The sequence below is a fragment of the Cygnus olor genome, chromosome 14 (genome assembly GCF_009769625.2).
Source record: "Cygnus olor isolate bCygOlo1 chromosome 14, bCygOlo1.pri.v2, whole genome shotgun sequence".
NCBI lineage: Eukaryota > Metazoa > Chordata > Aves > Anseriformes > Anatidae > Cygnus > Cygnus olor.
The window spans coordinates 4,974,939-6,092,127 of record NC_049182.1 but is presented as its reverse complement, the minus strand read 5'-3'; the positions used below and the strand labels follow the sequence as shown (position 1 = coordinate 6,092,127).

The 1,117,189-nt window shown below is 46.6% G+C and overlaps 31 protein-coding genes and 8 long non-coding RNA genes across 112 annotated transcripts; 24 read left to right on the top strand and 15 right to left on the bottom strand.

Moving 5' to 3' along the window:
• Positions 1 to 984: 984 nt before the first annotated feature.
• On the top strand, positions 985 to 5,901 carry CD74 (CD74 molecule). 2 transcript variants are annotated; one of them, XM_040573011.1, is made up of 9 exons: positions 991 to 1,155; positions 2,536 to 2,711; positions 2,936 to 3,027; positions 3,113 to 3,175; positions 3,399 to 3,494; positions 3,657 to 3,747; positions 4,315 to 4,503; positions 4,790 to 4,861; positions 5,132 to 5,901. In XM_040573011.1, the coding sequence occupies exons 1-9, from the start codon at positions 1,085 to 1,087 to the stop codon at positions 5,137 to 5,139; spliced, it is 858 nt and encodes a 285-aa protein (XP_040428945.1). In that variant the 5' UTR covers positions 991 to 1,084; the 3' UTR covers positions 5,140 to 5,901. The 2 variants fall into 2 exon arrangements, with proteins under 2 accessions (XP_040428947.1, XP_040428945.1); XM_040573013.1 differs by lacking the exon at positions 4,315 to 4,503 and having other exon boundaries at positions 985 to 1,155.
• A 412-nt stretch (positions 5,902 to 6,313) lies between these two features.
• On the bottom strand, positions 6,314 to 25,742 carry TCOF1 (treacle ribosome biogenesis factor 1). Of its 7 annotated transcripts, none has more exons than XM_040573007.1 (18): positions 25,567 to 25,742; positions 24,845 to 24,900; positions 23,077 to 23,219; positions 22,288 to 22,394; positions 21,658 to 22,024; positions 20,754 to 20,848; positions 20,015 to 20,263; positions 19,118 to 19,387; positions 15,182 to 15,353; positions 14,880 to 15,034; positions 13,120 to 13,278; positions 12,494 to 12,740; positions 12,175 to 12,260; positions 11,197 to 11,425; positions 9,538 to 10,107; positions 7,915 to 8,015; positions 7,317 to 7,356; positions 6,314 to 6,874 (listed from the first exon to the last, which is right to left on the bottom strand). In XM_040573007.1, exons 1-17 carry the CDS (start codon positions 25,675 to 25,677, stop codon positions 7,321 to 7,323), a joined length of 3,153 nt encoding a protein of 1,050 aa, XP_040428941.1. In that variant the 5' UTR covers positions 25,678 to 25,742; the 3' UTR covers positions 6,314 to 6,874; positions 7,317 to 7,320. The 7 variants fall into 7 exon arrangements, 6 of the variants coding, with proteins under 6 accessions (XP_040428941.1, XP_040428943.1, XP_040428944.1 ...); XM_040573009.1 differs by having other exon boundaries at positions 22,288 to 22,391; positions 25,567 to 25,741; XM_040573010.1 differs by having other exon boundaries at positions 12,175 to 12,257; positions 22,288 to 22,391; positions 25,567 to 25,741.
• A 3,238-nt stretch (positions 25,743 to 28,980) lies between these two features.
• On the top strand, positions 28,981 to 34,069 carry LOC121077998. Its single transcript, XR_005824409.1, has 3 exons — positions 28,981 to 29,409; positions 31,252 to 31,421; positions 33,631 to 34,069. It is a non-coding gene; the product is annotated as an uncharacterized LOC121077998 (long non-coding RNA).
• An 11,278-nt stretch (positions 34,070 to 45,347) lies between these two features.
• On the top strand, positions 45,348 to 51,587 carry ARSI (arylsulfatase family member I). Its single transcript, XM_040573430.1, has 2 exons — positions 45,348 to 46,777; positions 47,863 to 51,587. The coding sequence occupies exons 1-2, from the start codon at positions 46,458 to 46,460 to the stop codon at positions 49,262 to 49,264; spliced, it is 1,722 nt and encodes a 573-aa protein (XP_040429364.1). The 5' UTR covers positions 45,348 to 46,457; the 3' UTR covers positions 49,265 to 51,587.
• Positions 50,865 to 54,444, bottom strand: LOC121077845. Its single transcript, XR_005824334.1, has 2 exons — positions 53,519 to 54,444; positions 50,865 to 51,696 (listed from the first exon to the last, which is right to left on the bottom strand). It is a non-coding gene; the product is annotated as an uncharacterized LOC121077845 (long non-coding RNA).
• A 360-nt stretch (positions 54,445 to 54,804) lies between these two features.
• CAMK2A (calcium/calmodulin dependent protein kinase II alpha) lies at positions 54,805 to 79,922 on the top strand. 3 transcript variants are annotated; one of them, XM_040573432.1, is made up of 19 exons: positions 54,805 to 55,359; positions 60,095 to 60,189; positions 62,721 to 62,780; positions 65,171 to 65,225; positions 65,576 to 65,641; positions 66,880 to 66,952; positions 67,306 to 67,408; positions 67,893 to 67,976; positions 68,081 to 68,175; positions 68,567 to 68,689; positions 68,817 to 68,900; positions 70,103 to 70,145; positions 71,639 to 71,679; positions 75,019 to 75,051; positions 76,127 to 76,175; positions 77,005 to 77,080; positions 77,845 to 77,939; positions 78,281 to 78,517; positions 78,720 to 79,922. In XM_040573432.1, exons 1-18 carry the CDS (start codon positions 55,298 to 55,300, stop codon positions 78,511 to 78,513), a joined length of 1,470 nt encoding a protein of 489 aa, XP_040429366.1. In that variant the 5' UTR covers positions 54,805 to 55,297; the 3' UTR covers positions 78,514 to 78,517; positions 78,720 to 79,922. The 3 variants fall into 3 exon arrangements, with proteins under 3 accessions (XP_040429366.1, XP_040429368.1, XP_040429367.1); XM_040573433.1 differs by having other exon boundaries at positions 54,806 to 55,359; positions 78,281 to 78,509; XM_040573434.1 differs by lacking the exon at positions 75,019 to 75,051.
• Positions 79,923 to 84,541: 4,619 nt separating this feature from the next.
• Positions 84,542 to 96,130, bottom strand: SLC6A7 (solute carrier family 6 member 7). The gene is made up of 14 exons (XM_040573429.1): positions 95,821 to 96,130; positions 91,810 to 91,981; positions 90,889 to 91,020; positions 90,084 to 90,318; positions 89,439 to 89,577; positions 89,013 to 89,147; positions 88,742 to 88,845; positions 88,125 to 88,249; positions 87,731 to 87,843; positions 87,513 to 87,644; positions 87,057 to 87,156; positions 86,835 to 86,935; positions 86,473 to 86,640; positions 84,542 to 85,833 (listed from the first exon to the last, which is right to left on the bottom strand). Exons 1-14 carry the CDS (start codon positions 95,851 to 95,853, stop codon positions 85,621 to 85,623), a joined length of 1,902 nt encoding a protein of 633 aa, XP_040429363.1. The 5' UTR covers positions 95,854 to 96,130; the 3' UTR covers positions 84,542 to 85,620.
• Positions 96,131 to 101,640: 5,510 nt separating this feature from the next.
• On the bottom strand, positions 101,641 to 111,324 carry CDX1 (caudal type homeobox 1). The gene is made up of 3 exons (XM_040574021.1): positions 110,898 to 111,324; positions 102,007 to 102,152; positions 101,641 to 101,847 (listed from the first exon to the last, which is right to left on the bottom strand). The coding sequence occupies exons 1-3, from the start codon at positions 111,322 to 111,324 to the stop codon at positions 101,641 to 101,643; spliced, it is 780 nt and encodes a 259-aa protein (XP_040429955.1).
• A 6,161-nt stretch (positions 111,325 to 117,485) lies between these two features.
• PDGFRB (platelet derived growth factor receptor beta) lies at positions 117,486 to 146,575 on the top strand. The gene is made up of 23 exons (XM_040573350.1): positions 117,486 to 118,275; positions 128,734 to 128,811; positions 129,772 to 130,068; positions 130,333 to 130,602; positions 130,863 to 130,990; positions 131,308 to 131,482; positions 132,020 to 132,212; positions 132,405 to 132,520; positions 133,059 to 133,185; positions 133,320 to 133,531; positions 134,340 to 134,434; positions 134,725 to 134,857; positions 135,250 to 135,354; positions 135,462 to 135,572; positions 135,869 to 136,022; positions 136,914 to 137,080; positions 137,334 to 137,452; positions 138,335 to 138,457; positions 139,899 to 140,010; positions 140,312 to 140,411; positions 140,525 to 140,630; positions 141,133 to 141,371; positions 141,602 to 146,575. The coding sequence occupies exons 2-23, from the start codon at positions 128,763 to 128,765 to the stop codon at positions 141,750 to 141,752; spliced, it is 3,282 nt and encodes a 1,093-aa protein (XP_040429284.1). The 5' UTR covers positions 117,486 to 118,275; positions 128,734 to 128,762; the 3' UTR covers positions 141,753 to 146,575.
• Positions 146,576 to 150,253: 3,678 nt separating this feature from the next.
• On the top strand, positions 150,254 to 170,640 carry CSF1R (colony stimulating factor 1 receptor). The gene is made up of 21 exons (XM_040573004.1): positions 150,254 to 150,469; positions 155,696 to 155,941; positions 156,754 to 157,038; positions 157,546 to 157,682; positions 158,444 to 158,603; positions 159,138 to 159,327; positions 160,419 to 160,534; positions 160,778 to 160,898; positions 161,201 to 161,385; positions 161,989 to 162,101; positions 164,130 to 164,256; positions 164,738 to 164,842; positions 165,157 to 165,267; positions 165,547 to 165,709; positions 166,271 to 166,368; positions 166,515 to 166,633; positions 167,374 to 167,496; positions 167,615 to 167,726; positions 168,013 to 168,112; positions 168,760 to 168,865; positions 169,036 to 170,640. The coding sequence occupies exons 1-21, from the start codon at positions 150,421 to 150,423 to the stop codon at positions 169,165 to 169,167; spliced, it is 2,898 nt and encodes a 965-aa protein (XP_040428938.1). The 5' UTR covers positions 150,254 to 150,420; the 3' UTR covers positions 169,168 to 170,640.
• Positions 170,641 to 171,575: 935 nt separating this feature from the next.
• HMGXB3 (HMG-box containing 3) lies at positions 171,576 to 190,934 on the bottom strand. The gene is made up of 20 exons (XM_040573003.1): positions 190,852 to 190,934; positions 190,285 to 190,432; positions 189,696 to 189,870; positions 188,644 to 189,207; positions 187,929 to 188,027; positions 186,273 to 186,404; positions 184,156 to 184,568; positions 183,636 to 183,811; positions 183,233 to 183,330; positions 182,557 to 182,655; positions 181,910 to 182,059; positions 179,908 to 180,209; positions 178,368 to 178,495; positions 177,618 to 177,749; positions 177,155 to 177,339; positions 176,330 to 176,549; positions 175,116 to 175,249; positions 174,603 to 174,719; positions 174,029 to 174,238; positions 171,576 to 173,578 (listed from the first exon to the last, which is right to left on the bottom strand). The coding sequence occupies exons 2-20, from the start codon at positions 190,428 to 190,430 to the stop codon at positions 173,102 to 173,104; spliced, it is 3,957 nt and encodes a 1,318-aa protein (XP_040428937.1). The 5' UTR covers positions 190,431 to 190,432; positions 190,852 to 190,934; the 3' UTR covers positions 171,576 to 173,101.
• A 16,937-nt stretch (positions 190,935 to 207,871) lies between these two features.
• LOC121078008 (neuropeptide Y receptor type 2-like) lies at positions 207,872 to 214,762 on the bottom strand. Its single transcript, XM_040573701.1, has 2 exons — positions 214,388 to 214,762; positions 207,872 to 209,798 (listed from the first exon to the last, which is right to left on the bottom strand). Exon 2 carries the CDS (start codon positions 209,761 to 209,763, stop codon positions 208,600 to 208,602), a length of 1,164 nt encoding a protein of 387 aa, XP_040429635.1. The 5' UTR covers positions 209,764 to 209,798; positions 214,388 to 214,762; the 3' UTR covers positions 207,872 to 208,599.
• A 10,799-nt stretch (positions 214,763 to 225,561) lies between these two features.
• On the top strand, positions 225,562 to 227,201 carry LOC121078127 (zinc-binding protein A33-like). The gene is given in 5 exon segments (XM_040573942.1): positions 225,562 to 225,820; positions 226,210 to 226,244; positions 226,410 to 226,518; positions 226,629 to 226,729; positions 226,731 to 227,201. Coding segments are annotated over 5 exon segments (918 nt in total). The 3' UTR covers positions 227,145 to 227,201.
• Positions 227,202 to 231,026: 3,825 nt separating this feature from the next.
• On the top strand, positions 231,027 to 287,912 carry FLT4 (fms related receptor tyrosine kinase 4). 3 transcript variants are annotated; one of them, XM_040573440.1, is made up of 30 exons: positions 231,027 to 231,260; positions 250,337 to 250,433; positions 256,654 to 256,928; positions 261,186 to 261,298; positions 262,162 to 262,324; positions 262,621 to 262,760; positions 263,306 to 263,474; positions 264,189 to 264,306; positions 264,947 to 265,098; positions 265,863 to 266,025; positions 267,913 to 268,057; positions 270,706 to 270,814; positions 271,536 to 271,895; positions 272,077 to 272,223; positions 272,882 to 273,013; positions 273,323 to 273,429; positions 273,569 to 273,704; positions 274,502 to 274,606; positions 276,086 to 276,199; positions 276,436 to 276,524; positions 276,816 to 276,963; positions 277,525 to 277,619; positions 278,104 to 278,226; positions 278,580 to 278,691; positions 279,064 to 279,163; positions 279,602 to 279,707; positions 280,624 to 280,763; positions 281,458 to 281,578; positions 282,385 to 282,470; positions 283,918 to 287,912. In XM_040573440.1, the coding sequence occupies exons 1-30, from the start codon at positions 231,203 to 231,205 to the stop codon at positions 284,132 to 284,134; spliced, it is 4,140 nt and encodes a 1,379-aa protein (XP_040429374.1). In that variant the 5' UTR covers positions 231,027 to 231,202; the 3' UTR covers positions 284,135 to 287,912. The 3 variants fall into 3 exon arrangements, with proteins under 3 accessions (XP_040429374.1, XP_040429372.1, XP_040429375.1); XM_040573438.1 differs by having other exon boundaries at positions 283,915 to 287,912; XM_040573441.1 differs by lacking the exon at positions 282,385 to 282,470 and having other exon boundaries at positions 283,915 to 287,912.
• A 2,305-nt stretch (positions 287,913 to 290,217) lies between these two features.
• Positions 290,218 to 338,242, top strand: RNF130 (ring finger protein 130). Of its 3 annotated transcripts, none has more exons than XM_040573465.1 (9): positions 290,218 to 291,014; positions 300,500 to 300,694; positions 312,637 to 312,887; positions 316,392 to 316,463; positions 317,872 to 317,954; positions 324,466 to 324,562; positions 325,453 to 325,657; positions 327,731 to 327,824; positions 330,563 to 330,754. In XM_040573465.1, the coding sequence occupies exons 1-9, from the start codon at positions 290,756 to 290,758 to the stop codon at positions 330,576 to 330,578; spliced, it is 1,272 nt and encodes a 423-aa protein (XP_040429399.1). In that variant the 5' UTR covers positions 290,218 to 290,755; the 3' UTR covers positions 330,579 to 330,754. The 3 variants fall into 3 exon arrangements, with proteins under 3 accessions (XP_040429399.1, XP_040429402.1, XP_040429401.1); XM_040573468.1 differs by lacking the exons at positions 327,731 to 327,824; positions 330,563 to 330,754 and adding an exon at positions 336,750 to 338,242 and having other exon boundaries at positions 290,246 to 290,662; positions 290,716 to 291,014; XM_040573467.1 differs by lacking the exons at positions 327,731 to 327,824; positions 330,563 to 330,754 and adding an exon at positions 336,750 to 338,242 and having other exon boundaries at positions 290,246 to 291,014.
• A 6,498-nt stretch (positions 338,243 to 344,740) lies between these two features.
• TBC1D9B (TBC1 domain family member 9B) lies at positions 344,741 to 367,118 on the top strand. Of its 2 annotated transcripts, XM_040573452.1 has the most exons (22): positions 344,758 to 345,002; positions 347,538 to 347,648; positions 350,650 to 350,768; positions 351,787 to 352,015; positions 352,634 to 352,892; positions 353,567 to 353,774; positions 353,908 to 354,120; positions 354,335 to 354,496; positions 355,095 to 355,245; positions 355,648 to 355,862; positions 356,591 to 356,708; positions 357,125 to 357,410; positions 358,117 to 358,246; positions 358,672 to 358,770; positions 359,588 to 359,656; positions 360,432 to 360,672; positions 361,058 to 361,123; positions 361,278 to 361,349; positions 361,756 to 361,806; positions 362,636 to 362,683; positions 363,738 to 363,844; positions 364,629 to 367,118. In XM_040573452.1, the coding sequence occupies exons 1-22, from the start codon at positions 344,885 to 344,887 to the stop codon at positions 365,319 to 365,321; spliced, it is 3,765 nt and encodes a 1,254-aa protein (XP_040429386.1). In that variant the 5' UTR covers positions 344,758 to 344,884; the 3' UTR covers positions 365,322 to 367,118. The 2 variants fall into 2 exon arrangements, with proteins under 2 accessions (XP_040429387.1, XP_040429386.1); XM_040573453.1 differs by lacking the exon at positions 361,756 to 361,806 and having other exon boundaries at positions 344,741 to 345,002.
• Positions 367,119 to 367,569: 451 nt separating this feature from the next.
• On the top strand, positions 367,570 to 371,204 carry LOC121077859 (MRN complex interacting protein). Its single transcript, XM_040573462.1, has 7 exons — positions 367,570 to 367,714; positions 367,789 to 367,848; positions 367,941 to 368,038; positions 369,150 to 369,219; positions 369,521 to 369,651; positions 369,886 to 369,973; positions 370,509 to 371,204. Exons 1-7 carry the CDS (start codon positions 367,634 to 367,636, stop codon positions 371,073 to 371,075), a joined length of 1,095 nt encoding a protein of 364 aa, XP_040429396.1. The 5' UTR covers positions 367,570 to 367,633; the 3' UTR covers positions 371,076 to 371,204.
• A 527-nt stretch (positions 371,205 to 371,731) lies between these two features.
• Positions 371,732 to 376,171, bottom strand: SQSTM1 (sequestosome 1). 3 transcript variants are annotated; one of them, XM_040573459.1, is made up of 8 exons: positions 375,875 to 376,171; positions 375,682 to 375,777; positions 374,721 to 374,950; positions 374,444 to 374,600; positions 373,872 to 373,961; positions 373,150 to 373,394; positions 372,698 to 372,905; positions 371,732 to 372,047 (listed from the first exon to the last, which is right to left on the bottom strand). In XM_040573459.1, exons 1-8 carry the CDS (start codon positions 376,050 to 376,052, stop codon positions 371,890 to 371,892), a joined length of 1,362 nt encoding a protein of 453 aa, XP_040429393.1. In that variant the 5' UTR covers positions 376,053 to 376,171; the 3' UTR covers positions 371,732 to 371,889. The 3 variants fall into 3 exon arrangements, with proteins under 3 accessions (XP_040429393.1, XP_040429394.1, XP_040429395.1); XM_040573460.1 differs by having other exon boundaries at positions 373,872 to 373,958; positions 375,875 to 376,144; XM_040573461.1 differs by lacking the exon at positions 373,872 to 373,961 and having other exon boundaries at positions 375,875 to 376,144.
• Positions 376,172 to 378,919: 2,748 nt separating this feature from the next.
• On the top strand, positions 378,920 to 426,191 carry MGAT4B (alpha-1,3-mannosyl-glycoprotein 4-beta-N-acetylglucosaminyltransferase B). 4 transcript variants are annotated; one of them, XM_040573456.1, is made up of 18 exons: positions 378,920 to 379,086; positions 379,197 to 379,330; positions 379,422 to 379,532; positions 379,870 to 379,988; positions 411,402 to 411,581; positions 412,296 to 412,436; positions 413,520 to 413,653; positions 415,299 to 415,345; positions 417,847 to 417,960; positions 418,340 to 418,415; positions 419,130 to 419,244; positions 420,001 to 420,131; positions 422,665 to 422,772; positions 423,355 to 423,548; positions 423,904 to 423,982; positions 424,457 to 424,544; positions 424,816 to 424,928; positions 425,085 to 426,191. In XM_040573456.1, exons 4-18 carry the CDS (start codon positions 379,967 to 379,969, stop codon positions 425,106 to 425,108), a joined length of 1,566 nt encoding a protein of 521 aa, XP_040429390.1. In that variant the 5' UTR covers positions 378,920 to 379,086; positions 379,197 to 379,330; positions 379,422 to 379,532; positions 379,870 to 379,966; the 3' UTR covers positions 425,109 to 426,191. The 4 variants fall into 4 exon arrangements, with proteins under 4 accessions (XP_040429390.1, XP_040429389.1, XP_040429392.1 ...); XM_040573455.1 differs by having other exon boundaries at positions 379,417 to 379,532; XM_040573458.1 differs by lacking the exons at positions 378,920 to 379,086; positions 379,197 to 379,330 and having other exon boundaries at positions 379,464 to 379,532; positions 379,908 to 379,988.
• Positions 425,982 to 433,594, bottom strand: LOC121077860 (leukotriene C4 synthase-like). 2 transcript variants are annotated; one of them, XM_040573463.1, is made up of 5 exons: positions 433,398 to 433,594; positions 429,179 to 429,278; positions 427,613 to 427,683; positions 426,912 to 426,993; positions 425,982 to 426,756 (listed from the first exon to the last, which is right to left on the bottom strand). In XM_040573463.1, the coding sequence occupies exons 1-5, from the start codon at positions 433,453 to 433,455 to the stop codon at positions 426,615 to 426,617; spliced, it is 453 nt and encodes a 150-aa protein (XP_040429397.1). In that variant the 5' UTR covers positions 433,456 to 433,594; the 3' UTR covers positions 425,982 to 426,614. The 2 variants fall into 2 exon arrangements, with proteins under 2 accessions (XP_040429397.1, XP_040429398.1); XM_040573464.1 differs by lacking the exon at positions 433,398 to 433,594 and adding an exon at positions 429,388 to 429,626 and having other exon boundaries at positions 429,157 to 429,278.
• A 3,294-nt stretch (positions 433,595 to 436,888) lies between these two features.
• MAML1 (mastermind like transcriptional coactivator 1) lies at positions 436,889 to 458,551 on the bottom strand. 3 transcript variants are annotated; one of them, XM_040573691.1, is made up of 5 exons: positions 457,835 to 458,551; positions 447,357 to 448,769; positions 444,685 to 444,954; positions 442,169 to 442,283; positions 436,889 to 441,049 (listed from the first exon to the last, which is right to left on the bottom strand). In XM_040573691.1, exons 1-5 carry the CDS (start codon positions 458,207 to 458,209, stop codon positions 440,058 to 440,060), a joined length of 3,165 nt encoding a protein of 1,054 aa, XP_040429625.1. In that variant the 5' UTR covers positions 458,210 to 458,551; the 3' UTR covers positions 436,889 to 440,057. The 3 variants fall into 3 exon arrangements, with proteins under 3 accessions (XP_040429625.1, XP_040429626.1, XP_040429627.1); XM_040573692.1 differs by having other exon boundaries at positions 447,357 to 448,766; XM_040573693.1 differs by lacking the exon at positions 457,835 to 458,551 and adding an exon at positions 449,873 to 449,986.
• A 1,263-nt stretch (positions 458,552 to 459,814) lies between these two features.
• CANX (calnexin) lies at positions 459,815 to 479,134 on the bottom strand. 3 transcript variants are annotated; one of them, XM_040573696.1, is made up of 15 exons: positions 479,052 to 479,134; positions 471,463 to 471,651; positions 470,927 to 471,000; positions 470,378 to 470,436; positions 469,904 to 470,045; positions 468,575 to 468,656; positions 466,934 to 467,126; positions 465,764 to 465,953; positions 465,314 to 465,427; positions 464,662 to 464,818; positions 463,802 to 464,017; positions 463,269 to 463,388; positions 463,032 to 463,167; positions 462,795 to 462,889; positions 459,815 to 462,178 (listed from the first exon to the last, which is right to left on the bottom strand). In XM_040573696.1, exons 2-15 carry the CDS (start codon positions 471,646 to 471,648, stop codon positions 462,125 to 462,127), a joined length of 1,818 nt encoding a protein of 605 aa, XP_040429630.1. In that variant the 5' UTR covers positions 471,649 to 471,651; positions 479,052 to 479,134; the 3' UTR covers positions 459,815 to 462,124. The 3 variants fall into 3 exon arrangements, with proteins under 3 accessions (XP_040429630.1, XP_040429629.1, XP_040429631.1); XM_040573695.1 differs by having other exon boundaries at positions 479,014 to 479,121; XM_040573697.1 differs by lacking the exon at positions 479,052 to 479,134 and adding an exon at positions 478,903 to 478,961.
• Positions 479,135 to 491,170: 12,036 nt separating this feature from the next.
• On the top strand, positions 491,171 to 501,215 carry LOC121077798 (leukotriene C4 synthase-like). Of its 5 annotated transcripts, none has more exons than XM_040573339.1 (6): positions 491,171 to 492,335; positions 494,786 to 494,955; positions 495,592 to 495,691; positions 496,521 to 496,591; positions 496,819 to 496,900; positions 498,615 to 501,215. In XM_040573339.1, exons 2-6 carry the CDS (start codon positions 494,898 to 494,900, stop codon positions 498,658 to 498,660), a joined length of 357 nt encoding a protein of 118 aa, XP_040429273.1. In that variant the 5' UTR covers positions 491,171 to 492,335; positions 494,786 to 494,897; the 3' UTR covers positions 498,661 to 501,215. The 5 variants fall into 5 exon arrangements, with proteins under 5 accessions (XP_040429273.1, XP_040429269.1, XP_040429272.1 ...); XM_040573335.1 differs by having other exon boundaries at positions 491,199 to 492,335; positions 497,237 to 501,177; XM_040573338.1 differs by lacking the exon at positions 491,171 to 492,335 and adding an exon at positions 492,424 to 492,915 and having other exon boundaries at positions 497,237 to 501,177.
• A 4,451-nt stretch (positions 501,216 to 505,666) lies between these two features.
• HNRNPH1 (heterogeneous nuclear ribonucleoprotein H1) lies at positions 505,667 to 522,569 on the top strand. Of its 16 annotated transcripts, none has more exons than XM_040573316.1 (14): positions 506,031 to 506,362; positions 513,736 to 513,795; positions 514,709 to 514,846; positions 515,603 to 515,758; positions 515,951 to 516,094; positions 517,580 to 517,718; positions 518,727 to 518,905; positions 519,122 to 519,193; positions 519,267 to 519,406; positions 519,576 to 519,711; positions 519,861 to 519,944; positions 520,071 to 520,121; positions 521,177 to 521,269; positions 521,790 to 522,569. In XM_040573316.1, the coding sequence occupies exons 1-14, from the start codon at positions 506,314 to 506,316 to the stop codon at positions 521,912 to 521,914; spliced, it is 1,566 nt and encodes a 521-aa protein (XP_040429250.1). In that variant the 5' UTR covers positions 506,031 to 506,313; the 3' UTR covers positions 521,915 to 522,569. The 16 variants fall into 16 exon arrangements, with proteins under 16 accessions (XP_040429257.1, XP_040429255.1, XP_040429250.1 ...); XM_040573318.1 differs by having other exon boundaries at positions 506,049 to 506,362; positions 519,294 to 519,406; XM_040573317.1 differs by having other exon boundaries at positions 506,080 to 506,362; positions 519,273 to 519,406.
• LOC121077796 (deoxycytidine kinase 2) lies at positions 507,073 to 513,719 on the bottom strand. Its single transcript, XM_040573334.1, has 7 exons — positions 512,774 to 513,719; positions 511,795 to 511,910; positions 511,209 to 511,402; positions 510,980 to 511,127; positions 510,238 to 510,353; positions 508,701 to 508,800; positions 507,073 to 507,357 (listed from the first exon to the last, which is right to left on the bottom strand). The coding sequence occupies exons 1-7, from the start codon at positions 512,871 to 512,873 to the stop codon at positions 507,334 to 507,336; spliced, it is 798 nt and encodes a 265-aa protein (XP_040429268.1). The 5' UTR covers positions 512,874 to 513,719; the 3' UTR covers positions 507,073 to 507,333.
• Positions 522,570 to 523,435: 866 nt separating the features above from the next.
• Positions 523,436 to 538,866, bottom strand: RUFY1 (RUN and FYVE domain containing 1). Of its 3 annotated transcripts, none has more exons than XM_040573313.1 (18): positions 538,497 to 538,866; positions 534,971 to 535,144; positions 534,537 to 534,654; positions 533,812 to 533,913; positions 533,371 to 533,494; positions 532,216 to 532,274; positions 531,035 to 531,100; positions 530,498 to 530,567; positions 529,909 to 530,010; positions 529,381 to 529,497; positions 528,760 to 528,927; positions 527,399 to 527,496; positions 526,823 to 526,942; positions 526,509 to 526,638; positions 525,595 to 525,689; positions 525,094 to 525,142; positions 524,811 to 524,888; positions 523,436 to 524,162 (listed from the first exon to the last, which is right to left on the bottom strand). In XM_040573313.1, exons 1-18 carry the CDS (start codon positions 538,765 to 538,767, stop codon positions 524,019 to 524,021), a joined length of 2,085 nt encoding a protein of 694 aa, XP_040429247.1. In that variant the 5' UTR covers positions 538,768 to 538,866; the 3' UTR covers positions 523,436 to 524,018. The 3 variants fall into 3 exon arrangements, with proteins under 3 accessions (XP_040429247.1, XP_040429249.1, XP_040429248.1); XM_040573315.1 differs by having other exon boundaries at positions 538,546 to 538,742; XM_040573314.1 differs by lacking the exon at positions 538,497 to 538,866 and adding an exon at positions 535,430 to 535,538.
• ADAMTS2 (ADAM metallopeptidase with thrombospondin type 1 motif 2) lies at positions 535,566 to 778,458 on the top strand. Of its 4 annotated transcripts, XM_040573311.1 has the most exons (25): positions 535,566 to 535,702; positions 535,767 to 535,910; positions 552,670 to 552,723; positions 555,979 to 556,055; positions 599,922 to 600,283; positions 662,786 to 662,945; positions 717,239 to 717,441; positions 728,430 to 728,513; positions 738,997 to 739,153; positions 740,023 to 740,128; positions 741,754 to 741,897; positions 743,786 to 743,918; positions 745,323 to 745,436; positions 752,580 to 752,725; positions 754,281 to 754,456; positions 758,503 to 758,636; positions 759,460 to 759,583; positions 760,229 to 760,309; positions 761,737 to 761,900; positions 763,078 to 763,237; positions 763,923 to 764,055; positions 767,033 to 767,240; positions 768,560 to 768,689; positions 768,821 to 768,910; positions 773,154 to 778,458. In XM_040573311.1, the coding sequence occupies exons 4-25, from the start codon at positions 556,007 to 556,009 to the stop codon at positions 773,615 to 773,617; spliced, it is 3,522 nt and encodes a 1,173-aa protein (XP_040429245.1). In that variant the 5' UTR covers positions 535,566 to 535,702; positions 535,767 to 535,910; positions 552,670 to 552,723; positions 555,979 to 556,006; the 3' UTR covers positions 773,618 to 778,458. The 4 variants fall into 4 exon arrangements, with proteins under 4 accessions (XP_040429245.1, XP_040429243.1, XP_040429244.1 ...); XM_040573309.1 differs by lacking the exons at positions 535,566 to 535,702; positions 535,767 to 535,910; positions 552,670 to 552,723; positions 555,979 to 556,055 and adding an exon at positions 598,933 to 599,191; XM_040573310.1 differs by lacking the exons at positions 535,566 to 535,702; positions 535,767 to 535,910; positions 552,670 to 552,723; positions 555,979 to 556,055 and adding an exon at positions 599,559 to 599,825.
• On the bottom strand, positions 608,853 to 610,291 carry LOC121077797. 2 transcript variants are annotated; one of them, XR_005824315.1, is made up of 3 exons: positions 610,106 to 610,291; positions 609,085 to 609,200; positions 608,853 to 608,994 (listed from the first exon to the last, which is right to left on the bottom strand). It is a non-coding gene; the product is annotated as an uncharacterized LOC121077797 (long non-coding RNA). The 2 variants fall into 2 exon arrangements; XR_005824314.1 differs by having other exon boundaries at positions 610,118 to 610,291.
• A 5,691-nt stretch (positions 778,459 to 784,149) lies between the features above and the next one.
• LOC121077969 lies at positions 784,150 to 789,419 on the top strand. Its single transcript, XM_040573653.1, has 2 exons — positions 784,150 to 784,854; positions 786,524 to 789,419. Exon 2 carries the CDS (start codon positions 786,526 to 786,528, stop codon positions 787,522 to 787,524), a length of 999 nt encoding a protein of 332 aa, XP_040429587.1. The 5' UTR covers positions 784,150 to 784,854; positions 786,524 to 786,525; the 3' UTR covers positions 787,525 to 789,419.
• Positions 789,420 to 798,445: 9,026 nt separating this feature from the next.
• Positions 798,446 to 831,238, bottom strand: CNOT6 (CCR4-NOT transcription complex subunit 6). Of its 7 annotated transcripts, XM_040573174.1 has the most exons (13): positions 831,012 to 831,143; positions 828,940 to 829,320; positions 816,100 to 816,213; positions 814,664 to 814,850; positions 810,570 to 810,655; positions 809,461 to 809,565; positions 809,300 to 809,368; positions 807,700 to 807,857; positions 807,041 to 807,195; positions 805,964 to 806,118; positions 804,759 to 804,989; positions 803,204 to 803,406; positions 798,446 to 802,538 (listed from the first exon to the last, which is right to left on the bottom strand). In XM_040573174.1, exons 3-13 carry the CDS (start codon positions 816,209 to 816,211, stop codon positions 802,326 to 802,328), a joined length of 1,674 nt encoding a protein of 557 aa, XP_040429108.1. In that variant the 5' UTR covers positions 816,212 to 816,213; positions 828,940 to 829,320; positions 831,012 to 831,143; the 3' UTR covers positions 798,446 to 802,325. The 7 variants fall into 7 exon arrangements, with proteins under 7 accessions (XP_040429108.1, XP_040429107.1, XP_040429113.1 ...); XM_040573173.1 differs by lacking the exon at positions 828,940 to 829,320 and having other exon boundaries at positions 831,012 to 831,238; XM_040573179.1 differs by lacking the exon at positions 828,940 to 829,320 and having other exon boundaries at positions 809,476 to 809,565; positions 831,012 to 831,238.
• On the top strand, positions 818,341 to 829,120 carry LOC121077734. Its single transcript, XR_005824277.1, has 4 exons — positions 818,341 to 820,703; positions 825,589 to 825,683; positions 825,916 to 826,122; positions 828,983 to 829,120. It is a non-coding gene; the product is annotated as an uncharacterized LOC121077734 (long non-coding RNA).
• A 39,648-nt stretch (positions 831,239 to 870,886) lies between the features above and the next one.
• GFPT2 (glutamine-fructose-6-phosphate transaminase 2) lies at positions 870,887 to 898,108 on the top strand. Of its 2 annotated transcripts, XM_040573488.1 has the most exons (20): positions 870,887 to 871,042; positions 877,268 to 877,444; positions 885,376 to 885,483; positions 886,140 to 886,238; positions 886,913 to 887,038; positions 887,606 to 887,664; positions 888,188 to 888,322; positions 889,792 to 889,853; positions 891,455 to 891,534; positions 891,852 to 891,969; positions 892,690 to 892,853; positions 892,955 to 893,050; positions 893,155 to 893,252; positions 893,599 to 893,719; positions 894,044 to 894,201; positions 894,338 to 894,452; positions 895,055 to 895,182; positions 895,830 to 895,997; positions 896,403 to 896,564; positions 897,217 to 898,108. In XM_040573488.1, exons 2-20 carry the CDS (start codon positions 877,411 to 877,413, stop codon positions 897,259 to 897,261), a joined length of 2,076 nt encoding a protein of 691 aa, XP_040429422.1. In that variant the 5' UTR covers positions 870,887 to 871,042; positions 877,268 to 877,410; the 3' UTR covers positions 897,262 to 898,108. The 2 variants fall into 2 exon arrangements, with proteins under 2 accessions (XP_040429422.1, XP_040429423.1); XM_040573489.1 differs by lacking the exons at positions 870,887 to 871,042; positions 877,268 to 877,444 and adding an exon at positions 880,400 to 880,583.
• A 1,792-nt stretch (positions 898,109 to 899,900) lies between these two features.
• On the top strand, positions 899,901 to 922,301 carry MAPK9 (mitogen-activated protein kinase 9). Of its 9 annotated transcripts, none has more exons than XM_040573181.1 (12): positions 899,901 to 900,104; positions 904,042 to 904,216; positions 908,494 to 908,623; positions 909,331 to 909,389; positions 910,081 to 910,219; positions 911,394 to 911,559; positions 912,811 to 912,882; positions 916,901 to 917,083; positions 917,790 to 917,914; positions 918,387 to 918,450; positions 919,341 to 919,412; positions 920,126 to 922,301. In XM_040573181.1, exons 2-12 carry the CDS (start codon positions 904,095 to 904,097, stop codon positions 920,266 to 920,268), a joined length of 1,275 nt encoding a protein of 424 aa, XP_040429115.1. In that variant the 5' UTR covers positions 899,901 to 900,104; positions 904,042 to 904,094; the 3' UTR covers positions 920,269 to 922,301. The 9 variants fall into 9 exon arrangements, with proteins under 9 accessions (XP_040429115.1, XP_040429119.1, XP_040429121.1 ...); XM_040573185.1 differs by having other exon boundaries at positions 899,907 to 900,104; positions 920,121 to 922,301; XM_040573187.1 differs by lacking the exon at positions 912,811 to 912,882 and adding an exon at positions 912,505 to 912,576 and having other exon boundaries at positions 899,958 to 900,104; positions 920,121 to 922,301.
• A 5,509-nt stretch (positions 922,302 to 927,810) lies between these two features.
• On the bottom strand, positions 927,811 to 931,113 carry LOC121077738. The gene is made up of 2 exons (XR_005824279.1): positions 930,976 to 931,113; positions 927,811 to 929,410 (listed from the first exon to the last, which is right to left on the bottom strand). It is a non-coding gene; the product is annotated as an uncharacterized LOC121077738 (long non-coding RNA).
• A 501-nt stretch (positions 931,114 to 931,614) lies between these two features.
• LOC121077737 lies at positions 931,615 to 935,137 on the top strand. The gene is made up of 2 exons (XR_005824278.1): positions 931,615 to 932,907; positions 933,184 to 935,137. It is a non-coding gene; the product is annotated as an uncharacterized LOC121077737 (long non-coding RNA).
• Positions 935,138 to 943,415: 8,278 nt separating this feature from the next.
• LOC121077993 lies at positions 943,416 to 962,726 on the top strand. Of its 2 annotated transcripts, none has more exons than XR_005824406.1 (4): positions 943,416 to 943,616; positions 955,095 to 955,189; positions 958,197 to 958,268; positions 960,060 to 962,726. It is a non-coding gene; the product is annotated as an uncharacterized LOC121077993 (long non-coding RNA). The 2 variants fall into 2 exon arrangements; XR_005824405.1 differs by having other exon boundaries at positions 943,418 to 943,616; positions 959,597 to 962,726.
• On the top strand, positions 953,753 to 954,962 carry LOC121077995. Its single transcript, XR_005824407.1, has 3 exons — positions 953,753 to 953,773; positions 954,542 to 954,634; positions 954,875 to 954,962. It is a non-coding gene; the product is annotated as an uncharacterized LOC121077995 (long non-coding RNA).
• An 8,409-nt stretch (positions 962,727 to 971,135) lies between the features above and the next one.
• RASGEF1C (RasGEF domain family member 1C) lies at positions 971,136 to 1,099,393 on the top strand. 3 transcript variants are annotated; one of them, XM_040573382.1, is made up of 15 exons: positions 971,136 to 971,357; positions 1,019,761 to 1,020,131; positions 1,065,921 to 1,066,103; positions 1,067,724 to 1,067,846; positions 1,070,426 to 1,070,563; positions 1,075,754 to 1,075,966; positions 1,077,676 to 1,077,750; positions 1,080,799 to 1,080,894; positions 1,081,984 to 1,082,086; positions 1,082,188 to 1,082,267; positions 1,082,737 to 1,082,832; positions 1,087,589 to 1,087,684; positions 1,089,043 to 1,089,166; positions 1,091,103 to 1,091,175; positions 1,091,566 to 1,099,393. In XM_040573382.1, exons 3-15 carry the CDS (start codon positions 1,065,927 to 1,065,929, stop codon positions 1,091,588 to 1,091,590), a joined length of 1,419 nt encoding a protein of 472 aa, XP_040429316.1. In that variant the 5' UTR covers positions 971,136 to 971,357; positions 1,019,761 to 1,020,131; positions 1,065,921 to 1,065,926; the 3' UTR covers positions 1,091,591 to 1,099,393. The 3 variants fall into 3 exon arrangements, with proteins under 3 accessions (XP_040429316.1, XP_040429317.1, XP_040429318.1); XM_040573383.1 differs by lacking the exon at positions 971,136 to 971,357 and having other exon boundaries at positions 1,019,767 to 1,019,811; positions 1,019,968 to 1,020,131; XM_040573384.1 differs by lacking the exons at positions 971,136 to 971,357; positions 1,019,761 to 1,020,131 and adding an exon at positions 1,022,397 to 1,022,557.
• A 4,052-nt stretch (positions 1,099,394 to 1,103,445) lies between these two features.
• CLK4 (CDC like kinase 4) lies at positions 1,103,446 to 1,114,442 on the top strand. Of its 7 annotated transcripts, none has more exons than XM_040573475.1 (14): positions 1,103,446 to 1,103,583; positions 1,105,394 to 1,105,453; positions 1,106,091 to 1,106,248; positions 1,107,313 to 1,107,538; positions 1,108,755 to 1,108,845; positions 1,109,258 to 1,109,324; positions 1,110,976 to 1,111,092; positions 1,111,180 to 1,111,346; positions 1,111,458 to 1,111,552; positions 1,112,661 to 1,112,790; positions 1,113,127 to 1,113,209; positions 1,113,614 to 1,113,693; positions 1,113,917 to 1,114,004; positions 1,114,086 to 1,114,442. In XM_040573475.1, exons 2-14 carry the CDS (start codon positions 1,105,400 to 1,105,402, stop codon positions 1,114,221 to 1,114,223), a joined length of 1,494 nt encoding a protein of 497 aa, XP_040429409.1. In that variant the 5' UTR covers positions 1,103,446 to 1,103,583; positions 1,105,394 to 1,105,399; the 3' UTR covers positions 1,114,224 to 1,114,442. The 7 variants fall into 7 exon arrangements, with proteins under 7 accessions (XP_040429409.1, XP_040429412.1, XP_040429411.1 ...); XM_040573477.1 differs by having other exon boundaries at positions 1,103,486 to 1,103,659; XM_040573476.1 differs by having other exon boundaries at positions 1,103,487 to 1,103,684.
• The last annotated feature ends 2,747 nt before the right edge of the window (positions 1,114,443 to 1,117,189 follow it).

Here is a 1,117,189-nt window from a genome sequence, read left to right as displayed (position 1 = left end):
TTTTTTGCAGTGCAGTCCCTGCCGGCACAAAATCCCCAGGTGGGAATATTTGCTAAAGAACCCCACTCGTCCTTGTCCCAACACTAAAACTTTGTGCAGCAGGAGCAGCGCGCGCGGAGGGCTGCCCAGTGACTGGTGACACCACCCGGCGCCCAGACCTGGCTTTAATTTCACACCCAGTTCTGCTCTCGGCTGCGCCCTGCCTGCAGCCGTGCTGGGTCCTACCGCTGGGGCCGTGGAGCTGTGGGGCCGTGCTCCCGCTGGGCTGCCCCAGCCCTCTGTAAAATCACTGTGCGCCAGCATTGTGCAGGGACGGGGGCTGCATGGCCCCCCTGTGGTGTGTGTGTGGGGGGGTCCCATTTGTGGGGCTGCTCCTCCTCCCTCGGATTTGGGGTGGGGGCTTTGGGTGGGGGCTGCTTGTGGGCACCCCAAACCCACCGCAGGCAGGGTGTGAGGGTGGCTTGGAAACACCCAGCAGTTCTTCAAATGGTGCCCCTCAGTCCTTGGGCACTGGGGGGGGCAGGATGAAAGTGCCCCCCGAGGCAGGGAGCTGGGCTGGGGGTGCAGCTTGGCCCCGGTGGCGGAGGTGTGAGAGGGTTTGCTCCGACGGCAGGCCCCTCATGGGGGTCCCGCTCAGCCTTTGGTGGGTGGGAGCCCTCCCCAGTGCATCCCACCTCTGCACCCCACTTCTCCCATCCCGTACCCACATCCCACCTCCACACCCCACTTTTCCTATCCTATACGCTGTACCCCACACCCCATCCCCTGCCCCTGGGGACCCTGGAGGCCCGTGAAGCTGGGCCGGGTGTCACGGCATGGCGGTGGGACGGGAAGCGATGCCCAACACAGTGGCAGCGACATATTCGGGACGGGACCCGGCATCATCTCTGGACCAGAGACCTTCTGAGCAGAGCTCTGCCTGGCAACAGCTGATGCGGGTACCAGCAGCCAATGGGGCTTTTTTTTTCCTGCCCCCCCCCCCGCTGGGGGTGGCAGTGGGGGGGTGCCCCGGGGGGGTATTTCCAGCTGCGGCCCCCCCCCCGGCTCTCATTTCCCCATCGGGTGCAGTGCCGACGGTGCAGCCATGGCCGAGGAGCAGCGGGACCTCATCTCCGATCGCAGCAGCGGGGTGCTCCCCATCGGGGACACCCAGAGGTGCTGGGGGGGGGGGTCTCGGTGGGGGGCACGGGAGGACAAAGTGGCTGTGGGGCATTTGGGGGTCACGCTGCGGCTGTGGGGCTAAATGGGACGTGGTTGAGCGAAGGCGGGTGCGGCATGGCCGTGGGGTGGAAGGGGTCGGGGCATGGCCGTGGGGCAGCGGCACGGTGTGGTTATGGGGTGGGGGTGGCTTGGGGCCGAGGGGGGGGGTCGCAGAGCGTCTGTGGGGCATTTAGGGCATGGCGTGGGTATGGGGCGGGCAGGTTCACGATGTGGCGGTGGGGGCAGACGAGGGCACGGCATGGCGGTGGAGCAGCGGGGTCACGTCGCGGCTGCGTGGTTGGTGGGGGAACGGCGTGGCTGTGGGGCTGAGAGCTTCGTGTGCCGGCCGTGGGGCGGGTGGGGGGCACCGCGTGGCCGTGGGGCGGGCGGGTTCCTGTCCCGGCTGTGGGGCAGCTTCGTGTGCTGGCTGTGGGGCGGGCAGGACCCCATCCCGGTTATAGGGGTGGGCAGGTTCCCATCCGTTACGGGGCGGACGAGGGCACAGCACGGACCCAGGGCCCCATGGGGCCACCGCCACGTCCCAACCAGCCCCCATCTCCCAACCACTTTGCCCCCCCCATTAAACGCCTCCAGCCAATGAAAAACCCGGGAGCAGTGACATCATCGGTCACCAGGCAGACAGCCTGACGGCGAGGCCAGATCCAGACACGTCCCTCAGCAGCGGCGGAGCAGGGGAGCACCCCTGGGTGCCGCACCTCGCAGGGCACGGGCGGCTCCTTGGGGCAGGACGCGGCCCGGGAGGGCTCGGGGCCAGGCCACGCAGCCATTTTCTGCCTTTGTTTGCCTTTTTTTGGCTTCTGCGTGCGATCCCAACGCCGCACCCTGGGCACACATCCAGGCTGCGGAGAGCGGGGGCTTCGCTGCTTTGCTTTCTCAGATTTTTTTTTTTAATAAATGAGAAATAAATCAGGACGTGTTTTCTGACCCCTGGGACCAGCCAGGCTTCGGGTGGCCTCACCGCCCCCCGTGTAGGGCCATGCCCCAGACACCCTAGCCCCGCGGGTGCCCCCATGTCTCCCCACCACGGGTTTCAGTTCCCGGTGCGCGGCAGCCACCCGAGCGCTGACATCTCGCTCGTGCAGCACCCGGCCGTGCCCAGGAGGGATTTGCATTTGTCTGGGTGCAAGCGAGCTCCTCGGAGCAGGGCTGATTTGGGGTGGTGTGGGGTTAAGGGGCAAGACGTGGCTGCAGGAAGGTTTGGGGACAGGTGACCACAGGGCTCCCCTATTCGGTACGGGGCATTCGGAAGGGATTTGGAAATCCGCAGCTGGGAGGAACACCACGATCGTGACCGGGTCCCTCTGTGTCCCGCAGGTCTGTCTTCGGCCGCAGAGCCGCCCTCTCCACGCTCTCCATCCTGGTGGCCCTGCTGATCGCCGGCCAGGCCGTCACCATCTACTTCGTGTACCAGCAGAGCGGGCAGATCAGCAAGCTGACCAGGACCTCCCAGAACCTGCAGCTGGAGGCGCTGCAGCGCAAGCTGCCCCAGAGTCAGTAGCCCCCATGGCATCGCCGTGATGGGGGGGGGACGGGGAGAGGCACCGGGTCGTGCTCTGCCACCAAGCCAAGGAGACAGCAAGGGATTAGCGGTCCTCGGGGCTGTGGGGATCCCCCCTAGGACCACCTTGATCCAGGGGATTAAAACGGGGGGGGGGTCGCAGCGAGGGACTGCCCCGCTGTGCCCTGCTCCTCACGCCGCTCCCCGCCTTGGCAGGCAGCAAGCCCGCGAGCAACATGAAGATGTCCATGGTGAACAACCCCCTGGCCATGAGGGTCCTGCCTCTTGCCCCCTCCGTAGACAGCATGGTAAGCCACAGTACGGCCACATGCCCCCCGCTGTGCAGGGCTCGCTGCCCCCTCGTGCTCACCCCCCTCTGCTTCCCTTCCCCAGCCCGTGAAGGACATGGGGCCCCGCAGCAACAAGACCGAGGACCAAGTCAGGCACCTGCTGCTGGTAAGCTCCCCCATGAGCTCCCCCGAGCCCCACGGCTGCCCCCTGCGCTGCAGGAGGCGATGGGACCCTTCGCTCCGAGCTCCCCTGGCTGGGGCTGGGTTTTCCTTGGGCTCTTGGAGCTCCTGGGCTTGGTAACACCAGCCTAGGTGATGGAAGCTGGCCTTCCTCTCACCCCGTCCCCGCGTTCTCCCTCCTTTGTCTCACCACGGTGTGCCCTCTGCAGCAAGCAGACCCTAGGAAGATGTTCCCGGAGCTGAAGGACAGCCTGCTGGACAACCTGAAGAGCCTGAAGAAGACCATGACCGACGCGGACTGGAAGGTCAGTGCCGGTCTCTGTCCTCTCCTGCCCTTCCCTTGCTGCCTTGGCCTGGGGGGGGGACCGGCATAAATCCTGCCGGTACCGGGGCTCAGGACCCTGGGCAGCACAACGCCCCCCGGCACCGCTGCAGCTCCCGGCTGACACTCTGCTCCCCCCCTGCAGTCCTTCGAGTCCTGGATGCACAAGTGGCTGCTGTTCGAGATGGCCAAAAGCCCCAAGCCGGATGAGCGTAAGGCCATCCCGGCGGAGAAAGGTACCGGGGTGGGGGCCCTGAGCTGGCGGAGGGTTAGGGCCGACCCTTCGGGAGGTGCCGCCCCAAAGGCAGCTGCACCCCCCCGTCCCCTGCCCGGTCGCGGCCTCCAGCTCCTCGTGACCTCTTCTTCCCGTGGTCAGCCTCCGTTTGGAGGCCCTTGGGGAGAGCAAGGCTGAAAAGCCAGAGCAGAGCCCGGACCCCTCGGTGTTTGGTTACCCCAGGGCTTCAGGGAGATCACCGGGGGGGGTAAAATTAATTAGCTGCTTCAGGGAGATCACTGGGGCAGATCGCTGAAGTTAATTAGCTGCTTGAGGCGGATCGCTGAAGTTAATTAGCTGCTTCTGGATGAGAAGGCAGGGTCACGCTGCTTGCTCCCATTAGGGTAAATGGGTTTCCTTGGGGAAATCCCAGCGAGACAACGCTCCCGAGCCACAGCACGTCACTGCAGGTTCCCAAAATCGGCTCGCCCGGCTTCCTCCCCCCTGCTGCAGCCCTTTCGGCTCCCGGGCGGTAGAAGGGCCCGAGGAAGGAGCTCACGGCCTCTCCTGTTTGTTTTTATTGCCCTAGTGCAAACTAAGTGCCAGGCGGAGGCCAGTTTCGGTGGTGTCCATCCGGGTCGCTTCCGCCCCGAGTGCGATGAGAACGGTGACTACCTGCCCAAGCAGTGCCTCGCCAGCACGGGCTACTGCTGGTGCTGCTACAAAAACGGCACCAAGATTGAGGGCACTGCCACCCGGGGAGAGCTGGACTGCTCGGGTAGGTGGCGAGGCGAGCGGCGTGCCCGGCCTGCTGCTCGCGGTCAGGGAGGAGGAGAGGCAGCCAGGGAGAGGAGAGGGTGCTCAGCGCCGTGCAGAGGTGCTGGGCAAGGGCGAGCACGGGGCTAGCACCCGTCCCCCCGGCTGCCGGTGTCAGGGGAGCCGAGGCGTTGCACGAACCTTCCCCAAAACACAATTAAAGCCCCGTGCGCCGCGCTGCCGAGCCCCCAGGGTGCTGGATGAGGCCGTGGGGGGCTCCACGCTGAGCCGCTGCTGTCCCCCCGCAGGGGCGCCGCTGCCGGAGCCCGAGGAGATGATCTTCTCCGGGGTGGACATGCTGAAGCTGGGCGCCGAGAAAGGTGAGAACAAGGCGGGTGGTCTTCGGGGATACGGGCACGGGAGGGGATGGGGACACGGGCCTGGGCTTCGGGGGGGGTCCCGCACTGCTCATGGGCTGGATGAGGCCAGGAGCAGCACGGAGACGCCTCGGGGCCACCGAGTCACAGGGCTGGAAGAGCTCTGCTCTCACCCCCGCCCTGCAGCAGCAGCAGCGTGGGGACGAAGGGGGCAGAGATGGCTCACTGCACCTGGAGCCTGCTGATCCCTCCCTTCTCTTTCTCTCACAACAGCCAAGTAGAAGAGGACACCCGCAGATGCCCACGCGGTCTTCAGCAGCCCAGCTCGGGTTGTTTGCTCTATCTCGTTTCTGCTCTTACCTCGCTTTCCCAAAAACCCTAGGGCACTCCTTCCCAGGCAGTGATTGCTTCCCTTCCCCTGCTCCAGGGCCTGGCCTGGGGTTGATGACAGTTGGCTGGGGCTGCCCCAGGATAAATGCTACACGGGAAACATTTGCTAAAACTTTGGGTGGAGCAGGCTGGAACATGATTTCAGCCGCAGCAGCCCACCAGCCCTTTCCCCTGTTGCTGATGGGGTATGAGCTGCAGTGAGGGCGTTGTGTGAAGGTCACCACCTGGTTCCCAGCCCTGTGCCTGTCCCCCAGGGCACCTCTCCCCTGGCATCCCTCAGCACCAGGCATGCCGAGATTGCCCCTGCTGAAGAACGAGCCACTAATGAATGCTTTCTCACACTGAACAAACATTAAACGCAGCAAAACAACCTCCACGAGCTTCTTAACTAAACCCTGTAGGCAGAGGCTCTGTTAGACTACTAAAGCTTCCTTACTATTTCTTGCATTTTTTTTAATACTCAGTTTGTAGGGATAGGTGCTCACCTTCAGCTTCTCCCTTCAGGGTGGGGAACGGCCACGGCAGTGGGTAGCGGTGGGAACAGGAGCAAGTCCTGGAGTCAGAGGGGCTTTTAATTTTCCTGACAGATCTGATACTTCCTTTATAAGTGATGTCACAAGCTAATTATTTCAAATAAACTTTTGAATAAGAAAGCCTCGTAAGCAAGCAGCTCCAGAGCTGGGTACTTGCGATAACCAAGATTTCAGGAAAACAAAACTGCAGGGCCCCTCCGGCCACATTCCCATGCCAGGGTACACAACCACGTTCCTCACCCCACTTGTCCAATGGCCCCTGCCCAGCTCTGGAGGCTGAAATCACCTTCAAATGCATTGGGTGGGGGTTAAAGGGGGTGCAAGGACAGCTCCCTGCTGTGCCCATGCCTTGCACATGCTGAGGGTGGCAGCTGGAGAGCGCAGCCCCCGCCAGCAGAGCCCACAGCCAGGCTGCACGCTGTGGGAAGGAGCACGAAGGGGTCTGGTCCTTCCTTCCTCACCTCCAAAACCCCAGGGCGTTGCCCCCCAACCAAAGGGCTCTTCGCGCCGGTTCCCTCAGACACACCTGACGCAAAGTCTCACCGTTCCTTTTATTTCGTATTCCATACAAAAAAAAAAAATGCAGCCTTGGCTGAGAACAGCTGCTGGAAACAGCTGTTCAGTGCAACTCCCGGGACACGATAACCATTCCCATCAAGGTTAGAATAAAAACTAAATCGAAACAGCGCTCTTCCGTCGGTAGCAAAAGGACTGACACCACGAGTCACAGAAGGGAAAGAGAGAGAGTAAAAGTTTCTCTTAAAAATATAGCTCTGTGAAGAGAAAGATGGCTGGGTGTCAACCAGGAGGAAAGCAGTCTATGCGAGCTGGATCTTCTCTGGTCAAACCGCCTCCCTCGGTTCAGTTCTAGTGCAGCAGGCGAGCTGCTGGGGAGGGCAATAAACACAGCTCTGGGCCCCAGCAGGACAGGAGGCAGCAGAAAGTTATACTGCCCTGCTCTAAAAGTCACAGTTAAAAGAAGTTATAAATTATTGTGTTAAAAAAAAAAAAGTTGGAATTCTCCTGATGAGCTTCCTTTCCTCTCTTCTGTTTGATCTTCACCCATAAATCCTTAATCACAGGGATGCGGTACCTTTGGGGAGAGGATTTAAAAGAGTTAGGGATGGGGAGGAGAGTAACAGCCTTACAGCTGAGCAGAGCCAGGGCAGATTCATCTGGTCCACTTCCAGCCGGCTACAACTTCGCCAGCTAATCCACATTACTTTTCCAAGCTCCCTGTGGTCAGCACAGACAGACGCTGCGAGGCTGATGACAGAGGACAGCAACGTCTAGGCTGGACATCCAGTTCTCAGCAGCTAGAGTTGAGGTCAAGCACATCCAGAAGCCAGCACACTTCTATATGGCTTTCCTTACACTGCTCCGCTCCCTGGCTCTCTAACATAGGGCCAGCTTGGCTCACACAGTGGGTGGTTAGAGGGCACACTGTCTTCCCAAGACTGGCTCAGGAGTACTGAATTTGGCCAAGGTTACCGCCGTTCAGAGGGACCAACTGATAGCTCCCACGGGCCATGTACCTTCTCACAACATCCCTTCGGGCTCAGCCGTTTTCTTCTTCTAAAAAGGAAAGGGTGGGAAACAAATCAGTACCATCTGCACCACAAACGCAAAGGGCCAGGCAGAACCGTGAGCCACAGATGCTTCTCAGCTGACGTCCCTACAGGGACACGTCCGTAACAAGGAGCACCCCTTTGCCTCCCTCTGCCCCCTCTCTTAGCTATTGGGATGGGATGAAACAGCCCCGAAAGCCCTCAGGAGCTCCCATTTTTGCTGAAAAATGGATGAAGAGACAGTGAAGGAAGGCCTCTCGCTCTTCGGGCAGGTTCTCTGAAAGCAAAAAGGCTCCTGGGTTTGACTCTTCCAAGGAAAGGGATCTCCCCTGGAGAACTGATACAGGACAAAGCCCTTCTTCAAGCCACCCCCGTCCCAAACAACCAAAGATCAGGTTTTGTGTCTCAAGACTACCCACAACTAACTGCAGCCTCCCCCGTCCCAACAAAAGGCCAGGACACGGCTCTGCTCCTCTCCAGCCTCACGTGCTGCAGGCACGAGTGTCACAAGCACTCCTCAGAACGGCTCTCCCCCACGGCGCCCCATGCCGGGTGTCGCACCTACCTTCTTCTTCTTCTTCTTCTGAACTTCAGCAGAGCCGTCTGCTGCCAGCTCCCCTTCTGCAGACCCCTTTTTGCTCTTCTTTTCTTTCCCACTCTTTTTTTCTGGGAGAGGGAAACAAAAGTCAGCTAGGACCTCTGAGAGGGGGCACGGAGTGGCGGGAGCTCTCGGCCGAGAAGGGGACATCCCTGGTGCGTTTCTGATCACATCCACACCCCAGCAGTACCTCGGGGCGAGGGCAGAGCCCTGCCACAAGGAAGCTGAGCCCAGGCCTGTTTCTCCAATACCTTTGGGCCAGCGTACTTTAATCCCACCACGCACGCACGCGTGTGGGCAGAATTCAGCAGGCTGCCTCTCTTCCCACCTCCTGCTGCCCAAGCGCTCCGAGGAACCGCTGAGCACTGGAGGCTGGGCACGTGCCAGAAACCGGAGCACAGGGAGCTACCACCAGACGGACACAAGATTCAGCTCGGCACAACGGAGCCAAGAGGCTCCAGGGCACCTCTGTGCACCTACGCGAGGGCTGACGGACAGGTCTGTCTCCTCCAAAATGAAGGGGGACAGAACAGGAACCCCAGCAAGATCTGGCCCACCCCTTCCATCTTCTCTCTGTCTTTCATAAAAAAGGAAGCAGCCCACAACAGCTAGCATCGAACCAGCTATGATTTGCAAATGCAGGCTGTACCGCAAAGGAAAAAAAAGTCACAGCGTTAGGGCAGCAACCAGCATTACAGAGACACAGGCAAGGGAGGCAGGAAACGCTTAACTGGGAGTAATAAGCAGGAGGCTGGTGCCGTCTTCCCCTTTCTCCAGGGGTTTGGAAGCAGCAGAAACAACCCCGAGCCAGATCTCCTGGCTGAGCTACTCGCCTTTAGGCAGCTCCAACACAAAGCCCCGTGCATACAGACACTGGGCTTCCTCTGCCCTGCTCGGAGCATGTCAGTCCCTCGGGAGGCAACAGCAACCTTCTGCCACGGTTCCCCCTCGCTCTCCGTTAGCGCACGTGCTGGCAGAGGGGCCAGGGCTAATTTATCAGAGCCGTTCTGCATCGCCGACAGAGCAGGGCACCGTGCAGAACGCAGCGCCCAGAGCAGGCAGAGAACAGCTTCGAGGTCTGGTGGCTTACAGCTGGTTAGACCTCCCCGAGCCCGGTGCAGACGGGCCGGCTGCAGGTGAAGGCAGAGAGGCCTCAGGAGGTTCAACGCAGACTTGATTCAGGCTTCTGTCAGCCCTGAGACAGCTGCTTCCAGCCCTGGTAAAGGCCAGGAAAGGAGAGTGCCCCAGTGGGACAGGTCACGCCACAGGAGATGCACAGGGACAGCAGCTCGCCCTGCAAGCAGCAAGGATCAGTACGAGCATTACACAGTTCCCACCAGGCTGGATGCGGGACGGGCAGGACTGCCCAGCTTGCTCCCTACAACGTGACCTGGTGCCAAAACTGCAGAAAATTCAGCGGAGTGGGGAGTGAAGGATCTGGCATTGGCTTTGGGGGGCAGGAGGGAAGCAGATGAAGCCAATAACAAAGTGGGTGCTGCTTACAAGGTCCTGCACCAGAGGCTGGACGCGCAACAGCTGCAAAAACCATACTGCAAACGCAGCCCCACGCGACAGCACACAGATACTTACTTTTAGTTGTTTTTTTCTTTTCCTTGCTGCCTGTCTGCTTCTCCAGGTCATCAGCTTTCTTCTTCTTCTTTTTGGGTACTTCTTCGTTAGCTTGCCCCTTCCGCTTCTTTTCCTTAGGCTGCCCAACGGCCCCGTCCTCTCCTGGCAGTTTCCGCTTCTGAGATGCTTTCTGCTTCTTGTTCTCTTTGTCTTTGCTCTTCGATGCTTTCACAGCCTTGCCTGCTGCAGAGGAAGGTTTCTTCTTTTCCTTCTTCTCTTTTTTCTCCTTTTTCTCCTTTTTCTTCTTCTTTTTCTCTTCCGACCCTCCCAGCGTTTGTACTGCTGGAATTTTGGCAGCTATGATGTCACTTTTGCTCCCCGAGCTCAAATCCTCTGACTGTGGGACCGAAAGCAGTGTTCCTAGCACGGGGGTCACATGTGTCCCTTTTGCCCCAACATCATTCTCTTTCACAGCCAGGGCTTTCTTGACCGGGGAAGGCTTGAGGTTGGTATGACCTGGATCCATTTTTCCTGCCACCTTCTCTTTGTTGGAGGCTCTTGCGGCTTCCTGTCCTGGAGGGGGGTTGGTTTCTGCAGAAACAGTGACGAGAGAGAGGTGACAACTTTGGGAGCATTCATCGCACAGAATGCAGTTAGCAGAGAAGGGAAACGTAAATTTGAAGAGGAATACCCAGTTCTTTCCCCAAAAGCACAGATCTGCTGGCCATCCCACTTACCACGGGGCTAGAGAAAGGTGCCTTAGCCTGACAGCAAATTTCTGGGGAGGGAGGTGGGTAACAACAGGCCCAACAGCTTTGGCCACATCCCAGGAGAACGGGGACTAGAGCAGAGGGAACCGTAGCACAAGAAGGGCGAGCACAGAGCACTCCTTCCCAGAACCACAGCGCCAGCCAGTCAGGAGCCTCCCGAGGTGGAAGGGGTATCGACACCACCACGTTTAATCACCGCCAACGGCCTCTGTCGCAGCACCCGGGCCTTCTTGAACCTATTTACAGTTCTGACCTCCTCAATGGCTCGTAGCACAACTTAATGACGTGCCCAAGAGGCCAGCAGACCCACGTGAGCCTCCAGTGAGCCAGAGCTCACCTGAAGATGCTGGGGTCACACCAGAACAGAAGCAGCTTCCAGCCGAGCTTTACAATTACCCAGCAAACTGGGGAGTCAGGGAAACGGCACGACATTTTGCTTCTCCGTAGGTCTTCCTGCTTGCTTACCTCCTCTGCCCTCCAGACACGCAACAGGAACAGCGCCCAGAAAGACCCCGGGGAGGGCTGAACACCGGCACTGTACAGACGTTCTTCAGGCAGCGTTTGAACTTTCCCGAGAAGCCCTCCCCACCCCAGCACGCCAATGCAGCGGGCACAGTTTTCAGCGAGAGCCCTGCCTGCTTCCTGCTGTAATTACTGCAGTCAAAGCAGAACTCGGAAAAGGCAGGAACACTGAGCACGCTCTTGCGACGCAGCCAGCGCAGGAGGGGAGCTCCAGGAGGAGACGACAGTGTCGTGGCCAGGGAGAGCCAGCAGACGGCAGCAGCACTCCATGCTGGGCTCTGCAGCGGAGCTGCAACGGGAGCAGGCCCCCGTCCCAGTGTCACACTGCCGTGCCAGCACGGCGCTGCTCCCGGGCCAAGCAGATTCCGGGCTCTGCCAAGGGACCCACCTGCTCTGTGGTTTGCAGGCACCTGCTCGACGTCTGTTTCGGAGTCGCTGCTGTCGCTGCTGGAGCTGTCAGCTGGGGCTGCTCTCACAGGGACCTTGGCGAGGGAGCTAGCGGCAGGCACGGCTGCTTTTCCTTGCCCTGCTTTGCTTACAGGCTGGGGGGGAACTGTCTTTGGTGCCTGAGGTGCTGCCGGGGCATTGGAGAGGCCCGGATAGCCTGTGAGGAGGGACTGAAACGGCACAGACACGCTGAGGAGGAGTCGTAGCAGGACAGCCTCCCTCCCACCGGGCACACCGACCTGCCTCTGCTGCTACTGCCCCCACACTCCGAGCGAAGAGCCCCCCTTTGGCCACCTGCAAAGCGATCCTACACGGTTCAGCCAGCCGTGCGGAGAGGCCACGGCAAGGCAGGGCTGCCAGGAGAGGGGGGCAGCACTGCCGGACCCTGGCTGAGGTTGCAGCAGCCAGAGCTGACGGCGACAGGGTCTTTCCTTTGTTCTCGCCCAGCAAAGCAGGCTTGGGGGAGGCTCCTGGCCATTAGCAGGCACCCACGCACAGCTAATGCACTGCAGATGTGCTGCACGCCCTGCACATTACTTACAAAGGGAATTTAATGGCTTGGACATGGGTTAAGTTACAAATAAAAGGGGGGGAAAAGTCCTGCTGCTATTGGCACTGTGCACCACTTCTTCTGTTTTAACCCTTGCACGGCGCCACCTCCTCCATCTCCTCCTGCAGGGGAAGGTGCCACGAGCCCTAAACACAAGGCCTGGCTGCCCGGGGAAGCATTCCAGATTCAAAGAACTGTTTCTTCCCACATCAAAAGGCCTTACCCATAGCGCTGCACCAGGGAGCCCCCACTTCCCTGCTGGCAAACCCACTCAGCACCCATTTGCTCTGGCTGAGAACTCAGCCCTCTCCCTTCTCTCAGGGGTCAGTGGCGAGACAGGAGAGGACCCCAGCTTGCTCAGTACGGTACCTGTGACACTGCCTCCTCTTCCTCGCTGGAGTCCGAGGAGGAGCTGTGGCCTGGCTCAGTCCCTCCCGGTTTCTGCAGCACGCCTGCTGGAGGAGCAGAGTTCATCCCGTTAAACCCACCTCTGCCGCCTGGGGCTGAGTTCACTTACCCAGTACACGGGGATTGCCACCAGGAGGCTTCCGCCTCTAAAGGGGAGCACTCGGCAGAGCTGGAGAGAAAGAAACTGCACTCCAGCCGCGACGTGAAGGTGACACACCTCCCACCTGTCCCACCCTGGCCTGGCCGGCAGCACCGAGAGCATCGTCCTGGGAGAACTGACCAGGTTTAGGGGGCTGCTTGGGCGTCTCCTCCTCGCTGTCGGAGGAACTGCTGCTGTCCGAGGTCTCCTCTGCCTGGGTGGGGGGCGCAGCCTGGCTCAGCCTGGTGTCCTGTGCTGGCTGCGGGCCTGGCTTCTTCGACTTGTCCGTGGGGCTCCTCAGCGCCGAAGCAGGCTGCGGGGCAGCAGCGTTGGCTGGAGGAGCTTTCCCTGGAGAAGCTGTCTGCTTTAGGCAAGGAGGAGGAAGGGCCTAAGGAGGGGAAGATGAAATGCATTGCCAGTGAGCTGCACGAAGCAGCCCAGAGCAGCTGGGCTCGGACCACCTCAGCCCTCCTTCAGTTCCACGTCACGTCAGGATTAGCCCAAAAGCTCTCACGCAGGATGCAGAGAACCCCATTTCCCCCCGACCCACAGGTGAAGCAGGGAGCTGTGGCCAAGCAGACTGCTCCTGACTCCTTACGGTGTGATAACAGCTGTTAAAAAATAGAGCAGTCCCTGCTCCCCCATCTCCTCCCCGAACAAGCTCCCACAGAAGGGGACACTGCTCCAGCCTCAGGCTCGAGCACACCCACCCCATCTGCCCACCTCTCCCCAGGGAAGCTCCCCACGTTCATCTCCTCTGCCGTTACCTCTCCCACCACTGCCTTGCTCTCCGAGCTCTCAGGCACTCTGCACACCGGAGGGACAGCAGGCGTTTTTATCCCCTTCCCAGAAGGTGACGGGGCCACAGCCCTGGCAGCCACCGTGTTGGAAGCCGCGGTTGGCCTGATGTTCTGCTGGGACAGGCTCTGAAATAGACGGGAGAGAAAATCAGGACAGAGCACTGCTTGGAGGGAAAAAGAGAAACACACACCAACCCACCACTAGCTCCTGAGCCCTTCCATCATTTCCAGCACAGCCCTAACGCTCGTATTTTTTTTCCCTTTACCATATCACACGTTGAGGGTTAGTTGGCTACAGACACAAAGCAAGGACACCAACTACAGGGCAAACGTGCCTTCGGGTCCTCAAACAAGCCACGGATTAGAGAGCAAATTAACAAGAAGCAGTTGTGTTTCCTCACACTTGAAGCCTCCCAGCAAACTAAACATAAGAGGGGTTAAAAATAGAAGAGCCAGGGGCACAGAAGAATTCAGACACTGATACAAACGCCAGCAGAGGAAGGAGCAGGAACGACGAAGGAACGCGCAGCCTCCTGCGCTGTGTTACAAACAGGGCTTAGCGAGCAGCCCTCCCTCTCCCGATCCCTGACAAGCTGGGCCTTTGTGGGCTGACATTTCTCTCACAACATCTGGCCTTCAGAAAAGAAGGCAGCGCTCCACAGTACGGAGAGCCGCCAGTCTGACGCGAGCTCTCCGCCGCCCCGCACAGAACTCAAGTTATAGCAACAGCGTTATTTTATAGTCTTGGTATTCTAAACAAGCTTTAAGCAAGGACTTCTTAGGCTGGCTGCCTTCCCACCAGCTGGGGAAAAGGCAGTCTTTCCATTGGTCTTAGCGCTGAGCCAACACGGGGAAGGGTTTCCTTGAACGCACGTAATCCCCCTCTCCCAGCACGGGTACTGGCCAGAAAGGGGACGCGTGTGTGCAGACGTGTGTAGGACAAGAAGCGCACTTGGCTCACGGCACCAGCCCCTTCAGAGCAGCCAAGCCCTGACCCCACCACGTAGGGACGGCAGCCTTGACTGAGGAGCGTGGCTTTCTCATGCTTTTTTTTTTTTCTTGGGCCCAAACTACAGCAGAGGTGCAGGGACACCCAAGCTGGCTTGACGCAGAGGCAGCTCAGGCCCTAGGCTCAGTTACAGAGCTGGGATCGGCTCCACACCCACTCAGGACCGCCTTCTGCATGGATATGGGGTCGCCTCCATTCTCTAAGGTAGCGGTCTGCCTCCTCCTCTGGCTGGAGGGCAGCACGACTGCCGTGCCACTCTTCAGGACGGCTCCTTCCAGCCTCCCGAGGCTTGGTCAGCAGGAGTCCAGAGAGCCCCAGCTGCACCCTCCTCCAAAGGGTTTGGGAGGAAACAGCAGGTGGGTTGCCTCAGAGCTCCCCCGCTCATGGAAAATTCTGCCTGAGAGGTTTTGACTTCTTTTCCAGCGTGCTTAACTCCCTCAAGTAGGGCCAAGGGGACAGAGGAGGCCTAGGCCGAGGCTTGCACAACTAGTCACGTTCCTGCCAAAACATTCACACCCTCCGCCGCCCTCACACACAGCGAGCTTGCGGAAACGTGCGCGCGGAGAAGGGGTCACTGAGACCCGGGGGTGCTGCCAAGAAACCCTCCTCCAGCTGACAGGAGGTTCCTCTCCGCACCATCCATCACCCACCCAACTGCTGCCTCCAGTCCTGCGCTATCTCCTGAGCGCCCACACCCAGCAGGTCGGCAGCTCTCTACCTGTGTGGGGGGAACTACTTCCTCATCTGAATCCGACTCCTCGCTGGAATCGTCGCTGCTGTCCGCAGGAGGAGGGGCTGGGGCTGGCACCGGGGCTGGCGTGGGAGCCGGCACCGTCTTCCCGCTTGTTGGCTGGGGCACGGCACTGGTTTTCGCTGCAGGGAAAACGCAAGGGATCATCACCACAAGAAGCGGTCGCTCTCCTTGGCTGTCCAGAAGAGGAACTCTCACTAACAGCCCGGGCAGTTCCACAAAGCACAAAGATGGAAGTGAGGGATCCCGGCCGCTACCAGGAGACTCACCAGCCTGCGGAGGCTGCGGCTGTGCCACCGGGGACTCCTCTTCGCTGTCAGACGAGTCGCTGCTCCCGCTTTCTGAGGTCGGGCTTTTCAAAGTGCTTCCCGCGGCCTTCTCAAGCACGCCAGCTTTAGCCTGGCTCAGGCCGGGAACAGGCCCGGGCTGTTCTGTTAACCTCTTAACAAAAGAGAAACACAGGCACGGGAATATGGTGTTAGTAAAGGCGTTGTTGAGGGGTTTAAGTGCAGTTTCAGCTCCAGCCGGGTTTTGTGTAACCCTAACAGCTGTTACTAACGCTCACTCCATCCTTGGGAGCGCCCAGATTTGGAAGTGGCTTCAGTCACTGCCTGGACTGACCTGCTGTGGACACGTCCCACTGCCTTTAGCAGAATTTAAAAATCCTTAAAACAACAAAGAAATCCGATTAGGATGTGCCTCTGCACAGCACCGTCAACACTCAGATGCCCCAAGACGGGCCGTGAGCTGGTACCCAAGCGGCCGGTGTGTCAGCACGAGGCAGCCACAGCTACGGCAGCGCCAGGCACACAACTGGGGGTGAGCTGGTCCCTTCCCAGCCCCTCTCCCGGTTTGGGCAGAGGGCCGCAGACATCTCTCCTGCCCCCCGCTGAAGGCCAGCGGCGGCAGAGGGAGAGAGGGTGCTCGCTGCAAGAGCTGGTAGCTGCACCACGCGCAGAAATTCTCCGGGCTCGCAGTGCTCTGCGCCCACTCAGTTTACTCCACTCATCGCTCAGCTCCGGGCTGTTCTGCCAGGGCGCAGCAGCACGCTTGCCAGGGCGGGCAGGCCCCATCCCACCCCGCACGTGACAACGGCCGGCTTCGGTGCCGTCTGAGGGCCCAGGATCTGCCGCAAGAAGGTGAGGACAGATTCCCGCCCCGCTGCACAGCCCCTGCCACCCCCGTTTCCCAATCCCGTGATGCTGCAGAACCCACGCCCGCTCTCAGCCCGCAGCAGAGGGCCAGAAGCCCCCCGACAGCCGTGGCCCGTCCGAGGGCTGCTCCTGGCCAGCAGCCCAGAGCACCAGCCCAGCAGCCTCCCGGGAGGCCAGATCTTATCATGCTTCCTGGCACAGCCCCACCGAGGACTGCCACTGGGGCGGTGTTTATCATCCCCAAGCCAAACACTAAACAGACAACAGCATCTGCATGTTTATCCCATTACGGAACAGCTCGCGGAACAAGCCAAGCACATTTTGACTCTGCTTAGAGAAACAGAAACCTCCAGGAGCACTTGGGGAGGGGGGACTGCAAAGCCCGCTTGGCTGTTTTGTTTTGATACCCGTGAGTCACTATCTCCAGGAGAGAGGCCAGATTTGCAACGCTGAAGAAAGAGAACTAGTTGAAGCAGACACGAGCATTCAAATGGTCTGCTCGAATGCACGAGCTCCTCTCCCTCTCCTTCCCAAGCAGTGCTGCGCAAGGGGAAAATCTCCCGAGATCCTGCCCCACTAACTCACTTGTAAGACTTCCACAGCAACAGGACTGGGTTATCCTTCTGCTTGGCTGCATGGCATGAGGACTGCTTTCTTTTCTAACTTACGAGATCGGAGAATTGCTACTGAAGAACCGTACAGAAGCATCCTGGCACAGAAAGACCATCACAGCATCCCCAGAGAAACCACCGTAAGCTTTTATACAGCCTCGGGACTCCCCAGATCTTCCTGGAGGGAGTCCAAGGTCCCTCCACCCAGCCCATCTCGGTCACTGCCAGACAGCTGACAGCTGCCACTTCCCATGGCGAGGCTCCAGACGGGAGCGGGCCAGCAGCGTGGCTTCAACTACACCCCGGGAGCGGGGCGACAGAGGCGGGGGGGGGTTCTGACAGCTTCGAGTCACAGGTACTGGAGTAACTCCGAGAGGAGGAAAATAACTCGAGAGGAAATCATCTTTCCTGCTCCCTCTCCAGCCCCCGAAGCAGGCGCTGCCTGCAGCTCGGTACAAGCGATGACTCAGCTCCCGCACAACCCATCTGCCGCCCGGGGCCGTTCGCATCATGCAGCGCTGCATGACAAGAGGGGGCAGCGACGCCAAGCCACGTGCGCTCAGCACGCTGCGGCGATCACACCCGGCGGCTGCCTGCGCAGGGGGGAAGCACCGCTAGGGTACCAGGGCCGGGGCCAGCAGCTCAGCGGTGTCACGGCGTGTGGCACTGCCACCCGCAAGGAGCGGCGACAGGAGTCAGGAGAGAGGCAGGGACCTTCCATCTCACGGGAGATTTGGCTCTCTCCCTGTGGTCCAAGACAAAAACGTGCAGGCACAACTACCAGCGCGGCCCACGAGGGTTCTCCTGGGATGCCCGAGGTTCCCAACACGTGCATCTCGTGCCCAGTCCTGGTGAGCAGAAGCAGAAGCCTGTCCACGCAGGGCCCGAGTGCCAACTTTGGCTCACCACGTCCAGAAGAGAGGAAGCAGAGCAGAATTAACATTTCCAAAAGAAAGGCCGCTCACAGCATCTTTAAGGTCACTCTGCACTGTCCCCCACCAACAGCCTCCTCCCCCAAAAATATGCAAACACCTTGTCAACTTCTCTGAGTCTTCAGGGGTAAACATACCAATTAAGCAGTTCAATTTAGGCATGATGTTCATTTTAATTGTGCTAATCCACCCCCACAGGGAAAGACGAAGCAGCTTCCAACGCTCTGTATCTGTTTGGATCTTGCACAGGAGCCAGAGGAAGTTGCAGGATACAGTAAGTCAGTGGTTAGCATATGCCCGAGTAGCAGATGGTGAGGATGAGCTAACAAGAGTTTGACTGGGAGGACAGGACTGTGGACACAGCTAAGCCTAATGGTTTAATCTTCAGGCTTCGCTTGAGGTCTCTGCCTGCAGGCTACGAACACAGGAAGAAACAGCCTGTTTGGTAAAAACAAGAGCTCCCTCAGTGACGAGGTCTTCCTCGCTGACTGCATTTGGTGAGGGGTAATAGCCAGTCTGCAGGACGGGAAGATGCCCAAGTGGGTAAATAGCCCTTGCAAGATAGCCACCTGCTGCTGCCGGCTTCAAATCAGCACTGGGGGAAAAACCCACCCTAGTAGGTTCTTCACCTACAGCCCTGCTGGAATGGACAAGCCTCAAGAGTTTTAGAATGAGCCCCCCCCGGTCTAGCTATCAGAACAGCTGCACCTGCCACCCAGAGCTGGATTTTTACATGTAATCACGCAGGAAGAGAGCAGCACAGAGCCAACTCTTAGAAATGCGTCCCCCTCCACCCACCTCAGCAGACCAAGGCTATGAAGACAAAAACGCAGAGCCTCTCTGGCTCCTGCCTGTCAATACTGTAAGGATGTGTTGACAAAGAGCCTCCCTGCAAGGACACGTGAGGCTCTGCCCCCGGGTTCCCTTCCTCCCCAGCAGATAATAGCTGCCATTTCCAAAACGCTGCTTTCAGAGCACTTTCCAAAGGGCCCTGCTGCTGACAGTCAGTGCAGGTCTCCCACAACGGACCTGAGGATGCTTTTACAACTGAGGATGCTTTCACAAAGGGATTTGGTAGTCCAACAAAAGAGAGAGGTATCAAAACAACCCCCTGCGGGAGAGCCAACACCATGGCTTTGATGACCCCTCATGGAAGGACCGTTTCGGAGGGGCAAGGCACAAGTGGAACGACCCGGTTAATATCAGACTGGTTGGTGAGAAGCACTTGGCTTCTCTTCCCCTCACGCAGACTGTGCTGCTGCTGGGATACCAGTCCTCAGCTGAGCGTGCCTGCTGCATTTTCCAACAGCTTTTGCAACTTCCCCCTCAGGAAAGATCTGGAGAACCCTCAGGAACATAGAGTCACAGAAGCATTTAAGACGGAAAAGACCTTCAAGATCATCAAATACAATCGTCAATCTGACCTGATGAGCGGCAGCACTTAGTGGCTGAACTATTGCTTCGTACACCCCAAGCCTCGGGACTGAGCTGAACGCGGTACCACCTACCTTCTGGCTGACAGGCATAGGCAGATCCTCCTCTTCACTGCTCGAGGAGTCAGTGCTCTCCTCCGGCTTTGTGCTTCCAGCAGGCTTTGTGGGAGCAGCAGTCCTTCCCGGCACGGTTATAGCCTGCTTTGGCACTGCTGGTTTCGGTGCTGGCTTCCCTTGGGACAGCGGAAGGGGTTTTGCTGGAGCTGCTTTGCTGGCGAGCGATGCTGCTGGTGTGGTTTTCACTGGGGGTGGGATGGCCTGGGAGGGTTTTGGAGGTGGCTTCGTCTGGACAAGACAAGAGCAGTGTGAAAGGCGGCAAATCCCATATTAGCATAGTTCATTTCCTCAGACTGTAATCAAGGAAAGATTTCAGAGCCCCCTGGGAAAGGCAAATGCTGACAGATCAGCAACTGGCAGGAAAGACGAGGCATCCTTTCAACCAGCTGGCTGGGGATACTTTCCCAAGATGAGAAAATAAGACCAGACACTTTTCATCGGCCTTCTGGTACTACAGTCACCTCCAGCGAGGTAAAGGAGCAGCACTCTCCACAGGAGGAAAGCTAAGCTGCACTACGGTTTGCCAAATTAGATGCTATTTATTGCAATTTATAGCTGAGAGGCAAATCCAACCATGACAACTTGCCTCTTCAGATGGGAAAAGAACTGCTGTGTGTATATATATATATTTTAAATTCAAAAGGACTGATGGATTTTGTTATTTTTTTTAAGGTTTGATTAAAGCTCAAAGCAAAGACATTCAGGTGCCTTTAAACACCCCTTCCCCCTCACGCCTCTTCCTTCCCACCCCCGACATGACTTTGCTATACACAATATCCGTTCACAAAATCCTCCTCCCGCTGCAATTCCCAGCCTTGGCGAGGCACGCAAGGAGAGCGCCTCAGAGAGACGCACTTGGGTTCCTGACGGAGGTTCCTCATCTTCGCTGTCTGAGGAGTCGCTGCTCTCCGAGGTGTCGTCAGCCTTTGCAGCCCCAGCAACCGTCGCTGACCCGGGCTTGGCCTGGTTTGGTGGCACTGCTGCTGGCCTCGCTGCGCTCTTCTTGGCGGGCGCTGCAGCAGCAGGTGCACTTTTCACAGGTGTTGCATTAACGCTTTTCACAGGTGTGGAATTAACCTGCGCTGCTTTAACAGCTGGTTTTGCCTGGGAAGAGGAAGAACAGGAGAATCAGGTAACATCTTACATGCTCGGGGGAGAAGAAAACGGCTGAGAGCTGTAGCTATGCGGAATCAGTTTTAAGCAAGGCCACCGTGCTGACTTTGACCAGCAAACGCTTGTTCAGACTCAACGGCTGTGGAGCAGCTGAACCAAGCTGCTTCTTCTGCAGACTGCCTGCCCAGTCTGTCTTCCTCCTGAATTTCACATCTGTAGAGTTGTGCTTAATCGCCTCCTACAGATCAAAGCATCTCCCTCCACTCCAGGCACTGGGAGGAACTGGAACGGAGTGGTTGCTGCCGGCAGAGGCTAGCGGAGCTCTCAGCCATGCAGCATGTTTCTACGGCCTTAGATTTGGGGATTTCATGCACCCAGGGAAAGAGTTGTTCTCAGACTACAGCTCTGCAGCATTTTCTCTCCCCTTCAAGGGAAGAGAAGAGATTTCCTAGGCACAAGGACCCTGGGTTGGAGAGGTTACCTGGACTGCTGGAGTCGCAAGCTCCTCCTCCTCAGACGTCTCATCGCTTGATTCCTCACTGCTACTTTCAGCAGCCCCAGCTGCCTGCTTCAGTTCTGCAACACAGGAAGGGAGCCACTACAGCTGCTGCCTGCTCCGAGCTCCCCGAGCACGATGCTAATGCGGCTTTTGAAGTCAGAAAAACAAATCAAGCAGCAGAGAGAGGCTAAGGGGATTTGCAGGGAAGAGGGCCCAGTCTTGCCAAAAGCATCAGCTGCCTGCTGGGAACAGCTTCTCCAGACAAACGCTTAGCCACAAACACCGCTCCCCAAGTGCGGGCCGAGATGGGAAATCCCTTCCTGGCCACTCTGACCCCGTGGGGAGCTGCCCAGCCACACACAGCTTCCTGCAGGGGCACCCCAGCCTGGCTGGACCTCCTCTGGAAGAGCAAAGAGAAGGACCGTTTGCAGAGCTTCTGCTATCTATTCCTCAGCCCCAACACGCGTTCTTCAAAGCGGTAAGAGATTTCCCTGACGACTTAAAAAAAAAAAAAAACAAAGAAAAAAAAAAGAGAAGATGCTGAAGTTCCTGTCTGGAAAGCCAAAAGTGTCTACGGTATTAATGCTGCACCCCCTCCAGATACGCTGCACTCGTCTCCAACCTTGTGGTGCTGGATGCTGCCAGAGATGCACACAAGCTCCTCAGCACAGAATCTGCTGCTCAGAATGGAAGCAAACACGCTGGATTCATCCAGCAGAGCTCCAGAGCTGCCTGCTTTGCATTCTCACAGCCTCCCCAGGAGCAAGCACTGCTCCGAGCTTTCCAGCAGGCGAGCTGAAAGCAACGTGCTGACGGCACGGCTCAGACCCGACCTGCAGCAAAGCCAGAGCACGCGTGCGCTCGCTCCGCCCCACGGGCTCCTTACCCACTTTGGGGGCTGCGGTCTTCACAGCAGGAGGCTCCTTTTCCTCCTCGCTGTCTGACGAGGAGCTGCTGCTGCCGCTGCCACTGCTGCTGCTGCCGCTGGAGCTTTCAGGTGCTTTGGTTGTTACCGGCGTTTTGCTTTGCCCTCCTTTGTTCACGGCTGTTGCAGCTTGTCCAGGTTTCCCAGGACCGGGCTGTTTCTGCCCAGCCTTGGCCGGAGACGCAGCCGGTGCACTGGGCTGCTGCTTACTCAAGAGCACAGTTCTGTTTGCAGCAGAGGGCAGCGCCGCTTTGCCTGCTGGAGCGCTGGGTTTATGCGGAGAATGCAGCGAGTTGGCAGCTTTGCTGCTCTCCACAGCTGGTGTCACCTAAAGGAAACAAAATAAATTAGAAGCCCATTGACATGAGAGGGGGTAAACTGGACACAACGTACCTTCAACAGCAACTTTGCAGCTAGGCAAACCGTAACACTTGAGAGACAGATATCTAAGGGAAGGCTTATACCAGCATACGAGGGTCATTTAAATATGAATCCACCCCAGCCCACGATCCTGTACAGGGCAAAGAATGTGGGCCAGCCCTGGCCTCAGAGTACTACCAGCCTTCAAAGCCAAGACGAGCACCCTCTTACCTTAATTGCACCTTTTCCAGCTGGCATTTCTTCTTCTGACGAGGAGTCGTCATCTTCACTGCTTTCTGCACTCACTGCTGAGTTCGCGGCCAGGGAACGGCTGGCTGCTGCGCAGGAGAGGCCCAAAGAAATCAGGACAGACCCTCTCACATCAAAACAACCTCCGGTCTGCAGAAGGGCTCCAGCAGGCAGGGCAGCGTCCCATCCTCACACCTGCCCCAACACCACAGCCGCTGCCCTTGCAACGGGCAGGTGCCCTGCTCCTGCACCCCATCCTTCTCCCCACAGCCAAGACAAGAAACTGGCCAGGATCTGCACATTTCCAGGGGCTGGTCTGCAGCAGATGACACTGAGCCAAAACGTTTCAGATACAGGTTTTTTTGTTAGGCTGCACAAGCCAACGCCTCCCACATCAACTGTACCAGAACTAACCAGACCAACTAAAAAAAGTCCTTCCCTCACCCGTGAATCAGGCGATCCTTTGCTGGACTTGCTAGAAGGTGCCCGCAGTGGGCAGTGTTAGATTCCCAAGGCTTCACCCAAGCTACAACACCCATTCCTTCCCTTCCCAATGAATCCTAACAGCTTTTCGCTGGCTTCGGCAGACATCCGTGCTCCTCAAAAACGCTACACGAGAAGGGGGTGATAAATCCGTTGTCCTATTTTCATACGAGCACGAGGGAATAGCCATCGTTTTAAGAGCATTTTCTCTAGCCAAGCGCATCAGACTGCTCTTACACAACCCTCTGCTGCTACCCTGCCGAGTCCAGGGAGCTGACAGGCTCCTACCGTTTACGGGTTTTGTCTTCTCTTTCTCGTCTTCTTCCTTCTCTGAGCTCTCAGAGCTGCTCACGGGATCAGGAACTCTGATCTTTTCTGGGATGGCTGCCTCGTCATCGCTCACCTTCCTTCTCCTGGAATTCGAGGGAGTTCTGAGGGAACAGATTTTGTGTCAAAAAGGGAAACGATGAACAAGGTGGAACACTTGTTCAATCCACTCTCAGGCCAGGCTCAAGCCTGAGGACAAGTAGTGCCATTCAGAAGTGAGCCCAAAGGCTGCAAAAACATTTGAACTTGGGCGCACAGACCAAAAGGAGGTAAAAGTCAGGCTACAGACAGATTTATGGAAGGAAGTGCCAGGCCCTAGAGAAGACGTGGTGAAAGAAAGGGAGGGAAAAGGCCGCAGACAATCATTAAACTCTTAAGCCGTTTAATTGGATTAAAACATTAAGCTGGAGAAAGATGTTCCCACTCGGAATCCTACCTGTACCAGCAGGACAGATGACATGGCTAAAGCTATCTCTAAGTTATTTTTCCAGTGAAGACATGGGTAATACCTTTGCTCTATTACAAGGATAACACTGGCTGGGCACACGTCTGCGTGTGCCTCACACGTGCAGTATTTCTAAACTGGTAAAAGCCCTTAAACACACACAACTGTCAGAGGCCGAAAACAAACAAACCACTTTTGTGCCAGTTATCTTATTTTTGCCTTGTTTTATTCGTTAATCTGATTTTAAAAGAAGTCCAGTTAACAATCTGACCAGTAAAGACTGGGCTTACCGTGAGGGTGTTTCAGCTGTGCAGTGCTACTTACACCTGTTTGTTTTAAGCCGAGCCAGACCAAAGGCAGATTTGCTATTACGAAGTCCCGTTAACTGCTCCAATTAGCCTTTTGGGGTAATTACCCCTGCACAGGCAGCTAGCACGCCCGACTCGGCAGTGGCTGGTAACAGGACAGAAGCTGCTGTGAGGATTTGTCACGTGCCACCAGGGGGTCTGAATACTGGGTGCAGGAGAGCAGCGGTGCAGGAGGGAAGCAGCCTGGAGCACCTGAGGACAGCAGCGCTCTGCCTGCGCCCAGCGCTGGGCTTCCCCACCACACCCAGGTGCCTCTGCACCCTCCCCTGCCCGCCCAGCACCTTCCGACACCAAATACAGCCCCGCAGCCCCCAGCCCCTGCTAACCCGGCCCCGCAGCTCCCACCAGGCTCAGCACCACGGCACAGCACCGCCGCACCAGGGCAAGGCAGCCGGAGCACGGGGTGGGCACGTTTCACTGCAGACAGGGCGCTCCGTGGGATAACCGCACAGGGAGGCGTTGGGCTGAACGTGTACGGGCTTGAACGGGCAGGGCGAAAGCAGAAGCGGGAGGATGTGTGAGCTACGCCGAGGTTTAAGTCCCTGTAAGAGCCCCGACACCTCAGCCTCTGCCTGTATTCTCTGCGCAGCTGGGGCCGGTCTTCCCGTACAGCACGCGGCTTTAAAAAGAAAGTGAAACACAACCGGGGAAGAGATCTCTGCAGTAAAGCACGCCTCTGACGCCCCCGCAACGCACCAGTGTCAACCTCCGCGAGCAAGAGGCACATCCAGCTTCTGAAAACTATGTAAAAACATATCCCTAACCCAGGGAAACTTTAACAAACACCATCTGAAGACACCAAGGGCTCGGAGAAAAGCAGCTATCGCTGGGCATGCTCTGCCGGAGGAAAACCCCCATAAGTTATGACCGCACGTGTAGGGCGGCCCGGCCGCCAGCGGCTCTGCTCCCAACTTACTTCTCCCAGTGGGTGAAGATCTCCTCCAGCGAGGTGGCCAGGGAAGGCAGCAGCTTCTGGGGGGGGGGCAGAAAGCAAGCGTCAGGCATTGGACTCCCCCTGCCCCTGGGTCTCTCCGACCTTGGGCACCCTGTAGGGAGGCAGCACCCACAGCCTCCCCCTGAGACCTCCCCCCAGAGACCCCGCCCCTCCAGAGACACCCCCCCCCCCCCCAAAGCTTCCCCCTGGAGACCTCCCCTCCTCTAGACCCCCTTCCACAGACCCCCCCCAGACCTTCCCCCCCAAGACCTCCCCTATAGACCCCCCTCCAGAGACCCCTCCCCACAGACCCCCCCTCCAGAGACCCCCTTCCACAGACCCCCCCCGCAGACCTTCCCCCCTAAGACCTCCCCTCCACAGACCCCCTACCCACAGACCCCCCCCCCCCAAGAAACCTCTCCCCAGAGACCCCCCCCCCACTAAGACTTCCCCCTGGAGACCTCCCCCTCTCTAGACCCCCTTCCACTGACGCCCCCCCCAAGACCTCCCCCACAGCCCCCCCCCCCCATACCCCCCCTCAGACCCCTTCCACAGCCCCCCCCCCCAAGACCTCCCCCACAGCCCCCCCATCCCCCCCCCCACAGCCCCCTCCCCACAGGCCCCCCCCCACAGCCCCCCCCCCCCCCCCCCCCCCCGGACCAGGCCTCCCCGCAGGCCTCCGCCTACCGGAGCCCCCCCGTTACCTGCCCGAGCTGCGCCTGCAGCTCCCGTGCCGCCCTGGCGTACCCGGCGCGCAGCAGGTGCTGGTGGATGAGGGCCAGCAGCTCCCGCCGCCCGCCCGCCGCCGCCGCCATGGCGCGGCCCTTGCTCCCCGCTGCCCCCCTGGCGCCGCGTGCCGCGCGGCCGCGCGTCACCTCCGCTTCCCGCCGCGGTGCCTGCTGGGGAGCGTAGTGCCGGGGAGTACGGTGCCCTACGGGGGCGCGGTGCGTGCTGGGAAGTGTAGTGCTGGGGGAACGGGGCTGGGAGGGGGCGCGCGGCTTGCTGGGAAATGTAGTGCTGGGGTTTCAGAGTCCCAGAATCACCTAGGCTGGAAGAGACCTCCGTGATCACCCAGTCCAACCTCTGACCTAGCGCTAACCAGTCCTCCACTAAACCATATCGCTAAGCTCTACATCTAAACGTCCTTTAAACACCTCCAGGGATCGTGACTGAACCATTTCCCTGGGCAGCCCATTCCAATGCCTAACAACCCTTTCAGTAAAGAAGTTCTTCCTAATATCCAACCTAAACCTCCCCTGGCGCAACTTTAGCCCATTCCCCCTCGTCCTGTCACCAGGCACGTGGGAGAATAGACCAACCCCCACCTCGCTACAGCCTCCTTTAAGGTACCTGCAGAGTGCAATAATGTCACCCCTGAGCCTCCTCTTCTCCAGGCTGAACAACCCCAGCTCCCTCAGCCGCTCCTCGTAAGACTTGTTCTCCAGACCCCTCACCAGCTTCGTTGCCCTTCTCTGGACTCGCTCGAGCACCTCCATGTCCTTCTTGTAGCGAGGGGCCCAAAACTGAACACAGTACTCGAGGTGCAGCCTCACCAGAGCCGAGTACAGGGGGACAATCACTTCCCTAGACCTGCTGGTCACGCTGCTTCTTATACAGGCCAGGATGCTGTTGGCCTTCTTGGCCACCTGAGCACACTGCTGGCTCATATTCAGCCGACTACCAACCGGTACTCCCAGGTCCTTCTCTGCCAGGCAGCTTTCCAACCACTCATCTCCCAGCCTGTAGCGCTGCTTGGGGTTGTTGCGCCCCAGGTGCAGGACCCGGCACTTGGCCTTGTTGAACTTCATGCAGTTGGCCTCAGCCCATCGGTCCAGCCCATCCAGATCCTCCTGCAGAGCCTTCCTACCCTCGAGCAGATCGCCACACGCACACAACTTGGTGTCGTCTGCAAACTTACTGAGGGTGCACTCGATCCCCTCATCCAGATCATCGATAAAGAATATTAAAGAGAATGGGGCTGGGAGGGGGCGTGAGGCTTGGTGGGAAATGTAGTGTGGGGGATGCGGGGCTGGGGCCGCTGGGCACGGCTGGGGAGGCCCCGGGGGGGGGGCTTAAGAAGGAAGGCCCAGAAGGAAGCTGGGCTGGCTGGGGGCAGCCAAAGCGGGCCTGGGGCCCCTATAGAGGAACCCTAGGCTGGGGGCACCCTTGGGGCACCCCAGGGACCCGCAGCAGGTAGCGGGGACATGCCCGGGAGCCAGCCCAGGAACAGCCTGGGGGCTCAGTTAAGGGCAGATGTGAAATGGGGTGTCCCAGGAGGGGCCGTGACCCCTTCCACCAGCCCCAGCAGGCATTTGGACTACCCAGCGAAGAAGATGGGCGGATAACCAACGGGGTGCGGGCAGGGCGGTGGTTATCGCAGCACCATCCTCTATATTTTCCTGCTGTGAGGGGCCTCGCTCCCAGAGCTCTCCCGAGCTGAGTCCTCTGGGCTGATTTACTGTTAGATGGATGTGAAGCTGCTGTGAGGAGCTGCCCAGGCATTTTTGGGCTAAAACTAGCAAACAACGAGAAGAGAAGAAGGAGCTCCTGACACGGAGCAGCTGTTGGAGAGAGGCTGCGTGGCAGAGGGGCTGCCCTGTTACCGCTCCCCCCTTCCCCGTGCTGATACTTTCCAGGAAAAATCTGGCTCCCATCACTTTGGCAGAGGTTTATTTTTGGAAGGTTTAATAATGTCCACGGTGCGCCTGTCACTCACTCAAAATACAGAACCTTTATTTGCATTTATAGGCAAGATTAAATATAAAACTGGCCCCGCTCCAGCTGGCTCCCGCGCCAAATTTCTTTGACACCAGCATCGTCCAAAACCGTAAAGCCACCGGCCAGGTGGCAGTTTTACAGCTCCTGTAAACGGAGCACAGACCTGGCTAGTCCTTTCTGGGGGTGACCTCCGCCGGCACAGATGGTCATTGAGGCTCAGGGTAAATGTGGACGCTGCAGCCCTGTGAGGGCGACGGCGTGGCTGGCCGAGACAGCGTCCCCTTGCTCCGAGATGACCCTCGCACAGAGGTGCAAGGCTTGATCAGCCGGCAGCCTGGTTTGGAGACCCAATTCTCCTCTTCAGTGGAGGGGAAGAGCCAGGCAAGGAGAGCATCCCAGGGCAGAAAGCCCTGAAGTGTGCTTCCTGTGGACGTTAAGGACTGGGACCTCTGGAAATGAGGTTGGGTTGAGATTCAGCCCCTGTGATATACAAAGGGCACTGTCTGCTGCAAGTTTATCGATGAACAGATTTTGACCCACTTTGATGTGGGACAAGAACCATCTGCAATGGTTTTATACCTCCTTTTCTGTTTGTTTTGTCTATTAAAAAATAAATAAATTCCTAAAACCAGACCAATCCTCTTCCACCGCTATCCCTGCATACTCCATGGTGTACAGGAGCCCCCTGAGCACAGGAGGGGCTGCCCATGCCTTGGGCAGAAAGGAGAGCCTCTTTCCTAGGCAATGAAGCTCTCCCAGGAAACGACATATGCAAAAGGAGTCCTGTGTGGTGTAGGGAACTGCAAGAGCACTGCTTAGTTTGGTCTGAATGCAGGAAGAACGGGACATCTAGCGCTGGGAGAAGGGCTGGGAGAAGGGCAGGTGACCGAGCAGCAAGTCATCAAGATGACAGAACATCCAGCTGCAGAGACAAGGGACGGTGAGCACATTCTGGTGAATCACAGGGACGGATAACACGGGCAGACACATTCAGGCAGGGCGAGGGAGACCCTCAGAGTCCTGCAGGGCTCAGAGGATGGGCTGGGGGCGTTTGGCCAGGTTTGAAAAAGACAGAGATGAGCTTAGATGGGGAAGAACACATTCAGGAGGTGCTGCTCACAGGAGAGGCAAGTAGAATATGTTAAAGCCCAGAGTGCAAATGGACAAATGGCTTTTAAAAATATATCAGTTTTTTTTCCCGGGTGTCTCTTTGCAGGTCTGCTGCAGTTCAGGGTCACCTGAGTCCAGAGCTCCATACCTTCAAACCATGGCACCCTTAGCAAACCGCAGAGCAGAGCCTGGTAGTAACACAAACCACTTGAATGAACAAATCTAAAATATATATATATATGTTGCACCACAATTACAGGTAGAGAAGGTATTTGAGGCGGTTAGTAAACATGCCAAATAATAAATACAGTTATTCAGCCAGCAAACAGCTGCGTGATTATAAATAGGAAAATTTACCTCAGTCCAGAGCCAGCTGAGACCCAACAACATACATTTATTAAGCAGCGATGTTTTTGGGGGCATTTTTTTGCAGGGATGTTGAAAATATTTTGCCCACTCTTTATTTTAGGAAGGTGAAACGTCCCTGGTGGATTTCAAAGGCTAACCTCTTGGGTATGCGTTCTCCGTGCCAAGACACTGAGTCACGAATAGATGGGAGGAAGCTGTGTCAAACCCAGACGGGGACAAAGCGGCTGTAATTTGGGAGCCAGCTCAGCTCCGTCTGCTAACAACCGCACAGCCCCGTCCGTGCCCTCAGCCCTGAACGCCGAGAGCTTTGCTCGCTGCCACTTTCACATGCTGTTTGGTGATTGCTTGGGGTAAAGCTTGTCCGCGCCTATTCCGTTCTGAATGACTGCCTGTGTCGTGGCCAAAGCCGGGCTCGGGGAGCGTGCTAGCAGCTGGAAGCGCTGCCCGTCCTCTGCCGTGTGGGAGCCGACAGGCTCTGAGCACGTCTGCTGGACCCTTGGGCTTGCAGGGACACTTTTCTGCTCTCTGCTGCTCAAGCTACAAGCAGCGGCTCGAGGGATTTGTCCTCTTACAAGTTTGCAGCATTAGCGCGATGTAGCCGTGGGGGACGTGTACTCTCATGGCTGGATGTTTTTATCTGGTCCTAAGTTAGGGGCAATTTTCAGGCGTTGCTTCTGCCCATGTGGTGCTGGAGAATGAAGGTTGCCTTGAGCAAAGTGAGGGGACGCTGTGATCCGTGGGGGTGCTGGGTTATTACATGACATCTTATGGGGTCTAGATGCTTGGGGGTCCCAGGCTGTTTGCCTGAGGACATTTCTGCCTCCTGCTGCTGGTGGTTACAGCGTGGTGGAGCAGAGATGACGGAGAAGTGCTCTGCCTGCTTCTCAGCTGGAGCAGCTCCTCGCCTCACCCATCCCACTGATCCTTCTGCCTCGCTGCCCAGCAGGGTCCCCCAGCCAAGGAGCGGGCTGGGTGGCCGGGGACAGGAGCCTTGTCACTGCCAGCAGGCAGCTCGGATGGGTCTCACACTCAGAGCGCTGGTCCTGACCACGAAAGTGACCCAAGTTGTACCCCGTTAGAGGAAGGATCATCGGGGGTGCTTCACACAGCATCTCTAGGGCGGCTGCTCCACGGGACCCGCTGCCTTGGCTGGTCTGGTGCCTCGGTCCTGCGTGTGCTCCCTGCTGGGGTGTCGCAGGAGTGGGGATGCATTAGGGCAGGGACAGTGCAAGAGGGACAGACAGAGCTGGGAGGAGGGCTAAGGGACAGGGAGCAGAGGAACTGGGAGCACAGAAGCCAAACTAGAGTAGAGAGAGAAGTGGGGATGGGGAAAAATCCTCATTTCCAAGGGAAAATCAGGCAGGGAAGGGAGGAGGCAATGGAAAATGAGAGGAGAAGGAGAGGAAACGGCCAAGGAAAAATAAAAGCCACAACAGTGGCTGGCTCGGGGGACTTGGTTTGCTCCTGCCCCGGTTTGCCAGCCCGTAGCTGGCGTTGCTCAGCTCGGGGTGCGCGGGCAGAGGGTTGCCAGGTGCTGCTCCGCGAGGCTTTGAGTCAGCGCGGGTGTCAGCAGCCCTCGCTGCCATGCCTGGGGGAGCGGCGGGGGCTGCAGCCCGGCCCCGGGGAGCGGTGGGGGCAGAGGGGTCCGTGGTGAATTCCCCTGCCCTCGTCCCACGGGGTGGGCTCGGGCTTGGCGAGGAGCCGCCGCAGAAACAGCCTGACTCAGGAATCCCGTTTTCTCCCCACTTTGTTATGCTGTTCTTCCCCGCCCCACCCCCCCCCACACTTTTTCTTTGTCTGCTAATGTGCAACAGATGGGAGGAAATGCCATTTTAAATGCCACAGCATCCTGATGAAACGCGATGGGTTATGGCAATCTCAGATGAATCACGGCATTGTTTTGTGTACACGTCCCCGCTGCGGCTCGGCCTCGCTTGAGCAGCTTTCTGCCTCGGGTTTTACAGGCACAGCCAGGGTCATTTAGGTGTCCACACCGGTGGCAGGTGCCCTCCCGGACCGGGGCGTTCGAGTCACGTTAATTAATTAACCAGCCACATTTCTGGAGTCAAAACTGAGCCCAGGGGGCTTTATTGTTGGCAGAAAGAGCAGCTAGTTTAGAAACATCTGGTCTGCACTGCCTTCGGGTACCCAGGGGTTATAAATTACACTAAATTCCCATGTTGCGTTTATAGGATTTCCGCACAAGGTGCAGAAACTCTGTCCCCAGGAGGAACGGGATCAGGAGAAACAGCAGAGCTGTCCCCAGCGCCTCCAGCTTCGCCCGTGGTCCCTTTGGGAAGCGGGGCTGTGTCCCCAGCCCTCGTCCCACAGCTGTGCTGCCGGGCCGGATCTGCAGAGCCAGGTCTGCCGGTGGTTTCTGTGATGTGGTTCCGTGTCGCCGGAGGTTTGCTTGGGAAGATGGGATCGTTTCAGCCAAGCGATCGGGCAGGCGTCGAATAATATTGACTCAGTGGCAGGCAGCCTGCTGCCAGATGAGAAACAGCAGCTCAGAAGTGAAAAGATATATATATACACACACATATCCCAGCAGCTCCATGACCCAAACCCGTAGTGACCCAGCCCTGTTAGTTTCTAACTAATTAAGTGTGGAAAAAAGTCACCCCTCAGCCTGCAGAACATAAAGCAGCCTTTTAATTTGGGTAGCTGCAAGAACAGATTTGAGAACTCCAACGAGCAGAAGACGTGACATTAAAATTTGGTTGCAATATGCTTAATTTTAACAATCTAGATTGGAAATACATCTCTGGGTATGTCTAACTGCCTGCGTGTCTCCTGGCATGGCAGATACTCGGCGCTGGCACTGAGAAGCCGGTAGCATTAAGCCGTTTAATTTCTCGTGTCTGTATTAGCTCTAATACGCGTTGCTGGAGCAAGCAGAAGGGTTGTTAGCATTAATCAGCCCACATCCCACCCCTGCTTTCACCCAGGCTGCTGCTCGGGGCTGCTTTGTGAGCGTTATCCTCGTTAAAGGGCCTGGCAGCCCCGAGGCGCAGCGGGGCCAACACCAACAGCCCGGCAGCCCGGCCGTGTTTATCCAGGTTTCAGCAGCTCTACCTGGAAGGAGAGGGAGAGGGGCCGTGTTTGCCTTCACGAAGCCAGGGGTTTGGGGGATTGTTTTTTCCCCCTCCAGGCCTCCTTTGCTGATTTAAATCATGTCAAAAGCAGGAAGAGGAGGGGAAGGAGGGAGCGGGACCACGCGGCTGAGAGTGGAGGGGGAAGAAATGGGGACTGTGTGGGGGTGCTTGGACAGGAGCAGTCCTGGCTCCGTCAGGGCGAGGGGCTGCGTGCTCCCGACGTGCTGCTGCCCTGCACCATGGCTCACTGCTCTTCCAACCGCCCTGAGCTCACTCCCCTGTTTTTTCAGCAGCGAGCTCCCCTGTTAGCTTGGCTGCATCGTATAACCTCACCCTCGGGTGGTCAGTCCTGCCCGGCCCCGGGGTCTGTCCCCAGATCCTTGCCCATAGCCAGCACCTGCCCCCCACTGATTTGCTTTGAAATCCCACAGCGAATGGTGTCTGGGAGGCTGGGAGGCAGAGGAAGGGGTGTGATTGCTTGGGTCACGCAGGGAAGGGTGCTCCTGGGGACATCACCATGTCCCACTGCCCTGGCGTGGGCACAGCCACGCGCCAGCACGGAGCCACAGAGGTACGGAGGGCTGTCCTCGACTCGGGGGAAAGCAGGAGGTGAGAATCCAGCGGTGGATTATCGGGTGTTTCTGCTTTGTACGTTAGCATCCCTTCCCGGTCACTCTCGTGCCTGACCATGGCTGCTGGGAACGCCGAGAGGGCCATTAAGGAGCTCTTGATGTGCGTTTATTTCGTTCAGCACATCCTGAGTGCCGTGGTGAGAGCTTCAGAGACATTCGTTACGGTGATTGCTTTCCCTGCTCGTTAAGATGGGAAAAGCCGCAGTGGTTAAGGGAGGGGAGTGGACAGATGCCAGATGCCGTAGTGCTCCGGACAGTCACGGCGGACCCTCTTCCTTCCATACGTGTCTTGCCCTGGCCTCGGGAGGACGAGGGCAGTGCTCCGAAGGGCTGTGAGGAGCACGGCCTCCCCGTGGCGAGCTCCCCATGACCAAATGATGGCACGTTCAGGGTAGGCTCCTGCAGGCTCCATCTCCGAGCCGTGCCTCGTACAGCGGCGGGCCATGTCCCCCTCCTGCCGGCACAAGGAGGTCTGTCTTTCTCTTACTGGGTGAGCTCTGGTGGGTCAGAGCCCCCCGCTGGCTCCAGCCACGTTCTCCAGAGTGATTTTGATGTACCAGAAAAGCTCAGGCTTCCCGCAGGAACAACTGGCAGCTGTCTGCAGCCTCTCTGGCCATACCACTGCTCCCTGCTCCCTCCCTGCGAAGGGGAGGGGGTCGTGGTGGACGCACACCATGAGGCACGGAGATGCCTTGACCCCACTGGTCACTGGCTGTCGTGTGCCCTCAAACTGACCACGTTGTGTTTAGGATCTGAGCTGGGGAAACGGGATTTTTGTGGATCATCCCACCCGTAACCAACCCGCCCTGGAGGCTCGGCTGATCCTGTCCCCTTCTCTCTCCAGGTAGCTCCAGCTCTTGGTCTGCAGCTCGTGCAGAAGTGACCTGGGCGGTGGGACACGGCTTGGGTCTGCACCCTCCTGACAGCGTGGGCTCCTGCAGCAGTGACAGTCCCCATCCTCCCTGCCCTTCCGAGGGGACAGCGCAGCGAGAGCTGCCTGCTATCTGCCTGTGACAATAGTACAGGGGGACTGCAGAGAGATTCCTGCCTTATCTTGCTTGAGGGTTACTGCAGCAAAGGGATTTATTTTGGCCTTTCTGCCAAAAAATGTACACAGAGATTCCACCGAAGCACATATATATGTTTCTCTTGGAAGCAGACAAAGCTCTCGCATCCAAAAAGCCCTGCACTGTTATTAATCTCTGGGGTTTTATCCAAGTTTCTTTAGGAATCTGGACATACTTGAAATGGCTTTCAGATAAAGCTGAATGACTCTCCCTCTCTCTTTGAGGCTGGTGTGGCCTGATTTCCTAGCCGAGCGTTGAGTGGGTTGGGAATGGGTTGGGAGATTTCCAGCCACCTAAACCGGGGAGGAGGGAGCCTCTTAAAGCAACCCAATCCAAGCGGATCGCGGGCACTTTTCCTGACCTCTGCCTGGGAGCGCAGCAGCGTGCCATGGGCTATCCGAACCAGGGGAAGGCTTCCTTGGCCAGTGTTAAAACCGATGGGCAAGCAATTGCTATCAAGACACAGCTCACATGGCAGGCGGGTGCAGTTTGGAGAGCCGGGCAGAGGTGATGCCCCAGGGCTCCCCAAGGTGAGCACCCTCCCGAGCCCCCTCGGAGCGTGGAGCCCCCACTTTGGGCCAAGCTCAAGGCGCTCCCCAGCCGTCCCTGGAGCAGGGGCCCTGCCTGGGGACACCTCAAAGCCACAGCAAGCCCGTCAGCCACAAGAGGGTGACAAAGTCCCATCCTGCGCTGCGGTGGCCCTGGACAAACCTGGGGATGTCCCCAGCTGGCACAGGACAGCAGCCCACCCTGGGGACCTAGCTGGGATCGGGTGACCTGAGGCTCTTGGAAAATCCTTGCTGGAGTCCTCAGTCCGAGGGAATGCTGGCTGGAAATGAGATCCTAGTACTGAGAAGCTGAGGACTTTTTTTTTTTTTCCACCTGGCTTCAGTTAGCATCGGTGCTGGCATCAGCAAAATGGCCCGGTCGCCAAACGAGGGGAGAGCTCCCAAAGAGCGCTGCTGAGGGATCCTGGAAGAACGGAGACCGGCTCCTCAGCAAGTGGCCAAAGCCAGCCTGCCCTGCACCTCCTGGCTGCCTGCAGGGAAGATGCTGGGACCTGGGGACACGGCTTGGCGGAGGAGCCACCCAGGCTCAGACGGGGCTGGGACACAGGCAGCTCGGTGACCGGGGTACCCCAGTGCCCTGGGTGGCTCATCCCGGGCACAGCAGCAGAGCCCAGGCTGGGCTGTCACCCTGCACAGGCTGCAGCCACGGCCGTGCCCATGCTCTTGGGCTTCTTGTGGTGCTTCGGTCCCACGGGGACCCTCAGGGCAAGCAGTGGTCCCCGCTGCCCGTGCCTGTCCCCTCTTCCCCGTGGTGTGATGCGGGCAGGGAGCACGGGGCTTCCTGCACACTGATCTGCTCCGAGTGCTCCTGGAGCATCGCCCGCCTGTCCCAACAGCCCAAGGCACCGTCCCAGACAAGACTGACGTGCTCTGGGACTCCTCCAAGGCCGAGTCTCCTCCTCCACCGTCCCAGGAGGCCAGGCAGCGGGTGTAGGCTTGGCGGCATCTCCGGCGAGGAGCTCCGGCCAGCTCCCCGTAACCTCATCACGTGGAAAAAAAGCCAGCAGGAGGGTGGCCCGTGCCAGGCTCTGATCTTATCTGCTGCTGGGCGGGGAGCAGCCTGCTGCTGGCCCTCCAGGGCCGGTCACTGCTTTCCCACGGAGCTTTGGGCTCCTCTGGTTCTGCCACATGAGCGTTTCGATAGGGTACACGGGGAGGGGAGGTGCACTTGCAGATCCCCTCGCTCCCATCCTTGATTGATAGAAGGACGAGGGGAAAAAAAAAAAAAAAAAAAGCCTGCTCTGAAAAGGGAGGCGTGCACCACCTGGACTCAGGTGCCTTTGCTCAGGTGGAGCAGGGGCTGATCGCACCCTGAGGGTGTGCATGGGACAGGCAGCTCCTCCGTGGAGCGTACGCTCCAAGGAGATTTTTCTATTTTCTCTTTAAATACTAGAGCTAATTAGACGCTGCTCATGAGTAATCGTTTGGACTAAACAGTCTGGTTTCATTTAAAGTGGTCAGTAGGAAAGGCCTCGTGATTCAGTAGGAAAAAACCTTAAGAAAGGCTCCTTCTCTTCCAGCCTCCCAGGGGCGGCTGTGGGGAAGTGGGCAGAGGTGGGGTGAAACCCCACCTTTCCTCGCCCGTGCCCGGGATCTGCTATAAAGACTTCCCCGGGGAGAAGGAGGGAGAAAACATCGCCTCCGTCTGCGGGCAGGGGTGGGAAGATGAAAGAGGGGCTGGTTACACTGCAAACAAGGCGGCCGCGGCGTGCAGCTGCCCCCGTGCTTACAAACAGTCCCAAAGCAGCATGCAGAAACGCCTGCTGCCGCTTCCCCGGCCAGAACCTTGAAAGCCCACGGCCGATGTTAACGACCAAGCCGCACCGCGCCGAGTTTTACAGCCCTCGGCGAAAACTGGGACGGTAAACCTGCCCCCGGCGTCGGCCGTTAAGCTGCCCTCGATCCCACAAAAACCTCGGCAAATTTCGTGTTGACTTTGGCCGCGCGGGCGCCGCGCTGTGTGTCGCAGCGCCTGGTGTTAATGGCAGGGGGATTTTCGAGGCCCTGGCCGCGGCGGTGCTGCTTTGGACGGGCCCGTGGTGGGGAGAGGACGGGGGGACCGAGCTCCATGGGGAGTGCTCAGCACGTTTTGTTGGCTTAGCTGATGGTGAGGAGATATTTCCCAGCAGGGCGGGCAGCAGGAGTGTGGGAACTGCAAGGGAGAGAAAGTTGGGGCTGGTGGGGCGAGGAGCCCCGGCCCCAGGTGGAGGGAGGCTCGCGGGCACCCCCAGGGCTCCCAGCACCCCCGCTGCCCCCCGCAGGATCCGTCCCCTGCCCCTGGCCGTCCCGGGGCTGACCTGCGCAGATGCTCCCCGTGTTTTCCGTGCTCGGCTCCTGTCACCTAGCAACTGTGCATCTTCTCGCACGGCGGCGTGAAATAAATGGTGCTGAGCAGGACCGCGATCCCTGCCGGGCCGTGCACCCGCAGCCTGCAGCGGGAGGCTGGGCTCGGGCAGCTCCGCGGGTGCCAGCCCGCAGCCCGCCGCGGGGAGCGGCTCCAAAACCCCTGCTCGTGCTTACCCCTTCCCCAAAGCCCTGGAGTTTGGGATCTGTGCCAGTCCTGTGATACCGGGTGCATCAGGAGGCGCTTTCTGCCCGTGCCACGCTCACTTCTCCCCCTTTTGGGGCGGGATCCCCGTCCCACCTCGACTGGGATCCTGGGGCTGAGCTCCGTCCCCTGCTTTCGCTTAGCGCCGTGTTTCTGGGAGCCGAACACGGGCAATACCTTTCCATTTATAGCTTTAGCGAAGCATGGTTGGATTCTGTTCCAGTCATTTTTTATCTTGACTAAAATGTCGGTTTTGAAGGCCTATTATTAGCAGTTTTGTATGGCTTCTGGATTACTGCGGGTAATAATGAATCACCCTCTGCAGCAGTGATATAGGTACTCTCAGTCTCCCAACAGCCACCCTGTAAGTTACGCCTGTGGCTGGGAGCAGAAAACCCCCGATGCTGATGGGTGGGCTCGAAATACGGCGCTCCAGATCCTGCCGTGCTTCGGTGCCAGGCCTCCCATCAGCTCAGCTCCAGCTCCTGGTGGCAGCCCCGAGCCCGTGGCTCTCAGGGTGCCCCATATCCCCCGAAGTGTCCCACACATCCACCCCGAGGCCTCGGAGAGGGAGAAATCCCATGCTGCACCCCGCTTGGCTTCCAGCCCCCTCCCCAAAACAGGGTTTGGTCTTCTGCAGGCTGGGCAGCAGGGGCGCGCCTGACCCTAACCATGTGCAGGTTTAGAGGGTCTGGGGAAACTGCACGTACTTCTAGGGGATTTGTTTCTAGTAAAGATCTCCGGGAAAACATACCCATGGGCTAATAATAGGGATTTTCTACCTCCAGCAGTGCAGGAGACGATGCACCCTCTCCCCTCTGATCCCCTTAAAGGGTTCAGTGGGCTTCCCTGTGGCCCCAAAGGCCTGGGGAAGGCACGGGCAGAGCCCTCCTGCCTGCTGCACCGCGGCACCACTGGGACCAGTGCCTCATCTTTGTCGTGTGTGTCCCTCGGGACAGCACTGGGGACAACGCTGGGGTGGACTCAAACAAATAAAGCTCACCCCAACCCACTGCTCTGCGGGGGGCCACGCCACAGCCCGCCCTTCCGTGTACAAATCTCGCCCTGCAGAGCTCAGCTGCAAGGGAAACGTGCTGAAAAAATCCCTCCTGGAGCTTTCCATTTCTGTGAAATCCTCCAGCGCGTTCCCTGGTAAACTCAGCTGATGGAAACTTGGTTTTCTTATTATTGTTTTGGTCTGGTTCCCATTCAGGAGGGAAGAATCTGGCCTCCAAAATTTACTCCAGGCTGCCTTTGCTGACGGAGCTCACTGCACAGCTAGGAAAGGAAGCTCTGGCAGTAGTCGTAGGGCAGGAGTCTTGGGGCAGCCTCCTCGCCCCTGGCTGAGGTCCGGCACCCAGGCAGGTCTCGGGGTCTCACCAGGACCTCCTGCTCCGGCTCACGCTGGGGAAGCAGCAGCGAGGTGGCTGCGTTACGGGGCAGAGGGGAACGCGGGCGCTGGAAGCTCTGGGATCCTGCCTTCCACCCCGCTAAAAGGGCTGTGGGCACCCTGGGCCGTGTCGGAGAAACTTGAAAGCAGCCAGCACACCACCTCCTGTTAACGGGGAAGGCTGATGAATAATAGAGTGGACCCACCCACTCTCACTCTAATCTGTCATGTTCTATGGAAATTAAGCCTTTCTCTTACAAGAAGGCAATTTGTGCTCTTGGCATCCTCAGCGAGAGCGAGCTCTTGTCTCTTCTGTGGGATTATTGGTACCCTTTGTATGAAGTTAATGCGCTGCCTAATTGGGCTCTTTGCCTGCTCTGGAACACTCCCCCCCGAGCATCCTGTGGGGCCGGGGCGGGCAGGGGACCCTCAGTGCCTCTTGCAGCCATCACAACATGTCTGGGGCCAGCTTTGTGCTTCGGGACATCGCTCCCCAGCCGTCCCTTGATCCCTGCCAGCAGGGAGCACAACCCTTTGGGAACAAACCCTGGGTAAACAGGCACCGCTCGCCCTAATGGGTTACAGGTGCAAGCCCGGCTGGAGGCAGGCGTGTTTTCCTTGCTCTGAAGGGGCTGGGGGTATAAACAAGCAGGGCGATGGGGCCATCCTGCTGTGAGCTCCCTGGGCAAGAAAGGGCTCCTTGTCTCCAGCAGGCACCGGAGTCAGGGGATGTAGAGGGTTTTGCTCCCCTCCTTCGCTGCGCCCTGGCGGGGAGCGGAGCCCGGAGGCATCCTGCTGCCGGCCCTCGCATCTCCTGCCAGCCCAAACCCACCGCAGCCTTTGAAGAGCCTGAACCTGAAAGGGGAGGCGGAAGGGAAAGGAAGGATGGATCCGAGGGCTGCCCGGCCCTCGGGAGCTGGGGAAGGGAGCGGGGGGCACCGGGGACAGAGGTGCCCCCGGCCATGCCCAGGCAGTGCCGGGAAGAATGGCTCCTTCTTAGCGAGCCAGGGGGAGGCTGGAGCCGATGCCTTGCGTGCTTTGGGGAGTGAGGAGCTTCTGTGTATCCCACGGCAAGCCGTGTCAGGAATGAAGGTGCGAGAGTCCAAAAGCAATAGGTTGGGAAAGCCAACGTCGGGGTCAGGCGGCAGCGCTGCCAGAAACCAGCTATGCTAAACGCTTAAATCCTTCCTTCCGCCGCCTCGGGACCTTCTCTGCTTCAAAGGGGGCCCTTGGAGGCAAGGGAACTGCTGTTTTGGGGGGGTTATTCTGGTAGGTGAAGTTCCCCCTTCTGGGGGGTAGCAAGGGCAGATTGGTATCAACCCAAGGAGCTTGAGCCACGGGAGCTGATGGGATGAGGCACAAACCCACCTGCCCACGGGGGCCTCTAGCTTTCCAGCCCAAACTGCCCCACGCAGGGATGTTCTCCACCTCCAGATCTGGTTCCCATCAGCTGGGACCTCCCTAGAGACCCCCGGGGCTGGGAAGCGGCAGCGGGGGGCACCTTGCCCACGGGGGGCTGGATTTGGGGTCTGGAAACTGAGGACCAGGGGCAGAAGGAGGAGGGAGAGCACCCAGGCAGTGTGGAAAGCAAGCCATAAGGCATGGGAAGGAAGGAGCAGTGCCAAACCCGCGGGCTTCTCTCCAGCTCGTCAGCTCCTCAAAGCAAGCACGGCAGTCGGGAGGGGAGGAGAGGAGAAGGCGGCGAGCTGCGGCTCACCGAGCACTGGGGTGAGCCGAGGGGACAAATGTTGGAGCAAGGAGCGGGGCCGATGGGCTGGAGGCTACTGGAGGAAGGGGAAGGAAGAAAGCAAACACGAGCAGGAATGTGTGTAACTCATTTCACGAGAGAATTCGCAGAATCGCTGAAATGTACCATCGGGGACCAAAAATGGAAGAAAAATTCCTTAGCCTGAGACAAGCTGACTCGTATTTAGAGCTTTTATTTCTCGTTTCAGGAGCAAGGGGAGCAGCAGCGTTTTGATCAGGAACAAACCCTGGCCAAGCCCAACATGTGTGCGAGAGGCCGGGGTTTGCGTTAGAAAAGGCTTTAGTATCGTGCTGAGGCTTCCGAGCGCGTCTTGATGATGGTGATTTTCAACTGCTCCAGTGGCATGGAGGCAGGCAGGGCACTGGAAAAGTCCATGTGGCTCCAGAACAAGATCCAAAGGTGTCGCTGAGCCCTGCCACGGCCGATGCTGTCCCCCTGGGATTCCTCTGTGCCCGATAACCTGCTGCTCCCCGCGCCTTCGGGGCGCGCATCGCTGCAGCCATCCCCGTGGCTTTCGCAATGCCGAGGGTTGCGTAAGCAGGAGCCGGTGCAGATTTGCCGTTTCCTCCTCCCCTGGCTCCAGCTTCCAGGGAGCAAATTATGGTGTGTGTTAAAAACCTCCGGGTTCCCGCAGGCCCAGGTCGCTGCCTGTGATCCGGTCGAGGTCTCGCCGCAGCGGCTGCTGCCGGGGAATCGGTGGCTGGAGGCAGGGAGCTGCTGGGCTCGGGGTGGGATGTGCTGGCACGGAGAGGAGCACTGGGGGGATAAAGCATGCCGGCACATCCCACCCCAAAAATGTGCTCTGGGGGCCGGCAGGGAGGAGGCAGAAGTGCCACCTGCCTGCTGTGCACGAGGGAGGGGAAGGTCCTCTGGGTGATCAGACACCAGAGGAGCAAAAAGGCTTGGAAAAGACAAGGACAGGAGTGTGATCCGTCCCCTGGCCAACAGCAGGACCTTTGGAGCCTCTCTGAGGCTCTCCAGGTCGATGGTTCGGCCCCAGCCCTGTCCCCTGCCGGCTCCCCAGCAAGCAGGGAAAGCTCCCTGCAGGGTGGCAGCTGTTGGAAACCTCTTACCCCTCTCTCAGAGGGCTCTTTATTGACACCCCTCTCCCAACAGCCGAACACTTCTGAGATATTCTCTTTGCAAAGCAGCTCTCAGTAGAGCTCTGGCTCCCAGCCCCTAGCCTCCCGCCCGCCCCGCTCCCACTGAGCCCCCAAATCGCCCGGCCGTGTCGCCCTCTGATCCTTTCCCCCCCCCCTAGACAAAATAACAAGCTCTCTCCTTTCTCGGGACTGCTCGCTTCTTTTCCAGACTTGCCTCAACTCTTTCATCGTGCCAATAAAAAAGCAAATGCATCACACGTTGGCCGGGGAGAGCGGAAACCCTTAAACATCTAAGAGACGGCAGCGCCGGGCTGTGTTTTCCGAGGCCAGGCACGGCCCCCGATGCCCTGTTAGGTCAAACGCCTTGCTCTGAAGGAGGAGAGAGGGGACTTATTAAAAACCTTTCCTATTTCTCGCTCCCAGGGCCCGTTTCGGAGGGCCAGAGGCCGAGGTGTGAGCCGGGAGCAGGGCTGCCGAGGGGGAAGGGCAGCGAGCCCGTGGCGTGCAAACAGATTGTGCAATATTTGCCTCGCACAGAGCTCCCATTGTAAAGCCTGGGAGTTCTGCTTTCAATAATTCCCCTGCTCATAATGCCCCATTGACTGGCGAGAGAAAGGCAGTATTGAGGGCTGAAGGGGCTCCGACCCCAGGAAGGGTTAAAAAATAAAGAAAAGGTGGAGGGATAAAAAAAAAAATAATGAGATTTTGAGGCTTAGTTTGAAACTTTGCTGTGTGGCCCTCATGGTAAATCGTGGCTGTAGAGAAGTGTGTGCAGCCTGTTTGCATAACCCGGTGTGCAGCAAACGCTTTGGGAGCCAAAGCACAAGTGCGGCCAGAGCCGGGGGGTGGTGGGGAGAAGCAGCAGGAAGGGGCCGTGATTATTTTAATTCTTGCCCCAGGCCACATAAAATTAATAATGGAAAAAAAAAAGAGCTAATGTTCAAATATTTGGTTAGAGAAACAGCTGTGCAAATGCAAGCTGCTGTGCCAGCTGCAGGGACACGGAGAAAAAACGTCCGGGACGTTGCTCCAGGCTCACCGCCTCGGCTCCTGGCGGTGGCAGGAGAGCACCCGGCACCCGTCCACCAGGCTAAAAAACACCAAAAATGAGCCTGAGTCTGCAGGGATGTGGAAATATTTGGTTGGGGCATGGGATGCTGCCTGTCCCCGTGAGCAGGCGGAGGATGCTCTGCCCGTGGAGCCGCTGCCAGTCCCATAGGAGCACCCGGGACGGCCCCGTGGGGCTCCCCATGGCCTCGGGCACCCCAGGTCGGGCTGGGAGGGAGGCGGGTGTGGGTGCAGTGGGGAGGCAGGACAGAGGCAGGCAGAGGCTGCGGGCTGGGCTGCGTAACGCCAGCTTGCTCAGCAGATGCAGCCAGGCCAGCTGCCAGGGGAAGCCTCCCTGTTGTGCAACGCCGGAGCTCTCCGAGGGAGCTCCTGGCTCTTGAGACATCTCCGAGCGAGGCCGGACAAGTGGCTGCCCCGAATTCAGGGCGGTCGGGGGGGTGGCTACAGGCCCTGAGAGCTTTTTCCATGCGTAGACCTTGTGATGCATTAATCGCCCACGGAGCAGCCTCGCAGCTGGCTAAAACTCTCTGACCCCAAGCCTCCTGAGCTGTCATTCCTTCCCCTGCCTCCGTCACGCTTCTTCCTCTCCCTCCTGCTCCTCCTCGCTCCCAGCCGCTCCCATCTCATCCCTCCTTTTCAAATGATTCCAGCAGGGCTGGTCTGAGGGTACCTTTCCTGCTGTTTCTCCTGGGATCTAGAGAGCTCCCCCCATGCCTCTCACCGCCTTTCACCCTGTCGCTGTTTCCTGGAGGACACCCCAGGCTGTGTCCCCTGGGACACTTCTGCCCGCTGTCACCCAAGCCCTCAAAGCAGGGTCCCTGCCGACAAGTTCGGTATTTGTGCGCTCTGCCAGCAGGGCCTTCAGCTCTTGTAAAACCTCCCCGAGACGAGCTAACCCGCTGGCTTCGCCCCTAGACCTGAGGCCAGCTCGGACCCACCAGTGATTTCCCTGGGCCGGCTGCACAGGAGGTCCCCTCTCTGTGCCACCACGTGCCTGTGTCCGTGCTGCCGGCTCCTTCCCGTCCTTCGACCCTCTGAGCCATCAGCAGCAGCTTAAATTCCAAGTGACTCTTCCAGCCGGTGCTTCCTCTGCTGAAGGCGTGGGCAGGATGTGACCCACCACGTGGCTGCAGCGGCCGTGACACCGTTCTGTCCCTGCCTGCTTTTCCTCTCCTGCACGTCCCTCCCAGCCCTCTGCTGTGTCCCCAAGTGCTGTCACACGTGGGCTCTGCTCCAGCCCTGCAGTGATCTGTGCTGCCACAAACCCTTCCCGCGCCACGTGCAGGCTGGCCGGTGCCTCTCAGCCCCGACACCTCCAATAATTCCCCCTCCGATCCGTAATTCAGCGGGTCCTGTAAAAACTTCCCCCCGTGGTTTGGAGGGGTTAGCAATGGCAGCGCGTAGGGAAAAGCATTCAATAACACCCTGTCATTAATTTCCAGCTCTGTTATAAACAAAGAGCGTAAAATAGCCGTGTTTGCTAAGTGGAAGCAGGCTGGCTGTGGCAGGGAAGGCACTGGGTTTGAATGTTTCCGAGAGAAACTCATCCAAACCAACTATTATTGAGTGTTTGGAAGGAGCTGGGATCGCAGTCCCTGGCAGTAACCCTGCCCGTGACCCGAGGTTTGTGGGGAGCCACGCGAAGGGGGCTGCACGTTGGGATGCTCCGTGTGTCCCGCAGCTCCTGGTGGCTCAGGGGGGCACGGAGAGGTAGATGCAGGGCCCCCAACCCCAGCTGCTGCGGTCCGTGGGGAAAAAGAGAGGAGCACACGGGACCCTGGCGTCAGGGCCACCTCCTTTGTGAACCAGCCCCCAGCCCTCTTCCCCTGCAGTCAGGCCCAGGTTTTTCTGCGAGGAGGGAGTTTTTCATCGCTGAAGAAGTCAGGGGAGCGCTGGGAAGGAGAGTGGGGAAGGGAGAAGAGGAGCAGGCGGAAGGAAAGAGTGATTAACCCCCGGGGATTAATCGAACCTCGCTGCAGGGTTTGACCCAGCCCTGCAGCACCGCTCTGAGCGAGCAGGGATTTCCGCCAGCAGGGAAATGCAAATCTTGGGCACAGCTGGGACAGGCCCTGTCCCTGTCCCCATCTCTGTCCCTGTCCCCGTCCCCATCCCTGTCTCTGTCCCTGTCCCCGTCCCCTCTGCCTGTTGTCCGAAGCCAGGAGGGAGAAGCCCACCCTCCTTTCCTTTGGGTCCCCCCAGCCCACGGAATCGGGGAGCCCGTGCAGCACCTTCCCATCCCTCCCCTTGGTGGTCCCCGTGAGGCAGGCTGGTACGGGATGTGGGGAGAAGGGGGGCTCAAGCTGGTATGGGATGTGGGGAGATGGGGGGGCTCAGGGGGGGGGGTGGAGGTGTCAGGGGAAGGACAGCAGCTGGGGCAGAGTGGGGGAGAGCCCAGAGGGGGGACGTGGCAGGGGGGACACAGAGAAGGAGAGCCCAAGGAAAGGGTACCCAGGGACATGGGGGGACCCACGGGAGGAGATCCCAAAGGAGAACCCAGGGGAGGGGACGCAGGGAGGGGACGTGGAGGGGCCTGGCAGAGGGAAGCCAGGGGGAGGGGGCAGCGGTGGGGGGCCCGCAGAGGGGAGCTGAGGGAAGGGGGCCGGGGGGGCCCGCAGAGGGGAGCCATCTGGCTCTGCGGCTCCTGCGAGCAGAGCTGTGCGGCGGAGCCATCCCAAAGCCCCCGCCGAGCCCCCGCCGCTGCAGCCCTGCGGTCCTAAAGCCAGGCAGTGGCTTGGAGGGGGTGTGCTGGGGTGTCCCGTGTGCTGGGACCCTCGGGCCCCCATCCGGACACGTGCACGTGCCCAAATGTTCACCCGCATCTCCCAGGGCTCACCTCCCGGCTCCATAAGGGGTGGGGGAACATCTGTGGGTTTGTGCTACCAGAATCCCCCCTCCCGTGCCAAGTCAGGCAGGGCCCCTATTTCACACCAACCCCTTCCCTGGGCTAACAGTGGCCGCGGCCAGTCCAAACGGCCCCTCTCTGCCTCAGTTTCCCCACCCACAAAACGGACCCACCTCCCCCCGTAGCGCTCAGCATGCCCTGGGGCGGCTTTCTTCCCCACCAGAGGTGTCCCCATAAAGTTTTTGCAGCCCCCCCCCCCCTTTGCCCGGGTGCTCTCCGGGTGGTGGTCCTGGCCCCGTGGGCGGCCGTCCCCAGGGGGGTTGGATGGATGCCGGGGGTCAGGGGGGCTGCGGGCACGGGGTCCGTGAGCTGCACGTCCCGGGGCTGAGCTGCGGCGAGGCACGCAGCCACGCTTAGGACCCTGCAGGCTCGGGTCTTCCCAGCTTTTTCCTGGAGTTGCTGAGCGAGCGGGGAGGGGCCGAGCCTGCGGCTCCCCATAAACCTGGCCGCTTCGCCCACGGCCCAGCAGATGTGGGGACTCTCCTCGTCCCCCCACAGCGCGGCCACAGGCTGCGTCCCGCTGCCCTCGGAGCTGGGCGTCTCGCCTGCCCTCCCCGCTGCGCTGAGTTTCCAGAGTTTCCAGAGCTCTCTGCACAGTGGGGAAAGACTTCGGGGCTGGCCGAAAGGAGCCGGGTGAGCAGAGAGGAAAAGAGGGAGGGAAAAGAGGAGAGAAGGAAAAAAAAAAAATAAGGGGAAAAAAATCATGGTGGTGCGGGCTTGCCAAGAAACGCTTTGGGAGAGGACGGTGAGAAAAGGAGACGGCGGCTCTTCCCCGAGGGGTGAGGACGGGAGCCCAGCACCTCTGGGCTTGAACTTTAGCACCCTCTTCTGCGAAAGCGCAAGGAACAGGATCGCCTCGTCCTGAGCGAGCCGGGAGAAGCCAGCCGCTCTCTCCAGCGAGGTTTTTTCTGTGCTGCTTTCAAAAGAAACGCCAGGAAGAGAGCGCAAAGGAGGCAGCCAGCGCTCGTGGCGCTCGCGACGCTTCGTGAGTAGCCGTGGGGCTGTTGTGAATCACCGAGCGAGGAGTGCCTGGGTGTCCGCTCGCAGCGCCGCGATGCTTGCTTGCTTTTGACTGAACGCGACCCAGCACGGTGGATTTATCTCCTTGTGTGTGTGCCTCCACGGCAGCTCCTCCCGCAGGGGCCGCGGGGGGCAGCCCCTAGGTGGGGGGCTCTCGGAGGAGCGGGCACCCCGCGTGGCCCTGGGGCGATGCCGGCACAGTAGCGCCCATAGGCAGGCGGCACCCCCTGCTCAGGATGGCTGTGTACGCCCTCACGGGCTTCTCGCTGGTCAGCCTGCTGAGTTTTGGCTACTTGTCCTGGGACTGGATGAAGCCCGGCTTGGTGGCCGACGTGCCCATGGGCCCCCTGGAGAAATCGCTGCCTCCCGCCTTCGCCCGGCCGCCGCACATCATCTTCATCCTGACCGACGACCAGGGCTACCACGACGTCGGGTACCACGGCTCCGACATCCAGACGCCCACCCTGGACAGGCTGGCAGCCGAGGGCGTGAAGCTGGAGAACTACTACATCCAGCCCATCTGCACGCCCTCCAGGAGCCAGCTGATAACCGGACGGTAAGCCCGCGCCCCCCGCTGCCCCACGGGTCCCCTTCTGTCCCTGAGCCCCGTGAGGTTTCAGCCCGGCTCACGGCGAGGCAGGTGCCCCAGAGTATGGGATTATGCTGGAGGGCCGCTAGGGAGGGGGTTTTGCTGGCTCCGGGGGTGAAAAGTTGATTTTTTACCTGGTTTAATAACAGCACGTGGCGGGTCACCAAGGCCACAAATGCAAATGCAGTTGGGCAACCAAATCACATTTGGGAGAAGGTGGTCTGTGGCCACGAGGGCCTCTGGTGGCAGGGAGAGGTGTCCCCGGGGCGGTCCCACGTGGGTGACACCGGGGTGCCCAGTCTCTGGGGTGGTTTGCTCTACGTTGGCCCATGGGGAGTCACAGAATCACAGAATCATTAGGGTTGGAAAAACCCTCCAAGATCATCTGGTCCAACCGTCCCCCTACCACCACTGTCACCCACTAACCCACGTCCCTGAGCACCGCGTCCAACCTTCCCTTGAACACCCCCAGGGACAGTGACCCCACCACATCCCTGAGCAACCCATTTCAATCCCTGACCATTCGCTGCTGGGCTGTGGGGTGGAAGGGTTTTCTTCCCCTGTGGCTGCTGCCTCTCCCTCGGGCCCTGCTTTTCCCTCTGCTCGTTCAGTGCTGCACGGCCCAGGGCAGGGCACCTCTGGGCCGTGCAGAGCAGGGGAGGACAGGGATCTGCACACAGCTGGGGCACTGCAAACCCTTTGGGATTGCTGAGCAGCTCCTGCTTGTCCTGGCAAAGAGCCCAACAACTCCGCCGGGCCGGCAGCAGTGGGATGACCGATGGTGGCATCCTGGCTTTTGAAGGGACAGGAGCCCAGAGTACCTTTGCAATGTCTCCTGAGCGTGTGCACACACGCACACTCTCTGTCTTTGCACTTGTTTTTGGTACTTTTGTGTGGATAAGGAGTTCCCTCCTCTGGCACGGAGCTCATCCCATGAGGTTGGGCTGGGTGACACAGAGAGTCACACGCTTTTGTGGTCTCCAGAAGAAAAATTGCCATCACCCAGCACTGCTCCCCACCGCCACCAATCCCTCTTGGCTCTTCCCCGGCAGGTACCAGATCCACACAGGGCTGCAGCACTCCATCATCCGCCCCCGGCAGCCCAACTGCCTGCCCCTCGACCAGGTCACTCTGCCCCAGAAGCTGCAGGAGGCCGGCTACTCCACGCACATGGTGGGCAAGTGGCACCTCGGCTTCTACAAGAAGGAGTGCCTGCCCACCCGCCGGGGCTTCGACACCTTCCTGGGCTCGCTGACGGGCAACGTGGACTACTACACCTACGACAACTGCGACGGGCCGGGCGTCTGCGGCTACGACCTGCACGAGGGGGAGGACGTGGCGTGGGACCAGAGCGGGAAGTACTCCACCTTCCTCTACGCCCAGCGTGTCAGCAAGATCCTGGCGTCCCACAGCCCCAGGGAGCCCATCTTCATCTACGTGGCCTTCCAGGCGGTGCACACACCTCTGCAGTCGCCCAAGGAGTACATCTACCGCTACCGCTCCATGGGCAACGTCGCCCGCCGCAAGTACGCCGCCATGGTCACCTGCATGGACGAGGCGGTGAAGAACATCACCTGGGCCCTCAAGAAGTACGGTTATTACGACAACAGCGTGATCGTGTTCTCCACAGACAATGGTGGGCAGACCTTCTCTGGGGGCAGCAACTGGCCGCTGCGGGGACGAAAAGGGACGTACTGGGAAGGGGGCGTCCGCGGCATCGGTTTTGTGCACAGCCCTCTGATCAAGCGCAAGCGCCGGACCAGCTGGGCGCTGGTGCACATCACGGACTGGTACCCGACCCTGGTGAGCCTGGCCAGGGGCAACCTGAGCAACGTCCCGGGCCTGGACGGCTACAACGTCTGGCCCGCCATCAGCGAGGGGAAGGAGTCACCACGAACAGAAATCCTGCACAACATCGACCCCCTCTACAACCATGCCAAGTACGGCTCCTTGGAGGACGGCTTTGGCATCTGGAACACGGCCGTGCAGGCCTCCATCCGCGTTGGGGAGTGGAAGCTCCTCACCGGCGACCCGGGCTACAGCGACTGGATCCCCCCGCAGACACTGACCAACTTCCCGGGCAGCTGGTGGAACCTGGAGCGGCTCACCGACGGCCCGAGGAAATCCGTGTGGCTCTTCAACATCACCGCCGACCCCTACGAGCGCTACGACCTCTCGGAGCAGCGCCCGGACGTCGTCAGGGCCCTCCTGCTGCGGTTGGCCTACTACAACCGGACGGCCATCCCGGTGCGGTACCCCGCCGAGAACCCCCGCGCCCACCCGGACTTCAACGGCGGCGCCTGGGGGCCTTGGGCCGGCGAGGACGATGTGGACGAGTGGGAAGGAGGCCGGGAGGCCCCGAAGAGTCGGAGCAAGAAGAAGAAGTGCAAGATCTGCAAGCTGCGCTCCTTCTTCCGCAAGCTGAACACCAGGCTCATGTCCAATCGCATCTGATGGGGGGCTCCCCAGTGTCGATGCAGCCTGGCCGGGGCGGTGCCGGCAGCTCCATGGGGTGGGATGGAAGGAGAGGGATGTCCCGGGGGGTGCTCAGCGCCCTCCTGCTCTCCTTTGCTCCGGGGCACGCTGCCCCCAAAACGCTGCCCTCCATCCGGACCAGTAGCTGCAGGGAGGGTGGGTGGGCTGGTGGGTGAAGATGGGTGATGAGGCTCAAGGCTGAGCTGTGCACAGCCCCTTCTGAAGTGGGACATGTTTTTTGGGGGACCGTGCGGGCAATTGGAAGCTCTAAGTGTTGGCCATGGCAGCAGCACGAGGTGGAGGTGCTGCCGGCCTCGGCTGCTCTGGCTGCACGTTTCCCTCCGCGTTCCGCTGTAGATACATGTTCCTGACTTCCTACGTGCTGCCAAGCAGCTGTCTGCTTTGCTCTTGAGTTTCCAGGGCTTTCCCTAACCCACGACTACCAAATTTCCCCGTTTTACTTCCCTGCAGAAGGACAGACTCCTGACCACGGATGTCAGACCTGGAGCCACCAGGGCTGGGCTCAGCCTTGCTGCCACGGGGACCTCGCGTGGGGCCACAGCTCCTCTGCGCTGGTTTGGGGTGGCCAGGAGCAGCCCCGGAGCTGCGGCCCACAGGGACATGGCTGGAAGTGGTCCCCTGCTGCACACAGAGGACAAATGGCTCTGCACAGCCCCACACGTGGGAGGCAGGTTTGTCCCACGCTCTGGCAGGCTTCACATGGGCCAGGTTCATCCCAGCTCTGCCTGACCAGACCCTGCAGCTGCATGGCAGTAGGCACCCCTAAGTTCCTCCCCATCCATCCTCCACGTGCAACCAGCTGAATAAATGAACCCAGGACAGAAAGATCTCAGGAAGGTCTGTGCAGAGCCCGATTTGCTCTGCTCCACGACCACAAGACGTGCAACCACGGGGACACGGGGAAGGAGCATCCCCCTGCACCCCCCTCTCTTGCTGCCTTTGCTGCAGCCACCCCGGGGACACTGGAGCTGCCACCACGTCCCCTCGCCGTGGCCAGACCCCGCACCCCCAGCGATGCCTGCACTGGGGGACCCCCCATCTGCCCACCGAGGTGCTCCAGCCGATGCCTTGGTGTGGGGCCAGGCAGCGCAGGAGCGCGGGCAGCGAGCAAAGCGCCGTGCCCCCACGCTTTCCGCAGGGTGCGAGCGCGCGTACGTGCGCTCAGATGGGAGCTGGCTTGGATGAAAGAGGGTAAATAGCTTTAAAAGCATTTTGGATGCATGGTGCATTTCCATTTACACAATGTGTTTTACATTTCTCCCCACAGGTTTCTCTTGGTGCAGCGTGTGTAGGCGAAGGCCCTGCTGTGAATTTTGAAAATAGTTATTTTTGTCTCTGGAAAATGAGGCCCGTTAGGACTTGTCAGCTCTTGGATGAGCAGTGTGGGCTTTTTTTTTTTTTTCCCCTCTCTCCCTTGCAAAATAACATTCATTTAAAATCTGTCATTGAAAGATGTGACAATTGGCAGCATGCACACTGAATACCTTTCAGTGCGCTTTCAAGCCCTGCGTGTGAGAGAGGGACGGGGACGGGAAGAGAATGCAATGACACGTTTGTATTTTTTTTTTTTTTTTTTTTTACTCTTAGCTGGATTATTTGGGGGAATTGGGATTTTCTATAGAAACAAAGAAAAAAAAAAAAAGCTGACAGCAAGGCATAATACAGGAGGCCCTCTCCTTGCAGGGATGGGATGGAGTTTGCAAAGCCAGAGCCTGGCTGTCAGTGCGCCCGTCCCAACTGCTCCTTGCATCCCTGTCACTGTGTTGCTGGCTCCGTGGGCACATCCCCTGCAGCAGGACAAGGGACGGGCTTCACAGGGGGCTCAGCTCCTCCACCAGCCCCACGATGCCCCATCTCCATCCCCAGCTCGCTTAGCAAGGTGCTCCGCCGGGACATCACCAACCTCGTGCCCATCGGCAGCGTGGCTGCAGCGCCAGCTGCCATTTGGCAAAGCCTCCTGGCAAGTGGTTGCCAAATATAAACCGGTGCCTTGCAGGAGGAGGGTGCTCAGTGCTCAGCACGCAGGGGCTGAGGTCCCCCCGGGGTCCTGGCACGGGGCTGCGGGGACAGGGGGAGCAGGCAGAGGGAGTGGGGCTGGCCATGGGGCGGCGGCGAGGTGCGAGGAACGGTTTTCATTTCCATATTTATGTAAACGCATCCAAGTTTAGTCCTTCTTTTATTTTTTTATTTTTTTTGTCAAAAATGGAAATTTCCATGAAAACGTGTTCGATTTGTTCTCCCTTCAGTTTTACTAATATCTCCATGAAAAACATTCGCCTTGTCTTGTCTCGTTTCCAGTTTCTGATCTGGGCCGGTGCCGGTTTCACTCAGTCAGTCTAGCCAGAGTTTTAGGTCTGGGTTCTCTCCCTCTCTTTTTTTAAAGTTGAGATCTGAATTTTAACAAAAAGAAGAATCTGAAGGAAAGTGCTAGTCCCTGAAAAGAGGAGAAGTAGGCAGAAAAACCTCTGGGTGTTGGGAGAGAGTTGTTGTCCCTCTCTCAGCGCACCCAGGAGAGCACTTGTCCTTCCCCACATCTCCAGCCCTGCTGTGTCTCAGCCCCGCCAGCGCCAGCACCATTCCAGAGCTTTGCTGCTTTGCAGAATTTGCCCCTGGGAGCTCGAGTTAGGGTAACGGGGCTGGAGAACAGCGGGTGAGCAGCTGGAGAGCTTCATTTCAGCATCCTCTCATCCCCATCCCAGCACGGCTCACGAATGGTCCCAGCTGGGACGGCTCCAGCAGCGCCCAGTGCTGGGCAGCTCCGAGCCAAGGGCACAAAGAGAAATGTGCCAAAATCAGGTGTTTTCACACCATTTAACCCCCTTGGGAGTGCCTGTGGGCTCTGGCTGGGAAGGGGTTAATGCAGCCAGTGGGCGAGATGCTGCCGAAGTGGCTCTGGAGAGCTCTTTGCCTTGCTGTGGTGCTGCACCGAGGGCATCTGTTTAAACAGAGAGGCTGAGAGCTGCGCGCTGGGAGCCGGGTGCAGGATAGGGCCCTGCCAAGGGGCTGGGATGGGGCTGGGATGGGGCTGGGGCAGGGGGTACGTCGGGGGGTGCTGGGGCTCTGTGCTGAGAGGTGAGAGCTGGGTTGGAGGGATGGGATGGGATGGGATGGGATGGGATGGGATGGGGATGGGATGGGATGGGATGGGATGGGATGGGGATGGAGATGGAGATGGAGATGAAATGGGGAGGACATGGGATGGATCAGGCAGGATGGGTGCACCTGGGAGCCTCTCCAGCCCCACAGACCCCTTCAACCTGAGTGAGCAGCAGCACAACAACTGGACATCTCAGCAGCCTGCCCGGGCAGGAGGGCAGCCGGCACCCTGGGCACCGCTTGCTGGGGAGGGGGTGCTCTGTGCAAAGGGCTGCACCTCACGCCAGACCCTGGTGTCAGGGAAAAGCTGGCCCTGGGGACCCCCGTCCCACCAAAAACAGTTCTGCGTTGTTGCTGGCGTGAGCCCTGGGGCCTGCAGGGACAGGGCACGTTTCCAAACACAACCTTAAATGTAAATCAGCTCCCCTTACCGCGGTATTTATAATCCCTTCCTAAAAATAACCGAGACTTCAGCTTCCCAGAGGACAGCAACTGAGCATCCCCCAGACCCCAGCTTGCGTGTGAAACTGTCCCAGTAATTCTGGGATCTCTGCAGCATGCAATCCGCTTGCTGTGCCTGTGAGACGCTGCTGGGGGCTGTTAGCCCATAGGGGCCTGGGGGGGTGCAGGGGGGCTGCTGCAGCCCCTCTGGGACTCGCTGGTCCTCCTGAGCCCCGTGGGGCTGCTGCTGATCCCACACGTGTGGCGTTTGCTGCGTGATCCCGAGTCAGACCACACTCTCTTGGGCAGGCGGCCACGCTGGGGAGCCCGGCGGCAGGATGCAGACACTGAATATCTGCAGGCAGAGCTGTGGGGAGAGCGGGAGGCATTTCAGGAGAGGCAGCCCGGCGATGGAGAGGAGCCTCTGGGGATGAAGGTCTCCATCAGGCGGCCAGAGCCCAGCACGGCAGCAGAAGGGCAGCCCGGTGGCTGCATGTCGAGGGTCGCCAAGGAGCGGTGTTTTGGGGCTGCCCAGCTCCAGCCAGCTGGGAGAGGAGATGTCGGCCGAGGAGAGGCGTCTGAGGAGGACCCTGAGGGACAGGGCTGGGGGTTCCCCCTTCCCCTGGGCCCAGGGACCCCCGTGCTGGCTCCCAGCCCGGGGCAGGAGCGTCCCACCCGAAGCCGTGGCTCAGCCTCGCGCTGTGCCCAGGGACGGGGCTCGGCACACGGCGGGTCCCGGGTGGGAGAATTTCAGTCGCAACGCAGAACATGCTCGGCACTGAGAAACCCAGCTCCTCCTCTCCTTCAAAGAGGGAAAAATGCTGATAAAAAGGGAAAAAAAAAAAAAAACAAACAGAGAGGAGGCCGGCAAGGGAGAAACCCTTCCTGGAGAGCCCTGTCTGTGCCGGGCTGCACAAACCCCACAAACCCTGCACACCACGGGGGGCTTTGCTGGGATGGGGGGCACAGGGGGCTGCCTTCTGCATCGGTGTCCATCCCTGCCCTTGGGGACAAACCCACACGGGTACGCAGGCATTGGGGCGAGCAGTGCTCCCTGTCCCCATCACGCTGCCCTCGGGGACCCTGTCCCCAGCCCCGTGTCCCGGCCACGAGTGGGAACGGGGCCCCTGCCACCGCGGCTGGATGCGGGGACGCGAAGGTGGGGATGGAAGCGGGTAATGGTGCAATTAATGGAAAAGCCATTAGACCTTTCTCCTCCTCCCCCTCCTCTTCCTCACTCAGCCACTTGCTGTCCTCCTCCACTTCCACCTCCTTTCTTCTCTCCCTCTCCCCGCTCCTCCTCTCTCTCCTCTCAAAGATTTCTCCCTATTTTTGTCTGGTTAGAGCCTTTTCTTTTCCTTTTAACCCTACAGTTCCCCGGAGGGAAACTACATCGGCCTCATCTGCCCAAGGCAATGCCTTCCGTGGCCACCGAAAGCCCCTGCTGCCGGGGCCCTTCTCCTCCTGCAAAAATGACCAGAAATGGGGTAAAACCCCAAATGGGGGGCAGAAACTGGGCAGTCACAAGGCTGGAGGTGGGGGTGCTGGCAGCAAGGCGTGCTTAGGGGGAAACCTCTCCCCCGAGGCCTCGGATCTCGTTACTCCACTTTTATTGCCCTTTTTCATTTTTTTCCCCCTTTTTTAAACCAAGGGCTCCCCTTGTGGTGTGTTTCAGGCCAAGCCGCTCTCCCCACAGAGGGGGTGACCCCCGGTTGCCGGCGATCCGGGTCAGGCCCCCCCGGGGGACCCTGCTGCTGGCGGGGCGGTTCAGGGACCTGGGGACCTGCCATGGTTTCGCTGCCTTCTCCTGACACACTTCTGCTCCATCCGCTGCCGCCCGCCCCGGTCTGCACCAGCCCGTCCCGCCTTCCCCCCCCCCGCAGCCCCCCAGGGATGCTGCTGCAGGGCACCGGCAGGGCCTGGATTTTTTTTAATTTTTTTATTTTTTGGGGGGGGAGGGGGAGCAGTTGCTGGGGCGACAGCATCCTCCTGCAGCATGGAAACCCAGGTTTCCATGGAAACCCTTTTTGCCCCACTTATCCTGCCACCGCCACGTCCTTCGATTTGCCTTTAGGGTTTGCATTTTGGATTTGCGCCCCCCCCCCCGTCCCCGCAGAGGTCGCGGGACCCCCGGGAAGCCCCCGGGGCCGGGTCCCCCATCGGGGCCGCGGTCCCCAGGGCGGGCGGCGGGTTTGGGATGCAGTTGCCCGGGCAACAGAAGCAGGGCGTTCCTGGCAGCGGTGGTCGCCATGGGGACGGGGATGCTGACGAAGGCTTGTGAGGCTGAGAAGACAAATTGCCCTCATCATTATCTCCGGGCTTGTCAATCAAACATATTCCCTTATTTACCTCGGCGAGGAGAGAGCCCCGGGAGCACACGGAGAGGGAGGGAGCGAGAGGAGAGCTGCTTGCCCCGAACTCCGCACCGGGAGGGAGCATTCCCAGCCCCTCGGGATGGCCACCATCACCTGCAACCGCTTCACCGAGGAGTACCAGCTCTTTGAGGAACTGGGCAAGTAAGTTGGAGACGGGGCTTGGATGCGCCCCGGCTGCACGGGGCTGTGTCCCGGCTGGGGCTGAGCCTCGGCAGGGCTGGGAAGGGATGGATCCAGGGAAGGATGATGGGCACGGAGAAAAGGCACCGGGGAGCAGCGGGGGACTGAGGTTAGGAGGGGGTCCCCCAGCCCCAGCCCTGCCAGCTCAGTCCCTTCCCGAGTTCGGGTGCCGGCCGATGGGTGCAGCTTTCCCCGTGCCACATTTCGGGTTCAGGCTGGGGAAGGGGGCGGCTGCTCCTCTTAGAGAAAAGCAGCTCCTGAAAGAGGAGGCTGCTGCCGGCTCCCCCGGCAACTTCCCCAGCCGGGAGGAGGGACGGGACAGCCGAGGAGGGAAGCCCAAGCGGCGGGCGCCCCTCCGATTCCTTTGGGGAATTTCTCTGCGTGGATTCACCGGGGTTTGACAAGTCCCGCGGGAGACCCAGCCCGCCTGGCAGCCCCCGGAGAAACCCCAGCCAGAGCTGGGATTCTCCCACCCCATCCCCTGTCCCAGCCGGGTGTGCGAGTGCCCCACGTTGAGCCACGGCCGGGAGGGCTCAGTTTGGCTCGGTGGGTGCGGGTGTCACCGCTTGGTGCCTGCCCGGACGGAGCCATGTGTGGGTGTGGGTGCAGGGATCGCCTGCTGGGGTGGTGCTGGGGGGCACTGAGCACCACAGGGTGGAGCAGGGTGCTGGTCCCAGCACCGTCCATGTCCTCAGTGCTGGGCAGAGGGATGCTGCGTGTCTCAGTGCACGGCAGAGAGGGTGGATACGAAACGGGAGCACAAACAAGCAGGCGTGTGCCTCCGGTTCGGTGTCGGTGCCTCTTTTCGGAGCTGCCGTGTAAATGTGGGGTGCGTGGCCGCGCTCCCCTTGGAGCAGCTCGGAGGGAGCCCTATGCACAGCGGGGTTGTCTCAGGAGCGGGGTGCCCGATCCGGCTGGCGGGGCGCCGGGTGTCGGATGTGCAGCTATGTCCGTCTGTAGGCATGGAAACTTGCTCCAGCCCCGCAGCCCCGCACCGCAGGGCAGCCTGCGCCGAAATGTGCACCCGCGCGCGCGTGGGCGTGCAGAACGGGGGCGAGAGAGAAAGGAGAGGACAAAGATGGAGAAAGCAAGAGGCTGAAACGGGGGGGGACTTCGTGCCAGGCTGAACGCAGCTAATGTTCCCTGCCAAAATGAGGGATGGGGGGGCAGGTTGCTGCTGCAAACAAGTGCAGCTCCTCGGAGGCGTGCAGACCCCCTGGTCCTGGGATGCGCTGGTGTGCACACACATCCCCTTGTGCTTGGGTGGCTGGTGGGGAGCAGCAGCTGGGGAGCAGTTCTGCACCGTGCAGGCAGCCCCAGCCAGTGCTGCAGGCAGGGGGATGTGAACACCCCGAGGAACTGGGCACGGCTGGGTTCGGGACCTGATTTTCCAGAGGTTTCTCAGCTTTTCTGGGCTCTGCGGAGTGCGCAGGAGGGACAGCAGTGCCTGCAGGGGAGCTGCTGGGCCCGGCGGGGCAGGCAGGGTGCAGGGGCTGTGGGAGGGGAGCTTTCAGGCCAGGCACGATGGGGAAGGACCAGGATGGTTGCTGGAGGCGTTCAGGGCACGAGGCTTTGCCAGGCAGGCACTGACACAGCTCGGTGGGAGCCCAGACCCCGGGGCTGCCCGCACCCGCAGCACCGCAGCGGTGCACCTGGGCAGATGCATTTCTCCACGCTCATGAATAAATGAGCAAAGGCAGCAGCAACGGCTCCCCGGCCCTGCGGGCATCACACCCTGGGCAGCCTGGCCCACGCGACCTCCCCTGCTGCAGGAGGCGATGCAGGGGCTGAGCGGCTCAGCCCGGTGGCTCCTGCAGCTCGGAGCATCCCTCCGCAGAGCTCCCCTTGGCTGGGTGTAGCAGGTGTAGCACCCAGACGTGTTTCCAACCCAGGGCCCTCGCTGGGCTGTGGAGCTGGTTGGGAATTTTCCACTGGGATGGTTTCCAGCGCCTCCCGCACTTGCAAAAACCCAGTGGTTTCCCATGGGGAAATTTCCGCTTCGTGGGCTCAGGAAGGGAAACCAGGACGAGGCGCTGCACGCCTCGCTCTGCTGCCGCAGCCGCTGCCCGCAAGCCCAGCGGGGGCACCCCCAGCACATGGCTGCTGGCCACAGAGCTGGCTGCCAGCCCTTATCTGTGCCCCCTCCACCCTTCCTGAGCTTCCTGCATTTCTCAGGGGTGTTTTCTACCCCAGAAAGGCCTTGGAAGGGTGCTGGGTGCCAGGCTGCTGCGCCCAACCTGCTTCTTTGCCACCTCCTCGGCTGCCGAGCATCCTGGCACCGAGACAAGCTGGGTTTTAGGATGATGCCACACAGCTGATGGCAGCACGGTGATGGGGCTTTGTGGGGGCGCAGAGGTGGGGAGGGGGCTCTGCAGACACTGCCCTGCTGGGCACAATCCCTTGGTGCATCACAGGCACGGGGCTGTCCCAAGCAGGGGACTTGGAGCTGGTCCCCTGTTCCTGCTGGGGAAAACCTGCTCCCGCAGCATCCCCAGGCAAAGCCGAGCTAGCAGGGGGCTGCCCTGCTCCCCCAAAACCGCCCCCGCAGCTCACAGGAGCTGAGGGACAGGGTGAGGAACGGGGGCGGCGTGGGGGGGGACAGGGAGAGGATCCTGCCCACAGCCACCGGAGTAGGACAAACAGAAAGTGCAGCTCCTCCGGCGCCTCCGAATCCGCCCCCGCAGCAGAGCAGGTTCAGGGAGAGGCTGGCGACAATTACCATGCCGAGCGGTACGATCAGCCCCTTGGCTCCCTGAGCTGCAGGAGAGGGTTTTCATTAAAAAGGGAAAAAAAAAAAAGGGGGGGGGGGGAAAAAAAGATACGGAGGAACAAAAAATCCCCAGCCCACACTCTTCTCTCTAGAAAGGAGATAAAATGCCTCGGAGGAGGAGGAGGTGTTGAAGAGAGGGAGGGCGGCAGCAGCGCAGCCCGGTGCTGGCAGGGAAGGTGTGAAGAAGGGGGAAGTGGAGCATCCCCGTGGCAGAGCCGCTGTGGGGGGGCCCGGGGGGGGGCATGGGGACAGGGTCCGGGGGTCACTCCTGGCCTGGGGGACCCTGGCAGCAGCTGCAGGGCTGGGACCCAGAAGCAGGAGGTGGCTGCGTGGTGTGCGTGGGCACGGCACGGCCGCTGGGACCCCCAGTGGGGTCAACCACCCAGCCTGGGGTGCACAAACCCATTCCTGTGCGCTGTGGGAGCCCCGTCCTTCCCTCTGCCTCGTGGGAGGGACACCCACGTCCCTCCAGGCCCACGTCGGGTCACGCAGTGAAACCCTGTGTCCGGGTTGGGAGCCCCGGGCTGGGTCAGGCCAGGGGCGGTGAGCGCTCCCCTCGCCACCTGGGGTTTCCCCGCCGTGCTCATCGCTGCAGGCGTTCCCTGCACTGCCAAAGCAGCGGGGTGTCCTGAGGGAAAAAAGAGCAAAGATGGGTCACGGGGAGGAAAGGAGCCCCCAGACCTGGTGCACACAGAGCTCCTGGTGGGACGGGGCGAGTGGCACCATGCGTCCAGCCCCAGGCCAGCAGCAGCTCCGGTCTCCCCAGCTGCGTAAGGCTGGATAAGCAGCATTTCCCCCCTGAATTCCAGTTAATTCTCACCCAGGCTATGGGAATACAAATAACTCAGCTCTTTCGGTGGCCGGGATGAAATGGCAGGACTTGGAGCTCGGGAAGTGCCGGGCTCCTCTCCTCTTCCTTCTCTCCAGCTCCTGCCTGGCACGTGCCGCAGACGATGCCGCACGGGGCGCGTGGGCTGGCGGCTCCGCTGGGGATCCTGCGTGCCCAGCCCCAGCCCCTGCACCCCGCCGCTCGCCTATTCTGCTAAAGATCACACTCAGCCCCAAATTGCCCGTCTCCATCCGCCCCCACCGGTAAAATCAATTATCCACCGCTGCTTGGCAGCGCGCTCGCGAGCGCGGCCTTTTATTCCTCGCCGTGTAGCAGGAGCGGGGGAAGGTGGGGCGGGAGGTGGCGTTGCTTTTGATAGTTGTTATTTTAGCGATCGGAGGGGTTTGGCAGGAAAGGGAACCTGGTACAAAGGTTGTGCTCAGCGGGGCTCTGTGTGTGCGTGCGTGCGAGCGTGCGCGCACCGCCGCAGCCCCAGCATCGGCACTCGCAGCCAGCGGGGATGGTCCTGCTGCTGCGGTGGGGTTGCAGCCATGGGGACCTTAAATCGGTCGCCTGCAGCCTCAGTGAGTGCTTGTGCCCGCTTCTGCAAGTTGCTGCTGTGTTCGCGAGGTCTAAAGCACGCAAAGAGAGAAACACATAGAAGGTGAAGTGGCTGAGTGCTGTGCTACAGCTTCATCCATTCCCGGTGTCCCTGGGGAGCCAGAGCTCCTGGTAAATCGTGGCCTGTTCTCTCCTGGGTGCTGGACAAGGCAGAGCTTGGAGGGAGGAAAGGTGCACGGTGCCAGTGCTGTGCCAGGATGATGCCAAGGGGCAAATCCTGCGTTCATCCCCATGTCTATATATGCCTGTCTCCACATCCCCAAGGACAGTGGTGCCCGGGAGCTGACGGAGCACCCACCGAGTTTCCTCCCCCCTCAAAAGCTCCTTCCTCAGCTGGTACCTGTCCCCATCCCCATCTCCATCCCCAACCCCATCCCCATCCCTATCTCTGCCCTCGCCCCGCAGCACATTAAGGCTAAGCCACGTCCTCGCCCCCACGGAGCTCTTCACCTCCCTCTGGCTTCTTGTCTTCCCAGGGGCGCTTTCTCCATCGTCCGGAGATGCGTGAAGGTGTTGGCAGGACAAGAGTATGCGGCCAAAATCATCAACACCAAGAAGCTGTCTGCCCGAGGTAGGTGCTGCGGGTGTTTTGGGGGTCGGCAGGGCTTGCAGAGTGGGGAGTTTGTGTCCTTTGCACCATGGTGGGAACCCCCTTGTCCCACCCCATCCCCACCGCGGTGCGTACTGAGCTCCTCGATGGATGGGAACCAAAGGCACAAACATCTCGGGGCTGGGCCAGGGTCCCTGGGGACTCCTGCGGGGCTCAGGACCCCATTTCCCTGCTGCAACAGCCCCAGCACCCCACGCGCCGTGTTGCGACAAAGCGTGGTTACAGCCTGGCAGCAAGGGTCTGCTGACAGCCTCGGTGCTGGGCAGCAGTAATTTCGGGAGCATCACCTCCTGGAGAGGGCCCCGTCCCATACTGATGTACGCACATAAATGAAAGGGGCCCTTCAGTGGGGGCTTGGCTTTATTTCGGTCTGCAGATGGGCACAACCCCCTCTGCAGGGTAATTTTGGGTGCGGTGGAGAGCGCTGGCTCCGGGACAAGGCTCTGTCGGGTCCGTGCTGGCTGCTCCTCGGGGCCAGGCTGAGCTGATCCTGCAAACAAACGCTCCAGCCATCCCTCGCCCCCGTGCAGGAGCTCCTGTGCCACAAATGTCTGGCAGAGGACCTGGGTGACGAGGACGGAGGGGACCAGATGGCCGCTGCCACGTCCCCTCTGCGGCTCCTCCTCGCCGGGCGCACCGGGGAGCGCAGGATGGGTGCTGGGAGCAAGCGCCCTGCCGGGAGGCTTTAATTAACTCCCTGCCTCTGCTTCTCTCCCTGACGCCACTGCTCACCTCTGAAGGCAGAATTGAAATGCAGAAAATGGTGACAAACTCCTTGCTGACCTCAAATTGAGCCAGCGCTTGCCAAAGCAGCGCGGTGCTGACGCCCGGCATTGCGCGGTGTGCACCCACCCGAAGGGGGGAGCCTGGCCTCAAGCCCCCCTTGGGAGGTGGACGTCCCCTGCCTAACCCTGCGGTTTGCCCTTCTCCATCCTCTCCTCGGGTTTGTGCTGTGCCTGCAACGGCTCCGTGTCCCTCTGTCACCTGGAGAGACCTCGCTCTGCTGGCCGAGCAGCAGCTCCTTTTGGAAACCGTCCTGAGAGCCCCCAGCTGTGCAGTGCCGGGGCACGGAGACCCCCGGGGATGTGACACTGGCGGTGCCACGTGTGAAGGGCCAGCAGGAGGGGGTGCAGGAGGAGAGGGGAGAGGGGAGCTGCAGAACGCCCCCGGGCAGCTTCAGGCATCCTCGCTGCTGACGCAGGGAGACAGCAGGAGAGAAACTGGAGATCTGGGGGGAGAAACCATCTTGGGGTGCAGGCAGCAGTTGGGTTTGTGGGGTAGGACAGGGACCTGTGGCCAGGTGCCGCTGGGACCCCATCCCTTCAGAGGGAGCCCCTGCTTTTAAACTCCCGATCCATTTTCCTTTTCTCCTGCTTTTTGCTCATCTCCCCACCCCGTGCTGTTTGCACAGGATGCAGGGGACAGCTCGGCTGGGAGCAGTGCAAGGACCCACGGCACACCTGGGTGCAGAGAGCAGCCGTGGATCGCATTTTCCTCCCCTTCTTGTGATGTCTGGCCTCTCAGAGCAAGCAAATTTGCTTTTGCCAAACAGCAGCAGCAATGCCGGACCTCCCCATGGGGAGATCGCCTCCAGCGGGGGGAACACAACCCGAAAAAGGGTTTCTGAAGGGGGGAAATGTCCCCACAGCCCAGGCACTTGAAGGCAGATGGGCTGGATGTGGCGGGCCCTGGGGAAGGCTGCAGCCCCACGCTGCGCACCCCGCGCGTCTCGGCGGTTGCAGATTTGCTTCGATGCAGAGCGAGACTGCGGGGTGCGAACTTGCAAGGTAGCAGCAAGAGTGCCGAGAGACGAGCAGCCCTAATTATATCCCTGCCTCTCCCGGCTGCTGGGTTCCTGCTATCACCAACTACCTTCAGACAGAGCTGCGGGGAGGAGGCAGCGCGGGGCAGGGAGAGCGGCGCGGGGTGCGGGGAGCAGCCAGCGGGTGCGGCGTGGGGAAGGCGAGGGGCTGATGGCCCCGTTGCCACTTGGCATTTTGCTCTGTCTGGCTCCGTCTTCAGTGGTTTGGTTATTAGATTTGGGGGCCAGAAGGGTCCGTGCTGATTGTCTGTGCTTGGCTGAATGCGAGCGAACCCAGCAGGGCTGCAGGCAGCGATCGCCCAGGCACCTCCAAGAGCTCTGCAGGGAGCTTAGGGCTTGTTCAGCAAAGGGAATGGCGATGGGGAGAAGGGGGCGAGGGCCATCGGAAGCCCAGGACGTTTGCAACAGCAGTGCCCAGGGGCTGGCTGGGTGCTGCGCCCATGCTGGGACAACGTCTGTCAGGTCCTGATGCAGAACACCTCCCTACAGCCATTATTCCTTTGAAACAACGCAGAACAAAACAAACACAAGAGACAGGTTCGCTCCTTGCCAGCTGCTCCATCCCCCTACACTTTTCCTGTGCTGGCAGCTCCTCCGAGAGCACCGGCGAGACCTGGCAGCAGCTTGTTCCCTTCCCCGGCCGCTAATTTAGGGCCGCTGCTTCTTTCAGATCACCAGAAGCTGGAACGAGAGGCTCGGATCTGCCGCCTCCTGAAGCACCCCAACATCGGTAAGCGCGTGCGGCAGGCACCCCGCGCTGCTGCCCACCCTGCTCCCCCTCTCACCAACGCACCCCAGGCGCAGGGGGGGGCACTGGGACGTGGGGTTGGGCGGAAAACCCATCCCTCCTCTTCCTCACCAGCTTCCTTCTCCAAACGGGGTCATGCAAAGAAAGGCCCCAGGCGAGCGCAGGGGGATTGAAGTAGGTCCCAACTAACCCAGTTGGCCGCACGTCCCTCCGGGAGGAGCGGGGCTGCAAGGGGACTATTTTTACCCCTCGGATGCTGTGTTCCTCTGCCTGCTCCAAAAAGCGGCTCCAGCTCCGAGCAGCAGCAGCAGAGTGGGGCGTGGGAGGAGCGATGGCGGGGGGAAGCGAAGACTTTCCCACCGGCCGTCCATCTGAGAGTAGCCTCCTTCGGAAAAGCTGTTTCAGGAAAACTCCCGAGCCCCTGCAAAAGACAAAAATAGGCCAGAAGGAGAGAGAGAGAGGGGAGGGGAAAAAAATGCAGCAAAAATTCCCAAAGCTCAGCCTTGACAGCAATGTTGATGCAGGCTGCCGGCACCCGGGGCTGGTCTGGGGGCCCCTCTGGGGATGAAGCCCTCCTCCTCCTGCAGCAGCCAGGAAGGTGCAGACCTCGGTGGGCTCCTGGAGCTTTCGGGAAGGCAGCTGGGGGTAGGAAGGGAGCTCTGCAGCCTTTGCAGCTGGGAGCAGGAGGGAGCTGAGCAGCGCAGAGCAGCGCTAGCAAGAGGGAGAGGAGCCAGCACTGATGGGGGCACGGGAAAGCTGGAGTGCAGTGGTCCACCAGGGAGAAGACCCCAGGCACCGAGGGGCTGTGCTGGCTCTCTCTGGTTTCCCGCAGCACATTCCCATCCCTCCTCTCCCCTGGGAATGCCGTGCTGGGCAGCTGGGGGTGCAGGGATGCGAGCCTGCAGGGACGGGCTCCTGCAGGAGGGGCTGCACGGGGAAGCTGTGTGCAGGGTGCCCACGACCCCACAGCACATCCATGGGGCTCAGTTAGGGACAGCTGCAGCTTCCCCAGGTGCTTGCACCTGGAGGGAAGGCTTGCCGGAGGGGGAAATTTTGGCTATGCCCACTCCTGGAGCTTTAGCTCTGGGTACCCATCAGTGTCTGACTCAGTACCAAGCTGTGCCCCAAGCCCGGCTCTTGGCACCGAACGTGGAGCTATTTGGCCACCACGGCGCTGCTGCTGTGCTCTTTCTGACTATGGTCAGCAACAGATGTTTGTAGGACCAGGCTATATTTAGGGCGGCTGCTCCTCGTTATACCGCCTCGGCTCCTGGCAGCCACGGGAGCTGGGACTTCCCCAAGCAGGGGACGTATCCGGCCCATCTGCTCGTGGTTACTCGGGCCCTATCTGCACCGAAGGCGCCTAATCCCCCTTTGAACGTTCTTGGATTCTGCAGGATCCCAGGCACAATACCCCCAGATCCCTCTCAGATGAGATGAAACGGGAGGAAGTGTGTTTCTTTCAACGGAGGAAGGCAGAAAAGCTGGGATTATGTGTCAGGGAGAGAGGCTGAGCAAACACAGGTGTCGGAGCACAGGGGAGCGAACGTCTGCGGAGGCCATAGGGAAGAATAAGCCGTGAATGGGATGAGCGACACTCAGTGCCACAGAAGGGACCTAGCTGGGGCAAACCAGGCTGGGAGCAAAACCTCCTGCAGCAGCGTTCCCCTGAGCATTTCCTTTTCCCCCCTGGTTTCCAAATACATACCCCATAGGTGGTGAAAGCGGGATCGGGGAGCCGTGAGGAGGTCACGTATTTACAGCCCCAAGGCAGAGCGGGGTGTGGTGGGGGCAGAGGACACCAGACTGATTTACTCACCTTCTGTCTGTCTGTCCTACTTATTTCTGCACCTTTCCCCTCGCTGCGTGTCTGACTGCGAAGCCGGGAGCAGGGAGCTCAGCCTAAATAATCAGAATTCAGCCCAAGGGGGATGCGCTCGCACAAGGCGGCCCTCGGAGCAGGGCGAGGAGCCAGGCAGGGGGACGGGGCAGAGCGTGATCCCTGGGCATCCCCAGCGAGAGCCCTCCCAAGGAGACAAGGAAGGTCGCGACCAGGAGGGGAAAAATAAATAAAAAGTGAGGTTAATGCCAGGGCTTGGCAGCCCAGCACCTCTCCTAATCCTCAGCCCTGGTGCGCACGGCCACAGCCTGCCCGGGAGCTGGGCCAGGTCCCCGCTGTCCCCGATTTGGACGTGACCTTTGAGCCTTGCACCACGGGGGCCCTTGGTCGAGCGGGAGCCCCCCCAGCTAGCAGCAATGGGAAGAGGAGCAGGGGGAGGAAGAGCATCCCTGCTCTGCCCTTCCCTGCTGGGTCCTGGGGGGGAGCGCGGGCGGGAGCCGGGCACGCTGTAACCCCACTGTCTCTGCCGCAGTGAGGCTCCACGACAGCATCTCCGAAGAGGGCCACCACTACCTGATATTCGACCTGTGAGTGCTGTTTGAATGCAGCTCCTGACCCGACAGCGGCTGCGGGATCCCCCCGAGGCCGCGTGCCCTGCGCCCCCTGCCCCTCACCCCCGAGCTCTGCTGAGCTCCAGCTCGCTCACGGCTTTCTGTGGGGTGCCTGGGGTGGGAACGGGGAGGTTTGGGGCTCCCTATTCTATTCTATCCTGTTCTGTTCTGTTCTAATCTATTCCAATCCATGCCATGCCCCCCTGCCCCTCTCCCCCTGTGCACGGACAGCAGCACTTTGGGGAGGGTTTGCCAGGGCTGAGCATGCTGTAAATCGACCCAGCCCCTCCGCATGCCCGCTGTGACCCCCCCCCGTCCTCTCGCAGGGTCACCGGCGGGGAGCTGTTTGAGGACATCGTGGCCAGGGAGTACTACAGCGAAGCGGATGCCAGGTGAGCAAGGATGTGTTGGGCAGGGAGGGGACAGGAGGCGTCCCCTTTTCCCCACAGCTGCTCCTTCCCAGGGCCATATGCACCCTGCTTCCTGCAGGACGAGCTCCCTCTGTGCTGAGAGCTGTTCCACAGCCGCCCTGCAGAGCTTGCTGATAAACCAGATGTGGAGAGCCAAAAAAAAAAAAAAAAAAAGAGCTGGTTTGCTGGTTTTAACTCGATTCCTGTGCCAAGAGCTGTGTGTGTTACCGCAGGGCTGGTGCCTGCACCCAGCCTGGGGCTGGCATCCTCCTCCTCCTGCCCGCAGCTGCACCAGAGCCATCTGCAAGCGGTGCTCTGGCATTCGCCTTATGAAAGCACAAGGAGGAGCAGTCGGGGCTCCCAGATGCCCAATGCTCCGGCAGGGAACGGGAACCAGGAACCTCTCAGCTCGGCTAGGGGGCCAGCACTCGCCTCGAGGCGATTTGATCTGGCTGTGGTCACCCACACGGCCTGGGAGAGCTCCTGGTGCAGCCTTGGCTTTGCCCCATGCATAGGGCATTGTCCATACAAATGGCCAAGGGGGTGGTAAGCTCTGTGCTGCTCCTGGCTGCATGGAAATATTCCCCATTTCTAGGCAGAAAGTGATCTTATTAAATGGGCAGCCTGCGCTGAATCCGCTTACAACCCATCCTCTTATTAGCGTCATACAAATAAAATAAAATGCATGTAAATAAAGACCTTCTGCCTTGCAGACAGCTGTTTTGGAACAAAAGTGATCATTGCCTCATCCTTTTTCCCTTCCTTTCTCACGCATGCAGCAGAGCCAGGGTTTAATGAACTGGACATAAAGCGAACAGACAGTGTGAGCCACCAGCCTCAGACGGGGCCGGGGAAATGGGGCTGAAGTGAGCATCGGCTGCGGGGCCGGCGAGCACGTCTGCTCTGCCCCTGTCTGGAGACCGAACCTGGGCACGTGCTGTGTCCTCACTGCTGGTCCCCAGCTCCCTGGTGTCACTTCTGGGGGAGCCCATGGGCGCACACGTAATCCCAGCACCCTGCTTGCCATGGCCGGGTGTCCAGCAGCCCCGGCTGGGTCACCACTGGCACCTGGGTCACCACCAGCGTGTGGCACATGGTGGAGATGGACACTGAAGCGATGGGGAGAAAGTTGAGGGGAGGAAATACAGCCATGCAGAAGTGGCTAAGGAAAATGTGCCTCTCCAGATACTTGCGTGAGCTTTCTTCTCCCTCTTCTGCAGCCACTGCATCCAGCAGATCCTGGAGGCTGTCCTGCACTGCCACCAGATGGGGGTGGTCCATCGGGACCTGAAGGTACGAGCTGCAGGGGAAGAGCCTGTGGGAGGGCGTGGGGACCCCATGTGCGAGGCAGGACCCCGTGGAGCAATGCCTGGCGTCCTCCGGGGTGGGGAGGAGTGCCATATAGGAGCTAATGGAAGGCTGCGGAGCAAAGAGCAGCTCTGGGGTGAAACACCACAAGGGAGAGGGGGCGGAGAGGTCCTTGTAATCCGTAGCCCTCTAAGGAGGCATGTTCAATGGGACACACAGCTCCCCAGAGCACTGGGAGCACATCCATCCTCCCCCCAGCTGCACTGGGAACCCCCACCCGGCACAGCAGAGCCCCCAGGTCCCTTCTGCTCCTCTGCAACCTTCCCCTCCTCCTGCAGCCTGAGAACCTGCTGCTGGCCTCCAAGCTGAAGGGAGCCGCCGTCAAGCTGGCTGACTTCGGCCTCGCCATCGAGGTGGAGGGGGACCAACAAGCCTGGTTCGGTGAGTGCCGGCCGCGAGTTTCCCCCAGCCCTCCGTCGTGTTCGGTCGGTGGGACCACCGAGGCTGCTCCAGGAAGGGCGAGCATCCCCAGGGGTGGTGAGGGAGAGCCCTGGCAGCCTGGGAGGCACAGCTGATGAGGAGGGGTTTGATGGCTCCCGCTGTGCCCCTGGGAGCAGCCCTGTGCCGATGCGCAAACAGCTCGGTGGGAGCTCGGTGAGTCACCGACGTGTCCTGCTGAGACAGACAGCCCGGTGGCAGAGGCGAGGAAAGCCTCTTCCCAGTGCTGGCAGGTACATCGGAGCACCCCGAGCTTGTGCACCATCCCGGGGTCTGGCTGATGGTGCTCTGCTGCCGGGAGCCAGGTGTCTTTCTGGAGGGGGGTGCCTGTCCCACAGGGATGCTGCGGGCTGGGCTCGTGGCTCTGGCAGTGACTGTACGGGGATGCTGGCTGTCTGCGAGGCATATGACAGGCTGTCTGTCCCAGGTTTCGCTGGCACCCCGGGATACCTCTCCCCCGAGGTGCTCCGGAAGGATCCCTATGGCAAAGCTGTGGACCTGTGGGCTTGCGGTAAGTCCGACTGGGGCCAAATTCAGGGAGCGGGCTGGGCAGTGCAGGATGCCACCGGCTGCTGGTCTGACACGGCACTGACCCCACGTTTCCTCCCCGTGCAGGCGTCATCCTGTACATCCTGCTGGTCGGGTACCCGCCCTTCTGGGATGAAGACCAGCACCGACTCTACCAGCAGATCAAGGCCGGGGCGTACGATGTGAGTGTGTTTGTCTCACTGCCCCCTTTTCTGTCTCTCTTTCCTCCTGCCGTCCCCACTCTGCTGCCCCAGAAGAGCAGTACGGATGAGTTCGGATAGATGGGAGTGAGTTTCTTTGCTCTGGTCACAGAGATTTGACTGGTATGCCATGCCCGGGTGCACACACCAATGTATTTCAGGTCCACTTTGCAGGTCTTGCCCTGAATCTTCCTCCTCCCACCCCTGCTCCCCAGTGCTCCAGCTGGAAGCTCCTTCCAGTTGCTGCCACAAGTCCCTGTGCCTGCTCCTGCCCTTGGGACAGGCTTGGAGAAAGGTTTGCAGGAGAACCAGCCCAATTGCAAAAGTTTTTCTGCTCCCTGCTGCCTCTCACCCTGGTCCCTTTGCTCGGCAGTTCCCCTCCCCTGAATGGGACACGGTCACTCCTGAAGCAAAAGATCTCATCAACAAGATGTTGACCATAAACCCCTCCAAGCGCATCACGGCAGCGGAGGCTCTGAAGCACCCCTGGATATCGGTGAGCCGGGTGGCACTGACCCCCAAGGGCTGAAGGTCTGGGGGCACGGGGGTTTGCAACGGGATCCTGCACACGTGTACGTGCCTGCACCCCGTACCTGTCCTAAGCAGCTTCTCTCTCCTCCCAGCACCGTGCCACCGTGGCCTCATGCATGCACAGGCAGGAGACGGTGGACTGCCTGAAGAAGTTCAATGCCCGGAGGAAGCTAAAGGTAAATCATGCTCTCTCCTCTCCGAGTCAGCTGAAAAATGCATGGCAGGGTCCCCGGGGGGTGTTCACCGAGTGGGGAAGGTCAGGGTGGGGTCTGTGGGTCGGCAGTACGGTGGTGATGGAGATTTGGGGATCTCGCTGTGAAGGAGAGACAAGAGGTGGGATGGGGTGGTGGCACCAGGGCTCAGAGGAAAGCTGTGGTGAAGCAAAGCGCTGAGCCACGCGGTGAGGCTGTGCTGGACACCAGGACAAGGACATTCCCACTGGAGACAGCACCAGGAAAGCCCCTTTTTGTGGCAGGGCAGGGATCCCAGAGCTGCAGTGAGAGCCCGGGGCCCAGTGGCCAAGCCACGCTGCAGCCAAGGAGCAAACTCTCCCAGATCTGGGGCAAAACCCCCTGGCTCACGCAGTCCAGCAGCCCCACAGGCTTGCAGCTCTGAGATCTCCATCTCCCCGCCCAGCCGGGTCCCTCCATGAGGCTCCTGTCCCCTGGGTGCCACCCAGCCTCAGCTGGCAGCACCAGGCTGGCAAGGGGCTCCGGGTGGCTCTGGAAAAGGAAATATCTCCTCCAGACCAGTGCCACGACCGCTTCCCACAGCCTCCCCAGAGCAGGGCAGCTGCAGGCTACTAACGTGATTATCAGGGAAAGAAACTGGCTATAAACTATTATTACTCTTCAGCTAGACAGGTAATCGAATTAGTTCAGGCGTACACTCCAAAATAGTAATCCATTACTGTAGGCAATTAGTCCTAAGTAATCTCATTATCTGCTGAGCAACTAGTTAGTCGAGTCAGCCGGACAAGGGGGGACATTTTTCTGGATGTTATTTCTTTGCACGGCTTCCATGAGAAACCCCTGCCCCACTGCTTCCAGCGCAATTAAATCCCTTTCTGCTGCCGGCGGCTCCCCTCGCTGCCAGCTGCCAGCCCTGGCCGACGGAGCCTGGGCTGAGAGTGGGGCAGAATGAGGCCAAAATGTGCCCCGGGTTGTTTAATATCCCTTTAATCTTCGATGGAAGGATGTTTTGGAGAATGCAACCCAATGCCCTAGCATTGGGGATAAGGAGCTGGGTACCGAGGGCTGCTTCTGATGGCAGGAGGAGAATATTAGCCCGGGGGACAAGTGACACGTGGGGCTGGGGGCATGGGGACCCGGTGTTCAGGGCCCTGCACCCCCTTCCCTTCTGCTTCCGTGTGTTTCAGGGAGCCATCCTCACCACCATGCTGGCCACCAGGAACTTCTCCGGTAGGTGCCGTCTCCGGGCTCCTCTCCTCACCCTGTGCCAGTGCCCGGGGCAGGCCCATGGGGGCCATGGAGAGGCGGCTTTGCCCCCGGCTCTCAGCGGGGCTGTGGGTGCAGCCGGGTGCTCTGTGGGGTGGGGTGAGGTGGTGGGGACAGGGACGGGTCACCCAGCCTCTATGGGGTGGCTGCTGAGGTGGCAGTGGATAAGGTCTCTGTCTGAGGCTCCCCAGAGGTTTAGGATTTGGGATTTGTGTGCACCCACACATCTTACTTGTGCCCTGGCAGTGATGTGGGTGCTGGGGGTGGCGAGGGGTCGAGGCAGCTGCTTTTGTGCCCTCCTGGAGATGTTTGCGGTGCAGGGAGAGAGCCTCAGAGACAGCGTCCCCAGCACCGGGCGAGCGGTGGACAAGTCTCCCAATGCCACTGCAGCAGCAGGGTCCCTTGTGTCCCTCCTGCTTTGCCCTCCTGAGTCAGGAGGGTACAGATCCCACAGGGACGCCCACTCTCCCTGCATCCCACATCCCCCAGGCTGCACGGAGATGCAGGGACAGGGACAGAGCGTGGCAGCCCAGCCCGTGCACCGTGAGAGGCCTCGGCACAGCGCGGCATGCCGGCTGGGTGGCTTGGCATCGGCTTTTGGGGGAGCTTGGCTGAAGTGCCCCAGGAGCTGGGTGTCGGGGTGGGCAGGGGGAGATGGGGGCTGCCGGCACGGCCGGGTGCCGTGGGAGAGGTCCCCGGCCGGGGCTGGTATCCGCATTTGTCGTGGGGGGATCGTGCTGACATATTTAGCACTTGTGGGCAGCGTGTGCGGGGCTGGAGGAGTCCGGCAGCTGGGGGGGATCCGGTTACGGGAGGCGCAAAGCATCAAAGGGCAGGAAATTCAAAAGCTTCTCTCGTAGCCCTGCCATCCTGCGCAGCCCAGGGGCTGCCTGTCCCTGCCGCCCACCCCAGCTGGGGCACTGGGTGACAGCACCCGGCGTGGGGCCGCTCCCACCCATGGGTGCCTCGGGGTGCGGGGTGCCTGGCGCAGCCCGGGGGGGAGCCGGGGCATGGCCGGCAGCCGGAGGTGGGCAGCGGGGAAGGCGTCTGCTTTTCATCATTGTCAAAATGTGGGCTGCAGCTGTCGGGCCGGCAGGCCGGCAGCACATGATCCCGGCAGCATGGGGCTAAAATTAGAGGGCGGCAGGCGGGCGGCCCATTCCAGCGCCGCGCCGCCAGCACCCCCGGGCACAGCCCTCCCGCGGGCTCCCCGTGCGAGGCACCCCACGGACTCGGCGTGACGTTCGGGGACGGTCATGTCCCTCGTGGAGAGCCACCCCGGAGGGACTGGACGGTGTCGGCGGGGTCACCCCTGAGCTCCTGGGGCTGTGCTGGGTACAGCTGGCAAGAGGAGGAGACCCGTGGGGCTCTGCCGCCCGGCACCATGCTGCTGATCCTCGGCCTCCTGGTCCTGGTGCCCTGCCTGGCTCTGCTGACCTCCTTCCTCCTTTCTCCAGGAGGCAAGAGCGGTGGCAACAAGAAGAATGACGGCGTGAAGGTAAGCCCCCTCCTGCCCGCCCCTCCGCTCCCGTGCCGGCGGTGGGGTCCCCGTGGCACCGTGCGCTTTGAAGGGCGGTTGTTGGCACAGCTGTCTCCGTGTGTCCCCGGGCCACCAGCGTGTCCCCGGGCCAGCGGAGCAGCGTGGAGGCTTTGCAGTGCAGCAAGGGAAGGAGCTGGCGCTGCAGCCAGCAGCAGGGAGAGGAGGGGAGAGAGGCTTCAGGCTGTGGCTTCAGGCTGGTGGCAGCCGTCCGATGGTCACATCTCCCCAGTCCCAGCACGGTCCTGCTGCCGTGGGTGGTGAGGCTGGGCTGGGCTGTCCCCCAGCTCTGTCCTGTCCCCAGGTGGCACACGGGTGTGTTTAACCCTCTTGGTGCTGCTCCAGGCCCCTGTGCCCACTGCAGACAGAGCAAACGAGCGCTCCAGCTTGGTGATGTGCTGGAAACCAGCCGGTGCTCGGAGGGCTGCAGAGCCCTCGGGTTGCCACAGCTCTTCTCCAGGACCAGGTGGCTCCTGGAGGCAGGGGAATCCTGCTGGCAGTGAGGAGACCTGGGATTAGCGAGCTGCCATCCTTCTGCGGGAGGCATGGCCCACGTGGAGGTCCTCCTCTCCTTACCTGTGCCTCCACGGACACAAATACCGCTCAGCAGCAGAGAACTTGTGCGATCACATCCCCACAGCCCAGGGCAGGGATGCAAGGTGGGAGGCACAGCTTCCGGGCCCTGATTGCAGCGCGGCCTGTTTTTTTTCCTCTGTCCCTTTTGTCGGGACCCTGCTGTTGGATTGTGAGAGGTGCAGGGTTTGGGAAGAGCAGAGCCCTCATCTGGTTTCTTCCTTCCTTTGTCCAAAAGTTCAGTGGAACCGGAGGTCTGGGCATGGCTTGTTTGCCCCCACTTGCTCCAGACCCAGTGGCTGGGACAAGCCAAACCCACAACGTTTGAGACAACACAAAACCCTCTAGACCAGGGCTCAGCTCCACACACACACACACACATTGTGGCCCTGCAGCCTTGTGCTGCAACATGAAGCTGCTGGGCTGCATTGCTACGAGGGGACGTTGCCTTGGGCCGTGGTGTCGGGATGCCACGTGCCTTCCAGGACAGCACTGCAGGTTTGGCACTGCGGTGCTGGCACAGAGGGGACAGCCCCCAGGGGAGCCACCACAAGCCAGCTGCCACCCCTGCCAGCCTTCCTCTGCTGCTCCGCGGCCCCGGCTACTCCTGTGCCACCTGAGCAGGGATCCCCCGGGCAGAAGCGGCTCGGTGTGAGCTGCTGGAGCACAGGGGACAGCAACCACGAGCTGCTTTTTCCAGCATTGGCGGCTGGAGAGGCTCCGTAGAGCATGGAGGAGGAGAAGACAAAGCCAAGCAAGGCTCATTTCCCACAAGCTGTGGTGCTGGGCACCTCCATCGTTACCATCCCCACCTCCTCCTGCTCAGCCTGGGCGGGACGTGCAGCGTAACCCCCTCGCCGGGGCACACAGAGGGCCAAGGGGGGCTGGCTGCTGCGGGCGAGGCTCTGGTGGCCACTGTGGGCACCTGGAAGATGCCAGGGCATCGCCGGGCGCCGTTCATTTCTTTCCACCTTGCTGGGAAAGCCGGGCAGGAGCCTGGAAACATGCATGGGTGGGTGGGCAGGTGGGGAGGGAAGGGGAAGTGTCCTGCCTGCGTGGAGAGCAGGGCTGGGATCAGGATGACGCATGGTTTGATGTGGGAAGAGTTGTCCCCACCCAGAGAAACCTGCTGTGCTGGCCTTCCCCAAGGGAGCAGGCACATCCCTGCCTCCAAGCACCCTCCCTGGGAGGTTCCCTCCTACAGAAAGCATTCACGGGACCAGAAATTCCTCTCCACCCCTGCTCCGGGGTCTCCGGGAGGTCTGCTGGTCCCAGCAGCTCCGATACCTTCACTGCCCTGTGTAGTGTCCCATCTCGTCACATTGTAAACTAATGGAATCACTGCCCCATGTCGCATCCTGTCCCGTCCTAAATTAATGAGCTCACTGCCCCGTGTCGCATCCTGTTACTGTATGTCCCGACCCGACGCGGTCACTGCTTTGTGTTGCATTCTGTTGCGTCTGAAACTTCTGCAGTTTACTGCCCCGTGTCATGTCCTTGGTTAGCAGAGGCTGGGAGCCCGTCCTGCAGCTCCTCTGGCTCCTCCGGCCCCCTGGGGTTCCTCCCGAAGCGCAGCAGCTCGCCCTGCCCTGTGGGACATCAGTTTTCCTGGAGTAGGAGGGCTGAGGATTAACGCAGGGCCCAGCGAAGGAGGGGAGAGCCTCGGTGATGATGCTGGTGGGAGCCCCTCAGGATGCGAGGGGAGCAGTGAGGGGGTGGATATGAGCAGTCCCTACGCCCCAGCCCATCTGTACGCCCTCAGGGGTCGCTACCTGGGTTTTTCTGAGAGGTTAGCACAGTGTGTGCTCTTCCCCCGGCGGGGCAGGCAGGAGCGGTGCCTTTTATAGGTGCTGGTAAAACGCTCCTAGTTTGGCACTGCGGCTTCTAGTTCCTGCCTCGGTGCCTCCCGTCGCCAGCTGGGATTTGTCCCCTGGGAGCTGGAGGAGGAGAAAGGGCACGAGGCCAGGGCGCACGTCCCTCGGTGCCCTGGTGGAGAGGGGAGCGGAGCACGGACAGGAAGGAGCGTCCACGAGGGGTTGGGGACTGCAAGCAGAAACGTGGCTATGGGCTCTTACCCAAAGCCTTACAGCCTAGGGGTAGTGGTCAAGGACGAGATAAACGTGCATGCGTAAGAGCTGCTCTCTGGAGGAGACGTGTCTCAACCCGAGGCACCAGGACAGCTCCCCATGTGGCACTCTGCCCTGCAGGGCCACGCAGCCGTAGCCGCGCTGGCTTTAGAGCAGCCGGCTCGGTGCTGGAGGAAATCCTAGGTCCAAAGTGACGGAGATAACTGGGTGAGCGCACCAGCCAGCAGCACGGGCAGATGTGCCCAGGGCAGCCCCAGTCTGTAAGCCCCCTGTTTGGTGCTCACCCTGGGCACAGGTGGCTGCTCCCACCAGCGTGGCGGCCTGAGCACAAAGCCACCAGGGCGGCCACCTACTCCTAGCAGACCCTCAGACTAACCAGGTCCTTGGGGTGAGCAGCAATGGAGACTGTGGCAGGCCAGGAGAGGAAGGTGCCAGCAGGAAGGCGGGTGGGAGCCGGCACAGCCCCGCCGGTGCGCTCGCACGTCCCCCCAGGAGCACCAGGTTGGCCCCCGCGCCTCTCGCTCGCCCCTCCACGAGGACCACGGAGGGTGGCTCAGGAGCTGCTGCCTCTCACGTGCTGCCCTCTGCCTTTCTCACTCTGTGTCTCTTCCTGTTCCATCTCTTCTCCTTGTTTTTCCAGAAAAGAAAGTCCAGTTCCAGCGTTCAGTTAATGGTGAGTGTCCTTCATCTTCCTCAATGCTGATATTGCTGGGCCTCTCCACATGTTCCAGCCTTCCCCCGTTTTTGGAAGTTACCTCGGGGTAGGGAAGAAGGGACACCGGGGTTGGAGGGAACATCCTCAAAGCCGTATCACCCACAAACCCCATTAACAGGGTTGGTGCAGGCACTCGCTGGCCACCAGCTGGTGGGAAGCCAGCCCTGGTTCTTGCTGATGGGTTCTCATGCCGTTTCTCCCAGTTCTCCTGACTCAGGTCTGCAGGCTGCATCGGTCCAAGGAGCCTTGGAGAAACACCTTCCATGCCTCTGCGGGGACTGTATGGTCATGGGACACCTTGCCAACCTACATCGGGGTATTCTGGGTAATACATCAGCAAGGCTCTGCTGGGAAGAGCTAGCAGAGCCATTGCTCTAGCTCCGCTAGCAGAGTCGCCTTGATGGGGCTCCTGGAGAGAGACGGGGGGTCAGTACCCCCCCCACACACCCCAAATCTGTGTAGTTTGCTCAGCTGTTGATTGAAAGAGCTGTGTCTCAGCCTTCGGTGGTCCATGTGGGTCTTGGAAACACTCTGTTGTATTGTACATTTCTCTCCCTACTCTGCGGTCAGTGTGGTCTCTCTCACTCCTGCACAGTCCCCCTCTTTCTCATCCCAGCTCCTCCTCGCTGTGAATTCGTACATCTCTCTCTCGTACAGTCAACATGGTGTCTTCCACCCCTGCACAGCCCCTCTCCCTGCCCCTCCTAGCACCCCGCCAGGCCACCTCGGACCTGCCCCGTCTCTGTCCCCGCAGGCGTCGGTAGGAAAGGCAGCGCCGTCCCTGCGAGACCCTCCCCAGCCCAGCCCTCGTGCCCTCGGCTACAAGGGCAGGGGGCCGGGGGGGGCTCTCTGATGCGATAGAGCTGAGGTTGAGGACGGGTTGGACCTGCTGGCGCTGCCCTCGGTCGCCGGCCGTGCGCACAGCCGAGCGCTGTGGGGTCGGACTCGGGGGGCTGTCGGACACACGAGCTCCTCCTCGCGCCGGGTGAAGACCGGGCTCACCGGCCCCGTCTCCTCTCTGTTCTTTGCTCAGGAATCGTCGGAGAGCACCAACACCACCATCGAGGATGAAGACACCAAAGGTACCTGCAGGGGCAGGAGGGAGGTGGGCAGAGGCACCCCGGGGTCGTTAGCCTGGGAATCCTCGGGGCCGTTCAGTAGCGGCTTTCTCTCCTCTCCTTCGGAGTGAAATGCCAGCACAGGTGGTTTATCTGTCTGCAAGGAGCAGCTGGGACAGTGCTGGAGAGCAGGGGGGGCTCCCAAAAATGTGGAAGCTCCCTGAAAGTGGTCATGGAAATGCCTGGCACGGCTGGTCCCCACGGGAACTCCTGCGCTCCCGCTGGGCTCCCAGGCTGCTCCCAGGCCAACGGCCCTTGGGGAAAAGCCTGCAGGGAAATCCCTGCCGCCCGCCCGCCCGCCCGCCTGAGCCAGCTTTCTAAGAATAACCCAGGGAATAATTTATCAGTGCTAATTTGTAAAGTTGCTCGACGAAGTGATCCCAGCACAAAGCAAGACGGACTTGGGCCTGGTGCGCTAACGGGACATGGGGCAGGGTGAGAGCGGACACCACAAGGGGTGATGCTCAGGGTGGGGACGGGGTTCCTCTCCTTTAGGAGTGACTCTTGGCACGTCCTTTCATTAGCCACAGTTTAAAAACAAATAAATAAATAAATCAGGTACGGCACTGATTAAACAGAGCTTCGTTAATAAGCCCAGGGTTGCACATCCCATCTTGGGCAGCGGCCTCATGGGACCCCCTTTGTGGGGTCTCTCCCTGTCTGCTGGGGTGCAGGGGGGTGGGAGCCGGGCTGGCCACATCCCCACCTTCCTAGGGGGCAAAAATATCTGACGGATAATATAACATGGGTGTTGTGGCTTTTCTCCCCTTTTTATTTTCCTTTAAACCAACAGTGAGGAAGCAAGAAATCATTAAGGTGACAGAGCAGCTGATCGAAGCAATAAGCAACGGCGACTTTGAGTCCTACACGTGAGTGTGCCTGGCACGGTTCTGGGCTGGGCTCAGCATCCCAGAGTGGGTGCTGAGGGGCTTGTGCCCCCCACAAAAGCACAACCCTCGTGGTTCAACCACTGCCACGAGCAGGGTGACCGGGCTGATGTGGCACTGGAGCATGGAGACCGTCCAGGAGAAGCAGGGGACATCAGTTCCCAAACTCTGCCACATCGCTGTGACCTCAGCTCTGGTCTCATTAGCACGGATGAGCCCATTTTCTGCTTTTGCAGAAAGATGAATAACTGTAAATGTGATTTATGGTGGAAGAAGGAACATTACATCCGCGGTGTCCATTACACGCGGACTGCCCCAGGCAGCTTGGAAGCAGACCTGCTTTCTGCTCGCAGAGCTGATGCTCCTCACAAGATGTTTCTTCTGCGTCCAGGGCCGATTTAATTAGCTGTTTCTGAGCGAGTGCAGGTCCTCATCCCTGTTCCAGAGGACAGCAGTGGGGATATTTTGATACAGAGCAGAGAGAATTGTTTTTTCCCTGCTGTTTTTCTCTCACCTCTTACAAAGAAAGTGGCAGCACCTTGGGAGGTTTAATGGGAGGTGGTGACCAAGGGAGGATTCACCTCATCTCACTGGGGTCCTGGTGAATTTGGGGGGCTGGAGGTGAGGGTGGGGGGCTTCCTGCGGGGCCAGGACCAGGTCTGGCTTCTGCCTGAGGACCCAGGCAGGCTGCCGTGCTAGGAGCAGTGCGATAACCTCTCCCCTTCTCTCCCCTTCTGCCTCCCCAGGAAGATGTGTGACCCCGGGATGACTGCCTTCGAGCCTGAGGCTCTGGGGAACCTCGTGGAAGGCCTGGATTTCCATCGATTCTACTTTGAAAACCGTAAGCAGCCCCCTTGCCTGCCTAGGGACCCTTCCCACCTCCCAGGGCCCGTCTGTGCCTTGACCTCCAGCAGCTTGCTGGGGAGAGGAGGGTACGGGTGGCTTTGGGAGCACCTCCGAGCTGGGAGATCCCAGCTTGAGGTGAATCGAGCATGCTAGGGCCATGCTGACATGCCAAGGGGCTGTTCCGTTAGATGCTCTCTAGGGGAACCCATCCTGAGCCCATCAATTACTCAGCCCCCCCAGGCAGAGAGCCTAACCCCAGGATCTCCCCTTCGCACATGGAGGAGACACCCAAAGCCCTTCCCCTTCCTCAGGCCACCCTATATGTCCCCTTTCCAGTGTGGTCCCGGAACAGCAAACCCGTGCACACGACGATCCTGAACCCCCACATCCACCTGATGGGGGACGAGTCGGCCTGCATCGCCTACATCCGCATCACGCAGTACGTGGACGCGGGGGGCATCCCCCGCACCGCCCAGTCCGAGGAGACCCGCATCTGGCACCGCCGGGATGGCAAATGGCAAATCGTCCACTTCCACAGATCCGGCGCGCCCTCCGTCCTACCGCAGTAAGCCTGTGAGGCTCCGGGGATGGGAAAGGGGGGGCACGGGGGGAAAAGCATGGGGCCCCCATGGCACCCGGGGGGCAAATCGGGTGGGATCCTGCCCCACGGGGTGCGGGAGGTGGACGATGGCAAGGAGAGGGCGGTGGGAGCGGGATGCTCTGCTAAAAGGGGTGGCCGAAGCAAAATCCTGCTCTGCCCCTTGGTGTTTTGCAGCTGAAGCGCGGCCCGGCCCGTGTCGGGTTTGTCACTGACTGAGTGCCAGGGGAGACCCCTCCGACTTCACCTACGGGACTTTGGCTGTTGGCTCTGCTGCTTGGTTCCCGCTGGAACAACCCCTCGCTTCTCACCGCACACACGCAACGGCCCCGCCGGCGCCCGCAAGCACCCCACCGCCGTCCCCACCCGCCGGGCCCCCTTCCTCTGCATGAACGAAGACAAGAGACACCGCGAACCTAAACCTCAGCATTTGGCGCCTGCCGGGGCAAAAGCCTCCCCCCCCGGGCTGCATGGCATTTCTGGCCCCCCCACGGCCCCGCAGCCCGGCACGTCCCTTGGACTGGGATAGGACTCGTCATCCGCCTCCATCCCTGTCTCCGCTGGGAGCTCCCCGAGGAAGAGGAGGGTGCGGGGGCAGCTGGGAGCCACCCTGTGCCGCAGCCCCCCTGTGTACCTGTGGATTTTGCCTTGCTGCTATCGAGGTCCTCGCCCGCCGCCGGGGCTCCCACTCCCTCCCGGCAGCCTCAGCCGGGGAACTTGGGTTTAAACCGTTGGCAAAAAGTTCAGCGTCCATGCGCCCTGAGTGAGGAGGGCTGTGTGTGCGTGGAGGGGTGAGTAAAGGCAACCCGGCGTTTTCCTTCCCGAGGAGCGTGGGCCGGCTCCTTCCCAGGAGGGTAAGTAGGTTTGCGCCCTGGCGAGCTGAGCAGGGCTGCTCGCCCTCCTTCCTCCCTTCTCCCCTGGGAGCAGGGACCAGCAAATCTGGGAGGAGAAAGGCGACTGCACCCCAGGGCTTGGCTCTCCCAGCCCTGCCGGAGGGCTTGGGGCACCCGCATTGCCCCCACTCCCTCCTCCCGTCCCTCTGGACCCCTGACCCCAGCCCCTCGCATGCAGCACCCGCAGCTCCCTGCGGCACAAAGGCCGGGGCAGCCGAGCTGGCCACCGATTCGAGACGCAATCCGCCATCGCCCACACGACACCTTCCAGCGAAGACGAGGAATGCAAGCTTTAGTAACAAAACTCTGCAGAAATCTGGTCGTGCTTCGAAGAAACAAACAAGCCTTTAGCTATCTTCTACTTTGAGCGCATGCCTTTTTATAGGAAAAAAGAAAACGACCTACCGTGTATTTCGTAACTTGATTTGGAGTATTTGCTGAAATGGATCTTTATGTAATAACTAGAAACGTTCAACTGTTTAGGGTGGGGGGGTGGGGGGGATTTTCGGGGGTTGCTGTTTTTCGTTGCGTTTACATTTGGAGAGGGGTTGCAGTGCCGTGCTGCTCCCACCGGGGCTGCCAGCACCGGGGCACCCATGTCCCCAGGGCACCCACGTCCCTGGGGCACCCGCAGGGCTGCCTGCAGGGCAAACCAGGCGTCAGGGGCTCTTCGGAGCCACCAGGATGTGTTTTTCAGGATGGAAAGCAGGGCCAGGAAGGGGGATTTTGGTCTCGCCCCTTTGCCATCAGGTCTGAGAGGCGCGAGGGCGGAGGTTTTTCCGGCAACCCTTCCGTTTCTGGATCTCTTTTTCCGATGGAAGCTCTTTGCTCGTTGGCGTGGGGCTCCTGCAGCGCCGCTGCCCCGGGGACTTTCTAGCTGCACTCTCTTCATCTGCATGGCGTTTAACTTTCTAGACGGTGCGTGTGTTGAAAAACAAAGAAATGAACAACAACAAAAAAAAAACAACGCTTGTTTTGGACATAAAAAAAAAAGGAAAAAAAGAAAAAAAAAGGAAATGTTTTCTCCATGTAAATTCTGAGCGTGTATTTTGCCTTTTCTGTGGTTTTGAATGCTTTGCTCTCTGTCTAGGCAGAGATGGCTGCCTCGTGTAATGCAGCCACGTCCTTGCAGACTACAAAAATATTTTCCCACTGGATGGAGGGGCAGAAACCCAAAGCGTTGGGGCAGTGAGAGGCTGAGAGAGGTGTTGGCCATGTTCCGCCATGCCAGGGCTGCGATCGTTGCTGGCAGTGTCCCCCATGGGTGCAAACGTGTCCGTGTGCCCTTGGTGGACCTGTGCTGGTTGACCACGGACCCAGACTGGCTTGCACGAGTTGCCCCCTAAAGCAGGGAAATCCATTCAGAGAGAGGATTAGCTTTTAAGGTAGAGTTGGGGTGTTTTTACAGACCCGTTTTTCTTCCTGTAGTCGCGTAGTGCTGATTTTTTTTTTCATTTTTAAAGGAAGGACTCGGCTCTTTCACAGACCTCTCTCCTCCTCTCCAGCGTGGCGAGTGCCTCATCCACCTCCCGACGTTGGGAGCATTTCGGGGATGGATGTGAGAGGAAGGAGGAGGCCACGGCAGGGCTCTGCGTAGGGGCCGTGGGGCTCAGCCTGGCTTTGGAGCTGCTGGCAGAAAAAAGGGCTGGGCTGGGGATGCAGCGGGGTGTGCTGGGGTGACAGGTGAGATGCTGGGGTAGGCACAATCTCCTTTCTTTGAGCCCTCTTTGGGTGGTCACTGCTAGAGAAGAACATCTTGTGTTCCAGGGAGGCTTTGAGCTGTCTTCTTGGAGATTGTTTCTCCTCCGTGAGGCTTCCCTAATGCCATCTCTCCAGGGACAGATTATTTTGGAGGCATCTGGATGTCCTTGCAACACCCAAAATGCTCCTGATCCTTCAAAGGGAAGCAGAGTTTGGGGTTTCAACTCTTTCCAGTCTTCCAGTCGAGCTGAAGCCTGACCAAGGAAGACCCAACTTCCCAACCTGCCTGATGTGGCAGTGTTAAGCACCTGCACTTTAGGGGTCTGTTCTGCTTGGTTTCTCTCCCCACCTTGCCCTGGTCCTCCGGAGCAGGTTTCTGTATCCCCAGCGCATCTCCGAACAAGCACTGATAAACCAACCCCCTTTTCTTTTAGTAGCCATGGTGAAACACCTCCTGTCTGTCTTCCTTTGCGTTTCCTGATTTTGCCAGAACTTGCAGGAAAACCGAAAAAAAAAAATATAATTAAATATTCATCAACTGAGCGAGGGCTGCTGCGGCTGCAGCTGCTGCTGCCACCATCCCCGGTGCCAGCCTCGCTCCCTCGTGCCGCCCCAGCAGCCCCACCACTGCTCTGCCACCTGGCGATGACAAGGACCAGGGGATGTTCCCGATAAGCAATAGGATGAGGCCACCTTCCTGAGATGGAGTTCACCACCACGGGCCTCCTGTTCCCACCGTCCTCAAGGATGAAGGTCGTGCTGCAGCACCGTTATCTCCCTCGTACACATGGCCTGATGGGCCTGGCCAGCTGGGGCAACCTAAATTCAGAAGTTCTCCAAAACAATCATCTCTGCTGTCTCACAGGCCACAGGATTTATCAGTGTGAGTGCTTGCCACCCAGAGCCGTGGGTAGGGTTAGGAGCTGCCCCTTTTCTGTTCCTGACCACCAGGCCCAGCTGCAGCGTCTTCATTTCTCAGGTCTTGCTGGAAGGAGAGAGGCCACTCCAGGGCCTCTGCTCTTTGCTGGAGGTGAGCAAGCGCTCTGCTCCACACCCCAGCCAGGCACGAGCTGTCTTCCCCCTTCCTGAATAAATGTTCCATCCGCCAGACCCCAAACCTGGCTCCTCTCCCTTTGCCCCCATGAATTCCTGACCCTATGGAGACCCACAGGTTGGAGCTGGCTGCACTCGCCTCCCCTGGAGGACCAGCCAACAGCGGGGTCATGTCTGAGAACCCCATGGACCAAGCAGAAAACCCCATAACCATCTCCTCTGATCACCCCAGGAGCTGGGCTAACCCTTTATGGCCACCGTGGGACGTCTCATGGCCTGCAGAGCTCTTTTGGGGTGAGCATCGTGCTCCCAAACCTTGCCACTCTCCGTTCCCAAAGGTGCAGGTCCCAGCCCCTCCACACCACACAGGGAAACCCAGACTTGGGCAGACCATGGGCACATCAGAGGAGGGGACAGTGGCCCCCATGTCACTTGTCCCCAGAGGCCACCCAGCAGCTCCCTGCCCCCCGGCTGTGTCCTTCCCTCCTGTGGGATGACAGGGAGCGGGAGACGGGGCGTGGAGGGGGCTATACGGAGCGGCTCCTTCCTTCTTTGGGTTGTTGTCCCTTTTTTCTAACTGTTGCACAATTTTAGGGCTTTTGTAACATTTTTTGGACGAGCAGGGAAAATGTTAACAGTGGTTTAAGAAAAAAAGAAAAACGAGATCTGTCTCTCTTATATAATATATATATAATATAAATATACATACAGGAATTCTCTATGGAAATATTTATTTAAGATGATTGCAAAAAATAATAATAATGTATTATAATTCAGAGTATACCAGGCTTTGTCAAGTAACAAACCCCAGGCCCCGGGGAGGTGCAGCCGCCCGTCCCCTCATGCCTGGGGGGCCGTGTGGCTGCAGCTGAAGCCTTTGTCTTTTTGCAAGCGCCCTCGATCCGTCGAGCAGCGTGTGTAGGGTTCAGCGGGCCGGTGTCGGGGTGGGGATGTTTTTTTTCTGTTTCCTTTTCCTTTCTTTTCGGCACCTGCGGCTGTGAACAGGAGGCTCACTGCTCCGCTCGGATGCTGGAGGCGGGGAGGGCGGCGGGGAGGAGGGGGGCACCCGGGTGCGGGAGGGAAGGGCGATTGTCGGTTTTATTCTTGGTGTTCAAGTGCAATAAATAGCTAACAACTTCTGAGCATGGAAACAGGTGGTTCTCCCTCACTGCAGTGCCCCGGCCCCGCCTGGCTCCGCAGCCTCCCTCCGGGGCAGCGCTGCCGGCCTAGAAGGCCTCGAGGCCCGGAGCAAGCCTCGGGTGGAGGCTGAAGGCAGCCGGAACATCCCTGCTGCCAGGACAGGGCTTGGCACGGCTTGTCGGCACGGCTTGGCACGGCTCGGCACGGCCCTGCAGCCTGCAGTGGTGCCGCGGCCCCGCGAGGTGTCAGCACAAGGCCGCTGCGGAGGACGCGGCCTCCGCTGTCCGCAGAGGGAGGGCAGGGCAGAGGGCAGGGGGCTCCCTGCCACCCCCCCCCCGGCACGAGAGGGTCCCGTGTGGGCCAGGGGAGGTGTCCCTGCCCCAGTCCTTCCCTCTGTGCCTCCGTCCGGGGGTGGCCACCAAGGGGGAGGCCGGCCGAGGGGCTCACAGGGGTGATTTGGGGAGTGGGGACACCATAGGGGGAAGGAAACCAGGCTGGAGCCATGCAGAGGCCGGAGCAGGGTGCTCAGCTCAAGGAGCCTCCATATCCATACTATGTGAGGGTGTCAGCCTCATCTGGTGCCTGCGGCACGTTGTGACACCATAAAACACCCATCCCCTGCTCCATCACACCCTGCAGACCCCCACCCGTGCCCCTCAGCCTGGGCTCCGCATGCAGCACCCACGGTGATGGCTGGGCAGCACCGTGACCTGCCGAGTCCTCCCGCTCTGTAAATAGTGTCAAGGTTAGAGCGAGGGATTCATTGGGGCCATAAATGTTTATGGCAGGCCCTCCCCACTCCCCAGCCGCCACAGCCTGAACTTTCCTTCGGCGATGCTTTTATGGCTGGCCTCTAATCATTAACCCGGGGACTAGCGGAGGTGCTTTGCGGCACGGTCGCGCTGCCAGAGCTCCCCAGGCCCAGAGAAGAGATCCGAGGGGGAAAAATAGGATCAGAACCAGCCAGGAGGGGCTCCGGGGTGTGCTCTGCATCCCCAGCATGGGGATGTGGGTGGCTCTGCGTGGGCGACATGGTGACACAGCCGTGCTTGAGAAGCCTCGTGCCAGGGTTCGTCCCAGAGTTAGTAACCCAGAGCATCAGGGCATAATCCCAGCAGAATCCCTTTTTTTTTTTTTTTTTCTGTTCGTCCTGGGTTTTGGCTCTTACCTGCCCAGGATGGCGATGTGCAGGACAAAGCCCTGGGGGTCTGTGCCCCCCATGCCTGGCAGCCCCCCTGGTTGTGCCCTTCCTGCTCCCATGTGAGCTCCTCTCCCTGGCAGGAGGCACCCTGGGGGAGGCAGCACGTGCACTGTGCCCCCCTCCTGCCCCCAAATAATGCACAGGCTGTGTCACACACTGCTTTTTAATGGAGAATTGGTGGCACATGGGGAAGGCACACACAGCAGCAGGGTGATGGGGACTAGCAGCATCACGGCTGAGCACTCCCAAGCTCTCCAGCACCCTCCAGACCAGCAGTTACCCCAAAATCCCACCCGGGCAACAAAACCTAGCCCTTCACCTTCCCCCGGGCAGCAGAGGAGCTACAGCAGCTTCCCCCTGCCCCAAGCAGCACCCAGGGCTGGGGACGGCCCTTGAATACCCCCTATGGATGGACATGGGTCCTCCTTTGGCACTGGGGTCAGCTGAGACCTGTCCATGATCTCCTGTGTCTGTAGGGAAGGGGTCACTCAGCCTCTTCCCATCCTTCAGCTTGCCCCAGCCCTGCCGCCAAGGGGACCTACAAGCTCAGAATATCCCCAGCCCATTTGTTTACAAAGCATTTTTTCAGTTCTTACTCTTTTTTGACTGCTCATTTATTAGGTCAGATTTCAACAGCAGGACACCGATGCGCCCCAGTTTTGCTGGAGTGCCTCTGAGCGCACTGACACATGCCTTCCTCAGGGCATGGAGGATACTAAAATCCTTTCCTACACCTTAGTTCATGGGGTACTGGAGTTAAATATGTGTTAGCAGAGAACGGACAAACTCAGCGGGCTGCTGCCCCTGCATCCAGCATCCCTGCACCCAGGCGCCGGGCAGGAGCCCGCGGTGGGGCCGGGGGCATCGGGGCAGCCTGGCCGCTTGCACGGATACCATCACAAAAAAGCACAGACTCGTTACACAGCTCGCGACACTGACACTAACACCTTGGGGGGGCCGGGGTGGTGGCAGGGGGGCCAACAGGGGCAGCAGCTCCCCAAAGCCCCCCGCTGCCCCAAGCCGGCCTGAAGTGCCGAAGTGCAACCAGTGCAAAGCGGGGGGGTTAGCCCCGCATCCCGCGGGGGTCCCCTCACATCATGGACTCCTCCTCCTCCTCCTCGATCTCCCGGTCCACCTCGACAGCCGTGTTCTCGTAGCTGGTGATGCCCCCGTACTTGCGCATGTGGACCATCAGCGGCTTGGGGGACTGGCTGCCGGCCAGGCTGGCCACGTAGGCACCGGTGCGGTTCTCCTCCAGCGACGGGCCCCAGTCCATGGTGGGGCGGCTGGCTTGCTGGAAGCGCTGCGAGGGGACGGGCAGAGGGAGCAGGGCGCACGCCACCGTGCTCCCCGCTGTCACCTCCATCCTTCCCAGGGGATGGGCAGAGCGCCCGGTGTGGGTGGGATGGGGTTTTTGGGGAAGGCAGCTCAGTATCGGTGCCCTGCCGTGGTCTGGGGAGGTGTTCTGGTCTGTGGGGGGTGGTGGGGAGGGCTTGCAGGGGCTGGGGGCTATTGATCCCACTGGGTGAGGGGACAGCATCCAGCTAGGTGGCTCCTGGCCGTGTCACCATGCCCTGGCTCCTGCCTGGGAGGGCTGCAGCCTGGGGAGGGCAGCAAGCTCTGCGGCACTGCGGGGAGCAGCCCGGGGAGAGCAGCAAAGCAAAGCTGAGCTGGGAAGGCTGCAAGCAGCTCCACAGCCCATCCCTGGATAAAATCTTTCAGCAGAGGAACGCCCCCCCATGGTGCCTGGGGTGCCCCCCATACTGCTGCCTCCTTGCTCTCCCTTTGCTCCTCCAAAACAAAGTCCCTCAAGCCCGTGCCCACCCCACACAAGCGACCCCATGCTTTGCACCCCACAGGCAGCAAACCGCCAGAGACCCCAGGCTAGGCAGGGGCTCAGGATCACCCCCGCACATTTCTGGGGTGCTTCGGGGTCTCCTACCTCCCACAGCGTCCCTTCTTCTCGGAGCACGGCCACCAGCATGCCCATGGGAATCATCAGGCAGGAGAAGAGCCCCATGAGGATGCCCAAGGCCTCGGCCCAGGCGGGGAAGCGGTAGGTGCCGTACTCGGAGGGCTGGTACTTGATGATGTTGTACACCAGCAGCGCCTGCAGGGCGGCAGGGAGGCAAAGTCAGCCCAGAGCCCTCGGGAGGTCTCAAACCCGTGGAAACCTCCCAGCAGGAGCAGGATGGTCCCCGGGCCAGGCGGAGGCCAGCAGGAGAGGCCAGCAGAGCGACCTGGCGCAAGGGGAGGTCACCCAGGGATGCTGGCACCATCCAGCACCATGAGCCCCGCGGTTACCATCATTGTGGCCGGGGACAGGACCATCCAGCACGCCCTGAAGTAGGGCCCTGGTTTGAAGCCCAGCATCATGTGGATGTCTCGGCAGAACCTCTTTATGCCTGGGGGAAGGAGAGGGACAAGGGCTCAGCAGCTGCTGTCTCTGCCCCAAAGCCAGGTGCCTGCAGCAGGCCGGCAGACAGCCCGCCGTTCCCTGTGCCCCCCTCGGGACAGACCCCGTACCATAGACACGTGTCACCACCAGGCAGGTAGCGATCACCACCACCATGAGCCCAAAGCCAGCGCTGTAGTCATCCAGTAGGACCAGCCAGTACATCCCGCCCTGTGGAACAAAGCACTGGTGGCTGGCATCACCAGGACCAGCATCCCCATAAACCCACATCCTCCTGTTTTGGGGCACCTGTCTGCTGTGTCCCCCATGGGCACTGGGGAATACAGCAATCAGGTACCCTCAGGAGGCACCACTCCTCTTCTGGGGTTGGTGCAGGGGCAAGAATTGTGCTGTGCTACCCTCTGGGGGACCTCACATCCCCAGGGAGCCCAGGCTCACCAGTCATCTCTCTCCCACCTTATTAGCTAGTGTCAACACCTGTGTCTCTGCAAACTTGGCTGCTGCCCTAAGCGTTCCCTAAAAGGAGCCCCTTGTTAGTCCCCGATGTACCCATCCCCACGCCTCACCTCTGTTGTGAGGATCAGCCCCATCAGGAAGAGGGCAATGCAGATGACAGCCGAGAAAGAAGCTTTCTTTGGCCGCAGGTAGTAGGGAAATTCGTCTGTCACTGCCGTCACGATGGTCTCCATGAAGGCAAACTGCACGGAAAGGACAAGAGGGTCCCCTGAGCCCCCCCCCCAGGGCTGCCTGGTGCCACCGCTGGCTCGGGGGGCTCTGCTCTCACCTGGCTGTCCAGGCCCAAGGTTAGCAGCATGAAGAAGAAGAGGAAGGACCAGAACGGAGACAGGGGGAGCATCGTCATGGCCTGGGGGTACACTACAAAAGCCAGCCCAGGACCTAGGGGAGGCAAAGGGCGGCAGGGTGAAAAGGGTTTGTCGGGCACCAACCCAAAACCCCAGGCATGGCAGGGCACTGGGAGCCTGCGGCTTCTCCAGGAAGGCAGCCCAGGAGGGAAATGCAGGCAGAGGAGGAGTTTCCCATCCCAGGTCTTTGCTTTGGCAGCGGGAGGTGCCAGGGAAGATGGAGATGGAGAAGGAGGAGCTGCCCCGCACCTCCCCTTCCCAGCCCCGGCTGCCCCAGGCGGAGGGTGAGGGAGGAAGGCTCTTCTTCGGCCTCACCTGCTTTGGCCACTTGGTTGACAGGGACCCCAAGCTCCTGGGACATGTATCCCAAAACGGAGAAGATGGCAAACCCCGCCAGGATGCTGGTGATGGCGTTGCCCAGGGTGACTATGAAGGTGTCCCTAGGGAGGAGAAAGCAGATGCTCTGACCGTGCCTGTCCCGTCCCAGCCCACACCGGGGTGGTACTTCCCAGGGGAAGCAGGACCCGTGTCTAATAACATGGGTCACGTCGTGGGGCTCCTACCAGGCTTGCTTTCCCCAGGGGAGGAGACCAGCCCAACACCCAAGGTCCCCTCTCTGCCAGTGGTGCTGGGGACAGGACCAGCAGGCAGAGCTGCAGCCTCACACGCCCCCAGCCACCAGCACCCGCAGCCCAAAACTCCCACACCGGGTGCTGAGTCTTGATGTTTAGGAGATTTTTCTTCCACCAAACCCTCTAATCCCCCCGCAGCCTGGGTGAGCTGCCCGGTGTCTGCCAGGTGCTCGGGCAAGGGGCGCTGCAGCATGACCCTGTGCAGCTTCTGCTCCCCTTGAACCCTCCCCTTAAACCCACCAGCCGAGGCTTTCGAGGCTCCCCACCTATGATTTTTAGCAGAGGGTATCTGGCTCCCACCTGTAGATGTTCTGATGGAAGGTGTTGTACGAGGCGAAGGTGAGCAGGCCCCCAAAGCCTACCCCAAGGGAGTAGAAAATCTGCAGGGCTGCCTCAATCCACACCTAGAGGGGAAACGGAGCTGAGCAGAGCAGGGTTTGGGAAGCCCCCTGAGGACTTTGGTCAGGGGGTAGCAGAAAAGCCACCCGAGTGAGGGACCTGCCTCCGCTGCGTGCTGGAGGTGGCAGGTTTGGCTTTGTGTCTTGGGCAAACTGCACAAAATCCTGCTCACCTTGGAAGACAGCAAGTGGTCAAACTGGGGAGTGAGGTAAAAGCGGATCCCCTTCCAGGCCCCCTCCAGCGTCACGCCACGAATGAGCAGCATCACCAGGATGAGGTACGGGAAGGTGGCGGTGAAGTACACGACCTGCGGGAGCGCAGAGGCAGCTGGGGAGCTGGGGGCAGCACGCAGCACACCTCATCCCCTGTAACCCCATCTCGGGACGGGACGCCCCAACACCCAGCACCCCTCTGCAGTGCCGGGGTCCTTGGGATGCAGCAGGGCCAGCAGCAGCAGTGTCTGGGTGTGCAAGCCATGCCCAAAGCAGGCTGTGTTCTGCTAGTGTCGCTCACGGGTCTCACTCCCCCAGGTGCACAGGGAGATGCAGACGCAGGTGGGCATCGCTGTAGATCCCCAAAGGGACCAGCCAGCCCTTACCTTGCCGGAGGACTTGACTCCCTTTAAGATGCACAGGTACACGATGGTCCACGAAAGGAGCAGGCACAGACACAGGTTCCAGCGGATCCTCCCGGGATCCCCAATCCCGGAGCTCCCTTGGATGTGCAGAACATAGCGGCTAGGGCGAAAGGAGAGCCGCTGGTGAGCGGCCACGGCACCCCCACCGGCTGCCAGAGACCCCCTCTGATCCCAGGCATGCCTCTGCTGCAAACAACGGCCATGCCAGCAACACCAGCGGCGAGAGAGCAACAAGGAGCTGGCAGCTACGTGCCAGGGAGAAGGGGAGCACTCGGTGGGGCTTCTCCTCCATGTGCTGAACAGCCGGGAGGGGAAAACTGGTTGAGAGCAAATCCCAGCCAGTCTGACCACGGGATGCATTTCATTCTAGCACACCTCCAGGCCAGCAAAGCAGCGCTAGATCACGGACAGCCCCCGCATGCCAGAGACAAGATCCTGATGATTAAACCGGGATACCACTAAATGCAGACAGAGGGACCCCATCGCTGCGACTACAAGTGTGGGTGCCCATGAGATGCTCAGCACAGCCCCTTCGACCCCACCCTGTCCCCACGCTGTCCCCGGAGGGATGCCCACCCCGTCCCCACATAGGATCAGGCTCTGTACCTCCAGTACTCCTCGCTGGGGCTGACGGTGTTGGAGGTGTTGACGGGGAAGGTGGTGTTCCCCGCCTTGATGACGTGGTGGTCCAGGCACAGGTCGGTGTTCCACCAGTTGCCGCAGTGCTGCCAGGGCAAGTCGCTTGTGAGGGATGCAAAGAGGTAGAAGAGAACGTAAGCAATGATCATATTGTAGTAAATGGCCACCAGGGAGACGATGAGGATCGTGCCCATGCCAACGCCTGGAGGAAGGAGAGGGTAAAGAAGGAGTGAGCCATCTCTCCGCGTCGGAGCAATTCCACGACCAGGGGCACACACTGGGTTTCAGCAGCCCGGTGGTTAACCAGCTCCAGGCCAGAGGTTCCCCCCCTGGGGGAACCCCTGAATGCCCCTGAATGCGCACGAATTGATGACCTGTTGTGTTATACACAGGGTTTTACTCCAGCTCTGTGTTGGGAGTAAAAATGTTGGAGCTGACCTTTTTTTTGAACGTTTTACTCTTACCTTTGTCTTTAACAGCCACTGCTTAGCTTCGATGCTGTATTTTGCACACTGTCTGGTTTAATTGCTTTCATATAATTTCTAGAGCTGATCATCATATCCAGAGCCTCTGCAGACTGGAAGATCTTACACATAACTGGCACCTACTGCAATGACCAACCCAGAAGTCCAGCCTGCTCCACCTTCCCCCAGGATTTAACCTCTGATGCTAACAGGAGCTTTGAGGATTTGGGGACGACACTGCTGGTTCACGTCCTCATCAAGCGGCTCGTGTAGGAGCACGGCAGAGGCTCTGGGTTTCACTCACGCACCTTTAAAGAGAGGGCTTATCTTCCAGACGGCAAGTGGCCCCAGGCTGGAGAACTGCCCGAGCGACAGCTCCATGAAGAAGATGGGGATCCCACAGATGGCCAGCATGATGAAGTAAGGAACCAGGAAAGCTCCTGCAAGAAGCGAAAAAAAAAAACAGCCCTAAAATTAACGCAGGGCCAACACCTAAAGCCCATCATTGGAAGGAAAATGTTGTCGCCACAACCTCCCACTGCCTTCCTCATGAGGAATATTAACGGGGCAGCAAGGGGCAGCACGCAGCCCCCCGCACCATCGCCCACCCCAGCCCCACATCCCCAGGGTAACCTGCCCTTGGTGCAGGGGAAGGGGCTGCGATCACGCCTTGCCTCGCTTTCCCCCACACACAGACACTTTTTCCTCCTTGGATCTTTCACAACTGCCGTGAAATCCTCCAGTTATTATTGCAAGTGACAAGCAGCTGCTCTGGGAACTGTTCAGTTATCTAGGCACTTTGTGCCGTCGCTGCTGGGTTCTTGCATTGCAAAGGGCTCCTTCCCCTCCCTTGGTGCCTGGGAAGTGTTTGCTGGGCCCTTTGGGTCCTGCAGGACACCAGGTGAAGACACCAGAACCAAAGGGGATGCTCAGCTGGTGGATGCTCACGTGCAGCACGGAGCTCTGGGGACGTCTCCATGCCATGATGCAGCGACTTGCAGGTGAGCCCCATCCGCACCTGGGTGCAGGCTGACCCTACAGCCCTGCAGCAAGCTTAGGGGCAGGAGGAGGTGGCTGGAAGCAACATCTGGTGTCCTCCCTGCTTCGGCACACAGCAGCCAGCACTGCTTCCCAGCCCCGAGGCGGGGAAAGGGGGGGGTCCATTCGGGGACACGTCCCACCAGCCCAGCCCAGCGAGGGGGAGACGCGGCCAGAAGGATGGGCAGTACCTCCTCCATTGGTGTAAGCCCTGTAGGGGAACCTCCAGACGTTGCCGAGCCCCACGCAGTACCCGATGCAGGAGAGGAGGAAATCCAGCCGGCCCGTCCAGTTCCCTCTGTCCTCAGGGCACTCGGAGCCGTCCTGGCTGCTGGGGCTCACCAGGAGCTCTGGTGTCACCGGCTGGGCGAGAGAGGGTGCAGGGCATGGCAGAGGGCACCCGGGGGTGGAGGGAAGAGGTAAAGCTGGGTAACCCCAAACCTCCCTCTGGCTGCCTCAGGTGCGGGTCCTACGGCATGGGTGGGCTCCCCGGGAGGGCTCCCTGGGGTCTCTGCGCGTGGGAAAAGCAAACGGGTGGGATGAGGGTCATGTCCCTGTCTCACTGCACGTGGATGACCCCTGCCAGGAGGTCCCTTGGGTGCAGTTTCCATGAAGCAAAAGGACACCAGGGTCCTTGCCAAAAGGACACCAGGGCCAGGGCAGAAGGATGCCTGTCTGGGAGCGTCCCCATTCTTCCGGTGTCCCAGTGGGAAAAAGCAGCCATCTCCATGTCCCTGAGGTCAAACATCTCTAGGGAATGAGCCCATGGGATGAGGCTGAGGGACAGGGGCGTGAATTTGCAGGGATCAGCCAGGAACTTTGGGTCCCCCTGCACGCAGACCTCCGTCCCCTGGGGGATGAGCGCTGGCTGGGGAGCAGAGCCCAGCGCGCTCCCTGCCACAGACACAGGGCAAGGTGGCACATCGCCTTCCTCCTCCTCCTCCTCCTCCTCCTGCTGCTCTCCGGCCAGCCCGCAGGATGCTGCTGCCGGTTCCCATGGAGACAGGAGCCGAGCTGCCGATGGCGATGATGGCTGCGTGCTCCCACCAGCACCGCTCGCAGACCCCTCGAGGGGCAGGGGGAGCCAGGAAACTTCCCAAAGCCAGCCTGAAACACTCAGCCCGAGCAAAGGCCTCGCACCAAAACCCAACCCCAGCTGCAGAAGCCTCCCCTAAGCGCCCATCCCTGCTGGATGCCACCAACACAGGGCAAGGGCCGGAGGAAAAGCTTCAGAAACACAGGCTGAAAGGTGAAACCACAACCCAAATATAATGCTGGAGATACAAAACCTCCCTGCCACCTGGTAGCCCTCCTGCAGTGGTTTAACAGGGCTCTCTGACTTAGCTACTCCCCCAAAACGTGGCCGTGCTGCTAATTAGCCCAGCACCTGTAGAGACCTGTGTCTGAGATGAACAAACGGCCCTGCAGCATCCCTCCTGGACGCGCCAGCTGCTGAGCCCTGCTTTCACCCCGAGGTCCCTGCCAGGCGGGCGGAGGGGTGACAGGGGTGGCCAGACCCTCCCGCCCCCCCGTCACTAAAACCTGGTCTATTAACATGAGTTAAAATAGATTACAAGATGTGGTATTTAAGGATCCAGCCCATCTCTGTCCCAAATAACAGAGGGCTGCACGCCGTGCTGATTCAGGTGGAAACCTCACGCAGTGCCTCGATTTCAGGCCTTTTTTTAGGCTCAGTGCTCCCTTTCAGCCTCTGTCCTAACGGGGATTTTCCTTCTGATGCTCTAGCGCTTTCTACGGTGCCATCTTTCAGACCACGCTCCCGTCTCGCGGCTACAAACAGACGGGGACCAACAGCTCCCTTGGCAACAGCGTCCTCCCCCAGCACGGCATCGCTTCCCTTCATCCGCCAGGAGATGCTCCCAAGGAAGCCAGCGAACCAAAGGTCACCGCGGAGAAGAAGCACTTGAGCCTCGAGGAGGATAAGAGCTGGCTTCCACGAGGAAATTTCCCCGCGCTAATTATTATCCGCAAACCGATTTACTGAAACCTCTACAAAACTCAGCTGGCACAGGGCTGAATCTAGAAAGCCAGCCAGATTCGGGTTGGTTTTTCATCGTATTTTGCCTAAACTCGTACTTGGCACCGTGGGGCTGTTTTGTCCGCGGCTCGCTCAGCGTTCTGCGCGTGAACCACGGCTCCGGGCTGGGAGAGATGCCACCCGAAGGCAGATTTCTCCCCTGCGGCTCCGTGCGAGCACAGCGCGTCTGTAACGCGTGAGTCACTTCGGGTTAGTTAGAGATGCTTGTTAATCTCTTTAAGAACAAAAATAAAAGCCACAAAAAAAAAATTAATTCGGATGCAGAATCGCTTAGGAAGTGCAGTAAATCTGAGTCTGTGCGGTGGGAAGAGCCCTCGGGGGCTGTGCTAGCCCTGCTTGCCCCAGCTCCGGGGTCACGGCGCAAGCCAGGAGAGGGAGCAAGCCTTGTTGTCGGTGGCCACAGATGGCTGAGGCTGAAACAAACACATTGCAGGGATGTCCAGAGCACAGAGAGCATGCACATTTCCAGTGACACCCACTGGGTGCCCCCCAGTCCCCGCAGCACCCCGTCAGGGGGCAGAGGCTCGGGTGCTGCTCCCGGCTGGGACGGGGCAGCCCAAAGCCCGGCTCCTGCCCTGTCCCCCACCCTCACCAAATAACCCTCAAAGCAAACAAGCACTCGCTTAAAAAAACATCCACTCGGCTCTTCTGGAAATACTATTATGCAAAAACAAACACGGCATCCTTAGGGCCTGAGAAGGATCTCTGTTAAGGAGGAATCTCCATGTGCCCTAAAGATGTCTGGTGAGGCTTGAAACTCCCGGCTCACAGGTGGGTTGCAGACACTGGCGAGAGGGAGAAGGGGGCTGCGGGGGTCCTGGGGATGTGCAAACAGCTCCATCAGCTCAGGAAGCCCCTGCCCAGGTTGGACACGGCGTCCTGCAGTGCCCGGTGGTGGTGGGATGAGAGACCCCCGCCCGCTGTCAGCAAGAGGGGGTTTGGGGAGTGAGGGGCAGCAGGGCCCTGAGCAGCACCGCCAATGGGCGAAATAACTCGAGACATCTGCTTCTCATTCCAGCTGATCGCTGCGGGACTAAATGAATTCCTGAAAAAATGTTAAACAGGATCACCAGCGGCAGAGGAATCCTTTCAAGTGTCTCAGAAAACCTTTTGAAGGGGCAAAGAGAACTTTTAATGGATCTTGCAGTCGCCAAGTGACCTGAATAAGCAATTTGTAGGAAAGAGGAGAGGAAAGAGCTGCCTCCAAACAGCACTGGGGGCAGGTAGGCAGCCTGAGGCCGCCAGGGCCATCAAACAGCTGCTGGCTTGCACCAGGCCAGCGCTGGTCCCAGCACCCTAGGAATTTCCTGTCAGGGACACAACTCTGCTGGGTTTTCATCCTTCCAGCTGAAGGCTGGGCACAGGTTGGAGTCCTCCTCACTTTGCCTTCAGCAGGCATGGGCTGGCAGAGCAAAGAGGAGAAAGGCAGAGCCCAAGGGGTTTGTGGCACTCGGGATGCCCAGGACGCTCCAGGCAGCATGGACCCACCAGCAGCAGCAGCGTGTCCCCACACGGGACCTGGGGACAAGGAGGGGCTTGGCCCCTGGTGCAGGGGCAGATGGGGGCCCACTGAGCAAAGATCTAGTGGAGGCAGAGCCTGGCATGGGGGAAGCCTGAAAGCTGGCTTTAAAAAGGGTTCCCAGCAGGATTGCTAGCTCTGCCAGCCCACAACGGGCACAAGGGGAGTTCAGTGTCCAGCACCACCCTGACCCCTCTAAACCCTGTGGAGGAGGAGGCGATCCCAGCTGCGGGTGGGAGAGGCACTGCCCAGCCCCGGGTACTCACCCCATGGAGGGGGAGAAACCCCAAACCCTCCCGAGCACCCCCAACCTCCCCATGCCCGGGCAGCCCCAGGCTGTCAGGAGCAGCATCCCCAGGAGCAGCACCACGGGGAGCTGGTGCTGAGCACCCACCCACAGCCCCCCAGGGCAGCCTGGCCGTGAATCACCTCCAGCAGCACCTGCAGACAGGGCAGGGGTGGGAGAAGCATCCCTCCGAGCGGGCAACAGGTCCTGACAAAGCGACCCCCACCCATCTCGGGATGCCCCCCCGTCCTCCCCCTTTGTGAGGGTGTCAGGGCCGAGCCTCCCAGCCGTGCACCCGTGGGTGCCCGCGCTCCCCGAGCCCCGAGAGCGGCTCTCACCTTGCGGAGATGCTGCTGCCGAATCTTCTTCATCCCACAATCCTGTTGCTATGCGCTCCCCGCTCCGACACTTGTTCTCTGGCTCCGCAGACCAGACGGCCTCTCCGGAGGCAGGGAGGGAGAAGAGGGAGCGATGGCGGGCAGGGAAGGGTGCTGAGCTCCTCCCGGCGCCGCGGATGGAGGCGGGGGGCACGGGGGGACACGGCCCAGCGGGAGCGGAGCTGGCAGAAAGGTTTGCCTGGAGTTGGGGATGGCTGCGTGCTGAGCAGGCAGGGAGGGAGGGGACGGCTCTTGGCAGGCTGGAGAAGGGCTGTCTGTCAAACGAGCCCCTGCCGGGAGGGGTTCGGCTCCTCAGCCCCCACCAGGGCAGCGAGGAGGAGTGGATGCTGTTTTACACAAACCCACAGATGCGTCAGGTCCCATGGGTGCCCTGCCGCTGGGCACCCGGTGCTCCCACATGTCCCAGGGGGTGGTGGCAGCAGAGCAAGTGCCAGAAGCTCCCAGCACCTTTACGGCCGGCCCCACGCTGGTTTTCCTTCTGGCAGGGCACAGCTGGAGCCTGAGCAGCTCCAAAGTGCTTCGTGCCCGTGCTGTCACAGAGCCCGGAGCCCGGGGCAGGGGATGCTCAGCAGCCCTCGGTCCCTCTGGGCAGGACCAGCGCATCCCAGTGCGCCTGGGGCAGGTCCCAGTGGAGACAGCAGTCCCCAGTGCTGTCCCCAGCACTGGAGCGCAGCTCCTGTTCCCAGGGCTCAGGTGTTCCTGTTGAGCTGTCAGTGGGATCCTACAGCCCCGACAGCCAGGGAAATGGGGGCTTTTCCCCCTCGTGCTCAGCCAAATCCCCAGTGAGGGGGCAAGGGGCTGATCTGCAGCTCCTTCTCCCACTGCTGTGGTGAGAAACGTCCCCAGAGGCTTTGCTCAGCTTTAAGGCTCAGCAGGTGGCTCTGGGGCTGTGGAGGGGGACAGGGCTGGAACCGAGGCCCCACATCTCCCCAAAACCTCCTGGAGGTCCTGTTCCTACAGCTCTTCAAACACTTTTGAATAATTTCCCCAAAAGGAAACAGATCGTGAGAATAAAGAGACATTTCTGCAAAGCCCAGCGCTGGTGAAGTGCCTCAGCGTTTGCACAGTGGGTCTTTGAGAGCTAACATTTACCTGGGTTTCCCAGGGGGAAAGGAGGAAGGAGCAAACTGCATAATCCAACAAACGTCTCTTTTTTTTTTCAGACTCGCAGTTTCCTCAAAAAAAAAAAAAAAAAAAAAAAAAAGGGGGTTGGGAAGTCACCAAGCTGGGTTTTCCTTGTCTCGGTCTTATCCATCGCTTCTCCCTCTCCTGGGATGCGTGGGGAAAGCCAAGCCCAGCTGCCTGGGCTGGTGGCCCAGAGCCGTATCTCGCTGTCCCAGCCTCGCCCTTCCTGCTCGGGGCAGCGATGCTTTGTTTGCCTTTCGTGCCCGTGCCATCTGAATCATCCCTTCAGCCTTTTCCCTCCGGATCCACCTCAAGGGAAGTGTCGCACAGGGGCAGGCTGGTGGCAGCTTGTTACAGCTGCCCCAGCCCCATGTCACCAGCATGGACCAAGCCCTGCACAAACAGCCCAGCCCTCCGCGGGCACCCTCCGAGCCTTGTTCTTCTCATCACTAGGGCAGAGACACCCAGGGCTGGTGTTACCCCAAAACTACACTGATATTGCTGTCTGTGGGATGCTCTGTGCCTAGAGCTCGCTTTTGGGGTTCAGCTGGTGCTGCTGTGCTAGGGCCACCAGCTCTCCATCCCCTGGGACCAGCAGGGTGTAGACCCCATTACGAGCATCTGGGGTGCTCCAGCTTCTCATTTCAGAGCTGGCTCGAGTCTGGCATCACCCCAGAGCCACCTGGAGACCCAAACCGGGCCACAGCACCTGTGAGAGGCAGCAGGAGCCGGGGGGAGCTCCCAGGAGGAGCAGCCTGCTCTGGGAACCCCAGCAACCCCAGGGGAGCTCAGGCAGAGGGCAGCAGCAATGTACAGCTGTGCCCAGTCCCCAGAACCTGGCACTGGGGAGCACACGCACCTCTCCAGCCCGATGCCATGCCTGATGGGCACCAGCGGGCAGGGAAAAAGCAGCCCCCTGGCCAGGGGAAGCCCCCTGCCCACCCTGCTCACAGCCCAGCAGCACCTGGGGAGGTGCCTGGCAGCAGGACGGGGCCGTGCCCAGATCTGCTCCGTGGGGCACGGGGAAGGCAGCAGCCGCCGCGGTGCTCCCTTTCGTCAGCGCTGGGAACCGTGCCATGCCGGAGGCTGCTGCGTTGCCAGCCACCTGCTGTGCGTGGCCTTATTTTGAGGATTATTTCAAGATTTCTCTGAGGAGGGGTGCGGCCAGGCAGCGTGAGCCAGTAGGAAGCACAGAGGAAGGAATGGGAAGAAACCGCGGGGGCTTGCTGGGGACAGTCCCCAGGGTCCCTTGGCAGTGCCACCCACTGTCCCCATAAAGCTGTGGTGATGTGTGGGGCTGTGCAACTCAGGAGGCAACTGCCAGGGGTGTTAAAAATGTGTCTGTCACCTGCCAGGGGTCCGACCATCAGGGCGATGCATGGCCAGGAGCTTTGGGTGCCAAAGCCGGTGGGGACACGGGGACCAGCGGGGACATGGTGACCCCACAGCCCTGATGAAATGGTGGCTGGAGGGAGGCAGGGGAGGACGGGGGAGCGGGGACACGGCAGATGCCTTCCGTCAGCAGCCGAGGGGTGTGTGTGTGTGTTGGGGGAAGGGGTGCTGGGCGTGTGGGCGCATTTATGGCCCCTTCCCGCCAGCGCCTGCTCCCTGAGCACACACAGGCAGCAGCAACCCAAGGGCACAGCCGCGCGGCTCGCTGGACTTTTACCCTGCTGTGCAAACAGGCAGGCACCTGATTAGGGTATCGGTTGGAATTTCATCCTGTCAACGGTACCGGGAGCTTCTCCGGGGCGGTGGCAGAGCATCTTCCCTCTGCCCGCACCCTCCCGTGGGCACCCCGGCGCCCAGCAGGGTGCAGCCCTTTGGGCAGGCAGCCCGTCCACTCCCTTCCCTTCAACCTTGTGGCACCAGCTCCGTTCCCATTGCCTCCCCAACCTTTTAGCTACCAAAGGCCTGTATCCCCTTGTAGCAGGGCACACAGAGGGATGTGCCAGGCACCCAGACACCGTGCCAGTGAGCCCAACGCAGCAGGGTGCAGCATTAGTGCCGCCACTCCTGGAAGGTCAGGAAAAAAAAACTTTATTCTGTCCTTCTCTCTGCAACACCGCCTCATCCTGCCTCGGCTCCTCCATCTGCTGTGCCCAGGAGGACTTTATCCCACACCAGATGTCCCTCCACATTCACCTTCCCTGCCCAGGCACCTCTCCGTGCACATCCCTGCCTCCCCCCGGCACGTTTTGGGGCTGGAGGAGCCGTTTTGGGCAGGGATTTGAGGGCAGCCCCTGGCTCGGTGCCCTGCAGGACGGCTGGGATGTGGCTGGGATGGAGAGGCGACGACGGGATGAGGAAGGGAGAGGATGGCAAAGCCAGCAGTGCCCGGGCTGGGCCCACCCATGCCCGCTCCGTCGCGGCCGGGCACCGATGCCAGCTGTCCCTGGTGCTATCTCACATCCTCGTTCTCTGTTTGCTCTTCGTGGACAAGGAGGATATTCAGCCCGTCAACAGCCATAAAACGAGATTAGAGGCCGGGAGGCGCCAATCGGCGGCGGCCACGTCTGTGGGCAGCCGGCCTTGTTCTTTGGCCTCCACCAGCAAGGCCTGGCCTCACCCTTTCCCTCGGCCACCCCCGGCACGGCCACCCCCGCCGTGGCCAAGGGATGGGACGTGGCCACCCCACGCCACCCCACGCCACCTTGTGCCTCCCTCGTGCTGGGCACACGGCGTGCTGCCACCAGCCCATGGGGCCAGGCTGCTGCGTCCAGGCCTCTGTCCCTGTCCTCCCCGCCTGTTCGGCCCCATTTGGGGACGTCGGTGCGGGTTTGTCCCCGCAGCCACATCCCTGCCCTGCCGCAGCAGCACCCGGGGCGTGAGGAAGCAGCAATGCATCTTTGGCACGCAGGATTCCTGCTTGTTTTTATTTTAACTGATGCCTAAAAAATGAAAAGGAAAACCAGTTTTGCCTTATATACACGAGCCATGAGCCGAAGTCCCCAGTCAGTGCTGGTGTCCGTCCTCACCACCAAGCGCAGCTGGCAGTGGTGGCCCCAGGGAGGTGTCCCCACAGAGGGGAGGTGTAAATCCTACATGAGCTGGAGAGGGGCTGCAGGCACAGCGGGATTGCAGGGACCCACGGGGTCCTGCAAGAGCCACAGCACCCCCGGACATTGTGATCTCGGGGCCAGAAGGGGCTGAGGATGGGCAAGGGGCTCAGTGCAGAGGCAGTGCTGGGTGAGAGGGCTGTGCGGGCAGCGGGGACATCTCTGCCTCTCGTCCCTGCTGAGCCTTGGAGGGACAGCGCTCGGAAAGGGCAAGCAGGGCCCCTGCATCCTTGCCTTGGTCTTGGGAAGCTGCACACCTTGGGGAATCCAAAACTGGGCTGTACATCAGCTGGGCTAATATTATCCCAGGAGTCAGTGGGATGAAGGGCATTTTAGCTGCAGTTTTCCAGCAGGAAAAAAAAAGGGCATTGATTACTGGCCATGGGCATGCAGGGGGCAAGAGGTCATACAGTGCATGCAGGGCAACTGGGAGAACAAAACCCCGAGTCCTTTGGGTTACAAGAAAACTGCCCCTCTGTCCCTGGAAGCTCTCCTTCACCTCACACCGCCAACCCTTCCTCTCCCCACGACAGCCCCAGCAGCGGCTCTGGTGGATGCGGCTGCTGCAACACCTTGGTGCAGCATCACGGAGCTGTGACAGGGTCTGAACACTCGGTCCCTTACACGCTTCTCCCCCCAACCCCATCAGATGCCCCGCTGGTGGGAGACGAACGCCCGGTGGCTCTCATGGCCCCCCTGGAGGATGCTCTGCTCCTGCACTGTGGGTGCAGCTCGGTGCAAGGCTCTGCGATGCTTAGGGTCAGTGTGTGACCCCTGGGGCTGGCTCTTCTGCCCTGTCCTGATGACAAACCTTCTTCTTCTTGTCCTTCCCACCTTGGAAGGTGGTCTCAGACCTCAGCGGGCGGTTCAGTTATGGGATGGAGGTCTGGCACGTCTCCTGGTGGCTCTTTGTGGCCACAGGGATGGAGCTGGGGACGCAGGCGTGGTGGCTGGGGGACACGGGGGGCACTTGCCCAGGTGGTGCTGCAGCTCGCTGCCATCACCCAGGTTTGGAGGAGCCCCTGTTCCTCCTCAGGCCCCACCACTGAGCGTCCTGTCCGGCTCACACCGTCCATCTCATTCCGCCGTGGGCATCCCCCTCCCTGGCGTGGCAGATCCCGCAGCTCAGCTGAGATTTGTTCTGCCTCGAGTCCAGCCAAACCTTTCCTCTATTTCAGTCTCGCTTGAACCGCCCCCAAAGCAGCAGGCAGCTGGATCACTGGGAGGACCGGGAAGGAAGCATCCCACCAGCTCCATGCGATGTGCCCCAGGAAAGCCAGCCTCCACCACCCCCTAACGCCCGTCCTGCTGGCTCTGTGATCGTCCTTGGGGCTACAGCTAGCAGAGACCAGAGCAGCGCGTTTCCCCCGGGAGAGCAGTACTACCTAACCCACGGTTTGTGTGTAGGACAGAGCCCACCAGCCCCTCGGGAAGGTGACGGTGCCACCTGGCCCAGCCTCGCTGGCTGCCCCCGAGTTCAGCCGGGGACAGGGGGTCTTTGGGCAGGGACCGTCACTCCTCGGAGCACGGCGACCTGTAGTGCTTATCTCTCGGTGTCCGGAGCTGGCGAAGGGGGCTAAGGCATGAATTCCTCCTTGATGGTCAGCGGCGACGAGGAGACAAGGCTCGGGGCGCTGCTGCCGCACAGGGCACCCATGGGCCCTGGCGTGCCCACGGCTGGGGGGGTTGGCGTTGTGGTGCTGGTGGGCTGGCTCTGCTGCTGCATCTTCTTCTTGTTCACCTTCCGCTCCTTCGCCCGCCGGTTCTGGAACCAGATTTTCACCTGTGGAAAGACACCATTAGCCATGCTGAGAAGGGGACACAGACAAGGGTGAGCACCGCTAGGCCGGGGGGGGAATCTGGGGGGCTGGAAGCTGGGTGGCAGCAGCACTGCCCTCTCCCAGCCCCAATTCCACCAGGTTTTCCCCATTTCAGCACTGACCTGCCGCTCGGTGAGCCCCAGGGCAGCGGCCAGCTCGGCCTTGCGGCGGATGGTGATGTAGCGGCTGTAGTGGAACTCCTTCTCCAGCTCCAGGCGCTGGTGGTCCGTGTACACCACGCGGTACTTGTCCTTCGTCCTGGTCTTCCCTGTCAGAGGAAGCAGAGTCGGGGTGAGCCGAGAGGGGCTGGGGGGCAGGAGCATCCCCGAGGGCATGGGGGAGCTGCACAACCCCATGGGTGGCTCTGGAGAAACGTGGAGATGAACTGGGACCCAGGGGCAAGAGAGTCAGGGGCTCCTATGGGATCTGACGCCCGTCCTGCATAATGCCAGGGTGTTTCTCTGTGTTGGAAAATACTTGGGAGTAGGGGGAAGTGGCTCGGTGGGAAGGGCAGGAAGGGTTCAGCCGCATCCCAAGAGGATGGGCTGTAAATCCCATGTGGTATGATGTGCCATCCCCGAGAGGAGCGGTGCTGCAGCCCCAGGCTGAGCACACAGAGCACAGGCAGCCAGCACACGGCCAGCCTGGGAGGGCTGCGGGGAGCCCAGCTCTTGGCCATGGAGCCCAAGCCCACAGTGCCATCACTTTAAGGCACACAGATCAGGACAGGGAAAAGAGGGAAAACCCAGGGAACTCTGTTCTTGGGTTCCCCCAGGTTCGGACGGAGCTGTATCCATTGCATGGTGCCACAAAAGGTGCTTTCTAGAAGAAAATTACAGTGCAAAGTGGCACAGCCGCCTTCCCATCAGCTCCTCCATCAGTCTGCACATAGACACAGGCCAGCAGACACCCGTGGCCTTCATCTCCTGAACATCAGCTGCCAGGAGCAGTGCTGCTGCCACGGGAAGGGGCAGGGGCACTGGGAAGTCCCAGAGGTGTTACCAAATTCTGACCAGCCCGGTGGGAGCTGGGGTTTGGGCAGAGTGGAGCAAAGCTGCACTTCCACAGAGACTCCAGCGTGGGCTCAATGTTATTAGACATCAGAGACTCCACGCCGAAACACCTTCCCTCCCAGCTTGTCAGTTTGCCCATGAACCAGCTCAATTTCACTTTTAAGCATCCTGGAGGGGTGGTCATCACCTGAGCATCCCTTGGGACGACTCCCCTAGCACCTGATGGTGACGGGAAGCAGATAACGTGCAGGCAGCAGCCGCCCTCCTGCCCGTCTAGGTCGGGCCAGCCGTGGACCTGCTCCTGCCCATGGCCCTGAGCAAGGTGTGTGCTGCGGTGTGCGGGCACCTGGCCATAGGAGCTGACTTTGCAGGCATAACATAAGGTAAAAATGAATTTGAGCAAGCTCTTCGTGGACGTGTCAGCAGACATGCGGTAAGGAACCACAGCCACCCATCACCCTCCCACCACCCCGCAGCACACACACGGGGTTCTTGCATCCCAAATTTGCCAGCAGAGCAATTCGCAGGGGGGTTACAAAATAAATTAAATTTACACATAGTGAACAGCTCCCTGAGAAACCACACACCCTCCCTGAATCTGTGCCAGCCTCAGGGAATCCTACGAGATATCTGCTTTCTCATAGGGTTTTTTTTTCTTTTTCTTTTGAAAGCAAAACCTTTTCTGAAGAGATAATAACTGAAAAGTGAGTATCTTATTTGCGATATTACTATTTGAATGCCACCGCTTGGTGAAAAAAAATAAAATAAAACAGCTGAAAAGCAACGGAATTGACAGCTAAAATAAAGAATACAGAAATAAGGTGGTTTGTGGATACCACATATGCCAGAAATTTTAGCAGGAATTATTATTTCCTGCCACAGCCGTAAATAGATCCATCACAGACCGTTTTTTTTATTCCTTCTTGGTTGCTCGTCCCTGTCGGATTCCCAGCTCTGCCCTGCTCCTGCCCCTGTGCCAAAAACTGGGGAGCAAGGAGCTGAGCAGGGCACTCGTGGCCAAGCCAGAGATGGAGTTATTCACCTCGACTAATTGCCGGTTTCGGCGATGTTTGCTGAATTCAGGAATGTATCGTGGGTGATTCACAAGGAAAAGAAAGGGATTTGCAAGAAATACTGTTGACAATGAATAATGCAGCCCCCTTGAATGTCAATGCGGAGTTACGCTTAGCTCTCCCTCGGCGGCCCTTTTATGGTCCTGTGAAAGGAAAGAGGAAATTTGGGCTGAGCCAGCCCACTGCTCGCGGGGACCCCTCGTGCCCCAGTGCCACCATGGGGAGCTCAGGGGCAGAGGGATGGGGCAGCCCCCAACTTTTCCAGTGGACCCAGTGGAGGTGGATGGGGTTGTCCCAGGTCTGTGGCACAGCCCGTGGCTGCTGGAGGGAGTACGGATGGGGCAGGGGGTGCAAGGAGCCCGGATTGCCCCGTGAGGTCCTGCAAAGTGTCTTCCCCTCTCCTGCCACCAGCCCGCCCAGCCCCATCGTGCATTCATCCTTCTCGTCCCCCAAAAAACAGCCCAAAGAGCAGCTGGAGCAGCCAAATCAAGACATCCATGGGAAGAGTTTCAGCACTGGGATCAAGGCAGGGCCCGTGGCTTCAAGGGGAGAGGGCATCGTTACTGCTGTTAATGTGTAACCCTAATAGCGCTCACCTGAGCCACGATTAGATAAGGGAATGGCTTTAACACGCTGCACAGGCCCCAGAGGACACACTCCTGAGCGTGCACGCACATGCGCTCACACACGCACTGGGGGAGACCCCCGGCCCTCATTCTCTCCTTAGGGCAGCCTTGGGGACGGGGATGGGGACCCCGGAGATCCCCGCACTGCACCACGGCACCGGGACATCTCTGGGACGCACAGGTCGGGGTCACACAGCCCTGGTGACACAGGGTTCTTGCTTCCCTGCCTCCAGAGCAGGGGCAGAGGAACGGAAAACCAAGCCCCAGCCCTGCACTGTTCATCCCCAGCTCTGCACCCACCAGGCTATGGAAGGCACTGCAGGATGGTGGGGGCTGTCAGGGGGCTGGAATTCGCTCTCCAGCCCCAGTCTGCCCAAGGGATGGCTTTTGGCAAGAAACTGCACCCAGATGGATAGGCAGCAGGGTGAGGGGGTGTTTTAAGGCTGGCGTGGAGCAACTCTAGGAACAGCTGAGCTCAGACCAGGGAGGAGCATGGTCCTGCACCGTTTCCCAAAGGTCTCCGTTTCACAGGTCAAAGCAGCTCAAAATTGCGGCGGCTGCAAGCCCTGGCTCTGCGCTGAGCAGTGCCGCAGCCATCAGGGCTCCGATCAGGGCAGCACGCAGCAAGCAGGGGTATGGCAGCCCCTTGCTGGAGCCGAGGAGATGAGAGCTCACCGCCACATCAGCAGAGGTGCCCGAGGCCTGGGGACACGGGCACGTGCCGGTCTGGGTGCCAGGCGCCTTGCAGGGCTCTTTGCACGGGAGGTGCTGCTGGGGATGGAGCCGGCGCCGCGAGGTTTTGCATGCCCTGCTGCCCAGAGGCTCCTCGCATGACTCGTATAAAAAAATTGGGCCGCCGTGAGCTGTCTTGTAGCAACACATAGAAAACCTTTTGGGCGAGAGTCCCATCACCAGGGAAGGAGCTTTCACTCCATGATCCAGCTGCTTTTTTTCTGGAGCAGCATCTATTTGCAAAGAGGATAAAATCCCCCTCATCCTAGAAGAATGCGTGATACATTTCTCCCCAGTGAAAGCCTTAATGAAAACTTTCCCTCTGCCCTGATGTAGCCAAGGCAGAGCTATGGATGGGGAAACTGAGGCATGGAAGCAATGCCAAACCCGAATGGAGCCCCAGGGTCGGAGCCGTGAGCCCCCTGGGGAGCCTAACCCTCCCTCCATCCTCCTGCAGCTCCATAGGGGAAAATGCAGAGAGGGGGCAGCCAGCATAGCAATGCCCCATGACAGAGACCCCGAGACAAGGGCTGGGGTCAGCTCCTAACACTCGGGACCCTCCCAGCTGAAGCCACCCTTACCCGGCAGCCAGCTGTGCTCCAGCTGTGCTGCACAGAGGGGCCGATGCTCCCTCTGCCGAGCAGAGGCGACCACAACCCCTCTGTGCTGATGCTGGGGACAGACAGCCCAGCACATTTCACTGTCCCCAAACCTGCTGGAAACGGCAGCTCCAGAACCTGCACCGTCTGCAGAAGGGGCTGAGCCCCCCACACACGCTCAGGAGCCCCCCAGGCTGCGGCTCTGGCAGCCACCCGGAGCCCTGTGCCAGCGGGTTAAACACCAGCAGTGCCCCCGGTGCTGGGACCAGCAGGCATCACGAGCCTTCCCCTTCCTCGCCGCGTTCCCAGCCCTTTCCCACCCGCCCCAGTAAGCAGGGTGTGATGGATGGGACAAGCAGCACGAAGGACACAGCCACGTGGATCCCGATTTCCGAGCTGCTGGGCTGCAGGCAGGGCTCAGCCATACCCACCGCCCCCCCTGAGCGGACACCGAAACACACCGGGGAGTTCTTCCTGGAGCCAAAGGCTTCAGAGGAAGCAGCAATGCTGCCATGGCCACCCCACCGGCAATAAAATCTCATTTGACTCGATAGGTCGAGCACTGGAAATGTTTCGGTTACAAAACCGCACGCACGGATCCCGATGGTTTTGGAGCCTTTGCATGCAGGGGATCGAGCTCAGCGCTTCCAAAAAAGCCCCGCGGCTTTGCTATAAATACGAGCAGGGGCTGTATACCAGGGTTTTGGGGCTGGCAAAGCCAGGAGCAGGACCCGGGGCACAGCCAGCCGGAGGTGGCAGCTGCTGGGAAGGAGCAGAAGCGGCCGGGGCAGAGCCGGGCGTGGGGAGCTCAGAGCAGAGAAGGGGAGCGCAGGCTGGCCCCGGCCGGGCAGGATGCCGGAGGTGGCCACGCGTCCCCATCCCAGCCCTCGGCCACGGAGCAGCAGCCCGAGGCTGGGCGTTGGGGCCGGCGCTTCCCAGCACCGCAGTGATTCAAGCCTTTATTTTGGCAACCGGCGCATTCCTGGGGCTGCTCCTCGGTTTTATGAGCGCCTCGCCGAGTGCCGCCGGGCAGTCTCCTGCGCGGGGTCAAAGACCGCGCCGCGAAGACACGTGGGGTGCCAGCACGGAGCATCGCCCCCGTGGCATGGGTCCGCATCCAGCCCCAAGGCATAGAACCCTGCTTGGATCCTCTAGAGCTTCAGGGGGCAGCTGACACAGCCTTGGACCCTCTCCCCCTTCACGGCCCCAGCGCCGGGGAAGGATCCGTCCCCTTATCCGGGCAATCGCAAAGCTAACAGCACCGAAGTGGGCGTCCTTGAAGGGTCCCCCGCAGGAAACATCTCCATTGGCCGGGGGGTTTAAGTGTCCCTCGGCTAATCCTGGGGTATTAGCCAGCCCAGCCCAGCACGTAGGGACCTCCAGTGCTCCAGGGAAGCCCCTTTTGTTCAAGGAAAGTCAATTCTAGGAAAGTTTGAGCCGCCTGTACCTTGGCCAGCTAAGCATTCAGCAAACCCCAGCGGAGGCCAGGAGCAGGTTGTGGGTTAATAATTCAAGGGGAGAAGATCGGTGGGGCCCCCAGTGACATGCAGGCACACCGGGTGACACGGGGGAGCAAAGGATTTCATGGGGAGCAGCCACATCCCAAAAATGGGGGCCTATAGGAGAACCCATGCAGGGACCTCCTTTGCCCAACACACCCCGTGCCAATGCAAACCGTGCCTGCACTGGGCTGCTGCATCTTGTTAATGGGGGTTTTAGTGTTGCCTCCGGCTTTCAGAGATCTCCTTAGAGCTGAACAAGGAAAACAGAGCTGGAAACAGAAAATGGGGCTGGAGTGGAGCTGAGAACTGCACACCCAGCGGGTCGGACCCTGTTCATGCTCAGAGCATCTGTATCTGCTCTCTGCCACCCCGAGAGCTGCCTGGGCACCGCGGGCACCCACACCATGGGTACCCACACCATGGGTGCTCACACCATGGGCACCCACACCATGGGTGCTCACACCAAGGGCACCCACACCATGGGTGCTCACACCAAGGGCACCCATACCATGGGCAAGCGCGCCGTGGGCACCCACACCGTGCTGCCCCAAGCACCTTCGGCTCCCCGGGGATGCCCTGGGCGCACTTTCACTTGCAATATTTAGCCGCAGCCAGCTCCATTAGTGACATAAAGGCCGGCCCCACGGCAGCACCCGGGCATTTACATAACTAACGAGCAGGGGGTGAACTTCAAAGTTCAGCGCGCTGCCATTTCCAGCACCTTCCTGAGCTTTTTATAGAGCAGGGGTGCAATTCACAAGGAAGTTTGCAAATAATTGTGAATAAGGAGGAAGAGAGAGGCTTTGACACTCCACTCGTGAAGATTTTATGAGCAGAAAAAGAGGTGATGCTCGGGAAAGAAAAGGAGGCCTGGGGAGGTCTTGTTCCCTCTAATTCCTGATTTTGAGAGCCCTGTATCACAGCCCCTGCTCCTGCCCAGGCTGGGTTTTGCCCTCTGCCGTGGCTAGCTCATGTTTTAGCAAGAGGTATATCAAATCAGCACCCCATAAGCCTGACTGTGGTGAGTCACTGGGAGATTTCTCTCCGATTTTTCTCAGGCTCTGCTTCGTGTGCGCAGAACCCCCAGCACACTCACAGGCCGTGTGTAAAATCGCCTCTCAGCAAAGCACAGCTCCTTCCCCAAAGCTTTCAAACTGCAGCTGATGGCTGTTTATACAAGGGAAGACGGAGAGGGAACCTCAATTTACAGCCCTCTGAAGTATTATGATTTACGGCGTTCGCAAAGAAACTCTTGATATTTATAGCAAGAAAGAACATGTATTCACTTCCTATTCCCACAGCGGTGAGAGGGGCAGTTAATCTATCCAGGCTGATTAATGCCCAGTTTATTGATTTCAATAAAACAATTCATTCCAGAATCTCACCCTTATCTATGTCAAACCCATCTCTGGTCTGCTCATTTTCAAGCTTTATGGAGAAAAGTGCCTGAAGTATTTGCAGCTCACTTATTTTAAAGGGAAGCCCAGGAGAGAAACCCCAGGGGAGGGCATTTGCAGAAGGTGCCCATCCAACCCAGGGGGATTTTGCTGCTGCCGCCCAGCTCACTGGGGACGACAGCTGGTTTATTTGCTCCTTTGTATGTGTTTAATCTCAGAGATACAAACTGAGCAGCTACTGATTTTTCCAGAATTCAATCACTCACTTCCAACGTAACTCAATCAAGGGGCACTTTCAAGCCCCCGGTCTATCTCAGTCCCTTGAGCCAGAGAAGAGGTGTGCTGATGTCTTTCTCCCCGCTTTCATTTTTTCATCTCCTCTCCCACCTCTCTCAAAAAAAACAAACATGAGTTCAGACCAACAGAACCTGCAGAAGCTGTAGGGTCCCATTCACTGCCTACAAGGAGGGGGGCATTTTTCCTAAATAGGTTTATTCAGAGCTTAAAACAGGCCAGGAAATACCAGCCTGCCTCTTTCCTCCTGCTTGCAGACTGGCGCTGGCTGTTTGCACCCCCCGGGATGCTCTGCCTGCCCACCACAGCCCCTGCTCCCACTGGGACAGCCCCAACCCCAGCCCCACCACGCACCCGGTGCAGCCACAGAGCAGTTTTCCACACAGGGAGACCCCAGGCACCTCTGGTCTGAGCCCCTTGGCACCACACATCCTCTGAATGGATCTTGGCCATCACGGCCCCAGCACCGTGCATGGGGCCAGCCCCACGCGGTGACAGCGGGGAACCAAAAGCAAGCCTAAAACGGAGACATTTTGCACCTCGATGTGCATTTTTAATCTGGGAGCCCTGCACGGGCTGGCGAGGGAGGGGATGGTGGTTTGGCCAGGCGTAGGCTGGGAACCCCGGAGGGGAACATGAAAGGGCACGGGCAGGGCAGGACAAAGGGCCCCACACCTCACCTCGCTGCCAAAGGAGCCGGCCAGCATCTCCATGACAAAGCGAAGGCCTTGTCAATTTGGGCTGGCCCCGAGGGGTGACTGCCCACCGCCTTTGAAGTGGGCAGCGGGGCGGCTTGCGGGCAGGGGGCTGCAGGGGCCCAGACACTTCCCCCCCGGGTCAGGAGTTCAGCGGGGACAGGACCCCGCGGGGACAGGGGACAGGGACAGCAGGGCCACCCAGTGCCAGGCACAGGAGCGGGGGCACACGCACGCACAGCACGCAGCACCCTGCGCACCCACACGCACCCTGCGCATGGCACCCAGCGCGCCGCGCCTTGCACGCGCACAAAGCATGCAGCATCGCCCATGCACACTCACTGACCCCGTGCAGCAAGCGCCTCGCACACAGAGCCTTGCACATCCTGCACTGAATGCACCCTGCACACATGTGCACACACACTACAGGTGCCAGGCACACCGCATAGGTCACCTTGTACATGCACACACACGCCTGCACACACAGGCCCTCACATGTTGGTTCACGCTCTCCTTGCACACGCCATGCACACAGCTATTGCACCGTAGCTTGACCAGGCGCACGGCCACGCTCACTGCTCACGCGCACAGCCACAGCCTTGCACACATACACTTGCACACATCAACAGCCTGTCCGTCACCAACTCAATAATGGGTGAGTGCCCCAGCAGTGCAGGGTGGGGCAGGGCTCCTGCAAAAGGGCCCGTCGGGCTGCCTGCAGCCAGAGCACCCCGCAACCCCGCAGGTCTCCGGCTCTGCTTGCCCTCTCCAGCAGCAGCAGGCGAGGGCAGGGATGAGAGGTCAGAGGCTGGCTGGGACTTTCCAGCCATATGCAAGGCAGAAACCATCCACTAACCCCGGCTGCTGGTGAGGACAAGGAAGGACAAGGAAGGACAGGGCAGCCCGCATGCTGGTACCCTCCATGCCCATCCTCAGTCCAAGCCACCTCGGTGGCCACACAAGCTCTGTCCCTCCCTTGCAGTGACAGACCCCATAGCAGGACCCAACCCTGCAGGACTTCAAGGCGAGGGCTCCTCTGTGCAGAGGAAGGAGCCAGGGTGCGGGGCCGGGGGTTTCCTTACCGCTGTTGCTGGTGCTGGGAATACTGCGCCTCATCCACTCGTACGGGGTGCGCCTCTGTGCGTTAGGGGAGAGCTGGGGGACCGAGCTGCTGATGGGTGGAGGCAGGAGTCCAGAGCCCGGGGGCTGCATGGGATTAAAATCCGGGGGGCTGAATCCGAACTGTCCCGGGTTGGCGGTGGACGAGGCGGTGGCGGTGCCGTACGAGTGCCAGTCCTCCTTGGCAGGGGTGTAGGGAGAGCCCCAGGCGGCCGCCGGCTGCCCATGGTGCGGGTCGCTGTTAATCCCCGGCACATGGTGGTAGCTGGCGAAGTCCGAGTACTGGGGCGGCCCCGGCACGTAGTTCTGGGGGTTGAGGTTGAGGCTGGGGTGCCGGACGGGGCTGGGATACATGTTGGTGTCCTTATCCAGAAGATAGCCTACATACATCTTCCCCGGCTGGCTCCGCGCTCATGCTGCGCCGTGCCGTGCCGCGCCGTGCCGGGCCGGGTGTCGCGGTGGCGGCCGCCCCTCCTTCGCCGCGCTCACCTGGGCGCCTTGGGGAGCTGTGTCCCGGGGCCAGGCACCTCCCTGCCCACAGGCTTTTATTGGGCCCAACCTCTCGCAGCATTTGCATTGAAAGGCAGGTTTGCATTTCAAAGTGCAGGAACCCCGGCGGCGGGGCGATTCAAACCTCCCGCCTGCACCCCGCCGGCCCTGTGTCCCCTCGGCGGTCACCAGCCCGGTGTCTCCATGGTCTCTTTGTAGCCGCCGGGTCTGGGGACACTCCAACACCTCTAGCACTGCACGTGAGGATGCCCCCAAGGAGCTCATCCTGTCCCTAACGCCACTCGTAACCCCAGGAGCAGGGTGGCGTGGGCTGAGCCCGCAAATTAAATCCTGGCTGCGGGCAGGGGACAGGTTGGGCTGTACCTGGCATTGGCCTCATCAGCCATGTTGGGGACACCAAGCCCTGGCTGTGGGGTGGCACTTTCCCTTTCCCCTGCCCAGACCAGCATCTGCCTGGCTTGGAAATGGGTTGGAGGGAAGGGGCGGCTCTGGGTCCCCCTGCTCTTACAGCATCTGGAGGCAAGCCCACCCCTCCAGCCCCATAGCCCAGCCCCAGAGAGCAGGACAGATGGACAGACAGAGCTGGGTGAATGCCGGGGGGCAGCAGACCCTGCCAGCTCCCCTGGGACAGGGGACACGGCCGCTTCCACACCTCACCCAGCGCAGCCTCCCGGCCTGCCCGCTGTTCTGCACAGGGAAGTAAAAGGGAAACCCATAAAACACAAAGTCCTGGGGCTTGGGCATGGCCCCGGGGGGCTGGCAGCCCTGCAGCAAGAGGAGTTTCTCATCTGTTTTTTGTCTTAAAGAAACAAAAAATCCCCATCCAGTTTCTGATGGAGAAACCTGCAGTCACAGCCGTTTGCAGGCTCGGGCTTTCACTTTCAACCCAAGCCCAGGCCCGCGGGGGCTGCCAGGAGGACATGTCGGCACCTCCCCGCTCTGCCTCTCTGCACCAGCCCCATCCCTGCTGGAAAGAGGAGTGGGGTAGGGCTGCTCTGTCCTCATCCTCCCCGACTGAAACAGCCTGGACTTGGACAATTAGAAACAGAAAGAAAGGAAAAAAATAGAAAAAAGGAAAAAGGATTTTGGTTGCAATTGAGAGGAGGGGATAAAACAACAGACTCTCTGCGCTTTTTCCAGTTGTGGCTATGAACCTGAGACAAGGTTTCAGGGTGGGATTGCCTCCCAGACTTGTGGGGTTAAAAGAAAAATGATAATAAAAGCGACAAAAGCCACTGTGGTTTGAGGAGCTCAGTGCACGCGATGCACAGCCACTTCTCACCTTTCCCCCTGCGGCTGGCCGGGATGTCCCCAGCTGTAGCTGGGTCGGGGACGGCACCCAGCCGCTGGTGCCAGCTCACTCCCTCCCCATCCCCTTCTCCCTATGGCATCCTGGGCTCTCCCGTGCTCACGGAGGGGCCAGAGCATCCCTGGGCCTGTGCAGCTCTGCTGTCAGCTGTTTGCTCAAGGTAGATTTTGCAAGAGCTGGCTGTGCCCACCTGGCAGCCCCCAGCAGTTCTAGTCCCGTGTGCCTCATCCCAAAACCCCAGCTTGGGGTGAGGTGAAAGCACTGCAAGCTGGGGGGGTACCCCAGGGCCACATCCCCTCCCTGCAGGGAGATGGGAGCCAGGCTGAGACCAGAGGGAGAGGTGATAAGAGATAAGGGAGCAAAAAGGAGCAGAGAACAATCCCAGCAGTGGGAAACCACCTCCTGAGCCGGCACTGCCCAGGCTCTGCCTCCTGAGACCTCGCCACCCCGGGGTGGAGGTGGCCCTGAAGAGCCCCCACGGCTGGCATCCTCCCAGCCCCAGCACGGGGGCTCGGCTACGGCTGTCTCCATGCCACAGACTGAGGAGGGACATTTCCCCCCAGGGCCAGCCCAGCCCTGGTATCTCCACACCACCCAAATTAAAGGTTCTCCCTGGGCAGCCTCCAGGAGCATCCCAGCAGGCAGATCAGGGCCGAAGGGTCCAGAGTCCCGTGGTGCTCAGCCCAGCATGGTTTGGCAGGATGTCACCCACGTTGGGGTCCCATGAGAGAGCAGGTTGTGGGCTGCTAGAGCTCCCGGGGGTCCCCAGCTGGACAGGAGGTGGCAGTGCCCTCTCCATCCTCCCCAGAGACCCCCAGCACCAACCCCAGCCCAGGGAGCCCCTTCCAGCCCTGCAGCCCTGCGAGTCCTGCTGGAAACCAAGAGGACGCCGGGCAGAGCGGTCAGGATTTCCCCGGCTCTCCCTGGGGCTGGGCGCTGCTATCTGTGATCGAGTGATGCCATCTCCTGGAAGCCGCAGGGCCGGGGAACGGAGGCCTGGGAGGTCCCCAAGGCCAGGCTGCAGCCAGCTAGCACAGACGGAGCAGCTCTGCAGGGGAGGCCGTGGCCTCACCACCTCCTCCACCCATGGAGCAGGCACTCAGCATGGGAACCCAAGCCCTACATGTCCCCAGCTTGCTCTGAGCCCCCTGGATCTTTCAGAGGCATGGGGAGATGCCCGCAGAGCTTCCCTTTCCCCTGGATCCCCAGCACCCCCATGGGTCTCTAACCTCCCCGCTGCCCCCCAGAGCAACCCCGTGGCCCAAGGCTGCCCCATCCCAGCATCGTGTGGCCCCACACACACCCCTGCACCATCAGCTCCTCCTGACAGCATCCTGCAGGGAGAGGAGAGCAGGGAGCAGAGCGTGTCTGCTGTGCTTCATTCCTGCCACCTACCTCCAGAGCAGCATCCTGGAGAGCAGGGCGGTGCTGGGCAAAGCACAGCCACCCTTGACCCCACTGAATGCCCCGAGAGCATCCATCTCCTCCTCTCTGGCCACGTGCAACCCCTTGCAGCACCCTGCCCAGCTGCAGGGTCCTGCTTCAGACCCCTGCGTCCCCTCCGGCCTCACGCAGACCCGATGGTGGCAGGGGCAGGGGAACCTCGCTCCCTCCCCTTGTGCCGGAGTGGTGCACGCAGAGGGTTAACAATTCCCACGTTAAGTGGCTGCAGATGTGTGGGAAAGTCTGGGGCGAGAGGACGGCACCGTTATTAGTATTCACCCCCCGAGCCTGCCGCTGCCTCCCGGGGCCCTGCGCAGCACATTTAATACCAGGGCTGGTGGCGGGGGTGAGCAGAGCGCGTGGGATGGGGGCGGAAAGGCCCCGGGGAGGGGGAGGCAGCGGGATTTCATCCTCTGCTGCTGCCTGCTGCCTCCTCCAAGCACCCCAACCCCGAGGAGGTGACAGGGCAGCGTCTGTAGGGACACAGCACCGCCATGGTGCCAGGGCTCGGCACTACCCCTGACACCTCCATCACCTCCAAGTGCCCGTGGCCGGCCCCGGGATGCTCCCCGTGCTCTGTGCTCGGCCCTGTGCTCCCTCTGGAAGGAGCCTGGCACTTTTCTGTCCCTGCATCCTCTCCGGGCACTGCCGCCACCCGCTCCTCTCCTTCCGCAGAGCTCTGGGAAGGGCTGGGTGAGGGCTGGGTGCAGCTTTCTGCAGGGCCCAGGAGCTGCAGCCAGCCGGGAGCACGTGCTGGTGGTGGCGGGTGGGGACCCAGCCGTGCTCTGCTCCTCTCTCGTGGTCTGAGGCTCAGCACCACATCACAGCAATGCTGAAACTCCCGGGCTGACTCGTGGCTGATACGGGCTCAGAACTGAAGCCACGGGCCCTTGTTAAACCTCCAGAGAAGTGGGAAAGGCTGAGAGCTGCTGCTCCTGCCCTACCTGCCTCCCCCCTGGTGGCACACGGGACTTGTCTCTGACTCCTGCACATCCTTTCCCACCGTCCTGCCAGCTCACCTGGCTCAGGTGGCTTAAAAGAGCTTAAAAAAAGTGGCTTAAAAAATATATCTTTTTCCCAGGGTTCCCAGCTCATCCTGGGATGGGACAGGAGGTCAGAGAACTGCTGTGATGCCAGAGCAGACTGCCCCAGAGCATCCCCATCCCGGTGGCTGCTGTGCCCCCCAGAAACCCAGCACCACGCTGCCCTGAGCCCACGTTAGCTCTAAGGCCACTTATTTGGCCTTGCTAGAGGCTGGAGACCTCTGCAGATAGCAGCTCTGGCAGCCTCCCCTGCAGCTGTCCTGGCCCCGGGGGGAATCGCTGCGTCCCGCAAGCCCCGCGGATGGAAGTGCAGGCGCCCAAAATAGAGGTGAGCAAAGCAGGGGGGAGAGGCAGGGGTCACCGAGCTGCTCTCTCCCGCCCACGCGCCTGCAGGCGCGAGTCCCTCCGGCGCTGGGGCTTCCTCCACGCTGGCCTTTCCCAGGAGCTGCCGTGACCCCGAACCAGCGCCGGTCCCGGGTGCTGGCTGGGGACGTGCGGCGCCGCGTGCTTGCCGGGTGCCGTGGGCTCTGCGGGCCCCCCCGGCATCCCAAAGCAGCCATCCTCAGCCCCAGTAGGCTCCTCTTGGGAATTTTGGGTGCCCCCATCGCCCCTTCTCTGGGAATTTTGGGTGCCCCCATCGCCCCTTCTCCCAGTCTGGGGCTGGGCGTTGGGGTCACCCCTTTATAGGGAGGAGGGGGAGCTGCCTGCCCTCAGGATCAGGCTGCGTGCTGCACCGTGCCGGGAGCCTGTCCCCGGTGCAAGGGGCCCAGCAGGATTGCACCGACGGGTTTTTCCCTCTCCTGCTGTTTTGGGAACGGGGACGGTGCCGGGAAATGGCTCTGCCTAGCTATTCCCAGCAGGGACCCAGCAGGCACGTCCTTATCCCTTGGGAAAAGCCTGGCAAAGAGCCCTGTGCGCAGCACATCCCCGCTGCCTGCCCCCCATATGAGCCAGCTCTCGGACACTGATCATCTCAGCCCGGGGGGCAGCCTGGCCCCCAGCGGGGGCTCTGAGCCATGGCCAGGACAGGGATCCCCACTGAGTGCCCCTAAGCAGGGTGCCTCCAGCCTGGATCTCTCCTTGTGCCCTCTGCCACCACCAGGTGAGCTCTCCAAACACGTTTTCCACTTTGGATTTCCACCAGTGGGCAGCAAGCACAAAGATACCAGGAGATAAGCGGCGATGTCCCCGGCTGGGGAGTCACCAGCTGTGCCCTTTGTGCGCGCCTTCGCCCAGCAAGACGGAGGGGATGACACTGCCTTGCAAACAAGCCGGCCCCAGATCTCAGCTGTGTTGTCTTTGTGGGAAGGGCTTTTTGATCCTGGAAAGAAAAAAGAAGGACATCTTTGCAGGGAAATGTTCTCTTTCAGGATGGATTGTGCATTTTCTCTTTTTTTTTTTTGCTTGGATCAGACTAAAGCACATGCCCAAGGCAGACACTGGGACAAGAACCGATAGCTCAGAAGACAATTTCCATCCAAAGAGTCTATGCACCTTGTTATAAAGGTGAAACAAATTGCAGAAAATCCCTGTGCGGACAGACTATGATGTTGTGTCTATCAAGAGATCCTCAGAGAATTTATTTGGGCTCGTAAAAGTGTGAGGGACCTAAAGTGGACACATTAACCTGCTCCCCGTGGGCACTCAGCCCCAGGGTGCAGCATGTCGGACACAATGGGATGGACGAGGAGGAGATGGGAGATTCTAGGTGAGACAGGCAGGTGCCAAAGGCTGGGCTCACCCCTCTGCATGGCCACAGAGCAGCTCCATGCCCCTCAGTAGACAAATGCCCCCATCCAGCCCCCACCAGCCCCATGTCCCCAACACCCTGCGCCAGGACAGCCCAGTTGTAGGGTATCTTTTATTCCCTTTTCCCCAAAAAAATCAACAACCACTATCACAGATCCCTCCCGTCATAGGATGCTCTCACCCGGGAGCATCGTGGGGAGGGTTAAAGTGGCCAAGGGCACACGTAGGAGGTCCGAGGGCCCGGATGGGGGCTTTGGGGCCGGGGGGGCAATCCCAACACAGCCGGGGCAGGAGGTCCAGAGGGAATACGCGGAGTCAGTTCAGCACAGGCCTTCTTTAATAAAAACATGAGTCAGCTGCTGGCGTGGGCAGCGGATTTTCTAAACATCCCCTCATATCCTGAGAAAGGAAAAAAAAAAAAAAAAAAGAAAAGAAAACGGGAGGGGGGCCTAGAGAAAAAATAAATAAATAAATAAAAAGAAGAAGAAAAAGAAAACAGGGAAAAAGGCCAGAATTGAAAGCAGACACAGGGAGAGGGAGAGCAGCTCCCTTCCCTCTGGTTTAAGGAGGCGAGAGCCGGGCTGGTCCCGGCTGCTTTTGTTTCCGCTAGCTGGGCCCTGCTGCTCCCCTGCTCGGCTGCCTGCGGCCAGCCTCCCCTCTCTGCAGCCTCTTGGCCTTCTTCTCCTTTTTTTATTTTTATTTTTATTTTTTTCATCCCTCCTCATCGCGCCGCTCTGCTGGGCTTTAATCGAAAGTTTGGCTCAGCAAAGGGTCCTGCAGAGGGTGGAGGGAGGAAGTCGCAGGGACTCCGCTGGAGAGGGAGCCTCCTGCTCCTCCTCCTCCTCCTCCTCCTCCTCCTCCTCCTCCTCCTCCTCCTCCTCGCCAGGGCTCATTTATTTATACACGCACACACACACGCGTGCACACCCCTCTGCTCTGGGCTTTTCTGCACACCGGGGATCGAAGTGGCCGAGCCCCCCCGGGTGGGCTGGGGGCTGCGATGCGCTAAGGGAACAGCCCCGGGGGCTTGGCCACAGCCCAGCCCTGGCACAGCTTTCCCTTCCCTTTCTATTTTCTTTCCTTTCCCTCCTCCCCCTACTTCGTTTCTTCCCTTCCCTCTCTTTCTCCTTTAAGTGGAAGAGCCTTGCCAGCTGGGGAAGGCTGGGAGGGCAGCGGGAGCCTCGGCAGGCAGCAGATAAAGGGCGCGGAGGAGGAGGGAAAGGAATTCGGGAACCAGCGCCGGCGGACACGCAGCACCAGCAGTTCCCCAGTGGGACCCCACGCAAGGTAAGCCCCGGCGCTGGAGGTGGTGTGGGGCACGGGCCCCAAGCAGCCCGAGGAGGGGCTTTGCTGCCCTGCTATAATTTTGGGGGCTGGTACCCCAAAATGTCCTGCCAGCCCTGGAGAGGTCAGGGTTCGGGGAGGGCGGCTGAGCGTGGTGGCATCCCATGGGAAAAGCCACTCTTGGTGAGCCCCTGGGGACCCTGCTGCTATGACAGGACCCAGGGGACCTCTGCTTCTCCCTTGGGAGTCCCAGTCCCTCCCTGCACCGTGCTGGGCTGGGGGCTGCCCTGGTGTCCCCTCCCAGCCCGGCTGCTGTCACGGGCTGTTCCCTGTCCCCAGCAAGGCGTCCCGCAGAGGCATCTGTCACGGGATGCCCGCAGCCTCCAGGCTGCAGGGCCTGACTCTGCCCCATCCAGCACCCCGCTGGTGCCATGGGGAGGCTGGGACAGGGCAGTGCTGGGGCAGGAGGCTCCCTGCTGATCTCCACCTGGGCGCAGGGTTGGTTTGCAGCGGGGGGACGGGGGTCCTGACTGCGTGTGGCGGTGCTTGGGGCAGCGCTGAGGCTCGGGCTTCACCCCAGGGCTCTTGCTGACAGCTTCGAGGCAGAGCAGCGTCAGAGCATCCAAACACAGCCGGGGGTATCGCCTCTTCAGTCCCTGCTCTGGGTGGCCCTCCTGCCCCCAGGGGCCTGGCACGGGGAGGGACATCTGCAAGCCCCACTCAGCGCCCCAGCTGTCAGCTGGGTATGAACCCGTGGGGCACGGATATGGGCAACCACTCTGCTGGCCCACGGGCTTCTGATGGATGTAGCTGGTCTGGAGCAAAGCTGTGCTGGAACTGGAGCTGGGGACAGGGGTCTGTGTGTCCTGCAAGGCAGTGATAGTCACACCAGGACTTTTTGGGGGTGTTGTGGGAAGAGGACACCCTGCTCCTGCACTCACCTGCCATATTGAAATACCAAAAGGCTGTACACGATCTCGGGAGCTAACAGCCCAGCAGCCTGTGCTGTGGGAATGGATCCGGGGGCTACGCCGGACACAAAGCAGATTGCAGAGGGGGAAACCTGCAGTGCTTCCCGTGGGATGTGCTGGGAGGAGCGGGGCTGGTGGCGGAGCCAGCACGGAGTGGTGCCTGGGGATGCTCGCGGGGAGGAAGGTTTGGGGAAGCACAGCGGGTGCTCGGGAACCCAGAAAAGGATGTGGAGGGCTGAAAGAGGAGGTGAAGGAGGAGGTGATGGGGTTGGCTGGTCATTGGGTGTTGGGGTGGCAGCGTGAGGTCTTCGTGCACAGGGAAAGGCTGGTGCTTAGGGGGTGTGAGGGCAGGCTGCCGGTGAGCTGGGTGCCTTCAGCCCTGCAGGGTTCAGGGTTGGGGTGAGGGGGATGTGGGCACTGCCGTATGGATGCTCTCCTTCAGAGTTGTATGGGTCTGTGACAGGGCTCCCACAGTGCTCAGTACAACTCCGTTATGAGGAGAACAGCATCGTGACATTCTCCAGGGCTCGGGTGAGAAGAAACTGTCTCAGTGAGCACGGAGGTCAGGAAAGGCTCTCCAGCAGCAGGCACCGTGCCGAAGCAGGGCGGTGTTTGGAGGGTCAGGCCCTGGCGCTCAGCATCTTCCCGGGATGCAGCAGCAAAGGGCAGGGAGCGGAGGGGCAGCGGTGGCTGAATCCCGTGGGACTGCAGCCACCGGCACCTTTGGCCCAGAGCTGGAGGGCGCTGGGGACCGCGGGCTGGATGCGTCCTGTCGCTGCAAGGGAGGACAGGGCTAGGCACTTCTTGGAGTTTGTTTGTTTGTGCTCTAACCGGGGAGAAGAAATCCCCTGGAGGGGAGTGTATAGACCGGGTATTGTTCTCTGAGAGGCTGGAATGGCTCCAGGAGGCTCCTTCCGCTCTGCCAGGCAGATTGGACGTAACGAGACTTGTTTTAGGGGTTGCCTAATTAGCCAAGCGCACCTCTGCCCTGCTCTGCCCCCCCCGGGGACGCCTCTTCCTGGAAGCACTGCCCTTCCCCAGGCCAGACGCAGTGGGACAGGGACGGGGACACGTGCCAGGGATGTGCAGAGGGACACTGGGACGGGACACGTGCGGAGCAAGGGGGTCCCACGGGTCTGTCCCCTTCCCTACCAGGGCACAGGGGATGCTGCCAGTGATGTCCTGGCCCTCAAACCCTGGTTTCTTTCCGCTTTTGGGGCACAGGCTGTGGCACAACTTGCCAATATTTCACCCTTCCTCCACGCTACCACCGACCTGCAGGGCCAGAGGACTGTGGCGTGGAGAGCCCACGTGGGCAGGAGCTCGGGAAAGCTGCCATGGAGAGGCTGCTGCCAGCAAGCGGGAGTCGTGTGGTGCGGGTGGTGCACGTCCTCCTGCATCCTTGGTGGGACTTGTCCTCCCCAGGGCACACCTGCAGGCTGCGGGGGCACATCCTCATCCCTCCAGGTCTCCTCTGGCACCCACACGGGGCTTGATGAGAGTGGGGTTGGTGAGCAGGGAAGGTTTGGAGAGGGCTGGCTTGTCAGCAGGGCACCGCATTGGTGTCACCCCCCAGGCTGCTAACCAGAGGGAGCAGGAGGAGCCCTCTCCTGCTAAGGACAGGGACTTCTCAGCACATCACCAAGGCCTGTACAGGGGACGAGGCTCTGGATGGAGCCAGGCAATGGGCAAGGCGCAGGTCCCCATCCTGCTCTGCCCTCCGCCTTCCCCCTCCTGGCCCGGCTGCCATGCAAAAGAGGCTGTGACTGAAATCTTAATGCTACCGAGACACAGCAATTGGCACCAATTAAATTGCTACATTCATGTTTGAATTGCTTTAACTGGCGAGACACACTGTCTTATTTATACAAAAAAATATGTTTGCTTGTGGGTTTGTCTGAACTGGGGCCAGCAGAAAATAAACCATTTCAAGCTCCGCTCTCTGAAAGCGCATTCTCCACTCGCACGCTGGAAGTCACCTCGGTTTCGGTGTTTGCCGAGCAAAGGGCTGCAGAACAGAAACCCCGCTCTCCTTAGGGCCGGGCACTCCTGGCACCTCGAGAGGGTCCCTCCATGGCTGCCAAGTTTCTCTCTCCAGCCTGGGAGCGGTTTGGGAGAATATGGTCTGATTTGGGAAGGCGAATTCTGGCAGGCGTAGGACTTGGTGACGATTTTAGAGCTATGCTCGGGGAGGGCACGGGGTGCAGGCAGCCGCCAGCCTCCACGGGGCTTGGGGGGGGTGCTTGTAGAGCATCAGTGCAGAGAGAAGCTGTTTTTTTTCCCCATGACAAGGGGAGAGGAACCTTTGGGGTTGTAAAGGAGCCTGCGTGCAGGGCAGGGCAGGGAGGACAGCAAGCAAGGCTCGTGCTGCTTGGCCAGAGCACGTAGGAAGAGGTTTTCCAGGAGGGAGGCGTTGCTCTTGTATCCCTCAGGGGATGTGCTTGGCTCTCTGCCCCCATCAGCCACCCCAGAGAGCCCTGTTGCTGCCCCCAGGTTGTTATAAGGACGTGGGGGTCAGGCCCCCATTGGGGTGCAGTTGCCCCCCTGCTTGCAGCACGGCGTGGCCACACTGCGGAGCTGGTGGCTTCATCCCCGGTTTGCAGCAGGGAGAGGGGACACGCAGAGCCGGGTGTGGGACAGGGGGTGCCAGCGGCTGTCCTGGCACTGGGTGCCACCACCCCGCTCCTCCAGCCCACGGGTGGGCTTGGGGAGGAGGGTGCAGGATCAGCCCCCAGCACCTGCAGCAGCAAGTCTGGGTCAGGCTCCGTCCCCTCGCGTGCACCGCTGCCGTTTGCTCGCCGTGTCCCGCTCCCCGTCCCATTCCTCCCTGACCGCAGAGCTGGCGTGTGGCTAATCCCGGCCACGAGAGCCTAAGGCCCCAGAACAAAGCGATTAAGCGCGGGTCCCTCGCAGGCAGCCGAGAAGAGAAGGGCCGATGCATCCTCACGGATTACATCCTCCTGCTCCGCGTCTCACGGACATTTTCCAGCGAGGATCGTGTTCGCTGGGACGTGGGGCTGGGGATGCAGCCACACACCGGCTGCTCCTGGAGCTTTGCTGGGGGGCAGAGGAGAGGAAGATAGCTCCTTCTCTATTCTCGCCCCTTGATTAGTGGTTAATTAGAGCCACCCAGGACCTCTGGCCCCAGCCCTATTCCTGCTGCAGCAGCCACCCTCGCGCGGTGGCTGTGAGTGGTGATGGGGAGTCCAACATGGTGCTGGGGGCTGTTTTCCTCCCCACAGCACTTGAGCAAACGACTTTTCTTTAATTGCTGTGGAAAGGGAGTGAGGAAAGCCCTGGGGTGCCCTCATCCCTGCATTCCCCCAGCCCCTCTCCGCTCCGCTGCAGCTGGAAGAAGCTTTAGGTGAGAGGATGGGGACACCGAGGTCCCCGAGGGACCCCCAGCCAGGGGACAGAGGGGACGGATTGTTCTTCGAGGTGCTGCTGCCAGCCAGCCCCAGCTGGAGCTGCCTTTTCCTGGGGTCAGCAGCAAAGTGCTGCCAGGAGCTGTGTGGGTGCTGGCCCGTGGTTTGCGTGCCCTCCACCCACGCTCATTACTCACATTGCTCACACGCTCGCGAAGCAGCGTGCTGCTGGCCCCCTGAAGGGTCTTCGCTGCCAGGGGTGATGAGAAGTTGGAGGATGACCACGGGCAGCCCCGCTGGGCTCTGCCGCATCCTTCAGAGCAGCCTGGTGGAGAAAGGTGACAAAAAAGAACAAAACGCTCCCAAGGGGCCCATTCACACCCTCGGTGGGGAGTCACTGCGCTGCAGGGGGTGAGATCCAGGGCTGAGCAGAGCCCCTTTGCCCACATCCAGCTCGAGCATCCCAAGTTGTGCGATGCCACAGCTCGGTCAGGGTGACCAAGGGGCAGGATGTGGCCAGGGCAAGGAGCAGGCAGCCAGGCACCTCCAGCCAGCACCCATCCCTCCTTCCCAGCCCCAGGTGAGACCCAGCCCCCTTGTTCTCCCCCCCCCAGGGTTTTCCCACAGCCCGGGCAGGGCTCGCAGGCTCCCAGGAGCAGCCCCGTACCCGGCCTTTCTTCCGCAAGTGGAAGCGATGTAGCATGTGCAGCCGAAAGGGCCACGAATACCAACACTCGGGGCTGGGGGATTATTTATAACGCTGGCCCTGCTCCAAACAGATGTTTCGTTTTATTTTGAACTTGCGCTAAATAGGTCACTCATTTCCTCTGTCTCCCATGGGCTTAAACCAGAGGGGGAAAGCGGGGGGACCAGGGGTGAGAGCGCAGGGCTCGCCGTGCTCCCACGTCTCCCCGTGCCGGTTCCTCCGCACGGAGGGCTCGTGACGCAGTTGTATGGTGATGGAGGTTTGCTGGACCACCTGGATGGGGTGGGAAGGACGATGGCCCCAGCTGAAATGGGGCTGCACGGGGTTGGTGCCGTGGCCTGAGCCCTTCTGAAGGCTCCTGACCCCACTGGTGCTGAGTCACGCCGCCAGGTCACCCCCTGCAGCCCCCACATGGCTTGGCAGCATGGTGCTGGCTTTTGGCTGTCCGACAGATGCTGTCAGAGCTGCCCAGGGCAGATGAGGCTGCTGGGCTCACCCCTGCACGGTTCTCATCTGCAGCCTCACCACCACGTGTGTCTTCTCCAGGTGCCACCAGAGCTGGAGACTGGTGGCTGTCATTTTAATCCCTAATTCACAGCCAGCAGAGCCAGAAAAACTGCTCGGAGAGCTCAGGTATTCACAACGCTCTCCACAAGTGTGGCTGAGGGACAGGGTCTCCAAAATCCTCCTTGTAGATGAATGCAAGAAGCCCCCAGGCCCAGGCACGGTGCAACAGGTACCCAGGTTTCTGAGCATCCCTTGGTCTCACCAGCACATGGGTGAAGTGTCAGGACCCCTTTGGCACTGGCAGATGGCCGTGCAATGAGGTTTTGGCCCCAGGGATGGCCTGTGGGACCCCGGGGACTCCCCAGCCCCCCTGGTTTCAGCTTTCCAACCCCTGCATTTTATCATCAGCTGTTTACGGGGCTGGCCGACAGGCTCCCCATGTGTGCACGCCGCCTAATTCCAGCCATGTGCTGGGAAAAAGAAAAAGGGCTCTGTGATGATAATCTGGCCTGTGAGTAAACGTGGTGTCATGGGAGCCGAGGGACCCCAGAGGAGAGATGTTGCAACTCCGGCCGGTTCCAGCCAAGGAAAAAAAAAAAAAAAAGAAAGCTTGGTTTTATTTAGATTAAAGGGTGGGAAAGAAGCAGTCGCTGAGGCAGGGGGGAGGGTGGCAGAGGGAAACAGGGCAAGCCGAGGAGTTTCAGTGCTGGACAAGCAAAGCTGGGCTCTCAGGGGCTGCCAGCCTTTACCTGGGGAGCTCTTTGCCTTCCAAAATGAGGATGGGGCCCCCCAGGCCAGGAGGAGCCCCCGCAAGCCAGCTGTGCATGGCATTGATCATGGGATCCATGCGGAGCTTTCTTATTGCGCATGGGCACCCGTGATCTCACTTAATGACTCAGATGCATTTAGACAAAGAAGAAACGAAGGATATTTGACTTCCCGCTAATTCACACCAGATGTCCTTCGCCTGCTTGGCAGGACCGTGGGGCCAGCGAGCGTGGTGGGAGCACCGGGAACTGCAGCCCGGCTGGAAATGGAAAGCCAGAGGAAGAGCGAGGGCAGCACGATTTGCAGAGAGGGGGCCACGCAGCCCCATTTCCAGCAGGGAGAACATCCCCTTGCTGGTGATGGGCTGCAGGGGGCTGAGCCCCTCCGAGGAGCAGCGGGGCTGCTCTGCACCTCATGGGCACCCAGAGCCTTCCCCTTCCCCACACACAGCTTCTCAGGCTGGTTCCCAGCTCCCGCAGCTCTGGGGGTGCTCGCAGGGCCCCCGTACTGGTTCTCTGAATGTTTGGGGGAGACGCGAGAAACGTGGTCAAGACATGTTAAGGTGGTGGGCAGAGAATCATGATGGTCTCCTTGGCACTGATGCCCACCGGTGTTGATCTCCCATGGTTTAAGGATGTTGTAGGGCTAGAAAAGGACCCGTCCCACATGGTCAGTGCCTGGGGACGGGCAGTGCCACGCGATGCTCATGCCAGCGGTGGCTGCTACACGCACTGAGATGCTCTGCTGGGGCACCGCACACATCCTGGGGGCAGAGGGACAGGGGCTCGAAGGTGTGGCAGGGCATGCCAAGAAAGGTTCCTGCCTTGTTACCCCAGAATGTTCAAGATGGAGCCCACACAGCATATTTTGGGCGTTAGCAAAGGCATATTTGCTTAGTAACATCCTTGAACAAGTCATAGGCCTGGAGCAGGGAAAATGGGAATAAATCAGTAGGTTTGGTGAGGCGTAAGGGCCTTAGCAGGGTGCTGTGATGGGGAAGAGTGGCAGAGATGGCCAAAGGAATGGTCCTGCCTGGGCTGGGGGGGGGACCTCCCCCAGCAGAAGCTGGATGCAGCACTTGTACTTCCTCACACCCAACAGTCCAGGCCTCGCCCTGTCCGGCTGCAGAAACTCCAGGCCAAGTCCATCATCCCTTGGCCACGAGCAGGAGGGAAGGCAGAGGAGAAAGCCGAGCTCTCATCCCATTTTGGAGGCAGGGAAACTGGCGCATGCTGCTGTAGAGAAGCCACAAAATCATGAGACCAGCAATCATGAGACTTGAGCTCTGTGGCCATGGCCGTGCCGTTTGACCGCTCCGCTCCCACCCTCCAGCCCATGTCCTGCTCCGTGGGAGCACGGCACCATCCGGGGAGCCCCATGCTGCGAAAGTGCGAGGCCAGAGGTGTGCAAATGTGCTTCCAGCGGGTGCTCTGGCAGCCTCCGTGGTGCTTGTCCCTGGGACACATTCCTGTCCCCAGCACTGGGACCCCCAGCGCTGGCTCAGCCCCAGCCTCGCCCACAGCTCTGCCCCTCTCCAGGGGCTTGGTGCGGAGGAGGCAATTCCAGACGAGAGATTAGGGCAGACAGCAGGGCTTTATCTCCAGGCGGGGAAGGTGCCGGTGTCTGCGCCTTGTCTGGACTCCGGGAGCCCCTCGGTGCTGGGCGCAGCACGGGGGCGAGCAGAGCCACGGGGCCGCATTGCCTGGGCAGCCTGTCCTGCCTCCAGCCACCCGACCGCCCTCCCCTCTCCAGCCAAATTCCTCTCTTAGAATAACAAACAGGCAGCTCAAATGAAAACGGACGGCTTGCCCTCATGTCACAGTGCTGGAGAGGGGCAGAGGGAGGGTCTGTGCCTGCTCCTGGGGACCTCCGCGGGGAGGAGAGGATGGCGAGGGGATGGGGACCTCGGAGGCAGGTTGCCAGTGCCACCAGGGCTGTGCCAAGGGCCTGGGAGGTAGCGCTGCAGGTGTCCAGCAAGGACCTTGCCCACGGCATGTCCCATGGCTTGAAGACGTGCAGCTGATGGTCCTTGGGAAGGGTGTAGGAATCTGGGGGGTCCATGGGGCTGTTTTCACCCATAGGGTTGGAGGAGACGATCTGAGGCAGCTGAGCACCACGTAGGTGATGGTGTTTGGGCCCGTGGGTGCGATTACGTCTGTGTGCCTGGTTTTGGCGCCTCCGGCTTGTCTGGCACACATAGGGTGCATCTCGTTGCTCCTGCTGAGCACAAAAGCTGAGGCTGAGGAGGGAAACAAGTGCTCTCGAGGCTGGCAGTGTCGGGGTGCGTTTACCTCCCTTGTGAAATGCCTGTTTGCGCACATGTGAGCACAGGTCTGTGTGACAAGGAGAGAAAGAAAGGTCTGGCCGGCTGCTAGGCAGGCTCTGCACGCTTTCTGCGGGACGGGCTGAGCCTCTCACCCGGCCAGAGCAGACAAACAAGGGAGAGGTCGCTGCTATTTGCGAGACGTTGCCACCCTCCTGCTCTGCTCGGGAAGCATCTCCAAGAGAAAAGCTTTTCTGCAAAAACCAGCGGTTTTATTAAAACCATCTACAAATGCCGGGGAAGCAGCCAGAGGCAGCAGGCAGGGGCTGCGGGGCTCTCGGTGCTTGTTGTAATGCTTCGGAGTGGGGTGAGACCTCTCCACGGGGGCAGAGGGAGCCTACAGCAGGGCCAGTGGCCACAACCAAGGCACTGGACCGGATCCAAGCACGAGCTTGGGAAGACCTCAGCCGCGGGCAGGCAGCGATTTGGGGGGTGGACGCAGCCTGGCTCATGCATGCAGGCAGGGAGGGCTGAAAGGAGACGGTGCCAGTTGTTCTTACAACCTTGACCATTGAGTAATGGATGAATGACATATCTCTGTCAAGGAGAACTGGGAAACAAAGCTAATTGTTCTTGTGGCAGTGCCTTGGGGCACCAGGGAGATTAGGTTGTCTGTCCTCCTGGCCTCTCCTGCAGGTCAGTGCTCTGCAAGGGTGGGCGCAGAGCTCCATTCGTTTACAGCCTGAATTTCTCCTCAGTCCTTTTATCCCATCTGCCCCCAGCTCCTTCCCATAAGTGCTCTCATCTCCTCCAGCAAACACAGAATTGAGGACTCACGGAGGGGTTTTATGGAGAGGGAAGCTGCTGAGTAAGCTGGAGACCTGCGAGCGTTTGCTGGTAGTTCGGGCTTTTTTTTTTCCTTTTTCTTTTTTTGAGCCAAAACAAGAGAATAATAAAAACATCTGACAAGTGCACGTCATTTAAGAACCATTTCCTCCCAGCATCGACCAGACAGAGACACCACTTCAGGGCCAGGAGGCAGCAGAGCCACTCGGTAAGGGATGGTGCCTGGGGCCGGGTCAAAGCCCCGATTGCCACCAGCCCTGGGCATGAAGCTCCCAGGAGCTTCACCTCGGGGTCTGCCTTGGGAGCAGGTCCAAGATGCCCATTTTCCCAGGTTCAGGAGCACTGAACCCCGGCTTTGGCTCTGGGGTCCCCACTGCTCGCCCCGAGGGTCAGCTTGCCCGCAGCTGGCCCAGTCTCAGCACGCCCTGAGCCCAGCCCGTCACCCCATAACATCAGGGACAGACCCCAGTGCTCCTAGCAGCCTCTTCTGGGCTGCTGGTTGGCACCAGGGAGGGTTTGACATGCTCTGTGGAAAGGACTTTGGGAGAAATGTCGATAAAAGGGACTTCTGGATGAAAATATTCCCTTAAAATACATATTTGGAAAAGTGAAATACGAGAGATATTTATTTTATTTATTTATTTTTTTCTTTGGTCTTGTTTTGTTTTGTTGAAAGAAGCTGAAAATGTGGGAGGACGGCAGGGGGGATCTGTTTTCTAGCAAGCTTTATCTCCCTGGGACTGAGGGGAAGAAAGGCAAGCGGCCGAGCAGAGGGAGGCAGAGAGGCAGGGCTGTGCAGCGGGGGAGCGGCGTTTCAAGTGACGCTGAGCAAGGGCTGACACCACCCCGACAGCCTCCAGCTCAAGCCCTGTTTGCTGGCAGGGAATGCTTTATATCCACTCCCTCAGTAGACCCAGGGCAAGCGGAACTGGGTCACCACAAGGAAGGAAAGGCTGAAAACTGGGGAGAGAGACGGGGGTGGAAAGGGGACCCTGGCCCCACAGTGCTGCGCTCATCCTGTATTGGTCTTGGCAGGATTCGGCCGCCAGGCCGTGGAGCCCACCATGCTGTGCCCCTCTCTGAAGGCTCTGCTGCGGCTCCTCATCCTCACCGGTGAGTGGTGCGGCTGGGGAGGTGTGTGCAGGATTGGGCCCTGCCTGGGGATGCTGCCCTGGGATGCTCCCAGTGCTGGGGTGATGAGGAGGAGATGGGTTATGGCACGGGGAGGCATGGAGGTGCACAGCATGCACACCCTAAGGACCTGCATCGACTGGCTCCTGCTGACCCAGTCCTACAGAGGGGTGGACACCTAACCCTAACTTGACCCTAACCCTAACCCCGACCCTGACCCTGACCCTAAGCCCACCCCTGGGGAGCACATTCCTTTTCCCAGCCCCACCGGGACATCTGAGCGAAGCGAGGAGGCCAGGAGAGACCTGGGCAGCCGTTCAGGAAGACCTCGGCTGCTCTATTGCTTCCATAGGATTTCCTGCAAGGCTTTGCTTTCAGTCCTTTTTCACTTTCCATCAGACTGACATTGTTTCAGCCCAGACTGTGTCACATCTGACACCATTCCTGTGGAGAGGCAGCCAGCGGAGCAGGGAGGTGCCTCACCTCCTGCTCTCCCTGCTAAATTCACTCTCTGAGCTCCTGAAGGTGCACCTGGGACCTTCCTCTGCCCAACAGACAGGCTCATTTTGGGGGCAGTAGCACTGCAGTCTATACTGTCAGCTCCCCAGGCCATCGAGACCAGCCCATAGGATGCATAAACGCTAAGAATTTGAGCAAACATTTGGGATATGTCTAGATCATCCCCACTTGCAGCCCTGTCCTCACCAAGGATGTCCCTTGGGGTGGTCAGCAGCAGTCTGAAGGGTGTCCCACCAAGGTCTGCGTTGGCAGGACTTTCCTGAGGAAAGCAGGTGTCTGTCAGTGGCTACACCAAGGAGGACAGATCCAGGAAGATCACTTTTAAGACACTAAAGCCAAACACACGGGCATGACGATGTGAGCCAGCGTGGCTCTTTGGGTTTGAGAGGAGCCCAGCGTGATCTCACCTGGCTCCTCTCCCAGGTCTGCTGGAGGTAACGACGGGAGGCAGCGGGCTGCGCATCGAACCCGAAAATGCCGAGCTTATCCTTAGCCTCCACAGCACCTTCTCCCTCGTGTGCTACGGGGACGGCGCGCTGGTCTGGGAGTGGGACGGCCAGCCTCTCACCGCCTCACTGGAGCAGAGGGACGGGGCCTTCGTCAGCAACCTCACCCTCAGGAACGTGACGGGCCGTCACACCGGGGAGTACGCCTGCACCTACAGCCCCGACCAGGCTCCAGAGCAAGCGGAGAGGAAAGCCATTTACATCTACGTGCCAGGTAGGGGACAGCACATCCTCGGCTCTGCATTTCCCTGGGGTTTAGCGACCAGGAGGAACAGGGGTTTGAATTATGGCTTTGTCTCCAAGCACCCGACCTCCCCACATCCTTTCCCCCATTGCAGGAGAGCCCCCGTGGCAGGCCACCTGGCTTTGGCACGGCTCTGATGTGCCATGCCATGGGGGAGGCCCCCGTGTCCCACGCTGGGGCCAGCAGGGAGGACTCAGGCAGCTTGCTGTAACCGGTGTGCTCTCCCTCCCACAGATCCCTCCCTAGCCTTTCTCCCCCCAACCACCTCTGAAGAGCTCTTCATCTTCATCACGGGCTACAAAGAGGCCGTCATCCCATGCCGTGTGACCGACCCGCACCTGCAGGTCACCCTCTATGAGAAGAAAGTGGAGAACCCCATTCCAGCTGCTTACGACCCGCAGCAGGGTTTCAAGGGCTTCTTTGAGGACAAGACCTACTACTGCCAGACAATCGTGGACGACCAGGAGGTGGATTCAGACACCTTCTATGTCTACAGGATCCAGGGTGAGCTGCCCTTAATCTTGGCATCCTGTGTCCCCGCTGTGACTTTTCCTTCAAACTAACAGGGGTGGGACAGAAAAGCTGCCCCCGTCTCTCCTTATTCCTGATCAATTTGGAGGCTGAATTACAGAATGTAATTTCTCCCGTCTCCATTACAGAGCAAGTGTCATCCCTCAGGGAAGAGACTTTCCAGTGAATCAATGGACCGGGTGCCCACTCACCTATTTATTAATGTTTATTCCTTTCTTTGGCCCTCCCCACAGTCTCATCTGTGAACGTCTCCATCAGCGCAGTGCAGACCGTGGTGCGTCAGGGAGAAAACGTTACCCTGATGTGCACCGTGAGCGGCAATGAGCTGGTCAACTTCAACTGGGATTATCCCCGCAAGCAGGTACGTGCGACACCCCTGGCTTTTGCCCAGGCGTCTCACAGCCATCACCCATCAGTACCCCAGAAAAGCTTGGGAAGCTTCATCCCGTGGCAGAAGCTGTGCAATGCTGCTGCCCTTCAGGGAGGCTCGATGGGGAGATCCTTGATGAAGGCTGCCTGTCTCAGTGGCTTCTGAGGGGTGTATGTTCCCTGTCCCCACTGCAGCCAGACCAGGGTCCTCTCCCCCTTCTCCTGCCTCCTTGTGAGCCCAGATCTGTAGCTCTGATGGCACAACACGCTCTTGACTTCCCAGACGGTATCTCCTGTCCCCGTTTGCAGGCAGGGAAGGCTGTGGAGCCAGTGACCGACTTCCTGCCGGGATCCTCCCACGATATCCGCTCCATCCTCATCATCCAGAACGCAGAGCTGGAGGACAGCGGGACCTACGTCTGCAACGTCTCTGAGGGCTACCACGAGAAAACAGATCGGAAAGACATCACAGTCCAAGTGATCGGTGCGTCGCTGCCCGTGCGCTCAGAGCCAGCACACTGCGGGGGTGTCCTGCCAGGCTGTCCCGGGATGGCACCCTCTGCTCTCCTCTGCTCTCTGTCCTTGCTAACCATGGCAAAAAGCCATCCCTCACCCCGTGGCATCCCACGTCCTGGCTTCAAAACATCCCAGCTCCCCCACCACAGCTTTTGGGATCCTTTAATACACCTGAGGATGTGGGTGAGAGCTCTTCTGCACTGTGCCTGTGAGCTGTTAGGTCCAGTTGTCACCTCCCATCTGCACCTGTGCTCCTTTCCTGTGAGTTGAGGGAACCTGCTCCATCTCTACAGGACAACAGCCTTTTCTTTCCATGTTACCTGCCCATGAGTTCCCACCTACACTCTCCTTCAGCACAGGATTGAGACCTTGAGGGATGGACCTGGAGCTGCTCCATCATTTCTGGATGCTCAGGGTGTTTTGTCCCAAATCCATGCTTGTCCATAGGGGTGGAGAGGGGGCTGCATCTCTCCCTGAAGCCTGTATTCTTCTTGCCCCTTCTCAGAGCGTGGCTTTGTGAAGTTCCACACCCAGCTGGCCAGCACAGTGTACGCTGAGGTCCACAAGAGCCACACCATCCAGGTGGACGTGGAGGCCTACCCACAGCCAAGCATCGTGTGGCTGAAGAACAACAAGGTGTTGACCATGGAGAGCAGCAGCGAGTTCACCATCACCAACAGGAACCTGTCAGAAACCAGGTGAGCGCCCAACACTCCTCACCAGGGGGCAGGGAGGGGATAATTTACAAAACAAGCTAGATGGACATGGGGTGCTGGGTGAACATTGGCCTTTCTGTGAGTGGATTTTGTGCAGTCAGGTGGGAGCTGGTCCCCTCCAAGCGTTGTCAGCCCCCGGGTGCCTTCCTACACTCATTACTGTGTCTTCTCCAGGTACCAGACATCCCTGGTCCTGGTGCGGGTGAAGCAGGAAGAAGGAGGATTTTACACCATCCGGGCTGCCAACGAGGACGATGTGCAGGAGCTGTCCTTCCATCTGCAGATAAATGGTGAGGATGTGCGCATAGGCATGGGGCCGAGGAGTGTGGGGGCAGGCCCAGGGGATGGCTCCATCCTTTCCTGCAGGATTCTCAGGCTGAAGCCTTTACACCTGTCACTACAGCTTCAGCGTGGTTTGGGTCAAAAGAAAGCATTAAAGTAAGAAGCATGCTCACTTGAAATATCTCTCACTGGGTCTCAGAGCAAGGGGGACAGGGAGGCAGTGCAGACACCAGCAGCTTGGCCTTCAAGCATTGTCCCAGGGCAGTAGATGCAGGTGTGACAGATGAAGGAGTGTCCAGAACTCCCCCCTGTGGTCCCCCCTGCTCTCCAAGCAAGCTAGATGGGGGCATGTCTCCTCCGTTACCACCTCAAACCTTTCTCTTATTGCTGTTAGGTTTCAAAAGTGAAACGCAATTTCTGTGATGAGTCCTACCTCACTGTCCCACCTGCCCTGGGCCACGCTAGGGATCCAGGGGGAATCAAGTTCCCTTTCTAATCTGCATTCAGAATGGAGGATTAATTCCCACCAGTGTCTCTTGGTTCCAGTGCCAGCCAAAGTGGTGGATCTCAAGGAGAACAGCAGTGCCACCAGTGGGGAGCAGACCGTAACGTGCTCTGCTGAAGGGATGCCCCAGCCAGAGATCAGCTGGTCCACCTGCAGTGACATCAAATGGTAAGTGGGCAGATGGAGCCCATGGGAACTGCAATGATCTCGCATCTATTAAAATAATCGACTATTTTGTTGCATCCCATGGTGGTGCATGGATCCGGCTGCCTCTTAGGTGCCTTTATCCTCCCTCGGCCCAGGTGCAGCACCAAGGGGCAGCCCACCCGGCTGCTGGGGAACAACTCGGCAGAGATCAGCCTGCAGACCAACGCCACGTACCACGCGGAGCTGCAGGTGTACCGTGTGAACAGCACCCTGCAGCTGCACAGGGTGGACGAGCCCCTGCTCCTGAGATGCACCGTGCAAAACTTCCTGGGCACCAACTCCCAGGACATCACCCTGGTCCCGCACGGTGAGCACAGTGGGAGGTGGTCGAGCTGGAGGTGGGGAGATGGGTTCTCCTATCCTGGAGGTGCTGGGAGCCAGCACCATCCTCTGACAGCCCTCAGAGGCAGGAAGCCTGCCCCAAAGCCTGAAGTTTCTGCCCAAAATGAAGCCTCCTTAGAGCTGAGCAGGAAAGGCTGCCCCAGGAGGAGTCTGTGGCCTCCATGTCCACTGGCCATGGTCATTCTCCTCCCACCACTGAGCAGAGCTATCCCTCCAGGGAGGCAAGAACACCTGAGCAGGTCTCCAGTGTCTTGTTATTAGCCCGAGGGTCACTAGATGGTGCCACGGACCCAAACATCCTTGCGCTGTCCCAAATACGAGAATGGTCTGAGGCCAGATCTGGAGCTGCCAGCTCTCCCCCGGGGCAAACAAACCCCTGGGCTCCTTACACCCTCCTGTGGTCAAACCTCTCCCAAGGCAGCAAGCCCTTCACCAGGCTGTAGCATCCCATCGCCCCATTTTCCCCGGGGTGCTGGAAGGTCTGTCCAGGAGGAGAGGACAGGACCGTCCCCAGTCAGACTCCAGCCCACCCAGAGGAGAGCTCAGGCTGGGCATATGGATCTGATTTAAGGTCCGTGATGTACCGTCAGCCCTCATAACCCCTCAGGGTCAATGTCTGTGGGGGAGACGTGTAGCAGGAGGGGGACGGTGGCTAAAGGAGGGAAGGGGAAGGATGCAGGGAGCCCCCTGTGCTGCTGCTCCCTTTCCCCAGTGTGCCCAGACCATGCAGGGGTGGAGGAGTCTGACTGCTGTCCCTGTGGTTATCGTTGTAGCCCTGCCATTCAAAGTGGTCATCATCTCCGTCATCCTGGCCTTGCTGGTCCTCACCGTCATCTCCCTGATCATCCTGATCGTCCTGTGGCAGAAGGTAAAAAGGGAGTGTTTGCAGGCTACTCTGGTGGTACCCCCATGCCAGGGTGGGCGGGAAGAGCAAAACCGCGAGCTCCTGCTGGCATGGGCCTCATGATGTCCCACCCATGCCAGAGATCATGGGCCTCCCTTGGCCTCCACAACTCATGCTGTCTGTAGGCTGGACAGGGCAGACAGCAACAGCTGCAGGGAGCAAAGGCTCCCTGACAAAGCCCATCCACACCCCCTATTCCCTCCGTGACCCCCCAGCCTCTCAGATCTCCCTTGCCTCTCTGCTCCTCTCTCCAGAAACCTCGTTACGAAATCCGCTGGAAGGTGATCGAGTCAGTCAGCTCCGATGGGCACGAGTACATCTACGTGGATCCCATGCAACTCCCCTATGACTCCAGCTGGGAGGTGCCCAGGGACAAGCTGGTGTTAGGTAAAGGCTCTGCAGGTCCCGCTGGGCTCCCGGCAGTCTGGGGTCAATGGGTCTGGGTTTGGGGTCTCCAGAAGAGCAACACAGGCTGGGTTGCTGGATCCCTGGAGATATGACATGGTCCTGGGGCAGAGGGGCCATCTGGGGCCACCACGGGAAGCCAGCTGCTCCCTTTGGCAGGAGGCTTTGGGAGACTCCTGGCTGTCCTTCCCTGCAGTTGGCAGCTCCTTCCTTTTCCGGCCTCACCACCAAACGCCATTACCCTCCACCACTGCCATGCCCACCATGGCTGGTGCCATTTCAGACCAGGGACCTGCCTTTTCCACGGCCCTCTCCTGTCCTCACCTTTCCCCAGGGATCACCACCAACCTTGTCTCCTCGCTGTCCCTCTGCAGGACGCACCCTTGGCTCCGGGGCCTTCGGACGCGTGGTGGAGGCGACAGCCCACGGCCTGAGCCACTCGCAGTCCACCATGAAGGTGGCGGTGAAAATGCTCAAGTGTGAGTTCCCCCCGCCGCCCCTGTCCCCCCATCCCAACGCTGTGGGGCCGAACGGTGCCCTCCAGCTCCCTCCCGGCCCCGCCGCTCACCCCGGCTCTGCCCAACAGCCACGGCCCGCAGCAGTGAGAAGCAGGCCCTCATGTCCGAGCTGAAGATCATGAGCCACCTGGGGCCTCACCTCAACATCGTCAACCTGCTGGGGGCCTGCACCAAAGGGGGTAAGTGAGCACGGGGGAGAATTGTCCGCAGAGAGAATGATTCCTGATTTCTGGTTCAAAATGGCTCGTCCTTCCCCTAGGAAAGCCTTGTGGGGCTCTGAAGCCTCTCTTTCCAACCTGCTTGGAACAGAAGGCATGTTTCTGTTAACCACCACCTACCTTCCCAGACTAAATTCCACATTTCAAAAACACTCGGTACCAGAGAAATAGCTTTACCCCATGGCCCTGACCAGACATCCCGCAACCTTGTAATGTCCCCGAGGGACAAAATTTGTCAGGGTGCTGTCTCCCCCCAGGGCCCATCTACATCATCACCGAGTACTGCCGCTACGGGGACCTGGTGGACTACCTGCACCGCAACAAGCACACCTTCCTGCAGGCCTACGGCGACAAGGCCCGCCGGGAGACCGAGGCATACGGGAACACCGCCAAGGAGGACCATGTGCACAGGTGCCTGGAAAGCTGTGCTCTCCTCCTCCCCGCTGCCTGCCCCATCTTAGCCCCCGGGGACGAGTGGGGCTGGTGCTGGCAGGAAGGATACCTGCATTTCCTCCAGACCAGTAAATAAAGGCTGGCCCAGCACAGGAGCACAGTTGCCCACCCTGTTACACTGAGCCCAAACCAGCCACCTCCAAACGGCTCCTGGCAGGCAGGGATTTAGCAGAGGCAATCTGTGTGTCCTGGAGGCTGTTTGCTAGTGCACACGCCGGCTGCTCCATGCCAGATGGGAATATTCCCTGGCACCGTTGACTTTACTAGCATAACCATAGCTTCGCAGTGAGTACAGAGAAGGGTTTCCCAGCCATGTCTTAGCCCTTGGAGATCCCAGCTGTGCATTTTCAGGGCAGGTTGTACTGCTATTGTGCCTAAGGGAGAAGTGCTAGAAGGAGTGCAGTTGCACAAGAGGTGCTAAGAGGAAAGGGAAACAGTCCTTCGTCCGGTCACCAGCTGTAAGAGGTGCGGGCACATCAGTGCAGAGAAAGGTTCCCATGGGAAGTTAGAAAGCAGCATTTCCTTCCAGCAGGCCAAAACAATTGTGGAGTAGAGCAGTGTTAGGACACCAGCACAGCTGCCCCCTGTGCTTTCTGCTTGAAGGCAGACGAGATCTCCATAAGCACAAAGCGCTGCGTCCCGAAACCCAAGGGGCTTCCTCTTGGGAGGAGGTCCTCAGTGCCTTTTGAGCATCTCTGCATGCATGACACAGAGCTCCCTTCCCTGCTGTGGGACATTTCAGAGCTGGGGATGAGGGTTCAGGAATCGCAGTTCTTTGGATCATTTCCCCCATCCCCTGCATCTCTTCCTCCCCCCTGAGTCTGAACAGCCTCTTTTCTCCCCCTCCAGTCACCTCTCCTTGTCTGTCGAGAGCGATGGGGGCTACATGGACATGAGCAAGGATGACTCCCTGGATTATGTGCCCATGTCCGACATGAAGGGAGAAGTCAAGTATGCTGACATCGAGTCCTCTAACTACGGCACCCCGTACGAGCTGGACAGCTATTCCCCTTCAGGTAACAGCTCAGTTGTGAGAGCAAGAGGAGCTTGGGCTGCTGGATGCCTGTGCTTGCAGAGCTGGGTGGGCCATATTGCAAAGTCACCTCTGGGACAAGTCCTGCAGTGGTGGCAGATGCCTCATGGCAGGAGCCCCCGGCTCTGTCCCTTTGTCAGCAGAGGCAGAACAGCCCCCATAGGGCTGGGTCCTTACCAGCGTCAGTCCATGAGTGTGCCAATTAACACCAACATAAGTCTCTGCTTGTCCTCCAGCTCCCGAACGAACAGACCGGGTGACACTGATAAACGAGTCTCCGCTCCTCAGCTACATGGACTTGGTGGGCTTCAGCTTCCAGGTGGCCAACGGGATGGAGTTCCTGGCTTCCAAAAACGTACGTATGCAGGCCGGTGCCTGTGGCGGTGGAGGCGAGGAATGCTCTGCTGTGCCTGTGGTCAGCTCCAGCTTACTGTCCCCCTATCCATGCTGACCTCCTCAAGGGAGAAGTAGCCATGCAGTTGAAGAGCCTCTGACCACTTCTCTTTGGAAGTACAGCCCTGGGGATCTGTGACAGCTAACCCTGACATAGATTGAGCTTCAGGCCTCCAATTCCCTGACTCCGATCTCCTCCAAGCCCCACGCAGCTCAGCAGAGATGTTATATCATCCCCCTCTGCTGGGATGGCCAGACCCAAACAACAGTGGCCTCCCCATCCTAAGGCACAAGCCACTCCAGAGCAGAGCTGCAGCTCCCCATGGACACCCCTATTGCACCACATGCTCTAAGCCCCCCAGGCCTCATCAGAAGTGCTTGTCCAGTGGAAATTAAGCCACCAAAGAGGACCAGGCTCTGGGGGCTTCCTCAGATCTGGCTTAGCCCAGGGCAGGCAGTAATATAGGCTCTCCATGTGAAACAACACAGAGGGTAGGAATAAGAGACAGGGTGGGGATGGCATGAATGACGTGTTGAGGGAAATTCCTGGCTCTTTGCCTACAGCCAGGCAGTATGATCCCCAAAAGTGCTTGGTCAGTGCTCACCCACAGAGCACAGAATAGGAGCTCCCAGCTTCCCACAGTCACTCTTTGCAGTGGTGTAACATCTAGTGGCCAAAGTTAGTGGCTTTGCACCATTGTTGTTCCTAGAGGCAGAGGGGATACCTTCAGTGATGTGAGGTGACTCCTGCCCCTGCAGCCACAGAAATGGGCTAGTGCTGGAGCTGGGCTGCTCCCCTAGGCTGTCTGGGTGCCCCTTGCAGTGACAGTGCCTCCCCCTGCAGTGTGTGCATCGCGACCTGGCTGCCAGGAACGTCCTCATCTGTGAGGGAAAGCTGGTGAAGATCTGCGACTTTGGCCTGGCGAGGGACATCATGAGGGATTCCAACTACATCTCCAAAGGCAGTGTGAGTACTGAGAACCGTGAAATCCGGGGCTCTGGGGCTGGTACCACGTACACACCCCCTCTGTGAGCCCCTGTCTATTGTTGTGCCCAGGAGCAGTGCCAGGGCAGCACTCCCAGCTGATGGTGTTAACCATCAACAGCCACCCGTCCTGCAGCCAATGTGCTCTGCACACTGTGGAATAGCAGAACTGCATGCCCATATCACCAGGCTCTCACAGAAGAACCTGGGCAGCAGCAGCAAAACTAGGGACTGTGCACTGTACAGCCCACCACTGGCAGTGGGGCTGTATCCCTTCCCTGCCTGGTGCTGAGCCCGGTCCTGAGCTGCAGACAGGAGAAGTGCAAGGTTAGGCAGCTTGACGGTGGTGCAGTGAGTCATTGGCCACTCTGGAAGAGGTTCACGGACTTCTGCTCTAACCACTAGACCACAGGGTAAGAGGAAGTGTTTTCCTGCGAGCAGCTACTTTCCAGAAAGATATCTCCAATCTTTCGAGGCAGAAGAGGATGAGGCTGATTTTGAGCTTCCCCAGAACCTCCCCTGTGCTTTCAACAACAGCATGTCCTCTCCAGAGCTGGGCACCCAGGAGCACGCAACCCCAAGCAAAGTAGGCCATATAATTGGCCCTGTTTGGCAGACAGGGAAACTGAGACTAGGGGAGCTGAGAGTGGTGCCAGGCCCCTCAAACCCCATTCTTTATCTACTCAATGAACCACTCAGCTTCTCGCCTGCTTTGTCCCATTTGCACAGGATGGCAGCCAAGTGCTGAGCGTTTTGGCCAGGAGGCCTTCCTGAAGGGGGGCTTGGGTTTTGCAGTCCAGCCTTGGCATAGCTGCTTTTCCTTCCAAAATGGGAAATGAAACTGGGCCCCTTTGCAATCCTTCCTGGAGATTATTTTGGTATTAATTGTGCAAGCAAATCCCTGGAACAGCAGAGCCAGTGCTTGATGTGCTTGATCAGCACACAAGCTGATCAAGTGAGGCTCCTTCTAGTGCATCACTGAGATTAAGAACAGGAAAAGCTGGAGCTTCAGCTCTTTCCTAGTCATCCCACAGCCCTCTCCAGCCTGGTCTCAGGTTTCCAAAGTCTAGATAGGCCTGGACTCCCTTTGGGAGCACTGTGGTCATGTTGTGCAAATCAGTGAACTTATCCCAAGGACTAGGGAGCAGAGATGCACACCACGACAGCTCATTATGTCAGACAGGCTGTTGGCCGTGATGGTAATGGATGTAGCACACTTATTTTTCCCTCCTGCCTGCTGGGTTCATCCTGTGCTAAGAAAGAGAGAACTGGTCCCTCCAAGAAGTGGCTGACAGCAGATGTCTTGGGCTGACGGGCAGCTCCCAGGGGTCTCCTCTGCTTGTAAACTGAGTGTCAGACTCTCCCCTGTTGAAACAAGTGCTGTAGATGCAGCTGACTCTCTTCTTAATCCATTTTTCCTCAGACCTTCTTGCCCCTTAAGTGGATGGCCCCAGAGAGCATCTTCAACAACCTCTACACCACCCTGAGTGATGTGTGGTCCTTTGGGATTCTCCTCTGGGAGATATTCACTCTAGGTAAGTGTCCCGGAGACCCTGATGGTGTCCATAGGAATGGTAACACGTTAGCAGGATCCCTTCCCAAACCGAGAGGGTAGAAATCCATCCTAATCTTCTAATCCCCAAGCACTCTAAACCCTACCAGAATCACTTTATTCAGTATCTCCTTTCTTTCCATGCTGACATTGCTGTTTGGAAGTGAAATGAAACAGGAAAGGTAAAGAAAATAAAAAATGAAACCTTGATGTGAAATGCATGATGGTATGGTGGGCAGCAGGCTTTGCACCAGTCTGATTCCCCACTCTCCCTTTACACCCAGGAGGGACTCCATACCCCGAACTGCCCATGAATGAACAGTTCTACAACGCCATCAAACGTGGCTATCGGATGTCCAAGCCCACCCATGCCTCCGATGAAATGTAAGTGATGCCTCTGTGCATTTGCCCTGGGCCTGCCCTGCACAAAGGACAGGAGCATCTCTGCCTCTGGTTTCCTGCTAAGCCACCAGTGTGCCTGTTCTCCCCTCTGTTAGCTACGATATCATGCAGAAGTGCTGGGAGGAGAAGTTTGAGATCAGACCGTCCTTCTCACAGCTGGTGGTGCTCATGGGGAACCTCTTGGTGGATTGCTACAGGAAGGTACGTTCAAGGGCCCTACGCTGGGGGGACAGAGCAGGTCAGTGCTCTGTGGAGGATGCTGCCTTGGTTAGGTCACTTGCTTAGGGTTTGGAGACCATAATTAGTGATTAGTAGGGGCTGTGCCAGAGGATTTTGCTGTGATTTGGGCCGCGTTAGTTTGAGCAGAAAATGGAGGTGCTTTGGGCATCCCAGGGACGTTGCTGAGACAACTGCCGTCGCCAGACCGGCAGCTGGTATCTCAGCAACTGCAGAAATCAGGGCTGGCAGGAGACCAGAAAACTGCCTCTGACTGATATTTTGGAGCTGCAGAGTTGTGCTACTGATCTCTCATTTAGGAAACATTCATGAAATGTCTGTGTTGGAGTCAGGGTAGCTGAACCCCGCTAGATGTCAGCCCCTTTAGAAGAAGCCTAGCAGCCAGGGAAGGCAAACACAATGCCAGTGCCCTTTCTCCACTCACAAAACCTTCCCATCTTTTTGTTAACCTGCCCTGCGAGAGCAGAGGTACCAGCAGGTGGATGAAGAGTTCATGAAGAGCGACCATCCCGCTGTTGTCCGCACAAGACCTACGATCCCCGGGCTGAACAACACCAGGCTCACTCCCAGCTCCCCCACCAGCAGCATCCTCTACACGGCCGTGCACCAGAACGGGGGCGAGAACGACTATATCATCCCTCTTCCTGACCCCAAGCCCGAGGCGGTCTGTGACCTCCCTCAGGAGGCCTCCATCAGCTGCGCCAGGTAAAAAAGTCACTTCTGAATGCTGTCCCTTCCCAGGATCGCCCCAAACTGAAAAAGGAGGGCTTAAGAGCAAATGGGGGTGCCTCACTGAAGGATAGACCTGGGATGGGTTCACCAGGAGAGAAGGAGGGCTGTGTCAGCCCCATCTGAGGTGCTGTGACCCTGCATGAGCCCCCAGGGATGGAGGTGAACCAGAGGGCCTCATTTCTCTTCTCCTCATCTCCCTGCAGCTCTATGCTGAACGAAGCAAACACATCATCTACGATATCCTGTGACAGCCCCCTGGGCACCCAGCAGGACGAGGAGCAGGGATCCGACCCGCAGCTGGGCTGCCAGGAGCCGACCACAGGGCACCACGAGGTAGAGGAGAGCTTCCTCTAGCCAGAGCTGGGCTGGTGGCACCCCCATGGCCGACCCAGACGTCGCAGAGAGCCACACTTTGCGCTTTTTCATCGGGACATCCCCGCCTGTCCCAACCTTCCTCCCTCCCTCCTATCTCCCGGAGCTGGGTGGGAGATTAGAGACATTTCCCCCATTGCCGCCCCCTTCCCTCCTTACAAAGAGGTGGCTCAGCGCCAGCAACCTCGGGATCACTGCCACATCCTCCTCGGCGATCACACCGCTGCAGGAGGGAGACATCTCACAGACCAATATCTTCTTTTCAAGTGGAAGGCGTGGGCCGGATCTCCGCGAGAGCCACCACTTTCTGCATTGCTAAGAGGATGCTCCAGCCCCTTCCCCCTCCCTGCTCTTTAGATGGCAATGGGTTTCAGCTCCTCTGCACCAGCACTTCTCTGACAGTCTCAGCGCCAGCCACACCGTGGTTCTGTGAAAAGCCACCGGGACAGACGATTTCCTTGGAGCCCTTTGCTGGGGTGTAGAGGAGCCGCAATACCCAACTCCAGCTGCTGGGGATCAAGAACACGCGGGGTGGGTTCTCCTCCAAGCACAGCCAAGGCCTGGACAGACCAGGCAGCGTCTCGAAGACACCGAGTCACCGTCTTCCTAACCTTCCTAACCTCTCCTATGGAGGACGGAGCATGGCAAGCACTGCAGGTACCCGTGGCTCTCTGGCACACTCTGAGCCGTTCTGTGCCCAGCCAGGAGCCCCAGGGGCACGCCAGGAACCCAGCACGCTCTCACAATGACTCTGTTGTAGTAGCAAAGAGGGCGGTCCGGTGGTGGTGTTGTCTGGGTGGACACTAAGCTGATTATTCTCCGCTGAAGATTTAAAGGGAACAAATATATTAATCCACTAGCCAGGGCCAGTATAAGGAAGCGATATGGCTATTCATTAATCTTCCACTGCCACTAAGCCCAGCTCATCTGCTGGGAAATTTTATAACCCTGTCAGCTGCAAAATTTTTATGCCTTACCCTTGGGAGACAAGATCTCCCTTGTGATAGACTGTTCACCCAAACGCCGTCCTTCTCAGGACGGCAGGTCTCACCAGTCCCTCCCGAGTCGTAGCAAGACCACGGGGAGCAATAAGGATGCCAGAACACCAGCCCAGGGACATCACAGAAGACAGAGAGTCTGGGAAGCCGTTTGGCCATGGCTGTAGCATGTCTCATGCCCTGCCACTCTGGGGGGCCAGGCACCGCCATTAGCAGCTTGCCAGGGCTGTGGGTGAAGTGTCGTGGGGAGCCAAGCAGAGCAAGAGGAATCGGGGAGGATTCCTCTCCCTTGGGAAATGTTTTGAAGGGCAGAGACCTTCCTCCTGCTTCTCTCTTCCTTCCTTGCTTCTCACAGGCAGGCTCAGGACCTCTTGTGCTCTCAGCTGGTACTTGAATGAGGAGACTCAAAGCAGGAGGAACACCGGGCTTTTGAAATCAGTTGTGAACCCCACCTCTGTGGAGATGAAAGCTAGACCCCAAAAACTACAGCTCTAACACCAGAGAAACTAGCAGGTTTTTTTTTTTTTTTTTTTCTCCAAAAGGAGAAGTTTTGCCTTGCACAGAGCTCTGTCTGCATCATGTCCCCAATCCCATTAACCCCTTTGCTGCCCTACGCATGCATATTTCTCCGTGCACCCTACAAATCCTACACAGGCAGGTTTAAAAATTCAATCAGCATCTTTCGGATTTCATCCACCTCAGAGCCACTGAGTTTGTTTTCGTTTTTGTTTTTTTTAATCTGAAACTTCTGCCAAAAAGAAAAAAAAAAGAAAGAAAAAAACTACCAGCAAAACAGCTTCTGTCTTAAGTTGTCTATCGTTGCAATGCTGTCATTTATGCAACTAAAAGAGGAGCAGATATTTCACTGGCTGATGTCCTTGTTAAAATGTGAGCACAAGAAATAGCACTTTTATTGGCAGCTGGTGGAGCATATTTTCAGCCCCCGTGGTCAGACTCCCCATCATCTGTAGGAAACACACTGTGAATGACAACTGTTTTTCCATGCTAGTTCCTCCTGCTTGTAATGAAGGAGCCATCTTCTGTGGTGCAAGAAATGATCCTAACTGTGGAGAAGCAGTAACTTGTGAGATCCTCGGGGTCAGACCACTTTGTTTTTCTGACATGTAAGGTGCTTGGTAGGATGCCTGTAGCTGCAACTTGAGCCCATAGGGTGGCACATCGGTTCATCCTGATAGCCCCTGTCTGCAGCAGCTCCATTTTTAATTTGTCCTTCTCTGCCAAGGATGACCAGAAGTATCCAGTACTCCAGTAAGGTCAAGTCTAGACCTCACAGAGGGCATTAATACATTCTGGTCTGTACTGGATTTGTGTTGCTTTGGATAATGCTGGCCTTTTCCCAGCCACAACATACTGGTAGTTTGGAGTCATCCTCTGACCAACCTTAGCACCTAGTTCTTTCTACTCTTCCAGCATTTCTAACCAAGATACTCCCTGCTGTTCCAGACATTGGGTCATCAGCACATTTCATTAAGAAACTGTTATTTTTTGGGCTGGACTGACTAATAAAAATATTAAATATTTTTGGCATCAAGAGCAACCCTAGAGAGCTACTTTTACTACCTCCATCCAGCCCAAAGATTTCCCCATCAATTAACTCCTTGTTGCCCTTCATTTGGCTATTCGTTCATTCACTTCACAAATCCTATAATAACTCCATCTTGTACAGCTGAATTATTAATTTCCCACTATCAAACACTATTCCACAGTCCTGAAAGAGGAGATCTATTTCTTCTCCCTGGTGGGGGAGCTCAGGTATCCTGTCCTATTAGCTGGGCATTAGCTACACTTGGATGCCCATTGCGTTTTATCCTATTTGTATGTTTATCCCAATTATTCTTCACATCAAAACTTGTTCTGGCTGCCGATGGGGTCAGATTCGTCTTCCTTCTCAAAACAGGTACGCCAGTCCCTTTGCATATGGTACTGTTCTGCACTCCAGGGAGGTGTGACCAAATATTTGCCCTTGGGCCTGGCATTGCAAGGGCCAGCTCCTGCACTTTGCGGTACTTTCCCACCCTTACTCGACTATTCCCACCACCCTGCCAACATGTTATGCTAAACACCCCTGCAGCCCAAGCCGGGCAAACTCCCCTTAAAGACAGGGCTTAGGAGGGCTGAGGCTTACAGCAGCCCCCAAGCGAGCTCGGCCCCCACAGGGACGGATGCAGCCCCCATCCCCTCTCTCTGTGTCCGATATTCCAGTCCTGGCAAGGGCCAGCAGAAACGGTTGTCTCTTCTGGGCCCAGCAGTTTTGCAGCCACGGTTTCTCCGGTGAGATTCTGAAGGGAACCAGTCCCTCTGGGTTTTTAGTTTTGATAATCAGTATTTTTTGTTTGGGTGTGTTTTCATGTTTAGAGGTGGACCCAAACTGAGTGCCCCCCAAAGGGACACATGCCGCAGCTTGGGCCCACCTCTAGTGCAATATCTTTTATCTGTAGATTATATTTTACTCTGCAGCTGTTACATCGTTATCAGCACCAGTATATGCATAATCCTACTGCCAGTCACTATTTCATACGTACCTACGTGTATCCCAGAAACTAAAGCGACACTCTGGTGTCTTTCTGTGTTTAAGATGCTTCTCAGATCGATGTGTGTGCAGGTTTTAAACCTTTTGTCCTTCTCAGTTTGAACGTGTTGCTATTTTTCTAAGTGAGAGTGTCCCGTTTAGTGTTTGTTTGTCTTGTGTTAAGAAATCTAGAGCACAGCGGACTTTACTTGTAACTAAATTGTCTCTGTTCACCTGTCAAGGGGACTGCGGTGGAGCCCCGTGGGGTGTGCAGGCAGAAGCACAGTGCAGATGTGTGGCCGGGGGAAGTCAGCCAGAAGCAAGAAATGGCTCTTCCCCTTCTTCCCTGCCAGGGCTCCAGGCTGGGGCATGCAGCACCACTCAGCAGGGTACTGGGCAGTGGATCTGGGCTGTGGGGAAGCCTGAGGTCTGCCTGTGTAGAGCTGGGCAGATCTGCACAAGGGGCTTTCTCAGACATCTCCATCTGGGGGCTTTTTTCTAAAATGGCATGTCAGCTAACGTGCTAAGGAGGCAAGCCCCATGCTCCCACCTGCAGGTGCAAGGAAGGGCTCTGGCCAGGCTCGGTGCTTGGCTCCGGTCCCAGGAGCAGTGTGGCCACTTGGCCGTGCACAGCACAGGACATCCAGGCACCCCCGGCAGGCCAGCTATCGCTCCAAGGCCAGATTTCATGGGTCAGCACACAGGGTGCTGGGCTCCCAAGCGTAACTCCCACCTTTCCCTCAGTGCTGAAGTCTCTGGAACGTGCAAAGATGGATCCAGATGGCTTTAGCAAAGGCAGGGACCTGCTCCAGTTTAGCCCCAGGGACTCTCAGAGATGGGACTTGCAGGGGTGGGAGGAGGCAGGGAAGGTTGTGCTGGGAGGTCTGCAGCGTCCCATCATTCCTGTCCTGTCCTCCTTCATGGATGGCACTGGAACAGTAAAGACCTGCAAAACCTGCCCAGAGCATGCCCTCTGCCCTCTCCCCCTCCTGCAGTGCTGGCAGGCTGGCATCACACTGTTACTCTGCAACATCTCTGAACTAAAACAGCACCTGCCTCCACTGCCTGTCAGAAACCACCCTGAGGGCAAGGAAAAAAAAACAGAGTTCGGACTAAGGTACCAAAGAGTTAACATTTTCCTAGGTTTACAGATGTATTTGTAGGACTTGTACTATGTCACTTCTATAGCCATGAGATATTATTTTTATGCTGTAAACTTTTACAAACACATTTTTAAAGAAAGAGTTTAAAAATAAAGATGTTTTTCTTTTTGGAAAGTGTCATCTTCTCCTTTTTTTTTTTTTTTTTTTTTTTTTTTTGTGCTGCTGCTACCTGCTCCTGCTCAGATGGGGTTGGGAATACAGCTTAGCCACGTTGTGGGTGAAAGCTAAGCATGTTAATACGTTGTGCATGACCCCAGTGCTTAGCAAACGCCAAGCTGGGAGCCAGGCAGAGAGAAGCACAGCAAGACAGCAGCTGAGCCCAGAGATGTGGTAAGGAAAAGGGGCTTCAACATGTCAGGGGCTGCACATATGCCAGGGGCTGCTCCAGCATTCTGGTAACTGGCCAGCCTGTGGGTCTTGTTGCCATGGAAGGAGGTGAGCAGAGGGAAGGACACGAGGAACAGGCCCCATCTGCATCCCCAGTGCCTGAGGTTTGGGCCAGCAGTCCCCAGCAAGGGCTCACCATGCTCCATTGCTGGGTCCGTGCTCAGATCAGGGGATGGACACAGGAGGTGCCAGACTGAACAGTGCTGGGTGGGGGACACCACACTGCCCGTGAAATTTCCACGTAATTTAATAACTCTGGGCAGTGAGAGACAGTGGCTAGCTGTGGGGCAGGGCACCGGCAGGCTCTCCTCCAAGCTGGGTTCTCCTCCCAGCCTTCTGCGATGAGGAATTAGCCGATACCCTTTAAAGATGCACTAGCACTCCCTCGGGTCCCCACATTCCCCTGCTTTCCTCCTGCCCCCTCCACCTTCCCCCAGTCACCTCCCCAAGACTGCTGCGGTCCCCAGCCCCACGGGAGACAGGCATCTCCTGAGTCCCTCCCAAAGTTTTGTTCTCTCTGTGGCTCCACTCAAACTGCTTCTCCCCAGCAGGACCCCAGGCTGCTGAGCAGAGCTGCTTGCAGCCAGCTCTGACTTACACATGTGGAAAGGCTGGGGTTGATGCACAGAGGGGATTTTGAGGTTCAAATACGATGACTTTGACCTTGTTTTCAGGCTGCATGGTCCTGCCACAATGCACATCCCCCGTGGCGGCAGTCATGCTTCCCTCAGCTCCTGGACACCATTTGTTCACACAAAGACCCAGGGCATCAGCTGGAGCAGGAGGCACGTCCAAGCCCCAGCAAGGCTCCCCTTGCTGACACAGCCCATCCTGGGCTCCCGGCTCTGCTTGGTTTGCCAGAGAGGAGGTGTGCAGGCTGCCTGACCAGCTCAGGCTGATTCTCCCCAGATATGATCTGAGTCACCTGGCACAGCTCAGCCGTGACAGCTAGACAGGGCATTTTTCTCCAGAAGCTGAATCAGCAGGATAAAAAAAATCGTCTTTTCTCCAGAGGCTGCAGCAAAGGCTTGGGAGGAAGCAGGGAGGGGGGAGCTGGCAGACCTCAGCCCCGAGCCCACTGACCAGTCCCTGCCTGGCAGGACTTTTTGCATGCAGAGATGCACCAAGACTGGGTCACAGGGCTGGGAATGAGGACATAAGAACTCCCAGCAGGGCATTTTCCCCACCCCAAAACTCCCAGCACATCCCCTGGGGGCCTCCACTGACATCTCTGAGCATCAAGCGATGTCAAGTGAGGCTGCAACTCCTCTGTGAGCATCCCTGCCCCTTGCTCAGAGCAGTCTGGTCACAAGAGGCCCTGTAGCACTGCTGTTGCTGGATCACAGGATTTGGGGTGTAGGCTGCAGGTGGGCAGAGAAGGCCACCAGCAAGGGAGGAACCCTGGCAGATGGCCCGTCCCACCAGGTTGAGCATCCCCAGGTGAGCACAGCCCAGCTCAGGGACTTGTGTCACAGGTTGTGCCTTGTCACCTGCAGACTGCTGCCATTGGAGAGGCTCCATGAGGAGCTTCCTCCAAGAGGGGAGGCTAAGAGATTGTTTCCCTTCTCTGAATTAAACCTGTCTGGTTTAATACTTGTTCACACTGGTGAGTCAGTTCTCTCTGAGCTGGCATTTGTTCTTGGAAAAGAAAAAAAAAAAAAAAAAAAAGAAGAAGAAGGAGGGAAACAAACATCCTTTAAAAAGCCCCTTTGGCTCTAAAGGAGGAAAGAGTAATCAGGCAGACGTCTCCTGTGGCTCAGCCACTCAGCAGGCCCCAGCCCTGGACAGGAGCCCCCCAGCACACCACTATGCCTCCACTTTGTGTTCTTCTCCATGTCCTGCCAGGAAAAACTGCTGAGAGGAAATCTTCTCTGGCCAAGCACTGCTGTTTCTTCTCTCTGGACTCCCTCCTGCTCTCCAGCCATCACTCCAGCCAAAACCTAGAGCTTTCTCCACGTTCCCATGACTCTTAGTCATGTCCAGCACGGTCAGCCATGCTCTCATCTCTTGGCCCCAAGACCTTGTCTTCCTAGCACCTCTATGATTGTAGAGACCCCCAAACCCATTCCCCTCTGGTCTGCAGAGGTATGAGGAACACTCCTCAGCCTGGCACCTTCGAGTTGCAAGTCCAGGCTCCACAGCCACTCTGTGCAGACACTTTGGTAAAGCCTGGCTCTTTGTGCCTATATTTTGCAGCCAATGTCCCTGTCACCTCCTGGCGGACAGCAGCATGGTGAGGTGGCCATACAGGACCTTCCTCAGCTGTGCTAGCCAGCGTTGGCAGGTGGTGGCTATAACTTCCCAACCCAGTGCTGCCGTGAACTGAAATGAACTTGGAGTGCGGCACGAGGTTATTTGGTGTTTGAGCAAAGAGCAAGGGGCACTATGTGTCATCTTCCCTAATGTCCTGCTGACTTGACCATCCCCAGGAGAGTTGTTTTGCTTCAGTCCTACCCTCACCCTCTATTTTGAGTGTGCTGTCCAGGGGAGGGTTAACAAAGCGCCTCATTAATGCTCCCAGGTGCCTGTCAGGATGTTAATTGGAAGAAAGCTTCAAAAAGCCTCCACACCAGCTGGGTGAGATGGGGGTTGTGAGCAGGGAGGGTCCTTGCATGAGCTCTGTGGCTGTCTCTTGGTGCTAGAGGAGCTGTGTGCTCCAGCCTGGGGCTGGGTATGGTGGCACAATGGCAGGGTCCCACATGTGTCCCCAAGCTCAGATGGGGGATAGGCGATGGGAAGGGGCTGTGGGGCTAGATGCTAACGTGCCTCCCTGCTGGGGAGGGTGGTGGAGGTGACCCTGCACCAGCACAGTGCTGGAGTGGGACTTGGGGGTGAGCCCATGTGGCCCCAGGACCCCTCTCTGCACCAGGGGTTGTGCTTTTGGTTAAAACTAAATAATTTGTTGTCCTTACAGGTTTTTTCCCACCTGGGATCTGTGCCAGGCTGAATCCTCTTTGTGGGACGGTTGTGGGGGAGTCCACCAAATTCCTGCATGGGCCTGAAGGTATCATGAACCACCAGGCCTGAGGTAAAACTTGTCCTTCTGAGGTAAAATGGAGCCCCCTGCCACACAGGGGGGTCCCAGCCCATCTCTGTGTGTCCCCAGGCAAGAGATGAGAGCGCAGCCATGCCCAGGGGTCTGGGTGGCTGTAGCCACTATCTCAGGATTGTCACCAAGCCATGTGCAGTATCACAGCCCCCACCAGCCCTGGGGGGTGGTTTGGGGCTGAGCCCCCTCCCTGCAGCAGGGCCTGTGGCAGGAGGGTGGCCCCGGTGGTGGTGGCGGGCCCAGGGGCATGTTGTGGGCATCCAGCCTGGCAGCAGAAGGGGGTTTGTCACTGGTGACGTCGCAAAACACCATGTCTTTTTTTTTTCCCCTCCCATTTCAAAAACAAACAAGCAACAAAAACAACAAAAAAAAGGAATTTCTTAACTTGTGGTCAACTCAGAAAGGAGAAGCTCCTGCTGAGGGAGAACTGGGGACGGCGCCTGCGAGGAGAGGCGCCTGCTGCTCCAGCGGATCACTCAGCCGCATCCCCACTCCCTGTGGGGATACTGTGGTCCCCGGGGACATGGGCCATGGTCTCCTGCTGCTGCTGACCGCAGCCAGCATCTGGCACGGTAGGTCCACCAGCCGTCCAAAGCCCTCTGGGGTCACTGTATGTCTATGGGGCAGCTTTGGGATGTGGTGAGGGTTTCTTGTGGGTGCTCTGTGCCTCCTTGGGTGGGGTGGGGAGATGGCCCCGGCGGGGCTGGGGAGGGGGTGATGCTGGGTTTGGACTAACGGGCGCTCAGCTCCTGCCTGCAGAGGGTGAAACCAGGATCCTGGCTGCATCTACCACAATTTTACTGTGGAATGTGAAGGCCCTTGCTCCTGGAAGCTGGGCTGCCTCAAGGAGCCTCAGCAAAAGCCGACAGCAGGCAAGGGAACAGGTCTGCTCCATGGCTCATAAGAGACACCAGCTTGGCCTTTAGTGCATACATAGCTGGGGCAGCTCCCATCTAGAGCTGGCTGCTGCACCAGAGAGGGCAGTTGTGGAAAAAAGGGTGTGCTGCTAGTCTGTGAAGCCCTGGAGTCCAGCTGTGTGACAGCTTACTTGTGGCTACCTGCAGCACCGCTGAGGTATGGCGGCGTGATACGGAAAGGTGTAAATAGAGGAGGGAAAGTGTTGGCAGTGGGGAGATGGGAAAGAGAAACTTCCCCCTCTTTGAGGCACGGGGTGGGCTAGGAGGAAGATGAGGCTTAGCAGAAAGTGTCCTGAGGGAATCCCACTCTTAACCCTTTGCCCAAACTGGGCAAGAGATGGAAGTGCGTGGTTGAAGGTGAGAGTCAGGAACATCAGCTAAATCGGCACCTTCCTGTCAATCCCACGCCTGGCTGGAGATGTCTGGGGGTTGCTGTTCTCTGGAGGTGCTGGCACATGTGTAGAGCTGGGTGTTAGACCTTATGATGGAAACAAACAGAACTCAGGCAACCAAGAGGGGAAGGTGAATGTGACTGGGTTTTGAGGTTACAGAGATGGCCAAGAGGTGATAACCCATCAACCTCAAGAAAGTTGCTAAGTCTATTTTGAGGTTTGCAACTGAACAGAAATCAGCCCCTATGCTGAGACCTGTACTACTAGTATTGTGTCTAAGCACCGATAATCTCCCAGATCTTGTGTGGCTCTTTGCTTAATTTTCCTCTTGAGTTTACTCCCCTTATCATGAGACTCTGGTGGGAGAGGAGGGGGGGGTAGCCTTTGAGGAAAGCATTCAGGACAGAACAGACAAGCAGCGTATCCCTCTTGAGCTGCTGTTGTGTTCATATTTTCAGCCCAGCAACTGTGAATCTTTCTTGCTGTTGCACTTTAAGTCATGTCTTCTATGTGTTGTGCAGGCTTTTATTGGGTCTGCTGTACTGGAAATTGGGCTTTGAAAGCTGCAGCATTTTATGATTCTGGTTCAGGGAGTCTGTCCCAAGTTACTTGTTGATTGTTTCTTGCTTCAGACCCTTTCTCTTCCAGTCCCAGCAGCTCCAGATTGACTCTTGAGGAGCAGTTATGTTTAAATATCTTTTAGTGAGGCTTCTTGTCTCACTTGCAGGAGTCTAAACAGCCTGATTTTGGAGGGAAGGATTTTAAGATTTTCTTATCGTGCCCTGGTTTGAGCACAGGGCTCTGAATGTTTACATCTTGTATGACTTTAGCTGACTGGCCAGAAGTGCTGGTGTGGGAGCAGACCAGTCACCCACCAGTCACCTCACTAAAGCATTTGAAGAGCGCATCCTCAGACTGGCTTGTAGAAGCAATTTGTTATTTTTTTAATATCATAGGAACTAGGCATGTATAATGTATGTTTGTGAGATCATACTATCTGTCAGGATGTCTCTAAAGGTTCCTTGAAGCACTGGGCAATGCAGGTCACCAGCTGTGACATCCTCATCAGGCCCTGTCTGCCATGGCAGGGTGTTAGACACCCTTGTCTGAGTACCATGGCTGTTGGCTGTCTGCAGCACAAAGCCTCAACATGCCAAGGCTGTCCAAAACCATAGTCTCAAGCTGGAGCCTGACTGACTTCCTTCTCCTGCCTTGTGGATCACAAGTGCGTCTTTTGAACGTACCCAGGACTGATGTGGTGCAACCACTGTAATCTGGGTTCTTGCTGGAGATATGTCATGGGCTCAAATCCCAGCTGAAGATCAAGCAGAGCAAGGATTTGAAACCTGAGCAGCTCATATGTGTTCTTGGCCAGCTTGACAGATCTTTCTGGAGGTTCTTTTGTTTTCTTGTTGTGGATAAATTTCTGCCTCTGAAGTAGAACCCCAAGGCAGAGATGTGCTGAGCATCCCCCCACCCAGATACTGTAGATGATTCTGGAGGTGTCCTCAGAGACCAAGCTCTTCATCTCCTGCTCCCCTCACTGAGGGGAGAGCAAGGGGAGCTGAGGCCTCACATGGGTCCCCCTCCAGGTCCTCAGACATCCAGGTTCAGGTCCTGTCCTAATGACAGGTCTCTGTGGCAGGGTTCCTGAGCCTCTAGGTCTTATTAGCCTCCACTTCTCCTTCCTCACCATTTCCAAACCCACAGGAGAGTATTGTAATGTTTCCCCTGGGATGGGAGAAGCAAGGATGGAGCCTGCAGCTGTAACTGGCGGTCATGGTTACACAACCTAACTGTGGTAAAACCTTCGGCCAGCAGTTACCGTCAGTGCTGCGGAAGCTGCCGAGGAGCAGCAGAGAGACATCCTCGGGCTTCGTGCGAGATTGCACACTGGTCAGCAGGGAGCAAGCCTCCCCAGCAGCCCTTCTTCCCCTTTCTGGAAAAGGCTCCACAGGTCTGACTCATCCCCCAGTGCACACAAAGGAGTGGATGCTGTGGTGGCCTTCACCTGGCAGTGTCCTGCAGTTAGTGTCTCTGCCCCATCCATCCTTACTCTGCTTGTGCGGTGGCTGTGCCATTGGCAGGAGTTTGGAGTGACGGCCTGAAGGCTGCTGGCTTCTACACTGCACAGCATTATGGAGAGTACCATAAGTATCTCAGGAGTAACTAGAGGCTGATGACAGCAAGGACACTGCATGACAACTCTTGTCCTTCTGCTGTGGTCACACCAAGCACCAGTTACACTGTGGTCTGTCCATGAGCTGGTTGGAATGCAGCTCTGAGTCAGAGCTTGGCTGCCCCATCAAACCACTGCAGCTGTGGATGTGGAGGGACAGCTAAAGCAGGGAGGAGGTGAGGCAAAAGTGTCCAGTGACAGAGTAAAAGCAGCAGAAACATGTCAAGCCTCCTAGAAAACAGATTAGCAAAGAGGGAGGAATGTTGTAGCTCAGATATGTGGAAAATGTGGCTTTGCAAAGGAATCTGGGATATGTTTTTCTCCACTTTGGAAATAAATGAGTTTTTTCCTGTTTCCATAGAAAGAAGTGTCTCACTCACAAAAAGGGGGGGGGGGGGGGGAAGAATGTCAAATATTCCATGTTCCATGTCCTCTGTTTCTTCCCACTGGGCCAGCAAGTTTGATTTGGGCCTTGTTTGGGTTTTCCCTGGGCAACTACATCACTGTCATGTAATGGCAAAGCTCCCCAGGGCCTTGAGGTTGGCCCTTCCCTGCCTGGAGGAAGGTATCAGCCCCTGACTGCTTAAATGATGCTCTTTGAGTGCTGGTGGATGGGTTCTGGTATTAAAGCCCCAAGCACAGCTGGTAGGACAGGACACATGTGCCTTGGATGTTGCCTTCCTTGCCAAGGGAGAGCTGTGAGCTGCATGAGGATGGGTGCATGCTTCTGCCAGTTGTGTTACAGGGAGAGCGTCCTCCTTCCAAGGCAGAACCTGGGAAGAGATGTGCCTTGAACTCTTGCTATGTATGTCCACGAGCAGTCTTCCCTTGCTCTCCTCCTCATGACAGGTTTGGAGGGTGAAGAGCTGTAACACTGGGGCCCTACTCTGCATTCCCCTGAAGGAGATGTAAGAGCAGCTGGACTAATGGTGGCCTTACAGGGCAGTTTGCCCTCTCCCATTTCCTGATCAGTTACGGCCTTTGTGTTCCTTTGGACAACAAATCACGCAACCAAAGAGCTGCAGTGGGTCCAGAGCTGTGTCTGCCACTGAGTATGATGCATCCCAAGACCAGACTCAGCCCTTGTTTCCACTCTTCCCACCCCAGAGGAGCCCTGTCTGCACTGCTCTCCTCTACTGAGGGCAGTAGTCTCATAAACTGGGCAGCTCTCTTTGTGCTTGCTATTATTTGAACCCTGGTGCGTGTTCCTTTAAGATGCTAGGATGGGTTAGCAACTGTGAAGGAAAGCAGAAGTGGGAGAATAGCCCTGGAAGGGGGCCAGAGGGGGGTGCAGAGCCCCCCGAGCACAGATAGCCCTTTGCAATGTGTTTCCTGTCCTCCCCGAAGGCCTGGTGTGGGGGTGGTGGTACGGCTTCTTCCCCAGCCCTGTGGCACTGATTCATTTCTCACTTCCCCCCACCCTAAATATAGGAGGTGACTCAAAGAACTCGCTGACACGGCAAAATGGGGAAAAATATTTCCCTCTGACACTACTGGCTGGAGTGGGAGCCTGGTTCCCCTTTGTTCAGCCAGCGGGGAAGCCATCTTCAAGGCAGAGATAGCATCAGAAATCCCGTGGGGCTGCCATGCCAGTGTCAGCATGGGCTGGTGAGCAACGTGTGCGACTACAGCTGTGGGCCTGCGTGAGCTGTTTGCTTTTCTGTGCCTCGGTTTCCCACCACCAAACATGAATAATAATGCTGACTCACTCCACCATGTTTTGGTGGAAACAGGGAGGAAAACACACTGATTCTATAAATTATAAGTAGGTGTCTTTCAAAATCCACTGCCCAGCAACCAAAAAGCAGGCTTCCCAAAATGCATGCACTGAGCTTCTGCTCTGCTGCTCTCCAGGCCTGTTCCAGCTCATCACAGCACTGACGTAACAAAAACAGCCCCATCTGTGGGGCTTGGCCTAAACTTCAGCAAATGGTGTTCTGGGCTAACCAAATTCATGTAGTAGCTCTAGCTCCGCCACAAAAGGAAAATGGTTGCAAAAATAGGCAAAACCCAACTGGAACAATTTTCAAGCTCGCATTTGGCCTAATCAGCTCCAGATGACTCTTACTTCTCTCCCAGTGCTCTGAGTGTTCAGTTGTTGAGTTTCCTCCCTTCCCTGAGGTTCATTACGTGGTGTATCGGGCCATATTGGACTGGTGTGATGAAGAATGAAGTGAGACAAAATGCCAATATGCATCCCAAACCTAGTTTCTTCCTGTTGCTGAGCTATTCCATACTCAACGCTGTGAACTCCAACAGAGCTTCCTAAAGGGATCATTTATACATCCTCACTTTCTCTTTCCTTTGCAGGCTCAGCATCCCCAGTGATTGACCCTAACCTCTCTGCTTTGGTTGTCAACACGGGTGACCCAGTCACCCTGCGCTGCTCGGGAGAGTCACGAGTTAAATGGAACACCCAAAAGCATACGTCCACCAACCACACCAGCAGCACGCTCAGTATTCTGAAGGCCACATACATGGATACAGGCACCTATAAGTGTGCTTACCTCAACAGCAGCGACAAGGGCGTTGCATCCGTGCATCTGTTCGTGCGAGGTAACGGTGCTTCCTTCCTCCCACATATGCTGGCAGAATGGCCCCCTTTCAGGGAGCACAGCCATCGCACAGGCCCCCTCTATGTCTGTGGCTGTGTGTGTGTGTTTGGGGGAGCAGTGCAGGCTCCTAGCAGGGCAGTGGCTCACCCACAACCATATAAACTCATATGCAGTGGGGCCCATGGCTGGAGCACTGGGGTAGGGTACAGGGCATCTCTATCAAGCACTTCTGTGAATGGCCTGGAGATTTTCCTGCGTATACTTTGTCTTCCCTTCCTGAAAAAGCAACGATGAAATTCTGTTTGGTGTTGTAAATATACAGTGAGACCTGGAAATCAGAGAACTGTATTGCTAGTACCTTTGGTAAGGGAAAGAGTCACATGAACCCTGTCATTACAATGTAAGTTGAAACCCAAGTGATTCTCTACCCCAGAATTTATGTTCTGCTAGCTCCACAATTTGAGTTCACCTCTTCCTTTGTACAGGGATACTGTCCTGTACAGGGAAGCTGAAGGTCTAACAAAACTAACATCGCGACAAAAAGTTTAATTAGGGATGAGCATACTTCTCAGTCTCTCATCTATGCACATTTGTGAGTTTCTTGCTCTTCTCTCCTCAAATGCCTTAGCTGGAATTGGGCTCGTCATGTGAGTTTTTGGAGGCTGAGTCAGGCAGGCGTTGAGCAGGGTTGCCCCAACGTTGAACTCCCACTGAGCAGCAAAGCTGGAAGCTCAGCTTTGCTGGAATGTGTCTCTCAGCTTCAAAGCATATTTTTCTGATTCCATTCTCTAGCTTACCTTGTCTCCTCCACAGATCCTGGTAATGTGTGGTACACCCCAATTTTCCGGATCTCTGTGACCAAAGGTGGCAATGCTGAGTTCCCCTGCCTCGTCACGGCCCCTGAGTACGGATCCAGAGTGACGCTGATAATGGATGATGCCTCTCCTCTCTCACCCGGAACCAACTATTCTTTCAGTACTGAGAAGGGAATAACACTATACAATGTGCAACGCCATCAGAAGGGCTATTACCGATGCCAAACAGTGATAGACGGAAAAATAAAGAAGTCATCAAGAATAAGACTGATTGTGGAAGAAGGTAAAGGACTGGATTTGCTGCTGTCCTCAGGGGGACAGCAATAGCTAAGTTGGTCGCAGTAGATAGTTAAGAAAAAGTTCCTAGCCAGTGGTAGAAAAGACTTTCTGAACCTGCAATCCTTAAAAGGTATTTAATGGAGGTAAAATTCCATCAGCTTTTGGCAAATTGTCTCCTTTAGGTGGGTCTCCGTGAGATCAGCAGTATTCAGATTATTGTATTATCACAGAACAAAGTCCATGCATCTCTCTGACGTCCTCAGGCCTTGATGCTCAGGATGTAACCACGGCACAAGGATCTCCTTCCCTTCCAACCCACAGTGCAAGCTGCTGTGCTCTCCCCAGCCTGTACTGCTTCCCATAGACGTGCACAAAGGGCAGGAGGAGGGCATGGGTCAAGAAATTGAAGAGGATGGAAAGGAGATGGTAGCCAAGCCCTGGGGAATCTCCAAAGCACATGGTGTCACTGGGCTAGCTGATGTTGAGTCTTTCCCTGCTTGTCTTTTTGTAGCACTGGAGAAGCCTGTATCAGTGACGATGGACCCAAGAGACCATGTGCGAATTGTGGGTGAACCTTTTGAAGTCACTTGCAGAGTAATTTCTCCGTCCCACAAGTATGACATCAAATGGGTGACAGCAGCAAAGAACGTAAGTTAAAGTGTGTGACTTCATGGGGTTATAGGACTTTTCTGGAAAAGAGGAGCCATAGGGTGGTAAGAACAGCCCAGACCCAAGCCACCTGCAGCACAGCCTTGAACTGCCCAGCCAAAGCAGCTATTCAAACAAGCTGTAGAAATCTGAACATCCTTTCCCTTGGGTGATGTAGGGTTACAAAACACTTGCCTATTGTTGGGATCTTACTGCAAGAGAGAAGGCAGGTATGTTGTTCCACATGAGTTCCTTGAGCAGAAGCCGCAGTACCTACTAAGGCAACATTTTCCCACTCAGCCCCACCAGGGCTTATAAAGAAGCAAACGTGCAAAACAAATGACTTCCAAGAGAAAAGATAGGGTGAAGAAAGGGAACACACTCCAAAATCTCTGGTTGTCTGTTGTGCTGACTTTGAATAGCTAGAGGATAAGATTTGCTAGATGTCCTTCTGTGTGATGCCTTTATTAAGGAGTTGAAATCAACATATATGATATATGTTTGGATCACACACTGTAAGGGCAACTTGGAGTCAGAAGGCTCACAACAGGTGTGACCCTAATTGCTGTAGGATATCTGCCCTGAATACTATCTTACTGAATACGCCTCTTGGTCTCCACGCAGATGGCTTTCAGTGACAAGAGCTCTATAACAAAGCTCAGTAGCCCAGAACGGAGGGTGGCGGGTATGTTTGTTATAAATATAATTCAGTAACAACCTCTGTGCTTCCAAGTGACTGGTATTTCCTCTCTGCCTGACAGATCAGGAGTACGAAAATCCCTACTTTTGTAGATGAGAACTACTTCATCAATGCCGTCCTGTCCATTCCAGCGGTGACCTTGGAAGACAGTGGGAAATACACTTGCATAGCTAACAACTCAGCAGGATTCAAGAATGCCTCGACAATGCTTCGCGTAGTAGGTGGGTACTTCCCCCACAAACTAGGAAGGTGTGGACTGAACCATGTCTAGCTTTGAGCATTTGCTGCTTCTCCCTCCAGCTTGTTCCTAATTGTGTTGCCAGAAACACCATTCTCACTTGTGCATGAAGGCCAATGTGAGAACTGTGCAGATGGTAGGAAAGGTGTTCCCTTCTTGTCCTGAGGAGCAGGGGGACATTTTTTGGAGTTGATGAACAATCAGAAAGCTCTTATCAATTTCTGTGTGTCTATAAACAAATTTAAAAGAAAAAACTTTTCCCATGCAAGTTCTGTAAGATTCTCCAGCTCTCCTCAGGTAGAGTGTGATATGAGCCATCATGACAAAGGAACAACTTCCTAAAAGTACTTCTTTGAAAACATGAGACATGCAATCTGTGTAATGCCTCCTTCCCTCCTGCAGTCTCCCAGCTGAGGCTGCTCTTTCCAGCAATGGTCTATTTATGAAGCTGGTGTAAGCTTGTTTCAAGTCTCTGTGGATATGCCTGCTGATGGTCATGCTCTCATCCATCCTGCAGAGAGAGGTTATATACTCCTGACCCCAGTGCAAGCCACCAGCCAAGAAATTGCTCTGGGAGAAGATTTGAAACTCCAGGTCCAGATTGAGGCTTATCCAAAACTTGTCAGCTGGCACTGGGAGCACAAAAGCCCCTTCAAGAACTCAGAGAGTACCAAATTTGTGGACGAAATGATCTCTGGAAACAACTGGTATGTGCTCTCTCTCTCTTCTACGCTGGCTACAGCATGTTTCCAACAGTGCTTTCCGTGTGAGACAGGCAGACCCCTTGCTACTGGCTAAGAGAAGACTGGTTTTAAAGAGGGGAACTGTTTTGCCTTTCTGTGTTCTGTTTCCAGCATTGTTAGCAAATCACAGTGAGAAGGTCTGATCAGGTCAAGGAGGACACCACCTCTGTCTAACTTAACAGCTTTCTCTTTAGAAAACTTTGTGGAAGTCACTGTTGCATTTGTGGTCTTGTTGAAGTTCGCACTCTCCCCACAAGAAGAAATTGCAGGGGTGGGTACGCAGAACAAAAAACGGAGTTCCCTTGCTGCTCGTCAGACCTGTCCCATGCGCTGTGCTCCAGAGGGTGTATATAACAAGAAGTACTATATGCCCCATGTCAAGAGAAGCCAGATACATCATTATGAGGATATGACCTAATGGGGGGACATAGCTGTGCTCTTCCAAAGCCTCCAGCCAACTGAGACCAGAAGAAGAATGAAGGAAAGAGAATTATCCCATTTACTGGGGAGTTTTGGCAATTTCCCTTTCATTTTTTTAGAAACCTAAAATAATCCTCTAGAGGAACTGTCACTCTGCAAGCATAATGGCTTTAGGGCGAACGCTTACTTGCACTGGGGTCTGAGAGATGTGCTAGGGAGAGAGGAGGAGGCACTTGGGACCATAACTTGATGGGCTAAGCAAGTGAATAACTCCTCGTCTCAAAGACAGGAGGACCAGTGTCTTCTGGCCTTTCCAAAGCAAAGATGTAGATGTTAAACTCTCCTTTCTGAGCATTCACCCACCCACAGACTTTAAGAATACTGCACATTGTGGCAAAAGGCCTTTCCTCCAAGGAAGAGCTTTTCAGCAGTGCTGTAGGATCAGACACTGTCTGCTTCCCATGGAGAAGCAAGAAAGCAGCAGATTCCCCTCATGGGCTGGGGAAGTGTTGGGAAGCGTTCACCCACTCCAAGGCACAGCAAACAGCTGCAACTCACTGAGCAAAAACTGTCTGAGTGCCTGAGTTTCCTCAGCACCGCTTTCTTCATGGTGTTTGTTCTCTCTGTGGGAGCAGGTATAACAACACGCTCTTCCTGAACCGCCTGCAGGAAGGAGAGAGAGGTCTCTATACATTTTATGCTGTCAACAATGAGACCAAAGCATCAGTTAACTTCAGTATCTCTGTGAAATGTAAGTATTTGGCATTGCCCCTTCCCAAACCCTGCTCGCCTTGAGCAGGGGTCGGGTTCCTGGGCACCTCCAGCCCAGTGCCCACAGGAGAGAATTTCTGCATCTGGGACCCAGCCCAAACCTGGGCAGAGCACAGGGGTTCCTCATGTTTTCTGGTTCCACAGACAGAAGGTAACTCAGAGCACAGGGAATGCACTCTTCCTCTGGTCGTAGCACTTGCTGTTTCTCTGCCTTCCCCCACAGCTCCTCCAAGGGTCTGCTATGTCTGGGTGCCAGCCAATGACTCCGGGAACCTTCACTGCATAGCCGTTGGCTATCCTGCCCCACGCATCGAGTGGTACCAGTGCCCCACTTACTCTGACAGGTAAGAAATACTCAAGATATTGGGCTCCACAAGACACTGAGGTGTGCACTTGCCCTTGCAATGCTGGCATTTGCTGAGCAGCACCACAGGGGCTTGTTTGCAAGCAGTTTGGCCTGTTCAGTAACAGTAACGTTACTTGATGTTCAGGGAGAGGTCTTCAACTGGGATGAGAGTAGCATGCCTCACAGAGCTGCAGCCCTAATGCCCAGTGTCTCTTCCCTAGCCTGATACAGGCACCAAGTCACCCCAAGCCACTGCACTGCGGAGAAACACTCCTTTTCTCCTGCTTGGTGTCTCTGCAGATACAATGAGGACTATAAGCTGCTTCTGAACGACTCCAGTCCCCAGGTGGTGAACATGCTGTCCTTCCAGGAGGTGGAGGTGGAGAGCGTCCTCCCATTCCAGGACCTGGGTGCCAATTTCACCTTCTGCTGTGTGGCTGTTAACAGAGAGGGGAACACCTCTGACGTGCTTCACTCAGTCGTCAGTAAGATACCAACTTGCAGCATAGTGGAGTGGGGGACAATTTGGCTTTTGGGGACCTGTCTATACATAAATCTTTACTGTCTTGTTAGAGAGGTGGAATAGATTCCACAGGCCCCCTGTCCTCATAGGAGGTGGGAGGCTTTGGCATTTGCTACTCCTACACGCCACATGAGAATTGCTGGCTGGGCAGAGCCTGTGCCAAAGGCTGAGCTGTGCCATGAGAGCTTTCTAACTGCAGCAGCACAGCCGGCTGTTGCTCAGCCCACTGGAGTATAGGAGTTGCATCTTTTGTTGGGTCTGTTGGGTCTCTGCAGAGGTTTTGGTCCAGAGGCAGCCAGACCAGCACCTGTTCTGCTCCTGGTGTTGTTTGTGTGGAAGGTGAGATGCAGCAGGGGGGACTGGTGCACCCTTGGGTTTTGTATCAAGAACTTCCCTTGGTTTCCAGCAGTTCTTTTGGGTGTCTCTGAGGCCAGTGCTGCGTTGCATTGCCTGTATGGGAAGCCTAAGTGAATGGCTGGGTAAAATGCTCTCAGAGATGGGTCATCAGGGAGTGAAACAGGAGTGTTTATTTATCTCCATTTTTATTTTTTTTTTAATCCTCCAGGAAATGTCATGGCCCCTCCAAACAAGCTCTTCAGTCCCATTCTCTCCACCTGCGTCAGCACATCGGTCCTGCTGCTCCTGCTACTCCTCTTCCTCCTCTACAAGTACAACCAGGTCAGACCCCCTTTCGCACAGCGAGGGCTGCGTGGCCAGCCCAGCATGAGCCCACGCTGCCTCCGCTGGCAGCCACGGGCTGGAAGTATTCAGCTCGGTGGTACCAGGCAAGATGAGCCAGGCTACCTGCCTCATCCCCACTGCCTCTCTCCCTGCCAGGAGTTTCCTGCTGCAGGGCAAGGCACCATGCACCATGGGCCTCTCCCACCCTGGTCCCCCAGTCTCATAGCTCAGAAATCAGTGCAGACACTGCCTGGTGCCAGACAAAGGTGCTCCCTCTGTGCTGTCAGTTGCAACTGGTTTTGCTCTAGTCACCATGAATATACAGATTTAATTATCTAGAAAAAAAAAAGTGTTTTGCAACTTGCATCTAAGTTTTTCTTCTCCCTGCTTTATAAAAAGCTGTCTTTACGGGGATACAGGCTGATGTTAGAAGGCGTTTGTCTCCAGGAAGACTTGGTCACTATTTTTATACAAGAACTTATCCCGTTTTCTCTGCAAGACTCATCTTTAGCATTGGTTTCCTTCTCTGTTGTCTCTATAAATTCCACCAATCAATAGCCACTTCTACTTCATCAGTGGGTGAAAATCTCCTCTTTTTCGGTTCTCTGGCACTCTCCCTTCGACAGCTCATAAAGGCTCCAAATTTTGCAGCAGAGTTCTGGTGCTGGTTGTCAAAAGACCCAGCAGAGCCCACTACCAAACAAGCACCTGCAGTTTCACAGGCCAGTAGTCTGTAAAGAAAGAGGGACAGATGGATGTGTAAGCACAGCTCTGAAGAAACAGCTTTTAGGAAGGCCTTGCAAGCCCAAGAAAATCAGAATATGTATATAAATCTTGTATTTCATATGGGCTTCTCAAGCCAGAACTGACTATTGCAATGCTAGGGGTATTACAGAGCCGAAAGCAATAATGCTCATCCTCCAGGAGCAGGCAATAGTGCATATGCCTAGTGCATGTGGTGTTTTTTATGAGGGACCTCCGTGAGAAGCTGTGCTGCTTGCAGCCTCCCGTCAGAAACTATGCTTCTTGCAGCCTCCCATGTTCAGCTCTTAGGCAAAGAAGCAAGCGTGGGAGAGGAAACAGAACCAGATGCTTTGCATCAAAACTGCAGGCAATCTGTTTGCCTCAGATTTTGTCTCTCATGCCTGTGCAAACCCAGCTTTGAGCATCTACCCATGGTTGCATCCTCCTCTGCAGCTATCCAGGGGAAGTGGTGAGGAGAAGCATGTCCGCACACACCTCCCAGTAGCTGGGACATAACATGATTCATCACAGCCATGGTCACTCCACCCACACTTCCCTGTGCCTGAGACCACCGTTGCCCCTCTGGGCTACAGGCGTGCCTCCTTGTGCGAGCAAAGGCCAAGCACAGTGCTCCCGTGCCAAGCTCTTTCACTGCCTTCCTCTGTATTTGTGCCTCCAGCCCCAGTCCCCGGCCCTCGCAGCTTGAATGACAACACCCAGCACAAGCTGGCAGCTGCTTCTGCCCACAGGCTCTGGTGTTGCTTCTCTCTGTCCTCGCCTGGTTACTTCTGCCATGAGATTCATGGAAAAGAGAAGAAATTCTTACTTCTATTTCTCCATTTTTTCCCCTGCAAGGGAAGCAGGGCTGGGCCAGCCCCGCCGTTCTGCAGCGTTCAGCAGCCCGGGGTGCTGAGGAAGGAGACGCAGCGGGGACATCTCCCCCTGGCACATCTGGGCGCTGCGCAGCCACCAGTCTGGGGCACGCTGGCTTTCCCAGCTCTGCTGTCCCAAGCAAGGGCAACAGGCTGCTTTAAATGAAAAATACAAGAGGGCCTCCCTCAGACATGGGTGAGGACTGGGGGGGGACTTTGTAACAGCCAAGGGACTAGGATGTTTAGACTGAACATTGCCCATTCAGCCCAGATTCAAAGCAAGAAATATCTGATGGAGTTAACCCTAAAGCTTCCCTCTGTGCCTGGGGTGAGAGCTACAGCTCCTGCAGGGACTGGGGAATGCTCAGGACTCGAGTAACACTGAATAACTGGAATCTCTTTCTTACAGAAACCTAAATACCAGGTGCGGTGGAAGATCATTGAGGCCTGTGAAGGGAATAACTACATCTTTATTGATCCCACTCAGCTGCCATACAATGAGAAATGGGAGTTTCCCAGGAATAACCTCCAGTTTGGTAAGAAACCTTCCCTGCTGGCCCCCATGAAGAGCCCCATAGAGCTTAAATACTCCAAAGGACAAAGCTGAAGCAATCAAGCAGCATCCAAAGCTGCAGCCAGACATTACAGCAATATCTTCAACCCGGCCTTGCTGCTCTCTTCTACACAAAGTGGCAAATGCTAGGGTACAACCTACCTTCAGCCCTCTATAGCTCTGAGAAATGTCAAGAGGATCATGTCCCTCCTCGTACATTTGGGGTCATTCCTTAATGTGTACAGTTTGTGAGTCCTTGTTTGCACTTGGCCTCTTTCATACTGTCCCTGCTCGCAGAAGAGTTCCCCTTAGACGTTCACCACCTTCTGACTAAGGATTACTCATCCTGTCTGGGCCCTGCAGGAACCCCCACCTGTCAGACCTCCTCCTCAAAGCTGTGTGCAGGACAAGTGCTCAATTTCTTTTTAGAAAGCATCTTATAAGCACATTCTTTCCCTCTGCAGGGAAAACTCTCGGAGCCGGAGCCTTTGGAAAAGTGGTAGAAGCCACCGCTTTTGGGCTGGGCAAAGAAGATTCGGTCCTCAAAGTGGCTGTGAAGATGCTAAAGTGTAAGTCTGGGCCAACCTGCAAAGGCTGAAATCCCCCAGGTTTTATTGGGCAGGATGTAGCGTGTGTTCACGTGTTGGTGCTCCCAGACTGCAAAACCTGGGTTTCTAGATGTTTCTGTCCTAAGTACTGGGTGTTGGAGTCTCACTGCTGCCATTACTTGTGGACATGTGGCCAGAGGTGCAAGCAGAGGACACAAATTCCTCTCTGCATGTCTCCTTTTGTTCCATCTCTCTGTTGATGCCTTTTTCTGTTATCCCCATCATCTCTTCCTTGTCCCTCGCACCTTCACACAGCCCTTCTCCTTGTCTTGCAGCATCAGCGGACACAGATGAGCAGGAGGCGCTCATGTCTGAGCTGAAGATCATGAGTCACTTGGGGCACCACGAGAACATCGTTAACCTGCTGGGAGCGTGTACCTATGGAGGTAGGATCCCACACACCTGCACCCCAACAAAACCCTCTCATGGCCTGCTCCTCCGAGGCTGTTACCAGACATAGCTGGTGATCCTGGTGGTGGTTTCTGATCCTATAACTTTGCAAGGGTCTGTGGGCTGGCCGTTTCCAGACATGCTTATGTGCTGTATGGGTTCTGCTGCCCCTTCTGCTTCTTCCAGGCCCCAGCCACCTCCAGGGATCAGTTACCAAGGGAAACCAGTCCTCAGGACAGTCACTTCTTAACAAACCCCTTCTGCCTCTCTCCCAGGCCCAATTCTTGTCATCACTGAGTACTGTCGCTACGGAGACCTGCTGAATTTTCTGCGGAGGAAAGCTGAATCCATAATTATCCAGGACTCATCCCTGGACACCTCTTTGGACAGCACTGCTGATTACAAAAACATTGACCTGGAGAAGAAATACATCCGCAGGTAAGAGCAGAGCTTTGGTGGCCTCAGGGCTGAGCAAGACGGGGCCTGGGTGTCTGCTGGGAGAGGTGTGCAGGGGGTTGTGCTGGGGAGAGGTTAAGGCCAAAGATCTGGGAACTTGCAGAAGACCAGGATGCCAAAGCCACTGGGGATGCATGCAGTTGGTTCCCGTTCCAAGTTTTTCAGCAATTATTGAATACCCCAGAATAGATCCAGGTTTCATTTCAGTCTGCTGTCCCACAGTCTGGAAACAGAACTTTTGGCCTTCCTGCACTGCTGGACACCTGAATTTTATAGGGCACAAGGCTGAGGACCCCTCAGCAGTCTGTGGCAGTCCCTTTGCGAAAGGGGATCAGTACTTGGAGCCCCACACCACAGGGCACCTAGGTCCCCTTTCTGAATCAGTCTCAGCGCTGACTTTCCCTCTGCCCTGAAGCCTCTCGCTAAGCCACTTCCTGCAGGCAGGGATGTGGTTTCCGCACCCAGTGGATGTGGAGAAGGGCAGAAGGTACTGCTGGAAGGCTGCTAACAGCCTGCCTCCGTCTCTGTTGCTCTCTGACTCAGTGACAGTGGCTTTGCGAGCCAGGGTTTGGAAACCTATGTTGAAATGAGGCCTGTATCATCATCATCTTCAGCATCATCAGATTCTGCGCAAGCCAGGGGTGAGTTAAAGGCCCATTTCTATATTTGCATGATTTCTTCAGTCTGGCCATTTGGTCTGGCTTAGCTCTTAGGAAACTGGGATACAGCATAGCTTGTGTTATTTACCATGTTTTTAGCAACTCTAAAGCTGCTGTTTGAATTTCAGGGAAAAGCTCAGAGGAAGAAGTTGAAACCAGAGAGGACCTCCGGCCCCTCAATCTCTCCGACCTGCTCCAGTTCTCCAGCCAGGTGGCCCAGGGCATGGCGTTCCTCGCATCAAAGAACGTGAGTACCAAAAGGACAGCTGCACCCAGCACCCCCCAGGGAAACACCAGTGCAGCCAGCAGGGGCCTGCCATCCTGCACAGGGCTCACGAGGTTTTTAGATAGGGTGGCCAAACCCAAGCAAGCTGCTGCTGAAAACGGGCCTTTCTCCTCCATCTGCTGGGTCCAGACACGCTGGGCTGTGGTGACTGGTGTTTCCTTCGGAGCCTGTGCTTCCCATGGGATTTGGACAGGGCAGCTTTACAGGGGGAAGCCAGGGCTGTGCTAGTTGGTCCCAATATTCCCCCCCAGCTTTTGCATGAGGTCAGGAATCTCGATGCAGAGCTTTCTTGCACTGACAGCCTCCCACTGCCCCAGGGACAGGGAACTGAAAGTGGCCGTTGAGCTATCTGCCAGAGCTGGCTCGTTTAGAGTATCAGAGAGCAACTGTATGATGGTTTCACAGGGGGATGCCCTGTGAACAGCCTCTGATTCTGAGTCTGCCCCCACAGGGAAGATGAAGGCCCATGACTTACAGGGCATGAAAGGCCAAAATGTTTTAGCACTGCAAGAGGAGTGGTTGAAAGGAGAGCCCCTACTCCTTGTCCAGGACGCAGGGCCTCTTCCACGTGCTTTACAAGCAGTACATGTTCCCCTTGCTTCTGTAAGAGCTGTTACGGTGGCAGCCCCAGGCTGTAGGGAAATGAGGTGGTACTGCTGAGGGGCAGGGGCTGGGTCTCAGCTGTGCTCTCTTCTCCCCAGTGCATCCACCGTGACTTGGCAGCCAGGAACGTGCTCGTATCAGATGGACGAGTAGCCAAGATTTGTGACTTTGGCCTGGCCCGCGACATCATGAATGACTCAAACTACGTTGTCAAAGGCAATGTAAGTAATTGAAATGGGGACAGGAGAAGGTACAAGGGTGGCTGCAACTGGAGCACGAAGGACAGGCTATAGCACAAGCTGCCAGCTTGGCCTGGTCTGCAGTACTCTGCTTTTCCAGGCCCGGCTGCCCGTGAAGTGGATGGCCCCAGAGAGCATCTTTGACTGCATTTACACAGTGCAGAGTGATGTGTGGTCTTACGGCATCCTTCTCTGGGAGATCTTCTCACTTGGTAAGGAAGAGGGAAGCTTGCAAGCCTCTCTTGTTTTCCACAGCTTACACCTAACTTAATGTCTCTGCAGAAAAGTTTTCCAGAAAGAAGGAAGGTTGGCAAAAATCTAGGATAATCAGGGCTATAAAACACTGCGTTCATTTTCCAGGGGGATGATTTGCTCTAACTCAGAACTCCCTGAGAAGGAGTAGCACTGGCTCAGTCAATTCTGCAGGCTACATCTTACCACCCCCCATGGCTAGGGTGTTGCAGCCTGAGCTGAGCGCCACCTTGGCTTCTGTCACAGGTAAAAGTCCATATCCTGGCATGGTGGTGAACAGCAAGTTCTACAGCATGGTGAAGCAGGGATACCAGATGGCAAGGCCCGACTTCGCTCCCTTGGAAATGTGAGTGGATGCATGCATCATCTGAAAGGGTGAAAGGGTGGCTGGAGCTGCTTTATGGGGAGCGGGTGATGAGACAGCACAGGAACCTTGGTCACAAAGCGGCAGGCTGCTCCCAGGCAAGCCCTGGGTTCGACGTGTCTGTCCTTGGGGTTCAGGGTTTCTCCCTGCTCCTGTAGAACAAGACCTGGGGCAGTCAGTTATGATGCTTGGCCCGATATTTCCCATTTCTGGACAGGAAGGTGGCAGAGTTCATGTAATCTCTACCTTTCTGAATGTGGCAGCTTTTTTCTATTTTCAGTCAGTTGCTTTTGACTCTAGGACTGTGAGAAGACAAGCCTGAGTAGTTTACAGGAAGAGAAGTAAGTTTATGCTAAAGGAAAAATACTGAGGCATAAAGCCTCTTGCAGATAGATGAGGAGACTGGAAAAGTTTGCTCTGTCTGCTCCAGTGCTCTCCTTTCCCTGGAGCGCTGCCCATGCACCAACCACGGGTTTTACAGACAGGAAAACAGAACAAAGATAAGGGGCTGCTCAGTACTGTGTGCCTGAAATACAAAGCAAATCACCCTGCTATGCTGCAGTGAGTAGCCTGGGGGCGCGGACTCTTCAGCAGCATTGCAACAGTTCTGTTCCTCTTTGGCTGCGCAGGTACACCATCATGCAAGCATGCTGGAGCCTGGAGCCCACACAAAGACCTACCTTTGACCAAATCTGCTGCTTTATTCAGAAAGAACTGGAACTGCATAAGGAACAGGTGAGAACCTTTGGGGAAGGACTTTCTCCCTACAGCAACATAGCTTCTGCACGAATTTTTGTGGTGACGTCCCCTACCTTTAACTGATGGGAGTAGCTTAGAAACAGTGAAAAGAGAGGCATCCAGATTTCCCCAGGGACTGAAACACTTTTTTCTTTTTTGCTTTCAAGGACCAAACCAACCTCCCATCCACTGCTGAGGAAGACAGTGGCTGCGACACCTCCGGCTGCTGCGAGGAGTCCTGTGAACAAGAGCAGAGCGGCCAGCCTCTCCTTAAGAGTAACAACTATCAGTTCTGTTAGCTGGTACCACTGCCCAGGGTGGGTCCCTGCTCTCCCCATTCTGCAGAGTGCATGATTCCGCACAGGTGCCTTCTGCTTTGGCTCTCCTCTCTGTGCTTTCTGAAGTATGAGTGTTACTGACTCCCTCGCTGAAAGAACAGTGCTGGGACGATTCAAAACTAAGACTTACCGTGGGGTCTCGAAAGTCCTATCTGAAGCATAGCATAGAGATGAAGCATGCTTACCCTAATAACTCTACAAGGTACAGAGGTCCCTGTCACCTGCCCCACCACCACCCCTGAAGGGGATTAGGGGGTGGTTTTGTTTTTTAAGTACTAGTTGCAGCCTACAAAGACATTTCCAAAAGCCGCTCACGTGACTGCACCTTGTGTCTTATGAGGACATCTTGAAGTAAATCCTGAGGTGGGAACTGCCTCACACCAGAGGCAGCCCTCTTTCAGAGTGGTCCTGCTCTCTTCCCTTTGTCTGACCCTGGATGTTGCAGAGCAAGCATTTAGATACAGGTAAAGCCCCTACTAAGCATTAAATATGTATTAACCTCTTGCTTTCCTCATACAATCTACCTCTCTGCAGCTGATGCTTCTGCAGAGATTATTTGGGTGAAGTGCAACAAGGAGACAAGCCCAGGGCTCTGTGAACTTTACCTGCCCCAGTAACAGGAGAGAGGGGCAGCTGTTTCTCAGGCAAAATACAGGAGCAACAGGTGCTCTTCCACAGGAGCACTGAACACAATCCCAATCCAGGAAAGAATGGCAGCTTAAACAGATCTGGAAATGATCATCATATCCTACAAAACCTTTGAATTATTAAACATGTAGCAATTCACTGCCTTTGTCATGATTACAGATATGCTCTGATATATATTTTCTTGAGTGTATTTTAATAGTACAGCTGAGGTAATTTTTTTTTCATAAGCTAGGGCCTAATGCCCTTAAACTTGTTTCTCATCTCACCCTTGTTTGGGGTTACTAATGCCACAGCCACCTGGTCCTGTGTAGCTATCAGAAGTAGCTAATGAACCTTCTTAGCTTCACCTGACTCAGTGGGTAAAGGATCCGCATTACAAATACAAGCACTGACATGGCTTAGGAAAATGACAGCAAGACAGAACTACTGTATAGTACGTGGCCCTCATCAGATCATGAGCAATCATGTTGTGGGCCACTTCTGATTATATTAAACCTGTTTTCATGCTAACACCAAGTGATTCATTCCTCTTTACTAAATAAAATATTAATGTATTTCTACCTGTCAGCATTATAAAGAATAAAATATGTTTAACAGAATGAGTCTTCCCAGGGCTTTAAGGACTGTTCTCAGAGGTAAATGGATCAGAGCAAGTGTGACACATTGGCCCATCCGCTCATACCCTACAGCTCTGCGCCAATTCATCACACTTCTCATTACCAGTTCTCAAAACCACTTAATCTTATGTAATGCCAAAAACAAAAGCATTAAAAGCAAGGTTTTAAAGCACTTTGCTCTGAATGGCCTTCCTGTAATTCAGAAGAATGAAGTAGTCACATACAACGGGGGAGTAATTTCAATCATGATGATGGGACAACTGACAATGGTCACCGTAGTTGAGACATGGGAAAGGCAGGCCAATGCCGGGGCGGGGCAGAGGCAGAAGTCTAGCAGAGACTCAGCCTTACTGCAGCAGAACCGCCTGTAGCAATGGCTCAGAGGCAGCAGAAGCTCCAGCTCAAGCTATCGAACACATCCTGAAGAGAAGTTACTGTCACCTGCTGCAGAATCTCTCCTCCAAAAGTCACCAGGAGCTGCCCTGTGCAGGAAGTGCAGAATGAGAGCAGGCAGATTTGGGGAGCTGACCGTCTCATGCTCACAGGTTTGCCAGTGCTCCCCTACCCTTACTAATTCAGTCTGAACTCTGCTGAGCCTGGAGATGGAAAAATGAATTTAGATCACTTTTCAAACAAACTCTATTCTGAGATCCATTCCAAGCTACCTAGACCAAAAGAAACCTTGACAGTACTGAGAAGCCCCTTAAAAAATAAATATACACAGAAAACCCCAGGAGTTATACAAGGAACATTCGAGCGTCAAATCACATTTGGAGTCAAGAGGGGGGTATGACACCTATGATTGTGATTTAAGTGCTAGAAGTGATCATTCTAACTGCAGAGACTACTTTCTTGCCACTTAAATATAGTGAAGTATAGTTCTTACAACAGGATCATTTTGTTCTGAAAGGCTTGCATTTGACACTAGTGAAAGGGCCCAAGGAATTTTATTGAGCTGCCTCTCCTGCTTCTGAGAAACCAGGCTTGTTGCTACCACCATGGTAGTGCAGACTGGAAGTGTGATTTACACACAAACCGTATTTGTGCCCTTTCCCACTGCAGTCCTCCAGGTGTTGAAGGCAAAAAAACCAACTCACTTGGCCACAGTTTCACCCCCAAAATTGGAGATAATTTATTAAATTTTATCACTGACTGAAAAAGTCACTAACATCTCTTATAATAAGTTAATATTCTTAACAGAAAAACCCCAAGCCGTAATTACTGCATTTGCTCAGACTTAATACATTTACTTTTACAGTACGGTACTCAATAGGTTCCCCTTCACAGAAGGGAGTTTTCAACCACACCACAAGCCTCTGAATCTTCCCCGCTGCTCACTCAGACAAAATAAACTCCCTGGATGGCAACTTAGCAGTTCAACATCCCCCTCCTCTCCAGATCACAGCAAATGTGTTCTTCACCTTTGTTGCCTGCAACAGCTTCACAGCAGGCAACGCACAGCTTTATAACCGGAGCCTAAAGCGTTCTTTAGACATGCTGTAGGAGCAGAGAAAGCAACCTGGGCAGCAAGAGGCTCCTCTAAACCACAAGTGCTGTGTGGACACAGGCAGGGCGAATATGACACTTGACAGAGTGCTGCGATTGCACACAAGGATGCAACTCACCCAGGGCCTCCTGTAAGGGGGGGCTACAGAGCTCTGCTCACTCTGGTGACCCTGCATTCATTGCTTCTCCTTGATCCCACAAACTGTCTTTGTGATTCAGTTCTAAGAGCAGAATAACAGAAATTCAAGTCCTCAAACAAAACAAAACAACTAAAAAAAAAAAAGCGTCCAAGAGGACAGCATAGAAATTTGAACGTCTTTCCTGTTTCCACAGCCATCACCTCATACATCCCCCAAATGAACTCGACTCCCTGGGGCTCACCCGATCAACTCTTACCTTAACACACAGAACACCCTTCACTTGCTATGTGTTTCAGCTTCTAAATTATTAGTGCTCATGTGAGGGGACAAATAATTCCAGAAACCTGCAGCCAAAGTACTCACCATCCTGGATACATGACAGCCTCCAGAGAGGCTCCCCACAGAGGGCATCTTAAAGCTGCACGGTGGCTCCTCCTGCTCAACTATAGACTCTTTGCAGCCAACACAAGAGCTCTGCAGGATTTCCAAGCAGGAATCAGTGTCCTAAACTCATCTGTTTTGAACGTTTTGAGGAGAATTCTTAGCTGTCTGCCTTTTGTGACCGCTTCCACACCCCCAGCCCTGCCACCAATATGCACAAAGAAATCAGCAAGCAAGATTCAGAATTAAGAAACCTGTGCACTTGACCACGCATACTCCCTGCTACCAGAAATGCCTCTTGCTTCTCCACTCACCAGCTGCAGGGAGGACAACAGTTCACGCAGCCGAAGAGTGGGTCCACTGCACACCTTGGGAGGGAACTGCAGCCTTCAGCAAGGAGCGTGGCAGACCCACTCATGGCAGCACTTGTGACACGCTGGAAGCACACAGCTCTTTGGTCATTAACAGCAGTCAAAGCCACCGGAATCACACCTCCAACCTGTAAAAATAAATTCTCAAGCCAGACAGCTGCCGAAACCTTGCAGAAGCTGGCCCAGTCCACCCGTCCACACAACCAGAATGAGAAACCAACAAGCTGTTCTGTTACTCAGCAATGTCTTTATCATCCTCCTGCTTCTCTTCTTCATCCTCTTCCGTTTCCGTTTTAATCTGGGCCACTCCGAGCCGGTAGAGAGCATCCCGAATCACCACCTCCCCTGGCTGGCAGCTCTGTACGATCTCCTGGATCTGTCGATTCACGATTTCCCTGCTGGTGAGGAAGTCCATGAGGCGGTTGTAGAGGTAATAATGTGTGGCATTCTCAAAGGTGATGGGCCTTTGGCGGACGTTGCTGGTTTTGCTGTCACTGATAGCGGCAACAATGGCGTTGTAAGGCTCCAGCTCCCGGCACAGGGAGATGCAGTGGTGCCGAGCCGTTGGATCTTGGTGACTGTTCTGCTCCGAACCAGCGTGAACAATTCGGCGTGCTGCTGACTTGGTGATAGGGTGCTGAACAGAGTGCTCAGCCACAGTCACGTCTACGCTGTAGTGCTGGTCTAACAGTTCAGGGCAGGACACGTACTGGGAGAGAGAGAGATGCACACCAGGTAGAACAACAACAAGCTTCCCCACAGTTAAGAAGCACAATATAAAACTACTGTTTAGCTCAACTCCAACCAGATCTACAACTTGGGACGGGGGAGGGCCAAGTCATGCTTCCCCTGAATGCCACAAAGGTGGTTCTATACGTTCCCCACTCTTATGCCCTCAGAGATAATCCCAGGGCACTAGCAGCTCTCTTCCTCTCCCATTTCTCAAGAAATAGCAGCAGTTTGAGGGGAGCTGCTGTGACAAAATAAGCTACATGCTCCAAAATTCATGAGTTGAACTGCTACAATGCACTGCCAGCACAGTTCTCCCCATTAAAGAGTGCGAACCTAATACAGCACAGGCAACACAACACTTTCAGCTCTGCTCAGGAGCTATGCACTGGCAAAGCTGCGAGTCATAACATAGGTGGACATAACTAACCGTTGGGGGATCCATAGGGTCAGAGAAGCAGCCCTGGTTTTTGCCCCACATCTGGGAAGCCAGGTCAGGACAGCAGATGTCTGCACACAGCGCCACCGAAGAGGCCGTATCGACAACATACACCGGGGGCCAATGACGTGAGGAAACCAACAGGTCCACGTGATCCCGTGCATTTTCTCCTCTTACTATGTACTTTGAGCCACACACAACCTGGAAAGAAAGGGATTAGTGGCAAACAGAATAAAAGAATCTAAGAAAAATAAATTCAGCTTCCTTTCAGGTATTCCAGACAATGCAGTGACCAGACAACTACTTTTTCTAAAGATTTTCGTTCCTCATCCTCAACACATTCACTTCATCCTGCGCAGAACTTCACCTCAGCAGCAACATCAGACACAGGTTTCAGATCACTAGTCGATAGTGAGATATCTTGCAGGACTGCTCACACTCCAAGCCCCCAAGGCAGTGTGTTTCATCCAAGGCTCAGAGGGACCCACTCCACTCTTTCTGTTTCATGAGGGAGCTCCTAAGTCAGCTGATAGAGAATAGCAACGTAAGTACCAGCCTTTCTCACCTGATGTGGACACACTTTGTAGATTTTTCCTCCTGTGTGATGAGCAGAAGCTGGTTTGATGCTTGTCCCATTCTGGACAAAGTCATAGAGAGCCAGGAGGGAGTAACAGAGCTGGTCCTAGAAAAGATAGGCCCCAGAGAAAGTCTGTACATGACAAACTAACAGACTCTCCAAAAGAGGGAGCAGGCTGCAGACAAGAACTTCCAAATCTTAACTTGCATGTTGTCCAATAACCTCCTAATCCCGCAGTCAGCAGCACGAGGATGACAAGCAATTACCTGATATGGAAATGGTAATTACGGGCTTCCTTTTTTTCCCAGCCTACAAGAGTTCAATTTCTCTCACAATGTGTTAGTAATCCTATAATCTGCAGGCACTCATTTCTAACCCACTCCTGCCCCGGTACAGTCAGATAAGAAGTTTATTATCTAGCATGGCAAGTATAAACTAAGGGAAGATAGTGACAAACAGTTCCATTCCTAAATAGTGGTATGTGGGTAAACAAACCGTTACCTTTGTATCTGAAGCCTCCCACGGGATGTCACACTGCGTCAAAAAGCTTTGCAGCTCTTCCTCGCTGTAAGAGCTTATCAGCTCAAGCCTGAAGTTTTCTTCCTGAAGTAGCCTCACCAAGGCACTCCCATTACCTGCAAAGGCAGGAAACAAGTCTAAGCATTCTTTCTCAGGAAGGGAAGTCACCAAAGTAATTTCTTCTGAAGACTGCAGAAGCAGGGACTGCACAATCAACTGCCAGCAAGAGAAAGCTGTGAACAGTGCTAATTCCAAAGCGAGCCACGGCCCACACTTTGCTCTAATCCTTTGCTAGTGAAGTTGCCTCTGAGCAGACTGAGCCCAGGAGAACTGCAGGCTCCATGAGCACTTGTTCAGCCTGTTGCTTATAACCTTTAACTAACTGGTTGGACTGATGTGAGTATAAACAAGTGACAGCAGATCACAGAGAAGCGTGACTGCTGCTTTTGGACTGAGCAGCTCCACACTTGCCATTCACATCTCCTCCCTGGTTCTTTCTCTGTAGCTCCACTCCCACGAAAGCCCACGTAGCCCTTCTGCAGCTCAGCTCTCTACAGACAGCCGTAACCCTCATGGCAAAGCCAACTCGCGTACTTGTTAAACTTACAAAGCCAGTTTACACAAATTTCAGAATATCTAATACCTAGAATGTTAAGGGAACCAGGTGGTGACTGAATTTAGCTCTTGTTCATCTGAGCTTATTCTTCTTAGGGCTTCTTGTTACATGCAGTCCATGCCCTGAATATACTGAATGCTGACAACACTGATTAGGACTAACACATCCATCTCCTAGGCTTTTTTCACATCCTGTTGAAGACTTATTCACCTTCTGAGATACCAAGCACTGTCTGCAGCTTTTACAGCAGCAAGAATCAATCTAACATGAAACAATACTGACTGGCATTCACGTTGTGCTTGCTTCCTTCTGCACTGAGACCATGTTATTTCATTCAGGGTGCAGTGTTCTCATGTCCCCCATATTTCAAATGCATCAGAGCACAGCAGTGTATTCAAGATTCACTGGGCAGGTCAAAGCTCAAGCTGCTCAGTATCCTGAGAACAGGTGGACTGCTCCCAGCAGTCTTCTCTTATCTCAGCAGACATACCTTTTATAGAGTCATACATCTCTAAACATCACCAAAATACTCAAGTCATCACCACATCAAGTAGTTCTTAATAAGCACTTCAGCAACTACCTGGCACTGGCTGCGCATCCAGGTTCTTGTCCTTCTCAGTATTGACCACCACTGCTCCTCTCATCAGTGGAGGGAAGAAAGGAGCAACAATAGAGGCATCAAACTTTGTGATGGGGATGCTAGAAGGAAAAGCCACCTGCTCAATCACCTCTGTCTCCATTGTGGACCAGAAGTCTTCCACATTCACTTCACTTGACGCCAAGAATTCTGGCCAAGTAAACTAGAAAGAGCAAGAAACACACTGGTCAAACACAAATAACCATAGCTCATTCGAGAATTTTGTGTCAGGCTCACTCAAGGCACAAGGACTACCCAGAAGTGTGTTCAAGCCAAGTATAACAGGATGACATCAGGCTCCTATTCTGTCTTGGAGTTCCCCACAATCACTTTTCTTTGAGTGAAAGTCCAAACTGTTTATTTGACATAAAAGCCAGATGTGCTACATACTACTACTAGGGCACTTTTTGCCATTAGGGAAAACAGCACCTCAAGGAAACTGCTGTTGGGAGAAAACAATAAAAAAAAGGTAGAAAGATTCCTTCGTATCAGAGGAAGAATGCCAAGTCCAGCAAATTTCAACAAAGATCCCTACTACCAGAGGCTACTGGACCAAAGCTGTGGTCCAGAGACAGAAGATCTTGTTTTCCTGAAACACCTCTAAGAGGAAGTGCAGGCATCACCACTCCAGCCACATCCTCTTGTCAAGCATCAGCAGAAAACTGGTCACAAAGGCTTCGTTTAATTACCATGCATTACAAAGACCAGACTCAGCAAAAGTCATTATGATCTGCTTTGAACAGGATGCGAAGTTTGTGAAAAGCTTACCTCTATGTTTTTCAATGCCAGGACATTTTCCACATTCCTCTGGGCTATTTCTACCTTGGGGGTTATGCCACAGATTCCACAGATCATATCGTTGTAATCCCGGACAGTGAGGCATTCAAAGGCCCAGTAGCCATTGCACAGCAGTTCCTGGAGCTGAGCCTGCTCATCAGAGCTCAGGCTTTTTTCTGAAAGGAGAACATGCCACTGTTACAGCTTTCACTTCCTAAAGGCAGTAGAGAGGTAGCAGAACCTCTCCTATGCAGAATAAAAACAATCCTGTCCTCCAGAGAATTGCTACAGAGAACTGGTCACAGAGGTATTGTTGGGTTTAGGAAGTGATTTAACAGAAACACACCACACCAGAAGAGGTGGGTTTTCCTTTTTTACAACCTAACAATCATTAGCAGGTCACAAAGTTTGGTGTGTTATGGTTAAAAAAAAAAAAAAAAGAGGGAAAACCCACCAGTTTGCTCCTGAACAGAGTCGAGAATGTTGCCAACAGCCACTCTGGGATCCTCTCCAAGTTTAATGTGGTTTCGGATTGCAAACAGAAGATCCAGGCTCACTAGCAACTTGTTACCAACATTGAAAAGGCCTGCAGTTAAAACAAGACAGTTATTGTCTGGCGGGTTCCAGATATTCCTCACAATGAAACATATTCCTTTCTTAATGATATGCAAAACACTTTTATGATTACAGTTCAGAGGATCAATGAAAACAGCTGAATAGAGCTTATGTGACTATTCCCTTTGCACGTTAGCAAGATTAAATTATTTTCTAGCCTTGTCTTTAAATTAAAAAGGCTACAAGGAACAACAGCCAATGTATCTCCTTGGCTCCACGCTGCCTTGCAGGAAGCCCACAGTGACTGCTGCTCAGCTGTCACCATTCAACGCTAAAAAATAAAGCACTGCAGAGACGTCTTTGACTATGAACTGCCTCATAGAACCCAACATTTTGCACTTAGACAGAGGAGACCTATAACAATGAAGCAAGGTATGGTGCTCCTCAAAGTATTCATGCATGTTTTTCTCACAAATATAGGTGTACTTACAGAAACGGCAGAATAAAGTAAAAAATAATTCGAGTTTAATACAGTGGGGTACGCAAGAAACTTTTCTGTGCAATGACAATGTCCTGATATAGTCCCACAGCTTCTGAAGGGTTTAGTCTGTACTCATGCTGTAAGTTGGTATGCTCACTTTTTTCCTACCTGTATAAATATCCGTGAAGCTATGGAGGGCCAGACACTGCAGGTTCAAGCACACTTTGACCTGAGCTGTAACCACCTGTAATCTATTCGCTGTCAGCAGCCAGCACTCCTGAGGACCAGCAAGAGAACTGTAACGGACAAACAAAAGACAGCTCAGAGTTAAGTCAACATGTTTTTCAGTCCAGGACTGCAGTTAACATGTCAGTCTAAGCCAGTTCACATCAATTCACAACCCAAAAAAAGTTTCATTTTTAAACGGATTCCCCTGGCAGTCAGGTCACTGTTCACATTCTTTTGACAGCACTACAGAATTTCTCCAGCTCCACGTATTGAGTGCATAGGATTTGAGAGGTGAAGAAAAGCTACAGCCTCAGCTGCCCTGAGAGCAGCATCAGCCCTATTGCTGCAGAGCAGCCAACAGTGACTAGTAACACATTCTGCCCAAGTCTGTCCCTGCACACACATACTCTGAAAGGCCGCCTCCCTTACAACAAGGCTGCCAAGGAGGAAGTTCAGACAGGAAAATGCCAGTTGTGCCCTACTAGCAGAAATGTAACTGTCCACCTGAGAAAATAGGAATTAAATCCAAAGCTAGTTCCTTCTCACTGGCAGCAGCTTAATTAGAGCCTATGCAGGCACATGTGAGAGTCCTACACTCAGAGCACTGCAAAGCAGAGCAGCACAGAAGATTTACAATGCAAAGTTTGGAAGCGATAAGGTCAGGGACAGGGTACAACATGGCACTCACCTGCAAAAATGACTACCTATAAAAAGCATCTCTGCTGGAAGATTCTCAGTTAGTACTAGCCTGTCCAAATCAAACACCCTTAACTGGTACCAAGAAAATCTTTTTGGTTCCAGAAAAGAGAAACACAGTAGTAAACTACATGACATTTTGTTTTGGAAATGTTTGAGCTCAGGCTTTAGGCAACAGGAAGATGTTTGGCAGACTCAGTGAGGAGATATCCTATGGGCTTTTACACAAAACTAGGTAAAGTAATCCAGCCTGTACACTAGTAGTTTCTGAGAGTCTTTCAGGTTTCAGTTTGGGTACAGGTTCCAAAAAGGATTCACTCAAGCCCACGCTAAACCATAAAAAGAATGAAAACATCATAAGCAAAAAGATCCACACAGCAAACATTCAGATTGGGAAGAGAGAAAAGGGAAATCACACAACACACATCTCTAATCCCACAATTTTGCCTGTCAGCCTCAAAAACATCAGAATAGAAAACAAAGAGGGGATGAGTAATGAAGACTCCATTTCAAAGAAAAAATTACATCTAGACTTAGCAGCCAGTCTTTGATCAAGCTCTCCTGCTGTACGGAAATGGTAACTATGACAAACTAAACAGTACAAGAGAAACAGAAACTGCTCACAGCTATCAAGCTAAGCCTTTTCCACAGACACGTAGATTATTCACTGTCACTTACACCAGCCTCAATATTGGAGCTAAACTAAGTATTACCTCAGGCATACTTCTAACACAGAATACCAGCACAAGGGTGAAAAAGTCACAAGTCTAAAACAGAATCTTACTTCTGTCCCCCTTTGAACAATGGGCTGTTACAGAGGAGGCACTGCGCAGATGGAGACTCATAGTAGTTTGACCAGGAGGTCTGCTCTATGGTGACTGTCTCCTCACTCACGTTGGACAGGATGAGCCGCGAGCTGTTCAGTTCGTGGATGAGCGTGAAGACCTCGGCCAGTTCTGATTCATTCTCTGGGATCTGCATTACTTTGCGCAGCAACTGCAGGGTGGATTGGCGCTGGATCTCTTTCTGGGATGGGGTTAAGGGCTCACTGGTGTTCAGCACATCAGACTGGCCTGGACTGACCTCCTAGAGAGAAAAAAAAAAAACAACAAAAAACATTTTTTCAGTGAGGCATGTGTGAAGATGAAATATAAAGAAGTCCAGAAAAGTCACAAGAGGTAGGAGAATCACAGTAACCTTTGTACCCAGTAGACTTGACTTCTACTTCTCTGCTCAATCAGTGATCGTCGCAGACAGTAGCTTCAAGCCTAAGGTACTTCACCTAAACTTATTCGTTACAGCCCAGACTTCCCAGGAACTCCAATTATGTTGCTAAACCACCACAGACTTATCACTGTACTGGACTGTTATTGCAGGCATTGAGGATTACGAAGGGGAGAACAACCATCAACAGGCATACAAACATTTCAATACACTTGGCAATCACCACTGCCTTTCTCCATAGGTTATCAGGCACATTCTCCTGTATACCACGGCCAGACAGCCATGGCAGCCTGCATAACTGTACAGCTGCTAGGATAGACAAGTGTTAAACTAGAACTAGGGGTTGCAATGTATGGAATACACTGATCGATTACAATTGATCAGCCACAGTTCTTTCGTACAGGTGCACAAGCATAGGAGAACTGAACTCCAGGTGGCACAGAAGAACAGAGAGAACACAAACGAGCTAAGCTGTTTGATCACCTAAACCCTTCTGCTAACATTTCAACCTGTTTTTCTGTCTAGTCTAGCAATGAGATAAAAGATCAGTCCAAAAGCAGAGCCAACAACAAACCGTGTGATAGGAATGTTAAGCACAACTAAAAACCAGAAAATTTTTAAAAAAATGAGGAAGAGACAAGCCACATGCCTCTCAGAATGCAAGCTGAGCTAAGCGTACTGCTGTTCCCTACACATCTGCTTACGTGTGGATTTCACACAGGCCATTTCAGTTTGTTTATTTTTTGTTTTACGTTTTTAATATACAAAGTTATGAACTTCAAAATAAAATTTAAAAAAATCAAGTGAAAGAGTAATACTACTGCACAGACTACAATGCAGTTGTCTGTCTAAACGCTGAGTGGGCATTCCAGCTAAGAACAGGACAGCTTTTTTTTTTTTTTTTAAATGGCAAAACAATTCTGTACAAGAAAAGCTAAACTTTTAAACTTTGAAACTTTGGGAAAAAAAAACAGATTACCCCAGAAACAAACAAAACAAAATCCACAATACGCTATTTACATCCAAGTACAAGAACAGAAGAAATCTTGAACAACATCGTTCTACAACAGAATGAAAATACTACATCCAGAAATAATTTCAGGCTGGTAGTAAGTCGCGCTACAAACCCCTAAAAATAGGAAGCTCTAATACAAGATGTACTAACTCGGTTGACATTTGCCACAAACTGGTCACAAAGCAGAGCATGCTTGGAAGTTTTTTGATGAAGTCCAAAGTTCCACAAAGCTGACACAACAAATGTGACTTCAGGGGTGATTTCCCCAGCATGTAGTAACATACCATAAACATTTTTAAGCTACAGAGACATCCAGTGGTAGAACTGAGTGTTGTCTGTCTCACTCTGAGCCTGAAACACCACCATTGCAGAAGCTGAACACTAAAAACATAGTCACAAGTATTTTCAGTAGGACATTATTGTTAGAAACAGACTTATCATAATGGAAAAAGAAAATTAACATGTTCCCATGGGAACTTGCAAACTAAGATACTTCCCCACCCACTCCACAATATTGGTTTGAAAGACAAACCATTCCGAACCTTACCAGGGATTTTGCTGTTTTCTCAGCTCTGTCTTTGGCAAGATTGTAGCCACAGCTTGGACAGATTCGAGGCTTGTGCCTGTTTGTATAAACGTAACTACATGAGGGGTTCTTGCATTTCCCTCTGCCACGTGATGTAGCCAGTCCCAAATCCTGGAACGACACAAAAATGATGTTTGTTGACCTTGACTTCTACAAGCTAACATGACTGTAGAATACTCTATTTGACTATTATATGCTTTTCCCCATTTTATAACACCTAGAGTAAAGGTTAAAAAGCAGGCCCTATCACTTTGTACGTAACATTTTAACCAGTACTCAAATGCTTTGAGGCAAATCCCAGAGATCGCAGACACTCCACACAATAAACTCATTCAGAAACCACTGAACCTCCCCACTTAACTCAAGGAGGCGATGCAAATTATGCCAGAGTATGAAGAAAAATCCATTTCTTAGCAAGGTCCCAAACATGACTGCAACACGGCACAGAGAGCCCAGATTAAGTCAACAGATGACACATACAGCACAAATGGTCACATTAAACACAGGATAATGTTTCTGCAAGTCAGTAAAACAAAAGCCACAGAACAACCTCATCCCAGAGATGACAATCCCCACAGTGCAACTCAGACCATCTAAAAAATTCTCACCAAAGTTACAGTGCAGCTGTACTTGTAGGAAGGGAACACATCTGGTTTGACCTCCACTACTTTAACCTGGGATGTGCTGTTGGGCAAAGTGCTGTGGAGCTAGAGATTGAAAGCAGAAGAAAAAAAAAAACAAATAAAAGAACACCCATGAGACACCTACTACTGAATACACACAACCTGTAAGCAAATACCTATTAGCATTTTTCCCCCCAGGAAATCTGATAATGTTCATTTAATATCAGGGGACTACAACGTGCTGTTTTGCATACTAAGGCTTTAAAATTCAGGTAGAAGTATTCCAGCATCTTAGCAAGCTTTACTTCCTACTCAATCATCTTTCACAGGTAAAACAGACTCCCTCAGCAGTCAGTACTACATGTTAGATTCCCACACCACCACCAGATCCTCAAATATCTTCTGGAAGTAACCAGGAGGTTTTCAAAGCAGCCGGACGAAGGATTGTCCAACAGCATCTCTCAGCTGAGCTCCTACTCCTGGCCATCCAGCCCTCACACTGCTTCAGAGCCATCTCATAAAAACTGTCGGTCACAACTTCCATCATCATAAGGGTGCTACATTCTCATATTCTATTTCTCAGCACTCAGCTCATACCCCTCATTAGGGGAAAACAATCCCAAGGAAAGGATTGTGCATTCGAAGAACAAGCCACAGATACCTTTTGTTCCTCAGCACTTGGCGGCTGCAGAACTGCCTGACCCAATTGTTTCAGCGTACTGGGCTTCAGGCCTGACGTTCTCACAGGGGGATGCTTGTCTTGAAGAAGGAAAAGAACGCAGCAGGTTAGATAAGAAAAAACAAGTCCTGTTTTCTTCTTCAGTAAATGAAACCAGAGTCACATGAGATTTTCCTCCTCTGAACTTGAAGTGACACAAGCAGGTGTTTCATGTCCCATTTACCTGCCCTTCTGGTTAGAAAGAAATCGAGGGTGTTTTTTTTTTTAAACCTAGGATAGCTCACTATCTCCCTTCAGACACGTCTTAGTATTTGACAAAGACCACTTCAATATAGAGAGGAAAGACAACCACTCCCAAAGCATACCAGAGAACCAGTATTTTTACCAGTGTTTGCAAACGCCTGTCTCTTGCTAGCCTGCTCAGTGCTGGCTTCTCTCCCCACGCTGGCTGGTGCGGGCAGAATTGCTCGCATGGGCCTTGCTGCAGCCAGCAAGGAGGGCTTCGGTCTTGGTTTACTCTTTACTTCTTGCCCTTTGTGTGCAGCAGCTGGAGCATCAATTCTAAAAGACAAGAGCTACAATCGGAAAAAAATTCCACGGTTTCCCTCTCACCCTCAATTTTCTCCTCTCTCCTGTGCTTTATTAGCGCAATAATCACAGCTATTGCAGTAGAAAGGAGAAATAGTGCCAAAGATACATCTGCCCTGTGACTACCACGACAATTTGACTGTCACTTAAAAAAAAAAATAACTTTGATGGACAAAACCATTTCAAAAGAACGATCTTGAAGTGGCAGAAAGCAGACAGGACACAGACGGTCTTGCACGAAGCACTGCCAACAGCCTTCAATTTCTTGGATTTGTTCCATCAGCACACATCAGACATCATACACTTCTGTAACTCACCCCACTGGCTTTTTTGCAGAGGTATTTGGACTCAGCACCTCAGAGGACGGCGGCACCCCCAGCCCTACGCTATCTTTTTCTGCCTGCTCCGTAGAAGAGTCTCCTTGTGGCTGGCTCTCTTGACCAACCATTACTCTGGCAGCAGTCCCTCTGTCTTCAGCAAGCACGCTGTTTGCAAGAATGTGAGCCTCAGAGATGATCACTTCCTCCCACTCTGTCTCCTGCACCTGCCCTCCAGCAGGCACAGCATTCAGCAGCTGGCTGACCGCTTCAGAGCTTTCCAGGGCAGACTTCGAGGTACTCTCACAAACAGCTGCCGGTTCTGTCAGCACTGACTGTTGACCTCTTTTAGTTGCCGGAGTTTTCAGAGAAGTGCCTGAATTTGGCTCAGATTTGATTTTTGGTTGCTTTTCCTGGAAACAAGAAGAGGAGCACGTTTCAGAGGTTCACATAGCCTGGTTTGCCATGGCCTATTCAATGCTGGACCAAAACAGCAAAATCCTGAGTGTTTAAGCAATGAATTGCACGTGAGAGCAGAAATGTCATCTTCTACAACAGGAAAGTCCCTGTTAACATTTTATCTAGCCTCCTGACAGTTTTACTTTGAAAAATCAGTCTTCTTTAAACTCTCTTAAATATCACCATTAGCGTCAACATCACAAACTCATCGGCCACCCTCTGGAACAAGGGCCCACCTCCTACACTCCCCTTTCCTACCTTCAGCTCTCTGATGCTGTCTGTTTTTCCATGCTACTGAGGAACCAAGGGGAGCTAGATACAGAACTTGCATCTTTTGGATTAAATTGCAGTGTAGTGCAAAGGGGTGCAGAAGCACTCAGAAAAGCACGCATCTGAGGGAGTCAGGAAATACAGAATTACTCGGGACGGTTTTTCAGCTTTAAGCGAAGTTTTACCTTCAAGACTAAGGCTACAAGAGCTGTGTACTGAGGTCAATGAAGGTAAGATGGAGCACGGAGCTGGTAATAAACAAATCCTATCAGAGAAGTAGTCAAGAGTTTCTGGTGTGATAAACACACGGATTCTAAGTTTTCTCAAGAGTTTATGCTCGGCAGAATATTCTAGGTTTCTAAAACCAGACATCTTCTAACATAATCCCTTTTTTAAGGAACAGGAAGGTATGTATATACTTAGTTTCAGTCCTACTGATGTTACTACCAGTAAAAAAAAAAATGCTGCTGCATGTTTTTCTCCAAAGCATGACACCATAAGAATAAATGAAACTGTTTATGCAAGCATGTTCCCAGAAGAGCAGCATGTAACTGTAAGACAGAAGGAAAACCTTCCCCCTAAAATGTTTCAGTTCAAATCAGCCTAGGATTTAACAGAGCAGGCATGCCATATTCAGGCAGAAAGACCTTTTTGCAGTTAGCCATCTATCTACTTCAGCAGGTTTACAGCACAAAAGATATCGTTGCTGTTTGTATCCCAGCACACCGTAAGCTCAGCCATCAGGTCAGACTCTACAGTTTGTGTGCTGAGAAGGTTCTTCCCCCTAAATGCTTAATGAATCTAGACACATCGGTTCAGGACAAACGCACACAAAGTCACTGAAATTTTAACAGCCAGAACAAATTTTCACACTGAGAACATCCTTTAATTTGGGCCTGAGGGGCCTTGTTCCAGACAAATTTCATGAACACATCTGTTCAGAGCTCGGTAACTACCTTTACATTGCCAAGGTTTAAGGAACAACTACTTGTTGTACACAGCTAGTGGAGATTCCAGTAACTTAAGTATCGTAGGTATCACGTGGAGAAAAAGTTTTCCGTTCAACAACCATGCCCACAACTACACCAAGATCTGGAAATCTCCTTCCAAAGGTCAGAACATCGAGAACGATCAGACACACGGCCATGAACCAACAATACCCAACATTTCAGCTTCCACTAGAACAACTATCATATGGCTCCCAAATGATCACACACCTACCATTGCTCAGAATTACTCTTTCTTTCTGTTGATAAAACCACGTTGAAAGACCACCACAAAAATCTCAATTTGTAGAATAACTTCAAACACAGGCCTAGAAATTTCACAGGCATTCACAAAAACAGCACTTCTTGCCTGAAGAGAAAGAGAAGGGAAAGCGAGTTTACCTTCGGGATCCATTTCCCTCCCAGGAAGTTCCCACATGCTGGGCATTTTGGTGGCTTATGTCTGGTGACATAAGTGAAGGAGCAGCCAGGATTGGTACAATTCCCATGTCCCCTGCGAGTATAGGTGGTTGTCTGAAACAAGAGTCGCCGAGAATTTCTCTACAGAGCTGGAAGAAACACCAAGCTGTGCTCATCACTCCCTTGTTCCCCGGTAAGCACTTCACAAACATTATCTAGCAACTCTGCCAGCCCTTTGCTATTATTCATTTTACCGACCAGCCAACACCCAGCTGTACCAGTGACTCAGCGCCGTAGTTACGCTGAATTTAAGCGTCCAGTCTGTACACAAACCTTCAGTATTACCAGAACTTGGATCAAATTGCAGAGCAGAGATGAACAATGCATATAACCTACAGGAGAAGCTAACCTTATGCTTTCGGTGACGTAACAGCTCTCCCATGAATTTGAGTCTTAATAAGACAACATAGAAATGATTCAAACAGCAGTCCACAGTGAGGCAATATGCAATTAACACATTCATGTCAGAGTGACAATATTTGAAGACAAACACTTGTGGAGGTATTTTTCATCAGTAAGGTAATTTGTTGTTCTATGCAGTGCTAAAGTACTCCCTGGTGCTTTACTGTAACTCACAGTAAACTGCTGCAACAGCAGCAGCACCGCCAGCCGCTGCTCATAAAGACAGCTAAACCAGTCTTTGCCAGGACTACTACACCTACACGCAGAACTTTTGTCAGCACAGCACTTCTCAAAATTCTGTACCTGCCACTCCTGAGGGAGCTGTTGTGCTGTAAGTCCCTAACTAGGGCTGATTTTCCTAGAAATGCAAGTGCTACCATTAAGGAAAAGACAACTTAAGCTAGGTTCTTCTCAGGAACAAAAACCTAATGCATCTCCATCCTCCCTAAGACACCAGGACAAATATTACGCGAGGTACCACTATAAATACCTGCAGTGTTCCACCAGCTGAGAGCACAGAGAACCCAGAAAAGAGGACTTCATGCAACCTTACACACCACAAGAAGCTGCTGTGCTGGCTGCACGGTGAAGTCTCACAATGATTACAGAAATACAGGTGGTCAGAGCAGTGAGATTAGAGAAATAACAGCACTGCTCCTCACGCAACAAGCCACATGAACTTTTCTCCAGGGGTTCTCAAAATCTTAGGTTACTGCTCCTCTCCCATCACGTGGGGAAAGTGACAGCCACCACGTGACTGGGGAGTTCACGTGTTCCTGTCACAAGAGCGGATTCTTGCCCTCAAAGGGATAGACACTGGCATTTTATGAAACAGATATGCCTCCAAGCAGAGGCCATACAAAGCAACACAGACCTTGAAAAAGGCAACAAAGAAACTGCTGTTAGCCAGAGGGGTTGAGATAGCGTTACGTACTCCTATCTGCTTCCAAAAACTCCTTGAGGGAGAAGGCAGCAGGTCTATAAGTCAAAGAGCTCCATTAGAATACACAAGGCGTAAAGGCAGGGACAAGAAATCTATCAACTGATCTGATGATTTAAAACTGGACTACCTTCACGAACTGTACCATGATCAAACCCTTCTTACTCTACCATCTTTAAGACAACCCTACGGTAATACATCCATATCGTGAAATACCACGAGACTGAATTTCTTACCAACTTAATTGATGTTGGGTTCTCCACAACGGAATGAGCTGGTAAAGGTAACATAATAAACTGTGTAGCAGGTGTGGAGGAAGTGCTCTCTTCAGTATCCTAAAACGAAATCAAAGGGAGATTACATGTAGAAGACAAGACACAAAGTGGCCTGTGTCCCACCCTTTTGTGAACACTGCTGCTGAGCGTGTGTGTATCTTGAGGACTGATGAGACCAGAAAGTGGGAAAGAAGAGTGATTGTTTCAAAAGCCTTACCAGGTCTGCTCTGGAAATCATCCAACTCTTCTCAACTTGAAGCTGAAAACAGCAGACCCAAAACCTCACAGCATAATGTTTCTGTAACAGATCCCTAACACCTCAACTTAAAACTCCCTTCTCTCTGCAGCCAAGAAAACAGCTCTCACGAGCACAGAGGTAACCTGTTTCTTCACCCCAGAATCTTGTAGTCCAACTGCAGAAGCCACCCAAATTATTGTTAAAAGAAATATTTTTTTAAGTCTCTATCAGTCATCTATCATAAGCGATAGCAGCATATAGTAGAGAATCTGGAGGCAGAGACGCAGCAATCACTGAGGTAAGAAAGCTGCTGTTTGCCACACTACTGCACAACACCTCCAGCAGCCATGGAGAATCTCAAGTAAAGCATGTTAAACAGCAGTCGGACATCTCTCACGAGAAGCTGACAGGATTCTGAGGGTCCCTAGAGTAACTCACCCTCCCGGTCACCACGGTCACCACAGACACACCATCTGAAACCTGAGGACGGGCCACAGCGATGCTCCCGTTGGGGATGTCCGTGGAGCTGCTAACTAGAGTCTCTTCAATAACGACCCGAGTCGTCTGATACGGCTGCCCTTCTATTTCCAAAGAAGCCTCATCCAAGAGGACGTCCCCAGCCACTTTATCTGTCACGGGCCCAACGTAGTGAGAGAGAACCTCCGATGCCACCACTTCTTCCACAGGCTCTGACTGACCAAAGGAAGCAGTCTCTTCTGACAGTCCTTCGATGGCGATGCACTGCTCAGAAACGCCAACGTGGCTCGAGTCCACAGAAAGGATGTTCTGCACAGCATCACGGGGGACATTCGTGATATTGGTGGAAGCTGTCAAGCCTTCAGGTGCTGCCCGACCCTGTGTCACACACAGTTCCAGTGGCTGCCGGCTCCTGTCCTCCTGAAGAGTGGTTTTGGGAATAATTATATAATCTGAGCGAGGAAGAATCTTACGGAAACCTGGAATGTCTGGAACTACTGTAGTTCGAGTGGACACCTTGGAGTTCTGTTGGCAAGAACAGAGTACGGAATAAATGAAAGAGGGAAAAGGAAGGGAGTCAGTTCCCAGTCCTGCTTTTCAGTAGTTTAGACGTTAGAGCTCAAACGGTTTCCTGAAAGAGTTGGCTAGGAAGTTCTCCACATGACAGCCCGCACTCCCTCTCAGCACTGCCTTTATCACCCACTTTACCACCCATCACCCTGATGACATGACACAAGAAACTACCGTTCCCATCAGCAGATACCAGACATCTCCATCCTCAATTTCAAAACACGATCCCTTGATTAAACAGAAGGCAAAAGAAAGAAAGAAATCCACTGCCTCACACGCTGCTTCTGTACAGGCGGTCGTAAAGCAGAAACACAAACGGGAATCTGTAGCTAAACGACTCTCCCACAGCCAGTGCTGTGTAAGCAGTTAAGTGCCACAGCAGTTACAGCTACCGGCTTCTCCCTCTCCTCACACGAGAAAGAACTGCAGGAAAGGAGACTTACCGGATCCAATCCTTCTTTCTCTAGCTTGGCTTTCTCCAAATAATAGCTTTTTTCAGCCACGCTGAGCAACCTCCAGCTCTCGCTGATCTTTTTGTTGATTTCAGATTGAGGGAGGTGGGGCAGCTCTTTCTGTACTTTCAAGTAAATGTCATAGTAGTACAGGAGGTAAGCGGATCTGAAATGCAACCAGCGACAAGCATTAATGTCATTCTACAGCAACCCCTTTGGAAGAAGAACTTCCTAAGATTTACACTGGTCTCAAGGACAAATTATAAGCATGTTATATTCACTGTTATTAGCAAAGGCATTTTAAAAACCAAATAAAAATCAAGATTCTGATGAGAACCTCTGCAGTAAGGAAAAAGAGCCTAAGGCAAATTGTTCTAGAGAACACAGAGCTTAGATCAAGCACTGCTAGCACTCATAAAGGCACACCAGAGCGAGCCCAAAGTGTCACGCTATTTTTTTTTATGTTTTCTACGCTATCAAGTGTTCCACGTGTACTGCAACGTTTATTCTTATAAACTGCTGCAAGGAAAACTGCCCCCACACTCAAGATAGAAAATATACGAAGGCAGAAAGAACTCACCTAGGCTTTTTGGCTTTTTCTCCATGATCACCCGGACTTTTGTATTTCTTCTTCTTCTTCGAAGGCACTGGCGACGCGTACGTGTAGGCGCCCTCTATTTCCTCCATCACCACGGTTACCTCGGTGCCATCGTAGGGAGCCTCCATCACTAGGAGCACACACCAAGCACACGCCTCGCGTTAGGGACGTGCCGCCTTACGGAACACCTCTCTCCCTACGGACTGCTCCTATCCATCCCTTCTAAACCGACAGCGTCGCTTGCAGGCCCGCCTGACTTCAACCAGCCAACAGAACTAGGAGCTACCTCCTTACTTATTTTTAGAAGGAAACACCTTTTTTTTAGCGTGGCTTTTATAGCGTGCAAGCGTGCTGTGAGCGCACGTACGGGCTGCAGCCCCCCCGGAAGCCCTGAAGGAACGTTTGGCGATCCAGGGCCGCCTCACCTCACCCCGCTGCCCCCCGGCACCCAACCGCAGGCCCCGGGGAGCCCTGAGAGGAGCGGCGGGACCCCCACGGCGGCCCCCCGGATCCCAGCCCGGGCCCCACCGGGGCAAGGCCGGCGCTCACCGGGCGGCGGCGGGCGGCGAGCCGCGGTCACATCGCAGCCGGGGGAGCGGGAAGAGGCGGCGGGGCTGCGGGCCGGCGGCGGGGCGGGGCGGGAGGGCCCCGCATGGTGGGGCCGGGACCGGGGCCGGGGGCGAGGCGGGGCCGCACCGGACCCTCAGCGGCCTCCCGCCGCCGCCGGAAGCGCTGCCGGGAACCGCTTCCGGGTGGCGGAGCGGCGGCGGGGCTGAGCCGCCTGCCCGGCGAAGGGCGGAAGCGCCGCGGGGGTGGGGGGGGGGAGGGGAGGGGACGGACGGTGGCCGGGAGGGGACAGTGTTGTTGAGTGAAAATCTGTTGGGCGAAAGCAGGGCTGGGTGTCCGTCGCCGGCAGCTGGAAGGGACAAGTGTGCACAAGCAGAACCATATGGGCTTGTTCGGTGGCACTGGGCAGGCTGGTGCCCATCAGGCCATCCGCAGCCGCTCTCCAAGCACCACACGACACGAGCAGCACCGTGCTGCGTTACCCAGTGGCCCCAAGCAGGCTGGTGCCAGCCAGGCCGCCCGCAGCCCCTCACGAGCACCACGCGTCCCTCTCCCTCCTGGTTCTCCCCAAGCAGTGCCCAGACGTGGCCCCCTTCTCCTCCTGTAACGGGGAGGCACCAGGGCAGAGCGCTGCTCCTTGGCTCCCCGGCCTACCAACACCATCGGTCCCGCTCCCATTCCCAGCCAGGAGGCAAGTGAAGTGGCAACCCAAAATTCAGACCCAGCCAAATAGCCTTGAAACCTCAGTGGCCAAGGCGGTGGTTGGTCCAGAGCCAGCTGGTGGTGAAGACTTTCCTGGCACGAAGCATGGTGTCACCCCGAGTGCAGCCAACCCAAACGCCCACGGGATCTTTGAGTCCCAATGTTTCTCCAACAACATTTCTCCCTCAGTTTTGAAGAACGAAAGTTGCCGTACAAAACACATTAATTGTTTTCTTGCTGTTCACAAGCACTGAAAATTAGCATTTTGCTCTCCGGGGAACAAATAGCCTTATAGGGCTATATACACATAGCCAATTCTTTGAACCCTCTGGAAAGCGGGGTATCGTGCAGCTATTACTTTAACACGTTTTTTAAATTACACATTTTGGCTTTTTTTCTATTCATGTCTATTTCTGTGTTTTACATCATGAGTTCTAACTTTAGAGAAATGTAAACCACATCTATCTTCTGCCTTCTCAGATCTCAGAGAAGCAGAATAAGGGCTCCTCTTGTCTAGTAAGTCATTAGTAAAACACACAAAGTAGTGATATGACAGCCAGTATTAAATCTGCAACCAGTTATTTATTCTCCTGAAGTTCTGCAGCCATTTATGTGGTCTGCTTGTGTTTATGCGCAGATAATTGGTGCAAACTGTCTGTTCTGCGTCAAACCCTATACAGCTTAATCCAAACCATGTACTTTTCCAAAGCTCCGTATTTTATCCAGATCAATATGTGACGGCTAGAATTTTGTTGAAATTATTACCTAGCCAAATGTTTGGAAGAAAAGGCTGATAGGCTTCACAGGACTAACGAACTGAAAAAAATAATAATTTGAGAGAAAAAAGAAAAAAAAAAGAAAAAAAAAAAGAATGAAAGCAGCCATGCTTCCCTCGTTTTTTTCGCAGAGGAGCTTCTCACTGCATGAATGTTGTCCGTTGTGTCAGGAACTCAAGCTGTTTCCTTACTTGGGCATTTTGACTCTTCCGTGGACACACTGCTTTATCTCAGAAAAGTGATATTAGCAGCATGTAAATTAATTTAACTATGCTGTAATAGTATTGTGAGGAACAGAGGAAGCTGCTGTGCAGCAATATCTGTTGTAAGCCTGAGGAGCGTTGCAAAGGAGCGCCTGCTGCTTCAGGAGAGAAGCAGTGCTTTGCTCCCAGGATTCTCTGAGCACCGTTGCCTTGCAAAAGAAAACACTGGAGATTAAACAGGGCTATCCCCCTTTGTTTCACTGATAAAGTACAAGGGCCACTTTGAAGGAGTTCAAAAGACAACTGCTGAACTACAGAAGGTACCAGCATTTATTTTTGAGTTGACTTCAGAGAGAGTTGACTTCAGAGTCTGCTTAAATAAATGAGATATCGTAGCAGATTATTATTACTGTCATCCATCCAGACCTCCCTCTTCTGTGAAGCGTTGCAAGGCTCAATCCTGTCTCCTGTTCAATCAACATCAGGTTGTTCAGGTACAGTGGGGCCGAGGTGCCTTTTCCCAATGAGTGGCGTGCAGTTGGACATCATCTCTGTGTTAGCCCTCAAGCAGAAATGCTTTCCAAGATAGTGACCATGGGATTATGCAGCCATTTGAGCGCAAACACACACTGAACTAGTTCCACCGTGGCTCTGCACACGTCTGCTGTAGCTCCCATCTCACTGCCACTCATGGTTTTTGTGCTGACCATAACTGCAACGACATGATAGAGCAGCAGTCGGAGAAATGGAGACAAAGAGTGAGCATCAGTCTGCCCGCAGAAGGTTAAAGGAGCCCATTTTCCCTCATAAATGTTGCAATTAAGTTGTTACTATTTTTAAAAAGGCACCAGAGTAAAAGTACAAAGGGATTTGTTATATTTCTGATGAATTCTGGTATGTTTGGGAACTGTTTGCAAGAACAAACACCAGGGATCTCAGAAATGTTAACATTTTCAAAGTTTCTAATTATATACACAAGTTTCTGGCTCTTAAATGTGGCTGCCTTTGTCGTATTGAACAGGTAACTCACAGCACAAAATTATCAAACAAGAAAAGAGACCAAGAGTGGTATGTTTGGTTTAAATTAGGTAGCAAAAAGTATCTTCTTGTTTTATCCATAATGAAATAACTGTTAAATCGAGAAAGTTATTGTACCAACCTCTCATTTAGTCTTGCAGGATCATAAAAATTTCAATTTCTCAGCAAGGTTGCTATAGCCTCACATAGTGCTTGGGGTTCCTGTATTTTTTAAAGCAGGATCCGCCTCTCTTCTTTGAAATGGCTTTGGTTTCCAAGTCGCCATTTAACCAAATCCATTCAACTGTAGTCAAACTAGCACATATTTTACAATAAGTGAAATGCATTTCTTTCAAAGAGGTTATATAAAACATTTTCAAGACTTTCATTTAAATTCTCCTAAACAATAAAATAGGAACAATGATTCACATTACTTCTCTATTCTAGTTATTTCAGTAAAATTGTTGCCAAGGCTTAGAGGTGTCCTTCATATTTCAAAGTAAAATATGATCTCTGCCCATTTTTCTGTCAAATGAGGTATGAAAATAATATATGTTAGGTGATGAAAATAATAAAAGCTATGAGAAGAGGCACAGTTAAAAAGACTAATACTGTCTAGAGGGTTTATGAAGAAACCTAGCTGAGGTTGTGATACATTTGTGTAAAATAATGAACAGTACAAAGAAGGCTAGTCAGACATTCCCGTTCCTTCTTTATTACAGTTAAAGGAAAAGGGGGAGCTTTTGAAATTCAAATGAAAATTGAAGTTTTTAATTCCATTCAGATTTGGAAAGTGAGATTGAAGGGTAACCATTCACAACCGTCATGAAGAAATACCTCCAGCTTTGCTGCCATTTCATCACAGAGGAGCACGATACCTCTGCAAGTATCCAAAAACCAGTAAAGCTTCATATGGAGAATGCAGCCATCTAGGAAACTGCATCAGGATAAACAAATAAAATGACTTCCTGTTTAAGAATAAACTCACCACTCTTTAAAGGACTAGGAAAAGTTCCCCAAAGCCGCACATCACCACAAGCGTACATTATAGAGGGTAGAATACAGTGCTGGTGGCTCTTAGAGGCAGAGTTGTGACTATGACACTGTCTCTATAGGGCCTTGAATATTTTTTCTTTAAATAAACATTTTTATTCTACTCATTTCTTTCCCCAGGAACACTGAGAATAGTGTGTCCTTGTCCCTGGTTTTGCTGGCATTCTTCCTGGAGAACCAAAAAAAAAAAAAGATGTCACCTCAAGAAATGGATTCTGAGTTTTCTCCCGCTCTCTGAGACTTGTGTTCACTGCTTACTCCCAAAACACCCAGTGGAGCCCTGACACCCTGCACGCTCACAACGGCATGAAGGCCACAGCAGAACTGCAGAATTAGCCGTGCAGAAAGCAGAGCAGCTCCTTCCAGAGCAGTACTGCTGGCCAGGACGGGGCAGGCTGTGCAGGCACAGCAGCTCCGCGCTCTGACAGCAGCCGTGCCCATGCGAGAGGAGGGAGTCGTTATCTTTGGGGTCGTAAATGAGAGTACAAGACAGAGCCAGCACAGGGCCTGACAGCTCATCCCCCAGAAGGCACATGAATTCTGTCCTTCTTGCAATTTGCAGCTGTGAAGTGTTATTATTTTCCAGTATTCACGCTGTGCTGCTCTCTCTGACAGGACTTATTGCCTTATATTTTTACAATTTAGTTAAGTAGCATGTAACACTTTGCCGAAATTAGTCAAGATAACTGCCTCCATTCTTTACTGAACATGGTAATGAGTTTGATCCATGTTGGTTTTTTGTCTGTTTTTTTTTTTTCCCAGAGCAAAGTGTTTGCCCAGATCCTTTCACAGCTTGTAAAGTACAGAAATGTGTTTCATTGAGTGGTAAATACATTCATTAGGGAGGAGCTGCCACTTACAAAGTCATCACCTTGGGAAATTAGTGTTGTTGGTGCCGAGCCTGTTAAATGTGATAAGCTTGACTTGGTCTATGTGGTCCATGAAGGAAAAGCTACTTGAAGACTTGGCATTTGGGGTTGCAGCTCTAATGTGGCACATTAGCTGCAAAAGTAGTGAAACTTACCCTACAGCAGTAATTAGATATGTCATGTGAGGCAGGTAAACACCACTTCTCACTCCCCATTTTAATGACGAAAAAAACTGAAACACAAAGAGATGAAGAATACTTGAAGATCAATATCCCATGGTCCTAGTGAAGTTGCTCACTGGTTGAGACAGATAGTTGATTCTAACCCTATCTCCGTTTTTTTGGGGGGTTGGGAAGGAACCAGTCCCAGGTTAACCACCATACAATAATTAAATTTGTAGACTTTCTCCACCTATGTCCTACAGCTTTCAGCATACTTGCATCTCTGAGAGTTCAGAAGAATATGTGACATGTAGGATGTCCTAAAATATTCCCAACCCACAGCTGGTGAACTGGACAGACATTCCTGTCCCTGTGGGACCGCAGTGTTTAGCACTGCTGCCCATAGCCACAGCTGTCACCAGAACAGCAGGACTCCAGGGTGTTCCCGCATCACTTCTTTCTCAGAAACACTCAGACAGCAAGGAAAGGGAATCTTCAAATCCTAGTCAAGGTCTTGGCCCATGTTTTCTGGCTGAGAATATCTAAAGTCTTTGCCTACAGCGCAGACAAAAGACCCATGTGGCAGGCACACAGCTGTAAATTAGTTGGCACAGGTAGGGTTTTGGTAGCTGTGCAGCTGCAGCAGCAGGCTCCTCTGGAGGAGCTGGGTAAGTATTCCTCGGGAAGATCGAGGACCGAGCCCCACTGTGTCACGGCAGTGCTGGTCCTCACCACGGCTGGATTAAAGCCGACTTGGAAAGGCTGGCAGAAGTTACCCTTGCTGCAGTGTGGATGTGCTGTAAAAGGCTGCGCAGTGCCAGCAGTAAAGGCAAGCCCCAGCAGCTTCTCTCCTGGCATGGCACAGCTGGTGGCCTGCACTAAAGGGTAAAACTTGCCTGGGTAGGAGCCAGCAGAGCCTTCTGAGAGCTGAGCTGGGATTGCAAACTGAGGTCCCTCAGGACCTGGGAGCAATGACAAACTCCATTGATTTACGGTCCCAATGTAGTGAGGCCCTGTTTGTTTTTGTTTTTAATCTTGCCTCCTGCAAGATAATGAAATACATATTTTTTTAAAGATAGCCACCAGAACAAGACACTTCTTGCACTCACATCTTGCCCTGGAGAGAGGATGGGAGAATGTGAATCCCTTAGTGCTGTATCACAAAGAACTCGGATACCAGTACAGCCAGTTCGAGGTACACCGAGTACATGGGAATCCCTCCAGAGTCGTGTTCATTCTCCTTCTCTGCAGTGTATATGGAAACGATGAGGGTCTAGTTTGTTCTCTGATGTCACATTTGAGGTACATCTGGGATGCTGACAGCGTGCAGAGCTGCAGGACCTTGAGCAGCATGACCAGGAAAGAAATCCATCACCTTCCCCTTCTGTGGGAGCTGATGGCTTGCCCCACGCTGGTGGTGTGACGAGTGCTGAAGTGCCACACACCCAAGAGGAGGGCTGCAATTTTCCTGAGCACAAAAAGCAGCTCTAACTGTCAAATACAAAAGGTGCAATCCTGGACTCTGTGATGTTAATCTGTTTTCAAACAGAGCAGCTGAGAGAGGAAACAAGTACCCCGATGGTTCATGTTTTCACAGTGACATTCAGAACAACTGCTTCTCCTGGTGTTTTAGACAGGATAATGCCACTGCTGAGTGCAATATTGTTAATCTTCTCCTCGCTGTTTCCACTGAAGAGGAGAACATCAAAGCTTTAACATCTGCACCTCCTACCTGGTATCTGCCTGCTGTCTCTCTCCCCTCCCCTCCCTGGTTCCCTGCTCCATTTCGAGCTCAGACACTCGCCTTATCGCATTCAGCAGTTGTCTGTTGATTACAGGAATTAAAAAAACATCGAGCCGTGGCTCGGCTTGCACGACATTTCTAAATGTCTGCAAGTCCCTAGCAAGCAGAACTCCGTGCCAGGGCCTCTTTTCCTATAGCACCTCACGGTGACTTGGCACGTTCATCCCTCTGGAGGGCTCCTGAGCAGACCCCTAACAGCACAGTGCACGTGGAGAGACACAGTCAAGCTGCCTCCAGCCGTCAAAGCTCTGGTGCCTAAAGAGGTTTTTTTAGTCTGTAAAGTAGGACGATATCCAGGAATGAAGTCACACCCCCAAGCTTGTTATAACAAGTGCTGGCTTGTTTATACGGGCTCCCCTGAAAATATACCACGAGACAGTGCCAGGCAAAGTCATTTCTTTGTCACACTGGAGGGGCTGCACCTGTTCGTTAATGCCAGAAGGCATCCGTCTCACATGGATTAGCACAACTACGCAGGGGCAGAAGAAATAAGCTCTATGTAGCATTGTGCTAGCTCTAAAGCTCGAGAAGTCCTGGCCATCATAAAAGGACTACAAATATCCAAGAGAGTTTATTAATACAGCACATTCTGCTAGCCCAATGCCAACAGTTCAGTAGAGATAAGAATTTTTAAATCAAAACAGACCGATAAAAAGAAAGCATATCCTTGCAATTCTGGCTTGCAAACATCAGATCTGCATCGAGTTACAACTACTGAACAACAAAGATATATTAAATTTTGTTTAGGAACTACATTTTTAACTTGCTTTTGTAAATCATTTTTAAGTTGTGTGAATGCATAAATGAAGAATTTTTGCTGCAGGATTGGCATTCTGCTTTCTGAGCTGGCACAGTGAAAGGTGTGCACGTGAGGAAGCAGCTAATTGATTTATTTCCCCTAGGGCAGAGCACTACCAGAAATACAGGGGTATGACCAGACATGATAAGAAGACTGTAACAAAGGGGAAATACACGCTGAGAAACAGAAAGCAGCTTCCCACAGCAGGATCTATTCATCTGTGTAGCAGCCCAGTGAGGAACCCGGGGGAATCCATGCCTTGGGCTCTGGGAAACAGAGCTTGAAGAGACAAAGCAGGAGCGAATGCATTGGAGAGAACGAGGAGATTCTGCCCCATGACAGGGCCCCCATGCAGTTGGTGCCATGCCCATTAGTGTTTGCTAACGAGAAGTGAGCCAGAGCTCAGACCTGTTATGTTCAAAAAGTTCTGTGCAAGAACACAGCAAGCAGAGAGCATCACTTGTGTGAGCTCACACATCACTAGGCACCAGAGCGAGAGGCAACCGATGTAAGGCCTCTAGGAAACCCAACTTTCCTATTTCTGAGATTCACCAAACTACTTGCTAATACATGTGCTATGAGCTGCAACTCACACTTCCACAAAGAGATGCTCAAACACTTCCCAAGAGAGACTCCAGCCTCTGGGGGAACATGAGACACTTTGAGACCCTTGAAAAAAAGGGTCACAGGTGGGGAAAAAAGTATTTCTCTTAAAAGAGAGAGAGAGAAAGAGAATTAAATGTCTCCACCAATAATTGATGCAATACAGACCACAGGTCAGTGAAGACAGGACCTGATCAAAAAAGCCATGACAACGGGCTGCTTTATAGCTTCCCAGTCTGGCTGTGATAGATGTTCTGTCCCAGGAGGTCACCTCCACGCTGTTCCAAGATTTAATTTTTTGTTTTGATGATTGCTGGGGTATGCACGAGACATTGTAAATTTGCTCTGTGGCAGCGCTGCTCCACGCTTCTCTTCAGGCTACCCACTGGTGCACGGAGACTGTCATCTTCCACGGTGCTTTCAGCAGAGGAGGCCACTTCTTCCAACTGCACATTTTAGCAGTCATCGGGGAGAGGAATAAAAAACAGCATAAGACAACAATACGAACTGGCTAAAAATTGCACTTTTTTAATTAGCTTCCTTGGAACATAAAATAACAGTGTCGGGGTTTGTTTAGAATTATTCTTGTCCAGACAATTCAGAAATGCTTATGAGCAGTGGAGCAAAGCCTGTGGTCATCCTTCAGTAACTATTCATGGTCCACATTGAAAGCAGCAGATGCAGCTGAAAAATTCCAGGCACTGTGGCCATTAATAACCTTCCCACACCTGGATTCACAAATCATTCCTTTTTTTTTTGAGAATCTGGAATAAATATTTACCCCTGAGAATTCAAAATTTGTTTTTCTGTGAGTATTTAACAGCACTTTCCAAGTAAGGTCTGTCTTCTTAGTACACGAGTGATGGAAATGTAATTATGTGTTCAATTATAATGCTTTTTACCACAGTAGCACTATTCAGCTAGCATATACGACATGTTTTACAAGCCTCCAAGTGCTATAGTCGCCTTGTTTCACAGAAGAGGAAAGAAAGGCTCAGCAGTTTATGATCAGTTCATCTAGGATTTGATAAAGCTGGTAGAGAGAACCAGCTGATTTTTTTTTAACTTTCTATCCACAATACAAGGAAATGCAATACAATACAGTACAAGGAAGTACAATATAAGAGCTGTTCTTTGAGGGAAAGTGGAAGAAACAGCAATTAGAGCTGTCCTGCACGGGCATACCGGGACAGTGAGAAGCCAGCACTGCCCACGTTTTGCTGGTCTGCAGGGAGAGCTGTTTGCTCAAGCACCTTGGCAGAGCTGAGGCTGCAACCTCTTCCACCAGTGCCTCTGGATCCAAGAGCAGGGCTCCAACTACTGCCTGAAGTTTTTTTTCCTGGGCCTGTTTGTAGATGAAAGGGGGTAAGGAAGTGACTGCTACACTCAAAATGGGGATGGAGAGTGCAGAAAGGCACCGAGCAGCACAAGAAATAATCCTGAGGTTGACTCGGAGAGAGACACCAGCTTCTTTGGGAAAGGCAAGTTTGGACACAGTGACCATCCGTGGCGTCCCACCAGTTGTGTCACTGCATCCTGGAGCCACGTGTGTGCTCATGCTATGGTCGTACCCAGAGCCCCACACACGAGGCAAGGCTCACAAGGGGCAGAGCTCTGCAGGACTGGTGCCACTCGCAGGGTAACATTCGCTTCATGGTGGGTTTCACCTGGCAGGGTTAGAGTGGTGCTGGAAAGTGCTGCTGCTTTCACCCGTGTAGAAACAGCCGCTGATGAGTCAGAACATGGAAATAGCTCTGCTGTCGGTGAAACAAAGACCCTGGGCTCCTGCCATAGTGTAGAGGCAGCCACTGTGTTTGGAAAAGAGCAGTTCCCAATTATGCATTCCAGTATACATGATTGCTCCGGGAGCCAAACATTTCTGCAGAACCCTTTTACCTCCTTCAATCCTTTTGTTTGCCTGTAAAACTGCTGGCTATTGAGCACAGAAAGTCCAGGGAAGAGCAGCAAGAGCAAGCAGAGGTACAGCAGATGAGCCCTATGAGGAAGCAGCAAAAAATGGCTTGGTTTAGCCTAGAAATGGTGGAGAAGATGCATGATAATACCCTTTAAAAATGTAAAGGTGCAGTAGAGAAGGTAATAAATTCCTAACCTTGTCTACCGGGGAGGTTTATTGGTTAGACATTGGGAAGAGCTCAGAACACACCGTGCAGGGAGTGCGTGAAATCTCCATCACAGGAGCCTCAGAAGAGATGAGGCACCTTGCAATCAGAAATGGTTTAGGCAGAGGAGTTCCAGGTCTCCTCAATTTGTTTCCTATGATCTTTTCTTATACTATTGTTACAGCATGCACCTGACTAAAATACCCCTGAACGTTTCCCCGCTGTCTGAGTAATCTACAAGAAATACTTTAACAGCTGCATTTCAGAGAGAGAAGTTCCTTCTGGGCTGCTCTAGCTGCTTGGGTTGCGCAGATTAGCTCATGTCCTTTTAATGACATAATTGCAAAGACCAGGACTTCCAAACAAACTACTGGGTATTAAAGACCCAGCTCCCACTGACTTTGCTTGAAGCCAATTGGAATTTCACACAATGAAGGCCTGCAGTGCCAGGCAGATTTTACATAGACCGACGAGCCCCGTGCTCTAGTAAGACGTCTTTGTCTCCGCAGCATTCTCGCGTTCCTGCTCTCCTTCAAGCAACAGACAGATTCAGTCAGTTCTTGCCATGCTAGTTTTGCTACGTTAGCTTTGCTTAATTGGGTACTGCAGGGTTGTCTTGGAGAGTTGAGATCTGCACTTTGAAACCACTCGATTCTTTTATCTAACCTAGGAAACAGAAATGGGATTTCACATAGCAAAGTTGTCAGTAACAAAACTGGACCAAAAACGCTGAACCACTGCATAAATGCATTAGCTGGGGTCCACTTACTCAGCCATCTGCTGAGTTCAACCCTGCAGATTAGCTCCCAGCAACTGAAGCCCTAAATTATTGTTTTAATAATCACATCTGAATTCCTGTCTGAAGTCAGCCACCACGGCAGAAAGCAAGTCAGATTTTGCCCTGGCCTCACCGCCTGGCTTTGCTCTGAAGGTACACCGTGTGTACCTCCACCAAGCCCCCAGGTCTGAGTGCCTCCTCCCCGGTTTTCATAGGCAGATCTCTCATCGATTCCTCTTTTGAAGGTTTTTGTTTCTGGTGCTTCAGTCTTGGCTGACAGGAATACAACCATGCTGTGTGCCAATTGCAGCTGGCAGGTGGATTAGAGCACATTCAGATGGCTGTGAAATGCCTCTGTGAGACAGAAATGGCAGAACAATGGATTATTTCACCATGAAGAGCCCAGAAAGTGATGCAGACAGTCACGTTGAGGAGACAAGCTGAGGAGCATGCAGACATAAAACACTTTTTCCTTCCTTCGGCCCCAAGAGCTCTTCCCAGCTCAAAGTTTTGGGGACTAGCTGCCAGTTCTCTTCCTCCTCAGCTAAGCTATTGATTTCTCCAAGGTGCAGGATGTTCTCAAATTCTTCCAAACTATGTGGGAGCGACAGTTGCTGAGTAACAAAAACTTGTCGCTCCTTTCCTGAAATGCACAATTCCTCACATTTCTGCTTTGTAGAATGGACAGATGAAGCTGCGATTTACACACTAGTCAGGGATCAGCCTTGCCCCTGGATAAATCTATTGAATCCAGAGTTCAAGGAGAGGTAGAGATCTGACTGCCCTTGTGGCTCTGGCCTTCATAAAAAAACTGGGGATGCACTTCATGCCTCACTGAGCTGACTCGGTGACCAGTGTAATCCAATTTCAATAGGAACACGGTGATGCTGCAGCCACAGAGAGGCTGCCTGACATCTCACCAGGAGGTGTCCTTCCCCCACACATACTTAAAAGCCCTCATCAAGCTGATCTCAAGCAAAGGTACTAAGCAGAGCCTTCATTTAAAGCTGACAGATCCCACTCCTTCATGGGAATTGGGAGCAAAATTCAGCCCTTTCTGATATTTGTGGGCCTGGACAAGGTCCACAGAAGAGTAAATAAGATGATCAGGAATGAAGAAGCTGCCTTAAGAGGAGATGGGACTTGAGCTGGAAGAGAAGTCTGGAGAAGGAAGGTAGCATCAAGCTGTGCAAAATGAAGAAAGCAGTGGAGAAGCTGAATGTCCAGCTGCTGTTCAGCACCGTGCTAGAACGAGAGGGCATTTGCTGAAACTATTAGGGACTGGCTTTGACAGATAAAAGCAGTGCTTCTTTACAAAGAGGGGAATGAGCTTCTGGAACGGGCTGCCCCGGGAGGCTGAGGAAACAGACAGAACGGTCAGGGAGGTTTCAGACAAATTCATGAATGAAAAGCCTAGAAATGGACAACAAATGATCTGGGCAGGGACATTCCCCCTAAGATCTCTAATACAACAGTTGTGGCTGCTGCTAGGAATATGGGGTAATGGACCACCAAAGTGGTAAAGTTAGCACCCGTTCCCTGAACATCTGTTATTGCCGTGGTCTAAGACAGAATACAGGGCGTGATGGATCCAGGTTTGCTGTTCTTTCTTTCTTGTCTCTCTTTTAGTAGAGGCCCTGTTCTTCCTGCACCGTGGCAGAGTTCAGTCCCCTTTTGACGTTACTCATCCTGGTCCCAGCCGAGCCAATAATCTACCCCGCGTTTCATAGAGAAAGACATATTAACCTCAAAATTTCATCCAGGGGCACATCCTCTCCTTAATAGCTTGAAATCTCATCCTTTGACCCATCACCCTTCTGCCTTCCACACCGCAGCAAGACGCACCTCGCAGCTGAGCTGCCCTCCCGTCCTGGAGACAAGCAGTATCTGAAGGTTTGTGGCACATTAGCAGAGTGGCTGACACATTAGCAGAGTGACACGGCGACAACTCCATGCTCACGCACTTCAATAAGCTAGTTAGAAACAAAAGGGTTTCTCCTCTAATGTTCACAGTCTTTGCTGCCACACTGGAGAGGACTGAACTAATGAAGGTCTCCTCCTGTGAGCTCCATGAGGCGTCCGCACTATTCCTCCTATACTCATTACACTGAACAGAACATAGACCAGAAAAAGCATTCTTTGCTGGCTATAAATCATGAGTGACACTAAGGTATTGCCATTAGCAGCAGAAAAATGCTTTCCTCCCACAGCCTCATTCAGCCCCATATTCATGTAACACTTTGGCAAAAGGTGCTGGGGTGTCTGTATAAAAAATTAAATAGAGGTTGTGTTGTCTGAAGATAAATTGGTACCTCCCTTGGTGTGTGTGAGTGACTTTGTCTTTTTCTGATTTGTCTTTTAACTTGCAAAACACTGAGACTAGAGATAAGGATGAGCATTAAAAACCTATCCTGCTTCCCCTCCCAGGCCCTCCTGAACGAATCCCTCCACTGAAATGAGCTCAACGAGAAGATAAATGTTCTGGCAGTATATGCAATATTATTTTTGGCACTTGAAGAATCTCAAGCTAGATAAGGGAAAACTGAAAGGAAGACAAAGCTTTGCTTTTTCCAATGCAAGGGACCAAATTCTGCTCACCCATTCGAACCCAGAATCCTTTCCTTTTCTGGATTATTGCAGTAATTTCTGACTTTCACCACGTTGGCTGATCCTGAGGCCTTATTTAAAATCCAGCACATTCAGAGACCTGGTGAAATCACACAATAACAGAGCTGAAAGACAAAGGCGTACAAAGAAAGCGCCAACTCTACAGCTCCTGCCGAAACAAAAGTCTAATTTGGTTTCAGACCAGGTTAGCTGTAACAACAGTAAGATTAACACCTGATACCAAGGGAAATGCTGAGCTGTCTGTGACCTCCTTCAGCAGAAGGGCTCTGCAGCCCCTCTCATATCAGCATATGTCAGAGGAGCTGCTTCTTTCCCCCGTCTGGCCGTATTTCCCCACAGAGCCCTTGTGAAAGGCTCAGAGCAATGTTTCTGCTGATACATTTGTGGGCGCATTGAATAAAATGTGCCATTTGATATTGTGTGCTTGGGCTTCTGTGGGTAAGGGGAGAGGACACACGTTACTGCAGGACAGAAAGCCACCAGGGGATAGATCTGGCCTTCATACAGCGGGATGAAGCACGGGGTTGTGCAGGAGTGTGCCATGTCTGTGACACCGACAGAGCCCTGACTGAAGGACCCCACTCACCCCGCATTGATCTCGTGCCTGCTGTATGTATCGCCTTCAGACAAGGAGAAATAAAAACCCCAAACCTGTGCTCTCTGCATGAGCTTTAGCTTGTTACCGACATATCTGCTCAGGAAATCAGCTGGGAAGGGATTCTCAGAGCAAACTTAAGTGTTTCAGAGGTGAAATTTCCAGCGCTCAGAACCTCAAGCACAGCCTCTGCTCTGCAAATGTCAGTGTGTTTTGTCAAGCCTGGAAGCTTGATAAGAGACCTGGGGACTCCCGAGAGCTCTCGGAGCAGCCAGTAATAAGGAACAGGTTACCGATGGTGCCGTTTTTAAATGGTAATATTGCTGTGTCCCAGCTGCTCTTGTGTCCCTCTGGCACGTGAGCGACCATTGCATGGGATGGTTAGAGGCACCCCGACCTGTGGTGTCGATTCCAAGTTAATCATCTGGTAGCGGCCACTTGGCAATTAAGAAATATCCAGAAATAAATATTTTTATAATACAAGACTTGTATGATGTCAGCAGAAAGAGTGACCTAACATGAGAAGCAGGGTGTTTCACGGGGAGCTCAGCACCTCTCCTAAAGGCTGTGAAGTGTCCCCAGGCCAGCTTAGCCCAGCAGCATTTCCAGAAGGGTGACAGTGACAGTCAGGAGGAGCCCTACAGGAGATTCGTTTGGTCACCCACACTGGCTCCAGACAAGCTTTGATGAGACACTCAGCCCTGCGGCAAGGAGCCTGGCTCGGTGGGGACTCACTGATGTGCCTTTGGCTAGGAGCCGGCAGTGGGAAGATCCCTTTGACTCTAAGAATATCTGTAACTGCTAGAGGATCTGCCCTTGACACCAACAGAGCAGGGTCATAGCCTGTCCTCAGCTCTAAATAGTTCGAAAACTTACAGTGCTGCCAGCCTTTGGTTTCATGGAAGTGTCCTTTTGGCAGCAAGGACATCTTTAGCGGGGAGAAAATATTTGGGGAAGCTTTGTCTCCAACAGGTTTTTGTTTCATGGAACAAATTCATTCCTCTCTTCTATCGTAAGTCTATAACGCGCTATTTATTTGCCCAAACCAGCCTTTGGAAAGAAGCTTTGCTCCCTTTCTCTCCACCATCCCCTGTTCTCAATCTGACAGTGGACTGTAGGGCTGCCTCCCTTCACTAGGGCATCGCAGCTCTCTGTAGGGCCATCCGTACACAGCCTCGAGCTGATTGCTCTGCCTGCAGTGGGTGTGGAAGGATGTATCTTCTTCAAATCACAGGGAAAAAACAGCAAGCTCACAGGCAGAAATCCATTAGTGACGCTGCACGAGTGTATAAAATAAAGCAAACAGAACTTCACCGTTGCACTCCAATAAATAGTTTCTCGTTCTCAGTTTTCTCCAGCATAAAAATCCCTCTGTTCTATAAACGCCATTGCCAGTATTTATTTGAGAAGAGCTGGGATCTGTTTATTTATTTATCCATACTTAGTTGAAAGGTCTGGGCTCAAAATTAAACAGCCATTCATAATGTCATTATCTGCCCTGCTCCAGTCAGATACCGTGTGTGGTGTCACAGGACAAAACCTTTGGCAAGGCCCTCCAAGAGCAATTTAGCTCCTCATCCATCTCCGTCTGGCAGCGTGATTGGCTTCCAAGCTTGCATGGCTGAATATGTTTTTTAACTCTGACATACATCATTGAGTGTTAAATCACTTTCTGGAGTGTTTATTGGTAATAGTTGAATTCTTTCCACTCATTTAAGCCGCTTTTGAAAAAATAAACATTTCCTTGTACCTTGGAGTTTGATGGAAACACAGGGAGAGTTGCTTGGGAGGCTGGGTTGTAGACTGACCAGTTCCTGAGGTGGGGACAGAATTTACCAGCGCTGTGGAGGAGATTATCTCCTCCACCCATCAGGATGAAATAGCAGCTCCCAGCACCACCCCATGGCACTGCACATGGGGAAAGTTTATTTGTGTCTCAGTTCTTCCATCGTGTCTGTGTATGGCCTGACAGGAATCAGGCAACTCTCTTAGAGGAACAACACTGACTTCCTGGCAGGATTTTCAGAGATCCTAAAGCCTCTGAAAAGAAAAATGTGCTGTGATGTGCAGAACCAGGTGCCGGGTCATTTGCCATCTGCATGCCCAAGCAGGGCAGGCTGCAGACCCCGCCTGGCAGCAGTCTCCCTGGAAGGAAGCAGAGACCACTTTCTTGTGCTTATTTAGGAAAATGGAACAGGGAATGAGACAAAAAAATAAGCAGAGAGATTAAATTCATCTAGTGTGGCAGCGGGAAGCTAAGCTGGAGAACAAGAGCCAGAGGCAGGTCAGGCTGGGAAGGAAGCAGGAGAGCAAGATTTGCAAACAAGCCCATTGACAGCTCATCTCTCGAGGACTCCAGATGTGACAGCCCAGCAGCCTGATCCAGGCTGGTGCACTTGCTACTGCGAGTCTTCCTACCTCTTGTCCTTGCTCCACTGAAGACCTGAAATCCAAGTTTTTCTTTGCTTTTTATCTGTAATGAGGAGGTCTGTTGAGTCCCTGTCCTGCATCTGGGAGTTACTTTCCGATCTGATGAGCGCTGACTTTAGAGGCGACACCAGTGACGAGCTGCTGAGATCACAGTAGCAATCAAGCCTCCTTTGATGGCAGAGCTAAAAATACGCTCCCCAGCTGACAGAGCCTCAGGGAGGAGAACATAGAGTTTGGTTTGAAAGAACACATCTTAGTCTCCAAACCATCTTCTGCAAGAGGACACCACCTCTGCAACAACCATGCAAGCGGTTACTTCTCTCTTCTGAACAGAAGCACCCATGTAAGACCCATAGCACCTCCAACCCCAGAAAGAGAAAAGCTTTAAAGCCCTCTGAGCACTTTGGAAGACACTGTCACCGATGTGTTTTTTTTTTTCCTTTCCTATCTGCCCCTCTGCCTGCTCTGCGCTTGGGCACTGGCTAATGAAAATCAGCTCGTGTGTCATGAGCTGTCACCCAGAGGTGTCCCCAAACCCTTGCTTCGGCACTTGCAAAAGAAGCTGCGGTAAGTAGCATCACTGCCACCTCCAGGGCTTGCTGGGGACAAGAGCTCCTCCCCTGGGCTGCAGGGAGGATTCATGCAGGTGCTGTGCATAGATCCTAGATGGCCCAGCTTCATCCTGCACCCGCCTGCTCCCCTGCCACGGCCCTGGCAGCGATGGCCCCAAGCAGCCCATGCATCCTGGGGAGAGCAGGTCTCCCTCCCCTCAGAGGCATTAGCTAACGATGGATCAATACAGCTTGAGGCTGGGAGACATACAGACAAACAAGCATGCACGATAATGGTTCCCCATCATAATGTGTCGTGTCAGGGGGTAAAAGGTTGAACAGCCCACTTTGGCAAATGGAAGTGGCTAAAAGGGTGTATTTTGCTGGCTAAATGGAAGCTCCCTCTGTGATTTTTCATGCTTCTGCATGCATCACTTAAACACAGAGAAAGGAAAAAGTCATTTGTTTGGTCAGACAGAAATACACCAGATTTATTGTACTGAGAGATACAGGGGGGGTATTTCCACGTGGCCGCAGTAGCTATAAAGTTTTGGCAGCACAATGTTCCCCCAAAAAAAGGCATTCACCAAGAACGTCTCTGGGCTCAGCCAGCCTCAGTCCCAGGGGTGCACATCCCATCCCTAAACCTCTGTGGGCAGTGGCCCGTTGCCAGCAGACTGTTTGATGCTCCCATTTAGGGTGTTGGCCCTGAAGATGTATGACCTGCCTCTTACCGAGCCCTCGGTGTGGAGGCTTTCTGGCTTGTCCTGGCAGCGGAAAAAGGTGAGGAAGCCGTTCCGGTAGTTCTTGTTCATCCATCCGTACAGCAGGGGGTTGACAAACGTAGAGCACATGGCCCCCACGTGGAAGACAGTGTACAGGAGTTTGTATTCATGGAAGATAAGAACCAGATCAAGATCAATGGCAAGCTGGAATATGTGGAAGGGGAGCCAGCAGACTGCAAATACCACGACTACCATCACTAGCATTTTGGTCGTCTTCTTCCTCCGGCACTGGTTTTCATTCCTAGAAGTGGGGCTGACATGGTTTTTCAGCTTGAACCAGATCCTGGTGTAGGCATAGCAAATAACTGCCAGAGGGAAAACATACTGCAGGAGGAGCATGGACAGGCTGTAGATGGTGGCGTCTCTGTTGTTGCCAGAAGGCCATTTTTCTGAGCAGACTGCCATTTTGAGGTTGATGGACGGGATTTCCTCATACCGGTACTCCCTGAAGATGGCCAGAGGACCTGCTAGGACCGCTGCTGCCAGCCACGTGATGGCTATGATGGTGAAGCTGAGCCTCTTGGAGATCCTGCTGTCCAGGTGGAAAACGATACACCGATACCTGTCCAGGGCAATCACAGTGAGAGTGAGAGTGGACACGTGGACACTCAGAGCTTGAGCGTAAGGGACCAGGTGGCAAAGAACAGCTCCAAACTTCCACTCGTCCAGCAGCGTGTACACCAGGGTGAACGGCAGACAGAGGGTGTCCACCATCAGGTCTGCCAGGGCCAGGTTTGCTATGAAGAAGTTGGTGACAGTCCTCATGGTCTTGTACTTCACTATGATGTAGATGACCAAGGAGTTGCCAATGAAACCCAGCAGGATGATGAGGGAGTAGGCAGCAATCAGAACCACCTGGACCCCCAGGATCTTGGTGCTGTCCATCATAACGCTGCGGGACCCGGAGAGATCCTGGCTAGAAGTGACAAAGTCCTTGGCGTGCCAGCCCTGCGGCAGCTTGTCCTCTAATGCTGTCTTCTCCATGGTGAGGGTGCTGTTGGCTCCCTCCAGCAGTCCCATGCCTGGCCTGGGCCCTTCAGTCGGGAGAAGGGGGGCTGGAACACAGACACAGCAAACGTGAGAGCAGGAGAGACAGCAGAGCATCACACATGAGCTGAGACTCGAAGGGCATGTCCCATACAGCATTTTGGCATGTCACAGCAGCAGTGACATCCTCCTGCCTGATGCTAACCCCATATCCTTCCTCACATCGAATGGCCTTTCACCTCTCTGACACCTTCTGTTAGAGCCTACTAGCCGATGGATGCCAATTCCCCAAGGAAAAGTCAGGGCTCATGCTACTTGCCACGAGTTTCTGGGATTCTGCTTATTTGGACTGAACAGGGGAAAAAAGCCCAAATGAACCAGAGCCAGACTGGTGGGTCCTCTAAAGATCTCCTGCTCGTGGAGCCCCTCCACATGTCTCCTGCTCCCTCAGGCTGGGCTCTGCAAAACAGAGAGCTGATTCAAACACATCAAAAATCTGGGGCCTCCTGGGGCTGACAGAAGAAATCAATGATGGTGCCAGTCATCTTTGATGAGATTTACTTCCCTATAAAAATGCCCTGAGTCCTAATTCTTTAAGAAGAAGGGAAGAAAACCAGACACTCCCAAATTCAGGGTGCTCTCCTCCTCCTCTCCAAAATGCTCTCTCTGCAGACTGTGCGCCCAGTTGGGTTCAGTTTCTTATTTCTCACCTCTCCAGCTGAAAATACCTGTTGCCCCATCTCCACACGAGCATCCCACACTGCTCCTGCCACCCAAGCCAACGCAGGCAGTGGGTGGTGAGATTTTACGGGGAAGTGCAGGAGCCTCAGAGCCATGCAGGGACAAGCAGCTGGAGCTGTGAACAAGCCTCCCGCAGAGCTGCTGCTGAGTGTCCAGGCACAAATGTGCCCTAGAGCCAAAGCCAGAGAGCCTCTCACCATGCTGTGAAAAAATGCCTGCACCAACACGGCTTTGGAGTGACTCAGCCTGGAGCCCGTGGCTGGCACTTGGTGCTGCCGTAGCAGCGCAGCGTTGTCGTGGCAGGGCTTTCGCTCAGTCCAAGCACGGCGGGACAGAAGCCAGCTCTGCCACCAGCTCCTTCCAGCCTCCACGTCTCAGAATTGCTGCCAGGGTGTGTGGGGAGGAGTGGGCATGGCCCCCTGCACCTTCCCCTCGTTCGCACCAAGTCAAGGTCAGAAGTTGCACCATGCCCAAACGGGGCTGCCCGCACGGCATCGTGCTTTCTGTGGCCTGGAGAGGGAAGGGGGCAATGCCCTGCCCCTGAGGAAGGGAGGGAGGCACAGGGCTTAAACGAAGCTGGGAACTAGGGGCCTGGTCACCTTCTCAGCATCCCTGGGGAGTGAACTGCTCTGGGTTTGTCCCAGGGGAGGTGGGAGCACTGCTGACTAGGTGCTGGTGGGCTTCCTGCAGGTCTGTGCCCTGCAAACCAAATATTTGAGGACAGCCTGTCCGTGGGAAGGGAGGATGCTTTACCACACTCAGTGCAGAGCACATCGCATTTAAGCTAGTTCTTTAAGCAAGTAGCAAAAAATAATGGTGGCAAGATGGTAAAGGAGGCGGCAATTACATCGCAAAGAACAATAAATGGCTGAGTGTTCTCTCCTCGTTCCTCCGCAGGGGGCTGCGATCCCCCGGGAGCTGCTCCGGGAAGCTGCCTGCAGTAGCCTGGCCCTGCCCGCACGCCGCCCTTCTCCTGCCCTCGCAGTGTCCCCCGGCTTGCCAGATTTGCCTATCTCTGGCACCAGCTGGCCACTTTGTGCCAGCAGTTCCTGGGAGTGAAGCTGTCAGCTCAGACACCGTGGTAACAGAGCCTGTAAAACTGCCTGCAGGGTAGGAAGGAGGCTTTGAGCTGCAGAAGGAGCAAGAGGGCCAAAGGGCTGGTGAAGGAAGCAGAACAAGTGCTGGGCACACATTCAGTGGCTGCACTTTCCCTGCTCACTCTCAGGCTGGATTTCTACACCTCCCAGATTGCCCAACCTCACTTTATCAGTCACTTGTTATCCTCTTCTCTGTGTCTTGCCCGTCCCATTTATCCCTGGTACCCATGTTTTGGGTGCTCCCTTCCCTCCGTCCCCACCTCGCCACCAGCAGGCTGCCAGCTCCTGCGTCCACATCTCGGGCTATTTCCTTCCACTGGAGACTGGCAGCTACCCACCATCTGTGAGGAGCCAGGAACATCATGATTAATGGAGCTGTTTCGCTTCCTAACAAAATGGCCTTAATGGAGTTATTATTTGATTTGGTTTGCTTTGTTGTGTTTTTTTTTCTGTTTTTTCCTTTTTCTTTTTTTCCAAAGGGGAACTATTAAAAATCAATTAAGGCATTTTAATTAAGAGGCGAAATGGTAATAATAAGTGTTCCTCCTCCGGGGGCTGCCTGGCGGTCACAGGGATGCTGCCGGAGCGGACCGAGGTCTGTTCCAGCCGGTAATGGACGTGTAGGCTGCTGCCAGGCACACGCTCCCATGCTCAGCGGGCCTGCCAGCCTGGATGGAAAATCTTTGGAGCTGAGAGCCAACTGCTTGTGGGAGAGCAGAGCAGCAGAGCAAGACCAGGAGGAGGCAGAAATACCACCTAAACCAGAGCTCGCTGATTTAAATTCCTCTTTCTCTTCCAAGCCATGGGACTGGGGTCACCGAAGGCAGCAGGCATGCAGCGTGGGGGCACGGCGTGGAGGTAAGGACAGAGGTGGCTCAGAGCACAGCCAGGAATCATGATCCTGCCATGGTTATCACTGATAGGAAAGGAGGGAGTGGAAGGAGTCAGGCAGCCTCTGCTCTCTGCTCCAAACCTGGCTGGTGACAGTTACAATCTCCTTCTCCAGCAGCGCTGGAACACGAGGCCTCAGGCTGATGGATGTTTTCACGGCCTGGCTCACTGCTCTGCTCCGTGCTGTGCCCTTTCTCCAAAGCAGCTCAGCTCCATGAAGCCCCCTCATCTCCAGCAGCCCACTCTGGAGCATGGGCTCATCTCATCCAGCATCCAGCAGCAGTCAGTGCCCATGGCAAGGAGGCCTGAGACCATCCCTCGTTACCAGAACCTGGTCACCCCCTGGGGAAGTCACCTCCTGCCACTACAGCGCTCGAGAGGCAGCCGTGTCCAGCCCTGTGCCCACAGCACACACACGAGGGAGGAAACCACAATAAACTGAGATGTGGAGAGGCCAACCAGCCTGCCCGAGGCCTCACAGAGAGCCCACAGCAGGGCTGGGCACGGAGCCCAGGTTTGCTAACTCCGTCCTCCTGCGCTCGCCGCCAGAGAGGGCTCGGAGTCCCTGGGGATAACTGGCGTGGCTGAACAATGATTGCAGGAGCTGTGTGAAAAGTGTGAGTGATGGAGGGGAGGGGGTTTCACCTCCTCTGTGTGGCGTGCTGGTTTCAGGGCAAGTGGCAACTCTGGAATGATATCCTGAAGCCAAAGAGGGGATAGAAATCGTCCTGTGCCCTTCCATCTCCTGAGAAGGGGAAGTTGCCCCACTGAGGTTCTGGCAGAAGGAAGACCCTCTCACCTGCGCCTCATCTGCTGCGGTGTCATAAATTTTCTCTCCAGAGTGGGCCCATTGGTACAGAAACCTTATGGCATTAGACAGGCACTGCCACCCCTGCTGCCAGCAGACCCTGGGGTAGGACTGGCCCTGGGGACGAGGAGATGCACCAGGGCTTCTGTGTAATTCCTTGCCAAATGTTTGTGTGCCCCTGCTGGGGCTGGAGCAATGAAAGACTCTGAAGGGGACAAGGCAAGGAGGATGCTTTAGACACTCAGCTCAGGATGGACAGAAAAGGAGGTGACGAGAGGAGAGGCATTTGGCAGGGATGCACACTTGTCTCCCCCACAGAAAGCAGGGGGGGGACAGCGCGGGGACCTCTGTGCTGTGGGATGTGCCATGGGAGCAGAGCGGTGCTGGGTGACACCTCAACGGAGCCCCGTGGCTTATCAGGGCTGCAGAAGGGCAGAGACAGTCTGGCAGGAGGAACCCTGTTAACATGGGGAGCCTGGTGCCTCCGGAAATCCGGGAAGCCTGGGGTGGATGAGACAGGACACAGGAGGGAGACAACAACCCCACTAACAGAGCAACCAGGGAGCAAACCCCATATCCTGCTTTGGGACGGGCCAGAAACTCAGTTTGCTGGTGAAACGCAGGCTCCAGCAGGACCGTGAGGAGCTCAGATCAATAATCAGCATGCAAGGAGTGCTGAAAGCAAGCCAGCACCGATTTCCCCCTGCAACCCCCTGTCTCTGAGGGCCGGGACCCCTGGCAGCGAGCCGAGGGCCGGCAGCATGTGCAGCCCCAGCAGCAGCACCGAGGAGCTGCCGGAGGTTTGCAGGGAGCCACGAGGAGGCAGAGTGCAGGGGGAGGAGGGTTTCCAAGCCGTGCACCTCAGCCCCACACCTGCAGCGCTCTGTAGCCGTACCTGCCTGGTTTTGGCACCCCCCCGGAGCAGCCTGCTGCTCAGCATCCCCCTTCCCACGCTCCCTGCTTCTGCTCAGAAACTCTCCTGTGGGTGTTTCTGGTTCACTTTCTCTCTATCCCAGCCCTCAGGGTTGTCAGTCCCTGGATCCAGTCTCCCAGGGATGCTGTCACTTGAACCACGCAGCATGGCAAAGACCTGGCCCCATCTCAGCCCTCCCAGACCCACCTGCAAAGGCCGGAGCGTCCTCCTCGTTCCTCCCTCGACTTAGGGTCTCATTGCTGGCTGGGATGCCCCTCTTCGTCCTCTCTGGGAGTCAACCTGTGGCAAGGGGGGCGAAAAGCACTTTTCTGCGACTGTCCTCGGAAAGGCAAGGAAGTCAGGAGAGGATCCGGGCTGCTGGAGGGTGCTCCATCGCCGGGGGAAGCATCGGCACCCTGCCCCGAGCAGCCTCCTGTGGGGTGAGTGACAGCCCCCGTCTCACCAAGCTGGATGCTCCGTTAGCTCCTGAATGAGAGAAAGGCAGGGAGCGTGTGTTTAACAAACAGAAATGGAAAGGGGGAGGGAGCCTGCTGCTGCTGTTTATACAGTGCTCAGCCACTGAGGGGCTTCTTGCATCGAGGAGAGAGGAGCTTTTCCACCACATCCAGCTCCCTCTCCAGGGAGACGTGGTGGGAGCTGGAGGTCTGCAGGCTCCTGGTGGTGCCGCTGGCCGGGGTGAGCATTCATCCACCCCATACTGCAGCTCTCCCGTCTGCTCGGGCTGAGACCCTGCCGATGTGTCCCATGGTCCTGTCTGGGCTGCGTGCCCCCATGCAGCAGGGGGACTGCAGGTCCCACAGCTGAGCAGAGCCACCACCAGCCTCCCCGCAGTCACCCCTGCTCCATGCTCATATGGCACCCACAGGAGCAGGCTGCTTCTTGGGGCAAGCCTTGGGGTGCTTTTCTGATGCGAATAAGTCACAGCGAGAAGTTTTAGCCACTTTGGCAACAGCTGGGGCTGTTCCAGAGCCAGACTCAGTGTGGAGCTAGGAAATGGAGTGAGCTTCTATTTTAGGGTGCTCAGCACTGCCCACACACCTGGAGCAAAGAGAGGCAAAAGCAGCAGCAGTGTGGCCAAATCTGCGAAAGCCAAGCTCGCAGGAGCCCAGGAAAGCATCCTGCAGCCAGCACGGGGAAGCAGGAGAAACAAAGCTCCCCACCTGGACAGGCTAGGAGCTGTTCCCAGAGGCTAGGGGGGAGGACACCTCTCCTCGCTTCCAGTAACCACAGCTGGAAGTTCATCAGAGTTTTGCAGTTCACCCCCACAGTGAGCTTTGTTTTCCTTTTCTTTATGAGAACGCAAACCAGGAGGGATTCTAAACAACTTCCTCTGCCACGAAAGTCGTGATACAGCAAGAAAAAGCTCTGATGGCTCAGCGGAAAAAGGAGGTTGAGAGCACTCCTGAAACAAGTCCCTCTGAAAGTGGCGCTTGGACCCTAAATTCAGACGAGGGTCCCTGGGAGTACTATACTGGGAGCACTGTGCCTTCTCCCCCTTCCTTTTCCTTGCAGCTTTTGATTGAGCTGCTCTGGAAGGCTGAGGGTGGAGGGGAGAGGACGGCCAATCTGCTTGGATGCCCGAGCTGCTCCGAGGCCGTGGCTGTGGCCCTGCAGTCCCCAGGGAGAGGCGCAGCACAGCTAGCGTGGTGCACGCAATCCCCCCACTCCTGGTGGATGGATTTTCTCCTCTCCAGGGTCCTCAGCAGCGCATGGCTGATTTCTACATGTGAGTGGGAGACTTTTTTCCTCCTTCCTCTTGTGGCACAAGATTTTTCTTGTCCGTTCCCCTGAGCCCTTTGCTACAGCTCCCTGCTCTTCCCTTCCCCGGGCTGCTCTAAGGTGCCTGGGGAAAAGCAATGACTGACAGGAGACAAACTGCATAGCCTGGAGCTGTGAACCTCCATCAGGACCAGGGGGTGAATTCCAGTCATTTTTGGCATGTGGCGTTTGCTGGATGACAGCAAAGACAAAGTCTTAAATCATGGATTAGCGCAAGTCCCCAGCCCTGTCCTCTCCCACGGTCTCAGAGGTCCAGCGGAGGATTTAGCACCAAAACTGCTGCTCCCCAGCATCACCTCTTTAACCAGGATGCAGATAACTTTGTCAGCATGAGAACCCTGTGTGCTTGGCAGAACAGACAGAACACGGGCAGAAGGAGCTGCCAGTGACCCCTGGCAATGCACACAACCACGAAACGTCCCCCTGCGAGCCATTCTCCTGCAACACAGAGTTGTGCAGGAAGGGAAGGTCGAGCTTTCAGCAAACCTGGGGTTTCACCCAACCTGCAGCTACCGAGCTGAGGCTCGGACCCCTCCGAGCTCCCCGGGAGCCAGGCTCTTCCCACAGCACCGCAGACGTGGGCTGCTTGCCAGCCTGCCTAATCTCACCCAGCTACAACATAATTACTGCCAGCGGCAAGCGCTCGCAGCACAGCCCCGGGGCTTCCCAGCCTCTAACAGCAACTGTGCCCTGAAGCAAGAGGATGGGCAAATAAGATGATGCTCCCTTGTACTGCCCCGGGCTGCGGAAGGCTCTGCCACCACAAGCAGAGGTGCCAGGACCACTGTGTGCACCGCTCAGCCTCGTACCCTGGGGATTTGCAGACATAAACTGGGTACAATCAGATGCTGGCACAAGTGCCCCAGGAGCCTCGTGTCCTTTCGAGTGAGAATTGTTCAAACAATCTCTGCAGCCCCAAAGCCTTTCCCAGGGGTTGGGCTTTGATTAGGCAAAAGTGAGTCCGCTCGGCCGCTCTTTTGAGAACTCGACAATGAATTTTGTGCTCCAGGGAGAAAAAATGATGTCAAAAAGCTGAGAAATGGGGCAGAGGAGAGGGCTGGCTTTTCATCGGCCCATGATCTGCCGTGCCTCTGAGAGCAGGCAGGCCCTCAGTCTGCACACCTTGCAGCAGCGAGCTGTACTCTGTAGCTCCACTTCTGTCATGAAAGGCACATTATCTGATCACTCTCAGGGAGAAATCACTAAGAAATCTGTTACCAAGGCTTCCAGATGCTCCAGTTCATCCTGCTTCATCTGGAGCAGCAACACTGACATACTTAAAGAAGCAGCTTTTCATTTTTCAAACATCTGTTTAATTCCACCTGCTTGTAACCAAAATATTTCCCCTGCTCCTTCCTGTGGTGTCAAGCCTGTGTTTTGCAGAAGAGCCTCAGAAGCATCAGCATGTTGTGGTAACACGAAATCCACTTTTCAATTTGAGCCCTGGAGTTCACGGATGCAGTGGATTTGGGAGCCTGTGATGCTTTGGGGAGCTAAATCAGCCACAAAGCAGCTCAGAGGTGGGAGGGAGGATAGAAAGCTGTCTGCACCTTCTCTGAATTTAAAAACAGGTTCTCATTTCATAACCACTTTTTGTCCCCATGTGAACATTTTTGGAATTAGTGCAGGAGCAGAGGCAGCACCAGGAACAAGGTTGTGCTGAAATACCTGAATGATCTGATACTGGGATGACAGGCACCAGAGAGGCAGCGGGAGCACTGGGCTGGCCCGGGACTGTCACAGCCCTGCCTGCTCCAGGGCAAGAGGGGACAGGGGCATTGAGGGGTCTCCAGGACAAGGGCAGGGAGATGGGCAAGAACAGCCCAAATAGAAAGTGATTAACAGGGCTCGTGTCCCACCGAAGAGACCATGCTTCAGCTCCTGGCAGCAGATAGGGACAGGGCTCGTTTGATGGGGCTGCCTAATGCTTGGGAGGGTCTGCCCCGTCCAGCCCTTCCCACCTGGTGGTCCCCATGTCCACGCAGACCCCAGTGCCTCCGCACACCACGGGCGCCTTCCTTCAGCTGCTGTTTCTGCAAGTCACTGCACTCAAAGCTTGGCTAATTTATTAGAGGGATGTTGCTTGTTGTTTGTGTACTGAGCCAGCTAGAAAACAGCTTCTGCAGAAGAGGATAATTGCAGTCAGATAAGCTCTTCGGAGCCGGGATTGCAAAAATATGATACATGGTACACCAGCAGTTGTCCAGATAAACCAGGAGTCTAGCTGAGTTTTTGGGTGGGAGTGTGTTTGCTGGTCTGTCACAGGCTCCCTGCCTGACTTTGGGCAAATCGGGCCGTCTCTCAGCTCCCCGCAAGTACAAGAGGTGATAATAGGGGATTACATGCTCCAGGGGGCTGGGTGCTCGGAGGTGCAGCAGGACAGCTGCGAGATGCTCCTGCTGCCCTGTGGGATTTCCTTCCGAGTCGCCCACGTCACTTTGGCAGTGATGAGAGCCATGTGTGCTGCAGTCAGGGCCTTGCCCTCCCAGGCTGGATGCTCCCACTTCGTAGCGCCACGATGAAGTCACAAATCTGCAGCAGCCTGGCACTCCTGAGCTGGCAAAGCACGATTGCCATCGTGGCTGTGACAGCAGGAGCGGGCAGAGCCGGGTGCGCTGATGGCAGCCCCGGCATGAGCTCTCCCTCAGTGTCAAGGCTGAAGGCGATGCAGGTGTGAAGGCAAAAAATCGGTGTATGGCATGTTTTCCATGGGTTTGGTGCTGTCAAACAGCACCAGCTTGGCAGGAGCAGGATCTCTACCTGGTGATGCTTCTCTACCTGGTGCGCATCCCTCCCGCTCCTTTGGGGACCACATCGCTGTGACCCAGAGCTGTTCACTTGGCATGCTGCTGCACAAGGGACAGGTCCATGCCTGGTGCAGCACCGAGGGGTTGTCCACAAGGCCTCTTGGCTCCGTGTCCCCCAGAAACGTGACTTGTGAGCCACTGTCTGACACCAAACCCCTCCCCAAAGCAACAGCGGTGTCCCCAGTGCACGAGCGGAGCACGCACATGCTGCGCGGGGACGGTGCTGGAGAGCACAAAGCCTTATAAAGGCAGAGCTCCGGGTTCGTCCTTCTTTCAGCTCTTCCAGGCGATGAAAAGGACAGCTCACAACCCTAATTAGCTGGGACACGCTAATACCGCTGAGCTTCCTTGGCCAGCACATTTGGCACGAGGAGCGCGGGACGCTTTCCAAGCAGCCGCTCAGGGGAGCGCGTGCCTGCAATTCATTATTCGACGAGCAGTGTTTCCTCTCTGCCTCCGCTGAAGAGCTCAGACCAGACACGAGAGGGAGGTGAGTCTGGAGCTTGCAAATCCACTCAGAAAGCCACTTCATGCTGGAGAGAGAGGAGGCGTACTTCTCCCCAGGCATTAGAGGTATTTAAGGTGCCAGGGGAAATGGAGCTTTGCACAGCACTTCCCGTCGCTGCAGCGCGTGGCACGCAGCTTCCCAGGGGGAAAACCATGCTCCTGCAGGGCGACATTCCTGTGGGCAGAGGACACGCAGCCTCCAGGGACGCCCTGGTCTGAGGACCCAAGTGGTGTGTGGTCATTTGCAGAGCCAGCCCTGGTAGCAGCAGAGAGGGGAAGGGTGGTGGGGCCCTGGCGCCGTGTTTGGGGTGGGTTATTCCCTGGGGTGGCAGCCGTCCTGTGTGAGGCTGTGCCCCAGCGCCTTCCCCTGGAGAAGATGCAGCTCCCGAAGAGCTTCAGCCCGCAGGGCTGCTGGGGACAGAGACAGATAGCAGGGATGGCTGCCTCGCTCTGAATTCCTTGGGTTTGTGAAGTGCTGGTTCGGCTTTCACTGGGCAGAGGTAAGAAAATGGAAGGGGAGAGGTGGAGCAAAATGCCACGGGATGCTTTTAAATCCTGCCTGGGCTCACAGGAAGGTGCCTCAGGGCTGAGGCCGCTGAGCTGCAGGTGCTGATGTGCCCACGTTTCTCCAAAATGAGAGTTTTGGAGCACAGCTGCACATTTCTGGGATAGCAAAGCCCAAGGAAAATGCCATGAGGGATCGTTTATACACAGAAACTCATGCTTTGTATGAAAGGCTGCGCTGAGAGATCTTGGTCTTCTTGCAGGGTCTTCTACAGAAAAATCCCTTGGATTTTGAAGACCGCATGACGGTAAATGAGTTCTCTCCATCTCCACTGAATGATTTGAAGATTTTTCTTATGTGACACCTGGGGGTGCTGTAGCAAACTGGGCTCTGTGGCCATCTTTAATGCAGGCAATGAATAGAGCAAACAGCCTGGAACCAGCCGGGGAAAAGCAATCCGGGGATGCGATGTGACCGCAGGGCTGGATTTCTCAGCTGCTGTGTGCTGACCGTGGAATATGGATGATAACCCACAAAAGACTCGAGCACCTTGAGCAGCCAAGCCTGTCCAGCCAATTTTGCAGGCTGAGCTCACGACGACCTTTCCCACATCCCCGAGGTCTGAAAACCCAAAACCAAATGTCCAAATGCTTCGGGCCCTACAGAGGCAGCTCGAGGTGTCTGTGAATGCTCAGAAACCTCACCGTGAAGCAGGTATCTGGGTGCAGCAGGGGAGCACCACAGAGCATCCTTCACCCGGGGACTGGGTACGGGGCTGGCAGGGGAGCTCAGGCATGGCCCATCCGGAGAAAGCTGAGCAGACGAATCTGTTTTGGCTAAGACCTGTGCTGTGTGTGGAACATCAGAGGGGCTTCGTGCACAGCTCAGAACAAACAGGCAAACAAGCGGCAGCCAGAAATGTTAATATTTGCAGAAACCTCCTGGTTTTGGCGCCTGGGCGCAGGGAGCTGGAGGACGCGGGTGGAATGCAGGAGAGGATTCCTGGCTGCCGGAGGGGCGGCGTGGGGAATCTCACGTCTCGGCCTGTTGGGACGCCTGGCAGGCCAGCTCGGGATGGTTTACACGAGGAGTCCTGGGGAGAGAGGCCAGGCTATGAAGTTCAGCAGCCCCTAGGAACTGAGCTATTTGCGCATTCCTGGAAAAAAAAAAAAAAAAAAAAACACACCATTAAGCAGCGTTCATCCTCCTGTGGCTGCTCCAGACTTGTTTCCTACGTGCCATCACCAGCGGGCTGTGTTCAGCCCTCCCCAGAGCTCAAAGGCTCAAAGGAGCCCCGGTCCCATGGTGCAAAGTCCCTCTACGAAGTATGGGATGGACTGGTCCATGCTGACCCCAACCCTCCTCCATGAGCTCCTGGTCACAGGAAGGAGAAAATGACACCAACGTTGTTTTCATGGCATGGTAGGGATGGTTTGAACCTGTTCAACACCTCTCACCATCTCCATCTGGAGCTCACCTGGACCACGGCGGCCAGTTCAGCGGTGCTTGGAACCAGTCAAAAGTCTCCAGAGCACGAGGCTCTGGGCTTGGTGTCATTTGGGCCTGGGAAGAGAAAATATTGGCAAATAATGGCCTCCCCCTTGGTCTCCTCCAGCTATTTATCCGAAGATATCTTATCACGGAGCATTGCTTCATTTCCTGCTTGCTTCTCTAACCAAGCCCTTTAAATCGTGTCCCCACAGCCAAGGTCATGGAGGGACGCATAAGATCTGTTAATGGTGATGCGGCCATTACCTCGGTTCACCTCATTTCTTCTTCTTCACTTTTTCCTTTCTGCTCCCATGTCTTCCTCCCTCCTGGCCCCAGAGCACAGGACAGGGCTGGCAGCAGCCACCTGGGGATGTCATAGGTTGGTGATTTCTCCCAGGCCAGCAGCTCCATCAGTCGGGAAGCACTGGCTCCAGGTTGGGCAAAGCGTCCCCATCCTTGCCGCAAAGAGCTAATCCCCAGGGGAGCACACAGAGGAGACTGGGCTTAATGCAGCTCAGTGTCTGAAAAGTGGAAATAAGGATCACTGAGGACTGCCAGGCACTAGGAGAAGGACTGATCGCCTTCTTGGCTGTATTTAAAACAAACTCCCACCTCCGGGCTTTCAAGCAGGCGGCTGAGCTGGGAGCTACCAGGCGCTGCTGCTCCCCGTTCCCTACAGCCCCACCACGGCCACCACCTCACCCGAGGCTGGGGGCTGGAGGACCCCCAGGGAAGGGGCCGGAGGCTGCAGGGGATGCAGAGGAGTGCAAGCGCTCAGGGTTTATCTGCACTTTGCTTTGGGACAAACGGGGAAAGCCAAACGTAAAATCCAAATCCATCTCAGCCCTTCACCTCCTTCCATCCCTGAGGCCAAGCAGTGCTGCTGACACTGGTCCCTGTGGGGCTGAGCGTCACAAAAGCAGGTTCATTGCACAGAGAGGAGACTGCGAAGGGTTTTGGACTCAGCCCAGGAGCTTTCTGCCAGCCCCGTCCCAGTTCATGACATCCTTCATCTCCCCAGTGCATTACCGGGCTCTCCAAACAGCGCTCTCAGGTGCCAGCCCAGAGCACGGAGCCCCCTGAGAGGAGCGCGCTAAAAAAAGAAATAAAAACGTCTCGCTGCCAACTGAAGTGAGTGCTGACAGGAGGGAGATGCCAGGAGCACTTAAACAAGAATTCGAGACCGGGGGACGCTCGGGCGTGTGTTTTCAATTGGCAGATGGGAGCCGTGCTCACTGGGAAACGACTGCCGCTTGCTGTTAGCTTCAGATCTCGGAGCTGATGGCCCAGGAAGCTAAACGGCCATGAAGAGGACATCCCCACCTGTATCACAGCCTTCTTCTGGGCTTGATGGATTAAGGAATAAGGCGCCGCTCCTCCTTTGGCTCCAAAGCCTGCATCTGCAGCTCAGACCTACTCCTGCTGCACATCAGCTGAGCTATCCCAAATTCTGCTGGATAAGGGTAAAGCTTAAGTTATCTGGGTGCAGGGGGGCCTGCAGCTGCCTTTGGGGTGTGGAGACGTGGGCTGGGGGCTGTCCTCTCCCTGGGCTCTGGATCAGCCCCATGGGCAGGACTGCACACTGCCAGCACCGCAGGCATGGGGACATCTCCCGGAGCTGCTGGGGGAACCTAGCACAGCACGTTCTAGATCCCAGCCCAAAGGCAATTATTGATGCTTTTACCACTGTGCGGAGACGTATAAATAATGGAGTGTGTCACTGCAAGCTGTAGCAGGTCAGGGAGCAGCACCCCGGCTCGCCCTGGGCTACATGTGCAGGGCTGGGCGTCCGGTCTGCTGGGCTGCGTGTGTGCGCCTGGGCATAATCTCCAAAGCTCCCCGAGAAACGGTGACAAAGGCAGGAGTTCAGAGGCTGGACACGGATGACGAAGCCATTTCCCTCTCAAAAGGATGCAGCCAAGCAGATGATTCAGCCTCCATCCAAAATCCACCAGCTCAAAGCTGGCTATTTCTCAGGGACTGCGTGGCAGGAGGAGGACACACACCGCCAGCCCCTCTCGTGCTGCAGCACGCCAGCTTGTGCCTGCTGTGCCTGTGGTCACCACTCCCGGCACGCCCCAGCCCGTTCACATGGTGAGATCCAGCCTGCTGGAAGCACGAAACTCCTTGAGTGTGGCAAGCAAGGTTTTGGCTGCATTGCCACAGCTAAGCAGAGGTTGCTCGGTCATCCCTGGATCCCTGTGTCATCCCCAGTGTCATCATCCCATTGACATTCCCATGGGGACCAGGAGAAGCTGTACAGTCGTGACAGAGACACTCAGCCTGTGGGAAACTATCCCTGCCCAGAAGCGCTTCCTATCCCTATGAGCCTGGGGAGCACAGGGCGCTGAGCATCCCTGTCCCACTGCCACCTCGGGGCCAGGAACAGGAGGGTGCAGCCAGGCAGCCTGGCTCAGCCAGCCGCAGCAGGTTCTGAGCCCCAAGAATAACCAGGTTGGGGCCGGCAGCATATTTGGGCACAGCGTTTTGGGGCTTGTTTGCCTTTAGGCCCAGTATCACCAGCTCTTGTGATTTTTCTCATGTGTCCGCCAGTGTTTGCTGCATGCCACAACACCCCAGGGCCTGGCAGCAGCTACAAAGCTACAACCCCCTGCGTAGTGGCAAGGGTTCGGTACCGGGGGGCCATAGGGGTGGGGAAGCCCCCCCAGGCTCAGTTCGGGAAGGACGGCATCCCATGGGAGGGACCCCACGTGGAGCAGGGGCAGAGAGTGACCGTGAGGGAGCGGCAGAGACGAAGCGTCAGGGACTGACCGCAGCCCCCATTCCCCGTTCTCCTGCGGTGCTCAGGGGGGAGGAGGTGGAAGAGGGTGGATGGGGGGAAGGCGTTTTTGGTTTCTTTCCTCTGTTTCTCACTTCTCTAGCTTGTTAGTAAGAGGTAATGAATTTTATTAATCTCCCTACTCTGAGTCTGTTTTGCTCGTGATGACAATTGTTGAGCGATCTCCCCGTCCTTATCCCAACCCCTGAGCCCTTTTTGCCGTATTTTCTCCCCCTTCCCCTTTGAGGGGGGGGGAGTGAGAGAGGGGCTGAGGTGAGGCTCGGCCACCCACCTGAGTAAAACCACCACACCCTGGCAAAGGGAACACAGGGAAGGGGAAGGGAGCTGAGGCAGGACAGCCTGCCCTGTGCCCGTTTCCATGCTCTCGCTGCTGCACACTGGGAGCAGCGCAAGCAGTGCAAGCAGCACAAGCAGTGCAGTGGCACGCCACTGGGGCAGGGCGGTGCAGGGCCGTGGTGTGTCCGTGCCATGCCATGCCGTGCCATGCAATACCATGCAATGATATGCAATGCTGCATCATGCCGTGCCGAGCCGTGTATGCAAGAACCTGCTGTCACTGAATATTCGGAGCAGGCTTTGAGAGGAGGCACTGAGCACTGGTAATGCAGCACGGTGCTGGGCACGGTGCTGGAGCAGAGCTGCAGGCTGAGCAGCCCGCTTTCACCCTGCAGGCTGCTTCTTTGGGAGCATAGTTAGTTCTTGACAGCCGCAAAAACCTCTCGTGTGTCTGAAGGGCAGGCGGCAAGGCAGAGGGAGCTGGGAGAAAGCGGTGGCCTTGCCACAAGGACTGTATTTGGATTCATCACGAAGCTCGGAGGGGATGTGATGAGCCCGAGTGTTTCTCCCTGGGCTCGTAGTATCAGGCTGCCTACTTATCACTGATCTCTGAAGTGAGAACAGCCACAAACTGAGCTTCCTTCTTGAGTGACACAGAAGTGTTGAAAGCCAAGAAAGGGAGAGTTTAAGGAAAGCACAAGTGGTTTGTAGGTGAGATAAAACTGAGGGTAGATGGTTGTCTGATCTGGTGCGTCAGCACAAGCATCTGCTAAAGCAAAAAGAGGCTGGTGTGCCGTGGCTGGTAAGCTGGAGGTGTGCTCTGGGTGAGATTGTTTTCCTGACGGTAGAAAGGGATGTACATTTCAGCAAGCACTCCTCAAGGAAGTAAGGAGGGCTCAGATTGCTCTTAAAGACTGGAAAAAAAAAAAAAAAACAACTCTGGAAAAGTAAGAGCTCCAGTTCTGCACATAACCAAGTTATTGGTGGTGTAGGAGCAGGCTGTGAGCCCCCAGCACATCTGAGTGCAAAGATTTTTTTTGTTTTTTTGACCAAGCTGTTGGTAGAGTCCGGTTTTCCCCATGGCTGTGCAGACTCAGATGTTGTCCAGTTCTTCCAAAAAATCGTGGTATGTCTGAAACTCTGATTTCCAGGACTTTGTGAGCAGAGTAACAGGCGCAGCTGTTATCACACATTCATGTGTGCTAGCTGCCAGGCTCATCTTCTGCCTTTTCCCTCTGCTCAGAAAGCATCTGGGGAGCTGAACTTCAAGATCCAGGCAGAGTTCACTCGCCTTCATCAGATCCTGGAGGAAGAGGAGAGAGCTGAGCTGGCAGAGCTGGGTGAAGAGGAAGAGCAGTCACTGGTACAGCTGGAGGAAGGGATGTCAGCGCTGTGCAGGGACATGGAGCGTGTAGAGCAGACCCTCAGCAAAATGGAAGAGGCATCATTGTTGGAGGGGAGCATGCTTGGCTGACCCTGGCATGAGGCAGAGTGTTTTAGGACCTAAGTCTGGGATGGAGAGAGTCCTCAATGAGCATCAGGCTATACCTGGAAGTTGCTCTTGCTGCCATCCCTCTGGATTATCTGCCTGATCCCTTTGAGTCTGGAGGCTTTAGCCACAAGGGATGCGGTGACTTAGGTGTAATGAGTCTTGGGAGCTTTCCTCCTTCTCTCACCTCCAAGAAATCACCTTGGCCTCAGTGCCCGGCCAGTTTCCCCCAGGGTGGCTGGGTCCTGGGGACTTGGTTCCACTCTGTGACAGCAGGAGGCAGGACAAGGAGTTTATTTGTGCAGCTGCATGAATTACAGACAGTGACTGCTAATTCTCTCTGCTCCTCCCTGCAGGTGGAGAGCCTGGATATCAGGTACATGCCTGGCATGAAAGAAGCTGATTCCCTTTTCAGGAGCTTATCTCTGTCCCTGGCTGGGACCATGTGGGAGAGGGATCTTATCTCGAGTTTTAAAAGCATCGCAAACTGCTCAGCAAACAGCTGGTGCTGTGCCAGGTGGGGGCTGGTCCCCAGCACGTGCTCCCTGGGGAACATGAATGTTGAGACCGTGCCAGCCTTTGACCTGCAGCGCTACCGGGACAGCCACAGTGGCTCCGTGCACTACATCTTCTGGGGGCAGGTGCTGCAGCCCGTCTGCCCTGGTGGGTGCAAGGGATGGGTGCGCTGCAGCAGCGGGATGCAGCAGAGGGGCTGGGGATGCTCTGCAGACGGAATTCACAACCTGTAAACAATGTGCTTGACACCTCCACAGCTCCGGCCCCACTCGCCTTTGACCCTGAGACAGCCCACCCCAGGCTGGTTTTCTCCAGAGGCCTGAAGGCAGTGACAGAGTGGAGACAAGCCCAGCCTGTCCCCCAGGAGCCCCCAGCACTTCCAGCAGCGCATCAATGCCTTGGGCTCATGCACTTCTGACGGTGGCCAGCACTACAGGGAGGTGCGGGTGGGAGGCAAGCCCAGGTGGGACCTGGGGGTGGCTGCCGAAACTGTGGACCGGGTGGTGAAGGTGAAGCTGTGCCAGAATGGTTTCTGGACGCGGAGCCTGAGGAACAGGACGGAGTACGGGGCCACTGTCACCCCCTGGGTGCGCCTGGCTCTCCTGAAAGTGGGGGTCTTCCTGGACTGCCAGGAGGGCACCGCGGCCTTCTTTGATGCCAGGGACGTATCCCAGCTCTTCACCTTCCAGCAGATCTCAGCAGAGAGGTACTGCCCCTTCCTCAGCCCCTGCTGCAGCGATGGGATGGACAGCGTGAGCCTGTGCGCCTTGTGAGCACCGGGGGGAATGGGGTGATGTGCCCCAGAAAATTCCCCTCAACGAGGGATTTGGGCTGCCAGCCCTTCCCTGCTTCTATTCTCGTGTGTAAAAGCAGCAAAGGCCGAGGGAGGTGGTTGCAGAGCCGGGGGGGAGATGTTGCGGGGTGCCCCCGGCTGCTCTGTGCCCGCCGGCACCGCGCGCTGGGGACGGGCTGCGGGCTGGCGGCAGGGGGAGCTCGGCGCACAGCGCTTTGGTGATCATTAACGATCATCAGAAAGGCTCCCGTTGTGCCTGCTGGTGACCGGGGGTCTGCGGGGTCCTGCTCTGCTCTGGTCCTCCCGGGGCACAGGGCAGCTCTGCTCCAGCCTGCGGAACGGGGGGCACAAAGCTCCGGGGGGTGCTTAGGGTGGGGGCGAGGGTGCGGCAGTGTTTGGGCTGGGGCTAGCGCTGGAGGCAGGGTGGGTTCTTCTGCATTCAAGCAGCTGGGGGGTTTGGGTGCTTTTCTGATCCCAATAAGGGGCTTGGCCTTAGGAGCAGTGGGTGCCACTCCCTTGGAGCACTCCCCAGCCACCTTGCTGAGGCTTTCGGCTTTGTGCAGCTCCGTAAGCCAGGTGTGAGCAGTGCTGGCGGCAGGACCAGCATTCTGCAGCCCGGTGAACAGCTTCACCTGAGACCCGTGCTGGAAGCACTGCCCCTGGGCGATGGCAGCCTCGGGCTCCCGGAGGGGGAATGTACCAGGTTTTGGGGTTGCCTAATGCCCATCCCGGGGCAGGAGGGCACTTAGTGCTCAGCTGGAGAGAACAGGGCACGGCCCACGCAGGATGAGTCCCCAGGTGCTCAGGCAGATGTGCTGCTGAAACCCAGCACGTCCCTGGTCTGCACAAAACCACAGGCGAAGTGGCAGCTGGCCCTCAGGCGCGGTGACAGCGGTGCTGGCAGGAGACGAGCGCAGCCGGCGGGGAGGAGGAGGAGGAGGAAGAGGAGGAGGAAGCAGCCGGCTCTGCTGCTCACCCCTTCTCATCCTTCCGTGCGTAGCTGCGGCGGCACGGGCTGCGAGCAGCTCGCCGCGACGTGTGCCATCGCTGCCACCTCCTACACCTTCCCGGTGCCAACGGCAGAGCTGGCGAGCAGCAAAACCTGCTTCTCTCCAACGCCTGGGCTGGGTGGGCTTCCGAGGAAGCACATCCTTCCTCCTCCTCCTCCAGTGACCACAGCGTGCTCTCTGGCTCCCAGCCAGAGCCCCGTTTTGGGGTGTAAAGTCCTTGCCTGGCCCTGCCAGGAGGGGAGAGGCTCTGGCAGGGAGGCCGGGGGCTGGACAGCCTCTCCCAGCAGGGAGCACGGGCGCTGTGCTCGTACGTGCAGGGAGACCTCTGCTCGGAGCTGCTCTACGCGCAGCCTTAGCCTGGCGCGTAAATACTGCCTGCCCCTCAGTGCTATCTCAAAAACGCATTTCGCTAATAAATGAAGCAGAAACCCCAGGCTCAGTGTGAGGGCAGTGACCGTGGGGCCCGGCCCTGGGTTTGGGCAGGAGGGGCTCGTGATGGGAATGGCCCCAGGCAAGCCGGGTGCTGCAGGGGAGAAGCACCCACCTCAGCTCCAGCACGCACTGCCCCAGGAACCTGCTGTGTTCTCCTCGCAGGTCACCTTCTCATTCTGTCCCTGGGTGTGCTCAGAGCCACCCCGGTTTGGCTTTCGCACAGCCGTGTCTCGGGCTGTGACATGTCCGTGTGACGTGTCCGTGTCCTTTATCCTGCGCTTCGGGGAAGCCGTTGCTCCCTTGGGTGCCCCGTCCCCCTGTGCTGGGAGGGGGGCAAGATGTTAAAATAAGATCCTTTTGTTTCCCAGGGCGGCAACAATGGAAAGGTCCCATCGGTCCCACAGTCACCCTGTGTTTGTGATGGAAAATTCCCCGTTGCGGCGGGGGTGAGCCCTCCCCCGCGTCCTGCCGTTAGATGGCAGCATGGACGGGCTGCTCCCAGCGTGGCATGGTGCCACGTTCGGACTGCAATGGGTGGAGGAGCCAGGTACCAAAATCCAATGGTTTTTGGGGTGGCAGAGGAAGCCCCCAGCCCCAGGTCAGACTCTTCTTACACTCAAGTTCTCCAGGCAGCCCTTGGGCTGTGCGTTTCATCTGGCGTCTTGCCCCTGCGGTGGAGCAATGTGATTCATCCCTCTGTCACCACGCACACCTCGCTGCCTCCCCGCTCCCTGCTCGTGCCTCAGGCACACGCCGCCGCCAGGTGCTCGCTGTGGTCCCCAGAGCAGGTGCTGCCCCATCTCTGCTCGCAGCCTCAGCGAACTGATCCCACAATCTCAGCTCTTCACCCCACGGTGGTGCTGCCCCTCGGCTCTGCCCCGTTGCCCCATCTCCAGTTCCACTGGGGAACTTTAAAAATCTCTCTCCAGAAACTTCACGGGCTTTGGCACCCACCTGGGATAGAGGGACACCGACACTTTCCACTCCTTCGGGATCGAGGAGGTGGGTGGTTCAAGATGAGTGTGCTGAAGAGCAACTTCAGGGTTAAAATCTCATTAATTGGGCCGGGGGGAGCTGGGTATAATAACCACTGTGGCTTGGATTCCCTCTGACAGTGCCAGGAGAGGGACAGGGTGATCCCTTCCACAGGTTTGGCAGCAAGAGCAGTTGAGCGCACAACAAGTTTTCCTGCCTTTTAGAAGCCACAAACACATGGTTCTCATTCAGCCTCCCTTTTTTTGTGTGCGTGTCTACAAGCGTGCATAATCAATAACCCGCCGGGGCGCAGCGTGGGGCCGTGTTTATTTATCTACTCTGCGCTCGGTGGGCGCGTGGGCAGGCGGCCAGGGCTGTGCCCACCGTGCTGGGGCTGTGCCCTCCGTGCCGGGGCTGTGCCCTCCGTGCCGGCACACTCCCGGAGCTCTGCCATCACTCCTGACCACAGGGCGTCCGCAGCCGGTTCGCAGCCAGCCAGAGCTGCTGGCGACGCGGGGGCAGCGCCGCTGGCACACGGGGAGCCGCGCCGTCCCGCTGCCAGCACCGCGGCGCCCAGCGCCTCCAGGCCCAGCTGGCATCCCACCGCTGCCGCTGTCCTCTCGCGGGGAGATGAGTGTGTCCCGGGGTGTGAAAGATGGGTTGGAAAGGGAAAAGGAGAGAAAAGAGGAGTCTCTGGGGGTGCGTAGATTTGGGTGGATGTCCAGTCATGGGGTTGTGTGTATGGGTGTGGTGTGCCCTGACAGTGAGGTGTGCGGCATGTAGCGGTGCTGGGAGCATCACCTGAGGCACTCCCTGCTCCCAGCGGTGCTGGGAGCATCACAGTGTGTGTGGGTGGATGGCACGAGTGGGGGTCCCTAGCACTGTCCCACATGAGCAGGGGTGCGAGCGTGCACACAGGCGTGAGAAAGCATGTGGGCACCTTTGGGTGCCCCCCAGGGTGTGCAGGACTCCGTGCCTGGGTGTGCGCACACAGGTGTGGGCTTTTGGGGAGCGTGCAGGCAGGCGTGAAGACGAGACACACGTGGCATGTGCTTGCTGATGGGAGAGGGCATTTGTGCGCCTTCCCCCAGGTCGGAGAGCTTGGGCTGCACACCCAGGTGCACACATGGAAGAGGGCGGCGGGGGGATGTCTGCATGCAGGGGTGGGTGGGATGCCCGCACCCATGGAGGTGTGGATGCGCATGGGGGATGCTCACAGGTGTGGGTGCACATGGGGGATGAACACAGGTGTGGGTGCACACAGGGAGATGCTCACACCCACGCAGGTGTGTATGCACACAGGGGGGATGCTCTCACCCCCGCAGACCTCGCACTCCCTCCCACGGCCCCGCCGGTGCCCGGAGCCGCAGGTGCGCCCCCCCCACGCCGCCTCCCGCCCCGCCCCGCCCCGCTCCGCCCCGCCGCCCGCCCGGCGCCCCGCGGGCTCGGCGGAGGGCGGCGGGCGGCCCGGGCGGGCGGAGGAAAAGGAAACGGCCCCGGTGCTCCCTCCCCGCCCGCCGCCGCGCGTCGCCGCAGCTGGGGCGCGGCGGGAGCAGAGCTCGGGCGCGGGGCGCTCCGCACCGCTCCGCACCGCACCGCCTGCCCGCCCGCAGCCCCGGAGATGAAGAGAGTTTGCACGCTGCCCCTCTGGCTCTGGCTCGGCATTGTCTCGGAGGCAGGTGAGCAGCGCTGCGGGAGCTGCGAGGGCTCCGTGCCCCGGCCGGGGGGATGCGGGCTGCCCGCCCGGCACCTGCGGAGGAGCCGGGGACCCGGGGACGGGGCTGCCCCGACGGGACGGGCACCGGGGTTATTCCCCCCCCGGGCGTCCCCCGGAGCCGGCAGGGAGCGGCGCTGTCCTCCTCGGGGTCTCCGATCCCCGCCGCGTCCCGCCCCGGTGGCCGCCAGCCCCGACGGGACGCGCCCGGTGCCCGCCCGGCGTCCCCGACGGAGGGGACGCGGGGACACCGCCACCTCCCCGCACCGGCCCCGCGGGAAGGAACCGCGCGGGACTCTCAGAGCAGGGATTTGTCCGCGTGGGGAACCACCGGAGGCCGGCTCCCTGCCCGGTTTATTTCTTTTTCGTACGCAGAGGCATCTCTGGGGAGCGCCGGGCAGCGCGCTGGGAAGGAAGGCACCGGGAGGCGGTGGTCCGTGCGCGCCCTCCGGTCTCCCCGTTGCCCCCCCCCCCCAGCCGCTCGCTGGCGGCTCTGCTCCCCCTGGGAAGCCCCCCAGGGCAGGTGGCTGGTGAAACGCTTTCCACAGGGCTGGGGGAAAAGGCTGGTGGGCAGCGAGCTGAACCCCTGGGCTGTGCGTGGCTCAGGTGGCTGCTGGACCGCGGCACAGACGGGGCTACGGAGCCCTTTTGGGGAGTGGGGGCTGTGGGGCAGAGCTGAGCTGGGTGGGCTCATGTGGGTAAAGAACTTACAGGAGGATAAAGTTAACCATGCAGGAAGAACCTGGAAAAATAGATTTGGGGAGTATAAATGGAATTTGCTCTCCCCTCAGCTCAGTGACTCACTGTCACCAGCGGCGTTTGCTGCTGTCGTTGAGACAAGCTTGCGGGCGGGCTGCAGGTCTGGCCGCAGTGGTGCAGAGGGGTGGTACGGGCAGCATCGCTGAAATTGGGACCGTGATCACGCTCTGCCCAGAACCCCGCAGCTGGTTCTCGTGCCACGGTGGGCTGCAGGAGCTCGGGGAGCTCCCGGAGGCAGAGCAGGCAGGGACTCACTGCTGGTGGCATCGCGGCGGGAGCTGCAGCTGTTCAGAGCTCTCCTGTTAGCAATTTGTAAAAAGCAGCGTGTGGCTGTCTCGGGTCCTTTCATCTCCCAGAGGTGCAGGGAACAGTGCCTGGGAGGCTCTGAACAGCGTGTGGCTGTGGGAGGTGTGGGTCTCATCAGCGTGGGGCTGTGCGGGGCTTTGAAGCTCGCCAGCACTGCCTGTAGTGCAGCATTGAAGGGCAATGTGGAGCTCAAAGGGGGACCGAAGCCCCCTTCCTCTGCCTTTTTTTCAGCTTTACCTGAGACCAATTTTAAGCGTGTATACCCACATCCTCCTCACTGGGTGCAAATATTCACCCCCCTTACAAACAGGGACAAGAGCATGAGATTGTTCCACCTGGGGAGGATGAAATAGTTCACCTGGGGGCCATGAAGGGTCTGTTCTGGCTCTGCTTTGTGCATCCTGCGTGTTCCCGCACCCCATCACCCTGTTAAGCTGGCCATTGCTGGGAGGTGACGGGCTTTTACTTTACCCCAGCTCCATGGTGCCCCTGGGATGGAGCAGAGCCAGGGCGCTGCCCTTTGCAGACAGCGTGATGGGGAGAGCATCCCAGGGATGCGTTCCCGGGGCTCCAGCCACGATGCTGTGGGTGCAGAGGAGCGCTGGCCACCCCACAACCAAGTAACCCCACCGCAGGCTCCAGCTCCCTGCGTGGAGCACCGTATCCCCTGGGTGGGAGGGAAGGGACCCTGCTTGTGTAGGACCTGAGCCGACTGCGCTGGCGGCTGCTGCTTGCCCTCCTCCGCCAGCACGCGGACCTCCCCGGCTGGGTGCGCCAACAGCCCCGCCTGGCCGTGCCAGCAGCAACATTTGCGTTCACAGCTGGGATCCGAAGCGGTTGCTTTATTGCGAGCAATAAACACGGGCCGTTCCAGCAACACCCTTTCACGCAAAAGCCCAAGTGCGTGCAACGAGCCCCGCTCTGCTTTAATCCAGTCACTTGGTGGTGGTGAAGCAGAGCCAGGGCCTCGGAGGGGGAGTGGGCGATGGGAGTGCTGCAGCCCGTGGGGCTTGGGGAGGGGGCAGCCATGGCCCTCGCGCCCCGCTGCTCGCTTAAGGGTAATTTTGGATGAATGGGCTGCTATCGCTGCCCTGGGATTTGGCTTGGGCACGCGAGCCCGCGGCTCGCTGCCTGCGCAAACAGCCACGAGGATGTTTGTTGCTGAGCTCAATTTGACGTCTGGCCAGGGTTACGCATCCCCGGCCAGCGTGGGCCGGGTGGGAGAGGGCTTCCTACAGCGTGGCCCACCCCGCTGTGCTGCCCCTCGCCCGTGCGCTCAGCTCCACGCGAGATCTCCGTCCCGCAGCCACGCAGCATTTTCCAGGGCAGGCGTGGGAAGGGCAGGTGCTCCCGGCCAGGAGGGAACAGACTGTTCCCGGCATCCCGGGGCAGTTCCTGGGGAGGGAAAGGGAGAGCGGGATCCCACGGGAACGGCGGCAGGAGGGGGCCGTGGCCTGGCAGCTGCTTCTCCAGTGCCGTGAGAGGCATCTATGGCGCTTGGGGTGTCGCTTTGCAGAACGGCTGCCGAAGAATTGGACATTTTGATGGGTGCCAGGGTCTCGGTGGCTTTGGGGAGCAGTGTGAGCCTGTCAGGATTCACCCCACAGAGGTGTTTCCAAATGAACGTCACCTCCATCTGTGCATTCGGGATGCTGGGCTGAAACAAGCAATGGGAGCAAGGTGGGGGCCCCCAGTTTTGGGGCAGCTGGGTATTTATACCAACCACAGCTGCAACAAGCCCATGGCGATGGGGATCCCAGGGGGCCCTGCAGGACCAGGGAGAAGCAGAGAGCCCCGCAATGGCCAGATCCTGCTGCCCGTGAGTGGAGGAGAGTGGTTGAGGTTTCCGTGTGGGGAATGACTAAACACCACAGGGCTCTTCCGCTGGGCAGGACGGGCTGGGCACAGCATGGAGGGCAGCAAAAATCACTGCTCGTCAGGAGAAGGCAGCTCCTGGAGGGCCACTGCAGTGGGAGGATGAGGAGCGTGGCACCATGTGGGACAGAGGCACCTGGGATGCATCTCGCCCCAAGCTCTTGTATCTCCCCACCCGGGGGGAGCTGGGCACACAGTCCCAGGAGGGTCCCACGGAGAAACCCACGACCTGGCACGGGGCTGGGGCTGAGCCTTGCCCTGCACCAGGGCTGGGCTTATCTTTAGCCCTTCATTAGCAAAAGAAATCCCACTGCAGCTGCACTGGCATCTAGTGCCTGGTTAAATTAATTCCAGGGTTTTATTGCCTCTGGCTACCCCAGACCTTTGTTTCTCCTTTCACGTTGTTACAAGGGAGGGTTCTCCGGATCCCAGGGGGGCTCTTTCACTCCGGTCAAAACAGTTCTGATGTTTTCGGCACAAAGTATTATTGCCCATCTGCAGTGCCTCATTGTTAATGTGAAATAGTGGAAGCGGAGATGGCCCACGGTCAAGTCGGCGAGGGCCCCGCAGCCCGGCTCAGCCACTTGTTTTTGGAGCAGCCGCGGGCAGAGATCTTGGGCTTGAGGTGCAAGTTCAGCACAGGGAGGGTGAAAGCCTGGCCCCGCGGCAGCCGGTGGCAAAACTCCCACTGAGTTTTATAAGCTAAGAATATTAACCAGGGAGTCTCTCCTGGAGCTGTTTCCATGCTGAGGTAGCAGAAACAGGTTTCAGCCAGTGACTTGTATTTCACCTTACAACTTCTCCCACGTGCTAATTGTTTTTCTTGCTGCGTTTCTGCCCCCGCCTCCCCCCAGCAAGCATCTCCAGCGCTGCCTTCGCGGGCCAAGCCTGGAGGTGCCTTGGGACGGACGTCATGCGCTAATGAGGGAGGATCAGCTTAGGGGGTCATGAAAAGACTCCGGACGTACGGGACGGGGTGGTGGGGAAAGGCAGTGAGATATTTCGAGCAAGTGCTTCTCTGGCTGAGCACAAAATAACAAAATAACAAAAACAAAACAAACAAAAACTTTCTGTGTAGGGAAAGGCAGCAAGGACCCCAGGGGTATCACCAAGAAAAAGGGCTGCAGACCCTCCTGGTCTTCGTCCTCAGGTGCTGATGGGCAGAGCCCTGGTGTGAGCAGAGATGAAGGGGACAGATGAGGCTTTTACCTGCCTGCAGCCAGCCCAGGGCTGCTTAAAGCTCTCCGCAGAGCCTGGAAAACCACTGAAACCAGTCTGGCGGCAGAAGGCTGGGCAAGGGAATAAGCTCAACCCTGCAGCCACCCTCAGTGCACGCAGAGGGAAGTGATCAGGCGCGTGTAAGGAACCAAAGCAGCTCAGTGATGCTCTTGAGACCCATCGGAGTGGCCACCCCTCGTGCATAGGGGTTAAGCCTCCTCCTGGCCATGGCTGGGTAGGAACCAGATGACACTGGTGCGCGGTGCTGGTGACGGTGACAGCGCCTGCCTTGTCCCCCCACGGCTGCACACACGGGCACGCCTGGGGCAGCTCCATGAGGAAGGGTTAAGCCAAGATGAGCGGTGCCGGTGCCAGGCTCGGTGTCCAGGTTCTCCCTGGCTGAGGTCAGCGGTGGTTCATGGGAAAGGAAAAATTGGCAGCTGGGCCGGATGTCCCTGCATTTCCCCTCTTCCTGCAGCCGCCTGAACGATGTTCCTTATTTAGCTTTCCTGACGGACAGGAGGAATCCGATGGCGGAAACTGTCACTGCCTGATAACAGCTCAGGGACCTCTTTATGATGGGCGGCACGGCAGGGAGCGGGGCAGTGCTTGGCCTCACCGGGCGGGCAGAGATGGGCAGCCGGGGTTGCCCTTTGCACCCTGGTTTAGGGGCGGCTGTGGGTAGGGAGGGCAGGGCACTTGCAGCCCTTCCCTTTGGGCTGCTGTGTGTGCAGACCCCCTCGGTGCTGTTCAAAAGACTCTCAAGACCAAGAAGCAGAGGCGAATATATATTATATATGTTTTTTTTTCTTATTTTTGGTGATGGGTTTGAGCTGGTGGATGGGGAGAGTGGAGGCATGGCATGAACCCCGGGGCCGAGGCCAGGCACGGTTTTCTGCTTGCAGGCAACGAGGATGTGAATGGCAGCCAGGGCTGAGGGGCATCACCAGGAGCTGGGTTCGAGCAGTGCCAGGAGCCGTGGCCGAGCACACGCATTGATACTGGGAACAGCTCCCCACGAGGATGCGCCAGCTGAGCAGATAAACATTGCAAAGATGTTACTGCCTGGTGTACTGTCCTCTGCTTTCTCTCCATAGAAGATGGCATCTTGCTAGTGTCTGAGCCATTTTCATATATGTGCCCATGGTGACCAGCCCCAAAACCACAAAAGGTCCCGAAATGCAGCCTGTATTTCAATGTATCCATTGATTTTTATCTCGCATCTGTGGAGGCCACCAGGCTGCTCCCATACCAATAAGAGCATTGTTTCCATGGCAATTAATGTATTTTAAAAGGGCAGAATGTACAGAGAGACTATTTTTAAAGAGCAAGCCCTAAGCAAAGCAGCTCTTACCCCTGGACTGGACGCTGGACTCCAGGTTTGACTCCGTGCAGTGCACAGATCGGCGATGCTGTGCTGTGTGCTGGGACACCAGGCATGGTGAGCTGGCTGGTCAGGGTGGCATAGGGCTCACGTGGATCCATGCAAAGAGCCCACCATGGCCCTGCAGCCCTTGGAGCAGCCCTCTGCTGCTCAGGGAGTTTCGTGATCCCTGGGGCGGTGAGAGCTGCGTGCTCCAGGGTGCATGTCTGACCACTTTGGGTTTAGCTGAGAAATATTGAAAATCTTCCTGCAAGACTGTGGACCTCGGCTGGACCTCGCAGGAGTCATTTCTGTGCCCTCTGAGCAACCCCTACCTGACCATGTCACCTACCTGAGCATCTGCAAGTTGTAGGATCAAGGATCCGGTCATCAAGCTATCCTGGTACCTCAGCACCAAATGCTTCTCTCTTCAGCTAAGCTCAAACTCCTTTTGTGTTGTCTTCCTGTGGTCAAATGGCAGGGAGATGGGTGTGCAGGGAGCTGCTCTCCCAGGCTGGGTGTGTTGCTGTACTGCTGTACTGGCCGCCTGCAGCAGTGCCAGGGGTGTGCGCAGACCCGCTGGCTGTGAGGAAGCTGCGGGAGCCCCAGCCTCCTGCCCCAAAACCAGGGCACAGCTCGATCCCCATGGGATATAACAGGGCCTGGCATCCTCCCTGGCTATTCTGGGGCAGAAAAAGCAGCATAACTCATAGTGTGAGTTATTTGTTTAAAACTACGCACTCTTCTTGTGGCGTCACTTCCTAGCATGATGCGCGGTCCCCAGCACAGCGAAGTGAGCTCACTTCCCGCTGCACCTTCCTGGCACAGGCGTCACCTCGCCCGGCTGAAGCCACTTCAAAGTTTAACACACAGTCTAATCCCCTTGCCCTGCAGTCAGTGAAATGAGAGAGGCTTTTTTTTTTTTGGTCCGCTCCATCCTCATAGCGGTGGCAAAGGATTTGCCCCCGCGGAGGTGCCCGGGGACGGCACCATCCATGCCCCTCTCGCACCGTGGTCCGGCTCCTCCGTGCCAGGGATGGGCAGACTCCGGCAGGGGGTGAAGCGAAAGAGCCTCCTGAACCAAAATAACCAATGGCCCCCGTCTTGGGAGACGAGGCCAGGAGGTGGTGGGATTGTGCAGAGCGAGCGGTAGACAAAGGAAGGAAGTTTTTATTACTGGGCCAAATCCTGAAGTCCTTCGGTTTCAATTAGGCCCATGCCTCAGTGATGATTTCAGTGGAGACTGGTCTGAGTAAAGAGAGAAAAAGGACTTTGGGATCTGGCCCCTGCGTAATTCTGTCACGTGGGAAGCTTATAAAGAATTTGCAAGCTCATGATGGCTTTCTTGCGGGGCTGGTGCTAGGGCCGATGGCAGCTGGGCCTCCTGCCTGGGTCACTGTCCCTGTCCTTGCTGGGGGTGTAAAGCATCAGTCCCACTGGCTGGTCAGCCATTTTGGCTGCTGGCAGGATGGGCAGAGCCCATGGGGCTTGGACACATGCATTAAGGTCGGCCTGCACGTCCTCTAGACCCACGGAGGGTTTTAGGGTCCTCTCTTGGATTTCTGAGTTAGGCGTGCGTGGGCTCTTTGTGCATCAGCAGGTCTTTAAAGACTTGCTGCTCTCGTGTGTCCCCCCACAAACAGCTATAAAAAGCACAGGGATGCATAGCAGGGCCTGGAAAACTCTCCAGGGGTTTCCCCATATGGGAAAGGTGTGTGGGTCCCTCATCGGCTGGGGTAATTAATGTGTGCGTGTCCATGTGCTGACCACAAGGGCTGGCTCTGGGGCTCAGCTGCCCACCTGTGACTTGTTTTCCCTGTTTCTGAACTACTGGCATCTACTGAGATGGATGTTAGATGTAGTGACCTAAATACGTATAGAGAGAGAGAAACAAAAGTAAGGGTAAAGTCAATAGTTTCTTCAACAGTAAATCTTGGTATTTACCAAGGCAGGAAGTTTGGGCACGAATTGCGGTTTATACTTGGATTTGGGAGCTGCCAGCTCAGAGTAATGGCAGTGAGCAGAATGGCATTCAGCAGGGGTGACGGCATCGAGCGCCCACAGAAATCCATCACTCTCACTGTGGGTTGGCCTGGCCCGAGCAGTCCCCAGTGAGGCGTAATTTGGTCTAAGTGGCCATCATCCCGTCACAGCGCTGCAGCGCTCGGCCCTTGGGAAGCAAAGGGCAGAAGTTTAACGGCACGTCCCCACGGCAGGGGGCCGGCTGCGGTGTGGGATGTTCCCACAGGAGGAGCACGCGTTCACACCAAGAAAATCCGTGAGCTGCTGGGAGGGCGGTGCGGGGTCATTGTGCTGGGATGACATGGAGACACCCAGCAATGTTTCTGTAGAGCAGTTGAGCTAAGGTGGTGTGCCTGAGGACTCCACGTTTGGGATAAATTGGGGCATACGCTGTCCTTCCTCTCCTCCCCATGCCATGAAGTCCCGGCGTGTGAGCTGGGAGAGCCACTTGGTCAGGTTGATGACTGCTTTTGCTCACTCATGTGCTATGAGCGCTGATGGAGACAACCAGAAGGATGGGGAGTAGCATGGTGTCCCTGACTCGAACACAGTTCGATGGGTTTTGGTGTCCCCAAACCTCCCATGTCGGAGGGAGGCAAGAATCTTTCCCATGTCGTCGGTCACTCCAGAACTGTGCCTACCTCAAGGCACAATGCCCAACCTTGCTGCTCCGCAACACTCAGCATTTCACAATATTTATGGCCCCTTCTCACCCCTTGCTGCTTAGACAAATAAAGCCTAATGCAGCCTGAGGCTGTTAATCCCTGGCTCCCCAGCCTCCCAGTAATAACAAGGCCTGGGTGGCATTTCAAAGAATGTAGCGGGGCAGAGGGGGAGCAGGGGGATCTCTCTTTTATAAGACGGTGGAAATACAAACCTGCCTTCATCAAAGATAAGCGGCGTTGGCTGGGCTAAGCTCTTGCTCGGGGTTACGGCGGTGATGGAAGGCAGGAGACTCCACGCGGCACTGGCCCCGCAGTAACCTTTGCCAAAAGAAAAACACTTCTTTTTTAAAAGTAGGTTTAAAAAAAAAAGAGAGAGTGAAAATTAAACAGGGCCCCATGTGAATTTAGGAAACCTGTACTAGCTTGAAGTGAGATGCCCATCTTGAAATGGCCTGAATGGCACCTGGAGAGGCTCCAGTCCCCTGACCCACATCTGTCCTCAGTCCCTTGGTCTGTTTCTTTGCCAAAATGGCCCCATTGCCTCCTCTCTCCTGCCAAATGGCTCCTCCTGCCTTCGTCCAAGCCAACGCATCTTTCCCTCATTCGGTGAGGCTGCCCCAGGCTCACCCGCATCTCAGGGCACGGCGCGGTGACCAAACAGGGACAGCCGAGGAAGTGGCGCGTAGGCTCTTTAGCACAATTCCCCCCCTGTTAGTCCTCATGCTCCTTTGGTGGAAGTCATTAGCATGTGTAAATGCTTCCTTCCCATCGTGGCTGCTTGCGTGCTCTCCCCGCTGAGCTGCACGGCAAGGGAAACACCTTTGAACGGGAAAACAAGTCAGCTTCTGGGTATGAGCAAGGGAGTAACTGGGTGTTTATGAAACTTGGTAACCCTCTTGTAAGCTATTTTTTTTAAAAGCAGCAGCAGGTGTTTTAGCTTGCTGGCCTCCAAATAGCGCCAGAGTCCAATTCTGCCATTTAGGCTGGGTGTTTCATTGTCGGAATCTTGCTATGATATACAGAGTGTGACATTTCAAACTCAGCTTTTCTTGGAAGGGAATGAAATGAGTTTCATATCTGCATGAGGGGTGTTATGAGGAGGTGGAGAGAGAAATCTGTGCAGATGTTGAACAGCCAGCTAATCTCAAGTGACGCGAATGCCCCGATACACTTTGGCTCTTGGAGCTGATGATTATCATCTCTTGCTGCAGCGGGTCCCAGCTTGTGGTCGAAGCCGTGTGCCAAGAGAAACTGGGAGCGTGCATGTTTGCACCGTGCCCTCGGTGCCGCGGGCAGCCCCGCGGGGCTGGCTGTCCTCGCAGCACCCCGAGTTTCTCCATCTTCGTGTCTCTCGGCCCGGCAGGGAGCAGGTAGAGTCACTGACCTAGGGTGAGGAGCAGCACAGCAGAACCCTATGTGCTGGCAGAGCCTTGCCGCACTCTCCTGCAGAGCCCTTTCCTCTTGGGGACCCTGCAGAGAGCAGAGTAATATTTTTATTACCCACATCAGGGAAGACTCTGGGTTTGGCCAGCTCCAACTCCTTTCAAGGATGGCAGAAAGCCCATTGTGCAGTGTTTTTCAGGCAGGCTGAAATGTCTTATCTCCTACATGGCTGTAGAAGCATTCACCCCAGGGACCAGCACCTCCCGTCCTGCTCACGTGGATGCCAGGAGGGCTTTTAGATCTGCAGCGAGTGCTCAGAGCTCTTCCAGCAGCCTTCCCTGCTTGTGCACGTCTGACCTCGTACCTGAGGTTTCCTTCCTCTGCCGCTACCTCTGATGACTAATTCTCCTTTGAAGCATGTGCCTGTGATCTTCCTGCCTCCCTCGTGCCCACCGCGGCAGAGGGGTCGTGCAGCTGCGCACGTGCGGGCGTGCATGTGAGGAGCTGCACGTGGAGGGGGGCCCGTGCGCTCGAGCTCCCCAGGCAACAGGGCTCTCTCATGCCTGTGACTGCTCTTCCCTTTGCTTTTTATTATTATTATTATTATTTTTAGATTATACTTGATGCTTGAAAACCCAGCTTTGATGATCAGGAAGTCAAAATTCCTCCTGCCCTTTGCTTGCGTTTCCTCCTTTCTGGACCGTCTTCATCTAATGTAGCTTCTTCATGTCACATTGACTCTGGGATAAATCTATTTTCTTTGTTCCATGTTATCTTTCATCAGGAGCTGCAAGGATTCCTTCTTTTTTGCTTGATTTTTTTTCTTTTTTTTTTTTTTTTTCCCAAGCTAAAGCAGTTCAGTTCCTGATGCCCTACCCTCTCTAGAGGGTAGGGATGGAGGTGCAAAGAGGCTGCGTGATGGGCTCTCAGGGAGCCTGGAGCAGATGGAGGATTGAATCCAGGTTTTCCAGGGCCAAGATAATCATCTAATTGCAAAACAGTTTTGTTTTTTTCCCCATTTGCCATGTTCATCAGCTTCTCCTGCACTCAGCAGCCGGAGATCAGCTTGAGGATGGGTCATGCTGTGGAGAACAGGCACTGCCAGCCCCGGGGCAGCTGCGTGGTTTGAGGGCTCTGCATTGATTTCCATTCACAGCTAAGTAGCAAACATCTGGATGCAAACTCCAGGGACATGGAGACGGAGGAGCAGGTCTTTTCCGCTTGGCGTGGTGCCCCCCAGTCCAGCTGCATGGCTTGCAGGCCCCCAAAGAAGCCCAGCACGGTGTGCCAGGCTGCAGCAGCCTGGCCAGGGAGCTGGCAGGGTTTGCAGGGAGAAGCTGGCCCTGATGGTATATGGGGTTTGCTTCGGTGTCCTGATCAGCCCATCCGTAAGCCGACAGGCTTGGGAAGATCCGGACTTCAAAGGCCAGCAATTAAGCCCACACACATCAAGGAAAAAGCAAACCTGCAAGCTGAATTTTTCTTTTGAAATGCTGCTGCCCTTTTCTCTCTGTGCTTAGTGCCGACCCTCGGGCTCTTCCTGACTTCCTGGTCAGCTGCCTCCTCATCTCCCACCGAGAGGTAGATGCCAAGGCCTCTCTTAGCTTCAACCCTCTCTTCCCTGCTGGCACATCTCTGGCTCGCTTTGAAGGGCACTGCACCAGAGCACAGCTCAGGGATCGGCTGGTGGTGATGTGGTTAATGGTGTCAAAAGTGAGGATGCACAGAGACCCTGGTCTCAGCACCATTTCTCAGGCTTTCCCCTTCCCTGTGCCCACCCTGCCTGGGTGCTGGGGCTGGGCTGGGGCTCTGCCCAGGTTGTCACCAACCACAGCATGGCAGGGGGCTCCCGCTGACGTACCCGCTCTGTTTTGGCAATAGGCAGTTTAAGACCTCCTGGGTGAAACACCCAGGTCACTGGGTGTAAGTTGGTGGTGACTTGTCCTCTGGGAGCTTATCCATCTCCTTGGGAATCTCTTCGTGGGTATCCAACAGCGGCAAAATCCACAGTTTAGCTGAGTTGCATAAAAAAGTTGCTCCTCATAACTTCATCTGCTACAGTGTGAGGAGCAAACAAGAATAATTTCTTTTAGTGTCTTACCTTTTGTTGTTATATAGGCTATCATTTCTTCTCAGTGGCTGAAGATCTCTCTGTAGCATCCCATGGGTCTGTACCCACTGCGGCCAGATGTAATTCAGCCCAGTGAGGGTCCTGCTTGGATAGAGATGGCTTGGAAGTAAACTCTGAATCCTGCTGAGCAGTTACAGGTGGGTTAATCGGAGGTGGAAGTGGTGCGAGCTGATCCCAGATCCCCGCAATGTCCCCACCCATCCTGGGCATCCACTTGTGCTGGCAATGCCTGTCCCCCAGGTGCCAGATCTGGACCCACTTGTTTCACACGAGCTGGGGACCATCCATGACATCCCTTCAGGTAAACGGTGTAATAAATGGTGCTAATGCTGTTACCAGTCCCCTAAAAACCCCCATGGTTTAGCCACGCACCCAATAGGGGCCACTGGAAGCGGGGTGGCTGTGTATGCTAAGCAGGGTGGCTCTGCCCTGGGCTCCTGCAGAGTTGGTGGCAGAGTGGGAGCTGCCGCAGGCTTTTGGGGAGGTTTGAGGATTTCTGACCCTTGGGGAGTGAGTCCTGTGGACAGAATAGGTCCTGTTCCTGTCTGGAGGTGCTGGGCTCCCCCTCCCCTCCCCACGCATCCCGCTGCGCCGGAGCTGCCCTCCGAAATGTCAGGGAGAGGAAGCAATCCTCGGCTTGTTAGTTTCTACAAGGAAATAAAACACACAGATGGCTCGAGCATCCTCTATCTCAAAGGCAGGAAAAGGATTCTCCGGGCAGGAGAAGGCAGCCAACAAACCCAGAGCGATCCAGGGAACGAAGGACCAAACAAAGCAGTGTCTGGCCAGCCCCTGGCCAGCAGCAGAAAGGGTGGGCCGGCGGCTGCGAGGGGAAACGGGCACTCTGATGTGCGGGAGCATCCCTGGCCGAGCCAGAGCAGCAAACAGCCGCTCCCCCAGGGCGCAGGGAGGCTGCTGACAGCAGAGATCCTGGAGGAGGTCTGCAGGGTGGCCCCGGCTGACCCGCTGCCCCAGGCCGGACATGTGGTACCTGACAGAGGCTAACTTTGGCTCAGGACGCAGCCTCTCGGGGAGGATGGAGTAGGGAGCGAGCACCGGGGGGAGGGAGAGGAAAGGCGGCAGGAGACAGAAACGCAAACATGGCCCGAGAGCATGGGGCAGGGGGAGGGGAGGAGGAAAAAGCAGGGTAAACCTGGCAGGATGGAGCAGGAAACCAGGCCGGAGCGAGCAGGGCGATGGTGAGATAGTGCTTCCTGCGGGGGGAGAGGGAGAAAGGCAGACAGATAAACACCCCCAGACGGGCGCTCGGTGGCAGCCTTTGGGATGCTGCAGGTCCCCAGGACATGGTGGCAGATCCTCAGGGTGTGGGTGGCTGTGCCAGTGCAGTCCCTACAGCAGCACGCTTGGCTTTAGGTATAGGCACACCACGCTGCCTCGGGCAGCTGGGCTGTGAGATATCCTGATATAAATCCCCACCTGGAGGCACCCAGGGACCAGGACTGGAGGACATCAGGTAACTTTACTCCTCAGGATGTGCCCAGCTCTCTGAAAACAGGCTCTGGCATTGAACTCCTCCGTTTCTGTCCCCTGATGAGGTCACCAGCTTGAAAGTCCAACAGCTAAAGGAGCCCAGAAGGTTCACGCCTCATTCCCCCTCAGCACAGGGGTTATGAGATTTTTGTGCCTTGCCAGAAAAAAACAGCTAAGTCTGTAAGTACTGAGAGGCAAAAGAGCCCCTGGGGTGTGTGCACTGAGGCCAGAGCAGCCTTTTGAAGCTGTTATGATTTTGTGTTGGACAGCAGGGCTCAAACACCCATTACGTTTTGTGAGTATTGATTAAATTCCTGTAATTATTAATCTCTTGCCTCCCCTGAAGGAGGACAGGCAGCCCTGTTTGGAGCAAAGGAGCACCTAATGCTTTGTGAATATCCACGAAAGGGTGAGGGCACAGCTTACCACACTTGCATGTGATGACATTTCAGGGATTTGAGGTCCATGGATGGAAATCTTCATGGCCAGGGGAGCGTTGTCTCACCCAGCACCGCCTACTGGGAGAGAGGCTTCAGAACTGAAGGAGCTCCTAGTGCACAGGGTCAGTCATGTGCCAGGGACAGCAATGCTGATCCTAGCACAACATTGGGTGCAGAGGGGTTGATCCTACGTGAAGGAGCACAGCCTCTGTGTTTAAGCTCTTCTGGGACAGGTCTGAAGCTCTAGTCAACCATGGGTTGCAGAAAAAGGAACACTAATGAAGTTCATGAAAGACAGGACCTGCTTCCTTTGCCCTCTCTGCAAATGCCTGGGAGGGTGTCTGCCTTTCTATTGTTATCCTTTTAAATGTATTCATTGCTCACGCCTCAGCAGGGCTCTGCGGGCAACATGGAAACCTTTAGCACAACACCTCCATCTTTCCCCTGGCCCCATGGTGAGCATGGGTGGCTGCCAGCCTGCCTCGCAGCCGCTGGCAGAGCTGGCTCTGTTTTGGTGTCCTTTCCTACCATGCATCACCCTGTCCACTGGTAGGCTGGAGAGAAAACACCCCGTGTTTCATCCCCACGGCAGCTGGAGCGTGCCATTCATTTCTCATCCTTGTGCGATATCTCACCTCTCTGCAAAACAAGCCTTCCTCTGTGCTGGTGAGCAATGGGAGGAGGAAGAGGAGGAGATGACAACTGTGCGTCCAAATTCCCCCCACTGCTCTGCCTGTGTGTGTGATGTCTGTGCTTTGCTGCTCCAGCCCGCAGCTGGATGCCTGCCGTGAGCAGAAGTTGTTCCACGTGGGAGCTTCACTCCCTGTTTCCCCAGCTGCCTGCGAGGTACCAGTATTTTATCATTGGCTTGCCGGGTGCAGGTCTTTGCTCACGTAGGAACTATGGTGTGTGATAACATGTCCAAGTGTGTGCCTTGCCCTGCTTGTGAAGGAAGAGTCTCACCAGGTCTGCAGCCTGCAGGGGCAACTTGGCGCAGTCAAGGGTTCAGGCTGGGGGTGAGACCCAAGAGGAATGGGAGATGCTGTGCAAGGGGAGCCACGGTGGGCTATCCAGTAACACCAGGCCTTGAAAAATCCCAGGGCTTCCAGAGTGAAGTTGAGCCCTGGCCAAGGACAGCCCAGAAAAAAAAGGCTCATCCATGGTGCCTTGTGTTGCAGTCTCAGCATAAGGGTAAATTCAGGGGTCCATCCTGGAGTTTTGGTCTGGGGATTTGATTAGCTAATACAAATCTGACAGAAAACCTTTTTTTTATAATTTTTTTTAATAGAAAGTGTTGTCCAGATCTTGAGTTCCTGCCTTGGTTAGTAGGGATGTTCACTGATTGGGAATTTTTGCCTGAATGCAGACATTGAATGGCGACATCAAGAGCAGGTCCTGGGGCGCTTTGCTCCATGCAGCTCTGGTCACAAAGCCCGAAGGCATTAACTTTGTTGGCAGGAACATAAGCTGTGTTGGTTTAGCTGGGGACATGCAGTAACCACAGCCAAAGCGATCCAGCCCTGCACTGGGGAAGGAAGTCAGCGAGAAGGACAGAGTGTGAACAAAATCCCTCTCCGGAAAGGCGCCCCGTTAATCAGTCAGCAGGGCCGACTCAGCAGAGAGGGAGGGAAGGGGAAGCGAAGAGGGGCTGAGGTGGTGCATGGGGCTCAGAGGCAGGATCCAGCACAGGGCTTCCTGCAAGCGGGAGCAGACGGAGAGCAGGAGCTGTGCCATGCTATGGCTGCACCTCCCCTCACCCTTCCATGGGTTTCCAAAGCCATTGCTTGCTGCAGCAGGGTAGGCTCTGGTGCAGGCCTTGCTCCATGGTGATTTAGGCATCTGCAGCCATTGCAGGGGAAAACTCAAGATATGCTCAGGGGTGGAAAGTGATGAGGCCAGGCACAAGGCTGGAGCAGCAGCCTGCAGGCTGCTCGGTCTTTGTGAGGCATCCTGGGGTGCGTAACGCTTCCCAGGGGAGTGTTGGCTTCACAGCCAAGCAGGCAGAGCCCCGGGGTGCGGGACGTGGCTGTGCACCATGTGGACAGCCCTGCTGCCATGCCGAGAGCTGCAGTGGTCTTGGGGTGTAGAAAGAGGGGTGGAGGGGGCTGGAGAAAATGATGGAGCAGCTGGCAATGAGGAGAAGGTGCAGCCTGGCCCCTTTCAGAGCCGTGCGCTGAGAGATCAAGGCTAGGAAAACTGCTGGGAAACACACTTCTCTGAAAATAGACAAGGTGTGAGTGGCTGTGGGATCCTGCTTCCTCTCCCCGCATCCCATCAATCCCCTTCTGTTTATTTTAATATCCTGCTGCCAACTTGCTTGGAAACCATCTTGAAAAAACAAAGCTTGCCGGGGCTGCCGCATGCCTTTTTAATTACATTAATGCTCTCCCTGCGCAAGGACGCACTTTGGTGTGCACAAGCAAGCCAGGTCTGCTCGGTGGGCTGCTTTATCTAAAGCTTTGCCGAGGCTGGAGGTGGGGAAGGAGAGACTCAGAGGAGAGGGGACGCTCCATGCTCTGGAGACATCTCCTTCATGCCCTGGGATTTGCTGGAGACACAAACCACCTGTACGTCGCTTAGAGGAGATTTAATGGCCCAGATCAGTGCTGGGGAGAGAGAGGCACCGGGGAGAGCCATGGTGGGGTGGTCACTCCCACGGGGAGGGAAGGGGCAGCAGGGGGATGGATACAGCTACTAAGCACAGAGAGGGATGGAGACTGTTTTTTGGGAAAGCTGATGGCCTTGAAGATGCTTTTGCAGGCTGCAAATGGCTCTGTGCATCCCTTGCCTTGGCTGGATGCTACAGGTGGCTATGGGTACTGGTGCGGCAAGGTGCCAGCCCCAGTGTGGGGAGTCCTCAAAGCTGCCATCAGCCTGAGACCAGTGAAGGGGCAGGATGGCCACCAGGGCTGGCCTGGAGCTGGCCACCAGCCGCGGGAGCGTCCCTAACCCTGCACTGCAGTGCTTTTGGAGGGAGCTGCGGTTCCTTTTCCTGTTGTACTTTCGGAGGGCCACAGACAGGATGCATCTGCAGGAATCCCACAGCCTCAACCTGCACAGATCGTAGTTTTTCTTTCTTCCCTTCCACCCCCCGACGCTGTTTGTAGCAGGTCACCCAGCGGCACGTGAAGGGAGGCAGGGGGTTGCTTCCGTGGCCTTCCTGCCACCCCCAGGCCCAGCGGCAGTGCAGGCGCTTGCACAGCATCAGCCAAGAGGTTCCTACCACCCTTGGCCATGGGTTTAGTGGTTGAAGTAGTGCCAGGCTTTGGGGATCAGCTTGCTGCTTGCTGCCCAGGGCACCGGAGAGATGAGTGAGTTTGCTGGCTCTGGCCAGGCCCATGGCGAGCCCGGGTCTTTCCCCTGCTCGCTGGGGCGATGGACTCACAGGCGGTGGCCATCTGGAGAGCTGTGTTTGCACGGGGATAAGCATGTCCGGCATTAATAGGAAATGCAGCTTAGCGGTCAGATTTCTCCCCGCCTTTTTTAATAAACCTCGTTACATTTTGAAGGGATTTTACCAAAAATGTGCTTGTTTATTTTCACAGCCACAGGGCACATTTTTGTGTGTGACATCCCAAGCCCTCCCTTGGGGAAGGGGAGGTGGAGGCACGAGGCAGGGTGTCCTCCACAGGGGCTGCCAAGCACCGCCGGCCCGACTCGCTAGTTGAACACCAAGCAATGGCTGCTGCCGTGGCTGACTCATCGCTGCGACAGACGGTGTCTGTAGGACATGCCATGGGGACACCATACAGACAGAGGAGGGCCAGGGCAGCTGCTGGGCTGACACCGCCTCACATGCACACAAGGGATGCCCCTGTGCCCGGCAGGAGATGGGGGGGGGGAACATGGCCTGCTCCCCTTCGTTGCCATGGGGGCAGCCGCGGGGATGGCCGCTGCGGAGCCGCGTGAGGGCGGGAAGGAAATGGAGAACAATTGGGGAGAACAAGGCCGGCGGCCCCAGCCTGGCCGTGTCGGCAGTGCTGCTCGGCACGTCCCTCCCTGGCTTCCCTGTGGGCCTGGCTCCTCACACTGCCCCTCGAAGGCCTGGTGCTAGAGGGGCTGGTGGCCATTTGGTGTCTCTAGGAGCTGGGGGCAGGTTTGGAGCCTTCCCTGCAGGCGCGGCTCTGCCTTTTCGAGGCCTGCATCCTCAGGCCATGGTTTCAAGGTATCATACAGTGTTCCTGCTGGTTGTGAAACCCCTGGAAACATCGTGTGCCTGAGATCTCCGCCAGGTTTCTCTGTAATTGATAAATGGGTTTAAATGGTATGAGGGAAGGAGACAGACATGAGCATACCACGGTTGCAAAAACCTCACACTTTCACAGAAAATCAAGCTAGCAACATATTTTTGCAATCTTTTCTTCATTAGCATTTAGCATCTACCTGAGTCACATTTTCACATTTCACAACTTTTTTTTTTTCCCCCTCTATTTCTGGTTAGTTTGCTTGCTTGCTTTTGCAGTCACTGAGGATTTTCTTTTAAATTATCTTGCGTCTCCAGAAGCTGGAGTTTTGAGATAAAGATCATGAAGTAATGATGGGTCAGAAGCACCATGCTAATGAAAAACAACGGGTATGTCTCTGAGAGTAACCGGTACTTCAAGATGTTTTGTCCATGAGGAGCTCACATAGGGTGCGTGTCTTGCATGCCGGAGATGCAAGCACACCAGAAGTGGGACTCTCCCAGACAAAAGCTGGGAGAAGAAGTGTGTGATAATGTGTTTATCTGCGCACTCTGTAAGCCTGGATAATTTCACTCTTGAAATTCCTGTGGTGCAAAGGAAAGGGCACTGCTGTAATCCCCAAAGGTACAGTCCCCTCCAGGTGACTACAGGTGACTCCTGCCAGAGAAGGGTCTGCTGTTTCCTGAGAGCCTCTCTGTACAAATACAAGAGTTTTGTATTTGTGGTATCTGTGCAGGTGGATTTTTTTGTCCCTCCTGATTACAGCAGACTACATATGTATAGAAAAATTGCCTGCAAGACTCTCTCTGGTTAGCAGATACGATCATTTCAGAGCAGTAGTCCAAGTGAGCTCAGCCTAAGTCACCTGGTAAGGAACAAACAACGCTGGACTCCCTGATTTCTGGTCTTCCATTCTTTTTTTGGCCCTCCTCTGTGCTAGTCTGTCCATCTGGACCCAGGAGCTATCAGGCCCTGGCTCTCAAGATGTTGTTGAAGAGCTGCTTGCTAGAACTAGGAGGCTTGCAGGTGAATCACTTATGTCCCGGTAAGCTAGCATTAAATTATCTTGTAGGAGCAGTCTCATAGGAGATGTTTCCTTCAAGAGGCTTTGTTCCTGTCTGGGCTTGTGATGCCCAGCTAGCTGCTGCCCACAGTGGTGGGTCAAGACTAGCAGATGTTTGCATCATCTCCTTTCTCTCCACAGATCTGGTGAGCAGCTATTCTATGACCCCCCCCACTCTTAGCATCACCGAGGAGGAACACGTCATCAACGCCAAGGACACGCTGACCATCACCTGCAGGTAAGCTGCAAACATACATGGTTCCACCTAGACTGCTCATACCTGGGAGGTGTTGGAGGACCAAGCAAGGAAAGCCCATCAGAGAGATTTTAGCTGCAGCATACCTGCAAATTAGCATGGCTAGCTAGAAATCTGCCACATTAACCCAGTGTGAATTCATCTAATTAATTAATTGAAAAAGAAGCTGAAGGTGTCTCAAAGGAGATGGTGATAACCTCTGCTGTAGTCTTGCAGGCAGAAGGAAGATAGAGAAACACTTGCATGATCTGACAGCTTCCTTGGAAGTTTTTTAGGGAAACTGGCTTACTAACTCTTCTAGTCTCTTCTGTGACATTGCTTGCTCTCACTTCATCAGGGGCTGCTACGGTTGGAGTTCTGGTTTCTAAATCTGGCAGGTCATTTGGGGGACTTGGAGAAACATCCTTGGGAGAAGGCAAGGCTACACTTAGTGGTTGCTGTGAGAGGCTGTCAACTTTTCTGAGATTTAATGCTTTGCCTTGTACACTCAGGGGCGAAGAGAAGCCCCAGCCAGGCCAGGTGAATATCTCTTTGAGAGGACCAGGAGAATCCCTGGTCACGTTGGAGACTGTGGTTCTGAGGTGTTGTGTCTAAACTGATTTGTCATTTGTCCCATGCTGAGCATTTGGCTGCATGTGTTCTCACCACTACCTATCTTAAAAAGAACCCCCCAGAAGAAAAGGCGGGTGGGGGATCAGTTCTTCTGACAAAGCTGGAGTTTCCCTCCAGCAGCTGAAAGTAGATCTCTGCCTGGGATCTGAGTGCTAGGGCCCAATGGGGGTATAAATTCAGCAGGGCATCAGATGGGTATTTCTCAGTGTTATATATAACCACAGAGCAATTACTACAAACACTTGGCTTGTATTGTGTTCATGTCTTGTCACAAACGTATTTAACTTTTCCTGGAACAGATGGCATTGCTCTTACTTTGTGAATCCGTTCATAGCCAGGGAATAGGGACAGAGGAAAGACTGTTATGTCCATAGTGAACTGATTCCACCTGGTCTGGGAAGCTAAGCATTCGTGGGCTTGTTCATATGGTGGCCTCAGGATTCCCACAGAGCAGGGTGCCTGTGCATGCTGCCTGGTAGCTGCCCTAGCAGACAAGGCCACCTCTGCTTCCCCCATGTGCCTATAGCCCCAGAGATATTGGCAGTCCTCTCAAGTTGTACCTCACATGTGGTACTAGACCTAGGGAGACCCTGTGTGCAGCAGACCCAGCAAGGCGTGCCCAGGTCGCCCTAGACACTTCTGGTCACCATCACCCACTGCACATTTACTGTGCATATCATGCACAATGAAACACCTGCGTTGTTAATGCAGCTTCAGGCAGGGAAGCCGAGGGATGACTTGTTGACATCCATAACAGGGACAGCCCTGTTGATTGCACATTGACCCAATGCTAAAAGACATACTGAAGTTCAAGGTGTTGTTAAAGAAAACGTCTTCTGCAGTCAGGCATGAACATACCTACTTAGCAACATGAATTGGAAAGCCTTTCTGTTCAGGTCACCCTCCTGACTGGGAAGGACAAGATTGCCCTTTCCTTGTGCACTTGATAGGTGTCAATTAATGGGAAGGAAAATCCCATGAAGTGGGAAAAAAATCATATTTCCAGCACTGACTCCGCATTGCCTGCCCTTTCAGGGAATATCATACAAACTGCAGAGGCTGTCCAAGTGGCAGCAAGCTCCCCATTTCCTGCTGAAGTGCCAAGGTTTCTCTTTCAGGCTCAATAGGCAGCATCCACAGAGTGTGCTGGCATTGACACAGCTGAGATAAACAAGGAACATTCCTGCCCTTGGCTCACAGATGCTATGTGCGACTGAACTGGACAAATGAAGAGCAGCAGGGCCATCTGCAAACAGTACTAAAACCCATGCACCCTCTGCCCATGTGCTCCCTGGCTGTCCCCTGCCTCTGCATCCTGCTACTCCAGATGTGCTCCTCTGGGGTTGTACAGTGTCCTTTACACCACCCACAGGTGACAAGTCTCAGCACCTCCCGCATAGCTCAGAGGTTCCCCATCTACCTGTGAGCCGTCAAGCCTGAATTTGTCTAATGTCTTGAGGAGAGGATTTTGCCTGTGGGACACAGTTACTTAATTTGAATGAAAGTAAATCTTTCCTGGTCCCTGGATCTCTAATTACACCCAGCTGCTACTCCAACCTCTTCTCTGGACCATGGCCCACGCTGGGAAAACCTGGCTTGTGTTAATGGGAGCTAAAGGGAAAAACACGCGGACCACCAAGAGAACAGGCAAAGGAGAGGGTGATGGGGCAGGGTAGGGCAGAAACAAATACAAAATCAGATCCAGAATCCAGGGATTCTTTGCTGAGCATCACGTCGGAGGTGGCTTCAGTTTGACCTTGCTCTTCCCTTGAGAACAATGTCCTCTGGCTGCTCTTCGAGCTGCCCTGGAGCCAGGAGCATGGGCCTGCTCGAAGCAGTGCTGCAGCAGAAAGCTGAGCTCAAACCCCCACCGTGTGAGACTCCCCTGAGACCTCTCAAGCTTCACCCACCGAGCGTGAGAGTCCCGCAGCCGGCTGTGCTCTCAGGCTCCCCCGCAGCTCAGCCTGGATCTCACACACCCGCAGCTCCTGAGTCACAGCCTGCCTCACCTCATCAGTGACCGGAGCCCATGCCAGGCCATGGGATAAGCAATGCTTCTGGAGCTGGGCACGTTTAACAGAGGCCCAAAAATGCAGCATACCCACGAGGAGTCACTGGATTCTCTGCTTTTTCACACGTCCCCTCATGCAGGCACATTCCCCCATCACCCAGTGCAATGCACTCTTGAAAAGTCTGGACAGAGCGGGGGACCTGTATAGGAGCATTCCCTAAAATACAGATCATGCCAGGGCTGGCTGAGAGCCACAGTGATGTCTTGATCTAGGCATGTGGCACAGCAGGGTGAAGGAGTCGATGGACAGTGCGTCTTTTATTAGCTACCGTTCTGAGAAGGAAGGAAAGCATATTGTGAATCTCTGCATTCATGCCCTCAGCAGCCTGCGCTGGGGAGAAGCGGGGAGCCTGTGCCGTTCTGTCTCATGAATATTGGAGCAGAGCCCACAGGAGCTGGCTGCACAAAAGCAGAAACCTCTGGAGGGATTGTCTTGGTCCTGGCTGTGCCAGCCCAGCCCCAGCCATCCCATCCTATCCCATCCCGCAGGTGCTGGGCACTTGGGTGGAGAGGGAGCATCACGCAGCCCTGGTATTTAGAAAGGGAAGGGCAAGGGTGTCCTTTGCTGCCCAATAACTTGTTAATAGAGCCGACTCGTAGATGCTTGTGGATGCACAAACCCTACTTTAGCAGAAAGGAAGTATTTGACCCTAGAGCCCTCTTGGCTCCTGCAGAGGAAATGAACACTGCAGCGAGGCTGTAGGAGCCTGAGGACAAGACAAAGCTTTGCCATGACTGCTCTGGAGCGGTGTGCAGGGACACACACCACCTGCTGCTCTCTCCTACATGCGTGTGGCTGCTGTGAGCATCCTCTGTGGTGCTGGGGGGGTGGATCTGTCTTATCCCAGCTAAGCCACAGCCAGCTTTGCCCATCATACCACGCTCGGGAGCTTCAAAGAGGATTGAAGAAAAGTGGTGCCAATTGCAACGTCTCCTTTGAAGAGCATCTGTCCCAAAAAGATTTAGGAAAACAGCTGTAGAGAAGCATACAGTGCAACTGTTTCCAGCTGGCATCAGCAGGCTCCGTCGCCCAGAGACATGTTATCACTGAGCTGAAAGAAAACAACTTGGGGAAAAAAAATCTTCAAAGGTGACAAATAGAAGGGAGAGAACAGTCCAAAACTGTTGCCTGGCCCTTTTCCCAAATGCAGAGGGTAGATTCAGAGAAAAATCCAGGTGAGCCTGGCCTGCCCTCATCGCTGCCTTCTTCCAGTCCTCTTAACACAGCAGTGACACTAACTTGGACTCTAACATCTATGCATTGTGTCCCCACTGGAGCTGGTTGAGCAGCACATGATGCAAGGAATGCCTCGGTTCAGAGCCGCCCGCAGGCTGGTTGTCAGGTCTGTTTGTACTGGCCCATCCGCGTTTATATAAGTACGTGTCACTCAGCTACTGCTAGCCTTGATGGTTAATAAAACAAGTGGATCTGATAATGCGTGAAAATCCCAGTGGGTAAACAAACAGAAAGCGGAAACGCTGGAGACTTGTACAATTACCCTGCTCCACGCGGAGTGCCAAAAATGCTTGAGCAAACGCAAAGGGCTTCGGGGCTCCTTTGCACAACTGGGGCCTGGAGCTCTCAGCTCTGCTGTGAGAGCAGAACCAGGATGCGCTCTACACCCGATCCGGTGGGGACATGGGCACAGGAGCAATGGGCTTGTGTAGAGGCTGCTGGATGTTACTCGTTTGGAAATGAGATTTACTGTTATTTTTCCACGTGCATGCATAGGAGGGGAAAAGCTCAAAATTCAACAGTTCTGTTTTTATTGAAGTATTTGTGAGACTGATCCCTTGGAAAAGCCTGCTGTGATTCGTGGGCACAAACTGCCAGGGCTGTAGTTCTCATCCTGTCTCAGGCACTGATGGCATTTTTAATGAACGCAGAAGTTTGAGCTGTGTTAGAGGGGCTGTCCCCAGGAGCACGTGGGTGCCTCCAGAGCCCTTGTAGCTGGTGGCACAGGGACTTTGCAGCATGCTACCTCCGAACTCATCTGCAGTGAGCCAGGCAGCGGGAGCTGGAAGAGCAAAATCTGCAGGAAGACAAATCAGCTGCTGAAGACAAACACAAAGGGGCACGTCTTTCCCCCACGCTTGGACAGAAATCCTGTCCTGACTGCGTCTGAGCCATTGTGCCCTCCAATGGCACCTTATCTCGCTTCCTCCTCGCTGTCCCTTGCCGTCTGGATCCAGCTATTGATGACAGTCACGGTCTGGCTGTGCTTAAAAGCATCTGTCCCAGACCTGCGCTGGCAGTCCCCTGGCAGAGGAGCTTCCTGTGCCAACATGCCCATTCCCAACTTGCATAAAAGATGAACCCAGTTTCCCCTAATAGAGCAAACAGTGCGACAAAAAGCCATTTTTTGCCCCCACAGCTGTCTCTTGCGATGTCTTCTTGTTTTCCATTTCTTTTCTGCGCATTCTTAAGTGACTCTCAGCTACACTGGCAAACTTTCAAGCGTGCACTGGGCCATCTTCTGAAAGGGGCTCTGATTTCACAGGAGGAAACTTCCAGCACGGAATAAAAGCTTGTTTTGTTTGTAGTAAACAAATGCAATTGTAGCAAGCTGTGGTAGGGCGCGCGCACGTACATGTGCATATACAAACCTCCTGCACTGGAGAGCCTTGGCCGTATATAAATACACGCAAGCACGCTCTGTCTGGAGCTTTCTTGCAATTCCTGGATTTTGCTGTTTGTCTTTGGGCCCCTCTGGGTGCAAGGCTGGGGAACAGGCTGTGCGGTCGTGCCCTGCAGCTGGGTGCCTGTCCTCGAGTCTGCGGAGGAGGGAAAGGGCAGCAGCCCCAGCCAGCGGGGAGGAGGTTGGGGTTTGGGGGCTGCAGAGAGCTGGGCAGGGCAGGGAACCCCCTCCCATGGCAGCGGGGAAGGAAATGCCGCTGGCAGCTGAACAGAAGGCAATCAGCTGAGCCTCCCTTTGTTTTCTCCTCGCTCTCCTTTATCCCTGACTCCCCCCTGCTTTTCTCTTCCTCGCTTTCTTTCCAGTCTGCTCTCCTTCCCTCATTCTGCTTCCCACTCCATTCATCACCCCACGAGTCCCAGCCAGCAGCTGCACTGAGCCAAGGGAACTCATCACATCCGTGTGTTTTCTTAATAGCTTTGGACCCTTTTAATAATGAGAGAGAATAGAGAATAAATGGATCCTTTCCCTCAGGGCCCTGTATGGCTCCCTATACTGTTTTCAGTAGCAGTAGGACAAAGTCATGGGAGCAGGAGACTTGCTTTTGAGCAGGCTGATACCTTGCATACCCAGGAGGTGACCCAGGGAAGGGGACCAGCCCCTGCTTGCCTGGCGCTGAGTGAAGCTGCTTGCCACCTCCTCGCACTTGTTTTTCTCCGTGGAGGAGGGCTGTTCCTCCATGCCACAGCCCGAGAGCAGTGGCTGTTTTGGGTTATGAGCAGAGCCGTGCATGCATGTGGGAGGGGAGCATGGGGCCGTTGAACCCCCACCACATTCACTCTGCTTGCCCCCAAAGCTAACTCTTCTTTTTGCCCATGGCCAGAGGACAGCATCCTTTGGAGTGGTTGTGGCCTGGGGGCAAGGTGGACCCCACCGGGAAGGAGAAGGAGACCGAGTTCGTGGCCTCGGCAGCCCCCAGTGCTGGCCGGGCAATCCGGGAAGAAGACTGTGAGGGGACCGGCACGAAGCCGTACTGCAAAGTCCTGGTGCTGACGGAGACCCAGGCGAACGACACGGGTTACTACCGCTGCTATTACAAGTACATCGATGCCAAAATCGAGGGCACCACAGCGGTCAGCGCCTACGTCTTCGTGAGAGGTAAGAGCCATCCGGCGGTGTGTGCTGGGGGAGCTCAGGTGCAGCCTAGGCACCAGTACAAAATCCGAAAGTTTAAAAAGCCCGACGTGCCCGCCAGCCTCCCAGGGCAGAGTGGGGCTGCAGCAGGCTTGGGGAAGGGGCCAAGGGCTGGCTCCTCGCGCTGAGAAGAAAGCAATATCCGTCCACTTCTGGGGGATGGCAGCAGCGCCTGGGATTCAATTATGTCCCGGCCTGGGGGCATCACTCCAGCCAGGCTGGAATGCAGGAATTTAAGGAGCAGGAGCCAGGCCTCAGAGACGCTCTGCCGCTAAAAAAAGCACAAGAGTTAGCTTCTGGGCAGCTGGGGGCTCTCAGAGATGCTAGAGGCAGAACAGGGCTAGGGATGATAATGCTCCATAAAGCTGAGACTGAGAGGGGGAGAGGAGGAGCAGCACAAACTCGCTGTGTGCAGCCTCCTCCTGTCCCCAGGCTGGAATGGCCCTGGAGCTGCTTCCCTATGGCAGCCCCACATGTTCCTTTCCATGCTGTCTGTGCAGCAGCTGCCCCTGTAGACAGGGTTAAGAGATGTGTTTTTGACGAGGAGGGCTCTCTACCAAGCTTGGAGCCCGGACCTCAGCTCAGCAAGGGGCTGCAGGGCCAATTCTCGGCTTCCCTGTGCCCCAGGGGCTCCCCTTTCGCTGTCTCCCCCGCTTTCAGCACACTCCAGAAAGATAAATGAGCACTGTCCCCTGGAAACAGTTGGCCGAGCTATTTCTCTTTCCACCCCCATTTATTAGTTGGTGCAGTTGTCACGAGCCAGGCAGGTCATGACACACAAGATGTGTTTTTCAGAAGTCCCAGGGCAAAGCCAAATTTGCCTCTGCAGCTATGCATAGAAAAACGTTAGGGGCACATCAGAAAAAGCTGGGCAGCTGCTGGACAGGAATTGGAGTCTGTTTGGGCAATTACTTCATCTTACTGGGGGCTCTGCTACTCATCCTAGAACAGGACAGAGCTTCCCTGGTTCCCAGGAATGTTGTGAGAAGACATCTGTGAGTTGGACAGGGGCATTCAGATGTTCTGGAGCATTGCATCAGGATGGAGGCAGAGAGCTGCTTACACGTGTAGCTGAAAATAAGTGCAACCTAACAGGCTTACATGCAGGGTGTGCTTTTGCAAGACCCTGGTTTCTCTATGGATGTGGATTTCCCTTTTAAAAAATTTGGATTTCGAATCTCCAAGTGTTTCAAGTCAGGTGTGGATGTGCAATCCAACAAATGCCACTTTCTTTGTCCCCTTGCCCACCTTTTCTCACCTCAGCCTCATCTGCAGCTTGGTGATGGCTCTCCTGTTTACCAGAGAACAGCAAGTGTGCATGTACAACGTAGCTTAGGGGCAATGAATCCCACGCTGTCAGGGTGCGTGGGACTCACAGGGTGCCTGTGGACAGCATTTGTGCAACAGATCCAGCCAACACCTCCCAGTGTTGCTTTGCACATGGCTACAAAACACATGTTCACACTCATTCCAATCAGGCTGTGCCCTGTTATGGCTATCAAACATCCAGGAAACCTCAGGGTCCGCCTGGACAGACTTCCCGGGCAGAAGTGACATGTCCAGGAAAACCCAGGCATATGGTAACCGTAGCCATTGCAGAGCATCCAGATAAAGCCCTGCCTGTCCTGCTGAACCGGACTGCAATGTGAAACTGTCCCTGGAGAGTTTGGAAGGGCTGATGTAAGTGTTGGGGATGTTCAGAGACAGCACGATCAGACCACGGATTTATCCACCAGCCTCATTTCTCATGTTAAGAGCTTGGTGAAATTGCCAGGAACAAAATATCTGTGTTTGGCTGGAAACATGGGCTCTTCTGTATTTTACCTGCAACTCCGTTTTCAAGTGAATTCATGTCTCATTTCCCACATGTCTGGTTAGGTTTGTGTTTTATTACACCTACAGATAGTGCTGTAACCATACTGAATGCCTCATCAGGGTGGAATAGGATACATACAGCCCCCATCTCATAAGGCTTAGCATATATTAATGAAGACGACGCTAAATTATTCCCATCCGACCCATTAAGACAGCCTTAAAGAAAATACGTGATGTGATCAGAAGGGGAGGTAGTGCGTGAATCATGACTTGTTGGCAGCAGGACCTGCCCAGTAAATCAGTTAGTTCTTGGCTACCCTCTGAGCTTGGAGGGGACCTCGGAGTCTCTCACCTCTGGCAGTTGTGTGCCTCCTCCCTCTCACGTGCCCAGGGCTTGGGAAAGGAATGAGGAACATGTTCACACTTTGAAACAAATCTGTGATTTCAGAAGACAGCAATTCTGCACTAGTACAAAACCCCAGGAAATAAAGATAAGGATTCCGTGGGCACCCTATTTTCATTAAGAGCTGACCAATACGTTTCCTGTGTGTGGTTTGTTTCCCCTAAGCTGTAGAAAAACACATTTCACCCAGAGCAGGTTTTTGCAGCATGACTATGACTAAGGCAGCAGTTTTATAGACCAAAAATTGAAATAAATTCCCTTATGCACTTAACAGTGTGAGCACTGGGTTGGATTGAGTTGGACCTAATGTGACTTGAGCAGCAGAATCCCCAAATGGGGATGATTACTGCTTTCATCTTTGACTTGTCATTTTAGATGGGCAGCTTTAGGGGTTGGCTAGCACAGGAAAAGAGTCTCAGGCTGGACAAGCAGCCCTCTTCATGCTGCAGTCCCTTGAAAATGATGGTTTAGCTGCAGTCCAGGTGAATAAAGAGCCTTTAAGGCTGCTGGGGTCATTTAGTCTGATTCCAGCATACCAGAAGCAGCTCCCTGGGGGAACCCCCCGTCTCCCAAGTGGGGACCCACCACTTCCTTATGGACCTCCCCCTCACCCAGGGGATGGTTTCCTTTAACAAAGCCAGACATGACCACATGCTGGGTGGATGCTTCCACAGGCATGACTGTTACAGAGGAAAGATGCTGGCCAGAGCAGGCATCAGAGACAGCAGGGACCAGTCTGTGTTCAGAGCATCCCTTGAGGCATGTGTCCCTGTCGAAATGGGCAGGCAGGGGCTGCTATTTCAGAAGAAATCATCCATCAGTGAGGCACTGCCAGGGGACACCAAGCACTCTTTTGTAATTCACTCACTCTTCCAATTTTGTCTTCATCCCACTTAGTCAACCTCAGGGGCTGCTGCTATTTCTGTGCCCTATTTGGGAGGGTCCAAAGAGTAGAAAACCCCTCAAAGTGAAATATGATTTTTAAAGAAAAGCACTGCCAGACAGGTGAGCAAGTGCCTCAGCAGGAGGTACTGCAAGACAAACCTCACCCTTTCAACCCTCTGTCTGGATGTGGCTTAGGATAGACGTGTATTTTGCATCTTGGTCTCACCAGCGCTTTCCAGTGAGGAAGAACCCAAAACAGGGACTGTGCCGCCCTGTTAGCTTGCCAGCTCTTGGTGCTCCATGGCTGGTTGGTGCCTGGCACGATGGCTCAGGGCCGTGGGAGATCTCTACACGCTGCTGTCAACCCAAGTGGAGCCCCACACAGGCAACGTGCTGAGCGGGCCAGGACAGACCCCTCTGCAAACATATTCCTTCTCGGCACTGGCTCCACGTGGAGGAGTTCAGTGTGACGCCCCTGGACTCGCTAAGTCACTTTGCTGATTAATTCGGGCGGTTTTGCTCTTCCTGTCAATATTTGCGCTTGCAGCAGTTAGGAGGCAGCGGGGTGGCAGCCCTGGAAATCTCAGCTCATCTGTTTATCTGCCGGCCGGGATGGCTGCAGGATGACATCTGCATACCATTTAGCTGCGGATCACTTCCTCGCCCGGGAAGGTCGCGCTGCCTGCCGCTGCGCCAGGGCGGCACAGCCCCGCGCCTGGCCCCAGCACGGGGCCACGCGCAGGCACCAGCTGGGCAGGCGCTGAGCGCCGCCGCTTTCACAAAGGGTCAGACCCAGACAGAGACCTCGAAGGGGCCAGGAAAGGGGAGGTCGTTTCCAGCACTGTCCAAATGGCAGAGAAGTGCCGCTCCACCAGAACGGTGTTTGGCGTGGGGGAATCGGCCAGCCCAGGCACGCACCCAGGCTGCTCCCTTTGCGTTCAGGGTGTCTCTGCTGGCTGTTGCACATCGCAGATAGGGCTGACCCGCTCAGCACCACTTCCTCTGGCAAGCTCATGTTGCATTAAAGAAAGCCAGAAAGCCTCCTATTCTTCTGGTTCCTCCCTCTTCCCACTTCTTCCCTTTCCTCTTTTTAGTTTTCTTTTCCTTATGTCTTTTAGATTTCGAACAGCCATTTATCAACAAGCCGGAAACACTCCTCATCAGCAAGAAGGAGAACACTTGGGTACCGTGCCTGGTGTCCATCCCAGACCTTAACGTCACTCTGATCTCGGTGAGAGCTCCTTTAGTGGGAGGCTGGGGACTGACATGCATTGCATTTGTTGTGCATTTGTAATCGCCTGAGTGGAAGCAGGACAGGCACTGCCAGGAATGGAAAATGCATGGGATACATTTTCCATGGAAAGTACAAGCCACTGGCTTCCTCATTTTATTTGCTGGTTGAAGCGGTGCTGTCCAGTTCCCTTGGGCAGATCCTGTGGGTTTCCTGCCAACCTTGCTCCTCTTCCCTGGAGCTCTATGAAACAAAACAGGACTTTGTTTTAATCCCATAGCATTGCCTTTTTGCTCTGGTCTCTGTGATCTGCAAACCCTCTAGGTGGTCAGCATCCCCATGGGGAGAAGGCTGCAGCTCTCTGGGGCTGTTGACTAAAAACAACTCTATTATCAGCTTGCTTATACCTTTTTTTTTTTTTTTTTACAATGCAAATACATCCTTCCAGGATGAGTGTTACTATTGTACAAAGGCCTCCAGGGACACTCCAGGGGCCAGGGGCCTTTCCCTTGCCCGGGAAGGACACTACCCAAGGTCAGCCCTCACCCCAATTGGGCTGATGTTTGGGACATCAGCATCAGTTTCCTTAGCTATCACTATCAGTTTCCATTCCTGGAAGTTTCTGGCCTGCTCTGCGGATGGGGAGGCTCGCAGCGCAGGATACAGCCGCTTGGGGTTTAGGGGAGGCTGCAATTCCTAGATGACAAACCCTCTGGGGGAGAGAGCAGGAGGCCAGCGTAGCGTGATGCTGCATAATTTTGCTCCACCAAAGAGAGGTGTTAGCCAGCATGAAGCCTGGAAGAGGTGGGGTGGGAATGTTGTTACCCTCTCATTTCACTTGGCAAACATGTTGTTTTTTCCAGCAAAATTCCTTCATCCACCCCGACAGGAAAAGCGTTTTCTGGGACAACAAGAAAGGTGTGCAGGTACCCACTCACTTGATCAGGGACTCCTTGTTCGTCCAGTGCGAGACTGTCATCGACAAGAAGGTCTTCAAATCCAACTTCTTCATCATCCATATAGCAGGTGAAGGTTTGGGAAAGCGCAGGGGGACGGTCTGCAGTCCTCCAGTGTAGTTCATGGGGTTGTTATGGCCCTGTCTAGCTCCATAGGCTCTGCACTGTGCTTATATCTCCTCTGCTGTGTGCCATGCTGAAATACACTCAGCAGCACGAGTTCATGCCCAAGCCTCCTGTAACTGCACAGTCCGAGCTGCAGATTCCCAGGTTGCTTTTCTGTTTTGCACTGCTTTTCTGAGACACATCCCAACTTCAAAGAATCAGTAGATCAGAAATGTCTTTTCCTTGCCTCTTCTGCATCAGGGAGTGAACTGTACGACATTCAGCTGTACCCCAAGAAAGCCATGGAGCTGCTCGTGGGAGAGAAGCTGGTCTTGAACTGCACAGTATGGGCCGAGTTCAACTCTGGTGTCCGCTTCCAGTGGACTTACCCTGGCAAACAGGTACTGGCAAACAGAGCGGCTCCCCATGCACTGAAACACTTCCCTCTGAGTTGTCCCGTCCTGCACATTCACTGTTCTTCTTGGCATCATTGGCAGGGCAAATACTGGTTTCATTTCCACCAGTGTATATACAGACCAAGCATCCGTGGCTTGACAGGAGCTATTCTAGTCTCACAGCCCAGGTTTAGCAAGAGCCTGCAAGAGGATCCCTTCCCCCTGTGTTTTCCCTCTGTGGCAGAGTCTGGCTCTTATGAACAGTGAAACAAGGGAGTTCCCCAAGGGCATTATGGTGTTCACATACTTACATGGCTCCAACCTAGTTCCTGGGCTGCAGATCAGAGCAAAACCTGTGCTAAACTCTTACCCAACCTTGGTCAGTCAGTGACACAGGGCTCACTGCCTTCCCATCTGCAGTCAGTGGTGGAGATGCCTTTCTGGGGAGACACAAACACTGGACAGCAAGAAATGCATTTATGAGGATCCCACCTGCACAACCCTATCCCTTTGATACCTTTCACGCCCTGTTCTCTGCAATCTCCCACCAGACACAGCGAGCAGTGATAGAGCCGGAGCGCCGGTCCCTGCAGACGCACACAGAGCTCTCCAGTATCCTGACCCTCCACAATGTCAGCCAGCAGGATCTGGGCAAGTACACGTGCACTGCCACCAACGGCGCCCAGATGCTGGAGGAGAGCACCGATGTCATTGTGCACGGTAAGGTGCCTTCTGCTCCCTCGCAGAGCCATGGCCAGAGCCAAGCCACAGGCAGAGTAATCCCCAGATCTCTTAGGAAGGGCTTGGCCCAGTGCTTAGTAGTGGGGCTCCTGTGTTTCCATCCTACTCTGTTTTAGTGAGACCCAGCCTTCTCCCAGTTCCTCAGCCGTTCTGCGCTCTAGCACCACACTGGGAGCACAGTCATACTTCGAAAGATGCCCCAATGGTGATAGAGAGAGGAATGCAAACACCAAATTGGCCCAAATGACAGTGGGAAGGCATGCTGCACAGACTGTGTCACCTCCAGGCACACAAGGCACCATCAGCACTGGGCAGCCTGCTCCTGGCAGTGGAAAGGTCGGGGTCAGCCCAGCCTCCCTGCAGCCCTGATGGCTTCCAGCAGAGGGGCAGAGGCAGCTCATCAGCTGCCAGAGCTGCAGCGTTGTGCTGGTGGCCCTGCCTGGCACCCATCCCTCTGTCCCCTTCTGCTCCAGGAACGGGGCTCTGCTGGGAACAGGAATGGAGAGGAGGGAACTATAGCAGATTTCAGTTATTTTGACTTCATCATCACAGCAGCAAAAGTCAGTTCTGCCTTTCTGCTACAGTGCCCCAGCTGGCCTTGGTCCTTGCTGGTTGATCCTGTGGGGAGCACGCAGCTTGGTGACAGCCCGACTCTTTGTGCTTCCTCCTCCATACTCACCTCTTCTCTTGCAGAAAAGCCCTTCATCAACGTGGAGTGGAGGAAGGGCCCGGTAATAGAAGCCACTGCAGGAGATGAAGCTGTGAAGCTGCCAGTGAAAGTCGTGGCTTACCCCCCACCAGACTTCCAGTGGTAACGCATCTTTCTTGGCCCAAAACACCTTCTCCTCTCCTCTTCTCTTCTCCTTCCCCATGCCCAGGAGGAACGCCTAGCCTGGCCTCCTTGCTAGGTCTCTCTGAGGCCAAGGTCATCCCAAATGTCACCTTTTTCCACCCATGGAGGGGCTGCTCCTGTTCCTGGGGTATTTCCCCATGGTTCACCTGCCCTAGCTCTCAGCAGCACAGCTTGAGGGGTGAGGATGTGAGGTATGGGGGAGAAGCAGCAAAGGTATTGGCCTGGTTTGGCAGCTCTGTGCTGTCTGGAGAGGCCAAGTGGAGCTCCCATAGGAGCTGCCCCCACATGCCCCTGCAGCGGGAATCACGGCTGCCCAGAGGAGCAAGAGAGAGACAGGTCGTGTCCTGCATCATGCTGCACTTCCTCCAGAGCTAGCTGGGAGCTTTGTGCCCAAGCCCTGCTTGAGGCTAAGTCACAACACTGCCAACCTCACACACATCCACAAAGGACAATGTGCAGACCCGTAACTCAGGTCTGAGGAAGGCCCAGGGGACCCTCCAGAGAGGACCATGCTTTGGTGGGGACCAGCAAGCCCCTGCCTGGCTGCCGGTGGGACACTTCCTCTCCGTGGCTGCATTTTCTCTCTGCCTCCCTGCAGGTACAAGGACGGGAAGCTAATTCCCAAGCAATCTCAATCTTCAATGCAGATCAAGGATGTGTCGGAGCAGCACGCTGGGACATACACGCTGGTTCTGAGGAACAGGCTGGCAGGGCTGGAGAAGCACATCAGCCTCCAGTTAATCGTCAACGGTAAGGGAGGGGGCCAGGGCCAGGGGGAGAGCCCATGGCCCTGGCCTTTGGGGTGCTCCAAGACCAAGTCCCTGCTGCTTTCCTAAAGCAGATGGTACCTACATCATCTCCTTGTGCCAGTTCCTGAGGGATGCTCTGTTTACAGCAGGGCTGCTTCCTTGTGGCCTGGGTGATGCAGCACAGGAGTGGGAATCAGGACACTGAAGTTTTGTTCCTGGCTGCATTGCTCTGGGCAGGGTATGTCCTTGCTCAGGGCATTTCCCAACAGCAGCTGGGGCTGCTGCTGAAGGTGATCCTAACTGATGGGGACTTGAGAGCAGGGCAGCTGCAACCCACGTGGAGCCTGCAGCTGGAACAGTTCCTCTGGGTGCTCCACGGCTCCTGGGGAGCTTTCCTCTGGTGGAAACTGGTTGCTGTCATGCAGGAATCAGGGGCCAGCACAAGAAGCAGTAGAAGGGCACTGCTGCCTGGGGATTTGTCTCCAGCAGGCTCTGTAACCTTGTGCTGGGGGCTGCTAGGCAGCACTGGGAGTGCTGCAGTATCCAGACAGTCACGCCCCGCAGAGGAAGGAGAAATGCCATCATTTGAATCTGCCTAAGTATAACCTGCTCTGCCTTACAGGTCTGAGCACCTCAGGAGCTGCCCTGAGAGCCACGGTCCTTTAGTGCCTGGTCTCTCTACAGACAGGCCTGGGGAGGGCTGTGCGCAGCCTGGGGATGCAGCAGCTGAGCCCAGGGCCCCTCACTGTGTCACTCTGCTTGCAGTGCCTCCACGCATCCATGAGAAGGAAGCCTCTTCCCCGAGCATCTACTCCCGGAGGAGCCCCCAGGCCCTCACCTGCACGGTCTATGGCATCCCAGCACCGGAGGTGATCCAGTGGCAGTGGAGGCCGTGGATGCCCTGTCGGATGTTCTCCCGACGCAGCCTGTAAGTGCCATTTCACCCAGCACCCGCATCCTGCCAGGCCACCAGCACCAGCTACGGGCTCCCTGCGACCCTGGCTGTGTCCCAGACCCTATTTCACTATTGTCCTTCCAGCCATGATGTGGCGAGAGGAGGATAGCAGCAGCTGATGGCTCGGAGTGCCATACACCCACTTGCCCCGTAGAGAGGTGGAATGGATTGCACCGGAGCTGCTTGCTGTGCTGCCCGTGGGACTTCTGCCCAGCCTGGCTGGTCCCAGGCACCAACTGTTTCCGCAGCTTCCCCTGTCCCCCCAGCCATCTGTGTCCGGCAGGGGATGTCCATGGCCCAGCCACACCTCACAGCACCTGCAGTAACACCCACTGACTGGTGACAAAGCTTGTAGCCCCCTCAGGCTGTCTGCCAAGGGCTGTGCGAATGGGGAAACTGAGGCAGATTGCAGAAGAAATGGTCGCAGCCCCTTGGTGAGACCCTGAGACAGCAGCTGGGGCTTGCGCCATTCCTGCCCTCAGGTCCTTGTGGTTTTTTGGTCCTTCATCTTCTGCTGGGTGATGGAAGCAAAAGCACTGGTAGGCAGGGGGTCGGAGCTGCTGCAGAAGCCAGGGGAGTTCTGCTGTACGAGTGCAGAATCCAGGGGAAGTGCCAGCTCTCTGCCAGCTGCCAGGCAGCTTGCCCAGAGGGTGCTGGTGCCGGCAGCACCGATGGATAGGCAGGAAGGGCCCATGCCCGCTGCCTATTCCCCAGGAAGCGGGGCAGCACAAGGCAGGGCTGCAGTGGTGTTTTTTAGCAGTGGCCTTGCAGGAAGAGGGAAAAGGGATGCCGGAGAGTTGTAGCCAGAGCAGTCAGGGCAGAGGACATCAGGTTGCCTGGAGGAAGCCGGGTCCTGCGGCCCTGTGCAGGCTGTTGTCAAGCCAGGGACACCAGAGTGATCTCCATTGCATGCGAGCACACCGTGGCCCTGTCAGGAAGCAGAGGGGCCCATGAATTATGAGCAGTGTCTCCCAAGGCCGCTGTGTTTCTGCCTAGCTTAGCTACAGAGGATGCAGGAGGCTTCTTTCTGGCTTCCTGTTGTTTACACAACTCACCGGTGTGCTCGCCCCGCTGAGCACTCTGCCGGCACTGCCAGCAGCGCACCCTTGCCCCTGCTCCTGGGTGTTCAGCTCCCCCCTTCCTCTCTGCCACTGTGAGCCCTTTCCCTCCTCACCTCCCTCCCTGGATTTTGGGCAGACCCTCCCATCTCCCTGCTCCACCTGAAGCAGAAGCACCCTACAAGCTGCAGCATCTTGGGTCTTTGACAAATTTGGGCTCTCTTCCCTGCTCGCCTGCCTCAGCCCCAAAGAGGTGTCACCATGTCCTCAGGAGATGCCAGCAGCATCTCTCCTTGGGATGTTTCCCTCCCAGTTTTTGTGGGATCTGGGGTAGGAGGTACACTCTCAGGTGCTGCACGCTCTACCCTCCAGGCCAGCACCCGGCCAGGCTGTGACATCCCTGACTCACAGTCCCAGCCAGGCCTCAAGTCTCATTGTTGAGCAGAGTGGCATCAGGAACTGCCCCAGGCACACATGAACAGTTTTCTCTCCTTCCTATCTCCATCCTTAGCAGTGAATTTTGAAACCACCGGCCTGAGGGTGAAGGCACTGCCTGGGACACCAGTATCTGGTCCCTGCTTCAATTTTCATATCTGTAGATAAAGTTTGCCTCACTAGTGACTGCAGAGCACTCTTATAAGGCACTTTAGGACCACGTAATTAAGAGACCCAGGAAATTCTGCAGTCAGAGAATAGGAGCATTGGTTCTCAGACACAAAGCTATTTCTGTTGCCTTCTTCCCAGCTGACCCTCTCCCCATTTCTCTTCTCTTTCCCTTGTTCCTCCCTGGCTGCTGGATTAGCAATAGCAGGCACCGGGCAGCAAGACGCCACCAGAGAGACCGGATGCCCGAGTGCAAGGACTGGAAAGATGTGTCGCAGCAGGATGCAGTAAACCCCATCGAGAGCATCGACACCTGGGTGGAGTTCGTGGAGGGACGAAACAAGGTGAGGCCGCAGCCCCAGGCCCATCCTAGAGCAGGGAGCGGGAGTCTTGGTGGCGTCCATCGCTATCAGCCAGCAAAAGTGGCCTGGAAATGAACCTGGCAGAGACGGATTTGGGGAGTGCGTCACACCTCTGCTTCTAAAGTAAACCAGCAGCAGCCATCCCCTGCTCTGGGGCTCTGCGGTACCAGGCAGCCCCAGGGCGAGGGAGAGCTGTCGTCTCTGAGAAATTTCCCTGCGTCCAGAGAGGCTCCCACTGGGGCTGACTGCAGAGGAGAGATCACACCGATCACTGCTGAACTCGGGGCACCCAGCTGGGGAGGGCATGGGGGTGAGGCTGGGGGGGCTCCCGGGGGCATTTCTGAGTCCTCCTGCTTGAGCTGTTTTGGGAGAGCCAGACCCAAAGAGCAGCCTGCATAACTGGGAAGGGAAAGCAGGAGCCACACGCTGACCAGGAAATCTCTGGCCTCGGGAACATCCATGTGTGTGGCAGGGCATTTCATCTAGCTGTCCCCTTGCTCGTGGGGTGAGGGTGGTATGGAGATGCTGGCGTCCACCCGCTGCAGGTTTGTGAGGGACAGCACACGTGTGCCCTGCAGAACCCACTTCTCCATCACACAGTTTCCTCTCTGGAAAGAACATCTCTCCCTTGTCACGGTGTGTGACCTGCAAACAGCTGGACAGTGCTCGTTGCCTGTTTCTTTCTGTCTCTCTGGTAGCCGCAAGTGTCAGGCCTGTGCCCTGTGCTGCGGCAGGGTTCCTGTTCCCGCTGGTGTCGGGCACCGGCTGCTCGCAGAGGGATGCAGAACAAACAAATGGGCCCCCGTTTCCGAAAGTCACTTCCTGTTTTCCTACACACCTCCAAAGGCACTTCCCGTTCCCCGGCCTGGCCGGGAGTTCGTCACTCTGCCAAAAGGGTGGCAGGGGCAGACGCTGCTCCTCCCAGAGCAGCCGAAGGGAAAGGCAGCGATCAGCGTCCCCTGGGGAAGGGAGCAGGGGTGCTGGGAGCTCCTGGGTGAGATGACCTTGTGTCCCCCTCCCAATGTGACTCTCATCTTGGTTCTTCTGTCTCTCTAGATCTTTTGCTGTTTCCCATGTTCATTTCCCCTCTTTTTTTTTTCCTCTTTCTCCTGTTCCACAGCGGTGTCCTCGTTCCCTGTCTGTTAGGTGCTAACTGCCCTGCAGGTCCCACTCAGGCTGTGCAGCCCAGGGATGTGCAAGAGCTCCAGGAGAGGAGAGCTCTTCCACTATATCCCCAGATCTGCTTTCTCTCCCTCTCCTCCTCCATTCTGACTGTCTTTTACCATCTTCCTCTGGTTTTTACCATCTTCCTCCTGGTTTTTATTCTGCCCATAAAGGCCAGAAGGAGCCACCATGCATGCAGTGCGTGGGCATGCACTCTGGATGGCAGGATGATGTCAAATGCAGACCAAACCCAGTTTAAATGTAACAGTACCCATTAGAGGGAAAATCCCCAAGAAGCACGAAAGGCTGCACTCAGAAGTGCCGCCAGTAGGGTCACTGCAGCTGTATTGAATATTCCCAGGAAACAGAAAAGGCAGCATACAAAAGTGCTAGTAATAAGGTCACTTCAGCTGTAATGAATATGCACTGAGTGAATGACTGTTCCTTCTGATTTACACAAGCTAATATATTGCCACTTCGAATTAAAATCCCTTCCAAAGTGTACGGGATGAATAGTAAAGACAAAGTACTTTCCCTATAGGAAATAAATCTTCTGCATTTTAAACATTGCCTCATTAGAGGGATCTTCGCATGTAATTACCTTGTCATTTAACTGCGGGGGAGAAGGAGAAACCTTCAAACTGCAGATCTCCTCTAAGGGGAGTGCTTGTAACATACTTGGCAGCTCACGTGTGCAGTGTGAGCTGGGAGGAGGAGAGCCGCCCTACTCCCTCACTGCCTTTCCTAGCTTCTTTGGAGGCAGCATCTCCTGGGACTGAGCTCCCAGGACAGCAGCCAGGCTGTTTGCCCAGCCTTAGTCATGTCTTGCTGGAAGGACAGATGAGGAAGCTTTTAGGATCGTGTCTATACACACTTGGAATGTAAAGGGAGAAGATGATAGCTCTTCCTGAAGTGGCGAGAGCTGGGATGCTTCCAGGGGGCTGATTTCCACTTGTGGATAAAAGGAGGACTAACGGGTCTGTAAGTACCTGTAAATCCCACTGAACAATGTGGGACCCTGAGCAGTCACCTAACTAACTGCAGAGGGCTCAGGGAATCAGAGTCTCTGTGTCCCTTCCCTCTCTCCCCACTGTCAGAAAGGTTGGCAGGAGCTTAGCCATCCCCTCATCACGTTCATGTCTCCCATGCGGGGCACAGGCCTGTCCCTGTGGTGGCCAGAGGGGCTTAGCAAGCAGTTTGCTCCCATGGAGGTGCATCCACACTGGCTGGACACTGTGAAAAGGAGCAGAAATTGGGGATAAAACCACACTGCTGTTGCTAGAGCCAGCAGATGAGGCTTGAAATACACAAAAGCCTATTTTTGCATAACCCTTTTCCAGGTACGGCTGCCCTCTGGGGCCAGGCTCGTTGTGTGTTTTGCTGTCTGCCAGAGAGCAGCGCTGATCCTACTTTTCTCTTCCCCTTCATCATTCCTAACTTCTTCTGATGCTCTCTTCCCCCACCAGACAGTCAGCAAACTGGCCATCCAGGAGGCCAACGTCTCAGCCATGTACAAGTGTATCGCCTCTAACAAAGTGGGTCGAGACGAGCGGCTGATCTACTTCTACGTGACCAGTGAGTACCGTGGATGTCCCCTCCACACGTGTCAGCTGGGCTCTCTGCCAGGAATAGGCAGGTCCCTAAACCTGCCAGATCCTCCCATTCACACGTAGCACCTTACACAGTGACCAGGAAGGCAGCAGGAAAGTAGGGGTGCCCCACATCTCTGCTAAGTAGCAAAAGCTTGGAGCCCTGGCAGCAGATAATGCAATCAGATCTGGAGATGAGCCGGTGTGGCTATGTTTAGGGGATGTGCCTGGTCCAAGAGCATCCTCTAGTGGCACTGCCAGAACCACTCACAGGCAGGGTCCTTCTGGCCCCAGCCCTTGGCACGGTCCCCACAGGATTTTGGTGGTGGGAGAAAGCCAAGTTTGTAGGAGCTGGAGCCCAGCAGCGGGGGCTGGAGTTGGCCCATACGGGGCCACACGAGCTTCCTGCCAGCAGTACCCTGTGCTGGCAGGAGCCTGTTCGTGCCTGCTGGGGACAGGGAACCCAGCAGGGGCACAGCAGTGGCTGGGGGCAGAGGCTTATCTTCAGGCTTGTCTGGAGAGACCCCAGAAGCCTTGTAAGTAGTACCCGTGCCGTCAGCAGCCACCAGCCTTTGTGGAGGCAGGTGAATACCTGCAACCACTGAGGACAGCAGGGTCTTAGAAAGCTGAGCCCAAGGAGACAATGTCAATGTGCCTGGTAGTTGAGCCAAGAAAACTCATCCACATGTTCATTTCCTTCCTGAAAGCTATTCCAGATGGGTTCGAGATTGAATCCCAGCCCTCAGAAGAGCCCATAGAGGGACAGGACCTCCAGCTGAGCTGCAATGCAGACAACTACACCTACGAGAATCTGCAGTGGTATCGGCTGAACCTCTCCAAGCTCCACGATGAGGAGGGCAATCCCCTCGTGCTGGACTGCAAGAACGTCCACCACTATGCCACCAAGATGCAAGGGGAGCTGCGTTTTCAGCCTGACTCCAACGACGCGACCTTGCTGCTCACCATCCCCAACATCTCCCTGGGCGAGGAGGGAGACTACGTGTGTGAGGTGCAGAACCGCAAGACCCGGGAGAAGCACTGCCACAAGAAGTACATCTCTGTGCAGGGTGAGGGTCAGCAGGGCGGGTGGGAGTGACGGAGGAGAGCTGGTGCTCTTGCTGCAGTCAGCTTCCCAGTCCATCCCTGGGAGAAGCCATGCGAGCAGGGGTTAAACACCCAAAGCCCGCTATGAATTCTTTTGATCAATCCGTTTCCCATTTTCCCCTCCTTTTTGTGCTGCTCCTCCAGCCCTGGAGATCCCTCGCCTCAAGCAGAACCTGACAGACATTTGGGTGAATGTCAGCGACTCCATAGAGATGCGCTGCAAGGTGGACGGCAACCACGTTCCTGACATCAGCTGGTACAAAGACGAGAAACTGGTGGAAGAAGTGTCAGGTACAGTGAGGTGGGGATGAACCAAATGCAGGGCATCGTGTCTGGTGGCCAGAGAACTCAGCACTGCTGGGTTCTGGGAGTTGCTGTGACCAGGCAAAGACACCTGGTTCTCTGAATTGTCTGAACTCTGTTTTAATCATGTTCTGCCCTGGTTTGATGCATGCTCACTGTCTGAGTCTTTGCCCTAGGGCCTGGCTCAGCACTGTCTGTGCACATGTACATTCAGAGAGCAAAGAGAGATGCATCATTTTCCTTCTTACACTCAGCTCAGTGCTGGGCATCTCTGCTAAGGCAGAGACCAACCCATAACCTATGGAAGGAACATGGGAAGTATCCGGGCACATTGCAGAGGGAAAGGAACAGGCCCTGGAGGTGAAGCAGAGCTTGACACACCATCTGGATGGCCCGAGTGCTGTTGCCATCCAGCAGTGTCTGTAGGGGTTTCGTTCCCTCCATACACCGCCTGAGGAGGGCCTCTCCAGGGTAGTTTTTGGTCTGTAAGGCCCCAGAGGAGATCCTCTGCCAGCTGGCACGATTTCATTCTGTCATCTAAAATAAAACAGCCAAAAAATAGAAGCTTTATTTTCAGACTCAATGAGTTCAATATACAAATCCCCCTTTCCTGTGAGTGACCACCATAACCCTCCGTGCCTTACAGGGATCGACCTGGCGGACTTCAACCAGAGGCTGAGCATTCAGAGGGTGAGGGAGGAGGATGCTGGGCTTTACCTCTGCAGCGTCTGCAATGCCAAGGGCTGTGTGAACTCCTCGGCCAGTGTCTCCGTAGAAGGTACCAGCAGCCACAACACCCCTTGGGGGTGAAACCGTCTGACAGGAGCGTGTCCAAGGTCCCATGCCTCTTCCCTGTGATACCAGGCAGCAGGGGGGCAGTGAAAGCCCCTTAGAGCATCTGTAGTCCAGAGAATGTTTAGCTTGGGAAGCGTCAAGCTACTCTGCTCTTCTCAAAGTCAGCCTGCTCAGACAGGCTTAGCATGAGGGGAAACACACCTCCCTGGTCTCTCCACATCCTGAATGGGACAGCCGAGCTGGGGTAGGGAACGGGCATCTCTGAATCTGCAATTTCACTCCCGTCCCACAGGCTCTGATGACAGGACCAATGTGGAGATTGTCATCCTGATTGGGACTGGGGTCATCGCTGTTTTCTTCTGGATCCTCCTTATCCTCATCTTCTGTAACATCAAAAGGGTATGTGGTTGTCTCTCTCCCAGGGCACGTAAGGGCTGTAGTAAAGAGGGGGACAGGGAATGGCTTTTGCCAGGGGAAAGCAGGTTGAGGCAGGCAAAGGAGGCATCTCCTCACCCGCTGTGTTGGCTGATCCCCACAGCCTGCCCATGCAGACATCAAGACTGGCTACCTCTCCATCATCATGGACCCTGGCGAGGTGCCTTTGGAGGAGCAGTGCGAGTACCTGCCCTATGATTCCAGCAAGTGGGAATTCCCGCGAGACCGCTTGCGCCTAGGTGAGCTGAGCCCCATCCCCACCACTGCATGCTGCACCCAGGGCTTCCCACCAGCCCTTCAAACTCACCCTCCAGGTTTCTTACACAATTTTGTGTATTTAATGCCTACTGTCTCAGGCTTCCCATCTTCTCCGTACTGTCCCTAAAGCCCACTTGTACCTGGGAAAATCTCTTTGGGTCTCTTTGGCAGGTCTGAGCCAACTGTAAGCCCAGACTCTCCCAGCATACCCACAGGCATCACTGAGACCATGAGACCTCTGGGCATGCTTTAAAACACACCCCTATGTTCTCCAACTGGCGATCAGGACACAGCAGCCCAGTTCACGGGAGGTACCCTGAGTTCAGGACCAGGAACGCAGCCATTATCCTCCTCATGCTGAGACACCCACCTGCAGTCTCTTCCCTCTGTCTGGGAGGGTTAAAAGGGCTGCAGACTGCCTTTGATGCACTGAGCAGTGACGTTAGCCCTGGCTGTTCTGCTGCAAGGTGTCACAGTTACCTTTCCCACACGGCCTGTTTGAGGGCAACAAACAGCCTCTCACTTCTGCAGGGCCATTTCCTTCCTCCACTTTGTCCATGCCAGCTCTGTCTCAGTTCCTCCCCTCATCCTCTCTCTTATTCTCACCACCAAAGCAAGCAGCCACCTGGAAAGGGCATATATTGCACTCCTTCCTTTTCCTTTATAACCCTTTTTCTTTCTTCATCCCATGGTTTCCTGTAGGGTTTTTTGTTTTTTCATCCCATTCTCCATGTGCTGCACCTGCCTTCCTTCACGCTGCCTCTCTCTTTGCCCATAGGTAAAGTCCTGGGTCATGGTGCATTTGGGAAGGTGGTGGAAGCATCAGCATTTGGAATCAATAAAAGTAACAGCTGTGAGACCGTAGCAGTCAAAATGCTGAAAGGTATGTGGACAGCGAAGCAGAATACACGGTCCTTGTGGATATAAAGGGTGCCAGAGACAGTCTACCTTGTAAATGACTGACTTTTGCATAAAACATTTTCCAGGGCCTTAACAAATGCCTTATCTCCCTTAAGCACTCCTGGGTGCTTCTGCTTGAGCCAGCACTGAGCTTAGGGGAGAGGAGCTGGAGCCAGTCTTTTAATTTATGGCTTCTTGGCCTCTACACATTTGATCCTCTTGGCCTTCCTCCGTGAATGCTTTAGCCCCACCCAGCTGCACTGGGAGGCAAGTGGTAGAGCAGACAGCAGGGACCTGGGGAACTCAGCTTTCAAGGAAATTTAACTGTCTGCAAAGGCAAAGAGTAAGATCTGTCTCGAAGGAAGAACAAGAATCCAGAGCCCCTCTCTGGCAGGTCACCAAAGAAAATGTTGCTCCTAATTACCTTCTTCAAAATGTTCCTGTATTTCATGTTTATGGGCCAGGTTCAGAGCTGGGTAAAGAAGCACGTTACAGCTCTGGAGCTTAGGAGGGCTGAATTGGCTTTGCATCCAAAGCCTGGTCAATCCACAGTGAGATTTTAAGCCGCGCTTTCAGACAGGCATCCAGAACATTATCCTGTAATTTGGCAACCAACAAAATATCAAGGCAGTCCCCAGTCAGCAGCGGCCTGTACATAGAAACTGAACCATGGCTTGGCTCGGGAGCACTTACCACTGCAGGTGGACGGGTGATCCGCATGACAATTGCAGAGGGAAACCTGGCCATACAAGGCTGTTTTACAGTCCTTTGAGGCATGGCTCTTACCTGGCCCTCCAGCTGCAGCTCAGGAGGATGTTTCTCTCTCTCAAACTAAATTTGCAAACACCCAAGTAAGGCAAAATGCATATGGGGAAGGCAGAGAAGTATGAAAAATGCACACAAAAACAGAGAATGCACCTTTAGGGTAAAACAGAGGACCAAGAATTGTTGCAAATTAGGCAGTCAGAGAGAAAATGCAGTACAGAGAGCTGACAGGGGCACAATGCTGTGTTTGCTATGGGAGAGGAATTATAAAAAGGTCTTCTGAGGCAGCTCCTATCTTCAGTCACAATCAAAAGCCTCAAATGTCTTTTTGTTTCTAATTTTCCTTAAAACAGTTTTATAGCTCTTTATCTCTGCTTGGAGGCTAAAAGGGCAGAGATTCAAATGTGTGCATCTGTATGTAAGCCTCGAGTAATATTTTTTCCTGCACAACTATTATAAGGAAAAAATTGTTGGATGCAGGTTGTGTTGGGTCCCTGCACCTGAAGGATGCACCCTGTGCATTACAGCAGGGATCCTGGGAGGCTCTGCCATTTCATTTGGAAACATGCAATAACAAAATGTATCGAGGCTTTGGGGTCACAACCTCCCCAGCAAGACTCACATTAATGCCGTGCTAAGAGGGGGCACAAAAAAGCTGCAAGGAGGCATCATCATGACATGGTTTGTGTGTTTACAGAGGGAGCTACCGCAAGTGAGCACAAGGCACTGATGTCAGAGCTGAAGATCCTCATTCACATCGGGAATCACCTCAACGTGGTGAATTTGCTGGGTGCCTGTACCAAACCCAATGGTAAATATCCCAGGGCGACAGGCTGGGCCTGCTCCCAGAGATCAGTGCTTATCCCCCGTGCCATTTCTGCTGGCCACAAGAGTGACTGCAGGGACACGTGGGGACGTTATCAGTGTGTATGTGTGTGCTTAGCCTTGGTGCCGCAGCATAGCAGCACTGCATATTATGTGAATTGGCACAAATTCTGATTATTCCAAATCCTTGCCTCTTTCTGATGTTTGATTTCTTCTCGTCAGGTCCACTCATGGTTATCGTTGAGTTCTGCAAGTATGGCAACCTCTCCAACTACCTGCGGACCAAGCGGGAAGGGTTCAGTCCTTACAGAGTAAGTAACCTCCTTTGTCCCTAGGGACTTGTTCCATGGCTAGGGAAGGAAGACATGCAACCAGAAACATAACCCAACAATGAGACAAAGACACCCTCTGTCTAGCAGTAGGTCACCTTTACAAAGTGATGTTGGCTCATGGGTAACATCAGGGAAGAAATTCCTGTCTGAAGTGGGGAACAGGTGCTTCCAGACCAAAATTACAGTCTAAGAGCAGGACGTGTAGCTCATGGGTGCAGGAACTGCACTGTGTGTTGCCTGCTGAGGTTTTTGTTTTGATCTTCTTGCTAGGAGAAGTCACCCAGGCTGCGTATTCAGGTCCAGTCCATCGTGGAGGCAGTGAGAGCAGACAGGAGGAGTCGTTCCAGAACTAGTGACAGTGCTATCTTCAACCGCTTTCTGATGCACAAGAGCCAGACAGCACAGCCGATCCAGGAAGGTAATACCCCAGCTTTGGCAGTAGCTCCTCACCTAGTCCGTCAAGAAAATGCCAGACTTGCCTAACTTGGGAATGGGGAGAGCCCAGCAATGGGCAGCTGGGACCCAGCCTCAACGCCGATCACTCCACTATTGTGTGGCAATTCCCTGAACAGGGCTATTATATTCATCTGTTGTCTCTTGGAATAGACTTTAGAAACCCTAAAGGGAGGATTAAGTCACTTAAAATTTTTTCTTTAGCCTAAAGAAAGAAGAATTGAAGGGTTTCCTCAGTGGGTCCTACCTAGGGCAGGAATGATGGGTTGACCTTCAAAGGCCCTTCCAGATGTTTTACTGAAGTATTCTGGAAGTTGGACTCATTCTCCTCACACTTGAACAGGTTCCTGCTGTGTGCTTTCTGCCACCTAGGCAGAAAATCCTAGGTGGGAGACAGTTTCTCCAGTTAGCACCAAGCACTAGCTGTATCTCACCCAGGGGCTATTTGTAGCCTGCAGTCCTAGAGACAGGCAAGGAGGACAAGAGGCCACTCACTGTCTAACCATTTTCTTGTACTCCTGGGCAGTGGATGACTTGTGGCAAAGTCCCTTGACTATGGAAGACCTGATCTGCTACAGCTTCCAGGTAGCACGTGGCATGGAGTTCCTGGCATCCCGAAAGGTGAGTTCACCCTTTCCAATGCTCCTTTCTTCTTTTGTGCATACCTGACTAGAAAAGGCCTGGTGAGGTCCGTCCATGTAATCACAGAGCCTCTCCCATGAATAGCCGGGCTCTTTGACTGGCTGTTTCCGATCTCTAGTATTGCAGTGTGAACTTGTTTTGTGATTTATCTCTACAAAACCATGCACCCAGGGGGACTGCCTGCAGCCACTTTGCAGGTGACACACAGAAAGATTCAGTGATCTGCCTCATGCCCCTCAAGAAGTCTCAGGCAATGCAGGGATGGGAACTTAGTCCTCTTGCATTTCATCCTCTCTTTAATAATCTCTTTAATTTTTTTTGTCTTGAGCTCCTCCCTGCTTCCACTATTTCCCCATTACAGATCAGGCTGGCAAGGGAAGGATAGGGATGGGGGGTGCTTTGCTCTTTATGATGGTGGTTCCTGTCCCTCTGATTTTGCCCCTTCTTCTTCATGTGCCTTCAGTGCATCCACAGAGACCTGGCAGCTCGCAATATCCTGCTGTCAGAGAACAACGTGGTAAAAATCTGCGACTTTGGCCTGGCCCGGGACATCTACAAGGACCCTGACTACGTCAGGAAGGGCAGTGTGAGTGCCATCTTCTTAAACCCTATACAGATTAGGCCTCTGGTGAGGTGTTGATAAACTACTCTGGGGATGGAAGAAACTGAGGAAAAGATAAAAAGGGAGGAGTGGAACCACTTGCATGGCTGGGACCAGGGACCATTGGCCCAATAATGGAGGTTCAGTCCACCACCACCAGGCTTCCATCTCCTTCCTTTTGCCCCTCAGCCCTTCAGCACTATTCTATCCTCATACTCTTTCAGTGTGTTTGTCCCTCCCCCTGGCCTAACCAAACCTCCACTCCTCCATCAGGAGGATCAGGGCTATTGGCTCTGGTTCCTGAATAAGCAATTGTGCCCCTTGTCTCCCTCCTGCAGGCCCGCCTCCCCCTGAAGTGGATGGCTCCAGAAAGCATCTTCGACAAGGTCTACACTACCCAGAGTGACGTCTGGTCCTTTGGGGTCCTGCTCTGGGAGATCTTCTCACTAGGTGAGTGCTAATGAGGGCCACATGCTGCTGAGGGAGGCAGGACTTTCCTCCCACGTCGCAGCTTGGTGGGTCAGTCTGTGCAGGAGGCCCTGGCGCTCTGCAGCATGTCTGAGGAGTGACAGGAAAGACATCAGTGTGGGCAAAAGAAATATGAAGGCCATATCCACCCGTGAACAGGGTGATGGGAGGCAGCCTCCTCCCCACTGAGGCAGTGGGGCCTGTCTCATGCAGCAACAAAGACATGAGCTGTGCATGAGAAGTGACCACAGCTCCCATGTGTTTTGGGAGGAAGGGCAGTCTCAGGACATGGACTGTTTTCTGATGGCACACTTCATGTTCCCGCTTCCTCACCCCTCTTCAAACCTCCTTTAGGGGCATCTCCATACCCTGGAGTCCAGATCAACGAGGAGTTCTGCCAGAGGCTCAAAGATGGTACCAGGATGAGAGCCCCAGAGTACGCCACAGCAGAAATGTGAGTCGGATACCTCGTGGATCCCAGCGTAGGGCAGGGCAGGCCCCTTTGTGGGATGCAGAGACTTTTCAGCGAGGGTTTGAGCCAACATCTCCTCTCCTGGGTTTGAATGCAGGACAGAGCTATCTAGGAACACCAAATCCCTTGCATACCCTCTCTGGGATGGTTCTGTAAGCTGTCAATGTGCTTTGCTGCTCTGGATGGTATCTGAGGTGTCCAAACTGGCTCTGTCTGAGCTAACAGTTATATTCAACACAAAATGAACCAGCCCCATTGCAGCCCCCTTCCTGTAGGTCCGTGGCACAAAATGTGCTGGGTACCAAGCTTTTCTTCACACTGCAAGTACACACTGTGCCAGCAGGCACCACATGGGTAGGAGCTGCAGAGCCGGGTAGGAGGGGGTTTCTGTGGTATAAAACCAGTGTTTCTTCTCGGCAGTTATCGTATCATGCTGAGCTGCTGGCATGGTGATCCCAAGGAGAGACCAACTTTCTCCGACCTGGTGGAGATACTGGGGAACCTTCTTCAGGAAAACGTACAGCAGGTGAAAATCTCTCTGTGTCCCTGTACAGCTCCAGACTGCTAGCTCCCCCACTGTGCCCTCCTCTGACACCCCAGACAATGCAAAGCCTTTGTATAGGCCAAGGGATGAGACATCGTTTCCTGGATCAGACAAGTCTGTCCCCCAGGGGTACTGGAGACAATATTTCTGCAATAGCCTTCTCACTGAATCCTAAAATAGCTCCACTCCTTGCAGGGCGGGTGCCCTCTCAGTCGTCATTCCAGCATTTCCATCCTAATCCCCAGATGATTATTTGAAATTTTTCAGCTGACTCAAGGCCCTGGCACTCCTGCCTCCCACATGACTGCATAATGAAAACCTGGACTTCACCAAGGTTTCTGAAACTCTATCTTCAGATCTAAATGTCAGGGCCATGTGAACTAAACAACTGTTCCATTACAGCAGTCAGATATCCACAATTCTCTGAAACTATTACTAATCACTGCCATGCAGTAACTCACCAGCACTTCTAACTGCAATGAATGTGCAGCTCTGCTATTAACTTTTTCTTGATGTTATCAGAAGTTATCTGAAGATGAGAGCTAAATGCTTAAAAATGAGTACTGACCTATCCTGCCCCTCTGATTTTAACCTTTCAGCACTGGATCCCAGCACAGGCATGACTAAGTCACGGTGCTTTGTCCATGTAGGCTGAAGAAGTGTAGGTGCCACCGGACTGAGTTGTTTTCCTGCTCACACACACACCTCCATGGACCTGCACCACTCACAAACACGTAACTCAGTGGGCACAGAAATGTCCAGGCAGATATTTTGTCTGAGAGAAACAAAAGACATAAAATAGGAATGTTCTTCCCCAGCTCTGATAGTCTCTGTAGAGCCCTTTCTAGCAGGAAAGGCCTCCCCTTCTTGTAAAGCCACTGACTGTTCTTCCTCCCAGGAAGGGAAGGATTACATCCCACTGAATGACTCTCACAGCTCAGAAGATGATGGTTTCTGCCAGGTGCCTTCCTCTGCCCAGCAAAACTCAGATGAAGAAGACTTTGACATGAGGATACGTTGCCACAGCCTAGCAGCAAGGTGAATCCCCTGTGAAAAGGGCTGAGGGAGGCCCGCGGGCAACCAGTGACCTGAGCTGTAAAGAAGTTTGAGGGATATGAGGAGAACCCAGTAGTGAGAGGTTGGAAAAATCTGGGGTGATCAGGTGTGATCCAAGCACTTAGGCCATAGTATCTTGCTCATAAAAACAAAATCACTTTCCTTTGCTGAGAAACAAGAGTCCCCAGTGTCTGAGCCTGACATTCCTCCTCTTGCTTCAAACTACAGAGCATCACATCCCACCCACCAAAGGCATGCCAGCTCATCAGGTAGATGAGGAAAGAAGGTGTCAGCTGAGTCTCTGCCAGTCTGTTAGTGCAGGATCTTCATCCTAACTAGTCTGTTCCTATCTAAACCAGACAGTTAGGCCTAGGCTTCATATCTCCAGAGAGCTGTGATGGTTTGACACCTGGGATCTATATGGCATTACTCTGCTAATCCAGAGTGGAGATGTAATCAGTGCCTGATGCAGTCAGGAAGTCTGGGTGCTCCCTACTGTAGAAAGAGGGGGACAAGAGGCCTAAGGTGACCATATTCTCCTCCAAAAACACACCATTTTGGTTATTTACCTCCCTGCATACCTTGGTTGCAGGGAGAGGAAGTTGAATTCAGCTCCTGTTTATTCAGGACGTTGGCTCTGTTGGTTTTACTGAATACTGTATGCTTCTGTGGGCAGATATTACAACTGCGTCTCGTTCCCTGGTTGTTTGACGGGAGGAAATCAGATCAGGTGTCCATCCAGGATAAAGACATTTGAAGAGTTTCCCATGACACACACAATGTACAAGGCACACCCGGTGAGTAGCATCAGAGTGGGGTTGAGCAGAGGGGTGAAAAAACATTCAGCTGTTTCCTTACACATTTGCTTTTAAGATCATGGAAGGAAAGTCACTTCTATCTAATGTCAGTCTGTCTGCGTCATTCCTGTTCAGTCTGTCCAGCCCTATGCACATTCATTTCTTCACCTGGCACATAGGGTTTTTCAATAGCACAGCTCCTACTCTCTGACTGTGAAATAGGGAGGTTTAGATCTGCAAGCAAGGACTACAAAGGATCTCAGAGAAGAGCCTGCTCTTCACCCTTCTCAAATCTGTAAACATAGCCTGGTTAAGCAGACTGAAATCCAGCCATGACTAGATAAATTCAGAGTGCTTGTCTGCACCTGGAGCTCCCCTATCCTGACTAACACAGCAGTGTGCAGTAGGAGCACTCCTGGCTTCTGTGAACTGGTCTGGTACTTACATCTCCTGTGGTTGCAAAACTTAAATCATACCATTAATCTCAGATGAAAATCTCACCTCTCATGGGTTTCATGGTAATACATCTTCCAGGCAGGGAGCACTCTCTTTTTTTTTTTTTCCCCCAAAAGTAGCATTGAATTGCCCACACAAATCCTACATTTGAATGTGTGGCTTAAAAGCACCTAGGAAGTCACCTAAGAATATCACCAGCATGCTCCATGGTCTATCTGGAAGTAAAATGCCCCCACTCCTTTTTCCCATCACAGATACATATGATCTCATCTCCCGAATGATTCCTCCTCCCTTCCCAGTTTGATCAGTTGACAGGGATGTTACTGATAACTCCTGTTGCTTCCTTCCAGGACAATCAGACAGACAGTGGGATGGTTCTGGCATCTGAGGAATTTGAGAGGATAGAAAACCGACACAGAAAAGAAGGTGGATTCAGGTACTCCTTAAGTCTAGCCACTCAGATCTCCCTGCTGCCAAATGCAATGAGACAAGAAGGAGCTCTTGGCAGCTCTCTGTAGGGTATGCCTCTTGGGGCTCTCAGCAGCAGCAGAGCTGTGGGCTCTGAGCCAGAGAAGTCCATGCACACGTTAACAAGAGGCAAAGTGCACCAATAACAGACCTGCCTGCTGCTTCTTAGGTTTTAAAAATATAAACGACGCCCATTCAACAGACCGAAATCTGTTCTGTAAGGCATGAGCATGTGTCCACTAAGATGATGAGACACAGTGGAATGACAGTGTCATCAGGGCTCTTTATTGCTAATTGGCATTTTCTGGTGAAGTGTATCAGGGCTTCTTCAAGGAGTGGCAGGCGGGGTAGACTGAAACCTGGTCGCTGCCACCTCCTTGGGGTTCACCCCAGCCCTGCCAAGTTTCCTTCAGCCCTGCTCCATGTATTACAGGGCCCTGATGTGGCATGGCAGGGATGGTCCAGGCCTTAGGACTTCCTGCATGCTGGTACTGAGGCTGGCAGGTCAAGCTGGCACTCTCAGGGCTGAGGATGTTACAGGTGGTTATGTCCTTGCCCCACACTTGGAGCCTGAGTAAGAACATGTCCTGCTCATCTCTGCTTGGTGCCAGAGCAGGCTGAGACCTTATCTCTGTGACTGTATTGAGTGAGCCATGTCAGCACGTGTATAGACAAGGCCAGTCCCAAGGCTCTTCCTCTCCTCCTCTCCCTCCCAACATCAGATCAGTCTGGTCATTGTCCTTGCCCTTAGCCATAGCCCTGTGGTCTCTCTGCTGTTGTATCAGACTGTCTCCTGCTTCTTGTCCTTGTCCTCTTTTCCCTAAGGCACCTTCCTGTTGTCTCCTACACCATGGGCTTCCTGAGGGCCCATCCCCTAGCAAACACTGCCCTTAAACCTCCCCTTGAATGTGTCCCTGCCTTCGCTCTTGTGACTTCTTGTTTGTCACCTGGTGTTGGCAGGCGCAGAGATGTGGTTGCTGCTTTCCTCCCACATCCTCTTCGTTGTCTTCCTTTGTTTCTTTTCCCCCATCCTCGCTGTTGGCTTATATCAGCTTCTGTTACTCCTGCCAGGTCTAGGAGCAATTGAGGTAATGTCTCCTGCCTCTCCCTGCTCGTTGGGGTCCCAACCCTTCCCTGGGCTTCCCAGAGCTATCTAGAGGAGGTAAAATAACTTCATATAACTCTGTGGCTGGGTTACACGCAGGGTTTTTACAACACATATGGGCTGTGGTTAAGTTTAGAGCAAGACCTGGTGTTGGGCTTTGAAGTGAAGGTGTATTAGGTACATTCCTGACCCCACCGCTGCCCCGTGCATTAACAGATGATGTCTCCTGAACCTGGGATCTCTCTAAGCAGGACAGAGGCTTTCCAGGAGTGCTCAGACTGACCTTCTTTGTCTCTCTTCCTCGCAGCAGTAAAGGGCCCAGCCGAACTGCAGAGCTGCCAGGGGAACAGTCAGACCTGCGGGGCAGATGTCGGCCGTTGTACGGGTCCCAGGTCGGAGGCCAGACTTTTTACAACAGTGAATACGGGGAGCTGTCAGAACACTCTGAGGATGGCAGCTGCACCCCGCCTGGAGAGGGGGCCAGTCCCCCCACTCTCCATGCTTCCTTCTTCTCCGAGCAGTACTAATGGCATCAGGCCCCAGAGACGCCCTGCTGAGGCATCCCCTTCCACCCTCCAGGCACATCATCGGGGTCACTCAGAGCTTCCCCTTCAACCTACACCCAACCCCAGCAGGGAACCCACCCAAAACCAGATGGGGAACACTGATGTCCTTGGAACCGCAGCTTGACGGCCCACGCAGCACCTCCAGCTGCAACTTCTCTGCGTCGGAACTGGAGAGAGCACCTTGCTGATTCCTCGGGTTTCTTTTATTTCTGTGGCTCAGACAGATGCATTCTCCTGGCGACTGGGTGCCTGTGTTCAGCACTACAGCACCTTCTGCCTAGCATCCAGCCTCCACTCAGATCAGCTTCCCATTCAGAAAGCCCATTTCAGGTCAGATATAAATAGATGTGCCTGAGTCTCAAGTTTCTTCCTGGTGTGCAGCCTGAATGTTTTTCCTTGGATTGCTTCCTCCTCCTCTCCTCATGATGTCAGCTGCTGAGTCGCAGAGCAGAATCAAAGGGAAGAAATCCCTAGTGGTGGTAGCAGCAAGAGCAGGACGTTTTGAAGAGGTGTACAGAGAGATCCCAAGGGATCTTTGTAAACGTTCGTGCACGCTGTTCACTCTTGGGAGGCACCAGTGTACACCCAGCCTATATATCCTCTGCAAGCAACACCCACACCCCTCTCATTTCTGCTGGTGGCGACCTGTCAATCTACCTTACCACTGGGGCTTTTTCAGCCATCTCAACACAGCCAGTGCTGAGTAGGTCACCAGCTGATGGCTAGAGCCCTCCCAGTGAGATAAATAGCCACTCTTTTTGCAGGCGCTGAGTGAGACGGGGTTTTATATTCTCTGTGCTGGGAGCAGGTTGCTCACAGGTCTCCTGCTCTTGCCTTCCCCTTCTCCTAGAGCAGTGCTGAGATCATTTGTTGCTCGAGTGAGAAATTAAAGCAAGGCTGTGTTAATTTCAGCTGGCTTCTAAACATAGAGTGAAAATGGGTTGTTTGCTGAGAGGAAAAGCATGTAAGTGGTAGGGAGTGAAATGTTTATTTTCAAGTTGCTGCAAGGGTTTTTGAAACAATGGAAGGAACACAGCTCCAGCAACGAGGTGCTCTGGGCTGCATCTCCTTGTGTTGGCAGTGCTGAGCACCAGAGGGCAGTGCCTGGCCAGGGCCCAAGCCCTAACCCTTCTGGATGGACAGTTCTGCACCATGACCTTTCCTGCCACCCTGGTTCCCTGGCTCTACGGAGGCACTCTCTGCCCCATGGGCTCCTCTCCAGTTTCCATCGCAGAGCCACCAGCACAGCGTACCTGTCTCTGGAGGACTGAGAAACATTTATTTGCTGAGGAACCATCTCATCACTTGGGCCCTTTATTTCTAAAAGATACCACATGAATCAGAGCTCTGGGGAACCTCCACAGCCCCTCTCAACAGATTTCTGTGCTGCTGCCTCACTACTTTCCACCTACTTCTTTCCATCCTGCTCATAATGCAAGAGCTCAGCCACAGAGCACGGTTACATCACCACCAGGAGTCTGGGCGAAGAGGCTCGTCTGAACAGCTTGTCATCTTCCCTTCTCCCACACGCCAGAGGCTGGCAGAGCTCCTTGCACCAGGGCATCTCAGCACCGGGGAGTTTCTGCCTGAAGGCCACACCTCTGTGCATATAGGCAAGGGTTTGGACTTTTAAAATTGTGTTTCCTGCCAGACACACTGTTTTCCCAAACTGTACTTCTCTTACAGCAGAAGGTATTTCCTGACATGAGCCTGTGAGTGCTTATGGATGACTTTCCCAAGTCTTAATTATAGTTGTCTGCACAAGTGTAATGGGGAAAATTTATTTAGCACATGGGAAAAGCATGGCTGTCATTCAGATTCTCTAAACCTGTGCAGAGCACCCGATGTTCCCCTCCCATTTCATGGCAGCAGGATGACATGGCTGTGATTTCCATGGCAAAAAGAGGCACAAAACTGGACCGACTTGAGCCAAGCTGGCTCAGGACATGGAATTAGAAACTGCATGTGACAATTAATTCCCTGACTTCTGCTGGCGTCCCCTGAAGTTGCCAGGAATTTAAATATCTTTAAGTAATTGTTATGACTCAGGAAGAATCCTTCTGGCAGGAGATGCTGGAGAGCCAGGCCAGGGAAGTAGGACAGCCAGTGGGGTCTAGGCCAGGCCAAATTCTCCTGCCCTCGTCTTGCCCCGGTTTTTGGATGGGTGGTTTCTTTGACAGAAGGAAGGCTGCCTGTGCCCTGTGCTGCTGGGGGTCTCCACCAGGATTCACATGGGTGGAAGGTGACAGACAGAGCTGAATTCAGGTTGCTCTGTTGGTAATGTGCAGTGTAGGGCCCACATTTTCTTGCTTCCGGTGCTTCACAAACAGTTCTCTGCCTGGAAACACAGCCCTGTCTGAGAGAAGGCCCAATAAAGATGTCTATAAATTAATTAACAGTTGAAAAACATAATTCCAAAGTAGCTACAAGTGAGGGCTAGAAACATGCTAGCAAAGCCAGGCATTTGCAGGGCACTGGCAGGATTCCTCAACAGAAATGGGACGGAGGCATCTGAGCGCTCTAGCTGGCTGTCAGCACTCCCAGTAGGCCGGGACAGCTGCACCGGGGCTTTAGGTTCAGCTGTAAATTGCTCACAAGCATCATTGTGGAGAAGGGTTACTTCATTAGAGCTATTGTTAAAGATCCCCTGCTTCACACTGGGGAAAGCACTGAAGTGACATCTGAATTTAAACATTCAAATCATCCAACCCCACAGAAGTTTATTTTCTCTGTTTTGTACCATCTTGGAGGGGGGAAAGAATCAGATTGTATTGTATCTGCATCAACAGCCTGGCACAAACAATGTAGCCTTAATACGAGCAAATGCTGGCTCCTCTTTCAGACACTCCTGATGAGGAGGAACAATTGTAGTGTGGGATACTGAAGAGTTGTTGAGACAATTGTACTTTTGCTCTCTTAAAAGTATACTAAAATTAGAGTGTACAAACCTGATACCCTTCCCCACACTCTTGCATTATTTCTGGCATTTTTTTTACAGTCTTCAGATAAATGTGAGCATGAAAAGAAGCTGGTTTGTTCTGGTTTTGAGGTGAGAGGCAACAGCGTTTTCTGTCTTTCCACAGCTACAAGAAAGTATTTCAGCTTTTAAAACCCAGGTTCGATATTTGTGCCTGTTCTGTTCACAGTGCACTGTTTTGTTTTGTTCAGGCCTTTTACTGGAACACATAACTGAAGCTAAGCTATTTATCATCACCCTCTTTTAAAATGACCGTTCCCAGTCTACACACAGTCTTATTTTTCCTTACAAAGTGTTGGTGTTGAGAGGACATTCCTCCTTCATGAAAACAAAGTGTTTGGTCCCCTACTTGCAAATACACGTGCGTCTCTGAAGAAAAACCTGTGTATCAAGTAACACTTCATTTATATTGCAATATTTTAACCTGGTACCTGTTGTTGCTACAGCAGCATTCAATGTTTCAGTGGACTGCCTCCGAAGCAAGTAGGTTACAACATGGGTTATGTGTGAGTACAAAAGTGTGGTTTGTGTGAGCGTTTTGTGGGTGAGTGGGTGTTTGCATGCGTGAGTTTCTCCTACCAGTGAGCGTACGTGAGTTTTCATAACTCCTGTTGAGTCTTGTCTCTGGAAGTTCACGGTTATGTATCAAACCAGTTAGAACACTGCTTTCTTTCCTCTCCTCCTATTGTACTTGTTATCCTTTGTCATTAAGAGTTTTGTTGTAATATCTAAATGTGAAAATGAATAAAGTCATAACTGGCAGCAGCGCTCTGGTTTCTGGAGGCAGCCGCTGCCCACAGGCTCCACTCGGCCCCAGCTCCCAGCGCGGCTCAGGACATCCCCGCTCCAGCTTGCAGAGGCGACCCTGCACAATTAGCACATTTCGGCTTTATTATTTTTATTTTTGTGTCCCTTTGCATTTCCCACATCCTGAAGGAAACAGCTGGGCTTTGTGGCATTTCCATGCAGGATGAAACTCGGCCCTTTCTCATGACGAAGCCGGATACGCGCTGGTTAAGCTTGCTGACAGGACCAGCACCCTCACCCCTCCGCCATCTCTCCCACACCCTCTCCCATCCTCGCCGCCCCAAGGCCCGGTTCCTGGCCTCCGGAGGCCGCCCCTCGGCCCCTGTCGCCCTCCTTCACCGCACCGCGGTGCCCCCCGGGCCGCCCCCTTCTCCTCAGCGCCCCGGCCCCGCCGCGGAGCCGCCGCCTCTCGCCGGGCGCTCCCCGGGGAGGCACCGCAGGGGGCGCCCTCAGGCCGTGGGCGGCCGCGGGCCTCGGGAGGGGAAAATGGCGGCGGGGCCGAGGGCATGGGGGGAAGCGTGCTCCGCCATGGGAGCGAGGGGCTGCGGGATGTGGGCTGGGGGAGCACTGGATGCAACATTAAGGGGTATATGGCCATTTCTCCCCCCAAAACAAACTAGAGGAGCCAGGGTGAAACCCGGCACTGCTCCATCTTCACCCACGCGGTGACCTGTGAAGACCTCAGAGCCATTTGGCTGACAACAAAAGGGGCCCTGCTGCCGTGTGCTGTGCCTCGGCGTGAGGAGAGCAGTGGACGTGTCCCTGAGGCAGCCATCGCAGCCGGAGCGAAGGGAAGCTGTGCCCGTCCAGGGGGCTTTGGCCGCTGCCAGGCTGCGGGCAGGCGCAGAGGAGCACTCATGGCCGTGCTGGTTGTGTGGGGCAGAAACACATTGCAGGAAACGGGACAAAGCAGAACAAAAAGCAGACCTTTCTTGTGGTTAGAAAAGGGAAGTGGGGAGGCTGGATGCAGAGCTCATAGTGCTGAAAAATCAAGCTAATATCTGCTCTGCAGGAACGATGGCTCGGGACCATGGTCTGCACAGAGCAGTATCAGTGTGTTTGCCATGACTCTTGCCCTCCTGTTGCTCCTTCATCTGGGGTGAAAGGCTTGGTGAAATGTTTAGGGGCTATTACCGGCCTTTGGTTCCTCACCCAGCGTTTACCGAGAACGGCAAAAAAAAAAAAAAAGAGAAAAAAAAAAGAAAAACAGAAACAGAACATTCAGCTGATGCTTCACAAACATTTCCTGGATTTTATTGACATTTCTATGGAGCTTTTCATAGACAGCATCTCAGAGGATCTTAACAGCGCCACAAGCTACGTGCCTTTAGCAGACCCCGCGGCTCCCCTCTGCTCAGAGACACAGGCTTGCAAAGCCTTCTGCCTTCCTTGGGAATGACACGGGACTCTCTGAGGGAAGGCTTAGACCCACAGTTGCAGCTAAGTGTAATAAATAGAATGTGCTTTTAGTGTGTTGTCTTACACACGTTTGACTAGGTGCATCACGAGTGGATAAACTACAAAACCTTCCAAGAGAACAGTTTGAGAAGATGCTTAGGTTAAGCACAATGCTTATCAGAGGGCCTCGCAGAGCAGCTGGGGAAGTCACCAGGGAGACAGTATCTCGGAAGAACAGCAGCACAGTTACTCGTTTGGAAATTTAGAAAATATCCTAACCCACAGCCCTGCGGTACTTTTCCTTGCCATAAATAATTTCCAGATAATTTGCTTTTCAAAAACAGAGCAGGCCGTTACGCTATTTAGTTACTTTTCCGGTCATGAAGAGGCTCAAAGCCTTTGTAAGCAAGAGGGCGATTCGTCAGGTCCTGCTTTAGTTTCACGCGATTTGCGTTTATTCACGTTTCAGTGCGGGTGAGGCTTCCCATTTCAGCACCGCAAAAATAAGGAACCCCACGCTAGGAAGGGGCAGTCGCAGGCTGAGGCCGAGCTGCCCACAGCCCTTCACACCTGCAGCTCTCCCTCCTACCCACCCACGCGTGCTTTTAAGCTCCCCCGTGTTTATTTTTGACGGCTTCGAGGCCGGGGAGCGGCGCTGAGGAGCCGGAGCAGCCCCCACGCCCCCGCAGCCCCTCACAGCGCCGCTCGCCCCCAGCCACCACCGACCACCCCCGGGGCCCTCAGCACCGCCCGCGTGACGTCACCCCCTGTGACCCCACCCACCCTCCATCGGGGGGGCGTGGCTTGCACGTGCCCCTCCCCTCGCCCTCGTGGCGCCGGGCGGGGCGTAGCGCGCCTGCGCAGTGCGGGCAGCGCCGGGCTGCAGCCGGGGCGCCGGGCGCGGAGCCGGGCAGGGCAGCGCGGGGCAGGGCCGGGCATGGGGCGGCAGCCGCCGGCCGGGGCAGCCGGCCGGGCCAGCAGCGGGGCGCGCCGCCCGCCGCACTAAGCCGAGCCGCAGCCCAGCGGCCGCCTGCGGGGGCCGCCTCCTCTTCCTCCTTCTCGCCCCCGGTGCCCGCCCGCGTCCCCCCGGCGGCAGCATGAGCGCGGCGCCCTGAGCTGCGGGGTCGGCGGAGCGGGGCTCGCCCCTACCCCCCCCCCCCCACCCCAGCCCCAGCCCCTCAGCGGAGCGGGACCCGCCGCCACTTCCCTGGCTCCTCCCATGGCATGAGCCCGCGCTCTCCTCCTCCCCCCCCTCCCGCCGCCTGCTTTCGCTCCGTCTCCCTCCCCGGGCCGGCAGATGGGATAACGTGCCTCGCTGCCACCCCCCCGTGCCGGACCGGAGCGGGGGGCCCGGCCCCAGGTCAGCCGTGACCGCCGGTTCGGCTCGCCCGGAGGCCAAGATGAACCCGCGGCGGGGCCGGCGGCCCCCGACCGGCGGCTGCTCGGTGCTGCTGCTGCTGCTGTGGCACTGCTGGCTCTGGCCGGCCGGAGCCGACAACGCCAGCCAGGCGTACTACACCGCCCTCATCAACGTGACGGTGCTGAGCCCCGAGCGGGGCGGCCCCACGCTGCTCAGGATCGACCGCGGCCGCTACGGGCAGGATTCCCCCAAGGTGGAGGTCAAGGGCCTGCTGGTGGCTCCCGTGCCCATCAACGGAGGTAACGGCCTGCGGGGGGGGAGGAGCTGGCGGGGGGTCCCTGCCTCTGCTGGGGGTCCCCGATGCGGCTGGGGGTCCCCACTGCACTTGCCAGGGGTCCCCGATGCGGCTGGGGGTCCCCACTGCACTTGCCAGGGGTCCCCGATGCGGCTGGGGGTCCCCACTGCACTTGCTGGGGGTCCCCACTGCACTTGCCAGGGGTCCCCGATGCTGCTGGGTGTCCCCACTGCACTTGTCAGGGGTCTCTGATGCGGCTGGGGGTCCCCACTGCACTTGCCAGGGGTCTCTGATGCTGCTGGGGGTCCCCGATGCTGCCTGGGGGTCCCCACTACTGCTGCCGGGGGTCCCCAATGCTGCCAGGGGTCCCCGCTCCTTGCCACTCCATCCGCTCCCGTTTCTGTACACCTCAGCCTCTTCTCGCTCGTCGGCGAGGCTGTTGGCCTTTGTCTGAGCTTTGCAGACTTTCCTAGAGAGCTCTGGGAAAAGAGCAGGGAGAAGTTGCCCATGGGGAAAAAAGAAAAAAAAAAATCCATGATCTGGCTTTAATAACAGCTCGGCATAATGGGTTTAGCCTGAGTAGGCTGGTCGTATGGAGGGATGTAGGCTTTATTTCTAAGCTATAAAGTGTCAATAGAGATGGCTAGCAGCACGGTTACAGTATTACTGTGAATTTCAGAGCAGCTGCACGGTCACAGCTCACTGCGATGGATATGCATCTGGAAGGCCTTAAGCTTTTGCAGCTGCATGGAGTCATGATTATTGAGTGAGCGTTTCTCAAAAATGCTTTTTAAGCTGTCCATCAAGACTCAGAATGACTGGAGCCATCAGGCTGTTACTCTCATGTCCAGGCCAAAACGTGCTCAAGTTTGTAGTGCTGAACGCTGTGTCGTGCTTCCCAGTTTTATTTTTATTAAGTGAGGCTGTTGTCCATTCGTTCTTTTCTGAGAAATGTTAGGTTTTATAGAGAATGCTAACTTAAACAGGTGAGAGTATTATCTTGGTTTTTGTTTGAAATGAGGCATTCAGTCACAATGATGTGATTTTAATAGTATCTTATTTTAAAAACCTTTCATGACACTATCTCAACTGCCATCTTTAAGAAATGGACCGCTTGATGGATCACAGTGGTCCCAACCTGTCTTCTGGGCAGTAAAGCTCTGAATAATGCATTAAATAATATAATCAATTAAAACTAGGCTGCAAGTGGTGAATATTAAGAGGGTTTGTTTTTGTTTTGTGTCTTTTTTTTTGTTTTCTGAAGAGTCAATAACTACTGTATTATTAAAACCTCCTGAGAATTTACCAAATCTTAAGATCAGGAAGATATTTTGATGCTTCTTCAGAGCCAAATACCTCCCGCTAGGCAGCTTCTTACCTGCTACTAGTATATATGGAGCAGGCTGTGCATCTGCACATGCTTGCCGGTTTCATTGAAGCTCTATTTCATTACCTTTATGAAGTGTTAATTAGAATATATTTAAATAGCACCTTTGTGGGGGCAGAGTGAGGGAACAAATCTTTGAGCAAGCCTGCTGCAAAAGGACTTTCATTCATACTTCAAATCTTACCTTTAGCGATGCTTTCGGTCAGCTCTCACCAGGTAGGCTCCGTCTTTCCTTCGTCTTCTGCTTCGTGGTGTCCCTCAGACACCCCAACTCGTGTTCCCTGCGTTAAAGGAGGCTGTCCTGACAGTGCTGGGTATCCACCAGTTATTGCAAGAGGTATTTGGGGTTAAGGGTTTAGGGTTAAGGCTGTTGTGTTTTGATACATGCAGGGTGTCACATCTTTTAATTCTTTTAGTAGCTGTGTTATTTGTCAAGGAAAAACTTTTGATACTGATTACTTTTAAATCTACTTCTCTTGCTCTGATCTATTCCAACGCAGAGTCTTCGCTAAAGTGAGATTAAAGCACAGAGGGGCTGACAGCTTCTTCACCAGAAGCTAATGGTGAGGGGAGAGCCAAATAACTCAGCACCCTGTAAGGAGTATTTTTATACCTTGCTGCTGAAGTATATGGCAATGAATAATTTCAGTGAGAAAGCACAGCAGGAATCGTGAAACTGCAGGCCTGAATTACTGCAGTTTTGACATGCTGCAGTCATTAAAACTTTGTTGTTGGGGAGGTTCAGTTCTCTCCTTCTGTTTGTCAACAGAAGGTAGTTAAAGCGAATGCTGCTGTTGCTGTCTTCCTCTAAAATTCTTCTGAAGTGTTCTGTATAGACAGTTATATACTAGGCATTTTGTTTTAATTCTGCCAAGACACGCTTCATGTGGTTTTAAAATATTTCATGTAGCAGGAAAATCTGGAGTATGTTATGCTCTTAGTTAAGATGTTCTTGAACGCTTAAGAGTCATGATTTCATTCTTCTGTTTTATTATATCTGGCTTTGATAAGACTATGCTGTTCTGCTGTCAGTGATTGCTCTAATGCCTTTTTATCAGCCAGTTTATATTGCTGTAGCACTTGTTTGCAAGGTTTTTTTTTTCCTTAATAGCTCTTAACACAAGTAGCTAGTGCCAGCCTCTGCAGCTAGAGCAGTAAATGATCTGCTCGATCCCCAGTTCTCTTGCATCTGGAGAAGAAAAGCCCTCTGCAACTGTTTGGAGATACCTTGGCTTTGAAACTGCATTGGAGTCAGGAACTGACCTGTTCACAGACCACTGGATTGGGTCATCTGCATGAGAGCTAAAACGTCTTCAAAGTCACATTTCACATGCTGCATTAAGATCCTTTATTCCTTGCTTGCAGGGAAGTAGATGGATTTACTAGTTCCCAAGTTTACTAGTGTAGGGTCAGTGCTCTGCAGCTGAGCATACACCATTTTTAGTAGCACAGCCTGGGATGTCAGGTGTTACACTGTAGGGTTGCTTGTTAACTTGTGTTCTTGAATATGCCCACAATTTTATTATTTTTGAAGTTGTCAGTCCCTTGTGATTACCCATCGTTTAAATTGCAGTGCAGAACAAATTCAGTCACTTCTGTTTCTTTAGCAGAATCTCTTCTCTTCAGTTCAACCTTGCCGTGTCAACACATGTATCAAAGCACAGCTTCCCTGGACTTTTTATAGACCCTCGTATGAAATTGATACTGGCTTTCAAAAGCAGTGCTGCTCCGTAAGTGATACGGCAGTAATTCCATGGCTGCTTGTAAAAGTGGAGCTTGAGTGATTTGTCTGATGCAGCTGGCCATCAGGTGCACATACAGCACCTGTGTGTGCACATCTCTCGAGTCATGCTAAATGCTCGGTACCAGCTGAGTTTCCCTCTTGAGCTTTCTTCAGTTCTTCCACCTCTAGGTCCTCTCCTTATGTCCCCTAACCTCTTAGTCTTTTGTTGTGTCTCAAATGACTTCTTACTGGAAGGCAGTTTTAAAGAGCTTCCGGATCTGGGTGCTTGTAGAGTATCAAAAACTGTTTCTGTCATCCTGCATGGGAGCATAATAGCAAAGTGCATCTTAACAGCCAAATAAATGCAGCTTTTCTGACAGCACGGGTCAGGTTTGTGTCATCTGTTCGGTAAGGCTACTGAGCACTTCCCATTCAGTCCCTTATTTGGTTATTTTTGTGGTAACTATGTGGAACGAGATACTTCACCCAAAACTCTTGCCTTAGGTGCATGCATGGGCGTTCTGCCCCCTGCTTGCACGGGGCCTGGCCAGCACCTTCCTCTCGCTATCTCGAGCTGAGCCAGAGGTCATGGAAAACTGCCTTTGATTCTGGGTAGAAACTGCTGCGCTTTGGGGATTAGTTCCCTCAGAAACGTTATCCGTGTTTAGCAGGGCTCTCCCGTGGCTGTCAGCTTGGGGTTGCTCTGATTTCTCTGGGCTTGGATGGGAACCTGAGGGCTGGGAGCGGAGCCTGGCGTGATCTCAGCAGTTCCCTTGCTGGCAGCCAGCAGGAGGCAAGGTTTGTTGGGTTGGGTGCTCGGGTGGGGAGGCCAGGGGGTGACGGAGGTGGGACCGATGGAAGTGAAATGCTGGCGGTGAGTCCAAGACTATGGGTTGGGATGGGAAGGGCTGCACGCAGGGCAGGTGATGCTGTGTGAGAGCTCCTGGGCCCTGGCTCGTGTCCCTGGGGACTGGGACAGTACTTTAGAAAGGAGGAAAAAACACCTTGGGACAAGGTGGAGGTAGGGAACAAATACTGGCATGAGAGCGGGGTTGGAGGTATAGCTTGTGTGTGGTGCTGTAGCATTCTGTAGCATTGACACTTTATAAATGTGTTATGTGAACAGGTTTTAGCTGCAGAAGGTCTAAAATGACACTTTCCTGGTAACTGCAGAGCTTTCGGTGATATCCAGGCAGAAGTGCGTGTTCCCTCCTGCCCGGAATACAAAACATCAAGCCGTAAGAAAACGGAACAAGCAAATGCATCAAGAAGTGCAGCTTAGTGGAGGGAAAAGTGTGTGCTGTGCATGCATCCTTTACCACTCATCTCAGTATCCAGCTTAATTAGTAGTCATTAAGTGATAACAAAACTGGTCTTTATATTGCAGTTTATAGCTGTAATTGTAGTACACTTACTGAGCTAACGAGATTAAATCTTAACTATTACGGGACTCAGCTTCGCTGACTTTCTTTTGTTTAACTTCTTCCCTGAAACAAGATTGCCTCTTGTGCAAAGAGTTTCTCCTGGTGGTAAAGCCACCTTTAGTCAAAGCAATTACCTGAAATAGCTCTTGAAAATAAAATGCTGCCACGTCTAACTCATTAATGCAACTTTTAAAAAGCAGGAATTATAACTGGCTTGAGTAAGGGCTGTACTGATAATAACACAAGTACCAATGTATTGGAGAAAATGTGTGTTACAGGTGTGCTATTAAGCCGTAATTGGATAGCAAGTACGAGGAGCCTTCCCTGAAATAGGAAAGAATCAATGCTGCTGTGCTGCTCTTATAAATTTCCCAGCTGAATTCCCTTTCTGGAAACTTTATCCTTTTTGTTTATCAGGAACATAATCGCGTTGCATGGGTCGGTTCTGCAGTCGGGTGCATTGCGTGGTGCCTGCCTGGGCAGCGCGGGCTGCGTGGGATTGCATCTTCCGCAGGCTGCCTTCTTTCCCAGTGAGTCTTCGGATCTGCTCCCCTCAGATATCGATGGTGTCTTTCCACCTATTGTATTACAGTGACTGAAGGTCAGACTGTGAAATGATTTCTGTACGTGGATTGGAGACCAGCTCTGGTGACTGATGCTGGCCTGAGAGAACAGAGCGTTAGCTGAGATGCAGTCAGTCGAGGTATCTGACCATTTAAAAAAAAAAAGGGGGGGCGGAGTAAGATAAAGAATGATATCAAATAGTTAATGCCCAGGATGGTGGGGTTCTGGCACTGAGCTTTCCCTGTTGAAAGGGGGCAAAGTCTTGATAACAAACACCACAACCATGGCCTTTCTTTTGAAGTGGGCCATCACAGGTGTGCTCTGGACAGTGCGAAAGCAGTGTGAACACCCCATATGGGAAGGAAAGCAAACCCAGTCGTGGTTCAGAGGTGGAAGGGAATAGAGTCTACGTTCAGGCAGGTGTGTACTTCTGACAAAGCCTTTATTGCTCTGACAGCTGACCTGTTAATTTCATTTTTGCTACCAAAAAATGGGCCCTCCCTCTTGGAGGGGAAAGTTAAAGGACCTGGTGAGCAACTGGAAAAGATGAGGAGGAAAGCGCTGTTGCTGTTCAGATGTAGGCTTCAGTCTTCAGCAGCTGAGGAAGCCTGGTTGGATCTATTGTAGTATCAACTTCTTTCACATGAATCCCTAAAATGCTGTCACAAATAGTACCGTCCTTCAGTGGGAAGGGCTCTTGAACTTAAAAAAAAAAAAAAAAAAAAGAAAAAGAAAAAGAAACAATTATATGCAAGTTGAGCAGTCTTGTGTGTTGTGCAAGAGGAAATTGAAGCTCTCCTAAAGCTGGAACAAATGTGCAGCCTGACTTGTGGGTACTGAAATCCCAGCTGATCCTTCTGTAAGGAGGCTCCTCGGTGGTGTTGAGGCTTACAGTAGGGAGGGAGGTATTTACAAGAAAATTGAACATCGCTCTTTAACCCAGCAGGTTACCACTCTTAACAGAAAACTGTCTTTTTGCCAATGTGTTCTTGATACATAGGCAGACACAAAGAAAGGAAAGGCGGAGTAAATAACTTATATTTCAAATTAGCTTGAACAGTAGCGTGCCTATAAGCATACAGGAAGCTGTTTCCCTACATTTTCTGCAATTATAAAGTTGCACGAGTGACTTCTGATCATATCTTTTTATGTATTAGCGATTTGTTTTAGAATAACTCTAATTTAATGTGAAAGCGCTTTTCATTCTGGCGTGGACATCATCCAGGTAATATTTGCAAGTCCCAGTCTTCTAGATCCCAACTGGACTTTGGACAACTGAGCGTAGATGACATGGTAATGGGGAGCTATCAATGATGATTCCTGCTGACACTGTTCATTTATCTGTCCCTTACAATGCAAATTGATGTGCCTGGCAGGTTAGGTGTATAGCAGATGTTTTATTGTAGCCAGCTGGCTATGTTGGAAGGCTGAGCATGCCTATAAGACTTGGCCTCTTTATGGAGCGTATTAAGTGTATTGAAAAGATGAGCAGAGAAAAACGGACTTTTCACTATTGTTCCAGAATTTTATTTGGTTAAAAGCAAATAGTTTCTTTAACATCTGTGTGATGTAAATAGGGTGCTAATGTAAAGTGGGTTGTGACTTTGTACTAATTCTCAAGTGACTTGTAGTTACTCAGTTCAGGTTTATAAAAAAAAAAAAAAAGATTTTCAGTAATATTATTGTTACTTAGTGCAAAAGTAATATTGTCAGTTAAATCTTCATCAGGACATACCAAATCACCTTATCAGTGATAACATGCTGTTTGTGTCGTGGTGGTTGTTGGTCTACGCCTGGAAAGCTTCAGTATTGGGACATCTCGCTTCCTAATCCTGTTGGTCCAGTAACATTTTGTAGCTCTGTCCACAGCTCTGAGAGACTTTGATCTCTACTGTAGTAGAAAATTTGTGCTACTTTTCCCACAGATGCTGTTTTTATCTCTTACCGCTTTCCCTGTCAGGGTTTCAATTTGCGTGGCTTGAAATTTGGAGTTTAAAGGTGCCTACATAAGCTTTATAAAACCGGATTGTATAACAGACTTTTCAGAATGCTACCTCCCTTTTCCAGATGCCTTTTCCCTTTTATTGCTTTTGATTTTCCATTCTAGTTAATAACCCATAATCTAGATTTTGGGGCCATTTTTGTTACCACTCTGTATTTTAGCTTTGATTGCACAGAAGCGATCACGTTCGGTCCACGTGCATAATCCGTAGGGTTCCTGCTCTTCTTCCTTCCCGTATATTACAGAATTTTTGGCCGCAGTGTCTGCTTTCAGAGTTAATTTTAGCAGCCTGAGGAGGTTCTGTGGAACAGTGACCATTTAGTGAATGGTAGCTTTCAAAGGCTGTTTCATACCTGAGAATCTTGAATCTGTTTTCACTAGAGAAGAATGTGTTTTTTTTTTTTGAGCTTTCAAGGCTTGCAAAACTTCCTGTCGTAGTTTGCTGGTGCTTCCCCCTCTCATTTTTAAGTGGAAATGTTCTGAACGAGTGGGAAGCGTGCACGCAACAGGGAAGGGCTTTTATCTTAATGGAGGCCAGCAAGGTTGGTTGCACGTGTGCCATGTTTTGGTTGAGTTGTATTTCCAAAAAGGACTACAATTCCTCTTAAAAATGCCCTGTTGTCTTGTATTAAGGACTGCAGTGGCTGTGAACGTACACCTGTGATCCTTGCTGTTCCTGATGCTCCAGAACAACTTTGTGGGATCAGTGCTGGGGATTAAAGTAATAATGTCAGAGTAATGGGGAAAAATACTCTCTAAAATTTGGCTTCACAAATCTATATTTCAGTTCCCAGATCCCAGGGAAAATGCAAAAATAAAAATATGAGGGGAGGAACAAAAAACTTTAAAACCCTAAAAGTATAAAAATACAGCAGACAGCCTTCCATGCCTGAAATGTCTTAATACAGTCCTGAAAAACGACTGTGAGAAGTATTTGCTTATATCTGGCTGCCCGCCCTCCTTCCAGCGGGCCGGGAGAGGCCTTTCAAGCCCAGATGAAGAGATGAAACGATTTCCTGTGTGACTGCTGTGATAGATTCATCTACGCTAATTTTCTTTGAGTAAGCAGAGAAAAGTCTGTTTCAGATAAGATTTAAATAGCCCAATAGTCTAACCTGTCAAATGTTTTAACCTGAGCTTTGTTAAGCTGAAAGCACTTAAAAATGCCTTCTGTTTTTTTTCCAGCTAATACTTTAAACTGGATGCTTTCGTGGTAGGCCTCTTGCTGAAATTCCCTAGCCTGAGCTGACAAACTCGCTTCTTTAAAACGAAATTTTATGAGACGCTTCATTTGAATCTCTTATGAAGTGCAACAGTTTTCAGAACTATTATGTAGATAAATTGTTGTAGATAAAGTGTCTTGAAAAACCACCCTTTATCCCAACCATTTTTAGTAGCCAGAGATGACATGACATTTGACAGGGTAAATGTGTATTTTAAGTTGCTTTTGGCTCTGAATTTCTAAAAATTCCTTAATAATGCGACCAGTGTGTCAGACTGCAGTGCATGTCTGCACTTGTGTAAACGGAAACATCTTTCATCAGTTTCAGCTGCTGCACTGTGAAGTCATCTTCCACATTGCATTTGTACACTTTGTACACAGATCCGTGTGGGTTTTGGTTGCTCCAGGGTATGTTACAGCATCAAAAAATACAAAAAAAAAAAAAAGCTTTGCATACTGTTGAAATTAGATATGTCTGGCAGTTGCCATTTCTATTACTTTTCCTTTGCAGCATCGATAGCTGTTTAGCTAACAACTGGAGTGCATCGTGTTTGCAAAACCATTTGTTTCCTCGTAAATTTGAATGCACTTCCCTGTAGACAAAATGTGCGTATGTAAAAAGCCGATGTTGCTGTGGGGTTTTTACAACATCAGCTCTTACTGTCGTCCTTTTTTACAGTAGCCTGCACACGGCAGGTAACTGCTCTGAACCCTCGTGTTCACAGCCTCCTTTGTTTAGTTATACTTTCCACTGCAGTGATGTTTATGACTGCATTAAAACAAAAAAAAAAAGTTACCCTACCCAGAATGACTAATAAAGAGCTGTTTTGTAAATGCCTGTAGCATATGAACCATATTCTAGTGTTTTTCAGCCTGTAGGCAGGTATTGATTCAAATGTAAATTCACTGTTCTAGCTGCACTAGAGTTAAAAATAGCTTGTGTTACTGAGCCTAATTCTTGGGCATATAGTGACAGCTTTCAGCGTGCAAGATTGAGCTTCTAAAGACTTTTTTGCCTTAAGAATGCAATTAGCTTTAGGCTTTATTAACCAGAGGGCAGTAGCTTCCTAGCGCATAACAAAAACTAGCTTCAAGTTTTGCTGAATTATTTTTCTTTTTGGATGTTCTAACAAATTGCCGTTTGTCTGAACGTGTGTCCAATTTCAGTTGCAGATCGCCTGGGCTGTGACCCTCGAACACGTTTCCAAGTTCCACCGAACACCAAGCAGTGGATTGCTTTACTACAGCGAGGAAACTGTACGTTTAGAGAGAAAATACTGCGAGCAGCTTCACATAATGCTACAGCTGTGGTCATTTACAACAATATATCCAGTGAAGAACCTGTCACGATGACTCATCAAGGTAAATAAAATGCAATCTCTTTCACTATAATTCTCTTTTGCCTGAGCACTCTTTTGCCACATAAACCATTGCTAAAGTGCTTTTGGCAGTACACAGATGATGCTATTTGAAACAGCCTGTTCTCTAATGATGTTTACATGTATGCAATATAGTGAAATAAGCCAATAACTCTGAAAGAAGTTACTTAGCTTTAGTGTACACTTTATCCAATAAGGAACATTTTCTTCTGTAGAAGGAATATGGGAGTTTTGGCTTGAGGAAATAGCTGACTCCTAAGATCTTACGGGTGTTTCAAACCTGGCTGAGATGAAAAGCTAACATAATATAACAGCAGGTCTAGCATTCTACAAAGCATGTGCAACTGAAGAATTTTTGCAGTAGCATGTCTCCAACTGGCTGTTTATGGTGGGGACTTTCAAATATTAAGTTATATCAGAATCTGAGTTTGCTTGCTTTTTTATGACAGTTTACAGAGGGTTTTCTTTCTATGATGCATCTTTGTTGATTCTTGTATGGTACTCAACAATTCAGAGAGCAATTGCCCCGTGTTAAGCAGTCTAGAATTAGACTATTGCTGGTCTAGAGCAATGCTGAAAGTTGAGGTTTCTACTGACTTCCCCTTTATAGGGTTATCCATGTCCAAGTTTGCTGTTACTAGTGAATATAGCTGGTGGGACTCTCCAACCTTAAAAAATAAAAAAAAATCCATGGTTAAAAATGATTTTTCACAGTTCTGCTAACTACACTTTTAATTTTTCTAGAAGATGTTCTCACTTTGGAATTATTTAGCTTAATCAGAAAAGGCCTGTTTCTGTATTTGATGGCTGTACTGCTGGTAGCTTTTTTTTATAGAGGTTTTCATTTCAGTTCTTTCTTTAAGCACCAGGGGTTGCTTAGAAACTGGAATTTCCTAGTTATTTCTCTACATATTGTCACAATTAGAATGGAATTCTTCTAAAGTGCTATGGTTGCTTCTGCCCTTCCTCTCACTAGACGTCGCTTAATGGAAACGTCTTGTGGCTGCTTCTGATTTAGTGGAGTCTGACCTTCCCAATTCTGTATACCACAGAAATTTTCCAGGGAAATTTAGACCTGCATATAGCAATCCTAAGCCTGTTGAAGCTGTTTTTATCTTAGGTACCCTTCCTTAGACACTTCTGCAACTAATCTGCAGGCAAAAAGCCCCATGTTCTAGCAAAATAATATAATACTATTTATTATCTGCTATAATAAAGAGGAGTGCCACTCCATGGTTCTTGTTCTGCCTGTCCTGATCATGTAGGAGGCCTGTTTAGCAATCTGCGTTTTGCTGGGCTTCCCTTAAACAGCTTCCTGTTTGCTAGAGGTAAGAACTGCAAGCGTGTGTAACCGTGAGATGCAGGCTGGTCCTTTGGTGTTAACTTCAGCACAGTGAAGGTTTGGCATCCACCATTCCATTAACCCCGTGATTGTGTTTCCAAGCACAGTATCAATTCATGAACCTGTACTGGAACAGTCACGGCCTTCTCAAATCTTCCTTCTTCTGTCTTATCAATCTTATCACTGATATATGTATGCTTTTGAGGTGGAGAACAACGACATCATCTGCCAACTAGGTATGCTAGTGTGCTACACCTCTTCTCTTTAGTGTTTTCTGTTCCTGAAGGTCAGGAGGAGTTGACCATGTGTATTCTGCAGCTCTTGAAGTTAAGTGTGTTAAGTTAAATTAAATTGATATAAAATGAAAATGAAGGTCAGCCAACAAGCTTGTCTTATTTTCATACAATGACTAGTGCTGTTCTTCTGTTCTTTAAAACATGCATTCTTCACAGTGCCCTTTTGTAACAGTCTTAGGCAGTCGTGAACCTGGTCATCATATTTCCCTTCTACAAACAGGTAGAAATAGGCTTTATATCTGCGCCATAGTTTTTATACTGTTACTTGCACAACCTTAGGACTATTTTGTCTGCCTGGTGAATCAGAGAGGAAAACAGCAAATGCTGATAATGCATACTCTGAACTGTGTGCTTTCCTGCCTTGACCTTTACATGAATTCCAGTCACCAGTTTTGGCAACGCCTGTGCTAAAAGTAATTAAAACATTACACAGATTTATGCATGTTGCTCATCTTGAACCTGCAGGGAGGTGATTCCCTATTTAAAAAAAAAAAAAAAAGCTCAGTAAGCAGATCTCACACATGGAATTAATATTTTTTCCAAGTTATTTTATGCTTTAACACACATTTGAAAATTCTAATGTTGTGGAAATTTGTCCATGCTCAACATACTGCTTAACAGAATCTAAATTCCTTCTGGTGACCACCTAACAGCTGTCACTCTTGAGTCTGTCTTTTATCTCTGTTCATATTAAATGAATAGTTTTTATTGCTAGTATCAAAACTTGCTTTTTCTTATGTGGTGCTCCACTAAGTCTCTGTACCTTCAACTTCAAGTTAATTTTAAAATAGGTATTGACCTAAGGGAATTGGTGAAACACTTTTTGTGTATGTTTCTGCTAATCTTATTTGAAACATAATTTTCTCTCTACATATCCTTGTATGTATTTCTGTGCACATATAGAATAAACGTATTTTACATATTCTTGCAGATGTCCTCTATCAGCCTAAATGAAGGACATCTTTTCCCAGCATAGGTTATGTTAGACTATGATATCACTGGCAGGAAGGCAGTTTTATGGGTGGTTTTGCTTTCTACTTCTGTTAAAGCAGAACAAATGTTGTCTGATGTAAAAAGCCTGTGTGGTGGAGAAAATATTTAGTAGCTGTCTCCTTTATAATCAATTATGGGAATAGGAAGGAAGTGCAGGTAAAACAGCATTTTAGTTCTTTCTATTTTTTTATGTGGTGGAGATGGTCTTATTAAGTACAGGACAGTTAGATTTTATATTGAACTCTACTGAAATCTAGATTTTTATTTGGATTTATATAAAAGAATATAAACCAAAGAAGCCTCTAAAATAAAAATGAGGTATTTAGAATTTATCGAACAAATGTAAACAAAAATATAAATGAATACAGAAGAAACCATCAAAATAAAGTTGCTGGGTTCCAAAAAGCAGGGTTCATCAGTGCTGAAGAAATTTCTTGAAGTATTTAAACAACTTCTAATGCAATACCTTGTTCAGAGAATTTATCTGACGTTGCTAAATCTTTTCAAGCCTTTGGCACAAGTTGCAGACCTCAAGATAAATCTTTGTTGCACTTCTGAAGAAGCCATCCATTATTTTTCCTAGTGTTTTTTTTAGTGATGTGTACAGAAGGTGACTTTTTCTTCTCTAGTGCAGTGGGAGACCTACCTGATACCATTGGCTTCCAAGAACTGTTTTCTTTCAAGTGTAAGATTTCTCATTGCCCTGCGTTTGCTTTAAAACAAAACATCGACAAACCGCTGGCACAGGAGGCAAGACACGTACTCATTTCAAAGTGTGACAAAACCGAATGGGTTTTAAGAGAATTGTTTTAGGTCACTAGGTCAGAGACAGGAGGGGCAGGAAGCCATTGGGAGCTGTTGCCATCTGATGGCTCGTCCCTGGTCTGGGTGCAAGGTGCTGCAGGGCTGGCAGCTGGGTTGCTGCTCTCCTGGGCTGTGGCACCTTTACTGCGTGCTGCAAATCTGTGCTGCTGGCCTTTTTCTCACAAACTGTCTCTTGGTGCAACTGTAAGCTACACTGATACACAAAAACCATGGCAGGGTGCTTTGCAGATCATTTTGCCGGAGTGTGTTGAAGAATTTCAGCTCTATACCAAATCCACTGCAAAACTTCCCCTGGATTCCTGAGACCTGCTTTAATCCACAGCTCAAAATTGATTTTATTGTGTGCTGTAGTTTTGTTCTTTACTATTAACTTACCCTGGAATATTAGTGAAAAGGAAGGAAAGGTGACTCATGGAAGTTGAAGCTTTTAAAAAGAAGAAAAACAATCTTCAATAGTCTAACCATAGTTGGTGTATCTCTGATCATTTTATGTTGTGAATTTGCTTATATTTGGTAACTGAAAATGTTGGGAACGAGTGTCAACAGAGTTATAGTTAATCTGTTTCTCGCTGCATTTCTTGTAGGTATATTCATTTGGAAAGTGTATCAGGTAGTAGTAGATGGAGTTGTCTGACACTTAGCAGGACGCGGAGAGAAGTGTGTTTGGAGCACGGATTCTGAGCCTTAAGGAAACAATTGTCCCTTAGAGGCAAGCCAGGGAAAACCCTTCACAAAGCTCAATGCTTTGCAGAACTTCCTCTTCCCAGTGTTCCTGCATGTTAGGTACCTCATCCACAGCTGAAATAACAGGAGTTGGGCTCGTTTTTCCTTAGCCAGCGGAAAGGATAATTAGTTCTGTGACTCTGAAAAGGCCCGTGGGACTGTTAGTGACTGTAAGTAATTACATTTTTTTCTTAGCTAAAGACCGTGCTCCCGCAGCAGAGTAATTCCCCAAATCCGTGGATTCTGTGGAATCAAAATTGCTCATAGATTTACGCAATGTGCTTCTAACGAAGTTCTAAAAACACTTTATAGTGTCCCTGCGTAAGCTTCTGTTACCATGTGCTTTGGGGGCTTTGCTGGATTTGTTTGGAAACGCTGTTCAGATTGATGGGTCTGTACTGAAGTTGTCTTTAGATGGAAGAAAATACCAGACCATGGCAGACTGCTCTCATTGGGAATCCCCAGGTTTCTTAGTTCCACACGCACTGGTGGGAATGGAAACTGCTATCCAGAAACAGCAAAAGAGAAGCCACCTACCAGCAACTGCTGATGTTACGAAATGCAAGAGTAGAGAGTTTTAGTTAGCAAAATCCAAACACATCTTAAATTGAAAAATGAACGGTAATGCGTTACATTACAGTAATATTTTTTAGAAATCAAAAATGTGACACTAATCAGTGTTTAGGTGTTAAATCCAGATCTAAGGTAGCAGTTTTTGGACGTTGTTCCTGAAGTGTATGCGAAGGAAAACAGTTCTCAAGCAAGCAGTATCTTCTGCAGAATGTCTGCTGGGGGCATCTTGTAGCTTAGCAGAAGGATCTTAATTCTTTTAATAGTGCTCAGTGTCATCAGACTTTAAATAGAAGGCAAAAAGGTGCTATCTGAGGTTGATGGAGAGGAAATGATCTGTAGCAAAGTCAAAGTAATGCCTTTCTTCTACATCCTAATGCTGCATTGCTTCTTGGGGGGGGACTCGGGGTGCACTGGGTGCAGCAGGGACACGTTCAGACTTAGCTCGTTGCTAAACTGGAGGAAATGCAGTGGCAGAGCTCCACCATCTCACATGTGTCAGCGTGGTTTGGACTTGTGAATGGGACGGGATGATTTAGCAATGACTGCTTGTTTTGATTTTATGCAGATTTGTCCTTAAGAAACATCTCACCGAGTGTCAGAACAGAGCAACTGGGTTATGAAATAACGTGTCAGCTGAATTCTAAACATGGCCCAACAGTTTCCTCAACTGATCTTGCTGTTTAGCTCTCCTGTTTTGAGCTCTTAGACTTAGTAGATTATGAAGTTGATGTAGAAGTATGACAACAGCATTGTGTTGAAGCGCAGTTCCTTGTTTAACAAAGGAGGGTGAGCATTTGGGAAGCTTGTTCCTGCTTATACGATGATTGTTATTTATTACCAATGGATTTAATTATTTAATGTGTTACAGGCTAGCACAACAAGAATCTGATTAGGCATTAATCTTTGTTTTGAAGTTAATTCTGTCACACCCATCTTTGGAAGGCTACTCCTGCTGTTCCTGGTTTTCTAATCACATGCCTTAATCGTGTGCTGTTCTGCAAGGAGCAGAGCTCCGAACGTCCACGTTTCTGGTAGCAGTATGGCAATGCACGGTGCATTTCAAAACAGTGATGTGCACGTAGGCATATTTAGATGACATAGTTCAGTGTCCTGTCTTACCCTGGCAGAGTAAAATCCCCCGAAGCTCACTTTGCTGCAACCGAAGGAGAGGCACAACTTGACTGTATTTCATTTGCAGCTCATCTGAGCCTGACCCTCACTAAACTTGTATATCTACTTTTTTGTCCTCTTGAGCAGACAGTCAGAATTCAAGTTTTGGCCTCAAGCGGTTGTTTTTCAGGTTGTTCTGCATAGGCCTGTGTAGCAAAGAGACTTGTAATTTCTGGAAGCAGCTACTCAATGTTTTGGGGTAGCCGGCTGTTCCACTGGTGGTGTTCAGCTGAGGTGTCCCATGAAAACCTTTTAGGTGATGGCTGTAACTTTCAGGTAGCAGTATATACTGCTGTCATGTACAACTTTCTCATGGTAGGGTTGTAACATCTGTTCTACTGTCTGACACTACGTAAAATAGGCATCTACGGTAAATGTTTACATACAAAAATTTGACATCTTCAATGTTGTGAAGGGAGCAGGAAGAAAAAAGTTGTAAAAAAAAAAAAAAAAAAACCACCCTTCAGCCTCGTTTTAAAATTGATGCATATTCTTGGCATTAAGCTCTTGCCTTGCTTAGACAAAGTAATTGGCAAATACTATGCTTTTTTCCCTGTTTTCGGAAGTATTTGATTTGGGACATCTCAAACAACATATTTTACCCTTGAGATTGTACTTGTGTTGACAGCTTGGATGTGCTCTTGCTTACTTTCTGATTAGATCAAAATAAAAACATGTGCAGCCAGACCTGTTTTAATTGCCGTGAAGATTTGCCAAGACTCCTCTTTACACTGTATGCTTTTACAAAAGCCTGGTTTAAAATGTAAGACTTAATTCTTTGTAGTGAACTTTTATTTTGTATTAGACTAAAATTGTAAAATATCTGAAGAATTTGTGTGTTCCCCAATGTTGCTAAGTACTATGGAATTTATATTGGAAAAAGTTCCCTGAGCTCACCTTCTCTGGCAGTGCAGGTGTTTCATTATCATAAGATTGTTTTCTAACATGGATAAACACCTGAGCTTGGAAGTATCATCCTTAAATAAGCAGAGAGGTCTCTTTGAATATCAGCGTACCCCCTTGTGTCAACTTTATTCGTCATTCCTGTCTGTGTTTCTGAATTTCTTTTCCTCTGACTTGTAGTTGGATTCCTTGTTTCTGCTTTTCGTTAATTTTGCATACCTCTTATTTCTAGCAGTGTGAAATGTTCTTTATGGTTAGATGATCACTCTTTCCACGTGCGTTTTGGTGTTCTTAACGCAGCTTCCACTCTTCCCCTCTGCTCCCTCCAGTGCAGATGTCTTCTGGTGTTTTCACAGAACTCCCAATCGCTCCCAGAACTTCATAAATAACAACAGCACTTCCTTTGTGTTTTCCTGTTTTCTTCACTGATGTTTTGTGGGCTCCCAGATTCTGTCACCGTTGGCCAATAAGTTGTCAGAATTGCATTAATCTCCACAATTATCATCCTTCTTGCCTATGTAAGTAGGGCTTCTGAAGCAACTTTCTCTGACAGTTCTCTCTCCCGACCTATTCTGTTGATGATAGAACGGAACAAGCCTCCTTCAAACCTGTAAACTGCTTTTAAGAGGCTTTCTCCTGGGGGAAAAGGCAGTTATATTCTTCCTTTGTTTATAAGTTTCTGAATTTGTGCCTGTCTCTGCAAGGTCATTTCACGGGAGAGTCTTGGAGCTGTTTATTAACATGTTCCCTACTCAACAGCTGAAAACTAGACTATGGTGATAGTGTTTTCCATGTGTGTCAGTAGGCTTCAACAGTACAATAGGTCTTTATTATAGCGCAAGTATGTCGTTATTTTGTAAGCTATTGGTGAATATGACTTAAAAGGGTTATTAGAGTTCCGAAATTACTTGAGCAAAAGCATTTTCCATCAGACCTAACTGGTAGCTGCTGTTTGTGGTGGTCTTACTGTTACTTAATGTTATTCTAAGAAATCTGGCATGGTAATGGAATCGATCCCTTTCCTGGGCACCTGTATGTTTGTCTCATACATGTTCAGAAATGCTTAATTATGGAATTGTAATGGTTTGTGAAGATGGGCAGTTTTATTTCCAATCAGATTAGTATTACAGTGCTTACATCATTGCAATTTGTTTTTTGGTGTCTGAATCGTGCTCTGAATCCAGCCCGTAAGCAGCTGCCTGCACTATTCCTTACCTTTATTAGGGAGGTGGAGATTTTGAGTGCTTTTTTTAAAGGAAGTACCCTGAAATTTCCACCAGGAAAATGATTCCAATAAAGCTGTTTTAAGTTTATTTTTTTCAAAGTAAAGTAATGAAAAGTGTTGGTTGTTAAATATTGTCTGCTATTGAAAGAGAACAATATACTTTTGCAAGTCTGAGATGAGTGCAGTTTATCTGCTTCACGCTGTGGCTACAACAAGCATCAGCAAGTGCAATCAAAGGCTAAGGAAACCGCAAGGACTCTAGCTGAAAATATCAGCCATTAGAAAAGCGTTCACCTTTGTTACCAGCACCTGACTTAATTCCCAGTTCTCTGCAGACCTTGTTATATCAAATCAAAGCAGTCCAGTACCTCTTACAGGTGGTCCCGTACCTCCCATGCTGGAGGAGGGATTTCAGGCTTGGCCCTCCCATCTGCGAGGAGCTGGTTGCAGCACTGCGGTGCTGGCAGCTGCTCAGATGCCCAGGAGGAGTTGTCACCCTCCCTTCTTCCCCAGCATTGACCGGACAGCTGCTTGGGCTGTTCATAAGCCCAGGAAAAAAAAAAAAACCAGCTGCTTAGTAGTTGCATTTTGTCAAGCTGCCATTGCTTGTGTCCTCCAAGGGACAGTAGATGGAAGGTGTCTGAAGTCTGCTCTTTGAACCATGCCTGTCTTTAGCTTGGTATCATGGCCACAGCTGACTGCATTCAGAGCTTCAGAGAAGTGTTTGGTAGTCAAGAATCAACACAAAAACTGGGGGGAACAACTATTTGCTAGTGATGAGACCAGTAATCTTTCTTTTGAGATGACTTTCTATTGACTTTCCAAAGTTGCTCTCCTGGAATTGCCAGGAGGTATGGTTAGTGAGGGAGCCAAAGCAATTTCTTCAGGAGCACTACAGGAAGCTTATGGTTGTTGCTGCTGTTCCCATCTTGGTGTTAGTGTCTTCCCAGATGTTTAATTCTTCTCTTCTCCTGTCCCAATGTAATATTGCACAGTTTTAATGATGAATTGCATCTTCCTTTTTCATACAAAGTTGTGTAACTATCCTAATAAACATGCACACAGTAAAATTGCAAGCTAGAAACAGCAATCTAGGCTTGGATGATAACAATTAAATGATTTATAATATTTCCAGGTGTCAATATTCAATATTTATCTTAGGTCTACAGTCTGTCCTAGTTTATTGTCTCTGGATGAGTGCTCACTTCATTGGCTTTAGAGAGCATTCCAGCTTCTTTTCTTTGAACACTATTCTTGGCTCAGGAGAGCATTGCTTTTCATAAAATTATGTATAAAGACCATATTCTAACTTTTACACAGTTAGTCTTTCTGTATTCACCTGGGGATTTTTCTGCTTAGGTTTCAGAAATGCAGGATTTCAAGGTGCTTAAAATAAACGAGTCAGCGTCGTCTCCTCCTGCCCCCAATCCTTCTCAAGCAGGGAGCTTTTGCTATAATTATTTAGGGTGATGCCCCTGACAGAAATATGGATGAACCAAGTCCCAGTTTCCACTGAGCTTCAGTATGTTAAACAGGCACGATTTATTTTTCTTTCCTGCAGTTCTCCTTGGCTCTCGCAGGGTCAGAAGCGGCAGTAGCACTTTGGCTGTTCCCAGTTGAGTCATTTGGAATGCAAATCACTTCGCAGAGATGCCAGAGGTTCCCTTTGTGCTGGGCCTTATATAAAACGTGTGGCAGATTGTCAGCCTTGTCACATTCCCTGGGCAGCAGGGAATAGGTGGAGGCTTCAGCTTTTAATTCAGACGGAACTGGACTAGCATCAGATCTGAGTCAGCTTTGCTTCACAGATAGCTTTATAAATCATGTCAGAATACTGCATCGAGTGCTTCTGACAGATACTTTGATACTGACATAACTCAGTGGTCCAAATAAATACCTACTGGGGAAGTACAGCAGAACACGTGCTCTGGGGAAAACAGTCCCTCTGCCCTTCCTTCGCTATCAGAACCAGATGTGAGGAACAGAAGTGAAGCCTGGGGAGAATATCAATCAGGATTAAGTTCTCTGTTCTTGGTTGATCTTGCATCATCTGGGCTGTGGGCTGGCTTTGAGGGTTGCAGGAGCACGTGCTGCATCTGTGTACAGGATCTTTAAGTTGCAGGAAAGGTGCCTTTTGTCCTGTCCTAAGTGCTGCAGGCCTGGGCAAGGACACTTTCCAGCTGGGCAAGCAAGAATACAAGTAGATTTCTTCTCAAACAAAGCAGGCAGTGGGATTTTATTCTGTTTTGAGGTTTGCAGTTCATTAATAATCTTGTACCGTGTTTGGGTTCACGCAGACAAACCATCTTGAACAGAAGAAGCCGTGGAGAGCTGATCTGCAGTGGGCTTTGTGTGAATTTTGGTGTGCTGGTCATTAAGTTGCTTGTATAGATCCTGTTGGTGCAGGGTTGCCAATTCAAAGCTTTTGAGCTTTGTGAATGGAAAAGAGTAATGAAGTAACATTTAAATGACTTACAGAACTCTAAAGTCCCCACTTTGGAAAATTAGCTGTTAGAGACTGTCACCTGTCTTATTGTACCCTCAGTTTCAAAGATGATGTTCTTTTGGCTCTTCTCCTTCATTTTCTGGGTACAGTAACTTCTTAAGAAGACAATTTCGATTAAAGGACTTAAAAGAAAAAATTCTTTGCATTAAAAGAGGATTTGATGTTCTCTGTTCACTGTCACATAAATTTCTCTGCAACTCCAGTCTGCTCTAAAGCCAGAATCTGGGTGCTGCAGTCTCTTGCATTGTACAGTTCCTCTCCTAGGGAATGTGAACTGGAGCAAACAGATGGAGAGAACAGATGAGCAGGCTTTGCACACATTTTGAAAATAGGCCTTGAAAAAAGGGGTTTCGGTGTAGATCTGGAAGAATAACAGTGGCACTCAAAAGTTTCTTATTTTTTTCTTTGTTGCTTTGATTTTAGTATAAATTTTGCCATCTTTGAACCTAGATCAGAATTCATCAGAGTTAAAGATCCCCTTTTTGGGGGGACAGGGAAATTCTGCATTTAAAGCATAGGCGCTCTCTTTGCTCTGCAGATTTCATTCTTTTTTATCTGATCTTGTAGTTTGATTCTCGTGGTCCCTGTGCCAAGGATTTTCCCTTTGGGATGTGAGGTAGACTAGGGACGAGACGCTACAAAAACTAGATGGGGTAGGCATTCAAAATGGATATGATAAAGCTGATCGCTACCTTACTGAGCACATCTTTGTATGGATGATAAAATCATTACTTAAACTTATGGTCAGTTTTTTCATTTCTGCTCCACTTTCCGGCAAGGTTTATTTGCTTTGCTTTCACTTCGGTCAGAAGTGGTGCGGGTAGAAGTTTGGCTTTGTTGCATCCTTGGTGGAATTGTGATTTGCAGGTCCTTGACAATCTTTCTGGCACGTGCAATCTCCATAACCACATCGGGGGACTTGCCTAACTCTCCAGAGCAGCTTGTACTCAGCTCTGTATGTACCAAGACCACTCATTTTGTAAATGTGTTTTTTTCTGCAAGTTGCCTATTCAGGTAATCACAGCTTCCAATCTGGAACAAATGTGCTCTCTGAAATGAGTTCAGACTGCACACAGTAGTTACAACGTGGGAAGTACTGTTTAATCTAACTGGTGGAGACCTGTTACGATGTGTGGAGCTGCAAACACTTTGCATGTTAATGCCCTAGTTTGAAAAACCTGGGTTTGAAGGGTAAGCCTTGAGTTGAGTGCCCAGTAGCATATTTCTTATGCCATAGGTAGCATAGATTAAATTCTTTAAGTTGTCAAATAGTTTTGCATATGGAAAATGTTGTGAGTAACATGCAATGTAAATTTTAAATGTAAGTTAAGTATAAATGTAAAATTAAGTATTTTTCCTCCTTTTATAGGAACTGGAGACATTGTTGCTGTCATGATTACAGAATCAAAGGTTAAGGAGATCCTGAATTATTTGGAAAAGAACATCTCTGTCCTGATGGCAATAGCAGTGGGATCCCGTGTTCCTCCAAAAAACTTCAGTCGGGGCTCTCTAGTCTTTGTGTCAATATCTTTCATTGTTTTGATGATCATTTCTTCAGCATGGTTAATATTTTACTTCATCCAGAAGATCAGGTACACAAGTGCACGTGATAGGAATCAGGTAAGGGCGCTCTTTTTTCTCCCCCTCTTAAATTCTGGAGGTGATATTTCTGTATACAGTAGTCTATAGAGAATTAGTCATTTCTTAGGAATGTCCATCAAACTAGTGTTCAAAACCACTTTGTTCAGAGGCAGAGCATGTTTCTTGGCAGGGATTTTATATAGCAGATTGTTACTGTCCTGAGCAGCACCAATACAAGCTATTATTATATGACAGGAAAGAAAAGAACTGAAGCAAAATATTTGGTTTTGAGTGTAAGTCAAAGAGGAAGAGAACCTATGCTGGCTGACTAATATGTACTGTGCAGCATATTACTACTTCTGAAAAGGACATTTGGGGATGGAGAGGGAAGTTAAATAGTGAATGAGCTTGTATGGTGTGGTAGAACACAGAACTAATATCGTTAATTTTATTAATGTTATTAAGGATAGCTTTAGTAATAGGTAAGGCAATTCAGTTTGGGAATGCCTGTATACAACATCTATAAATTCATGAATGTTAGAGTAAGAAAACTAAGGTATAGAGGCACTTAGTGACCTGCACTAATTTTAACTTTATTCAAGATGATACTTGATGTGTACTGTCTAATTCTCCTGGTCACATATACTGGACAAAATATTGCTTAGTTTGCCTTTCTTACATCCCTTTTTACCTCTAATGTAAGAACTTACATCTGAATTAAGTGTGCCCATACTCAGATATCTTGAATAAATGAAGTCATCAACTTAAACATGGATTAAACTTTAGAAGTAAATGTTTTACTAGTGTGGACTTAATGATCCACTGTCTCATAGCGTGTCTTGGCTTTTATTGAGAAGGATCAGTAAACCTCAGGAAAACCACTGTGCTCTTTGTCTTTGTGTATCTCTGTCAAATATCTTATAAAGCTGCTGACCTCTAGTCGCTGTCCCATATTAGGGGACACAAAAGGGCTCACCGGGGCAACGCTTTGGGTCTTTAAAGCACTTTGTCAAACCTAAAACAAATGCAAACCTACAAAGCCACAGTCGTGACAAAAAGGATTTCCTTTTCAGTTTCTAGAAATAGTGTCTGATGCTGCAGGTCCCATGGGCATTCTGTAGATTTTCCTAAGGATGTCATTCTTAAATGACCACACTGTAGCTGGTACTTAGTGTGGTCCCCTGGGATGGTAAAAGTTTAAATATAACTGTTACTGAATGAATGTCTGTGGAATACTAAATTGTGCCTGCTGCATCCCCTACATGGTTCTAGGCCTCTTCCAAATGTCCATGTTTCAAAACAGCTGCTCCGTGGGGAGAGGGCTTTTATGACCTTTTTTCTTTCTTTAGATTTTTACAAAGGTCAGGAGAAACTTGATGAAAATTTTATGTGGTTTAAAAAGCTGAGCGTATTAAACTTTAATAAGAAGGTGGCGACAGCTACAGCTTATTTTTGAAGAGCTTTGAGAGCTCTCTGAGAGAAGGCTGTACTGTTAGCGATGAAATAACTTGTTTTAACTGAAAAACAAGATCATAGCTTATGTCTAGAGGCACGCTTTTTAAAAGTACATCAAAAACATGATGTGTTTTATAGATAGTGCAAGTAGATACCGGTATTTCACATGATTACTCTTCTACATTTCCGCCAGAAGTATGAAACTCCTTTGCATGTGCTGGTAGCCTTTTCCATCAAGGTGGTTGTGGGTTTTAAAAGCAAGTATATGCTGTATGCCTGTGCCCTAACTTAACAAAATTGCAAATGCTGACTGTTTCCAAAGCTAGCATATAAAATTATTTGTTAAAATTAGAAAGTGGGAGAGAGAAATCTCTTAAATAGAAATGAAAGTTACTGTTTAGCAAATTTCTTTATATAAGAGAATCCACACACATTTTGGAAGAGTTTTTCTGACATTAATGCTTTTGACATGAAGATGTGATTTTATGTTCTTTCTGAAAGGCTTCATATAGCACAAATAGAAATGTATGCAGTGTAACTACATATCCTACCTGCTATTATGTAGGTGGTAGGTGGCATTTAAGTTAAATGCCTCACTTTGCCTTCTCAGCATTGCTCCTGTCTTAAACAATCACGCTTGGCTGTGCAGTGATAATCCTGTCCAGCAGTGTTCCAGTGTATTCTGGACGTTAAGTACTCGGCCAATGTGATCGTTCGAGGATATGTAATTTAGATTTGCCTAAATTAACTAGTTTCTCACATGTTGAAGCTAGGATGAGATATCTGACTTCAGGAAGCATGAAATTTCCCTTTCCCACCTTTGTTCCTGATGGTATATTGGGCTCCAAGCACTGTAGTATGTATTTCAAATCCATGTCCTAAAAACTGTAAAATGAAAGAGCTGTTCTTCTGTGAAACCCACAAAATTGTGTGCGTATATAATCCCAGAGTAATGTTGGTACAGTGATCCTGACGCAATAAATACAGTTGTAGTGGCCTCCTGAGGTCTGTGTCAAGTAAAAGCAGCCTTCTTAGCTTCGGCTGGTATCCAGAAAAAATAAGTATACAGGATGAGGGGAAATTCACGAAGAACTTGATTTTTCAAGTGTATAGGAGGAGGTGGACACACAATGCCCATTTGTTCCCAAGCTGGATGGGAGCGTTTGGTGTTTTCTTTTTGCGTTCTCAGAATCTGGCTCTCAAAAGTGGAGTACTTAGTACAAGGTAGGTGAAGGATGAAAAATGTGAACTTCCTTTCTTCCAGTAAATGTAAACCCAATCTGACGTCTCAAGTTCATGAAACAAGAAAACACGAGCTCGGTGCTGCTTACTGCCCTGGCTCTGGGATCCTGTGAACCAGCTGGCCAGCAGCCATCCCCAGTTGGCTGGGAACTGGGCACTACAGCAGGAACCAGCACTAGAAATGCAGGAATGACTCCTCCATCCAACGGTGGTGGTCATAAAAACAACATAAACAGCAAAAATAGCTTGACCTTTGCAGTCAGATTGAGGTTAATATTTAAACCAGTGTTCGTTTCAGCTTTATTTAAGTCTCTTTCAGATTTTGTGACCCATAAATTTTTGCTTTCTGTGGTAGTGATTGCTTCAGGTAATAGCAGGATAGAAACTAGGTTACGCTGAGGATCTGTTATGTCTCAGAATAAGATCAGCCTGCTCAGGGAGGGGGAAAAAAAGAGCTTAAGAGAACAGAGTGTATTCTAGCACACTGAACAAAAATCAATATGAGCCGAGGATACCGGAAATCACCAGGAAGGCATGTTGCTTCAACTCGTATCCTGTGGGCTGGGTGTCATTAGCTTTGTCACACATGTGTTGGGTAACTCTTATGGACTTTTTAGTCTGTGAGGTTTATGCCTACACATGTCAAGTGCTTTCCTGTTGGATTTTTTTTCTTCTTGACAAACCTCCAACTGCAGGCATTGCTGTGTACACTTTTTCTTATGTGTTTGTCCACCACCACAGTGTATTGCAATGTTACTATCTAGTACATGTAAGTTGTCATAAATGATGGTAATGAAGCTTGATTATCAGGCTTAATTCATGTTTTCTTCTTTGTCACTTCATTAGCGTCGTCTTGGAGATGCTGCCAAGAAAGCCATCGGTAAATTGACAACCAGGACAGTAAAGAAGGGTGATAAGGTATAATACTTCCACATGATAAACTTGAGCATCGTGTTTAATTTTTGTCAGGGGAAATGGTTTACTTCTCAGCTTTTCCTTTTGCTTCTGATTTATGATCTTGCCTTCCTTGTTGGAGACTTGCTTCGTCTTATGGCACAATATTTTTGTGTAACTTTTAGTATTGATGTATGCTGGAAGTCTGCACATCTCAAGAGATTTTCTTGCTTAAGTACTTCTTGCACTCCATCTGGCAACTGTGTCTGAGAGTGGTTTTGTGTGCTAGCTGGCTGAGTGTTTTTGCTGGTAGGAGTACATGGGGCTAGCACTGTTTATGTGAAATGCTGTAAGCTTAGAATCACTTTGTAAGTTGTGTAAAACGAAAACGAATTTAAAAGGCAGGTAATAAAGCACAATCTCTTATATGAAACATGAATATGAAGTAACCTCAGAGTGGGGAGGACTTTTGTTTCAAGGCAGCCTCCTGCACTGAATCTTTTCTGTAGGTATGGGAACACAAATAAGTAATTTTCCATATTGAAAGAAAAGGTGCTGTCTTCAAAACCAGGTATAGGTTGCAGTACAGAGTGAGATGCGCGTGCAGGTGAGCAGAGCATGTGACAAAACCTTTTTCAGAGCAGCCCATCGGGGTTCTCTGCATGCAGCGTGGCTGGCTCTGACCAAGTAGTGGCTGGCTGCCTTGCAGCGGCTCCAGGCTTGCTGTTCCGCGAGTAGCTTGCTAGCTTCGGAAAGAATGAACTTGAGGAAGAGAAGGCATGGTCTGTTTTGTGTCTCGGGCCCAAACATTTAAATATGTATATATTGCTGGTGCCATAGCTATGTCCAAATGAAGCCATCCCTTTTTCAGTGGAAGCTTTAAATTCTCATTTGGTTTACAAAATGAGTGAGATAATCATAGCTTTTGGAAAACAGAGAAAGGAAAGGAGCCAGTCACTGGTCATCATCTTCACGTCTGCATAAAAAGATGATAATTCTGCCAGTAAGCAGTGCACAAAAACATGAGACTCATCTGAAATAAGTAAAAATCCCTAGTTGTGGCTATAAAAGGGAATCCCAGAATGCTCATACTGCCCCCCAGAAAAAAAAATTTACCTCAAAGCTGAAGTAATTACTGTAGGAAAATCCCTACTATATTTTGGTGATTTAACCGAATATTATAAACATCTTAGGCCTTAGCTTGTGATTCAAATGGTTAGTTACCAACTCCAAGTGAGGGGATAGTTTTGTATGTGTGAGATTACCTTTCTTTTTTTAAGTCATGTTGAAATTTAACCACGTAGTCATTGCTTTTTATATCTTCTTAATAATAGCCACTCTGGCACAACACACTTCACGTACTAATCGCTACTACTCTTACTTTTGTCATAGCCTAAACTCTTGACTTGAATTTTCATTCTATTCATTTTAGGAAACAGACCCAGACTTTGATCATTGTGCTGTCTGCATCGAGAGTTACAAGCAGAACGATGTTGTTCGCATTTTACCGTGCAAGTAAGCTAGTAAAGTTGCTTTGTTTGGAAACTGTTCTTCATGCTCCTTTGCTTCATTTCATGTTAAATACGCACTGCAATTTATAGACACATTTGTTAGATATTTCCTGACCCAATAACAGCCATTTTATTTTAGTCTCAGTTTGAAACCAGGTGTGAAAGCGGGTGCTGACACAGTTATGAGCACTGGACATTAAACAAGAGTATGGTCTCAAAGATGGGCAGTTCAGGCATGTCAGCAGAGGAGCTATTAAGATTGCTACAGTGGTAGGGGCAGATTTAAAGACTGAATGGTGGGCATACACAAATTGAGGTATGATGAACAAGGTACAACTACAGCATTCTGCACACTGGCTGTGTGACAGTGGCTGTGGGTTTCTAAAACAGCGCAGGAAACAGAAATGCAGTCTTTCCATCCTTCATACCTCCTCTGACATCAATCAACTGCTTTGCTATCATCTGTCTCTGGTCTCTCCAGTGCAATGTGGTCTAGGCTTGTGCTTGAAGATTACTACTTGCTGGGTATTCTGCATTGGTGCTTAAAATGTAACAGCTTTTTGTTTTGACATTTACAGGTTTTCAGTTTGTTTCTGTTCTTGAGCTGTTACAGGATATTTGCTCTGAGAGATGGTTTAAAGTGCTTTTCCTCCTGGTGACTGGTTTCAATGAATCGGTAGTTTTTGGTAGCTTTAAGTGTTACCAAGGTCATCTTTCCCTTGTATTCTGAAACACAAAGCTTTCTTCTTGTCTCCAGACACAAAAAAAATACATGTTATGTTGCATACGTGCAGCCAAGATCCACTAATTTGGCCTGTGCTTGGCACACAGTGTTATGCATGATGCACTAGAAGCATCTAAGTCACAGTGCCGGAGTCAAGCTTCAGTCACACAGCAGCAGTGCACAGCAGCTCATTATCAGTCTTGTAAATCCTCCTGCAGGCTGCTCTGTGTAGCTGGAATAATTTTTCTTCTAATGTATAATGAGTTCCTATTACGATAAAAGGAAAACAGTCTTTTATATCTTACCAATCAAAATACGTATGTATGCTAATTCTGAAACAAAGTTTAATTCATCTTTCTTTTCTCTGTTCTTTACCTCTTGGACTGTGGTAAACAGTGAACTGCTTTAAATTCTCAGTGTTGTTATGTTTAGCTACTAAAAACTACAAACGTTTGTTTAGAAACTCCTATTAAAATACGTGGAAGTAGAAGAGCTCAGTCAGATCTGTGTGTAAGGAAAAATAAAAAAATCTGGGAGGTTTTGGTCATACAGATAGGTGTGTGTTTCTGTTCTACACTTCAGTGATGTTTACTCATTTGAAGATGATGTCCTCTTGCCCATTAAAATGCACTCCCAGTAGCTGGGATTTCAGAGTTATGTCATATATTGTAATCTCAAGTAAAGCTTGCATATGTGGGTTTTGCACTAGTCTTTGATTTACGAGGAAGATTTAGAAATTAGAGGAGAAACGTCTGGAAATTGCACACCAGCTTTGAACTAAGGTGATGAATAAACTGCCTCTCAAGAAAACATCACTTCTGTAATTCATGGTGGTACTGTGAGGCTCAAGGGTATGCAACGGATGTTCACAAGTCCCACTCCTGTATGTCTTTCTCTCTGATAATGACCAGAGGGCAGAGATGTCTTGACCAATGACGAGTCTTCAGCTGACAGGCAACCATCTTTTCCCATTAAACACGAGGCAAAATTGGGACTAAAAGTCAACTGCACTAGTTAAACACCCACCATTGTCCAAGCAATAGATGTGTTGCTGGTATCAGCAGGTATGACAAAGACCATTTAACCAGGATGATCGCTTATTTATTTCTAAAAGTCCATTTCCTTTAGACCCTTTTTGTGAGCTGTGGTCCTGCAGCCAGGAAGCTCCCTGGTCACAGCTGCTCCGGGGAGCTGTATGAGAGTGCCTCTGGCTGCTGCCTCCACACAGCCTCCCCCAGTGCAATCCACCCACAAAAAGGAGGAATCGAGCCCTTTCCATAGATCCTTTTCTCTTCTGTTCTTCACAAGAATATAAGGCCATTGAACTCTCAGACTACAGTCCTGCCAAAGGTGCTATAATGACTTTCATGTTCACTTTCTACTTTTCTTTTTGAAATCTGCCTTTTCATCTGCTTCAGTTCTGCTTTGAGTTAAGTGCAAAACCATTTTGGTTAGTTGGGAACATTGGGGTAGATACTTTCCACAAGACACTTTTATACTTGTTGAATGGGTGAAGGAGCAACCTGTTCTTGCAGAGATGAGCCAGATAAATTTCAGTTGTGTGTAAAACTTCTCAGTCTACTGAGGTGCCTCTCCTCAAGTCTTCTTTTGGAGATTTAACCACTTTCTACTTCCTGACATTTCAACCTCTCCTTTTAGTATAACATGCAAAGTTAGTATAAAAAAAAAATCTACAGGAGAGTCTCTAAGACCGATGAGAAAATAAATTGCAAGAAAATCATGGAGAAAATGGCTCAACTAAGAGGAAGCAAATGAAAGGTTAGCAGTCTTTCATACTGTGCCTTTTGAGAAAGCTATAATCATTAGACAGTAGGATTCACTGACATATGACATCCTTGCTGCTTTCATCAATTTAAAAGTAGCGTTACCCTTTGGTACCAGAATTTTTCTCTCCAGTTAAGTATGGTCTGTCACTTCACATCTCTATAGAGAGGAGTCTGGTTTGGACAGACAGACACCAGGCAAAATACTGTCTGCTGAGCAGACCTAAAATTCTGTTTTAAAAAAAAAAAAAGTTTTGTGGCAGGTTGGAAATAACGGCCAATTTAGAAATAAAACTAAAATGAAAATTATAGAAATGCAACTTTATTATTTGCAATCATTCATAGAATGATGTGATTCAGAGAGAGCTATGTTCAGTACAAGCAGTTTATCGACGTAATTAGCTTTTTGTGCACGTGGATAAGGCAGCCCTCGTTCTTGGACTTAGATGCCTGAAGAACAGTTGTCTTTTGTGAATGTCATCATGTAAGTTAAAAATAAGTAGTGTAAGCAAATGTCAGAAGGAATCTAGCCAAAGATCCCAAAGCCTTGTGGACAATTTCTTATTCAAGTAGTTTTTACTTCAGCATCACACTGCTGCATCTAGGAGATGACTGGGTAAAGAGGAATCAGGAAAGGGGTAGTATGAAGGAAAGATAGTAAAAGATAAGGGAAGGGGACAGCAAAGGTAGAGAAAAGCACAGAGAATGACATTGGAAAGGGCAGAAGGATGGCCTGGGAAGGAAGAAAATCACAATGCAGGAAGAATTAAAGGAGTAGCAAACACTTTACAAAGTGCAGCAAGATGATAGAGCAGTGGAAGTTGAAATTTAAGAAAAAATAAAGTGCAAGGCTGAATGTTAAGTGAGTACGTTAAGAAATGAGTTTTAAGTCAAATTCTTAATGTTTCCCACACTGGGCAAAACGGAGGTAAGTGGCAGAAGTGACTAAGCCAGAATTACATCTCTTTGATTCTGTATTGCTGCAAGTAGCTGTTTAACAGAGCACATTGACACTTACTGCTGTCCTTTCCATTTACTGCAGTGCTTCCACATACACGCACACCCTTTTGTCTGCTACCTGCTGGCGTTGGCCGCCCCTCTCCCCCTAGCAATACCAAGTATTTGTGGGGAGCACCAGGGCTGGCCTCCCCGGGCTGAGCAGGACGACCACCTCCAGAAGACCAAAGGTGCTGCTCTGCAGGCAGGGCGTTGTTCAGCTCCCTGGGGCGGGCTGCTGCACTGGGGGCAGTAAGTGGAGTGAGCCCTAGGGCAACATGTAAAAACCTTCAAATCCTCCTCCTCATGGGATGTGCTAATTCAGGGGCATTACACCAGTGAAAGAGCTCTCTGGTTCCCTTTTTCTCTGAAATGCTGCAAAGAAGCCGTGTTGCACAACAGAGTTGGGGTTACGGTGTTTTTTACGAGCTGGAGGCCAATAGGCTTGGGCATGCTGACAGAGTGGAAAAATACCTGCAGGTCGCCTGTTTGGAGTTATGCCCGCATGGGAGACTCCTTCAGTGCTCCCAGACTGGCTGCCAGCCGGGCTTCTTCCAGCACCAAGCAGCAAAAGCTGTGTCACACTTGGCTCCCCCATGCACAGCTCCTAGGGGAATGTCATCCGCCGCTGTGACCTAGGGCATCATCGGATTTCTGGTCTTGGAAAGCTTGTTTATTGAACAAGTGACACAAATATGAAGATGGAGAAGGTTTTTGAGGGCACAAAAATGTTTAGGAACTAAAAGCAAAGAATGAAGAGGTCACCAAAGTAGTTGAACTATTGTGGTGCATTTGAACTATATCAAACTGCTAATGACTTTAAAATAACTTGTAATATTTAGTGGATGCATGTTGGCATCCATACCAGTAGCCTGCTTCACTTGAGCTGAGTGCTTCTACAGCACTGATTAGCTGATAACGATATATTAAAGCTGTTTTCATACTTCTGTGGAGTCTTGATGTCTGCTCTTTGCCAAAATATTAGATTTTTCAGGTTAGTCCTACTTTAAAAAACAGACTTCAGAATTTTAAAAGGAAACGTAAGCAACTAAGAGCCGTAATTTGTCTAACATAGAAAAATAGTATCATTATGTGTTTCAGAAGATTTCAAACCATTTTCTATCACCCGGAACTTCTAAACAGTTTCCTACCTTTTTGTATTAAAGGGAATGTCCCAAGAATGATTAGCAGTAGAAGTTTGTATTTCATACAGTTACTTGAACAGTAAGCAGTATACATATACTGTTTTTCATGATGGCTGTATTGCTAAAGGACGCATTGCTAAATTTGCTTGACAAGGCAGTCCAATGTGTTCAGCAGACCACGTACGCTGTAGGACAGAGAGGTCTGCTTGCTATGCTTCTTATCAGACCAGCCCGGAAGGTAGAAGTTACGCTGTTCTCCGAAGAGCAGTAGAAATGCATTAAATGCTGTTATATTGTCAAATTACAGCTTCAGCACACCTCTGTGCCTAATAATACATTCATTTTTCAAGTCTTTATTTCTGCAATGTCTGCAGTACAGCCAAGCAAGGTTCTTTTGCTCCCCGTGCATCTTCTGTTGATTATATGACACCCTAAGGCTATGCATCTTCACTTAGTATGGGTAAGACACATAGTCGTAGCTGACAAACTTAATGTTGGTATACTTTAGAATCTCCATCAGCCTTAGTAGCTGTAGACAAAACTTAATTACGTACAGCCTTTTTCCATGTTTATTTACAATTTCAGGAGGGCTTACTCTCAAGTCACTTCAGAAATTTTAAAGGAGAATTATCTGTTAACATGCATCATTTGGTCTCGGTTTTAAAACCCCCACGATAAGCCACAATAAGCTTACTGAGACAGAGCAGCAAGTATAACCTGAGGAAGGAGGAGAGGCAGAGCATCTCAACTTTATGCTGCTATGGAGGCATGCGTGACCTCTTACAGCCTGTGCTAATGCTTTGAAAAGATGTCAGGAACACCTTGTTCTGCTGCTACCTCTTCATTTGTGCATTTCATTACTCAGCTCTTCAGTGGTTAAGCAGCTCTTATGAGTGCTGATCTTTGTCATGATCACCCGTATGTCCTGTTTGGGTCTGTTTGCTCTTCCTGGCTTTTTGTTCTGGAGCCAGTGCTACTAGAAATGAAAGGTCTAGGTTTTTATAGACAGTTATTCAGACTGGGTGGTTATGAGCATTTGCTAAATCTATATCATGTAGAAAATCTGATGACACCTATTTCTGTCTTGAGTATGCTCAGAAAAGTTCTTTGCATTTTGAAAAGCAAGGATGACAATTCCTATGATTCCTTTAAGTTAGATACGTTGTGGTCTCTGCGTAGTCCTTTTGTCTTATATTGGTTTATATTCATATATGTGATCTAAGATTTTGTAAACCATGTAGGTGGCAATTCAGACTTTTCTGTAGTCCAGAGTTCCCTGCTGTGCAAATAAAAGCTCGTTTTGCCCTTTTTTATCTTTGAAAGATTTTGGTTTCCTATGACAATCATATGACAAAGGACATGTTTTCCTTACAGATAGCAAGAAAAATTGTAGGAAAAAGCCTTTCAAAATCTCATTTCTTCTCTCACTTAGACATGCTAATTATAAAAGCACTTACAAAATCAAACCTAAGTGTGTCTGTTGGTTGCGCTACCTTTCAAATAAAATTGACTTCTGTTGGACCTGTCTTCCTACCTTATTCGTGGCCAGCTTCTGCACAGAAATTGAGAAGAGACTTCGCACAATGTTATGATGAGGCCTTTATTACCCTAGTTATTCTGTCAAAATGCTTATATCCACAATAAAAGAAAAAAAAATTCCTCATTTTAAAGTGTTTCTTCCTAGTGAACTAGTAGTAACTGGCAGTAAGAGCTGTAGATTTTTTTATTGCAGTTAGCACAGAATACTGACAGGTCTAGAATTTGTTCTGCTGACTTAAAGAAATAATCTAGAAGTGTGTTAAAGTAGTTCTCATTATATAATACAATGGTTTGCAAGTTGTATATGTGCCATCTCTGCTCTCCTAGGCATGTTTTCCACAAAGCCTGTGTGGATCCGTGGCTTAATGAGCACTGTACGTGCCCGATGTGTAAATTGAACATTTTGAAGGCCCTGGGAATTGTGGTAAGTTGAAATCTTAAAAGCTCTTCTTCCTTCTATACCTGAGACCCAGAGAATGGGGAATGATTCTAGGGGAGGAAGGGAGTAGGGTGTTCCAGTACCCTTAGTCAGAAGGGTGTGTTTTTTTCTTTTTTTTAACCAATTTCTTTGCTGATGAAGTTTATCTTTTTGTTCTTTTCCCTGGTTGCTCATTGAGAATATTCTGTTATGTTTCCACTTACAATATTTTTTAATCTATTGAAAGTCTACTATGTTCTCTATACTCTCACTTTTTCTCAAGTTCTTTCAACCTTCCTTTTTAAGTCTACTCTGTAAACCTCTTGTTCATGTTGTGGTCTCCTATAGACACGCTCAGGTTTGTTTACACATTGAAAGTCATGACCCAAAGCTGCACAGTGTGCCGTGGCTGAGGCCAGTAGGTTTTCCTCAGTTGCGTATTAAGCAGTTCTTGGCTTATAGGATCTTAGAGGGCTGCTTTTGCTGACCAATTCGCAACGGAATAGACTTGAAGAACCTCAAAGAAAAGATTTCCTGTCTTTCTCATATGACTTAAAAACAAAAACCTGTCAGGTAGGAGCGATGCTCTCTCAGTGGAGAGAGATAAGAGGAAAATAGTAGACAATTCTTAACTCTACAGGCACAGGCTAGGATGCAAGCATTTTTGAGTCCCTTTCTTGAATTTTAACATTATTTCCTGCTTCTTTTTCCACTTCTTTAAAGGGGACTGAAGCAGCAACTTCAGACAGAACTTGCTAACTCACATGTTTCTCCCCTGCATGATCTGAGGGTAGCCACAGCAGCTGAATCAAGTCTTTGTGCGATTCTGCTCAATTTATGGGTTTGCTACATGTAGAATATTCACCATCCTAACGTGGGATCGCTTTGTCTTTCAGCCAAATGTGCCGTGTACAGATAACGTGGCCTTTGACATGGAAAGGCTCACCAGAAGCCAGCCAGCTAACAGACGATCAGCGCTGGGCGATTTTGCCAACGACAGCTCTCTCAGCCTGGAGCCCCTGCGCACCTCTGGGATGTCACAGCTTCCACAGGACGGAGAGCTAACTCCAAGGTCAGGAGAGATCAACATTGCTGTGACAAGTAAGTTTTCTTTGGCTTCCATTACACTTCTATGGCTTTCCTGGTACACGGCACTTGTTTTGCTGTTGCCCTGTGTTGCAGGGCCATGATAAAAGATCTCCCTGCAGAGACAGAGGTGATCTCCGTGTCTCTGTGTACGCTCCATATTGAAACCGAGAGCTCTACACACAGCAGTGCCAACGCTTTCATTATTAATAGTATATCCATTTAGAGCTGCATACAGAGAGCACTGGATGAACTAAAAGGGCGACAAAGTAACCCTCCTGTATTTGGTGACCAGTATGGGAAGCTGGATTGCCAAAACTGTTATTTACCTTTCCAGAATACTTTATGTGCAATAATTTATACATATATAAACATTTTAGCTGATTACCATATCTGTGGACACTTTTTCCCCTGTGAACATTACTACTGGAATTCTGATGTCCCTTAGCAGATGTTTTTTCTTACAAAATTTGTGAATTAAAATATGTATGCATTCATATATATATTTATTTGATATACCAACATTTGAGTATTGTCGAAGTGGTTAATGACCTCAGAATACTGTTCCTGAGGTACTACTACTTATGTATAAAAGCTTACAGCATGGGAAATGTCCACTGACTGGATTTTACCTGGGGGCTTTAATGTATGATAGCGCTGTAACAAATACAGTATGTGTGGAATTGCATAATTTTTCCATATGCTGTGGAGTCTCAATTTTATGCATGAATGGTTGTTTTTCTGGCTGAACTGCAAAAATAGAATTCATGCAGTCTAATTTCCTCCTTGTATTTTCCTTATGTGCATCTATAATCTAGATTTGAAGTCAGTGCCACTGCTTGCCACTGACGAAAGAAGCAGCGTAATTGATACAGTCCATTACAGAGCGTCTCTTTAGATGCTGCAGCAAAGTAAATGTGTTACTAAAAGAACACCATCTCACAAAAAACAGCCCATATCCAGAAACGTCTTGATCTGAGAAGGAAAAATCCAAATAGAAAATCTAGTTTCTTTGCCAAACCAGTAACTCACTTTGTCCTGCAGTGTTCAACATGTAATTCGCCACATTCTTAGATGCATTGAACAGACATCAGATACGTTTGTATGCTCTTTTCTTTGTCATGGGTGGAAAAACTCTGTAGTTCAACAAAAACTTTAACTACTTAGTTTTACAGAAGGTGTTTTTACTGTCTGTTCCCAACTGTAGTGTATGTATTTTGTGCAGACGGGATTCCAAGATAAAACGAGAAATATCAGCAACAGTTCATTCCGACAGTGTTTATAAAATAAAGCTTTAGAAAAGGCTGTTCAGATGTTCAGGTTTTGTGGATGACACATGCATTCTTTGATGCACATGAGTTAAACCAAAAGCCATATTCAGCAAAAGTGTTTGTATCCTAGCTATTACGATGTGCCAAATTAATCTCAAAGGGAGAGAACTTTGAATAGCGGACATTCTTTAGTAGTCATTTTTGTTTTATTAATGTGTCTGTATTTATATACTAATGTTGACATTATTTTTCCTGTTGTATTTCTGTCTATTAAATGGAAAATTCTAGTTTTGTTTTTACTGTTGAATAAGTGATCCTATCTTTTTTTTTGTTTTCAAAAGTAACTCTATAGCATTTATTCAGAGCCAGGGGGTGGAGGGGAGTGTGTGTTAAGACGCAAATGAAGTGTGAAAGTATATTGGGTATGCTTACGTGAAGAGATGCATCTCAGCAAACCTAAACCAACCATGACAATCCTCCTCCTGACTTGGGGGCGGACAGAGTTTTCATTACATTTCCCCTTGTTCCTGCATTTCACTTTGCATTGTTAAGTAATCTTTCTTTATCACTAACCCTGGGGCTCAGCCAGGAAATGTTGTTGTGCCATGCTTGTTTTCCACACCTCTCTCCACTTCTTCTTTGCTAGCCTTCTCCAGTCAATAACTCTGTGGCTAACCTCCTTCTGCTTCACTTCCTGGTGCCAGTCATGGCTTAGAAGCCTCTTGCCTTCCGCCAGTGGTGTTTGAGGGAAATATTGGCATCGCTTTGACATAAGCCTTCTCCCACGAGTGATTTCCTCCCTTTCCTTTGTCAACAGAAGAATGGTTTATTATTGCCAGTTTTGGCCTCCTCAGTGCCCTAACACTCTGCTACATGATCATCAAAGCCACAGCTAGCTTGAATGCTAATGAGTAAGTAAATATTTAGATGTTTCTATTTCTTTCTGGTGGGTGTGTATCACAGGCAAGAAATACCATGAATAAGAGAAGGAGAAAAAAAATGCATTTTTTTCAAAATATCAAATGCCTTTCCTGCTTTTCTCAAATCTTAAGTCTATTAACAGTAGGTTCTTGGGTGAAATCTAAACTCCGTCTTAATGTATATTTAGCTGAATTGTCTGAGGAAATCTTGCAAAGTGGAGACGTGGGAGGGTGAAAAGAAAAAAATACCTGTTTTTTGATCAATAGTCTTAAGTAAACATTAGATTTGTCATTACATCCCCATGTTCAAAATTCACCTAGCAGAAACAGAAATTACTGCCATCAGTCACCTCTGACAGTTTCCACCTCAATTTCTTAGTTGTTTCATATTATGAAAAAATACATTTATTTTTTTTTAGTTGGCACACTTCCAGAAAATAAAAAAGTTTTTTTTTTTAGATATAGGAGATAGGAGAGGGAGAGAGGTAAGCAATGCATAAACTCCCATTCCTTCTATCTTATATGGATATAGCAGACCAGTCTTCTGACCTTTCTTTTTATATGCTTAAGAATTGCATTCATAGGAGTACTTAAATGTCCAAGCGTTCTTAATTTTTGTGGGCTCCCTCCACTGCCTCCCTTCGGACAGGCTGGACAAGAAATTACTCTAGCACATGACTTCCAGTCTTTTTTTTTATAGTTCTGTGTGTGGGCAAGTATAAATCTGTTCTGCAGATACATTAGCTAGGTACACCTAGTTATTTTCCTTTTAGATGTAAAGAACATCTGGACTCATTATATAGATATATAGATACATTCAAAGAGGCTATCTGTCCTGTACAGCGTGGAAATGTAGCTTTATAAACATAATTTACACTTTTTGTTTTTTTGAGATGAGATAAGCTTTTTTTTTTTTTTTTAACATTTTGGCCCTCAAAGTATAAGGTGTCCTTCTCAACAGGATGGAAACATGTCTAGTAGTCTCCAGTGTAAAATTTTTGGACAATCTCAAGCTAATCTTCAGGAAACGGTTATAATAAGTTCTTCAAGTCTGCAAAGTTTCGTTTATCAGGAATCTTTGCTTACCATTAATCTGTAAATCTTCATTTTTCCCCTCTTTTCAGATGCTAATTCCAAAAGGGCTTAATGGAGAAAAGTTTTAGAACTTCGAATAGCCTAATCAAATATTCTGGTTATTTTCTCATATGTCAAAATCTTGAAGTTGCAACTAAATGTGTGCAAGTGGGCACCGTAGCTGTAGCTGAACACTGCTAATCCGCACTGCAGAATAGCTTGGGAAAGGATGGAGCAAGACGAGTTGCTTCCATGCAAAACAGGAATATCTGTGTTCCTGGGCATTTCCACATTGTTAGGAAGAAGACAAAGGAATTGTCTGTGTAGTATCCGTGTAGTTCATCCAGACATGGGTACTCACAGGAATTGCATTTCTCCTTTCCATTGCAGTTCTTCTTTTTGTTGTCTGTTGCTCAATCAGCTCTGGTTTATTTTTACTGAAAGGGCAAGCTGCTTCACAGCGTTAGGGCTTCCCGAGAAGTGTTTTCACAGTGATGCCCCCTTAATAGAAAAGAGTATGCAGATGTAATGAGAGCTTCTTTCGACAGTGATAAGAATGAAAATAAGAGTATATACATGCTTGAGACACTCAAGAAAACTAGTAATAGCAGAAACCAGAGCTGTTAAAAAAAAAAAAAAAAAGCTTCTATAAATAACTGCAGCTATATAGTTGTAGCCTCTAACTTAACAGCTTTTTGACTGAATCCTTTGAGATTTAAGTGGCCTCCCCAACTGGTGCTAGGTTCCACTACTTATTTTAGACAGTTCAGAATATGTGTGCATGTCACTAACTTGTTGTTTCACTGAAACCTTATGTTCACCAGTGCCAGACAGCACTTCCTGTGCTGAATATCATGCCAACTATATGGCAGCTCTCACAGTGATTTCCATTAAATATAATAGCATACCTGCTTTTTATGCTGTGGCCATATAAAAAGCAATGCTGACATACCCTACATCTGTTACAATGTTTTAAGAGGAAGCTGAGGGTTTTTTCATGCCAGAAAATGACATTTGCAAGAATAAGGCCATGTAATACGCTGATGCAAGTAACAGGTGCCAAATATTTTATAAAACTAACCTAAAAGATTGTCCTGATCCTTCCTTTCAGTCTCGTTCCCATAGCTTAAACATACTTGTTCAGAGCAATAGTTCTGGAGTTGTGTATATACATATCTATCTGCATACATGTGCGTGTATATACACAAATTTGTATTTTTAAACAGTTCCTGATAAAACTAAACATTGTCTAAGTGATAATAAAGCGGCAACTGCTTTCTCTTGTTGGTCTCATAATATGTATGGACTGTTACTATTAAATGATTTAGGTAGTGATTTAAAGGAGAAAAAAGGCACACTTTGTTTCTTAGGGAATGGCCAGAAATGACTGCATACCTGCATTTTAAAGTCCCAAAAGCCTAAGTGCTGTTTTCACTGAAAGTTTTCACTGGCAGATGGAGTTTCCTCAAAACTTGCTCAAACCTCTGGCTGTACTGTTAGTTTTACTGAATCTATAAGAATGATGTAAGGAGTATTGACCTCTTTTAATGTTCTAGCCTTGTATAATTAATCATTTCTCACTAACTTTTTTTTTTAAAGTATTGGCAATATTAACTTTAAGATAACTATTTGTACTTTTTTTTTCTGCCCCACAGAGCAGAATGGTATTGAAGAAATGCTTTCCGGACGATTGCCTTGGAGAGAGACACCTATTTTTATGCATCATTTATCGATCATGCAGCACAAGCATTTATTTAGTACATTCTATTTTTTCATAAAATTTGCTGATGCCAAAGCTTTGTATTAAGGAAAAAAAGTGAAGAAATAAATGAACTTTAATTATGAAATCTTACTCTTTGAGTTTTATTTTTCATGGACTTTGTGTAAGTGTTGTTTGACAGCCTCTTGCAAATTTTGTAAGGTGTTTCATTTCTTTTATATAATTCCATCTCTGCAGATCTGTATTCTGCTCCTTTCGTTTTGGGACACCATGCTAACAAGACCGACACTGTGTGAGATTTCCACTTACGATGCTATCCAGCACTGGAATGACTAACTAGTATTAGCAATCGCTGCATGCAAGCTTGGTCGGGGAAAGAAGCTGGGCCAAGCATTCTGGTATATACCAGGCTTGCATTGAATATGACTGAGATTTGATATGAAATTATAAAACATTCTTTCCTGTTCTCCTCATATAACACTCCTGTGCCGCACTGGGAGGATTGCAGTATGATTTCTGTCTTAGGGTCAGTCACTGCTGAAGGTTCGCAGTGGTTTGATTTGTTTCTCAAGAAAAACTTTCTCTGTCTGTTACTTTCACCCCACCTTTTCTGTTAAAGGTGAAGCTAATCTAAACCATTTCTTCCTTCCCAATACTAAGTGAAAAGATACCACTTTCCCCCCTGTCATTATTGAAACCTTCTTCCATACTAGCAATGGAGTTAGTTGGTGTTCAGTTTAGAACATGAACGTGAAAGATTGATAATGGTCTTTACTGTAATATAGAAACTCTGCAAACGTCCCTTCTTGCTGTCGTCTTACTGGTGGGGAGGCATGGGGAAAACCTCTCTCATCTCCTGTCCTCATTAAGGCTGTTTCACACAAGTTTTCTTATGCAAGCAGTGAATGAGTAATTTCACAACAGTCAGTTAAAACATGCATATCTGATTCACAGCCAAATGCTAATATTTGAGTTAACGAGATGGGTACGTGAAGGTAACGATTGGTAAGGAAAATGTAACTGATAAAGTTAAAACCTATTCTGAGTTTTGGGGGTGGTGTGTTTTGTTTTTCTGGTATCAATATGTAGATATTTGAAACTTAATACTTTCTAATTTAATTAAATGAATTGAGGGAACCAATTTTACTGTAAAATTTAATTTTTTTATGTACTGGGAAATAGAAAATTTAATTTTATGTATAGGCACTTTTAGAATCTAGGAACACAGCCAGAGTCTACATTAAAACAGTTGCTTAATTCTTATCTGTCCAGTAGGTTTTGGCTGAGAAGGCAACTTTTATAATTAAAAATGATGTATGTGATAGCTTCAATATATTTAATAGAATTATTTTTTTGTTGTGTCCTTGTGAAATTCCGAAAGAAACATGAAAACAATAGATCAGTAAGTGTATTTTGAAAGAATGGAAAACCCCATTGTACTTATGAGCAGAAAAACCTCAAACATACTGTGTCTGAAGGCTGTTTCTTTGGAAAAATGTTTGTCAACTGAGCACTGTTGCCAAAAAGAACTGGAGGAATGAGGACAGAGCACAATTTAGGGTACAGGCTACAAAATAAAAGGGCTATTTTTTTCACCCACTTCTCAACACCAGTAGTATAATTGGTGAGTTTGTTAGTGCTTGCCTTCTGAAACGAAAATCCTTAAGTGCATTTTAATGCAGTTGGGAGGGATGTGCAGGAAAAGCCTGAACAGCGTGGTGACCCAGCTGCGAAGGGCACCACAAACATTTCCAGTTCACATTTCCTCTACAGACCAGCAGCAGGATGAGAAGTTCAGTGATCTTGGGAGCAAAGTTCTTGGCAGGGCTTCTGCTGCATTTCCCTCCTTTAGGGATCTAAATAACTTAGGGCCATATTTTTTAAATTTTGTTTCGAGCCTCTAACAACAATCTCCACAAAATGTTAACAAATACAGACAGTATTTGCTAGGTTAACTGCAGGTCAGGCTAGAGATGTAAGCTTAACCTGCTAATGAAATCAATACGTTCAAAGATGGACTGCACCAGTACAAGATGCTCACTAACTTTTTTTTACACTGGGTAGACACAAGAAGAAAATTCCCAAAGTTATTGTTGTCTGCTATGCTTTCAGGTATCCACGTGTAAAAGATGAATAACATATGCATAGTTAGTCGTAATAGTAATGAGAGGAGAGGGTGGTCCCTTTGCCCAGGCATTGCAAAGAGAGCAAGACTGGGGTGGTGGAGCAGTGTTGTACGTTACAGTTCAAGAGGGAGCAGCAGTAGCTTGCTAGACAGCTAGTTTCGAGGAAAGGATGCTTTATGAAATAATCCTGCTCTATTCCTTAACCAACAGGGTGTATAAAACAGATTGAGATAGTGCTTCATATTTCCCCATTAAGACATAGCTGTGCCAGATATGTGGAGGGACTGGAGCTTACGGCATAGGTGGCCCTGATTAACAACTCTGAGGGTGTTACAATACTTTAAAATAGAAAGGTAACACCAGCTGATGCTTCCAACTAACGCTACAGCAAAGCCTGGTGCAATTCCAGGCCTTTGTGCCTGCTTCTGTAGCATCCCATGGTAGGCACAGGGCTAAATTCCAGGCTAGCAGGCTTGTTCTCAAACTCAGTTCAAGTTACCTGAAAAGTTCATTGTAACTATACAACAGAGAATAGTGGTGGAGAGCACTGAGGAATTAATTTTCATTTATTAAAACTGAATGCAGGCTTCCCGTTTGTTTCTTATACCTAAGGGATAAATCTTGATCTTGGAAAGTGTGAAATGGGAAGAGCGGGTTCATAAGCTGAATTTGGAATTGTGGATGTTTCTACTTGACCTTAAACTGTTTATTCAGTAAATGTGTCCCTTAAACTAATGCCGTGTTTTTACGCAAACACTAGCAGTTCTCTGCATTAAGAGAAAAAAGAAATCACACTGGGAAGGTGCTAGTGTGTGAACTCCCCCGGGCTTCTTGCAAACAAGAACTGACCTGAGCCCCTGCGCTCTGCCCACCCGCCAGCAAGCAGGGGTGGCAGTGCTGGCTGGTGGGGCGATGGGTTCGGAGCCTTCTCCTTCACCTCCTGCTATTTGGCTACGAGATGAGCAGAGCTGGGTCGCTTTGCCCTGCTGACTCTGCTTCCCTCTCTGTAAATGCGGGTGATGATACTGATCTGGTTGTTAGAGCACCTGCAGGTCCTCGCGTGGAAAAGCACCAAGCAGCAGCTGGAAGCTTAGCACTGGGCAGGCTGGTGGTAGCCTTGGCATGTTCTGGTGTCCTGCCTATCCTGCCCTCCTTGCGATGCCTGGAAATGCACGTCCCTGCTCACAGAGGGTTAGCAATGTGTTTGTTGCCAGTGGGCTTTTCTGTGGGAGACGGGAAAAAATCTGCCTAAGCATTAAAAAAAATCTATATCTGATTTAACAAACAAGTAAGGAGGAGTGTTTTGTTTTGGTGTCCTTTATCTAAGAAAAAGTAGGTAGGTTGCATGCTGATGTGTTTTTAAAAAAAAAAAAAAATTTAGAAATGTTGTCTAGTATGCTCATAATCCCTGTGAAAGGAGTAATAAGATTACTTACTCTGGAAAAAAATACATGATTCAGGTGCTTTCAAAATAAAGGGGGTGAGGGGGATGTGACATTAAGAAAAAGGATGAATGATGTATTGTAGAAGTGGTATGAAAGCAAAGCAGTCTATATCTGCATGAAAACATGCAGCCTTCCTGGAAGTGGGGGGCTAAATTTCTTTTGCCAAGAGGCCGGAAGACTCACCCTATAGGATTTTGGAGGTGTTGGATATACAGTGCCTTTTTTCAGATTAATTTAAAAAGTTGGTTGTCAGATGACCTGTGTGCCTGTGATTAAACCTCTCCCTTGAATCAGTTAGAGTGGAAGTCTCCCCACACACAGAGGAAATGACTGCCTCGGCTGTCTGCTTCCTAAGCCCTTGTTTGAATTTCATGTAATAAAAACAAAAGCAGCACCGAGCTTTTAGAATCCCCTTTGTTTTGTTTCAGCATTGGCTGTGCAGTGTGTAACATTTCAACGGGTGGAGAAAAGGGAGATGAAACATGCAATACTCATGGTTTATTTCAACAGCAAGCTGAGACTCACTCATCACAAATTAAATGATCCTGACCCATAACACAGTGCAGAAGAATTTTGAAATCAGTTTTATCGACTACAATTCCAAAATAGGGTGGGTTTTTTGTTTGTTTTGTGTTTTTTTGTTGTTGCTGTTGTTGTTTAAAGGTAGACTGGTATCATCTGAAGGTCATAGTTCCAAGTCAATGTTCAAAAAAATATTTTTTTTTTTCAATTAAGCACTGTCCAGTTCTAGAAACCTTTAAGTCTGGGACAGGATTCAGATTCAGAAAGTGGGTGTTCGTGATACACTACTGACCGCTTCTGCAAAGTATATGCCAAGATAATACGCTTCCTCCAAATGCCTGCATATGTGCTCCTATACAATGAAACTGCTTGTTTCAGTTAACTGTGAGATCAAAAATTAATTAATTACCTTTGAGAGCTTCCAATTCTCAGTGAGAATGGCAGAATGAATCTCTGCGGTAGCTTTTAGGGGTAGAAGGCAGAGGTTTGGAGCGTGGCTAGGAAACCAGCAGTAGACATGTTGCACGTTTGATTACTACTCTAGCTGTTTGGTTTTTTTAATCTTAACAATGACTTTTTTTCTTTTCTGAGACTCTCTTTTGGGTGAGCAGGGAAGGAGGAAAAGCTGTCAAGGACGGTAGCAGCTGAATTCTTCCCTTGTACCTTCTGTAAGCTCTTTGATTTAGAACAGCATGGGCTTGTCCCAAAACTTGACAAAGAAAGGAGGATTTAAGCACCTAAATTCCATCAGGACTAAAGCTGCAATCCCCTAAGCTTCTTGCTCTACTGGTGCCTGAAGCTGGAGGCATCTTGGTTTGCTGAGTGCCTTCCTGATGAACTTGGAAGCTTTTCAGTTGCCTCGAATTTGGCTGGCGCGGATGCCTGGTGTATTGCTATCTAAGCAGCCTTGCTCCCAGCTAATCCCAGCTGGGATCGAGAAACCAGGTAATGAAATGTTTTGGCCAAGGGCCTGATCTGATAGATGTTTCCAGAGAAAACCTGGTGTACGCCAGCAGGGCTGGGCTCCTCGCAAACCACATCTGTGGACTTGAGGAGCTGCGGAAGCATCAGGTTGAACTCCTGCCGAGACGAGAGCTGAGCGGCCATTCCCAGCCCTGTCAACAGCCGCTTCAACATGTGTGCTTTAAGGATTGCTGCTATCGCCAACATTAGAGAGGGTTGGGGTTTCTTGGGATCTGTGTAAGGAAATATGTGGGTGCCTCTGTCTAGAAGATTGCTGCCATGCACAGTGTAGGACATGGGGCATCTACCAAAGGTTTCTGGTTTTCTGGAGGAAAACCTGCTTCATGAGGCCATAAATCAGCAGCAAGTCGCGGTGCAAAACTCGGGCCTGCCCCGGCCTTGCTCAGACTTGACCAGTTTTATCTGGGAGCACCATTTGCGGTGGGGTTCATGCATATGTAAAGCAGCACTTGGAACTGGCAGGGTGTGGAGGGAGGCGAATCCCTGCAGCACCTCGAGGGGGATCCGAAATGATAACTGTACGGTGCAAAGGCCGAGGGACGAAGGTGAGGTGGGCCGACGGTGAGGTGCACCTCACAGGTTGAGGCTGTGGGGCCGCAACCCCGTGGCCAGGCCCTCAGAGGGACACGGTGGATGTGACGTGCACGTTTAAACCGGTAACTCCTACGGGAAATGATCTCTGGCTTCGTCCAAGGCTTTTGTGGCCACTGCTCCTCGCCCCAAGCTGGGACATGACAGGAGAAGGCAGCAGGGCTGGCCCAGCCACCAGAGCCTCTTTCAGCTCAGTGACTGGCGGTACCAAAAAAATGCTTATTTTCCAGGGGCCCCTTCCTGCACAAGAGGGTGAGGGCATGCAGGCTGGGATCTCTTCTGAGCTCTCCTTTGCTGACTGTCCCATGCTCCTGTTACTGGTTTGCATGAAGAGGGCGGCCTTGCTGGCCACGCGTGCTGCATTTGTGGTCAGAACCCGTGCGTGAGGATGCTTTGCTCGGTTCTTACGTTGTCCGTGTGTGTTCCTAACAAGGTTTTGTTCTACCTCTTGTAGGCAGCCACTTCTTTCATCGCAATTCTCTGTCCCCACGAAGTCTGGTCTACGAGAGCGAATTCTCAACAATCGAGCCCGCTTTGGACATGTATGACGAGAACAAAACCTGAAAGGAATCCATATTCCTTCTTGGCCCTTTTTCCGTTGTTTTCATTTCTCATTCCTATTGTTGTGTACTCTTTCCATGGATCTCCTTTGTCTGAAGAAGAGCTGCTTTTTCCAGAACACAAGCCCGCCTTCTAGATCGCAGAGATGAAGACCAGCTGCGGTGGTTTCTGAGGGTGGCTTCTCTGAGCGTGCACAAGCAAGGTTGTCTGATGGAAATGGCTGAGTAACAGCATGGGGAGCTGTGTCGGCCCAGCCGTGGCGATGCAGAGGAGGCTTTGCGGTGGTCCTAAGAGTTTGTTTTGTACTGCAAATGCGTCTCTTAAATAGGCGTCTGCTGTTTCCATTTTTTAATCGTCCGGATAGTTGGGCAGCGTCAGAAAGGGAACTAGTTGCAGAGGAGATGGCCAGTGACTGGTAAAAGCACTCTGTATATCTCGGTCAGTCCATAACCTTACTGTGAAATATCCCCTTCCGAGAGGGACCTTTACAAGTGCATTGAGTTTCCTACAACCCGCTCACCCCCGGGCAATAGCAAGCCAGTCTGACGTTAAAGCTGCAGAGAGGCCCTGCGTTTGCGGAAAGATCTCAAGGAACTTGATGCTTCCATTTTTTTCTCCATTTCTATTGAAGCAGGAGGAAAGTGGCCTAACAGAATATATTTTTGGTCCTTTCACGTGCTCCAGTCAAGTGAGTCTCTTTCTATAGAGAGGACATTGACAGAACCAGCACTTGATCTACCTGAAAATCATTAGACTTCTTGAAATATGCAGGAATCTAATTAGCTGTCTTTCTTGCTTAACTTTTTTTGGGGGGAGGTTAAAAAATCCACCAAACTTTTCTCTAAGATTTTTAAAAGCCAGCGTGTTGGCACTACACAGAGAAGAAAAGAGGTAAGCTTCTTATCCCATTCTCCCATTGAGATCTGCAACAGTTAAATAACAAACACGTTCTCTAAGCCATGCCCCTTCCCACTACCATCAATAACGTGAATGCAGAAAGCAGAAGAATAAAGGAAAGCAGCAACTGCTTTGAGACTCAGCAGGAAAATCCATTTTTACCAGAGTGTGCCAGAAGCAGTGGGGAAACGAAGATTGTTTTCAAGCTTCTGAAAAGTAATGCGGAGATGGACAGCGCGAGGGAGAACCTCTGGAGTTCAGTCCGTGGTGCTCCCCAGGTGAGCAGACGCGGAGAAGCGAGAGCTGCTGCTCCACCGTTTCCTCCTGGACGATGCGTGGCTGTTTAATGGATGTTAACGTTTTCTCCATTGCAGTCTAAGTTGCTGTAGATGTAGAAATGCATTGGTGTCCTTGTAATGTGAAACACAGCTTCACTCTGTATAGGAAACTTGAGAAATCAGTAAGCCAAAAAGAAAGGTAAGACATACCCTTCCGTGCTTTAATTTTGTTAGCTTTTGCTAGAAGCGGGGGAAATTCCCCTGCTTTGTTTTTTCTTTTTATTGTGTAACAGTCTGCTTGACATATATCCTTACCTGAAGTGTGGTTCAGCTGTGTCTTTTACACAGATGTTGAAGAGAAAAAGAAAAGCCCAGCTCTGTAAAATGAGGAAACGATCCTATTCGCAGAGCATGCCTTGACTTCTGTTGCTGTGCATCAGCTTTGTTTAATCTGATAATTCAAGAACGGGCAGTGTGAAGTTTAGAGAGCTTTTTCTCATAAAACCCACATCTCCATTTACCACATGCACTTTTATTGCGATTCAGCTAACCCTAGAAATACGCTTGCACCCCGAGCTTTTTCAGAGCACAGCTTTAACACCCACTTTCCCCTGCCAAGCGGCGAGGCTGTGTGAAGGCGGCAGGAAGCGGCAGCCCGGTTCTTGCCCTGGGGCAGGTCGGTTGCTTTTCTCGCCCCAGGCCTGGGCAGAGCCCCCGGTGGCACCCGTCATGCGTGGGCTGGGATACGGCAGGCGGCAGCAGAGCAAGCCCAGCTTCCATCATTGCATCTGCCAGGTGGCGGCGGGCAGGGAGCTTCCGAAAAACAAGCACCCGAAAGAAAAATCACTGTTGCTCGAGGGTGTTACAGGGTTTGTTTGTGATCAGGTTACAGAAAGCTGTACGCGGGCGTTTGCAGTTAAATCAAATAGCACTGGCTGGGGATGCCAGCGAGTTGTGCCGCAGCTCCCAACACGGAGCTGCTGGAGTGGGGTTTTGGTGGGACGGGATGCTGGGGGCATGGGAGCTCCCAGCAAGTCCTGGGCCAGCCGGCTGCAGGGGGTTCCCAAGACCAAGAGGACTTCCCCATGGCACTTTTTTCCCAGGAAGAAGTGAGCCCGAGCGATGCCTCCCGGCCTCGTGCCGCACGGCAGGGTATTTTCAGCCCTAGCTTTACCATCAGCACCCCAGCAAGCAGGGGAAGAAAAGGCGGAAACCCACCCGCGCTGCTCTGAGGGGGCGTTTGGGGAAGCACCATCAACCCTGCGAGGCGAGCCGCGTGCTGAGCGCGGCGCTGGCACCCATGGGTGCTGCCGACCGGCGGCGCTGCCGGGCTGCCTGGGGACGGCTCCGCAAGCCTCCAACCGCCGGAGGTGCGGGCACGGAAAGTCTCCCCCCTCGCTGCTTCCTGTTTTGCTTTGCTTTGGTCGGCGTGGGGTGGTTTGGTGGTTTGGTTCTTTTGTTTGAACAGAACCGGCCATTTCGCACCCGCTGCGTGTCAGAGTCACGGAGAACAGCCAGAAAGCTGAGGGAAATCAAAATAAGCATTAGCGAATGCAAAGCCCCAAAAGGCAAATGAATAAATAATGTCATTTATGTATTGTTAAATCTGCTTATTTCCAAACTAGCTAACCTTTAATGGGGGCGGAGGGCAAGGTTTGCCTCTGGTCAGGACACTTGGGGTCTGGCACAGGAATCTAAAGCCGGGTTAGTGCTGGAGTGGAGTCAGTGAGCGGAGAGGCAGCTGGAGCTGACGATCAGAATTGACGTTCTGGATTCGGAAAATCTTGCAGCACTGGAAACGTTAAAAGCCAGTTCGAGCAATTGATCCCTCCGCGCGTGCTGGGACAGGCCGTACCAGGCACTCTTGTACTTAGTCATAGTTAGGATGGGAAAGAGGCAGCACAGCAGCATGGGTGATTTTTTTGGGCTGTGCTGCTAATTTTGAGGTTTTCCTTTTAATGTTAACCAGTATATTAAAAAAAAAAAGCTTGATGAGCATCGTTGTTCTTGTTCTGCAGTGGTGCTGTGTACGGTTGAGTCATTCCATAGAAGTCAAATATACGGCAATCTACCAAGAACTGTAGGTGTCAGTAACTTGGAAAATGATTTTTAAGGTTAAAAAAAAAAAGTGTTTTTACCAGAAAACATTAATTTTATGACTTCTACATACAAAAAATGCTTTTATCTCAAAGTATTTCCCTAAGCTGTCTAAACCCTAGCACCTCACCTTCCCTTTCCCCACCCCACATCTCCTGTTTTACGGAAGTTTTTGCATGTTTCCCATAAGACATTTGTAAAATCAAGGTTTGCTTGTGTTCTTAGAGGATAACCGACGGTAAAAAAAACAGACTGTAAGTGTGCTTTTTACCTATAATGCTAACATTAAGTATTAAATTTGAAGCATGATAAAATTTACTTAATGCCATTTACGATTACTCCCCAGAGTAAGCTCACGTGCTGGTGCCTGTTTGCGCTGCCCCCCCCTTCCTTCTAGGATGCTTGCCTTGGCACGTGGGGATGAGTTAGGAATAGCCGGATATCCTACATAAGCCAGAGGAGGACACGGTAGTTAAATAAATCTGTTTAGGACCGTTCTGTGAGACTTCTGCACATCTGTTTTGTTTGAAGACGCTGATGTGAAGCAGTGCGAAGGCCTGGCAGAGCCAAGGCTTGGTCGTAACCGCAGGAGGATGGGGGGCACCAGCACTGAGCGGACACTTAGGGCGGCTCTGCGGCACGGTTAGCGGGGCGTGAGTTGACCAAGCTGTTATAAATACATAAATACGTTGCTTAGCTAATAGCCATCTGGTTTTACAACGAAGAAAGTTGCACGGCACCGCACACACCGAGGGATGAGTACAGGAGCTGCCGCGCTGCTCCCAGCCCGGAGGTCCCCAGCGAGCTTCACAGGCGACGCTTTGGCTCCTTTTCCACCCCCCGTTGCACATCCACGTGTGGCCTAATTTTCCACCCCTAGCCATGCAGAAGAGCGCGTGCTGTGCCGTGACAGCTTGCATATGTGTTGTTATATTTAAAAATACCTTCGCTGCTTTTCTTTCGCTGGCAGGCTTGCTGCACTGCAGAGCGCTGCTGCGAGGCCAGGCTGGGCTCCGGCTGAGCAGGGGAGGGGGTGAGGGAGGGGAAGGTGCTCCAGTTAACTGGACTGGGGGGAGGTCAGGAGGGAGACAGGCTTCTTTAGGCTACTGCACGTTTCTGCTTTGCTTCAATTATCTTGGAAATAATCAAGAAAAGTGTGGTGCCCCCCCTCCCGTATCCGCCTGCCTGATGGAGATGTGAGGATGAATGGAGGTGGACCCTTGGGTTGTGCAGTGACGGCTGGATGTTTATTGTTCGTACAACAAAAACGTCCATGGCCTCCAGGTGTGCAGGACCGATGGTACAAAGTGTTGCCCAGACATAGTCCTTTCCCCAAAGAGTTAATAATTAAGTGTAAATATTCCTGCAAAGTCGGAAGTGCATAGAGGGGTTTGTTAAAAGTTGGAGCTATTCAGAGTGATTTCGTTGCAAGGCTGAGGTGTAACTTGAGTTAGTGTCACACAGCTGGGGTGGGGATATCACAGCCCAAAAACCTGCTAGGAGACATCGCCTGTCTCCCCACATCCCTCCCCAGGAGGCACAGTGGCCCCTGCAGCAGTGCCTGCAGTGAGCTGCGAGCTTCCCGCAGCAGTGCCCTCAGGGGCGAGCAGCTTTTGACTCTGCCCTGGGGTTGGCGTTGCGCCTTGCTCTGCTGCACCGTTTGCCTTTTTTGCTGCTTCCCACATGCTCCAGGGCTTGGCATCCCCCCAAGAAGGCAAACCCCATTCATTCCAGCTGGTGGTCAGGTTTGTTCTCACTGTGCCTGGATCTGCGACCCTCTGGCTGTACCAGGCACTACAGGCTGTATGAGCCCTGCCTGTGCTGGCCTGGGGGAACCATGCAGCAAACGCAGCTTGGCACAGCTCCCATGCCCCAGCACAGGACCTTTTGGGGTTCAAAACACAGTTGATGCTCTGTGGTGCTCTAAAACCAGCCAAATTTAATCTCGGTGTCTTTGGGGCCGTTACAGCAAAGCTATGATGCTTTCAGAACTGTGCTGGTGAAGTTAGGAACGTTTCAGATTTGCGAGGTCTGGCTAAGGAGTTTGTTGTAACTAAGAGAACATTCCTTCGGACGAAGAGCTAGCTGTGATTGCTTCCAGCCCCCACTGACACTGGATGTGCCACTCTGGGCTCCACCTTGAGCCAGCTCTCTGTATTGCCAAACCCAGCAGTTAACCACCTACCAAAGGAGTCCAGCCCTCCCATGGGTGGACACCGGGCTAACACTGGAATGATTTTTTTCCTCCCCTCTCCCCTTTCTTTGAAGCAGTACCAAAGTGGGGTCTCTGCAGCTGCAGGGGAGATGCTGCCCGGATGCTCTCTCCCTGTGGTCACGGTGAATAAAGTTTGTCTGACCTGTCCTAAATTGTACTTGCGGTGTTACGCACGCAGAGTCCTGATGTGCTTTGACAGAGCCTCGCACATCCCAGGCAGTGTCTGCCTTCGCGATGTGATGCTTGGCGAAGGGCACCACGAGCCAGTGCCACCCGGCCGGCCCAAACCTGTGCTTGCACTGCAAGGTGCTGCAGGAAGAAAATCCCCCGTCCGCAGGTAGATGTTTTCCACCCCGTATGTCTAGACTGAAATCTAAGGGCTGGTAGGAGCTGTCACACTAGTCCTGTAAATGGGAGACGGTGGCAGCAGCTCTGCTCAGCCAGTCAGACCTGCTGCAGTCTCGAAGTAGCTGTAAAGCACTAAAAGCCTCTCTGTAGGACCGTGTCTATTTGGGATCACGCGTTTGAGACCATGGCTAACTATAGACAGCATCCACTAAAACAGGGTCATTTTATTCTGGCAGCAGAGAGGGTTTGGGACTGCCTTCGGGACTGGGGCACTGCAGCGAACAGAAAAAAAAACAACACACAATTTGCGTGCATGTAAAACAAAAAGTCTAATTCAGCTGGCTTGATGCAAGGCGGCACAACACAGTGTGAACACAACTTGAAAATGGCAGCAGCTGCCACAGGTCCGGCGGCGCAACGCCGTGCCGACTGTCACATTGCTCAGGCTCTTGCGAGAGGGTAGCTTGACAGCCGCGGGATTTGGTGACATATTTTGATGTAAGTATAACACTGTATCGTAGTTACGTGGTATATGCCGATTATGTTAATAGTGTATACCTATTAAGGTTTGCTAATGTACTACATTTCAATAAAAAGCAATTTAAAAGTACAACGCTTGTGAGCTTGGTGTCTCTCAAAGTACGGGAGGCTGAGAGCATCGCACAGGAACTCCGGCGCAGACCTCACAGGGTATTGTAGAACAACACTGCTAAAGGATCCATTTTCAGAGAACATTTTTCCTACTCTATAGAAAACACCGATTTATTTGGCTATACCAGTGCCTAGAAATCTGAGGCCATTAAAAGCCACATGGCTCAAGGTGGCACGTTAGCATCTAGGAAACACCAGCCCACGTTCCTGAAGCGTTTGCCACCTGGAAGGTGCCAAGCCACCCCCAGTCCCAGGGTGCGTGGGGCAGCATTTGAGCATCTCTCCGTCACCCGCTGCCCCGGGGACCAGCCCCGTGCTCAGCCCCTTCCCGCAGCAGATCCAGCACTCAGAGGCCAGCACGCTGCTCCCACACAGAGCCATGCTATCACGATGAAGGCAGAGCCTTGAAGGCTCAGCCAGCTAATAAATATTTATATCACAGTAGCACACAAAGGCTCCAACCGGGATTAGGGCAGTGCACTAACACAGAGGATAAATCATCCCAGGGCTGAAGGATTGATGGCCTAACGAAAACACGGCATTCCCGCCCTCCTGGGAGCCTGGCAGTAAGCAGGGGGATGGTAGACGCCAATATTTTCTGCTGTTGTGACACTTTCAGTATTTGTGGGGAGATTCTCTGATGGTTATTAAAACAAAAACAGCGGCCAAGAACCGGGGAAGCACCATGCCTCCTGCTCCACTGCTGCAGGAACCCACCGCAGGCTTGAGTGCTGGCCACGACAGGCTCCAGCTCTGCCAAAGGAGAGGATCAAAATGAAGCCAGCAGCTGGGAGGAGGTGCAGGGTCAAGCCTGAGCCGCCAGAGGTGCTCAGCAAAAAGGGTAAATGTCCTCACTTCTCCCCAAAGCAGCGGTGGAACCGCTGGCAGAGTTGGAGCCTATTCCAGGGCCGGGGCCGCAGCGCTGGGAGCCGCCATTTGGGGAGCAGGCCACAGCCCCACAGAGCCACCTGTGGAGCTGTGCACCGGTAAATTAGCGTGTACAACGGGAGACAGCATTTAAATAATCCCTGTTAGTTAATGTCAATGGATCCCACAGGGCTGCAGGGGGAGATTTTTTACTGCCTGGTGTTAGTATGTAAGCATTAGTATGTCAAATTATAGCTGTCCTGGCAAAGGTCTCCCCAGTTCCCAACAGGACAGCGGCGAGGGCAGTGCTTTCTGCAGCACACAGCTCCCTGCAGCCGCTGAGGTGCAAAGAACGGGAACCGGAGGAGCGGTAAAGCAGGCAGGTAAATCCCACCGCACAATATCCGGGAGCAGGATTCGAACCCACGACCTCCTCGCTGCGGAGCCTGCGGAGCGGGCCGCGGCGCCACGGCGGCAGCACGGCACCGCCCCGCTGCCGTGCGGGGCCCGGGCCGCCAGGGGGCGCGATGGCGGCCGGCGCGGCCCCGTGACCGGGCGGCGCGGCGCGGCCCGGCCGCTCCCCCTGCGCCAACCCCCCCCCAGCGCTCCGGCCGGGCCGGGCCGGGCCGTGCCGGGCCGAACCGAGCGAAACCGGGGCCGGGCCGAGCCGCCGCCATGTGGCTGGGGCCTGAGGAGGTGCTGCTGGCCGGCGCGCTGTGGGTGACGGAGCGGGCCAACCCCTTCTTCTTGCTCCAGCGCCGGCGGGGACACGGCAAAGGGGGCGGCCTCACGGGTGAGGCGCGGCGGGGTTGGGGGCAGGCTCCGGCCCGGGGGGCGCTGAGGGGCCGAGAGAGGCGCGGGGCTGCGCGGGGGTTTTGGGGGACCCGGGGCGGGCGGCGTGAGGGGGCCCCGGCCTTCTCCGGGACACCCCCGGGCGGCCTCGGCCCTCCCCGCCTGGCCCGGGAAAAATTGGGTTGGGATAAAGGGTTTTGGGGTCACTCAGGTGGCCTCGGGTCCTTGGGGTGTGCTTCATACCCCCCAAAAAAAAGGTTTAGGTGGGGGAGAGCAAGGTGTGGTTTGTAACGAGCGTTGCTGTGATACTCGCAGACATCGCTGTGGTACTCGCGGCTATCGCTGCGATAGAGGTATCGCTGTGGTACTCGATAGAGGTATCGCTGTGGTACTCACAGATAGCCCTGTGGTGCTCCTACATATCTCGGGGACGCTCACGGTGCTGTGCGTGGACGGAGGTGAAGTCATGCGGTAACTGACAGTCATACAGCTGAGCGGCAATGGGTGTGTGTGCCTGGTGTCCATGGCTGGGGACAGGGACCGTTAAACGAGCATAACTGTGACCAAGGCACGAAGTGAACGGCGACAGAATTCCCTCCCTTCTCAAACACCCCGTTTATATGCAGAAGTCTGCACAGTTATGTAAATAATAAAAAGGTGCCTGTTGCGTCGGTTGAGTTACGCACAACCAGCCTCATGTATTGGCCTTGTGGACCAAATACAAAAAATACAAACTACAGAAATGACACAGTTGATAAACATCCTGAGCGTATTTCATCTTTTTCACAATACTTAAAATGGTTTTGAATTACTCTCTTATGTAACATGGTTTGTGTAATTTCGTGTGTGAGCATATAAATGTATTCTGGAATTTCCCAGTTTCTTTACAAGGAGAAGTCACTCTTGGCACTGCTCTGGACGATTAAACATTTAGACTGATCTTTTCTTAAGTGGTTGAAGCTTTGAGCCAGTTTATTTCTTGAGCAAGTCCAGCCTGAGGAGAGTCTTCTCCAGAGCCCCTGCGTGCTGGGAGCCACATGACCTCCTTACAGAGCTGTACAGCTGCAAGTTCACATCTGGGAGTTAGAATGTAGATATTCGGCCAAGCTAACAAGTTGTTCAAATCGCTGTTGTACTCAGGTTCTTAAACATGTCTTGTTACTGGTGCATGTGTCAATAAATATGACACATCCAGTGTTGTTATAGAAAGTATACAAAATGAGTTTTTAATCCATATTCTGCCAACAACTATACACAAGATACCTAGAGCCAAAACAGATTCTGTTGTGCTGGATGCATATGTATTTGTTTTAAGGATTACCAAACCCCATGTGGATGGTCTCTGGATGATCTTGTTGTCTGTGGTACTTCTCTTGAAGTAGGCTCAGTGATAGGTCCTTAATCTATTGTTTGCTTTTGGGTAGCTGAGGGGGATAAGGGGGAGGAGGAGGAAGTTTCACAGATAGTGAAAGATACAGATGAGTACAATTTGCTCAGGCTCACACAAAACGTAGGGAGGATGGCAGGGAATCAGGCCTGGGTCTCCTGAATAGCACTCCAGAGGAGCAACTGTGCTCTCTCTCCCTGTTCTAAGGTTAGAAAATGAAATCATGAAGATGTTGCAAAATTAATTTATGCTAAAGGTGCTCGTAGTACATTATATAGAATTAATAAAACAAAGTATCATCTTAAATATTTGATTTAACTAGCAAATTGATGTAATTGAAATGAATGGATTTGCTTTACGAAGTCTAGTGGCGGTCAGCATTTACTTTTGAAAATGCCTGCCTTTTTATTTAACATCATATTAAAAAAATAACTTCTGAATTACCGAATTTTGGTTCTCTACCTGCATTCTTTATTTAATTGAAGTACCTATAGGAGCATCACTGAAACCTGGGAGTACCAGTTTTCTAGAACTATTTGGTTCCATTTTGGAGTGGACCTTGCCTTCTGTTTGCATAGGTGATGCTGAAAGATACGGTATTGAAAACTCTTTCATGTTCTAGTTCGGTGGCTTAAAAAACAGTTAGTAGCAGAAGCACGGAGATTCTGGGGACTTCATATTCTTGTTGCAATCATTTGGATGCAGTGATGAAAGATCTTAGAGGCTTATGGGATTATTGCCCGCACTGAGGACAAAGCTCAAATTTTCAAAAAGTATTTTTCAGACAAAGTTAATCTGAAGACGTTCCACTTTAACTGTCTCTCCTATTTGTCCAGATCCCATGGAGAAAAATGCATTTAGTTTCATTATAAAACTCTCCTAGGAAGGCAGAGGATCATAATGAGGTTTAGTAGTTATTTAATTGCCATCTAAACTTCAGCCATTAACAGTGAGATTACCTTTGGTGGCTCATAGGTAATTTGCTTTCAGTGACTGGATTTATGTCTTTGTTTTCTTGACCAAGTACCATCACAGGGTGCATAATAAGAACACTGGTACTTTTCTGTAGTGTCAGTGATGTATTTTTGCTTAACCCAATTCTTTGGTTTGGTATTGCATTGCTTTAATATCTGTATCTTTGCTCCCTAGGTCTCCTCGTGGGAACGTTAGATGTAGTTTTGGATTCCAGTGCCAGAGTTGCCCCGTACCGTATTCTGCACCAGACTCAGGACTCTCAAGTGTATTGGGCAGTAGCGTGTGGTATGTATTGACACGACTCTTGTCAGAGGCTGGATTCATGTTGTTCTATTCTCTGTTTTCTTCAGGTGATCAGTTACCCACATAGGAGTATTCTTTGACTGCTCAGGAAATTTTGGTGGGGCAGCGGGTGATGCCAGAAACGGCAAAACTTCTTGGTGGTGTTTAAACTATAGGTTGTGAACATAAGGCTCTGTAAAAGCTTCCGTTTCTGCAGCTGTTATGAAATTTGTATCTTCCAAGATATGTCGGTTTGTAGGGTCATAGTGGATTGCTCAGAAAATAAAGCTGTGATGACAAAGATTGCTGTGGGATAATGAGTGCTGTGCCAAAACCTGCTTACCAGGAACAGAGTACAAATGGGAACGTGTAAGGTCATTCAAAGTGCCAAACACTCTTGTGGAAATCTTCTTAGTGTTCTGATCCTTTTTTTTTTCTTCCGCTATTTCTGGCCTGTAATAGATGTATAGCTGTAGTATATCTGTAAAATATATTAATATATCTTTTTTAAAACAGCAAGAATTCTTGGCCTCTTGTACTTGACAGATGTAACTGCTGCGTTGGAATATTGTGGTACAACCTTCTGGTATCCAGTGGTGAACTTTGCTTAAGGCTTTAAGTCCTACTGGTTGCTGGAAAGAAAATATCTTAAGACATATTTGTTAGAGTGACTTTGTTTACAATAAGCATCTTCACTTCTCACTTTGTGGTTGAGAAGTAAAAATCTGAGCATGAAGTAATTATTTGCTAAGCCTACAGATGTTGAAACCTTGTTTTCCCTGTTCCCATCTTGTCCCCAGGCAACCAACACAATATTCGCCCTTGCAGAGCTGCTTAAATTCAGCAGGAGAGAGCCTTAGAAATTGCTGTGTTCCACAGAAACTCAGTTTCCCTTTTGACGAAGGAGGAGGCAGAGAAGAAGAAAACAGGAAAATAAGATGGCAGAACAGAAACTGAATAGGAAAAAAAAGAAAAAAAAAACAAAAAACAGAATATTTAGTAGCCACACATGGTGCAAATCATTCTGTAGTATCTTGACACTCAGTGAGTGTGTTTTTGTACAATTTCAGTAGTGCATTAGCTGATATTCTCAATATTTCAGTTACTTTGAAGTAATGCAGCATGGTAGAATGAGATGGGCTATATAGCAACTGTATGGAATTTGATAAATTATTATACTAGAACAAATACATTATACTCATCCAAAGTACTGTTTTTAATTATATCATATATTCTCGTGTTACTGTCAGAAGAAGAGTACTGGCATTCACTTGAAGTTATAAAATTTACATGGTTCCCTAGCTGAAGAATGTCCATCTTTAATGTATGGTTTGTCGTGTGTAAATACTAGCGGGCAACGTTCTGGTTAGGCATGCAGCTTCAGCCTTCTGCACTTTGTTCTTAGAACTCTTCGTAGGAATTGCAGAATTTTAGTCATTTAGTGTATGTTATTCTAATGTTGTTTGTAGAAAGATCTCAACTATTGAGACCTGTCTTTTAGCAGTTTGTTTGCTGTCGCTTGGTGAGAGATGCAGGTCATGAAACAAACTAGAAGATGAGATTTATTCCCCCGCCACTACTGCTTGTCTGTTGGTGTGTTTGGTTGTTGTTGTTGTTTTTGATGACCAAAGCATCCTGTAATTGATAATTCTGCGCTCTTAAAATTAGCCATTTTATATTATTCAAAATTAGTTATGCTTCAAAAACAATGTCAAATGGCTCGAATAAACATCAGGTAAACTTATATACAAAAGCAGAAGAAACTATATTTGATGTCTAATCCATGGACATGTACACAGAAACTCGAATTCGTAGTCCTGCAGTCCTCTGAGACAAGACAGCTTATTTGCTTCTTGTTTTTGGTTTCAGGTTCTGGGGTTATTTTTGCTTATGAAACCACAGATGAGCTGGGGTTTGGTTTTGTGGCCAGGTATCCAACTACAAATACACAAATATTGTTTCTTTGCTGAAGCAGCCTCTTAAAAAAGAAAGTCAGGTAGAGCAGTAGCTTTAGGGGATGTTGGTGTTTCCTGCTGTTTTCTCCATTGCCATCGTTAACCACATGGAGGGGTTTAACATTCTAGCAGAGAATTTGAGTAGTGAGGGGCATGTTATTAACATTTTTACATATCCCATTGCTTTTGTTTGAAACTTCAAAAGATGAATCTACTGGAATTTGGCAATGAGAAACTTACAAGTGTCTGACTTGCAAATTCAGTTTTGTCGGCGTTTAATGTTGTTTCTTATTTTCTTAAAAAATTAAATTGCTTTTTTATTTCTTCTGCATAAAAGAATAGAGTAATAGCCGTTGATAGAGGTGAAGAAATCTTTTACTAAACATAAATCTCTGAAACAATTAAGGGAACAAAACGTTAATGAAAGCAACTTTTTATAGAAGAGTTCATTAAACTGGCTACACAGTGAAGCTTGTCCTCTGTGAACCTTGTGGGCTATATGGTTAAAGACAACTAACTGTTTGATACAAGTTTTGCTGAGACCTTTTTTTTCTTTAAGAAAGCAAAGAACATAGCATCTGACATTTGAATACTTTGGTTGCTTTTTGTTTTGTAATTGTGTGTTCTCTGCTGCCCATGAAAAATGAAACCCCTTTGTAGGTGTAAAAAGTTTGATTGTTCTGAAATTTCAAGTTTCTTCTGAAAGTTCATTATTTTTATCCTAGACTATTAGGAATTAAAAGAGTACTTCTTCTGTGGAGCGTAAGAATGCTTTTTGTCTGGGAAAAAAACAAACACTTTGCTGTGTAATTGCAAATAAGATGATGTGTTGGTAGTGTGCTTATTATCCTCAGTGGCAACTGAGACATTTCATTAGAAACATAATGGTGTGTATATAATATCCTCAACATGTATACAATTGGTGTGTTCGATGTTTCATCACTGTTTGGTAATTATTAATTTACTGCTATAAACTTGGAGAAAAAAAGAGCTTGTTCTAATTTCTTTTTTTCTTTGCTCTTCCCTTCATCTTTCATCCCTTCAACTAGGATCATCTCGTAAAGAGATCACAAAGCACTGGGAATGGCTGGAGAATAACTTACTGCAGACTCTATCCATCTTTGATAACGAAGAAGATATCACCACCTTTGTCAAGGGCAAGATACATGTAAGGGACATGTTTCCCTGAAAGACTTCTAGATCCTGATAAAGAATAGGGAGGTGGTATTAAGAACTTTTTTACCCTTGGGAGGGAGGAAGCAGGAGCTCCATTGCAGAGCTTCAGACATACATTTGAAATTGTCATGAAATGCATACAGTGTTGTCAGCATGACATTACGTCCATAACACTGGACAAATGTTGGGGGGGGAGGTTATGGGCAGTAGCTGTCAAGGAAGAGCCTACTTAGGGTAACTAATTAAAATCTAATCTCTTGTTATAATTCTTGCGAACCTCTGACACAGTGTTAAACTAAAGTTGATCTAGGAACAAATATGGGGGAGAGAATTCTAGTTTGTAAGCAATGCATTTGTGTTCCCGTGATGGTCTAGAGGCCATCTAGGATGTAAAGGAACTGAACCCTAACTTCCATGGGCGTTCAGACAGGTGTCTCTGCTTGTTGTGCAGTTAACACACTTCAGATGACCAGCCCACAGATTCTGCAGAGTAGAAACTTAACGTGCAGTTTTTTTATTGAACAGAAGCAGTCTGAGGCTTTTCTAATACTCGTCAGGTTTCTCTGTAGTTGCCGTGTGTCTGTGTGCGAGAGAGGTTGTGGTAATTTGTTTTTCCTTCTGGCTGGTCAAGATCTGACAGCTTGCAGAGTTCAGTGCTTCCTGACAGATGATGATCTTCCTGTTGAAGAAGCGTGTTTGCAAGTGAAAACAGACCAGTTCTCCTGCAGGGTGTTCAAAGTGTTACCAGACCAGCTGTGAGAAATGCAGTCAAATGTTAGATGTGAACACTAGCTGCGTGTGTTCAGGAGCAGATCAGCTTGTAGACTCCCAGGCTATCTGACTGCTCTTTCTACATGTCTACTGTTTCTCTAACTTGACAGGAGAAATGTTGACTGCTGCGTTGTGTTTCTTCTTTCTGTCTTCCGGATTGCTGCTGTGACCTTTAACTGTATATTCTGTCTGTCAGCAGGCATTTCTTATCTCTGTGTCTCTCCTCCCACGTCCTTCAGGGAATCATTGCTGAAGAGAACAAGAATCAGCAGCCCCAGAGCGAAGAGGATCCAGGTAAATTCAAAGAGGCTGAACTGAAGATGCGGAAGCAGTTTGGGATGCCAGAGGTGGAGAAGTTGGTCAATTACTATTCTTGCAGCTATTGGAAGGGGCGTGTACCCCGGCAGGGATGGCTGTACCTCACTGTCAATCACCTCTGTTTCTATTCCTTCCTACTGGGCAAAGAGGGTGAGTTATAAACTTACTAGTTGTTTTCCTGCTATTTCCCATGATCCTTTTGATGTGGGTGATCTTTCATGGGGACTTTTTTTCTTTTTTAAGCTGAATGGTATTTTGTTTTGTTTTGTTTTTTTTCTCTTTAGGAATCCTTTGAGCTCTGGCTCAACTTGTAGATCAGTCCTTACACTCATAGGCACTTCAGTGAAGTTTAAACTGCCAGGTTGTACAGCTGGGCTTTTACTTCCACTGAATTAGAGAACCAAGCAATTTTTTGACTTTAGTGAGTTTTGTTTGGGAACCACCACCTAGTATTTACAAAGCTTAAACCCCTGAGTACAAAGTTAACTTGCTAGAAAGAAAGAATTAAAACGTGAGTAATTGTAATTGAAAGCATTTAATGGATAGAAGAGAGTCCTTTGGAGCTGCATTATTTCTAGTCCAGCTATTCCCAAAGAATATTTCCAAGTATTTTTGGAGAACCCAGAGAAGTATAAAGAAAAGAAATGTGCATGTGTAAGAGGAGAAAAATACTGCTACGTTGAGAGCTTTCTTGCTGCTTGAGCTTCATTTCTGATTTTTGTTTCGTCTCAATTTGTAATAGTAGCTTTTTTAACTTTTTTTTCCTAGTGACACTGGTGATTCAATGGGTGGATGTAACCCAGCTAGAAAAAAATGCTACACTGCTGTTCCCTGAGTGCATTAAAGTGAGCACAAGGGACAGCGAACTTTATTTTTCCATGTTTCTTAACATCAATGAGACCTTCAAGTTGATGGAGCAGTTGGCTAACATAGCTATGCGGCAGCTACTGGATAATGAGAGCTTCCTACAGGACAAGTCCCTCCCAAAGCCCAGGAAGCCTCTTAAGAACATCTCTGCACTAAAAAGGTGTGTGTTTCCAGCAGTGAGAAGAGAAGACAGAGGAAAGGGGATTGTAGTAATAAATCAGCATTACTGTGTAGCTCTCAGGTGCCCTTGGGTTTTTCTCACTCTAGGCAACGCATCACTTATTTCAGTCATTAGCCCTCTGCCTGTTGTTTTTTTCCATCCCTAATTGGTATTGAATTCACATAAACCCTCATATCTTTCTCATGCATGAAGGTACAGACTAGAGGCTCTCAGAAGGACTTTTCAACTTCAAACTATTGAAAATCATATTTAAAAAAGAAAGTGTGAAAGAAGAAAATGACACTGTCCCCTTGGCCTGAAGTTCAAAATTTATAAAAATAAATAAATACGTTTATTGCAAAAAATCCTTCCACTGGGGACTGTTCTTAACAGTTTCTGAATCTGATGTAACATTTCAGTTTCCCAGATTTCTGTTCTGAGATGCGCTTGCCTATTTTATCTTGTATTGCAGGACATACCTTGTCAGTGAAGCATGTCTGAAGGCTGAAAGAGGAGTGAGATAAGGGGTGGCATCTCAGTTAGAGAAATGAATAGTAAGAATTCACAGCACAGTCTGGAGTTTGTTACTGGAATGAACACTTAAGCTAGTGTTTGTGTGGGTTTTTCAAGTGAGAAAAAAAAAACTCTTGGGACTGCTCTCTACTTTTCCCCAGAGACCTTGATGCTCGAGCCAAAAATGAATGTTACCGTGCCACTTTTCGGCTGCCCAAGGATGAATGCCTGGATGGACATACAGACTGTACCTTGTGGACACCGTTCAACAAGATGCACATTCCTGGCCAGATGTTTGTTTCCAACAACTACATCTGTTTTGCCAGCAAGGCAGAGGAGGCTTGTCATCTCATCATTCCTCTCAGGGAGGTGGGGATTTCTTAGCTGTATATTACTACAGCCTTTTATCTTTTTGTCTGCTTCTGGCTTTTGTGTCATGCTTTGCAGATAATGGAGAATCTGCTAGATCCAAATGTCCTGTGCCCTTGTCTTTGTCTTCTAGGTGACAATAGTTGAGAAGGCTGATAGTTCCAGTGTCTTGCCCAGCCCTCTGTCCATCAGCACTAAAAGTAAAATGACCTTCTTCTTTGCCAATCTGAAGGACCGAGATTTCTTGGTACAGAGAATCTCTGACTTCTTGCAGAGAACACCATCCAAGAAACCATGCGGCAGTGACAGGGAATGGAAGTGGAATTTGGGTGATGCTGGATGCGAGGTACTAAGGAAATAGGTGGGAGGAGCATTTGTCCACCTTTCAGGTGGACACTGGGATAGTTCTTGAAGGATGATATAAAGGAAAAGCCAGGACTGTAGCCACCTCTTCTCTACCACCTCCGTCTCCGGTCTGGCAGATATGTTTTGTATGACTAACTTTACAACAATAGAAATATATTATGTTTTTTATCAAAGTAAATGTTTGCATTTTCTAGGAAGTTCCAGAGTTGCCTTCCAGCAGCCCACTTGCAGTTAGCCCCACGTCTGCTCTCAACAATCGACCTGTCAACTTCTGTGCAGGAGAGGTCCCAACAGCCTCCCAGGGACTGCTCAAACTTTTCAGAAGAAATTCTGAGGAGCTCTTGGGACCCAAAGGGGTAAATGATATTTTGACTTAGAGCGATTAACTATAAATAGTGTTCAGTAGGTAGCAGATTTCCTGTCCTGTTCTGAGACTCTGTAAATGCATTTTCTCCCTAGCTTCTGTCACCTCTGCAGTATCACTGTCTGTCACCATGTAGTGCTGCATAGATGTAACCTGACCATCAGCTTACTGTATCGGGACTGAAATACATGAGTAGAGGCTGAGAAACCTGTGTTACTGTGCTTTTGGGATACAAATCAGTATCTGTGAAGAACTGCTTTTCTTCACATCAAAGCAGTAGAGAACTGGGGTCTCTGCTTCCTAGACAATCATCTTAGACCAAGGTTCTTGCATTTATGTAGAGATTTGCAAGGTGTAATATCATTGCACAGCCCATGTTACTGTTGTGGAGACAACTTAAAGCAGGTCAGAACTGATTCAGAGCAGTATAGATTAGCATACACCCTTTTATTCAGCAGGAAGAAGAAAATCTTTAGGTGTCACAGTGCATTTCTTTCATGAAATGGAGGCCCGAGTACCCAGAAATCACCTGTTATGCAAATATAAAAATGCTTTGATCTCCTAAAATGGCTTTGTTTGTTCCTGTGCAGGCAAAGGAGAAGATGAAGGAGGAGTCTTGGAACATTCATTTCTTTGAGTATGGGAGAGGGATGTGTATGTATCGCACTGCCAAGACTAGGGAGCTGGTGCAGAAAGGAATTCCAGAGAATCTTCGTGGAGAGCTGTGGCTACTTTTCTCAGGTAGGAGGTTATGCTGGATACTTTGGCAGCTAGCAGAAATAAGTGTTCTGCACATCTCAAGGGAAAAGGTCTAAATCACAGCTCATTTCAGAAGATATAAATCAGAAGTTAACTCCACCTGAATTATTCTTCATTGTGGTTTTGGACAAAAATGCAGTGATTGCATTACTAGTATGACTTTATGAGTGTAGTCGCTCTTTGATCAATTTTGTCTGAATTTCAGTGTTGGGACCTACACTCTAACCTGATGCTTTAACAAAGAGTTTGTTTCTATACTTTCATATCTGTTTGTAGTTGCTGAGTTCGTGTAGTGCTTCCTGGATGCCTCTTCTCTGACGCTGTGGGCATAGAGTCTGTATTCTGAAGCGCAAGAAGTGATGCAGTATTTTTTTGTCATTACAGGGGCTTGGAACGAGATGGTCACTCATCCTGGTTACTATGGAGATCTTGTGGAAAAGTCAATGGGAAAGTACAATCTTGCTACAGAAGAAATTGAGAGGGATCTGCACCGTTCTATGCCAGAACATCCTGCCTTCCAGAATGAGTTGGGAATTGCTGCCCTCCGGAGAGTCTTAACAGCTTATGCATTCAGAAATCCAACAATTGGGTACTGTCAGGTAAGAAAGAAGTCTTAGACTTATTAGCCCCTGCATGGTTACCATGACTGTATTGGATCTTTTCAGCAGTTCTTTGTTCAGTTTCAAGCTTTTCCTTCTTGCTGCCCGTGTGGTGGAAAGAAGTGATATTGCAAGGATCTCTTAATTATCCTTTGGATACAGCATTTATATAGACTTTGCACATTTCTGTTACATGTGGTGACACATTCTTTCGGTAGTTTTTCTGCTGTAGCTCTCCTTACTTCAAGAAAAGCATCTCCTGGTTTCCTTGAAATGAGCAATGAAATTGAGTGAATGGCGATGCACATGAGCAATATATCACAAATGAAGCCAGTTGCTTGTTTGCGAAACTACTCAGGAGAAATTCAGATTTGTTTTGTGTATTGCTATGCCATGAGAGGTTCTCGTTACATTGTTCTGTTACGATCAAAGCTTTTTCTGAAAACTTTGAAAATCATATATGGTCATGTTTATTAACAAAAGTGCTTCACAAAGAGTAGTTACATTATCTGCTGCCTCACAGAGGAACTGAAACAGGAAGGTTAATTGTCTCAAGGTCACCTAGTGACTCAGATACCAGTAAAAGCTGGAAATAAATCTGACTCTCAGTCCCACAAGACTGCTTTGCTGTAATCATGCTCTTTAAGTTTAGCTCATCTGTAATGACAGAATTTTCATGAACGTCTTCATGTTTCTCTCTCTCTGTATTTAATGCTGCCGGCACATAGGCAATGAACATTGTTACATCAGTGCTGTTGTTATACTGCAATGAGGAAGAAGCTTTCTGGCTCCTAGTGGCTTTATGTGAGCGGATGTTGCCAGATTACTACAATACAAGAGTAGTGGGTGAGTCTGTTAATTTCATGCTGGAGCCTGGATTTTCAGCTACAGTTCTATCAGCATCTCTCAGGAATATTTTGTTTCTTCAGAATTAATTAAATGCGATGGGTTTTAAAGATGAAGCACAAGCTTGTTCCCTTTAAAGTTGCAGGTATATGATGGAGGCATAGGAAGAGACGGTACAGGCTACCAAACTAAACAAGGAAGATGGAGTTGAGAATAATCTCCATCTATATATGTTGTGTTTATTGAGAACAGGGTAACAAATCTAAACAAATGTGTTAGTTTTAGTTCTGATGTTATGAAGCTGATAGGAAATCAAAGTGAGCTCACACTGTTTTGTTTAATAATTAATTAGCTTGGTTATAGTACCATGACCCCGCAAATTCAAGTTCTGACATTGTTCTTGTCTCTTTTCCCAGGTGCATTGGTGGACCAAGGCATCTTTGAAGAACTTACACGAGAGTATCTTCCACAGCTGTCAGAAAAGATGCAGGAGCTGGGAGTGATTTCTACCATATCCCTTTCTTGGTTTCTCACGCTCTTTCTCAGTGTCATGCCCTTTGAGAGTGCTGTGGTCATTGTTGACTGTTTTTTCTATGAGGGCATCAAGTTCATCTTGCAGGTGTCATTGGCCATACTTGATGCCAACATGGAGAAGTTGTTACAGTGCTGTGATGAAGGTGAAGCCATGACTATTCTGGGCAGGTACCATTACTTGTTCTTATTTATAGCTGAATGGTGATGGTACCCTTTTTAGTCGTCATTCCTTTCTGCCTTATAAGAGAGAGTCTTAGTTCCCATGAATTCCATTACATAGCAGGTCATAGAAATTTGTTTAGGGTGAAACTTGAGCACCAGAGATATTTGCTATTGCTTTCTGCAACAGCTGAAACAAATTTTCAGCTGAAGTATGAGCTGAGGAATCCCGTATTTCCAAAGTTGTTTGCTTTGTGGCATACTACATTCCTGTTTCTCAGTTTGAATTTGAAATCCACAGGGTTGCTTATCCAAAATTCACAGAAGAATTCTAATCCACTATTAAGAACAAGTCCTGGCAAGAATGGCCTTCTGGTAACAGAAAACTTTATCAAGCAGATATTTCACAAGTATAGGAAATAAAAGATTTCCTTGTTTGAAATGTGAATCTATCCTATTTACAGTAAGATCTTCAGCTTACTGCTGGGAGCCTGCTTTTGAAAAGAATAGATATCCCCAAAATAGAGTGAAAATCAGCTGTCTGTCGGAGATGTTGAGGATAGCATTGTAGGTTAGCTGGGAAAAATTAAATTTTCCTATATGTTTACATTAATAATACAAAGGAGTTAGGACTGATGCATTTAAGATATTACTGCTTTTCTTTGACACTAATCCTGGAGTCTTGGATCTGTATGTTTGTTTGTTTTCTCCACAGGTATTTGGACAATGTAGTTAACAGACAGAGCGTCTCACCCCCTATTCCCCACTTGCACGCCTTATTGACGAGTGGAGATGACCCACCACTTGAAATTGACATCTTCGACCTCATCAGAACATCCTATGAGGTCAGGTTCTGGCTTAGTTTTTGCCTAACTGATTTTTCTCTTATAAAATCCAGTTTTATACTTATGCAGCCAGAATTTGAACTGATTATAACTTGAGGTGCTCAAGGAGTGCATGCTCAAGCCATTAATCTTGTTTGGTATAAGTAGAGCCTAACACTTTTGACTATTGTGGGTTCCAAAGAGTCTCTGCAGCACCAGTGGAGACTGGCAAAAATCATGAGGTATGCTGCAGAAACATGGAAGCATCCCAGTTCATTTCCACAGTTTTTTCTCACAGTTTTGCTGCTGGTAAAAGGTTTCTGGGGGTTTTAGATCATCTCTGAGGGTCCACTACACTTGTTAAAGAACATGTAACTGAACAGGGATTATTTGTTCTTTAGGAGATGATGCTGACCTGGTCTGCTTTTTTTTTTTTTTTTTTGTAGAAATTTAGCAATTTGAAGGCAGATGACATTGAACAAATGCGTTTTAAACAAAGGCTGAAGGTGATCCAGTCTCTAGAGGATACAGCCAAGAAGAGTGTGGTATGTGACTCCCAGATTAAATGAGCTACTAAATGGCATATTAATGCGATGTGTTTTGCTTTAAGAATCTAGAAAGTTTGCCGTGTAGCAAACTTGGTTTTAAGTCACCTAAAGAACTTAATGTGAGAAATGGATTTTCAGTTTTCTTCAGGATCTTCAGTTTTCTTCTTCTAGTTAATCTAATAAAATGGTTTAAAGTGATGGGGCATGATCAAATGAGATACTTGGCATGGAGGGAGATAAAAACCACTTATAGGCCTTGTAATAGTCTCCACTGCCTTATGCTGTCTTTTTTCCTACTTGCCTGTAATCTTTGAGAAAAGCTAGATAGCAGATAATTATTTTTCTCCCATTTAGAGAGTATGTTAGCATGTTGAGGAATTTTACAGAAGGGTTCATGGCCAGAAAGGAGTATCGACATCTATTGCAACTGTCTCCCGCATCCCAGGTGGGGAACCTCGTCCATCTGTTTCTTTTGCTGTTGTTTTTCTGTGCATCTGAGTCAAATATCTGAAGATAAAAACAAGAGGGAGGAGCAACATAGGGTTCTCGGGGCTGCAGAAATAGGAAGTGATCAGTAATTTTTTTACTAGCTGCTTAAAATGTCAGTGGTTTCTGCTTGACCAGAAACTGTCTTCTTGACCTGTAATCCATAGCAGTGGAAGGTACTGGAATGATTGTTTTCTCTCCTCTCTTGTGTCATATCTCCTTGCAGTTGTTTTCTTCTCTTCTTTGTTACACAGATATTTCAGTGAGTCATACTTAATTTGTCTAGCTTTGAAATAAATAGCTCACTCTGTTTTCTCTCTAACTGTAGGTCCGAGCTGTGTCTAGTGACATTGGTTTCTCTATTGAAGAACTGGAAGAGCTGTATGTAGTGTTCAAGGTAAGAACCTATAGAAGTTATAGAGTGAGGAAGAATGTGTTCTGACACAGAACAAATGTCAGAACAAGTCAAAAAGGAAGTAATGATTCTGTTTTTATTCTTGATCCAACTTGTCAGAAGCAGATGTGGGGTTCTGTTGTATGTGGTGCAACCGAGACTGGTTCTATTACTACATGATTCTTGGGGGGCAAAGATGGTCAAACCGAGTTCACAGTGTTTGAATGATGCTTATTTAGAGAGCCCAGTCAAGGGAAAGGAATGTCACACAGCACTTACGGAGCTAGGATTGACTTATACCTCAGTTTTTATTCTCAAGTTTGCCATGGAGTTGCTCTGTAACTGTAAGTGCTTTGCCTCTGTTTGCCAGTGTATGTATTGTTTAAAAATAAATAATAAAAATACCATCAAACTGCATTTACCAAAGTCACTGCAAATTCAGTTCCACTATGCTATAGATTCAGAGTCCTAGTTCTAAAATCTGCATGTTCCCTTTGCAGTAAATACCAAGTTTCATTTCATTCAAACCTGAAATAATCTTTTTTGTATTTTTCACTTAAATATGTTCGATATGGTTTTGTGAAATCCCTGTCTCTTCCTTCACATCGTACTATTTTGTAGTGAAATAATGCTAGTAATAATGGTTGAGATAAACAGGGTGTCTGAAATATCTCGTCTCCGCTTACTTGGTGCCATTCTTGAGCTGTAAGAAAGTCTCCACTCCCATGGATTGTTGTAGTATAATGCAATCTGACCTATCAATCCTTTCCCTCCAAAGGCAAAGTATCTGATGAGTTGCTACTGGGGAAATAATCGTGCTGCAGCTGCCCGCCGAGATCAGAGTTTGCCCTACCTGGAGCAGTATCGCATAGACATGGAGCAGTTCAAAGAGCTGTTCGTCAGTTTGACACCCTGGTCCTGCGGTGCACATACACGTGTGCTGGCAGGACGCTTGTTCCGGCTTCTGGATGAGAACAGGGATTCTCTCATTAACTTCAAGGAGTTTGTTACAGGGATGAGTAAGTGGTATTTCTGGAGATCTTGGAATATTACAAAAAGACACTTTCTGTCCTCTTCCAAACAGAGAACTAAAAAAATAGATGGTGATGTTTGCACTGTCATGAAGGGAGGGTTGGCAGTCTTACAAGATGTTTCAGGCAGAACAAAAGATGCCTTTTTCCTGCTAGAATGTCTCCCATTTTGGGAAACAATAGGTGGCAAACCTACAAGATGATGCTGTGCTGGGGATATTTCTTTGCTGTTTCTGCAGAGGTCTTTATTCAGCTTAGCATTTCCTCATCGCATTGGAACTCATTCTGTTTTGAGCTTGTGTGCAGAGGGTGATTCTTTATCCTAACTGCTATTTTTCTTACTCTTCTGATTTATTTATATTTTTACTTGCAGGTGGGATGTACCATGGTGACCTCACTGATAAACTCAAAATACTTTACAAACTTCATCTGCCTCCTGGTGAGTGATTGCTTCCATATACTGCTACTAGTGGGCACGGTCTGTTCTGACATGCAATAGAAAAGGGATGCCTCGTGAGTTTTGCTGATGAAATGGGTAATACCCATGTTCAGTTACCTTGGAGATCTTAACATTTCTTTCTCTGTGAGTACAGCTCTGAATCCAGAGGAGACAGAGTCTGCTTTGGAGGCCACGAGTTATTTCACAGAGGATGTTACGACAGAAGGTAATGCAACACTTTGTGCCTGTACCTCTCAGTTTAGGTAGGAGTTGCAGCACAAATCCATGTGCTGTGAATGGTGATTTTTGCAAGGCATGGTCTCATGGTGGGCAATATGTTAAGATTGCCAATGGTTTTGAGTTGGCTGCTGTTATTGCATGATGGGAAAGAAGTTCGGAGCTTAAACTGCTGAGCACCCATTTCATGCGGGACACAGCACGCTCTGAAGCACAATCAGAGACTGCTGAGAAGGAGCAGTGTGCTTTTACCAGTTCCTGTCTCTCACCCTGATTTGGGTTTTTCATGCAAGTCTCATTGTCTCTCTTCTTGTTTTTGTTTCTTTCTCTGTGTGGCCTTTTCTTCTGTTTTATCTGGGATATTGTCCCCTCAACCCCTCTTTCTGCTGCTCCAGTATCTCCTTTTGTCTCAGAGCTGGATTTCTGCCTGCCCTGTGAGTCTCAAGGTCAGTCCATGGATTATGTGCACACGTTGAACATGGCTGTAATGCTGATATTTTCTGCCAGCACCAACATGCTATTTTAAATGCTCTGAAGTTGCTTGTGCTCCTCTCTCATGACATTCCCTCTGTGAATAAAGTACTATAAGTAATTAAACGCACTTCAATATATTCTACCTGTTGCGTTTCAACCTTGGCCAAAATAGGTTTTGTCCATCTGAAGTATGGACAAAGTATGTTGTTTGTGCTTAACGTTTACCAAAATGGAATAATGCTCCAAAAAAAAAGAGTTCAATAAAAGGGGTAGTTGCACTGTTTGGTGCTAGATGGCTAACTGAATAAGTCTGAGCTCAGACAAGATTTCCTGTGTAGTCTAGTGACAATATAGGAAGTGAAATTCATAAAGTTAGACTCCGCAAATTACTGCCAAAATGTCTGCTCAGCCCATGAGTAATGGACAATGTAGACATTAGTCACTTACCCTATGTGCTCAGTAGTGGATTAGTTTTTTCCATTTGTTATCTTGCTTTGGATAACTGAACTTTTGTCTTTAAGCCATGTCATTGCTTAGGTGCCTTTCATGTCTGTTTCACCCTTTCTTTTAGAGTTCTACCACCTCCCCCAGCTGTTTCACCCACTTTTTCAGTGTGGCTTCTTTTTTTCCAGTTTATCCCAACACCCTCACACTTATGTCCTGTGGGAGTGTGTGATCTAGCTTCTATTAAATATATCCATACATGACTTTAATTTGGATATGAGTAGTCTTATTTTCTTCATGTGTTGTGTTGTTGAAAATCAGATATGAATGACTTTTTAATAATTCCATTATTTTTAGAAACCCCAGAAGACAAAGGAAGGAGAAATGACAATGGTCAAGAAAAAGGTAATTTCGTCATAAAGAGACCACATTCCAGTCTTGTTTCTATCACATTATCAACTTTGTTGTCCTTTGCTGTATCATGGAGACCTTTCAAAGTGTCCCGCATGGACAGTGATGAAGTGGGACGTGAGCTGCAAAGTAGCCCTCTCTCATGCCTTACTGCTCTGACTTTTTAGCCTACCAAGATCATAACATTTGAAAATCACGTTTGGTTAGTTATCAACTAACAGAATTCTTTTATTAGAAGTCAGGCTAATGAAGGAGTGTTAAGATTGCAGCCCAGAAGGCCAAGTGTATCCTGGGCTGCATCAGTAGAGGTGTGGCCAGCAGGTTGAGGGAGGTGAGTGTCCCCCTCTACTCTGCCCTTGTGAGGCCCCTCCTGGAGCGCTGCATCTAGATTTGGGGCCCCCAAAACAAGAAAGATGTGGACATGGACCTGTTAGAGCAGGTCCAGAGAAGGGCCACAATGATGATTAGAGGCTGGAGCACCTCTCCTATGAAGAAAGGCTGAGAGAGCTGGGGATGTTCAGCCTGGAGAAGAGAACATTCCGGGGAGACTTTACTGGAGCCTTTTAATAGTTAAAGGGGGTTTATAGAAAAGACGGAGAGCAACTTTTTACATGGGCAGATTGTGATAGGACAAAGGGGAACAGTTTTAAACTAAAAGAGGGAAGATTTAGATTAAATGTTCAGAGGAAATTCTTCACTCAGAGGGTAGTGAGAGACTAGGCCTGGTTGCCCAGAGAAGTTGTGGATGCCCCATCCCTGGAAGCGTGCAAGGACAGGTTGGCTGATCTAGTGGGTGGCATCCCTGCCCATGGCAAGGGGGTTGGAACTAGATGCTCTTTAAGGTCCCTTCCAACACAAGTCATTGTGAAGATTATTGCTCTACTGAATTTTATCAGATAAACCAGCAGAAAACAATGCAGCGTTCCTGATAGATGCTTTCCTGAGCTGTCAATAAAACCTGCTTCCAATGCACTTTTTGCTGACGGGGGGTTCTCTTTGTCTGAAACCATTAACCACCTGGCAGTAGTGCCTCGGTCTTGTTTTGCAGAGGAGAAAGGTACCAGTCCACAGGACTATAGATACTACCTAAGAATGTGGGCCAAGGAAAAAGAGTCCAAGAAAGAAACTATTAAAGATCTCCCCAAAATGAGCCAGGTAAGAAGTGAACCTGAAGGTTTCTAGTTAGATGACGGACAGCTTATTGGAGAATTCAAAAATATGTGGCAGCTCTTTTGCCAGCATGCTCAGTCCAATGCCAGTAGATTGCCTTGCTCTTCTGGTCTGGTGAGCTTTAGAAGCCTCTAGTTCTATACAGTTGCGTTTAATTCCTCAGTGGGCACGTAGCTGGCTATCAAAATCCTTTGTTTCCACCAGTCAAACGTGTTTGATTCTATGCCTTCCAGATCATCTTTTCCTGTACGACCCGCAATCTTTGTTTTCCCTCTACAGCAGTATGTTTCAGATATGCCATCAGTCATACAAACTTGTTTGGCTTTTTGGTTTTGCATTGCCTCAAGTTAAAGCTTCTTGGTAGAGAGCAAAGAATGTGTTTACAAGAGAGTCTGATGACTAGTGCCATCTTTTCTGTCTCTAATTTCCTTTATGGGTGCTTTTTATACCAGTTTGGAAATGTGTAGAAGCTGACCACAGAAGAGTAGCAGTAAAACTTCAGGTTTTCTCAGGTGTGAGCGTGTTAGCATTCAGTTCATCTGGCAGCAAAAATACTGCCACTATTAAATTCCTAGCTGTCTCTCAGTTTAACCTGTACAGCAGAGAGAGAAGAGTTTGCCTGATTTGGACTGTTCTAAATCAGTAAAAGTCACTACTTGACGGGGAGGCAAATAAATGAAGAGTCAGGCAAGGTAGTGCCTGTTGCTTCATCTACCACTGTCAACTTTTTACATCCTTAAGTACGATTTTTGGTCTTTGTCTTTGAAAGGAACAATTCATAGAGTTATGCAAGACCCTTTACAACATGTTCAGTGAGGACCCCGTAGAACAAGAGCTGTACCATGCAATTGCCACTGTAGCCAGTCTCCTTCTGCGAATTGGGGAGGTTGGAAAGAAGTTCTCCAGCAGACCTGTAAGGAAGTCTGAGGACTGCAAAACAAACAGTACCCAAGATCCCGTGAGTGAAGAGGAATCACCAACATCTGAACAGAGTCAGAATTCGGCAGTGGAGCAGCAACCCCAAGCTGACCATGAGGACAAAACCTGCGGAGATCCTCAGCCCGAAAAAAACCAGCAGGAGAACCAAACTCTAGGAGATGGGTCAGGGGAAGGACAAGGCTCTCCTTTGCAGCTGCTATCAGATGACGAAACCAAAGATGATTTGTCCATGTCTTCCTACTCCATGGTCAGCACAGGCTCCCTGCAGTGTGAAGACATTGCAGATGACACGGTCCTGGTTGGTTGTGAAGGTGGCAGTGCAGCTGCCAGGTACGGCAGTACCATTGACACTGACTGGTCAATCTCCTTTGAGCAGATCCTAGCTTCCATGCTGACTGAGACAGCCCTCGTAAACTACTTTGAGAAAAAGGTCAACATTCTCCAAAAGATCAAAGATCAGAAGAAGGTGGAGAGGCAGTTCAGTTCATCCAGTGACTACGAACTTTCCTCCGTGTCAGGGTGAACTCAAAGCAGTAATTGTCTTTGGGAAATGAAACAGGGAGATAATGTGGCAGATGGCAGGATGGTTTGATATTTTGTTTGTTTTTTTCTGTTGTTGTTGTTCTTTAATCAGAGACCAGTAACTACACAATTATGATAGATTCTGATCGATATGGGGCTTCAGACAGTGACTGCTTTGTGTAGGTGCTTTTTTGGCTACTTGGGCTGGCAGAATTAGATTTACATTCTCAAGAGCCATTAGAACCTAATAGCCCCTGACATACAGAATTACCACCGTAAATTATGCATGTCTGCCTTTTGCTATCTTTTATTTTAATGAAGTTTTATTTCAGACAGTAACTGCTCCTTGCCTGCCCTTGTTTGCTGTAGGTTCCTGGGTAACTTGCACAGCAGATGCAGCCTGGCTTGAAACCATGTTCACATCTGGCTGCAGTCTGAGAGCTCATGCAGTGTCCTCAGGTGCTATAGGACCCTGACCTATAAACAGTCTTGTAAGTTCTTCAGTGCTGTTCTGTGACCCAGCAGCTATAATGCAGATGTGTCCCACTGCTCCCAGCACTCCAAGATCTAAACACAAACATTCTCGGATCTGCTGGTTTCTTTCAGATGTGATTTGGCATTTTCATAACATACGATGACTTTTTTCTTATTCAGCATTCAGGAGACGGTTTTCAGATAAACTCGGTTTTCTAGCTTTTGCTCTTCTAATTCGTTGAAAGCCACTGTTTTTAGTTCGTCTGGGAAGCCACAAGCTCCTTGACTTCAGTGCAGAAGTAATATTAAGTCAATCAATGGGCCCGTGACAGTTGTAAGGAGGAGAGAGTATGTTCCTGACGTACAAGTCAGTGAATCAGCCTCAGCATTGCAGATCTGTGGCACACCGGTCTGCTGGATTTTCCCTGTTGGTACAGAAAATACTCATTTTTGTGCTGAGTCTCTTTGTTTTTTTTATTTTTTCTTTGCTAACTAGCCATGGGTCCAATTTTCAGAAAGACTCCTAAGAATACTGTGATCAGTCAGCCCTTGCAAATGCTGGGGATAGGAAGGTTTGCAGGAGTGCTGTGCCACCTGCAGCTGCTGAGGGTGTCCCTTCTGAACATCTCGTGTACAGTGTCTAACCACGGACGTGCTCGTAGAAACTGCTGCACATCAGAGGGCTTTTACACCTGAAGAGGAAGACGTCAAAGCAGTGTGGTGCTCTGCCATCAGCCCGTTATGGGAAACCCGAATAGACTAGATCTCTTTCCAGTTAAGGAGGTTAAATAACTGGGAGGCCGAGCGACTGCTCTCTAAATCAGCAAAGCCCAGAAGAAACTAAGAGTTAGCCTTCTGGTAGCAGGGCATCCGCTCCGAGGAAGGAGAATTAATGCTGTTTGTACAGCTAAATTCATCTCAGTGCACAAGCATCTGCCTCGAAGGGCCAGAGCGAGAGATGCTGGTGCTCAGCAAGAGCAAACCCCGCACCGAAGGCAAGGGTTGCTACAGCTTTTGGCTGGCAGTGGGAATATAAAGGCTGGGAAGGACGCGTGTGGTCGGATGTTCCCATGTAACACTACTCGGTGTGCTACTCAGTGTTAGTTCCCCCTCGTGACGTTCTCTCTGTGTATTCACAGCTCGTACATATTTCTTATTTTCCTGCCTCCTCTGTCCTGTAGCCGGAGAGCAGCCATGAGTAAAACCGCTTTTACTAATTATTCAGTAATTTATTGTAATTTTTTTAAAAGTACAAATTCTACATGTGATTTTACACTGTCTGTCTGTCTTACCTGTCATGTACTCAATAAACGAACCAGAACCCTGTGGGCGGCCCGGGCTGCCTTTTTTTCTCTCGTTTGGTCCCTGAGCTCAATGAACGGTGCTTGGTCCTTGGCCGTGGCAGTACCCTTAAAGGGCAGACTCGGTGGGGCTGCAGCCAGTCTTTATTATTATTCCGTGTATTTATTGATGTGTATTTACTTACCGCTGTGTGGCTGGAGTGAATCTCTATTATTATTATTATTATTATTATTATTATTATTGTTGTTGTTATTGTTATTATTGTTATTATTATTATGTGTATTTATTTACCGCTGGGGCGGGGCTTAGCATACCTCGGGGTGAGGCTTCGCGAGCTGGGGGCGGGGTTTGTGCGGCTGGGGGCGGGGCTTAGCATACCTGGGGGTGTGGCTTCGCGAGCTGGGGGCGGGGTTTGGGTGAGTGGGGGGTGTGGCTTCGCTGGCTGGGGGCGGGGCTTGGGGAGGGGACCCGGCGGGCTCCGGGCAGAGCGGGAGGTGCGCGGGCGGCGCGGTGACGTCAGCGGAAGCGGCCGTTGCCATGGCGACGGCGGGCGGCGGGATGGCGGCGCCGTGCTGGGTGCTGCGCTGCTGCTCGTGCCGCCTCTTCCAGGCCCAGCAGGTGCGGCCGGGCCGGCACCGGGGCACCGGGCACCGCGCTGCGGGCCGCGGCTGACCCCCTCTGCTCCCCCCTAGGCCAAGCGGAGCGCCAAGTGGAGCTGCAGCGTGTGCGGGCAGCGGCAGGCCCTGCTCAAGGTGAGGGCCGCGGCCTCCCCGCGAGCGGCCTCCGCTCCTGCCGGGCCCCCCCCTGCCCTCCGCCGTGCCCTCCGCCCTTCCTCTCCCCGCAGGTTTACGGCCGGGGGTCGGGCCGGGACTGCAGGCACCACGTCCAGAAGCTAAACTCGCTGCAGGGCGAGGCGGAGGAGGCGATCGCTCGGACAGCTCGGTACGGGTCGGGGGGGACGGCCGGGGCACGGCTCCCACGGCCGGCAGCCGAACAGCGCTCACCGCAGGGGGCTGGGCTGGGTGCCGGGCCTGTCCTCCCCTCCCTGTAGCAGGCTGCTTGTTGAGTTAGTGTCCTGGCGTGCTTCTTTTAACAAGGGCTTTCTTCAGATAAGCTTAGTTGGTCATTAGTGTCTGTTCGTTATGCCTTTACCCATGGAACAGGGCTTGGTTTGGTTTTCTGAAGTTGCACTTTCTGATGTGCTGTCTGAGGAGCCAGCTGGCAGTGCCCATCCCTCAGGCTGACAAGCAGCGCCGCTGGGCACCCCGGGGAGAAAATCCTCCGCTCAGCTGGCACTGCCTCGCTGTTGGTATTCGGGGCCTTCACGTGGTGAGTCTGCTGAGTAATCCCTGCTATCGACAGAGAGAGTGCAAAAATTTGGACGTAATTCCTGCTGGGCTGGAAAATCTGAGTAGCGCTTTCCTGTTTATTTCATTCCTGAGTCTGTTTATGAATTGCCTTAATCTTGAACTGGTCTTGAACTAGTACTGCTTCCTTTTCACTCAAGGTTATTTTCAGAACTCAGTCAAAGCCAGTTACATAACTTAGCTGTGTGTATGCACTGCTTCAGGGTTAAGCTTTGGGAGGAGAACTCTGTTCACTTCATCAGAAAGAGCTGGTATTGCTATTCGCAAAACATTATGAAATAACTTCCCTTTTTTCTTGCTTGGGATAAAATTAGTGGGTTTAAGCTGTTGTCCCAAAAGACATGCTTTTATATCTGTAGTTATGATCAATTAAAATTTCTCATTTCATAATTAGCGTATTAAATAGCTACTCTATTTGTATAGGAGGAAAAGCAGGCTACCCTCTAACTAGATATTTTTTTTCCAGTATTTGGGCAATGTATCTTGCAAGTCCTTGACATCTATGATCTGCTTTTCTGTGGATCCTTGTTGTTTTTTTTTTTTTAAGGCTTCCTACCCAGTGTTCCTATCCATGCTTTCTATCCAACGTCTTTTCTATGACTAGATGACTTGAAAAATACCAATAAGCAGACTAATTTCTTTGTAAGCTGGACAAGAAACTCCAGCTGCAATTCTGTCTGTTTTAGGTGCATAGAAGAATCTGTAAATGACAATGAAAATATAGCAGCCCATGGTGAAGGCAGTTCAGTCCAGCAGGTAAGATACCTACAAAGCTGAGGTAAGTACCAACCCATGCTGACCTCTGGGTGAATCAAAGTGAAGTCGGAGATCCCTTTATATTGGCTGCTGAGATGACCGTGTATATGATCAGGCTCCAGCAGAGAGACAGAGTGAGGTATATACAGAAACTCTCTGCTCCAAGATACTGAACCTGGGGACAAGTTACAGAAATATATCCTGGCCTGACTTTTCTTTAGAGGCATTGTGCACATACATGAGAATGCCAAAATTGAGAACCTTGTATTTTGCTGTTTTTAGTAATTCTCCAATGTTGTAGGAAGGAAGGGTAGAAGTCAGTCGCTGGAGTAAGTATCTGGACAAGGGCAGTGAAGATCAGGAAGAGGAGGAGGAAAGGACAGAAAGGCAACAGTTCTGTTCCTGGAGAAAGAATGCTGTAGAAGAACAAAGGTACAGAAAGAACTTTTTTTGTAATTCCTGCCTCTGAGTGATGACACTTGGTTTGGGGATGTGGGAGGTATTTCATCTCTGGTAGCTGAACAAAGTACAGGCCGCAATGAACAGCTTGACTTAACCTTTTTATTGCTAGAAGTATGCTTTTTCTGAACAATTCTGGTGATTTGTTTGTGATAAAATTCACAGTGGAGCTCATCAGTCCTCTTTGTGAATGGTTCTTTTGGCCAGGAGACAGCAGAAGAGATTCCTCCACAGTGATGTTCAGGAGTACTCAGAAGAAAACAGAGCTTTCCAGCTTGCCTACCAAGCCAAAAAGGTTAAAACCTCATAAGTGTTTTAGCTGTAGAAGATGCTTCCTACGAGTAAAACAAAACGGTGTTCCCCTTGCTTCTTTTATGACATTGTGATTTTGAAGTTCTGTAAGTCTTCCACTGTTCATGTATTTCAGTAACCAGAGAGGTGAAGACAATTGGGTTGGGTGTTTCTCTCTGAAAGGTTTTACTCAGGCAAAAGCAATGCCATCTTGTGTAAGCTAAAAGTGGTTGAGCCAGATTCCTCCATCAGCACAGCTGCTCTCTGTGCTGTTGTGCCTGTATTGAGCAGCAGCACTCGTGTGGCTTGCAGTTATTAAGGTTACTGTGATCATCTGCCCTGCCAGGTGACTTGAGTCTTCACAGCCCAGAGTTCATGGGCCTCATGGGCCCACCCAGCGCATTAGACTCAGCTCTGCTTCAGAGTCCTGGTGAAAACTTAAGTATATCTGAAGGACGGGAGTGCTCTTTCTTTGCCTGCTTCGGTGAAGCTTTACTATATATGCTGGATTTATAACTAAGCTCTCTTTCTTGTTACAGCACAAGAAATGTTCGGTAGCCATTCCTGATCAAGATGACGGAGATGATGTTTCTGCAGACAGTATAGTACCTGCTGTCTGTCAGTCTGTAGCGCCACAGGAAAACACACAACCCCCACGTGCTTGTACCAAACCCTCAAAGTGGGAAAAATTTCTTTCATGTTCTGACAATACTGCCAGGGTCACCTTGTCACCACAGGATGGCAGTGGAAGGTTGGGACTACGCAGCACCACTGCAGTAAGTATGGCCACTAGATACTCAGAACAAGCTCAAACTGCTCTACCTCCAAGTACAGGTTTTAAATTTAAAACATCCACTACTAGCACTGAGGAGCTTGCCTTAGAACCACCTGGCAGCATGCTGTCTGGCATCAGTTGCTCACAAGGGAAGGCTGTATTGGTCAAAGAACCTCAAAGCCAGTTGCTACAGGCTGGAAGTGGTACCCTTGATACTGCTACAGGACCCCCTACAACCACCCCTGTTAAGTGTAACAGTGGGCCCAAGCCTAGCAGCATTTCTTGTGAACGCCTCTTCTGCACTGGTGAGGAGTTTGATGATGATTTCTGAGAAATTCAGGCACCTCCTGCATTGCTTTCCTTTTTGTATGTCTAGCATGTGTTTGGTATATTGAGTACTCAAGGAAGAATTTGAAGTGAAGGGGGCTTTAATTGCACTATTAAAGTTGTTTAAACACTGTACACTTGTCTTGTGGGAAGAGACCCCTCCAATGGGCAAGTGCTGGGTTTGTATAGTGTTACCTAGCAAGCATGTTAAAAATAAGAATGGAAGTAGGTCAGCTGGGGGGGAGGAGTGGAACAGGGAGAAACCTCCCAGCCTCTAAGGATCTCTGACCAGTACAATGAAATTCTGTGATTAACTCCCCATTATGAACTACAACCCTTTTCTTTGTTTAGATCTCCCATAGCAACCCTTTCTTCCAGAGCTGCAGAGCAGGCTTCAGAGCCAATGCAGTTGATTTCCCTTCAGTAGTCACTTCAGTAGTGTGTAGCCCTAAGGGTCTGCTCAAGTAAAACCCCCACTACATGCAAAAAAAAAATAGATGTACAGTCCTAGGCTGCCTCCCTGGTGCTGGGAGCTGCTTGGTAAAGTCACGGGAGCTGCTTGGTAAAGTCACATGCTCTGGGCCTAGACTATCTTCCACCCAAGTTCCAGTTAACAGAGTAATACAGCTCTGATCATTAAACACGCAGACTCATCACAAGTGAAAGGCTGGAAGTAGTATTTATTTTTTCCTCCACTCTACAAGCACTTAGGAACATGAAACAAACCCTTAGCAGGAAGGAAGATGTATCGCTAGAGTTAATTGTACGGCCTTATCTTGTTTCAGTGAGAAGGAAAGTGCTTTTTGTTATGTAGATTACTACAAATGAGGAGGCTGCTTGGAATACTGGATGGCATCTAGCGCTGCCCCGATGTCACAGTTCTTTGTCTGCAGAAGTCGAGTGAGCCATCCACCCTCATCAGAGAAACCCATAGAGAGCATCTGGGACAGAGATTCAATCAAGCGAGGATCTGCTTCTGTTGAGAGAGGGATAGTTTAAAGTTGAAACACTATGTAATTAGCAAACCAGCCAAGGCTTTAATACCACTCAGGAGGTAGGCTGGCACTAATCCTAGTAAATCTAGCATAGCTGACAAGTGCTGGAAGATGTTTTCTCCTTTGTCTCCTAGGAGAACAGACATTTTGAAATAAAACATATGTAACCTGCTAAGAAAACTGCGGACTCAGAACCCTGCTGAGTCAGATTCAGCCAGCCTTGCTGTGAGCCTCAGGGCTGCTGGTTTCAGTGAAGTTACACCTGGCATATTAACTAGCTCCTGCCATGGAAGTGTTGTAAGTCACAGGATGTACTGTCTGCATCTTACATTAGAAGACTCTTAAGAGTACACAGCAAGGACAGGACTTGCAATACCACCTTTTTCATGTTGCTTGAATAGTGTATTAGTACTAGTCTAAGTCTGAAGTCTTTAAGACTTAGCTGCCCACATTCAAGCGGAGAACAACCTGCTTCTAACAAGGTGCAGAGTGCTGCCGTACCAGCTAACAGGTCACCTCTAACTCACATGAGCTTGGTTCCTACCATCTCCAAGTACATTTGCTTATACTGGGCAAGCTGGCAATTTCTGAGTGGAAGTTACTCTCAATTATGAAACCTACATTCTCATACCTGGTGGGAGATGTGGGTAGAGTGCGGCCTCTCGCAGTCCTGTAGGTCCTGGCTGTGGAGGATCTTGAGATACATCCAGGGAGCTGGGACCCTCTGTCTCTGGCATTTGGAGAGACTGCAGTTCACCTGTGGAAGGATCCACTTCTTTGGAAGACAAGTGGGTCCAGTCCTCATCACCCCCTGATGAGCTGCTAGACTCACTGTGTTCCTGAAATGGGAAGAAACAAAGTCCAGGTGCTGCAGTGCTTTTCAGGTAGGATGCATGCTCCTACTATCTATAATATGAAGCTTTACATTCACAAGTCCCATCGCCTTTGCTGTAAATCAGTACAGCTGAGGTGCTGTGCATCACTTAAGCACTGACTCTCCAATAATCAACCCTACAACAAAGGCTGAATGGCGTTCTTTTCAATAAAGCCTCGGCAAGCACATTAATGCCATGGTTCTTGTACCTGGGTCTGGAAGCTGCCATCTTCCATTTGCGTGGGCACAGGATCTATCACCATGTCTTGTATCTGCTCTGCAACCGTATTTACTACTGTAACAGAATCTGTGCTATTCCAGTATGGTTTGGTCTGAGCGTTCTGGTCAGGAGTACCGCTGCTTGACTCAGTATTGTTCTTCTCCAGATTGGGAGAAACAGGAGTCACTTTGCTTCTCTGTCCTCCATGTTCCACATCAATATCAACTTCAATACCTAGGAACATATTTCAGACCAAAAAAATCTTCCAAGATTTTCAAAAGCAGTCTTAAAGTATGCATTAATCCTAGTATAAATGCTGTAACACTGTAATCTTCCAGTTTCCCATTTAACATGCAGGAATTGAAGTGGGAAGCACCACATAATCACCTTCCTCTAGATGGGCAGCCATACATTTAAAGTCAAGGCAGAACTTACATATATCTGCATAGCAAGGCACAGCCCCAAGTCACCACTGACTTAATGTTAGTGGTGAAATGTTAATGAAACCTCTCATTTCCTTCCACAGGAGGACTCTAAAAAGGTACTAAGCAGATGTCCTAAGCCTAGGCAATTTTAGTACAAGGAATAAAGTTAAAGCTTCAAGGCTTAGGAGCATGAAGCGATTCCATCAGCCACGACAGCTGGCTGCTGCTCCTGTTAGAAGGAGCTAAGCCAGTCTCAGGGATGTGGATGACACCATAAGTAACTTACCCATAGGACTCAGAAAAGCTGCAACACTCTCCCCAACATTCTTTAAGAAGGTGACATTGGGGTCCTGAGGCGGGCTGTTAGTAGAAGCTTCTAGAAGAACAATTTATATTAGTACATATAGCAGCCCAAAGGAAAATAGCACCTACAGAGCATATCCCCAAGAGTTCTCAGTGCTTGTTTTCTGAGGAACATCTACACTGCACAAAAGCAGTAAGTAGAAAGACCAAATCTAACTCTGAGCCACCTCTGGAACAATAAACCAGTGGCATTAGCATTGTTAAGGCTCATTAGCCATGCTGAAAGGCAGATCTAGAGCACAGTAGTGACATGCTTGAGCTAACAGCTCTGCTTGGTTTCATTCTAAGTAGTCTCTCTACAGCCTCATCTATTGCATGGGCCCTAAATACACCTTAAGAGAAGCTGCACTCTGTCCCAAAATGTCCTTGTTATTTTAAGCAAATTAGATTAGTTCCCATGCCTGTTTTTCCCCACCCAGATTCCACACTGCTGCAGAGTCCCACCTACTCCAGCTCCTCCACCACCACCTTGTTTACCAGAGCATCTCCTCTTACCTTCTGCAGCAGGTGGACTGGAGGCAGCAGCACTGGCTTGGGCTCGTTCCGAGTTTTGGCATGGACCTGCAGGGCCAGGATACCCCCAGCAGTGCATCCACGGGAAGGGTGGAACACCATGCCGCATTTTACGGAGCCAGCGTCCTCGGGGAAGCCACTGTGAAGGGTAATGTTCATGTGACCGTGTTCACACAGACGGATTCCAAGTAAATTAAGCTTAGTGCTTACATTTGGGGAATATCCCATGCATTAGTCCCACTCCATAGATTTTACTCACCTCAAACGGATTTAGCAGTGGACTTTGAAACATCACCATGTTGTGCTCCTTGTGGATGCCTTTACCCTCACAGGTGCTGCACAGGTCATAGTCTGGACAGACGGTGCACTTGAATCTAGCACCCACCACCGGCCCTTCGCAGCCATCACAGATGACATTGGGGTGCACCATATCACGGGGAGGCTCCTGGCTGCACTGCGAGCGATGCTCCCGCCTGCACTCCTTTTTCTCTATTAAGCAAAGGGAACTTTGCATCAAGAACGAGGTTACTATTTAAAGGTTGGAAGTCGGGCAGAGGAGAAGGAAACACAAACAGCCCTTGTCACAGCAGTATTGACTTACTAGCTCAATTTACTTTTATGCTGGCTGCCAAACACAAGCCAGGGGCACGTAAGAGAACTTAAACCAAGCATGAGGGGGTTTCACAGACATACCTGCTCCTCAAATTGAGCATACCTCATCCCTAGCACTATCTTTCCATATTTATTTTAGATTAGCACAGCACCACCCCATTTGGCGTCTCGTCCTACCTCCCTAAGCTCTGCGAGGACAGAATGTTTCTCGAGAGGAAGTTCAGAAGGAGTGCCAGGAGGCACAGCAGATGAGCACGGAGATGAGTGACAGCCCGTGTGAGTCAGTAGGTGAGCTGCTGATAAAGCTCTGCAGGTGTCTAAGCGAACAGAAGGGGCTAGGGCACAACAGCACACTGACAATTACGCTGGCACGTGGGCTTCCTAGCGTGTCCCTGTGACTGCTGAGGACACCAGTGGTGGGAAGGTCTTCCAGGGAGGGGGCTGTCACTGTGCCAGGAGTGACACAGCTAAGAGGAGGCCTGGGGTCTGCCCACCTCCCCTCAGCAGCTCGGGCTCCCCTCCAGCCCCCTCCCCACCCCTCCATTCACCTCCCCGGGGAGCCGCAGCTTACATCAGAGCCGTGCCTTGCCTCCCCCGGTAGCCGTTACCTTTGATGTAAACGCGAAAGACGCCGTCCCGCACGTAGGGCATGGCCAGCTCCAGCTCCTCGTCGCTGGAGAACGCGATCAGGTCCCCGTCCTCATCTGCAGGGGGGGACGGGCAGGGTCAGGCTCCCGGCCGGGGGGAGGGGGTGACACCCCCACCATCCCCCGGGCAAACCCCCCCCCCGTCCCCCCTCACCCCGGTAGTGCAGCCGGAAGGCCGGCGGCGGCCCGGCCCGCAGCAGCCCCTGGAAGAGCTCGGCCACCCTCTCGCAGACGGCCTGGTAGCGGACGGGGGGCGGCAGGGAGAAGCGGCGGATCTCGCGGGCCGCCTCCTCCTTGCCCAGCAGGTAGGCTTTCACCGTCAGCGCCGCCATGGCTGTGGCGCAGCAGGAATTGCCGCTGGGACGGGGCCGGGCGGGGCGGCTCGGCACGGAACGGCGCGGGGCGGGGCGGACGCCGGGCCGCGCTCGCCCCCCCCGCCTTATAGCGCCGCCGCCGCGCCACGCCCCCTGCGCCCGAGCTCCGCCCCCAGTCGCGCGCCACGCCCACTTGTCCATATATGGCGCCCCCCGTCCTCAGGCCACGCCCACTTGCCCATATGTAACGCCCCCTTGTCCCCCAGGCCACGCCCTTTTGTCCACATGCGTCGCCCCCTTGATATCAGGCCACGCCTCCTTTTCCCTCATGCCCCGCCCCCAGTGGTTAGGTAAGGCTGGGTCCACCACTATCGGGTCCCTTCGGTGCTGATTTCCTCGCACCCCAGGGCCCTCGGAGCCTGGTTCTTGTTGGTCCCCTTGGCCTCAGCGAGGGTCAGGTTGGAAATTCAGAACCATTTCTTCTCGGAAAGAGCGGTCAGGTGTTGGGATGGGTTGTCCAGGGGGGTGGTGGGGTCACCGTCCCCGGGGGTGTTCAAGGGAAGGTTGGACGGGGTGCTTGGGGACGTGGTTATTGGGGGACATTGGCGGTAGGGGGACCGTAGCGTCCTAGAATCGTTAAGGTTGGAAGAGACCTTCAAGGTCAGCTGGTCCAACCATCACCCTACCGCCAATGTCACCCACTAAACCATGTCCCTAAGGATGGTCGAACCAGGTAGTCTTGGAGCTCTTTTCCAACCCTAATGATTCTAGGATTCTATAATGAAAACCTAGGGAACGCATGTCAAGACTTACCGTCCTTCACAACCAAGAGAGGGAAAGTTTTCACCTCCATGGTGGGGAGGTAGCATATATCTTGACCTGCAGTACCTATGCTAAAGCACTGGGCCACACGGGGACTTTTTTGGCACACGCTTGGCGATTTTGAAATCACAACCCTTTTCTGGAAAGCAGTATTTATAGTACAAAGGGTTGCCCTTTCTAACTTTAAATATTTTCTACGAATGTTGATTTCTGTGCATGATGTGGCCATTACTTCACCATGAGGTGATGAGTTAAAGTTTAAACACCAGAGGATTCGTGTTTAGACATGAATGCTGCTGCTCAGGGAAGGTTTCACAGCACAAAATACTGAGAGATTTGGGTGCGCACCTTCCCTTTCATCTCTTTGCTGTGTCTATCCTTATTTCTGGAAATGTTGGTGAAGTTTGCTAGGTTGATATCATTGTGTGGTTTTGTTTTGTTTTGTTTTTCCATAAAATCTGAAGAGGGGCAGGCAGTAGCAGGGCACGCAGTACAGGACTCTGTGGTGAATCTGCCTTGCCAAGCATCACCTCCAGCACAGCCATCTCATGCCCCATTTCTGAAGACCCCAACGGCCACTTTTGGTCTCATTTACAGAGCCAGAGACCTGTCTTTTGGGAACCAGCTCCGTCACAGTCATTCCTGAGGCACCGAGTTGCTCTCGTGCTGGCGGGGCCGATTCCTTACTCCCCTCTCCATCACCCTGCCCGGGTGTTTGAGGCACCATGGGCTGTCCCCAGGCTGCTGGGTCTTTTCATGCTGGTTTTGCCCCCAGATTAATAGATAAATTTATAATTATCAGTCGATGCACCACGTTAACACCAGAAATCCTACTTTTCCTCCTTGTGAACTTTAATCCAGCTGGCAAATATGGAAGGGGCCAAAAGCCAGGGAGAATTTCCCTTCTCCTGGTGGCTTCTGCTGAGTCACGCTCAGCTTTCTGGCCGTGACATCATGCACTTTTTTCAAAACATAAAGAAAACAAGGCTTTCACCAGCCTGTGATTAACTTAGCTCACCGATCACGGGACAGGGTGACTCAGCGTGTCCCCTCCTCCTCCTCCTCCTCCTCCAGGTCGGGGATTTCCTCCCAGCATTTCCTAGTGCCCAAGCCCTTGGATGTGCCCTCGGGGGATTCTCAGCCCCCGGAGGGAGATGCAAGGAGCTGGGCTCTATTCCCATGGCACTCACCAAACGTGTCCTTCTGCCTCCACAGCTGGACAGACGGACGGATGTCTCCCCACCAAACCCTGCCTGCGCACAGCTCCGCAGCCTGAGATTTGGCTGGAGCTCGAATTAGCCTGGGGCGTTTTTCCCTCTGTTTTCTGGAGGACCCCGGTGTGGGATTCCCAGCGTGAAGAACTGGCCTCGTGGATGTTTTCTTACGGTTCTTTAGGAATTCCATAGCGTTCGATCGCAGCAACCCCTGCCAAAAAAAAGCGGTTTGGCAACCCTAGTTTCTGAGCAGCTACACAGATGGATGTAGCTGAGGGACAGCAAAGGGGATGGGAAAAAAGGTGTTCGAGTTGAAAATATCGAAGTTACAGAGGAAGGGCTCAAAAAGGAGCAGTTAGCATCCCTGCAGTTCTCTGCTTTCTCTCTCCACCCACTTTCTGCTGGGAAGTGTTTAAAAATATTTGGTGAGATGCTTGCTCTGAGGGCATGATCACCAGCAGTGCTCCTTATGGCCAAGCTTTTCGTGCTGACAGCAAAGTCCCGGTGGGACTCGGGGGGGGAGAGGAGGGGGTCTGCTCTTTTCCACGCTTGCAGACCGCAACAGAGGCTGCTGGTAATTTCTCAGAGGGAATTATTCTCTAACTCACAGCTTTGGCTTGAGGCCCCATCAGTTCCCCGTCACTACCCAAGGGGGCTTCTGTTTGGTGGGGCAGGGGGGTGCCCCCCACGGACCCCTGGCCCTGGAGGGACGGCGCGGCACCCCGCAGCAAGCAGGCGCCAGCTCTTTCCGGAGGCTTCTGAAGAGGCACGGGATCCTCTGGATGTGCGGGGTCAGACAGTGGTGACTCAGTCCTGTCCCGTGACAGCTTCCTTTCTCCTCCAGCCCAGCGGAAACGCTGCTCGTCTGCTTCTGTGCTGGTTTCAGCCGATGCCAGAGGCCCCGGTGTTGCTGCAGGATGCTCGGGGCACCCGGCCCTGGAAGAGCTCCCGGCCGAGCCAAGCTGGGCTGTGAGGGTCGGTCACGCTCACCGTACATTCAGCCGTCTCCTGCTGCTGTAAGTTTAGAAATATATACATATTTGTATACATCTATGCACATAAATATGCATAATACGTTATTATAGAAATCTAGCTCTTTTTAATATAGAAATATCGCTCTTCTTAGGTGAAAGGGTCATAATCAGAAACATTGCTGTGGAAAACTGGACGCAGAAATCTGCCTTTCTCTACAGTGCAGGTGGAAAGGAAAGCCACGCTGGGTTTTTGCTGTCTCATTTTCGAGGTTAGGTTTTCCTGAAGGTGAGCTTTGAGATATCAGGGTGTTTACACAGAATATCTCTTTCGACACCATTTGTCATTGGTGTAACGTGAAACTTCTTTTTAAGGGCAGAAGACGCTGGCACTGAGAGGAGCAGATAGGAAAAATGAGCAAATAGCAGGCACAAAGTAGAAGCAAGCAACCTGTGTTGTGCAACTACGTCAGAATTTCATGTTTACACAGGTGAGATGGCAATTTTTGCAACCTGGAGGGAGCCTTACTTTCAGAACACGATTTATGGCTTTTGCCCCGAATTAAACCATTAATGAGTAAAACAAGTCCTCATGATGTTTGACCCATAAACACACAGGAAATGAAATGGCTGTGTTTTCGGACGAAATAGCACTCGTGCTTTGTGCAAAGCAGCCCAGGAAGGACAGGGCCCGACCTGCTTGCAGCTGGGCCGGAGTCAAGCTCCGGAGCCAAGCTCTTCAGAGAGCTAGATAAAATCAGCTATAAATCTGGATTATATTTTCTATCTAGACCTAATATATATTTTCTCTTTTTAATTGTTGTAAAGGCCTCGGGACCTGTGGATTGCTTTCGGAGTGCTTGCAGCAGACAGCCCTTGTTTCTGCAGCGTGCTCAGTACTGCCAACATCAACTGGTCAAAGATCATGAGATCACCTGAAAAAACAGGTTCTCTCTGTTTATTTGCTTTTTGGGGTTTACAGTCTTTGCAGTTCACATTTTAAACTTTGCTCTGAAAAAGCACCCAGAAGGTTCAAAACTTACCCATTTTTTTTTAACAGAATAAAGGCAAAACCGAGGTGGGGGAGGGCCTTTAAGAGTCAATGTGAACTTTGCCACACTGATACAACCAGGCTGACAGTTTTGCTCAGTCTCTCATTTCTTCCAAGAGAGCCCAAGGTTTTTGTCATGCCATGGTGGTGTAAAGCTCATTCATTTCTTCAGACTTCCATGAAGACAATGTATAACAGCAGAAATTAGATTAAGCTTTATTCTTGGGGAGAAGCCTACTTAATTTTCTTGTGGGAATTATTAACGTTATTCTTTCCCGCTGCATGTGTACCACCTACCCCATGCGGTAGGAGCATTTTGCACATCTGAAAATAAGCACTCAGCATCATAATGCGCCATGGTATTTGACTAAACTCGGACGGCCGTAGGATTTCACGCGCCTTTCCCACAAGAGCTATTATGCACCTGCTACCCCTGGGGAGTTTCCCCCATTAATTGCTGCAATGCTGCAACCCCCTCGCAGGCTGTGGGGTTTTGCACATGGCTTTAGGGCGAGCAAGCAGAGCGGCTGGGGGTCGCTTGCTTTTTCTAGCACTGAAAATGCTGGTGCTGCTGCTCTCCCTGGGGCTGAGCAAAATCCCACATCCTTGGGTGCCCCAGCCCCGCTCCATCGATGCTGGGTGCCCCGCGGCTCCCGGAGCGCTCCCCCTGCCGGCTCCTCCTGCCAGAGGCTCGCTGCCATTTCAAGGTTTGAAAATGGGATTTATTGTACAAACTGGACAAGTGGCTATGGATGCGGGGCCGCCTCCTGCGGGCAGGGGCTGTGGCTGCCTTCCCCCGTGTGCACAGGTTGCTGCCACCGCAGCGATGGCCCAGCACGGGGACAGACCCTGAGCATCACCCGTGCTGCTGTGCTTGGCATGTGCAGGCCTTGCTTTGCATCGCTGTTTGATCGCTCCAAACATTTCCAGCAGCAGACTTTGATCACTGAGAGGCAGTCCTACAGCATCTGCGCGATTTTTAATGGTTAAGAGAGCTCCGGGGAGCGAAGCAGGACGGCTGCAGCCACACTCCTGCCAGCAGGTGTGACCGCACGCAGCGCAGCAGGGGCAGGTTTGGGTGGCAGAGGGGCGTGTACTCATCGTTTTGAGCCCAGCCTCACTGTACAGCTCTCGTTGCCCACAATGAAATAAAGCAGCAGCCGTTCGCAGAAGAAAGCCCAACCAAAGTACCATTTACGTCCCATTCCTTCCGCCCTTCACCCCGGCCAGCAGCTTAAGGCCATAACCACCGAATGCCGAGCCCTTCGGAAGACAGATGCCGGCCTACGAGGCCACAGCATCCGCCTGCGATACTCCCCTGGCGTCGGCTGGCTCTCAGGCTGTTCCCTTGGCGGAGGTGGAGGGCTCCTGCGGGACCCCCAGCCCGGGACCCCCACCCGGGACCCCCAGCCTGGGATCGGGCCCGGTGCCCGCATCCCTCCCCCTGCCTCCCGCATCCTGCCCAAGGGGGCCAAGCTCCCACCCGGGACACCCCCACGGGGGGGTCTCCCACCCCCCACCCACCCGGGACAGCCCACGGGGGGGTCTTCCCCCCCCCCCCATCCCGTGCCCGACCCCCCACGCGCGTGCCCGCGCTCTGCCCCCTCTCCCTCTCCCCCTCCCGACTCTTCCCCAGCCCCCCCCCCCCCCACCTTTCCCCGCACGGGGGCGCTCCCCACCAGCGCCCACCCCTCCCCTCCCCGACCACGCCCCCCTTTAACCCCGCCCCCTTTCAACCCCGCCCCTTTAAGCCACGCCCCCTCCGCCCGGCCCGGCCCGGCCCGGCGCGGCGGCTGGGTGCGGGCTGCGCGCCCCCGCTCCGCGCTCGCCGGGGCCGCGCCGCCGCCGCCGCCGCCGCCGCCGCCGCCGCCGGGCCATGCGGCCGCCCCCGGCGGGCAGGAGGCGATGAGGCTCCGCGGCGGCACGGCGCTCACCCTGCTCCTCGGCTGCCTCTGCGCCCTGCTCTCGCTCTCCTGGTACGGAGCCTTCGGCGGGCACAAAGGTAAATTTGGGGAGGGGGGAGGGGGCAGCTCCGGGCTGTGAGGGGGGGAGGGCCCCGGTACCGCCCCGGGGTTGGGGGGTGGGGGGGGGGGGTCTGCGGGAGGTGGAGGGGTGCCGGGAGCCAGCCCCGGCTCGGTGCTGGGGATGCGGAGCCGCGGGGGGGTTGTGGATGGAGCCCCGGGGGGGTCCGGGTCCTTGGGGGTTCCTGCCTCGGGGGGATGCTGTAGGGACCCCCCCCGGTACGGTAGGACCCGGTGGGATCCCGACCCGGTGGGGTCCTGCGCGCCCTGACCCTGGCACTGCACATCCCCTGCGGGGTGCTGCAGCCTGGGGGGGGGGGGGGGGGGTCCGGGGGTCCCGAGGGCGCTTTGGGTTTTGCTGCTGCGACGCGCCTCGTCCCCACGCTCATGGCGAGAACCTCTGCGGGCAGTAGGAGCCCCTCGGTCCACATCCCCGTGGAGAGGTGGGACCCCGGCGCATCGGCACCCTCGGGTGCTGGGGGGTCCTGGGGAGCCAGAGGTGAGGGGGGAGCCCAGCACCACTGCTGCTGCTGCCGGGGGCTTCGGAGGCAGCGCCCTTCCTGTGCCGCACGCAGCTCTCGGGGCTTGGTGCTGCAGCTGGGGAACTTGCTTGGGACAGGTTGGGATCAGCCCTACAGCACGAGGGCTGTCGGCTTCGTCGCTTACAAATTGCCGACGGTTTTGCCCCGCGTAGGCAAAGCAGGGGTGCAGAGCCCCGTCCTGCCGTGGCACAGGTACTGAGGAGTTTGTCGCCGCGAGCTTTTCCTGGCAGCATCACGGTCACTTTTTCCCACCCCGCCACTCGCAAAAGCAACGCACCGGATTTATCCTGGCCTGCAGGAAAATTCTGGTGGCTGCTTCTGAATCGTGCCTGCCTCGCACGGCGGTGCAGGGACCTCTCGCTCCCGTGCTGGCTGCTCGCCTCTTCCAGGTCCTGCAGCGGTGGGGTCGGCAGCACGCTGCTCCGGCTGCCCAGCCCTTTGGCCCTCCGCAGCGCTCCCAGGCGTGATCAAATTGCTCCGAGGTGTGGGGCAGGCAGGGGAAGGTCAACCTGTTAGAGATGCTGTTGCTTCACGTGTCAAAATAATGACCCTGGGTGCCGCCGTCTCCGTCCTTCCTGGTGGGACCTCGCTGGCGTACGCGTTTCCCTCCGGCACCTGGAGGTTGCCGCTCGCTGCAGCAGGTTACAAACGACGTGGGTCAGGCGGTGTCAGCGCAGCAGGTTTCCGGGCGTTGTGGTCACTTGTGTGCGTATCGGGCTGTTACGAGCTGGAGAAGACCTTGGGAGGTCATTCGGTCCATCTCCTGCCCCTGCGCGCGATCGGCGATGTCTAAGCCCTTCCTGACAGATGTTTATCCTGTTCCCTCATAAAAACCTCAATGACAGAGATGCCTGAGCTCCCCAGACGATCCGTGTGACGTTTAACAGCCCTAGCGTTGGATTTTCCTTATGAGCAAAGCAGAGACGCCTTTTCCTTCAGTTTGGTTCCCTGGTTGCTCCTTGTCCGTTTTTCGGACACGTGCAGGGAAGTTCCTTTGCAGGAGCTGGTTGGATATTTGGACGTTGCTACTGTGTCTCCCCTTAATCCCGATATCGATCGTGCTATGCCGGTTCCTTTGATCATTCCTTTTAGGTCGTGTGTGCTTGCTCTGTGGTTGTTCTCGTTCCTCTCCTCTGGGCTGTCACCTCCCCGAAGAGGGACACTAGCTGCGATACAGGACCGAACCGCCGCCCTGCCTGTGCTCAGAAGCACGAGGGATTACTTGAGATCCTTATCTAGTGCAAAGTATTTGCTTTTTACTTTTGCCACAGATGACTCACGTTTAATATTTTTTTAATCCCATCTGCCCCCCAGCCATTCTTCTCCAGAACTTTTCCTGCTTTTCATCCCCCATCATGTGTTCGGCCGGTTAATTATTCTTACCAAATCGCATTACCTCACGCTTGTCCTTGCTGAACAGCGTCCTTATTTTTTTTTCAGGCTTCTGAAGTGTCAGGATGGTTTTGAATTCTGATCTTGTCCTCCCGAGGGCTGGCAGTCCCTCTCAACTTGCTGTCACCTCCCGGCGCGATCGGCATGTCGTCTGTGCCGAAACCCGAGTCCTGAACGAAAGCGCTGGGCTGTGTCCCGTCTGGGATGGGTTCCTTGAGCCGTACTTTGTGCTCCCTGTCCGTGCTTTAAATGCAGTCACAAATTCACTGTCGGGTTTCCCAGCAATGAGACGCCCCCACGAGGAAGCTCAGACCCCTCCTGCATCCCTAGCTTTGTCCCGGGGATGTCGTGCCCAGAAACAAAGAAATGCAGAACATTTGATGTGATTTGGTTTTGATAAAGAGGTTAGCTCTTGCTCGAGTCCTCATTATTGTCTAAGTTCTTCAATTGTAGTTAAGCTGATTATTTTATAATATCCTGGATCCTCCTCATCCCCGTCCCCTTCTTCTTCACGACAGGCCTTGTGTTTCCCAGCCTTCTGCGGCGTCAGCTGGGGATGGCTCCCGGTGCCCCCAAGCTGTGGGATGCTCGCATTCGGGGTGAGGCAGGGAAGGTGCCCGCGCTGCCTCAGGTCGGGAGTGAAATGGTTTTAAAGCACAAGGAAAGCATCGCAGAGCCTGCTTGTCTGTTACCTAGCTCTTGGGAGGACAAAACAATTAAGTGAAAGAAAATAAAACAGGTCAGACCAGCTCCAGAGCTGCACTTCTGTACCCAATTAGGGTTTGTTTCCCCGCTAATAGTGTTTTGCCGCGACGTGGTTATTAGCAAAGTTTTGACCCCGTGGTCCACAAAAGCAAACGCTGCTTCTTCCTGGCTGCCGGCAGGGTCAAGATGCGGCACCGGAGCAGGGCTGAGGAGGCTCAAGCTGTGGTGGGGCTGAGCACCAGGGGGGGACACATGCTGAACCCTTGCAGAGGTGCGTGTGGTCCCACCTGCTCGCAGCCCCACCAGGAGCTGTGACCCCGCATCAATGTGCTTGCTCTTGTCCGGACTGCGAGAGGTCTGGAGGTGCCCTCAGGTCTGCCGGTGCCACCAGTGGAGCGAAGGCAGCAGTGGCACGGGGACGTGTCTCTGAGCACCTGCACAAAGTCTCACGGTGTAGCGCAGAAAGCCGTGAACTCAGACCCTCTTCAGAAGCAGCAGTCGCAGTTCGGGGGACGGCTCCATCAGCCGTATCTCCTGCCGCAGCATGCGGGCTGCCCGTTTCTGTGCTTTCACTTCCGTTCCCTGCTCCTCTACCCACCTTGCTGCAGGGCTTTGTGGTTTCCCTTGGAGGCCTGGGGGCACCGGCTTCGGTCCCCGTGCACACAACAGCCCTGCTGTGAGCTGGGGGCTTTCCTTGCCACCTGGAGCCTCTCTGAAGCATTCACCAGCAGCTGCAGCGTGTGTTCGTGGTGGCTGAGGAGGTGCAGGTCGGGGCTCGGTGCTAGAAACTTGTCGTTAAAATGCGTAACAAATAAAAAAGATACGAGTGTTTCTGAGAGCCCCCGCTTGGTCTGCGTGGCGCTCGTCAAAAGTTGTGTGCAGTGCATGGCTGGAAAGCAGCGGCATTTGCAGAATTATCCTGCCCGTGGTTTGACCAAATTTCATCCTGAGAACGAATGGCCCCACGCAGTCTGTTGATACCCGTTTATCAAATTAAATCTTTCATTGCCTGGAGTCAGCTGTATTTCTGCTTATGTTGCTCGGCAGTTTTTGTTGGGTTTTTAAACGTAATCTGTGCTGCACGTGCACTTGTTTGCGTCCCTTTGGTGTTCTGGCACGAAGCGCTGCCGTCGTGTGATGGAGCTTAAATCCCTGCTGGTGGAAGGGGCCGTTCTCCAGACTGGGGTAGTGGGACGTGGGGGACTTGGATGTGGCCCCAACTGTGCTATATCTCTCCCTGGGGAAGTCGATCAGCTGCATTCACAGCACCCCCTTGTCACAGGGGTCTGGAGGACAGAGCCGTGCTTGCTGCGGCAGGATGTAGGAGCAGAGCGGGTTAACACCCCCCCCCCCCCATTATATCAAGTGCTTCTCGTGGCTTACTTCTCCTACAGAACAAAACCATTTCTAATTTGTGATTCCGTTTGATTCATCTGAAAGAAATCATTGATTTGTGCTTATATCCTGGATGTTCATTGATTATTCACTTAGCGTTTAAGGTAAAGCACATCTACAGCTTGCTAGTTTAAGTGAAGCTGCCAGTCATCTCCAGAAAGCTTTGAAGCCTGCTAAATTATGAAGAAATTGCTTTAGTGATAAATTGGGCAAAGCTGCTTCGCTTGATAAACTCCGGTTATTCGCTGTGGGAAGCGCAGCTGCGGGTATCGGGTCTCCCTGCGGACCAGAGCATTGGGAGCCCCTTGGGTTGGCGCTGTGCCGAGGCTTGGCCGAATGCCCATCCCATCCCATCCTGTCCTGCCACATGCAGCATTGGGTGGAGAAGAGCATCTCCTGCCGGGGGAAAAAGTGGACCCGGAGCCATGGCTGAAGCCTCTTCGGGGCTGGACTGCAGAAAACCTCTGCACGGCCTCGTTGTAAGGGCGTGAACTCGCTTCTGCAGCAGTCAGCCAAACGCTTACCCGCTGTTGGCACCACTGAATGCTCGCCGAGGTTCGCATCTGAGTTAGAAGTGAGTTAACGGAAAATGCCCCAAACTCTGGAGTATTCCAGGCAGCTCTCCTTGCCTTGCTCCTCTCTCCCAGCCCTTGGATTTAGGCGTCCTGCAGGCTTGGATCAAGTGTTTTCACAAGTGGAAGCCTATGGGGTCAGCGGAGCTCGTTGCGGGGAGGGCAAATTAAGGGGTTATGGAAACTATTTAAAGAAAGAAAGGGCTTCAGCTGGGGCTCGGAGGTGGGCCCTGTTGGAAGGAGAGCCTTTCGGAGCTTGGTGATCAAACATATGCTTAATAGGTTCCTGGTCTGGGGAGAGGACTGTTGCCTTTGACAGAGGGAAATGCGTTTTTCTGCCTTTTTTATTTTAATCGCGGTGTCGGGGGCTTTTTATTCAGCGATGACCTTCTTTGTTTTGTTTTCGAGCCCTCGCATAGAACGTCAGGCTTCCCTTGCAAAGCAGGAAAATCTGGGAAGGGCGGGTTTCTGTTTCAGATCATCCCTTTCTGCGTGAGTTGTGGCATTGGCCGCTTTTCCTCCTGTTTTCCTCTCGGTGCCGAGCCACATCCGAGCCTCCAGGACCGGTGCGGTAGCGTGGACGCGCCGCTGATGCGCAGTCGGCACCGTGACCGCGTCTGCTGCGGGGTGACCCCACCGTGGGGTAACCCTGCTGGTGTTTCACGTCCCTCCCCTCCTCTGCCGTGTGCCCCCTAAACAGGGGGCTCAGCCGTGTGGTGAGGCAACCGGGCACATTTGTGCGAGTTGTTTTCAGTTCTGCTTATTTTAAAATGGGCAGCAGTAGTGTTAACATGTAAATCATTAGGTTTTAAAGAGGCTTGTGTGCAAAAACCAATCTCCACCTGTCTTATTTTTTTCTTTTTCTTTTTTTTTTTTTTTCCATTATGAGTTCAGTTGAGTCGTGCTGTCCATTTACTTTGAGCCATGCCTGTCACGCTCCTGCCTTAGGACTTGCTGGCAGTGGGACAGACGCCGAGCTGGGCCAGAGCCTGGCCCGTCTCGCACCTCTTCCTCCAGGAGGTTTCAGATAATCCTGACCACATCCACGGGTCTGCCCTGAAGAACACGGGCTTTTCTTCTCTCCCTGTGGTGGCGAGAGCTTTCTGGAAATTGGGTGTAACACGGAGACCTTTTTGTCGCTTGCGGCCTGGCTGTTTGCTGTAGCGAGTCCTGGGTGTGCAGTCACTGCTCCGAGGAGTTTCGTGTCTTAGGTAGGAGGAGCGGTACCGAAAACGTCGCGTAGCCTTTGAAAGCACTTGTAAATTATCAAAGAAACACTTCCAATACTGAGAGGTGACCTGTGAGAGCAATGCGTGTTTGTATAGCCTGCTTTAGTGGAAGCATAGTGGGAGCGCCGCCCTGCCAGGACAAGAACTGGTGTAGAAGCGGCCAGGGAAGGCTCTGCGCATCCCCGGTGCGTGTCACCGCGTGCATGTGGAGAACAAGGGAAATATTTGACTGCATCGATTGCCTGGTGGACGGATGGACTCGGGTGGTGTTACGCTCTCAGACTTAGCAGCTGCCACGGAAAAGTAGCTGTCAAGTGAATCAGTCAGTTAGTGCTGGCGAAAGCGCGGCGGCGGCCTCCCCTCCCTCCCCTCCGTGTCCAGGCTGATCTTTTTGCTTTTGTTTGATCTTGCCTTTTCTGTTTTAACTATGCCTTTTTCGTGCCGCCTCTCATTGCGCTTTCTCTGGTGTTGTCTTTGATATCTTTTCCTCTTTGTCTTCCATTTCCCTCATCTTCCTCTCTCTCTTCTTCCTTTCATTTTGTAGAAAATGACCAGGACGGGCTTCTCACGTGTCTCTCCCCCTCTTGATCTTATCCAACTTGAGTTACCCACCATTCCAGGAACTTTCGCAGATGCCCACCTGAAGCAGAACAGGCCGCAGGGGGAGGAGGCGGTGATGGTCCTGCACGGACCAGGGCTTGCTCCAAGTCCCTCCAGCATCCAGCTCCTCCACCTCCAGTCTCGTGTCTGATGTCCCACGTGGTCCATGTGTGCTGGTCCCTCTGCTTGGGCAGCACCAAAACCTCCCTCACGATGGCGACTGGGATCAGGGTGTGAGATGCTGAGCTATTGACTCCTTCCGGCTGCGCCCACCCCGGTGATAAAGCCCCCGCTGGTTCACGAATCCTACCCCAAGGCAGCCGTAGGAAGGGTTCCCTCTTTCTGTGGGTATTTGCGAGTGATGGCAGGGTCAGGTGCAGCAAAATGTCAGCAGAAAAAAGCAGTAAAAGAAGAGAAAATGTTTTAATGTTGTGCTGTGGCTGAGCTGAACCCTCCAGGTCTAAGCGTACCACGTGGAGGGGATGCTCGTGCCTGCTGGGTAGCCTGTGGGACTTTGGGAGTGCTTATCCCACACCTCGCAGGTGGAGCTTGAAGTAAATCAAAGGACAAGAAAGTGCAATGTTTAAAAGCTGATTAATTTGCTGACTTTGGGGATGGAGAGGTATTAAATTTAAAAAAATAAAAAGGAAATGAGCAAATCTAGCTGAGTGCAAACTTCTTAGCTTGATGGCTGAAATCCTCTGCCTTGTCGTTCCTGGGAAGAGGCACGAAACGTGTTTTCCCCGAGCTAAAAGGGTGACCTGGGAGGGAGGAGAGGGTAAGTAACCAGAAGGGCTGATGGGCATAATTAGGACATGGATTGTGGGTTGGCTCCATATAGATCAGTTTGTGTTTCATTAACGTCTGGTTCCACCCTGTCTGTCGGTTTTATTAGATTAATTTATTACTTTCTGAAAGTGCCTCTCCAATGAGCTAAAATATCTATTTACTGGAAGTATTTGGTTACCATGAAAAAGTGTATTTGGCATGTCCTCGGCAAATAGTAACTACTTTCTTTTGTTTCTTTTTGCAATTTAATTGTCTATTTATCTTGAGTATTGATTGCTGAAGGCCTTGGTAATTATTTGCTGATTTTGGAAATAATGATTTTAAAGGATCAGATTACATTTGCAATATTAATCATCGCCGTGGTGTGCTCGTCTCGGAGGATGGGATCTCGCTGACGGCTCCGGTTGCAATGTGAACATTTACTGTCTGAAACTGTGCTGCTGTCTGAAAATAACAAAATTGTTACTGGGGTTTTGTTCCTGAAACTGAGCAGAGAGGCAAACCTGGCAGTTGCAATTAGCCTATAAATCCGCCATTCCTGTTGGCAGTAGGAGAGGTCAGGCTCTGTAGTCAAATAAAAAGATGATTTTGTTTTATTTACTCCGTTCTGCTCCGCTCTTCTCAAAATAACGTAATGCCGTGTTGGTCCCTCCTCTGGTGCAGGGTTGGTGGGGAGAGGGACTGCCCCTGGGCAGTGGCGATACAGCAGCGATGCATCCTTGTTTTGGGGGGGGGAGAAGAAACACCCTGCAAGGGTGTTACGCTCACAGGGAAACGCGCTGCCATGCAGCGGCACATCTTGCTTTGGGGGAAGGTGAGAAATTGGAAAGGGTCTGCTGGGAGCTGAGTAATTGGCACCTGCTATTATTGGGTCCCTCCTCCCCCCTTTAATAACTTGTTTATAGAGATACTTCTCCTACAGATCTCATTACAAAGCTGTAAAACACGCTTTAAAAAAAAAAAAAGGCCTTTTTATTCACGTCAGGTCTGCGTACCTACTTTCTTATGTGTCTACAAGGGGGAACGACAGCTCTTGTCTCGTCCAGGAGTCTCCTCGTTTCCTGCCGTGGGTGCCCACGGGGAGGTGAGAAGTGTCCCGGCCGTCCCTGGAAGGAGATGTAATTCCTCCGTTAATGCAAAACTCGTGGCTGGGAGGGGAATGTTGGCCCGTGGTGGTTTGGGCCTTGAAGCAAGGGATGGTGCTGGCTGTTTGAAACACGCTGGGTTTCTCTCTGTCAGCTTGCACAGTGATGTGCTGCTGGAGAGCACAGACGGCAACATTTGGCGTCTGCCCCCGGGGGCTCTCCTTGCAGCGAATCCCACTTCTTCCTGTTGCACACGGTGAATTGTTTAATTGCTTTTAAGAGTTTCATCTCTTTATTATTATTGGTTTGTGGTGAAGAAAGAAGCCGGGAGCATTTCTGGATCCCATCCTGGGTCTTTGGATGACCAGGTCCTGCTCAGCTTCGTTCCCACGTGGGTGCCCCCACCTCAGCCTCCTCCCAAACGCACGTGTGGGGAAGGAAGAGGAGGAGGAGAGGGCAACATCTTGTCCATGGCAATTGTTTTCTGATTCTTTTCGCTACCTTGCAGAACAAAATGATAAAAGGAGCCTCAGAAAAGAGGGCATTGCAGCGAGCCCCGGCAGGGATGTAATCTCTTTTCTTCATACCAAGGTATAAAGATAATTCCAATCGGGATTGAAACAGCGGATGGCAAATAATTCTTGAACAATCCGCTTATGGTGTTCCAGGACGCGAATGAAAACCACTAATGGGATAAAGAAGGATCTAGATAATTATCTCGGCTACGTTAAATCCTGTCGTTTCAGGAGAGTGCTCTTGTGTGGACGCTAATTTCATGTGTATAAAATGCTAAAGCTGACTAGATGTTTTCAGAAGTTAACTCATCCCAAAATAGGGACATAATTGCTTGGTGGTCATCTGTCTTTCATCTGCCTGGTTGGCCCTAATAAATCTGATTTCTGGTCTCTGCTATCCCATTTCCTTTTTTCCCCCTCCCTACAGCAGGTTAAAGCAGAGACACGCATTTTATCCAGGGCAGATTTGAAGCCTCCTTCATCCTTTTCCTTTTTTTATTTGGGCTGCTGTTGTGGGAGAGTTTCTGCTCTCTTTTTTTTCAACTGATAATGCTGTTGTTTTAAGCCTGACTGAGGAGCTGCTTGCAATATTAAGGTATGCAAGACATTTTTAAATTTGATCTATTTTTTTCCCCCAGCAAGAGCTCTGCCTTGCAGCGCGGAGGACTGCGCTGTGCTCCAAAACAAATCCGGTTGCACGGTCGGTTTAATGAGGCTCTTGTTGCAGGCTCTTTGCTCCCTTTGTGTCTGCAGCTAATGGTTGCCCCACGGACGAAGCAGAGGATGGCAGAAAGAGAAAGGAACAGCTTTGTATTGACAGCAGCCATGACGTTTGGATGGGTTTGGATCCGCTAACAGTGTTCCCAGCCCCATGTTACGGAACAAGAAGCGTGGCCTCTTTTTGTCTTGGCGACATGCTTCTAGAGCAGGAGCTCTCGAGCTGAATTGCTCACACAGAAGCCTCGGCACCAGGATTCCTCCACCTCCTGCTCTCAGTTCCTGTGGCTCTGAGAGCTGGGCTGAATTCTAACCGCTGTGCCTGGCACAGGCTTTGCCCTCCAACCGCTGGCATTGCACAAGAGGAACCTGTTGAGGCCTGCCAGTTGACCCCTAAAAGTCAATCGATTGCTGTGTAAGGCAAGATACCCATCTTATCTCTGAGAACAGCAGCTCTTGAATTGCACAGAAATCTTAACGGGGACTTTTACCTGGGTCTTGGTATCGCTCTGTGCCCTCTGAATGAACCACTCCCTGAGGAATCTCTTGACTTGCTCATCGTGAAGCCTCCCTCCTCGACCCCACGCTGAGCTGGGGACGGCGCGGTCCCCGCAGCGCTTAGCTCCGGAGAGCACCCTCAGCTCTCTGCCGTCTCCTGCCAGGCCCAGCTGTCCCCAGGGCAAAACATCCACCTTGCTGGGTGTCTGCACAGCACTCAAAGCGTGTGCTCATCCTGCGAGTCCCTCGAGAAAGATGTCACACCCTGGCCATTTGAAACGTGGGTCTCCCGGTCAGCGAGGCCAGGATCTCTGGGTACCGGGGGGTCACCAGCAGGAGAGTGGGAGATGTTGGCAGCAGAGGGCTGGTGGTGGGCGAGGCCGGGATTGCCAAGCAGGGCAGAACAGGTCGGGAATGGCTTCTGATGGCTGGCACGTGGCACGGTGCAGAGGTGTGGATGTTTTTGTTTAGTTTGGCTTTCAGCAGAAGTCCTTATTGCTTCTCTTGCTGCCAGCTTCCTCTGGGTCGCCGTCTTTCCCTCTGCTCAGCCTGCGTTTCGTGCTGAGATTTCAATTATTTATAGTATTTCATTTTCCCTTAAACTACTCCGCTGCGTGAGCACTATTTACACAGCTGTCACTTCCCGAGCCCGTTGTACCGATAGGCGAAGTGACGGGCCTTCTGCATACGACTCGTTAAAAGCATCTCAGGGCTCTTCAGGATGGGCGACCATGTAAATGTAAGATTGCCGTTGGATCTTGTGCTGTGGACGGCTGGGACTGCGGCTGGTGAAACAACAATCCCCTTATTGCTCTTGAGAAATGGGAGAAAACTGCAGCGGGTAACAGAAGGGAAGGGAGAACAGCGTTGCAGTCGAACGTGCCCCATTTTTTTTGGTGAAACTTAAGCAGCCTAAAACACGAGGTGCATTCCCCTCTCTGTTCCATCAGTGTGCATCCGAAGGCACCTCATTAAAATAATTTAGTTTCATTTAGACACAGCCAGGTGTAACAGAGAAATCCTCGGTGACAGGGCGGCGCAGGCTTCTGTGCTGGTTTGAATTCGGAGGCGATGCTGGAGCAGGCAGGGTTAGCTCTTCAATTTGCTGCTCCCTCATTTCTACCTCTGCAGTCTTAAGCTTAGAGAATAAGCAGAAAATATTTGTTTAAATCTCTTTCTTCATTGCTGCCGTGTTCAAACTGAATTAACTCCCTTCCAGAGGAAGTCTGCGCCATAGGAAACATCTGCCACGGCCCAAATTGTGTTTGAGGTCGGGATTAAAATGTATGTAACTGTTCAGCGGTGAACAATGAATACACAAATCCTGCTCTTCGTCAACAATTGTTTGCAAAACATGATTTGTACGCTCCTCTTGTACCTGTGCGGCTACCAGGATGTGCTGTTGGAATACGAACCAGCACGGCGTGCCTCAGGAAATAATGATCGTAGGGTGAAGTGGCTCGCTAGAATGTCAAATGGTTTCTTATTTCACGCGCTCGTTTATTTATTTATTTGTCTCCTATTAGCAGCGTTTCTGAAGTGCACCAGTAATTTATGTGAGGATGTAATTGTGTTGACGGCGGATCGGTGTCACGGGGCAATATTTATGTGCGAGTGCTGCTACGTGAAATATTTGTTCTCCTCTTGGCTCCCCTCTCCGCGGCATTGACGTAAGCTCTTGTGGAAGTGCAGACAATTTTGAGAGCTGTTCTCGATAAAGTCCTTACGGGTTTTTTGATTGTGTAACTGAAAAGAGCTCCTGAAAAGATGTAACAAGTCACAAGTATAGACCGGCCAGCGAAGGGCTGTCGCTTTGCTGTGTTTGATGTACTTTAAGTCTGCTGAAGTAAGGAAAACCAAAGCTCCTGTTTTATGGGTTGTTGTCTGAGGACCAGGACTTACAGGGGGTACTTGACTGTCAAGGCTTCCTTCTGGCTTCGTTTGGGTAAAGACTGCTCAAGTTTGAAAAAAATTGCTCAAGTTCTTTAAATCGTGTCAGTGAATTTCAGCAAAAATTGCAGAGATACTTGCAACATAAGCTGAGGAGCTATTGACAAAAATGAACGACACCAAAGTTCGAGCAGTGCCTGCTGGTGCCATATTTCTGCTGCACAGTGGCAAGCGTTGCTACCACATGTATGTCCGGTGCTATTACACGATAGTGCCAAACTCCTGATGGATTTGGGGACGTTTCGGTCCAGATTGATGGCTCCTGCGGCCCCAGAGCAGCAAGGTGAGGGTGGCGGCGCCTGACTCCTAGAGATGGAGGAGCGCTGGTGGAAAGAAAAGCCCTTCACAGGGTGGGTACCGCTGAGCTCACCCCACAGATGGGGAAGTCACGGCACAGGGGCGGTTCCCAGAAGCACCAAACTGCACTGTTAGGTGCGTAAATCCCCCTGAAACCTCCCTCTGACCATCCCCTGCAGCCTCTCAAACAGCAGAACGGTGAGGCCGTGCATGCCAAGGGATAGCCTTGCATTTTTCTGCTGACACGTTTGCAAGCAGAGGAACAGCATTGATCGGGGTGCTCCAGGAGGTCTATGCTTACATTGGGGCTGGAAAGTCTGCAGGGCTCGGGGCAGGGACCTTGAGAGCAGGCGTGCAGGACAGGAGGACAACCACCCGCATACCTGTGGTGCTGCAGAGGGCCTCGTGGCAGCATCTCGCCCTGCTCAGCTGTGTTTTCTCCAAGAAGACTCTTGGTGCCAGACAAAACACGTGTGCGGGGAGGCAGCTGGTGCCAAGGCAGCGAAAGGGAACCAGCAGCAGCACGCCGATGATTTGCGGGGAGGTTGGGCTGGGAGGACTCATCCCGCTGCTGCGGGAGGGTGGAGGGACAGCAGGACAGCACCGATGGGTCTGCAAAAGTGCTGCCGGTGCAGGAGGAGGAGAGAGGTTTTTATGGCGTGTGGCGCCGCTGTTCCCACTTTGGAAAAAGCTTCCTTTTTATGTGGCTGTGTAAATAAATGAGTTATAGCCCGAGAGCTGTGACTCTGAGCGGTTCCTACAAATGGGTGGTGGGTTTTGACCACGTTCAGCCGGTGGCTTCAGATTGCTGAGGGTTCTGCTCTCAGTCGGTGTTTGGTTTTTATTGCATTTAAATCAGTGATTGTATATAACTTTGGAGTATTGGCAGGCTTGCAATCACTTACTCCTTTGTTTTCTGGCTAAGCTTGTTTTTTTTTTCTAAGGGAATGAAGCTTATGTCCTTCATCTAAGTCTCCTGGCTTCACTGTAGCCAGGTTGGGCAGGGGTTTGGGACCCTCAGAGGCGATCAAAAATCCTCCAAGTATTTCTGGAGGTAGCCAGGAGGGCAGAAAAGAGAAGGTCTGTTAGTGGCTTTGCCAGAGAAGAGTATGAGCCCCTCCGTCAGGCTCCAGTGAACCCACACAGGAGGCGTTATCTTCGTTAAGACCCAGATACAAGGGCTGAAATAATCGAAGCTTGCAGTCGACCACAGGACACCAAGACGTGGAGCTCCCTGGGGAGGTGGCCATGGCCACCACTGCTTTCCGTGCCTGTCAGCAGCTCAGCCAGTCCCTCGTAAAGCCCTGCGCATCAGCACAGGCAGTAAGCAAGGCTCTTTTTTTTCCTTCTCACACCCATAGCAAGCAGTAGAAGTTAGCACAGAAAGAAAATGGTAATGGCTCCATCCATTTTGCTCTTCCAACCTGTGCCTAATGCCTCATTCTCTAATTTTCGTTGCTCCGACTGCTTTGTTTTCCTTCCTTGCAATCAAGATAATGCAGTACAATATTGCACTAAGAATTTCAGCTATTCAATTACCTTTCAGAAGTTGACTTAATTGGCTCTTTAAGTGATAGCTCTCTTTTGTATGCAATCAGCACGACTCAAGGAGGGAACAGGAAGAGGGTAAGGACTTTGTTTCTAATCAATAAATAAAGGTCTTTGAAATAATGCTACTTGCAATTTGTACCACCGGTTAAATTACACCGAAGATGATAGTCTGTGCGTTCGATGCGGAGCGCAGCTGTAACAGAGCAATAAACCTTTGCTCTCAGCAAGCGTGCACACTACTTTACGTTTCCAGCAAATCCCATTCTCCCCTTGGATTTTTTTCCCCCAAGTATTAGAGAAAAGCAAAACAAAACTGCTGCAGAGCCTCGCACGGATGGTTTGGAAGAGGCTAATATGTAATGACTAATCATTTATTTTGCACCTTATAAAGTGTGCAAATGAATGTGATACCTGATGATAAATAATTCAAAATGGAGATGCAAGGGGAGGTAATAGACAGAATGAATGTGGGATAAACCAACTTTTCAAAAAAAATAAAAAGAAACAAAAAAGCCAAACTCCTTCAAGCTGTGATCCATAGGCACAGCTTCGTGTTGGTGCATGTTTGCCTCCAGTGCTTGAATCTGGGGGGGCTTTTGGCCAGCGGGATGTCCACAGCATGCAGACAAATATCAGCAGGCTCATGCCAAGCTGGGTTTTTGCTGGTGAAGATGCTTCCTCCTTTGCTCCCAGCCCATCCTGGTACAAGCTAGAAGCCGCCTTTGGTGCGGCGTGCTGGCTCCTGCTGCAGGAGGTGGTGGTGGTGCAGATTTACAGCGTTGCTCCGAGGGGCAGCTTTAAGGCTGTTGCACGTGCCAGCTTGTGGGAGCTTCCATGAAACCGTGCAGGTAAATTGAGCTAGAAGCAGCAATGCTACAGCATCCTGGCTCAGCCCCATGTTCAGCACAACCCCAGATGCCAGCAACCCCCTGGCAGCCACTGGGCTGCTTTGGTGGGCGCTGTGCCCAGATGCCCCGACGGGGCTGTGACTGTCAGCTGCAGGCTGTGCTGGTCTCACCTCCACGGGGAATTGGAACTGAGTGTGTGCCGTGATGGCAACCACCACGGCATCAGTGTGGTTTTACCATCCAGGTGTTTTCCTGCTGATCCCAAGTACTGGGTTGGGGCCGCACTGACTTTGCAGAGCACCACAGCGCACGTGAAGGCGGCGTAGGGGAGATGGGGTGAAAGAAGAAACTTTTTTGTTATAAATTCTCTCTGTGCCTCCTTTTGGTCCGGGAAGGGGCTGTTAGGATAAAGTCTGATATATTTTAACATCTGCCTATGAAGAATGTAGGATTTATCTTTGAAATGAAATTTGCCTTGCTGCACAGCCAGCAGTTTTTTTTTGGAGGAGCTATTTTTGTGAAATATAACCTGAGAATTTGTATTGGCTTAGCGCTTAAAATGCAGCCGGGGGAAGATGGAATATTCATCTTTATTGTATTTGTTTCTCCTGTAATGAGACATTACTGTCTGTCGTAAAGGAAGCGGTCCCTGAGCCCAGAGAGCATGCCCAGTCATTTTCTGCTTGCTCCATTAGCTCGTGCACAACTCCCAATCCTTTATGTGCGTGCGCTTTTCTACTTGCTTGAGCCTGCCAACTGCTCTTCTCGTCTGAAATCCATTCCTGTAAGGCTGGGTATTACACAAATTTGCCAAAGCTCTCAGTGCAGACACCGAAGGTGTGGGTCTGGTTTGCCCAAAGATCTTCCAACTTTGTGGCTTTCGTCAGGCATCCTAAGAGCTTCATAGGGCATCTCACCCAGGGCATCAAGTGCATGCAGTAATGAAAAATAAACTTGAAGAAGCAACTGGAGTGCTGTAAATGTTGCTTGAATTCTGATTGACATAGTCAAAGCACAGCACAACCCGCCTGGCTCACTGTACCCTAAGGAAATACCTCGTGCCCTGCTCTCGGTGCTCGGGGCCGGAGCCGGGGCTGGGTGAGAGGTGCTCCCTCGCTGGCTTCTGCCTGCGATCTGCAGCATTTGCGGAGCCTCTTCCCGTGGACTTAGCACGTCCCTATCCGTTGTGTTGTTCTGCTTGGTTTAATCTATTGAGTTTATCTCTGGCACTTTGCCCGGTGGAGACCGGTGGGAATGTTGCTAGCAGTGGCAGAGCAGGATGCCACTCCGCTTTTTTCTTTTTATTTCCAGCAAAGCCATATAAAGTCCATCCAGGGCCTCATGGCAAGGCTTTCAGTAACTCTCAAGCATGCATATACCTCCTGTTTAGGCAGGGGTTGTAGCCAGCCTGCTCAGAGTTTAGTGTGAGTTTATGTGCTTGTGTTAACTTCTGACTTAACTGTCCAGTTCTATTAAAAATAAGAGGAACTGAGCCATTCTGGCACGCTTTGATAGCTACAGCATTTGGAAACTCTTCAGCTTCTCTCTCTTCTCTTTCCTGATTTCTTCCCAAGAATAGTTGCAACACTTTTCTGTTTTAGGACTTTGCCTTAGTAATTACATCTGTGAAGATCCACTGGGATGGGTTATCCCACAAGTGGGATTATGGCCTTAAATGGAAAATAAGCTGCCACAACAGCCAAAGGTTGGGAAAAATATTATTGTGGGAAAACAAAGTTGTTAGATGTCTTCCATGTTGTAGAGCTGCTCGGTCAGGAAATGCTTCTTAGCGTGGAGAGGAAATATTTGTGCTGTCTAAATGCTTGTTGCATTCTTTTTTTAATTGCCCTTAAAATAGGAAAACGTACCTCTGTTGAAATCCATCTGATACACCCTCTGTACAGGGGACAGGAGGCATAAAAAAACATTTGAGGGAGAGGAGGAGGACAGTGTGTCTTTATGAACACTTAATTTATTTGTTGGCTTCTGTCCCTCCCCACGCCCTATACCCATCAAAAAAAAAATAAAAAAGATGTTTACTATCAAATCCTTTAGCATTACTCAGAGCAATCCAAGAACAGATGATTTCAGTAGCCTTGGAAATTTGACTCTTTCAAACTCTGAAATTCCCAGCCTTGGTGTGCTGAAGCAAGAAGCACCGGGGGTTAGGTTAGGTTGCTCCCGTGCTCACATATCTCTTGGGCAGCTGTAACAAAAACTAAAGCAGAAGCGGGGGTTTCATGGCATGCCCTGGGTGGTGATCCCCAGCCCCGCAGCTGATGGAAGTGCCTCGGCTGCGGGAAGCGCCCGGCCGTGGACACGGAGCACAGCTGGAAACAGCGAGCTCGGCGTGCTGCTGCAGCCCCAGCCCGAGCCATGTGGACAAATTTACTTGTTGTGTGCATGAGATGTCCTCTGAGCAGCGAGATGTGAGCACACGGGCTTGTTGCTGAAGAAGTCAAGGTTAGAAAACGCTCGTATCCGTAAATCGCTGCCCTCTCCGGGAAACTGAACCAGCTTTTCCCTTTTTCCTTCTCCTCTGGAGGATCATGTGGCCCTTTCCCTTACGTGTTTGTACATTAATAACATGTACTTTTATCTATTTCAAAGGTGGAAAGGGCCTCCAGGATCATTTAGCCTGACTTCTGATGTGATACCCGTCACAGGCCTCGCTTTATATTTAAACTGAAATATAACTTAGTGTGTAACTGGAACACAGCTCTGAAGAAACCATCAGGATGCTTTTGGAGAGTTCATTATAAAATTGGTAATTTATGCTAATGGTTAATCACACTTACTATTAAAACGTGAGCGTTTTGCGTCAGCTTGAGGCTTGGGGAGAAAGATCCCGTCAGGTCTGTGTTTCAGGTACCGTACCGCTGGCGGATGCCTGTTCTCCTCGTGGTATCCATTACGCTCGTTAGGGAAGCTATGGGCATTAGCAGCAGGATGAATTTCCCTTCACGTGCAGCGATGTGCTCTTATAGCTTCATTTCCTCGTCTGCTGCCTGGCGTTGCAGAACGTATTTGTCTTACAGGTGTGCAAGGCTGTTCTGGCACCCCGGCGTCCCGCTGGCTCCTGGGTGCTTGCACAGCTTCAAGCGTAGTGACTTCCAAGGCTGCCAGAACGTCACTTCTGTAAGCAGGCTTTGGGGACAGCCGTCCGTAATTATCTCCATACACAGTCATGATGTTATAGTTTATACATTTTGCTTTCCTCAGCCTAAATAATGAAATCCTTTGGGAAACCTTCCTGCTGCCACCACTGCAGCCATTCCCCAGCAGAGACTGTGGATCCAGGATTGCTCCTGCCTACCTGGCAGAGCCGGGGCTCGCCCGCCTGCTGTGCTCAGGTCCGACGATGGCTGTGCAGCTCTGCTGCTGCGTTTGGCAGGCTGACTGCCCCGTCTCAATGCTTTATCCACGAAGATGAAGAAAATTGGATTAGGTGTTTCGCAGTAACACACAGCAGTGATCCTTCAGCGCGAAGCTGATCTGCGCACAGGAGGCTTTGGGGAGCTGGGTATGAGGGTGAGTTATTAACCCGGGGTGATTTCTCGCATGGATGTCTCCAAGGGACGAGCCAGCTGTTAAACGCTTCTGTGTGTCCTCAGAGGACAGCCGTCGGTACCAGAAGAGGTGCTGAGCAGCCCACGTGGCGGTGAGGGACCATTGCTAAGGCAGCATTTGGGTGCACCCAGGGGTACCGACAGGGTGTGAGTGCAGAAATGCCTCCCTGGGCATCACAGTAACACGAAACCTCTTTGTACGGAGGAAACAGAGGCTCTAAATCTTTGTGTTGCAGGCTTTAAGGGCAGTTTCCATCCGGGTGAGCCATGCTGCTTGTTTTCCCCTTGCCAGGCTGAGCCCCGCTTCCCTGCAGTGGGGTTTTCCCTTGATTTTTGACCTCCTGGCAGCCCCCGGGACAGCGGGACCACAGCGAACCTGCGCTCCTCGCAGCAGCTAAACGTGTCAAATTGAATCTTTCTGCAACATAGCTTCCCTCTGGGCGTAAAGTCTGGAAAACTGAGCCACAGCAGCCCACATAGCAATTAGTGTTACCTTATATATGCCACCAGTAAAGGTAACCGTGTGTGAAATGCTGAAAAACCGAATGCATTTAAATAGACGTGTTCTAAGGAAATGAGATGCGGGAGCTGCATCTCCGCTCATGGAGAGCGTGAGGTGACTCCGCTTACAAAGGCCAGGACTAAACTGCATTTTAAGAAATTCATGAAATTAAGCATCAATGCTGTGGTCTTGCAGTGCCGTGCTGCAGGAAGGGAAGCATCCCTCTTTTTGGAGGGTGTAAGCAGCCCGATGCAAGGATGGGTGAATTGTCTTAAAGCCGGTAGGTAAACATGACCTGGCAGGAGAGCCACACCTCTCGGGATGTGGTTTCACGAGCCATTTCAGCTGCTCTCCACTCGGGCTCTTGTCCAAAAGGGCATCCTCGTTCCCACGTGCTTCCGCGTCCTTTGCACCAGCATTCAGAACCGTGTCACCGGGATGCTCTGGCCAAAAATTGAGCCCGCAGTTAGGATGCTTCGTTTTCCAGCTGGACCAGCTCATGGATGTGGCGGGCCATGGGATGGCATGCATGCTGGCACAGCGTGGGGAGTGCTCTGCACGTTTTGGGATAGTAAACATTTAATAAACAACCGAGGGCCTAGCAGTAAGACACCCACGTAGTCAGCATCCTCCTCCCCCAGCTGTTCATTGTCTACCCTTGAAACGTCCTGCAGCCCCCCCGCGCTGTGCCATCGCAGCATCTGTGCTGCCTCGCAGCGGAGCCGATCTGCTGAAATAATGCTTTTGCTGAAATAATGCTGGCACGGGGCTGGCGAGCGTGTAACCGAGGCCTCGTGGCTCTGCTTCGGTCCCTGCGGGTGTGAGCAGGGAGCAGCCGAGTGACCGCAGGCTGCTGCTCCGAGCAGGGGCTGCTTGGGAGCGCTGCCACGGCTGTGCTTCTGGGGCAGGTTTTCTGCAAGGAGAGGAGAAGAGAGAAGGCTTTTCTGCACTCCTTTTCTGAAGCTGGCCAGTGTGGCTTTGTGGGAGGGGGTGTCAGCAGTATTTGATAACCCTTTCTCGTGTTTTCTTAGCGGCTGAATGAGAAAAGGGAGAAGCAGGTCTTCCTCGTCTCTTAGCAGAATGTTTTTCTTCCCAGGAATTATCCTAGCCTATAAAATGAAACAAGAGACCTCAGATAGCATCAACACTTATAGTTGGTCTGTGTGTGCTATTTAATGGCAGTGTCTTGTTTTTTCCCCGGAGAGAAGGAAATGCACCCCATTAAGTGCTCATGTCACGAGCCTGCACCCCGGGGGATAAATATTTCAAATATTAATGCTGAGTAATTTTTAAAAGGTTCGGTACAAGTTTTATTTTAAGCATTCTGCAAATTATTTAAGACCACTAAAACAAAATGCAATTCAGATCAGCTCATCCCGTGATCAGTATGTGATGATTTGAAAATCTGCTTCTTCCCACAAGCACCATTGTGCATCTGATCAGGCATTGGTACAATGGGGAAATTGTAATCTGCTTCTGCGTGTCTGTAGGTAGACACGATGTACAATTTACCTAGGCAGTGAGTGAAGGGAACACTTTAAATATCCTTTCACTCTAATACAGTTGTATGCATTGCAAATGAGTTACTCTTTTGGAAAAAAGAAGTAAAACCTGACTTGCATTGAAGTTCGCTGCTATTAACATAAATGGAGCCAGGGACTCCCGCCAGAACTTCTGTGATTTCCTTGATATCTCTGCGACTTAGTACAGCACTTTAACTTTTCCATATGTGTTCTCTGATTTATAACACAGCAGTACTTTATTTTGCTCTAGTAAAACTCTTTCATATGCTCAGCTGTGCCAAAAGCTTCATATGTTATTGATTAAACAAACTCCCCGTGTTCCAGGATTTGGGCTGTTGTGAGGCTGGTGGTAACTTCAGCGGAGCGATGACTGCGATGGTCATTTTTGACAGGAGCTGGGGAAGCGCCCCATCAACCAGTTATCAACCAGTTAGCCTCCAGTTTGCGGAGAGGAGCCGCTTTTCTCACCCCTACGCCCGCACCTTGCTGGTCCATCAGCTCCCCGCGGCTCGTGGTCATCTGTGGGGGGACACGATGATGTTGTTGGCTTGTAGTGATGCTGGGAGGAGGATTAACAGGAATTTCATCTCGACTCCTTCACAGGCAATTAGCGACAGCTGCTGCTAGAGAAAGAGCGTGATGATTAACACAGTGACCTTTGCAAAGATCAGCTTGCCTTCTTGGAGGCATTCCTGTCGGATGGACTTGTGAGGGAAGCAGAGCTGTTAGCGCTGCGGCACGGAGCGGAGTGCGTGGGCGCTTTGGGTTTCGGTGGAGCCAGGCTTGTGCTTCATTAATAACACAATTAGGTTGTAATAAACAGGGGTTTCCTGTTAGACTGCGAGGCATTTGCTGTGTCTCAGGTTTTTCTGTTTCTTTAAAGCACCAGGGATCGGCCTTACCAGCACCCACAGCAACGCAGTCCTGTGCGCTCGGACATCAGCTCTTCCCTTGGGGTTGTTTCAGCTCACGGGGTTTTACTCACTGGCTTTAGCACTTGTGAGAACAAGGCAAAAGGGAAAGAAATGCACTTCTGTACCCAAGTGTGCTGTGTCCCCTTAAAAATCCTGTAGAGCTGCAATTTTTTTGAGGTTTAATGACCCCTGATTTCTGTAATGCCTTATTTTGTTCACTTTCAGCATGTTTTTATTCCCCAGTCAAATAAAAAGTATTAAAAAAAACAATAAGAACAAAGCCTTCGCTTTCCATTCGAGAGAAAATGCTTCGAAAGCTCTATTTGTGCTACGCAGGTAAATAATTAGATTGTTGATGAATTAGCTTCACTTTGAAGAATAAAGCTGCGGTGTTGCTAATTAAGTTGTGATACGGGAGGAGAGACGTGGAAGTTTGGGGCAGTTTCGGGATGAAGGGCACTGCCAAACCAGGGGAGCACAGGACGTGGCGACGATGCACCCGCGCTGCTCGCTGCCCCATCTCCTGATGCCTCAGTGCTTGCTGCATCTTCCAGCTCTCCAGCCTTGTTTAAATTCCCAGTTTCTGTGTTTTTCCGTGGCAGCGAGTTCAGAGAGATAATACGCTTTTTCTGCATAAGACTTTTCCTTTTATCAGTTTGAAATTAACAATATTTGAATCAAATGGCCGCTTATTCCTGTATTTTGAGACAAGAAGAATAGAAGTCTGTGATATATTTTCATTATATCACTATTTTATATGCTTTTCATCATGAGCCATATTATGCCCATTGCTACATGAATAATCTCATATATTTTCTTTCCTCACAGAGCAGGGCTTTTTCAGCCCTTTGATCATTTTCATCACCCTCTTCTAAAGCCCCTTTTAAGTCCGTAATAATACTCTTTTTCAGATGAGGTGAAGACTATTCTGGGATTAGGCAGCATCATTTTAATAATGTTATAATCTTTGTACTATTATTTTCCGTCCCGTTCACCAAGCAGACCAACATCTCTGCCTCCCTCGCCATCCCCTTTTCCCCCCGGATTGCCGCAGAGCAGCACCAAGACACTCTGATGCTCTGGTCTCCTTCCAAGTTAATGTTGTTAATTAAGAACTCTGTGAAAAATACATTGATTCCCCTCTCCTCCTTGATTAATATTTATCAATCAGCTTTCGTGTCAATTTGCCGTTCCGTTGCCTTTGCTCCTGGTCACTTGGTTGGTCTTGGGCTTTGACAAACTTATCTCTGTGTCACCTCTATATTTTGCTACCTTGCAAATTCATCTCTTTTTCCAGATCCTTACTAAATCTATGAGACAGTGGTTTTAATACCAAACCCTGTGGCGTCCTCTTGAACCTTTTGCTATGATGAAAATTTACTATTTAATACCGTGTTCTTTCTCTTTTGATCAACGGCAGTATTTGCCATCTTTCCTTCTCCCCCTTCGCTGTTTTGCAGCAAAACGAGTTGCCATCTGATGGGTCTGCCTCGTTAAATCCCTCGGACAGGTTGATAAACTCCCAGACAAACGCAGGACTGGTTTCTTCTGCAGAAGCTGATGCTGGCTTATGCCTTCTGGGGATTTCCTCCTTGTCACTGCTTTTGTTTGTGGTGTGGCAAAACCCCGGGGGACCCGTGCTGATCGGGGAGCGTTTTATCTCCTTCAGCATGGCTCACCCACTGAGCTGGGCTGCGGGAGCAGTGCCCGAAATCTGCTCTGCTGGTGCCCGAGAGCAGTCTGATGGCTTCTGGTGCCTCCCCTGCTATCTGACGTGGTGTAGGCACAGGTGATGGGCCCGTCCCTGGTGGTTTGTTAGTGCTGAATTTCTCTATTTTGCTCTTGGTGCCTGCATCCCCCTGGGGCTCCACAGGCAGCACCAGGGCTTTGTGCATTTTAGAAACTCTGGTTTTCTTTCATCCCATACTGTGTTTTTGATCACCTCTTTGGCCACCCCTGACCACCGCGGTGATTCTGGCTTTCTCCATCAGTGACCGTGGCAGCACCGTCACGCATGACACGTTTGCTTTGAGCTGGGGACCCCTGTGCTGCCTCCTTTCTTCCCCATCCCCTGCCCTGCCTGCCTCTCTCTGCACCTACAGCTGTTTTCCCAATAATAATGAGCTTTCTAGTGCTGCTAAGGACTCTGCTTTCTATGGTACTTTATGTCTTGGTGTTAACCACAAATTATAACAATGCTAATGGAAAATGAATAAAGAAACTTGAAGTGTATTTTTATAAGCAGTGGCTAGAAAATATCTGTTGTGACTCAGTACCCCGGTGGTTTGGTGCAGTGATGTTCTGTCAGATAATGTTTGTTGAAGGAAGCAAGTAAAGCACCTGCATTTGCTGTGTGACAATGCTGGGATGCTCTTTCTGATTACCACGACGAAGCCAGGACCTGCCTGCCTGCCCTGCCAGGGATGGGCAGGGCTATGGCAGCACTGAGCGGCCACAGAGCTTGGCAGAAAGCCTGCATGGGACCCCGGGCTGTTTGCAACCATGGGAGCCTTTTGGGATGTTCATCCTGCCCTTCCTGGTCCCTCCTGCCCTTCCTGGTTCCACCTGGCAGATACAGCTCCCAGAAATCTGGCCCCGACGGTGTTTGATTTGTCCCAGCGGGTGCATATATCCTAAGCTGTCAAAATATTTATGGTTTTAAAAGACGAGCTTGAGGCTGCAAATATCAGCCTGCTGGCCCATGGAGCAGGAGGCCTCTCTCTGCAAGTGGGATTTCAACACCTTGCTCATCATGCACGAGCACGGCTGGTGTTTCTTAAGACCTGAAGGACAAGACCTGCTCAATCTCATCCTGCCCAGCAGGGGCAGAGACTTTTGGGGGTATTTTGGCTGCTGAGCTCTCCTATCTTTTTCTTTCCCTGCTACTAAACTAAGGTTTTTTACCGTCTCTATTTGTGGGCTGTCACAGCTGTCACCTGCAGCTCCACACAGCCCAGCAGTCCCTGCCTTGCGGCTGTTGGGATTGCTTTGGGATTCTGTTGATGACACGTCTCTAAAGTTGGTTTCTTCCTTTCACAGCCAAACAAGCAAATGGCAAAATTTAGCTTTTGATGGTATGAAATGTTTATGGTGGAGTTATTGCTGATGGCTGGGTAGCTGTGCAAGGGCTGTCCCAGCTGTGTGCCGCAGCAGGACCAACCTTTTGCACATCTCAGCAGCTGAACCGAATTCACTGATGCGGCACAGTCACTCCTGATACCCGTTTTAACGGTCCGGTGAAATTCCATTAGCAAACACCTAACGAATGTTGCGGTTCAATCAGGGCAGTTCAGGGCGTGATGTGTGGAGCGGTGCCAGCATTATATAAATCATTAAACATCAAAACGTAAAATCGACAATCATCACCTGGGGCCGAGGGCGCCTGCACCTCGCTCCAGGTGAGGTTGGGATGCTCGCTGTGCTCGATAACGTCTATGGAGAAAGTTTAGCTTTCTGCTCTCACTCCCCCTGTGTTGTGACTGACTGCGCTTGCTTTTGGCTGCTTTGCCCCTGGAAACTCTGGTGTTTGTGTTGATCGCAGCACTCGCAGCAGAAGGGTCAAAATGCGCCGTTGCGCTCTCGAAGCCAAGATTTTATAAACAGATTAGAGGCCTGGGAGTTGTTTTTAGTTTTTAAGCAAAGTCTCTCAAAAGCCTTCCTAATGAGAGGCAAATCCAGCTAGCAGAGGCGGTGCGCTGGCTTCGGGACAGGCTGAGCGGGAGAGAGGGAGCTGCCCGGCGCAGCCCTGCCAGCAGAGGTTATCTGCACACAACAAAAGCACGGGCAAGTGCTCCTGAAATGTGGGTGTACGGAGAACGTGCCACCCGCTCCCCGGGAAGCTGAACGCCATTTGAGAGACAGAACACAGGATTATAGGACTCTTGACTATATATATGCGTGTCCACATGGATGAATGACCCTGAGATTTCAGAGTGGGGGCTTTGGTGGCATTGGCCTGATTTTGTGCCCATCTGCTGTTTTAGGCTCAGATTAGGTCTTTTGCTTTGACTCAAAAACTGAAAGTGGATAAGCAGGGTGGATGCAGGCATCCCAGCCCTTCCCTCTGCTGGCAAACCCGCTTCACCTCATTGTCACTTCAGTAAGAGCAAAGCCACAACATTCTTCTCTCCCTTTGTGCTAAGCAAGTGCCTCTGGGATGGACTGAAACCTTTGAGAAGCCCACAGCAGATCAGCTGGGGGCCCCCGCATCAAAAACAAACCTTGGCAGCTGCTGCCGGGCACAGATGGGGAGAGATAACGGAGCCAAGGGAGGAGCCGATGCTTGGTCAGCGTGATGCTCGGTCGGCACGATGCTCAGCCGGTGTGAGGCTTGGTTGGCCTGATGCTCAGCCAGACTCCCAGCTCTGTCCTGCAGGCTCCCACCTAACGCTGAATTTCTATCTTTATTAAAGCAGTGTATTTTAAGCCCGAAGCAATGTGTTATCTCTCAGGAAAACACAAGATGAGTCTTTTTTTTAATATAGTTACAGCAAGGAGTTTCTGTCCTGCAACACTTGTTGTCAGGGTATTTTAAGAGCTCTACCCTCTTGTGCTGGGAGGGACTACAGTAAATACGGAGACAGTGAGCCTTGCTGCTTGGAAAGGTCAGGAAAGGCTCTGTGCTGAACTGCCACTACCTGAAAGATTTGTTCAGCCTAATTAGCAGCAAATCGCTTCTGCGTCCAGCCTGACTTGCAGATGTGGGAGCCGGCTTCGCCCCTGTCCCCTGCTGCCCTCGGTGGTTTTTCAGGGCCCTCCCTGGGTTAGCAGTCGAGGGGCATGCAAGGAAAGCAGGCTTGTATCTTAGTGTCATCGCAGCCTCACGAGTGCGAAATGGCGTTACTGGAAAGTCGTGAGGAGCTGCACACCCATCTCTGGCTTTGTCTCAGGCTGTTCAAGCCGTCACCGTAACTGGTCACGATCGATCAGCTTTTAAATTTCATGAAATTTTAATTAAAGAATGGAAAGCCTACTAAGACATCATAGGACAAGAGCACTGGAAACAAATACAATTTCACTTCCAACCATTAGCTGGAAAAGCAGCAAATGGTTGACTGCACATCACCATCGCAGCCTAATGAAAAGTACAGCTCTTGGCTTCAGCGGGCAGGTCATTAGTGCCTGAATAATCAGTGACATTTCCCTTCTCGGTCTGACACAAACGAAGTGCAGTGCTCTGGAAAAAGCCATTAAGCACAAAGCCCTGCGTTCTGCTCCAGGTACTGCAGAACGAGGCCTGATGCCTGCAGCGGGGACTCGCTCGCAGCCGCACAGCCCTAACCCTAAACCCAGGTGTGCCGAGATCCCGAGGCTTGGTGCTGCCACGTGTGACTCTGCCCTTTCTCCCTGCCACAACACAAAGCGAGGTTTGCTCCTCATAGATGCAGCTACTAAAAGATATGTGCGTGAAAACCTCTCATGTGGACAATGTGGGAGCTTAGAGGTAAATGCTTACATCTGAGAGCTAGCACCAGGTAAAGAGCGTGTTCATTGTGTGGTGAATTCAAAGCCCGACGCCCTCCTGTGAATTCCTGTGGAAGCCCCTGATGCTGGGTGTTAACCTGTGTTTCTACAAACCCTCCAGCGACTTAGAAAATAATGCAGAAAAGCCCGAAGGTTGACAGGAGACCCGGTGCCTTGCGTGGCCTTGCTGCGTGGGGCGAAGCAGTGAGTCCCCAAGGTTGTCTGGGGGGAAGGGACCCCATGGGGGGCGTTTGTTGTAGGCAAAAGCATTAGAGAGCGCTTGACTCAGAACATTGTTGTCTTGGAAACTCTGTGCTTTGGAGCTGCGTATTGTTTGATCTTCAAAACACACTTTTTTTATTTGCTTATGGACCCCAAAATAGAAAATGTTGATGCAGTCAGTGTATCTTTTTTCAATGGCTCTGGTTTATATTTAGCCCCATGCTGGAAGCTCCGGTGCAGTATTTTTGGTCGTGTTAGCTGTCCTGGCTGTGTTTGGGCTGTGGGTCTAATATTCGGTGGATAAACATGTTTTGGTGTAGTTCTGTGAGCTATAACCTTACTGAAAACACATGAACAACCACAGATAAATGTGTGTGTTTACTAAGTACACAAGTCTCATTAGTAATGTGGTAAAAGTGACCCAGGAAAGTTCATTAATCGGTAACCAATTCCACTCCCAGCCATTGTACAGTTGGTTCCGGCTGAAGGCACTCAGTAGTTTTGTTGTTTAAAAAGGGCGTGCCGATAAGATGTTGTCTTGAAATAAAATCTTTATTGCCCTATTAAAAGTTACTTGTTTATTTATATTACATTGTTATGCTTCTTTAAGGTGTGTATCTGAACACTTGAATTTATATAAGCACCCCAGCTGCTATTGCCACGTGATATTCTGTATTTTGGTTCGCTTAGGGGAGCTACAATGACCGTAATTAGTTTTGTCCTTTAGGATCCCTTTGGGACTCTGCTCCGAGGCAGTGCTGGCAGGTCCCCACGTCAGGCTGGGCACCAGGCTTTTTGTGTCCAGCTCTGCTCCTTAGGCAGTTCTCCCCGTCCAGCCATGCTACAAAACCCAGGTCGTTTTCCAGCTGGCATCACCAGCTCTTCACATGTGCCGTGGGAGGGATGCCACTGCTCAAAGCCATGGCATCTTCTCGTCACGCTTGCTTGCGTTTGCCCCCCACATGGCAAGGAACTTGATGGTGGGAGAAGGATCGGGCCTACACACATGCACTAGACATGGACCTCGTCTGTCCAGCCCCTGTCAGGCCATCATATTGCATCCATCTGCTTCCTGGGCAGCTCAATAAAGTGAAAGGCATTTCTGGCTGGTTTTCTGTCTGCAGAAGACCACTGGGGTCTGCCTCAGCAGCCTGAGGCGGGTGTTCCTGGGGGGCTGTGGCCGTGCAGCATCCCCCTTGCCAGTACTTCTCCCCCCATCACCTGGTGTTGTGCAGGCACTCGCCTGCTTCCAGCCCACAGCACTGAGCCACGGGGCCCTGTGGGGTTTTGGGGCACCGAGTGCTTCTTTCACCATAAAAGAGGACAGCAAGCACGTTCTCTCTCACCACAGGCAGAATATGTATTCAGGGCTTGCATGAAGACGGGGAGGGCTGAATGAAAACCTGTGGGGTTTCTGTGGGCACGGGAGCAGCTGTCTGTCTGTCCACTCTGTGGACAAGACCTCTCAGTATGCCAGGAGCTGCTTGCGCCTGCCATTCCTGCGGTCAGGAGCATCCCTTCCACAGCCGCTACAACCAAGCACTTAAAAGCCTCTCGAGCCAGCCTTGGTGGCTTGTTCTCCCTGGAGATGCCCCATGCCATCTGGAGAAAGCCCCCGCGATGCCGCTGCCTTCGCCCCAGTTATTCATGCTGGGCCATCTGCAGCAGCCGTGTCTGTGGCGCAGCTGAGCACGTGGTGCTAGCTCCCTCCCCGCGAGCCCAAGGTTTGGCTTCTGCTCACCCTGCTGATAAACTGCCCTTTGAAACAGGCCTTGCGAGGGAATTTTAGGGTCTTTTCTGTGGCAAGGAAAGCATGGGGATGCGGTGCTGTGTGGCCACGGCCCTATCTGCCACAGCTTCAGGGTTGGTGTGCGGAGGTCCCCAGTTGTGTCCTCTCTTGGAGACCGGCTCTCATCTCGTGCCCAAAGCTTTTGCTCTTAAACTCTTATTTTTGCACCACAAGGGAACCCAAGCAAGGTGCAAGGCAATTGAAAATATTTATATTCTTTGTTTTTATCATGGTTTTACCAGGTCAGCGACACCAGTACTTCCAGTTCTTTTTCACTTGACTCCTGGTCCCCACTGCTCGCTACAGCAGTTGCCTTCTCACACACACAAAGTGCTGGAGCTGCAGAGGGGCACAGTATTGCTCTTAAAATTAATGCCAGCAGCATGTGTAGCAAAGAAGAACTAACTTGCAGCATATTTTTTGCTGCATGCTTTGGTCACATAGCATCAGGTCATAGTTCTATATGACCCAGGAACTGAACTTAAAGAGAAAAACAGAAATAGCTTTTTCGTTGTGGTTCTGTAACTTCGTGGAGGTAGGGAAGGGATGAATGCTTTTGCTTTTGCAGCTTGAAACCCTTCAGAGCACAGAGGAGAAAACTCTTCTCTTTCTCATCCGCAGGCGACGTTGTGGATATCTATCAGCGGGAGTTTCTGGCTCTCCGGGACCGACTGCATGCAGCCGAGCAGGAGAGCCTGAAGCGCTCGAAGGAGCTGAACCTGGTCCTGGAGGAGATCAAGCGAGCCATCTCGGAGAAGCAGGCCCTGCGGGATATCAACCGGACCTGGAGCAGCTTATCTGGTGAATAACAGGAGCTGAGGATCTTGGGATGTTTTGAAGGTTGCTAGAGAGAAGGTAGAGAGGTGCGCGTGCGTGCAGGGCTGCAGGTAGGACGGTGCTCTTCTCCTTCCTGGCACCAGCAAATTGTGGGGCTCAGAGGGCTTGATATGTTCTTTATTTTTATTATTTAATGCAATGGACTTGGGAACTCTTAAACTCCTGTTTAATTACAGGTGCATATGCATCATTAAACATTGAGATTTGCCTCTGCCAGTGATTTTTGCCAACTTGCTTGCTTATAGTTGTTTTTTTTTTTTCTTGCAAGTCATACATACCGTTTCCTATGGCTGTACTGAATCCATATGGAAAATGGGTATCTGAAGACAGGGGAGAGGAAGGAGTTAGACTGGCTGAGCACCCCTTGCCAATTTATTTGTTCATTTTTTTTAAGTTGCTCAGTTGAAGAAAATTGGATCTCTCCAGAAAGATCTGATTTGGCCTTCAGTTGATCTTCATTCTCCCCTTTCCTTCCCAAATATTTTGGGACTTCTCTAAGGCTCTCATGGCTCCAGCTGAACTTTAATTGGGTTTGTGGTAGTGTGTTAAAGGTTGGCCTGATTTTTTTATAACCCAGCAGTAGTCTCAGGTGGCCAGGCTGCTCTAAAAAGGTTATTTGCCTTGCAGTCTCTTCCTACATACGGTTCCTTGCGTATTGATTCCCTTTTCCTTTTTAAGACGAAACCAAGTTAAAACTGTGGAATATCACCAACAAGAATGTGCTGCACCTTCCCACCATCTTCCATCATTTGCCACATTTGCTGTCAAAGGAGAACAGTCTGCAGCCAGCCGTGCATGTGGGACAGGGGCGCACTGGAGGTAAATGGGAATTAGTGCTGCTTCTGGTGCTCTTCCTCTCAGCTGGTGCCTGTCCCTGCCCTTTCCTCTGGGCCTGGCTGCGGTGCGGAGCTGAGCAGGACTGGAGGAACGGCTGCATGCATCATGCAAGCTTCCTTGGTGCAGCGGCACATGGGGTGGGTAAGCCATGTAGCCTCTGCGAGCCAGGATGTCTGAAGGATGTCTGTGCTCTTGAAATGTTCTCGGTGCTTCTCTCAGACGTTTTTTGCTGCTTTCCATCTCCAGAGCGCTCTGGGCTTTGCCTATAAGGTGGTCAGATGAGAGCACAGTTTGCAGTGCATTTTGTGGAGACTCTAACCTGTCTTAGGAGACAAATCCCACCTGGAGTAGGACTTTGGTTCCCAGGCAATTCACCCCCCAACTCCCAAATCCCAACACAAAGCCAAACAGCCAACTGATCCCTCCTAAACTGAGGTGCTTCTGGCCATGGGAGGGAGTTGGAGAACAAGGGTGGTCTTGAAGTTACCGTCATGGTCTGGAAAGGCCCTTGGGAGGGGAGGGATTTGGGGCATTTCTTAAGGCATCGGTCTTTGGGGGAGAAAAGAAGGAATCTCTGATTCCTTTCTATTTTTCATAAAGCAGTACAAAACCAAGATTGCTGGCTGAATGGGCTCACCCCGAGTTAGGCATAACTAGGCTGCTCATGGCCGTGAACACCTTGACACTCCCATGCCCCACGTTTCCAAAATTAAGCCTCAGCAAGGCTGCTGGTGCAGGAGAGCCCTTGGCCAACCACCCCTGCAGATGCTTGCAGAGGCCGGGCAGAGCGTGAACAGCAGGTCCCAGCTGTCCTGGAAGCATCTGGCCGCAATGGGTGCCCTGCCAGCTGGGAGCACTGAGGTGCTGCTGGTCAGTACTGGGCTGGGGCATTGGAGCATGGAAGTCCCACACAGCCCAGGCACCCACCAACCTGCTGAGCACCTTTGGGTTTTAATGATGGAGCCGGGCACCAAGCAGGAGAACTACGAGGCGGTCATGGGAACTGCAAGAAATGTCTTGTCCCAGCACACCCCCTCTCTAAAATCTCTTCTTGGCCCTGGGCAGTGTCCGTCGTGATGGGAATCCCCAGTGTGAAGCGGGAGGTGCACTCCTACCTGACAGACACCCTCAGCTCCCTCATCTCCGAGCTCACGCAGCAGGAGAAGGAGGACTCGGTCATCGTCGTCCTCATCGCTGAGGTAAGACGGAGCTGGGCCTGTTGATCCCTCTTCTCTGGCCCCGTCCCACCCGGGCCTGCCAGACTGGGTGCCAAACAGGACGGCTGCATGCCCGGAGGCTAGATCTTGCCACTGGCCAGGGCAGATAGGCCCAGCCTTGGGCTGCTGTCCCACCAGGATCATTAGGTGCATCCCACCCAAAATGAAGCCCTGGTTCAGGCAGGGAAGGTCAGGGCACGAGCAGGAAAATGCCTCACGTCGGCAGCTGCCAGTGTGGCACGTGCTTTGATCTGGTCTAAATCATGCTGCCTCTTGCAGGGTGCTGGAGTGGTTGTTCCCAAAACAAGCTGGAGTGGCCCCATGGCCACATCTCAGGGGTTCTCAGCAGCAGCTTGGTTTCTCAGCCGTAGCTCTGAAATAGCTCTAACACCTCTCTCCAGACCCAAGAGCCCACTTATTTGGGGCTGAGACTAATACGCTGCTTTGTACGCCTGTCTGGAGCCCAGGATCAGTTGCTGAATCCAGAGGCTAAAAAGCCTTGATACATTAATCCACAAGAGCTGCTTTTATCTACGGGGTTAGATGGTTATTTTTCTCCATGGCTTTCCCCTCAGGATTATTTTTGTGAGCCTGAAATGCATTTGTCTTAATTTCCAGAAATTCAGTGAGGATGATAAACCTCAGTGGCTTGTTACTGGGAGCGGAACAAAGATAAACGCCTGCTTTTGCAGCCTCTTTACCCGTGATTTGATGTTTAGAGTTGCGTTTGGCTGTCGGGTCCCTGGCTGGTATTTCCGTAACAGAGCTTGAGCCTCGTTTGTCCCCTCGAGAAAACCCTCCCTTGTCACTGTTGCAGCGTGGAGGTGCTGGCCTTGGCTGGTGACACACGTCCCCACATCACACGTGTCACCTCCACCCAGTGCTGGGGCAGCAGCAGCTGACCCCAGCTTCTTCACTGCTGCGTCTGCAGATCCGCCCGGACCCGCGGTCCCGGTCCCGTGATCGCTGCAACCTCCCAGAACAATACAGCCGCCAGGAAACGCGCACGTTTCTGCTCCTGGGTCTCCTGCCCTTTGTTCTTGGGTTTGTTTTCCCGGTCACCCTGCAAATGTTTTCTGTCCCGTGCAGATAGCGCCTCGCAGCGCTGCCGACCTTTGCCTCCGAACCGCCGCAGGTTGCGGGGTGGGTTGTGGGAACAAGCTGTTGGGTTAGGACGAAAAGTGTTGAAACGAACTTGAAATGAAAATGCGAGCATGTAAATAACCCGCTGTTTTTCACAAGAGGGGTGGAGATCCTCTTCTGCCGAGAGTATTGTTTGGATGAAAGCCAGCGTGTATTAAAAAACAAGCAAATAGCCCAGCGGTTAGCACTTTGTGCAAACACTGGAGGGGCAGAAGCACCATGAGAGCAGGGGGGACGATGCACAGGGTCTTGTATTTTCTGGTGTGGTTTGGCTCTGTGGTGGATTGGGCTAATTCTGGCTCCAAAGGAGGACTCCTAGGAGTCCGTCAGAGCATTAAAAGGGAAAAAAGGAGACACACAGATAAAGGATGGTGACACCTGAGGTGCTGACGGTATATTGGGGAATATTCCAGGTGATTTCTAAAACACGGAGCAGGACAGGCTGAGGCTGACTGATCTAACACTGTTTAACTTTTGTTTTCAGACAGATGCGCAGTACACAGCTGGAGTGGCAGAAAATATCAAAAACTTGTAAGCATTTCTGAATGACTACGCTGGTATGGTCTGTGCCTGCTGTGGGGCAGCTTCTTTAAGGAGAAAATACATGCTTTTTGCATCCCTTTTGTATCACTGTTGTTGTTTGCTTTGTTTTCTGTTCTGGACTGCCTTCGCTTTTGCTGCTTCCAGTTCTGCTTGTTCCAAAATGTGTCCCATATGTAGCTTCCAGTAGGCTGTTTTGTGCTTGCAGTATTTAGCACACATGGCCGTGCCATTCCATTTTGCTCTTTCTGTGCTGTGGCGTCGTGAGAAGATGGATTATTTAGATTTACAGTAATCCTGGCAATTGTTTCCATGCCTTGTGCAGCCCTCTACCTGCTCTGCAGAGTCAGAGCAACTGGGCAGTGTGGTAAGCACATCCAAATGCTAGCGCATTTTAGTTTGCTTACTTTGCTTTCAAAAATCCATGTTTGGTTTTTCTTCCCGCTCCAGCCTGTTTGTTTTTCCCAAGCGCTAGGCGACAGTAACATTTTTCCCTCGCGCTAGCTGCGATTCACATCCCAGAGCCTCCGTGGCTTTCGCAGCGCCGTCGTTGCTTCGTCTGGGGCTGCTTGGGCAGCAGCCGGCGGTGTATCATTAACCGTGAGCCAGGCCAGGCATTGCCAGCATCAGAGCTCAGAGGCAAAAGAAAAAAACGGTGAGCGAAGAGGCTCTGCCTGCAGTCCAGCTCCTGCGATTGCATGTTTCCAAAGGATCGCAGGAACCATAACATAAGAAGGAGGCTCCGAAGGGCAGCGTATCCTACCAGCGCCCGTCCCCGAGCCAATGATGGGCGAGGGGCTGGGACAAGCGAAGGGTTGTGTGCTGGGCACCGGGAGCAGAGCTGAAACAGAGCCCTCCATCTTGCTGTGCAGAAGCTGGCAGAGCTCCGTCCTCCTGCCTGCTGGCTGCAGGACGCACTTAGCGGGGATAATGGGCTGATTGTCTGCTGCAGCCTGATGAAATTACTGGGCGCTGCTGCAGCAAGTGCTCTGCGGAGATGGCCTGCAACTTTAATTGGCTTAATGATTTTATTTCTCTCCCCACCGCTGTTGGCTTACATTATTTTCCTTCCAAATTGAACTGAGGTGGTGTGGGGACAGGGTGGGCCGAGCTCATGTTGCAGGAGGGGGAAAGCAGCCGCTGCCTCGCTGCAGGTTTTGTCAGCTTCTGTTTCGCTGCTGCGTGAGGAGGGGAAGGTTCGAAAATAGTTGGAAGTCTTGCCAGTTCCAGGAGGGAATAAGGAAGGGAAAAATAAGTGAGAAGTTTTTGGCAATCTCGCTGCTTTGTCTCCCTCTGCCACATCTCCCATCCACCAGGCTCTGCACAAACAAAGGAAATCAACCTTGCACCAAATGTTCTCAAAAAGGGCAGTATAAAAATAACTGCTTTTCCTGCTTATCTCTGGCAGTTGCAGTAATCTCTGGGTATTGCTTGCAGCTCTTGTGTAGGTACATATTTTTCAGACAAACGAGATTTTTTTTTTGTTTGGGTTTGACCCCTTAAAGGCTTCTTAACCACATTACAGGGAAAATATATGCTGATTTTACCAGCATAAGGGATCTAGGTAGAACTCCTGCTGGCTGTCCTAACTACAGCACAGCGCGGTGCTTTAAGTAACTTATCAGAAAGGCATAACATAATCTCTGCAAAATGGCTTTTAATTACTAACACGTTCAGAAAATCTCTAAATGCCAGTAATGTCAGCAAGTCCTTCCTTTGGTGTGCCAGTCTGCCGGGCCCTTTAATCCTGTAGAGAGGACTCGGTGCGTGTGGCTTCTCTCTAAAGCTGACCCGTGTTTTCATGAGTGCCATAAATACCGGGCAGTGCCTCTAGGACAAACCGTGGGCTGCTTGGGCAGAACTCTGGGCTGGTTTCTCAGTGGTCCCACTTCTCCTGTCCTTTATCTCAGCTGTCCTGGGTGCTGGTACAGACCACACCATGTCTGTGTGACCGTCATTTATGCACGTGCTGGGACTCTGCCACCCGCCAGGCAGTGCCACTTCTCTGCAACCCCTTGCGACCCCCGCAGTGGTCCCCAGCTTTCTCAGCATGCCAGCTTTGTAGCACTGCAGAAAGCACTGAGCAGTTCAGGGAAGCAGGGAAAATGGTTTCTCCACCAGTACTGAAAGTCATTCCCTCCTGCTGGCATCTGGGGCAGTCAGTGCACTTATGGGTCACCTGCAAAAATGATCTGTGCCACCAGCCCGGCGTGCCACCAGCAGTCAGCGTGCCTGCGGGAGGAGGCAGGGGTGCTGGGGGAACACACGGGCTGCTAGAGACCATGGGAGGGAGCGAGCAGCTTTAAATCTTGGTGGCGGACCCCGCTGCTGTCCTTTGGTGAGGATGCAGGTGCATTGGCTGCTGGGGAGGTTGTTCTTCGAGGCTGCATTTTCTGTTTGGTTCTGCGGCTCAGTGTTTACCCAGTGAATTGGTCAATGAAATGATATGTCAAGTGTGGAGGTATTCATTCTCTGCTGCTTTTCTCCTTCAGATTCCCAAAGGAAATACACTCAGGTCTCCTGGAGGTAATTTCCCCCTCTCCGCATTTCTATCCTGATTTCTCACACCTGCGAGAATCCTTTGGGGACCCCAAGGAAAGAGTCAGGTAAGAGTCAATGAACTTAAGAGCAAGCACACCCTGAATTAAGTAACTTCAGCATCTCCCCTTCAGACTCCAGCAGGAAAAGCTCTTCTGCAGGTCCAGGCGAGGCCCAAAAACTGACTTTATCCAGGGCCTGGAAAGACACGGTGTGGGGGGATACAAGCTGGTGGCAGCCTTGCAGTGCTCACCTTGAGCTGCAATGTTTCCATCACCAAGTGAGGGGGTGGCCTTAGCCCAGAGCGTGCTCCTTTTGGAAGTCCTTGAGTTGTGCAGCAGCTCGGAGCAGATCATTTAGAGTCCAGAAGGAGCGACTGCATGCCACCCGCTCCTCCCAGCTGCCACCAGGCCTCCGTCAGCTTCCCTTTGCCTTTGTCTGTTGCAGGTGGAGGACCAAGCAGAACCTCGACTACTGCTTTTTAATGATGTACGCCCAGTCCAAAGGCATATATTACGTGCAGGTAGGTTTGGTGCCAGGGGCAGAGAGTAGGTGGGTGTACATGCGCACACTGCAGCTTGCACCCAGCTGCAGAAGTGCATGTCCGGTTGTGTGATGGGGCAGAGCAGATCTTAGCAAAGCTGGCCTTTGTGTCAGGCCCTACATCCTCGTGCACATTTTACGTTGAATCACACACTTTTTATTTTTAAAAGTTAATCTTCCATTTTTCTCATACTTCATGGTGATTCACCCATTCCTGTGTGTGGCTGGACTGAGCATGCCAACCCCAGAGACTGCTCACTTTCCTATGGGAGCGAGGCCCTGGCCAGTGTGTGGCTGTGGAGGGGTGAGTCCTCCTGGGGCCTGCTCACGCATGGTGTCATGGTTTGTGGAGGAACATCTTCTAACCTGAACCTCTTCCAGCGTTCATTCCTACCATCCATCCCTCCGGATACTGCTGTGTGTGAAGCATGGCTTGGCAGACGTGGCTGCTGAGTTTTGTGATGGCCGGATAGTTTTCTAAGATGCTTTACCCTTGGATACCTCTTCCCTAGAGAGGGCAGGAGTCCTTGTTTTGTTTACCTGTTACACTGGGTGAGGATCTGCTTGGAGAGCCTTCCAAAATAAACTAGGTCTGCCAAAGCTTTCCTCCGCTCTACAGCACGACTGCTCTGCGGAGGGGCTCTTACTGGAGCCTGGACGTGTCATTGGCACTGAGTGTCCCTTCCTCTTGCAGCTGGAGGACGATATCGTGGCCAAACCAAACTATCTCAGCACGATGAAGAACTTTGCCTTGCAGCAGCCCTCTGAGGAGTGGATGATCCTGGAGTTCTCTCAGCTGGGGTTTATCGGTAACGTCTCCCCTGCGCCCCCATCCCTGCAGGCACTAACACCTGCTGGGTCCTGTAAGCAGTTAAGCCCTTGCTCCAACACGTCATCCCCATGAGACGGTCATGTACTTGGACTCAGTTCCCCCTTATTTTTGCAACAACACTTATTTTTGCACAGCAAAAAGGGCTCCTCCAAGTCACAGCTGATGCTGCTGATGCTCACTTTTAACAAAAATAAACCTGGTCGGTGGCCCACCAGACAGCCTGACAGCTTCGACGTGAGCAGTAGCTTTTAGGCTGGATGGGACCTAGTGTTGCCTAACAGTGTACAAAAGGAAGTTTACATCAGCACTGAACTATTTTGGGAACAGCAGTACATGGTTGCAGTAGCAGCTTGATCTGTTATTCTGGATACTGGTTTGACTGGCTTAAAACTTCCAGTTTTCGGGGCAGGAAATGGTCTGTCCTACAGCTGGCTGAATGTTTTTCAACCTCATTTCTCTCTGCTGAATGGAAGAGTTTTAGGCCTTTTGGTACTGCTGTGACCTATGAGACACTCATGCTTTCTAGTTCTGCCATGAATATTAAATCCAGAGCTGTATTAGCAATGCCAGCAGTACTGGTACATAAAACAGAGCTGCATGTTATTTCGTTTACGTAGAGAGACAGACACATCTGACCTCCACAGCCCAGTTTCCCAAGTTTTTTCTTCCCAGCTCTCATTCTTGACTGTCTCCTGGAACAGCTGCTCTCTCTTCTCCCTTTTCTGTGCTGTAGGAAAAATGTTCAAGTCTCTGGATCTGAGCTTGATCGTGGAGTTCATCCTGATGTTCTATAAGGACAAACCCATCGACTGGCTGCTGGATCACATCCTTTGGGTGAAAGTCTGCAACCCTGAGAAGGACGCAGTACGTAAATAGCCTTCATTAAAGAGAAAGCTCCTTTTGTGCGTGGGCAAGCATACCCTTGGTCTGTCCCTCCAGAGGTCATTTCTGCGAGCTCTGGAGCTAGCTGACTTTGCACCAAGCCTTATTGCTCCTGTGGGCATCCTTGCGGATTGTGTAGGCCCAGGAAGTTCAGCCCTGTGTGGTCTGCAGCTGTCAGAAAAGGCGTTATTTCTACGTCTGAGCACCAACAGGCTGCTCCAGCGGTCCTGCAGCAGAGCAGCCGTCCCGGCGCGCTGTACCCCAGAATAACCCTTGGCTCGGCGCTCACATACCATACCTGCCAGGAGCACGCGCGGGCTGCCCTCAGCTGACCCGCAGCCACCCGCCCCGCTTCCTGGAGGCGCAGCGCACACAAGCATCTCGCTTGGGCTCCTGCTGGGGTGCGGAGCAGTGAAACGGGACCTGCTCCGTGCTGCGCTGCTGGCTGACCAGGGTCTGCGTGACGCCTCGCGGATGGCAGCAAGAGAAACCCCTGCGCCCGGGGGTGTTTGAAGCCAGAGCAGCAGCAGCAGGGGATGAAACCAAGTGGGAAGGGCAGAGGAGGAGTGAAAGCAAGCACAAGTGAGATGAGCTCACCACCAGCTCCCTCCTGTCTGCTCCCTGAGCATACTGTATTCACTCGTGCTGGTTGTGATCTCCCCAACAGATAGTGAGCAGCTGAGTTGCAGTGGCCCAGAATAGCTTTGCTGCTTGGAGCCAGCAGCGTGGGAGGGACCTGCTGGCCACAAGGGAGCTGCTGGCACACACCAGGGCAAGCGGTGGCTCTTGGGACAATACTGCATTTATGCAGGAGGGTGGCAGGGCACCCCCAGGGTTCAGGGCTGTGTGTTCAGGTCTGGCAGAGCAATACCTGACCCTTCTCTGGTGGCCGCCGGTGTCCCCAGAGCCACGGGCAGGGTCGGGGCTGCAGGATGCTGGGATGGAGCTGGGAAAGGTGCTGCTCCCTCTGCGCCCCCCCTTAAAGCCCCCAGCCTGAGCACTGGTTAAATGCAGGTCCTGCCGTGCAGCCAGGTCTGCCCAGCTCCAGCCTGGCAAAGTCCTCGTGAGGTTTTCCCAGGGGAACCTGCAAGCCTCTTAAATGTGTTGCCTTTTTAAAAATTAACCTACTTTCCGTGTGGATTTCTGGCTCCTTTTCCCCACTGTTTGCATGATTAACTCTGCACCGCGCCCTTTCAAACACGACTTTCACTCCTAAGTCCTGTTGTGCAGAACCAAGTCAGTAGCGGTGAGGATTTGTCTTTTTGATTGAAAGTTCGTTTGACCTGAGCTTTCCCTAAGTGCTTTGTCTGCTCTGGATGTAGCCTGCTCTTTCTTTTTTCCCTAATTTTAGATTTACCTGGGGTAGAACCGTGTGAAAGGATGACCTTGTTACCACCAGCTGAGCCGTTCCTCCTCCCAGCTCCACTGGGGACAAAGTTGCTGTCAGCAAATGCTTCTTTAACAGAAGTAGTAAAAGGGAGGAGGAGAGACCAGGGGATGCTGTAGCCCCCTCCTGTCCCCTTCCCCCTTCTCTGCCCACCCAGGGATGAGACCTGATGGTTGCTCTGTGGGGTGACTTTTGTTGTCACTGGCAATGAGCAGGGTCTTTCCTGTGAGCAGGGCTGGGTTTAATTTTCTAAAGTAACGTGAGCTGATTAGGGGGTTATCTGCTGGCAGCTTGCAGGGTTGTGTTCAGGTCTTCCTGGCTCCAGGGCGTTGCTCAGTGTCACCCCCTCCCCACTATACCCAGCAGTGCCAGGCAAGTGAGATGGGGAAGGGGGGAAAAAAATCACCTCCGTAGAAACCTCAGGCTCCCTGCTGCCATTCCTCTCGCCATGGCTCTGCTCCACACTCTCAGGGCTTTTCCCCTTTGTCCTTTATTCCTTCTCCATCACCACTCTCCCTGTACCCCACGGAGAACTGCTGGCCACAGCAGAGCTGCCTGTCTGGGTTCGTTTGCATGGTGGGATGGCTGTGAAACAGCCAAGGGGTTTCAGTGCCCAGCAAAACCTGCCAACCAGCTGAAAACTGCCCAGCTGAGGAGAGAGACTGCAGCTGCTGCCTGTTAGGCTCTAAATACCCCAGCTTAGGCTCTAAGTATCCCCGTACTTACTGTCACTTCAGAGATCCCGAGCTCTGAGTCATAGGGAAAAGGCTTTCCAGATAAGCCAAGGACAAAAGAAACTAAATTCTCTGGCTGTCCCTACCTCGCAGTGCCCACAGATTTGCTTGTTGCTTGCCAAGATGTGCTTGGCGAGGAGATATTTGGCACTTGGACCTGTGAACCCCAGTGATGACCAGCTAAGAGCCAAGGACAGGCTCCTCCAGAGAGCAATTAAAAACCCTGGGGCCAAATTAAAGCCAAAATAACACAGGGAGATATGCAGAGGGAGGGTGGGGTTGGTCATCACGCCTCTTTTCCCTGGGGTTTGGTCGTGCGCCCGTCCCTTCCTCTGGCAGTGCTGGAGCATGGGGAGGTTGACACGAGGCCACTGGGGGATTTTTCCTGTTTCAGAAACACTGCGACAGGCAGAAGGCAAACCTGAGGATCCGCTTCAAGCCCTCGCTCTTCCAGCATGTGGGAACCCACTCCTCCCTGGCTGGAAAGATCCAGAAGCTGAAGGTGGGTACCAGACGTTGCGGTGGCGCCTTTCCAACCCGCCTGCGGCCTTTCTGCTGGGCCTGGCCTGCAGGCACCGGGGCTGCCTGAGGACATCAGAGACAGCACCGTGGTGTCTGGCTTTCTGTGCAGTAATGGTATTTTATTCTGAATCACAGGGAGCTCATCTAGCTCCTACTTCTCAGGCACAGTGAGCTTTTAAGCCTTGGTGTGCTCCTGCCCTTCGGGGTGAGGAGGCACCAGCTCCTCTGCTCCTGCTCCCTGCCTGCCTCTCTGATACCATCAATAGAGACATCACCTCAGCTGCTGCAAACAAATAATGTTTTAAGGCCCTTAATAAGCTGCCCTCTGTTTTCCTGTCCCTTACTTGGCAGAGAGCTGTTGGGATGTAGGCTTCTGTGAAATTTTAGAGTTGTGTGTGAGCTCCCGGCCAAGAAGCAGGGACCGCGTTGGGGGACGGGCAGCGTTGGGCTGAGGATCGTGCTGCAGGCAGAGCATGAGCATGTGTGAGTGCTTACATGTAGTTCCTCATGGCTGAGAGCAGCGTATGACCCATTTCTGCCCTTTTGCTTTGTGTCCATCAAGGACAAAGACTTCGGCAAGCAAGCCCTGCGGAAAGAGCACGTCAACCCTCCTGCAGAGGTGAGCACCAGCCTGAAAACCTACCAGCACTTCACCTTGGAGAAGGCTTACCTGCAGGAGGACTTCTTCTGGGCCTTCACGCCCACTGCTGGAGACTTCATCCGATTCAGATTCTTCAAACCACTCCGCATTGAAAGGCCAGTGTCTGGGGGGGCACGGAGCATGGAGATACTTCCCTTGTGTTCTTCCAAATTTCTCGTCCATCCCTGATAGGGGTTGGCTCCCTGGGAGGAGGGCACAGTGCTCTGCCAGGGGGAGGCAACTCCACCCTTCCTGGTGGATCCACGGCTGCCAGACCCCTTTGCTTTCCTGCGCTTCGGAGCAATCCACAATTTGCTAGTCTGGCACAGAAGCTCTCCGTCCCAAGCAGGCGCCCACGGGCTTTCTGGGAAGGTGCCTGTCTGGTTGGGATGTTTGATGGCTCACCCAGGGTGAAAGATGTCACATTCCCATGCTCAGTGTGGTCTTCCATGGCTTTTGTCTCTGTCACAGGTTCTTCTTCCGCAGTGGGAACATCGAGCACCCAGAAGACAAACTCTTCAATACGACTGTGGAGGTTTTGCCGTTTGATGTAAGTGTTTTATTGAGAACTGAGGTGGGGTTGGAGTGGGAAGGAAAAGAGGTTTGAGAGAAGGAAACTGACAAAAGCTGTCAGGAAAACCTTCCCAAGACTTGAGTGCCTTTGGGAGGTGCTGGCGTCCTGATGGGGGTCACCCCTGGTGTGATGCCACCTTGGGAGCTGGGATGGGGTTGCCTCCAGAGGAGCCATCCGTGCCTGCAGGGGGGTGCCCACATGGATGGGATGGCTGCAGAAGAAAGTACAGGGGTCGGGATGGTGCAGCTGAAGCGGCAGCAAACATCATCTTGCTTTGGGGAGTGGGTTGCATGGTGCCAGGTGAGGGGCTGAGGTGCCGCAGGATGCTGTGGCCTCCTCAAAATGTCTGAGGGTGCTGCAGGGACGGCCCCGGGGTTGCTGCTGTTGCTTGGGGCTTTGGGGTGTCTCTTCCCTCCAGCCCTGAGCAGAGCGCTCCTCTCCATCCCGCAGAGCCTGCAGTCGGACAAGGAAACCTTGCAGGAGGGAAGAGGTGCAGCCGTCAAATTCCGCAGGACGTCAGATGGCTACATCCAGATAGGTACAGCAGGTGGTGGGGTGGAGAACGTGCATCCCCTGTGCTCATCTTCAAGTGATTTAAGGCCATTATTTGTTTAGAAAGCAGATAACAGCATTGAGCATAATTTCTGTGAAATTATCTCAACTGCACTTTATTGACAGCCACAGTTGGTTTCAGCCTCTCCATCACATCTGCGCCCTGTGCTGGGCACAGAGGGGCCATAGTGTCCGTCTGTTGTCCCCTTGGCATTCGGGTCCACCAGCCTCGCCTCACCCCTGTGCTCTTCCACCAGGCTCCTTCTCCAAGGGCGTTGCGGAAGGTGAAGTGGACCCGTCCTTTGGTCCACTGGAAGCGATCCGGCTGTCCATCCAGACTGACTCCCCGGTGTGGATCATCTTGAGCGAGGTACGGGGCTGCTCTTGCCTGAGCGTTCAGTCTGGGGAGCCCTCAGTGCATCCACCCCAACCCCACGTTCTCCAGCATCCAATGTGCACTACCTCATGTGGGTACTGTACTGCAGTTGCACAAGCATGATTAAGTCCTTCCCTCCTCTCCTTGCAGATTTTTATCAAAAAAGCAGAGTGAAGTGGGCATGACGAAGGATGGACACGTGTAGAGGCCGAGTCCTTCTCCCTCCCTTCCCTCTCCCTCCTCCCCGAGTTGGCCGTGGGTGTGCAGCGCCTCGCCGCCTGCTCCTGCCGAGACGTGGGGACTGCGATGCCAGCGAGACGCGCGCCTGGCTGCCGGGAGGAGCCGCACTCTGACATGCGGGTGCTGGATGGCCCTCGACACCCCGGCTTCGAAGCCAGCACCAGTGCATGGTGCTGCAGGGCCAGGACAGACCTTACTCTGGAAGAAGAGCAAAAGCAAAAACCAAGCTCTGCTGCAAAGGGTTGGCTTTGCTCTCCTGGGCAAGCCCCCGGTGCTCACCGCTCCTCCTGTGGGTGCATCACTGATGTGTGCGGTGCTGCAGTCCCACCAACACGTGGGGCCATTTGGTGTCAGGATGAGCTTTAGCAGGCACGGAGACTAAACACACCTTCAGCCCAGGAAGGGGGCTGCTGGTGGCTGTATCTGGGGAGTAAGGGAGCCTGGAACAGTTTAGTCCTGCCCCTGCTTTGCAGGCTGATGCACAGGGTGCAGGATCGCCAGGATGGAAACAGCCAGGGACTGACGTCTGCATCGCCTTGGCACAGGCACTGGTCCTGGCCACAGCTGAGGATTACATGAGGGTGAGGGCTGACCCTCCTGTGGTGGAGGAACGAATCTGAAAGGGGGTTGGAACTATGAGTATGGCAGGGAAAAAAAAAATATATACGCCACACTGTGCCTGCCAGCATCGAACACAGCCCCTTAACTCATGGTGAAGTCTCCAGTGTCTTCATGCCTTGAGATTGAGTGCAGAAAACAGATTTTTAAATAACTATTTCAGTTATTGATTGGTGTGAATTTTTGAGAAAAAAAAAAAAAAAACAGAAGTAGCCCAGTTCAAAAATAGTAGGGATTAGTGTAAATCCCAATGTCTCTTCAGCTATACACTGGAATGCATTATACTACTTTAATGTGCTGTATTTTTTATTATTGGATACATTTGATTTTTCAAGTACATCTCTCTATATAAATATATAAAATAACGTGCACTGTAATAAAAGCAAAATTTAAACCTTTGGTGCAGTGGTGAGAGTGACTTGCAGGGGGAGGCGCTGGGCCCGTGTCCTGTCCAGGACCAGTGCCTGGCAAGACAAGATCATTCAAGTCAGGGGCAAGCCCGTTAGATTAAAGTAAGGCTTTTTTCCCCCTCAGTTGTGGTGAGTTTTTAGACAAGTTTACACACACTTTCAAATTAGTTTTATTCACAGTAGCTTTTCCCATGCAACCCCATGCCCATAAGCCTCTGATGTTCTCACACCCAGTCCCCCCTCAAGCAAGTTTGACAATCACAAATGATTTCTGTAGAGAAAAGGCATTTATTCTTTGTATCTCTGTGGCGTGACACACTCCGACAGGGATGATCGCAGCAGTGGTGAGGAACGATGACACCGGTTCAAGGTGCAGAGCAGGTTGAGGGGCCTGGGGGAGCTGAGGCCTCGCTCACCAGGCGTTGAGCAGCCGGAGAGGCCATGCCAGCGCCCACGGGGAGGACGGGAGCAGCAGGAAGTGTGCCAGGAGCCCAGCCACCGCCAGGCCCACCAGCAGCCACAGCAGCCGGGCGCTGGCATACAGTGGCCCCAACCTGTGTGAGGAAATGTCCCCGTTAGCCCCAGCAGGATGGGTTTGGGCACCACAGGGCAGCACCTGAGGGGCTGAGCAGCCCACACAGTGGCGGTGGTGGTATGGGGAATGCACGGGGTTGGGTTTGGGTGCTTGCAGCCCCGGCTGGGTACTCACCGTCCCTGCGCGGCCAGCGCGTAGCCTTGGAAGTAGCGGAAGCGTGTGTAGAGGTACAGCATCCCACAGGCTGCCGCCACCCCTGCAGGGACACCAGGGATGGAACTGCCCCAAAATGTTCATGGAACACAGTGGGATGGTACTCAGGCACCAGGCGTTCAGATGGGCTTTCTTCCTTCACTTTCTGTGAGGGATGAGCTGCTCCATCCCCACAACAGCCCAAGTGCTTTCTCCTGGAACTTGCTTCTGGACTTGGGTTTCCAGCATTCACCTCAATTCGTCCTCGTACTTTTGCTGCAGCTGAATTCCCTGCACCCACCCCACGTCACTGAGAGGCTGGGTTTTGGTTCCTTACTGACAGGGCAACTCAGCAGGAAGCTGCAGCCGCTGAAGCCGAGCAGCACGCTGCTCCCAGCCCTGGCCTGACTTTTCCAAGGAAAACACCACAGGGCTTGGCTGGGCCCTAGCAGAGGAGCAGGGGCTGCTGCTGCCACCACAGGAACATCTCCACCAAATAGCGCGCTAGAGTCAGAGCACTCCTCAGTCCACCCCATTGAATCCCTTCGGGGCAAGGGGGAGCTTTGCTTTCCCTGAGCAACAGCCTCTCGGTACAGAGAGGACACCTCTGAGTCACCATGGGATTTATACTGGGATTTGTCCATCTGCACATTCTTTTTTGGTTTTTTGGTTATTTCCCCTACCTTGATGGAAGAAGATCCCAGCAACCCAGAGGAGTGAGATGAAGATCGGGAAGTACTCGGAGCAATTCACCCTGTGAGAAGTGGAGGAGAGTTAACCCTGCACCTGCACATACCAGAGACGGAGGCGAGCTCCACATACACACCAGAGCAGACCGAGGGAGAGGCCCCTGGCACTATGGTGCTGTTCCAGGAGAAGGGCAGCAGCTGGGGCCACGCAGGCACTCGCTGCCTCTCCCAGAGGAGGACTGCTGGGTGCTGGGAGCTGCGCTGTGAGAGACGATGCCTTTTTGCTTCTTGTTTTTTGTTTTTTTTTTTTTTTTCCTACATTTTACAATGCCCTAAGCAATCTAATCTTAAATTTGGCCAAGAAGTCACTGAACCTCAGGGAATGGCGCCAGATTGGGAGCTGGAAAGTCTGAAGAAACCTACACTGCAAATGCAGTTAGAGCCTGAGCGAGAGGAGGCTGCCAGGTTTCCATAAGTAATAAATCAGTACCTCCCACACACACACACTTTTTTTTTTTTTTTTGGAAGATATAAAAACAAATTACCCATTTGCATCCTTTTCCACAGGGAAAAGAATGGAGGAAAAAAAAAAAAAATCACTAGGAAGAGCTGCCTTCTCCAGCCCCAGTTCTGAGGTCGCCTTCACCGCAGACCGTAATGGAGCTTCTCAGCATTCCTTTAAAAGCCACACCAGAGGCTACCCAGCTAGAAGAGGCTGATGCCTCCCGCACAGGTTGGCCTTTCAGTGCATCACAAAAGGCCCAAGCGAGTGTTTTTGCCACTCCACACATGTTTCCTGCCTGCTGGCAGGGAAATGCATCAGCTTTGTTCAGAATTTACCGCCGTGCTCAAACTACCGTTGAAAGCCACTCCAGCCAATTCCTTTCAGCTGCTTATGAAACAGCACGACTGAGATGAAAGATGGAAGCTGGTGCTTGCTGGAAGCCGAAGGGCTCTGTAAACGTTTCCAGTTTAGCCCCAGCATTTCTCACTCCATAGAAACAGAGGAAAAAGAAACAGCCCTCAGCATGGGCCCACAAGTGCTGACTTTCACAGTACAAGGACTTAAAAAAAAAAAAAAAAAGAAAGGAAATAATAAGAAAAGAAAAAAAAAGTCCTCATAGCTGGTTCTGCCAGCAGGATCCTTTGCTTCAATTCAACAGCAAAAACATGCAAGCAAACATCAGGTTATTAATACAGCTTCAGCTATTCTCATTTTGGAGCCAACATTAATACTAAATTTAATGATTCTAACGCATTGATGCTCAACACCTCTTCCATACAGCCATTAATTTTTAACTTGGCTGCCTCTCATGATAGCAGAATGAGGAGTATCATGGACAGAAACACTCCAGCCAAAGTGCTGAAAACAAAAACCAGCCCAAGCAAGGCACTTGCTCTCTGCTTTGGCTGTCATACTTCTACGTCTGCATGCAAAGCATGAAAGAAAGTTTAGTATCAGCACAAATAAGTGAAAAAGTGACTTTGGTCTTTCCTGGTAGTCACATTTGACTCAAGTCATATCTAGATGCAATCACCATGAACAAGTCGAAATCTTACTGAGCCCTGAAGATCCGCTCGAATTCAGGGTGACCTGTTGTCTCTGGAGGAGAGATCTTGTACTTCCGGCGAGCATAGATTACTTGCAGTGTAAAATAGGCTAAAAAAAAAGAATAACACACAAAAGGTAACAGTTTGGCAGTGTTTTGTTTAGCCAAGCTTTATCTGGTTTGGAATCAAGCAAGTGGTTAGAGGAAAATGGCCAGTACCACCAGGTTCACAGTCCAGGGCTGTCACACCTGACTGGAAATAAGAGTGCCATGTACTTCCTGCTTGAACTGGATGTAAATCCAGATTTGGTTAGCCACACAAAGCGCGTGTGGCACAGAGCTGATGTGCTGCCTGGCACTTTGCATAGCATCACACCCAGCCTGGCCCCACAGGAAGGCCAGCACATTGAAACCTCACGGAGCCCCAACCCCATCACAGAACTATTATTATTATTATTATTATTATTATTATTATTATTATTATTATTATTATTTAATCTTGCACTCTGTATTTAGGACATTAGCACACCCTCAGCCAGTCTGACTGGAACACTTCCCACTGTACCCAGGGAGCACAAAGCTTTTGTACAAGGATGGCACCCCAGCACAGAGCAGCACCCAAGCCAGAAAGCACTGGGGTATCATTAGGTCAACTAGAGATGCTCGTAATCATGGCATTATAAGGCAATGGGCAAGGGGGCAATTATTTCTTCCACTTCATTCCTGCAGGGTAGCCCCAAGACAGGAGGCAGTTTAAGGAGTTTAAGCGCTGCCAACTACCACCATGAACCTGCACCAAACGTGGGCTGAGGTACCACCGTGGTGCCTGCTACATCACTCCTTTGTGCCTTTGTTGGGGATGTCAAAAGTCACTTCACAACGATGAAAAGTTGTGAATATGAAGATTTGGACCGTTCCACTATTTGATGGATGTTATTCTCACAGGGGCTTGTTATGTTTCAAGGTGGTTTTTTTTTTTTTTCGTTTTTGTTTTTGTTTTTTTAGGTGCACTACTACATTTTGCTTTTATGGAAATTGAAGATTTTCATGTAGGAGAAAATTAAATTATAGAAACAATTACTTTGGTGGCTGCGGCAGCATGCTGCTAAGCAAGTCACTTGGATTAGCAAGGTCCTGACATAGCATACGCTTGCAGGGCACTGCAAAGACAGACAAGGAGTCTGCAAGGACTGTGCTGTGGACTGTCTTATTCTAAGAAAGAGGATAAAAGCAGAGCAGCAGGATAGCGAGAGGAAAGTAGAGACAGATGTTGCAAGATTAAGGATGAGAGATCCATGCACGCCCGCAGAAAAGCATTGGAACATATGTAGAGGAAAAGGGAATGAGAAATGTAAATAACCTGATACTATGAGACCTGAGTATTAAACAACATATTATCCATTTCAGTATATGCATGTTCTAGTGTCTTCTGCACAGTATGCAATGGCACAGCCCTAAACACGAGGTGCTGGAGAGAAAGGCAGAAGAAACAAAGACACTTCCCCACCCCCCCCCGATTTGTTTGCAGCATCTTGATAGAGGCTGTGGGCGAGGATATCGTCCCGCCTCTGAGATACGGGACGTGCAACACCATATCCGCCCTGCAGACCAGACAGATAGGGCTGCAGTAATGCACAGCCTGCGAGTCAGCGGTGGCTGGCAGAGCGCTGATAAACGATTATGGAAGCGTGATCCGTCTCGTTACCTCTTCTCATCAGACAAGCGCACCTCTCCTACACAACTATTTCATGCTTTCAGGTCTTATCCCAGACACTTCCGAGGAAATGCAGCAAGGTAAAGGTACTGCACCACGTGCAGCTCTGCCGTGGGGCGTAAGCCTGGCTGTGCTGGGCAATGATCTTCATCCTGCTTTGTGTCATCTCTGCTCTTCTTTACAGAGCATTCTTCAGACCCTTGAGCATTTTAGGAGCTATTTCAAGCCCAAACTCTCCATCAATTCTATGCTTAACGTCTTGTTTGAATATTTGCCCCTGTAGACAAGCAATTCCTGCAAGATCCCTTATGCTTAGAGACGGATAACACATAGAACACCCAAGAGGAGCAAGAGTTTTTTGGAGCATGGCTGGCTGCCTTCCAAACCTGGTGTATAGTGGAGTGCCAGGATGAAGATTCACCCTCCAAAAGTAGCAATTCTCAGAATGAGGTGCTGAAAAACCACATTGCACAAAACCTCTCAGAAGGGACTAATAGGGAAGAGTGATCAGTCTGCTCTGCAGAACCCTTCAGACAGGCTTTCCATGGCTCACATCTTCAAATTAAACTCCTGTGTGGATTCCCAAGTGGCTCATAGGGGCTTGAGCTCTCCCTTCACGTTATTCGCACTGAGGAACATCAACAGAAGCTCTATTCTCTATTTGATTATGTCCACAAACTTGTCTAACCTTATTATGGGTGATATCTCTATCACATTTGAATGATCCTGGCAAACAAGCTCTATGGGGACTGACAGACGGTGACATTGCATAAGCTTTTATTTCCTTTGAAGCCATACTAAAAAGGGAAAAAAAGAACCAAGTCTGGCAGCAGTGTTCTGATCCCAGGCACAGCGCTCAGCCCAGAGCACACACTGATGGAGCGCTGTGCTCAGAGCTTTGCTAAATTGATCCTAACTAAATTAAAAAGGGGAAAATTAATTAAAAGAATGTGGAAACAGTGTGCTCTCAGAAAAAAAATGAGGGAGGAAAAACAACAAATCGACCAGTCCTTTACTAGGCTCAGCTATTAAATTAAGTCTCCTACGTAACCTGTGACAGAAGAACATTTGTATGTAACGTGCGTGTCACTGTTCCACTTCCCTGCCTTCTCAAAATCGATCTCAGATCTGTAATTCACATACAGAATACCCTTGCAGAAGAAGCAGGGGAAGCTACCACACAGCTCTGCATCGAGGTGATGTTAGCACTCACATTTCTTACTGTGGAGAGGAAGGAAAGAAACCCTCTTAGTAGTTTGTAATTGCTCCCTGGCTTCCCAAGCAGAGACCGTAAGTTAGGCTACTTTGTCCGACCTAATGTAGGTGGAAGGTGCCCTGCTTGCTATTTGTCTGCTGACTTTACACCAATCTGTGGTTTGCATGGTGTGGAAGTGTGAAATGCCAAGGGCTGCAACCTTTCTTAAAGTTCTCGTAAAACAAACGTATTTGAGAGGAAGCTGCTATTTAGGGGTCAGCTACTGAGTTTTGTTTTGGTTTTGTTTGAGGAAAATTACTGATAATTCAGAAATCATGAACTCCTTTCTTCAAGTAGCATATTCATGTTTTAGATAGTGCTTATCCTAAGAGATGTATCACCCGACAGCTAAATCAGGCTGCTCGGAGAATCACATCCAACCCTCTGTGAGCAAAGAGGTGCAACAGCTCTAAGGCGAATGAAATCAGTAACAAAAACAACAGCATAAAAACAACCACCTTTCCACGTAGAAAGGAACAAAAGGGGGGCACCGTCCCCAGGGCAGGGTGGGCATCCCTCTGCAGTGCTCTCCTGCAGCCCTAGGGCTGCCTTTGCCCCCAGCTAAAGGCAGGGCACTGACAGAGCCCAGCAGCGCCGCCGCTGAGATAGGAGCAGCCCGGGCTGCTTCTTTCTGAGCGGGCTGAAATGGACCTGTCCACTTCAGCTAAGAAAGTACACTCTGAGTTTCTTTGAGGCTGTTTGCAGCTATTTCTAACCGAAAGGGCTCACATTAGTTTCCGAATTACTGTGTGGCATCAGCTCATCTTGCCATCTGCTCAGGGTATGACCTGGACACCTAACAGTATTGCTCACAGGGAAGGAGCCCGCATGCACAGGATGCTCTTTCCACACACATCTGATACAGGCTCGTACGCTGACCTCTTCAACAGCGAGCCAGCCCACCTTTAGTTCGGGCTCCTACCTCCAACCAATCCAAACTGCAAGTTACCCGCTAAAATTCCATCACAAAATAGTTCAAACATTCAATTGTTCCAATTGTTCCACGTTTAAAAGTAAAACTTAAGTTTCATTTCCTTCTAGAATGCCAGCTGTGAGGTTCGCACATCATTTTGGTCCCTAATAAATAACGAACTTGCTCACGCGTAACGCTTCCACCTTGAACAGCCAAGCGATTTGCATCGTTTTCCCCTGCTGGACAGCAGCACCTTCCATCCCACACAGACTGCGAGCGAAATACAACCAAGTTCCACACAGTTTAGCACAATTAGCTGATACCTAACCGATCCAGAGGACATTTACCTTGCTCCAGGACTCCCAGCACAGTGACAGCAGCCAGCAGGTCTATCTCATTTCTCATGGTGCTCTCTGGAGCAGAGCAGGGATGGGGCACGAGGAGCACGGCTGCTCGCTGCTTCCCTCTCCCACCGTCCCACTAGTGCACGCTCTACAGCAGAGCCAGCTTCTTGCCCTGCAGTGACACGTTTCCTCCACAGCCCGTTAACTCTCCCCTGGCCACAAACCTTCCCGAAGCACCCATCCGACACTTCCTACGAGAGCCGAGCGCCTTTCGCTGAGCCATGGAGCAGCACAAGTTTTGTTGCGCTCAAACTGAAATTCTTGCAATTACCGATTTCGTACCCGGGTTGCTTTATCTACTACCTGCAATTGAAAGGTTATGGGAAAATTGCCAGGCCTTTTATTGCTAGCTTTAATCAGTTCTAAAGCAGCTAAATTACGTGCAAGGGTGTAAAAATATTAACAAGGGTTTACAAATTAATGACTTGGCCTGCTGCTCCTATTCCAAGTACTAGAGCTGACCACCTGAAAGATTTTCTAGACTTTAGCTGGAATAACTTCATTATTACTGGATTCTATATGCAGATAAGCATTAAGATGTTTAGCTTATTAAATAATAATGTAAGTTTACAGAGTACAGTCCTTTTCTAACTGTCACTTTTGTAGTTTTCAGGTGTTTTTAAAATTCTGCAGTACTAATATTGTTCTGGTTAAAATACAAAATAGAAGATCTCAGTTCAGAAAGGGTGTCCGAATAGGATATAGAAATAATTGCTCAAAAATATTACGATGAATTATAAATGTGAAGTTTGAAGATCAGCAGTATTTTATAGCCCTAAATAATCTCTTCCTGGGTGACAATGGCAAAATACACATTGGCTCAAAAAGTTATAAATGTGCTCTAAAACATAGAATATAGATAAAAGGCTACTCTGATTTTAAATACCAGCTTTAAATTTTAAATACCACTTTAAACACAAAAAAGAAAAAAAAAAGTGGGGGGGGATTCATTCATTATCAGCTAAGGTTTTTCCTTAATTTTTAACTTTTTTTGAGAGAGAGGCTGCAGGAAAGGGCTGGGCTGTTCTCTCTGCACAGACACACGCTCACACACAGTCTCAGCACAGAATTCACGCACAGCGCCAACAAGAAATGATCAGACCTGCCGCTTCCCCCAAGCAGGATGCTGCAAGTTCTTACTTCTGCTTTGGATCTTCATCTCAAAACCCCACCGCGACAGCTTATCAAGTTGAAAACTTCCAAGTCAGCTTATTTGAATATACAGTTGGTACTCTTCTGGCAAAACACGTAAAATATAGCAAAACCACTATCTATGCAAAACACGGTAAGACTTTTGACCCCTGCAGGCTGCCAGCAGACCCAGACTGAAGGTTAATTTTTATATTTCTATTTAACAGGATCTGTTGGTGATCCTTGATTTCATACAGGGTGTCTAATACAGAAGCCAGAGGGGAAACGTCAATAGAAGCCTACTTCCACTTACATCATTTCAACAAACAGTTCGGGTTTTAGAAAACACTTCCATTATGGATTGACGCTAGCCTTAAGAAAAACAAATCAATAATAAAAAAAGATTGGTTTCTAAGCAGAGGTTGATCCCAAGCTGCCGCTGACTCTGTAAAATCTTTGGAAAAACACATACATGCACTCCAGCAGGATGACAGTTTGGGAAATTTGATTTCCTCAACATTAAATTCAGCAAAGTACTTTTAATGGGACAATGAATCAGAAGTTACTACAACTTAGCAGATCCCCGAAGGCCAGGAGCAGCCCAGCTTGGTATTATTATTTACCTTCTTACTTTTGCTTCTTTATAAGCTTCTGAAGTTACACGTTTCCTCCTCCCCCAAACACAAGCCAAAGGTGTAAAAGAATAGGAAATACACTCAAGCAATTCAGAAAGCACCTTGTGAAAATGTCTGATGGCTCTGGGCTGGAGCCTTACACACAACGGCCTTACAATGAGACGCCAAGTTCAATGCTTGGAGAATTGTCCTTCAACGTTTAAAGCTGACTAAAATTTTTCCTACACAGGAGGATGCTTGAAATTACTGTAACCTGTAAGATGAACACAGCCTTAGCAAGAAGCTTGTCATGCTTTTCAAATTCTTCTTTATCACTACTGCTACATCTGTGGTTGTGGAGAGAGACCCGAGATGGTAGTTTAAAACTTAAGATTAGATATAATCAGTTAAAAAGTATACTTGACAAACAGGAAATAATACATAACTGAATTTGTATGTTTGCTGTGAGTGGCATGATTCACTTTTAAAAGAATTGCTTTGAAATGTTCAAGTAATTCGTCAAGCAATAGCTGGCTAACAGGAACACACCAATACCCTAACACACTTCCACTGAAAGCCAAGACTCCGGATGCTGACGGAGCCACAGATTTTTGCTTTGCTTCTAACCATCACATGTAAACGTCTAGCTTAAGAGGCTCGGAAAAACCTATTTCAGACCTAGTAGGGTCTGAAAAACCTATTTCGCTGTTACTTCCCACAGCCTCTTCGACTCACCAGCTCCACGTATTGGCTTCGTGACCTTGCCAACTTTAAGCCAAAATCTTCATGTAACTCGCTGCCAGCATTTTGGTCCTTGTTCAGAAATATTAACTCACGCTTGCAGTTTGTGTCTCATTTCTCAGGGTGTTTTTGTTGGTCTTTGTTTTGGTTTTGTTTTTGGTTTTGTGTGCATACGCACAATCTGCCTACTTCAAACAAACATCAACTTTTCACAAGTCTCAAGGAAACTAACTTCAAGGCCTGTTATTTTGAGGGAATCTGAGCACCCTCAGAGCTCTGGGATTTTGCACATCTGAGTAGTTAACATCTCCACTTTCAAATTTAGAAACAAGAGTGAAGCAATGCTAATAACCACCACCTCCGCAGTCACATTCTCTAGCTTAAGGCCTAAAACAGCATTAAAAAAAAAAAAAAAAGACAACAGGCCAGAAACAGTAGTTGTGGCTTAAAGCCTTGTTTTCAGACTGGCTTCCTAAGGCCTCTATCCAGTACTGGCCAAAATGGACTTTCTAAAACTGTAAGAATTGGTAAGACAGAGTAGAAGAATCTGAGCCTTTGTAAGAGGCTGACCAGAGTTGTGCACTGGGATGAAGGGACCCATCTTGCTAGGAAAACAACACTGAAACCCCTGCTGCTCAGCTCACACAAACGTATAAAGTCACACCATGTATGTTTAATACACTAGCAAAATATTTATTTTATAATGATAAAACAGAAGTGAAGGATTTCTTTTTTGGTGTGCACCAGTAATTGTAGTAAAAGAATAAGGGGATTAATGGACTCTTTATACATTTCAATGACAAAAATTCATAAAGGTTAGCATCAAATTCAACTGTTCTCCATTTACAAGCATAAAACTTACCATAATACCCCCCAAACACATATATAAAGAATTATAGTTTTAAAATCTATAAAAAGTAAAAAATATACAGTCAGAAGATCTAACTCTTATTCAAATCTTTAATATAAAATTGTAAACATTTATTTACACAAAGGAAATGTGTATAACAAAATTTTGAGCACCCTTTTCAATTGAATTGTGGTTTTTGGAAGGCAGTGGATGTTGCACAGTGACACTCTCACCTTTCCTACCCAACCAAAACCGCAGTTTATAAATAAAGCCATGGGCGGCTGGCTAGGTACAGTTCAGGGGAGCTACATTTTATTGCTCTGAAGCTGCAGCAAATGGAAAGACCAAGTGCATATATAGACAGCTACATGTTAAAGGGCGTAAGGGCAAAGCCCAGCCCTACCCATGCACCTCTTTCATCCAAACCGTGTTCTCATTTCCATTGAACTGTTTCACTATTGTTATAGTGACACCACATTTTTAACAGTCTGATCACATTACGTGCACAGGGACCAAAACCAGAAGCAAGGGATGTTTTCTTCTACCAGGTCAAATGCTGTTTGGATCCAGTTCACATACGAAGGCCAATGGGCATTGTAAGCCACTTTGCCTAGAATCACACTTAATTTTAGTTCAACAGTACCGTGAAAAGGCCCTGTCACAAAACTCAACACCTTCCTGAACAAACCCTCTGGTCAAATGGGGCAATATCCACCTTAGCTTCCAGAAACAGTGGAGGAAAAAGTACATCTGCATCTTCCTGGACATTAAGCTGGACTGCCTTTTTGGTAGTAATAATGCAAACAGCAGATGTTCTCTTCCTCTGATTAAGAAATTAAAACTGGATGGATTGTATTTTGACTTATTCAGAACAAAGTCTGTGTGCAAAACCTACTGGAGAATGTAGCAGATTTCACCACACTCTAAACAGGGAAGAAAGAAGAGCTGAATCCTCCTACCCTGTTACTTCTCTCAAGTGTTTGTGGGGGGGGGGGGGGGGCGGTCACGGAAGGGGGAAGGGAGGAGAGGGTAGAAGCAGTGACACTGAAGGATGTCACTTGAAATTATGAGGTCCCAAGCACCCCCAACAGGAAGGGAAGGCACACTGGTGCAAAGTTAACCCTTAAAAAAAAAAATACAGCAAACACTTCTTCCCCTGCCATTGCTAATTTACCTATACTCTAATGACACTTACCTTGGACCAGCGTTTGGTTTGACAGCAAACCAAACTCACCAGCTCTTTGCTTTGATTGCCAGTATAAGAAAAGTTAGCATCAGTTATTTGCATCTCAGCTACTTATTCTAGAAAATATCTGAAGTGTCAACAACCAAAGTCGCTAGCACTTTTGTCTTCCCATCCAAAGACAATCTTAGTTAAAAGTTCTACCAGGGATTAAGCCTGCTTCAGTGAAGTTTTATCCTCTATTCAATGGTGGGATCCACTGATCAATGCACATTGTTCACCGACAGTTCAACATGACACAAGATCAAATCTGTTTAACAGAGCGCAATTCATCCACACTAGATAAGTGTGCTGGACAAACCATGTTCCATGCATATTTGGAAAGGGTTAAAGTATTAGTGTTAAAAAGCAGTTTTTAAAAAGTGCAAATTGTCTGATGAAGAAGCTGCAGATACAGTAAAATATTTTCCTTCCTTGAATTCAATGTTATCCTTCACTTCTCCATCACCCACTCTGGAAAAAAAAAACCCTCTCACACATCTCTGCAGTGCAGAAAACTCCCAAAGAAGCCTGTCCGTTGAAGGAAAATGCTTTTAAAACACAATGCTGGGTTTGGCTAGAAAGTTTAAAGGAGTTCTCAAAGAAAAAAAAAAAGTGGATTTAGAAAGGGAAGAGGTATTTGTGCATTTAAAACAAAAGCTTTCAACTTTATTTTCATTTTAAAGTAAAGGTTAAGGCAAGGTGGTTTGTTGGTGGATAAGGGATTTTTTTTTTGGTAGAAAGTAAGGACTTTGGAACACTTCCTGCTCCCACTGTGGTTTTTGTCCTTTCTGAGAGTTGACCCCAACATGGATGAGGTCTCCTTGGGCTGAGCTGAGGAACCAGCACCTGCTTCAAGGGATATTAAAGGAATAAACCCACCTGTCTATAGAAGGATTATCAAACTCATAACCCAGTATTAAAAAAAGTATTTAAAGGGGGAGACTTCGATATCGGAGCAACCCTGATACAAGTATTCTCCCAGGCTGCCTGTGCTATTATTGCTGATAAGGACTTCTCACCTCTCAGCCAAATTCTTTTTTCCTCATTTTACCCTGAAGTGACAAAGTCTTGTGCTCATTGTGTCACTGCTAACTTTGGGGAATGAACTGATCTCAAAAGTTAGTTTTACTTTTTACAACAAAGAAAACTAGATGAGCTGTCATGAAGCAAAGCCTTCATTTAAATACAACTACCTTTGGAAATAAGTTATGAAGAAACAGGTGCAAAGTAAATGGCTTTACAATTCATGTTAAAACTACTATAGTTTAAAAGTTCTCCCATAAGAAATTCCCCCTTTAAACACAGCAAGGTATAAGCCAAGAACTGTGCCTCTCTACAACAGAGTGCAAACTGCAGCTTAAAAGACTACAATCTATTAAGAAGACTACCTAGGCTAACTGGCCAGGTTTTAACACTTTCTTTCATCTATCACCAGCATCTAGAAATATTTACTGTGAAATATCACTTGCTTATTGAGAGTACAGGCACATGCTTCAGCGATGGAAAAAAAAAAACAATTCAAAACATCTTGCAAGCGTACTCGGGGCATATAGCCTCTTCTCAAATAAAAAGTCAGACGTTTGATGACAGTACTATAATAGCATGTCAAGCTACGAACAATAATGATTGCAAGTAATAGCTGCAGGAAATTAAGCCCTAAACACAATTTTTGCAACTACTTGCTTTCTTTCTGCACTATTTCTGTGGAACATTATCTTTAAATAATTCAAAATTTTAATTTTAGAACACTGCAAGTGAGATTTCTGAAAGGCTGGCTAGGACACGCACAATTTTGTTTGACCTGTTCAGACGTGCGACTCCTTAAAGACACCAGGATAAAGCTCACTGCTCCTGCAGACCTGCTCGGTGCGCCTTTACCATGTATCAACACTCATTGAGAAGCAGCTCCAGTCCCTTTACCAACCATCTACCTCTAATGCCTGCAACTCTCCTCAATGCCACAGGTTTTTTGGTCCAAGTGTTGTTTTATGTTTCATGAAATAATTAAAAAAAAAAAGTAGAACCCCCACCCCAGCCCATTTTTAATGAGTTCCCAACAACTCATCCAAATCATTCATCCACTCCTCTGAAGTCCTGTTTTTCAGCAAAGAGTCTATCAGATCTGTGTCACCAGTTAAGTTCTGAAGTCCATTATTGCCCGACTGGCTGCTGTACGCAAAAGGCAGCTCCTGACTGGTTGTCCTCACGGGGTACCCTTGACTACAGTGCATATTACCTCTGTTGGACATTTGCTGATTTGGATTCTGGTTGAAAGCATTCAGATCCGGAACAGTCTGGTTCATGCCAGGCAAGACTTGCTGTGAGGCTACCTGCTGTTGCGTAGGTGCGTTTGTCCGCTGCTGCGAGCCTAAAGACGATGACAGCATCTGCCCAGAGACGGCAGCGTTCATAGAGGTCATTGGTCTGCTGGTGCTGAGGCTTACCTGAGGCATTCCTTGAGCAAACTGTTGGTTGGCCATCTTTAGATGAGTCTGCTGCATGTGGAAAGAGGAGCTGGCAGTAAACGGTCCCAAGCCACTGTTTCCTTGCGTCTGGTTATTAATATTAGGGATACCTTGGTGTTGCCAAGATGGATTTTGAGCCCCCATAGCACCCGGTACTCTTGCCATCTGTGGCTTTGATAAGGTTGGATTCAGTGCGCCTTTATTGTGCTGTTGAGAAATACTTGAGTTCGCTAAGGTATTCTGCCCGTAGCCAGCAGGAACAGCAGCACCCTGGCCCAAGCTGCCTTGTCTCTGCATCGGTGGCTGTCCATTGGCACTTTGATTTGCATGCTGGGGAACCATCTGTGTCATACCCGACGCCAAGTTGTACAATCCCCCTCGCTGAATGTTTTGCATATTGGTATACTGAGTCACCCCCCGATCCTGCTGGCTGGAGCCCGACTGGAGCGGAGGAACAGAACTGTGTCCAGGTCCCATCTGAATCATGTTCTGGGGCTGAGGAAACATCCGTGGACTACTGGAGCTGGACTGTCCTAAATTACTGACCCCAGGCATGGCTGAAGATGACCCTGAAACACAAAGAAATATTTTGTACGTTAACTACCTCGGTTCAACCAGAGACGATCTAGGTGTGTAGACACTATAATCAAGAAACAAGGTGTAGCTGCATTTGTATAAAGCAATTTATGCAACCGTCACAAAGACGGCAGTACTTTAATTAAGTAAAAAGGGTTGTTAGCACTTCTACCTTGATCTCAAACACAGATATGCCAACGTCCTAAAAAGTCTGAATGCCACTTCTAAGAGTTCAGAATCATGAACTTAAAAATAAAAAAATTAGGCTTTAAAGACAAGATTGTGGTTATTTCTTTGTGAACAGAAGTATACGCACATACTTTTAAGCACATGCACAATTTGCTAGTCTGCTAAAAAAAAATCACTTACTGCACACATGCATTGTCAGTTATTCTGTGCATACACAAGGAGTCTCTTATTCTACAACTGTAGGATTTCAAGTCCTGTGCTTTTATAGTTCCAGAAATGTACTCTCTACAACTTTCAGAACTTTTTTGTTTTGAATTTCCATAGTGAAACATTCATTTTATTAATATGCAATGTTGATAACCAAGAGGATTTGCAAAAATAAGTCTTCTCAGAGTCCTTTCTTCTTCTAAATTCAGTTTAAAAAAAAAAAAAAGTTTTTCCCTGTAGAAGAAACAGCCCCCTACTTAAAACAAAAAAGAACAGAAAAGCACTGTGAAGTGTAATTCCTATAATACATTCCCTCTCCACACTTCTTAGTCAACCAAGGGAAACTTACCCTAACTAAAACCTTCTCTACTTCCGAATCAAAAAGCTACAGGCTTTTTTTGTTTTGTCTTGTTTTTTAACTATTTTTAAGATAGGTGAGTAACATTGGCTCTACACTGAATTAATACTTAACTGATGTTATGGGGCAAGAAGGGAGGTCTTACTGGAACAGTAGAGCAAAGAGATAGTATGCATACCAGGATTTAAAATGCAGAAAACAGTTACAATCATCGCAACAATGAAAAAAATTATGTTCATTATAGCAGCACATACTCTACTTCTAACAGATGTACCACTGTACAAAAGTGGCAGGAGAAAAAAATATTTTTATTCCCGGTATTTCTTCTGCCACTATTCCAACTACCATGTTTGCTTACCTGTGAACTGTCCAACCTGCTGCTGGTACGGATTCTGTGGCTGATCCTGATACTGGGGAGGCGGTCGAGTCAGGTGCCGCTGCAGCTGCTGCTCTTGCTGCTGCCGCTGTTTCTCCTAGGAAAGGTTCAGTGCAAGACAATTAGAAAGCAGGTCAAGCTTTTTCCAAGGGTGACTATCGGAAAAAAATCCGAGATGTCATACTTTTACGTGAAGCTGGTAATTATAGGGGCTTCTGCAGCCTTAAAGTTCTTTCAGACCTTTGTTCTTAAGGTTCAAGCACTCAGTTTAATCTGATGAGTGCCAAGGCGAGGAACTCAGAGACAAGAGGACAACTCATTAGAGGAGTTATTGCAATGCACGTCTGAAGCCTTTAGACTAACATTCCTGACTCCCAGTTATTTTTTTAACGAGTAATACATTCAGACATTTTCAGCAATATTCTAAAGACACTAACAGGTGCAAGGAGAGGAAAAGCAAGTATAAAAAATTCACACATACTTTTTCTTTTTTTTTTTTTTTTTTTAACTCCTTGCCCCCAGATGAATTTTTTTAATTGCAAAGAGATAGCTAAAATAGAAGTCATAAATGTCAGCATTGTGCAGAAAAGTAAAAACGTGTAAATGTTTTCCAGGCCTAGTTTTCAAAACCAAAACCATATACATACCCAAATTATTATATACCATGGGTTTTCTTCAAAGCTTATGGAAAATTATAGAACTAAGTTTACAACAGGAACTATGCAAGTTTTGTAACACCTGTTCAAAACCATTTTCTCAACAATTCACTTGTTCATTGCAAGAAACCCTGCTAATGATTCAAAACCATCTTGCCTTTTAAAAAAATATCCAGCCTGTACCTACATTATGATAAATTCGTTAGAAAAATAAAATAAGCAGATTTTCTATTAGGGATATTTTGGGAATAAAGGCAATTTAAAGCCACAGGGGAAAGGGAGAGGGTGTGTGTAAGTACATGCACTAAAAGTACACCTGGAGATCTTAGTATAAACAGCCAACAGGCTGCTTTGACAACATAAAACACAACCAGGGCAGCATTTCTGGCTCATCTTCCACAGGTGACTCCAACCAGACTGAAATTTTGAGAGAATTTGGAAGCGATACAATCCACAACTACCCACTTATCTAAAAGCTCGCACAAGGCACAGGAAGGGACAGAAATTCCCTTCCAAGAGTTCTGGGGCAAAGACACAAGCAATAAAAAAAAAAAAAAAGAGAAGAAACTACTGCAATGTAGCAGAGAGGCAGATACACATTACTACCATTGTTTTGAAGCGTCTACAACTACGAAGCTGTCGAGACATGCAGAGGAATGAAGAGGGCAGGCTGTTTGACAGAAAGGACCTGCTGCTTGCAGGACCAGTCAAACCTGAAAGATGCTGACCACAGAAGGCAGGGAGAGATGCCACAGCTCTAAGAGAAACCAAGAGCTGCAAAAGCCTGGCTCAGCAAAAAAAAAAAAAAAAAGATGCAGAACACCAAACACAAAGAAAGCTTTTGAGTGGCAGGGAAGTTACCTGAAACTACCATTCTCCTGCAAAACAGAAATCAACCAATTCAGAAACCTTTCTGTAAAACTACACCCAGCACCATCCGTATCTGAATAATTAATTATCACAATAGAACGCTAACAAGATCTAACTTTTGGGCAGCACAGAAATATGTCAAATGCAGCATCCAAACCTTTTCCCCTTCCCTCCATACCAGACGCTGATGATTTCTCTGTTTGTACAGTGCCAGTGCTTGGAACACGCCTGCAGGGGCTTTTCAAAAATGCAGAAAAGCACAGATGACAGGAATAAGGCCCTTTGGGCTGAATCCCAACTGAAAGACTTGCAAAAGGTTTAAAGCTTTGGAAGGTTCACACAAGGAGCCTGTTTCCCTGAGAGAGACTAGAGCAGCTTTCTGCACTGTCTGATGGATAGCACAGTTAAATTCTTTTGGCAGGATAAGATGCAGTTGGATGCAAATGTCTAATTATTTTCCCCAAATAAACAAATGAAAGATGGTTTAAAATTTGAAACATGAACTGTTGTTGCACTCACGGAGAAGAAAGGCAGAACACAACCAGCTTACAGAGCCCCTTGCTCATTGTTTCCATTTTTAAAGCTCTCCAAAACATCAAGGGTATCCCAACCTTTTCTTTTATTATTTTGCTCTGGTTTCACTTGCCTTTCTTCTTTCACAAAGAATTACACCATCACTGGTATGATATCTTCTGTTCCTGTAGGTATTATCTCACATTTCAAATCTATTAAATTCTACCTTTTTTATTCTTTTCGTTCACAATTGTGCCTTGTAACAGAAAAACCAAGTCATAGTCAGCAATCAAATGCTATATTTTGCACTTAATTTTATATAAAACAGAAGAACAATTCTATTTATGATACCCAAGCATCTTGTAGTTTCCATCCCGTTTTGTAAGGTGACAGCATTTCTGCAAGATCTCAAACAAGTTCACCAAAGTCAATGCAAAGACGACTGCTGGCCCCGCTTACCTGCTCAGCCAGAAGATGTTGTCTCTGCTCCATTAGGAACTGCTGCTTCTGTTGCTCCATGAGCAAGTGCTTTTGCTGCTGCTCCCTCTGCTTTTGCTGGTCCATCAGCATTTGGTGCTGTTGCTTCATTACTGCTGCTTGCTGCTGATTGCTGAGATAAGGTGGGTTGCTGTGGTTGCCTGCCATGGTGACATTGGGAGCTTGGGCACCAACACCAGGGCCCGGGACAGAAACAGGGACACGAGGAACATTAGGAGACGGGTTTTGATCCTGCAGAATATTTAAAAAAATGATGCGAGTTACAGAAGGAGGTCAGCCTCCAGAATTTAGAAACTGTGTAGCCACACAGACGAGGAGACACTTTCATAGTGATGTCCACAAGTTGTATGATCTTTGTGAAGGACAAGGGAAAGAGAATTTATAAATCAAGCCCACACAGAAAGGGGAATTATAACACCTCAGAAAACCAGAAATTGACAGTTATTGCTTACTTGTGCATTTACACTATTTAATAAAAAATAAAACGGTTTCTTTTATCTTCTCATCTTTATGCAATAGCTTCTTCACTCGTGAAGCTTTTAATGGAAAAAGCAAAGTGTGACACAGTACTCAATTCAGCTAATTAAAGACAGCCAGACACAGAAGTGAGAGTTTGGAGTTACGGCCAGAAGCTCCCCAAGATTCAGGAACAGAGGCTTTAACTTCAGCCTCACTTAGGGCACTTTCCAAATTCCAGCTCAGATGGGTGACCGTGGCTTTGCGTGCTGCTGCTCAGCCAGAGGAACGGCGCCAGTTACAAACAGCACTTTAAATGCATCGACCAGAACTTTGGTTAACGTGGTTGCAGCTTTTCAAACGCTGTTTTGGATTTTCATCACACAAAACATTTATTTATATCCTGCCTCTTCTGTCAACATTTAATTCAGCAAGTTTATGCCTCTCTTCCTAAAGTTGCCTTCTTTTTTTTTAAAGCATCAGAGCTTACTATTTACAGGTGAATAAAGATATCACTGATCAAAATGAAGAGTCCTACCATTTTTTTAAGGATCCAACCACCACCATATTACACAGGAAAAAATACTACTATGGATAATCTTTTTTTTTTTTTAAATTAATTTTCCATAAGTCTACTTTTTTGGCTTTGGAGATGGGAAGTTGGGAAAAGCATGTTACCACTAAGCAAAAGTCATATATAGAATGATTATCATTCAAGACCTGATACTGCCCTCCTTATACTAGTGAATCCATTTGAAATTTGACATTTTTTATCGTTTTCAAGCACTGTTCAGTCTCACTTCTAATTATGCAAACAGATATTACTTTCACAGACAATTCAGCTAATGGTCCAGGCTGTTGGCTCTCACTTGCTGCAGTTCTGTAAGAAATCACAAGCCAAATATAGGTAACGCTGTGCTACGTTGTTCTATATGCAAGCTTTTGAGAAATTCTCCAGAAGCATGCATCAGAATTTCTGTTATTTCAACGCAAGTGTGACAGCATAGATGAAAGGTCGTCTTCAAGTTTTTCAGCGAGAGAGAGATACAACAATCATCTTTACCCTTTCCCTTCTTCTTCCTCCATCAAAAATATCATTAGATCGTTACTTCAGTTAGCTTTTAAAGAGATTAAGTTTGTGCCTTATGAAGCATGTATTACTGATCTCACATTTTTATTTTTACATCAGTGTGGCCTTTACCACAGATTAATCAGATCTTTCTGTCCCACGTTTCTCATTTTGCTTTACTGAAGAAGCATGCTACTAGAGTTGGAGCTCCAACAGCTTTTGCAAAAGTAGCTTGAATTCTTGTAACAAAAGCCTGTTTCCCAACAAGTCCTCCAGCAAGCACATTGTTGGGACCCTGTAATGCGTGCCTACAAGTCCCTTCCCCTCCATCCACTGTAAAAATTTCTACCTGCAGCGTACCTGTAATATCAGCTATATATCGTTATCCTTTTATTGCAAATTTCTTACAGCTCATAAGGCAAAGAAGTGCAACCTGGAGCTCTCCTTTACAGGAAAGCCTGAAGCACATTGCTTCAAGCAGACAAATATTACCATTATTCTTAAAGATATATTTCTCTCCTATCCCATGCTTCCCCGATTCCCAGAGACTTAACCAATAACAAAATCTCAGATTTGAAAACCCCAAGGAACACCCAAGAAACCAGGAATGCAGACTCCGCCTCCATCTCTCTTCAAAAAAGCAGCAACCAAAGGCGTTATCTGTTTATAGTAAGCCAACTCTGACAGAAGTCAGGGACTAAAAAGAAGGTAAAGAAAGCAAGGCTTCTCTCAGAACACAGTTTAACACTGCAGTTTTATGAGTTATTTCAGGCAAAAGTTTACAAAGCATCCATTTATCTTTGTAAGCAGAACCTTCTGTGAAGTGTGACATAATTTGTTGCCCACGAAATATATTAGGCTGGAAACCACACATTAACAACATGACCTAGAATTGCATATTAAAACTGTCCTGAGTGGAAAATACAGTTCTTGATTCTTGCCTCAGCATACTGTGCGTTATCATTTTCTTCTTTAAAAACATGCGGCAACTGTTTTGAAACACCACCAAGTAATCTGTACCCTTACTCTAGGTCTTACCTATTCAACAGTGTCTTACAAAACCGTAAGTCTGCTGCTAAACATAAGTAACAAAAATCCGAACATTTACCTGACTGTGCGGTAGCCGGTAGGCAATGTTTCCAGACTTCTGTTTCAACAGAATCATTCCGTTTTGGTCGTCACTCACGTGAGCCAGCGGTTGCTGCTGGCGCTGCTGTATGTACGCCAACATGGGAGTCTTGTTCTGACTGGGTACCGTAACCCCCTGCTCACATTCTGCTTTGTAATGTGAAAGAGGTTTGGTGTTCCCATAGTCCAGCATCGAGCCTTGACTATTCACGGGGTTCTGGTTCATGCTGTTTTGCTGGTGACCCAGTATGTTCACGTGGTAATTGCCTCCAGCTCTCGGCGAGCTTTTATTTCCCATACTTGGCATCATGAGCTTCTGATTGTTGAAGTCCGGCTGGTACACTGAAGGGCTGGTGGGATTTTCCATGGTATATGGAACAGCCAACGGACTATGAGAAGGCCCAGACTGCTGCCAGGTAGACATCTGATTTGTCTGGTGGACTTGTGAAGCCTGTTGCTGGTTCTGCAACATCTGGTCTCTCTTCTGCTTGGCAGCGATCTGCTGGAGCTGATGAGCGGAGGACATTTCTTTGGCACTTCCTGCACCCTTCCCAGGTAACAACACATTGGGGAGAGGTCTCTGGACGTTCTGAGAGTGGTTTGATGCCTGCATCATGGGCTGATTAGGATTTTCAGTCATTGACTGACTAGAAGGCTGAAACATAGCCTGAGAGCTACCAACTGCTGGAGAAGCGGCACTTACAGGCACAGAAGCAGCACCAATAAACGCTGAACCTGAAGAAGTAGATCTAACCTGGGGAGACCCCATCTGTTCCTGTTCAAAGGGTGCTGGGGAAAATTCTGTCTTTATGTTAATATCTTGCGGCAAGGGAGTCTGTGCAGCTGAATTTGAAGAATCTGCATCTTTCTTCTCTTCAAAGTCTTCATTAAAGAGATCCTTCATGTCTTCATCGGGCACTGACCTGTTAAGCTCCTCAATAAGCTCCTTCCATTCTTGCTCGTTAAGATTAAGATCAGGCATCAAGTTGTTCTGAGATATAGAACCCCCTGCTCCAGCAATCATACATGGAAGATCATCTACAGGCTCCTGCTTCAGCTCTTTGTTCAAACTCGGAGGAAATGAGTCGTCAGCATCACCACCTCCATTCATTTGCAGGCTGGAATCTGGAAGACACTTCTTGCTAATGCCATCTAGCCCCATCGGATGTTTTCCATTAAGTTGCAAGGTATCTCCGCTGCCAGATTTCTTGTCAAGATGATGGAGTGGAGACACAGGGGGCATTCCATTGGAAGAACCACTTGCTCCACCAAGACCGTCATCACGACGCAATTTCTTGGACACAGAAAATACATCGCCATAGCCATTCTGCTGGTCTCCGTTCTGAGGGGAAGAAGCACTATCGAGCTTTCTTTTCACAGTCTCATGAAGCTGCTAAAAAAAAAAAAAAAGGGAAGGTTTTAGATATGTAGTTTCATGTCTCATAGATTATTTCTTACCAGAGTATTGTCTTGGTCTGACTACGGAAAAAAAATGAATAAAACATTTAAGGTGAAAAAAAAAAGTTTAAACCTTTGCTTTGATAAGATTTGTTTTACAAGTCATCATATGAGATGTAAAAATCTGCTAGGGTAAACCTTCAAAAGTAGGTGCTGAATCAAACAGTCTCTTCCTTCAAAGACAAGAGCTGCCAAATACTGCCAACAACAAAAAGTTGAGAAATGGCATTGAATTGGAACGTATTATGATCTTTCCTGTTCAAAATGCAAAATCATTGCAGAATAGTAAGACTCAAATTTTAGATGAGCATAACAACCTGTATTTATCTGGTCTGTGTACATACTGTGTTATTTCCCTGAGAGACTGCTCTATCAAGCAGTCTTGCATTTAAATATTTAGAAAAAGGGAGGACCTTTTCTCTTGCAATTGTAGTTTTTGGAGGACAGATACGTATATAAATTTTGTACACAGTCACACTTCTGGCATTAGGCAAGACCAGTTTGTCACTAAGTGACCACTGTTTCACGCTTATGTAAGAAGCAATTAGGAGGAGTTGGGTCGATTCTATCGTAGCAGAGTAAGTTTATTCCTTTCCTCTTTTCTTCTAGAGAATCCGCCCCCTGCTACCCTCTGCACCATGACCACTAGAACAGCAACCAGCTCTACAGCTGCTCGTCTCATAGATGGTGAACACACATTCTTTTTCTTGCAGTGCCACCTAGAAGCAACCAGAGAGTACAGCAACAGCACCTCAGTTCTACAAGCAGAGCTTGGGACCTTTTGTTCAACTTCTCTTTTCTGGCAGCTTTCTTTCCAATATTCTTCCCAGTGACCCCAAAAACATCTGAGAGCAGAATTCACGCACACATCAAAGATGACTGGCAATTTTTACTTCCCTCAGGTACATCTTGTAAGAAACCTGGGCTCTGCTTGCACTGGAATCGCTACACCAACACAGACAAACCTGCAGGGCAGAGACACTGCTCAGAGGGAAAGCCTCAGCCTGCAGAGGGAAAGCTCCCATCAGCACCCCTGACCTGTAAAAGATGCCTTTGTACATCCCAGCAGGACACATGAGGAGAATCCCCACAAAAAGCCATTCGTCTGAAGTGCGGTTCGCCAAACAATAGTTCTCTCAGATGGCAGAAAACGAGCTCATTAAACAAACCTCAAGACAAGTACGCTTATTTTCATACGCAGTCTCCATAATGCAGTCCACTAACCCCTGGGGAAAACTGTCTCATCCAAGAACAAACAGGGGAAACCTCAAAATCCCTGCACTAAAGCAAAAGGTTGTACATAGAGCCAGCATAAATTATCAGAAGAATTTTACAGCACTTGCCTGGGCAACAACATGCTTTGATTTAAGGATAGGACTGAATCATAGCGTTTTAGTTTTATTTATTTATTTATTTAAATAGTCCCCAGTTAACTGATTCTGGAAACAAACACTGCTTAATGCTTGCATAGGTAGCGGCAAAACCTCCTTTTTCTAAGAGGAATGGACTGCAACTTCCAGGAGACCATGATCTTTTGGCTATTTCATGGAAATAGCAGCCAAGTAATGAGATTGGCAGAAGACCTACTTAGAGGAGGTACCCATTTGGAGAGGAGGCTGGATCTTAAATTCTCTTCATTTCAACATTCAAGTAGAAGACCTAGAACAATTTTTTTCAATTAATGAACGAATAAAGGAAATTTACTTTTTCATAAAAAGGTGAAACAAGCAACAGAAAGCAAGGAAGCTTCAGCTCCATTGCAGCATTTGGCTTTCAGCAAGTTTCCTGTTGTTTACTTTACACTCCAACTGGGAAAACTGAAGCTCAAGGTGGATGAGTAACTTGCCCAAGGTCATATGAGTCAATCAGAGATTGGGAATGAATCCTCCTTAACTCTAAATCATTAAGGAAAAAACACTCCCTGAAAAATGACATATAAATAATAATTTAGTATTGTACACGGAATGTATTCTTCTCGTAGTGGAAGCGAATTTCTGTATTAACGTGGGACTTACGGCCCTTGGAGCCACTGCTGGAATCATAACTCATGCAGACAACTCCAGGCAACTGGGACGGTGGTAGCATTATAGCTGTGACTGCACACAGCCACGGGCTGCAAAACTCACCTGGGTCTAAACTTATAAGCTAAACTTATTGTAGTCCAGGTAAAGATACAGACCCCTAATATCCATCACAGGCTCTTTCCCTCAGAAAACCTAAGATCTATCATATCTACACGGGTTTCACTGGTCATCATAGTGCTCAGATACCCAATGTGTAATTTCTTGGTGCTAGTTGCTCTAAACAAAGTCCTTTCACCTCAAACTATATTCCTTTGTCAAAAAAAAAAAATTAAAGAAATATAACTTCAAAGGAATTCAGTAATGAGGTAAAATTTGGGGGTGATTGCTTTGTGACTGCTTTCCAGCCTTGCTTCACCTCATCTCAATGTAAGATTAATTGAAAGATATCCTACCTGTACACAACAACCAGCAGACATGCAGGAAAGAAGAAAATATGTATCTTTTTTTCTGTACCAGAAAAGACTGAGCCCAATTCATAACCAGGACATTTAATTTCTGAATTTTAGAAACTATTAAACAGTAAGTCTCCGCTGAGGTTTGTGCTACTGCAGTTACCCTACCAGCAACACAGCCAACTAACCAGCTGAAATTAACCTTCTAACAGCGCTCCATTTTCCACCTCCGTTCTTCCCTCAAGAAAGGATCGTGCTACAAAAGGTTGCAGGAGCCAAAAGTTACAGGCTTCTTCTCCTGTCTCATTAGTAATACATCCTGACACCTTCTATGTATTCACGTTTAACTTTCTGAATAGCGCAACCTGAAATTCTCACACCAACCATATTCATACAGCTGCTCTGCCAATAACGTAACCTCCTCTTGCGAAATACCTTTCTTGTGCACCACCTTAGCACTTGATTTCCTAACAGAAGGAGAAATGTTAAATTCAGTTCTTCCCGTTTGTCTGTCTCTGTATAATTAAAGCCATTTTTGGGGGGAAAAAAATAACAAGGAGCATGTGAGATACGAGTCAGACGGCAAGTTATCTACATATCAAGCTGCCCCAATAGAGTTCTCGAGGCAAGAAAAACCTGTTCTCTTCTGCCAAAACTCAAACAAACAAAAAAAAAGTACCAACAAAAATAAAATGTGCCTCTCTACTCACTAAGAAAATCCCTTTAGCATTAATTTTGTCTGCTACCATTTTGTAAAGCACGGTGGCCCTCTGGTATGCTGTTCCTGGTTTCCTTAAGAGCATCAACCCACTTTATTTATAACACACAAGCCGATTTCCATTGTCACAAGATCAGACAGAAATGTATTCCTACTTTCTCGGCCTTATCAACTTCCCAACAACAGATGAACCTCCAACCTCTCTGCACCAAGCCCATTTAACTTTGCCAAAAACTATTACCCCAAAAGCACTTATCCAAAGTATTTAAAGCCATATAGCAACTATTAAAAAAAAAAAAAAAAAAAAAAACGGGCATCAGCCTCTGCCTTAGGCCTAAGACAGGACACAGGCAGTTAAAGCAGCACTGGCCATAGGCTGCCTCTCTTCAGCGTAAGCCAGAGCTGCACTTCAGTCACACAGCCACAACAGTCCACAGCAGGGGAACAAATAAATTCACTTGGCAGGGGAACAAACGCCAGTCAGGCCCTAACTGTGGCTTTCTCGTGTGCCCAGCACAAACAGATAAAACCCAGGTATCAGCCCTCACAACAAAAGGGGTGCCCAACCCAGGCAGTCTCTGACCCCATAACCCCCGGTACATCCCCGCCCCGCAGGACTAGGCCGCAGGGCCACGATGCCAGGGGTGCCCAAATGACAGGGCTCCTGTCAGAAAACGCAGAGCACAGGGTAAGCCACATCAATAACTGTGATAAACTGCACTCGACATCCACCTTAAATCCCCAGTCTCGTTTACCTCAACGATGCTGAGCCAGACTGCAGTCTTACTGCACAGGCACGTCGGCAGGCTTCATAAAAGCTGGCCACACACTAACACTTTTTTTTTTTTAATACCACACAAACTTTTTTTTTTAAGAGAAAGATTATTCCAGAAATCAAAAAACAAGTGTCAAACAACCGATACCTGAAATTACTTTTAGATAATCATCTGAAGCCAACAGCATTTCAATACATTAGAACTTAAGAAGCAGAAAAAATTAGTTCACATTATTTTCTTGCAAACAAGAAATTTCCTAGTGCTGAGTTTTGAATTGACTAACCACAATTTAAACCTACTTTTCTAAAAATGCTGAAGACAGTAAATATTTACATATATGTAGTTACAGAAACTGCATGCATTTTGAAAAATACCTAGTAAAAATGATAGAAACAACATGATTTGTCATGACGTACCAGCAAGAGACACACTGCTGGCCATTTTCACAGAAGAAATGCTGTATTACTCTACAAACTAATAACAGTCTAGTTGCAACATGCCTTCCAGCTAGATACCGGCATTCTCACCTAGAAGGGGAAACCAAATTAGAAGGCATCAGTTTGTCTTCAGTGGAAGTGGTGGCACTGCAGCACAGATAAGCTCCCAAGGACCAGAGCTTACAGCAGGGCCTCTACAGGCACGGCTGGATCCTCCTTTCCTGCCTGGCTGAGGACAGAAGCAACAAGGATGACAACCTCTTAAGCTGGAAGAGCAATGCAAATATCAGGAATTGCAATGTAAGGATATTGAATAGAAAAAAAATAACACTGTGGCCACATGCTGTACTAAAAACTCCCCATTTACTGTGCATCTATACCCAGCTTCCAAAGTCGTGCTCTCCCTGCGAGGAAAGCATTTTATTACCAAATGTGTTCCTGCATTCCAGCGTGTTGTCAGAACCAAACTGCTGGACTAATTTTAATTTTGACTTTTACTTTAATTCCAGAAGTCTTTTGTATTTGGGTGACTGCCTGCTGGAGTGAAGAAGGGCTGTGGATATGCACGGCTATAAATATCCCAGCCTGCATTAGTCACAAGGGGCAGCTTCTGCTACAGGAATTGTTCTGCTGAATCAAAAAAATGCTGTGCCTTCAGCTGCAGTGCCGGATCCTCCACCTCACTTGAACTTCAACAGCAGCAGCAGATCAGTCCCTCCCAGATCCGTACAATTTAGAAAGCATCACTGCATATCTAACCAGCCTGAGAGAGGAAATGTTTCAAACCTACAACAATACCTCACGCAGAATTAAAAGGAGACAGAAAAACCTGTCTGAGTTGTTGGGCAACAAGCTATCAGACTTGTCAGCAAAACCAAACAATGGTGGCAAGACTACACTGTACTGTAGTTACATATAAATAATGTGGAAATAATTTGCTATTTTTGTGGTAAAACATAATTTCACAATTTAACACCCATATACCACAGCTTACACAAAAACGAGGTCTTCTGAATTGTTAGCATGCTGGCCTGGGCTTCGTTACTGGAATGCCTGTCAGTACAACCCAGGCAATCTGTTCCCTTTACAATATTACTTCAGGTCCTTCCAACCATGAAACATTTCTTCGCTCTCCTTATACTTAAATTTCTTTCTGCACTTTTTACTTGGTGCCTTTGCTTCAGCTAGCACTTAGCTATTTTCGCTGTACAAATTTCAACGGCCAGTCAAACCATTTCAACTCCCAGTCAAACCCTTCAGGTTTAACACAACACAACCCCAAGGCAGGCCACCGACTGGACCTCTCTGCCCGTTCCAGAAATACCATCTGCAGCAGTCTAGGCAAAGCAAACCATTCACGCAACAACTGTGCTCACGTGGGGAAAACACAGGAAGAATCACTGAGCAGGGCTCCTTCCAAAATGCCACATCATAAAAAGATAAGACATATATAAATAAAATATATGGAAAAAAAAAAAAAAGATGGAGATAAAAATCCATCTCTCAATATTCTCTTTACTCCCGTGTCAAGGAAGCACTTGATGTTAAGCTCAGTGACACGCTGCGTTATAGCCTACCAGAGAAATACAAGGCAACCCTTCTAGCAGGCAGAACTTAAACAGTATTAAAATGAACTTTCTCAAAACAGAAACTGGCAAAGAGGAAAAAACATGCTAGGTGGCAAGTCCTTTCTCCTTCCAACTTCTCTGTTTCTCAAAAATATAAGATTAATACAAGAAATGATGCATAATTCAACTACTAAGCATCTCCTACTTTGAACATCATCTTCAACAACAGAGCATAAAGTAAATTTCAGTATTGAATTGTCCATTGAATTATTGTCTTTTTTTTTTTTTTTTTTTTAAATAGGGAGCTACCATATTTCATCTTTTTCCTCAAATGAAGGACAGGCCTACATGGTGCACAAACCATCCAGAAGGATTTCTGTATTGACGCTATATTCTCTCAATTTCTGTGTACTCACATCCTAGCACTGCTTAGTGAGAAAACAAAGGATGAAGCCGTCCTTTACTTCTGCTTGTAACCGAGACCCATCTAGTTTCAGGACCTAAACCAGAAAAAACTTACGGAGGACAAACTTACTTTCTGATTTGGGCCATGTGAAAAACCACACAAGACGTTACAAAGGAAGTGGTGGTGCTCACCGCGCTCCCTGTGACTAGTCTGGGTTTGCCAAGGAGAGCCTCTGGCAGCACTTGCAACGGGCACACCTGCGGCACTGCAGCTTCAGGTCCTTCTGCTCCAAGCTCTCGGGTGCTAGATCACATACCCTTTACATTTACACAATTTGCCTTCTTTTCAAGGATCAAAATCAATGCTTTGAATACAGAGTACCAGTCTCCAAGAGAAAATTCATATGCAGCTTCATGGAAAACCGGGCCACAAGAGCAGCGATAGCTGATATAACGCACGTTTCACTCATGTAATGGCATTCTTTTGAAAGGAACGTGTCCGGGATATTTTAAAACAACATAATTTTGGTGCTAATCCAGAGCTTATTGAATATTTTAAACCGTACCCAGGTCCTTCCCGTACAGGGTACATGCTTGGTCTTGGTAACAGCGACAGGTTACAGGCAATAGGTACAGCTGGAGGTAAAGTACCGACTTAGAGATGTACCTTTTATGCCAAAGGAACACAACTAGCAGCAGAGGTTTCTTGTTGTTTTTCTTGTTGTTTTGTTTTTCAAAGCTTGAATTACTAAGCAAACCAACTTTATGCCCTAGTAACGAGATGATGAATCAGCAGCTGCAATTAAGCTTACAGTCATGTATCCTAGGAAGGAAACAGCAGGCCAGCACGAGGAAGAGTCATTCATACACTAAAACCCTCTTCTGTTGTGTAAATTGGCCACTGGCAGCAGCTTCCTGAACAAGAAGGGCTTCCCCAGATGTGCAGTGTATTTCAAAACCACACTGCTGTTGAGAGTCCTCATTATAATGGATGCTAATTAGATCAAATCCACATCCAAAGCAATTGAAAAGAAACAACACCAATGAATCAAAGACATCTTTCTTTTAAAGGATCAATACGAAGAAGAAGCATGGTGGCAGTTTAAGCAACAGGATTTGACATGCTAAAGAGCTCCACAGAGTGTGCAACGAAAACGTGCAATGACACACCATTAATGGATAGAGCCCCACATGAAAAAGCCTTAGAGCACAGACAGGAAATAAACAGAAATCCCATCAAGTCTTTCAAAACAAAATATGAGTTTGGGTCATTTGTATTCTGACACAAGCTTACATTCAGCTGAGCCTACTAAACAAGAGCTACCCATGAAGTTTTACAGAATCACTGTCAGAAATGTGTAAGGTTTCCTCTCGTCCTCAAAGGCTCTTCTCTAACAGCCATCTCAAGTGCTCTAACTACCACGAGTGCTGTGTCTTCAGAAAAGTCAGTGCGTCCGAGATTCGCACATGTGTATTAGGAAGAATAACAACAACTCAGCTGAGAAACATTTTCAGTTCAAGTTGCAAACCCTACAAGCTGCATGCATGCTGCCTAGCGCTAGGTACGTTAAAGCTGACATCGATGTGCCATGTTTCACTGCTTCACACCGTGTACACTCATACCCGAGAACACAGTAAGCTCTACGGCAATTCTATTTTAAAAACTGCAGCTAAATGAGATCCAAGGCAGCAGAGAATCATGTCCTCCCCTTCCTCTACTCCGATCAAACACACAGACAATCTTAAAAATTGGGTTTAACGTATACGTTAACTTGAAACCACATCTGGTTAATCCAGCATCCCCTTTTAAAGGCACCCAAAACAGTACCGTATCATTTTCACGAAGGCCACCACTTAAAAATACCTGTTTTGGAGAAAGACAGGTATTATGACAGGCACCCTTTAAGAGGTTATCCTACTAACCTACGTTACTGACACATTAGCGCACAGCAGTACGTCTGAAGGGTTCAGAATAAGTTAAGCAACAGCTATCTTGATATACAAACGTGGCTGTATGAATAAGTCCTGACAACCAGAAATGCTAGAGAGGCCAGAGAAACATTCAGATTTTGAGCTAAGCCAGTTTTTACTGGGTGGAGTGGGATTCCCATAGTGTTCACATCCACTGCAGCGAGCAGCAAATAAGCGGCTGCCTTCATACTTCAAGTGGAGCTCTTTCCAAGATGCAGCAAAACTCTTATTTTTTAATATCTCCTTGGTAATAAGCGTACCTGTATCAAGTACCCTCAACAAGTGACCCGATTAAACCCTGACAGATCATATGACGGCGCAAGCCAACAAAAACACCCCCCAAAGCCTCCACAGTACCGGTGATCCCCTGACAGATTCTGCAGGGACGTTTTGCGTGAAACTCCCCGCAATACAGCTCCCCAGGCTGCGTGGTCCCCTGAAGGAGCACAGCCACCGTCCGTAGGAACCGGTCAGCGACCCCTTAACCCCCTCCTCCCCCGGCAGCACCTTTTAGCACCCTTCCAGCAGCCAGGGGAAGGGAATCAAGCGGGGCCGCAGCCACCAGGAGCTCCCGGAGGGGGGCTGGGGGCTCGCTGCCAGCCGGGCACCCCCCCCCCCGGTCCCCCCCCGGTCCCCCCGGCCCCCTTACCGCGATCAGCGTGCTGCTGCGGCCGTGCTGCTCGCCGCTCGCCGCCTCGGCGTCCAGCCCGTTGGCCCCGCTCCTGTCGGCAGTGCCCCCCGCGGCGGGCGGCGGCGGCGGCGGGGGGGGAGCGGGCGGCGGCGGGGCCGGGGGCGGCTGCCGGTGCTTGCCGGCCCGCTTGGCCTTGGCCTGCAGGCAGCGCTGGTGCAGGGCGAAGGTCTGCTGGCGCTCCAGCTCCAGGCGCTCCGGGGACACGGCCTGGTAGCGGGACTCGCAGGCGCTGTGGTGCCGCCGGCAGAGCTCGATGCGGCGCCGGAGCCGCTCCATCACCGCGCTGTGCCGCGGCACCACGAACTCCGCCATGGGGCAGGGCGGCAGCACCATGGGCCGGGAAGGGGAGGAGAGCGGCCGCCGGTCAGCGGCTCCGCGAAACGGCCCTCGCCATAGCGGGGCTGCCCCTCGCCGCCCTTCCTCCCCCTCCTCCTCCTCCTCCTCCTCCTCCTCCTCCTCCTCCTCCTCCTCCTCCTCCTCCCCCTCCTCGGCCCGGCGCCCCTACGGCTCCCCCCGCCCCACTTCCTCCTTCTGCCCCGCGGCCGGCGCCGCTCCGCTCGCTCCCCTCTCCCTCAAGCCCTGCCCCGCTGCGCCCCCGGCCGGAGCCCGCTCGGCTCCCTCCCGCCCCGGCGCGGCTCGGCTCGGCGCTGCCCGGCGGGCGCCGCTCTCAGGCGCGGGCGGGCGCCGAGCCCCGAGCCCCCATTGTTAGCCGCGCCGCCGCCATCTTGAAATTGTTTTTCCCCTCCAGAGCCGAGCGGAGGAGCAGGAGGCGGGGCTTCCTGGGTGGCGGGTGACGTCACGCCGCGCGGCGCGGCGAGGGGAGTGACGGACGGCGCTGCCGCCCAATGGGAAGGGGGGGAGAGGGGAGGAAAGGGGTGGGGCGAGAGCGGCCGGCAGGAGGCGGCCTGCGGAGGGTTTAAAAGGCAGGGGCGGGGAGGAGCTGGGTAAAGGGGGCGGGGTCTGCGTGTGATTGACAGGTGGGAGGGGCTCCGAGGTGCCCGCCCCGCGGGGCCGGGGAGCGGCGCCTGGAGGGGCCCCTGAGGTGAGGGCTCGGGGCGAGCTCCCCGGCCCCTGGGCTGAGCAGGGGAATTAATTAGACAACGGAAGGCAAACTCGAGTTAATTTTTTATTTTTTTTTTTTTTTTACATCCTCTTCATGCATAAGCGCGCAATGGAGCCGCAAGTAGCTGGGAAAGGCGCAGCGAGGCCACAAATAAATAACGCTGGGAAAGGTGCAGCTCTGACAGAAGGTGCAGGGCCTGGGGGGATGAAAGGCTAAAAGGGTGAGAGCAGGGTGCAAGGGAGAGCCCAGCCCCCGAGCACTGCTCTTATGGGAGAGACAGGCAGAGGAACAGGCCCAGGATCAGCTCTGGCAGCCCTCAGCACTTCCCCCAATCCCTACCTGCTACCAGAAGTCAGCCTTAAATCAGACAACCTCAGTACGTTTTAATAGTCCCTGATGAATTATTGTGAATTAATTATGAATTACAGTTTCCATGCAGTAACACTTCTACAGCAGGTTACCTGCAGCCTGATCAACTGCTTTCTGAGCACCACTGCTAGGAGAAAAAAGACAAACTCCAGCCTTTTCTACTCTCCTAGCCCTGCTACAAGCACTCCCCCACCCTTATTTAGCTGAAACACCTCACCCTTCCTCACCGCCCCCCCTTGAGTCGGCATCCCTCACCGAGGCTGCTCACAGACACCCAGCCCCAGCGTACCTTCACAAGCTTGCACAAATTTCAAACCTAATTCACAGATCACCACCAGGCAGAGCTACACTACTTAGGGAACACAGCTGTACTTGCGTTCTTTTCAATCAGGCTAAGCAGACAGCAATTTTTTTTTTTTTCCTTCAAGGCTTGAAAAGCAATTCTGAAGTTAAACTGAGCCACCCAAGTCAGAAGGCAAGATAAGAAGTAACTTTTGAGTTGTCTATCCGTTTTGGAAAGTCATAATTTATTGTAGTGATTATTTAAAGCATACACTATGGTATCAAAAAAAAGCCATAACATGCAGACAGGAGACCTCTTAAGGAGATTTAGCGGAAGCAAATGTAGATTTACATTTCACCTTAACATAATACTATTTAGAAGCTGATAGCCGATCTTAAGTTCCTTTTTGATGCTTAGAAAGAACATGTATGCACATGAATTGTTCAGGAATTTAAGGCAATTTGCATATTAAGATAGAAAACATTGGATTAATAGATTTATGTTGTGCCCAAGATGTTAGCTGAATTGAGACCATTTACATATACTTCATCTCAAAGGACTGAGTCATAAATAGCAGCTGCTCCTTGATAAAAATACAGTCCTGAGAACAAGCTAATAGCAATGCTTAAGCTATGACATCTTCCACATCTTCCATGTCAGAGTATAAGCTATTTTGGCAGAAGGAGCAGCAGTTACCAGGTGTTCAACAGGCAAAGGCATTCTAAACATGCAATAGCTCCCAACAGAAGTCTGAAGTTACTTCCAGTATCTTGCTTACAATAGTTTATTTGCACGCTGCAGAAAGATCAAGAAATCCTGCTATGCATTTGTGGTCACTAATATTTCAAACACAACAACCAAGGGATACAACATAAGGACAGGCAGCAAAAGATGTTTCTCCAAAAAAAAATGAGGCTTTTAGTAATTGGTTAGATTGTTTGCAAGGTAATTGGAGCACCCGACCCTCCCCGGCTACTGGGAATTACTCCCCGTACTATACCTATGACCAACCAACACTGGAGTGTTTAAATTCAGTGCAAGAAGAGTAATTTCAGGACATTTAATTTCACTCTAAACAAAAAGAAAAGCTTATCTATATAGACATCCGAACTCCAACATATTTGGTACAGTGTAATGAAGTTACATAGATTTCACCCTCAGAGGTATGCTCTTGTAGTGATCACCGGCATTCCACAAGTGTTTGAAACAGTATAATATGGTAGACTCAACACTTTAAAAAAATTTATTCAGCTGGAATTGGAACTCCCTAACATTCACAATATAATTTAGGATGCATTTGTTACATGAAGAGCAGATAAAAGACTTAAACAGTTTCACATACCACTTAAGATATTCCACATGCTCCTTCCCCACCTACAAATACTGACATGTTGGTTAATTTGTGTTTTTTTTGTTTTGTTTTGTTTTTCCTTAAGAAATATTCAGTTCATCTTGTCTACCTGACCACCTCCCCCATTCCTACAGGAATTGACATACGGTGATAACAGTGAGAGGATATGGGACACTGTCCTATCCAGTGTCTGGACCCTGGAGTAGGCCTAGCTATAAACATAAAGAGTTTTGACAATGAGCTGAACATGAAGCACTTCCAGCAATTGAGGCAAAGCTGCACTCAGGAAAAAAAAGCTGTACAGTCAAGAGAGAAAGGAAAGCATCAGTGGGTGAACAGAGGGGAAAGGGGAAAGTAGTCTAACCCCAGCCCACCCCAACGACCCATTAGCTTTACGAAAAGAGTTCAAGAACTAACAAGAGCTATTATCTGCAAGGTCTGCAGGATTAAATGCCACATTAGGACAATCCACTCCGAATCCTAGATCATTTATCAACACTTAACTGGGCTTTAGCCATGCACAGAGTGCATATTCCAGAAACCAACTAATTCCTTCCTTCCACCCCTTCCTCTCCTCCCCCAATGACCCCCAGAAGAACAGAGTTGGAGAGTTTAGCTACTGTTTCCCCACACATCCCCCCTTCCCGTTTTTTTTCCTTTGTGGGAAGAGGTATTGTCAAATATGTTGACAGCTTTTCTTTAAACAATTATTAAATTTTAAGGGATATATATAAAGACATCGGTGCATTTACGAATTTACATGTTTGTAAAAAAAACTAGTTATAAAACTGCATTTTTATCATCTAGCACTTTCAAGATTCATTGTTATTCCTCACTAATATATTAAATTAAACCAAGGTTTGAGACTGGTAAAGTTCTACCAATCTACTTAAAAACAGAAAAGAATATTTAAAACCAAAAATGAAAAAGGTTAGTTATGTTACATTCCAAAATCCACAGCCCATTATATTAACTGCATTCTTTCTACAGGAATGATGTTCCTTAAAACAGATGATTGCAAATATTTTACTGCTAGACACTCCATTACATTGGATAGTGTGACTGGAACCTGTGGATGGTGAAATCTTGAGGTTTGTCCAAGTTTCAATGTAAGGTGTCCAAGGTCCTCTCCCAGAACCAGGTTTTGAAAAAAAAATCAGATCAAGTTTTTATGATTTTTTTTCAATCTTTCCTTGGCTTTCTGTTTCTGGGTGATCTATTCACAGTTTCTTCCTCCTGCAAGAAAGTTGTAGAAACATGAAGGAAACCTAACCAAAATTTACTCCTGAAAGCCTTTTTGAGCAAGCCTACAAAAAAACTTTCAGCTCCACGTTAGTTTCATTTCTGGAAGGACCTACTGCTGTTACTACCCCTTCCTTTACATATGTGGTAGACAAATTATTATTTTCACGGTGCACGTATAGATATTTGCTGAGAATACTTAACAGATTCTGCTGCTGCGAGAATCTACTTAACTTCACGCAACACTCCACCCATTATTATTTTTTTTTTTTTTAGGTTAGCCATTATATCGATGTGGAGCACTTAAAAGGTCACATCCTGACTGCACAGAAAGCTGAATAAAGCCTTTTGCTTCAAGAAGATGCATTCCACACAATCCTACTCCTCTCACAATGCAGGGTCTATGGCAAGTGCCTTTAGCAAGGTTTCCTGCTTTGCTGAGGTTGGCCACAGCAATTCCTATTCTGCACAGTGATTAAGTTCTCTGGTGTTCTGACAGTGGAAAGGGGTATCACGTGAGCCAGGTTAGCTTTTAACACATTAGTAAGGCTTGTTCTATACCAAGAAAAAAATCCACAATGCTTCCCTCAATAATTAAGTGCTCTCATACCTCTGATGCAGGTTTCCTGTCTTCTTCCTCATCTTCTTCCTCCTCTTCCTCTTGACTAGCACTTCCTATATCAGCATCACTTTTTTGCTTCTCTTCTAAGGGAAATTAAAAAAACGCATTCATTTTCTTGTCATTAAGACTTGCCACCTTCAGTTCACCAATGACTTGATACGTCTGCCAATCCTCTTATTCTTTCAGATAGATAATCTTGAGATGTGAAATTCTAAGTTTGCCTACCTAGCTTCTCCTCATTTGTTTCCTCCTCCTCCTCTTCTTCTTTGTCTCCTTTGTCCTTTTCTTCTTCTTTCTCCTCGCTCATCACATCAGGCTGAGGAGCATCAGTCTTTTTGTATTCTGCAGCACTTGGCTGCTTCTAAAAAAGATTGCCAGAACCAACCAGTTATTTGTGAAGCTAATGCACATTACGTAGAACATTTAAAAAGATTCAGTGTATTTACCAGAGGAAATGCATACCTTCCCAGAACAGCAGAAAAGGACAACAAGGAACACTGGCAAAGCCACAGTGAGGATGTACACTACCCAAAGCCAGGGACGCTCTTCAGCGGCTGCCATCATCTGGCCCACAACACCAGGCTAGAAGATAAAGTGAACCATTAACACTCAAATTGCAACAGTTAAGTTTGAACTACAGATTTTTCAGTTTCAGTCTACTCCAGAAAGTAGACTTTCTGCAACACTGAACACATTTCATACCTGAAAGGATTAAAGCTAGCCTGCACAAGTACTTCTTCCATGGTTTATAAATTAATAACCAGTCTACAATTAGCAGCACAAATGTCAGAGCAAGAACCTCAAAAGAGCAGTGAATACTCATTGCCATTTATAGCAACTATTACAGGCTGTAATTACAAATTGAGGTTCTAATGAAGATTATCAATCCACAGCCTTGGTACACATAAGTATATATTGATAAACACTGCACAAGAACAGCAGCAGTGCTCCTACTGTTCCAGTAGGAAGCACACAATTAAGCCTTTGTTTCTCACCTCTGCAGCACCATCAGCCGCCTTTTTTAGTCCCCATCCATCATTAGCCCAGTCATCAGCCACAGTTCTTTCAGTACAGATGATAAAGTTGTCAAAAAAGATGTCAGAAGTCATTGACCACAGCTCAAGTCCCACAGCACTGAAGGGAGTCATCTTGAAAGGCTCCAGGTCTTCAAAGAAATCTGGATTTGGGATCTTCCTGGGCTTCCAAATCCCCTAGGAAAGACAAGACATTCAAGCCTTACCTACTAGCACAGAGGCTGAATTTTATTTTTCAGCCCATTTCAGCCAAAGAGACCAATGCAAAGAATCTCAGAATCATTCAGGTTGGGAAAAAAACCTAAGAACATCTAGTCCAACCTTCAACCTGGTACTGAGAAGTCCACCACAAAACCATGCTACTAAGCTCTACAGCTACACTTTTCTTGAAGACCTCCAGGGATGGTGACTCAACCACTTCTCTGGGCAGCCTATTCCAATGCTGCACAACCCTTTCAGTAATTTCTCCTAATAGCCAACTTAAACTTCCCCAGCACAACTTGAGGCCATTTCCCCTCGTTTTATCATTTGGTGCTTGGGAGAAGAACCCAATCTCCACCTCGCTACAACCTCCTTTAAGGTAATTGCACTCAATTACAGTGTTTATAAATGCGACTCTTCAGGTTCTGGGAATCATTTTTTATTTGTGCTACGAAAGAGCGAAGTCAGGTAAAAAAACACTTTGAAACTGTCCACTTGAAACACAGGAAGTCCATGACAGTGTTTTTATTCTTAATTACATCTGCTGAATGTAAATCATTCTGATTTTTGGAAGGGAAATGCTGCACTGGCCAGAAGTTTACAAAAATGAAGAAACCAACCTGATAGTTCACGTTATCGATCATAGGAGGCTTCCATTTGCCCTTGTAGTTTGGATTGTCAATCATTGGTCGCTGCCAGGTACCACAGCCAGGAGCTGACTCACACTTAGGATTTGCAATCTGAGGTGCCTCCCATTCACCATCCATATCCTCGTCCCTGTAACAGCAACTCAGTTTTGAAGTCTGCCTCTTGTCTTTACCCAGAAGAAAGCTTATAGCGTGTCTGATTCCCAAGAAAACTAAGATTCCTACTGTAAAATGGAAACACCGAAACTGATAATAGCATAGGTCTGAAAAAGACACTACAGAAGGGACAGGTATTTAAGGAAGCAGCTTGAAAGCACAGAAGCTCACGAAAAGCCAGTCTCTGAGCACAACCCCCTCCCACTGCAGTACACAACTGCAAGATGAACATCCCTGACCTATTCAGGTTACAGTCATAGGAAAGAACAGTTGACAAGTACGCAGATGAACGCGAGAACACAGGATTCCTATTAAGACCAACTCTGCCTTCTGGTTTTGAAGCAGGATAGCTTGAATTGCCAGCAACTTTGATAGTGAGCAACAACGAACTAGCTATTCTTATACTTGTTAAAACCAGTACCAAAACCACGTAATTATTGCTGTCATTTGCAACAGGCAGTAAACTTACCAATCTTCAGGCTTCTCAGCATCAGGATCTGCTACATATTCTGGCTCATCATCCAGCCAGCCCTCCGGTTTCACAGCATTTTCATCAGGTATTTTTGCAGGAGCATCCTCATCCCTTGGAAAAGGAAGTCAGTATATTAACACACATGCAACAAGTTCTCAACCCCAAGACATGACTCTGCAGTGTCTGAACATGCCCACTGATCTAGATTACCAGGCAGCAACACCACATTTTAAAAATAAAGTCGCCTTGCAGCTTGTTACCTATATACAGTGCCTCACAGCACAGTCATGGCTTCAACTAAGATAACACTAATTTTTAAAGCCAATCTAGAAAGGGCACATTGCTGTAAATCCCTTGCCCTAGCAGCCACTGCAAGCATACATACAAGCTCAAAATCAAGCCTATGGTTCAAAAAACACAGATTCAAGTACCCCTCTAACATCTTACCAGTCATCTGGCTTAACAGCATCTGGATCTGGGATTTTGGGTCTCTCATCCCAGTCCTCAGGCTTCTGGTCATTCGGGTCCTCAATCTCTCGGGGTGGATTCACAGGAGGAGACATATCATTTAGCAAGTTCCCACTGTTGACAACCGTTTGATCAACCAGTATTTCAAAACTATTATCAGGATTCAAGACTGGAAGGAAAAAAAGTCAATGCAGCCATCGCACATACAATACAAAGCATGCTTCACAAAGTATCACTGATCCCCGCTGTACCATGTACAATTCAAACTTCAGCAATCCAAGCTACCATCTACCTAACAATTGTTTCTAAGACTCATTAAGAACCTTTCCCATGATGTCTAAGCGTACTTAGTGCTGATGTAACACATCTCACCTTGTGAAACTAAGATTTATTGAATAGTGCTTTAGCACTAGGAATAGCATTTATTCACATCCTACTCAAAAGGAAGACCCCCATTCATAATCCCACTGCTGACTCACAGGGTTTTAATTTCTTTATACATTGTTACCTTTGTAATGGAACAGACACAGAGATGCTCGAGTACTCCCACAATATACTTTTAGGCACAGCTAATGCCAAACACCGTACTTCAAGAACCACTGATTTTGTCTGATACTGTGAAAGATGTGGGAAGAAAAACACTATCCCCCTGACCCCTCCTCTGCACCTGGAACTGTGCTATCCAAATCTAAGTACAGAACTAATCAACTAAAATTATATGCTACAGAAAACTGACTTTAAAAGTTAGGTACTAAAGCCACTGATCCCAAAGAATGCAAGTCTGTTGGAAGTGGTAGTAATTTAATCTCTCCTCTACATCTAAAGTTTATTAATATCCCAAATTACTAGAGGGCAGCATTCAAGCATTATATAAACGTTGCTAATAATTTTGGATACACTTAGCGTATCACATTACTCATAACTGTTCTGAAATTTCAGTTCTTCTTTAAGTTCAAGGTCTCATGACTTCCTACATGAATCAGAGCTCCTTGCAAGGAAGAAGCAAGCCTTTATACAATAAGACTAGTTTTTGCATTCAGAGCTTTCAAGCTGTATGCTGATACAAAGATTTGTTTGTTCATCTGGTTTGAGTTTGATTCAGAAAACACAGTAGTAGTTATTAACATGCTTAGCTTATGGTCACTGTACCCAGAGTATAAAGGTGTGTCTTCTTATCAGTAAAGTAGGTCTTTAAGTCTGCATCTGGACGCTTCGCATGCTTCTCCTCATATTTGCCAGTCTTTGGGTTTTTGTGTCGGAAGATGAAGTGCAATTTATAGTCCTCTCCACATTTGTCAGGGCCAAACATGATTGTATATGGAGTTTTGTCATGGAACTGATCCTTTAAAAGAAATGCAAAACAGTGCCATTATTTTGAGATACAACTTCAGCCACTGCCCACCATAATACCTCCTGAATCATTAGAAATTGATCTGCAGCTTGGATATCAAGAAGTGAAGTAGCCAGACTAAAACCTGCATCACAACCACAAGCTTCTAGAGAGACGACCAGAATTAGCTTAACTTCTTCATTTTGCACCTTCCCTCTACTTCATAGGGAAACCAATAGCTATTCAAGTGTTATCAACAAGGTAAGTAATTCATTAAGTTGTGACAACCATATATATGTATGCATTTTTAAGCATATCTCTACACTGCAAAAATGATTTTTAAAAGTTATTAACATACACATCAGGTACTGTTAATAATGAATTAATAGTTAGTTAGTGAGTTTCTTCCATACAAAGGGATAAGCAACATTAAAAGTGAGGCCAAGTTGTATTTAGTTTATATACTTCTAAGCTGGTATATTGTTTCAATTTAAGACTTAACTGAATATAATAATCTCACCTTTGAACACTGCAAGTCTATTTGTTTTGGATAATGTTATCTTGAGATTCAATGCACATATGAAACTGGCTAGACAGCTTTAAGTTTGGAATCTGTATTAGTAATAAAGCTCTAAAGAGAGCGCAGAACAAAAGGAAAAGGATGGGTTATAAGTCTTAAAAGGTACTTCCCATGAAGTCTAGGAAAACAGCTAAAGAAAATCCATAGTTTATACAAGCTTATATATATATCTATATATATATATATACACACACACACACTGACCCAGCAGTAAAGCTTTGTCTGAACAGGCTAAAACGCTCAAGGCAACTGTATTACTGGGAGGAGAGGAAGTGACTCTTAATTTTTAAAGGATGCAGCATTGTCTCTTTCACTGAGGGCACTTTTAAGACAATGCATCCAAGGGCCTTTTATGAAGCAAATTCTTCTATACAACTACTGTGTGCTTCTGAATATACAAGCTTGTATCTAGTCCAACCTCAGATATATATATATATTAAGTATATCCAGTAACTGACAAGAGTTCAAAGACACAGCAATAAACGCCAGATATATTTTTAGTTATTTGCATGAGTCTGTTTTAGAAGATAAAACAATCTTCTTTCTGGACAATGGCTTCCAAGGAGGTTTCTACACTGGCTACTCTCGTAAGGTACCTCTTCAGTTCTAGAACCTAGGGAAATCTGAAGTACTGTAGACTTCCAAGCTGTAGAACTGCTCAGCTATGGGAAAACTCTGGAGTTGTCACTCAAGAGACCAGAATATTTCTGTATTTCTCATCTCGAACTGAAAATAGTGGGAACTTGCTGAGTGCAAAGTACTCTGGAGATCAAGCCCAAACTATGCCCCACTACATTTACTGAAGAGGTTTCTCTAGGAAACAACAAAATAAAGCAAGCGCTATTTCACGGATAATGCTCGGAGTATCAGCATCACTCACCAGGTTCAATTCGGGGGTCTTTGAAAGCAACTTCACATAGGCCCCACCACACTCTATTCCATTTTGGAAGTTTACTTCATACCTAGTTTTAGTTTTGGACAAAGAAGTAGAGAGCGTGTTATACAAAAGTTAAACTTACTTCCACAGTACATGATTGCAACTTTCAAGTACAAATTCAGAGTAAGACTTCTGTTGTTTGTTTTAAATCAAGAGTCAAGCGAACATTAAAAACACATGCTGTACTCTTAAGGACTAAGCAGATATTCTTAAGGGCCTGCAAAACGAGAAGAATCAAGGATTTAGAAGGCTTAACCTAACAAAAGATTAAAGAAATTGAGTGCTGGTCTAAAAGATTATGATCTAGAAGTAGAGAGAAAAGGTTTTTCAGTATGTAAGAGACTGCAACACAGATTAAGGCAAACCATTTTTCCCCACAACTGCTACAGCAGACAACTCAATTTGCAAGATGACCAAAGTGAGAACAGTTGGGTCCCAGGAAGACACCCTTTAGGGTTATAAGCATACAACAGTATATTTAGAGATGCCAAGGAGTCTGAAAAAGGCAAAACATGTCTGTCAGGAATAGGCTAAGTATGCTTGATCCTCTCTCAATGCCAGCAGCTGGAGTGGGTGACCACTTTATTTTATTTTTAGCCTTGTATTTTGAGCCAAAAACTAAGCAGTAATGCAAAGCAAAGCAACCAACTCACTACCTGGTACAAATATGAATTAGCTTACTCAGTTTAAAACTGATAAAGTAATATCCCACAACTCAACTGTTGCCACTGAAGGTTTTTTTTTCCCCCTGCTCACTAATAGATTCTCCTACATCAGTCATGGCCCAATAGGGCTAAACAAGCTATTCATCTTCCACAACAGATGAACTAAAACAAAGGCAGGAGGAAACAAGTGCACCTTTACTACACAGCCCACCTTTGAAATGGGACAATTTACTGAATAAGTACACTGACTTGCATATAGATGAGGTCTTGTCCAAAAAGACAAGGACTTCTATGATTAACAGTAGAAAAATCAGTTGCATGTCCTTGTAACACAATAAATCAAATGAAGTTCAGAGACCAGCTACCAAGTCTAGTTTTCAAAGACTACCTTCCTTTACATGCTTCGGAGGGAGCCATGCTGTTCATAACTTTTACACTTGGGGAATCCAAACTGCTATTTTATACTTACTCAAACAGTATAGTAATAGGTTGTTATATCTTGTGTCATTTAGACTCCCAGTCAACAAAAGCTCTGTTACGGAATAAACCTCAGCCTGCTATCATGTCACCCTTGAAATAACAGAACACCGAGTTATCTTTTACTTACTGTATAATAAGGGGCTTGGTATCAAATACAAAAGGCTTTGAAAGTTTGGATGAAATTGCATGATGTTTGGCTCGGGTTACCAGTACAAGCCCTTTGTCTCCTGGAAGCTTAGTGTCCTTCATGTCTTGGACTTCCCATTTACCTGGAGGGAAATTATCCAAACATTATCAAAACTCATGGGATACAATCTTCACTTAGCCCAATTCCAAGCAAGAAAATCAGCACTTTGCCTCCTCAAGTTATTAGTTTAACATCTTCACCAAAAAATGTAAAACCTCAAAGTGGCTGTTTTATTTTAATCTTTTATCTGCATCAGAGCCACACTTCATGTCGTTAACCACATACACAAATACTCCCCCATTTTCTTCAGTGAATATAATTTCAGCAAGCAATCAGGAAACAGACTTGCACCTCTTCTTTACATATGACAAAGGACGTCAGAAATATCAGTCAAAAAAACTGGGTAGGACTCACCATCGTATTTGGAAATTTCATCATCTGTATCATCTTTCTTGGCTTTGGAAAGGATCCATCTAGAAGACAAACATCCAACAGTCAGAAACCCATACTTTTTCACCACACTCTAAAACGCCTGCTCTTAAAGCATCCCAGTGTCCTGATCCCCTCAGGAGTTCTATCCCCAAGCCTGCAAAATTTTCTACGTTTTCCATTTCCCACTCCACCGTGAAGTAGGATCACTGCCTCAGTGTCATGCTCTTCAAAAATTCTTACTATGCAAAGCTGTAGAACCTCACCATCCTCACATTACCTGAGCTACAGAAAGTCAGATGAAAAGGATTAAAAAAATTACACAATATATGGCTCATCTCCCCCCATTATTAGTACCTAAGGATGTATTAGTTTGCTTCAGCACTAACAACCAGCATCAGATAGTCACTGCCGTAACCCTCCCTAACCACTGCCTGTTAATGTGATTTTGAGTAACAGAATCTAGAAAGAGTTTTGTTCCCTCTCACAGAAAATTGATTTATTATGTTCGATCATCCCTCAGATCATACTCACCCATCCAGAGTTCCTTTATCAAAGGACTCTACAAAATACACCTCGCCAGTTGGGACAGGAGCCCTGTAGGTAACCTACGGGAGAGGAAAGGGGATTTACACACCTTTCAAGGCACATTCTCTACTCTAAACAGGAACAGGTACATACAGCTCACGTTCCCCATCTACACTTAAGCACATTACCTGGAACACTCTGGCAGCAGAAGTACAGAAATTATGTAAATACTGCTGCTTCTGCCAAGCCATTGTGCTCTTCTCTGCAACTAAAACTGAAGTATATATTTAGCTGGAAGCATTAATTCCTGATACTTACACTTCAGATTTCAAATACTGATATCAGTCTTCAAGGAAGAAGACGGGGTCAGACGGGAAAGAAAGCAAACAGCTAAGCTTAATTCTAAACCTTACTCCCAGCTAACACCTTTAATAGCATCACAACACATTAAACATTAGCAAAGCAGAGAGAGCTCGGATCAGATTCACAATGGCTACAACATAAGCAGTAACTGAATTTTAAAGAGAACTTCCATGCCAAACCTTTGGAGTTGGAGGAGGACTGCTGGTTTCAGGCTTTGACTCTTCTACCTCCTCAATGCCATCATCCAAATCATCCTCGATATCAACTACATCATCACCGTCATTGTCATCATCCATATCATGTGCCTGGACGGCAAGAGTCCCAAGAGCTAGCAGGGCCACGTACAGTAACCATTTCAGCTCCATGATCTGAACAAATACGACACAGGAAGAAGTCAGGCCAGCACTGCACACAGAGCAAGGCACCAACTCGCAGTTCAAAACCAAGCTTCGGGGACAACAGGTGAAGTGCCTCATCACACCACTGAAGGACAGGTACACACTTACCTTCTCAGCTTCACTATTTATCGCATCTGGCTAGTTAAAACAGCTCACAAGTTTGGAGAGGAATACAAGATAAAGGTGAATTACTCAATATAAAACAGATGTTAACGGACCAGAGGAGCACGTGGACAAGTTCTGCAGATCCCGCTGCAGAAGTGTCAGCGCTGCTCCTCCGCTGCCAGCCCAAGAGCAGAACTGCACATACCCACGGCAACACCCCAACTCGCACACCTACAAAAACCTGAACAGAAAGCTTGTTTCTGCTTGTGAAGAACTCTAAATACATCATGCTGAAACGGGCATTTCCATCGAGTTCATGAGCTGAAATACAATTAGTTACCTCTTTCAAGCATCTATGGAACAATCAATCTTCTATCTCCTGTTCAGTATTTTTCTTCCTTTCCTATGCAGGACACTGGCACTTTCATTCATCGGTCGCCTTCCCCATGCTTTATCCCGGAATTACTGCCAACAGCCATTGATATTACCGGCAGATGTCTGTAAGCAGCTGGACACTGAGGCAGACCCAGCAGAAAAATTCTTGCTGTTCAATGGACAGTTAATTTGATCTCTAACTTAACAGAATGACCAAAAGAAATCTAATACAGAGACTTTACAGAATTAAACTACCACACCAATTAATTTATAAGGTGCCCAGCACATTATGCTACCTGAAACACAGAGGACACCTTGACAATCTGTAGCTCAAAAAATCTTTAAGTAAAATAGGTTTCAATTTGACTTTCCTGCTAAAAAAAGTTACTTCATCACTGCACCTTTATGCTGATACAGAAAGCAACACTCCTTCCACGCCGCTTGTAGTTTTACCCACACGCAGCAACCAGGAAAGCAGTCTGCTCCTTTGAATTACATTCCAGATTTTTCTTCCAAAGTCAAAGTTTCAGCTAAGACTAATTCTTTTTTTTTTTTTTGAAAGTCATTATAAAACTAAACATCCTCTCCTTCCCCTACATTCCTGCCTCAGGCTGTAGCCCCACAGATTTACAACCATAACTCAAGCAGAGTTATTAAGGCCTGTAGGGGTGTAAGTTCATGGTAGAAAACTTTTTTTTTTTAAACTTTCCAAAGCATGTTTAGGCAACTGAAAGCATTTAGTCTTAGAAGCTTATCAGGTATACTGGGTAGAGCAAAACTCCACTGCATACCAAATCTACCATTCTTAGATTACTCTTTAACTTGCTTCTAATGACAGGGGATGTTTTTAATTACAACAAAACTGTATTTTAGGACCTGTCGAGGTTACGTCCAGTTTGCCACTATGACAACATGCAATCACAGCCAGTTTCCGAGCAGCGATGCCCCGAGGACCATGGGCTCGGTACATGCTCAGCATCCGGCCGTCCCAGCCCAGGCAACTGCAGAACAGCCCTGGGCCAGAAGGACACAGCTCACAGCATGAGCAGCTGACAAAAACCAAGCGTTCCTACATATAACCAAAGCCTGTTATTTGTGTTTTTGTTTGTTTTTAACTTTAATGCAGTGTACAGGCAGAATTGAAAACAGTTGCAGACCACATAGCAGCTCATAGATATTACAAACTCGGGAACCACAACACAAAACCAAAAACAAAAACTGTCAAGCAAACATCAGTGCCATTGGAAGTTCAATTCCTCCTGCACAGACAGCACGCTCTCTGAATAAACCCATGCCCAACAGCAAAAACCACAAAGATCCTGAAACCTCATTTGAAAAAGTGATCTTTGGAGCCCAGATGTGTGCTGGGACCGAAGTGACTACAGGCGAGGTGGCACAAAGACACCTTTCCAAGGAAAGGGTTGGATTTTGTCTCACCTTGCTAACAGAGCCTCACCAAATTCATTCTTAACAGAGCTAAATTCAGGAAGATTTTACCCCAAGTTCTGTAACCACTTTCACGTTACATTACGCGGATAGAATGATCCCTGTACTGCTCCTAAGGGTGATATGAGCAAAGTCACCTTAAACGCACAGCAAAGTTAAACGTAAGCCAATGCCTTCCTCTTTTTAAAAGGACGCAGTTTTTCCATACTGCCTCCCAAGCCTGTGCAAAGGACATTAGCATGCAAGTCATCTCTTCGGTAACCTCACCGAGAGCAATGACGTTTTGGTGAAAGATTCCGATCACCTCCCAACCTCCCCGGCAGCACAGGCTCCACACCGAATTCACACCTATTTGGCAATCCCAGCCCAACCAGAACCCTTGAAGCTTCTGTCAGTAGCAGTGACCTTTGGCAGACGCTAGCACTTCTTGCTTGGCAAGTGGGAAATCACATGGCCCGGCATTGCACACGAGGGCGTCCAGAAATCCTATCAAAGTATTCTGGTAAAACCAGTCACAGCCACCAGTATCCCCCACAGCAAGCACCAGCACAGACAGAAGCTGTTCCTGAGACACCCACAGGGATCTACCCAGGGGTCTGCATTTACCAGTTATCCCTCTGCCTGAAATTGGGGCTTGGGGAACCTCACTTGAAGCTACAAGTACTATCCGTGCAAGTCCCCAGCAAGCTTTTCTTTTTCCAAAAGCTAGAAGCAGGAAGAGAAGCTAATCCAGTTTCGTACCCTTGCTTCTTTATAGTCATTGGCAAACAGTTTTCGCAAGTTTGTATCCCTATAGAAAGCTGTTTAGAACACCTCCTACGTATTAAATCATTCCCAAATTGTACATAAGCTCTCATTCATACACCCCAGTACGAACTGGTAGCACCTTCAGCAGCTGCCAGTTGTCAAGGCAAGCTCCTTATTCTATTAATCCCTAACAATACGCAAACTAAATTATAAGAAATAAAAGACAGTATGTTCTCAGAAGAGCGATTTAAGTAAAACACACATTTGGGATATTTAAAGAGCTACATCTTTACGTCCGTAATATATGTATTGCTACACGAGAAGGTTTCAACCACACTTAATCCCTGGGGACACAATAAGCAATTATAGCCCCGTAAATTGGGTTACTCATAAATAGGGGACAATAGAAAGGGAGAGGAGGGAGAAGAGAAAAAAGACTCAGATTTTACACAAAACAGGCTTAAAACAAATTTTAGGCGGAGCTTTGAGTTGCTTGCAAGTACAGGTGCTCAGCCACCTAAAACGCTAGCCTCCAGCAGCACAGCCACCTACTGTGTGATGGCCAGATTCCTCCTTTGAAGGAGTGTCCAGTTTCCAAGCGATTACCAGCAGCTATTTCTGAATCTCTGCCTGAACTTCCTTTCTGTAGGTTTCACTGCATAATATTTCTGAAGGTTAGCGTATTTCTGCCCGTGCAACTGCCCCCAGCCTCAGAATAGGTGGGCTTCTGAAGTCTCCGTTCCACTTCAGGGCAACTCACCTTCACCATACCACTGTCCCAAGTCAAAGATGATCAGAACTTCATCTACCTTTTTTTATAAGTGAGGTCTTCTGGACACTGCAGTAGTCTTCCCATCAATGCAAACGGTGTGCCAACATAATATCGCAAAGCGCTGACTTGGGAGAGCATACAAGAGTGTCAGAGCTAATAAATCACTTGTTCTGTCTGCGTGCCTATCCACAACCAGCTTCTACACAAGGAAAACGATAAGGGACATTTAAGCACTGTTCACCAACTCCTGACTGTCAAAAGGCTGAATGAAGCATTTTCCCCTGGAATTTACGGGGCAGACACCAGAACATTGGAACAGCTGCACTGCAGAGTTTGATTTTTACAGTGGTAGGAACTAAACCAAGTGGACACAAAGAGACAAAATCAGCTTCTTGCCACAGACGCAGCACTTCCAGTGCAGGACTAAGCGATTGTCGCCTTCAGGTTCCAATGCTTTCAAGACTTGCAGCTTCAGAGACTTATTCTTACTTGGAACTCCTTTTTTGAGGCATAAAACCTGAATTTTTGTGACTTTTGGCATGACACTGGAAACGCTTGACCCATACAGCAGCCGATTATCACCACAAACATACGGGGGGAAGGACAGACAGTTGGAAGGGCCCCACGAAGGATATTCAAGTCCCTTGCTATCATACTTCCAGAACATACTGTTTAGAAAGTTTCTTTCCCTGACAGATTAAGCAGAGCCTGCAAAACCAGTTTAATCATCTCCTTGGTTACAAGTCTATTTGAGGGGTTCATCAAGCCAGCTCTTAGCGCTGCATAATTCAGAATACAGAACCACATCGCAATTGCTACTAGATATACAGCTGACTGAAGTGGTTTTCTCCTTTTTTAAGATAATTTACAGTCAGATTAAACACGACTTGCAAAAACAAGGCACTTACTGCAGAACTAAGCACTGAAGGGGGAAAACTGTCTGCATCATGCAAGTTGTCGTCAGCTACACCTCAGCAATTTAACTGGGCGAGCATCGTTGCCTTTTATTTCATCAGTCTGAACTGACAGCTCAAACTGGCGTAAGCATGTACAAGCAGCAAAGGGTACTAGCTAAGCCCCGTGTTCCAAAAACTGGATTTCAATACGGTATTTGCAGTGGAAGCACAGCTGAAAAAATAAGCACAACACATCCTCATGCAAGACAAGAATCATGAAGAAGAGTTTAGAGTCATAAGAAATTCATCTCAGCACACAAAAACATGCAAGGAGACCAGAACAGGAAGGCAGAGAGGCAGATACCCGTTTTTCCCCTCCTCAAACTGCATTTTTATCATTTCTGAGCTAAGACTTGGCTCCCTGCTTGGTAGCACACCCGTTTCCTAAAGTTAGAAGCACTGAAGCAAGAAGTTCCTCTTTGCCATCTCAAGATGCCTCCACCTTCACGTCCCGGCTCCTCTGCTGTGCCACGGGAGGTGTTCACGCAGCCCGACGGTGAACCAGCCGCTGCTGTAAGACAGCTGGAAATCCTCCTGCTGTGCTGCTTTAACTCTTCATCAATTGCCCAGTCCAGGACACAAGGGCAGAAGGTGTTGCAGGACAAGTGAAAGCACCATGAAATAAAACTAGCAAGTACCCAAGGATAAAGGAAATTAAGCTGCTAGGCGCGGCGTCAGCTCAACGCCGCAGCATCACGTGCGTTTCTGTCACCCGCGCCTGTCACAGACAGACCTGTCCTTAGGCAGACTTGGGAGACCCGCACTCGATGGCAAAGCTGAACCACCAACTTCGTGGCCAAGCACTGTAATTTCAGCAGCCAGTAAATGACCTCACTGCTGCTCTGAGAGGAATAGAATGAAATTACGCTCATATATACGCAGCAGCTCATGCGGTGCAGGCGCTATTTTCTCCCTGAAGTGCTCAGTTCTGCAGTTAGACAACTTCCAGCATCGCCTTGCTTACAGCAGGCCAGAGGCTGGAGCTACATGTGTGGGTGGGTGGTTTTTGTTTTTTTTTCGCCTTTTTTAAAAGTAGGGGGTGGTTAGGATATGCTGCTACTTAAGGTTTGAGGGAAGACTCCTAGAAAAGATTGGCCAAGCCCATGGAGACCTACAGCCCCACAGAAAAAAGGGGCCCTCTGTCTGGGTTGCAAGGAGCACAAACCAAGTAAGAGATTAGGTGTGAAAGGCAACAGCAAAGCTTGCTTTTAATAAGCATTTCGAATATGCCAGTTTCTAAAAATAATGTACAACGGTGCACAAACAGTAAGGGAGGAAACACCATGTACTGTTTGTCAGCAGAGAGATTCCCGCAGAACTGGAAGTCCTTGGAGGACAAAGACAGAACTGCAAGGCTTTCTGGCCATAAAACAGATGGGCTGCAAGGGAAATTATGGTAGGTGGGGAAAGATCTGGAGGTGCCCCAAGATCTTTCAGACCATCACGCCTAGGAATCAATTCCAGTTTGCCTTGCTACAGAATTGACTCCAGCAAGAACAGGCTGCCATTTCGATCACTGCTGGAGGCAGAAAAATGAAAGGCCAGAAAAGGAAATAAAAGGAAGGGCTAAGTACAAGTTACAGGGTACTCTCAGTAAAGGATTTATTCATTTACTTAGGAGGAAGTGCTGCGACACCAAATGGAAGGGTAATCTAGCAGAGGCCTCAAGCTTTCTTACTGCTTAGCATTAGGCTTCCCATCCTAGGAGGGCAGCTGATACCAGGAAGCAGTTAACATCTTATACTCAGCTTGGGATGTGATACAGAGATTGCAGAAGTATTCCTTCCATAATATCTTTTTTTTTTTTTAAATGTAAATATTCTGGTCACTCTGATGCACTTGAAATAACTTTAGCACAACCTGTATTTTAACCAGTACTTGTAACTATGTTAACCCATGCAATGTTATAGTCCTGTTACCCCCTTATAATGTTTTAGTAACACCCCAAACCACAGTGGATGAGATGCCCCATAAAACCTGTACGTTAGCTATGCTTACTTGACGATGTTAAGTAACACCTACCACATCCCAAACAAATTTAGGAAGGAGTTTTTCACAACACTCTGCAGAAACACTGCAGCGTTAATTACATTAACAGCTTAACGCCCTATTATACTAACACTACCACCACTAAAGCCCAGAGCTTTACCACTACTACAGCACCCCGACGCGGGGCCGCTTCCCTTCAGGCTGGGCTCCCCCGCAGCCCTTCTCTTCCTGCAGCCTAGAAAGTTCCCGGCCGCAAGACCGCACGTGAAAGTTTGCTCTTTGCGACCGGCACTGACAGGGGAGCAGCGGGCTGGGACTCAGGGGCTTTTTTTCACGTTACAAGCCCGCAGTAAGCCCCCTGGACAGCGGCCCGAGCTCAGCCCCCGGCCCCGCACCGCCCCGAAGGGAGACGAGCTCGGGAGGCCGCAGCCGGAGCTCTGCGGGCCCCGCATTTCGCGGCCCCCCCCCGGTGCTCAGCCGCCCCATCCCCCCAGGCCCCGCTCCCCCTTCCAGAGCCTTCCGCTCCCCTCCCGCGGCTCCGCTCCGCACCGCCCTCCCCCCCCCCCCCGCGGCGGCACCACCGAGCCCAGGCCCGCTCTGCCCCTACTCCCCCCCCCGTACCCCCCCCCCGCACCCCCGTCTGGGCCCAGCCACCCCCACCCCCACCACAGGCCTCAGGGCCCGGCCTCCCTCCCGCAGCACTCCGGGGGCGTCCTCAGCCAGCCGCCGGTCCCCCCGCGCCCTTCACTGCCCCTCCACGGTGATCCCGGCTGAAGGGGGGGGGGGAGGGGGGTGTCACCCGCCGCGGGGCAGGGCCCCCCCGCCGCTCACCACGCCCAAGGCCCAAGGCCCAGTGCCCAGCCGGGCCCCGGCCCCCCGGGCCCCGATTTCCAGTCACGGAGCCGCCCGGTCACCGGGAGGGGGAAGGGGGAGGGCACTCACCGAGCGCCCCCAGCGCCACGGCCGCCCCCGGCCCTCACCTCCGTCACGTGGCCCCGCGCCCAGCACCACCGCCGCCCGCCCGCCTATCTGCCACCGGGCCCGCGCCGCCCCCCGGCCCACCTCTCGCCTCTTCTCCCATTGGTGGAAACAACGCCCGCCCTCCCGCCCCGCCGCCGAGCCGGCGTTTCGATTGGCTGAACGCGCCGCCGCTCACCCGCCCGCCCCGCCTCGGAGCCCGCCCCTCCGGCGCTGCCCTTCGTGGAGCGCTTCTACTGGTCGGTGCGTTGCAGGAAGTGCGCGGCGGTTGGCTGCGGGAGGGGAGGCCGTTGGGGTGTGGGAGGGGTCCTCAGCTGAGGGGGCTGAGGGGGCTGAAGGGGGGCGGGACGGGCCTCGCCTCGCCTCGCCTCGCCTGGGGGTCCTCGTTCAGGGAAGGCCCGGCCTGGGCCCCGTGGCGTGAAAACAGCGGAACTGCCTTTCCCTTGCCCTTCACATTTATTTAGCCCATTTGAAGGGGTTTTCAAGGTTTTCCACACGTTTAGAAGGTTATGTACATCCAACAGCTCTTGTGTGGTTGCAATGAACATCACCACAAAACTAGGAGTTAGGAACGTCATCAAATTAGGAATCAGGAACATCACAAAGCTAGGACTTGGGAACATCACAAAATTAGGAATTGGGAACATCACAAAATTAGGAATTAGGAATGTCACAAAATGAGGAACTAGGAACATCACAAAATTAGGAACATCACAAAACTAGGAATCAGGAACATCAGAAAACTAGGAATTAGGAACATCACAATACGCAGGCCGTACTCGGGCGTTGTGAACACAGAATGCCGTGCAGTCCAGGCTGGGAGGCTTTGTGTAGCACCAGGAGCTTTAAGCAATGCCACATTTCCAAAATAAACAACGTGTTTCTGAAGGGGCGAAGTGCCGTCTAAATACTCGGCGTTTATAGGGCCAAACAAGGACGGAAGCGCAGGGAACGTAGAAGTAACGGTCCCCGCTGCAGTGACAGGAAGGGAAGGCAGGAGGAGGTGGCTGCTCTGCGCAGGACCACAAAAAGGACTGCCAGAGGGGCTGAACCTGAGGAACCCCTCTCCTGTTCCCTTAGGGCAGCGTGGGATGGCGAGGAATGAGGCCCTGTGCCGAGCGCAGGCTCCTGCCGCCCTCTCAGTAATTCTGCTTTTAAGTTCCACCTGACCTGCTCCACTTGAGAATAGTTATGTTGGAGGCTGTATCTGAACTACCTAGTTTAAAGTGAGCCCCTGTGTGGTCTGTGGGCTGCAGCCTGCTCCAGCAGGTAGGAGGTTTTCTACATCAACGCCACATTCAGTACTGCTAGGAGGGGCGGGAAGAAGAGGGGTTTTCTTTGTAAACATAAATCTGTTTTGAGTTGGTGCAATGAGTCAGCAATGTAAGTCTCCCCACAGAGAAAATTCCACCGCGTTAGGACAATGCAAGCAGGGGCCCAGCGCTCAGAAATAAGGCTCAGCATAAATGAAATCAGCAAATCCCTGTTTACACTGAAGTTTGGAATCCAGTGCTCACATTTTTCCAGAAAGCCACCAAGCTGGCTCCTAAACCTCCCCGTTGACTGAGCTATCCTCAGAGACCAAACACAAGATACAGCGATACAGGCAGGGAAATGGCCACAAACAACAGGCAGCATGTGAGATACCAAGTGTCTTAAATAAGAAACTAAAAACACCACAGAGGAATACTCTAAAGAGTAATAAAGAAATGTAATTCAGCAGGCTTCCTCCCCAGTCTAGGTAAAGTCCAGTTTTGCACCAAGCATCTTTCAAGTCCCTCTTTTGAAACATGTTATTAACTTCTGGGTAACTCGCAGGATAGCAAAATGCTATGCTCCAATCACACAAGCACCAGGAAGTCAAATACAGTCGCACACACGCCTGTCACACAAGCCTTTTCATTCTCCCCCACCCTCTCCCAAAAAAAGAAGACATTCCTTCCTTTTACAACCTGCTGAATCATGGCACAGGCAGGCAGCCGTGAAACCCATTCCTGCCTGTGCTGCTTTGTCATTCAGGGGAAAAGAACAGTCCTACATTAAAAAAGAAAAAAAAAGAAAAGAAACAAGCTGCTAAAAGTGTATCCTGCACTGTGATTTTCAAGATGTTTGAACTTATATACAAAAGGAATACAAAATCAATGCAATACAGATAAATAATCAAGGGAAAAAAAAAAAAGAGGGATGAAAGGAACAGAAGAACCATGCACAGAGATTTAAGTGCTTTGGCAGCCGAGCAGGTGGTATTTTTAGACCAGACTATGGAGTGCCAGGGCAGGGGCGATAAAAGAAAGAGATGGCAGACACTGCACCACAAACATGACATTGTCAAGGAAAACCATTTAGGTTTGTTGAGGCTTTGCCACAGGTTTGCCATTTGCCACTAATACACGCTTGGGGAGCATGCTGTGCTGCTCTCTGATTTTAGAAGGAAATTCTGAAAGGCAGAAAATGGGCAGTGTGGTGAGGCTGGAAAAGCCTGAAGTTCTCAATCCAGAATAGGCAGAACTCAGAGGTGACAGGAATCTTCAGTTTATGAGCAAACCATGGCTTTGAATAATTGTATTTTGGGGAACGTTTCTTTTCCTGACTGTTACCAGACAGAGAAACCTGCTGCACTTTCAGCAGGTACTTTCTATTCTTAATTCCCTCTAACCTCAATCTCCGAAGAATTCCTGCTTCCTTAATCCCTCCAGGCATTGCCACATTGCTAGCACTCTCCTTGCATTTCAAGCGTTAGCCGGAGATCTTTTCAGATCTCATTCTCCTCTGGAAAACTGGCAAGAAGCGAGTGGAAAATCAGGCAGGTCAGGGCTGCAGGACATCAGTGACACTATGCTGGCAGATAGCAGGCAGTAAAGGCAGATGACCAGCGGGAGAACACTGACTTTTGCTCTTTCAAACTTTGAACTGTGGGAGGGAAGACAAGCTCACATCTCAGTACGGGGCAATGTCCATGTGCTCTGTTACACTTTTCATGGAAAACATTTCTTTACAATGATATCTCTGGAGACCACTCCTGAGAAAGAGACCAGGAAAGATACACTGATATTAGCAAAACAGAGGGGCCCAAATGTATACAGAAAAAAAAGAGAAAAAAAAAAGTCCTGCCACTTTCAAAGGTAATAAATGTGAGTGTAAGAAATGTTATGAATTAATAGTAACAGGGGAAGGAGGATAAACAGCAAAAGGAAGAAGCAGCGGAGAACCAGAACCAGAGCATGAGGAGATGGATGGCAGGAGACAGGGAGGCAGAGTAATCAGGTGGAAGATGATAAACAATCCATCTGGTAGAATAAGTGAAGGAGCTAGGAAGTGCCTCTGGGAACAAGAATTTTACAGAAAACTTCTGGGACCCAGAAGCTCAGGATTATGCAAGACAAGGCAATAGGTGCAAGTTTGGTCTGGACATAGGTAATGAAATCCTGATGGTTTTCTTTGGTTGTATAGAGCCTTGGTAGCTCCTGTAGGCACTGCACCAGCTTGCTGGTCACAGTTTGATCCTGGTTATGCCATTTTCTGCCAGATCTTTCAGAGAACAGATAAAGATTTGCTTGAGAGTAGCCTCAAATGTCCCCAGGTCTGTGCTCTCCCTTGAGGCAGTTTTCTCTGAGCATGCCTGCGACACAGGCAGCAGGAGCTGGCCTTCAGGTGTCTTCTGGTGCACTCGGAGTTGTGCTGTTATTCCCTCTCTAGGGAAATGCTGTCTACCCTTCAGGTGCAAACACTGCAGTGATATCCGCAGGCTGCCACCTCGGTGCCCTGGGTGCATCGGCAATGCCCCAAGCTTTTCACAGGGGCCACAACGACCCTGCACGCAGCTCCCTGGGAACCAGGTGCAGGGAGGGACTGGGGCTGTCCCTGTTAGGAACAAGGCCGCAAGACAATGCCGCGGTGATACAGTCCTTCTGCTTTAGCTCACACTTTCCAAATCAGCCAGGACCGACTGTGGGTGCCAAAAGCTGCTCTCCCACAGCTGCTCGGCAGCTCCATACGTTCCCTGCGGCCGATGTCTGCTGCCCCTCGGCAGCTCCCTGCCTTCCCTTCCTCATCCTCTTCAAAACCGAGCAGAAATGGCGCTAGAGCAGCCACATTCCTGGCGTGCCTGCAAACAGCACCTCGAGCTGCTGGCCTGCACTAATCCTGCCTCGCTGAGGTCAATAAACAGAGAATTAGCAGCACTTAACTCGGTGACCTCTGCGGAGCTGCCACTCTCCCGCTTGCAACAACTGGCTCCTGGAGCTGAAGGGGCTGGACTGCAAGAGGCAGGTATTTCAGTCATTTTGTTTTTTTTTGTCCCAGTCTGACCAAAAAACCTCGCTGTCCTTTTAAGGAAGACAAACCGAGGTATGGCTCCTACTCTGCATGCTGGCTTCTGACCCTTATTTTTTTATGCTTGACTTCCTCACTGTTTTCACTTAAATCTCACATGTGGTTTCATGCTGAGCCCGTTTCTCTTTGCATTACCCACATGTCACCCTCTGTGTCACTTCCTCCTTCATGCTCACATGGCTGCTCCGTGGCTGGAGTTGGGCACCTGCCCCAGCTGAAAACAAAGCACTAAAAACGCAAGGTTTGATTTTAGCAGCATTAGCAGGTTGTCCTTTATATGAGCACATGGATGGAGGTGAACCTGAACAACTTGTGAAACTGAATCTCTAACACCCAGTTTAATTGCTGATGAAGGTGTAGGTGTGTGCTGAAGTGCTTCACTATGAATCAGAACAGCTGAGGTGGGATGGATGTCTTATGCAGCTGTCCTTGCTGTGGAGCAATGCCTTCTGGTGCATGGCCCAGGTGGACAGGTGAGCTTGGCAACCTCTTAAATCACCATCAAAAGTTCTGTAAACCTGCAATGTGCAGAAGGAACTTGCTTCTGAGAATCAGCCCTTGCAGGGTAAAGTCTTCCTACAGCAGCTCATCCCCCGGAGATGTGAGGACAAGTACGTGCCCACAGGGACAGTGACAGCCCAGCTGCACTGCGGCCACGGCAGCTGCAAGCAGCCAGCAAGGACTTCATGCGCTTACTGCATGAAGCGTTTTTACCCTGAGAGCCGCTCAGCCATGTGTCACCGAGCTGCAAGGCAGAGTGACTTTGCACCTTCCAAAAATAACAATGGTGGGGGAGAATCATGGCTTAAGGGGGGGTCCATGCATGTGCTCACCCCAGGAAGGTGCCAGCTAAGTCTGTGCACGCTGAGGATTTACGTCCATTTCTCAGTCAGAACTTAAATTGGCTGGTAACCAGGTGAAAATATTTCCCTACACATGGAAGCTTCTTAAGAGCCATTTCCTGCCGCCAGCTGCTCACTAACCTCACAAACTCGCCAGAAGCTGGAGTCCCTGTCGGCTCTGGTCCCTGCACCTTCCCTGGCCCAGCCAGTGCCGCTTGGCTCCAGTGCCTTGGCAGGGCTTGTCCCAGCTCCTTGAGCTGCTGGTGGTTCTGGCACCGTGTTCTGCTGTCAGGGTGTTCCCTTTCAGCCCCAAGGAGTGGGCAGAACCCCGCTCATGTTTGCCCAGGCGGGGTTCCCATTGCAGACAGGGCAGCACCCCAAAAACCGCACCACCGCTTTCGTGCCCCATGGCTGGTGGTGCAGCTCAGAGCCTGGAGATCATCCCAGCCTCCCAGTCTGGTGGTGTCATTTCCCTGCCTCATATCGCTATTACTCAGAAAAAGCTGATTCACATATTTTTCCAAGGAAAATGATAACAAGGCTCTCTTGGTGAGACTTGGTGACTTGGCTGCAGTCCCCTATGCTTTCCTTAAGGGCAGAAGAGGGGCTGAAGGCGAGGAGCAGAACTGGGCACGGCGTAAGGCTCCGTGCAAGCATTTGCAGCTCCCCACTGCCTTCTGGTGGCAAAAATGCATCCACCTCGCCCATCTCCTTCCCTCCGAGCCCGGCATTTCGGCAGGGCGAGCGGTAGGGGCTCAGCCTCGCACCTCCCTGGCGTCACCTCCCTGCAGAGCATCACTCAAATTCCCCGTGGTTTCGGCCCCAAAAGGCTCCACTCCGTGCCAGAAAATAGGGTGGAGAATAACAGATCCTGTGTTCCCAAGGGTCCTGCTCTGCCTCCAGGGATGCAACACGTCCCCGACACGGTGAGCGCTGTGCCACGGTGCGTTCCTTTGGGCAGGAGCAACGAGAAGGTTTCCAGCCTGGGTTGCCGGGAGCAAAGCAGCCAGGAGTGAAGGCTTTATAGGATTTGCTGCTGCTTTTGTGTGTGATATTAGTCTCCTAGGGAAGGATAAGCTGCTGCGTCTGGAGGTGGTCCCTGCCTGCCTGTCCTCTGACAGCTGGAAGGAGCAAAGTGAACTTGCATGTGGTGGAGGCCTCAGCGGGTCTCACCTTATGGTCTGTCTGCATTTTCTGCAGGGATATGCTGCATTTTCTTGCATTGCTCTGGCTGACAAAAACAAAATAACCTTAAGGTGCTGTAAACATTCCCTCAGTGATTTCCTCCAGTCCTCTAGTTTGCATCAGTCTACGCTCTTAGACCTGTGTGTAGAAAGCATCTGGTGACAGGAAAAAGGCCACATTGTGCAGACCTCCATGTGCTCCCTGGCAGAGGCTCCCTGGGCCTCCCAAGAGGAGCAGCACCCGCTCAGGCCCACACGACGCTCCCATGAGGGCCGTGAGTGCCCATGGGGGCTCCCAGGGTAGGCCCGAGGAGTGCCCGAATGAGTTGGCCAAGGTCACAAGGGTGACTTTGTGTTGGCACCAAACATTTCTGTCCGTCCAGGCTCAGGCCAAGGAAATGGCGGAGCCTTTCCTCCAGGTTTAGGCCTGAGGCGGAGCCTTTCGTCCAGGTTTACCTACAGGGTTTGGATCTTGCTGCCGCTGCCGTTTAAATGATGGGGGAATGAAAGAAATGATGCTTACTGGTATTTCAGAAATCAAAGAGCCTCTTTTAAAGCAGAGCGTGTGAACAAAGATGTAAGTGAGGGCCTGGGGTCCACCAGATCTCTGCTGGTTCGAGGAAGCAGAGCGGTGAGAATGGCCCTGGGGGTGTCCTCTCCTCACAGTCCTTTGCTGTCCTCCCGCGGGTGGAACAGCCCCTGCCTTCAGCAAAGCACATTCAGAAGCTGGCAATTGTTAAAAAATCCTAAATGTAACATGGCTGTTCTGATATCATTTCAGGGAAAAGGGTGAGTCATGGATTTAAAAGCAGCACGGTAGCGGTGTGCATCGAGACAAACACTGTAGTATTCTCTGCAGACTTAGAAGACGCAGAAGCTTTCTCACATAGAAACCCATGAGGGTGTGGAGGTGGGGATTTATTTCAGAACTGGCTGGCTATTATAAAAGCAAACAGAAATTGGAGAGTGAGAGGCCTCCTTCGGTGCATTGGCTGATAGGGAAATGAAGACAGTCTGGAGGCAGTCAGAAGATGTCTGCTTGGCACAAGGCTGCGAGAGATGGTTAAGGTTACACGAGTGAACCATGACAACCTCTGCTCTCTTTTTCAAGTCAAATAGCTTGGAGTTAGATCTTATCACTCAAAACTTGAATTAATCATGGGCTGAGTATTATAACTGAAAGAAATAGATCAAATTATAAAGGCAAGCTGCTACTAAGCTCAATGGAAACTAAAGAATGAGGAGGAATGAAGAGAGAGGTCTGATTAAGACTGTATTAAAAATATCAACTATGCCTCAGGGAATGGTGCTGTTCTCAAACAGATTCCAGCATCAGAAGTACAGTGGTTTAGTTTTCCAGCAAGAAACCAGGCTAGGTAAGAGCTTGAATTCTTTCAGAGCATGTTATCCATGCCAGGAGGAATAGACTTGCAGCTGACCTGCCTCCCTTGCTTGCCTTCTTAGAAACTGTGGATTATAACAATCAGTTTATGTCAGATAAACTCACTCTTTTGGTTTTGCATTTCCAGTTTATTCCTTTTATTTAATCTAAATGTTTTCTCTATTAGGCTCTCCTGTTTTGCAAGCATCTATGTGGGGAACTTGAATCAGCTACTGACTGACTTTCTAAAAACACATCCTTGGCTTCCTTTGTTATCTTGAGACATTTCAGTATAACACTTTGTCCCACGAACAGGTCCACTTTTAATCTGTCCGTCAGCTCAGTGACAAGGGTCCTTCCTCTTGTTCAACCCCGATCCAAGCTAGAAGCAGGCTGAGCAGCAGGCTTTCTGCAATCCTAGATAGCTTCTCAGTGGAGTTTTTTTTTTTTTTTTCTGATAGTATTTTACAAAGCAGCAAAGAAAAACAAATAGATCCTCCTTCCTTTTTGGATGTAAAGATGTAGATGTGACGCAAACTCAGCAAAATCTCTGTATTAAATGAAGGTTTTTTCTGTTTTCTTATTTTTCAACTGATTGCTAAATCAGCATGTTTTACAGATCTTCATAGATTTTTATATATACATGTACATATATGTGAAAAATCCGTATCTGTATGTATAATGAAAAATCTATACGTAATAAAAACATAGGTAATATAAACCTATATGTATATATATGAATAAGAAACCCTGTATTTAGAGTTAAGAAGGTCTCTAGTAAATCAAATGTTAAATACTAAAAGGGTTGATCATTAGAGGACTTTGGGAGGAATTTGAACTCATTTTCAAATGAGTTCAAATGAAAAAATAAGTGTTCTGCAGATAACAGCTGTCCATGTTAATCTGTTGTAGACATTGAACCTCATATAAATTAGAGGAGGGGATTTTCCTATTTGCTTTAGTAAAAACCCAAACAGTGGTCCCCTGATAAGTCCTGTATCAACAGACTGGACTGTATATTCTTGAGCAGCCACTTCCTTCTTTGGCAGAAGTTAAAAATTATACAAAGTAGTAGTGTCCTAATAAAACTTCCAACAAAACCCCCTTGAACTAAGGATAACTCTGTAAGGACCTTATTGGCGGGTTGACATCCATCCTGTTCATCAGACAAAATACAAGACTTTTCCTTGCAGCATTATCTGTTGGCATTTCTTTATGTGACAGGTGACTGGTCCTTAAAGCGAGTGTGCAGTAAGTGCCCTTGCCAGTGAGCATCCACGTTCTGCTCTGGGCACACCCTGTGGAAAGGCAATTCTGACTGATAGCTGTTGTGGGAGGAACGAGCTGATTTTAGGCAAAGCTGCCCAACCACGGCCAACGGGTTTGTGCGCTGTGATTTACTGGTCCAGCTCACCGAAAAGCAGACGAGAGCCGGGCCTCCTACAGCTTCTCCAAATGGAGGCTCACGCTGCAGTCTCTGTTCTCTCACCCACTTCCAGTGCTCAGGAGGGATTTTTACCTTTACGTGGTGGGCTGCAGCCAGTCCCAGAAGCTCTCTGGTTGCTTCATGATGGCTCTCACTTGTAGCCCTGCCTGCAATGGGAAGTCTGGCAGGCAGCCAGCCACACACAGCAGACAATCACTGGGTTGGGGATGACGGTGAATTAAAATCCTATTTGGTTGCCTTTGCCCAGGCGATGTCCTTATAGCATTGGATTATGTTAGCATCTGAGCATAATGAGCAGTCATACAGGTTAATGTTCATTCTTTTTCCACGGTACGTGGCTTAGTGAAAGATCTTTAAAATAGATTGTGAGAAACCATTGCTCCTCTTGGGCAATTTCAGGAATGTGGGATTGGGTTCCCTTAAATCCCTTTCTTGTATAATCTACTTTTCTTTTTAATTTCTAGTGCTGTTATTCCTGCTGCCAAGAGTTTAGTTGTCACACAGGTACCGGAAACCTTTTCCCTGCTCAGAGGGCAGGGCAAATTATTCTTTGGTATTTGCAGAACTACAACAACAGCCAAAAATTTAAGAGGTGTATTGAGGATGAGAAGATTAAGACAGTGAATAAAGCAAGCAAGCTGTTACATGTAATCACTAAGCTGTACGGGACACAGCATCAGCTGGGGTCTGTGCAGCCACTACAGGACCAGACTGCGATGTGAAGCTGCGATGAGCAGTGGTAACGCCAGAACTTTCCAGAACAAAAGTCCAAGCTCCTGTGTGCTGTGTTCAGCTCCATGCCAGACTCAGAAGAAAGTGCAGAGGTCTCGGAGGGGGAAGCCAGGAGGGCGCAGGGCCGGGCGCTCTGCTTCTGCCACTGCCCTGCCTGCCCAGGCCCCGCAGTGCTGGGACAAAGGCTGTGCACACCACGCCAGGGAACTGGAAGCAGGGGGATGCTTCTTGTGTGAGAGCAACAGGAAATCTTCAAATTACTGTGTGCTGTTTCCCTTTCCTTTTCCCCAGTAGAGCTGCAGGGTGCGGCTGTGGTCAGGAGCTCGAGGAACTGCCCTCTTGTCAGAGCGGTGAGACACCGTCCGTCCATCCCACGCTCAGGTGCAGCAAGGTGGATAGCCCTCAGCAGCGCCACTGTCACTGCCGTTCAGCCTCCCAGTGGTTAAAAGCAAGGGCGTGCGGGCAAGTTTGGTATTTAGCGCTGCTTCTGGTTGCTCTATTCTTTTACACAATTGCATCGTGCGGCCATTTCACACCCTAAAAATAAACCCAGCTGTTTTTAAAGCTATTCTTTTGTCCCCGTGTGTGATCTGTCACTGCTGAGGGACAGCTTCTGGCCTTTTGTGAAAGCTCCCTGTGCCTGACATGCTTGTCAGCTGCTTCTAAGGCCTCTGGGAAGAGCACGATCTCCTCGCTTACAGCCAGTGCCCCGCAGCTGGAGGGGACAACGTGGCTCGGGGGTGGGACCAGCCAGCACTGGAAGGAAGAGCAATGCCCTGGTTGGTCTCTGGCACCTCCTGGGATTGCCCCTGCCCAGCTTTGCAAGGTCACCTCGGCCTTCTCACCAGGCTCAGCCGAACAAAGGCAACAAGAAGTCACAGCTGGTAACCAGAACCTCGGCCCCTCCCGGCTTGCCTCTTGCCCTCGTGACGTTTGACTGCTGCCGGCTCCCTGGTCCTGCGCCAGCGGCATTCATGGACAGATTCTCCCTTGGGAGTGGGGAAGGGACGGCACCCGCATTCCTCAGGCCCGGCAGTTTGGGCAGCCCAGGCTGGCGTCCCCCCAGGGGACATCGCTCAGTGCATCTCGGCAGGGCACGACAGCAGCAGAGTTCAAAGGACGACGGTCCGAGCGATGCCCTCCTGCCATCTGCAGCACCTTTCTTTCTGGGAAGCAACCATCCATCCCACCCACGTCACACCTCCGCTGCCCCCAGGAACTCCTCCTTCCCCCTGCGGGACAGGATTTGGTGTGAAAAGCCCCCGTAAGGGCACAGCGACTGCTGCCCTCCTGGTGGCCGCATCCCAGCATCACCTCCCCAGTCTGGGCAAACTCCCCTGGCTCTTTCCCCATGCCTGGCAAGCCTGGGTCCTCTCCGCTGCAGGAAACCCATCAGGAACGCCAGCTCCTTCCTAAAGAGCACCTCCATCGAGCTGTCCTCGCTCAGCCCCTCACCGCTCCCCCGGCTCCATCTCGAGACCGGGCAGAGCTGCCAGCACTCCCTTCCTGGCCCAAATGGGACAGGGCAGCGAGAGCTCTGCTTCTTCACCCCTGTAATTCAGGAAAGGCAAGCCGCCCTCCACCGCCGCTTTATACCCTTTGATGCATTTTTATGTGGCTTTAGCCTTGTCATTTTTTTTTTCCACATCATTATAGGATAACAGTAAGTGTGTGTTAACATCAGAGCTGCCAAAGATACTTGAAAGGCTTGTTTGTCCCTCCGCAAGGCAAAATCATCCCCCTTCCTGCCATATGCACTTATCATGCCAGAAATTCATTCTTGCTCGCTCTGGCCAGAAGCACAGTTGCCTTTTTGGTGTTGTTCTTTTTTTATTTATGTGCTATTTCTGACATTCTGCTGAAAAGGGAGTAGGAAAATTGGCAAAACACACGGAAAGGAGTTGCTTGTTCCATGTGACAATAATATAAGACAAGGCAGGACAAGAGAGGGGTTGAACTTGCATGTTTTAATCGTTTTAACAGATGTTGGCCATAGAAGAGGGGTTATTATTCATCTGAATGTATCGATGCTTTTGATGATGAGTTAAGCAAGGGTAGCATTTTGGCACTGCTTTTATACTAACATGCCCTCTAGACAGATTTAATATGCGCATAGATAAAGGTCACCAGATTTCTTTAGAAGAAAGCTTTAAAAAATGCCTCCAAATTATCCCTGACTGAATGAGTATCATACACTTATTTACATAGTTTCCCAAAGGCTTTAAATGGAGGCTTCCCACCATCACTGCTGAAGCATTTTATCTCTCCTGAGATGAAAACCACTGCCAGTAGGGCCAAAGGTTGAAGCAGCCCATAGAAGATCGCTTTGGCCCTCAAAAATTCTATGATAACCGATCACTTGAGAACGTTTGTGTGACCTCTTTGATATTGCACAGACCCAGAAATGTTGGGAATTACAACCGAAATCAGTCCAGCTCAACGGGATAAAGTGCTTCTCCAATATCTACCCAGTTTGTACACCGAGCGACACTTCGCAGGATGTCAGCCTGAACGTCACTGGCAAAACCAACCGTCTGCTGCCTTCCTTTGTGAAAAGAGGAGCCTCTGTACAGCTCCGCATTTTAGTAAGCTGATTCTTGCCACTTCTTGCAAAGTTTTCAAGGTTATTGCAAAATGCCAGGCCCTGGACGCATGTCAAAACGCCCAGAAGGTCTGAGCCAGCCTGCACCTTCCCGGGAGCCCTGCTGGGAAGCGCAGAGCAGAAATTGGCTGCAGCTGTCCCCGTTTCTTAGGAATGGCAGAGCTTGGCCAAAGCCGTGTTAACAAGCAATGAAATAATGAATTGCTGTCTTCTTGCCATTTTTTTCTTCTTGCCTGCCCTTCCTTTTACAGCTGCAAAATCCAAGAACTCAAAAGGAAGTCTCAACACATGTCGATCTGAGACAATGGAAGCTCCCCGCAGCCGCGGGAGCACAGGAAGGCATTTTTGCCCCCTCTGCTGTCCCAGCCCAAGGGAGGGGTTAGCTGAGCAGCCCGAGGTGCTCGGGGCTCTTCTCTGATTCTTTAGAATCAAAAAAATCTTCTATTTCTGTGTGGCTTTGAATTCTTTTGAACTAAAAAATCCACCTTTTTTAATTACCCCCCTCTTTAATTTTTTTTTTTTTTTTTGGTCTCTCTGGCTTTTAATTCTTTTGAACCAAAAATTCTCTTTTTCTGCGTGGCTGTTGGAAAGACACTAGCTGCTCCCGCATGCAGTTCTGCTGTCACAGGTTTGGATGTGCTCAGTGGCTGCAGAAGAATTAGAAACGAAAGGAAGCACGAGTGCCAACAGGGTTAGAAGATACCTCTATATTTTTCGGATACATTTGGAAGGACGAGGAGGATCCCCAATGCTTCGCAGCTGAAGGGTAAGTTGCTCAGAAGGAAAACGTTTCTTTTTCTGCTAACAGAGCTCTTGGCCTCTTGCAGGCTCATGAAATACATTTCCAGGGGATTTTGCTGCGTGTAACGTCTCTGAACTCTGGGCTGCCTTTTCCTTGCCCCCCTGCTGCCGGGGAGCAATAGGTACTGCACACTGTGCCGCTGCTGCGAGCTCCCCCAGGCCTTTCGCGCTGCTTATTTTTCCTCCCAAGATGACTTATAATCCAGATCAGCATTGCAATACAGCTCGCAGAGCAGCCCGACGGTGTTAATTAGGAGGCAGAAAGGATTAATGGCTACAGGAAGCGGTGACAAAAGCAACACCAGCTGGCGTGGGCTCAGAGAAATGCCTCCAGCGATGACTCAGGGGGAGGTGCGATGACTGGACCACGCTCACGTACACACAGCCTGGGGAGCAGTGGGGAGCAGCACGCAGCCAGGGGAGAGTGGGAAGAGAGGGGCAGCGTTTCTTTAGCTCCCACCCCAAAAATCCGCGCCCGGCCTGGACCTGGGACTGCAGAACTTGTCTTTGATTAGGAGGAAATTTGGCTGTGCCAGCCTTGGAGGGTGAGGTCTTGCAATACGCTCATTCCAGTGTCATCGCAGGCGGCTGGTGACAGCGGTGACATCCCGTCCCATCCCCTTCCCCTTTCGACCCACGCAGCCCCTGGATGTGGTGGCCGTGCCAGCAACCCGCTGTCCCCTCGTTGGGTGGCATTTAGTGCGGGAGGAAGGTGCTCGTTCTGGCTCTTGGCAAGCACCGAGTGAGGATGGAAAATACAGAGAGTTCTGGTGGTGACAAAGAGGGGTGAGATAAATACGATGGCCCGCAGGAGGTAAAGGCAGCTTGAAAAGTCATGTTTCTGTGTGAGGGAGGAGGGGAGACAATTCTCTGCTTATTTATTCATTCATGTTTCTACTGACCTTTGATATATTTAGACTATATTAGATGATACTAGAAATATTTTGTTTCTAATGATGATCTGGACAGAGGGAGTGCCCTGTGTGGTTCTTCACAACTTCTTCTGGCCGAGGCTTCCTTACACACGTCTGACTCGGGTCACGCTGCACTGTCATCTGACCGAGGTGTACGCACAGATCTTTTTGTTCGGTTGTTGTGCTTTGTGTTTTCTTTTGCTAGCAGGCTGTAATCAGCCAGGCGCTGAGGGAAAAACCAACTGCACTGAGCATGGAGAGACCTTTGCCCTTTCTGAGCTGACGTGGGAAAATTCTTCATTTTTCTGACAGCTAAGCTAGAGGAAACAAAACACCATGCCCCTCGTATTTCTAAACAGTTGCTGGAACGGAAAAGCATCAGTCCTGATATGAAACAATTCATCTTACAGCCGACACTTGAAAAATGGTGGTGTCTGCCGTTGGTATTTGGAGAAATAAGCTGGGACACGTTGTAGCCTCTTTGAGTCTTTAGCCCTTAGAGGGAGGCGAAAAGCCAGCCCCGCTTTGTTGTTTCTTAGACGGTCCATCGAGGGCACCGGACTACAACGTAATTCTCTTGCATAAGTCTGATCTTGTTTTCTGTAATAACGAAGTTTAATGATCGCTTTGTCCTAAACCACCTTCCCTGAGCCAAAGAGAAATTCTTCGAATGACGGAGAGGAAGGAGACAAAGCCAGGGTTCGGCAGCGCGGCTGTGCCAGCACGGTGCTGATGGACAGGAACCGGCTGAGCGGGCTGCTCCAGGCACACACATGTGAAAACATCGGTCTCTTCTTGCTATATCCTGATGGACTGTGCAGGTTTTTACCCCCACAGATCTCTCACTGATGTGTTTCACGAGAGCTATCTTGGCTGAGGACTGAGCGGGAGGCTTAAATGCGCCGCTCCCGGCCTTCCCAGCACAAGGGTGGGCTCTGAACCCCTTGGTGTCTGACTGTCACGCAGGTCTCACCCCAGCAGAACGGCAGATCTGTGCCTACTGTGCTTGTTCCCGTCCTGTCCAGCAGCTGCAGCGGGTTCTTGGTGCAGGGGCTTTATTCGGCTCCATACCTGTGCCACGAGCTGTACCCGATGCATGCCCAGGAGCTGCTGCCTGGGGTGCTGCGTGCCACGAGGCGCTGAGGTTCCCGACGTGTCAGCTCAAGTGGGGGCTATGGCTTCGTGTGCTGCATCAGCAGGAGGAAAGCGCCTTGGCTTGCGTTAGGAGAGCTTCTAAACCAGATATTCCAGGGGAAGAACCAGCTGGGCTGCTGGGATCTGTCGTCGTCCCCCCCCGCTTCCCCTCTCTTATCTCTCCCATAAGCTTTCTGCTGGATTTCTCACTTCCTCATCTCAGATTCCTGGAAGAGGGAGGGTGGGAACGGAAATTCTCCGTTAGAACTTTCTCTACCACTTTACACTTCTACTGCACGTATGATAAAGGAGGAACCAGAGAGCTCCTGGTTTTAAGCACTGCCTACAAATCTCTCTGTTCGATTAGAGCCAGCCTATGGTGCCAGCCGCCACCGCCGACCACCACATCAGCAAGGACTGAACCTGGACAGAGGAGCTCCTGCTCAGGAAATCAGGTTTTCTAGCCTGGGAGAATCAATATGTTGGATCAGATCCATCTGCTGGCTGCCGTGACAGTTCTGGGAGTCCTGGAACAAGGTAGGGAGCATTGTATACCCATGTCCAAATACTTGCTGGGTCAATCTACTGTGCCTCCACCAATTTCCTTTCACTTCCATACCGTGCTTCTGCTGTCACGCTGCCACTTAGCTGCTTTTCAGAGTTTGGTGTAGGACGTAGCATAAAAAGCACGGCAGCTCTGAGAGGGGGAAGAGCAGGACACGGAGGGTCACACAGAATCTCCTTCAACCATTGTTCCACATTGTGTGACCATTTATTTCAGCATCTGGGTGGCTTATCTGTGGCATCAGCTCCCTCCCTACTCGGCTATTTAGAAGGGGAAAAAAGTAAAGGTCTAGGAAAAAAAATGGCAGCAACAATGTGTTCTGAACTGCATAACTATTTGTACAGATAATAGATGATATGTTAATCGTGCGAGAGAGAAACCAGATACCCACTGGTTGTACATGACTGCATACTCCTTGCTTCACTGTTGCACTGGCTGATTCTCTTTTTCTTGTCTGAAATATGTCTGGGATTTTCAGCTGGCTTTGCTCTCCAGGGCTGCAAGGTCAGGGGGAGGCTGCAGGACTTTTGCCTTATCTCTGACAGTCTCCTGGCCACCGAGCCCACTCAGATGACTGACCTGTGCTACTTTTCTCTCCTTTACTGCAGCCTACTTCTTCCTCCAGGTGATCTATGCCAGGCGGAAGTTTGGTGTTTCTCCTCCAAATATCTCAGGCCCACCTGAATTTGAGAGGATCTTTCGAGCACAGTAAGAAATGCCTCTTATAAGGTGCTTTGTAGACCTCATGTCTGACAGCACTGCCCTTCCCCTGCTTTGCCCTTATGTTCTCGGGATGCCCTGCAGCACTGCAGCAGGTACCCACTTCCCCCGGGTCCAGTTAACGGATATAAGAGTCAGAGTCGGGACTTTGTTGGCTCGTAAGTCCTAAACACAACAACCACTGCTGATAGAAACCACAGAGGAATTTGTGCTGTAGAGCAAAGGCAAAGTCTCTGGTGTCTGAGCCTTAGGCTGTTTTTCACCAAGTAGCGTCAAAGCCTCAGGCAGCTTCACCACTGCTCTGAACCCCCCTTGCTGAGAGCTCCCAGAGAGCTCTCAGCGGGGCTGCGAGGGGAATTGCCCAAATACAGACAGTCCAAACGGCCAAGTGCTCCCTCCTGCTCCCGTGCTGCGATGGCCTTGTCTGCATACGATGCACGTTGTCCTGGACATGCACACAGCCGGCTGGGACAGACCTTGGTTGTGGCTTCTGGGCTTTCACGGCAGGATTTAAGCAGCAGTACTGGGATGGTGGTGAGACAGTTGTTCCCAGAGCCTTTCCGTGCATGGTCAGACCTGGGCACCTTTTAGTTCCCTGCAAACAGGGACTGGCCTGGCGACCCAGATCCTCCCACTGCTTAATTTCTGTGAATAAAGGTAGGACAGGAACTGCAGGGAAAGGTACAAGCCTGGTGGCTTTTATGGAGACACCATCTCTAAGATGCAATAGCCTACAGCATCCAGAAACTGCTAGGGAAACCAAAAAAGGAAGATCTTCCTCCTTGCCCATGTTTATGACTGTCCTCTTTTCCTCTAGGGTGAACTCCTCCGAGTATTTTCCCATCTTTGTGGCACTTCTGTGGCAGGCTGGACTCTTCTTCCATCAAGGTGAGAATAGCCTGTTACCTGCTTGGATGCTGGGTCAGCAGTGCTGGCTCAGTCCTCAGGTCCTGCTCACTTTCTGAACAATTAATTAGGCAGTAATCCTGTCTCTGCTGGGGGTGTGGAGCCAGAGGACACACGGCCTCTATTCCTCCCCTTTGGGCTATCTGCTGCGTCCAAAGTAGCTCTAAAAAGCCTGTGGAGATGGCCACTGTGATCTTTCTCACGTGCAGGTCTGGCTGCAGCCTTGGGTCTGCTCTATCTCTACTCCCGCTACTGCTACTTTATGGGATACAGGGCATCGTCCTCGGAAAGGTAAACACCTCCCACCAGCCTCCAGCAAGCAGTGACCCCCGGGGAACACAGCGTGCTTCGGGAAAGGGCGGGAGCTCAGCACTCCCCGGGGCTGCTTCGGGGTCAGCCCTGCCACAGCCCTGGGCACAGCGTGGGCACGGGAACGGGGCTGGCACCAGACATGGGTGCGGGGTGAGGCTGGGGCTGCCTGAACCCCTGTGGGTGGATGTGCTTGCACGCTCCCTCCAGGCAGGAGCAGGGGCAGGGAGAACCTAGGGCTGCCTTTCCAAAGCCCCCTCCAGGGGCAGGGCTGATCCCAGGTGAGGGCAGTGATGCTCGGTCTCTCCTTCCTTCCAGGCTCGCCCCCATCTACTTTAGCACTGGGGTTCTCTGGATCCTTGTGGCAGCGTCGGCCCTGGGCCTCCTGCATTTCTTCCTCTCTCACTACACGGGGCTGAACATCCTCCAGCTGCTCGCAGCGTGACGCCCCGTTCCTCATCCGTGTCCTCACCTCCGTGTCCCGCTGCCTTGCACTCCTTGTAGCGGATGGCTTGCACCGAGTACAGCCCTTGGTGGCAAATCCACCCTCACCTGAACTTTAAACACCTCCCTCCCTGCTGCCCCGTGCTGGCAGGAACCACGGAGCTATTCCAGAGGTATTTTTCCCCATGTGCTCTTTGCGCCAATTGCTCTGTATCTGGCAACTCTGTCATGACCGATGCTGAAACAACAACGCCCTGAAAAAAGGAGAATTTTAGGAAAACAGGACACAGAAAAGTGAGCTCATCTCAGCCCCAGCTTCCCAGCCAGGGCAGATGCCAAGACGTTCCCATGCTCCCTGTGGGTACATCCAGCCCAGGCATCACTGCGGGGTCAGTGCCAGCTTTCCGGAGCCCACACCTAGGAAAGGCATTTGTCTGGAACCACCTGTGGGCTGGGGCAGGGCGAGGGGTGAGGGATAAAGAGGAGCGGCCGTAAACACACCGATGGCTGTGCTATGCGACGGTCTGCTCCGAGCAGCTTGCAAGGCAGCAGAGCCAGAGGGAGAGGGAGCGGACTCACAACCACTGCTGCACATGTAACTTTGAGTATCGCTGAGCAACAACGTGCGCGGGAGCTACTGCCAATAAAAAGGCGCTGAGCTTGCTGTGCTGTGCTCCTTGTGGGGCTGTGTGTGGCACAGGACAAAAGCTGTGTGTTTTGAGCTCAAGGCTACTGCCTCAGTCTCCCTGCAGCAGGAGTGCCAGTAGTGAGAAGACAATTTTCAGTGGTGCAGAGCCCCCGGGCTTGGGTCTGAGGTGCCCAGAAGTGAATATTCAGCCCTGCTGAGTGCTTTGGCCGGTGCTGGGGTCTCCCTCTGGGCTCAGCCCCCTGTGAGGGGGAGGGCTGGGTTTCCACAGATGCTCAGCATTGGAAGCACTGAGCCTTTTGCCTCTCAGTCCCCCCGTGTTAGCAGCACAGCTTAGAAAACACCAGAAGTGCTCTGAGCCCTCGTCACGGGGAATTCTCATCAAGCCCAGGGAACAAAAACAACTCCGTTAGTGTGCTGACAGCTCAACCAGGTTTTAAAGGCTGCCATCCTCCCCTCCCTCCCCTAGTGACAGACATATCTTACACTGTAAGAACATGAGGTGTTTTTTTTCTGGAAGGGATGAACTTTTCACATTGCTTCATTTCCTTCCCTGCACTTTAATTGGCTTGTTCAGCAAAGCTCCCACTCCGTTTCCCTTTTCAGGCTCTTCTGCCTTGGATCAGAGCACACACTGCATGGGAAGGCTTAAATTCAAAGAGAAATAACTGTACAGCACTCATCTGTGCAGAGTTTTCAGCACAGCGGGGCCCCATCCTCACAGGAGCCCGGGATGTCAGCCATGTAAAAAGACAGAGTAACTTTTTCTAGCGGTGTTGGCAAAACCCTTTGGCAAAAGCAGAGGGATGTTTTACCCTGGCTGTGCCTTAGGGAGGTACAGACGCATCACCTGCCCCGCTGAGATTTTACGTAGCCATCCCATCAATGCCTCCCACCACCTCCTGATGCATTTTCTCTCCTCACCCCTTCACCAGCACCACCAGCACCTCGCGGCCACCCAGCGCGCTCCGGGCTTTGGGTTCCTGCCTCCCCTCAAACCCCATCCGTGTGAGCCCAAGTTGCTTCACACACTACCTCCATCTCCCACCCCACAACCCATTTCCCAACCCCACAGCACCAGCTTGGGGCCACTGCCCACCTCAGGCCCACTGGCCTGGGTAAATATTTAACCCTGCCACAGAAAAGAAGCCCAGGGCATCATCCCTTGGAAACAGCCATCGGGGGTGCCGCAGGTGCCCCCCCCAGCCCAGGGGTGCTGCCACGGCTCAGCTCCTTCAGACCAGGGAATGGGGGAATGGTCTGCTCCAACAACCGGAGGCCTGGCTCCGAGGGGGGGTCCCCCGGAGGTGCCGGGAGCCGAGGCCGGGCCGGGGGCTCCGAGGCTCGGCCACACGCGGGGCCGCTCGGGCGGGCGGCGGGCACCAGGGGGCGCCGGTGCCACGCGGGGCCGGGGCCGGGCCTGGCCCTGGTGTTAGGAGTAGTGGGGGGGGGAGGTCCTGCAGCCTCGCGGAAATCTCCTCGAGACACGTCCTATTAAAGTCCGAAGAGCCCCCTGAAAGTGCTTCACAGATTTCTGGACTCCTTTCTGCTCCCCCCCCTGCTGCCAGGCCCGGCCCGGGGCACTTGGAAGCGAATCTGCTCGCGCACGGCCGCAGCCCCTGCGGCCAAGCAGCCAGCACAGCAAAGGAAACCTGAAGAAGGAGCGAGATCTTTTCTGTCTTGTAACCAAGCCTCCCTCCCGGTGGGCCTTGTCGCCCCTGGGAGGTGGAAGCACGCAGATCTGCCCCACTGAAAGCCTCTGCCACCTGCTGCAGGGATCTCCATGCACATACACGCTGGGATTCCTGCACGTGTGCGGGAACCGAGGCTCCTGTAAGGCTTTCGTACAGCAATAAAGAAGTTTGCAGCATATTATCTTGAAAACCTCAAGGGCACACACGTGTACTTTCCTCCCCTTCGTGTGACGGCCTGTGCAGGATACGTGCACAGACAGGTCTGGTGTGCGGGTTTGCACACAGCGCCCGGCACCCGAAACGCTGTGCCTGGGACCATGGGAGGAAACGCAGCCGAGCAGGAGGAAGAGCGACATGCTAAGGGTTTGCAGGGCCACAGGGAGCAGATCCTTGGCTTCCTGCAAGAAGCAGCACTAACTTTTTTCAGGGGGTGTTTGGGAGAGAAAGGGGCTGGGGGAGGAGGGTGCAGCTGGTGGCCCTGGCTTTGTGGCGCCGGCATGTCACCCAGGTTTCCATAGCACCAGCATCCATAACACGGGGCCGAGGGGAGGGAGAGAAGTAGGTCAGACTGGGCTAACAATACCCAGACGGGTCCATGTCCACAGCTCAGGCTGATCCGGGAAAGGGGGTGAAGCAGAGGGGAAAAGGAGAGAAAACAACAACAAAAAGACGAAAACACAAAGCGTCCCTAGTTTGAACAGCGCGTTTCTTTCCTTCAGGAAGAAAAAAGAAAAAAAAAAGGAAAACCTTTTAAAGCCACCTTTGTGTATCAGTACTGAGAAACCAAGACTAGCACCCACCTCCTGCCCATCTGACAACAGACTACAAGGGAATTCAAATGCTAATTTGGAGCCAGACTGCTCAATGGGTCTTTATTTCCACAGCAGCTCCAGCATCAGAGCTCCCAGGAGCCAGGCTGCTGAAGCAGGGAGGAAGCTCATCTCCAGACCAGTCCTGAAAAAAGCTTCCCTTCCCCTTCTCCTTTCCTGATTTTGTTATCGACTTGTCTTAGTTTTACTTGTTTACATTCAAGGGCAAGGAAAAGGAAAAGAAGTCACACTGGAGTTGTGCAACAAGAATAACCGCTGTAGTGACCCATTTTATGTGCTGAGTCTGCAGAGGCTGCACTATCAACATAACAGCATTTTGGTGTTTGCCTGTGTGCAGAATAATCGTTTTGAATTATGTATCGATCAATGCCAAAAGTGCAGAGAACGCTCAGGTTCTGGGAGGCAAGAAGCAGAACCCTGCTGATCCGAGCAAACACACAGGCAGAGATATCTGCTGGGTGTGTAACAGCAAGATCAGAGGCAGGACTGCCTTGCTCAGGGAAACTGGGGGGGTGTACGTGCATGCAACAGCTGTGGTACATGGCCAGGAAAATCCACATGTAAAGGTTAAAATTTGCCTTGTCTTCATCAGCTTTGTACATCCCTGTAATTACCACTTGTAAGGCAGCACTGAGAATTCATCTTTCTCCTGGTGAGGACAGAGCCATAGTATACACAAGTTAGATGGGGCTTAACGCACCCTTTTGTGAACGCTCTCCCTCCGAAGGAAAACTTGAACGTTTGCTGCAGAGGTGTATGGAACAGCACGACCCATTTCAGTCTCCACTGACACTGTGTCCTACTGTGTGTCCAGGGATTTCCAGGGTTTAAAACTAACAGTAAAAGTTAGGTCAGAAGACCGAAAGTAGGGTCAGCTCTTGGGAAGACTCACGGAACGCTACCGGGAGAATCGGAGAGGATCTGTGCCAGCGGCACGTGTGGCCTGTGCACCAGCTGCGTGGCTTGGGTGTTGCACCACTTGACAGGAGAAAGCTGGGTGACCCCCAGCAGCTAGGGCAAGGTTACCTGCAAGGGGTAGGAGTCAGGGATCATCACGTCAGCAAGTGTGAAAACGATGAGCTCCTGTGGTCACTGCCCCTGGGCTAAAACTGGCTCAATTTCAAGACCACGAGTGGCTAGATCTAGGTCCAGCCTGAGCTCATCAACTGCAGTGAGTTTCTGATGGCTCCTCTGTCAAGGCAGCCAGCAGCCCTGCCTGCTTTGGAAGCTGACAGGGTACTGGGGCCTTGTGGGTCCTGGTGTTCCTGGGAATAACAAGAGCTCAGGCACTGTCTGCATGCTGGAACTGCAGCGTGCTATCTGCCCTGATACAGATAACGCAGCTCTCTCTCCCAAGACTAGACTCAGTCACCCCCACTGTAAAGTATTTACAGTTTTACAGCTCATCCTCCTTCTGGGAGGGAATGGGGAAATGCAGGCCAGGCTTGTTACAAGGGATGCAAATGGACACTTGCCCACCTCCCTCCTGGCAGGGCGCAACGCTGAAGTGCCAAAGAGCTGCAAATGTTCTGCCTGAGCCCAGAAGGAACCTTCCCAGAGATCAGCCTTATTAGCTCACGCAGCACTGCACGGCCAGATGGCTTTGGGATCAGAGCTGACTCATGCCCACCTCACTCAGAGGCAGGCAAAACACGCAGGTAGCTAAGGTGTGCTGGTAGAAGACACCTTCTGCTGTAAGGGCATTCACAGCAAGGTAGCAGAAAGCGAGTAGTATTCTGCCAACTGCCTTAGGTAGAGTGGTACAGGCCTGAGCAGAAAAGCATCAGACGTGAACATTCAACTGAGCCACGAGTGGATGTGATCACAAAAGGAGCAGAGCAGAGGCAATTCTTCCATTCCTGCAGTGACAAAGGATACTGAGCATAAGCTGTGCATAAGCTGGTAGTATAAAGGGGAGGGTGATAGATTCAAGAAGTACAGCAGTGGTCTCAGAGAGAAGGAGGGATGTGGGTATCTGCTTCAGCCTCTCAGATTGTTTTTTAGACAGGCTTGGCTTCTTAGTAAAATAGATGAGGAAAACTGGGATAGCTCTGTGGTAGACCACCGACCACCATTTCCAAGGGAAGGACAGAAAAGGTGAAAAGGAAGAAAGTAGAGGTGAAGTGTAACTAAAAAGCCTCTTAATTTGCCCAAAGTAAAAGCGGCTGGATTAGCAAAGCTGTGAAGTGGCAGAATTAGCAGGTCACGAATGTGTTATCTAATATGGTATAACACACAGCATGCATATTTAATAGCATTGTTTAGCTTGTATTTTGTCACGGCTGGAGGTTGCCATAGGTAGCAACAGAAAGATTAATAATTGAATTATAATTGAATTCTAAGGCTTGATTAGGCCACATAATACAGAGAAACCTACTAAGTTTTAATAGCATGAGACTTCCATGCATTCCCCATTTCAGACCTCAGGTGACAAGGCAAGTCAGCTGCTAGCAGTATTTGTCGAGAGATAATCAGGTTTGCAGATTAACCGTTAGATCCTGAATTATACATGCTTATATGCAAACGTAAGGAACACATCTAGACAGCTAGGCTGTAGCCGACAGCCGACAGCTGAAGCTGAGACGTGAAGGATGAAGCTTATGATGGAAGCAGAAGAAACGGAAAACATCTAGCTAAGAAAGAAAGGTATGGAGCATAGAGCAGTTGTACCAGGATGATGGATAATGACTTCTGTCATCATTTCAGAGCAGGTATTTAAACTCTCATCACTGTTCTTTTTTCCCCTGAAATGTCAGATGCTGATCCATAATAGAACTATTGGCAACTACTTTTTGCTTTGCAATACTATCTCTAAAGCCTAGTCAGAGATTAGCATCTGCATCACTTCTAGAAATGCAGTGTCTCCATGTGCTTAGATGCCTATAAACCCCATGAACCACAGCTGTAGAGTTTCTCCATCGCTCTCTTGCCCAGGAAAGCAACTGAAGAAAGCCAACAGAGAACAATTTATGACTAGTACCAAACAGAAATGTCCAGAGCAGGTAGCAGGCTTCAAGAAAGAGTTTTACTTTGGTTCTTCAGTTTAGTTTAACACTTAACATCTACTAGGCCTTCTGCATCTCTCTGCAGGTTGGACCAGAGCTCACACAGTCCTGGTGTGGGTCGCAAACTCCGTTCTCCATGAACTTCACTGGAGATGTTGCACAGGGGCTGTGTGATTTTCGTGCAGATCGTTCTCCAGTTTTCTACCCAAGAGGCCACCTCTTTGCCCATTTTCTGCCAGATGGACTACAAAACCCAGCATGCTGAGCTTGGCTTGGATTATGGCCCTCCCCATGCTGATTTGTACGCAGCTATATTTATCTTCTGGGAACTTAACCGGGAAAATGAGAACAGCTCCTCTCCCCAGCAGTCAGGGCTGCAGGTATGCTTTCTGCCTTTGCAGGAACAGGCCAGTGAAATTCTGAAGTAGAACAAAAGCCACCTTAGTGGAAAACAATTACATGAAGCTGAAGCTTGAGTTGCAGGCAGACATGCTGACAAATGTGCCACAGTTAGCTGTTATAGTTGGAGAAGGTGCAGGTGTCAAGTTGGCACCATAAAACAAACAAACAAAAAAATTCCACCTAGGTAAACAGATCATGATGGAGACCTAGAAGAGATTGTGGAAGCAAGACCTGGAAGTTTGCGTTCATAAAATACATACATAATTGTTTCCTTGCTTCAAGAAATCTAAGAAAATCCTGCATCAGATGTTTCTAGCAAGATATTGGCCCCCTACCTAATGTTTTGAAAGAGCTCACATACTACGGGACTAGCCTTACAAAAGCATTTACCAGATATAGCCTCTCAGGAAAAGGGCTGCTGGTGTTAAGAATAACTTCATTTGAACTGGTAATTGTTTTCATCCTTCAAACACCACATATACATTGGCTAATTATAACTCTTCTGATAACTGTTTAGGTCTTTGCTTGCCTGTCTGTATGTTCTGCTGTTCACGGTTGCATTCTTCTCCTAGAAGTGGCTGTATCCAACATCCTGTTGGATGCGTCAGCTTCCAAGGCAGGCAAGTATTTTGCCTGTGTTTAATACCAATTACGTAGTTACAAGAAAGTCAAATGACGTTTCTAACAGTGGAAGACTACGCGTGCGGCAGAACTCCTGCCCAGTGTGAACACGGGAAAACTTCCATTTCCTAGGAGACCTCCAAGGAGAAAACTTAAGTCAGAATGCTGTTCTACTTCAATAAATAAAAGGTTGAGAAAGTATTGGGCAAACAAAGCTTTATTTATCACTGAAAATTAGAGTGCAAGAAATCAGGCAGCACTGCTCACTTCAAAGTTATGAAGTCATGTGGATCACGATGTGTAAACAACAGAGAACCAGTTTTCCTTCATTATTCAAATGCAGTAATGGAGACTAAAAAGACCAGAGCAATAGAATAACACTTAGTAAGTGTACCCCACTCTATGGTTATTAATATTCATTAAAGGAAGACAAAAATTATTAACTCAGTCAGAAATGCAAATGATTCAACAGGGATTAGCAAAGGGATTCACTTTATATTAACCACTCAGTCAGAAGCAAAGTTGTGAAGAGATGCCACACCTCAACAGTGCTAAGGTCACCGCTTATTTGTTCAATCATGCTGCTCCTTTGCAGCTATTTAGCTCAAAGTTGTTTTAGCCAAGCATTCTTTGTAACAATACTTTGCAGAAAGAATTGGTCTGGTTAGGTGTAGGGCAAATGGACTGCAGCGGTCTGGAGGCATGTGAGACAGCCCCCATTTGTATCTGTCAGGGCGTGTGGAATTTGTATCTCTGTCAGGGTGTATGGAGATCTCAGGTTTGAGATCCAGAAATAAGCCTGCCTGCATTTACACCTAAACAGCCGAATAGCCCCTCTGAAAGCACGGCGCGGACAGCTCGGCCTTGGCAGACTTTCAGCCTGCGCCGTCCCCATCGCCACCGTTGGCATTTCCACGCAAGGGCTCGCCAAAAACCGGCCTTTTCACGGCCTTCCCTCACACCAGGCCCCGGCCTTCCGGGCCCAGGCCGACGCCATCCCGGCGCCGTGCCTCCCCCCCCCCGGCCAGACGCCGGCCAGCCCCCGGTTCCCCGCTCCCCGTCTCCCCCCCGGCGCGGCGGGAGGCGGAGCCCAGCGCTGTGAGGGCGCCGCCCGCAGCGAGCGAGCGAGGACTCGGGACGGGACGGGAGGTGTTTTGTGTTTGTGCGAGGGACAAAGCCGCCGCCATCTTTGTGCTCGTGCGGACAACGAGGCGGAGCGGGCCCGTGGGGCCCCCCCTCAGCGCCTTGAGGCGGGGCGCGAAGCGCGCAGAGGCCGCAACCCCCACCGCCGCCACCGCGGCGGCCATTACAGGACTGCCCCCCTCCCCTCACCAGCCCCCCCCCCACACCCCGTCCGCCATTTTGTCCCCCCCCTCAGCAGGCGGCCGGCCCTGACTGGCTGCTTTCATTTGTCACGCCGCCATTGGCTGGCGGGCGGCGGGGGGGACAGGCCCGCGCGGCGCGTGACGTCAGGACGCTGCGCAGCGCGGCCGGCGGCTATTTAAGGGCGGTGCGCGGCGGTGCGCAGGAGCAGCCAGCAGGCGGGTCGGGCCCGGGCAGGCTGGCGGCGGCTGCATCGCGCCTCATCCCCGCGGGAGCGGAGCGGCACAGGGCGGCAGGCCCCGGTCCCACACCACCGCAGCGGCTTCTCGGCGCTCGCTGATTTTTTTTTTTTTTTGGTCTCAGAGCGGCTCTCGTATTTTTTTTATTTTTTTATTTTTCTCCCGGCCCTTAGTGGGAAGGCGCGGCCGAGATGGATCCCTGTCACACTGAGGAGACCGAGGGCGAGATCCCCGGGCTGGGTAAGCGTGGGGGGGGGGGGGGGGGGAGGGAGGAAGAGGAGGAGGAAGGGGAGGGGAAGGGGAAGGCAGGCGGTGTGGAGGAGGGGGAGGGGCGGCCGTGCGGTGGGGGGAGGGCGGCGGGGCCCGCCCGATCCGGGGCCGCGGCGCCCCCGCGTTGGCGCCTGCGGGGGGCGGCAGGGCGCGGGCGGGCCCGGAGTGCGCGCGCCGCTCCCCGTCCACCCCCCCCCCTTCCTTCCTCCCCCCCCCGGCCGCGTGGCGGAGTTGGGGGGGGAGCAGCCACCGGGGGGGGGGTGGATTGAGGATTTGGGGGGGGGGAGAATCGGGGTTTGGAGGTGCCCCCCCAGCGGATCCCGACCGCGATCGTATTCGTGGAAAAGCGGGAGGTTTTGGGGGGGGGGGGGGGGGTTCCCTTGGTTCCGGGGGGTGTCCGTAAAGAAAATGCCGTTAAACTGCAGTTTGTTCCAGGTGTAACGCTCGCGACTGCAGTGCCGCCCGTTGTTTAGGGTAAAAGGGTTGAAAGCGGCTGCTCGATAAAGCAGAAGTTGAAAGTAAGGCTGCTGGACGCCATAACAGTCTCGTCTTAAAATGGTGAACTATGCCAGTTATTGCAAAACAACCCTGCCCCAGCGCCTGCTATCTATATTTACTGGGTTGTCGGCCGCTGATAACCGGTTAACTCCTCTGTGCTTGAAGCCGGTTATGAGCCCGTGTTAGTTTAAAATCTTTATTAAACAGCAGAGAATATACTCGAAATACATTATCAAAACATCCCATGCATGTTCCTTTAAACTATACCATAAATTCCATCAAACCACACAGTCCAGACAAGCAAAAAAAAAATTACATGATTTATACGTAAAAAAAAACCCTCGTTTTTATATAGGATAATTCACCATCTAGTTTAAACTGTCTTAGAACGCTGGCTTAACTGTTGATTATCGAGCAGTTGATGTTCCTCTCAAATTTCATCTTTAAGAAGTCAGGAAAGATTTGACCTGTGAAAACAAAGCCTGTATTATATTTGATGCATTTTAAAAAGAAACAACAAAACAAAAACCCTGTTAGGGTTTTCCCTTTCCTAAGAACAAAGGGTTTGTTACTGTACAGTCTCCAGTACTGTTCTGCCTGTATATATTCATGATCTGAAATGCACTTCAGTATAGTTGTTACTAGGTAGAATTAAGTAACCTAAATAATTTATTAGCAAGATGGGGAGTACTTAAAGGTAGCTTTTGGAATGCTTCACAGCATACTATTTTGTTAAAGAAAATGGATTTGCCTTTACTAAGTAGCTTTTCTCTAGAAAGAAATTGCTATGAGATCTTCGGCTTAATTTCCAGACAGTTCCAGCATAGTGCTGTACCCTTTAGCCCCCACCCGAAGCTGAAAGTAGAGCTGGTTTCTGATATGCTGGGTGAAGGGGTTTTAGTGGAAACAACAGTGGTGGCCTTTCAGTGAAGTGAAGTTAAAGGGAAGATTGTACCTGTGTGTAGCAGCTCATAACTCTGAGCTGCTGTTTGCTCACTTCCACGAGAATAAAACTTCACAGTAAATACTCTCATAGTACCCTGACTGAACATCGTGCCCCCACCCACATTACTTGGGAGAACGATACTGGATGTGGAAGTAATTCCTTAATAATACCAAATTCTTGACCAAGAATCGGGTATTTCATGTTACTTTCTTGCTGTGGAGTGGGCACACAACAGAAGGATTTATTTGGGGAATTCACCGCCCCAAGTTTTGTCTTCCCACAGAATCGGCAAACACCATTTTGTCTCATGACCTATCACTGTTTCCTCTAATGGCCGTCCTTCCCCACTTACCAGTTTCACTTCATGCGTTTAGAACTACGTATGATCTTGGTGTTTGTCAGGTGTCCAGGAAGAGCCTAGGTCCTTAGAATGCGAAGGAGCATAAATAGCTCTAAGCTGACTAGGATTTTTTCTAAAGACAACATGGCTGACATGAATTGGACAGTATTATTGTGTAAACTATTTAATGAGTCGCATGGCAGTGCAGACTTGGCAGAGAGCAGTCTGACTCCAGTGCAGCTACTGTGCACTGTTTTCCCCCCCCAACTGCCCCTCTTGAAAAATACCCGTTTTTACTGTGAACTACTTCAACCTTGAGGATAAGGTTGTGGGGTTAAATGGTTTTGTGGAGGAAAGGAAAAAGCCTCTCCTGCACCCATGTGATGGAGACTGACTCTACTAGCCCTAAACTACTACTGCATGACTCCTAAATTTGCAGTTTGGTAGTTGAATTTTAAGAACTTAGATTTGGTAAATTAGAGCTATTACTGCAGAAGAAAATGCAAGGAAACATTTTTACTTACCTCATCGATTAGGTACTCCTGTTTAATCTTATCATTCTTAAAATCTTCACTAACATCCAAAACAAGAATGGGGATTTCTTTAAGGTTCTCAAAGTCAACTCTGTTATGAGAGAGCAAAATTGTTTTACGCACAGTACTTAATACTATTTTTACTAGCATGATCTAATTGCTTTCTGAGACATCTTAGGGGTGCAGCACTGCTCATTATTCCATGCACCTGGGATGTTGATGACTTTATACCAGGTTGATACTTTAACCAGTATTTCCTGGAAAATGCCTCTTGCCCTATGTCCCCCCCCCGTACCCATTGTAGTTAGCTGCTAATCCATGTACTAAGATGAAGTTCTATAGCACCCTTTGATGGGGATGGCATCTTTTAACAGGTTACAGGAAAGGTATTTAAAATGGCTGCAAGATAAGACTATTTTGACCACAGGCTAAGTGCAGAAGAGAGCAGTAACCGTGCAACTAGATGCTTTCATTTCTAGTTCTCCTAAACCACTGCATATTTCCTCTTCCTATGTCTGAAAAGCACTTCTGAAGTCCAGTAAGTGTGCTGAACAGCATTGTGACATGTTATTTTGCAGACCCAAGTGTTCCTATTAAAAATACAGGAAATGTTTGCTCATGAGTTTGGAATGAGTAAACAATGTAAATGTTTCCAGAATGCCACAATACTGCAGTGCATTTGTCTCCTGAGCATTCAGGTCATCCTACATGAAATTTATACTTAGGAAAGCAGATGTGACTGATGTTCAATCTAACATACTTTTCCTGGAATTGTTTTGAATCTGTTAGTACTCCAGCTGGAGGGAGTTTTTTATTTCAGCTGAAAAGACATGCTTGTCTATCAAGAATGTCCTGACCACTTCAATGATGTTCTTTTGCTGTATATGCTAATGTCAAGTGGAACAGTCAGTAATAAATGTTTAACCTACTGCTTTCCATTCAGTAAAGTATTTCAGGCTCTTGTAGGGGAGAATATGAAGTTTGCATTCACATCCAGAAGTTCCTTATGTGAGGAAAGCTAATGAGTCAATAGGAAAGTGAGGAGGGAGGTACGCAGAGATCTTAGTCATGGACTGGGGGTTTTGTGTATAATACTAACTACCAAAAGCCTTTCTGATAATCGTCGAAACAAAATCACCCTTGTTTAAAGGTAGCTGGGACACTGCCTTCCCTTACACTGGAACTGGAAGCTGCTTAGTAGGTAACTTAAGTGGTTGCCCACTGAATCCAGTCTCAACTCTGCAATATTCCCGTGTACTGCTACCAAATTGAAATCCTTTCTGGAGAAAAGTTAAATTATGTAGCTTTTTAGTTGAAGGTAATGCTTAATGCAAGTCCTTCCTTCCTTACTGAGTAAGGCTAAACTTAAATCTGTTTTACCCCTAATCAACTTTAGCATGAGGTAGAAAAGAGCCTTGCCTGTAAGCTGAAACTTGAATAAGCCACTAGTTTTTGATTTCAGTGTTCTGCTGCTTTTATGGTAACAGATCAAAGCTATTCTGGTGGTATAGGGAAAATGGGTTCATACCTCAGAGTTCTTTCATAAAGCCACGTTTCATGTTTATAGTGGAGGTTTTCCAAATACTCAAGCTCAATTCCTTGTTCCTCTTCTCTTCCCCTTGTCTGCAGCCTTTCCATGCATTTCTGAAAAAAATGCAAGCCTGGACATTAATAATGTGTTAAAAGGCTAAATGAACTAAATTGATCAAGTGGTCCTTAAATCAGAAGAATTAATTCTTAACAGATTAAAAAATAAGATGGCAAATAGTACATATTCAATTATGAATGAGGGTATCTACAGGTTATTCCTTAACTAGAGAGCTTTTTTTTTTTTTGCTGGGTGACTTGCTTTGGATACCTGGGTATGAGGATGTTTAGTATGCCAGTATTAAGCAGAGAACTGACAGTCCTTATGATGAACGTATTGAAGTGTCAAAAGCATTAGACAGGGAGCACTTTAATCCTTGGCTAAGAAAGTCAGTTCTTACTAAAAGATTTTCCTTCCCTTATACTGTGGTTTGGAAGTGAAACTTTATGCAGAAAGTCTTACTGAGTCTTACTAAAGTCTTACTTATGCAGAAGCTTACTGAGTGGTAGATGTTAGTTAACTACAGCGTTTGCTGGCATCAGAATAGCAGCTCAGAAAGGAGGGTGTTCAGTTTGATCTGAATCCAATGTGAAGTTACTGTAGGCTTCCTGTAACTTCTGGAGAACAAAATGCTAGTGTAGTGTTAGTCACTGCAGTATGTCATGGATATACTTGGGTATACCTGAGGTGTGGTTCTGAGGTAGATGATGCCATCCAGTTCTATATCAGGTTCATACTGATTCAAAAGCCACGTGTGCCAGTCCTGATAGATAGTCCACTCTGTTTCATTGATGTTTCCAGATTCAAACAGGTTAGAAGCAAACACGTATCTGCAAGGAAAGGCATTAAGTGTCATGCTAGGAATGACAAAATTGAACTACTTAAACTGGTTGCATTGTGAGAGTAATTACCTGTCACTGTACAGAGATCTCTCAAAAAATTGCACTGGATGTTCTGCTTCGTATAATTTGGCTGAGATGGGTTTTAATTGTGCCCTTACTCGGCTCAAGCAAGCGTAAGTCTGAAAAGTGTAAGCCCATCTTGTGGGCTTATCATACAGCATTTGAAGTAGATTTCCTCCATTCTTCTGAGATGTTGAAAGCTCCTAGGGGTACAAGAGAGAAGACTTAATAACCAGTGTATTTTGGGGACAAGGCTTAATACCCAGTATATTTGCAAGTTTTTACTCCTTTTTCTTAATCCAAAATTCTGGTATGTGATTCTTCCTAAAAAGGAAGTGACTTAGGCACAGAAACAAGATTTTTCTAAACTGAAAAGCTGTCTTTGACAGTTTTTTTTTTTTAGAGTAGGTCTATCACTGGCTTTGAGAATGATCCCTGTGGAGTGGGGGATGACTACTTGGCTGATGCATTGAATAGTATCTTGCAAGTGGCTGTGGCAGTTTGAGTGTCTAATTAGGTGAATCTTGACGTGTTCCTTGGCCAGTCAGTTCAGTTTATGTGCCCATCTCATGCTTCCCAAGTGTGGTGCACCTACCTCATACTCATCTTCAGCTGTCTGAATGTTGCACCACTTGGCGATAGGTTCAGGGATTATCTCCCACTCATCGCTGTGTTTCTCAAGTAGCCTGACAAACGTAGACTTCCCTGCAGCTGCAAAAGATTTGTGAAGTTTACTCAGGGTGTGGATGAGAGTGGTCTTGCTGACTGACCCTCAGCGGCAGTTGGGAGGTGTAAGAGGCTGCGGGCTGCCTTTTGGCAGCGTGGAGGTGCCGAGCTGCGTGCTTGCAGCTTGGAAGCCGCTCGGAGCAGGACCAGACGCAGCGAAATCGAGCGGATTTCCGAGAAAACGGCGCTAATCTGCGGCGCCAGGCGGCCGTGGCGGGGCCGGGCGAGGAGGAGGCGGTGGCGGGGCCGTGACAGGGCCTAGGGAGCCGCCATTTTAGGAGCAGGCTGCCCGCGGGGCGGGGCTGGCGCCGCATTGTTGGCGGGCCGCGGGAGAGCGGGGAGGCTGCGCGCATGCGCGGCGCGTGTTCCCCGTGGAGCCGCGGGCGGGACGGGCGCGTGAACGCGGGGGGTTCTGAGGCGAGCGGGAGCGCGCGGCCGGTCCCGGCAGCAGCCGCAGCTCTGCGCGGGGGGGGGGGGGCGGGCGGGAGGCGGGCTGGCTCCGTGCCCGGTGCCCAGTCCCCGGGGGTTGGCCGTCAGCGGGGGCTCCGTGTCCCCACTGTAATGGCCACCGGCCTGTCCTTGGTCAGGGAGGCTGCTGGGGACGGCGGGGTCCTGCCCCCGCCATGGCGCTAGTTTCTGAGTGTCCTGAGGGGAGCGGGGGCACGGCCAGGTGGCAGCGGGTGGCCACCCGTTGGGGCTGGTGCCTTTGTCGGGATACAGCCGCCATCCCGCGGGGTCAGTGGGGCTGGAGGAGGATTTCCCCTTCCCCCCTTCAGATCATTCCCTCAGGGCTCCCCTGTCCTGAGGTCGGAGCCCCACATCCCGCCCCCCTCCGCCGCCGCGCTCACCGATGTTCCCCTCGATGGAAATCTTCTTGAGGCGCTTCTGGAAGCTGGAGTCGAGGGAGCCGCTGGGGCCGCAGCAGCGCCGCTTGGCAGGGGTGGACATGGCGGGGCGCTGAGGGCAGCTGGCTGCTCCTGCCTGCTTTAAGTCTCCCGCCAAGCGGTGGGCGGGAGGGGAGGGCTGCCTCCTGCTGCCTCCCGCGCAGCCTCTGCCTGCTCCCCCCGCTCCTGCCTCCGCCCAGCCTCTGCTGCAGGGCTTTTTTGAAATGGGTGTTGAGCGAGGGAAATTTTAAGAGCGGCTTCCTTCAGGAAGTTACTGCTTGACTTGCTGGTCTGATTTGCATCAACTTCAGTGAGTTCCCCCATGTTGCTTGCGTTCCAGACCTCAACTCCAGAGCAATTTTTTTTCCCAAAAAGTCTCCTGCTTTTTGTAGTTTGAATTGTGATCCGATAAATTAAATGTTTTACATAGTTACGGAAATATGAGGCAATGCAGATTTGCAGTCAGTGAAGCATCTCAACCTAAAGCTGTATGTTAATTTTGTTATTGACTGGAAAGGAAGCATGCATGAATGAAATATATGCGGGTGCCCTTAGGAGCAGCCCTGCCTCGCAGCTCCAATTCCAGCAGCAGCGTTGGCATGCCCGGGACTTCAGAGTCCGCTTTAACTCCTGGCATGGGTGCTGTGTTACCTCTGTGGGCACTGGTTGAGGCATGAACTGCTTGGTCCTGGTGGTGTAAGGAAAGGGGTTGAGGAAGCTTGGCTAACACGTCTGGGTGCTGCTGCCAGAGGCTGTGTTGCTGGTTACCCCCGGTAACTGCTCGTCTCCGTGCCAGGGAGGTTCAGGGCGAGACCGAGCTCGGTCCGGTGTGTTTGGAGGAGATGGGAGGGAGTTCTAGTTTCCTTTTCATTATGATAATTGTGACCCGTGTCTCTTCTTTCCCCCATCTCCTACAAACACACCAGGCTTCAGTGACCGAAGCGAGCAGATTGTTTCACGCGGGGTAGCATCAGCATTTGAAGCTGGTAAGTGCTGCTTCCCGCACGCCTCTCGTGCAGCCAGACGTGCCCGTTGCTGCGGGGGGCGGGAAGCGCCGCGCGGCCCGCGCCGCTCTGAGGCGCATGCGCGGCGGCTCGGAGCGGGAGGCAGCGCCTCGGCTTTGTTCAGCGCAGGAGGCAGGCGACGCATGCGCACAACCCACCGGGGACGGAGGGGGGGGCGGGCGGGCGGGCCGGGGGGGGGTGGTGAAGCGTAGCTTAGCGAGGACGCATGCGCAACCTGGCGGGAGCGGCGCGGGGAAGGTGTGCGTAGGGGTGCGCGGCCCGGCGCGGTGGCGCTGCTGAGCATGCGCAGGAGGGGCCCGCGGGGAGGGGGGCAGAGGCCCTCCGGGTGGCGGCGCGCATGCGCTCCGCGCCCCGTCCCCAGGCACGCGGCGGGGCCCGCAGCCCCCGCTCCGCCGCCCCCCGGGGCCCCGAGCCGGGCAGGAGCGCGGCGTCGCCCCGCTGGGGGCTGCCGGCCGTCGGGCGGCGCGTGGGGCCGGGCCGGGGCGCTTTGTGCGACGGAAGGGCCGGCCCAGCGGAAGCGGGAGCACCCGCCGCCATTTCCTAGCGCGCTCTCGCCACAGGCTCGCCCGCTTGCTGCCGCCTGACCGGGACTAGGCGCTCTCCGGACAGCGGATCAGGCTCGGAGCCCTAGAACCAGCGCGGAGCCCCACCATGTGTGCGTGCGGGGACGGGGGCTGGGCGCGGGCCGGGCGGGTGGGCCAGGCGTGCGCCGGGCGGGAGCGGCTCTGTGTGTGTGAGGCGGGCAGCGGTCCGAGGTAGAGGAGGCTCGGGGGCGGGCGGGCCCGGGGCCGGGGGGCCGTCGGGTGCTCTGAGGGGGTGTGGGCGGCAGCCGTGCCCCACAGTGTCTCAAGGAGCCTGCTTTGATTTTCTCCAGCTACCACAGAAACCGAGGCGGAGCCCAACCTGACCTCCAATGTGATGCTGAACACAGAGAGCAGCGAGGGATATGTGGTGAAAGTGAGGGGGCTGCCCTGGTCCTGCTCCACTGAGGAGGTGCAGAGGTTTTTTTCTGGTAAGTGGAACTGAGGGAATGGGGGGCTGGGGACAGGGGCTCCTTGGGGTTCTTTCAGGGGAAGCTCTAGCAGCAGGAATATTGCAATGAGTAGTAACAGAAGTTTTGGTGTAGTTCCAGTATCCAGTGAAGTTTGTAAAGAAACAAGTGCCCTAGCTAGAATTCAGTGTGGACAGCCATGCTTCAGTTAGTTGGGACAGGACACAAGTAGCTGCAGCTGTGTGTTGCAGGAACAACCACAACTGCCTTCTGTTCTTGAGCAGGTGGAAGAAAGAAGCCTTCATTTGAAGGAAAATCTCAAAACTCTTGTTTCAGGCTTAATTAAATTAATTTAATTCTTGATGCTGCTGTAATAGGTTTACTATTTCAGGAATTTGGTACAAGGGGTTTGGTCCTGATTTAGTTCATTATGCCTGCACTTGATTTTTTACTATTTGTCGTGCTTCATCCTGATCAGAAAGTCTTAAGTCACCTACGATCAAAAGAAGAACACTTGACTTGACTTGAGGCAGTAAAGCTTTAAAAATAGCTGATCAGTATTTATCCCTAATGTTTTCCTAATAATAGACTTGAAGAGAAGGATAAGTTCATTTTAGCCAGGCCCTTATTTTCCAGACAAGGACCAATAAACTTGTAACAAGTATGCTATCTTGGTTTTGTAGAAGTTAAGTAATTTTTTTCCTTTTAGGTTACCTGAAACTTTTAAAGCCATCATGTTCCTCTAAAAATTAAATCAATTCCTGTTTTTTTTTTTAGACTGCAAAATTCTAAACGGTGCTTTAGGTATCCGTTTCATCTACACAAGGGAGGGCAGACCAAGTGGAGAAGCATTTGCTGAGCTTGAATCAGAAGAGGATGTGAAATTGGCACTGAAAAAGGACAGAGAAACAATGGGACACAGATATGTTGAAGGTTTGATTTGGTCTAGTAACTGACTAGATGTATTTGTACTTGATGGGTTTTTTGTTAACTGTTGTTTTGTCTTTAAAATGCATGTGAAAGGACAAATGGACTTGCGTATCATAAATTGACTAGTTTCAAGGCAAATGACTTTTAAAACCGTTGAGCGTTCCAGAATGCATTAATTCTAAGTGCCTTTTACAGTTTTCAAGTCAAACAACGTTGAAATGGATTGGGTTCTGAAGCATACTGGTCCCAACAGCCCTGATACGGCTAATGATGGTTTTGTACGTCTTAGAGGACTCCCATTTGGCTGTAGTAAAGAAGAAATTGTACAGTTTTTTTCAGGTATGTGGGGTAAAAGTACTAGCTGTAGCGCTATTGGTCTATACTTTAAAAACAAACAAACCCCCCAAAACCACACCGCCCGGTAGTATTTTAACAGTACAATGATGTGTAATAAAAGTAAACAAGTATTTCTCCATTAGTTATATGGGCTTAAGAGATGAATTTAAGTATTCTCTTACTAAGTAACCGAGGAAGTCTCCAAAAGCTGTCCTAATTTATACTTAGTGCGGCATACTGTTGCAAATAAGGATAAATGTAAGTAAGCAGAAAACTTTTTTTCTGTTTTCTACTAAGTGACCAAGTAGGAGGATCTTTCTACCCAGTCTTAGCTAGTTCACGCTGCTATTTTCATCTTACGTGAAGGATATAGAATGCCATTAGTGCTGGGCCCAGTGTAATGAGCAGGATGAGGAAGACAGTATATCGTGCCCATGATTTCTTAAACATTTAGTAGGGAGTAATACCCGAGGGGGAAAAAACATCTTGCTGAACTCTACCCAAGTATGGATTTTCCCCCCTCCCCACTTCCCAGGGGAAAAAAGCCCTTGATGTAGTATAGCTTAAAGTCTTTATGGATGAAGAGAGAATGTCTTGTGTTGACCCTTAATTCTCACTTTCTTGCAGCTGTTGTATGTTTATTTTTAGCAGTTGGAATGCTATTATAAATGCTAAGGATAAAATCTGTTCAATTACCTAGGATTGAACGTGTCAGTATTTTTGAAGTAGTAACTAACTGTTAAAACTGGCTAGAATGTTTTGCCTTAACAAGCCTTTTAGATATGATTGAGCTTATTGTTTTTCTTAAATTTTTAGAAATATTGTTAGCTTTACAAATTCAGAAGTTGTTTTTTGTGTATTCTGAATCAGTAATAATGTGAACAAGAGCAATTCCAAAGCGTGTGCGTTTTAAGTTGTTTTTTATATGGCTAAGTGGTATAAACTTTTAAATGCTGTTACTGTGCTTAATATACAAAATGTACCTCTTCTGTTCATAAGCGCTAATACTTTTTGAAATTCATTATTTTTATTTAAGGATAAAAATAATACTGGAACTTAATATTTGCATAAGACTATTTAACCTGACTTCTAGTAAAAAATACTTGTTAACTGTGAAGTTGTTTAACTTGCTGTGTTTGAATCTGTTACATTTAAAAGTTCATCTTAAATACTTTCACAGAATTGAAGAGGTTTTAAATAGTTGTAAACTTCTTAATGCACCCTGCATTAGATGCCCTATCTGAGGAGTTGTACTTGACACTCAGAACTTGGCTGTGCTCTGCAGGGTGGGTTAAGAACATAATCTGAATGGTATGCGATCATGGATTTTTTGTTGACATGCTTTTTCTTCTAGTGTTCTAGAATCAGCATACCATTCTCTTACAAATATTAAAATTCTGGTGTATTTAAAGCTATAAGAAAAACTCATGACTGGGCTTGTGATGTTAATATTGCCCCCTACTGGGGTTATTTGTCCTTGGGTTGAAGGGTTGGAAATCGTGCCAAATGGGATAACATTGCCGGTGGACTTCCAGGGGAGGAGTACGGGGGAGGCCTTCGTGCAGTTTGCTTCACAGGAAATAGCTGAAAAGGCTCTAAAGAAACACAAGGAAAGAATAGGGCACAGGTGGGGATGGATGGTTGGTTGGATATGTCACTTTTCTTATGGTAAACAATTAAATCCATATTCTCTCTTCTGAAAGTGTTAAAAATGCTATTTCTATTCGGATATTGGTCTCAAACGTGGTCACAAGTTCAAGGTATTACTACTGTACATACGGCACAGACTGTCTAAATTGGTCCAAAACCAAGGATAAAACTGGGCTAAGCTTAACCATGCTTTGAAAACACGGTAATACTGGAGGAGTGCAAAACTGATAGCTTGAAAGCAACAAAGTTGAGAGACTATGGCTTTAACTTCTCAAATAGCACCAATTATGCCTTTAGCTCTAAAGACATGCACAGTACTCTTATTACCATAAGAAAATGTGATAATTTCTAAACTTGTTTTATAAGTTGAAATGTAACAAATTTTCTTACTGTATTTATTAATCTTCAATGTAATAAGCATAGCTTTCAAGAAATTGTCACAAAGGGTTTTTATTCTATTTTACTTGTGACTATTTTTCGTTGAAGCATGCACTTCTTGCCTACGCTGAATCACTGAAGCATAGGCTGGGTTCATTAGCACATGCAGAGCTTCTTGTAGCATCCTGATGGGTTAAAATCTTGGTGGAGGCTGGGTTTTTAACCCTCTGTTTATATTGCCACATGAGCAAAACAGTGCTGAGTTGAGTGGACGTTGGTCCCTCCTACATTTTTTGACTAACACCTTAAATTTGGGGGAGGGGGGTGGGGAATCAGTCTTGCTCCGCCACCCTTAAGGTTGGGATACTGTGATGTATGAGGAGCATGTAAACCCTTCAGTAATCGTAATTTCTTGAAAATACACTAATTCGAAAGTAAAGTAGTGGTTTTAGTAGTATGTCATTGCCTACATAATGTAAAGAAATCTGGCTTAAAATCTACTGCCAGTTTCAAGGCTATGACTAAATGTCTTGTAAAAATGTAAAATTGTGAGGTCCCTTGTGGAAGGAATTTACGACTGACTACTTCCTGTGGAAACAAATTTTAGGTACATTGAGATCTTCAAGAGTAGCCGAGCAGAAGTGCGCACTCACTATGACCCTCCACGCAAGCTGATGGCGATGCAGAGACCAGGTCCTTACGACAGACCTGGTCTGACGCGGGGATATAACAGTCTTGGTAGAGGAAGTGGCTTGGAAAGAATGAGGCGTGGAGCTTATGGAGGAGGTAAGTATATGAAGCCCAAGAGGGAGCTGCTCAGCTGAGAAGCAGCACCACTTGGAGTGATTGTCTTCCGTGCTCTGTAACCGCTGGTTGGTAGATGTGCTTGGCTTTATTTCTCCCGTAAGAAACGGAACTTTCTCATCTGTTTTGTGCCGTGTTTATATGTACGTGCGGATCTTTCTGCAGTTAAAATAAACATGTTGTCCGATCTATCCATAGGTTATGGAGGTTACGATGACTACAATGGGTATAATGATGGCTATGGTTTTGGTTCTGATAGATTTGGAAGAGGTAAGGGATCTCTAATAGGAATAGTAACTAACTTTCAATACATATAGAACAGAAACTTAAATACATCTGAAAGACCTAGAATGGACTCTCTTCTCTGCAGGAATGTCGGACCACAGATATGGCGACGGGACGTCCACCTTCCAGAGCACGACTGGCCACTGTGTCCACATGAGAGGTCTGCCTTACAGAGCGACGGAGAACGACATCTACAACGTGAGTTCCAGATCTGCCGTTCTCTTAACTTAGCTTAGAATGCTGTGATCATTGCTGGAAGCATTAACTGTGCTGCTGTTAGCAAGTGTTCCTTCTGAGAGAACAACTTGCTGTAGAACCGAATTGCGCTATATTGGTGCGTTTTAATCTCTGCGTATTTTGTATGTAGTTCTTCTCACCTCTGAACCCTGTAAGAGTACACATTGAAATTGGACCAGATGGCAGAGTGACTGGAGAGGCAGATGTTGAATTCGCTACTCATGAGGACGCGGTGGCCGCTATGTCCAAAGACAAAGCAAATATGCGTAAGTATGGCTGTTGGGAGTGCGTGGCTCTGGGGAAGGTGCAGGACTGCAGTGCGCTGTGCCTGCTGCAGGTGGAATGCCAGGTGTTCTGTTGCAGCCTTGCAGTGAGTTTGGTGTGAAATGCTCTCATGCAAACTTTTTTCTTCCAGAACACAGATACGTAGAACTCTTCTTGAATTCTACAGCAGGAGGAAGTGGTGGTGCCTATGGCAGTCAAATGATGGGAGCAATGGGTATGTCTAACTGCACTTCTTAAAAAGCACTTCATGTTTAACGAAGCTGGCTAATTTTGTACAGCTCCTGCTTATTCTATGCCTGGCATAAAAACTGAAATTCAACATTCTGTCTTAATCACACAGTCAAGGAATCGGAAGGGGTAGTTCAAGATTGGAACACTAGCACATTGCCAGGTATATAAACCTTTTGGGAATACATTTGAACTATTAATAGGTTGAATAAACTGTGGTGCTGAATGTGAGTGTGTGTGATGGGATGAGTGGCTCCTGGGAGCGCGGTGTAATGGGAAATACCTGTCCTATTTATCCCATCTTCCCTCCCCCTGTTTGTTTTTTATTTTGAGACACAAATACAGTTAGGTGATGGAAGGTGTATCTGTTGTGTGATCTGTCATTCAAGCTTGGTTTGGTGCAGGAAAACCTTTCTCAAATTCGGGGAAAGTGAATTGCTCTAGTGAACTCCAGAACTGTTTCAGAGTCTAAAATGTGCATTGGCAGCACAAGTGTGAAGTGGCTTGTCTCTAAAGCAGATACCCTTCCTGATACCTTACTTCCTGGTTTCTTAGACCTTAAAGGTGGTGGTTGGTGTTTTGGGGTTTCTTTGAGGGTGGGAGGGGAGGCGGGAGGTATGGTATGCGTGTGGACATCTTGCTGCTATTGTGGTATTTTGATTACAAAATGATTAAAGTAATGCTGATGTTTTTAACTACAGAAAGGTTCTGTGGGAGTAAAGTAATAGGTGAAGAGCTGTGGTTAGTAAGCTAAAGTGGAGGGAGGCCTCCTGCCTGCTGCGGCACAGCGCGGCTGTGCTGGATAAGCAGTGTGGAACAGGAGGCCTCTGCCTGGGGCCTGTCTCCTGAAGGGGTGGGTGCTGCCATGGGCAGGTGGTCTCCTGTGAAGCTGGGTACGCTTAGTCTCTTGGGGGGTGTATTATACGGCAGATCAGTCCTGTTATCTATAGTCAGGCAGTAGGAAGGGCAAAAGTAAATCCTCCTGCTGTGCTTGAGAACCCCAAGCTCTTGCTGTGGTTCTTGCAAGTTCCTGTCCTTTGATTTAGGAAAGCTTCTAAAAATGTGTTCAAAGCTTTGAGCTTTGCTACCTTTGGAAGAAAATTAAGTAGGCTAGAGAGTGAGCATCTCCAGAACAGAGCAGTTAAAGGGTGGAATTGTCAATAGTGGGAAGACTTTCTTAGAGGCAGGTACTTAACGTTTGTATCCTTAACTTAAAAGGAAGCCAATCCAGTTATGGTGGCCCAGCTAACCAGCAGTTGAGTGGGGGTTACGGAGGCGGATATGGTGGCCAAAGCAGCATGAGTGGATACGGTAAGAGCACTTATTCGGTGTTTTTTAGGTGGGCCAAGTCTGCTGTGGCTTAGCATGTCATAAGGTCTTGGTGTTGAAGGGTAACTGTACAAATGGGGTGGCATGAGACCCGAGACTGAGAAGTAGAGGGAAATAAAGTCAAAGCAGGAATTTGTTGCGGGGGGGGGAGGGGAAGAGGGGGAAGCTTGCTAAATTAATCAGAGATGGGTAGGAAATACCAATCTCCAGACTGCCATTGATCACTTAATTTCCAGTATGGAGGCTGGAGACTAACCTGGTATAAATGCACCATAATGAAGGGGTGGGCCGAGGAGTGCATGGGCGGGGGAGGACGAGTAATCTCCAGAAACAGGTGGATAATAGAACAAACACTGCATCTGACTTGGGATATGGAGATGTAATCTGATGATTTACAGTATTGGGCAAAGTAGAAAGTATTTCCAAGGAGGCCCAGCGAGAAGAGGGATGATCTTGAATGTGTGAATGGGCTGCTAATCTGCTCCTCTTTTTTGTACCCTAGACCCGGGAAGTCAGGGCGCCATGAACAGCAGTTACTACAGCAGCGGGAACCGTGCGTCCATGGGAGTGAACGGCATGGGTGGAATGTCGAACATGTCCAACATGAGTGGCGGCTGGGGAATGTAACCAATTGCTGACTTTTGGTCAAATCTTTTTTAAAAAACAAAAAAACAAAAAACTAAGTTTAACAGTTTTGCAATACAAGCTTGTGATTTATGCTTTACTGTAAGTGAAATCAGGATTGTTATTTTAAAACCTTTCAGGTTCAGTATTTTTTGAACATACAGAAATGAACATTCATCTAGGATGTAATAACCAAGTTGAGCAAAGACTATAACTGTTAAACAATTTTGAGCGTTTCTCAAGTTAGTTTTGTTGTAGGAGTGTATTTAAGCAGTAAGCGTATTTAGGTTAAAGCTGTTTGAATTATGTTAAATGTTGCTCTTATACCATATTACATCCAACACTGTTTTGAATACATGTTGAAAAAACATGCTTTTTTGTAAAGAAACAATATAGGAGCTGTGTCTGAAATTCAAAGTGAACATTTGGCATGTTAGTTCTAGTTTATTTCTTTTAATATCCTGTAAGGCACGTTAAAGCTTTTTTTTAAGTTAATGGGGGAAACGTGTTGAGACGCAATACGGCTACTTTAGGATTTTGGTCTTGGTGTTCGTATAAAATTCTGAGGCCTTGATTTAATCTTTCATTGTATTGTGATTTCCTTTTTAGGTGTATTGCGCTAAGTGAAACTTGTTAAATAAATCTTCCTTTTAAAAACTGGAACTCATTTCTTCTTGAACTTCAACTTCTGTGGTATAGATAGATACAGAAGTGTGACTGTGCTTCTGTGGTGTCGGTGATCACAGTACTCTTAACATCCATCTGCTGTGAAGTATTGCGACTATTTCTAACCAGAATTACCATGTGAAAGCTGGCCTTGTGGGATATTAAAGTGACAATTGTTTCTCAGCTGAAAGTGGGGTTAGGAAAGAAAACTGTCACCTACTGCTGTGGGTGCTGAACTGCCACCAAGGGGGTTCAGGATGCCACAAGGCTGTGACATGACCAAGCTTATGCAACCTTACCTGCTTGAGATGTGGTTTTAAAGCTGCAAAGGGGGGCTGGGAGGTGATGCTGTTCTTTAGAGCCAAGGTGCTGGATCAATGGACGTTAAAGCTTAGTGCAGCCATGTTTCAATAAATTCAATTTGTTAAATACTGTGCTTAAAGATGTGGTTTATAAGCAGTGGAAGACTACTACTAGCTGTGAGCACTGGAACTTCCCCTGACATGGTAGCTATTTCCAGATACCTGTAACTAATTGAATTGTGAGAGAGGGCAGCACCATACTTGCTCCTGAAGGCACACAATCTAAACAGCAGCCCCAGGTATAAGTTCACAACATGCTGGGCTCACTTCTTCCTCTCTTGGAAGAACAGCAGTTACTTCCTAGTTACTTCCTCAGTGTTGGCTCTATGCAGCCTGTCCCAAGGGAATACTTCATTTAAGCATGCTGGAGCTGATGGTTATTCTAGAGGTGTTTCAGTCTCCGTATTTTAAAGCCTTTGACCACAGCACAAGACCACTCTCTTCCAGGAGCCATGACTGACTCAGCTTTTAAAAATTAGAACTTCAGTTATTTTCAGTTTTTGCAAAAGGCTTTATTGTGCAGCTACCATACTGTGCTCACAGCCACTTTCAGAACAAGTGTTAAGTTGCAGTTTTTGACTAGGAAGTATACTGAAGGCACATTCATTTACACGGATAAAGCTCTTTCCATAGGTAATTCATAAACAGACATTCCTCAGCACAAATACAAAACTGTACAGTAGCCAGTATAACAAACAGGAACACCTACACTGAACACAGAGGAAGTGAAGTTAATGTGCAGAAAAAACAGCTTTTAGAGGGATTAGGTATAACCGTAGAAATGCCATATACAAATTTTAGTACAAATACCTTGTCTATAAAAATTGGAAATTAAGTGTGCATTTTAATTTCAAATAGAACTTTAATGGATATTACATGATGATTTTTCTCAGTAATTCCAGTTGGAGAAAGATTAGCTTGCATAATTAATCCCTACATTCTTTTACACTGACCTATCCAACAGTGGAAAATACTAGGAGAGCAGACAGTGCTGCACAGAAGGTGCCTGGAATTCACAATTAAAAAAATAATGGCTACTTTTCCAATGCTAAAGTGGTCCCTTGGAGGTCACCAAAGCCTTAGGAGGAATTAGATGAGCACCGCTGAAGTAGTAAGGTGTGACAAGTATCACAGACACGGACAGGTTTAGGATATGATGGCAGTGCAAGTTCATTGCTGGAACAAGTGTTGCAGAAGATGTCCCCGCAGTTTCTGCAGTGATGCTACAAACAAAGAGCTAAAGTAAGAACAACTGCCTAAATAATAAGCATACTGAGGACATAAACCTCAGAAAAGCCTTCAGAGTCCACTAATCCTCCAGTTCCCAGCCCACCCCTCACAGCAGTTTCCTCCTGCACAGAGAGCTCAGCATCGAGCAGCAAGGTCTGTACCCAGCGCAGCTTCCCTTAGGTACTGCGGGGCCGCGCTGGTGCTCCCTGGCTGCTCTGGCACACCCTGGACCAAACGTCCCAGAGGACGGGGCACAAGCCCTGCTCTACACAGAGGAAATGCCCCGCTCAGGCTGCCAGGTTCCCCCTGCAGGAGCAGGAGGTTCCCTGCGCCTGAAAGGCACTGAGCAGGGCCTGTCAGAGTGCTGCTGTCCGCCTCACGTGCAGTTCAGAGAACTGTATGGGGAACCACACCATAGGGGACACAGCTCGCACCAACTCCCTACCAAGGAAAGGGCCCAAGCAGAACACACAGCTGTTTAAGCTGTCTTTTCAAAGACTTCCTGTTGGTATGGTAACTAGAATTCCTGAAAACAAGATGTGGAACTGAAGCAGCGTCAGTTTTCTTTAGCAAACTAGGCAACAGCACACATCATCTGTTTTCTGAGAGAAAAGGAGAAGAAACCCCCTGAACAACACTACCTTTCTTCTTGAGATAGAGAACTCCTTTTCGCATTGCTTGCAGTGTGTTGCTTCATCATCCTTCAGCCAGGTATGACCCTATGAAATTGGAACAAAGCCATCAGTACAGATAAAAATAAATTTATAAAAATAAAGTTCAGAAGCAGTTTGCCAACCAATTGTAGGTATTTTTCAAAAGCCATCTTTTTAACATAGGATAAAATAAATTAGGAGTTAACTGTGGTGAAATTTGAAGTTTTAAGTGAAATGCAAGTTTAGCGAGAATATCCATGTGATAGAGTACCTTTAGTGCTTTATTTACTTCTTTAATATCTTCCATCTTCAGCTTAGATCTGAGAAAAAAAAATAAAAAATTACTCCCTCTCCATGACTTTCCATTTTGCTTTGTTGAATTTTACCTGCCATTCCACTGTCCAACCACTGAATCTAAACTCTTTTTCAGTCAGCTCACTGTTACAGCTCTGAACCACTTAGTATCACCAGGAAACACTGTCACCTTGGGGTAAAACCCCCATTTTCAGTGTATTCAGAAGCAATATGGAAAAAGCAGAGTTCTACGCTAAGAACCGTAGTTTCCCATTTACTGTAGTTTCTCATCTCAGCTAGCTTACTCATGCAAGGATCTTCCCTCACTTTTACTTCGTGGCTGTTTAGCTTCCCTGGGTATAGTAATTTCCTCCTAAAATTCTCATATAACTGGATGTGTTTTAGAATTATTTGTATTAGTTTGATACACTATCCCCCAAGTCACATCACCTCCTGTAGTCTGACTCCTAGAACTTACTGGCTGAGATGAAGTCCCATTTCTTGAAGAGCTTGCTCCTGTTCTTCACAGACTTTCTCTAACTGCTGCTTCTCATCTTGCAGTTTTCTCAGTTCCTGTAAAATTAAGCATAAAATCAAGTTCATGTGCCAAGTCTGATCCATAACATAGTCTACCCAAATACCCAAGCATTTCACAAGCATAAGTTCCTTTACAAAGCTACCTAATTCTAAGGCTTTATTTTTAGCATTACATGAGTGAACTACCAATGGATTCTTGTACAGCACACAATGAATTCATTTAATCATGTTTACCAGTGAGAGAGGAAAATTTTCAGGCTTTAACCATCCTTGAACAAAGCTAGACTGCAGCAGTCCTATGCCGCACACAAGCATATAGACAGATATTGATGTGCAATTGTGCCTTCAGTCTCTAAACTGCTAGATACACAGGAGTAAGTTCTTTTTAGGTTCATAAGAACCGTCATGTTAAAAACAAAACATCTCACTCATTTGGTTTGAATGCTTGAAAATGTGTTCTTATTCTTACAGAGTCACTGAAAGCTCTGAACCTGCCATTTCCCACGAGCAGGGCTATCCCACCATGGGGCAGCTGCTGAGGTTTTTGTCCCCTTCTTCATCTGGCTGACTGGTAAGTGGCTCAGGCACTCGTAGCTAAGGCAGCTCAGATAGCAACCTCCTCAGCCATCTCTAGCTAAGCTGTTTTAATTGCCTGAGTCCTGTACTGCTCCAAGTTCCTTCTCTTGGCATTTCATGTGCAGACTTGTATTACATCAGCCAAGCTTTCGAAACCACTCAGACGATGAACATGGTACAGAAACAACTAATCTGCTACAGATGCAAGCATTGCATTCATTTCAATTTCACTTCAAAAAAGCTTTAATTCTGAACTGGGCATGTTTGCACTATGCATACCTTTTTCAGTCCTTCCATTTGTTCCAATTCTGTTTTAAGCAGAGAGGTAGCATCCTTCTCTTGGTGTAGTTCTCTTTGCAAAGTTTGTCTCTGTTCCTTTTCAGATTTTAACTCCTTCTCCAGCGTTGAGCTATTTAAAAATAATTGGTTCTGAGAAACCCTACAGCAGAAAATATCCTATGGTATTTAAGGACAGCACTTCTTAAAGAAATGGTAGAAGGGGAAAAAAACAACAACAAAAACAAAACAAACAAACAAAAAAACCCACAAGCAAACAAACAAAAACAACCAACAAAAAAACACTGATGAAATACCATTTGCTGTCCAGCTGGGACATCTGTTGCCGACAAGTGTCAAGCCTGCCAGCAAGCTCTTGCTTCATCTTGTTGCATCTTTCTTCTGCAGCTTGCCTTGCCTTTTCTGCATGCTGCAATCTACAAAGTAAGGAACATGTACATTTGCTTCTAATTCACATATTCCATATCTATTTGCTGTCGTTTTGTTCCTTTATATTTACAATATAGGCCTTTACAGAAAGCTAAACCTGAAGATACTTGCGGAGGACAACTGAGTTTTTGAAAAAAACTGTTTCTGCAAAACACAAAATCAAGAATCATAGCTGTTCCTTATCTAACGTCAACACATTTTTAAACAGTCTGCTATGAAAAGAGCTATGATTTTCAAATGAGTCAACTATGTGCGTGTTTGCCTGGGAAAAGGGAACAGACAAGCACAGAGTGATAATGGGGAGAAAAAAAAAGAACATCACGCTAGCATGCATACCCACATATCTATAGGAGACATAACTGATAGTGTTATATGGAGAAATACAAGGTCATTCTATAAAGGAACCTTTCTACTGACATGAGTGGTGTTGAGCTTGTAAGTACCTTTCTTCCATTTGTTTCATAGAAGACATCATCTCATTTGTTTTTTCTTCAAAGGAAGATATTGCTTCTGTTTTCTGTTGTAATGAACACTCCGCATTCTGCAGGAATAAAGTGAATAGATACTGCAGGTAAGACAGTTTGTAAAGCACAGTGTCAGGGCTTAATGAAAGTCAGTCGCTAGATAAAGACTGTTTATCTTGTTACAAACCGTGCCTATGTCTAAATGGAACGTACAAACAAAATGCTGATAATGACAGAGCAGACACTCCTCGACTTGCTTTGTTCAGAAAAACACTTTAGTGTACTAAACTCTGACTCATGAGATCAGCTACAAGCCAGAAATCTTTTAAGGAGTCTGAAGAAGAAAATTGTCACATTATGTCGTAAGGATAAGTATATCGATTATGTTACTATTACAATTTGAATGAAACAGCTGCACTTAAAGGGTGGGGAACTAGGAAGCAAAGAAAAGCATTTTTCACATCAAGTAAATTCTGCTTTTCAAAGCAAAGGCATACTTCAGCACTGGGGTTTCACTGGCCATTGCTCCGCAAGTTTATGTGCATCTGTGAAGGAGGCAAAGGCCTGGAAAAAGCCTGAATAAACATCAGGAAACAGTCCATAAAAATGGAGAGAAATCACCTTTGGACTTCCGGCACCAGAGATGGGAGGGGAAGTGTAGTTAAACCCCTGTTTCATTAATGGACACAAACTCTGCCTATTTTGTGCAAATACTACCACTCCATTATTTCCTTGTAGAAATGTCTACAAGTGTATGACCAGTCCTGACCACAGAGCTCCTCCCTTCTCAAATCCAGCATTGCCTTTTCACTAGCTACAGCACTCAGTTGACCATTTGGATACAGACTCCAGAAATTAGACAAAAATAACTTAATTTTCTATTGGTTTAGAGAAGCTTGTTGTTGGTTTCTATGGTAAACTGTTAAGTGAAAAGCAAGACAACACAGATGGGAAGAAGAAGCAAAACAGTTCTTGGCTGTATTAAGTGACTACATTTTTTAAAGACTTCAGTGGCTAAAACAAAGACCCTTAAAACCACCTTCTTCCCTGTGAGAGCTCTCCTTTTCCTACCTCTTTCAGCATTTCCTGGATGATCCTATAGCACACTACACAGCATTCTCAAGGAAAGTCCCTTTCCTTCCAAACATAGCTAATCTCATAACAATGAGACATAATTAAATAAATAAACAATTCCTTCCCCAGTTCTAAAATAGATATTCCTGAGAAAGTCGCTGCATCTATTACTTCAGATGCACGTAAGTGCATACGCACACCTTGTGCACGATCAACATGAGAAGGCCACCACTCCAGCTGCTTTCTACTCACCACTACGTACGTACCTGAGATTTGTGAAACATCTGCAAGTTAATAGCTTTCACTTCTTCTAACTGTTGACGAAGCGCAACCAGGGTGTCTTGTTTTTCATGAGTATCTTTTTCCAGAAGTTTCATGGCAATTTCCATTTCTGTTTTCATTCCAATCTGTAGCTCCAACTCTTTCTCTAGTTCCTTACAAACAGATTTCCTAGTTACTATTACGTAGCCATGTGCCACAGATAAGTATTTCCAAAACCCATATAAACCTACACAGCAAGCCTTGTCAGTCTCTTTACCAGTCACTAACTGGCAGTTCACTGTGGAAGTGACCCTTGTCCATATACCGTATTTTCCTCCATAAACACAGTTACGTTTCTTTTTGTTTTTATCTTAGCCTCTTCTGTACTAATCCCAGTACATTTTTAAACAGGGGAAGACCTTTTACTCTCAGCGTTCCAAAAGCCCAGATTTCCAGTTCTTTACAGACACTGTAAGTGATCTATGTCCAGCATCTTGCTTATAAACCCATTATAAATTCTGAATAGTTTCAAGAAGCACACAGCATATATCTTATACTTGTAATGCTACTTGAATGTACACAGTCCTGGATCTTTCATTTTCCTTTCTATAAGGAAGTTTCCTTACCAGCCTGATCTTTTTTTCTTCTTTCAACTGCTTCCAGACATCGCTGTACATTTCATCAAGACCCTGCCGTGACTGCCTGTAAGTATCCAATTCTACTTTTGTATCCTCTTTTGTTACCTGTAAGAAACATCAGCAAAAGCCACATAAGGCTACAAAGCTATATAATTTAAGTGTACCTCAGAAACAGTTTCACACAAGAATGAACGTGCTACTTCAAGCAAAATCCTACCACTTCATGATTAAAATCTAGCCAACATTAATAAACAGAAATTTCAAAGAGTAAAAATAGCAAGAAACCATTCTAACATTTCTATTGCTGTCTCCCTTCTGCAAACACATATTTAAGTCTGTAGCAGAGAACAGCAAAATCCAATATATGTGCATATTATAATAAACAGCAAGTTACAGTAGTGTGCTAAACAGTGGTACTTAGCATTCCAGTTCAAAGCTCCTTCAAGAGCACTAACTCCAGTTGAACAAGAGAGCTTGCTTATTTTAAGGATCCCCATCTTTAAATCATTGTCCTACCTCTACACTTTTTTCACTCCGTTCACGAATTAATTCGTTTTGTTGTTTTAACTGCTGCTGCTCTTCCTGAAGAGATCCAATTCGGTCAGTTGCTGCTGCCAGCTATGAAAAGAACATATGTATATTTTTTTTTCAATGTACAAGCATGCAACATCAGGATGAATTCTAAAGTTAATTAGTTCTCACTTTCCCTCTTGAGCTTTTCATTCTTCCCAGAAACTGGGGATTTTTTTTTTTTGGACTTCTATTTCTCACATGACAAATAATATACAAGTGTGTGAGCAGGGAGAAGAGGGACAAATCGTTTTCATTAGTGATATGATTATTCTGGGGTGGAGAAATCCCTGCAAGAAAAACACCTTGATTAAGGAAACCAGTCCAACAAGTAAGTATCCAAAAGCATTTTAATTACTAACATAACACAAGACCTTTCCGCGGAGCTGGCCACGTGTCCCAACTCTCGCTAGCCCTATCAATCCTCCGTACTACACTAGTATCAGTTGAAACAGTTTAAGCCTATGGTGAATTCTTCAGGTGTTTTACCTCTAACAGAAGAGAGCTAAGAAATATTTAACAGCCAGACACAAACCTCTTCCTGCAGCTTTGAATTAGTCTTCTCTAAACAGTCTATTTTGTTCTGAAGATCGGCAACTGTGCAACTGCAGTAAGGAAAAATGCATAAAAACAATACATGAAGTGTCAATGTTCAACACTTATTCTTATCCACAACCATACTTGTATTTGCTAACAGCAAAATACTTCGGTGAGCTGGGGGGGAAAAAAAAAACCGAAAAACAGAACAAAGGAAAGAAGGTTGTCTCTTGTAAGCAGAACACATCTCCATCTAAAGAACAAATTTCGAGATGCTTCTATCACAAATTCATCTCCAAAATCTCCTTTTTACCATTAGAAAGCCTCAAAACGGTCAACTATTTTTACACAGACTTGTTTTTGTGTTATGTTTGCCTTCAGAAGAGTAAGATTACAAAATGAAAGCAAGTCTTTGGCAAGGAATCAGAAAAGGCGTTTCATTATCAGACAAGAATCTACACGACTGACGGCAAAGACATTTAATGTCGTAATGGAAAACTGAGTGTTTATACATTAGAATAGATGAAAATCCTACCTTAGATGCCGGTTAAGTTCTTCTACATAATGCTTCTGGTCAAGGACAGCAGTAATCCCTCCATCTCTAATTGTAAAGTGAGAATTTATTAATTGAGAAGATAATTCTCCTTATTTGAAAGTGTTAATTTGTACTAGGATTTTCAGCATAGACTTGCAAACCTTTTCTCTTTTTCTTCTAAAAGTACTTGTGTTTGAGCTAGACTGGGAAGCAGTAAGAAGACTTTTTGTCCCAAAGATAAGCAAAGTACTGGAATACCATTATGATTTCAGAGGCAAAAGGACAGCATTAGAAAGCTGTATCACATGTCCTCTCTAACAGACTTATTTTATATTACATGTTAAGCCTGGGAAAAAAAAAATATATTTCCTAAACTTGGGGGTGGGTGAAAGTATCTGGATGCTCTAGAAAGTATGTACTGTTTTATTTAAAGACAATTTCTGTTTCGCCTTCAAACATATGAAGAATGAAGAGAACTGGAGTATGCTTTTAATATTAAAAAAGTGAACTAATTAAGCACTCATTTGTACAATGTGAAGTGTAACAACTTTCAAAGGACAGTACGGATGAGAAGGCAAGTCTTTCATTTAAGAAGAGCTAAAATGGTTGCAGATACCACTCATCTCATGGACATATTCCCTGTATTTTATGTATTCATATCTCATACCTGTATTGCTGTTTCTCATCAACAGCTAAACAGTAAAGTGCTCTAAAGTACAGGAAGTAAACAAACTATATGAAGTCTCTGTCTACTACAGGTCTTATAGATACAGCAATACTAACAGTTGCAGCCTATTCCTCACCTAACACTTCAGTAAAAAGTATTTCTTTCCTCTGTATCTGATCTCTCCCACAGAACTAGCTACTGAATTGAGAGCATTTCTGCAATAGTGCAGAAAAACAAAGCACTTAACAAAAGGTGCCCAGGCAGATCACATCTCCTAAAGATCAAGAAATACACTACCTAAAATTGTGTGTTCTTGATTTGGTCCTGGCTTGGAACACTCCCCACATGTATTGTTAAAATTGCCATGGACTCAACCTTTACAACGCTTTTATTTAGATAACAAATCTATGTAGGATTCTCTTTTGAATGATTAAAAAGAGTTTGAGATCTCTAGCACTGACACGTTCCCACAGATCTGACAGCTTTGTTCTTCGAAAAACTTAACAATACGTACTGTTTGCTATCACTGTCCTGCGTTTCCTTCAGGTACAAGGAAAAATCAATCACTCCAACCTGAAAAACATACTTAATTATTAACAGGCTTTCACAGGGCAATTCTTGAGTAGCAGCAGACATTACTTTATATTTGGAAAAGAGTAAAAATCTAAAGTTTAGGTTTAGGAAGACAGATAAAATCTACATTCTTCAAAACTGAAACAAACTTGCATGTCAGTGTTTGTCATAAAAACATCGAAATGACTATATTCAGTGTGCTCGGTTTCCCAGGAGTTATTAGTTTTGACAGCATTTCTATAAACTGCTACTGGAAGTGATGGATACTTATGTACTTGTCAGTGTGAGAAATGTGATGAGCCTCTACACAGGACATTCCTGTCTTCACCCACCAAGTGAAAACAAAACATCTTAAATCAGGCCTTCTACAAGCAAACACAGTATCTTCTTACAGGGACCTGACATTTAAATAATTCTCTGATTTTGTTAAAGAGATTAATAGCTAGCCATGTTCATATTTTCTAGAACAGGCAATGTAATTTCAACAACTTCTGCAACAGTCTCTCTTAAAGAAGGAAAAGGTTAATAAGAATTAAATTACAGCCACATACATTTTTAATTTCTAGCACAGAAAGAAGGTTAGACTCCTGCAATGCTACTGACCCATTTTGTCAAAATTTGCCTAATTTAAAAACAAAACAGATTGGCTGAAACAGGACATAGTATTGAATTACACGATACAATAAGTTATGCAGAGGTCAACGTAACATTACATTAAACAAAAATGCCATTCATTAGCTTGGGCCACAAATATCTCAAAACATTCCTTAAACTCCTGGTCTGTTTCATTAAAGCAGCAGACATATGGGACATCACCCCCCCAACACCCCCAAACCAAAAGAAAACCCCAACACACCCAAAACGAAACCTCCCATAGCTCTTAGCAGACCGATCTTGACAATGTATCTCATGTAATTATCTCAGCTCATCTAATGTTCAATTTCTCATAAGGCATTCATATGTCCACTTCAAATGACAAACCCTGGCTGCAGAACAGATTTAGAAATTCTGGACCCATCTCAGTAGAACATTTATGGATGTGCTTAATTCTACAGGAGTCTTTAAAGAACTGATCGTATTTAAACTTAATCTTCACCTGGGAATCCAAGTCTTCTCCTTTCAAGCAAAGGTTTGCATCAATAACATTCAGTCCAACTAACAGACCCACAATGACTGCTCCTTCTTCCTCCATCATCAACGCATCAGGCTCGTAAAATTCACTAGAAGAAATATTAAAGGCATCACTGCACATCGTAATTTTAACGGTACTTCTATCACTGAAATAATTTAAATAGTAATGTAGTCCTTATAAAGCTCAGCTAATCAGTCCCTTACTAATTTACTGTGCAAGGCAGAAGATGCTGAACGTTCACAGAAAAAACTTGCGACTGTAGGTGCACTGCAAAAACAACGAACAACTTGTTCCTCTGCAGGTTGCAAGAAGAAGCTTAAAGTTCAACTGGTCAATTAATGACCTCCTACCACAGCAATCCAAGTACATTCAGTGAATACAACGTACGTGTGTCTGTACTGTTACCTTAATAGATGCTTGTGGTCCAAGAGCACTTTGAGATAATCTGCCAACTTCTTTTGCATGAGTGCCAGGTAAAGCCAAGCCCGTCCTCTTCCCACAGCAGTCCTAAAATAAAACACTGCATGTTTTGGTAAAAACAAAAAGTTTAAGCACATCTGTGCAATTCAAAATCCTCTCTATGAAGAAAGACAAAGGTAGTTATTTACTAAAAAAAAGAAATCCCAGGGGAAATAAAACGTCTCCAGAACAGAGAAGCATTTGAGTACATCCCATTGCTTCCATGAAGGGAAAGTACATTGTAGATCTTTCCAGTTTATGCAGATTTTACATATTTTCAACTAGCACTACAACCCAGCTGTTCATGCATTCTTAACATAACACTAGTCCCTTCATTATCCCAAATTATCTAAATGAAATACAAACATGCACAATGTTAGACACAGCCATAAAAGTGATGGAAACAAGGAAAAAAAAAGCTGAAGACTACAGCTATTTTTAGCAAGCTCACAGAAGTTTCCAAATACTGTTTTTAATTGGACAGCATTGCTTAAATCAGAAGCACTGAATATTTTGAGATATTTCTTATCTCCTGGAGAAGTCAAAGCCTCCTACAGACCCTATTTTTCTCTTTGGGAAAAAGATCTCATTACTGAATGCAAGAGACTATCCAAAGGATTCTTTTACCCAGCAGTGTAAGTGAAACACATAATCCCCAACAATCAACTTACTTCAACTCTGGCAGATTTTTAACACTAGTCGCTATATCTGATGCTTCAGGACAAAGTTTTTCCACAAGCTCCAAAGGACCAAAGAACGACTTGTTCTGTCCAATAAAGGTCTTCTTCACTAAGGGAGTATACAGAGAAGTTTGTGATGAGAACCGACAGGCTTCCAGCTCCAACCCAGAATCAGAAATCTTAGTCCACATTTTACTTCACCTTACCAGCTCCTAATGGGGCATCAAAAATACTTTGACGGTTTAGAAGGCATGGCATATACCAGACGGTAAAAACACAGTTATAATTGGGAAGGCTGCCTAGCACGGTTCACCGTATGCAACTGATGTTAACGGCACAAGAAGTCACACCGGAGACACGACACAGACCCGGTTATCTGCCTCTCCTCAGCGTGGCAGCCAGACCACAGGGGAGTGGGTGCCCACCTTTCAGGCCGTGCTTGAGGCAGTGCTCCAGCACCACGAAGAACTGCTGCAAGGGAGGGAAGTCCGAGTCCAGCGTGCGGCCCAGGCTGAGGGCCGACTGGATGAGGGTTTTGATACTGAGCTTCATCATGTTCATCAGGTTGGTGCGCTCCTCCATGGCGTGGTATCGCACACCTGGGCGGCGGGGACAGGGGTGAAAAAAGAAAAGCGTTTCCTATTGTTATTTCTTTCAGCAACACGCTCCTCCTGCCCCCTCCCGGCGCTGTGGGGAGCGCTGTCTCCCCATCTCGGCCTCCATCTTGCTGAGGTGAGCGGCTCCGGAGGCGCTGGGGAACCCCCCCATCACCGCACGACCGCGGAACTCCAGAACCGAGGACGGCGGGAGAACCACAGCGGCCTGGGGAGCCCCAGCACCGGGGGAGCCCCCACCATCCCCAGCCCTGCCGCCCCCGGCCCTACCTGCGGGGCAGGGGCTGCCCCCGAGGCCAGGCCCCATGGCTCCTGCGTTACCACGGCAACCCCGCCTCCCGCCCCGCGCCTCTCGCGGTGCTCGCGAGGCCGCCGCCATTTTAGCGAGCTGGGGCTGCACCACGGTGCTGGCTCCCCCGCCTGGCGGCCTGGGCTCCTCAGGGAGCTGCGCCGCCAACTCCTGCAGACTTCAGGGGCCTCAGTGCCCTGCCCTGAGGCTCCCCTCGTGCTAAGGGAGAGAGATGTGCTCCTCCTGAATCAGGGGTAAGAAACAAAACAAGCAAAAAAAGGCAGGCAGGCTGCCAGCTGCCACTTTATCTTCACACAGGTGCTGACAGATGCTGCCACCACTACACCTAAGTGATCTTTTGAGACAGGGACGTTGCGTTAGGAGATTCCTGGTGTCAGCCGTGCATCAAATGGGGCCATACTCCCCGCAGAAACAGCAGTTACAGAAGACCAAGTGCAACAGGTAGACCCCCCCCCATGTTAATCACATGCAAGATTGATAAAACTATTACTAACAGCATGCAGAAGTCTATCCAGGTACTAATTTTCATCATTACTTTCTTTTGAACAGGATGGTAATCTAGAATTAAGATTGAGCAAAAATTTTCCTTATGAAAAGAGTGAAAACAGTTATCCTAATCAAATTGATTTCAGTAATAACGGAGCACTTGAGCTCTTGTCTTCCCAGTAGCCTACCTCTCTCAATATCTTCAGTCAATGTAGTGGATGCCTCAAAATTGCTTGTAATGTCTGAGATGAGACTGAGGATTTTAAGGGCTGTAGTATTTTGAATTTTGATTTCAGTATTGTCAAGTTATACATTAAAAACAGAAAGAAAACCTGACTAGAAATAGGAAATCGGTGGCTTTGTTTAAGTATTCAGTAGCCACTCATCAAGTTATTTTGGGTGTTTCCTGAACTTGAACTTATCAGGAGTGTTTAGCTTGTAAGAGTTGCTCAAGAGATACACATGTATTATTCACAAGACTTAAAAAATTAATATGTATGAAATGTTCTTTATGAACACAAATTTCAGTTAAACAGTGTCTTCTTAAAGATTTGTATTAAGTTTAAATAATAATTTGAACAATTGTTTTGACTGTTGCAAATTTACACAGTCAAATACACCTTTTGCAAAACTACGTACTAGTAGGTACATGCAAAGTATCCAGGTATTAGGCAGATTATGAAAGTCAAACCTCAAATATTAGAAATTGTTACGCAAGTGCAAAAGATCCCAGACATATGCTGCAATCTTTTTCAAAACATGATCAGACAGTCACTTAATCAACTGATTTTTTAATCATCATTTTGAAGCCCCATGCCTTGTTTACTGTACACTATTTAGCACACCTTGAAGTAGGAAAATACTGAAGCCTGAAGAAAAGCTGACAGTTCTCCATCTTTTGGTCTTTAAGACACATAGTCTTTCTTGACTCATATTCTTTAGATTTGTAGCTCCTGCCTTCCCAGCCAAGCAAGATAATTTCATCAAAGGCAGAAAATGGGTTTATGATGTACCTTCCCCTTTCTATCTGTCCAGCTGAGTGCGTAGTGTGCAGCAGTATTTACACATGATCAAGAGATCTGAAATAGGAGGTAGAGGTTATAAATACTCTAACAGCTTGTTCCCTGCTGCGTTCTTTATCTAGTTTTCCACAAGTAGTTTGGCAGACCACAAATTATTAAAAAATACCTGCTTTAAATTGAATACGTATAGTGCTTGGTCAAAGTTGATAGGAAAGCTCTTTATACAGGAGGGCTGAATAGATGTAATGTGAACAGACACTAAATCACGTAAGTTATGAACAAGTTTTTCTTCTGGAATTTTCCGTAAGTCATCAACATGTTATCAAGATACTTAGAACAATTTGGGAAGGTAGCATTGTATTCCCTTACTTTAGAGATAGGAGGCTGAAAGGTTGTGATAAAGTCTCATTAAGTTTAGGATCTTCACTTCAAGAAGGAGAACATTGTTTTCCCAACTTCTCACCAAATACCGTGTGTTGTGTTGAATTATGTCTATTCAGAGCATAATTTCAAATGCTGCTGAAGATAGTGAGATATTCTGCCTCAGGTTAAATCCCAGGTGCTCAAGATTGGCATCCGGGTTTGCTGTGAGACTAGTGCACAAAAAGATAGGAATCTATATTTTTTCAGGACGTGATTAATCTTGAACTCTAACTACGTGCCTATGTAACACTGAAGTATTTTCATCAAAAAAAAAAAGTCCATCAACAGTGATTTATTCCACCATGTAGTTATGATTCATCCCCAGAGAAATGCAGCTTGAATACTTAATACTGAAAACAAGAAGGCCTGAACCAGTTAGCATAACTGAGTTCCACTGGTCCCAAACCATCAAGAACTAGCCTGGGAGCCTGGAATACAAGACTTAACACATCCCATTCCTACATCTGAATGGTTTCGTTTCCATGCTCTAAGTATTACTGAGATCTAATTTCTGTAAGGATCCCACTAAAGCCTTCTTAATTCCATTTTAAGAAATCAGTTCCATAAATCCATAGGGTTACAATACTGATGAATACAGATGTTTAGTAAAGCAAGCTGTAATTAAGTAAAGCTATTTTTAGCATAGTTAATTTATAACAAATCTGTTTCTTAGTCCAATTGCCCACTTTCTGACATTAAAACTATGCAAGAAGTATCAGCATAGTTCCTTCCCTGAGCCAGCCCCCATAGCAAGTGATCCAGCCAATTTGTTATCCTTCCTAGCACAAGCAGGCTGCTGAGCTGAATTTAAAGGGAGAGGGAGATACAGAATTAATAAAAGCCTACCACACAAAAAATAAAGTCAACTTTTCCAAACATATTAACAGTTTAGGATTCTTCTGGTTATAATATATTTTGTTAATTCCACATCTATGTTGTTCATTATAATTTCCCTTAAATAAAAAACTGCAGCATCAGATATTTAACAACAAACTCCAAGTAACAACAACGCATCACTCCCTAAGAAACGCCACTTACGGGAGCTAACTTATTTGCGCAGCATAAAAGCAAGGGTACTAAATAAACATAACCATACTTGTTTTTGCTGTGTTGTCATTGCTGACTGGTTTGGATATGAATCCTACCAAAGCTGCAGACTTCAGAGCGTTGCCATAGCTCAGCGCTAAGTTCTCCGAGGCTTTCTTAGCCAGCGACAAGATCGGAGCGGACCACCTCGCTTCTTCTGCCGCTTTCTCTTTTTCCTCGTTCTTCAGCTCGGTTGCACTAGGAATCTGGTTTTTGTCAATGATCTCAAAGTCTTCTTGCCTTCCCGCAGCAGCAGCAGTGCATTTCTCCCCGTCAGCCATCTTTGCTGTGTCATATGACCCTGATCAGGCGCACTCCAGGCAGCAGCCCCACGCCCTGCCCGCTGGCTGCAGGGCAGGCACCAGGTACCCACAGCCCCCTTGACTCTTACACAGCAGGTGCATGCACCAGCAGGACCGAGCCGAGCCTTTCCAGAACTCTGCAGTTTGTTCCATGTTCTGGGTTAAATATTTAGGAGGGGGGAGCAGGGAGGGGCATGGTAAACTGAGCAAGAGTTTACTTTTTAAACAAGTTATCAAAATAACAAAAATGCGCTCTACAGATTTTTTTTTTCATTGCATTCTCTTCCCAAACATTACTTTCAACTAGAAAATTTGTACCATCTTTTGAAATCCTGGATTTGTGTGGTATTATGAAAACTTAAAAAGATCTGTATTACTTTGCCTGTAACTCAAGTCATCCTAGCTTGATTAAAGTGCTGGATAGGAATGACAGGTACACTGTTGTGAAAAATGCTTGCTTGTGTCGCTGTCACTACAAAATAACTACAGACAGTAAGACTACTTCTTTAATGTATTTGGGCTGTGGTTGGTAGGAGACATGTATCATAAAGGGGAACCGAAATGGCCCTTGTATGAAAATACAGCCTTAGTGTGTGTCACAACGATTGATGGTTTATCGTTTATTTTTTCCATCCAGGAACTGTACGTACCTGAGATAGAGCGCTCACATAGTCATGATGTAGTAGATGCTGCACATTATCTTTTTTGCTATACAGAAGAAAGTTTTTATTTTTATTTTTTTTTCTCCTCCTAAGAAATGAGTGAAGGGGGGAGGGAATAGTAGAGTTGGAGATCAATTGCAGTAAAAGAAATATTCATATTTGTCTTATTTATTCTCCTCCTTTAAGCTAGTTTAAGATTGATTTTGTCCTGTTGGCTTCTCAGATGCTGAAAGTTTAACAGCTCCTGCTCCACAAGGTACAAGGAAACTCTTGCATTTTTGCTGGGAATTCAGAGATCAGCAGCCTCTTATTCACCCATGATTCATATGAGCTAAGTATAGGCTGTGAGCTACTTTTGGTAGAAGGGTGCAGAGAGAAATTTTACTCCATCTAGTGGACTCAAGAAGTACGTGACAGTGGGTTTATATCGCCATAGTATCTTATAGCTTCACAGGTTCTCTTCTTGTTGTTGCTGACACGAATGTACTTCTGTTTGACTTGAGTAAGACTTGACATTGATTTTCTGCCATTAGTATCCACCCAATATTAAGAGTCAGGACATGCTGGCTAGAGGAGCAAAGCAGGATTCCAACCTTCTAAATAAATTATTTTTCAATACAGCTGAAGAATAGGACTTGAAAGTTTTTGTGACTGAAAATAAAAACAAACCAAGACTCCTGTTCACCTCTCAGTGTGTCGTTCCAATAGCTACAGATGCATTACACTTCCCTGTACTGCCTTACAATTAGCTACTTTGTAAAAACAGTAATTGAAAGTACCACAGTCTGTGATCATCTTTCTGTAAGTCACTATTAAAAAACATCTCAGTGTACAGAGTAAAGAAACAACCACGGAGGATGTAGTTTACGTAGGATACAGCTTTAAGCACATTTAAAAAAAAAAAAAAGTTTGTTACTTTGGTTTTGAGCTGCCCTTTTGTCAAAGAGAGGCACTATGCATGAATAACGCTATTCACTTTTAGCTCTGAAAGTGGGTTCATTTTTATTTTTGGCTTCTGCAGATGCTGATATTTCACCACTGCAGTCTCTTCTTTACAGACCACTAGTCTAGCTCTTGCTATTCATGCGAAGATGAACAGCATTTTCTTTTGAGAGCCCATTACGCAGCTCTAGGTGTGCCAAAGTATATATATATCAGTTCCATGTAATTACAAACATAGAAGTTTTGAGGACTTAAAGATGTTAGGACGCACTGAAAAGTTAGTCAGGAAACTGAGTGACCCAGTTACTGCTATTTGCCTTTCCTATCCTTAGAAATCAACAAGATGCTTCTAAAAATGAAAAAGTGTCATCGTGAAGCTCTCTGAGCTATGTGAAATTCAGTTCCCTTTTTATGCAGATTGTACATGGCTTTGTTAAGTTTTATTGCCACCCCTATTCCTTCTTAAGAGAGAGGGAAAAATATTGAAATATTTATAAAACTGGAGATAGTTAAATAGCGGTGAATTTAAAGTACAGAAATAGATTATTCCTGAAGGACTCGTATTTTAATCAGGAAACTGAATCTTTAGGACATTAGTTTTACTAGCCAAAATGGAAGATGGTTAATTTTAGAAAAGGATAATCTATATCATTTGCATTCAGTAATTCTGAAAGGGATATTAATTTTCCACACCATGACACTTTCCAAGACAGTGTCTTCGGTTAATTCCTCTTCATCTCAGATTTATTTATTTTTAGAGTAATGGTTTAAGAAGCTTCACTTGCCATTTAATGTTTCAAATGAATCACACACTTAAGGTATTTTAGTTCAGCCAAAAATGCCATAGTATGCTAACAAGTGAACTTGATAATTAGCTGTCAGTTATACCTTGCATTCCTGTAACATCTGCCAGCAAAGCTTGCATTATACTGTTCCCTCCCTCCTATTCCACAAACCATTAGATCCTTCTTCCCCTTGTGCACTGGAATAAGGGAATGCCAGCTGAGGAAAAACAACGTTAGCAAATGGTAACATGTTTTTGTTAGGAACTCACCAAAAAAAGCCTAAAACAATAAAACCCAAAACACATTCCATTGCACCGAATGAATTCCCCCCTTATAACAGTGATTAAGTTATCATGCTTTTAGAGACAACAGTTTTAACTGTTGTTCTACCTGCAGCTGATTAGCTAATATCACCAATCACTTCTAATGAAAGAACTTTCTTAAAAAAAGGATTGTTTTTGGTTGTGTTATCACACCTGTCTTGACTCAAAGCAATTTATTTATTTTTTTAAACCACAAATTTATGGTCCCTGATACAAATACACCCACCAATTCCTTTCTTGAAACAATCCTCATTACTACAGAAAGGATCAGCTGTTTGAAAGTGTCATTTCACAAGTCATTAGAATTCCTGAGAGGAAATGGAAATGATATTAGGTGGAAATGTCTGTCATAGTAAATAAAGGGAAAGATAGAGTAGAATAGTGAATAGAACCTTGCATTAGAACACTGTCACGGAATCAAAAGACCAGCATCAGAGTTTAGTATATATTTAAATCAGCCAGTGAAGACCAAGTACTCCTCAGATATATATTAAGTCTGGGGAAAATCCAGTATTTTTCAACTCTAAACTATCACCTGCTTTTAGTAAACAAAAGGACAGAAAAAAAGGCCTGTAACAGCAATATAGTAGACTGGAATGTGGTATGTCGTAAAGCAGATAAAAACAACACCCCAGTTTTCTTTTTTTTGTTATTTACCACATTGTTTGTTGGTGCTGTAAAAAAAAGGCAGCAAGCAGAGCTTCCCACTAGGTGACACTACGGCACTACTTTTTTCACAGAGCAGCATTTAATATAGAGCAAGGACACACTGTGAGCAAATCTCATGTTGTGAAGCTACTTGGGAAACAGCAAATAGCTCACAAGGTGCCACTTTCCCAGCAGGGTGTATAAATACCAGATTTTTTGTGCCAGCCTTAAACTACCATGGATATTTTAGAGAGGATCTTTGTGTGGCCATTTGTTTGGAACAGAACTGAGCAATGGCAAAACCATGCCCCTTTAAAAGTTTTACTTTCCCTCACCAAACTTTTAAAATAGGAAAAGAAAACGTGTATATTAGCACGAATGACACTTGTAGTGCCCCATGGTACCAGCTGTGCTAACAGGCCATTTTGGGAAAAGGGAGTTAAGTAGTTGCTTGGGTAGCTCCTATAGGAAGTTCAACTTGTGACCATTGAATATATCTCTAGGAATCTGGATGTACATATACGTGATCCAAAATTATCTGCAGGGTGTAATGGAAACAAAAGGCAAGCTAGTAAAGGGGAAAAAAAATGTAACCCAAAACCACACAGGTCATGTAATCCTAGCTGCTAGTGAATTCAGGATCATTTGCAAGTTCTAGCGTTTGAAATGGGTAGTATTTTACAACAGGTTTTGGTCTGTTAGAAGTTGTTGGATAATGTTCCAAGTACTTTCAAGTACTTTACAAGGGTCAAGAAGTTTAGAGGAAATGCATAATTTGGTTTAGTGTACAGACCAAAATAGAAATCAGGGTACATCTGTTTGAATGTTTGAATGGTATAATGACTTACATGACCTGTGTGGTTTTGGGTTACGTTTTTTTTCCTTTTACTAGCTTGCCTTTTGTTTCTATTGCACCCTATAGACAATTTTGGATCACGTATAATTTTGAAGGTTATATAAAAGTGGTGTGAATTATCTGGACTGACGGGCAGAGGGATCAAAGGAATTATGAATGTGATCACAAGCTGAATCCTAGTAAGATGTGAATGCAGTATCAGTGTGCTGGCATTTTTGCTACTTAATGCAGTTTTCAGCTGACACACCTGAGGATATTTCTATGGACTTAATTAGCTGAAGAGATGAGCTCGTGAGTTCCATTATTGTAACAGAAGTATGTTGCAAATTACAGAAGAAAATGTTCTGAGATATAATAATAACCCAATGAAATACATGATATAGTCTGTAGGCAAGTCTACAAAAATACTTTTATGCTGCACAAAACCAGTGTTAATTACTTTAGTCATATGTTTTAAAAGAAAATATTGAAAGTTCATTATAAAATTTAATCTGTTATCCATAAAGTTTGAAAAAAAAAAAGACATCAATTCAGACATCAAATTAAGACAGAATTCCCTCCCAAATAAAATATCATTGGCATGATTTGCTATACCATGGCTACAAAAATCATGAGACAATAAGTTTATTTGTGGTGAGTGATTCCCAGATTTTTTCTGCTACATACCCTTTTGGCATCCAACTGCACTACCAGTTTTGTTTCCTTCCCTTCGCCAACTGCAGCCACGAGTGTGGTTCTCTTGCCAAACTGACCAGATATTCCCTGCTCCACCAAAAAGTCTCAGCCTTTTACTTTAAGGAGATGAGGAAGGCTCAAGAGCAGCACAAGATTTCTCCTGCACCTACTGCTCTTTCTTCTTTCTTCTCCAGTTAGAGCATGGTCATCTTCTCTTGGCCCCGCAGGGACAGGTGTTGCTGTATGGCTGGTGCCCACTGTTCTGCCAATTTCTGTTTCTTGTCACCCAAAAGTGTGACTTCAGGTTTAAATGGCAAACCTCCATGAAAGCTTCTAGTAACCAGTGGACTAGGGGCTTTGTGATTAGGAATTGCATCTCAAGTAGCCATCTTTAGGTGAAGAGAATAAAAGGAAACTATGACCTAAGTATTAACCAAAAGCTTGCACGCCCCAAACCAAAACTTCCCAAAAAGCCTTTAAAAGATTATTCTTTATATATTTTTTTTCTATTTAGATCTTCAATTTGTACTACTTTCGACCCATAATTTTAATGTTGAATGCTGGTAATACTGTCATGTGGCCATATGCAGCTTCCTGGAATCCTGACAGACACAGCAAGGGAAGCACTGCAAGTTTTTTAGCTAGGAAAAAAAAAAAAAAGTTCTAATAATGCCAGACACATTTAGTGTGCTATAGGTGGCCTTTCCTAGAAGTACATACCATGGCGAATTTCTGTTGATACCTCACGTCATGTACTACACATCTCTTTAAATTATCTCACATGGGCCAGAGGGTTCCTTTTTATATACAGACCTCCCTCTTAGAGGTGAACTTTAAAAGCGCACAAGGATGAAAGTCGCGGAATTTATCAAATGGTGAAAGAGCCCTAATTTATAATAACTAGGGTGGCAATAAAAAAGCGTAATAATGCCTTCAATTAAATGAAATGGAGATCACTCATCTTTTTAGGTGAAACCTGTTTGAAATTTTGAGCTGCCTGAAACGAAAAGAGACCTCTAATTGAATTTGTGCGGGTGAGGAGACAAAAGACACCTCCAGTAGACGTTTTGTTAATAGAGTGTGGTAATTGGCATCCAGCTGTTAAGGTACAGTGTCTTGCCATCTTGCCTTTTCCTCTTTGTTCTGCTAATTCCAGAAGGTTTTACACGTTTCCCTGTCTGCTGCTTGGAAATATGGTATTAGTAACTGTAGCGAAATTTTTTAGGCCTGCATGTGAATAATTTCCCTTTTTGAAAAACCAAAACCAAACCCCAAATCCTCGTCAGAAAGTGGCCGTAGTGAGCAAAGTGAAGAAGAAAAATGAAAGGCCCTAAAACAGTAATAAAGGCTGAAGTTGAAGTCTCATTGTTTTTCCAATAAACATAAAGCAAACATATTTATTTTTAATAATAAGAGTAATAAAATTTTTGTTATTCTATGCCAATTATGGTTTCAGGCTGTGATCTCATCTGATTTCATAAGCTCCAAACTCTGGTAGTGCCAGGATATGTTGTATTGATCTCCCTTGAGTCAATGTTTTGTAATGGTTTAGGGCATAAGGCCACCTGAGGTGCTAAATTTCACATAATACTGAGGCCCTATTTGGTCTTTAACCATTTCAGGGTTCGTATATTCAGTCTGTAAAAAATGGAGGAAAAAAATCTCTTTTGTTTCACAGCGTTATATTGGTATGTTACCACTGCTGTCTTGGAACTCTGAAAATAAGGGTGAAGTTTCAGGTAACTCTCCAGATATTCCAAATGTGATGGTTCTTGTCCATCAGGTGTCCACTCAGGATGAGCAGACCTCAGTTTGACTATTAGCATTTTCTTTGTTTCTGAAAAATCAACCAGCAGTTTCAGATGAAGGAGAAAATCTGGATTGCTTCTGGAAAAGATGAGTAAATGGGATATCAAAGCAGTCACAGGTCACTGCAGTTTAGTTTTAAATTGAAAAGTCATTAAAGAGTAGCGCGTTGTCAGAAAAATAATTGTTTTTGCTTTTTGGAAAAAATGTTATATTTATATGTAATCCAAATACTCCTTGATTAAAAAGCTTCACAGTACCATAATAAGCCATACTGCATTTTACTCACGAGGAGAAGCCTTATGTAAGGCACTGGAGAGGGACTTAGAAGGTCCTTGTTCTAGTCCCATATCTACGATATCTGAATTTTAGCCTAACACCTACATTGTTTATGATTCTGAGCTTTGCCTCAGTTTTCTTTCTGCAAAATAGTCATTATCTTCTTTCATTTCATCTGCTTAGCCTGTAGGCTGTTTGGAATGGGGACTTCTTATTTTATTACTAAATGCATATATCATGCCTGGCACAATCAGAGCTAATGTGGTTTGGATAAGTAGATATATATTTAAAGCTACTGTTTAAAAAAATATATTGTAAAGTGCTGCTGTTAAATTGGAGTGCTGCCAGTTAAGGTTATCTGTGTCTGGTCATAGAAAAAATGTTTTGCAATGAAAGCTATAAATTTTCTTTAGCAGAAACAAATTAATTTACCACAGGCTTCTAACTTCAGCTCCTGACATGCCTTTGAAAGTGAAGTATCCTAGTTATTTGTTATTTGTAGAGGCCAAGCTACAAAATCCATGTGAGCTTCTGAAATTACGGAGGTGCAATCAATCCCAAAATAAGGAAGTGGAAGGAAAAGGACAGCAAAACTTTGTTCTGAACAGTCTGGATCTGGCAGGGGATTTTAAACATATTCCAACTTTGTGACAGGGCAATTGTAGAGCACTAGGACTGTACAATAATAGAGGAAAGTTTTAATCTTTTTTCCTTGTATGGTTGACTTAGTAATTATATTTTCCCACCATTGTGCCCATGTTTTATAAAATCCAATTAAATTAAAAACAGGTTGATTCCCAATATAGACATTATCACAATGCTAGCGTTGAACCATTTTATTCTCAGGCTAGTCCCTGATTAGTACAGATGGAAAAATAATGGAACTATGGTATCTATGTGGCAAGTTATTTTTAAAAATGATTTCTTCAACATCTCTTTTTATTCGGCTATGACACTCTGTAGGACACTCTGTAGAACTTTCTCCTTAGCCAATGTCTATTTAAATTCAATTTTAGATCAGAATCAGAACTGTGAGGTGTTTGATTTCTGATTTTACTGGTTAAGTGAAATTTTACCTCTGTGCACTGAGCGTAGAGTCCAAAGGAAAATACTTGCTTTATGGCTAAAGTGTCTCTGAAATCTGCTAAGACCCACTAGATGGCTTTACACATTTGCAGAGTAAGCTGTTATTTCTGAGATTGCAACTCAGATATGTTGTTGGAAAAATAATACGGTGATGTGATGTGATGTGGCTTCTTTTTATTTGGCACATTTGTCATAACTATCATTTTTCTGTAGCAGCCCAACATAAGAATTTAAAAACAGCGGTCTCATTTTCAAACTCTCGACAACCTCTCAGACACCTGCGTTTTGGAGCTATATCTGACTAACAGGCTGAATTTTAAAAGACAAAAGAAGGAACCTGACAAAATTTTTTTGATGATGATAATAAAAATATTAGGAAATAGGAACTTGAAATTCCCAAAACATTCAGTCTTAAAAAGGGCCACATTTGTTTTGTACTGCTCACAGAAACCCTGTGTTGTAAGATAGCAAGTAAAAGACAGGTTTTTACAGGTTTTTACTTTTTTTCTTTATCCTGATGCATTCAATTTTTATCCTAATTTTGAAAAGTTGTCACCAGGCACGAGATTATCTTAAAAAGAAGTGAATCTCCTGCTAGATCCACATTTTCAAGGAAATTTATGAAACCCAACCTATGGAACCTTATTTTAATATAGTTCTGAGTATACAGTTCATTACTGTCACTGACACACTCAGATTTAGCTTCACTTAAATGTCAGAAAATATTATTCAGGTGCAGAAGACACCAAAGATCACAGCTAACTGATATATTGAATCTTAATTAGAAAGGGGACCATATAAAACTCCGAAGCTTCTATGTACTAAGAAGACAACCCTGACATTCTCTGTTTGGCTCTAAGCATTTGTTGCTGACTTTGATCTCCAGTGATAATCTCTAAAGAGTTGTGATCCTGGCTTGCTTAAAAATTGGTTTTACTTTCAAACTTTGTCTGTTAAGTCTTTATTACCAAATAACTCTGGAGGGAGTACAACCTCCAAAAGGCACTTTATGTTCCTTTATGAGAGTTTGAGATGAGGCAGCAACATTACATAAGGCAAAGCTTGTTTCTTCTCTGCAACTTAGTCCCTGTGAAGTACATACTGCACACTGAAACTGTATCCTGCTTTCTTTAACAATTGGCAGGTTTTGTGCGGGCCCCATTATGTTTAGAAAATATCACAGCATCATTTAAAAAAATACGTAATAAACAAATAGTTGTGAAACGTTGGAATGCATTATCCTTTGCTTGAGGTAAGACCACAGTCCACATCCTAGTAACCAGGCTCATCTGTCTGCTGGACAAAAAAAGCTTTTTCTCCTAGCTTTTCTTCTTTGATACTTGCCCTTGGCAGGATTATTTCTAATTAAATTGTTCCTTTTCCTAATCGTAGAAGGGACACACAGAGGGAACAACTAGACTTTGTAGCTCGTGCATCTGAACTGAGGCTAATAGAATGCAATCTCTCTTGCTGAAGCTGTACCTAAATTTAAATTTTTAAGTCCACTGTCACGGCCAATTACGTGATTTCCCTTTGATATATGAAGAGATTATGGGAGCTATCTGTGAATGACTCTGCATCAAGCTACAAATTGTTTGGGTTTTTATTATGGTAAAGTTTATGAATTTACAGTGTGACCTTGAAAATACTCAAGGCACTCAGAACTCTGAGATGAGTTTAGCTTGTATGTGAGACAGACATGTTAAATGTTATCCCGTACTTGTGTTGTAATTTAATTGGCACCATATCACCTGTGTTATTAAAAAAAAATATTGGAATACCAGAATCTGTTTCTTTCATGGAGACACTTCAGGTATTATGAAAACCACAGCTGAAATCTTGTATCAGAGAAGTTGGATAATATGCTCGTGCTCATATTTAAACGTAAACAAAACAACTCTGTGCTCATTTTGTCATTTGTACCTGGAATAAGTAAAAAGCATTGCTGGTCTTTACAAGGCAGGTATCTACCCAAACCAATGAACTGGTATACAGGTGTGCATGAAGTGCTGCAGAAAAAATGCCCCAGGGAACCTTTCTAAATCTTTGCACAAAGACCCTGTTGGCATACATTCTGTTTTGAAGTGTTCAGTTGTGTTAGGACAAATGCGATTAACATTTGTTGGATGCTGAAAATGATTCTTGGAGAGGAAAAGATCAACTTACCCCCTTGTAAAGGTTTTTTTTTTTTAAATTTATTTAATAGTTTGGTGGGCTGTAGCATGCAAAAGTTTATCATGACGCAGGAATAAGTGTAGGAGATTTTAGTGCTGAATTGTCACTTTTATGCAGAATGGAGATAATAAAAACTTGTAATTTTCAGTCTGTAAGAAGTTCTGAATTGTAATGTTTTGTTTCCATTTCAAGACAGAAAGCCATGCACTTTTAAAAGCAAGTTCTTAATGCAGTGTTTTTTAAATTGACACATTGCTGACAGAAGTTGTCTATGATAAGGCAACAATTTTTTTAAGGACTGCTTTGCTATGTAAGACTTCTTTCGGGAGCATTCTGGGCACTTTTAGATATGTAACTACACATTCTCTGCTCTTTGAGAAGCAAAGTAATACCGTTGTCACAAAATGTACAGGACGTTATGAATACTCTTAGTTTTACTTCTAAGGTTTAGTAACCTGGTTGCAAATAGTCTTTTTACCTTAGATGATTTATCACCCCCATTTTGGAGTGTAAACACTATTCAGTGACCAAATTCCTCTATTTTCATTGCCATTTTTTCAACATTTGCAGTAAAAACATGTGGGAGTGTAAATCTTGGATCATGACCCCACTCTGGTAGGTCTGCTCTGGAACAGAAAGAAAATAGATATTGTCCCAGAACTCATAATCTTTTTTGTGAAATTGTGCTGTGCTCTGGCATCAGTTTGATAGAGCAGGGTCAGTCGTACTGTTCCTGTTACAGCTTAGCTGGATTTATAGGTTATCAGCTTTCGTCTGGGCTCAGTTTTTTGTCTGTAAATCCTGCTGAAAACAGCTACCCCCTAGTTCATCTGATACACTGTCGTGTGTAGCTGTTCTGTAACTTGGATGTTTGTTATGGTCTGAATAAAGGTGGTGCAGCAAGTAGCAGTAAGTACTGAGGATTTATATTTCGGTCAGGTCAGAGTAAACATAGACTGAATAATCCAAAGGCCTCTAGAGAAATCTAACATAACTGTTAATGACTTACAGAAGGCTTCATTAATTGTTTTCCAGTTAACTAATTCCAGGAGATTTTGAAAGAAGATAAGAAATCAGGCTCTGTGTATTTGGAGACCTCAGCCATCTCCATTGGCAGGGGAAGGGACAAGCAGGGAAGATAACAAGAGAAGTGAATTAGTTCTTGATAAGAAAATGAAATTGTACGATAAATACTTGTGGTTTTGCATCTCCGTGTCAGTATTATAGCTCGGTAGTTTGACTTGGTAGTGTGTGGACTCTGTTTTCTCTAGAATATTCTAAGAAAAACCAAAACAAGCTCATTTTAGCTATGCTGAAACTTACTCTGTTGGAGTCTACACCTCCAAAGTGAAGTATTTCTATATGTGGAAAAAAGCTGAAAACCATTACAACAAATTATTAGTGGGAAGGGAGCGTCATTAAGAGGGGTACGCATATGAGATAACAATAAAGAAGAGAAAGACACAAGTACCTGGAAGAGAAAGCTGGGAACATGTTTGACATGGAGCTGATAGTCCAAATCTGAGAACAGCCCAGAGAGCACATGTAGTAACTCCCTAATCTTGCTCTGTTGAAATGTCTTAAGATAAAAAATAAAATAAAATACAGCCATTGATGGATACAGCACCACCAGATGACTAAGAGGGTGAAGAGCAGATAAGCAACAGGAGGAAGTCTGGTGTATCCTCCACCTCTTTGGAGTTTGAAAACATCAGCCAAATAAACAGTCTTTTGAATTTTAGTCTGAAAGTCCCTTCGTGTCCTGTATGTGGTATTCTGTGCCATCAACCAGCTGCAAAGTGTCCTCCAGCAGAAATTGCGGCTCTTAACACCTTATGGAACTTGATGCTGTTGTCCTTACTGCTGGGTTTGACTACTCCCTGTTACTATTATTTATTTTTATTTTTACCTGGCTTACTTTTCTGCCACTAGCTGAACAGAATGAGCTCACAGAGGAGTTAGAAACACACCCGAGCCAGTGCCAGTACAATATTTAACGTTCTTCAATTCACTGACTTCCCTAGAACGAGTGGTTGCATCAGCTGTAGAGTGCCCCATTTATGTGTCTCTCTTAACTGTTGTCTCTGCACTTCTTTTTCACACTGACAACAAAATGGTACAGTGCTTTAAAATTAACCACATCAGCCTGCAAGGCTGTAGTCTTGTAAATCACAAGCAGAGAGTTGGCCATCAGATCTGTTACAATTGTGGAGGTAAACCCACACTTTCCTAGTGAAAACACGTCTTTCTTAGTATAGGCGTTGTCTGCTCTAAGATGTTTTGACAGGTGTTAGTATGTAGCAACAAACTTTTTCTGTGGAGCACTCGGTACTGGTAAAAAGTACTCAGTCCTAATTTAGAAATGCTTGTCACTTAGCCATTTTTGTGAGTTTTATCTATGGGCTATTTCACAGTCGATGATCTCGTGGGAAAAGCCTGTGGGTTCTAAACAATGCGTGGCTTTCCTTTCCTGCATTGCTCCTGTCAGGCCATCAAACCAAATAATTTCCAAATCCCTTTGACTGATGTGTCAGAAATTGCAGCACATTCAGTAGGCCAGCATATAACTTTGAGACATAAGGAAATTTAATGTTTAATGTGCCCTCTTCTGGTTCTCATTGATTAATATTAGGGGAATGGAAACATCATTTGTTCGACTTGTGTGCAGGAAATGTGATCTGGCACATCCAAGTGGCTCTCAGGTGGTAGGTGCTAATAAATAATTACACAAGAGTTGCATTAACTTCATTTTACTTTGTTTAAGGAATGGTTTAAAATGTAAATAGTTGGTCAGCTGGCTTGCAAGGAAGAGGTAATGTAGAGCATTTAAAAATACATTACACTTAGAAAGCCATAGAAACATGGCTTTTCATTACAGGCTTTGCTCTTTTTTATTATTTTATTAATCTCTAATTTCTCTGTCTTATTCTGTCTATATTTGTGTAAGAGGTCACTTGCTCGTAGTCTGTGACTGCCAATTCTTCTGTTCAAGAGTAGATTATTGACCATTTTCTAGCATTTTTATTGTTATAAGGCTTTTTTGTGAGTTTGCTGTTGGTGAAGCCATTCAAAAATTATTTGCGTAGGATTGGCTAAAGCCCGTAAGTCACATGCTATTTTAGCTTTTTATCTTACTGAATTCAGGAGGCAGAAGTGACAGAGTAATGAAAAGTCAGAAGGGGGAGAAGTAGATCAATATATTGCTAAATTCTTATTGAAATTCTCATGCGTAGAGTGTTCTGGGCAGTTTTATTTCTGCTTAACATTTGCTGAGTAAAAGTCATTGCCCTAGAGATGCAAGATTTATTGACACACAGAGATGAAAATGATTAGCTAAAAGGTTTCTGCATGAAGAGAATCAAAATCAGCTGAAACACTACAGGGTGGCTCATATGCAGGAGGCAGAGCTATTTCAAATAAGTTATTAATGCTCAAAGCTGAAAGCTGAGCATGTTGGTGTTACACCAACTATTTATTCTTTGATTCCTTCACGGGGACCCTAAGCTTCTGAAAAAAATCTTTCATTTATGTATATGTAAGTTTATATATTCTATACACACACACCGCTTGTTAAAGTTTATAAAAGCATTGTTGTCTTTTCATAGATTTATTTTCTAATTAAGTACGTGTTTGTTTATTTGCAGTTTCCAGCTTTTCAAAAATTGACTTTTTGGAATGATCCTACAGGCCTGACACAGGTAAAGCTCTATGGCAATATATTCTCATTCATTAGGAATCACGCTCAGTCATTTTTCATTTAATTTCATATGCCACAAGCTAGGTATATTGGTGCACTGTTTTTAGCTTTATAAACACGTGAAAGATGTTGGCATGATTTGGCTCACAGTGCATGCGAGCCCTCCAGAAATAGTAGGCAGAGCTTCTGCTTTTTGGCCTATTGGAGAGTGGGTTGTGTCTTCAGATGTGACTTTCCCTTGACTTTGTAGAGGCAGAGGATAGCAAAGCCTGGTAAGCATAACTGTCCAGACCAGGTTGAAGTACAGTGTGATTTGGTGCTCCCGAAGTCAAATGTAGGGAACAATTCGTTAACTAGGTGTTGTTCAAAAAAATTTACCAATCTTACTACTTCTGCTTACAATTTGTGTCACAACACTTGCAGTGATAAATTGTGGTAGGCCACATCTTTGCTTCCTTCATCCTGTTACTGAATGGACAGACATCCTTGCAGGTAGCCCTGAAAGAAATCTGTGGCACTCTAGAAGAACACACCCTAGCTTTCCAACACGAATGTTCTGTGTGTGCTTTGTCTCATCATAGAGACTCTGATAAACACAGAATGTGCCCAGAAGGTGCTCGAAACCGTGCTGGTGTTCAGTAGAATCCTGATGGTCCTCAGAATCAGAACTGGGGTTCAGGAAGGAGATGTCTTATTGTTCAGCTTGTCTTGAACGGAGGATAGGGCTTTATACATCTTACTGTTTCTCCTTGCTAAATCTGGAATGCTCCAATCAAAACCTACCCAATCAAAAAGATTAAATACAACCCACAATTCAGAGAAAATAAGATGATAGATTACTGAACACAAGACAAAGCTGGTAGTATTGAATAATTATGTATATTGTTGCAGGAAGTGTTGTATGATATTTAATTCTAAGTTTCATGCAGGTTTTAAAGCTCTGAGCAGGTTTTATTTTCAAATAGAAATGATTAAATATAATTTTTCAATATTTTTACATGATTAATGTAACAAGCTGATCTTTCTTTGAGTACATCATAAATACCATCCACATTGGTATGCTATATATGGAGAGTTTTATTGCTGTAGCACTTTATGAAATTATTCTTTGGGAAATTATAGATAGTCAATGAATAATTCAAGGGAAAGAATAAAACAAAATCTAATAAACTCTGCGTATGATTGAACTTTGACATTATTACAGTAATGTCTATATACAAACCTCACTGCTAGTCTGGAAAAAGGATTCAAGTAGAGCTTGATTTTTATAAGAGATGTTTTCACTCTTAGCTTGTCTGAGAAGAAAAGTGACAATTGTTTTCTAATTGCTAACCTGAACACCAATCATACTTGCTTCTGTTTCCAAAGAAGTAAAGAGTAAAAGATATAAAAGATAAACTGTTGAGGAAATACTGGATTTTTGCCACAGGTTCTAATCACTATAACAATTTCTGGGAGTCTGAAAGTACTCCTGTAAATCAGAAAATGAAAACCCTTGTCTTACAGGACTATAAAAATTCTGCCAGGCACAAAAAAATAAAATCAGAGCAACAGTCATGGCAGCAAGTAGAGAATGGCCCAGCTGGAATGAGAAAAAGGGGTGGTATCACTGCTAAAAGCAACTTCTCTCCCTTTGCCACTTTGGAGGAAGTGAAGGGCTGAAGCAGAGGTGGCTAAGACAGGTGGGTGATGGGGTAATGGGAGGAATGGTTTGGCTTTGACTGAGCTGGAAAGACCTGTGTCAAGTAGCGAGAGACCGAGGAGGTACCATATTTGTGTTTTTTTTTAGTGTACAGCTGCATCACGCATGTCCATGCTAAATTACCGGGCTATGAAAAATAGTTATAAACCCTCCAAGATGTGCTTTAGGCTGGTATGTTCGAGTCCCTGGCACTACCAACTTGAATAGCTCCTTCCAGGGAGGCTGGGAAACTAGAAATGGTACAGAAGTACAGCCATAAGCCTAGGAATGGCTTTTGTTCACTTTTACAATCTAACAGCCATAAAGGGAAAGGGAGCAGGGCAAGAGAGGGCCATTTCTTCCTCCAGTGAGTTACAGGCTAGTTAGCACCAGACTCCTGGTCGGAACTACCATTGGGATTTTGCTCTCTCTCCCTCCTGCATACCTGCACAGGTGTCCTGAAAAGACTAACCTCCTAGTTTCGTACAGAGGACTTACAAATGCCTGCAGTATGTTCATGTTATGCAAGCACTGACTCTGGACACAGAGCTAGGCAAAAGCCTCATCATTTCACTGATCCTTGAGCCTGGGAAAGGGACAGCGTCAAAATCAAGCCCTCCCCTTTGTATTCTCACTTGCCTGGAAAAACCATGAGTGCTTTTTTGGAATTGCCTCCTGGGTCGTTACAAAACTTGAGGTTGTTTAATTTTAGTTTATTTTCATGACTAATCACAGCTTCACAAGTATGGAAATATGTAGGTGCCTGGAAATTTGTAAGTGTAGGGGAATTGGCTTCCACTGAATTCTGTTCTTTCTCTTGTTCAGTTTTTCTTTTGAATTAATGTTTATTTCACAAAACTGAGGGAATTGTTACGATTATTATACAAGGACCTGATCTATATGTAAATGAAATGCAGTGAAATAGGAAAAAGGAACTAATTTGCTATTAGAAGCCAAGAATAAGTTACTTTGGCTAAAGCTTCTACGTAAATATTATTTCATATATCAGACCTACTTCCCTCCTGTCTTAATGAATTCTTGGGTTGTAAATTTGTGAAAGGCAAGATGATTAGGAACACCATTATTTTAAGCATGGTCATCTTCTATGTTACCAGAATACTTCCAGTTACGAGAAGTCTAACATGAGTCTGCCTTATTTTTAAGGAATCTAGGGAAACAATTGTTGTCCTTGTGGTCAATGAGTGATGACTGGATGTTTGGAGACTTCTCTCTGCAACAAAAAAATTGGATTATTGTCTAGTCTGGACCTTCCTTTGTCTGCAGAGAAGTACATAGTCCTTCTTAAAGAATCTTTAACAGTTTTTCCACTGTGTTGGGATAAGTGGCAAGAAACCGAACAGAGAGTATTCAAGAGGCAATACCGCATTTGGATTTGTGTCAGTTAAAAAGAGGAAAGCTTTCTGGGATTATGTCAAATTCAGTGGCATTGATAGCAGGTTTGAGTAAAGATGTTAAATGTATTTTTAATATAAAAATGAGGTATGCATGGATCAAGGTCTGGACTAATTGAGAATACCATGCATAATTAATTTGTTTCCATCCTGTTTTTTCCGGTTCATAGGAGGGAAACTTAGGCAGAGAAATGACAGGAGTTACTTTGTGGTGTACCTACTTATCAGGAAACAACGAATGTAAGTTTTTTTAGTCTGATCATTTAGTGTGTCATTTCTCAGTGTAAAAGTTACTTGTATAGTGAGAGAAAGATGCAAATACTTACTAGGCACCTCTCTTAAAATGTTTAAATGTGCTCTTCAAATTATGTTGGCTGTTCTCTCTTAACACTAGTGAGCTACGATCGGTCAGATAAAAGTTACTGTCATCAGCTGAAGATATGGGTTTTAAAGTGCAACTATTTTTTATTTCACTTTATTTTGCTTGCAAGGGTTTAACTTTGATAAACTGCTGATAAACTTGGTGTTATGGAGACTCGTTTCTTTGGTTGTAATATAAGGAACCTGTGGCTTTTCTGTTAAAAGCAAATCTGTTTTTATGTGACTTCCTTTGATACTTGCAGTATGTACAACACACAGTGGGATCAGTTATCAAAAAGGTGACTCTCTAATGCAAGCTAAAGGCTGAAATGATGAATTCCACATCTGTTAAATAGACTTAATTTCTGGTGACATTATAAACTGAAAAGGGCAACACGCTCCTTTTTCATCACATGCAGATCTCTCCAAAACAGATTGAAATTTAGAATGTGTTCAGAATTGAAGGTAAAACATCCTCTAGTCACTGCTGAGTGATCAGAAGAATGCAAGTTACCCTGTTAGGGTAATACTTCCTGACTCTTCAGGACACATTTCTGCTCAGAGTATTTTCTAAGATCTTGCTGGTTTGGGTTTTACAATGTTGAAGATGGGCTCCTTTGAACATGCTTGGTATCAGTAACTTTGTGTGGTAACATGAATTATATGTCATCTGACGAAAGTCTCATGTTTTGGCATGCTAATCCACTGCCTGTCCGAGCAATATGAACATGAAAAGCAACTATTAATTACAGGTTGTTATTAAAGGACATAGTCAGAATCTGATTCCCCCATCTCATGACCTGCTTTGGAATTACTGCTGGTGTAAAATTTAAGGGAAACATTGGCAAGTCATAACTGACCTCATTAACTTTTTGTACATCTGTGTCTAGGGTACAAGAAAAATTTGCAGAATCAAGTTTGAAATGCATTCTTTTTTTAAGGATGCTGCACAATGAAATATCTGCAAGTTTGATACATTCTGTAATAATCGCTTTGAAACAGCATTTTTAGTTTCTGTTCATGGAAATCTGACACAACTGTTTCACAGATACTTTTTTAACTTCGTTTCACTCCCAAACCCTTTTCTCTCCAAGGAAGTGATGCTGGATTTGGGGTTTCTTTATTTCTGCTTTTCTGATGAATGTGTTATAGAACACGTGTAATCTTTTTCTGTTCTTTTTATTGTGTATGAAAAAGAGATATATTCCACCGTTGCAGCTAAAATGAATTTGGAAAATAGTTTTTCTAGCCGATTATTATTATATGAATTTCTCAACTGTAGCCCACGTGCTATTGGTTAAAATACTTTGCCATGGATAGACTTCCAAGTCTCTGGTTTAGTGATGTATTCAGAGAGATCATGATTGCTCAAAAGCTTTCTACCAAAAAATATTGTTATGGTATAGTCTTAGGCTCTTTGTTTATCTTGTGGTTTATATAATTTGCACCAACTCTGTTTGAAATTTTCAGAGAAGTTTTTTCTTATCCGAAAAGAAACTGTTTTTCCTAAAAGCCTGGTCTAGAGGCTGAAGTGCTGGAAATTAACAATAACAAGGTAGCGTTGGTGGAAAAAAACTGGTATCTTCTTCAGTGCATTCATCTCAACTGCTACTGTTTCTCTGAACTCAGGGGGCCACAGGTCAGGAAAACATGGTCATAAAGGCACCACACAATTGTCTTTCCAGAATTACGTAACTGAGAACCATAACAAGAATCTGCAGAATAAATATTCTTTTTAATACACTTCTACCAAGTAAATGTACATTGCAAAGTCATGGCCAAGAAAAGGATAGAAAAAGAGAGCTCTACTTCTAGTAAAGACTAATATTTTCCAGCATTGTTATATTTTAGTTTCTCCCACTTCCTCTCAAAATTTTTCTTCTGAATTACAGCAGAACTCTGCGTCCTCCTAATTCTTTTTGTAAATATAATCACTGATTAGCATTCAGTGAGGTGCAATTTACCCTTGATACATGTAGCGAAGGGCTCAGCCATGGGCCCGGTATTGCTCTCATATAAAAACGACTTCATGCAGCCTCAAAGACTGCAGCAATCACATTCCAACATTTTGAAAACAAAGACCCAGCAAAATTCTAATATGACTTAGAGGAGTGTGTTGAGATCTTTGTACCTTTTGAGAGTGGAAATATAGTAAAGACAAAAATGGGGAAATTTGAGGGGTCAAATCCTCACCGTGCTACTACTTTGATTCTGCATTTTCCATAGGAATTTTTTTCTTCTGTTGTTTTGTTTTTACTCTAAAGGATATTAGTTCTGCCTTTCACCTTATACTTGTGCCTTATAGATTTTAATTAAAAACCCTTTTCCAAGAATGGAAGAGAAATTCTGAGTATGCATTCTTAATGAAATGCTTATTTTTATGAAATATTTATACTTTTTCATTCTAATCTACTTTTTTCCATATCATTTTGGGACAGCAGGTTCTTAAAGGGCATTTGTTTTGTATTTTCAGTGAAAGTTTGATGTTATTTGATGTAAATAGCTTCTGACAACCTAAGGATTTAGGTTTAAGGATTTGGTTCTGTGGAACCAAAGCAAAGGTAAATCATGTGTTGTCTGAGAAACTTTCTCCTTTGAGAACATCAGACTTCCTCCAACTCAGGCGAAACTGCAGAGGCCTGGGTTCTTATTCAGTCCTCACGTTGGCCAGTTCTCGTCCAACTTAGTGCCAGAACTAAAATCTTCAGCTGGGAGATAGCTCTCAAATTATCATAAAATGCACTGCTTTCTTTTCTCATCGTATCACATCAGGGCAGTGCAAACATCAGTGCCATTTAATGAACTGTGATGGTAGCTCATTGGTTCCAGGCAATAACTTTTTACTTAGCTCTACTATACAAAGATTAATATTAGCATGATCACTTCATCTGATTATTATTTTTTAAGCTGTCCCAATTTTATGGACGCTGTATGAATAAATTGTATTTGTTCTTCTTCTTTCCCTTGCAAGCACAGTTCCCTAATATTAAATCTTCCAACATCCTGCGTCCTTTCTATCAGGGTGTGCTGTTGCTGGGCAACACCAGATTTGCTCTTTAAAATTATCCAGGTTTCTTTAGCCAGCTTTGTGAGTTGGTGCAACAGGGAAGCAGTAATGTCTTAATGCTTTAAAAATATACATCTTTTTTATTCAAATTATTTATTAATATTTCTTGTATTTGGGCCATTGTGCATGGGTATGTGTCTGTATGTTTAAAAATAATAGTTTCACATAATTTGTTTAATTCTGCTATGTGGATGTTCGTAATTATGTAACTGTCCTTGTATAACATGCATTAACTCCTTGTACATAGGTGAAACGAGAGAGAAACATTATAACATACATGTATGTAGGAAAATTTTATTAGAAAGGTTTTAAATTTCTTTTTCTTCCTGAAGTATCTATGTTGCTGTTTTGTGAATGCTATTTGAGTGCAGATTCTTTGTACTGGGGCTTCAAGACAATTCACCCTTCTCCTTAACCTTGCTCATCCTCAACTTCCAGATATCATAAAAGTTGACAAAATATTTCTTCTGACCTTAAGACTGAGTACCATAGGAATCATTTTCCTGTAGATTAAGTGCTATTAACTATTTCAGCATAGGTTGCAATTTTAAGCCTAGGCCGTAGGACTTTGTAAATCCCAAATGTTTTATTCTTCAATGTCAATTTTGAATGACAGTAGAAAAACTTTCACTTGCAATATTTCCTTTATTGGACGGATCCTGTGAATAATACGGTCATACTCTAGCCAGGTAATAAAACGTATGTGTAAGATTAGCACATAAATTCAATGGGACTCCATTGACCCTTTGATTCAATAAGGTATATTTGAACTTTGACACTCTAAGCTCACAATATGGAGGTATCTTTAACATCCCTGGACTTCAGTATTTCTATAGAATGAAGCATATGTGAAAAAGGAAACTCTTCTTAACTGGATCTAAGTTTTTATAGGATTTAGCACTGCAGACTTGTTGCTGCACCACCGTGGCAGAGAGAGCGTTAAAGGGAGTGTTTACATTGATTGTAACTGGAGCAGGGTCAAAGGCACTTCAATGGTAATATTTGCTAATTTTAGTAGAACAAATGATTGTGTCACTTTGAAAATGACTTTTAGTCAATATGAGATTATGGGTTATCCTTTGCTATTGAATCCTTTGCTCTGTTTCTGTTGAAAGCAGGATTCTATTGATTTTGAAGGAGCAAACAAGGGATCTTTCTGGCTATTAGAAGGATATTTCTGTTGCTCACTGCTGTTTGCAGTAGCCAGCTTTGTTGATGATGGCTTACAGCTGATTGACCACTGGCAGTTTCTCATTTATTTAGTTGGGAAAGAGGTGCATGTGCTGCAACCAAAGCCAGTGGTTTCTGCGTTGTTCCTTTTCTAGGCCATCAAAATAACAAAGCATGCGATATAAAGTCATTGGACTTGAATAACCTTGTCAGTGTATTTTCTTATGGATCAGCTTTTTGTCACCTGCTCGGGCCATGTAGTTAGTAATGGCTTCATTTTGTTGGAAAAAAGCTCGGAATCTTCACATGTAAGAAAATGGGAAGTTAATACAAATGGCTTTCTCAACTAGCCATCTCTTGAGACTGTGCCAAATCTGTCAAGCATCACCTGCCACAAGCCTCATGCACCATAAGGCCCATGGCTTGGCTCTGTCCCTGTGCCTTTGTGCAGCCAGATTTGTATCACAGCCAACACCGAGACCACTCTGTGGTTCTGTGCGGCAGGTCGGGTCTGCTTGACCTGACTCAGGACTTGCATCTGGCTTGTGGGGTCGCAGAACAGGAGAGAGGCTGGAGTTTTGCTTACATAGTGGAAGCTCACGCTCCATAAACCCCCAGTGAAAATTACAAACCTCAGCTACCGCACAGGGCTGTGAGTGCCCTTCTCCTGTTGCAAGACTTGGGAGATGCTTTGAGAGAGACGAGTCTTGGGCTGTCTGCCGTGTTTGCACATTGGTAGAGAGCCATATACCAGGAGCCGAGTCTTCCCTGTCTTCTGCAAAAAGTGGTGTTAGCACGAGTTCGAACTGTTGGTACAAGGAGTGCATAGAACAAACTCTTGGCAGTAAGCTTGTTCATGGAGCTGCACTGTCAGGCACAGAAAGGGAAGGACTGGGCTGCAGCTTCGTACTTGCTTGCAGCTGATTTCCAGCTCCTTGGTACTCAGTGGAGCAATATCTCCAGCCCCAGCACTTCGTCCTCAGCTGCATATATCCATATATCTACTCTTCTTCAGTGGTAGCACTTTTAGAGCTATGCAGTGGGTTGGGTCAGGGAGCTAATTTGACTAAAAATGAATATTCTGTTTTTTTTTGCTGGGTTAGTTTACAGTTGTACCAGTTCCCTTTTCAGACTCACTGTGCAACCCTGGGAGAGCTACAGCCAGCGTTAGAGAGGCAATGAAAATGAGTAGTTTCATAGAGAGGGGAATTTGGAAGTACCCCATTTCACTGGCAGACTGGATTTATGCTGGATTAAAGCAGCTGTGTAACCATGGCCACAGATCTCGTAGGATAGCTAAAGGGTTTTACAGTTGCTCTCTGTGCTTTTCTGCAAAGCTTGTAAATACTTGCTTTGCAAAGGAGGAGTACCGCAAGAACCTGGTGTGTGAACTTCTGGAGGTTTATGGGACTTTTCCATTGTTTGTGTGATAAAAGGGGGAGTTCTGGGGAAATATCTTCATACAAACCAACAGCATAGTCACCAGCTGAATGCGTAAGTGGAAGAATCTTGCCTATTCTCCATCACAGCTTCCTTCTTAGAGACTTTCTTCTTGTGTGCTCAAGTCAAACTGAAGATTAGAGATCAGTTTTAAATTAAAAGGAGAAAATATTCAACCCCCAGATGATGAAAAGAAGGAATTGGAATACACAGTGCTTGAATGCACCTGCAGAACACAGGGCACTAGAAGAAATGCCTTGGCAGTCATTGCAGAGGAGACAAGGAAGAAGAGCACAGCAAATAATGATCAGAAAATGTTGATTACCACATTTTTAAAGCTGTGAGAGCCCCTTGAAAATGTTGACCCAAGCAATGATTACACCTATGAGAAACAAAAGGTAATTACTTAGGAGTTAATAAATCCAAGCAGGAAGACAAAAAGTGTATCAGGGGAAGGTGTTAAAATGATGTGCAAAGGATGAAAGGATATTTAAAACCCAGATGTTCCTTTATGAATTTATGGAAAATGAGCCTGCTTTTGAATAGCACTTTGAAAGCTCCCCAAGGAGAAAAAAATGCATTTTTAAATTCTGTATTTCTAATATAGTTGGGAGAAGTCTTATTAATCAGGTCTCAGAATGATCCCCTCTCAACGCATCTTTGTATTTCTCTTTAAGAATCTCATTCCCAGTGATGTTTGCAAAAAAACTTGGCTGCAGTTAGGTTGCTGGTTACTTACACTACAATTTATGGTGTTAACAGGTAGTATCTGTATCTGCTTGCTTGCCTCACCATGGTCTGCTGGTGGTTACTTGTATTTACCTGTCTCCTGCTCTGTTTGCATGGATGGTAACCACTCTCTGAACAGAGATAATTTCTCGATTCTGTGTTGCTACATACATCATGTGCCTGGGTCCTAGCCCTTGGCTGAGGATCCTGCTTAGTGTCACAACAAGGATGATGCCATTCAAATACCAGTAAACTTTGCCATGCTTCAAAGCCTTCTGATCTCTAACCCGTGCCCATTATTGCGAATTTCTGCTGCCATTTCTGGGCTAAACTTGTCTCCTTTGGACTCCTGACCCTCACTGACTGAACTTATTAAACTGAGTTGCAGTAATTCCAGTAAGCTGAACAGCCAGTTGGAGAGGAGAAATAGACTAAAAAGCGCCATAAAGACTAAAACGGCAAAAATCAAATGAAAATCACTCAATGTTTATTACTGAAAAAAGATAAATGATTTTTAAGTCAATCTTGTTATAAGATATTAAACATGAACAAATGTTACATGCTTTGCTAAATCATGGCAGGGTGAAAAAAAAAAAAAGGAGCCTAAGTCCACGTAGTGGACCTAAGAAGTGAGATTGGCCATCTTCTTTAAGATGAAAGACAAACTTCAGTACACCCTCTAGTTTGTAGAAAAGTATTTACAAGCCAACTTGCATTTAGTTTCATTCTTACTAAAGCATTGAAGGCACTTGCATATGGCCAAAATCTCAGTGAACACCTTTCAAAAGCCATCAGTTTTCTTGGTGTCAGTTGTTTACATTTTCACATTATCACCCTACAAAGTCTTGAAGAAAGACCATGGCCAGTAAATTAGCCATTTTGGAAGAGTTAACTGGGAATGGAGCAAATGTTTTTTGATAAATGAGGCTGTTGTTCTTTACTCAGTTGTTAAAGGGATTCAAAGCTTTGGGCATACAACCTTCAGTAGGTCAGAAGAGTAGGTCATTAGGTTCGTGTGGTGTACTTCAACTGTTATCAAATAAAATTGCATCCACTCAGCTAAGTGAACTTATGCTTAACTTAAATCATACTGCAAAGCATTCAACAGAACATTTTGTTCAATTACATTAAACTGAAGCAAGCAAAAGTCTTAGTGATGAAAGTTTTTTCTTTTAAATTATATGCTTGATATTTCAGAATCTTTAATTTCAGTTTTTGAAAGTCACAAGTAGCTATCAATGCTGCACATCATTATCTAAAACAAACACTTCATGATTTCCCTGAGCACATCCTGGAAATAATGATCAGTTGCTGCCTACAGAAGATAACAAACAACAAATATTATACTGTAGAAAGAATGAGATTTTGCACTGAAGCACTTATCCTATGCCTCTTTTAATTTACACATTATTCAGATGGCATCTAAAAGAATATTTGTTTATACACCAAAAGTTAAACTCATTAAAAGGCGCCACCACACAGACAACTCAGATGTATATTTATTTTCCAAAATCTCATTAGCTCAGGTACTTTTTCTACGTTTCTTTTCATAATAATGAAGCACACACAGAGATTCTTTCTGCTAACACTGAACAAGGAATATTTTAAAACAAGGCAAACAGTTCTTATAGATAAGGAAAACTGTTAGGATAAATGTGTTCTGCCTCCTCTTCTGCGTTTGCTTTAGCAGGCTGCCTAGGACTCCCTTCAGTGCCTTGCATGCTCCCGTTCTTCGGATGTAAGTACAACTTGAACATGTTGTAAAAGTGTACATTACTAGGACTTGGAGGGGAGCATGGGAAACAATAACAAAGGCTTCAAAGTATAAAGTTATCCTTGTATTCGTTCCATCTTCGTGTGGAAGGTTTTGGGGGTTTAATTCAAAATGGCAGTAGATCACAGACAGGCAGGTTGAAATTTGTCAGTTGTGTTACTTCTCCCAGCATCACCTTCTCATCACCCTGCTGGGGCTGTGTTAATTAGAGTATGCCAGTCATGCTCCCTTCATAAAGTGAGAGGGAGTTTAACCTGTATCAAAAGAGTAAATTTGTTTGGTTACTGCATGTTCTGTGGTCCTGGTAGAGTAGATGGTAGATAGAGTTCCTAGCACATGAGGCGCATGATTTTAAAAACACGCAGAGGATGGAAGTTGCATGGAAGAGAGAGTTTTCCTGGACCTGACTTTTCACCCACTGTCTCAGTGGCAAAATTCCCTTAGTAGAATTGGGCCTCAGATTTCCAAGTTACTTATTCTTCTTAAGTACTTTTTAAAAACATCATACGGATCCATTAGTGATTGAAAAAATGTATGGTCTTTTCATATTTGACTTATCTAAATGCCTTAGCCTGTCCTCAAAAGGTTCTCATTTTTCAAAGTTGTTTCAAACTGGAATGACATTTTGAATTCCTCCTAGTATGAGTAATCAGGCTGGAGCCCGGCAAGTATTTGTCTGTTACATTGCAAAATAAATAAATAAATAAAGGGTGCAACTTCCAAGTTTTTTTTTTTCTCATTTCCTCCTCCTGAAAGATTCTGTAATTTAATACAAAGAACAACATCAGTGAAGAAAAAAGTTAAATCTGTCCTATCTCTTCACTCTTAGGGACGTGGTAATGTGATGGTAATATTTATTCTTTGGCTTCTTGAATTCTCTGCAGAATCACCTTCATGTTCTTTTATGATAGTCTTTTGAACAGATGGTCAGAATGGAGATGTTTAATGGAAATGTGTGATTAATACCCAGGTCCACCCAAAATGTCCTGGAAAAAAATCTATTGTCTGTAACTGTGATTAAAATCTCTCTATAAGTTCTGTAGCAAGATTGCCAACCTCTTTCTAGCTCAGTTTCCGTTACAGGGGAAGAGCAGTGAATTAAGTAATGGGAATTACACTTATTTATTTTAATTATTGTAATAACATGTAAGAGCATTATTTAATAAGCACACAGGGGTGAATTCAGCGGTAAGGCTCAAAGACTAATGAAAACATTAACTTTATCATCTTCCTAGAATGGGCATTTTCATATTCCAAGAATACTTAGTCAGGACCATTATGGCAGTTTATGGTTCTTTTTTCCCAAGGAAAGTACCTCTTGCTGACATCACTTTCTGAAAGATATGGAAAAAGCCATGTCATTATGTGAAATGAATGTTCTTTATTGTGACCACACCAGCATGTGTGCAGATGTGATACAAGTACACTTTAGATAGTGAATAGTACAAGGCATCAGCATATTAACAGATGAGAGCACTGATATATGCCCAGGAAAAGGCTCTTTCTCCTCTGGATTTTACTCCCTACTAGAATGAGTGGCTATAGTTTTACAAAGAGCATCAGCCTGTAATAAGGACTTAGTACGCAGGGCTCATGACCTTTGCTTTAAGAGATGTTATTGAATTTCTTTTGAGTGATAAAGTATTCACTGCTGAGCAACAATCCTGAGCATGATGATAAAATACTGCAAACGCCTGGCAGGAGAGGTGCATCTCTGAAGGTGGTATTTTTTACAGCTGAAGTACGTTATGCTAAAATACTCCCAGCTGGCCTAATTAAAAGTGGGAAGCACAGTGAATGCCAACTTTGCCATCTTCATGTTCTCCTGCTCTTAACCTATATGATGTGCATTTATGCATCAATAAAGTCCATTAAGGACCACATAACTTCAAGATAAATGACAGAAATAGTAATCATTGGATTAAAAACCCATGGCAGTATTTCACAGTAGTTGTAATGAATTTCAGAAAACTCCTTTCAGTAACATTGAGTTTAATCCAAAGAGTACCTAAAACCATCACATGGTTGTTTATGCTAACAAATACTGAGTCTCCTCCATGTTGCGTTACTTGTGAGCAATAGCACACAAACCACAGTAACTGGAGAATCCTTTTATATCAAGACTTTAGAGTGAACTAAAGGAGGAGTTGGTGGTCATACATCTTCATCTGTGTGTTTTTTTCCGATCTGATTGCTCTCTGTTGTTAAGAGAAGTCAGTTTAGAGATGTGAAAGTCAGTATCTCTGGTGTGTTTCCAGCTTCTTGTGACCTCACAGAAATGTTGTGTAGATTGAGTTCTGTGACATTGCAGGAGCAGCACGGTGACACAGTTTTACCAGCCAGATGTAAAAGGAAGCAGAGACTGCTGTTTGCAGTGCTATATTATTTGACCTTGAGTCTAGAAAAAGGATGCTCTTTCAACATTTCTCAGTAAATGGTATGTCCTGAAGTGAGGTGCAGTGGAACTGAGCAAACCAGCAACATTTCTTTAGAGACGCTGAAAGGGCCAGAGGAGAGTGCAGGAAGCTGTATGACAGTGCTGTCGTCCCAGAGAGATCAAACTTTGCTCTTTCCCCCAGGAGGAAAGAGTTGCAGGAAATTTCATACTGAGGCCTTTCCGGAAGGGAAAGGACATTTCCAGGTCTCCCTGGATCAGTGCAGGTAACTATTGCTCTCCTGTTTGGTTTGAAGTTCTTTAACATTTTCAGTTTCCTGGTGGCTTTTACTGGATGGAGACACAAAATTTAAAATCGTAGTTGTCATTTTTGCTGTGTTCCCTGTTTTTGTTTAAGGCATTGCTATCAGATTGAGATCACTTGCTGGAAGCACGGTAAGGTCTGCGTTTCAGAGCTGCAGCACACTCAGCAGCTCACCGGTCAGCTTTTTAATTTCTGCCTCTTACTTCTCAAGCAATGTTGTTTTAAATAATGGCATTTGTCCTTACTGTTTATTAGCCTTTAAGATGCCTGCCCATTTGTGTACAACATCTTAGTAAAACGAAGTGTAGCTAATGGTTATGTCATAAGCAGGACAGTGACCTCTAATGGTAAGTAAGCAACTCACATGATGAATTGCCAAGACTTTTCTCATTAGAATTGCAATGAAACGGCATTTTCAGTGCCTTTCTTCAAGGGCCCACAGTAGGCACAAGCAGAGCAGTAGTCACCTAAGGCAGCAAGACAGTTAGGGGCAGCAAAAGTAGTCCTGGCCCACGGCCAGAGCGCTGCCAAGCTGGCTTCTGCTGCTGCCTAAGGAGAGGCCAGCGTGTATAAGATGGTCACTTCAGCTGTGAGAGCAGGAAACCCCTCTGAAAAATCTGTCATCGCGTGCTGTATCATCTCACCCCTCTGAAGGGTGTCAGGAGCAGCCCAGTTTTGCTTCCTTGCCAGATCTCTGGGCAGTTTTTCCCTTCTTTTTTCCCTTTCCTGGGAAGGATGCAGCCCAGTCATTCTCCCTTCAGGCAGCAATATTTTTTGCCTGTATTGCTGAGAAATCCTGTGCCAGTTTTGCCTTTACTAAAGAGAGTTTAAGCAGGTACTCTACAGGAGCAGGTACCGGTCTCTAAAGGATGGCTGGGAAATGAGAGGCAGGCACTGATCTTTCGATGCCAGAGGCAGAGCCAAGTCGGGAAATAGAGCTCGGATCTCCTCCTTTCTCCCTTTCTTCTTGTTATACATGGCAAAACCTTACCCTTCTATAGGCAAATATCTCTGCTTACATAAGTTCAACTCTAAATCTAATGTAGAGATGGTAGCTTAGTGACAATTTTGAGCTTTCTATGTAATATTTCCATGTAGTCTTCATACTACTAGGTAATATCACAAAGTTACCCCCTGCTGTTTGAATGGAGGTGATGCTGTTACCGTAGATCACACACAGATGCACTAGGTATGGATATTTCAGCACCCATTGCAGCCTGGTGCAGAGTATTCAGCAGTGCCAATGCTAACGTCGTGTCTGTTTTGGACCTGCTGGGGCATAACCATCAGGTCAGGATGAGAAATGTAACTTGTTAAGGTGGAATCAGATCAAAGCAAACTAGTACATTGCTTCCTCAACACAATCCTTAATTTTCTGGGCTACAGAGTCTGAATTTTTCACTTTATATCTGTGAGGAGAACTGGAAACAGTTTGGCCAGGAAATTTCCCAGAACAGCCTGAACAGGGATGCTCTGTTCTTCAACTTCTTTGCAGAAACCTGCAATGTCTTTCAAGAATTTCTTCTTTTATTTTTTGCTACAATTCACATCTTGATTATTATTGCAGGTGGTATAGATTTTATTCTGCTTCTTGGTGTATTACATAAATACGGACTGCAGATTTTGAAGGCTCGTGGGAATTAAGGAATTGTTTTTTTTTCACACTTAAATCCAGTATTACTGTAATTTTGTCTGTGCGCGCTTTTCATAGTATTAGCATCTGTTTTACTTGTATTTAATATTGGGAGAGCAATTGCAACGGGAATGTCAGTGTTGACACCTAATTTCATTGGTGACCTTTTCAAAGTCAATCCTAAAATCCTAAAATCTCGAGTCTGTCCCTGAATCATTGATTCTGTGCTGAAGTCAGAATTTTTTATTACTCCAAATCATTTTGCAATACTTGATGTTGAAGATTTCTAGTATTCTGGGTCCAAGTCTTACGAAAAAAATCTGTGATTTGAGACTTAATTTAAAAATGGATCTTAAAGAACAGACTGTTTCCTGCACACATCAATCTGTAGATAGGCCATTGGGAACAAGCCATAATATTACGATAATATTTAAGACTGATCTTTTAAACATAAATAAGGAATCTAGATGTCTTAGAAACTGGTAATCAGTAGACTGGAGAATCCTCATGGAAATAGTAGAATATCTATAATGGTTTTTCCTGTAGTAGCAGTGTTATAGGGTGATGCTGACCCTACCAATAAGAAGTGACCAAACTATGTAAAATAATCTGTGGCATTCCAGGTTAGAATGATTCTGTTTAGCTTTATTTAAAAGAGATGTAGAAGTAGGGTGGGAGATGTAGAAGTATGGTCTGAGGGATGGGACTGAAATGTGTTTAAGTTCATGTTTAAGCAGTCTGTTTCAGTTCTGAGGAGGCTGGACACATAGCCAACCTCCCCTACATGTCCTGACCATGGAGTTTCAGTATTTTCTCATTGCTGATTTTAGATTAGAATTGTTTAATTTCTTTCAAAGCATTCTAAGTCTCACCCTTTTTTCTCCTAACTTTTGTCTCATACTAAGAATACAAAGATGCTGCTACTCTGAAAGAATTTCTTATCTGTTTGACCTGTTAAATGTGACTTTTGTCTCTGTTTTCCTCATTGTTTGTGTTCGTATGTTTTCATGGTGTCTCTACTGCCACAGGCTTTATAACTATTTGCATTGTTGTACCTTCAGGGTGTTCATGGATGTAAAACTTCCTGGTGTCATAGTGCTCTGCAAAAGGATGGTGATTTAAGCCTCCTGCATTTAGAGTATTTCTTACAAATTAAGGGTTGGATAAAACCACATTTTTAAACTGTTTCAGTAGGGTTCAAAGCCGGTGCTGAATTACCAGTGGTAGAGATCACAAAAAATGTACTTTATTATTCTTTCCTGGTAACTGTGGTATCTCTTTTTGTCAAAATTGCAGTCAGACTACATCCCACTTCAGGCTAACATTGTAAACTGAGAGCTGAGTTAAGGAAGTGTTATACCGGCCTCGCTTGTCCTTAGTGTAAACATATTAAACTGGAGTGATTATCTCTGAGGTTTCTAATCTATGTTAACTGGAGCATTTTGGGATAGAACTAAAGTTAATGGATACAACAAAATATGGATACAACAATTAAGTTTCACAAATACATTTCTCCTGAAAGCTACTAGAAGACTTAATTTAAATTTTAACAAATAAACACTTTGTGACAAATCCCCAGTGTTAAAAAATCCAATTACTCTTTTATAAAAACTGAAAAAAAGCAAAATGTTGTCAGACAGTTAAGTGGAGTTTCAACTGTAATGTGAGCAATTACATCAAGTGCTCTTGTGCAACCAGTAAATGAAGATAGAAATATTCGCTATTGCTCAGCTGTTATAATGCGGTTCCTTATAAATCTCTGCTCTTTTTTGCCTGCAGGTTTCCATCTTTCTTTAAAGTATATGTACGCATTAGGTATATGTAAAATGCAATATAAATAGGTATATTTGAAAGTAATACATGTATTTCTATCATGCTGCTTTTGTCAGTTCATATTCAGTATTTCCTGCTTTCTGGTCTAAATATAGGGAAGACTTCAGAACTGCTTGCTGGAATGGGCTATTTATGCCTTGCCACTAAAGTTCTGCATGATACTTAGTGACAGATTAATTCTGAGTTTAATTAAAAAAAAAATCTACTTTTGGTTCTTTTTTTTTTTTTAAATGTGGCATGTACAAATATGTATTCCGGATTTGTGTTTTCAGATCTATGCAAATTAGAATTATTATATTCTATTGAATCATAACAACTAATAATACGATAATAATACCTTTCATGTTTGCTATGAAACAGCAATCAGTGAACAATCTGCAGCTAACAACTGCATAATACATTTGCAACTTCATAATGATTTGAGGATTTGTAAAGTACCTATGGGCTTCTTTCCAATCACGTCTTAGGACACTGATCTGTGCTTTCAGCAAGGGGAGAATGAAAAGTTGACACCACTACGTATTAACCTGTAAAAACTAATGTACGAAATACTGTAAATTCTGCAAGTGACATGAGCAGTGAGGTACAATTATACACAGACTGTGGTGGATTATTAGAATTTCCTGTGTGACTGTATTGATCCAGCTTAAAAGTGGGCAATGGGAAGAGCAAACAGGAAAGCATTAGCATAGAGCTAGATAGGGCTGCATCCTGCATCAGGACATATTTGAAAGACTACATGGAAATAGTTGGCTGCTTGTGTCCCGTCCCTGGGGTGATGCTGCTGGAAGCTCAGAACCTCAAAATCAAAAAACCAACACCAACAAAAAAAAACCACAAAAGTTGGCAGATGGAATTAGTGAGACCCTTAAAGGGCTATGAATTTTGGTAGGGTTGGATAATTCTAAAGCCACAATACAGTCTTCTCAGAAAGGTCTTCTGTGTGGAAGAGGGCTGGAGCACGTTTCTTCTGGATAGGCTTGTCGGGTGGTTTGCCCAATTAACTTCCTAATTCCACTGAAATTGCCCTTTACTCTGCATGCTGGACAGATCTCAGTGTAAGCAGTACGCTGTTCCGTGTGGGATCCTGCATTTATTTCAACGTGACTGAAAATTGCTTTACTTCTTACGGTGCTTGTTGAGCCACCTGTGATCCACCTGATTTTTCCATATTCACTGCCAGGATTTTGAGACCAGCATTTCCAGAAGAATCCTTTGAATTAAACTTTTATTTAGTCTTCTTTGAAAATGAAAGCCCTGGTGAACATTTGTTGCAGAAGGTGTTATCTGATTATTTAAATTTTGCTCTGAAGAAAGTTAGCTGAGGAAGCAATTTGCTCTATTGCATTTGCTCTGTTAATATTAGAAGAACTTCTACATGTATCCTTGATTTTGTGACAGGTGACGATCTCCTATAAAAATTTAATAATGGGGAACTTGAATTTTCACAGGAGGTATTTCTAAATAAAAGCTTTAAAAAGCCCAAGAAATGTTGTGACTTTAAAAGTGTATTTGTAGCCATGGGATTATACAACAGCGAAAGACACAAAGCAGTGAGACGGGATTATTCAGGCAGTATGAATTCAGCTTCTAACTTTTTGAATTTGAAGTCTTCTATATTGCAAGTAGTAGATATGCTCCATTTAAAAGACAGAGAAACTTAATCTGTGATAAAACCTTTGTGTGGTTTATACCTTGAACCACAGACTCTGACGACTGCATATGCTTTTTCTGTGAAAGGAAACCACATTCAAATTTAGGACGCTAACCACTTGGAGGCTTAAACTGTCTGGATACAATGAAATTCTGCAATTACCCTTAAAATCTGCCTCTGTAGAACTGAAGGTTAATCTGTTTTATAGCTCAATCAACCATGAACAAACAATGCGGTGCGCTGAACAAAAGAGTAGGAGATTTCAACATAGCAGTGAGTTGGATTCTCAATGTATCTGTCCCGGCAGTTTTAATCCTGTAATTCCAGTGCGCCACAAGCTTGAATCTGTAGGTCATAGTAAATGATCTCCAAGAAATTTTTAATCTGTCCAAAATCTATGTCAAATAAGGTGGACAGAAATGTCGTGTTTGACAAGCCTATATCATTTAGAATCTATTTTTACTTACCTGTAAAAAGTGTATGGAACAAAAAGGAAATAGGATGTAACTGGTTTTCCAGAGTCACGGATGGGTTGGAAGAACTGTTAAATCTGTCAAAAGCACTGTTATCCAGATTTTGTTTTTTTTCGTTAGATCATGCTTCAGAATTTCAATTGGAACTGAAAAAGGAATTTGATTTGCTATCTCACGGAACAGTTACACGTGCTGCACTGTCCCCTCTTCAGTCATCACTCAGGAAATTAACACTGATTCCGAAAGGAGCCAATATTGTTTTGTAGTAGTACAGTAACATAAGGACAGAAGTTCTGGAACGATGACTGAGGACATTTGGAAAGGTCTTTCTCATTGTTCCCATTCCATGATTGAAGAGTTTGTTTGATGTAAATGTGCAGAGAATAACGAGAGTAACAGAACAGTTTTTTCGTTAATGGCATCTAGATGCTACCTGGAATGAAGTAAGTATGAAACACAGAGGATAATACTAAAGTAGGGACATTAATGTGATTCTGCCGGAAATAAGGTGCTGATAGAGATGTCCCAGTCTTTCTGTGCATTTCTGGAATCAAGCTGTGTAATTCAGAGTAGGCAATCTGAAGTGCAGTGTTGCAACTAGAGTACAAATATAATGGTATCCTGGGCATGGCAAAATGTTTCCACCAGATGCTTCTGGGTTCTCTTGACTGCCTATACTGGTGGAATTATGCCCACAGTTGGCAAATTAGACCTTTTAATAAAAATCATGGATGTACAGAAAAGCACCATAGGAGCTGCAGTTTAAAATATATGCAATCAAGAATTACATTTTTACATGCCTTACCATTAACATTTTATTGAAATTGGAGGTATGTATTTAAGCGTTGATACAGTTCAGCATGTAGTATCTACTGCGGCTCTGAAGTCAATCGAGTATGAATTTGTAGGTGTTATGCTGAAGGATAAGTTGTGATGTGATGTGACAGTTTTTCTGCCTTTCTTTTTGAAACAACCAGATTTATTTGAAATGGGCGAGCTATTATACTCAGTCTGTTCACAGGAGCTCTCTTCCTACTTTCATACCTAGTGCCATTAACATTAATGGGAGTTATGCACGAGAGAGGAAATTAAATGTCTTAATTTTCTTGCATCTGGTAGACAGCTGTACTTTAAAAGCAGGCATACAGGAGACCGAGTAAAAAGGATAAAGAATAGCACTTCCTTTTATATGCTGATTCCTATCGTAATAAATCCAGGCTAAGGAATAAGTATTATAATATCCAACTACAGCTGAAAATTTTACAACGAAACCCCTGGGCAGCATGTTTGACAGAAATTAGCTGTATTATATCCCCAAACCACTCTTTATTTTTGGTTCCTGTATGCAAATTACTGTTCAAAACTCACTGTGGACAAATTCAAATGGTACATGGCAGCTTGGGAACATCACAACCGTACAGTCAGCCAGAGTTAGCCTGAGAAAAGATGTTCTTACTCTAGTCTATGCATATTTATGGCTAATCCATGGTGCTCTTTTTTTTTTCTTTTTTCTAAAAGTGAGACGACAGCATCATTTTCCTAAACCATCTATGTAACCAGGGATATAAAATTAGTTCAGTGTTATTAAGCATTGCCTCATGCTTAATCTGGCAGTATCGGATTGATGGCACCAGAGATCGAGGCTGCTGATTCAGAGAGAAAAATGGGTTAAATAGTAAGTTGGTGATACTATGAACCGTGAGTGATCTGCTCATAGCTGGTTCAGAAACTTTGTGTGAATGCATATCCGTGCATACATATTTTATGACCAAAGATAACATAAATCACAATACGACAAATGATCAGGGTGGTCTAGAACCCACTGGTTAGTGGTTAGTGCTGGTATCGGCGGATCCAGCACTGTACTCGGGATACATTTCCATGTGCAGGTTGAGGTGATCGAAGATACATTGCTACCCATCTGTTTTACTTTCCAGCCAGCCCAGGCAGAAGGTGGGACAGCCCTTCTCGGTGACAATGCAGTTTTAGATGGCTTAAATTGATTCTGAAACCACATCCTTACACAGCAGTGGCAGTGTAATAGAGGTGTGGAGAGGGATTTATTACACTTTTATATGAATGAGCAAATTCTTGTACTCAATAAAGATACCAAATTTCAGTCTGTCCATAGTATATGGCTTTGCACGCGCTGCAGTCTGCCATTCACTGTAGTGCAATTCCAGTGACATTGCTAACATCCAGGGCAGTACAGGTGCATAATAAAACCTGACTTTTTTTTTCTGAAAGAGCCCAATATCTGATAAGGAATAAATAAGTTTTAACCTCAAGTAATCCTTTCCTTCCAGCTCCTCACTCAGATTAATGTGCGTAGCTTCCCTCACAGAATTCCAAATTAGTTCTGAATTTTTCCAGGTGGGGATACGATTTTCTTTCATTTTTATTTGTGTTGGTGAGCTCATTTGGTTACGTGCATTTTCAGTATGCACAAATACTCCTCCTTGTTGTTCACTTCCCGGATAGTTTTGAGGAATTGCCACTTTCCAAGTTGTCAGTTGGACTTTTATTTCAGACAGTATTCAATGTGTGTTATCTAGTTGACTGTGATCTTTTCTGCAAATTATGCTAGAAGAAGATTAATCTAAAAGGGAAAGTGGGCACTGACAATTCCTTGGAGTGGTATGTGGTTATTTTTGCTTTGGACTCAAATAGGCAGGTCCCTAGCCACAGTGGCAGATATATCATCTGCGTTACATAATAAAATTGTCACTTCTAATTCTATTGGGGAAGATTTATAGAATTTAGGACTTTATGATTTGGGACTCGGTCCGTACATAGTGTTCTCTTTGCACAGAGGGAGGGATAAAAGGTGTTGTTTTATGACTTGGCTGGTTGTCCTGCCTGTAATAGTTTTCTCCATTGCGTGTGTTTTTCTCTAGTAGAATTATGGCTGATAAAAGTGAAACAGAAGTAGCAAATTGCCAAAAGGCGACTTGACCCTAAAGACCAGAACTGACCATGAATGAACCGAAAACTCTTTCTATAAGTGTAAAGACTGAGCTCTTCTGTCACATAAGTGTCAGTCAGAGTAACTCCAGTAAAGCTGTAGTGATTCAGATGAAAAAAAGTGATGCTGTTTGATGAGACACTGTAAATGATATGTCAGGTTTAAGACTTCGAGTATATCAGAGGTGAGTAATCTCAACAACTGAATTTGTACAGAAGTACAGCCCAGAAACATCTGGTTTCATTTGAAAGATAGCGTTTGTAGGGCATTTAAGCTGACATGGCAAAATCCAATTAGTATTAAATAAATGTTTACCATAACAATTTTGCTGGAGCTAGTTCGAGCATCTTTGAAGCAGTTCTCAGTTAATTTTTCTCTCTTTTTATTGTTTGCACCAAACATTTTATTGTCCCATCTTATTCTGTGCACAGTCTGAGAATCCCAGGCAGCTGGCAGAGATTCCTGCTGTAAGCATAATTTTTTTCATTGAGTTTCCAGAGGGTGTAGCACCTGACTGCAGCAAGGGAGGTCTTCCTAAAAACCAAGGCACTATAGAGATCAAGAGTATAATTGCTTGGCAGCTAAGCACCTGACTATTCCTACAGGGATTTTGAATGCCTTGACATAAGGTGGGGTAAAACCTAGGTCATGTTTACAGGGTGTTATTATTCGTCTATAACGATGCCAGTACGTCTCTGCTTTCCTGTGGGAATGCTCTGTTCCAGAATAATCTTTTAAATCCTTTATTCTAAAATAGAATGTCTGTGGAAGGGAGATACATGACAATACTTACGGTCTGATACTTGTTCTTCTGTAGTTATCCTGGTCGACATAACTATGCAGACAAGATTTTAAACAGTATGGAAAAGCCAGAAGAGTTTCTTTGTTTTGAATTGACTTACACATCTGAATCTTAGAAAGATTTTCTCCCCATGTTGGAGCATATGATGTAGCGTGCAATGCTCTTTAAAAAAAAAAAAACAACCTTCCTGCAATCTCTCACATCGTTAATGTTTTATATTTATTTTATACAAAACAAAGCCATGCTTTTACAGCTGCCACCTTCTCTGTCTTAAATCTCTCAGAGATTCTTTTCAGCCTTGATGTATCTTCTGGGCATCCAGAGCCAGGTGATGAACTTTGACTGTGCTACTCATTCTTCTTGCTTTTATTCTTACCTCATACTATCACCTAATTCCCCGTGCCAGCTATTTGTACTACATCTCTATTAAAGAAAGAAAATCTAACAGAACAAGGGGCATGGTTCTTAGAAATACACTCAACTTTTCATGCTGTTCATTTGTCCGTATGCTCTTTCCTTGTACCTGCTTCTCTGTTCACACCTCACTTGACACAAAAACCTTCTGAGGCAAGACTGGTTTTTATTCTGCGTTTGTATGGCGCGGGGGTAATCTTTCCTTACGCTCCAACTACTGTTACCACCGTATATATTTTCATAATAGTAGTGAAGAAAGGTTCTAATACTCCCAGGAATAAAGGAAGAGGAAAGAAATGTAGTTAAAAGGAACGACGGTAGTGATACAGGATTCATGCAGACTGAAAATAGAAAGCTGGAAGAATATGCTGGGCTTCATAAAGCTCCATGGTTATAGAACTTCATATAAATTTCAGAGGAGTGTGAATTTATGTCCATATCATTATCAGATCATTCTACTTTATTATTCACTTTTAATTAAAAAAAAAGAAAAGTTCCAGAAGAGCATGTTTATCCCTGCAGAGATCTTTCAATAAAATAAAAGGAAAGGTAACAGCTAAATCAGTATTCTGTGTGTATTGGGTCTACGCTGGTCAGAAAAAGTAAAGGAGAAAAGGGATAGAGTAAAACTCTGTCTGATCTCATTTGACACTCAGACCTGATTAAGGTTTTACATAAGATGATAAAAGTCACGGTTACTGTACAAAAATATAATAAAGTTGAAGACTTTTTATGGGCATAATAAAGAAACTTTAAAATTTACATTACAGTCAAATAGCTGGTCTCACTAAAAGCATTTCCCTGGCTGAGATTCATTAATACCAACGTAAAATCTGAAGTAAAATAAGTGTCTGAGATACTTGGGATAGCTGTGACTTGCTCCGGCCAGGAATAAGCTTGTGGTGTTCATTTTTCACTGGCCTTCACAAAACGCATTTGGGAGAGCATTAAAATCAGACAAACCCATCTGAAACCAGCTCTCCTTCTTATGCCATTTGAAGCTGGTAGGTGTAAAATCAAGGTCTGCTTAGTACCTTGCAGAGCCTTTCGCCTTGCTTTGCCTCAAGGCAAAAAAACCCACAAAAATAACGGACTGAAATGAAACATTTTCAAAACATTTGCCAGTGCGATTCATGCCCTCCCGAGAAGGGGAACTGCCACAGAAATAAGAAAGTCCTTCTGCTGGTCCCATCACACTTCGGAGGCTGGAGGTAAACGGGACTGGCCACAGCCAGCAGGACTCCCCAAACTTCATTAGGCTCTCAGAAACGGAGAATTAGATCGGGTTTGAGAAGAAAAAATGAGGACAAGGCTAATTCCGTAGGAATTCTGTCACTGCTTGCTGAGCAAATAATAGGAGCCCTTCAGTTAACTTCCATTAAATTTTGGATCCAGCCTTAGAAAAACAGGGTGTTTCCACTGGGTACCACAAAACACTTGACTAGATCTGTCTTTGGTAGGGTGTTTACACTGATTAAAATACTGGCAGAAATATAGACTCTGAATTACAACTGGCTTAAATAGAAAATGTACTGCATCTCCTCTCTTTCCTTCTGGAACCATTTTACATCCTAAAGTGCAAAGCTAAGCTCTGTAACAGTTTTGAAATATCTTAGTAATGGGTTATATTCCTATCAAATTATAGAGAGGGAACATTCCTTCAGGTCCTGCCAAAGAGGTTCTCTGTTGTACCAGTGAAACCTGAAAGCCCAGCCATTGAGAGAAATGAGTGAATCCACATGAAGCCTTCTGTTGGGCAGAAATAATGGAAAAGGTCTGCTGTATTTCTATATATTACTGCGTCTGTGAATTAAAAAAATTATCTGTGCTGCAGGGCAATACAAGAAGCAGGTGGATGTTAGGAAGAAAGGCAGCTACACCATATTCTTCACTATGTCCTTCCTTTATGCTTATATTTGCACAAGGGAACTAAGGCTTTGGGTGTGCTGTAGTCCTTCTTCCTGTATTTTTGTCTTCTGAGACTGGTGCTATAGTTTGGGGTAAGCTGGCTGCTGTAACTCATTGCTGTGGTCAAATGATCTGGAGCAGTATTTATGCCAATGGTAACATATGTGTGTAAGAGGTGTGCACTGTACTACACAGTTATTATTGGAAATCAAGAGTGTGACACTCAAACTGATTTAGAATTGTTTCTGAATTAATATGTGCATCTCATAACAAAAATTAATATGCTTCTAGATATGGTAGTAAGTAATACTGGAGGTACAATTGATTATATAATAGGGAATTGTTAAAGCAAGGTTAATAGCCCCAATAGATTTGGGATTAAAATAAAAATGAAAGTGAGAAGTGCACTGCCAAAATGTTAAACTTGGAAAAGAAGAAATACGGCCTGGAAATATGCTGTGTTTTATACTGCAGAGCTTTATTAGAAGGAAATATTTCATTAATGAAGTCCAGGGCAGAGAAATAGCAAAATATGCCAAAGATAACTCTAGTAGGCAATAATACCCAAAGAATTAAGGCAAAACCCTGCCACATAGAAACCAGTGAACTTTTGCCATCGATTAAGCAGCATCAGCATCTTCCAGCAGAAGTCAGTGGGAAATATCCAGAAGAGATGTCCAGATCAGATGTGCTGATGAGATTTATGTTTGCTCTGAGAGGAGACAGAGCCTCCTTAAAAAAATAAAAAAATTGTCAAACATGTCCTGATGAATATAAATTAAAGGAACTGCTGTCCATCTGCAGTTGCTAAGTCCCCATTCTGCCAACCTTATTCTGAACTGAAATCAATAGGACTATTCAAAGGGCAAGGTACTGCTCAACATAATGCAGTAGCTTGCTAAACTACATTAGAAACCATTTCTGAGGTCTTTTTTAACGTGTGCAAGGGTTGATGATGAATAATTTTGTGAATAAAGTGTCATTTTGACACAAATTCACTAGAAATCATTCTGGATTTCAAGCTTCATTCATTATCTGGAGTTTCTGTGATCCTCTTGGTGTATTATAAATATGCCTGTAGCTAAGCTAGGGTAGATACTCCTATTCAAACCTTCCACTTCTATACACTAGGAACAACTGCAAAACAAACTGATATCCAAAATTCGTGAAATGTTATGAGGTCACACATACCTGGAGTGATACCCAGCATATGTATTGCAAGCTTTCAGTATGTTGGAAGTGCTAATACATGTAAAATATATTCCGTCAGATTCAGCCAAGACATGAGCACAGGATGATGCAAAAAGAAGTTTGTGCCAATTAAAGTAAGTCACTTCACTGTAGGCAACGTGCCATTTTCTTCCAGGTGAAAGCCCAGCTGAATGACATACCAGCAAGTCATCTGTTTGTTAGAAAGTACAGCAAGAGGAAATCTGGTTTGTGTCATACTTTATTGGCAAAATGACTGCAGAAAGTGAATCAAAGTGGCATAGGCAAGCATTAATGGAAACCTTCTGAGTTTGCTTTGGCCTCTGAAGCTGCGCAGCCCTGAGCCACATCATGGGAAGCCTATCAGGAATATCACGGTGCATGACATGGATGTAATGCTGCAGTATAACCTGTGCCATCTAGCCAGAACATTTGAGGACGCTGTTCCAATAGAAGCTGCAGTGACAGGTTCAGTGCTGTGACCCCTTCCATGTTCTGTTCAGGACACGCACAGGGCTGGCAGACAAAGGATATGTGGGGTCAGAGGATGGGAGAGGAGCTGCAGTACTGTTGCTTGAAGAGTTGCTCTAACTGTGGGAGAATCTTGGTGTAAGGCATACACTCCAAGTTAGATTAGCTGGCAGATCTTTGAAACTAAATTTTAAATTTAAATAGGCAGATATTTGAATTGCAAATATTTGTACTCTATTTTGGGAATAGAAACAATAGTATATAACTTTACCTGACTGCTTTACTGATAGCTGTTGTCCTTTCAGATGGAGACACCAAATACTGGTGAAGAAACTTCAGTTATTCAGCTATAAGGAATCTGAAGAATTGTCCCCAAAACTTATAAATAATAGGTTAGAGAGAATCATAATCTGTTTAGAGGATATTCTAAAGCAGTGGAATGCTTTGTCATAGTGTGTATTCTCTCATCCTTACATCTTTTAACAGAGAATTCCATGTAGAAGCTTTCATAGGTAAAAAGTGAGAGAGGAAGTAACACTATTTATATTTTGCAAATGGAAAATGATAGAGCAGAGCTCAATGGCTAGATTTTCAAAGTTACTTAGTTAAATCCTCTGGAGTCAGATGTCCAGATGCCCACACAAATCTTGCCCTGAGTGACTTGCCTAAGGTCACAGGGAAAGTCTGTGGCAGAACAGGAATTTGTATCATCTCTCCTGACACTCTTAAACTACCTCCTATTGCCTCTGAATTCAGGCATACTTTTTCAGCTACATATCGACGAGAATTTCTGTTTTTTATGAAAACCCCGATTCTGCAGTAAAATGCATGTCTCCAACTTCCTATATGGCAAAACCAAGGGGTTAACGTTAACTTCTTCACCCTCCAAATTTAGACGTTTAAGTCATTTGCCTACAATAGGACATCTGAGTCTGTATATAATCAGGAACTTACACTAAGAAGAGAGTTAAGCACTGAGAATGCTCTGAATTGCTCTCTCCAGGCTCCATTGACTATATCAGGTGCCGACACTCCTGAAGTTGCCTAAAATGAAGAGTGATTGCAAACGTGGGAATTACTTGGGGCTCTGAAGAACAGTGTGGCTGAAGGGAAAAGAGAGGAAGTCCTAAAGTGAAACAGGTTTCACTCAGGATGTTTTGGAGGAGCTGTCTTACCTATCACGTTCACTTTTCAGAAAGAAATGCAAATCCTTAAAAAAATTTAAGTACTAAAAGAATTTTTAAAATGTCACTTTGTGAAGTCAGGCTAAAAATCAATTAAAATAAGGGTCATGCTTATTAAATAATTGTTCTTTTTGCTTAATACTGATTAGAGAACAATTTATTTCAAGCTAAACATAGCTACTGGAGCGCATTACTGAATACAAATGATACAAAAAAAACCCACAAACCTTTAGAATGCCACAAAAATATTTAGTCTTATATACAAATATATAAATTCATTACAGATGCATTATTTTAGGATTTGAGCTCCATTCACCATCTTTATGTATAAGTATGTCAGAGCACGTACTGTAGTTAGGATGGGTAATTCAATTAAGTGTTCAGACAAATTTATTTATAAAAGCTGTTATCCAAACTGTAAAAAAAGGAAAGACATGAACAATTAGAACTTTTTTAGATATTCCTTAAATGCCATATTTTTGAATGAGCACCCTGCTATTAAGGGAAAGGTACAATTTCCTCTATTTTGTCATTAAAAGGGACATTTTGCACATAGTCCTCAGTTCTTTAACAGCCTGATTCTAAGCTTATTGTTGTCAATGGATCAAGGTCTTTGACTTACTCAGGCCATAATTGCAGCCAGTGTAAAGGATAAGGGTGGAGTCCTGACTGCTTATTGCGGGGCTGTGAAAGGGCAGGGTGCAGCCTTGTCCATCATAATTACATGGTTCCAAAAAAAACTCCTAAGAGGCATTACTCACGGAAAATTCCTATGCTAAAACTTGCTTTTTATAAATCTAAGGTTTTATTATGGAGGAAATGGCAGCCAAAATTACAATTGATTAGAAGTCTGATTCAGTAATTTATATTCCTGTTTGGATTAGTAAGACACAGAAGAGTGACACACAAAAAAACCTGCTCAAATTCTGAATAAAACGGGCAGATGAAAAATTCTGGAAAGACATTTGTTCATGGCATTACCATGAATTCACTGAAAAGCCTCTTTAGAGAGAGCTAATGTGCATGTTTAAAATTGCCTGATTCTCCTCAAAGGTAAGCAAAATCACTGTACTGCCCAGTGGGTTGCTGCTTGATGCAGCTGGTTAGATAAAGTAGCCAGGCAGCCACATGGATAGAAACTCAGTGCTCCCTGGAGGTAGCTATCAGTATTATAATTTAATCACCCTGGGGTCTGCCGTGGGAAATAATAAGACATGAGAAGAATAGTTAATTCTATGTAAAATGCCATGGAAAAACTGAACATCAGGCTCCAGATAAAAACTGAAAATTCTCAGAGTGAATTAATGTCTGTACTCAGTGTGAACATGGTCTCCCAAACTTTTAATCCCTGTGCTGCCATTTCAGAGTTAAAGAGCACTAGAATTCAGAATATCAATACCAACTTGCAGCAGTTCCAATTTTTTCAAGTCCAAGTCCTAAAATGTTTTAATGTCTTACAGATCAGTCACTTTAAAAAAAAAAAAGTGCTTGAATCATGGCTGCAAGGAACTACCTAGTAGTTCAGCGCTCCCCAAAGAGGACGCAGAGGCTCACCTATAAGGTGATATGCCAACACCTGGCAGCATTCTCTAGGTAATGAAGAGCTTTCAGATCCCTCACACCCAGGTAAAAATCATATTTGGGCCACAGCAGCAACTTCAGGCAAAGCAATGCCAACACACACTCTGTTCCTCTGAAACAACATGGATGCCCTTCATCTACGCTGTGCTTTCTGGCAAATTATTTTAAGCACCAGTTCAGCTACGTGTGTTCTTGGTACTTTCTCTTTGCCACGGGTAAATTTCCAAAAGTCTGAGACCCAGGGCTGCTTGGAGTTTCCCAAGGGCACTGTGGCATTGCCTGCCCTGCAGCTGCCCTGCTTTTTAATGGTGCAATCATACACTAAACTGACAGGTGTTGCAAACTAAGTGAGCAAGGAGAAATAATAAAAAGGGATCTAAAGAGCTCAGAAATACGTGCAGGAAGCAAAATGAGATTCAAGCTGGAGAAGTGCAAGCTAATATAACTGGAGAAAATAATAAATTCAGTTCTGGCCAGCTCAATAGCAGAAATGTGAAATGTGAAAGGAATTTGGAGACAACCAACAAAAAGGATTAAGAGGCAAGACAGAGTAGCTTCTGCACAAACAGGTACAGCACTAAGTAGGCACTCCTGAAGCCCCTACCCAGCTCCTGTTAGGTGCTCATGGTATTCTAGGATCTATTCCGATTCTCAACCCAGTAAATAACAACATGAGGGTTCAGATGAAAAGGTAATGAGGATGGTTAACCCAAAGGAAAAGAAGTTTGAAATACGTAGGAACTGACGAAACTCGAGTACAGGAAGCCGTGGGAGACACAGTATTTCCAGCGGGACAGGTCTGTATTGGCATCAAGGCAGTCTTGAAAGCTAAACAGAGTATTTTTATCTCTAATTTTTATTCCATAGGTGTTTAGACTTCTTGTGTGTGTATTTCTGAGATGTGACTTTGTTTCTAATGGTTGGAGGAGATGAAGGATTCCAAGTGCTTGGATAAAAGAGTGTGAGGAAAATGTGGGGTTTTGAAACAAAAAGTAGAAGATGCTCTTGCATGTAAAGAAATATCTTTGATTTCAGGTTAAAACTTCCATGAATTAATTCCAATCTTTCATTTTACAGCTAGACTATATTCATACAATATTTAATAAAAACAAGCACAATGAACTTTTTGATAATTTTTATACCAACTAATTCCCCATATTTTAAACATTCATACATACAGTAGAAAATTTTAGCTGACTTGGTCATTGTCTAGTTCAAGTCAAACACTTGGTGAATTGAAAAATAACATTTCTAAGACAGCTGAGCCTTGCAAGGTATTTCATTTTGCAAGGAAAATAATTTGTAGCTAGTACTTGCAATGTATGTTTCAATATCAATTGCATTAACATTTGTTTTTGTCCCTTGTCATTGAATACATCAGCAACATCCTGTGTGTTGTGAACTACTTGAATCTGTTCATGATTCCACTGTCCATACATGTTTTAAATCCAGGCAGCTAGATATAAATTATGGATTTCTGGAGGATGATTTTAGGTGACTAGGAAGCTGAACATCTGTTCTGTAGGTGAGCAGCATGGCAGCTAATTTCATCATGTCAGAAAGCAGTGTGTTTATTCCCAAACTTTTTGTTTGATGCTTGGCTGTGTCTCAGTGTGGATGATGCAAAATACATCTTTTGAGAAGCAAGTGCACACAAGTATTTGAAACATGGGCAGATCTGTTTTAAAATCTTCTACCATGAGTCGATCATGCCAGCTGCTAGGAAGTGCTCACCAGTAACCATATGTTGCAATGAAGATAAGCAATTACTCTATGTCATACGTGCTTTAAATTGAACATGAGAAGCTTGTGTTTTTAACGTAAAACTCTTCAGGAAAAGTACTGTACTGCTTACTCTGCCTGTACACCAACAATTAGAGGGGGGCGTTACTGCAAATAAATACCAGCAGCGCTACTTTGCAGGAATACTTCTTGCTTGTGAGAGATCACTGAGCCAAACAACAAAAAGTCATCACATCCACTTGGGTTCTAATTCCACATCTCTGCGGGAATGACTTACCCCAGCAAGAACTGGATAGAGCTGTGTTTGTATTATTATGATTTCCTCTTCACAATTGTTGTTTTAATTGTGACTGAGACCTCAGCCATTTGTTAACAATTTGTTATTTTTTTTTTGTCTGAGGTGTGGCAGTGAATGCGAGTTGTTTTGGAAGAAAACAGTTGGAACAAATTACTTTGATTGCTCTATAGAATTAACCAAGATGCCAATAAAAACAAGAGTCCAGATTCAGGCTGTGTTCCTACAACTGTGGGAGGTAGGACCAGACTGTCTCTGTGGAAGTTTTCTCCATGCTATTCTGTGAGGTTGGTGAGAGCTGTGTGTCTCATGTTGTTGCTCTGCCAGCCTCCAGTAAAATGAAGTACGGGCTGGAGCAGTTTTTGTTGGTTCCTGCTGTTTGTGAGCCTTCAATATCCTTTACATGAGCTTTAGGATCCCTCTCTTGCCTTCCTGACAATAGTGCACTTCTGATGAATGAAAGGAAGCATTGTAGTGCAGAAGGAAGAAACTGTACACATGTGAAATGCACCTAAAAGAAAATCAATCTCAAGGGTGTGAGCGTGTTCTAATCCAGTCCTGCCCTGGCTCTCCCTTTTTTTCTCATGCAGAAATGTAAAGCACCTTCACAATAACATTCTGAAGGTCTTGAGCAGATACCTGCAGGTGAGAAAACATGGGGAAAGTAATATTCTATTCGCTTTTAATGAAGAGCATAGAATTTGGAATTGTAATGCTGGGCGTTCTGTATTATAGAGGCTTTCTAGCAACCGTCACAGTAGCATAATTTTGACAGTAGTTCCCAACAAGTAGTAGAGGCCCTTCGAACAAATGTTTCTGTAAATATTGCAGTGTGGCCAATACAGAGATTTTAACAATCACTTTTTGGTCGAATGCCATTCATTGCTCACAGTTGCGTGGTGAGAGTGGCTATTCTTATCCCCCAGCTGTGCGCCCATTCCCCTTGAGCTAAAGAAGAACTTCCTCTAGTTGATATGCAAAAGCAGACATACTGCTGAGCTGTCCCAAATCCATCCTGTGCAAGGTCATGGGTCTTGAAGGGCATCAGCGCAGTACGTAAAGCTATCTGCAAAAGACTGGCTGACCATGTGATAAGTTTCAGCTGCTAAATTACGTACGGAAGATGTATAGGTGTCCACGCAAGCTGAATTATTTTCTTCAGTTGCTACACTAATTTTATTTGTGTATGTGCCAAAAGAGTTGCACCAAATTACCTTAAATGGAATAGTAAATACTGATGAAACCCTGTGGTCCACATGAAGAGGAGGATTGTGAAACCTCATGTCTGCTTACTGTCAGAAGTGTGAGTACTCCCTCCTGCAACATCTCTCCTCTGCAGCTGGTGTGTGGTAAGTTTGGGGCTTGTTTAATAACCAGCTCACAGAGCTGTTGAATTTTGTGTTTTGTGTTCGTAGCACTTATTCTTAATGTTCAGATAATTACCTTAGATATTCAAATGGATTAGGGAGTAAACAATAGATTTTCATACAATTGAATCCTGTGAATGAGTATTTTTACTGAAAGGGATTGTTTGGGGGTTGGGATCAGTCATCATGTCTGGGTTTGCTGTATTTTGATGAAAAGGAATTGGACTGCAAAGCAGTTTGTCATTGTCTTGAAGAAGGCTGAGAATGTCTGGGTGCTGGACCCTCCAGAAGATAAGGCTGAGGCTCTGAACTAGGATTTGAGCCCCCCTGGAAGCCTAGCTTCATAGGTAGGTGCTATGAACTCCTTGAAATCAGAGCCAAAATAGTCTTCAGAATGCGGAGACGTTCTAATCACAATGCAATGAACCCTGGGCACAATAAGAAGAAATACACTTTTGAACTCTTATGTACAGTCCCGTGCTACTGCAGCTGATTATATTTTATTTTGAGGCTTCAGATAAGCAGTTGCAGAACAATTTAAAATAAAAAGCTAAAAATGAAATATGAGGGATATCTCAAAATTTCATTGCAGATAGTTACAAAAGAAATTCCTGTTCCACCCTCCTGAAATGTGATCATTACAATAACATATATTGCAAAAAGAAAGCATCTGTATCAACACCTCCTAACATAAACTGACGGAAATACTGACTTTCCCTATTATTATTATAAAGGTTGTTAGTACCTCTAATAAAATGTTTCTTGAGCTCCGCAGCTAGATGGGTTTCCTGTGGAATTGTCTAAACCCTTCCAATGCTAACTGTTTTCAATATTAAGAAAAGTATTTGCAGAACTGCTGTAGCAGAATAAGGCCACCTTTCCCAGGAAATACAGCTCCAGTTACAGTTTTATTGAAGAAAGGCCAAAAAGGCCGGAGCAGAGTACTTATAGACACATTTCCTTGTCATATGTGGAATGCTAAGTTATTGCCGACATGCAGCACTTGTGTTTAAGAATTGAAGGCGAAGCTTACTACAGCAAGACCAGGAGGATGCCAGCAAAAGTGCATGGAGGGAGACTCCTACACAATTCTCCCTCTCCAGACCTTTCTGCCCCACATATACAGAGCTGTGTATTTGGTCTTGGGTTCCTGTCTCTTTTCCAAAGCCCACAGGCTGCCTCGCCCTTCATCTTCCTGAATTCTTTACCATTTTCTGGCAGCCATCTGCTGTGCCTCAGTCGGAAATGTCTGCTCCTCTGTCTTAATTTAAAAAAAAAAACACAACATTTTCTTCCAGTTCTTTTGGAGAGGAGTGCACACCATAGACTGTAGCTCACAGTGCACTTTACCTTTGTCTCAGTAGCTGTAGCTGTGTACAGAGGAGAAACAGGCAGATGCAGGACCAGCTTGTGGAGTAAAAAGGGGATGAGCCTCCAAACAATCCTGTATTCAAAACCAAAGTGAATGCTGAACTTCCAGCTCAATTTTGATTTCCCTTGATATCATATTTTAAAATAAATATGCAGAGGTTTTTTCATTAGCATTACCCAGCCTCCTGTTAGTGCTGTTGCCGTGATGTTCCAGGCGGCCACGCGGGGTGTGTGAGAGGTCTCAACAGCTGCAGATTGGCTACAATAACGATCTCTCTGGTCCCTCCGTTTAAACAATTCAAAATGTCACGTCAGGAATGAAAAAATATTAATCGCTGCTGAGCTAAGAAAAAGTTCCTAGGAAGAAGATTGAAATTGTCGATTCAGGAGCCTGTTGAGTGAGATGGGGATGGTGCTGAGAAGCAGGTAACCTTTGCTCAAATTCTCAAGTCAGGTTAATGTGACGTGAGCTCTTGTAGTTTCTGAGTGCGCATCCATGCAGCTCAACTGCTGCATTGTTTTAAGGAGAAACCCACATAAAATACAGTAGCAGTAGGACAAACTGGGAAGATTTGGATATTTTGGAATATCTTAAGCATAAGACTGAAAGCAAAATAGTTTCTGTTCACTATGACGTAAGTGGCAGTTTGTCTAAGCAGCATTTAATGATTGTAACAGCAGGGACCAACTTTCTGTTGTAATTAGCCCTGTTAGAGTGAAGACATGCACATGGTTGACCTTGGAACAAGAATCAATATTTTTTTTGCTTTTCTCAGTGCATAAATATTTAGCATATGGAGCATACACTTTCCCTTCTTTATTTCTTGCATCATTTCAAATACCGTTTGATCAACATCTAACATGACGTAATATCTAAGGGTATTGAATGCAGATGTTAAACGTTAGATGTTCTTTCACTGTTCTGATGGAGCAAATTACCAGACCTTGTCATGGTGAACAAATGTTTATCCAACTGTAATGCACTTTTATTATGGTGATGGTAGGATATGTCCTGAGGTAATGGTTACATGGTCCATTGAGACTTAGGTTCTATTCTTGATTTTTCAGCTGACCTGCTGTATGATAGTAAGCAAGTTGTATCTACTCCCAGCCTTTGCTTTTCTTCCCCTGTATTCCATGTCTCATGTATGTAAAGGGTAAGGTCTTTACAAAAGAGCAAGTCATTTACTGTAACAGGATTTAGTACAGTACGATCTGGTCTTGTTTAAATCTGCTTGGCATTACAGTGATTTTAATAATTACATATAATCATGGCTCTTAATTCACAGCACTTAGAAATGGTGCTTTTTCTTTAGGGAATCTGTACATTAATCCTCTCTTATACTGATTTTCTCATAATGATATTAAAGTTGTAAAAGGTTGTACTGCAAAATACAGATCTGGTATTTTAAAGATCTAGTTATTTAATGGCCTCAGAATTTGAGAGCAGTTTGGTTTAGCCTCAGTAAAGGTCACAGAAATGGGAATAACAGTTCGTGTAGTAACTGGTCTCGAGTAGCTTAGATTGCACTTCAGTCCTCCCTTCAGTTTAAGGGCAGATTTTTTATTTGCCAGATATTGCCCACTCTAGCTTCTGTCAGATTTGGACTTTGTCTTGAAGACTATTTCCGTTTCCCCTCCTGCTTGCAATGTCCAACTACAAATATGTGAATTTCAGCTTCATGGGAAGCTTTGTGTTTGTACTGTATCCTACTGATGCCTGTGCCAACGTTTCATTGAAAAGATGAAGCTAGGTAAAACACGATCAGTAATCAACACAGCTATAATATTGGAGGAGGGGAATTACTAAACACACTTGGAAAAGAATAAAGCAACTCTTTGTCGTAGTTGGCTTGGACAAGATAGCATTTTAGAAATGAAATTCTGTGAAATAGAACAGAGTTTGGGATTTACCATTACTAGAAATGGCTGTAGTACTGAAAACTAACAAGGTCCCACTTTAGCATTGGATATGTATATGAGAAGTCCCATGATTGCCATCGTACTAAATTATTAATTCATCTACTGCCAGTTGACACAACAAATGTGACGTATCTCTAGAAGTGGATGTTCCAAGTGTATGTTCCAAGAGAGAGAATTCAGAAGAGTATTTGGCTCTTGTTAAAATATTTAACCAGACTCACCTTTAGAACCATAAGGAGTTGATGTCTGTTCCATAGTTTGTGCACCTGTATTTGTGTATTTATATCAGCATTTCTGTGTACACAACTGCAGGGAAGGCCTGTTTTACAACAGAAAGGTACAGAGATTAAAAACTGATTAGTTAAAAAAAAAAAAAAAAGTCCCCAATATCATGTACATCAGTACATGCATAGTCTACAGAACATGGGCTTCTTGCAAAACCTGCCAGGCATAGAATAAAATCCCTTTTATGAGGACAGCTGGAGAGTTATGCAACTTCAGGAGGATTATGCGGATGTGTTTATGCTGTGAAGTTGCCTGATGGATTATGAGACTGTGTAGGTTTGATTTAAAAAGAAAAACAACTTAATTCTTTTTGGTAGTGAGTGGAATGTTTCCAAAGAGGGCCGGAAACATGGCCCAGAACAGATAGAGTCTTACTGATGCATAAACCTGTTTTGGTGTCTTCAGTCTGACCAGCCATGAGAGACTGACCATGGTTTATCAATATGTAAAATATTAATTAGGCATGTTCTATCAGGAATTACGTCAGGTTTAATTAAGAGGCAGGTTTCGTTTTACCTACTGTTTCATCGGAAGACTTCGAACATCTTTGTGCTCGGGCGCTGCCCTAGCAGAACTGCGTGCAACTTTTCCTCATCGTTTTGTAAACAGAAAGCTAGAAGCAAGTATGCAAAGTGAAAGGCGTGGCTATTTCTGGTGGCTGATGGCTCTGTCCACTCAACCAAAACATGCCTTTGAGCTGGAGGAAGCTGCAGGGAGTCCTGCAGGTCCGCTGTGATGTTTTCAGAAGGGCTTTGGGGAAGTGAACAGTATTCGTGCTCATGAATACAGACAGGTCAGAAATTAAAGAGTTGTTCCTGCTCTTAAGAAATATGTATTTGACATAGGCAAGATACATGAGCCACTTCTGAAATTGAGTACTTCATGTATAGTACTGCCAAAAGAAGATGGAACTCAAAGGTTATTATTATAGACGGAAGTTTGTCCGGAAATGCGAGGCATAGGCACTTTGATCATTAATACAGTATCTCTTACATGGGATCACATCATTGCTGTGAGCGTGAAAACAAATCAATAAAATCCTACACTGCAGCTGGTTAACTCTGTTGAAATTTAAGCAGTCCCAGAGCCCCCAAATTACACAGGATGTTTGGAAATAAGGGTAGGGTATCACATTTAGTAGATGTACTGTGTGTTTTTCACCTGCTTTGGTGTTTAGGGATCCTTTGCTCTCTGACTATGAAATGCACTTTGAATAATTGTCAAAAACTACAGGTTAGAGGCTGGGACACTATTAGCACAGCAGGCTGAAATAATTCAAAAATGCATTGCCAGTAGGTGATTCTGATTGTATTAACATCCATTTCACATGAGGGTCACAGCTCTGAGTTCAGTGAATTTGCTCTTGATTTATATGTCTATAAAGGACAGGAACAATCATAAGATACTCCCTGTGATACTCTGAGATCAATACAAAGAACCAAAGAACAAGGAAGGCTGCTAACAAGCTTTCAGGTCATGGACTCAGCGCTGCAGTCTACTTGTCAGCCATTGGTTGAAAGTGGAGCAAAAACCAGCTATAAATTTGCTAAACATTAGGTATCTCTTTGAAAGTGATTTTATTACATTTGTGAAATGAAGAAGGTCATTAGAAACATCCAGATTTTCTCTTTATTCCCCTGGGGCACCGTAATGCTTAATGCATGATTTGCATTTGCTGCAACAAGCCAGCTTTCTACAGCTTCGAATTTTCAGGTGAAAATTATTTCCTATGCTTTTTGAATGTGTTTCCTTAAATTTCTGTTTCTGTAAACTTGCTTTATTATTTCTACTAAGCTGGGCTCTCTTAAGCTACAACAATTTTTTGTATAACCTGGGTTTTGTTAGTTTAGAAGGCAAACATACCAAGTGCCAGCCCAAGTTAGAGCTATTCATGCTACGGACTAGACCCGAACATGTCATTTGGAGAATGAGTTGAGGAACAGCCAGAAACATTTGGTTGTTTTACTGCATGCATTTCAATAATAGCCCTGGGCTTACTAGAGATTTTCCATGCTATTTTCCTTTGATGCTAGTTTGACACAATTTATAGTGTGTTCTAAGAGTGCCAGCTCACACTCAAGTAAGTTCTGTTCTGTTCTGGGGTTATAAAGAAGGCAGGGACAGGATTTACATTCTGTGCTACAAAGGTGAATAGGAATTATTCTAGTCCTAGTCCTTGTCTTGAGTTTTTCTTCATGACAAATGATGCAAGAGGCTTGCATTCAAATATTTCCTAGGAATCCCTGCCCTCATTCTTTCGTCTGAATGAGTGAAGAATTAGGCGTAGCATCCATGTGCAATGTCACATAATTTGGCAGGTTTGGACAGTGGAGCTGTGGAAAAACACAATTCAGAAGTTCAACAAAAATCTCCTTTGTAAGGTGGACGAGGCGCTTTCCCAAACGTTTTGCGTCTCCCACCTGAGAGAGAAGTGGTGTCCTTTATCATTTAAGCACTGTGACCTTCCCTGAGTTGGCAGATCTCGCTGAGTCAAATTCCGTGAACCTTCTGAGCTTGTTTGACTTGAGGCTGCAGATATTCCATATTGGACAGGATCCCAGTAATCTGCTGTGCTTTTCCTTCTGTGTTACTTATGTACTTAAACGGCAGCTACAAAAATGATATCATTTCTGTGACTGATGAAAAACCTCTTCAAATATAGGATCCTGGTTAGTAGTAAATTTTCCTTAACCTGATTTGTAAGGACTTCTCTGATCAAGTGTGGTGCCGGCATATGAACCCTGTATGTCTGTCACCGCTTAGAGCTTAAACTCTTCTCTGAAGATGCAATTATTTATGGTTTTCTCCCCTGCAGCTTTATGGCTCCCAGAAAGCATGGTTAAAAGAAGGGGAGAAAAAAAAGGCTAAGTTGCAAATGCACGAGATCTCTCGAGGTGGTAGTGTAGGCGGTGAGAATGGAGATGGGAAATAGCTTGAGACTTCTGTTGTTAAAGGAAATAATTATTCAGAGAAACTGTTTGTAAATGTAAAGGACAGATACTATTTGAATAGTATGCCTACAAGTAACAGATAAGGATTGCAAGGATGAGTTTTTGAAAGATTATACCACCTGTCAGGATTTTGGGATGGAAATCCTTATTTTTCTACTTGCTTTACTGAACTGCTGCATTGAACTTCGTACTTAGGCAGGTCACTTTCTTCACTGTCTTACTAACTCAATAGACCTCAGTCTCCACTGGGCCTTCTAGGCATCACTGCAATACAAATACACAAATAATGATCCTGAGGCTGGAAAATCTCCCATTTTAAATGGGCATTAGTTTTTTGTGAAGATATAAATTACTGAGATGTCCAATTACCAGAGCTGCAGCTGTGAAACAGGTGACTGGAAAGTAGAATTTGTTTTATTTGAAGAGAGATTTGAATCTGAAAGTCTTGATAGTGCTTAATTTAAAAAAAGAAATCTCATGTTTCTTAACTCCTTGATTTGGGTAAAATCCTGCTTTTTGTCTTTACTCAATTAGATTTGTAAATAAGTATTTTAAGAAGCATTTTACTGTAGTTATAAAAAATTACTTTCACTTTGTTTCTTCATATATACTTTTTGTATGTATCCTTACTCACTAAAAAGATGCCTAGACTGAACAGCCAATTAGTGCTGTCTTCAGTGGGTCAACCAGTGAAAATGAATGGTGTGGTTTTTCTGGAGGGTAAAGATATCTGCATGGCTGAAATGCTTCGGAGAAGATTTTATTCTAGCAGAATAATTTGTGAGTATGGTTGGTTGAAACTGCTCCATCAAAATTGTTTCTCAACAATAAATTAGTATGTTGACTAGAAACATTTTTTTCCTCCCCAGAAATGTTTCTCCTGGAAGATGTTGATTCTTCTCTTTTATAAAAGTCATGGTACACAAATGTTTCAGCCAAACTTGCTAAATGCTTTTTAAGGGAAAATTATATATAGCTAGATTTTCACTGGGGGAAAAAAAGAGAATCCAAACCCTCGACTGAGGCCCAGCTGCCGTGAGCTTCCTTTGTAGCTGAAGCCGACGGTGAAAGCGATGCCCCAGAGGGTGCCTGAGATCGAGGGCCATCTAACTCCTGGTATGGCTCCCTGACCTGGCATGAATCTGAGCCGGCTGACTTGCACAAATCTGTGACATAATAAGAAGTTAAATAAGTTTTTCCTCAAGATCATGGCCAATGCTGTGATATTAAGCTGTCTGTCTTCCCCAGGTCTGGCTTTCTGTGAGGACTGAAGCATGTTGATGGGCAGGATAGGAAGGCTTTATTGTCAATGCCTGTTGTACTTGGTGTTTCTGAGATGTTAGACCTCGGAGAGTTATTTTGGCAGCAGATTGACATGAACAGTATGAGGAAGGATAGAACAGTATTGAAAAAGTGCTTGCTTCGTTCAGTAACTCTATTTTCTCCCCTCAAAATAGATCTCATAAACTGGAAAGGAACTGGTTAGTAACAAATGAGAATTCTTCAAGAGGGAAATCAAATGTCCCAGTACTAATTAGTTGAAATTAAGATCATTCAAATATTTATATAGGGAAGGCAAGTATTCCGGGAACATGCTGGGATAAATCACATGGCAGGAATATTAATAGCAAGGCAGTAAATCTGCGCAGAAAGAATCAAGGTGAAAACATAGGGGAGGGATTGTACTATTTATCAAAAGACAATTGTCCTGGCAGTTAAATACAGATAGCTAGTGAAAGAAGTGTTAACAATGAAATATTATGCTATGCTGACAGAGAAAACGTGAAAGGGAATTAAGACGGAACATTTCTATGGGCCGCAAAGTGGTGAACCAAACAGAAGAAAGTGCAGGAAACTTGTCCCCTAGTTCTGTTCCTTTCTTCCCCGTATCTGAGAGCAACCTGTGTGCGTGCAGCTCAGCTGCCAGCCTGTGCTCAGGCAGGCAGGAGCTTTGGGTCATGTGCAGAAGAGATCTGAATGTGTGTTAGCAATGAGTGTAGACCCAAGAAGACGTCTGCAGCTGGTCCCTGCAGCTCTTCCCCTTACTGCAGGGGAATGTCTTCGTCTGTGCGATTTGCAGGCAGCCTGACCTTTTGCTGTGCCAGGCTGCAGGAGTCCTGCATCAGTACCGACGGGTGGTGCGAGGCTGGGCAGGATGCCTGCTGTTCTGGAGTTGGAAGATGGAAATCTTAGCTGTCTGAAGTGAGAGGTTAGTCCCTTAGCCCAACAATGACAGGCTGCAAAACTGCTGTCTAACTGCTGAAGTTGTTGCCAAAGAAGTTACTTAAGGCCCCGAAGTTCTGGGGCATGTCCTGTGCTGCTCCTGCCTTGGCAGAATCACCTCTGAGTGGCAGAAGGGTTCAAACAATATAGAGCCTGGAAATGTCAAGCATGCAGGAAATGAACTGGCGTGCTATTTTAAATTTTCTTCTTTTTTATTAAGCTTTATGGTGTTACAGAGCCACAAAGTATGCATTCCAGTTAAGGGTGAAAGCGAAGACAGCAATCTGCATAAGAAACATAAAGCGGGCAATGTCGAGTCCTTTGCAGACGTTTGCTCACGTTCCCGGTGAGGAGGTCAGAAATGAGAACTCTCCTTTTGGGGAGCTCTGCCTGAGAGCTTGGACCATTTTGGATCACAAAGGCTGTTGGCAGGCTCCAGGTTACCTGCTCAGGTTGATCGCATGCCCTGTGGAGAAGGCAGAGCGCTGCAGTCCATCATCTCCCCCCAGAGCCCAGCTAACGTGAGCATTTTCCCTTGAAAACAGCAAGAGATCTTAGGAATCTCAGACACAAGGTTTCTAGTTGCAACGTGTAGTTAGTTAGATGTTTTTTAAACACTTTCAGAGCAGTAGCTGGTGATGTATGCCTAGGATCTTTTCGTTTTACCAAGCAAAATTAAATGTTGAGAGAACATCTCCACAGGCAAGGTCTGACTGCAGTTTATACACGTGTAGCCAGGCTGGAACAGGAACAGATTGCACAAACTTGGTGCGGACAAGATCCATAAATCCAGGTGAATATTCAGGCAGGCAGTCTGTGCTGAACTCCGGACTGCTTCAGTTACAGAGCTGTTTGTGGCTCAGCTAGCTCGTTAAAGCTGCTGTGGGCATGTCAGCATGAGCTGCTGGAAGCCCTCTCCATCAGACTAGGTATTCGTTCAGGACACAGCGCATCATTTTTTCCTTTCTGCGTGCCTGTTTCCAGCAAAGGCAAATGTCTGTGTCATCGTAGTCACGTTTGGCAGCAGCACAGGCACACCCTCAGATCAAACTGTCAGAGCAGAGCCTCCCTATCTGGTCCTCCTCCCTTCATTCCAGTAAAATAACCATGATATGACTCCGTTCACACCAATTAATTGAGAGGTTTGTAAGTGTGAGTAATGCAGCAGTACATTTCATGTTGAGTTTTTCTGGTTCATCCTAAAAAAATGTGAAGCATCCTGCTGGAGACAGCCATGGCAAGGCCCTTCCCTGGAAACCCAGGCAGCAACCTTGGTTGTCTGCATCAAGAATACCAAGAGAGGAGTTTAGGAAATGGAGAACTGGTTCTGGGGAGGGTATTTCCTTGAACTTCTCTGCTATGGTGGTGTAAGAGCAGGGTGAGGACATAAGAACTTCTCTTTTCTTGAATTTCACCCATTCAGGCTCTGCAGTGCCTGGCAGGCTTTGGACCACCTCTGGATCAAACTTGGATCCATAGTTTCTCTGGAAGGATAATGGGCCCGTTGCTGTGCCATGTGGCACATCCTCAGTTGGTCTAAGTTGGCGCTGTGAATCTCTCGCATAAAATCCTGGCTCTGTTGAAGTCAACAGCAAAGCTCTCACCAGCGTCATTCAGTGGGGACCAGGATTTATTCCAGTGAGTTCAGTGGAAGCACAATCTTTACCAACTGCAGATCTGGCTCTATTGTTTGACACTTGTTCTGTTTTATTTATTTATTTATTATTTTTTTTTGCCAAGAGAAAATTAAAAATTATAAAGAAGGTTGTGAAGGAGCTCCACCAGCCCATAGAGCCCATGGAGTTTTTGGTTCTGAGCCACGTGGGGTAAGATAGTAAGACACGCACGTAGTAAGACATGCACATAGAACTTGGTTTCGGTGTAGGAATAAACTTCTCCGCGGAGGCAGTTACTGATTCTTTTTTGTTTATATCATTACTCTGCAGTACAGCTGTTATCCATATTAAAGCATACTTTCTAACCTTCAGTTTTTTCAAGAACTAAAATCCATCTTAATTAGTAGAACTATTGGCCAGGTTGTGTTTTGTATTTCTATAATATACACTGTCTCCCTATTTTTTTTTTCTGGATGCATCATATACAAATAAGAACTTTGATTTCAAATATAAGGCCGGCCCCTCTCCCTTTCAAGTTTATGAGCAGAAGTTATTTCAATTTGAGCAGGATGGGACGGATGGAACATAAAAAAGCCACATCATCAGCTTAAAATACAAGTCCAATAAAAATGAAGTTGGAACTTTACCAGCTGTGTACTGATGAAAGTATATGAGATTTTAAGTAAGAGAAGCTGCTCAATATGGACTCACAAACAAAACAAAAAATGAGCCAACAGAAAAACAAACCAAAAGGAAGAACTGGGAGAAGCCCAGCGCTGACGGCCAACCCAAGCAAAGGTCATTTAAAAAGGTAAAGGGATGTTTGAATGTAATGCACAAATTGATCTACTCCATTATTCAGAATGATCTTTCCCTTTTTATCCTTAACCTAAAAACTGGGAAAATCAAACGAGAACATCAAACCACGCCAGCAGAAAGTCACGCACTGCCATAGTTGCTCAGACCTGGGGTCCATAAAACCCAGGCACTGGCATTAAGCAGCACTGTTATTTTTCTTCTGTACCCTTCATCTGTGGCCGTAAGATGGGGACGAAAGGTATTAATTGGAACTGTAGTCATATAGGAGCAAGAATAGTCAAGGATACCCAGGAAAATTCCTTGGCAGAGCACCAGCCTCCTGCAGGAGGGCACCGCGTGCCCGTTTTGAGGGGGCACAGGGGGCACGGGAAGGGCTTTTGGGATTCTGCAAGGTTACGGAGTAAAAGGATGAAAACAGCAAATGATCCCGATAATGTTGCAGCTGAGTAAATATATACGTTATCTGAAAGGAATAAGCGATACGGCATTTATGCTGGCCATATGGAAACAAATATAACTTTTTTTTCCCACCATAAAGGCCACTCTTTATTATTTAATTATTTTAAAAATCTCCTTCTATATTGTATTTATAGCATTCCTGAATGCCTCCAGGGTCTCTCTCTCCATCTTGCAGATACTTGATAGGAGATGGCTTTGCAGCATGGATTTTTAGGCTTGCCACCAGCCAGCCCAAGTCCTTTCCCCGTGCCGTGGCTACTCAGAGCAGCGCCTTCAGCCGGCGGCCACCCCCGATCCGGCCCTGCCGGGGTCGCTGGCACTTTTTTTCCCCATTTCCCTCCGGGCTTTCGACGGCCCCCGGGGGCTGCGGCGAGAAGTGCCCCAACTTCTCCTCAGCCGGCCGGGCCGTGGGGACGCCTCCTCAGCCCTGCCCGCCGACCTCGGGGGCTGCCTCGGGGGCCGGCCCGGCTCGGAACGGGGTAGAACTGGGGCAAAACGGAGCAAAAACGGGGCAGAAGGGAGCGGGACGAGGCGGGCGGGGGCGGCGCGGGGCTGGGCGCGGGGCTGGGCGCGGGCAGTCCCCGCTCCCCTCGGGCCGAGCGCCGTGTGGCAGCGGCTGTGTCAATCAGGCCGCCTTCCCTCCCGCACGCCCCGCGCTCCCGGTATTATACCCCCGCCGCCTCCTGGTGTCTCTGCTTCGCTGCGAGCCGCGAGCGCGGCCGCCACCGCCGCTGCGGCTGGGCTGAACGGGAAGGCGGCGGCGGCGGCGGGGCAGCGCTGAGGGGAGAGGAGGCAGCGGGGGGCCGCCGCCGGCCCGGCCCGGCTGAGGGCAGCCCCGGTGCCGCTCCCCGCCTCGGGCCGGCCGCGATGGAGCCTCCCGCGGGGGTCGCCTGCGTCCTGCTCTGCTGCTGCGCTCTCTCCCTGCCCGCCGCTGCCCTGCGGCCGCCCGGGCACGCAGGTAGGTGTGTGTGTGTGCGAGGAACCCTCCCGCAACTTCGGCCGCCGGGACTTTTGACGGGGCTCCGGTCCCCGTGTGCGAACGGGGAAGGGGAAAAGGGGAAGGGAAAGGGGACGGGGCGGCCGCGCTGCCGGCGGGGAAGGGACGGGGAGCCCCGCTGCAGTGCCCCTGTCCCTCACACAACGGGGGAGCCCGGCTCGGTGCCGGAGTTGCCCGGGCGGGATGCGGCACACGGCTGCTCGTCCTCCTCATCTTCCTCCTCCTCCTCCTCCTCTTGCCCCGTCCCAAAGTCCCGGGGCTGCCGCCGCCGCTTGCCGCCCGTCCCCTTCACCAGCTCGGGGCTCCCGGTGCCCACCCGGTCCCCTCCGAGCAGCCCCGCCCCGGCCCGGCTCGGCGCCCTCCCCTCATCGCTGCCCGGCCGCGGAGCCCCGCTGGCCCCGAGGGGACACCGGCGGGGCACGGGGGGCCGGGACCCGTCTGCGTGGCCGGCACTGCGGGTCCCTGAGGGGTGACAGGCTCCGGGGGCTGCCGGCGGCTGTGGGCACCAAAAGGCAAGTTTGAATGAACTCGGAGCGCTTCACGCCGCCGAGCGAAGCGCTCTGCCCGTGCGGAGCGCAGCGTCCGTCTGCCTTATGTAAGTGGCTGCTGGGCTAATGAATTATGGAGTAAAAAATCCCGCGGCGTCAGGATGCGTTTACTTCTAGTGTTTCTCTCGTTTCTCCCCGTAAAGATCCGATCTTGAGGAATATAGAGGAGTACAGCCTCGTCATCCCCACCAGCACCGATTCCCAGGGCAGGTTCCTATCCCACCTGGTGTCCGGACCGCCGAAAGCACGCTTCAGGAGAGCTGCGGAGGACTTGCGACGCGAAGCAGCAAACGAGCAAATATTTTACAATGTCACCGTTTTTGGAAGAGAGTTTCACTTCAGGTTGCGGCCGAACTCGAGGCTCGTTGCCCCTGGAGCAACAGTTGAATGGCAGGAGGACTCTGACGAGACTCACATCGAACCTCTCTATGGGAATTGCCTCTATGTTGGGGATATCACTGATCTGCCAAACGCTTCGGTTGCTATCAGCAATTGCGACGGGTTGGTAAGTTACTTTTGTTATTACATCTTAAGATAATTACATTAATTTCCTACAGTATTTAAATATAAAATGTGTGGACTGCCATAAACTCGCACCTCATATGGTAACTGTGAATGCAAATTAACTAATGTTCCCTAGTGTGGGAATAGCTGCGCTGCACCAGGCTCTTCTTTACAGACAGCGGCACTAGAAGTTTGAGCACATGCTCTGCGGTAGCTACTCTGTGACAGAGCAGCTGAAGCCAAGATTTGTGTTGATTTGTGGTAAAGTTACTCGAGGTATCAGACACTTTGGAAACAGGATGAAATGTCGTGTTCTGGAAATCCTCTCCCGCTTTTCACTTCGTCTGCAAAGAGAAATTTTAGAAGACTTAATCTTGAATAATGGGCTGGGCTGCCCTGCAAACAAATCGCATAGGTAAGATATGTTTTTGCCCTGGAAGAATTAAATTTATTCAGAGTCTTTCTTCATAGATCTTTCACTCAGTGAGTTTTATTGCCTAATCAGGTGATTGATGGAAAGTCTCAAAAGAGTTGGAGTTTACAAGTGAAACAGCTCTCTGTGATTCATTTTGCAAGGCTGGGAGTTTTAAAACTTGCTGCAGTTTTCTGTTCTGGAGTGCACGTTCAGCAGTCCAATGGTAACTGTTTGTGCCTGACATCCTAAACCATTGTACTATCATTTGAATGATGATTACTGCCTAGCAATTTGTTTAGTGAGAAAAGACTATATTTTTGATAATGAACAGCTCATCTAGCCAATATTTTCTTGTTGTACCCTTTAGAGTTTATAATTTTGGGATTACTGAATGTTAATGCACTCTGTTCTCTGCATAAAAAGCCAGTATGAATCAGTTGTATTTTTATTTATTTAATCATAGGAAGTCGTTCACTTGCTGTGCCAAGAAGATAACATGTATGGGAATAGTACGTTGGCTATCTGAGAATGGAAGGGAATTAAATACTTTTGCCTTTACTCTTTCCTTTCTTGTGGTTTCTCCTAGCCATGTGCATTCCTGTTTCGTGAAGCAGGTTTTAATGTTGTAACTGTTTGATGTGGACAGCTGTCTGAGGGCAAGAGGAACACCAGTGTTGTGCAAGAAAAGCAATTTAGAAAGCAGAATACAAGCCTACAGGCCTACCTTTGGTGGGGAAGCAAAAGTACTTTGGTCTTCTTATACCTAGCATGGATCATTTTGTATAGAGCAAAATATACTTGCTCTGGGCATTGCAGAACCAGCTCGGAGCCAAAGCTCTTCTTCCTTGTGCTGAAAGGTGGAGGAGAGTCCTGTGACAGCTGCAGCCTACCTTGTGCTGGCTCTTCCTTTCAGCGCGGCAGTTGACTCTGAGGACAGTAGGGAGGCTCATTCCCTCATCTGCCTGCTGTTACCCAGAGCGTGGACTCCATGTGTGTGGAGAAGAGTTATGGTAGAATATAGCAAGAGTCAAAGCCGAAGTATGGGTAAAAGGTCCAAAAAAGTCCAAAAAGGTCCAAGAGGTCGAAAGTATGGGTAAAGGTCTGAGGCCTCATGTTGCATGGGTAAATGACAAAGTGTCTATAAAGTGCTGCTCTTGGCACAGTTGTAAGCAACTTCTCAAATGCAAAGGAAAAGCCAGGCCTCAACCCAATGGCACTCATAAATGGCTAAAATCTAGAAAGCTACCACCAGAATTTCAGTTTTCAGCTTGCATCCACAACCTGTGTGCCTGATTCTTTCCGGTATTCTTGTTTTCGTTGTCCATTGGAAGAATCAGGAGAAGATGCGGTCTAGTGGGGGAGCGTGGTACTGACAGCTGCCATATTCTAATCTGGAAGTCATGCTGGTTTTCACATGGCGCTACAACTTCTGCATTTGGAAATAGTTTACTGCTTTCCTCTAGTGAGTATCTCCATTGCAAATGTTGCAAGGCAGAGACCACGTTTGTTGTTGCCCAAGTCCTTGAAACCATACTGCAGGAAGCATTACCTCAATACCTTTAAGCATCTGGCCATAGTGATTTCCCTGAGATTGTGCACTAAATCTGTTGTGGAACAACAAATTGAACTCTGATCCCCTGGGTACTATGTTCCATCTCTACCCATGTTTCTGTCTTTCTTTTGGGGGAAGAGTTTAAAACAGATATTAATAGAATTACACAAACTCCAAGAAATGATTCTAGCAGTTCTCCAAAAGTCACCGGTCCACGGGCAGAAATCCTGAGAACTAACACAGTAAAATTGAGTGCATTTAACTATCTCTCAGTTTACCTTTTTATTTCTTGTGTTTGCAAGGAGCATTGGAGAGTCTCTGAAGCAGTATCTCTCTAACGAGGCATTCTTAAAGACCACTGGCCCATATGTTACTCTCGGGTTTATTGGTATTTCAGATGGGAATGAAGACATGGACAAGGCTATTCCCAACTGGTTTTGTATGTCCATTTTTTGCTTCACATCTAGTTTACCTCAGTGGAGATATTGGGAAGTCTCATGCGTTTTCCTTCAACTGCTTAATGATGTACGTGCCAACGTTCTTAACATATCCTGAGTATTTCCACCTCCTTTTGTAGGCTACTGCGGAGATAGGGATGGCGGAGCTTTGTGACAACTGAGATGTCAACAGACAGGGGTTAGAGTTTGTTAAAACTTGCTTCATCTAATGACTAGTATTTTCTTGAAGTGCCTGCTTGTAAAGGTGGTTTGACATCTGCCCATGCTTCTGATGGGTTTCCAGCTTTTGCATCCGGACATTAAGGTGGAAATAATGTTTGAATTAAAGTTTCATACTTTGGTCTTTACATTGCAAACTTTTGCTGACTGAATCTAGTTCAAGTCAGTGAATGCATCTACCACCTTGCCAACTTCTGATGTTATTTCCTCAGAACATCCCCTTTGGTTTGCACTTAACTGCCAAATGTGTCTTATTTTCCAATTATTGTCTGAGAAAAGTCTGTCTGGTGTTGCTGGTATTGCCAGAACGAGAGGCTGTTGGAATGGATTTATATGAAAATAGTAGATCTGCAAACAGATTTTTGAACTGTACTATAAATGGTGAAGGTTTTTAATCCACAGTCATTCTAAAAAATTAAAAGGTACAGTGAATGCATATGCAGCCTTATCTGCTGCCCTGACTGAGGAGAGGCACAGTTGGAGCGGGGCCTCTCAGTTTTCTCTAACAGAAATCAATGGCAAAACTACTAATATTGACTTGAAAATCAAATCAGAGACAGATAAAGAGGACTTCTGAAGTATGCAATCTAGGTGTGTTTCCAGAGCTCATATGGGTCTTTACAAATCATTGGAAGGTTAAAGCTAATCGATAGGTTTTTTAACAGCTCTTTGAATTACGGGTGTGAGTTTTACCACACAAAGAAAAGTTTTGTGAAAGCTTTTGCTCTTAAGTCAAAAACGCTCCAAACAACTTGATGTTACTTTGATTGGCGTGATAGAATTCAAACTAATTTTCCACTAAGTGGGCAAAACCAACATGGCCAGCTGTTGGCTGTAGGCTGATGTGGAAGATATGGCATTTTGAGTATGTTCGTGGACCTTGGCCAGGTCCTTACTTGGGGATGCAGCTGGAGGTCGAGGGAGCTGGCTGTTCTCCTCGAGGGTTAGTTGTGAAGGGGAAGGGCTTGGAGGCTGTAAAAATGCCATAAGATAATAAAGAGTTAGGATTATGGCAGTCCTTCCAGATTTATTGACTGGAAAAGGGCAAGTTTGTCAACATTTGTGAAATAGAGCTATGTGCATCACATTTCATGCACTCCGTTTTGGGGTACCAGGCCTTAGTCACCTTAATGTTAAGACTGACATAAGTATTTCTTAGGGGATGAAATAGGCAGGGTTTGCCCTACAATATTTCAGTCTCTACTGGATGCTGTAATAACTCTCACAAATCGTTCGAGAGAAGCCTGTTGGCTGGCTGCTTGCCCAGATGCTATTTCTTCTAGAAATGCTTGGGAAGCCAGCATACTTGTCAGACTCTTGCCCAATACTAATTGTAGCTGTAGTACTGAGTTGACCTGGGTGGGTTCAGGGTGATACATTCACACCAGTCATGAATCTTCAGGAATTGGCTGGTGCTTTGACTCTTGTTAAGTGCTTATTGTCAAGTGTTAAGTGGCAATTGTCCCAAGACTTTGTTATGTACTAGCTGTATTATTAGTATTTTCTTTAGTGTTTTAAAATAATGAAATATTTTTATTTTCTGCAGCCTTTATTTTACAGGGGGGTATTCATATGATCTAATTTCAGGCACGTATGTAAATTGTAAATGTAGGAGGCCAGGTTCCAGAGTCGGTCCGTGGTGTTTCCTGAGAGCCATTCGGACTCCCTACATGAAACGCCCGCCTCTCTCCTTCCTGGGATAATTCTCTCTGTCCTTCCTGCCGTGTTCGCTGCACTCCTGAAGATGTTTAAACACATTGTGAGATCTGTCCTTGTTTAGTATAATCCTGCTTAACTTTGAGCATGTGCTTGAGGTCTTTGAAGTCAGTGAGCTTTAAGGTTATGTTCTTAAACACCTTCCAGGTAGAGATTCCTTCCTGAAACTGGCCAGAGAGCAGAAGTTGAACCTATCTTAGTTTAGTGAGATCCTGTGACTTACTTGGGTATGAGGGTGAAGGTTCTGCTCACAATGAATACCCCAGGAGAAGACAAACATGCTTATATAACTGTTATTTTTCCATTTAGACATCCATCTCCTGCTTTCATATGGATTTACAATTCAGTTTTGTTTCTGTTTTATCTGTTTTTTGAATTTCATTGGTTTGTGATGGAGGAAAAAAAAGCAGAACTCAAGGTAGCACAATATTGTCTTCAAAGTCTGCTCAAGTCCAGTGCTTGATGGTTAAAACAGATGCCTGCTACAAATAATTCCAGTTTTTTTTTTTTTTTTTTTGGTATTGTGAGTTCCTAGCCTTTGTATTTTGACTATGCTGTGTCCATTTTTAGTGGATTAAAATTTGGCATATAGAATCTCTTCACTTGGGAGTGTTTTCGCTTTAAATTAAAACAAAATCAAACCAAAGTTGCCACTTACTTTTTGTGCAATGGCAAAAAACACTGCGGGCTTTTTGCTTTGTAGACAAGTGGAACTGTAGCACAGTGGCAGGTGAAATGCAAGTAATTCCTGTGACACGCTGTACAACAAAACTTAAAAGCAATTCTCTTTAAGAAACAGCAGCCCTTGCTCTGCAGGTGATTAGAGTGGGATCTCTATTTACACACATGGTCTTTCAAATTCAGTTGGGTTCTCGACTTGTTTAAGCCAAGCACGTGTGTAAATTTCAGCAGAATCAGAGTCTGAGTGCACATCACCATTCACGCACATTATGTAAAAGACCCATATCACCTGGCAGAAAGCGATGGAGCTGTTTTGTTGCCTAACACTCAAGCACATCCATGTATTTTCACAGGACAGAGACTTTACTTCCTAATCCATTCTCTGCGTTTCTGCTGTTCATGTCCTTGGCCAACACTAGCCTAGTTAGACAGCCTCTTCTGCTTTGTAATTGCAGAGACTTTTCCTTTTGAGTTATAGCCTGAAATACAGAGAATGTAAACACTATGATTCAGCCTCTAACTGGAGTAAATTATCCTCATTTTGCTCTCCTTAAAACAGAATCTCTCATCAGTAAGTACTATTTTTTTTTTCTTTGCCTCTTCTGTGCATGGATTATCTCACCTACATTTTAGCTGAGAGCAAAGTAACTTCTGACATCATACAGGTGGGCACCATCTGGACAGAAAATCCTCAGGCAATCAAAGCTGGTATCTTTGTGGTATGTTGTAGGCCTATGGATAAAAGACAGGTATTTCCTCCTGTCTTACCTGACCTTGTCTTGTGTTGTCCTCATTGTGGTGGTATCTCAACTGTGCTGTTCTTTTTGACGACACAAGAACTAGTTTTCCAACCAGAATATTAAACCATGTATGTCCAAGAAAATGTGCCTAATGGCTCCTTCTACTTTCCATCTTGAAAGACCCAAATATAGTAACTAATTTTGATAAGGCCATAATTACTTTCTGGGGTAAGCAGTTTCCAGAAGCCTGTCCCTCTTCAGCTTCCAAAGACGCGTCCTTTGAAGGATGCCGTTAGCTTATTTAGCTACTTGCTCAGTGCTTCTGTGGTGTGAAAAGATGTTCCAGAATCTAATAGTGCAAATTCCTGCAAATGGTGAGACGTTCCCACGTTTTGAGTTAATTATACGTATACCTTTTGCTATAGAAAGCTGGAAAATAGTTGTTTAGATCAGCCAGAATTCCTGCTGTTGTGGGAAGCAGGACCTCTTCTCCACAGATCACGCTAGTATTTTATTTGACCCATTTCTGAACCCTTTTTATTACCGGTGCCAGTTGCTTTGTAAGCAGGTCATGCCATTACTTAATTGCACATTCAGCTAGAACACTTCTTGTACTGGGCCAGATTAAAACAGAGAATCAGGGAGCAGGTCTTCAGTCTCTTGGAGGGGGTTGCATGAAATTGCATTCTGGTTTTATTTCCTGCTCTGATGTGCACACCCTCTTTTTCAGATCACCTTCTCCTTTTATTACTTCCATTCTTCCAAAGTTCCAGCAAGTTCTTTAACACATTACATCTGCTTTCCTTAGCCCCTTTATCTGTGTGTGTTTTAAATTCGTCTTTGTTTGCAGAGTCTTGACACAGCAGGTTCCCGGTTTTAATAGTCTGCGAAATGAAAGGCCTACATCTCACACGCTATTTTCAGCACCGTTCCGTTAAACTGTAACATTGAAAAGAAGAGCATCCTCTTCAAGTGCAGAAGAGCATGTTGCTTCCTCATAGCTAAATCACAGTCTCCACTGTAGATCTTCTGAGTTATTCCCAGGTCTCGAAATGTCTGGTACTTGCCTCAAACCTGGAGTTTCTGTATCACAAATGTGAATCTCAGCATTGATTTAAAAAAAAGTTCTTTAAGAAACTTTCCTGTTTAAGTATTTCAAGTAAGAGTTTTCCTCAAGGAAAAGACAGAGACATAAATTGTGTCTCTTGAAGACTCAGAGCCCAGCAGGCCAGTGAAAATCAGCCCCAGTACATTGTTTTGAAGGTGCCATTTCCCAGTGCAGATGGGTCTCTCGACACATCATTGATGCTGAGAGGGTGATGCTGCTCCCCTGGCTGTGCCGTGATGTGCTGCTGGTCCTGCCCTGCACCGGCACTGGGCTGCTCTTTCTCTGCGGTAAGCCAGGAGGTGGCTGGCAAAACCAGTGAATTGGAGCCTCCCAGTTCAGCTGCCTGACCTGGTTCTGTGTGGAAAGAGACAGACGTTTGTACAGGCGAAGGGATGAAAGCAGGAACATCCTCAGCTGAGCACGAGAAGAAAAGTGAGATGGCTCCTTAGGTAAGAGGTAGACTCAAGCTGCATTGTTAAACCACAGCCTTATTCTGAGGATTTGAAAACAAGTCTGTTCAAGGGAACGTGACTTGTGTCTTTGAGCATCAGAAGTTGGAACTGCAGTTTTGGACGAACTTATTGTTCTGCTTTGTGGCTTTCCCCTTTGTAGCTGTGCTTGGTTTTTCTCTACCTTACAATAAAATTCAACCTCTGTTGGAGCTTTATCAGCGCTCCTTTCACATCTATATTCTTTCTTACTCCCTTTATATTGGTTTGTGTCAAATTTAATGTTTTCCCCTCTTTATTACTGCATTTGTGACCTTTATCTTCAAAATAAATAAATACAATTAATTCTTCACTTGCATATCATTCCATGGAGAATTCAAAGGTTGAAATTGCCCAGGGTCAGCGATACTTCCTGAATTTTACACCTGCAAAGTGCAATATTATCATTTTCTTTTCATAGGGTGAGCTATCAATAAAGCCACATTAAAAGGAATGACAGTAGGAAGGAAGTTAACTTTTCCTGTAGTTTCGCCTCTGTGTTTGAATTTCATTGCATGGACAGACCACTGTTTTCCAGCATTTAACCTCTAGCCCGGTGAACCTCAGGGGACAGATTGCAATCCATTTTCTGCTGAAATCAAGCATGAAATTTACTAATCCCGTAATGAGAGAGAGTCAATGAATATCATTGGTATCATTGTGGATAAGGCACCTTCACACTGCACACCCAGGCTCCAGGTTCTCTGCTGCTCTTGAACAGTTGGAGGAGTTTCTTCTTTGAGTTGTAGGGGTGAACAGGTGCCTTCTGTCATCAGGCACTAAGTACTGTGCTCAGTATAGGATGGAGAAAGTCAAAATAATTTGTCAAGTCTAACAGGAAAGAAAAGGCCTGTTTTCTTGGGTGTCAAAATATTTCAAGAACTAAACATAGTAATAACCCATCTAAATTTAAATAACAACATAGTAAATAGAATTTAGAAGAGGGGAAAGCACAGGCTTCAGTCTAAAGACTTGCTGACCTTGATAATATTTCCCCCATGTGCAAAAACCAGAACTAACAGCCAGCGCGTGTGGCTCCTGAGCCTGCTGCAAGGGCTGGTGTCTGTGGCCCTTGCATCAGCAGGGAGGGAGACCTGCTCACAGGACAGAGCCTGTCGCTCCCAAGTAGAAAACAAGTCGGCAGAAAATGCAGAGATTAACTAAGGATAGGTGGCAGCACAGGCTGTGGTTGCTGTTTTAATAGTGGTTTTATTTGTTCTAAATCATGACTTCTGGGTAAATCACGTTCATCCAATTCATATGCAGAAGGATACACTTCTTGATTCTTCAGAGCGTTAACATTGCTGGGCTTTTTTCTTTCCCCAAGCAGAGGAGCTGTGGAAGGAATGTGAAAGATGTTGTTTGGAAAGCATTCTGCAAACCAGAATGTATTTAAAAAACAGTCTTTGAGAAATAAATCACTACCTGATGATGAAGACAGCTAAGCTGGGCCAAGAGTCTTTCGTGTGCCAGCACACTCTCACGTGACAGAAGTTATATTGGAAGCTGGCAGTCTGTGGAGCTTGCAAGGCTGAAAATGTCTAAAAATTTTCGTATACTTTAAGTAATAGGTAGATAAAAATATGGCTTTGAAACTTTTCAAAATCTCTCTCTGTAGGGCATTGTGATCCTAACTAAAGTCACAGTCTTTTACCTATGGTATACTCAAAAAAACCAACCCTAAAGTCTAGAAGCCCAAATTTTACACCACCTCAGTTCAATACAAATAAAGTGCTTAGGGACGAAGAAATTCTAGGGATGAATTTGGATTGATTTCGGATTTATAGCAAAGCTTGAAATCAGAGTTTCCTAATAGTTTTAGGCTTCGTTGTGAAAATGGTGGATCCAGCATTCATTCCTAAGCCACAGTATTGAATCACCAAATAAGTACTGGAGGTGTCTGTCAATATTAAATATTTGCAAAGTTATGGCACGTTAAGGCTGACATAAGCAGTAAGTGTAAAAATGTGATTAATCAAAGGATGAATTACCGCTCTGAAAGAGAAATACGAAACTCAGGCTGGATAAGTAATGGACAAGCAAAGAAAGAAAAGAGAATTCATTGGCACTCCTCAGTCAGATGGTGAATTTACTGTGAAAATAAAGTTTTTAGGCATTTCACTGGAGTCAAATTAAGCCCAACCATAATCAGATGCATCTTATACAGTAAAAATGCTGGACCTATGAAAATACAGTATAATCTTGCATTTCTCTAAGCAGAGAATCGCAAAGTAAAAATAGATCGTTGTCAATTCCTGTGTCATGGTCCAGCATCATTTTGCATAAATGCCTGGAAAGTCCCATTGCAAGTAGCTGATCTTTGGGTTTGCTCCAAAGCTGCTGAAGTCAGTTTAGTTTCACTGGCTTCATTTGGCTTTGTAGGGGCAGGTTGATTAGCAAAGAATTTGGGACAAAAAGGAGGCCATCAAGTATTCCAGCGTATAACCTTGGCTGTCACCTTGTTCTCTGTCCCCTGGTGCGGTGGTGGTGAGGGAGTTGAGTGCGAGAGTCTCAAATGCAGCTCTTCCATTGCCGTTTATATCCCGTATGCTGGATGAACAGGACAGAACTGCGTGCTCCTAGAACTGAAATAGCTCTGCTAAAGCTTCTTCCCCTTCTGCCTCACACCACATCCCCACCACAGAAGAGGCGATGCATTAAGCGAGGGGGAGGGAGCAGGAGAAACCCTCCTCGTGTCCACGCCAGGAGGATGAGGCAATTCCAGCTGCCTTGAATCTGCAGGCTCATTCCGACAGCTCTTCTATGAAGATGGGGCCAGAAAGGAACAAGATTCTCCTCCTGTCTGAGTCTGCCCACCCAGCTGCCCCAACCAAAAAATGCCCAAATCGTGTGATAGAGCAATGTGAGAAAAGCTCTAACCGCACATCTCTTCAACAGGCTTTTCTGATAATTCATCTGGATCCCAAATACGTGTCCAACCAAACTGGAGTTTACTTTCTCTGATGCAAGCTGCTTTCAACTCCCCAGTGCCCTCCGTGAGATTCTGGTGGTCAGGAGTCCAACAATCTGTCACTAGGTGGGAAAATCACAAGTTGGGGCTGCTCAATTATAACGAGCCAAACCTCTGCTAATCTGCAGCATCGTGTCTCCATGGACTTCTGGGAGCTCTGTCAGTTTGCATTAGCCGAGGACCTGGCCTTATGTAATTAGATGTTTTCACACTCTTCTGGTGACATGCCCTCCTCCGACAGTCTGAATTACAGCCTGTCGTGGTTTGTAAAGAGATACACTCGTGCTTGGGAGGCAGCAGGACTCACAAAACCCGCGAATGCACGTGTGCTATTAACATGAGATTTGTTAAGGGAACATATTTGGGATTTGTTTGCATACTTGGAAATAGCAAAATACGCTGAAAGAAGAGAGTCCTGATCCGGGCATGCTGGAAGACTCACAGAGGCCTTGCTCACCAAGGGGCAGGGGGGTTCAAGGCTCAGCCGCAGGCGCTGTGGGTGCTCACGTACTGGTTTGGGCTCACTGAATGCCCCATGACCTCCTGTCTCTGAATTACCATTCTGACCTAATTTTGGTGACATTTTCATGTTATCATGCAAGCCTGTAGAAATCATGACACCACTGGCAAAACTGTTGAATAAATTTGGTTATAATGTTAATATTGTGAAATTTGGCCATGATGGATATGCTTAGGTCTTTGAAGGGTTTAGCTGCTTCTGGCAATTTTGTCTTCCTTTGGAATGACAGAGGTGTTTGCCTTAACTTAGGGATTTAAGAAATGTCGTGCCTAGGTAGCATTTTTAAAGTGCACTTCCAGAACGGATTCTGTGTCATCTTTAACCCAAGGGTACAATTTTGGAATAATGAATCACTGCTTGCAAGCACTATGGTATGTTCTAGCTGTCCCACTGTGGGAAACTGGTGTTTTTTTCCTCTTTTTGTTTTATATTTGTTTATGTTAAGATCACTTGGCACTGACGTTAGAGAACTATTAGGTCACATTTAATCCTCTTTATATCTCTTCCGCGCCACTGAGTCCATTGCTTTGACTTAATACAATGTCAACATTTGCAAGGAGTCTACCGAATCCCAAAGTTTAAATTTGTTGTTGTTGTTGTTAGGACATCATATTATTAATTAAAAAAGGCAAAGCCGCAAACAGAACCTCATATATTGAGGCTGCTTTGTGACCCCTAGGCTTTCGGTGACAAATTGTGAGATGCTTTCAAGTATCCTTGGAAAGAATGGGGAACGTCAACTGACCACCTGTCTCCTTTGAGGAAGTTCTGATCTTCTGTGGGCTGCTTCATGGAGGAGTTGTTAGCACTCAAAGAAGGTAACTGATCGTGAATTAGAAGGTGCTGGAGCGTTTTATCAAGCTGGAAATTTAGGTTTGGAAATTGCATCGTGATGCTGTAGTGGCCTTGTGCTTTTGACTACTTGTAATTAGCAGAAGGTGACCTTACAGCTTCGCCGTGGTGCTGCAGTGCTTTGAGGGAGCAGCACACAGAGGGGGAAACACACGTTGAGCATAGTGTCGTAAAGCTGCCTGTTTGGCACAGTGCTACCTCGCCAGCCTTTTGTCCACCCTTTTCTAAAAAAACACTAAATGAAGACTTCTAAACTTCAGGGTCTTTTGGCCAGCCACCCAGTGAATATCTCCGTAGGTGTTCTGTCATACTGATCAGAAAAAAGTCCTTCCTTCCTGGCGTTGCCCACAGGAGTACAGGCTGCCCAGAGGAGTGCAGGCTGCCACAGGTTTGATACGGGGAGTCCTGCTGCAGCTCAGTAGCTGGTTTCCATAAGCTTCGTTAACATCCGTGCGCGTTGGCTTTGTTCATGTTTCCCCGCCTTGCAAAGTGGGGGCAGACCAGAAAGACAGAAGCGGGCAGGCAGCTGCCTTTGGTCCAGACCCTTCAAGCATCGCCCGTAGCTCAGATCGCACCATGAACCTGGCCCGGTCCCTGACAAAGAGATTTCCTTTTTTTGCTCCCGTTCCTGCTGCATTTGGCTAGAGGTTCAAGGGACAGCTACAGAGAGCAATATGGTTCATTCTGGGAACAGACTTCCTCTGTCAAGGGTACTGCAAGGGTACTCCAACGTACTGTTTACGATTTTTGGTGCTACTTGAATCGTGAAAGCCCTAGACGGTGCCGGAGGTCAGGGCGTCACGCTGACTAGGCCCCGAGTCGTGGGCTTCCTGGTCCGTGGGGAGGCAGCTCCCTGCCGTGCTGGTGTCTTCCCCGAAGATGTTCTGGGTGACAGCTGAGCCTGTGGGTCCTCATCCCCTGCCTTCACAGAGCCAGGGACTTCCTCAGCATCATTCCTTCGTGGAGGAATGCGGAGCAACTGGCCATCTTTGTAACCGCTGCCAAGAGGTGGTTAGCGTGCTCCACCACAGCCGAAGGGTTTGAATTCCAGAGCTACACAGATTGCCTGAAAGGCTCGCTCCCCACAGGCTGCTACCGAGCTGGTGTGTTGCGCTGCTCTTCCTTTCGTGAGCTGGAAATATTTCCTTCGGTGCAGAGAAATGCCCTGTGGTTCCTGCGGAGAAGCGTGGTGTTGGGAGCAGCGAGAAGATGGTGTCCTTGTGCATGCTCCGGTGGGAGGGAGCACTGGGTCAGAAGAAAGGCCAAAGGAAAGAACAGCTGGAGACGTCTGATCCGTGTTAGCAGGGAAGATGCTGAGCCCTGGCACTGGAGGGCTGAGGTGATGAGAATAGCTCATGAGTAGCCCGTGCAGCAGGCGTGGGCAGAGAACACTGATTTCTGAGCTATTCACAACAAAATCCTTGGTCAGTGAATATTCTCCTTCACCAAGTACATCCAGAGGGGAGAATGAAGCAAGAAGTGATGTTCCCTTTTATCCTCAGTGCTAGTCTGCAGGAATAATTAATGTTTGAGAGCAAACTGAGCTTGGTGCATCTCAGAGCCAAGTCCCCATCATGGCTCGGGGTGGCTCGGGGCTGCCCAGAAGCGTGGGGCAGAGGGGAGCAGAGAGCTGGAGCTCATCAGCGACGTGTCCAACGGAGCTGCCATGTCTGAATCCACCACGGGAAGGGGTCACAGCTCCAGCCTGCACAGGACTGAAGCACCTCTCATCCCGATCTTGGATTTTCTTCCTTTTCTATTAACATTCAGCCAAAGTTGGTTTCAGGAAAGTTGTCTCCCGGTCTGCTGAGCTGCCAGCCTGGGCTGGTACGGAATAAAAACCCTGCACAAACCAGCAACGCAGATTGGGCTCTTTTCTTTGGGCTTTGGGGAATTTAAAAAGGCATTCTGTGACTCTGCAGCTGAGTCAGCACTGGTTGGATATGAATGTGATTTCTGTGGTCAAACTTGGCAAAAAGCTCTAATGTTTAATGTGCCAGTCAGCTAAAACATGCTGCTGTGTGAGAGATGCTGCAGTGGCATTGTGTGGCTTGGTTGGGATTGCCAGAATGGATACTACAAAAGTATCAGAAGAAGCTTTAATATCCCTGTTTACATAACATCGTGTTGCTTGTTTCATGCTTCATTAATTTCTGCAGCAAGCAGGCTATGTCCTAAGAGCAGGAAACCTCCACTCCACCCTGTATTATAAAAATAGCTGGTGATCTCTCTTGCTAATTTGATTAAAGTGGCTGTGGAAAATGAGCTGTCTTGTATGTAGTACTACCTGCTCTACTAAACAGAGCCTTCTTCAGGTGGGCATCATCTGTCTTAATCCCACTCAGCCAGGTTTGGATGTCGTCTGCTAAATAGCCTTAGTGGGTGAATCAGGTTGGTGAAGTTGTCTCCAGGTGAGCCCAGCACACAGCTGCGTTGGCACAACTACCAGCTGTGTTGAACTTTGGGGCCAGAGGAATAACAAGTGTCTCGGGGCAGGACCTTTTAAATACAGTCCTATTGCCAAATCTGTCTTCCTGCAGAGTGAAACCCTCCTGGGCTTGCCGCAGGTAGGAGCCCTGGGAGTGGCTTCAGGAAAATATAACCTTAGAGTCAGGTTTGCTGCCTTAGTTATGGGAAGGTTTTTTCAGAGAAGCTATGCTTATGTTTAGATTTGTTTTGACGCTTTAATCAGACTGGGGAAAAAAGGCCTGTCGAGCTGTTTTCATGAGTTGTTCAATAATGAAATTTTCTTCGAAGCAAGTAAAAACCCTCGGAAGGAAGGTTTTAGGATTGTACTTTAAAGTGTAAGCCTAGTGTATCTATACTTTTTCTTAAGGGTGTTTTATTTGCTTCTGGTACTAATTCAGGAATTAGTACAAAGGCCATTTACATAAATGAAAAGAGTTTTATTGACTTTGATGGGATTTGGATCATGCTGCACTAATTAAACAGTAAAGTATCCATTAGCAGTGAAGAGAACAGAAGAGAGAAGAGCCAAATACTGTTGCGATGAACCCTGTGAAGCTGAATGAACTGTAGCCAAAGTCTCCATAACTTTACAGATGAGCTTTTCCATATTTCCCTAACTCAGTCTTTTTGAAACACATACAATTGTGGATTTTTAAGGGAATTAAATGTATGAAGATCCTTATATTTGTTCTGCGTATTAGAGTTTCAGTAGACACATTTATTCAACAAAGGTAACAATAAGAAAAAAATGGGAAGTGAGGTGTGACAAAAGGAAAAGGTATGCTTTAAACAATATTGAAGACATGCTAGCGATGCACACTTACTTTGCTTCAATGTTTTTGTCAGGTTTTTACAGCACGCACAGAGTTCCTAGATTCCAAAGAAAAGCAAAAGTTTTTTTCAGAGCCAATGCTGAAAGTAGAAGGTAAGGGGAAAAGTTCATATACTGCATACCTGGAAGGTCTGTGCAAAAAGTGGTCTAGATTAAAAAGAAAAAAAAGGCTGTATTGGAACTAGCCACAGAATCAATCTTGTACAGACAGATTGAAAATACAGTAATAAACACCGAATTTATGTGTGCTGCTGAATGGATGCAAACATGATCTGGCATTAAAAAATAGTGTTTCTTGGTCCTTTTGCTGTGATCCATTTTGCTTGGGTGGCAGCAGTAGCTCTTGGATTCTGTAGCATACAGCACTACCGAGACGCTGGGGTCACCCCTCGAGCAAAAAGCACGTACAGGGTGTTGTTATGACAGTAGGATGGTCAGGGAAAAAAAAATTAAGCCAGTTGGATGTGGTGTAATGCAATTGTAAGCACATAAGCTGAAGTTTGGAGGAGACTGGGAGCCCATCGGTGTTTTAATGTCAGTTAGCTACACCTGACTCCATAGGCATCTGTGAAAATACAGCCCTAAATTAGGATTTATCTAAAACCATTGTGCTGGCATTGCTGGCCTGCTGGGGTGTTTACAGTGAGCAGCAGTGAGCTCGTGCTGCTTCACAAGGTTGTTTGCTTGTCTTCAGGCTCGCTAGTGTGACCTGAACATCCTTAGCCCTCTCATAGTCAGCAAAAAAGAGATCTCCCCTTGTGCTGCTCGGTGGTAGTTATGATCAGTATTGATGAAGAAATATGGTCTGCAATTTGGTTTAGATTTTATTAAAGTTATCAAGCAAAAACATTGATCATGACAGCATGATACAGAGCACAGCTCTCTGTGTTTGGAAGTGCAACTTGGCCTCATTTGCAAAAATCAGGAAGGTCTTATCACAGCTGCGGACTGGAAATATTTCAGTTGAATTGAAGGCTTGTAGATCTATCACTCCTGTGATAGCCAAAAATCCCAAACAAGTAAATGCCCTAGTAATGTAAAGCTTCCTAGAACACTCAAAATAGAAAAGAATTGGGCTCAGGCTGAACAATTCAAACTGTCTTCTGTGCTTCCAAAAATAAAGTGCTTGAAGTTGAGCCCCACCTCCCTCTCTTTAAAAAAAAAAAAAAAAAAAAAAATCTTGTCTTTCAAATCCAGCGGTTACTTAATAGAAAGTTTCCAGAAAAATCATTCCAGCTATACATTTTATGGAAGAAAGATTAATTGGAAGGAATTCTTTTCTTTTGAGGAAATGCGGGTGTGTGGGAATTGGGTCTTAAAATCAGGCCAGCGGCGAGTTCGAGAAGGGGCTGGGCAGTGAATGTAACAGCGAAGACCTTCTTGATTCTGTACGGATACAAATTTGCACGTTTCTGGCCGATTTTATTCCTGTATTAGTTCTGTTGGCCAGTGTAGGTACCTGGATAAGTAAGGTTACAGGAGAGTTGCAGGAGTAACTTTTCAAAGAACACAACTGTCCATTAAAGTAATTTTTTTAATTATGGAAGGACAATCATATGGAGACACTGGCATATGGTAATACAGAGGTGGATTTGCTGCTGATGGACTGCAAAATAAAGTCTTTCCTCAGAGCAAAAAGTCATTTTCTATGGAGAGGGAAGCCATCTGAAATAAAACGCAAATGCTTTCATTACTTTTGGCTTCATTGTTCCTAAATTAAAGTGTTTGTCTGAGAACAAATGACAAACTAATTTTTTCCCCACCCAAAACCTAATTTGGCAACTGTTGGTCCAAGTTTTTCTTTTCCCTGTTTAATGTAAAACGTTGCCTTATGTTCCAGGCAATACAGTGTGTGTTTCCATGGCAACCTCTTCTTGTGTCTTGAACTTGTCAGCATCAAAATATGACATTTTAAACTCTGAAGCATCTACACGTATCGCTCCTTTCGCCACGAGCGAGACTTGCCAAAAGCTGGGCTCTTGCAGCTAGCTGAAGCTAGGGTGAGGTGATGCAGTCAGCTATCCTTCATACAGCCTGCTTGCTTACAAAGGAGGTAGGAAGTCCTCTTTCCCTCAACTCAAAATAAATCAAGCAACAGGACACAGATCCCTGCTCCCAGCTCAAAGGCTGGTTCACCCAATGTCCAACTCAGTCTGTTTTTTTTCTTAGGGCTGTATTTCTGTGGATTCTGTCTGATTTTCTGTACTGTGTGTTTTTGGGCTGTCTCCTTGACTTTTCTCATGTGCACCTGCTTCTCAAGCTGTACCACTGTCAGCAGTCTTGTTGTTGGCCAGGGGTGCTCAGAGTCCTGTTCAGGACCATGTTGGATATCAGATCTCCCTGCACTGCTGCCTTCCTTCTTACCCTATAACCCGTGACTGGTGAACCCCTTTCAGGTTAAGTACAATCTAATCCAACAGACAATGCTTTTGCCAAGCATTTATGAAATAAAAGAATGAGGAAGGGGAATGGAAAAGACCTAGTCAGCGAGGAGGGAATTCAAGGGACGGTATTACAGTAAAGTGGAATTAATTTGCTTGGCCAGAATTAATTGTAAAACTTTCTCTTGTAGGTAGGAGGAAGCACTAATATAATTCCATGAGATGTGCTTTTACTGTCTTTCTTTTTCTGTCACGTGGTTTGGCTGCTGAACTGAACTTCTAAAATATATATTTGCAGTTATAGGCAAGCTGCCAAAAATGTGACTAATAAAAAAAATGCCTATTGATCTCTTTTATAAATCCATCTTAACATTGGTCTTTGGAAGATACTAATCAATTCTCACTTATTGTAGCATTTATACAGACACCTTCCTGAAGGATAGCTCTATTTGTTGCAAACAGAAGAGGCATTAATTCTGCTCTCTGATTTTGGCTCTCAGTGTGTATTTGGATTTACCATTCACGAGATAGGAGGTACCTGACTTACCCAGCAGTAGTTGTCATGGCCTTAAACCCTTACTCTAATGGTGTAACTCCACGTTAACATAAAACCAGGTTAACTGATAATTTTGTCTTGCTTCATGACTTTATGGCTTGGAGCAGGAAAAGCCTTACAGGATTGACCCTGTGCACTGTGAACGTGTGGGTATGGATTCTTTTCTCTGTATTTATTGAAAACAGATATTGCAGTGATATTTAGCTGCTAGGAATTGTACTCAAGCACCCGACCCACATATTGCTCCTTGCTGGCCTGCTGACCCACGTGCATGCACAACTCCAGTAGTGTTTGGTGAACTCTTGTGTCGGCTGTAGCCCTCTGGCCCTCATTAGGGGTGAGAGCATTTCTGGAATGGAACAAATCCTTCTGCATAAGACCTGGGAAGAGAAACAACAGAGTTGTAAACCTTGGTGATTTGTCATCTAGGGCTGGACTTGGACTCTCCTCCAAAAGCAGAACAGGTGCTGTTTGTGCTGTGGGAGTAACAATGCAACAAAAAACAGGTATAAAACTCTCCAGGCAAGTATCTGGCCATATATTATGTGCCCAGCCCTATGTTTGCATTCCTGGGTTAATATCTTTATCAGGAGAAATGAGAAGTAGATGCTTGAATTTCTCCTGGACTTTCTCAACAGCTAAACGGGTACAGTATGTTCTTGGGCCAGTGCTGGGATCCAGCTGGGATGTAGCCAGGGTGAAAATAATTTCATAGTTTTATTTTGCTAATCAGGAAATGAGATAGTTCATATAAAAAGCCTCCTTTAGGAAAAATAAAAGCCTTCTAGTCACTTTGCAGACATTAATTTTCAGATAATTAATTTGTGTTCTGCTTCTGAACCAGCCAAACATTTAATACAAGTAATGCAAAGCTTTGTGCTTCCTGTGTTCCTTAAGTCCAGTTTCAGACAAGAGAACGGGCTTTTCTTCCTTTCAAAATACAGTTGTTTCTCTTGAAATTCTAGGTGCGTAAATATGCACATTGCTCTGTTTTGTTAGGTTTCTGCATCTTTTGCTCACTGTGGTATAATCCAATAACACCACCTCCAAATCCCCTTTGCAGGACTGGGGAAGTTCTGTTCTGTTGCTGCTGGGGGAATTATGGCAATTCAGTATTCCCCTTTCTTTGCCCCGATTTGTAGCAAAAGTTGCCTGGGCTATGGAGTTGTCCTTATATGAACTCTTTTAAAGCCCCTTCTTTGATCCATCTCAGTTCATTTCTGCCTCTTCTGTATATTGCTGTATTTAGCTTGAGACTCATTACCCACTACATTCACTGCTTGGGAGTACAGGCAATCGGACTGCTTCCTCCGAAGGGCTTGCGTGTCCCGTTGGTCTGCTCTCCGACCATGGGAATCAGCTGGTTGGGGAAGAGGTGGATGAAACCCATCTCCGTTTCCCATTTGTAGAAGCTCAGTTAATGTGGCGATGCAGTGCTGTCTCAGAAGAGGTTTGCCCAGCGGAGTTCAACAATAAGTTGCAGTAGCGTTATTTTACTTGCATAGAATGGCATTTCTATCACTTTTAAAATTGCTCAGTTGGGCTGGTACAATTGCAAAATAACAGATGAAAGTAATTGTCTTTTTATCAAGTATCAGGTTCATGTTTTTCTTTTTGTATTTGTGGTTTCCTTGGCTCAACACTACTTGTTTCTTTTTTTTTTTGAGCATGCTATTAGAATAATTGCACATTAAGAGAGACCGAGAAGGTCTTAAGAGAGCATAAAAGCTACAATTCAGCAATGTTGGGTATTCCCAAATTGCTGTATTTCCTACTTTTAATCCTCTGCATAGTTACCTTACCCAGCGTGCGTTGCTTTTTTCTTTGGAAAAGAAGTCAAAGATTAAAAAAAAAATCTTAGTTTTTGGATTAAGATCTATGGAAACTACTGGAAGAGAGGTTTCCTGGAGTAGTCTGTGTATATGATTGTTTCCCTGTACTTGTAACATTATATTGTATATTCAAGCTATTCCAAGTACCACCTTTGTCAAAAGACAGTCGATCCTTTTTATGGAACTCACAGAAACTGAAGATAAGTATTGATTAAATGAAATTTGGACTGAATTGTTTAAATTATTGTACATTTAAAATCCCTCAACTACTTTAAAAATGGAATAAGTTGGCAAACGGTGCTAATGCATCTCTAGAGCATATGGGAGAAATGGGTAAAAAAAAAAAAAGTAAATCTTCCTTACTTTCAGTACTTACAGGGAGCTTAATATCATTAGGAAAGGAAAATGTAAAACATGTGATAGCAGATGCCAGACTAACCACAATACTCGAGCTCTCACGAGAAGCCCCCTTTTCAAGCTCTACATAGCCTTGGCCAAGACATTCTTTTTGGACTGTCAGTTCCTCATTCCTGGTCTTAAGCCAGAGGTAAATTTTCATGTATGTGGAAACTTTCAGCAAAACCCATTCAATCATTTCTTGAATTCTCTCTCTCATCGGTGCTCCTGCCACTCCACCAGAGCTGTGTGTGCGATACAACAGCTGGCAGAGGCCTGCAGGTTGTTAGCTTGTTCTCTAGCAGTCATGGTGATCGACTGAAGTTAGTTTAGTTTAAACTGTGAGCAATGAATATTTTTGCACATGTTCACAAAAACATTGCTGTGGTCCTTTGCCCTTTATTTTTAATATCACCGAGAGCATTTATGGCCCTGACGTTTGATCTCTTGTATGACACAAACCACAAAATCTTCCATAGTCATGCCTGTATCCAGCCTAATAAAGTGCCTGAGACTCAAAACAACCTTGTCAGAAAAACAAGGTTCTGAAACTTCCAGTGATACTAAAGGCTGCAGTGGATTTTCTGAACTACCTCGTGTATGTTTGTCCTCTCTGCAATCCAGTCCAAAGTACAAATTTTAATAGTTATGTGGGGAACTAAAAAAGGTATGTGACACCTGGTGGAAAGTAAAACTTCCGCATGCATAACCTGCCTGACCTGCAGCGAGTTTAAAGCATTCAGCTCTCTGGAGGGGTGCTTTGCACATCCTACTGGCTGCCTCTTTTGATGTGTAAATACTTTGACTATGTACCTCTGGACAGCTGGCCTGTGTTTCTGTGCTGCGAGCTGCTGGCTCTCGTCGGGCTCTTGGAGCCTTGGGGATGTGGAGGTGTGCTGCATGGCACTGGCCTTTCCTGAATAGTCTTCCAACCCCTTTCAGAAGGCTTTGGAGTTGTTTTAATGCTAGTCTGTTTATTTATTTATATCTCTCCTGTGCAATAGCAGTGATGAGCATCAATATTCTAGCAAACAAGGAGATGTGGAACAAGAACTTTGAAGTGGCCGGAACTCTAGCATCAGGCAATGCGAACTAATCAGGCAACTGAAGAGCAGCTAAATTACATTTCTAGTGCTGTTTAGAGGTAATTTTCAGTTTCATTAAGACTGACTGGTTTGAAACACATTCACTTACGTTAGTCTTCCTTGATGTTAGACAGGCTGGAGATTTCAGAGCCATTTTCAGTTGCCTTTTGGGGGGGGGGGGGGGAACCTTGCTGTTGTTTTTCAATTATATGGGTGTTTCCTTGCTTCTGTGAGATCTTCCATAGAGGTTCAAAATGATCCTGTATTAGCAAAAGAAATTGCTTCTGCTATTGTGCCTTTTGGTCTTTTCCTTCCTTTGGCCTTTTCTTGGCCAGCTGCGGGCTTTGTGTACCTGGGCAAGGTAACCAGGTGGGTGCAGAATGGATCGGTTTGGGATCCCTAATAGACTTAATTGTGCATGAAGCTGAATGTAATCGGTCAATTACTTGCTGTGGCTTATTTAATTTAACTCATTTTTCCCCGCTCTTAATGTTTTATATGGTATTCACACACCGTGTTTTGCCTAATTGACTTAAGTAATCACTTCCTATTTCCAAAAGGAAAAATGTCAAACTATGGGATTTCAAATTAGGACTATAGTCACATTGACGTTTTTGCCTCATATTGATTACAACATGTAGTAGTGGAAAAACTGATGATAAAACTACATGATAAAATGCTATCGGTATTTTAAGGAAGATCAAAAGCTAAATGGAGTTGGCGGGAGACAAATCTGGCCCCTCAAGCAGTTCTGTGTCATGGCAAGTCTCTGCTGTAATCTAGGTTTCCATTCAATGAATTGAGAATTGCAGATGGAGAATGATCTCTTCCGTAATGTAATAATTTGGGCATTCATGTTTTAGAGTCACAGAGCCAGACTTCTCAAGTTCTGAAGAAACAAAGGCTTTATTTCGGTTTGGTTGGATACTTTAGAGGTTTTCATTTAAAAAAAGGGAAAAAAAAAGAGAGCCTTTTAATCTAAAGAAATAAATGCTGTGCTTCTGCTTGTTGAATGCAGAGAGACAAATTTACTGTTACTTTTTCTTTGTTTGTTTAGTTTGGGGGATTTTTTTTTCCTTTGAAGCGCTTGTCTGCTAAAGGCTGTAATTGGCTCTGGAGAAGGCCTTTTACTTGTGTTTCCCAGTCATGGATGTCTGCACTTATCTCATTCTTGGCATCCTCCCATTTCAAAGTAAGACGTGGCAGTAAAGTATTCTGAGGCTGTGCCAAAGAGCAGATTGTTGCAGGAAAGAAAAGTGTTTCTTATATGTTATGCTGAACTCATAAGCTTCTCAGGAATTGGACTAACTCATTTTCCCTATACCATTGCAGGAGAAGGTAGCTACCACCCAAATAACAAGTTGCTTAGCAGTACCTCCGAGTGCAGCAGATACATTTGGGTGAAGAATAACTCAGGTCTGAGCCTCTTTACCTGTCCCATTTCCACAATGGAGCTCTCCCAGCACAGCCAAGCCAGCCACGAGTCTGACATCCCTCGGATGTGGCCTGCTGCTGAGACTCAGAGACAGCTGCTAGCATGAGAAAGGCAGTCACCCTGCAAGGAGCCCTGGGCCAGCGAGGTGGCTTCTTTTGTTCCTTGATTTTCTTTTAGTGAAGGTATATTTATGAGGTGGAAGTGAAAACGAATGAGGGTAAAAGAGGTGGAAAAGCTGCCGATTTTAAACGTGTGGTAAGTGTAGGTTGGTCATCCTTAGCAGCAGGATTTTGCAGGAAAAGAATCCGCTGCTAGTGTCCTGTGGGACGGATTAGGGTGTTGATTAATGAAGTTAGGAGTAACTATTCTACTAATGTGCCTGGAGTTGAGAATATGGAGTGCAGTCACAAGGAGAGGGCAGAGGGAGGAACTTCTCAACTTAAACGTCCTGTGTGTTGATTCATAAACCCACACGCATTAATCTGTGGGAATTGACTTTGGAAATGGAAAGGACTGAAGCATATTTTGTTAAAGTGTTAAAGCTGGGTTGGAACAGGAGAAAGTGGTGGAAAGTCTGTAGCTGGCAAAGGGAGATTGCTTTTGTTCGGTGTCACGTGGACTGACAGCAGAGCTGGGTGTAATGTTGCAAGAGGGAAAAGTGGGACCACCTCCTCAGAATTAAACCGAGAGATGGAGGAAGAACAGTATTTTTAATCGTATTTCATCTGAGGCGTATGTTCATTGTCTCAAGAGAGATTTTGAGATTTTGTCCGTATTTGAACTGGAACAAGAAAACAGTTTTTCTGAAGCTTTGGATCTGACTTGCATCCAGAGCAGATTTGGATGGGCGCCCCACCTGAATTGTTAAGGACTTGGAAGCAGTGTTCTAGTCTTGGCCTCTTTCTGGTTAAAATACATTCTTCTGCAGTGGAGCAAAAGTGTTTTTAAAAAACTCCTGGAACAAATAGGAGGAGGTTATAATCTCCAGAGATGAGATTAAGAGATGACTTTGAATGTCCTTTAAGCTGATCTACCTCGGTAGGCAGATTAGTAAGGCTTGATTGTGGGGCAGGTTTATTTAAGCTCACGGTAGTGTGGGGTAGCGAGAAAACCCAACAGCAGTGCAGGGACACATTTGAGGATGAAGACAGTCTTTGAACACAGCCTGGTTGATGTGGCAAATCCAACAGTGCACCCACTAGACAAAATAGTTCTGCCTCTGATTATGTGCTTCCTGTTCTGTTAATTAGGATGTTGCTGCTCTTCCATATTTCATTTCTAGAAATAATTTCTTAATGAGTCAGCTGAAGTTTTTGCAGACATGGGAAGAAATTTGGTGAACTGGCTAACGCTTTCCTCTGATATCTGTTTTGATACCAGTTATGATTCAGCTTCCGATTAAGTGGGTCAGGGTGTGCTAGCGAGTCTGCAGTTCATGGCTAAATACTACATAGAGAGATGGCATAAGGCTAAATTCAAGTTTACCCAAAGTAATTAGGACATAAAATTATTAAGTTTGCCTTTCAGGAAGTAGACTGACTTCTTGCTGAAATGTTGCCAGCCGTAGTTTGGTTCTCTCTGTAGTTCCAGGCAGAAGAAAGCCTTCTACAGCAGATTGTACTCTTTAATAAGGTTGCATTATGCAACAGTGTGTAAACCATGATGAGGAAAGACTGGAGCAGAACTCCTTGAAATAATATAGACATAAAATGCAAAAGAGAGATAAGCCTGCAATTAAATGCCCAAGTTACAAATATCTCTTTGGACAACAGGCTCTGACGTTAAAGAACAGTGTCTAAGAAGTTGCTTTCATGGAAGAAAAGCAGACGTCCTTTACTATTGAGTTTACTTACACTGAGTTATTCATGTCCATGTTTTGTAGCATAGTTTTAAGTATTTCCTATTTCTGATGGCATCACAGGTAACATCCATTCTTGTCGTATTGACTTTCCTGGACAAGTGGAAATAGTCTCTTTTAAGCTTTATGAGACTATGTTAGTTTGACCAGGCTGTGTAGGATGTGCTTGGGATGTAGCAATTTGTAGACTAAGGAAAGATCATTTTTTCAAATTAAGTTATGAAAATTGGCAGCATTTCTTAATGCAAAATGTATGCTGAGTTGGATCTAGAACAAAAACTTTACTTTTAATTTGAAAAAAACAACACTTCGCATTCATCAGAGGGGCTTCATACATCTGGTCATCATCAGAAGTGATCAGAAAATTGTATCTAAAAAGCAAAAGTTATGTTAAGTTCAGAGACTGCATTGTCATCTTCCTTTTTGGTTTTTGTGCTGACTGGAATTTTGCAGGATCAACTGTATGCATTATTATTGCTCTTAATAATAGTATTTATCTTTGGCTCTAGTTCTTCCAGAGTGATAGAGCTCTTCCCTCCCTCATCCAGGATGAAAAACGGAATTCAGATCTACGTCTCTGAAAGATTGTTCAGCGCCGAGTTCCTGTTTTTCTCTCTAATTTTACTGTGGCTCTTCAGGCCTTGCTCACTGTTGTCAATCGAGGATGCCCACTGCTGCCTCCAGGCTCTGGACCAGGTCCAAAACCAAGACAGTGAATGACTTAGGTTCCGAGATAGACGTTCCTTATATACGAAGAGGTTTCATCTGTATGATACCTCTATTTTGTACATCTTGGAAGCTGCCTTTCAAAACCATGGCCATTCATGCCCAATTATATTTTGCCTTAAAAGCTAAGGAGCCATTATGCCTGTAGTAAATTACTGGATGCTGTTGTACCAGATGTGCATACACCAATTTCTCCTCTTTTGGAGTCTGTCTTTCTGCACATCTGACGAAAAGCTCTGGACCACAGCTGTCACTTGGCACTCTGAAATACAACCATCTTTCATTACAGATGGTATTTCTGACCTCAGGACCCAAATTCTGAGCGCACCCTTGTCAGCGTTGGGTTTTATGCTGTGCTCTAGGTAGTGATTTGCTAAACCGCTGCTGTGCCTTCTAAAAGCCATTTTCCTTTTGTAATTAAAAACAAAAAAACAAGCCTTCAAAAGAGTTAGCTGCAAGGAAAGTATAGTATACCACAGACTCCTAAGGCTTTTGTTTTTTTTTTCTTCTGAAAAACTTTGATTTCTCAGGCTTAAGTGACAACAACTAAAAGTAAGATGGGTTTTATGAAAAAAATTACATAACTCATGAGAACCATGTGTTTAAACTAAGACTTTATCCTTAGTAAGAGAAACAGTTCCTATAGATAATGCAACTTGCTGCTCTGTGTCCGTGTTACATACATGTCACCGCAGTGTTTAATTTTCTTGTTTTTAAATGATGGTGGGGTGGACTTTCTGAGATGTTCTGGAGGTCCTCCTTAGATATACTCAAGCACAGCGTGCAGATAACTCTTGCTTGCTGTATGCTTTGCTAAGTGAGATAGGATGGCATTACTTTACTCAGGGATGAAGTATGGAATGTATTATTAATCTCTTCTTTAATTGTCTTTTAATTCCAAGTGCTTCTTCAAATGTGACATCAGATCTGTAGTCCTCTTGGGCTGATCCCGGTAGCTGCATTAAATCTAATGACTAATCCTGCTCCACGATTTCAATGAAATGAAAGCAAGTTGTGTATTCAAACAGCACTTAAAAATGACCTGATTTTAAAAGCTTAAATAGGGATTTGAAGAGCCTACTTACACAATTGAGTGTTTCAGGTTTATTTTAATTAGGGTTGGACAGTGTTTGCTCTGTTTTCCCCACAAGATGTGAGAGGATTTCGTACCATTGCTGCTTTCACGGAGAGGGGAAGTTCGGGAGCGCTCCGGACCCCAGCACAGGGGCAGAACTGAGGTGAGCAGAGATGTGGGCAGAGGAATCCAGTGTGCAGGGTATGGGGCTGTGCTTTATTCTGAGGATGAGCCCTTCTGGACTTAAAAGGCTCCTGTTTCTTTATTACCACAAAGCTTTGCTCAGATAGAAAGTTGTATTTTTTGTGTTAATCTAAATCTTCTAAGTCTTCCCCTGAGCAGTGTCTTTGCCATTGAATTTTTATGGCTCCCTAAGTAAAAGGGGAAATTAAAAAGCATCTATTTGTTTACTCTAGTCTTGTCATCTGGAATAAATGTCCCAATTTATCCCAAGCCCTGCTTACACTAAGAAAGTTCACTTAGCTGACGGTAAGCCAACCTGTGCCATCGTTCATTAATCCCTGTAGCCGGACAAAGCTTTCTGCTCTACCTTTTTTTCCCCTCTTACTTTGATATTTAAATGCTCTTTACTTTGGTCATGATGGGTGTTTTTACTCTGTCCCCTGAGGCCCTTCATGAAAATGAGATGTTGCATCTCAGAATATCCTGTTAAGCAAAACTGCCTGAAGAAAATCCAGATCCGTGTTTTATGACAATAGCTGACTGTGCAGTGGGGAACATGGGTCCCTAAGGACTCGCACGCTCCTTTACCTTCTCCTTTGATCGTGCTGAAACAGATGAAAACTTCCTTTTATTTTTAATTACCCTTCTCCTGCTCTGCTGTAGTTTGAAAGAAGATTTCAGAAAGGCTTTAAATAAACGATATTAAAAAGACCACAATGAGGCACTGCCAAATCCACGTCCCTCCCGTTGCCTGGGGCCTCCCGGAGCATCTGTGCTATTAGCGTGAGGAGCAGAGAAGTCCCGGCTCGGCGACTCGCACGGGAGGCACCAGCAGCACAGCATCGCTGCAGGTCACTGATGGAATTTTTTCTCCTCTCTCCTCTTGGTGGATTTTGCCTTTTGGCTTCCGGAAGCAAGATTTACCTCTTTTGTGGCGGGGGTGGTGCCTCCCACTGCCAAAGCCATGAGAAGATGAGAGCGCGAACATTTTGCCCCTTAAATGTATCTGCATACCCTGCAGATGTGTTTGGAAAAAAAGAGAGGCCCAGGAGCATCGGAGGAGCCTGGGAACTGAAAAACCGTTTTGTTAAGAGGCTGATTTATGGCTTGGGCAGACAGTTGTGGTTGTAGGCTTAGGCAATGGGCTTGCTGTCCCAGCCAGTGCATTTGTGCCTACAGCTGTTTTGATATATTCTGATGCTTCCATCATGACTACAAATGCACCGTCTCTTTCTTCACTGCTCTGCCAGATTACAACTGGAGAGAAGGTCTGCCTGAAACTTAGAAGAGACTGATGAAAGAGGGAGGGATTCTTCTCTCTCCAGTTATCCATTTGTTTCTTGGCTTTGTGTGTGGTTTCTCCCCCCACACTGCACTGAGATTTGCAGGCAGTTTCTCCTTCTTGTTCTTCCTCCTTTGATCCTTCTCCAAAATCAAAAAAAGGGGGGTGGGTGGAGGGGAAGCCACGCTTTTTCTTTCTAATCCAGTTGTAATAATAACTTCATCTGTCCATAAGAATCACAAACTGAGACATCACCACCTCCAGCGTTACCTGCTAAGGCTTTCTTCTCAAGATATTTTTCCTGGCTGTTAGGGCCAAACGCTGCATCCCAGCAGGCTGACATCCCGTCCGTGCAGATGACTTGCACTGCACAGAATGTACTCTCATCTGGTGACATCCTCCAGAGTGACGCAGGGAGCTCGGCTTCGCTGTGCACAAAGGAAGTTCGCTTGTAAACTGCACGAACTTCTCAAACTGAATTAGCCAAAACTGAACTTGGCCCTGGATCATATAGGAAAGCCACTAAAGGACAGTGTTTACCACTATTTCTTGATTTAAATTCTCTGCATAGCTCAGCTTACCGAGGTGGAACTTAACAGAAAACTACTGATGCTAGGAGAGGCTCGTGAATGGCTTGGAAGTGGTGCCTGTAGTAATGATAGGCTGCAGATGTATCTCTGCTTTTTTTTTTTAAACCAAACTAAACCTTAGATGGAGTTACAGTTTTTGTACACCTACCTGTTTCCACTGCAGTAAAATACATATTTTATTGGTCTGCTTTGAAGAAGGTGAATCTATATAAAGTTAAAATAACAAGACCATTAGTCAGATCAGTATATTCTTATTAAAGTTTCCAGAAATTATTTCCTTCCCCTTTGTGCCCCATAGTGAACCGATGCAAAATGCTCTATAAAAAGAGCCTCGGTTAAATAATGTTTTTCATTTAAGAGCCTCAAAGAACATTACATGGATTCATTACTCTTAAAAACAAGGAATGGAAGGAGTCTCCTGGGCTGCTGCGTGCCTTCTGCTGCTGGTGCAAGTGGTTATGATCCATCACCCCTTTCCTTGCAGTACCCAGGCGAGGCTGCCCCTTTCTCCATATCCATTTTAAAAACGAGCAGGCTGTGGTACTTGTGTAGATGTGTCAATGGCAGGGCTAGCACAAAGCCAGAGTTCTGCGTTGCAGTTGCACTGCTTGGACAGAAGCATCGTTTATTCACTGAGCGTAGAAATCTCTGTAGTAGTTCTCAAGCAATTTTAATCTGGAAACATTCTTCAGGATTTTAGGGCAAAGACATTAGAAAGTACATCTCGCTGCCATGCACTGACAAAAGTAGGCAGTAACTGCTGTGGTCAGTGAAATTGTAACATGAACGTAAAGAGCCTAAGGGCCCACTTTATGATCTCGTGTCTGTTTAGAAAGGCTGGCGTATTGGAGGATTGGGTTCTGTCTCATAGACACGAAGCCACAAGTCATTATGAGCTTCCTGCTCGTTCAGTAACTGCAGTAACTGAAACCTGCTACTTCCAGCACTGTGTTGATTTCGCAGACATTTTGCGTTGCAAGAGTCTAAAAGAAAGAAGATTAAATAAAAGGGGCTTCCATTCTCCTTGCAGGTAAATCAGCATCAAGAAAACAGGAAAGAATAAATATCCAAAGGCAAAGGAGGTGTTGACAAACATCATGGAAAGCTGCAGAGAATGGAAATGAACATGCAGTAGTAATTACTGGCTGGTGTCCTTTCAAGCCAAGAGATTTACTTCCTAATTAGGAGGCTGATTCTTGGGCTGGGGATAATTAGCAAATTTTAGTGCAAAAGAAGGGGGAGATGAGAGTAATCTTTTGTAGCTGATTTGTTCATTTACTAGAGGTTTTTTGGAAAACAGCTGTAAGTTATAGTAAATTTTTGCAGAGCATTTAGTAAGTCATTTTTCTGATCAACTTTTTTTTTGCAGATAGTTTACCAGTATGCATGTGCTCTTTTAACAGCAAGCTGTCAAAACTGTTTGTAGTGCTTCTGAAGGGTTGTCGCCCCGATTTGTGACTTTAAGTGTGTTGCTAACCTCTTAGCACAACACTTGAGTAGCGTGGAACAAGCCAGAGGAATTTCCTCAGTCTCCAAATGTATGAATGTTGATATTGGACCTGATTTTAGGAAGCGTGAAGCACTCTGAAATCCCATGGATGTTAATGGAAAAAATACGGAACAAGATTTCTTCTCTCCCTGAAGATGGTCCTGGGTTTTATGGAGCTGATGGGAAAGGGGGCTGGGAGGTGGCATGTTAGCTCACCAATATTCTCGTATTAGCAGTAAGATGCCCTTTCAGGTGGCACTGAGACATGGTCCTCTGGTTCTCCTAGGATCAAAGGTAAAGATGTGATGAAAACCATTGATCTTGAAATCCACTTGAATAGGTTGGAACTGGTACTGAGGAATGAGAGCATTTGGTGTGGTCAACAGATAGAAGGTATAACAAGAATTAAAATCTCTGAAAGGTGTTTGCCCTTCTCTTTGTGATAGGCTGCGCAGCTAAGTTCACAGAGTGGTTTGAAACCATTGTGGTTGCATTCATCAGTGCTAGAGATGACGCGAGAAAGACAAGTTTACTGGCTTTTAAAACAGAAAAAGGTGTCTTCTCTAAGGCCGATTTAACCCTGTTCAGAGCAGTGGGGATGTCACTAGTGTAACTGATAGGATTTGGCTTTAGTCAGCAGGTTAATGGCAGGCTGTGGCTTTGACTCAAGCCTGCAGTTTTTAAGAAGTGCAGCAGGGCCCATGGTCAGTGCTCTTGGCTTATGTAGCCAGCACAGCTTTAAAGACAGCTCTTAGATAGGTTTGCAATGTGCTTGTTTGGTTTGAATAGCGAGGATGATACTGTCGGCTGTGCCACCATGGAGAGACGGCTCCTTGGTGATACGGAACTGCAGAGCCAGGCTGTGCGTATCCCGCTTGGAGTGTGCCTCCACGCTTCGTCTGCTGCAAGAAAGGGTGCAGTGTGCCACGGAAACTTCTTTTGAACTCTTTTCCATGATCTGATTTCACTTGCCAATTTTTTTTATATGTCCCTTTGGGACAGTAAGTCCTTTGAAAATCTTTGTTCTATGTTGCGAATTTGGGAGTTTGAATGGTTTACTGGTGTTTTAGTCTTACAAAGAACTGTCTGATAGGTTTCAGAAGCGTGTTGAGATCTGCTCAGGGCTTGGCCCACTGTGTATCTTAATCAGGCATTGCCAGTATTTTGCGTGCCCCAGTTTTGAAAAATAACATGTTCTTAAAATGAAAAGTGCGACATCGTCATGTGGTTTTCTCACTGCTGTCTAACAGTGGCCCGGGCTTGTGTTTCTCAGTGTATCTAAATGGTTTATAAAATAGTATATAGGCTTTCCATTTTCTTTCAAATCCTCTTGAGAAACTCTGAAGGGCTAACAAAACAGCATAAAAAATTGTCAGAGGCTGGCTATATAACACAAACAACTGTTCCAGCATAAGGCAGTTCAGTAAAAAAAAAAATACATAAAATGAAGGCTGTTATAATTTATTTCAGATATAAAGAGGGAATTGAGGGCAGCCTTCCTGAGAAGCATTCACATTGAGAGGCTAAAAAGAAAATGTGGTTGTATCAGTATAAAGGTGTTTAAATATAAAAGTGTCCATGAAGTACATGTATCAGAATTATGATGTAAGGTTATATATGTTATTGTTTATGTGTAATGTAGTGAGTAGCATTGTAAATACTAGGCCATATACAATGAGTTATCCCAATGACCCAAATCATTTTTTGTTATAATGCTTTTTCTTATTTATTCAGATAGTTTGTCATAAATCTTCCACGTGTTTCACTGAGATTTATTCTTAAATCCTCACGCTGACTATTTACCCCTTAAGATTGAAAGCTTGAATTTAAGGTAAGCTGCCATAACAAAATGTGTGCTCCACTTCCAGACAAATGTGCTGCTCGTAACACTTACCTAGCTTTATAGGGAAGGAAGTGAGAGAAATGATACTTTGCCGTTTGGGTTCCATAAAACTTATATACTTCGTGCTATAAACAGGATGTTCAATATTGTTCTCTTCTTACTGCTTGCAGTTTGCTGTGCTTTTGCAGGTATATCTGATAGTTCTTTGTCATAACATTGTCAAAAGTGGATGTTGTGAAAGAAACTCATTGTGGTGTGCTGGTATTATTTCACCTCTAATTAAATATTCTTTTAAAGTATGTGATTTGTATAGGGTAGCAGGGATCATAGGCAGGAGCTAATTTCAAGTGCATTAAGATATTCCAGTACTTTAAGCAATGCATAAAGGAAAAACATACTCCTAAACGGTCATTATTGGGTTGCAAAACAAATGGAAAGATTAAGATTTCTTTGCTTTTCTGGCACAGTGTGAAAGTCACTAATCCCTTTGAAGAACTGGAAAAATCTGCCTTATCATTGCATTAAGAACACAATTTATCATTGTGTTCTTATCATTTATATCACTGCTGTTACGATATTTTGCGGTGAATTTGGATGGAACCTGGTGTAGGAGAGTTTCTGCATGTCAAAGTAGAAATAGTCATGTGGCCTTATGATATCGTCTGCAACCTTTGATCCAGACAGCTCTTGTGCTGAACGCCAAGGCTTTCTGCTCGGTTTGGCTTTGTTTAAATCCTTCTGGAAGATATGTTGCAGTAAAGCCAATTTAAAGCTTTCTGACTCAGTAACACCCCCCCCCCCCACAACTAAAGGATCATGTGAAAAAAAAAATAATTTTTGTTATTCACATTGACTTCTTGTTTCTTGACTCTGAATATACTTTTTTTTCTATTTTCAAGCTTCTGTTTACTTACTGTGAGGGCTAAAAGTTTGCTTTTTATCTATTTTTTTAAAAAGCCCACTATTTGAAGATGATCATGTATGTTTAATGACATGAACTGAAACTTAATCTTGTGAGGCTTCGATAAAACCAGGAGAATTAAAAAGACAATAGGTTTCAAATACTTCAATAAAGAATTAGAGATCGATTTCAGGTCTATTAGGTTCCTTCGGTATCATACCCTGGGAACAGGAGAAGCAAGCACTCTGGTACTCGGTTCCTCGAAGTACTGCTGCAATCTGAATAATCCATAACGATTATAGAAGAGGTCCTTCCATGTGAGCTATGGGGTATGTTCCTGCCACAGTCTGCCAGCCATGTCTTGGGCTTGTTGCTGGACCTTGTGGGCACAGCTCCTGCAGCAGGAGTTCCTCCCTGGCATAGGCATCCACCAGCAGTCCCATAGTGCTTGGTTCTATCACAGAAATGAGACCTAGAAAGCCTTTTTTTCATACTAATAAGTGTTGCCATTATGAAAAAACCTGTAGAGTAGATAGAAGGGAGCTGCAGCGTAACTAAGAGTTAGGTTTTGTGTCTAGAAGGATTGTGTGGCTTTGTGAACGTATCGGACAAGGCTTTTTCTCTGTGCAGTCTGTCATCCGTTGTGATTTTGAACTGTTCTGAAGAGGTTCGTAATGGTACTACAACCAGTAAACCTATGAGCAGGAAGCTTATTTCCGTGTCATCTGACCACCTGTCCTGGAAAGTTTAGATGCATACATCAGACAGGTACTGACAATAAGAGGAAAACAAAAATTAATAACCAGCTCAGCCTTCACCAAACACTTCAATAAGCATTTTGTGCTTTCCGCAGTCCTTTGCTCGCTGGAATTGATTTTCTGCTGGTGCGTGCTTGCAGTATAGCGTTGGAATGAATTCCTGTAGTTTTACAAATTGGCTGGATTAGAAGGTCCAGCTTTATGTGTCAGGAGTCATTGTCAGCATCTCCAGATAAATGGGGTTCTGCCTGTCTTGTTTTTTTGGCTGGTTCACAAGGCATATGTGTGTGGTGTTGGTGGTGTTTTTTGTTAAACTCTTCATGTAAATGAAGAAACTGTCGGGGATCACAAGTCATATCTGCCTACTCCGGACAGATGTCCAGGCAGCTTAGGCTGCAGCTCATGCAACTAGGAGCGTTTAGGTGATGATGTGCTGACATTTAAACCAAAGCACTGATAGGAGTGTCAGAGCTTACATGTGGGGAAGGTGGATGAGAGAACCCCTCTTCCTCCTGGTAGGTTCAGCAAGTTACACCAGGTCTTTAGAAAAACGTAAGGAGCATTTGCTCATCCTCTCCTGTCCAGCAACTGTATAAACATGACATTCCCCTTCAGAAGGGCTGAGCAGACTTTTAAACAGCAGAACTGGAGACAAGACTTCCCTTTCCAAACACTGTTTTCCCCTTTTTTTTGTGGCTTTTCCTGCTGGCCTGGCCTGCAGGCCGGATGCCATTTTTTTGCACATCGTGAGGAGCTGGCTGGGTGTAGCCCACTGTATTTCCACCATCGTCGTCTTGAGTCTAGGCTGTCTGGTTGGTGAGAGGCACTGACGTGCGTTCACACACACACGAATTAAAATGAGGAAAAAATATATGTTTGGTTTTAGTGGCACATGTGGAAGGTAAAGGCCTAGAGTGAGAACAGGAGCTGGACAGTCGTCTTCTGCCAAGCTGCAGGGTATCTTAGAGAAGGGAGGCAAATAAACAACATGGGAGTGATGTAATGTGATCTAAAAAGCCATCTCATGGCTGGAGTATTTCCTCAGGCAGCTACCTTGAAACATCTGAGGGAATTTCACAGTAGTGTTTGTTAATGTGTTCAGATGCGGCTGCAAACTGCTGAGGCCTGAACGCAGCGCTGAGGGAAGAATGTCAGTGTTTGTGGAAGTAAGCAACAGGCTAAGAGTCTGCCAAGTCACAAGCCAAAAACAAATGAAGAGAGATGGGGAAGGTCAGCTCCCAGAGTTGGGTGCGAAACGGAGCTGGTAAATGTGTGGCTGGTTCTGCCTAGAACAGTTGTAGAATGGTTTTAGAGCAATGAATGTTTGAACCTTTTGCGTTTAAGCTTGTGTAGACTCCATGAGCTAGCTTTAAGCTGAGTTTCGTACTGGTAACAGTCTTGCTGAGGAGGCAAAAGCTTGATGGAGAGGCTGCAACCCCCCAAAACACAGAGCAAATGTTCCGAGCTTCATGGCGAAATGCATATCCAAGGAACCTCTTTTAAACTTACTCTTATCCTGCATCAGCTGTAGGCGTAACTTTGGGAAGCAGAGGGAGGTTCATGCACTAAATCCAATTGCTCAGAAAATGAGGTTTGGTTAAAAGTCCTCAGATTTGTTGTTTAATTTCTCATCATGTTTGGGTTTATATCTGCTGCCTTCTCTGAGCTTCTAAGATTGCACTGAAGTTCAAACATTTCTTTGCAACCACAACAGCTAGAGCTGCTTCGTTTTAAATGCAGGGGGAGAATCCTAGGGAGTCATGCTCTTGCCCGAGTAGGCTTTAAAAGAAACCCCTGCTGGTATCATAACAACAGTGATAAAGTTGTGAAATGAGTTCTTTCCTCTCAGTATGAATTGCTCGAACTTCATAGTGCTGGAAAAAAGGTTTTGCTGGGATAGAAGAGGCAGTGGTTGTGTAGGATAAACCACTAATTTTGCGGTCTGTCACTTTTCATCAACTGTAGTGTTATGCCACCTTGAATTGTAACTTGCAAATCTTGTATTCAAATTTGAGTTTAACCTTGAATTGAGACTAAATGAGTAGAGGGAATCTTTGCAGTCGGTTTGGAGGAGGTGTGACTGATGATTCCAAATAATAGAAAGCAAGGCAACGAAATGCAGCCCTGTTACAGAAGTTAGCATTTAGAGAGGAACAGCTAGTGTGAGTTGTAGTGATGTGTAGCATTTCCCCAAAACTTTTTCTCATCCGAGCTTCTGGAAGATAGGACCATTGATAGAGCAGTACAGGAACTACATGGAATTGTGGTCTTGGACTGCCTGAGTGGGATGGGGACTGCCACGAGCCTGTCTCCTTTTAGGACAGTTCATGGAAGAACCGTTGATTGAGGACTGGTAAGTTCCCAGTCATCACCCCTGCTTTGGGAAATCCCTGACTCACACTTTGCTAGAAGTAGGAGTTATATTCTGGAAAACACTGCTACTTGTTTGCTTTACTCTTACACAGTTTCTCAGGAAGCAGCTACAGGACATCTTTCAACAGATGTTGTGTGGTTTTTTTCTCCCGAGTCTCACTTCACTGAAAGTATTTGTTATGTTATTGCTTGTGAAGCTTCAAGGGTGCTCAGTAGCACTCAGCAGGCTAACGTACACTGCTGTTCTGTCTCTCTAGCATCCTTCCTGAGGAACATCCCTGCAAGCTCTGCATCTGTCTGACCCAGTGAGCACAGACTTCATTTTACTCATCACGTAGTGTGGAAAACAGAGTGTATTTCTCCACAGTCCCATCAACACCCCCATTATTGCTGTTAAGACTGGATCAGATCTTTACTATTAATGCAGTTCTCAGTAGCTTTCCTCTATTGTCCAAATATCCTGTCTCCCTCCGTGTATTAGCCTTACTTAGTTTCTTATTATACTGCTTCTCCCATCTTCTGTTAGTTGGCACCAAAACTTTTCAGACACTGGAGAAAATGCTTTATTTTTCTAACTCACCATTTGCTTTAGCAGAATGGATTTTGTGTTCGTTGTGATGTTTTTAAGATATTTTCTTGGCATATTGACTGATTTGCAAGAAGTGGAGAAGACACAAAAAAGCCCAAGATGGGAAATTAAATTTGGTTTAATTTCTTGGCAATATGCAGAATCATTTCCCAGGTCCCTCTAGTTAACAGTGCAAAATTTGAGCTTATTCCCAAGCTATCAACATTCTTGAGTCTTTCTGTGGCTGAAAATCTGGTTCTCACGATCCGTGTCATTGGGACAGGGCAAGAGTGACCATGTGGGCTGCTCCGTTCCACGCTTTTACTGCTGCTCTGGGTAATGGATGTTCATAGACCCCTTCCTAATGGGATGTTTTGCTTACTCATAAAATTTCATCAGTGCCAATTTCTGGAGAAATTTCTTGGTCTACGTGCAGTGTTGTACCCGGAGACTTGAATTTGGCAGGCCTGATAATAAGTCTGAGTATTGAGGATTGTTATGTCTTCCTCACCAATATGTCTAAATAATGGTTCATAATTAACTCTGGCAATCTCTCTTGTCCAAGCAAAATTCATCATTTTGTAATTCTCTGGGGCTTTTGCCAGCTTTCCTGCAAGGAGTGTTTGGACTGTGTGCGAAGAGGTTGCAAGGCCAGCGAAAGCAGCCAGCAGAGGATTCCTCCAATTAGTGTTTAGCGAGTGTGATGCCCGTCCTTGCTGGGAGCATGCCTTTTCCACTCTGGTAGCGGGGCAATCATCAAAGAGTTCCTGTTTATAGTAAATAGTGCTTGGCCTCCGTGGCAGATGAAGCTATGAGGCTTTTCTAATCTTTTTTTTTTTTTTTGGTGGCATGCATGAGGCTTAAAATTTCAGTGGAGGTGGATACGAATATTTTCCTTGAGTACAGACCCAGGACGCAATTCCCAAGGTGGTAAGAGTTTGCTTCCCATCTTTTTTATCTCGCAGTTGGAACAAGCATGGACTATTTGCTGTTGGTAGAGGAATCCTCCTGCTTTTATTCAGCCCCTACACTGGGAATGGAGCAGATAAGACCATTCACAATTCTGCAGGAGAAATAAGTGCTCTATGGCAGGGACATTGCCCGGGGATTGATAAGATACTGCATGTTTCTTAGGATGCTCTGTAAGAACTGTGTGTTTCCATCTGGTCTGCATTTTCCCAGGCTTGCTCCTGCAAAATGGAGTTGCCAAGGCAGACCAGTCTCACATGTCTTCGGAAGGGTGTATTGGAGAAAAGATTGCAATGTCTAAGTTTCTATCCCCCTTCACAGAAATCACCATTACACAAAAATGCTGGACCCAAGTTCTGATCTGGGATGGAAAATCCTGTGTTCCTTGGTCATTTGCGATGGATTTGTGAGTCACATGGAATTTACACGTCACTTACTGAACCCAAACCTTGGAAAAGACCAATCTATTAATTTCTGTAAACAGGAAACTGTTCAGCCATTCATATGTTCTCAAGCCACACGCTCTACCCTCTGATAATGTTAGTTTTCCCTAGAGAAAAGTCCTGTCAGCATCTCGTTCCTGCTTTATATTTCATACCTGTACACAGACTTTGCCTGTGTGCCTAATTCTCCTGCCTAGGTTTGCATTGTTTTATCTTTGAATCTGAAAACTATGCACATCTGTAAAAACAGAGGGTAATATATGGTAGTGGTATGCTACTGTATTCATTTGAATTAATGTCCCTTAAAGTGCAGAGGCTGCAGATTCCATCTACTGCAAGATGGTAGAGCTATGTGCATTTAAAGAAAACAGATCCTGCTTTTAGAAAGGCCACTTTATAACTGTGTTCAGGTTCATTTAATTTTGGTGGTGCAAAGGGAGGAAAAATGATTGTGAAAACCTTAAGTTATCAGTCTGAATTCACAGGCTGCAATCTTGTTTTTGTTGCCTCTCTACCAACAGGAATTCTGCGTACTCACATTCTTGATCCTTCTCCTCTTCCTTGAAGAAACACAGCTGTGGAGCTCGAGCCATCATTGCGCCGCATTTCTGCGGATCACAGGGGGAGCTGGGTTGCACTGTATGTAAATGAGATGTAGTTACTGCGTGTTGGGAATAAGTGCTTGATCATATCAGCTAACATCTGTTTTCCCATCAGGCATTTATTCTGTCCTGAAAATGGCCAAAGCCAAAAGCCCACTCGTAGGTACATGAAAGCTCATAACAGACATAAAGTAGTTCCATTTTGAAGCCCCGAACAGATTCTCTTTGCCCTGGAATATGTTGATTTATTTACATGTTAAAGAAATCTTAAGGCTACTATACCAGTGCTTGAGGGTTGTTTATTTGAAGAACCAAAAAACTGATAAAAATTCACTGAAACTATGAAGTTGCTGGGACTTAGCTAGAGCTTATTAAATCTTTGTTGGAGTGGTCTTTTCTGGCAGTGAAGTGGGCAGAGTTGCTCTGTATTTATCTTCAGGTTTGGGATTAAGTTATGGCAAGTAAATGCCCACTCCAGATAATCACATTCCCCAGAGCTTAATGAGCTTTAATTTATGTGCATTAACTTTGTGGCATTAGCTAATGCATTTACCTCTGCTTTCTCTGCTCGCACTTCCAGCACTGGACTGTGGAGCCTCCAGATCTGCTAGGTAGCCTGCTGAGCTGCCACTTCGTTCCAAACCACTCCAAGCACCTGAAACATTTCACAAAATGTTCCCCCTTATACATGTTTGAGAACTCCTTTCACTTCTGGTGCCCACAGCCCTGGTTTTGAGCCAGCTGCAGCAATGCCTGAACACTGCAGCGGGGTGGTCCAGAAGCACCCGTGGCAGTGGGTTTGCTGCTGGCTCCAGGAGGCAGCCGTAGAGCTGAAAGCATTGCACCTGAGGTCGGCAATCCTTGGTCTAGAGGTTTCCAGATGTAGAGGTGGTACTGGTAGAGAAGTCCGCTGTTAAATGCCACCTCACATACCATCTCTGAGAGATAACTGTGACAATGGAGAGCATCGACTTGAAGCTGTGAGTTACAGGGCAGATAAGTACCATGAGCCGGAATGCATGCTATACATATGGGATCCTGTATGTGGTTTCAATTTATATGCTAATTTTCTTCTCTTTATATTTTTTCTCCTCTCCTTTGCTTTCCATCTCTATCTTTTATAGTTCCTGGCGGAGCCAGCAGCAATACCACTTTTTTTCTTTTGGCAGTCTGCTTGTGCTTTGGATTTCGATTTCCTTTACCTACTAGATATATTTATGTATGTAGATATTAAAACAACACAAAATGCATTTTGTCTGTTTCTGTTCATCTTGAAAACAAGGTGCAGCTGTTGAACTGCAGATGAGTTTTTGCTTGCTGCAGGCCATTCTTACCGCATGTGTTGTATCGCTGCAGCCAGGCAGCGATAAATACCTCGGTACAGTGCGATGGGCTTGATCCTCTCCCCCTCGCCTTCAAATTACAGACATGTAAGTGGTAAAGAAGAAACTTGGAACAACGTTTGTCTTCACTCATAATTTTTCATCACTTTACATTTCTTCTAGTATAAATTCCCCTTTCCATTGGTGGGAGTTGGGTGTCAAAGAATTTGTGATGTGAGTTGAAATCCTTTTCTCCTCCTGGCCCCTCTGGTCCTTGCTGTGGGATCTTCTTGCTCCCTGCTGTAGGTTCTGCTCACCCATTCTGATTTCCTATCTCCTCATTCCTTTCCTCCCCATGTTGTTTCGAGCTATGGGCATTCCTATCCTATCTTCCTTCTTGCCTACAGCAAGTAGAGGATTTATCTTAAGCAGTTTTCAGCAGCAGGTCCATTGAGATGCCATGGAAAATGTTTTCTGAGGTGTCAGGCCAGCACCGGGCAGCTAGAGAGGGCAGGGACCAGGTCAGCAACTTACGGGGCCCATTTCCTCTTGCCTCTGCAGTCCCTCCTGGTTCACAAGGTCCATAAATCAGCACAGCTCTGAGGACGTGCTGTATTTATGATATACCATGCTGCTCTGAGAGGTTGGTGTCCAGGATTTTGAGTCATGGGATTACTCCCCAGCACGTTAGTCATGTTTCTTGGCTGCAGGACGGCGATCAGGGTTGTGTAGGGTCAGAGGTGATGACATAGCAGAGGGAACGCAGCTGTAGATCCGTTAGGGTTAGCTGCAAGTTCTTGGTCAATTTTCTCTCTGAAAAGAATACTTTTTCTTACAGAAACCCTTATTTTGCTCAGAAATATCTATGTAAAAGTTCTTTTTTAAAGAGAAACAGCAACTTTTTTGAGACTCATGGAGAAGTCAGATATGCAAGGTGTGTTTGTTTAATTGACAACAGGGATAACTTACTTACGCTGACACTTCTCTCAGGACGTGGATGGGGAACCGCTTTCCAGCCTTTGGGGACCACCCGTTTTCCCCTGGTGCTGTTGCCATGTCCCATACCTGGCGAGGCACCAGGCATCGCTTCATTCCTCCTCATCCCTCTGTGAACACACGCTTCTCTCCCTCTTTCCTGGTGGCCCCGAGGGACAGAAGTGGCTCTGAGGTACCTCGTGAGCCAGCTGCCTACCTGTACCCCTCTTGTTTATTCAGGTGATGTGGAGAAGCCCCATGTGAGTGCTGCCTTGTGTTTCTTTTCCTGCTGTTGTATGCTTCCCCAGGTTGATTTGAAGTGTCAGCAAAGCCTCAACAACGTTGTTAAGACTCAGGGAAGGGATCAAAATGCCAGAGACTTGCACACTGGGTCTCCTCCCATCCGTCCTGCCTGGCCGTGCCTGGGGCAGCGCGTGCTTGGCCTTTCAGCAGTGCATGCCGCCGCACTGCTCTGTCCTCCGGTGACATACTGTATTTTGTTCTCAGGGCTGGGATGGCAGCGATGCTCTGTAACGGGCTGATTTGCAATTCCCTGACATATGCTAGTTACAATGATACATTAGGTTTCGGGAAAACAGCCCTCCTAATATACATGGGAGAGAACACACCAGATGACTGTTATGAGAGAGATCTGAGATATCTTATTTAAGTTAATATCAAACCAAATGGAGAAACTTTGCAGGAACGACTGCCAGATTATCCTCTGAGGACTACAGCCTGGCTATTTGGCTGCCAATAAAACTACATATTTTTGTATTTACTAATGGGGGAGAAATGAACTCTCCATGGTGAGTAATTCAGATAGCAACAGCTCCAGGCCCTCTTCATTCATCACTATACAGCTTTCTCCAGGCAAAGGTCAGCGACTATGTTTGGTTTGCTTGCCTCTGTTGTAGGATTTACATTCGTGAATCACTGGAGGGGCTGCGATCGCCTCCTGGCAGCGTGGCCCAAGTGAGTTGCTGTTTCAGGAACCTGTACACCTCCTCCCTGCTCTTGTCAGAGGAAAGACCATGGCGGTGTTGTAGGGCATGGGGAGGATCACTTGGAGAGTTTACTCCCTCATAGCCTCTCACTTGCTTTACCTTAGGCCTGTTCTTTCACATGGCAAGGGAAAAGGGTTATTGTGATCAAAGCTTCATCCAGAGATTTATGTCACCTAGCTGCTGCTAGAGGAGAGGCGATGTCTTTTAAGGCTACCTGTGCTTATCTTGGAGCAGGTCAGTAGGTCACACTCAGATATCCTTACTTTCTTTTGAAGGGTAGCACTTGTAATCCAGGTGTTGGTACATCTTTCGAACTGCAGATAAGGTACCGCGTTCTGTAAAACTGATCGATGTATACATTCTTTCAGGATTCGGTTACATTAAGTTTATTTTAATGAGTATGGTCTTGAACTTTTCACAGTAGGGTTTAGTGAACAGATTGGAAATCCTGAAAAAGACATTAGAATAGGGTGAATAATTCATAAAGAGTAATTTATGTTATGAATGTCACCTTCTTCTATTTGTGAATTGCTCGGGAATAAGGCATAACTTGTCCGAATTTGGTTGTTGATTAAAATTATGCACCAAATAATTTGTCAGCAATCCTTACTTTGTAGCTCAGCCTGAAGCAATTTGTTGTGAACAGTTGATATTCAGAAGCTCAGCTGTTACATTGGACACAGAAATTCCAGGACTTATTTTTCCATTTTGTGATTAGATTATCAAAACTTGTCAATTTTTCTTCATTTGTTGAAAGGATTCCCTGATATTTGAGAGTATTCTAATTCATCAGTGTGCAAGAATATTGCAATATTTGCCAGAATTTCCTGTTCTGGCCAGCTGTTCTGCCAAATTTTATTTCATTAGAGGGCAGATGAAGCAATTTCATTAACAAATGTAAACAGTGGATTTTTTTCCCCTGTATTGTACCTACTCTGAAACTTCTGGTTTTCATCATGACCAAGATACAAAGGCCATTTCCATCATGGGGACATAACCAGGCTTGTTATTTACTTCTAGGCCTAAAGTTTTCGGAATGAACAAAGAGGAGCTGACTTCTTTTTGTCCATTTCTCCTTTCCTAATAATGAGTCGGAAAAAGTCCATGTCAGGCCTGTAGATTATCAAATGTTGTTTAAGTAGATTTCTGTTTTGATTTTGTCTTTTTTATTTTTTTAGACAATGTGGATTCACCCAGTAGCAAGAATTAGCTGCCTGCAAATACGTTTCATAATTTTCACAAAACTCCTCAGCTAATGAGAACTGTGAATCTTTGCAATTTCTCAAAACTCGAAGCTCGTGTCATACTTCCAAGCACGCTAATGTGTAGAAATTGCTTCAATCTTTCTTTTACCCATTATAATGGGCTTTATTAACGCACCAGATTGCAATATAGAAAATTAAAGGCATTAGACATGTATAGTCCTGCTTATTTGACAATGTGCATGTTGCTTACATGAGGCTCACTGGCTGTAATAGCTCTGGATGCCAACTTTTTATTTCATTGTGCTGAGACTGGTGGCTCTGGTAAGCTGGGGAGTGATGCTGACCTTCTGAAACATCCTATGTTACATTGCCTCTCTTTCTAGTCTGTCTCAATGATCAAATGTTCATTTAAATTTAAAATCCAGGAAGAACTTCAAGACATCTCTGTAATGTTCCCCAACTACATTTTAAGCTGTTGGATGAGCAGCGAAAGGGCAGCTGGAGGAAGGCACAAACGAGCAGCACGTGCTCCCAAGCTCAGCTGTTCCCCTGCCAGGTAGACTTCTCGAAATAGCATTGCCCACAGGGATCCTCTGTTGCGTTTGAAATGATAACTGGCAATCTGCTGGAACCTGTGATGCTTTTTCATCATTTTGTGCATGGCTGTGCTCTCAGCCTGCCATGTGCCTCCCATATGGAGCGAGCCCCGGGGCCCGGTGCCCCGGCTGCGCGCACGCAGAGTGCGGCAGTCGCGAGGCAGGTGCCTGGGCTCTGCCGGCACCGAGCAGTGCAGGCTCTGCTCTATGCACATGTGTAACTAGATGACTTATGTGTGCTCAAATGCCCCAGCTGCTGCTTTTTGGCAGGTAATCAGAAAGAATTAGCATCTGATGTTTACCCCACTCATGTTTTTTGTATCTAGTCCTTGTGCGCAGGGTTGTAGTTCGATTGTAAGTTCTTTGTGGGCTGCGTGTTTATGTAATACCTAACTCTTTAGCCCTGAACTACTTCATCAAAAACTAAGTGATAGTGCTGTATGTTCAATATTTATTCTCCCTTTTGTGCTGCAACAGTCAGAGCAATATAATAGGATCTATTTAGCATTTGCTCATTTGCTTTGCAGAACCCTCTTCCTGCTTTTTCTCCACTTATGTAGGTGTAGTATTGCTCTTAACTGTAGATTGCTGTTTGTAGGTTTTGACAGAGTAAACACATACTCAAATCTGTTCAGAAGATCCTTGGTTAATAATAGATGAGATGAACATAACCTCTTTTAATTCGACATTATTCATACTTATGTGGGGTGTGTAGGGGAGGCACACTGTGATGTCTGACATGCATGAAAAGACAAAAATATGAATGTCCATATATTTTTTCAGTGCACAGTTCCTTACCTTTGGATCAAAGGAAAGGAAGAACAAATTCCAATAAACCTGTATGTATTATTTTGAACAGTAGCTCACTCAAAAGGCCCTATGTCTTATCTGTATCACTCAACTAAAAAGATGCAGAACAGATCAGTTGAGAGCAAACAGGAAAAAAATCAGCCAATTAACTCACTGATCTTTTTCTATGTAGCAGTAAAATGCAATTTGACACACACAGGTGTGTACTGCGTGAAGGGATGTGCTTTTTGAGCACAATGTGGTGTACAAAGTCGCTGTTACAGATCTGTGTCTTGATATAAAGAATAGCCAACATTTCGGTTTAGGCATTTCCAGCAGAATGTGGTTAAACCCTTCCTTGGTAGGAAGAGCTGCAGGCGTAGCATGACCAGTGAGTGATACAGCAGTTACTGTAGGAGAAGGTGGCAGATGGGTGAGTCTATACCTAAGCTTCTCTATCCACACCTTTTCCATATGAATCAACTGCTTTTAAGAAACATTGTACTGACATAAAGTTGTGTGATCCCGCAGTCTAAACTGATTGGTGTATCTATTTGCACTGAGAAGATGGTTTGTGGTACTGTACTGATATTCTAATTTAATGTTTGGTTTGTTTGTTTGTTTTTCTCTCCCCCCGTTATATGCAAAGGGGCCTCCTAATATCAGAACCTGGCCATCATTTTTAGAAGTATCTGGCTGTTCTTTGCGTGCATGCTTCACTGAGGAAAGATTGGTTCCAGGTTTGAAAAGCAAGTCTACTTACTTTCTATGCATACAAATATTTAATTATATTTCAGGTCTTTTTTAATGAGGTATAGCTAAGAGTCCCTCGTGTTAATTTTAGCCATCTATTAAATTTGTACAAGTACTGAACAAAAAATTACAAATGCCTAAGTTTACCTTGGCAGAGTACAAAAAGGGGTTTAAAAGTAAATGTCTTTCAGCAATTTTTCCCCTATGAATCACTTGTGAATTAGGAAAACCTTCTGTTTGCACACGTCTTTCACTTGTGCTGAGTGCCGTGATTGTTGGAGAGCCTCATACAAGAGGCAGAGAAGAGCAGAGTCCCAAAGACCAATTGCTGCTACCTGAACTTTGTAGTTCTTGAGTTTTTGCTTTTATAACCCCCTAATTGTTTGGGCACAAAGGAGCTGAGTCAGCACTGAGAGCTCTGGCCATACCAGGTGACTTTGCTTTCTGAAATGAAACGTTGGGAGAGTTTTTGAGGTGTGATTTAGTTCCCTCCACAAGACAGCAGCAATGAAAAGGATGGTGCAGGAGCTGAAGAAATGTTTGTTTCTTAATTGATTCCTTTCCAAGGAAATTAAAAAGGAAGGAAATTTGAGTAGCTGCTGAGAGTTCTGTTATCTACTTGTGTAACCTTTATTTTCCAAGGTTTAGCCAGTATTTATACATCTCTCTGCAGAGCTGTGTTTTGGCACCAAAATATTGGTTGTGGTTTGCATAATCATATGATTCACTTCAGTAATTGCTTGCAAGAAAGCTTAAGTTATGCCTATTTTTCAAATACAATTAATTTTAAAATGTTGTGCTATTTTTAAAAATATCTTTAAAGTGTGGAAAAAGGCAAAATTTTGTTCACTCTTGAGAGATGTGAGAAGGGGCTTGGAGAGAGTGAAATTGAAATATAAGTTCTCAGTTTCTAAGAGGTGGAACTAGAATTACTTTTTCTTTTCCTCTAGAAAGGCTATAAAATTTCATAGAAAAAAATGTGGGAAAACCCTTGTAAAATATTTGAATGAAAAACTTTGATTTTCACTATCCTGCCCTCTTTTTTCTCCTCCTCTATGCCCAAGGTAACTACAGCTCAGAAGGAAACAATCTTGGGTAGCTAGGTCTCATTTCTGAAGCACCAGTCTTACAACCACAACACACTTCTAAATGTAGAGGTTAGTGAGTGGGTGAACAAGTTGGTTTATGCTAAAAGCTTTTCGTGCCTGTGAACGTACCGATGGATTTATAATCAAGGATATGTTAGTATATTTAAAAGTTTGTCTGTATTCACATTGGCCGTTACAGTAAAGACATCCCAGACATGTAGTGTGCTGAGGATCACAAGCCCAGTGTAAAACCATACGAGCTCATCATCTTGTTCTCTGGGCACCTAGCTGAGGAACACCCCTGGAGATGCCAATGTGGGCCCCTGTGTGTTTGTGCTTCACGTGCAAGTGGAGTCTTCTATAGAAGCACGATGTGACCTAGACATACTTGGATTTTCAGGGAGCAGACTGATTGTTTCATCTGCCACCAGATAAAACTTTCAGAGAACACTTGCTGTGTTTGTCTGCCACCACAGGAGAAGCAGTTGGCAGGCCAGGGGTTAATTCTCACTGCTCTGTGCAAGAAGTTGGGTCTGATCACAGTCTGCTGTCACGAAGTTAAGTGGCCTCTGGCTTTCCAGGATGGAACAGGTTTCTTCTACATATTATAATTCTGACTGATTGAAGGCTGCTTAAGTGGTTGAAATATAGCAAAAAATTACAGCACTTGTCCTCAGGCTCTTGCAGGAGAGCCAGCGTTTTGTGCTCCTCATTCTCCCTACCTCCCCTTGTGCTCTCATGCTTTCCCAAGGTTTATTATTCCTGTAGATCTGCAGGGAAGCTGGGTATTTGCCGATGGGGAGATGCTATGTTCGTGGCCACCCGAGCACCCATGTGTGGGTTCCGCTGTGGGAGCGAGGTGAGTGCCTGATCCCACACCGCTGTGGGCTGCCCTGGCTGCTGCATCGCCGCTGTCCGGCTTGTGGGGACAGGATTGATCCTCTGCTGAGCACAGAGGCGAGGGGAAGAACAAAGCAGTTGCGTTTGTCCATTTGGTGAAGAAAATGTAAGCATTGTGCCATCTGTTCTGCAACGACGTGAAACCCAATGTGAGCTCTTTGGAAAAGGCAGAAAATATGTTCAGAATCTGGGGAAAAGATGGATGTGAAAATAAGATGCTGAAAATTGTTAGGAGCCTGGATAACTCCAGAACAGACCAAAAATAACAAAACAAAAAGTAAAAAACAAGAGAAAGAAAACTGCCTTAAAAGGGGAGGTCCGATGCAACGCTCATCAGACTTTCTCCTGTTTCTCCCCCATCTCCTTTCATGTGTTTGTTCACTTTTTCACCTTGATCCTACTCAGGAGAGCAAACTGCTATTTAATGGTTCGAAGTGCTGTGATATGGCAGGAGCTCACGGTGCTGCACCCGTTTGTGCCGGTGAGGTGGCCTCGTCCCTCCTGTCTGGAGAGAAAAGCCGGGGGGCTCGGGGTGAGGCCTCGGCCCTGGCCTCAGGCCTGGCCTCCTCCCGCTGGCTGCCAGGAGGCCCCGCTGGGATCCAGGGCACAGCTGTGTGTCATTTTTCAAAAGCCAGGAAGGAGAATTGCAGACTCTGTGAAAAATGATAAAATCTGGAAAACTTTTTAAAACGACTTTTATAGCTTGGTGAAATTCCTGCTTCCCCGGAGTTCAGAGGAGTCCCACGAAACTCTTAATTGCGTTAAGCTCCTCGTTGCAGCGCAGCGACCGGCCTGGGCTGGTGGCAGCGCCGGAGGTGAGCAGAGGAGGCTCTGAGGCGGCGCTGGGAGAGAGGATACTTTCGAGGGACACACTCATCGCAGCAGAGTAGCAAAGGGGCAGAGCATGGAACGGCGTATCCCTCGAGGCTCCTGCTTTGTAAGCTGAGAACCGCGGCGAGGTCGGAAGCCATTCCAGTGTTGAGAGCTGCTGGGAGCGCGAGGTTTTGCTGGTAGGAGAGGAAGGGTGTCTCGTGGTTCATGCTCTGATTTTGGCTTTCAGATCTGGGGAGAGCTTCTCATCTCTGCCGCAGGGTTCCCGAGCAAGTCACCCACTTTTCCTGCCTCCTGTTTCCTCACTGAGGGAATGGGGATTGCTTTCCTCCTGCACGGTGCCGTGAGGCTCCGTGGGGTTCGCCGTTTCCATAGAGATGAGGAACCTAAATAGAATTTCAGACCTGTTGAAGGAGAGCTATGAAACCTGATGGTGCGACCAAAAGAACAGCTTGGCTTTGGCTGTGTTGCGTGGGGCAGCTACAACAGGTTGTAAAACTGTCACAGTAGGTGTAAGTACTGTGAAAGCAGGGTCAGTTGGAACATGGGCTTGTAAAAACAAAAACCGTACCAATAAAAACTCAACCTGTAAATATGAAGTAATATCACTAGTTTTAAAAAAATAAACTATGGGAGATTTTCTCTTTAGGATCATCTGGGCATTTTAATTTGACAAAATCTTTTGGTCTGGCAGGAGTCCAAGACCAAGAACACCAGACCTGCTTCTGTTCTTTCTAGGGCACCCTGGAGTTTCTGAGGCTTCTCACTGTTTGTATTAAAGACCTTTTAATTTGCTATAAGATGTCAGCTGGGGGATGAAAAATATGGACTTACCCCGTGTTTTGTTTTAGGGAGAGGGAGGCAGGGGAAATCATGTTTTAATTTAATTGATAGGCTCTTACTCTTTGTGAAGAAATGAAGAGACAACTTTTGGGTATTCCTTAATGCACCATGATTTTTTTTCCTCTCTTTCTCATTCATATTAGGAAAATATATTTCACGTCTTCAGTCTCTTTGCTGAAATAAGAGTGATTTTTGAGGTTCTGATCATTCCCATTTAACTTCTATAGGAACGTTTTGGTTTGGTTGCATTTGCGGGCATCCTGAATCCAGTGTTTTCAATGCAGCCATGCCACTGACTTGTATAACAGAATAACAATGCCATCTGTCTTGTCTTTTTTTATCCCATCTTCAAACATCCTTTAAAAAAAAAGAAAAGTGCTGGTTTACTTTGACTGTAGAGGGAGAGGAAATGTTCATTGAACTTGTAGCAATAGTCATCCATCTCTCACGTGAGTTGGCAGGAGCTAATTTAGGACTTTGTAAGATGTGTGGGTTAGTTAAATGCTTCTGCCAAAGCGTTTTAGTTTTTTATTTATTTTTTTGGTAGTGTTAGCTTCCATTTGACAGTTTCCTATGCATTCATTCCCTGATCTTCCTGAATTGTGTATCTTGGGCTCCTGATGGTGCTCTCTCTAACCTAGATCATGTAGTTAGTGGCTAATTAAGTGGAAAAGCCAGGGTGTTGTGGACCTCCTTTGTAGTTTTTCAGAAATGTTGGAAGTTGTCACCCATGAACCTCAGCGGCTCTCTGATTGCACGCCACATCTTGACTTGTCTGCGGTGTGTTCATCCATCTGTCTGTACTGCCGATGTACTGGCTGGAGTCTCTGCACCCTGCACTCGGGCTGTGTTGCTGTCCTGGGTGGACGCGTGTCACCAGTGGGATCCTCAGCAGCGTTCTGGGTGTCCTCAGGAGACACAGGGCAGCGATGTTGTGCCCCTGCTGGGTACTTGTTGTTCCTCTAGGCAGGACTTAAAGGCATGGTTGCAGCAACTGACTGGTTTGAGTGGTGGAGCTTATACAGATCTGGTAATTTCATTTGTAAACTGACATTTTTTTTTGCATTTGTAAGAGGAGATAACTGGTTTTCTTACCACTGTATTTCCTTTGTTCCACATTCCTGGCTCATGATCCTTGTAACTTCGTTTGGACAATCGACTTTGAGAAGTTTGTTAGCATTGTTGGCTCAAGAGCTACAAATGTTTTTCTCTCTCTGCCTAGTAGCCTAAATTAATAATGTCTGTTTAATTATAAAGTAATCTCATGAGATTTACAGGCAACTTTAAATAACAAAGCCACATTGTTTAATAGATGATGTGCAAAATATGGAAACCACCTCTTCAAGAACTCCCCTAGTATCTATCTTGTGTTGTAATAGTATTGTCCAAATAAACAGGCCATGTGTAAACTCACCAGAATGTGGTGGCCCTAAGCCAGCTCTACTGGTGTGAATACACTAGTCTACTGACACATGGTAAATAATCTGACTTCTAGTATTACTGAAAGGTTTGCTGACTGATTTATGTTTCTTTTTTTACATTTGTTTTCCATTCCCTGTTATTTTCAGGGAGTGCATCCTCAACAGGCTCCGTTTGACTTGGTGTATGTTGTGTTCAGCTTCTGACTATCTAGTTGCTGGTTGCTGCAAAGAGGTTGGAGCTTCATTTCTGTTTTCTTGAGGAAATCAGCCACTCTTAACCTTTTTCCAAAGAATATAGGTGGTTTTCATTTTCTAAAATAAAATAATATTTACAGCCTACCTTCTGTGTCAACACCTACGGATTTCTCATGTTTTTGCAGTTATCTAGCTGGGCTTGGATCCTGTAGAGTTTTGTCTGTACAGGTGAATATTTTAAGTTCTGCTGTACAGGTGAATATTTTAAGTTCTGCTGTGGAGCATGAAGTTTGATGAAAAGCTTATGGTTACTGGAGCCATAGTTTAAGGAATAGACAGAGGGAATATTCTTCAATTCAGATAGTAATGAAATGTTATATTAGTTGCTGGAGCCTTGGAGGGAGTGGGGGAGACAAGTATCATGAAAAGCACAGCAAATAATGTGAAAAACTGGAGGTGATCAAGATCGGATCATGGGAATGGCTGTAGTGCACTGGACCAGATGTCAAAGTCCTTACCTTGTCTCCAGAACTGGTCAGTAGTGAGCGATTATCTCTGGTGTCTTGGCATCAGTACCCTTCTGGGCTTTAGTTATTGGCAGATGTGCCCTGCTTCCACAGCTGAAATGTGTGTTGCATGGGGCAGGGCCCCCAGTGCCTGTCAGGTTTACTGGTTTTTGGACCCGAGATCTCTTGTGCAGCCCTTCTTAAAAGCTGGCTTTGCGATTTTATTTGAGTTCGGTCCCCTGGCTCTGAAGCAGTTTTGAGACAGTAGCTAGACTGTTTCATCTCCAAGTTTTGTCAGTATGAAGTCCTGTAACCTCTTTATTGTAGATTTTATTCTATAACCTCTTCATTTGATCTTTCAGCTTGAGACAGATCTCTCAGTGCAACTTTAGACGGGGAGAGTTTCTACATAGGGGCCTCCTCCAGGTTCTCAAGGTGAGCATGTTTTGAAGAAGCTCACTTAATTTTGCTGTTACAGTACTGTCTCTGAGTGCTCCTTTACACCTTGATAATCTGTTGGACTTAGATTCCCTGATGAGTTTTCGGCTCCTGATCTATTTCAGAAAGGTTTTTTTGATTAGTTTTTATGCTTTTTGCAAGTTATTCCTTGGACTCTTTTTTTTGGCTTGCCTTTATTGTGTTTTTACATTTAATCTGCCAGTCTGAGCCTTTCAATTTTCCTAATTTGGACTGTTTCATTTTTTATTACTATTATTATTATTTTATTTTATTATTTTGGAAAGATGCCTGTATTCTTCGAATAACCCTCCCTCGCCTTGCTGTTTAGCAGTGCTGACTTTCATTTGCTCCTTCTGAACTCTTTTGATGGCTGTGTACATTTGCTCTGGGCCTTCACTGTCTTTAAATAGTTCAGTGCTACCTGCAATGAGGTTTTCTTTTAGGTGCCCATTCAATTCTTTAACAAGCTTCTTTATTCTTACATAGTTATCCTTTTCGGAAGCAAGCACTGCAGTAGAAATATTACAGGTTTTGCTGCTCTTGCCACGACCTTGAACACAAGCACGTTGTGCTCAGTGCTACAGAGTGTTTTTCAACCCCAGCAGTAATAGTTCAACCACCCTGCTCACACAGTCGAAGGCTGCATCCCCTTTGCAGCCTGGGTCTTAGAGCTTCATGAAGCTGTCATTAATGATGCCCAGTATCCATGGGAGTAGTGGACATCTCCCATTGCTGCGTGCTTCGTGCCCTTGTAGCCCTTCTGTTCTCCCTCAGTGTAGCTCAGTTGATACTGCTGTCCCAATCAAGCAGTTGGTAGTATTACCCTATACAGTTGTTTTCCTATTTATATCTAGAATCCCCCTGGATTAAATTCCTGTATTCTTTTTTGATATGGTTAATGTGAGTTAATTCCAGACTCTCTTCTTCACTGGCAGACTGATGTTCCTGTGTGCTTCCTATCCTGCTGTTAGTGTCCCCAGACTTTTCATTGAGTGTCTGATATGTTCTTATATCAGCACACATCAACATTTACCCTTCTGCACCTTCCTTTCCTTTTACTTAAAATACTCTTCACAGCATTTTCAGTATGCAATACAGTGATGATATGGGAGAAGCTGTTCTCTCCTTTACAGACTTTATCCATTCCAAGGTTTCTCCCCAGTGCTTGGTGAATCCAAGCTCTGTTTCCACAGCCCCTAAACCCAAACCTTATTTTCTCAGCTGTGTACTGCCTGTCTGACTTGTCCTTTCAAGGGGGTGGACATGGTTAGAACAGTGCCACAACAAAACTCCCGGTTTCAGCTTGCAAATTGACATGCAGAACATCCGTCCTAATGCCCCCAATGACCACGAGCACCAGCTCCTCCCAGTGTTTCCTCAAAGATCCTTTGCATGCTCTGGGATTTGCCACCTTTGCTCGAGGCATATGGATCACCATATGGATCCATCGCAGTAAGGAATGGTGATTGTTTATATGAGAGTGCAAATAACCCTGCCCCTCCACGGGACTTCTACCTGCACTTATTTCACTTGCAGCAGCAAGGAGGCAGCTTCAGGCTGTCTCTGGGTGGTCTGTCTGGCATCCGTTTTTGTGGCTGGCCCATGAAGTCAGGGATGGAGAGCCTCCAGCTTCCTTCTAGCTACAGCCAAGCTCCCACTGTCCCGAAACTGCCCTCTGTCTCACTGGCTCAGGACGAAGCAGGGCTTTGGGACAGGCTGGGCTCCCTTTGCTCAAGCAAGGGGCCCTTTGAAGAGGCCCAGCTCGTGCTTGTGATTTTGCTTCACTGAGGACATAGACCACCAGCTATGGCCGAGTTATGTGAGCCAGGTTTGCTCTCAGCTGATGCCCTTTATTTCTTCTGCAGGAGTCTGCTAAAATGTATTTATTATCATTCAGCACCTAAATCTTCCTTAATCTCTAGGTACTAATGCAATGTAAAGAATAAAAAATATTAATATAAAGATTCTTAAGGATAGGCTTTTGAGGTAATTTTTTTCTTAAGCTACGTGAGGTTGTCTGTAATGTTTCAGCCCAAAATTTCCGTTGGGGCTTCTCTTTTTTGTTTCTTTCCAAATATGTCCAAGTTTTTCTCTATCAGCAATTCTTATTCTCTATATGCTTTCAAACGCCAGAGAGTTATCATATGCCTCCTTTCCTCTGTCATATAGACAAATAGTGCACATTAGTTTTTTGATTTAATCCTTCTTAATAAGCCTGTTCCTCCAGGGATTAATTATTTTAGTTTCTGTACTGATTCTTGCACTTTGTTGACATCTTGTACTGGAAGCCTAGAACTGAGCACAGGATAAAATTGAAAGCTCATCTCTCATTAGGTTTCAAGCTCTCATTTGGATAACTGCTTTTCAGGTTTGTCCCTCCCATACAGGGGAAGAGCAGGAAGGTTAAAATAAGCCTGGCTGTGGGATGTGGAAAGGAAAACAAGTGCCAGATATAGTAAGCTTCTGGAGCTTTTGTTTCCCCTCGGCCTTACAGGCATTACATGTAAGTAAAACTTGTGTTTAGCAGAGCATGGCTCTGTTTTCTAAGCCGTGGGTAACTGCACAGACCACCCCTGGACCTATCTATGGCCTGGTTTGGGTTCGGAGATGGGTGGAACGGGGCCAGGGGCCTCTTGCCTGGGTGAGGTGTTGCACCTGGGGGTCTGGCTCCCACTGGAGGTGTTGGTGCCAGAATCTGGGGACCAGGCAGCCCGGATTCTGTCACGGTTCCCATCTTCATAGGACTGCCTTTTGGAGTGAGGATCCTGAACCCGCTCGCTGTGTGCCCACACGAGCACTGGGCTGCTGAGGGACACGGGGAGAGCTCGGCGGAGGAGCAGGCGGCGGTGGCCCAGGCCCCGGGCGGCTGGCGCTGCGCTGGAGTTTGCTCTCTGCAGCACTGGTACTCCTTTGGAATATGAAATGTTGCTGCAGTGCCATCTTCTCGAGGGAAGATTCGGGATTTCTATTATTTATAAAAAATATAGTAGCTTTGAATTATTTTAAATGCTAAGTTTCTACAGTCTCTACTCAGATTAACTTAGTATATTAAAAAAAGAAAAAAAGTTTAATTTAGTAACCCCTTTTCCTCCAGTGTTTGGTCTGCATCCTTTTATCTTATTTACCGTAGCAAAGCCCCAGACTCTGTTTCCTACCCATGGATGGATCTGATTCAGCCCTGCTGCATTCGAGAGGAAGGCTGCTTTTGGGAGGCTGCAGTGAGGCTCTGGTGAAAGTCTTTGGCCTGTCTTACACAGAAGGTCAGACTCAACTGCTTTAATATTTATGAATTCATTTATGAATCCTGGCCTTGAGATTTATGAATGTGACACCCGTTGAATTCAGTGGGTGGTGATTTGTGCCTTAAGCAAATATATTTCTGAAAAGAAACTTGTGTAGCAACCACCCCAGTTTGTGAGAATTTGAGCTGAAGAGCTCTCCAGTCGGACTGGTTTTGTTTTCTTGCAGAATGTCAATTCATTTTTATTGCTGAGGGTAGAACTCAGCTATGCATTTTGTCAGTGACCTCAGAAATGCTTTATTTCAAATGGTTCCTTGTGTTAAAATGGGAAGGTTAATCCTTTTGGATCTCGCTGTTAGCAAATTCATGGACTTGATATTCATGCTTTTCCTCTCTGAAAGATTAAAATTGAGAAACTCTCTTGCAGAGAACTGCAATTACTATTCTCTGCTTGCAACAACAGCAATCAAGTTTACAATCCCCTGAGTCGGCACGATCTGCTGCATTTATCATTTTCGTTCTTAACGGCCATTTAATAACTCACCTCTTTCCTGTTTGGAATTACACAGACCTGCGGACCTCAGACCTAGAGACTTCCCAAAATGTTCTCGCTTGTGCATTCTTTTAGCTAAAAAACCATGCTGGGCTCTGTTTTAAAAGCTACTGAGTTGTAAGAGGTCTGGCAGCTTACCTCTGGAGATGAGGCTCCTGCTGGTGGTCCCGGAGGCACCTGAAAGGTGGGAGCAGACCTGCCAAAGGGAGCGATGCTGAACAGCATCAGGGACGTCTGCTGTGAATCTGCCTCCTCCAAGTCTCTGCTACACTTCTGCAGGCTGCATTCTGTGTTTGGTACAGATAACTCTGCAGAAAGCCGTGGTTTCGTGTATGTTAACGTAACCTTTTGAAAATGCAGCATCTCTCTCTTGAACTCCCAGGATTTTAGGGTGAGCAGCTGCCAGCGCAGGGGGAGCAGGCGGCGGGGGACAGAGGCAGGAGGCTCACCGAAGGGAGCCGTGCTCGGGGCACCTGCTGCTGCCCAGAGGTGGGCACTGAGTGGCCCAGGTGAGAACCGGGTGCTGTTCTCGTAGAGGCAGGGCGTAGGGAAGCAATGGCTTCAGTGTTGGCCAGCGGTTAAAGCGAGGCACTGTGGCTGGAACGCTTGTCTGTCCTGAGATGTGCTGGTATTGCTTTAGTCGTGTCTGTTTTCTTCACAGTTCAGTGAGAATGAGAGGCACAGTCTGTCTCACTGTTTTGTCTCTCCGAAAACCACAAAAACCGCTCTTAAAAACACAGAATGAGTTATTCCATATAAATGCACGATTTGGGCCCAGATTCTCATCTGCTGTAAACTAACGCGGCTCTGTTAACTCGGGTTATATCGGCTGCAGATCTGTCCCACTGCTGTTGTTAATCACACCTGCAGCCGTGTAGTGGCTCTGCTGGGCTCTGCGGACAAAACTTTATTTTCGGTAGCGGTGGAAGCATATAGACACATGAATGGATGGGTTTTCTTTCTCCCTTGTGCTGCAAGGACCGTAAGAAAGCAGACTGTCATGAAAGCACCCGTAGTATGAATAGCTCTTGTGTGCTGTTTTTCATTAGGAGATCCCAAAGTGCATTAAAAATGTGACCTTAACTCTGCTCTGCAGAGGATAAATAGGGTCACTGAGAAACATCCAGCTTTCCTATGGTTACCCAGCAGGCTCTGCCTGTCTGTCTATCAATCTGTCTATGTAATTCCTATTTGTATATATAATTATTCCCCTACCTTCTTAATTATTTTGAGAAAGTGTAGAAAATAAAACAAATTAATTGCAAAATGGAAAAAAAAAAGCTGAAAAATACTAATTTTAGACTGACAGTAATAAAAAATACATGTCAAAAAAAGAATCTTTTTCCCTTTCCCCACCCAGCCTGGGCCTGAATAAATAGGACAGCAACAGGATATAGCACAGTAAGTGGCAACATCTTCCGAATGTTTGATGCAATTCCTTCAGTGCCTCCATTCAGTTTAGAGAAAGGTGGATTTGCTTGTGCAATGTTTCAAGAGTTCAAGACGTACTCAAAGCATCAAATGCAAATCCGACATAAGAAGCTCTTTTTCCATTGTTATCTATATGAATGAAGATAAATGGAAATAAAATGCCAAGCATGTCTGTTCCTGAATCAGTGTACTTTATGATTGAAAATAAATACATTGCAGAACTGAAAGCGTTGAGAAATCCCACGTGGGCTGGAAGGAGCTTGCAAGGTCTGTGTTATGTCCTTGGTTATACCCCAGACTTCCTGGGTGATCTCGCTCCAGTCATCTGGGCTCTTTATGCATCAGGTCTGTTGTAATGCAATTGAACTTAATAATATTTCCATACCTGACTTCAGTGCTGGGAGGACGTGTCTGTTGCTGTTTGGAAAAAGCATGTTCTTGTGGCTCTAAGGCCTGGAGAAGGATATAAATAAAAATAGCATATGCAGTTTGCTTTCTCATTCTCTGCTGAAAGCGTCATGTTAGTGGCCATTTAGTCAAATGTGTAGCAGTCAAGTATACGTAGGGTACAAGCACATTGATAAAGAAGTAGAATAAAACCTTGTCTGATCTGCTGTCCTGCAGATGTAAATATTTTTCTCTTTCGAGTTACCTGCAGAATACTTTTTGGCAACTGTACAGTGAAGTACGAATCTCCTGTCTCTGCATCTCTGTGAACTGATTGCTGGGAGGGTCCCATACTGCAAATTCCCCTCTGGAGGCTTTGCTGACATCAGAGTGCAGGCTCCTAACCCTTGCTCTGAGCTTAAATGTCAGGTAGTCTGAACTCGGTATAAGGAGAATAAGTCCAGGACTGTATTTAGGATATGGTCATGCACAGGTACATTGTGTGGCCAGTTACCTTTTTCAGAATCAAATACCCCCCCCAAAAAACCAGAACTTTCTCTATTTACAGAAATACTGTTTCCAAGAGTCTGTGCAATGCTCTATGTTATGGATTTAACCAAGCAGACACTTAAAATTTTTTAAATTTATTTATTATTAATTTCAGATTTGCTCGCATTTAATTTTAGCTTTCTGTCTGTATCATGTGCTTGCAGATTGGGAAGTAAATCTGCCTTTATATGGCAATGAGAAACTTTGTAAAGCAGTACTAATGAGGAAGAAAATGAACATTAATTAAACTTGTGGTTACAGGATGGGCTGAAGCTCTGGAGTTGTGCAGCAGCAGCTAGATGGGTTGCTTCGTTACAGCCTAGAACAGGGAGCAGCAATGGGAACGGGAACGAGGAGACAATTAAGTCGCTCAACGAGTGCAGAACCAGTGAGACATTTAATTAGCCACAGGAGCTAATGCTCGAAAACTTGGAGTTTTCTGCAGAGTCTAAATATGCCAGGCGGTTTTTCTGTCGAGTTAGACTAAAAGAATGCTTTCAGAAACGTGAGAGGAGGCTGGAGAAGAGACCTGCTTCACTGCTGAACTCTGCAGTGCGGGGTGAGCTGGTGAGGAAATCCCAGTGGTCCACCCTGGCAGTGGGGTCTGGCATCGTCAGCGGGTCCCAGGTGGAGGTGGTGACCCGATGGCAGCATCCTGTAAAGCCGAGTGATACAGAAGGGTCTGTGCAGTCATTGCACGTACACGTATCCGTAGGTCCAGTGGTTCTCACGAGCCTGTCAGGGTGGCTCAGGAGCTCTGTTACCCCACAGGAGATTGGTGGAGCCCTAAACCCTCGCCCTCTGTATTGGGACGGACTCTTTTGTGCCGTATCAATATAACTCTTGTCATAATTAGACAGGACAGGCACACTCTGCATTCCTTATGAATTTTTTCCTGTGGCTTTCACTTCTAAAGAGCTGCCGTGCTAACCTTAGCCGAGGTTTTGATTCTCTGAACTGCAGTTTCCTTTTGATTAAGTGTCTTCTGCTCTAGTCTTCAGCGCATATTAATGAGTGCTAAGCAGTGCTTGACTTGAGTAATTTGCAGCTGGGATCTGAAAACTCTTGGAAGGAAGGCCTGGGGATGTCCTGCTTTGGGAAATAATGGGGTATTCTAGGTTTTTTTTGCTACAGTTTGGTGCATTCCAAAGGCAAATCCATTTGCAATTAATTTGTATCTTTATAAGTCACAGGATGCAGTCACAGCTGCCATCATTATTTAGCAATATTCCCGTACTCACTTTAGTTTCTATTTGAAAGTCCCAGAAGAGGAGGGGAGGAGGTAACAGTTCACTCAGCATCTCTGCCAGACCTGCGGGTACTTCCCAGGGAGGATGCTGGTTCCCCACCTAGTTCCGAGTTACGCAGCAGGCGTGTGGATGCCAGAGGGGCCGAGGGGAGGTGCTGCTCCTGTATCCAGAGCTCTTGGGGTGGGTGGTGAGCATGGCAGCAGAGGGCTCTGGCCCTAGCGCTTACTGTTAAGGTTCATGAAAGCAGCCACAGGTAATTTGTTCAGAGCTGGAGGAAACTGATAGTTGAGAGCCTGAATTCTGCTTTCGCGTTCCCTGGAGTAAATGTCCAGAGAGAGCACCAGAAATTTTTCAGGTCTTTCTGGTGTAACCCGTGTCAAAAGAAAGGCACCAATTTGCTCAAATGTAACAGCGTTTCTAATTCAGTCATCCAGAGCTATTCTCCAGCAAATTGCAGCAACTTTAATGCTCTCTGTTGTCATCACAAAGTTGGGACAGGTTGGGTAAAGGGCACGGACAAACTCATGCTGCCGGAGCCATGCCCTTCCACTGCCCGACTGGCTGCCCGAAGCCCTGGTGTTGAGTTCGTGCCTAAAAGCAATCTCCGTTTCCTGGTGGCTTTTTTTGGGGCGTTCTGAGAGAGATCAGGAAAAAAAAGCATTAGGCAATCATCTCAAGCTTTTCAAATTCAAAGCACTTGGCAAAAAAAAAAAAAAAAAAAAACCAAATCAGCCCTTGTAATTATCTTGTAAGACTGTTGTGTGGGTTCAGAGGTGGAGAAATGGAAGTAAAGAAGTTAAATGTCCTGCTTGAAGCAGCAAGGAAGTGTGTGGCGGAGACATTCAGGAGCCCCACGTATTTCTTAATGAATCATTTATAACTGTGGGTATTATTAGGTGGATGGCTTGAACTGTGGATTGCTGTAGGAACTCTAAGTGAATTTTCTTCTCAAAATCTTAAACAAAGCCATATTTTCTTTATTTCAATTCAGGACATGAAAATATGCTGGCTAAATGAAAGACTGTGTGGAATATATATATCTACATAAATAAATAATTCTTTTACAATACAAACACACGCTAACTGTTTTCTAATGCTTCTGACCACAAATAATGGATGTGTTTCTCAGGATTAAAGGAAAAGAGAAATTCTTCATATAAGGGATGAAGTCCATGATGAAAATGAAGGGTGTAGGGGGAAGTATTCATCCGTGTTTAAAGGTTAAATTTATTTCTTTCTGCACTGCAACAGGATTAAGGAGGCTGCTGTCATGGGGATGTACAGAGTGGTGTTGGGTCTACCCAAGAAGCAGAGTATAAAATAAGAGCACCTGATGGATGGGCAGCTCTTTGGCAGTGTTCAGTGCCACAGGAATCTCTCTGCATGCAGAAGAGCCAGCACCAGACACAACCAGCTGCAAGGAGTGTCAGCATTTGGCCACTGGTTTTGTGTCTTGGGCACCAGCCTTCAAATTCTCCTTTGTTGAGGCTTGTAGCCTGTCCCAGGGTGTTGCCTTCATCTCCTCAAGGAGAGGTCTTCAGTCTCAAGAGATTTTTATTTATTTTTTTTTCCAAAAGACCGCCGTGTGCTGGAAGCTAGATTTCAGTTATAAAAGTTGTTCATCTGCGATCAGTAACGGAACTGATCAGACAGAAGTTGCCTCTCTGTTAATTTTCTTGGAAGGCTTAAATTTCTCCAAACTCCTATCGGTACACCCTGCTGTGTACACAGTGGCAGCAGTGTTTCCCCCAGTACGGTCCGTATTTTTAACAACGCATGAACAATTAAGAGCCAGCATTAGCTGCTAAGTTAATAGTAGGTTTAATAAGTCCAGGAATACATACGTATGCAATGATGCAGCTTGCTTGCCAAAAGCTAAATCGCATTTTTTTCATTGGCAGTCAGGCTCCCTGTGTGTTTCTCCTGGGCGTCTGTATGGCATGTGCATCGTATTGCGTGCAGCTGAGTATGCAAATGCTGCTTTCTTCTCCATCTTTAGTTTTGCATTTCTCATAAAATGACTTTAAAATTGCCAGACGTAATATCCAATATCCAGAGGAAATGTGTGTGTGTATACAATTAATATATATATATTAAAAGGAGAGTAATTCTGGAATAAAACATCAGTTTTGAATTTTTCATGTACTTCTTTTTACAGTAAAATGTCAGTCGCTGTCTCTCTAGGTTCAGCACTTACTCGCTTGGTTGTCCTGGCTTCCTTGAGCTGCTGAGCCTGTCTCACCTTTTTTGTGTCTGATGTAGAATCTAAATTAAATAAGAAGAAACAGGACAAGATTTCAAATTCAGTTTCCTGTCTATACAGGCAGGATGGCATCAGTTTAAATTGCTTCGATATAATTTTGCTTCTTTAATCCTTCCTCTTCAATCTGTTTTTGTATACATTATATATATGAAATCTGGGACTGGAAATCTTGCCTAATGTAAGTTAAGACATGACAAATGAACCTGACATTTTTCCAAGGAGGGAACCAAAGAACATACTGTATTTATAGCAGTAGAAATGTAGTTTGTTGCTTGTAGAAGAAAAATATGGTTTGTATGAGAACTTCAATGCTGGGATATGATAAGAGCGTTTAGATGATACTTGTTTCAAGTGAGGCTGCTGGGTTCATGGCAGCCAAACTGCCTCTCCTGGAAGCTTGAGGTCAGGCTTCTCCCAGCAGGGGATGTGGGCTCCAAGAAATGTGTCACTGGTGAGAGCTTCTTGTGGGCACAGCCCCTAAGTCCAGTAGCTTAGGTGTCAGTGGACAGAGTGGGAAAGAGTGTGATGAAGAAGGATCTGAAGGTTGGATTTCAGGCGTCTCTCCTTAATACTCTAAACAGTTTCTTCCACTATTAAGATTCCAGTCTTCATAGTAAGACTTTCTGTTTACACGATGAGTGTTCGGCAGTTTAAATTATCAAACACAGATGTGTAAACACACGCAGGAAAATTGATTAAAGCCAACCATTTCTGCCTGCTGGCTGTGGTCACCTTCCCCACTGGGACAAGACAGCCAGCAGCAGACAACTGCAGGGCATCCAGGTTGTTTCACCTGCATGAAAATGGTAAAAAGACTTTTAAAAAATGTCCAGTCTTTATGCTGGTTTCCCTGCTGTGTTAAGCAGCAGTGAAAACTGTGAGAATTGTTCGGATGACGTCCCTTTGAGGTGCTCTGTAGCAGTGCAAATTTCTCAGTTTTTCATACCTGGGTGTCTGTTCCAGTCTGGGTAAGTTTTTCTCTTGGCAGTGCACAGCTGACACCTTTTTTAAAACTAGTTTGTGGCTAATTCTCGAAAGAAGTTTTTTTCGTCAGTGCAACCCGTTGTGTCAAGGGGAAGATAATCACAAAGCTTATTTGCCTGCACGCAAGCTGTAGTTCTTTTCTGCTTTGCTTGTGAACAGAAAGGCTGACTCTGTGCTTTTTGGCTGTAGAACTGCCCATAAGGACCAGCTCTGAACTGATCCTTTATTTAGCAGAGATAGTAAGCACTGGAGCGTTCTGTGGCTGACAGCCAAGGTCATATTAACTTTCATTGTAGCTGGTTTCTAATTGAGATTGTATTTCCTAGACAGATTCTTAGACCTGTGCTTTGCTCATTTGGTTCGAGGAGAAATCCCTTTGGTTCAGGGTTTTACCTTTTGTCCTTTCTTGTCAAGTTGGGGAAATGATGCTTCATTTTGCTCTAATAAAGAATTCACCTGATTTCCTCTCTGCATCCTAATTGCTCTCTAGAGAGCACTAATGTGTGCTTAAGCATATTGTAACTGTTTACTCAGTGTCTGCTGTATGTGCAGTAACACAAAATGTTCGATCTCTGCCTTGTTGCTGCAGGCTGGCATGATTCGTACGGACAAGGATGAGTTTTTCATTGAACCTCTGGAGAAGGGGGCCCACGAGGAGGAGGAGGGAGGAGGCAGAACACACGTGGTCTATCGCAGAGCAGCTGCCAAGAAGCAACTTGCTATTGAGAACGCAGATACCCTGTATAAAGGTAAGGCAGAGGTGTTAATACCAGCTGATGGATAAAGTGATGCTAAAGGCAGGTAGCCAACGTGATCTGCTGTCTCTAGTTTTTCTGTCCTTGAACATGGAAATGTGTTCTTCTGCCTCTGAATGAAAAGGTAGGGAAGGAACACTTTACCTGACATAAACAAGCATTGCAGCAGTCAGAACCATCTCCTGGATGATGGACCTGTGTATGCTCTGAGGAATTCCTTGGCTCTAGGGACAGCGTGAAGTCATGTGTCCCAGCAGAGTCCCTGTGTCGGAGCAGAGGAAGAGGATGGTGGATGGGGCAGCAGTGCATGGGTGCCCCTGTGTGCTGGGGACAGGTGGCGGTGCTGGCTTTGCGATGACCATGTTGAAAGGCTGCAGCAAGGGCAGAAAGGCTGATATGGTTCACAATGTCACTCTTTTCACTGGGCTGAATTTAATCCTAACAGGGAAATAGTGGTATCTTCACATAACATAAACATAACATAACATAAACATGAACATAAACTTTCTTGATTTATTTGTGCTTCCAAGTGTGGAATTTAACATAGCATGTATGAGGACAGTGATGGAATAACAGGAGCTAAACATAATCACCCTTGCTTTGTAGTATTTTCTATTTCTACTCGGATGTGGTTCCTTTTTTTGCTGAATAAATAAGGGATGCAAACTTGGTAAGTGGATGTTTTGACAGCTGACTTCAACACTGAGATTAATTGGGTCGTTTGACTGGAAGCAAAAAAAACAACTTGGCTCCAAATTTGTGTACAAAACTGCAGTTATTTGCCACTCATACCCTAGCATTATCTTATTGCAGTATGTTTTCAAGTATTCTGCGGTGCGTTAAATTTTCCTTTGTAGAAATCTGCCCATGATCCCTCTCTCTCTAATATGCCACCTTACATTTTCAAAAGATAAATGGGGTAACCTGCTCTAAAAATTCTACCATCACTTCTACATGCAGTAATCCCATGAAACCACTTGGAGGAACAGACAGCCACAGAGATCAGGCAGTGACATTAGCACCAAGTTAACACAACAAATTTCTCAACATCCAGATTAGAATGGGGATGAAAAGGGAAGCAAGCAATGGTATTCATTTTGGCTTTTTTCCACTTCGGCCGCCAAAATGACTCGTGAATATTGTGACTGATGCCGTGCTGTGTTGGGCTCTTCTGGTTGCCTTTGTGCTCATTCTGGACCAGAGCTGGGGGAGGCAGGGGTCTGAGTGCCGCCATCCCAGAATCACATGGTGGAAGTTGCTCTGTTAGTATATGTTTATAAAATTATTGCAATGTTGGAAAATATCATCCAGTCACCGTGTTTCCTTTTAAACAAAAGACTTGATTTTATTCACACCTTATGGCAGTATTTTTGTTTTTGGATGATAAATATTCCTCAGGAGTAGGAGTCTGGTACACAGCAAAGCATAAACTGTAGATCAGCTCCAGTTATTGGCATGCGGTACCTGCTGGAGGAAGGCTCTGACAGCAGGATCTGCAAACCTCTGTGAAGCGCAGAGCCGTGCTGTGTAGCTGCTCGTGGACGGCCAGGTGTGACCGATGGCGAAGCGGCATACGCCGCGGTGCGGTGCGCAATGCCAGCAGCCTTCTGCCCCGGCTCCTCGGGGCCTGCAAGCTGTGAGCTTGCATAAGGACTCAGGTTTGCAGGCTCTGGTGCAAAGGCACAAAATAGTAATAGCTATCAGCCAGCACTGTGGAATTACAAAGCAAAAATGAGGCTGAACTGTAGGCCAGGCTGAGTCGTAGCACTGACCTTGTCTGGAACAGCAGGTGTCTGTGCCAGGTAGGAATTGTTGTAATTTCTCATATTTCAAATCTTAAAACAAGGAAAAAAATGCAAAGAGAGTAATCTTCCCTTCCATCTGTCCTTTCTTGATTTGTAAAATTGATTAAAGATTAGTTTTTATTTTGGAAAAACAAAACCACAAAATACCATATATATATATATATAGTGTGTTTTTTTTCCTCCATGGAATTTTCTTTGCCTTTAACAAACAAGTGAACAACCACTCCAAAACTGGGCTGTTCTTCTATACTTTTTATTAAACCTGTCTTCTCACTCCTGATTTGCTCTGGGCAATAGTCTTGGAAAGGACATGTTTTCAAAAAAAAATAAATTGTAATTTTATTTTCTAAGTTGTCTTTTTCCAGAAATCTAGTTTTGGTTAACGAGCGTCAAAATACTTAGTGATGGAGTGTTGATAAGCATGATGTGCTGCATGTTTCCATAGCACTCCAGATTAATCAATGGGCTTTTTTAGGATATACTTAAGGCACTTTCAGCACGCTGTATCTATTTAATAAAAAAAAAAAAAGGGGAGAGAGAGGGAGAGAACATTTAACCAAGAGCACTCCCCCTCTTCCATTATCCCTGGAGACATTGGCATTGTTGCCAAGTCCCATAAATTTACATATGATGAATTGTAACATTTGGACTATTTTTAAAGTCCAGTCTGCAGGAATCATACAAATATGTGATGACTTTTTTTTTCCACTAGGTGAGCTTCTGGATCTTTTAACTGTTGATAAAAACTTTGTGGTTTCTGACTGTAAATATTTTAAAGCAATGAATAATACAGACTGTATAGTGTTCCATAATTTTGAAGATAACATCCTCCGAAATCACATGATAAATTAATTTAATCCAGTGATTTGGGAGAGGGGTCATGAGTCATGATTTGTGAATGTTTGGGTTTGGAAAGATAAATAGGAATTCCTTGTAAATACTCCTATCTCTGCATTCTTCCCCCAGAAAAGGGACAAGCTGTTCTCACCCCAGCGAGACAGGAGGTGAAGGAATCGAAAACCCCATGGACTGGGAGCTGGGTGGGTCAGTCGTCGTGCCAAGGATGTGGGGTTTGTCCGTGCCACCGTGGTCGTGGAAGTGGTCGCACCAGGCCTCGTGCATGGCAGGGGCTTTGCAATTCACACCCCCAGTACACAGGCCCACGAAGTGCACCTGACAGCAGTGTTTTTCTACCATTTTCCATGCACTGTTATTTTTCTGTTATAGGGAGGGAAATTGAGATTTTGTTCTTTCTTCAAACAAACAAAGAAACAACAGAAAATCACAGAAGAACAAAACTCACCACCTCCTAACCCCTGCGGAGATCAGGGTGTGCATCTTTTATGGCGGCTCGGCCGGCGTGCTGGCTTTTAGGAAGTGGAATGTGCTGGGAGAGTAGGGGGTGTGAAACAAGTGGCGGAGTCTGATTCTGGACAACATCAGGATTGCTTTTGCATTTATGTAAAATGCTATTAGGGTATTGGAAAAGGTAAATATTTGTTTTGGCAGCCTGAGTCATCGCGTTTTGACTGGTGTAGGATTATCTGGTTTTGGTGAGAATTACAGAGTAAAGGGAGCAGCACTTCTACCTCTTTTGCCCCTTAAACACAATTTGTTAATGTGCTGGAGAACTGTAGGCACCATATTTTAGGCAAGTAATGTGGAGAGGAGTAGTACTATAAAAGTCAACATGAACTCATTACAATTCACTCAGTTGGGCTAATTGTTTTGAAAAGAAATATTTTCATATGTTCACTGATGTATGGCAGGTATGGTGGGAATAAACCCTATTTTTTCTGACAACTATGTTTTTACTACTTGCATGTATATAATAATTTATCTTCTTCTAGATAGAAATAAGCAGTAAGTTGAAAATATTTTAGTATTTCCAGCTGAATTCCTTCTTACATAGATGAGAAATGTTTCTTGACAGCAGTAAAACTTCCTACACAATAGAATTAAAATTAAATAGGCAAGCTTGAGGAGTGTGTTTTTTCTTGAAACTTCTATTTCTATTTTTTTTATTTTTCTCAAATGTTCTTTAGACATTAAGTGAAGGTAAGTATTTAATGGTTATGATGAGGTCTAGAAAAACAACTTGATTGTTTTTGTCTCTAAAGGCAGTCTGAGTATCAGGCTTGTAAACTCTGTATCGCATATCCCTAGCTAAATTACTGTCTGTTATGTTGATCAGCTGGGAGGAAAAGATTATACTAAAACTTCCTTAAGGTTTGCATTCTCTCTCCAAATCATTGTCTAAATACACTCCTCTGAGTTTTATTGTATTGCTTGACTGATGAGAAGCAGAACTCAGCTGTAGTTGACAGTTTTATTTACAGTGCAGCTGAAAGATGACCTTAGCAAAGAACAGTTTATTACTGAAGAAGACAGCAAGGTAACTCTCCAAATGCGCTTGAACCAGGCAGATTGGTCTTTCTGTAGCTGCTGACTGAATCCCTTGGAAGGGCCAAGCCCAACCTGCCACAAGTCCACCAGGAACATACTGGGGCTGACAGGCTGGGCGGGCTCACGGCCTCTTCTGGAGCGTGGCAGCCCCTTCCCACAGCAGTACTTGGGTTTGTGGCAGGTCAGGTCTGTGGCAGATCAGGTTTGTGCCACCAGTCAGGTAAAAGGAAGGAAATAAGTTACTGCTTCTACCCAGTGGAGGCAACCACCTCCCTTCTGAACAGATAGCTGAACCTCATCAGAGCAAAGCTTCTCCTCAGTCCACTTAGTGCCACCTCATGCCTCTCCGTGGCCTAAAAGAGCTAAAGCCTTTCTCTTCCTCATGCTGGTGGGACCTTACGGAGTCCTGAGGGGTCAGGGCCCAGCTCAGCAGGAGAGAAAGCCATGTCCATTTAAGCTGACGTAACCAAACACTGAAAGTTGTTGGGAAAGTAATAAAGTAAAGTGATAAAGTAAAAATTTGATGAAGTTGTAACAACTCAGCTGCCAGAGCTTTACAGGTTTTAAAGATGATGTTTCAGAGGAAGACTCCTCCATCATAGTCCATCAAGCTGTCAGTGCCATTGATTTACTAATGTATTTAAATTACTTCTTAGAAACCAATGTGAATCTGTTGCGCATTTTTTTCTGGATTGCCTGAAACGACATTCAGATTGGCTGCAGGCTGGCTGGGTGCCATTCTAATTTACAGAAACTTTTCTGGTTACCTCTGCAGAGGAACGGTTCCTTCAGAAAACCAGAGTTTCTCCAAATTCAATCAATATTTCGTCTCAGTTTGTATTCCTGCTGAATAATTACTGTTCCCTTATTTTGCAGTCAGTAAGGCACTGAGGACAGTATTTTTTTTTGTCTCCTTCCTACATCATCCGTGCATGATAAATACATCTGTCTTTCTCCTGTCTTGGGTTTTCTCTGAATTTCACATTGCAGATTCACGGGGCTTTTCTGGGAAGGGAAAGATTGGAAATTCAGTTGTGATTCAACTCTTGAATAAGAAGCAAGGTTATGCATTTATGAAAAGCAAGTCTCCAGAGTGTTATTAGGCCATTGGCTGTCACCCTTCCTAACCAGAGATGGAGCTGATGAAGCAGTTCTTCGCCAGCATGGGCAAATAAGACTTTTGTAATAATTTTTGTGTGAAACTTTTGAGCAAATCTAAAGATTTCTATTTTCATAAGAGTGCAATAAATCATCTGGGATGATTAGTTGAATGCTAATGAACAATACGCTTATATATGTTCGCTGTGAAATATAAGGAATGTGGCATACAGGAACATAACGGCATTGTGTTAAGACTCTTGGTTTCTGCATTTTTCCCCCTGTTCCCATTAGGCGGTTTGAGATCCACATGGTCAAACAGACTTCAGTAGTGCTAGCATGTGTACCTTAGACTAAATGTTTTGTGTTTTTTTTTTCCTGAATGGACATGGTTTCCTGTTTCGGTTTTGAGGCATGATGAGGCAAGTTACCAAGGGCTTTCCACTTCTATTCAGTTATGCGTGAGTTAAAGGTGATCAACTTAATTATTTGTGCTTATTTAAATATCAGCAGTTTGCTCGGATTGTTAGCTAATTAAAAAATACTATTCACTTCATTCTTAACTGATGGGTTCATTTCAGCTTCTCTACTAAATTGAAACAATGTGATAGGGCTCTCTATGTGATTGTTGTAAACAGCTTACAGCTGGAGTTGAATATTACCAAATGTACTGAATGTTGCTAAATATAACAAAATGATAATAGGGCCAATCCTGGTCAGTAAAACAACAGTTCTCATACACATAGTCCTACAAAATATTTATGAGAAGCTCTGTTGAAAGCATGGGGAAAGTGCTCGTTTTATTTTTCACATTTTTCTATTAATTAATTCAGCACTAGGGGTGTGTGAAGCTGAGCTTGGCTAATCACTTGTTTATATTTATACAAGTCAAAACTTGTTTGTTTATAGATACACTTTATAACAGATTTCATTAATGTTTGTTTTTATTCTTCGTTATAACATCTATTGATCTCACAAGACTTAATGACTTGAGCCTCACAACCTCATGGGAGGAAAGAGAGAACAAAATATTTGCCTTTTGGACAAGAGTAATGTAAACCTTGTTTTTACTGAAAGCTGATATTGTTTTTTGCTGGTAATAGCCCACTGTAAGACCAGGGTTCATAGGAGCAGCAGTTCATAAGTCAAACCTTGCCTGCAGAGCCTGTGCAAGTGCTTGCATGTGTGAGTGTGTGTAGCCGCCCACAGGCATGTGTGGAGTTGTTGCTTATGAAAATGTATGTGCACACCCACATGCTTTTTGCAATTTCTCATTTATTGGTGAGTTCTTCCATGAAGTGGCATCCTTTGGGGGATTGTTTATTTACAAGCTGTGTTCATGTTGTCCAACCTGCTGAGAAAGATGGAGGATGGCAATAATCCAGCAGGTTCTGATGTGTCTGCCAGGCACAAAGGGGGGAGAAACTTGTTCACAGGAAGACCTTAATATTCTGTCCTGACAACTGAAAACGTTCTGCAACCCATATCTCTGTTTGGGAAATGGATTCTGAAACTGAGAATTTGAAAATATGGATGGCATGTACTGTTTGGTGTTTTGTGTGATGGGTTTCAAACTCTGTTTAATAACAATACGCAAAATAGCATCTGGTATGCGTCACTGAAGTAAGCTTTAGTCGAAAATGCTGATAAACATTTGCTGTAGACTGAAAGCAGCATAAATCTTGTCTGCTGTCCATGATAATGATGATAAAGTGGTTTGATCAGGCAAAAAGCTTCAGGCATCATCAAATGAAAGCAATGGGCAAGCCCACAGTTGTGGGGAAGATGGATAGCCTTCAAACATTGACATTTCTGTCATTTCTTGACACAGAAGAGCCCCATGTGAGGCCCTGTGAAGTTGTCCAAGGAAGAAAAAGGTATTGCACCTGGTCCTGACTATTCACAGCACTGTGAAATCTGCTCCTCGGTGGCCAGCCGCTGAAGAAATTCAGTGTGCTGCTGGTATCTTGATGCTTAAAGGAGGGCACTGGATGGGTCACTGCGTTTATATCAGCGCAAGACGCAGCAAGAGGAGGAGGAAGAACCATTTGGGTTTTCCTCTGCAGTAACTTAATTCATGGTGGCTACCGTACACCAAGCATGTCCCTATAAGCAAATGCTTTGTTGTTCCTAAGCTCAGTTTTAGTTAAAAGATTTCAGTGCCTCAAAACTGGTGCTGCACAGACAGTCGTCATCTGGCACTCTCAAAGCCAAAGCCCAGGCAGCTAATGTTAAGACCTACCAGAGGCTGGGGAGTGCTCTGGGGGCTGGTGTGCATTTGGTGCCTGGTCTGTGGAGCTGCGTTCATAGATAGAGCCTGTGCTGGGTAATAACTTTCTGTAGCCGGTGTTACTCTTGCTTATTTGTTTGTGTTTTCTGTGTTTTAAATTCCATAAGCAATGCCTGGGGCTGCTTGGACTTTTTAGGTAAAAATAACTTTCACTTGACAAGTAAGCAACAGGAGCGCTAACTTTCATTTTGGCTACTGCAAGTCTCCTTTCCCCAGTGCTCTCCTGAAGTTATAAGAGGCAGGAGATCTCAGCCCAGGAAAAAGCCAGTAAGACTTCTGATTTCAGAAGCTTTAAGTCTGCACTCTGGCATTGTAGTAAATTTATTTCCTCTTGAAAATATGTGCTTTTCTATAAAGCAGAAACGCTGTTTTGAAACAGTGGAAGAAGTTTAAGGCAGTAGCAGAAACTGTAGTAACTGCAAACTGTGAGCTCAGACTGATCCCTCTAAATGATGATGTTACACATGATTTATAGTTTTTTCCAAGTATTTGCTCCCGAAGGGAGAGTGCGGCACAAAGTCCCATGCACAAATTTGCTGGTAATAATTTGAATTTAGTTGTCTTGGCTCATTTGACTACAAACCTTCGGAGTCGTTACCTATCACTTGCATTTTAAGAAGATTTAAAATGTTCTCTCTGCAGGACTGACTCAAACCACGCTGTACTCTTAGCCGAACAATGATTATTTTGTTAATGTGGACTCGAACCATTTCTGTTAAAGGCCCCCAGGTGAGCAGTACCCAGTGCCTGCATCAGTGAGCTGCTGGCACATCGCGGCGCGCTGCTCCTGCGTGGCTGAACGCTGCACCGCTGCCTGCACAGATCTGCATCCGCATGCTCTATTGCTGAGCCTCTGCTGTTGTAAAAAGAACAGGGACATGGCTTTGTAAGTAGGTTAAACAAGTCTAACTGTGCTAATGACAGACTAGTTCTCTTCTGTCCCAGCCACCCCACAGTCCCTCTGCCAGCTGCTGCTGTCTGAGCCCCAGGCCGAGGGAGGTGCTGGGAGGTGCAGGGATGTGCTCATGGGCTGCTGGAGATGCTGCAGGGGTCCTGCAGCTCTCGTCCGTCCCTCTCTTTCCTCTGCATTTGAGCCTTTGGCCGCGTTGCTAAAAGGGACGCAGTGACCTGCTGGAGGCTGCTGGGGGGTCTGACGAGCCCAGGGCAAGCAACTGAATCATTTCATTGCCTTCGTCAGTGCCCGTGGAGCCCCTGCCCTCCCTTGGCCATGTGTCTCCAAAGAGACCCTGATGTAGGGTGGCACCTGGCCTCTCGTCCCAGCCCCTGGCACAGGGTAGAGTCTCTGCTCTCTGAACCGCAGTGCTTGTTAATGGGTTAAATATTTTGTGCTTTATTTTGTAGCAGGTTCTTTGATTAAAAGCCTGGTTTGCATCTTTGCTTTTCCTTTTTCTGTGAGTTTTTGTGCAGTCACTCACTTGTTCCAGCTCTCTGTGTGCGCAGACCATCTGGCACGGCTCGCCTGCCCGGCAATGCGCAGTGCTTTCAAGGGGAAAAATTATTAATCACAATCTGGATGGCGAGGGGGTTAGGGATTGGTTTGATTTCAGCTCCAGAGCTGACAGTTCCACAGGTAGTTCTTCCGAGAAGGTTTCTCAGCAGCCCCTGCGTGCCGCGGGGTGGACGTGCGAGGGGACAAGGCCAGAAACCCAGACACGGAGCCGGTGGCAGGGAGGAGGCAGGAGCAGAGCTCCTCGGAGGCTCATCCTCCGCAGTCCCTCCCTGCTGGCCTGCCCGGCGGCTGTGGTGCTGCAAAGAGCCTCGCCGTGCTACAGAGCACTTTCTTTAGTGCTTCTGGGCTTCAGACAGTTGTCCTTGGAACAGAATTCACTTCCCTGGGCTTCGCTCCATTTTGCAGGGTTTGGCCACTGTAGATCGTCAATGAAAAAAAAAAATATTCCTGGTCAGTGTAATGTTTTAACATTCCTTCAACAATTGTAGCTTTAAAAAAAGTGGTGTGATTAATTAAAGAATATTTTATGAAGGATTCTTTTATCTGAAGACTGAATCATGTGAGATGTGCTCAGTCCTAAAAGTAACCTGAAAATAAAAGGCTAAAATAAATCGTGGTTTCTATTTACTGCCATTTTAGAACTTAGAATTTTGTCAGCTATCTGTGCACTTTGTGTCCACCTCTCTTTTTCTGTCAAGAGATTTTTTTCCTGTTGTACATGTGGGGACATATTAGTTGCTGAAGGTGCTTGCTTCCTGAATGGTGAGACACTGAGAAATGTTTTATGCCTGAAGCAGCTGCCTCAGAAATGCACATCCCGGTGCCTCTCTGCCCAAACCCAAATCACCTTGCGTTCTTAGCAGGAAAGTCAGGAGAGAAAGTTTATGTTGGTGGTGTAGGGAGGTGGTTTTTTTTAATTTATAAAGAAATACAACCATTATTGTGTTTCCTCTTTCTGATCTTTCTCTGTCTTTTTTTCTCTCTCTCTCTCTTTTTTTTGTCCCCTGAAGTATCTCTCATTCTTTGGTATCAACTGGCAGCGTGCTGTAAAGTGACATGGAGTTTTGAACTCCGTCTTTGGATGTGGGCAGTGGTGACATTTTGAAAACATCATTCTGTCAGAGGTCAGCAAGTCCAGGTCGCTTCACGTGAAAGCATCTGGTGGGGCTGGTAGCAGCAGGAACTAAACAGTGACATGAGAAGTTGCCCTTGCCTGGCTATTAATATGTATGAAATTAGCAGGCACTGAGAATTGTGTCTCGTGAGCTGTATTTTGTGGTGCTGAGTGGGCAGCAATCCAGTTCGTCTAATTGAACTTTACTATGCTGTCGTTTCAGAATTTGTTCATCCTTTTGGGTTTCTTTCTAGGGCTTTCCTTTTAGGAGAGACGCCGTTATTTATAGTAATGAACACATCGCAATTGTTTGTCTTGCTGGCTGCGGAGTGGGGCAGAGGTCTGATCCCCATCCTACAGAGATCTCTTGGTCTCAGCACTCTCACAGCCCTTTATTCATAGGCGTGAGCCTCCTGCTCGTCTCTGCTACCTGCCCTCACATTAAAGCTGGCTATGCCAAGCCCCCAGTATCCGCGGCTATATTGAATATGTTTGTTAGGTGGCTTTTAAAACAGATTTTTTTTTAATATGTCATAAAATGAATTGCTTGAAAATTGGGGAATCAGTTCTTTCAAGGATATGAGCTTAAAATGCCTTATTGTTGTTAAAGGCCATAGATTAAATCCTGGCTCACAGGCTCACATAGATTAAATCCTGGCTCACAGGCTAGCTGCCTGTTCTGCCTGCCACTTCGCCGAAGCCTTTACCAATCCCTGTTAAGAAAGTGCTGACTAAAGAGCAGGCTGAAAATCATTCATTTTACCTTTATATTCTACTTGCAAGCTGAAGTATTTTTTGCTTTGTTTTTCTTAAGCAGAATCTCTGGAGACTTGTTAGGCTATGAGATAGGAAAAGGCAGCCCAAAGGCTCTAGCTGGGGGCATTAAATGTCCCAGGCAGCCCCACAACACTGCGGAATCTCCAGTATAAAATATAACAAGCGGCGAAAACGTTATTTTCAATCACCCTAAGATGACTTGACTATAATTTCTAAATTTCCAGGTATTTTTCTTGGATATAACAATTACATGTGTGCAGAGAAGCCGATCGTATCGACATTTCCATGGCAACCCATTGTAGCATTTCAGATATTGACCTGGAGGTCATAAATTACTGAAGCAGAATATTTTTGGAAGACTGCTGAAATCTATCAGTCTGCTGCAAAATGCAGGGACAAGAGTGTAGCGACAAAATGCAGATGAGAAAACACAGGCTTCGGAATAAAGTTAAGTGGAAATTTTGTTCAAGACTCACCAGACTGAAGCCCAGAGGAGTTGATTTCTGCCCTTTTTGGTTTGTTTTTGGTTGTGGAGCTCTGGCTGGATGTGTGATACAGGTAGGATGACTGTAACAATGTTGTAACAACTCCTATTCCACTTTTATTAGTGGTGCTGATGGGCTTCAAGAGAGCCTCACCTGGCTGCCTTCCTGCGAGCTGTGTTATACTGGCTGGTGGTGGTGGTGGGATGTGGGTGGGAAGGGTGCACTCCCTGAATTAGTAAAGCCTTTGTTTTATATGAAGGTGTTTACTGGTTCACAGTAACTGACTGACACTGTTCCACCTGGGACCCTCTTATCAGACCGCCTGAAGAGAATTAAATGGTCTGCTGTGCTGCTGAAATCCTGCTGGAAAGGACTGGCAAAGGGTAGAGTGTTCCTTGCAAGAAAACTGGTGTGTCTAAGCTCTGAAGATTTGCAGCAGATAAGATTGATTGCACTGGTAGGATTTACAGTCCTTCCAGGTCTCAGGTCAGACAACTGGAAAGTCTGATTGTCTCTGAAGTGATGGTAGGGGCATTTCCAAGATTCTTTGGGAGGAAGGATCTGCTAGCTAAAAGGCCACATTTCTTCCATCAGATTATTTCTTTGATTTTTTGAAGTTTTTAAAGGAGAACTCAGACACTTTGAAGTGTGAGATGGAACTGTACTCCCACCCAATGAATTACAGTGTCTCTTTCAAACTCCCCATAGGCAACACATGTTATTTGATAGCTAATTCTCACAGAACTTATATGAATGCATCTTCTGGGAACTGCCTATGTAATAATAAATACTTGGTTGGTAAATGTATAGCTTTCATCCAAACCATGCACTTGATCCCATTGACACGGATTTTAATGGAGAAGTTCCCAGTTAGTTTAGTGGGGGCAGACCCGGTGCAGTGCTGTGGGAAACTGGGTGACTGAATTTGCTGGGATTGCGGAACATTCGTGTCTGCTTTCTGTTCTGCTTCCATCTCGTACCTTCTGGGCTTCATGATTTACTTAGCGATTCATTCGAACAAAACAAAACTAATATGTGACTTGAATTTGCATCAAGAATTGAGCATTGAGAAGCTGACCAACTGAACATACCCCTAGCAAGACCACCGCGCGCGGGTCCTCACTCTGACACCCCTCTTGTGTCTGCTGAGAGACACCACCGTCTTTCATTGTTCACAAAAATTATTGGAGCCCCTTGGAAAAAGTTCATATTTTCTGTAGAGTTTTAGCACTGTATTCCATACAAAAATCTTCTGCTTTCACATATTTTACAGGGATTACTGTTGCAACAGATGTGCTTTCATCACATAGCACGCAGGTTTGTGACAGCAGCGTACACATGTGTGGAATTTGCTCAGGCATTTCAGGCAGAGTCTTTTTCTGCCTTCTGGCAGCTTGGCCACTGTGAGCTGATTTTTTTCCACCTTCATGCTTTGTCAATACCCTTCCCCATCTCAAGAAACGCATCATTAGTTTTAAGAAGTTCAACCAATTTGTCATTAACGAATGTGATAAGGAGCTTTCAGATCATAAGCGACAAAGTTAGAGGTCTTGGGCTTTCTGCACAAGCTGCTGCTTTTTCCTTTTAATGAGCCCAACCTTTCTTCCCATCGCCTGGTCAGGTGTGCCTTCCTCCAGTATTTGTTACAGAGGCATTCAGAGCCAGGATGTAATTTTGTTAAGCTCTGCCAGTAATAATCATGCCTCCATCCTTCCTGGTGCTTTCTAATTAAATAATTTTCTAAATTTTCTTTGTACAGCCCTGTTTTGAGATATGCACTTCACTGTCCTTGATCTCATTATTCCATTCTTATTTTGTTTCTAATCAAATTTGCAGGACATACGCAGTGCCTTCCTTTCCCACAGTACTTTCCAAAACTCACTGCTTTGTGTTCAAGTAGCCGTACCTTCTTCTCATCCCTCTTCTCCAGTTCTCTGAAAACTGCTCGTCTGATTTCAATAACTTAATGTTGGGCTGTTCTTCTCTGTTTCTTTAGTTCACCAAAACTACTTCAAATTCTACAGTATAACTTCAAGTAGTCTAAAATTTCTGCCTCTGTTGTTACTGGTTTGTGCTTCCAATTTGTCTTTTTTTAACAGCTGAGACTAATTTGGATCTCCAAGTGATGCCTGGGAGATTTCCATCCTTATAAGAGATCCTGGTATCTTTGAGGTTTCTCATCCCATTTTTCAAAGAACCAGTCATACATCCTGAATATTTTGACCATGTATACCAAGAGGTCATGTTGCATAAGGCCTCTGCTGTTCTCATTTCATTTTCTTCCAATTTGTAATCATCTTACAAAGAAATCTCTGTAAGAATTTTAATATTTTGTTAGCACTTAGGAGAATTTCTCATCCATGGGCCAATTTGGCTTGAAACACAAAAACAAAAGGCAATCTTTGCTCCCCAAATGCTAAAATATCCATTAAACCCAAGCAAAGCAGGTGTCAGTTCTGTTCTAGCTGAATAGAAGCACACTTCCTTGTGTACTAACACCAAAAGCATCTTGCAGTATTGATCTTTTCTCCCATTCTTCCAGAAATCGTTGTCACATGCAAATACCTTTCTCATTTCCTTTATAATAAATGCAAAACATTCAGGTTTTTCAAAACAAGCTTCAAGCTTTAGGCGTCCAGGAGACAGTACTGCCTTCAGTTTCTGTGGAAGGGATCTCAGGAAAGTAATTTTATTGGTTTCGTGGATCTGAGGGAAGAATCGATAAGGCAGCTACACACTTTGAAGCTCCTGGTCTGACCTCTGCATACCCATTAGCTGCTCTCCTCTCTAGTTTCTCCCCCTCACAGTTGCCTTAATGACAAAGTCAAGGTAAGCCCTTGGGCTTCATTTCATTTCATTTTTTACTCTTAAAAACCGCAAAATGATTAACAGGATGTTTCAGCAATGCTGCCAAGAGCTCGGGGTGAATTCACTCCCCTTGGAGTGCCGGGCTCAGGCTGGAAGAAGGGCTGCTGTGCAAATCCACGCTGGGATCTGCTCTGCTTTGCAGAGGGTGGTAAGGACACAAGGCTGCTGCAGGTGCTTTCATTGCTCGGCGAAGTCTTTGCCAAGAGATGCTGCTCTTGCTTGGCTCAGAGGTACGTGGTGCCCTGTCCTCGAGGGCTGCTGGGCTCCCTTGGCTTGTGGGCAGAGCACAAGTTGCTGCGCTCCTGGGGAAGAGCAGCTCCGGGTGTGCTGGTCGCCTGCCAGGGAGGTTGGTAGGCAAGGTGGGACGACGCACAGCAGAGGGAGGAAGCGAGGAAGGAGTGCCATTTAGTGTCTGCTTGTAGATAGAACTGTATGCCTGCAATATGTTTTGCCTTCTGCTGGCAGTCCTGGTGTGAAAAGCAGCATAGCTTAATTAAGCAGTGTCAAAAAACTCGAATCTTCCAATCTGTCTTCCAATCTGAAGTGTTGTTCTTTGCTGATTTAGCTATATCTTGCAAGAGGTCCATGTCTTTATAGTTAAATGATCAAGTTGGTGAAGAATTTCAGCGTCACCTGATTTCTCATGCATTTTAATGGGGCTTGGACAAATTTGTTGGGCTGTGGGTGTCGTCATTCCATCCAGGTTTTCCAAGCAAGGATTCGTGCATGCTTTGACCGGAGTGAATCTGCAGTGCCCAAGCTACGTGGGACTTCAAGCGTGCTGCACCGATCGTCTGCCCATGCACTGTAAAGCCAGCGTGTACCACATGTGTCCTGCTTACTGTGTGCACGCAGGGAAGTCTTCAACATGCTCTGCACATGTGAGGCAGCACTGAAGGATGTCTCGGATTTGTTGGGTATGTGCATGGCATGTGCAGGCTCACTTATTCCAGTACATTGCAGCTGTAGTGGATTTGTTACGCCCATTGGGCTGGTTGCCTCATGACCAGTGCTTTTCCATGACGGAGTGGTCCAGAACACCAGGAGGTTGGTCAGACATCTGGACATCTAGAAAAGTAAGACAAACAGTCATTGTTCTCGTATTCCACATGGACAAAATATCTGGGAAGATAAAGAGTAGAAGTAGGAGGAAACCTGGGTGAACTGTCAGAACCTGAGTCTCAAGGATGTGCTGTTCTCAAGAGCTTTGTTAGGAACGTGGTTGATAAGAATCAAGTTTCAGTGGTTTTTGGATTGTGTTGTTGAACAAGATGAAACTTTCTTTTCTAAACTAAAAATGGAGAATACAACAGGAACTTGTTATTGGGTAAAGAATTTTTCCTTACTAGAACCATCTTCCCCTGAAATATGAAAGATCCTTTCCAAACGCAAAAGTTATGCAAACATGACTGAATATAGAAATGTAACTGGAAAACTGTGCTGTTGTTTCTTTTTTTTTTGGCTAGTTTCACCAGAGACCACCCACAAAGGTGCATCTTCTTTGCTGTTTTTTTTTTTTTTCCTCCCCCTCTGGCAGAATACAATACATATTGGCCAAAATTAGAGCCTGTTCTAATTTTATAACTATCCTTATCAAAGCAGGAGTGAAATGTAGTCTGAGTTTTCCAAATAAAATAATATAAAATTAAGGGAAAAAAAATGAAAAATGGATGTTGAAAATTTGGTGCAAATGACTAATCACAAAGGCTCTAAGTTCTTGATCAGACAGACTCGTCCATACTGGCCTTTTCCTCTGTGAGCATGGGGAAGCATTCAGTCAGACCACTTGGTGGAAGGTATTTTCCTAGCTATTAGTCAGTTTTGGCTGTACTTTTTTTCTAGCTTTGAGTGTTTGATAGTGGTTTGCTGAATTAAAGCTTAAGTCCAATTTTGACTTGGTATTTCCAATCTGTTCCATGACTGTTGGTATTCTCAAATTTTACTCGTCTTGAGAAGCTGTTTCTTTCCATTCTGCAAATTCACTCCTTCTGACCAAATGGGCAGGAAATGTATTTAATAATTCCAGTGTAACCAAGAGAAACCCAGGGTTCCCTGCAGAGGTACACTTTGCAAGGGCTACAAATGATTCCTCTCTCCTTGTGTCTATCTCTGCCTTGCACTGCTCCATGTGCCATCTGATGTATGATTTCGCAGTGTAAGCAAAACCTTACAAATGTGGTTAGAATATGAGATGTTTGTCTCATATGATTTAGAAGCCAAATACTCGGATCTCTGAAGTTGCTTGTGCACCAGGATTAGTGTCATTTGCTCACTATGGCAATAATCTCTCATGTCCTTCAGTGCACCCCACGTACCACCAGCCCCTGTCGTACATTGTTCAGGCTTCCATAAAACTTTCAGAAAAAGAAGTTCAGCGGTTTGCACTTGAGCCTACATTGTAGCCTAAATGATCTCACTGCTTAAAAATGTTTTCTTGGGTCTAGGTTTAATAATTTTTCACAATCTATCCTTTGTAGCTAGCCCTCCTCCACTTTCTTCTTTAAAAAAATTCCTTCCCTTCCATGTGCCAGTGTTTTCTAGACACATACGCTGTTATCAGATTGTCTTAGCCATCCTTCAATCAAGATGTACTTTTTTGTTCCTGTAGATGATTATTTTTTCCTTCGTCTTCATCTTTATGTAAATACAAAAATTGTACTAATGTAACCTCCTGCAGTTAAAATGATGCAACCTCACTCGTGTGGTTGTGTAACTCAGTTCTATGGGAAGACAGATCCCGGTTAGAAGGTGCCTTTATCCTAGTACCCACGCTGCTGCCTGCACTGAGCATTGCCGTCCAGAAGGTAAGTGATCTAGGACGATGCACCAGAAGCATGCCTTGAAGTGAACAAACAAGAAGATTTCCACACCCTTAAAAAAGAAAAACAAAACAAATGGGTAGGCAGCTTAGCAACATAGTGATCAGCTGAGTAAATGTGTGTCCTTGAGCAGAGTTCATGTTCTGCTGTGGTTTGGTGGTGTTTGGAAGGAGGAATGACTCTTATTCATACATTCATATTCCCAAATAAGTCTCAGTGATTAAAACATCCTGGCTGAGCAAGGCTTTTTTATTTTTTTATTTTTTAATATAAATTCAGTATTGGAGAACAAAGCAATATTCAAATGTGGATTACACAGGTAATCCTGCAGTGCTGTCCTGACTTTGGGTATAGTTATTTTATATAAATAACTGCTTCTGGATGCTCTTCCAGAGGTATTGTGCCTGTATGCTGTTGGAGTGACATCATGTCCTGATTCTAAATTAGAAAAGGTTTCAAATGCATAATCACAACATAATCACAAGTAAAACTTTAATAATTCAGGTGTCGAATCCCTAGTTCTGTGTCATACAGAGGATTTTAAAGAGTTCCTGGGTCAGTAACTTCTCTCAACTACACTGGTAATGGTCCAAAACTCTGTAAAGCCATGGACTTTGCTGGGATTGTGCTAAACATCGACCAGCACTGCTGAGTGTTGACTCTAGTCCCACCTCCATTTAACATGTGCTAGATACGTTCCAAAAATGGGGAGAATGTTGTTCTCTGCAAAGAGGAAAATAGATCATTGAATGTCTGTGCTGTGGTATATACTAACCAAAACACAGAAACTGGTGCCAGCAAATTCCTAGCTAATATATCCAACCTATTTCTTTAAATGGATTGCTCAGCAGTTCTCTGCAGCCCTTGCCAGTTAAATCATGAATGTCAGCAGGAACTGGTGGGAATTTAACTCAATAAAAATGGAACTCCACTGCTCAAGGTAATGAAAAATCCAGAAGTGAGTGGCACTTGCTAACATCCACACGTGTTCTCCCTCATCCAGCACTGCAGCGTTGCAGCAGTTTGGCCAAGGGGTTAAGACTTAATATATGGGAAGTTAAAGCACAAACATTATTCACTCAAGGGCTTTGGAAATCACTGTTTTGCTTAATAAAATCATTTGAAAGTCCAAAATTGACGATCAGAAGTGCTGCTGTGCTGAACACAAGTTTCTGCCCAATAGATACCAGACAGTTTGGGACAAACAAACCTGAGCAAAGTTATGGCCTTACTGGGAATTTTCCAAGGGACTCCCATTTTGTAGAGGAGTGTTACACATTGCTTTTAGCATGTGAAGAGTGTCTTTCATGACTTTTCTAACCTTTTGCCTAATTTGCTGCTCTTTGCTGGTACCGAGGTGGCACCGGCTCACAACAAGAAAGGGGGCTCTCAAGGACCAGAGAATTGCCCAGCAAAATTGGGGAAGCAAATAGGAGGCACTCAGGGAGGTGGTGCTCGCTCCTGGGGCTAAGGGAGCAAGGGCAGGCAGTAACAGAGGAGTGGAAGATGCTCGGTACCTCACATCGCCAAAATTCATAAATCATTTTTGTCTCTGTCTCCTGTTATTTTTTTCCATGGCCTGTCGTTAGCAATGTCAAAAGTGTTCTTGAGGCTGACATGGAATAACTATGCCGAAGATATCAAGGTCAACATCGGCAATAATTTTACTGTCCTCAGCCTCTCCCAGAACATATTATTGGGGTCTCCAAAGAGAGAGGAAATACTAGTATGCTTCTAAGGACGAGGAATATCTAAAAAATGGTCCAGAGTAACAAATCCTTTCTCGTTTCCAAAAATGGCCCAGTAAAAGTCTCAGGAGATTTTTAATGAACCTTCCATCCATTTGCTTGGTGTCTAGGACCTCAGTTTGATTCACCTGAGGGTACTTTGCAGTATGAATATTTCTTCTTATTATCAATAAGAAAAACAGAAATATGAGTGTGCAGTAATGCTGTTACACAGTGCTACACCTGCATTGTGTCCCTGCTAAACATTTGTACCAAGACGTTTTTGCTCGAGGGCAGCACAAGCTGGCCAGGGCAGTCTTGGGGTCTTGGGGGTGCTGCCTTGGGCAGCTGCCAGCAGCCTAATCCTGGCAAAATCTACCTAAATCCCCGAAATCACAATTTTATGCTCTCTGCTTGAGGCTGAGTGTGAAATTTTAATTTGCACTTGTCAGTCTGAAGTAAGGGGAAAAGGAAGAGCAAAAAAAAAAAAAGAGGCATATGATAAATTTCACACGTTGCACCAAACAACACAATGCAGTGCTTTCTTGCTGGCTTCTCAATGAACCACCGTGTGGGCAGTTGGCAGCTGGCACTTCTCCTTCCGAGATGGCTGAACTGTGAGCAGAGTGGGTAGTATCACCTACGGTTGAGTTTACATGGCGTTTCCTCTGATTAAACTCTGCTTTTATTTTGCTAAAAATTTGCTAAACTCGACTGCTACAGGCTGAAGATTTTGTGTCGGATGTGTGCCGGAGCCAAGTTACATCGGAAACTTCAATGAGACGGGTTCAACAGGAAGACCACATCAGTGGTATTCTGCTCTTCCTTGATGGATACAGTAAAGAAGCTCTCCAGGGGAGCATCTGCCCAGCATTTTGTTTTCTTTTTGCTGTCCAGGGTATCCGTTCACGCCTTTGTTCCTGAGCCCTGCTCTGATGGCTGAATTTCCTCTTGCGTGTGTCCTCCCTGCCACTAATCACTGCTCTGGCTGAAGTCTCACAGCCGCTAGCGCATCTCTTTCCATACCCCTCTGAGAAGAAGAGAACGTTTCTTCCACATCCAGCAGAGGAGGGGACCCGGCAACCAACAGTAGGAGCTTGAAATGCCCTTGTGTTCTGGCTGGCCCACGTGAGGCCCCTTTTGTTTCTTTTCAGCGATGTAAACCTTCAGAACACATCTCCTGTAATGCCACGTTGCAGATAGAAGTGGTTAAGGTTTCTGAAAATCAAAGGCCAATTGAAGAGCGCGCACTTCGTGGTACCTGCAAGGAAACGTCTTTGTGGTGCCTGTGATGGGAGGGAGCTCAGTCCTCCAGCGTATCACCGTCTTTTCCTTCCCCAGACACTTCCCAACGCACTTCTGATTTTTTACAACGTGCACTAATGGAAGTTCCACACAAAATTATTCACCGCATTCTTCTGTTTCTTCTCTACACGTGCTCGTAGTTTGTCCGGTCAGGGATTCAGCGCAAAAAAGCAGTAAGTGAGCGTCTCATTAAAATCCATGAGATAACACACGTGCACTGGGGAGCAGGGTTAAGGTCGCACAGACATTGTGGTGGTTCCTAATAAGCAGCCTTTGTAGCTGGGACAGCCGTTGACACTTGGCTGCTTTAGAAATGCAGGGGTTCTTATTTTTCTCTATCAGCTGATGGACAGCCTGTGCTTATTCTTGTAACCTGCTGGACCTGGTATGATCCAAAGTGTTTTCTAATGGATAATCGGGCAGTGATTGACTCTTGAAATACTTCCAGTGGGAGTTAATCCAAAGCTTGATGAAATCCTTGGTATTCCTTAGCATCAGACTGCTGGAGAAGGCCTAAAAAATCTATAGCTGTGCTACAGATAAGTAGTATTTAAAAAATGCCAGTCCAAGGCTCTTGGATTTTTTGTATTTCAAGAAATGTGGTTATTTAGAAGGTAATATCAAGAGACTATGCAGAAAAATATTCAGTCACTGAGGTTTTCCTTTGCTCCAATAAGTTTCTAGAAATGTTGATGACAGTCATTGCTGCAGTGCTGGAGTGGTGCAAATATTTATCTTCTGAGATCTTGAGTTACACAAATTTATATAACATTGCCATGAGTCTAACAGCAACTAGAATTGCCTTAAGACAGAACTCACTCTTCACGGGCTGTATTTTGGGTGCTGTCATGAGAATGTACTGAAAAAATAAATCATTGGACAGAGCAGGGCATGTTAACATCTTTTAGCTAATGACTGCGCGCTACCAACTAACCGGTTGTTTTGATCAGCTGGGTTTTGCAGCAGCAGCTGTAAAATTTGCCAGAGTCGAGATTATGGAACCAGTACTGAGCAGAAATCCAGGTCCTGGTTGAAAAGAAGTGCTAAGTGAATCTTACTGAATGTTCTAGATTTTGAAAATGTTTTCAAATGTCTTGGCTTGCTGAAAAAGGGCAAATTTTGCTTTCACAATACAGCACGCTACAACCAAACACAAGAGTTAAGGCATTGCATCAGAACATGGCCTTATATTATACAAATTTTTCATTTTTGTTCTTCCTAGGCAAATTCTGCACTATTTAATTGGATAACACCTCTGTTGACATTGCTGGAAGGTTTACTAACCTTCTACTAACATCTATCCAGTGAATCTATCGTGCTAACGTCTATCCAGGGAAAGCAAACATGGGTTGGACAGAGATCGTCTGTTCGTGTTTAGTTCCTCTTACCTCCTGGTTTGTTGCTTATAAAAACTGGATGACCTTGTTCATGGAGAAAATACTGCCATTAAGTGAAGCCCTGAGGCTGTGAGAGGGCCTTCGAGGAACGTCCCTGGGGCAGGGGCAGCTGGTGGGGCTGTAGCATGGGCAGCAGGATGCGCTTTGCACCGAGCGGTGCCCAGCAGTGTCCTGAGCAGAGGGCAGCGGTGTGGTCCCTGGAGAAGTGCAACCATGGGAGCATTGCTATGTAGAGACTCTTTGAATTTTGTTTTACAGGAAAAGAGTCCTTCTATTCCTATCAATAGAGGAGTTTAATGGACGTTAGTACCAGGTTTTGATATCGCTATGGTATGAAAGCTGCCAGCTCTGACACACAGCCACCCACGCCGTGCCTCTCGTGCAGTCAGCAGATGCAGGGAATTTCCCCTGGAAAAGGTCGCAGAGCATTTAGGTTGCTGTCTTTTTCTGAATCACTGTCTGGCGATGCCTTTTTCTCTTTGCTCACTATTTATGGGGTCTAAGGTGAGCAGATTCCTAAACAGCTAGCTGCATCGGATGCTAAAGTTGGAGAGGGTGACTCATTCCTGTGGATAGTGACCTAGTTTGAGCTGTCTGTAGGGGAAGGTGTGTGAGATGTAGGCCATATTGTAAGAATAAACTGCAGCAGTGGAGCTGGGTGCATCAGCCAACTTCTGCTATATCCACGTAGTATTTTTCTAGGACAAACCTTTCATACTACAGATCCCAGGATGGAAAGCTAAGGTTTCACAAATTGTATATGACAAACTTTACATTCCTAGCGGAGGGACTGTGTTGATCCCTAAACAGAGGACGTACATCAAATATATGAGTACGGAGATATTTAAAGTGTTTCCCCTTGGGGTGGATGCATGAAGTTTCTGCAGGGTTTCAAACTGAAAGCCAGTTTACTGGAGCTGCGGAGCAAAGACTGTCGCTGGAGCATTACTGAAAAGGCAGAACAGTCGAGCAGAAATTACTCGTCTCCAGAAAGGAATAAAGGCAAACCGCCCCATCTCATTTTCCAAGTTAAAAAAAATGCAGCTTCTCTTTCTTATTCCACATAGCTAATCTTGCTGAATTATTAAAGCTTACATAGCCAAGAAGGTAGCTTCCGAAGTGCCTGACATATTTACCTGTAAAGAGCTATTAAAATGCTAACTGCTGAGTCTTTTGTGTATCTAGTTACGTGGTGCGCAGTGTGCTGGAGATGAATGAAAGTGAAGAGGCTCCTTAGCCTGGCACCAGGTTGCTTTTAAAGGCCTGCTCAAAGCGCAGCTCACCTGCAATGCTGTCCAATTAATTCTACAGGTCTGTTCTCCTGCGTGCCTCCTGGTGAAACAGCCAGTCGACAAACGGCTGGAGCCAGCTAAGCCGTTACCTTCGATTTCATTTTGCAAAAAAATCGTTTCATTGGCTTTGTTCTTCTCTCCACTTAACTTCTTAGGAAACTGCAGTGGATTTCTGAGGCCATCAGACCACCAGTTTGGAAAATGGAGTGCATGATTACTGCTTCCCTCAAATCCTTCCCTGTGTGCATGAACTCGATAATAGTGTAAATCCATTCAGGGCTCCAAATAAGCAGGTAGTGTGCTGCTTACTTGTTTTGCTCTGCAGTAAAGTAGTTTGAGTGGTTGCGATACATGTGGCAAGAGGATGTTTGCAAGTAGGGGGGGGCAGTAGAGTTACACTTCCTGTGGATATGTGAAAACAAAATTTAATACTAAACAATTTTGGGTTCATTGCTAGAAATGCCTAAAGGTCTCATCTGTATTCCATCATGTAAATTTGCCCATCTGTTTTCATGGTCTTTTTCCTAAAGTTAATCTAGTTTTTCCAAATGGAGCGTATTTTCTTCAAGTAAAGCAACGTGGGTCTGAGAAGTGAAAAGACAGTTAAAAAGTCTCTTATTTGTCTACAGTTTAATTAGTGAAAATAGTGTATGTTGTATGCAGAGAAAAAGAGAGAGGTTGGTTTTCATGAATATTAGTAGGCTGCAAGATTTGACAGCTTGAATGTAGGTTACAGACTTTCAGTTCATTAGTGATACCAAGAAAGCAATTACAGTTTCTGGGAGACAGGTAGAGTCTCCAGTGGCAGATTTTTAGGTTGTTGGCATTTGTTGCTCCGGATGGGTGAAAGACACTTTCCTGGACGCATACGTGGAAAAAAGTGAGCCTTCTCAGAGCGAGGTAAATGAGCAAATTGACTACCAGGAGAAGAAATAAATGACTACTGTGGCTCCCTTTATTATGGCCATTTCTGGCTGCTAACTTTTCGGTGTGATAGTTGCCATTCAAGGACAACATCTGAATTCTTCTAACCTTTCCCCACCTTCCTTGCATCAGAGTGCAACAAGTGAGATTTTGTTCTTGTTCTGCGTTAGAATCTCTTTGAAATGTGTTTGATGGGAATGGAAACTTTATTGTGCCTCCCTAGAAGAGGTTTCCTAGTTCAGGCATCGATGAGCTGCAGGACTCTGGCTGCATGCACCGCTCTTCGTCTTGACATCCTACATCTCTTGTACATAAAACATGAGCCAAGCTGCAAGCACAGCTTCGAGTACGATAGCCAGCATTCCTCCTGTGCTCCTATGGGAGAGCCAAGAGCACAGTGCCCCCAAAATCTTGCTCAGACTGCAAACACTGGGTTAGAAAAACATGATTTTGACTTAGGCGATCAGGATTTTATTAAGGTATCTCAAAGCTTTATCAGTGTATTTACTGATCCTATTTCATCTGCTGCCACAAATGCCAAGCTGCATCACTTAACAACCCTATTTCCCCATCTTTCTACCTTCAACCCTCGTAATAATGCCAAGTACCTCTTTAGATCTGAATTTAAGCAAAGCAACTTGACGGTGTTGTCTTGCAGAGGTTGGCTGTCCTGGGGTGTTCCTGTGGTTGAGTCCCTTTAAGCTGATCTTAGCGTACAGCCTTTCCCTGCAGGAACAGCTTCAAAACTGAGCGTCTCTTACACCAGACAGTTGACTTTGGCAATCGGTGGAAGCTAAATTGTCTTTCATGGCCAGTTTGGCTGGCTTGAAGAGTTGAGAACAAGCATCCTGATTATTTTTCCACTGAATGCAAACAGGTGGCCTAAATTTTGGAAGGTAGCTCCTGAGTTACAACTTTCCATACATCCATAAAAGTTCTGTTTTCAAAAACTGCTGAGCTATGCTTGCTGTAGAAGTGAGGTTCTTGAAGGCATTTCAGTCAGGCACCAAAAAGCAGTTTTTGGGTGAAGATCCTAGCCACTGAGGCTTTGTTTGGATGTTGATAGATACAACTATTTTACCAGGCATGGTGTAAGACACCAGAAAGGCTATAAATATAATTGGTTTAAAACTAAATTATAACATCACAATGCTGAAGCTGACTGTCCTTCATCACGAGAAAATGAGTTTTCATTTCTGTTACTAATCACACTTGAATCTGTCTTGGATCACTGGAAGGTCATTAGGTTTTCCATTTAGATGTTTACTAAACGAGTTTTAAATTACTGTAACTTTATGCTATTCATAACTCTCTGATTTAAAAAGAGGCATAAATCAAGCCTGAATGGGCCCTAAATATGCACTAAAAATACTCTGGGATGTGTCTGACCTTTTCACAGTGAATAAAAATCTGCTTGCTGCAAACTATTTGTTTCTACCAGTGATGCTGGGTTTCTAGCAAAAGATGTCCCGGTGGCAGTAGGGAGTTCTGGCAGGATGCATCAGTAAGCCTGGTAAACTGGTATGTGGCAGGATATTGCAAAATAAATGGGAGCACCTTTTAATGATGAAATTTTTGATCCTTGAAGAAAATTACAAGATTTTCACTTGTTCAGGTGCACATATTAAATCCAGGCTGTGTTACAGAAGAGGCTGAGCCCTTCCCCATGCACTGAAGTCAGGTGATCCTGAAACAGCCAGGAGAGAAACCACACAGTATTTGCAGGAGAGCTGGCACCTGACAGCTTTAGGCCTTTTAATGGTATATGTATTCTACATTTGGAGAAAACCTTACTTTTTTGGCATGTATTTAAAGGCCTGACCTTTTTCCCAGTGGAATCAATGAAGTTTTCTGCTGGCCTTAGTAGGAACCAGATTGATTTTTAAAACTTAACCCTGTTTTATTAACTGGGTGTTCCATTTTAAAAATAAGAGTGATATTTTTTTTCCTGTTTAACAAACGATAACATTAAATGATGTTGATGAAACGATGATGATAAAAACTTACATGAAAATGAGATGAACTGCACTTGACATTTTCCGTAATGCCTTGCAGTTCAGAAATTTTATTTGCTCATGAATAATGACATCCAAGTCTCTGACCATATAAACCTTTAAATATAAAAGCATCACGGCAAGTTCTGTGGGACTCCATATGTGCCTACAGATAAAGACGTTAGTGAGTACTGTGTAGCTATAGACCATAATGTGGCAAGAAATCCACTTTAGGATTAATTTTTTCCTCTGTACAGCAAGTTCTGTGCTCCACAGAGCCTCGTTTTAGCCTTTCTGAGGTCTGTGATGGGGCTTGGTGCAGTTAGTTCCCATCACAAATGTACAGTGCATCTTTGTGCATTGGAGAAACCATCGGGTGGGTACTGAGGATATCGGCCCCATTGTAACCAGCACAGCACTCTAAAACTATCTTATAGAAAAAAAATTAGAAATTCATAAAAATGTGCTTATTTAATGCACATTAATTTAAGCTTATTTAATTTATGTTACTAGAATATATTTTTTTGCAGTTCAGATTCATAAGAACAAATTGAAATTTGTGAAAGGAAGAAGTAAGAATAAAGCTGGGCTCAGTCTGCTGGAAATGTGGCTGATCAGTGGCTCTGTGTGCTGAAGCTGGGTAAATATCTTGTGTCTTCGAATTGACTTCAGAGTAAACAAAATGTTTATTCCTTCTGGAAAACTTTATTGGCGTAAAGTATGGTTCACCTTACTTCAACTCTTGCTCAAAATAATCTTGTGGGCCTGTTGTTGTTCTTGGAAGCTAATAGGGAAGAACATATGCTAAGCATTGGTAATGTCAGTTAAGCCCTTAATTAGTGATGAATGAGCCTTAGTTTTTTCCTGTGGTTCAGTTCGGATACTGCTCAAAAGCTCAGCTATTCTCTAGGTTTTAGCCAAGTTTTCTAAAGCATCTCAAGTTTTGCAAAACAGGGTTTGTAACATTAGTAAAGATAAACTTTTGTGGGATTTCTAGGTTGGGGTCAAGCTGTAAATTCCTCAGTGATACCCTGGTAGAGTTTTGACATGGAGGGATGGGGACGAGAAAGTAGAAACCAAGGATGGAAACATGCTTGGATCCAAGGTTATATTCTGTGTCAGCTCCATACTCACCCTTGAATTCAATCTGCAATAATTAGCAGATTTCAAATTAAAAGGCAATCTAGTTGCTTTTTTTCTTAGTAAAGGAGCGGCGGTCAGCCAGGGCTGTGCATAGCTTTGCAGTCGTGGTGGGTATTTGGTGTCTGGTGAGGGACTGGATTCTGAGTGCCTTGCCTGGAGAGGAGGAGCAGGACGCTGAAAAGCAGGATTTGGCCATTTGTCCCTCTGCTGTGCCACCTGATTAAAGGTGGTGCCATAAATTGCATTCCTTAGGGATCACCAGCCTGCCTCCATGTCTGCAGGAGGAGTGAAAGTGCATGTTTACAGAGAGGCAGCTATGTTTAAGGAATTAAAAACTTCAATTAAAGCCTTGATTTACTTAAAAAATAAAGCAAACCCCAAAGTCTACCAGCTTTGTTTCAGAGGTTTTCTGTGCTGTGTTTTTAGCAGGGCGCCTCTTAAAGTAGGACAAAACCCTTAGGTTTGGATGGACATCAGCACAGCCCCCGGCACATGACTAGGCCCCTGTCCATGTTACCTTGGCTGGCCTTTGTTTCAATATTTTTTTCATGTCTTCTTATAGGCACAGAATTAAAGGTTATTTCCATTCCTGCCTCTTATCGCTGTGATCTTCTGCCAGCTCTTAACATCTCCAGCAGATTTGCTCTGGATCTGTTATTCCCATACCTATCCTCTGCCTGCGACATTCTCTGACATTTCCATTTCTGCACCACCCCTGAGTTTCTCTCCACTTATTCTTTAAGGTTTATTATTATTATTTATACATTTTTCTCCTCATTGGAACACCTATATGAAATTATTAATGTTCACATACAATTTCTACCAACTTCGTAAGTCGCATGTCGTGAATCCCAAGGCTGTTGGACGGCTCCAAATGTTTTCGCATTTTCTTGCTGCTTAGCCAGAAGAAAAAGCCCAGCAACCTGTCTTTAATTCCTTCTGCAATGCATCTTCCAGGTGGCTTTCCTCTGTGGTTTAATTGTTTATTAGTTCTGGGATCTTTTCTGAAATTAGAGGTAGTCAGACTAAGGGCTGGCAAAGGCTAAGGCTCAGTAATGATGGCACGACTTCTCTCCGTCTTTATCCTGGAAAAAAAAAAAAAGATGTTTGGGTGGGAGGAAGGCGGGGAAAACCAAGTTAGTGCATGTCTGTTTCTCTGCTATATTTATTTTTTCATGGATTAAACAGAAGAATGGAGTGCATCTAAACCTGGTGTAGCATAAAGCAATATCTTTGTTTAATGATCTAAAGCCATGGCTAGGAGTTAGGAGTCTCACAGCGTTCATTACGCTGCTGTTTCTTCCCTGTGTGTTCTCAGGCCAGTCATTAATGGCATTTATCTCTCTCCTTCCCCTGCATCGCAGTCCTCACGGTGAGCTGGGCCTGATAAATCACGTTTGAAGAACACAGCACCCAAAGTGGTACAATATGCAGCTTTTACCCTATTACAGAAATACAGTGCAGCTTTGTATCCAAGCGTTTGAGTGAGGGCTGTGGAGCCAGTGGAATTAGAAGTCGGTGAAGTGAGTTTTTTATTCTTTTCTGTGAGAAAAACAGACACGAATTTTCCTATGCCTGCTTTCAGAGCATAGCTGAAGTGAATGGCAGCTGGAGGATCTGCAGTTATTAAAGGTGGAGAATTGCTCGTGGGCACGTTCAGGGAGCACGCAGTGGTGATGATGGGGATGCCGTGGCACTGAGCTGGGAAGCCTGTTCTCAGTTCGGTCCCCTTCCCTCCCTGTGCCTCGCTTTCCCTCTCTGGACGTGGTGTAATGACCCAAGTCGCTTTTGGAGGTATTTTGAGATCTGTTGCTTGAAAGCACAGAGGTTGGCTGCTGCTTTTGCTTTCACTGCTGCTGCAGATGTTCTTGTTAAATCCACCTAGAAGCTCAGGCAGAATGTTACTGACTCCTTAAAAAAAAAAATAAAAAAAAAAGGTATCGCTCCTGCAGCGCATCTCTGCTGCAGGGGGGCTGCTGTCAGACAGCCTGTCCTTGGGGCAGCGCCCCAGGTGCTCGGATTTAATCTTGGTGGTGGTGTTTGGGGACTCCTCCAGCCGAGCCTTGTCTCTCACCCGGCATGACGACATCGCAGGGACAGCTGAGCTGCAGCTCCGTTGATTTAGGAGTGAGATTTAAGACTTGCTGTCTAGACGTTCTCTGCGGTGGATTTTCAGCTTCAGACTTAACATGTTCCCTTTTCCCAAAGTCATTCAAATCCACTGACCTTCGGGGCCTGTCGAAAAAAAATCTATCATACCTAGGAGCTGTAGTGATATTTCTTTTGTGTATCTGTAATAAATGGCTTTAGCCTTCTCTTGTATCTTGTTTATTCCTTAACTTAATTCAATCTCTTAAATTTATACCATCTCCTACTGTAAAGGCAATGTTAAGGATCTTGTTGAATATTATGACAGATACAAAGATCGGTTGCTTTGGAGTGCTCTAAGTAATACACGGGCATCCAGGTCCCAGAGGAATGGGATTCATAGCGACTGAAAGTAGCCCCTGCTGTATGCCCTGGCAAAATAAAAGGTCTATGTATGGGCACATACATTCACATGTACGGTTTCAGATGCAGGTACTGGCTCGGGAAGCTGGACAGACTGTGATTTGCTGTGGGCTGTTGGGTAAATGCAGGTTTTGTTGGCATGGTTGTTGAACAGACTGAGGTCTCGCACAGCTCCGCTTGCTGACGAGTCCGTCTAGCTGCATGGCTTTGGCAGAATGGACCTGTGGCTTTCTGCAATGTGTCTTAATGGAAACGTTTCAGAGAGGAGATTAACAAACTTTAGCGCAGACAGCTTTGCTTTATGGCGATGACTGTGAGTACACCTCTCCCAGGGCTCATCACTCCGTGTAGAGTACAATCTCTGTTTCTGCACTTAACTGTGTGCCATTCCTACACTAAACACAACAAAATGCTTATGCTATTACTGAGCCAACCTTTAGTTAATGTTTGGGGTTGGCATAGCATAGGATATAATCCTGTTTATAAATAGCGTCTCATTAACCATGCAGACAGCATCCTTCTGTGTTTCAGGTTAGATAAGTTTAACCTTGGTCTTCCCAGCACTAATTCAGCTGTCTTCAGTTATTCCCAACTCTGGTATAAATGAATCAGAGTAATTTTTAAATAGTGATATATTGCCAAAAATTACTATATATACTGAAGTTACAATTGGCAGTAATCTAAAAAGATAATATATTTTAGGGGAGAAACAATTATTCCTAAATCGAAATTAACAAAAATGAGATAAATGCAATACTGAGACTATACTCAAAGAAATCCAAGCAAATGAAGACACCGAAATGTAAAGGAGGCATGCAACATTTTGCTGGAATAGCACTTGGAAAAGGCAGCAGAGGTTTCATGGGAGATGCTGTAGTGTCCTGGCCTAGTGAGGGAGTTAGCATCTTGTTGCAGGGACACACTCACATGGACTCACGTGGACCACGTCTGGGGTGAAACACAGTGCCAGGGGTCATGGAGGGCCAGTTTTTTGATGGATGTAGAATTTTAAGTTAAAAAATGTACGTTCTCGGGGCAGGATGCTACTTTTAGAGTTTAAGTTCTGTAACTTTGGGCATGACGTATCCCTCATGGCTGGAGCTTTGCTCTGAGTGCAAGACGTGGCTCAGCCTAAGCTGTGGAGTCACAGCTCTGCCTTCTGTAACGTCCCCCAGCCTGCGCAGGTATGCGCTGTGTGCGCAGAGCAAACCCAGACACCAGTAATTCGTTTGCCCTTTGCCAAGCCTGGGAAGGTTTGTTACCATTTCTTTTAATACGGGAATAAAGCATCCATATTGCCTGGCTTTCAGAATTTTGCTGAAAATTCCTTTTAACAGTTAAAGAAGAGAGAAGCTTCACTTGTTTAATTTACTGACTTGCGTTCCAGGATTCTGAATATTCCTCCAGCTTCCAGCAATTAAATAGCAGTGCTGGTGTCTGGACAGACCTGCGGGGCTCAGCTGTGCTTTTATGGGCACAAAGTTCTTTCCTACAATGTGCTCTGATAAATAACCATTATGTTGCTCACTCTTTTCCCATTACCAGAAGTTCCACAAGAGCATCGCTCTGCAGTGAGCTGGAATCAGACTTTCAAATAATCTGCTCACGAAGAGATTTGAAATGATATTTAAAAAATAGCGGGACATTGATCATGAGCTCTCCGCTTCTTCCGAGCAAGTTAGAAGTAAAGATCAGTTAGAGTTTTTGAGCTGACTTCTCTTTTGAGTTTGAGACCAATAAAATAGTGTGTCAGCTCAGCTATCGGTATCTCCAACAAAATATTATGTCGGTGGTCTTGGAAAGCCGCAACGCAGGATAAATACCTCACAGTCCTCTCAGCGACAGGATTATCTCTGGCACAGATGATGTCTGCTTAGTAATGCTTATGTTCTTAGTTCTGTTTTGGTATTTTGCAAAGATTAGGCTGGAACTGTGGCTAAGTTAGTGGGAAAGTCTCCTGTTAGTGTTAGGAGTTGAAAATGTGCTTGCGAAGTTTGGAGCTGAGGTTTCATTTAAGGCACTAGCACTAAACCAGGTGCAAGACAGGACCTTGACAAGAGGAAGGAAGAGAAACATAAAATGCTTTTTGGACCCAGAAAAGCTGAGCATCCCATGACCACCTCTGTGATGTCGTCCCAGTATGATTTTCTGCTCCTGTAAATGACTCTAATACATGGTGTTTGTACGCAACCAGGTATTGTGCCTGTCTTTTCCTCACTTGCGCAAGTTCATCCTGCATGTCAAACATCACTCCCGAATCTCAGTCTGTTTAATGTTTGTGGTACTAGATGATGGCTTGGGTCTCTGCGTGAAGAATACTCAGCTGCATCTGCCTGCAAATAATCAGGTTATATCTTTATTAGCAAGTAAAAGAAAAGGATGGATAATAGAATTGTGGATATTTTCCTCTGACATACAGTTTCACGATGTGACTGCAAATCACACTTTATGATGTTTGAAAAGACTTTGCTGTGTTTTTGTGTGTTTCGTGCTCCACTGAGCACATACCCACTGCTCAGAATTATTGACAAGGTTACTTCAACTCACCCACATATTTTGATTCGTTTTTCACTGGTCTCCATGGTAAATAACAGAAGTGAGGGCCTTGGGCGAAGGGAAGCTGGAAGAACAATGCACGAACATCTGTGCTCCTTGCACACATTATTTGAAAATCTCTTCTGTCTAGGTATCAAAAATCTGTGACAGCTGTGGAGTTCCTACAATTCCTTCAGTGCAACTACAAGATGAAAATCCCAAATAGCCTGGAATTGTATTTAGAGCAATCGCATCCAAGAGAATTTCTGAAGGCAGCTGCTGTGGAAACATTTAAATACTTCTTGTGATATTTTGTGGAACAGAACTTGAAGGAAGTTAGGCAAAGTTAGGCTGGGACTTTGAGCGGTTAAATCTCTCATTTGCCATGGGTTGCCATCCCAAAACCTACCTGTCCCTGTAAAGATGCTGCTTCAAAAGCTGTTGTGCTGTGGGAAGTGTAGCTGGCAAGGCAGAGGAAGGTCAAAATCCGTGTTGGTGTACGTAAGGTATTGTAATCATCCGGACAGTTTGGTGGCTTTCATCTCTATCCCAAAGAGTAAGTGTCATGGAGAAGAGCTGCTGAACCTGGTGCTTGTTGCACCGGCCCTCCTCGGACCCAGGTCTCCTCTGATCCAGGTGAGGTGCGTCCGACCTTTCCGTGGCGCTGGGGCCCATGCAGGAGCACAAAGCCGTGTGTTCGCTCCATGCCACCTGACTGCGGCAGGCCCGTAGACGGATAGCTGGGATGGTTTTGTGAGGTGTCAGGTCCAATGGACACCAACTGATTGGAGCTGATCACCTGAATTGTGCCTTGTACAGTTTCTGTTCCTTGTCTCTAACGTGGAAACCAGGTGAGAAAAACATGTATTGAATGTGATTGCGTCGGTATGTCACCGTATCGTACCCATTTGAAATAAACGGTGTGTGAATATGCTGTAGATAAAAGTATGCAATAAAATCCACTTGATTTATGTGCTTTGCTTTCTTGATACAGCTAATAAGCCTGCTGGAAAATGTAGTTTTGATTACCCTGAATATCCGTTAATGCAGAGAGCAGGATGAGGAGGGCGACTCTGGAGCCTGTGCAAAGGCTGGTTGGGGCAGTGATACTTGCGGGGTGCCTGCGGTGACCCCAGGTCCGGGTGCCCTGAGCTTGTCCTGAGCATTACAGAGCAGGAACAACAGAGCCTCCCTCCCTGCTGCCTGCCCAAAGCCGCGCATCCCATGGGGATTCAGCGCCGCGCTCTGCTCCCAACTCCCCGGAGCAAGGCGGGTGCTCAGTGGCCTGCCTAATTTACAGCTGCCCCAAAGCTGGGCGAGGGCAAGGCTGGGACACAGCCACAGGACCATGGGAGGCCCGGGAAGGCTGTTTTCTCTTTCTCGGGTGCCCTGCCTTGCTCTCGAAGCAGGAGGTTCCTCTGAGCCACGCTCGGCAGTACGGAGGCTCTAGGTGTGATCGTCGTCTCGTGGCAGCAGCCTGTTCCTCTGAAAGGCCAGCTGATTAATGGGAAATTTGCTGTTATTTGATATACGGCGTTTTCTAACAAAGTCAAAAGATGTGATGAAAGGTTTATATGTAAGTAATTATAATCCTGCAGTATTCAGTGCAGGCAGAAATTAATATATGAGGTGAAAATGTCAAAATAAAAGGTCAAGAAAGTGAATTACAAAGAAAGTTGAACATAGCTAAGAGGCAGTGTTTGTTGGCAGAAGCTCCCTGCAGTATAAAAAAGGTTAGGAAAGGGGCTTATAAAGACTGAATATTTCACACACAATTAAAATTCTGTATAAGTTGAAGAGTCATGTTGCATAGTCAAACTAGGACAATTAATATAATGAAAAATTCATGTTTATAGCTTCTGGCTTTTGCCCACGGATACTTCATAAGCCAAAAGTGACCTTTCCCTTAGAGGTGATTCCAAGAGCTTGACACGACAGAGGTGGGGCAAGGGAAATCTGCTCAAAGAAAACAGAAGTATTAAAATAATAGCCACCAACTATAAACATAACTGAGAAATGTTTGATGATAATGTTCTGCATAAGAAACCAAGCTACCCCTTTATATAAGGAAGCCAGGCACGAAACGTTAAACAATGATTTATTAGGACTGAGAATGGTGGAATCACCGTTTCTATTTCAGCAGTAAGCAATAATAATAAATTCTATAGGAGGATACTGCAAATAAAGTGTTGGAGGAAATGCACAATGATCGATTTTTCAGAATTAAACTGTACAGACATATTGAATCAATGAGCTCTTTGTGCTTAGAGCTTCACCTACTCTGTTGAAATTGGAAATTTATGCTGTCAAAAAAAATTGTAATGGCTATAAATTGCTATGCTGGTGTCTTTTAAAGTTAATCCATTTGCCTCCAGTATGAAACTGATTGTTTTCTGTTTGTTCTTTTTTTTTTAAAGTCGCTTCATAGATGGGGTGAGCAGCCTGAATTGCTGGTTTTCCTTTCAGCAAGGACTTACTATTAAGGCTGTTGTCCTACTGTATGGAGATTTCAGGGATTATTCATTCATTTATTTGATGTATTGTCACAAATTACTTATGCAAAGTAATGCAATTTAATGGTGGAATTATTGATTGTTTTTGATTTTGTAAATGTGCTTTAAGAAGGCAGATTAAATGAATCTTAAAATCTCAAGTTAAGTACTAAAAGGATTTCTGTTTTGGTAAGTTTCTGTAGGAAGTGTGCTCTAGACCTTGCATAATCTTGCATCGATTGATGGCATCTGATGGAGCGCTGACTTTTTGGGATGCTGCTCTAACAAAGTAACTGCGTGTGATATTCAGCTTTGAAGTCTGAAAGTGACTCTTTTCCTCAGGTGCACAGAAATCTCTTGCACGTAGTATTCATTTTTGTCTGATTTTATTGATAGCAGTACCTGAGTCTTCATTAATTTTTAATATAGATGCAGTGTGTGCAATGTAAGAAAATTATGTCTTCTAGCTAGACGATCTCAATAGGTCTTCTGGCTACAGTGCGTTTGTATCCTGCTTGTGCAATGGAAATGCTGCCCACAAACCACGGACGTCAATACCAAGTCTTGTTGGTGGTTTCGCACCAGTTGCACATACAAGGTCCAAATCCAAAATGGATGTACCCATGCATTTTCTGTGGTGTAATTTATCTCACATAGAGTTTCCTGTTCTCCGGACCACCGCAAATGACTGTGACTACCCTTTTAGTAGATGCATCGCTCCATAAAAAAGTATCCCCTGATTTTTTCATCTATTTTAAGGAGGCAAACTTTGACCATGTAGAGGCCCTTCCTCCCCTTTTCCCATCATTTGTCTCTCCTCTCCTCCCCCAGCACCCTATCCCTCTGCCCCACGCTGATGCCCTCCACCAACCAACCACCAGCTGCAGGCATACGAGCAGGTAGTAGCATGTAAGTAGTTTCTTGAATTACTAAGACATTATTCACTAAAAGGGTATTTTTTCCTTTTCAGCTACTCCATGAATGGCATAGCTGTGGTGTGAGCTGCTGGGTTTTTATTTGCCTGACATTCCCTGGGTTAGGTCGCAGGGAAGGAATTTTTTAAATGCATGGTTGAGTTGTAGGTGTACATCTCCTGTGAAAAATGACTTTGCAGAGATGACACTGCGGCCTTCCATTTGCATTGCTGTGGAATTGCTGACAGATTTAATTGTCCTGTTACAAATACAGCATTTCCTTGAGTGCTGAGCTGTATGAAGTTGTGCTTGGATCAACTTTGGCTCTCAACTTGGATCACAAAATCAAGCTGATTTTCTCTTGCTCATTTGTATTCAGTCGGAGGGTTGCGGGGCACTGAACAGACTGCCCAGAGAAGCTGTGGATGCCCCATTGATGGAGATGCTTAAGGCCAGGCTGGATGGGGCTTGGAGCAACTTGGTCTGGTGGGAGGTGTCCCTGCCCTTGGCAGGGGGCTGGAACTGGATGGGTTTAAGATCCCTTCCAGCCCAAACGGTTCTGATACACAACGGTCTTATACTCAGAATTTAGATAACAATCTTGTTGCATCAGTCCAAATACAACCCAGATCATTTTTCCAAAGCTGTCTTGATTCTGGGGTAAAACTAAACCGTGGTGTTAATTATGAACAGAAATGGGTCAGCTACAAAATGTGATGAAAAACAAAGGCAGGACTTCAAATATCTTCTTAAATCAGGCATGGGATAAATGTAAATCCTAAATCTCCTTAAATTGTTTTTTGATAGGATTAATAAATCTGCGCCTTCCATTACCTTGCTCACCTTGCATGGATGTTATGTGCTAAGTGGCAGGCTCCTGCTGCTGTCGTGTGCCAGCCCTGGCGATGTGCCTCTGTGCGAGCTCTGCCTGCCCCAGCGACGTGGTGGAGCTGGGTGCTGCTGGTGGCAGCAGGATGCTCCCGCACGTGCTCAGCCTGTCAGTAGGTGTAGCATCGATTTAAAAGAAAGGGACCAGTGTGGGAAGGGGGTGGGCTCACTGAGGGTTGGGTTTTTTCAGCTTTTTATGGAGCCTGGATCTTCCAAATATACAGCTGTGACATCAAATTTAATTACCAAGTGACAATGCCTTTTGTATGAGACCCTTCGTTAATAAAGCTGGAAATGATTCCATGTACATGCTCCTATTAAATTATAAGCAAAATCAGTATTTCTGGGCCTTTTAGCAACTTACATAATCCTTCCTATGATAAGACCTGTTCTGAACACATCTTTGGATTTTACTCAGGTGGTGGCAGGGGAGCGCTCAACATCTCAGGGGCTCGGTGTGGGGAGAGGCGGGTTGGCCAGTCTGATAACCAATTTCTAGTTATTTATTTTCTGTGTGCTATCTTTATGCAGATACAAGACTATTCTTGTCTTTTCCATTTTGCTTATCATTATTGCTGTTTAATGATAAATGATCCAAGGGAATACACAAAATGAGGAAATCTTGGAAACCTCTCCTCAGGGTGTTGTGGAGCGCGTATATGGGAATGCACAGTTTAATTAAGACTACCTGGCAGACATTCAGGCAAGGGAGGTCATGCTTAAGTAATTTGCTGGAGTTGTTCGAGGATATAACTGCCACAAGAGATAAGGGGAAGGCAGTGAATGTGGTATATTTAAATTCTGAAGGAGGTTGCTGCAACCAGAATGGGCGTCCATGCTGCGGTCTGGCACGAGAAGCATGGGGCAGCGACAGGGAGAGCATGCAGGACTGGGTCCGCTGGGAGAAAGCATATGAATAGGTCTTGCTAATCTTATGTGGTGTTTTGAAGACCCACCTCTATTGCTGTGTGCACTGGGGAAGGCACTGTGTTGGAAATAATGCACCATGAAGTGGGACAGCTGAGGAAGCAGAGAGCATCTGCAGGTTTGAGTGGAGAAGGAGGCACCTGGTGGAAGGCACATTGGAGAGAAGGGGGCTGCTAACCCCTGGCATGCTGCCTGCTCCCCATCTGGCATCTGGAGTCTGCCCCACGTGAGAAGCTGGGTGTTTCTGTCTGATCCTCGTGTCCCTGGCCCTGCTCAGCTGCCACCAGTGCCCCTTGCGGAAGGGAGCTGGGCAATCCGACGCCGCCTGGGCTGTATGCAGAGACTCTGCCTGTGGCTGGATGGGGAAGGAAGGATGGGATATATACTGGGAATTATCCATCCCGTGGCTGGGCATCCTGGCTTGTATCTGTGCTGTGTGCTGGTGGCCCTGCTCTGACCTGCTGTGTATGGGTGGCTGTAGAGGACCATGCCAGGATTCCCATGCCGAGAGCCAGCAGTCACTCCAGGTCAGAGCCAGAGCGCTTAACGCATGTGTACGCAACGCAGATAGCCAGGAAAATCTCCTCCCACTGCAAAACAAGGGATGAACCAAACAGACAGTTTGGTCACACTGTGGTATATATTTATCCAGGTGCTCATGCTACATAAGTATAGAGAAGGTTTAATCACACATAGCAGGGAATTGTATAAGAACCATGCAGCAGGATTAACCGTGATTTAATGGGAACGGTTTATTTTATTGCTTTTAAACAAATTGACAGGTTAGCACTGGCTCCTTAGACATGGCAGCACCCCATGCTAAGCCTGAGTGACAGAAGATTTGAGTGGTTTCAGTATTAAAATATCGAGAGAGGCATTTCACAGCCCTGGACCCAGTTGATATGATGCTAAGAGGCCCCCAACTTCCCAAATCTCAGAAGAACTGCAAAGTTAAGCACAGTGTTCCTCAGCTTTGAGTTTAAACTTTTAAATCCCAACCTGCCAGGCAGTCATAGTGGGTTCCTTCTGAATCTGAGTTACTTTACACACATAGTTTTATTAGATGAGACTTAGCCATGTCAAGCACGAAAGACTGAGTATAAATAATGTGTTTAAAAGTTGCATAGAACTACTGCCTCTAAAACAATGTGTTGCTCTGAAATTGCCAATTAGAGCTCCTATTCGTTTTGTTGTGGAAGATGTGCTCTGACAGCTTACCTTTTTTCATATTAGGAAATAGAAAATCCTGGTTGTTTCTCACATTTCTAATTGACATTCTAAAGAGGCACATTCAGTGCAGAGATGTGCATGAGCTAGTGAGTTTTATTGGGTTTTAGTTATGGCTAATAAAACCCATTTTCTGCACAGTTATTTAATTTGCATCTGTAATTGCTGCAGTTGTACATAAATTAGACATGCGATCGGAAGCTTAATTTGGCTTGTCTGCTCCTTATGCTACATCCATAATTATGCATCTTTGCTAACTTCATGTTAGGAAGCAGACATTTACAGAACTTTGAGAAAACAGTTGGCTGCAGGAAAAAAAGGCTTGCTGCTATCAGCTGCTTCCATGAAGGCTATTGCTAAAGCCCAGCCAGGAAGCAGGGAAGTGGAGGATGCGAGCTGGGATCTCGGAGCCCAGGGGCAGCTCCCCACTTTTTCAGGGAGCAGGGAATCTGGGGAGACTCAATAAACCACAAGCTGCTGTTACGGCACGTGCACATTATTCCAAGTTAATGTGCTGCAGGGAGGAAGGGGTAGGAAAAGGCCGTGCTGGTGCCCTTTCCACAAAACAGCTACGGTCTAGAAATCAGGTCTCGAAATTCCTGCAGGCAGGGAGGGCCGGGCTGTCCCTCTGCTGCCAGTGAGGCCGGGGTAATCCCGTGGGCATGAAACCCCTGTGCTTGGCCCTGTCAGGTGTAACGCAGCTCCTTCCTCTACAATTAACTGCCAATTTACAGGCTGCTTAGATTTCCTAGAGGACATTTTCATCTGTAGAAGACTAGGGATAGTTCCTAGATAGACCTAGAGAGGTTCAGCCATCTCTTCCTGGCGTTACCTGGAGCCCGTGAAAGATGGGCTGCTTGTGCAGGAGAGCGTGGAACCACCATCGGCCTGCAGCCCAGGCTTCCTGCGAGGGGCTTTATTCTTCGTCACTTGGCTCTTTCTCTCTAATCTGTCCACTTTGCCTCACAAATACATTTTTTTCAGAGCCCCACACTTCTGTGCTGTCAGCACCCTTTTTTTTTTTTTGCCTCTTCCCTTGCAGATATTTGCTGGCATTTCCCTTCCTGGTGTAGCACTTGGAAGTGGAACTCCTCTCCCCAGGCCCAAACAACCCTTCTCCCCCCTCACACACATTTTGGCTCGAGCTGTTTCCCTGCCCAGATGGTTACCTAAAGAACCCGCTGGGGTTCTGCCATGACTTGTCTTTGGGGAAGGGTGGTGGTTTTCTGGAGATTATTCCGAGTCAAAAGGAGAAGGTGGAAACGTGGCTCTGCTGAAGTGAAGCAGCTGGTGTCAGTGGGGCTGCACGTTGAGCACCAGCTGCTGGGCATGTGTTTGGTTTTGTTGAGATAGCTCCAGGTAATATCTGGCTTGAGCTAGAGCCAGGCCTGGAAGACTGGAAAACGCAGGCTGAAGAGCTGTGTATGCAGCTGGATGAGAAAGTACATTTTTACCCTCTCTCTGCCTTGACAAATGCAACCAGAGGGTTTCTGCAGCAGGCCTCAGTCTCCCTGGGTGAATTCAGGACATTTCTGCAAGACCACATGCTGTACTCTATAGGATTTTTTTTTTAATCTTTTCACATGGAAGTTCAATCAGTTGCCTTAGTTTCTCTGTTGTGAGACTTCAAATGGACCTGAAATTTGTGGTGTTAAGAAATAATTCTGGCAGGTTCATGCTTCAGACATTTTGTTCCTTACTGACTTTCCTCGTACCTTAGATGATCCAAATACTAGTGTTCTCTTTTGTCTCCCAGAACATTGCTTGGATTTCCAGATAAGTTTTTAAAACATAATATTAATGTAATTGTCTGAAATTATTCAGCTCCATGAACACAAAACCCTAATTCTTCAGCTAAGGTCTTCATTTTGGGGAAAAAAAAAGGCAGTATTTATTTGAATATCAAGTGCTGTCTGCAGCCCTCTGTCTGAAATTCAGATCTTCCCTGTAGAGCAGATGCTACCCACATCTCCCTCTTTATCTTCTCATTCTCTTAACACTGTAAGGATGACCCAGCTGAGTCTGCTCTAGTGGCTGCTGCCATGGCTCTGCCTCCCTGCCACCCGCCTGGCCCCGGTGCTGAGCCCCTCAGCTACGGTTCGGTGAGAAGAGATGACTGAAACTCCTGCCATGTGTAATGGCTGCTGCACTGATTTCACACTGCTGCTTGACACTCCTGCTTTATGGTTCCAGCTTTAAAAGGTTTTTCTCTGTGCCAGCTGCTTTGCTTCCCTTCTTTTCACATTGTGATTTTTTTTTTCATTGTTCCCCCCACACTGCCGCTCATCCCCAGTGCAGCTGGATGCTTGGAATTGGTATTTCCTTATTTTTAGCAAGGTTAAAGTGTTTGGATAATGATCTCCCATTCAAATGGCCTTTTTGGGTCAAGAAGTAATAGCTTGGACAGTCTGTGCAAAAGGCAAGCTCTGGGGCTGGAGATCTCCCGCATGTTGCTTGGTTGCATCAAACGCCCACAGATAAAAACCCTTTGGCAAGGTTCAGCCCTCCTTTGCACTTTGCCCTTTGTCTCTTTCTTTGAATCAACCTCCTTAATGCACATTATACTTCAGAGAACTAAGGCACAGGCTAACTCTGCAACATTTGCAAGTTTGCAAGCTAGAGCTGGCTTTTACCATTTGAAGATAAACACCCCCAGGGTCTTGCACACTTGCATGTCCTCTGCTTTAGCCTGAGCTGGTTGGGCACTTCTGTTTTATGGAGTCTACATTCACTGGAATGAAACGAGTCCCTGCTCCATTCTCTTTATTTATTGATTGATTGCCCCTCTAAAAATTTAATTTGAAAATCATTTCAAAACAATCCAAACTTCATTTGGGGGAGCCAGTTATTCAGCAAGAGTTGCCCAGCTGCACTGCGGTATTTCAGAGTAAGACATCTTGGACTGAAACCAGAATGCAAGAAAGCTTTCTGAAAGCTTCTGAAATTTTAGAGATTAGCCAGAAATAGACTGGAAAGAGTGAAAAAGTAATAAATTCAAATTCTCTGAAGTTAAGAGAAATATAGGAAAGGTCAGATGTAAAACTTTGCACCGAAGACAGCCTGGAGCTCAGATGAAAATAAGCTGGAGAACCAAGCAATGAGAGCACTTAGGTACCAGCACCCTTTGCTTTCTTTTGAAGCTCCATGGGACAGTAGCAGCTGTTGATATGATTTTTGTAATAAAGTTGAAGCCTGTGAGAAAATGATGGGTATTGATTAGTGTCAGCTTCAATAAATACATTTCCGGCTCCCACACTGCAGAAGATCAAGCAGAGTCCTGCAAGTCCAAAATAATTGTTTGGGATAGTGGGGGCTTTGAGGGCACCAAAGCCAAGCAGAGTCTTTATTGACTGTGGTACTTTAATGTCTTTTTCGTGTTGCATAATTCAATGGAACTATTGTTGGCCAAATAAATGCAGTTTTGTCTGACTTTCAAAAATATTGCTTTTCAACACTGTTCATGGTCTCAGATCTGTGTGAACAAATTCTATAGGTGGACTGAAGGAAGCAGTATTTGTGGTACTAATTTTGCTGAAGAGATACGTAGGAAACTATGCTTCTAGAGTACAATAATCTGTTGAAGAGACCCTGACACACAGAACGTGCCTTTTTCAGCTACCAAAAGATGTTAGTTGTCCCTCCAGCCTTGCTTCCCCCATGCTACCAGATGTCTCTTTATTTCTTTAAAGTAAATTCAGTTATTGCTTAACTTTGTTTAGCTGCATAAACTTCTCTTCTTTTTCGAGGTAATGGGAAAATGTAAAGAATTTATCTCTTGGACAACTGAAGTAATGTTTTTTTTTTGCTCTGCCAGAATTGAGGATACATCTGTTCTGGCTTCAAATAAGGGGACAACATTACTACTTCTGTTAGCACAGCATGCGTTAATAATTAATATTTTCAGTGTTTGTATGATAAGTATTTTTATCTGCAGATTTAGTTTCTTGAAAGAGTAAAGAATATGGTTATACTTATGCACAGCCTTTTACCTTTTGGTTCCTAAAATTAAACATAAGCTATGGTGTTTGGTGTTAGAGCTGACGATTTGTGGGAAGCTTTTGTATTTGTTCCCTTCATGTTATTGTTTGTTGTTTAATTGGTAACAGACTGTTTTGCATCAAGTAAACCAAAAGCAGCTTGATCGGCAAATCTTTTAGCTAGGTAGAAACAGATGATGGAGTACAACTAACCACAATTGATTATTTGGATAAAACCCATTACTCATTGTAGAAACACAGGATCTTGAGATTTTACCAGTTTTAGATAGAAAGTGTTAATTACTGGGAACTTTTACTACTTAAATCAGCAGAGCTCTCCGTTAACTTGATTACTCTAGCAAGAGCTTTATAAGGCAAATGGAGGGGCTTTTCCAGTGTTGGTCTTGACATTTCCAGTTTACTCTGCAGAAGTAAGAAGTTAGAGGCTAAGTGGTCTTTATAGGCTGTTACAGTTCAGCAGGCAGAAACTATCTGAAGGTTTGGAGCGACTGGCTGTTTTTATCCTTAACAGCTTCTGCTGTTACTCTAACAGCCATTGACTTATTTAGACTTTTCAGCATCAGTTTGGGTTTGTATCTCTTAAAGAGAATTTAATGAATTTGTTTAAATTGAATACCTCAGTTTGCTGTTGTTTCTGATAGTTTTCCGGTATGTTTAACTCCCGTTAAAAACAGTTCTAACAGAAACGTTAGCTAACATGAATTGTCCACCAACCCTCCAACCTCCATTATACCTTCTGTATAAGGTTCCATCATACCTTGTGAAAATAGAGAATTCTTTCATGTTAGCTCCTGTTATATACGTGTGCACATATGTAAAATGCTTCCCAGCCCTTCTTACTGGACATTCTGCATTCACTTCCCAAGGTCTGATTTCATTTTCTGTGGTAAGGGTAGAGTTGTCATTAATACTAAAGCAATTTTATAACACTCTGCAAAGTGAATACAAATGCAATTTCTGACCACTGTAGGCCTTATTTACACTGGCAAAGATGATACTGTCTTTAATATATGAGATAAATTCCTTGCTACGTATTTCTTGAAAGGCTTTTATTTTGAGCTTCAATGAGTCTGATTTGTCCCTGTTGGAGAAGTGCTCTAAAGCCTGCCAAGGAGTATTACATCGTACCAGCTACATCTTATTTAATAGACACATATCCTCAGTTTGATTAGGCTGCAAGCCAAACTGAAGGACAAATCAGACAGCATTGAACACAACTTGCTTATCAATAAAACTTAAATATCCCAGGGAAGACATGGAGGTCCTGAAATGTTGATTGTCCCTTTGGAAGAAGAGAATAGATGGTGGAAAGAGGCAAATGGAAACTCTTAGTAGACCTGGAACTTGCAATTGAGTTGGGTGATTTTTTTATTGGTGATAAAAGATGTCAAAGTTTCACTGATCTTCGTACAGATAAAGAATGAAAAACTCTGAAATTGGATTTCATGGCTGTGGGTTTGAAACAAACCATTTTCCTTCTTTCCTTTGCAATGTCTTATATTTTTAAATGAGACTTTGAATTGAGACTTGAGGTGCTTGGTTTCATATCAAATGAGTAAAACGTGATTTCAGATCAACTGAAATGATTTGTTTCTTCGGTTTTAAAAATTTTCAGTATTTGAGGCCATTTGACCCCAAATGAATTAAAAATAACTTGGAACTGCCAGGAAACTAAACAACTGAATGTTGACCTGGCTCTAATCCCTCCAAAGCCCATAGATATTAATGCTAAATTTATCTCAAAAAGAAACATTCAAGCCCTGCCCACACACATGGGGCAGCTGGGCAGCCTCGCAGAGCCAGGCTCCCATCTCCACCTGCTCTCCTGGAGGCAGTGGGGAACTGCAGCATGAAGACTGGCCTTGGCTTCTTCTTACCTGCCTCTTTTTCAGTGGTATTTAGTATTCCAGCTTCTGCCTCTCAATTTGCTTGCACCTCATGCATCCATCCAGCTGCTTTCCTTCCTCCCTTTTCCCCTTCTCTACCTCTTTCCCTCCATCTCTCTCCATTCTTGATCCATCCTCCAGAAAAGTGCTGCATTTTGAAAGCCTCTATTCTCAGCTGTTGTCCTTGGGACCCATCTCACACCCACGCACCTCAATAGGAAAAGGCAGTGTTTAGCAGTTTGCCTTTTGTAGGACCTGACAGAGCCAGAGCTCTGTCTATGAACGACAAAAGAAGTCCTTGCCCTTGATTTTGAAATGCCTTGGGAATAAACCTCTTGTGCTTCCACTGGAGCAGAGACTGGCTCTGTCTCTCAGGGTTTTCTGCTGTCATTTTTAAGTTTAAGAAATGCTTGCTTCCTCCAAGTTAGCTGCGTCTTTCTTACAGTCTTTAATCAATTGCAGCTGGTTTTGTTATTACAGAAAGTCCAGGCAGATTTAGCAACATGGGTATTTTCAAAACATAGGTAAAATTATAACTCCCTCTTGCTCTGATTCAAGTCCTGCCAGTGTAAGTAGCCAAGGCGCCATACATTGCTTTGCCATTGCTCACGCTGCCTGGATGATGTTTTCTTCTCATTAAATTAGCATTTTTTTTCCTGAGTGAGTGATGGTTTCTGGTATAATATTCTGAGATGTTCAAGAACTTGGTTGAATTAATAGGTAGTTCAAACTGTGCACATTTTTCACCCTAGGATTTGGAAAACTTTTTTCCTATGCTTTTCTTCACAATGTGAACACAGCAGACTGTTTACTTTGTCTAATTAAAAGGTCATTATGATTATACAGAAGACCAAGAGCTGTTTGCATTGTTGTTTGTGTGATTCATTAGTTACACTGATGAGATTTGTGCTGTTTGTTACTTGACATTGGATCTTTTACAAGTTTGTGAGACTTCACATCTCCCTCAAGAGCTCCCCTGTTCAAAGGGTGGTAGAGTTCTACTCTGAAACATTCCCGAAAGACAAGGCTTGTTGGTCAGTGGCTCTGGCTAAAAAGCACTGGAAAGATGTATATTTGCTTCAGGTGATATTTTTCAGTAATATTTCCAATGAGGTATGGTTATTGTATCCATTTCTTTTTATCTTCTCTCTCTTTCCTCCCTCCTCCCCTAGCCTTGGTTAGGAACTCTACTTTTTTTTAACCTGTTTTTTAATGTTTGTTTGTTAAACTGTAATTAAACTTAATTTCCCCTTCGTGCAGAATAGTTGGCTTATGGAAAGACAATTGCCATTCCCTGTAACCTGTTGTTATTCAAGTCCTGTACCGCGGTTTGGCATTTCATTCTGTTAAAAATGCAAGTGAGATTGTTAGACGTGTCACCTACAAAGCCGGGGGGTCAGCTGGGCAGCTGATTTAATGTGCTAATTTGCTGTAATTTAATCATGCTTGGAATATGAATCATGCGTTGAGTATCTGGGTGGCGGCCTCGGGCTCGAGTGGCCCATAAACACTTTGTTAAAGCCTGGCAGGGGGAAGGAAGTTGTGGGTGAGATGTTGATCCCTTGTTCTGAGCAAAGCAGAAGGGTTTGGGGCTTGGGCTTTGGGGTGTTAGAGGGCAGTAAGTAGCATCAGGTGGCATCACGTGGCATCAGGTGGTATCAGGGGGCCCAGACGGCCTCCCGGCCTAGGCCTCTCTGCTTCTCCAGCCCTGCCTTGCCACAGGCCGCGGAGTCGCCGTGACGCATCTTGTGCCGTGTAAAGCCTGATTGGAGGCTCGGTGTTGTGTGTCCAAGCTCCATGCTTTAGTTAATTGTCATTAGCTTCAGATGAGCTTGAGAGCTTGGAGCTCCCTTTTGTAGTTCCATGGGACGCACTGGGAGCAAAGCCCACCTGGCTCGTCTGCATGCCTGCGCTTGGATGCTCGTGAGCTGCGTTCCTGGGCCAGGTGAGGGCTGTGTAAGCGGGAGGGATGTGGTAAAGTGGGCAACACGTGCGAGTCACAGGCTCTGCAACGCAGGCCAGTTTACAATGACTTGCCAAAATATTTGCAAGATAAGCATTTTCCAGATGCAATCAATTAAGTCAGTGAAACTCAGAGGTTGGCCCATAAATTAATTTTCTACAGGGTAGCCTTTTTGCCCTTTTTGAGCTTAGTTTTAAGCACCAAGTTATAAACATCTTGCTTATTCATTGTTTGGTGCTGAATCGTGCAACCTGTATTTGCTTTAGTAAGGATGACAGCTGAAAATGTTCTGAAGGATGAGTTTTGCTGTTGGAAAAACTTTATGTTCAGTTCTCAGAACGCTCCATTTCAACAAGGTCACACTGAATGATTTGCCTGGTTGGCTTGCCATTCTTTTCAATGCACCTTTTTGACTATTATGTTGCAATATGAAAGTTGAAATTGTAACACAAGGTGTTTCACCATTTTGAAAAAAAAAAAAAAAAAAAGTTTTAGCCCGGGATATTATATTACCTTGCTATCACTTAATCTTTTAGCAGTGCAATTACCTCTCATCTTTGTGTTGCTCATTGTGTGACTGTGGCCCTGATGAGATCAATTTAGTTTTCAACTTTTCTTTTTAGTATTGTAATACCTTTCCTCTCTGTTGTGCTGTGCCAGAAAAGTCTCCTTGGCAACAACCCGCTGGGGTTATTCTTTGTGTCTCTCGCCTGGCTGTTTGCCACAACGTCCACCTGGCCATTGTCACTGCACTAATTGGTTTATCCTTTGGAAACGACATTTTCTCTTCAGTTTTCAAAGTTCTCCCAGATTTTGCCACTTCGGTAGGTTTCAATTTTGTTATCCTTTGTGACTCTGGCTCAGGCAGATTCTTGAGCATGTCTCCAGATTTGAAACCACCGTACCATTGTGTAGGTGACAAGAAAGAAGGGGACTGGTGAGCGACCTGCCTGCACTCAGTACGCTGGTGTGCTGTTAATGTGCATTCATTTTGCAAATACAGGACAATTTTCCTAACCCAGGAAATTTACAGGAATGCTCTGTAAGGCCCAAACATGCAGTATTTGAAGTACTTTGACCTTGTAGTGGTTTCACGTGCTGGGACCTGGTCATTCCAGGAGGATTTCAGCTGCCGTGCCTGCTGGCCTTCCTGCAGCTGGAGACCGGGAGGCTGGAGGTTTTGGAGCCCAGCCTCCACAATACCTGTGGCAGACTGCCCACCGATGGGTGGAAGGTGGAACAGGCTCTGTGTTAACACACAATCCAACTAGACACAGCATTACTGTAAATTAAGAGACAAGGAGCTCATAATGAGATCATATGGTTAGCAAGGCATGCAGCCGAAAAGTTTCCGTCTGAATTATTCTTCTTTGCAGATAAGGGCAGGACTGGGATTCGTAACCTCTGTGAGGATGCCTGCTGCGTGCCTGGTCTTTAGACTACTGATGTGGCCGTGCTTTTGGTTTATGTAAAAAAGTGGACGAGAAGGAATTTGAACACACACCTGAAGAGAGTTCTGCTGTGATAATTGCTGTTGGGTAAGGGTTTACCAGGTAGCAGCCACTGCGTTAACCTAAGATTCAAGAAATCACATGAATCCGCTGAAAATTGAGTTCCAAGTTAAAATTGTGTTGAGGCAATGTCCTCTTGGGGATGCCCTTCTAAACAGGGCCAGCTTTGTATCATGTGCCGAGCGTACTGTGTGTGATTCACTTCTCTTGTTTAGAGCATTTTCAACTACCTTTCACCTCACAGGAGCTCTCTTCCATTTTAATTCACCTTGTTGGATTTACCCGGTTTTCATATGAATGATAAATAGCAGAAAGGTCCAAATGCAGACTGTAGTTTGAAAAAGGGATTTATAAATTATGAAAGTCTTATGTAGCTGAGCAGGTTAGCAAGGGGGAGAAGAAAGGCAAATAGAGGACATTTGGAAAACAAAGCAAAGAGGAAGGTGAGCAGGGCTGCATAAACAGCAGAAATAAGTAAAAAAAAAAAAAAAAAGTCAGAGAAACTATTGATTAGCAAATGAACAAGACACATCACGAATGCATACAACAGGACGGAATAACAAAAACCCAAACAGATGAACTTAAACATGGGAGAAAAAATTGCCAGGGAATAAAGAGTAAGATTTGTTGACTGTTGTTTGTTGCCTCAGACCTCCGTGGTTTAGGCTTCAATTTACCATGGAAGACAAACGGGGATTTTGGTAGAATACACGGATGGGCTACTTGGGGGCTAACTGGGGAGTCAGTCGCCACAGAGGACAGACACAACAGAAGCCTACACCGTGCGGGTGGCAGGGAGCGTTGCAGAAAGATGACTTGTGATTTAAAGTGCAATTCCCCAAAGAGCAGTTCTTTGTCAAGCTGTCGAGGGTGTTTGGTATTTTTCCAGAGGTGCAGATGTACTCGAGCAGTGGGAAGCTGAGAGCTAAAGCAAGTCCATCCCGCCTGCTTGTGCTTCCCTGCCACGGAGCCTGGTTCTCTGCATTTGCAGCACCGAGTGATGGATGGCCTCACACCTCCGCTGTGACTGCAAGACCCGGGCTCGGGGTCACGTTGTCACTGGCTGCATCGCAGCTGAGCGGTGTGGAGCCCGAGGTGGCTGTAACGGCATCGTACACGCAGATCTGCCTGCCACTGCAACACGAGGGGCTCCAGCTGGGCTTCCCCAGTGTTCAGTCTGATTCATGGGGGGTTAATGAGAAAAAACAAAAAAAGCCGGCGGTCTGCAGCAACTGACATGAAAAAGTGGGAAGCTGGGAGTCCCTGCAGAAGCGTGTCCTGGGAATGGAGATCAACAGCACATCAGCAAGTTAGAAATACTCAGCCTTATGAGGCTGCAGAAGAGGAGCTCAGCATTCGGCTCAGGTGTTTGCCTGCTCCCACCGTGACAGATGAAGTGTCCACAAAAGCAAACAAGCTGCATATGAAATGGTGGTTGGCCAGTCTGAATGCTGCACACTCATGTTTGAGAAGAAATTCCAGTGGGCTGCTCTGCTGACAAGCCACAGATGATATCTGTGAACAAGTCACGCAGTTTAGTCTCCCAGCTGCCTGTCCTGGTCTATGCACTGGGCTTTTCATAAAGTCGCCTTCCCCCTACCAGAAGGAGAAGGTAAAAAAAAAAAAGGAGGAAATGCTTTATTAGGACAATATCGCTGCTGCAAGACTGGGGAACCCTACAGCTGATACTATTTTTAAAGTGTAGCTTCATAAGGGACTTGTAAGAACTGTAGGTGCAGCTGTATTTCCCTGAGCCTTTTTGAAAGTGGTCGTGAAAAAACAATACAAGATCACAAGCCAGCAACTGTACTTTTGGTGAATGTCCTAAAGGGAGTGACAGAAAACACAGGGAGAGGCGGTTTCCGTGGCAGGCAGCATGTTCATGCTTCAGTAACTCACAGCATCTGTTAGAGTTTTGACTGCTGCGATGGGTAAGGCAGAATCTCCGAAGATGTCATATAATGAGGTTTCTGTAAAGCACATGATATCAAAGATTAATGAGCGAGGCAAAATTTCCTGGAAAACAAGGTGTTGTCAGAAATCCTGAACAGTCACAGATGGAAAATTCTTGTATGGGACAAGCAGGGTAGCCTGGGGGTGTCCAGTGTTAAGGCTGCGGTGCTGTGGCTGGTAGATGCAGGACCTGAAGTCCTGCAAAGGCAAACCTGATGTTTGTTAGTGTGAATTTTCCTCATCTTAGAGATGGGGATTAGACCACAAAGCTGTGTGATTCTGGGTGCTCAGACCTCTAGATGCAGGGAACCTGGGCTCTAGGGTAGAGCCCAAATACCAAGAAGTAAAATATCAGATTGAAAACTGGACAGTTTAGATAAAAGATTGGGATATTGCACATTGCTGAGGGAAAGGGAGCGCTGCAGAGGGATCTTGTGTGATGTGTAAAGCTGTGTGCAGTTTGCACCTGCACAGTATAAAGACCTTTCCTCTTTAGGTTCCAATGTGCTCTTCATATATTAACAAATCATTGGGACTGGCACAGCTGGGGTCATTGTCTGGTTCTTGAGTCAGCGAACGAGTAGCACTTCACTGCCTAGGATAGGTTTACAAATAAAGATACTAGGATAAATTAGGATCCCTTGCCTGCATTAACTGCAAGAAAAAGCAGAGGACACCCAAAAATCTCAGGCTGCAGGATTAAGCTGGGTCATGCACATGCTTTTCCCTCAGCAGGCTCTGCCTCCCAGCTCTCAGCTGCCTGCTGCATCCTCCAGCATCGCAGGGAAGTCTGTGTCAGAGGCAGGAACACAGCCCAGGTTGCCTGGCTCCCATTTTTATGCTTAAGCCAAACGCCCAGGTTTTCCTTCTATCAACAACTTGGCCACTTTTTATACTGAGCTGGAAGAAGGTCTGCAGTGTTAGGAGAAAGTCACTGAACGATCAGTGATTTTTTAGCTGGCTTAAAAAAAGACTTTTTTTGAGGGATTTGTGGGTGAACTGTTACAGCGGTGCTGTCCTGTGATTTATTCTGGATGATTAGCACAAGAGAAAAATACAAGCCTGTCTCTCAGTGTTTAATTTTCAGAAATGTGTTTTTTTTTCTTAGTGGGAACACAGAGGAGGTTTCAACAGAGGCTATTGTTAGCCCCTGCAAATGCCAAGTGTCTGCTCTTGGGAGATGGAGAGCAAAGTTGGCACCAATAATTAGTGGCTGATGCACTGATTTGGCAAAAGTTGCTGAAAATGAACATATGATGGAGAGGTCTTGGGGTGATTTAGTAAAATGCAGTGCAGTTTGAGATGACTTGTAGCATTATTGTGCAAAACGCAGGGGTGGTCAGAAGCAAGGTAATGTGGAAAATATGAAGGAGGAGTTCGGTGTCATTTATTTCTTTGAGTTCTTATCTTTTTTGGCATATTATTAAGAGTACAACAATACAGCACCAAAATTAACAATATAAATAAAAAAAAAAGTTGAGATGCCAAAGCCTGACAAATTTCTCATTTACTGTAAATGCAACTTTGTTTTTCTTCCACCGCGGGAAAATAGAGGTGTTACTTAGATTAGGACGCAGCTGTCAGTTGAGTAAACTTCTTGTGGCTGTAACGTAGCGTGGGCCAACAAATCCAACCCTTTGCCATCCAGGAGGCTGGGCGGCAGGGCAGAGCTGGAGCAGGCTGCGCGATGTCGGGCTGCGTGTGGAGCAGCCCCCGCTGTCCAGGGAGAGCCACCTGGGGAAGGACAGCCAGCGGGAAGTCGGGATGCAAATCAAAACCCTTGCAGCTGCTGTCATAAATATCCAGAGCTCTGCTGCTGGTCTGGGGCGGACTCCAGCCGGCTGGGAAACATGGCGAGTCCGTGCCTCAGAAGTACCAGTGCCTGCCGGCCGAGTTGTCTTGGAGGGGCAGCGGTAAGTGTGAGTGTGTTGAGTTTTTATGCTCTGAGCAGAACATAAAGTGGTTGGTTGGCACCCACGGGCAGCAAGATGAATCCCAGGGAGCCTCCTGATCACACTTCCCAGGAGCCAGCAGGACTGTCAGGGTGCCAGTGGGACAGCGGTGAAGGGAGCAGAGGGAGGGCAGGCAGTTTCAATGCAGGATGGTAAGTGCAGGATGCTAGGATCGCGTTTTGCCTCCGGCTGATTTACTCACAGCAGGAATAAAGAAACCACGCAAGGAGTTAACTTGACTTTGACACATCAGGGAAAGAAATGAAAGCACAAAAGCACTAGATACCTTGACAGCCACCCATCCACCAAAACAAAGGCACGGCGGCTGAGGCTGGCAGGCCCCCAGCCATCAGAGCTGCCCATCTGCAGCCTGCACCAGCCCAGTCTGCAGCTGCACCGCAGAGCTCAGGCTCTCCCCTGCCTGCTGGTTTGCAATATCACGTCTGATAGCTTTGGCCTTGCTGTTTATTGCTGTATTTTTTTTTGTGAGCGGCAGAGAGAGCACACGACCTGCAGCCCCTGCCAGCCCGGTCTTACTTTTCTAGAGGGCTTATAAGAGTTACTGTCAAATTTTACAGTAACTGTGATTTGCCTTATGAATGTATGATTGCCCCATGATCCCATAGTGAATCTCCTGAGCCCATTGTGATAGATAAGTAATTACTTCTGGGTGCTAGCGAGAATTAAAACTGAGACTTTCCCAGTGAAGCAAACCATGAGATAGGGCTGGTGCTGGCTGCTGGCTGGCTTAGAGCCCTGCCAAAGGGCTCTCTCCATTGCTGCCAGGCCAGACGCGTTCCCCTCCACAGCAAAGCTGGGCTCTGCGAGAAGAGCAAATTTTCATGCTGAATCACGGATTCTGACCAGCCTAATCTTAAAATCTGGCAGCCCCAGGAGCAGAAGCTGCCGGGAGCTTTGGGGCTGACAGAACATGGTGGTTGTGCTTGCTAGATGCATCAGGCACTGATCTCCCGTGAGAAGGACATGATGGAGACATAGGGGTACCACACAAGGCCTTCTCTGTCTGTCCGATGAGCGAGGAAGGAGCGGTCAGCGCAGCACAATTGCCTGAGGCTGCGGGTCTTGTGCCAGGCCTATCCTTTCTACACAGGCACAGGTGTCCTTCAGGGGCTGCCCTTTGCCTAGAGGTCTCTTGCAAGGGGCAGAGGGATGAGCATTTCTGCAGCTTGGGTGTTGCACGCAGCAGACACAGACTGAAGCCCAGGAGGAGGCACAGCAAAGGACATTGGCAGTGTGGCTGAGGTGGGAGGCCGCCTGTGCCTCCCCTCCTGGCGCCTGGAGGCCACGCGGCGCCGTACGTTGGCACCGCGGCATCACGCAGGGCCTGCTGAGGTGGCAACCTGAGGCCGTGGCTTTAAGGCAAGACCCCGGTTATCCTTGTAATGAGCCCCGTGGCCTGGTGACTCATTCCTCTCTTCCCAAGCAGCCAGTTTTGATGTGAAAACTTCAATAAACGAAGATGGAGAATCCACTTTCTTTTATAACATTTCCAAGAGTTGTTTCTTATTTCTCCTTTGAAGGTGATGGCTTTAGCTTCCTCCCTTTGCTTCCTATTACGTTGCTCTTGAAGTGAGCGCTGGAAGCCTTTAATCAATCCACAGCGCTCTCGCTGCCTTTCTGAGCAAGTCTTTCTTCTGACATCCTCTGAAATGAAGAGATTCTTGTTGGGGCTCCCAGGGCTCTTGTAATGCAAATGAAAATAATGATATCAACACTAATCATTGTTATTCTGTAGGGTGAGATGTCAAGATTCCGTATTTTCATGTTCATTTTTAGTGCATAGGTGCCATATCAGGTGTACCCCGTCCTGTCAAAGTACAAGCTTTTCATATCACAGGCACTATTAAAACCATTAGCAATAATGTTGGGTGCTGTTGTGCCTGATGGATTGGTCTTTGACATGCAATAATGCAAAGTGACACGACAAACTGGGAATGAAGAATGACAAGCTGTTAAACAATTCCTGAATGTAGCTAAAAATGAATTCATTTCATATCTAAAGTGTGTTCCTGATTTGTAACAATAAAGAGGATTTATGTCAGTGCTGTTGAATTACATCTGTGTATCTAGGAAAGAAGCTAATGTGATGAGGGGTGTGGGGTTGGTTTGTTACTACCTGCCTGAATATTAAAAGGTTATGTAGGCAACTTGCCTTGAAATATGATTGTGGGCAGTAAAATCAGATTTCAAGTGTGTTATCTGCCTTTAATTGTGGTTCTGAAATCATGGATATCCTTGGTAGCATGGGAGCCCTGAATGGTGTATTTCTGTTACAAGTACTTTGAAGCAATAATTATTTTATTGCAGACAGCTCCATCAGTCTCATCAGGACATTGGTATCTGTCTTTTTGGCTTTATATTTCTTTCACAATATTACTTTATAGAAAGTATTGCTTTCACTTTGCAAAGTAATCTTTGAGGTCAGGTATCTCTGTCTTGTTTAGGTCATTTTTAATTGTCATTAAGTGAAACTAGTGCTGTAGTGTAATATAAAGAACATAACAAAGGCTGCTGCTTCAAATTCATACCAGCTTAGCTGAGACCTGGGCCTGAACCGTGGCTGGTTGCTAACTTGTTTGTCTGTCTGATTTCAGCGCCTAACCTCACTAATTTGGATCGTCTCGACAGCGCATTGAGCCTCATTGAAGACCGGGTGCATAGATCAAGGCAGCGCTATCGAAGGCATGCGACGGATGATGATTACAACATTGAAGTCCTTCTGGGGGTTGATGACTCGGTTGTTCAGTTCCATGGGAAAGAACATGTTCAGAAGTACCTGCTGACCCTGATGAACATTGTGAGTACAGCCCTGCTAACTGCGCTGCAGAAAGACAGTGAGAGGAGGGGGGATGTAGGTTGGTTGAGCCATTTGATTAAGACATCATAGATTTTTTCTCATGGCAGGAGATAAAATAATTCTAGGAGCAAAATCCAGGTCACTTCTAGAAAAGCCGAAATGGGAGAAGGAAAAGAAGAAAAAGGGGCCAAGGAAGAAGCTGGCAGTGGGATTATTAAAATGTTCAAAGTCCTGCTTATGTGTTTTGATGGATGGTGGCATAGGGTCAGGGCCTCAGGTCCCTGGAAGTCCTTGCGTTTTAGATGTGTATTCCCTTATCCTAAGCTCCCTGCTGAAAAACATGGTTTGGAGAACTGTCTTCAAATAAGGTTGTATTAGAAGCTTCGATTGGCTTATACATTTTTAAAACTGCTCAGTTAAATTCTTTGATTCCGCAAGAATCACTTTAGGTCCCAGGCCACCTACCTACTCCTTGTTCACACTGCAGTAAAATATTATGCAGTCTTGCACTGAACTTTCTTAAATTGATTTAGTATTTAGTCTATGGCGGACACCTTTGTATTTCCTTCGTTAAATATTTAATCTTGAGAACCACTGTCAGTGCAACCGACTGTATAATGCAGTAGTGATAAAAGCAGATGGTAGAGAATATTCGAAGGAACCATCTTCTTTTTCTAAATATCAGAGCAGTAGGCCCACCCATAAGCAGCCCTCTAGTACCCCAGTCAGTAAGCAAGGCCTCTGTTTTGTGGGATAAGAATCACATTTTGAAAAATCATCTCTATTGTAGATCAAAATCAAAATGAGTTTATTCCCTTGGCCAAAAAATGGGAGTGAGTGGTAGCCCCCTTCATAGGCAACTCATTTTCGGATGACTTTATTCCTTCTCGCGCTCACTTGGAACAGAAGTCGGTTTTCAATAAAATGCACTTCTGTAAAAACTTTAGGTTCAGCAAATTTGTGTTCTTTGTGAAATGTTGTTGAATAAAAATTGTAGGTCTGCTCTGTTTTTGACAGATGGACTATGATTGCTGAAATGTACGTTAATGTCAAGAGGATGGGGTGTCTGTAGGTGACTTCTTGGCATTGCAAACCACAGAGGCAGATATATGGACAAAAATCCAGGCTGTTAGGTACATTTGCCTGGGATGTATTTTTTCTAAGATACGTAGTTTAATTGTGAGGCTTATTTTTTGATTTCTTTATTGCATTCTTTTAACAATGTGTGGAATGTCAGGATTTTTCATTTTAAATGAGAGGTGGAATACAGTTTAAGAAAATCCCTTGTGTGATATAAATTCAATTGACTGCCTTTTTATAACAGTGTTGTAAATAGTTAAAAATCTGCACTAACATTAGAGTTATAGGGTACTTGGTGCATACTCTGATGGCTGTAAATACATACATTCTAAACAGAAATGACATAGTGAATTTCATTTATTTGTGTGGTTTGTTTCCTCTGAGGCTTAAAACAGTCTACAGTGAAACAGATGGTTTTATATATCTCTAAATTAACAAGCCAAACGGGCCAAACCAGGAATGTGGCAAACAGGCTGAAATAGATTAACCAGGACTCTTTACTTATCATGTCACTTAAAACTATTTTTAAGAATTAAAATATATGGTAATGGTAAAGAAGCCATAAAAGTTCCAGCTCTGGAATATGCTTGCTCCTAACTTTAGCAAACCATCCAACACACAAATTGTAAGAAATAACAACTCTGAAGCATGCTGTCTCTGCAAGTGGTTTAGAAAGTGCAGCCTGTGTAACCGTATCCGCAGGGCTGTAACAGCTCTTGGCACAGGCAGCAGTTGTTCTGTTGGGAGCCGTGAGGTAGAAACGTGTCCTTTGGGGACTGAGGATGAGGATGCATTCCTTCCCTTTGTGTCCACGATGCGAGCAGCCTCTAGAGGAGGCGCTGGGAAGTCTTTGGCAGTCAGCAGAGTTGTCCTGATCTTTCCTTCATCAAAACTCAGCCAGTTTCTAGACTCTATACTTTAGCAGAGTGATGGGGTGGTGGTGACCAGTCCCCTGTTTCCAGCTCTCCAAGCTTTGCTCCAGTATGGAGAGGCAAGAGGGCTTTGTCCCTGCAGGTACTACCTGTTAGTGCATGTACAAGGTAGGTTTCTGGTGAGGTACATAGGTCCAAGGATAGCTGAAAGAGAAGAGATGGTTGCAAAAAAACCCATCTGTCTTTTAAATTCTGGTGAAAGGTCCTACCATAATCATCAGATTGTGTTTTCCCTGCTGGTTTTGTGGGTGTAATCAACTCGCTTTGTACAGTAACAAGGCATTAAGCATAAAATCAATTAGTTTCATACGGTAACAAGGTATTAAGCATAAAATCAAAGTGTATGTAGCAAGTAAATAAACTAAATAGTGGAAGTATTTACTGGAGATAAGAGGGTAATTGAAAGGGTTGAATTTCTGTGGTTCCCAAAATAAAATAAATTCCAGGTGAACGCTCCCTCGTGCCCAAACTCCCGGAGGCGTGATCGCTTTCCCAGAAGCAGCTCCCAGCAGGGCTGCCCTCCCCACTTTGCTTGATTTCACCGTGCGTGATGGCGTGAGCAGTTGTCCTTAATTAACTTTTCCCAGGGATCTTGGGTGGAACCCCACCACCGACCCAATCAAAACAATATATTTTTTTCAAGCCCAGCGCAAGGACTTATTCAGTAAATCTGTTTTGTGCTGCTTAAGTGATGTGTTACAGTCCACACCTAAAAGCCATAAAGTGAGAAAAAACAGGGGCTGGGTGTCCTGGCTATCTTGAATAGCTGTGCTAATATTTATCCCAACGTTTGGAAGTGAAGTCAGTCCCTAACGAATGGTGAGAGACGCCAGAGGATTTTTAACACTGGGCTGCAGCCACGTATCGTCTGTCTGTCCGCCAGCCGTGTCACCGCAGCGAGCTAGGCCTCCTGCCACCTTGGTTTTATCCTCCAGTCATTTCCTCATACAAAAACTTTGCTTGCTCTTGACATCCCCTCTTTGCTCAGCACCATCGGGGCAGTCAGTCCAGCTCTGGAAAAAAAACGCCTTTGTTTTGCACTTTAGAGACCCTCGGCTGCCTCTTGCTTGCACCATTTTCTTTTGTGCATCATGCTGGGTTTCTTCCTGGGAAGGATATTAGCTTGCACAGTCCTCTGTGTTTCCAAGTGCGAGCCCACACATTGCACAAATTAACTTTGTATTTATAGCATGCAGGAGCATTGCAACAGAGGAGAGATACTTGGGAGGTATCTCACAGCCCTGTCGTTTACTCAAGAACATGGAAGGTAATTTAATTTCTGCAAGAAAGTGGCTAAAGAAGTCAGGGATTTTATCTGCTCCTACAAGTGTATGGGAAATATTAAAAAGCACTTGGCTGGAAGCAGCACTGGAGAATTATCTTGTTCATCGGAAACAAAAGGATTTCACTGCAGGAGGCTTTGGGAGGAGGAGCAGGGTGCTGAATGGGCACGGCTGAGCTGAAGCGGGTATTGATGGTAGCCAGCCCGGGGCTGAAATCCTCACATTGTTTCATAACTCTCTTAGAAATAGTTTTCAGCATTAAGCAGGCCTTCTGTGGCCAGCTGTGGAAGAGCAGCAGAGCTGGGGCTGGCCACTACGTTACCTGACTGGGCTGTGGCATTGGGTAGGGTGAATATTTTCATGGGGTAAGGTGAATATTTTCATGGGGTAGGCTGAATCTTTCAGCCTCCTTGCTCCTGTGCTCGGGGTCTCATCCAGGGCAGGTATCTTCATAATGGACTTCCTAAGAGGCCGAATTAGCACAGGTTTGCTTCCAATATTTCTGCCATTCGAAACAGGAAAGTCTCATGAAGTAAGCTCAATTACAAATGGTTTTGAATATATTTGCTCCAGCTCTCTTGACTTCAGGCCTTCAGCTTTCATGCCCCTTTTTGTTTTGTGTTTTTTTTTTTTTGTCTTTGCTGTTTCTCAGTAAGGCCCCTGTCTTAGCCTTTTCTTGCTTATTTTGTCATTCTTCCTCTATTCCCGTAGCAGTATTTGTGAGCCTCGTTTCAAGTTGCTCATTTTCTAGTGCTGGCAATTGTTATCCTTGTATATATATTTGGGGAGAATTTGTCTAAAAGCTGTGTGCATTCTTTGATTTTTAGACTATTTTGGGGGGCAAAATAAAAGAATCTTTAAATTTGTGCTTTCCATTCCTTTACTGCAAAAGATATGGTAGTGCCACATTTCGTGACCATCCTGTGTTACATCCATGTAATGGGTATATGGTCAAAATGTTTGCAGTGTTAAAATTCAGCTTCTCAAAGCAGACAGGGACCTACCTGTCATTATTTCATTGGGAGATAGACCCTAAGTAGGATTTATGCCTCACTTGGGGCTAGATTTATCTGAATATTTAGACATTTACCTGCCTTTGAAATCAGTGAGAGTCAGTTTTAAAAATTAGCCCATAGGATTATGTCTCCCAGACTTCAAGTGAAACTTCAGCTCCAGAACAAATAGGTTTAACATATTTTCATTTGAATAACTGAAATCGATGGGAGTTATGCAGCTGGGAGCTTTGGAAAGTCCCAGGAGTCTTTCACCTGCATCTTTCAGCACTGCACGTATCTTTGAAATTGTGGCCCTGAGGCACTCTTGAATATGTTATCCATCCTCTTTAATAGGATGTACATGATACTACTATTATATATGAGATTTTTGCTTTCGTGTCTTTGGCTGATGAGGGATGAAGATTTCCAGGTACAGAACAGCAAGTCCCTAATGAGAGGAAAGGGCAGAAATGTCACTGGTTTCTAACTGGCAGTTGGATGAAAACCTGAAAGCATGTCTAATTCAAGCTGTTAAAAAGAAAGTGATGATTGAATACTTTGAAATAATGGTGCGCCCTGTATTCAGAATCATGCTTTTTAAACTAAAAAGCGTTTTTTAGACAGGAAGGGTATCTCAGTAATATAGATTGGACTGGATTTTTAAAATTAAATAATTTATAAGCACCAATACTCATTATTTCAAATCAGTTTATTTCAATGTATAGACTTCAAATCTGGACTAACTCCAAGAAATTGCTCAAATAACAAATGCAAGTCCAGATCTATTCATCTGAGGGACTTCAGTTGTCAAAAGTTGAATTACAGCTCGTTTGAAAATTTAACATGTATGAGAGCCAACTCTGCTTTTAGGCTGTTCATTATGAACCAGTAGCTGTGACTTGTGAGGAGGAAAGTTTCTGATGAGACCTCAGAAGATTATTTTCGTTCATTATCTTGATTGCCTCACTACAGTAGAAGTTGCACATGTGACTGGGCATTCAGGAGGTCCTATAGGAAATATTCTCTCTGAACCCATACAGGTTTTATTTATTTCCACCTCGAGTTTATTCCCAGTGCCAATTAGGTGAGCATTTCTCATGATTAACAGGACTGTGCCTTGCTGTCCTGGTGTACATAGCACAGACCATCACCCAGGTTTCGGTACCACCCTTTCGGCAGAAGGTAATTACTGTTAAAAGATAGATTTTCCTTTTCTCCAAATACCAACATGAACTTTAGCCATAAAGGTTGCAGTCAGGAACTTTTGCGATGTGACAGTGCGGTTTGTATGATGGAATATGGATAATTAGGATCAGCTTTTGAATTTTGGACGCTTTCCTTAACCAAACCACTTAAAGAGTTCACCACATTTTTTGTATTGACACCGCATCTTGTGTTAAAATGAGTTAATCTGCTTAATTACTTTATGATACTTCAGTAGATTTTATTAAAGTGACCTTGGGACAGTAATTCAAACAAATACTAATCTTTTTGGTGCAAATGTAATTTACAGTGTTTGGAGAAACTTCCCAGAGCAGTGGTTTGTGGGCAAAAAATGAGGAGTTCCAAGAGCCCGAGGGAGGAACTGAGAAAAATAAATTAGTTGTGAAGTCAGAAAACAAAGTCTATGACCTTTCTAAAACCCATGTAACAGTCAAAGATGAGATAGAGACCTGTAACACGACGCTACCAAGTGTCTTGCCAACACATCTGCTCAGGGGAATGTTTTTCATTTTGATCAGAAGCAGCTAGCTTGGACTTGGTAACATCTACTGACTGTCACCCCCGTGAAGGTAAATCAGCCCTCGGACATGGATTCACATACAAAATGCCAGATTCTTATCTCTGTTTCATAATGCACATTGCCAAGCACTGCTAAAGCTGCCCGTTGCCTATGGTTTTGAGCGGAATAGTAGCTTTCCAAATCTGAGATCACAGTTTGACCTTTAAGTTTCATGTGTGTTGTGTGCTTTCATTATTCTTTTTTCCTTGTGATGCTCAACAAAGATTTGCAGAAGAAAAAAAAAGAGTTCCTCTCTGAGGAAATGAGGAAATGCCTTGTGGGGCTAAAAAGGGAGACTGGGAGCCCTGGATTTGCCTGATGACTTTCTACGTGACCATAGTTTATCTACCGGAGGAATTGATGTAATGTTATTCCTGTGGGATTAAGACGAAGCTTTGGGAATGTTAGAAATGTGAGTTTGGGATCTTCAAAAGCATAAAGGAGGTGATGAAAATAGAAGAGGATAGTGGTGTTTGAAGTGGGAACGCAGAAAAATAAAGTGAGGGGGGGAATGCTTTTGGGAGGGGTCAGATTACAAAATTGTGTGCTCAGTATCCACCATGACATTTCTGGTTCCTAGTCCGTAATTCAAAACAGCCATTCCTTACAGAAATAGACAATCCCTGGGTGCCCACCAGGCACCAAGGCTTTGCAGCAGATAATTAAGATCCAATGAATGAACTGCAGCTCGGGCTGGGCTCGAACAATGGCCTGTCAGGAGCGCTGCCATCCCACGGGGCAGGCGCTGATGCTCTCTGGCTCCTCTGCTATCGCACGTGGTCCCCATGCTGCCCGAGGGCGACTAGCCACAGGTGATGCCCTCAGCAGTGGTTGTGCAAAGATGTTTGGGTGGCCAAAGGGCCGTCTAACTGGGCTGGGTGGATCAGCAACTTGCGGTGGCTGAAAAGCCAGATGCATAAAGTGCAGCTTGTGTCGTGCTCTCCCCAAATGGTCAGATACAGCCTCTGATGCCTGCTGGAGCTGGATCAGACTCATTTGAGGCTGAGGGTAGCCAGCGGTTGTAGCTATCAGATGCCTGTCAGGGGTGTGTGCTTGCGAAGTGGTGCTTACCCAGCCGAACAACACGATGCACGGAGCCATGGGCACGCCTTGGGCCTAATCACCCAGAGTGATTTATCGTTCAGCGGGATGGAGCTGTGTTGCGATGAAGAGGGCTGTTGTTGCACAGCATATACTAACAAACTTTGCATCTCTGGGAACTCCATCAAACCACCTAAATGAGCGTGCTGATGGCTTGCCGAAATATGCAGATTGTTGCTCTCTTATTGCACCTTGCTTTAATTAGAGATTCAGGGAACCACTGGACATCCCCTAAGTATCCTGCCAGCTGTAGCAGCAGGTAGCGCACTCTGCACCAACACTAGCAAAGCTGGAGGCTCTTTATTGCTATTTGCATTACAGCAATTTTCAAAATTCCCTGTCGGGATTGGGCCCCATTTTGCTGACTAATAAAAGCTTTGCAGTGCTTCTTTAACAAAGCATGATGCATCTCATGAATTCTTATCTTCACGTTAGTTGTTGGGGGTTATTTTGATGTATTCTGCTTGCTTACTCTGTTGGCTTCAAACTTGCTTAGGGCAGAAGAATGATAAACTAAGCAGAGAGGGAAAGAAGAAAAAATAAATCAAGTCCTTGTTTTCTTAAGTAGCACCAATCTGTGCCAGCCTGGTTTCTAAACAGAAATAGAAATGCATGTTTTGCTTTGACTGAAATATCCCACAAAAATAAACCACGATACTTAGTTGCCCCAAAATAGTTTGTGAACTACAATAGTTTTACAAAAAGTCTCTTTACGGTATTTCATCGTGCTTTGAATTCCTTGAGATTTGCCCAGCCTTCTCCATCACCTGGTATAAATGCTGAATCACTGTGGAGATCTAACAAGGTTTAATGCAAAATCTTCACTGCCTTCGGTTCAGGAGCTGGCATTTTGAGATGGTCTCTGTGCACTCTTTCTTCCTGTACAGCAAAACAACTTCAGCCTGCGGTCCTTGCTGATCTACGAGCAGGAGATCGATTCTGATTCTTCCTTTGTTGATAGAAATCAGGATGTGCTACAGAAGTACATGGTATGGAGTACTGCAAAAGTACTGTGTAATCAGTTTCACACCTGAGTGTGTTTATTATACAGACACCTGAACATACACGCCTATAGTTTGATTATTCGTGCTTGGAAACAAACACTTCAGCATCTAAAGCAGCAGTTGTGTTGGATAAGAGCCTGGACGTTTCAGATTCCACGAGATGGTCGGTCATTTCGGGCCCTGTGCAGCAGGCTGCGTTAGCTAAACTCTGCTTTCCTGTTAAATTGACAGGTGGAAATGCAGGGAGCCTGAGCTAGGGTTGGTGGAGGCCCTTCCAGTGCGTGCACTTTTCATGAATGTTTGCGAGCACAACATTCGGTCACTCGGATCTCATTCCTTTAATAACTTCCTGAAACAAATAGGTGCAATTTAGGTCATGCTGAAAAAAAAAAGAAAAGCATCTGTATCAGCATATTATCTATGTGCAGTGAGACGCTGCTGGGAAAGCTACAGTTTCGCTTAGAGAAAGGAGCAGAGGGTTCAATTCAGCCGCTGTGTGAAGAGGGCTTGGATTCATCCTTTTTAATGAAACCAAGACCCAGAGTTTTGAATTGACCCACTGTCTCGTAGAAAACCCAGTATCCCAAGAGAACCAAGCAGCTTTTTACAGTGCTTGTGCTTTTCTGTTCATTCACAGTTTGTTTGTTAGATGTCATTTGCATGAACAGTCAAACAGTGTTTCGATTCTGTTCCGTCAACGTTTTCATGCCAAGTTTCCTTTTGGCACGCAACAGTGATACGGTTGTTCTGTTACTCAACTATTGTTAGAAGAGGCTTAGGTTAAATTCGGGAAGTTAATGAGAGAATGGTGTGCAGCAACTTGGATTATGCGTTATGAACTAATTAAATACCTATTTACATGCTGTGCTTGCTGTCTTCTGTAGCGGAGTTTTTGTGCAGGACTCATTTCACATATAGATAATTTATGGCATATTTAAGCCTCGTAGCACTGATGCGTATGCTCTGTTCCCAGTACACAAAGAGCGAGGCAAATTAATATCCCTCCCTCCCTGGACAACAGGCAAGGGGCTTTTTCCTGGTCTTGTAAAGCTTGTAAACCTGTTCACATCTTACCTCTGTATAATCTGTATTCAGTAATGGTCCTCAAAAAATCTTTTAGATACAGAAACATAAAGTTAGTCCTGTAAAATCTTATTTACACATGCAAATACACGATTTCATTTCCAGAGCTATTGTTTACAAAGCAGATCAGCTGCTGCTCACTGCAATGAAAATAGCAGCCCTGAAGCCACTCATAACCCTGGGCTTTTCATCCACCCATCTTCCAGCCAAAGATCTGCTCATGCACCCGTAAGGAGCCCGGGTGCTCAGACGTCATGCTGCCATTCCCTGGGTCCCCGGGCAGATGCCCTGCAGGGCGTGAGTCTGCTCCAGGAGCCGCTGGCCAGCCGTGCTGCCTCGTAACCAGCGGTGCGGGACGCTCAGGACTTGAAAACCCAGACTCTTACCAGGGATAAGATTAGGCTCTTATATCCAAAAATACTGATAAAATGAATGAAAATTCACTTTAAAATATCAATGAGGATTGCTGAGTAAAACCTACACTGATGTATTTAGTTTTAATTATTTTTGCAGAGATAAAAGTTGGGCTGTTAGAGCTAGGGCTGATGGAAGAAACAGGGCATTTTTTATTACTGTTTCTAATGAAAAGTATTCTGAATGTTACTTATTAGCTTGTAGTAAGGAATCTGTTTTGTAGGAATAAAAGAAATTTGTGTCCAGCCAGTAAAGTAGTCCAGTTTGGTGCAATCATTACCAAGGGGAAGGTGTTTGTGGAAAGACGCTTGCCCTGCAGGGAATTTCATCTGCCTCTTCGAATTTGTGAAGCTAAACTCCTGCCATTTGGCTGAGCACGTTGGTGAAAATGAGCAGTCTGGTCTCATGCATCCATTCATCACAGAATATCTAAATCAGCCTCTTTAGCAGTTAATATTTGCCTAGCTTGCTTGTAACGGTGTTTCCTAAGTCATCTTTATACATCCACATTTCATTCTCCACTGTAAATATTTACCATTCTCTTTTCAGTGTTTGTAGGCTGATTTGCCTGTGTGCATGTTCAGTTATGTAGCTCTAGCATAAAACAGAAGACAGGTTTTTTTTATTTGCTGGGATTCTTTAGCTTTTGTTCTGCTTGCAAAGTTTAACATTGATTAGTTGTGACATCCAACAAAGGCAGCCCATGTGGCCGACCATGCTTTTGGGGGGAGGTAGATCCCCTTGTCAGAATGGAATTTGATGAGTCCCAGATGGAAGAGTTACGGGGGGCAGCTGAGCCGATCCAGCAAATCACTCTCGGGAGAGAGGCAGCTCCAGGGCCTGGCCCTCTGCTCACTCGCCCCTTTCCCATGCGTGGTGTCACCCAGCAGAGAGCTCTTCTAGATTTCTGTGCCCTGGGCTCAGGTGCACGCAGGTGGGACAGGGCAGGGAGAAGGAAGGAGCTAAGACTCTTCCTTTGGCACCAGGAGCCGGTAGATCACAGGGACGGAGGTACACCAGGCTATGCAGATGTGGAAATCTGCTTAGGTTGGCACTTAAATAGCTGTTATCATGAAGTATTTGATGATGTTGTGTTGGTTTTAAATGATTTCTTGAATTATGGCCTGTTCAGAAGCTGCAATGGAGTCTAGAAAAAAAATCCCCTCTCACATCAGTGGAATTTTTCCCTTTCTGTATGTGATCACAAGTGATCTTTGTCTCAATGACAGCGCATAAAAGGTGCTGCTTTATCATTGCTTTCAGAGCTACTTGCTGCCAGCACCATGGTTGAAGCTCTGACCACTCTCTTGCAGGTTAACGAAATTTACCACGACGAATCCCTGGGTGCTCACATTAACGTTGTCCTAGTGAGGATAATCCTACTGAGCTACGGCAAGGTAAGTAAGGGTTATGTTAGATGGAGGAGGTCAAGGTCTCTGAACTTCATTCTTTTATGAGTGGTGTAGTTACTCGTGACATGTATCAGGTTTGTACTTTAGTTTATACACTGTCTTTACAGTCTACAAATATAAAGAACATTTATGTTTATATGTATTTGTCTAGCATTTGAACTTCACGCTGGGAAAATGATTATGATTTCTTCTGGGTTTTCCCTGTGTCATTTTAAGTTGCCACTTAGCTCTGCAAGCCTGTCTTTTCAGACTTGTTTGGAATCCATGAAACATAGTGAGCATTCTGTTTCCTAAGAAAAATGCAAAGTTTCGTGGTAGAACAGTACATAACTAACAGCGAACACATGCAAGATCAGTTCTGCAGGATGCTGAGGGCTACGACCTCATTCCAAGAACTCATTTCAGCTTGTGCTTAACATTAGTGGGACTACACATGCTTAAAGTTAAGTGCAAGCTCAGTGGGATAGGGGCCAGAAGGCAAGAGCTTTGCAGATCAAATCTGTAATTAAGAGCTCCAAGTGTTCTCTTGTCTCTTCTAAGGGAGGAGTTACTCCATGGGCAAAATTTGCATAAAGAGGAAAGAAATGCTACATGGTTTTCAAAAATATTAAACTGCTCTGTTCATATGATCTATATTGGCTAAATCAACATCAAATTCTACAGAAACTGGACAATGGAGTTTCAAGTATGTCGATAAATGTTTTATTTAAGGACAGGCAGTTTTAGTGCTCTTTAGTAGAGCAGCATGTCCAGCTGCTCAAAGGAAAGTGTTGTAATCTAATGTCCCTTTCTATGACTGGAGTTGCTGGTATTTGTTGCATGCTCGTGCAATAAACTTGAGGTCCGGAAGACTCCTTGTATGTTCATGCAAGTTGCTGAAATGCTGTTTGGAAAGAGCCAACTCAGTGCCAGTGGTGAGGCTCCTCTGACAGTCACCAGTTTGTCGTGCTTGACGCCAGCTAAAAATTTTTCTCCTTTGGAGCAGGAGCTCCAAGTTCCAGCCTGGACTGGGAACCTGGTGTTGGGATAAGTTGTTCTGTCTGAGCTTCCTCATCTGAGAACTAAACATAACAATCCATCTCTGCTCTTCCTGCAGAGATACAACGATGTAGCTAAGTCTTTTGGCTAAGCTCAATCAGCTGCATGTCCTAAAATAAAAGGTAAAAGAGGTCACATTTTCTGTTTTGTGATCCAAAGTTTATGGTCTGTCTAGTGACATTAAATGATGAAATAAATTAAATAGTCTTGTGATTGCTGTAATGACAGCAATTTGAGGGATTGCAGATTAACTAATAATTCTCAAAAATATCTCATATTGCAATAGTGGAAGGACCACACGGGCTAGTCACTCCTTTGCTGTCCTTATTTCATAAATATTTCATAGTTGTGCATGTCCATCTTTAGCTCAACAAATCTGCACTGGTAGTAGTGTGAACTCGGACAACTTCTGCCACTTTTTCTGATGGAAGACAATAGGTACAATAGACCTCACTTCACCTTGAGAACCTTTATTGTCTTGTGCAGAGTAAAGCATTGTCAATTAATAATTTGAAAGTTACCAATCTCACATTAATCTTCTTCAGAGAGGAGAGCAGGGTGGAGCACAGACAACTTCTTGGAGGATATTTGGTCACATTACTAAATAGCAGTTACAGGTTGCTCTGTCTAATCTGCTTGTGGGTGGTCTACTTATGGATTCTAGGTCCATAATCCACAGCGGACAGTCTTTTAGTTCCAGAGTTATCCTGCTGGCTTCAGCAGGACACAGTATGAAGTATTCTAGTGTCACAAGCTAGCACTAAATAACCACGAAGAGAATTTCTCTTGCATTTCCATATCTGATTCGTATTTAGTCTAAAGGCAATTCATGGCTTTCTGAAAAAAAAAAAAAGTAAAATGAATGTAATAGGTATCATTTCAGAGCTCCTTTGCCTGATGTCCAAGCTGTATAAGAATAAAGCTTTTGTATGTTCATATTTCAAAGTTCCTCATTAGAGGACTAGTAACCAAGAGTAGAATACAAGGACATTTCTCTTTGGAGGGCTGAGATTATTTAGCAGTGGAAAGGCAGAGGGAAAAGATGTATAGTTCTTATCTTCTGAACCTTTTCTAAAGAATTAGAATAAAACCTTCAATATTTTATTGTCCTGCTAAAACACACCAGCACTATCATTTTTCAGGATTGTATATTCTATGTACATAGTAAAAGGAATGGTAAATGTACAAGTTAAGGCAATGCATGCATAAAGCAGCCTCTTTGGCTTCACAATATGGAAATATCATCCCAGTCCTGTTAGAGTAAGCATTTATTTTCAAAGCTTGTTGCTGATATCTTCAGATTCACTTGCTTTATTGTAGGTAATTTATACATATTATCAAGGGTGCCATTTAAATAATCATAATAATTACATTAGGTTCTGTAGCTGATGAAGTATGTACCCTCACCATCAGGTTTCTGACAGCACTCTGAGCTATTGCCAATTCTCAACCCCTAAGCAGCCTTTTACTATATTGTGTGTGCTTTTTTTTTTTTAAGAGGATTATATTATTTTATACAATATGTCATCTTTTGATAAGAATAATATGGACAATACTTGAGTTGCATAGCAACCAGCTTTTCAGTGATTCTTGCTTGAAGGTACTCCATTCCTTGAAACATACTTTTTAATATCTTCAAGCAAACAGCCATACATTCAGAAAATTCACTAATTTCATTAATTGTATTAATTGCCTTGATAAGTTGAAAAAAAGGATGTTCCCTGGTGATGATGTTGAAGTTACTCCATGGGCAGGTTCACAAGATCTGACACCGTTTCACTGAAGTAATGCTTGGTGCAGGTTATCACCTCTGGACTTAGGCTGAGGCTGTGGCAGGTGGAGACCATTAGCACAGAGCAACGTGCAAAGGCTTTGGGGCAGGTTTCACATCCTGTCCCATCCTTTGCAGGATGCAAAGCCTGCCCCATATCTGTGCTATATTTGGGAGTTACTGTGCATTTTTCTGTGTTTTCTTTACATTGACTTTTTGATGTGATGTGATGCTGCAAATTGAAGAAAAATGAATGAAAATGTGCAAATGCAAAATGAAAAAAAGTGTATTTTTCTTCAAATGGAAGAAGAAGAGCTTGCTTGTTTCTGCCTTCTTGACTTCAGTAGTTACAGATTTTGGAAAATGCAGAATCATTTGAGAAGACTATTATTCAATGATTAAGCAAATTATTCCATTTAGATGTACTTTTGTTATAAGAGCTCTGTCATCCAGCAAACTCTAGAACACTCAGGGAAATAGCCAAAGCAACCACTATCACCAAGTGCAGAGGAGGTGGCAAGAGATGAGCTGAAAATGGATTTAAAAACCCTGACTGGATATCATAAAATTTGTTTGGAAACATTTAAACCCTAAGCACTGCATAAAATCCTCTCATCGCCTCTTTGAGGTGGATGAATAAAGATTATTATTTCCATTTTACAGCTAAAAAAACAAAGATGCTAAGTGTTATTTTCCAAGGCCACACGGAAGGTCACTGGCAGGCTGGGGATAAGACCTCATAAATTCCTGGCTCCAGCCCCACGCTCTGTCCATCGACAATGGTGACTCTGTGTGCAGATGAACTGCCTTTACACAGCGGCAGAGAAAAGCACACGTTAGTTGTGACGGGTGTAATTAGGACAGTTATTAGTGAAAAAAAAAGTCATGAAGACTTTCACAGGAACTGCATGGATTTCACTAAATGAGCCACCTGAGGATTTATGAGAGTTATTTCTTGGGAAATGTGAACGTGGCCATGCAGGACACCTCTAAACTCTTCTCTGGAGCAACACGCATAGCTCCAGGCACTCATGTTCAGACTGGCACGGGTTGGGATAGGCTGTGGGATGCCATGTCTGCTCTGTGCTCAGCTAGGATGGAAACCAGTTAGCTACAGACCAGTGTTGGCCCCAGAATAAATGGTTGTCCTCTGGCCGTGTATCAACTTGGTCAAACTGAAAAAGGAACCGGACCACCAGGGCAGAGAACCTTTCAAAAAGGTTAGGGGAGAGAAAGAAAAAAGAGTTTTAAAATGGCAATTTGGGAAAAAGGTAATATGAGATGGTTGTCTGCAATCTCACAGGACAGGTCTGTTCAGCTGAGAAGGGTTTGAGTTATTCACACAGCTCCCGCTGCCTTCATTTGAGACAAGGGTTTACCTTCGATCTTTTCACAAAATGGTGTTCTTCATCTCTGCCATCTGACCTTTTCGTGTCTAAGCTTGATGCAAGTGGGCAAGATGTTCTTGGCTCAGCCAGTCTGGAAAGCAGCAGTTCGGTCTGAGCCAGGTTTTTCTCTCTGTTTCCCAGAAGGTGGCACAGGTGATACAGCTGAGATGGAAGGACAAACCAGGTCTCTCCCTTAAATCGGGTGTTTGACCTCCCCATTTTTCAGTTGACCAAGGCTGGAAGGAAAGGCTCAGTGCTCCCCTCATCTCTGCTTCTCTTGAGAAGAGGTGAGGGCTCAGTCTGAGAGCACCTGTGCCTGGCAAGGCAAGGGGTTTGCTAGCTGGAGTCACAAAATAGCTGAGCCTGGAAGCAACCTCAGGGCTTAGTCTAGTCCAACCCCACCCAAAGCAGGGTCGCCCAGAGCAGGTGGCTCATGACTTTGTCCAGTTGGGTTTTGAATATCTCCGAAAACAGACTCTAGAACCTCTGCCAATGTTTGGCCACTCTTACAGTAAATAATTTTTTTTCTTGCATTTATATGGAATTTGTTGTATTTCAATTTGTGCCCATTTCCTCGTCTTTTTTCTGGATACAACCAAGAAGAGCCTGGCTCAGTCTTCTTTATTCCCCTCCCATCAACTATTTATACACATTGATGAGATTCCCCTGAGCCTTCTCTTTTCTATCCTGTGCTTGTGTTAGAAGCTCACTAATGAGAAATGTTGAGTATCGTAGTTTTTCATGGACATTAGTAGGTGCTTAGATCCTTAGAAAGAGCCTGCAAAACTGATGCCCGTTTCCTGGTTGAGAATGGTAACTCATTTCTGTGTGTTTTCTTGATTATGAACACTAACTGATTTTGCACAGTCTTAGCTGCAAGGCCAGAACCTACAAGTTATTTACCATTTTGGCTGCTGTTCATATTTTTGCACTGTTACTGTATGGCTAGATTAATATGGGGATAAAGATGAGAGAGGATATTGCCCTTCTTATTTTTATCTGTGTGAACTGATGAATTGCCTTACTTAGATACTATACTCACCACTTATAATTTCCCAGTGTGTTTTGTTGGGACCTTGAAGAATGTAGAGCTGGCTGATAGCATAAACAGTACTTTGTATTCCTGATCTGCTTACATTTATACAGAATTAGAGACTGAAAAATGTTTACAAACTGCTGCCATAAGAAAGCTTTACAGATCCTTTGAATGCAAAATGACAGTTTGCTGAATGAGCTATATTCGTTAGTTTGGTTACCATGGACACTAGATAATTCTTTTTATTTATTTTTTGCTTGTCTTGTTCAGTGTTAGAGAAGAATATAAAAGATCTAATCCAATATACAGTGAACAACAGAAGTGCCATGTTTCACAGAGATGTTACAAATTCAAGAAGGGAAAGTCATATGTTAAATTGTCTCCCAAGAATGCTCCAACTTTTGCTACCATAGTTTGGAGTCTAGCACGTTCAGCATATTTCTGCTCCTTCTGGAGCTACTGAAGGGCAGCAGAGCCTTCTCTGTTGGCACTCTTGGAGCACCACCTAATGGATGAGTTAGGGAAGGTGCTTTTCCAGCAATCTCCTGACCTACCTAAAGTCCTTCTGTTCGTATTATCAAGTACCTGCTCATCACCACCGTTGCAAAGTTGTACCCAGTTAGGCCAAATGGCAGATGAATCAAACAGTTGGTTAATGAAAGCTGCCACTGTATGCATGATACCAATGTATTTTTTACATGTACTGGCAAATTGAACGTTCTTGAAAATTTTGGATAGAATATAGACTAAATTTGCAGTTTTCTCCAATGAAAATCTTATATTTGAAATTCTTAAAGAAAAATTATTTGACGTATTTCTTAGTTTCCAAGCTATTTCCAAAAGTATTTGAAGGACCTTCCAGTACAGGTTCATAAATGATGTGGTTTTCAGTCTCTCTATAACAGAGAACTGAACATCACCCCAATAACTCCCTGAAAAGCAAGACAGGTATCAAAGAAGGCTCAAAGACATCTGAATCTGTGTAGCAATGACCTCAGAATCATTTCTTATTGCCCTGCTTTGCCTCTTTGTACTCATGGTGGTTGCAACTCAGTCCTCTTCTATTTTTGTTTATTTTTTTCTGCTGCTCCACTCTAAAAAGGAAGGAAAGTAGAAGAGATGTGAAGGCAGAATCAGAAAAGAAGGAAAATGGAGGGCATGAGTAGATGTTGGGTTTCTGAGAGCAAGGATCTCAGCTAGATCTCTAGGGCATGCTGTCCTCGTAGGCCTCTGAGGTGTCTCCCCGTGTGGGAGCCGTTCTCCCAGCTGAGAGGCCTTTCCACTTCTCGGCAAACATTTCCATCTGTTTCCATCAGCAGCTCTCTGAAATGCCCGCAGATTTTTTGCTTTTCTTGTTGTGAGAAGAAAAATTTCTCTTTCCACTGGCAGTTTTCCTGCTGATCAGCTGAGTAATGCTCTCCGCAGGCCTGCTGTCCTGTTTGGAAAGCGGGCCTTCCCAGCCAGCTGCAGGACTTGCGTGTTCCTGGCAGCGGGGGCCCATTGCTGGCCAACACTAACACCTATACCTCTTCTCCACAGCCAGCCTGCTAGTCCCCAGCCTTTTGCTGTTCACAGTGTGACAGAGAGGGATTTTTGCTTTACTTTCAGTCCTTATTACTGCAGTTCATCTCTTTTCCTCTTTATCCCGTCGCTGTGTCCATTTCATAAGGGGCTGAGGTTTTCTGAGTCTGATGAAAGCTCCCCATTGACTTCCAAGAGAAAATGTTATCAAGTGTTATCTGATATCTCTACAAGAGTAAATTCTTGGACAACATCCTTCCAAAACATATTATATCTGCCCTGTCTAGTAACAAGCTGCGCCTGGTCCCATGATTTCCTAAGCACCTTTCTGGTAGGACAGCAGCATTTATCTTTAAAGGCAGGGCAGCTGAAAAAGTGAATGAAAATTCAGTATGAAGACACATCTGGCTCAGGAAATCTCTGATCCAAAGACCACTGGAGAATTGGAGGTTATGTGAGGAAAATGCCATAGTATACATGGGTCCCATAAGTATTGACCTCAGGCATCCTGGTGCCTGCTGTCAGGAGAGGACACCAGCTTACATGGATTTTTGGCTGAACTGGTGCAGTTACTTAGCACAGTGGGGATGAAGCAGATCCCAGAGTGGTGGTTCCCTGGCCATGCAATATTCACTGCTCCAGGATCACACCAATTCCAAATGAAACATGACTCAGGACAGAGCTGGGAGGTTCAACTGCAAATGGTGACACTCTGCCTAGCCACTGCCATCAGTTTCTAGTGTTGGATAAAGGGATAATGAACCCTTGTTTCAGTTGAGACTTCTGGAGCATGGGAAGATCCCAGCAATGTGCCAAGGTCACTACTAATACTGCTGGAGCCATTCTGATTTGGAAGTCCTTGACAAATTGCAGAGCATGGGAAATTAGGTGAAAATTTGCTAGGAACCAAGTGGGTTTCTCTTTTCAGGCTGCCACATTACAGTGAAGAAAGATGGATGGTATTAATGCTCAGTGGGCTCACATACTTTTTGTACAGCAGGAAGGAAGTGAGGAAGCCCTCCTCACTGTTGCAGGACCAAGGCTTGCTTTTCATATCTGTAGCACATGGACACCTGAATGAATTGATTTCCTAATGGATGCCACATTTCCTAGCTTACAGTGAGCAAGGCTCAATTTTATATGTGCAACATTTCTGATTTAAAAATTGTGTCATTGCCAAAAAAGTTGGGCATCAACTGAAACATGTTTTAAAGAATTGCATATTCTGTTTCCCCTCTTAAGCCAGAGGGTTTTGTTTTTCTTCCACTTTCCCTAGTGTGTTGGTTGGAAAAGAAAATCTCAATGCTCCACATTAGCCAGTTGGTTCTCCTTTTGTTCACTTGAAGACAAACTCTAAAATTGCAATTATGATAAATAGGCATTGAGATGCTCTTGGCCTGAACCAGTGGTTTTGCTCTCCAGAGTGGACTTCAGGATACAAAGAAAACAGTTGTCAAATCATTCCAAATGCCAACACCGTGCCCAGCCTGTGGGAGCTGCTGCGTGCACTGCAGCAGACTGGTCTTTGGCAGGCTCAGCCTTCATCAGAAGAGTGTTGCAAGCTGCTGTGTTAGTTCATGCTAGTCTTCTGCTTTTGTACTGGGGTCCATCAGCAAAGGTTGCTGCTTAGAGGCTAGGGAGGAGATGACTCATGACCAAGGAAAACTATAAACTGGTGGTTATTTGGAAATTACTGCCTTTTTCATATTCTATGCTTGTTTGCTATCATGCAGAGATTTCTTTGTAAATATTGAGATACCCTTAAACAAAGCACATGTTGATAATTTGTGTTTTTTGTTTGCATTCTGATCAGTCTTATAAAATGGAATTACTTTCATTTGGTAGAAGGTGTAGAAGGAGGTCGTTATGAGACAAAGATTTACCATTCACAAAGTAAATGTTTTTTGTGTTATACACATGACTTTAAATTTTTCAACTTCATGCTACAAATGTTCTTTGCTTTTTAAATCTCATGGTGAGATTTCTCACCAGGCTTCGTGGTGGGACCGATTTCTCTTCTGAAGCTTTGGAGAAAAGAGATCGAGGTGGAGATGATGTAGATAGTTACTTTTTTCTTTCTTTTAAACCAATGATGGATGTTACTAAAGACCTAAACAGTGGTCACACATTGTTTAGCTGAATAGAATTTATGCTTGAAGAGCCAGGATTTTACTTTGTATTAGTCACTCAAAGTTTGTTCCTGTCTGTTCATATACATACATGAAGATGCAATAAAGGCACCACAAATGTCCCACCATTTTAGCATGGTTATTAGTTCTATTTCTAAGGGAATTATGGCTGGAAGCAGCATGATCCAGCATGGGATTATATTACCACTTTTTCATTCCAAAGTGGTATCAGAATCCAAACTGTGCCTCTATTTCGTTTATTAATTTGTTTTTCTGAACATTTGCAGAATTGTAATATCCCATTTTTGCCAAAATCAGACCTCAGTTTGGCAGGCTTTTCTTTTATCAGTTCCAGTTGTTCTTCCACAACCCTTTGAGGATTTGCTTTTTCATGTAGTCAATACTCTGTGTACTCCATCATGCACTCAATTAGAGGAGATGTCAAATACATCTGTATTTAAACACGAACTATATTACTTCTCTCTTATTTTTGGCCCAGGCTAGGTTTTGCTCTAAATTAAGTATCTGGGAATTATAAATGCTTACAGTACAGTATAGCATCTAAATTGTAGTGGTTTGTGTTATGATCACAGTGTTGTCATGGTGATATAATTTTTGTAAATGAAAAGCCAGGGTTCACATATGTAGTTCTTAAAAATCCTGGAAGACTTGGGGTGGGTCAATTAGTCATACATTTTACAGCATCCTGCATACAATAAGCTTTTTAAAGTCTTAACAATGCACAATATTAAGTAGTGTTAGCTGGGAATTCTTAAGAAAGTAGTATTGAACAAAAAGAAGCAAATATACTAGTTGAATTTTAAAATACCTTTCTCTTTTTCATTCAAGAGAATTGTCCTTTGCACCCACCTAATGCATGTTAGCTCATTCAAGTCAGCTAAGTCATGCCAGCACAACACTGATGTAACGCGCAACTTGGAAGTAGAAGAAAGGTGTACCAGATTGGGAAGATGGGCTACATCCTGAATGATCTTCAAATACAGAATGAGTTAAGGAAAACTCATGTTAAAAGGCAGTCTTTGGGCAAGTCCATTTCTCAAAGTAACAATTCAAGTACCGCTGAAGAAACAGCCCTGACAGCCCAGTTGCATGGCAAAAGTGGCCAATAACCAGGGCTGGGTGTTTGATAGGCATTGCCCTCCCCGGGCTGGGACAGTCTCTGCTGGCCAAATGCTGGTGCACTTCCCGCAGGGTATGTGCTTGGTTGGAAACATATCCAGACTGGAGGTGATGGCGCAAGCTAGTGCCAAGATGGCATAGAAATGATAGTGCACGGTGCAAAACACAATACTGATTTGTCATTAAAATACCTTTTTTTCCCTCTCGTTATATCTTAAAGCTTATGGATATGTCACAGAAATCATATTCAATCTAACCGTGAACTTTAGCTGTTTTCTTACTCTCTTGATCCAGTAAAATTTGTTTGTGAAGCATAATTGTTTCTTTATTAAGAACAGAGATTTAATGGAAATGGAATATTTGCCCAAGTGCTGGAACAAGTTGGAAAAAAATCACCCAAGTTTAATAAATATCTATTGCTCTCTTTTCTTCTGGGCTTGTCCAGTCCATGAGTCTGATAGAGATTGGGAACCCTTCTCAAAGCCTGGAGAACGTGTGTCGCTGGGCCTACTTGCAGCAGAAACCGGACACTGGGCATGCAGAATATCACGACCATGCTATCTTTCTCACAAGGCAGGATTTTGGTCCATCTGGCATGCAAGGTAAGATCTGCATCAGGTTTTGTGTTGTAAATGGCAAGACTTATGAACAGTATTCATTTTTATCACTTTGCAAAGCTAATTGTGCAACGTTTTATCGTGTAGTTTTTGCTTAGTTTTGGTCAACGCTTTCCCCAACTGCTCTACATAGGCTCATTTTCAACTGTAACTGTTTCACTTATTCTATCCTTTCTAACTGATGAGATTATTTATTGGATCGTTTCTTTACTCTCAGTGAAGCCAAACAAATGGGATCCCTATGTAAATATCTGAAAATGCCCAAAGATTAAAGAATAGATTTTGTGTTTAAAAAGTTGTTGCAGCACGGACTGCCAAGAAATGCTGTTACCAAGAGGCCTGGAACAGCAGGGCCCAGTATTGTCCACTTTTTCCTTTCTTTCTGCCTCTTCTGGGATCAGGTTTGTTCACTGGAGGGGATAAATCTCAGTGCTTTCCCATTCCTTTTGGGTTGGCCAGATCTGCTGTCAGCACAGGGCTGGGGCTTTGCTCATGCATTCCCTGAGGGCTGCAACTGCACCGAGCTCATGAGCTGTAACACAGCAGTATGTGGTATCCTTTTCCTCTGCTGCCTTGTGTACTTGGAGAAGACAATTGCAGAATGGTCCTAGATGTGATAACAATCTTCTCAGTGAGCAAGGAATATAGTTTTAATTTGTTCAGCAGGCTGGGTTCATCTGTTTCATAGATGAGGGAGGACAATATTAGTTGTCTGTGAGCAGAGGTTACCTTTGAAAAGACCACCTCAACCATATTTGTGTCACAAGGGGGAAGACAGATTTTTCCTACAGCTTCTCACCACACGTTGCCTTTCAATACTTGTTCATTTTCTGGAACAATGTCATATCTCACAGGCTATGCTCCAGTCACTGGAATGTGTCATCCTGTTCGAAGTTGCACTCTCAACCATGAAGATGGTTTTTCATCTGCATTTGTGGTTGCTCATGAAACTGGACATGTGTGAGTAGAACTGTGGACATCCCATGTCATACCTTATAATGTTTTTGGCACTGACAGATATCTATGACATTAGAAAGGTGCACTTTATATTAAGAAATAATATTCAGGGTTAGCCCTGGCTTCAGATTTCAGTTCTCTCAAGACTTTATTTATGATCTTTAGTAAGTTTTATATTTTGGTATTTTCAAATGGAAAAAAAGAACTAATACCCAAATACCTCCCAGAGCTGCTGTGAAACCAGAATGAATGATGTATTACGGTCTCCTGGTGGAAATGTAAAGTATCTGTTATGATGAAATATGAATTTTTTGAGTTAGTGGAATACATGATTCTCAGAAACAATCCGTATTAAATAAGCACATGAGATATGTTACTGTTGGTAAAGGATACAGTACTGTACAGAAACAAGTTGCTAAGCACTGAGGTTGCAACTATTCTATATGTTTCATATTTTTAAAATGCAATAATATTTTTTATTGATGTGATTGGAACCAATGACCAGGCAGCAGTTGTCAGAGCTTTGGTTTCTCTTAGAGCATTTTTAGTTTCTCTGTCTGCAGAGGACATCCACTGATTTCTGATTTTCTATTTGGTAGAACAGCAGTTCCCAGAAGGCTTTTTCTGAACAGTTTCAATCTATTATATTTTCCCTAAGAAAGCCTGCAGGTCCTTTTCTGTCTGTTGTATCAGAAATTATTGAGGGCTTTAAACGAAAAAATTGCCAAAGTTTATTGAATCTCACTATAAATGTATCTTAATTAGATAGGGACATACAATTGATACCCAGATGGTATTTGATTCCAGAATTTTTGAATTAGGATTATAAAGAGTACACAGTGAGCTTTAGAAGAGAGACCTCTGAAGATTGTTTGTAATCTCTGAAATCACATTCAGCCCCAATCTGTTAACTCAGTTTCAGTTATGGACAGATAGTGCCCATATTAGTCAAGCAGTGAACATAGAAAAAAAAAAAACACAATATAAGATCCTAGCAAAGGGAAGAAGAAAATACATTCATTAGAAAGCTGCTTTTTTTTTTTTTTAGTATCTGTAACTGGGGGTAATTTTCTTGAAGGCACCCAACACTTTCCAGGCTTTTTCACGTATAAACAATGTGGAATTGCTAGTGGGCAGTAGCAGCAGCTAGTCTAAACTAGCTTGCAGTGTGGCTTTTTCCCTACTTGGCTACAATTGCAGATTACTTCAAATTAAGCAAATAAGCTTGTTTGTTTGTTAAATTGGAGAAACTTCTGAATAGCTTCAGATAGGGAGTATAAATGAATTTATTTTAATGCTCCTGGAGAGTAGACTAGCTTCTTAATCCAGAAATTGATTCACTTACCCATAGTAGTTCACAAATGTTGATGTGCACAGAAGTCCAAAAAAAGGCATTTTTAGTGTATTTCAAAAGTGTTTGAAGGGGGTCAGTGCTTCTGTGTGGGCTACAGGCTAGCTCTTTCACTTCAGTGTCACCCTGTCATATATCTAATGACTTTGCTCTTGTGGGTAAGGGTTGTGGGATGTAAGAACCTGGCTGCACTGGTGACATTTGGGACGCGAAACCATTTGGTCACTGAGAGTTTGTCTGCAATGTGACTGTGCTTGCTCTCTCCTGTGCGGGACAGTTTAGGCATGGAGCACGATGGCCAAGGAAACAGATGTGGGGATGAAGTCCGCCTGGGGAGCATCATGGCCCCCCTTGTGCAAGCTGCGTTTCATCGCTTCCACTGGTCTCGCTGCAGCCAGCAAGAGCTGAATCGATACCTCCAGTGAGTAGCTGTTAAACAGTCTCTCCTTTGATGAAGAAGCATCTAAGAATGATTCTACACTTAGCATTTATGCTTTATCCTTTTATTAGTTACTCAAATGGGGTTGAATAAAACAAAGAAATTCACCCCTACCCTACTGGGAAACAGGTGCTTTCCCATGAATTGCAAATAATAATAATGCAAGTTCTCAATTAGTTTCATTTTCTGAATGTTGATAGTACGTATGCTGTTCTCTTAGTGGGAGACACTGGCACTAATATCCTAACTTTCCTTCCCCCTTCATGTAACCCCTAGCTGGCTTGTATCTTACAGATACCAAATATGGCCCCAAGTGCCATGGGTTGCTTATGGTATCTGTCAATGATAAGATGGTGCTGATTAAAGATGAAATTCTGCCCTTTTAAATTGCTTAGAGATTTTCTTGACTTTAATAGATATCTAAAAAAATAACATGATTCTAGAATTAATTTTTCAGGGGGTTCTTTTCCTTTAAATATCCTAAATGAAAAAGCTATTTTATTCTCCAGTCCTTTTAACAGCTTCATCCAGTTCCCTTGCCTTCTCTGACCCTTCAGTCCCTAGAATTGCATCCAAGTTCTCCGATAAACTTTGATGTTTATGATCTGTTTTTTGCTTCTTATGGAAAAGAACTTCCCCTTTTTGTTGTGTGCAAGATGTATGGAAAACTTATGGGGAAACTACTAGGACACACAGCAAAAACTGAAAACAAGTAGGAAAAAATGCAGCAAAATGCACATAAGTCAGTCTTTTTGTCAATATTTCTGTTATCTGAGATAATTTAGGTATGGCAATAAAGCAAAGAAGTATTGTGAGAGATGTGTGATTGTTTCAATTAGCAAGATCCTTTAGAGCATTATCCATTAAATAAAAATCATCTGGCCTAGACGGCTGCTTTATATTCTTTTAAGTACAGTTATTTTTAAGTGTCTTATAACAAAGCAGAAGGATGGCTTGCTTTGAAGTAAACCTAACCTCAAAATTCTGCTTCCAGCTATTGGTATCTTCAAGGCAGCCTGAATGATTGCCAGAATAGACTTGGGTATGGTGTCCTCATGTCTGTTAAATAAATTGGAGACATTTCAGAGATACTGCCTACCATGTTGGTCTTGTGAATTAACCAGTGATTATACCATATTAACTATTCAATGATATTCTCATCAGTCCTCTGTTCTCCATGCACCTTAGTCAAATACAATTCTAGTACGTCACAAGCTATCCTCACCATTTAGGAAAATCTCCCACATTCATCCTTTTCCAAATCTCTCATTTCATTCCATGGAAAGGAAACCTTGTACAGATTATGGATGACAGATTATTTCTCCTGACAGCTATCAGGAGAAACAGAGAGAGGGAGAAATCCTGAGCATGTAATACAGGCTGAAAAGTGCACCTGCTTGTAAATGAGTTGCTGCTTCTCGGCAAGGGATAGGAGTATTTATTGCAAGCTTAGGGTATTCTTGGGTGGTTACCCTGGCTTCTGCTTCCAAAACTTCACTTGAAAAGCAGTTGCAGGTAGTAAGGAATTCCACAAATGGAAAATTAATTAAGCATTCTTTTCTTCTTGGTCTCATGTGGATTGTTCCTTTGATTCGTTTCTCATAGAGAACCTGGAAACTGATAGCAATTTACCTGCAAGCTAAATGGAAGTTAAACTGGAAAGGCTTAAGAAAAAATATATAGAATCTGTTAAAGGTGGATACAACCTGATAAAGTTTATGTGAGCATAATTGCAATATTAAATGCTCTTCACAACCAATGTCTGAGAAATCATAGGCTCTGTTTTGTTTGGAACAAGGAGCCACTGAAACCACTAATACTGTGCAAGTCTCACAGCCCCATCTGTTACTGTAATTTTTGCCTGTTGCAGTTCCTATGATTGTCTGCGCGATGATCCCTTCGAACATGACTGGCCTTCCCTTCCACAGCTGCCAGGAATTCACTACTCCATGAATGAGCAGTGCCGTTTTGATTTTGGTTTGGGCTACATGATGTGCACAGCTGTGAGTACTTAAGTTTAGCTTCTGCTATTTCTCATCCAGGAGTGTTGTGTCTCTGAAATGCTCTTAATAGGGTCAGTGTAGTGAAGCCCACAAGGAAAGATGCTGTGCCCACTTAGCTGTAAGCAAGAAATAACAACTTGATGCTGACAAATATGTTATTTTAAGAATCTCTGTATTTGTTTGTTTGTTTGTTTTTAAACTGAATTTACAGAAATGATTATGCTGTAATTTCATAAATAGCTTTAGACTTCAAGCAAACAAGCTTGCTGTATTATTGAGCCTCCTGTTGCTGGCAGCTACTTATTTTGTTACAAAACTCTCACCCAGATGAGAAGGAGATGGATTTGGTGTCACATCTTGTAGTGCGTACGTGGGGCAGTATGCTTTTATGTTCCAGTTTTGTGGAAAGCATGATGTATTTTGATGCCTAGCATGTGCAAGTAAGTGTGACAGCCAGTAGAACAACTTGCAAGAGCTTCTGATGACATGGTTGGCTCTGTTGTACTGGGAACACAAGGGAGTAAGTCTAAATGTAAAGCAAAGCAAGAACTGGTGCAATTCGCAGTGGCTTGACCTCAGAAAGGACAGTGCTCTGTAGCGGAGCTATGCCTCCCACCTCCATCTCGTCAAGTGGGACAAAAATATGAAATGCAAAGAGGTGTTTTCAGCTGGTGTGGCAGCTGCTAACACATAATATTTCTGCTTTGATTCCCATCTGCAGGACTATGTGTACTGCATAGTGTCTCCAGATAATGGATCAAAACCTTTTAAGCATCAGCTGTAAAATTGTATCTTGACATAAATCCCACTGATGCTGCCTTGGAAGAATGTCCCTGCCAAAGAGGGTCTTATAGCTGTTCTCTGGAGCCTGGGAGGCCAGATAAATAGCTTATTGCATTGTGTGGTGGGTGGTTCTCACTCTCTCCAGTACAAGCACTTGTATTGTAAAATGATGAACTGCTCACTGCATCAGGGTCCTGAGGTCAGATTTCCACCCTCCTAAGAGGAGCAGCTTGGTTCCCTCTCTCATGAATACTCAAGTGTTCTTTTTGTTTGTCAAATGAAGTGGTACCATTTGGAGAAACTCTAAGAAAAGGCAGTGGGCCTTGTCATCTGGGGACACTGGTTTCCCCCTTGCCCATTCTGCCTTTGGTCACTCGCATAAAGCTATTTTTGCCCAGCATAATTCCCTCAAATGCAGGCAGGATGTCACTTCAGAGTCACTGATGATTTTGCAAGAAAGTTCAGACATATTCAATCCACAAAGTTCCTCAGGAATCAGTGAGAACAGCTGGGACTTCAGAGCTAGACAAGGAAAAACCCCACTGTGCTGCGGCTTCTATTGGAGTTTCAAGTCGGAGCTCTGTCAAAGCATCATCTGCTCTGATTTTTCTTGTGTTTCAGTTCCGTACGTTTGATCCCTGCAAGCAGCTGTGGTGCAGCCACCCCGAGAACCCCTACTTCTGCAAAACAAAGAAAGGGCCTCCGCTGGACGGGACCATGTGTGCACCAGGAAAGGTGGGAGCGGGTGCTGTGCGTCAGCACGCTTGTGCATGTTCAAGTCTGTGCCTTTGTGTGCAGCCTGGGATGTTCTTCATAATATCAAGGGCAAAAATGGCAGGATTCCTCTTCCTGATTCATATCTAGAAATGCGTGAAACAGATGACTGGAGAATGTAATGGAGAAGGCCTAAAGGGAAAACCTCATGGCTTTTCTTTAACTCCCCAAAAAAAGCTTCAGGGAGGGTCTGGCTGTGGGCTGCATTGTAACTCACAAGTTCCCAAGTCCCAGTTTGGCCAAAGATAAAATACAGTCAGTTTAACAACAGAAAAACCTGTCTGAGGATTTGAAACCAGCTGAGGTGTGAAGAAAGCTCCTGGATGCAAATAAGGAGGCAGGGCTGGTCTGTCCTGCATGGCAGCTGCCTGATCTTCGAACCCAGTCCTCAGGCAAGTCATGGCACTATCTGCACATCTCTGGATTGCCCTTGGCTTCTTGGCATGCCATTGTGGAGCTAAAAATGGGGAAATTTTCACTTGCCCATGACAAGTATGTGGTTGGGGACAGGAAGGAAGGTTGTGTTTGTATCAGCGTAGTGATGCCAACTGGCCTGCATGGTGCTGAGGGGGCTGAGAGCAGTAAGGTTTTGAAGATCACAGCCAAACTTAGGCTGCATGCAGTGCCTGCCCCAAGGGAAAGGATGGATGTGGGTGTTGAGTGCCAGCTGGAGAGAGCTGACATGACAGCAGAGAGGGCCTAGGAGGAAATGCAGATTTGCGGAGGTGGATTTGCTAGCTTGATGAGAGTCAAGGGAGAGATGAAGAACTGTGAAGGGAAGGAGCAAAGTGGCAAGGGCTCAGACAGCTCAGACCCCTCAGCCATCACACTGGACTTGCTCCACGTCTTAGTTACCCTCTAAGGAGGTCACACTGTGCTCACAGCAGGTCTGAACTCCAAGACCTCTGAAGTCTGCGGAAAAGTCTGACTTCACTGGGCTTTGGATGTGGTGTTTGAGGGGGAGAGGAAGATGTCGCTACTTGGAAGGATGTTTTGTAAAACCCAATGGATGACATCATTTATGTGATAAATGAACCGTATTAGCAGCTGCTGTTGTGGTTTGAAATGCCTTTTTTATGAAAACATAATTTAATGCTAAATTCCTTCCGTAGCAAGCCATGGTCCGTATAAGCCACTCCCTTTTGGTTTTCTCTTCTTTAGATTATTTATGTCATAACAGCTTTGCTGCTTGTTTGAAAAAATATATATTTTCAAATTACAATACACAATCTTAGGCAATTTCCTTGGATTCACCTCAGACATTTTTCTGTATATTGATTCTCTATTAAATATGCTTATGAAACCCCCAGAAAAATACAATTGTATTCCAGTTTGTTACTTCACTTACTTCCCCAAGCCATTCATTCATTTTAGCATTTGAACAGAAGTGAGAATAAAAAAAAGAACTTGTAGCCACACAGTTAACAATCAGTCCAGTGCTTCCATTATAAACAGTTTGTCAGGATATTATGCAACTCAGCTGTAAAAATTTTCTCTGGACTGGAACTTAGGATCCCAGGCTTCAGCTAACTGCACAGACAGCCAGGTTTCTAGTTCAGTGGCGATGCAGGAGAGTATGTGCACATTCTGAAGTTTCAGTAGATGATAGGACTGTAACTGTTTTATTCCCAGAGGAGCTGTTCCAGTTTTTTTGATAAATAAACTTATTGCAGCCTTCCAGCAGAACCTGAGAAAATGATATAAAATGAAAACCGTTTTGTTAGATAAGGCTCAATAGGCTGAGTGATTATGCAAGCGTTACAACTGACTTTGTGTTTCTGGCCTCAGCATTTGAGTGGTGTATTTATTAGGGGTTGCTGGTGTTTTAATACAAGCACATCAGATCAGTCCTTTTCCACCTTTTCATTTCCTTTTCATCCCTGCCTTTGATTTGGCCTTTCTCTCTTCGCTGTCTTTACCAACTGGGTTAATACCGGAGACTTTTAACTGAAAGAACTGTAAAGTGTGTACATTGCCTGAAGTTGGGACTTAATGTGGCAATTTCCACTAAGATACATCTCACGTGATATCTCAGCATGAGGAAGAGGAAAATAACTTCAAACTCTATCCACTGTTGTTTTTTTTTTTTTTTTGGAATAATGCCAGAAAAGAAAGGAACAGAAACATAAGCAATTAAAGATGTTGATTCAAAAAGATCCATTTGTTTCCCACTTCAGAGACGTGCAGTTTTCATGATTTCATACCACTAATTCCCAGCGCCTATTTTAAGCTCAGACCAATCAAAACAGTGCTGATGTGTCAAAGAAACATCCTGGCTTTGCAGCAGCTGAGGGGGCCAAATGCCAGAAATGAAAGCGGTGGTCGGGAGACTACAAGGGCATATGGCGCGGAGATATTTTCCCCTAAGCCTGGTGTTCAGATAACTGATAACTGGTCTTTTCACTTGGCCAAACTTAGCAGATGCTATCGAGGAGGACCCAGTCCAGCTGCCTCTTTCCTCACTGAAGATCAAGGGGCAAGAGCACCTACTGCAGTCTCGAGATTTGTAGCTCATTTTCAGCAACCACACCAATAAGTGCCATGTCTCTGCATGCCCAGCCTGTGTCTTGGACCAAGGCACTGCAACTGAGAAATGGAAGGGATATCAGGCTTTGTAGTGCTGTATGTGTGTGTGCATCTGTGCGTGTATGCATACATACAGATGTGTATGTAAGAAAATGTATGTAAATATTTGTAAGCTCTCCTGTGCATCTGTTTATTTGAAATAAGTTGCTAAAAGAATGAGGCTCTGCCATTTCAAAAATCCTTTTAATGCCTCCTTGTGCAAATGGAGACAGTGAACAACCAGATACATTATGTTAATTGGCAACAAACTAGTAGTTTGCTGGGTTTAGTGACAGAAAAATAAAATATTTCCTTAGGGCTTCCCAGCTAGTGAAGAAAACTACTATTTTTACAGAATCTCAAAGGAAATAAAATATTTTATGTTGCTCCCAACCCAATTTTTAAAACTAGATTGAGTTTTCAATAGCAAGAGGAAAGTCTGTATTGATTTTCTGAAGCTTCAATGAGGCAGCAACTTGCACTTACTTCTGTGTCTGAATGGTCACATTAGCTTCTACGAAGTATCTCCAGTGTGTGAAGTTAAGCACACAGAGAGCCAGAGTCTTCATGTGAAGTCAAAGATGCTCCATAAATCGCCATTGTAAAACATGCAGACGAGATAATTATGCAAAGCTTAACTGCACAACATTCTGCAGATTAAAAAAAAAAACAAAGCAAACACATATGCTTTCAGCTAATGATTTATTTACTCGTATACAATTCTGTCAGCTCCACCGTTAGGCTCAGGCTTTGGAAGTCAGGCAACCTTCAGAAATATATTACCATTTTTTGTTCTTCCTTTTTTTTAAGCTATTACCCTTCTGGGGAGACATTTGTATCAGCTGAAGTAGCTAACTGCTTTCCACAAGACAGAAGTAAAAAAGAAAGTCATTCATGCAAGGAGAGTGCATGCTAGAGTCCATCTGCTTGCTATAGTGACAAACACAAAGGTTTGCACTGCCTGACACTCCTTTATTTCTTTTCATGGAGAGACGTAAGAACCCGCTACCTTCCCGTGCCAGCTGAGCTGATGTTGCTCTTGAATTTGGCGTGCATGCCAAGGATCCAAGACAAACCTGGCAGGTACTCTCTGCACTTGCCCCATGTTGCTGAGATTAGCTGAGTAGAACTTGGAAGTATTTTTGGCCTGTCAGGAAAGGAAGAGAATGATTAAATATTGACATAAAAAGATATTATTGAGAAGAAAAATGGAGGTAGAAAAAAGGGTTTCTGAAAACACTAATGTGTACTCAAAGCAATCCAGATAATTTCCCACTGAGAAAGCTGACCTCAGCTCCTCTCGGAGACAGGAGACAGATGGGTAAGTATGCTGTGTTAGTCACCACAGAAACAGTAAGAATATTTGATTCTCCACTGAAGAAACTTTTACTGGCTCGGGGTACGTTGCAGTGTTACAGCTTTCAGTTTATCCCTTGCAACTAATTATTCTCAAACAGATGGAGCGGAGAGGACCAGCCTGCATGTGGTGGGAAATACAAATAAATAAATAGCCCTCTCCTGAAACGATCTCAGCAGAGCAGGGATAGCTGACAGCCCCCAGCCACAGAGAGGACACAGGGCGGCCTGGCAGATAGCTGGGCTAGGAGGCAGACAGAAGGGTTGCCGGTTGTAGCCTGTACAAAATAAGTAGAGATACCAAAGGAAAATCTGCAAGTCTTTTCTTGAAAAATTAACTTGCAGATGTGTTAAGCCCACAGGAACACACAGGCTCTTTTTTTGGCCCCCACAGCAGTTGTTTCAAAGAACTGCTGAAAACAGCAGTGGAATGTTTTACTGAAAGAGATTTAAGCTTCCTCTCCTGGAAATTGCACTTGTTTTGGACTGTCCTGCATGCCAGAAAAACAGGCGAGACTACAAGAAGTCATCTTCTCTTCCACTAAGAAAACAATTTGCATTTACCCATTTTTTTTCACATTATTAAAAAAAAAAAAAAGCTTTAATATGCTTCCCTGTTTAAATGAAACCCCTGTATATGAAGGGAATGGTGGTTGAAACTGGCTCATTTCCAGCTCATTATGTAGTTAATGGAGTAGCAATAGGAAGGGGCAGCTGTAGCTTCCTTTATTACAGTGGAGATTGCTCCATCTTTTTTTTTTTTTTTTGAGTTTTATCTCCTTATGCTTTTTCTTGCATAGGTCTGCAAAGTTTAAGAGTCTGTTGTGAATCATTTTATATTATGTAGGCTCCTTTCTTATAATCCACAAGCAAAAAGGCAGAGCTGGTGATGACTCATTGTACAGAAATGCGTGTCTCCTCGTAGCTCTGCCTCAGCTTCCCGACAATCGGCGTAGGACCAGCTTCTCCAGTAAAACTCCGTGCTGCTCTTTTCTTTGCACAGCAAAGTCAATAACACTTTTCCATGTTTGCCTTCCAGTTCAGGAAAGAGTCACAGTGTCAAAAGGGTGGTTTATTAGAGGCTGGTGCAAACCCACATCCCCTGTTCCTGGCTAAAACAGGGAAAGAGATTGGAAAACACAACATCACATGTCTCTCCTTCTCCTCTCCTCTGCCGAGGAGATCCAAGTGCTGGATCCTGGAGCATCACACAGTGAGCACACTACGTGGCTCTTGAAACTGATTCAGGGATTCCTGGGGAACTTACACCTGAAGGATGCAGCACCCCGATAAAAAGACGTTTAAACAAGCAGGACTCAGGAGCCATCACATCTCATCTTCCCAGCACAGCTGAAATGTGTGCTGCCAGGCTGCTGTATTGCCAGCGTCCCCTGCATCCCTCCGAATGGTCCCATTTCCACACAGGGCCAGACGACTCAAAGTGTGTTCAAACAAACCTGTGTAGAGTCGTAAGAGTCCCTGAAGGGTACAGTGCTGAACTTCAAAACTCAAAAAAAGCAAAGGACATGTTAGCATTTTGCATTTCTTTCATGTTTTGCTGAATTATCTCTTGTTCTGTCAAACAGCTAAGAAAAATCTGCCCATTACATCTCCGGAGCAGGATTGTTATAATTGGCTTTGTGGTAATTTGTCTACTTCATAGGTTTTGACTTTGAATATTTGAAGTCGTGAGAAATAACAAATAGTTGAAACCAAATTTCTACTCTGTTTTCTACTCCTTGTCCAACCAAATCAGTAACAAAATAAATTACATGAATAAAGAGCGAGTCATTGAGCAGATTAGCAAATCAGTAAGCCGTGTCTTGTCACCATTTTACTAATGACTCTCTTTTTAAATTCAGCATTATTAATGATTATCCATCCCTTTTAAATTTGTCTTCCAGATCACTAATCGCTCTATGCTTAAGAACGCTCTCCTGTTATATATCTTCTGATTTTGTTTTTGCTGGCAGCATGCATTTAACCATATGCTCAGCTTGTGCTGCCTGCCAAATTCCTGAATTCCAGGGCTTGTTAAGCTGTGTAAAATGTTGTTGTTGACTTGAATGTTAAGGAAAGTAAGTGACTGATTGCACTTGTTGTTGTAGCCATCTGTGTGCGTGAGCCGGAGCCCTTATCCCGACAGTAACCGTTAACGCAGACAGACTGCGACAGTCTCATGCAAAGTCGTTTGTTGTGCTGGAAATATTTTCTAGCACCCGCACTTCATCAGTAGACTTTTATGTAAGCAGAAATAATACCAGAAAGGGCCAGAAGCTGTGATCTTTGAGAAGAATTCATCCTGACTCGAGCTAAGAAAAACTTCCTTGATTAGGGACTGGAGAAATTGGTCGAAAGGCAATGGCAGGTTTCTTTAATGAGAGGAGGCAGTAAAGAGGATATCGGTATTGAAGCTACAAAGGCTTTTAAAGAAATGTGTAAACACCTTATGGGTTGGGGGAATTTAGCAAATTTCATGTTTTAGCCTCTGTAGAATGACTGTATTAAAAATCAGGTAAGAGAAAAGAGAAAGCCTCATAGGTTGGGAGTAAATGCTCCGAAATGGGACTGTCCAGGGCTGTTTTCTGACAAAGGCTTCCTGGTATTTTGGTCAGTTCTACTGGGATCTCCAGGGAGACTGCAAGAGCTCTTTATTTAATATCATTAATGTCTAAAATGTGAGTTGGCTTTAATTTCATGCCACTCTACTGACCACATTTATTGCAGGCACGTGTATGCAGAGTTATAGGAGCTACTGGGAAAGACAGTGCTGCAGAATGAGGTCTTGCCATCGCTGCGTGCAATAGCAGCGGTAGAATTTTACCTTTAGCCTCCAAGATTTGGGACTCTGCCATTGCTGTTAAATGAATCCCTATCAGTTACATTGAAATCACTGCTGCAGACACATGATGAAGGCATGTAATGCTGAGAGCAGTTCAATAAACTTGCTAGGCTTTACTTCTGCTAGCATATACGGGCATACTTAACATGTGTAAGTTTGTAAAATTTGAGGGAATTTGGGATCATGAGCACAATATGGCAATGGGTTTCATTGCTTTCTCCTGGAGAGGTGAAAAAAATCCATTATTTTTGCCTAAAATGAAGTTTGTTGTACCACAGCTTCTCCTATGATATGCTTTAATCACCTAATCATTCCATCCCCTGTCCAATTTTCTCTTTTAGCATTGCTTTAAAGGTCACTGCATCTGGTTGACACCAGACATCTTGAAACAGGATGGACACTGGGGGGCATGGAGTAAGTTTGGCTCTTGTTCTCGCACCTGTGGCACAGGGGTGAAGTACAGGACACGGCAATGTGACAATCCACAGTAAGTTCACCTACACCCACATGTTTTTCTAACGTGGAATGAGTGAATGGTGAGAATCCTTGCTAAAGTGCTAGTACAACAATACAGTAAAGCATGTTGAGTGGTACTTGTTAGAATTTCTGGTTTTGGACCTTTAGCAAGTCACGAATCATCTTTAGTTCTCAGTTTATCCATCTACTAAGCTAGTTATACCATTACAAGGATCTTGAAAGTGCTATTACATTATTGCATAAAGCGTAAGTAAAACTTCAGAGCCTTATATATGTCTTATTCTAACATGTCAGTATGAAATAATGGCAATGATTTGCTGGATTTTTTTTAAATTAATACAGTTTTTTGCTTTTTGTTTAATCCACCTTTTTGGATATTTCAACAAGAAAGTCTTACAAGATGGAATACGCTGACATTTTCAAACTGCTTTCATTTCAAGTTGGAACAAAGCTCCAGAGATCAGAACCTTCCCCAAAGTTAATCTTAATAATATTGAATTGGTTTGCTTTGATAACATACATGTGGATCATCTAGATGATGTAGAATTACTTAATTTCAGTAACGCTGGAACTATGACATATTTAATATAGATCTGTATGTACAAATGCTATTAAACATATCATTATTGCTATATCATAGAATATCAAGATCAAGGCAGCAAGAAGTGAAACAATATTCAGAATTAAATGATTTTACCGGAGAACTTTTGAACATTTTTGGACAGGATAAAGTGATTGAAATTGACTTTAGTGTTGAAAATAATCTTATTGTTGATTAAAAAACAAACAAACAAAAAAAACCACAACAAGTCAATTTTGACAACGAAGCTGCATTTTCTGATGGAAATGTTCTGTTAAGGAAAAATGTACCAGATCTAATTTAAGCCTTTATTACATTGGCAACATGAAAGTGACCTTTATAATTGCAGACTCAGTTTTAGTTGTAAAATCTCTCTTTGTGTAGGAAAGGCTAGTGTACTATTTAAAGTGTTTTCTGTGTTTCCTGGAAGAGGGTGCAAATCCAGATATGACTTGAGCTCTCTGTTGCTAGATAACAGAGTACCAGCGTGAGCTGCATGGCTGTCTGGTGGATGCAGCACTCATCTGGGCTCCATTTCTGGATTTGCTGCTGGCTTAGGGGTGAATGTGAATGAGTCGCTTCAGCTGCTTGTGCTTTCCTTTCCTGGGCCACAGCAAGAAAAATGGGTTTTCTTGCTTATTTCAAGTGTTTGGAGGCTCTACTTGTAGAAATTGCTCTGTGAGAGCTAAGGAGCAACAGCGGGTTTTTAAATGATTGCTTCTTTTATCCCAGATGTGATGATGTATACAGAGAGAAATCTTTCCAGTGGTCTCCCAGACTGTTTCAACAGAAGCAAATACCAGAGCAATCATTAAACTAGATCAAGTACTGATAAAAATAGGGGAAGGAAGTACCCAAAATATACCACTGGCTTTGTCAGTTCTTGTTGACATGACTAGGAATTAAATTGTCTCTCAGAGGATTTGATAGATGCTCCGTTCAGGCATTAATGGCAAAACTAACCATTGCTTTCCTTCCTCTGCAGTCCAGCCAACGGAGGCCGTACGTGCGTGGGGCCAAGCTATGAGTTCCAGCTCTGCAACACTCAGGATTGCCCTAAGGACTTTGAAGACTTCAGAGAGGAGCAGTGCAGGCAGTGGGATCCTTACTTTGAGTATCAGAACACGAAGCACCACTGGCTCCCCTATGAACATGTTGATGGTGAGCAGTCCCTCTTCTTGTCTTAAATGTGACTCAGTGAGGGCAGTGCCAGGCCTGGAGCTGGGTATTAATAGGGCCATTGGCATTGGCATTGCCATTGGCATGGAAAGCCAAGTTTCATAGAATGATAGAATCATTTAGGTTGTAAAAGACCTTCAAGACCATCAAGTCCAAACATTAACTTGACCTACCAAGACCCATCACTAAACCATGTCACATGGTGCCACATCTTTGGTGCCACATCTGGGCTTCTCTTAAATAACTTCCAGGGATGAGGACTCCACCACTTCCCTGGGCAGCCCGTTTCAATGCTTGACCACCCTCTCCATGAAGAAATTCTTCTTAATATCCAATCTAAACCACCCCTTTTTTTCAAAAAGCCTTGGACCCTGTTCCCCAGTAACTGCTCTTAAACTGAGTTATCCTGAGATAAAAGGGAATAGCCGTGTCTGGAGGTGTGTGTGTCCCACAAGGGTCTGTACTGGGAGGAGAGCTGCTGAGCATGAGCAGCAGTCGTCTGGGAAAGGAGGTGAACGGGGAGTTGACAAAATTTGCCAGGGGTACAAAATTATTCAGGCTAATAAAAATACAGAGGCACACTGTGAGAACTGAGGAAGAACCTTACGATACTAAGTGACTGAATGTCGCAAATAAAGTGTGGCATTGATAAATGCCAGCAGCAGACTGGGGGATGAAAAATGGTAAGCGTGTATATATGCATGGATTTATACACAAGTTGGACTCTGAAGAGAAAGGTCTGGGGGTTGTGGGTAGCTTTAGCAGAACCTAAGCTCGGTGCTCGGTGACTGTTAAGAGAGGGGTAGAGAGCACTGATCTGCCTCCATATGACTCCTTGGTGGTGCATGCATTTTAAATACTCTGCTGATGTAGCTCAGGCTGTCCCCGTCTCACTGCTGCCCACTGCTAAAAAAACAACAGTTGAAGTAGAAGAGGCCCAAACAAAGCAAGCACAAGCTATAACTTCTGAATAGGGAGAATTTAAATAAACTAGGACTTTTAACCCTGAAAAAAAGTGATGGTTTAGATTAAGAACATATAGTTACAGAATTGTGAGTGGCCTGAAGAAGCTGCACACAAAATAATTACACTCTGTTTCTCATAACACAAGCCTGGGAACATCAAATAAAATTATCAGGTGGCAGATTTTAAACAAATAAGAAGAAGTACTTTTCCACACAGCATATAATTAAAGTGGAATTCATTGCCATGGGATGTTGCAGATGCCAGGAGTTTTAAAACTGATTTAGGGAAATTTCTGAGAGGTCTTTAATCCATCAAGAACTATTAAACACCAAGATCCAGCCATGACTTAGGAATCCCTGAGCTGCAGTGTACAACAACCTTGGAGAATACACTAAGGAAAGTATCAATTTTGGTTTTGTCTTAGATCTTCCTCCAAACACTGTTGGGCACTGTTGGAGGCCAGGTACTGGTTTGGATGGGAGCTGGGTGAGAACCAGCACGATCATTCTGGTGTTCCAGCATCTTGGCAGAGATCGCCTCCTAGAACAAAAATGTTAATTTTCCTGTTAACTTTTCTGCTGTAACTGACAGCAGAAGTGCAGCTAATTGGTTTTGGGGCATGAAGACTGTTGCCATGCTGTTGCCGTATTGTGTTGAAAAACGTACTTTTAAAAACCGAAAAGGCAGATGGCAATGATTCTCCACTTGTTTGACAAGCAGTACGGGCTGCTCGCTGTTTTTAAACCTGGTCACTTTGTGTGAATGACAGGTCTTCCAGGCCAGGCCTGGCATGGCAAGAGACGGGTGGCAGGTACCTGGGTGCCCGGGCTGTGCTCAGCCAGGAGCAGGTCTCCGGCAGGGAAAGGGTCACTTTGGGTGAATCCTTTTGCATTCCAGAGGGAGGACACTGCCAGAAGTTAACAGCAAATTGTTTGTAATTAATTTGTCTGGCTTTTTTTCCTAAACAGTTCTCAAGGTTCCCTCATTCTTTTCATGCCATCTTGTGCAATCTGGGATTTTCAGAGCTCAGATACGGCCTCATGGCTCAGTTTCATGAAATTGCTTTGCTGGCACAGGGAGAGGGAAGGAACGCTGTGGCCCAGAGACCTTTGCTTCTGCTTAGACCTTTACTTAGCCTTTGGAGCCGTCTGCTGCAAAGACCACTGAAACTAATCAGACATCTTCTATTAAATTCAATGGCTTCTGGGTCAGAAACCAGCTCAGTGATGTCTGAGGATTGATCACTGGCCACTGCTGGTTTTCCACATAGCTGTGGTATAAATTGCAGCCCTCCTTTGTGAGAATTCCATTTACCTCTGCGGCGTTATTAAAGGGAACAGCTTTTTTTTTTGTGAAGAAAGGCCAGAGGATGGTTTATGCGTGAACTTTAATATATTTAAAACTGCCATTTGTAAAGGTAAGGCATACCAGTGACATACTTTGTGCAGATAACACAGCCACGACTCAGAAGTGACATAAATCCATGTACTTGACATGCAGCTCAGCTGGACACTTCTGACACATGTCTGTGATGGGGACAGGGAGGTACATTTCATCCCGTGCCCAGAGAAAAGCCACCGAGCTGGGGTACAGCAATGGACAGGCAGACGCTCGCTTTTGTGCTCCCGCACCTCTACTATTCCAGACACCAGTGAATAGAAAGAGAATAGAAAGAGAACAATTCACTGCAATTACCAGGGTCCCATTTAATTGCAGTTGCAAATTTACCATCCTTAGGGAGCAATGGGAAAGTTCTTTCTAAAATAAAGCCATTGGACAGGGCCAGTGGCACCCAGTCAGACCTTCTGATGTTTTCATTTCATTGCATGCAATGAATGTATGGTATGTTGGGGGGGGGGGTTGTGCACATCTATGTCTTGTGCACAGCTTAATGTTCCTAATGTATGCAGATCCATGGGTCTGTGATTATTGTGAACTTAACCTTAATACTCCTCCATTAAGATTCTGCACAAGAAAAGTAAAGTACCTGTTTTAATAGTCTAGACACTACATTTTTTGCAAGATGTATCTGCATTGTTCAGGAGCAGTAACAAAGGTCTCTGGTGTACCAATACCCAGTGGCCATGAGGACATCTGCAGCAATAACAAGAACTTTATTAAAAGAGGGCAGAGGCCATGAAACTGTACAAGGGAAGAATGCAAAGGGCCTGCGAAGATTTATGTTAATTGAACTACTGTAATTGAAGGTTCATTATTCTTCTAAATGGTGGGAAAAGTGTCCTAAGATTTAATCATGTTAAAACAGCTGAATCTTTATTTGTTTCATCTAATAGGAAGGCCATCTACTCTTCACTGCCAAAAAAAGCACAGTGAATCCTGTGATAGGGCTGGGGAAAGCAAGTGAAATGGGTAAAACGAAATAAACTGATGGAAGACAATTTTATTCAGCCACTGACTAGTCATTTCAGATTTATTTGTTGTTCTTGGTTCCTTGGAATGGTTTAGGAGAAAGAGGTACACTTGTCTGGCGGCTTGTGCATGTATTAGTGGTTAAAAATTGTGTTATTCCAAATCTCTTTGACATCTCATCTTGCTTAATGATTTAAACCATCAGAAATACAAGTTCAACAAAGAAGGAGAATCGGCTTCTTATTTAGTGTGACCCAGCTGTCTCTGAAGACATTTTGGAATCCATATTCACTTAGCGTCAAACAACTGCTTTTAATGGCAAAATTGCTTTTGCTTTTTCAGATTTAGGTGCGCTGTAGGAGAAATTGATGCAGAAACATGCATCTCTCACAGGTAAAAACCTCTGCTAGATTGCATAATCTGGCATGGAATTAAATGGAGGCCCCAGTGAAAGTAAATGATCTGTTATTTTCTAAGACTGTCTCCTAATAGTGACACTTGGGTGCTTTATGGCTCATCAGTTTCCAAATGGTCACACAGCCTTCGAAAGGAGATAAGCATCGATGATTTATGGGGCACTGTGTTTTTCTGTGATGTGTGCAAGGAGTAAGAGGGAGTAATGAAAACATTGTCATGTTCACAAAATCAGCAAATAAACTGTTGTAGCTGAACATCGCAATTCTGTTTTCCAGCTAAGGAAAGGTGCCACCTGTACTGCGAATCAAAGGAAACGGGCGATGTCGTGTATATGAAGAGGATGGTACATGATGGGACTCGCTGCTCCTACAAAGATGCTTACAGCATCTGTGTGAGGGGAGACTGCTTGGTGAGCTTTTGGTTACTTGTTTCAGAGCTTAGTATTGTGAAAACAATTTAAATGGTAGCTTGAATATTTTCTCTCCGAGAATGAGTATTTAAGTAGGTATAATAACACTTTGGGCAATAAGGAGATTTCATTAGAATTATTGTCACAATATTATGTGTGATATTCACAGTTACCATCACACTGCATGTGACTCAATTCCAACAGCGCCTACCTACACAAGTACTATTTAATGTGGTATTTTAAGATGAACTATTACAATTAGCTTTCAACGAAAGCTTTTCTTGCTAAGGTTTAGTGGGGGTGGAATGTACAATGAAATATGAACACACAGCAGCTTTCAAGGAAAGTGCTGGTAATGTGTGACTGATGTGCATTCTCTCTGTACTTGATCAAGCTATTTTAAAAAAATCAATACCAGTTCCTCTAAATTGGGATCTGACGCAGGTCATCTGTCAACAGAATTAGAGGCTCTGACTCAGCAAAGCACTGGTGGAGGTTCTCACAGTTGCTTTGATTCCCCTGGAATTTATGCATCTGCTTTAAGATAAGCTGAGGTTTAAGAGCTTTTCCTTAGCAGGGCTGCTTTGCTTTGGTATGAAGACCACTTTGAAGCATATTAGCAAAATCTCATCACCTAATTGACAGTTATTATAGGAACTGGAAGTACAGGTGTTAAAATCTAGTTAGTTGCTGATTTTCCAGGAAAATACTACAATTTGTACTTTGCTGAAGGAGAAGTCTTGCTTTTGGTATCTGAAGTAAAGGCTCATTTGAACTGAAACTTGGATAAGTAAAAATGACTGATTTTCTCTTTTGTGCACAGAAAGTTGGGTGTGACAGGGTCATAGGTTCCACGAAGCAGGAAGATAAGTGTGGTGTTTGTGGAGGAGATAATTCCCACTGCAAAGTGGTGAAAGGAACATTTTCAAGAGTACCAAAGAAACAAGGTCAGCGCTTTCAGTGTTTTGTCTTAGGGAATTTGGGGTATTTTTGTTTGATCTCTTCTAGTATTTAAAGTCTCATGGAAAATACCAGAGCAATCACAAATAATTTACAGCATCCCTAATTCCAGGAAACTCTCTGGACTTTCAGACATGCCTAGAATTAAAAAATGAGACTTTTTTTCCAGTGATCATTTAAGTCTGCTGATATCAGGGCCTGCACATGCATAGAGAAGGAGGGTTTTGGTGTTCCTTGTTGAAGAGCTGTGGATTGATTTGTGCTGCTGATGTCACTCGGCTGCTCGGTCTGAGTCACGCAGTACTGCAGTAATATGTTGTCATCACTCACTGTCAGACACAACCTTCCATGTTCTCTGTGGATGTGTATGGCACTCGAAGCACTTTTTATTCTGAAGCAAATTTGGTTTGTTGATGACACACAAGGCATTTTTCTTTTGACCCAAAGCCCTTTTTCCCTGTTATATTTCGTCACCTGGCACAGAAATAAGGATAGGAAAGATGCTGGATTAGGTTCAGCTTCTGTAATATGCCCTGCTATTAGACAATAATGTTTGTTTAAATTCCCTAGACAGGCTCTTCCTGTTTGATGGATACTAACCAGTTACTATCTTTTTAAATATTGCAATAAAGGTCACATTAAGATGTTTGAAATTCCTGTTGGTGCAAGACATTTACTTATACAGGAAACAGACGCCACTAGTCATAATCTTGGTAAGTATGTAACAAGGAGGAAAAAAATCAGTCAGAATGTTTTTTCTGCTGTTTATTTTTGTCTCTGGAGCCTCACAATGTGTTTATGCATTTGTTTACCCATTATCCTCCCACATCACATACCTCCTTCAAGTATGTTAAATTAGGAAACTTGTTTGGCAATGTGATTTCCCTGTGCTGTATTCTCTGGAGTCCTAGCAAGAACATCCCTGCATGTGTGAAAGCTGCTGGAAGAGGAGCTGAATTGCTTTATGGGTTGCAGTGCATTATCTTCATGTACGTCTCTCACAACATGCTTCCCTTCCTCAGTCATTTCCCAGCTTCATCCCAAGAGCAGTGGGTGCATTTCCTGCGTTTCGGATTCTGCCCCATTGCTAGCAGTATTGACACAAGGCTGCCCAATCAATCACACAGCTTAGGAAGTAATTGAAATCCTCTCCTAGCAGTGCCATGTAATCGATGAGAAGCAGTATCTACTAGGCTGTTATTAATTGGAAGTAGATTCACAGTGAATGGCCTACTAATTGTATCATGAGTCAGTCAAACTTCTTGCCAGTAAATGCTTCCCATCCTGCCCCGTGGAGCAGGAGCCATCACTCAGGTTCAGACGAGGCTCTTCTGTCAGTGTGGGGCAAGCAGTGCATGGGGGAACAAAGAGCTGGCGAGTGCTGAGGCGGGGGGTGCCCAGTTAGCTGCTGGAGAGAGAAGAGAGTTAAAACTTGGCAGTAAATAACAAACAGTTCCTGCTGCTTCTAATGGGGAGAGCAAATTTTCCATCTCAGGAAAAAACAAAGAGTCCTAATACAAAGGTGGCCGAAGTCTCTCCAGTTGAAGGATGGGATGCTCATTACAGTTGATCAAGGAGTCACGCATTGTGTGTAAGAGCACGTTCCTGCAGAGCACCAGGAGCTTCATCTGGGCTGTATTGTTATCAGGGCTGTATCTGAGCAGAAGCAATACAATTTCCAGCCTCCCTCTCTCTTGTAGCAGGGACTGCTGTGGGTTAGCCCACTAGCCTTTCTCTCATGGAGCAATAATACAAGATGTGAAAGAGTTGAGGAGCCACGGGACCCCCAGGTGGTGGTCAAATTAGCTCAGATTTGGCCAGTGGGTTGAGAAGTCATTAGTTGGGAGCAGGCAGAGACAGGCGCACACACTGCGGTTGTGCTGGCCTCATTTCTCTGGCAAGGCAGGCTATGAAAAAACAAACAAAAAAAAAGAGCGATTGATGTTTCTGGAGCTGAGCAGGAAAGCGTTGGCAGTTCAGTGAAACACCTGAAAAAGTCTTTCCAAACCTGTGAGGGAACAGAAGGAAATTGCACACTGCTGTGCCTGGCCTTTTCTGCTTCTTCCACTGGGACACGAGCAGACAAAAACAGAGATGAGAAGTGAACCTTTACTATTCACATTTCTTATGTTGTTTCTAGCAATTAAAAATCGTGAAACGGGAAGATTCATTCTAAGTGAAGACAACTACGTGCCAGACTCTAAAGTATTTATTGACATGGGTGTGGAGTGGGAATATCGGAATGACGATGATAGAGAAACCGTGCAGACCATGGGGCCTCTGCGTAATGGAATAGTTATTCTGGTAAGTCAAATGAAAACCATCTTCCATGGAACACAGTGTCAGGATTACAGAGTCATAATGTGCTATAATATATTTTAGATTCCTCTTGTGATTTACAAGAAGACATCTGTTTCGATTGTAAGACAATAGAAGATGTATTTCAATTCCTTTCTCCTAGTTCACTGCTCTGTACATGAATTGTTATAACCCAGGATTACGTATTGAGCAACCATTTCTCTTAATTATTTCCTGTGAGTAGTCAAGAACATGGTCACTGAATAAAGACTCTTCAGCCCACTTACCATATCTGTTATGTGATCATTAGTTTAAAAAAAAATCAAAGTGATTCATATCAGATAGATCTAAGGACTCCTCCTGTCCATGTTTTGAAAATGTATCATGCAAAGTCCAGTGCAGGATTCTTGGGCTTCCAGGCTCAGTTTGCTAGAGCATAACCAGTTCTGTACTTTGAAACCCTTGTGACTATATTATTTTTTCATTGCGAAATAGCAAATGATAGAGTACAATAAGTAGGAGTAGGTTGATTCAGAATCCCTCTGAAAGCAGCTATAATGTGTTGGTCTGCACCAGTTGAACATCAAAGGAAGAATAAATGTTATGTTTTCAAAGGACCAATATTTTACACTTTATACACATTGAGTTATGTTTTATTGCATTTGTCTTGGTGCAGTGTGATAGCAAAAACTCTTTCTAAATAGTTTATGCTTCTATCAGGATAAAGTAACAAGCCTCACAGAATTCCCAAGATTATCGTAGGAATATTTGCATTTTATCAGAAATTTAGGCATTTTTCTTCACCTCTTTCAGTTATCGGTGTATTTGAATTTGCCTTTTCTCTTAGTGGAACTATCCATAATCATTTTAGTAGAACATTTCCTTCCTTTATGATGGGATATGGAAAAAATTTAGTATTGTGAAGTCAGTCCAATGCTGGCAAGAAACATCAGTCTAAATCAACAACAGTCTTTAATACGCAGTTTAGAAACTCTGTGTCACAAGGAGAGAGATACTTTTTCATCAGGAAAAAAAAAATGTGTTGAGTGCAGCTAAAAGGTTTAAATCCCTCTGGGGATGTTTTTGTATCTGAACCATGATGATTGCTATTTCATGTCATCTCGCATAGCTTCTGATACCAGTCTTTAAATCTTTTTTTCTCTACATCTGTTTTGTTTACTAGGTGATTCCTCATGGTAGTGCCAAGATATCTCTGACTTACAAGTACATGATCCATGAAGATTCTTTGAATGTAGATAACAATAATGTTCTGGAAGAGGATTCGGTATCGTATGAATGGGCTCTGAAGAAATGGTCGCAATGTTCAAGACCTTGTGGGGGAGGTAAAAACAAAAAAAACAACAACAAAGCAGAAAACTGAAAGAAGGAACACCATGTATGGAATTCATTGCTACAAGATGTTAGTGAGAGCAGGAGTATAGGAGGGATTCATTTAAGTTACAAAAAAAGATAAATAAATAACAAATGGTATTAAAAATCTGAGTAAAATGGCTCTTGGGGCAGATCTGGGATGACTCATTTCCGACTTGGGTTTATTAAACTGAAAAATTGTACAAGTGTGCAAGATCGGGTGAGAGTCTCTGAGACACGAGGGTGCTAAACATCGTGGTGCAGCGGGGACAGGCCTTTAATAAATCTGCATTCTGTGATGTGGACGTTGCAATGTGACAATTCCTCCTTTGGGAGTCAGATGTAGGCCCTTATCGATGTCCACCAGTGAGTGACGGCAGGTTTCAGCCGCTCAGTGTGGCTGTGCAGGATTGAAACACTAGGTGGTGGTGTTTTTTGCGTTATAGCCTGTAGTGAACAGCAAAGGGGATGAACAAGTCTGGGTGCTAGGTCAACAAGAATTCAAGTGTTTATTCGGTGCAATTGACAGTTCTTTTGTAGCATGTTCGCCTGTAGTTCAAACTGCAGGCTCTGACAGTGTGTGTGCAGTTTTGTTTGAAACCTGAGTCCCGTGTAAGAACTGCTAGTCCTGAAATCAAGAGGAGTGTCTTTCTTCAGGCTTCCAGTTCACAAAATATGGCTGCCGGAGGAAGACAGACCACAAGATGGTTCATCGGAGTTACTGCGAGTTGATCCAGAAGCCAAAACCCATTCGCAGGGTGTGCAATCTGCAGGAGTGCTCCCAGCCCATGTAAGTATTTCTTGGAGCCCACCAGCACTGGGCAGTGGCGCCTGTGATAGGCATCACACCCAACTAGCTATTATCAGCTGAAAGAAGGTAGTTTAAGCTTGATCTCTGTTTTTACAACTTGATGTATGGCTGCTTCAACTTAAGAGCTCTTAAGGACATCTGTACATCATTACGGAGACCCAGGGCTGTGAGGGTGTGATGCTGTATTCCGCTTGTAGAAATACCATTCCTGGGACTGCTGGCTCCTATGACTTCTAAAATAAGTTGGATTAGAAAAGACATGCTGTCTTGATCCAAACATTTGTGTTTGGGCCATCTTGAGGAAATAAAAAATAGACATAAATTCAGTTTATACCAGTTGATTTTACACAGTGTGAATTAATCATGTAAGAACAAATTTACTGAGTGCTACATAAGAAAAACAATGTCATGCATGCTCTCAAACCCAAATCTTCATGGAGTTCACAGCATATTTTTGGACATGTAAATACAGGGAAAAATATTTGGCCTGCTTGGTTTCTCTGGCTATCCTCATGTGGCATGGTCCACCTGGTGTACATTCATCTTTGCTGTAGATAGTCAGTTGTTATGAATATTTTTATTTACATTTTTCAGGTGCTTTTTTGACTGGCAGCAGGTTACCCTGCCACACGTAGGGCTCTTATATTACTTATTCTTTATTTTTTATTCCTTATATTGCTACTGCAACAAGGAAGGAGTATGTTGATTTCAGATTTTACCTCTGGATTTACAGTCTGGATTCCAGGGAGCACAGCAAATAAGTAGAACATATCACACAATATTTCCTAACTTCTTTTCAAAAGAGATTTGAAAAAGAAAAATCAAGAAACGATGCCCCATAAACTCGGCATGGGTCAGGATTTAACATTTATTTATTGGAACTGAAGTAATGACCTAATGAACATATCTCAGACTCTCTGGAAAGGACTGTATTCTTCTTTCAGCTACAAATATAATTGGACCGAGGTACCACAAAGTCTCAATAGGATCCTAAATTGAACTTGGATTCCTGAATGTTTCTCTTGCCTCTGTTTCTACAGAATAGCATCGGAGCATTTCGCACTTATACATAGGAGAGGCAATTATTTAAGAGATTTTATGAAGCTCTGCGACACCCAGAACCACACTGATATGCTGCTGCTTCATGGTTAATGGGAAAAAAAATCAACTTTGACTCAGAAATCACCTTAGAACTCATGGCTGTGAGTTCCACAGCTTGTGTAATTTCAATAGGTTACAAAGGGAAAGTGGGATGATTGCCACTTTACTTTTTGCTTAACTTGGGAGCTTGATGCATTTCTTTGTGCTTATGATATTTCTTAACTATTTCTAAAAACAGGATTTTATGAATACTTTAGGAAAATCACTTCATACTCTGGATATTTCTTCAGTGAAGTGTTCATCTATGCCACCTTAAAAACCACATGTGATATTTTCCAGTGTCCAAACTGATTTACACGTTTTAAACTCAGACCTTCTGATTTTTGATGAAGTTTTGCTTTCCCCCAAACCAAACATTTATGATGTTGGGATTCACTCCTGTGGGAACCCAGCTGTGGGGACGGCAGGTGCCCAGCTCATGCATGCACCAGGACCTGGAAGCTCAGCAGCACCCTGGGGTTGGCTGCTTTTGACTTTAAAAATTACAGACCATAACTTCTATGCAGTCTTGGAGGAGCCAGCTTAAAATCAAAACAAATGAAGCAAAGCAAGAGTAATGCTTATCTGAGAGATAAATGAGCAGAGGCTTTGTCTGCACTGTGGTACTTCAGCAGAGCTTTGATTGTACAAGTACTCACAGGGACCATCTGACATAATTATACTAGTGGCAATGTCATACTGTCACAGCTGGAAAGCACCTCACAGTAATACATAAACCTGTATGCAAGAAAAAGACGGACAGGGAGAAGGATACAGAGTTATTGCTAGAGTACGATATATAGCCATGCCCCCCAAAACCCAGCCTTACCTACACAATATCAATGTGGAAGAAATATTCTACCAGGTGCCCTTAAGGCAAAAAAGCTCTTGTCAAGTTGGATCTAGTGTCGGCATTAGTATGATATTTTAAAATGGTGACTCAGTCGCTGGACCAAAATGTTAGTCCTTCAAAGCTGAAATTTCATATTGGGGCTATTCAAAGCACTGGCTCCTTGGGTTGTTTTTAATGCTTCCTTACTTTTCCTTTCCAAAAATATGCAATTCCATTCTCTGTTATGAATTAAACATGATTAAATTTGTGTTTGGGAAAATGCATTTTGAATGACTGAAAGAAAGGCAAGAATAATGGGAAGTTAAAGGTTATGTAAGTGTTCAGCAACACACATTCCTCTTAGTTCAAACAAATGGAATTAGTGTATTTTCAAGCTTAGTAAGGGAGGCCATTTATATTCAGTCTGAGACCATTTAGGCTTCCTTTACATTAAAAAAAGGCAAATTTAATTTTATAAGAGTTTTTTTCAAGGTTATTAATGGCTAAATCTGCCTTAACATTCAATAAAGGTGATGGATTTCAATTAGTAAATGGATCTAATACAGTTTTCTGGTAAACAGCTTTGACTGCAGTATAAAAAAATTGTAAACCAATTCTAATTATAGTGGTCAGATCTGGTAACAGGGCAGCTCAGAACCACATGGCATTGTCCTACCAGTGTGGAAAGTAATCTTTGGATGCATGTGTGTACCAACTTAGGAGAAAAAAAAAATCAGAGATACTAATTAAAAGACATGAATTTGAAGGTCTGGGTCTTATTAGTGATTTTTCAGGGACGTGATCAAATAACACCCCCCAGAACTCTTTACTGGTTTGCTTATCATCTTCTTTTTCCATATCAGAACCAGTACTAACATCCTCTTAATGCCCTGATAAAGAGTTACACTTCAACAGACAGTTTAAATACATCCAGTTTAGGAGACAGAGCATTTTACTTAACTTGCTTTCTCTTTACTGACGCAGATGGGTTACAGGAGAATGGGAGCCTTGCAGCAAAAGTTGTGGGAAAACAGGATACCAAGTGCGATCTGTCCGATGCATCCAGCCCCTGCACGACAACACAAATCGGTCTGTTCATACCAAGTACTGCAACAATGATCGTCCAGAAGGCAGGAGGCCTTGCAACCGGGAGCTTTGTCCAGCACAGTGGAGAACAGGATCCTGGTCACAGGTCAGTTTCTTTCTGGGGGCCTCAAGCAACTAATTTCTTACGAGAAAATCATGGAGAGTTTGTTCTGTGCTTTCTATTCCAGTGCTCTTTCAGGTGATAAATTAACACCTACACAGAGGGTCTCTGTCTTAACACTGTTACTAATGTGATGGAAGGTGAGTTGGATGGAGAGATGGTGGCAGTGAACTGCCCAGTGAAGCCATCCTGCAGTGATGATGGATGATTCAGACCCTGTGAAGCCACCTCTCTCCATATATGATGTCAGGGTCAGGAAAGCTGACTTCTGCCTGCTCTTTATTCTGCTCACAATTGTTTACCTGTTGACTTAAGCTGAGAGAAGGGCAATTAATTCTTTTGTCATTGTTTTATTGTCTTTCAAGTAAAGAAGACATCGAAGTTTTCAGTTACTGTGGTTAAGGGCAGCTAAGAAAGTTAGGCACCAAGCTAATGGAGATCAAAAGGTGCAAGCATCTTTGATGTAAAGGCCTTCAGAAGATTAACAGCTCAGTCTCATAAGGTTCTTTCCATAAGCCAAAGGACAGAGGTTTTTTTACCTAGTTTCCTAAGAAAACACAGGACAACTATTCACAGAGCAACTTCTCTTCTACCCTTTTTTTGTTTACCACTGCTATGGGCAAAACAGGATTCAGTCATTCCTATAACAAGTGTCAGGAGCTGAGCATTTTGTGCTTTTCATTGCTGGCTCTTCGGCACACTCCTCATGTGAGCAAGGAAAGTAATACCACTGTGCACAGACTCTTTCTTGCTGCAGCGTTTAGTGGAGTAATAAGAAGCTTCATCTATTCATATGTACAAACCTTTGCAGTTATCTAATGGCAGGAAATGTGAGTACAATATTATAACATTAAATTATTCTTATGATATATAGGATCTTTGCATTTCATCTCAGTATTTCCCCATTAAATTGTTCTAAAAATATGGCTCTATATGTAGATACAACATTTCATTTTGGAACCGTGCCATGTAAATATATACAAGCCATTTTTGTCCTCCCTAGGTTTAATAGGTGTCACAAGGAATGCTATCCCTGGTGCACATTATGAATAGGTGCCTCACATTTGCAGCTGTTTCTATACTGCTTAGACCATTAGCTCTTTCTCAGTGTGTTTCATAAATACTTGTATGCCACAAAAAGCGGTAACACCTCCTCTTGTTTAGTTACTAAAGGTACTGCTCTGGTTCAAATACTGTACCATGTCAGCTCAAATCAAGTGCAGTGGTTTAAAATTTAAAAAATAATTTCTAACCTATTGTTTTCAAAGGGTGACTCAGAGTCTAACTGGTGCATGTCCTTTCAGTGCTCTGTCAGCTGTGGAAATGGCACACAGGATCGCCCAGTCCTGTGCCGGACCAGGGACAATGCTATCGGCCTTTGCAAAGAAGCTAAACCAGAGACCGTAAGGGTTTGCAGACTACCTCCATGTCCAAGTAAGCGTTTGACTTTTCTAACATATATTACTCACTGAAAATAAATAAAGTTGATTGCATTTATTTGAATGCACTTCTGACAGGTAAACTACTTAATGCTAATATTTATCTTTCTTTTTCCTCTATTCAAGGAAATGTTTCCGATCCTTCCAAGAAAACCTACATGATACAATGGCTGTCGAGACCTGATCCGGACTATCCCATCCAGAAAATATCTTCAAGTAAAAGACCCATTTATAACTCTGCCTTTGCCCTTAAATGCATGCCACATCGAATGTGGACTTTGCCTTTTGCTCTCTTCTTCTCTCTATGCGGAAAATTCCCTTGACTTTGCCAAGTTTAAATCTTGGGCTGAATCTTTTTTTCACACCAGGCACTTGGTGCTCGGTGTCTTTCTTCTCTGGAGCTTGTGTAGCACTGGTAGTGGAGGTCTTGAAGTGTTGGATGTGTGAAGTTGGATCTCCACAGTATGTTGCAGTCTTCTGAAGGGAAGCTGGGATCAGTTTGCTTGTTGCTTGGTGATGGTGAAAAAAGGCTCTTACTGGTTCATGATGTTCAGTTTGATAGCAAAACTGAGAACTTATTGTGAATGTGATCACATCACAATAATGACACCTTGTAGTGCTAAAGTTCTCCTTTATCTGAAGACCCTAAATCTCATAACTCTAGTTTCAGTTTTCTGACAGGGTAGGCTGTTGAATGAAAGAACTTATTCATTCCATTTTCCTTTGTGGTGCTGTTGCTTTACTCACCCTTGCTGCTCATTTTTTATTCCTGACCCTAACATTTGTGTTTGTGACCTGTGGGATGGCTCACTGACACCAGACGCTCAGTTTCTGTCGGTACTTGAAGTGCTGCTATGATGCTGTCCGCTCTCGCCAAACTCCTGTTGGTGGTTTGAAATATTTTTCCTTGTGAAAAGCTGCATCCATTTTCCCATCACACAATTTTTGCCAGTTTTGTTTACTTTCGCTTTAGAAACAAAAAGGCAAAACGGGCATGGTCCATGTTGGAGGTTGTGTGGTGGTTCTGTTTACTTGGTTGAGGCAATATGACATTTCATTGACTACGATGTTTCCAGCTGCTCGGCGAGGAGCTATTTATACTCATTACATCTTTGGTCTTTTTTCACCATGTGCATGTCTGACTTGACTGGTACGGTTTGTGTGTGCGTGTGTGTATGTGTGCTCTATAGAAGTGTCAACTGGCAAACATAACAGTGTGAACTACTACAGAATTACCTCAATTTTTATTGCTTTTTTTGCTTAGAAGAAGAATTTTAGAAAAATGCCTTAATGTTGAAATGTAAATGGCATTAATTTACCAGATCCAGCTTTAAATATAAACAGTACACTGGTACCTTGAGTTAATCTTCATATGGAGTGTTTTTACTTGAACGATAACTATTACAAGGCAGTAAATTTAATCCGAGGTTAATTTGCACAGTGCATATCCATACCTTCATAAAGACAGGGTTGTTACCTGACTTACTGAAATCTAACTGGCATTGTTGCTTCACCGTACGTGTTTGTGTTGAGGATTTGGAATTCACAACTCATAAAACTGTTTGTGACAGTCAGTAACAATAGTAGAAACGTATCAGTTTTAAACCTGCAGTCTTGGAGCAAATTACTACCTTATTGCATTGATCATGTTCTTTACAAAAGTGGCATTTTGGAATCTTTGGATCTTCAACAGTGTAGCACTTCAAACTTGTCATTATCATGTGATCACATATTTAAATTTTGCTGTTAATATGATAATTTCTTGAAACATGTTAACAATTTACATGACAAGGTGAAAAAGCAAAGACACGTATCTGGCACTGAATACTGTTATGTAAAATAATTGATGTTTAACTGTATAAATATATTCATGACTGTTACCTTTAAATAGACAATGTTTAGTGATGTTTCAAGAGATGGGTGGCTATAGAGAATGGTGCAATAAGGTATCTGGGCATTGTGCACTATGTCTATATGCACTTTGGTTTATCAGGGATATTTTATTAGTGTTTTGTATGTATTTAACATAATATTAAAGATGTGCCAATTCAGTTTGCTTTTCAATATTTTTTATGAGACTAATGTGTACCAAAGTGACTGTGAAACTGATTTATTTTTTTCTTACTGATGTTTTGAAGATATACTTCCAGTCTGTCATGCATACTGCAAGTAAAAATAAATAAAAGTTCAGCAAATCTGGATATTTTGGTTTGGATAGAAGATTAAATTTTCATTCTGACATTCATAAGATACAAAGTTTATTTACATAACTTATCAGATGTCATTAAGCATATTACTTAATGCAGTTTTATTTTCATGCATTTTTAAGCTGACATTACAGACTTTGACAGAAAAAAGGCATTTTTCTAAAGGTGTTTTTAGTGATTCTAACAAAGCCAAGAACAGATCTGCCTTGTTGAAACTACATTTAAGTTACGCGTGTTGACTTTTATTTTGCAAGCCATTAAGAGAAGCTTGCATTAAAGTGATGCAACACAAGGCAGAATGTTCAAAGGGGATTCTACGTGGTATGTAAAAAACATGTAAAGCTGTATAGGCACATGCAGTCCTTTGTATAGCGTTACGCCTGCGGATACTAATAGTTCCAGTTTTTAAAGGCTGGTCTGAAAACCTGTCCAAAACCAAAATACTATTCTTAGGTTCCTAAGGAAGGAGTTGTTTTCCTTTTCCAGCAGCCTCACAGTTTAGCATTTGCAAACTATGAAAATGAACTGATGCATTTGAAAACAAGAATAAGGATTTTGTTTTTCTGCAACAAATGCAACAATTAGGGCATAAATACAGTGCAAGAAAGGTGTTTCACCTTTGTCAGTCATTGGTAGAATTTGAAAGCAGCAGCAATAATTCTTAGTTTATTTTAGACTGATATGTTTGCCAATTAAACACCTGTAGCGCCCTATTTTGTTAACTGAGGATGAGTGAAGAGGCGACACCTACACTTTCTGAGTTCACTTGGTATCTCTGAATCTGCTCTGGTTTTCTACTTTGCTGTAAGGTTGCTGACAGGGTAAGTCAGTATTCCTAGCAGGATGGTAAATGCGAGCTCCAGGAACGCGCTGTGTGATCACATGTGCTCTGAGTAAAGGCGGGTAATTGGAGTTACTCATCTTTTACTGTAAGGGTAGGTGGAGATGTAGGAAGAGTAAGGAGAGAGGCAGAAGTGATTTCATCTGCCTCAGCACTGTGGTCACAGAGAAAATATTTTGTTACTGATTTTGCCAAGTGTTGGTCCGTCTGCCTTTCTCCTTGGCACTCTCCTCTCCTGCAAGCCCTCTGATTCCTCTTGCTTCCAGCCTGGGCTGCGTGTTGGGAACTTCACTTCCCTGCAGCTCCCAGTACTTCCCGGCTCCATCACTTCACCCTTGAGACACAGGAGGCCTGGGGCTTGTCTGTGGGACGGAGGACAGGGAGCTTCTCCCAAAGGAGCCTGCTAAGCCTTCGCCATCCATCCACCACCAGTTCATACAGTCTTCACATCCTCTGAGCAGAAATCACATGGGCTTGAGTCATCTCTGAGTAGACTTCAGTCAGTGCCTCTTTAGACAATCAAATAGTATGATCTGTTCCACTTTAACACTCTAGCCTACATCATGCCACCTACGGTTCAGAAAGATCAGGATCTGGCATGATACCTGTACTGTAACGCACGATGTCATATCAGGTGTTGGCAGCTTAGAACCCATACATTATCATTCTTTCCCTTTCATTATGTTTATTATTTATTTATTTATTTATTTACTCAGAGAAACAAAAAGTGACTTTTTTATTATGAGTCTCCCAGTCATTAAAGGACTGGCTTGGCTCCATCTCACTGGAGTTTATTGGCCTAAAAATACCAGCTCTGTTCGAGGAGGAGGAGAAAAGCCTTATGCTAAATGCACCACTTCTTTTTCAAGCAAGGGACATGCTCGGGCAATGCTGCCATTTTCAGAACCAGGGTACCTGGAAGAAAAATCACTCCAGTGGGAAATGGATTAATCCTGAGAGTTACGTGGTTCACACAGAAATAGGACTTGACTTTCTCAAAGCAGTCGAGATAGACATAAATTCCCCCTGACTTTGGTTAGTCACTGCTAGATTGCATAAAAACATTAAAAAGTGCAAAGGGAAAAAAAAAAAAGGGTTTCTTAATATGAATCTTGGTGACAGTCTTCAGGGTAGCACTTGCAGAATGCAAAGCCAAAAATTAGTGTTCAGGTCCATCAGCGTGGATGGGCCAGTACACGGAGTTTAGATCAGGTTTTGCTTTCCTTCAAAGCAAGTCAAGCTTTAAGTTTAGCATTAAGTCTGCTTCTGCTGATAGAAGGCTCAGTTGCCAGTTTCCCATCCCACGTTAAAATACCAAATCCTCAGCCCACTGCCAAAGCCTCAGCTGTGTTTCTTTTTCTGATTAACGTGAAGATGCTCTTTATTTATCTGTTCCCTTTTTCTCTTTCAGAAGATCATTGTCAAGGAGACAAGTCAATGTTTTGTCGCATGGAAGTTCTCTCTCGGTACTGTTCAATTCCCGGTTACAATAAGCTCTGTTGCAAGTCCTGTAATATGTACAACAACATAACCGAGGAAGGCAATGCAACCAAATCTAACATAAATAAGAATAATGTCATTGAGGAGGAATTCCTGACAACCCTCAGCCCTCTCACAGGAGTTTCCACCACACAGCCTGCCACCAGCCCTCCTCGTGTTTCTAAACCACACGTGCCTCCTTCCAATGCAACCGAAGAGCACCCAGAAATTAATGCGGTGGACGTTCCCTATAAAATCGATGGGCTGGATAATGAAGTGTCACAGCACAACATCATTACACGGAGGAGGATACCTTATGAAAGGACAAGGAATCAAAGAATCCAGGAGCTGATTGCTGAGAAAAGGAAAAAAGAGACTCTTAGAAAAACAAACTAAAATGGAAATATGGCACAAAAACATTTTTCTCTTATAGAGATGTTACCAACATCATAGGATTGCCCATGTCGTAGAGACTAAAAATGGGGAAAAATCAAAGTGGTGCTATGGCAGAGATGCCAAATTCTAAAGCCTACTATAAATGGAAACGACAGATTGTTTTGTAAGTGCTAATCTGAACACTTTGACAGCTAGGTTTTCAGGGTACAGTAGAGTATTAGTGCAATATCATTACAGCATTTCACTGAATCCAAACAAACCTTAATACGTAAGCCAGGTTAGCAGGTTTTTTTGTTTATGGGCTCGTTTAAGTCTACTAAGCCCATGTAATACTGCTTGGGAATAGTAATGGGTTTTAACACATGATGGAGGAAAATGGTCCCAAGACATTAAAGATCCCTTTAATACTGACAAGCAGGTGGTCAGCAATCCTGTGATGCTTCTGTGCATTGCGTAAAGCCAGGCACTAACTCAGCCCCCGGTTCAGGAAGGTACCTGAGGACTTGGCAGCCCCAGGTTAGCCGGCTTCAGGCGAGCTGCTCTCGTGGCTACAGCCAGGCATGTGCTCATGTAGCTTTCTTAACCGGGACTGCGTAAGAAAATATATAGAAAATTCTGTAGCCGTATATTTATGTGTAAATTAAAAACTGACAACCAGTAGTTTACATATTTCCATAAACAGTTTTAAAGGATTCTCCCAAACGTTCGAATACGTGCAAGACATTTAGGATTAGGGTAGGTCCGGCCAACTTGGACTGACGACAGCCTAGTCTTTCTGTTTACAAGTACCCATTCATATAACGCAACAGCCTCAGTGATCTTCGTTGGTTGGTGCTTTTTTTGTGGTCTGATTTTTATTTCTACCCACATGCTGTTTAAGTTAAAGATGACTGGATTCTTGTTGCCTTTTCTTTGGTGCTTTGTTAAGAAAACTTTTTTTTTCTCCCATAGGACAAGGTTATTTTGGAGGAAATCATATATTTCTTCCTTTCTGTAGGACAGCTTTATTGGCACAGAAGTGAACAACTGTTCCCTGTGCCCCTACACCTACTTGTACACCCCTCCACACACACCGTACCAGGTCTGCTAGAAATGTGTAACCTGACAACCCTTTGAGTACTTCCTTTCCCCTCAGGGTCATCATGGTTTTCATCGGTCATTTCAAATTCCTGGTTGGAGATCAGAAGACAAATTCATATCAGGTGTTTAGTTTGGGGATTGTTACGTTCTTGAGGTCTCAGGCAATGGGGAGGTCAGTAAGATACAGCCTTCAGCATCCGATGTCAGAATTATCTCTGCCATCCCAACAGAATGGCAGGTGAGTAAATCAGGCACTAAAGGCTTTATCCAGAGCCTGTGGAGAGCAGTAGAAAAGCTGCTGCTGGCTGAGGTGTGGGTTTAGCAGGGCTGTGCTGGTACAGGGACTGTGGACGTAGGTGAGGAAATTGTCCTTTCTCCCCCCAGCCCTGGAAACTCTCCCAGGAACGTGGCACAGGCTGGCAGCGTGCTCTGGTGGCCTTCCTTCTGCAGGTGGCATCTGAGCTGTTTTTCTCCTGTCTCCTGGCTTGGACTCTTTCATTTCTTTCCTCTTTGCTGGTCAACTTTCTGCAGAGCCCAGGACTTCCCTGAAATCCTCCTTTTGCCACTCGGGAGGTCTGCTTCAGATTTTCCAGTCCGAGAGGAAGATCTCATCCTCTGGGTATCGCATTAGCTGGAGCTGTTTGGAGTTTGAAGCAGAGCCAACTAGAAGCCTGTACATAGTCACACGGACATTGGGCATGTGCCAAATTTCCAGCAATGGGTAAGCTCTCCCGTGGCCTGGCTGCTGTCAGAAAAGCTTCAGAAATACTGCAAGGTGAAAACCACACGTGGCTTCCTGCGACCCCCGCCGGAGCGGCCCTCCTGCCCTGCGCACCACGGCTGAGCAGGATGCCCAATTTCCTCTTCAAAATGTGACAAAACAACAAACCGTGCAGCTGCTCCTGCTGGAAAGGGCCAAGAGCTTGCAGGAAAAACAGTCTTTGCAGCACTGAAATGGCCTGAACTGTCACCAGAAACGTTTGAAGGACAAGAGTCTGGTTTAAGAAAAGGGCCTGACGGAGGTAGTAGCCGAGGCAGAGAAGGAAGGTTTTCAGCTGGCGTGACAGCATCAAGAGTCCCTTCTTGGACTGTGGTGGTACATTCGGGTGAGTGAGTGGGAGCCGCTCAGATGGTGTAGGGATGGGAGTGAAGGCCGGGAAGTACAACAGGACGGATAAAAGCCCAGAGCACCAGCAAACATCTCCTGGGCCAAGCAGACGTGGCTGCAGCTGTGACGGCAGCAGCCAGCCAAGCTGCAGGGGGGAGCAGCCGCCCCCGGCCTCTCTGAGCTGGCTTGGTTTCCATGCCAGTGCTGCAGCAAGCTGCTCCAGCGGCCCCCAGGAAGATGCTGCCGACAGAGAGAGCAAGTTTCTGTAACAGTGTAGGGTCAGGTCACATCGGTGTAAAACAGTAATGTAGTAATAATGTGCACTGAAGGGGAAAAAAAACCACCGTGCTATTTATAAGTAAGGAAGACGTGTCTAAAACAACATTGTTCCAGCAGCTGTGCCACAGGAGGAGCAAGCTGTAGTTGGGCTCACAGCCTGTAGTCATAGTGAGTATTTCTTGCTTTTCATATTTCGTTTACACAGACGTGGTCAGTGTAGAACTCATCTCTTCCCCTTCAAGTTGTTATCCTGTTTTTAGATCTGTGAACAATAAGAAAAAAAGGAAAAAAAAAAAAGCCAAGCTTTGTCATAACCTAGAAGTATTTTCCAAGCATATGATAAACTTAGGAAAAAGCCCCGCCAAACCCAAGGACAGAGAGGGGCTGGGGCTTGGAGTTACACAGGTGGTGAGGTAGAAGTTTGCTCCCTGGTTGGTACCTGTTTTACTCTCTGGGACTTCGTGGAGACCCATATCTCTGGCCTGCAGAAGCCTGAGGTAACACATCTGATGGCTTCTGGTCTTCCTTAGCATCAGGAACAGGCTTAGACAACCAGGCAATGTGAAGAAATGCCACATGAGGAGGTGCCCACAGCTCAAACGCCATCTCACAAATGCCTCTTCTCTCCAAAGAGCTTTTTTTAAGTTGCATCCCAATAGCGAGTGGGGCAGGATTTTTTTTTGGTGTGGCTTCAAGTGACCTTTCTGCACACAGCATGAGCAAAGGCCCGTTCCGGTGCAGTGACCAAATCTTCAAAAGGGATTCAGCGGTTCTGTGCTGAGCATTTCCAGCTGCGTCCCCCAGTGAGCAGGGCTGGGCAAGGTCAGCACCACCACGCGAGGGCTGATGCTCAGGGGTTCACTCTTGCGCGGCGCAGACACCCTGGCTGGACTTGCAAAGCTGGTTCGAAGTTCAGAAACTTGACCGCTTTGCTTTTTCTCCAGAGTGAGTCAGTTCTCAATCAAACAGACCAACAGCATTTTTCCAGATAAGGTGGAAACTTCTGCTGTGTTCTGGATCTGGTGTGGTGCTACGCTACATCTGGTGCTCATTAGGGACCTGATGCAATGCCTGGTGACATCTGCATTTAGGAAGGGCTTGCTCCTTTTTCAGTCTCACCTTTTTAGGGGTTTAATTTGATTTATTTCTTGCTATTTTTAATTCTACTGAATATTTTTCTTGCTGCTGTTTGGGGAACACTGAAATGACATTTGAAGGAGCAGCTTCAGTCTAGATTGCCCAGACACAGACTGGCCCATCTCCTTCTGGAGCAGGGGCACCAGCTGCCTTTTCTGTACAGTCTAACTGTATGAGGAAGAAAAGTCTCCATACCAGGAAAGGTGCCTTCTTTTCAAGCTGACGTGTGTATCTCAGAAGATGTTTTTTCAGCAAGTGCCTTTGATGGTGGTTTCCTAAGAGCATACACCACACCTGTACTGGAAAACAGAGAGCAGAGCTCTGTCCATAAAGAAAAAGCAGCACAGGGCAATAGGTTGGGTAAGCAGATGCTTGTTCCTTGTTACCTGGTGGAAATTTTGGTCATTTATTGGTTGGTTGAACTTTGACAGCTCTATCCTTTTTTCTACGGGGCTGTTACTGGGCAAGAGCATCATCAGCGTATGTCTCCTTTAACCATTTTGCTGTTGCCCAAGTACTGCATTTTGAGACATAATGAGCGGAATAGTAATTTAATTTAACTTAATCCCCAGAAACTAAAGAGAGCAGATTTAGAAGTAAGCTGGTTTATGTTCCTGCAGAGGCTGTCTCAGAGCTCTGAGAGCTAAAACAAATGTACTCCCATTAAGCAATGCGTTTTGTGATGTCTGTTCATCAAACCATACAAATACACAGCTCTCTTATTTTTTCTGTTTGTCTAAGCTCAAAACACAAGCGTCAGCCCCTCACCAAAAAAAAAAAAAAGATTAAAAAAAAGATCTCAAACCAATTTATGTTCCTTTGGTTCCAATCGACTGCCATTTTTCCACCAACATGCCTTTAAAAATTTCTGTAATCTATTATGAATGCATCACTTTTTATATTCATATATCCATTCAGTATTTAGAACCTCACAACATCTCCATAGAATGCTTTCAGATATTTTGAGAATTTTATAAATGGTGCTTTACCAGTACTCAAAGGGTTTTATGTTTTATTTTAGTACGTAATGCATTTAATGTCTTATTTACTCACCTACAATGCACAGTATTAGCTATGTTCATCTGAATATCTATATGCAACTTCCATTCACTTACATATGCCTTAACAGAAATTGCAATAAATAGTCATTTCTTGTATATTAAAAATGTATATACAAATTAGAATCTTTAATTTTATAATTTATTAAATTCGAATGTCTGTGTCCTTTTGCAAAGTGTTTGACTTTTCCCTGTGCTTTTTTTTTCACTGAAGTAACATTGTGCAAAGATGCTGGGGAAGGAGAAACTGGCATCTTTAAACTCAAAGCCAATTCAATTTTTAAAACTTTATCTTAATGGATTGGGATTGGGATTGGGATTGGGATATACTTCCTGCCAAAATTCTATTTCGTTGTTACAAAACCAAATTTACTTAAGCCTGCTTGAGACTCTCATGTTTTACATCCTGCTGAAATCCATTCTGTCCATGTATCATCTTCTTAAATGCTCAGCTACTTGGGCTTCCATTGGGGACTGATGACCAAATTTTGCTTTGCAAGTCCTATTGATAAAATAATTGCTCCTTTCCATGAAATTCTTTTGCATACATTTTCATGCCATATTCTGCAAGCTCATAGCCAGCTTCCCTTTAAAGCATAATTGAATTTCTTCCACCTAATTGAATTTTGTTACTTGAGGATTTGAAAGTTCCCCGCTTGCCTTGATTATTCGGTTAGCACCATGCCGTGCATTGAAGTCCAACATGTTCTTTAATCAGGTAACAGGCCACCTCAGCATTTTCAATTCAGAAAAAAAAGCATTAATTTATTGAAATGCCATGGTAAAACAGACCAGACAAAACACGGGTTTCATTTCATGTGACAATTTGCATAGTATCTAATTTACAGCTGTGACAAGGGCTGTATTTAATTGGCTCTTGGTTTCCCTCAAAGTCTTTATGCAGCTGGGGTTATTGAGTCACCAACCCAACGGCCAGAGGAAAAGCAACCTCTGGTCCCAGAGGGCAGGGAACAGGGCTCGCCGTGCCTGCGGCTGGCTGGCAGAGGAGGAGAGGGGCTGCTCTGGTACCAGAAACTGCCTCACATCCGTACCCCAGACACAAAAAGCACACAGTGGATTTCAAACACCCCTCCCTCCCCCAGTCTTAGTGTCTGAAATGCCTGAAGAAGGCAGCTACAGGAAGGCAGGTCCTCCTGTCCTGGCCTGCGTTAACTTTTGAGCCCCTTTGTGTCAGCTCCTCAGGTGTGGACCCACCAGCATTTTCCAGCAGCAGCCTGGGGGCTGCTCTGACCCCCCTTTCTCCAGCCCAGGGGCATGGGGGCGATGCCAAAGGCCTCCTTATCTTGCAGTATTGTTTTCTTTTGCTCCCCTTTCTGTCACATTTGCTGCTGCAGCCAGGCACAGTACCCAGGGCCCAGCTGGGGCCTCTAGGCCCGAACCAATGCTGGGCTTTCAAAATATTTTCAGAAGCAGCTTAGGGAACAGCAATGTGAGTGTTTGCCCCAGGAGAAGGCATTATGCTCATGTCCCTAAAATCGAGTAGGCCAGTTCTGGTCTTGTCACAGATAACAAAGTCTAGCACTGCAAGGAATTCAGAAGCACAACGGGTTAAACAGCACCGAATAAATCACGAGCTGGGATTAAGTCACCCAGCTCAGAGCAGGATGTGCATTAAAGCAGAAAGCTCGCTGGCAGTGGAAGGAGAAGAAACATTACCCTAAAAGAGAGATGCTGAGGGGAAAATTCTCTGTCTTGTTTGCACAGGCCACGTCCGTACAGAATCCTGCTCTCACAGCATGCACAAATACCAAATGCTGGTGCGTTGCTTGTTCCTGAACACAAAGCCATGTCTGGCTCCACAAATCCACACAAAAGCAAACCCACCACGTGTGATAAATTACTTTATGGTGTGTGTATACGCCCGTCTTCCTCACACGCAAGGGGCTCGCTGGCTCGTGCCCAGCAGGCAGAGATGCTGCAGGGCTGCCTGGAGGGCAGCGGGGGGAGCAAAGACAGGAGGGGTGGGCTAGGGATGGAGTTGCCCAACAGAGAACCCCCAAATCTGCTTGCAGACCCACTAACACCAGGCTGTGGGCAGAGCAAGGAGTCCGTGAAGATAAACCAGAGCCTGCCTAAGTAAATATTTGTGTCTTGGAAGGACGCGCCACTTGGTGGTGCAGAAGTGAGCAGGGACTTGGGGAATCCCACAGCTGGCTCCACTGAGAGCTCTCAGGGGGACAAAAAAAAAAAAAAAAAAAAAGCAGGAAAGTAGATATTCAGGTTGTTCTCAGTTACACCAGGTAGAAGAGAGCTCCTTCAAAGTGCCGTGGCACTCCGACTGCTGTCACACAGTGCCCAGGGTCAGCTCAGGCTTTGCTCTGCTCTTAGGGTGCAGAGCCCTTCTGGGGGCTGAATGGCCTCGCTCCCTACCACCACCCTGCCACAATCTCTCTTCATGAGCAGCTTTTCAAACTGAGCAGGGGACCGAAGTGACAGAGGCACTGAACCACATCAGTGCACACACACCCTTAAAAACTCATTTCAGCAAGCAGGAAACCAGTGAGGTCTTCGGAGCAGAGGGAACCAAACCCTGCTTGCTTGGAACTGAGGGCTCACCCCCTCTTGCACAGCACATACGTATGCTGACCTTCGTCCATTTGGGTTCTTTTTCAGAAAGAGGAGAGGTGGGTCAGTAGCTTGGCAAGTTCAGACCCTTTTCCCCCACCAGCAATGCCATATGGGGTTTAGAAAGGAGCTAGGCAAGTAAAGTTCAATTCTTTAAAAGCCTGGCCGGCAGGAACCAACTTGTTTGCTGCAAGAGGTGACACGATTTGCATGGCTCACTGCTTTGCTTGGTCCAGCTCTCACAGCGCTGCCGGGGAGTTAGGTCAGCCACTAACTCGGGGCTGGCTTCTTTCAGCCGTGTAAAGACAGACAGGACAGGGTGAGTGGTGAAATGGAAAAAATCCTGCCCCAGTCTGTAACAACAGCAGTGAAAAGCACGGGCAAGGAATCTCTGCTCCTGCAGAGAGCCCCCCGGGCAGGTACTGTGACCTGCGGGCAGCCTTGGCCCCACCGTCATCCCTGGAAGCCTGCTGGGTTCAGGTGTTAGCTGGAGGCTGGGCGTGCGTTCCTAAAATCTAAAATGAGGTATGGAAAAATATCCTCCTAAAAAGACACAATGTGACCTTCCGCAGAACTGTACTATCATAAAGAAAAAATTTATATTTTATCAACTAAATACCCTGGGCTGGATTTCCAGAGGAAGTGTCCAGCAAGCAGCCCCCAAGGTTTGCACATTCGGAGATGCCAAAGTAGTTTAACAAAGTCAGTCACTATATCCTGGTGTCCTCACCAGTACCGAGCTCCAGCACCACGGGCAGCTGGCGCCTGATGAGAGCTGGGCTGGCAAACCCATGAAACTGGCACCTCCTCGAAACGTGCTGCAAAGGCTCCCTGGAGTCATTTTCCAAGCCGAACTGAAATCCCAGGGAAGCACCTACATTGCTCCGAGCTTTTTTTAAGCCTCCCAAAAGGACTGAACCCATGCTTCCAGGCAGGTGGAGAGCTCAACCCCTGCAAACAAGCCTTGTGCTAAATGGCGATGGGCTGAGATACCAAGTCTGTGCTGCAACCAGTTCCTTGCTTGAAAAAGAGAAAGAAATAATTTCCAGAAAGCCTGTGTGCATCAACTACAGTGTTTGCACAAGCAGCTGCCCCTGGTTACTGTGTGAGCTGCCGTCAAGGCAACAACTGTGGGTGCGACATTTCTAACCTGGCTCCGTCGAGTTAATTCAAAAACAGCCCATTAACGTTTCATGGGAATATCTTTGCTGCATACCATAGCTTGCTGCAATGCGTGGGAGGTCAACGGGCTGTGGGATATAATTAGAGAACAGAAATCATCTGGAATCTGGCACAAATCAGGTCAAACTCCTTTCCTTTCTTGAAATTTCAATGACAAAGATGCAAGAAAGCAGCAGCTTTCTTCGCCACGGCTTTCAAGTGCTCGGGATTGCTCCTTTCCTGATAATCTGACAAGGTTTCAGTGAAGAGCAGGGGCCGAGGGGTGCTCAGCAGCATCACTGAGCACCACGAGCCTCCCGCCCACACACGGACTTCAGTTTGCCACACCAGGCCGGAGGGGCTTCTACTCTTTTACCTTTTCTGTACGGATTCATAGCCTTGGAAAACATAGGGTGATTTTTTTTCCCACCCAAATAAATGTTCCTTGCCATCGTCCAAAGCAAAAGTTATTTCTGAAGGAGCTTTGGCAATGCTGGAGCCCCGCAGGTGGAGGCTGGGTTAGCAGGCAGCGCCGTGGTGGCTGCAGAGCCGCGCTTTGGCATTGCAAATGCTCTTCCTGAGCACACCCAAGATGGGAACTGATATTTTCTATCCATTCAGGGCTCCCAAAGATGAACTGTTTTGTTTATCCAAACACCAACAAGCTTCAAAAACACCTGAAGGAGACTTGCCTGTTCCACCTGTGCAGCTCCAATGGCTGAACTGCTTTAAGGCAGGTTTTCCCCAGACTGGAAGTGTTTGAAAAGAGCTCACAAGCAGAGCACCAAACAAGAAGTAAAACCCTGACATTTTGATCTCAGACACTCAACCAAGCCTTGCAGAACTCACAACTCCTGTTTTCCCTGGCAGCTAGGGCACCGCTGCAGTTGCTGTTTTCTTTTGCCATTAATCCCATTTGGTTACGGTTTTCGTGCACTCAGGAATGCTGATTCACTGTGCTCACTCGGGGGAGGCTGCAGGAGATGGGGATGGTTTAACCAGAGCCGCCCCAGAAATGCCGGGAAGAAACCTATGGCAGTTTGGGGAAGAGAAAAACAAGTGTTCAAAGGTGCATCCTTTTTTTTTTTTTTTTTTTTTCTTTTTTTTTTAATTAAAAATCTGAGCAACCACTTGAAGAAAGAGAAAACAGAACGACTGTGGTTGAGGTAACAGAAGTAAGGCATTGCTGTAAATTATACGTGGATGGTAGTAGCTACTCTTTAATCTGTATCTGGTGTTTTTGATATCACCAAGAAAATACAAAAGATGAGGGAGAACAAATCATTTATATGGGGGTTATCTGAGTTACTGCAGCAGCAGGGACTTGTAAAAATGTGATTTTCCTACAGTAACATCAGACAGCTGAAGAAACTCTTTTCAACAGATGAAAGGGATTTTTATTGCAAAACTGTATTTTTAGCCTGGTTTCATAAGGAAAGATGCCTTACCTAACCCCGTCGTTTGAGGATCCTGATCTCTTTCAAGGCTCTCGGGCTGCTCCTTGGAGAAATCTAAGGAAAAGGAGAACTCTGAGCTGTGAGTTGTTGCTAAAGCATAACCCCTCCTGATCATTGCTGTTAGCATATTTAGTGCATGAAGGCTGAGGGTCATTTAATCTAACTTAACATCAACAACTAGCTGGGTGCCATCAGGAATCCCAACAAACACCTTCAGCTTGCACACCTTTTAAACACTGGGCAGCGGATAGCTCCAGAGAGCAGGTAATCTCTGGTTTGAGCCACACCTGAACGGATGCGTGAGTCCTTTGAGCTGCTTGTTTCTCTCCACCAGAGTGAAAGAAAGAACCTGGATGATGAGTGTAGACTTGGGCGACCAAATCAGCTGCCAAAGCTGATCCAGCCCGAGTGACAGTAACACTGAGAATATTTGCACTAAAACTAAAGCAGGGATTTTCAGTCTAGGATATCTGCTTTTCTCTCCACCCCTCCCAGCAGCTCAGGACGTGTGGTGTGGGGAGGTTAGGAAACACAGGGACATTGTGCAGCGCGGCTGTTCCCTGGTCCTTGACAGCAGGAGCCGAGGGCAGCATTTGGAAATAACAGCAGAAGGAAGATTCTGCTGCAAAACTGCAGTTCACCTCCCCACCCACTGTGCAGGGGAGGCTACAAGCAGGATGCTGGGGTTATACCAGAACTGCAATCAATTCACAGCGTGCTAATACGCCTGAAAACAAAGGAAACCCCTTGCTGCCTGGAGACCACTGGCCCTGGAGGTCAGACTTTGCCCGCCCTCCTTACAAAGCGATTTTCTGCAATGCGTTTGTGCGGTCTCCCTCGGCACAGGGCTGGTGGATGCTGCAGGGCGAGGGGGCTGGGGAAGGCACGGGGATGGAGGGGAGCAGCAGCAGCACTGGTGAAAGCCACCCCCAGACCCGAGCTGAGAGGCACGAAGCCACCCAGGAGAGAAATCAGACAACCTAAGGGCCGCACCCTGCACGCAGCAGCGAAATGCATCCGAACCACCGCACCGCTGCTCGCACACCCAGCTCGGTGCACGGAGCCTCCCCTGGCTGACCACCCAGGCTGGCACCGCAGCACAGCCCTGCAGCAGCAGGGCTCTGACCCGGGCTGGTTTGCAGCTCGGCTGCGTTTATCACGCCGGGGCTCCAGCAGGGAAGGGCTCCGGCAGCCTATATTTAGCACCAACAACAAAACAGGCAGCCGAGTCAGCTGACTGGGCGCAGCGAGCACGGTTTAGTTGTAGACAGCACGTATCCTGCAAGGAAAACAGGGCGAGAAAGAGCAGGGGACGGAGCTGGGGCCGGGGGAGCTGGAAGGTGTCGAACACCTGCAGAGGCTGCGGCTCAGGTAAGGGCAAGGTGCTGGCGCACGGAGCTTTGTCCTCGGCATGTCTGGAGGGGAACCCGGGTGGTCACAGGCACTGAAACGCTGGGGAGGAGCAGGGAGGAAAGGGCTGGGGGTGCCAGGGCTGCTGGGGCCAGCAGGATGGTGGGTGACTGCAGGTGACAAGGTGACCTCCTCACGGCGTGGCCGTGGTGGCAGCAGCGGGGATGCGGCCGGGCTGGAACCCATCCATCCCATCAGAAGAGCGATGTAAGTAGGTAACAGTTTCCTTCGGGAGGAAGGAGGCATTGACAGGGCTCAGTTAATGATCTGTGTGGTGCTGAGCCCCCGGCGACCCCCTGCCTGTCCCTGGAGCCCCCCCGCTGCCCTGGGCTGCAGGCCTGGTGTTGTGGCTGCTCGGTGCCGGGCTGGGAGGGAGGGGAGAAACCTTTCCCTTGGAGCTTACAGACATAAGAAAGAAGCAGGTAAAGAATAAAGAAAGGGAAATAAAAAGGCCATGAAGTTTAAAATGAGCCCCTAAATTCAGCAAAGCCTACCTTGGCTGACATTACAGTAGTACCTGAAGTGAGAGCCAGCAGCAGGATGGGCAGGGGTGGGCACGGAGCGCTGCGTGAGCCGCTCGCTTGCGTGCCCTACGGGAGCCGCAGCCTCGCGGCGGCTCAGCAAAGCCAGGCTTATTTCCAGCAATGACAAGCAAGGCACTAAAATAGCTAGCAGAGCACTTTTGTGTTTAATCACACAGCAAAGCTGGATTGTGTTGACAGGTTGTTCATATACAAATTCCACTGGGGATGGGGGGGAATAGGAGAAAAAAAAAAAAAAAAAAAAGGATCCAGGCAATGTTGTCATTTCTGCCAGAATGTGAGATAAACAAAGCACATGAAAGAGTATTTTGATATAAAAAAATAATCCCTATAGTAAGCAAACACTGCAACGTGAAACATTTGTAAAAAAGGGTGTACCTGACCAGTGGGAGCAGTCTGATGGAAATCCAGCCTAAAAAGAGATGAGGATAACAATTTGCATATAAAGAACTTGAATCTATATAAGCATTCAGGTAAGGCTCTGCCAATCCATACCTAAATTTATAAACCCCTGGTAGAGACAAAAGTGAATGTTTGTACATCATCACCTCCACCTTAATGTAGTCTTACAGCAGAGATCAGCTTTAATGTCACATCCTTCACGTGATGCTCCCCATGGCGGGAGGTCAGCTCCTCTCCTTTTGGGATCAGCTCTTGCCAGGCCAGACCAAATGTGGAATCCAAGCCCTGCTACAGCAAGCAGGCAGCGGAGGATGAGGGAGAGGAGTTTGTCCCTTGGTGGTACAGCCTGGGTGGTGCACAAGCACTGCGCTGTGTTAGCTACTAACTGCACGCACGAGTTCAGAAGGGAACACAGTTACTGACCTCCATGAGTCTCTTTAATGAACCTTTTATCTTCTACTGCACTTAACCATTTGGCTTCTTTTGTGTATATGGGCTCCCCTGGAAGCCATAGGTATGAAAATCCTGCCACCAGATTTTTAGAATGAAGTGTCTGTAAACACCACTCTTGGCCAGAAGAAAATATTGGGTGGATCCAGTAGCACAGATTTCACAGAAACAGCCCCAGGATTTCTTTACCATGGCTGGCTGTCCCGTGCTGATCGTGTCTCGTCTGTTCCTTGCAGCCATGGCACCCCGGATAAAGCTCAGTGTTGCAAAACCTCTCCCAACCATATGTGAAACCCATGAGGAAGCAATGGAAGATTTAACCAGCAACCCGAAACACACTGGAAGCACTTCAACCAACCCAGATTCATATTCCAGCGATGATTACATTCAATCTATCTGCCACCTTGCCAGACCCACCTTCCCGGGCCTTCCTGTAAGCAGCCATAAAGTTCAGAACAGAAAGATTCTGCAGAGCCTTGAAGCCACGTCATGGTCCCCATCCCTGCCAGAAACGTCAACGTGTAAATTGACCAATTTCATCTCAAATGTGGTGCCACTGGGAAAAGTCACGCCTGCTCCTGATGATGCAGAAACCGACTTCTGGTCCAGAGAGGACCCCCTGGCACAGATCTACACGGGTGCAGGAAAGCTCTGTTCCTCCAAGGGTTCTTGGAGTAAAAGCTCCAGCACTGGCTACTCACAGTGCAACTCTTCCAGCTGCACGGACACCCCACATGGTGACCTTCATCCCCCAACCATGAAAGGAAAACCTGAAGGGAACCCAAACTTCCCACGGATGTTCAGTTTTCCAAGGCTTCCCTCTCCAAGGCCGGTGCAGAAAGAAACGCTGTGCTCGGAGATGAGGTATCTCAGAAGGGATGAGGGAGCAGTTTTAAGCAGTAATCACAGTCAGAAAGAAGGTGGTACCATGTTCATTAACGGTGAAAAGCTATTGCCATGCTCAGCCAGAGGGAAGCTGCTAGGAAACCGAGTTTTGCGGTGCTCTGTAAGGAAGCAGAGTAGTTCGTTCAATACAGCAGGTGCCGATGAAAAAGAGAGAGAAATTTCTTCCAGTGACAAAAATGCAATGGGTGATGTCCCCAGTAAACAGAGATACTCCGAGTGCTTCCAGGCAGCTAAAAAAGCCGTGATCCATAACTGGATTTCAGAGCGCAGATGCATCTGGAAAGAAGCAAAGATAAAGGCTTGTTTGCTTCCAGCCATTGCTGAAGTGTGAAAAAGTATCTGTTCCAAATAATGTTGTTTGCAAGAAATAACCACCCCGTGCTCTAGAAGCTCTCCCTGGAGTCCTTACATGGAATATATGGCTTGAACGTGCATGCAAGTCAGGCAGCCTTTTGTGATCCATCATATCCCTCATCGGTGGGCAAATGGACAATCCAGAGTCTTGTCTGTTGAGGAAATAGCAATTAATTCTCGTTTTGAAAAGGCAACAGTTCACAAAGCATTGTCCCACACCTATTGCCTAGAACTACCCTGAGCAAGGAGAAAAGCTGAAGACAACACAAAAACCCATCCGTTTTGGAGAAGTAATCTGCGGGGACATCAAACTAGTGGTGTTTTACAGCAAATGCCAAGCAGCCAGATGTTTCTCACTCTTGGGTACAGTTATTCCAAAAGGAACATTGGGAACAATGCTTGGACAGTACTAAATATGCCCTCCTAACTGACATAAACATTTACCAAAAGACCCATCATAGATCACTGCGTCGACACCTGAACATCACCGGATAGGTCATCTGTTAGTGCATTCGCATAAATAAACACTTTTAAAAGTTATAGGAAGTTTTTGATAAGGATCTGTTAGAGAGCAACATGGAAAATCCTGAAACAGCTCGGGGGGGGATTTTCCTCGTCCTCAGCCTTGCAAAAATATACTACCTTCACTCCGTGATCTGCCCTTGGTGGGGACGAGCTACAAGCCCTGGGTGAGCATTGTCCAGACAGCACTTGTCTGGTGCTGCTGCTGTCCTGGACCTGGAGGGAATCGAGGTCCATCGCTCTGCATCGCGGTGGCCTCAGCACTGCTGTGTCTGCACAGAACCCAGGCATGTACAGAGCTGAGTGCCGAGAGAGCCATGTGTACGCGTGAATCATTTCTGGGTTTCCTTACATGTGTGTGCTTCTGTAGTTTCCCCTGCCTGGCCATGCTAACCATGCTGACTTTTCCTTGCCTGGTGCTGTGAGAGTGAAACATGGAAAACCAGCATAAGTGCACAGGACAATCTGTTTGCTGATGATACCATTGCTAAATGGGATGCCAGGAGAAAGAGCAGCACTGCTGTGTTGCTGTGGGGTCCTGGCACGGTGAGCACACAGCCAAGTCATCCCCTCACTACCACACTGAGACTTCTTCGTATACAAAAAAAGGTCACTTGTCACCGCACTATCCTGCAGCCAGAGCACCCACACAGGGGGCAGCAGCCTGTGTAGCTGGGTGAGAGATGTAGATGAGAAAACTGCAAAGCAATTCTAGGGTAATTATTACTGCTACTACCACGAATAAATCTTTTGGCACAGAGGAGAGCACAGGGACCAGGCTGCTTGTTCAACTGCAGCTAGGATGGGAAATACCACCACAAAGCTGCAATTATAAAAGTGCTCACAAGCGATTTCTAAAACACCCTGCAGTAGATTAAATCAGAAGGCAACTTCTGTTCAGTACCAATGTGAGTGTAAATATGCTCGAAGATCAAAAGGTGAGCATATTTGAACTTCTCATTCTCACATCTCTTACCTCAAATATTTTTATTCCTGTTGAAACTCATTAGCACTACGAAACTGAACTGCTTCTCATCTTAGTTTTTGAACTAACCACACAGCAAGAACAAAAGCGAAGGCGGCTCCAGCATTTATGCAGGCTGACGGAGAGCTTGAGCTGATCGAGGCGTAGCACCGGCTCCAGCTTTACTCGCCCACTCTGCCTCCTCCTCCTCACCCCTTCCTTCTCAGGCCCACGTCGGGGCGGAGGTGACATTTGTCCTCATTGCCCTGTGGACATTTATTTCAGTTTCTCTCCACGTGAATGTTTCTGACACTAATGCCTAGCAAGTCTTGTGCCAACTGCATGTATCACTACATTTTGCTGAGAAAAACAAATAAAACTGTTACGTCGAGCAGCTGTCTCCATTCTTGCAGACCCACGAGTGATCATTCTCGGCACAGGGCCTCTCTGTGAGGTGCGGCCTTGTGGCTCCATGCATGGCTCATGGCATGGCCATCCCCCAGGCCCTTTCCCCCCACAGGCAATGCCTTACAAAGCCTTTCTGCCTGGTCAGAGTCAGGCCCAGGTGTTTGATTTGTACAAAACCTGCCATGCTGTGCATCAGCAGGGCTCCCCCAGGACAAGGCCGCAGCTACGACATTGGCCCTCACGGCAGAGCCGCAGCAGGGCACCACACGCAGCGCCTTCCAGAGCTGGTGGCCAGCTCCATGATTCCTCCTCAGCTGCCACATATTCCTGAAAATGCGCCAAATCTTCAAACCCATCACCTTTCCCAAAAGAGCCCCCCGGAAACCTAAAACCCACCTGCATTTTCTGGAGCAGGGACCGGAGCGCTGATGTGGTGTGTCCCAGTGACAGCCCAGCCACGAGCACATGACTCGGCTGCTCCCACCACTGCTGGCTCCATAAATTGGTTAATATACAGAGCACTGGGACGCAGCTGCAGCCCAGGACACCCAGGAGAAGCACTCAGCCCCTCACAGAGCCATGGTCTCTCAGTCCGAGCTCCCAGTATGAGTGCAGCCACGGCTCCAGGCTTGCTCAGCTCTGGGCTGCCCCAGGCATGGTGAGCTGCAAACCTTGTGGGGATGAAGCTTCAGAGTGCATTGGCTTTTTCTGGATCATCCTTTTGCTCTAGTGAAAATTGTTTCTCCTCAAGGGGCTGGGTTTTGCAGTTGCTGGGTTTGCAAAGAAATTAGAAAGAAAAATCACCCCAAATCCAGGCTCTTTAAACCACATTGAGAGAGGAGCCAAAGCAGCAGCTTTCAGTCTCAGCCTTCACAACCAGTTCACAGGCAAGCGACAGGCCAACATGCAACGTGTTTAGAAGCAGGGAAGGGGTCAAGAATGGGCCTGCCCCAAAGGGTGAACACAATGGCAAGAGGGCAGATGGAGAAGATTTGAACACAACAGACAGGTCCATGCAGGAGGCACATGGGTGAGGTCAGCAAAAGTAGTTTCTGAAAAGTTCTTTAAATGTCAGTACTGAAGTTAGGGTAAAAGCAGCTATCTGTAAGAAAAAATCCCTAACTTAAAGCTCCAAGAAAAAACACGGGGCCTAATTTAAGGGACTCAGACCCAAGCCTGAGGCAGGATATGAGGCCTGCCTAGGTTGGAGGCTGTGTGGCTAGAACATCAGTACTTCCCCTCACCCTAAAGTGCCTGCAATTGGGCCTAATTGAGGGCGTATTTAATTAACTTTGAGCCTCCCCAAATGGAGAGTAATAACAAATGGTGTACAATTAAGTTAAACTGCATTTAGTGACTGAGCAGGGATCCCTTAGCTTTGAATGAAAGCCTCATATGTTCCATCAGCTACATTATTAATGGCCAAGAGTTTTGCATTTGCAGCAGCAACCACAGGCAGAAAAGAGATCTGAAATGATTGCCAAATGTGTGCACAGGGTGGGGGAGCAGGGCTGGCAGCTGGAGGCAGCACAGGGTGCAGTGCTGCATCAGTCACTGCAGAGGCAGCAGTGCTGTCAGTGACACGCCTTGCATTATCTAGGCAGAGTCCTGCTTCCACCTCAGATAATTCTGCAGTACCAGCTCAGAAAGCACAAGCTTGCAGTCTTGCATTTGAACATCATTCAGACACAGCTTTTTGCCTAGATCACCAGAGCCCATGTATATTTATGTGGCTAGCACTGCTTATGTGGGCCACAGTTGACAGCAGTGATGAACCCTGAAACACCACATCTTGGTCTCGTGGCCTTTTCCCATGATCCTGGATTCTCAAGTATAACTTATCTGGCACAAGATAAAGCTGATGCAAAATACACGTTGTGTAAATACACATATAATGTCCCTGGCAATCATAGCCTTCCTGGAATTAATGCTCCTGGAGGCAGCACTTCCGAGGACTGTTGCAAAAAGCTGGACATTTCTGGAATATCATCTAGTTGCTACATAACGTTTGACCAAATCTCATCTAAAATCAAAGGGAGCCTGTAAGTGCTTTGGAATGGGCTCATAATGGGAACAATTTTCTGCTGTATGTAAAGCACGGCTTTCTATTAGCAGCTGATGAGGGAAATGGAATTATTAGTTTATTTACTTGTGTGCATTAACATTTTGTCAGCCATTTCTTTTTTTTTTTTTTTTTAAACAAATCAAGCTGAAAGCCCATCAGCTTGCTGTGAGCTTAGCCAGAGCTGTGTTACTCCATCACTCTACCTGCCTGCACCTCCCACCACATGCACTGGCTTTCCCCCCCAGGATGAGCAAGCCTCTGCTGGGCGAAGCTCTGTGATCATGCAAGGTGAAAGCAGTACCAGCCAGCTGGGAGACTGCCACGTCGTGTTTGGTGGCGGAATATGACACATACAAGTCATCCGAGTTCAGAAGAATGCTTTATTTCCCTTGGTTGCGAGAACAGGGAAGAGTACCTCTGGTTTATACCAGAGGTGCTGGGCTACAACTTCTGCTCACAGAAGAGCAACTACACAAGAAATAGCAGCTTTGCTCAAGATGCTCTTTGTATTCCCCATCAGCTCATGCTTGTGTTGAAGAATTATACTTACAAATTCATATAAATGACTATTTCTAAACAACAACAAAAAATCAAACGTGGAAAAACAGACTGCAACAGCTTCTTCAGCATTTGCAGCCAAGGTGCATTAGGTTCTCCTCAAGCCCAGAAGCTTCCCCTCCTTTCCCCATGCAGGTGTAAGTGCAGCAGAGAGATTTCCACCACCAAAGCTCACCTCCGCTCCTTAGCTGCATGCACAAGGCCATAACTATTCAATAGTTGCAACCACTCAGAGTATGCAGGGATTTCCATCCAGGAGAGGAACCAGGCACGATCCAACCCAAAGGTGAGCAGCAAGACGCTGGGTTAGGACCGCCACCTGCAGCAGCTGTGCTGTGGTTTGGGCAATCTTTGTTCTCGGGCCTGGGCTCCAGCTCTAGGGAGATGTTTGCTGTTCTCGGAGCAGTCTTGTGCCAGCCCATAAAGCACTGCATGCAAAATATTTTCCTTGAGGCCATGAGGACACTGAGTACATTCTCATTATGTAACCAATGATTACTATGTAACTGGAGAAATGACCCAGTGTGCAGAATTTAGTTTCCTTTCCTGGATAAAGCCTATTTTCTTGCTCCAGGTGAAACTTCCATTTTACCATTGACCCTTCATGCCCTGCTTGCAAACCCTCCTGTGATATGAACCCTCTCCTTTGATATAAACCAAACCACTCTACATGGACCCCATCAGTCCCCAGGGGAGCAGACCCTACGGCCAACCACTTTTCAAAATGTCACTTTTGAGTGCTGAGATAACAACATGGTATTTCATAAATACCATCTAATTTTCCTCTGTGCTTTTCATCAGCAGAACACAGTTGCTGTTTGTACACCAACCTGGGTTGTGACAAGAGGGGGCTGAAAGATTTAGGGAATGTAGAAGTGCTGCCTCCAGCCAGGACAGAAATCATGCAAGTCACTCTTGGCTTCCGCTTCAAACGAACTGTGACCAAAATTACAACCCTTTTGTAAGCGTAATTAACTAAGTTGATAATTTAACAATGTGACATCATGAACCAGAGCACCAGGCAGGGCAATATCTGAACCCTGAAGCCAACTCTACCAGCACGGCAAGGATGTGTGCAGTGGGAGTGAAATGGGCACGGCTTTTGTTCCTGCTGCCTGCTCACGGGTTCACCAAACCCTCCTGTGCTGCATTAGGAGCCCTCTCCCTCCAGAGTCCAATGTTAAAGTAAGCCTGCAGTAGAAAAATGTGCTGGAGACTAAAGTAGCTATGTGTGATTTTTCATTCTTTTCTTTTAAAACTTTTGAACTGCTGAAATTTGAACAAAGAACACACATTACAAGTGAAATTCTTTATTATAATCATTTCCATTTTTTTTCTTTTTAATTTTAAATATCCGGTTAAAGATTCATAGTCTTTACACATCTTTCTGATGGATACTGTAAAAGTGCTCCTGGCCCAATTTGCCAGCAGGCACGGTGCTGTGTATGACAGCAGCTGTGGCACAGCACGGCCAAAGTTCATCAATTTATTAAATTTCACTGTCTTCAAAAAACAGATTCTGAGCGAAACACCTCTCTAAGCCTAATGCTGGCAACAGAAAAGTTACCTGATAATCTTGGACTAGTAATAGAAAATTTGGATTTTGTGCCCAAAGACAAAAATTGTCTTCCTACAGCCCACTGTCAATGGTATGGGGTAGAAAGGAAAACACAACAACATTTATGTTCACATTTAGGGATGCCTATTACCTTAGAGATTTTTGCATCTGAAAATAAGGATGAAAACAACTCCTGCCACAATTAAGGGAGCAAAGCCTCCCCACCAAGGTCTGTCCCATGAAAGTGCTGTGAGTGCATTCCAGCATTTCATTTCAAAATGAAGTTCTCATTTTGCAAAATTTCATTGTGTTTTTCTTTTTCCACCTGCCTGGTATTGCTGGAAGAGCAGCCCTAAACATGACCTGCCATACCTTTGTCAGCCTCCAAGACACAGTGGGGCTACACAGACTCAGCTACCAGAGAGAATGCTCTAATTAGGATTTATTAGAATTCTTTTCTTTCTCATTAACAGTATTAAGGGCTGCAGTTACACAGCAGTTTGTCACGTGTAGGTTTTTTTTCCTAGAGAAGTGTTTCTTGCTATGTCATAATAAAACAGTTGGCCTACAAGATCTCACTGCTCCTGCTGCAAAAGCCCTCACGCCCTGATCCCCGGCAGCTCCAAGTGACTTATTTCATCTCCCTCACATTTCAGCAAAAATACAGACCTATCTATCTTTACGGATCAGGGCATTGCAGACATATTTAAGGAGCCACTGTTTCAGTAAGTCGTACAGACTGTTCAGCTTTTCCAGCACTGAAATATTGTTAAAACCGTTATGAAAACAAAGCGCTCCTCCTGTGGGGGACAGAGGAGAACAAACGCCACGTGACGGAGAAGGGACACTGCTTAACACGCGGTGGAGCAGTCCTCAGGGTAGGACACAGCCACTTATCTGTGCTCTGCTAACACCATTTGGTCTACACGAATGCAGAGCAATTGCACACTCCTTAAGCTCTCTCCAGATACTTTGGTTCATGGGATGGGAGTTTCTGATACTCACCTGCAGAATATGAGAGAGCAGAAAGTGACAGAGCTGGGGAGCGCGGGCAGAATCTGCTCTGCAGCCCTGACACGTGTGACCTTCAGCAACTTATTGCCTTTTTGAGTGATTTTTGTGCTCTGTAGAATGAGAATAACTCTTGTGGGAAAAAGGAGGATTTGTAAGATCAGCCAGACCTGTAAGAAATAACATTTAGATAGAACCAGATTACAGGCACTGGCTGTAATTGCACAGCCAGCAGAGAATCGCGCTGGAGAAAGAAGAGCACGTGCTGCAGCACTGGGTGGGTTCCTTCTCTTTATTCGTTTGCATGGTTCTGTAATACATGAGCAATACAAAGACAAATGTAACGGTACAGTTGGCTGTCTCCTGAAGATTATGTAACTGGATGAGACCACAGTTTGACATTGTCAAATGTGAAAGCTTAATTAAATTGTACAGACATACCAAAGACTCAGAACTGGATCCAACTAGAAATGTAAACACCCAAAGCAACGATTCGTGGACTCTGAATTCCTGTATTTGGTGCCACAATCCCAACACACACCCTCCCCCTGCCTGTCGGGTTAGGGAAGGGAAGGGAGTATGGCCTACACACACGCACGCATGCACTCACACACACACACACTGCAAACAGAATGAAAATACATAAATTAATGAGCTGAGAAACTGAAGAACAAACCTCAGCTTGAAAGCTAAGCATGTCTGGCTTGCTCTGTTTTCACTGGGCAGAGCACTGAGACTTTTTGCTGAATATAGCTGCTATTAATCTACTGGAAAACTCAGGACCATGCTGAGATAAGGTTAAGACATATTAAAAAGAAGATGGTGGCTGTCTCCACTAAAAATGAAACCTTCATAAAAAACTCCATTCATTGCCAGAATATCTCCATTTGCTTCCTTTACATAGTAACCTGTAATTCAGATTTCTGAGATTCTGGCAGAAGATATTCCCTGAATGGCATCCTGTGCTCTCAGTGACCTGGGTGAGAGCAGACGTCTGGCTAACAAGAACTTGGTTCACAGCACCCAAACACCACAACCACGAAGACAGACGATGCTCTCTTGTACCAGCTGGAGTCTGGCTCACGTCACCAGAGCCCAGAAAATCACAGAGAAAAATAAACAAGAAAGGTCTAGCCTCATCCAGTGTCTGAGGTGTTTGACGCGACAGCTCCATCATGGGATACCACATTGACAGATAGGATGTAAAGCGGGGTCCTTCCCTTCACCACGCTACCCTATGGCCAGGTCAGTTCTTAGAATATATATATATTTTTTTCTTGTAATTTATTTCCCCCATTTCACTGGCTTAAAGTTAGTGATCTAAGGTCAGACATTACAGCGCAGACCCACCTCATATCTCATGCCCACTGCACTGGGACGAGCCGGCTGGCTTGCAGCACGGTCAGGGTTGGGCTGGGCCCCCCCTTTCAGCAGGGCTGTCTTCTCTGCTTGGGGGGAGTCTGACAGGCCTGAGGTAACTTTAATGCAGTTCCTCACTCACACCGTGGTATCTGTGAGAGGTGGGAGGGGAAGAGATCATTAAAAGAAACCCTTGTGTATCTCCAGGCTATTCCCCAGCTAATCTGCATCTTGTATTTTGCTGCCAGGGTGGATTGGTTCAGGTCTTTAGATACAACAGGTCTTAGCCTTCTTGGCCAAAAAGCAGACTAATAATTGGTCTGCTATTTTTTTAAAAAGGAAGAAGAAAAATAAAATCAATAATTGCAGCCTCTGAAGAGCTATCAATACCATTAGCCACTGTGGAGAAAGTGCCATTAATCCACTACTGTGCCCCAAGGGGAGCAGTCTGTACCTTGAATGTTCTTGGTCTGAAACTAGAAAAACAAACAACAAAAAAGTGTGCAATGAACAATTAGCTGAAGCTGACATCTTTGTGCTCATTAAAACCCAACAGTTGTTTTTATTTCATGCAATGTATGTTTATTATTGTAAAACTGCTCCATGTTTGTTGTAAATTAATGGGGTCCACTGACACACTGGGAAGATTTAACCAGAGCGTATCTTCCTATCTTTTAAAAACTTAAAATATGTAAGAATACTGGGCTTATTTTGGAAAAAGAAAATATTCAAATGCAAAAAAAGGTCCCCGTAGCTTAATTAACTTTACTGCTTTCCATGCAAACAGCGTAAGCGAACATTTAGAGAGTGAACAATTAGTGCCTCTGGGTTAGGAGGGTAAGATGAAAAGCAAGGAAGTAACCAGAACACTTACACTTTCACGACGTAAGACTTTTTTTCCCCTGAAGGTCACCCTATGTACCTTGCATATTCTCATCCTTCCCCCTTACCTTTTCCTCAGAATTTTTGCCTTCCCTCTCCCAGCTCAGTTCCAAATGTTTTAAATGTTTTAAGTGTTTTTTCTCTACCCGTGTCAGTAGAAACAAATGCCATGCAGTCACCTGTACCATTTGGGGAAGTTCCCACCCTAAAATAACCTTGTGCTCTGCCTGAAGAGGCAGTAGATAAGGGAACAACAACCAGGAGTATGGCCAGAGTGATTTTGCACTCAGTTATATTGAACTAGCTGCAAAGTAGATCTTTTTCATTTCCATTGTGGCAGCTGAATTTATAAAGCCAATATTAAACTAACACGGACGTTACCAAATCAACTGCTGCCACTGGAGAAGGTTAGATCCTAGGCCTGAATTTCTGCAAATATTCTAAGGCTAATTGCACAAGCTCCACTTTCTGGATGCCACTCAAAGCACAGCGCCTGCACTTCCCCGTGCACATGAAGCCTGTGATGCATGCACCATCTAGTGGCAAGACAGCAAATGTGTTGGCGAGAATTAAAATCACACTTTACATGGAACCAAAGAGAAATCATCGCAGAAGTCTGTAATGGGCTCATAACTCTGTTAGGGACTTAGAGCTACTTCAAGATGGTAAATTTTAAAAATACAAAGAGTTGAGCACTCTGAGGCATGGGGTATTCAGGGTAACACTGAACAAGGTCATTTATTTCCAAACAAATGGATGCCAACGTAAAGGACATGAGTTCTGAAGTGACACTGGAGTGCCAGCAACAGGTCTTCAGGGGCTTCAATGCTTTATGCAGTAAGCCTGCTCAGCTACTTTGTTTTCTGCTGTTAGCAATGGGGACATCATCTTAAAAAAACCTGCACTTCTATGCATACATGCTGATGCAGAAGAGTACAAGAGTACACTGCATAAAGACAGTGATATTAAAATGAATTAAGGACAAGAGTTGGGTTGGCTGGAACCTCATTCCTGAAGGAAAAAAAAAAAGGGGAGGGAAAGAAAACTTCACTTTGGTCCCCTTCTACGGTAAATTAATGGAAAGGGGAACCTTTGAATCTCTTCCTGCTGCCAGACCCCAAGGAGCAGATCTACTTGGGGCTTTCTAGGGACTTGTGGTGGGGGCGCACAGCAGGTTACTGGACACAGACCAAGGCCACGGCTCCTGCACTGCACAACAGATGTTATTGACTGACTTGTGAAGGTCAGAAGAGGACCAGCTATGAAGACATGGAGATGCAGTTTACATGAGGGAGAAGGCTTCACATTTCAGTTTTGGACAGGTGTTTTCCACCAGTTCTGGAGGCATTACTAACCACTTCTTGATTTTGCAATCCAAAGGCAGTTGATTCAGACTGGTTTTTTGTTCTGGGGACCTATAAAGTACAGGAAAAGCTTTTGGCGATTATCGAGTCTCTTATTTGCTTCCATTTTACCCCTAGCATACTTCATTCACTTTGGCCATAAGTGCAACTTGAGGAAAAGCTTTACAAATTAAGTTAAAATATGAATTAGACTTCAAGAAGGTTTGAAACAGATATTGGATTTATTGGTCAGCTATGAGTAGGAAAATACATTGGTAAAGAAAAAGAAGACCCTGTATATAAATATAATACTAACTAGTTAAAATTTGACCAAGAAGAAAGTTCCACTGAAGAGAACAGTAAAAGCCCTTGTTTACCATCAGACCATATTCAGTTTCCCATTTATCTTATTGAAGAGCTGCCTATAGACAAATGCAACATTCTTTGAGCTTAGTGCAGATAATGTGCTGGTTTTTGTTACATGAATGGTAAACAAGAGTTAGTCCAGTGCATTACACATTATACAGAAGTACTGTGAATAAAGACTAAGATATTCTATTTTAGACACTACTTGAACATACCAAGACACTTAAGTGTTACAAATTTATGCAACCAAAAGGAAAGAATAGCAGTTAACATACTAAAAAATACTGTGTCCGGCTGGATGAAAAAGGCTTGCTACTTATGCGGTTAACTGATTATTATTTTTAAAGTTTTACAGTGTAATTAGTTTTCTTTTCCAATGATGTTGTAATTATTTTGTCTTTAGTACAGGTTTTACTGTGTGGCTGAAAAAGCAAACCATGAACTGTCTCCTAAGTCTGCTCAAAACCAACCAAACAAAATCATCCCCCCTCCCACCAAAACTTGAGAGATTTGCTAAGGTTACACCAAAAATGCATACGTACAATGTTCTAACCAAAGTCGGTTTTGTCAGTGTTAGCCAAATTTACCTTTTTGTTTTTGAAGCTGCTAGAAGGACAAAATAATTACAAAATTCACCAACTTATTTGCTCTTCCCCTTCCATCCCCCCAACTCGTGTTATTTTAAAGCAGTAACTCGTGGTATTAGTCTTGCACTCTAATCAGTTCTTTTAGTTAAGAGTATGCTTCAATTTACATTTGGATATCCAGAATTCTTTGTAAATGTAGCTAAAACTTGACAAGATATGGCTGACCATACTTTAAGTGGAAAAAGAAGCCTGGTCAAACCTAATAAATCCTTTTAACCCTTGGATGTTTTGTGACTTTTGCTCTATGTGCTTTTACAACAAGAACACTGAAGGTACATTATGGCAACACCCAAAACAACCTCAAATAAAAACATCGCAAATAACCATTTTATGTTAAAGACTATGAAGCAAACATTTTGATTTTGTGAAGACATGGTTTATTGCCTTATTCTATGTTATAGCTGGAAATTGAGATTTTTGAGTTAGATTTGACACAGGAATATATTTTCTTTGAAAGATTGTTTGACAAAGTGTATCTCAGCTGGTCATCTGGTGCCATCTGGTCTTTCCCTGTATTCACACGATTGCTCACTCCCTCACCCCCCAAGTCACCACTGCAGTCCAGTTAAAACCCAGTGAAGTCAAAGGAGTGTCTTCAATGTATTCATCGGGTTTTCGGTTGGGACCCAATGGACTAATATAAAAGCTGGAGGAAATGGTTATTTACATGGACCCTTAGACTGTAAGGTGACTGAACGGGAATAGTTGTGTCTCCAAAAGCACAATGGGCCATATTTTAATAGGATGTCATAAAGTCAAATATTTTTAAAACTAAGAGATATAGGAGAACACATTGGATAAAGCTCAAACCTTTTGAATCTAACAAGTGCACTCAAGCTCCAGCATCTATTAAAGTAAATTATCCCCCTCTAAGAAATACAAAATGAGTAAGTGCTTCCCTTCCCCTTCTGTAAAGCTTTCTGGACTCATTACACAATCCAGATAATCAGAAAAGAAAAATAGTTTGCTCAGTTTGACAAGCAAAATTGGCTCATCATCACTGGAAATTGTCATGATGTACGTTACCAAGACATCATTAAGGAAACATGAGTAAAACACCTTTTATTCACACTTTACAAAAAAACCCAAAAAAACAAACAGAAAAAAAATAACACTACGCATTAAGTCTACTACAGCAATACTACCAGCATTTCAATGTACTGATTATAAACTGGACATGTTTGGTGTTTTCACAACTAAAATCAAAACAAAATAACCCCAAGAGATCAGGTCCCAGACAAGGATTCAAGATCAAAATTTCTCCTATTGAAATTTTAAAATGTACACTTTACATATCCAAACTGTTAGTAACGTTTACTTTCAGCTTAAAACAGAATTGTTTGAGCACACTTATGTGCTTACCAATTTTTAATAAAATTTTGAATCATTATTACCAATCCACTCATATATATATATATAAATTCACAACATTTAGAAAGTTTTAATGCTCAGTGTCCTTTTGCTTCCCTGCCCGCAGCTGAAACAAAAGCTGTTTAAGACCAAGCTCTCTATCTCCACTTTTTTTTTTTTTTACATTGATTATTTAAGTTGTATTAGTTTAAGGAGATAACTTCTCTCTTTTAGGATACAAATACACAAGTTAAATTTGTAAGCTTTTATATACTTGGCTTCATGACACAAATGGCACTGAGGGTATACTACAACTTTAGTCTTGACACTTTAAAATAAGACTTGGTCACTTTAAAAAATGATCTGAAGAATTGTCTTTGGGACCTGTTTTGAAAACGCATTTATTTTTACACTGCTTCATCAATAGAAAATGTAAGGTTGTAAGTATTTTTTTCTTCAAGGAATTACAATTTCTGAAACTGAGGAACACACTTAAACTAAGGAGAATTCACATGATAATTCTTAGTGGGAAAAAGAGCACTGTGCAATGACACTGAAAGAAGCAGTGCATGGGTATTAGAAGCTAGAAACTGTACCCATAACCTGAACATGTTCAAAGAGTGTGATATCCAATGCTTCACAAAGGAAAAAAAAAAGATGCCACAGCTTATACAAAAGTATTTTCATAAAATTTTCACAAGTGTTAACGTTATTTAAAAAAATAAAAGAGGATGCACAGGCTCTCTCTGCATGCACAGGCAGTGCTAGTTGAGAACAAATTTAAGCAGGCACAGTGGAGATAGAACAAGTATTTAAAACAGAAACGAAGAAGCTGTACACAGTTATCCCTAAATTTTACTTCAAAAGTTAGAGATGAGAAAAATATCTGAGTGTATACACATCAGCAATAACTTTGAATGCATACAGGTTTACTTATATTCACTGCTTAGCTTATCTGTTCTGCGAGAACACTACGCTTTTCTCTTTTTTAAATCAGAAATCAACAGAAAGTATTTAGTTATATCTCTGTAAGATATTAAGATTTTATAGATTTGGATTTTAAAAGCAACGTTCTCAATTGAACATAAAAAGTAGTACAAAAGGGCTAACAAAACCCTAACAGTGCAAATCGTTAGCAGAGAAAACCTGTGACAACCTCTTTTACAAGCTGGCCTTTATAACACATGAAAACAGATAAAAATTTAGCCTTAGTTTACAATACAATCATTTTCCAAATCTGATTTTTTTTTAAAGTACAAAATCTCATAAATCAGGTTTTCTGTTGTTCATATACAATCAATAAAGGCTAAATTCAAATTCTATATTTTACAAACAAGTCTGAAAAAGGAGGGAGTGAAGTACGGAAGAATGTTCTGTGGATGTTCCTACTGGCCTCAAAAAAGTAGTGCTACAGATAACTGTGCAAAGAGAATATACTGTATAACAATTCCCTATTTCAAGGCATGAAAATGTCACGTTGGATAAAAGAAACAGGAAGGTTAATTGTAACATATTAAAGAAAGGTGCAAATGCACCAATCACTGTTGAACAGTATACAAAGTATATTGGGCTCAGAATTGTGTCTGTTGATAGCACCTGGCTTTTACTATGTCTTTAGCAAATAATTAGATTTAAGATTAAGATTATTAAGAAAAAAAATCCCTGTTGGCCATACCTCACTCCTCTATATTCAGATTTTACAATTGTACAAGTTAGATTGAGGTTGCCCTCTAAAATGTACTTAACTACCTCCTGCCAGGGAGATGGATTCCATTTACAGGAGGCAGGAAAGGCAGCAAAAGCTCCAGTTGTGCAAAAAGTGAGAAGTGGTCAGAAGGGATGAGCGGATGCGGACAACCACTTATATTGTTCTCTATTAACCAATGATGATCCAAAGGTCCAAGAATGCCAAGTATGTTTAGCTGAGGTTTAGAGTAGAAGATGTAGTCAATAATACCCTAAAACAAGAATAGAAATAACATTATTAGTGTGTAACCTTTACCTCAGTTATTTTTTTAAACAAATGTGATTTTAGGATTAGGAATAACTGAAATGCTACCATTCCTTCTCCACAGTATACCATCAGTTTAGGAGACTTCTATTTCCAGTCCTGTGGCTTGCCCAGTACAGATTAGGGAAACAAAGAACAAGTCCACATTGTATTATTCATGCTCTGCTTTTGCAGGTTGTCATTTCCAACCTCCTACAAAGCTTCAAATCACACTTCTGATTTTGAAGAAGGAAGCAGCCCTCTGTTTCTTCATGCCAAGGGTACACTGACAGCTTTCCAGTAGTGATGTGGATTGCAATTGGAAGCTTAACTGCCTGGGTTCTACTACTTCATTTAGCTTGAAGTATTAAAATACAACATCACATATATACATGGAAAGAAAACACAACCCCATCTCTTGCAAATCTACTACAAGATCCTAACACAAAAAAAGGATGACTTAGCTACTGGAGTGCTCAACATTTCGATGTCCAAGAAACCATGTTTTAAATATAAGTTCAGTAAATTTGCTGTTAGCTATCTAAACATTAACTTCTTTGTTAAACAATTAACATGAATTGCTCTAATAAAACTTAAGATAGGAAACTTTTCCAAAACAGCAAAGTTTTTTACCTTGAAGTCAAATGTGTAATTTGTATAAGGCATTAGACCATTCTCATAGGCACTCTTCAACTTGAAGCCATGTGTAATTCTTCCATTTGTTGTTCCATTTTTTCCATTACAGCTGAAGTTAGTAAGACTTTCATTGTATCTCAGTTCCTTAAAATCTTTGTGGTTTGTTTCCACTCCACCAGTACTCAAATACTCAACAACACCTATTAGGAGAGACAAATACACAAGAAGGTATTAACAAGCATTCAGCATATTAAGTGTGTGTGGATTACTTTGAGTTGTATGTGCAATTTTCTGCTTTATATAAGCAAAACTTTAATATGTACACAATATAGTCAGCAGTTGTTCTTGTAAAATACTGGGATACAACATATATGCATGCCAAGAGCAAATGCCACCTAGAACAAAGAAACATTCATTGATTAGAAAAACTTGAACATTAATAAGAACAGACTGACTTGAGAAGTGAAGATGAAAGAGGTGGAAGTAAAATTCTAGGTAGGTAGCTTCTTCTTCTTGTCTCCATGCACAAGTCTCAGCTTTCAACATTCCAAGACTAAAATGCTGCCAAAAAGCCAAGTTCCGTAACACTACTTGAGCTAAAGTTAACTTTAAAAGCGGCCACAAAGCAAATTAGATTTGTGTCTTGGAAAACGACAATCGTGCCTCCATTTCAGAACAGGTGTGTTAAAGTTCTGGAAGGTAAAAGAAATGACTAACTGTTCTGAAGACACAATCAGAAACATGAACTGGCCATTGCAATAAGCACCAGCAATACTTGCCTTTTTGGAATCATATTTAAAAAGAACAAAATAAACAAACAAAAAAACCACAACACATTTCCAGCACTGCTGAGCAGTAACCACTCATATCAACCCTAGCAGATGTTAACAGTTGCCAAGCAGAGGCCAGAAGGAAGGTGGACCACGGATGGAGATTACTATATTTAATAATTAGCAGTAAGAAGGAAGGATGGCTCTTGAGTTTACTACTTGAATTGGGTACCTGAGAAAGAGTCAAGAAGGGGTTCACTGAATCTGTTCTTTTCTTGCACTTTATAAAGTTGCCACAAAATCATAAAAAAGTAGCACAATAGTAAAGAGCTCTGAAGAATTCCTTTCTGGTAGGAGATACATTGAATTTTAGAAGTCCTAAAACATCTGACCTGCAGAAAATGACTATAAGGATGCAACTTTGAAGAGAAGAACATGTATGTTCACACTTAAAAAGTAATAAGAATAAATAAAAAAAAAAACCACAATTATCAGTAACATACTAACATTTCCAGTTACGTTGGAAGACGTTTTCTTCCTTTCCATTCCTGTTTAAGATAATCAAAATGATCCTGAAAGACAAGACAGAACTACACCACTGCACAGGCAATAAAAGTCACTCACAAAAGAAGCAGTTCTATCTTTTTTCCTTCCTTAGTACCTTTAGAGCTTGTAATATGAAACAACGTGTTACCTGGGTTGAAATTTCCTCTAAAAACTGAGGCCTTAGAATTTAAATTCTAAGAAAAAATAATAGAAAAATAATAAAACAGTGCTCTTACCAGAGTCTGGCAGAGAATTCAGATCGGCACACAGTACAAGTGGAATGGTTCCATGTTCTCCCGAAACACCAGGCTTGAGAGTACGGGAAGCTTTATCAATAATGTTCTTTACCTCAGACAGGAACATCATAGTCTGAACTAGCTTCACATCAGAATAATCTGGGTCCCAATGCATATGTGCATTAGCAACAAGAACTAGCTGCTTTTCCATCCCAAGATGTGGCTTTCCAGCTAAAATTTAAAATTGATTATTTATCTTATGTGGTCAGCAACATAAAATGATATTACCTTTAACTGTGTTGAATTTTATACAAGACATTTGAGGGGAGGAGAAAATACCAGTTGCTTGAAGACAATTCATATCATTTAGTTTAAGAGGGCTATAAACTCCTCTTACATCTAGTAAGTGTTTTAGTTGATCCTAAGCATTAGGAATAATTTTATTTCACGTTGAAGACCATTAACAGACTATCACCGTAATGCTTACGTATTTAGGAATACCACGATCACCATAAATAATAGATAACCACACTAACAGAAAACTACTGTAGCTTTTAAAAATTAAAACAGTTTTCCTCAGGTTATCTGTGAGTGTAAACAAGCTCTGCCCATATCTCACTAGGCAACGAGCTCTGCATTTTAAAGTTACTCACATTGTTAGCCACCTACTTTGTTAGAATTACTTCTTAAAAAGCTTGTTAGAATGTGAACTAAAATCATACTTGGATGAACATAACATATGTTGAATAGGTACCCACTGAGGTACTTATAAAGCCAACTTACATCTCATAAGTTAAGGAATGACAGGGCAGAACAAGTTGGGTTTAAGCATAACATTGAAGAAAACAAACTAAAACGATGCAGATACATGAACCAGAAAAACCCAACTACTATCAACTGATTCTCCGATACCTGTACATATCTCCAAGCAAAATCCCTCAAGCTTTAGTCTTTATTTCTTATTTATTTATACTTTAAAAGCAAAATGGTATAAAGTGAAGGTACAAAGAAACAAACAACAACTATCTCATCCTTTGAATAATATATCTTTTTCCCAATTTCTCTTTGGAAATAAGTTTGTCTGGGCATACAGTGTATGAACGTATTCATCTGTAGAATCTGGTTTCTGTTTTACTGTAACAAAAGTCCATTTTTTAAATTTATAAAATACAATCATTTCAAAAATTAAGCTAGATAGGACTTACATGACATTTCTATCAATTCTTTTCGCAGTTCTAACAATACAGCAACTCCGATGTTATCTTTTGTCATAACTCTGTTCAACATAGCTTCTGAACCTTCTGAGTTTGCCATAGCTAGTTGATTGAACTCAACAGTATGTTTTTGAACCAAAGTAAATCTGAAAGAGGAACATTATATAGGCTTTCTTCAGTAAACATATACCTAAGGACATGTTATAGGTAATTCTCCTTTTAATTAAAGCTCAAACACATTTATGATGAGAAAGTCTCAGCCTATAATATAATTTCATAAAAATCCTAAACTGAAATCAAAGGATAAAAAAAGCTAGGGAAATTTTAAGATATTAAGCTGATTTTAAATTTAAACAATTATTTTATTTTTAAAAAGAGAAAAATATAGAATAGGAGCTCTTGTTTTTGATTCTGCATGAGATTCTAGTTCAAACTTGCAGGTTTAATAGAGTGACTGAATAATTGTTTTTTGACACCTACATTTACTCGTAAACACAAAGGAATGGAAGCAGAAGGAAGGAAAACCATTACTCTCATACCCAAACAGTTGTACAAGCATAATATGATACAACCAGTAACTATTTCAGCTCTTAAATGATGTCTTAATATCATTGCTCACTCCTAAAAATAGGTGCATTCTTTTCCCCCCCTTTCTCAGAAGGGTAACGCATCAAAAAAGTCAGTCATCTGAGTCCTTACTTCAGCAATTTTGATTATTTATCCACTTAATTAAAAAAAAGGAAAAAAAAATTGCTTCCTTCTAATTATTAACTCCTAATGGTAGTATATGAAGTGTAACTTAGTGAACTCCTAACCTGTTTTGTTCCAATAGAAGAAAATTTCAACTTCAGCAAAAATGCAGGGTAAAATTCTCCATTGCTAGTTATGCACAGAAAGATTTCTCCTGTACAAACTACTCCTTCTAGAGATTGGAATGCTCCATAACAAACACTGAACAGCTACAGAAAGGGTGACTAGTGCCAAGTTGTTTTGACTGTAGAATGACACAAGAAATTGTGTGAAAGAGAGCAAGACACAATAGAAGGCTTTACAAAACACATCACTTACTTTTCTGTTTTGAAAAATATTGCACAACCATCAACATGTTTTCTTTCCTGTTCTGACATTGTCCTAGCTCTGGATTTTGGACTGAAGAATCCATTATAGCCACGTTCTTTCAATTCTACCAGGAAAAAACTGTAGTACTGTTCAGTTTCAACCTCCTATAGAGTCAGAATAGAGCACAGCATGAATGTACGGTAGCAAAATACACAAGACTTATTATTTAGACTTGAAGTTTAAATCATTTTCAAATTAGATTAGAAAAAAACACACTTAAGAATCAAGTACATCACAGAATGTAAATTTGAGAGCAATATTCCTATTTTAAGAAGGAAATAAAATGAATTTCTGTAATCCACAGAGTTATGATTATCTTAAGCCTTTTATTTGAAAACGTGTCAATTATACCCCCACATACACATGTACACACAAAGACACCCCCACATACATTTCTTTGATCAGCAGCTGCTGGTTCACATTCCAACTGTGTGGGCTGAAAAGCATTCTTTTGATGTCAAGCAACAAATACTGTTCTAAACACCAGTTCTTTTTTCTTTTGTTTTCAGACGGTTTTGAAAACAGACCATTTACTGTAAATATACTTAATATAGAGAAACCAGCAGATGAGAATACAAAAGGAAAAGAAATAATAGTATATCTTTTACCTGAAGACTTATGATGTCAGCATTACAGCTCAGGATTTCCTGCATAATGGCTTTTTTTCTGTATTCCCAGTTCAGTGCCCAAGATGGACAATAGCCATACAACTGCCGGGTAGCATATTTATCACAAAGTACGTTGTAACACATGACAGAAAACAAGGCTGCAGATAAATAATGTTACTTACACACTGACATATTAACAACAAAAAAAACACGGTTATATTCTTCACTTTTGTCTTCTGCAGATTTATAAACGCATGCTTCATTTGCTTCAACCAAAACATAGCACCTCTACCTATACTAAAAAAGCATTTGTTAGTCCTTCTGGAAAGATACGTTACCTTCAAGTATGGGCTTCTGGAAGCCATCTACTAACATTTACTTAGTAAACAAAACCAAAACCACCCTTTATATGAATAATGCAGTAGACAGCAGACAAATGTACTCCATGCTAAGTGATGCATTGCTGTGAAAAGCCTAGAACAAGGTGTTTTGAACATTTAAACTTGCTAGCTATCTTAAGGTTTGTAAGCTCTTCAAGCAGACTATTTAAAAATCTATCTTAATATCACCATAAAATGTAACAGATCCTCATAATTTCACAGATCTACATCAGGGTTAGGAACTCTTCACACAAACCAGAAGTATAGACAAAATAATAAATAAAAAAATCCACCTCTAATTTTCCCTCAGAAAGCTTAAGACTTACATGTAAAATTAAGAAACATCTGCTTCTCTGTATTCATTTTGAACAGGAGGGATATAATGAGACAGTTTGGGGCAACATGACAGGTAATCCAGTAGGATGGATATTTGGTTTTGTTTGTTTTTAAAAAAGCACTAAGGAATTTGCAGTATGATAATGAGATACTTTACTTGGAAGATTACTGGTAGCTCCTCTCAACTGTGGAGGACAACACAGGAGAAGAAAAAATACAGCTGTTTGAAGATTTAGAAAATGAGGCAACAATCCAAGGCTGACTGGGGGTCAAAGCTCAATCCTTTGAAAACAAATAGGTGAGAGCAAGAGACATATTGCATAACATCATGCTCTTTGAAGTAACCTCCTTAATAAAATCAATAGGGGAAAGTAATGTACGTCAGTCCTGAAACAGAGGACACTGCAGTAATTGAGGAATATTTTCAGTCTGCAAGTGAATAAAAAGGCTGTATTTTAGACAATTCATGCAGAAGAAATTAGTAAGCAGATAAATACATCCTGATTCCCAAGAGCAAGAAACGTGTGGAAGCAGATGATACACAGGGAACTTGAAAGAAAAAAAAAAATCTACCCTTTTGAGAAATTATGACCATGGTCTTCCATTTTTTATTCTTAAACAAATGCTCAATTAAGCCTGTTATAATTCAACTACTTAACTCATTTTGGACAACAATTTCAGTTCCTGGGAGTATGCTCATTGAAAAGAAACTACTTCCTAATAGGATCTGAACCAGGTGTTCCAATTGAGATAGGACTGCTGCAACTAGCTGCTAGCAATGGTCAGATGATTAGTTAATTTAAATATCAAAAACTTTTCAGCAGATAATAAAGATCAACAGTTTTCATAAAAGGAAATGAAAAGTCCTTGAAGCGTTACATTACCTGTTGGTCTTGTACGGTCTGGTTCTTGCAACATAATCCAAGATCTTGGAGGCGGTTGTTCTGTTGAAACTATGGAAATATTTTAAAAATAGAAATACAAAAAGTGATAATCACATTTAATTTATACAGCAGAAATAAATGTTTTAAGAATGATCACTTACTTCTTTTTGCAGTACCTGCCAAATTATCAAGCAAATAGTTCAGTAGCCTTCGCGTCCCATCTGGTTCCTGATAAAGGTTCAGAATATCCTGTGTAAGTGGATTTCCTGCAAACACATTTACAGAAATACTAAAATATGCAGAACCAGTATGAATTTACATATATGCATTTAAAGCCAGCATCTTGGAGAAAAATACTAAGTTTACTATGAACTACTAACAAGCTTCAAATCTCAAGTCTTCAGTCCCACAAACCACAACAGGTACAGGTATTTCTGGTGAATTTAATCACATTCTCTCCTGCAGGTTTCTTCTGAAAGCCTGCTCCAAGGGCAGGTGTCAGATCTAATAGCAGGGAGGAATTGGCATGGTACAATGTGCTGCATCACATGCAGGCACAGAGCTGATGAGGCAAAAAACACAAGAGCAACCTCTGTTTGCTTTGCTTGATGTGAGTGAAATGTCCACTGTCAGTTTGCCTGTCTTACCCAAATAGAGTCTACAAACTGCTAAACTCATAAGGCCGATCGTAAACGTTTTCATGGACAATGCACATGGCAATTATCCAGTTTTAAAGTAGGAAGACTTGAGACTTAACAGCATTTAGAGATCTTGCTATCGCTCAGGACTCCTGATCTTGCAGGCCCTCATGTGACAACTTCCAATGAAATCAGCAATTTTATAGCAACAATAATTCATACAATTCAGAGAAAAAATGGAAAAAAATATATGGCTGCTTGTGTAAACAGCACAATAACCTACAGCAGTACAAAACATATACCCCTTTTGGCTGGAGTTCACTATCAATAGCTCACTGCAGACTGTTTCTTAAACAAGCACTGTATCCGATTCCTGTGCAAGCAACAGAAAGCTTCCTCTCTGCAGAAAGAGAAGCAAGACTCTACATTTGGAGTGTTTCACCCAAGTAGCTCTTGCTCTTCTCTGAATCACTAAATAACAACATTTATAAGAGTGGAGTAAGTAGCTAAGTCGTAAGTAGCATCCGGGATTGCTATTCAGTAACATTTTATGAATCAGCAGTCTACAGCCATTACATCTCAGGAGCGATATCATTAAACAAAGCACAGATACCAAGAAAAAGTAGTAATACCTTTCAGACCCAAAGTCTGTAACTGGAACAGTTTTCCCAGCTCAAAAGGTAAAACTCGTAACAGGTTGTTATTTAAATGTAGTTCCCTGTAGACAGAGTAAAAATCATATAGGGCTGAAAACAGACCAAAGTTTGTCTTCAGCAACCTATAGTACAGGAGATTTAACTAAAAGAAACAACATACTAGCAAACCACAATACTCAAAAAACTTGAAGACTAAACAGCAATAGTTAGGGAAATCCTGCTGTACTCACACATACACAGACAGAATATGTATTATGTTGAAGTAAAGAGGAAAGCAGCTGTTTGGCAAGTTCATCTTAAAAAGTCAGGAATTTTGTAAACATTAACAATTATGAAAGCATTTAATAACTACAAGTGATCAAGTAGTAACAGCTCTGACAAACCAGACCATAAAACAGTACGGCTACAATTAAAAGCCAAATAAAGGGAAATTATAACCCAGAAAACAAATAAGCAAAAAATAAATAAAGTAGTACCATGACAGCACTACTAGAGCTATGACATTATCATGTTAGTACACAGTTAAAATTATTTTTGGTTAAGGTCTCTCATGAATACTGGTTTGCACTTTACATGGAGTAGGGAAAAGCAGAGTGCATGCCTCAAGTAATTTAATTCTTTCCGCTAAGCTTCTTTCCTTTGACACATAAGGAAAGGTAAGTGCATACTGATCTACTGTGTACGAGTTTCCAGACACAAAGAAAGAGTTGATCTGTGTCTCTGGCCAACAAGTAGTAATTTTCTGTTGTTTCCATAACTTCAACATTAGGATGAAATACGTGCTTTTTACCTTTCAAAAAGCAAAACGAATACAGGAACAGGTCTGAATTCTGATATCCTAATCAACTGGGCAGAGAAAATGGACTTGTGAGCAAGCTCTTCATTTTCTTAAAAGCATTCCAAGCTAAGTGGTGAAGACTTCCCTCAAAATTTTCAATATAAGGTTGCTACTTCAAAGTGTTTTCACCTTGGTGTCTAGAGACTCGAAAATTATTCGGGGAGGGAACGACACCAAACCTGGATGCCAAGAATTATGCTACTTGCTTTAGATTTCTATAAGACAGCATTCAAAGCATTGAGAAACATCACTTCTTCTAGCCTTGTATTTCAAAAGTAAATTCTACACTGTTCTTCCCTACCAGTGACTTCCAAAAAATTCTCTCAGTTTAACTGCATATTTAGAAACCTTGGTAAAAACGAAGCTGCTTGTTTCACAGATACTCTGGTGTGTGGAATAGCAGAAGATAAAGGAGGGGACTTTCTTTTTGATTGACTGGGTTATCTAGAAATGTTAAGTCATTACTCATCTGATTGCCAGACTATATAATACAACTGGTCACCTGTTTTGTAGTTACTTTTTTGTTTGTTTTGAATATAAAATCTCACAGATGAAAGCACGTATTTTAGACAGAAACTCAGAAGCCCACTGTGTTGTTATACAGTTTCTAAGTATGAACAATAAACATGGCAGGTAAATAAGGAGACAATATATTATTTAAAACAAAACAAAATATTCCCAACAGTTCTCAGCACTTCCATAGACATTTGAGACTTAAATGGATATTATTTTTTAGAGATAATATTCGATAAGACATTAAAAGGCTACTAATTTATTCTTTAGGAAGGTACCTTGTCCATTAAGAGCTTTTCAAAGCACTGCCGAAGTCTAAAAAAAGTTAGATTCTGTATGAATTGCAAAAAATATATCTATTCTAAATTCCTTTAGTGGAAAAATAGTGAGATGGAAGAATGGCATAAAAGTAAGTATCATTACATTTTCTCTCTTGGATGAAATGATTATTTTCTCTAATAAGCTTTGCCTCCTGGAACCCCTCCTTTACACAGCAAAGATGATAACAGCAAATTCCACTAGTTCTTTCAAGCATATCAAGAGAATCTGTTTTAGATCTGAGCTTTTCAAGGTAATATGTTAGAATGTTTTTTTTCCTCCTCTCTCCCCAAAGATGAGAAATCTTACTGCTCTCTCTGACACCTCTTTCTTGAGTACCTGCAGCAAAAACAGAGATGCAATGAGTCTTGGATGAGCTTTGCCGTACAGACCAAAAACAGAGCTCCAGATGTGAGAGTTGGAAGACCTGTTATCAATTCTAATGTGTGAGAGCACAAATTATTTCTGTGGCTCAGGGTATTAGCAATGCCCAGTGTTGAATTACCGTTAGTTTGAACAACTTCCCAGAACTTATGGGAAGCGTCAGCAGTAAGAGCTAGCCTGAAACATAAAACTACAGCAGAACTGAGACCTGCAGAGCGCTATCACACAGGATGCACTTACGGATTTTTCTTCACTTTCACCACAGTGAAAAGAAATCATGGATCAGCTGCAATTACTGAGGACAGAGAGAGTGCAGTGGATTAATGCACTAGCTTTTCACGTCTAGAGATCTGGATTCAAATTCTATGTTTATATCACAAACAGGAAACTGGTTTGGTCCTAGGCCTTGGCTACACATTTCACATTCACAAGATTTAGCATTCTCTACTTGGAAAAGGTTTAGGACTTGGAAGAGAGCTGAAACTTCATAAAGTTAGAATAAATTGGGAAAAATGTTGTGAAGATAGCATAGTATCTTTTGACTCTACTAATGACTCTACGGTGCTATGCTAACTCAATGTCATGAATATTAATTTTACAGCAACATTTTAGAAAGAAAGATTGATGAAAATAACATAATGCTGATGAAATGAAAAGATTAATTTGAAAATATTCCAGTACATTTAGGATTACTAGCTCATGTTATCTGAAGAATGGATAAAGGAGAGAAGAAAATTACTAATAACTGCTTTTAATTGAAGCAGTAATGCAAAACATTAAAAATAAAATACAAAAGAACAAGCTATTTCACATCTGATAACTACACAACACACTACAAAAGAGAGCTGCCAATTATATCCTAAAAAGTACAGTTCCTTTACTCAACCACCAAGACTGAGACTTAAAGTACTTTGGAATTTGAGCTTTTAGTACCAATTTAATTGGCTAGTTTAATCCTCTCCAACAGAGTGGACTTCTCTAAAGTAGAATAAAATGCAGTGACATATTTATGTACAAACTTGCTTTGCTTCCAGTTTTATTAAAGCTGTCCTGGCAGTCCATTTCTCTATTTTCTTCCTTACTTCCAATAACATTTCAATTACTTGTAGACTCACTGTTTTCTGGTTTTGAGAAAAGTTGGCCATAAACATCTTCAAAATTAAAAGTAATTAGGTCAATTACTTGTAACCATCTAATAAAACTAAAGATAAGGCTCTTCTTTTGGGTCAAGGGCAAAAGAATGTTGCCTGTAAATATTTACCTTTATATGTCATTTACATATTTACATAACAGTATATTACAGAGCAAAACACTGCAACCTTAATTATAATGTAAATAGTCATCACTATTCATGTTTGAGGTATCATTCCAGGCAAACTTTGTGCATTTTTACATTGTAAAATTGAGTGGAAAAAGTTGCATATAGTACTTTTTTTCCCCTCTTCAATTTGCATAGGAATGCAGTTACTTGAGAGTAAATGTGGGAAGGACATGATGTTAGAAAAATTGCAGTAGTTATAAAACCAAGAGAATAAGAAGTATTATTATTAGAAATAATTACTAAAGATGAATAAATAGGAAAAATAGTAGTTAGCATGACTGTGAATGTTTAATCGGACCTTCTTCCTACTTTCCTATGAGATAAAGGCAATTGTTTGTGCATCAGCATTTCTTAGAGAAGAACTCCACATAAAGATTTGTAAAAGAGTTTGGAAAGAGATGCGTAAGAGAGGAAACCTGACTTGGAAAGATATAAAATGGGTGACTGTTATCAAACTGAGCACTTCCGGAGCTCATAATGAACTGTTATACATTGGAATAGAATATCACAGAAAATCCAGCACTGCTATAAACTGCCAAGACTATACCAAGTATTCAGGGGGACAGGTAAAGAGTCAGGAAGGGGATATTTATTTATCCTTTCTGTTGACTAGAACATCAATATTATGCCAAAACCCAAGCTGTTTCTATAAGATAACAGGGAGTTAAAATTGTTCAACTGCTAAAACTTTTATACCTGAGTGACACCATGTTTCCGAGCTCTGCTGGTAAACTGCGGATTTTGTTAGAGGACAGGTCCAGATACACCAGATTGTGAAGCTTGGCAATGTCTGAAGGAATACGGGATAAGGAATTGTCACTGAGATGCAAAGCTGTCAAATGGGTCAGTGTCCACAACGATGAACTTAAGCTTCTCACTTTCCCTGTGGAAGGAATGTGGAGAAACAAAAATAAAAAATCCATTAATCATTGATTGTAGAGATCCAAAGAAATTCAGCGTTGTATGTGAGAATGTAAAGTGTCGCCAGGGACGCTTAGATTGTTTCTCCCCCAGTCCATGCCTAAATTTTGAGCACCTGTCTTTCGCAAGTCCCATATAAAACAACAGACATTTACTAACTGACCACACATTCGGTAATTCATAGAGGTTTAAGAAACATTTTTTCTATTACAGGTTATATTTGGGATGAAAGATGCTTCTTCAGTTTGCCCCTTATTTCTGTGTAACATCTTTCAAACCCAAAGTCTTTATTCTGTGGCATTAATCCAGCCAAGAACAGATAGAAGTACTATATTTGGGGTGACTAAAATGCTTGGTTAAGAACATGGATTTCCATCTGTTATTCAACTAAAAGTTGCATAAATTATTGCCAGTGATTTTAAAAAAAGGTATAATTTTTGTATAAACTGAAGGGTGGAAACATGGATTTGTGTTATAGAATCAAGATTCTTACACTGCTGCATGTGAACAATGTGAGATATAATCAGAAGAAGGTCTCAAAACATTTTCTCACTCCAAGACTTTTTTTTGGAAGAACTCTTTTCATTTACGAGTCATCTAACTGTGCCAATGGCATTGGAAGAAGAGTACCAACATCAATTTCTCCAAGGTGAAAAAGGTTTTGAAGGCCTTTAAAAACACCACCATTTAACTAGGTTTCTGCATCTGCAACCTTCAGGTACGAAATGCTATTCACATGTAAAGGCATGTAGCACTTGAATCAAGACACAGATTCAGTGATCTGGACAGAAAGAAAGACTCTTCTCACTTCGAACTACTTGTATTCTACAAATTTCTCTATTAGACAGTCAGTCATTTAGAAATACCACGTCAATTTTTGCAGTCTCTTGAAGAAATTCCATATTTAATCAAAATTTCAGCCTAAATTTACATCATTAGAAAATTTGTTGGATGTGATAACCTACAACACTGCTGTGTAATGTGTGGAAACCTTTAATGAGTCAAAAAGGTAAGCCTCAGTTTTTTATTCCTTCTTCCAGTGGAAGCGGGGTATCAATTTACCACAGGTGAATGTACCACACTGAGCGTACAACTTCTCTCCTATCGTTTTTTCATGTTCCCTAGATTTCTTGTTCAAGCCTGTACTACAACACAGGCTATTCATAAATTGCAATGAGATTGTAACTCAAAATCATTCCCCAGTTTCTTACCACTTATTTCCAACTCCGCCCAGTGTGATTTCTTTCCGTTGGCTGCTTCCTCTGAGGACATAATTGTGTACATCCTCCGTGGATCAGGTGGATCGTACTTTTCCTTGGGCATTCCTGTCAAGATAAAAAGACAAAGAATAAATTACGATGTTTTACCCTGTGAATTATTTAAGAGGTAATTTCCATTTCACAGTTATATATCATATCAGACGTTCACTCCAAATACATCTCTTAACTTAAAATAAAGACAACTTGTGACCATTTATAAACTTTACTGAATGGGAAAGCCTGCTATAAAAATAGATGAGCCCAGATTCCTGGTGCTCCCAGAATGACATATGACAATCCTCCCTCTACCCTCTGACAGTAATTTAACAAAATCTGTAAACCAATATACAGATTCTGTCCTGACACCTTTCATGAGTATTATGTATTTCACTGTATCCTTCTAAAAACAACCCAACGTATTGCAGTCTCCTTTGCCACCAAATTCTTCCTCATATAAACTGTGAAGAAAACAGTTGTCTCTGACCTTGCTTATCTACCAGTTCCAACGTTATTGCAATTCTCAACCCATCGCACAATTCAGAGCATCCAAGAAAAGAAAATTTCAAAAGGATCCTCAGTTCTTCAAGTCTGCAAAGCAACAGCCTTTTAATCCAAACCTTATCCTACTCTTTTGAATCTGAAAATAGTGCATCTAAGGTAGAGATTCCTGCCAGTTTCTTCAGTTAGGCATTTAACAATTACACTTATCTCCAGTACAAGAAGGATGTGGACTTGTTAGAGTGGGTCCAGAGGAGGCCACAAGAATGATCAGAGGCTGGAGCACCTCTCCTACGAAGAAAGGCTGAGAGAGCTGGGGATGTTCAGCCTGGAGAAGGGAAGGCTTGAGGGACACCTTATTGCAGCCTTTTGCATTTCAGTACTTAAAAGGGCTTATAAAAAAAGGTATCAACTTTTTACATGGGCAGATAGCGATAGGACAAGGGGAATGATACTAAACTAAAAGAGGGGAGATTGAGATCAGATACTATGAAGAAATTCTTTACAGTAAGAGTGGCGAGGCACTGAACAGGCTGCCCAGAGAAGCTGTGGATGCCCCATCCCTGGAGGTGTTCAAGGCCAGGCTGGATGGGGTTTGAGCAACCTGGGCTGGTGGGAGGTGTCCCCGTCCATGGCAGGATCTTTAAGGTCCCTACCAACCCAAGCCGTTCTATGATATGATGATTTTTCTCGGTCTCTTTCAGATCACTCCTGATAACTTTACCAGAAACATTTCTGAATTTCTTCTCATTTTATCGTATCCAATTGCGGACCGTCAAAGAGAAGGAGCAAAAATTCCTCTACAAAAAGCCTCCCTCCGGCAGTCCTATACATCAGCATACTTGTACTACCTCACTGCAGAGAGAAGGGAGGAAAATAAGGCATTCCTATCTTGATACTAAAAACCTGTTCTATAACCCTCTCTTTTGTATGTCAGGATTAAGAATTGCACTTGGGTTTTACTCAGTTAAAAAGGGAAAACAGCTTAAATATATTTTGATTTAAGTAACTGCTGTATTAACTTACACATCAGTTACATATTTTAAGGTTACAGAAGGCTTCCAATATAAATAGCTTTTATCACAGATTAGAAAAGTGCTTTTGCATAGCTCTATGTAGATGTAAGCGCTTTTATGGCAAAGAGTTCACCAGCTTAAACTGATGCACCCAAACACACAGAAGAGCACAAGCAGTGAGCTATAAAGTTATTTATATACAATAAAGAAGTTAAACAATACTGGCTCAAACGATATTTACAAGCAAGTTACAAGCAATATTATGCAATTGTTAAACAAAATATGTTATAGCAATATTATAATACTATCCCCAAAACAGTAAACAGAGAAAAAACTCCATTGGTTAAAATCCTGAGAACAGCTACCTACCAAATTTTTCAAGGCTATCAAGTCAATTTTTTTCCTGTCATTGGACAAACTGACTACATCAGAAAGTGTTGTACTTATCCAGAGCGTAAATCAATAATAACCTTTACAAGATTAGGCTATCAACCAGACTTGTTTCTCATGTATTGAATTTACTGGGAATTGTTTATTCTACATGTTAAAAACAAACAAAAATAACATAACTAATTATGTGTCTTAATTAAAAGTTTTTAGACCCCCAAATGCTTACTTTAATACAACAGCTCTTCTACTAACTCACACTCCTTCTTCCCCCCTTCCCACTCCCACTGCTCATCAAAATCAGATTTACCAAGCCCAAGAAAATTCCTCTTTAAGAAGTGAATGGTGGGAAAAATGATGAGATTATAAATAGCAGCTGGGGTGAGTTCATTAAAGGATGGCAATACCTGAGTACCCAGAATGCTAAAATCACGAAGTGTAATAATTTCTTCCAACTAAGCCAATTAAAGGAGGTAAAAGTTGATTGAAAGCCACAAGGAAGGTAAAATCATAACTTCTTCCTGCAGTAACTATCTAATCAGTGCAACAATACGTGGCAAAGTAATATATACAGCTTCTCTTCTGAAATTCCTATAAATTAGTAAGTTTTTCACAAACACTATTACCCCATAAGAGCACTGTTTTTTCAGGAAACATTTACCTTCCTTGGTCATTTGATATTTTCTCTTCCTGTGGTTCCCCAACTTAATAAACGTGTTCCAATTTTTCAAAACTAAAGCAGGTAATACTAGAGAGAAATCTCATCCAGCACAGCAATACGGATACTCCCTAGAGCACGGTCAATCACATGCACTAATTAACAGACTTGCTGGTACCAGCGGTACATGGCTCCTTCCTACTACAAGAGGATGACATACTTTTCCAAGGCGTTTTGTTAACGTGTACTAAAACAGCTGAAGAGTTGTAAGGATTGAAGGTTTTAACGCAGGATCCTGGTGCCCCCATGCTCCCAGTCCACCCCCGTCACTGCTCTACCCCTTGTTAGCACTCCTCCTCTTGACAGTTTTCCCTTTCTCACTGCTGCAACTCAAACTGGGCAATTCTGTGTTGCTGAGGATTGCCAAGAGCAGAAAAAGCAGCAAATGCACACGAGGCCTCCTTGCTAAAGGAGTGCTCCTGGCTGTGAGGCAGGGCAGCTACGCCAGCAGGCATCCAGCTGCTGATCGGCATCGCTGATCCCAGCCACACCAGAGCACCAGGGGAATCATCCTACCAGGTATTAGTGCGTCTTTATTCATTGCAGAGTTCAAGATCTGTCAGGCACTGACACCAAGGCTAAATGTGGGTCACATTTCACAGGTCATCATGAAATATGAACATGATACCTTGAACTAAATATCAAAACTTGCAGTTGAAGGAAATTACTCTCTTTTACAAATCGCTTTCATCTTTCCCCAGCTCCCCAGTTCAAAATTTAGAACCTGCTGAGGTACTCTGGTTCACTGTTGAGGTAAATGTTAGATTAAGTGATAGAGTTTTGTCAGACTAAAGCAATTTTACGAAGCACAAAACGGTACTGAACAACCTTAAAGCTTTTGGTAACTGCAGCTTCAATAACATAACTAACATGATAATTCACATCTCATTTTCAAAAGAGCTTTCACCATCTGCAATTTTCACTTGCACCAACACAGACTGGGGGAAGCACCACTGAATATTCCCCTGTTGTTATATGCAGTAAGTCTGTTGGTAAGGGACAAAAGGTTTATAAACAAAGTTATGACACAGATGCCCAGAACACATTCCAGACTACAAAAATTGAATGAAGAGGACACTGAAGTATGTTTAAGTGCAAATAAAATTGTTTACTATCTTGTACTAGGTTATTGCAATTGCATTTAAGAGTTGTAAACACAGAAGGGCTTTAAGAGGAGGACAGCTGCCCATTCCTACCCTAGGTCACTCAATCCTAACGTGGAATTAACACTCCTTACCCAAAGAAGCTGAGCTGAAACAGGTTGGTGGTGTCAACAGCATAAAAGATCTGGCATAGGAAATTAGACCTGGAGTCTTCGACTCCAGGGATGGTACCCAAAGACAGCAGAATGGGGAAATGGTGAACCAAGGCAGACCAGGCTGTTCGTGGAGAGGTGCAGGGGCGGCGAGGATCAGAAAGGGAGAAGAAAAATACTAAAGATTGTGAAGTCAAGGGAGGGCAAGCTGTCAAAAGAAGAGCTGACAAAAGTGGCCAATACGACAAAAGGAGGATGGAGCACTGGCTTTGGTTTCGCTCAGGAACAGATCACTAGAGACAAAGCTAAATTTCCCCAGGATTGAGTTGCACCAGCACCAATTGCTGCCTGTCTCTCCAGATTAAAGTAATGAGTGCAGTAAGGTGATTAACAGCCAAGCTAGGTGCTGGTTTAGAAAACTATCCTGGAAAAGAGAAGGTGTGATTACCGGCAACTGTGTGAGTGGGTGTGCTGCTCTATTAAGCAGGTGCTGCTCTGCTGCTGAAGAGCATTTATAATGAAAACACTGGTGCTATTAAGAGTGCAGTCTCGGGAAAAGTCAGTGGCCTAGAAAAGGAGGATTTGGAGGAGGTGCCTAAAGGCCAAGTCATTTTAGCTCCTCTACTGTCTAAAGAAGAATGCAAAAAGATTCAGAGTGCTGCTTGAGAAGGTCTATGGAATGGTAAGTCTGCTTGGTTATAGCAACATGGAATGTAAAAGCTAGAATACAAGGTAGTTAATGATCCAAACAACTCTGTAAAGTACTAATAAATAATGTCTCTAAAATAGAGATGATAGCCTTGTAGAACTACCTTGAGTGGTAGGGCAGAAAAGAGTTTGTTTTACTCCCGTTCTTCTCTTCTGTCAGTTCTACAAAGTTGAAAGATTGTGGGGAGATAGCTTTCTGCTTACTCTTGGAATGCTGCTCACCTAGCTATTTTGATTAAAACTTTTTTTCACTTAAAACAACAACAAAAGCCTACAGCATTTCTTCATATCCTGAAATGATTTCTCTAAGACCACAGATAAATTAACTCTATTTCAAAACTAAATGTATTAGACCACTCCTGTAGGCCAAGTTTACTCTTGAGCCTCCATAACATTGATGTCACTATAAATAGAGGTATTATGTTATCTACAGAAAACTTCCTATAAATCCTAGGTTCTTCCATACCAAATTTTAAACTAGACAAAGAAAACTTTAATTCTAAAACTCTTCTGAAAATCATGAAACATTGAAAACAGCTTAAGTTAATGCTCAGATACGAGTTTAACATCATCTGATCCAATCACTTATTCTGAAAGAACTATTTTGATATTTATGAAGTGAATATGAAGTTGATATTTATTTTTTTTGCCCCACACCCCTCAACTCTAATACTGGATGACCATATCTGACCACTCTTTTGCAGCCTTGTGCCTCTGACCTTTAAGCTCTTTCATGTAATCCAAAGCTTCATTTGAGAATGGACTTCAAGGGCTTTCCCCACAAGTATCTGATGCCAAAACTGAATAGTACATCTTGATTTCAAAGTTAATTTGGGATCTTCTTTGCTCCCCCAGCCACTTGCCTTGTGGTTTCACACCACACTAAGCAGAACTAAGCTGGTCCTGCTGTAGTTCCTTCCTCCCCAGGACTTTGCATTTCCACTTCACACTTGCATCAGCAGAAGGTTAAGAGACTTAAACTCGCCAAAATCAAAGGTGGAAGGAAAAAGCAGGAATGTATTTAAGGGTGCCCAGTTTCCTGAATTACAGTAGTAACTGACCTGTGGATTCACAACAGAGCTGTTTATTTGACTGAAACAAAACAACAACATAATTGGTTTTGGCCACGCCTACCTGAAAGCTGTTCTTGCAAAGCAGGAAGCAAAATCTTGCTTCCAACTACCCTCATCCATTCATTAGTTAAATAGTAACACTGAACAAAGTCTAAAATCCTAAGTGAAGTCAAAGTACAATGATTCTTAGATAACAAAACTGTAGTAGTTCTAGAAATGTATAGGCTAATAAAAATGTTAACCTGCATTTGAAGGGTTAATCTATGGTTGAGCTTTATTAGGAAGAACAAAAATCATTGCTTTAAACTCTGAATAATGATCCTTTTTAAAGGGAATGCAGAACAGAAATGCATCTAAAAGATACCTACTACACCTTGGAAAAAAGTCCTTAAGCTAATTTCATAGTGTTGTACTTGTGTTTATGATAAAATTTAAGATTTGTTAAATAACCTGTTCTTTCAAGGATGCTTATTTCGCTCGTTCCCACTCAAAGTAACACTACCTGTTCTTTAAACAAGTGTTTTCTCAAGATGAATTAAGCTTATTACTTTCATGTTCCCTTCACTGTTGACATTTTATTTAGCAAGTTATGAATTTCTATGGGAATTTAATTACATTTCAGCTTGAAGTAGAGGCAACAGCCTTATGTAAATGGACACTGCCCCTGGCTGGATGACAAGGTGCAACATCTGTCTTCTTACTGAAAAACAACAGGAACTTAAACATGTTTATGGTAAAGGTCAGGCCCTTCAGAATTTCAAGCATTTGAAGGGATGAGTTGAGTCAATGACTGGATTTACACAAACTAGTTAATGATCTTAATCCTGAAAAATATGGGAAAAAAGGATTCATAGGCAAGACACTATAGTGGAGAAAGGAAGCAAACAAGTACCCAATATATCCTGGCTGAACCTCAAGTGTCACACGAAGTAAACTCAGTGTCATTCCGCTAAAGTTATTTGGCACACAGACATGGCCACCTGTCTGCCTGTACAGCCCCATAAAACTTAGAGAAATGTATGTTGTCCTCTGTGTACTTGATACTGTTCCAACGAAGTTTTTGAAACTTTGTGCCAGTCTTATTCTATCTGTTTTATTCAACATGTATTAATGAAACTTATTTTAAAAAGTTTGATTTAGTTAAAAATCTTAACATATGCTATGACTCTGGTCTTCCTAACCAGTAGCAGGTATAAGCAATAATACTGAAGACTTGCATCCTACTGTGAAATATTGCTTCTGGTAATATTTTGCTGCAATACCTAACTGTGCAAATAAACTAAAGTTCAGAAATGCAGGGGTAAGCCAACACCTAAAAAAAACCTCCTGAGAATTAAAGCTTCCTCAAAGGAGAGGTAATCCATATTAAAGCAGATCAGAACTAACACTACAAATATTTTGATGCTGAATAAACAGGATTTTAAGGACTGGTCTATCTATTGAAATGCAACCTTACATTTAACACTGTACTAGAGAACATGATTGCTCTGTTGAAACATACAAAGAAAAGTGTTACAAGAAAACACAGATCCCTACCACCACCAGTATGCTACTCTTAAGTAAATATCATCTGTGTAAACACCTATTTATTTGTTGAATAGTGTAGAGAGTCTTGGCATTAATAGAAAAAAGCCAATCATTTTTTTCATAATAGCATTGAAAATATAAAACTAGGAAAAAAAATCAGACTGGAAAATTAGCTCAAGGGTAAGACCAGAGTTTTTCAGACTATATACTGTGAGTTCAGAATTTACCTCTCCCTGCAGTGCACATTACAGCTGCTTGCACAGGCAGAAGTGGAGTACCACAGGGGAGCAGCACAAGTATGATTCTTTAAAACAGCCCCTACCCCCCAGAAATTTGGGGAAAATGTCAAGATTCCTTTAATCTAAGGTATAGCTTAATGTTGGAATAATCTAAACTTAAAAGAAACAAACACAAAGTTAATTGCCTCATTTCAAGAGGTCTTTCACTTGGTATGATCGCATACGTGTCAGGGGCTGTTAGCACAGTAAGATTTAATGGCTTCATCAGGGAAGTAATGCTGCTTCATCATATTTTAAGGACTTCTAAAAGCAGAGTTTCACCTGACTGCCAATACAGAACCACAAGCTACCCTTCCTCTTTTGCAGACTTAAATAATGCAGTGGTATGTGAGCGTGCATTGCAACCACGTAATAATGTAAGATACTGATTAAGTCAATATATGTTAGCTCACGTGAGTATATCTGAAATATGGCTAATCAGATCAAGTTTAGTTTTGCATAAATAGGTGGTACTACAGAAAACTTGTAAGCTGACAAATGTTTTAATATTCTTTCACAAAATCTATGAAGAGTTAAAAATTCTGCAAAGCCCTTAATCTAACTGAAGCCGACTAAAATGAAATACAACCCTCCTGAAACCTTTAAAAAAGAGGAGGAGGGGAGGGGGGAAAAAAGAGCAAAGCATCCCAGTTCATATCAACTAAGCCATAAAGTCAAAGGATATGTTTGCTGTTTTCAAATTAGGAAGGCCTGATCAGACTATAGCACCTAAATGGGTCAGGCTTTAAGTTTCATCAAGTCTAAAAATCAGCTAATTCATTTTTAAAATGAGCATGTTATTGAATTTTAACCTTCAGGTATTTAGAATGTAATAAAGGTTTCTTTGTCCTTAACTACGTGTTTATGGAAACGCAAGCTGCCCAGTTACAAGGTGCTTGCCAGGGGTAGGGAGGTTGCCATTTTCCAGTCCTCTCCTCCCCAGCCCTGCCACCCCTCCACTCTACCTCCATCGTGATTTCCCATCAGCTGAGCAACCTGCAGCCCAGTATTTTGATGGAGTACGTGTAACCCTCTGAACCTTGCAAGGAGTGAAAAATGTATTTACCATAGCTTCACTAATGCAAAGCAGTGATTTTCACTTCCATGTTCAGTTGCTCTAAAGATCAGGTTGGGCTCAAAAGAGAACTCTAAAATGTTCAGAGTACAAAAGGCATGTTTCAGCACAAAGGTCCTTGACTGCTCCATCTTTTAGACAGATCTACACGATAACACTTTATCTGAATCATGATAATTCAAATTCCCACCCCTTAGCCTGCTCAACATCTAAGGATTAGAAATACCGTTTCCAAATGTTCTCCGTGTAACACAGAGTCCAGATGATTAGAATAGTTCTTAATTATCAGCAATTATACATAATTATGCCTATAGTAAAAGGCTGCTGTATACAAAACAAGCATTAGTGCAAAACCAAATTGCAAAGCAAAGACTGACCTTTAACTGGTATCCCTAGAAACACTTTGGCTAGCTAATGAGTACTACACCACGTTCAGATTTTGTATTTTCTATTTCATAGTATTCTGAAATGCCAATATACTAAAAGACTAGTCAGGTTCACTAATTGCTTTAAGAATTTACTTTCATTACGTTATTCTATACTGTACAAATAAGATGGAACCTAGAAGATCAACTCTAAATGGAAAATTTCCATCTTAAAACACTCAGCTTCAAGTTTTAAAAATGTAAACAGATTCTAAGACCAAAGCTCAAAAGCTTTGCCTACAAACACCTTCAGAAAGATAGTGAGAATGGTCTTGTAGATAAAAACATTAATAAACACCAATTCTTATTCCATATCTTGTGTCCAGACAATCATATTTGACAGTTACAATTTCTCATCATGGAAAACTATTTTGTTTGAAGTACTGCATAATTTCTTATCTTTGTGCAACTGAAACCATTCTATATGCTGGCCTATATACCATAAGGATCCTTACCACACTTCCCTTTTTTCCATCTGCAGAATAATTTCCATGTTTCTGTTACTTAGCGGGTGAAAACATGAAGTTGCCATGCATAACGTTACTCTGTATCTTTGCCTTGCAATAGAATTTAACTGTAAGAGACAACCTAATTATTTTATTTGGACATTAGCTCGTTTTCAGTGTTCCTGCTATAGATCTGAATGACTATGACAAAATATTCCAAATATAAAAATAGTTCCAAAGTACATTGCCTTCCTAAAAATACTTAATAGATGTTTAAACACACTTGCAAATATTAGTTGCTAAATTAACTAAAGTTCAGCACGTTGCAGAATTCATTTATGCATGCTCTACCTATCTGACAGAAGCAACCAGACTACTCAGAGATCCTTTACTTTGAATGAGACCAACAAGCCCGAGAATGTTGTTTCACAACCACTCTCCTGCACAGCAAAGACCACTCAAGATTCCTCTGTCGACCCCATATTCTGCTTCTTCACCCTGCTCAGTTGTGTTGGAGCAACTGCTGGTGAGCCAATGCTGTAAGCCAGCAATGATACCCAGCTAGGAAGGTGGGTTTTGGTGGTGGCGGTTTCAAAAATTAACGCTTTAGTCACGTCACTGGTTGGTTTTCAGCACTCTTCCAAAGATAGTTGCGCTATCTTTGGTTGTACTGACACAGGTTATGTGAGGTAATGAACAACCCGTGTAGCAGTTTTCCCAGCTCTGCCACTGGAAAGAAAAGTCTTCACATGCTGCTATTCTTAATTCCTACGTGAACTGTGATTATACCAGAAGACACCACGGGGCTACCAAATCTATTGCTCCCTGCACAGGAAACACCTGTGCCAGCACAGGCAGCTATTGTAAAATCAGTTCTCAAATCTCCAGGATTAGATCTTTCATGATGTTCCTCAGCAAAGATTACTTTCTAGTTTTAACTATTTTCCAAAGATCACTTGTTCCTAAAAACTCTTGTCCCTGAAAGTACTTGTCTATTTACAGACAGACTGTGATTAAGGTAGCACTGAAATTCCTCTGTTTGAGTCCACAGGACCTTTGCTTTGTCAGGCAACCCTCTTCTATCGGGTGGACAACTGTTAAAACTTTAAAACAAGAATGAACAAGAATTCATGGTGAAAGCTTGACGTAAAACATCTCAATGCTTTTTATTATTCAGCCGTTTATGATGCAGGCTCATTGTTCTGACAGGAGATACAGATCAGACTGCATACATGCAAATCTTGCTTTGCTTTATTTTAGTTTTGAGTCTTCCTGTCTTTGCAGGTGTTGTTTCACTGAGTTCCAAAAAGCATGTGAAAGGATCTGTCTGTGAAGCACAGCCAGTTTTTTTTTTCCTGATCTCTGACCTGCAAACTGATATAAACAGAAACTTTTGTGGGGCTCCATTTAAGCCAGATCAACTTGCAGGATCCATGCTTCACTCATTAATACACTCCAAAACATCCCGAGTAGTAAAGCTACATGGATCATCTGAAATATGAAGGACACGAAGTTATGGTACCCTTCATGGTCTCCTAACCATGGCAAAGGGCTGTACCCTAACACCATGATCTATCACTTGTATTGTTTTAGTGTGTTCTACAAAGCCCCAGCCTTCAAACTGGCACTGAGATTCCCCCCTTTCCTCAACAAGGCAGCAAAGAGCTCAAGGAGGCTTTGGAGGTATTGCTACGAGAAAATGGTACAAAGTCTTTAGGACAGCCTTAAGCAAGAAGCTGCTCAATTTGCCTACCAGGAACATACAAGACACAAGAAAATCATCAAAGTATCAGGGCTCTGATCACAGTATCTACATGGCGGCCTCCATAAAATACCTAACATGTTTACCAGTTTAAAAAAAAAAAAGAACCACAAAAAAACCCTCTTCCTTCAGAGCTCCATTACAGTACAAACCGGAATACTAACAGCAAGTATCTTATTTCTCAAGTAAACAACTATGTATACATTTTCTGCTCCTAGCCCCTCCTTGATCCCTTTGCTAAAAAAAGCCCTCTGAGGCATTAAAAAAAGGATTCATGTTGCAGTCCTACAAAAGAGAAAATGGAGTTGTTGCCAACTTTTTTTTTTTTAAATAAATAAGCACCATCTTGGAAGCGTAATTAGTAGCTCGAAAGGATATGTTAAGCATTTAAACTGCTTTTTCTATGGGGCCTGCCTAAGCATTTGTATGCTTGAAGACTTCACCTGCAGAAATCACGCAATTAGAAAGTGTGAGTGCAAGTCCCCAAGCTTATGCCAAGCTTCCTTGTTGAGTGGACTTCTACAACCTCATCTCAATGCGGGAACGATTTATGTGACTTAATACAATGCTAATAATCTGGCATGATATTGTACAATAAACACACCTCCAAGTGTGAAGCACCAACGCTGAAGGGGAATACAAAGCAGATGAAACCCTGCGGTGACTCAGTCTGAGCACTTTATGTATAAAACCTTCAAAATTACACCATGAAGAAGTCTAAATTTAAACTGGATGGAAAATAGCGTAAGCTCTTAGTACATTGAAAAAAATAACTTTGATACATTGTAAGCAATAGGGCAAAGGCCAACCTCTGTATCATGCAACTAGGACTAAAATCTAGAGGTAGGGTCTGTTGAGATTATTTTCATGGGGTTTTAAGGCAAATAGTACCTTTTAAGTTCATCATATGTTGTTATTACCTTTGAATATTACATATTTCATCTAAGAAAAAAATAAAACCTGTATGTGACATTTGTTGTATGTTCTTTCAGTTATGAAGACTGAAAGGCATTTTCATTCATAAAGGTACAGCCTGCATATAATCTTCACTGGACGTGGCCCCAGTTGGGCCGTGGATGTAATGTTACAAGCTGCACCCATGCACTCGTACAGCCAAAATTACATGACAAAACAACAGGATAATTTTAGACCTCAATAGTCTGATAGCAAACAGAACCAGGAGGCCTGCAGCCTCTGCAGCAGGGGCTGCCTGTTGTAGCAGGTGCTGCACAACTGGAATTAGGGATTCACCACCCAGCCTCCTAGGCATGGTGGCAATATAAACAATAGCACACACTGCACTACAAGCAAAAATACTTCACTTTTTGGTGATAGTTTAGCAAGACCACTTTTATTTACACTGCCATGTTTTTAAAAATAGTTATTTTTTGATGGTCAGTTGGGAAAGTGTTTTCAGTTTGCTCAATCCTGGGAGAATTCTACCCCATTTTAAAGAACGTTTTCCATTATGCATATTGCACTTGCATAGAAAATAAGTCTTCCTAATATCTAGTACTGACTGATCTTAATGATTTTTACCTTGATGGGTACCATGCTCATTCAATTTGTGGCCCTTTGTGACATGTTTTCAAGTCTTCATATATAAAACATCAGAAGTATTTACCTGCCCATGCAGTATTACAGTTTCATCTATCTTTATATTTCAGATCTTCCTCTAAAATTCAAGCAAAGTAACCAGCCTGAACACATCAAGACTGTATTCAGAGTTCAACTTCAAAATGCAAACTGAAAAGGGGTGCATGGTAGTATCCTTTTTATAAATGGACTGATCCAAGCGATTCAGGTGAAAAGTGAATAAAGAGTTAATCCAAATGCGAAGGGCTCCATTTCAGTAATAGCATGAATAAAACCCCCACAGAAGGCTTCATTGCTAGCAGCAAACTCCACAGAGTCCAGATGAACCAGCAGGAAGAACAGAGGGTGGATAATCCTGTAAAATTACCCCAGTGGAAATGTTGATAAATTCCCAATTACGAGACCTGCTCTAGAATGAAAGAAAAATGCAAGATACAACACAATTACCAGTCAACACTTGCACATCTTTGCATTTAAGCCAGACAAAAACCACAGGTATTTCTTAATCCCTTGAATTTTGAATTAGTTACCCATTGTGGTGAAATCTAGATTAAGAAAATAAGACCCAGAAAAAAAAAAAAAAAAAAAAACTGGAGATCTGCAACTCTGCTTATAAAGCAAACACCTGCCTGTGGAGTTATATTTTCACTAGTACAGTTTTCTGTGTGTTTACAGAGACAGATATCTGTAATGAAAAAAAAAAGGCAACAACACCAAAACCCAACCCTGTTTTACTGTATTTGTTCTGACTGTATTTTTGTGTGACTAAATGCAAATAAAGCTTCATGTGAATTTTTACCATTCATGGAAAAATTACTGATAAGAACGCATTCACAATATACATGTGTATCAAGATGGAGAGGCAGATGTACAGATACGTACTTTTCTAGAGCTTTATCTGATCCCAAGCTTAAAGTTCTCTACGAATTGCAACCCAGAAGTGGTGCGGCGCGGGATCCAGCCCTACTGACCCACTTCTGCGCTTCAGCGTGCGCCCACCTCGGGATTTCAGCCCCTGCAGACCCGTCCCAGAGCCTCCCTAAAACCCACCCACCTCGCGGCTGGCTCAGTGAACGAATAATCGCCTGCTGGGAAGTTCTGGAAGCCCGCAGCCCCCACCGCGCCGAGCGCGGAGGCCCCGCGGGAGGCCCTGTCCCAAATCCCCTCTGTTTATCCCCGCATGTGTGCGCCCCCCCCCCGCCCCACATGTCAGCGCAAGCCCAGCCTCCCGCTCGCCTGCATTGGCCGCCGGGGCTGGCAATCAGGCCCCGAAGCCTCCCCCCGGTTTATTTCCCTTCTCCCCAAGGCGAGCAGGGCCGCTCCGGCCTCCCGGTGCCCGCCAGGCCTCGCCCCGCGGCCGCCAGCCCCCGCGGCCCGGGGCCGCCGCGCGGAGCCGCCCCAGGAAGGCCGGCTGGAAAATGGGGGCTCTGGACGATCATCAGATTGATGTCATTTCCCTCTGCCTTTGTTTAATTATTTTAAACTCGATCGCCCGGTTGGAGAAGAAAATAAAAAATAAAAATAAAGAAAGAAAGAACTTAAGGCTTCCAGATGCCATTATACTAATTTCTCCTAATTGCCTCCCCGATGCAAATAAAGCCGGGCTCTTCGGCGAGAAGCCGCCCGGCTGCCCCTCGGCGGGGTGCGCAGCGCCCAGCCCCTGCCCCGCGGCTCCTGCCTGCGCCCTCCGCGGCCGCGGAGCCCCCCTCGGGGGGCGGCGTCGTTGTCGCCGTCGTCGTCCCCCTTCTCTTCCTCCTTTCCCTTCCTCCTTCCCTCCATCATCATCTCCGCCACGGCCGCCGAGCGCTGCCCCGCGGGCTGCCCCCCCCCCCCCCCCCCCCGCCGGGGCAACCCCTCGCCCCCTCCCCGCTCCGTGCCACCCCCAACAAAACACCCCCTCCCCTTCCTCCCCAAACTCTAAGGGACCCCCCCCTTCCCTTCTCGCCATAACAACGCCGCTCCCCTCCCCCATCACCCCCCCCCAACAATTAATTAACCCCCGCAGCCCCGCTCCCCCCCCCCGCCGTCCCCCTTAAGCACGAGCCCCCCCTCGAGGCGAGGCGCCGCGGCCGCACGTCGCCCCGCCGCCCCGCTCCCTACCTGTGGCTGCAGCATCCCCGTCCCCCCGCCGCCCTCGCTCCGCCGCCTGCCTGGCTCTTTGTTTCCTGCCGCGGGCCGGACGGGAGAGCGGCTCCCCCCCGCCTCCTCCTCACACTCATTGAAAGCAAACAAGCATCATGGCGGCGGTGGCGGCGGCGGCGGCTGCGGGCGGGCCGGCCCTCCTCCTCCTCCTCCTCCCTCTCCTCCTCCTCCTCCTCCTCCTCCTCCTCCTGCTGCTGCCGCCCCGCCTGCCGAGGCCGCCCACACTCCGCGGCTGCGCAGCCTCAGGCCGCGGGGTGCCGCTGAGGGGGCCGCGGGACTTGGGGTGGGGGTGCAGGGGGTCCGCAGAGGGCCGGGGGGTGGGGGGCAGTGTGTCACGAAACGGGGGTTGGTTTTGTTGTGGGCTTGGTTTTGGGGGGGTTGTTTTTGGGGGGGTTGTTTTGGGAGGGCTTGTTTTGGGGGAATTGTTTTGGGGGGATTCCGTAGGAAGTCGAGGAGGGGGAGGCATGTGGGCGAGGAGCGAAGGAGGAGACGGAAAAGTAGATAAAAGTAGCACGTCAGGCGTATTTTTTAAAGGCTGAGCTGGTGTAAATGATGTACAGCAGCGAAACAGTTCCCAGTGTGAGTCCAGGAAGCCTAATTAAAGTGATCACTTGATTTAACTTTAAATTTTCCTGCATAAGTATGAATCAAGAACGCAGGCTTGCAGCATATGACCTTGGGCATGATGTGGATAGCATGTTGAGTGCCCCTTAGTGCAGGGGATCATCTATATATCCCTTCTATACATGTATGTACCAAATCCATGCCCCAGATCCTTTGCTGTGAGGTTTTCATGAAGTGTTTGCCATGAAATGGCCACCGACTTCCCATCGGCACCCCTGCTGAAACTCACGTTGCACATCGTTTTCTTATTCAATTAATGGATGTGTACCCAGATACCTCGAAAAATAGAAGACATTGTTTTCAAGTGTAGTTACTGCTGCCACTGTGTGAAAAGATTTTACTGTAAGATGCGAGAAATTGTGCTAAGAGGTGGTGGGAAGGTACCATCAGTGGTGTGGTACTGGCCAAAGCTATAAATAACAATTGCAAAATGAAGTGAATTTCCCTTGATTATCATACTGTTGTAATGTTCAAGCATTGGTGATGCAGCAGCAAATGTGCACCACCTCATCAAAAGGAATCGTAAAGAGAAAAATCCCAGATATCCAACCCTGTGTCTGAAATCAGAAAGCTGAAAAAGAATCAAAGCCTCACCTGTTTTGGTATAACTGGATACAAATCTGGAAGTAAATGGTACTCTCATTGTGCAGCAAGGCCTTCTAACAGTTTAAAGGCAGAACTGAACCTGGTTCTGCTGAGGAACACCAGCAGTAACCCACGAGAGCAGCGCTTTGAACAGAGAGGCCTCTGGCATGCTGCGTACCGAGTCTGCTCCTAAAACCTCCTTCTCAGAAAGGCTTAGCCCTGTGGCACTCAGTTTGGGAAATAATCGTGCTGTACTTCAGATTTCTGTTCGGCCTTATCGTATCACATATCTGAAGGGTTCTCAGATGATAAACTGTCTCCCTGCCGCAAGGCGCAGTGCTGCGTTAGAGATACCTGAGCTGGCTCAGTTACTGGATGCGGCACGGGCTCTGGCAGCAGTGCTGTATCTGCTTCCAGTGGCTCTGGAGAGCTGACAGTCATTCAGAACTAGGTGAAGTAGCTCTACATGTCATTCTCCTGCACTGTATGTGTTTTGCTTCCGATAACCAGCTGTCCCACACATTCTTCAGTTAATACTTTCTAGGTCAGATATGGCCTCAGTAGACAGTATCGTTTTGCCTGGAGCTAATTCTCCAAAAGCAGTAGTAAAGTCTTTGAGTGTGTTGCAGGATTTTCCAGGAACTGCTTCTCAGCAAAGAAAACTCAGCTGATCACAAGTCTCTAGAAAATGCTTGCAGGGAAACTTCATTCCTCGGGGGTGGATGCTGGGGTAATATTACAGTAGATTTGGAAAGGTCTACTGGCAAGGGCCTTCACTAATGCAAATGGAAAGCAAATGGCAGAAAATACTAGCAATTCTCAAATAATTGACATAAGCAAAAAAGAGCATTAAAAGAATGAAATCAATCACAAAATAATTCTCTACTGCCCATTTTAAAACTAATAGTAGATCACAGCCATTTGGCAAATTTCAAGTTAATTAACTTTCTGATATCTTTACTTTTTTAACTTCTAAAAAAAAAAACAACACAGTGATATTTGAAGAGTCTAAAGTTACGGCCTTTTACGTTAACAGCTTTTGTTTGAACTGAATATTTGCTTGTGTGGTTTGAAGCAACAAAATGAGGTAAAAACATGTATGTGGTTTTTTTAGAAACTGTTGTGCTGCACTGAGTTTCCTGTGCAGAAGTGCTGCTGCTCCTCTGTACATATGATTAACTTTTGCTCCGCATGTTATCAAACCTGTAACCATGCAAACTCTGGAGCAGATGGCCAGTGCCGGTATCGGTATTTCTGGTCTGGGTGCCTAATGAGATCTAAGAGCGTAACATGAGCCTCTTTCATTTTATCTGTCTCACATGGTGGATAGGCTTCATGCAAGTGCTCTTGTTGCTCAAGGTCACAGATTCATCAATCAAAAGAGACCCCTTCCCATTAATCTTTTACCTGCCCCTGAGAGTTTCCATACATCGGAGCTGCCGTGTCTCATGGAGTACAGTTGCCCTGAGCTCAGGATGGTACTGTTGTTAGAGAATCCAATTAGAGCAGAAATTAATCACTTCTTTTTAACACTATTAAATTTACTGAGCTTTTCATTCATTACCCATACACAAAAATACCTTTTTGCACTGTGGAGCAAGGCTTTGGGTGGCTGCCTTGGGCAGCTTGTGACACACACCCAAACGAAGGTGAGCGTCTTCCAACCCTGCTCACCTTACACGTGGAGCTAGGAGGATTTGCTGTGAGTAGCTTAAAAACTCTTAGCACCCCCTTCTCCCTGTCATCTTCCCTCTTTGTGTACAAGGTAGGGGCTGGGGACTGTGTCTGGGAGGACTCAGGGAGTTTTGCTTTGTCCACGCTGCTGGTTCTCGCAGCTGTTTTGAGGACCTGTTGCCTCCATGCCCTGACAGGGATGTGAAACTTGTGGTAGAGAGTTGTCTCTGTGGCAGGGTTACAGTACTTTTTTCTTTGCTTTAATGGCCAAATTTAGTGAAACTGTTATCTTTGAAGTACCTATATACAGCTGTGCAGCAAAGACTTGTTTGACTTCTAAATTCTTTGGGCTAGAAGACACGTCCTTCATCCTCCATGGCTCATACACGATGAGTGAACTGATGAAACGTCACCCTGTCATGACAGAACAAGTGCAGAGCCGTCACAGCTTATGAAGCCTCTGATGTCTGTGGTTACAGAAGAGGTGAACAAGGAAATTTGCAGTGCTTTCACCTCTCCCACTTTCTGTGCCCAAGAAATGTGAAGGAACAATAAAACTGGAATATAAGGAAGCGAAAAATGAACCAAAGAAGAGTTGAATTACAGCAAAGCAGGGGAGATAATCAGGAAGAAAGAAGGGAGAGGAGGTGAGGGATCTCAAATAGGAAAGAAGAACTTAGCTATGATCTGTATTTTCAATATATCCAGGTAGAGAGACAGGGATCTGAATTGCAAAATAGCTTCCATCACTATTGTGATCAGTGGGATCGCTGCTCTGAACATGGAGCATTCCTAAAATGACAGGTAGTCTGAAATATGACAGCGCTCTCAGTTTGGACATTTAAAATCATTACATATTTGATGATTTCAGCCTTCAGTTTTATGGCCTGTTCTCCATCTATCAAATGAATGTAAGAGTGTCTTCTGTCACAGCTGGATAATGAAGATAAATCTTTAATGTTTATTGAGCATTAAAACTTCAGTTAAAGTCCCATACAAAAAGCATCGAGGCAATTAATATTCCTGCTTTCCTCTGCATGGACTGTAGCTTCCAGAAGACTTGTATGCAAGAAGATAATTGAAAACTCACCTTATGCATATCCACAACAGTCCTGAATTAAGGAATTTTAATCCTGGGATGGCACAATTTGTAGGTACTTGGCTGCAAGGCAAAGTAATGCCAATGTACATAGTTATACAGATATGCTCTAAATACATAAAAAGAAGTTAAACACGATGAAAACTTTTTGGATATTTCTGTCTAGAAATACCTATGTCTAATATGAATATTTCCATAGTGAGAGGAGAATTTCTAACTCCTTGTCAGTTATGAATGCTAACGCTGAGTTCTGCCATCACCTGAGATGCTTGCATGCCATGTTTACAAGACTACTTTAATTATATAGATACTCAAACCATTATCAGGTCTGTAACAGAGTAAAAAGTGTATTAAATTTTGTTCTCTACCGTAATCTTGCAGGTCTATGGAACATTCAGTCATTAATCTTTTTCTAGTATGTACATTTGTGCTATACTGTAGTATTAAAGTAACAGATCAAAGAATGCTATGATTCTTACTTGTTGTAATCAAATAATAAAATCTGAACATCATTAAGAGGCTGAATTGGAATTATGAACCATGATATTGTTTTCCAGACTGTAATTTTTTAGGTACTTTTAAAGAAAAAAATAAGGTGATTTTTTAATTCTTACAAATTTTTGTCTCTAGCATCACCTCTTCAGCTCTTTCTCCAAGAAAATGGCCATCTTCTCATATTAAAACTAAGATACTGATACAAAAGAAAAATTAAAAGGTATGACCTGCACACATTCATTATGCAGGCAGAGCTCCTAGTTGCATTCAAAGCTCAGCAAAAGGAGCAAAGGCTTTGTCTTGCATGGCAAGAGCTTTTACATATGTGAGTTCAGTGAGCAAATAGTGAAAATTGCTATGAAATATTTCAATTCCCAGTTATGGAGTCACAACTGAGAGGTTTAATGGCATTACTGATGTAAGATGGAGGGATTCTCATTAGTGGAAAGCCAGATGCTCATACTGCCAATTCAGCTTTTTGGTCCTTTTTACCATATCCTCTTCTCTTTGTACCCATTTTGGTGTTTCTTTTCCTTCTTCTGTCAGTATCTTATTTTTTTTATCTTTATTCATTGTTGCTTTCTATGCTTTTCTCTATCAACAGAAACATATTTACTTGCAAGCTGATCCCATCTGTGCTCCTGTGTTGTAAAGCTTCCCCCTGCAGTGGCACTGCGTGTCTGGTTTAGTTTCATATGACTGAGAGGAAGTTCCAATGTACAGAAGTGCCAAGATTTCAAACTGCTTATCAGACAGGCAGGGTACTTGCACTTGGGCATGGTTTAAAAAAAATAAAAAATAAAAATGAGGGTGTGCAATTTTTTCTTGTGTAAAGAAATGCAATAATACCACAATATTTTGATGCTTGATAGTTCACTGAAATAGGAGACTTGAAATTTTAATTCATTTGGGCCTCTCATGCTTGCACTGTTTCCTGCTCATGAAGCAGAATATATGGGAGACTGTAACTCAGATATGCACTAAGCTGTCCTTGCTGCAATCTCATACCTTGCAAATTAAGTAGGATCAGGACTCAAAGGAGATAACTAAGGAAACCTTTGTCCTGGAGGAAATTACTGTGAGTTAAAAAGTGATGGTTTTTCTCTTAATAAAAATTGAACTAATGCTCCAGTGTGGCACGAGGAAACTCTTCAGCTTACAAAGCTACTATCTTTGAGGAAATATATATGTTAATCCAGCTGTCATGCATAAATTCTCATTTGGAGTCTGATCTAATTCCCATTGAAGTAGGGATGGACTCAATCTACTTAAATTTCTCCATGCTGTTTCATGGCTTTCCACTATCTTCATCTGTTGTATCACATTACTGTGTGTGGGTAGAGTTGCCACATTCCACCCATGACACAACTGTTTCAGTGGCAAGTGAAGTGATACGTGCATATGGTATATGCAGTCCTTACACAAGCCATTTGCTTGTAGACAGCTATCTATGCAATTAGGGGAAGTTATGGAGGCTTCTTGAATATAAAGTCCATTTGCTGTTTTATTAGAAGACTTTGCAAACTTTGTTTATCTTCACCATGACCTTACTTTTGATATTTGATAGACAGAATGAGTGATATAGTTTACTTTTTGTAAATTAGTAACTTGTTTTAATTACTTTGAATAACAATAAAATGGTTGCATGAAGCTTTGATGATCAATCTCTACAATTTTCTTGCATCAAACCTTAGGCACAAATTAAATAACAGAAAATGACTTCATACATTTTCCATATTGTAGTTACACATAATCTTTCTTTTGCTACCTGTTTCACATTTCCAATATGTTTTCTTCACTGCTGCATGTTTTGCGTGGGAGATCATTATTTATCTGAAGAGTTTTGTCTAAGGACAGTCTCTGAATTTGAAAACTACACTTTAATCATGAGGATATGATAGGTAGTAATATTTTTTTTCCATTGGTAGTTACAAAAACTGCGACCGAATAAATTTAGCTAGCAGTTAAATGTGGATATTTGTATATTTTTCTTTCATCTGAATTGACAAAATACCTTCCTTAGGCACCAGATTTGTTGAGAGGAGGAGCAATATAGTCTTGGCTGAAGCGCATTTAAGATCACAGGGAGTATAATTAAATATTAAAAATCAGAATCTGTTTTTTGTCATGGAGCTACACATTAGATTGTTTCCTAGATTGTTTTGTGCAGAGCTGGGTCCATTGCTCTGGGACACCCAAGGGTAGGAGTCACCTAAATGGGTGCGGGCATATATTGAACATGTGTGTGAGCTGGTCACCATAGGCTGCTTCTATAGTCAGTGGAGTCTATGGCACACATCTTTGGTGCTGTAATTTCTTTTCAAAGGATTTAAAATCACATATTGGAGCTGAAAGTAAGAAACTTGCAAGGGATTTGTTTCAAAGGGCTGGGAGACCTCAGTAAGCTGAACAAATGCTAAATACTCTTGCAAATAGGAGATGCTTGACTCAGTTCTTATGGACATGCTTTCCAAAATGTTGCACAATTGAACTGCATTTGCTCAGAAAAAGATCAAAATAATTACTTGCTTCTCAGGTGATCTCTACATGTGATAGGAAGAAAAATTGTCCAATGTTTACAGCTTGTGATTGGCTTGGTGCATTAAGTTTTTTCCACTCTTTCCAAAATATTAGGCACTTTGAATAAATGCCTTCAGTAAGGGCAAAAAGCCAAGCTGAATGAGCCACCACTCTAGTCTGTTCTTGTTTCCTTTGTGTCCAGAATTGTTGGATTGCAGATTGAAAAACGGACAAAAAGTTGTGTGACAAAATTCAAAACATTTCAGCGTAATGCAACAACCTGAGACAACAACCACCTTTTCAAAAGCATGTCTCTCAATGCTCCTGAAGAACTGGCAAATGCTCAGCAAGCACAACACGGAGACAACTGGCAGTGTGAGTCATTTTTGCATGTGATTGTTGAATGTGACAGATTGAGAATTGCAAGGAGTACGAGTTCATGCTATGAGAATGAAGAAAACCAGCATCCGCCCGCTGGCTTAAACCTACGAATAGATGTGGAGTGCTGCGGAAGCAAAATATCATCAAGGTTTTGAAAAAAATGGTTTTAGAACACGTTATTTTCTTCTTTTGCTCATTTTTATTTCAGCACAGATTGTCTCTTTCTTTTATTTGTTGCAAATGGAAAGTAAGAGCCCTTGAAACATATTTGTAAAGCCTGAATTGCTAATAGCTTATTCCCCTTTTAGCTTTTTCTCTGAGTACCTTTTGCCTTTGTTCTTCATGCTGATGCTGGATCAGCCTTTTTATTCCTTGGTAGATACTGCTCCAGCACATTGGCTAGACAGAAACAGTTTCAAATAAAACTGGGGCAAATGTTATAGAAATGGTCGCTTCCAGTCCAAGATGATTTGCTTTTAGAGCAAACTGTAACAGGCTTGGGAAGACCAAGGAAGTTACCAGTGTAATCTGTACTGCAACCAAGCCTTCTGTCACAGTTTGATCACAATATTAAATCTAAGTAATTTATTAATTAAATTTAGCCACACTTTATTTTCATATACCTTCTTTGAGAAGATAATATCTTTCCTAATTACTTGTTAATTAATCTTAAGTGTGGTAGTACAGATGAGCACCTAGGCTGTTCAAGACAAACCTGTAATGTGTTCTGCACTGAGTTAGTGTTTGAAGTTTGCTGCTCAGCTATATGATGTTGTTATTATAATAGCTTTTTAAAACAAGTGTGTTTGAACAAGTAGTTGTAGAGCTGTTTTGTGGGTGTTGGATGAGAGGTACCATAGGACCCTTGCAAACATAAAAGCCTCAGCATACAGACTGTGAAGCATACAGGTGGAGTTTTGATGTATCCAGATTTTTTTCCACTTCTTTTTCTCCTGTAATATCTTACCCATAGCAATGGGTTCTGGACATACATGACTCTGGTTACAACAGTTTCGACCAGATCATTTTTCTCCTTTAATTACCTACTTGTCAGGACTTTGGGAGGATGATTCCTGGGAGTCCTTTGATGCACTGAATAGTAAATACCTAGACCAAATCCACTGGCCTCCATTTTACTTTGCAAATAATTATGGGTATTTTGTTAACACAAGAAGGGCCCAGACCTTTGTTCCCTAATGTGCCAGGCATACTCTGTTTGCTCACCACAGCAACAGAAAAAGGTTAAGTACATTCTTTGTATTTGTGAGCGCTGGGCCAAGTTACTCCCGTCAGCCCTAGGTGATTTATTTCTCCAGATTCACGCTGCTGGTTTGACGTCGATGACCTGGTGGGGATGTGTGGAAGCTAAGTGACCTGTACAGCGATTTATTTATTTAAACCTGTATTTATTCAGAAAGTCTTTTGCCATTGGTTGCCGTAACAGCTGTTGGTTTGTAACAGCAGCTGCCCTTCGGTAATGTGCTGGCAGATGATGATGGGCCACAGGGAAGTGAGTGTGCGGAGCTGTTGGTGTTGTTTTCTCTATCTCAGTACCTCCATGTGCATTCAGGGCTCTGACATTCAGGGCTCTGACATAGGTATGAAATTGCTCCAGCTTGGGCACCGTTCAGAGCTACCTTCTAACCTCATCTCCTAATTCTAATGTTGCTCTTTCTTGAACAAACTCACAAATTTTAAAAAAAATCTCAAACTTTCTCCTTAGTGTGGCTATTCCTTGTCCCTTGATGGTGCTCCTGCACAGACTCAAGCTGCTCTGATGGGTTTGGGGCAGGAATGTGAAATCTTTAGTGAATGCCATAATTTTGCTCTGATGCAGCCTAATCTATGAAGAGACTTTCTGGTGCCAGGGTTTGCAGGTCCCAGTGACTCGCCAGGATCCACGCTGTGGAGGCTGCTCTTTCAAATAATGGACAGCAGATGGTAGCACACGTTCATTTCAATACTTATTTTTTTAAAGAATTGGGCTTTCCAAAGTTTCATTTTATTTTGTAAATAGGTATCTGGGGGAGAAGGATTGCTTCCAGAGAGGATGAGTATCTAGCCTGCTTCCAATTTTTTTTTCTAAGAAAGCTAAAGCCACTCCCTTCACCTCTGACATTTCTAGAGTCACTTTTCCCTGCTGAGCTCCTCTGTTGTATTACTGAAAGAACGAGTCTTGGCTTGAATCTGTAATATCATGCATGATAATTTTGCTGTGGAAGCATGCAGGTAGTGCTGAATAAGCAGAAGAAACAGGCTGGGAAAAGCAGTGAGCTTATATACACTGTGTGTACCTGCATGGGAAAGCTGAATTAAATTGGTTGCATCAGCTAGCAGTTCTTCTGAAACGAAATAAGCTCTGCCAGCCCAAATGGACCATGAGTAGAAGGCTCCTGTGAGGTGGTACAATAACCAGGGCAGAGTTTCAAATAGAAAACGTCTGGCCACTTGGTTCAGTCTGCTCTCTTGCTGGCAGGTAAAACACACAGCTCTCTCTTCCCTGCAAGCTGGAAATCAACAGGAAAAAAGTAAATGATTTTGAACAAGTATTCCTATAAGTTTATCATAAGATGGTGCTTTGCATAGGAGTGGTGAAAACATCTGCATGAACGTGAGCAAAGATGCATATGCAGTTTGGGAGCATTCAGCCCAGTTAATTGATTTGTCAGTATTATATTCATTCTATAATTTATTTAGTACAGACACTGTTTACTGCTTGCATTGGAAATGTTTCAGTTCCAGTATAGGTGCAAACTTTTCAATAACTAGACTTACATAATTGTTATGACAATCTGCTGTAGCCTGAGAATTGCTTCAATGAAATATTCTTAAATGAAATGCAGGCAATCTAACTTCAGATTTCTCCTTCAACTGGGTTTATAATTGCTTTCAGACTGCCCTTAAAAGTGCCCACATCTGGACAACAACATCTACAGTTCGATCTCTGAGATAACAACTGAGTTCTTTCCTGGTCAGACAGGGGCCAGTGCACAGCTGGGTTGTGCCAGAAGGCTTAGCCCTCCTACATGGGATGTATTTTCAGGGGTAGCTGGTTGTATAATACATATATATATATATATATAATCTATTATATTTTTCTATGTTTATAGTTGAGAGCAGAAATGCCAGAATTTTATGCTACAGAAATGGACGCTGTCACAAGAATATATGATCCAGCTTGGCTCTGCATAGACTGAACTGTCTAGGTTTCTTCAGGACTGAACCATAAGCCTACTGTAATTTAATTGTTTTTGAGGTTTTATGTCTTCATTTGAACAAGCCAGAACTTTTCTTCTTCAGCAGCAGGCTGAGATCCTGTTCCCAACTTAAATGTAGGAAAAGTAATAATTCTACAAAGAACTGGCCAAACTTCCAAATCATCTAGCAGCTTTGTTTTATGTAGTTTAAATTAGTTCTCAATACGCTGAGGTCGCTGTGTCATCTCTTTTTCAATGCAAACCTGTCTCAGACAGGTGCTTAATTCAATATGTGGCAATATTAACTTTTTTTTCATTAAACTTTTACCAGTAAAAAGTTATTAATTCTCATCTGAGTAATCTAGAAGATGAATTATCTCTGCAGTCCTCTGGTTTTCCAGAGTAGTAGTTGAGCCAGCCCCCAACTATTCCAAAAGAGCAGATATAAATTTTGCGTCCCGGTCACGTGGCAAATCTCACTTAGCCAAATGTTAATAGCAGGAATCATTCCTCAGTGAGGTTGCACATTTCTGAGTTATTTTTATAAAGTTTACAGAAAAATTTGCTACCTAGTAAACCATACTGTGGGAGACATTTTGAATGGAGGAGAAGAGGGCTTGCTAGGGTGACTGATGTGTAAGTGAATGTTGAAGTAGCTGATAAGGAGTTACTGGTCAAGCTTAGCCAGACTCTGACTTGTAATTACAGCATGCTGCTTTTGAAGGGTGTTGCTTGCAGAAATATCAGTCCTAGCAAGTAAAATTCCCTTCAGGACAGGATGATAGGAAAGCTCTTGTAACAAGTTGTAGCACAGACTGGGTGTCCTGCCAGTAACCTTCTCTGCGATGACGTGGGGGGAACCACCCGCTGTAGGAGTGCAGATGGCTCATGCTGTGAGAGATGTCTCCCTGAGACAGATCCACACTTTCTTGCTTAATTTCTGTACAGCAGGGAACATGCAATTAATTGTAGGTGGAACGTGGATGTGCAGGATGGTGTCCAGCTCTGTAAACAGAAACAGGACCTAAAGCCATTATCCTCCCTTCCTTCTTGTCATACCTGGGGCTAATGGCACTGCAGGCTGGACCAGGTTCTACTACACAAATTCCTTCCCTTTCAGGGGTCTTTTAAGGTTTGCAGTAGAAGGACCTGAGTTGTGAATAACCAGTAATGTGAAGGAAGGACTGAGACAGCTTTCTGGTTTTGCTTAGTGGTGTAAATGATTTTAGCTTTGTTTCTAAGCTGTGTCTTTAAGAAAAAAAATGTTGAGTTGCTCAGAGTCAAGTTACAGAACTTTATTCAGGAACAGAGGCGCTTCTGTCTGAAAGTCCAGCTGAGCTCATGTGTGTTTTCCTCTGACCTGGGAGGCTCTGCCATTTAAACCCCTTTGCTGGTGGTTCACATGATGCCACGCTTCACTGTGTCCCTTGACTGTCATCCAATATTGTTTTCTAGCCAGAGTGACGAAGTGTGCATATGTAGGGACTAAAGGGATGCTTCAGTAAAATTTGGTGGAGAACATGGTGCTCGTGTTACTGACAGGTGGGCACGTTTGGGGCTGTAGATCTCAGCTCTGGCTCCTGTGGCTCTGGCTCCTCGCTGGGGATGTCACAGGTTCAGTTGTCAGGCTGTCAGCCAAGACAGCAGATATCTCACCTACAGTGTCCTGCTATTACATATAGATGGGGGCTAAGGAGAACATTAATAATTAGGACAACTCCACCCTATATGGTAGAGATATGGTACCTGCCTAAGAAATCCCCATGAAAAACTCCCGTAAACGTGATAAGAATCCACCAGCTGGCATCTGATGTCTGTAGGTTTCAGCTGCAAAGCATCTCACTTAAGGATAACAGTATACGTGCTGCGTTCCTAAAAGGATCTGAATGAGGGCAAGCTGAAAATATATTTGGAGTTTTTACTATAAATTATGGTTAGTATGGTCCAGCCAGAAGGAAAGGGATTTTCTTTCCCTGAGACGATTTTGCTACCAGTTGCTCCACAGATGTCAGATCCCGTAAGTCTTGTTTTATTAGGAAAAAGGTTCTCAGATGGGGCTTTGCCTGAAGAGATTCAGGGCATGTCTGTGTTTTTCTCATATTAAAAGGCTTTCATTTAAGTGCTTATGGTGTTTTGGTGATGCTTGTGGAGGTCAGAATGGTTCAGGGGATTTTATTCTGTAGGCTTTTCAAGTATGCATCCACAGAGGTTTGCACAGCCACTAAGGAAAACTGTCTCTGCTGCGAACTATCTTACCAGCGTTGAAATGAATGAAGAAAATAATAATGTAATGCAGTAGGTGAAGTAACATTCTGGCTCAACACCACGAAGGAGTTGGAAGCAAAGGAGGAGCAACCCAGGCTGCAGACATCAAGGAGGAGTAGAGGCAATCAGCACGCAGGAATGCAGAAGGGAGATCTGCTCCAGACCCCAGCAATAATAAAGCCAAGATGGAAAAATGCCCTTTTCGATGGGAGATTTCAGGAATTCTGTCAGTTATCACTGAAAAGCAGACCGCAGCCATAATCCTGCTTTCTCAAAGTTTGAGGATGTGTAGGTCCAGATCAAAAGATGTGGCTCATGCTTGCTTTGTTGCTGCTCACCTTGGCCCGACAAAGTATTTCAGTGCTTATGCAATGAATGTGAGTAATTTCATTTATCTCATTGAAACTGTTTGTGTATTTAAAATTAGGTGTTGGAGTACTTTGAATGGTTATAAAGGCCTCCAGGAAAGAAAAAAGTGATTTAATGGAAATATTCAAGTACTGCTAAAAAGAAACTCTTCCTCAGCGCTGGACTGGCTGAATCCAAATGAGACTTATCAGATCACCTCTTCAGGTCAGATAAAAAGAAACAGATAATGCAGGATAAAAGAGCATATTTTTTAGATAAATGACTTCTTTGAGTATCAGTTCCAGTAACTTTGTTAATGACGCAGTATTACTTGATGCGTCATAGGGTGTGTTGTGTGCATTACTCTATATTATATAGTGTGAAATTGTTCTCATTTGGCAGGAGAAATGTTTGACAGTATTTTGAAGGGCCTGTGGCTTGTCCATAAAACATCTTTGTTTTTTCAACTGCTGTATTGCTTTGCATAGGAAAAATGATTCTCCCTATAACCAAGTTGTTAAAAAAAACAAAACAACACGTCTGGTTTTAGTTTGAACTGATTACCAGTATATCCAGTTGTAAAAGGCATGCTCTTTTGGGCTTTTTTTTTTTTTTTTTTTTTATGGGAGATTAATGATAAAAGGATTGCTTCATGTTTGTAAATGTGTATAAAGATAAAAAGTGGTTCTATAAGATATGACCTAATATTCGGATTTTTAATACAAGCTCTTTCCGCTCCATAGCATCTAATCTACACTATTGCACATGGAAGTGACTGGATTGATGCAGATGTTTTCTTTGCTACATCACAAGTAACAGCTGAACATACAAATCTCAGCCTTTCCCAATCAGACTTGATTGGTTGCCTCATATGTAGCTTAGTAATATATACAAAGCCTATTTGAAAATGTTATCTGCAACTGAGCAATTGCCCATTTTTTGCCTGCTTTGTAACCCAAACCACAGAACTCCTCAGGAGGTTTCTGTATCAGCCCATCTGTGCTATTCCAACCACCAGTTATAGGGTAAGGATATCTGAGCTTCAGCAGCTGCAAATTCACCCAGAAAGCAGGAGGAAGGTTGGGTGCTCCCAGAAGTCGCAGTGATCTACTTCGAACAAAGACCCACGCTGAATGCTGGCTCAAAGACGTCATTGGTTTTTCCTTTGCTCAGTGAAACCTTCTATTTCCCTCTAATCAATAACTGCCCTTACAGCATCATTTCAATTGATTGAAATGTTGATTTAAATCGTGATAACTCTGTTACTGGTGGTCCTTGTGCACTTAACTATATTAGAAGGAGCACTATAATGCACCGTCTCTCTTTGGCACCGTGCCCTGAAACAGCTATAATAAGTCCAGGGGACTACTCCTCACTTCCAAGCATCTACGAGAAAGTATCCTGGATGCTCACCTCTGGAAGACAGCTGAGTAGCTGAAGCAGAGAACAAGCAATTTAGAAAGAAATAGCATAACTCTATTTGCACTGCTTGCATTTTAGAAACCGTGTTGCATGTGGCTTTTGCAGAGTGGCACAGGATGAATGCCCAGTGTGATGTTTCATGCAGTATCCTGAAGATACTGAAGTCTCATTTCCAGTAAACACCGTCAGCATGAAGAAGGCTGGCGTGCACTGCGGTTTGGCTGTACTCACAGAGGGGTACTGCAAAGCGTCCCCACATTGTGCTCCTTGAAAAGTTCAGCTTGAATGTGCCAGCTGCCAAGAGGAGCATTGCACAGATCTCCTGATTTTCTACAGTTGTTCTGTAATTTACAAGAAATGGAAAGGAAAAGCAACTCCGTTATCGCTGCTGCCTTTGTAGGGAAGCTGGTTGGCTTTTATTACCCTATTACAAGCATTTTCTTTCTTAGCACTAATTCCTAAAGTCTTTCTTGGTTTCTGTCTCATTTAAAAGAAAGATGTTTCAGGAGTAAATACCTTCTTTTCAACCAACAGTCTTTCCTTGGGATCTTAATGTATGTTTGGAAGTGTTTCGATTTGTGCACATGCCTGCCTACCTGCCAGCAGGTACAGCAGCACCTCCGTCTTTTGTGGCATCCCCTTGTGCCTATTCTGCCACTGCACCCATCCTGTGCTGAAAGTGGTCCAGGGCCCTTCCTGTGATGTGGCAGCTCCTTCCCCTGCCCCTGCCCTGACTTTTGTACCTGGATCACCAGCCCTAACTTCACTCAGAAGACCAGGACTTCTTGCCCACAGGTCCCATTTTGATTTTTACTTTAGCTCATTGCCACTTAGTTAGTTGACTAGTTAATGTTTGTCTAGTGAAAAGCCAAAGGAGGGTTGGTTTTAATTTGGGAGGAAAAAAAAAAAAGATAAATATTAGATGCTTTAAAACCATTACGATGTTGCAAGCTATCCATCCTCCAGGCTCTCATCATTTATAAATTTAAAGCTTTCCAGAAAAACACACGCCTTAGCACACTGAGATCCTGATTTGATCCTAACTGAGTGCTGGGCCTGAATATGGTGTTTATGAGCAAAGTGTACGTGCACACAGCGATAAATGTAAGCGAGTTGCTGGCGGCTGCCCCTGCCCTACCCAGGGTATATGAAACGCCGAATTTCGGAGGAAAGCAAGGTGGGAATGTGCAAGCACCAAACCTGTCTCCATGCAAAACGTTGAAAGCTGAAAAAGCCAAGTTTTGCTGGGTTAAACCCAGGGCTAAGCCAGGCAGAGCTCTGCAGGGACCCAGCAGTGCCACTAGAGGCTGCCAGGAAGCCTCTGTCGCCTGCATTTGGCAGAGCCTCACACAGATCCGTCCCTGCCTGGTGCTGGGGACACGAGTGGGTGGCACTGGGGATGCCCCAGCGGGGCCGGCTCCTGGGCCAAGAGCAGCCTGGCTGGGGCAGTGCAGGGCTGGGCAAGGGCTGGGGGCCTGCCTTCCTTCTCTGCCATTTCTTGGGAGCCTTGCAAAGCAATGCTAAGGCATCAAAATCTCCCACGCATTCGTCTTAGATGCAAATTACGTGGTGCTCTCCTGCAGTCTCTGCCGGAAATTTACAAGGAGGAAGGCTGAACTTGTTATAGAGAGCTTGAAACCCTGTGTGTGGAGGTAGTTGTGGGGTAATTAGGGTATTTCTCTGCTCTCAGAATCCCCTTGGGTGTTGATTTTAATGCTCCCTTATCCACATGCTCAGATCTCTCACCTGAGTGCAGACCTCTTTTCATGCTGGATCACTTGGCAGAGCTGCAGAGAGGGGTTAAAACCCATGTGGTCTTTTGCATTGGAGTGGTAACCTGCAGTCAAGGCACAGATGGATGGGTTTCAACCCCTTTTACGTTAGTGATTCCTTTTTTTTTTTTTTCTTTCTAGTGAAATACAGCCCTTATACAAATTTTGCATATGTGGATTGCAAAAGGGAATACAGGGATTTACAACGGTGTCTTCTAGAGCACTTAGCAATAGTCTGTATAACCTTAAAGACTTGTGAACTGATTGAACTTCATCAGAAATCATTAAATTGCAGGTTGGAAGTCTTCTAAACATTTCCTTCTCTCCCGCCCCCGGAAGAACAGACACGTTATCTCATAGATTTTGCAATTCTTCTACATAGCAACTGAGGGCCCTAATGAGAGCAATTGGCAATGCCCCTGGCCAAGTCTGCCAGAAGAAGAGCTAATGCTTTGCAAACCCCATTGGTCTCACTGCAATTTCCCCAGTGGAAATTGCAGATAGGTCAACTTCATTTCATATCAGTAGGAATTCCTGCAGTGTGTGGTTTTATTCTGATAACATTAGCCAGTCATTTTGGCTTTTAACAATTGCTTTCCCAGCGGTGTGAAGGTGCAGGAGAGTTACCTCTCGTTCACCACCACACATACAAAAAGGGAGCACAGCACATGAAGGTCAGTGCTTGCTAAGATCCTGCAGAAAAAATAATCTGAAACACAAAAAGAAAGAAATTTGAATTTATTTATTAAAATAACTTTTAGAATGAATAATTATTCATGCTTGCAGTCTTCTTCCATTAAAGATGCCACTTGTCTATGGGACGGTCTGTTTTGTGTCCTGTAGTGCTGCAGAATTCAGCAGTGCTACTGCTTATGGAAGATGTGCTGAATGGTGGATGCACAGAAAATCAAACATCATCTCCTCCAGAGCCATCAGTGAAAGCATCCATTCCCTATCACGTTGGCTGGATTTAAACCAGTGATGAAGTACAGGACTTTTCTCCAGCCTCAGAGCAACCATCCGCTTCTTATGATTGTATTTCTATCTGCCTGTGGCATCTGATCCATAAAACAAGTTAATTGAAAGCCTACTTTAATAATAAAATGTGGGAAATAGCTGGAGGGTGAAATATCAAGCTGGGATTATGAGACTAAAATTATGTTTTATAAAGGAAAAGTTTGTGCCTGGCAATTGTCCTTGTAATGTTGCAAGTGCTGGAAGCACTGAATTAATTCCCAATGCAGCTAAGTTCTAATTATCCAAATAGATCAGGGGACCCAGCAGCACCACGTTCCCCACAAAACCTCAGAGCCACTTCAGAGCAGGGCACCAGTTTTGCCTGAGATGCTGCTGTGTGCGCAGCCAGCATTGGTCATACCTCAGTTAGTGTAGTCTAGGAACTCAGTGACATGCTAAGTCACTAAGTTTGATGACAATTTATTTAGATAATGCAAATAGGAGGACATAACTCATGCTGAGATAATGGAGAGTAGGCTGTAAAAGGAAACCAGAAAAATGAGGTTTCTGCAGAGAACCTTGCAATCACTAGTAATTTTTCTTTGTATTTTGAAGGAGCTATATTCCCAAGGGGACAAGCAGTTCATGATCTGAAGGCTTATTTGTCGCTTGCTGATGGTGTCTCATTTTTCCTTCTTTCACCGGTCTTGCTCCTATAAGAAGTCCGGGGGAGAAGTCAGAGCACATGTGTCAGCAGGGTTTTCAAGTTTATTCCACAGGACTACAGTGCATGGGTAGGCATGTCCTGGGGTTGCTCACTGACTGCACTTGAGGGCTAAAATTCCAGGCCCTCTGGTATTAAACATGATGTTATTGCTAAACAATCAGTCAGTGACAGACTTGCAAGATTTAATGTAAGGTAGAGCCTAGAGAATAGTGCATATAACCACGTGTATTTTGTTCCATTAACAGCTTTCTGCTTGGAAAGCAATCACAATTGTCTTGTTCCTTAACATGCATTAATTATTTCCCAGCCAGGTTGTCCAAGAAGAGTCATGGTTTGGTGGCTGGTGTATCCGCTGTGAGCAGTTGATACCTGACATTGAGGCAGTGAAACGTTTTCTGCCAGCACGAGCATTGCTTCTGCAAACTGGTTGCCCATAAAAATACTTCCATTGCTCAGAGAAAGGCTGTGGCAGCTGTGGAGGGCTGAAAGCAAGCTGCCCCACTGACGTTTTCATTGTGGGCCAAGTCCAAATCCTGCTTAAGGTTATCACAGGCATTTATTTTAAATTGACAGAATAGGGTGTGGTATTTTGGGCCCTGGGTGGAATCTGGATTTTTGGGTGTTTTCCTGATTTATGATTGGAAATACTTAAAAAGTAATTTCTGTTTTGCAGAAGAATAGCTATGTCATCTTCCTGTGAATAACACTGGGTGTTCTCATCTCCATGGCAATTGGACATGATAAAATGAACAGATGTTCTGAGGTTCTTCTACAAGAAAAGTCCTGTAACAGTTTGAAGTTTAGTGCTTTTAACGCACATATATCCCATTGCCTTCACATTTCTCAACCTAACAAGGTCTGCCATGGGGAACACTACAAATCATGGGAGAAATAAATGCAGGTCTGAATAGAATTATGGCTGGAAAGATTCTCATTAATTTTGTTTGAAAAATATAGGAGAATGTTTTAGGAATAAGGCACTTGACTCAGCATGCCAACCCTTTATTTCCATCTACCTTAATCCTGTCTTCAGCTTTCATTTCATATCCTAATTCATTTCCTCTTTCAGAAACAGAGGTATTTCTGAAATTCCTCGGCATCACTTGCTCTCTGCAAGCTGCAGTATAGCAGCACCTCGAGGAAGAATATATACACTAAATACCACTTCTGCCCAACACAAACATGTTAGATGGCTATTTTCTTACATGTTTTCATGGACATGAACACACACACACGTATACATACCCCCCCCCTCACCATTTCCAGGAAGCCATAAGAGACCACGGAAGTCACATGAAGTAAAGCTTTTGTTTGAACAAACTCCAGAATTTGTTGGCCTTCCTGGCACAGCTGCAGCACCTCAGCTGGCTCTAGCAGGGCTCAAGGAGGCTCCAGGGGCGTTTTGGAGCTGGCAGAGAAGGGGAGCGCTGCTGTCTAAACCAATTTATTCTTGCTGATATTTCAGTGGTGCCTAAAAACCCCACATGAGCATAGTAGATGCTGGTAGACGCTGTTTCCTGAATGTTTCATGCTTGGAGCAGATGAAAGCAAGAGGGGAAGAGCCGCGGCTCACCCGCATGGCCTGGCGGGCCTGCGGCTGCAGCTGGAGGCCTACCAGTGCCTCCAGACTCCCAGCCCAGCAGCTCATCCACAGAACTTATTTTCTTTTTTTTTTTTTTTTTTTTTTTTTTTTTTCGCATTCTTAAATGCTTTTGATGGACTGCAGTTGCTGGAACATCCCAGAACTAGTGAGGGGCTCTCTGATGTGCGGTTGAGGATTGAAGTGTAAATAAAATACTTTTTGGAGAGAGCTAGTCTGGCTCCAGTGATAAGCCTGGGGGAAGCAGGGTTCAGTGTCTGCTCCATGCGTCCCAGCCAAAGCAACTGCTGACACGCTGGGCGTCAAATAGCTGGGGGAGTTGTCAGATTTGCTCTCACAAATTGTTGAGAAGTGAGAATTTTATCCTGGAAGAACAATAGGAAGAGGTATTGAAAGTACATTCACTACACTTTCTATCTTCTCAGTACCCTTTAATTTCATATGCATTGTTCCAGGCTGTTTTTGCTGAGAAAATTATAAGGTGTTGGGGTTTATCATTGTCCCGGATGACAGCTGTACCTGGAAAGAAGCGATGAATAAAAGTCACGTTGGCAATTAGGCTTGGGCTGGTTCGCAGTGTGAGCCAATCCCCCATCCCAGAGCTCAGATGATTGTAGTTGGCAGTCCATTGTATCTAAAAGCTGTTAATATACCCAAATAATATTTTTTTTTTTCTCTGGGAATTTGATGAAATTGAATGTAATAAATTTCCACATTTCTAGTAAGCAGTTAAATTATTTTTGCTCTGCATTAGCTAATAAAGTTCTCAAGATGGAAAGCTGTTTTCCTGGCACAATGAAGCAACAATAATATTTTGATCTTAAAACATCAGCGTTCATCTGAGGGTCACAAAATATTTTGCGAAGGTGGATGAATGTAAGGGTTGGTGTGTATAAATACATTTATACATGAAGGCCATCTGTCACTGGCATTTCTAGCACAATCTGTTGTCTGTAACTACGGTCACAGCTGGTTCCGGCTGGGTTGAAAGCTGACTCTCACTGAGGAAATATGGTAACTTCCAGACCTTTACAGTTTTTAGAGGTGGTTTAAAGAGTTTGAAAACACCCACTCTGTTTTTTCTCCCTTCTGTCACTATAAAAGAAAAAAGACTGGAAATTTCTCGATTATGCTTTTTGTTAAAAAAAAATATAAAAAAATCAAGCAAGCAAACGAAACCCCTCGGTTCAAGTTTGCTAGAAGATTTATTAGGGTGGGTTGGGGGTGAGCTAATTTTCTTGAGCAGTTTCAGTTTCGTTTCTAAGCAGAAAGAAAATTTTGAAAGCTCCATTTTTATTTATTTTTAATTAAACATAATACCATTTTCTAGCTAACCCCAAGTCTACAAAAACAAACAAAAGCTGATGTGATCCAGTGTTGGGTGCTAAGGAAAACCCTTTCTGACCAGGGGAAGACACCAGCGTGCCCCAGCCTCTGTGTGGGCACAGGAGCATGGGGAGAGGTCAGTGCCGGATTGCTGGAGAGGTTTTTGCTCTCCAAGAAAGTTCAATGGGAGGCCCGCCAGCTCTGGATCTCTTCCTTTTATCCAACCAATAGTTCAGACTCAGTCCCCGGCCAACTGCCTGTCCCTTCTGCATGTCCTTTTGCCCCGTCCTGTGTGTCAATGACTGGTTCCCACTCATTTTTCTTATTGGTTATCTTCGAAACCTCTTCACAGTGTCCATCTCCCCTGGCACTTCTCACTGCTCTCTGCTCTCCCCCTGTACCAGCCAAGCTCAGATGATTTTTTCAGGCTTCTGAGATGCTCTTTCTGCTCCAGTGCATGAGAAATGTGGCCACACACACTGAGAAATCACCTCCCTTGATTCCTTTCCTAGCAGGCAGATTAGCTGCGTACAGTGAATAGACTTTCAGTCTTACTGACCTGCCCAAAGCAGGAAAACATGGGCCGTGAGGTGTGCCAAATGCAGAGAACGTGCCCAGAGCCAGGCTGGACCATGGGGCTCTTTCCCCCCTTGCTGACATTGACTTTTACCCGTATTGCCTTACAGCAATGCACATTCCTTACGCACAGCCTGCTGGCTACATCCCCTTTATAAAGACAGGAGAACGTGTCCCATATGGAGCTGAACTGCTGCGTAAGCTCATGTGTAATATTTAATCTTCAGGGCTCACTGGTTTCATCTGCTGTGTGACGTTTCAAAGGGAGAGCTGCATGGTTCTGCCTGATATAAAATGACAGAGTGTAGCACTCTAATGGGAAATTGTTTCCAGTTGCTTTCCAGCAAGTGAAACGAATCCAACCCAAAGCAGCCCATGTTACCCATATTCGCCCATCCGTGAGCAAGTGAAGTTGCGTAACAGAGAATTCAGAGATTTCCACAGCGAGAAGATAAGGGGATACGTTGCATTTAGTTGCAAAAGCAGCAGTCAGTTCAGAGATTTAGACTTATGAGCAGCTATGAGTGTGGAAATAAAACAGACCTCTTTCAAAATACGTCTTAAGATCCTTTGCCAAACATCTATTCTTATTCACCTTTCAAGGAACACCAGCCTTTTTAATTAAAAAGGGAGCAAATTCCATTATTATGAACTGCTGACTGTCAGTAGGAGAAGAAACATCTGCCCTGTGTTAACCAAACTTTCAGAAGGATTTTATTTCCCCAAAATGCCTCCTTTTTATAGGCTTTAGCTTTATTAATACTATAAATGCAACAAATTGTATCAATTTAAATATGCACCACATTTTATTCAAAATGAACAGTACACCTGGTTTTTTAATAACCATGAATGTAAGCCATGGAAGTGAAATCTTTATGAAACGCAGTGAAATTTTTATGAAATGTGGCATAGTCACGGGAAGTATTACCATTAACTTTGCTGGAGTCAGCTTTTGCTTTCTGTTCGGTTCCAACTGTCACAGCTTTCTGCAAGCACAGGGCTGATACCAGCCTCCTGCTGCCACCCCTACACCACCCCTTCCTCTCCACCCACAGGTCCAGCAGCCTCCCCACGCCTGCCCCCACACTACCTGCCTTCCTCCCCCTTGCTCTGCTGAAGGGCAGCACAACCTGGAGCAGTTTCCCAGCCACCTGCCCGGGCTGCAGCTAGGTTAGCTTCAGCTAACCTGAAATGCAGACAGGGCTCAGGTCTGACCCTACACCCGCAGCCTGCAGAGATCAGCATAGTCATCGTGGTGTCTAAGCAGCGTAAATTAGGCTGCCTGGAGCTTGGTGGTAACACAGCCACTGATTTACTGAGGTGGGCAGGAGGAGTTTAAGCTGTGCCACTGCATCAGCTGGTGCAGGATGCATTCCCCCATCCCTTGGCAGAATCATGGTCTCCACATCTCCCTCCTTCCTTCCCTCTCTCCTTCACTTGCTCTCTTCTCCCCTGTAGCCAACTGGTTTTAGGACAAGAGCTGACTTACCCTGAGCTGCTTGGACTGTCTATAGTGGATGCTGCATGGTAAAAGGTTGACAGATGTAGACTCCCCTCGGACTTTACATAGCTTCCAACAATGCCAGTTTTCTCAAATTGCATCCGATGAAAAGAGCTCTTTCCCCTCTTCAGGACCTCAGCAGTCACCACCTGCCTGGGCGCTTCCTCAAAATGAGAAAAAGAGATGCACCATCTTTAAGAAATAGAGGTTATAAATGTTGACTGTTTTGCAAAACAAATGGTTCTTTTTCCCATTTTTCAGTGGTGGGTACAGCAGAGAATGACCAAATGACTACCATCATCAGCAAAGTTGTTCATCATCTGGAGGCTGGGAGAGACTTCAGTCTTTCTGGATAGCAGCACTTGTTGCTACATACACACAAAATGCCTGCCTTGAATATTTTATTTAGCTTGGTTTGTTTTCCAGTTTCCACTTCAGCCCTTGGAACTGGCCTGTTTTTCACACCTGAGGCTCACAAAAGGTCTGTAGACCAGTGCTGGACATGAAGGAAGGGGGTAGGAGAAAGCTGGCAGGGAGACCGATGCCTCAGCAGTCCAAAGGATAATTATTTATGTACCAAAATGCCACTGGCTGGAGCACAGTTTGGAACAAGAGACCAGAGCACTGAGAAATGTTTCATGTTGAGGGATGGGATTTCTCCAACAAGTGTTTTGCTCACGGATGGAATTTCTAAAGTAAATGGAGCCACTGCTCTGCCTCTTGTCCCGGGGCTCTGACCCATGGCTGCTGCACCAATGGGAGCCTTTCCATCAACTTAAATGCAATTTGGATGGGGTCTGAGGTGCAGAAACACTGGATTTTGTGCACAGAAAGATAATTAGAAAAATTCTGTTGGCTAGAGTTGTTACCATCTTGCATGTTTGTGGATTTGTCTGGCCGGACACATGGTTGGAAGAAAGAATTAGGACTACACACATCCTCCCCTAGGGAATTAAGTTCTCTTATTCCCATCTGACCAAACCACCAACCCGAAGAAACATCTTGACACCAGACTTTTCTAAGATGTTTGCTAATCTGCAATGGAAATGAGAATAAAAGGGCCAGATTCCATTGTTACTTAAAGTGGTGAGGATGGACCATGCATAAATTAGGGGCAAGATCTCTTTGAAGAACTCTAGATAAACCTATCTTGTCTATAGGAATCTTTTAGTTTGCGATGCGCTCGGCTGGTGGGGGTTTAGGAGGCTGGGATCCTCACTCCAGTTTGGCCATGGGCCCACTGGGTGATCTGGGCAAGTCACCTTTGGTTTGTGTGGTTCACTGGAGACACTTGGATTACTCTGCAATTAGACACTTTCTGGCAGTCAGTCCAGATGCTTCACAACTCTTTTTTTTTTTTTTTTTTAATTTCTTTTCCCTTCCCACTCCTGGGCACTCTATAGAGAAATCTCACAAAACAGAGGCTCTGGAGGCACAGTCAAGTTAGAAGTAAATCCTGATGTCAGAGCATCTCCGAGCTTTTCCTACAAACCCCATGTGTCTGCTGACAGATCTTTTGCTCATGCCAAGTTTTACTCCCACTTAATCTGCTTTTATACCTCCACTGGGAGAAACGGTTTCTTACTGAAAAAAAAAAAAAAAAAAAAAAAGAAGAAGAGAAATAATGAAATAATGACCGTGCTGATGAAGCAGCCCTTAGTCAGAGACCTGAGCTGCGGGTGTTCGTTACTCACGGTGAATACAGCCTTAGTTTTGTTGGTACACTTCCTTGCCTAGGAGCAAGCCAAACAACTCTGCACCTAGCGTGCCTTCAGTGAGATTCATGGAGCTTCACCTGTTTGTGTTAGACTTGGATTTGCCCCGGTGTTTACATGGCTGGGAAAGATCCAGTTCTTTTACTTGGGCTTTGGCAAATGACAGTCTGGAGAAATATTAATCTGAGCCCTCTATACTGAACCTTTGATCGCCTTGAGCCAATGAGAAGCTGTGATTAATTTTAATCCTTTGAATGTCTAAATGCAAATCCAGAAAGCTGCATTAATATATTTTGCTGGCATCACTAAAGGATTGTGAAACAGGAAATTAAGAGCACAATAACTTAAACAAAATCTTATGAAGAAATAATAGCAGTGGAATGGGTAATAAGTCAGAGCGAAGGTCGTGCTGTTCAGAGGAGCCTGTAAGAGCTGGGTGCCAGTTCAGTGGGATTTGGGGACCTATTGCCCCTTACGTTTCTGGAAAATCCCAGCCTAAAGCAGTTGCTAACTTTTTATTGCAAGTTTATATCTTCATATTAAAAATTCTCAATAAAATTAGCTTTCCCCTGACTTTGTGCTGAGTCCCAGCTCGAGCCTTTGCCTGGGGGCATTCCTGGAGTCTACTGTCTGTAGCAGAGGCTCTGATTTTGTGTTGCACAGGAGAATTGGAGACAGTCTCCCCTAACATGCCAAAGTCTAATTGTTTCTTATTACAGATACTGGGCAGCAGCCTGACAAAATGCAAGATGCAGAACATATCTGGGGTTTTTAATGCTCTACATTCTGTTTGTGCGTTGCCAATTGATCACTAGTGTCATTCATCCAATTAAAACGTGACACGAGTACCATTTATACATGGCGGTTACACTACAAAATTACTTACAAAGATTTAATAAGTGATAGATGTTATCACGAGGAACAGGTGTCACGAGCGAGTATAGTCATACGAGCAATAAGTAACAAGTCATAAAAGAATAACTCTGTAACAGCAGATTAATCATCATTAGCCCTCTCTGGGATATTTATAATTGGAATCAGGTCATTAATTTTCTGCCTACAGCCAGCAACAGGTTAACCAGGCACTGCCACCACTGCGCTGCACCTCCGGAGGTCTGCGCTCACATGGGGCTGAGATGAGATTGCTGCAAGTCCTGCGAGTGCTGCTGCTGGCACAACATGCTGGGCTCCTTCGTAGCTGCCATAGGCGGGGGACGTCACACTGCCAGGACACACGTAAAAATACCCAAAACGTCTGCCAGGCTGTGAGCTAGTCAGGTCCGTGGGGGAATGAGCTCCGGAGCTGGTAATGTCTCTCTTTCTCATGGTGTCAGTCTCAGATGTCTGTACTAGTCTGGGATTATGTCTGAGCCCTTGGAGCTGGGGAAGTGTTTGTGTGTGTGCGTGTGTGTGTGTGTGTCAGCTGCCGCCGGAAATTCAGCATCTGGAATCCATTGTGCCACAGTCATCCCGAGCTGAGCCGAGCTGGAAGCCAACAGAGCTTCAGACTGCATCGGTGCATTTTTTCCCTCCATGCTTGTGGGATTTTTAAAGCACAGGACAAACAAACCCTTCCCAAACCCCAAATCGAACAGCTCTAATCTCCACAAGCTGACGTCACGTTCATCAGTTTTAAGGGTCAAATTTTGACCCAGGCGTGGGAGCCCGATAGCAGGCTTTGCAGGGAAAGCTGCCGCCCTTTCCAAAAGCATCCACCGCTCCCAGGAACGCAGCACCACCACAAGCAGGCCTGGGAGAGGGCTGGCCCTGTCTCCACACGGCCAAGGAAGTGTGCAGCCACGTTTCACCTCTTTACACACTCACATAGCAGGGGTAGGACCAGCGAGGAGGCCGCAAGCAGCCCCTGCAGATCCCCATGTCTACCATCTCCATCGTCTCCATGATACACAGCTCTCTGCCCCCTTTTACGGCACAAGCTCCGAGGGTTTATAGTGGCATAAATCTGGGAATAAATCATTTATCCTATGGCACAGCACCCTCCTGGGTAATGCCGCAACGTGTGGTGCACTTAGCTGGGGTTTTCGCTTGTTGGAGGCTGTTCCAGAACCACACTGCTCAGCTTGTTAGAAAGCTTAGAAAGCCCCCGATTCCTGTGCCAAAATGATTCTTAAACAGCTCTTCTCTCTCACAGGCATTGTCTTTGCCGTGTATTTATAGAAAGACATCAGTTCCTGTTTTCACTTGTGTAGACCGAAGGTGTCAGTTCTCAAAATTTGTTTCTGAGGAACTCCCCAGGTGATGTGGGCAGTCAGTATTCCCCTTTCCAGCTGCTGCTTTGGCATTTCTCTTTTCAACACAATATTCTTTTTTATTATTATTATTTTTTTTTTATTGTTCACCAGGGGAATTTATTGAGTCAATGGTTCCTTGCTAATCTCAGTTTCCTCCAATTTATTTGACTTTCCAGGTGATACCTTGGTACCTAACCAAATACTTTACTGAAGTCCTGGTAGCCAAGATCTACCACATTCCTGTTCTTTAGAAAATCACGTATCAAGGTAAGATTTTGTTAGCATAACTGGTGTTACCTTAGATAACTTATAGCTGGGATTTATTCTGGTTTTGTATATCTGATATGGAACAAGACTTCAGGCATACTCAGGTGGTAGAATGGTTATTCCATGTGTGAAATGCAGCAATGCCATGTTGAATAAAATTAAAGGAGAGATTTGAGGGAGATAGATAAGGTCATCTTCCAGAAAATACATAAAATACCAGGAAATTAGGTTTGGAGAAAAATGAAAATGCCTCGGGTTGTTAAATGCAAAAAATTCCTCCAATCCTGTTGCCTTTGAGACAAGCAAAAAGAAAAAAAAAATATTATTTTTCCTTGTAGATTTCCTTCTGATACATGACACTTGGAAGGCTTTGGGTCTTGACAGGGTAAATGAAACTAGATTTATAGAAGGAGACCTCCCTGAAAGTATGTGATTTCTGCCTTTCTCATACCTTCTGGTCACCTTTCCTTCCCCTCTCTCACAAGCTAATAAGCTGAGGGGTTTGGTGTCAGCTGGTGGAGAGCAAGAGAGGCTTCTGCAATGAAAACCATGAATGCTCTTGTTTCAAAACACTCAAATAAGAAGCAGGAGGCTCTGTCCACGTATGATTAGCACTGGGGATGGACTTGGCACTTGATAATCCATCATCAGGATTGTGTTGAGCCAAGGAGTTGGGACAGATGCAGCCTCACCATGTTGGATTCAATGCAGGACCTTCAGAGCTCAGCACAGTTTTTCTGACCTGGATATCTGAGCTTATAGTGGGTCAAATAATGCAGGTTACATAGGATTGTCTTCTGTCTCTCATGCATTCCGCTTTCTGTGCCTGTCACTTTGGATATCCTCTAAAGCAGCAGGTCCCCTGGAGAAGAATGTGCCAGACCAGGAAGGGTGAACTGCACAGGAAATCCAAACAGCTCTTTTTTTTGTAGATACAAGCCAAGGTTTGCTCATGTGTCCTCTTGTGCATTGCTTTTGTGTATACAAGAGCATATGAGAACATATATCACCTAATAACTAATGACCAGAAGGGACTGCCCAGGTTTCAGGACTGAATTTCACTCTTTCAGAGATGCAGGACAAAGCAGCTCTGAAGTGAGCTCTGCATTTGGCTGGCTGTTTTGTGGCTTTGCCATATGAGTATGTCCAAACCCATGTTTTTTTGTGGGTAAAATTGTGCTGCAGTTTACAAGGATAGACTGAACATTGTCATAAGAAACTGAATAGCAGCCCATTATATTTTTTTTACTGTATTGCCTTCCAAGGGCACAAGTTATAGGAATAAAATGCCCCCCAGTGACTTTGCGATTCAAACATTTTTAAGCTATCAGTCCCCTCAATTCTACCACAGAATTTGTGCCAGACTCCAGCCAGCAAGTGATCAGTTAGGGAAGTTTAATCTGAGAAAACAAATAAACCCTGGTACATTTTGAAGGGGTACAGATTTTCACTGCATATGAATCTTGACAACGTACATTATGTCTACATTCAGCAACAAATCTGTTATCTCCTGGCCTCAAAAACATGACACAGATGCAAGCCACAGAAAAACAGCTGCTACAAAAGGAGATGTGTAAGTAGTTACCAGCAAAAAAATCCACAAACCTAAACAAATGTGAACTACTATAATGTCTCACTGCTTACCACAACAGAGAGAGCAAATCTGTTGTAGAAGGCACATGATGCAAAGCATCAATCCCCAAATCAAGAACATCCCAGCAAGACCTCCCACAGCAACAAGAAAATTAAAACTAAGAGGGTCAAAAGGACGGGTTAGACACCATTACCTAGGCTGCATGATCAGGAATCCCACAGCATGATAATGAAAACCTTTACTGATTAAACCTGTTCCACTCTGACACTGTCACGTCCAGCATCACTATCTGTAGGCTTACTGTAGGCTGATGACACCATACAAAGTGAGGTGTCCTAAATATGGTCCCAATTACTAAAATCCAGCTATCAAAGCAACGGTATCATTCTGGTGTAGGAAAAGGAGTTAGGTCTGGAATTAAAACAAAACAAAACAAAACAAAAACATGTCTTTCTTTTGTTTTGGCCACTGGGAGCATTGGCTGCTGCAGACTCAGGCAGGGATAGGGGTTATTAGGTCACATGAACTTCCATGCAAATATGTGACTAGAAAGGAAGCGGACCCCTGAGCACACAAAAATTGTCTCTCGATTACAGGATCATTCTTTGAAAATATTGATTTGACATTGTCATCTTTTGGCCATAAAGTCATGGCAGTGGAAAGCAAATGCCTGAGAATGAGCTCTTTGACACTGTGTAGTGTTAATGATAGCTCTTCAAAGCGGGATAAGAACTGGACTTCACATAAATTCATTATGAAGCATTATGGAAGAGACAATGCTTTCTGAGCCTTTGTTCTTAAAATCTCAAAATGCAGCCAGCTATTTGTACTCTTGGCTTTACATTTTCTTTTGTTACTTCAGCCCTTGCCTCTTGATAGACACTTCTGCTAAAAGCTGCAGGGACTGACCAGCTCTGTTCCTGGTTTGACAGTAAAGTCTCAGATTGCCTGTGTTTGGATATTGCAGTCTCAGATTTGGAACTATTCACTCACTAACAATGATTTTGGCAACTCCAGTGACATATCGGCCTCTAACATCTTGACTTCTACTTCAGAGATGGGAGGGAACCTGCCTCCCTGCCATCTACTGGTTATTTACTTAGGAGCTTTCTGCTCAAGTCCTTGCGAGTGCATGAAGTTTACAAATATGTGAAAAAGAAGAAGCCATTTAGCATTTTCTCCTGCCTAAGTATCTACCACATTGTAACTCTGTAATTGCCCAGCTCTTTGCAATATGAAATGAAGAACCCATGAAAATTCAGAGGAAAAGCTCCCCAATTCCCCAAAGAAACAAAAATGGGAACAACATATTCTGAAAGTTCATCCTCAGCAGCCAAACTCTGATCCAACACAGATGTAGCTGAATATAGTAGATGGAGAAGATTATCATTTTATATATTGTTTTGCTTGCTGTATCATTCTCTACATTTTTATGGGCTAGCCACATCTTGCTTCACGTATGCGTGTAAATACATATGTAAATGAATACTATTGTGCAAAGTCTTTTTCTGATATCAATAATGGGATGTTTTCATCCCAGGCTTAGATGTACAGCATAATAAACTGCATGCTTTTAAATTTTGAGTATTATACTATTTCCTAATAATAAAAGTATGCAACCCCACTTTATTGCTCTCTATTTAACAAAGGAAATCAATGTTTATTTTGTATGTCTGAAAAATACAAACCTAATTAAAGAAATGACCGATGAAAACTGACTCAGGAGCTTGTACGCAAACTTAATCACACATGTGGGAGAAACCCCCCTGGAAGATTGATTACACTGCCCATTGAGAATGATGCCAAAATCTATTAACCTCAATAGGAACAAGAACTGGCTCAAACTCCAAGTGCTCAGATGGCCTCTCCAGGCTAAGGGTTGGCAAGAAATTTCCAGCATCTGCTGCAGGATCTTGTCTTGTTTCGTATACAGAATTGCTCCTTCCACAATAGCCCACATGTATGAAGACCCTCTGCTGCAGAGGGCAGCCAGCTGGATCCGGGTACCCGGTGGTGCATAGCTTGGATCCCTCAAAGAATTCATCCATTCTTTTGGTATTAATTTTACTGTATTTGTGCCATATCCAAGAACGGGCAAAGGTCATGTTTGAAAATGGCCAGTTTTACCTCATAACAATGGAAGATGATGGCAATTGGCTGAGTGTTGCTAGGTATATTCCACTCACAAATGCTGCAAGTTTTTTTTTTTAAAAAAAAAACAAAACATAGTGTTCTTTATTTAAAAAGTCACTGGCATTTTAATAGGCCTCATTCTAGCAGTACTATGCCTGATTTTTAACACATGAAAAATACAAATCTTTTGCTGGGACAGACTATGTATTCAACAACACAGTTGGTAAAGATGAAGTCAATGACACAATTCTGCAGTTGTGTAATTTTTGGTGTGATTTAGGCACAGCCACTTTCAGATGAAAAAGACATTAGGTAGCACAAAAAAATGCACTGGACTAGCCCATGAGGATGGCCTATTCCACTCCCCTACCACAGATGACTTGCGTAATTTGATGGTAAAACCTACTGAAACTACACAGCATATTCTGTTTTTCAATTTCATAAACAGTGATGTAATGCCAAAAGCAGTGATTAATAAAACATCATTCATCCCACCCAACTCAAGAAATGTCACACTGCTCCAAGCTTTGCTATTAGACTGAAAATACCTCTACAAGAGCTTCTGCAATGCTGTTTCTGTGAGAAACATGCCAGTTGTTTTTTTCTGTCCCAGGAAATTCCACATAACATGATAGGGATGCTCTAGGTACATCTGGAGAATGATTCAAGTGGTTCCAGTTGGGTAAATGGTTCCTTGCTCAATATCCTAAGTGATTATGTCTGCTAATTGTTGAGTTTCTTTAAAAAAACAACAGACTTGGGTTGTCTCATCCAAAGCCACAGCTGAAAAGAAAATATCGGAAGAGAAAATATATGAATTTAGGAGTGTTTCTTTTTGTGGAAAGGTGACTCTGCCATGTCTCATGCATCAAAGACCATCTCCTGACTCTGGGAGGGGTGCGTGAACCCTGGACCAGGAATTCCCATGGAAACCTCAGAAGTTCACTGTTCAGCTTCATCACCTCTCCCCTCATCCCAATAAAGTTCAAATATAATATAAAACAGGATATCACTCAGTAAAGCTTCATTTAAATTAACTCAAACTGCAGGACTGAGAGATGAAAAAGAAAAGGAGAAAGCTGAAGAAAGGCACAAACAAATGTGCAAAACCACCAGTAATTCAGTATATATCAGCCTGTCAGACTGATAGAGACTGAGGGCCTGTAGAGGTAGAAATTTCTCCAAGTAGTGATACAATTTGGGGGATTTATTAGGACAATTCTGAGGGGCATAAGTCAGTGCAGAAATGCTGACAGCAACCCATGGGCCCCTGGGGTCTGAAGCAAGTGGCCTACTTTGCCCGGAGGCCGTTGTGCCATGCTTGGGTGTGAGTTGGGTGAGCAGACCCGATGTGCACAGTGCTGATCTCCCTGCTGGTGTCATGGCTTTTTTAGCAGGAGATATAACCACCAGGCTGGTTTGCTGAGGAGGCAGTTGGGCTCTAATCCCTCATGGCAGAGCAAATATGAGATGAATACAGCTGGCAAAAATGCCTTGCGAAAGCACTGTTGCTCGGCAAGTTAGTGGGATGAATATTTTTGCCACCAAAAAGTAGCAATTATTTCTTCACCCATGGGAGCTCTGTCTTCTCTCCCTCCAGGCAACAGAGGGAACATTTGCATTCTGGTATTTCTCCCAAGTGCTTTATAGTGACACGAAAAAACAAAAGAAGTACCTTGGATTTGATTAACCCTCAGGTACTGAAGGCATGAAAAAATAAAGCCCAAGGAAAGCTGAATCTGAAGGGGACTTTCTTCAATGTCTTAATCTCTCTAGAAGCAGTTTCTCGCTTACACTCAGCTGGCCCAGGGTCGGGCAGCACCGAGTTGCTGAGCTGGCAAGCAGAAACATTCCTCGGTAGGATTGTCACCAAGTAATCACACCGAATAAATACACCTGAATGGCAGGAGAGAACCTAGGGCAGAGGCACACCAAGGATCCAAACTGAGTCTCGAGGTCCATTGTCAATTAATCCTTATTATATCAAACTGCTGCACTGTAGACACAGCTAAGTCTCTGCTCACCCCCCACCAGCATGTTTTTAACACGACTACACATATAAGAGTTTTAAATTGATTTTTTTTCCCCAATAATTTTAATCAACTCCTTCCTTAACAGAGGCTGATTTTCCTAGTCTTTCTCCAGCCTGCATAATGAAAAATACTGTAGTAAAGGAGAAAACACTGCAGCGGCTCCTGCTTATAATTAAAACCACTTGTGGCAGAGCCCTGAGGACTGGCTGGGGGGTGGAGGCAAGGGGGCTCCCTGGCTCTGCTCACAAGTATGATTCAATAAGTCATTTCCAGGGTAAACATATAAATCTGTCCTTCTTGAACTGAATCCAAACAATCAGAAGTATCCCCCTTGCTTTATTCAAAACGTCTCTGCTGCTACTGACGAAAGAAAAGGAGCGGATAAAAACAAACACCCTTTGGTGGAAGTTGAAAAAGAAAACATTCGGTGTAGATCTTCAGATGGCCACTGAGTAACTTTGCTCAGAGGCTAAAGTTCTGGCTGCTGCTGATGTTCCCGATAAGTTCCCTGCCTCACTGGTGGCGTCAGGCGTGCACTGGTGTTGTTGCTCAGAGTGTTAGGATTAGATGTTAGAATGGATGCCCTGGAGAAAAGACAAAACAGATGGGAAAGGAGAAAAAAAAATATCAACAATTCTTCCCCTGCAGCAAATATGGTTTAGCTAATGTGCAAGTCTGGATTTGTACAGAAAGCAGAACTTACTATCACATCCTGTTTTCATCAGTGTGCCCTGCTGGGAAAGTTTAAGACCAGCTCAGTTGAAAGATCAAGAAGAAAGTTCTTTTTATGAGGGTCAAAACTGCTGTGTAATCTGCAGTATCAGATTAAAAAAACAATTCTGACAGATTTTGCATTGCAAATGAAGGCCACTGAGCTGCCATTACACAAGCTCTCCCACCCCCAAAATCTAGCTCTGTGTATAACGGCACTGGAGCAGCCAGCAAGGTGTCTGGTAAGATGGCTGCGAACCTGGTGTCTGTACAAGAAGCTTTTCAGGTCTAGTGCTGTTTCTATCTTGTTTAAATAGACGTTTTGCATTATTACCTTAAAGACCTTTTTCTGCAAAGACAGTGATGAATTAGAGATTTGCTGGAGTCATAAAAAAAGACCAGACGTCACAGAGGTGTTTTCCTCTGGATAGGGATTCTGACTGGGCATCTGAAAATGGTGACGCTTGAAATCACCTCTCTCTAGCTGTGTTCTGGGATCCATATCTGTTACAGAACCCTAAAACTTCTCGTCATTCTCTACTGAGATCATGCAAACTCTTATCTATCTTCTACTGTTTGTCTTCATTGGGAGCACTAAGGATAAAGTATAACATTCAGCTTTAACTCTTTCCCAAATTGTGCTATACAATGCCTTTCCTTGCAGGCCCTTCCCTAACCAGAAACCTGAATGTCGCTAGAAACCTGTATGCTGCTAGTCCAGCCCAGCTACAGTTACCTCTGGTCCATTTAGACAGGTTTATAACTTTTTATTGTAAAAGAAGGACAAAGAAGACGAGCTAGGATCCCTGAAGTATGGTTGCAGACAACACAAAGCCAGTCAAGTCATTATGTCTCGCAGTCAGGAAGATGCCACCAGGCAGTTCATCCTCTCCAAGTAATCAGCTGGATCCCTGAGGATCTACAGGCAATTCAGCAGCACCCTTACAAGTAATTTTCAAGCAAATTCACAGAGCAGATGGCCTATTTCTGACATTCTTTTACAGGTCATTTATAGCTGCACACCTATCTATCCAACTGGCAGATCACCCTACCCATCAGTTCAAACATGCCAACTGTGATGTAAACTGACTAGCTAGGAGATAGTTCAGGCTTTCTGCATGTAGGTTTTTTGATACCTCTTGCTGAGCTGACTCCACTCTGGAGCTTCTATTTGTTGTAGAAAATTATGAGATGTAGTTCCCAATGGTGCAAGATCTGATGCTACAGCTTCAATGGGTCATATCCATCTTGACTACAACCTCTTCCCGCATTAGCTCAGATGTATTTGTCACTAAAATGCACATGATCTCATCACTTGACTGTGTTTTTGCGCACAAGGGAAGAGGCAGACAGCAGAGTGAGTAGCCAGGAAGGAATTGCATTTTTTTTTCAGTCCTTTCACTAGAGCGAATGCTTACAGACATTACTGGCATAGTCATGTGAAGTGTTTTGCGGCCTAGATTTCAGTAAAAGACTTCAAAAAGAGTTTAGGGACATAAATCTAATATTTTGTGAGGAACAGATTAATTCAGCCTTGCATTAGAGCTCCAGTAAGTTTTAGAAAGAGTAGAGTAAAGCCCAACACATTGCATGCAGGCAGATCTTTGTTATCTGAGCTCATCCAGCTCATGCAGAACATGCCAGAGAAATGGTCACTGACAGAGACCAGAAAGCTGAATCTATTCTCCTACATCGGGTAGGGATGACACAGAGCATGCACACAAGGAAGAGCTGGAGGCATGCAGGGAACACAAAGGAGGGCATGAGCACGCAGTGGTTTCAGCTGGTATGGGATGAGTTATGGTACATGCAGCCATCTGGGAGAGGGTTCATGGCTACTCTGGCAGAGGGAGCTGCCTCTTCCTTCTATCAGGCCAGACAGATGTATGGGGCAGCTGCTTTATTGTCCGAACCTCTTTCCCATCAGGTCATTTGTGGGCAGTTCTGATGATTCAGTGGGGTTTGTTTCCCAGTTCCCCAAGGCCATCCTTCTTTCCTTAATCACTCTTGTGTAGCCGAACTGCTTCTAGAGGCTCAGGACTTAAATTCCCAAGTTGCCTAGGCACAAGGCATTACAATACCAAACAAAGTGGTACCTAGGTATTTTTAATTACTTGGATTGAAGTGACTTACCTAAATCTACATAAAAAAGCAGTGGTGGAACATGAGACTGAAGTAGGATCTGCCAAAGCCCACACTCACTTTGAACCCCTGAACCCTTTCCCCTGGTCTAAGTGGTGCTTTAGAGATAAAGGAAAGTGCCACAAGCTCAGTTCTTGGGTTCACCTTGGAGATGCCTTTACATAGAAAGCAGACTTGATAGGTATTTCAAGGTTCTGCTTTCATAGCACTTTCTGAAGGTCAGGAAATCGGCTGCTCAGAGCCTCTTCTGCACAGTTTACAGACTTGGAGCTTCAGCATCTTGGCTAATAACATCTGTGGGTTTGTGCTTCAAAGGAAAGCCTTGGGGGGGGTTATGTTGTAAAACTGGGCTCCTAGTCTACATCCATGGATGCTTGCTGTCCATTATTGAAAATTGCTGTTATATTTCCTTCAAGAGTGACTGCTGAAACACTGCATCCAGCTGCTAACAGCTGGGGTGCTGGGGAAAATAATGCATGTGCTAGGCCATTTTCTTGGAAACCTTTAAGATATCTAAATACAGTCTGAAGAGGGGAATGATTTTCACTGAAGACACCTTCCTTTTGTTAGCTTCCTCTCCCTGTGGTGTTCTTCTGATGTCTCACTTTGTGGAAGGAAGCAGAAATACTTGTTGCAAATAGTGAGGATACTGCTTCACCACAAAGGATCTGGCAAAATGTTCTGTGGGTTTAGATTCATTTTGAGTAATACATGATCAAAAGACCAGCTTCATTCTTTTCCTGAATCAAAGTAAGGAAAGCTCAGAGGAACCTAACCATTTCCATACACATGAGGCTAGAGCTGGATGAACACAACAAAATCTTATCAAACTGAAAAGATGAATTCACTTAGTTGCTGTTATCTTGCGTAAGACCATTTATCAACTGAGTACTGGAATGGCTGAGCATTGATTTTTGGAGAAGTTTATGACTTCTCCAAGTGGTACGCACAATATTTCATCAGACAATCCACATAGGAAAAGAACGTATTCTAATTCACTCTTTCTGCATTCTAACACTGAAATTTGTTCAAAAGGCACTGCACAGAATCCATTTGCCCCAAATATTGTACAGCAAATAGTGGAAATTGACATTTTCAAAAACTCACAGGCCGAATTTTGCTTTATACTATTAGTAGTCTAACAATTATTACTCTGACAATTATGTCCAGATAAAACACAACCAACTGGCAAGCAATACATTGACAGAAGAGGAAAAATATAACTAATATTGCTGGATAGTTTATTTTGTATCTCTTTGTCCTAACAGCACCATTAAAGCTTGGTTAGTTTAGGATGGCTAATTTGTTTTTGAAAGAATCTCCATCTGTGTAACATGTTTTGTTAAATCTAAGCCAAATTTAGTAGAAAGGAATTGTATTTTTGCATGCCAGAAAACGATGTATTTCCTGTTAATTTTGCAGACATGCCTTTTAATTTTTTGCCCGGTTAATTGAGCTCAACTCCATTAAAAGACGGTCATTGCTGAAATGTCCTCTAAGTTGTCACTAAAGCAAGAAGCAAAAGCTATTTATTAGGGATGATCGTTTAATAAAAGAGGAAAGAGAACTGTATATGGCTTACTCAGGAAACTTTTTAGTTCTTCCCTTTGACAAGGGAAGTTTTCACTGCATTTTTATACTGTTTCACTAACAATACATAGCACAGGGCAGTCAGAAAAAATGAAGAGGAGAGGGATACTGGATTTTTTGCCTTTATTTTTGTTGGCTGCAATAGAAGCATTCAATGTCCTCTTGGATATCATCTCTCAAGTGCTGAGTAACAGAACAATAGAGTAAAAATTGCAAGGTAAGAAGAGCTGAAGCCTTTAGAAGCTAAATTCATAAAGGACAGGTCCTACCTATCTGGGTCATCTGGGAAACCTCTTGTATGGAAAAGTGAAATATTTCATTGTCTTTTGTTTTCATCTGTAGGTTGAGAGGTTAGAGATGAGCTTGTGGTTGGGACAGCAGTACTGCAGGATGCCACAGAGGCACTTGCATGCTCAGTGTCACAAAGTCACTGTTGCTTTTTTTGAGGCCTTTAGCAAGTCCTTTATGCCAAGAGTGGGAATAAGAATATTCTATTCATCTCCTCTGCAGATTCTTTGCCCTGTTAAAACTAAATACAAATGTTGAATTCTAGGTGCTGTGAATAATCCCTCCTACATACATCTCTGCACATTAAAGACCATGTGCACAGATCCGAGATCACAGCCCGTAGGAGACAGCCCTAGTCCCAAACTGCAAAGCGTGCATACTGCTCCAGCATTATACTTCTGTGCTTTGAAACTCCTAGCAAGAAAGACTTGATTTTTTTACGAATTTTCCTCACAAGTGATCATCTATCTAAGGAAAATAGACAGACATGTACTGGACACAAATTATCAGAGGAAAGGGTCTCCCTGAGGTTGCTGGTCAGGCTTGGATGAAGTAAGTGACCACCTGGCGAGGTGCTGATAAGAAGCAGCAAAACCCAAGAAACCACCAGTGCGACCAAGAATGAACCAGGCTCCAGCTTCATTCTCAACTGTTTTCCCTCAGGGGTCAACAGATAAGATAATCTTGGGGGCCAGGCCCTGCATGACCACTGGGCAAAACCAGGTGCTTGTTGCAGCATCAGGCAACACAGCCCACGGCTTGTCTTGAGCATTTCCATGAGGGCCGCTCAGTTTTGAGCAAGCTTTTCAGAAAAGCCTGATTGATGTAACATTCACAAATATTGCTTCTGAAAGCCCACATCTCATCCTGAATACTTAAGCCATCTGTATGGAAAATGGAACTGAGGTTCCCAAAGCAGCTGTGTGTGTGTGTGTGTTTTGGTTTTTGTTTTTCTTGAGAAGCTTACAGTTTGCATCTGTAAATTAACTCAGCTGCTCTCAGTCAGTGTGGATGAGGCAAATTGCTCTGCTCTGTGGCTGAACTCCTCTTATTAGTGGGAGAAAGTTAGCTATATTTAAGGGTTGTAGTCTTAATGCCCTCTGAACTGCATCTAGCTGGTTTTGTCTGTGGAGAAGTATTTTTATGTGTGTATATATATATATATATAAATATATATTTTATATATATATATAAATATATATAAAAATATAAAGGATCAGGAGAAAGCTTGATTTGGTTTGGTATTAGTAGCCAAATAGGGATCTGTGAGGCTTAAGGCAATGAATAAGCTGTGGTTTATGCCGTTAATGGAGTACGGAGAGGAAGAACAGGATTGGGGGTTGGATCTCGTTAGTCTGTAAAATAAATTATATATTTATTACTGTTCATGGAAATTTATAGGAGCTCTGTCCATAGGAGAAAAGATGTGCTCTGTTCTGAATTGAGCTTTTCCCCAGCCTACCTACCTAGTAATAAATATATTCAGGTAGGTTGTAACAATTGAAGTACAAGCTATTTATACACTGCTGGTTATTTCTACCTTGAAATATCTGACTGGCTCTGCGTTAATTATGTGATTTTTAGCTTCTAAATGTCTATCTCAAAGCCTCTCCTCCCTCTGTGCCTTATAAAAAAGAAAGACTGGAAGAAACAACTTGAGAAAACTTGAAATTTAAGAGGAGCAAGTAGGAAGCCTTCTGTGGTGTCTGTTTTCTTTATCCCCCTTTTTAGTACACTGAAATTGCTACATTAGCTCTACTGATTATTTAGCTTACATTTTTAGAAAAAGTCTAAAGGCATCTAGGATTTCATAAAGAAGTTGTGCTTTGGGATGGAGTTCTCCAAGATAAAAGAACTAACTCAGGCAAAACGTCATTTGCCTCAGGACAGAGCTGCCCCGTGGAATGGGGAGAGACAGATAGACAATGAGAATGAGCTGTGTTTGCTGGGCTGAATGTAAGAAGCAAGCACTTTGGCTATGTATCTGAAGAAAGTTTACTTAGAACCCACCTTACAGAGGCATCAATGTTATGCTCAACAAGAATGAGCTGCCTGGTGGGGTTTGTGGCAGCTGCAGGATACCGAGAACAGAGGGGTTCAGGCTTGTGCCTTTGCTGTTGTATCTCAGTGATGATGCCCTTGCCTTGAAACAACAACCCAGCATGTGAGCAGGCACCTAGAGCTGCTGTCTGCAGGTAAGGCATAGAATTTTCTCAAAGTCACTAAAGATCCTATACTATTCTTTCAAAATAGGAAAGAGTTTAGTGGTAGTGCTCTGAGTTCTTTGTATTGAATGGGTGTGCTGGGGGATGATGGCTGATGTTCTTGCAGAGGGTACTGCAGGGCATCAGCAGCATGTTCAGGGGAGCAAACCAAGCTATTACCCTTACACTGTATGGTCACAGTGGTAGCAGACTTGTAGGTGGATGTCACTGATAGCTGCAGAGATGGGCAAAAGTATTCATCCATTAGCTTGCAGCGTTAATGCAAAAAACAGTGAAGATGGACCACGTTACATGTCTGCCCAGTGGGATCACAATAATACTTCCAGCTTTTGCAGAGATAAATGTAGCTATAAAAAACACTGCACAAAACCTACCAGTTTGATTTCTACTACTGCTTTTTACTTCAGTAAACTTGCAAACTTAGGGGTGTAGAAACACAAGTAACTATAATGTTTTGTTGTCCTTCATACAGCTGTGCTCAGTTGTTGACAACATGGCTTGGGAGAAAGCAGATGGCTTTGCAGTCCAGAAGTCTGGAATTCATTAGTGGAAATTTTCAGACTCTTTTTTTCTAATTCCTTGGCTTAGCTACAAGAACTCAAAGCAAACAGAGCTGAAAATTCATAGCAAGCAGCATGAAAGAGTTTCTTTGCCCTCTTTGACCAAAAAAAAAAAAAATGACTGGACAGAAAAATCAAATACTTAAGAGTTTCTTTTACCTCATTTGTTTTATCTCTGAGGAAAAAAAAATACTGAGAAGAGGAACTCTTAAGAACTTCTCTGGAATTCAGGTTTATTTGTAGAACACCAACAAGGTACTTGATAGTAAAGACTGTTTTTATGCTAACCTTTTGAAGGAAAGGGGAGGAGGCAGAAGAAATGATGTTAATTTATTCCTTGAAGGGTTTGGACTGTGTAGCATTCCTTACAAGGATCTCTTTCTTCTACCAAAAAACACACAGGAATCCCATACAGAAATAAAAACTGCACAGTGAATGTTAACCAGTGATATCCTGACTTGAGACAGGAGCAAAGCTTGCTAGATGTACTGCTCCAGTTCCCCTATCTGGGGAGGCAACAGCATCATCCCAACTCCTGGTATCCCATTTCTAGACCTCCGCTGATGTTTTCCTTGAGGTCTGTGCCCTGAGCCTGCCCCAGGAGCCACCTTTCCTCTCATCGTGTTATTTCCCAGCACTCTTCAACAACAAATATTCCTGTTCCCGAAGGTACTCTCCTATCCTGTTACACTCCCCTGATCCTGAGCTGCTGGAGAAGCTGGGCTTTGGTCTGGGGCCAGCAGCTTTGACAAGCAAAATAGTAACAAGCAATGAGTTGGAGAGCTTTCTTCTCAATAAGTAAAGACAAAGTAGAGACGAAAAACTGTGCACACAAAACCTCTCCTACTAAAATCCTTCAGCACGTGCTGCGGTTCTGCTGCAGGGGGTGTTTCAATGTGAGCTTCCAGAAGCTGCATGGCTTGTGAATGGTGCGGTGCTTTTAGAGGCACCTACAGTCTGGGCAAGCCTTTAAGCCTTATGCAAATACTGGCTAACAGAGCGACATTGCCTGGGACTTTAAAAAGGGTTGGGTAAACTTCTTTGGAACTGGGGGAGTGTTGCTTGAAAGAAAAAAAAAATTTCCTGCTTCTCGGTCCTCCTGGATTTCCAGGATGTTAGGTTTTATCCTCCTATGCAGACGTGGGGGGAGCAGTTTCAATGTGTCATAGCACCCTTGAAGCAGAAGTCATGTCATAAGGAAGCTATGCACTCATCTGGACAGGGCAATGACTTGCCAGCTGGACTGGAGCTGAGGACTAACGCCTCAGTGTTAGCCATTGCTAATCGGTAACATACAGAAGGTGCTGTGGCTTGTTACCACTTCACATCTATGCTCCTTGCTCCAAGACAGCCAGTAAACAATGTGACTTGGAAAAAAATGAAAATGGATTATTTTTCAGTAAACCAGAGTGTGTAGTTATGGCAGATGATAATCTTCCATTTCTTGGAAAAGGCAGAGATTCTTATCTGGGATTTCCTTAGGATGACTCATTAAAAAAAAATAATCAAGTGACACTTCATGGAAATCACTGCAAAAGTGAAGTAGCAAATTTCTGGTCCTTAGCACCAGGGGTTTCAGGCTTGCTTCCATGTGAACTGACAGTCTTCCTACAGAGCATTACCTTCGGTTCCCAGCACTGAAATTCTCATTCCAACTCCAGCTGCAGGTCACAGACAGACTGAAACTGTCCTTTCTGCCTTATTTTAGTGCTTTCTGTTGTCAATTAATTCAGAAGACAGGTGATATAAAATAGAATTATTCCTTAATGGAAAATTCCTCCTGAGTGTATGATGTTTTTAGTAGAACCAAGTAAGTTAGAACTGCATTCATTTAGGTTGCTTAGAAGTAATTCACCTGGCATGAAAAATGGAGATTTATAAATACACATTCTGGTTAAATGTTGGCCACTTCAAATCTTTAATTCGACACCTATCTGTGTTTGACTAAATTTGGTTTAAGAAACTATATTATAACAACATGACTGAAGCCAAGCTCTCAACCCAAACTGAGTATATTGCATTCAGTTGCTCCCTTAGGCTATGGCAATGCTATGTGTGGAACTGTACAAGCACCGGTTTAAACACCTCTGTGGCTTGAAGGCTTTAGCACCACTTCCCTCGAAAGCATGGGCAGGACTTCCATAGCCTGTAAAGCCAAGGAGACCTGTGACCTGCCTGCCTGCCTGCTGCAGGACCTGGTGGTAACAGCCTTGGTGTAGAGGTGGTGTCCTGCAGGGATATCTACAGGGGGTGGAGGAGAGGCTGGTGCACGCAGCTGTACAAATACGGGCCTCAGCTCTTTTGGTTTCAAGTTGGTCAGCCAGTTTTGGTCAATTGAATTGAAAAGTGAATTTGCTGACAACGTGTACAGCTTTTTTTTTTGTTTTTTAAAAAAAAGGGTTTTGGATTTGATCTGAAATTAAATGTTATAACTGGGGAGAATATTTAAGACTAAAAATATTTCCTTTTAAGAAGCAAGTAAAATATGGATAACATAAATATCTATTCCTCTTTGATTTTCTGGCAACTGCCTACTCCCATTCCTCTACACTCCCCCACAAATTCTTCTCCAAATTTTGGCCAGGTTGTAGTGCCTTAATATTTTTTTCCTCTTTGAATTGCAGAAGCAGGAGGAAGCATTTTTATAATGTTTGTGCTTGGTTTCAGCATGTAAGTCAAAGAAGTACAGTTAAGTGGCAATACTTCTTTTACAATCAAAAAAATGTTCTGGGGGAAAAAAAAAAATCTGGGAGAGAAAAAGCATCACCTTATCTCCTCCTTACCTAGATACAGTGATGGGGTGAATTGAGGACAATAGTTTGCTTCAAAACTGAATTTTCTGCTTTCAGGAAACCTATAACTTACCTCATCTAGTATGTTCACACCAAAATATTCATAGCCCGACTACAATGCCACAGGCAGATTTGGTTGCTGGAGGCAACTTCGCAGTTCTACAGCACAAACAGCCCCCAAGGGATGCCATCCTTTTGTGCATCTTGTGGTATACCCTAAACACAAGAGTCTAAATCAGTTTAGGAATTGGAGCTATTAGGAGTAGCAGGAGTCTGAGCGAACCCAAAAGGAAACTTTTAATTTTATTATAACACAAAGATCCTCTGCTTAGAGGAGAGATTTTTTTTATTTTTTATTTTTTCATTAAGGGAGTTACAGGGAATGAAAAGAAAATAGAGTGGCTTTTTTTTTCTTCTGGCAGTAAAGCAGTGTAACTCATAACTTCATTGTAACAGTTGGTTAGCTGTGTAATTTGCTGTAGAAGTTGGCGAGGGACAGATTTATAGATGAACATGAGCCTAGCCAAGGGGTGGTAGCTTGGTGTGGGACGTGCACTCCAGATGAAGCTACAGGGGAGCTGCTGTGTCACTGCAAAACTTTGCCTCTGTTTTGTGCTAATTTAAGGTTAACATCCTGCGTGCTAGTTGTAGAGCAATCTGTATCTATTAATTTATCAACCTGTAATTTCCCCTCAGCAGTCTCTCTCACTGTGTCCTGTACCAATGCTATGTATGCAGTGAACAACTCGATGTTCTGCATTACTTCTGGTACTTCCTGATCCCTGGTACAGAGGAACTGCACAAGACTTGAACGGTTTGTGTATGTGAATGGTGATAGAAAAGTTTCTCTCAGTCTCCCCTGTGCAATGAAAACCAATACAAATGTGCCCAAACCTGATTTTGACTACTGGTAGATCATGGCAGATCTGAAAGCTCTACAACTCTAAAAACAGAGGCATAGAGGGGGCGCTGACTGGCAGTCTAAGGAAATGAATGCTTCTTGGTGGTAGGGAGATGGTCAGGTGGTGGGAGGATCAATGAAAACTATGGTTGCTCTGAGTTTAAGTTTGAGAGGTTTGGTGTCTGGGTGGAGGCATCAAGCTTTATGCACCCAGGCTCTTGGTTTCAGAAGAAATTTCCTTATTTATCCCTTTATTTCTCAAGTGCACTTTCTTATACTGAAATCCAATGGGGACATATGGATTTCCAGCCTCTGTCTCATCTCTGACTGTAATCTCTATCAGATGTTTCAGGAAGGTGCAAGACATCCTCGCACCTTGGCATTTGGAGCTTTGCAAAAGCAATTCATGCTCCCAGCACCTTGCTCCCCTCCAGCTCCTTCCGGTTGCTCCCGTAGCAGTTTCCTGCCAGTCAGTGGTGGAAGAAGCAATGTTGGGGGGTGAGAGGGTGGAGAAAATTGGACTTCTATTTAGCCTCCCCTTGCCTTGCCTTGCGGAGAGTGTTGGTATGTGTTCTGGAGAACAGCAGGTTTTGATTTGCAAAATCAGAAGCTTCTTGCCAGAGAACTGTCTAAAGGGCAAACCAGAGGGCAGCCAGCAGCAAAACTATTTTCTAGCTTCAAAGGTGTTCCTTTCAAAGGCCAGTTTAAATCCTTGAAGTATTAAAGCTGAGAAAACAAATCGGGAGGAGAATGGAATGAAATTATTCTTACCAAAGTAGCAAGCCAGGTTCATATGTTTAGAAGCAAAAATTAACCAGAGCAGTGCAAAAGTTGCACTTCACCCTGCTCTGTGGTGTCGAGTGAGCCTGTGCTAGTTGGGAAGTGCTGCGTTGCTGCAGCGTGGCTGTTGCAAGGAGGGCTCTGCAGGAGCTGGGCAAGGAGCCCGAGGCTTTCCTCCGGTGGAGAATCAGGACATGGTGGTGTGACTTAGCTGTACCAGCCCTGTGCAGTGACTGTGGTACCTTTCCGATTCCTTGTTCAAACACTTTAAGTGAAGCCCTGAGCCATAAATTGGTGTATAGTGGATAGAGTTAAGGATTACTTCTAATGCCTTTTTTAATCTTTGGGATTTAAGCTTGCTGATTTCTAACATTGGCATGGTTCCGCCAGCTATTGAGAAAAGCTAACTCTGCTCCCTCCAATCCCACATAATCTGTGGGAATCCTGTATTTATGAAAAATACTGAGTGGATAGTTCTGATACCCAGAAATTTGGGGTTGGGGGTTATAAGGATATCTGTAGTGCTCTGCCAGCATTTCTTACTCTTGACCTAAAGACCACACAATGGGCTGAGAAAAAGAATCCTGTACCAAAAGCTAGCTTTCTTGAAAAATCTATAGATTTTTCCAAACACTTTTTCTCTCCCTGTCATTTCCCATTAACTTATTTGCAGCTCCTGTTATGAGCAATTTACATCAAAACTCAGGAAAATGCTTAATGCTGTTTAAAACAATGCTTTAAATGAAGGATTATTAAATGCGCCTTTGTGTTTTTTAAAGTATTGCAAATGTAGTTAATTAGCCTGGTTGGCTTTACATTACATATGCTCATCATGGCAATTCTGGTGAAAAGCTGTCACTGAGTTGAATCCTGGTTACTTAATTCTCAGTCATAGGTATGATGTTGATTTGCATTTACCCATAACTCCTCCTAACACACAATTTCTACTGTTTCAAAGCCAGATGTTTGACAGGGATGAATGCTGATTAGTTCTCCCCTGTTCTCAAAGAGCTCCAAAGCTGTTAATCACTATTATGGACTCTTAAACTGAAAATACCAAGTCCCTATTCCTACACAAATCCCAGGTGAATTGTTAGTTGACACCTCTGCTGAGAGAACATCAATATAACAAACATCTTTTCCTTTCCTTTGAACTTCTCAGCAGAAGAAAGGTGTTGCTGTTTTCACTTCAAAGGCACTTGCTGATTATCTTCAAAACTCGCTGTGGAGCTGAGATGGAGGCAGAGGGCGGCCATCCCTTCGTACTCAGCTGTGTCCTGTCCTGACGCACATGGGCACTATGCCATGTACAGCCCAGCTTTCTACAAGTGCCAGCAAGGTCAGCCTCTTTCCCTTTTTTTCCCTCTGTTGGTGGATCTCAGCTTAAAAGTAATGACTCTAGGTTAAACAGCAGTCACTCTGTTATCAAAAGGAAATCCAGATTGAGCCGGCAGCCCAAATATTCCTGAGGGCCTTGGTAGGAAATAGCTCCATTGCCACCACTTCAGTTTTAGTAATGTGCAATGGGAGTGCTCAACTTTTTTTCAATGTTTTAAATATTTTTACTGAGAATAATATATAAAAAATGCAGAAGGTGCAGGAGCGTAGCTGAGGAAGATGATGACCTGCAGTGTACAATGGCTGCTTTTGTTCTCTTAATTTTAACATTTTGAAGCAAGATTTGAAGGAATCCTTATCAGTGTTCCTTTTCTCCAGTTTCTTTTTTTCATTGAATTGTCATCATTGATATAAGAACTTTTGCTGTGTATTTCAGTGTGAATCTAGCTACAGGTTATTAGTTCTCAGAAATCAGTCACCATTCAACCAGCAAAAAGGGTAGTTAGAGTTTTATAACCCAGCTACAGCCACAGAGTTTGTAAAGGACTTCCATTTGCTCACCCACCGTCCTCTGCATCATATCCAGATCACTCACTTCAGTGATGCTTCACAGGGCAGTGTCAAGTCTAGTTCTGTCACCAGTGAAAGGGCCATAAACCAGCTTTGCAGCCTGTTCTATTGCATAACTGCTTCTCCTAAAATTTTCCTAATATTTGTCACATTTCTTCCAGTGTATTCTTTAATACACTTCCAAGAAAATCGTGGAAAAGCATTAGATGAGTCTGGGAAGTGTTGACTGATAAGTTATCAAAGTGATGCATTAATCACTAATTAATGCAATTCATACGCTCAGTTGAATCTCTTTTTGTTTGGCTTTGTTCATGGGAATATCACACAGAAAGATGAAATGTTTTGCATGAGTGAAATTTTGGGCTCTGGCTTGTAATCTTTGGCAATTACTAATTGTGGTGATATTAAAAAAAAAAAAGTGCTTCTTTCCCACTGTCTGCACTGCTGGCTAGTTACCTCCAGTACCAGCAGGAGAGGGGTCTGTCCCTTCCCAGCTTGCTGACACACCAGGCTGCGAACAGTAACAAACTGAGACGAAGGGTAGTTTAAAATAATACACTAGAGGCTGAGGAGCAGATGGGCTGGCAATAATGGGCTGGAGTTACGAAGGAGGTAGGTAACCTTGAGAAGACTGGGAGGGGGCCCAGCTGAAAGTAGTGAAATCTTCAACTATTGCACATCTGTATTTGGCTGTTTCCTTGCCTTTGTGCTGGTTATCTTAGATAAGATCATTAGTTTGGTATGATTGTTTAAAAAAATAATCAAAAGCTAACAAATTACTAAAATTCATGTTGTATAGAGAGTAAAAAAGATGTTATATTTATTGTATATAATTTAATACAAATAACAAGATAATTTAACAAGAATTGCTGAGACTATGAACTTCCCACTCAATTTGGGCTGGGTTTGGGAGAAAATGCAAGATCAGAGACTGTTTCAGAGGAGGAGGAAGTTAATCCAAACAGACAAGATAAACTGGAATGGAGTGTCAAAATGACTTGTCTGATGTCACACAGCAAGTTGGTGACAGAGCTGGGACTACCGGAGTGACAAATCATGTGCCCATTTGGTTTTATTCTGGGGGAGTGAGGAGAAGAAAACAAAACTGGTTTGTACTGAGTATGGTGTGCATAGCTGTTCCGTACAGGCAGTAAAAATGCATGTATTCTTTCTCATAAACTAATTTAAACCAATTTCCCACAATAGACCTTTTTTTTTTATTTTTATGACTTCAAAATATTTTAAATCTCGCCTTAAAAATGAGGTGTGATTTCCTTGTAAACTCCTGTGCTACTTTAAGAAAAGTACCTGCTTTTTTGTGAGTTGAAATGTTGAGGCTTCAATCTTTATTCTTCATTCAATCTTAGCATCAACAACAAAAGTAACAGAGTTTGAAGGAATCACTCCTTTAAGTAAAAAATGAACTACCAAAGAGGTTACAAGATAAGATGAGCCCTTACTTTCTATTTTAAATAGGATGCCTTGCACTTGAGTTTCGGTAACTATGTAAGGTGTAGCTAGGGTTATCTCTGTGAAGTATTTTTGTGGTACTTTCTCTTTTCCTTTTCTTATTGTGATCAGACTGAAACATCACAAAACTATGTAGTTTAAAAAGTCATGTTTGTTTTGACAGCTGCTTGAGCTACTTTTGTGAGCAAAAGTGCTGCATTTTCCCCAGCAACACACTTTGAGGCACTCGCTCTGTCAGTCATCGCTCCCATTCCTTTGCTCGGAAGAGGCTTCCTGCGATAAGAGGTCACAAGTTTCTCCAGAAGAAGGCAAAGCTTGAGCCTGCTGTGTGGGTCACGTCTGCACCGAGGTGCCTGTGAGCGGTGCTGGCCGGCCTGGCCCTATGGGCCTTTCACACGCCCCCCACATCCATCCCAAAAGAGTGCACAACCCAGGACAGAAGTGGCTGGAGGCCCTTTAGCCAGTCTGTAGTGTTTTTCTCACAAAGTAAAGGGAGGAGAGCGACTGCAAGAGGGCTATGCAGACCGGCTGGGAGTTTGGTCAACTGCTGCTGGGAATCCTCAGTGGCTGGTGGAGGCTGATGGCCCTGGCCTTTGGCCCTTGCTCGACTGAGCACTAACACAGGTGCTTTCACTCCTGCATGTGCTGGTCAGTGTGTGTGTTTTTAACCGAAAAGACTCGATAGTAGGGGACACCCCCAACTGCCAAGCCGCGAGAGGAGCTCCCCGGTCTCTTGCGCTGACAGGACGGACCGCCGCGCTGCTGCCCGGCCTCCTCCGTGTGCACACCCCCAGGCTCCCCGCCGCTCCCCCAGCCCTCAGCAGCCCGGGCGAGACCCTCTGGCCCCCGGCAGGGGGGAGACGGGCGGGGCCGTGCTGGGGGCAGGACGCGAAGGGCCGCGGCAGGGCTCTGCCCTCGCCGTGCACCCACCCGCTGGGGGCCCCGGGCGGAGCGGCCCCAGCGTCCGCTCCCCGCCCAATGAGCAGGGAGGCAGGGGCCGGCCCGGCCCGGCCGCGCTATAAGAACGGGGGCGGCGGCAGTCCCCCAGCGAGGTCGCCTTTGCTGGTAGCGGGACGGGTCGTAAGCAGCCACCATGTGCGGTGAGTGACGGGGCCGGCCCCGGGCAGCCCCCGTCCTCCGGGCGGGACGGGGACGGAGCCGGCGGCCTCTCTCCGGCCGCGGCGGGGGTCGCTCGGGCAAAGCGGGTTGTCCCCGGGGCAGGTCGCGATTTCTGTCGGGATAAGAGCTGCTTTGTGCCGTGCAGGGACAGCCGGAGCCGCGGGGTGTGAGACGACGACGGCGGCGGCGGCTTTGTTCGGGAACCGGCCCCTCTGCGTCCATTTTGTGTGTGGGGGGGAAGTCGGGGGGAAGGGGCTGAGCGGTAACGGCAGGTAAAGGTGGCGCTTCCTCGCTTCTCCGAGGGCAGGCAGCCTGCCTTGCTGCCTACGGCTGTGTCCCGCGGTCTCTGGGTCAGCAGCGGCTCCTTGCCTATTCCCGGGGGGGGTCCCGGCCACGTTGTTGCCTTCGCCACCGGCCCCGGTGCCTCCCCTCGGTTCATCGCCGCCGGGGCTGGTGCAGAGCCCTGGGCGCTGTGCCTCTGCCCTTGCCAGCCCGGGGCTGCGGCTCGGCCGTGACTCACGGCCCGACGGCGGTGGTAGGGACAGTTTGTGGTTTTCAAACAAAGGCTGTGAAGGAGCTTAGTTCCTCGCGGATGAGTTTATTCACCTTCCTTTATCTCGTAAAGACGAGATAGTGGAGATAACGCCCGCATCACGTGTGCGGTTGTTTAAGAGATGCTTTGGGCGAGGTGAAAAAGTATGCATTCAAAGGCTGCTAATGCAATATATTCTGTGAAATTGTATTAAACTTTACCTGTTCCTTCACTGAAACTTCCTCTGAGGTCGGGGAGGATATTTTGGTTGAAAGGAGAAAAATCTCCCCTTGTACTTTTTAGCAGTCACAGACAAAACCTTCTTTGTGAGATCACGACTGAAAAAAAAAGTTGAGTTACCGCTCCCAAAAATGCACGTTCTGAGCTAACTATCTTTTCCCTGCCTCCACATCCTTTTTTATTGTAACCTCAAAAAGAGCAGGCTGTCTAGCAAGCCTCTTTCACTTGAATGGAAACAGGAGATGGTTCTGTTTGAGCGCCTACGTGACTCTCCTGTCGCTATCACCAGAACAAACCCAGTGCCTCACACAAAACCCCCTCAGGTGAGAGACTTGGCTCAGTGCCTAGGCAAACCAAAGGTACTGGTTGCAAGTGTTAAACAGTGAGATACGTAATGACAATATCAAAAGTTTGGCACATCTGAGCTGTATATTGATTGGGAAACGAGGGTGTCAGCGCTGGTGAATGAGTTTGGTGAAACAGCTAGCTTGGGGTGGAGTTACTGACTCAGTATGAAATGGCAGAGGGCAGTAATTCATAAAGCACAGTGAGAGTAGCGTTAGTTTGTTCCTGTCAATGGTTGGAGATCCACCACCTTCAGCAATAGCAAAATGGGTAAATGTTACAAGAAAGTTAGGACTAAAATGTTACCGAGGGCAAAAAAAAAAAAAGTCTTGGGGAATTGCTGGTCTGTTTCCCAAACTCTGAAATCTGAGCCAATTTAATGTGGTGTCTGTTAACACGAAAGTTGTCCCATATTTCCCTTCCTATGCTGAATATACAATCATAAAATAGTTTGAGTTGTAAGGGACATTTAAAGATCATCTAGTTCCAGCGACCCCTGCCATGATGTATGAAGTGCAGGAGTTTTTGAGGTTGCAATTAGCAGTTTTAAACATTTTTTTAATGTCTTTCCAAGTTTCAGTTTTCACACTTAAGGAATATGTCCTGTGTTTTCTCTGACTTCAGGTAGCACATGAAGATCTAAAACTACTCTTCACTGTTTTGAAAATACATAGGTCATTAGGTGCTGACATATGCATGCTCTTTAGGCAATAAAGTTGAGATGTTATCACACTCGTATATACAAAGACAGTACAGCAAAACTGTACAGAGTTTAAACAAATGGGTGAAGTATTTTTATTCTTAAAACTGGATTACCTATTTTAAAAGAAACGTTGTTTCATCAGCATATGAGGTTGTGTCTGGGAGTTTCTCAGAAGTAAGTTTCTGGCATCAACAATGTGCTTACTCCGATAGAAGCACCCTTTTATTTAAAAAAATAAATTAATTTTACTCAAACTTCAAGTATAGGCTGCCCCCTTCTTGATTTTGGCGAAATCTTGCAATTGCATGTGTTCTTGTAGAATTTTCTCACAAAAATACTCAGTGAACATTTTTCCGCTCTTTGTGACACTTGGCTTGCAATACTAAAAGGGGAAGGGGAAACTTTGAAGTCTTAATACACATGTCAAGGGAGAGCCTTGCTTTCAGTGTCCGTACTGGTTTAAAGCTGTCTATACTAGTGTTTTAACAACCCTGCTTTAAGTGTCTGATTCTGAAGGTAAGCCAAATGAGTACTTGAGCCTTTACTGAGGAGGAGAGAAGCAAGCTCTGGTAAATGGCATCCAATAGCTTGGGGAGGCAGTTATAAAGGAACTTACATACATCACAAACCTCTGTTATCATGAATATGATTCAGCTAAGATTCAGTCGCACTTATTTGCTTCCAGAAGGAAGGAAGCCATGAGAAGCTTTTATCAAATGTTGTTTCTCTGTGAGTTGAGCAATGTGCTTTAAATCTAGTCAAAATGATGACTGAGTAGGGAAGAAAATACGCAAGCGGGAAAATCATGAAACAGAGCAGTACTGGAGAAAAGGTGCTGAGAGCAAGATTTATTTCCTTTGACTGGAAGAGTTTGTAATGCATTTCTTAAGAAGTCAGGCTCCAGCTATTGCTTTCACTGTAACAGCCGCTGGTGACTTCTGAGTCTCCTAATTCACGTGTGTGGAAGCACAGCTACAGTTCCCTAGAAACAGGGATCCTTTTAACAATTCCAGCACACTGGTAGTATTGTGAGGACAGTCCCGAAGGAAGGTTTTTCCTGGAGCTCTGTGTAGTCAGAGATGCCACATGGAACACACAAGCCTGATGCATCTTAAATACATTGTGAAATCTGGCCTAGAAAGTATAGCTGGGTCTGAAATGAGGTGTGTAGCAATGTTTTGGAATGATGTTGAGAAATTTATATTGAAGAATGCTGCACTTGAGGTTTGTGGTTAGTGCCAGAGAACGGTAAATGTCTGTCTGGAAAAATGATCAACAAGCTCTCAGTCTAAGGTGGCTTTATATAACTGGAGGCATTATTTTTCAAAGTGTCCATGAAGAACAGTATTTAGCTGTTCGAATTCCCAAGTACCTCTTTAAATGCAACTATTGTCTTAATATCTCCATTAATGTTGGACACTCCAGAAATAATTAGGCGAAGCTCCTCGTAAATCTCACTTCCTTAGCAGAAAAGCATTTACCAGCCTTTAATTCTTCCAAGATAAATCCAGAGACCAGTGGAATAGTCTCTTAGGCTCACTGTCAGATCAGCAGTATTAATGGCTTAAAACCGGGGAGTACCAAACCCATGGCAATATTTATAAGCACGATTTACTGGTGTATCGTTATAACAGCTTCTTCACTACAACCATTTACAGTTCAAAAGCTTTAATTGAGGGGGAAAAGGGTGTTGAATTTCAAACAAAGGCTTTTTCTATTTAAAACGCTTGTCTGAACTGCTTATCTGTTGAGCTCTTCAAGTCTGCCTTTTGCAAACAGTTTCCAGTCCTCACTTGCTGCTTGGAGAAATCCTTGAAACAGTGCAGTTAGACTTGTCTGGTTTACTGGGATACAGATTTACAGGAGTTAATAACAGGGTCTAATTCGTCCTTATAGATGCCCAAGTCCCAAGGAAGCATAGTAGGCAGAAGAAAGAAATGATTGTGTTTTCCCTTGAAGGTGACCCTTTTTTATTAAACCTTTTCTAAAGATACAACATCATCCCCCAAACTCCATTTAAGAAAAATGCTTGTGTACTCTTGCCTTCCAAGAAGAAAAAAAAAAAAGTGTGAAGGGAGGGGAAACAGGCCAAAAACTCAAAAAGCCACTTCTTGGTTGATGACTAGCTTATTGAAGAGAAGAGAGATCAGACTTGCAGACTCTTTCAGGCTTTCTGTTTGCCAAGTAGGCAAGGAGCAAGTTCGTGCCTTTCCTGTGATGCCTCTGTAAAAGCTGACCCTGAGTAATGTGGGGCAAGCAAAGGGATCTTATGTCTCTGCATTGGGTTTGGCAGGCAGCATTGTGTTGAGGCAGCGCGAAGGGTGAATGCTTGGTTTTTGGGTGAGCCTGTTCTGTGTCTTCTGTTTCTCTCCTTTGTTGTCCTATCCTTTTGACTTCTGCCCTTTCTTTATATTGGCTTCTGTATTCTGTTCCTGCTGAAGTGACTGTTGTATGCCAGATTAGGCTGGAGCCTTTCAAAAATAGATGTTGTGCCTAGTACCTACCCATGGGTATTTGGGGCCGTGACTTTGATTACAAAAGTCTCCTTGTGTTAGAACTGGTGAATATATTCCTTCTTTAAAAGTCTAGTTTTAGATTGGGATATGAAATAGATCATAATGTTTCCATTTTCAGCTGTGGTTTTCATTAAAAGTAGATTTTTTTAAAGCTCTCTCAACTGTTTAACTCTTGGTGGGTAATATGAGACGAGTGAAACCAGCCAGGAAAGCTTGTGTTTGCTTGATCAACATGATGGTCCTGATTCGTTTATTGTATTTGAGCTCTTTCAACTTAAAAACCCATTAGCAAGATTTGTACAAAATGGGAGGTGGCATCCTCCTCGGACCTCTCTGTGATGCTGGTAAGTAAAGAGTTTAAATTGAGTTTGAAGGGATACAAACTAACAAAAAAATGAGGCTTCTTTTTTCCCCCTTCCCTTTTTCTCTTTAAACAGGAATTTTTGCTTATCTGAACTACAGAGTACCTCGGACTCGAAAGGAAATATTTGAAACCCTGATAAAAGGATTACAGAGATTGGAATACAGAGGATATGACTCTGCAGGTATCTAAATTAACAAATTAATTTTAGCAACCAATAGCAACTTATGTTCCTTACGCGACTTTCAGCTTCTTCATCTTGAATTTTTCTTTTTTATCCTTCAATTTGAAAGATCAGTACTAATTACCTTGATTCTTGGATCTGCTTCTTTCAGCTTTCTTCAGGACTTCAAATTGGGTGTGCAGCTCTGTAATCAGATGGTGATTGAATTTTAGTACACATAAGCAAAGTAAACAGGGTGTGAGGAAGAAGAATTACGTTGCAGGGTCATGTAGTTTGTGCCTCAATTTTTGTGTGTGTATGTAAGTCCTAGTGAAAAGATGAGGGAGCTTGAACTTATATTTTGAGCTTGCTAATTTCACCAGGCAAAATATGTCAGTGTGTCTCCAAGCAAAATGTGAGTTAACCGTCTTGTATTTTTTTTTTTCATTTATGCAGTGGATAGTCATTAATCTAGTTTGATTTGAATAGTGATTTGAAATCAAATAATGTCATTTGAACATACACGGGTCTAGTGACAGATTTCAAGTACATCTCTTTGAAGGATAACTTTCAAATAACAGTTGCATCTGTATATGATTGTCTGTATTTTCTCAGCCGTTTTTAGCTGATGTATGTCATGCTTTAATTAACACTTGTGACTGGGTCCTGTATTGCAGGAGTGGCAATTGATGGAAATAATAATGAAGATAAAGAAAGGTTCATCAAACTGGTCAAGAAAAGAGGAAAAGTAAAGGCCCTGGAAGAAGAGTTGTACAGTACGTGTCTTAAAAAACACCCCTTTACTTTGGCCACCCAGTCAGCTAATATCTGCATCTCAGCAGAAAGACCATGAAATTTGCAGTTACGGTTTTATTGCAGAAATAACTGCAGTTAAATAATTTATGCTCCCCAGTTCTGCACTTAAAAAGCAAGCTTGGTCTTCAGGTATGGTGCTGTGAAATTATCAGTCTACTTCCCCCCTCATTTGGTTGTTTGTGTTAAAGACCTGGGCTCCATTGGTGATTTACTCAGATGATTTCTGTGTTTGGTAGCTAAAATGTCAGAACATGGACTCTGACAGAATTTATGAGCACTTAAGCAGCTGGCTGTCATCACAATCTGCTTTATGCAGTGCTTCCATCTGTGAAGAACTGAAGTTGTATTTTAGTAAGTTTATATTATAATTTGTAGTAATGTGGTCTGTTGGCCTAGTTGTTGGTATTGGCTGAGAATGCTTGAGTCTTGGCAAACAAAGTTTTAATCAGTCACTTGAACTGTCTGAAGTGTAGTGTCAAGTAAGCAAATGGTTTTAAAGGAAGCCAGAAGATAACTTAGATGTTTGCTGCAAGAATTCTCTTAGAGTTTTACTAATTTTGTGCATGTGTGTGAGTGTGAGAGGGAGATTCGCTCAACTTTAAATATTACTATTTTTTGAATTTCTTGTCTATAGAACAAGATGGCTTGGATTCCAAAGCAGATTTTGAAACACATTTTGGAATTGCTCATACTCGCTGGGCGACCCATGGAGTACCAAGTGCAATAAACAGTCACCCTCAGAGATCAGATAAAGGGAATGGTATGTATTTTCCACAGCACTTTGGAACGGTATGAATTTGGAACAGTTGAATCCCCACAGTACAACATATACCCGAATGCAAGTAAGAAGAGAGGTTATCTATGTTGTATACTAGGGCTAAGTTGTTACCATTCTGCTTAGGTTAGAGACATTTACAATAAAACAGCCTCTTCTGAGGCTAATGTAGCACTGTAAAAGACTCATGAGGTCTGTTCTCTGAAAATGGATGCAAATTAGTCAAAGGACGACATTTTTATTTTAAAAATCGAGATTCCAAAAATCTAAGTACATCAATATTGTCTGGGCTGGGAAGAGGAGATTTCATTTTGTTACCTCTCTTGAGGTATGTCTTGGTGCTGTTCTACCGGGTGTATTCTACCTTTGTATGCCTTCAAAATTCGCAATCTTCTGCTTTCTGTTGTGAATGTTAAGATAAACTGTAGGTCTGAAAGCTGTATCAGGTGGTTTCTAGTGTACTTATAAGCCATTTTCTCTAATTTTATGTTCTGGTTAGATATCTTAATTTTAATATGTTACTTATGTATGTCTATTTTTTTTTCCTTTTAGAATTTGTTGTTATCCATAATGGAATCATCACAAATTACAAGGACCTGAGAAAATTTTTGGTGAGTCTGTGGCAACTTCATTTTTAAACTAGAAACTAAATACTCCACTGTGTGATGTTAGGTCTTTCAGGACTGTTAGAACCTGAATTCAAATTTCGTATGTCAGCTGTAAAATAGTAGTGTAAAGGAATCTGCCTAAGAAAGATACTCAGGAGTTGGCAAAGAGCAATATGCTCTTGTAATCCTAAATGCAAAGTACTTTGAGTAGAGTAGCATTGTGCTCAAACTGGTAGAGAGTGCATGTGGAGTGGGCTTCCTCCTGTCTCTCATTGCTTAAAGATGCTAAGCAAGTCTTACTAAAGTGTTTCTGAAACAGTTGTCCTATGACAGGACAAGTTTTTATACTTCGTAGTGAGATATCTATATCTATATATAGATATATCTCCATATATATATATATGTACCCGTCCAATGTAATGCTCCAAGCAATCTGTTTTACCATGCAGTTTCTGGTGGGAGACAGATGAAGTGTTTTTTGCCTGAGGATGAAAACACCTTTTACTTTACTATTTAATATTCTTAGGAGAGCAAAGGCTACGAATTCGAATCTGAAACAGATACAGAAACGATCCCCAAATTGATCAAATACATGTATGACAACAGAGAGAGTGAAGACACCAGTTTTTCAGCTTTGGTAGAAAGAGTTATTCAACAGTTGGTAAGTGGGAAGTTCCTTTTTTTTCCCCCATACTAAAGTATAAGCTAACTATGTGGTTTCTTAGGATTCTGCATTTATGCCTTTGGATTCTCTGTAGGGTTCCTTAGAAAGTGCTACAGATAACAGTTTTTGGCTTCTAAACAATGCTCAATAGACCAAGAAATTAGATTAAAATTTTGGAAACTTCAAAAGCTTTTCAATGCAAAATTTTAAATTGCATTAGAAGTTGGTGGGTAGTTTTGGTGTGTGTGTTGTTTGTTTTTTTTAAGAACGAGGTTATCAGAGTTTCTGAATGAAGCAGCTTAGTTTAAAAAATAAATATATTGTAGGAGCCTCTGGGGCTTGGTATCTCTCATGAAGGGCAGTGTGCTCTCAAAGGCTATTCTGATCATGTTAAAACAGTGCTGTGATTCAAGTTTGTTTCATAATATGCTTTGGCTCCCACGTTTGGAAACAGATCTAACAAGCTATACTGATTTGTGGCTTAGTTGGTTCCCAAACCGTGAAGTGGGAATCTACTGTTACTTAGTACGTGAACACTTAGATCTTTGACAGACGCATTGCAAACTTGGAGAAAGCTTGCTTTGTTTCCTTCCCCAATATCCAGGCAGATGTTTTTCCTCCCCTTCCTGCAGTTTCTTACACTCTTTTCACCTCCCCTTTCTCCTCTCTAAGGCAGCTCTGTAGTATTCTCCCTAGAGCAGAGCTGGAATACACATGAAGTAAAGGAAGGCCTTTGTGGGTCAAGAGGGAATAGTGGTGCACCAGCCTAGTTGAGGGGAAGGGTGGCTTCATCTGGCCACAGAACAAGTGCAGAGTAGTCTCAGACCAGAGCCTCTGTACGGGGAGTGAATATTACCATCTCTTTTCTGTTTGCAAGGTGGGAGGGCTTTTGTTTCTGCTTTTGGAATACTTGTGAGTTTTGTGTTAATACAAGTTCATTGGATGCTCCTGCTCTTGTTCTTACATTGTGGATTTGGGGATTTTGAACTGTGTGTTGTTTTGTTTGGGTAAATGCACTAATAAGATTTTGCTGCTTAACCTAGAAGTAGTAATTTCAAAATCTTAGCTTAAAATGCACAAGGAGGCAAACCTGTGTGCATATTCCTAATAAAAGTAAATTTGTAACACAATCTTCATGTTGATTATACATCTCTGAGATTTTCTTAACCCCTACTTGGGAATGCATTGTTTTTATTTATAAAAAGAGGCTAAGTGTCTTGGCTAAGTGCTTGCTTCCTGATCTTTCAACTGTTGCACTCACTGTATGCGTATGTTAGCTTGTTCTGCTTCACGACCAATTCCTTTTAAAGGTGCAGTCTGCCTTTCAGGAAGAGATTGCTGATAGTACTACAGAGCTTTCCTTTGGAGCCTTCTCAGGAAGAGGGGGCCCCGGTTATATGAGGCATAACTAATTGAGATAAGTTGTTTAGGACTTTTTTTTTCTCTTCTGTCTCCATGGTTTCTAGGAAGGTGCTTTTGCATTGGTTTTCAAGAGTATCCATTACCCAGGTGAAGCTGTTGCTACCAGGTTAGTAAAAGTCCATTTTAAATATATGCCATTTTAGGTATATAAAAAAAAGCTAATGTCTCTTTAAACGTCAGTAAACATCTTTAACATCAGTATCTTATTTAAAAAAATATTAGAAGATTGTGATTAACTAAATCTCAGAAGGTAGATAGCTATGTCAGTGGAATCTTTCTGAAGCACAGTAAAGCTCTGCTGAGCCTCTCTTCAACTGGCTGTTAAATATAACTTAATTTGAGCTGTACTGACTGTACACAGAATTTGCAGAGGCCTTTGTTGATTCTGTCATCTTTAACTTGCTTTTGTTTACTAAATTAGATGCAAACTTTGAGGATGTAAACACAACAGTGAAAAGTAACCAGATGATGTATTCTCTATTCACACAAATACACTTTTAGTCATCCAAATGACATTCTCGGAAGAATTTATCACTGACAAACTTATTCCTGTAGTCTGTCCTTTTATCTGTTATAGTGTGTCAATGGAAATGCTTAGTGTATCTTCTGTTTCTAAAGTTGTATAGAGAGTATGGTAGCATTTCTACTTTATCAAAAAGGGGAGGGAAAGGGTTTGGAACAGTTTTTTCATAGAATCACAGAATCATTTAGGCTGGAAAAGACCTTTAAGATCATCAAGTCCAACCACGCACCTTTCACTATGAATAAATACTGAGCATGTGTTCAGGTTGGCTGAAATCCCATCATACTGATAGGTTATACAAATAGCATTCTATAGTTTTTATAGCATGTATGAGCTTTGTAAGTTCTAGTTCTATTTATACTTGGAAAAAACTTGCAGGAAATGTAAAGACACTAAAGTAGCAAGTGAAGTAATAGTGGGAATAAAGCCTGTTTTATACTATAACCTAAAAGCCCATTGCTTCTGTGGTCTGAAATGGGACTCTGTTAATGTTGTGAAAAAGACAGCTGTATCATCATTCTAACTGGAGAACATCTGAACTGAACTATTCTATATGTGGTTCAGGTTTGGGTATTCAGGAGTGAGGGGATTAAGAAGAGCTAAACTTGTAATCTGAGGTGTCGAGGGAATGTATTACTCTTTTATTCCTGTGAGATTTATTTATTTTTAATAAGCTCTTTATGTGGCACATGACCCATATAATTAAAAAATTGCCTTTAATATTCCACAGTTTCAGAGATCCAGTAGTGGTGGTTGACAGTTCTGAGTTTAAAACACTAAAGGGTGGAACAGCATTTTATTAGTAAAGAGTGATAGAGCTAATTGCCTCAATTTAGAGTCAGTGAGTGTTTTTTTTTTTTTTTTTAATTGTATTCAAAATGGTGCCTGTGCTAAGCTGTTTCCTTATTACTGGAGGAAAAACAACTAGTTCATAGATGTTTTCCTCTACCTGGTGGTAGATCATTGGGAAAGATTCACATAGGCATATGGCACTTATCCATATAATAAAATCTGGAGAGTCTTACAGAAACAAGTCAAGTTTATATAATTCCTTCCATATAATGTTTTTAGAATCAGAGTTGAGAAGGATCATTCCATTTAGGAAGCTGAATGGGACGTAGTCTTTCAACTTCACAGATGCTCTTTGACTTCTCTGTATAAACTTGTGTGTTTTCTCTTTGTAGGAGAGGGAGTCCTTTGCTCATTGGGGTTAGAAGCAAGTACAAGCTCTCCACTGAACAGATTCCTGTTCTATATAGAACATGTAAGTTGATAAAACCAATTACGTTATTTTTAAAAGCTAAAGTTATTGTTACTTTTTGATTAGAAACAAGATTAATCTCTGTACTATAAAACTACCAGCTGCTGCCCCAAATAGCTTCTTAGCTGAGGGTATTCCATTTTTACACTACTGAATGTGTAGTTCATGTAAAAGTGCCCCATCCCTTCTCTCCCCAAAAAAACCTTTAAGCATTTGTGTAACTGTGCAACAGTGATACCTTTAACCTGTATAGTCTGTAATGTCTAGCTTGAACAGGTCTGGTTCTCCATTTAAAGTGTCTCACTTCTTTAATTTAATAGGCAACATTGAGAATGTGAAGAACATGTGCAATTCACGAATGAAAAGACTGGACAGCTCTACCTGCCTTCATGCTGTTGGGGATAAGGCAGTGGAATTTTTCTTTGCTTCAGATGCAAGGTAGTAAAGTACTTGAACTTTTCTCAAATCACTGTTTTTGTTTAGAAGCAAGGTGGTTCTGGGAATCTTATGCTGTCATGCTGCTGCACAGTTGTGTTCTGTTGGGATAGCTTCTTATCCAGGTTACTTCAGAAAGCCCACAGTTTAAAAATGTGGAATCTTGACATCAGCGTTTGAGTTGTTTACAGTATCTGGTACAATATCTGCTAATTACTAACCTCTTTGCATTCTCTGAGAAATATATCCAGTGCAGTAAGGGAAGGTGGGTACAAATAGCCACTATCAGCCAAGTATTTGGGCAAACTGTAGGTTAATCCGTGTTTTGGCATTTTAATCCAGCTATCTAGGATATCAGAGGAGGAAATAGTGGTGTGGTTCCAAACTTAGCAGGAATGTGGGCATTGGATACACACGTAGCAGAAGCATGATCATGACCTCAGGGATCTGTTGGAGATCATGACAAGTAAGATCAGATCAGCACCAATTGGCTGATGTGAGATGCTGTGGTTCCTGAGCCTCCTGCTCCAGGTTCCTGTGAGAGTGCAGGAGGAGCAGCAGATGGAGCCATTTCCTTTAAGATGACTCTATTTGTAGTTATGTCCAAAAGGAAGAGAGAAGTCAGTCTGGAAGTGTGATGGGACATATTTCATTTCAGTGAGGAATGCTGCTACCAGCTCTAACTAAAATGTCAGGATTGCCTTGCTTCTGTGTTTTCTACAGTGCTATCATTGAGCATACCAACAGAGTAATTTTCTTAGAAGATGATGACATTGCAGCAGTAACTGATGGGAAGCTTTCGATTCACCGTCTCGAGCGTTCAGCTAGTGATGATCCTTCCAGGGCCATCCAAACCTTGCAGATGGAATTGCAGCAAATCATGAAGGGTGGGTTGAAACAACAGTAAATGAGTAAAGTTCTCTTTGTAATAGACCTCAAACAGCAAACCATGTGCATAAGCATGACCATGTAATGTTGTTCTGCATAGGTAACTTCAGTGCGTTCATGCAAAAGGAAATCTTTGAACAACCAGAATCAGTTGTCAACACTATGAGAGGCAGGGTGAATTTCGAGAGCAGCACAGGTAACTCAAAACGGGCATTGAAGTTCCACTAAGCCTACAAATTTTAAACGTACTAATTAGAAAATGAAATAATATCATTGATTTTTGCTTTTGTTTGATTACAGTTCTGCTGGGGGGCCTGAAGGACCATTTGAAAGAAATCAGAAGATGCCGAAGACTGATCATTATTGGCTGTGGGACCAGTTACCATGCTGCAGTAGCTGTATGTTCAGCTTTAGCAGAAATGCATATAGAACTCCTAGTTTTGGGGCTTTTAGACAACAGTTCTTCATCTGCTTTTCTGTTTGTGGTACAAACTTTGCCTTTCAATGAAGGGTTGTACACATTCGTTTAGTTTTTCTCTGTGCCACGTTCTTTATTAAAGCTCCAATGTTGTTACCTATCATGCTAGAAATTAACTTTTTTAGTCTCAGTGTTTAAATCTCTGGTGGGCTCTAATTATCATTTTTTTAATAAGAATTGATTTAGATTATTTCTCAGTCTTGAGATGTTAAGACTTTTAGGGGTGGCAATAGTGACAAATGTTGTTGTGTGCTGCTTGAATACAGACTCGACAAGTATTGGAAGAATTAACTGAACTACCAGTGATGGTGGAACTTGCTAGTGACTTCCTGGATAGAAACACACCTGTGTTCAGAGATGACGTGTGCTTTTTTATAAGTCAGTCAGGTGAGCTGCTTCTGCTGTTTGTCTTTGACTGAGTGCAAACTAAAGAGAAATGGAAAAAAAAATTCTGAATATTGCAGAGGAGGGTGATAGCTAATGGGCCAGATCTGTCTCGAATGAAGTTTCTTTCAGTCTTGATTCAGGTACATAGACAATGAACGAGTGCTGAAACATTGTTTTCAGATGTATTTTTGCATTGTGTGAGTGTGGATGCAATTATTTAGAACACAGTATAACTACTTTTGTAGTATTTTATGCTGCTTTGGAATCGTCTCTACCCTCTGTCAACCTTAAGTTAAGATGTAAATGTTTGTAAATGCTTTCCAGGTGAAACTGCAGATACGCTTATGGCCTTGAGGTATTGTAAAGAACGTCGTGCTCTAACAGTTGGCATCACAAACACAGTTGGAAGCTCGATATCCAGGGAGACTGACTGTGGTGTACATATCAATGCAGGACCTGAAATAGGTGTGGCAAGCACAAAGGTAATTACTGTTCAGTGTTCGGCTTCCATACTTCACCACTGTGTAATCCAATATAAATTTTAATTGTAGCACTTCAAATTGAGATTGTGCTAACACTCTGCAGACTTAGCTGCTAAATGTTTTGTTTTGTCTGCAGGCTTATACCAGCCAATTTGTGTCTCTTGTAATGTTTGGCCTCATGATGTCTGAAGACAGAATTTCCTTGCAGAAAAGGAGACAGGAAATCATTAGTGGACTAAAATCGTTGCCAGGTATATTGATATTTTGGGTATGAGGAGGGATAGGGGATGTTGTTTAATGGGTAGTAAAATACTACTCAGAAATTCTTTTAAAAATATTTTTCTTGTTTAAGTCTCACTCTTCCCTTCTTCCTGAAAGGTGGATGATATATGAAAAATGAACTATTAGGTTCTACACCTATTGCCAGTTTTACAAATACCCTTTCAAGAAACCTGGCAGGATGATCAGAATTGCAATAGGGTAGTTTTGTCTAAGAAATATTCCTTGATCTCTTAAGTTGATAATTTAAAATTAGTAAAGCCTTTCACTTTTAAAATGGTATAGATAAAGACAAAACTAATTCAAGATGACTTTAAAATGTATGTTCACAACTTCCTTTAGAATGGGATGCGCAGACACTAATTAAACGTTAAATTTGTTGCTGTAAATAAGGCCAGACAAAGTTTATTTAAATTGCAGTTGATGTTGCAAAGATATGTAGTTAACAGTTGAATTATGTTAAGCATATTTGTTATAATAGATGATTAGAGTATCATATTGCAAGCAAACCAGGCAGTAATATTTTTTCCAATTGATGGAGCTTTTTATATGTCCTTTTTATGTGATCCAATAGAGATGATTAAGGAAGTCTTGTCCTTGGATGAGAAGATTCATGATTTGGCTCTTGAACTGTACAAACAAAGATCACTGCTGGTTATGGGTCGTGGATATAATTATGCCACTTGTCTGGAAGGAGCTCTGGTAGGAACCTCTCAAAATCACTGCATGCTACTTAAAATGAGCTTTTGTGGCTTCTGCAGAATAGTTTATTTCTCAGGTTTCTTTAAAGCATAATTCTACTGCGGTAAAACTGCTATCTGTAATGTTGAACTGAACGTTTACTCCTGTTGGACTGAATGCATACATAAGGTGAACCTGGGTTCAATATCAATTTCTTGGTTTAAAATGCTGACCTGTTTGAAAATATTCTCATAAGACAAAATGGGCTGATGTTCAGGTAAGATGCTCATGCAGGAAACTGCTAACTTATATTTCAAATGTCATGGTGGAATGGATGCATATTTGTCTGTCAGAAGTTTGAAATGTTTAAGGTAGACTGCATTAGGCAAAATTGTGCTCTTAAAAGTTCCTGTTCGTTACTCCATTTCTTTAACTGAAAATGCATGTGCATCGGGAAATTCAATTTCCACCAGCATCCTGCTAGAAATCCCAGCATATAAGCTTGTCTGTTCTAGCCTTTGGCTGATTTTTTGAAAATGGCAACTTGACGGTGTACATCTGTATTTAATTGGCAGATGTACAGCTTTGATATTTTGCTTCTTGCAGCTTTTATTTGTCATCTGATTTACTTGTAACTTTTTGGCATTTGCTTTTTTTTTTTATTTAAGAAAATAAAAGAAATTACATATATGCACTCTGAAGGTATCCTGGCTGGTGAGCTGAAACATGGACCACTAGCCCTAATAGATAAACAAATGCCAGTTATCATGGTGATAATGAAGGATCCTTGCTTCACCAAATGCCAGAATGCTCTGCAACAGGTCACTGCTCGACAGGTAAGTTGTTTAACTAATGTAATGTCAGAGAGTAAGAAACTGTGCACACTATATTGCTGCTGACTGTGCCTCAGAAGCAAGATGTATTGATTTTATTTTTTTCTAATTAAAAGTTGTAAATAAGGTGTTATACACGCACTGCAGTTTGTCATAGAACATTAACACTAGTAGTGACAACTGACTGCATGTGGATGTATTTCAGTTTTGAAGCCAAGGGTATAATGTTAAGAGGTGAAAACATTCAATTCTCACACAACAGTGGGTGATGAAAGCCATTATTCAAGACTGGCATTATCTTTATTAGCAACTTTAGCATTTTCAAACATACTGCAGGCATGTTGTGAACTAATATTGCAAAGGAGTTCTAAGTCAGCTCTTCGCTTAACATTGTAAAAATATTTTCAGGGTCGTCCAATCATTCTGTGTTCTAAAGAAGACACAGAAAGCTCAAAATTTGCCTACAAGACCATTGAGCTGCCTCATACAGTTGACTGCCTTCAAGGAGTCTTGAGTGTTATTCCTCTCCAGTTGCTTTCATTCCACCTGGCTGTTCTCAGAGGATATGATGTAAGTGCTTTCTACATTTAGCCCTCCAGTTAGAGCAGTTGCGAATTTCCTTCTACCAGTGTAAAGTGAGATATATGTTTATATGGCATTTCTAAAAAACAAAACAAAACAAAAAAACACGATAGTAGTTACAGTCGCTATCAGAGCCTGTAGAGGTGTGGTGGTAGCAGTAGAACTGTGGTTAAAGAGAGCCAGTTCTTCAGCCTCTTTTTAGTGTTATCCTTCTAAAACATGTAAAGATCATTTGTTTAGCTTGATTAGTTAAGAATGCAGATAATACTTTTTCAGAAAACTAAATCTTAAAACATGGTATTGCACTTTAACTTAGTTCACTGCCTTGTACAGCGTAGTTTGTTGACTCTGGCTAGGTGTGTCAGTTTGATAATGATGACCTCTGTGCAAAGATGCCCTGTGCAAAAAAACAGCGTGCGTATGTTAGGAGGGTTTTGGAAGCAAGGGTGAATTCAACAGTGAGTTTTTGTCTGCAGATCTGTGGTCTCTTGTGTGTGTTAATGTGTCTAGAATAAAGCAAATCTCCTTAGGAAAACTTTAAAACAAATCAAACACACACACCAGCGTACTGAATGAACTGTCAAATGCAGAATGCCACTTCTATTCTGTCATATACTGAAAGTCTGTCTTTTCTTTCTAGGTGGATTTTCCAAGAAATTTGGCCAAATCTGTTACTGTAGAATAACAGCAGAGAATACCTGATCTTTTTTCTTTTTTTTTTTTGTCACCAGACCTCTGAGTTATTCTTGTAGAAATGTGTTTTTCTGAATTGATAGGTACACGTTTTTTGAAAGAGAATGACAGTGCTAAGTAGCAAGTGTCAGAAGGATTTATCTTGCAGCTTTAAAAGCTTTTCATGTGCCTTGTTACCCAAGTGCTTTTGCTCACAGCAAATATTCCTTTAAGTCCTGAAATTGCCAAAGGAGAAGATAAAAATAATTGTTTACACATGGTATACTGAATGAACTTTTCTACTGTGCAATATATATATATACAGCTCTCTTCAGAGTAACTGTGAACATTTTTTTAGCCTACACTACTTAACTAGTTTTAAAGATTAAAGTATTTATAAGTACAATTGTATAGCTTTTTTAAGTTATTTTTTTAGTATGTTGCTTATCTGTAGCATTGGTAATGCTCAGAACGTAAATACTGAGCATCTTGACACACTTACTTGTGTACAGTTTTTAGTGTGTTTTTTCCTACTTCAGCCTCAAACTGGAAATTTGTTGTCCCTCTTCCCTCCCAGCTTCTGCTTCCCTGCCCTTGTGACTGTTTTGTATTTAACCAGTCTTTTGTAAAGCTCTTCTGTGGCTGTAAATTCCCAGCTATGTTTTAAATTCCTGTTTCTTTCAACTAATTATTTGAAAAGCCAGAACAACATCTTGTTTTGTATGCTGCCTCAGCTCTTACTTGCCTAACATGTACAGTGCAACAAAATAAGGGAACTTAGATGTCTTTCATCAAATGGTACTTCTGTTTGAAGTATGTACAATGAAATTAAAATGCGATTAAAGAAAAGATTATATAGATTCTTCTTGTTTCTGATTTTGTTGGTGGTGGTTTGCTTTTTTTTTTAATATCCCTTAATGCCTCCTTATCTCAGGTCTGAGTACAAATACAATACTGTAGTACTCTGTTACCAGCAGGAGAGATGTTTTCCTCCAGTCTTGTCTGAGTCCTGGTATCAGAGTTCTTTCATCTCTTCCTTTCTGTGTGACACAAGTCTTATGTTAGCCACAGGTACTCATGCAAAAGGTGGACACACCTTACTTTTCTTTCTCCTGCAGCTGCATTTCAAAAGACTCCATCGGGTTTAGGTAGCTCGCCGCATCTTTTCAAACCACCTCAGTACAGGAGCACTGCACTTAGTGACTGCTCGTCAGTGTTTTGCAAGTCCTGTAGCAGTACAGCAGCACAGTCTCTGTAGCTCCTACTGTAGTTCACACCAGCTATTGATTGCACACAGTGAGTTGGATTCATTTCCTTACATGAGCATAGAATCACAGAATGGATTAAGCCTTCGTATTTTACCTTCTTTTGAGATAGATGAACATGGGAAGAAATCTGTAATCGGAAAGGGAAGCTGTGTCTGTATTTTTACATGTTTTGTTTGTGGACATAATGTTGTCTCCTAGGCCAAGAAAAAATTGCCATAAACTTGTATTTAATATAGTATCTAATCTACAGTCACAGGAATACAAAAAAATAACAAACAAACAAAACCCTATACTGGTAAATAAGAGAGTACTATTTACAAATTCAAGCTATGACTAATCAAGAAAAAGAAACACTTGTTTATATGAAAGGCCTGATTAATGATTTCAGATCTTTATGTATTTTTTTCACAACAGCCTGTATTTTTAGTTGTGAGCTAACTAGCACTAGGAAGCATTATAAACCTCAAAGAAATAAGGTGGGTATCAAATTGTGAGAGAGCTTCACGTGTTTGTGTATTTTTTGTATTCAGAAATTGGAATCTTTCATGTCTGCCTTCTTATTAAATCTTTGATTAGTGAAATTATTTTTTTTTCTTTAGAAGCAAGCCCATTCATGTCATGACCAGTGACGTTTGCGTGCTTATGCAGGTTAATAGCTGGAAAGTGCTACACTAGCTCGTAACAGAACAGCTCCCACATACTTTTTATAATCGCGTAAAAGAGCCCGGATAAGCTGGGACAAAACCCATGCTGCCAGCCTGCGGTAGCTGTGTGAGGGCTGTGTAACGCGGTGGCCACCATGTTGTGGTACTGACCCCATGGCCCCTGTAGTGCCTGGAGTTAGCGCCCTCTTTGTGTTAAAACGCAGGGCTACTGAAGGGAGCTGGCATCACCTGCTCTGTGAGATACCTTAAATTGATTAATTAATAAATAAATAAAAAGTGTGTTTTTCTAAAATCATTGAGCATAGAAACCATGGAACAGCCAACTCTTGCTTCACTTATTTATTTATTTATTTTCGATTAAGGGGTTTATTTATCTATTTACTTAAGGGGTAGAAGTATTTATTTTAATTAAGGGGCTGACGTCCGCAGGGCAGGCCTGAGGCAGGCAGGGGCCGGACAGTGACGTGATGCCGGCGCGTGACGTCATCGCAGCACGCCCCCCTCCCTCCTTGCTGTCCGCAGCGGGGCGGCGACGTCACGAGCACCGTGAGAGCCTGACGTGCGGCGATGACATCACGGCGGAGGGCGGGCGCCGCGTCGCGATTGGCCGCAGCCTCCCCGTCCCCGCTTCGGGCCTTCCACGCCCTCTGAGGGAGAGCACGGCGAGGTCCCGCCCCCGGAGCTCGATTGGCTGAGCCTCGCCGGCGGCGGGCTACGATTGGTCCGAGGCGACGTCTGTCAGCGCGCGCAGGCCTGGCGCGGCCTGCGCGGAGCAGCGGGAGGCCATTGTGGCTGGGGCGGCCCTGCGAGGCGGAGGCGGCGGCCGCGGAGGAGGAGGAGGAGGAGGAGGTGGCTGCGGTGGTGGTGGCGGCGGTAGCTGCCGCCGCGGCCCGTCCCGCTGGAGCCCGCTGAGGGACGCGACGGTGAGGGAAGGGCCGCGAGGAGGGCGGCGGGGCCGGAGCGAGCCGAGCCCTGCGGTGAGCGGAGCCCCGGCCCCACAGCGGGGAGAGGGCGCGGGCCCCGGCCGGGGAAGGCCCCCGGGGAGGTTGGGAGGCGAGGAGCTCTCCACAGCGCTCCGCCTCCGCTCCCGGTGCTGTCCGCCTCCCGGCTCAGCCTTCTGCCGCCCGCTCGCCCCAGGGTGGGTGGCTGGGGTGGGTTGGAGTGCTGGGCTGCTGCTGGGAGAGCCCGAGGGTGCCTCAAAACCCGCTGTGAGCGGTCGAGGTGCCGCTCTGCTGCGCTCACCTACGGTGCCGGGCTGCCCCAGGGCTGCCAGGAGCGGCACGGGAGGTAACTCGGCAGGTTTTTGCGTCTGGGACGTGCACCTGTTGATACGTCCTGCTGTAACGATTAAAAGCCGAGCACTGCTGGTTAATTTGCAAAGGTAATAAGCTAAGGGGGGAGGTATGGAAACAGCACAGAATAATCTTCTCTTTTCATATATAGGTAGCATGTTCAATGTTTGTTCTTTCTGTCTGCAGCGCGATTTGGCTTGAAGTTTAAAAATCAAGTTCAATTTCTTGATGTTCATATGCTTCGTTGTAATAACACCCCTGTATCCGAAATAACACAAGGAATGTGTTCCCAGCTGTTAAAACCTGTTCGTTTCAGAAGCTTTTGACTTGGAAAATATCCAGAGGATGGATCTGGTTAATAATACGTTGCCATTTTAATAAATGACTTGTAGAGAGGTGACTTGAATACAGGCCGTGTATATACATACACACCATAGTGCAGTCACTTTCAACCCCTGAATATTTCCTACTGGAATTCTGTATGATAACTCATAAACCTATTGGAGATAGGTTGGGTGTTTTTATTGTTTTCCTATTTTTGGTTGTTTCATCTTTCATGAGCTACAGGTTGAAAACCATTTCTGTGAGTGTTTCTGAACTCACTGCACACAGTAAAATCAACTTCGTCCTTTTTAAGTTTCTCCAACGGTACAAGCAAGCTACTAAAACAAGTACAAAAACCCACACCCAATTTATGCATCTCGTGCATGCTCTAAAATAAGAAGATATCTTGAAACTTTGTGATTTGGTAACACACCGTTATCAATAACGTAGAAGTATGTTTGCTGACCATCCTGTGAATGAACGCCTTCCACATTTGGCACTGGTCCTGTTTGGTGCAGCTGTATCTAGGGAACCATAAATGAAAACATACATTTCCGAAATGGAAATAAGATTCTTGTATATCAGAAGCATGGAATATGTTGCGTACGTTGCTAGGTGGAGTGGTGCATCGAATTATTTCAGGTAGGAGAGTAACAGCTCAGGATTATGAAACTCACTTGTCAGATACACTTTTTCCTTTGAGCAGTGGGAAATCTGTTCTTATTCAAGGGTCCTGACCCCCAAAACAGACTCTTAAGCCTTAAGTCCTGTGAACACCTACAGTCCTGCACCACCTAGTTTTATGTTCGTGTGCGTCTGAAGTAACGCATGTGCTGATGCTTCCAAGCAGCTTGCAGCCCAGGTGAAAGCTAGGGCTCTGCCTGCTGCTTTTCTCCACGTATTATGGAGAGGCTGGGCACTCAGCACACTGAATTCCAAAGGACGTCAGAAAATGTGAAGCTTGTCTGTTGCAGTGCACGAGTCCTGCTTTGGGTCTTGTCTAAAGAGCTCATTCCGGTCTTTAGGTTGTTTCCAAAGGATGGCTTTGTACAAACAAGATTTTCTAAAGTTTGGGTTCTCCCGTTCGGGATAACTTCCTTTTCCCTATTCTTCGTTATCACCGCTACAGAGAAGCAATGATCTTCATTATTCTCTGAAGATGCACAGCATGATTCTCACATAACTATCAAGTCTTTAACTTGATTTCCAGCTTAATCAAGTTCTATACTCTTTTTTCCCCTCCTCTGAGCCTTTTGCAGAGGTAGGGTCTTCACTTTCCAGCTGTGTCTTTCTTGCAACATTGGAGATTTACTGAAAATATCAGGGCTGTTCAGGGACCATTTACCAAAAAATTTAGTGCTGCAGAGTGTATAGCTTTGGAGTAATAAAAAAGGCTGGAAGGAAGAGTGGGTTTGTTCCTAGGGTGTAGCAGGAAAGGTTGAGAACACTTCTTAAGGCAGGGTTTTGGTCTTATCTAAGTGTGAGCTCATGGTGGAACCACATCTGACTGGCCCCGTGTAGGATGTGTATTTCTGTTCCCTCCTGCTGCTGTGGCAGAGGCAGAAAACTGGTAGCTTACATTTTCCTTTTGCTGATCCTTTCTCCCTTGCTTTTTTTCCTTAAACTTCTAAGAGGATATATCAGGTAAATTTACTGCCTAAGTTGCTGCCAGATATCTGGGACTCCAGATATTTCTTGAGAATGCTTTAAGACTAGCCGTTACCGGATTAACCCCAGTCTCTGTTAGGTTTTGCAGCTCTTCTGTCTGTTTTTCTTGCACGTTTCCTGGTGTTCATCTGCTGGCCCTGGCCATGGAGAAGATGCTGCTCCTTCCTGCTTGTGCCAAGGAAGGGAGACATCCAAATGCTAATTCTTGAACGACTGAAAGCCTTTTGTGTGGCTGTGTGCCCTTCTGGGGGGATTCTGGGTTGCTCTTGAGGCTTTTCTGTTTTGCATTGGCTCACAAATATTCTGTAGGCCAGTGAAGAGAGAGAGAACAACTGCTTTTTCTGTAGCTAACAAGGACGTTGTACAGCCTGGTGGTTAAGGCAGCTGCTGAGAGGGAAGGTGATCGGCTTTCATTTCCTGTTTCAAGGAACACTTGACTGTGCAATTTAGTCTGGGCTCTAATGACATGATCTATCATGTTGAACATGAAATTAAAAATTGGGGAATTTCTTAGGGACCTCTACAGTAATCACCGAGGTAATTGAGGTCTTGTAAGGTTTGGAGGAGGGATGGATGCCCGGGAAAACGGGAGGTCTACAGTCATTACTGTAGTGCTTTAGAGCTAAAGAGGTTTAGTGCCTAACCTTGCTCTTGGATGTAATTACGTACATCTAATGCGTTCCTGACAGATGTTAGTGTGGCACAGAAACCTCCAGCGAAGGAGAGTCCATCACTTCCTTAGGGAATCTTCTAGAGTGCTTCACTGCTCCTGTTTTTACAAACTGGTTTTTGTTTCGTCATCTTCTCTTTCTCTCCCCTCTTTTAAAAGGTCTAATCAACATCTTTATAGTTCATTGCTAATCATCACATCCATCGTGTCCGTGGAGAATACATTATTTAATGCCTCCTTTCTTCAGTCTCTCGTGCGTTTCCTCCTCTCCTCTTTTTCTGGGTAACGAACCCAGTTAATGTGACGCTTTTTCCTCCCAGGTCTTGCTCCGTACTGCCCTCTAGACTTCAGTCTGTGTCTGTGTAAAAGTCCAGTTGCAGCTTTGGGCGGGAGGCTGATTAGAACTGCTTGGGGGAGGCCAGCTGCAGAGTGTCACTGCCTGGATGGTATTTCTTTTTCATACAGTTTGCTTTTCCTTTCTTTAAAGGGAACTCTTTGATTCTTGTAGGGTTTTAAGCACGGTAACAAATAGCATGGGCTGTCAGTGTGTATTTAAGGTAGGAGGAGGAGAGTGGGTTGAGACAGCCGTAGCTCTGAGCTACGGAGTATCCTTCATGTTGTAGAGAAAGATCTGTTGGATTAAGGTTTGGTTTTGCAGTTTATTTGGCTGCTTTTTGTGTTGGGGATTGGAATAGAAACGTGTTTGCTTACAGCTGTGAAGGTTATAATTATTTGTTGTCTTGTCTGCAGGAATTTTTCATTAGCAGTAGTAATAAGTGAAGTTGAAAGAATGCTTATTAAAGAGTATGCTACTGAAAAAGTTATGTGTATTAAAATATATTTTCCAACTTGTTTGCCTTGAATTAGTCAGAGATTGAACATCTGTTTTCTTTTTTTTTCTTCAAGATCTTGAAACCTGTACCAGGTCCTTGAGAGAGAAAACTACATGACACTACACCATGAGTGACAGTAAATGTGATAGTCAGTTTTACAGTGTTCAAGTTGCAGATTCAACGTTCACTGTACTAAAACGTTATCAGCAATTGAAGCCCATAGGATCAGGGGCACAGGGCATTGTTTGGTGAGTAAAAATAATTTATTAAAACATAAAAAGCTATAAATATATAACAAAATCTGAATGTATTCCCGATAGAGGTGCCAGGATGTCAAATGTTGTTGCTAATTTCTCTGTCTCTTGCTACAGGGTTATGATGGACTAAATAGATACTAAAATACCTGCCCACAGTAGTTCATGTGCAAAACTAGCTTTTTTATTTTGGCTTTAGAGGAAAAGTAATATTTATATAACTACATAACTTAAGAGGGTCAACAAATTTCCTTCTCATTAACCACTTTATTTTTGTTTCTAGTTCTCACGTTCCCCATGTAGTTATGATATTACGATGTAAGGAATGACAATGAGATGGTGAGAGATTCTGGGTTTTACTCGTTTCTTCATCATGGCCCCCTTTCTTCCCCCCCTTTTATTCCCGATCACTCCTGTCCGTTTCTAGGAGCCGTCAATGCAGTGCCTTGCCATTAACTAGCAGGACGAGGCAAGTCAGTGTCATTGTCACTCCATGGATTAACCAGGAAGGGATGCTGTGTGAGGGGTTGGGCTGGCCGTCTCTTCCTTGGTGTGGCACCTCAGCTCTGTGTCCAGCCTCCACTGGCCCAGGACGAGAGAGTCGTTAGTCTGATCCTGACCCTTAGTCTCTTGTATGGCACCACACCTCTGGGCCAGCTAAAGGTAAACACTTTCAAATGTTTTTTAGACTGCAGCAATCCATTCTACACCGCTTACTGCCAGCCCTTATTTTGTTGGGCAAAACTTACTTGGTAACAACAGAAATGTTTATCGATGCGGTTTTACAATTCCATACACAAGGGAGTAAGCAGATATGCTTAGGAACTCTAATGTTAGACTTGATCAGAGCAGCGTGGTGGGTTGTTCGTGCTTTAAATCCAACCTGCGGTTTTTGTTTGTCTATAAATTCTGCAGAATAAGTGTGATGACTCATATTGTGAGCAACTCCTTATACTGCACCTGCCCGTGTCTTTTTGGCCTTTTCAAAACCTTTAAAAAAAAGTTGTATATACATAGGAAAATGCGTTTTTGCGTGAACATAGCTTTATATAGAATATAAATATCTTTTATAAAGAATACACATACAGAACCAGCATAACATTAAGTGTATTTATGTATTCTAGATTGCATGCAAGAATTTAGGGTGGTTGTAATTGCTTCTCCTTTCGTTGGAAGTAGTGCATAAACTATATGACTTAAACTAGGCGTCTGCTGCAAAGCAAAGTTGGGGTTGCATTAAGGTCAATGTCTTGGGTGGAGGAAGGGATGATCTGATTTATTGACTTGTTTTGAGAATACGTGATATTTTGGAACAACAGGGTAAAACATTGCATAAATTCTCATCTTCATGTGAAACATCTCAAAACTGTGTCCAAGTTGAAGAAGGTGCAAAATCTTAATTTCTCCATAAAAGTCCTTAAAACGCGCAAAGGAAATATGCAGAATACACGGATATATAGTGTAGAAATCTCACTGTAGGGTAAGTTCTGTGCTGTCATTTTTGGCCGGGAAAATGTCAGTGTCATTCGTGTGATACACATGTGCAATACTTTATTCTTTTAAAATCATTCTGTGCTTAATGCAAACATTACAAAAATATTTCTGGGGTTTTGTGTGTAGTATTTTTTTGGTGAGGAGTTTTTAAAAGCAAGTATATTACTTCAGCAGCGAGAGGTCTGAATTTTGCTGTTGTTTTTCTTCCAAATATTAATAGGAAACTTCATTGGTATTGTTGCTGCTTATTTTTCTACATCTTATATTAAGAAAAAACTAAGTAGTTAAAAACAACGAAGAACAGTGGTAAAGGAAATACGAAATGAGAGCTTTAGATAAATGAAAAGGGAACTTGATTGTTATCTAGGGGGTATTTCTGTACGAAGTTCACTTTTATATGTGACTTTTCACACTTTTCTCCTGAAGTATTTACATATTTGAAACCTTACAGTCTATTTGCTACTGAGTAACCACTTGCACAAAATTACTTGAAAGTTTTCTTTGACTTCCTGTCATCATTTTTTTCTTGTCTTGCCCTTGATTTCCTATGTCTTTCTAGTAAATCTGATTTTTCTGTCCCAACAAATTTCTTTTGTCCTTCAGTGCAGCAAAACCACAGTCTTATTCGTAGACTCATTTGAACTTGAACTGTTGATAACTTTATTTACAGTTGCGCTTGAAGAAATTGTTGGGAGAAGTTGGTTGCTGCATGCAAACTTGTGTTTAGGCAGTAGGGAAGTTAGTGAAGTGGAACTGGCAGAGCAGGAATCCGTGGTAGTAGCATATTGCAGTTCAAAGAGAAAGTCCTTTGCCTACAGATCTGAAGTGTAATTTCTTGCTGTAATTTAGGTCGTAATGTTTTGCTTATAATTTCATCACGTATGTGACATTGTTACTCCTAATATTAAATGTTTGCTCAAGATGCAAACCTATTACAAGTGCAGGGAAGACCTCACTACAATTCACCACGATTTTTATATTTACGTAAAATTGTGATATTTAGAAGTATGCTTTTGGTGGTATAAGATGTTATATTCTGTCTTTTCCTTGGTAAATTACTTCATGCTCATAACATTTTTTACTGTCTGATTTTTTTTTCCCCCTATCAGTCTGTTTTTAATTTTGGATTGTGAAGATGCAGCTGCAGATTCTTTTTTGAGATGCAGTGCCAGTCACTTTCATGTAGATAAATAAGCAAAATGAAAGGTACAGGTGACTTTTTTAATATGTGCTGAGGCTGAGTCTTGACACATACCTGATTTGTCAGATTACGAAGGGATACTTTGCCTAAAATTGCTCACATGCCCCTCTGCTGCAGTGACCTAGCTAGCTGTGATTGGCTTGAGCAGCTTTTTTCATATGGATCCTGTTGATTATTAGCTTTGTACTAATTCCCAGGTGCTGTTAGTCATTAATATATGTGAAACTTTTTACGTATTATGTCTTCTAGGTGAAGTGAATAATATTGAAGCATCAATGCTTCATATTTGGGAGGAAAATAGTTTGTGCAATTGCCTGGCCTCCCATTTTGGTTTGTTTCACATAGACATAAAGGCTTTAAATTTGAGAGTGATCATACGTCACTGAATAATGACCTGTGTATTTCACAGAACTATGTTGAAATAAATGCTAGCAAGCCTTTAATGAAAATGGTGCATTGATTCAAATCTGGGACGTAGAACCACGCCTCCCAGAAAACATCATTTTGTAAGCAAACCCTGCTTTGTGGTGGTACTGCTTTTTCCAGCAGGGAAAGTAGTGGCTTGGTGCTGGTAAACTTTGTATGATTTGAGTATTTCTATCACAGATGAGCTGGTCTTTTCTACGAGTACTATAATATGATGGTCCTTTTAAGCCTGGTGTTGTACACATCTTGATGAGGCAGGGAAGGAATTCACAAAGAAATGTTCTGGGAAAATGTATATGTTTCTTTCCTACCCTATCAAAGTAACATTAAATGGAAGTAATATGGGAATCCTTATTTAAAACTACAGAGGTAGGAGACTGGAACACCTGTGTCATTTATGGTATGCATTTGCAGATAATTTGCCAAATAGTCTCTGCATTAATAATGAGGATATTCAGACTTCAGTGTTCTGGATATACAGATAATTTAGCCTTAGATTCTTACAGCTGTTAAAGCAAGTTTGCATCTGTATCTCAAATTGCAGAGGGAATGAACAAGGACAGCTGAAAAATAATACCAATGGCCGTTTTCAATTTTAAACCGTCGTATTGTTCCCTGGGAGCTTTCCATATTTCACCATTCTATTGATTTTTATTTTGTGCAAAACCAGATGATGAGTGTAATTTTCTGCTAAGCATTAAAATTGCTATGGATTGTAATTTATTCACGTGCAGGAGTGCATTGACACCTGTGGAACAGATCAAGTGACTATCCTTTAGGAAAATTCCTATTGCAAATGTTAAATGACTGTCAGCAGTGCTGTCCCGAAAAAATGCCAAAGTATATAGATTAGGCAACTGAAATACTAATTTATTTAAAATAAGCTTAACATATTTTTCCATCTGTTGAGTCAGCAGATTCTATCTTACAGGGGGCACAGAAGACTTCTCTTAAGAGTGTTAGTGCCTTTTTTTAACCTAATTCTGTTTTTAAGGAATGTACATTTTGTAAATATAAATCAGATGAAGCTGCTTAGCTGATACTGATTTTTTCAAATCTCAATTTATTTCCTTGCTCCTGTCTGCCCTTTTCCCTCACCCCTCCCCAAAACAGACTTCAACTTACGTTGTTTGTCTTTGAAAACTTCCAGTGCTGCGTTTGATACAGTCCTTGGAATAAATGTTGCTGTAAAGAAGTTGAGTCGTCCTTTTCAGAATCAAACCCATGCAAAAAGAGCTTACAGAGAGCTTGTTCTTTTAAAATGTGTCAACCACAAAAATGTAAGTTCGGCTTTTTATTTCCCTCTCTCATCTTAGTGTAATTTGTCTAAAAAGCTCAGGATTTGTTCTCTTGTTATCGATAACCAAAGTACCAGAAAAATGGTGAAACTGGAAGGTTTTGGTGTGGGTAATACAATTTACACTGTGTGGTTGAGCTCTTGGGTGAGCTGTTTGGTTGTTAAGAGGATGAAGTGCCAAGAGCAGGAGGTTTTTGTTGCAATGCTGTTGTGGATTTACCTTCAGTGTAGACTTTGTAAAGATGATACTGCTGTAGTGTGTTTGGTCTTTTAAGTCCTGTTAAGCGAACGAAGCCTGTTTGGCAGATGGTTTGTCTCTTGTAACTGCACTGTAGTTATATTTTCTGAGTTTAGGCAAGATCTGTATTAAATACAGTATTTAACTGGTAGGTTTGGAGGGTGCAGTGATGTAGCTTAAAAAAAGGGTGCCGTTCAGGCACTGGAGAGGGAGATAGGTGTCATGTAACTTGAAAAACATTTCTGCAGTCTTAGTTCCTTCAGCATACATGCTGCAGTTCTGAACTGTTTTTGAAACAGCAGTTTTTCAGTGTAAGTGAATTAAGTGAAACCAATTAATACTTAAATTGTGCATATTACCAGTGTGCCTTTGATTTTGAATAATAATTTCTGCAATAAATGGGTTTTTACTTGAATTAAAGCTGAATTTCTTCTAATGTTTTTCCTTTATAGATAATTAGTTTATTAAATGTATTTACACCACAGAAGTCACTAGAAGAGTTTCAGGATGTGTAAGTACTAGATTTTTTTGTTTTAATTTTCCCGACAAATAGTAGCATAAGCCATAGAGCTATATTTCCACTATCTTATAGACTTTTATGCTTTGAATGCAGAGGGTAGCTAAAAGACTAAATCTAGGCTTTAGGTAGTCTTTCTGCGTGCTTCTGAAAGAAAGCAAAAAATAAGATGTTTTACTACACACGTAAGATGGAAGTGTAGGTCATTCCAGTGAATATGCTGTTGTGGTTTGTGAATGGGCTTGGTAAAAGGGTGTGTGTGTCCTTGAGTGGGTAAGCAGATGATATTCTAACTTGAAAATTAATCATTCCTTATTAGCCCTTACAATAATTGTATTTTTTTTTTATTTTTTGGGGGTTGTGGGGGGTGTAATTACGGTGAAAGGAAACATCAAGTCCTGATACATTGCAGTATCTGCAATTTCTTCATCAATTTCAGTCAATCTGAGTTTTTCATGCTGTATCAATTTAGAAAACTCAGAATTATTATTCTGACTGTCATTTCTAAAACTAGCGAAATTCTAATTTCTTGTGATGGACTATTGAATACTTTGTTCACTTTTAATGGTTAGATTGAGTAGATAACAATATAATTTTGAAATTATGGTAATGGATAAGAAATGCATTTTAAATTTGTTAACTTTTTGACTCAGGTTTTCTTAATGTTTTCTTTCTTATGCTTTAGATATTTGGTTATGGAGCTGATGGATGCCAATTTGTGCCAGGTTATTCATATGGAATTGGATCATGAAAGAATGTCCTATCTTCTTTACCAGATGCTATGTGGTATCAAACATCTTCACTCAGCTGGTATCATCCACAGAGTAGGTAGTATTAGATCATTAACGATACTCTATGAACACAGATGTTCTTATGAATTGGAGATTTGATTTTGAAGAGAATCCAGTCTAGGAGAGGAACAGAACTGGGATAGCTCAAAAGGAATATATCTAGAGATGACTTAAAAGCGTCTCTGACCAAATAGAACTTTGAAATAATGTGTGTGACTCCCACCTCTGTTATTAATAGATGAATATTGAAATGTGATATCCTTCACATGGCCCAGCATTATAGCAAGATGAGATGACAACAAATTTCACTGCCAACAACTGTAAATAATTATTCTGTTATTTCAAGAGAAAAGTCTGAGTGGAAGGTTAGAAAGTCCAAGCCAGCAGGTTCAATACCATTCTGCAGAAACTTGTTGCCTTCCTAAAATGTTCACCCTTGAACTATTTGCATGTCCCCATCATCTCCCTTGAGAAAAGAACATTTTGTACCTGAAAGCATAGTTCATGTGACTGAAACCAAGTCAAACACTTGAGCAGAATTAAACGTACGTCTGTAATTCAGCGACTTGTGATAATCTGTGAATAAAAAAGTACTTTAGTTTTTCCTGTGCTGTATATTCCTTTGGGTGCAATAATGCCTTTTCCCATGAGGCAGATATCTTTAAACATTTTTTTTCTCCCTGCTCACTGGATAACTTTGTATTTTCACTACATCATAATTTTAACTGTGAAATTTGCTAATCAAAATAATGCAGGTGGCTTTTCTGTCATTAACAAATATGCTTATTAAAGCATTGTGTTGCGACACTTTCTACTACCGACACCTGATGGATTCATGCAACCTCCTTAACTATGCAACTGTTATTCGTACCCAAAATAGGTCCACTCGATGTGTTAAAGGAAGTAGATAAATGTACACATTGTGCATTACAGAATGTAAGGTAACTGATTATACTGTCAGTGCACAACTGTGTAGATTAAAAGTCTGCGGATGATTTTGATTTGGTATTTCCCTGACTTTTTTGAGCACTGAGCTGTGCAGCATTTCACTTGTCCGTGGTCTGTGTATAAATCAGCAGATATATCAGAACACGAATGTAAAGCTGCTATGTGAGGTGAACTGGTGGTATATAATGACTTTGGGAGTGGGGAGTAATGTATTATCCAGTATGTTGATCCTTCCTTAACTGAAATAATTTCTTGTTAGGATTTGAAACCCAGCAACATAGTAGTAAAATCAGATTGTACACTCAAAATCCTTGATTTTGGACTGGCAAGAACAGCGTGTACTAATTTTATGATGACTCCATATGTAGTAACGCGGTATTACAGAGCACCAGAGGTTATCCTTGGAATGGGCTATAAAGAAAATGGTAAGTTACTGGAGTAACACTTTAAACTCTCTTTAACACTCTTTTGTCTAACGCGTGTCTGTCTCAGAATATAACAGCTTTAAAAGATCAGGGCAGAGCTGGTTTTCCTCTGCCATGTCTGTTTTTAAAGTGTGCTAATGACATTACTGGAAATACCAACAAAAATATACACTGGTTATTTTGGAGAAGGTAATAGTTTTCTACTGCACGCTTATCTCTATTTAATGTATACTGTTCCTGCTCCCCTGCTGTTGTTTTATCTTCTCATGTGTTGTCCTGGTGTCATTTTCTTTACCCTAAAAAAAAAGTGAGACATTTATGGTGGATGATACTTTAAAATAGTGATCATTGTGTAAATAATAAACCCTTTTATCAGTGTGATTTTTATTGTGAAGCATCTTCTTTTTACAGTCTGCCCCTTTTATGTCTGTGATTATTAAAATCTATTTCAGATTCCTAGGATAAACCGTGTTTTATATTCCCTTAAACCTGCAAAGCACTTAAAAAGGCTGGGTGTTATACTGTAGTTGAACTGTTTTTAATACCTTGAACATCCAGCCAACAAACTTGCGTATTAGTGTTTTAATTGATGATTTTTACTAGTTGTGGAGTAATATGATGCCTCTTCTGGTCTTTTATCATAGTACATCTTTTTGCTTTGTCACTGGGGCTTGGGGATACTGTGCTTTCTGTAACTTTGGCTGCCTAATACAAGGGACTCACAGGACCTTGCTGAGCCACCTAGGAGTTTACATTGATGCGTGTGGCAGCTTGTACTACAGCAAATGCTCGTGTGGATGAGAACCTTAATAGAGGCAGTTCTGGATAGGACAAGAAAATAATTGCAGGACTATAAATGTGCAGTGTGAAGTTACAAATAAACAATCATCGTATTTAAAAAAACCTCTTTAATCTTTTGTCCTTGTTGCACCTAACATATGATAGTGGATATCTGGTCTGTTGGGTGCATTATGGCAGAAATGGTCCTCCATAAGGTCCTGTTCCCAGGAAGAGATTGTATCCTTCTTCATGGTTGTTTCAGAAATGTAAACACTGATTATATTTTACAAAATGCTAAAAAGACAATTTAATAGCAGTTAAGTTAGTTGGTGTTGAAATGATTGAAAATTCATGTTAACAGTTTGTTTTTCCACATTGTTGTGTTTTACTGTAGATGCTAGATGTTTTTGTTTTTTTCCTCACTTTTGTTCATGAGACTTCATAATTTGATCATCTCATTTTTACTTTCAGTTGATATCTGGTCAGTTGGGTGCATCATGGGAGAATTGGTGAAAGGTTGTGTGATTTTCCAAGGCACTGATCGTATCCTTCCCTAGTCATCCTTGAATCACATTCCACTTCCAACAGAAACACATTTTGATCTGTATAAGTATAAAAGCATAAACAGTGTTTTCCATAATGTTTTAATAGATCTACTGTAATATATGAAATTAGTGTCATTAGCCAAATTGTTAAGCCTTCCCATTTTATTTTTGTAGTAGACTATTTATTGTAATTTGTATTGATTGAATCCATAAGATTTACATTAAGAGCTTCAGCTTTTCTAGCTTTAAAAGGATACTGTTAGATTAAAAGATAAACACCAGTAAGTATATTTTCTTACTATGGTTCTTTGTAGATAAGTGTTATAAGCAAAAGCCTACAAATTTACTTCTTACTATGCATGCATTTTTGCTTCCTATTTTGTTGAACAGTGAACTTTTTTTTAATGTACAAGTTTTTGAGTTTCAGTCAGATTTTTTTCTTGCTCATTAGGACACTGTTGTCCAGCAAGTGCTAATTGCAAGCACACTGCATGAGATGTTTTAAAAAATTATTGTTTAATACAAAAGGAACAATTCTTTTTCTTTTGGAATTTTTGTTTTCTTTTTATGAAAACTTTATTTCAGGCTTACTTTTTCTTAAGGTTCCTCCATCTCCATCTCCAGTATTTTTGATCCAAATTTGTCTTCACATAATTGTGCTTTCTTCTATGATAGTAATTACAGGAAATTTTTCTGTATTAAAGCCATATATTTTTGTATATGCCTTAGTTTGGAAATCTCAAGAACAGTGGATCAGAGACAAGCCCTTATGCAGTGTTAAGTGAACAAAAATGATCATTTAATTGAATGCATGTTCTTTGAAGAATTTGATGCATTTCAAAGTATTTCCCTAGAAATAAAATTTAAAACACTTGGCTCGTTATCAAGTTCCAATTTAAAAAAAAATGGAGTGAAAACAATTCTCTTCTCCTTTATAAAGAATTGTCTTGTGAAGTAGTAGTGTTGTAGGACTAGACGTTCCAAGTTTATCAGTAAATATGTAGAAAGCAGAAGATGTAATTAAACCACAATTGCCACTTGTGGCTGTAGGCCTTAAGAAGCCCTAGCTACTTGAGGTCCAACATTTTTGAAGAAGGTATAATATTTTTTTCTTGTCAGCAAGTAAATGTTGGGTCTGCCACTTTGAATATCAAATATACATTCACATAATCTTTTTATAAGATTAACCTCTGTACCTTATAGAGGGGTAGTTTAAATTTGAATACTAATTTTCATGACACTAATCTTCAGCAGTTGATCATGCATTATTTAGTAGCATAAATGATTAATTGTTAAATAAGTCTGTTTTCCACCTTTCTTTCTTTCTATATTTATTGTTTTACCTTTCAAAGCCTTCAGACCAACCTAACACAATTCTTCATGTATGTTATATGTCTTTCACCTGCATGTCAGCATGGACTATTTTGATTCATTCATGATAAATGAAGGAAATTTTGTCCATATTTTTGAATATGCGGATTATCATCTGTGGTTCTCTGAAGCTCCACCAGTCTATATTTCAAGGAGTCTCCCCTTCTATCTTACCAGAATGCATAGCTGAGCGCAGAGTATTTTTTCTTCTGATAAGACTTTCGGTTCCTTTTAACGTGAAATACTGACAACTATTCATGTCGTTGACTTAAGCAGCTATCAGTCTGGAAAAGTTTCAGATCGTCATTTTTGTTTAGCTGCAGCTGCAAGACTGTTTTGACTGTGTGGTTTATGGGGGATGCTAGTGTGCATGGCCGTGAAATTTTCCCTTTTACAAAACGTTTTTTGACTTAAGTTTTGAAACGTCATAGTATTTGGGTATTTAGAGCAGGGCCAGTTTCAGTACCTTGCCTAATGATGTGCCCTTGACTATCTTTAGGAGAACCTGCTCTTAGATCCGGTAGTTTGTATCCCGACAGGGGTTGCTCAGGGAATTGCAGCAGTGCCCTGGTTGGGCTGAGATGCTCCACGTTGTCAGAGCGATGGATGGGCTGAGCCTGCTCCTGACGGGTGCTGAGAGTATAGACTGGCCCGAGTGGCTGGCAGTTGCTATTGCATTGGAGATGAAAAATGTAGAGAAACTATGCAACGTAGATACCGAAGATGAAATAATGGAAAGCATAGCAGCACCAGAGAATGTTTTTAATGCTCTTGCTACCCAGGTGGTGAAAGAAACTGCCTGACTGATGGAAAAAGCATGAGGTCATAGTCATGATTTCTTGGGGGAAAATTGTGCTTTATTATAATTTTAATAAGGGTTCTGTTTTCAACTTCTCTTTTTCCAGACTGACAAAGTAGGCAGGCACACTTGGTATGGACTAAAGTGTTCTGGGTTACTTTTGACCTTGAGGTTACTTACTTGACTTACTGCTGACTTCTGTCTGCAGGTTGCAAGGTTATTCGTAGGATGCTCTGCATGCTTTACAGTGAAATTAAGGTTTTCTCCCTGATGGGTTTCTAACAATGGGCATAGCTTATTTAATGTCCAACTCTGTGTTGGGGATTTTTTTTCCATTTTTTTCCATGATTTTATTACTGAAGTAGGATATTTAGTCATCATTGTCCATACCCCCACCCTGAAACCACAATAGAGTGGACTTTAATTTGGTTAGCTGGCTAACCAGACTACTATTACTCAGAAAAAAACCTTCTTGAAGCTGGATTGGTGGAGTTCTTGCAGAAATTAGTTTTCCAACTCAAAACAAAATTTCCTGGTGTATGTCAAAACTTGCCTTGTATGTGCTTTGTTTTAGCATGAAAGTCAATACTGACTTGAATTTTTATTTTAATATTGTTTTTCCATTGGAATGTATTGAGAAAGCAAATAAAATTTTCAATCTTTGCATCTATGGTTTTAGCATGAAGCAGTGACGATGCATATATTTCTAGTTGTATTTCTGGTGCACTAACTGAAATGAAAGTGCTTCAGTGTTTTATAAATACTTTAATTCTAAGTGCAGCTAACATATTTTGGTAGAAAATATGTATGAGGATGGATAGGTTGAAATGATAGATAATGAATTTATATATAAAGGTCGATGGTTAGACTCTGCTGGAATTGCACATTCTTTTGATCAGAAAAATGTAAAGTATAGGTCTGAGTAAACTTACTGTATTAGTATTGCTGATACTTATGTCTTTTACATACTTGTACAGAATTAACACAGTATGTCTTCTCAGTGTGAAAGAGCTTTGTTCTGACTAGGCTCACTCAGAGAAGGCTCTAGTGTATCTGTAACATGTTTCACCAAGTCTAGAGAAAATACCTCTAGATGAAAGAAGGGCAGTCCAAAAGTAATTTGAGGCACGTTTTCAATTGGTAGTATGTAAATCCAATTCCTAAGAAATATTTAGAATCTGCATTTAAAATCAGTAGTCTTTGATTAGGAGGTTCTTTTGGTTTAATTATATAAAAAACATACAGAAATCTGGATTCACTTTTTAGAACCCTTTCAAACTTCCAAAGTTGAAAATAAAAAGCAACCAAATGAACAAAAACAAACAGAAAGAAACTCCCACAACGTGAAGCCTAATTTCCTCATGACATAGGCACAAAATTCCTTACTTTGAAGAATGTGATGTATTTGTGCTTTGTGCTTTTTAAAAAACATCTATTTCCTTACTTTCAAAAATATTCCATGTGATAATATCGTGTACTTTGGAAGATTCAACAGCAGCTTTTCTTTTCTGTCCCTGTAGTTGTTTTGTTATGGGTATAATTACCAAGTGAAGCTTCTTTTTGACTTTACTGTTTTCAAAACTGGCCAATAGCTATTAATTAGCAAAAGATATTTAAGAATAATACATTGTGCAGCATTTCTAGTCTGTCTTACAAAGCCCTAAATTTTAGATTTTTGTCAATGTAGCTTTTTGCATGGCAGTTTAGAATGTTATTGATATTAGAATGAAGTTCTTATTTTTTGTCATTTGTTCAAGTTTTCAACTTTTCAGATTTCTGTAAGTGATATTTCTGTGTAGTGCAGACTTCAAATTCTTCAGCTGATTTTCCTAAAGATATGGTGCAGATATTGATCAGTGGAATAAAGTTATTGAACAATTAGGAACACCGTCAGCGGACTTCATGAAGAAACTACAGCCTACGGTGAGGAATTATGTAGAAAACAGGCCCAAATATCCTGGTATTAAATTTGAAGAGCTCTTCCCAGACTGGATATTTCCATCAGAATCTGATCGTGACAAGTTAAAAAGTAAGGCAAACTTTTTTCTCCTTTTCAAGATTTTAATTTAAAATGTCTGCAACATGTGTAAGAAATATATATACACCTATTATCTTAGTCTATGGACAGACAATAAGTTTTAATGCAAAATAACTTGTAGTGTATTTTATAGTATTACAATGATCATTCATTAAAAAAAATGTCAATACAGTGACTCTGCAACAATGAATAGCAACTTACTGTGCATTTACAAATGTATTTTAAGTTCAATAGTTAATGACAAAACCTGTGACCCGTGCAACAACATGACTGTTCAAAACTGAGTTTGGTTGATGTCAGATGCAGGGTTTATGCTTTGGATTACAGTAGAATAACATTTACACTAGAGGATTGTGACCTCATTTTGAAAGAAATCTGTACCAGTATAAGAAAGCTTGCGTCTCTGAGCCTGTTCTGATAGTGCAGGTTAATGTTTCTGTGTATTTAGCAAAATGTGCAGCTTTAGTACTTAAAAAAATAATAATAAAAAAAAAATAGGCAGTGCTCACTGAGACCTGTTTAACCCCACAGGATTAAAAGTTAAATATTCTCATGTCACCAACAAACAGAACTTGTTGAAAGGCTTAGATGATTAAGAAATCTGTTTGTGTTTTCTGTTCCCAGTACGCATTTTGTCATGTGTTTAAAAATCTACAGCTCTTTTATCTGTTTTTTTTTTTTATTTTTTACTTTTTAGCCAGCCAAGCTAGAGATTTATTATCAAAAATGCTTGTAGTAGATCCAGACAAGAGAATTTCTGTAGATGAAGCCTTACGTCATCCTTATATTACTGTCTGGTATGACCCAGCTGAAGCAGAAGCTGTAAGTTTACATTGAAAATAAATTTTAAGATATCAGTTCAATAATTTTAAAGAATATCTTTAGTTTGAGTCGAGAACATACTTTGAACTCATATTTTAACTAGTGAAAGTTGCATGTAAAGCATTCAGATCAACGAACCACCTGAAGTGGAATTGATATAATAGTTCCCTTTATGGAAAGAGTTGCCTACGTGGTGGCAAGCTAGTGCATTTTGAATAGTGGGCTTTCTCAGAGGCCCCATCAAGCCTTATGAAAAGTTTAATTTCTAATTGATGCTTTTAAACAGCAGTTCAGTGGGAGGTAGGACTTAAATTCTGGAGATATAAAATGAATGTAATTTTGAGATACAGGGGATAGACTGCCAAAGAGAAAGGTAACAAATGGCTAAGAAGATGGTTTTTAGTTTTCTTGCTATAATTGATTGTGTAGGCCATATGTAGTAGGTAAATTACAGACTTCCTTTTCGTTGTAGCCTCCACCCCAAATCTATGATGCACAATTGGAAGAAAGAGAACATGCAATTGAAGAATGGAAAGGTAAAAAAGCGAGCATGACCGACGAAATTTACTGTAATAACTTATGTACTGTGAGCTGTCATTAATAACCTGTGTGTTGGATTGTGTAACTGGAACCCACTATTCAAAATATGCAGTACTACTTACGCCAGTATGAAAAGAAATCAATGGAAAAATGTACTATTTTTGGAATGAATATATATGCATGTATGTACACATACATGTAACATTCTGAAGCCTGTTCACCAAAATGTCAGTTTTCATTTTCTTCTTGCTTTCCCTTGAGTATTTTGTTGTTAAAGTGTTTGTAATCCCAATGATTGTTTTTTTGATAGAAAATGCTCTGAAAGAGAAACAAATCAAGCGGAATCCATTTGGTTATTACTCAGAATTAGAGGGGTCTTAATCTATTTAAATGTTGTTACTCCTGGTTTCATTATGCCTGTGGATATGCACACTGTGTTAAGTGAAGGTGTAACTTGGTGTACCTGATGGGACACCAAGAACATGTCATGTTCTTCAAGAACAGACGTTTGTTGATGTCAAACTAAAATTTCCACGGGGGATTATCTGCATGATATTTTAAATACAAATTTGATTTATTTATGCATTTATTCGCAATTAATATTAGTGCGTTGTAGGTATCTATGTAATGTTTTGAGGTGGGATGACAGCTATTCTGTTTGTAAAATATTGATTTTGGCACATGCTTAGTGTCTTTCTGTGATACATAAAGAAAATATGTAGGATTCTCTAATTATGTTAATAGGCCTTTAAAAAAAATAAAAGGCCTTTACGGTTGTACTTAGGCTGACCCATAACCATTTAATTGTACCTTTATGTATTTATAAACTGATCTTACAATGTTTTTTCTCTCTCTTCTCTCATTCCTCCCACCTTCCTCTCATAAGAGTTAATATACAAAGAAGTAATGGATTGGGAAGAAAGGAGCAAGAATGGTGTGGTAAAAGATCAGCCCTCAGGTTAGTCATTGTTTCAGTAGCTCTTCTATAACTATGCTGTGTAGGGCTGATCTGGTGGACTAGAGAAGTGAAAAAATCCTTCTTACTCCAGGTAGGCAAAAATTCTGTTCTTAAAGACAAGGATTCTGATCAGACTTTGGAGATCCATGTACAGTCGTATTTCATTTTTATGAAATAAGTTGTAGGAAAACATCTGGGTGTTCAACATGCTCCGGCCAAGTGTTAAGCATCAAAAGAAACAATTGATGCCATGTTACATCAACTGTTACACAGATATCTTTTATGCTGAATGTTTTTTCTTTGTGTGAATGCGTACATTTCATGCAGGGTTAAACATCTTTAGAGCTCCTTACTTTAAAACAGCTAATAGTACAAAGTATTTGTCCACAATTGAAGCCTTGATGTTTGCTGCTGTTCTCTTGGTTCAGTAATTGGAGTTGTACTATCTCTTATTAACTATACCTAGATTTCTTGATATTTGTGCCACTAGGGAACAAAATCTTATGTTGCCTCTTTTTTTTTTTCCTCCTAGATATTCACTTCAGGTTTTGCATGTTAGGAAACTTACTGCTTGCTTTTCTACTGTTTATTGATTTGTTATTTTCTAAGAATTTCACTAGGGAAAATGATGCTCGGAGCCTAGAAGTGGGATTATTTGTACTTGCAATATTGTCTTGCCTCAGATTTTATTATGTTTGGTTTACTTAGCACAGATGCAGCAGTGAATAGCAACACCAGTCCTTCCCAGTCATCATCTATCAATGACATTTCATCCATGTCAACAGAGCAAACATTGGCTTCAGATACAGACAGCAGCCTCGATGCCTTGACAGGACCCCTTGAAGGATGCCGATGATCAGCCAGGATTGCAGACTTAACTTTGGAAAAAGAACTCTCGCTTCCATTGGGCCTGAATTGCTTGTAAGTTAATGGAACAAAACTAGAAAAACTCCATGTTCTGCATGTTCTACTGAAATAATGCCTGTTTTTATTTTCACTCAGTTGTTATGAAACTGCCTGCTTAATGTTGTAGAACTTAAAAGTAAATCAATGTCTAAGGAACAACAAAAAAATTAAATTTAGACACTATAATAGGCTTTTCTTTTGTTTCAGCCTATTTCAGGTGAGCAGTTATAATAGACTTTTAACCAATAACTTCTCTTAAATGGGTTCATGAATCTTCAGTACCAACTGGCAGGCTTTTGTGACATCAATGGTTGTTTACATTTTAGTACAGTATTGCTCATTAGTAGGTTTTTTGAATGTATAGTGTCTATGAAGTTTGTTTTAACGTGTGACTATGGCAGTTTGCTTTATTTAACTACTGGAGTGTTGTGTGTAAGTCTTAATTCACATATTGAGCACTCAGTACCATATTTAAAGGGCAGTTATTTTTACGTATAGCACTTTTTTATTGAGCCCTTTCTATCTTCACTTCCTAATAATACTGTCTATCTTCTTGTAGAAGAGAAAATTGTGAAGTTTAAAGAATGTAGCCATCCCTTCATATTTCACCAATGAATATGTCTCTGATGTTCTTTTCAGTTATTTAAACTGAAGCGGATGGAAGATACACAGTGGCTTAGTTCAATCTTAAGGATGAGTGACTTCTCTGTGAAGTTGTGCCTGTTAAAAGAGGGGAGAGTGCTAAATTGTTCTGTACATTCTGTCTTGCAATACTGGTCCTTTAACAAAAACAAACAGAAAAGGAAATTATATCTGTGCTCTTCATTCAGTGCAAACTCTGATAAAAGGACAGGTGAATTGGAGAGACTTGCAGCCTAAGTGGCCTGAAAAAGAGCTGCATAAATGTTTTCCATTTTTTAATGGGTCCATTCTATCTAGAGAGTAATTAAGGAAACAAATGTAGTAGCTTTAAGTCATTTGACAATTAAGTTTAAGTATTTACTTAATTGAATTTAGTTCTATTCCCAAATTAGGAAAACCTCTCTATTTCCTACTGGAGAGGAAAAAATAATATATTTAATACATATATATTTTCTGTGTCAGAGGGGAGGAGCTTATTTGCTGTTTCAATACAGGCTTGTCAATGCAGTTTTCAGAATCGTATAATACAAACACTGCCTGCACAGTATGTTGAATTCTTAGCAAATGTTTGCAGTAGAGTAGGGCTTAAATTACCAGATGCTACACACTTGTGAATTTGTGCACATTCACTTTAGAGTGCACAGGTGTGTAAAATTTTGCTAAAGGATCTTGTGTGCATGTGTGTATGATTAAACTATATAACTATAATAGTAATAGATGTCCAAGATGAGGTAAAACACCACTTTCCTAAAGGCATTGTATTTAGCTGTTGATTCAGATACTGCTGACTTGAATTAAAAAGAGCACTTACAAAATATACTTGTGCAGCTAGCCACTGCGTTACTGACATGTCTAGTATGTTCTTGTAAAAGACAAGTGTCCCTTGTTTCTGACCTTAAGATTTGAAAAGCAGTAACTTTATGCCAAAATTGTTTTTGTTAAATTGTATCGATGTGTTTTTAAATAGCTTAATTTGGTGTAGCAAAAATATTTCACTGTCCCAGAAAAGGAAAATTCAATGTAGTACTGAAGATGTTAACTTCAGAATTTTCATCTGGAATTATGAACTTTTTATTTAAAAAAAAAAAAAAAGTTTTATTTAATTGTAGGATATTGAGGGCTTTTTTTTGTTGTTGTTTTTGTTTTAAACCTATGGATGCCTTAGTTTCTTTGAATACTGATGGTACATTTTTATTCTGTTTTTGTTACTGGAAAAAAATAAATCTAAAATACCTTTTACCATATAGCAATACAGTACAGGTTGCTATTCTTTTTTTCTTCTTTTCTTTTTAATCCTTGTTGTTTGTGCCAGTTAAAACTATTAAAGACACCTTTTCAAAAGTAATATTACTGATTTTGGACTACTTGTAATCCTCCCCCCCTTCCTTTTTAGCCTACCAAAAGATGCAGCCACTATGGAGTGAAACCAAAAAGAAAACTAAGGGTTTGATTGCAAAAGCTAACTATGCTTTGTTGATTGTCCACAGTAATATATTCAAGTTATCAATTACATAGTGGTGTTAAGCTGATAGTACTTTATAAAGAAGTGACTTTTCTGACAATAGCATTAGCATTCTCTTTAAAAATAGTATCGTACAAACAATCTCATTGGCCATGCAAAATTTCTGCCTACTTTTTTAGAAGACTTTTTCTTAAGTCTCTGAATGTAGCAGTATACAGCAGTTTATATATTTCACGTTACACTTTTATGAAAAAGCTTTTTTCTTTATATGGACACGAGGGACTAAGGTTTCCAGCAGTTTTAAATCTACTGCTAAAACAACTGCGAAGCAAATTTGTCAAATTTACCTGCATGGTAATTGGCTATACCTTTTTCTGCTTTACTCTAGATCTGTTTTTAATTATCACTGAATATTTTTATATTCTTGATTCACTATGGAAGTCACCTACTGGATTTCATTTTTCAAGATTTATTTTTAGCTTTTTCAAGTGAAGTTGCACTGTACTCTACATTCATCATTTTAACATTTATTACTTCAGAAGATTTAATGCAACAAATACTTCTCACGTCTTTTGAATATTCTCAGAGTTGAGTTTTTCATATTGGACTTGGGCTGCTCAGTGCTGGGCTGGTTGGACCAGATGGCCTCCAGGTCTCTCCCAACCCAAATTACTCTGTGATTCAAATCGTCTTTTAATGTTGTGTGTGTGTGTTTGTTTTTTAAACACAGAACTGCCATATCCCCAGGATTTGAACTGTTATCTGACCTTCTAATATATACTGTTATATCAAATATGTAACCTTTGAACAAAATAAGCCCTGAGATTGACTTTCCTTGTAAATCTTATTGTTTGTAGGAAAAGCCATTTCATACCGTATGTTTTTAATGGCTTCTTGCTGTCATACTTTGAAGCTTCTAAATTTTACCAAAATGTTAACTGCCTTCAAAACATGCATGAAATGAAAAGTGTGAATGTTGTGGATTTTGATTCCCGCATAAGTTAAAAACAAACTGCCAATAACCTGAATAAACGTCCAGTTCTCAGAGAAGGCAGATTATATTCAGCAAAACGCATGCAGAATAGATGCATGCTAAAGCTCCCATGCTGTTTCAGTGTGCACATATAGACTATAAATGCACTGCATGCAGACTTTATACATATTAGTTGTATTCCTGACTGCAGATTAAGTTCAGTGCCACATCTGTGAAATGGTTGTTGATGCTGTGAGAACCTCATTATTGATGGAAAGTGAAATGCACATGTATCTTGACAGGGGTTTAAAAGTTTAGAAAGTTTGGTGTGCAATATAATCACTTTTATTCCTAATGCTAAAATCATGTATGTAAAGTGATACAGTTGACCATTTTTTTGCACTTTGGCTTTTATAAATATTTATATGTATTTAAAGACTAAGAATATGTGTGTGTATATACATATATATTAGAAACCTGCTCAGTTTTGTAAACATGAATGTTAGTTTTCTGTATGAGAGACTTCGTGTTAACACTACTGCAGTATGCATAAACAATTTATAAAATATGACTAAAAAGAAGTGGCAGTCAACATAGATGCAATCTCTAATCTTAACTGCTCACCTGAAAAACAACAAAAATGAGGGATCTATGGCTATCAATCAGATTATTTACCAGAAACATTGTTAGATATATGAACACTGAGTAGCTGAATGGCATTGCAGAAATGGAGTATGTTTTAAAATGTTCTGTGCTCACATCGTTTTTCCTCAAAAAAACAAAATCCAATTAAAAAAAAAACCACAACCAAACAGAAAACCACCACTCTTAGAGAAACCTGGCTTTTTGAAATCTGGATAAGCAGCCTGTAAGTGTGCTTTGAGGAAACAGTGTGATATGACAAGCTTCATTTTATTTAATGGAAAATGACAAAAACACGAGTAATGAATGTCAAAATTAAGGTTTTGTCTGCACAGATTTTACTATACAAACGAGTCTGACTGGAAACTAGTGTTTGCAAACAGCCTGTGAAGCTTTATCTTGTTTCTGGTAAGGGTTTGCATTTCCTTGTCAAAATAATGAAAATTAAACTGAACGTTAACTCAGAATTAACTGGTTGGTTGTTAAGACTGTTAGGGACTAGAGGACTATTATTTTTTGTCTTTTAAAGTCCTAACAGAGTGCACATATGTTTATTAAAAACTAAGTGTGTGGGGGGGAAGTAATTCCATATGTTTTATTTTTCTTTCCTAAAGGAAAGACCTCAATTTCTAAATCATAATGCTGAATCGGTTTCCTTTTTAGATTGTATTTGGCTTAAAATTATAAATTTACAAATGAAATAGGATTCAGACATTCAAAAAGCTTACACACTGGGCTTCCAAAAACTGGGTAAATGAGCCTTTTTTGGCAGAAGTGCAATCCTCCCGTTTGGTATGCACTGGAAGTTCAGATGCTGAAGTGCAGACAAATCTTTACTGAGCGTAATGCTGTTTTTGAATACAGGTTCAGTCTTGCAGCAATACAGTTTGTGTGGAGCGTTTCATTTGAATAGTGAGTCTTGAAATGGAAGTACTTAGTGTGGTGAGGGGTAAATGCTGACCAGCTTTTGTCTGTATATTCTACATACGTCATATGGATTCTATCAGGGCTTGATGCTAAACTTAGTGATACTGTATACTGGGAACCAAATTCTTTCCTGGGATGTGTATTGTGTAATTCCTGCTCAAAACTGGTTTTGATCCAGGGACACGTGCACCCAGATGCAGAATTTGGACTTAAGTTCCTATAAATGAATCTAGTAACTTCTTTGCTTTTCCACAGTGTCTTTGATTTTTTTCAACATGAAGTATGACAAAAAATGTATTCTGCCTCATTATTTTCCATATCTTAGATTGTCTATTCCATGAGTAATTAGTAATGTTCTAAAAGCTTATTACACAACTTATCAAATCAGTTTTATTTTTTGCCCACTGCATGCTAAAATGTCTGGAGCTAAACTAATGTTTTAAGTAAGCCATCTTTTCTCATATTAGTGTTGGAGGAAGGTGAAGAGAAGATCATCACTTCTGTTTGTGTTTTATTAAATGACTATTTTTGTAGCTAAAATTTTATTTGTTGGATTTCAACAAATTTGAAAATGCTTTGTTGATATAAATTTACCTGGGTCCGCTATTTCAAAGAAATATATGTATAAGAAGTCCAGTATAAAATTAAAATAATATAGTCTTCTGCAATTTGTTACTGAAAATATGACAAATTATTTTGGTCCAATAATTTAAAAAAAAAAAATTTAAATATTTAAGTTCTTATTCCTTGATGTTGCTGCTTATTTTTTGAAAAGGTGCTTGCAGTTTTGCACAACAGAAATCAACTTTATTAATTGCTGGGTTTGAAGCACTTTAGGATTCTTCCGAATACAACCAGTATATGGTGTTAAAAGGAATGACAAAAGATCAGATGTATTCAAATTTGGTTGCAGTCTTTTGATCTGATAGCTTTGATCAGCATTTTCCTTTAAACATAAACCTTCTTTGAGAGATGTGAACTTTGAGATTCTGAAATTTAAAATTTAACTGAAATTTAACACACAATATGAGATCGTTTGAGAAGCATCCCCTACTTAAACGCCTGTAGGGTGACTTGAATAGCAGTGTGACTACTTAGGCATCTATGATATAAAGAAACGCAGAAGTCTGTCATGTAGCAAGATCAGCTAGCTATCTTTTATTAACATTACGCTATTCATCCTAAGCTAGATGTATATGCTGTGGTGAGGCCAGAACATCTGCTTACACTGGGACTCCACCGTTACAGATACTATGAGGATACCATAGGAAGACAGCGTCTCTAAAATACTAGTCGGAAAGCTTGGTGCCTCCTATGGCGTACTTGTTTAAGTATGTGAGTTCATTTCCCAGGCTGGGTCTTTAGTTCAGCACTCCATGGTTTCTTAGGATAACGAAAGCAGAGAAGAAAGCAGTCACGTAAGAACCACATTTTACGTCCACTACCTGAAACAGTAGTCATATTTGTTAACGATAGCAGAGCTAGTTTAATACCCATGAACATGTGCTATTGTATTGTCTTCTACTGGGAGAAACTTTTTTGAAAAACCATGTGTGTCACTAGCTTTTCTATGAATTCAGATGCTTAAATTGGTGCTAATTTTTTAAAAGAAAATGTAACAGATGGTTAGCAATGTATTTGTCTGTTTTTGATACCTATATTTTCTTAAATTGTGGCAAACCAAACTTTATAAAACTACTCATGTACATTTTTAGGTTCGTCAGATTCCCGATTTTTCCAAAAGTAAAGTATGTAAAATTCCAGTTACTGCTTCTTTGGAGCTATTGATTTCAGGTGATTTATACACTAATAAAATGAACATGGTTAGAAAAGTTAGCAATGCATAACTACAATCCCTTTCTTTAAATTGCATGACATGCTGGGTCCCACAGGTGGTTTTAGTTTAGTGTAATTAAGATACCTAAATAAGGGCAAATCAGAGATACTTGTGTTTAGTTAACCCAGTACAGTGAAGCCTTATCTGGTCATTAAGATAACTTATAAAGATTATAAGAATTTTCGTCTATTTTAAAGAGAGAATAACAAATGGAATTAATGAACTGTTTTGTACAAATGCAAATGTTAAATCCAGAGAATATATTATGTAGTTTGCTCCAGAACACATGCTATTAAAGAGTATAATGGGCTCCTTGAGTTATTTGTATTGAAATCCAATTTTTCCTGATCACTTAAAATAACCACCCTCCCTGCCACTTCAGTTCTTTGAGAACTTTTTTGAAATGCCTTTAACTCCCTATGAGATGCTTTGTATGTCTTGTTTTGGCCCTCTTTTCCACCTTCTGTTTACCAAATGTCACAAAAAGTAGCATCAAGCCCTATCACTTGTTACAGTGTTCTGATTTTATGGCCTTAATATTAGTTATGATATGGTATATAATTTCAGAAGAAAGATGTGCTTTGAAGTCTAATTATATAGATACATGTGGCCTCTTCTGCGTATGAAATTAGGCTTTGATTGTCATATCTCATTCTTTAAGCTTGTGCAATAGGAACGTGTTCCCTTCAATGCAGTGGCTATTTTGGCTGATGCTGGACTTTGTTTTCAGGATGACTAGACAGTATTTTTTTGTTTCATGGGCAGCAGTCATGCTTCCTTGTTTTTTTGGATTGATTTTTTTTAAGGAAACTAGAATTCATAAGGAAAGCTGTCAATAACTAGTTCTGAAGTGCTAGTTAAAGCCTTGTTCTGATGCTTTTTTTCTCCAAAAAACTTATCATAAAACAGTACTAAAGCCACTGTAAAATTACAAATAAATATGTATACTTAAACAATTTGAGCAGTTTGTTTTATTTACTACAGCTGTGTGTTCTTTCTTGATTCGTCCTGTGTTGAAGTGGAATGTTTTATCTAACTGAAAGAATATGTTCTTAGTTTTATAAAACATGATGTTTCATTTACACTTCAGTTTTTGGTTAGCCAGGAAGTAAGTATGAGTATGAAAAGTAAATTAATATCAGCTTAAGACACTGTTTGGAGCTGCTTTCTCCGATCAGCTGTAACATTTGGACACGTTAACAACACTTGGTTTCACTGCCAAGTAAAAAGTGTATTTTGAAATTTGTTTTCCAAAATTGCAGAACCTTTCTGGGTAATACTGACAGATCTGTATTCACATCCTTGTGTTTAAACAGTATCATAATTGGTTTTTCAGACTTCCTTGTAAGTTGCAGATACGCACCCCGTACAGCCAGTAGCTTATATTTGTACATATATATGGACTTTGAAATAATTTGTTTTTCACCTAATGCTCTAACAATGTTGTTTCATCTTGTTCTGACTGAACAATGCAGATGTACAGCTAAATTGGAAAAAAAAAATCATTCCATTGTATTTTTTTGAAGAGGTAAGTATTCTCGTGAAGACACTGATAAGGTTTCTTGGTCACTTTGTAAAGCTGTCTGATGTAACTGGGGAAGTATTAAAATAGTTATTAAAACTATAGTATTAAAACTATTTAAAAAAAGTATTAAAACTATAGTTATTAAAACTCTAGTATTAAAATAGGTAATGTGTTTATGGTGTGTATAGAGGTAGCTCTGCAAAGATGAGTGAAGGAGTCTACCAGTAACAGTCTTAAGACTAACGTGTTTATGGGAGTCTTGCAGGGAGACTCTCTTGGCTGCCCAAGATACCTCTTCCTCCATGAATGGAAATTCCTTCAGGGAGAGAACAGGACTTACCCTGGAGCTCTGGATCCCGGCCACGTGGCAGTGCTGTTGCGGGCTGTGGGGAGACGTTTGGTCTCATTATTTCTCCGAATTTGTCTCCAAATAAAACAGCTGACTTAAGGATGCAGGTATAAACTCAGCACCCTTAAAGCCCATTTAACGCCTATGTGACTTCTAAGGTGGCTAATAAAACACACCCAGCAAGCACAACATCCTGAAATTAAAAAAGTCAGCCACTTGGTGCATTAGTACAAGCGAACCCGAAAATACCGGGGAGCTTTCCCATTGTGCTGTGTAGGCTGGTTTGGGAATGGGTAATGCAAAGTATGTCTGAAAGATTTTTCCAGGGGTAAAAGAGAGCATCCTTGGTGTTAGCAGGGCACTGCAGAGAGTTCATGGAGTTAAGGCATGCCCACAAGTTTTTATCACTGCTTGCTTTGTAATTAACAGCCCAGTTTTTACTGCTGAGATTCTTAATTTCTGAGATCAGAATATGGCTTTCTCTCTCCTACAGAGAGAGCTCAAGTTCAAACTGAAAAAGTCCCTGTTTATTTCCATTTGTTAATTTCCCCAAAGGTTTCAAAAAACTCTTCCATTTCTTTTTGAAGCATTTCGTTTCTTCTCTCTGCATCCTCCTTTGCTCTCTCTGCGTTCCTCATTTTCATCTCCACGAGGCTGTGCTGCTTGCGCTGCTGTCCCAGTTTTGAATGCATGTCCTTAATCTCTGACTGCAGCTCTCTGTTCCGCTGCTCCAGGCTGTTTGAAAGACGGACATTATAAATTATGGTTTTTCCCCTTAATGAAGCTGTAGCTTTTAATTTTTTAAACATATGTTCCTATAAATACAAATATTAGCAGCCCCTAAGCGGGCTGTTACGTGCCCCTTGTTAACCTGTGTAAGAAGGATGGCATTTTTATACTGATTTTTTCAGGAGATAATGCACCAAAGTTGCTCTCACTGGCAGATTTTCTTCTGTGAGGGAAATCTAATGTTAAATTGTCTTTACCCAGCATTAGAAGGAGCTTCAGCCCTATGCACCTGTTTAAATTCTTGGGTTGTGCGATGTGATTTTGATGGAAGAGGGGTGAGGAGGCAGCAGTGGCACAGTGCTGTTTCAGCATGCAGCGTTTTGCAGCACATGCAGGTGTGGCCTTGCCCCCGAGTGTGCATGCTTAGTCTGATGTGGCTCTTGGTGTCATCTCTTCAACACCCGGGTCCGTCCATACCCTGTTTTCTGTCAGAATTCGCTGTTCAGCACTTGATACTAGGGCTCACTTTTCCAGTTTATGGTGTTATATATACATATTAAAAAAAAAAAGGGGGGGGGGGCAATTAACCTTACTTATCCTAATTTAGAGTAAATACAAATAAGCATATGGCCAAAGCAGTATTTTTGGGGAGATGCTTTTTTAAATCATTTCCTTACGGAGTACTACAGAAATCTAACAGTAAATAGCAGTGCAACTTCTTTTAGGAAACACTGAGGATACCAACTTGAACTGCAAGGGGAAATTTAAGCAGAATTTAATGAGGAGTTTAATGATAATTAAGAAAAAAAAAAGTGAACAACCTAGGAACAGTTTGTTTACTAAGAAGAAATTGGTGACTACCTCCTTAGGAAATTAAAGATTTAATGGATTTTTTTCTCTTTCAGTGTTCAAGGCAAAGTGTAATGGAAAATTAAACAACTTCAGTGCTGTCTGTTGAAAAATGCACGTTAAAGCATATTATGTTTTAATCAAATAGTTATTTTGCATGATTTATACCTGTAGTTTATAGCTAATGATGCTGTATTTAAAATGTTCATTCCTTTTACCTACATGACAGAAAAAACAGCAACATTTGGAAAGTGGAGCCTGGAAATGCTGCCATGTTGTTATTTTGATAACAAGCTATGGGTAAATCTGTATTCAATTTCTCGTCTGAGAAAGCTGGAAAGTACTTCTGAATGCTTTCCTCAGATTTTTAAATTCATGGTTTAAAATGTGTAAAGAATAATGACCTACTGCTTACCACCACTGCTGAGAACCCAGCGCGTTTTTCTTTAGAGAAACGTTTAATATTGGATTAAGGCTAAAGGGAAAAATACACAATATACCAGATGCTTTTCAAGAGCTCTGCACAGCCCCGCTGAAAATCTTATATGTGCTCTGACGTTTCCCAGGCACGTCACACAGAAATGGGCTGAAATTACCAAGCGGTTGCTAACTCTGTCCTGTAACGCTGGCCCTGGATGCTGCTACTGGTGGTACGGCAGCAGCAGCACCTGGAGCCCCCGCAGCAGTAGCATGCGGTACGAAGCAGTTCTTAAAGCCTTTACCTTGCAACTCTGGATTCGTACTCTGCCTTCTGCCTGGACATCAGCGTCCTCAGGCAGGCCAGGCGCTGCTCCGGGGAGCTGGGGCTTGCTGGCTGCTCGCTGGTGGAAGGATGGCTGTTGCTGGTGTCCCCTGGGATGGGTCCTGTGTTTTCCTGAGCCTCCAAAACGCCTCCTGTGGCTGTGTTCGTTTCTTGGGAGTCTTCTGGGTGACTTGGCCCTGTCAGGTACCTTGAAGGAGGATTTTCCTCAAACATTGTTGAGCAGTGAGCGTCTGCCCAGCCAGCAACATCCGTCCCCTGCGGGCTGCCAGAGCCTCAATGCCTTTTCTGTTTCACGGGGGAACTTGTTTTCGTGCCTCTCTCGCTCTGCCTTGTCATAGCCTGTGAGAGTTTTCTTCCTTCCCACAGCTGTCTGAAGCTTTTCAAATACTTGGAAATAGTCCATTTTGCTGGAGCTTGGATCTCGTTTCAGGCTCTGGTTTTGCTTTTTGTACGCTGTGGGCTCGAGTGGCCGTGCCCGGCTGCTTCTCGGCCCCTGGATCTGCTCCTGCTGTCCGACCCTCTCTATTTTCAGTGTTATTTGACTGACATCTGCGGGTGGCCCATTGCAGAGCTGCCCACCATGGAGTTGTTTCATTCCTGGGCTGGAAGATTATTTCTGTAGCCAAAGAAAAACCATTGAAAAAATATTTTTCACACCGCAAAGCACAGGACTCTGTGCTCCCCTTTCCAGGGGTCAGAAAAGAGACAAGTCCCAGCTGTTGGCTGCTCTCTCCCTGGCCCCTCGGCTGTGAGGAACATCTCATGGTCGTCGGAGGTCGCTGGGCCCCTGCTGGCCCTGTGAGGAAGGCAAATGGCGGCCCTGCGAGTGAGGCAGGCCCAGGCCTCTCTGCGTGATGTTGCGAGGGCAAGAATGTGGAGGGGAAGGGGATGTGGGGCACTCCTCAGCCCTGCTTCACAGCCCTGCTTCAGTTCCCACTACAGAAACTACTGGATAGGAATAAATGTGGGGTGTTTGGTTTTGCTGCCTATTCTCACAGGAGAATGGGTACGGTACAGAAATATCCTGGCTGTAACTGAAGGAAGACCAAATGTGCAAACAAGTTGAAACTGTCTCTTATTTTTAAGGCACTCATTCAAATGATTTGGGAAGTTATTCTTTCTCCCCAACCCCCACCTTTTCAGTCTCTTGGTATAAGTAAGTGGTGTAAGAAATGCCAGACTGTGATCTTGTACAGACTATCACCTTTTCATCAGCTTTCTGATAGTAACAGGAAATTGTCAGATTAACTAAACTTCCTAAATTCCACTCTAAGAGCCCCCCCATCCTTGCATCATTGCCAAAGGTAAATCAAACGGCATTCACAAACTCGCCCATCAGAGGGGAGCACAGCACCAGCTCAGAGGGGTAGGCGTGGCTGCATCCAGTCAAAATCCTCAGTCTTAGCGGGGAAAAATGCAGAATTAAATGGTCAGTCATGCCTAGCAAAATCGTTAGTCACAAGGCTGCGGTATGTTCCTTGCTGAGGAGCTGGGAGCTCATTCAGGCACTTTTCTGAAATCTCTTCAGTAGGAGGGAGATGTAGAAAAGTGCAGGGGACTAGTGGGAGCTTGCCACAAGGATTGCTCCTCTGCTGCACCTTTCCTAGGCATCTTAGCACCGATTCAGACACTTGCGTTAGCTGGCACTCCTACGATAGAGCTCTTTCTAGTTTTGCGTTTTTGCTAATTTACTCACCCTGACGTTATCTCGGAGCTGATGTGCAGTGAAAAGATAACGACGGACGCACAGACTGAGTCCTCTTCCCGCTGCCCCTCTCGCCAGCTCACTTCCAGCGCTGGCGTTGTTCCAGAGCGACGTGAGGAACGTCAGTGCTGATCAAAGAACAACCAGGGGGTGGGGAGGATGCGGCTTCCCTGCTTGTTCCTGGAGGTCAGTGCTGGCAGGATAGCAGGGCAGCTGGGAGGAAAAGAAATTGCCCCTGGGATGAGTCCTGCCATCAGTGCATGAGCTGGCCTGGCCACATTGCGGGGGGACAGAGGAAGACCCCAGGGCAAAAAGCTGCCATGAGGGCGGATGCACGGGGCCTGCTTTGAGGGTGGGGTGAAGGCAAGGCAGAGGGGCCTACCAACAGAAACATTTTCTTCAACCTTGAAACTGTTTTCTGTGCCTGGTTGTGAAGGCAGTCCCATAACAACCCCTTTGCAGGGGGCTGCTGAGCTGCAGGGGCAGGACATGGAGCCCATCAGGGTGCAGCAGCTGCGGTTTCATATCCTCTGTGATTCCTAGCCTGACTGTAACATCAACCTGGCACCGCACCACATAACATTGATTTTTCCACCCCTCCACCTCTGTATTTACATTTATTCATACACCCTGTTTTTCATGCACCTTCCCCATGTCTGGTATTACTTTCCTCACGAATTAAGGATCATCGATGGAAAACATTGTGTATTTTTTGCCCAGAGGCAGAGGAAGCACTCTGTTCCAGACTCTCAGCTTGCATGGAGCTGGGATGTTTTGAAAAATTGTTTCTTATTTTGGACTGACTTCGGATGGAGCTTGCGATTCTCCGGGATGACCTCTCTGCAGAGTGCAGAGATGCTGCCATGTGTGGTTAAAATGTGACATGCCTGAAATAGTTCCTCCAGGCGAGCTGTGGGATGCAGCCTCCCTCGGTCCTGGTGCGGCGCCAGCCGCCTGTTCTGCGCATCGCGGCCGGGCCCTGAGAGAGAGAGAGCGGCGTACCCCAGCTCGCCTTTTGCAGGACATCCTTTGTGCTGCGGACAGATGACCTGACCTGCGACTGCTCCAAAAAGGATGTCAGATTGCCTGGGGACGTGCTTTGGGGTTACTGCCCAGATAAAAGCTCGTAGCTTCCTTTACTCAAAAGCTGATGATAATTGCACTCTGCTTTTGCAAGCCATGTTTATCAGCACTTTCTCCTCTTTAACTTAGTGGTAGAAACAAGCTTGGTTGCCAGCTTTGGGAAAAGAGAAAAAAAAAAAAAAAAAAGAGTCATCTGCATGCAGCTCATGGGGACCTCCTGGCAGCCTCAGCTATTTGGGTGTCGAAATAGCCTGTGCCACGCATGCAGCCAGGTGGTTCTCAATCTGCTGGACACGAGTGTGCACTGGAATGGTTGGAAAAGGTTAAAAACCAGGACTGTGCTTGAGCCGCCTCACTCTCAACAGGCCCCTCGTGCTGGGCTGGAGAAGACATCCCGAGGATGTACCAGCAGCCAGGAGAACCGCTGTCATCATCAGGACGGAGTCGGAGCTGTGTGTGTGATGTCAAGATGGATGGACGGATCTGAAGTTTAATAATTTTAGGCATTCTTTGGGATAATATTTTAATTCTGTTTGGTTGGTAATTATTACGTGTTGGCACTTAAACACCTATGCTGAACTTGAAATGTTTTATAGTTATTTCACAGCTAGATTCGCCCCATACGTGTATATGAGCTGTTTGCTTGTACGCATTTATTCAGACTGAACTTCCACACCTGCTCTGTGATGTAATGGAAGAAACAGTTCTGGATTGGGCTCTTACACAACGATTTGTCTTGAGCTATGTTTGGAAACTGGAACTCAACAAAAATGCACTAATTGATTTTCTCATTAAATGGAGCTACTTGTAGTCAGCATGTTTTGCATCTAAAGTTGACTTTAGTGCTATCTTAGTTTTCCATTAATGAATTGGATGTTTTGCTCTTGCTGTTATTTTTCAGCTTGGATTTCAATGACTGTAGAATTTTGAATCCTGTAATCTCATCTCTACTTTTATTTTTAATTTATCAGCTGTAAGAGGAAAACAAGTTTCCTGTGTTTTTTTTTTTTTTTTTTCCCCCAAATCCCATTTGGTCTTTTTAACTCTGAACAAACTACTTCCTGTGCTGAATAAGATGTATAATTGGAAATAATAGAAAAGCTTTTCTCTGCACCTGCAAAAAAGAGGCACAGCACAAATCAGCCTTGGCTCCGAGAAGCTCCAGGTGCTTACTGACTGCCCTGCTTCAGGTGTCTCAGTTTTCCAACTTTTGGCAGCAGTCCTGTATTGCTTGATATCAGTCTTTTTGTAAAGAGAAACAGAAACAAAATAATAAAAAGCAAATGTTCATAAATTGGTTTTAAAAGCTAATTAAACTTTAATACTTTGTTTGCCTTTTTGTGATCCTTGTTCTTGTGCAAAGGTGTTGCCCTGTCCTAGAAGGGCTGAAAAAGACGCGCACTGCTGAGCTTTTCAAGCTTTGGGGCTTGTCAGAAATATTGCAAATTGCCCCATTTGTTTTTCATGTATAAATAAGGAGGTCTGCAGGAGATAGCATCACAGAAAGTGAGCGCACTTGCCTTTGGGCCAGCTGGAAGCTGCTCGAAAAACAGGGCTGGAGTCCTCTTACTGCATTTGGGTATTTTTCCCTCGTGCAGGGCTGCAGCTGCCTGGGGTGTCACTGTCCCCACGGTGCCACCGTCCCCAGCAGCTGGGCTCTGCCTGCGGCCGCGATCCCTTCCCCATGGCTGACACCCCCAAACGTAAGGGGCTCCTGCTGCCAGGGCGCAGGAATGGGTGGGAAAGTCAGAATGATTTATTTATTTTTTGACCCAAGGAAAGCATTCAGCCTCTTACCCACTAGATGTCACGATTGGGTCTGGATTGGTGCAGGAACCTGAAACCTGGCGAGGAAAAAAAAACGCAATTTTGTCAAGCTCAGTCGCCTTTTGTGACCAGCATTTTGTGAAAGCAAGCCAGGAATTAATTTTCACAATTTAAGGGCAAAAAGATGAGTGAGGGGGCCGTTCAAAACACGGCAGCTCCCGGCAGGAGAGGGCACTGTGTGCTTGGCTGTGCCACGCAGCCTGCCCTTGGGGTGAGGTTATTTTTGGAGGGAGGGGGCAAAATCCCCGCTCCAAGGGACCCCACAGACCAGAAAGTGGGGCTGGGGAGGGCCGCACCCGGCTCCCCACACGGGCCACCCCTGTCCCCGCGCTTCCATGAGCAGTGGGGAAAGGCTCGTGAGGAGAGGAGCTTGTGATCCCGAGCCCCCTGCTTTTTCTTGGTGGTTTTGAGCTAAAATGCGCATGGCACAAGGTGCCGGCTTAAAGTGGGGCAAGGGGTTGCTGATGGAAAGGAGTGGGACAAACACAGGAGCGAATTTGGGTGAAGTTGGGTGTCAGAGCTCGAAATGCTGCATTTGGTGACTTAAGCATTGCTTACCTCTTTGCTTTAGGTATAAGGTTTCCATTCGGGGGGAAATGGGGTTTCATTTGAAATGCATGTTCGAATTAATGCCCTCGTCCTTCACTTTCCTCTGTACAATAACTCCTATTGCAATATAATGGGGAAAAGCTGACTGAAAGAAACCCTCCCAAATTGCTGTTCAGGATTTTGTTTTTAATCGTAGAGAGATTTCATGCAATTCCCCCCTTATTTATAATTTTAGCTCTGCGGATCTGAAAGGAAGGAGCTGAGGTGTTTGGTCTGCACAGTGCTGAAGCCAAGCTGACCTCCTTGTGCTTGGAGGACGAGCCCTCGGCCACTCACCGGGACCGGCTTGTTCAGCTCAGTGTTTGGCCTTCGGGTTAACATCGTCAGGAGATGCTGATTTTCAGGCTGTTATTTTGCTTTAAGGATTTTTTTTTTCTCCCAGGTTCTTCCCGAGGCACGTTTCCATGTGGGACTTTTGTCTTTGCACAAGGACAAAGCTTTGTCTTTAAAATAGCAAAAAAAAAAAGAAAAGTTGAGAGCTTCTGCAATCCCTCTGGAAATCAGTTTAACAAATGTCTGCTGCTCCACTTAAAGCGAGCTGTCGTGTTTAGCTGCATTTTGGATGGTGTCTATAAACACAGCAGCTGTCTGCATGCAAACGGGACTTTCCAGCAGTGCATAATATGAAAAGAATCTTATTACTAAAAAAAAAAAAAAAAAAAAAAAAAGGCAAGAAGGGCTCAATGAGCTCGGATAATGCCAGCTTCGTATCAGCTCCGACAGCAGTCTAGACATCTTGGAGAGTCATCAGATTAACGTGATGCACATTTGGCATCTTCAGCTCTATGTTTTTCAAGCAGAGCTAGGAAAAAGGAGCTTTGCTCCATCAGCAGGTACAGACCTCAGGGGCTCCCTGTTTCCTCCATCCCGCTTCTTACTTATTTCTTTTCCTCCTCAGATGTTTGTGTTTGGACATCAGAGGCGACCTCTTCCATGAATCACAACTTCAGGCATGCCTCAGTGACCCTCATTTAACGTCATTAACCTCATTGACAGCAACTGTAAGCAGCAGCCTCATTCCTAGCCCGGCAGATTTGGGGTCAGGTGCTCCCGAAATACCATGGCTGGTGCACAGGGCTGTGTGACCAGGAGGGGAAATACCCAGTGCTGGCTCCAGCAGCCTCGCATCAGATGGTGGTGGGAGGCAGGGACCAGGAGGAGCGTGGTTGGAGGAAGGTCGGGAAAACCTCTGCTCAGAACCTGGGGCTTCCTGCAAAGCTTTTGTTAGGGGGAATTCTCCTGGGGCGGGACCCTGGTTGCTTCCTTTTGGCCAAGCAGCCGGCTGCATTGCAGGGCGGCAGCACTGTAACGCATTACAAAAGTTGGCCCCAAACCTGATCCCTTGCTGTTTAGCAAGTTCTGTTACTTGCTTTCCAGTCCAGGGACCAAAGTGGGCTCTGTCCCTTGTTGTCTGGGGAGGTGATGGGAAGAGGCTCAGCAACCTTCCTGCACCGAGATGGTTCCCAGACAAGAAATACCAAAACACCATGGGAAAGGCTGTTCTTGTGATGTCCTCTGGCCCATCAAAGAGGAGAAAAATGTCAGGAATTTCCCAACAAAATCCTTGGTTGTTGGTTTTCTGGCTGAACTGTCCAGAGCTGGACAGGATGGAAAGGAATGAACTCTCGTGGGTTTGCTGCCTTACCACAAGCTCCGAGGTCATCTGTTAAAGGGATTTTTTTTTTTTTTAAACCACATTCAAACAAAATCTATTTGGTGCTTCTATTTTTTTTTCTTTTTCTTCTGGTTCATGTCAACACGATCGTGTTGGGTAATGTGTGCGACTTGTGCGCCACTGTGCTGCCTGCATGGTGCAGGATGGTGAAAGCTGCAAGAGCCGAGAGGCTGGCTTAGTGCAGCACTGCTTTGCCAGCATCCTGGGAGGACTGCAAAATCCTCCAGTCCCAGGGAAAGATACAAAAGAAAGGGTGAAGAAAGGAGATTACTTTTCCCCACCCCTCTGCAATTTTACTTGCTCTGCCCGAACATTTAGGCTTTACCTGCATTTTGCCACTGACGCTGCACCCAGAATCTGCTGTGAATTGAAACCGATGGGTTTTATGCAACTGCCTTCAAATTTCCCTCACCGTTAACTTTGACTGCGCTGTGTCTGTCCATCCCCATGCAACACTGACCCTTAATTGATTTCTTAAGGAAACCCCTTCCCGAGAGGACCTCCCTTCCCGGCTCTGGTCGTGCTCCTGTGCTGCCTCGCTGCATCACCCAACAAGTTATTTTATCCAGACAAAGCAAGCTCTGATACCAGTAAACCCAGTGGAAGGAATAAATATATGCTCTTAATCCATCTGATTAGAGCCCCACAGGGTGCTCAGTTTGGTCCTGCACTTGGGCACGGTTTTGGGGAGAAAAAAGTGGAACCGTGCATGAGGCTGGGAGCAGAGGGCTCAGCGGGGGCGCGGAGGGAGCACAGCCCTGTGAGGCCTCGCACCAAATTGCCTTTCCCAAACATCACTTGGAGAGAGCGCTCGTAACATTGAGTCATTACCATCCATTTGCATGTACGATAACAACAGGGGAAAAGATAAAAAATCAATGCAGGGATCAATAGAGAGCATCTTGCTCGATGTCTTTTGGCTGGGGCTCGTCACTAGTAGACACCGGAGGAGTGGGGCACTGTTAATTAGAGGAAACATTTGTAATCGAGGCACTGGCAACTGGAAAAGGCCTCAGAGCTTTTGAACCAAGTTTTTGGAGATGAATTTGTTTTACCTTTCTCTGTGGGACCCTGTGTCCCGAGGGAAGCGCATCCTTCCCACCTGTGAAGGAAAAGAGAGGTTTCTCAGCCTGGAGTTTGGAAGGGGTGAATTGCAAAAAAAAAAAAAAGCCAGGAGCAGCCCTGCTCAGTGTAACCCCTCTCTTAAATCTTTGGGCAGCTGCTCTCTGATCCCCAATCCCTCGTACCCCTCCCAGCAGCGCTCCCAGCCTGGAATGGCACATAAATAAACCCGTTCTGCTGCGTGTGCAAGCAGCTGCTGCTGAGTTTGCAGGAGAGGGGCTCAGGGCAGGCAGAGCATCCCAGCGCTGGGGCAAGACCAGGCCGGGGGGGCTGAGCATCGCCCTTTGCTTCATTTCTCCAGGTTAAGTGACCGGCATCAGGCCTCCAGGCAGAAGCCTTGCTGTCCCCATGATGTCCCCTGAAAAAAAAGAAAAAAAAAAAAAACCAACAAAATCCAAACAGCCTTCTGCTCGGCCGTGGCCTCCCAGCTCTGAATAATGCATGAGCTGCAAATACTGTGGGTGCTGCTCTGCACATGGCATAGCAGCACTGGCTGCTGGCTCCCCCCAGGGCATGGGGAACAGCTCTTTAGCATTTGGGGGAAGTTATAATAAATATTAGAAGTGTGAGAGTGTGCTCCATCCTGCCTGGGCTAGCTGGGCTGTGGGTCTGGCTCTTGGCAGTGCGCTTGCTTTGTTGTCTGCGGTTGTGTATTTGCTTTAATTAATAAACACAGACTGAAACCACATTTGAGATGCTTAGTTTCTCCTTTGCATCATGATTTAGTTGATCCCAGGCAGCCACTATTGGGTGGCTCTGTATTTTAGTTTTTTTTCTTCTTACTCATTATTACTACTGTGATACCATTTACAGGCCCCAGGGAGGATGGGGGAAAAAAATCACTTTAAAAACAGCAATTATTCTTAGTAAAATATTCTAAATAATTCATTGCTTATTGGCTGCAGTGTTCTATTAAATGCCTTTTAGCTACTACTTGTATAAACCCTTACAGCCCTGGTTCAAAGCCAAGCTCAGGTTAATGACACAGTGATGTCTGTGCGGGGTGGGAGGGAACTGGGGAATCGGCGTCGTGCCAGGGTGCCTGTTCATGGTCCTGCACTGGTTTCGGCTCCATTTGCTTCCAGTTTTTCCCTTTTGCCCCAAGTGTTTCAGTGCCCTGGGACAGGCCACAGGAGCCTTCGCTGCGGCGCAGCAGCTCCCAGTGCTGCTGGGCAGAGCTGGGACCCAGGCGAGCTGCATCCTCCAACATCACTTCTGGGGCAGCTGGAATTAAGGGTCTGAAAGATGCTGAATAACAAAGGAGATCTGTTGGAGTATTTTTTTTACCCTGTATATAATGCAGGCTTTTCTGAAATTCAAAATTTCTATTTACACCTTTTTTAAAGTTGCTGCTGGTTATTCGCAGGAATTAGCACCTCTTTGCAGAGATGACCCCAGACATCTGGGTACAAAGTCAGAGGTATGGCACGGCTCCATGGCTGCTGGGGACACCACAGTTTAAGGGCTGCCTTCCCTACCGATCCAAGCCGAGCTGTTGCAGCTCGTAGGGCAGTTTACGTTTCCAGAGGAAATGGCCAGCAGAACCAAGTAAACATTTTTCAGTTTCATTCTCATTTACAAGACGAACATTGCGGAGAGTTTCAGCAGTCACTGTGCCATTTATTTTGTAATTTCAGGTGTAAAATAAGTCAAACGATGTCTTAAAACACAGAACTGTTTGCTGAGATGATACAGCTTAGTTTCCAAGAAGCAGCATTGTGTTGCTGGACCTGAGCAATGCCCACCTCAGCCACACCCCAGCTCAGTGGGGTCTCTCCCTCTGGGCTCCATGGGTGATGAGGATTTGCAGGAGCAGGGCCTCGGTGCCGGTCGGAAACCAGTGGACGTGACACAAGGTGTTTTCCCCTGAAAGTCTCCAAGTATTTCATGAAGAGTGACCTTCACTGTATCTCTTTGGAGGTGGGCAAATAGCAATAGACTAATTTTACAGATGACTGCACAGCGTGGAGCATTCAAATGGCGTCCCCAAGGTCAGGGCAGACGGCGGAGGGAAGGGAGCAGGGCCCCGGCGGCTCCAGCACACCCCGAGCAGCAGCGCTCGGTGCCGTGGGATTGAAATGAATCTCAATTTCATACACGGCAAATGCCAGGCTATAAACTGGATTGGGGAACAAATCTTTTATCTGGCTGTTTTTAAAGGAGTTTTTCAATTTAAAATTGCGCTCAGCAGAAATCGGGCTCTTGGAAATGGGAAAATAAGCTGTCCTGAATGACAGCTACGAGGGAACAGGCGAGTTAGGGGATTAATTTGTTTGATTAAATCTTTAAAGAGTTTACTCGCAGAGTGCAGACAGGCCTGCACATCAGTGCAGGCGCAGCAGTGGGCAAAGGAGTTATTTAGATAGCGGCAACTCTCTATCCTTCATTTTTCCTCCGTCTGTAATTACTAATAAATAAAATAAGAACAAAACCACAGCTAAAGCTCTGCAATTAATTGCCGTGCTACTCTTCCTCCTCTAGGACAATAAATCAGTGCAAATGACCCATGGCACCCCAGTGCCTCCTGCAGCTGCCAGCACCCTGACGCCCGGGCTCCGTGGGGACCCCGTGGCCGTACATCAGCGGCGCTGTGAGCGTGCACCAAGAAGAAACCACACTCTGTCTGGAAGGAGCTTCAGCGCTTGGGCGACATAAATTGTGCCTGGATCAGGCTCTTATCAGGCTATTTAAAGATGCATGGCTCATATTTTTGCAACACCGCTTAAATAAGGATGCAGGGCAGCCATGTATCAAACTCGTTGGCCAGAAGTTGAAGCCTGAGCCTGAGATGAAAGCATGAGTGTTGACTGTGGCCACAGCATTTAGAAGGACTTCCTGAAGCTGCTATGGCTGTTTCTGGATTTCTGTGGTAATCAGTTATTGCCTGGGGGGAAGAGGCAAAGCTGTGCTTCAGGGGAAAGCCGGGTTACACATTGCCAGTTTAAGAGGAAGCCACTTATAAAAGTCTGTCCCTCTATTTTAGTTTTGTTTTAAATTGCAGCCATAAAAAATCATGGATTCTCAACAGTGCTTTTAATATTTCTAGCTTGCTTTTCACTCTTAAACAGAAAATTCTCCAGGCCACATGACTAATTGTCCATTTTGCTTTGTGATCCCAAGCTGGAAGGCCCCAGGAGCACAGAGCTGCTGTGCTTGAACCTCGAACCTGGCCAGGTTTTGGGCTGAAAACATCCCAGGGCACTGCTGGGCTATGACATCTGCCCAGCTGTGAGTGGCTGCTAGAGACAAGTCCTCAAACTATCAGTCCCCCAAATACCTCCTATTGCTTGATCAGCAGCAAACCTGAACCAAGACTGGTTGGCTTTGCTGAGGGTTTGAGTGCGAAAGTGGCACCTCTCTCAAACCAGGCCTCAACGGCACTTGTGGCCACAACGTCATGCCCAATTCATCATGTTGGGTATTTTCTTCAATTTCTGTGGCTCAGCAGTGGACCAAAGCACCTGCCTTGGTGCCTTGAGTTTGGTCTCCTCCATCATCCGTGGAGATCAGCCCGTTGGTTCACTGGCTGCAGGAATACGTGCTGGCCTTGGTCTGCCCCCAGGTGATGCCAAATTGTAACCTGCCCCCTGTGTAGCATGCCAGGAGTCCCTTTCACGTCAGGACTTCAAACCACAGTAGCAACAGCAAGCAGTGCAGAAGTGCAGACACCAAGGTTTTTCATCACGTTAATGAGCTCTGTTTTCATTTGGGCTAAAATAATCAAATGTTCCCATTCATCTCAGCGATTCTGCTGAGGCCCCATCGAGGCCTGGATCACAGGCAGCCGCTTACGCAGCTTCTGAGAAGTGGCTTCGGTATGGTTGGCCATTTGTTGCTGCCACCTGATAATGCGAGCACATTTATTTAAATCAATAGCAATTAATTTTTTTCCTCATTTCTTCTATGATATGCAATGCAGCGGGAGCATGGCAGCACAATGGGTAAGGCTTTTACTTAATGGCTCTTAATGCAACAGTTCCCTGCCAGCCTGCAGGCTGCAGTGCACCGGCTGCTGCAGGAAGAGCAGCTGAGTGAGCTGCTTATTAACACAGCTTCCTCCATGGGAAAAAAAAAAAAAAAAAGGTTGGCTTTTAACATAGCAAGTGCTTTATTAAAAGATGGGTAAGGTGCTTCTAATCAGAGACAACCCCTCTGGACTGAACTTTCCTGACACATGCTGGAGAAGCCGTGATGCTGAATCCTCCCAGCACCCCTGGCCAGGCAATGCTCTCAGCTGTGGGAATCACTTTGGGGCCAATAATTCCCCAAGCCCCACTTGCTGTGAGCTGCCCAGAAGGACAGACGAGCCTGATACAGCTGGGGGATGCAGCTGGGGGATGCTGCTGGAGCCCCTGTGGCTAGGAGCTGAGGACAGGTGGAGCCTGTGCTAATGGCCTGGGGTGGGTATAAATGAGGGGCAGCCCCCCCAAACTGGGGGTACCAGTTCTGGGTGAGGCTGGGATGTGGTAGTGTTGTGTGAGATGGGGACTAAAGTTTAATGGGGGCTAAAGTTCTTTGGCCCTAACAGCAAGTTGGGAAGGGTTGGTGGTGCCCTCAAGCTGGTCCGAGGAGAAACTAGGTGAGAAATATTTCTTAAAAATCAAGCTATTTAATGTAAGAAACTTCAGGAGAGCTTGGTGTGCTTAAATACCTCACAGTGCATGTGGAAATCTGGGGCCAGGCTTGCAGACAGCTGGTGCCTTGTGTGTCTCACCACCTGGGCCATGGGGGATGCTGAGTGCTAGGCCTGTAGATATGTCCTGTAGCATGATGGTGCCTGCAGCCGTTCCTTGTCCCTGCCATGATGTCCCCAGGCAGCAGCAGCAGCCATCCCTAATGAGCATCTTTTCTTCCCGTGCCCATGAGGAGAGCTGCTGGAGAGCTCAACCCCACAGCACAATGAGACTGTCAGCCTTTGCTGTGAGGGGCCTGGGGCCTGCCTGGTTGCTGGGGACCCTCCCTAAACCTGAGTGTCCTTAAAACACCAAAGAGCTGTGGGTTGCTTTTTTGTGGAAGCGTTAGGCATGGAAAAGGGTGGAAATGGCCAAATGCTTCTGACAAAGGGAGAACAAAAGGCTTTCCATAGCTTTGGAAGGGTTTTGTTGCAGGTGGTGACTCCCAGCCTCTCCATCCACCTGAGGTTCATCGCTCCCTCCTGCCTGGTTCGTGAGGCAGGGCATGGCCTGAGCCCGCACAGACCTGGTGTGTGCTGACCTGCTGGGCTGGGCTCCTCTGGTTTCCAGTGAGGCCAATGCATTGCTGTGCTGTGGGCCTGGGGCTGATGAATGAGGTTGTTGCTCTCTAGTGCTGCAATTAATACTGGTTTTATTCCCTGAACTCATGCTTTCTTCAATGCACGCGGGCCTGTTCTGAATCATTAACCTGACAGCCAGTGAATGGTAGCCTTTATTTTGTTGTCTGCAAAACAGTAAAAGTCCTTCCACGGAAAATGAATGGGAGATCAGGTAATGAAAGTCTTGAAGGTGTGCTGTGGTGTGCTTTTGAAGGCAAGATCCCTCTCCTGGGCACATCACCAAACACCAGGTGCCAGGGAAAAACAAGACTCCAAATTACTGCCAAAGATGTCCAAGCACAGATGTGGCCTCCTGGAGCGGTCATTGCTCTTCTCAGGCTGAGTTTGCACCTAAACTTTGATTTCTAAAGGCACCGTGTCTGTGACAACCCAACGCTGTTGCCCCGCTGGCACTCTGCCATCGCTGCTGCTGGCCTTGTGGTGCTTGTGCTAACTGGAGACAGCAAAGCATCGCTGGCGTGTACCAGGGAAAGGGCCTGGCCTGCTGGTTTTGGTCTGTGCTGTGGTGAGATGAAGCTGGGCTGCTGCCTATCGGCAAGTATTCAAAGCAAGTGGGAGCAGTTGTGGAGGGGGAAGTCTCTTAGTTTGGTTTTGGTTGCGGTGAAATGGCTGATTCTTGATACAAGTGCTGTCCTCTGGCTTTTCTTATATCCGGTGAAGAACAAGTTCTTGCTAATTTGATCAGCAGTGGAGAACAGGAGCTGGATACCCGGCATGTATAAGCTCATATAGCTTTTCAATTTGAAATTGAGCATGTTTCCTGCTGTTCTTGTCAAAATGATGGGACCAGGACGTGTACAGAGGAGCTCTCCTGAAGCAAGGGCAGAGGCTCCAGGTTCATACGGTGATGCTGAGAGCAGGGTTGATCCTGCCACATTTTTGCAGCAAGTCTCTGCAGAGCAGATTTCCTGTAAAACAAATGGCCCTGAGCTGTAGTTTAATTACACTTCAGCTTTTCTTTTATTACTCCAGAAGCAGTTTGGATTCTTGTTATGTTCTGCTGTTATATGCATAGGTAGGAAGCAGTCTGAGAGCCAGCTCGTGGTGTAGAAAGAAATGTCCTGGGGGGGGCAGAATGCCTCGGGGGTTAGGTGTAAGCTCTGTCTACTTGCACGAGGGTTCCTGGATGAAGGAGCGGTTGGGGAGGTGGAGCAGTAGGTAACATCCCTGCTTCCTGCAAGAGCATCGCCACCATTCCACAGCTTTGCCTCGAGGTTGTAGGGAAAACCTGTAGGATTTCTGGGTGGTGTGACCCAGGCTGCTTTTTCTGCAAATAAGTCCCCAGAAAAACCCCACCACCAAAGCTGTAAGACTTCAGTTCTAATGACAAAACAACTTGAGGAGTAAAAGGAACTTACAGTATTTTGTCCTTGTTAGCCATTTTGAGTATAACCCCCCTCTGCTTCTCTCATTATTGCAGCATAAGTACTTAGTAAAGCATTAATCTTGCTTGTCAGTAATAACATGCAAATTAAACACCTGCTCTAGGAATCTGTAGTGCTTTGTTCCATTAGACAGTATTGACATGTCAGATATTTGGACTTTAATTCAGAAAAATGGTGCCATTTTCATTTATCTTTCCTAATAAAGAATGAAGGTGTGCACTGATATAGGGCTGCCCACAGCAATGCAACTAAAAGTGAAAAACCATACTTAATCTCGCCACTAAATTACATGTGACATCTCATTTAAAGATAAACAGCCTGGAGGCATATGTCCAAGTGGCATTGATGAAATTTTTAAGCGTTCCTTTGATTTCTCATTTAACCACCAATTTGATAGTGAAGGTGCTTCTCTGGCTGCGTGACGTGAAGCGTTGCTTCCATAAATATGAACCCTAAGAAGAAGCAGGAGAAAGCTATAATGGGTTGTACAGAGGCACGTGTACTCTGTGCCCTCCCTGATCTGGTTCAAACTCATTTCTTCCCATCTGATCTGTCAAAGGCATGGAAAGCAGGTCCCACCTTCCCTCCGTGCAGGGAAGCCAGCTATGCATTTCAAGTTCATCACTCTTGCTCTTCTTTTTAAGCTGAATAGTCCCAGTTCATTCAATCTTGTTTTCTACTGGTTTCCTAAGCTGTTCTCGTTTTCCTCTGGACCTGTTGTTGTGTGATGCGCAACTAGACAAAATAATTCAGCTAAGGCTCTTACAGTGCAAAACGGGGCATCATTTTTCTAGGGTTATGTTCCTGTTTGTGCAATAGAGAGTTCTGATTTTCAGTGGGGCTTTGTGCTGTGATTTCACTTGTGTGGGTAAACTGGCCATCAAGAAAAAATAATTCCTTGTTTGTGTGTGAGGCCAGGGCTCTTCTGTACCTTGTACAGGCTGTTCCTAGGGGCATGTGCTATGGCAAAGTACCTTGTGATAGAAATCAGGACTTGCAGAGGGTAGGCAGAAAGCACCATATTCTCCTATTCATACTCCCTTAACTGTTGTAGTGATTGCTGTAAATGGCGTCTCTGGGATGTTTTTCCATTGCTGTTCTTGGATGATAGCCTTTGACTTGCTTTCAGCTAATCTCTTTTGAAGAGTGTTCCAGAGATGAGCTCTGATTAATTTTGTCCAGCTCTCCTAAATTTGTACCAGAGATTTTTTGCTTGCTGTTTTTTTTTTTTTTCCCCAGAGTGTGGCTGGTAACAGCAGGAGTGAGCTCAAACAGAGGGTGTTTTTGTGGCTGGACACCAAACACAAATGACTGGCATGCAGAGATTCAATTCCTCTAAAAATCTCAGTCTAAAACATTCAGCAGCATAAAAAAGCCATGCCAAGAAGGCAGACAACAGGCATTATCAGACCATTCCCCTCCAAGTCTTTGATTAGTCACACCTAATGGGATTTCTTCACATGATCTCGAGCAGCACAGTTATCCTAGCATTTGACCAAGCTTCTTCACGGCCACCTATTGCCAGTTCCAGCCAACCCCCATACATTCACTACGTGTTTCTTTGCTTCTCCTTGATAAATGTCAGGCTCAATCTATAATGCGGCTCTCAGAATTTCCTGGTATGGGGTCACTTGGCATTGAGCACTTGAGAAGATCACATACTTCTACTTGTTCGGTCTTGATTTTGATCAAGAGAAGAGTTGATGTCATTTCAGCATTCCTGAAGCTCCCCCTCCCTTTTGGCTTTTTTTAAGAGTATAAAGCAATTTGATACAGCAGGCTGTGCTTTGTTGATTCTTATTTTTGCATCTTGCAGAAATGTGGTAATATCCATAATAAACACAGGTTGGGATTGCTTGTGGAAAGCTTACAGTTACCTTGAATAGATTCCTTCCTGTTCTTCTGACGATGTTTTAAATTTGCCTTATTAAAAGTGATAAGAATTGATTCACTTCATAACATGATATATTAAAAGCTGTTTGTCTCTTTTGGTTTAATAAATAGTTTGCACTCCCAAGGCTCTTTCCAGCTGAGAACGACTTCTTCACAATCCTTTCCGGTGTCTGGCCATGCAGCTTGCCTCTAGCAAAGGGTTTGTAATTCGTGTGGTACCTCGAGACAATGTGCAATTGTCAACCCAGAGCCCAGCGCTCTCTAATCGCGGCTGGCATGAGCTTCCCCCTGCTGTCTTTCACGCCGCAGGGAAGTCAGGCATTTCCATCTCTGGTGCGCTGGGTATTTCGTGATAGAGACAACAGCCTGTGAAAAGCTGGACCTACTCCACCAGCCGAGCAGGAGCTGGGTATTTCTCAGACCAGCCTTGCTTATTTACATCACTGAAGTATCTGGATATGATGTGGTCCTTCACTTATTCACCCACCCATCCACAAGAAATAGGCTTTTTCATACTGTCCAGGAGGGAAACAAGGCCTGGAGAGGGGAGGGGGCTGCCCAAGGCAGAGCTGTGAGGACACAGGTCTGTGGGGACAGGACATCAGATATGCTGGCTCTGCTTTCTCAGTAACATTTTCTGAGCTGTGCATCCCATAATGAACCACACTTAGCAAATCATGTCAGGCTGGGGATTTATTGGTATGATTATCTTGGTCTGATTGGGGTGGGCAGAAATGCTTCTTGATTTAACAAGAACTAGCAAGAAAAACTATCCCAGAGCTGTCTCTCCAGCAGCACAGGTCTGTGAAAGCTGTAGAGCTGCCCATGGGAGTCGAGTTGCGCTGGGTTTCCGCTGTCCCTCTTTCTGCAGTTGCACACAAGGTGTTGCTGTGATTTACAGATGACTACTACCAGTATCTGACTGGCCTTGCTGCCTTTCCCCTTGCACAGTATGGGTTATTTGGAAAGATTGAGAGGGGTAGCAGGAGGCAGGGAGCAGCCCATAGAGCATGTGAGGGCAGCTTCTGCCAGCCCCAGCCTGCAGATGGACCTCTGCGTGGCCCCACCATGTGTATCCATTCCCCTCTAGAGAACTTAAATCTCATAAGATACCCCAAAATCACTATTACACAATTACAGTATAAGGGAATCTTTGCGTATTTCCTGGTTTGTATAACTCTCTGGGATGGCAAGTCCAGGGTTCTACTGGCCCACGTATTTTGGCATCCTTTAGCTGGCTCTTTATGGGCAAAATAGCTGCTGGGAAAGGTGCCGGGGGACTTGTGATCTCAGGTCTTCGTGCTAGGGGAATGGGGTGTTAGAGAAACTCTGTTATAATGAGATGTGAGTGAAAATGGCAGCAGGGAATAGATCCTTAATTTAAATAATGAGCGCCCCTTGCTGCCTGACAGATGGTCACTTTCTGAGAAATGCAAAGTCTTTTTGGAGGGTCAGATTGCTTGTATTTACATGGAATAATGAGGGAGAGACACTGGTCCCAACACATGCTGTGTTTTTCACATTTTTCCGGGGTATTCCCAGCTGTCTCTGAAAAGAGCAGATTTGATCCTTTGCAAGCCTTGTGTGCATCTGACCACGCGTTATTGCACGAGGAAATCAGACAGTAATGGGAGTGTCTCGGATATTCAGGCAGCTATTATAATGCCCTTTAAGCATCTTTAGTTAGAAAGAAAGCTGGATACTGATGCCAGAAAACATCTTGGGCCTGGATGTGCCCTTACTTGTGCAGGGCTGGCGGTGGTCCAGCACCCAGTTATCTGCACGCCGGTGGTGTCTCTGGGATGTAACACGTGGGAAGGAGATGGATGGCAAAGAATTCGCTAAGGGGTAGGGCACCTTCCTACGCACTTCCCCACTTGCTGCATCCACTCTTAATGTAAGAGCTAAAGATCAGGCACCCAATGCAATGCTTTAACCAGTATTTATTCCACTAGTGCTGGTGATGGACAAAACCCTTATCAGGCTGTACAGAGGGAGTTGGTTTTAAAGGCACACAGGGAACTCGTTGCTGTTTCATGATATTTTAGCTGGGATGGTCGAAGCCCTGTTGGGCATCATTGTCTGCTCAGTCAGAGGTATCCCAGCTGTCCACCCACTTCTCTGAAGCATGCTGCTGCTTGCTGCCTTTGTGCAGAGCAGAAAGCAAAGCAGCCTGTCCCAAGCCAACGGCCGGGAGACAAAGATCTGGTTCCTCATGGCTCATGCTCCCATGGCGCCTGAGACCTTGGCGGCTTCTCAGGCACTGCTAGAGGCTGTCTGGTTCTGTCTCTGCTCAAGGAAGTACAACTTGAAGGAACTGCTGAAGGGGCTCTTCAACCATCCTTAAACCCCTATGAAGGAACAGGACAGTGGGTGGCCTTGGCTTGTCTTCTCTTACTGTACATGAATAACAATTTAGGTTAATGTTGTAGCACAATAAAGCCCTTAGTCCCATTGAGCTCTTCCTGAAATGGAAAGGAACAGAAACCTTAGCCTTGAACCAGAGGAATTTCATTGACACACGTCATCTTTCTGTCCTTTCTTGTATGTAGGTCCCTCATTCTGCATCGCTGTACCCAGTGCCAAAGAAGTGTGAAGACACTGTTGGGAACATGCAGTGATCACTGCAAACTTCCAGTCAATAGAGACTTGAGCTTGCGGATACAGAAACAACCCTGCTCTGAGCTTCCTTCAGATGTGTAGGAAAAGTTTTGTTGCCACACTTGTTTTTAACAACTCCCAGCCTCCTGATTCTGAAAAAATAAGAAAGGGGCAAAATGTTTGAAAACCACTAAAGATAACTACTTGCTTTGGCAGCTGAGAAATGCTCACAAATTCATCTGTCTCAAATGTCCTTGCTGTGTAGCTTTTAATCTCTGGGTAGCATTGTGTTTGGAAGAAGCCAAGTCAATCAACACACATTTTCACAGTGAATCACTACCAGTGTCAAGTTCTGGTCTGCATCTGGTGCCAGAAAAAGGTTTGTCATCTACGTGGGGAGTGTGCCACGCCAGGCTGTAAAATCACTTGTTTTCCGGACATGGCCCTGAATTACACGTTCCCTGCCAAGCCTGAGAGATTGAAAACAAAGTTGTATTGCGGTAGGGTTTTTTCTCTCCTGTCGGTTAGTACCTCCCCAAAGGTGTCTGCCTGTTATCTGCATTCCCAATGCTCAGAGAAACAGAGCAATAGGAGATTTGGGTGACCTGGTGTCCCTGATAATATTTTTGTTCATCCATTTCTGTTGGCCAACACTACTCACTAGCCCTGTGCATCTGGGAGGGAGCTCCTAGGGGCCTTGAATTACTGGACAGTGCACCTGATCTTCTGCATGGGTCCCTGAAGGCATACAGTGGTAGGTAGCTTTGCCCCAGCATGCACAAGCTGTTACAACTTACACTTTTTTTTTGGTGAGTTGTTTTTTAGCTGTCTAACCTGCATTGAAACAAAGCAGGTAATGTTCACCAATGACATCTATGTGGACAGGAGGTATTTGTGGGGGTGGGAAGAGAAAAGGAGAGACTAGAGAGGCAAAGTGGGGCAGCTTGTAGCACTGACAGGGAGCAACCTATAACTGAAAACAAAACGAGTAATTTAAAAGTTTGTGTTCTAAATTTTATCTACGAAGCTGCTTAAAAAAAAAAGTCTTTGAGTAGGTGACTCAATGGGTCTGCAGTATCAGAGGAAGAGAAATGTGTGGAGTGGAAAAAACTGTATGCTACTCTGCACCCCACCATGTGTGCAGGTTGTATTTGGGATCAGGGACAAGGTGTATGCATACTTAGTAGTGGCATTCAGAGGAGGTGCTGACAAGCAGGAGTGACCCACTGGAGTGTTATGGGATGCTCCCAAAGATCCTGCCCAGGTCCGTTGTTCTGTGTGTGCTTGCAGTTAAGGAAACACCAGGTATTTTCCTTATACTTCCAAATATAAAGGAAACCTTCATTTATCTGTAGATGGAAAGTCAGCATTAAAGAGAACCTCCTACTGAAAGCGTTTGATGTTCTAAAGGATGGAGAGTAACTGGCAGGGGCCTTGGAGGGGAGGAATCTGACAGGTGTTCAGCTGCTACCAGCAGTCCAGCCGTGGAGCCTCCAGTTAAATGCTCCCGGAGCACGGCAATGCACTGGGGCATTCAGAGCATAAATTGATGTTTTGTCTTGAGCTTTTTGGTTGCACTAAGAATCTGCCCTGCAGCCCCTGGATTAATTAAATGCTGACAGCCTGCTAGAGTAGGAACGGAGGATTTCTCCTGCCCTTTGTGTTGCAGACTGGAATATGTAGTGCCCATAGGAAATGAGCTTGTTCCATTAGGCAAAATCAATAAAGCAGGAATCTCTGAAATTCTTCCGTTATATTACAAAGAGATCAGATTTCTGTACCTGATAAGAGTGATCATTGCTTTTGTGTCCTGGAAAGACATTTGTGGGTGTGCTCTGGTCAAACAGGCACGTGCACTTCCCATGCAAACATTAGTCTTTCTTCCATGTTTCTTAAGGGGGGTGACTTTTCACTGCTTTGACTATAAAAACAAACTTTATTTTGCCTCTGTCTAGTCTCAGACATCAGCTGCTTTACAGAATAGTTGTAGTAACTCAGGTTATCCATTCATGAATTTGTTTGCCATAGAAACAAATAAATAGAGGGCCATTTTCCTGTAGATAAATTTGGGCACTCTCCCCAAGCAGGATATTGTGAGATTTTAATTTTCTGTGTGTGATGACAAGAAGTCTATGCTGCAACCAAATTTTGTCTGTGATCCAAGCTTGGAGCCTTCTGCCGTGGGGGCAGGGGTGGGTGAACTGCTCAAACTCTGCTGCGGTGAGTGATACCAGCACCCAAGCGCTGCCTGAGATGAAACATGTGCTTGCTGTCCCTGAGCTGCCTGAAGCGATGCATAGCCTGCGCTCAACTCATTGTCATTAATCTTTCAATATCAGAGTACTCATTTTTGTGTGCAAGTCTTGGGCTGCTTCTCAGCTGGGTCAAAAATCGATGGGTCTGACTTATGTCACAAGGAACCATGTTTGTAAGGCCAGAAGTTCGGGCACTGACAGCTTTTGGTGGGCTCTTGGAGGCTGTCTGTGCCTTTTGCCCTCTGTTATGCATCTTGTCTCCATCAGATGTACCGGGCTGATGAGCTGTAAAAGCAGCAGATGCCACAAAGGTTTATTTCCTTAAGAGGCAAAACAAGGGGAAAACTCGCAAGGAAATAATCATCCTTATTAGTGTCATTTTCACGGAAGATTAGTCTCCTGCTGTCTCTATCGTGCTGAAAGATCCAATCCTGCAGAAGTTGTGGATATTAGTATATGGATATATATACACATATATCTGGTGGATGGGGCAGGGAGCAACAGTTACCTGCAGCAAGCAGGGCACATATCGGGCATAAGGGGTGAGGCCACAACTGGATTGCACTGGGGAGGAGGATGGGACGGCCTCCACCTCAAGAAATGTTTAAGAACAGCCTGGGTGGGGAAAATGCTTTTGACAAACCTTGACTGACAGGCTGAGGGAGGGGTTAGGCCGCTTCTCCTGGTCCTTCCCAGGGTTGTTTGCCACTGGGGCTGAAGGTCCTGTGTGCTTCAAGACTGCTGTGTACCAACGTACTCCTTTCTCAGAGGTTTCCAGAACTATCATTCCCCTTACCATTCCTGGAAAAATGGCTTTTGGGGAACGTATCTTGTTTTGAGGGTCAGAGGTTAACGCCGTTCTCCAGCATCCATAGCAACCTGCCCTAAAACTCTGTGCTTGGAAATCTTTTAATCTTTCGTAGACACTTTTTGAATGTTTTCCAGTAATGTTCTGCTCTTTCCCGTTCACAACTACTAAATATACACTCTGGACTGCAGACCCTGGTCTATTTTTAAATTTATTTCCAACATATTTCAATCTCTCTGCCCTTGATAGAACAGTTTGATCTGTACTTAAACCCCAGGCCTTGCTGCTGCCTCTCCGTTGCCCAATCTCAGCACCACTGAAGGGGGCTTATTACTCTGAACTTCTGTGTGGGCAAGGACTGTGTCAGTTTCTGTCTGGCTAGGGACCATCATACAGATGGAAAAAAGTGGACAGGAAAGAAAGGAAGCTAGTTGTTCCTATATAAAAGAAGCAATGAAACACCTCTGGACTTTTCATCTAGTTTGTAAACAGTTAACTGGGTTTTGGGGTAGAAAATACTGTAATAGAGCAGCAAATTCCTGCCTGTGGAGCATTTTTTATTCCTCTGAGTTGAAACGGCCAATGAGTTACGTGTGTAAGGCAGAAAACAAGTGACTGCTTGCTTCCTCCTATGCTAATATTTAGCAGGGCTTTATTTATTTGATTAGGTGCAAGGAATATGTGCTCATTGTTTACATTACTTGAATGGCAATGGCAAAAAGAAATCTGTTTGTGTATTTTTAATCTTTGCTATTCTTGTCTCTGGGGTGTTTTTCTGGACCTGGTGAAGATTTAAAGGAGGGGCTGAGAGAATATTCTCCAGTGTGTGGGCAGCAAGGGACCTATTCTGCTAGCGTGCAGTGACTTGATTGAGCTTACGCATCTCCACTCGAGCTTCATATGGAAATTTGCCCTTTAAATTATGTTTCTAAGTCTCCAGGGTCAAATCCAGGTTTCTGTGATGCAAACCACTGCTAATGAAACCAGTGCATCCTGGGCTGGCAGCATCCTGCTGGAAGCAGGTTTGAGCCCGCGGTGACACTGGGAGGTCCCAGCCCTCCCCGGGACCCACTGCAGTCCTGGGGAAGGGGCTGAAATCCAGTGGTGACCAGGCTTTGAGTGTGGGCTGGAGAGCCACAAAGCTCCTTTCCCCTGGGAACAGCCATGGTCCTGCCCTGCTGGTCCTGCTAACTAGCCCCAGGCCACGGCAGCTGGCTGGGCTCTGCTTACTTAGTTTTCTTTCAGCAGAATCACAGAATCATCTAGGTTGGAAGAGACCTCCAAGATCATCTAGTCCAACCTTTAACCTAACCATGGGCTGTACCCTCAATAGCAACAGAGGTAAACCCACATCTCCTGACAATGCTGGTGCTTTAGAAATGAGGGGAGAGAAACCCGGGCCCTGGCTCTGTTAGGGCAGAAATAAAATCCTTAACGCACCGGGGTTGGATGGTGCCACATAAATACTGACTGGAGTTTCCAGCATGGAGGCAGGTGAAAGGGTTAAAGTCAGAGCTGGTGCTTGTTCCTCCATGGCATTATCTGTGTGATTGCTTTTCATATCTTGTTTACTGTGGTTAGCAGAGCAGCTATAATATAGAGTGCTAGATGCAATAAATCTTGTCGCTGCGAACAGCACACTTCTCATCAGAGTTCTGGGAACTGCAAGGTAAGCATTCGAAGGCAATCTATAGATTTAATTATACAGAAAGTCTAACCTGCGTAGATCTTACAGGAAGCTATAACCATGAAGATTGTTATGTTCAGTTTTATTTGTATTATGTATATTATTCCATTTTAGTTGTTCTGAGGACGCGGACAACAGCACTGACGGTGTGGTGCCTGCTGTGGCTGTGTATCAGTATGGAAAAGCCAAAGCTGCTGGTAATTTAAGGGGTGGTTTTTTTTCCCTTTCTACCTGACAGCTATGTCTGTAAATTCACACTCCTGCATTTTAAAAGCCTGTGATGCTAATTGTAGCCCAAGAAATCCCATCAGGTAAAGGAAACCATCTTAGATTTTATATACTTATTGAACGAGAGGCCTGTGACCACAAAGCAAAGCCCTGGGCATCAAAGTGACAGGTCCCAGCTGCTCCGATCCCCAACCTGCCATACTCAGAAGCTTGGTGCCCAGTGCTGGGTTGGCCCTGACACATCTCCTGGGCATCCCCTGCCCTGGGCAGGAGTGTGGGGCCATTTGCTGTGTTAGTGAAAACCACCCACCCAGAGCCTGGATTTCTGGGATTATAGAAGTTATAGCTACTCGTAGTTGCTCCTGACTTGTAAAATCCCCAGTTTGGGATGTGCTCATGTGCCAGCTTTGGAAGATTGGTAGCTCATGGTATGGGGTCCTGGGGAAACAGGATTGGCAGTTTTAGGGCTTTTGCTCTTTTTCCCTTAAGCTTTCTGTCAGCTTTTTACAGCAGCAGTTTGCTCTCAAACAGCCAAAGTGCCGGCTTTTTGCACTTCTCCCTCAGAGGGTGAATGCCATGCTGTGGGGTTTTTCTTCCCAACACAAACCTCGTCGAGGGGGCACCTGGGGGGCTTTCACTGACGTTGGCTTCCTCAGGAGACACTGCTTCAACAAACCTGAGGCTCTAAACAAGCATTTTTGGGGTTGAGGGCCTTGCTTTGGGCAGCAAGGCCTGGTTCGTTGATGGCTTCCTAAGCTGAGGTCTGAGCTGGGCTGGAGGCCTCAGACCCTGTTCCTCAGGAACAGGAATAGGATGGTTAGAAACGGAGGGGTTAAGGAAACGGAGGGGTTAGGCATTGACGGTTAGCAGTGAGACCAAGCTGGGTTAAAACACACAGCTCCATATCTGCAGTGGCTGTCCAAACACCATGGAGTGGCCCACGGCTGGCAGAGCCTGTTGTGGCCTTCCCAGCTCAGGTGCCCCAGTCACAGGGGAATTTTCCAGGTGTCACCGAAGCTTTGCCCAGACACGGGTGGTTGCTGCTGCTGGGGGCCCTCCTACGCAGGATGAGTCAGGAGGAGGTTGCCCAAGGAGCCCTCAGGGGAACGTGGTGCTCAGGAACGGGTTTGGCCAGGAAGGAGATGGGAACAGCCTGGGTGGGAAGGGGCAGAGCAGGCAATGGGTCTGCCCCAAATTCCCCGTCTGTCCTGCTTGAATGATAAGAGTTGTGCAAATTTTAGATCAGAACTAAAAAGTGCATTTTTGTCCTTCTTGTATTATAAGGTGGAGATTGAAATGTAGCTTAAAATCACCAAGAGCTGAGCATCCACAACAAAGTAAAATACATATTTAATTAGCACAAAACCACTTATTTCCACCCATAAGCAGCAGATGCTGAGGCCTCACTCCTGCCTCAGTGGCAGCAGCCTTGCTCTCTGTAAGACACCCTTGCAAAATCTGAGTACTGGGTATAGCAGTAACTTGGATCTTGCATAATTAAGATGCTGCACAGGGCAAATTAAAAATAAATTTCTGACAACTGTGCCAGTGATTAAACTTGGAATATTTATTTCAAGCTCTGCTCACTGGTAACAGTGCTCAGGGACGGGGTCTTTTCTCGGGGGGCAGAGTGGGTGCCGTGGCACAGCATGGCTTGGTTTGTGATGTGTGGGAGCAGCAGTGGCGTCCTGCCCCATCGCAGTGTGGGTGAGGTGACACCTTGGTGGGAATTTTGGCAACCCAGCTGTCTACTTCCCTCAATCTGCTTTAAATTCACTTAAAAAAAATCCATTAATATGCATTTGAGTAGCAGCATGGTCCCAGGAACTAGCTCTGCTCATGCACATGGTAAGAGCCAAGATGCATAATTTCTTTGTGTTGACTGGGGAAATCCTGACCCTTGTTGCTCTTAATGAGAAGTTCTTAAAAGCCAATTTTGTGCTGATGGCAAACCTGTGATAAGGGCTGGTGCCAGCAGCTGTGCACACAAGGACTGGTTGTGTACTTCTTAATTGAACACAAGCCTGTGATCCCAAAGAAAAGCCCTCCTTTCTGACACCCCTAGGTCCCTTTCATGCCCATCTTGTAACTCTGCACCTTCTGACACTGAGCTCCCCTAATTTTCTTTCTGAGGGGCTGAGGTTCCCATCCTGTCCCAGGATTTGGCCCTTGGGGACATGCACTCCAAGCGTTGGGTTGGTGATAAATAGGTGTGATTGTGGCACGTGTCTGGGTTACAGCACGCAGAGCTGGCTTTTAAATGAAGTGTTTTGTTAATGCCAGAGGAAATGGATAGATATTAATTGTTCTTCAGCGGTTTGTCATTTTTCATGGAGGTTATTGATGAAATAACGGTAATATGAGGGAAAACAGTGGAAGGGAAACAGGTTGGGAACAACCTGAGGAAAGAGGAACCCCCCGTACCAGCTGGAGGTAGAGCTGGGCTGTGTTTACGCTGAAGTGTTTCCAGTAATTTGCTAAAATCCAAATGTTTCATAAATTCCTCTTGGCTTCACCAAGCTGCTCATATAAAAATTTCTTCTGAAAGTCAAAACACTATTTTAACGCTTCCAGAATGAGCCACTTTGATTTTTTCCCCCCATTAAACCTGTTGTCTTAAATTTTTCATTATAAAGCCCCCAAATTTGGGGTCTGTGTGTGTGCAGCTTTGGATGCAGCTTAAATGAAAAAGGCTGGTACTTTGGTCTGTGCTGAATCCCATCTAACATCATGGTGATCATCTTGGGCCAGCTCTGGGGAGGGGACTCTTAATTACCTGGATAGGCGTTCATTTATTAATTCCTACAATTTAGCAGGGAAAATTGCCAATAGAGTGGCAACGCTCTTTTATAGCACTGGCACTCTGCACGCTATTTGCAGTTCAGAGAGGAGCAACGAGCAGGTACACATTCAGTGATTTGTGCATGGAAAATTTCATGCAGCAGAAGGAACAAAATCATTCACGTTGGATTCTTTTGCCCTTTGCAGATAGATGTGTATGGCCATGTAGAGAGTTATGGCTTCTTTAAAGATGCGGATACACACCAGCCTTTGGTCTGGGTAAGTCAAGGGGAGAACAGAGTGCACTTGAGTTGCTTTTGCTGTGAATTTATAGAAAGCCTTGACTTTAAAGGGAATAGCATAGCTTTGCTCTGTCTGTTTGTACTCTGTGTTGCTCAGTGATGTTGCCTAGCTCTCAGCATGCTATTTCATTTATTCATGAATTTCTAATAATCCTGCCTCTGCGCTTCAGTCTCTTCCCCATCATTCTCTTCTCTCCAGCCTCCACATTCTTGGCAGTGGGTCAGGCTGTGCAAGCACTGATAGACAAAACAACCCCATGTTCTCGCTGTCTTTAAACATGGGGGACAATTTTTCTTGGAGGAAAGGCTTTGCCACTCTGATCTAAGTAGCATTTAAGTTTTGCACCCTAGAAATCCCTCTCTGAGAACAGGGCCAGGAAAAACTTTCCCTAATTAAACCCAACAGCAAGCAGTCATTTAAATGCATCTTTTCACTGCTTCCCCTGCCCTCACCTGATGTACACAGTAGTTTGGCCCAGCCTGGGTGAGCTGTGTGATGGGTGCTTTCCTTCACACGTTTGCTGTGGTTATCATCAGAAATTCAGTGTGCCATTATTGTGGGAAACCAAATAAATACTAGGATTACCCATAAATATGTGTAGGATTTTCTAGAGTTACTAAGATACTTTTTTTTAGATGATAAGAAAATGTGGGAAAACCTGGGGAAAATCTAGTTTGTTTGATGGTCTGGTATGGGGAAACTATTTTTCAAGCTGTCCTTGGACAGAGTCATGTGTTGCACAGGGCCATAAAGCAAGCTGGGCGTCCCCAGGGTGGCTTTCATACTGCAGAGCAGCTGGGGTTGAGTAGGTGCCTTAGTATTTCTGCAAACCCTTCAGAAAAGCAATTCTGACCGATCGCTCCCAATGCTCAGAGCAGGACCGGGAGTCCCACGGGTGTCACCGTGGCAGTGATGGCGCAGCCTTGGGAAGGGACACCTCTGTGCAGCCTCGGCGCAGGTTCCTCTGCGCTTGCACGTTTGGAACTTCAAAGGCAGGAGCTGAGAGGTTTCTGAGAGCCTCGGCTTTGTTATTCATCTTCCCCGGTGCTCATAAATTATCAACAAACAATCTCAGCTATCAAGTCGGTGAGGAGGACCGGGTAATTATGTTTGTGGTTCAAAATGAGGGTTGTCAATTTTAATTAGGGAAAGCTGAGGGCACAGGGAATTTTTAATGTTACCACCTGAACTCTCCAGTGCTGCACAGAAAATAATTGTAAATGAAAAATTAATCAGGGCTTGGTAAGCATTGGAAGGGGCATTTCTTTTCCTCATGTTTTTATTATTTTTTTCTCTCTTTGAAGCTAATGGGGATCTAGCTATACAATTGCCAACAGGTTTGCTTTTAGGAAGAAAAGCTCACAGGCATGTACCAAAGGGGAGCAAGGCACTTTGTGCTCCTGCCTTCTGCAGTGGCGAGGAGGACACCAGAGCTCGTCCCGGGGACGGGGCTGCTCCCTGTGCAGCTAACAGCCAGGAGCATCAGTGCCATCGTACCTGCTGCTGCTAAAATCGAGGAGCTTCATCCTTTAATGTCACCAGCAGCCGGAGGGGCTGTCTGTGTGACTGCAGCTTCTGAGGAGCTGGCAAATGTCAGCCCATCACAGGGAGCGGGGGTTAAGTTTTAATCAGCGGGCCAGCATCCTCTCCTAATTTATTTTCCTTCATTTAGACAGGATTTGCTGGATGGCATGCGATCCTGTGAATATTTATAATGAGAAATTTTTCTTGCTGCTCCTGTGATTAACTAATTTGGTGCTTCCCAAGGACGTGCACAGTGAAGGTCAAAGCTGAAAAGGCCCCATCCTGTCCTGGCACTTTCCTTTGGGCATCGTCCGAGTGGTACCAGGCATGACTTCGGCTCATCTGCATGCTTGCTAAGAAGGGTTTTTCCTCATCTATGCAACACCTCCTTGTTCCGAGTGTGCTTCGTATCACCACAGCCTCATCCAAAATAATCTCAAGACAGCAGAAAGGCATTTTAGTGGGCTTAGGTCAGGCCCAGAGTGAGTCAACTGCAGCAAATGAACTCCCATTTGCTAATGCAGTCTTATAATAGTCGAGCTGCACACAGGCACTTGGCAATTGTAGTTAAGTCATTCAAAAAAATAATGAAAAAATGCAGTTATTTTTTAATACTGTATACTTCAATTATGGTAAGAATATACTAAATCTCTGATTAGAAATACCTGGCTGATGCTGGGGAAGATATAATTTACAGCAGATGACATGTAGCCAGCTGGTTTCACAGCCTTCCTTACTGCCCAGCAATGCAAAACCAAAATAAACCTGGACCAGCTGCTGAATGAAAGTCCTGCAGTTGCCTTTTGGTGGTATGTTGAGTAGTCCTCAATCAGAAACTCAAAGGACAGGTTCTGATCCTGTAAAACCAAAGGGTTTGTCCCTGTACACCACCTGTAAAACCTTATTGTGTGGGTTTCCAGGTGACTCCCACAATTATTTGATGAAATACAGGGAGTTGGTGTTCCCAGACTCTGTAGTGCACAGGCACAGCTGTGGGCACTCGGATGTTCCTTCTGCGGCCCTAAAAAGCAGCAAAGTGTTTGTGGTGTGCAGGCACAGCTCAGGCAGGGCAACCCAAACCTCACTGACGCATCACCCAAAATCAGACCCTGGAGCTCCCTGCTTCCTTCTAGAAATTTCAGCTTCTCTTGTTGCTGTTGCTGATTTGCAGCCATGCTGATGAATGGGGATATTCACAGCGAGGGAATCTGCAGCCAGGCTCAATCGCTGCTGTGAAGCTTGCTCGCATACCGCGGTTTCTCGTGCCAGCTGTTTGACACTGCAGGGTTTGGAGAAAAGCCTGCACGTGTGAAGCACGCTCCTGGGAGCCTCCACGTCTGCAGCTGTTCTGCAAATTGCAGCTGGGTGTGCTTCAAGCTTTGCCGGGATTTGGGGATAGGAGGTGCAAGTCTGGCTCTAAAACCACTTGGGCTGGAGGTTTAGAGATGGAAGAACCATGTTGTAGATTAATCTTGGACACGATTAACACCTGGTGACTTGGCTCCTCTTTCTCATCCTAGCTCAATGCAATGAAGCCACCTCCCTGCAATGGATGAGGTTTTATCCTTGCTTAGGAAAACTGCTGGCTTATTTCCTGTAGTCATGCGTTCTGAAGAGAAAGAACACAGTCAAAAATATGCATTGTTGGCCAAAACCAACTGTTTGACTGGGCTATGTGAGAATGACCCTGGTTCTGCTGGCCACTTCTCCACATTTCCCCCTACTCCCTGCATCTCCTTGGCCTCATCTGTGAAGGGAGAAAACGAGGCAGAGGCTGGTTTGTGAAGTGGGGGAGGCGGGAGGCAGTTGCTGTTGCCCTCCTCTCCTGCACATCCTCGCTCACCCGGGCACCACTACCTGTACCCAGGGGCTGTGGGCAAGTTTGTCCAAAACAGCACTTCTTGTGGTATAAATGGCAACCGGGTGAGGCTCCTCCTGAAGTTTGAGGGGGGACACAGGGGCTCCCATGTGCTGGGCTGGACTGCTGCCACCCCATCCCCTCCCAGCAGCTGCAACAGGCACAGCCCAAAACATGGTAAACCACATGGAAATTCCCTATTTTCATCAGTCCTCAAGCCGGAGGTGACAGAGCCAAGAGAGGCTTCATCAGCTGGATTTTAGAAATGGTAATGAGCCTGCCTTGCTTATGCATGCTCAGAAATGCCTTGTGTTCCTCCTGAAGAGGGCTGTTCAGCTGGCAGAGAGTCCTCCCTGCAGAGAGCATCGCCCGACAGCGACAAGCTCTGCTACACCAGGCAAAGGATCTGACCCCAGCTCCCGCAGCCCTGTGGCATTTATTTTTGGAGTCTATCACACCAGTGTGGCAGGAGTTCCCCTCCGGAGCAGCCTCTACGTGCACGGGTGCTGAGCTGGTCACAAGTGGTGTCCAGCCGTGAGCATCCAGCAGGGATGAGGGAACCACGCCGAGCAGCCCTGCCTGGGTGCTGTCCTTCAAGGGCTTTTGGTCCTCGTTACGAAGCTGTTCCCAAAGATGAGCGTAAAGAACCGCAAGCGCCTTCCCCCCTGTCTGTTTGCATTTGTGGGATCTGACCTACTTTTTGTTATTTGTACATAAGGCACAACAGCATCCCTTGTTTTTTTTTTTTTTTTTTTGGCTTGCCGAGCCGCTGCAGGAGCGCTCGGTGCCTGAAAGCCTCTGCCAGCTCCAGCAGCGAGCACTGGAGCCTTGCGCTGCAATATTCACCGTAGAAAATCTGCACCCAAGGCAAGGAAGGTGGTTTTGGGGGAAGCTGATGCCACTGCACACGTGGCGACCTCCCAGTCCTCTACAAGCACCCCATGGCCACGTATGGCTGCTTGCCAGTCCCTAGGGATGCATCAGCCTCTGAGGGGCGTGCAGTAATGAAGCCATTTCTACACTATGGACTGCAAGGGACACAGCTGGGAGGAGCCCCCCTTGAAAATATTTCTTCAAAAGACACTGCAGCTATCTGGGATGTTCCTACACAACAGCAAGTCATAAATGATGGCTTTCTTCGAGCAGTGCAGACTGGAAGCTCAGTTAAATACATCAAATTAACTGTCAAAATAATCTTCCAGGACTTGATGAGCCCAAAGATTAAACAGCATGTTATTTCTTCTCTGTGCTTTTTTATCTTAGCAAAAGGGATTTACAGTAGATTCCAAAATCCATATTTTAAATGAATTGCAAATAGTTTCTTGTAGATTTGGCCCATATGAAAAGGATTATTACCCAAAACAACGCCTTTGTCAGGGGAAATGTAGGTTAAAGAGAAATGGGGATGTAAACAAATGTACAGGCTTTGCAGTGAATTCTGCAGGGGGTATGTTTGTTTATTCTTTTCATTCTCTGAGCCTGGCTTCCTATGCAATTAAAGGGTCCAGCTCTTCCTTGCAAAACATACGATCATTTCTTTTTTCTTTTTTTGTGCCATCAGTAAATATTTGGGCTGACACTGTTTAAACATAAGCTTTCAATAATCTTTGTTTTGCTTTTTCCTGTTCTCTGGCTGAGCCCTGGTTTGGATTTCCATAGACTAAAAATACACGATTTTGTTTGAAGAGCTTAGATGATCTTGTTCATTTTGCTGTTTATCTATTACCAGGAGCATCTAATCCTTCTTTGATTGATGTTCAGCGTCATGTAGTTAAACAGCAATCCAGGATACGTAGCAGGGAGTTATTATTCTTAACCAGGCTCTTCAGATACCTAAGCCCACTGCTGACATCGTGCATCCACTACATATTAAATTGTATTGCCCTGACAAAGCCTGTTGTCATAGGTCAGGAGCAAAAATGTTAACAGATAGATGCAAAAAGGTGATAGAAGACAGAAATGGCAGAGGATATTAGGAGGCATAGGCCAAAGAAAGAGATTGGTAGCAATCAATCCTGATTTTCAAGATAACAACATGACTCCCAGGCACTGTTCCCTGTGTTATTCATGTTTGAACACTGAAGGGGAAGAACTGTGCATGTCCAATGCCTGGGTTCAGCCTCAGCTGTGATATTTATCCACGTAGTTATTTGGTGCTCTGAATTGCACCTTCCCTCCTATGATGCTCTTTAGTGACCCACTGGTGATTTCTTCAGTTTATTTGAAGACCTGTAGGGTAAAAAAGCAGGAGAGGAAGAGAAAGCCAAAGCTTCCAAATGATTTCCCCATCTACTGGGCTTCTGGATGTTCGTGTCAAAGCTAGAAAGCCATGTTAATTACAGGCATCTAGAAAGAGCCATAATCATCTGTCATTCATGGTGACAGGATGACATCTCCTGTTTGGATGGTTCAGCATTACAATTCGCAATCTCAAGAGCTCAGGCTACAATGATAACTATTTCTGACAACCCTTGGAGATGAGTTTGACATTTTTGATGTATTTGTGTGCAAGGGAGGTCATATGGCATGCAGGTATGCGTTAGAGCCTTCCGCAGACAAAGAGCAAACAGGTATTTCGTGCTGAGCAACTCTGGGGTTGGAAAGAGGAGGAAATCAGAATGAAAAAAGAAAGCACCAAAGGCAGGGAGCCCCTTTTCCCCCCATACAGCTTGTGTTGCTGATTGACCACTATGTCCTGGGTCATGTTAAGCTCAACGCTGTACATGTCTAATGATATTGGTCTTCTCCCAGTAGCCATCACGAATGTGATAAGTCATTAAGCTGCAGCAACTCCGTTGTGCATCTCGTTTGTGCTCCATGCCCCCTTTAACTCAGGAGCAGGCAGGAACACAAAGCTGCCATCCCATGGAGCAGGGCCACAGGCTGCTCGCTGGCTCAGGAACCTGGCCAGAAGAGCCCTCCTTAAAGCCTGGCCTTCATCTTCTGCTCCTCAAAACCTCCTTGGGGATTTTCTTGCTTCCAGGAGGAGTCCCAGTGAGAAATCCTTGTTTGGAAAACAGGCAAAAGCTATTAGCCACTGAGAGTTGGTCTGTTTATTCCCCGCATCTATGACTGCGACTGTCATCAAAATCTTGCCCCCAAAAGAGGGCCTAGACTGAGTAAATCAGAGTGGGGGGCAGGAACGCCAGACCCAAATAACAGGTCCAGCAAGAGGAATTTGGGAGCGAAATGAACCCATGTGCAGACAAATGTCTCTGTGCAAAGCAGGGCATCAGAACGTCAGATCGGTTTTAGCTGCATGTTGGGTTTTCCCTGTCAGATATCAATCTTTTGGAGAGCTGGCATCTCTCATCTCTTCCTTGGCTCTGGCTGCGCCGTGTAGCTGCAGAACGTGGATCCGCTGGCTCCTGCTCCCCTCGGAGCTGTGTGGGAATTGGGATGCCCAGCCTGTGTCACTGCCTGCCCTGCACGTTGCGTGCCCTCCTCACCTGCATGCCACTCTGGATAAACCCTGCGTTACGCTGCAGGTAGATCACAAGCTGGGCTTGGTCACACAGCTCGAGTGGTGAGGAATGCAGAATCCTTCATCGCTTGTGATTAATAATGTGTCACGAGAGGTGAGAGTCGTTTGTCTGCGGAATTTGTTAACAGCGTGTAATATTAATAATAACAGAAATGAATAAAGAAGAAAACAAGCAACAAAAAAATCCCCGTCCAACCCCAAATCCAAGATAAATAATGTAAGGAGTGTCTCCTGTGATCATCTCGCTACAGATTAGATCAATAGCAACATCTGAACGCAGCCACGAGAGTGGCTCTGAGCCCAGAGCTCTGCAGCACCGGTATTCAAAGCCCTTATCATGGTTTATTACACAAATGTTTTCCCTGCACATCGTAAGGTTCCCTGGCTGGCTAATATACAACACTGTTGAAATAAATATTTTGTTAATTTTTTTTCTTGCTAGAGGAGAGATCAAGTAGTAACTCTTCACTGCCACTGGGAAAGAATATGCAAAGCTGGTTCTTTAAAAGGTCACGCTTATATTAGAAACTGAGAATACAGATAGAAAAGGCAATCTACACTCATTCTGCCCTTTGGGTGGATGTGAGACACAGCAAAGTTTGGTGAGTAGAAGAACTTTTTATACTTACGGAATAATGTTTGCAGTCTGGGCTCTTGGAGGAAGTTGGCAAGAATCTCTGCTGGGTCTTGCCGTGGGATTTCTAACCAATATGACAAATTTCTTTGTTTGCTGTGTTTATTTTTCTTCCTCAACTGAACCAGTTTAGTAGCGTTTATTGTGTAATTCATTATTTATACCACAGTATTCAGCAGCCCTCATCGGATCAGCTCCCTCTGTGCAAACACACAGTGGGAAAGTCCCTTCCCTAAAGAGCTTTAGCCATCGGTGTTAATGAGAAGACAAAGGTGCCTGCTGCTCTTCCAACTCTTTGTTCTCACTCACAATAACAGGCAGCTTGTTTTCCATTTTACCTCCCATGGGTTTTTGCCAAGAGCCAGCACCTGGACGGGACGGTGCAGGTTCAGGCCTTCTTTGCCCATTCTGTGAACGGATGGAGATTTGCATCACGCTCCTTTCCTGTGAAGACATTGAAGTCTTAGCACATTGCTGTTTTCTTTTAAAAAACAAAATAAATATTTCAGCTATGGGAAGTTGTCATCCGGGTGCATGTGTGTTAGGCAACCAGAGCGGCCTTGCTGTTCCTGACAGGAATGCTGCAGGAGGCAAGGCCGGAGCAGCATCCTCCAAGCAGGCTGCCTCCATGTGGAGGGCTCAAAAGGACTTTACCTTCCATATTTCTCTACCTTACAGCCTTCCAGTCCCTATTCAGGAAGATATGAAGAAAAGTTTTCCCACATTCTTGGTTATTAGACAAGGGGAGCACAATATACAATGATGGTTAAAATGGTTTATGATCTAGAGTACTCCAAAGGATAAACAACACAGAGAAGGAGAGAACCGCTGGAACACAATCTTTTGGCAGCACATGAAAGCCCAATAATGATTTTGGAAATGTATTGATTCGGGGATTAGCATGAAAGGCATCCAGCTAGGATGCTTTGTTCTGTTTTGGGTGGCATCACCAGAGACCTTGAGGAAGGTCGGTAGATCACGTTGACTCTCGGTCATTCCAGCTGGAAGTTGTGTAAGAAGCAAAGACCTCGTGGAGGACCAGATGCTGTATCCACACTTATTGTTCCAGGGTAAATAAAAGAAGAAAATCCTTTTCATTTGTTTGAGCAGCTGCTGATCTCCTGTGAATTTTCTACTCCATCATTTTCAAACAGAAATTGGCTAAGTAACTGTACATATTTCTAATGATAGTTAAAGTGTAATTTAAATACACACTTCTATTGCCATTGTTATGAAATGTTATGAGCCACACTTTAAAAGTGTAATCAGAAGGGTTACAAGAGCAGTGACACAGAAAAAGCCCGTTGTGCTAGCCAGGCACATTTCTCTTGACTACATTACACGAGGCTTTTTGAGGGGGGACAGAAAAGCAACATCGTGAAATAAGACCTGGAGGATCTGAAATGGTTTCTCTGTTAAAGTACAGCTGCTATGTCATCCTCTTCCACAGCTCCATCTCAGCTATTTCTGTAATGGGGGCCATTCAAACGCAGGTGGATAGATATGGCTAGAAATGCAGACTTGGCACCATATCAGATGCAAAGAACATCGTATACCTCACAGGAAAATAAAGCCATGCCAAGGGAGATAGGTGTGCATCTGCCTCTCCTCGTCCACCGCTGTGGGTTCCTGCCCAAAGCACAGCGGTGACACCTCTGCAGCTGCAAGAAGACAGTAACTGATTTTAGGCGGTTTTCATGATACACCAGGCTGACTGCAAACTGTACAGCCACTTAATTAATGACCTGCTGGCTTCATTCCCGAGTCCTGGCTCTTCCATTTAGACTATTCCAGTCACATACGCTCCTGAAACAGCTTTGGCTTTTACAGATGCAATCCAACAGATGAATAAATAACAATAAGCTCCTGCTGGAATGCGTTCAGGGAACATTTGATAGGAACTAATTTATTTTACTTTATTATTTAGCAAGCCAATACATAAACTTACCTAACACAACTGCAGATTAGCTGATGCACTCACTTTCTATTAGCTTTCGGTTATGTTACTGAAAGCCTCAAGTATATTTTTGGAGAGGGAGTTATGAAAAAAAGACACTTTTTTTTTAACAAAAAGACAGACTCCTTGGAGTGGAAACCAGAGAGGGTAGAAGAAAGATGCCAAATATATTCTCTATTCTCCTGGCTGTAAATAGCCAGTACCGCGGTAAGTCCTTTTGCTAGAAATGGTGCATCTGCATTACTGAAAAACAGTTATGATGGTCAGGATGAAAACTGGAAGAACCACGATGCATTCACTGGCTTTGGGAAATGGTCTGGATCCCCAAGATGTCTAGGAATGGAAAGCAGACCTTCAGCGATACCATCTACTGTGGAGGTTTTTTTAATTTTTAGAGTTCTTTTGTTGTTGTTGTCAGATTTATCTGTTAGCCAAAAGAAATAGTTTGAAATACTTGGGCCCCAGTCCTCCAAATGAGAACCAGTCAGAGGTCTTGCAGTATGGGAGTGAAATAAATGCCTAAGTCTTGCAAGGGAAGAAATATGGTAATATTCTCAGAAAATCTTGTGCCCCTGTTTTACAGAAATAAGCACAAACTGAACATGGGTAATTCTTTGAAAATTTTATGGGCGGTCCAGGTAGTAAAGGAATATAAATGGAAATCCACCTATCACATATCAGGAGAAAATGAAAGTTGAGTGTGTTGCACGCTTGAGCTGCTGTATTTGTAGAGTCATTTATTCAGCAGTCATCCTGGTAGTTTTTCTACCCCTTCAACTCTGTGAAACTGTAGAAAATGACAGTCTCTTCGCATGGTTATATGGAAAGTACACTTTCCATTTCTTAAAAAGGCCACAACATTCACAGAATTTGCTGGTGTTTAAGAAGTGGAATGACATTTTATTCAATTTTAACGCATTTAACAAAATTTAGACATAGTTTAGTTCATAGGTTAGTTCATCAAGAGATATGTCTGCAAAGCCAGTAACCTGAAAGTGGGGGGTTGGCCAGTAAAAGCAGATTTACCATTCCCAGGAGAGAAAATAAATTGAGAAGAAACCCAAAGCTTAGAGAAAGAAATCCACATTTGTGCAAATTCTGATGTATTTAAGAAATCACTTATATGAGTAAAAGTGGCCAGTGTGTAAAAATGAGAGTGTCCAGATGTAGACAGATCACTTTTAAGACAGAGAAGGTCAAGTGACTTTCAGCACTGGCAGTGTCCCCAGGCCTCAATGGGATAAAGTGAAGAAAGAAGCGTAACCAAGGAATAAAGAATATCGAGTACGCTAGAAAGAGCTGTCATCAGTTAATTTCTGGAGTTAATGTTAAAGACACGACACGACACATGCCAGCTATCTGGGGGGAACGGTGGCAGTGGAGAGCTTCAGAGAAGAGTTCCAGCCATATATTCTGTGTCTTCTTCTCCCCCCTACATATAAATATAGATAACAGTGTTCTGATACACCCAGCTCGGATTCTGAAAATGGTTTCCCATTTCCGTGATCCCTCCCCACATACAAGCTGTCTTTTTTTTTGTCAGTGACCAAAAAAGACTTTGTGGCTGCCTTCCTGCGTATTTCAGTTCTGCTCCAGAACTGAGAGCTCCCCGAGCATGCAGCAAGCCTTCCTCACACCTCCGCCAGCCCCAGCTGCACTGGGTTGTCTCCTGCTCTGCAGCACAGCGTACGCGCTCGCGGTGATAATTCCCAAGGCAGTTTAGCTGCGCTTTGAGGAATTAGTTAAACCTCCAGCTCTACCTAGAGCTGAGGGGCTTGTGGGGGTGGGGATGCTGCACGGAAAACAGGCAGCCTGAGACAAATATAGAAGCTGTCAAGGGAAGCTTGTTTGAAGCATGTCCCCCCAAACCCACCAATCTATTATTCTAGCCATAAATTTGTCCTTCAGTGTTTGTTTTTCTTGTCTTAGAGTCCAAAAGGCCCATTTCTAACACTGCGAAATCTCAGCTGTCATATCTGCTTTCTGCTTATTGCAAGCTACGCACTGAAGCACTGTGCCCTTTCATATCAAATACATCATTAAAACAGATCCTTTTTCCCATCAGAACTAAACTCTGGGTGCGGCGACTCAAGCATTTTCTCCAGCAGCAAAGCCAGCCAGAGATGTCCCCACCGTGCTGACCCCCTGGGTCCACCCGCATGTGTAGCGTCTGTCCCCTCATGGCACCTGTGGGGCTGCCCCACAGGTTTGATCCACGTGGATTAAACCCAGCACCCTGAAAACGTGGGCTTCAGCTCAGCAGGGAGGGGCATCAACCCCCAGGATGGAAACAGGGGTGTCTGTGTAACCACATCTCCAGAGAGCTGGAGATGCTCCGATGGCATCGCTGCTGCTCACGGGCACTGTCCAGAGCACAGACTGCAGGCAGGGAAAAAAACCTGACCTGAAACCTTTTAACATTTCTCAAGCAGCCAGCTAGAGAGACAAGGACCGGTTATTTATCTGTAATGGCACTCTCTTCAGGCATTTTCCCAAACAAAATTAACACCCTTGCATCCCCAAACCAATTCCATGTCTTACTCTGATTAAGCAATATGCTGTTATTTATTTAATCCTCTTGGAAACATCGGAGCTGCTGTGAACAGAAGAGCCATGTTTATTTTCAGGCATTTCAAATTTGTTATACTTCTGTGCTCATAGGTACATATGCAGATTTATATGCTTGGTACAGAGAAACCCATTTAGGGAAACAAAACGGAAGCACCTAAAATACAAATCAGGGCGAGCCATAAAAGCTGCACTGCAGTCTCAGGTCCTCCTCCCAGACATGAATCTCCCGAAAGACTACAGCTCCCAGCATGCACCAAATAAAGGACATTTCGGCAGCAGGATGATTTCTTACACGAAGAGGTAATTAACCAGCCTTGCCAAAACAGGAGCAGATTATGGCCACAGCTGCTCCATATCCTTGAAACTTTGGTGCGGCTGCCAGCTCACAAGTTTGCCCTGCACGTTAGCCAGTGAAAATGTGTTTGCCATGGTGGCTGTTGGGAGGAAAAGGGTTGCTAAAAATGACTCGTGGAGAGCTTGGTGAGTACTGCAATAGCAGGGGAAGAAAACCAAATGCATAAAACCACCTCTGTGAACAAGTGCTTGCTTTGGAGAAAATCCTTGAAATTGCATTAGCGAAGGAGCAGAACAGAAGGTAAAATGTATCACCGTGGGTATTCACATCCGCAGTGCCCTAATGAGCTATTGCAGCTAATGAATGAAGCTGTGTTCGGTGTTTTAGTGCCAAAAAAGCTGCAGCCCTGTGCCATGTGTGCAGGCCCTCCTGGAGGGGTTTGGGGCTGCTGCCTTCAGGCAGCATCTCTGGCAAGGTCGGGGCTGGCCTTGGCAAGCAGCTGCCACCACAGGGCATGCTGGTGTCCCAGCCCTGTTTGGGAAGCAGGCATCTCACCCCGAGTTTCTCAACTCGAGGCGGTTATTTGCCAGCTCGAGGCGGTTATTTGCCGTTCAGGTGCACGTGAAACGTTAGCTTTTTGCAAACTGGAGGTTTCATGCAGAGGCAGAGCCTTGCTGGTGGTTACCAGCTCAGCAGAGACCATTCCTGTTCTTCTTCCTGGAGCGAAGAGGCTGGAAGAGAGGTAAGTAAACTGGGGGGAATAAATCCTTTTTCCTCTCACATCTGATTTTATAAACCTTAAAAATAGAAGAACCCATTTGTGTTTTCTCCAGCCCTGTTCCGTGTTAAGGACTCGGGTGTATATTTGTACAAGATGTATGTGTGTGTCTATAAAAATCTTCGCCTCCTCTTCTCCCCCACGCACATATGAACACGTTGTAGCACTTGAAATTCTTCAGCCGGTTAAAAAAAAACAAAACAAAACAAAAAACTGGAGAATGGTCAAAGGTTAATGAAAAGTTCGTCCAAGGAGTAGACCCCGGCACAGATAGCAGCTCTTTAAGGCTTTCAAGCATCTGACAAGAAACCATCAACAAGTATCTGTGGTCAGGGATAAAGAGAAACATCCTTTTGAACATATCGAAGCATGAAACCTCCACAGTAGTTACCTTATTATATTATCCCTACGTGTCAAGCCATGTCATTTTTTATGATGAAAACTGATTTATATGTGACAGCAGCGACTTTTTACGGCCCTCGGGGGCTGTTACTTCAATAGCTAAGATCCAAGTAGTAGAGGTGTAGTCTGCAATCCTGTAATAAATGGCAGTGCGAGGGAGACGAGTGATATGTTCTCGGTCCTGTTACCAGACCTTAATAAGTATTGCCTGCGAGTGTAGACAATTTGCTTTCAGACCTCAGTAAAAACTGTCATTGTGGAGCAGTGTTTGGTGGTGGTGGTGGTGGTTTTTTGGTGTTTTTTTTTTTTTTTTACATTTTTTTTTCCGGGTTTCTCATCTGTTAAAATAGAACTCTCCTGAAAGTAAGACTTGCTGTGATGCCTGGGAAACTCTTAGGGTTATTTATTTATGTTTTGAGAAGTTTCATGTTATAAAATGAATGCACTTGTATTTATGCTACTGGAGTACTGAGAGCTGCACTCAGGTGAAAGAGAGGTCAACGGTCCTTCAGGAAAGAGGACGAAGGTTGCTGGGGTGGTTTCTCTGGACCAGAGCCCGCCCTCGCCCAAGCTCTGAAAGACTTCAGGAAAGATCAATGGGAGCAGCCATAAATATGGGGTCAGCCTGCAGGTCGGGGCGCCTCAACGGGCTCAGCAGCAAGTGATGAGAAAGGATCATCATCTCTGTGGGCTCTTTTTTGGGTGGTAACACCAGTGGCCAGAGGGTGGGGGCTCACTGTGGGGGGGAGATGCTGGAGAAGTGGTGCTGGAGGAAGAGATTGATTCACGTTCTCTGGGGTTAATTATTTGGTGGATGCTGATGAACTGGGCAGAGACCTGAAAATCTATAAGGAATTTGTAATGGGAATTTATCTTCATACCTATTCTGTTATTGATCCAAATGGTATCACGAGACATCCAGACTCTATTGATTAGTTTAGATATGTTAATGGTGTTTGTACTCGAAATAGAGTTTGATATGCTGGTGGAATTTTTCCCTTTATTTTTATTTTCCTGTCACCATAGTAATGCATATGTAAACACTTCTTATTTAAGAATATCAAAGATGAGAGCAGATTTAAAGCATTTTAGAATTTAAGTGCTGGGATCAGAATAACGTGTGGTGTTTTGACACAAGCTGAAAATATATCCAAAGGCTCCTTTCCAGCATGCTGACAAAATATATAAATTAGCCTGGCAAAGGTCTGACTCTCAGCAGAGCTCCCAGCTCAGCGTGGAGGCCTGATCCAGACGAGCAGCTGAAGCCACTGCCTCCGCTACGTGGTGAATCATCATTTTTCTAACAAAGGTTGTACCTGTGGCCACTGCAATGAGGGCTGCAGGGAACCAGCAGCTCACTGCCTCTAATGTCAGTGATAAATTAGCATTCCCCTGTGCCTGGCTGCTGCAGTGGCGGCTGAGGAATCCCCAGGGTGGCCTTAGCTATTCTCTTGGTGGGAAGAGAGGGAGCAGTCACCCCTCAGGGAACAGCAAGGAAGGACAGCACTTCTTAGGAAGTGGCACCAAGCACCACATCTCATATAGCCCTACCGGCACTCTCCTGTAAAGGAGGGGGTCAGGTATGGGAGAAAACCTGGTGCAAGATAAAGCAATTTTAATTTTAGAGCTGTTACGGTTAGTGCAAAGGGGCTGGTAGAGGCATGCAATGTCCTTGAGTAGCTCTGAAAACCAAAAGGCAACTTTATTCAGAGATGTTTCTTCTTATGGCTGATGGATAAAGCTTCCCCTCAGGCTTGAAAAGATGTAGCATTTAAATCATCTTGTAAGGAAAGGGATTTTCTGTTGGGACACAAGAATAGCATGAAACAAACAAACAAACAAGCCCACAAAACACAATCATGTCACTTGTATTGAGTTAGATATTTATTTAGGTGCCCAAGTCTAGTTCCTAATTTTAGGCATGTGTTTTTTACCAGCACTGAGAACACTGGCCCTGATAACACCAAAGGCACAGAAACACCACAAGGAGGAAGTTAACATTAAGAGTGTGATTTCTTCTAAAGATTACAGATTCTGTGATTTACACTTCTAATTCCTACAGATGCTCTGGAAAAGCCCACTTTAAATATTTGTCAAGCACGCTAGGGCTGCTGGTGGCAAGTGCTGTGCAAATTCAAAGCTTTAATATTATTGCTTAGCTATTGTACCTAAAATACAAAGGGGTCTCATTGTCTTTAAATGTCATTCGGAAAAAGAAAAAAGGAAAGAAAGAAATCTGCCCCTAGAGAGATCAGCTTTCTTTTTCCAGGAATTCTCTGCTCGCAGGCAGACCTTCGGTATTGAAGGGAGACTGATGCATGTTTGCATCTCATCTGTTCTTACGAAGGCTAAAGGAAAGTCTCCCAAAGGAACATATGTGGCTGCTTGTGTTTTATTTCTGCACCTTGCTTGTGCTGTCCTGCAGCTCAGGGTAGCACGCTACTGTTAATAAAATACCAAAGATCATGATGGTTTTGGAAAGCAGGTCAGCTGCCACGTCTCGGTTTTAGCTGTTCTAATTACTCCGTAGCACAGCCAGGCACACACAATGACCCCAAAAGGCTTGCCTTTGGAGCAAGACCCTCTCTCTATGCTGCTAGATCTAAAGAGGGGCTATGTTTGGCTTCTTAGAGCTATTAACTTGGTAAATCATTTCAGGTGCAAGCAGCCTCTCATCTGGGCCACTCCATCTCCCCCAGCAGCAGCTGGTGGTGGACGGGAGCATCCTTTTAGCTGACGAAAAGCCGTGAATTGCTGCCAGCTGCATGCTGCCCCCTCCATGGTCTCCATCCTGCAACTCACACCTCCCCAGAAGATGTTCAGCCATGCTCTAATGATCTATTAATTAAGGAGATGTAGCTACAATGATGTGTGTTGGGGGGGATTTCTCCCCTTATTACTGTAGGACACGTTTTTATGAAGCTGTCTTGCAACCTGAATGTTTTTTAAGTCCTGGGTAAGCAGCAGTCCCCTGGCTAATTTGATGCTGAGTGTTTTCATTTGTAGTGTTTTGCTTCTATGGCTTTTGAAGTGGGGATCATGTAGGTTGTTTTTTCAGTTTGCTTCTAGGTCCTTGCAAGTGCCCTGGGACAGTCTGCTGGGAAGGGAGGTCTGTGTCCTGCAAAAGGAAAAGCTGGACTGGGGTTATCCTATTCTTTGTGGATTGCTACATATATGAGACCTGTATGATATTTTTGTTGTTATGATTGCTTATCATCCTCTGTATAGCTAACCATAATTACTGTTTGTGGGTTGTTTGGGCATGCAAAAAAGTCCAGTGATATATGGCCAAGCTAATTCAATTATTACTGGAAACTTTTTATTATGCTTCTACTGGCATTTTGTCCTCAGTCATTATACTTGAACTTTGATACGCTGTTTATGAAATACAAGTCTGCCCACTTCGAGAGCAATCAATAAAGCTACTCAGCAGTTCTTGGCAGACAGGTGTCTACTGATTTTCAGAAGAGTTCAACACCTATTGTACTGAGAGCTCTGAAGATAAAAAATGTTGAACAGACGATGAAAGATGTTTGATCCTGAGGAACAGAAAGTGCTTGACCTCTTGTATCTGCTGCATCCTCCTGCCACTGTGGGCTGTCTCACTGCAGTGGGGCACATGATACGTTTACGAAGGACCTGTTTTACACTTGAAATTAGAAAGGGGAGTCTTGTGGCTTCTTTCTCGATAGTCTGGACTTCTAAGCCATTCAGGTCTTCCCTTTACTTATGATAGTTTTCTCTTGGTAGAGTCCATAGGAGTTTGTGGTTGCTTATACTGGTATAAGAACAGGATAACTTATAGGATTAAGGCTTCGGAGAGGTAAAAAGATTGGGAAGAAGAAGAAGTAAACCTTTCCCCAGAGTTGCTTTGATTGCAAAAAGAATTATTCTTTTTTGGAGGTGGGCGAGGGGGAACTGGCATCAAAGCATTGTCTGGTCTACAGTAGCTGGTGTTCTTCAGGTGATCTGAATGCTTGCTGTAATTATCCTTTCCTAGCTGAGGACCTCTGGTTAATAGAGCATCTGCAAGGCACAAAACAGAGGGCTCAGTTTCTCACTGCATCAAAATGCCTTCTTCCCCCTGGGTCTCATCTGCACACTCGAGGTGTGTGCAGCAGCCAGGCAGACTGCCCTGGGCTCTGAGTCTTACTGAGGTGTTAACTGGGGATTCTTGCAAGGATGAAGGATTGTCACTTAATGGCATCGGGGGGTGGGGTGGGAGGGATCTTCTTAGCTTATATTCTTTGTTTCCTATTCTGAGTCTAGAAATGGGTCTGATATGAGAAGTTCAGTTGATTCCTCTACAGCAGAACTTTCTGAAGAACAAAGCAATGTGTTAAACAACAATAGTATTGACTATATAACACAAACGTTTCATCGGAGTCCATTACTTTGTGAACATTTTGGACTTAAGTTAGATATGACAATGTTTAAATTCCATCTGGCCAGCAAGGACTGTGGCAGTTTCAAAAAAAAAAAAAGTTCTCTGTTGAAGTACTTGCTTCAGATCAGCCTGAGTCCTTTGGACAGTAAAAATCTGGATTTTTCCTTGATCTCATAATTGTGCTGCTTTACTCTGGTGAAACTGAGAAGACAATCCAACCTTTGATGGCCACTTTTCATAAATGACCATCTATCAATCTCCAGCAAGACCAATTACATTCCTCCATATTACATTTCCAGTCATTTCACAATTGTCTTTTGTACCGTATAAATGAACCATATAAGCACTTGTAGTAAGCGCCAATCCTGGTGAAGTAAGCCCTGTTTCAGTATATTATGGTTGATTTGCAGTGCTTCGTGCTATTACTAGACCTTTTTGTCATAGAAAATGAGGTGTATGCCGTATTAGCAACTATTAAACTATCACACAGTTTTAGCGTTATAGTTTCTGCTGATAGCAAATGTTGTAGTTGAGGATGCAAAATGACTTCTATTATAAAAATCTGACTCAAGTTTCTCATCATTAGCCTTGGGGTGAAAATTGTCTCCAAACAGAATGAAAGCAAGAAGATAATTTGACCTACACCAGTGTTTTTGTTGTAGAATCTGCCTCAAGTCCTCTGAAGTTACTGAAACCTTAGCTTTTAATAAACATTAGCAACTGCAACCATGCATTCTGCAAGCATCTGTGATGCTTCTTATCGTCCTTCCCCCACAGCTCTAGCTGCACAGGGTATTGGCAGGCTTAAAGGAGGAAGGGTGCCATCCTTTCTCCTCACTCCCCCCGTAGTGTGCTTACTGAAGAGATGAGAACAATTTCATGAAGGCAAGAAATATCTTTGCTGCTCTGAACGTGCCTGTTCCACAACAGGCTCAGTTAGCTGACTCAGCTTCTGCAGCACTGAAATGAAATTAGCAGGTGTTAAGCCTGTTCTGAAATGCAGCATCACTGTTACCTGATTAATAAAGGCCTAACTCTTTTAAGCTGCCTCTTTGGCCTCATATAATTGAAATCTTGCCAATACATCATGTCGTTCTTATGCCAAAATGAAATTCTCTTTATTATATTAGCCTCGGTAGCTAGAGGATGCTTGTTATCGAAGGCATTCAGATAGCTATAGTCCCATTTCTGCAGAGACCACAGTGTGTTCAGTCCCTTATGGAGCTCCGCAGGAACCAGCAAGAGCTGGCCCAAACCCAGGGATGTGCAGAGCTTTGCCCTATCCACAGCAGTAACTGATGGCTGGTAGAAGTTAGTTTCTCTGGATGTCTTTTGAGATTTGCAATTTTTTTTCTGAGATGCAATATTTTCCTATTCCATTTAAACTGAAATCCTACTTGGAAATCATGCACCTGGCTTGCCTCTTGTGCCTTCAAATCTCCAAGCTGTGCAAGTTCATGCTGTCTAGCTCCTCACTCTGAATTTCTGAGTCCATCTCTGACCGTGAGAGGAAAAAATCACATGAACGCAGAATCCCCATTAATGCTAGGTAGTTTTAATTATGAGGAAGCTAAAATTGCTTGTTGCTACTGGAAGTATTTGAATTGTCTTAGCGAAGAGTTTCTTTTGGCTAACATGGAATCTTTGGTTCATACTGTTTTCATTCTGGTATGTTTGTTGTATAACTGGCTTTTGCACATGTCCTGTATTTTGATACTAATTGTCTAGCACTATCGTAAGTGGTCATCATAGTAAACAAAGCTCAGTCACTGTATGTTGGGTGAAAGGAGCAGATTAGCAATAAAACAGCTGACAGAGGAAGAGACAGTGTGAGACTGCAGCCCTGTCACTGCAGGCAATGCAGATCAGCAGGAGACAGGACTGCAGCAGATGGTCTGAGTTTGATTAATCAAATGTCCTGAATTAAAGCCTGATTGTATTAAAACAACAACAACAACAAAAAAAAAAGGCAAGCTGAAAATGTAAATGAGTGCACTGTCTGTCCCTGCCACTAACTTCAAATAACTGAAGGCTGAAATAATTATTCTCCAGACAGATCTCAACATAGCAACCATTAAATGTTTAAATATATTTTGTACATCATGTGGATCAAACAGTCGCATAGGTACCGCAAATTCTGCATCCCATGGAACGGTAGAGCATGATGGGCTGGGGACCCAGTGAATGACAGGCAAAATTCTACTAAAATACCCAGTCTTGGGAACTGCTCATAAAACAGGCAAGTAAGTTGCCTGTTCAGCCCCACACATACACCACCCTCTGCTGAATTTAATGTAGCTGAGGATTCAGGCATTCCAATGTGAATTCACTTGCAGAGAAGCAAACCAGATCTCATTTCTCCATGGCTGAGAGTGTATGTTTCATTTTTGCTTTTTAATCATGTGCACGTTTTATTATAATTAATCATCATAACATAAGAAATAGGGGGAAATGACAGAAGTGGTGAAAATCATATTCAGCTCTAATTTTTTTGTCTCTGAAATAGCAAAAACCACCCAACACTTTGGGAGTGCAGAATGGAATTAAAACTATAGATTGATCATAAGTTCTCTTGGCTCAAAGCCAAGAGTGGAGCTATTAATTTGACACAAATTAATCTATGCAAATTTGCACACTGATTTAATGAAGAGACAGACATGCAATCATTTCATTACTTCTCAGGTTTTCAATTAGCTTGAATTCTGTAGCTGGCCACCATCGTAGTCACTGAGTTTTGCTAAAAGGTTATTTGATGAATATTTATGAATTTGGGATTCTGCTACAGCTGGGCTTAATAGCAAGTATCATACTTTCTGAGTACATGCAAATGATTCCTCCAATATCCTAATGTAGTGATTGATTTACCTTTTTTTTGTCTTGACTGCTTTATCTTTAATCCCAGTTATTACTTTGGCGCTCTGGTCTGAGATAAATTACTTGCTCAGGAGTAAGTGACTGTTCTATATTATTACAAACATTGTCTTGCTTTGTGGCCATTTAAGTGTGAGAAGTGACGTTCTAAACAGCTAGAAATGTGACAAACCTAACTCAGAGCGTGCGTGGATAGATAAAATTGAGAGAACCCATAATATTGCCCTGGGCAAAAAAGGTGCCACTTCTACAGATGTCTGAGATGAGGGATGGATTACCTTCCCATTGATTTCTATAAAGCTATTCACCTTGCAATTGCAGCTAAGGATGTAATCAGTTGGAAGTCTGCTTCAGCTGCATCAGCTGCTGTGAGGTAAAGTACATGGTTAAGTATTGCCCCAATTTGAACTGGGATTTCTGAACATTATCCAGCTTTTACTGAAATTAATGAAGCTAGACCAAAATTGCTATAAATAAGAATAGAAGCAAGTCTAACATGTTCTACTCATGTCTTCCATTGTTTCAGTTTCTCACTTGTTGTAAGGATCCGGAATAAAAACTGAACCTCTGAATGCAGGGCTGTTTTTGAGTAAGTGGACGTTTGGGAACAAAAGTAGACCCTATTAACTACAGCTAGACACACATGCTCCCTCTCCCTCAAATGCTTCTGAAATGTTCTCTTCTGGACTCACTTAAGGCCTTTAGTCTCTTTAAGATCTCCAGCCTCAAATCTGGAGGTGTACCCATTTTGTTCTTCAAGGCAGTTACTTCTATTGTGGACAGATTTTTTTTTTCCTTTTTTTCTTTTTTTTTTTTTTTCCTCTTTCCATCTTTCAGCCAGTTTGTTCAGAGGGCACTGGAATCAAAATGGACCAGATCTGTTCTGGAAACAACTGTTAGCTGAAACAGCAAAAGCCTGAGGAAAATATGCAGCTGGGATAGGGAAGATGCTCTTTAACTCCTGGAGAAAGCAATTCCGATATATGAGGTCAGCTCCTCACTGTTTATCACAGACAAACTTCAATCTTTGCCTTAGACCTTAACCTTTTAACAGTACAATGCAGATGCGAAGGCATAGGTAAATGTGAAAGGCAAAATGGTTGTAATTTGTGGTCTTTCCAAAATGGGATCCTGAACTGCACAAGGTAATATGGAAATAAGCCCTATATTTTACCTATTCTGGACCTGAATTGGAAAGAGATGGCTAACTAGAGTAAAAGCATACATATCTCTTAGTAAACAGTGATGGAGATGACAACTGTAAATTCAGAATTAAGCCAAAACTGGCATTGCTTGCACGGACCCCTTGGTATGCTAGTTAAACCAGTTTTATTGCCCTTTGGTTGGCACCTACAAGTATTACAATTACTCACGCATAACCACAGAAATGCCTCACTCCACCTGAGCTAGAGTATTTTCTGTGTAAAGACCCAGAAGAGCAGGGTATATTTAGAAAGACAAGCAGTGATATGAAAGTGTTGACTGAAGTAGGTTACACCTCCTTTTAGGTTTCATTCTCCACAGGAGCCAAGAAGTTAAATTTATTCATTCCTACTGTTACTTATACCATTTTGTACCTTCCCACTGACCTCTGCCTGGTATCCAGACTATGAATTATGCATTGTTTGTGATGGAAGATGGGATTTTTCCCAGGAAAATGGGAAGCAGTAGACTTCAGAAGGCAGGGAGGCTGGCAGGACAAGGAAGGCCTGTTCCCAAGCTTCTGAGAGGAGAGTCCTATCCTTTTTAACTGTCAAGGAGACTGGTCACCAGTCAATTAATGACCCCTGACAAAGTGAGTACTTAAAACTTTGTAACCCCTTTACTTGACAAGGTCAAAACGGTTCTGGTTCCATTGTAGCCTGATTTCTGCACTAAATAAACACCTGCAGGACTTAGTTGCTCTGTGAGGAAATGCTGCAGGATTTCAACACCAGGGCCTGAATTGCCTGGGGAGAAAAGCTAATTCAGTATAAGCCTTGGGAAAGTTTCTAGCAAATGTCAGTGGCAAGGTCTGTCTATACACTCATGTAAATCAGAGTGTGTGTGGAGGAGGCTTATCAAACTAGTAAAGTAGTAATATTACCAGAAAGTGGCTTAAGGGTGAACCATTGCAGGGAGGCTGGGCTGAATGAGGACTGCAGAACTTGACTCACGCTAAGGGGTTTCTGATTTCCACACCAATTTATTTGCATGATGTCTGTGAGACTGAGCATCTAATCATCTCCTGCTTATTCATAATTTTCCCTGCTCTGGAGCATATCCATGCTGAGCTTCTTAAACCTAACAAAAGCTTTCATCACTACCTGGAGATGTAACCATACAACTTGTCTGAGAGGCATCGCTGCTTACAGTGTGATTATATGACAGTGTGTGATGTTTCCACACTTACTGGAAACCTTGTCGAATGCCTCATTGCCTTCCTGAAAATTGCCTTTTTTTCTGAGCAGCAGTGACAAATGACCATCACAGGGCCCATGGAGAAGGAGAGGAAACTGCAAAACTCAGTAGAAATTAATTTCCTGAAGTAACAGGCTAAAACTATGTTTGTAAGACTTAACACATATCAGCTGCTGGCAGTGCTTCTGCTTCCCCTGTGGTTTTGAAGCAGCTGAAGTGTCTCCCCTGTGCTGATCTCAGAGCTGGTGCTCTTTGCGTTTTCAGCTCACTGAAAGGGTACGGCACATCCATCTTGTTCTGACTGAGACGTTCTCTGTGAGACCTTCCTCCAGGAGTGAGTGAACAATGTTGTGAACAATGTGTATCCCCTTTAAAAAGCAGGGTTGCACAAGAAACAGGGTTGCCCCATGAATAGGACTAGGAGATGGTTTTGCTCCCAGTCCTGCTACTAGGCCCTTGCTGGAGTTTCTGGCATGTCTCTGCCCTACTAGCAGGTGTCTTTCCCCTGCACATGTGTATTGAGCCACCATGCTTGTGAAGCAGCCCTTAGCTCTGAGAATCTCTCTTGCATACTAAGGACACTGCTGTAGGTGAAATTCTGAAGGAGGAACAGCTCACTCAGAAGGGAGGTGATCTCTGCACTTCCTCATAGATAAGGCATCACCCACTTTGCCTGAAGTAACTTCTGGTCAGCCTTATCTACTGTTGGAGTAGCTTTCAGGAGAAAGATACCAGCTGCACTCCTGAGACTGGGAAACATGGGGTAAGAAACAGGAAAAAGGTGCTTTCCTGCACAGGGAAGGCCTCTCTCCCTAGCACAGTCCACAGGTGCTGCCTCTTGAGCACTCTAAAATGGCCACCATCACCTGCCCCTCTCAAAATGGCCTCCTCCTCCCGGGATCCTAGAGGAGCTGTGCCCTTCCATGATAGGGCTCCTTCAGTACTGTAAGATGCCATGCGCTGCCCTCACTCACTCTCATGCTTTCAGCACTCTCTTGCCACCAAGATTTGAACAGTGAGCAGGGCTGGCCAGACTGCCCGTCCTCTTTGCTGCTCCCTGCATGAGGGTGTGCAATGGGCCTCAGCAGAATGGCTGGGCCAGCAGTGACAGTGGCTGGGATCTCCTATGAAGTAAATGCAAGAACAAAGATTTTATTTATTTATTTATTTTTAACAAACAATAATAACAACAGAATCGTTTCTCTTAGGCATTGAGGCTCTGCACATTCTCCTGTGCCCAAGCCCTGACTCCTGGGGTTGATCCCAGCTCCCCACAGCAGCCCCATGCAGGGTTCTGGGAGACAAGTGACCACCAAACGGCCCTTGGAGAACACCTGGAGCTCAAGGTGGTGGAAAATCATCCATAGCCAGCTTTGGTGTGCAGAAGAGCCTCTGACATGGCAGGTAGGCACTGGGTTGCTGTGAAGAGGTGCTTTTATTGCAGGGTCTGACCCTCCGCTATTCCTGGTACTGCCTGTATTTTGGGGGTGCTTCCCTCATTGCTGGGCCCTGGCCATGGGGTTGGCATGGTGCCTGCTTGGTTGTGCTCCCTGTGCACCCTGTAACCCTGTTCAAACTGCCCCTGAGCTTTGAGATGGCTCAATTTGTTGTCTCTTAGTATTAGGTCTTTCAGACATACTGCAAATAAACCTTGCAGGGAAATCAATATTTCTCACCCTTAGCACATTGATTTACACCACCTTTCCAATGGTGACTTCTGTAACAAATCTAAAGTGCTTTTAAATACTTGTCTGAATGCAAATGTCTCCCATTTGCAAATAGCGCAATAGGCGATGGTGGGGAATATATGGTCCTGAGCAAACTTGCAAGGGGGCAGCGCAGACTAGTGCAGGGCTGGCTTTTGTGCTGTTGCATGCCTGTGCACATGTTTTAGAGGGTGCAGTCCATAGTCTATGAACAAGCAGGGAAACAGTGGGATGCTGCCTCAGCATGTGACTTTAAATCGAACTAAGATGTGTGATAAATACATGGTGACAATTAAAAAAAAAAAAAAAGCGACAAGGTTTCAACCTTGAAGCATTCTACTTTAAGAGAAGAGGGAAGATGAACACAAAGGTCTAGCATATGCCATGTCGTGCTTTTGAGTTGTTTCTAGATTGGTGCCAGGCAGCTGGGTGCCTTGAGTCCGTCTGTGTGTGTGTGTGTACATATATATATATATATATATATATATATATATATATACATATATATATATATATGTAGCCTCAGTCAGATGGTTACAATGCTAAAATATTGGCCTTTTAGCTAAAAGGGCTGCAATTAAACTCCATGATCCGGGGTCATTCCCAGGCAGGGGATGAAGCTGCAGTAGTAGCTGGGGTCAGATCTGGGGCCACAGAGACAGACCTAGTCTTTGTATTAGAGTAATGTGCTTGATACTTGCCTGCACCCCAAAGCACTTCAGTGACTAGAGAGCCATCAGGATTGTGACTCTAGAAAGTATAAATTGTAATTTTATGAGTTGCATTAAATCAAGTAACTGCTGAGTTGCAGTGAATTGGTGTAAATGGCTGTCTCTTCATTTCAGAAAAATAAAGGAGATAGCTGATCTCCTTATTTGTGTGCTAAAGAGTCCAGCAAAAGCATAAGCTGAAGCCACCAGTCAGAGGAAGTATAGAGGCTTCATGAGATGCTTTGCTGTGAAGGTTTGCATGGCTCTAGCAGAATGGCATCAGATCATCTGAGAAAGATAGTAGACAGAAAAAGCACAGAGAAAAAAACACAGTCTTGAGAAAATGCTGAATGCAGCTTTTTGCTGGCTAAAAAGGGGCTTGGAGATCTCTCCTGCTGTTTCGTTCCTGGTGTGTGAAGGGAAGCAAGGCTTTGTACATAATTTAAAAGCAAACAGGATTGTGTCAAAGATATCAGACTCCACTAGTAATTATTTCTCCAGACTGGAATGACCCATGGGATTCAGAACTTTAGCCAGCTTTTCCGGGCAGGCAGATAATATCATGACATATTCTTATCTGATGGAAGTGGGTATCACTCCCTGGATGTTATTATTGATACACACCAGACGAGAAGCTGACAAAAATAAAATAGCAACTTCCATTGGAGTTGAAGCTGAGCAGTACATGAATTTAAATATCTGCTTTAAGTTAGCTACTTGGTATATTAAGTACATAATTTTCTTGCTCCATTACTTCCACTGTAAAATAATCACTGACGAAGGCTGTGAATTAGATTGAAAAAATGCTTTTGAATCTTATACAGGTTGACTCAGACTGATTCCTTGTCTAAAAGGATGGGTTAGATAGTTCACAGATCTGCAGGGATTTCTGATACATACTACATAGCTGCTTAAAAGCTGCATTCTGTCTATGAGCTCCCATTAGGATAGTTTCCACTATTTTCCAAGCTTCATCTCTGGTCAAATTGCAGGTCCTTGGGGAGGAAGGTGCAGAAGAGAACAATTTCTTAAGTGTTTATATGGTATCTTCTACTGTAGGACTCCAATCCTAATTTGGATACTGCCGCAGTATAAATAAGTCTTCCAAGTGTTGCTGTTTAAAATCTGTTTTGGAGATTGTGCAGAATGACTGAATCCTACTGCTGTATGCTAATTCACTGGGGCATGGAAATTCTGTTGATCAGTTGGTGGGATGGGCTCCAGGCTCATAGTAAGATCTGGGTGGAGTTAATTTGTCATTGTTCACTTTGAGTCCTTAGACTGGACCAGAGATGCAAAAGCAGGATGCAGGCCTGGCTTTTCCCCAGGTCTGAGTCTGTGTTGTGTGGTGTGGCCTTCTTGGATCCCCAGATGTCACTTGCAAAGTGACCTGCTGGGGTCTGAGTGTCTTGGATTCACCAGAAGCAGAGGGCTGGGGTAGTTCAGGACGTCCTTCACAGTCAGACACATCAGTGCATTTTTAATGCTTTTGGTTCAGTATGCAAGGTGTTTGTTCCTTGAGAGAGAGTTTGTAATTACTGTTTGAAATTTAGATGAAACTGGCACCTTTGATTTGCATAACCTCCTATGCAAGGACTCTTTCACGCACCGACCAGCATGCTTTCCCATCAGTTCCCAGAGAAAGCATCGCACAATTAAGGCACCTCTACCTGCATGGAAGAACAGCGCTGAAGCAGTGGTAATTCCCTTGATCCATTAGCAGGGTTTATTGTGTACTTTTGATATTCTAGCCATAGTCTCATTTTCATACTTCCAAAAATGTGGATTTTCCCAGCAAGAAGCTCTGCTTTACCAAAGATCTGCCGTGCAGCTGCCTCTGTCCTCTAGCTCAGTTCTCAGTCCCAGTGAGTGCCTCGGAAAATGTAATACTTAAAATAGAACTGTTGTACGTGCATCAATCCATAGTGATTATATTTATAAGCTGCCACTGCTCTGGGCATGTACAAGGACAGGCGTGGCACCGAAATGAAAAGGAAATGCTGCAGAGGCTTTTACGCTGGCAAACACCTCAAGTGTAACGTAGATTGGGAAATACACTTGTGCGTGATCTCTGCACTGACACCCCATTGCATGATTTGTCTCTTCTGTATTCGTGAAGGGCTCTCTCATTATGGCTACATCTCACATTTATTTTATTTCTAATTATGCTGATTTATGATTGGGTTTTAATTAACTTGTCTTGTCTGGAGCCTACCTATATACTTAATAGGTTCTTACAATCTAGGCCTAACTTATTCTGGTAGAAGCTGGGCACGGTAATACATTTGTAGCCACAAGCTTTAACTAATAAAGGATTTGATACGCTAACAGAGCAGTTGCTGAGGAAGATCTCCCCTTCGTATTACAGAAGAGCTGAATAACTTGTGCAAGGTCTCTTTTGAGTCCAGGTCTTCCGATACCAAATCGTTGCTGTGGTCCACTGCACTCCCGGTTCTGTAGATGTTCGTGTTACCCAGGTTGGCTTTGTGGCTGCTGATTTCCATCCTTGTGAAATTCCTCCCCTTAGTGAGGCCTCACATCTGACCTGACTTTGGAGGATGCCGAGATTCCCCCAGCAGACAGGATGGAAAATGACTGATAGTGCTGGACTGCTGTTTAAGAGGTGATTCCCTGAGAGGCTGCCGTGCGTTTCAGTCTGCAGGAGTTGACTTGCAGGCTGATATTGTTGTTGACTTGCATGCAGTCCTGGCTGCAGAGATGTGTATCAATGTTATGAGTTAATTTTGATGTGACATCAAAGTTTTTAGTTTGGTATGACAGCCCCTCAATTTTCTAATAAATCCAGGTCAACGCTGGTCTTTTGTGAGATAATTAAGGTTGATCCATTCTGCAGGGCAAGCAGGAAGAAAATTCATTACCGTGTGGGGAGGTCAAAGAGGGCCAAGGTGGAGAAATATGTGTCCTGAGCACCACTGTTTAGTGCTGCATCCTAATTGATCAGTGAACTATGTAAATGCTGAACAGGTCAGGCTGTGTGTTTTATAAAGTGTCAGAACTGATGAGGCTTGCTTTGAAAAGTTACCTTGCTGTGCTGTGTGCTGCTGAGAGGATAGGAAAATGGGGGGTTTAAGTATCGTTCATTTTTAATTCATGGCAAATTCTTCGTATGATCTTTATGCAGCACTCAGTGTGCTGAGCATGGCGATTGCCTCTGTAAACAAACTGCTTGCAGCACAAATAAGACCACAGTCGCCAACCCTTCCTGGCCCCCCTCACCTCCCACGCTGCTAGGTGCTGCACAGCGCAGTCACAGAGCAGGGAAGTGATGGTTGCTTGTGACTGCAAACAATAGAGCTGCTTTGTAGGAGGATTTATTAGCTTGGGCTTAGGGTCAGGCAAGTTCAATTCCTTGTGCTGGAGCTGAAATTGAAGGCCGTGGAGGCCACCGTTTCACGCTCCCCTTGGTTGCGGACTTCCCATCCCTGGGTTTTAAGGAGTGAAACCTGATCCACAGCACAGTTTCCATCTTCCTTTCACCAGGGTTCCAGGACTGAGGGCAGTGTCCTCATGAACATGACTGCTCCGTACAGGAACATAAGATCGGGGCATCTAATGGCTGAGTCGGGTCCTTGTATGACACTTGCAAGCCGAGATCCCAGCAGCACTGGGAGGGGGTGGTTCGCAGTAAATACAGGGCTTTGTTTGCAGGGCTTTGCCTTGCAGGATCGTGCTCAAGTTCCAGAGCTGGAGCGCTCCACTAGAACAAATTGCTCTGTGATATTTCTATGTTTTTCATTTTACTATGTTTGGAGGAATGCCAGATTTTTTCATTCACTCATAGCAAAAAAGTTATCTGAGCTCAGGGCTTTACAAAGCACAGTGAGTTAGCATCATCCAAGAGGGAGCCCTTCCTCTGAAGCAATCTACATATTCACTTGTACAAGTGCTGTGGGGACAAAATTCCTACTTGTGACAGTAATATTTTTTGTGATATGCCCTTCAACACTACTTCCCATTGACGCTAGAGCTGGAAAAAATTGTTTTGCAAAAAGAGAGAGGCAAGAAGTGGATCTCTAGTTATGAATTCTCTTAAAGAGCAGAAGCAAACCACTCAGAGTTGTTTTAGTATCAAGCAATGGAAAACGGCACCCAGCCTCAGACAACGTGCTACTGTTCCTGATACTAACACTGTTAAAGCAAACACGTTGTGTCTTTCCTTTGTGAGAAGACTGGAGCAACATCAACAAAAAAATACATTTCATAGGATGCTTGAAGTTTTGGCTTTTTCCAGAGAATTCTTTTGGTGCTGCCTCTCAGACCCTTGTACTGCAGCGTCTGAAAGAGTGGAGCAGCAGGCTGCCATCCAAGCAGTACGCTGTGGCGGCTGGTCTCGCTATGAAGAACAAGAAATCTCCTCTGATCCTACGACAGGAGGTTGAGGCTCTCACAGGAGAAGCAGCTTGGCTTGTGCAGCTTCGTGAAATGAAAGCTAAGGAGGGGATGTGATTGCTGGCTATAAAAACAAGGGGGTAGGTAGCAGGAAGGAGAAGAGCTCTGTAGTTAACCTGTGCTGACCTCTGCATCTGTAAGCTTGCCCAGTGCTTTCCCATTGCATAAGGTGATCTAATGAAAGATATTACATCTCCCTGCAGATTTTGCTTTTCTTATAGTCTTAGACAATAATAGCTGTGGCAGCTCTGTGCTTGGCACTGAAACGCTTAAGTCTGGCTGAGAACAAATTTAGTTTGGGCACAAAGAGGTCTCTAAGTACGAGAGCTACGGGGATTTGGAAAAATCTTGCAATAAGTATAATGTAGATGAGGCACCTGAAGTAGCCATAAATTGGCGTCTGATTAGTATCTGAAGGATCGCATGACATGGAGCGTGACAGCTGAATTGCTGTGCTGGCTCGAGAGATCCTCTGCAGTTCTAAGGGAACGCGAGCTGAAGTAAAGAGACGATGTGTAACGTCAGTGAGGTGGGAAAAATCTGCGTGAGGAACATCAGGAGATGTGCTATCCAACGATTTCTAATTAATTATTCATAGTAATCCAAGTACTGCTTACTGTATCTTGTACTGTTCTACAGTGTTTTCCTCTGTGTATTGAATGTCTGATTTACTAAGGAACTCTGCCTTGGAGTTGTGTAAGAACAATGAACGTATTCATCGGCTTCCGTATCAAGCAGCTGTAAGATCTCGCTGAGGAGGGCTTCTGCAAAGAGCTGAGCTGGGGGATGAAGGGGAATGTGACAGAATTAGAAATGAGATTGGCACATCCATCCGATGCGCCATGCAGGCTGTGTCATGGGGTTGGCTGTTTTGTTCTCTCGCTTTGCGTGCTTAGGACTTACAAAAAGCATTTCAAAAATTCAGTGCCCATACCTAGGGTAAGATTTTGGCTCCCGCTTAAGCATTGTGTGAAGGAGCCAGGATCATGAATGGAGCACTGTGCTCAGTGCTTTCTTCGGTCTGCCAGGAAGAAAAGCTGTCCGTCATCTCAGCCCAGAGGAACGGAGTGCAGACGAGCGCTGTGGCCTTCTTAGCTCCCCGACGCCTGCAGGGAGAGGGGGACTGGCTGCAGGCGTTTTGTGTAGTTACAGTACATGGGAAGTGCGGTGTTTTCAGTTCTGCAGCAGTCTCTTAATAGGGCTGGACAGGGACTGGCACGATGCAGGGCGGCGGTTTAGCATGAGAAGATTGATCTGAGTTGCCAAACTTTTCCTCAGGATAAGCAACCAAAGGACAACAGAAGGTTTCTGTAAGTTAACCTCTGCCATCGACGTCGCTGAAAGTACCAGGAAAAACCCTCATCCTTCGTCTGCTCTGCAGCGAGATTTCTTGTCTTAAAGAAAATACTCCAGAGTCTCAATATATATGGTTCACTCTGATACAAAATACTTTACGCAAGTACATATAAAACCACATTCTTCCTTGAAAAAAAAAAAAAACTTACATTCTTCCTTGAAATCTCACCTATAGAGGGAGGCCGTGATGGAGGGGCTGATGAGATGGGAGCTAACGAAGGATGAAGACATCACTACCTGAGCCTCCCTGGAGGAGTATGTGTTTGGAGGAACAAGCAAACAAAACCTTCCCATGCACTGCGTGGTCCTGAGCTCTGAACTTGGGCTGCTCTTTCCGATAGCTTGAACATTCACCCCTTTTAATGGGATTTTTATCTCAGAAGCCCCAGGAATTGCATAGCAGTACTCTTTTGAGCTGCTGCTTACTGGTAGTGGTTAGGAAGCCTCTGCGAACAACTGGATGCACACAGGATAACATTCTTCCCTGTCCTCAGTTATCATTCTTCCCATGGTGTAAATGCATCTGAAGGGTGTGATTTCCATTTAGAGTACATTGTGGAACCAGGTCAAACATGAGATTTTTTTTTTTTTTACCTGCCCAGTAACCTGACAGATCATATAGTTCGATTCCTGTGAAATTATCTGACTAGATGCAGTGCTCTTCAAAAGCAGAGCATTAGGACTTATTTAGACAAAGAAGCAGATAGGTATATTAAAGCACAGGCTAGAGTAAGCAACTATTCCTATCGCTTACAGGGAAAATTAAATTAATGGGGAAAGTGTTACTTATTTGACTCCGAATGTGGGAATTATTACTAATTGCAAGAGTAATTCCTTGATAATGATGCTGTAATGATTCTTTCTATTACAAGTGGTAATGCTGTCATTACTACATTACTCAAACTCAAATCCATGGGGAAGCTCTGTAGGGTGAGCAGTGATTGAAGGTTCCACATTAAAATAATTACCCTCAATCTTAAATTTAGAATGTACATGATGGATATCTAATGTTCACTGGATTTCTTAAGGCTCCTCTTCTGCAATATTTCTCTTATCTGCACTGGGCTCTGGTTATTTTGTTCGTTTTGGTCTAGTTAATTTTTCAAGACATGTTTAAGGATGGGATTCAGAAAATGAAGTGTTTTAGCGTTGTTAGAATAGTGACAACCGATAAACGAGCAGCTTATATCTTATCTATAATGTTGTGTAGGGAAAAATGTAGCCTTCCTTATCCAGGGTTTTTCTGTTCCTTACGCCTTTTTGAGATAGGATTTCAGTGTCTTGGCTGAAACGTACAGTGGCAATGTGAGAAGTACGACGCAGATAAGTGTCACAAACGCTAATCCAGGTCTCATTTAGATTCTGAAACCCCTGATTAGGGAGTGAATGTGAGAGCTATGGAGTTGGGCTTCCACACAGGCTTCCCCTCTGCTTTTGTGCCTGTCTCAGTAACCCAGCGGCACTTTGAGAAATTCTTAAATAAGGTAGGACAAGCCCTTTTGCTGGGAAGTAGTATTAATTTAATTCTCACAGAGGTGAGGAGCATTCTCAATCCACTGTTTTAACAGGTATCTTCTTTATTTCTTTTAAGAGTCAGTTCTTTCTCAGCCAGAACGAGGAACATGGTTGCCATGTACAGATGTGCCTTGGTGTAGTAGAGGCCAGAGAACACTGAAACGGTGAGAAAATAAGGTGCTTCCCATCCCAAAAATGCTTTTTCTCTGCAGTGTTTCGCGTAGCAAGTGGGAGCTGAGCCGGTGCTGCGCCCTGCCCTTGGGTGCCTTTCAGTTGAAGGCTGTGTGTGTTAAATACATGTTAAATGCTCATGGTCAAGGACTGCTATCAACTGGCAGGAAAAATTCTGAAGGAGGGTTTTATTCCGACATTTCTGTACCAAATGAAGGGGGAAGTAAGCCCCCCCAGCCACTTTTGGTTAACCTAACTGGATATAAATTAGGTTGCCACAGAAAAACACAACTCACTTCAACTTGGGGGTGAAAGCGCAGTGGGAGTTGGACTGCACTTGGCTTTGGAAGCACTTGCAGAGCGTCTGAACTCTGTTCTTTGCGAGGCCCTAAACGGGGACACGGAGGGGCACTCGGGTCCTATGCGATGGCACCAGCTGGCCCAGTGGTGGGGCCTCAGGGCTTCTCCCCGACCTGTCACAGCACCTAACCTCAGTGACAATCCTACTGCTGTGCTGAGCTTGTGCCACCTAACCAGGCTTGGGGGCTGGCCAAGATTCTCCTCCGCAGCCAGTTTTAGTCTTTGTACTTCATGCATATTCTGTGGAGAAGAGTACGGAATGTGATTTCTCTTTTTAAGTATAATTTTGAACATATTAACAATATTGGCAATTACTCAAAGAAAAACACGTAATCAATGCTTGTTAGCCTGGGAGGTGATGAATTTTAAAAATACGATCTGTGCTCGCCTGGAATTTATTGCTTCAGGCAAGGTGATAGCTTCAGCACTGCCATTTCCAAAGACTGCTGTGCATTTATTTTCTCATTAGCATCTACTTTCTATTGTATATTTTGAACAAAGGCAACCTTGGAGTAGGAACACATTCCTGGCTGTCAGGAAGAACTTGTGATGCTGTTTCAAAGGTGCATGCATGATTGAGCAGCAATACATCACAAGGAGCCCTGCAAAGAAGATATTTCTCTTCTTCTTCTACAGCCCATGGAGAATTTTTTATTTTTTTATTTTTTAGCTTACCGTACTCCGTGGGAGGGGGGAGGGTTAATGTATGTGTGTTGTGACAAGCTCTTTCAGATGGCAAGTAGACTGTTTGTCAACTCAAAACTATCATTCTCCAAAATAGCAGAGATTCAACAATTTGCATTTTAGCAGGTTTTAATAAAAGTTTCTTTTTAAATGAGGGAGATTGTTGTCAGTGCAAATTCTTTAAAAAGCAAAAGATCAGGCTGATTGTAATAGTTGAAGAGGAATTTGAAACAGTGACACTTAACTTTCCACTGAAGGATCTACTGCATATTATAAAACTCTTGGTATTTCCCTGGCATGTAAAACACCCTTAGGATGCATCCAGTCCATGCAGAGCTGGCGGTTTGTGGCAGCCCAGCTTCCGAGGCTGGAGGAGGAGACGTGCTAGGGAAGCAAAAAAAAAAAAAAAAAAAAAAGGGCAGTCTGGTGGCAAAGCACTGAGCTGGCCCTAGAGGAAGAGGAGGTTGGTGATGAGGGAGAAGGCCATTGACACACAGCCTGATTTGTGCGCAGTTGCTTCTGTGTTGTTGATGTGCCGTGTTCATTGGGATTGCAGCTGCTTCGGTTTGGGGACTGTCACTGCAGTGGTGCCATATCACAGCAGTGGTTTTGCCCAGCTGGTTTTACTTGGAGGTCTGGCACACTTGGGCTCTAGCGTCAGTGTCTCTTTGCAAAATAAATCCTAAACGGTGATTTGTCAGTCAGTGAATACCAGTGGGAGACCTGGAAATGGCCTCTCAGGTTGCTCCTGGTTTGAAAGCCTCCGCATCCTGGTAGCATCTCAGAACCCCGGGAAGGTAACCAGGAGTGGTCCTGTAGCTTGGACCAGAGGTGGGGAACCAAGCAGCCTAAGAGGCACAGGAGAGACCCAGCAACCCCAGAGCTCAGCTAGAACAGCTTAGAGGAAGAACACGGGTGGCAGAGCCAGGGATCGACCAGGATGCTATCCCAGAGCCCTCATTTTGCAGAACACGAGCCAAGATTTTTAAGCACTCTGCTTAACTCCAGCCCTGCCTGCTCCAGCAGAGCTGTGTCCCCACACCTGCGGTAGCACAGACCCAGAGGAGTGGCTCCTGCTGAAAAGCCACCGCTAGCTGTAAAACCTCTCGTGTCTGCAAAGTTTGTCACTGTAGGGCCAGCTGTCTGTAGTGCTGTCAGGATTTTGACTTGCCGTGCCATCTCTGCAGCTGACGGCGCCATCTGCACTAGCGCTCCGGGTGCACCCGCAGTGGCCTCCCGTAGATCAGCCGAGCTGCCTTTAGAAAGCAAAGAGAAGCACAGATGATGAACCGTGGAAAGAAAACGGTATTTCTTCAGCTTGCTGCTCGGGGTGGATTTTGATGGCAGCCGAGAAGGCTCTGTCCGTGCTGAGGCCGCCGTGTGCTGAGCGTTAGGCTTCGCACAAACACGCTGCTCGGGCTCATCCTGCTGCAAACTGAGAGCGGTGCCTGGGGGATTCCAGAGATATTAAGGAGCTGCACCAGCCAAAGCAGCTGGATCGGGGCTTTCGGCTCGCAGCGTGAGCGAGCTGTGGTGTTGGCCCATGCTCTTGTGCTTTTCTGATGATGGGGATAGGATGGGGAACCAACTGAGCCCTGGAGTTTCTCACTTTGGGGATTTTTCTGTGATAGCAAGCTTGAATCCTCAGCTTTCCTAAGGGACAAGAGTCACAAGAACTTCCTTCAGTGGAAGGTGGGTTGTTCAGTCCTATGCCAGGTCGATCCTACAGAGTAAACCTCTATCAGAAGAGTTACTGGTTTGAGGATAAACGTCTGGCATGAGGCGCTGTATAATCACAAAACAAAAAGATGGCTCTTGGCTTGAAGAGCGCTAGCTCTGCACAGCTACAGCTGTTCTAGCTGAAAAGATCATGTTAAACACGATGTCTGTTTCTACTCATAAAGCTTGATGGTTTTTTGAGCAGTGCAAACTTTAATGTGTGTGAAAGTGCCTTAAGTTGGTAATAATGATGAAATGCAAAGAATCATCCAAAATTTCTCTGTTTACTTCTATAATAAAAACAGCTTTATTCAGTAGTTCGTGCATGGGGTATTCACAATTTTTAACTGACAACAGAAATCCTCATATGGCTCAGAAAAGTGTTGGCATGCACTTGTGTGAAGTTTATTAAAACTGCCTGACAGACGTTGTTTTTTTAAAGAATTCTTTTCCTTTCAAACAAGTTTCTTCTGTGGTTTATAAGTGAAGTTTAAAAAGCTAATTGGACAAGGCCAAGGATATAATTAGATTTATGCTTATGTGGGATACTCTTGTAGAAGCAGTCTCTAGAAGGACTCTGAGCCTGAAATTGAAGCTTGTCTCAATGTCATGATTTAAAAAAAAAAAAATATTGCCATCAGCTGAAAGTGACCATTTCAGTTGTACCAGGAGGTTCTCAGTATCTGGGCCAGAGCCCAGAGACGATCTGGTGCCCTTATTTACCACTCACTTTGTCAAGTCTTCTGCCTCCCCCATCTCCTGGGGGTGACACTGATCACTAAAATCATCAGATCAGCCCGTGGCGTTTGTAGGCTTAAGAAAGTTAAACCAACATTTGGTCACTCGCTGAAGACAGATGATTTGTAGCTGTTAACAAGTGCGTTCAGTCCTCATTCCTTCTGACTCTTGAATCAGTCACATCTTTAAGAGTAGCAGCAAATGACTTATTTAGGAGATAAGAATCTTCACAAGCAGCCTAATTTTTCTGAGGGATTTTAAATTCTCTCCTTCCCTTTACAGAAAAAAGTTTCAAAGGAACATCTTGGAGTCTTTTTGCATTTGTTTCTTTGTAAAGTCAAAGATAAACAAAAGGTTGCTGAAGGCATCCTGCAGAAGTAAAACTAGTCAAATCAGGCCAAGTTGTTTTTTTCTTGGCTTTCTATTAGGTGTCTTATGACATTAGGCTTTCTACGTAGTAGCTTATTTTTGCCATGTGCAGCATGCACAAACACGACTTTCCTGAACAACCTTTCTGTGCTGATTTAAGCCTTGCTTTAAAAATCCAGCCAGGGTATTTCTTCCTTAGAGAACAATAAATGTGAAACAGAGAGCAGGAACCTCGACTTCATTTGTTCAGTGACTTTGTTTCTGAAAGTCTTTGGGCCATAGCCTGTGAGTGGAAAACGTACAAAAGTTGCACATGGAGGTCCCCTGGGCTTCCAATGCGTGTAACAGGACGGAAAGGTTCCCTTCCTCAGGGCTTAATAGAAATTATTCCAGTGGTATCCTGCAATATTGGTAGTGGGAATTGTTTGCTCTCTTCTTATTCCTGAGTAGGACAAAGATGTGTGAAAATAAGGAGAGAGAGGGAATGATGGGCTGCACAGGACTGCTGGAAGCCTGTGAAGCTGAGATGTGATCTGCAGCGGTGGTGGTGGTTTGGCTCAGCCCGTGTGTTTTCTGTGCCCATCTCAAAAAGAAATTGCCTTCAAAAATGTAAGTGGCTTACCGCATCCCTTTCATTAGGGAGACGGTTTAATGTGATATGAAGATGCTGAATGTATAACAAATTCAGCGATGGAGCTACACCAGTCTGAACGTTGTCCCTCCAGCTGGGACCCAGGGGCTGCTGTTCTGAGGGCCGTTCCTGTGTGCACGCAGCGTGGGGTTTGCCTGCAGCTCAGCCACCCCCTTCTGTTCCCCCACGCCACGTGCAGCTGGATCAGTTCTCCGGCCGTTCACCTTACCTCCCAGCTTGGGCGCTGTCTGCAGATTGCTGGGTCTCGAGCTTTTTTCCCTTTGCCTGGGTCATTCCATGGCTGAGGTACGACTGGGCTCTCACAGGAAAGCACAAACGTTATTTCGTTCATCCTTCCCTGGACTTGTAACGGCGTTTCCCACTTATGCTATAACTTGTTAGGCCTCCCCTTATGCTTTACCTGCCTCGCTGTTATCACACATCAAAGATACGGGCCGGGTACTGCCTAAATAAAAAGGCAAGCTCCAGCGTATTTCTGTGTAAAGTGCCAGGGGCCAAGTTCTCCCCTCAGACTCCATGCGTGGCTCCTCTTTGATCTGACAGGAGCTGCGTGCACAGCTCCTGGGGGCACGGATCAGCTTATGTGTGGTTTCCCTCCTCTCCCTCCCAATTATTACAGGAAGCAGCAGCTTTTACAGTGTAAATGAGACATTTGAAAGCAGCTGTTGTCAAAAGTTTCCTTCTAATTCAATAACGCCATCTTGCATATTAGGAAGCTGCCCCTCGTTAGGCACACGCTATTATTTAGCACATGGAGGTACCAACCAAGAGCAGGTATCCTCTGTTCCTAATATTGATACGTTTGGGTCATCAGAGCTCATCTCTGCCCTGAAGAATTTATAGTTGGAGCTCGTCTGCAAAACTAGGAGGGAGCTTCTTGAACAGGAATTTTCCACTTGTCAAATCTGAGAGGTTTTGTGGAAACGACCTGACTTCCCAGGCTCCTGACGGAGCTTATGCATGTCTGAATGGTCACCATTTCCTACTTGCTTGGAAGCCCTCGCCTTTCCAAAATGCCATATTAGATTGAGTAAATAGTGTAGGGCTTAAATTCCATAAAAAGGCTGCACGTTCTGTCCAAAAATGTTTCTGGAAATTCTTTTTTTTTTTTTTTTTTCCTGCAACCAAAGACCAATTTCCTATTAAGCTCTCCTTTTTGTCTAATAGAAAAGATGGAGGAAATATGCCTTCAAGAGCAAGCTGACTAAATGACTTCCCTGGGGTCCCACACATGCTCCGGGGCAGAAGCTGAGCTGAACTCAGCGCTCCTCAGCGTTAGGAGGGCCTTAACCACAGAACGATCTTTGTCTCATTATGTTAACATGATCTCAGCTAAATGCTGACTGACTTAAGTCTGTGAAGATAAAAGCAAAGCTCTAGCTCAAAAATGAAATAAAATGCTGGAATCAGTTCAGTACTGGTGAATTATTAATATTAACCATTTAAAGGAAAAAATCACTGGTTTAGAGGAGCGGCTTTAAAAAAGTGCTTTTCAAAGGACGAGTGTTTATATTGATGTGGATTTTTTCCCCCTTATCCATTCAATAACCAGACTGCAGGGAATAATTTCTCTGAAAGCTACTTTGACTCTTCTCTGAGTTCTTTACCTATAATTTGCTAATGAATTTCAGCTCAAGTGCAGTTAAAATGTAAGAGCTTGACTAGGGAATGGATTCAGAATAATCATTTTCCTTCTTCCTGGTCCTTCTCTAGGCTCTTGTTAAGAAATGTTTGAATGCACTGAAGTGTTAAGAGACTGATAGCTTGTTAGAATAGCAGAGAGGCAGCGGTTTGAGGGGAGGCAGAGAAGAAAGTAAGGAAGGAATCAGAAGAAACTTCCTTTGCAAGGAAGATTAAAAGCATTTCAAACCGAGAAAGAACTCTGCTTTCTGATCTTCCAGCTGCCTACTTTAAAATCAGATGAGCTAGAAAATTTGTTTGGCTGCTGCAATGAGCATCAATCTTTATGTCTGTATCGGACCCGGACCTGGTATGCACATGCATGTGCCCAGGCTGATTGCAACCCACTGCAGCAAGTGAGTCCTGAGTGAGATGAGAAACCCACGCTTGGTAAATTTAAAGCAGTTCCCTACTGAATGCATGCTAAAAAACACCCAGCAGTTTAAAGTTTCTTGCTCGCTACCATTGCTCAGCTCTGGTTAGGAGTCTTTAGGGCTGGCTTCTCCTGGTGTTTCTGCTTTTTAATACCACGCATCCCCTGCAGTCTTCTCAAGTGCTGTAACCTGTGGTATCAGATCAACTTTAAATAAGAAGGGCAAAGCCAGCCAGCAGCCAGTTTTGAAGCAAGAGCGATATCTTTGTTGTGGAGCTTGCTGGCTTGGGCAAGGGGTCAGCTCATGTCTTGTCTGCCTCTAGGAGCAAGCAGCTGTGCTCCACGGGGCACAGCCCCGGGGTAAAGCAGAGCACAAGCACGAAGCCTGCAGCGGCGGTCACAGTAACTGCGGGGACAAGGACAAACATCGACCGCAAGCTTTCACTGCCGGCCATCTCAAAAGACAGGTAGTAATGTTTGTCTGCCACGACTGGTTCGAGTGCAAGTGGTTGGGATGTCTGCGTGTTTGTTTGCCACTTAAGAAGGACTGGGGCAGGTTCTCTGTGGGTCCGACCATGGTGGCAAATAGGAAAGAAAATGTAGCGGGGCACAAGGGGCGATGCACGTCAGAGCTGAAGCAAGGCAGAGAGCAGGACTTTGGTGCTGACATCCCAGCTGTGTGCTGTAACTCCATCCCCAGCACTTGTTGCCTGCCCCAGGAAACAGGGTTAACAAGGAAGATTTGCTTGCTGTGAAGGGTCTTAGTTTTTGTGAATTTATTGCAGGCCAGCAGGACAATGTGTGGAGCAGAGCTGTCCTGCGCTGCTCGCAGATCTGCCTTGACTCTGGCAGGGTGGTAACATACCTCTAATTTTTGTTTAACTGGGCTTATGTGTGTGCACTGTTAGTTCATGTAATCATTTACAGACACGGAGATTGAGAGCGTTCAATTAGATTACATGTGATTAGAGACACTTGCAGTTAGTGAGGATGGATTAAGATAGGTTTGAGAGTTCAGCCCTGAAGTGGTCTAAAATATTTGTGAAGCACAGCCTTAGCCATTCAGCTGTAAGATTTTGGGAGCCCGAGGAGCCCGTGTTTCATTCCACAACAGCACACAGATGGGAAAGCGTGTTTGCAAATGCCTTGTCTTCTGTGGAAGGGACTTAGTGGGAGTGTTTGTCTTGGATTTTTAGTATTATTCAGACACAGTTCTGGTTTAGTATGGATTGTAAGTGAGAAATTTACCCCAGTTGTACTCCAGTTTACTTGCACAAGTGCAGTACAGGTGGAGCAAACGTTGCTGAGCTCCTGCACAGAGTGTGGGGATGCAGCGGGGAGAGGGACTGAGACTTTTTGGTTATGGCTTTGAATCCAGGCCCTCAAATGAGGATACCCCAAACTCTTAAGTCTGTAAAACCCTGATTACTTGGCTGGTGTGCACCTTGGTGGGCAGATATCCAGAAGTCCAGGGAATTAAACAATAGTCTGGTACTATTAGTGGGGTTGGCTTTGGAAATCATACTTGTATATTTTCTGGGCTGAATTAAGCTATTTAAATCAAGGATGTTTAACGTCATCGAATTTTCCTTCCTTACATTCTAGTTGAGTTGAAATAAAGACATGAGGGACAATCTGTCACATCTCCAAAACAGGCTCTTCACCTACAAATTGTCCTTGTTATTTTTAAAAGTGCACGTAGTGGCACCAGTGCCTCCAAATCACTTTGGCAAGTTTGAATGATGCCTTTCCTAAAATTGTCCGATGTTCATCCAAATGTGTTGACTTGAGTTTGGACACTAAGAAGCCAGATTGCCCAACCAGGTTGCATAGGTACCCTGGCTTGAAACTTGGCTTCTTGTCACTATCACCTGTATTTTTCACCTTGGGAACAAAAAATACATATTGCCAGCTTGTTCATACGTCATCTCAGCTGGTCTCTATATGGTTGCTACAGTGCTGCGAACACTGGGCTGGGCATTAGGAGAAGTAATTCTCTGCTACTACTGTCGTGGTTGAGAAAGCAAGTAATCCCTCTTGGTGTGTGAGCACGTACTTCTTAGCACACAACTGAAAATAGCTTTATCCAAATTCTCAATTAAAACAAACTCAACCCTAGCCTTAAATTTGAAAGTCTATTTATTGGCAAAACTCATTAACTTATCAGTTTGTTCAACATTTCCAGGACACAACTCACATCTCCAGAAAAGACAATGCAAAATGCAGAGTTTTAACAAAGTCGTAAGAGAGGTGGAAGCCCTTCTTTCTCTTGCTAATGTGTTTCCAGCACTGTTTTGCATCCTTATGACTCTGGGGAACAAAGTCTGCAAAGAACATGATTAAGCATTATCATCATGATTTCAGAAGCCCTTCTGTTACACCAAGTAATAATTCATTTTCCACCGTTGTGCACACTGATATTACTGGCTGAGCTATAAGCTAGACCCTGGCACTTGGACAAAAGATGGAGAAAAGCCATAAACTAGCAGCAACCATTGTCAGTAACCATACTTTTTTTCCACTCCTGACTTTTATACTCAGTAAAGCCAAATAGCCCCATGGACTGGAATTAAAAGCCTGCCGTAGGCTTGGCAATGTGGGTGAAATAAAGCTGTTCTGTTACTCTAAGGCATTTTGGTTTATGGTTATGGTTTTCTGTGGGTTTGTAAGACAATCTTATGTTTTCCTGGAGGCACCATTTTAATTTTGAGGGCAAATCATGACCAGTGTTGGATTCATGTGTTTAATGAGCTTGCTCTAGGTAGAAGTTGCTCTCTGTTAATTAAAGCATTCACTTGGACTCCAAATTAAAGTGCTGTCTGGAAGCAGGGGAGCAGCAGCCCCTGGGTGTGGATGTGAGAGGGCAGCTGAGGCTGGCAGGAGAGTGGAGCATTGGGGTAAAAAGAGGTGCGTGAACCCTTATTCTTTTTATCCCTGTCTTTTCCTTCCTATACAGCCACCTCATGCAATAAAATGATGGCTGTGATGTCAGCTGAGGGGTTATTACAAGGAGCTCTCGCTGCTCGTAGCCTTAGATGCAGAACTGGAGACCGAGCCTCCTTTTCCCAAGCAGGGAAGAATGTTTTCATTACTATGTTAATTCAGTTCGTCCTGTGATAGCGATACTTTAATTGCTCCTCTGTTTTCCTCAGACATAATCCAATTCCCTTTGGCCTCCTAGTTTATCCACACATTAATTGGGTTATTGCCTTGGAAAACAGAAGGGCAAATATATCGCTTAAATTTTATCACAGACAATTAATAAGCATGACTGAGATTTTTAAAGTGCCCTAATGCAATTAGGTGCCGGGCTCCCAGGAGTTTCAGCGGGATCTGGGTGCCTCCTTCCATCACACCTACTTGGAAATCCACATCCCAGATGCATAAGGAAAACCGTATTTATTTGCTGTGTATTGAACACTTCAGAGATTCTCCTTTTCAACCTGAATTCCTGATTCTACAGTCTTTAATCTTGTAAATCTGGTTTTAATTTAACTTAGTAAAATTCCTTTTGATTTCTTGATTAAGGATTGCAGAGCCAAAGCCTTTGAAGTACAACAGAAGGCATCAAAGTATAAAGAAGGGGGTCTGGGGGACTGGTAATGGGACAACCAGCTTTTCTCAGTCAGGACTAAAGTCCGTGTTGGAAGTGATTCCATGCTTGCTCAGTCTTGTGGCTGTGGGACTGGAGTCCATGCCTGGAAATCTAGTGGGGCTGCTGAGTGACAGCCTTGTGCAGCAAACCCCGAAAGCCCTGAAGCTGTGCCATGTCCCACACGTTGTCCATCGGGGCAAGAATGAACAAATCACCACCATTGCTACAGAGCCTTCGTAAAAGGAATGCCTGTGTTGAAGTAAGCCCTCTTTGTTGTTATTTATTTGGGGGGTGAATCAACCACCACAAAAGCCAATAGAGCGTGATCGAATGATGCACACTAGCGATAAGAATATATTAAGTCACGCAATATCTCTTCCATACCAGTAGAGGTATTGCAACCATGCCCTACCCACGTTGCGTCCGTGTGGCAGCAACGATGAATTTTCTTTGAGCGAGCAAGGCAGAAACAAAAACTGCTGAAGCACCGCACGCCCTGTACTCGCTCTTCCTATAAAACTTGCAGTGAATAAAACTGACAGGGATCACTTTGCTTGAAGTGGTTTTCAGATAAAAACGCTTTCCACCCAACCTTACATACTCCAGGTATTATAATGGCTAGGGAAAAGAATACATTTCATGGACCATTTTGGGAGTTGCTAAAATTGAAGCTGAGAGCTGGGCCAGGTACTCCTGCAGCATCGCTCGGGCAGGGAGTGAAGACACAGGGCTGAGCTGGGGTCCGTGGGCATGACCTCGGTGAATGCCAGGCAAGATGTGTGTAAATGCACTGCTGGATTCCTGCGAGAGTTTCTCTTGACCTGTATTTACCATGTTGTACATAGTAAACCTGCTTCGGGGGAGAAACAAGTCCCTTGTGCTAAAGGTTCAGGGACGTGCCAGGGAGGCGTGCTGCCCTGCGTCTGTCCCAGGGAGGGTCTTCACATCTCACCCCAAAGAGGCTGGTGTTGGCTGCCACAGGATATGGTTCGGTTACACCGTGAAAACCCAAACTAAAGAAAGAGAGTTGGGTTTAGTCCAAAATTATTTTCTTTCTTGGAACCTTTCTCAAGTCAAGTAATTCATGGTTTTCAAATCAGTATCAAGTAACTTTTGCTGAGATTTGAATTTGGGCTTTTCTTGAAGCACCGTGTTCCAAACCTCGATGGATGGAGGAATAGTGAGCTTACTGGTCCACTTGGGTGCTTCGTGGAGTCGGGCAAAGCATTTGCTTTGGTCTCTTGACTTTTCTGTGGGAAAAATTGGCCTATTGCTGGCAGGGCCTCCACAGCTGTCAAGCAAAAATGACTTATGTCTGAGCAGTTTCTCATTTCGGATGTAAAGATATGCTGTTACAGACGGGCTGATTGGAGTCCCTGGAGGAGGGAGGTGGATTCTCCATCGTTTACAGACAGGTATACAGCACCTCAAAGGTACAGTTGTCCAAGTGAGCTGAGAGTTTGGTGTGGAGTGTCTCTGACCTGTTACACTGCGAGTTGCTGTGACCACCATAAAATCATCATAAAATTATCATACTAAACATAAACATCATAAAATTATCATACTAAAATCTACAGACATACTTGGTGTGCTGTCTGCAGTTCTTCCGCTTCCAGGAAACACCTTTAAATTAAAGAGAAAAACTCTGTGTAATTAAACAAAGCAAAATGCTGCGGTGAGGGATGTGGCATCCAGCTGTGACCGTGCTAAATACTGATGTTTCCCTTCTCTCTGAACAAATTAAAGGAGTCACAGTCTTGTTTCAGCTCAGCGAGGGATTTCCCAAGCTCACTTTACCGATTCACCGTCACCACTGCTGGACACGTTCAGCTGTATGCTTGTACAGAGGGAAGTTCAGCTGCCTGGGTTGTACTCGTGCAGCACCTGAACCAGCTTGGGAGCACTTGAACCAGCCCGGCCACAGCACAGCAGCTGGAATGGAGCCGTGCCAGTGTGTCTGGGAGCTCGGGCAGAGCCCTTCCAGGGCATCGTCGCTCTTCCTGCTGGAGGCCTGACAGTGTTTGTGCCGCCACTCAGCTGCCTTCCGAACCCGCCAGCTTGTAGGACCGAGCGGTGAGTTCTCCCTGGGGGAAAGTTCCCTGCCATATCATTTGGAAAGTCATAAAAATGAAACATGGAGATTCTCCGTAGCGGTGGATTTGGAAAAGAGGAAAATGACTGCAGCGGTTTTTTGTTAAATGCACACTGCCATGACTGGAGGGAGGCTGCTGCTGCTGCTAAATTTGGGGCAGATTAAAACTCCCTTGTAGTACAGGGCAGAGTATTTTCATTTGGAGCTTGGAGTCCATCCAAAACAGAAACGTAGAAATACAGAACAAGCCGTGATTCTAACAACTGCTAGAGTCTATCCTCTCATCCATTCTCCCTGTACAAAAACAAACAAACAAATGCAAATTTTTGTCTCCAGACTGACTCTTGCTTCCCTTTTTGGCTGCGCAGTCATTTCAGGTAAATGCTATCAGACAAGCTGGTTCTATTCTTGTAAACTTAAAAGCTCAGGGACTCATTTTGTGAGACTTCTTTCTTATTGCAGGCTTCAGAGTTTTCACAAAGGCCAGTACATACTTGCTGTTATTTTTGTTTTTTATTTTAGTAATGAAAAGGTCTTAAATAAGGTATTTTATAGCCTCATCATCTTTATTTGTTGTTGGGCTTTGTTGGTACATTTCAGGGTTTATTAGCTATGTGTATGGAAAACACCCTAAATCTGATAATCTGCAGTATCTTTATTCAGGCTGTTGGGTTGATTGCACTTTACAAGACTTTGTGACATTTTAAGTACTTCATTGAAACTACAGCTATAATAAGATTATTACTAGGTTATTGATGTTAAATAAAATAATAGCCACAAGGTTTTAAAATTGTAGTATGCATTACAAATGTGATAAAATGTATCATTGATTATGGTGAATTTATGCCCAGTTCTTTATGGCTGCCTACCCGTTTGAACTGGGAAAACCCTGACGATCTTGCTGAGAAGAAGCTGAGCTCCCATCAGTTTTGCAGCAGCAGCAGCATCAGGCTCACAGACACAGGCCAAGATAGGGAAATGAAAATATTGTTTGGGTTGGTAGCTGATCTCCTCGTGTGTATGTGGGAGGTGGGCTCCAAATTAACAAAAGCAGAAAGCACAGCACTGATTTGTTCAAACTTTTTCCCAAAGACTGAGGCGTTGTGGGGAGCTGGGTATTATCCCCAAGTGATTTTCCTGGTCTGCTCTTTGAGCTGTGTTAGTTTGGCTCCGTTCCCTGCAGAACAGCTCTCTGGATTGAATGGCCTAAAACCTGTAGGATCAGCAAGAAATTAGCAAGCACGGATGGGAAATTGAGTCCTGTCACTAACTTCGAACAGGCAGTGTAAGATCTTCAGGATAAATGAGAAGGCTTAAGGGAAATGTGGTGCTTAAAGGCCTTTATTACTTACAGTCTGCAGTACTGATCTTGATTAATAGCTCTGTAATGCTAGCAGCACCGTATCCAGATCAGAGGGAGCTCCACACACTGCAGCTATGCAGGGCCCCCAGAGCCCAGTCTGAGGGGCACAAAGATAAGATAATTCATGTGGATGTAAAAAGTGGGATGGCAGAAATGGGAATGAGAGCAAAGGTATTAAAAATGCGATTATGTATTCGATCTGTTTCGGTTAGATCATGCGTGTTGTACATATGGTATTTGTAAATGTGGTATTTGTACGTATGTTCTATGTTCAGAGACCTGTTAGCCCAGATACCTTACCTCTGCCTGGAGTTGGGTCTGCGGTGTTGGAAATTGCTGGATGTGATGCAGGTTGTGCCCATCCTTTGGGTGCCACAGCACAATTTCCCTCACCCAGCAGGACCGTCTGAGGCTGCGAGGTTATCTGACTGCTTGGGATGTGCAGGCTGTAACTTTGTCACCCACGCTTCCTCTGTCACTCCAAAAAATCAGCCATTTAGCTGGCAGGAGATGCTAATTTCCCATTTGTACCAGCTGGTGACCTTGAACTGAAGATGACCACTCTCCTTACAACCTCAGCATAAGTCTTAGCAGGACTTTGTGGAAAAAATTGTTATCCCCTTCCCGAGCAGAGGCAGCTGAGCGCTGTGATCCTGAGCTGGCACGCAAGCCACATCCAGCTCTGCGTTCCCTGGACACAGCCAGGCCAACTCCTGTGAGATCAGCGAGCCAAGTTCTGATCTCGGTTATATTTGTGGGGTTGTCCCATGTCTGTCCTGAATAAATCAGTCTTAGCCCGCTCAGGAAAGCAAGCTAGGTTTTGGTCCTAATTAAGTCAATGGGAATTTTGCCATTGACTGCAGCAGGCTTGGGTTTCATTTATGAATAAGGACTTTTGGTTTAATTTAACTGTATTCTACTGGAGAAGGCGGTATTGTCCCAAACCTTGTCCCAGATTATTGTCCCAAATTCTTGGCATCATCTAGACCAGGCAGCTCCCATCTAAAGGTGCACTGCATTTCCCATCAACGCTGCAGGAATATTCAGCTGGCCGGGATGCTTCCCTCTCACGCTGAATCAACGGCTCTAATTAAGCATGATGACAAAATATGAGGACTTCTATGTAATTATGGCAACGGCACCACCTGCCTCTAATTAAGCTGCCAAAACATTTGGTCTAAAATGGTGCAATGAATAAGGAAAAAAAATTATATCCAATATTTTGGCAACGCAACAACAGGCTGGCTTTCCTCACATAATTAGCTCTAACAAAGTGTTGTTAATCTGATTTCTGATTAATAGGCTATTTAATCTTATTGCAGCCTGACAACACTGAGTTGCCTCTGGTTTAAGTTTTCACCAAAAAAGCTAATTTTTTTAGCAGTCTTAAGGATATATTTCCATAAGAAGCATTGGAGTTCCTTACCATTTCCATTGTTCTTCGTGAGAGCCCCAAAGGTTACATTCTTTGAATTCACTGAACTTTAAAGCCACTTATTAAATTGGAAGCCAGAGGAAAAGCTAATATTTTTCCTGTTCCTAATTCCTTGTACAGAGAAGTCACGGGTGTGACTAAGTGGGAGGAGGAGGGATGCTCAGAAACCTCACAAGCTCTGCACGTTTCAGAGCTGCTGGTGGGCTGGCAGAGCTCCGCGGGCTGCTGGGATGCTGTGCGGTGTTGGGTGCTGGTGGTTCCCCCCAGAAGTGCTTCTGGGGCTGGAATTAGTGACAACGAGGAGGGGAATATAATGCATAACAACAGCAAAGCAGCCCAACCGTTTTTCCAGGACTTGTGTGGCCGTTTGGGTTTCTGAGCTGTTAATGTAACCTGGCATGTGAAATCAGACATGATCATCACTGTAAAGGAGCCAAGCATACCAACAGTACAGATGGGCAGCAGATAATGAAGGCAGCCATGGCAGAGCAGCGTAGAACTGCTGATCGAACCACGTCGATATATGGGCCTCACGTTTCTGAAAACCAGCATTTGAATACCAGGATGAAAACCGGTACCTGTATTCACTGTAGGTGCTAATTCTTTAAAAACAAGTTTTTAGCCACTTTCTTGTGTCTCAACCTGGTTGCCCTAAATTTTCTTTGGGCATGAGTTTTCCACTGCCTCGTGCCCCCTGTAATGACTCGTGACTCCATAAAATGGGTGTAAGCCATTTTAAAGCCGTGGTGCTTTGTCTGTTCTCTTGCCCTGTGAAGGCTCTTTCCCATAGCAGTGTCTGGGCTGGGTTATCTACTCCCGCTCCAGCTGGAAAGTCTTGACCAGCTTTAAAATTCAGGGGACTTTCAAGAAAGCCCAAGAACTTGCAGCACTCAGCTAGTACTAAAGATGACTTAATTCAAAGGATTTGTTGCAATTTTCTCAGCCTGAAGTAAGGCCAATAGTGGTGTTCTTGTATATGGCATATTGCTGGGGCAGGGGTGAGATTTTAGCATCCGACCAAAGGCTTCCTGGCACGTGACGGCGCAGATCCCCGGGCACGAACGCTTTGTCGGTTAGCCAGCCTTTTGGTGTGCTCACGTGCCCCTCGGAGTCAGGTGCAGAAGTACATTTGTTATCTCCTGGCTCCCTTTGTGCGAGCAGCGGGTTGGTTATCTAGCAAACTTTAACAGATTTGCTAAATAAAACCTGAATTGACGGGTTGTACCGTGGCCTGCCAGGAGAGAGGCAGCAGTGTAAAACACAGCCTCCAGGTTCCGCCCACTAACACCCCTTGAGACGTCGAGTGTCCTCAAGATAACATATGCTTTCTGCACGGCTGCATGATAAGAAGAAAAGATGAGGGTCAGAGGTCTCATTTCATGCCGATAGAGTGCGTGGATCCAAATCCCACTGCAGCGAGTACGCCACGTGCTGCTGACACAGCAGTGTAGCCGGTCGCTCGCTCGCTCACCGTGCGTGGGTCCTCAGCCAGGGTCTCTGATAATTCCCAAATCCTGCCAAAACCCCACCCTGCCCCTGCAAACCACCAGCAACAAGCCTTAGGTGGCCGCACCTTGCTTAGACATCAGAGCGGCGGATGAAATGCTTTGACTTTTTTTCTGCACTATCTTGCTTATTAAATATGTTTTCCTATGCAGATTTGGGAATGCCCTATGTTTACTTCTAAGCGTGCTTGGTAAGATTTGTTTTCCTAAGAGCTGATCCAGGAACTGAACAAATGAGCTCCTGAGCTGTCTATAGAAGGAGATGGTTAGGGTCAGCTTAATGCGTTCCATGATTAAAGTACACACTGCTGGGTAAATACAGGGAGGAATTATATACTATTTGACTAGCTGCTAATTACGGTGAGCTCTCCCCAACTGCACTTCCTTTATAAAAGATGAAAGTCAAATACCTCAAAATACTCACATTTAGTGCCTTTCGAGAAAATGGTCTGGTAAATAAAACAAGTATTACCGCTCCAGTTTGTATCATGCTGCTTTTGCATGCTAATCTGAAGTTCCCCTGAGATAATTTGACAAGAAGGCCATTAATGCAAATTTAAGCATGACCTAGAAAGGATTTATTTTTCATGTACCACTTTGTTTCTTTGCTATTGTTATTTGTTTTTCTTTATTTTAAACAGTCTAGTGTTTTGGGGTCGGCATTCCTTGTTTTGCTTTCCTCCTTTATTTTTATCTCATGGCCATAGCAGCGTAAATCACCCCAGAAGAACTCTGTTTGCTTTCAGGTGAAATGCAAGAGTAAGATATGAAAATGTTGCATGTAAAGAAGAGAGTTTACGTGGCAAACGCTAGCTATAGTTGGAAAAAACTATCTTTGTAGTCAGTTTGGAAAAGTTTACATTAATTTATATTCTTTTACTGGAGAAATTGTGTGCAGATTTGCATTATAGACACCTGAGCTTTTCCTATAGATTTGGGGAACCCTGCATTGTCCAACAGTGCCAACTGACTGGTAGAATTAAGGAAATAATAACAACCTCCAAATTCTTGCAGATAGCAGAATTAAACGTTCTTTTTTCAATCACTCAAATGTAGTTTCTTTAGTTTCTAGGGACATCGTAGTATTTTTGGTCTGTAGTTGTGATGTTTGTGTGGGTTATCCAACATAAAAACAAGCAAGGAACAAAATCAACCACTCGAGGATCTCAGCACTTCGGAGTTTGCCTGCATGTTGTGAAGAATAAAGAGCCGCCGTTGCTGCCTCTCTTCAGCCTCTTGCAGGTCCCTTTAGGTCTGTGACTATTTGGCCTCTGCGCCCGTGCATTTTTCCCCTTTGGACTGCTGATGGCAAAAGAAGAAGGGTTATTTTCTTTTTAGCTCCTGAGCGTGCAGCAGGGGTTATTGCTGGTGGTGGCAGCGAGCAGCACGCGAGGCGTGCACCCCAGCTGCTTCAGGCCTGCTTCGTAATTCCCCTTTCAGGTCAATACGGCCGCTTTACGTGCTGCTGAAGGGAATGCTTCATCTGGAGCAGTCCTGAGGCAGCGGGATGTTGGGTGGCTCGAGGTTATGGGGTGAGGGAGTGGCCGAGGCCGAGGGTGATCGGGGTACGAGTCCCAGCGGGGCCCGAGCTGTGCTGCCCGCGCTGCTGCTGCCCGCCTGGGAGCAGCGCCGGCAGCGACCGCGCGACGGCCGGCGTTCGCTGACATCCTGCCAGCATCTGCTGCTGGAAAACACGTCTCGTGTCCAGCCCGCTTGACCCCCTGTCGGAGTAACTTGTTTTGCCATTTGTCACTGCCAAATGTTTTTTTATTCTGCCTCAGTCATTTGGTTTGCAACTCATTTGACTCCCTGCATAATTAACTTTGCCAGCCAATTGACTCGCTGTGTAATTATCTTTGCCAGTCACTTTGGTCTCGGCGTATTAATCACGGTGTCTAACGGGCCTCGGGGCAGGCTGCAGCACCGGGATGGCAGCAGGTGCCGGCCCTGGCGCCCGCGGGTGCTGCCCGGCGTGGAGGGAGAGCCCCAGGGCTGCCCATGTGGCCGGGGCAGCTGCGGGGCCGTGCCGCCACGTGCTGCTTCTCCTCCCTGACCCGAATTTAACTCCACTTCCCAGCAGTGCCTCCCTCCGGCCCTACCCCCCCGGGTTTAATTGCTCTCGTTTCATATTGTGTCTGTCTGCCTTTGTCAGCTCCTCTGATAAAGCTCCACGAGTGCTGTACCGCGCTCCCTCTGCGGGCCGAGCACAGCCCACCTGCAAGGCATCCACAAATTCTTTGTTCGACTTCAACCGAGAGGCTGTTTTTGCAGGATGCCTTGGAAAAATCGTCTGACTTAGAGTGACAAGTGTGAAGAGCAGTTGCAGACAGTTTATACATCCTCCTCATGGAAAGTAAACCTGTTAGTGTACGCCATATGCTACAACGAAGTGGCTCTTGGCCACGCAGCTGAAACGCCGGAGCCTTTCCTTGACTCTTTGTCTGCTCGTCTATTTGTCTGCAGAGCAGGAGCCCCGACCAGCTGACATTTCTCCTTCTGTCCTGTTTGCCAAATAGCTGTGGACTTTTAAAGTAATGTAGACAAAAGGGTTGGATGTTATCAGGAATAAATAACGTAATGCCCAGATTTATCATTTAATCGCAGAATAATGTACTTGGAAAAATGGAGTTGCCTGCCCACCATTCAGAGAGGTTTGTTTTCCTCCTTTGGCATGCTTTGCCTTTAAAATCTTCCTCGTCTGTGCTTTGTTCTGCTTCTTCTGCCCAACTTCAGCCCTAGCCCCTTTATCGCTTAATGAAATTTTGCACAACTTCATTCCCTGTTGGATACACTTCAGCTCTAAAAATACAATCCAGCACCAAAACTAAGGAGACTTCCAATCTAATTTTCCCTGGTAGTGTTTTCTAGTTTGACCGGACAGATACAATCTATTGCTAGGATTTTGGCCTCTCTGTATCCTCTGATATTGACTGGTTATTTCATAGTCCAGTTACTCTCCTTGCTGTGAGGACCTATAACAAACTCTTGTAGAGAGCTGTTTAAAATTTCCCATTGCTCGATATTTTCCATTTGAATGTAACCAACAATGTCTTATTTTTCCAAAGTGTCAAGGAATATAAATCCCCAAGCGTATTTCAGAGCTACAACGACGTGAGTCTATCCTGTGCGATGGAGTGTGTTATTTCACTGAATTTTGGCGGAGGAAGCCCCACGACAGGAGCCTGGCAGCTCGTGTGGTTCGGGTGACTCTGCCCTCAGCCAGCATGCACGGACAGGGCCGTGCTGCGGTGCTCAGCACAGGCTTGCCCCAAGCGCAGCCATGGGTCGACGTGGCACGGTGCTGGGAATGACCAGTGTGAGTCTTTTGTTCGTGCCGAGGGGAGGAAAGTACTCTCCCACCTCCCAACTTGTCTTTTGGTCTCCAGCTTTTACGTTCTCTAATGTGTTCCTTGGAGAGCCTGAATTATTGGTGGTAGTGGTTTTGTTTTGCAAGAGTCCGAGCTCTTTGGCTGACTTAATACATAGACAAATCATCTGTCCTGGCTTGGGCTTCCCGTAACTTCCGCATAACAAAAGGAAAAGGAGTGATCCCATCTCGGCTGTCCTGCGCTCTCACGCCTGCACTTCGCTCTGGGGCGAGATAAGGCTGCTCTGCTGGGAGGAGATCTGAAGTTCACAATCTGGAGTTTTTCTTCAGACTTTAATAACTTTTTCTTCAGGAAAAGGAGTTTATGTGTGAAGTACAACTGCTGGTGCGTTGGGTTTTGTTGCTGTTTTTCCTGAAGTGTCTCTGCTCGGCCTCTCCCAGTAGCTCTGAGCTGCAGCGAGGGCTGGTTCTGGCTGGTGGGGGCCGTGGGGCTGCTGAAACGCCATTTCAGCACAGGAAGTGACATGTCTGGGCTGGATTCCTCGGCCTGACATTTAAGAGCAAGTATCCATGGTGTTTTGGCTGGGGTTGTTGTTTTGGACGAGGCTCAGGTCAGTGGGGATGTGCTAATGCAGCCTGGTGCGCCGCCTGCTCTCTCGGGTAGCATCTGGGGAGAAGGTGACAGCTTTGCATTTTTCCCAGGTCGGTTCCTGCCTTTTTGGACAAAAAAAAATCCATGCACAGGGAACTTTGGCAGAGAGGAGGAAGGAAACACAGTCCTTGCAAAGAGCTCTAGCTAAAGATTAACCTTGCTGACTAATTGAATGCTGGCAATGAAAGATGTTAAAACAAATACACTAGAGAAATGGTCTGGGGTTTTTTTCTTCTCTCCATCTGCTGATGGAAGGCTGTGTTGCCACCTGTCTGGGCCAGCATCTTTGGGTATTAAATAAACCCAGTCTCCGTCTGTGATACAGTACAGAGAAGTTAATTCGACTCTATTAGAGAAATCTGCAACGTAAAGCAAGCCAGTAACAGCTTTGAGTGTCCTTCAAGTTGTATTTCACACCCACCCAGTACACGGAGATAACAATGTTTACTATCGCTTGTAAGTGCGGCTCTGTGGATGACTAAATCAGAAAGTAATGAAATGCAGCTGTCTGCTGTAGTTCTGCTTTCTCCTGTATTTGTTCATCATTTCTGTAAAAGAGCCTAAGGTCTGTGATCCCCTCCCATGGGAAAAGCAGGAGTAGGTTCCCTGCCTGGGAAAGCCTGGGGAGCTCTGGGGGCACAGACTGCTGCTGCCAGCAGATTTCAGCTTCTCTGAAGGAGTAGGTTGGTTTGGGGAGTCCTGGTTTAGCCTCTGTACTGTTGTCTGAACCTCTGGAACATCACTCTAGGAAAAAATGTTGCCCTAAGTGGTCCCACAACAGGGATACGAAGCAGCGAAGAGGCCGTCATTAGCAGCTCAGCTCCGTTTTGTTGAGTTGCTCGCTGGGCAGCCAGGAGCAGCTGCAGTCACTGCCTGCAGAGCCTGCATCGGGGAGCAGCACTGCTGCTGTGATAAGGGCCTGGGGAATCTCATTGCTCCTGTGGGCAGTCCTGGTGTGATGGTGAGGGGCTCCGGGGGTGTCTCAGGAACTAACTTTATGTTCCACACCAAGCGTTACCAGGAATCCACGTGGCGTTGTGCATGGTGCTGGTGGGGTACGGTTCAGACCAGAGCTTGCCAGGAAGGGACCCTCTGGTACGTTGTAACAAGAGGTCAAAATGATGCCAAATCCTGACACCCACCAAACTCGGTGCAAGATCCCTCGAGCAGAGCTGACTTGCAGTGATGATGGATTCCCTGAAACATGGGAGGAAAAAGAGGCAACAGAGGAGGAAGGGGAACGGGGATGTTGATAGAAATTGCTGGCCTTTTCAGACCTCTCTCTATTATTGCAAAGATGAGCTTGCTATAAACTCCTGAATGGACAGCCAGCAGCTGAGATGCAAGAGAATGGGGCCTAAGACAGTTTTCTATTATCTGGGAGATTTCTGTCTTAATAGAAGCTTTCAGAGGCAGCACAAGAGTTGAGCTGTAAAATCATGCCCCCGTAGGAACAGTGTGTTCTGACAGAAAAGGCAAATAAATTGTTTTGCGACTTGATAGTGGACACATGCAGTATTGCTCTGCTGGTTCTGAAGTCACACAGACTCCGTTGCAGATAGCAAACCTAAAAGGCTGCTGTGGCAAAACTAAAAATCACTCTGTTTTCACTAAGAAAATACTTTGCCCCGTTTTGGGTGAGACCTGTTCAAGGTGGCTGCTCTGCCCATCCTGCAGGGAGTTTTCTTCTCCTCTGTACCTCTGAGCAGCAGCCCTTTCTACTCTTGCACACACATTTTTCCTGTAATTTTTTCTTTTGACAGTATCTATTATCTCAACCCATAGGTGTGAAATTAATGTTTACATAATTCGAACCAGTTAAAGCTAATTAAAGCAAACTGTCGCCTTCCACTTTGGGCTGAAATGGAGAACAGCCCATGCCCAGCACACCCGCGTACACCCACCTGCTGTCACACAGCAGCATTAAATGCCACCAAAGCGTAATGCCAGGTTAGCTGAGGCTTCTCCACCCCAGTGCTCTGGGCCCTGCAATTTCAGCCGTCTGGGCTGAACTCTCTGCGTTCAGAGTGGCTTTGTAGGCCTGAGGTCTACGACATAGATCCTGCACCTTGGTCTTGCCACTACTTTATTTACCTTACTACTTTCTTTACTCACCACTTCTGGGTGGTGCCTCCTTCAGGGATGGCAGCTGCAGCTTCCATTATTAGCTGCACCGTTGATCATAATTCTGTATTATTTACTTTTCTGCCAATGGCAATCACATCGGAGCAATGGATTATTTACCTCCTTTCAGTTTAAATATGATCTATATATTTCAGCCCTTCTTAATAGCTCTTACATTAACGGTGCGTTTCTGTTTGAGGATTTTAATTGGATGTATGTTCCAATAATTCCTACAACAATATTTATTTTTCTGCCAAAAAAATGTGATTCAATAAAGAGTCTGGCTTCACAGTTTATGGCTTTCTAAAGAGAAAGAATCTACCGAACAATTTTTAGTGTTACGCTTTTCTCTCTCTCACTTTTTTTTAAAAAAAAAAATCTGCAATTAAGGAAGTGTAATTACTTTTCACCTTGTCTTCTGTTTGCTTTTTGCATTCCACTTCTCCCGTGCTCGGGTATGAATCATGTTTTACCTCACGATGGGAGAGCCAGCATGGGTGTGCTGCTTGTTCAGTGTCTGGTCGGTATTTTCGGGAGAGACACTCGGCTGCTGTAAATCAACAGAGGAGTCAATGAAGCCGAGTTGGTTGAGACAAGTAACGGATGTGACCCTTGGTCTTCTGTAAGGGAAGGTCCTTGGCCCTACCCCCTTTGAAAAAAATCTGACATAACAAAAAGCCCACGGCTGTCAGTCAAACATACTATTTCTTCTCTTGGTGAGGGTTTGCTCTTTGAGGCTTTTTTCCTCCTCATAGGAATGCAGGTGATAGAATTCAGATAAAAACCTGATAGCTAGGAAAGACCCTTCAGCAAAATATTTGTCCAGCAGTGTTACAACTTGCCCCTGGATAATGAGTTAGATCACCTTTATCGTTCTCTTGCAACTCTCACACAATTAAGCAGCCAACTCCAGCGTTCACCGAAACTTTCTGATGATTATCAGCCTAAATCTGCTCCCACTGACGACAAATTTTACACTGGTGGAAGAGTGGGCTTTGGCCCGTCTCTGGCAGGTTACCTGCCTACTTTCAGTGCTCCTTTTGAAACCTCCTGCCCTATCAATGGAGCAACAACTTTGTAGGCTCAGCTGAGCTTTCCCTTGAACCTGCTCTCTAATTAACCACTGCTTTAAGTTCTTATCAGCAGATTAGCTTACTGCAGAAACATCCTGCATTTCCATAGCTTCTCAAGTCACATAGGAACGCGGCTTCTGTCATCTTGCCACAACCTTGGTGTTGCTCATCATGTCAGCTGAAGTCTTAGAAGTTTTCCAGACCTTTTAATCTTTACTTCTCACTTAATACTGTTCCTTTCAAATAGATGTCATTCCACCCACAGACAGTTTGCCCCGTGGGGATCTAAAGCAAGCTGGGTTGAGCAAAGCCCCATTTCACACACCGACGAAAGCATGAGAAAGATAAGGGTCTAAATATAAGCTTCTGTTTAGGAGGGCAATAAAGCTTGCGCTTAATCCATTCCTGTTGTAATAATTGGTGTTACGAGAGCTATAGAAACTCCAGCCTATTTGTACTTGATGTAGTACAAATATGTTATGAAGAAGAATTGTTGTGTCCTGAAAGACTGCATAGCAAAGGAAGAATAAAGTCAGCAGGGAGAGCCGAGCAGCAGCCGGGAGTACGGGAAACATGACAAAACTTTTATCTACAGAGGAGTTCACTGGCCAAAACAAATTACCTGCTGAACAGTGCTGTGATTTCTGCGGGCATTGTGGCATATCCTCAGCCCAGAGCACATGTTGAAGTCTAATTGAAGAAATTAAAGTTTAGCGTGTGTTTCAGTGCTCTGCTGAACCAGGTCCGTTGTGCTGCCACCAGCCATTTTAACACTGGATGGAGATGAGCTAATGGGGCTGATACCAGGGAAGTTCCTTAGTGGCTCCCAAATTGGGTACGTTGTGTCCAGCCAGAAGAACTGAAGCCCCTTTCTGTACTGTGCTTTTCAACTCTGATTAAACCATCTCAACACACATTCCCGAGGCCACTGATGTAATTGATTCCTTCCAGAGAAAACACGATGTAGAGCAACACTGCCAGGAAACGGGAGCCCTCACACTCGGAGCCTGTATTTATTGGAAATATCCTGACTGATGGCTTTTGTGCGGTAGTTTGAGAAGAAGCATGTTGTTGTCACCCTCTTCAACTGCACCATTGTCCAAGTCTGGAAAGAAACTGGGATTTCATCTGTGGAGAAGAAAAATCTATCTTAGAAAAAGAGATGAAATCCAGTAAGGGCAAAAATAGCCTGAAAATGGAATTGTAGTGAGAAAGTAAGTTTCCTGAAGGTCTTGTCAAAATAATCTGCATCAACAAAGGGCTATTAAGTGCTATGGCATTTGAGCTTTTCTTTTTTTCTTCTGCAATAGTAGATTCAGTGTGTCAATACTCATTTCCCAAAAGTGATGCCCTCCCTGACCTATGGTTGCAACGTGCCCCTCTGCCCCCTGCTTCAAACAAAACCAGCAGCTTTGCAGCTCTCTGGAAGGAGCCAGCTCACCTCACTTCAAGGCATTTCTCAGAAACGGCAAAACGCGAGGGGAATTTTGCGACTAACTTTGGAGTGTTTGTGCTAGCGCTCCACCACAGCCATAGCAAGGGCTTGAGAGCCCTTCTGCTGGGCTCAACAAGCCCCTTGTCTTAGTACTGCAGATGTGCCAAGCTCCTTTATGAATTAAGCAGCTAAAATATATACAAAAGAAGCAGCTAGTTTGTCGGCATGCTAATAGTGTTAAATGTTGCTATCCTGTTAAGCACCAAAGGTCCTGAGCTTGGACCAGAGCTCTCCCCAGCTGAAACCCCTCAGTGACTGCAGGCTCAGGCACCTGGGCAGGCCAGAACTGACTGGACGTGCACATCTGCTGTTTGTGCCCAGCTGTGACAGCCGTAGCTCTGTAAGAGAGCATCTACAGCTACTTGCAAGCTACTTCTGGAACTTGTAGGTCTTCCTATGGACCTGATGTCTTGCCAGATTCTCATTAAGATGTCAGAGCTAAAGACAGAAATTGCCATTACATTAAGGGGCTCCAGCCATCGTCACTGGGGGCAGCTGAGGATCTGCTTCTGTGATAGCCTGAGGTGGCTGTGGGCCAGCTGCACCTGCCTGTGACTGCTGACGGGCCTCAACTGGTAAAAATTATCACAATGCTAAGAAAAAAGCACAGATACTTGCCAAAATTGTGAGGGGAATATCTTAGGGAAATCTCACGGCCTACTGGGAGTGCCTCTCAATTCCTGATGAATCCCTCAGTGAAAACTGGCACATAGGCAACGTGTGACCATAGGTACTTTTCTAATTAAACTGAGAACGTAGCAAACCTATTGCTCAGTGTCCAGTGCTCTTTCTCCTGGGTGCAATTCCAGCTGCTGGTTCTGATCTACGAGCTCCTTGTGTGGTTTGGTGAGCGGCTGCCTCAGAGCACGCGCCTTTCTCCTCTGGCCTTCACAGCAGCAGGGCCAGCAGGGTGCTCTGCCAGCGACTTCCTGAAGCTCAGCTGCTCACAGAGATTTGGGCAGTTCTGTCTTAGTGGAATTAAGTCCCCCGCTGAGGCAATAAAATGTATATGTTGAGACTAGCACAGAATATATAACACTAAGCTGGGTAAGTGAGAAATCAGAAGGGTGGGTTTATCTCTTAACTAATGAGACCAAGCTGGCGACTGACAGACAACATCTTCCCTTACTTTATCAAAAAAATATGGAGTCAGTTACTGATGAAGAAAATGTACCCCTTTGCCACCTTTTTTCTTCCTAGCTGAAAATCATATCTATTTCAAATGACAAGGAATGACAACTTTTCTTCTGCGGCCTGCTGGTAACATAGGAAATGTGGCTTTGTTGCCTAGACAGACATAGGTGACGGAGACGTGGAACATCTGCAGACTGGGGGCCTCTTCTCTGTGGATCCTGTCCATGGTGTTTTACAAATCTGCCATTTCCTTCCCTTGCCTGTGGAAGATGGGTTATGGTGTGGCAGAGAATGGTGCTGTCACACAGCTGGGTGAAGCTGAGGGGCTGCCCTGTTGTCCGTTGATATGAAAAAGCCATTTTGCAGGAAGGCAGAAATAGAGACTAGGAGGCCAACTCAAAGATACTGTTTTTTTGGGGTGGTTTTGTGCTCTTTCTTCATTCTCCCAGGTGTCTTATTAAAAATGCATTAAAATGAGACAATTACCTGCTACTGATAATTTACACTGCTGCTGCATCAAAGGACTTTGAAGTACTTGCTAAATAACAGCTGAATAATTGGTACCTATCTCTGCTGTCTGCCACGAAGACCATGGACAAAGGTGAGGGTCCTGGAAAGATACAGTCTTTAATGAAGTAAGGAAATGAATATTTAAGCAGACTGATTGTAAACAGCATATATAAACTAATGTGATTAGCAATAGTTTGACTAGTTTTCTTTTGCTTGATTCCTTATAGTTTTCTTCTGGTTGGCTGTAGTACGTGTACCCTGATAATCAAATAAGAAAAGGCAAAAATAATATCTACTCTGCAAAACCATGGTCCGAAGGTTGCAGTTTCTTCCACAGGTATCCTCCAGCCTTGTTTCTTCCTTATTTCTGGAGCAGAACTCAGGTCTCAGCTACTGTCAGGACCAAAAATATAAAGTCCAACACTTCCCACGTCAAACCTACCATGCACGCACAGCCAGTCCCAATGTATGCTGCACCGATATCATGGGTGGGATCCTCCTTGGGCACACGCATGCTTGATCCCTGCAGGTAGAGCCACCATCTGGACTGCAGGACCTCTGCCACCCCTCTGCTCTGAGTGGTGATTTACTGCTTTTACACATCTGCAGCATGGTGGTGCTGCTTCTGCCTCCTCAGCTCTCTGCTTCTGGGTGGCAAGTTTTCACCCAGGAAAAGAGAGAAAGAAACAAGAAAAGCAGTAATGCAAGAGAGTGGCAGGAGAGAATTTCTGATTAACTCTTTTTCATAGATTACATTTTTATTTGAGAACATACCAATTCCAGTTTTCCTAACAATGCATTTTCCCTTGACAGGTGCTTATTTCATTTCATATAGTTGTCTAAATAGTTATCACATCTCTAATGTTTCTAGCCAGGAACTACTCCCCAGTGTGCCAGATCCAGACCTTCCAGTAATTTGTGTATGTAAATTTAGATTATTATTATGTTCACATGTAATACTACAGGTAACAAAATGAAAGAGCAGGTACAAATTACCTGCCTAGAAATCTGCATAAAATATCCACATATGGAAAACTAATGTTTCTTGTTTGTATAAATGTCTGAACATGTAAGATCTGTCAGTCATTCTCACTTGCACCCATACAGCTCAAAAGTGTGTCATAGTGTATGAGTCCAGCATCATCTTCCAGTGGTCCATAAAGTATGATTGCTGCTAGAAGCCGATCAGACTTCAGAACTGTACAATCAGCTCTGCCACTGTGGATCTAAAATGTCTTTTTTTTTTTTTCCTGCTATGATTTTTTCTCATTTAACACTCAACTAAACTATAGCAATCAGGGAATTAGCAGTTGAGGACTGTTCAGCACTTCATGATGCTTAATGCAACTAGCAAAGTTAATAAAATGTTGGACAGGTGCCTTATACCAGGGGAAAAAAAGGCATTGCTCTTATTTGTTCAGGATCAAACAGTTACGTTATCTTGTTTTCTTTAAGAAAGCATTTATTCTTGAAATGGAATGAAATAAAGACCAAAATCAGTGACTGACCTGTTATTGGCTGAATTCTACAGTAAGCTTCCCTGTTTTTTTAATTCTAGAAGACCTTCAGAAAACAACGTGGAAATTGCAGAGGGGCACAGATGCAAAAGGTACAGTGAAACAGGCAAAGCCTGAAGATGATTACCCTGGAATATCTAAGGAACAAATTGAAGCCAGCTCTGAACCACCTACTTATAGTAATGGCTGGAGGATGGGAGATGTAACAGAGTGGAACAAATTCACTATTCCTTCTCGTTTTGACAAAGCTTAGAAGTCATATGCTCAACAGCTTAGCACCACGTGGTAGAAAATGAGTTAATGAGAGACAGGTGAAAACTACTGATCTGCAGAACTGTGAGGAAGAGAAGACCTTCCTACTCCTGCTGAAAGGTCCAAGAGGCATAAGAAAAACAAGGATGTTGTCAATAAGGTAAGCATGCTCGTCTACTTGTATGTTCACTCAAGAGTTCACAAACTGGAAGAATTCCCAGTTTAGGGTGAATGTTTTCCAGTGTCTGTCCTGTAAGAAGGACTAAACTATGTCATCCATGTAATAACTTTGAAGCTATTTATGTGTTGGTTTTAGATGGAGATTAGGAAGCCTGACTGAGAGCTTGTAGTTATAATGGGTCTTTAAAATCAAAAAGTTAATGTTTAAAGAAAAGAACTTAAGTGAAAGATCATGGAGTCAGTCTGCCAGGCTGCCTGCCCTTCTGGTTCAAGCCACATTTGTTCCAGTTTGTGTTGATTTTGTGTTTCCCTCACCTCTTCTGTATTTATGTCCTTCTAAGGAAAAGATTCTACCATGGATGAGCTTCTTCATCCCTCCCTAGCTATCTGCTGCAGTCACATCTGTGCTCAGGGAATACGCATAGCTGTCTCTGACGTTGCTCCTTCCCTGTGGCTTCACTCTCTGGGGATCCTCAACAGAAAGCAGGAATATGAAAAATAGTTGCTGAAAGACAAAACATCACTTATATCTCTGTGATCATGTAGTCTTCTCTGACTTCTGAGCAGCCATGGAGGTATTAGAGGGTAAGCAAAAACCTAAAGGTGCCCAGTCAAGGGCAAAACAAGGGCAAACCATTCCATGCATGCCTTGTGCAACACTCCCCATCTGCAGAGCAGAGTTGCAAAAACAAGGGCCATGTTGCTGTTCCTGCTGAAGAAAAGGCAGAGATCCCTGTGCAGAGGGCTGGTGCCTGTGTGGGCAACTCAGACTTGTCTCTAGCTGTCTTTAAGCTGGGCCTGCAGAGCTGCTCCCTTGGAGCTGAGTTTGCCCATCTGGATGGCAGTTTGTTCCAGACGAAAAACCCGTGTGTGGGCAGGCATGGGCTTGAGGTCAGAATTAATGGCACAAAACTGATGCAGCCCCAGTCTCTGGGCAGAGCTACCCCTTCTACCCTGTGCATTGGTGCAAAACCCTTCTTAATCTGCAGGTATCACATTGGTGGTGCTGGTAAACAAAGTGGGAGAGTGACAGCATTGTGGGCTTGGGCTGTGAAGGAGGTCTTTGCTCAGATGGACTGTAGTCACTTGCCTTCATTTAAACAAACCAAACCAGGCTGATGGAAGGTGATGGCTGAGGTGCTAGACTGTGCAAGCAGAGTGGGCAGGACGTGGGCTCTTGGATGTGAGGTGCCCGCTTCCAGCCTGCGCTGTGTTACCACACAGGAATGCCCAGCCCCTTAGACACCGCCTGGGCTGACACACTGAGAGAGGTACAGATGTGGCTCCCCTCTGCCACCCTGGGCTAGGAGAATTCCCTAATCCTGCTTATCCGAGGTATTTACGCTCCTCATAGTGCCCGAGTGTCAGCAGGCATGGTACGGCCATGTTTCAGCTTTGAGTCATCGCAGAAAAGCAGTCTGATCTGGGGCCTGTAGTGACTAGAAATCGTAACCTTGAGTTGGCTGCTTGTCATCTGCGCGATGATTTTGTGGGCTTGATCCATTCTCCCCACATCCAAGCATGAAACGCCTGCGCATCTGGCTTGTGTTAGCGTGTCCTCATTGGCAATTGCTCTAAAGGCAAACGAAGCTGGGAAGAAGTGGAGCAGCTTACCTGGCCCACGGAGAGCACGGGTAGAGCGAGAGGTGAACGCTGCTCCTGTCATCCAGCAAGGACGTCCTCTGTGGCCGTCCAAATGTGGGGCTGTGCTCCAAAAGCCTTCCCCAGCACTTGCTGTAACCTTTCCTTTGTAAAACTGGGATGTCACATCCTCCCTTTCAACCCGTGGCCTGGTCATTTTGCTTTCTAGGGACACGTGCTTTAAGAAATAAGCAAATAAACGCTTCCCCTTAGCTTCACCGTGAGCCAAGAGCATCCTTGCGCTGACAGGTCTGTCAGCACCGGGGTCTGGGCGCGGGGTTCCTCTCCCGCACCCTGTGGGTGGAGGGAGGTGTGGGCAGGATCCGGCCCAAGGCAGTTACGGGGAGGAGGACGACGCGATCCCGTCAGGGAACAGCCCGCCCGTTACGCAGCGGCTCCTGGGGCTGAGCCGAGCCGAGCCGTGCCCCGGCCGCCTGCACCTGCCGGGCCGGGCCGGGCCGGGCTGGGCCCCCCCCGAGCCCCCCCCCCTCAGCCGGGCGCATCCCGGGCTCTGCGGGCAGGCGGCGCTCTGCGGCCGGGCTGCGCTGTGGGGCTCCGGGGCGGCGCGGCGAGCTCTGCTCTTCCTCCTCCTCCTCCTTCTCCTGCTTCTTCTCCTCCTCCTCCTCCTCCTCCTCCTCCTCCTCCTCCTCCTCCGCGGCGGCGGGCAGATGCGGCGGATCGCGGGGCGGCTCCGGCCCGCAGCGGGCTCCCGTCCCCCCGCCGCCCCCATGGACGGCAGCGGGGGCAGCAGCCGCGCGTAGCTGGGTGAGTGCCCCCGGCCCGTCCCGGGGTCCCTACGGCGGGGAGCCGCGTCCCTCCCCGCACTCCTCCTCCTCCTCTTCCTCCTCCTTTCCCCCTCCAGGTAAAACCCCACCCGGCTCTGCCCCTTGCTCTCCCCCCCCCTCCGGTCGCTGCGGGGCTGGGGCTCGGGGGGCGACCCCCGGCCCTTCTGCCCCCCACCCGGGGCCGGCTGGGCTCCCAGATCTCCGTTTCGGGCTCGGACTTCGCTGGTGTCAGTCTCAGAGTTATTTTCTTTCAGCTGAATTTAATTTAAACGGACTCCTCTGTTGTAAGAGAAGCTCGGGGAAAAATGTCAGTTTGTGGATTGTTTTCTTTCCCTTGGATCTAAAGACGTGTCTCTGTATAGCTGCTAATGATTTCTTCTCGTGAAATAATTTTGCGGTGTTTTATTTGCTCCTGGAATTTAGCAGCCCTCTGAGACAGACGGGTTTGGTGGAGGCTGAAATAATCAGCTCCGAGGCACAGGCAGTGCCCTTGGCCGTAACAGGTGCAGTGTGCATATTCTTATGAACAATGAAATGGTTTCAGCACGCAGGTTTATTTGTATGCTCTGCATTTCTGGGGCTCTGAAGAAATTGTCATGCTACGTTATGTCAAAGATGCGCTTACAGCATGAGCGTGTCCGTAGCACCTAATTAACGAGGCATGGGAGCAGCTGCACAGCCCCTGTCCGTGCCGGCCGTAATACCCGGGGTATCCCGGGGTGACACCAAAGAGCTCGGAGGGTTTGGGTGGCCTCTGTGAGGACCCACGGCGGCCCCTCAGCAATGCTCTGGCACAGCATGAAACACTGATGAGAGGGAAAGGGGAAGCGCGGAGGAGGAGCTGCTTGTGTCTGGATTGCATTCCTTGGACTTGATGGTCCTCGTGGTCCTTTGCTGCAGTTTCACTTATGTGCCACGGATGAAATTTCCTGGGCAGGTATTTCATGGTTCGAAAGATTGTTTTTGTTTTAGCAGCTTCACAGGCTCTTTGTTTGAGACAACAATCCAGAGTGACAACGTGTCGGTAATTACTTAATGGGAGTCGTTCTGGACTTAGGTCAGAGGGAAATGAGACTGGAAGTTAATTGCTGCTCCTAAGCCCATACAGCACGGAAGGTCAGTTCCAGCAAGCCTTCCCCGTGTCGGGCTCCTGCTGCGGGACAACCGCAGCCACTGGCACCTCCTGCCTGGCGGTGGCTCTGCCTGAACGATGCGATGCGCCTTGCCTCTGCTTTCGGGGATTCTTCAAGTCCTGCTTGCTTTGGTAGGGGTGGGAGGAGGAGGACTGCCTGCCTACGCAGGGAAGGACTGGGTAAAGGGTGAGGATGGGGAATGTGTTCATTTGTTACTCTCAAGCTCTTTCTAGATTGCAAGAAATGGTAGAGCAAAGGGTGAATCCAGGTTCTAGCCAGGGAGAGGTGCCTGGCTGTGAAGGTCTGTTAGAGTTGACCTCCTGGGCGATTCTAGCGGAGGCACAGAACAAAGCAGAGGCACTCTGACATCCCAGCGGTCTTAGCTTATTGTCAGAGATGCTCTGAGAGCGCACAGGCTTGTGGTTATGCCTTGCAACTCACCCCATCGTGAGAGAGAGTGCTTCTTCGGGAACATGCTGAGGAAGTCCCACTGGTGTTCTCTGGGGCATTTGGCCCTCTCCAGAGGGTTTTCCCAGTGGCAGGGTCTGCCAGCTCGTGCAAATGAGGTGCAGTGACTGTATTTGGTGGTGTTCTGTAGAACCTGCAAACCTTAGGACAGCAAAGGGTCTTGCAAAGGAGGAGAAACAAACCCGGTATTTCTGCTCCTGGGTTAACTTCCCTTGGACTACCTGCAGCCTCACGGAGCGATGTAATTCTGTCCCTTGTGGTTTTTGGTTTACGGCAGGTGGAGGTAGGAACACGCTGCTGTCTCCTCTGAAGCACAGTGTTTTGTACAGTTCTAGTTCAGCCAACCAAGGAAGATAATTACCTAGTTAACCCTTTGTAAGATGTGACTAATATGGCTCCCCCTGGTTTATGAAGTTAAAGCGGTGTGTACTGTTAGAATACAGCGCACTTCACAAAAATTCATTGGTTGAGGTGAAAACATTTCTGTTATAGCATCGAGTCAACTTTGCGTAATGATGTTCAGTTGGAAGGATTTAAAGTGTTATTTAATCAAGTTTGGGGACAATAATCTTAAAGGATTCTTTAAAAAAAGGCCTTTGAAATAATTAGGAACCTTATTTAGCATCTTGGGTGATGTAGACTGAGAGAGTGATCTGTCCTTTTCACGTTGCTGGTGAAGCGTGATGTTGCTGTGAGTAAGCTGGGTAATGTTTGCAGATCTGTTAGAGCAATCAGGCTCTGGATAGTGGTCCTTTAATTGCCTGAGGCTTTTCTTGCTATATATGCTTGTTGAGCAGAGTTTTGAAAATCATCTCTGGAAGCCAGCTATTTGTTTGTGCTCCTGACACCGATCGGGCCAGGGCGATGTCCGTGCTGTAGTTGTGGACGTGGCCTGAAGCACTTCTTGCTCTCTGGTGGCGCATGCGTGCGACCAGGTGGAGCTCAGCTCACCTGATGCCGTGGGTACCTTCTCTTGCTGTCCCGAGTTCACCTGTGCAAAAACAGTGCTGTGTCCTTGCTGAGTGACTTGAGGCACCTGTATAGGAGCCAAGGTGGGGCTGATACAAGAGGACGGACTTCTGGACACCCCAGTCAGCAGGTGTGGGACACCTGTAGCCCCAAGGAATTAGGCCAGGAGTTTGGCAGGAGGTAAAAATGAGTTAAAAGTTTTGGATACACTGATCTCTCTCATCTTAGCTGTGCTTAAAGTGAATAAGGCTTTCAAGGGGAAAGTAGGGGGTGTCCTAAAGCCTTTTGCGTAGTGTTTAAGTTCTCTCTAATGCAGAGTGTTAAGGAGATGATGCTGAAGGTGCTGCCGATGTCTGCTGCAAGGCTCGAGGTGCTTGTGAGGTCCTGGTGGCAGTGCCCGTCCAGTAAATAAAGGATTCAGTAGTAGGAAACTGGAAGTAGTAGGAAATTTAGGAGGAAGGAAGTAGTAGTAATCAGTAGTAGGAAATTTATAATCATAAGTTTAAATCTGTGTGATGAATTCTTTGGTAAACTTCATTTGTTGGTTGTTTTTTTCCTCCTTTCCTTGCTCAAGGACCCTTTTTGCCTGTGGATTAGTAGTTCAAATGCTCCGATGTGCTTCTTTCTAATAACATCACATTGGCTATTTAAGGAATGGTTTGTCTCAGCAAACTCACTTCAGGCGCTTATCCCACCTCTGGGTTTCTTCAGGGCTGCAGAAGCTGAGCAGGTGTGTAGCTGAGGCTGTTTCTCTGGTGGTCAAATGTTTACTCATGTCCTAAATATAACTTCTGGGAATTTGTGGTTGTTTTGGAGCTGGGGAACACTTTTCTCTTTTACCCTCTTTATAAATTCAGAGAATTTAAGCGTATGATTATCATTAAACATGTGAATATTCTCCCTGGGCTCATTTTTTGGATCAAAGGCAGGCTGCTCAGTATGTTGAGAAGATGGAGCCCACAACCACTAAATACAGGGAACGGATCTGCTGCTATACTTGTCTAAAAGCATAGATGATGTGAGTACTTCAGATTTATGTCTGCCCCCCCCAAAATCCCTCTGCTAACTGCTGTCTTGATGTTCGTCATCTACAAAGTGCTTGCAGGCATTAACGAACCTTCCTGCTTCTGCTGGGACACTTCATTATCCCCACTTCTCAGGCGGAGATGCTGAGAGGTTGGGGATCTGCTGAGACCGCTGGGTGTTAGGGACAAAGCTGGCATTGAACTTGCAGCTTTTAATACCCAGCCCTGTAAGACGGGGGCAGCAGCACAGCTCTCTGGCAGTGCTTGCTTAAACATTGCCAGCTTTCACATTATAAGAATGCTCCCCAAATTTCCATCCCACAGGCCTCTGAAGTTAACACAAAGACTTCTCATATCATCTAGTGGATCAGACTCCAATCCAAGATACAGTCTGTCTGCAGGAGTGAGCAATGGCCTGTCAAGGGAAAGAATGTCAAATACTTTTTTTATCTGTTCTGGCTCTCCGTCTTGCTGGATGTTGTAAGGAGAGCTGCAGTCTCAAGGCTCCTGTAACCTGAACGGTCACGGCTTAGACCAGGGGGGATTTTTCCATCATCTCTCCTGGAAGCGCAATGATTCTTGATTTCTTGCTGATTTAAAAATACTCAGAATGCCTCTACAGAGCAGAGAGCCTGAGTCTACGCATATAAATAGAGACACGCTAGGTGTGTATGCCTGTGAGCTGGCAAATGAATCAGATTCCCAATCTGAAGTTTGCTTAGTGTCACTTCTGGCTCTTTATTTTTCTCTGTGGTTTTGTTTTGCGTTATTTCCCTAAGTTCAAAGAATTTCTCAAAGGCGAACGGGCGAATGTCAAACGCGGAGGAATGTGCTTTGTGCTGATGTTGCTCGGCGCTGCATGTACGTCGCGGTGTGAAGGTGAGAGGCTGGGCGCCTGCCTCCGCTGCTGCTCTGCCCTTTGTCAAGAAATCCCCCCTGGCATGGGGGATGCCGGGATGCTGGGAAGCTGCGGTGGCTGGGCAGGCCCCCGTGGGATTCGATAACCGTGACAAAGGCAAACCTCTTTATGTTCTGAAGTTTTCCTTTGGGAAATGCGATTCATGAAAATACAACGTTTTGAAACTGAATCGCCTAGGAAGTAGCATGTGAGGCAAGTGACAAATCTGAAACAATTCCTAAATTTCCTGCAGGACAGACATGTTGTGTACCTGCGCATCCGAACCCGCAGGAGGGAGACCCAAGCCCTAATTGGGAATTTACTACTGCTCCATGCGTTGTGAGTGAGCCACAGCCATCCTGAGCGCTCACATGTGTATAATGGCGTCCTTCCTTCTTACCTTTTATTCTTCACAGGAAATCTGTGTTCTTCTGAACTAATGCTCCTTTCCTAAATGACCCAATCAGCCTTCATCGCTGCTGGTCAGATCAGAAACTTCATTACCTAATAGCAGAGCTGTTCTTCCTTTTTGCCCCTGCTACAGCTAAGCTCATGGCATTTATGGACAGACTTGTTAGTCATTAATATTCTTTGTACTCTTCATCTTTGGCTTCAGAAAAGAAGGCCTTTCATCTTTTGCCTTGCTTTGTTTTTCAGAAGAGGCCAATTTTGACTGGAGGAAAAAAGAAACCAAAAAACATTTCTCTGTAGCTTTCTTATAAGCTTCCAAGCAGTCTCCCCTGCTGACTTTGTACTTTCACAGTAGACAAACATTGACTTTGTTTCCTCAGCTTGACACAAAATATAGCTGACTTTTTTTTCCTGGTTTAATTTTTTGGTTATATATCAGTAGCTTGACAGGACAGGATTAATTAGCAGCTCTGGTGTATTTCACTGAAATTCTCATTTTTACCGCAATTTTTCCATCAGGCATATTGCACATGAAGTCCAGTTGTAAAGAGAACATAAGTGTGTGTCCGAACTTGGAAATATTGTGAAGTGTTGCCTGGTTTGGAGCCTAGATGATTGTTGGGATGGCTATGTGTGTTCTTGTTGGTTTCATTAAGAGATTTCAAAATGCTGATGCCTAGGGATGTGTTTTAGCTCTGCATACCTGGGGTGAACTGTGTGTGGACAAGTGCAATAATAAAGCGTATCCCTTAGTTGGGAAAGGCTTTCTTTTCATCACTAAATGCTCTCCTGTTGTAAGTGGTCAAATCTGGGGTCTTGCTAATCAGTAGTGCCAGCCAAAAGGAGGGTGCAGAGGCACAGCGCTTAGCTTCGGATCAGCATGAAATCTCACAGCTCAGTTCTGGCAAGAAGGACCAAAAACAAAAACAACTTCTCGCCCGGGCTGTGTGTTTTGGCTTTGGCATAAAAATCACTTGAGGTTTGTTAAATGCTTTTTTGACTGTACCAGTGGTTCATATCCATTCTGCTCAGGTTCCCTCGCTACTAGCTCTGATGCAGCGCATATGAGCACGATCATTAAGTGTGATTATCACATTTCTGACCTATTTAAAAGTCTCTGGCTGTGAAATTCCAAAGATTCTAATTTAAGCTATAAAAAAAGATTATTAATGTGCTGTCGTTTACACATTTTGTGGCTCATTTCCTGAGCGATTTTGAACACGTATAGTCTGTTCGAAGGCGTGTGTATAAACATCGTATAGCGTGCAGGGTCTGGTCACCCGGGCTTGGGGCTCGTGTTCCAGGGAATTTACTGTCCACAAATCAGAGCAGATAGAAGAAAAAGCCACGAGTACAAGAAGCTGCAACTTTCTGCATGGGTGCAGACAAAAGGCCTGATGCTTTCGGTGGGCTGGAGCTCAGGAGAGGAATGAGGATTATGCAGGGATGTAGAAATCGGGCACGAGAGCAGACTTTAGGCAGACATCGCTGTGCAACCCCTTGCTCTGCCACGTGGACTGGAGAAGGTGCCCTCTGAAAGCATCGGGGCTCTGTGGCAGTCCCTGGACTGCTGCCAGGACACTTCTGCTGTACCGAAGCTGGAACACAGGCAGGATGCTGTGAGTACCCAGTGGGTCTGGGAAAAACAAAGATGACTGTTGAGGTCTTCTGATCTCTTCTGTCACTCCATTCAAGTCTGTTGTCTTACTCAGGGGACTGAAGCTCTGCAGAGCTTCTTTATCTGCATGTGGAGAAAGGAGTCTGAGGTTACAATTACATGGGTCACTGATGATGTGGCTGTTAGGGTGACACAGTATGAAATAATTCACCAAGGCTGCAGACAGAGCTGCAAACAATGGACCCAGTAGAACCCCTTGGGTTTGGGGTATGAAGCCTTAAAATGTGTAGGCTATCCACTAATTGATTGTGTTTTTTACTTGGGTGGCTTCTTCCTGTTTCCCATCCTGCTGTCTAACAGCTGGAGCTGCTGCAAGTCCAGTGGTTTTGAGTTGGAGATGTTTGCGGGTCTCTGACACAATGCCCCCACTGTCACAGTCATCACTGACACTGTGGGATCCTGTGCCTTTTTCCAGAGGGTCGGGGTAAGCTCCAATACCTATTAGCAGAAAAAGACCAAAGTGAAAGACGGATGAAGTAGTTAATTTTGCTTATTGACTTATTCTTTTGGGTCATGACATATTGCCACAAAGACCTGGTTTGACAGAATCAGGTAATTTTGTGCTGGAGTGTTTTGTTTTTATTGCTTTGGTTGGAGGCTTGGTTGTTGTTGGTGGTGGTGTTTTGTTTGCTTGTTTTAAGTCCTTTTAATTATGGCTACTGCACCTATCATGTCCAATGTAACGAAGTCAGGAAGCAAGCGAAGTTTGGAAGATGACAGTTTAGAACGCTCTTGATTTTGCCCTCTTCAAAATATATTTTCATGACAAATTGGTAAGTATGCTAAGCCTGTAACCTTGAGGATACTTTAAAATAAGCTGAATAATCTGGGACGTGTGGCCTGTTCTTCAGCAGTCAGGGACAGTATCTGAGCTTGGGCATTTGCAAATTAAGGACAGGGCTGCTCGCTGTTTAGGGATGAGATTTTTTTTTCTTCCTGCCCTTTAGAGTAGTTGGCTCTTTGGTCCTACGTGAGCTGTCGGATAGGGATGGCTGGCTCTGTGGGATGAGCAGTGACTTCATGCGAATTTGGGATGCGTGCTGGAAGTAGGGTCTGGAGTAGAGCAAGGTGAGATGTGACCCTTCTGTTCAGGCCATAAGGGAGGACTTGGGCATAGCTTGCTGTGCCAAGACCTGGAGGAGAGGTTCTGATCCTTTCGGTTCACATGGAGGTTGCCAGCATGAACCTCACACTAATTGTGCACGTCAGGGATGGGATTTGTGCTTTTGTTCACAGCATGTGCCTCTGTTAAACAGCGCTTCAGGTGTTCGGTGTGTATTGTTTTAAACCATCCGCAATAAAAACTCTGTAAAGGCAGAGTCGCTGCAGGTTGTTACTCAGATGCTAGAGGTGACTTGGATCCTGTGGATCCCTCTCTTTGGCTCAGATGAGAAGGTGGTCAGGAGGCTAGCTACGCCCTGGTAGAAGACACCATCACATGGTGTGCAGGGTTGTAAGAGTGTCAGCTTGTCGTTTGCAGTCTTATTTCTTAATGTGGTGTAGTAAATGATAAATGTACACAAACACCTACGGAGCATTTCATTCATAAGCTGCCAGGCTGCGGTGCGCGTGTTGAAATGCTGTTTTGGGGGTTGTTTGTGTTTTCTAGGATAACTTCATTAACTGGTACTAGACGTTTCTCAAATCCACGCAGAGCACATGGGGAGCATGCATCTCTTAGTGATCCTGCTCGTAAAAAGCGCTTGGGCTTTTTTTCATTCCATAAAAGACCTTTTGTGCAACAAAGCCTTTTGTTCTTTATGGCATAGCTATTAGCTGTTACTAGGTCATGTCAGGAAGGTCATTATTTACAAATTGGTGTGCTGTGGGACTTGGCAACGTATGCTACAGCATCATATAGGCTAACAGAAGTATTTGAGGAAAATGTGCGAGCGGGCTGTATAAACAGGGATGGCTACGATAAAGTCCCTCTCTTGGAATTACTCTTGTGCCTTTCTCTTCTGGGGTACAGCAACGTTAACAGCTGTGCAGTTTGTGTATTAAAGCCGGTATCTTCCAAAGTGGAACCACAAATGACAGCAGTATTATGATTAAAGGGCAGTCAGTACTGATGGTTAGCCCGACATAAAATACAAATCTGGCTGCGGTTAGGAGAATGTGCCCATCTAATAAGCAGCTTAACTTGGTGTATTACTGTGAAATAGAAAGAAGCATGAAATATGTGATGTGAATAGTAGGCTGGATTTCCTTGTCACTTCATATTTATGTTCCTGGAGCTGCCCTGGCTTCACCCGGGTTGCTTCTGAATAATCACCCGGGTTGCTTCTGAATAATGCCCAACTGAATGAGAGGTGGATTTCTACTTCTTAACACTTTAATTTTTTTAATTGAATACATCAGTGTAGTTGAAATTCTGTTGTAGCCCTAGATTTGGAGTTTTCGTATCAGATAAAATGCACTCAGTAAAAAGTATTTGGTCCAAAAAATTATATAATTTTTTTCTGATCCTGATTTTTTTTTTTCCCCTGGTCAGGAAAAAAATTCCTAATATTTTTCCCAAGTGCTACAACTTCATATACATCTCCATTAAAGAAAATAGGACTCAGTCCTTTCTGGTTAATGGGAGTTGGATTGGACCATTAAAGTCCAATTTCGGCAGGGATATTAGCAGATACTAAGGCTTGATCCACAGCATTTTGCTGTCAATAAATGAGCAATCGCTATCTACACAGCAGCGGGTCTAGTAGGGAGCTGAGTTTCTAAGAGATTGAAAGTACTTGTCTCGAGTATTGCTTCTTTAAGTTTTTTGAAAATCAGTTAAAGTGAGATAAATCCAGTGACTTGTTCGTGTCCGCTGGAGTTGGTAGAGTTTTTTTCCCACTGAGAACAGATCGTGGTCTTCTGTGCCTGGTGGGTGAAGTCAGGAGCTTTTCCACAGGGACTATAAATAGCCCGGTGAATGTTTGTATTCTGAAGGAGGTGTTCAAACAGCCACTCAAATCCTACTTCCAAACTACTTTAAATCACTTCCTAATGGCTTCTGTTACAGATAGACAGGCTTTACTTTTTGCAGAGTTAGGCGCCTGAATTTATTTCAAGGTGGTCGTGTCTCTCTCTCCTACCCTCCTGGCATAATTCTTCTCCTTTACGAGCCACGTACAAATATCTCAGTGGTTCCTTGCAAAAAGAACAGCCCGGTGCGCAAGGCTGTGCGTGTGGCCGTTTGGGTAAGCAGCACAAGAAATCGGAGGCTCTGTCTTGAACACCTTCTATTTTGATGCTTTGACAAGGCCCATTTAAAACTCTTCTGGCAAGTGATGTTTGCGAGCACGTGCGGGGAGGAATGTGGAGCGTTTGAAATGGTCGGGACTGGGAAGACGCACGACAACTGCCTTGTGTAAGATGATCGGTGTTCTGAGGAACAAATGGGGCATTGAGATGACAAATGGGGCAGTGGAGCTGCAGCCGGGCTGTGAGGGCTGTGGCGGTACTGCTGAGCGGCCGGATGGCAGCTTCGGCAGCGCTAAGAAAAATAAAAATGGATTTGCTCTCAGCACATGGAAGGACTTTGTCTGTTGATCGATACAAACTATTTCATGTTAGGTTTGAGTTTTCTTATAAATTAATTCTATAATTCCCATTGATTTAATTAATCAGGTTCCAGGGTCTTGATTTGCACAATTTTCTAGCGCTCATTTTATAACTGGAAGTTTTTTTGGCAAATAAATGGCCTCTGTTCTTACTTGCTGGGTGGGGTGTCTGGTGATAATTAGTACATTTATCAAGGCGTCCTTCCCTGCTAGAGACAGGCTGTTATCCACTTCTGGTAGATGGAAACAGAGGGACGGGGAGATTGTGGGACTCATCTAAAGGCTGCTTTTGGGATGTAGCAGAGGACAGGAGTTAAGAGCTGGCTCCCGAAAACCATCCTGGTCCCCGAGTCTTGGACTGCTCTTCCTTAGGGCGATCTTGTGCCCCTTCAAGCTTCCTCTGTAGCTTGAAGACAACTCTTAGTCCTCTGTTGGAGAAGATTGAGGAACTCAGCAAGTATGTGAGTGTAAATGGTTCTCCAGCATCTGAATGAAGAGCACAGTTGGGAAGCTGGTGTTGGTTCCCCTCAAGGTGCGGTTTGTGTGCAGCCTGGGGACCCGGGGAGCTCGCACTGATCTCGTTTGGAAAGTGCATCTGGGCTGAAAGCAGGAGCAGCCAGGGCCTCCCGGAGGGATGGGGAGGGGATCTAAAATCTGTAAGAAAGCAGCGAATACTACTGTTACAGATCGAATCTTGCTCTTAAGCTGTCTCCCAGGGGAAAGGTGTTTGGGAGAGCATCACTTGGGTCTTTCAAGTGGCCTTGGCCAATTTCCCCGAGATGATTTATTGCTGAAAAGGGGAATGAGTTTGCCCAATTTCTTTCCCAATTACTTCAGATAATTCCTGGCTTCTACAGCGCCAGAGCCACGAAAGCTGACGCTGCACCTGCCTGGCTGATTCAGTGGGAAAACGCCCCCTGCCCGAGCTCAGCGCCAAAGCCCCGGTCAGCAGAGCCACGCTGGGACGGGCTGCAGCGATTGTCCAGCAGCACACATGGAACTGCAGGTGGGCTCTTCCCTTTCTGCACCTGCAGAGTGAACGTCATGGGTCCAAGGCACGGGTCAGCCTGAAGTTCCCCGTACTCGTGACAGCAGGGAGTGCGGCTGAGGTGCTCTTTTACCAATGGGCCAGCTCTAGAAAAGCCAAGAACCATCAGCTTTTACCTTGGCTTATCTCCCTGCTGTGAAAAAGCACTATTGGATTCACAGAGACTTTACTCGGGTCTTTCTTGTAAGTGCTTAAAATATTGAAAAGTTTGTTCCTAGCAGAGCAGAAGAGGGCTGAATTCAGTACTGGTGGTGGAAGAGATCTTTTTTTGCAAAGACGTGTGCTAACGTGAAATATCTGTAGAAATGCAAACAGGCTTTTGTCTGAAATGCTAAAAAGTAGAATACCAGAAAACACATAAGAAAAGAAGAAGAAAAATAACTTGGTGAAGAATCACCTTGGCATGGCCTTCGGAGGTTGTCGCTGTCAGCGAGCAAGGTGCAAGTGCAAAGACTTGAGGTTTTGGTATCCGACCTGCTTGGGCTGGGAGTGTTGTAGTGATGTCCTGCCACTGGCTTGGTGGGGAATGGTGCTGGTTTCTTGGCTTCCCACCTCATGTGCTAATAACCACGGCGCTTTGATTAGGTTTGGTTTCTTTCGCTGGAGTCTGAGCATGCGTTGGCCTTCCTCAGTAGTTAAAGGAGGAATTAATGCTGCATTCTACTTAATTGTTCGTCAACAGCTAAAATCATGACAAAACCACTCTACTCCAATTAGTAAAACAGCAATTAAGAAGACTTAATTAGACAGACATCTGAAATCTTACTGCTTCCTTGGCCTGGGAATGCTTTAGCAGATCGCTGTGTGCAGCTGACTCTGCTTAGCCTCAGCCCTGCGCTAATGAGCAGAATCACTCATTTCCTCATTTAGAAATATTTGACCTTAAGATATGAAAGTATATTGGGGAGGTGATTTCTAAATCATGGAAACCTGTGTTTCAAGACTCAGTCAATATATAGATTTAATTTATATGCATCTCTAGCTCATTCATATTGCTGCTAATTACTGTGTGAAGTAACTAGTTTAGCAAGACCAGCTTAAAAGATGAATGACAGTAAAACCTTTTGAAGATAATTTTTTTATTATGACAAGGCTGGAGAAATTCGTACCCCTCAGTTAATTTGCAAACTCACCTAACCTCCCTAACTGTTGTTTTTTTTTTCTTCTAAAAACAAAGATGCTGTCAGCACAAGTCACCATTTCACCAAAAGGGTCGTTTACCTTTCATAAAAAATAATAAAGAGCTGCATAAATATTCTCTGTATGCTGCTGCTGGATTGTATTAGTGAAATATGTCAGTGTTTGTGGCATGTGCAGCCCCGCGTTTTATGACACCACTTGAAAAATGCGAGACATTCGTATGAGTTATTTGGAACATGGTGACAGGCGTATGACATAGCTGTGTTATAAAGAGCATTTCCAGGCATACAGTGAAGAGAGGAAACACCTTCGTGACCAAGCCTTGCCAGTGCTGGAGGAGCCTGGGTGGTACTGAAAGGTGTCTGCGGGGCTCTGCGGTTTGCTGGATTTGTTTTCCAGCATGACCTGTGCCTCTGCCGGGACTGTGTGCTTAGCCATCTGCTTGGTCCCTGTTATGGAGATCTTTTTGTATGGCTTCCAGAGGCTTGGAAGCAGGGTTTTTTTGACAGCTTTTGTAGTACTGGGGCTCTACCGTACTTAGCTATTTCCATCCATGGTTTGGGTGCGCTTCTCAGGTTATCTGCATGTTGCCAAGGTGCTGAGCTCAGTAGTAGAAATGTAGACACAAGAATCTAAGAAAGGTTGGCTTTGACCTCTTAAGAAACCTAGGATTTTCACCTGGAGGTGTTTGCTAGAGCAGGGTGAGGTTACCCCAACCTCCCTTGCCTCTGGAGCTGCCTCCCTGTGCGTCTCCCATCCGATGTAACAATGGGGACGGCAGATAGTAAAGAGCAAGGAAGAAGCAGCTTCTGCCTGCATCTCTTTATGATTATACCAAGTCCTTATGCCTTCGGTGTGTTATCTCCTTAAAATCTATGTACCTGACAAGTTTGCTTTAGTACAGTTGAATGTATTGCGATCTTGAGTTGCAATACAAAAGGGCCCACTTACAAGCCTGCTGCAGAGCTGCCTGGGAGGATTTGGAGTAAATGTCCCACGGGGCAATGGCCCATTTCAATCCTCCCCTTTCGCGTAGCTCTTTTTCAAAGAGGAGTTGCTGTATGCAAATTTGAGGTGCAACCTTTTGTGTCTCCAGCATTTTCTATTTGAATCGCTCAGAAAGTGGCTGCAGTTTCCTGGCTTTGGACTCTGGCTCTGAACGCCCCCAGCAGAGGGCTGGGATATTGATGGATCGCGCAGTGTCTCTAGGTACAGCCTTCACCAAACAGCGGGTGATGGCATTGACAAAACCCACAGGCAGATGATTTGTACTGCAGACAGCAGCGCAAAGTGGGGGGCTCCTTTGGTTAATGAATATCGAACTTCCCCTGTCTAACAGCAAGTTGTATCCTGCTCTGCAAATGAGCATCTTCGTGAGAGGCTGGGCTGCAGACGGGGGGACTGCTGGTGAATCCATTAATTCCTGTCTGGGTGATTGTTCTCCAAACGGGGCTCTGCTGGTCACCCAACAGTTGGTGCCATGCTGTATGATTATTTCTTTTAGTTTCTCAGTTCTTAATATTCTTCTGAAAGCTAAGGGTCTTTACTCAGTGCTGGATGCTTTTCTGTGGCTGCTCACGTGGCATTTTGTACATGACAATATCCCGCTTTGGAAAGAATTGGTGTAATAAATTTGTGCACGCAGCAGTCCTTAAATTCAGCTCTATTTGTGGCACGAGTTCCAAAGGGCACATATGTCTCAGGAACATTGTGACTGTTGCATGAAATGGTAATTTTAATGCATGGAAGATCAGCTTCTGATTTATTTTTATTAGTGCAGATGAAAATTACTATGATGTTTCAAGTAGAGCGTAAAATAAATATCTCTAATCTCATTCCATGAGGAATGTTAACTTCCAATTTTGTATTCCTTCTCTTTCCCAAACCGCTATAAAATGCTTGGTATGTGACTTCAGTGTCTATTCTGTCGTGTTTATGTAGGAAGGTTTCTGTCCTTCTTTTTTCATTCTCATCTGGGAAAATTATCTTCATTTCTGTAGTGGTTTATGCAACATGAAAGATCCAGTTCCTTTGATCAGGGGAAAAAGTCTCATTTTTGACCAGAGCACAGAAATGAGCATTTATCCCAGTGGACAAAGGCATGTTAGGAAATGCAGGACACTGCAGGTGACTTCAATTCAAAGACCACTAAAGCTGAAAAATCAAAGATTTGCTAGCAGCAAGAATACCCAGACAGCCATGGCTCGTGGGAAGGACTGTTTCTACTCCTATCTTCATTTTACCGCCCACCGGTGAAGACCAATACGGTCCTGAAGACTCCAACATTCAAGTAAGGTTGACTGTAAACTGAGGTTCTGGGGCACATCCAGGGACTTGAGCCTCCACTTTGTCTCCCCAGCAATTTTGGTGCAAGCTGAGGGCAGGATAAGCCCTCTGTGGACTTCCAGCCCTGTCCTGGCTGAGCAGTTTCATCTGCTGCCCGTGTCCATGCCTTGGGGCAGCTGACAGCACGAAACCAGGCCTGGAAATGGGAAGTGGTGCTGCCATTTCAGGGGTGGCACGTCTTGGGAGATCGAAGTAAGGTGCATCCCAGCTAATCTGCTCTTCTGTTGTCGTTCTGTTCTGCTTGGTCTGTTGATGTGCAAAGTCTGCGTTAACCGCTAGCGCTGGCCATGCCAAACAGGCCGCTGAGGATGGGGTGAGAATTCTCGTAGCGTGGCTCAGTGGCACTGCTCTGAGCTAACAAAACAAATGTGGGTAAGTGGAGTTGTGAATAAGTCATCCTGAATGTTTTCACCCCTGGATAGGTTAGCAAAAAGCACACTTATAACAAAGCCCAGACTCAGTGGGAAGATTAAAACGTGTTTCTGTGACATGGTGCTGTGTCTCTCTGCTGTGTAGAGATTGTCCAACGCTCTTAAAACGGTTCTAAGTGGCATTTCAGGAGGGTTAATTGGTAACCGAACTGGGGGGCAACTTGGGGGAAATAGTAAAATTTTGGAAAGAATCTTAAAGGGTTCAAGTATCCCTTAATTAACAGAGACTCGTATGTAGGTATGTGCGGGCATGTGTGTAATTGTCAATGCAAAGCCTTTGAGTTGGAAATCACTGGTACAGAAACACAGTTAAGATTTAGAATGGATTTAGTTCAAACAGCCATAGGGAAAAGCCAGGGTATTAAAGCAGCAAGAAGATGTACTGCAAGGCATTCACTTCTGTGTCAATATATTGATTGTACTGAAGATGGAGCGTGTGCATACTTGGGTGTTCTGGTAGGAAAAGAGAATTTGTTTGGGAGAACGGGCAAAATCATGGGAAGCGCAGTAAAAAAATAATATTAATGCTATTTTCTGAAGGTCTCAGGAAGGTTATTGTGAATTTTGCTTTGTGTTCTGGTAAATTGGAGACTGTCCTTTGTGTGGGAACAGCCAAGCATGGTCTAAAAGAGAGCAGAGCAGTGTGGTCTAAGATGCCGCAGGTATAAGGGAAGCAAAGTCATGAATTGAAAATATTTATAATGGCAAGGAATTTACTTTGCTAAAATGACACTTCTGCTGTGAATAATTTACCGTAATGAAAGTCAAGCGTTTGGCATCCCAGTGAGTTGACACTGGCTGTTTGCAGCGAGAGAGCTCAGAGAGATGTTCCTGAGCAGATAAGGTTGGTGCTTATTATTCTAGGGAATAACCTGAATAGTATTTCTGTGTTGGTCGCTCACAGAGTCTGCTAAGGACTATTAGACGTTGGCCTTGGGGGCTGGACACCCAGAGTATGTGATGATGTCCGTGTCTCTCCCAAATGGCTTTCCCACCTAGGAGCCCACCAGGGGAATCGCTCAGCGAGCATCGTTCCCTCCGGGCTGGGAGCCTTGCACGTATAAAGCATTTTGGAGGCAGGTTTCTGAAAGAAGCCTGGGGGAGGTGGCTTTGGGGGTGCTACAGGCTGATCTGGGAAGGGTCATCATGAGCCACGCTGGTCTTAGGACTGGTCTCTTCCGTCAGTTTGGTAGTGCCACCCCTGCCATCTCTCGGAGGGGTTAGGGTGTCAGGCACTGGGGGACTATGACGAAAAGCTGCTGTGTCTGCTTGCTGCGTCCTGCCTGCCCCCTGCAATGCAGCACAGCGCCCAAATGCTTAAGTAACTCTAGGCAAACCAGCACACGCTGGAGTTCACTGCTTAAATACAAGTACGCTGTGGTCCCAGGGTGCTGAGGCTGAGAGATGTGGTGTCTGCGTGGCCTAGTGCAGGACCCAGAGCAATCATGGCTTGATTCTGCAGCGCATGGGTGTGCCCTGAGGGTCTTATTCCCAGGAGGCAGCTCAGCCCTGTCTGCTGAGCTTTTGTATAAACCAGCAGGCCCAGCTGACGTGTGTTCTTTGGCGTTTAGGAGCTTCATCTTTGTACCGATTCCTTTAGGAGATGTTAGTGTATTTAAGGGTTGCTTGGTCGCTGCTTGCAACGACACTGCCTGTGTTCCTGGGTGAAGGTGTTCTTGGAGTACTTATGTTAGTGCGAACCCCCCAGTGGGCAGTCTTTCACTTCAGAATAATAGTTTTTTTCCACTTTAGCATAATGTTCTTTGTGAGGGTAAATCTGTAGTTTGTTGTGCAGGAAATGCACTCATTTACCACATCTCCTTAACTAACTGGCACCTATTTAAGGAAACTGTCTCCTCTCTTGCAGTATTTAAAACGTCGTTCATTGTGAAAAGTAGCTCTTTAGTTTTAGAACTGATTTTGATTTTACAAGTGATCCCTTCTGGATCAAGTGATTTTTCTGTTACTTCTTGTTATGGAAAAAAGGACTTCAGCTTCAGGAACTGCAGTTTAAGCTGCGAAGAATCGTGTGGCAGCTCTGTGCTTGCTGCCAGGGAGCCGTTACCGTGCTCAGGACAGTACGTCTCTGCTGTTTGACGTAATATTCTACGTGATGAAAAACTAAAGTAGCCTTTTTTCTTCCACGTGTAGCCCCCACCGCTTCTGGGCGGCACAGGATTAATCTTCTGGCTGCCAATCCGCAGAGCTTTTGCCCAAACCAGAGACACCCAGCAGCGCCTGCACTGCACCAACTGTATCAGCCAAAACCCGTCGCCTTTCCTCGGTGGGCTGTAAAAAAAACCGCGCAGACGTTTTTCCTCTGCTGCCTCATCTTTGCTCCTTGCCTCGCTTCACTTTGTCATTTCCAGGTCACTTCCCTTGCCTTTGTCAGCATGTTTAGCGCTGCTCCGCGTAGGCGCTGCCCCCAGGAGCACCGTCATGCATACTAAACGCACGTCTGGGACCCGGGCTGAAGCGGCCCGTCCACTTGGGAGCATGCTGTAGCCGTAGGGGAGAACAAATGAGCCACGGAGCTCCTGGAGGTCGGCTCTCTGCAGCCACACAGACACCTCCTGCTGTCCTCCTGTGCTCCTGTGGCCCTCGCACAGGTGGGCTCAGCCCCTCCGCGTCCCCTGCTGCTCTGACTTGGCCTCGGCGGTGTCGGAGCCGGCCTATTTTCGTAACGTAATTATTCACGCTGAGCGTAATCAGTGAGCCACAGAGCAATCTACCAGTGGTTCCAATCAGTGGAATTACTCGGATGGAGCAGAGTGAGTTCCTTTTTCTGAAAATGATGTTGTCGTTCACACAGAAATGAATTCAAGGAAGCCCTGTTCATTATGCAGCATGTGCATAAAGATACTCCTAGTACCGAGCCCCTACGTTACCCCCAGTGTAAACGGGCCACGTGCCTCTGACACCTAACAGTGACTGTACCCTGGGTAGGAGAGTCTTGGTGCCTCTTTCACTTGTGTTCTTCCCTCCAAATTACAGCAGTACATGGAGGATTTCAGGAAGGAAGGAGGGATTTGCTATGAAAAGTGGCACTCTTCTGTGCTTGGTGGGACTTGGGCCAAGCTTACAGCTGTACGGAGCAGAGGCCAAATGGGCGCCCTTGCTTTGCGTGTGCCGTGGCACAGCTGTGCGAAAGCTTCACGCAGACTGCCAGCCACGTGCTGGGATTTTTATGTGCACGTCTCTGCATGCACTGGTTATGTGTTATTCTGCAAACCTGCCTCTGTCTGTTGGCTAGCCCGAAATACACAAGTTTGTTCCCTCCCCAACATGTGCTGGATGCCGCTTGCTCACCAAGAGCGTGGCTTGAAGGTTTTACCCTAACTGTGAGCTGACGCCGAAAGGGACAGTCTCTTTCCCCTTTTGCAGTTGTGCATTTTCTCCCTCTCCCTTGCCTAAGGTTCGCAGGTTGTGTGGCCAACGGGAGCTGGCTCGCTGGGCTTGTCCCCTGGGCAACATTCAATTTTGATAGGGGGCAAAGGAGTCCTCGGAGGGTTTTTTCTCCCCTTGCTGTGCTAATTTTCTGCTAGATCAGCAGACTGAGCAGACTCACCCCTCTGGTCTTCCAGTTGCTGTCTAAATTGCAAGGGAAGCAACAGGCAGCGTGGGAGAGCAGGATCTCTCCTTCACGCTGCGCATGGTCGCACCAGATTATGTTTAACATCAAGCTGCTGTCTTACCTGCTTACCTTGGATGTGTCTGCAGATGGAAATGGCTGAGCATTTATATGGCTGGTGTTGGGTTCAGAGTTTTAAAATGTAGCCACAAATAGCTGCTTGGCCTTAAAAAGCTAAAATTCTGTGTGCATGAAGTCATTAATTTATTGTCAGACTCGTGCTGATCGGGGTAAGTGAGAATCAGATGATGGGATCCAAATACTTCCATGCGTTCGGAGACCTCATTTCCCCAGCCTTAGATTGTGTCCAAATGTTGGTGGTGATCCTTTCCAGAATGCCTGGTCCCAAGGGGTAGCTCCCTGCCTATCCTTGGGCACTCAGCTCAAGTCCCGGAGTTTAGCTCCTGTCCCTGGGCATCCTGAGCTGTCATGCAGACGTAAGGGAAGCTGAAGCTGAAAGTACACTGGATTGCCAAAGCGCTCTGCGTTCTGTGTGTCTGAAATCCAGCTGGGGAGGAGGATTTGTTCTACTTCATCTCACTGTTATTTTAAGGTTTTGTTTTTTAGGGTTGAAGGGTTTTTCTTGCTTTATCTTTAATCCTCACAATAGCTGCTAATACAATATAGAAAGCCTAGGCTAAGACAGACTAGAAAGAAAACAGAAAGAAGACTTAGTTCAGAAGAACTAAAAGGATATTTGAAAGCTGTTCAGTTGGGTCCAGTTCTTCAACTTGGTTCAAATCCCTGACTGGGGTTTCCAAAATACATACGAGAAGGCCAAGGTGCACAAACAAGTGATGTCTCTGAGACATGACTATGTCTTGGAGCGTGTCTCCGAGCTTGCCTTTGTCTCTGTAAGAATAAGCGCGGTAACAGCGTGGTATTTGTTGGCAAAACACAACTTCCTCATGGCAGCCCTTCTGCAGACTTTAGGCACTGGATCAGCAAAACACGGAATCACGTGAGCAACCCCATCTCTGTTGGATGGGGCATCTATATGTTTACTTAATTTTGAGCACAAGTAGCCTTATTGGCTGGTGCATGTTGAAGCACACATTTAAATGATTTACTGACCTCGGGCCAACATGCAGATGTGAATATTAAAATGAAAATGTAGGCATCCAACCCAGACTGAAGTTGAAATACTTCTTTTTCAAAGCAGTCTTGGGGATTTCAACAAACATCTTCCATTAAGATTAATGGAAGATACATGTCTTAATTCCTGCAGACTGCTTTGAAAACATCAATCAAGTGTTATGGTACAAAGCCTTAAATGCTTGATGGCTTTGTGCTGCAGTCTGCGTTCTCAGCTCTGTGGGCCTTATGACATCTCCTGGTCACTGTTGCACGTCAGGACAGTAATTGCCCTTATTGCGCTGTGCTGCCAGTCCCTGCAATTTTATCTTGTTTCTTGACACTTAGTTTTATCCTAAGATCACAGTTCCTAGTCCTGGATCACAGCGGTACAGCCAGTTTCCATTATTATTTCTGTTTACTGCTTGTTGTGGGGAGAGATGGACGTTTATAACATTTACATTCATGAAAGAAGGACTTGAAACACTCGACAGCATTAACCGTAAGTGCTCGGAATTGCCGAGGGAATATAAAATTCATAGACTTTGTGTGTGTGGTTTTAAATCTCGAGGTTTTAAGAACAGTCTCCTGATCAGCTGGAAGCCTGTTTGGGTTGCTGTGGAGCACCCAGTGCCGTCAGCCCGGCACAAGCAGCCTTCCAGCCTCCCGCACGTGCATGAACTGTATGTGGGTGCTGGGACACTGGGGCAGTCCTGCTGTCTTTTAGCATGTACCACAGTTAAACTACTCTACGCTATTTACAATTATTACCTCCTTGCTTTTCTTGATGCTGTACCATCTCTTGAGTGGTGCTGCAGGGATCCCAGAGAGGTAGCAAGCGTAATTTCCATGTGCTATCTGCAGAAATGCTGGTTTTTGGAGGCAAAAACCTTGTTTTCCTTCAACTCTGCCTTTTGTGCATAGGCATCGGTGCTTGAGGCAGAGCGTTTCATTAAAGATTTATGTAAAGCAGGGGCTGGTCTCTGAGGCAGGAGGATGAAGTTGTGCTCCAGAATGCTAATGGGGAGCTGGAGCAGTTTGAGCTGCGCACAATGCGGCACCGGTTGGCACGGCGCGAGGATTCAGCCAGCGGAGGGAAACTGGCGCCATCCTTACCTCTGCCACCCTGCAACCTTGAGGTTCGTTCACGTTTCAGGTTATGTGAGGAAACGGGATCGACCTGCAGGCAGGCCGTGCCAAGCACCCTGAGTGTGTGCAAGCTTGGGGGTACAGAGGGAGCCTGGCGTTGGTGCTGGGTGGCCGTCAGCAGCCCAGCTGGAGCGTGCCAGTCTGCTGAGCTAACGTTGTTGGGAGAAAACCTCAGCCATGTGGTTTTGTTCTCTCTGCCCTGTCGTTCGTCTTCCAGCTAGCACGAGCAGGACACAGAGGTTGAGCTCAGCTTGTTTCCTTCACCGAGATCTCTCTGACGCACTGAAGCCACTGCAGAAGCTGTGGAGAGCGTGCCTTTTTTCTGTCCCTGGCTCTCCAGTGCTTTCCTGCTAGGATGTTTGAGGATCCAGAGTCTCTCTGTCACAGAGGCGCTTGTGAAACCCCACAAGTGCCTCCAAGAGCCTAAGTGCGAGAAGCATCATTGCAAAACCAGCCACACTACAGCTGTGGGGGCTGCCAGAAATCAGACCTGCGGAAGTGTGCTGGGGTTCCTGCGGAGCTGTGAGCGGGGATTGGCCCGGCCCCATCCCCAGCAGCTTGTGCAGAGCCCAAGGAGCATCCATCTGACGGCACTAAGTAGAAATGTAGCAGCATACGGAGCTTCCCCCGGGCTTCGCAGCTGCACACAGGCACCCACACGTACTTTTTAAAGATAGCATTGTTTACTGCTCATTACAGTTGTGGCTCCTGTTCTTTGCTATGCAGGCAAAGTTTCTTCATGTAAAGAGGCGCCCAGAGCTCCCAGGGACTTGCCATCCGTCAGACATGCATTTGTGTACTGCTGAGCTGTTTATTTGAATGTAAAGGCATGGCAGGAAATGGGTTTTGTGTTCATGGAAATGTAATTATCTGTGTTTAGTAAACTAACTAGTAAAAGCAATTCTGGAACACAAAACAAGGCAAGATTTGAATACCTATTACCCAAAAGCTTTGGTGGTTGCTTCATACCTTGGAGTAAACACCTCCTTCCTATAGGAGGGGCTGTAGGTGGTGTGTTATCCTCTCCCTGGCTCTGGCTACTGGAAGCGACCCTCTGCAGGCCCAGTGTAGGAGGTTTTGGTGAATGTGGTCTTGAATTTTCTGCTGCACAAGGATCCTGCAAGTTACAGGATAAAAGGCAGGAACAAGCTTGCCTACGCAGGCAGTACAGCTCCAGCTAATCTCCAGGAGATAGGATCTGTGCTTTCCTTTGAAGTCATTCATGGAGAGCCATGATAATGCGGAAATCTCCTGGCCCGTCTCCCTCGGCCCAGCAGCTCCAGCTGGGATCAGAGGCTGGAGTGGCACATGGAATATGTGCGAGAGGGAAATGGTGCTGTGAGACTCTGCGGGCACGTGGAGGGTGGTGGGTGGCAAATGGCCTTGAGGAGAGCTGAATGAGATAGGGTTTGATTTGCAAGCTGGAACATCATAACAGCAGGAGTGGGGAATGGCTTTCTGAGTTGAAAAACCCAAAGGCGGGTGTGCGTTGCAAGTGCTTCTTGCAGTGTGAGCTGCCGGCTTGCATCAGCTGTACAAAAGGTGTAGGATCCCAGGATTGAATTGGCTTCACTAATGTCACCGTGTACCTGAACTAATCGAACAGACCGTGACCATCTCGTCTGCAGTTTCTTTTAAACTAAGGCTGTTCGAGTTGGCAAGTCCAACAGCTGCAACTGATGTTCCAGTCCTCTTAACATCAGTCATCTGTGCGGAGGATGCCAACAACACGTGTGTATTTTAACAAGCACACACCTGGAGAAACACCCTCAGCTGATTCCTGCTGTGTTTGCCAGAGGCATGTAATGTCAAGCTGATGACTTTTGCAAGAGAAAGTTCTGAGCAACTTTGAATTATTCTGGCGTAAATCAACTTGGTTGCTATAAGAAACCAAGTAAAGCTATAAGAAAAGATTAGCCAATGTTATTATCCTAAGCAAGGAATATTTCCCTAGTTCTCCTAAACTGTGGAGTATGGATTGAGAAAATCCAAATCTATTCCTGCCTTTTGAGGTGGTCTCCATGTTTAGCAGGACGGCGAAGTGTCACTCAGCTTTTCTGCTGCCTCTTCAGCCGTGAGTGCAGGCAGCCATCAGCTCCTGGTCACTTTCAGCAGCTGCAAACAAGCCCTGGAAATGGCTTTGCTGATGCTACAGACAGCATCGGGTCCAGAAATAACAGGTTGGCAGTGATAAGTTGTTGTTTCCCGGCAGCTTTGGAGGACAGAGTATACTTGAAATAAATCTATCAGGTAGAGTTTCAAATTGGCCAGGGCTGTAAGCAACAGTTTATTGAGCTTATTTATGATGTTGCACCCAGGAAATGAAATGGAGAAATGTCAAGTGCTTTCAACACAAGCCAGCACGATTTAAGGCCCCCGCCCCCTTGCTTGGTAGCTCTTTTTGGATTCGTGCCCAAGGCTTATTATTGTAATAAAACACATTCACGTTCTAGGTGGTAAATGGAATTTACCCAATAATTAAAACTACAAATAAAATAAATTAATTCATCATCTTCCTTCCCAGCGTAGTTTACATTCTTAGCACTATATATGGTACAAAAATGTGCATCTTGGGCATGGCGTAATGACCAAATCCATCTGTGAGAGTCTTGGGAATCCAAGCTGAAGTAAAACCACACAAAAGTTAGATCTGAGCAGTTCCCTTACATGCTGTTTCCATAGTCTCTTCTTCTTTATTTGGACTTTGGTCTGGTCTGAAGCCCATCTTCAGCCTGCTGGTGGTTACCGTTGTACAAAGAACAGCCTAAAGTTCCTCAGTTGGGTAACCATCTGTCTGCCCTCCCACACAGACACCTGAAGATGAGTTAATGTTGAAAACAAATAATTTAAAATAATTTGAAAGCCTCAAAAGTGTCTTTCTACAGTCTTTAAAGTTTCCAGTGTTTTCATGTGTTAGTAGGATGGATAAATTCTTAGGGGGTCAAGTTTGCTCATTACATTAAAATGATGGCATTCGCTTTGATGGAGTTATTTCATATTTGTGCAAAGGGTATTCTTAACGCCTCTGTTACAATATAATATGTGCACCGAACCTGGCATGTTGAACGCGGGTCACTTTGGCACACAAATGAGTAGTAGTTGGATTCTGTCCCGAGGGCCAGCAGCCCTTCTGCAAACCTGGGGGTAGAGGCAAGCGATGGGAGATGCGCAGCCTGTCTCTGTGCTCCTACTGACTGACGCCGCAGTAAGCAGTCCCATAAGGAAGCGCAAGCAGCGCTACTGAGCACAGCAGTTTCTTTTCAGAGGAGTGCTCCCTAATATTAGGATAAACTTACACGAAATAGAAAAATTAAAGACAACTCTGAAATAAATCCTGAAATGCAGCTAGAGGGATCTTGGATTAAAAACCTCTTGCGTGCCGCTTCATGAACAAACAACTTCATCCATGATAGATTGTGTGCCCCGAGCGTACATAACAAGGCAATTAAGAGAAAGCACAGTCAATGGAATAATATTGTATTATCTTTTTGTTTCACATAAGTACTGTATCTCCTTTCCGCTGCCACTTTGCTGTAAATTGCACCTTGTCATTAACAGGATTATTGATAACTCTGCCAAGCAGAGCTTCTGCAGAATTTACTGTTTGCTAAAATGCCTCTCTCATCATTAAAAAGTGTTACTAATACGCTTTAAATGTAAATCTTGTACAGCCGTAATGCTCTAGGTTACAGCCAGCAGCAAGCAGAGCTCTGTAGAATGCTAAAGCTGGGAAAGGGGGACACGTGCCTGCTTGGGGCTGCAGCATCTCAAGCTGTCTGAATTTTTTCAAGTCTGTAAACTCTTAAAAGTGAATTTGCTCTTCCAGCCGGGGCAAATTCAGGGGTGAATTCCCCTCTGGATAAATCAGCTTGGGCCGTGATCAAATGCCCACAAGTCAACTCACATTTTTCTTGCTTTAGCCCTCTTACCTGGCTGCAGCAGCTGTAGTGCAGGTGCCCCTAAGTCCTGGTGCTGGGTCTGTGGGGCCCTGCACCTTGGGAAGTGGCGCTGTGAGTGGTTTGTACTGGCCTTAACTGTCGGGACGTGGTGATATACACAAGTCTGATGGCCTCTGGAAGAACCTGGGTCCAGCCTAAGCATGCAAGGAATGCAATGATGCTTCCATCCAGTGATCACTTTGTATGTTAGCTTGGTTCCTTTACAGTTTCCATTTTGTGGGTGACGAACGTCTGTCCCACAGCCTGCCTTAGCAGTGGTTCTCCTAGGATGAGCTGCAGCACGCAGTGATTGCACTGATTCTTCCTTATTCACAGACGTGTCCCTGTGACAGTAAAACCTCTAACAGCAAAGCAATGCTGAGGAAGGTGCGCATCTGCTTTGCTCTTCTTGTCTTTGGAAACTGCCTCTTCTGGTAGCTGTTGTTAAATGTTGCGAAGCCTGTTCATAGCCCTGAAGACAGAAGGAGAGTGTGAAATTAACGCAATTCTTGCAAGAAATTAGAAAATGTACAAGTATTTAGGCCTAGAGGTACATCGAGTGGTCTTGGGTTTCTTCAAATGATGCCAGAGAGACGCTGCTTGGCTTTTCCCTGCCTCTCCTTCCAGCTGTTCCTGGGCAATCGTGAGCCCAGTCCGGGTGGTGGTGTGTGGTCAGCATGTCCTCCCTCCCTCCCCTTGAGCTGCATGGGAATTCTGGTGCTGCTATACAATAAAATTAAAAGATAGCTCTTACGTGGTGAAAATAGGCAACCAGAAGCTGTTTGCCTGCCAGCAAGGCAGTCAGTAGTGCAGCGAGCGTGTCACATGCTGTCCCTCAGGCTGGATACAGGAGGGACAACTGCAGGATGCAGGCTTGTTTTGGGCTAAAAGTGACTGAATTGTGGCTGAAACTTTCTCCAAACCACTTTTTTCTGAAGTTTGGGTTGAGTTTCAGCCAGCTGCTTCCCAGCCTTTCGTTGTCCTCCTTTGGGCCCTGTATTATCTTGGTACCTGCAGCACGGCTGTGTAGAGTGGAGAGCAAGCAGTGCTGCGTCTGCTCTGCCCTTGGACAGCTTCTCAAACTCTCCCTGCACGTCCCTTTGCATCGAGATCCTGGAGGTGCCGAGTAGGATCCCAGGGGAAGGACAGCAGAGGCACGTTCCCTCATCACTCCTATTTCTGTGGCAGAACCACATCGCAACGTTACCCTGGGCTGCTTTGCTCCTGCCAGGCAGAGTTTGAATGCTGACGGGCTGAAGGCTGCAGAGCAGTCTGGAGGAATGAAAATAGATGTTTCTCCCATCTCTGCTGAGACCCAGAGTTCATCCATCACTGCTTTTTCAATCCTGCATCCAGCTGGAATCTAGGTTGTTGCCGAGTGTATCCGACTCGGTTAGGTGATCGCTGCCGTTCCCTGGGTGCCCAGTCTCTGTGTAATGTTCTCTAGGGCTCGGTCCAGCTCAGACTTAGATAACACAAAGGGATTTAATCATATCTGGGAGACACGATTTATTTTTGTTTGATGGAGCCGTGTGGTATCAGTCTGGAGTTGTACCAAGGCATGAGCAGACATGCCTCAGTACCGTCCTGACGTTTCAGCACGGCAGCTGAATTCAGGCCACCTGAGGATGTGCAGAGCAATGCCATGGGATTTGCATTAGCGAGGTGGTGATGTTCAGATGTCTTTGAAGTCCAGGGCCCTCGTGGAGTTAGAGCAGCGACCGCTCCGCATTCTTGCAGCCCTTTCTCTTCTCATGTAAAGCAGCGATTTGAGACGGCCTGCCCAGTCATTTAGATGGTCGGTCTCTCTAAGCAGCAGTTTGTCAGACTGTAATTTTAAAATTACATTGTGTTTTGCTAGGACTTGGCAGAACTTCCTCTAGGCCCAAACTTTTAAAATAGGAGCCCAAAAAGGCTCATTCCTGATGTAATTAAGAACAAAAACAACAGGAAGAAGGAAGACTGATCTGAAATGAACTGTTTTTTTCCAAGTGTTTTTAAGAGAATGCCGTCTGAAATTCTTGCTTTTGAAGCCGTATTCCCACGCTGAGTCATACCCCAGGTTCATACGGAGCAGCCAGGCTGGTGTTTTAGAGGTCGATATTTGTTGACTGCTTTAGAGACTTTTAAAGACCTTGCCAGCGCTAAGCAGCAGCGTCTCGCAGAGAAGGGTTACAGGCATGCCTTGAGATAAATCAACTTAAAAGGTAGGCACTGCCTCTTTCGTGCTTTAATTTTCCTCCCCCTGGTTTCTCAGTGCTGGTGTGATTGCAGCCCGCTGGGCTGGGGTTACCATCTTGCGCTGGGTGACAAGGACAAATATTTTTGCCTTCGGAGAGACTGAAGGTTTCTTTATTGTGCGCCACCGCTGTCTGGGGAGTACGTAACTTCATGTCACCTGTGACAAATACAGCATTAGAAATAAGCCTGCTATGGGTTAAGAGCCTCTATCTTGAGGTTATGCGGCTGTTATGCTACTAAATGTCATTTTAACTTACAGAGTCTGTCTCTGGCCTTATTTCTCAATGCTTCAGTTCGTGAGCGCACGGTTTTGTTACTGCTACTCACGGAGCGCATAACTCAGTGTGAGTAAAGACGCCCATCTGAAATCATAATGTACAACTGCATCAAGCCCCATTAGTTAAGAGTTGGCTTGGTTACAAATGACAGTAAAATGCACACTCCATTACTGCATCTGTCTCTGTGTGCCCTTAATTTTCTGAACAAAGGGTGGGGAATTACGAGACACCTCTTTGATACATTTGCTGCCGTTTTGAGCCAGTACAAATGTGGTAGGGCAATTGTATTTTAATCAGCTCCGTGAGTCATCACAAAAAACGCCAGCTCAGGTTTGATTGTCAAGCTCGTCTTGTTGCTGATGTGCGAGACATGAAGGAGAAGGAACACAACGTGGCGTTTAGCTGCAAGACGGAGCTCAAGATGCTGACAATTTGAAAAAGCTCGGTTTTGACTTGCATTGCCAAACACATTTTCTGTCGGAAGAACAAGTTTGCCACACAATGATGTCATTTTCATAGAGTCACTTTACAGATAGTGCCCAGAGCTCAGCAGAAGGCTTGGTCTGAATACAAAGACCTCTTCAAGATTCTTCTAAGTCTCCTGGCTGGAAGAAAGCCAATACTAATGCGATAGCAAAATGCATGTAGATAGCAAAACTACTCATCCGATAAAATTCATGCCTGAACTTACTTGCAAATCAAAAGTGTCATTGAACTGCCTAAGGAAGGTGAAAATTGTCAAAGATTTGCAGATGCAAGAGAAAAAAAAAAACATGGTACTCTAGAGAGGATGGAGAGGTGGTGCTGGAACAAAACCTTTCCTTGTGGGAGGGTAGTTTGGAAATGGTGAGGTCCCGGAGGCTTTTGTAAGCGTGGGCACTGAATAACAACCGACTGAGTTCCAGAATAACCTTTCGACTCCGGCTTCTCCTGGCTTGTGTGTGTCAGTGGAGTGGAATGAAGAGCCATTGAAACATAAAAAGGGATGTTTTAAAAGTGAAGGATTTGGGAATTTCTGAATTGAGTTCCCACTGGGAAATGAATAAGACAGTAAAATGGACCGCAGTCCTGTAATGTGATGGTGAATCGGCACCATGTACAAGAGGAAATTTTTTTCTCCCCAGGTAATTATGTGGCAGCCATCTAAATATTCAGTATGTTAATAAAAATTATAAACAAGAAAGCAATTATATATTTATGCATGACAGGCACATACTTAAAAATGCCCTGACAATAAAGAAGAATATTGGTCATTTGCACAGTAAAAGAGCCGTAATGGGGTAAATAACTTAATTTCCCACACATTTCTCGACTTGGCCAACATGGAAGATTTCACTGAAATGATCACAAAACAGATTGAGATAATCTTGGCCAATATCCTGCTTTTTGACAAAAGAGATTCTAATAATAAAATCCTGTGTTTGAGTGCTTAGCCCAATGAAAGGCTTTCAGTAATCCTTCCTTTTCATACTGTTTAATAGCATGTAGCGACATTGCCAGGCAGTCCGGAGCAGGACGAGAAGGAAAGTTTTGTGCTGGGCTTGGCAGGGAGGTCGGGGCATGGATCTGGCCGAAGCGCGGTGGCACTTGTGTGGACCAGCTGGAGGGATTATTCAATGTGCAGACCGGAAGCAAAGTTGAGTCGTGGGGATCTTCAGTTATCTTTATTTCCAAGAAAATACGTGAGCAAAATGCTTAATACAGCATGGGAGGAAATCAGAAATCAGGTATGGGTGAACTCCTTGTTTTTCTCCAAAGGGCTCCTGTGCCAGCGTTGGAAGGGGCTCCCAGCTGAGGTTCGGGGGAAAACCACCCAGCTTGTCTCTCTGAGTCCCAGGCGTGGCTGCTGAGAGCAATATAAATGTCATAAGAAGCGATTTCACTGTATGGGCTGCGCAAAGCAGACATATTGATGTTATTTAGCCTTCAGTTGCCAAGCTGAACGTTGGGATTGTGTTTTCACATGCAAAGAAGCTATCGGCTTTACAGATAGCCGTATTTTCCTAAGCTGCATTTGGCTGTCACACCTCTCCTGTAGTCTCTTGATATGCAAACAAGTCTCGGGTTATATATGCTCCTGGCCTATAAACTGATATCCCTGGTGAGTTCTGATTATCCTTCCATTAACTTTTACTCTCACCTGTCTCCCTTGGGAAGGTAACGTGGAGTCTTTCCTTCATGGTGGGTTTCCAGCTGGTTACCTCCCCGGTTCCCTCCTAAATGGCTTCTCTTGCTGCCGTATGCCACCAAGGAAATAGGGACTGAAATTTCAGCGCCGTCTAAAAGTACAGCAGGGACTGCTGGAGTGAAGCTCTAAAAAATTCGAAATGCATGGAAAGCATCCGAGATCTTCATGCCACCCCAATGAACAGAGTAACCATGCACTAAGTCTAAAGTGTAATGCTGCAGTGTACCAGGGGAAGGGCATCTCTGTTTGTATAGGGCATTTCAGCTCCTCAGTTACACTGCCAATAACTTCACTGAAGGTTCATGTGGCTGGCATTCACCTATTTTCTGATCTAATTATTATTGCCTACAAACCAACATTCAAACGTCCTTGCATTGAATGCAGCACTTCATTAAATCCCTCGTTTCCACAGTTTCTTTTCTTTATGGAGTTCAGATAGCTTCTTAATCACGCTCGCATTCACTGTGTCCCCCATGGGAGCACCAGCGGACTTCCCAGCAAAGCACTGGGCAATGAAATTTTCATCTGTCCTGTGTCCATCCTTCTGCAAACTCCTCCAAGAGCAAATGTTTGTGTGAGTGTAACTGGAGCTGTGTTCCCAAGGACTTGGGCCCTGCAGTGGGTTTTGCACTGGGAACAGAAAAGATCCATCCATGCATGTTTTAGATGCACTGCTGATGGCTTGACCATGAATCTCTATTATTATTTTATTTCCAAGCAGTACTAAAATAGCCTTTAAGACCTATCTGTCTCCTATCACATATGCCTATTTGTTTTATGTCCACTTAACAACGTGCTGTATGTTTCTTCCAGTTACGGCCTTAAACTGATCTTAAACCTGTGTTTGCTCATTCCTGTCAATATTCTTTGTTTGAAACAGGCTGCTGGCTCAGCTGCTTTAGAATTATTCAAATTGAAATGATTATTTAGCTGAATAAACATTTCAAGACAAGCGGCATATTTCTGGGTTTGGTATTAGCACTTCTAGAAAACTTAAAAATACCAGAGACTGCATTTTTAAAGGCATGATCTAACCTCGTTGCCATGAACATTTCCGTGAGCAGTTGGGTATATTTGGGGAGCAGGGCTGGCTCCCCTTATCCACAAGAAGCAGCAGCAGCGTACTTTTTGAGTAGTCACACTAATTTGAAGGTCTTACCGTGTTTTGTGGCTGATGAACAGAAATAAAATGGCTCGAACTTGGTTCCGGCTATGTGGCAGTGCCCGACCTCATTTGAGCTTGTGATTCATTCAATTTCCCATGCAGGTGTGGGAAGTCAAAGGTTTTTTTCAATTGCATGTCTAAATCTATGTGCTCAGGAGATTACAGGTGACATTAGACTCTTCCTTTTGCAAATCCTACATACATTTGCATATCTGTACATGCATAATTTTACCAGAAATTCCCCTACAGTGTTTAAAGTCCTGTTGTGTATGTCTCTGTCTGTGCAGGTCTGGAGTCTTAGAAGATTAAGTAAGGGTGAGACATTTAGCCAAAGGGTAACAACTCTGGTGTTCATTCAAATTTTGTATCAAGTAGTTTGTCATATTATTAAAATAGCACAATTTCGTAACAATTGTGGTTGCTGCTTTGAAAAACATGCTATTGCTCAAGGAACAAGCAAAATGAGTGAATGAATATAGCTTTTTATGCTGGGCCCTATCCAGAGACAAATCTTGGGACCTTCACCCTGCCCCTGTATAGCATGTTTTGCTTCAAGTGCTATGGGGGGATACACGTGCATAGCCACACAGCGCCTATAAGCTAAGCAAGCTGCTACTCTGCAGTTTTGGAGAGCGAGGGAAAGAAAAAAAAGTGTTTTGTGGCTTCTTATGTCACTGGAATAATGAGTTTAAAAGCTCTGCGCTTTTGGTGGGTCACATGTCTACTGCTTGACATGATTTGCACCATCGTTAGAGAACTTCCAAAAAGTATGGCATGAATGTAGATTATGTGGGAAATATCTCGGTGGCGTGCTCACACAGCCTGAGTCAGCACAGTCTCCCACTGTTAGCTGAACATGGCCTTTATGGAAATTGGCTTTGTAACCCACATTTCAACTGCTGCAGAGTTACGAGGTCAGTAAATGCAGTTCGGAATTTAGCTCATTTTGTGTGTGTCTTGGACTATATTCACCCCTGGGTTTTATACTACCAAAATCAGTGGAATGATGCCAAGAAAAAAAAAATTTCATCCCCTTATAAGTCAGATCCTCCGCTACACGTGCATTTCACCAAGCTCCCCAGCTTAGCTCTACAAAGGCTGCTGCTCGCTGGTTCCCAAAGATTATAATTTTTATATGGGCGCTGAGAAAAACAATGGCAGATTTTGGACGGACCTTAAATTCCGTGCTGCAGGGTAAGAACTAGCCTCTACCTACTGGGGAGCAGAGGGAGGCTGCTGCTGAGAGCAAACAGCACTGCTATTGCCCCATGCATCTGGTGCTGGCCGACGCGAGGGGTGGGCAGGGGAGCCGGGGGGCCGGTGGCAGCTCCGCACGGGCACGTCCCTCGGCTCTCCGAGAGCAGATTGCTGGAGCTGGCGTCACCTAGCTGGTGCTTTGATGGGAAGCGAAGAACTGATGCCCGCATTCCCTTTTAATGACAGATTTTTAGCAGCGATCACAGAAGTGTCTCGCGGAGCTGATTTCTGCTAATGAGCAATTAGTCAGCTCGGCGCCTGACTCCCCCTGCCCGTGCCCGCTGGAGAAGAGGTGCTCGGGGCTGAGCACGGCGCTTCCCCGCCGCATGGGAGCCCGGCACCGTCACCGGTGGGCAGGAGGTGCTTGGACTGCAGCTGAAATGCTTTCTAAAGCTGGGGGGCTTGTTTGCCAGCTGCAGACTTACTGTGTTATCCTAAATATCAGCAGTGTCTTTTTTTTTTTTTTCCTTGAGTACTTAAGCCAGCCAGAGAAAATCTGTCAGTAAAAAACTCCTTGGCTGCCCAGATGAAGGCTGAATTTGCATGGGCTGAGCGTATTCCAGCACGAACGTGTTTAGATCTGGGGACAGCTATGGACTACATTGCTGCTTTTTTGTCTCATGCAAGCGGCGAGGGGCGGCCAGGTGCTGGGAGCCAGCCCGTGCCCGGCTCCTTGGGTCACACCGTGGTAGCGGGTGGTGGGACTGGCGGTGGGTGCAGATGGTGCTCCAGAAGGGGATATCCGAAGGCTCACGAGCTCGTTTCTTTTAGGGAGACACGTCCTTATGCCATCCATACAGCACAAGAACCAGCTCGTCAGCCTGGAGCCCTCCAGGGCTGCTAGGATGAAATAACCAAAATCCGTAGCTAGAGTCTGGTGCTGGCCGTAACCCCTGTGCTCTGCATCTGTTCCCTGGTGGCAGGTGAATTCCCGTGCGCAAGTGTCCTTGGGGGTTTCAGTGCCTCCTCAGCCCATGGCCGAGGGGTTATTTGGGAGAACAAGTGATGCTGGGAGCCCGTGTGTCCGTTTCCATCAGCGACAGGCTCAGCTCTGACCTCTCAGTTTTCTCATCCTGGATCCAGTGGGAAGCTTTTGAAGGCAAGCTGAGGATGGGGCCTTGTGAGCACCTTCAATCAAGTGCTTGGTTGTCCCTCTGCCCGGCTGGGTGCTGCACAGCAAGCACAGAGATGCGTGCCGTGGAGGATGCGTCGTGGTGGAACGTCCGTCTGGGGGGTGCTGGCAAACCGCGGCACTAGGAACACATCCATGAGGCGTTTGTGCTAACCAGGTAACTGAGCATCGCTCAAATACAGCGTAACTAACAGCAGAGGTAAATTGACGTTGGTGACTGGCAGAGCTTACGTTGCTCCTCAGAAGACATTGACGCTTTCTGTGAAAAAGATTAGACCCTCTTAAATTAAACATTTGAGCAAACTTGGAGAAAAAAATCAAATGAAATGTCCTACCCAAACTAGAGCAGTGACAGGCGAGGTACTGGAATTGCTGTATTTACATACGGGGGTGGGGGTGTGCGTATATAAAAACGTGTGCGTGTCTCTGTGTGTGCATATATATGTGTGTGTGTGCGTGTGCAGAGCCCAAAATGCATCATTATGCATTCATATATGCATGCGAAGTCTGTCTGAGGGTGTATGTGTACATATAAAACATGATTTATAGGTTTTTAAACCTCCCTGACAGGCTCCGGGAGACCGATTTCTAAACGTATGCTAAGATTTTTGACTACGAGACAGGTAGCAGTAGGTGCTAATAAATGAAAGAACCGCGAGTGAAATGTTGTGACACGCACCTCTCTGAACAACCTGCGGAGCGCTGGCAGGATCATCAAACCGAGCTGAGAGTAATCAGCAGGGACTGATAAAGCTGCTCTTGTAATTATTTGTTTGATATACAGCTTTCCTTCTTCCTCCTGCATAAATAGCAGGAGCGCTTTGCTTAGTGTGGGAGGGTTTTTATTCCTGTCAGGGCCTGTTCTCACCAAGATGTCATGAGAGGAGGACTTAAGTCTGCATTTTTGTTTTATTTACGGGCTTTCTATTGTAATTCTGACAGCATGCGGTGGAGACAGCATTCATTTAGATGGGGAGAGGCGTCCTCGCTCATGCAAAGCTGTCGGTGTTGCAGGGGCTGGACTCTGCCACGCTGCGTTCAAGCCTCTGTGGTTCCTCCAGGTTTGGTTTGGAAGGAGCAGTTCCTGAGAGGAGGCAGCTGCTGAGGTCTGCAGGCAGTCACAACATCACACCTGGGCTGAGGTATTAAATACAATTCCCAACACAGCTTTCTCATTTCTAAGCGTGATTTTGATGATGCCGCAGCCCGGACTGCCCTACAAAACCACCCGACCCTTCAGACTGACAGCTATTAGTTATCCTTAAAAAAACTTCCTCTCCTCACCGCTTATGTCTAAGCAAGAGAACCAAGTGTTGACTGATTTCCAGGCAGTCACAGTGGTGGCCCATCAGCAGTGACTGAAATGAGCCAAAGGCTCCTGTTGCTGTCGGTGGTTTCTGGGAACGCTGCCGGCAGGGTTTTGTTCCGGGATTTCCCTCGCTGTCCACGCCTGGCTGAGCTCGGACTTCGTTCTGGGCAATTTTACAAATCTGCCTTTAACAAAACCTATAGTAACTCGATCCCACTCTAAGCACTCTCATTTTCCTTACTCCATTTATGTTCCAGTTATCCTTTCCCTAAAGGAAAAAAAAAAATCCTGTACCTCAGAATAATCTTCATATTGTCCAAGGGTTTCACCAGGAACTCGGGAGGCAGGGGGAGGCGTGAGGGGAGAGGCGGCAGGTTAGAGCAGAAAATGGATTTCCTTGCCTGAAGCGAGAGAAATCCAGACTGCTGTCTTTAGCATACATTTGAATGCTGTCAGGGGCATCTGCAGTACCCTGATGGGAGTTCTCCTTTACTAAAAGTCTGATAGTGATGAGGCGCAGATACGCCACGGGCCCCGCGCCGCAGAGGTAGCACCGGGACAGCAGCTACGCCGTGCAGGCAGCCCGAGATAGCAGAGGCTGCGTTCAATCTCGTGCCAGGGTTAGTGCCAGCTCGCTCGTACTCAGGAGAAATACTTCAGGCTTGAACCAATTTAATGAAAAGAGAAATTGTTCTGAGACTAAGGAAAAAAAGCTTTGCGTTGGGGCAGTTTTGCGGGGGGTTGTTCCCGAGCGATGGCAGCGCGTGCTGGCAGTGCTTTCTGATCCCAGGCGATGATGGCATTTTGAGATAAATAACGGGTTCGCTGCTCCGCTTGCTATTGAAGGGCTTTTATTATTGCTGATGTTACATGAAAAAGAAAGTTATTAAAAAAATGTGGCACTAACAAATTGAAGCCCCCAGGGAACTGTTGCCTGAATGAGATCTTGATTGGAGTTCAATTTAATTGGCCATAAATCTCCTCATTTCTGATTTACATTCTACTTCAGCCCAGTCTACCAAATTCATGATAATCAGGTTTTCATTTTTCACTATCGAGCAAAATACTCGGACAGGAGCATAAACAGAAATATTCCGTCAGCAAGGTGACCTTGTTCTCGCTTGCCCTGTACTGGTAATTGATTTAATGTCTCCTCCTTACCTACAAATTGGGCCTCATTCAGAGCCACGTCTGTCACATTTGGAGGTAATTGGTTAGCGTAGTGGTTTTTCCACTGTAGTAGTTTGACTGCGAGATGTTTCTCGTAAACCTCGAGTACAAGAGGAGCTGTGATCGCTCTCACTGAGACGATGGCAAAGAATCAGCTGGTAGGTGTAGGCACGCACTCCTCTTGGCTGCCTTTGAAAGCAGTTATGTGCATATCTCGGAGAATAAAAGCTCTTGTTCTAGCTCAGGGTAAGTACGTGAGAGGCAGAGCCCAGTAATTTCTGTGGGTTTTGAGCTGGATCGTCCTGCAGTGTCCTTAGGGGAATGGAGTTAGGCTGTGAGCACTGCTTGCGCTGGGCCTTTCTGGTTTTGGAGGGCTGCTGCAAAGGAGGAGCTGGCCTGCTTCCTGTGCCTGCCCGGAGCAGCATGGCTCTGTGCCTTGTCCGAGTGCCAGCAGGGACAGGACAGAGACCTGAGGGCTTGTCTGTGTGTTCAGGTCACTCCTGGGGTGATGTAGGTGCTGGTTTGGAGGTGCCGGGCCCTGTTCCTGGGCCGAATCTTGGGGTGCTCTTGGTTAGAGCACTTTCCATGGGGAAGGTGGAAACGCAAGGAGAATTGTTCAGTGTGCAGGTTTGTAGCTGCTTTATACAGCAGAGGGCATTTTGGTTTGGGTTTTCCCCTTAAATCTGGATTAGGAGGGTTTGTGCTTGCCTCCTGATCCACAGCACCCAGAGGAGGCTCTGCACGGGAGGGCTGCGGGGTGAATTCCTTAGGGAACTGACCGGGGGCGGAGATGAATAAGAGGTGAGAACCAGATGGGATCAGAGGAAATAGAATTGTCATCTAATTCCGATTAGATACCCAGAAACCAAAGCCCTGAAATTCACTTGCTGCTCTTGCGATCTCATTCATGTGAATCTCAGCAGTGCCTCAGCCGGTGCAAGGAATGGATAGGAAAGGGCAGAGAGCCGGCCCGCGTCCAAATGCAATCATTGCTATGGAGTTGGGAGAATAGTGCAGTTAAGTGTTCTTTCCCCACCTTTTCTATCTCATGGTTCTTTTCCATTCTGATTCTTTTGTGTTTGTAAGTTGTGCGGCTTCATTATATTGCTCATTTAACCATTTCCAGCAGTATTGGGATTGACAGGTTGAGCTTTCTGCAATCTCACAACTTCGCGGACTGTAAATTGAATGTTTTATGAACTGTTGAAAAGGTGAAAAGAAAGTTACATCTGCTACCAGCCTCCTAATTGCATCAGCATCAAATAGATTATGAGTTTGTTAATGCCAGGTACTCTTGCTGGAAAAATATTTACAACCATGGCCTTGACAACTGGAAGCAATTACTTTGCGGTGTTTTTTCTTTTGTTCTCTGAAACATCAGAGTTCTCTCTCTCCTCTTTCTGCTGCTTTGCTCCCTACAAAAGAAATAGGAAAAAAAATCTGAATTTTAACTCACCGTGATTATCTTCCAAAGTTTAGTGGTTTTTTTTGTTTGTTTGCTTTGTTGTTTGTTTTTGTTTTTGTTTTTTTTTGTCTGCAAAGATGAATAGCTTGAAAATTACTGAAATTAATGTAAAGAAAAATGAGCATGTGTTACTGAAGTCTCTGCTGAGCCCAGCGGTGTGTAGGGCTTGGATGACAGCAGTGGTTAGGTAGTGAGGCAGGTGAGACCCTTGCACAGAGGCTGTATCTCCTTCACCTCCCGGTGTCCAGCAGAAGGGTTCCTGAAGCTCTGTTACAGTAATCCTAGGCAGACCTACTTGGACAAACACTCATTTTCCTACAGAGCTCACCTAGGAAAGACTCATTTTAAAAACCTAGATTTCTCTGCTGGCGAAGAACCCTGCTTTTGTTAGAAGCACTGATCTTTGGCTCCCCCAGCTCCTAATGGGCATGCTGACACTGCTCCCTGCCCTGGTTTGGCAATATGCCGTGGTATCACCATTTGTTTGGAGGTAGATATGTGGGCACTTGTAGGAGACAGTCTCTGCTTGGCTGGACAAAGCAGGGGATGTGTTCTCGTGGTGTCGGAGTCCCCCAAAGTTTGTAACACCACAGTTAAGATGATTGCCAGCAAGGAGGCACTGGGAGCTCTAAACCTGAGACATAAATGCTGGTGTTTACATCTGACAATTAGCACAACATGAAAGCTGGCATAATGAGCCTACAAGAGCATCTCCAGTCTAATTTTAAAGCTGGGTGTCTGTCGTTCTCAGCCATCATTGATAAAGTGTCTTCGTGCCAAATAGTGCATCTACAGACAGACAGAGCCTCGTGGCTCTGGGTTCTGCCTTCAGGCTGCCTGTGAAATTGTCAACGGGGACGACTCAAAACCTGCCTTCGTGGTGCGACCTGCCCCGCAGTGTGATTGTTTGTGTTTCGGTCGTTACCTACCTGAGCCTCAGCTTAGGGGTCAAAGTCGTTTCCAGGCTACCTAGCTGGTAGCTCTGGTTGTAGCTTGGACCTCAGTCTACTGAATAGACTGGGAGTTGGCTCCTCTCCCACCTGCAGCATGAAGTAGACCAACTTTGGCTCTGGTTTCCCATCCTACCGTTTGTCCATCACAGCAGTGACTTTCTGGGGGGACAGGATTCACCTGCATGTGAAATAGAACCAACAGCACCTGGGTTTGGTGGTATTGCAGCTAAACGTTGAAGGAGGTTTGTATGTCTGCTCTGTGCTGCAGACCCATGCCGTCCATTGGATTACTTGGACCAACATCCACCTAGAGAAGGTGGTAGCTGCTTGTGATTCTTGTGATTCTTTCTCTCTTCCATCAGCTCCATCAGCTGCTGATGCTTTTGAAGCAGAGCAAATCCTTCAGCAAAGCTCTTCCAGTGTCACGTGGAGATATCGGCAATGCTTGGATAATAGGCTTGATTACTAAAGCTGACCAGGAATTCTCCCAGAAGTGTTTTTTTTTTCTCTTTTTTTTTTCTTTTTTCTTTTTTTCCCCCCAAAAATCAATGTGTACCATCTTCATTTCCTTGAACTCTCTGGCTTTTGGTGACAGCTTGCTCGATAGAGACTTCTGCAGGACTGAGTCAGGATGCGAGACATCTGCCACCTTTGTTCAGATGGGAATAAGAACCACTCCACCTTGCTCTGCATTAGGGATATTTGTTCAAGTCTGTGCCTTGCCAGGTTATGCATGACCTCGGGTCTCCTGTACCCTGGTGAGTGCCTGCCTGTGCTCACTGGGCACTGCCTCACGTGTCCTGCGTCCTTGCAAAGAGGACCCCGCTGTCATGGTTAGGAGAGGGAACGAAACCGAAGCCTCCCTGATGGCACAGGTGGACACCCCAGCCTCCACACCTTCCCTTACCATCCTCTCTAGCTCCTGTAATTCTGGTGGGAGATCTTCAAAAGCTTGTGCCTTTCATCCCTGAAGTGGGAAGGGTTTTATTTATTTTGTTAATCTGGAAGTTAAGTGGGTGGGAAGATAAGTCTGCAGCCCCACTCTGTTTGTCACATGGTCCCAGCTCTTGTTTCCCCTTGAGAGGAGCAGAGCAGATGGAAGGCAGAGATGAAATGGAGATCAAAAGTAAACAGTATGATTAAGTTTTTGATAAAAGGATAAAACACTTATCACATCAAAGCTGCTGAAAAACACATTAAATGTTTCCCGAACATTTTGTGTCCACATAAGCATTAACTGTACTTGCTACGGGGACGTTTGTGATGGCAGGCAGTGGAGTTGAAGAATGCTGCTGGGGTATTTACCTTGCAGTGGAGCTCCACTGGTCAGGTATTTACCTTCGTGGCCCTGCCGTGATCACCAGCTAGCAGGAGGAAGGCCGAGCTGTCAGCCTCTTAGCTATCCGCCAGCCCACCAGACCTCTCCTGCTGCAGTCTGAATTGAGCCTGGAGAAATGTGAGTGGAAGAAGAGGCAGGCTTCCTGCAGCTTGCTGGGTCCCTGTTCAGTGCGTGGCTAGGCAGCCCTTTCTCCAAGTCATGCCCTGCTCAGTTTTCCAGGTGGGTGCTGCTTTTCCAGAGGTTTTAAGACGCTTGCAGATATATGTTGGTGTGGAGTTTGTGGGTGGCTTCTCTCCCAGGCACTGGTGATGGGCTGCTTGTTTTGGCTCAATGAATCAAGTCCTTAAATGTTTTGTGTGAACAGCAATAATTTGTAGTGAGAAATGTCTGTGGGCTACCTGCTTTCATCAGTGTGTTGAAATACTGTGGAGTCTGTGGCCACCTCTGGGCTGTTATTTCCAGGTAAAGTAGAAAAAGGTTTTTATACCCAACATGGACCTTTTTTTTACAAATATCTTATGATCTGGACTAGATTTTTACTTGTTATGGTTTACACTAACAAGGAAGCTTTCACTCCCCCACGGGATATTCTCTCCCTACTTACGATATAGCCAAGAAATGGGGAAATACTGCACTGGTTTGAGAGAGACGTATCAGAATCACAGAGAAGTTGATCAGAAGGGACCCTCGTGGTCTCTCATCCAAGCCCCTACTCCGAGCAGGATTAGCTGCAAACTTTGCTCGGGGTGCTTGGAGCCTTGTTTGTCTGAGTTCTGAAAATCTCCCGGGATGGAGACTGAACATCCTCCTCCCCAGGTCCCTGTTCCAGTTGCACTCTGCACTCGGGAGGATTTTCTCTTAGTTCAGCAGGAATTTCCCTCCTGCAGCCTGTGTTTGGTGCCTTTCAGCCGCTCACTGTGCTCCCCTGAGAGGGGCTGGCTCTACCTCTACCAACGACCTTTTCCATGGTACAAACCACTTGGTACAGTAAGGCAAATCTCCTTCAGGTTCTTGTTTGCTTCTTCGTTTTCCTTTCTCAGTGCTTCCCTCGTTGTTTCTGTATTCTGTAGGTGATTGACAGCACAACCCCGTCTTCTGCCCACTGCAGCCAGTCCCACACTCGGAGTGTTTCAAAGCAAGATCTTATTTCTATTTAGAGCTTTTGGGAAGACCATTTTGGAAGCTGCATGAAGAGAAAAAGAAACAAGGTGTCGCAAGCAGGAAAGTCACCGTCCTAAACTCCTGTCTGCGGAATGCCAGCATTAGTTCTTACCAAGATGAGGAGTGCAGGGGGTTTTTGGTCTCTGGAGAGTTGGTCTTCATCCTGCTCTGAGGGTAACAGTGTCAGACAACAGTGAGCCAAAAGCCATGAAGTTAAAGCCTTCAGGTTTGCAACAAAGGCACGTCATTTATGCCAGAAGTGTCACTCCCTTCAGTGGCAAGTGAGGTGACAGCCAGGCACCAGCTCAGATCTGACACAGGCCTCGCCTGAAAACTTGAGATCAGACCAGGAACTTCACAGTATGAAGTGAAATTTAATTTCTTAGCAGTACCCGAGAAGGATGTCTCAGCAACGTTTGTACAGCTGGTTTTATTCAGTCAAAAAAACAAAAGATAACTTTTTAAAAAGTATTACTGTGCATTTCAGCAAGATTTCTCATGTAATGAGATGCAAAAGTTCAGGCAATATCCTGTTCAGATATGTTTCTATTTGATAATAAAAAATGGCGTTGACAGTGAGGGATTGCACTGAATAAATCATTACTTTGAGTTTTGTTTTACAGCGAGGCCGGGATGTGTCCTGTAAGTTCACAGCTGTTTTAACTTTTTCTTTTTGTCATCTAGACAGGTATATGTCCATAAGATTTATTTCTTGATCTATACGGACATGTAATCTTTCTTGGGATTATTGCCATAGAAACAAGATGTAACATGGAGCGTGGTAGAAGTAACAAATGGGATTTGGCAGTCTCTCCCATTTACTACACGGCGTCTGAGCTGTGTACAAAAAGCAGCAATTACTTGCTCTCAGAGCCTTATTAACAGGCACATCTGCACGATCATTAAAACTGGATACTTCAACTTTCATTCTGCCTGGGATGACGTTTCGATATTACGGTCCTTAAACTGAAATCCTCGCCATCTCGTTTGCCTTGCAGTTGAGGCAGGAGTTTGTTTCCCTTTGGTTGGGCTGCAGACCCCAGAGGCAGCCCTGCTCCCGGCCTCCCAGACGATGCCGTAACCCCGCCACTGGCTCTCGGTCCCTCCTTTGAAGGGTGAAGCCACCCCAGTTCTGCTCGTACAGCCTGATCTCCCGCTGTGCTGGGGCTCAGCTCCCGGCATCTCCCGGGGCTTCGCACCCGGCCTGGCTTACGGGCGCTGCCCTTCCCCTCCTCGGCGGCCAGCATTGCTCTGGGCTGGCAACTCCCAGCAGCCTGAGCCCGGGCGAGTAGCTGGGTTGTGCCGGGCTGAGAGGTGCTTCTGCGTGCGGGGCTCTTCGGAGGAGTAACTACAAAATGTCGTGCGTGGGACTAAAGCTGAGCTGGCTGCCAGGGGTACAGCACGCCCTGTAAGCGTGAGGGAGAAACGTGAGCTCAGGTTTGTAAGCCAAATCCGTGGGGCAGCTTTGGAAGTTGTGTGGGATGGCAAAGAGGCAGAAAACGAGATGGAGCAGGGTGAAGGAAATGGCAGAGAAGGATGCCAGGAAAAAAAGGTGTATCTGCTGAGTGCCTGAGGCCGAGCACCAGCAGGCAGGACGAGCCGTCGCAGCAGGCGGCGTCAGCCTGTGGCCCTGTGCCTCCCTGCGTGGGAGGCGGGTGCTGGCCCTGCAGGCCACAGGGCGCAGATCCTGCTCTTCCAGCAGGCAGAGGTTATGCTCGGGAAGGAGAGCTGCGGTCCTGGGAGATGTTTTGTAGCTGCTCAGGGGAGCAGAGATTGGCTCAAGGACTCCTCCCTTTTGTCATCTCTTCCCATCCTCCCTCCTGTTGAGGTAAATCAAATCTCGAAGCAAATTGTCAGGTCACAGAGGGTTTGTGCGTTCAAAGAACCTTGGTCTGGATGATGCATTTGCTGACCTGGGAGCGAGCGTGCGCTGTCCTTTTCCCAGTCCCTGTCCTGCAGCCCAGCCTCTAGCCGAGAGCAGAGCTTTGAGGGGGCTTTCGGAGACAGCTGGAACTGCTTTAAAGCCCTCAGGGCAAAATCTGTCCTCTCCCTGCACCAATTCAGAAACAAAACTACTTTGCTGTACAGAAGAAACGTTTAAAGCTCATTGTAAGCCACAACATTGAGATAGAGCTCAGAATGCAACCTGGACAGCCCAGAGAACTGAAATACAGGGAGCTTGAAACTGGGCTACGTGCTGCGAGTTTGCCTGGCCTCTTTTTCAAAGGTGCTGAGGACTCTGCAGCTCTAGTGAAGCTGATGACTGCTCAGGATCTTTCTGAAGCATATACTTAGTACCTAAGTATAGATCTAGGGCTGACTAGCTTCAGGCTCCAAAAATAGCGCAGGTGTCTGCCTTCTTCCTCTTCCTCGCTTCTCTCTTCTTTGCCCTTTAATCTCTTTATCAACTCCCACATTCTCCGTTTCTCCAACTCTTTCTATTTTTCCGTCCTCCTCCAATTGATTTCTGCTGCTGCTGCTACCACTTGCTCACTGTGATGGCTCTCCTGTCCCATGGGAGCATTTCACAAAGCTCTTCCTGAGCAAACCCAGGCTGGCATCCCCTTTTCTCTCCCTCTTACCCTAAATCCAAAGGTGTAAATCAAAACATTTTCCTGTGTATTTCCTATCACAGGTGTGATCTGCTAATGACAACTCTAAAAGACGATATAATGAGGAGAGGATGTGAACAGGAGGCTCTCATTATTGGCTTCTGGTTTTCAAAGCAACCTGAAGGCGGTTGTGGCTGTGAACCTGACGGATCTTTGCCTGATGTGAGCTTTTCTCTCTTGCAGGAAGGCATGCCCCAAACGCTGACTTCTACCAGTATGTTTACCCCATGTAGCTTCAGCCCTCATCTACATACTGCAAAAGAAGATGAACAAGGAGGACTGATCTTCCAGGATGGAAACCTTACCTCAGCATCTCTGGATGCTCTAATCCAGCATCTCATACCTACCACTGATTACTACCCTGAAGTAAGCCATTCACAGTACAATAACCAGTTTATTTTTGATGAATTGGGGCAGAGCTTTATGCAAAAGTGCAAATGTGTTCAATTTTGAATTAAGAGGGCTTATGTAAAGGCTGGGTATGTTAATGAATTGCTTTGAATGCTGTTTTACTGTTCTGCATTTGTTTCCATGAAAAAGTAGCTCCCAGAGTTGATGCTGCCTTTAAGTAAGAGAACAGGGCAGGGGGAGAAGCTGTGGCAATGATGAATTAGTGATTTATCAGTAGGAGCACTTCAGAAATAGCAGTGCATCCCAGAGAGTTTTAGATGAAGACTGAAGCAAAAGGTTTCCAATCTGAACTGGCATTAAATTAGCTGAATTTGAGTAGCTGCTGAAGTCATCCAGGTTTCACTGCACGTACAAAGCGTTCCCTCAGTGACAACAGAAACGCTGCTTCTGGTCGCTTCTTAATTTACCTGGGGTTATGATCACAGTGACTTTGCAGTCACTGGACAGCAGGATCTGGACCCTAAGCCTCACTCCATCAGTGAATATTCAGTGTTTCCTCATCAGCAGTGTGAGGATTTAAACCATGAGCAGGTTTATGGTCCTGAAAGCCATTGACTTCACTGGATTTTGCACATACTCAGTGGAATTCAGAACAGAGTTTTACTGGAAGACTTTCAAGTGCTAATATGTCTCTGTGGAAAGGCTTGTATTTCAAAGCACCGGAGTAGCATTGACTTCTGGGCAGTTTAGAGAACTACTAAAGTTATCAATGCAGAGCAGACAGCGTGTTTTAAATTACCCGCAGCTCAGTTTCTGATCAGCTAAAAATAAGTAATAAAGAAGCATGTTAATTAAAAAAGAACAGAAAGGCAATAAAAATAGGTAATGGCCAGATTAGTCTGAGAGATTTTCATTAAGCAATGTGTGATAGGAAATACTGCACCCGCTGCTCAGGAGCATGGCTAGGTCTGGGGGAAAGAAGATAATCCAGGCACCAGGGTGGGTTGGGAAGCAAATGACTGAGGATTCATGCATATATTTTAATTTCACTGCAGAAATACTTTAAATAATCCAAGGATTTATCCAACAGGCCTGTTCCCCTCAGGTTTACCGATGTGAGGCTGCACATGGTATAGTTTAGCTGATAGAAACGTATTTTGGGGAGTTAGTAGAATAAATGAAATGTTCCCTGAAGGAGGCAGAGAGCGACCTTCAGGGCAGTACAAAATGTGATTCATCTGGGGGTTTCTGAGCTTGCAGCCCTGTACAGCACTGGGATGCCTGAGTCTACACGATCAGCTTCCAGTGGTCTCTGTGCATTCCTGCTGGTGCTGTATCCAATACCTGGGCTAGCTCTTGCAGAGTGACCTACACACAGTCTTCGTTGCACCTTTGCACAGGGTTTGGGCAAGAAAAGTTTGGACATGGATGCCGTGGAGGTAGGAGATGCGGCTGCCTCCTGTGCCCACTGCAACCCATTCTGTTTGAAGGGGCCAGGAATTGATGGCTTTTAGACACACAGCTCTGTTCTGTCTGTGCCAGTGGAAATAAAACCATGGAGTTCAGGGCTTTTATGACTAATATTACCCACTGTGTGGCTGGCTTACAGCAGGTCTGCTTGACTTTCTCCCACAGAAAGCCTATATCTTTACATTCCTGCTGAGTTCCAGACTCTTCATCGAACCCCATGAGCTTTTGTCCCGAGTTTGTCACAAGTGCATTGAGCAGCAGCGGCTGGATGACCCTGTGCTGGACAAGGTTAGTTCATCTTTACATCAGAAAAATGTGAGGCATTTTCAACAGAGTTCTGGGGCTCTGGTTTGTGGCTTTGCCTCCCTTCGGATTGAATGAAACATTCTCATAAGTGTGACGGTTGTTGCTGAGATCCTGACATTGAGGCATCTTAGTACCCATGTCCCAGAGCAGTGCTCCAGCCACTAGTCACTTCAGATCTTCTTCTAATTTCCCTTTCCCACTGTCTCAGTCTTCCCAGGTGACTTTCCCTCCTAACTTCTTTAAGGCTTTGAAGCCTGCAGGATGCCAGGAGGTAGGACATAAACCTCACACACTGTCAATTGCAGATGTCGGCACACTGCTCCCTCTCCCATTTTTACTTAATGCGTCTGACCTTTTTCTTTCTTGCTTCTGGTACAGTATATAACAGTTCCCTTTGGCCTTACCTGTCACCGTGAACGCCACGTAACAGCATGCAGCTACCCACTAACCTCCCGCTGCCAGCACTGACAGATTGTCTGCACAGCCATGCTGCAGAGCGGCGCTGTCTGGCACACCAGGAGCGAGCTGAAGCAGTAGTGAGGCTGTGACAAGCTGACAGAATGAGCAAATCCAAGCTGTTAGTGCGTCACTGCTCCTCCTGTTTTGCCCTAGCAACTCTGCAGACCAGTACAGTGTATACCAACACACTTGCATCCTCTGGCAGTCCCACAGGCACTGTGATACAGGTGGATCCCATTGGATCGCACTCAGAGCCTCAGTGCATGATGGAAGACCTTTCCAGTACACTACCTGGAGCAGGAGATGCATCTTGAGTGCAGTGGAGAGGAGAAGAACATGCATCAGTTGTAATTTTCCAAAAAAGAACCCGAAATTCTGGAATGATTCTCAGGATCAGCTTTCCCAGCTTTGAAACACGATGTTTTTAGCATCAATGTTCAGTCACCAACATCTGAGTGTACCTGCTTCTTTTGGCCTGTGCAAACCTGAGCAACTGGTTGCATGAGTAGCAGGAGCTATGCCTTCACTGCACAGTACAGTCAGCCAGACTCCATAGAAGTCTAGTATTTAGGTTGCACATACAGTGTGAGTTGGAAATATCTGTGTGAGCTGCGGCATCCAGAACAGTTTTTCTGAGGTGTGATGGATTCTGTTCTCTGATGCTATGCCAGATGCAAATTCAGGAGGATTAAAAATGTGAGCATTCCAAAGTTTCACTGCTCATTAAACCTTGCAAGAAATGAGAAACATTATCTTATTATGATCTCAAATCTACCTAAAGTGAATCTGCATTTTGGACATCCCTGTAGTAATGCACAGTTGGTGGGACAGCTGATTTTGTGTTACTGAGAGTGGGGCTGACTTTGAAACTGCACATCAGTGACCTCCCATCCCCTGAGCCATGTCCTCTGACTTGCACCACGTCCTCTCCTTCCATTCGTAATAGCAGTTTATACAGCTGGAGCAAATGTCTCCCCAGACCTTTGTAGTTTCCAATAAAGCTTTCCCTTTAGCAGCCACCTGCTGGTCTTTGAGCATGAGCTTAATGCTAGCTGACAGCAGTTATTTTTAGAGATGTGGTTCATTGAAACCTGTTGTTGGTGGAAGGCTGAAATACGCATTTCAACCACCTTGGTTGAAAAGCAGGGAGCTCAAGAGTATAATTTTTCCTGATTACAGGGTACACTTTAGCTACAGTACGTAAGATGCAAAAGAAGGCTGTTTGTTTGGGTCTGTGTTTTCTGTAAATAAAGACGCAGTTTGTTGTTTAACGCAATTTCCTTTTCCCATGTTCTTGGATAATGGAGGATGAAAGCTTTGGAAGCAGCTGCACTGGCCGTCTGTTGAGATAATACTAAGGCACCGATTGTGCTGTTCCCCATATTTCCCTCCTTGTTCTGTATCATCCTGACTGTTCCTGCTGCTGCATCCTCAGATAAATCTACACCAAAAGCAAAGTGGGCACCAGCTGTGTGTTCTGTGAGTGGGTGTCCTTATCCTATCATGACCTTGAGCTCATGTGGGAAGAGAGCAACATTGTCAGTAGTCTAGGTAAAGTTACTAAGGCCTGGTGTTTTGTCCATTTGTTCTTCCTCATGTTATATATGCCACCGGTCACTAAGCAGTTTTTTCATCCACACAGAAAGGAAAGAAGCAGAAGACTCACCACTTTGTTGGTCAAGAGATACGTGATAATCATTTTTTGGGGGGAAAGGATGAATGCATATGAGGGTTGTAAGTTCAAAGGAGAAGAACACATGGTTCAAATCAGCCAAAAGGCCAGTTGTTTTCAAAAAAGGTACAAAGGTTGCACCAACAAAATGTCCAGCCAACTACAAACTGGCCAATTGCATGTGCAGAATACTTAAATCTGCATGTAAACCAGATTGTTGTGCATGCATCTAAGTACGGGTATATTTGCATGCCAAAATGTGTCATTTATGCAACACACCATTAGTTTGCATGTGTGCAGATTTTGCAGGTGCAACTCTAAGTGTCTTCTTTGAAAATCTGGCCCCACATTCAGTAAGATATGTATTTGCTGGGACTTTAATGAGTAAACCCATTTCAATCCCTATGCATCATTCTGGTTTCCATTTCAGGCACGGATCAGAAAATTCGGACCCAAAATCTTACAGTTGCTGACAGAGTGGACAGAAACATTCCCGTATGACTTTCAGGAAGAGCGGATGATTGGCCATCTGAAAGACATGATTCACAGGATAGCCCCATGTGATGAGGTGAGGACGGCTGACTTGTGACATTGTGTGGAAGTGTTCAGTTCATTTTCCCACTCGGTTCTTCCTTTTCCTCCCGCTGTTTGCCACTTTTCTAGGAACTCTGCCTTGGAACTCTTCAAGTTTTGTTCTCCTCTAATGGTTAAAACCTGTAGTAGCTTCCCTGAAAGCCATGTCTCTTGGTGTAGGTACTCCTGTGTTAGTAACACAGGGAAACATCAGAGTAATCAATGGGACTCATCTACTGCATATTCCTGTTTTACAGACGGAAGATCTGATACATAGCATAGACTGAAAGTGGTGCTTAGAATTCAAATAGCAACAGAGGTGTGATCTCCTAAATTATACTCTAGCAGAGGAGTGAAGTATCATGACCTGAGAACAACCATCCTGCCCAAGCCATGGCTTAGGGAGCACTTCAGGATGTTTAATTTAGTGAATGTGGAGTGGAACAAGCAGCTCATCATCAAGTGACATTATGGAACTAAAAAAGATGATCAGTTGCTTAAAGGTGCCTGATAAAGGCTTCCTATCTCTAAGAAAATGAGTGGCTGTGAAAATGGAAACACTTTTCATTCCTTACCTTACGTGTCTTCAATCTGGTAACTGTCTTGAAACAATCTTTGCATTTTGTCATCTTTTTCATCAGTGAATCTAACAAGGGTTCAATTTGCACACTCCTGTCCTGTGTGAAAGAGTTCACAGGCCCTGTGCTTGAGCTGGTTCATATGGTAAAGCTGGTACCCAGACAGAAGGTAGACAGACACAGAATGGCAGACTAATGCCACTGGGATCCCCATCCAAGTCCACATGATCTGTGGGCCAAAACGTAGCTCCTGTTGAATCCGGTCTGTTTTGCTGACATGGTGGGATTGCATGGGACAGTTCCTGCCTTTAACAAAAAATAAAAATGGTTATGGGCATGTAGCTTCTCTGGGCGTACAAAAGTGGCAGAAGACAGCAGTTTGTTGCCCTCTGGGCAGAAATTCAGTCTATATAGTTACACGGTCTTGGTGTTCAATTACATGAGCTGTGTGTGGCAGAGCAGGACACAGTCAACAGCGCATCTGTGAGACCTGCTTCCAAGTTCAGGTGGGCGAACTCCATAAATTAATTCAGAAACATTAAAAGTACCACAAAGTCCATGAAAATAACAAGGATAAGAGCAAATAGCGCATGGAGAGTTTCTAATTACTTCTAGGTTAACCATGGGATGTGGAAGGACTCAGTCCCATTGGCAGCATCAAGGTCAGGCCACAGATGTGTGCAATTCAGTGTAACAAAAGGCACGATACCCACTAGGGCAAAAGAGGGAGGGTGGAGAGAAAAAGAGGAAGAATTAGCAGAGTTGCAGCAAAACGGAAATGAAATTGAACCCTCCTACGCACATGAAACACAAGAGAAATGGAAACAGCTGCTCTTGGGCTGGGCTGGCGTCACAGCTGGCACTTTTGGGTGGCTCTCGGCTGGCATGGCTTGGCTGGACCAGCCTGCGGGAGAGACAGGGTGGGAAGGGGAAGCTGCGTGACTCTTCTCTGGAGGTGAAGGAAACAAAAAGGGCTTCCAGAAGGGGCCCAAATCCATTGACCTGAGCAGTCAAAATTCTTCTTCAAGGGAAGCAGGCAATGAACTTGCTCCTGCCAACCGCCAAGAAAGGCACCAGCATCTGAACTGTACAGACCTACCAAAATCATGTCTACTGGAAAGAAGGAACCAGCCAATGGGGCAGACAGCAGGGGTTTTATGGGTGTAGAGAAAACCATTTTAAAGGCAGCTGCTTTGTATTAAGTACCTGCCCCAGTAAAGAGAAGTAAATGGTACAAACCAACCTTCTGTGTACAAAGCAGTCATTTATTTGCCTAACCTGGGTAGATGCTTCACACCTTTGCTTTGGAGCATGCATAGATGAGCAATGACATTCTTGGGTGCTCTGGGGGGCCTCAGACTGGATTAGGTTCAAATCATTGTTTTTCAAATACTACTAGGAACTATAATTGCAAGTAATTATGCCTGAGCGAAATCAATAATTAATTTAAGGAACAGCTCGTATCCTGCAGATGCAAATTTCTTCTTTTAAGGGGCAGCACGAAAGAGTGGTGGTGCCCATTAGTTGTTTGGAAAAAAAGTTGTTCCCGTTGCGGATGAGAGAAATTAAAGATTGAAAGATTTGTGAGGTCATCTAGTCCATGTAGGTTAATGCAGGATTTTCCCCTGCAGTGTATGCTTCTGTCCTTTGTGTAGTCCAGAGGCTCCGTGATGTGCTTAGGAAGGTGTCCATGCTGAGAAGCATTTCTTAGTAAGTGCTGTGATTTGCATTTAGAGCTAGAAATTTTAATTAAAATTTGAGCTCCTAAGCCACCTGCTGAGGCCTGCCGTTCTTCAGAGTAACTTTCCCAGTAAAGAATGAAACATTTTCTTTAAATATTAAACAGTAGTAGGCTTCTTTTGACTGTTAATGTGGCAATGAAGTGAAATAGGTTGACAGAGTCCCGCACACGGCTCCTGTACAATGGGGGGTCACTTGGTGGCAAGGTGATTATCAGCACGTTGAAGGTAATGAACAATGTTGTTTTCACCTACTGAACGTAGTTTAAAGGAGGCAGGAAATACTTTTAAAAGGGCAAAAGCAGTTTTTAATTTTATTTATTTTTTTTCTCCCCTGATACACAGAAAAGGTTTCTGGGTGAGTCTCTCAAGAGCTCTCTTTTATGAATAATCTTTTCTATGTCCATTAACTCTCTCATTTTATTATGTTATCTGGTTGGCTTACCCAAATCTTTGTCTATTGTTGCCTATATCAAATTTTTTGTGTTATATTCACTATGACACTAGATGAAACCAAATCTCTTGGTGATGGTGTATTGAAAGACTTGCTAAATATTCATGTCTTTCAAACAATTCTGCTGCTTTTTGGCTTTTCATCCAAACAGTGAAGAATTTGATACTGCACAGACATGGCTGAGCAAAGATTTCTCATCCAAACTCCTTTTTGGAAGCAAACCTGGTTTTCAGCTAATTTTTTTTAGCTGAGTGCTTTAGAAAAGTTTGATTTCGGAAATTAATTTCCATGATTACCAAACATGTTCGCAAAATGCCAAAATATGTCACTAGTTGATTTTCCACTAAAAATAGTATTCTATTCATAGACCTTGGTAGGCTATTCTGAGTTTTGCAAACATACCTGGATGTAAGCTGGAGAAATATTTAGATGGTATTCAGTAGTTCAGGCCCAGAATGGTCTTTGTAAATCAAACGAGTGACCATCTGTTTGAGTAGGGAAATACATGAAGAAGACCAGCAGTCTCTTTTCCTTGGAGCTGGTGTATATCAGGAAGAGATAAAAAGTGAAAGATGTTTTGTATTTTCTAAAAACTATTTCATTTATTTATTTTTACATCTTCCTCACTCAATTTTCACTCCTCTGTGATTGTTTCTGAATGAAACCTCTGTTGGTGTTCCTGAAGATGAGTCCCTCCTGCCTTCTAGGTACTTGCTTTGTTTTGGACTTAGCAGCTCTGGTTTGCAAAATAATCTGGCTACATACTGCTTCTCTGGCTGTGCTCCGGCCTGGCTTGAAAGAACATCTTCCTTGCATGAAACGAGAAGTACCTCAGCAATGTGAAACCTGCTGCTAGAACTGTGTACACGTTACAAAGCCTTGCAGCAGAAGTTGAAGCACTTGGGATGTTCTGAAGGCTTCCAGCCTCAGACCATAACGGGAACAGGGCAGAAGTAAGCATGTTGTGGAGACACAGTGTGCAGGTGGGATCCTACGTCAGCAAGGAGAATACTGCCTCCAGTTTCTGGTACTTTGGATACTTAACACACGAGCTCTAGTCAGTGCCAAAAATTGAAGACTACCTGCAGTCTACAGAAGTCTGGAGAAGACAAAGGCTGTTTCTAAACCACGGGATTCAGGACTGCTTCCCAAGCACGCACTTGGGCTTTGTGCAGCCTGGGCTGTGGCACAGGTGTGTGTTGGCCTCCACAGGAAGGCACACGTGGGCCAAGTCCCTGTTGTGACAATAAAAACTGCGTGGAGGGTGCCAAGGTGTACATCTGCTGCACAGTACAGATGTAACACAAGAGGGCTCTGTGCCAGCTCTGGTTTCACACTGGCATTTTACAAAATGATGTTACTGGCAACTTGACACCACTGAAATCTGCTGGGATGAAGGGAGAGGAGGTATTCCACACGTGAGCAGCCAGAGAATCTCTCCACTGTGCATCTTTGTGCTGGCGGAGGAGCTGATAACAGGCCAGCCTGAAAACTGCTGCCCCAAGTGACTGCTCTCTGAAATGGAGCGAGCACCTGTGCCTGGTGCTACTTCTCTGGTGGGGAAAGCAAATGAGGCCTTCCTGCAGAGGAACACCTCAGCACAAGTATACCCTGTCCTCCATGTGAAGCTTTAGCCCAAGGACTTTTACAATTAATCTTCATCTTCAGAGCCCATCCACCAGTTCTCTCAGCTTTATAGTGTCTGCATCTGTCAGTCATGAAGAATTGAATTTCTTTCTGCCCATCCTCCATGGCCAGCAGCTCCACTCTTTTTTGTAAAGAGCTGCTCCAGCTCTGAGAGCAACCTGCACAACTTGGTAATGATCATCCCGCTGAGCACGTGGCCGTGCCTGGAATATGATATGAGCTTCCTTCAGTAGCAATTAACATTTTGGATATTAAATACTCAAAGCTTTGCAGTGCTCAGACCACTTTATCTGGGTAGCAAGTAACAGCATGCTTCTGCTGCTGTCGGCTTAAAAGGTTGTAGAGAATAGCTTTCAAAACATTTCTTCGTCTCACTAAGTTAGAGTTGACCAGGAACTATGAACAGGTAGAGTTTTCAGCCAACATGTCACTGACATAAAGGATGGGTACCAAATGCTGCTGTGCTCCAGAAAGCTGAAATAACTCATGTTGCAGCATTACATCTTCTCTGATCCCAGCAGCACTGGTGTTGGCAGCAATATGTGAGTGCTGGTGCCAGCCCAGCCCACCAGCCCTGCTCGCCTCTTCTCTAGGCTGCAGTCTGTTGCTGCGGTCTGGAGCACAGAGCTGTAATTAAGCCAACCGATTATTCTGGTAACCTGTTGCTGGCTTAGGAGTATTTTGCAGAAGGCAAAATTCAGCTTAAAAACACACCTTTGTCAAATGCTGTGGGTGGTTTATGTTCCTTTCTCTCCCTGTCTCTCCAGGCCTACTGGAAAAAGATGAATCAACTTTTGCAGACCCTGAATCAGAAGCTTGCAACCCTCAGCCATGGGCAAGAAGGGATTGTCAAGATCAGTGCTGCTGTCTCTGATAAGCTGGTTGCCTTTAAAAGTAAACCGCCATCAATTCAGAGAGAAATCCTGAGCGTCTGCAGTGACCCTTACACTCTGGCTCAGCAGCTGACACATGTGGAGCTGGTACGTAGGAATGGTTTCCAACTTCTGCAGTCAGAGATATTATTTTAAGCCATCAGCTGCTAAGTATTCCAGACACAACCAAAAAACGTCTGCACTGCCGCAGCACATCCCGTGCTGTATCATCACTGCAGCAGGAGGCAGGGTTTGATAGGTTAAGAGATGCTTGGGAAGCAAGATACACATCAGAGTGTTCCTGTGCATCTTGGGGCACATCACTTTATCTTTTCAGCTTGCTTATTCATTAAATGTGAGTCTTAGTCCCAGGAAGGTCAAGAGGTTCCCCCATCTGTAAGGTACTCCCTCTGAGCCCTAAAACCTGAAGGTGCTATTGAAATGGCTGATCATTAGCCATTTTATTAATTTGGGAGAAATTTTAACAATTCAAATCCATTCTTACAGATACATAAAGTATCTGAGTTGCCTGATGTGTTTTTCATTCTTCCCTTTGTTACTTTGTGCACAGACATCCAAGGGTGTACAAATACCAAAAAACTCCCCACTTCCACACAAAGTCCTGCTGTTTCCTCCTTAGACTGCAGTTCACTCTCCACCAGAGTTTTGATGGTAAATGCACCAATCGCAGCACCAAGGTCTTGGCCAGAGTGCTGTGCTGCACACCTTTCCCCCAGGTTCAGGTCCTCCGTGGGTGCTCACAGAAGAACATAAAACATTATTGCTGCCATCTGCAGATCTTCTGATGTTTTAATAATTTCCTGATTGATTTTAATGGTTTTTGAGTGTCCTGAGATTAGGTTGTATGAATTCTAAAATATCTCCACTAAAATAGTTGGTGATTTGTGACCTACTGAAAATGTTTTTTTTTTTTCTAATAAACTTGTTAAAGGGAACTGAAATGGCAAATAAGAAGGGACATATTTATTGCGTGATTAAAAATACTGCCTTTGATATCTGGTAACCTGGTATGATCATGCTAATGACTCAGTTTTCATTCCAAAGCATTTTGGAGACTAGTGACAGTGTGGCTTTTTTAGCCCACAACACCTACTGTGGTCCTTGCTCCTGGTGTAGAGGAATATAACCGCTCTGCTGGTGGTGTGACTGGAACTGCCAGGAGCTGGTGGAGATCACTGTCCCTTCCTCAGAGAGTGCTGGGTGCTTTGTTTACTCGTGGTTTGGGTAATGCCTGGGACGCTCTACAGAGTAAGCAATGCCTTGAGTAGAAGCAAATGCATCTCTCGTGCCTGCCTTCCCCAGTGGCACCCAGCCAGCACCCCAGGGCATCACCTGAGCTGCGCTGGGCAGGGGGGTAGGGTCAGAGCACTGCGCAGCTGGGCGCCTGATTGCTGTGGTTACCAGATGACAGCATTGCTGCCACTCTGACAACTGGGAAACAAAGCTGTTGAGAAATGCTGGACCACAGCAGGTCTGTGGCAGTGCCAAGCACAGAACCGAGGACTTGCTGGCTCCCCCGTGAAGCCTTGTGCATCCAGCACCTTTCCCTCTGCACAGCGGAGAGGGCTCTTGCTGTGGCTTCTCAGTAATGAGACGTGTTTATTCTCGTTTTCCTCTTTCTGCTGAAATAACTCTAATTGTTCTTATGAATTTTAATGTCTCGTGCTAGTTGGCTGTCTACCAGTTCAGCAACACCATTCAAAACTTAGAGATAATGGGAAAGTTTTACCAAGAGAACCAGAAGACTGGGATGCTTTCTTATTTCTTCCTGTCTCTCTCCTTTTCCCCTCCAATAGGAAAGGCTAAGTCACATCGGACCTGAGGAGTTTGTGCAGGCATTTGTACATAAAGACCCTCTGGATGGCACCAAGGTACGATTTGTCCACATGCAAAATGGTTCCTGCAGTAACTGTTTGTTCTGGGTGAACTGATGTGAGCTGAACTGACCCATAAAAGCAGTGCCTGGGACATATGTCAGCCAACTGGCAGAGCTGTATTCTGACGGCAAGGATGGGACCTGCTGGTAGGTCTCTTGCTGGCAGGTCGTTGTCATTCCTTCCTTGTGAGAATATGTCCCAGCCAGAGACTGGCCTGCGTGCTGAAATTCTGACCTCTGGCTTCTCCTCCTAACCTGTTTTGGCCAGGGCAGAGGGCCTGTAACCGCACAGAACCAGGGGGTGTCTGCTCCTAGTGTTAAAGGCGTAAAGACTCTGGACATGATGTAATGCGCACAGCGTGTGCCCAGACACCACAGTAATGAGTCAGTGCGTCATGAATCAACAGCCTCTGCTCTCTGCACACAATAGCTTGTAACCCAAAGCTCTGTGGGGAACGGAGTGCCTGGTCAGGGCTTCCTCCAAAGCTGTTGGAAGCCAGTCGGAGTCTTTCCACTGATTCCAGTGGGGTTTGAAGCAGCGTTTCAGTGAGTGCCTCAACAAGGGAAGAGACTTTCTGGCTGGAGAGTGGGAGTCTGAGATTTCACGTGCTGCCAGGAAAGAAGGAGGGTGGAAAATTCTTCCCCAGAACCAGACCCATGCATGGGCTCCCACTGAGGTCATCCATCAATGGCAGAATTTTATCATTAGAAACAGGGAGACTTCTGTTTGTAATGTTTCCCAAAGGGCGCCAGCATAGCTTGTACTTGTGAAGGAGGCACGGACAGACAAAAAGTGCAGCCTTGGGCTCTGTCCTTCTCTCACTGGAGTTATGGAGATTCAGGGAGAGGGGAGTAAAATGAAAGGGATCAGATGAGGGTGCAGAATCTGAGTGAAGTTTGGAAGAGTGGGAGGGAGGCGGCAGTAAATGAAGTCAAATTATGTCAAGCCACAGAGGGGGAAGGGATGCTAAGAGGTAGAGGGAAATGTTCAGCAACAAGGAGGTGTGTGCACAATGGCTGTAGCTGTATCTAGAATTTCTAATGTGGTGCCAGCACAGAGTAATACCGAGATGTGAAGGGAAACATCACCTAAGGTGGACAGGTAGGATTAGAACGAGAGGTAGAGAGCCTGAAAGTAGCAGTGGGATGGGAAATCCAAGCAAATCATCTCAATAGACTCTGACGAGATTTTTCTAAATAAACTTGACGGTTACACATGTTCTTCAAATGCAAAACTGAACATTGGGGTTCTGCCCCATACCAGTCCTGTGACATCGCTGTAGTGCATATTGAGAGAGAAAAGAAGAGCTCAAAGCAGGGATGCATCACTGCATTGCCTTCTTGCATGAAGGCTTCAAAAGGTTTCATTTATGAATGTTTATCAAGCACTTTGAGAGCTGCAGATGGAAGATGCTAGGGAGGTGCTAAATATTGTTGCCGTTTATAAATCTTAACCTTTAAAAAGCTGTCTGTTTCAACTTCAAATGTATGCATTTTACACAAGTTTTGTGGCATTAGCTATCGTTCTTGTGACCTGGCACGGGACAGCAGTGTTGTGATGGAAATATCATATTCAGAACAAAATCTATGTTTCGTATACTTTTTTTTTTTTCCCTGTAACAGGGAACAAGAAATACCACAGAGTGCAAGAACAGCAACTGCTGTGAATAGGCTGGGGCTGCTTTGGGTTTTCTTTTTGTTTGATATTCACGTGCTGCTTGCCAATGTTTACTTCTGAGATGCTTTTAAAATATATATATATATATTTATTGTATGTGTAGTCTACTCATAAAGTGGCTAGGAATTTCAGACTTGTTAAGATTTGCCCCCTAGTATGGTACTGTGATTTCTGTTCCCAAAAATGCCTGCATGCAGAATTGCAGGTAAATATTTTCTTTCTTTGAATTACCTTGATTCGAAGCATCTTAATGTAAATCACATTAAGGCCTATTTCTTAAGGGTTTTTAGGTGCTTGTTTAACTTACATAACACGGGTAGTCCCGTTGACGTTCATGGAGCTGTGTTTACGCACTGTGATTTTCTTCTTGGTGGCATGTATTTATGGCAGCTCTGGGAAATGATCATCTGTGTAAAACAGAAATTCAGTATTCTCTGATACCCTCTAGTGGATGCTAACGAATGTTCAAGTAAATCATGTGAACTCCAGAGAGCAGCGCGTCTGTCCTCTATGGACAGTCTCAGAATTTAGAGCTGGGAAAAGGAGTTCTTACAATTCTTACAACCCCAAGCAGCATCTTCAGGCTGGGTGAGCTACCCTGTCACTCTGATGAAGTCAAATTATCTGCTGATATCAAAGTAACTGCAGGAGTTCAGTCAAGTATCTGTTCCCACAGCCCCTATCAGCTGTGGGGATTTATATAAAACTTCATAGAAGAAGTGAAAAACGTGCTTCTTGTAGTGACTCTTACTGAAGAAGTGTCTTGCATGTATGTGACTGTTCCAGAGCAGCCAGCAAGACAGAGCTGGGGCACTGCACAGCCTGTTATCCTGAAAACTCGAGAGAATAAGAGAAATATTTTTCCCACAAAGAAGTAACCAGCAGTGTTTTTTCTTTTGCTTACCGCTTGTTCACTTCCCTGAATTATAGGGAACTTTATTCCCTTCTAGAAAAGAGCTGTGGGTGATGGTGTTCACTGAAGTGAGGGAAGTGCTGGAATCAAAGGCACAAACCGGGCGGCTGTGGAAAATTGTGCTTGTTTTACCTTCTCTGCATGGTGTTGTTGCTGCCTGCTGGCTGTTAATAGCAAGCAAGGGTCAGCGCAGGCTGTGTTAGTGAGCAGACAAAATGGGGATGTTCTCCAGGCACTGGTCTGAACTGCGTGGGGTGACACACGGGGTGAGACCCCGCGCTTCCATACGGTACCCACCCACCTGCTGCCTTTCTCCAAGGAGCCCTTAATGCTGTCTTCTCGGTACCTGAGAAACATGTGGTCAAGTGATTGCTTTGTGTAGGATGTACCTTAGCAATCGGGCAGCTAACTGAAATGCAATTACAAGTCTTCCTGTACTTTTTGCTCCCCAGCCTTGTTTCAGTGAACAGAAGAAGACCAGTAACCTTGAGGCCTACGTGAAATGGTTCAACAGACTGTGCTATCTTGTAGCAACAGAAATTTGCATGGTAAGTGGAATATATGTGGCATGCTTTACTGCTGCTTGAGGTACCTGTTTAAGGTGGCACATTAATAAGGAAACCTGGGGATTTATTTCTTATGACCTAGCTAAGCGTCTGACAGTAAGTTTTAGCAGTGCTGCGTTCACAGGAACAACCTGATAAATGACAAGCATATTGCAAAACAGGGCTGGCAACACACTGGGGATACGCTTTCTATTGATGTAGTAGGAGCACAGTGTGGAATAATGAACCCTGCAGGGAAAAAGAGAGGAAAAAATGCCTTGAATTATCCTCTGAGATTTCTGCTGGAAAAGGTTCTAGTGGAGCAGTATTTGTTAGCTGTCATCCTGAAGCTCTGTTGTGCATGTGAATTCCCATCGCATGACGCTTTGTCCTGCTGCCCATTGCTGTAGCTGTGACTAGTGTTTTGTTTTTTTTTTATTGGTAGTGGTTTTAGTTTGTTTAGATTGACCCCATCAAAATGAAATCAATGTTTTCACCTTTGAAGGGGGGAATAGTAACGGGATGAACAGCGTACATAGCTCGTGATTTGACAGCATTGTCATCTGAAGATCTTCTTTGGAAAGGTGGGGTGATTCCAGCCCAGTTACAATGCGGATTAAAATGCAAGGTTCCATTAGGCCTGGCCATCTTGCTGAAAGGCCCAGAACAGGGGAAAGAGATTAATGCAGGGAAACAAAGCCTTTCTGGGACAAAGGTGCTGTGTCATATGGGTGTGAAATCCTGCTGTAGGAGAGTCAATGGTGATGTGCCCACTGACTTCAGGGAGGCCAGCAGGGAGTGGAGGCACTGCTCCTGGGCTATTTGGGCTGCCTGCTGCACCACGGAGACACTAACTGAGGCAAGCCTGGGTACTGCCGTGAAGTTCTTCCATGCCATGGCAATGAAAGCTTTGATTTTGGACACTGCCAGTCACCGGCATCCACTGCGTTGCTGGAATAGAATTAGGGCCAGTGGCTGATAGCAACGGGTAGCTTAAGTAGCGTGGACCCTGCTATGTGTGGGATGATTACCTGAGATGCCCTCCAATTCTGCATGTGCTTATTACAAATATTTATTTGTTTTAATTTGCAGCCTGCAAAAAAGAAACAGCGAGCACAAGTCATTGAATTCTTCATTGATGTTGCCCGAGAGTGCTTTAACATAGGGAATTTTAATTCACTGATGGCAATCATTTGTAAGTACAGCTCCTAACCAGATGTTACCACTGGCTGTAACGAATAAAGGGGAAGCCTGACTCTCATCCATGGCTTTTCTTTTCCACTCTCTCCCTCACAGCTGGAATGAACATGAGTCCAGTTTCCAGGTTAAAGAAGACTTGGTCAAAAGTGAAAACAGCCAAATTCTTCATTCTTGAGGTAAATGAATAAATAAAGGCATGCTGCTTGAATTGTATTTCGGGTTTTTTGTTGTTTGTGAATTTTCCCATTCCAATGAACAGTAGTTAGAGTCTTTACTGTTTTTTATTAGTTAGGCTTCCAATAAACAGTAATTAGAGGGCACGTTTTTTAACCACCTATTCGAACAGTTTATGCAGAGGGGTTGGTTTTTATATGGAGAATACTAGGATTTAGCATATATAAAATTTGCAGTCCTTAGTCTTCAAATAAAAGCTTGGAAAGTTATTAATAGAAAAAATCTTAGTTACAGTCATGATCTGTGCCTGCAGAGCTCTCATTGTATCTGTGGTTCACAGGTTTTGTGTGCATGTGGATTTTTGAAGATGTAGGCTAGGCTCTGTTTACGGTTTGGTACAACTAAAGACAAAGCTGCCTTCAGAGGACCCAGGTTGTGTTCTAACCAATGCGTTGTCTTTTGTGTATCTAGCACCAGATGGACCCTACTGGTAACTTCTATAACTACAGAACAGCATTGAGGGGGGCAGCTCACAGATCCCTCACTGCACACAGCAACAGGGAAAAGGTAGGTGTGACCACATCCCATTCACCTCCAAATGGTTGGTGTGCATTGCTGCTGATTGTGCATCTCCTCTCTTCCATGGGGCACCAGTGCAAGGCTTGTGCACTGCTAAGTTCAACTAAAAATGTAAGTCTGCAGCTGAAGGGAGTCGGAAATGGATCACAGGGCTTTTGTGGGGAGGACTTCGTTGCAGGCATCTCTGTATCTCGTGAAAATTCATATTGTTTAGATTGATAAACTAGATGGAATGGACATTCCAGGCTAAAATGACTTCTGTTGTGGTATGGAGCATCAGCTTGGCAGGCCCAGGTGGAGCTGCACTTTGTTGCAACTCTGACAGCCAGCTTCTCTGTGCAGACAAGCCCTTAGTGTAAGTGTATGATTTGAGACAGAGACTCATAAAGGGCACAGCACTCAGAGATGATAAGCTAGTTCTCCATTTATGTTACAGAAAGATGACTTACTGCAAGTCATGCCAGAAAAGTCTGGTCTGAAGCCATTGTAGGAAATTTGGGGTGAAATTCTCTATTTGTGAGTTTTCATTTCATTTGGTTGTTGATGGCATCTTGCTGAGCAAGAATTGAATCACGAGTGTTAGTGGCAGATATATAGCTTTCTGAGACATCACTGATGCTGCAAAAGATCGGATCGATGAGATGTTAGTGCATAATCCTGCTGTTTTGGGCCTCAGTGTGCATCTTGTTCATTTTCTTCTTTCTTCATTCAGTTCTCTTATTTATTTTTATGAAAGAGTGTTTGTGTTTAACATTGCAATTGCACATAGTAATAAATGGGTAATGTCTGCACAGAGCATGGCTAAGGAAGATACTACATGAACAAGCATAAGGCAGAATTGAATATCCTTTCACTAGAGGAGCCAGGCTAGATGCTGATCTCACGTCCCTGTAAATTTGATGGCTGAAGCTAATGGAATCTTGCAGCATTTATGGTGAAATGAGATCAGCAGCTGGTCGCAGGCTGACTCAGCTGCAAAGGCAGTATGCTGAGTTGTTCTGAAAAGCACTTCTCTACACAAGGAGGAGACAATGGCTGTGGATATTTGTGAGCAGCAGAAAATTCTGTTAACTCTCACAGAACACAGCAAGGACCCATCAATCTGAGATGCCTTTGGAGTTTAGTTCTTCTGCAACCGTGATATATATTCAAGCCAGCTGCTTTATTGTTTGATTTAATTTCCTGTGGAAGTTCGCAGTCTCTGTCATATCTCTCCCCCTAGGAAGTTAAGATGGAGGACAGAGAGATTATTAGATTGAAAGGAAGCTATTTTACATAAGAAAAAGCCTATATTCTATTTCTTTTGTGTATGTAACATTAGTTCAAATGATCAAGCATATGACTTGGTAGTTGCCTATGCTGGGTATTTTACAGTGCCAGACGGAGAAGGTCATGTCATTCATGCTGTAGGAATTAAGGAATTGTGTTGCTTATTGTAAAACAGATTATTAGTTATTCATTTTAATGACTTTGAGTAAAATTGAAAGAACACAATCCCTCTTTTGATCAAAAATGTTACCTTGTTTTGTAGTAAGCTTGTAGCAAAGCTCTCTCATTGAAGAAAATATTTTTCCTCTAATTGAGCTGTGCTTATAATAGTTTGAGGTCCCAGTCCCCTCTGCCCCTCTTGTCAGCAGTTGGGCACCACAGGAACGCGCATGGAGGCCTCAGTCCACCTGCTTGAGAAATACTTCATCCACTCCATCGCGATCCTCAGGGTGCTGGCATGAGCCTGCAGCACAGGCTGTAGGAGAAGACCTCAGCGTACCCATGGAAGATCCCCTGACCTCAGTCCTGACTGTTTTAATCCTGTCCTTTTTTTCGCATGTAAATGACGTAGTTACAACTACCTGTACTTGTTCGGAAGCAGGTTTGTAAAAAGGCGCGGCAAGGCAGCTCTCAAAGCCAAGAGGTGCGATACAGTGGCAGGAAGAAACCTGCCAAAGTGCAGGGAGAGAGAACTGGTAACGAAGGAGGGATGGTGTTTCGTGCAGCATTCAGAGCGCTGTGCTTGTCGGGAGCTAAGCCTGGTTTTATCTGTGCAGTCAGCTGACCTGTTCCATCTCCAAAATAAGGCAGTCCACTGGGACACCCTACACAGTGCTGATGCTGTTTCTCTGATCGGCTTCGAAATGCTGGGAGTGTGTACAGTGCCGTGCCGCATGTCGCTGCCATCCGATGCTACGGAGGAAGAACACGTCTGATCTCATCAGCTTTCTTCTTCCCGCAGGAGGCAACTGTCCTTCAGCATGTGGGTGGGTTGGGTGCTTTGGGGGGAATCAAAAGGGAGTGAAATAGGAGTTCCTGGCACTAACCCAGATTTTATGCTAGCAAAGTGCCTGGACTGAAGCCGACATTTAAGTGTAACTCTATCCACTTCTGTTGTTTTTACTACAGAAACTTGGAAGGCAAAACATGCAGGGTGACGTATTTTTACTGGGGAAATAAACGGTGACCAGAAGATAGAAATCCTCTGGAGATGAGTGGAGAACTGGTATCCTAGGGAATGTCTTTGCTGCCTTTTGGATGCAGATGAGAACAAACTGCCCACGCTCTGAGCTGACTGGTGGCTTTGTAACTGTATTAGCATGGCACTGAGCCCACGTTAATATACCTTCCTTCTCAGCAAGGCTTTTAGTTTATGTTCAGTACCACTAATGATGGTGACCTAGCTCCCAGGCAGTGTGGAGCAGGCAGAACAAGCTTGTATCTGTCTGAAAACAAGTATGTAGGCAGAAGCTGGCAGTAATTCCTAGCTGGAGATCAGTGTCTGGCTCCAGCCCTCTGGGTGTCTTTTGACTTTGTAAGACCACTGCCATACTGGATACTGAGTATCATAATTTTTGGTAGAAAACAAACCATAGGCTGGATTGTATCCCTTACCTCAGGCTGGTTAGCTAATTGGGATGATATAAAAATGACACTTAGCTCAGTTTGCCTAGGAATCACCCCACCTGACCCTGACAGGAGGGCTCAGCATGTTTGGGGGTTTAGACCCAAAATACTGATGCTGTGCTTCGTTTCCATTCCTGTGTTATTATCATGGTGGTGTATCAGGGTAATGCCAGTAGCTCCTGGAATGTCATTCCAGCCTTTTTTATGGCTATTGCACTGACATTAGAATTTGTCTGTGGCTGTCCCATAAAAAGGCCAGCAGAGATGCGTATCTTTAGCAGTTCTCTACACGTGTTATTTTAGCTAAAACAGAAATTGGCTTCCACTTTTACAGCAAGAGTAGATAGTGGCTTGTAGACTCCTTGCCTCAGTATGTGTTTTTTGTACTTGCTCACACTCACTGTTGCATTGTGAAGGCTGTACACTGGAAAACAACAGCTGCCATCCTGCCCTGGGTCTATTTCATAAGCCCTTTCAGCTGATGAGATGGAATACAGCCTGAGATGGACTAACAGTACAAGATCAAATCTTACATATATGATTGCTTGGTTGTCACCAGCTGCCTTGGCTAGTCTTGCGTGCCATGAATGCACTTCAGCTTTGGTGCACATGTAAGAAGCTACGGTTCAGTTAATTCACAAACAGGCCAGTGGAAACACCTGGACACTACCATGTTATGTGCTCTCCTCTAAGTTCATGGTAGTTAAGTTCATACTTACTGGCTTCAAAGACAGGTGTGGCTGCCACGGGAGAATGCTTACAGAGGCTGCTGACTTTATAGCTCAAACCCTAAAACCCAAAATGACCTTTTTCTGTCACAGTGGCACTGCTGGGTACACTCAGATTTGAATGTCAAGTCCAAGAGCCACGAGTGTCAGCTTTGTCCCATACTGGTCCTTTGCGTTCTCCTTCTCCGTTTGAGTTGTGTCACAAGAGGGCTGGATGGAGTTTGCTGCACTCTGGCTGTCTGCTGAAGTGCTGGGGATGAGCTCCAGGAGCACTGCAGATCGCCTGGCTTCAAATTTATCCCTGCTGTAATTCTGTTAAGAATTTTACCTTGAAGTAGACTTCTTCTATAGCAAAGCAGGATCTGGCTCTGATGGGTCAGAGAAAAGGCTTGGATCAGTGCTATGTGTCACTTTGCCCTGGATGATGGCCAGGGCTCATATGGAATGCTACAAAGATCTCTTTGGCTTCTGTTGGTAGTTTCCTGTCAGCTAACTTTGTATTTTCAATCCTACTGTCTGCAGGTTAATTTGGGGAAGCAGGTTGTAGTAATCAGGCACCAGGAAGAAAATTACATACCTCAAGAGGTAGCCATGCATGGAGCTGTTGAAAATGAAACGGCTCCTAGTTAACTGTCTGGGCAGTCACCAAATTTTATTCTGTCTTTCCTTGTTCAGAGACAATAGTGGTCTTTGGTTCCCAGCTGTCTCTAAGTTGCTTGGTTTGTGTATTCAACTTCTTTGCTTATAAAGACCCAACAGAGGGAGGAAGGGTTAGGCAGTTTTATTTTGCTCTTAGCTGTCTGATCTTGTCATCAGACAATGATGCTGTGATATACCAAGAGTTAATAAACTGGATTATTTGTATTTTCTTAGTCATGGTAGTCTGTTTGGTGCACAGTGTTTTCAGTTCACACTCATTTCAGCGTTCGTTCTCCTGATGACTGAAGGTGTCTCTATGCCCTCCTGCCCTTTTGCTTGCCTGTCACTTCACTGCTTTTTAAGTGCACAAAACACTGAAAAGTTAATACTTCTTTTTTCTCCTCTCTCCTGGCTGAGTTCTCGTTTCACGCAGGGAAAATACTGAAGTGGAAAGATAATAGTTATGCCATTTCTTTTCACAGATTGTGATCCCCTTCTTCAGCCTATTGATCAAAGACATTTATTTTTTGAATGAAGGATGTGCTAATCGCCTTCCAAATGGACATGTCAACTTTGAAGTAAGATCTGAAAACTGTTTTTATCTATCCCATTCTGACAGCACTATGTAAGACCGTTTGCCTGCAATTTCAGTGCAGACCAACAAAGACTGAGTATGCCAAAAGGGACAATCTCAAACGACCGCTTGAAGGTTAAACCAATCTCAGAATGTTTTCTAAAAGCAATAATGTATATATTTTATACAAACATTACAAACAGATTATTCTGACTTGCTTCATGTGGGTTGGCTGCTAGAAATGCAGTGTCAGCGGTATACATGATTATACATATGACTTGGAGGGAAGAGGACTTTTTCAGAAAACAAGGAAAGCTGTATTTTCCTTACACACATGTTTTGACAAATCAGTATAAAACACTTTTTACTAAATTTTATCTGCCTTCTTAGCCCTTTCTCACTTTTAATAAAGAGACTTGGCAGAGTAAGACTAACTAATTGTGGTCATTACAGAAAAAATAGAATACAAGCAGAATTACATATAGAGTACAGAGTCACTGTGTTCGTGAGGTAAATATCATGCTATTGATGTAAGGATTAGAACGTGTTATCTCCTGCCTGCAAGTCTTAACCAGAAGAATTTCTATCAACAGAAGTAGGATATTCCCCCGCAGCCCCAGCACTAGGTACTAACATATCCTGTTCTGTGCCAGAGAGGGTGGTTTTATGGTGGTGCAACTTGTTGCTAGTGGCTGTGTGCAGGCACTCGGGTTTTCACATTGTGCTGTGCCTTGCAATTGCTGTGTTCATGTAGTCTGGTGGGGGGGCAGAGATGAAATGCTTTCGAAAGAACTGACCCGTGTCAATGAGAAAATGGTTCTCCAGCCTTCAGATTCTTTGTAAATCATTTCTTCGGCATCTCTTTGATCAGTTGCATTAAATTTCTCTTTCGGCCATTGCCATTGTGAGATAGTAAGTAATGCATAAGATAAAGCCTGGCGTCCCCTTAAATTATATCAGAATATTTTTGCCACGTACGTTTACTGTTGGAAGGCCTAAAGAGTTGTGAGGGATTGGAGTCATTCCACTTCATGTAATGTGTATAATTCTGTTCCCTCCTATTCCATCAAAGTTTATCCCCTCTGTTCTTAAGTATGTATAACCCTAGCTTTGTTCCTGGATACATATTCACTTACGTACAAACTGAGACTACTTGTAAGAAGAAATGTAGCACACCCTTTCCTCCCTCTTTCCCCTGTAAATGAATGGTGAAAATGCACTCATCTAAAAGACACAAGGCTCCTTTCTCCTGATGTCCTTGTGGTTGGCACAAGGGATACTGGATCCTGGTCTTCTGCTTGGATGTGGTTACTTAGTGGGATAATGGTACTGTACCTGAATGGAATGGTTTTATCTTCACAGAAATTTCTGGAACTGGCTAAGCAAGTAGGAGAATTTATAACATGGAAACAAGTGGAATGTCCCTTTGAACAAGATGCTAACATAATCCACTACCTGCATACTGCTCCCATTTTTACTGAAGATGGTAAGACAGTACAATCTCTAATCACTGAAAATACGTCTCTTCATCACTACTAATTAACAACCTGATTCATGCTCTGGAGACCTCTCTTACTGACCAGTCATGGATCTTTCCTAGCTTTCCTGTCATGCAGCCTGTGTATTATCCCCAAACTATCAACATGCTTTTGCAGATGAAACCATCTATCTTGTAAAGCTGCTGCCTAATGGCTTTTCTCTAGTCCATAACTTCTCCATGAGGTACTGTCTAGGAAGTTGCTGTGGTGGCCCTATTTTTGTAATCAAGGAAATGGCCACAAAACCATGTCATGGACTGCTGTGAATGTCAGCTGTCCCTTAGCCCAACTCATTCTGTGATTGATGGAGCCAGGATTAATCTGTTCTGCAAACCAATGCTGTCATTTCTTCAGTGAACACAGCTTGGGGCTGTGGTAGTCCCGCTGACCTCCTTCACTACAGCAAAGAAATATATTATCTACAGAAAAGAATTTTTAAGAAAAATCCTTTCTAGTAATTAATTTAAGCTGTAACTATGAAAAGGCTGGTCTGAAATTATGTCTTTGGTTGTCTTTTTAGTCCTATCTGTCCTTTCTTTTCTTCTTTCAATTTGGTGTCCAGCACAATGGCCTGTGCCATTTCATATTGGGTCATGTCAGTTGCTTCTTGTACATTGTCACGCACAGAAGTCATCCATAGCTATGTTCCCATAAGCTATACTGGCGTTGGGTTTATTTTTTCTTGATTCTGTAGGCAGTTTTCTGTACTGATCCAGGTTAATCAGACCAGACAGCTTTTATTTCATAGATTACTTCAGAACACAAAATAGTCCCTCAAAAATCCTGCCTAAATGCTAAGAGAAATAACTGCCAAAATGGAATAATTAATGCAGTAAAAGGAATATGTACTGAAAGGAGAGAGCATGGAGGCATTTGTTCTGTATTTGGGCTCTGAAGGGACATGAAGTGAAAGTCAAGGGTATCTCAGAAGTGGTGTGTAAAAGTACAGTTTTGGGGCTGGTACACTGAAAAAGAGTGACCTCAAGCCACTAATTGCTTGCAGATTTTCTCTACCATGTCCTCTGCCATATTCATACACTTCAGGAGATGCCCATTGCAGAAGCCACAGCAGGCCTCCCGTTAGCCAGGAGGAAGTGCTGGGTGGAAAGATTCACCCTGAGTAAAAGATGGGAGAATATATCAGATAGATGCAACCCTGGTACGTGAAGTACAGCTGGACTGTGCTTGTCACACCGTGGAGGAATAGTGGGCCAACCCTTGAGTATTAAAATGTGCTTCAATTATAGCACAGGTTTGAATACTGAGATGGTTCCAGCATTAAAGAGTGAAGCATCACTAAAGAGTGAAATGAGGACATGCATGTGAACACATATCATAGCCTACTTTTTTAAAAAAAATTGTGAAGACAGTGAGACATCAATGCAGCACCAAAAAAAAAGACCTGTTTATTTTCTTCTACTGTGTTGCTTCTCTGGTTTCGGTAACTCATTCTTATCTTGAGACTGTTTTGTATCCATTTAAGATACCGTGTTCTCTTAAGCTTTAAAAAGATCGAGGAAGATTAAGTTGTGTTAAGTAATGGGAAAATCCTTAATTTTAAAAGCGTGCTTGCTTCACTGTCAATTCTCTTTTTAAATGTTCATGTAACACTTTGGTAGCAGCACTGTGATGAAGTAAATAGGCCCAGATCTTTTTATTCAAAACTGGAGACCATTTAACTGGTTCGTGTTGTTATAAGAACGTCATGCTAACATATTTTAACTCTGGGCTCCTTTACGGTTCCATCAAAATGAACTTAACAGATTTCCAAAGGTAGAAATGTGAGCTAAACACCAGTGTCATACTGATTACCAGCTACATGATAGACCACCAAGAGAGGGAATTACTGTTGCAGTTGAAATAACATATTTTTACCTTTTATAGGTTTGTATCTGGCTTCCTATGAAAGTGAAAGTCCAGAAAACCAGACTGAAAAAGACAGATGGAAATCTTTAAGGTAATCACTCATTGTATCAGCTGAGTTCTGGAGTACCTCCAAAATGCTGCATTGACGGTCAAAGCCTGTAAAGTGCTGGCGTTTAAAGTGTGACCTCTGTTAGAGGTCTTTTCCATTTATGACTAACTTACAGAGCTGGGTCTGTGCTGATGAAAGCTAATCTTAATCTCAAATTATCCACCATTTAAAGGATATCTTCCGCTTGTGCGTTTATACAGTGCTGTACCTGTAATCTTCCTACAGTTTACATCTCTTATTTGTAAGAGATTTATAAGTGACGGTAAATGGTTTGGCGTAAATGAGAATCTGAAGAGAGTGATGTAAAACAATCAGAAAAACCCACATTTATATTTACTACTTTTTCATTGTTCTTATGTTTTAAATTTGCAGATCCACTATTTTAGGAAAGACTTGAAGATTAAGAGATTATTGCAGTAGGTCAGAGAAAAGAAATCCGCAAACATTTTGCACTACTGATTCCAAAGATGCCTGTTTGGGATGTAGACAATTTACTTTGTTTGAGTTTTTTGTTGGTTTTTTTTTTTTTGACTGCCTAACATGCTGGATGAACTGGATTCATCCACTGAACTCAACAGAACTGTGCACATGGACGCTTTTCTAACTATGAGAGAGAGAAAGGAAGGACAGACTATTTGTGGCTGTGCCCAAACTGCGTCAGGATCACTGTAACCTTTGCCTCTGAAGGAAAATAGAAGAAAATCAGGAGCATGGAGAACCATGGTACTGCAAAAGAGAATGGAAATGTAAAAATAAAAATAGACATGCCTATTTCAGAAGCAGGTGCTTCAGATAGCAGCTCTTTAAACCCTCTGAGGATTATAAAATTAAACTGACACAGCAGCAATCTGGTTAATTGCTGAATGAAGAAAGAAGAACTTAATCTTACATTAGCAGTCCCCCAGCCTTGTTGAACAAAGCACTGACTGCAACAGGTATAAGCTTCCAGTGGATGAAAGTGACGTCACTCGCTCATACGTACACATGTATGTCATATACAGATCACATCAGCATGGGAGAGTTGGACACATCCTATGAATTTTTACAGAGAACAATCTGAAGTATGGCTATTGCTTAGTTACTCTTCCCACCACTGTTGTTGTTTTTCTTACTGTGAATCTCGGCAGATCTGCGGAGGGCATACAGTATAGACGGTATTCCTTAAATACCACCTCCCCCCAAGCTGAACTGAAGAAGCAAATTACTCTGGACTCAACTTACCTCTATTTAATGTATGTAGTGTTCTCCCTAATTTTGTTCATGGTGAGATGCATCTTTTAGAGGGCTTTATCACACTTACAGAAAAAAGATACTGCATTAGCATTTGAAAAAAAATCTGTCAGGTTCCAGTTAATACAGTACTGTTTGTTTTGCAACATGATGCTAAGGGGATGGGAAGGGGGAAGTAATTGCTCAGAAGTGGGAACTATATGGTATGCTTTAAAAAGACAAAGGTCTTCAGACTAGAATGAATGAACTAAAGTACAAAATTTGTCATTCATTAACAGGTAACCATTTTTATCTTATTTGGTTTTTAGGGTCTAAACCATATCCACCACTTCCTTACAGATAATACAGAGACTGTGGCTTCTCTTCTAACTTGTACAATGATCATGGTGCTACTGTAATCTATAAGAAATGATAATGAACTGTATGGATATTAGATTCAAAACTAAGCCCTAACAGTAGGCTACTTGTTTATATGTGAAAGGGCTGTTCCACCTGCCCCAAAACAGACCTCAAAAAGCTTTGATGAAACCTAAATGTCATGTGATACTGAACTTTGTTTTAGTACTGACTTGATGCTGGCCTTTCAAATGTTCCAGTCTTTCTCTGTCTACAATGGCAGAACATAACATTTTCTTTGAAATCATTAATTGCTTTATTTCAATTCAGAGCGATTCCAAAGTGGCTGCAGGGTTTGGAAAGATGAGGCTAATCGTAAAACCTGGCTATGCATTTAGCCAGAAAGCTGGAACTGTTCCTGCCCACTGCCAGGCCTCACAAAAGTTACCCATGCATGAGTGAGTTGTTGAAATGTGAGGGGCATCGGTGAGTTATTATTTGAGGGCAACCCAGAAAATGAAGCTGATCTGGGGTACAGTGGCCTGGGACATGTTCTACATGACATACTAAAGCTTGGTAGTGTTTATAGTGCAGTTCTTGTGTTGGGTTTTGATCTGTGAAAACCTGTGCAGTCTGGACCATGGCAACCTGGAATCCACTCTTGCAGTTTTGTGAGATGAGCAGTTGAAGTGAGCAGGACAGTTTTGTCTAAATTTGTGTACGGAGGGGCTTGAGGCAGAAATCCAATTCTCCTTTTCGTTTATCTATCAGCACATGAGTTCTAGCAGGGGCAACGTGTCAGGGGAAAATGTCATCTCAATACTCAAGCTGTGCATGGGAGAACTAAGTGTAAGATTAGTACAACATCATTCCAGCCAGGGAGCAATGATTCTGGTGACACTATTGATACTGTTTGTTAATTTTTGTACATGAGCTGAGAGCTATATAGAGAAATGTACGCACACAGCCATTCCTTCAACCAGAACCATTTTCAGAATGATGCCACTAAAATCCTGTTTAACTCCAAACAAATCCAGAGCAATAACCATAAATGTACCTGCAACAATGCTAATGCTTGCATGTGTTTGCTAAATGGGCTCTTTTTTTTTTTTTTTTTTTGTGATGTCTGAATCTTTTTAGTAGGCACAGTGTGACTTCATGATGGAATTGTTTTTTTTTTAGTTATCTGAAACCCACTGTAGGTGGATGGGCCCTTCCTTAAAAACTGTTTCTTAAAGTGCAAATGGTCACTCCTTTTCTAATGATCCAATTGAGGCTGGTACAGCTGAGGTATTAACACCCAGAAGATTAATCAAAATGTGATTTCTCTTGATAATATTTCACATTTTGGTAAAGGTACCTTCCTGCGTTCAGGCAATTTCATAAGAATGAGTTAAAATTTGGTCTCATAAAGTTTATCAGTGTTGCAAGCTGAACAACATTCATAGTCCAAAACTTTCAAACCTCAGTGCTTAAAATGGAAGCACAGAAGTCAGATTTAGGGAGGTATTAAGGGCTTAGCGGGGCTTTCAGAAGCACCAGATCATCTTTAAGTCTTTATGTAGTCACACACTTTTTTTTTTTTTTAGAGGTGCTAAGCATCCTCATCTCTTGGTGAATACTGAAGCAATTACTGCTTCATAGAGGTGCATGGTATAGTGACCCATAGCATGTGGTCTCCAGAAATGCTGACTGCACCTTGCAAATAACTCGGAGATGAGAGTACACAACAACTTAAAATGAGAAGACAATACTTTCAAAACAGACTTTAGGAACCGTGACTTGCCTTCACGTAGCTCTGTGGCCAAAATCCTATTGATTTAAATAGAAACCATTTTCAAGAGTTAAGTTACAGCTTCAGTTGCATTCGCGCCTTATGCTTGGCCTGACTAGGGAGTACAGCTGCAGACAGCAGGGTGGTCAGAGCTTTGCTTCACCAACAGGCATTGCAAAGCCTGAATACGACTGAAATAAAATGACAATTTGGGGAATGATTTCTTTCAAAAAAATTTATTAGCACTATGTGAAATAGAAAATGAGATAAAGCGCCTCTGATACTTATGTTTTCTTGCTAGAAACATGTAGAGAGCTCTTACCATGATTTAAAAAAAGCCGTACCACTTAATGCCAAACACTAGGCTGTTGTACAGTGTGTAGTCAAGACAAGTTACTGTTAGTAATGCCATGGCTTTCTAATTCCACTGTTTTCAGTGGATTTGCCTTCCTGACGACTGTTTGAATTAATGCTCCATGGAGAACAGAGCAAAGCTAGAGCTGTAGGCCTGTGTTAGTATGAAAACCCTAAGCTAGTAAGATGTGACTACATGATGCAGTCTTTCAGAAGCATTAACTTAGCTTCTGTGCATACAGCAACATTTTAGAAGATTTGAATATATTAAATCACTTCTGCATCCCCTCTTGTGTGATCAAAGTGGTAACAGAAGTCCTGTTTTTTCATTTCTTGAGAGTGCCATTCAGCAACCCAGGGCTAGATCCAAAGCCCAGTGAAAAGCAATGAGGAAATTGTGTGCCCTCAGCGTGTGTTGAAGGCAGTAGATAAACTTGCTCAATGCCTTTCAGAAGACACATAATCATACAGTTTTGCCCTCAGTTTCACTTCAGCATCAATCACATTACCTCATTAAAGGTGGGTGGATGATTAAGCGTAGATCCGCTGGCCGTGACTGAATTCGGAGCGTAGAGAACTCTTGCGGTGAGTCTTGCACACAAGAGCCCCGTGCAGCAGGTGCACTGTGCTTAGCATATCGCTGTCCCTCTGGCAGGCAGGTGAGGGTCCCTCGTACAGCTGGCTGGAAGCAAACCGTGATCTCAGGCCCTGCTGAGATGGCACTTCAACAAAGTGCAGACACAGCCACTACGGCATCTCAAACAAGAAGCAGTTCAAGCGTAGGGATATTTTTCTCAGCTTGAAAGTTTTTTATGATGTGGCCAGTAGTGATAAGATAATAACCCACTTAAAATCAAGCCAGTCCCTTACTGATACCTTTGTTACTTTATCATGCTGTATTGCAATAGTTTATGCACCTTTTTTTAAAGCACATGAGCACTGCAAATCTAGTTTAGAATGAAGTTCAGGTTAATGAATCTGTAGTTGGAGTTATCAAAAAGAAAATGTGTTAGTAGAAAAGATAGTTATGCGTATCAGTCTAGAAATGTTACGCAGTTAGTAGTATCTGGCCTAACAATGACTATTTCGTAGAGGGAGACCGAACCCAAGCACGGGGATGTGTCGGGGAAAAACTCCAATTGATTTTGATGGGTTTTGGAGCAGTCCTGCAACTATACCGTTTAAAGTTATGTATAGGGATTAAATTGCATTGGCAACTGGTATAGTCCTTGGCCTTTCATTTGAGCCAACTGCAAATCTCAGATGGGCAGGTGCACTTAATAGGGTGAAAATCCAGCCTTGGCAAAAGTTTTCTTTGACATTGTTCTGGTTTCAACAGCAAATTCAAGGAGTGAATTTGATCCAGTGAATTATCTCATCAGAGAGCAAAATTTGGCCTTCTGGCTTTAAGAAGTCTTTTTTTTTTTTTCTTTTTAAAGAGGTAGAAATCAGCCTTACTATCTCAGGAGCGTCTTTCTTTGGAAATTAAAACCCCTTTGATTGTAAACATTATTTCCATTGTTGTAACTGCAGAATAGGATTAGGAAGTAACAAGGAAACATGGAAAAGCTCCTTTGTCACTACTCAGAGGCTCAATTGTGGGCCAAAGGCTTTTTTTTTAAAAAACAAAACAAAACAAAACGTTGTTAAGTGAAATTACCTCGGTAGTTGGTGCAGGGCATTACTCAATCGTGGCTAGGGAACAGTGCAGATACAGCTGGTGTCCGTATGGCAGCACATACACTAACAGGTGGATGTGGCAGTGATGTTCCTGTACAAAGCTGTCATGCACATCCGTATCTGAGCCTGCACCCTTTGGTTTCTGATGCTAGGACACAATGCTTTTGAAAGGTAAGAAATTCTTGGAAGTTCACCTGAGGCAAAACACACTTCCTTCTCCATCCAACAGAATAATTACAAGAAAATTCTTTAAACTAAAAGAGGTTTCTCTGGAGGATTTGAAACAGTGGAGAATTTGTTACTTAGTTGACAGAAATTTTAAGATCTAAGCACCATGGTAAAATAAGTACGTAAGAGCAATACTTTGACGGTTGTTAACTTTTATATTTCACAGCGTGGCAGTGGAGTGCAAAAAGACACCTGTGCATGTGCTATTCCTCTTAATATCAATGGCAGCTGGGCAGTCCAAAGCAGGAGAGAATACAGTGAAAAAGTGATGCATGCAGCAAGCTGTTCCAATATTTGTGTTTTCACGTTGGGTATGTTGGAAAGAAAGCATGCTGCCTTGCAGTGGATCCCTTTCTCTACAGCCATTGTTAGCTGCTCTGTAGTGATCCAGTCCCTGAGCTGATAGGGGAGGCAGCAAGCAAGTTACCCTTTTCAGTGGAACAGATCTGGAAGCGAATCTGTTTTGTATTTATTTATTTTACAATTCTTTTTGCATATTTTCAGATATGCAAAAGTTATCAAATACATTAAGTTAATGCGCATACAAGGCATCGCATTCTGCATTTTTATACTATGCAAGATGTATATTAGAAGTTAATAGCTTGTATGGGTGGCATTTCCTACATTCTGCACAGGTGCAAGACGCTGAAACTCGGGCGATAACCTGAGTTACAGAAAAAAGTAAATATGAGTTACTCTTGTGTAGATCCCCTACCTTGCACTGTGGCCAGACTCAGACTGTAATGCTGTAAATTCGGGGTGGCTTAGAATGCCATCTCTCCCTCTGATACCTTTCCTTCCACAGAAGTGGTATTTTGTTCTATCAACAGCTCCTGCAAAATGCCATAGGAATATTTTTCTAGTTCTCTGCCATACAGGGACTCTGCAGTCATGTGCCAGAGCTGTCACGCTAGGAGTCCTTCTCCCTTCTTCCCTGGCACTAAAAGTGCTAGCCCAGACTAATACTGCAGTGCAGCAACGTTCCCAGGCCTTCTTGAATCCAGAAGACTTACGGGTTCAGAGCTCACAAGTCCTGTAAGTTAAATCTCTGTACAGTAAATTTCCTTCTAATATGTGCACAACCTATTTAATGGACTGCTGAGCAGAAAATTCCAGCTACCTTTCAGAGAAAATGCAACTTCCTTAGCGCACTGTAACTGGTCAGTGACGTCACTGCTTTCATCATTTAATTCACTTCTAGAATTCCAGTCTTTTGGGGATAACTAAGCATATGACGGTTTCCTGGTGTTTGGCCCATGAGTGAAAATGGGAATTTGAAGAGCTGAGAAAGAGTTGAGAAAACAGGGGTTGGAGTCTAGACAGCTGACATGATATGTACTTCCAAAACAGCCCAGGCTGGGTTATCACTTACAGTATGTCCTTGTCTTGAACTAGAAGGAAATTTTTCCAGTAGAATCCTCCTAACTCTTAGTGAGCGATACAAGCACACAGCTATTAAATTTAAGTGTTTCAAGATACGATTCTTACAAACGTGTAAGTACTTCCCTTAGGAGTCAGTCTGTAAAAAGAAATAAAACTGCTAGCATGCCGTACAGATGGAAAATAAATTAGCCGCTGGGTTCCAGAACTGTTGACTCTTAGCAAGTAGTCATTGGTATATAAAGGTGAGAAATCAGATTTTAGTATTTTTTTCACTTTTAGCAAGTTCTGTGAAATGTGACGGTACCAGTTATCTTAAACCTATACCCCAGGAACATATTATTCCAAAACATTTATTCACAGACCTAAACGCACAGGGTAAAAACGAGTAAGCAGAATTGTCCTTATATTCAAAATGAGAAATTCAAAGATTGAATGATGTGTCTGCAGTCACCTGGGAAGCATGTGCTTTCCAAAATTACCCCATATTGACATCCAAATTCTAGTCTTACATTTCATCTGTTATAACTCCGTTTTACAATTGTGCTTAGAAAAATGGGAAATAAATTATTTTATTTTTAATTAAGAATAAGCTAAGAAATAAAAGAAATATGGATTAAAAGACTGGTAGCTAATGATTGTGGGAGCAATAGTAATGAGGGGCTCCGCTTTTCCTGTACCTTTTCCTTTAAATTAAGCTATTTCATGTTATGATCAGCATTTTTGGGTCAAATCAAAATCCCCGTACCCTCCATAATACTAAACCCATGTAGATTTGTTAGAAGTCCTCAAAGCAAATATCACCACTGTATTAATTGCGCAGGCAGAAAACAGTAAAGTTACTTGAAAGTGGCTGTTATAATTTCGTGACTGTACATAGATCTTGCAAAATGTTAATGGTAATATGCATACTGTACCCCACATAAACACCGCCAGAATAGCATGGTCATTGTTACGCTTTATAGCTGTTGTGGAAAATGTCTTAACCCGCATTCATGATTATAGTGCCCATCCTACTTCCATGCCTTTTTATACAGTTGTGGTAAGATTGTTATGAAATCCTTTTGTCAGTCATGTTCAAGCTAACTTACCTATGTATAGAATTTATATATTAAACCCCCCTAATTTATACTGTGTTTTAACAGTTTGCCTGAACTGTCTATGGTTTCTAAATTTTGTAATGTGAGTGTCAAATTAGAATAATAAAAAAGAAAAATTGGCTCAGCTGTGTGTATTTTGTTTTTCAGCTTTTATTTCTAGTAGAGATTTCAACAGCTCTAAATTATGGTATAGGCTGGAAAGAAACCCTGGTTGCTTTGAAAAGCCAAAAATACAAAGATATCCCTGACTTAACTCAGCAGTTCATGAATATGCATGTAGAAATAAAAGTACCTGTAGTGTCTGCTTTTCCTCATTTGTACTCTACTGCTTCTCTCTTCATCCTCATACATTCAGAAGATTGCACTGCACCGTACACTACAAGGAAAAGAAACAATTTTTCTTATTTCCCATTATAAAACATTTTCCCAAATAGGAGTCACAGACTCAAAGTATCATAACAAAAGGAGAAAGCTGGGCCTCAGCGTGAGTATTTTTAGTCCGTTCCTATAAAATTCCATGGTACAGCTGATGTTTAAACGTGTTCTATTATTTATTATTTATGATCAGTATTGCAGTAATCTGGGAGCTTCTAATGGGGTGAAGGCCCCATTTCAGTAAGCATGTGCAGAAAGACAGATCCATGCATCAAGTAGCTTAAAATTATAAAAAGAAAGGCTCAGAGGTGAAACTCTTGTCTAGGTGTAAGTGGTGAAGTTTCCTTGATAAAAAAAAAAATAGGCGTCTGCATTACGTTGCTTCTGTGTTGCTTTTATTCAGCACAGCCTGGTTCTGTGCTGTTACACGAGCGAGGACTGCAGGCCTTTGTAAGCAGTACCACGAGCTCCAGAGCCTGCAGAAGTGCCCTGTGCAGCCCCCGTTCTCAGCACCGTGCTCGTACAGTGGCAGGCTTCTTGGCAAAAAGGACTACGTCCTCTGCTGAATGTCCTCTAACCTGTGGCTTACTCAGGCTTCCCAGTGTGAAGCCCCCTTGTCTAGGCTTTGTTAGGCTAAAGCACTGCAGTCCTCGGAAGACTTGGCTCTGCCACAAGCAGAGGGTGAGAAGCTGAAGTTGCAGCCATCCGTGAGCCTCGCAATAAAAGGGAACGGATCGGGTCAGCTCAGCCCAAGGGGACCCCAGCTGGGCAGGCACACGGCGTGTTCAGAAGTTAAAACCAGCGTAAACACTGGAGAGCAAACACCTTGCCTGAGCGGCAAGCTGCCAGGCATTTAAGGCACAGCATTTGGATTGCCCTTTATGTGTTAATACGGCTATGAACACGCTGCCGGCTGTGCAGGCAATTCCAGCCTGCCACCTATCCCGGCTCAGAGGGAACAATCCCGTCACTCGGCCATGACTTTTCACAATGCACTTGGGAATGAACACAAGTGCACGTGCTCACACAAAGTTTCTGGGGCACTGATTTCCCAAGAAAATTTCCAGCAACTCATTAATAAGGGAAATGTGTCCCTGAGCCCAGACCTTAATTTGCTGTAGCTGAATATTTGCATTTTTCCATTTCCTATTTGAATTTTTGAGTTCCTATCATCTCTTGAATTTACACATACCACAACAATCTGGGACGCCTCCTTGCTTGATCATTAGTTATAGTGATTTGTGAAATTAATAGCACTTTTTTTCCAACATATCTTAGAAAGGCTCGTGATTGTTTTTTCCATCCCCATTGCTCAGACTCTCCTAAACAGGCGGTATTGTCTTTATTATGTCCCTGAGCCCCTACAGCTGCTACCACCCAGTCAAGTTCTATGATATTCCCTCCATCACTATAAAAAACAAACCCTGGAACTGCAGAAATCCATAAACAACTAAAGGCAAAGCACAACTACTAATCAGCCAGCCTCTGACACTAACCAGAGGGAGGAATAACAAAACCAATGCATCTTTAATTAAGAGAAAGCAAGCACAGTACTGGAAGTAGTCAAAGCCAGGAATTTTTGGCTCTGCCATTGCGCCTCTTTCTGGGGCTTTGGGCAAGGCAGTCAGCCCATTTTAAATTTTGTATCCAAACAATGAGAGAAGTAGATGAGCTTTACATCTCGCAAATGGCTGCTGTGAGGATGAATCACCTACCGCTCTAAAGTACTTGAAAGAGCAACCAATACAATATTGCATTTTGGAAGTAAATGTTTTGAATGTAGCTTTTCATACATGCACAAATGTCTCCCGCCAGGATAATAACACTGAAATGTAATGTATTCTGTTGTACAGAGTGAACGAAAACATGCTTGTATTGTGTGTTACTCGCTCAAGTTGTGCATACATTTGGCATTGTACAGTCTAATTAAAAAAGGAAATACCTCTCATAAACAAAAGTAAATACCATACCAGTTGGCAACAGAAGTAGCTATAAATGCACTCAAAAGAGTTTCTCTCCCGTTGCTGTAACGTAAATTCCTCTAATTTGATTTTTCACCGTTAGGCCGTTCCCATTCTAGAGCAGCTGTTGCTTTGTTTGCACCACATAACCTGGTCATGGCCAGCGAGCGTCTCCTGATTCCATCCTTCCCAGCGGTACCACCTGAACTCCAGCAGCCTGATGGCTCTCTGCTGCTGGGTCTCCACTGCCACCTCCCGAACAGGAAGGAAAGTTGACTGCTTTCAATGCCGCTTTTCTTTTGAATGTGTCTGTACAGGTATTTTTGAAAGCACTGGACTCCGTTTAGCACAAAGCAGTATTTGAAAGTCTGCTTTGTAACACACGGAATACTTTCTATAAAATCTGTCATAAGGCTTTTGCTTCAGTGTGAAATTTCTTTCATTTACTTTATGTGTGTCTGATGTGAAGAAGGTATGACCTTTATATACCCCTTTTCTTCTTCAAAAAGGTTCAAAATGAAAAGCTAATTATTCTTACCTTCTGACAGATTTATTCCTCCTTCAGTTGTCAGCCAAAAACCTTTAACTGAAAATGGTAAATTTTAACTAGCTCCCATTCACTGCATTTTCATAATGAACAATAGTTGTTTCCACCCCCTTTTCAGTCTGAAAATCATTTTTCCTAACAGGCAAGAACCACAAAGCCCTAGAACCATTTTTTTTTCCTGCTTTCAAGGTATGCTTATTTCTGATACTCCCTTCAGCTACAACCTTTTCTGTTTGAATAAGTGGGACTTCCCCAAACTGTCTCTGAGCTGCTGTACCGTGTAGAAGTGCCTGTCACGTACGCAGCAAGACAAAAACAGCAAAAGTGAGACTCCAGAAGAGGCAATAAGGAAGGCAGATGAAGTGCTTCTGTCACATCCCATCTTATCTGCCCTGCCAGTGACACAGGGCACTGGTTTGCCACCAGCCTTTCTTCAAGAGCACTCATGGTCGTCCTTCTGGATACCCCTGAGACATCGCTCCTGTGACACGGAGCCGTGGGAATGGGCAGGGAGCTGGTGCAGAGCCCTCAGCGTGCGCAGCGTTCCTGCACACAGGTCCTCATGTGCCCGCCGTCTCGCCGTATGCTTCGCTTCGTCCCTCCTCACTTTTCTTGTGTTGCTCATGCTCTGAGAGAATTGCTAAGGCGGGGATGTATCGGTGGATGTTGGGAAGACAATGTTTCGCAGGTGTTAGTGCTATCTTTATAAGTAACCACCAGTCACTTACATGCTAGAATAGTAAACCATCGGCACAAGGCCACACTGGGTGCTGACAGTGACGTATGGTGAGGGCCGTGAGGTAACGAGGCCTTTTAAAAACTAAGGGAAAACAAATGGGCATCAACGCTCTGTATCTCAGTTTCCCATCTTAAAAAAGAGAAATGGGACTTTCAGTCTAGTGAAAAGCAGGTTTAAATGCTTCTTTTGCACTCACTGGCAGAATTTTAACGGAAGTTTTAGGAGCACAAAACCAAACGTGTCTCTCCCTTTCGGTACCATGTGCTAGTGCTTTGGGGGCTCACTGAGCACACCCCTGCTCGCTCAACGTGAGGTGCTGTGGTTTGTCTGTCAGCAGCAGACGTTCCCGTGCAAGATGTGACAGAGCTGCTGCGGGGAGGAGTTTCTGTGTCCGGGACCTTCCCCATGTACCCCCAGGCCCCCCCCCGGGCTCCCCCCGGTCCCCTCAGCGCCCCCCCGGCCTCTGCCCCTTGGCGCCGCAGGAGGCGGGGTCCCGGCGCCGGGCGGGGCTCGGCCGTTGTGCCGGCCCTGTGACGTCACGCCGCACGGCGCCGCCGGAGGCGTGGGAGGGGGGGAGGAGGAGGAGGAGGAGGAGGAGGAAGGAGCTGCCGGGCGCGGGGCGGCGGCCGCCATTTTGTTGGGGCGCACAGGGCGGCCGCGGGGCTCGCTCGGCTCGGTCCTCAGCGGTAAGCGGCGGGCTCCTTCCCCCCGAGGGTCCCCTCCTGCCCGCCTTCTCCCTCCTTCCCCTCTCTGCTCGAAGCGGTGAGAGGGCTGAGGGGCGCAGCGGGTGCGTGAGGGGCTGAGGGGGCAGCGGGGCCCTGTGGGGGCCGGGGCGGGGGCCGCGCGGTTACCGGGGGCTGAGGGGGCCGGGGCCTGCCCGGGGGCCGGCGGGGCCGAGCCCGATCTCCCCCGGCCGGTTCCTGAGGCCTCCCGCGGCGGGGAGGGGGCTGGGGGTCGCGGCTGGGGCTGGGTAGGGGCAGTGGGAGCCTGCTGGGGGCCTGCCCGTACCCCCCCCCGGGCCTTGGCGGACTTCGTTCGTGGTGGCGCAGCGAGCCTTTGACCTCCCCCGGCCTGCGCCGCCTGCCAACTTCTCCGGGAGAGACATTTAAAAAGTGCTGCGTGTGCAGCTCGCCGCAGGGCCGCTGCGGCCTTCCCCAGGCGTGGGTTTTTTTTCTGGGAGGGGGGCTTCTCCCAGAGGACCCCTCCTCGGGAGCCGCGTGGCACGGCGTGGGGGCGAAGGCGGCCCGCAGATGGGGCCACACGCTGTATAGGAACGCGTGTGGTAAAGGCAGCTGTCAGTATTACATAAGTGAGGCGCTTCAGCGCATAAATTTAGAGGAAGTGCATAATGTGTTGTGTTTTTTTTTAAATCTTAAGGTGGATCCTACAGAAAAATGGGTTTTGGCCACGTTGAGCCTCGCACAGATCGATTTTCTAACAATTATCTGCTAATTTGCATTTACCTGCCTCCTTTGGGGATAGAACATGCAAATTCTGTCTAGATTTTGTTTGTTCTCTGAGGACTAAAATGTAGTTAAGCAGCAGTTAGTCTTCAACTAAACCTTTTCCTCAAGATTTCTGTGGTTATTTTTCCACCCCAAAACCTCCCTTTTCAGCACTCTTTCTTGGGGCTTTTATTTACATATTTATTTGTCTACTACAAAGCTTTATTGCAGGCTGCTTTCTGGCAAACTGGGGAGGGGATCATAGGTAAGATCCTGAATTTACCTATTGTTGAGTAGGGCGTGGGGCACAAAACACTTCCCACCTCAAAAGTACAGTAACTGAAATCTGGGTGTGTTTTGTAATTTGAGTTGTGTAGGTCGAAAATAGAGAAAAATGGCTGCTGAATTAGGTAAGAAGGTAAGAAAATCAGGCATGTAAATGAAGGAGTAACAGATTTTAATTTTGTCTTGGTCCTTCAGGAACAATGATTGGTCCTTAAATGTGTTAGTATTTTTATTTCTTACTAATGCATGGTAAATGAGTAAGATTTTTAGGCGACTTGCATCGTGACTGATTCAAAGGTTGCGCCAGTCGCTAATTTTTGCAGAGTTTAAAACAGATTACTGTAAAAAGGAAAAAGGGAAAAAACATGCTGATATAGGCATTAATTTGTTAACTGCCAAGCTGTCAGAAATCTGAAGTGTATCAGAAAACCTCTTTTTCAGAAGAAGCTTGCCATTTACGTGAGCATTTACAGGCTCTAAAAGTTCCTTTCTTCATGCCTCTAGTTGGTGTGGAGGCAACCATTGTTGCTCCGTGTCAATTTGCACAATGATATATCGCTATTTTTAATGCTACATTTCTATCTAAACTTCTTACTGTCAAAAAGTACCATGGAAATCTTTCTTGTTCTGTCTTAGTTAATTCTTTAGAATATGCTAAAACAGATATGTATTTTTTTCTTGTTTTTAAATATTTCTGCTAAAGGATAAATGTAGTTGCTTTTGATGTGTTCCTAATTCTACAGCTGTGCTTTGCTTTCTTTTTCAGTTGTGCATGTACCTGTTTGAACACAGAATTCCTGCATATAACGTCCAGCAACAGGAGCTGGTGGGTTTTGTCTTTGGCAAATCAGCTGTATTGTAAAACAACTGCTTACTCGTGTGCTAACAGAGTTCAAAAATAGTGGTTTGGTTCGTAGGACTGCAATTATATATTAATTTATCAATGTTTGCTGTGATTGTTGCTACAGCTTAAAAAAATAAAAATCTAAACATCTCTGTGTAACAGTGATTTGTAAAGAGGTTTGTGAGAGATGTTTTAGGCTAGTTGGACATACTTGGTTTTCATGTAGCAATTTACGTATAATGTAGCGTAAAGAACGAAATCTATGTTTTTTCATAGAGAATATTTGAAGATTAAGGCCCCTCTCCATGGGAAGGCTATTTAAGGAAATGGTTCTCTTTAGTCACTTGAGAGTTTATTTAAAACAGACTTTAATAACATGTTTGAAGCTATTAAGTGGAGATGGTTTGGCCTATTTAATCTTGAATTGTGTTTTGTAACTGTGTTGGGATGAGGTAACTGCTCACCCAAAACCAAAGTAGTGTATGGGCAAAGCTAAGGAAAGAGGATTGAGGAAATGGTTCTTTCTAGTTCTGACTCGCAACTACAAACCCCAGTGTAACACTTTTGTCTTTTGTGTGTTTGTGTTGTGTTTTTTGTTTGTTTTGTTTTTTTTTATTAGTGGAAGATGCGGCACTCAAAACAAACTCATTGCCCTGAGTGGGATGATAGAAGGAGCTGGGATCAAAGAAAGCACAGCAGCAGCCGTAAACGCAGGAAAAGGTCCCACAGTAGTGGACAAGAAAGCAAGCACTATAAGCCAAATCACGTTTCAGAAAGGTATAAGACTCTGAATCGTGTAGTGATAATTTCTTAATGTGCCTAAAATAAACACATTTTCAGGATATGAGGTTTTAAATGCCCAGAGCTGGTGATTCTTTAAGGTTTGACTCACTTAAGACAAACTGAAGAGGTAGTTGGTTTTGTTAACACAGTACCTGAATCACTAAATAGAAATTCTTTAATAAAAACAGTAAATGTTTACTAGTTTGTTTCTCTGTTGTCAGTTAAGTATTGGCATTGAATACATTCAATATTAAATTTCAAATGAGAAGTATGTCTGTTCGTTTACTTAATGTGAGCAAAAGGAGGGGAAGAGAAGGTTTGTTTAGTCACTTAATACAGTGGTAAGTATGAGTTAGATTTCTCTTACTAATTTGGAGGTGGTTTGCTTTTTCTCCCACACTGCTTTCACTGGAAGGATGTGTTTTTCTGTTTTTCCCTTGAGAAGAAGATCCCATGGAATTCTTTTAAGAGCTCATACTCATGCTTATAAAATGCTGGAAGGGGTAGGTGTACAGCAATATGGGGGCACTTTGCCTCTGCAGCTTTAAGGTTTTTTTTTTTTTCTGGGCAGGAGACCCTTGATCCAGATACTTCCTGAAGTTTTTAATGTTTAGGGCAGAGTACTAAGATCAATGCGGCTTACATCAGAATCTCCAGGTTTTATTTTTCTTTTTTAATGTTGTGAGCTTTGAAACCGTAGAAGGATTATTACTGTATTAAGAGCATTCGATATTGTGTCTTTGGAAATTGTAATTGAGTTGCTTGGTATATTTAGGAAGTCTCTCTCCTTTTGAGGCTGAATTTCTTTTACTGTGCAAACTGTGGACTGGTTATATATTGTTCCTGTGGATGGCTATGTATTTCAGACTGACAATGTCATTAGATCCCTAATAAAGTTAATGAGAAAAGCTCCACTTCTTTTGAGGAGGGAGTTGATTAGAAAACTTTCTTGTTGTAAAGACAGATACTGTGTAACCCTGTAACTCAGCTCAGTCACTTATCTTGTTGGAACCTCAAGTTTTTGAAGTGGAGAACATTCACTTAAAATATATTTTCAGTCATTATTTGGACGATAGAGCCATAAATGAAAGAGACCATCATGACCGGAGATATGTTGAGGAATACAGAAATGACTTCTGTGAAGTATATGACCACAGGCATTATCACAGAGACTATGAAAAGAGTCACCATCATCACTATAGCAAATCCTCTGGTCGGAGCAGGAAAAGTAGTCATAAAAGGAAGCATAAGAGACATCATTGCTCCAGTCACCAATCACATTCGGTATGAGTAATTTTTAACTTTATTATTAATGAATTAGTGGTAATAGACTTCTTAAGCAAGTGCTAGAACTTCAATTCCTGGTCACAGTACTTTGGGGAAATATTATTTTATTAATAAAGGATTTGTAATTGAATCCATTTGTGAGCATGTGAATATGTTCTTAGTTGAGGTTTTTGGATCAGGATGTCGGGGGGACTATCGTCAGTACTGGTTACACACTGGGGATGTAGGTGGCCAGCAGCTAGGTCGCTGGGGATTAATCTGAAAAATGTGATCTTGAAAGTGAAGACAGGTAACTGTGCTGTTTCGCAGTGCAGTTATCACTTTAGTCTTAGAGCATAGTGACCTATTTGTTTCTCAGGTAGACTCTGAGATGCCATCCATCCTATTAATAAAAATAATTGAAGTAACGTGCCTTTTTAATGTAAACTTAACTGGGGGTATGAAACATGCATGTCTGGTAAATTGATAAGAAGAAGCTGCACAATTCTACACCTGATTTCAGAAAACTTTGATAAGTTATGTGCCTGACTAGTGGCAGCTAATGTCTTACTGAAGATGGGATAAGCTTGCTGCTTGCCTTCTTTGAAGGCATGCTGTGTGAATTTCTCATTGTTGGCATTGATGCCCACTGATAAATCTGCAGGTCCAAGTATTTCATGTCACATTTCTGCAATAGAAATGGCAAATTGTATTAGACTATACAATGCAGATCAAATCAAGGGCTTGAGAGTAATTTTTCTTCACTCTCCTTACACGAGGGAAGTAAAATTACTTGATAGTTGATAATATTTAGATTACAAGAATTGTATGTTTTTAAAGAGAAACATTTCACCTGACTGTAAGCTTAGCTATATAAATAAATAACTGCTTTTTGCTGTTTGATAGCAAAGTATTAGAAATAGTGACATTGCAGTCTTAATCTGTCTTCAATTAAGCCACTGTTTGAGAGTCAAAATTGTGTTGTTTTTTTTTCTGTTGCCTTATCACTTTAAGTATTTATCTGAAAATCTGTTCCTTGCCATGTTTTTCTTCTGTAACATAAACTGTGCCCTGTGAATTTCTGGGGACTGAATTTGAAATTGCTCCTGCCAACTGTTCGTGGCCTGGTGCGTAACTGAATGCCTGAATATCTCCCCGCTGAATGAATTGCGTATTCTGCCCTGAATTCACTCTGATATATTGATTGGCTGGACGATCTTGGTGCCGTTTCCAGAAGAGTCACCGAAGGAAAAGATCCAGGAGTGTAGAGGATGATGAGGAGGGTCACCTGATCTGTGAAAGTGGAGACGTTCTAAGAGCAAGATGTATAGAACATTTTTCAACACTTCTTAAAAACTTTTCAGCAAAAAATCTGTTTAGAATAGTATGTCAGAGGAGGGGGGCTAAAGAAATCTTCATTGCTCTTTTTATTTTGTTTTTTTTGTGCTTTTTTGTTTCTTTTGCATATCTTCTTTTCTGTAGAATTTAAGTACTGTGTTCAAAATGTTCCAAGTAGTAAATGAACTCTAATCTTGAGATTAGAACAAGAGATAGTTTTTTGTTTTTGTTTTTTTTGGCTAACTGTTTTCATGACAACTGTCCAATAAAATAACACATTCAGATGCTGAGATTTAAAGTAATTATGCTTTTGTAATGGCACATTTTTAAATCTACATTAGTAATATTCATTCTTGTTTAAGTCGTTGCATAATTCTAACTTGTGTTTGTTCTTTTTAGATGAAATTGTTGCGACTTTAGGAGAAGGAGCTTTTGGAAAAGTAGTGGAGTGTATAGATCATGATATGTAAGTGTCAGTAAGTACACCTCATGATAAACAATGCTTTTTAGCTCAGAAATTAAAGTTCAAGAATGTTTTCTTTAAAACAAAGTAAGTTGTGGTTCAAATAGTGTTGCAGTATATTTAAAAAAGAAATGGTTTTATTTTGATCTGAGCTACCTTTTCAGGTGACTTCTAGTTGAAAATTTTTAAGGGTTTTTGGATGGAAACAGAATCTTTCCCTGATCATTTTTAAGGTTCTTCAGTCATTGCTTTCAATTCTATAAATGCTTTTTTGTTTCTCCTTTTGCTCTGCGAAAGGCCCTTGCATGATACTAACTTTATGCAAAACGGTATACAGAGAAATATTTTTGGCTACTTTTTCTTAGATTTTGAGAAGCTGTCTTTAACAATAAATTTCCTTGACCACGTTTGCCTTTGGAACCATCTGCTTAGAGAGGATTCCTTTCAAAAGTAAGCCTTTGTATATTCTAGACAAGTTGCACAAGCAGATGGAATAAATGCCTAATTACTAAGTAGATATCATCTGCCCTTTTTTAAAAGGGGAGAATTGTTTTCCTTCGTTATGGTTTTCGGTTGGTTCTACAACCGCTGTTGCCATAACTAGAGGATGCGCAGGTGTGCAGAGAGTATGGAAACGAATTAAGAGACTGACTTTGAGGATGATGCTGAGGAAGTAGTTTTGGTTCTTAGTGAAAGCAACTGCTTGGAACTGCTAAAGCTGTATATTTCTTTCCTTCAGTCTTCATAATCAGACTTAATCCTTTCAACTTTCTCTGCATGCGCAGTAATCGAGTCATGCTTTTTTGATAGCGTGGTGACTTCAGTGTGATGGCATGTTCAGTGGAGAAGAAGAAAGTTATTATATTTCTACAACTTGAGTATTCTAAGACATTTAAACAATTAGTAAAACTCAGATTCAAGTTATAGCAACCATATGTTTTATATCTGCAGTTCAGTTTAGTGAAGCAGTTGTAGTTTGTTTCCTCTGGCTTTGGTTTATTCGGTCATTTCACAAGTTAAGACTGCTCAGGAGCTTGAGGTCATGTTGTAAAGGCAGACAGCATTCTGAAATCAGTAGAATCTAAATACCTCTACCGAGACGATTGAAAATTGTCCATTAGTGGATAGGATAGAATGGCCTATGTGTATCTGTTCCATTTAAGTAGTAGCGTTAGAGTTTGAATGTTACACCGAGTGCAGGTCTGTCTTCACTAGTACAAAATATTCAGAATATAAAGTTCAGATATTAAAATAAATTACTTATTTCCCCTGGTTCCATAGGAGCACTGAAAAAGAGCCAGAAGTTGTTGTTCAAGTTGCAGACAAACTTTTGTAGTACATTTTTCCAATGAGAACTTTGATATTTTTGAGTCATCTTTCAGGTAGATTCCTGATATTTGTTCTACCTTAAACGAGGTAATAAGACTGAGAAGTAGGTAATGTAGCATATGCTGTGGGTATATGAACTTGACCAGAACCGGTTTTATACTGATTTTTCCTTTGCAGTGTCCTTAAGTCACGTTCCCCTAATCCAACTCACAGTTCTCTGTGACCTGTACTCTTTGTGTTCACTCTGTCAAAATCAAAATGCTTTCAGACTGTAGATATTTCACAGTAACTGATTCAATTTGTGGTACTTTTCTTTCTTTTGAAGGAGAGGAATGCATGTAGCAGTTAAAATTGTGAAAAATGTTGGTAGATACCGGGAAGCAGCCCGTTCAGAAATACAGGTATTGGAACACTTAAACACCATGGATCCAAGCAGCACTTTGTAAGTGTAAAAGGAGAATGGCATACTAAGGACTTGCCAAAAGGTTCAATAAATTGAGTTTTCATGTATTTGTGTTTCTCTTTCAAGCCGCTGTGTTCAGATGCTGGAATGGTTTGATCATCATGGCCACGTTTGCATTGTTTTTGAGCTGCTGGGACTTAGCACATATGATTTTATTAAGGAGAACAGCTTTCTGCCGTTTCATATTAATGACATTAGAAACATGGCTTATCAAATCTGCCAGTCTATAAACTGTAAGTAAATCTCAATACTTTTATCAAATATGTTGCTATATTACCTTTTTTTTTCCCTTTAGGAAATCAATGTATTAATTACAGAATGTTTTTTAACTTTTTTCCTTGTAGTTTTGCATCACAATAAATTAACTCATACAGATTTAAAGCCTGAAAATATCTTGTTTGTGGAGTCTGATTACATAGTGAAGTACAATGCAAAAATGGTAAGTTTTTGTTTTTCCTCTCAGCACTGAACTTCTGTCTTCATCTGAACTCTTCTTTAAAAGTAGTCTTTCTATGCATAAAAAGGTCAAGTGATAATCAGAGTTATGTTTCCTAGATTTCTTGTGCCCTTTGAGACGTGCTGGATTTCTGCTAAGCTGGTAACATTGCTCCAATTCAAACTGAAGTGTTTCATCTGATCATTAGCTAAATTCTTTGCTGTTTAATGAAGTTGTGGCATTAATAGGAATATATTTTTTATTATAGGAATAATATTTTAATGGGTTTGAATTTGGCAAGATCTTTTTCCTTCATTTTTCTTTAATGAGCTGTTTGAATCCCTTTCTTTAAAGTTATTTGTAAGTTTTGAGAAGTATGTCAGGTTTTGCTTTCTATTTGATTGCCCTGAAGGCCCTGTCAGCTCAGCAGCCATTGGCTTAGTAGCTAAGATGAATTTTCTTTGTGATCAACATGTGATGTTGATAATTGGCATGGGCCAAGAATAGGACTGTTCTTGATCAGTTTATTCCTTTTAAATCTAAGAAAACACTAAGACATATAATGTTAGGATGAGAACTTGGCTGCACTAGGAGGAAAAAAACCATTTCTTTTTGTGCTGGTGCTCTTTTTTCAAAGTTCAGAAGCTTCCTAGAAACAGAAAAGCAGTATGGGCATCAATACATCTAGTTTATGCATGAGGCTCATTTTTATTTACTAATTCGCTTTCAAGAGCTAAACTTATATAAATGAAAAATTATATAAAATTATATGAATGTACCAATGGATAGCAAAAAATCTAAGACGTATAACTAACTGAAGTTACTGTTGAGGTTAACAAAAGAGGAAAGGAACTCTTACTGTGGAAAGGCCTTTAGATATTCATCTGTCTTGAGTATTCAGATTAAATTGCTTTATGTGCTCTTGTTCTTCCTTGGAGCTGGGGCTGAAAAGGAATCGATGTATTGCAAAGGAGTGTTTTGTTACATAGGTTTAATCTTTAGTATGATTGTTAATTGGAACTTGCAAGATGATTTAGATTGATAATGTGGTATCTTTTGCCTAAGCATGCTTTTAAAAATACTAACAAATAGCATTTGGATTCTCTTACAGAAGCGAGATGAACGCACTTTAAAAAACACAGACATAAAAGTTGTTGATTTTGGAAGCGCAACTTTTGATGATGAACATCACAGCACATTAGTGTCTACAAGACATTATAGAGCTCCTGAGGTTATTTTAGGTCAGTAGAGACTTTCAAACCTTCTGACAGCTTATTACAGTTCATTCAGATGTCTTTATTTTGTAAACTGGAGTGGCTGTTCGTGGTTCTAACAATTCAGCCATCTCTTACAGATAGTGCGGTTAATTTTTTTGAGAGTAAGAGGTAAAAAATATTCTAAGAACACAAGTCTAAACACATTCCTTTCCCCCTTCCCTCTAACAACCAAGGTTTGGGGAGAGGCGTGGAGGAAGGGAAATAGGCATCAGTAATTGCATGAAAACTGGGGATATCCTTTGTGAATTACAGGTTTTGAGAATATATTAAAAAGTAATCCAAACTTTGCCTATTTTGCAGCACTGGGATGGTCGCAGCCTTGTGATGTTTGGAGTATTGGATGTATTTTAATTGAGTATTACCTGGGGTTTACAGTTTTTCAGGTGTGTATGCGAATTTAAATCAGATGTTTTTGTTATAGATTTCTGACTTGGATCTTTTAATGATGTCTACCTAACTGTTAGTTTGAAAGGCATAACCTTACAAGCTTCAAGTATTACAGAGATGAGATTGTAAAGACAGCATGCATATATGAAAGTGTGATGTTGTGGACATCTACCTCAGACTATTTAAGATACGTATTGTAGCTTCTTGGATAATGAAACACGTCTAGAGTTTGAGGGTGCTGCTGAAATTAGGAATAAAGTAAACATACTCATACAAAACTTGGGATGATGTCTAAAGATAATATGGTGATGCCTTGGCAAGCATACTGTTAATAGATGAGTGGTGTTACCAAGTGAGTATAGAAAAATCTGATAGTGTGCTCATTGCTTTTTCCACACAGACACATGACAGTAAAGAACACTTGGCAATGATGGAAAGAATACTAGGGCCTCTGCCAGCTCACATGATCAAAAAATCCAGGTAAGTACATTATAAAAGGAGTAAGTTACCTAGTATATTTCTATTATAAAGGAAATTTTAAAGGTTCCATTGTTAGTTGTGAGCTTCTGAAAATCAAGAAAGACTTCCAGGCTTGTTACCTACTAGTCTATTGCAAGAAATTGTGTCAGCTTTAGCTGAATAAAATAGTGTTGGTGTTAGAGCTGTTCTCAACTATCTTAAAATCATTTTCCTTGTCATGCAGAAAACACTATTTTCACCATGACCAACTGGACTGGGATGAACACAGCTCTGCAGGTCGATATGTCAGGCGACGCTGTAAGCCTTTAAAGGTAAGACTGAAGACTTTGATTATTGTGTTAGATTTGCAATTGTGAAAGATCTCTCAAATACTTTTTTTTTTCTCATTTCAGGAATTCATGCATTGCCAAGACACAGATCATCAAAGTCTGTTTGACCTTGTTCGCAGGATGCTGGAATATGATCCAGCCAAAAGAATTACTCTTGATGAAGCTTTGCAGCATCCTTTTTTTGAACCATTAAAAAAATAAATTCAAAGATCTTTTACACTTCTCCAAGGAGATTTCCTAGACTGTGTCAGTCAACAGAGGTTGCATGAAACTTTTGTAAACTTTAAATTATTTTGTACAGTTAAGTCTGTAAATATTTACATATGTTTTGTATAACTGTCATGTTTATCTTGTTGAACAGTTGTAGTCTTGATTATGGATATCACAGTGAAAAATAAAAGTACTTTTCATTTTTGAAAATAGTTCTCTCTTTGAAACTTCATTCTCTCCCTGCAGGTAGGGTTAGTTAATCATTTGACTTTTCAGATGAATGGGCTAGCTAAACAAGTCTTTATATTATTAAATGTTTTCAGCTAGCTTTCTTTAAATGTTAGTCTCAAGATTTCAAGGTCTATGCTTACCTAAGAATGTGGTATATAATACCTTTTTCTAGTATTTGGAAACATGATTGAAGATAGGAGTTTAAAATCTAAGTAGATAACCTCTTGTGGGTCCCCTATTTCCCAAAACTTCCTTTTAAACGGCATGTGTTGCTCTTTTAAAAGGAGTCTAGTTAGAGACTCTGGAAACCCGTCTGGTGTTTTTAGTGGCAAATACTTCCCGGCAAATTTATAGGTAAGGTTTGGAAAGTAGCATTTCATATTTTCAGTACTGTTTTGATTGATGTAAGACTAGCATTTCTGTGATAAGGTGTTTTTTTTTTTTTGAAGGACTGTACTGCCCCTGGAAAAAAAAATGCCGAGAAATACTCTGAAGTGGTTGTGGTATATTTAAGCCCTTCTCTTGCAGTAGTAACAAGATAAGCCTGAAGTCTTCAACTACATATTTTTGTGGAGCTTGATCTGTAATTACTGATAAGTAACCTTGACAACAGGGAAGCACTGTCATCAGACTGTAATATAGGAAGGAGGAGGATGGGTTCTCAGCTGTAACTCCTGAACTTAAGTGCTGAGTGGTACTACTTCATAAGCCTCTTTAATCTACTTTCTTACGTAGTTCTTGCTCTTTCATGTTTAAGTTGGTGTTTTCTTAGCCTTTCTCGCTGCTGAACAGGAGGAATGGTAGGGCTCATCTAGGCTGCCTGCCAGTCTAGATGCAATTTGCAAGTTTTAGCCATTTATTGCAGTCTTTGGCATGCAAGTCTTAGGGAGAGAAACAGTGAATTGTTTCAGCTCCACAGGAGCCTCACTTCAGGTTCTGTGCTTGCTGTGCAAGTCCCCAAACACAGTAAGGCTTTAAACTGGTGTCTGTGTTCCACTGATGTGTGGGGCAGGGGGAAGGCTTAATTTGCAAGAGGCTCCAGACGGGCATATCTCTGAGCTGGGGAGAGACTACAGCTGAGACAAGGCTTTGAAAGCTTATCTTCTGTAACCAGTGCCACCTACAGTGCTTGATTGTATCTCCTAATACAGACACCCCTCTTCCTGGGTCCTTTGCATCATTGTTTCTTCTCTGTGTGACAGAACTCAGCAGTTGGTGCCATCCAGGTCAGCAGTGCCTTTGGTGGGACTAAGGAGGACAGCAGTGAATTTCGGCCCTGACTTCCTCCATCGATACTTTCCGTCCCACGCTTTTCTCAGGAGCAAAGCAGGTACTTGGCTGAGCGTTTCAGCATAAACAATACAAACCAAAACAGTTCTATCAAAATTAGAAAGTAAAGGATTGTGTGTTCTTCCTGAAGGAGTACTTGAAGCTGCTGCTAATGTAGTTACTAAAACACCTTGCACTTGCTAAAGGAGACGCATGCTAGAAAAAGTGTGCATGTACACGTATATACACGCTATCCTGTTGAAATTCACTCTCCTCCTTGTAAACTTTAAAAATAATACTATGACAATTAGTAGAACAACTGCAGCAAGGTGCCAAATAGTTTTGTGGGCTTTACAGCGTTGCATAAACGAAACTTTAGTTTGGAAGGAGGAAGGGGCACAGGTCCAACATTGCTGGGCTCAGTAGTGGAGCAGCACAGAGCTGCTTGTAGCTGAGGAACAGCTGGGTGCCAGGGGCTCTGTCCTTAATCGGTCTGATTTCTCCTCTTCTGGGCTGCCCTGAGTGGCTTTGTCTTCACTGGGAACGAGATGTTCACGGGCACGCACCCCCTTGTCTTGTTACTACATGAATATAGTTGGCATAGTTTGTAATCTCTGCATGTTTGGATCAAGTTAATGCTAATTGCCTATCGCTGTTGGTAAATAATGACTAGATCTATTTACATCTTTCTCTGCACTTCTGACTTTTAGCTACCATACCTAGAACAAGTCTGTAAACCTGCGAGTTGTTGTCAGGCAGAGGCAGAGCAGCCGTTTGCATCTCTGTAACAGGTCAGTTCTACATTTCACTAAGTGTAGATGATGGGAGAAAATTAAGCTGTCTCTTAAGTGAACAAAAGAGGCTTTGTAAGGTGCAAACAGCGTACAAGATCCAGCACTTCAGAAGCTGAGTAGGGCAGGGGAAGAGTTGCACTGGGGGGTGAAACTTCAGAGGAAAGAGGAGAGGAGTTGTGGGGCAGAGGGCTTGGCTGCAGTAGCGACTTGTCCTGTTTCCTCTTACCTTTTCTGGATGTCCCTAGTGTGAGGAGGACTCAGGCCATGATGTGCACATGTTTTAAGGCAAGACGCTCTGAAAAGCTCCCCCAGGCTGATAGTACTGTGTACGTGCACTGAGAGCTCAGAAGCGAAGTCTCAGCAGGCTTGTGGAAAGGAGACAGGGAGAAGGAAGGGAAGAGGTTGCTCATAATAACCTGGCATTTTCCTTCCTGTGCCTTCAGGCATGTGAGGGGCAGGAAATAGTTGTTAGCAAGTGATATAAATTTACCTGGCTAAGTGGTTTGGAAATAGTGGCTACAAAAAAAGCACTACATGTACACCAGGGCAGTGTGCTTGACAGGGCTGTGTGTACAGGTGTGTTTTATTAACACAGTTGCTGATATCACTCCTAGCAGTTTTCTCTAGCGCTGTCCTAGGCTTCACCTGTCTCTTCTAGAAGTC

What these genes read in the sequence shown, in the direction of transcription:
- CD74 (XM_040573011.1), top strand. Translation starts at nt 1,085, where the DNA reads ATGGCCGAGGAGCAGCGGGACCTCATCTCCGATCGCAGCAGCGGGGTG. An exon ending in CCCATCGGGGACACCCAGAG is followed by an intron (nt 1,156 to 2,535) that starts GTGCTGGGGGGG and finishes TGTGTCCCGCAG; the next exon opens with GTCTGTCTTCGGCCGCAGAG. An exon ending in CCCCCTCCGTAGACAGCATG is followed by an intron (nt 3,028 to 3,112) that starts GTAAGCCACAGT and finishes TCCCTTCCCCAG; the next exon opens with CCCGTGAAGGACATGGGGCC.
- TCOF1 (XM_040573005.1), bottom strand. Translation starts at nt 25,677, where the DNA reads ATGGCGGCGGCGGCGGGCGGGCGGCGGGAGCTGCTGGCCCTCATCCAC. An exon ending in CTATGCCTGTCAGCCAGAAG is followed by an intron (nt 15,354 to 19,117) that starts GTAGGTGGTACC and finishes TCTTTTGTTAAG; the next exon opens with AGGTTAACAGAACAGCCCGG. An exon ending in GCAAGGCAGTGGTGGGAGAG is followed by an intron (nt 12,741 to 13,119) that starts GTAACGGCAGAG and finishes TCCCCTCCTTAG; the next exon opens with GCCCTTCCTCCTCCTTGCCT.
- ARSI (XM_040573430.1), top strand. Translation starts at nt 46,458, where the DNA reads ATGGCTGTGTACGCCCTCACGGGCTTCTCGCTGGTCAGCCTGCTGAGT. An exon ending in AGCCAGCTGATAACCGGACG is followed by an intron (nt 46,778 to 47,862) that starts GTAAGCCCGCGC and finishes CTTCCCCGGCAG; the next exon opens with GTACCAGATCCACACAGGGC.
- CAMK2A (XM_040573432.1), top strand. Translation starts at nt 55,298, where the DNA reads ATGGCCACCATCACCTGCAACCGCTTCACCGAGGAGTACCAGCTCTTT. An exon ending in CACTACCTGATATTCGACCT is followed by an intron (nt 65,226 to 65,575) that starts GTGAGTGCTGTT and finishes GTCCTCTCGCAG; the next exon opens with GGTCACCGGCGGGGAGCTGT. An exon ending in AGAAGAATGACGGCGTGAAG is followed by an intron (nt 71,680 to 75,018) that starts GTAAGCCCCCTC and finishes TTGTTTTTCCAG; the next exon opens with AAAAGAAAGTCCAGTTCCAG.
- SLC6A7 (XM_040573429.1), bottom strand. Translation starts at nt 95,853, where the DNA reads ATGAAGAAGATTCGGCAGCAGCATCTCCGCAAG. An exon ending in CCTTGGGCCTGGACAGCCAG is followed by an intron (nt 87,645 to 87,730) that starts GTGAGAGCAGAG and finishes CTTTCCGTGCAG; the next exon opens with TTTGCCTTCATGGAGACCAT. An exon ending in AAGAAGGGACGCTGTGGGAG is followed by an intron (nt 85,834 to 86,472) that starts GTAGGAGACCCC and finishes GTCCCCTCGCAG; the next exon opens with CGCTTCCAGCAAGCCAGCCG.
- CDX1 (XM_040574021.1), bottom strand. Translation starts at nt 111,324, where the DNA reads ATGTATGTAGGCTATCTTCTGGATAAGGACACCAACATGTATCCCAGC. An exon ending in TCCCAGCACCAGCAACAGCG is followed by an intron (nt 102,153 to 110,897) that starts GTAAGGAAACCC and finishes TTCCTCTGACAG; the next exon opens with GGAAGACCAGGACGAAGGAC. An exon ending in TGGGGCTCACCGAGCGGCAG is followed by an intron (nt 101,848 to 102,006) that starts GTCAGTGCTGAA and finishes GTCTTTCCACAG; the next exon opens with GTGAAAATCTGGTTCCAGAA.
- PDGFRB (XM_040573350.1), top strand. Translation starts at nt 128,763, where the DNA reads ATGCTGTGCCCCTCTCTGAAGGCTCTGCTGCGGCTCCTCATCCTCACC. An exon ending in AGGAACCTGTCAGAAACCAG is followed by an intron (nt 132,213 to 132,404) that starts GTGAGCGCCCAA and finishes TGTCTTCTCCAG; the next exon opens with GTACCAGACATCCCTGGTCC. An exon ending in GGACAGCTATTCCCCTTCAG is followed by an intron (nt 137,081 to 137,333) that starts GTAACAGCTCAG and finishes CTTGTCCTCCAG; the next exon opens with CTCCCGAACGAACAGACCGG.
- CSF1R (XM_040573004.1), top strand. Translation starts at nt 150,421, where the DNA reads ATGGGCCATGGTCTCCTGCTGCTGCTGACCGCAGCCAGCATCTGGCAC. An exon ending in AAGACTGATTGTGGAAGAAG is followed by an intron (nt 157,039 to 157,545) that starts GTAAAGGACTGG and finishes GTCTTTTTGTAG; the next exon opens with CACTGGAGAAGCCTGTATCA. An exon ending in AGATTCTGCGCAAGCCAGGG is followed by an intron (nt 166,369 to 166,514) that starts GTGAGTTAAAGG and finishes TTTGAATTTCAG; the next exon opens with GGAAAAGCTCAGAGGAAGAA.
- HMGXB3 (XM_040573003.1), bottom strand. Translation starts at nt 190,430, where the DNA reads ATGGAGGCTCCCTACGATGGCACCGAGGTAACCGTGGTGATGGAGGAA. An exon ending in TGACCGTGGTGACCGGGAGG is followed by an intron (nt 188,028 to 188,643) that starts GTGAGTTACTCT and finishes ATTTCGTTTTAG; the next exon opens with GATACTGAAGAGAGCACTTC. An exon ending in CTCTGTTCAGGAGCAAACTG is followed by an intron (nt 177,340 to 177,617) that starts GTGGGTTTTCCC and finishes TTCTCCTTTCAG; the next exon opens with AAAAAAGCCTGAGCTCTGAT.
- LOC121078008 (XM_040573701.1), bottom strand. Translation starts at nt 209,763, where the DNA reads ATGGGACTGCTGGAGGGAGCCAACAGCACCCTCACCATGGAGAAGACA.
- FLT4 (XM_040573438.1), top strand. Translation starts at nt 231,203, where the DNA reads ATGAAGAGAGTTTGCACGCTGCCCCTCTGGCTCTGGCTCGGCATTGTC. An exon ending in AGTTCCTGGCATCCCGAAAG is followed by an intron (nt 277,620 to 278,103) that starts GTGAGTTCACCC and finishes ATGTGCCTTCAG; the next exon opens with TGCATCCACAGAGACCTGGC. An exon ending in TTCAGGAAAACGTACAGCAG is followed by an intron (nt 279,708 to 280,623) that starts GTGAAAATCTCT and finishes TCTTCCTCCCAG; the next exon opens with GAAGGGAAGGATTACATCCC.
- RNF130 (XM_040573468.1), top strand. Translation starts at nt 290,580, where the DNA reads ATGAGCCCGCGCTCTCCTCCTCCCCCCCCTCCCGCCGCCTGCTTTCGC. An exon ending in TGTCACGATGACTCATCAAG is followed by an intron (nt 300,695 to 312,636) that starts GTAAATAAAATG and finishes CTCCTTTTATAG; the next exon opens with GAACTGGAGACATTGTTGCT. An exon ending in GATCAACATTGCTGTGACAA is followed by an intron (nt 325,658 to 336,749) that starts GTAAGTTTTCTT and finishes TACCTCTTGTAG; the next exon opens with GCAGCCACTTCTTTCATCGC.
- TBC1D9B (XM_040573452.1), top strand. Translation starts at nt 344,885, where the DNA reads ATGTGGCTGGGGCCTGAGGAGGTGCTGCTGGCCGGCGCGCTGTGGGTG. An exon ending in CAAACTTCATCTGCCTCCTG is followed by an intron (nt 361,124 to 361,277) that starts GTGAGTGATTGC and finishes CTGTGAGTACAG; the next exon opens with CTCTGAATCCAGAGGAGACA. An exon ending in AGAGGATGTTACGACAGAAG is followed by an intron (nt 361,350 to 361,755) that starts GTAATGCAACAC and finishes CTGCTGCTCCAG; the next exon opens with TATCTCCTTTTGTCTCAGAG.
- LOC121077859 (XM_040573462.1), top strand. Translation starts at nt 367,634, where the DNA reads ATGGCGACGGCGGGCGGCGGGATGGCGGCGCCGTGCTGGGTGCTGCGC. An exon ending in GCCTCTTCCAGGCCCAGCAG is followed by an intron (nt 367,715 to 367,788) that starts GTGCGGCCGGGC and finishes GCTCCCCCCTAG; the next exon opens with GCCAAGCGGAGCGCCAAGTG. An exon ending in TTGCCTACCAAGCCAAAAAG is followed by an intron (nt 369,974 to 370,508) that starts GTTAAAACCTCA and finishes TTCTTGTTACAG; the next exon opens with CACAAGAAATGTTCGGTAGC.
- SQSTM1 (XM_040573459.1), bottom strand. Translation starts at nt 376,052, where the DNA reads ATGGCGGCGCTGACGGTGAAAGCCTACCTGCTGGGCAAGGAGGAGGCG. An exon ending in CAGTCCACCTGCTGCAGAAG is followed by an intron (nt 373,962 to 374,443) that starts GTAAGAGGAGAT and finishes TTGTTCTTCTAG; the next exon opens with AAGCTTCTACTAACAGCCCG. An exon ending in AGCTTTTCTGAGTCCTATGG is followed by an intron (nt 373,395 to 373,871) that starts GTAAGTTACTTA and finishes ATATGTTCCTAG; the next exon opens with GTATTGAAGTTGATATTGAT.
- MGAT4B (XM_040573454.1), top strand. Translation starts at nt 381,998, where the DNA reads ATGAGGCTCCGCGGCGGCACGGCGCTCACCCTGCTCCTCGGCTGCCTC. An exon ending in GCAGAAAATATCAAAAACTT is followed by an intron (nt 415,346 to 417,846) that starts GTAAGCATTTCT and finishes TTTCTCCTTCAG; the next exon opens with ATTCCCAAAGGAAATACACT. An exon ending in AAGGCATATATTACGTGCAG is followed by an intron (nt 418,416 to 419,129) that starts GTAGGTTTGGTG and finishes TTCCTCTTGCAG; the next exon opens with CTGGAGGACGATATCGTGGC.
- LOC121077860 (XM_040573463.1), bottom strand. Translation starts at nt 433,455, where the DNA reads ATGAGAAATGAGATAGACCTGCTGGCTGCTGTCACTGTGCTGGGAGTC. An exon ending in GCTGGGAGTCCTGGAGCAAG is followed by an intron (nt 429,279 to 433,397) that starts GTAAATGTCCTC and finishes CTTTTTTTTTAG; the next exon opens with CCTATTTTACACTGCAAGTA. An exon ending in GCGCTGGCCGCGCAGGGACG is followed by an intron (nt 426,757 to 426,911) that starts GTGAGTACCCAG and finishes TTCCTCACACAG; the next exon opens with GTTGGGGCCACTGTATGCCA.
- MAML1 (XM_040573691.1), bottom strand. Translation starts at nt 458,209, where the DNA reads ATGGTGCTGCCGCCCTGCCCCATGGCGGAGTTCGTGGTGCCGCGGCAC. An exon ending in GCAGCAGCACGCTGATCGCG is followed by an intron (nt 448,770 to 457,834) that starts GTAAGGGGGCCG and finishes TTTTTTTTTTAG; the next exon opens with CAGCTTCATGAGACTGTGAA. An exon ending in ACCGGCTACCGCACAGTCAG is followed by an intron (nt 444,955 to 447,356) that starts GTAAATGTTCGG and finishes AATATTCTGCAG; the next exon opens with GATCAAAACCCGTCTCCTAA.
- CANX (XM_040573696.1), bottom strand. Translation starts at nt 471,648, where the DNA reads ATGGAGCTGAAATGGTTACTGTACGTGGCCCTGCTAGCTCTTGGGACT. An exon ending in GATAAAGGAACTCTGGATGG is followed by an intron (nt 470,437 to 470,926) that starts GTGAGTATGATC and finishes TTTGTCTTCTAG; the next exon opens with ATGGATCCTTTCCAAAGCCA. An exon ending in GACACACCTTTATACTCTGG is followed by an intron (nt 465,954 to 466,933) that starts GTACAGTGACCA and finishes TTTTCCTTCCAG; the next exon opens with TCTTGAATCCTGATAATAGT.
- LOC121077798 (XM_040573335.1), top strand. Translation starts at nt 494,898, where the DNA reads ATGTTGGATCAGATCCATCTGCTGGCTGCCGTGACAGTTCTGGGAGTC. An exon ending in TCTGGGAGTCCTGGAACAAG is followed by an intron (nt 494,956 to 495,591) that starts GTAGGGAGCATT and finishes CCTTTACTGCAG; the next exon opens with CCTACTTCTTCCTCCAGGTG. An exon ending in AGGGCATCGTCCTCGGAAAG is followed by an intron (nt 496,901 to 497,236) that starts GTAAACACCTCC and finishes CCTTCCTTCCAG; the next exon opens with GCTCGCCCCCATCTACTTTA.
- HNRNPH1 (XM_040573316.1), top strand. Translation starts at nt 506,314, where the DNA reads ATGGATCCCTGTCACACTGAGGAGACCGAGGGCGAGATCCCCGGGCTG. An exon ending in TTCTGATAGATTTGGAAGAG is followed by an intron (nt 519,194 to 519,266) that starts GTAAGGGATCTC and finishes TACATCTGAAAG; the next exon opens with ACCTAGAATGGACTCTCTTC. An exon ending in CGGAGAACGACATCTACAAC is followed by an intron (nt 519,407 to 519,575) that starts GTGAGTTCCAGA and finishes TTTTGTATGTAG; the next exon opens with TTCTTCTCACCTCTGAACCC.
- LOC121077796 (XM_040573334.1), bottom strand. Translation starts at nt 512,873, where the DNA reads ATGTCCACCCCTGCCAAGCGGCGCTGCTGCGGCCCCAGCGGCTCCCTC. An exon ending in TTCCATCGAGGGGAACATCG is followed by an intron (nt 511,911 to 512,773) that starts GTGAGCGCGGCG and finishes AATCTTTTGCAG; the next exon opens with CTGCAGGGAAGTCTACGTTT. An exon ending in ACCTCAGAACCACACCTCAG is followed by an intron (nt 510,354 to 510,979) that starts GTATACCCAAGT and finishes CATTTTTTTCAG; the next exon opens with AAATGCATGGAAAGGCTGCA.
- RUFY1 (XM_040573313.1), bottom strand. Translation starts at nt 538,767, where the DNA reads ATGGCTGACGGGGAGAAATGCACTGCTGCTGCTGCGGGAAGGCAAGAA. An exon ending in ATGGGACTTCATCTCAGCCA is followed by an intron (nt 525,143 to 525,594) that starts GTAAGTTCTAGG and finishes TTTTTTTCTCAG; the next exon opens with ATCTAAGCTGAAGATGGAAG. An exon ending in TCTCTATCTCAAGAAGAAAG is followed by an intron (nt 524,163 to 524,810) that starts GTAGTGTTGTTC and finishes CTTTGTTTGTAG; the next exon opens with CATCACTGCAGAAACTGCGG.
- ADAMTS2 (XM_040573309.1), top strand. Translation starts at nt 599,101, where the DNA reads ATGGAGCCTCCCGCGGGGGTCGCCTGCGTCCTGCTCTGCTGCTGCGCT. An exon ending in CGCCACTAGTCATAATCTTG is followed by an intron (nt 760,310 to 761,736) that starts GTAAGTATGTAA and finishes TGTTGTTTCTAG; the next exon opens with CAATTAAAAATCGTGAAACG. An exon ending in TTCAAGACCTTGTGGGGGAG is followed by an intron (nt 763,238 to 763,922) that starts GTAAAAACAAAA and finishes GTCTTTCTTCAG; the next exon opens with GCTTCCAGTTCACAAAATAT.
- LOC121077969 (XM_040573653.1), top strand. Translation starts at nt 786,526, where the DNA reads ATGGCACCCCGGATAAAGCTCAGTGTTGCAAAACCTCTCCCAACCATA.
- CNOT6 (XM_040573173.1), bottom strand. Translation starts at nt 816,211, where the DNA reads ATGCCCAAGGAAAAGTACGATCCACCTGATCCACGGAGGATGTACACA. An exon ending in GGCGGAGTTGGAAATAAGTG is followed by an intron (nt 814,851 to 816,099) that starts GTAAGAAACTGG and finishes TTCCTTCCACAG; the next exon opens with GGAAAGTGAGAAGCTTAAGT. An exon ending in CTGACATCATAAGTCTTCAG is followed by an intron (nt 807,196 to 807,699) that starts GTAAAAGATATA and finishes CTGACTCTATAG; the next exon opens with GAGGTTGAAACTGAACAGTA.
- GFPT2 (XM_040573488.1), top strand. Translation starts at nt 877,411, where the DNA reads ATGTACAGCCCAGCTTTCTACAAGTGCCAGCAAG. An exon ending in CCTGGAAGAAGAGTTGTACA is followed by an intron (nt 886,239 to 886,912) that starts GTACGTGTCTTA and finishes TCTTGTCTATAG; the next exon opens with AACAAGATGGCTTGGATTCC. An exon ending in ATTGCAGCAAATCATGAAGG is followed by an intron (nt 892,854 to 892,954) that starts GTGGGTTGAAAC and finishes TGTTCTGCATAG; the next exon opens with GTAACTTCAGTGCGTTCATG.
- MAPK9 (XM_040573181.1), top strand. Translation starts at nt 904,095, where the DNA reads ATGAGTGACAGTAAATGTGATAGTCAGTTTTACAGTGTTCAAGTTGCA. An exon ending in AATGGGCTATAAAGAAAATG is followed by an intron (nt 911,560 to 912,810) that starts GTAAGTTACTGG and finishes TTTTACTTTCAG; the next exon opens with TTGATATCTGGTCAGTTGGG. An exon ending in TGCAATTGAAGAATGGAAAG is followed by an intron (nt 918,451 to 919,340) that starts GTAAAAAAGCGA and finishes TCCTCTCATAAG; the next exon opens with AGTTAATATACAAAGAAGTA.
- RASGEF1C (XM_040573382.1), top strand. Translation starts at nt 1,065,927, where the DNA reads ATGCCCCAAACGCTGACTTCTACCAGTATGTTTACCCCATGTAGCTTC. An exon ending in ATGGACATGTCAACTTTGAA is followed by an intron (nt 1,087,685 to 1,089,042) that starts GTAAGATCTGAA and finishes TTATCTTCACAG; the next exon opens with AAATTTCTGGAACTGGCTAA. An exon ending in TCCCATTTTTACTGAAGATG is followed by an intron (nt 1,089,167 to 1,091,102) that starts GTAAGACAGTAC and finishes TACCTTTTATAG; the next exon opens with GTTTGTATCTGGCTTCCTAT.
- CLK4 (XM_040573475.1), top strand. Translation starts at nt 1,105,400, where the DNA reads ATGTACCTGTTTGAACACAGAATTCCTGCATATAACGTCCAGCAACAG. An exon ending in GAGTGTATAGATCATGATAT is followed by an intron (nt 1,109,325 to 1,110,975) that starts GTAAGTGTCAGT and finishes TTTCTTTTGAAG; the next exon opens with GAGAGGAATGCATGTAGCAG. An exon ending in AATCTGCCAGTCTATAAACT is followed by an intron (nt 1,111,347 to 1,111,457) that starts GTAAGTAAATCT and finishes TTTTCCTTGTAG; the next exon opens with TTTTGCATCACAATAAATTA.